At 37.4% G+C, this 1,153,433-nt stretch overlaps 3 protein-coding genes and 3 long non-coding RNA genes across 19 annotated transcripts; 4 read left to right on the forward strand and 2 right to left on the reverse strand.

Annotated features, from left to right (window-relative positions):
• Positions 1-8,718: 8,718 nt before the first annotated feature.
• Positions 8,719-15,008, reverse strand: LOC140250447 (uncharacterized). The gene is made up of 5 exons (XR_011903174.1): positions 14,891-15,008; positions 13,853-13,917; positions 12,177-12,405; positions 10,409-10,510; positions 8,719-9,560 (listed from the first exon to the last, which is right to left on the reverse strand). It is a non-coding gene; the product is annotated as an uncharacterized lncRNA (long non-coding RNA).
• A 7,324-nt stretch (positions 15,009-22,332) lies between these two features.
• PRKN (parkin RBR E3 ubiquitin protein ligase) lies at positions 22,333-655,252 on the reverse strand. Its single transcript, XM_072332498.1, has 12 exons — positions 655,120-655,252; positions 542,209-542,372; positions 468,181-468,418; positions 444,572-444,690; positions 379,023-379,106; positions 362,042-362,157; positions 284,746-284,882; positions 145,550-145,611; positions 133,622-133,771; positions 39,277-39,363; positions 27,360-27,477; positions 22,333-22,458 (listed from the first exon to the last, which is right to left on the reverse strand). Exons 1-12 carry the CDS (start codon positions 655,124-655,126, stop codon positions 22,349-22,351), a joined length of 1,392 nt encoding a protein of 463 aa, XP_072188599.1. The 5' UTR covers positions 655,127-655,252; the 3' UTR covers positions 22,333-22,348.
• PACRG (parkin coregulated) lies at positions 654,791-830,260 on the forward strand. 5 transcript variants are annotated; one of them, XM_072332502.1, is made up of 7 exons: positions 655,321-655,584; positions 655,774-655,952; positions 689,227-689,361; positions 743,068-743,239; positions 751,347-751,496; positions 753,300-753,365; positions 829,098-829,212. In XM_072332502.1, the coding sequence occupies exons 2-6, from the start codon at positions 655,806-655,808 to the stop codon at positions 753,362-753,364; spliced, it is 669 nt and encodes a 222-aa protein (XP_072188603.1). In that variant the 5' UTR covers positions 655,321-655,584; positions 655,774-655,805; the 3' UTR covers position 753,365; positions 829,098-829,212. The 5 variants fall into 5 exon arrangements, with proteins under 5 accessions (XP_072188602.1, XP_072188603.1, XP_072188604.1 ...); XM_072332501.1 differs by lacking the exons at positions 655,321-655,584; positions 753,300-753,365 and adding an exon at positions 654,791-655,280 and having other exon boundaries at positions 829,098-830,260; XM_072332503.1 differs by lacking the exons at positions 753,300-753,365; positions 829,098-829,212 and adding an exon at positions 815,390-815,451.
• A 25,266-nt stretch (positions 830,261-855,526) lies between these two features.
• On the forward strand, positions 855,527-871,097 carry LOC140250444 (uncharacterized). The gene is made up of 4 exons (XR_011903173.1): positions 855,527-855,602; positions 857,685-857,754; positions 867,766-867,919; positions 870,959-871,097. It is a non-coding gene; the product is annotated as an uncharacterized lncRNA (long non-coding RNA).
• A 3,139-nt stretch (positions 871,098-874,236) lies between these two features.
• Positions 874,237-1,019,329, forward strand: QKI (QKI, KH domain containing RNA binding). 10 transcript variants are annotated; one of them, XM_072331939.1, is made up of 8 exons: positions 874,237-875,006; positions 909,791-909,933; positions 929,842-929,958; positions 967,472-967,615; positions 999,358-999,445; positions 1,001,593-1,001,886; positions 1,004,544-1,004,618; positions 1,009,340-1,015,659. In XM_072331939.1, the coding sequence occupies exons 1-8, from the start codon at positions 874,865-874,867 to the stop codon at positions 1,009,354-1,009,356; spliced, it is 1,020 nt and encodes a 339-aa protein (XP_072188040.1). In that variant the 5' UTR covers positions 874,237-874,864; the 3' UTR covers positions 1,009,357-1,015,659. The 10 variants fall into 10 exon arrangements, with proteins under 10 accessions (XP_072188040.1, XP_072188049.1, XP_072188042.1 ...); XM_072331948.1 differs by lacking the exon at positions 1,009,340-1,015,659 and adding an exon at positions 1,003,574-1,003,579 and having other exon boundaries at positions 1,001,590-1,001,879; positions 1,003,774-1,005,140; XM_072331941.1 differs by lacking the exon at positions 1,009,340-1,015,659 and adding an exon at positions 1,019,304-1,019,329 and having other exon boundaries at positions 874,238-875,006; positions 1,001,590-1,001,886.
• Positions 1,019,330-1,085,420: 66,091 nt separating this feature from the next.
• Positions 1,085,421-1,093,894, forward strand: LOC140250485 (uncharacterized). The gene is made up of 3 exons (XR_011903180.1): positions 1,085,421-1,085,533; positions 1,092,747-1,092,825; positions 1,093,423-1,093,894. It is a non-coding gene; the product is annotated as an uncharacterized lncRNA (long non-coding RNA).
• Positions 1,093,895-1,153,433: the final 59,539 nt, after the last annotated feature.

Raw genomic sequence — 1,153,433 nt, forward strand, 5'->3', positions numbered from 1 at the left:
GAGTTTGTTCAGTCTACCTAGGAGATGGGGTCAGAGATAGAGTCAAGGCTGCAACATGGGTTCAGCCAGGAAACAAGGCCAGAGGCAGAACTTGACAGCACATCCACCTCCTACATAGCTCATGTAGAAGCTTAATGTCCAGACCTGAACTTAAATGGAGCTAATTTCTGAAGGCAGAGCATGTGAGTGGAGGTCTCAGGTGAGGCTGATCTGAGCATGATGGTGACCTGTAAGATTCTTCCTGGTGAGGCCAAGATTTAGCATATCTGTGCTATTCACTCATGGAAGTGCTGAATCCAGCTCACTAATATACTCAGGCTAGTCATGGGCTAACTACTGAAGATTAGTAAAGGGTATTTTCACAGCCATACTTTAAAAGGCTGATACACGTCTTAGAAAGGGACACTTCTAGGTAGGGAGATGAGATTGTAATCCCTAAGTGAGGTAGTCTGTAACTCAGCTGCTACCTAAGCATCCCCTAACAGCTATTTTAAGCAGCTTTGTGTGCTACACATACAGACTTCCTGTGTCTTAGTTGAAGGCATCTCCTTCAGTGTCTTGATATTTTTTCATGAGCCAAGTATTCAGAAATCTAGTACTAAGCATAGTAGTACATCTAGTACTAAGTGTGGTAGCACTCATATATCTTTTCTGATCTGGCTCTGAGAACAGAATCTCTGCAGCTGATAATTGTTACATTCCTCATTTTCAGAGAAATTATAATAAAAATCTGGCTTGTTTTCGTTCTTATTAAGCTGCAGTTTAACATAACAATTTGTGGATGCTTTACACTTGAGAAAAATCTACAGTGGGGAAAGAAATCCTCAATTTGACAGAACGTGTTTTTTTATCAAAAATCTAACCAGGAAAATGGGAATAATGCAACACTTTTATTTCAACTGGACTTTGAAAAGTAAGCATGCTAATCTTAGAAAGCTGTTAGATTCCATGGTAATGACTGAAACTGAAAAGCCCATAGCAAAAATGCTTCTATAATTAGGAGCAAGGTTTGTCAGGTCCTCACTGTGTATTTTTTAAGTGTTATCAACATGGATGATAGAAAGGAATCAGATGAACTTTCTTCAAGCTCTAACCTCCACAGCAGTGAGTAGGTTAAGATGTGTATGGCTAATTAAAAACCCCAACATACAGCCAAGGACTGCTAAATTGAGTATCTTCAGGTCTTAGTTTTGGCATTTCCTTCTGAGTACTTGAATTTGCACTTTCAATGAAGTTTTTTTCTTCTTGTTTGTGGGCACATAAATAGCTTGTTTGCATTGGGCAAGACTCTGTAGTTGAGTCAGGAACTTATACCAGGTGATGACTCTGCTGCAGCACCAGGGCTGTTTCTCACTGTGCTTAAAATGGGTACCTTTCCGTGATTTTTTTCTGCAAGAAACAGCAAGCAAACAAGCAAATCAAAAACCAACAAAAACCTTCTGCTGAGTTAGATGTGCACTCAGATCAGGAAGGGATCCAGGTATCACACAACAGAAGCAAAATTGCTTGCTTGTTCTAACAGACAGACCCCAGCCCTATTGACACTTTTAAGTGCTTTAAGAATCTGATTTCAGAACTTTGATTTAGTTAAGAGCTTGTCTATTCTTGGAAGCTCTGCAATTCTAACTATGGCAGCCTAGTGATAGAAGCAGCACGCATAGTATTGATGCTGCTAGATTGATGGGGTATATACTGTATAGGAATATATGATGATGCACCACTGTGAGCAGCTGGGCTAAGAAAGCCCAGTTTGCTACTGCTGTGTGTCTTATGGTTACATTCTCTGATGTCTAATAAGATATGTATTATAGATGACACATTTCCCTCATTTAAAGCATTCACATAATGTTCCTCTTCTGTGTAGGCTGAATGTAATAAAGATTGTACTGCCAGCTATCCCTCTGTGGGGGCAATAACAGGAAGTCTGTCCTGTACTTGACTTATGTGTCTTTATGAAATCTGTGGGAAATTAATTGTATCTGAGATCTCTGCTTCTTTTTGGGGGCTTCATTAAAATCAACAAACAAGTACGAGAGTCTTGGCTATGATTAATACATATGCCACAGTTTCATATTTTTCTATTTATGAAACCAGATGAAAAAAAGTGTACAGCAGCCAATAAACGTTAGCTGCTGGAGAACAAAAATGAAAGGTAATGCACACGCAGGTGTTATTGGTTTAAATATGCTAGTGTGGGATGGCAGTGAAAATCACACTCTTTTGGCCCAAGTAACTATCTCTATTGGGCAGGTTTTTCTACATCAGCTATATAGTGGTTCCACTTTCTTCACAGAAAAAAAATAACCGCTTCCTTACACAGAAGCTATACAGTACCCATACATGGAAATATCCTGTTAAAACTAAACCTCGGGTCCACAGTTGGTTTTCGAAAACATTCCTTCTGTAATTGAATATGCAGAAATAGAGCTGTGTGAAGTGCAGTAATTTCAGCTCCTGACAGTCTAACCCAGCCCTCTACATATGGAAAGATTAAAGCCATGCAAAGTTATGGAAAAAAAGGACTCAGTCATTTATTTCCAGTACCATCCCTCTAAGAATTTCCAAAGATCACATCAGAAGGAAGTTTTAAAATGACTGCAGAACTGCACTCAATTTATTCCCAAATACTGACATCCACAAAATAGGCATTCCTTACACAAGTGCAAGAATTTCCATGTCTGATCTAAGAGCCCAGTATGAACCTACCTATAAGGAAAGGCTGTTGTTTCTCTTTTAACACAGATGTAATACGCTATATCACAGATAATATTCAATGAAGACATCATTGCGTACCACCTTGGTCCCACAATTGTTGGCTCAGGTGACTAGATTTAGATTATCTGTACGTACAAATGCCTGAGCTGCCATTTATCAGACACAGCCTACAAAACTACATGCACAAAAGGGGCTAAGCTACTAAAAACATAAGGGCTTTAACAGGACCTTGGAAACAGAAATATACCAGTATCTGTCATGGCCATGGGTATGCATCTTGGGGTGAAATTCCTCGAAGATCTTTGGGGCAAGATCTCTTTGCAGCTGCAAATTAAGTGCTGTTTAGCTGGTACTTGGGAAACCATCACTCTTCCAGAAGCAGAAACTGTGTAGAGAAAAAACTTGGTCTGAACAGCTTGGAAGCCAGAGAAGTTCTGACCCTGTAAAAACAAATGCTGCTTATGCCCAACTCTGTTTACATTGAGTTTACCAGGGAAGAGACACACTGGCTGTTCTCCAGGTTTTCAAGGGCAGTACCTGATCTGAATATATAGCTATGCAGACTTTAGCAGTCAGAAACAAATCCACACAGACATCCTTTTTTGGCTCACCCAGGAAAGGAAATTTCAGTATTATTTCAGTAGTGAGTTGAGATAGGCTTGGTGAGCCTGCTACTTGGAACTTCTGCAGACTTACCGGTAAGGACAATCACTGCAATAATCGTATACTGCTTGATCTCTCTTGTAATGAATTCTGTAGAAGCATCCTCTCCCTGTGGATGGCTGCATGCTCACTCTGCCCATAAAAGACAGCAGCTGTAAGCCATGCTTAAAGCATTCATCTTCATTCTGCCAGGGAGCATTTCTAGATCCCTTGCCAAATTTACACTGAAGCTAGCATTTGATTATCTCATTGTCATTCAACTACACAGAAGTGGAGAGGTCATTAAAAAAACAATCTTTTAACAAGTGGCAGGCAAAATACTCATCCTTACGTGTTGCTCACTGAAGGACATGATGCTCGCACACACCTCTCACCAATTCTGCACCACATTTTCTGTGCTGAAGATAAAAGGCAGGATCCAACCTTTGCCTCAGCAGTAGCAGTCTCTGTCCAGTGTTCCCTTATGCGCTACTTCTTAAAGGCTGCCATATCTTAAGGGACTGTCAAGAAGCTGTCTGCTTCCCAAATAGTGGGTTAAACCCTGGTTAGGTGGCAGGAAATATCCACTGTGCAACACTCTTCACACAGATCACAGAATCACAGAATTATAGGGGTTGGAAGGGACCTCTAGAGATCATCGAGTCCAACCCCCCTGCCAAAGCAGGCTCCCTACACCACGTCGCACAGGTAGGCGTCCAGGCGGGTCTTGAATATCTCCAGAGAAGGAGACTCCACCACCTCCCTGGGCAGCCTGTTCCAGTGCTCCGTCACCCTCACCGTAAAGAAGTTCTTGCGCACATTCGTGCGGAACTTCCTATGCTGAAGTTTCAGCCCGTTGCCCCTAGTCCTGTCCCCACGCACTACTGAAAAGAGACCAGCCTCGCCACTATAGCTCCCACACCTCAGGTATTTATAAACCTGGATCAAGTCCCCTCTCAGCCTTCTTTTCTCAAGGCTAAACAGACACAGTTCCCTAAGTCTCTCCTCGTAGGGGAGATGGTCCAGGCCCTTCACCATCTTTGTGGCCCTCCGCTGGATGGATGTGGATATAATTTGTTGGGTATGGATATAATGTATTTCTGTGCAGTCTGATGTATTTGAAGAATTGATCTGCATCAAATTTTATTCTTTATTATTATTATATTTTATTTTTATTATTTTTTATTAATTATTTTATTATATTTTTTATTATTTTATTTTTATTTTTTATTATTTATATTTCAATGAATCTCAATAATTATTCATAGAACCCTCATGCTTTAGAGGCATTCTGGGAAGTATGACTATCGAGGGCTTGAGGGTTACCTTTAGTGGTGCACCTTATAAAGAAAGGGACTTAGCAGGAGAGAAGCTGACCCCTCAAAAACGGAGATAACTGATATGCAGTTTTGTTGATTTCTTTCTTAAATTGAGGCAGCGGTTGAGGAGACTTTTATATAAAAAGGCATTAGCTAAAAGCTAATTGGGTGAAAGCTGAATGCTTACAGTTCTTGTAAATGTCTACTATGCACATTAAAGAATGAAATAAAGAGGGGACAAGATCTTTGATACCAAATTGCAGAAGCAGATTGTGTAAGAAATGGTAACATGGAATGCAGAGACAAACAGCACTAAAAGCTTAGGGTCAGAGAAAAGGGGATGAAAGATTCAGAAAAGGTTATGTATTGATTTTGTTTCAGGCTGCCTGTAATATCTTTGAAAACAATACGGTACACTATATAATTAGACTGCCTTACTCTCCCCAAATACGGCAAATGTGTGTTTCGTATGGAAAACATAAGGGGCATTATTTTTCCTCTATTTTCCCCCAGTTAATCATTCTACTCCTCTAAAACTGTGGTCTAGGAAACCTATACGTTTGTGGTGTCACAGCAGGAGACAGGTATCCTGCCTCGACCCCCTCAGCCCTCTGTTTTTTACTATCTTTCCTTATCTTGCTCTTGGTGGCATTTCATTGATTTCAGTGAACATGGACACAGATCCTGCCTTCTGTATAAAGATGCAGTATCCAGAAAAATCCTGAGTTATCAAGAAAAGAGAAATAGTTCCTGAATATAGAATGCTCAGGTGAGAATGAAAACCTTATTAAAAATAATAATAAAATAAGTTTTACATAAAATAACTGGAAATCATAGTAAGACATCAGATCATCGCTTGGCAAGAGGGAGCAAGATATTCTGACTAAATAAGCCCCTGAAAGGACCATCAGGCTGAACAGGTGAGAAAAAGCACAGAGTAATTTTCAGGAGCACAAGCCTTGCAGTGTTAAGGGTATTTAAGACACCTCAATAAGACAGGTTGTAAAGACATGGCTGGAAGTGTGATGTTAAGATTCGCTGATTACTTTGCTGCCATCTACTAATTATTTACCTTTGAATCCTTAACTGTAAAATTTTATGCACTTGGTTCCATCTCCATACTGTACTCTGCTGGCCTGCAGCCTGCACGGGGCAAAGCTTAAAATGACTTGCTAGGGATGTATGAAGGCCATGTAATGCAGGGATGTCTTTGCGTAGGTGCAAAACAAGTGATTGCACACTACAAGCCAAGGCGCAGTGGCACAGCCACAACCACTGCAAGACACGGAAAGCCAGGCTATTTGCACAAGGGCTTGCTTTGGCCTCCAGCTGCTGAATTTTGTCTGTCTCAGCATGGCCACAGCTACAGCCCCACAGTGCTGCAGGATAAGGGCCACCATTCTCCACATGCACTAAACGCAGCTGTTCTGACTTTGATTCATAGCACAAGCCACCCTACTGGATCTTCCTCCCCCCTGTTCTTTGATCCTCTGGAAAGCTTGGGGTATGACAACTGGGTGTGAAGCTGATCAGCAGGCTGAATCCAGCACAGGAGAGTGGTGAATTAATGACTGCTTATTCCGATGATTCCTTTGTGGTTTACATGAAATTGAAATTGTGAATTTGAAATTGCAATCCACTTCCTCTGGAAAAAATACTGCAATTGATAGTAATTAGCAACCTCTTAAAAACCATTGGCAGGCTGTCCTCAAACCAATCCTCACATTCCCTGAGCATTGCATTGCCTGAGGCAGCTGGGTCCCTTGTCACCATTTGCTACATTCCTCAGGCCTGAGGCAAAGGGCTGGCTCCAAATACCTGTCCAGTAGGAAGCTATGCTAAGTGACCTGATGGCTAAGTGCCCAAAAGTCTCAGCCAGAAGCTGGGAAATTCTCCTAGTCAGCCCGGGGGGGGGGGGGGGGAGGTTGGGGAGAGCCTCCTGAAGATGGTCACTTAACACAGCCTGTCTCTTGGCTGGTACCAGTACTAAGGATGTACCTTGGAACAGTTACTATGTCATATCCCGTGAGAAGACTGTCTGCTTTACAGATGAGACTCAAGTATTCAGGGCCTTATGTGGTTGTGACATCTATCTGACAGGTTTAGATAATCCCTTCCTGAAACTATTATATATGGTGCACAGAATGAACTGTTTTATGGGAAATACAGACTGCAACAATGTGGTTTTATAGAAATGCAGAAGGAAATACAGAAGTACCAAAGCTGACTATGTCAGATTTTTTTGTTGTTGTTGTTTGATGTATTCAAAATTGATTGGGCCAAAGGAACTCAAACTGCTATTAAGTGACACTTCTTGCTCTGCAGAGAATCCTCAATATAGTCCTATTGTCAGTGTCATTTATCACAAAGTTCAGGTATTTGTGAGCTCTTGTCACCAAATGTTAGCAAAAGTCTTGTACACATACAGCCTGATAAGCCTATGGCCTGGAAGTGCCAGTTCAGACCCAGCCCTTTGACACAGCAACAGGTGTAACACAACAGTTTTCAGAGTGATTTGCCACAGGCTTATTCATATTCTCAATTCCATGCTAGCAATGTTATTAATCCTAGAAACCCCACTGTGTCATGTTTTCTTTTCCAATCTGAATAACACAGCTAATGTCATTTCCTACTCACTAACAGCTGGATGACTAAGAATCACGAGTCCAAGAAACTCTAAGCTCTGGGGTCTGTCACTTGGCAATTCAAGCACAAAACATTCAACATAAACACACTAAATTTACTGCTTTTCACACCGTTTTTTGAACCGCTTGTGTCATAAGTCTTACAATCACTATCAGCAATCTCTATGAGCTGCCTTCAAGGCACAGTAGCCTTAATGCTAGCATAAGTCAGAATTAGGTACACTAACTGCAGTAAATCAACAGCACTGAGCAACCCCATTTCATTAATATCAGCATCTCACCACCAGCTGCTTCTTGGAGACAGATGGCTGCAGCTGACTCCCAAAGCTTTGCATTCTCTTGCCATCCACAATGGGTTGAAGCATTTGAGACAACAGTGACAGGGTAGTCTGAGTTTGTTTATACACTGAAAATGTCCTCTTCTGTCCTCTAGCCTTCTTTTGCCATCTCTTTTTCTCAATGAGGGAAATATCAAGGAAAAAAAAAAAAAAAAAAAAAGCCTTAATTTCAGGCCAAATAAAGGCATTCCAATATTCAAAGCTGAAAAATCTATATCTTACACTAGCATCATTAAAAGACCTACACTGGCTACTGTATTCCCATAACAAAAATGAATAAATAAAATGATTGAAAAAAAGCCTATTCTGGAAGAAAATCATTCTACATAGTAGGTAGGAAATGCTTTTTTCTTCCCTCCCCCCCCCCCCCGCCCTCTCTTTTTTCCTGTCTTAATTCAAATACCATTCTTAGGCAAAGAAATGAACTCAGAAAATAAACCTTCTGCATTGCCAATGATCAACCAGCCCCTGCCGGACCCTAGCTCCTGCACTGAGTTGTGCCAAAGGCACTTTTCTAAGGTCTTCTTGAAATTAAGAAAGCTGCTATGAAGATACGTCTAGCTAGTCCCATTCACTTGCCAAGACACACTGCATTTCAAATAGCAGTAACCTGCCTGAGCAGGACCCTCCATCATGTGGAAAAACAAGTAAGGTTTGTACAAACCATCTGTAAGTCTTCTGCCTTGAGTGGAATACTTCATCCAGCAACCAAACAAGATTCCTAGGCCATGCACTGAATCAGTCTATCTGAGCTGGAGGAGTGCAATGCCCTCCATAGCATTTTGCCATCAAGCTCCAGTTCTCTTAGTGGAACATAAGCTCGTAGAATCTGATACACCAACAAGAGCAACTTGCTCCAGACTGTTGCTCTTACTACACTACAGGAAGAGAAGGGAGGAAGGACTAGCCATCTGGGTTGATGCATTGAACATCACAGTATTCTTTTTCATAACTCTGAAAGATATGAAGCACAATGAGACTTTGTAGGACCTGCTAAAATATCACTAATAATACTCCACAGCTAAATGGAGGCAACCATTGATACGCTTGGGTAACAAGTTATTTAATTTTGTAAGCATTATTTTATTATAGATGTGTTTAAGAATCTGAAAGACCTGTATGAATTAAGAAATGAAAGCAAACAGATACGTGTTTAGAATGTATTTTTGGAAGCATGGCCATCCATACTTTTAAAGTGATTTAGAGCAAATTACTTTATACTGGATGTTAGCAGCAAAGGGGAGCTGGCACACTAATGGCAGAGGGAACAGGTTAACAGAACAAATACTCACAAGGGAAGAAAATACAATAAGAGAAAAACTTCTCTGACTCCAAATATCAGCACTAATGATCACTTCATGCTACAGTGTCTGGCAAACAAGCTCACAAAAATAGAGTTAAGAAGATCCTTAAATGCTTGTGGATCAGTTGATTGTGTCGTCTTAATTAGGCAAGAGCTGAATTCCCCTAATGTTGTGTTCAGCTCATTGAGGGACTGACTGCAAATCACATTGGGAAGGCTGTGGGTGCTCTGTTTGGAGGTAATGTGAGGGCAGGCGGGGATGGACCTGCAGCTCCATAGAGGGAAATATACACCCTGTCCTGACATGCATCTGATCAGTGCAGAGTATAGGGAACCTTGCCTTCTGCTGTCTAAATATTTACCAGGGCATGAACTATGAACAGTTTTAGAGTGAGTTAGTTGATGTAAACCTGGCATAGATTCATGGATTTCCACAGCACTGGGTACTAATTTATGCTACAGGAGTCCATGGCCTTTCAACTATACCAAGATAGTTAAGGGACTTCTTATCAGTCAGACTCCAGCAAACATTGCAGAGGTATTTTCAGGTATTACTGGTCTCCTGGCTGTCCCTTCTTTCTTCTTGGGGTTATGGATCCTAAAGGGGAGGCAGGAACAACATATGCTTGTGTCTTAACCGTGCCAAAGCACAGCCCAAACTTTCAACAAAGTCACTTCCAAAGGCTAACTGTTCACTGCTAACTGCTTGTGGGGATGAGATGAGTCACAAAAGAAGGGCAAGGCACAAGGACAGCCATGGCTATGTCTTCAGCCACATCAGCAGAGTTCTTTAAAGGACATTTGCTAAGGTCTCCACTGCAACCAGATCTGTGCAGAGAGGTAATAGAGGCACAGTGACTGCTTTCCCTTCCCTGCACTTAGTCCTCCTAAAGAGACAGCAGTACAAAGACATGTGACAGATCTTGAAATGACTGAGTAGCAAGCTGTTGATACAGCATGAGATGAAGCACTTCCCAGAGCTAGCAAATGCTTTGATGCACTGCTTCAGTTTGCATTTGTATGCTATGCATACCAACAGCAAAAGGTATGCTACAACGTCAAAGGTGGAAATGACAGAATGAAAGAAGCCTGAGCAAACTTATTGCCTTCTCATACGTTATACAGGTTACTCATATTACCTATATGTCCCACTGGTTTTAGTTTCTATGGCTTGCCCCTTCCCTTTTTCAAAGCACAGAAGAAGCAGGCCTCACTTACTGAGACATTATTCAAAGCTGGCTCCCCCACCCCCCAACACCAACGGAATGTTTAAACCCTCACAGGCATTTTTAATGGTACTGACTTTCCTAGTGCCCAGGTAAATATAGAAAAATATATAGAAATATAACTGAACTTAGTAACAAATTCGAATAAGAAATCTGGATTGTCAGCTAGAGAAGGATGTCTCATTAAATCCAGATTTCAGATATGTAGTTCTGCCATTACCTTACATACAACTTCTAGCCCCATATATCCTCATACACAGCCTCTTTCAGTGATAATGTGTGGCACTCTTGACTGGCAGAGACTGACACGTACAAAGGTAACCTAAAAAGCAGAAAAAAGAAGGAGGATGAAATTGTGATATTGTCCTGCTTAACAACTTCCTCTGTGCTACAGAGCAGGACATTTGATAATGCAGCTGTTTGTGTGTACAGGATGAAAACTGTCATTTATATATAAATAGCTATGATAACTATTAACAAAAACCATAGAGTCAGCATGTAAGAGACAGTAAACTTTAAAGGCTAAAGCAACCCTAACAACTCCCATCACAGCAAAACTCTTCCAATTGCATACAAAATTTTAGCTTTCAAATTTCATTTTCCTACTTTGTAATCAATGTAAAGGCTACTTTTGAGTAAGTCCTGATCAAAATGTTGGTGGTAGATCAGTAGGCTTTTATTTGGTACTATTGTTACCATGAGCAGCTGTGACAAAAACTCACAGTGTCTGTAATTAGGAAGTGAAGATGGCATAAAGCCTTTACATTCAAAATAAAACCAAAATGCTCCTTTGCCTTCTTACTGGAGCAGGACATGAATGAACTGCAAAGGCTTTAGAGCTAGATGGGAAGATTTAATATTATGTTTTCTCAGCTAATATTAAATTCTTAGAGTTTCCAGAAACATTAGAACATATTTTGGAGAAATGGTGTCTGACAAGGCACTGCTTTTTACAGAGAGGATGCCTTAAGGGCACTTGCTTGGTGGTGCTAACATTTGCTTCTGGGTTTTCCACTAAGCAGTTTGCTGAAGTGTTATGTGTGTTTTTGAAACCCACATTACATAGGCTTTCAAATTATGACCATGAAGAATTTCATTTTTATTATGAAAAAACCTGTTAAAAGAGTTGGAGAGATTTTTTTTTATTATTATTCCTGCAGAAAAAAAAAAGTGAAAACTCTATAAATGTTACAGATCAGTATGTGTTCCAAGAAGTATATAGCACATATGTCATTATCTCCTAAATGTGGGATACACTGAGTAGAATATTAAGAAGGTATCTAGAACACCATTTATTTAGCTACTGCTAAGTGGTAACACTGGGAGAAAAAGTTACAAAATGCATAAATGGCAAAGACAACACCTCATTTCAACTTCAGCATTTTTAAATCCTGCAATAAAGAGCAAAAAAAAACCTCTTTTAAAATGTGCCCCATTTATATATATTAAAATTATTATTTAGCAATACAGTTTATATTCTACCAGACATTACTGTATATAACCTCAGTCAGGAAAAAGAAAAGGTATAAGAATCCCCATGAGACAAACTAAATGGGAAAATATAAGAATGTGATTATAAATGTGTGGCATTATTTCAAATACTGTCACCTACTGATAAACAGCCATTAGAATCACCTCTGGAAAAACCCTCTCTATTGCTTCCTTAACAATACATAGGGTCTGAGCTGGAATCTGGCAGAGCAAAGATCATTGAAACTCCCTTCATTTCTTTCCTCCTCTCATCTTTCCCCCCTGGTGCATTAAATGCTCAGAAGCTGCTTGAAGTGAGAAGGCTAGTCCAATGATCCATTTATCACCAAAGCTGCTGCAACAGAAATAAGTCTGACTGCAATCACCTGTGACAAATGTCCTCCCTAGTGATTAGGGAATTGTGTTGCCTGTGCCCGAGTGATCTTTAAATTGTAGCAGAAAGCAAGCTGTTTGCAGCTGACGTAATTCCACCAGTGCAAGATATTTAACTGAGATACCTGAGTTAAGAGTTTGCTTGCTCCAAACTTCATCAGTAGTCAAGAGACACACAGGGAACATTTGGTGAAAATGAATCAGATAATTTCTGCAATTTTCATCACTGATGTGTTTTGAATATTTTAATTAATGCCAGCCTCATTTTCCCCACAGGTTAGTAGAAACAACGTCCCTTAACTTCACAGGACAAAGCTTAGGTTTTGGCTTGGAATCCAACAAGCTTCATGCTTCCTACATAGACCAAAAAGAGAGAATGGGCATAAATAAATCAATTTATCACAGCTGTCTACCCAAATATATACAATTCTTCCCCTACGTTAATAGGGAACTTCTGGTTTCAATTCAATGAGGGCATTAGAACTGAAGACTAGATATTTAATGATTATGTACCCATCATTTAATGAACCCATCATTTAATGATAAAATGAAGCTGTTCAGCTTCCTTGCTTCACCTCTCTGACTCTACTCCATTCCCCAGTAGCATGGTGAGAATTTAATGTAAATATATATATATTTGTTTATTCCTACTTTCTTTGCTGTCTGACACTGTTTGTCTGTGGAGCTGTCTATCAACCCTCCTGCAGAAGCTTCTCAATATTAGTCAATTTCAACTTTAGTCAATTTCAACTATTAGTCAATTTCAAGGCAAAAAGATGCAGAAGATGCTACATCTTTAAAAAACAAACACACACACAAAAAAAACCAAAAAACAGAATGCTAGCCAAACAGAAAAACTACTAGTACCTACTAGTAACTACTGAGGAAAATCTTTCACCATTAATGCAACCCTTCTTAGCTCTTGGGGACTTGCACAGGCCAAGGGAGGAGGCTATTTATGCTGCCATCATCACATGCTCAGCAGTATATGACCCACCTACTTCAGACCAAGTTTGATATATGGAGTATGACTGGGAGGGAGTTAATTTCCTCCACAGCAGACTGTATGGTGATTTGTTTTGCATTTGTGATTTAGTCAGCGTTGCTAACAGGCAAGTGCTTAGGCTGTTGCTGATACACTGAAGCTCTCTCTGCTTCTCTGTACCCTGATGAGTGGGCCAGGGACAGGCAAGAGCTTGGGAGGGTAGAGAGCTGGGGCAGCTGACCTGAAATGACCAGAGGGTTACACCATGGTGAATAATGTCACAGGCAGCAACAAAAAATGGCTTTCTTCTTAAAGTAACTGTTGTTTGGAGACTGACTGGGCATCAGTCTGATTGTGGCTAGTGGTAAGTGATTGCTTTTCCATCACTATTTGTCTCTTTCCTTCAGTTATTAAACTATCTTTACCTCAGCCCATGTCTATTTTATTTTATTTTTATTTTTTTTTAACTTGCTTTTGCTCTTCCTATTTTCTTCCCAGTCTGGCTTAGTGTGGGAGTGGGTGATCATTGGGGTAGGAACTGAGTTAATGGCCAAAAATCAACCCGCTATATTCATCTACATGAGATATATCAGTAAGCACTATAGGCAACCCTTGAAGATAAAAACTGAAACAAGTTTAGTAAACAAGTTATCAATCTGGAGTTATTCAAACACATCAGGCTATCAAATTCACTGAAAATAGAAACCTTACAGTACTGTAAGGTAGCTTAAAAAGAAAAAGCTTTTGTAGCACTTGGAGAAAACATTTACAACACTCAAAAACATGTTCAAGGATGACTACCAAAATGATGATTACCTATATCTGCTCAATGTGCAGTAACTGGCTTGTATCCTGTGATGCACAGCAGTAAATAGCTACCACTGTATAAATGAAGGGAAAAAAAAAGCAAAATAAATAGTCAGAAAGTACAGATACCTTATAAACTGGAGCAGCTGTTGAATCAGAGACAATAACTGCATAAGAAATACTTCTAGATTTCTCTCTGCAAGCAATTAAATAATTGATCATGCAGTTCTCAAAGTTTGAGATTTCATTTGGGAGTAGGCCAAGTAAAGCCTGGAGAACAAAGCTGGGTGAACAAATACGGAGGGACCTCATAAGATGCCCTCGGACAATTAGTCTCAAGAAGAGACAACCTACCAAGCTACCTTGCTGCTAGCGCTGTTTAGAAGCCCATGTTTGCTTTCTGTAAAATCCAACAAATTCAGTCCATAAAAATATCCTACACTGTTGTACTTTGGAAATAAACTAAAGACCTAAATGACTGCAGCTTAGCTAAGAAATACCTTAATGTCCACTAAGCACAGCCCAAATAATACTTTGGTATGGAATTCTAATCAGTTACATCACTGCTAAAACTCATGATCTCAAATCATATTTAAGATTCATTAACTGACTAATTTTAACTTAAATATCACAGCCATTTTTGCCTTTGAGAAGTAATTTCTTTTTAAAAGACAAGCAAACCTGCCATTCATTGCAGCAGTGAGCATTTGAAATGTCAGTGTGACTTCCTGATGTGGTCTGTTTTTTTTTCCTGTTTTAACTCTATTACCTCTGGAACATATAAATTTAGGCCACTCAATTTTTTTACTTTTTATTTTTTTAAAACCATATTATGATCTCCTTACTTTGGAAAAGAGCAGTGCAGAGCTTTCCAGGATTTACTTTAGGGATAAACAAGCTCAGTTGTCTGATCTTAACCACAAGCATTTTACCATCCTGTATAAACAACAAGTATACAGAGAAGTCAGACTGGCCTTTTACAGAGCACATAGCAGGAAAGATTATCACAGTTGAAAGAGCAATCAGAAATAAATGGAAAATACTCACCAGTGTTGTAGGCTTGCAAGAAAAACTCCAAGAGGGAATCTCCAGGAAAAAACCTTTCTCCAGTGGCAGTCAGCCCTTAAATGGGGTCTAGGAGAGGTGCAGCCAGGCTCCACCCCTTCCAGTCACACAGCTCAATTGTCTTCACCTGTGCTCCCACGGCTGACTCAGTGCTCTCCTCAGGTGGTCAATCAGAGAATCAGGACGTAATTCAACAGTTCCCATACACATTCATTACAAGAAAAAAAAAAAACAACAAACAAACAAACAAAAAAACAAAACAACACCATTGCATTGGTCCCAACAGATGGAGTTTCTGAATAGTATTTCATTTTTTTTTATTGCTGCTTTTTATTTTATCAGTGTTTTTTAATCATCACTTGAAATCCTTATTCAACTAGTTTTGAGGCTGGAATACAGAAAATAAAGTTGGCAGACTACAGAGATTGCTGTTTATGAGGCAGACAATACAGCCACGTACCAACTGATTATACAGACTGTTGCTTCAGCTGTACTTAACTAAAGCTTTTTAAAACAAATCTGATGTTGGCACTTAATGAATTTTAGTTTGCACTAAAGCGAGGTGAATAGAGCACAAATATGCTTGAAAGATGAAATATTAAATGAACAAAGAAGCAAGGAGAAAGCTGGGACGTTAAGTTCTCCCAGAGATCTTCTATGTGCTGCGAAAAAGTCAAACTAAATGGTGTTTTCAAAGCCTCTAAATTACCCTTCTCCCAGTGAAGCCAATAGTTGAATCTCCCAGTGGTTACACAAAATGTCATGTTAGGTCACAGTTTAGGCCACTGAAAAACCTAACCTTTTAAAATTTCATAAAAAAAGCTTGGATGAACACCTTGAGACCTCAGTAAGAATTGAAACACTGCCATCAGACAAGACTGATGTGGTAGTCTCACAAAAAACAAGGTCAAAGATCCCACTGGTTTTAGGTTTTTAGAGTTTTATTCCTCCCTCACTCTCTTTTTTAATGTGTTAAGAAAAATATTTAAAATTAAAATGCTTTGTTACTTATCTATTAACAATGTTGCATATTTTGTGAGGGCTGCTTCAAAACCACTGACTCCTCTTTTATTCTGTTGGCTCATAACGTCGGAGGTGGATACTGGTGGTATGGCAGTAGAAGCTGAATTTTCCCACAAGTATTCCATTGCATTTTGTTGCTGTGTGGCAGATGGCAGCCAAGAGGCACTCTGACAAAATGGCATCTGACATGGAAGTGCAGGTGAAGCAAAGGTGTGGAAATTAATTCCTCCATGTGGAAAAAACTGCACTCATTGATATTCTCTGATGCTTGCTGAATGTTTATGGAGACATGTATGGAGACAGTGAATGAGAACACAGTGAGGTGGTGGGTGGTGCATTTCAACACTGGTGACAGTGCACCACCTTTGCTGATGTAGATTGTTATGAGCATAGCATGCAGGCTCTTGTTCATTGCTAGTGAAAATGCTAGTGACTATGTTGAAAAATAGTGTTTTGTAGCTGAGAATTTGCTTCATCAAATAGTGTCATTTCCATGGAAATAAATAGGAGGCATTACTTTTGGAGCTACCTATGTATATATGGCCCCAGACAATTTCTATTCACTAAATGCAGACCAGGCAAGCAAAAAAGGTTGACACATATCCTAGACAGTCAAGCCAGAAACTGCTAGAGCATTAGCTAATCTGCCTGAGGCTGGGATGGTTCACAGCTGGAGATCAGTAGATGAGCTACAGGGGGAATCAGGAATCAAATAGGCAAACATATACATGAATAGGCATCATGAGAGCCAAATCATCATGCTTTACATAAGGATTATCTACAAGCATATAATCATAAACTGCTCTCAGGCTCACATTTTTCCAAGATATTTGAGTACAGTTTCAGAGTATCATTGGGATGGATTTCAAAATTGCAAATTGTTCAGTGTCAGGTGTCTTGGGCTTTGATGGTGTTAGCGTCACAAATAAATGCATGTTGTTCTGATACAACTCATGTGCTAACATCTACAGTTTGCTATTTGTTTCTGTTGTGATAGGTTCATGTATGGGAGATTGGTAATCACAGCCTGCACCTCTGATTAATCAGCTGAGGCAAGTGTGGGGTCAGCTGTGGGAGCACAGGTGAGAGTGATGTAGCTGTGCTCCCAGAAGGGGTGGAGCTTGACTCCACCTCCTCTGAGACCTCATTTAAGGGCTGACCCTCACTGAGGCAGCATCTCTTGGAGATTTCTCTTCAGTGAAGACTGCCCCAGTTTCCTCAGCTAAGGCATCACCACTGGTGAGTTTCTCTTTCACTTATAACCTTTGTACCTTTACTACCATCTTCACTAACATCTGTGTATTAGCCACCTATAAAGTCCACAATCTATGTTCTAATGGATAAAGTTTAGTCCTGTTGAGGTTTAATTCTATTGCCATGATAGTATAAGGTTTATATAAGCATGCATAGTGATTAGACAAAAGCTGTGGCCTTCTTGTTGATGGGCTTAAAAATCAAACTCACTGAATGCCATCAGGACTGAAATTCCTCTTCCAATTTAGCTGCAATACCCCAAATTACCTATTGAATTCCAGTAGGTAAAGTGTCCAATTCATCTTCTCTTATAATTGCTGATACCATGTATTGTATCCCTAGTTAAGCTTGGATACAATTAAGAGCAATGGAGGCATCATCTTGGACTACATCAAGTGCCATTTGCAACCAGCTGGTGGTCTCTTTAATTATTTCCCACTAAGGCAGTATATCAGATATCATCCATCGGTTAGATCCCTATGCTGCTAGAGAAGACCACAATGGATGTTATGTGTGTAAATGACTCATTGCTGCATTTAACTTATTTATGTGTATTTCAGCATCCTCTGCTATTCCTAAGTCCTTTTCAGCAGGGCTGTACTCCGTCCTTTCACCCCCCCATCTTATGAAGCTCCCCTGGGCTCACTGCTCAAGCTTGTCTAGGTCTCTCAGGATGGCATCCCATCCTTCAGGTGTGTCAACCACATCACAGTTTGGTGTCATCTGCAAACTTGCCAAGGGTGCACCTGACCTCACTGTCAATCTCATTGATGAAAATATTAAAGAGCACAAGACCTAGTACTAACCCGAGGGTGACCACTTGTCACCATCTTCATCTGGACACTGATCCATTGACTGGTGTCTCTGATACTCTCTGGTGTACGATCTTGCAACCAGTTCCTAATCCATCAAACAGACCACCCATCAAAATGATATACTTCTGATGTAGAGAGGAGGGTCTTAAGGCAGATCCACTATGTTTTCCAGGAAGGGCTTGCATGTGATGAAGCCATGTTGGTCATCAAGTATCACCTCCCTCTCTTCCGTGTGCCTTGGCACAGCTTCCAGGAGGATCTGTTCCATGACCTTGCCCAGCACACTGTTGAGGATGACAGGTTGGTAGATCTCTGTGCCATCATTTCTATCCTTCTTAAAAATGGGTGCGATTTAAAAATGGGTGAAATCACTAAAGGAGTGCCAAGACAAGCAGACACAGAGTTCCCTTCTGTTGGCTTCCTTGGTCCAGAGCTTCCTTTTTCAGGCTTTGCTGTTGCTTGAGGAGGAACTGAAAGAAGCATGTGAATTTGGCTGCCTGGGAACAATATCTTGTTTTAAAGAATCAGATCACATGTGGGGTATTCATATGCAAAAGGCAGAACTCAATACTTAATTGTCCTTTGAGAGTGTGACTTTTCCAATCGTGGTATACTGTTTCTTCTGAAGTGCCACTCACTGATTTCTTTTTAAAGTTTACATTTTAAAATGAAATTAGTTGGATTGCAGTTGGCAAAAAGGGCAGACATACAAAACATATTTTAGTCAGTCATGGCTTCTAAAATATTATTTATGCTAAGCTTTGAGATATGCTTTGTCCTTAGGGAGCCAAGATGTTACATATTTTCTTCTTAATCTACTCAGTCTTCAGATTTCACTGCCAGCTGGAATTGAATATTTGATATTTTCTGTATTGTTATAGAGCTGAATTATTATAGAGATAATTATAATTGAATATTTCAGCATATATTCTGTACTTAATTCATTTAACACACATTAAATGGAGCTCAGGTTGCAGTACCAGGGACAAGTTTCTACATATTAATCCAAAAGATGAAGGTTTGAGGTGAAGCAACTTCAATTAACAAAGGCAAACCTAGATGTAAAAAGATGCAAACTTCTTTTTTTGCTTTATATTACTGTAATGAGTCACCTTTCAACATTACATTTTAGTGTTTCCAGAGTGCATTACTAATGGAGAACATAAACCCACAAGTTCTCGAAACCTCTACATCTGCTCATGTCCTCAGTCTGCCTCTTGTTTTGTGCTTGAGTCCTGTTTCCCTTCCTCACTCTGCTGCTGACAGGAATACTTCCATGAGTGCCCAGCCAAAGGGAGCATTTGCCAGGCACATGAATGCTGGCAAAAAAATGAGTTTGTAAGTTTTAAGAAAAGGGCCCCTCCACTTCCACACACCTCTGTAATAATGACAGAACATGGGGGATACCCACAGTCCTCTCTGTACATCTGGAGCTGCACTCAGTCCTTGGCAGGAACTTTTTCATCACACCTCTGCCATGAACAAGAGTTCTTGAAACTTACGACAACCCCCATCCACATGCACAGCAGGTCTATACCTAAAAACAGAGTTACCAAACTAATTGACAACTAAAGCTGGGTGGGACTAATCCCACCCTGATAGCTCACAGCTGAAATAAGAGTAACAGACTGCAGGGACACACAAGACTTGGTTTGTTCTGTTTCACTTTGGTTTAAATCACAATTTCAGTAAGTTTTAAAACAAATGTTTTACATTCTTTAAAGGTATTTTTACATGCAGAATAAAAAAGCATAGGAAATTTTAGGTCTACTTCACACATTACTGTAGGCATTCTAGCATTTTTACTGTGTCAGCAGAGCATTAATCTTATTTTTTCATGCCCTCTACATTGTGAAAACCATGAAAATTAATCTTACTGTAAACAGAAGTGAGGTACAGATGGCTGTACCATCTCAAACTGTGTGTATACAGATACAGACATATATATTAATACAGAGAAGATCAGGTTGTGTTCTACGAAAATCTGCAGAAGCTACACTTTTTTTGGGGAAGTAGGTGTCATATGGTTGCAAATGGAGAATCTGGACTGTGTGAAGAAGTCTTATGTGGCAAGGGGCTCTAAAGTCACACTCTAAAAGTGAATAATACTGAGCCAATGCCTTTATTCTGAACTCCTTTATTCTCTTTTCTTGCCCTTGCTTATGACTTTGATAAATGTTCATAACTCCATCTTCTGACAAATTCTTCCCGAGAAAGAGATCTTTCCATTGTAGCCTTATGACTCATGCTCAGTCATGCCCTGCCCAGACTGGAAAGAAATATAGGAGCTGATCTATATGGTCCCTTGGCTTCAATGGACCTTGATCCAGAAGCTTCTGTTATAGGTATCTACATTAAAATAGTACCTTGTTAGGGATAGCTCTAACTCAGTGAAACTGTCTTCCAGTAGACAAGTTTTTCTATCTCTGTAAGAAAGGCACTAAGCAAAAATGGGAAAGAGATCCAGACTTCTCCCATGTAACTTAGTATACAAGTAAAATTATTTATGGAGATTTTTCCCAAGCCTGTTGGTAAAAAGCCATAAATTGATAAAATAGACCCAGGAGAAGGAAATCAAATGATAAAATAATCAGAGATAACAGTAAAATATTCTCATTAAAGTAATGTACATAAATTAACTACATCATATCATTCTATTGCACTCCTGTGCTCTAATGAAACCATATCTGCACACATTTTAGTTCACTGGTACTAAAGAGAAAGTGGCCTTTACCAGGTGGCCATTGTGCTCTTTTTGCTACTTTCTTTCTCTCACAGCATTTTCTTAATTCTGTCAGTTCACTTTCATTTTTGATACCTCACCTCTTCATCCTTACTTTTTTTTTTCCCTCTTTTAAGGTGATTTCCAGCTGAGACAGATGAGTACTCCACTGCTTTTAACAGTTGGGCATTCTTGTAGAGTCTGGGATTTCTTTGTACCTCAAGACTGTTGCTCTGCACTGAATGATAGAAGGCACACCCATAGTTTCAGATGTCTACAGTCACACCACACAAGCTGTTAATTCAGACTTGATACAAGAAGTTAATGGCCCTGGAATTCATTTTTATTCTAAGCGTATGCTTTAATCAAAGGGCTAGTCTCTCAGCTGAGAATTAGATGAGTTTAATCTGTCAAGGAAGTGCATTATTCAATTACACCCAGCATCTTTGTATTCACTTACCTTGTATAAAAATAAATACATTAAGTAATGAAGTCATTTTTGACACCTTTATTTGCTGTGTGCTTTTTCTCAAAATGACTTGTAAGAAATCCTTACCTGACATGCTGAGATGAACAGTACCCATTTAATTTTAGATTAGGACAGCAATGCAAAGGCTATGAAACAGTAACACTGTTCAGACTTGGAAATGCTCTAAAGCTTTACTTATTGTGTAAACATAGTAAAATGAAAGAAGTTCCTTATTGTTTGAGCTGTGAATACATTTTCAGAAATATAACCATATTCTGATCCAATTTAGATTGACAATGAAGGAAACCCCCAAGAAGGTTCCTCCTGCTTCCCCTGCTACATTCAAAGTATTGCTGTAAGCACAAGAAAAATGAAACCCCAGGAGTTTAGCTTCTGCAACACTTAATCGTATCCAACCACCACTGCAACACTCATGATTAGAGCTCAAACTGCATGCATCCTCAACTAATCTATGAGAGGTAACATAGTCTGTGTGATGATAGGCAGATTTCATGCCATGTGTTACAAATACGCAAGCACAAATCTGGCGTAAAGCTGGCTGTTTTTATGAGAATTTGGTTTGAAGGCAAGAACCCTGCAGCAAACCTGCTCAGAAAAAACCCTGAGTAAACACTGAACAGCCAGTGTTTTCTATCTGTTAAAAAGCTATTAAGCTGTTAAGAAACACAGTCATAAAATCAAAAAATGTGCTGACTGAGCAAAGGAGTTGGTGCTGGGACTCTCCACCGTAGCTCCTGATACAGAAAAGCACCTGCTGCTCTCTTGCAGGAGTTAGGGATTTTTGACTAGAAATATCAAGTGTGTTCTTCATGGTAAACCTGTCTGCTCTCTGTGCTGACAGGCTGCAGACGTTCAGGAAGGTGAAATTTATCCCTCTTTGTACCACAATGAGTAAGTCTGTCCATTAAAACAATTTGTCTTTTTACTTGGTGGATTTAAAACTCTTGGCACACCTTCAGTGTGAGTTTTGTATGATTTCACAGGCAAGCAAGAAAAAAACAACAAACTGAGTTAACTTCTGAACTCTCCACCCCTGAAACCACTGGGAGTTTTGCTCAAGCAGGGATTTCAGAATGTGACCCTGATGAAAGCCAGCTGCAGCAGCAATGCCAGCTTGCCCCTGGGTCAATGTGCCATCAGTCAAACCAGTGATTGCCCATGCAGGTTCTGTTCCACTCCAGGCTACAGTTCCAGCACCACTCAAACCTGCACTGAGGTCGAGGACATTTCATGTGCATGCAGCCACCTGCAAAACAGCAAAAGAATGGTTTTGGTACGTGGAAAGCAATTACTGATATTAATCAGCCGGTAACAGTTTTAAAATCATCTTTTGTTGGCATTTACTTACTAACCAAGTAAAATATTTAGTAAATGAGAAATACAAACCTGAAGACTGCTTATCCTCAGCTTTCTAAATCCTGCTACTCCCTCTCCTATTAGGATGCAACGTGCTGGTGTCATTTGAGAGACTCCAGAAGCAGGAACTGCAGCACTGCCTGACATTTGGAGAGACTGTGCAGGGGACACTGAACAGCAATGGCAGGCTCTAAAACAACACTTACGGAGGTATCTGCTCCAAGGTTATCTATGCTAGTAGAGTGGTGAGCCAGAAGTTGAACCAAATTATTAGCTTCTAAAATTTGGATTCAGCGTTGGAGGGTTTTGCAAAGAGCGAATCAAGTGACAGATTTTAATGGCTGACTGCTGATTATATAAAAATGGCATTAGTAATTTAAGTTGACTTGACCTTAGAATCATAGAATCATATGACCTTCTTAGTATCTGAAGCAGTCTTTTGATCACATCAATGTTTCCTTTGTGTTAGGTTTCTTACATGCCCATACTGTGAGAGCAGCTTTAATCTCTCTGCTCACAGCCTTGATGATATGTTTAGTTTGTAATATATAAAACATTAACATTGTCAAAGGTCATTACAAAAATGTACTTCAAATGGAAACTATGTTGCTCACCACACAAAGAAATCTCTTGTATAATTCAAACAGAATGAAAACCATGCAGTAAGAAGTGCTGAATGTCATCTCAGTTTGACTCCAGATGGTGATAAGATGTACAAGGAGTGTGTGTTTCCTACTGTACAACCTGCAACACTTACACAATCTTTCCTATAAATGCCACTCCAGAAGGTAAAAACAACAGACAATAAGAGCTAATCTGTTAAATAGGCCAATATGCTTCATTTGACAGAAGAAGAAAACTAGCTGTGATGGCAAGGTCTATTCAACATATCAAACATCCTGTATTAATGTAAGAGATGCAATTTACTGGACATTTTTGTCTTATTTAAATGTAAGTGTACTGATGGCCAGCCTCCACAATACATTTTACTTAAAGTTTAGAACCAATCCTCTCTCACAGTTTGTATTAAGCCATCACTGGATGAAATGCATCTCAATCCTGGTGCAGGAACTACAGTCCAATAGGCGCTCTGTGTCAAGCATGTGTTCTACCTGCTAAGCTACATCAGTCAAGTTCTGTGTTATACAGACGCTGAGATCAGCAGTCAGTGTGCAGAGTGCCTCAAGCAGTGTGGCCCGCAGCTCTGTGAGAACGGTAGTCTTCTGAGAGACATCGATGTGAATTTAAACTCACTCAGACTGACAACAGAGCTGTGGGACAGTGCTTTGCTCTTTCATATTGGCTCTGCAGAAAAGTTACTGGCACTTAAAAGGATTCTACAGTGTCTGTAGAAACACAGGCTCTTGTAGAAAAGTTATGGACATAAAGGAATACAGTATTGCCACTGTCCCTTGAAACAAAAAAGGGCCACAGAGACCTTTGGGAAGGGAAAACAGAATTATTCTCTTGTTGTGGAGTCAGAGCACTCCTCCTAAAAGAGGACTGCATGCAGATTTCTGCACACAATCACCAGCCTCCTGACATCAGCTGTACTCAGGGAGATGCAAAGTGTTCCTTTCAGTCAGCCCAGAAGCTGGAAAATGCAGTACTTTTTACCAGAGAGGAAAGGAGGCACTGCACTTTTCATGCTTTGTGCCTTAATTCATGGGACCACTGAGGTGGGAAGGCACAGGGAAGATGAAGGAGCTCAGGGAATTTTAGAGCCATTCAGGGCAGCTGGGCAGCATCCATGCTGACAGCACGTTATCCTGGTTCATAGTACTAGATTTTTTCAGCATGGCCTAAAGCCTATCTGACTACAGATGAGACAAAGCTGTTCTGCACAACAATCCTCCCCAGAATGCCTTCTGCAAGCATGATTTTAACAGAATATTCGTATACCTGTCCCAGCCAGTTCTATACTGCCAACAGAACCACAGCTTTACAGCAGCCAGGCCCACTGAGGACCTCCTGGCTTTCTGTGCTTTCAGAGAAGCAAGCAGGCTACTGCAGTTCCCAGGAAGTCTTGTCAGTTTGACTTATGAAGGACATTAATCATTTTTGTCCACAGTTGTTAACAAGTTTTCACTAACAAGCAAGCACAAGTTTGGTTTGTAAGTGGTGATGTGAAACTCTGTCATTTGTGCATGACTACAACTTTTTGGGGAGTACAACTAAACTAAATGCTGCTGAGATACCATTCCCTTTTGAAATCCTGTTAATATAAACTGGCATATATTTTGAGAGAATGCAATTAACAAAGGTGTTTTGTTAAAAGACGTTAGGTGCCTTTTTATCTTCTGACTCAGTGAAACGCATCAATACCATCACCACGATATTGTTACATGGGAAACAATGGGCTGCCAGCCGTTTACAAATGTCAGTCTGGAAGCTGGAACATGCAGTACCCGTTATCAGAGAAGACAGCAAGCACTGCACCTTTCAACCTTCACGCCTTAATTCACAGAATCACTGGGGTGGGAAGGGACCTTGGGAGATGATCCAACTCAACCTCCTTCCGCTCACAGAAGGATCAACTAAAGGAGGCTGCTCAGGGTCATGCCCAGAATGTTTCTTAGAATAGAGGCTCCACAACCAGTCTTGGCAGCCTGTCCCAGTCTTCAACCACCTTCATGGTGAAAAGTGTTTTCATATATATTTTATCACTGCATTTGGATTTGGGCTCATTGCCTCTTGTCCTTTCACTTCACACTACTAAGAGGAGCCTGGCTGTGTTCTTTACCACTCCAATTATGCACACTGGTAAGATTCCCCTCAGCCTTCTGTTCTTCAGGATGAACAGATCCAACTCACAGCTTCTCTGTCCTCTAAATTAATCACCGCTGTAGCCCCTTCACTGGCCTTGCTCTGCTATATCCACTTGTTGAATGGGGAGCTCAGAACTGGACCTACTATTACAGCCATGTCCCATCAGAACTGAGTAGAATAGCCCATGATTTGACGGTGATGCTCCTCCTCATGCAGCCCAGGATACAGATGACTTTCTTTGCTGCAAGGGTTCTGATGACTCATGCTAAACTGGTATAAACTTGTATAAACTAGTATACCAGTATACTGTATATACTTGTACACTAGGACATTCAGGTCCTTTTCTGTACAGCTGTAAAGCTTTCCAGCAATTGGTCCCCAGCTCGTACTGGTGTATGGAGTTATTTCTCCCCAGGCTCAGGACCATTGCAGTTACCTTTGTAGGACTTCATGGGACTCTACTCAGCACATTTTCCAGCCTGTCAAGGTCCTTCTGAATGGCAGCAATACCAACTGGTTCCAGTATACTGAAATATTTGTAGCTTGCTTCTGTGTCTTTGGCATTTTGCATTATGAGGCACTGTTCTGACACAGGTCAAGCCATAAGCAAGGAAAGGTCTGTTCTTGCTTATAATCTATTTTAAATACTTATTTTCTTCCAGGGGAAAAAAAATATAATGCCTTTATTTTCTCATTTTTTGATAAATTGGTGGTTTTCATAAGCAATTTCCCTAGCTGGAATTATATAAATTATATCATAGTGTCAAATAGGGATATTCTATTTATGATGTGTTACAACAACTGCTTATAAATTAACAATGAAGTTACACAGTGTAAGAGAAAGTAAAGCTCCTAGCACTGCTTCCAGCCTAACCAGAAGGTTTTTTGTTTGTGTATTCACATACCATAAGTATGAACAATCACAATTACTGTCTATTTGTAACCCAGTTCAACCTTCTGGCTTTCCAACTCATTTTATAAGCCTGTAAATAACTTTTCTGACTTACTCCTCTGTTCTCTCTCTTTTGCTGCCTACCTTGCTCACTACACTTTGCCAAATCTTATCTCCCCTTCCCACTCCTGAATTCATGCTTTCATTCCTTCTGCTTCTTGTGCTTGAAATCTCCCACTTTCCATCTGCCAGCTACCTTCTTTTCTTTTCTCATACCCCAGATTTCAGGATTTTGTCCTATTTCTTCCTCAGTAATATTTCCATAGTATCACTGCTTCAACTGTTTTCTCCTTACAGTTTGCAGTGTCTCATTTAGCATTTTCAAAGTCCCATTTGTATAACTGATGCTACAAAATGGAGAAGCAATCTCTATACTCAATATTTGTATAATATTTATGCAAACATTTTATTTTGATTAATTCACCTTAATACAATTAAATCTCAGAACAGCACATTCTACAGTGCACAGCCTATTTGCTTTTCCTGTTCCCTGCTTTAACAAACCCGTTGCTAAGAGATTACTTTTCACCCTAGAGGGAAGGCACTGATCAGTGTAAGTAGTTTGTCAGGACTCACATTTCTTCCTCAGACTTGATCTTCTAATGCTGGGGGCATTTCAGTAGGTTGAGATTCATTTCATTTCAGCTCAGCTGTATGCTATCTAGACATCTACACCAGATCCAGTTCTACATCCCACTTTTAGATGTGAATCTTCTGGACCTCATCAGACTCATGCTTTGTTTCAGTGTGAGATGAGTTTTGCCCTGTAAATGTCTATTTTTTTTTCCATTCCAAAATGTATACAACTATCTGGGCATTCAGTCATATTAATGCTACAGCCAGTGCAGCATGTCCCTTGTCTATCACATACATGAATATTTTGTGAGCCTTAGTCAGTGGCTTCAGAACTGACTGCTTTCAAGATAACCTAGATAAAGTGGTAGAGGGAACATTCAAGCTTTGTGCCCTTCCTCTCTTGTCATAGCAGCATGCATATGAGCACATGTTCGTTCATACATATATATGTGTTAACATTAATTTTACATGACAGTTAAGTACCAGTTATTTACCATTTTTCTCCACTGGAATATGGCAGTTGGGGCATGGCTTGGTTGTTTTCTTGATTGTTTCTTTAGATGCCTCTTCCCACCGGGCTTGCATGGCTGCATTTTCATCAACTACATATCCCTGCAAAGAGAAAGTATTTACTCACAAGTGCAAGCTACATTTTGTTTTGTGAAGCAAAAATTCTGAGCCCCTCACACATTGTTTTTGCATGGTGGGCACAGCACATGCACTGGGTAGGAGCACAGGCTGCCCTCCCTGCTGGGTCTGCAGGAGCATGTGCCACCTGGGGGAGATCCTGTAGCCAGGTGGAGGTCAGGGGCATCCTCCAACTCCCTGCCCAAGCAGCCCCACAGGATGGCACAGTGGGCACTGGGACATGTTGCAGAGGCACCCAGGCAAGTAAAGCAAAAGGTAAAGCTTGGAATCAGGTGAATCCAGCTGAGAACTGACATTTTATACAGGTCTGATATTTTCTTCGGGGATTAAATCTCTTTTCGCATGAAATGCAAAACACCAAAGCAATGCAATACCTCTAAGCAACGTTCCTAGAAGAAAGCTGTTTTTGTTTTCATAAATAAGGCATATTCCTTTGTTACTGTGATTGAGATTTCATTCAAATATAACCTCATGCAAACGTGTAAGGCTTCATAAACTACAGAGAAGAAACACAAAGCTATTGGAGGAAAAGTAACAAAGTCCTGGTGAGTAATGAAAGCAAGTGTCTCCCAAGCCAGAACAACACAGACAGCAAAAGTCATTGTGAGTAGGGCTGCAAAAGGGACTCCTGTATTTGTCCTATTTATGAGTGGGACAAAATTACATAATCTATACAAATGTCCTACTTGGCAATTTCCTACCTAGAATGACAATACAAGGACAAAAGAGATGGCAGTGCCCTGGGTAATATCTACCATACAGGATTGGACGTCATGTTCAAAAGTAAACACTGTGTTTTGGCTCCATCCTTGAAAAGCTGCTCTATCTACTCATACCGTGTTTTCTGCTTTTCAAGTATGTGGAAAAACAACGACCTTATGCTAAATTATATCCTTTGTAAAAATCATTACAGCTTCTTTGTGTTTCTGCCTTCTAGATGACTACAGGCTGCTCTGTGAATCAACTCGTATTCCATTTACATGGATTTCTAAAATATTTATTTCTAACAAGTCAGAAAAAAGTAACTGGCCAACTTTGAAACATGTGAGTTGACCCTAACTCTGACTGATTTCTACTGAGCTGCTACGGATAAAACACATGACTTTTGCAGTGTCACAGAGCAACATGTAGTTGGTTACTTCTTGGCTGGAGTCACCCGAGTTCAGGTGGAGTAACAAAAAGCAACATCTCATTCATCTAGCGGTCACTGCATCAAGTATCTTAAATAATCAGCCTCTTTTAATCAGAAAACCTTGAAAATTTCTTTATACTCTCGTTTTCTTTGTTTTATTACTTGTATTAGTCACCTGAGCCCTTTAAACCCTTCTACTGATCCTCACTTTTGTCCCATTTGCCAGTATTTCTGATGCAGAGGCAACAAAAGTGAACAATGTTGTCTCAGCTCTATCGTAGAATTGATTTTTACTTTTAGCTCTCTGCTTCTGAGTGGGGACTTAGGCTCTGCATGCTGCTGGGTTATTCAGCAGTATGGCAAACGGTGACATCTGTCGAACAGTGCGTTAGGAACTTCTTGGTAATAGAAAAGGCTGCTCAGGCTAACAGCAAAGAACATAATCTAAACCGATCTCACAGCACCTTGATCTTTAAAGGGAGATTTTAGCAAGAGATCTGAGCTAATACAGAGGGGCCTGAACAGAAGATGTGGAGGGCAGGAACAGCAGTAGGGCCTCAGTTTGCCCGGTGAGAGAAGGAAGAGGATATTAATATCATCTGATTGCAACAGCAATTAATTATTTAGCATCCATAAATACAAGACGAAAATCACTATTGCAGCAAAAAATGTCACTAATATTTTCAGAATAACAGCTATAAGAGGCCATCAGATGCAATTTTACTTTTCTATTCGACTCAGAAGAGCTCCACAGTGGCTCCATTTTTTTCCCAAACAGTCCAAATCCAAATGATGTGATTCAGTACTTGGAAATGTATTTTTTCCACATCTTTGTAACTTTATTGTGCCATAATAGCAAATGACATCGAGGCAAAATTTCACACACCAAATTGCTAATTGGATTTGTATAAAGATATTTGACCTTAGTTCTAAAAGCAAAGACAGACTTTGGAACACTCAGAAATAATTAAAATAAACAAGTGCAAACTGCACATACACAATTCACTGAGAAAGAACAAATTGATGACAACAGCAGAGTGAATTATTATATTAATGTTTTCCTTTGCAAAACCTCTAGCATTAAATAGGTTCAGCAACATGTTATTTCCAGCCCATTAGAGCTGAAACATCCTTCTTATGCCCAGTACTGCTGAATGCTGAGTTAAAAAACTTCCTGCTGCAGGAAGCAAATGCAGAAAAATGGTATACAGATAGAGTCTTTCTAATTCATTAAAGAAACCATACCTCTCATATCTATGAGCCTCTAGTGTTCATGTGCTTTATATAGTGCTCCATATACAGTGACTGCAGGTATGTGTATTTATCTTCATTTTCTCCTCAAATAACAAAGGAAAAATTATATGGCAGTTCTCCATTTAGCAATGTTTATTTGTATCACCTTTGTCCACCCTATGCTAGCAGACCTCACCTTGACAATGGGATAGGTGACCAGAGCTTTCAGCCAGAGGTGGTTCACACATGCCTGGGCTTGGATAGGGAGCTCTGCAGTACTCCAGGCATGCACTACATGGGATGGGAGACTTTGCTACACTTATAATGCAGTATGCTCCAGTTCCCCAGTTACCATAGGGTATTGGTCAGAGCTTTACTGAAAAGCTGCTAGATTCCATCCATTCCACTTTATGATTTTTTTTTCGATTCCCAATTTTTCCGCATATGATGACAAGGCGCGAACACTCATAAATAACAGGAAGCTCCAGATGAGCTGTTGCAAGCATTTTTCAGCCTCCCTTCTTCAATATCTCTTAGTGAAACGGTGAAAGAATTCACCTTGCTACCTCTGAGTCACACTGAAGGATGAAGATTTACTTCTGTTCCTATGCTGAGTCTTTTGGTAAAACTAAGAGGGACAAAAAGACAACAGAGACTGCTGAGCCTCACACAACATTGCAAGAGAACACATACATGGAAAGGCCTTCATGCAGTTAACCAACATTGAGCACTACAGACACAGAAAGCATGCTAAAACAGAAACAAAGCATCCTGCTTTAATGTAGCAGCTCATTCGGGTAATGTGGCACACACCACCTTGTCAGTAGAATTATGTAAAGCAGCTGAAGTACGTGGTCAGTCAGCAACTAGAGAGTACCATCCAGAGCAAAAACGTATATGGCACAACTTGTTCAAAAACATCAGAAGCTTTAGGTACATAACGTTAAATTCAGATGCCTCCATATTAGATTGTCTTACATAAGCACTCTTCTTTTACAACCATGCTTAATTTGCATAGCACAGACAACATTTGAAAACTGAAAGCCTGTGGTTCAAAATAAATATGAAGCTGTAAACACTGAGTTGTGCTCAGCTTCGGTGAATGTGGTTTCTGGACTCCTGCTTGATTGTTGTTGCTGATTATTTCCACTCTGATAAGCAAAAGAGCTGGTCATGCATTATTTTAAAAATATATCCAAGGCAGTTTCCTTTTCATCAGAAATACTTCTCCTTCTATTCCTTCCATAATATTTATATTAACACTGCCTATAATTATTTTGGGTTAGAGCACTGAGCAAAAGCAGCCTCATCTTTTGAAATCTGATCTACAAGGGTTGGTGACAGCCTAACTTCAGTTTCTTTTGTTTTCTCAGCTTCTACTGGGCTGTCTTATGAACGCATTTACACAAAGTAATCCCCTGTCATGTTTAGCGATGTTTTTTATTTACATTCTAGGATAAAACAGCGTATAAAATAGGACATCAGATAGGCTAGAGGAGCTTTGAAACAAAAAATTGAGTAAATTAAGAGTGTCAGTAACACTCAGGTTCAGTTACACTCACATGAAGCAGCTTTGTGTGAGCCAGTTGGCCTGATGTACCTAAGGAACCCTACTGCAAAAAAGAGCTGGTCTGTGAAGGCAGCAAGTAGCTAAAATCCAAGTTCCATGTTACAAACGGGGTACTGTGTCTAATATGATATGAAAGAGATTTTTATTAAATAAAATTAGAGAGCTCCAGTTTGGTTACAATGCATGTCAAGATTCTCACACTGCATACTGGGGATGTTCATATCAGAAGATGTATCCAATTTAAAACTCAAGCAGCTAGTAGACACTGAACGATCACCATTCTAAAGCAGACATCTAGTCTAATGCAGGTAATTTTCGTGCAATTGTTTTGCACAAATGGAAGGAAAAATATGCTTTAACCTGTAAGTGGCAACACAGCTGCAACAGACTGTCAGTTCAACCTCTTAAACAAAAGCAGCTTGTCACATCTTTTGCTTTACTCTGGCCCGAAGTACAAAAGCTAAATTCTTTCTAGATAGTTCCCATCTATTCCTCATTAGACAGAAAGTCAAGACCTACTCTCAGATTTCTTCCAGCATATCTTTATTTTTAACATAGGGATTCATTTTACAGGGCATTTCTGGGTTACAGTTATTTTTCTTGTACTTTTAAGTAGTCATATGTGAGTTTATGTGTCCTGTGCCTGACACTGGGAATATACCAGTTACTGAATCCAAGCTTCAGTTTCTTTTCCCACTGTGTCAGATATTTAAGAAATTGAGCTACATGTATCATTTTGGTACAGCCACGTATTACTTAACTTCTTAAATTTATCTGAGGGGAAAAAAAATCAATGGTCTAATAATAGATGTTCCAGATTTCATACTGTGACTCAAGACTCATTGAAAGATATTTTGTATGAAGTATGTCTCCAGTAGCCTTTTCTTTCACTAAAATGCAGTGAAATAATTCATATTTTTGAGGTCAGTGTTTACCATTTAGCATTGCAATTAACTTCCCCCCAACCCCCCCCCTTTTTTTTTCCAGTAAAAAAAGAAGCTTACACATATGGGCCCATGTGAACCTAATGAGATTCAACAAAACTAACAACAAGGTTTTGCACTAAGGACAGGATAATCTCGGGTTTGTGTACAAGCTGGGAGAAATACTCCTTGACAGTAGCCCTGCTGGAAAGAACTGCTGAGCCATCAGTGTGCTTTTGCAGCCCAGAAGGCCAACAGTATCCTGGGCTGCATCAACAGATGGGTGACAAGCTGGGCAAGGGAGGTGATTGTTCCCATTTGCTCTGCCTTTGTGAGGCTTCATCTGGAGTACTGCATTCAGGCCTGGGCTCCCTCACTGCACAGGAAGGATGTGTAACTGTTGGAGTGGTCCCAGAGGAGGGCCATGAAGATGGTCAGGGAGCTGCAGCAAAAGGTTGAGGGAGTTTGGATTGCTTAGCTTGGGGAAGAGAACTCTAGGGAGACCTCATTAAGGCCTTCCAATATTTAAAGGGAGATTTAAAAGGAGGGAAATCAACCTTTTACACAGGTAGATAATGAGTGATAGGACAAGGGAGAATGATTTTAAATTGAAGGAAGAGAGATTTAGATTAGATGATTAAATGGCAGGGAACTTTGTCACTAAGTAGGTAGCAAGGCACTAGAACAAACTGCCCACAGAGGTCGTGGATGCCCCATCCCAGGAGGTGTTTAGGTCAGGCTGGATGGTGCCCTGATCTAGTCACTTAATCTAGCAGTTGACAGTGCTGCCTGTGACTGGGGTTTGGAACGTGATGATACTTTGAGGTCCCTTCCAACCCAAGCCATTCTATGATTCTTGCATGCTTCTCATTTTAACTCTTGGCCATCACGCACCATTTCAAATACTGCATGTTCTGTCTCCCACTGTTCTAAAAGCAGTATGAAAGGTTTGCTGTAATAATGAATAAACAATTCTGTAAGTGTTATTTGTAGTATTCTACAACAAAACATCAATAACAAAGAGCTGATTTAGAAGTCACATACCTGTGGAGTCCAATGTAAAACATATGTTTTGCCTAATAATTCACCCTTCACTGAATTTGCAAAGAAAAAGAATAACTACCTCTTTAAAATAATATGTAGGTTGCTCTGCAAGTAGTGCTCCTATTTATTTCCATCAAAATTACAGGAGATACAAAAAGCACATCAACACTATTTGATAGAGCAAATTCACAGCTACAAAAATGATTTTTCAACATAGTCACTACCATTAACTACGCATTTTTCACCAGCAATGAACAAGAGCCAACATCCCACACTCACAAAAACCTGTATGAGTGAAAGTGAACCCCCATCACTATTGGCTCTGGGCAGCATCGCTGGCAACCCTGCACATACCAGGTGGGTTGAAACTAAATGATCATTGTGGTCCTTTTCAACCCAGGCCATTCTATGATTCTATGATTCTGTTGCCACTGCAGAAATGCACCATGCACTGCCTCATTGTGCAGGACTTTTTGCCTTTGTTTGTGAATTCCACGTTAGAATTAAATTCTGAAATAGCTTTTGTTCACATTGAGCCAATATGTTTTTCTGCATAATTACAGAAAACTTCCACCTATCTAGAGATCAGCCTTCACAACTCCTTGTGCTTGCTGGAAATCTACAGCAAAAACATCATAAGAGATTAGACAGATGTTCAGTGATTGGGAAGGGAAACCTAACAAGACACCACTGTGTATTTTATACCACCTACTGGCAATTTAAAGATCTGCATACAAGAGGCAATGGGACAGAACAAAGGATGGGAGGTTCATTTCCAGTCCAAGTGAGACAAGAACCTTTCCAGCAACTACAATACAAAAGACTTCTGCAAAGTGCTAGGTGATGTTACAGGCATTCCTGGATGTTAGTGCACCTGGGTATGTTTTCATGCTATGCCCACAATGGCACTTCTGAGAAGTTATCAGATGGCTCTGTTTCACTGCTTATCACTTGCTTGAAGGTGTCTGACTGAGTTAGGTCTGAATCCTGCAACTGCAGTCAGGATCCAGGCATGTACTGATGAACTGGATCAGATCTGATAAAAAAAAAATGTACTTCCAAGCTTTGCTGCATCCCAGCTGAGGAAATGGAGTAATTGTGGTTTGTCCTGGGGGGCTCCTGGGCTGGCAGGAGCTCTGTGTAAGTTATATATTGCTAGTGGTAGAAAAACAGTTGACATTTGGATGCTGCAACAACTATTGAGGCATAGTAAAAACTGGGACCCAAATAACAAGCAGCTGAGGTTTGATTTGAAGAGGGCAGGTTTGGGGACTAAAAGGCCCGTAGGTCAGTCAGGCAGGACCTGCTCTTGGTGAAGCCACGCTGATTTGCTTGTATCACCCCTCTTTCTTCTATGTACCTTAGCATAGCTCCATGATCTTTTCCAGCATGGAGGTGAGGCTGACAGGTCAGACTCTGGGTCATCCTTCTACCCTTCTTAAAAATGGGTGCTATGTTACCTTTTTTTGAGTCACCAGGAGCCTCATCTGACTGCCATGGCTTTTCAAATATAATTGAAAATGGACTGGCAATTATATCGGCTAATTTGCTCAGCAGTCTGGAATGCATGTCATTGAGACCCATAGACTTAAGAATGGCTTAGGTTGGAGGAGACCTTAAAGATTATCCATGTTCAGCCCCTCTACTGTGGGCAGGGCTACCATCCACCAGATCAGGCTGTTCAGGGTCCCTGAATGCCTCCAGAGATGGGGGTATCCACAGCCTCTCTGGGCAGCCTGTTCCAGAATCTCACCATCCTCTGAGTAAAAAATTTCTCCTTAGTGTCTAAGCTAAATTTCTTCTCTTTTAGTTTAAAACCATTCTCCCTTGACCACTTGTGACAGGCCACATAACTTTTGAGAGCAACTCTCTGGTTAAGGCCATCCAACCAATTCTTTAACCACCTAATAGTCCAGCCTTCAAATTCATATCTCTCCAATTTAGAAATAAGGATGTGGTGGGAGATCATGTCAAAGGCCTTGCACAAGTCCAGGTAGGTGAAATTTGAACAGTAAGTCCCACTGTTATTGTAAATGGACTAAAAATAGTTCTTTGATGAGCTTGCTAATATTTTGATAAGACTGACAACAAAATCTTGACTTTGAACATGTATTGAACCTAGTCTGAAATGAACACCTTCAGTGGGGAGCAAGATACTTTCAGCTTAAGAAAATGGCAGACATTCACACAACCTATTCTGTACCTTATGTAATGGGAACTACTAGTTTGTAGCTGCACCAACACCTAAATATTTATGTTTAGTCCTGGATTGTCCTCAGTCATACAGTTAGCAGGGCTGGGGCTGCTAGAACTAGCTGAGCAGCAATTCATGCTTGGACTAAGAGTATGTATAACTTGATAGGATTTTAATAGCTAAGCTTGGAGCAGAAGGGACCACTCGGCAAGTTTTAAGACATTAGCCACCAGGGATGTTTTATCTAGGCTTTGGTTTATAGCAGTTGTGCTAGTGTCAGTGGTAAAAATCAAACTGTTCAGAAAGTTTTTGTGTGAGTTTAGCTAGGCTAATTTTAAGTTGTGGATTTAGAGAGGAAGCTGGTTTATGGCTGAATTCCCCTGTGTATGAGTGAGGTTAAAAGGAGCCAGGAAGCTTGGTTTTGTGGTGTAGATAGCAGGTGCTATGCAGTTATTTCTAAACCTAAATCTGGCTGGAGTCACCTTTATGGTATGATTGATTCCATCATATACACTGTGCCTTTGAATCCATCAAACACGATTACTTCTCACATCCTAATCTTCAAATAGCCCTAAGAAGCTGCAATGGTTTTAAACAAAGCTTGTCAGTCAAAGTTGGCTCAGATATATGTATTTTTTCCTCTAGAATTATGTAATATGCATTAAGATAGGAAATAATCAGAACATTCTTAGGATGAGTTTTCAACAGGAGATCAGGGCTAAAAATGGAAATTCAGTAGAAAAGAGGACATTTTATCCATCCCAATAGACTGCATAATATCTGCATATAGATATGTAAGACCTTAACAAACCAGTATTTAATGCTAGATTATTCTCTGCATTCCCATTGCTGGATTTATCTTTTTCTGTCCCAAACAACAAACAGAGAGGAGAATGGTTTGGTGACTGCATGTGTGGTTGACCCTTAAATCTGACTACTAGCTATTGTGGCAGAAAGATCTGCTTGTAAAATAAATGAAATGGAAAGGATCCTGACTATCAGAAAGGGGAAGAGCCAAACTGGAGGAACTTAAGCCCCAAAAGGCAACTCTGGAGATGCAGTATTCCTAGCTATCCTAGGATGGTCAAGGTATTCCTAGCCATCCTAGAGATGGTCAAGGTCATCACAGTCTGAAAAATAGTACAATTATAGCAAATTCTCAAATGCTCTCACACACAGGATTCTGCCCCAAAGAGGACAATAAGGACAAAAGCAGAAAATACAGGTGGATAAGTATTTAAATCAATTTCAGTGGAACAGATGAACCAATCCCACATGCACCTCTTTCTACAGAGGCTTTGTGAATGTTTTGTATGCATACACTCGTGATGTACGCAAGACATTTTTTTTACTGATGCAATTTAGATGAAAAGAGCATCTCACCAGCAGTTTGGCTGGTACTGCTTTAGCTAGCTCTACGGTTTGCTAGAAGCAGGTGAAAGCATTTCTTTAATAGCACATCACCACCTTGTGGAGGAGTTTGATCAGCGCATCTCACTTTCTAAGAACAAGAAGGCTGATCAAAGTCAATTGTCTTAAACACAAGAATCTGAATGAATTTTGAGTAGTCTGTAGTCTTCTCTGCACCGGGGAACAGATTTGCACAGCTAAAAGAGATATTCTGACACCACTGAACTATTCTTGAAACAGCTTTTTCAAGAGCACTGGAAATCTTTCACGAGCTGCTAAAATGTTCACTTTACACTGGAACATCAATAGTAAGCAACTTCCCAAGGTTAACAGATCTAACTGGGTACAGTTCCTGTGTGAGACTTGGGATCAGATGAATGTAGCACTCACACAATTATCAGGAGAAGCTAGGGCAATATGTAAGTCTTTAAAATAAACCTCTTCTTTCTACGGTCTTCTAAATTTTCCTGGCATAGCTCTATCTTTTGCCAGCATGGAAATCTTACAAGCTCTAATTTTCAGTGACTCAAAATTGGTGAAGCACTTTGTGCAGTGACAAGAAGACTGCTCAAGGATTTCAGTACTATAGGGAAGACTTGTAACATAAATAGCTTGGTGGATATAAGGCACACTCCTCGTGTTGAAATGTATTCAATTTTAGCTCTACATAATTTGGGTAAGGTTTTGAGCTTTGTTCTCCTGCTTCACCAAGTTATTGGATACTTTAATTTAAAAATCTTTCAATGTCTTTGTTGAAGCTATTTTGTGTTTATGTAGATGTGAATGGGAGCTGGAATGCTTTTCTAAGGCTGCTGCAAACAAAACAAGCTTATTCTTTGTGGAGGACAGCTAAGCTGCTCCATGTCATAAGCAATGTGAATGCCAGAAGTGTACATACGGCTTCAAAAAGGGAGTTGCACAAATATATGGAATAGAAATTTGCTGTTGGCTGCTAAATACCAAATTCTATACCTGAATCACAAGTCTCTAGAAGCTGGGAAAATATTCAGAGAACGAAGCATCATTATAGTCACACACTCCTCTCTAGACATCAGTAACTGAGAGCTGTCAGAGAAGGGATCTGGGCTAGATGGATTTTAAGTCTTCTACAATACACCAATTTCCAGGGCACTGGAGGCAGATGTCCTACATGCCAGGATACAGACTGTTTAATTCTGTCTTGATGAGCATTGATTCTTTTTTATAAAGCAGAGGAACTTCACTATAAAAGTTAAGGAGAAACACCTCTACATGGGTCATAGCCTCCTGCATTGTCTCCTAAGTATAGTAAATGAATCATCTCATGTTAACAGATGAGGAAGGTTCCCTTCAGGTTCCCAGCTCCGTCTCAGTCTCTGCATTCAAAGAGTGAGAAGCCCAAATGCCAGCTTCAGACAGAGCCTGTTTGTAGGTGCCGACAGGAGCTGCGCACGTGTAGCTGAGAGCTGGCCACACACCCTGTCAGCACCTGCTTACAATCTTGCATCTGCTGCGTTGAACTGCCTGGGGCCTGGGTTAACCTTACCGCTTAATATCGAACACGCCAGACATCTGAATTTCTGTGTTTTATATCCTAGAAGATCAGCCTGGCCATCAAGCAGTGAGGTATTTAGATATTTAAGGGGAACCTCTCCTGTTTCTTGTTGCTGTTGTTTGTTTTGTTTCAATCGACTGATATATCAGTCATGAAGAGTAGGGAAACTTCAGTCAGTTCAATCTCAAACAGAAATGCCAGGACAGAAAAACTGTTTCCTGTCCAGGGCTATAGCTACAATAGGCAAGCATTATGGAACAGCCTAGAGTAATTATCACCTAATAGCTTCTAGCTTAGGCAATCCATTTTTTATTTCTCTAAGCTAAAACATAAATTATCAACAGCACTTTCTCCACAGGCTCTATAAAAACCCTGTTATTCAGTCAAAACCCACATGATTTCCTGGCTGGTGCACTGAATATAAGCTGCAAGGCAGCAAGACTAAAGAAAGCCTTTCAGAGGCGTTCCCATTAAATAGACAGCCCCCAAAGCCCATTGGAAAGGGCTTTTCTTTATCAACCTTTGTGTGCCCCTGACAACTCAGCTGCTCTGTCAGTCAAAGAAACTGAAATCCACCACAGAGTCAACCCCAATGGCCAGAGCAATTCATCATGAACATAATTGTTTTGGCTTAGGATTATAATTAGGATCAACATAGCAAAATGTCACTCTCACTGGGCAAGGGAGAATGATCAAGATGCAATGAGTTGTGGCTATCTCTACCTTTTGGGCCACAGCTCCCTGTGTGCTGAGGAAAGAGCTGCATTCCTCTTCATGGTATTCTTCTTTACATTCACGGCAGAACACAAACTGGAAAACAAACCAAAACACAGAAGTGATAAAAACACATTAGGGATACAGACAGCAGATTACAAGCATGAAGAGTCATATAGCAGACAGTCTCTCGCCCTTCTCATCCCATTATATTCCCATAATCTTACAAATTGTGCATCTCACGATACAATCTGATCATTAACATGATAATTTGGCAGTTATTATCATATACTTCTTTGGTGAAAAAAAATAAATGCCATTACTAAAAATGAGATTTTGCTACACGGTTGGTTTAGGGACAAAATCATACCAGGCGCTTCTGAGTGTGTTTCTGTTGTAATGAAACCTATACAGGAAGGGTGGTGGCTGAAATAGGCAGTTCTGCTTTATAGTGTTTGATAATGGAAGCAGCCTATTCGTACTTCTGAGTCAAACGCATTCTCTGTGGAAAACTGTTACTGAATTTACTAGGAGATGATCATTTTATATACGTTATACAGAACACAGTTTTCTAGAAAATTATACCCTTGATGTGGACTTTTATAGACTGGTTTAAGAAGTTCTCAGTCAGAATGCAATGATAGATTACTTAGCATGGATCTTAAGGGACTCCCTCTAGACCCCTGTTAGATTTCTAGCAACTGTTCTGATTTCACCTTCCTTCAATAACATTTTTCTTTACATAAGAGTTCATTCTTTTGCAGATACATAAAGCAATTGTTCCTCCCTCAGTCTGAGCTGCCTCTCCTACCCAAACTGGTTCATATGTATCACATTCAATGCCTTTTTTTAAACTCTAAAATGAAGATATCTGTCTTGACATGTGTCAAAATCTTTGACTCATCACTGCTGCATTAAATTCTGTGTCCTTGCAGGTAAGAGGAAAAGTCAATAATGTAAAATGAGTCTCTCTTTTGCTGTTTTAAAGTCACACTGTCTTGATGCCAGTCTAGACTCTGAAAGATCTCTCAGCAGTAAGCTGTTCTGACTGGTATTATAAGCAAGACTGATAAAACAGCCTTGATTTTTAGATACAGAGCTGCATTTGCTTGTAATGAATAAAGGATATCAAGAGAACATGACACTGGAACATCTGTCTGACACGAATTCCATCTTTTCCAATTTCATTTTGAATTCTTTCAAGCCTTATTGTCACTTTTCTAAGAACTACTGAAAATTGTATTTCATTGTCATGCTAACGAAATGATGCTTTTATGAAAAGCAGCATTGTGCGATTCCAAAAGGGTTGAGTCTATTATACAAAAAGCCAGGGAAATTTGGAGTGAAGAAATGGAGTGAACGCTTTACCTTCCAGAGGTATCGAATCAAATCGCTTGCTCTCTTGCCACTTCACTCACTATTTTGTCAGTGATTTAAAATGTTTCCTTTTACACCAGCTGACATCGATCTCTTAATTCCTATGCGCTTCTTAGCAAACAGTAACAATGAAGGCAACTCTGCAAGGCATGCTATATGAAAGGTTGCACTTTTATAATACAGTATCGCGCAATTACAACAATTAGCACTCAAAAGTTTTTTGTTGCATTGTCCAAGCACATAGAGATGTACTCTCTCTGAATAGCTAATATCTCCAAGATTTGTTATCAATGGGCAACTGAAGTTATGGCCAGGCTTAAATGTACTTCTTTGGGTATGTCCTATTCTCTTTTTCCTTCTTGAATTTACTTCTTATGAATATGTCTGGCTGAAAACATTTGTCTGAAAGGGCTTTGTATAAAGTCGTGGTATCACTGCATGATCACAGAATGCCTCGGCTTCCTTTATTCTCTCCAATAACCTAAAATTGCAGTTTTAAATATTTCATAAATATTAATAAGGAGGATGTATTGAAGAAAGATTAAAAAACAAAACCAAAACAAAAGAGGGACAAATATATATTGCAATGATATTTCAGCTGCCTCACAATGTAGTTTAGGAAGTGCTGCTATTTATTGCAACAATAAAATCCAATAATCACATTCTGTATTATTTAAGGATGTGAAATGCATTTTCTCACTTTCTATTCTTACATTTAAACAAAAACTCTTCACGAGCAAGATCGATGTGTTTACCAGCATTTTCCTTAGAGGCTTGCTCTAGTGGAAGTGTGCACAAGTATATAAACTGGACTCTCCACTAACCACTTTGTGTCTTGCAAGTAAGCCCATGAGTGACCCTGTCACACGCTTGTGATGAGACACGGCTTAATTTTTTTTTGTTGTTGAGCCAGGATACTCTTTTCACATCTGATTAGATAATGGATGAGATGTAAAATCAGCTCTGTGGCAAAAGAACACCCCGGAGGCTGATAGGTTTGTCAGGATAAATAGGCATCTCCCAGCAGAAACACATTAAGCACTCCTTTTTTATGGCGAAGCATGTATCATAAAGAAAACACGTCATTTACAACAAAGAACGGTTTGTGGTAGCTCTATTCATTTTTTACATTCAGACATGAAAAATACAATAAACTTTCAGTAATGAAATACAGCAACCACAAAAATGCTGTCATTTAACTTGTATTTTGTGGCTGCATTAATATTAACTTTGTTATTTTGCCCTTGGAAATAAAAAGATCTAAGCTGTTAACTCGGGATTTAACACTTTTGCATACATTTAACATTAGAATGTGTTTAAAAATTACCCTAAGTAGTGCAGTTACTAACAACAGTCACACTTTCATTCCCCTTATTTACTGAAAAACTGGCAGATTATTGCAATAACACAAACTGCTCAAGAACAGCATATTTAGCACTTACTATTGTTACCCTTGAAAGATTCTTCAGTTGTAAAACCACTAGCACAAAAAATAAATCCCAAAGGTCCCAAACCTACCCTTTAGGCTTCTGCATTAAAATGAGGATTAGCAGGAAAATTCCCACAGCACTTAAGGGATTTGGGCACTGGAAATTAATATAACCTGTGTGCATGCTATTACGGGCTTCGGAATATCTGCAAAAATGTATGAGATGGGCCCAAGCAGAAAGCCTGAATCCAAATTACCTCAAAACAAGAGGTATTAAAAATCTCAACAGATCCTGTTTTGAAAATCCTCCCATCTCTATCATCACTCAAACAAAAGGTGGAATTGGTCCAAACTCTGTTCAGTTGAAGGGAATTTGCACCACAGAGGAGACCTGTGCAGGGTGCCACAACTGGTGCTGAAAGGAACACTGGATGATAAAACTGAGATTATAGACTCAGTTATTCCCGATCAAGCCACTCATCAAGTTTAAAGTTTGGAAGGGAGAGCAGAATGTAGCGCTTATTTTAGAGGAAAAGGACTCTGTCATTTATATGCTGAGCTGTTTGGTTTTTGGTTTTATTTATTTATTTATTTGAAACAGGATTTTGCCTTTTTCAAAGATTTGCTTTCTTTTGTATTAGGCACCACAACTCTCATTTTCTTGCCTACTGCATATGTCTCAGTTTTCACTTCTAGCACTGATAATATCTCCTTATAATGCTTGCAAAGTATTCCTGCTAAAATAAGATTTCTTCCAACTTCAATTCAATACTCAGTCTTGAATCCCTGCACAAAGCTTCAAGTTTTGGCTCCCTACTTTTAGGTTACTTCTCAACTGAAGGCTCCTTTTCTTTCTCATTTTCACCTCCTCTCGAGTGTACAACAAAACAAAGGCAAATTTGCTGAGGTAATCATAGCTGAGGCTTAAGCTGCATCCCTATGGGTGCACTGTTAGGGGCTTCAGTGTATGCTGAGAACTCAGGCGTGCACCCAGATTTCTTACCAGCCTCATGTAGTTTTGGGCTGCCAAGTTTTCACTCTGACATCTACCGCTATTAGCTAAACAGAGTACAGACTATGCGTGACATACAGTTTAGCTAAAACAAGCAATCAAGTCCAGGAAAGACCGACTAATACCACTACTACAGTGTTCTAATGGCCCTTCTAAATCACTCTTCCCATTCCCAAGTAATATTCATGGCACTTTTCTGGGGAATGGCTTTTGTTATTAATTATATTTGGCTAATCTTTGTGATGTTGCAGCACTGTATCAGTGAAATCTATTCTGGGTCACAGTCAAGTATTGAATTGTGACAGGTATCCTATCAGCCCCTATTGAGTGCTGCTAGCAATACTCTGCTGATCATGGACTACTTTCTGTGACCTGTCAGTTTTTAAAGCTCAGGACCACTGGCCAGTGAGGCATGCATACTCTGCCACCTGACAGCGATGAGACAACGCTACTGTACACATCCTAAACATTCCAGTTAGAATTCAGTCCCCCAAAAACCTCTATGGATATATTTTGCTGGCCATTTCCTTATCAGGATATTCTGCAGTTTGAAGTTTTGTGTAATTACTTTTCTTATCAAAATCATAATCTCATGGTAGAATGAAATCTGATCTGACCTATTGTCACAGCAAATATGCTGACAACCAGCTTTATCAAGATTGTTTTTTCTTCTCTGTTCTTTTGCGTTTTCTCTTGATCTTCATTCACTCATTCATTGCTGGCTGTCTCGGCCAGTCAATACAGATGAGAACTGGGAAAATTAAAGCTACTGAATGAAGGCAGGATCAACACCCTGACTGTAGCGTAAAACTAGCATGCAAGAAGGGCTACGTTCTCTCAAAACTATGACCATATCGCAGATCCATCACCTTCCATTTAAAATGCAGGGATCACAACTTTTACTTTGCTTTTCCAGGAAAACATGTATTTCAGGAAATAAAGCTTCAAAACATCCACCCATTCCTTTCTCTAAAATCAAGTCCCCCCCAGACCTCTAAACAAAACAGAACAGCACTAAGTTACAACAACAATTCAAGCTAAAGGCGAAATAAACCACAGGTGACAGCAGTTAACTGTGCTATTTAAAGAGCTGTCAGAAAACGCATGCGGAGGGCTACTGGAATAGAAGTGAAAAATATATTTAAAAAAGAATACAAAGGAAGCAATGCATTATCTGACATATGTGGAACTGGGTAGATTCATCTTCACATTTAAACACATTTTTGCTTACATATTTCACATCAAAGCAAAAAAATTATCATTCTGTGATACTTGTATGGCTTTGAATTTCAGAGCATTGGAGCATCTTGGAACTGCAAGTGAACCTCACCCTACTTCCATGAAGCAACAAAGCTCTACTACTTCTACTTTAGTGACTGGAGCCTAATTCATAAAACCCCCTTAGTCACAAAACCTTAAAATGCGATGATGTCAATTAAACTGACGTGAAAACCTGAATGTCATTGAGGACAGACTCCAGAAAGACCAGTTCAAGATCACAAAGCAGCACTGTAAGGGAGAACATTTCCGATTTTTAAGCATTGGATACTCTGCAAATAATCTCAGAGCACTACTTGAAAGAACCACACGCTCTTTCCATACAGTCAAAATTCAGCCTGTGGTTCTGTAAAAAATGAATACTGAACTGGAAAAGGTTTTATCATACATACATGGGTTGCTCCAAAAGAAATGCCTCCTGTTTATTTTCATGGAAACTACAAACAGATACAAAAGGGCACACTATTCGACAGAGCAAATTCTCAGCTACAAAACACTTCAACACAGTCACCACCATTAGCTGTGCATTTCACCAGCAATGAACAAAAGCCTGCATTCCATCTGCACCAGAAGAGTTGATCTGCTGTCGCTTTCGCCTCTGCTGAAATGCACCACCCACAACCTCACTGTGCTCACATCCACTAGTTGGTTTCCATCAACATTCAGCAAGTGTTAATTAATGTCAGTGGGTTTCATTTTTTTGACACGGAGGAATTCAGTTTCACACCTTTGCGTCATCTGCACTTCCATGTCAGATGCCATTTTGTCAGGCTGCACCTCTGCTGCTGTCTCTCATACTGCAACAACATGTAATGGGATATTGGTGGGAAGGTTCAACCTCTACTGCCATACCACTGACATTCGCCTCTGATGTTGCAGCCAACGTAATAAAATAGGAGGCATTACTTCCGGAGCATCCCTTGTATATACTCTTATTTTGAATAAGAAAGCAAACTGATTCTTGGCTGGAGTTCAAATCTCCGGAAACAACTACAAAGCTTTTTTCACTTTGAAACAGTGCACTCTATTACTTATTTCCATCTAAAGTCAGTCAACCCTTAAAAAACAACTACAAACACCAACTAAACAAAAACCACACAACCAAATGTCATACTCCTTGCTGTGCCACCGCTGTGAACCACACATTTTAGATACCGGACTGACTTTGCCTCTGGCACTTCTATATCCAGCACTGAGTGTGAGACCACCAGCCACATGCCCTGTCTTTTGATACATTTTGTGCTTACAAGCAATAACCTTTTAAATCAGAATATTTACCATCTGCAGCAGCTACAAGCACTTAGGATTTGTGGCTTTGCCAATTGTCAGTTACAGAAAACCTGCAAATACTACAATGAAGATAAATGCCACGGTAGAAAAAGCATCCATTTTTAATGACACCTGTTTTAATAGATATAATGCAACTGAAAAGCACGGTAGTGCTCACAGAGTAATTTCGGTCTTTTTCCTTACTATAAAGTACACTCTCTTACTATTCATAGTTCATCTGAAATTAAACCTTTGTGAGGTGCATGACAATCTGTCAAAACATGGTATCAAACATATAGCTGCAGTTTCTGTGTAGCTTTTGCAATTGAAAGGCAATTTACCATCAATATTATAAGAAGCAATTTTCTATAAACATTAAAAGCTTTAAGTGTAGGTCTGCATCAAAATGTCTTAGAGATTTCAGTGCTTTTCTTTTGAATCTAAAAGTGAAAGCCTCTCTTCTGACTCTCCAAAACAACCCACAGGCTTATTGCCTCATGTCTAGAGGGCAGCATGCACATGCAGAGACTCTGTAGTGAGTGATGGTGAGTTGGTGTCTGCAGACCTTCCTGGAGCTTGCTGTGCATCAAACTGCATTAACCTAGGGATAGCCCGGTGAAACAGGCAGACAACCCCACTCAGACCTCCCTGGATTTCCTGTTTACTGTTTTATATGGATAGGCAACCTTCTTCACCCAGCTCCTGTCTGAATGCCCAGTTCTCTGTGGGCTGCAAAGGATAGAACAGAAGTAGGAAGCTGAGAGAAGCCTAGGCACTTCTCTCAGAAGAAATGCACAGCTTTTACTGTGAGCAGAATAATCCTGTACCCTGGAGCACTGGGAAGAAAAGCCCAGACTGATGCTGACCAAGCTACCTCTGGAAAAGGAAGCCAAATAAACATAAAAGCAGGCAGATGTCTACAGCAACAGGATGATGAACACAGCAAGATGCTCCTGTTCCTAATATTCACCTCACCTGTGGGAGAGCTCCCATGAGCTGAAGAGAGCCAGGCTTCCAGTTTGTCATACTGCAGGGACAGCGATGGGGAAATTTACACTTATCTTGAGATGCTTTTAGAATGTCTGAGACAAAACATTCTATAATGCATAGAACAGCACATATTGTGCAGAAGATGTAGCACGCTATAAGCACGATGTCAAAAATTGACTTATTTTTTTGGAAAAAAAGGTGGTTGGAAACTCTATTAAAAAATCATTTAAAGTCTGGAAAAGCTGTTATTGCTGAATGCATGTATCTGTTCACAACAAATGTCACAAAGAATTCTCTCTTAAGGAGAGAATTGGGTAGGTTCATCCAGAGGGCTTTAAACTAGTTATGAAGGGGGGTGGGGCAGTAGCTGGGGTCACCAAAATGGAAACTGCATGCAATGTCCCTGTGCTTGCAGGAGAGGGGTATGCTTCTAAACCCCTAAGGTCTTGGCCCTTGGTGAAGGAGGAGGATGACTTGCCTCCTTGTAGGAAAAACACGAGGGCTGGTGTTAAGCTGGTGGCTGTGGAAACGCCTAATAGTAGTCACAAGGCTATTAGGGCTGCTGCTGATCGCAAGGAGGCCAAGCTCAGGTGCCTTTATGCTAATGCACGCAGCATGGGTAATAAACAAGAGGAGCTGGAGGCCATTGTTTGTTCAGAAAATTTTGATATAGTTGCCGTCACTGAAACATGGTGGAATGACTCCCACACATGGAGTGCAGTGATTGAGGGCTACCAACTTTTTAAAAAAAATAGGCTAGGTAGGAAAGGTGGTGGTGTAGCTCTCTATGTTAAAAAAGATTGTGAATGCGTGGAAATCAATAATGATGATGACAGGGTTGAAAGCTTATGGATCAGAATAAAAACCAAGGCCAACAATACCGATGTTATTGTGGGAGTTTGCTACAGGCCACCTACCCAGGATGATGAGGTGGATGAGATGCTTTATAGGCAATTGGGGGAGGTCTCAAGGTCACTCCCCCTCATTCTGGTGGGGGATTTCAACTTCCCAGACATCTGCTGGGATTACAATACAGCAGACAGGGAACAGTCTCGGAGGTTCCTAGAGTGTGTGGGAGATAACTTCCTGACACAGTTGGTGAAGGAGCCGACGAGGGGAAACAAAACTCTGGACCTGCTGTTTGTTAACAGAGATGGTCTGGTGAGGGATGTAAAGGTTGGAGGCCGTCTGGGACAAAGTGATCATGAAATGCTAGATTTCTCGATCCTTGTCGAACCGCGGAGGGGAGTCAGCAGAACTGCCACCTTGGACTTCCGGAGGGCGGACTTCAACCTCCTCAGGACTATGGTTGAGAGGGCCCCCTGGGGAGTATCTTTGGAGAGTGTGGGAGCCCAGGAAGGTTGGGAATACTTTAAGGAAATTGTCCTAAAGGCGCAGGAGCTGACTGTCCCAAAATCGCGAAAGATGAGCCGACGGGTGAGGAGGCCGGGCTGGCTGACCAGAGACCTTTGGCTTGATCTAAAGAACAAAAAGAGAGTTTACGGTCTCTGGAAGAATGGGGGAGCTACTTATGAGGATTACAGGTTTGTAGTGAGGCTGTGCAGGGAGAAAATTAGGAAGGCCAAGGCGCAGCTAGAACTGAGCTTGGCTTCTAAGGTCAAGGAGAATAGTAAATGTTTTTATAAACACATCAATACCAAGAGGAAGGCTAAGGAAAATCCCCATCCCTTGTTGGATTCTGAGGGCAACTTGGTCACTGAGGATCGGGACAAGGCTGAGGTACTTAATACCTTCTTTGCCTCGGTCTTCAATAGTTATGCTTGTAACTCCCTGGGAACGCAGCCCCCTACACTGGTAGACGGGAAGGGGGAACCAAAAGAGCCTTGCGTGATCCGTGATGAGATGGTTCTGGATCTACTTAGAAAGCTGAATGTTTATAAGTCCATGGGGCCGGATGGGTTGCACCCTAGAGTTCTGAGGGAGTTGGCGGATGTGGTCGCCAAACCACTGTCCATAATTTTTCAGCAGTCTTGGCTGACTGGGGATGTCCCGGTGGATTGGAGACTGGCAAATGTGACGCCTATCTTCAAAAAGGGCCGGAAAGATGATCCTGGCAGCTACAGGCCCATCAGTCTCACCTCGGTGCCTGGGAAGGTTATGGAAAGGATAATCTCAGGTATCATCATGGACGAACTAAAGGTCAGCCATGGGATTGGGCCTAGTCAGCATGGGTTTATGAATGGTAGATCCTGCCTGACTAACCTGATTTCATTCTATGACAAGGTGACCCGCTTAGTAGATGAGGGAAAGGCTGTCGACGTGGTCTACCTGGACTTCAGTAAGGCCTTTGACACTGTCCCCCATAACATTCTGGTAGAGAAGCTGGCTGCCCGTGGTTTGGATGGGTGCACGCTCCGCTGGGTGAAGAACTGGTTGGATGGCCGGGCCCAGAGAGTTGTGGTCAATGGAGTGGAATCCAGTTGGCGGCCGGTCACAAGTGGCGTCCCCCAGGGCTCGGTGCTTGGGCCGCTTCTGTTTAACATCTTCATTGATGATTTGGATGAGGGGATTGAGTGCACCCTCAGTAAGTTCGCAGACGACACTAAGCTGGGAGGGAGTGTTGATCTGCCTGAGGGGAGAAGGGCACTACAGAGAGACCTGGATAGACTTGATCGATGGGCCAAGGTTAATGGAATGAGTTTCAACAGGGCCAAGTGTCGGGTCCTGCATTTTGGTCATAACAACCCCAGGCAATCCTACAGGCTTGGGGAGGTGTGGCTGGAAAGCTCCCAGACGGAAAGGGACCTTGGTGTGCTGATGGACAGTCGGCTGAATATGAGCCAGCAGTGTGCCCAGGTGGCCAAGAAAGCCAATGGCATCCTGGCTTGTATCAGGAATGGTGTGGTGAGCAGGACTAAGGAAGTCATCCTGCCCCTGTACTCAGCATTGGTGAGGCCTCACCTCGAGTACTGTGTCCAGTTTTGGGCACCTCAGCACAAGAAGGACATGGAGGTACTGGAGCAGGTCCAGAGAAGGGCAACGAGGCTTGTTAAGGGCTTGGAGAATCAGCCCTATGAGGAGAGACTAAGGAAGCTGGGGCTGTTTAGTCTGAGGAAGAGGAGGCTGAGGGGAGACCTTATTGCTGTCTTCCAGTACCTGAAAGGTTCTTACAGTGAGAGTGGGGCAGGTCTATTCTCACTACTGACTTGTGACAGGACGAGGGGAAATGGCCTCAAGTTGCGCCAGGGCAAGTTTAGGTTGGATATTAGAAAGAACTTCTTTACAGAAAGGGTGGTTAGGTACTGGAATGGGCTCCCCAAGGAGGTGGTTGAATCGCCATCCCTGGATGTGTTTAAGAGCCGCTTGGATGTGGTACTCAGGGATATGATTTAGCAGAGGTTTGTTGTTGTGGTATTGTTTTGTGGTTGTTTTTTAAGAGATAGGCTACTGGTTAGGCTGCGGTTGGACTTGATGATCTTCAAGGTCTTTTCCAACCTGAGTAATTCTATGATTCTATGATTCTATGAAAGAAGGAATTTTACTGCTTGTGGCTTTAGCTCTGCCTGTAGCAGCTTTGGAGCTCAATTAATACACCCTTGCACAGTAAGACAAACCTATTTCCCTATGATAATACTGCTGCTATGCATACATACCCTGCAAATTTGAGCATCCAGCTGCACATCGATACATGCAAACAGACCTGGAATTCTGATGGATTCATTACTGTGGTTCTTGGAACGAGCTACTGAACATGAAGGTTGGGAAGATGATGAGAGATAAGCAATTATCTGGTGCCTAATTCACACCGAATTACAGCAGAAATCAGGTCCCACCTGTCCCTAAATTCTCTCTTAAAATCTCTATGTAACCCCAGCATCACATACCTGAACTTATTCCATGCTACCATGTTCCTTTAGCCACCCAGAAGAAGTATGTATTTGTTCACCTCCTGATTGTCAGATTTAATCTAAATAATAATAATCATCATCATAATATAGAAAAATAATAATAATAAAAAAAATCACCTAGCAATACTGACATTTTTCCAGAAGATGGCAGCAGTGAAACAGGAATCAACGCAGACAGGCTTTGCTAAGCTTTTGAGATTGAAAAAGATTCTGAAGAAATCAGTCAACAGCTAAGATCCAGTCCAGGTTAGTAACAGCTGATACATGCAAAACTAGTCCTGACATGGCAGTCTCATAAAGAAGAAACGGTATTCAGCTGCACTGGAACTCATAAAAAGGAGCAAGGGGCACTCCTTGCTTCAAGGACGTTGCGTCTTATTTCTCTCGAATTTGGCAACAGCTGAAGCTCCATAAAGAGAACATAAATATGACAATCTAGGAAATAAAATAGCATAAACAATATATCTCAGATAACTATGGTGTTGCTTTAAGTATTTTACTGGCTTCATGCTATCTCCTATGTGTAGTTGTTCCTTTTTACAACTATACATAGTCAACACAGCATACGTGCCAGGCAGAACAGAAAATAATGAACAAATCTCTCTTGTAAAGGAACGCCTCGCTTCTGCACAAGGCTCCAGTGAGAGTGCACTTCCTCATCGTAACCGGATTAAGCACAGTATGAGGATCTGTCTCTGAGAGAAATTATTTTTTTAGGGGGTGGGTGGAGGGGAGGAAGGAGGGTGACCTTAAACCTCTATTCTGCTTCTAGGGAAAAAAATCTGAGAGAAACTGAAACTGCAAACAGCAAATTCAACCCACGCTCCTTTCAAGACTCATTTCAAGAACGGACCATGGATGTGCACACTGCTGTTCAAACACAGAACATGAATACTACAAAAACCATCCACATTAGAATATTCTAATTAGAGATATTTCTAAGCTGGAATAATGACACCAAATGATATAGATAATCTTTGGGCAAACTGCAAAAACAGGTGAAAACCTGGTGATAAGCCTCAGTCTAATGTTAGATGTAGCAAATTTACACCATCGTCATCTTCCAAGCCCCAAAGGATAGATTTAGAATCAAGCTCTGCAACGCAAAGGTGTCTGAAAACTAAAATTAAAAGACTGTTTAGAAAAGAAGCAAGAAAGAAATTGAAGCAAATGTAGAAAACCTTCAGATCTGGTTCTCCTGAATGGGGCATCATCTGTGCAAAATGTTCTGTAAACACTGCTGGAGAAAGCATCGGGATAATGATGAAAACATCACGCTTCATCTGTCAAGGAAGAAAAGCAGGTAGCTTCTCAAGAAACACGGCTTGCTGATCAAAAATCAATGATAGCTGGGTTGGTTCATGCCAGGAGTCCCTTGTTAAAACCCAGAGCACTGTTAAGGATCCTTCAATTTATATGCCTTGTTTTCAGTGCAAAGGCTAGTTATGTGGTTTCAAGTTATTTTCTTGTGAAAAAAGGAAAGTTTTTTAATAGCTACACAGTTTGTGCTAATGGTGTTCATGGTGTATATATCTAGTCGATACTGTGACTTCTTGTCTGACCTTTCAAACAGATCAAACAGATCCTGTTCTGGTTTCTTGATCATGGACTTTTTTTTTAATCAATTATCCAAACTACCAAAAATGACCCTTGAAATGTGAGCTCAGAATGTTAGCTGGTTTACAGGGAAGCAAATCTAGTTTTGCACCTGTCTCTGCATCCTTTTGATGAGCCACACAATAAACATTTTTGCAACAGAAATTCCATATTCAGAATACGGAATATAGGTTCTACACAAATCACCTTCTGTCTGGCTTAAACAAGTATGAAGTTACGTAACAAGGCGCCGTTAAGCACTGGAATAGGGTCCCCAGGCAGGTGGTTGAGTCACCATCCCTGGATGTGTTTAAAAACCATCTGGATGTGATGCTCAGGGACATGATTTAGTGGAGGGCTGTTAGTTAGGGAAGTATGGTTAGCTTGTGGTTGGACTAGATAATTTTTAAGGTCTTTTCCAACCTAAGTAATTCTATGATTCAATGAAAGGCATGTTACTTTCAGTATAGATGCAAGGTTCTCCAGCTTCTTGCTCTCTGAACATCTATATAATTTACCAGTAAAGACCATAAAATCTTGGATGGTTGCACAGAAGTCTTGACACACACAGGTACAGATGTTCAGTGCACTCCTAGGACACAAAACTGTCATAAACCCCACTGCTAGTAAATACATAATAGAAGACTACAACTTGGGCAAAACATCAGATGACTCTAAGCTGAAGCCCTTGCTGTTCAGCCTTTTCTTGGCACAGTCAGCAAAGCAGATGTAAGACTTAGAACCCAGGGAAACAAGCATCTGCACACGCTCTAGTTCAGACAGACCACTCCAAGCTGTAACTTTTGCTCAACATGGAAGTAGAACAGACCTCAACATAAAAATATTTTACGCTTGATTAAAATGCACCCATAACTCAGTTTTGATTCAAAAGATCCGCTGCAAGAAGACAAATCACAGTGTGTCTGAGTACAAGTGTTGGAAGGTGCAAAGGTCTCTTGACATGTCAGGATAGATTGATTCAGTCCTTCCGGGTACCACTAGGAGATCCTGCAGCCTTCTGACATGCCTGCTTTTAAGATGAACTCTGAACTGGCACAGCTTAATGACAGAATTAATGACTGCAGAGCAAATGATGTATTTCTTTAGAATAAACATGCATGACATTTATTTTCTATTTCTACAGAACAGATTTGGTAGGGCTTATTGTTTGTTTTTAACAATGAAATTGAAAAAAATCACCTTCTGTGATAATTATATTATGTTCTGATGAGCTGATTCTATGTGAAACCGCTTGCTAACCTGGCCAGATCATGAAAAGGGTTATGGCTCCATTTTCTCCAGCAGAGCTATATTAATTTATAGCTGCTCAGAATCAGGGCCTACCTGTAGGTTTTGACATCTACTATATCAGTTCATACAGCTCTGTGTCATCAAGACTCACTAGACAAGCAGAGCACACATCTTGATATTTTTCATTTGAGACATTCCACTGCAGTAATTCACCTCCTTCTGGGCCACCCTCCCTCATTACTCTTCGAATGCATTCCATCTATACTCTTTTTTTCCCTCATTTCTCTGGCTACATTTACATCTTGGCCCTCTTCACAGCACTCCTGAAATAAAATTCAAGCTCCTTTCCCTTCCCCTTCCCCTTTCCTTTTCCTTTCCCTTCCCTTTTCTTCCATGCCTTTAAAGCCTCACTGTCATAAAGCAAGGTATTGAAATTTCATTTTTTTCTCCCTCTTTCCAAATATTTTTCACTTTCCTTTTATTCATACCAGAAAGCAGCCTCTCACATTGCTCCTGACTATAAAAACACCCTCATAATCACTTAATAAATGCAATAATATGCTTGTAACAACAATAACAATGCTATCATATCAACATTGACAAGAATAATACTACTGTCTAACATACGGTGTATCATTTCTCCCTCCCCTTCCCTAATCTCAAAAGGCTTGAAGGTAGTCACACCTGGAAGCCTTCCACCTATGAAACAACATGACTTTAGAGTGCTCATGGGGTAGGAACAAAAAGGTATGTGTTTGAAGACATTCACCTTTCCCACCTCAGGAGGCATCTTGAAGGCGCTATATGCAAATCAGACAATGCTTAGTATAGTAGCATCCTAAAAAGGAGATAATTAATTGAGGGGAGGGGGGAAGGGAGAGAGTGAGAAGCTTCGCTTTTTTTTTTTTTCCTATCTAAAACTTAGCCTGAGGAAATTATTAGTCTGTGTCTATTTCCTCTACTTAAACATACTTAAACATGGTTCAGTTCTGTCACTAATGATGATATTTTGGCCTTTTGAGTTTTTGAATAAATCAAAGAAAAAATATACCAGTGGATCACAGTTTAATAGCAATATACCATTTACCTTGAAATAATTATAATCTGTTGGGAAATGTCTTTTTTTGCTCATTTCCTCTAAAAATTTGACTTTCTTTGCTTCTGGGAATTTAATGCCAAAATAAAAAGGAAATAGGCACTGTTAGTATGCGACTCACTGTACTTTTGTTCTTCTGCTTCAGAGGCAACCTGCCAGCTCACACAGAAAACAAAGAGAGGTTACTACTGCAAACCGTATTAAAAGCACTCAACAATAATCTCAACAATAATGGATGGCCCCAAACCACTACAGCTCCCAGTCGTCTTATTGTAGTATTTGGAGGCTATTACTGTAGCTTTTTATTAAATAAGGATCATTAGTAAACCTTGTTTTGATTCTTATGTTGTGCTACTTTTATGGAGTATGTTTACTGCAGCTGTGTGGCACAACAGTGCTCTACAAGCTCCTTCTGACTTCCATCAGATTGCTGGATACGCAAAAGGTCAGAATTTTTCTATAAGCAGCAAAACAAAAAGAAGTAGCACTTGTCTGCTTGTACTAAAGTAGAAAAATCAAGTTAGTCAAATGGAGAAAGACTTTAATGTGCTTCCATGTGTTGTAATAAGTGTTGGAGGATTTCACTGGAGAATCAAGTGTGCATCATGATTCTCAGCTGCAATATGAGAAAATTGTATTTCATGGAAACTTGAAAGATATTAAAGGAAACAATTTGATTTACAATTCAAATTATCTGTATTTTCCATTAACAAAATGTGTTATGTTTTTTCAAATTCAAAATGGTCCAGAACTTCAAAGCTCTAGTTCCACCAGCAACATTTTGTTTAATCTCATGCTTGAGGAACAATTTAGAAACTAAATCCATGCTTATGTTTACCTCATTTTATACAGCCTCTGTTCAGGGATTCTGGCGCTTGAGGAGTAAGTATCTAATTCCAGAAATATGGTTTGTGCCTGTTTCTTCTTAAGGTAAGATCAGAAAGTCAAAATTAACAATTATTTCCACTAGCTTGTCCAGCATCCTGCATTCTTGAATTCACTACCTAGCCATCTGCTCAATACACACACAACAGCAGAATTACACAACACCTTTTCCCGATGAAAACACAGACAACCTTCCAAAAGGAAATAAAATTACATAATACAAAAGCATGATTTTACGTATTTATAATACAAGCCACCTGGACTAGTAATATCACAACACATGTAATGAAGGAATTATCTCCCTGCTGACAGGACGAGGGGAAATGGCCTCAAGTTGTGCCATGGGAAGTTTAGGCTGGATATCAGGAAAAACTTCTTTACAGAAAGGGCTGTTAAGCACTGGAATAGGCTCCTCAGGGAGGGTGGCTGAGTTAATATCCCTGGATGTGTTTAAAAACAATTTGGATGTGGTGCTCGGGGATTTAGCGGAGGGTTGTTAAGGCAGTATGGTTAGCTCATGGTTGGAATTGATGATCTTAAGGTCTTTTCCAACCTGACTGATTCTATGATTCTATGATCTTTCAGGTCAAAGAAGAATGCACACATTTTCTATTTGAGAAACCTTCACCTAAAGAAAATGTGTTTTCCTGATTTTTGATGATATCATTGTTTCTATGGGATCCACTTAAAGGTTTTATTCTTATGTAATGATGGCTAAGGATGTGTGCACGCTGCAGTATACAAGGATTTAAGATGTATAATTCTTAAAGAGCAGTATCTAATGCCTCAGAATAGCAAGTTCGGCATTAGGTCTATGTTAAGAATGGCCTTCATTTAAGCCATTTGGATAACCTCACTGAAAATATCTTCTTATGCAATTCAACTTATCTAAGATCTTGCATAAGAAACATAAAATACCAAGTAATTGAAACACCTAGTTTCTTCTTTGACCTCTTCCCAATAGTTAGGGTATTTTTGCACACAATAATTGAGAAGTCAGCCTACAGTCAGTCTTTGTAAATTTTGTTTTACTAGCGTCTTCTGCTCTGAAATTATTTCTTCAGTGAGAAAATAATTTGAAATACTAGTGGTGGTCTTGGTATTGCTGTTGGGCCATTGCAGCACACTAGCAGCTTTGCACTTAAAATCTATCTGCAATTGTATGGTTTTTCAAAGAAAACTAGTAATAACCCAATCCTTTTCTTGACTTTGGTCTAAGTGCCTCTCTATTATACACATTCGATATACAATTGATGTGCATCTTAGCACTGAACTGTAGACAATGGGAAAGCTATAAACATATAGAAGTAGCATTTCTGCTAAGACCCTGACAGTAAGCTTGTCCATCAACTGCAGAAAATGTAAGGCTTAACAAGATGTGTGGTACTGCGAGATAACGCATGCCTTGGGGGTGTTGTGAAGTATGAGGCAGAAGTAAATGCTTTTAGTGACCTGCCAGTGTTATCTTACAGTAACATACACACCTTGGAATAGCCTAGAAAATTATAAAATAGCCCCAAACTCACAGAAAACTAAGTATGTTATTTTAATTTAACAGCTAAACAAAAGAAATGAGGTACATAATAATTAATTGGCCAGTAAAGAGCAAATAGCTTATGAAATATTTCATTTCTTAACTGCTGAGGAGAATAATAGGCAAGGTCACAGGTGAATGAAATAAAATGTCATGTACATTCTTCATGCTATTCAAGCATAGCAATTTCCCCAAAAGGTTCTTCATTAAAACAAAAAAATGAAATAATGGGAGAGATATTTTGGAAAGATTTTTCAGGTACGTTAATATTTCCCAAGACAGACTCCTATATATAGTTCTGATTGGTATTTGGAATGCCACAGTTACTTTACTGGACCATATTACAGCTCCATCTAGGATAAAATTTTGCAGCCTTCAGTTTTATTCCTGCAGATATCTAAAACTAAAATAATCCAGTATTTCCAATGATATTTACATCATACAAAATTTAGAGGGTTCGCATTTTCTAGCACAGAATCCTTTTCTAAATCACATCCCTACACTCAACATTATTTTCAACACACCTACTTTTAAACAACTGTAAGTAATTTACCACTTTGCCCTGAAATATTGTAGTGCCCCATAATGTTCAGCAACTACAAGGGACTATTCCAGATTTATGGGGCTTTGTATTTGTGGTAAATACCAACCAAAACATGCAACCTGTTCAGCTATATTGGATAAAGGTATTAAGGTTTATTAAAATACTAAGTTCCAGGTCTCTCTTGCAGCAATCTTTCAAAAATGCATTCAATGAATTTTCTCAGCCATATCCTTTAAAAACAACAGCAAAAAAACCCCTTTCATTATTTGGATGGGTAATCAATTACAGATAAAATATTTGCTGCCACAGTTGTGCAAGAGTGGATTGCAATGCAGCTTTTGAAAGTGTCTTACCAGACTACTGTCTCAACGTCTTCGTGAAGCAGTGACTTCCATATTAGTGAAACACTTCACATTCAAGAGAGACTTCCTCTTGCATTTCAGTTGAGTTACTATCTTTTAAAATTCATAAGCAAGATGATGAAAATACAGCTTTGATACAAGGGCACATGAACGCCAACAAATACCTCAACATAAAAAGTGAGTAACCGACAGACTGTACAGTCTCTTAGAATCTTCCTTTAGCTGTAGGGATAAACCCATCCCTAATATTTATCCTGTTATTTCATGTGATATAATTTACTGAATAGTAAACTTTCTAAAAAGCAGTACTTTGCTCAAGGGGCAAAAGCTCTGCAGACAGGTAATATCTTTTACTTGGCGGGTCAATACAGTTGGAATACCAGACAGGGTCTTGTGTTATAAACATTCCTCAGTTTGATCCAACAACATAATGTTCCTAAGAATGAAAGAGATTAGGAAAACTTTTCTGCAAACATTAGCAATGAAGAAGATAGTTTTGCAGACATCTGTATAATGAGTTTGAGAGATCATATGGATGTTGTGGTGTTCAATCAGGCCATCTATTTCCCCTGTCATGGGTGCAGGTAGATTTTAGGTTAACCCACGATAAGCACATAATACAGCTTAGGAATTTTGAAAGACCTTTCTCTCATTTCTAACCCACTACTCAGGAGCTGGACTCAACCGTACAAGCATCTTCCAACAAGGGATATACTGTGGTTCTCTGAATCTACTTGTTCATGAAATTAGAAATATATGGTAATTTATGGTTAAGTGGAAATACATACGATAACATATGGCTAAAATTGGCCCATAGGTTCAGAAGTTACTAAATGGGTGTGAAAGATCAACAAAGACATGGAAATTGTGCTACTGCATTAGGCTGACTTATTTTCATACGGAATCGGGATAAAAAAAAAAAAGTGAGTTTGTATCATGCTTTCTGACAGAGTGAGTCTGCTGATAAAGAGGGGAACACGAAGGTGGAGCAGGTGCTCAGTGATGAGCACAGGGTAAGAACTTACATAATAGAAAACGGAGCAATGTCTCCCTTTGTTAAATCTGCTCCATTCTGTACTCTCTATATCACTTCCTTTCATGCTCCTGTAACTCTCTATCCTTTTTCTGCTGTACGTTCTGAAAGGCAGAGAGATATCTTTTTAAGTCCCTCAATAGGTTTTTGGTAACCTATTTTATGAGATCATTAGCCTCCATATTATTCCTAAAAGTTCTTCATTATGCTTTCATCTTTCGATTTTCACATTACTTAGTTTCATTTTTTTTGCTCTCCGCGAATGTGAAGAAAGAGATTCACCTATATTGAGGTTAGCTTTTTGTATTCTAATCCCAAACACTTTCAATAGAGTACTATAGAAGTGTTTTTCCTTCTTTCATTCATGGAAAGAACTGTATATTTTTCAACGTTTTAGCCCTTAAATATTGGAAACTTGTTGTCATTTTGGTTGTTCTGTTTTGCTCCTTTTTTCAAGAGCAATTATACCCCAAGGCAAAGGACACTGGACAGGGGTTATAGCATTTTTACACAATTTAACTGATGTCTTACGTAACAGCAACATCTCCTCCCAGGCTTTGCTTCACTTTGTTTACCCTCGCAAAATAATCTAGCATCTGATTTGCTTTCAGCACTGCAGCTGTATTTTAGACCAAAGGCTGTAGGGACTTTTCTATAAAAGTACTCCTGAATTTCACCCTTATTTTATGTATGTTTGTATAATCACCATTCTGTGCTGGAATTACTCTTATTAAAATTAATTTAAAAATTTTGGGGCAGTGAGTGCTTATTTGCAAGGTACCTGAATGTTGTTTCTTCTGTTGTTTCCTTTCGATCTCCCTGCCAATACACACGTGGAAAGACAACAGCACAGTGCTCACACCACCATGGCTGTTTCCAAGAGAATTTTGATGTCCCAAACAAATGTGAGTTTGCAGACACAAGCCATCAAGAAATATGCAGTTATAAAGATTAAAGCAAAAAATAAGCTTTTACTCATACCGCTATTAACTGTGGTAAGCCATGAATCATCTGTGTCTGTGTTTTAACAGATGAACAGTCTCAGCAAGAGATGACAAACGTTAACATTTTAAAGATATATGTTTTATGGTTTACTTATTGATCAGGCTATGATCAGGTATGTTACAACACTGAGTGCAGATGAGGGCATTGGCAAATGTACACAGTAGCAAGGCAAACACATAGCTCATTTACCACGTATAAAAACGTATAATAAATAAATACCTAAGAACAGAAATATGCATACACAGATGGAAAATACTTCCCTGTTTCTGTCATGCTTATTTGCAAGAAGTGGGGCAGTTCAGCTCCATGGATTCTATAGGTCCGGCCATAACATACAGTTATGATGTTCATACACATCATTATATGGTTAGGAAAAATGCCTGTTGCATTCAAAAGACATTAAGTCAATTGGAATTTTTTTGCCTGTAATTGCCATTTTGAAATAACTAATCTCCACAGCATTTGTCTTTCAATATTCTTACAAGGGCCATATTTAAGTAAATAAATGAAATGTATTGGAACCAAACCTAACTGCTGTGGCGATGTTTTCATGTCCTTTGCACAAAGTGCAGCCATTTATTAAAACAGACAACATTTAGTACTAGGCACCTATGCAGAGGAAACACCTCTGGTGCATTTTAGGGATGGGGCCCATAAGCAGGATCCTGCAGCTTCAAGTGCAGTGGGCACAACCAAGACCCACCCATAAAACCACAAGCCCCAGAGCCCTGCAGATAGGTTCCTTCTCAGGTCTAAATCATGTCTTAATTCTGCCTTCCACATAACCCTCCTCATTTCAGTGATAGCTATCTTCACAGATTCAAAAATTCAATGACGAGAAAGATGTATGAGAGAAAAGCTGGAAAAAAGACTTTAAGCTCCTGACTGTGCAGACACCTTCAGCCCAAAGTCTGTCACTCTTTCAGAAATACATCTGGGTTTCCCAAGCAAGTAAAGGACTGTTAAAAGGAAATACCTTTAAACGCTCTTCTCTCCTACTGTTTCTGTACAAAACATGGTGCTGTTGTCTACTTCAGGCTAGTTCCAATGTATGGGAAACTGCTGATCACAGCAGCTGAACCTCTGATTGACCACTTGAGGCAAGCAATGAGTCAGCCATGGGAGCACAGGTGAAGGCAACTCACACTATGTGATCAGAAGGGGTGGAGTCTGGCTCCACCTCTCCTAGACCCCCTGTAAGGACTGACTGACATTAAGGAAGAATGTTTAGTGTTACAGGTTATCATGGTGCTGGTACCAAGGCAATAGCACTGATACTGGTACCAGCCACTATGGCTGTCAGCAAGTCCTGGCAGTGGGAACTCATCGGGTAGCAGACAGCAATGAAGTCTAAGCACATGTTGTGTCTGCTTTGCTTGCTGATTGCATGGAGTTAACAGGAGCTCATCTGTCCCATGGCTTCTGAAGCTATGCTGAAGACCACATTAATGCCAGAAACAACCCAGAGCAGAAAGCACTGCTCACTAGTCTGCAGCTACATTTGCACTCAACTGCATCTTCTGGGACGTTCTTCTGGGATGTCCCCGCTGGAAGGGCAGCACTGAAACGCACTTTTTATATATGAGATGCTGACCGTGTGAAAACAGACCTGGCACAACATTAAGCAATGACAAACTACATATGGAACAAGAATTTAAAACCAAAATTTAACCAAGGGCTTCAAAAACAACTTTTCTCCCCAGCCTGTTGCAAATTACACAGCCTTCAGTATCATCTTAAAGAAACAGCAGTTCTTGACAGCAGTTAGCCTCTTTTTTCATTGCTGGAGTTCTTCCAGCTCCTCCAGATCGATAATGCTCCTATGTATCTTTATAAATCTGAGTAACAGATCCATTCTCATAAAGTTGACCCTATTTTTCTTTTCTGCTAAAAAGCTGAATCAAATACTGATTTTAATGGATATTTGAAATGGGGAGATCAAATTCCCTCTTAGTTATGCCATGAACAAAACCCAAAAATAAATGTTAAATATCTTGGCACAGGTTTTCACTTGAACTTCCTGAGAACAAAATTATTTATTATTCCCCTCCACACCCAGCCCCCCCTTTTTTTACATTGCTTTTTTGCAGCCCTGGAGGTTATGTAATGTGGATTGATCAGGTGGAAAGATACCCGTATTTCTTAATCTATTAAAAAATTAAACCCTTTTAGTCTACAATGCTGACATTGTTTCTACATTTTGCAATGGTTAAAAATGTTTACTTTTAGAAACAGCATGGATTCAGCTACCTGAATCTGTTCTTCTTCTCAGTAAATTTTAATGTAATTTTAATCTGTTGGTTCTGTGCTGAAAGGACTACTGTGGAAATTAATGAAAAACTTTTCACTGGTCACGGCGTCTTAAAATTAATTTTACAACATCTGCAATCTGAACAGATTAAGCTTAATTTGACAATTTCATTTTAAAATTCAGTTACACTTTCTAATTTAGTATTTTCTACGTGTATAATTCTCAGATAAAGGAAACTAGGCTGCTTATCTGTGTACATGTCAGTGATTTACGGGCTGGTCTGGCCTGGTTCTGTGATGAGTGGGGTGGAGGGATTTTGCAAAATCCACACCTCCAGAGAAGGGAAACAGGGGATCCCCAAATAATTAAAAACAGCGTCTACGATCTGAGGAGAAACAAACTAATTTACTAAATACGGTATCTTGCACTATAATACAATATAATTAGAACTGAAGCTATTAAATCAAATATAATGAGAGAGTATCTGAAAGCTGTAGGGCTTACAGTAATACTGAAGTGATGCATGCAGTTGGGATGGGCAGCAGTGAGGAGAGGCGAAGGAGAGGAGAGAGAAGAGAGCGATCAGGTGACCTTGCCAGGAGTTAGATCTCTTCTCTACAATTACACTATTTAAACAAAAAGCATAGACATAAAGTCACATACATAATTAAATATAGGCAAAAGCAAGATGAATATAAGTGGACTACTCTAATAGTTAAGTAGAATTACAGGATAATTTACACCTTGAGTAGAAACTGACTGTAAATAAATGTGGAGAAAAAAACCCATCAGTAGTCTGAAACACATGTATCTTTGCAATTTAAGAAGAGGGAACTGGATAAATTGCAACTTCTGATTCTGCCTCTGATTCACTGTGCAATTGTCAGTAATTTGAAACTCCTGAACTATATCCCCTGTTTACTGAATGTGTTTTTGTGGGAAGTAATTCATAAAATTCCCAAACTTGCAAACTGAAATCCTTATGTGTCTGGTCAGAAGATGGATCCCTTTCAATTCTGCCTATGGAAATGGCACTCACTCCCCCTTGTTCCTGCCACTTCCACCACTCTGTCCATCAAAACTTGAGTATTCCAGCAAGGGGTCCATGTGTCTAAGTACTTCCTAATGGTTGTGAGATGGAACTCCTTACTGCAGATTTTAGGATGTGTACGTGAACTTCTGCACCCTGCTGAGAATGGAGAGGGGGCACAACGTTCTACATTTCACAGCTTGGCTGCACCGGGGCTCTTCTCTAAGGCATGAAGAAAATGGACACACACAAAGATACCTCCTTGCTGTGGTGATGCTGAGGATGCGATTACTTTTCAGCTTTTCAAAGAATGCTATAACTGGCAACAAAACAGAGCCAACTGTAACCAAGGAAACCACTGTGAAATAACCACGGAGTAAGTGAACACAACCACTGTGAAAGTTACATCAACATCTAGAAATTCTGCTTCAAGCTACGAAAAACCTGCACCACCTCACTAATGGACTTTTAAATGGAATAGGTAGCAAAAGCAGCGGTCTTGCCTATGGCAGCTCATCAGAGACAGGAGGTGCTCTCTGTAAAGCAGAAATCTGGGGCTCCACTGTACTCTGGGAGTGGGACTCCAATGGAAAAATGATATCAGCTCTAATTCAGTTCTAAATGGCACATGTTTTCAACTTACCAGTGAAGTTCACTAGCACTTGTTCAAAATGGGTATTACAAGCTATACACACAATAAGACTGAAGAAAAAGCCCTTGACCCACAAAGAACACATTAAACAGAAGAGCTGTAAAAGAAAGAATGGAATGTGCAGGTTGCATACAAAGGAAATGTACATAGTTCAGATGTATTTAAGTAGATTTCCTTACTTTGAGAGAGATGTGGTGGCCTTTTTTTTGCTGATGACTGGTTGTATTTTTATTAAATGCAAGTAACGCTGAATTTCAAAGCGTCAGTATGTTCGCTGTTGGCTCTACTCTCCTCATCCCAAAGTATCCCAAAAGCTGAAGATCAGGAAACCTGCTTCAGTGTCATCAAACAATTCTGAACCTAAATACCCTTAGTCACACTTCCCCTCAACTCTGCAGCTAATCTTTATTTCACTAATACATTGCCTATCAGCAAAACCTCCTTTTGTCTCTGTCTTTTGCAAACACAGTTCTGGCAACTTCACTTACTCAGAATAATGCCGTTCACTGCAAGCATTCTTTTTGCCTTCAATAGTGTCGCTTTTGAAGTAAGATACTGGTGAATGTGATTATTTCTTCTATTCAACCACCAGGAACAGATCCTGTGATTGCCTATCACAGAATAATACAGTAGAGAACCAGAATCTCTATTTTCATTTGAAAAGATATTCCTCTCATACTTTACTCAGTCCTTTTTTCCTTCTCCCTGAAGTGGAAAATACCAGTGTCCTAACCATGTGCACGTTTACTTGAAATATAAAAAACACAAAAATTTGGAGCTACGATAACTTCAAACAAAATCAGACATCAAAGTTTCCTACAACCAAATGAAGCAAAGACTTTTAGGAGAATGTAAGTAAAATCAATAGAAATTGTAGCAAAGTTTGGATCTGGATTTGAACTTCTGCTGCAGGGTTATAACAAGAGCTCCTTGATTGTAATAGTAATCTAATACATAGGGAATTTTGCTCCCAAGCAGTACTGAATATTGTTGGGAATGTCAGCTCTGGGATATACAGTACACTGAATTATAGTAGATACCGAAATTTATAACTGTGGTAGAAAACCAGGGATCAGACAATGTGCAAAAGGAGCTGTTAAAGAGTATTTCCTTAAACAGCATTCCTATTCTAATACAAGAGAAGAGGGAATTATTTGAATAAGGATTTTATATATATGTATGTATATATACACACATATGTACATCTGTATGTAGCACAGAGGTAATTTTTCTTCAAACAGTGCTCAAGGCTGATTATGTATGAAAGGCAAATCATTCTCTCATCCAACAGAGGATGGTCTCTGTAGATTGGAATATCAACAGAGAACTGTGGTAAAATTCTTTAGTTATCAAAGACTACAATATATGTAGGGTATGAATTAATGGATCTTGCTTCTAAATACGCTCTTCCCATTCACAGAAATTTGAACTTATTCGAAAAAGGAGAAATACTGAGTATTCACTTTCATTCTAAAATTACCTGTCAGCCTGTCATTCCTCAGAAAGACTGTGAAACAACAGTAGCCATGTCACCTGAAGATTTCTAATGTGCTGTTCACATAACTAATAAAGCCATATGGATAGACTGAACTTTATTGGAAACAACATCCGCATACACAAGCACTTGTTTCCTCTTCAGTAATGATACACTGCTGATGGCTGTGACTAAGATGAGTACATATTAGCTATGTCTGTGCATCTGAGTCAAGGCTGGGTATGCTAATATGACATTTTCTTAACTTTTGACTTCCTAGTTCTACATCCATAATATTTTTGTAACAGATTTTTAAAAAGAATCTTATTTATCTATAGCAAAATTGTCATTTCAGGGATAACTTAATGGTCTTAATTAGATTTCTTACTCCTCTGAGGCTGTACAGTGTTAGGAGAGCTTAGCTGTGAGTTTCTAGGCCTACAGATAAAATAAAATGAAGGAATAATCTTTGCAAGGATTTTTTTTTGTACAACCAAAGCATACAACTGTATTGTTTAGTTTACCTAGCTGTCTGTGATTGTGGATCTGACTCCCAGATTCTACACTACTGACCATACACCATATGTGAGGCTTTATTCAAATGTCAGTGCCATACACTAACTACTTTTGTTATGATTGTTTTCCACTTATAGTTTGACCAAAGGCTTTCAAGAAATGCAGTACAAATACAATCACTATCAAAATGTCCATTCCTGCTATGGTCTGAGATCACTTTCTATCTCAAAAGAAAACACTGCTTCTAGGCACCCATGTAGGAAAGAAGTATCTTTATGAATAAAACAGAAAAACTTCCTTTTTTGCTTTGTAAAATTCACTAGCATGTTACAATGGATACTTCAAACTGCATGCAAGTTAGAAGCAAAACCTGACTTGTCAGTTACTATCCTCACTGTCCCTTTCTTTAAAGTAGTGTCAGTGTTCATAAGGAAACCATTCTCTTTTCTTAAATTTCAGATCATGATAACTAGAAATTGAATATATACATACATAATTTATATATATATAACAGCTTATCTGAAGAAGAAAAGTCTCTCCTTCATGACACATTTTTATTTCTACTATCAGTTTTTGTCTCCATTTTGAGTGACACATTTGCCCACATGCTGGACTGACTCTGGAGCCCTTCCCATACATGCCATGCTCAGCAGACAGAGCAAGGTGAATCTGTCTAGACAAGGCTGTAGGGCAGCAGGGAGGCATTTGCTGTCTTCCCTACGAAATCTGGTCAACCTCCTATTGAGACATTTAATAAGTGTGAAAGCAGATAACAGGAATTTGTCTTTTTGCCTCAAGCATTTCCATGTCCAGGGCAGCTTCTGATTTTACAAGGGTACCAGATGTTAGAAAGTCCTCATAGAAAGGCAGAGCTGAAGAATGATCTCCCCAGAAGATGACCACAGCCCCAGGCACAGCTGGGAAACAGACAGACAAGTAGCTGAGCATACATCTAGATCACAGATCTGAAACAGCAGCACTTCAGTTTTCCCTGGAGGAACTCTGGGCCCAGAGGAAAGGCCTTTGAACTACCAGTGACTCCCAGAAAACAAAAAACACCACTCCCTGTGTCAAGGAAATGAAAAAAAATAGAGGAACACAGAGAGAAAGGGGACTTCCCCAGCCTTTGAGGGCAAGCAGCACCAACCTGCCCCTACCACAACTCATGTTTATATAGCTTGGGCTGGCAGGAGTTACCTTAAGAAGGGACAAATTGGATGTCCTTCTTTACCTTCATAAACATGAAAATCTTGTGCTCACGCCAACCCAAAACATGATGAAAGTATAGAAAGTAGTTCTGAAAAGGTTGTGTTTGCTCTCAGAATGCCTGCTGAGGCAGCGTGCAATCTGTGTGTCTCTTTTTATGTTCTTGACACCAGAGGAGAACGGAATGAGGGAAATTACATCTGAAATAGCAAATGTAAGGGTTTTGAGTCACCACCCAGAAGCATCTTTTTATAGATGAAAACTGCAATCGTTCTGACAAGCAAAGTGTACTTCTTTTTTATTTCTTTTTTTCCCCCTGTATAATTTGACTTATCTAGGTTTTCTTTCTATAGACCTTTTTCATGGCCACAGTGTCAGTTTTGTTTGCTGCCTTTTCCAAGTAAAACATCACTTGTTTCCATTTCTTATTAAGCATTAAAAAGTACAGCACCGAATTCCATTAATCCAGTACAGCCTTTACTAGTAGAGTTGTTTGGTTCTTCCAAACAATGGGAGAGAGAGAAAGCAAACACATTTAGTTGTTGCATCACAGCAAATATGTTCTCCGGAAGTAAAATAAACACAAATCTCTAAATTCTGACTTTGTACTAGAGGTCACTTCCAATTCAGGTTGTAATGGGAACTGTTTGAAATTCTTTATTGCTAAAGATTTTAATGTTTTCTACAAGTATTTCTGTGAAATATTGCAGAATTTTTTTGTGTGTGCATCAGCAGAAATAAAACTTGACAGCACTATGTGTTTGCAATGGGAAAGTGAGCAAGGCCAAAATGCATTTAAGATCAAGCCATATTCACTTTAAAACTGAGTCACTTTCTGAGGAAAAAGCTTTCAGTGATATTATAGTTCCAGTATGAAATACCACCCCTACCATGAAAGTTCTCTTTCCAAATTGGGCAATAATTTGAAAACTCAGCTGGGTAGTACTGCAATATTTTTAATGTTCTTATGTAAGTCAGCATTAATTCACAGAGAATAACAGAGAAGGGACAAGCAATCACATTGTAAAATTCACTGCTTTGCCAACCTCACTGTATTCTGTCTGCTAATAGTATTGGTATTACCATTGGTGGAAATATTTGACTCAGTAATTATGAAAATATTGCATCTGTGATTTTGAAAACCTATATGCTATACAAAGACTTCAAGTCTTAGTCCAATTTAGTTTTCTCCAGCTTCAAACTTCAGACATTTGTGCTTGTTAAATTCTTACATTTCCATGTTTTGCAGTTCTCTGATGGATTATAATATCCATTTCCCAGAAGAGAGATCAATTACCCCTCAGTCTCTTTTCTATTAACTTAAAGGAAATGGGCTGCCTCACATTTTAGGATACCTTCTCTAGTTCTAGAATAAATACATTGTCTTTTGTCTGACTCTTCTGAAATTTTCAAATGTTCCTGGTCATGACATTCCAGTTCTTACTTCAGGATAACCTGTTCCTGTTGCATTATACTGTGAGTGCATGGGTAGTTGCAACAGCCCTCAGGACCTACAGATCTTTGTCAAGGTCACCACTTTCTTAAATGTAGGCCCCTGTTTGGAAGGCAGTTGTATAACTCTGTACGTGCCTTTTGTTTGTGATCTCAGTTGCTCAGAATGGCTGCATCTTTCTTTACAGTTCCCATCAGTCTTTGTGTCATCTGTAAGTTCTGTCATGGGTCATTTCCATTCACCTCCAAAACACTGGCTAAGATGTGGCTTTGTACCAATGCCTGATAAAGTCCAATGAAATCAACCCATCCAAGATAATCCCTCATTGGCAAAAGCTTTTTGACATCTGTTCAGTACATTAGATTGTTTTAAGTTACTAAGTCAAACCCCTATAATAAATCATAGCGCATCGTTTCTATCCTATTATATTCATCAAACAGATGTGTCATTACATCAAAGATTTAAATCAAATGTGTTGACAAGGTCTCTTTATAAAAGACTTGTGCTTTTTGAAATTGATTACTTTCTTGCCCTTAAAGGGCAAGGTTATTATTAATTTAATTTCATTGGCATTCTCATTTTTGTCAGGGATAGATGTCAGGGTAACCAGTACATATTTATCTGGAACATCCTGCTTGACATTTTTAATAGAGAAAATATACTATGTACTGCAACAGCAACTACTACTTCATCATCGCCATTATTCTGTTTTACCAGAATTTCCTCTGTTCTGAGATCTATTAGAAAAAGCATCAATAGGCTATAGATCTCCTTATCTGTCTCCTTCAGGCCTTTTGAATACGTGTTACTGAATCTACTTTAAAATATTTATGCCAAATACACATTTCTGCAGTCTTTTCAAGTTATTTAAAGCCCAGAAATTCTCCTCATGGAAAAAATAAATAAATAAATAAATAATAAAAGCTTTAAACTTCTTCCAAGTATAGGCCTAAAACAATTTTAGAACATTTTGTACCTTTTTGTGCACTATCAATAACTCTGCTGACTGGATCTTAAAATGAGATTGTACTAAACTTGGGATTTCTTTAATAGCAGGCATACTAATCCGTTATTCTCTTACATTTTTAATGTCCCTAAAAGCCATAAATTTTTTATTTACCTCAATCTTTGATTCTTTTTATTGATTTTCTGCATTTGACAACTTCTAATTGATATTAATTACTATCTATTTTTCCTTTGTCCTGTTGCTTTATTCTATTTTTTTGTATCTTTTTTCTTTTTTTTTTTTAACCTGCGTTGCAGATGAACTATCCAAAACTCTCTTCCACACTGAATCTGCTATGGTGAATAATGAACTATGTTTCTTGAATAATCACGACTACCGTTAACCCATCTCTGAGAGTTTATTTTTCATTTCAAGAACAGTATTTATGTAATATTTATATTTCCAAACATACAACTGCACTGTAAACCTAGCAACTATATTTTGTAAAGATATTCCTTTTCCACTGTACTCAAACATATTGTATGTTTTGTACCATTTTATATTTATGTAAGCCATCATACTTACAAAACCTTGCAGAATAGTATCTAGGAAAACAGGAACAACCCTTGTGATTTTGGCCTGTGTAGGCATGTGCATTTCCTTATTGTGATCGCTACTTACAAGTGCCTACTGTAATTTTCAAGCTATTCATAAGCCAGCTTCCTTACTGGAAGCTGTTACAATTTAATTAAAATGGCTTTCTTTTGTGTCTTCCTAATTCAGTCTTGTTGTAACTTCCATGAAGAATTTAACTGTACTGGTTATTGTCAGGATGACAGGTTGAGAAATCTAGTTAATACCTTATTCCCAATTAACAATAGTATTTCATTAAAAATGAAACTATTTCATTAAAAATTAATACAAATGCAGAGCACAGAGACAAAATTATTTATAAAGAAGTGTAACTACATTGTTTCTTTGTGAATGATAATGAACTTTTCTCAGACAGTACATAAAAATGCAGCATTTTAATGGGTTTGATTAGTTTTCTGTGTCTTCTATACTTTTAAAAGTTACTTGCCACCAGCACAAGCTATTTCTCTTCTTGATTATGTTTAAACTCAACATTCACTTAATTAAAACCAGAGTAAAAGCCCTCACTACTCTCTGACCACCCAGCTCTTATACAAACTCTTTCTGCTTAACCCTATTAACTTCTTTTTCCCTTCTCTCTACAACTCAAGAAGTTCACTCTAGCCTCCTGTTTTTCTCTCCAAAACCACAGTTTTTTTTATTTCTTCTTTCATTTATACCTCTATCACTCTTTCATCCATTAATTTCTCAATGGACTTCTTTCAGAGCCCCAGCTCTTTTTCCTCCTTTCTCAAGATCTGTCTATGTTGACAATAATACTTCAGGTATATCTTGCTGAATCTCAGATGGAATCAATTAGTATTTTCCTTATCTACATCATCACCTGAAGATGGTAGCATTGCTTTCCACATCATCATTTCTTCTTGTTAGGACTTTCTTCTATCTTTTAAGCTTGTTTTTTAACAACACGGATGAGAAATTGATTTTAGTGGAGAAAGAATTTGTTTTCCACAAACCTATAGACAAATTCATGGACATAGCAAAATCCACACAGATTTGGCAGTGAGATATGGAGCTGGTCAGGATTTGAGATGGACCAACAGCTGAGCTTGAACTGAGAGAACTGTAACATTGACGTTGGGCTTCCTGAGATTAGATAAGATTATAGCTGTGTATGTGTATACAATCTGGTACCTTCAAACTGAGCTTGAAGCATTCTTATGGGAAAATGCAGCTGTCACTACTCCTTTGTGTTAATCACTCTAGTGAAGTGAACAAGTGCACCTGAGTATTTCCTTCTAGGTTTAACTGCTTATTACATGTGTTTACATGGCTACCAAATATGAATTCTGGTAAAATACTTCTCTAAAGCTTATGGGTGACAATAGAGCTAAATATTCAATCATTATTCCATTTCTAGAGATGAATGGTCCTCAGAAGCATTTGTCATTCCAGCTGTCCATGATCACACAGAAATCAGTTAAAGGACTGCAACTCTACCAAAATTTTTGCAGGTCACTGTTGACATTTTTTTTTGGACAGACCACAGAGAACTACAAAACAATGTAACTGCAAGAGTGGCTTTTGAAGATATTTAAAATGAGCGTGCATGAAATGTGCACTGGTGGAGAAGTGAACTGGATAGCGTTTCCCAGCTCTGATACTTCAGAAGCTCTGAAGTCTGCATATTGGTGTTTAATATATCAGTGATTGTGAGAGCCAGTGTGAGTGCCTGCACATCACAGAATCATAGAACAGCTTAGGTTGAAAGGAACCTTAAAACCCCAAAAGTTTGAACCTCCATGCCATGGGCAGGGCTGCCACCCACCAGATCTCGCTGCCCAGGGCCCAAATGAACTGGACCCAGAATGCCACCAAGGATGGGGCATCCACAGCTGCCCTGGGCAGCCTGTGCTAGTGCCTCATTACCACTACTCAGAAAGGTGAAACATTTCCCTTGATTTTGTAAGGCATTTTGATGAACAAGGTTTACAGTCATATTCACCCATGATCATTAGCCATTTCATGCATCTCAGAACCAAAGTAGCTTCAGAACATTTTTGCTGCTTAAGATATTAAGGACAGCTCAAAACAACCTACTTTAACAAAGTGCCAAAAATGTTATGAGTCTGGAACGGGACAGCATGCTATAAAATGTACTTCGATAATTAGAACAAAGAGAGTTTGGCATGGCTCTAATACAGTCTCATGCATGAGAGAAGATAGTGAGTCTGAGACTGTGTCGCTGCACTTCATTAACCTGTCCCACATCTTAATCCAGGCTGAACTAAGCCCTGCCACTGATTACTTTCTACAATCTATGCTAATTTATGTGGGTCTCTGGCACTGCTGCTTTAAAAACAGAAAGTGATCCACAAACTTGGATTTTCTTCCCCTGTTGCTATGTAAGGTCCACACAGCAAGCAGTGAGAATTAAGCAGGGCAGCTTGTTTCACTTTTAATCAATTGCGCAGACACGTGGGACAGACGGTAATCCTTCTGCACACTTTGTTTAGAGGAAATTAAAGCTTTGTGAAGGATAAAAAATATATACACTTATCAACTAAATTTCAAGAATTATAATTACCCACAGCTATATTCAAGTAAGATGAAGAAAGAGTCTTCCTTCAGTTTTAAAGGAGCTAAAGGTTAAAACAGCTGCAACTGAAAATGCCTGCATAAAATGTGCTCTCTACTATATTTTATAATTACAGTCTTCTCAACAATTCCCTGTATTTCCCAAACAGAGGAGCAGACGTTTCAGGCCAAACATTTTTATTATCAGTATTATCCTATTGATATTCAAGCAGCAGTATATGAGCTCTTAGCAATTGACCTGCCTGAAGCTGGAAAATCCATCTGAGACCAAGGACAATTTGACCAGTATCAAAACTTGTAAGAAATTTAAAAGCAAAATAATGAACATAAAAATTAGAAGTTTTTGCACGTTTCAGTTCTGAACAACTTCAAGCTACTTGGAAGGCTTCTCCAAATAAGAATCACCAGTGAGCTATTTTAATGTCTATTATCCATCTTTCAAAATTCCCAGATTTTAGGCTTGTTTGGCTGGGATCATATTCCCGGTTAAAACTGAATCTGAATTCAGTGTCAAGATCAGATTTTCTTAAGACAACTTAACACTCGTCTAAGAATATTATCATAGCCTGTTGTTCTGTCCTGTGTACTAAAATGTCCATGATAAACAGATATCATATGCTATGAAAGCTTCAGCTTATTCACACAGTAAAGGTAGTACTGTGTTTCAGTCAAGAAGAATGTACAAATTTCTGCTTCAGTGAAATCGTACTTAAGTCCAAGCTGTGTTCCTTAAAGCTGACCTATTGCTGCAGATGTACATAACCTTGAAAGCAACTTCAAGAAGAGATTTGGCGCTGAAAATTAAAATTTAATTTTTGGTATTCTAAAAATAATTACAGTGCTCTAAATCTGAGCAACAAGACAAGAATGCCTCTCAAATATCCAAAAAAGTATGCTTTTCCTCAGTTTAATCTTCAGTCTCATTTTACCTTCATAATGCAAGAGATACAAACACGTTGCTTTTTTTTTGCCATTTCCTCAGTTTACTGACTCACTTCAGACTATTTTCTTTACAAAAGAATTGTACCCTAGTTTGAGGTCTCTTCCTGCCTTTATGTTGGCTTTCATTGCTTGAAAGGTAAAATTTTCCTCATCCTCTTAACCCAGTTCAAAAATGTGTGTGGGTAGACAAGAATGATTTCAACACTGATGTCACATCTTTCTCTTGGCTGGAACATGATTTAATAAAAAGACCTCTTTCCATTTGGATCATAGTTTAAAGTGATTTATTTATAACTTACATAGCAGGCCCTTTCTTATATAGTGCACACCAAAAGTATAACTATGTAGAGTATGGTAGGAGCACTTGTCTGGTGATACTGGAGTAAAGAAAAAAAGGCTAAACTCTTAAATTATTTACATTTACATTCTACACAATGTTTATACCTACCATATTGCTATGTGAAGTTCTTTGAAAACGTTTAACTTCATATGGCCAGTGCTCACGGCTATGCAAACCTGACACCTCTGGGATGGTGGGCCGCATGAACTAGTTATCTAGCAAGCTTGCCTAGTATTGATTAGTGGAAACAAATAAGAACAGCACTGTTACAAACATCATCTTATTGGCAAACAGAGTAAAACAGACAGGTGTTTCACTTCAGAGGTTTGCTTTTTTTTTCAAATGAAAGATGTTTTAGCAGGGTAACCTTACACTACTACCGATATCATTGTGTAATTGTTTAACGAGAAGACCCAATTTCCAGAATTTTCAGCATAGTACCCTTAACAAAAATCTTCTTTGTAGAGATTAGAAAACAAATTCATTAAAATAAACTACAAAGAGGGAATTTTATAGATATGGCTACAGGGAAAGTTTTTACCAAGTGGCTTTCTTCCTACTAAGTTCAGGGCCCATGAATACAGTGGGACCTATCAGTGAAGACCTGATTTTGATTATTTTTCTGTCAGATAAATGTGAAGAAGGCAGGAGTCTGAAAACAATCAACTAAGATACAGGATCTGGGAGACTATTAAGATTAGCTTGGAAAAAAGTGCAGACAACTAAATGAAGATGTTGCTCCCCAAGGGAAGAACCAGAAGTAATAATTTAGAAATGGATGCATTAAAGCTACATAGCACACCAGTGATTCAAAGTCTTTTGACCTTTAGAAGGACAGTGTTATCCATTTAAATCATTTTTTGTTTTATCAGCTATAGTGTACAAGCTCCTGTATGGTCAAGCTATTTAATCATTACCTAATTACAGTAAAACCAGATGAACTAAACAAATGTGAAGAGTTCTGGCATAAACACTGACCTGAGCTGCTTATTTACTTTTTCTAACAAAATGAATCTACATCTGTCACTTCCTTCATAGGAAAGTTGCTTTGTGGGCTGACAGATTTGCTGATGACACCACTCTGCTGCACAGAACAAGCTTAGAAGAGATCCTGCCAAAACCTGTAATAGAGTTTATCGCTGCTCCTTTTCATCTTGCAGGTTTGCATATGTTGGACTTCAGTGATTTTCCATTGGCAGACATACTGCAAATTTTAAATCTTATGAAGGCTGCAAAGATGGCTGCATCTTTTAATTAACGTTTATGTATCTAAACTATTGATTAACTGAAGCCTCAACATCTCTTGAAGAACTCTAAAACATATTATGTCTATGTGAAGTGGCAAAAGCCAACCATCATTCAAAAGGTTTGTTGTCAGTAGCTATGAATCCACTTCTTTCAAATTCAATGTTTTGAGATGGGCTAAAACCACGAGTGTGCTCTGCAATCACTGTAGTCTTGTGTGGTTGAATCAGGCAGCGTTTCTTAAGTGTCATGAACCTTGGCGTCAACACAATGTAGAAAAGACACCTTCTTCTTTCTCCCTTTGAATCAAATGTATTAAAAGCAGCTAATCAATCTAGCCATTTTTTTAGCATCTGACATGTCAAGAATGTTAAAACAGAAAACCCTCACACTTTCACTAGTAGCTCTAAGAAAAGCTGATAAAATCATAGCTGGAGGGACTGGGTGGAGCAGACAGATACAGCATCTAGCTGATCTAACAGGTGGGTCCCATATTACTAGATGCTTCTGCTGTTCAGCAATGGTTCTGAAAGAGATGTGCTTCTTACTGCAGCCTTGAAGGCATTTAATTTATTGTGAGTTTTTAAGTGTGTTCAATTATTGATACTTTTGCTTGTTTACATATACTTCTGCAGTTCTGAAGGACTGTCTTTTCATTTCCAACAGCTGCTTTTCTAGCTAGAAGCTCAAAATGTACTATAATAATAATAATAATAGTAATAATAATAATGACGATGATAATACTACTCTGAAGATGCACCTCAACACATGCATCTCTTTCAAAAACTGAACAACACTACGAAATTACCTCTCATGCTATGCTTAGTCATCAAAGCCTCCTACCACAACTAGTGCCCTTAAAAGATGAAAAACAAAAGGGAGTCGTTCTGGCATTCTTCCTCTATCCCTTAAAGATATTATGCTCTTGTTCCCCCTCAGAATATAAAGTGATGATTGCAGGGTTGCAGGTATCTGTTGATCTGAAGGGCACTAGCTAGAAATGAATACATTATTCGGCTCGGACTCCTCACTGAGTACCATTCTCTTTACAGCTGCTGAGCATATCCCAGCTCCTTTTCATGCTTTTGAGAGCCTCAATAATCCCAGACTACTCACTTCATGCTAAAAATATTTTTCTTCTTCATCTTCACAAACACTATGCAGAATAACTTTGAAGTGGTTGTTAAAATAAGTCATCAACAGGACAATAAACTGAGCTTCTCATTTCATCCCAGCAGAGACAAGCCTCCTGACTGTATTCTTTTGCTGAGGTGCAGCTGGTGACACAAGGATATTACTACTCCTGCCTCCTTCTCTTTCAAAGCAGTAAGACATATTTCATCCAACAAATAAACATTTCTCATAGAAAGGCTGATGGAAAGGGTTCCACAAAAACCCCTGTATGTTAGAAGACCTACTCATTAAGTCATCATCTGTTTTTTCTTATTAAATATTGAATGGACATTTAATTGTTGCAACTGCTACTAGCAGGATTTGCAGTTCACCCTTAAGAGACAACCTTCCTCATTTCAGAATAGAGCCCATATAGAGTTTCAAAAATGTATTTATCAACTCATACATATACTGAGCTGAAGTCTGTAAGGAGGAGTAAGAATCTCCTAAACAACAAGATGTCTTAGTTTCTGCAGCTCCCTTTTTAGGGCTTCCTTATTGATGAAGTTCACAGGAAAACTCTATAGGCTTCAAAATGTGTTTGGGAGACCAGTCAAAGGTATTGTTGACAGATTAACTGAGAATTAATGAAGTTCTATGCAGTAAGACTCTTAAAAAGACATTTTAAGCTTAACTTAACCTAATTAAATGTACCAACTTGAAATATATTTATCATTCCACAAAACTTTTTTAAAGTATATTTGAGTCGGAGAGCTATTTTATTTACACTCCATTTCTTAATCCAACCTCTCTGTGGCACTGCAAGCTCAACATAAAACACTCTTAATGTCTCCTGAGTTGTTCAGAATGCCTAAGTAGAAAACTGTTTTCTTTGTCTCTTTATCACAATAACATCTTGAAAAAATTATGACATGTCTATATAGCTTAGCAAAAGAAGTACTTGGTGGGGTTAGCAGGGACTCAATTGTTATTTCCAGCTAATGCTTCCTCTATCTACAATCCCACCATTTTGATCGGAACAATGTTATCCTATCTAGAGTAACCTATCGTGCCCACTGCATTTCAGCTGAGAAATTAAACTTTTTCTCCTGCTGGAATCTAAACAGATGTGATCTAGGTTGTCTAGGTATTACACACAGAAATAAAACACAGTATTGTACAACAGCCTATTACAGAGATAAAGTGGTGCAATCCTGATAAAGTTATAGAAAGGAAAAAGAAACATTATTTCACTGTGAGAGTGTTTTGTGGATAACAAACAACAAAGCAACATTTATTTTGTGTACTAATAATTAATGGGCAGCACAGGCTGCAGTTTTGAATTTTTCTGGTATAAGTCGTCTCTCTAACTGTCCATTTTCTTTACTGTGCAATTGACTCCTTCACGGAAAGAAGTTCCTTTTTTAACGAAGTTTGGCTTCCAGCATATGGTTTTCTTTAAAAACCCACGCTGTGATCAGCTCAAATAGTAATTTTAAAAAGGTGCTGCAGTTGTGCTAAAAATGGCTTCATGTTACAACCCCTCATCTAACTTGCACATTGAATAAACCATACACTTGAACATATGAGGACTTGGAAAGGAACTCTTGGACAAGCTGTGTTTCCAGAGATGCATAAGAAGGTGGCACAGAAAGGAACCAGGAGCTGTGATGACATGAAAGAAGACAGAACTCTATTAGACTTTCATTGTTGATGAATCACAGCTGTTTCTTTTTTTTTTTTTTTTCTTTTCTTTTTTTTTCTTTCTTTTTTTTTTTTTTTTTTTTCCTTAATCTTAATTTTAAGAGATAGCTCATGGGGTAAAAGTATAATTACATGGATTTTTGCTGAATGCAACACTCAAGACTGATCTAAGGATATGTTCCAAAAAGATGTTTTAAAACATGTATTTCAAAGTATTACCTGGTGGATTTTGTAAATAGTCATAAGTATGCATACTATTCTCTTTTGTTTCACTAGGGCTGGCTTGTGAAATGGATTGAGTGAGACAGCTTTATGTTTTCAGATCTAAGAATAAATTCACAATTGAGGGAAAAATCCAAGTGTCCAGGAGTTTAGGTTTCAGGTAAATGCAAACAAGATAATCAGAAAGAAAATAAAACAAAACAGAAGTCAAATGTGAATCATGGGAGAAGATGACTCAGGACTGAAAGGCAAATGCAGCCTGCAAGGACCAACCAGGGAGGGTGTCCCTTCTCACACTGACATCCCTGACCCATGCTGAGGGTCTGGCTGACCTTGAGCTCAGTGTAAGACTACACACTCACAGACAGCAATGGCAACCCCGGCATTCCCATCTGAATTAGTAACAGCAACAACAGTTTCCGTCTTCTGTGTAGGTTGCACCAAAAGTAATGTCTCCTGTTTATTTCCATGGAAACTACAACAGAGACAAAGAGCACAGTAACACTACTGGACAAAGCAAATTCTCAGCTACTAAATGCCATTTTTCAATACAGTCACTACCAGTAGCTATGCATTTTTACCAGTGATGAACAAGAGCCTGCACGTCACACTCATAAACATCTGCACCATTGGAGGTGACCCACTGTTGCCACTGCTGAAGCACATCACCCACTGCCACCCTGTGCTCACATCTACTGTTTGGTCTCCATAAACATTCAGCAAGCATCCATGGGTGCCTCTTTTTTCTGCACAGAGGAATTCAGTACCACTGCTTTGATTCATCCACACTCCCACATCAGAAGCCATTTTGTCAGACTGCCTCTCTGTTGCCATCTGTCACACAGCAACAACATGTAATGGAATAGTGGTGGGAAGGTTCAACCTGTACCGCCATATCACCACTCTCCATCTCTGATGTTGTAGGCCAATAGAATAAAATAGAAGGCACTGCTTTACAGAGTAGCTCTTGTACTTGCAATTAAAAGAGAAAGAAATATGTAAAGATACAAGAAGATGGCCCTTCACAAACTCAGTGTGCTTTACATACATTTTAACCTCCACTTTAAGACAGATTAAATGAGGCACAGGGTATCTGAGAATCAATTTTTAAATAGGGGCAACTGAAACTGAACATTTGTTTCCACATTTGTATTTCAGGGCTATGTGAATTAGTATTTCCTAGGAGAGGATGTTCCTGCAATTAAGTCTGTCCAGGACACTGAATATCTGCTTTTTGTTTCTATTTTTCTCACAGGCTTTTTGTCTCAAAATGGTATTATTGTGAGAAATGTTTCTCTATGCCAAGGTGACAAATGCTACCAAGAAGCTACTGAGAAATAACTATGTATCATAATTGTGAATAATAGTCACATATTTATTTTTCATGTCAACATTTGGATTTTACTGGCTATTTCAGACACTCAATTGAAAATGCGTTTCTTAGATATCTGGCACACTTACATATTGACTGTAATAGAAGCACAGTCCACAACCTTTACACCAGGCCTTGGTCTTAAAAGCTCTAGATTTACTTTTCAATACTGTCTCTCTTGATCTACAAGTTCAAGACTTGCAAGTTTATAGAAACACAGAAGAGAAGGATAAATACGAGATCCTGATTTTAAAATAATAAATTATTCAATTAAAGTAATACAAAAAAAAAACAAAAAAACACCAAACAATAACCCAGCTAGTATAGCTTGGTATTCATATATTCGTAAAGAATTATGATGGATATGCAATTTTATTCTTCTTTTGGTGAAGCTGTCAAAATGGACAAAAATATATAACTATATTCATTTTATCCCCAGGCAGCTCAAACTGCAAAATGAAAAAGAAATTATGTATGGTAATAAGTATAAAAGAAATGCTACCATAAAAACTACCTATTTATATTAAATTCCTTTTTTGATTTGGAAAGGAAGTAATAGAAAACCCAGCAAAAGCAGTTTACAAACTTATGCAAGACTTGAAAATACTTGTCACGTAAGCTCCGATACATCTATTACTAGAAGTCGGCAATGAAAAAGAAAACAGATTCCCAGAAGCCCCAGAGAAAAATGTTCTTGAAACAGCAAGGTTACACAGCAGCGTGTGCTCAGAAAACACTGAGGTCTATCACATCAAAGAGTGACAACGTGTGTACTGTTCAAACCTGAAAGAGGGTGTAGGCCACTGGGTGTAAGCCTAAGTATCAGAGTAATAAAATTTTCCCATCCACATATATCTTGGAAGTATTCTTATTTGTTAAATAAAAATAAATCTGCTGTACCTATGTTACCATTTAGGTCTTACTGAAACCTTCTCACCAGTTCACATGTTCAGAGTGACTTAAAGGGAACATCTTAGCAAAATAATGAGAAAACAAGTCTTTAATTTAGAAGGGGGAAACAGAAAATCTGAAACATATTTATTTATCATTTAATCTTAGACTTAATCTTTGTGTACTAAATCAAAGCCTAGGTGCAGCTTCTCTCACTGAGCTGCTGTGCAGGGATCAGCATGGCCTTGACTTGCTGTCTTATGGTTCTGCTCATGTGTTCAGACACACATATCCACACCTACAGTGCAAACTTCTCAGTATCATGCTGGAAGACTGAGGCTCCTGGTTCACAATTCATCTTTGTACCAAATGAACAGAAACTAAATAGAAGGTTTTTCCTAAGTTACTTTTTATAGAATACATGAAATGTGAAAAAACCTACTGATACTTGATTGGAATAATCAATTTCTGTGCAATGACGCTTACTGTTGCATCCTCTTTAAAAGTTTTCATGAAATTGTCAGGACTTCTCCAGCTTCAGTAGGTCCCAAGGCAGACAATCTCTATTTCCAGTGAGGAAAATGTCCAGAGATGTAGAAATAACTTCACACTTTTATAACCTTTCACTTTTCCGTGGCACAGACTCTTGATCCACTTTGACAGGTTAATATACATCACTTATAGCCCACATCACCCCTGCTAAGCCAACTGTCATGCACAGAAGCCAACCAGTTGCTCTCAATCAATCCTTTTGAGAGACAGAACACATGAAAGCAAAATCTTTTTGTTGATCAGACCTTAATGATCATTTATGGTTTAATATGGCAATTAAATACTCCTTTTCATCTTTTTTTCTGTATTAGATATCTTTCCTATTTCTACTGGTACCTGATTTGTACTAATATTACCACCACTATTGCATACTGAAGTACCTTATTTTGATGATTCCTGCATTAAGCAGTTTTTTTTTTTTTTTTTTTTTTTTTTTTTTAATTCTCTTAGACAATCATTAATAACATAAACTCTATTACAGATGTATGTAAATCTAGATCTGAATATATTGACATCTGTAGTAGGTGGTTGGCATTCATCTTAGCATGGCAGTGTATAAAGCATGACAGTGTTTTATTATCCTAAGTAATAAAGAAGATTAATGCACTGTATCTCTTTGTATAATCACAGAGAAAATCAGATCTTAATCCTGCTTTCTTTGTGGTGCAAAAATATGTTCTCACTTATTACTTCTTCTATTCTAATTCTTCCACATTTGGTGGATTTCTCTTAGTATTAATACTGTACTGCTGATTTAAGATTGTCTCCCATAGAAAAATCCATAGAGAACACAGAAAATGTTCTCTCATTGTAAAAAATGTAATATACCTTCCCCTCACTTTCACCATCTTTTCTCCAAGCTATTTCTCAGCTTGTCTTCTTCTGAGCCTTCATTAAATCCTTACCGTAGTCCTTCTCCTACCTGCTGCCATGTTCATCATTCTCCTTCAGAACCTCCTTCTACTGTACATTTTATAACTTGTGTTGAAAATTGAATTTCCATTTTTGGCTCCCTTTGCCTGCTGGGACCTCAGATTTTGCTGACTCTTCTCTTCAAAACTAACGTCCTCCCTTCGCCCTCTTGAAAAACTCTAGTTACACCTTCAGCCTGTGCAGTCTCTGCAGCAACCTCCTCACCTTTTTAAACTTTTTTAGTAATAGTTATAAGGGTTTTGTCTTTAGCTCCATTTTCTTCTCTACTGTATGTTTTTGGAGTGATTAAATCAGTAGACATATATTTAATGTGTCAATTGATAGACTGTCTCTTCTAAATACTTGTCTCAGCCAACCATACTACATTTCTGATACAGTTCTAATGTTTGTTTATGAATTTGTAGTCTTGTCATAAAATTAAATACAAAGTATATTTAAATCAGAACACGTTATTTTTCTGCCTTATCATATCTTTTCAGTAATATAGGTAAGAGGACTATCCTTAGCTGCGTAACTTCATACCATTCATTTTTACGTCTTTCAATTCTTTGTGATGCTTTGAAGTATTTTTCTTGTCCATACACATATTTGGAGATGTTTGAGGAGAGTTGTGTTGGCATGTGTTCTGATAAATTAAAATACTATTATTATCATTATTGGTTTTTTCTTCTACTCAGATTATTCACCTAACCAATACCTTTAAGTGTGTCACTCTGCCTCTGTATCTTCCTTTACCTCTTTATTTCATACCCTACTTAGCAAAAGTTTCTTGTCATCTCTTTCAAAAGCTTTCACAGACTATTCTTTCTTTATGTACCAGTTGTCCTTCACCATTGCAAAACTCTGGTTCTCATTCCTACCGTGCCTCAATCATCCAATCATCTTATTGCTTTCTATCTTAGTGCCCTTCCAGCTCACAAAAGCTCTCTATTTATATAGTCACAAGAATTTTCTTTCTCCAGTTTCACATCATTGACAGTAAGGCACCTGTTTTCTTTAGTGTCTGCTTTGCAAAAATAGTTGAGAACAATTAGGACACTCATCTATTGAGACACTTGCTTCTTGTCCTGTCATATTTTTTCCCATGTTTCCACACTTCTCCATCTCAAGATGTTGTCTTGTGTCTTACTGTTTTTATTTGCTTTGTTTTGTTACCATCTTTCTCATTCTTGGAGTGAAATTTATTCTTTGGCAAATAAACATGAATTGAAAGGCAGAAAAATACTGCATGTGTCAGAATACAGGTGTAAGGTGATATACGTAAGATCAGAGGAAGAGCAGAAGTAGATTAATGAAGTTAACCGTTTTGAACTCACTATATCTACTTATATTTGTACTATTGTTGTTTCACATTTAAAACTAATTTCAAAATATCTTAAAACTGTAGCTGTTCCAGAAATATTTACCTTTATTAAAAAACATAAATAAAAAAAAAAACAACAACAAACCAACCCAAACCTACCATACCATTCTCATTACTCTTCCCCATCCTGCTGAAGATAGAAAGTGAATATTAGCAGCTATACAATAAGGATTTATTCCAGTAGTACTGCCTTGGCAATTGCCCGCCACTATCATTAGGAAGCCTACAGGAATCACTGTTTAAAATCTATCACTGTATACTTAGAAAAATCAAAAGCTTTCCAAAGCGCATTGACACACTCTGGTTCTTTGCCCTAAATGACAGTGACAAGATGCCTCGGATAGTTTCTGATCAAACAACAGAACAGAAAGCACACAGTTCTATAATTAGGTCTAAATCCTTTGGCTGAATGAAAGGCTGTTATGGAGAGTGAAAGTGGAGCTTGGAAATCCACATCTCTACGTTGTCAATGCTACACATTATAACCAAGAACATTAGGGAGTCTATTATACAGAGGCAACCACACGCCCACGCAATAAAAGCAGTGTGCTCCTGTTGTCTTTCCTTTGTAAAGCTTTCTGGAAAAAATAATAATAATAAAAACATATAGAGCAATTTTGAGACAGGATTTCAAAGACTGCAAAATCATTATCTGACACAGGGAGAACTATCATATGGAAAATGACTACCTTCAGTACTACCTTGACTGCTTGGAAAGCTTTATAGAAAAATGAGAAACATTTTTTTCCTATTACTAAGCTTTCAAAAATTTTTTGTATGTGCTGTATCATTGTACTAGTAAATGCAGCACTTAGCTCCACGGTGCGCCAGACACTGCGATACCCAGGTGACAAACACCATCAGCCATCCCCAGCAACTCCTGTGAGCCTGACTGACTCTAAGGAACTTCTGACAGTGCCTTCAGAATTTTGAAATGTCCTTTCATTTTCATCATCTTTTTGAGGAAGGGAGACTGAAACGTTAATAAATAAGTAAAAAGAGACAGAAAACAACTTTTCAGTACTAAAGCACGAGTCAATGAGACATTACCTAGCCATGCTTCCTCCTGCATTTCAGATCCTGGCATGTTACTACAAATTCTTCTCCTGTATTTGATTTAAACCATATTGATGAGATTTAATGTCAGGAAACATATGGAATAGGACTGTTTTGGCTTCACATTTTAAGTGAGGGCTTTGCCCCTTTCTAATTCAAGTTGCAGTTTCTCAGTAAGTTGTCCTTACAAAGCACTGTGACAAGTCATACTGCCACTTCAGTACAGGCCCATGTTTTGGATCCGCAAAGACTGAACAAATACCAGAAAGGAAAAGGGGGAAGAACAAAACATCAGACCTGCTAAGAGTTCAGCAAACTCTATTTATTTAATTATTTTGTTTGTGGTATGAGACTATACCTTATTTGTTTACATCACATAACCTTTGGAAAATTATTTACAGTCCAGCTTTCTCTTTTACCTCCAGGGCAGAAGCTACTGAGAAGGTAAAATGTCAGCCTCTTTCTGTGAAGAAAGCCAGATTATATAAATGATGAGTCACAGATAAATTTACAAATGTAGGGTCTTAAACCACTTGCTATTTTAGTAGACCTTTTACTTTTGATAATAAGATGTTAGGAAAAAGAAAAATAAAGGGTAAGAGAGTGGTATCCTTGCTGGAGTTGGCTAACCACTTCTGATTCTCATTTTCACAAACTGATGTTAGTTTAAATTTAGGTAACTGCATATATCACCTTCTTCTTCAGGAGGTGTTAGGTTGCTTCTCAGGGAGTGAAAGGAAGATGCTGAGAGCAAGGGAGAGTTTGGGACACAGCAGCACAGGGCAGACATCACTGTAAACACTCTCCTATTCAGCTTAGATATCTGAAGGGTTCAGTGTTCAGCTGGTATTGACTTCTTGAAAGGACACTGCTTCTGAGCTTTTTAAAGAAGACCAAGTCCTTTCTGGTGTTTCTGGAAAAATGCTAAATATTTTAGATATTTTAATATGGAAAGTTACATGTTGCTTAGGAGATCTGAGATTTCAACACCAACCTGCACTTACAGAGTGAGATCTTGTAAGATATTTGAAAGATGAGTTTGAGCTGGTGTATACTGACATAAATGTTTTGTTTTCAAGAAGCAAAGCCAATCTACATCAACTGGGAATTGTAAATGAAGCTGGTAAAGCATTTTTGGATCTTTGATACGTAATTAATAAGTAATGATATTCATTCAGCAAATAGTTTCTCTAGATAATAACTGAAACATTCACTAATTCTTCATCTGTGGAAAAAAAACTGTTTTCAGTTTTATACTTAATATAGAACCGGTTTGAAACAAAACACATTTCTCCTTGAATAAATGTCTTAATTTGTATTTGCTAAGTATCTTTGAAAAATCATTTGGCTGTTTTAGCTCTGCTAAGCAGGGTCTAGGAGAGGAAATTGAAGCTCTAAATAGTAGATACTTTTTAATACAAGTTGTCCTCTTTCTGCTCATGTGTACCCCTCTGTGACTGTATGGCTGTTGACATTTTCCATGAGACACGGCAAGGTCAGGGTGAGTGCTGCTTTATGCAATTCAATAGAAAGACCATGTGATACCACTTTCTCATTCAGTTCACAGGAAAACCCAAGCTGCCTAGTGAGTACAAATAAAATGCAGAGCACTAGACCTGAACAGGTTTGCTGGCTCCAGCAGACTGGGAATACTGGTTTTAAAGTCAGGAACAAGATGCAAATGTATACATCTTTTAATTCACAGCATTGAAAGAGAAAAAAAGGGGCAGTGTCTGTGAGATGGCAATGTGTAAAGTACTGTGAAAAGTGCATTCTTGCTGAATGAATCAAATCATAAGCAAGGCTGAATTTCTCTCACAATTAATTACCTATATGAACCAAATGGGAGATACATGCATTTTTACTTTATCACAGATGCTGAGGCTACACATTAACCAAACACAGACTTATTTTAAGACCATAAGCTGATTTAGCCATTTATTTATTTTCCAGTTCCCATCATGGAGTAGAAATTCTTATCTGTTTTGCATGTACTGGATAATGTAGCATATGCTTTCCTATTACTGAGTGGCTAATGACTTTCTAAATTAGTCTGAAGGCCTAAGGCAAGGACTGGATGGTTAGTACATTTGACCAGTCATTAAAGTGTCTCTCAGTGGAAAGAAAAACATCTTAGCCAAAATGGTACTAAGGTTTTACATTAGCAGTCTTTCCAACTGCTACCTCAAAGTTTTCATCTAATAAATTGCTTTTCTATAAAATTCAGACATGGAGGTGGGAAATGCTCTTTTACCTCGTTGCAAACATTAGACGCATCCTGAAATCTGAACTACACTCTAAGTACTGCTGTAGTGATGCTATATATATATATATAGCAAAATTTTATATATATATATATATAAGACAGTAATATTTTCTGTAGAAATAAACTAAAATAAACCTCCTGCAAAACAGAACAAACAAAAAAACCCAGTACAACAAGCAAGCACAACAACCTCAAAGCAAACATACAGAAGTACCAAAAAATCCCTCCAACATTCTCGTTCAGCAGAATAAGCTCATAACCATATTTCCCTTCCCTTTTTTTCCTCTGAAGAAACATTCTTTGGTACTGCAATGTGATATGAAGAGATAAGAAAAGTCCAACACTGGTTCAAGAGACACAATGTCCACAACAGTCATATTTCAAAGGGGTTATTTAAGACCAGTTTTAGTCTGTCTTCGGACTGAATGCTCACTGGAAGCAGGAATGCATTATATGAACTCTTGGACCTCGTTGTTCAGTTTAATTTCTTGAGGAAAAAAGGCCAGTTGATGTGCCCTGAGATCATGCTACAATGTGAATCCAAGTGCAGTGAGCTGAAATAATTGAGAAATTTGCTTCAAAAGGGCTCTTCTGAGATGAAAACTCAAAGGCCAACACACATTCCGGTATTCTGTGATATTGTGAATATTTAACGACTTCATTTCCAATCTGAAGGTTGTAATTATTTAATGCAAATAAGAATTCTCTTCCTCCTATTCCTTTACACTCTTAGCATGCTGTCACTTTGCAAAAAGTTTTGAACTAGCCAAGTACTGAACTAAATGAAAGAAAATGTACATTTTTATACTAGTAAGGTATTTTAAACATTTACTTTTCAAAATCTTTCTGATATGAAAAAATAAAACAGATGAAGACTTGGAAAACCATGTTTGCCTGGAGCATACTGAAATATGAGAGGAAAATATCTTAATTGGTATCTTCTGATTTGTGCTTAAATCTGAGTTTTCAAATAGCCCTTCATCTACATGAGGTAAGGGATCTAAATTATGGCAGTATGATTCAGCTTGTCTTTGGTCCACTCAGTGCTACCCAGTACACCGGGACAGCTATGAAAGGCTATCTGGTAGTACAGAAACCAGCTCATATTTTGTAATTGAACACATTCACAAATGTAATTTCCCTTATTACATGGTGATCACTGATAAAACAGGCACTGATGCCATAGTCTAATGAGATCAAAGCATCATCACCTAACTACCTAAACTGTACCCACTTCCTATTTAAGCTTCTGAACTTAGAGCTAACTTCTATGTCCATTGATTTAGGCTAGATTTAAAGACTAGGGCCTTTAGCTTAATTCCTATCACTCACAATCAATTCATTGTTGATTTTCTGTTTAGCAGTTTTTATACGAGAAACTGGTATTTCTACTGTTCTGCTAAAATGAGAAGGCTGTAATGGAACACACATTGTGCAAGTCTTGTGTGAAATGGCTTGCAGATTGCAGTCTGTGAGGTGCCCAGCAATGGGCTTCAGAAGGGAGCAGAAACGTCCCATAATTCACTTTCCTGCAGCTGTGGCCACTTGATGTTCTACCTGGTATGGTTTATGTTTGGGCTTCTGATACCGTCTTTCTAGAAATTTTTGAAAGTAACCACAGAGAGAACTTTCCTGATGCTAGCATTTTTTCTTCAAAGAAAATGATCAATCCTTTCGGTAAAGGGGCAGATAAATTATTTGAAAGGGCTTGTGAATATCTCTTCTGATGTATCTGTTCACTCATCACTTTCTTTTGTCTCTCACAGTATGTTAAGGCATTAGGGTGTTGCCTGGACTATAGTTTTGCTGAAGTCCATGCAGCTCTGCTGATTTTGACCTCAGAATCAAGCACTTAACTCCTTGAATTCGAGACAAAAAGGTGGAACTTCAGGTTGCACAGCAAAGGCAGCTCTCAAGGGATGTATTTAGCAACTTGTATTTCTCAAGGATGAGTGCTGATCTCATGGGCATGACTGCTGCTGCTATGTTGACCTCCCTCCCTGTTTACCAGAGATGACTGAAACACCTTTGGACTTTCAAGGCTTGCAAAAAGCTTTGCTCAAACCCCTAAACTACTTTAAAAGTTTCACATCCTTCCAGGTTTCTTTAAACAGATAGCAATGGGGAAGTCTTAAGCAGAAATACCCTGTCTTTTATTCTAGAATAAGTATAGGAATGATTTTACTTCCTTAGCAATCTAGAATTTGAAAACAGTAGGGTCTGTAATTGCTTATTCTTAACCACCCAAGTACCAGCTCTGCACTGCAGGGTTAAGGTGTTTACAACTACAGAGGGCTATACTTTGAAGGATAATCAGCAATGACTAGATTATCAATCACATACCATCTCAGCTATAGGTAGGTATATGATATAGGGACAGGCAGATGTTTGGAAACATTTTTTGGCTTGAAATCCCAGTATTTGCAGCATTACTTGATTCTCCTAGATGGATGATCTCTTGGCTGACTCTGAACCTAGGTGGAGTTGGGCCATCTGAACACATGTGCCATCTAAATTACTTGGCCAGTGCCATTAGAGGTTCAGTGCCAAGTGACTGCAGGTTTAGACAGGCAGCATACATAATATTGTAAATGCTGGCTCCTCTGTAAAAAATCCTGTCCTCTCTGATGATGCTAAAAAATTGACTTTACTTGCAGTCCAACACTGAATGCACCTGCTGGTGCTTACAGAAACCCTCTTCCCCACAGCCAGATCCTCAAAGCAATAAATGACCAGTCAAATGATGTTAGGCAAGATGGGTCCTCATACACCACAGAAATTAAAAACCAAACTGAACCAAAACAAAACAAAACACCTTCTATTGAGATATTACAAGAATAAGTAGGTCTCTTCAAAAGAAAAATGTCTCCAGGAACTCAGTACACTCACCAAGACTCTTTCAGTATTTCTGACCTCACTGTGACAAGTCCAATTAAGTTAAGCAGTTTTTTTCCCAAAACACTGTAGTATGATATCAACACAGCATTTAGCTAGCCACACCTTTCATGCTGTTTACCTGTGCTTATAGCCATATATCCTGGTAAAATCTGGACAGTCCACATTGCGCTTCATTGGTAGAAGTGTCCAAAAGAGATGCAACATTGTCAACGATTCTGAAAATGTTTGACTGCATGGAGTGCTGAGAGGAAGAAATTTTGGCCAAATTGCTTATGCAGGCACATTTCTGAGATTTTTTTTTTTTCCTTTGCAAAATGATTAACTTATTAAGTCACTCACTGGAAGGCAACCAAATACCAATCCCTAGCATTCAGTGAGGACTCAGCAAAGTTAATTATTGTGGTTCCTATCACTTAGCCACCTATTTTGTATCTGGCAGGTCTGTATGTAGATGCAGATTTGCAGGACGTTATTTGCATCTAAGTGTGTGTGTGATATAGGAACAGGTTAAATGTTACAACTATTGCTGTCAAAGGAGTGCCTAATCTGACAATACAGAAGAGATCTGTGCTGCTAGAAATCATTTAACTCCCCATCAAAGACACAGACACATCCACCTTTGGATGATTTACAAACTAAGTCAACTAAGTTGTAGATAAAATGGTGCCTTTGAGTTAGTTCTTCTTGGATATGGAAGAAAAGTTCCACCATCATCAATCAACTAGCTGAACTTTGAAGGGACTTCCTCAGGAAGAGAAGTCTGCATCAATGAAAAATGATGTAAAAAAAACCTCCCTAAAAAGAGAATTTTTTCTTTTTCCTAGGAAGCTCGTTGGAGAACAGGAAAACAGAAAAGCTCTGTGACTTTAAATCAATGCTCGTATTTAAAAAATGAATAGCTAAAGAAAAATCCTTCCCTTTTCAGTATTGAAGGAAACAGCTGATGACTTACTGACCCATGCCACTGGCATCACATAGTAATTCATTTTAAGAGTGCTGGAGACAAACTAGAATTACTGTGACTTCAGTACACTTTCTCCTGACTCTTATTGGGATGTATCCTAATAGCAACAAAATGAACTTACTTTCTAGTTATGTATTTCAATCAATTTGTCACACAGAAAAACAGCCAAAAAACCCCGCCCATATCAGTTTACATGTTATTGACTGAAAAACTACTGGGTGAGCTAAGGCAAACTTCAATTTAATGTGAAGCTGAGGAAAAGCCAAAAGCACTTAACTTCCCAGCGCAATTAATTTTCAGATAGAAGTATTATTTTTCTATTTAAAGACAGCATGCACAACTTTTATCTACAGGGAAAAAACAACCAACCAAACATTTCTGGCTTGGTTTGGGAGGACTTAAAGTCATACTTGCTGATTTAGAAAGCATTACTTTCATACAGAAACATAATGGTAATTAAAGGACTGATCATCTATTATCTATGTTCTATTATCCAGCTTTAAATTCTGTTTATTGGCAGAATTTAAATATTACTGCAATTACAGATGATGTTTTCAATGCAAAGCAATACAGGTTCAAGTAATTCTCTTCCACTCTGCCAGGTTTTTATATACTGCTCATCACCGCAGTTTCTGAGTACCTTTCAGAAGTTCAAGGAAGAATGCAGCTAATGTTTTGTACATATTTATTTTCACAGAGAATCCCCACAGGGAAGAGAGTATATGGTCTTGTTCCAGTAGAGATTTTTGTTTTGCTGTTTATGTTAACAGAGATCCATATAGGTGACAGAGAAAACAAGGTCAGAGACTGTCTGTGTGGAGGAACAATAAGCAGAGCGGTAGCTGCTTATTTCTGCTAAAATGAGCAGCAGCACAGCATGATTTTTAGAAGTGAATAATGAAAAATACCTTAGCTGTACACACACGCACATATATTATGTATGTATGAATTACCTGCTCTTTGAAATGGGCATGGTACAATCAGTTCCCAAGATGAGAACACTTCACATCTTTAGCTCATCACCTCAATGCTATATATTTTCATTATCATTTTTGGGAAGGAAAATTTACAAGCAAGTAGAGGAGCCATCTGATTCTGTCTGGGCTCTGTCTGTTTTGATTTGAACTAAAAAATAATCACCATAATGAAAAATTATTCACCTAGAAAGAAATAATGCAACATGGAGTGCTAGGATCTGCAGCACCAAATCCATTTATGAACATGAGACATACGGCTCAGAAGGATTTGTGCTCTTACACACTTCAAAAAATCTCCTGAAGTTTTGGTTTAATTCTCTCAGAGTTGCCCAGTCAATCCCACTCACTGGAATGGAATGATTCATGGATCACAACAGAGTACCTGAAAGAAATATCATACCCTTCAACTCTACATGACAGAAGTACTTCCTTTTTTTCCAAAGCTGAGCCCGTAATTTAAGCACTCAGAATCAGAAATGGGAGTATGGAACCCCTGAAGCTGTGGACAAGTTTCTTAATTTTGCAATTCCAGTCTTTCCATCTGTAAAAGCTGGGGGTAATACTTTCCTGTACTGCAACAAATAGACATTAATGAGACTGCTTGCTGCCTCCTGCTGTGGGACAGGTGTCTGCTGCTTGAGCCAAGAAAAGAAATGAGGTTTCTTACCAAGGCTTGTGCTTATAAAGCCTACCACAAATGCCCTTCTGTAATTGAAATATGCAAAACATTAAGAATGTAGGTTGAATGTGAGTACTGCTTTTGTGGTATAAAAACAGTACATTAATTTCCATTTAATTTATTGCTATTTCTTTCAAGTTCTACCACTGAGATCTAATTTTATTTAAATTTGGAGAGGAACGTATCTCATGTTTGTCTCTTAAGCACTACATGTATTCATGCTGAGTCATAGCTGGATGGCACCACTGAAAAATGCTTTCACTGGTCTTAACTCAAATCCCTGAGATGCTCAACTTATATATTTGATCTCACACATTATCTCCTACACCTACGGCAAAAAAAACACCTCCCATATTATGCCCAGGTTGGCACACTGGGCTGGCTTTTGACTCTTTTGCATTTTAGCTTCACCACACTGTAGCTGTCTGATATATGTATCCCTGAGACAGATTTCTACTTAGGCACTGTAAACAAAGTGAAACCTAAGATGCAAAGCATCACGTAGGTGAAAAGACTGATCCATTTAAGAAACCCATTAGCTCAGTAGTTACTGCCAAGGAGCTGGATACTCGTACTGGCTCTTCTTCGTAGCCCTCTTTATTTTCCTTCCAGAGTGGTAATCACAGCTTGCTTCCTCTGGCATGGAAAATAGTTTCCTGCATATATTTTTTTTTGACAACATCACAGGAGCAGAAAGCTTGTTTTTCCCTTCCAGAGCCAGGAGAAACTGTATGGTAAATGCAGTAACCTTCTACTAGTAAAGAGGTAGAACACTGCACAACAACACTGAGTTAAATTCTACAGCAAAGCTGACTGATATCTGCTGTGTGCCAGCACTGAAACCTGGAAAACACTGGAAAATCCCTGCTGCCATGAAACATATTCAATGATTTTTGTATTAAACACCAAAGTGAACTTCACATGCTAGTGTGTTGTTTTCCACATCATTTAGTTCAGCCTTTATATTCAACCCTTTTTTTTTTTTTTTTTTTTTTTTTTTTTCTTTTCTGTATTTATGCTGCCAACACGTTTCCAGTAAGAATGGGGGACCTTGCCAAAGTGACTGATTTAAGTCTAATTTGTTCTTTGAGGGACAAAGCCATGACATAATGTTGCTACTATCGGGAAGAACTTAATTATTTTTCAGTTCCTGAAATATTTGACAAATAACTCCTTCTTACTAGTGGATGTCTGAAGGCTGCCTAAATCACCCTCTCTATCAATTAATTACCCCACAGAACTTGAAGAAGTTGAAACCTTGTATCTCCACAACTCATAAACTTTTGCCGTCTTCTTAGCATAGCAAAGCTGAAGATCCTAGAATCCCAGAATTACAGAACTGTAGTGGCAGGAAAGGACTTCTAGAGATCGAGTCCAACCCCCCTGCAAACCAGGCTCCCTGCCGCAGGCTGCACAGATAGGCATCCAGGCAGGTCTTGAATAACTCCAGAGAAGGAGAATCCACAATCTACTTGGGCAGCCTGTCCTAGTGCTCCCTTACCACAACGAAGACCCTTTGCATATTGGTGCAGAGCTTCCTAAGCTCCAGTTTATGGCCATATCCCCATGTCCTGTCCTCACAGACCACTGAGATGAGGTTGGCCATGTCTCTTTGAATCCCACACTTAAGAAACTTATAAACATTAATCAGATTCCCTCTGAGTTTTCTTTTCTCAAGGCTGAACAGACCCAGTTTGCTTAGCCTTTCCTCGTAGAGGAGATTGCCCAGGCCCTAAGGAGGATAGATGACAGGATAGAAGCTATTTTGAATCCTCAAGTGTTTTAAAAAATCCTGGACTCAAATTTTTAAAAGCAATGAAAAAAATAAAAGCTTTCTGCTTAGGCGCAAATGAATCAGTGAAGTGGGAGAGGAAATAACAGCAGGCAATCATTCTACCAGTAGAAGCTGCTGTCTTTCTTCAGGAACTCTTGTGAATTGTATAATTCAATAACTTCCACTACATCAGTGAATCATTATTCCACTATTTATTAAATTCTTTTGTAGTCACAAAATCCTATCAAGGGTCTCCTTTCATTTTAAGTCTATCTGCCAGGCTTCATTCCTAGTCCCTTTAGACTACTTTTATGATAATAATGCTGAGAAGTCTACATTAAGTTAGATATAAAGAAAATGGAGAAATCCTTGAAATCAAGCAGGGTTCATCTTTGTTAAACTGCAATAACCTACTGTACACTTCAGCTGAATACTGTTTGCAATATCCTCCCTGGAGTACTGCCATACTGCTGGGTACTAGTATGTGAGCAAATTGAACAGAAAATAATGTAATATTTCTTTCAAGCTCTAACTTCTACTGATACAAGGCAACATCTTCAGCTGTTTGCAAGGGTGTGCACATACTCTTGGGTTTCCCAGATTGCTAATATCTAACTGATGATAAAACCAAGATTTCTATGAAACCGCTTATTTAACTGTTATGACTTCTCTGACATGGTACAAATAGCTTACTTTCTTGTTTGATTTTTTAATTTAGTGTCTTAAAAAGAAATACCAAACAAATAATCCATGCTATATTCCTAATCAAGTATTGAGCTACAGGACATGATGCTAAAAGTGCTTATAGCATTGAAAGACAGAAAGAAGGCAGATTATCATTAACTTGAAGCTGCCCTGACGAAGATTTTCTATATGTCATTGAACAGATCAGTTAAGAATAAATTTTTAAAGATATCTGAGCACCAAAGTATGCAGCAAGCTATGTTTCTCAAAACATCCTGCACAACATTTCTGCACCTGTAAGACAGAGATAACAGTATTCCAAGACTTCACAAAGATGTCCTAGAACATAAATTAATGATAATATGGAGCTCTGATCCCTGGACAGTATGGTCTCTCTAATGACGAGTTATAGAAAACTGCTCTTAATTTACACTGAGAAAAGCTGCAGAAGGAAATTACTCCCCTGGTGTAAAACTGTTAATGCTATAGAAAGAATCAGTCTTGATGGAAAATCTATGAAATGTACCTTCTTACTGTCCTACCTCTGTCCACAAAACTTCTATACATCTGACAACCTTTTCTCCTCTGACTTTTCTCATCCTTTCAGCAACAGGGAAAGATGCACTAAGAAATACACACACAGACATAGACACACATAAAAAAAGAAAAGAGAGAAAGACAGGGAGGAAGAGAGGAAGGAAAGGAGGAGGGGAGGAAGAGAGGGGGGAAGGGGAACAAAAAATAAGAAAAGTTTAGTACCTGTAGAAGGTCAAAAATTAAAACAACCTTCCCATGATTACACGGTAAGTAAAATTAAATGATGTTAAAATAAAAAGGAGGCTTGCTTTCTTTTCTTTTCTGGTTTGCAAGCTCATCATAAGTAAAATTAGTGAGATGTGAACCATTCTTCTCAAGTCTGCAAGTTAACTGCTGCTCTTTTAATTGTTTTCTGAGGATTCTGTTCAACGCAGATACATTTTACACATCAGCGAAACTATAAAATCTATACTATTAAGTACGGTGGAAAGAGGCAGTAGCAAAGCTCGAAGGATGCAGCTGTTCTACCTCCCTCTTTGAGTGTACAACCTGTCCCAGGTTCTGTCCCTGTGCTCTGCCGCTCTTGGGAAAGGTGCAGCAGGGCCATGGATATGCTTGTCACCACTTTTCCAGATGATCTTGCTATCTGTAGCATGTCTTTGACGTTTAGCCTTGAGCATGTGACTGCAATTAATAATAATCACTAAATAATGAGAATATTAACAAAGTGGATAAAATATGAATATGTGCAAAGACAGGAGCTTTTTCTTCATTAGTATGGCTTTCAACACTTGTTTTGAAAACAGAAAGTTCAAGCACTACCCTTTTAAACAAAGAAATAAACACTTTAAAATGAAACTGAATAGACTGAGGAGCAAAAGCAAATCTTTGAAAAATTACTGAACTCTCTCTTTATAAATCATCTGGTAAAATAAGACTAACAAGGAATCTTTTTGGTTCTTCAAAGACCCAGTAAAATAAACTACTGCCTTTTGCCCCTGAATCACTACATGATAAACAATGATCAAATGCATTTTTCTGTAGACTGACGTACACGCACAGAGGAAAATACCAGAATACATTAAACATCTGGGGCACAAGGGTAGGTTCTTAAGGAAATTCTAACACAGAAACAGAGAAGAACTCTGAATAAATGTGTGGCTGTTAAATGTAAACAGAATGGGATGATTTGAATGTCAAATCTAAAGGAAATATGTTTACTTGACAGACCCAAGAAACTTCTCAAGTACAGTCATAGAATCATAGAATCACAGAATTACCCAGGTTGGAAAAGACCTCGAAGATCATCATGTCCAACTGCAGTCTAACCATTACCCTAACTCTTACATCCCTCTGCTAAATCATATCCCTGAGCACCACATCCAAAGGGACAGCAATTCAACCACCTCCCTGGGGAGCCTATTCCAGTGCTTAACTACTCCTTCTGTAAAGAAGTGTTTCCTAACATCCAACCTAAAATTACCTTGGTGCAACTTGAGGCCATTTCCCCTCATCCTGTCACTTGTCACCAGTGAGAAGAGACTTGTCCCACTCTCACTGTAAGAACTTTTCAGGTACTTGAAGAGAACGATAAGGTCTCCCCTCAGCCTCCTTTTCCCCAGACTAAACAGCCCCAGCTTCCTTAGCCTCTGCTTATAGGGTTGATTTTCCAAGCCCTTCACAAACCTTGTTGCCCTACTCTGGACTTGCTCCCACACCTCCATGTCTTTTTTTTACTGAGGTGCCCAAAACTGAACACAGTACTCAAGGTGAGGCCTCACCAATGCCGAGTACAGGGGCAGGATGACACTACAAGGAAGCAAGACCCTACAGGAGGATGAATTTGACTCTTATGAAATTCAACCAGAAAATGAGCTCCAAGAATTCATTTTATACCCTATGATGCTAGCACAGAGAAGAGTTATTTTGAGGCAAAGTTCCTAAAAAGTTAGGACCATGTCTCTGTAACAAACTATTTTACATTTCAGACACATTCTTGCAACTACGTTTGCCAGTGGAGACAAAAGCCTTAATATACCAGCAGAACTGCAGACTATTAAAAAACTAATAGGGCACAATTCTCTGTGTCTTTTGAAGAGATACAGAGCTCTAATTGTTATGTATTACGGTCTGCAGATTGAACTTACATTTTTGTATACACAAAAACTCGATTACAGAATCTGCAAATTCAAATTAAGATGTTTATAGTTCCCTCTTAATTCTCAGTGCCCTTGTCTGTTGTCAATGGGCAATAAATGACATTAATCTTCTTTTGCATGATATAACCGGTGAGTGATCTCCCTGCACTTATCCCAGCCCTTGAAATTTTTAAATTGTATTTTCTATCTGTTCTGTCAAGGAGAAGGAGTGGGAGGATGGCATGATGGTTCTTAGGTGCTCTCTGGTATTAAACCACCACAATAATGTAATGACAAGTTGCTGAGTTCAGTATCATTGAGGCAATAATCCACAAACATGAATAACTACAAGTAATAGTGTAATCAGAAAAATACTTTCATTTGTAAGTGGGTATCAATAATCCAGCATAAAAGCAAAGAAAATTTCTATTTGCAGCATAAATGTGCAAAAATAACAATAGACTGTAAACAGAAACTTTGAGAAAAAATAATGGTTCTTCTTTCTGTCCTCTATTTTGCAATAAAATAATATATATAATATATATAATATATATAATATTTTAAATTACAGAAATCTGTGGCCTGGAGGTGTAAGATGTAAACACATCAAGGAACCAGCCTATCACAGCTTGGTCACTGGTTCATTTATAGCCTATTACCAACCGACTGCTGCTCAGTAGGTTGTATGCAATGAACTGCTACACTGGCTTAGCTTCCAGAGAACATTGCAAGTATTGTCCTTAGCATGCTGCTGAGAGATTAAAGGTTAGAAAGAAAAAAAAGGAAAAGAGAACTTTGTGACTAAGTTAGACTTTTGGGGCAGCTTATTTTGTGCATGACTTGTGCTTTCCATAGCTGTCATTTGTCAGCACTCATAATAGCTTATTAGGCACAAAGAAAATTTAAGAAAAAATAAATTAGTGCCTTTAAACAAGATATTTAAAAGGGAAATACAATCCACTTCAAATATTTTTTTTAAAGAACCATAAGTTCAAATGATGAGACAGTATATTTCTACTGTGAAAAACAGTTTAAATTGTTATTACCAAACAAAGCAAATTTGATTCAAACTCTACTCTGTATTGTACTTACTATAAAAATTCTTGTAAGTTCACGAAATAGATCAGTTGCCAGTAACCGCTTTTGTTCACCAACATCTGCACCATCGTGAATAAAGCATTCTCATTTCTAATTAAAATCTTAGCAATGAGGAACACAGATTAACTTGAAGCTTGTATTTTTCTCCTCATTATTTCCTCCACTGAAATCACAGAATCTACCAGTAGATCACTTCATAATAAGAAAGTCTGAATATCACTTTCCATTATGTAGAAGGCGAAGGTAAATATCATAGATGTCAAAAGTATATGTTTATCTTAGGACTAAAAGGCAGTTTCATTACATTTATTAATTGAAATGGATGTGCTCTATATTTCTCTCTAGAACAAGATTTAATTTAGTACTTCTTTTTAGTGGTAGGGTAGTGAAAAAGAATAGGTATTATCTACTTCCACTCTTTCTCCCAATTAGAAAACTGTCTCATATAATGGGTACTTGCTTCAAGAATTGACTACTGTTCTCTTCCTATAGGATAATTATAATTTTACTCTTTAATGTATATTTTACATTTTTCATTTAATATTAATTGACTTGCTCTCCTCTGGATATTTAGAAGCCTCTTGAAAGTTCCACTTATTGCTTTACCATGATTTTGATATTTTTGATGCATCATTATGCATAAGAATATTGGATTTATATTTCCATTCTTTAGCTTACCTTTAACAGAAGAGCAGTTCTGTTTTTTATTTTTAGCCATAAAAAGAAGCAGTCCTTCTTTTTAGGGCTTATAGACCAAAGATCAGATTCTCTGTTTAGTACACAAAGACAAATTTGATGAAATACCATGTCTTTATTGCTCACCTAACTTTTCTTTCATATGCTAATGGTGATAACGTTATTAATCTCCACACACACACACATAACTTTGAAATTCTACCTAAATATATCTCGATGTTCTGTTCATAGAATGTACTTCTGGAGCAAGATTTTCAACAGATTAATATATATTCATACTTCTGCATTTCTTTGTTCCTAGTTGGTTGAGGGCTGTCAGAACTTACTTTTAGCTCAGCTTCTGTTATTTAGTGTGTGCCACACCTCTACACTGTTTTCTGAAAAGAATATAAATATTCCCTCACCCATAGAAACACAGAAGTGTAAGAAACTCACAAAATTACTGTAATTGTACTAACAAAGGGTAAAAAAAAAAAGCACCACCAGGGAAACATGGATATAAAACTGAATGTCTGACAAGGCATTTGTCATTGGGAGTGCCAGGAAATTAACAGTCATTTAATACAGAACCGCTTTTAAAGCTTCTCTGTACTACTAATAAAAAACCGTCTAACCTTTAATCTTGGGAAGTATGGGATCTAAAATGCCATTAATAATACTCCCTAGGCAACTTACTTTTGATTCTTTGTGTTCTAATATAAGGTTCATCAAAAGGGTGTCTGCTTTAGATTTGGACTTGGGCATAAGAGGGAACAAGAAGAGATGCTCCTTTTTATTCCAAGTTAAGATTTAATCCAATTGGTTCTAAATTTTAATATTTTAATACATAACAAAAAATCCAATAAATAAAACTCCTGTTGACTTCTTGATATTTCACTGTGGAATTCTGTGCTAGCTTACAGCAATGTTTCTTTGTGTAAGTCTCTTTGATTATACATATTTTGTCTATTATGCTACATGTTTCAGGTTTGTAGACTGGTCGAATAAACCCTATGACTCTAATCCTCTGCTTGTACTATTTAAAGTGACTCTTTGAGACAGTCATTCAACTGAATCATTCACTGTGGATATTTACTGATGTCATCTACTTTCAGTGGAAAAAAAAAAAAACAAAACAAAAAACCAACAAGCCAAGAAAAAAACATTGATTAATGCTGTCAGAGTTTTAGGAGACAACATGGCTAATGGTAATAATGACTACTACAAGAGATCAGTGCTATAAATTCCATTTTTCCTGGTGCATCATAAATAAAATAGTTCACTTAGTTCACTACAATAAATTACATTTGAGGAAATGTTTTGCCTGCTCTTTCCAATGGAAAAGAAATGGTCCAAGAGCAGCACACTCATGTGGATGTCAGAACCCAGGTTGAGTTAGTAATGCACACAGATTCATCAGTTCAAGGCGTTTACTCCCTGGATGAATAGCATTGTATAGAACTGTCAGGAACAGTCACAGGGAGCAGTCACTGGGAGCAGTCAGGGTTGCGTCCTCCAAGGCACCATCCTCAGATGTGAAACGTAAAGGCACTTATTTCCTTCTGAAAGCTTAGAGTGCTACAAAACATGGTCTCCCTCATGGCCATTTTAGCAAACTGTTTCAAATTGTATCTACACTTCAAGAAACTCCAGTATTAGTTTGCATTTTAAAAGAGCAGGACACTATGCATGCTATTTATATGCAAACCTGAAAATCATGATGCAAACAAAATGAGATGACTAAAAGAAATTAATCCTCCATGTCCAAGGAGTACTGACTACATGACAAATAAAAAGGCTCAAACAAATCCAGACAGCTTTTTAAGGGTAAATCTCCAACAGACAATAGAATAAGGCCTACTATGTGTTTGTAACCAGTAGAAAGAATTCTACTTGGGTTTTACTTTTAAATTTGAAAAGGGGTGGTGCTTTACAATCTGAATAATTTCTCTGAGTTTATTCAGGATTGACAAATGTGTGATTAATTGGGAATCTAGAAAGAATAAAGTTTTTCTAAAGGCTTTAGCATCAGGAGCTGGCTGATTAGTTTGGGCTAAATATTTCTTTAAAAAGCTTGAAAACACGTTTTCAATGGAAGCTAATGCTTCAAAGATCAGGGTGTTAATAATGGTACCTGATGACTCATTAATCAAAAGCCATCATCAAAGTAGATAATATTCTTTTAGACTATACATCAGCATAATGCTAACTTCCTAATTAAAAGTAAATTAACTACTGAACACTGTCCTAAGTCAGATCCAGAATAACGAAGCTTTTTTTTTTTTTTTCTTTTTCCAACAGGGAAGAAGTTCTTTCAGTTATCTTTAGGAGCTCCTTAGACAATTACCACTAAATTTCCCTTGGACTTCTGGCTCTTTTTGTTGATTGAGGTTAATTACTTGCATGACCTTCCGCAAGCCAAAAAACTTTCTTAAAGGGCATTCAATAATACTGTTCTCTTCTTGACTAAGAAAATGAGAATCTGGTTAAGTTTTTAAAACAAAACAAATAAAAAAATATCTTGGAAATCTTTGTGAAAGGTTTTCTTCTATGTATAAAATTAAAGCATCATGAAGTACAGTTTCTCATCTGTGAAGTCTCCATTCATTTATTCTTTTAGGAGGAGAGAATATTTCCTTTACCGTAAAAACAGAATTGGGTTGTGAAGGCCTTCAGAAGATCTAGGCTGGGTATCTGTGGCTCCCCTGCTCTATGGACACTATTGTTACTGTGCTATTACGCGCCCATGCTGATAATTGGCTTTTCCCCTATCTTAAAGAGAATGACAGTTGAAGAACCAAATATTCAGGCAAATCTAAGCAAGTTTACAGTGACTGAGTGATGTAATTATCTTGATATATGTTTTACTATTCATGATACAATATGAACCAGCTGAAAGGAAAGATGCCTTTCTAAAGAGAAAGTACAAAACACACACAGTGGGCATTTACCATGTAAAAATGGACCTTTATAAATTATAGAGGATTCATGACCTACAGCACTGTCCAGAATATCTGTGACACTGCATGTTGTTTGTACACTTAAGAAGCTTTTCCCTTATGATGTAAGACTTAAAAAGGGTTTATTAAAACCAGTTGTTCTTTGCATACCTGTAGCAGGTTGCCAGCCTGAAAAACTAATGCTTTATTGGAACACAAAGATAGATCATTTAACAAATGAAAAATAGTCAGAGGATACTCCCTTCAAGCTACTGATTGCCTCAGATCGCACTAGGGTCAAATACCTACTCCTAGCCATTAGCATTTGGAGTTTAATTGATCTTCTTACCTTAGAAACCACAGGCAACTCACAAGGAATAGAATAACATTAGCATTCTATTTTACCATGGTTTAAAGTATTCTGTCTGTGACAGCCATTCCTTACAGTTGGATTTGTTTCTGAATGATGCTACTACAATAAAGCTAACACGTACTGCACCAAATTTCTATCCCTCCAATGAAAGAGAGAACCAGTATGGAGATTTTTCTGTATTCTCTAATTATCAATATTATATTCCTCATGTTATCTCTTTTATACTCAGAGACTTTTGATATTACTGCAAATTTTCTTCCTTTTTTTTTTTTTTTTCTTTTTTTCCTGACAAACCAACAGCTGTGACGTTGCAAAGCTCTACATGTAGCAGTTTTTGTCACATGCACAAATACGCTGCAAACACAGTGATGCAGTGTTAAGCTTGCATGCTGAAAACAGTAAAATCTCCAAAATTCCCAAGTAAAGGATCCAACAGCATTGTTAGTTCATTCAGATTGTCAGGTCTGTATATTTTGTACTGTATACTGCAGATTCAATTATGAACACCAAATTAAATTTTGAGAGAAAGATGGTTACAGATGATGATGCTTTCTATAGATAGCATCAGTTATTATCTTCGGGGACAGATAGCATCTATCTTTATAGATAGATAAAGACAGCTACTTTTCCTCTCTTTGAGTCCTTGCTTCTCCACTCCAATTATTCATCCAGCAGCTTCTGTGAATCATTTGTTGGTCTTTTAATCTAATTTCCTACATTGGAATAAAGAAAACACTTGTAAACCACTGTTCCGAATCTTCAGAAGATAAACAGGGTTGATTTTGCTTGGACCACAGTAATCCGTTAGTGACCATTATATAAGAAAGAAACAGCGAAAATGTAAAAGCATGTCAGAGGTTGTCCTTGGAGAATTTCCCAGTTGTTTTACTGCAAAATACAACAAAGGAGGGAAAAGTTGAGGATCTGGCTCTTAGCTATTAAAAAATACGAGTCCTGAGGGAATCTGCTGATGTAGTTGCCAAGCTACTCTCAATGATATTTGTAAAGTCATGGCAGTCAGGTGAGGTCACTGCTGAGTGGAAAAAAAGCCAGTGTCACACTCATTTTTAAGAAAGGCAGAAAGGGCATTCCAAATACCAATATGTCAGCCTCACCTCTGTGCTCAGGAAGATCTTGTAGCAGATCTTCCTCGAAACTGTGCTAAGGCACATGAAAGAGAGGGAGGTGATACTAAAGCCAGCATGACCAGGCCAATAAAGTGGTCTTCTACAATACCATAACTGCATCCATGGATAAGGGAAGAGACACTGATGTCACCTACTCGGATTTCAGAGGGGCCTTTAATATGACCCTTACAACATCCTTCACTCAAGTTGGAAAGATATGGATTTGAATCTTGGATTGTTCAGTGGATGAGAAACTGGTTGTGAGATCGTCCAAAGAGTGCTGGTCAATGGCTTAAAGTGCAGATGAAGACTGGTGACAAATTGTGTCCCTCAGGGGTCAGTACTGGGAACGGTGCTCTTTAATATCTTCATCAATTACACTGACAGTGGAACCAAGTGCACTTTTAGATAAGCTTGTGGATGACACCAGGCTGGGGTGCAGTCAACACACCTGAAGGAGGGGATGCCATCCAGAGAGACCTAGACAGGCTAGAGCAGTGGGCCCAGGAGAACCTCATGAGGTCTTGCGCCTAGGTTGCAGCAACCTCCACTATCAGTACAGACTGGGAGAAAAAGGATTGAGTACAGAATCACTTGAAAGCTCTCCTTCTTCCTTCCTTTACTCTCTCTCTTCTGCTCATCAGTTCCTTTCACTATGTCACTGTTGAAATTTCAACTCAAAGGCAAGGATTATAATATTATATAATGTAGTAATTTATCACGACATACTATTATCCATCTAAATACAGTATACACACACACACACAGTACTATGCTATATATATAGTATAAAAAAATACATAGTAACATAATAGTATACACTATTATATAGTATTCTACAATATTATATTGTAGAGACAGCAGTTAAAATAAAGACAATCTCAATGAAGGAGGTATAGAGTTTTGCAGTGTGTTTATGACCTGGTTATGACCAGTGACAGTGGCCCAGTACTCTTCAAATATTCTCACACTACATTTTCAACCCATAAACTCAGCTCAGTTTCACTTACATACAGTACAAGTGACATTCCACCAGGGAGTCATATATTCATACTTATGTAAATGTTGGCCAAATTAGATAGTAAACTCTTTAACAGTAATTCATCACTTCAACTCTTGTGCTTTTTATCAAGATTTTTTTTGACTGATGGTAGATCAGTCAAAAAAGCGAACACTCTTATGCTCCTTCTGCTATGAGATCTCTATTTAGATTTGAACATTCATTGAGCAACAGATTAGCCCAATGCAACCTAATGTGTCCTACATCGTGCTGAGCTATCACCATACAGTGTGATTGAGCATACATTCAGCTACTTCTTCTAAGTGAGATCAGTTAGAAGTTAAAGTGAACAAATGTAAACCTACAGCTTCAAATGGTAAAAAAGCTTCTTGTGAGACCCTAGGGAAATGTAACCCTAGAATGGCTCTGGTATAATTTTTCTAGCTGTGCTACTGTTTCTGGGTTTGATGCAGATGTCTCTTCAAATGCAGTGGAGTGAATGCGATAAGAAAAAGAATGAGCAAGAAGAGGGAGCACAAGCAGTTAACACTGTTTGGCACAGGCTGTGCAAAGAAAGAGTATATTCTTCAAATAACAAGTAAAATTGTTGGTGACTGATTAGAAATGCAGTGCTCCACAATATGGGCAAATTAACAATTATTAGCACTATATCTTTTCTCTTTCTGAAGAAAGGTAGGCTTCAGAAGAAAATACTTATCTATTTTTCTCTCACAATAGGTTTTGCTTCCTTGACTACCAGATATAAAATGTACAGTTCTGATGTATTAACTCAGCAACAGATTGAGAGACCTTTATTCCACACTAGTGATACCTCAGGATATTATGAAATTTATTCCCTAATAATGCTGATGTTTTTTTTTTTCTTTTTTAAATGCACTAAGTTCACTGTGTTGCCTGCTAAGATAAGAACAACCTCATACCTTTGCTGCTGTTTGTTTTGTTGTTTTTTTTTTTTTTTGTTCTCTAGATTGCTGAACACTTGCTTTACACTGCATTGAGGTTAACTGTCTTAATGTTGTACATACAACATTAGATAACAGCAGCAAGCACTCAGATGGCATTTGTGGTGACTCTGCAGATCACCTATGATAACTGCCAACATCTTGGAATCATAGAATTGATCAAGTTGGAAAAGATCCTCAGGATCATCAAGTTTAACTGCAAGCTAACCATACTACCCTAACCGTAACAACACTCTGCTAAATCATGTCCCTGTGGTTGTGTGCCTAAGACTATTTGTGGAACTCTGCTGAGCTGGTCTCCAGCAGCCCAGAAACACAGATAAGCTAGGATTTACTTCTAAGATTATTTTTATTAACTCATTTATTAATTGATTTTATTTAATTCAATACATTTATTAAATCATAGGAACTTTTAACATTTCCTGATTATTAATTGAACGTCATGGAAATTTGGGGGATTCGGGAGAAAATAATATTTTTATAGATAAGGTTCCCTCTCCAGTCTCAAAATTAAATTAAAAGATGACTAGATTTCTTCGTCCCTAATGTCTAAGAGCCACTTAATCTTTCCTAAGGGGATGCAGTTTTAAATGGTCTTTTGCTCCCATTCTTTACTCCCATAATATTCTGTATTCCTTCCTGTAGTTTTTCAATGAATTTAGAATTCCCCCCTAAAATAAAAGGCTGATTATATCATTTCTTTGACCCAACAATCAGTTAAAAACAGTTAGGCAAGCTATGACACAGTGCTGTTTCCTTCACAAAAGTGGGTGTTTAACACTCATGACAAATTTCCCACAATTATATTAGAACAGACCCCATCCAAGCAGCCAATGTGAATCAAACAGGCTATATTTCCTGACTGATTTTATCTAATAATTTGAGGAATATCTTTTCCGAACAAAAAAGCAGGATCTGTAGTTCCCAGTATGCAGAGGGCCTTCAATTAATACCAAGATAGGTTTTGTTTATAATTCTGTGCCAGACTGGCTTTGTTGATATGTTCATATTTTTCTTAAGATCCCATTATCTCTTCTCATGCTTATGCTTTCAACAGAGACACTTGCTGAGAACATTATAGTTGAGGGAGAGAATAAGCTATTCTCCTGTTCATGCCACCTATTTGGACTTAACAAATTCAGCATGGCCTCTCTCTTCTATGTCTCTTAGACACCTCTGGGATATCTACTGGACAGGCACCGCTGTCTGAAAGTTTTGTTTGTTTTGCTGCCTGCTGGAACTATAGAAGAAATAATTCTGCCATTCAATTATACTGTATGACATAACAGAAGCCATAATCCTTTATCAATCCACATATCAAATCGGAAAAAAATGTACAAGGTATGATTTTGATTTACTAGAAAACATGATTTAGCCCTGCCAATACCATTTGTGGATTTGGCTTGGGCTAGTCAGGTTTGGAGAATTTTCTTTCTACAGCTTAAACTCACAAAATCAAGAAAGCACTGGAGGGGGTAAGGAGAAAATAAGTGTTTCCCTCTTCTGCTTGAAAAGCCATGAACCCTGATCTGTCACAGAATGCCCTAAGCACTGTTGCCTGTTTAGAGAAGCCCCCTGAAAAGCACTCTGAAGCCCGTCAGATGAACAGTGTTGGACAAGTGTTTCCTACCTACTGAAGGGAAGATGCAGTTCCTCCTCTTTGCTTATTTAGATTAAATCTAGCATTAAATCTAGCCCAGCATTTCTGTTGCTGTGTTTATAAAATAAATGTTTCTTGATACAGAGATGAAACATACTGTTCAAGGCCAAATATAACATTTCTGTATGATACTATATTGTTTCCCTTTGGTGACTTAAAGTCTCTTTTTTATTAAATGGCTGAATCAAAAGATTTGTCAGTGTTGCAGTCCCTTTACTGATCAGAAGAATCAGTATGAGAGAAACATTTTAACAATTTAATCCACAGAATCACAGAATCACAGAATCACAGAATCACAGAATTATAGGGGTTGGAAGGGACCTCTAGAGATCATCGAGTCCAACCCCCCTGCCAAAGCAGGCTCCCTACACCACGTCGCACAGGTAGGCGTCCAGGCGGGTCTTGAATATCTCCAGAGAAGGAGACTCCACCACCTCCCTGGGCAGCCTGTTCCAGTGCTCCGTCACCCTCACTGTAAAGAAGTTCTTGCGCACATTCGTGCGGAACTTCCTATGCTGGAGTTTCAGCCCGTTGCCCCTAGTCCTGTCCCCACGCACTACTGAAAAGAGACCAGCCTCGCCACTATAGCTCCCACACCTCAGGTATTTATAAACCTGGATCAAGTCCCCTCTCAGCCTTCTTTTCTCAAGGCTAAACAGACCCAGTTCCCTAAGTCTCTCCTCGTAGGGGAGATGGTCCAGGCCCTTCACCATCTTTGTGGCCCTCCGCTGGACTCTTTCCAAGAGATCCCTGTCTTTTTTGTACTGGGGAGCCCAGAACTGGACACAGTATTCCAGATGAGGCCTCACCAGGGCAGAGAAGAGGGGGAGGATCACCTCCCTCGACCTGCTGGCCATGCTCTTTTTAATGCACCCCAGTATGCCATTGGCCTTTTTGGCTACAAGGGCACACTGCTGGCTCATGGCCAACCTGTCGTCCACCAGGACGCCCAGGTCCCTCTCAGCAGAGCTCCTCTCCAGCAGGTCTTCCCCCAACCTGTACTGGTGTATGCAATTATTTCTACCGAGATGCAAGACTCTACACTTGCTTATGTTAAACCTCATCCGGTTTCTTACTGCCCAGCTCTCCAGCCTGTCCAGGTCTCTCTGAATGGCCGCACAGCCTTCAGGCGTGTCAGCCAATCCTCCCAGCTTCGTGTCATCAGCAAACTTGCTGAGGGTGGCCACTATCCCCTCATCAAGGTCGTTGATGAAGATGTTGAACAAGACTGGACCCAGCACAGACCCCTGGGGGACACCACTAGTCACAGGCCTCCAGCCAGACACCGCACCGCCAACGACAACCCTCTGCACTCTGCCAGTCAGCCAATTCTCGATCCACTTCACCGTCCACTCATCTATCCCATACTTCCTCAGCTTTGTTATAAGGATGTCATGGGGGACCGTATCAAAAGCCTTACTGAAATCAAGGTAGACTACATCTACCGCTCTCCCTCTGTCCACCCAGCTAGTGACATCTTCATAAAAGGCCACCAGGTTGGTCGAGCACGACCTCCCCTTGGTGAACCCATGCTGAGTACTCCTGATAACCTCCTTTTCTCCCAGTTGTCTGGAGATGGCATCCAGCACAAGCTGTTCCATCACCTTCCCTGGGACAGAGGTGAGGCTGACTGGCCTATAATTACCCGGGTCATCCTTCTTGCCCTTTTTGAAGACTGGGGTGACATTGGCCATCCTCCAGTCTTCAGGCACCTCCCCAGTTCTCCAAGACCTTTGAAAAATTACAGAGAGCGGCTTAGCAATAACCTCCGCCAGCTCTCTCAGCACCCGCGGGTGCACCCCATCAGGTCCCATGGATTTATGGACATTAATGTTTCCTAAGCACTCACGGACCACCTCTTCCCTGACTAAAGGGAAATCTCCCATTCCCCAGATTCTCTCATCAACCACCGGGGACTGGGATTCCTGGGGGAGAGCCCTTTCACTAAAGACAGAGGCAAAGAAGGCGTTCAGTATTTCCGCCTTCTCAGCATCCCCCGTTACCAGAACACCCCCCTCACTTAGTATGGGGCCCACATTCTCCCTAGCCTTCCTTTTGCTGTTAACGTACTTAAAAAACCCTTTTTTATTATCCTTTATCTCCTTAGCTAGATTCAGCTCCAGGTGGGCTTTAGCCTTCCTGGTCGCATCTCGGCAGTCCCTGACTACATTCTTATATTGTTCCCAAGTGGCCAGACCCTTTTTCCACATATCGTGTACTTTCTTCTTTCTGCGGAGCTTGCACATGAGTTCCTTACTCATCCACGCAGGTCTCCTGGCACCTTTTCCTGACTTCTTAGTTACAGGGACGCACCGATCCTGAGCCTGGAAGAGGAGCCGTTTGAATGCTAGCCAGCTCTCACAGGCCCCCTTGCCTTCTAGCACCCTGGCCCACGGGATGGCCCCAAGTAAGTCCCGGAGGAGATCAAAGTTGGCTCTCCTGAAGTCCAGGGTAGCAATCCTACTTTTTGTTTTGCTTCCTCCGCTCAGGATCTCGAACTCCACCATCTCATGGTCGCTACAACCCAAGTTACCCCCGACTTTTACTTCCTTAACGAGTCCTTCCTTGTTGGTGAGAATAAGGTCCAGATGCTGACCACTCTCTTTGAAGATAAGCCATCCGTGACACTGTGGTACCAGTATCAAGTTCCACTGATCCAGTTTCTGTCACGTAAACTGAACACCTCTGTCCGAAGAAGACAGCATCATTTTTTTCTGAATGGTAAAGAAAGCAATGGTCTATAGGGAACAGAATGATGGCAGTACAGTTTTTAAGTACATCACTTTATAATAAAGTCTAAAGTAAAGAGGTCAATTTTTTCTTTACACCAGTGAAATAAATTCTCCAGCAAGGATGGTAAAAGTCACCCACTGCTACATGTGTTACAATAAGACATATTACCAGAAAAATGGAAATAATCTCAAAAATAATCTCATTTATTTTATTCAGTTTCATTTTCGTAACTTTCAAGGAAAATTAACAAACTTCTTTTGGTATTAGTTCCTTTAAAAAGCTCACAGAAATGATGTGAGAGTTGCATTTAGAGAGGAACAAAGGACAAGCTGTGTTAACAGTTTAGGAGGAAAAATAATTTCTTGGAGCCCCTATAACCTCTGATGCTTACTAGCATCATCAGCTGTCACACATCCTGCTCTAAAAACATACACATAAAATTACTTCCTGGATTGTGTTTGCCTAAAATACTCTGATTTGACTGCTTAGTTGCGACATCATTGAATCACAAGTAACTCGTGATCCCAGGTCAAGATGAGAAACAACAGTGCAAGCAGTGCGCTATAGTAACTGTGTGGTTCAAACAGCAGATGGGCAGCTTGCTGAAAAAATAATGTCTACCAACTGGCAGGAGAAATGTTAGAGTGAGAAAACAATATCTCAGTTTTGTGGAGACAGCTCCTGCACTGGCATTCATTTTTATCATGGGATGGACTTTGTCTCACCTACAGCACAGGGAAGAACTTTTTTTTCATCCCCTCACTCTTTTTCATGCACATACCCACATCTTCAGTGTCAGCACAAAAATTAACTAAATTAAATCTCACACTAATATTAATTTGCTCACATACGCTCAATTTATTCAAGCTTCGGTTGCCAAAGCTTCAACTCATGGTCTCTCTCAAATGAGGTTTTAACACACAGGTACCCTTTGCTGATATGGACAACTGCAGTGTCATTAGTTTGACCAGCGATGAAATTCACTGTTCACAAGTCAAAAAATTTCAAGACAGCGTTATACTGTTATTTAAACAAGAATTTACAAATTGTTGAATGAATAAATATATTCCTTGTGGAAATTATTTTTGGCTTGCGACACTAATAGCTTACATAAGGGAGTGTCACACATCTCAGAAACTGAAATGCCTTGTGCTGCTCACCTGTTTACGTCAGGCTTGTGGTTTAGCCATGGCCTGCACTACTCACTGCTACACAGAAAACTGGAAAGAAGAGAACAATAAGGAAGGTCTAAGAAAGAAAGGGAAAGGGAGATTCATCTAAGAACACTGAGAATATTATTAATAGCATACAATATGTTCATAATGAGTGGGCAGTTTGTAAAAGAGCCGCATTTAAACTCTGAAAAATCAAATGACTAAATTGAAAAATCATAAAAAAGATCAAAATAAAATGCGAGAACTAGCAATGTTACCACCATCAGCAGATCTACTGAAAAACTGGCATCCAGAAATAAGCATTTTGCATCCTTCTGTGGAAGGGCAGCCATTTTCACACAAGCATAAGTGCAGGCCATTTATCACACTTCAGGTGAATTCCTCAATTATTTATCTATTTTTTAACTTTCAGACTCCAAAATTAGAATCACATGACAAATGTCTGTATGCTACTTCTCCTTCTTATGTACGTTCTTAAGGAGTTTTAGTTTGGAAACTAAATACTCAAATAAGACAAGCTTTCCTATTCTCATTATTCTCTTTTCAATTACTTCATAAAACCATAGAACCACCATAGTTGGAAAAGACCTCTAAGATCATCTAGTCCCACTGTCCACCTATCACCAATATTTTGCACCAAACCATGTCCTTCAGTACAACATCCAAACGTTTCTTGAACACTTCCAGGGCTGTTGTCTTTACATTCTAGCACCTGATATTTTCTAATGTCTAACCTGAACCTCCACCAGCGCAACCTGGGGACATTCCCTCTAGTCTTATTGCATGTTACATGGGACATACATACACTATAACCTCCCTTCATGTAGTTATACAGAGCAATAAGGTCTTCACTGAGCCACCACAACTCTAGACTGAACAATCCCAGCTCCCTCAGCTGCTACTCACAAGGCCTGTGCTCCAGACCCCTCACCTGCTTCACTGCCCTTCAGAAACAAACAAAATGCCTTAAATGTGACTTAAAGCTTTCCCTGACAACACTGAATAACAAGTCTATGTCAGCTTTACATTGCATTCATTTTAAGGATTTCCAAAGAAGAGAAGAGCAATCTCCATTGGAGAAGCAATTTAGCAGAGAATGTTCGTTTTCATTCTTACCCAGTTTCTGAGCAGGGCATGTATAGATACGAATGAGGGGGAAAGATGGTTTAATGTTCCACCAAATCATGACTCAGTCACTTTCAGGCCAATCTCAGACATGCCAAAGTTTCAGTGTGTGACTACTACATCTTAAACTGACTTTCTTTAGCACTATGAATTTGTCTTTACTGATGCAATTTGGTGGGTTAATATAAAAAGATCAGCAGAGGCTTTAAGAAGATGGCCTGGTATATTTCAGATTCTCATATTCCATTAATTTGTAAATGCAAACATAAAATTAAGTCATGAGTAACTTATCTGCAAGAATTTTACTGTTAGGTTACTCTCATTTTGAAACCTTTACAACAATCTCACTGTGTTTCTCCACAACACAGTTTCAGTTGCAAGCCATTCTCCAGTATTAATGGAAAATCTATAAAGCCACTATATTTAACAAGGGACAAAAGGCAAACAGCAGAAAGTACCTTCGAAATGATGGTTCATGGATTTCATGGCACAAAATTAATCATTTGTGATATATTCCAATAAGATGCAAGATCTGAATAATGGAGAAAGAATCCAATGTTAAGTTCCTGAGTAATCTTCAAACCAAAATATAAAAATGAATGTAAATATAGTGTTTGTGCGATAGCATCAATAATGCATTATAGTAAAAGTCATCTGGAATGGAACTAGAAACCTGCAGGAGAAGTCTTTTTTATTTTTTTTTATTCACTTGTGGCTATAATATGCACATATATCTTCAATTCAGTGTACATCTTGGTTCACCAAAGGAAAAAAAATCCTCATTATATTTACACTAAATTATTTTCTCTGTGTTATTTTAGTTTCTTGGGATTATAAGTAAGAGCATCCATGCTCTGGTAGCTGAAGGATCAAAATTCACCAATTAAATCTATCGTTTGTATGTCTCTTTTCTGTACAGTTTGCTTTTTTATTAGCATATCTACTGGAAAATTATACATGTAAAGATGGTTTATTTAGTTATGTGCATTCAATTATACATTCATGTATATGTATAATTCTTAGTTCACTAGGAACAACTCTCTGTGGGTTAGGAACCATGCTGTTCTAAGTATTCTACAAATAAACAACACACACACACACACAAAAGTCCTGGCCAGAGAGTACAGATAAAAACTGACATGGTAAAATAAATGATATATTTAACAGTTTTGCATTGCAGTATCCATGGGGAGGGACAAGGGAAAAAAGCCCACAGCCTTTCAGATTTTGGAAGAAAACCTTCAACAACATTTGTGTAAATAATAATTTGTAGATACCCGTAACTCAGCCAAATGTAAAATCAATCCCTGCCAAAATATTAATCCTAGATCCAGACCATAAAGAAACCAGGATTCCCTCAAGAGGCAGCAGGTAAATCTATTTCATGCTGGCAAAATTTTGATGTCCTAATGTCTGTACCTACACATCTCATAAACAAAGTAACGTGAAAAAAAAAAAAGCTACCTGCAGATGAAATATTATGGTCAGCAACATTTGACTTCTTTCATATGCAAAGAATCCATTTCAATGATCAAAATAGATGATTATATAGTACTTAGAGGACAAAGGGGAGATCATGTGGTGTTTTCAAAAGAGCATTCATCCATCTAATTGGAACAAACTGTGAACTTCACTTTCCATTTTTCCATGCCAAAATAAAGGTCCTTCCCATCTCACACCATACAATACCATAAGGCTTATGACACGTTCAAACTAAGATGCAGCTACAGTCTAAGTAAAATCAATCAAATCTTTGTCACTGATATCAGAAAAATATTAAAATCAGACATTTGAATTTACATTAGAAAATGATTTCTCAGAAGCTTCTTTCTGAAAAATGATGCAGTATCCAAAGCCCTCAGAGCTACCTGAAAATGCTGAGGAACAACTGAGTAAGTTAAGGTTAGTGCTGATTTCTTTAGTGAATTTTGTTACATCTTTTATTTTTCAGTGTAGTCCTATCTGAATGCATGCACACTCCTTAATCCAGAATTTATTGGCAGGACTTCAGATTGACTTATCCTGTGATGTAAACATTATGATCTCTAAGTAGTTTGATAATTTAACCTACCTAGAAAATATTATTAAAAATGTAGAACTCTCAGAGATTTTCAAGTAGATCTAATTAAGAAGCATATTCGAATATACAGGTTCCTTATTTCCTAGCAAGTTTTCTCATACAGCTTTTTTCTGTATGTACCTTTATCACGATGCAATGAGAGTCACGCAGGCTATAAAGACTGTCACACTCTACTTGTATACTACTTGCTCTTAAGATCATCAGAAAATGATTTCATATTCTAACCTCATAAATGCAGGCTCCCCCACAATAATTCTCTCAGAGAATATATTAATATGTTACTGACTCCCAAACACCCATTTTTCTCCTTCATTTGATAACTTAAAAGCAAATTTAGAATGTACATGGAAAACAACTGAACTGACAGAACGTACTCAAAGAGTTAAAAGTACTGCACAACAGATTTGCAACAGGGGAGAAGAGGGACAAAAATAAGCTTCAGTTTGTGAAAGTATCTCTCCAAGTGGAGGTTTAAAAACTGATACTTAGCAAAAATTTTCTGAAATGGTGTCTCTGTAGGGCATTAAAAAAAAAAATAAAATCCATTAATAACGTGTTTGCCGTTGTTGAAATGTCTATTATGAGACTCAGGCTGTGTGAAAGCCTGTCTCTCCACAAGAGAGATATGACAGGCCTGTCAGGAGGGAAAGGAGATGGCTGAAGATGGATATGTGCTGCTCTGTTGACAAGTGGTGGGGGCAATCAAAGAGATGGATCAGTAAAAATTTCCATTAAATCAAGAAAAACACAACTTGCCCCTAACATCACCACTGATTCTTAGTTTCTTAGACCAGCTGCTTCCCCGACACCCTACTGAGGAACAAATTGCTTTCCTAGCAGGACATTTGGACACTCCTGCATTAATAGATACGGATCCCAGCATGCCAAGCCAAGCAAGAAGGCAATTTAATATGAGCAACACTGTCATCTCAATTTAGGACAACAGTTAGGATGCCCTACAGGGCACTGCAACAGCTTCTGGAAGTACATAGTGTAAGACATTCTTTCTGTCTTAAGGCTATAGAAAGCTGGTATTTCTAGTAAATAGCCAAGCCAAGGAGAATGGAAAATCTAAATGCATAGATGACAACAGCATTGTACTGTCTAGAAGCATCAGTTTCAATTTGAAGGCCTTTCATTTCCGTAGAGAAGTACAGCAAAGTTTGCAGGGAAAAAAAAGACAAAAAAGCCTTGAGGAGATAGGAGTAACACTAGGTGGCAGGCAATTCATCGACAGGTGGAGGTGAATTTCAAAACAAAAGCTTAGGCAATTTAGATGGCTTTGTAGCATAACAGTTTTAAGTAACAGGAAAACATGGAAACTTGCAGTATTTCCTTTCTGATAGTGAAAGCTTTAACAATTTTTAGTCGTTTTCAGTAATTGTGCTTTTGTTTTTGCACAAGTCCACTCTTCATTAGTCACGTACACAATCTCCATTTAAGTTTAAACAGGAAAATAAAATGGACATGTCATGTTCTAAAACCATCGAGTGGCATAGTAGGGCAAAGTCTCCATAACCATATGGAAAGAAAAGACGGGATTTCTTGAGGTATCAGCACCTGCATTCCTGCAAGTTTGGACTAGTTTGGCAAGGTAAGGATTAGAAGATTGTGCACTTATCTCTGCAGCTGTTTACAGAACTCTTGTGTGCACAAAACAGACTGCTAGCACGTAAACTTATTCCATCCTCTTTCTTTAATCTTACTGACAGCTTGTATTACTGGTCACTATTTTCAATTCCTTGATCCATAATCAAGTACTAAACAATGCAGAACAAGTTCTAATGACATGGCAGCTGCAGTTAAAGTGTACTACTTGAAGACAATACTGAACTAAATAATGTAGCTGCTTGATCTCTTTGTACCTATCATGATCCGAAAGAGCAGCTTTGGTTACATTTAAAAAATGACTGACTTTAAATTAGAAACAGAAAGATGACTCTTCAGCTTTTTAACTATTTTGATTTTGTTTACAATGCCATGTTTTCAAGGTAAAAAAAGTACAGAGAAAAAAGGTTGTCTACAATTAGTCACTAGAGATTAGATCTAATGAAGACCAAGTACAAGCAACTAATAATTCTCTAGAAAAAGATTCTACTACCTGATTAGCAGTGCATGCAAGGAGGTCCTGTCATGATTAAGAGCTTTAGCTTATTCATTGTTGGTGTCACAGTGAATTGCTTGGAATATCAGCCAATCAAGACAGATTACCAGATGAGTGAGTAGCCAATACCTAAAGTGATGTTACAGCAAAAGGAAATTTCCAATTTAGATTCCCATTAACTTTTTCCTTCTTTCTGATGATCAAGGCTTAAAATTCCAGTTGCAACTACGTGATCAGAAATAATGCGACACAATATTTGTTAAATATTCAAACCATACTTCTCAGAAGCTAGGTTTATATTTCTAGGAATACCATTTGCAAGGTACGCAACTATTCTTTGGAAAATAAAATTAAATATTTTCATATTATTTAGAAAAATACCTATTTAATATGCATTTACAGACATAATTAAATGGATCCGTGAAAAAGCTAAGGCTTTCAATCAATTCCTAAGTACAATTTTAGCTTGTAATATGTGATTAATTACTGATATAAGTAACTTTAGAGGGTTTTTGTTGTTTTTCATATTTCTGTGTCATTTAACATCAATTGTTCATATGTATCGTATACGTGTACCAAGGCAAGAACATCTTAAATTACTGTAGAGTAAAAAGTTTTTGTTTCCCAATCAATGTTTTGGGTGACTTTTAAAACAAATTTCTACTCTTAGAAATCTAATAGTTTTCCTTACTCAGCTTCTTCAAATAGAATGGTTAGGCTACAGAAGCAGGAATACAAGGAAAAAATAATGACAAAGTCTCATTTAAACTGTGCAATGAATGCTAGAATAAAATGAAGGACTACAAAAAGGATGTTACACAATTCATAACGTAACAATATGACAAAGTAAAATGAAATAGAAAACACAGTTGTATTAAAAAAGTCCTTTTCAATGAATACAACTTCTGTGCTGTCCAAAAATGTTCTAAAAGCCATCATTTGCTGCATTGTGTAAATGCATAGATTGTTCTCTGTGTAAAATGACAGGAAAGCCTCAATAAAGAGATAAAATAGGGAAACTGAAAAAAGTCTTCAGTAAATTCTTGCAGCAGGAGCAGTGCTATTTCAAAACAGTAATAATAATACTCCATCTAAGTGCTGCAGTTAAGAGGGAAGTACATGCGGAGAAAATAATCTATTTACAAAGAAAGATTTAAAAAAATACACCCACAAAATTCAAATAGCAGATAAATAGCTTAGTGTGGTTTTCAGAGAATTTGCTAAAGAAGGGGTGAGAGGACCAAAAAGCACAGGACTAATAATAGGATTCAAGTGGTACAAAGAAGCATGGAAAACAGTAAATTCATACTACTAGTTATAGGAAAAAAAATAAAATACATGAACATACACATGCACACACACAACTACATATTATTAATCACTGAGAAATACTAATCATTAATTACTGAGGGGAACAAAATGCCCTAAAAAAGAATGAAAGGAGCACTAAAAAACTAGAATGCACATAAACGTTTCAGGATGATGGTGACTTACCTCCCCATTCATTGAAAATTCAACAAAATATCTGGGAGATTTGTGGGGCAGAAAATAAGAATTAGAAGAAAAGATTTAGTTACTGAAACTTCCTCTGATTTTCACTTGCCTGTCCTAATATTAATGTTGCATATGGAGGTAGCCACACAGTTTCCTTTCTTTTAGGCAATGTTATATGTAAAATTTCTGATCCAATGAAAATTTTGAAGCAGGTAAATTGCAGAATGAATTTAACTACAGTTTTGGCTTTCCTATATATATCCAAACCAAATAGCTGAGTGGGAGCTCTGAAACTCGGGACTCTGGTAATTAGTTTTCTTTTTTTAAGGTTAAGTTGAATGTTGCTTTCCTCATAAAATGTCTGCAATGATTATGTGACACAGAGACTGATTTATCTGCTGTTATCATGAAGTATCAACACTGTCATTTCATAAGAAGCTGGTTATTCTAAGGAAGAAGATTTTCTAATCCAGTTCTGGCTGTTGATACTCAACAAGAGAGGAGAAAGCTGTAATGTCATTCTGAGGTAGGACTGGCTTTCTTTAAAGCGGTATTCAGAAAGTCTCCAGGGATTTAAACCCTCCTTAGCTTTATGAATGTTATTTGCCAAAGCATATATACATTCAGCAATATTGCACACAATTGATTTAATCAGTTTCAGCTGGCTTTACTTGAGACTATTTCTAAAGCAAAGCCTGCTAGAGATTAGAATGACCAGAGAGTTGAACAGATATGGAGAAACAAATATGTTGGTACATCAGTTGATTTTCTTCAGAACCAACTGGACTGAGAAAAAAAGGAAAAAAAAAAAAAAAAAAAAAAAAAAGGGAAACTTCTTGGACAAGCAGCATTAATACAATGGTCACCTTCGCTCTTTAACTGAATCACAACATCAGACAGGAAAACATGGCTGTACTTTCATTAATCAGTGGTGCAGTAGGGAACACAATTAATGTGATTTATAAAACTTGGTTCAGCATTCTCCTTTTTTGCGCTAATACATTTTTGACTCAAGTTCAGATTGTGATTCGCTGCAATTTCCAGGTTCTCAGATTATCTTCTGCAATGTTCCACTTTCTGTAAAAAATTGTTCACTTCTCTCTGTGGTCATTTGTACTTGTCTAAGTACAGAAACTTTACATTTGTCCTGACTGAATTGCTAACAAGTTCCAAATTATTTGCTGCCCCCTAGCTATATATTATATGCAAATTTAATAATCTTACTCTGTCATCATTCATCAAGGCATCAGAGAAAATATTAAAGATGGCCAACCTTAGAACAGACACTTGAAGAATATGATTTGAAGCATCCCTCCACTTCAATTACAAAATGCTGATACATTGTTTATACAGTTTTCCAACTCATCACATACTCACCTAATGAAATTATCACCTAATCTTGTATTTTCAATGTTTGCCTGAAGGAATTTCATGTGAAATGATGTCACAAGTTTTACTGGCATCAAAATATAGCAATGACATCATCTACTCTCCTACCCACAAGTCACAGAATAGATTTATAGTCCTATCACATTGACACAGGCTAGATTGATGTGATTAACGCTTGTTAAAATCACTGTTTTTTTTTGTCTTCTAGGTACATGCCAGTAATTTGATACTTTGCTAAAGATTTCCTCTGGGAACTTAAACCTACTGGTCTATAATTCTGAGGATTCTCTCCCCTACCCTTTCCTCCCCCCTTTTGTTTTTTCTTATTTAGATACAGAAATTGATATTAGAGTTGTTAAAAGTTAATCAGAAAAGGCCCCAGTAACTAAAACATCATGTTTTCAGCTTTCTAAGAAGCGATCATTCATGTTCTTAATTTTATTCAGACTTGGATTTTATTTCACTTGGACTTTATTTCACTTGGACAAACTTCCTCAGCCTCAACTAACTTGAAAGTATGTCTCTAGTGCGTCTTATCCCCACTATAGTTTGTAGTTGTTCTATTTTATTGTTTATAGATCTGCTAACCTGAGCAGGTTTGATATTTTGAAGGAAGGTTGAAAGAAATCAAGGAAACGCTATTGCCTTCTTGGACCTGTTTGATGATGATTTTCCTCCTCCATGAGGAGACGGCTAGCAACTTGCATGTTGCAGTTTATATCATTTATTTTTGGAAAGCTTTCTTAATATTCTTTCATAGATTCTGTATTGTATTAGAAGTATTCTGTTTCATGTCCCACACTTTCTGAGTTTTCCCACCATGTATTATTTATTGTTCTATCTGATCACAGCTGCTAATTTTTTTCATGCAATTCTTTCTTGATTTTCATGTTATAAAAAAGCTTTTTGTTAAGCTAAGTAGGTCTTCCCTGACTGTTTCTAGTCCTTTACATTGAGATAATTTACCATTGTGCCCTCAATGCAATGTACTTACTGAACATTTTGCTTCCTTCTGGTTATGCTCATTTCCTGTCAAACATCCACATCTGCATTTTTGTAATTTCTTGAAGGCATAGTTTTCTTCTTGCATAACTTTCAGAAGTATGTTTAGTTTGACTGATTTTGTTTGCATTTGTCTAGGAGACTTATTCTAAAAATCTACACGTCTAAAAGATTCAAACTTCATTTCAGGAGTTGACCACTAGTCATCCATATGAAATTATTGTAATATTTTTTTATTTTTCTGAAAAATACTGAAGGGGAACATGTTTACATTATGCAGATAACATTTTTTTTGTGTGTTTGTGACTATGAAACATTTGCAAATGTTATTAGGGCAGTTTGTTTCTGCCATGTGTCATCTCTTCAGCAGTAATACTCAGCATGGGTTAAATGTTTTTTATACAGTTTTGAATAGTTATATGTCACACTCTGAAAATAGCGATTAAACTGTTCATTCTTTGTTGACTGAAATCAAGTAAGAAATCTTTTGCTAATAATTAATGTAGTCTCCCACAGGGAGAAACACTATTTGCATGGTTTATAAGAAAAACAATTCAAAAACACTAATGTATTTCCCGATCAGTGAGAGCTTACGATGCATATTATGAAAATACCACTGGTGAGAACCACAGCAGCATATAAAAGCCATTTTTGTATTGTACATTTACTGCTAACTTTATTTGCTATCTGATTTATTTAACTCAACAACCACCAGTTGCTTTCACTCTGATCGTTCATAAAACCGGAGGATATGATGAGATGCTTCCTTAGAGCAATGCAACTTGTTGGAAGCTGTATTCTTTCCCCATCTCCAAATGTGTCATACTTTCCCACTTAACTTTACAGAAGTACTTCACGCCTACATAAAACCTCCTGTCAGTATAAAGAATTTTACGGTATGATATCTGTAGATGCTTGAAAACATAACACCTGATAAGTTGTAATCAATTTGTGGTTACATAAATTCACTGCACTAAGCAGGAGTGCATGCAAAAGAGCATGGTCATGTGGCTGGTCTGCTCCTTGTGCATCCAGCTCTTGCACATTTAAAGCTTTCATCCACTTAACAGACCTTACCCTCTGCACCCACTGCTCCTCTCATACCCCCACAGCACTCCTCATTACAATCTGTGATATAACCGCCCCAATTCTGTCTTTGTATCTGCACAGATTTGGGAGGCAGTTTCCCAATGTGTGCTGAATATACACTATTTGGCTATCAACACTTTTATTCCTGTATAACAGGCTCTCCTATGAAAGGATTTAGTAAGTTAAAGGTTTTCCAATAGGATATAGAATTTCAGACCTTGTCTGATCTGTAGAGAAATTCCTACTTCTGCCTGGACTCCATCTCTGCCTGGTCACTGAACGCCATGAAGGCATTCAGAAGTGTTGTACTGCCTCATGCAGTCACGAGTCCCAGCAGAGGAAGCAAGTTAAAGCCCCTTTTCTCTTCCTCCTGGCTGTTCTCACAAAATGCAGGAGCTACTTCTCACTTCTTGGGTCAAGGGATAGAGTGGAGATATTGGTGTTACCCTGATAGTTTTCAGTGCTCATTAAGATCCCGCCAGGTCTTCTCAGCCCTTGCTCCGAGACTGCTTCCTTATTGCACTCATTTTCCTTTTTTAACCCTTCTCTATCTTCAGAGGTTATCTTGAGGATTTCAGCTTTGATCATCTGCCTTTTATTTTATTTTGTTTTATTTTATTTTATTTTTTTAAAGATTTTGGCTTTCTTGTTTAGGTCAAATGTCACTGAAAGACTATGTTATTAACAGGCATATTCAACTAATTAAAACTTTTAAAAAATAGCTGTTTAATAAGCTTTTAACATAATCGTCCTCATCATAAAGACTAAGAAATTTCAAAGCACTTATTTGAGAGACATTTCTTAAACAAAATAGGAAGATAAAATTTACATTCAGCTTAGTTCAGAAGGAAAAGTAAGGAAAAAACTACGTCTTGTCAGGTTTCTTATGGCACTATTGTAGAAGACAATCCATGACTACTCTTTATTTGTAGTGCATATGTAATATTAGACACAGATTTTAAATTAGTGACTTAAAAAACAATTTATTTTTATTTTTTTACATAGCCATTTCAAATGTGCAGAAGGGACTTACCACTGTTGTTACTTGGTATTACAAATGTGAGCATTTCCACCAGTATAAAATAGAAAATGACAGAGATTAAGTACAAAACACCATGTCACTATTTGATATAGAAAAAGCTGAAAGCTTAACCAGTCTATTTTACTGGTAACTCAGTCTGAACAAGTGAACCATCAGTACGTAAAATCTTACTCTTTATCACCTCATTTATGTCTTATAAATGCCTGAGGAACAGATTTTTTTTATCATGGTAGTGATTGCCACCCAATTTAACATAAAAGCTTTTGTAAAAAAAAATAGTAAGAGTGGTATCAATATTTTAATTTTTGAGAAATGTAAGCATCAAGTGGAGGTAGCCAAGACTTGGTTATTCCCCTCTGATTTTCTGACCTTAGATGAGGCCTCCAGTCACAGAATGGAAGCTGTTCAGAATGTTCCTTTTCTTCTGCCTTATGACAGTTTTATAAACACATACTGACTCTGGTTTTTCTATGACTTCCCACTGAATTACAGGTAGTCATTGTTCTCCAAATCTATATGTTTTCTCTTCAGTAAGGATATTATTACCTTACAACATAAGGATATCTTCTATTTAATTTGGCATTTTATTTTTGGTCATTTCATTTTATTTTCATAATTTGCCTTTGACTTCACAATATTCTCTTTACTCCATAACAGCTTCGTGACCTTAATATCATTCTTAAGGTTGAAATGCAACTTCTATTTCAAACTCACTTGTACAAGCTTAAAACTTTCCCCAGATAATCTCTTTCAGACTGAATTTTTTTTTACACTTCTGCTTTGTTAGAAGTGGATTTTTGTTTGAAGCTTCACAAGCATCATCTATTTGTTTTGATTTAGCCGACATGAAAAGACAGCAGTTCTGCAGCAGTCAAGACAGTTTTCAGATGCTATTTTTTGGACTCTGATAATTGAAAATCAGCTTTGTTTCAGCACTTCAAAATCAGCTTTGATTGTGAAATGGTGGCTTTGCTAGCTCTTTGAAATTGCTTGGAAATAATAAAGTTATGTATGTGACTTCATTATTAAATAACTGAAGCAGTAGTAGTGAGGGAAGCTGATCACAAAATAACTTCCCTACCTAAAAATTGTAAAGGATATTTATTTTCTATAAGGAAATTATACTTACTTATATTTTATAAATAAATCAAATTATTTATCTCTAAATCTTTTTAGTGTCATTTTCCCCTTACTCTTTATGGATTGTAAGCAACTAAGTATGTTACGGAGTGCCCAGTCAATCTGGGTTCAGTACAGTACCTGGAAATAATACAAATACTTTTCTTATACTTGTGAAATAGCCTCTTTTCTTTATTCCACAGACATACAGTTGCAATTACAAAATGTTGTCTGAAGACATAGTGCTAAATCCTGCAGAGCTGTAAACCCAAGCTTAAGCAATGGTTAGCAACAGGAAGGTGAGAACAAGTTCTTGTATGCTTTCAACAGAAAGGATTTTGAGCTAAGAAGTGCTAATGCACACTACCCTCACTTTTTCTATGATTCCTCCCCATGGTGTGCTTGTAGTGTGGACTTTATGCAATACCCTTTAATCACAGAGTCTCACAGTCTCAATATATAATCATTTCCTACCCTATTACTTGAAAAATGCTGTTGTTATCTTGGAAGAATAAAGGAAGAGCCTGGCTGACCAACAAGGAACTTACCCATTTTAGAAAGTCAAGGAAAGGCCGAGAAAGAAATTCTTTGGACATTTCTTTAATCAGGTAATGGAGGAATATATTTAAAAATAAATAAATAAATAAATAAAGCTAACATTTTTAATTGGAACACTCCATTTAGTAAATGTTTATTAAAAAAAAAAAAAAAAAAAAGAGGTGGAATTACTGATGAGAACCATGCTGACACAACTGCCATATTTGTACATCACAGAGTCATAAAACGACCTGAGTTGAGAAGAACCTTAAAGACCATCTAGTTTTAACCCCCCTGATGCAGGTAGGGTTGCCAACCACTAGAACAGGCTGCCCTGAGCCACGTCCACAACTTATGCAGAACAGACCTAGATCTCAAAAGCTCTATTGCAGATTTTCAGTCTGACATTCACTGAAATGAAGACTACAGGTGCTACAAAAACTGCATATTGTGGAACACAAAGAGTACATTTTTCCTTTAGTATTCAGAACTTTGAACTTTTTTCCATGGCTAAGCTACAATTGCCAGTCAGTAGGTTCATTCTAATCTAAGATCTCACTGTTTGGCTCCTATCTTTTTTACCCTTTCATTTCCCATTGATTAAGTAGCTCTTGCATTTTACACTAATGCAGTAATAGAATCCAAAGTGCCTCAGGAGGCCTTTATATGAAAGGCAATAAATAATCCTACCTTGATTCACATTTATTTGCCTTTTCATTTATAAGCAATTTTCTGCATTCAGCCTGTGTTTCTCCTTCCTGTTCAAATTCAAAAAGTTTTAAGAAGATTGCTCAAATGAGCCTCTCAAACAATGTGGATCCTTCCTTCGGTTGCTGCCACTCTCAGAAACTACAGTCTTTGCTGATTGCATTATTGTTCCCCCTCCAGTGCCTCAGTGATAGGTCTGGTTTTCTTTGTTGTTTTTTGTGGTTTTTTTCATATCAAGTTTTCCATTAACCCCTAGTTCTGCTAATTTGCAAGTTATCTGTATTCATCTTATCTATTATACAGCTGCAGTCAGTACGTACACTGTGTAAGAATGAAAGCTCAGCTAGCCTGTTACAACCAGGAGTTTTAATCCATTAGCTGCAGGAAATACAGGTCGGTTTAAGATGCTTATACTTTTCCATCAGCATTTCCCTCGTGTCATAAAAGTGAGAATAATCTTACTCTATCTATAAATGGAATATGAAGCCAGAAGACAAAGGTTTAGTTTCTAATACGTGTAGAATGTAATGGGATATTTCTATAATCAGAGTTTATTTTGCCCTTACTTCTTATTTTACACTCCTTGTATTTCCTGATGGGCCACATGATAAAACATTGTCTCCAGACTGTCAGTGGTATTCCCAAGCACTTTGTTGAACAGGACAGGAGTAATGAGAAAAAAACTAGTCACAAGTCACAAACTTCCAGAATGTTCAAGGCGAGATAGAATTGTGAGTTCATCTCATATAATCTGAGCATCACGAACAACCAGTTATCACTGGAATCACAGTCCACTAAATGATGCACTTCCGTGAAGCTGTTCCTCCTAGTCAGTGTGCTGATATCAAATACAGCAAGCAGTGAATATTGTAAACCCTGCAAATGTTCATGTTTCTTCTACTTGTAGATACTATTTTACCCTTTCCAAAGATGGAGAAATTTGAAGGCAGCTTCAGCTTTGGAATCTAAACACAGAGCAAGGGACAAAGTTGACTGGTTGGCATCAATAAAACTGAAGTTCCCAGCACCCTTCTAGGTGACTGTTCGATCTAACTGTTTACAAAGACTACGATTTAGTTGATAAATCATAAAAGCAACTGACAATGTGATTTTAAATCTGACTTTTCTTTTAGCTCAGCCTTCAATTTAAAACAGGCCTGACATGAAGTTTCAGCTAAATTGGTAAAACAAGGACCATTTCATTTTCAGCAAAACATTGGTCTACAAATCACAGTTTGAGCCAGTTTAGGTTCATACAGACCAAGTTTATCCCCTTTTGTCATAGGTCTGTGTCCAGTTTTGACTTTGCTTTATAAGCGACAATTTGATTTTATCCTAGTTTTCTCGAATACCATTTCCCTCATCCACAAGTAATGCACTTCTGCTATCTGTGTTCTCATGCTAGATTACAGAGGCCAGCAGCCTCTATTCCCTTATCAGGTAATTACCTCATGTCTCTAACTCCTTGGTCCTTCTTCCTCAGACCCCACCTAGCAGATTTTAAATAGGGAAGTACTAGGTAAGCCACTAAATAACAAATAAAGTCTGTGCATTAAAAACATCACACATTTAATACAAAATGTTCAATATTTATGTAGAATTGCCATTTTCCAGATGCCTGCATGATGCAGAAATAAGGAAAAAGCTACACCATATATACATGAAGGGATATAGAATTTGATCAGTTATTATGGCACATCTTATATTGTCCTAGACATCAAGCAGACAAAGTTGATGGTGTTTCAAGTCCAGCTCAATGAGATCTGAAGAGAGACACACATTTTCTAACACTGTTTTTATCAGCTAGTTCTCTGTGACTTGGGAGGTAAAAAAACCCAACACTTATTCTTTTAACCATTGAACCAAGCACAAGTAATGGATTTATTCTCCTCACAGAAAATATTTGTTTTGCTTTTCATAGTTACACGAATGAACATGATATCTTATAGCAATAATGGAAGCATTCTCTGGGTTGTTTTATCCACTCATTCTCAGCTGAGCTTCCTTTCAAGTCACAAGGCCAATGAATTGCAGCACTGAAACATATGGACAATGGAAATAACGAACCCTGACACCAATACATACAATTTGTTAATTGCCCAGTGTCGTTCTTGTGCAATGCTTTTATTAAACCATTGGCTTTTTTAAAAAGTCCCATGCTTATAGACTTTGTTTTAAATCACATAAAACATTACCAGAAAGAAAAAAATAAAAAATCCAAAAAGAATATTGGTCAGCCTGAGGAAGCCTGTCATATTTTAGCAATGAAACAACTTGCTTAGCTACTGAAACATAACACATCAACAAGATGGAATTCCACTTTCTGTAGACTATAGAGTGCCCACACAATAGAAGAAAGTAATACATGATGATTGGCTAGAGTTGGTGGTGCAGCGCTAGCAGCTCAGCATTTAGCCATAATAGAAAATGTCTGTCTCATTTTCACTCTCCTTGAAAAAGCTCCCTATAGTATATTATGAAACATTCCTACTGTGAGTTGGTTTCTTAATCTCAGCAATACCTTCAGCTATTACCTTATCCATGGTAATACATTTCTAGTGAATTTCCTTAGAAGCAAAAATTTAATGACATATGGAACCAGGACAGATACCTGAAATGTAATAACAAAGAGTAACCCAGCAATTTAACTACAGACAGTACTAGATAGTGGCTATTTACTATTTCCATTTTAGCATATTGCAAATGACACAAAGGTCTTGAGGTCTTCTCTTTTCTGTTCTGAGCTATTACTCTGTTTTTCAAAACCACAGAATCTCCTATACAGACTACTGACTTCATCGCCATTCCACTCTTAAAACTGAGACAGGAATTAAGATTACTTTTCACACAGCCTTTCTTCACCCATAATATTTTATTAATCTGATTAGAGAAGTAAAACTTTTTCAATCCAAATATCTTCAAAGATTGTCTTGAATTACCAATATTCATATCATCTATCTTTAAATCTTGGAAGTATCTGAAGAGGTATCTATTTTCTCTTTACATACATTTAAGATTTTCCTGCTGCTGCTAATGAAGAATCAAACATTTCTATCTGCACCTCTATTTACAAATTAAGTCTTTTAGGTTAGTGAGACTTTCAAATCTTTTGATCAGGCAGTATATATGGAATCTTGTGCCAAAAGCAGATGCAAGAGTGAAAATTTGCACAAAGAAGGTACATGTTGATCACAAAAATACATTGCATTAGAGGTAAACTTTACAACAACAGACTTAAAACTTCCAGATGTTGAAACAAATTTTAACTGCAAGATTGGGGAATTTTACAAACTATTATATGCTTTCATACGTATGAAATAGCTCTGAAACAATATTTCCAAGTTAGTTCATGTCTCAGAGTTTAAGCACTTTCACACATTACTCCAATCAAGATATAAACTCCTAAGGTAAACAGTACTGCCTAGAAGAGACAAAACACCCCAAACTAACAAAATCCTCATTTGGATTATCAAAATTTAATGAATGAGAACTTTTTGCTTGGAGTTTTTATAATTCAGATTTGTCTCATCAGAACAAAGTATTTTTCCCAATTACATAGTGTCTGCCCATATAAATATTATTACGCTTAATGTAGATATCACTGACGACTAAGCATGTATGCTAAGAAATGCATGAACAATAGACAATGAACCATAATAAAAAAACCTTTGCAAACAATAGGAATGTGTACTGCACTTCTCCTGTAACTACTTTAGAGTTTCTTCTATTTTATTAAGCTTTCTGAAAGGACAGACAATCATTAATTCCACAAATACACTGCAATTGATTGCATTAACATATACTTCCTTAGCTATGAAAGAAAACTACAAGAAAAAATCAACAGCAAAAAATAGCTGGGAAAGTGAAATTGCCTTTAGAATCATAGAATCATAGAATTACCCAGGTTGGAAAAGACCTTTGAGATTTTGTTCTATTGGTAAAATGGCCTAGGAACTCTATGTATTAGGAAGACATGGTATCTACATCTATTTATTTTTCAGAGAACTTTTGCAGTCTGTAGCCTTAAAATTTCACCCATTCTGGAACAAAATTCTTTTTGTGTGTGTGTGTGTGTGTGTGTGTGAAATCTTGGTATTTTTCAATGGCACTGTCTGTACACATATAGTATAAATTGTGTAGTAAGTATGGTATAAAGGAGGTGAAGTAACCCCAATTAAGCCTTTGAAAGGTTATAAAACTTCCATTCTCACTGTACAGTGGTATCCACTACAGTTATTTTCTCACTTATAGACTGGAGCTTCAGCTAAGGGTAGTCAAATGAAGGGCCACAAAAATCAGCGATGATAGCTTGCTCTTAGCATAATTTGGAGTGGTCTCAGGACATCCATGAACTATGTCACTTGGCTATAATGTTGGCAGTCAGATCCCCGAGCAAGGGATTAACAAAACACAGAGGAACTGAAATTACATTATTATTCTTGCTTATATACACTGCTATCTAGGAATGAATAAACTCAAGGGGATTGTCAGAGGCTCTATCTCCACAATCTCAGTTCTCACATTCCAAAGGAATCACAGAATCATGGAATTGTTTGAGTTGGAAGGGATCTTTAAAAGTCATCTAGTCCAACCCCCCTGCAATGAACAGGGACATCTATAGCTCCATCAGGTTGCCCAGGGCCCAGTCCAGCCTGAACTTGAGTGTCTCCAAGGACGAGGGCATCCACCACTTCTCTGGGCAACCTGTTTCAGTGCCTCAAACCGTTATTGCAAAAAACTTCTTTATGTCCAACCTAAATGTCCTCTCTTTGTGTTTGAAACCATTTCCCCTTGTCCTATCACAACAGGCCCTGATAAAGAGTCTGACGTTTTCTTTCTTAAAGCCCTCCCTTAGGTTTTGAAAGGCTGCAGTGCAGAGGGGCACAAACACCTCCCTCAACCTGCTGACCATTCTTCTTTAGATGCAGCCCAGGATACGTTTGGCTTTCTGCATTGCCAGGGCACATTGCTGACTCATGTCCAGCTTTCCATCCACCAGTACCTCCAAGTCCTTTTCAGCAGGGTTGAGCTCTATCTATCTTCACATCTTCCAGCTTGTAATGATAGCAGAAGTCTCTGCTTGAGTCAGTTAACTGATACTGCATGCTACAAAATGCTTATGTTATTGTGAAAAAGGAGTTGGGATGCAATCACACATTATTCAGTTACCATCCCACTGAAAGATGGTGTTAAGTAAGTAGTGAAAGTAGTGAAAGTTTCCTAGGACAGATGATCTATACATGTATGTATCTCAAAGCATACTTTTTAATAAGCAAGTTGTAAAGTCCTCCTTGAAGTTCCACTCTAACCTACTTTTAGCTCCTGGTTTGCTGTTTTTTGTTTGTTTGTTTGTTTGTTTGTTTACTAGGTAGGAGATAATATCACTATATAAAATAAAACCAGACAAAAATGTTTTATTTATAGAGCTCTTGTATGTCTTGATTACTACAGCTTTTCCTGTACTAAAGCCAGCTGGTACAATATGAACTTTCTTCTATGTTTTGTTGCTGTTTTCTTGTATTAAATATGTCACACTTTTATATCTCTGCAATAAAAGTTAGTAACATAGGTCTGATACATAGAAATGAAGGCAAAAAAACAGCGTAAAATGATGACAGTCTGATAAATCAATTAATACACTTATGGCTAATAATAAAAAATGTAAAAAATTTGGCAAGAGTCAGTCAGCCTGTGGTACCACAACATGGATGTGGCTGACAACTGCTCATGATCATTAAAAATATTTCAGCATGCTACTTTGTAAGACAAAATCAGTCTCTCTGTGTCCAATTTATTTGCTTGAAAGCCTGAATACATATCACCAACTCACTGTAAAGGCTAAATATAAGGATGCTTATTTTCTTGGCACAGTTCTATCTAAATATTTTCCAGACTGTTTTTATATTGGCGTTTCCAAATTTCCTGAAACAAAGAAAAATCTACCATATCTAATTTTCATAGATGGCCTTTAACAAATTATGAGTGCTCTCTTGAAGATGTATTTTGCTCTCCATGGACATTGATAGCGATTATTTTGCAAAAAGAGATTCTAGTTCCTCATTTTACATGGCACAGAAAAATTGAGAAAGGCAAAAATTCTGCATCCTAGCCCGGCTCAGGTACCTGTTCACCTTTTTCATTCTTTTACAGGATTGGTCACATCCTTGCCTATTTGGGACTACTTCACACAGTTTCTTTTCTGATTAATGGAATAGTTATTTTACCTCAATCCCCTTTGACCAACTAATTCTCTATTTGGTTTCTTCTAAAATGGCTTCTGAAAAATCTCTCATTTACTGTCTCAACTTTATCTTCAAAAGTTCTCCTCCCTCTCTCCCTCCCTCAATCAATCTCATCTGTTAATTAAAATCCTTAACTGCTTGACAGTTCCCTGTACGGCAATTCAGACCCAAGCAATCCATTTATTCTGTGTAGCAGGCACATATTTATCTAAGGTGGCTTTTGGGTGAATGAGTAATGACATGTGTTAGATCTATTTTCTTCTGCTAAGTCTATGTCATCACTTATTTGAACTTTACCAATAGACGGAAATTTAGATACCCCAAAAGAGACTCTATGCATCTGAAGTGTTGCTTACAGGATGACACACGTACTCACAGAGGATCTCCAGATTCATGTTGCCTTGTTTCTTTGCTTAGCTGCTTCAACAAAGAACTTGTCTCTAACCTAAGCTGCACAGGTAAATATTGCAAGACATCTTTTGTTGAATTTATTTGGATGAACAAAAAGGCTATTTCTTCTTTGAGCCTGTAAAGCTCTATGTTTGCTTGTTAAAGAACCCAGAGAACTGAACTGTATGAGCCTGGACTTCTCTGACACTTATTCCACAAAGACTGGAAGGCTTTCACATTAAAATGACCAGGTTTTGTCTGGAAAAAAGTATCACCACAGTTTTAACTTTCTAAATATAAAACACCCAAAGTGACTCCAGAAGATGGAGTAAAAATAAACAGCTTTCCTAAATGTCTTGCTGTCCTTGTAGGCAAGTCCTTACCTTCTGCCAGCTCAATGAGGTTCTCCAGCAGCTGACTTAGCCATTGCCTTCTGATGCTGTGGCATTCCTTTTCCTCCCTGCTTTTGTCTGTGTGCTGCCATTCCCAGCTCCGGGCTTGTAGCCTCTGGGAAGGCAGTGAGTGAGACTCTGTCACCCTGAGTAAGCTCAGAAACACCTGAGAGAAGTAGCAATCCCCTTCATCTTTCTCATGAAGTAGAATTAGTCACTTGTAATCCTAAGAACAGTTCCTGTCCACCACAACTCCGTGCATTAGATATGGTAAAGAACATGAGGCTTGTTTTTCCCTTTTTTTTCTCCACAGCAGGGGGGAAAGAAAAGAAACAAGAAAAAAGGAGAAGAAAAAAAATAAAAAGCCTTATCTGTGCACAAGTTCTGGTTGGACTGCATGCAGACACAAGTGAGTTGCACTAAGCAGGACATCATATATATAGTGCTTGGACTCTTGCAACAGGCAATATTCTGCCACAAATCTTCTTTGAGGTTATTATTTGTCAAATCCTTTTTTCACCACATTCCATTACACATTCTGAGGAAGGGCCTTAATATCAGTAACAGTTGGCTTACAGACCAGGCTTTTTCTCATTTCAGACCCAGAGAAATGTAACTCACAATGTTAAAGGCATTATGTAATCCAAACAATGGGTGAGGTTAAACTCCAGACTGTAGACCTGGTCACTGGCAAACACAACACAGATTCCACTGAAGGAAACAGAACAATCTGCTAAGCTAAGCAATACACCAATCCCTTATGCTTTGTGAAATTTATTTACAGGGCATTTGCAGATTCAAAATGATGATGAATGAAGCTGCAAAACACAACTTGATTTTCATCACTTCAAGGCAGAAAGTAGAGGAAAAATTACTTGTGATTTTATCTTTCTTAAACAATCCCTAATGGTTAATCTAGAAGCATTTCTTTTCATTTACTCAGTCTTGTTTCTTATTACTCTCCCACCTTCTGCTTTATTTTATTGCCCTCTGTCTGCCCAGTGAGGCTGGGGAGCACTCTTTTTTACATGCACCACTGCATGGACAGATAGAAAGCTTTACCAAGGTCGACAGATGCTAACCTACTCAGAGGAGACAAGTTACTGCAACCTCCTAGTTCGGCAAACAATTATTCTTCCATGCTATCAGTTTGAGGAACATCAAAGCTACAATAAGAAGTGCATTTTCCACAAGAAAGACAACAGCAGGAGCATGATAATATTTTATAAATACAGATATTTTCTCTCATCCTGTGTGGAATTCAGTAACATGAGCATAGAAACAGTCACTTAGCAAAACATCAGTCACACTGACATAACATGTAACAGATTTCTCTCTGCATATTTCTGTTTTCCCTGCAGACTGATTCTTGAAAAGATCTGTTATTTCTACTGCAAAAAATAACTGACCTGTATGATTTGACCGATTAGCAAAAACATTTCCAAGTGTCATTGGCTTCTGTTTTCCAAAATTTCACCATTAATTGAGCATAGTCTCTACTTGAAATTGTGTTTCTTTTCATCGTATATCTTAAAACAAATTATAAATGCTACTGAAGTATCAACTGGTTATTCTTTTTGTCTTCTTTTTCTCATTTATGAATGAAGAAAGGTGGCGTTAATATAATAACAAATTATTTAGTCAAGATTTGGCTTATTTTTGCTGAGTGCAAGGAGAAAAAAACAAAGTGCATTTGGACTGTCATTTGTACAACTCAGTTTTTCACTCTAGCTATTCAACAGCTTCTAAAACCAATAAAAACAAAGCATTCTGGAATGGAAACAGCCTGCACGATGAAGTAGTCATTCCTAAGCCATGTTACTGTATTTCAATAATTTATAGAGATATAGCATCCCATTCTCTTATAAAGGGCGATTCAGAGTCACCAATGGAATAAAGTCTCCTTTTTCCACTTTTTCTAACATTCTAGAAAAGCATTTGTCTTCCATAGAGCTGATAGAAAAATATATGTACTTACCCCACAGCCTATTCCATTGCCTGGTTCACATACAACTTTCCTCACTCCTGGTTCAGGTAGCAGACCTGCGCCACAGCTGGGAGTTGGACACAGCAGGCCTCCCATCTGCAGCACGCACTCCTCTGCACCATAGCGCTGGTAGCGGTTATACTGTAACACAAAAGACAGGTGTTAAACTTCTGACTGCATGCAAAGAAAAAAAAACAACCCCACAAGCTTAGAGCTTGAATCTATCCCATATATAGAGTCATCTGCCTTAGTGGCTTGCGTGCTAAGTTCAGCTTATTTGATAAATGCTTCAAACTGTGTAGATCACTAAATGAGGTGTCATTTTCATAGAACCATAGAGTAATGGAATAGCTTAGATTGGCAGGTACATCAAAGATCACCCATTTCAACTCCTCTGCCATAGGCAGGGTTTACACTCACTAGATCAGACTGCCCAGGGCCCATTTTGCTCCAACTCACTTTGCGTGCATCACTCGGTTATCTTTTAAACAACTAGAGAACAGTGTGTGACACTAAAATGAAGAAACTAGCAGACTGTTCCTGCAGATAATGGGGAAAACTCTTACATTTATCTACCAAAATTATTGTAAATATCACAAATATAGTTCAACAACAAATACTGATAAATCTTGTGTAGTCATTGGAAAGAATCCACAGAAAGACCCAGTATAATGCTTTTGAGCCAAGGGGCTGCAAAAATTGGACAGTCAATTTCCATTTCAAAATACATTTCACGATATTGATTGATAAAATAGTTGTCTCAGACCCACTCAATTTAATATTAGATTCAGGTGGTTTTACTTCCAGGATCCTCCAGGAAATTCTCTTGGTCTCTGCAGTTTTCATCTAGTCCCATACCAATAACTTGGAGGGCTTTGGAAATGTCTCCAGTGGACACACTGACATACACGAATATTGAATAACACACACATTCTATCCTCTGAGACAAAAAACGCCCACTCTAAGATGACTGATGACATAGCAATAACTTTCCCTGGTCTAACTTATCGTGTTTGCAAACTGAGATAAACTGAACAAGTCCAAATCATGCTGTGAACATGTAAATCACATCCACTCGAGGGCTCTGCGCTGGCGCAGTTCCACCCTGGTGGCTATAAAAGCACTGAAAACCAAGCTACAGATTCACCTATAAATCTGGTCTACTGTAGAGTAAAATAAATGAGAGAATTTGGTTTAAAAAGCCCCATGAAAACAGAAAAATCTAAAAGGCCAAAGAAAAAGGGAGTAGCATGAATTTTCTTTTAGAGCAGAATGACTTTATGGTGAGCTAAAGGAAAAAAACAAACTTTATGTTACAGTGCTCACAACAGTATTTAGTGCTTCATAAATTTTTCTCTTGTAACTGCTCATGAAAATCCACTTGTTCCCTTTTTCTTGGATAAAAAACAAAAACCTGGTTGTGATTCTGTCAGCATTCCCATTATAAATTCTCAGCTGAAAAAAAAGAAGATATTCTTTCTAGTTTCTAACTTAAAATAGAGGTCATGAAGAGACTACTCTGGTCACCTCTCCCTTTCTTTTGATTCACAGAAGCACAAGATAGGTAAGATGGGAATCAATCTGTCTTCTTATGCTGCAGGTAGAAAATGGTCCTCTTGGCAAGATGGACAAAGCAGTTGTATTCTGCCCCAAAAGTTTGATATTTTATAGGAGTTCAGCACAGAATTAATGCATAATTATAGCACTCTTATCTTTGACTTTCACACAATGAAAGCCAAACGAGTGGATCAATACAGTGGCTGGAAAGACCACACAAAGTGCATTTGCACATCTTGATATCTAGCAATCAGCCAGTTTCCTGCTTTCAAAGCTCATACATATTTACAAGATCATGGAGTCATAGAATGGTTTGGGTTGGAAGGGACCTTTGAGATGATCCAGTTCCAGCCCCCCTGCTATATGTAGGGACATCTCCCTCTAGACCAGGTTGCTCAAAGCCCCATCCAGCCTGGTCTTGAACATTTCCAGGCAGGGGGCATCCACAGCCTCGTTGGGCAACCTGTTCCAGTGATCTGTCATAAGAAGCCATTTTCCTTTTCCCTCGTTCTTGTAAAGTAGCTCAGTTAAATTCAGCAACTGACTAAAACATGTACTAGCAGAATATATACATGTTCTATCATACATAATTTGCTGAGTTATATGCTGTATTCTGTGATCTTAAATAAAATGTCTCACTTTACATTAATAAGCGCTTAGAAAAGGTTTGGAAAGGACCAGAACACTATTAATGAATTATTAATTAACAACTTTAATATAGTGAGATTATATATATCAGAGGAATTTCCCCTTGATATAACACAGCCATACATATCACACAGTCCTGACTCAATCAATATGCTTAAAAAGAAGTCAGTTTGCAAAAGCACATAAATAATTTTGGAGTACGTGATTATGTTTTTCATCACTTGTCTGGAGATTTAAAGTAGTATTCACTTTATTTAATTTCAGTTTCTACAGCGATGATACGTATGGTTGTATGAGTTGCTTAGACTCATTCAACAGAGAGAGACGAGATCCAATTCGTCTCTTCTCTTTTAGAGATATACCTTACTATGAGAAGAACTGAGCCTTAGAGTGCCCTATTGTATTAACAATAGAGATCAGACAATTTGCTAGATACTGACACCTGGCATTAGGTAACTCCCATAATAGGTGCTTCAGAACCAATAATTCTGATCCTAAGTCACCAGGCCAAGATATTTTTGAATCCAAGGATTAAGTACCCAAATAACTCAGACTGCAAATTACCTACACAACATTCTTTCTTCAAAAATTAAACATTTAACTTAAGCAAATCACATGGGCTCCAAATATACTGAATGTGAAGAGACAGTTATTCCAGTAAGGGAAGTTATCCTGACTTAAATGTGATGTCTACAATAGGTGGAATGAATCACCCCAAGAAAATGTTTTATCTGCTAAGCTCAGAATACTAACTTAAACTAGATATCTAACACTTACAGAGCTGTCACTGGAAGATTAACTCTCCTGTTCATTCAAAATACTTCACAATATCTATTAATTATTAGCAGTGTGCACCCTATTTAGTGATGCACTCATCAAGTGAAAAGTGTTCTGCATGCTAGAAGTAAGAAAAATATTGTAATTATTTTTAGGAAAAACTTCTGAAAAATGTAATATATCGAAAATTTGACTGCAATGGCATTCATAGCACCTGATTTTAATTCCTGTCAGCAGCACAGCCTGCCTGTGGTTTTCACGTAAGTCACTTAATCTATGCTACTCATCGGTTCCCCATTTGTCAGGAGGTAGAGTGATACTTGCTGATTTCACTGTAGTGTTGAGAGGCAAAATCCATTAATAGTCATGAGGACATCAAATACTATGGTAATGAGAGGCATAGCATTACACAGAAATCACTAGTCATTTACTGCTGCTAGAAATCAGCTTTTGAGCAAAGCATGCAAGGCATTAGAAATATGCCTTAGAAATTTAGCTAGGTATATAATTGCCAGATTCACCATAGAATCATGTATTTCAATATGTATTTGGAAAACAAACAAACAAACAAACAAACAAACAAACTCTAAAATATGATTTACTCCAAACAATTAGTACTAAGATAGATAAAGGTACAGAAACAAGATACTCATAAATGATTTATTATTATTATTATTATTAGTAGTAGTAGTAGTAGTAGTATGTGAAAACAGCATTCTGCCACGTTCCCCTTGGTTTGCTAATTATTCCAGACAACCCAAATCAATGCTTTCCATTGAAAAAAAAAAATGAGTAGAAAAAATTCCCAGCTCCACTTCTGGTATTTTAACCACACCATTAAGGTCTTTCATGCAAGTTTTGCTCAAAAAGAGCTGTCAGGGCCTTTAGAAATGATTTTTATAAATGATTATAAATTACACTATGACATGGACACAGAAATTTGTGTAACAGTTACCACTTATTCCCTGCTCCCCACTTTGCAGATAGGGATGATGTCCCCGGAGAGGTTGAATAGTCGCAGGTTTTCAACCAGAGGAAATTCAATCACTTAATATTGTAGATCAGTGATAATATAATTGAAATCACTGGGCTGGCAGAAGAATGAAACAGGGTCAACTATACATTGCTCTACTTTAATGTTCTCTGAGATTTAGATACTAAGACAAACCTGAAATGCACCTGGATGCACAAAACCCTTGGGAAATGTACTTTGTGAATACAGTGCTTTCTTGCTAATATTATGTAACTTGCAAGTTATGCTTTAATATGCCTTGTGCTGTGTAGTTTAATGTCGCTTTTAAAATTGTTAGTTTTTCATAGTTTTTCAATATTTTCCTCTTTTTACTTTTATTTTTTTTCCCCCTAAGCCTAAAAGGATCTTCTCAGTAGCAGCCTCACAGGGAACTGTGGACAAAAGCTAAACAGGTAGATATGAAGCCAGAATTTCTAATCTCTACAAGATAATTTAATTACCATTTTATTTTATTTTATTTTATTTTATTTTATTTTATTTTATTTTATTTTATTTTATTTTATTTTTAATTTGCATGCAATGGTCTCAGAGGAAAGAAAATCTACTTTCTGGAGTCAAATTCTTTTTACTGTTCATATAAATCAAATAGCCATCTGTGTGTTTTAAAATTAGATTGTGGAGCCTATTAGTCCATAATGTAGACTAAGCACTTTATTTATATGTATTATACACATACAAAAATAAAATAAAATTAGTTACATAATGCAATTATGTAACTTAATGTATAAAACCCTTACCACACATTGGAATAGCAAAAGCACTTATAAAAGAGGCAGCATATCAATGACTTAAAAAATAGATTGAAAAGAGATTGACTGTGATGGTTGTCCACCATTATGTGGTTCACTGGACTACCTTTAGTTTATTTTTCTTAAGTTACTGGGACTGCGCTGCCTGGATAGAATGGAAAGATCAAGTTCAAAGCATCAGGTTTTTACTCCCTTAGGGTCACTAAGCACCACAGAAGATAACAGAAAGAGAGCCACCTTACACAGGGCTGCACTTTGAATGACTTTGGGAAAGTACATAAGGGTGTCTCAAGAAAATACTTCAGGTAAGGAGCCCACAACTAGACTAATGCAACACAGTTTATATACAAAAGGAAAATAGGACAGAGCAAAGGGAAATGAATTTCTCAAAGACTGTAGTGCACAAAATGGTAGAAAGCACAAGGTGTGGAGTATGAAAATAATAATGAACAAAAAATACTGTGAAAGGATAACATTGGAGAAGCATGTATTGGAAGTCAAACTGAATACACAAGAGGCAATATGATACAGGGAAGACAGCTGACTAAGCACATCGTATGGTTTGACAGCATATTAACAAACTACTGAAAGTTTTATTATCTCCCAGCAGGTATTTATGGAATCGCTGTGAATAGATCGAATGCTGGAAACCAACATTCAGTTCCTCCAGACCCTTGTGAGCATTCCTTTGTTCCCTACGAACGGCAAACCTCAAGTCTCATAACATATGCTTTTGTAAATTGCACAACTGAGATTCACTGAGGTAGAGAATGTCTCGAAGGAATTGCACTTCTCAGGCTGTAAGAGTCAGTGTATGCATATCCCATGAAAGCAGGTCAAGTTCACCTAAGGGATATAAGAATTCTCACTTGTTACACCTGCCTGAGACCCTCAGCACTGGAGTTCAAGTATTCCCTCTGCATTCAATAAAAGCTGGGAGGAAGAGAATTTCTGTGTATTTATTTATTTTTTTTAGCATGTTTTTCATTGGTAGATTTTATAGAGAAATAAACAATGGAAATTTGGTTCCTATGCAAAATGACATTTTTGTTTGATTTTGAGAAGACAACAAAAAAACTGATCTTATCACAGGTAATTTTCTCCCTTCTTTCTCCCTCATTTTTTTATTTCTCTTACTACTCTAGTGCACAGGCAACCTGGAGAAAAAGAGTAAGAAAGTAGAAATGCTCTGTCTGTGACAAGAACACAAAGAGTATAAAGTTCTGGTAATCCAGAAGCAACAAAGCTGAGGAACTCACATGGATGTCAGTTACTTCAGGAAGAAGATTTGTTAGGAGACATGCAAAAAGGCAAAAAATACTAATGTTCTGTAGCAGATATTTAAAAAAACAAACAACACAACTCTAGTAAATATTGCAAGCAAATATATATATATATAATTGCCACAAACATGTATTGCACAATTGTTATAAAATCCAAATTAATATTATATTATTTCTGTTCATACTGTTCTCCTTTCATACTTAGATTCTCATGTCTTCTGAAGTTACATCTCATAGGAAGAGAGAGCACAAGCTCTCTTGAAGAGAATGGGAATGTGCACCTGCTGATTTTCTAAACAGAGTACTCTTTGCAAAAGCTTTCCCCAGCTCATAAGGAAAGTATCTTTGCTCAGGCTTTCTCTGATTTCAGGGATATGAACACCCACGACATTTGTAAAGAAAAAGTGAGCAGTGCAACTAGCTACAGTAGTAGCTGATAGAAGAGATCTGTTAAAATTGAACATTCCCCTGTCAAAATACCAAGAAACTGGCCAATCCATTCTGCAAAGTTGTCAGAGCAGATGATATAGTAGAGAAGCATAGCTATACATTACTTTGCAGCTTCTGTTCCTGCCACTAGGATGTGATAGGCTTCATCTGTTCTGTGACCTGTTGGGGGCACTCAGGTATAGCAGCAGACTGCTCTTGCATTATTTGTTTTCCCTTCCAGCCTTCAGATGTAGCTGCTATTTTATTCATGAATCACAATATTCCATTTAAACAATTAAACAAGATTTCTTTATCACTTTGGGGAGAAGAGGGAAATTTCTCGGAGAGTCACTAGGGAGACTCTCTAACAGTTCACTGCAAGTCATGTAGCTGTGTTGGTATATCATAGTTTTGAGGTCTGAATTAAAGTGCTCTCTGCTGTTTCTGGCACTGGCTTTTTGAATTACCTGCTTTACACTATATTTGGACACAGCCCATATTTACTGCACCTTAACATATATTTGTAAGCAGCTTGCAGGATCATGACTTGTAGAATCATTTATGTTTACCTGGAGACAGCCAGCCTGACAGGGCAAATGGTTGCTGCAGGAGACTGTAACTTTCTTATATTGTGCTCTTTCTCAGTAGCTCACCAGTTAATAAATCTTTCATCCCAGTCCTGAACATCTCTCAAGGTATCTATGAAGTGAAGCGGTTAAACAGCAGGTTGGACTGCATCCATTATGCTAGGGGAAAATGATGGATTATGGATGGTGACACTGAATTGCAAGAAAAAGCTCAACAGAACTAAAGCTAGTTAGATGGCTTTTACCCTTCATAGCGCTGCACATCCAGGAGAGTCTCTCTACCTTGTGCAGGCTTTTGTGCATTGGGACTGTCTGTGAAAAGGAGATCCAAAATGACCCAGTCAAAGCTCCTTTCTGAACTTTTTCCTCCATCTCCTCCATTCATGTAGTATATCAGGAAACCAGCAACCAGAAAAAGAATAACGATCCAAGACATGAATAAGCCTTTTTAGTTTTTCCAGCTCTAGAAGAGGCTTATCATTGGAGACGTTTCTAGGTCATATTCTCTGGCACCTTCTCAGAGTGTCCATTACTGAATGGGGTAGCAATCTGTTGCTAAATGTATTTGTGATGCATTTTAAATCAATGACTTTGGAAGCCAATTATATCTGGTAAGTTAGTTAGATATCCACAATGCATATCATGTACCAGTGGAGCTTATACTCTTCTATTTCACCACTCTTTCCAGAAAATCTGCAAACAATTCCCTGTCTAAAAACTACCTTGATGTCTCCAATTAATCGTAAAAGATAGAGTTTCTAGCAAGGATGCATTTCCTGTACCACACAGTCTCCTGAGGGAATAGGAGATTTACATGTCGAAGAGACTAATGAGAATTTAGACTATTTGGAAAACAATTTTATTATTACAGAACTTTTAGCAAATATTAATCAGTAACTCCTCAAATCTTTCAAGTAAAATATATAGCTTTTATTTCTGAGCATTTTCACTCAGTGCTTATGTTTAGATAAAGAAACAGTTTATTTGGATAGACAGACAGGCACATTTCCCAGTGGACTGATCATTAAAGTGGCTCAACACCTTTATCTCTCATTGACATTAATAAAAAATACATAAACTCACTATTTACTGGAAAAAAAATGCAGCAAAGAAATGGTTGAGATCATTGTTTTCTATTAGAAACAAATTATTGATTTTAATTTGACTGAAATTTTGTTGATAAAAGCAAGAGAGCTGAAGCAGCAGGCTTCTCTAAGACATCTGTCTTGTTGCTGCATGGCATTTTGATTAAGTATCTAGAGTAATGCAAAAATAATATGCCATATATTAAAAAGATTAAAATTTAGCAAATTCTGGCAGGTCTGAAATATAATTGTAAATAGGTAAACATCATTAGGCAGATATATCTCCAAGAAGATCCTGAAGGTATTGATTCCTGGATTTAAGCCATCTAAAATTTTTATCAATGACTGTGAAGTAAACCAAGGAACACAGAACAGCAGTGATAAAGTTTGCAATAATTTGAGGAGCAATGAACAAGAGAATCCATGTTACGGGGCTGTCAGAGCTTTTGATCTGGCAGCTTTAATCAAACAGCTTACTTTTCAGCTATTTTTCTAGGGAGAAGCAGCATAGGGCACAATCCCACATTGGGATTTCTGTGTAGGAAGTAGCATTATTTGTTCTGATCTGAATCTGAGATGTTTCCATGCATATCCAAAAGCACTAAGGCAAATCTTTGATGAATAGTTAGAAATCTCTAGAAGGGAAATTATGCTCCTTACTGGGCAGACGCTGCTTTAACTGGAACAAGCAAGTAGCTACACTGGAAATGCCCATGTGAAGTGAACTGGAAATACAAAGTAACTGGACTGAGGAATGGCAGTTTCGCAAAGTAGGAAGAGTGCTGGCGCTAGTTGAGTAGTGGAAAGAAAAGAGAATGGCATTTTTTATCTTTCATCCCTGAAAGGTATAATAGGATTTAATGTTTTTAAGAGATTTGTAAACAAATAGTGGATGTTTTTCTCAGCAACGTACTCCAGTTTAAACAAGAATTAATCCAAGAAATTCATGTAATGTGGATTCTAAAGAAGATCAGAAAAGATTATCACAATAGTCTATTCTGCTTTTATAATCTGGCCTTAAACACATAAGCATATTAAAAATAAATCAAGTTTCGACATGTAGCAGTAACATGCCCCTGTTATTCCTTGACCGTCGCTTGGTTTTGAAGAAAATATTTGTTTAAAAGATTGATAACACTGAAACTCTAATTAGTCCGAATAAAACAGTGTTATAATTAATTATGAACTTTCTGTCTAGTATGCATGAAAACAGAAAAAAAAAAAATCCTTTAAAAAAGTAAATACATAACAAAAATATTAGAAGTTATCAGATAATTATTTTTTTTTTTTCCCTGAAATTCCTTTCTCTCAATGTATTTAGATGTATTGATATATTTTAGGTGTTTTTTTTTCATTCTTTTTGTTTCTCTCTCTCTCTCTCTCTCTTTTTTTTTTGTTTGTTTTGTTTTTTATTTTTTACATTGTTTTTGCACCTACTTGTTCCTTTTATGCTGATTTCAATCAAAGAAGAGCTACCGTGGTCATCAGAAGATCCAAGACGACAAAGCTTTTATAGAGACACAACATAACTGCAACATTCTTCACACCTTTGTGGGTTTGGGGAATCATTCAAGTAGCACAGCAATGTTCACTAACTGAAAAAGCATTTATTATGACTGTAATGATAATTGTACCTGAGTAAACTATTACTGCCTTTTCAGAGAAAGACAAGTTTTTACAGGTCTGATCCATTTTGTAAAAGAACTTTCTAGCATATTTTTACATTCCTAACGCTTGCTAACAAAAGTTTCTCATCTGTTCAAGTGTAGTCACTCCAAATAGGAGTAACTTCATTATGAAGGTCAGTAAAAATACCACAAATATTCTGAGTGGAAAAAATGTAGTATTTACTTGACTAGCAAAGTTTTATTCATTAAAATTCTCCACTCTCTCCAAAACTTCTCTTATTATTGGCAAAAAAGTTGTCTTTTATTTTAAGGATTCTCATGATTTGCATATCATCTCACTTCTGATGATCATGTATGTCATCATCTAATTCAATAATGAAAAGATGTGAAGGTAGGAGAGTGGAATAAAGAAATTAAGATTATATAGGCAATCTTAGCTCTGATATCTCCAAATGTCAGATTTGCAGTCTTAACTCTTTAAGCCTTCATCTTGTTGCCTACCACTTCTGCTTCTAAAAAGCAAACAAAAAACCCCAAACAAACAAACCAACAAACCCACAAAGGAAAGTTCATCAACCAAATGCTTTTGCTGGGATGTACTACTCAGACCACTACCAGTGGTGTTATCAGTCCTGGCTCAAGACCTCTCACATTCTTTTCATTCAGCTGTTTACTACTTTACCTTCATATCACTACCCTTCCCTTTCCTCCTAGCCCACTTATCTTTACCGCATGGCAGTTCATTACATGCAGATATATTATTATTATGTATTTCCTTTATTTACTAGTCTCTTCCAGCAAGTTTCTGTACTTGGTCCCTTCCAGTTCTCAGTCCCAGTTCCTCATCCTAATCCCTGCCACTCAGTCTTTGAACAGCCAGCTCCATCTCTCCGGTATCCTCAAGTTTCTCTGCTCTCCATTTGCCAGCTGGTTCTCACCAGTCTCTCAGCCCCATCAATCCCAGTCTTTATTTCTTTTATTTCTTCTTTCTGAACTTTCACTCTCACTAGACTCCTGTTTCTAGTCTCTCTTTTGGCCTTCCCTGCTTTCAGTCTTTTTTTCCTATTTTTGCCAGACAAATCCTCCCACACTGCTCTTACTGCTTTCTTCTTGCTAAGAAGAAACTTAGTCCCTGAGGACTTACATGCTTGATTTTCTATAACATCTGAAGTGAGGGACTGGTGCAAGAAAATTGAAAGTCTGGAAAATGTACCAGCACTCCTAACTGTAAGAAAAATATGCCTGTAGGATAGTGAAAAGAAAAGGTGAAGAAACAGGGTGTTCTAGACAATATAATCTGATCTAACAGCTAAGTTATCAGACTTGGAATTAACATTTCAGGACACGCTTCTGCCTTTGTCATAGACTTCATATAACCTTCTGCAAGACACTTGGGGCTATGTTCCTTAACAGAAGCAGATATTCTGAGGTACAACACACCAGTGCTGAGCTTTTAGGCACCTGGTTCCTAGTATGTATAGCAACCCTCTGGTAGGCAGTTGGGCTTTGTAACAGTACAGCAGGAAAGACACTTGAAACACTGACACTTGAATTTCTGAAGCACCGAGTATCTGACAATTCAACTTGCTTCTCAACACTTAAGGCTATTTTCTTAATATCTCTGTACCTTGATTTAATTGTTAACAAAACACTAACCAGCTAGTGAGTGTGGTAAAACATACCTCACATGCTTTTGTAAGATCCCTGTATAGAAACAACTTCGTCAGTGCAAAGCGCAGCTATAATTATAGATAAGAAACATTCTTTTTAAAGAGACCATGGGCAAAAAAAAAAACAAAAAAAAAGAGATGGATAATACAAAGCAACTGTAAATATCAGTCCCTTAGTCAGATTGTTTGTTTATCTGCTGTTTTACAGAGCCTGTTTGCTGCTGTAATCTAAAGCCGAAAAGCTGTGGCAGATAGCAGATGTACCAATTAATAACCTGTCAAGGCTGATGGATAGAATTAAAAAAAAATTAAAAAAAAAAAAAAAAAAAGCACATGTATTTCCCGTGTGCATTTTCCCCCACATTTCAGGTCATTGGGGGTCATAAGACTGCCTCTCTAGAGAGAGACAAAACTGTCTCATTAGTGTCTATCTTTCATGACATTAAGGTGTTAACTTTGAGATTCTTACTCACCTGTTCTTCTCCCAGAATCCTGAAGTGATGAACCTCTTTAATCAAGGAGTCTGCACAGCCAGCTGTTGGAATGAAACAAAAACAGCCACTTTCAAACTCCCTGCCAGTGCAGTTTCAGCTATAAGATACATACACACAGAGAGGATAGAACATACAGATTATGTTGGATTTAGAAGATTAGAAAGATAAGCCATGGTTCTGTGGGCAACAGAATGCTGAAAACCATCTATCAAATAATCCCTCCGCATTTCAGAGCATACTACCAAGAATGCGTAGAAAGGTTATACTCTGTATATTTTAGCCCTTTCCCCAAAGGACTAAAAACAAAAGCAAGATGAAAAGGGCACACTGTCTGCCAGATACCACCAGTCTCTTAGTGTAACCCAAGGGGTCTGTTAAAAGAACTTATCACATCAGAACCTGGGAGCTGCCCAAAGCTGCATTCTGATTCACATACCAGGTTTGGACTCAGCTCTGAGTGTTACAAAGGCATTCCCTGATTCCCTGAAAGATTCCCTGGCTCTGCAGATGCCACAGATTACTTTACTTTTGGCTGTCCCAGACACATTCCATTTCACATATATGTACATGTTACACCCAAGTGTGATACACAAATCAACTAAATAGGCAGGAGGGAATTTTGTCAGAACTTTGTAATCAGTTTAAACATTTTTTACATCTGTACCAGTCAGTAAGAAACAATACATTTTGCTACATGACATGCCCCTTATGGATCTGCTCAGACTGTCATTACCTGCCTGGTGATGAAACTCAAGCATGCTTATCACTTTTGTGCACTACTAGACTCAAGTTTGGCAAGGGATAAAAGTGCAGACTGTGAAAGTAATCTGGGCTTTATTCTGCTTACCATAAATTGAAGCATCTGCTTGTGAACAGAGACAATTCCTTAAAAGGAATTAAAAGCAGAATATGGGAGGAACTAAAATTTTTATCAACCTGTTTTTCTGCTGATGCAAGTAGGAACAGCTACCTCTCACCCTTAATGACTGCTATTAAAAAGATGTAAATGAATTTGGAGACAGTTGTCAGGAAACCTCCATCAGCACCATGGCTTCACTCAAAAGCAATGAGGCATGGCCTACACTCACAACTCCTGCTGGCATAGCTGTGTTATGGATACAAAGGGAAAAGCCTTTATACTTGCAAGCGCATAACTAAAAAAGGCAAAAACCCTATTTTGGACACATTTGTAACAGTACGAGTCTTTCAATGTTTTAACTTCTTCTACCTAGGGCATTGATTTAAATGATAGTTTAAAAACTTATTGCTGGTAAAGGTTCTATTTCTATTCAGAGGAGGTTCATGTGGAAAATGCAACATCAACAGAACTTCATCACTGAACCCTATAAAAGGTAGCCAAGATTTAAGCGTACTGCAAGAATTTTCTGTTACTTGCTTATCTCACTAAGTATTCCTTTCTTCCAATTTAATGAATATATATCCTTATCTTTATGACACATCTCTTCCATCCTCTCTCACAGAAGGATATGCATATATTTGAACGTGCATGTTTATTTTGGAATGATTTGTTATTGACAGGTTTTTATTCTTCTCATTCTCTGTGACCACAGCCTCTGTGTGGTCATAGATGAGTGCAAGATAAAAAGTCACTGCCTAAAATAAAGTTCCTCTTTCCAACCCTCAAGGTCCTAAGTAATTATTGTAATTATTGCAATTTTTTTCTAATATAGCTTTCTTTTTTTTTTTTTCCTGAAAATATCTGCACTGATTTCACACTTCTATAGGAAATTCTAACTGTTGCAGATGATTTTACATAATGCTGCATCTTTGACAGATGATAACTTTCTATCAACAGCTGAACTGCTTTATGGTTGTCTCTGCTTCTTTCAGTCTTCATGAATTCTTCTATGAATCTTCTTCCACTCTCATCCTTCTCTATTTATTATCCCACTCTTTAGATGGGAAAGTTCCCCTTTTCTTGCCTAGCAAGGATTTTTTTCTCTTTTTCTTCTTATTAAAATCATATTTCTCAAATGCCTATTTCTGCATGCATAAAGAGGGCAAAATGGAATGGATTTCTGGGAGAAATAGGTCTTAATTGTAAGATGATTAAAGTCACTAGCAAAGAAGGGAGAAGACTTAAAAATCATGTCAGAGTTGGCAAGACCCCTGATCCTGGGGGTGTTCAAGGAATGTTTGGACATTGTGTTGAGGAGAACATGGTTTAGAGAGAACTATTGGTGATGGGTAGATGGTTTTACTGGGTGATCCTGTGAGTCTTTTCCAACCTCGGTGATCCTATGATTCTACTTCAGTTTTTTGTAAGCAGGCCTTTGTAAAATAACCCATTTTCATCAAACATCTGGGAGATTTGAAGAAATCTTGAGTGATGTTAAATTCCTGCACTAGAGACACAGGTTATAGAAAAATAACCATTCCATAAATTAAAGAAGATTTAAAAATACCTATTCTAATGAAGACTGATAAGAAATACTTTTCATCTCACCCACAAAAACACCCATACATTTGTTGATTTATACATGTAGACGCAAACATACATGGGAACTCAAAAATTATTACAAGTTAAGCCCCGCACCCGCTGGGCTCACTGGCAAATTGCACACATGAAAGCTTACAAGAAAAATGCATTTTCTCTTTCTGATTTGTAACTTTAACTTGCCATTTGAAATAAACAATCTGCACTTTAAAGACTCCTGCTGTTTTGTGTAGGATGCTTTGAGGATTAAATTATATGTCCTCTAGAGGACAGAAACCCTTACATTTAATATTCTTAACAATTAACTGAACACTTTCATTTCCCTTCTCCCAATAATTACTTGAAAAAAAACAAAAAACACAGATATGCAGGAAATCTCTACAGATATAAGCAAAAAGATAGAAATATTTAATTAAAAAAAAAAAAGAAAAAACAACACAAAAAACACCAACCACCAAAAAACAGCAACAATTAAACATAAGTGTTAAAAGCAAATGATCCAAAGGCATGAACAATTGCCTTTAATCAGAAGCCAAAACTCAGGATTGAGGACATCTGCAGACTGATAAAATGACAGCTAAAGGGCTTATTAATTCCCTCTTTCAACTGACATTCAAGCTCTATGTTTCATATGTTCTTGGCTACAAGGGCTGTTATAGGCTTTTGCCTGCTATGGAGGCACAACAAGATACAAGAAATATAATACCAATGCAGATCTTTAGGTTTTATTTATGCTACTTTTTACTGTGACATAACTCCACTGACCTCAAAGGAATATGACCCATTACATTAATGTTATGGTTGAATCTAAGTAAGAAACTAAGTCACAGAAGTATGATACCTAGTTCAAAGGACTAGTAGCTTTATAAGCCCATTGCAAGCAACTTCTTTGCTTTTATTTAAGCTTTTATTCATTGCTTAAATTCAAGATTATTACTTTTTCTAAATGTTCTATCAGATACCAGATTATTTGTTTTAATCATTTTATTGTTGCTTGAATCCCACACTGCATTATTATTTCATTCCAAATGCCACTTACAACTTTACATTTACAATTTACATTGTGGTATTCTCTCCATAGGGAAATGAGGAAATTTTCAATCTGTTCCTATAGAGGAATGTAAATTCATGAGAAAAGTAAAAAACAAACAAACAAACAAAAAAAGCAAAATTTAAGAAGCCCAGTTTAATGTCTCCTAACAGCATAAATCCCCTGATTTGAACAGCTCTGAACACACATTTCCAATTTGTAATTAAACAGTGATTCCAACTACCACCAGTTGAACTACTCAGCTCTGCACAGATAATTTTTTTTTTTTTTCTCACAGGACTAGCTTCTGGTTACTGTTTTTTACTTAAAACTATCACTTTGTATGGTTTATGTTCCCCAGTGAGAAGACAAAGGAAAACTTAAATCAGTGTTCTTTACAGTGAGAGTGTTGAGGTACTGGCACAGGCTGCCCAGAGAGGCTGTGGATGCCTCGTCCCTGGAGGCATTTAAGACCAGGCTAGATGAGGCCCTGGGCAACCTGGCCTAGTATCAGATCTGGAGGTTGGTGGCCCTGACAGCAGCAGGTGGGTTGGAACTTCATGATCATTAGGGTCCCTTCCAACCCAAGCCACTATATGATTCTTTGATATACTGGCAAAATAAAAACAAGAAAATGACAGCAGTTGCAAATAGAGTTAGAAGAGCCAATGTATGCACCGATGCCACAGGGCACCACCAGCCCTGCTTGTCCCTGCCCACCCCCAGGGGCCCAGGTCTCCATGTCAGCCCAGAGCCATCAGCTCCAATCCGCATGAGGCCACAGCAGGGCCATACTGCAGTTCCCCAAATCCTTGTGCTACCAAGTGCCCAGGTCTTGGTCTCAGGGGGGTGCCTGGTGCCCCGCTCCTGGTAGGATGGGGGTATGGGATGAGCTGCTGGCCCTGCTCTGATGGACTGTTGGACAGCATCAGCACTTCACTGGCCCTCACAGCAAAAGATTCTAGACAATATAAACTCCCAAGAAAAGAAACTGATGAGCTTCATAAAACGGAAGAGAAGGTTGATGATAAACATACTTTTCACCTCTAGGGGTGAACGTTCTCCGCAGACCCAATGTCTTCAGTATCTGTTAATTACATGCAGACACGCTCCTCTTTCACAACTGCATCCTACCTCTTAACTTCAATCATAGGTTTGTAGCACTACTTCCCTCTTTGCTTGTGAAGTTTCATCTTTCCCAAAGCCATACAGCTGGGTGAGATTCAATTCTTGCAATTTAAGCATCTAAATATTAGTTATCCAAGGTCCATTTATTCACTGTGCATTTCCTTTGTAGTCAATAGAAGGAAGCATACACTTTCAAAGGGTAATTCCCTCTGTCTGGGATAGACACAAAGGAGACACCCATTTCCTTCCATTGATTGTGGAGTCTTAGATGATTATGATTCATACAACTAACTTTTGGATTTCTATGGTTAGATGGGTTGGTTCTGCCCAACAGTTCTACATGTGCATTAGGCATATAAGTTTCCCATAACATTAAGCTCCCTGTACTACGCTGAGCACTTGCATTACGAACACGGCATAACTCTATTTTTCTCACTTAAATTTTCTGTCTGCATCAAAAGTTGCTAATTCTGAAAAGAAAAAGTACGTACCCTTTTTTTCAGTTCTGAACATAACTAGGTAAGCGTATCTATCAGTGTCCTTCAAAGGATGCCTTTCCACAGCACTTACTGCTAAATTAAGCTTGCAACTGGAAAACATTCCGAATACGTGAGAATAACCATTTTGTGCTTAGAAAATTAGTGGATGTGTGTGCCTTTTTTTTTTTTTTTTTTTTTTTTTTTTTTCCTTGATTGCACTGAGTAATATTTGATGATCAGAAATAAGAACGTTTCACCTTAAAAAAATATACATTCTAAACATTTGGCAAAGCAGCACTTGAAGGGCGGTGCTTGCACTACAGTAGTGATAAGCCCTGTAGTTGACTGTGTGTGCAGGAAAGTAGCAAGGGAAATATGCAGCCCGGAGTTGCCTGTTACAAAGAGTCTCTATCCAGGGCACAGCTAGCTCCTATGTGACCCCACAAGCAAACTTCAACTGCTCAGCACAGTACAACACAGCAAGCTCTGCTCAGTAAGGGCAGCAGAACAACACGAAGAGCCCAGCTCCCCATTTTGTGTGATACTAACAGGAATGATAACTGAGTAACACAAAGAGGGAGTCAGGGGAGACTTACACACAAAACAAGACTCACCAGGTTTGAAATCTCATGATTAGCATGCATTTGTTTGATCTGTCATTTTCTCAGTTTCTTCCAACCTGTTCAACTAATTGGTATATTGGTGCAAAAAATAAGCCTTTATACTGTCAGAGTCTGTTCCGGTGAAAAGCAATCCCATGCCGGTGACAGTACTGTCACTCTCATGGGAACAGACTACAATTTCAAAGCAGGATGTCTGCTCACTGCATTTTTGTTAATTAAATGTTTGGATGTTGCAGGTGACCTTCTCTCATCTTTGAAGTTATGTGAACATGAAGAACACGAACACAAAACCAAAGAGATTGACTGGAATGCACAATTTTTTTACTGAAAATTGTGGAAAATATCAAGTCCATAGTTTACGGAACATAAGTACATAAACCTTATGTTTGGAACATTGTTTGTAGTTACACACTGTGAAAGGTATGGAAATCTCTTCCCACTGATTATAAACACTTTCCAAATTTACTTTACAATCTTAAAGAACAATATCTTTGTAGACAGTCAGTTACTGACTTTTTTTCTCTTTTAAGTGTTACCAAGATAATTTTTGAATGTAACCAAGCTTAATGCTTCATTACTTTCTAGACTTACACTGCATTTACTCGTACCATGTTTTGTGTAACAAAGTTTATTTTTTAAAGAAGTAAAAGTGACAGAACTGTTTTGTGAGTAATTTGCCATGTCAAGCCCCATGCCTTATAGCTGCAGATCTTAAAATGCAGGTGTTTCATGTGGGCACACAGCTTTATCTGTAAGATGAATTGGTGCTAACCAAGATTAAATCACAAGCCTGACTCAGAACTCTCATGCAATCAGCTTGTAAACACTAGGTTAAATTACTGATTTCATTTATTAACAACAGATCTTATTTATTTACCTTCTGAATTCTCAATGGTGATTATGCATTTTATGCATAGATTACGCAGGCACATTCACAAACTAAAATTCTCAGACCCACTAACTCCCACTTTTTCCAATGTCTATTTTGACGATCTATTATGATTGAGATAGGTTAACTTGTGAAATATTTTTTTTCATCAAGAAAGAAAAGCAAATGACCTTTGGTACAGTGGATGCACAGGGTTTGTTTCCTGTTTATCTATATGTACCAGAACTTTTCTCAGGAATCTGTTTCAGCTACAGATATATGTCAAAGTGACTTGATGATCTTTAAGTTCTTTTCCAATCTGAGCAATTCTATGATTCTATAATCAGCATTTAGACTGTTGGGCATATAAAACATCTGATGATTTTTTTTCCTTTTTTTTCTTTTTCTTTTTCTATTTTTTTGTAAATATGCTATTGACTACAGAGTTTAATCCGGAGACAACCTTTTAGTACTTACATATCTGATAGTATTCGCCTTACAGCTGGTGTAGGAAATAACATATTTAGTAAAACTGGAACCTGAGAAGTCATTATTCTTTGATCGCACAATCATTTGACAACATCTGTTACCAGATTATATTTTTCCAGATAAGCAGATAGTAAAGTAAAATGAATGTGAACCTGAAATGAATTAGTTGTTAAATAATATAGATTCTTAATGAAAAACATAAAAATAAAATGAAAATAAATAAAAAGAGGTATTTTCAGAAGTAATGAGTATGGACTTCAGTCCTTTTGAAGTCAGTAGGTATGTATTTAGTCTTCAAAGCTCAGTTCTGCCACTTTTTGATGTTAAACCATAGGGCTAAACAAGATACTGGCATCTGGCTTACATCTCCAGAGGTCAACACGGTGCAAGTCTTTCCTACAGCTCATCTGAACTCTTTAGATATAGAGTTTTTCAGTTCAAGCAAACTGGCTTAGGTACAAATAAGTAAATGCGGCTTGCATGTATTTAATCTACTAAGAAGATGGGTTTATATATGAAGTATAATATTTTGTTTAAAAGACTGTATGCCAGTAAAGACACAATAAAGATCAAATGTCCCTTTTTGCTACGCTTAATCTGCAGTAGGAAATCTGCTTGCTTCTTTTTTGTAGTTGATGTTAAAATTCAGAACTAAATGGCCTTTTGTCCTGATTAATAGTCTTGCCAAACAGTATTATGGTCATTTGCTTTTGTCTTGACAGACTTCCAATAGCTGAATTCAGCAAAAAAACAACTCCTCTATGCATTATTTTGCTATCAAAAAGGCTACTAAAGCTAATATTAGCAGAAGTTTCATAAAAGCTTGATTTTCAGGACAGAATTTCTGTCAGTTAGCAGAGATGTCAGTTGCTCAGCTGCACATGTTACATTTTTGTTTGTGTGTGTGTCTTGACTTCAAAATCCTCTAGGGACACAAAAAGTATTTTTGCTCTTTGGAAGCGCTAGTGCAAAAAATCTGCAAGAGGACTGCAACGGAAATGGGACAGGATCACATAAAGTTTGACTACTGGTGGCAAATAGAGCATCTCAGATGCTTTAGAGAAAAATCTGTCGGCCTGGCTGTCTCATACTGAACACAGTTCTGGCTTTCGCTGTGCATTTACTGGTTTTTAATGACGCTTTAAAGCCAAATGACCCAAAGTAATGAACCATGTTAGCAATTTCCTCCTAGAGTCTTTCCTTAAATCTTTACAACACAAAATATCAGTAGGAATACTGACCTGCCATTTCAGTTCAGAAACTGTTTTCTTGCTTGCTTTTTGCGTAAGACAATACATGAACAAGACATGCTTGCTCACAACAGCATTCCAACCCTGAATTGTAAAGAGCCGCACAAAGCCAGCATTCTAGCACTTGTTATTTTTGCCAGTTCTCTGTATATACGGCAGTGCTATAAGATGGACTGTCAAAAAAATCTGTCTCAGGAAGGGAATTTTCTAAAACGAAATTCAGTGTTGCCGAATAGTGTAAGACTTCATAGAGGCCATGCCATCGTGCAAACTTATTTCACCAATACCATCTGGTTGTTCAATACTCCAGTGTAAATTGTAGGTGTAAATTCACCCATGCAGTTGCCAGGGAAGTCAGTGAATACTGAACTTGTGCAACAAAATGAAATCCATGCTATGCTGTCTATCATTAATGAAAACTGAACAAGGTCATTTACTGCATAAACACAGCAGTTTCAGCAGCAGAAATAAGGAGACTTCCTTCTTTCAGCAGAAATACTGACATGTCAAATTTAAGAAGCTTTTACAGAAATATAATTTTTTTTATTTAAAGCTCCTTAATTATCAAAAGTTAATCCTACAATTACTATAACATCAAAGAGTCAGAAAATCACCAAGTCTGAGACTTCTAACACAATCCTGGTGATTTTTTTTTTAAATTCAGTTGAGATACAACAGAGTTGCTCTAAACTTCCTATGGAAGACATTATATATTATCCTCTGCCATGTAAAACTTGGTCATGGAAATCTTATTGCAGGGATCTGGGCTGAAAGGAACTCTTCACTCTCAGTATAGTACGTTTTTAGCTCAATCAGCTTGATTCATGAAAGGCTTTCTTATCTTTTATTCAAAAAGTAGTTGAAATCTCCAAAGCAAACTCTGTTCTCTCAAATTCCCACCTTCATGCTAGCACTGGCCTTTGATGATGATCAGTCCTTTTAAGAAGGCAAGTGAGAGGTCAGGAGCTTTCAGCATGTGTTAGAGACTGCATAAGAGAGGAGATTGTCTTCTCAGGGAAAACCCAACTATTCCTAAATAAAAGTCAACACAAGACAAAAAAACAAAACAAACCACAAAACACAACCACACAACACCCAAAGCCTATAGAAGAATTTCATTTGCAGGTACTGATGGGCAAATTTTGAAGTGACTTATTGCTGAATGCTAGAATTAAAAAGGTGCAATGTAGAAATCACTAGAAGTTGAAATTAAATCAAAGTTCACGCAGGCATTTTACACATGACAGCTTGATAAATGAAGTGTATTGTAAAGCCTTAGTGCTGAGCATCAAACTTAGATAACATTTTTTCCTTTCTCCCCTAAAACTTGAAGAAAACTATTTTCTTCTAATTTTCAGACTCAGAGATAGAACAAAATCAGCAATTCACACTGCAGTACATTTCTCTCTATACATACTACCAAGTGAGTTATGATGCAGGCTATATAATGCAGAAAAGCCACTGCACTATCAAAAAAGATGTGGTCAGATGCCAGACAACAAACACAGGTTTCCATCTCCTTAATTACAAAGTAGTGTTAAATTATACTAAAATGCAATTTTTAAAGGTTATTTTTCATCCACATTAAAGGAAAATCAACATGCCAAGCTCAAAATACATCTGGGGAAAAAAAAAGATGCCCATATGCAGGTCTCACTCTCTTACTCCCACACATGCATAAGCGTGCACAAAAATACTGCTGGAGAATGGAGAATGGCAAACAATATTTAGTGACCCATAAACAATGCTTTTTCTTGCTACTTTCGGAATTCTTTTCTATTTTTTTCTTTTTCCTCAGGGATATGATGTCATTTTGTACAACCAGTATATAAAAAATGCCATCCCTTTGGTCTGTGCAGCGTTTATTAGACTGTTTCACTGAGAGTTTAGACAATTATTTAAATTGCTACATAAATGACTCAGACTACATGGCAAGCCCAGGTTACTCTAAAAATAAATGTTCATGGACAATAAACCCATCCAACCAAAACAGAATTTAAAAAAGCCGTGGAATATATTATGTCTCACAGAACAGAGCAAACGTATCTGGACGAACAGCTAGGAATTTCTCACATTTTGTTTTCATGACAGAAAATTATTTCAAGAATATTTAAGAATGAAGTAATTGCCAAAGAGTAACCTGCAGTCTAGGAATTTTAATTGCTACCTAATTCTAATATTTTTCTTTCTCCTCTGCACTAGCAATACATGCACGCACTATCGTTTTCTGTGATGGAACATGGCACAGTTCCACTTCTGAAATGAGGACAGTTTTGCATTTACCTTAATCAGATCAAATTAGGGCAGGTGGTAACCCTGCAGGCAACATAATTATGAAAAATGCCCATGTTCAAGACAAACCGTCCTTCTAGTCTTGAGGTCTAATAGGACATCATAGTACAATCTTTTAACATTTTGCTGGCAGGCTGGTATATACAGCTCTTATTTTATCTCTGCAGATCCAGAAAAATTCATATGCTTCTCAGTATTTACTCCAACATAAGAGGAAAAGTGATCCTGTAAGTGCAAAAGCTGATGTGGGCTACAATCTAAAGTTAAATACAGAAAAAAAAAAAAAAAAAAAAAAAAAAAAAAAAAAAAAAAAAAAGTCATTCTCTAGTCATGTCTAATTCCAATAATATTTCGTGAGACAAGCTAATCCTGCATTACAGCCATTCGCATTTCTGCTATAAAAAGCTTGACAGGCAGGCATAAATACAGGAGTTCACGCTGTCTGCTTGTCTAACAAAAAAGAATTGGAACGACCTGAGAGCTTCCCCAAAGACAGAGAGCTAAGGATTTTTCTGATTTTATATTGATATACTGGCTCTACTCCTGGGCAGACCAATAGCTGGCAAAACACATTTTAAATAAGTTGAAAATTTAATGCAAAATTCTATTCTACATTAAAGGGATAATTCAGCCAGGTTCATTTAGTATATTACTCCTCTGAAGACACCCCAAGCGCTACAATAACAAATGTTATATCAAAGATGCACTCAGCAACAAATGCAGTATGAGTCTCTGCAAGGCAATTTTTCAGTACGTCAGAATTACAATATCACTCCATGGAAACAAATTAAGCAGCACAAGCTCGGCTGTTGCAATCGTTTTATTAGGGTGAAAATAAACATAACACTTTAACACCCGGCTCTCTTTCTGCAACAGCACTGAGAATAACAAAACAAATCCTAATCATTTTTACTGTACAGATAAAAGTCCAGTCCACTCTCCTTTATCAAGAGGGATAAATGTTTTAATAGAAAGGATAAGACTGTACACTAATACCAGCGTAGGAATACAGAACCATTTCCACCTGGTAGAAGAACTTCTGTTTTTAAAATACCCACAAACTTCTGCAAAATAATGAGCAATATGCTGTCCTGGCTAGTCCTCATGCTGATGAATGGATTGACTTCATCTTGTTCCTCTCATTAAGAGAAAGCGCAATCCTTCCTATGTGCTTTCTGCCACCTGGATGCTGCCATGATGGCTAGGCCACCTCATGATCTTGCACCATGGCCATTAGTGCCCAAGGCTGTTAAAATTCATTCCCATCTCAAGGGTAGCACTGGGCTCGCAACACGAGGGAGGGACAGATGCAGTGCTGTGTACAGGACAGAAGAAAACCTCCATAGCTCAGCATTATGCCATCACAGACTCATTGGTACGCTGAAGTGAATTAGTGCAAGCAATTTCACAAGATTAAGCTAGCAATTTAGTACAGAACAGCTGCCGCTCTGCACTGGAGGATACTCCTTCTAGTCTTTACTTACATGGCCACAAATAACTTCTGAGTTAATCCAGAGCAACAGTACACATCTTTCATCTTTACTACCTTAAGCAGAGATATGTTACGCCTTGTAATTAGGTGGTCTTGTCTGACTTTTTCTTAAACTCGCAATAGCTCCCTTATCACAAAAGTCCAATATATCCTTATTGAATTAGACACTCTATTAGGTACTATTTCTTCTAATCTTTGAATTACTCAGCCCATATCTAGAGCATGCACATTTTTTCCCTCTGCTACATCTGTTTTGTTTTGTTTTGTTTTTGTTTTTTTCTTTTTTCCTTTTTTTTTTTTTTTTTTTTTTCCCCCTATATTCTTTCAACAGCACAGCATTTCTAAGCTGTAAACCTGAAATCAGAATAGACAGGTGGAGGAGCAGATCTCCAGCTTCACCAATTGCAGATATGAAACCCACAGGGTACAGAACCAGCTGCAGAGTGTTTTTTGGGCAGTGTCTTCTTCTTCCCCTTGGGTACAGGTAAGACTGTATAATTCATTCCCAATTAGGAAGCAAATTCTTTTGAAAATATATACCTAATGTGATTCTAGAGTCATAGCTTGGTGCTATGAATGCTGATGTAGAGAACAGAAATCAACACTGGGACATCTCTGACCTTGACACTGACATTGAAGCAGGCTGATGAACCAAGTCAGAACTTGGATCTCCCCAGGACTCCCCCTTTACCCCTGTCCCCACACTGCCTCCCCACCCACCAGCAGCAGAACAACAAAGCACAGGCACGAATATCCTATTTTACTTCCCTTTTGCAAAACAGAAAAGTCAGGTTATTGAAATTAACCATAAGGTTCAGATTTTTTTTTCTCTGATCATTAAAATGCTCACTTGACTTTGCTGCATTTCAGTATATCACGGAGTTGCAGTTGTAAAAAATAGCAACGCTAGGTTTCACCATCTGTATACTTACCTTTTGACACTGTGTTAACTACTTTTTCTGTAGAGTACTTCTGAACAGTCATTTATATGTTAAGTACTGAACTCTGCATCACTTCTGCCTTTCAACATTATATTGCTTGCTATGTATTTTCCACTTGTGTCTGTTATGCCATGGATCAGAAATTCATTCCTTCTCAAAGACGCTTGCTTCCTGAATACCATCATGCATGAAATTTCAGAGAGAGACATTTTTTCTAACTGAGAATGATTGGACATACAGCTATAAAATTATGCATAAAAGCTAAAAGCCCTTAGAATTATTTGGAGGGGAAACAAAACATCCCTTAACTGTTAAATCAGCTGGAAATTCTTCATACTGTACCAATTCCTGTAGGATTTACTTTCTATTGTAGCTCCTGTCTGCTTCAGCAAGAAAGATTGTCACTTATGATAAATGATTCTCTATGGCAAGATTTAGACTCAAGCTACAGAAAACTATATTTAATAAGATTATCTGATCCTTTTTTAAAGGATCAATAACTTATTTATAGGCTGGCCTCCAAGGTTAATTTCTAGTGCTTTACTCACTGAGATATCCAGCACCAAAATGACTTGCAAGAGACAAATAATCAGAACTGGCTAATCCGCACCAGCTTGTTTAAAAAAACTGTCAGATTAACAAATCAATGATACTTACACACTACAAAATTGGTTTCCACTTAAAAGCTGACTGGATTTACACAGTTTACAAGCAGCATAAATCCTGTTTTCTTGTAATTTAGCAGGGATTCCAGGCAAAGCGATTCTCCTGCCTCATGTCAATTTAGAAGACACAAACTGGCCAGCAGAAATCCTACCGCAGTTTGATGGATGTCTATTGAGGGAAATGGAGGAAGAGAGAAAAAAAGAGCAAAGCAGGATTTTTGATGTTTGGGTACAGACTGCCATCACTGATCACTTTACTAGCTTTACTTCCACAGTTCCCTGAGACTTTCAATTTAGAGGGCTTTTCCCTGCTTTACTGGTTACAACAAGTAGTATGCCTTACCTAACTTGTGACACAATTCATTCAACAAGTTTTTTCATCTATTTTACTCATCCTAATTCTTCTCCCACCTTGTTGCAGTTGTTAGAAAAGAGACAATAGCGTGGTTGCCATCAAGTAGGCTGTATCACTGAGAGCAAAAGTTAACTTGGCTGCAGTAAATTCTTTAGTATGGTTATGCACATCTTCCTTTTCTCTCCCTCTTTCCCTTTAATTCGATATATTCGTTGTTCCATTTTGAACGTTGTGGAGCATTATCTAGTTTTATTTTTTGCTACCTTTGGAATTCGATAGAGAGCGGGTTGTAGGAACACAACACACTTGAGAACATTAGGACTATCTCTGTCTTCACTAGTATGATAACAAATCACCTAACCAAATATCTGAAAAGTAGAACATTTTTTTCTGTGCTATCACCATGGAATTGGAAGAGTTGTGTTATAAAACTGACTCAGTGACAGGTGCTTAATCAACTGAATCTCTAACAACTCAAATAGTAGTTGTCCAACTTCTTTCTGCACCTGGAAAGTACAATCTGAAGACAAACGTAAATATTTACAATGAAAAAAAAAATACACCACAGTGTCAGTCCGCATTTTTTTCAGTCTTCTGTCTAGAGATACAACTGAACTGAAGGTTAATGCTAACATTTAAAGACAGCCTATGCATAATCTTAGAGGACATGACATTTTTATGTTTCAGGCTAATACTCTGTGTCTTTGTTATTCAGGAGAGTCTCATGCAGGAAAGTAAGCTAATGTCAACAACTATCTCAATATTAAATAGTTAAATAAATAAGTAGAGACAAAGGAAAACATGATGGAAGTGGCTGAAATAAGTGGCATGCACACAGTACGGTAAACAATTCGGCTGGGCACCATTCTAATTTGGCCCAATCTACCACAACCAATTATTCCTGCATCAGAGACTCCTTATCTTAGATTTTCCAAGCCAGTTAGCCTCTATTTCTTGATAAAAGACACAGCAGTATTTGAGAAAATTGAACATTAGATGAAGAAGAAACCTAGTGTTAGAAATAATTGCCTGCATTTTTCTCCCCAGCTGAGCCTATCCTCCATCTAAATAGTTGAAAAGCTAACTGTCTTCAAAGTTAGGTCTCAGTAATCCATCTGTGCTGGCCACAAAAATAATAGGCTTGACAATACTGTAGAACAGTTGCCCTCAGCATTGCTGTTTGCTAGAAAATGCTTGTAAAACAATTTTTGAGAGGTCAGCAAGAGCAAGAAAACATTGTATCAAATTGTGCCCTTCACAATACAGTCTGGACATAATACACATTTCTGACACAGATACAACACTGAGATCCACAATGAAAGAAAGGTAGAAATCACCTAACCCCACTTCCTTGTCCTCTTTCTTCCAGTCCTTACTGCTTCTTGGAAAGAAGTGTTATCTTTAGTCTGAGAGAAGCTGGAGCAAGCAGTAAGTACTATAGCTAAATAAAAGTACTGAACTTTACAAAAAATCCATCTCTCACAGGATCCTGGATATGGTGAAGGCCAGTATCAGAAGCTATGAGAAAAACTATGAGAAACCAAGAGAAGCCATTAGAAACATCTACTAATCTACAGACCATAGTATAGGGACATCTTGAGATATAGGATATCACCAGATCATCTTACCTAGCCAACCTTGGACTCCTCAATTTATTTAATCCCTTTGGGAACCCTGAATACTTCTGATCTCTACCATATTCTTATGCAATGAATTACATAATATTAACTTTAGAGTGGATGAGTTTCTTTAGTTTGCTTTACGCCTGCTGCCTTGTAATTGTAGGTATTTCTAGTTCTTACATGACCAGAATGGATAAATCTCTGTTAATCTACTCCATTCTCCCAACGATTTTAGAAATCTCTATCAATTCTCCATTCAGATGTCCCCTGTCAGAACAAAAAATAAGTACCTTGTCAAGAAACCATTCCATATCTTTTGTCTTCTTTGTTGTCCTATGTTTTAAATAATGGTTAGTATGTTTGTTCTGAGGAGCAATAGCCCAAATTGTACTTGGTCAGTACAAAGGAGGATGAGTTCTTGCTTTATCGCAGAGAAACAACATTTTGTCATTAGTAATTCCCAATAGTTCCTAAGGTCTTCACTGTGTTTATGACTTCCACTTAGTGCTCAGATGGTACAGTATTTCCAGGAAACTATCTAGGCAGTACTAGTAGATGAAAAGCAGCAGATGAGAGACCAGTACCACCTGGCTTGCTTTCCCTCTGGTATATTCCAGATAATGCCATCCCTCCTTCCTATGAAAAGTGCTAGCAGTGTCATGCTGACAGATCTGTACACTGAAACAGTTCATTAACTCTGTTCTTGCACTCAAGCTGTACTACAGCAGCGCAGCTAAGTCTGGGCCATAGATGTATACCTCATCAACTTGGACTCCGAGAGTCTATCTTGCCTTCCTGACTCCAGCACAACTTGTCCTCATGCTGAGACTTGCCCAGTGATTACAACGCTACTGCTGACCCTGTGGGATATGCCCACTGGCCTGGCTCAGCCAGACCCACTGCTGTGCCAGGGGCAGTGTGCTTCACACATCCTGCCAGTAAGCAGTCACCGTACTGCACTGCAAAATCACCTACACGATTGCCAAGGAGCTATGGACTCCTTAAGCTGTTGTGTGAGATGTGAGAGAAGAAAACAAAATAGACAAAAACCCGATAATTGGGAACCAACACATGAATAACAACAACTAAAAGCTTTCATCTGAAATTTGAAACAAAAGAACAAAAGATCGGGATAGCAAACAAATAGAAAAAAGTAAAGCACCCACCATCAACCCTCTCCTTTTCAACTTCTGAAAGATAAATACCTTCTCGAAGAGCACTATATTTACTCTGAAATAAGTAGCTTTGCAATTTTCATTACAAAGATCATGCACAAACAAGAAAATTACAAACAATTTCATTTTCTGACAGATGAAGCGGTGTAAGGTGGAAAATTCTATGCTGGACATTGACTGATAATTAGTTGAACTTCCCAACTTTCTCCAAATCATGTTGAGTAATGTGGGAAAAGTTTAGTGTAAGTAACTCTTATCTGCACAATATTTGCAAAGGCACTGTATTCTACTATATACTGAATAAGATAGTCTCAGCTTCTTTTCAGTTCATCAAAGCTAAGAGAAATAGAAGGAGAAAATAATGTTGCATATGTGCCTCAGAAATCTGAATCTGAAAACTATTAAGAAAGATTTCTCAAAATTCCAGATGTGATGAGTTCTGTCCGAGTTTCACAGAGAGGCTCCTTGCAGCCTGACCTGTGCACCATGCATTGTGGAGCACTTGCTGCTTTAAACTCAGGCAGAAAGCTCCTGAGGACGAGACTATTCATCTAGTACCCTATGTGTCTTGACAGTGCTAGGCAATACTAGGACCTCAAATGCATACTGCATTCGACCCACTGTAAGTAGAAGATGAAATCTCTATTTGTAGCTTAATCTTTCATCTGCAGATCCAGCCACAGTTTATCTGTTGTTTATTTTTTATTTATCAAGAATTCTTTTTCATTTCTAGGAGCAGCCAGGATAAGCTCTTTCGTGATTGAAAATCTTAGTTATGTAAAGTATGCTGCATATATACGTGCAGAGACAATTTTTGTTTTTATTTATATCAGCACTAAGCTGAAAGCTTTCTCTGTGCTCCTAGCCCCATCTTGTCAAAAAGTGGGCATGAAATGTAACAGATGTTATGGTCATCTCTAAGTTTACCAGAGGCTGTCATGTGCAAAGGGTGGTACAGAACTGGTGGCAGATGCCTGAAGGGAGAGGGCTGAAAACTGAATTCTTCTATGCAATGGATGTAATAACCCAAGCAAACTGGGATTTTAACGGCTTTCAGCACCATCAGCTGTGAGCAGGGCCTCACTTTGTGAGTTTACACATAAAAATATTACATTGCCAAAGGTAATTCTTCAGCTGCACTTCACAAACAGAAAATGATAAATCCCATGTCTTGAATTTACAGAATATAAACCAACGATCTAGAGCAGACTCAAATCTCTGTTTGATGATGACAAGGCAATGCTGCCATGCAATTACCTTGGGAATCTGTACCAAAGGCAATGGCAATTGAAAGTTACAACATCTGTCTCTGAAACCTCAGTTTATGACTTTGTGGAGAAAGAACAGTCATAACTGCATGACAAAATGTCAGTTCCATATTTTCTGACTTTTCTATGTTTCCTGTCAAAAATTTAACAGTATTCAAATATGGCTCACTGCACACTAATGCATGCATTATATAAGATTTAAAAATGCATATCCCCAAATTTCTTTTATGGAATATACAAGAGCTGCTCAGAAAGTAACACCTCCTATTTTATAATGTTTGCCCACAATGTCAGAGATGGATACCGATGGTATGGCAGTAGAAGCTGAACCTTTCCATCAGTATTCCAGTACATATTTTTGCTGTGGGACAGATGACAACAGAGTGGTAGTCTGATAGAATAGCATTTGACATGGAAGTGAAGATGAAGCAAAGGTGTGTAATTGAATTCCTCCATGTGGAAACATGGCACCCACTGACATTCACTGATGCTTACTGAATGTTTGTTGAGACCAATCAGTGGATGTGAGCACAGCGAGGCAGTGGGTGGTGTGTTTCAATAATGGTGACAACAAATCACCTTCTGTAGTGATGATGTTTATGCAGGCTCTTAGTCATTGCTTGCAAAAATGCATAATAATGTTGGTGATTATGTATAAAAATATTGCCTTGTAGTTGAGAATTTGCTCTATCAAATAGTGTTATGGAACTCTTTGTTGTAGTTTCCATAGAAATAAATAGGAGGCATTACTTTCAGAGCTTCCCATGTACTAGGAATACTCCCTATGGAAAGGGATGGGTTGCATTTGAAAGAGCTACGAGGCAAGAGAATCTCAGTAGCATAAGGAGAGGTGCAGGATGGGGTGGCTGTGCTGAGATACACCTGTGGTCAGAGAAACCTCACTGAGAAGAAGTTTGTGGGGGAATTCTCCATCTCCCAGTAGAAAACTGCCTCTCTGCAGGGAAGAATTTGGCTGGTCACTTTGTGTGGAGACTTACACTCCCTAGCAGGAATGTATGCATAGAAGAAACTAGTAACAAATTAAAAATGAGAAAAATCAGTGACAAACCTGAGAGTGAAAACTCTTCCTGTCAAATATGCTAGACACACTAGGTGATGTTTTGCTTCTCAGAAGCAAGAAGACATATCATGAATGGTAAAATCCTGTGGCTCATAGAAGCATGTTCTATCCCTGCCCATCCGTGGGCATGAGCTAATCTGAAAAATGATCTTGGAAAGATCAAAAGGTGCTGGAGATTCTTTGAGCAGTTGTGAAGAGAGGATTTCTAGGGTTGTACCCTTCTAGAGAGACCGTGAAATGTCAGGTGAAGACAGATGTGGTCCAGAAGTAAGTACATGGATGCACAGGCACTGCTGACAAAGATCATTAGTTTTCTCAGCTACGCAATGGTATTCTACGAACCATCTTCCCAAACTTTACATTAGATTAATTAAAGAAGTGGGTCAAGCAAACTCAGAACTTCTGACAGATTCTTTTGAAAGCACTGGGAGGACAGGTTCACCTTGATAAAACCAGAGGAAAATGTTTTCAAGTCCTTGACTTATATGAAATAATAACAGCTGGATTGACAATATGCTTAATGCTGACAAGATCCTTGCCATTAAGAAGAATTTTTGGCCCATCTATCACACAAGATGCACTGTGAAATCTTGCTGATGATGACAGCTGCACAATCTGTGTTCAATGTTTTTCATTTCTCCATATTTCACATACATCTTTTTCCAACATTGACATCTATTAAAATTTGTGCATCAGTTGGTCCATAATAACTCAGGAGGAATCTCATCGGAAATAGACATAGAATGGAGTAAGTATTAAGTAAAGCCTTTTCCCCTTCCACCCTTTACTTCTAAAGCCAAATAGGCTAATTCAGCTTATGACACGATTCATAGCAGCCTAAGGAGTATCTTAATTTTTGCCAACTGCAATATTTTGAACAGGTTTTGGCATCGAGAGTTCTAAGAATGCCTTTAACTGATATACCTTTTCTGCTTATACTTCTCTAGAGTCACAGAATCATGCTAAAGCAGGTTCTCTACAGTAGGTTGCGGTCCCTAATGGCAATACCACAGCTCTGTGCCACCAGTCAGGAAAGGAAATTTCAGCTAACTACTTGTTATCACCTCAGCTTTCCAACACGATGAAGCAAAGGAGATGCTCCATGATGGTATACCATCATTTAAGAAGAAAAAAAAACCACAACACTGTCGTTATAAGACAAAGGTAAATGGAGATTGCTTACTACAAATCTGAGCAATACGGTATCCAGCGCTTATCTATACAAAGTATATGAGTTTACCCATCACTGAGGAATCCACCTTTGCTGTCTCTATTATTTTGCAGGTCCGAATTCTCTTTGCTGTGTTTCACAGGCGACTTCCACTGCAGTGAGACAGTCCGCCATGCATCAGAGTAGGAAGAAGCTTAGGAATTTTTAGACACTTAAAATAATTTTTCCAAATATGCGTGACAAACAAGATAGAGTAGGAAAGAGTAACCGATTTAGAGCCATATTGAAGGTATAGAGGTAGTGTGTTCAAATAAAATCAAAAGAAAAATTGCAAGAGGTTTTTCTGTGCATAATCACAGCCATACAGAATGGTTGAGTTTGGAAGGGACCTCTGGAGATCATCCAGCTCAACCCTTTGCTAAAGCAGGGTCACCCTAAATCACATTACACAGGACTGCGTCCAGGCAGCTTTGGAGTATTTCCAGGGAAGGAGATTCCACAAATTCTCTGGGCAACCTGTGCCAGTGCTGTCACTCTCACAGTAAATAAATTTTTCCTTGCAAAAACAGTTGATAATAGAATCGTACTTGTATCAGTGTAAGGAGACAAATTAATAAACTTATCTAAAAAAAAGATTCTTGGAAGGGCAAATCACTGACTTAAGAGGCCGATCAGGATTAAAATAAACTTACAGTATGAAAACTTATACTGCAGAAATAAAATTGAAGATGAATTCCCCAAAGTAATAAAAACAACTATTGATGTGTAGCAGAGTGAGTATCCCAAGCTTTTGACTAAATAAACCTGAACACTTCTATCCAGAAGTCTGATTCTGAGTAATAATACACTGTGTATATTTATAAAGAATTTCTGGTAGCTGTGGTTGTCTCACAAGAATTCTTGATGAAAATAAATCAGAACTTTGCCTTATGTGAACTGGGATTTGATATGACCTTCATGCTGCAGACCTGTCATGCTGTAGCAATGATGAATGCAATCAGACAGCTATTAGACACTGTTCTAATTTAGACACAGCAAAAGCTGTTGAGTAATGTCAAATGAAACAAAAAGTAGGACTAGAGTGTGAAAGGGCTTTAGTTCCCCTTAGGTAAAATTCAAAAGACCTTGTAACATCAAGGCCATGCTGAGCTGGGCACGAAGGCCTTGAAAGCAACAAGGCAAGATTATTGACTGAGTATGGCAGAATCCTGTCACAATCCTCAGAGGAGATTTAAAATTTCTACAGGGATGCCACGTTTCTGCAAAGTTCTGAGGAAGGCAGTTAAAACACTTCTGAAAGTTCACCTTTCTTTTGATCTCTTGTCAACAATACCTAGAAGATTAATTCATAAACAAGACATATATAAAGAAAAGTATAAAGTATTTTAACACTGTTTATAAACTTATTGACAATATATCAATGAAGAGCACTGAAACATTTTTTTAAGTGCCAATATGTTAAATAACCAGAAAGACATGAGACTGGAAACCTCATCCTTGAACATAAATTACTTCCTTAATTTTAAGACATTGCTGATATTGCTCCACAAATTCCTCCAAACCCAAGCTTGGGTAAGTTCAGGATATAAACTGAGAAATTTTTATAAAGCTTTACCAGACTACAAAGCTGTCACTGGAACTGTATTTTCACCTAAAAGCTAGATCAGAAATGTTGTTTTCATCTGCACCCTTCTGAATTTACAAGGAAACAGAAGATGATGTAAGATGGCAAGTCAATTCCTTCTGATGAAATTTTCTGCCCTTTCCATATAGAAGGATGTCTCCAGAACTTCTTAGGTCAAATGGAGGGATTCAGTGGAAGCTGGAAATTATTTTAGGGACAAATTCTGGCTAGGACTTCAGAGTGACTTCACTGCTTTATATTCAAATGTCTTCTGAATTCACCACACAGTCTATATTGTACCTGCAGTAAATGATGATGGTATAACTAAGATAAAATAAACACTATAACATCAAACACTAAAGAGAAGATCCATCAGCCTAGTCAGATTCTTACTGAGATCCTGAAAGATCAAAAACAGAGAAAATGGATGCCGTAATCCTGTGAGGATTACATACTGCACAAAATCTATTACGTACTGCAGTGCTGAGCAGGGCTGCGATGAGCTGATATAGTTGACAAGTGCATGTTTGCAAAGCCGTTGGGCAACCTCTTCCTTTCCAAGACAGCAGGTAACATGTAACAGGGTGAAGGTGCCTCTGTGGAAGAGATCCACTGTGGTGAGCAGACACAGAATCTTTTTCATTTGGGCTTCATATTACTAAATATTGTCAACATAGTCAGAATCCAAGCTTTAATATGGGGAGAGCAAGATTTAGGACACAACATTTGCTTTGCTTTTCTTGGACATTATAACTGGACAAAGTACAAGCCTACCTAGGGGAGGGGAGCAACCTGTTTATACAAAAAGAATATTATCAGGCCTACTAATGTGTATATTTTTGCTGTGCAAAAAAAAATCTCATCTCAAAAACCCCACCCACAGATCAAGCCAACCAAACTCAAAACTCCTGGAAATGGAACAGCTTTTCAGCTTGAATTTGGCTCAAGACCTCCTATAGGAAACTCACTGGTCACTTCAATGCTCACAGATAAATTCAGTGATCATTTCTGGAGTTAATGGCTTCTGGTGTCCCCAGAAATATCTGGGCATGTTTTCAGAGCAGTAATATTTCAGAGGCCATTCCCCAAAGGCTTTCTGAATAAAGACACCCTGGTTTGGAGTCTAGAACTCCCCTGGCATAGACAGTGGCTGCTTTAATGCCAAACATTTATGTGCTTGAGTACCTTTGTTTTCATGTTTATTTCACTTCTCTACCAAATCTTTAGCAAAATATTCCTGCTTTGGTACAACAACACATATGAAAATATTCTGAATGAACTACTCCTTTACTCACTACTAGTGTCATAACATAGGTAAAGACCTGGACTAAAAAACGCCAATTGTTCCCACTCTCAGTTGAAATCAGTGTTAACTTGCAATTTAATTCAATGTAAGCAAAGTTCTCTTTGCCCTATAATGGAAGTAGAATTAGGCCAGAGTGAAGTGGTTTTGAAAAGCCAATACAGATATGGTGCTTTTGGCAAAGTAAATTCCTTTCAAAGAAAATTTCAGCCTCAGTTAAGAGTGAGAATAGAATTTGTTATCTGTATATGCCTATTAGTGAGATCTTATATAACCTCACTTGCTGGCTGTGAGTCCAGGTTTTGATTTATATTATGTCCTGAGGATTAAAGTACTACCTAAGATTTACAATAATTGCTAGGGCTGCAGGAAAAAGAAGTAACACAAATCATTTCATATAATAGAGCTTCTTGTGTACAAGCTGCTGTGTTAGCTTATCATTCAATTGTTTTAATATTCTAGCTCAAAGACTCCCATCAAAGAAATTACCAGTCTTAATAACTGTATGAATTACTGGCAGTTTACAGATTATTCATTTCAATGGCCGTAAGTTCCTTTTCCTTTGAGACCTTATAAACTTCAACTGTGGTAGATTTATAGCTATACTTTGGAAATCATTACTTACACTCAGTTAGGACTTAAAATCTTCTCTTACTTAATTGTTAACATTAAGTTGCCTATATGACAAAACTTTTATCAAACAGGAGAAATTTACTAGTTAAGACTTCATAAGGGCTTCATTTCCACTGTACAGCAAATAGCAGAATCAAGTTACATAAACTGTTTAAATGTCTGCAAATTTCCTACAGAATCCTAAAGTTAAACTTCTTACTAAATTTCTCATTTTAGAGCTTTAGCTTCCTCTGTTCCAGAATGTTTAAATGTATGTTTTATTGAAATGTAGCATATTAAATACACAAATATATCTATCAGCATAAAAGCAGTGTAAGTTGGTATTCTATGCCTGCTTCTCCAGTACTTGAGAAATAGAGGACTGAAGAAACTCCAATACAAAGTCTAATATATATACACTGAAGTGCATTCATTCCTGTTGCCTTTCTAAGAAGAAAAAAAGATTCAAAAGGATAATTAATAACACAGAGAACTGAAGAAAAGGACCACAACACACATAACTGGAAAGCAGGAAGGTACTGCTAGCAAAGGGTACTGCAGAACTGTTCTGCGTTAGGTAAGCGGGTAGATGCTTATGCTGATGCAATTGTAAGCAAAACAGCAGATCTGGCTGCTTTGCTAACAGAACAAGCAAGACGTAAGTTATCAGTTTTTCCATCAGTTGATCTTATCTACCTTCCCTGAAGGACAGTGAGAAACCCCATTCAAAATTCCACTATAAAAATGTCTTTACATAACTGAGTAAAACATATCCTCTGCAATCAAACAAAACAATTCAAACTTGTAATAATAAATACTTCCTTACTACTGCCTATCATCCATACAAAGAATTAGTTATTTGAAGTAGATGCCCCAAAATTTAAAATGCAGTCTTAGCAGTTTGCAAACAATTCATAAACATGGAATGGGAAATCTAAAACACAATTAATAAGAATAGATATAAATTCAGAAGATTAAGCTTAACCCAGAGTAGAAAAGCAGTAGATTATGCCGTGTCTTAAGGGCAGTTTTAATGAAATCATAGCTGGTTCTCTAACAGCCATTGTGATGTGTTAGTTCAGAAATGTCACTGGATGTGTGACTGTGTAATTAGCACTAGCAGTTAAATACAGTGATCATAACAGTAAAATTAAAAAGAACAAATAAATCTCAAAACCCAGGATACTGAAAATGGAAATGTTATTCTTAGAATGCCACAGAGAAAAGCTATATTTAATAAGCTAAAAATCCTCACTACCTTTCTTTTTTCCCAAGTATTAATAAAGATGCTCACATGAGAAAAACCCCTGCACTACAGTAAAACTGCCCACATATTTCAACTCCTGTTTTCACAGAACATTTATTTCTCATTTCAAAAGTTCACCATATGCTGGAATGCCACAAAAATAGTTCAAAATATTTCCCAAATTCTGACAATGAGTTCAAGACAGCATTTGATTCTACTTGTATGTTTTTTTTTTAAAAGGCACGTTCTCATCGAAAATGATGGTCTTGAATTTTCTCTTAGATCTCCACAATGAAAAACATTCCCTGTTTTAATCCCCATATGTTAACTCCTGAGATTAAAACCCAGAATAAGACTTTGAAGATGCTGACACTTCGCTCAAAAGCCACTCTCCCTCTTTGTCTACTCCATCCTACTGATGGGACAGGATACACAATCATGATGTTTTGAACATTAAATGGATGATATCGCAATCCCATGAACCTCACAGAGTTCATATCAGAAAATGAAACCATTTTTGCTAATTGTTCCAAAACAGGTCCAAACCTGTTATCTAAGCATAGAGCTGAATACAGCTTGCTTGGTGTAGTATAAAACACTGAATTGGTTTTACTCTCAAAGATGATTTCAACAGAAAAATTAAATTTCCCAAACATCATTTCAAATAGTCAATGCTTTCTCTCATTATTTTAAATGTTAACATTACAATAACCTGTATTCTTTGAATTGGTCATTGGAAGATTTCAGTTTAATGGAGATAGTAATGAATTTATAATGCAGTTAGGATTTGGAGAACCATATGAAGATGGGGTTAACCATTATCTTGTCAAAATACATAATAAAATGAAATTAAATTTCTTTCCCTCTGGGCATTTTTCCAAAAGGAAGATTTTTAAATATCATCCAACATTTGGATGATGATTAGGTTCTATCATATCTATAATGGTCTAGAAATGATCTGAGAGCCATTCTTTTTCCCTTTCTCCTCTTTATGCTATTCCTACCATGAAGGAAATAAAAGAAGCAAAATGAAAATTAACATTAATTAACATTAATTTCTGAAGGAGTAAATGACCCAACAGTGGTCTCCCACCCAAACTAAGGACTGCTACAAGAGTATGTGTAACTCGAAAAGTTTTCCTTTTTGCTTTTCTGTGAAGGTTTGGGTATAGAATAGTAAACAAGGAAGACTGAAAAAAAATGTCCTGAATAACATCTTTTCATTAGCAAAACAGACATGGGGTTCCCTCCCTGAATGCCAGGCTAAGCACTCTTGCTGCCCCAAAACCATGCAAGAACAATTGTTGTGTGTCCACATTGTGGATCACATGATGGACCTGTCCATATTAAAAGTAATATTGCAAACTTCTCACTGCAACCATGATGATTTTAGCCCAACCATTCCACTGATTTACATCTTAGGTCAGATCCAAAAGCTGCACTTGTCCGCTGACAGTTATGGCAAGGAGCTGGGAATGGATATCCTGAGGCAGGTAGTACAGGCATATCTGAAAATGGCGGTGTTTTCAGATCAACTTTTTTTTTTAGTCATTGATTTTATTTTTAAATAAAACAGTGATTTGGTTTAATTGCTGGGCTCAAATGGAAATGTATCAACACAGAAGAAGTAGGTGCAGGAGTAACAAGTGGCTGATGGGAAGGGAGGGTTGCACATGTGAATTCCCTAAAATTGTTTTGCTACTGAATATGTCACTTCATCTAAGTATACCCTTTACACTAGGGGGGAAGGGGAACACAGGAGACATCAAATTTGAAGACACTGGCATTAAGTGAAGGGTCTTTGTAAAAGTTATATAGTAAATGCAGCAGGAGAGCAGGACTGTGACAGATGTCTCAGTTAAACTATGCCAGGCAATACACAAAATCCAGAATGAAAAGATTTCCCTGGTAGGGAACCCAACTTTTCCTCCCACAAATGTTATTTTCACTTTTTTCACTCTTGCATCTCCAAAGAAGTTTTCACATGTATTCAAAATTTAATCACAGATTATTCTTTATAAACTCTGCACATTTAAGGAATTGCTAAAATAATGTTTAGGGAAGAGGTGATGAGCAAAAAGCAGTGAGAAAGCTTAGCATTTCACACAACTGTAGGAATTAGAAGGGACCTCTGGAGACCACCTAGCTCAGCTCCCTGCTAAAGCAAGTTCCCTACAGCAGGCTACAGAACGCGTTCATGTGGGTCTTGAATATCTCCAGAGAAGATATTCATCTCTGGGCAGAAGACAATAAAGCATATCAGAGGTAGTAAGTCCAGAAGAATAACAGCACTAGCTTGAACTGTATAATTTAGAAAGTATAACAGCATACAATCAGGCACGTGCAGGAGACTTCTGTCTGCTTGTCATTTCTTGGCTCATTATCAGAATCCTCCAATGATTTGATGGGTGTTACATCAACAGGGCAGTTGACAAAGACATGACTTTTGGAGTCATGAGTATAAATTATAAAGAACAAACCATGACTCGTAAAATACACATTAGCATTCTGACTTTCACTGCATACAATGAAAGATGTATTTTCAAGTCTCAGAGTGTTATAAATTCTTATGCTGTTGTAAAGATACATGCTTTAGTAGGTATGTGTTTTACTTGAAGACCATCAGAACAAAGAAAGAAACAAAAAAATCTCTTTAAATCTGAATGCTGTCTGTTGTCATGCCATCCGTGAAAGGGTATTGCAAAATACAAACATATATCAATGTTGCAAAGAAAACATTCTATTTCTGCCATTGTAACTGTGTGTTCTGCTTTGCTGAGTGGAAATCTATTAATAATCATTTCTTAAATTAATACTGCTAATACTGTTGTCCATATTTGAGCAAACTGCTAAATATTGTTTGCTTACTAGAACACAGTATGCTGCAACAGCATTTTATTTTATGGACTGAGTAAATGCCTCAGCTTCAGCTCTTTGCACAAATATCATAGTGTATAAAGGCAAATGGTAGAGGAGAAATTCAAATTTAAGAGATTGCATTAAAGCTGTCACTATATTTGTCAATATTTACACTGAAATTCTTGCGTATGAAATACTTTACCAGTGGAGATGCTAAAGAGGGTCTGTAATTCAGGCTACTGGGTAGGAACCAGTAGAAATGCATTAATATTGCTGGACTCAGAAATTTCACTGTCTTCACAAACTTTTTTTTGCTGCCCCTTTCCCCTTCATCAAACAAAAATCTGCATTAGAGACTTACTTGCAGTTTATTGCTTAAGCCTACCTACAAACTGTACATCAATACAAGACTAATTGTGCATAAAATTTAAATTCTTTTGCACAGCTACATAAAAATGCAAAATGCTCCAGTGGTATAATGGCTGGTGCTGAGCTCAATCCAATAAGGGCTGCCCCAAGGCAACTCATACTAATGCAATTATCTCTCACATACTCAAACAGCTTTCTTTCACAACATTACTTTTATTATGCAAATCTATAAATCTAATTTTAATCCACAGGACCATCTAGAAGATTAAACCAGTACTCATGTCTCACCTTCACTAAGTGTAATTAAAGATACTTAAAAATTTAGTCTTGAAGGAATGATTGTAATGCAAAAAAAAAAGCTTGATATCACTCCCAACCTAAATTATTAAGTATAGATATTAGAATAAATTCTTTCATTCAGTATGCTCTCTGTTGTTCTCTCTCCTCCACTCTTCCTTCTCTGAGCAAGGCATATTTATTATACACATGAAGGTAATGTGGAAAAGGGACACTGGAGTAACAGAAGTCCCTATTTCAATAAAGGAGGCAGAAGTACTGAATATTCATTGCCCTGCAACCTGCGCAATCATTTTGATGACTGTAGTAGTTGCATTGTGATTAGGCAGAATTTATACTCACTCTACACAACAGTGGCTGACAATGGAGAGTGCTGAAACAATGAATGAGACAGACTGTATCAGCAAGAAACAAGAGCAGAGTTAAAACAAAACAAAACAAAACAAACAAAAAAACACATGCTGAAAAGTACTAGGATAAAAAGGCAAAAGTGAAAGTAGCCCTCACAATCAAATGCGATGTGGAATGGAAGAGCCTACTGCTTCAACCTGGCACCCCTCTGAAGAATCCTGTGAATTTTCATAAACTGCCTAGGGAGAGAATTTATTCCAGTGCCAAATGGATGGGCTTCCTCAGCAGTAACGAAGGTTTTTAGAGCCTCTCCCATTATGCCAGTCCTCTTAGCTGGTGAAAGGGGAGGGAACAACATCAAGGATAAGAACTGGTAACCTGAATATCTGTTGAATATAGTCAGTTTTTCATCAACATAAGCAAAATGCACTTCAATTTACTAGCTTTCATTTTGGGCTCTCTGATTTAGAATTCTACAAATGTTAGGAAGTATCTTGCGTAATACAAGTCTCAGAAACACAGAAAAATGAAAGGATGGAAATTTATTTCCATTTGTATTAGAACTGAAAGATTGAGAGGAAACAATTTTTCAATAATAAACAGTGCGAAAAAATTATAATTATCTTCAGGAATGGCTATGATAACTCCAGGAAGAATGCCAAGATACAAAGTGCTGTGGCCCGCATCCAAGAAATCATCTTTTTCACCTCCAAAGAACTTGTTCTGAATTTTAAATATATGCCCAATTTTTTTTGAAATCAAAAGGACAGAAACCCATGTGAGAATTACAAAAACATTTAGTTATGTACTTCCTTTAATGTGATGTTGAAATGCTATTGACATCATTGATTTTAGCCTCGATTAGAACGACAGTTAAAATGTCTTTTCCCTGTTCTTATTCTCCAACTTCTTTTATTAAACTAATTAAAGTTCTTCAGATTCTCACTCTTTTAATCTACTGATTGATAATGGTGCAAATGAAGAGGACCCTCTCCAAATTTCAGAACAGATTAAATAGTGTTTAAAGTTCAAAAATCTGAATGTGAATACATACGCAAAGTATAGTCCTTTGCTAATTCAATCAAATCTGGACATATTTCATATTAAACTGTTATTGCAAAGAACAAAGAAACAACAAAAACCAACAGTGAAATACACAGATGGATAGATGAATAAAATATCTGCATGTTTTCTGCTGATAAAAAGTGGGCGTTCATTTGTACCACCAGTCCAATAGAAAACATACAAACTAATAGATTTTCAGAAGATGGTCTTAGTTGCTGCTGAATATTAACAGCTATTAAATTCTGCTGGCTTTTGAATTGAATTTTTTGAATTAAGAGTTTCATAGCTGGCTTGGATTCAGAACTCTGTTGATCCCTTCTTGTCCACTACAGTGATTACTCCAGATTTTGCCTTACATTCATTTGGCATTACCATGAAACCCGTAAAGATTCTTTATTTACTGCGAGTTTTGACTATTATCAGTCTAAACATAGGTGGAAAAAACATGGCTATGATCAAAGCTATAGTTGTATGGATACCTTCTGAAGTGCTTATGAGGCTCCTCTGTGAATTATAATAAATTCTATGGGCCATATGGAACAGAGGAAGTCCTCAGTAATGCATAAAAGAACTTCACTGTCTGAGCGATTGAGCACTGGAATAGCCTGCTCAGTCAAGTTGTGGAGTCTCCTTCTCTAGAGATATTCAAAACTTGCATGGATGCCTGCCTGTGCAGCCTGCTGTAAGGAACCTACATTAACAGTAGTGTTAGACTTGATGGTCTCTGGAGTTCACTTTCAACTCCTATGGTTCTGAGATACAATGATAAACATCACAAGAAGATTGCTCTTACTTTTTGCCAGCACTGAGAGACCATCTGGGTCCAAAGCCATATGACAGGGAAAACCATATAAGCACAATCTGTAGCAATATGGGGTATCCTAGGTATTTCAATTCACAGGGGTGAGGGTAGGGATTTCGGTTTTGTATACAGCAGCTACAAAATTAACACTGAAAATCTATGTCTATGTAGTGTACCTAGTCCTAAAGTGATGTGGAGAAGCATGAGAGGGTGGAGAAAAGATCCACAAGAATGACTGATGCATGAATTTTTGCAGAGAGAGTTGAAGAGCTTGATCTTACTGAAAAAGAAGACTGAAAGCTGACTTGCTTACAAAGCATCTTTATAAAAAAAAAAAAAAAGAAAATAAACAACAACAAAATCCCAAATCCTGGATAGTACACGATACTTTAATCTACTGGAGAAATATGTCATGATATCTATTGGTGGAAGATGAGGCCAGGGAATTCAAAACAAGGATGAAGCCACAAAGCACGGTTTGTTTTTAAAAGGTGTCTGATAACCTTCTGGAGCTGATCAGAAAACTAGCATTTCCATTGTGACTTTCCAGTACAAATCCAATGCCTTTCGGAAGGGTGTGCTTTTGCCAAACAGTTTTGCTTTGCTAGATTACTGAGTTTCAGAAGTGATACACATACAACTATGTAAAATACAATGCTCTGTGACTTACAGGAGAGCAGACTATATTATTTAATTATGCATCGTGAACTTAAAATCTACTGATCTTTATGGCTACAGTTCAAACAACATTTTGATTCAGAAGCAGATTTATCTTCTATTCACCTCCCATGGGGAAATCACATTTCCTGGCAGTGAAACCATTGTGACTCAGCTATATGAAAGGGCAAAATGATACAAGGAGTCCATGAAAGACTGCCCTAAGGAACAATGGGAACATTCAACTGGCATTTCTGAAAGCACTCTATGACCCATCTTTACAAACTTTGTGAAGTTATGGATAATACTCAGTGCTTAAAGGCCCCATTAATCCTTAGGGTGGACTCAAGTGAATAGAGAACATTTTCCTCCTTTGCCTGTTTGCCGTTTCAAAAATCTACTTCAATATTTATATTTTAAATGACTGATATCAAACAGAACAGGGAAGCAGACAGAGGATCTAAATGAAAAGAATATTTATAATCTCCCAAACTTTTGAAATGGAAGTCAAAAGCAAATAACATGTAAAAATAGCTTTTGAGAGAAGGGCAAATTACCTATCCAAAGAAAGAATTATGTCAAGAAAAAAATAGTGGCCTGCCTTTAAAACTTACAGCTGATAACAGTTCCTTCATCATGCTGGAAAAGGCACTACTATGAGATTAATACTAGATGGAACTAACTATTCGATTTACACCCTATAACTTACTAACTTAAGAATGGGGCCTTCCTAAACTTCCTAGACTATAGACTAATCAGTTGTCCAAACTTCTGTTTGACTAGCAGGACTAATTTTATTTTAAACTGCAAAATTAATGCGTTGTTTTCAGTTAAGCAGGTAATGTAGTTCTGTAGACCACCTGAGGACCACTGTCCAGTTGGGCTACCGCCTGCCACTTTAATGATTAAGAGTCACTGACTTTGTCAAGGTTTGCCAATTCTTCCAGGATCTACAGCCTCAGAATGGAGAATGTCCCCACAGCTAAAAATTGGGTTATCACAACTTGTTAATGCAATTAAGACATTTTTACTTTTGGTGACACTAAGGAATAAGGCTGAGCAATGTGAATCTTTCAGCCTTAAAACTGAAGAGAAAAAGTACTTCTAAACATAGATTGTTCTGGTAAATATGGATTGTATCTTGCTATTGTAAATGAGTGGGTTTTGTACTACAGTCTAAGAAATAGAATACAAAGATGACATACCTTACTGATGCAAATCTTGTTCGGTAGAGTGACAGAAATAGGAACAGTTTGCACTTCACATAATAGAAAGCATATTTAATTGGCTAAAAAACGATATAACACACTACCCTCATATGTACTCATTTGTTGGTTTGAAAATCATTTGAAGAGGCTCTGAAACTGTGGCAGAGATATTTTAACAACCTATTTGTAGGTTAGACTAATCTTACACCAAAGATTTTTGATAAGATGTAGACACAGTTAAAGTAATCACAGAGGATTTCAATAAAATATTGAATTAAATAGCTCACTGTGAACTAAATGGTGTTACAGATACAGAAGGGAAATATATACATATATATACATATATATATATATATGTTGCTCTTTAACAAAAAGAATAAAACATCCAAAAGGTATTTTGAAACATTTGTCATTTAGACAGTTCTGTTTGTGAAAGGGCGTGTTTAAAAAATAGCCCCCTGGAGCTCTTAGCAAAATTCTATTTTTAACAGCTATTGGCCTCCTTCTTCTGCCAGACCAAAAAGACATGAGTATGAAATGGCTAACAAATTACTAGCAAGATCTAGCTTCATAAAAATGCTTCCTTGGCTTTATAAACACAGTCTTAATTCTAGTTGCTAATTTCTTCTTGAGTTTGCTTGTGACTTCCTGCATTAAACCCCTATGAAAGGCTGAAACCTTACCAAAGTGCCAAGTGTCAAATAAATTTTACCAGTCTCAGGACAATCTGATGGTCAGCAGCCTATTCTGCAAATATCCAAACTGCATGAAAATCAGCTTTATAATCCATGATGTTCCTGACACGTCTGCCTACATGGAAAATTTTGTCACAACTGCTCATAGAGAAATCCTTAAATTTGACATATTAATAAAGCATGTGCAGATCTACAGGTATGTATGGGAACTAACAGAAAAAAGACAAAACTGAAAAATAAAGACATATTCGTAAGCTTAAAATTAGAGCTTAAACTCCAAAACATGGTGCAAAACTGTTTATATAAATATTCTGAAACACTGCAAAGGATAATAATAAGCTTTATTCTAGCTTATTAAGGACTGATCTTTTTTCTTTTAACCAATTCAAACTTCAAAGTATTTTTTAATGCCCACTTGCCTCCTTTTAAATCAAATTTGGATTTCCTCTTTTTAGTGAATTTGTAGTAAAGAAAAGGGACCCTGTAAGGAGACGCTGTTTCTAGCCATATTTGCTGTAGCATGAATGTCAGTATGCAAAATGAAAGATAAAATGCAAGAAAGATGCAAAACAACTGTTTCTAATCAAAAATACCTACACAAGCTTGCTTGAAATAGCCATAGTAGCCTTCATGCATAAGCAATATCATTCTTGGTTATTCAGGGAATGTGTTTACTTCTTACTGTCTTCAAATCTGCAGCAGTTTCTCCCTTGTTTGCATCCTACAGTAAGTGCCAACCTTCTGACTTCTTTCATGTTTCAGTCTCTACTGCAGTGATAAATAACAATGTGTTTCTAAAAAGATTTGTTAAAAATTAATGGGAAACTGATGGGACCAAGTTTTATACTGCCAAGCCTACAAGAATATTACCTCTCAAGGTGGTTTCAAAAACAAGGTACCAGAGAAATAGGTTTTTAGCTCATCCTAGGTACCTTCAGGCTAGTTATTCTCAGTGCTATTGCCCAGCATAATCAGAGCTGGAGAAGAAGTTGCTAAGAAAAAAAAAAAAAGAAAGAAAGAAAGAAAAACAAAGCAGTCATACGGCATATTGAATTTAGTTTGGAAATAAAAACAAAAAAAACACACTTTTAAATAGAATATTTGCTGTGTTTAATTTCTACAAGGCTGTTGTATACAATCCTACATTACTCCAGTGCTGCATGAACTCAAAAGCCATTTTCTTTCCCCATCAATTACTATAGCACCTGCATATACCCTCAACAAGGACAATATATCCACACTTTATCTCCTTAATACTTCAGTGAGTTTACTCATGTAGAAAGCCAAAAAGTTTCAAGACAGTTTCAAAGTTTTGCCAGGTACAATCCAGATTATTTTAAACACTGCTTAGTAGACTTCTTGAGCTGCTGGGAGTAATACACCTTTCCAAATGGGGCTTATTTCACTTGGTCCTAGCTCCGCTGCTTAGTATGACTGTTTTAATAGTGAGGACAATTTCCACAAATGGAAATTGCATCAAATCTCAATCTGCTACAGTACATTAAATATTGTAGGTTTAATGCTGAGTCCTATAGACACTAGCACAATTTTCTTTGACTTGATATTTAATAGGATATAAAGGCATTATATTTTGACTTGATGAATTTGCTTTTTGCTTTCAGCAGCAAACAGTTACGAAAAGTTACAGTGGTACATTAGTTACAGTAATTTGGTTTTGGAACACAAGCAGAAACAAATAAAATCCATTAACAGAGCCAATGGCTATAACCAAAGCTAATAAAAAGGGCTAAAGGCAATTTATAAAAAGGAGTCTTAAAACGTCTGCAAAGAAAGGAGAGCTTAAAGTGATCTTAACAGTAACTGATACAATATTCTTAATCCAATACTTGAGCTAATGCTTTTCATTTTCAAACATTTAACAACATATACAAGTAGATCAATGCACAAATTCAATTTATTTTCCTTGGTTCAGTACATCTATTTGCTTGAAACATGTATTTTTGTTCTGATGTACCAAACATGTCAAATAAACCAGTTGAGAAATATTGAAAGTTCTGAAAAAAATTAAAAAAAAAATAAAATAAAATATATATATATATTAGTCTTTATCCATCTACAAAATCGTTTTGTCAATAGCAGAACAGCCATTGACATATCCTAAAAAAGTCATTCCTTGCTGATTTGCATGATTTTTGAGACATTATTTTTTTTTTTTTTCCAAATTTACCCCATAGAGAATTGTACCTTGATATACCATGACTCTGATCTTCATAGTATCTTTGAATTTTGCTGAAATTGGGTACTTTGAATGACATAGCTTCTTAACAGACCTCAAGAAACAATGTTCAAGAAACCAATGAAAAAAACTGAGTCTACAGATGGTTATGGGGAAAGGAGATTTAAGAGGAGGTGGGAAGGAAAGCCTACAGGTCACGAGTTTTGGCAATTTAAAGCAGAAATGTGATTTATAAAAGTGCATTATAAGCTGAATTACTTGTTTGAATCTGGTAAGAAAAATACTATACTCTTTAAAGCAGATATCATGCAATGGTAGCATGAGAGGTGTCTGGGAAGTGGTCTCAGGGGCATCAGATACCTACCATTAGTGATAAGATATACAGCTTTGCATTTCACATGTTATCTGGAAATGATTCAAGACACCATGGGTTACAGAAAGCATTCCAATGACATGCTGTGTTTAACCAATGGAACCAAGCCCATTAGAAAAACCATTCACTGCACAAATTTATGTGCCACTTAACCCTTCTTTTTGGCTGTGAATGAGTACAGTGAAAAAATTGCTTTCCTATGGGAAATAAAGAACAGCATCATTTCATTGCTGTAGGGGAATGGAACATGCAGTATAAAATCAAAACTGGGTATAACTGGAAGTTGGCACTGGTAGGGGTATTTGCCTCTGTAACAGGCAGAAAAATTTAGCTCTCTCCCCTTAGCTGTCAGAAAGTTAAAAATGTCTGAGGGCTTATCTACACCAAGAACATACAGTTCAGAAAGCTGTGACATGAAGCTGCACTAGATCCGTAAATTCTCTTTGTCTATTTTGGCCACCAGCTAGTTTAATCCATTTGAAAATCACAGTAGCAAATGTAATTTAAAGTAGGAGCCAACAAGTTTCCACAACAAAAGCTGGCAAGGGAAAGGATAGACTAATAGCTGTCACGGAGGTAATTATCTACTCTGTTTGCTCTTACCTTAGAGTAAAGGTAATGACCTAATTTTCCTATGGGGAAAGACACCTTGGGTTATCTGTACACAGAACATAAACGCAGAACAGCTAGTGACTATAATTTCCCATACTATTTTATGGCACAATAACCAACCTCTGTGAATACATAAACCTGATCTATATCCTAATCGTAGCTCCTGGCTACAAAAAATGGTGAAAAGATTGACTTTCTCTTTTCTTCAGAATACGATTTTCCTTTTGGCTATGGACTGGTTTGAAGATAGTACTGCAATGACAAAATACAGACTTCATAATTCAAGCTTATAATTTTGTCTGATCCATGTTGCATCTTCCTGTTAAGGCAACTGAACTCATAAAAGTGAATTCTGCCCATAGAAAGAGATAATTAAAGACATGAGCAGCTTATGATATGAACAGAGATTTAAAGATTAGGAATGTTTATCTTAAAAACTGACTAATATCATCCACAATAACAGAACCCCCAAATTATACATGGTACTGTAAAGCTGAAGGTAATACATAAAATGAACAAAAGAAAACACTCTTTTGAATTGAGAAGACAGATGTAAAACAGGAAAAGAAAACCACCTTCTTTTTCAGATTGCATAATTACAAGATGGAACGTTTTATCACGTAATACAGTTTGGGGTTGGGGTTACATTTTACCTGGTGCAGAGAGCTGAAAGTGACAGAACACAGGGTAAAGAGTCCTACTTCATCCCAGTATTCGATTCTTGCATTTCTGTATCTGTTGCAATGTGCAATTCCTGAAAAGCTTTGCTTTTGCACATTTCACTCATAATAAAAAAACTATGAACTCATGGATGCTCAGGAATAACTGTTACCCTGTGGTAGCACAGTAGCTATGAACGCATACACGGCTATATAAAATTACTACAAAATCTGTATGAATGTACAGACATATAAATGGAAATTATATAAAATTATACAGTACTTAGTCTTAAATGCTATGCCAGGTACATAAATATGCGTGTATACATATGTACATTTAGTTCTCCATTTCCAGGAATAATTATACAATTTCACAAATCCAGAATATTCTTCAGGCAATTAAAGATTTTGCAAGATTTTTCAGGAAATTGTCAACCCTAAATCTACACAGCAAATGAAACATTGAGAACACACCTGAATAAGACTCAAATAATGAGCTTTTCAACTTTTGATTACCCAAGAAGAAAATGAAGAGATGTCACAGTTGATACCCATCTTCTCCATTCCTCTGACAGTACAAAACTCTCTCTTTGAGTCAGTTTGCTGCTTGGAGAGGACTAGATATTCCTCTAAGAACAAAGTGCAAACAAGACAGCACCACTTAGGAGAAAAACAGTATCCCTTAACAAATATTACAATGAGAGAGGGTTGTCAGCTTCAGACAACTCCTTGTTTACAGCTCTGCCCTTCAAACAGATATATTTGTCCTTTACACGATAATGGCAAGACACAGACAAAGAAAAAGGAGGAAATCACTAACTTCTAAGTTTTTTTCCAAACATACTCAAGTTTGATACTACACTAAGAGAAAACTCATAGTTTTATGATGATAGTAGTTGCTGCTGGAAAAAAATAGCAAATGAAACAAAAGTGTCATCATTAATATCACATAGTCTACAATTTTAATTAAGTACTACATGATGATACCACATTTTTGGATCACAGATATAACACTTAAAGAGGACACCTATATGCATGCTCACATTCAGATTTCCACAGAAAACGAAGAAAAAAAAGAAAAAGAGAAAGACCACAGTAAATTGATAGTTTTCACCGTATAAGTTGTGAGAATGATCTTTGTGCCTTCTGTCACCAAAACGCGGTCCCGCTTAAGCGGACCTAGAAGCCATACCACAGTTTTAAAGAACTGAATCTCAACAGAACTACTAAGAAGTAGTGACCGGTGCAGTTGAAAGGAGCTGCTAGTTGTCTAAAAGTCCCTCTCTGAAAATCCTGACTCAATTAAATTTGCTGCCTCTCAGAGTGTAATAGGTCAAGCTAATTTAAGCTGAGGCTCATTTAAGTAAATCGGTTCTTCATCTCAAAGACTGAAACAGATGTTGCTTTGTTACTGTTGAGGATGATAGCGTTAAATAAACAGAGGTAAGGTGAAAGAGGACACTACATATTATTTGACACCTTCTGTGCTGCAGACTCCAGGCCCAAGTTTGGGATAGAACACGAGATATCTAATCTGCTATTCTTTTTCCACAGATGACATGTGCATTTACAGAAGTGCACTCGGCTTTGCAAGCTTACTTCTAGTGTGGAAGAAACAGAGTGGATACTTAATCTGCTTTAAAACCACTTGAAATAGTTAAGGAAGACATGTGGAGAGGAGAGGACTGACTAGCATTATGTACCCAATGAAGAGAATAATGGAGAATATTTTAGCACTGTTAATGTCACCAAATTCAGAAGCAGAAGGTATCATAAAGACAGAAATCAAAGCAAGTAAAAGAAGCTATGATGACAATCAAGAATAGGACTAGAAAAAAGATGAAAGGCTGTTTTTGGTATGTTTGTCTTCCCCGGTCTTTTACCATTACAGTTTAAAGAAAAAGAAGACATCTCTCTGCCTTCCCATGTATGTGTAACATCTGCTACTGCAAATAGTGGAATCTCACTACTTGCTTACAAGTTAACAAAACTGTTGTATTGCTACACAAAGGTTAAGGTACAACTGTTAAATTATTTTGTCCCTATATTAGTATTGCAAAGCTGTTTACACTGCAGCATAAAGTCTAATGGTAGACCATGCTTCAAATCCAGAACTGGATATACAGTTTATAGATAACTTGAGCTGTGTACATTGGAATTTTCTTTTGATCATATATTTAATGATATGATATATATTATTTTCTCTTACATGGTTTATGCACCATTACACATTGTGCACGACACTATCCAATATTATGTCAGTTTGACAAACTTCTTATCAAACCAGATCTTTGTTCCTTAAATACGCTCTATTTAATGCATCTAAATTGCTTCAAAGGGAAGGGAACTGATGGGTAAACAGGCTGCACTTCTGTAATAGAGATGACTAGAGAGCACATCCAAGGATGCAAAGCAGTAACTTCGCATTCTTTTGCTAAACAAGAATTCTAGGTTATTTGAGGAAGTCCCAATAATTACAAACAACAATAATTTAAAGTCCCAATAATTACAAAATTTACAAAAATCCATCATGTTGATATTGCCCTTCTTTAGTTAAAAGGACATCTAATTTCAAGTTAAGTATGCTAGTTAAAATAACAGGAAACATCTGTATTGTTACAAATAGAAAGGTGGTCTACTTTTCCACATTGGAAAGAGTTATAAGTTATATTTTGTTATAAGTAAACAAGGATTTGAATGCATGGCGAATGTGATTAATATTTTCTTTTCTGATCTGATGAAAATCATCTCATCACAAGGGGAGATGAGAAAGTCACTGTAGCAGCTATCATCTGGTTTACCTTTGCCCTAAGAATTCAAGACATAACCTTCACTTATCCCTCACAAGGGCCCATAAACGACAGTCATGTTTGCCATCAGACTGCTGATAAATCCCATCTGTTCAGCAGTCTCAAAACACTACCTAGATTTAGCACTGAAATTAGATACATTTTGTCCTTCAAGAGGTACATACACCACTTACTGCATCACAGCAATAACTTTACACCAGTCTGTACCAGCTAATCTGGTAACATTGAGAAACATGGAGATGTGGCAACAGAGTTTGGATGACACAGTGAAGAGGGCATACACCAGATTTCCTGGTCTTTACAGGTTTAAGTTTGCATCATTAAACTCTTTAATTTTTTCCTATGTTACAAGCTTTTCATTTCTGTTTTACACAGCTCCTTGAGTATGGATTAACTCACACTTCTAACAGAATTCAAGGTAGCAGTGACAACCTCTACTCCAAGTAGCTTATCTCAGCAACACCCAGGTAACATTCTGGCAGCTGTTGTAACCAACAGCTAATCTCGTACTTATATTTATCTTTTCCTTTAGAAAGAAAAATATTCTCAACAGGCTGCTGGCATGAACATTTGATGAATGTGAAAATAAAACAGACTGTATCTGTTCTGTATACAGAACCATGAGAACTGCTTTACCAATTAAAACCAATATATGCACCTCCACAACCCACAAGCTGACAGCGAGAAGAGACTACTGAAAAAAATACATATACAAGCAGAAAATCCCACAACAGATCCAGTTAAAAAATCTTTCTCCACCTTTACACATTCTTTTCATTAATATAGATGAGGCCTAAGGTTATGAAAGCTGTGGAAGAAGTAAAACTTAATTGTGCCTGGGCAATATCTCCTGGAAAAGACTTCATTTTAGAAGAAATACAAACAGCTCTTTAACTTTCATATGAGCACTTTCAAATACTGTAAGGTCTTGTCATGCAAAATCCCTCTGCTGCTAATTATCGGAACAGTTTGTTAGCTGGTTAATCCAAACCTTCACAGGACGTTTTTTCCTTTCTTTTTTGGAGGAGTGGGTAGGGGCAGATGTGAGCTTTAGCAAGACAGAATGTCCTCTGCAATTTTCTCTAAGGATCTTCCAATTTTCTTCTTCAATCTTAAAACTTAAATTAGCCAAACATATTATTGTTCTAGTAGAGTAAGGCAAACCTCTCATATGAGGTTAAAGCCAACATTTTTAAAGTCTGGATTAGCAGCACTGCTCATAAATTGGCCTGAACTTTTCATTCTTCATGGGGAGGTCTGACAGTTAACAAACTAGTAAGAACTGAAATATTTAAAACTAAGTTCTTTTCACAGATAACTACTTTGATGTAAGACACACATAGCATATATTCTTTCTCTACTATTCAGTGCAGTAGCTTTGTGAAGAATATTTACACGAGAACAGGATACTTCCCCTACTGCTGTTGCTTTTAAATACTTGAAATTGCAACAATATTCTTTATGCCATCATACATATTTCCACAACAGTTGTTTTTTATTACTTGTATTAGTTGAAAAAAAAAAAAAAAAGAAAAAGACTGACGCTTAAAGTGCAAAGTATCATTTTCATGTGAACAACCCTGTCATTAAAAAAAATGGTGAACTGAAACTACAGAAAGCATGCATTTCTACAATCAGAAGAGTCAGTATATATAACAATCATTTTTCTGTGTCTGCCACAAAGTACCAGTTCGTTGCTTGCGTGAACAGACTTTCTAAATTACAACTGAATTCTCAGACTCAGAGAAAAGCTCCTCCACTTAACTGTTGCACTTGAACTACTACTATTTCAGCTTTGTGGTAAAGAAAACCACAAACTTTGCACCATTTTGCTGTTTCAAAAGGAAAAAGGAAGGAGTTTGTGTACATGTATTTTACGAAAATGTGCTTTACAGTTCACTTCATGACACAAATGCCTAAGGGACAAGTTTGCTATGTTGTACTTCTGGCCTTTTGTTGATTTATCGTGTTATTTGAAGCATCTGACTTAATCTCAGTGTTGTTTTCCTTTACTGTGCTCCGTACCATCCAACTACAGCATGGTCCTCCCTCCATAGAGATATGCAAGTATGACGTTTTTCTTCTTTACAGAAATGACTTGACTTAAAGCTGGCTCTGTAAAATATATTTTCATCTTAATGAAGTCCTTGAACAGAAAAAATCGGGTTTGAAAATGCTCTGTGCTTAAAGTGTGTTGCTTTCCGTCCACAAATTACTCAAAACAATATGGTTTGACCCAGCTCTGCCATGCTCCTCTAAATTCTATTCAGTCCATACTTGAACACCGTTAACTACTGTGGTGCAAATTTCCTTCTCCGGTTAATTTTACTAACTTCTTCTCAAACTGTGATGTCCCTTCTAGACAGTACTCTTATTCTGCATTTATACAAATTCTGATTAGATTTAATCTTTACATTACACTCTAATTAGAATTGTGATGCTACTGAACATGAATGGTTTTAATATTTTGCTTTTTAGGGAACATTTGCAATAATATCTACCCAAGTGATCTGCTACTTCTGACGCTATTCCCACATTTATCTCTCCAGAATATGCCACAGTTCACTAGCTCTTTACTAGAACACCTGTATAACGAAGCTTTACAATCATTTAGATTATTGTAACTGAAATTCAGCTTTTGAAGTTCTATTGCAATTCTTGCAATATTCCCCTTAGTAGTATTTTCTATTTTAAACATCTGTTAAAAATCAGTAGCATTAACTTAATAACTTAATGGGATAATCTGGCTGGGCTCTTTTGAAATTAATCAGACAAATTAGCATTATGGACTTCTAACAGTGACTGAGAAGAGCTGATTATAATACCACACATTAAATAACAGGCACATCTGTACAGGGGCACAGAGGATGCAGCAGACAGTCTCTCATGGTGCAAAGCATATTTAGGGTCATAGAGTTGCCATGTGCTTATAAACTGGCACAGGAATGTCCCATTCCATCAAGTGAGATATGGTTTGAATTAAGTAATTGTCAAAATAAAAGCATTTCCTCCCTTCCTGCACCTTCCTCTGTCAATGAGGATGTCGCATAATTGCATAATGATAAATGACTGAGACATGCTGTTCCCGGACACCCATAATGACAAAGTGCTGTACTGATCCTATAATACTGTAATGTGCTTCTGTATTCAGTCAATGGAACAAAACAGCAGGGCAGTGTTAATTAAATCCAGATGTAGTGAGTAATTTACCTGACACATTCATTCTTGATTTAAAATAAAAATATCAATATGTTATAATTACACTCTATGACTGCTTAGGAGTGCAAATTCTCAAGCGTGATAGTAGACAAACAGCAACCAGATATTTAAAAATGTCTGAACGTTGAATGCTTCAATCAAGCATTCAAAATTCCACTTTGTCTGCAAATATCTGCCAAATTTGAAACACTGAAGCAAAATCTTGAGAGATTTCCAGTTCTTCTATGTTAATAATTGGAAGAAGTACCATGAGGAAGGTACCCCTCTAGCTCTCCCTACCTCACACACGCAGTTCCATTCATTCTTGGCTCTTCTCACAATGAGGAAAATCAAAGATGAAAACCAGGAGACACAAAGACAATTTCTTTTAAAAATGTTTCCTGATTCAAATAAATCAAACAAGAGCAAAAAATAAAAATAATAATAATAATAATAAAAAAAAGTTATGTGTTCACTGATCGACCCTCTAGATTTTATTTCTGTTTGCCTTGCTATTTCTCTTTAGAGGACAAAATTACTGAAGGAGGTTCCATTTGGCTTGGTTATGTAGACTAGATACTAATAATGTTGTATTTCTTAAACTCAAATCTCTCATTACACTAAGTTATACATTATTTCCCTTGTACTATTTGTTATATACTTGTCTCCTTAGTTGGCAATGCAACTTCCACTCTTCTTGAGTTGAAAGGATTTCTTGAAAGTTAGAGTTATCACAGTCCCTGGCAGCCCTTTCATAAACAGGGTTTTGTCCAAAATGTCCTCTGATATTTAGCAGGAAAGAATATAAAGCAGAAGAGCCAAGTGTATCAGGTCAGGAGGATAAGGTTCAAAATACAACAGAACTACTGCATCTCTGCATCAAGTATTTATGCACTTGAATGCCAGACAGCAATCCTGACAGTAGCCTGTCAGGCTGCCATTAGTGATGCTACAACCTACAGTGGTACCTGACAGCTACTGCAGATTCTGAAAATCTGAAATGCACCTCAGTATTTTCGTTTGCAGTGGTAACATTCAACATATTCAAATAAAACTCAGCAAACACGAAAAACCGCAAAGCATACAGATACTTATAGAGTGCACCAAATGTATGAACGTCTATGTTTAGATTAGACTGCACACAGAATTAACACTGTTTACTGAACGTGCCACGTCATCTCACACAAACACCCGAAGTAAGCAGCAACTGGTTCAGTATACAGATTCTCCTCAGAGTTAACAGAGCATGACCAAGAACAAGACTTGAAATGGGATTTCCTGAACAAACTGAACTTCTTAAATAGAAGTAAGAAAGAGTTTTAGTAACTTGCTTCTTTGTGACATGCTTTGCTGCTTGATCATTTCTATATTTTGATTATACTTTTGTAAGCTGGATCTAAACCATTCTTTTTGTCTTGCTGATATTACTCCCCCTACTCATTCACTTAAATTTACTATATATAAAAGCAGAAAGCACATTACCTTGAAGAGCTTTGGGAGGTTACAAATCTGAATCAATTTCATTACCATAAATAAATGTCAAATGGCTGAAATATATTTTCTCTGATTAAACTGTCAAGGACAAGAACATGCAGGAAGAGTGAATCTTTTTTTTTTTTTTTTTTTTTTTTTGTTCCTGTTACAGTAAGAAAGGAAGAAAAATAGTGAAGAAAAAAGAAGAAAAAGTGAATATTTTAAGAGAGATCTTTGCATAAAATCAAAGTGAATCAATAAACTAGAGACAAAAGGATGACCTCACCGTCTCCTTTATTAGTAACTAAATAATTCTACTTGTGGGGAAAAAAATAAATAAATCTGGATGGCTGATATGCTCACAACTTGAAACACACTGTGCTATTTTCAGTCTCTTTCCTTCCATTTTTTTTCCTGCTCTCAGCTTAAGAAAGAAACATATGTATTCATTTTCCAGCATATCCCAGCTAAAACACAGAAAACTCCAACATTTTCATACTATGCGTGCTCAGAGAATTTGTTCACTGGAAGCGGAGAAAGTGGAGAAAGTACTTCCAGGAATGGAGTTTATAAATCATTCCTACTGCTTCAGAATGTGGGAGTCCTCTAGAAACATCTGTATCTCACTTTTGACTATAATGGAGTTTGAGGTGAGAGGCTCAGTTGACAATGATTGCATTACTGGTTGAGGTCTTAAACGAAAGGCAATTTTCCTCTGCATTCTTATCACCAGGTATAGCAATAAACAATATTAAAAAAATATACAATTTCAAGCAGTCACCTTCATGTTGCTTTTACATGTATTACCTAAAGAACTGCAGATGAATGTGATTAAGTGGTAATATTTGAAATTCAGTACAGAAATTCAGAGACATAATTTCTAGCAGCAATTTAACAATTGTGGATGAGACATTTTCATACAGTTCATGTACATATATATCGTCCCAAACATTATTCATTCTTGTGGCTTTAGCTTCTGGAAAATACAAGTATTATGAGTACTGTTCATTAGTGTCAAAACACAAGTGTACTTTAAATATTCTTCTCATGCATTATGTATAGGAAGGAGTGGACTGACAGAATGTCAAAAGTAAATGGATTGGAAATAACAGTTTAGGGTTAACTAAAGGAGATGCAGCCCTTCAAACTGGAACTCTCCAGCTCACCTGTTCTCATAATCAAAACTGGCCAATAAGTCAATAAATACAGTTCATTGGGGTTATTTCCCAAATAATGTCTCGTAATCTTGTAATGACGTTTTGCAAAAACAAATACACAAAGAAAAAAACAAAACAAAAAAGCACTCTGAACAGTACAGCCAGCAAAGTTACAATGCCATACTGTGGAAAATGATGTATTTCCTGAATGACAGAAGTAGTAGCTCCCATCTGTGGTCCCAGCCCCAAGGCAGCCTGGCAAAGACAGTGATTAATTCGTCAAAGAAGAAACCCCCAATGGCTGCTATTACAGCCGCATTGTCTGTGGCCAGGTATGCTTCCTGTCCCAGCTATGCAGATCCCTGATAATAAAAAAAATTAATTTTCTCAAGTTAATTAGTGAAGTGCTTTTGTCTAACTTTCAAAAGGTTAGAGTTCACTGTACACAACTCTTGCACAAACTTTGATTTTGGCTTAGTTTAAAGCACAATAATACAACTGAAGGTGGATTTGTGTTAATTATTAGACTAATAAATGCACTGAATCACTTCTGAGTTAGTACAGTATGATATGGCTGTATTGATTTTTCAGATGTGCCTTCTAGGTCATTTCTCAGTTTGTGTTTCCAATCTTTATTTTGCTTCCTGTTTTACTATGCAGGTTGATCTCGGTTCCTGCTGTTCACTTGCATCTCTGCATGCAACTGCGTACAAGGTAAGGCACACTAAGTTTTTAACTGTGGTGAAGAAAACCGACCCCATGGAAAACAATCAATCACCTTGCTAACCCAGTATCTGTCTCCAGCAGCAACCTCCACAACACAGCAGACAACAGTGAAAAACAAAATCCTTACTGTGTTAGGCTATAATGCTGGACAAGAAAGGGGTAAGAAAGCTAGAAAGCTTCCTGTCCTACCGTAGGTAGCTGAAATGCCTAAAATCAGTGTAACAATATAGCGCAGTTATCATACTTAGGAAAATTAAAAATTAAAAAAGGATATAATTGAACAGTTAAATGCATAATATGAGAGAAAAAATAATAATAATAAAAAAAAGGTTTCTTTCAATTGAGAGAAAACTGTGGCTTGGGCATCTCTTGGTTTATCTCATTCACTCAGTTCTGAACAACCTTCATGAGTGTGACTATTCCTAGGACTGTAACCACCTCAGTACTCCCTGTGGTGCTCCTGAATGTTATGGTGAGGGTAAAAGGGTCAAAAGTGAAGGAGTGAAGTTGAGCACTAGAAAGGGGAGAAGAATTGTGTTTTAATATTTCTTTCTCACTATCATCATCTGTATTAATTGTCTACAAATCAGTCTAATTTTCCCCAAGTCAAGTCTGTTTTACCCACAATGATATCTGATAAGCAGTATCTTCATATTACAATCCACACACCACAACAATTAATAGCCAGGTCAAGTGTGGCATTGAATCTGAGCTTGAAAATTCTAAGGGACTTTCCTCAATTCTCTGAACAGATACGCAGATCTCACCTGCTGTGCTCTGAAGCTTCTCATTCTGTACACTCAATATGTGGGACACTCTACTTGCTTGGTTAAGTAGGACAGTAAGAGAAACATTTGTACTTTGAACAGCTTGCATTTAAACAGCCTTAGTTCTGTTAAAATATATATATACTGAAAAATTTGACATAAAATTCTGGAGAACTTTATGGTGCATTCTAATTGCATATTACCAGGGAGGAATATATTGGAATGGCCATAGAGACAAATGCAAATGATGCAGGAGTCATTTTATACTCAGCAATGCTGAAAAAACAGATGTGATTATTAGAGCCAATTAGACTGTACTGGTTTGAAATGAAAGAGTGAGTGCTGCCTTTTTTAATGACATCACTTCTTCAGTGGCTGAAAAAAACCCACAGATTTTAACAACCACGTGAATTAAGATTGAATGTACACCAGTACTTTTGAGGACCCTCATTTTAAATCTTATTAGAAAACCTGACCTTTTAGCAATAGAGCAGCTTTCCTGGGATAGATTTAACAGCTGTTAAAATTATCCAGATTCCTGACCCCTCACTGTACTGTCTAAGGAGATACAAGGATGTGCCAAATATTCAGTATAAAGTTATAGCTGTACTCTCTGATTAACAATCCATAAACTCCTGATTTTGGAATATGCTATTTGGGTGTACAGTAAAGCTGCATACAATATTTTACTGTGTTTTGGGCACAAATTTCTTAAGTACATGACTGTAATATTTCTTCTGATATATGACAAAACAAAACTTTTTTAAATAGAGAAAATTATATGGATTCTTGTATTTTATTCTGCTTAACTATAAAGAATATTTTAGGATAGGAGCTCAAGGAAAATTTATTTTAGAGGGATGCAACCATAAGAAAATTACAGCTATCAAGACAGGCATGTAATTGTGAAGTTCTTACACAATATACCTGCCCTTTTTTGGAGATGACTTTTCCAAATACTAAAAGCTCTGTTCAATATGATACCCAGGCTAAAACTTCTGACTGCTGAGGGACTTATTAAATGTGTCAGGCATAACATCCTGAGCCTGATGAATAGCTGATAAAATTTCAGGGAGGATACTATCTTTCTTTCTGGAGACATTCCCAGCAAAGTTGTTATGTTCTGGTGCAGGAATTGAGAATTCAGCCCACTTATGATCCAATTCCAGATGACAAAATCATACTTCATTTTCAGTGTAATGTGGCACTTACATCACTGCTGCTCAAGAGCTTTCCTAGTTGTGAGGCAAAGCTCAAACTTTTTAATAATAATTTAAAGAGTGCAGTCACAAGATTCAATCCAGCAGTGAAAAGCAGTTACAGACAACCTATGGAAATTAACACAACTGTCTTGAAACTGTTACTTTCTGGACTTGTAGATTTAGTCATAGCTTGGGTAATCTGTTCTGCATTGCCATGAGCACTAATTCAGAAAGGATGAAAACTGAAGGAAACATGTGCATCATCTCTCCCTTCAATGGAACTAAGAATACATCCTAGACATCTAAGAAACAGTATAGTTCTGGTTCATAATTTTCTTGTCTTTTTAATGATCCTCAAGGCAAAATGAGAGTAGTATCAGAACAAATCCAACTCTAAAAAAAGGTTGTTAAAATAATCTAATCCATCATTTTCACATCTTTCACAACCTAGTGTCATTAAAAAATTTAAATTCTCTCCAGCAGTTTTCACCTTTGCATAGTCAAACACTAACAGATGAATTTGATGGCCTCTAGAGACAAAATTCATAATTAATGCATAGTTAAAGGGATCTAATTAGTTGATGTAGAATGACAGCAGTACTGCCTATCACTTTATGGATTTACAATTCTGTAATACACAGTAAAAAGTCCCCCACATAATCTCTTCAATCACCCTGCCATGAATATGCTCAGTTTATAGTTCCTGTGCTCTTAGTCCAGTTAAGTGGGCTCTTCAGTAACAAAGGCAAGTGGTTTTTGTCATCATCTTGCACACAGTGAAAGAACCAAAAGGTATGCTTCTGCAGACATACTGCAGAATCTTTCAGTAATATGTGGAGCTGTGCATATGAATTACAGTAGTAATATGTATGCATCAAGTGAGCAGCGCTCCGACTGACGCTGCTTATTCATTCAGGGGTGAATTATGAAAAAAATATAATGCTTAAAAACATCATTTGAAAGTCACGTATACAGAGCGGCATTTGTACAATCATACAAAAAGATTTAATAGAGAGCTAAAACAGTGTAACAATACTAATTCTACTAATGAAGTTCTAACTACTAAAAAGAGAGGCTAATTTCAAGTCAGTTTTGCTCTTGTAAGTGCCAAATACTGAGAGAGAGAACAAAATGAAATGCTATTCAGTGCAGCTGAACTCTGTAAATCTATGACATCTACAGTGAGGTTGACAGCATTCATCAGATGATAAAAAGAGCCATACTTCATGAGTCAAGCATAGAGAGTAATCATAATGTTCTATGTATAGTAGCCATAAAGAAGATACTGGCTGCCAAGAAAAGATCTAGAGAAACTCTGATTTGCTCATCTCAGTGTTTCCAGTATTAGACATACTCCAACATAACATGTTAATAGCATCTTGCAGGTCACATGATACAATTCTATCTCTCTTCTTGCGCAACTCTGTAACTGTTGTTGAGGTCACTTTCTGATTGTGAGTTTTCTATTAAAAACACTTAAATTTTTGGTACCTCGCACTACTCTCCATCCCCCATTATTTTCTGTAACAATCAGTTTTTTGCATGGAGCCCTCTCTCCTGAGAAATGAGTTAACACCAGTTCTAATACACTGGAGATTCAAATACGACTAACTGACAGTCCTTAGAGAAGCCACTGAAGGAAATGAATGTTTAGAAGGTGGCAAAGTCAAACAATCTGTAATCTCAGGCTAAATTGCCAAGAACATTTGTTTCATGTAACAGATAAACTAATTTGGCTAAAAAACATGTCTACCTGCTTCCCAGAGATTATTGTTTTCAGGTTCACAGAAATTGATGAAGAGAATGGGACTTTTCATTCATCTTCATGGAGTGTATCTCAAATAAAGGGCTGCAGAACTGCTGCATTCATTCAGAGAAGACATCAACATCTAAAACAGCCTGTAGATTTTGCAGCCTCTAAGTGCCTCAACAGCAAGAAAGAAGATACAGCAGAATATTGGGATATGAAACAATAGAATAGAAATATTTATTTCTCCATTTTTAGCATTGAATAGCCTATGGTCCTCCAGGTGAATGGGTTGCTTCAAACCCAATGGGTTGCTTCAGTTACAGCAAATCTAGTATCTCATCCTGGAGCTCATTCACCTTGACTCTTCTCCCCATTCTTCCCAGAATGCATTACGTCAAATTAATCACACTGGATCCAAAAGGCCTGAACTAACAGATGAGAAAAATTCAGGAGCTGAGTGATGATGGAGGCTCAAGACCATATGTTATACAAAGGACTACTCTGGTGGAATAGTCAAAGATGAAGTCGATATATTTAAAAGCTCCAAGAGCAACTAATAGGCGCCATATACTCTATGCAAATTTGTGCTTTTTCTATTGGTAATTTAAGTAGGCTTTCCTGGAAAAAACATAGTCTGAGGTCTTTGTGAACACTGACAATATAGCAGACAATTCCCTTTTTGTTTAACTTGCTTCACTGAGAGGTGGTGCAATGGCACATGGTGAGCTGTAGTGTGACAGAAAAGGACTTCTGTCAAGAAGAAAATCCACAGGATAATTTGAAATAAATGAGGCTGCAGTAAGCAGTAAAAAGGTGAATTTAGAACTCTGTGGTACTGTTGAAGATGGACCACCTTAATGGTGTGATGAAGTCTCTGAGGAATACAGATAGGTCCTCAAGGAAGCAGTAAGAGGGCTTCAACAGTAATGAAAAGTGGATGGCACTCTGCATTAGGTAGACACGGAAGGACTACTTCCACTCAGCAGAATACTGAAAGAAACATAAAAGAAACAGCATGCCTACTCCTCTTAGAACTACAGATAAATATGCAGAGGCAAGGAGGATCCTAACAATAATGGCTAACAGCACTTGCACACTTGTTCTCTGCACTGTGAATATGCATATGGAGAAACAGAAAAATTCTATAGCACAGTTTCTTTGTCTGAAAAGAATATTTCCTCCAGTGTTTCTAAAGCCAGTAAGTGAATGTAAATAAGCTTGAAGCAGCCTGTTAAGATTCATCACCTGAAAGGCACAGAACTTGATACTCTCCTTTACCTCCTGAGAGTACATTGAAAGCAGACTTGGCTTGTAAAAACAAAGGCAAAGCACCATTGCATGGAAATAAGTTAAGAACACAGTTCAGAGAGGAGAGCTTATCCTTACTAATTATTTTGTTACTTTGCTTAAAACAAACAAATAAATAAATTTGCAGTGTTATCCCAGCTGGTAAATGTCTTTCTTTAACGCATTAGAAGTTCAAAATTCATTCTAAACTTCAAGACCTACAATATATTTTATAGTTAGTGGGAATATTGCAGCTACAGAGACACAACCAAATAATGAATTAAAGTATTCTCTGAAAAACACAAAATGTGCTTAAGTATAGCAACGTCAAGTACCGCAAACACTAAACCCTTGTAAAAGGAAAAATGTTTGTAAGCAGAGTGAAAATAAAAACAATTAATGGTCATGAATCAGTTAATGATTGGTAAGTAATAGCTGCTGTCATTTTCTATTTGTTATTGTAAACATCATTTTATTAGCCCTGATTTTTACCAATCATCTGTTAGCTGTGAACAAAATCAATGAACATTTGGGGAAAAAAAAAAAGAAGAAAAAAAAGGAAGTGAATAGAGATGCCACTGAGAAACAAGACAATACAATCAACTAAATTCCCCTCCTCCCCCAAGAACTGATCACTTCAGCTAATGCTGATTATGGGTGTGGGAGGAATAGTAAGCAGGATGATAAAACAAATGCCAACAGCAAATAGTTTTTTCTTTAGGTCAGTATAAATACTGGAGGATTTTAAAGGCTGGAAACAGTGATGCTGGCATCTTATTTTCAGGAACAGATATTCACATTTAGATGAGGGACTTGCTTAATGCTTTTAATCTTTTAACCTCAACAAACAAGTCTCTTTTTGTTTATTTGCTTGAGTGTTAAACATTTCTTGTTGGAAATGTCACTTGCAAATTTTGTCTGGAGTTTTTAGCCTTTTTTTTTTTTTTTTTTTTTTTTTTTTTTAAAGCAGAATTAGCATGAATAATCATGATTTAATTGAGCAATAAAGATCCTAATATTTTCATGCATCCAGGAAATTTAATAGGCACTGCAGCTCACTGAAATAAAATCAATTCAATAAGGTTTTGCTTTTTCCCTCTCATTGCTTATCTAAGCTTTTATTACCAGTGTGGTGCTCATGATGGGTGAAGGACTGACAGCACAGAAGCCTTGTGTCATCTACATACACACCAGAAGGAATAGTTCAACTGGAAACAATACACAGTTATTCCACTGGTGCAGATGCACTTCACACCTGACCAGATGATGCTATCTCTTCTAAAACAAAATGGCCAGTCAGGTTTCATGTTCATTCAATTTTTTACTCTCATGTGGATTTACAACTGTGCCAAACTGTGTATGACGGTTCTATATGGTGCTCCTGCCAACATGCCAGCAATGAATCATCAGACAACTCAGTAGGATTTGAACAAGAGGTTCCAAACCTGTACAGTCTGGTTTTGAATCAGTATTTAAGGGAACTAGGAATCAATAATTCTAATAAGTCTTCAAGGGAAACACTGGAAAAGAAAATGCTCGTGAACAGATACTAAATGCCTACACAAATGAATAAACAATGGTCTGACACTTACATCTGTGTCTGGAAAGGTATAATTTATATGTCTAACCTTGATTAAGATGTTCACATTAGCTACAAAGCATAAGCCTTTGTACATAATTTCAAATCTCTGCCACGGACATTTTTAGCACAGTTTGCAGTGCAACACTGTATCCTGAAACAAAATGCAAAGCTGCCATGCAATATACAGCTCTTCAGTAAAATCACCCACAACAGTTAATAAGTTCCTGCTTTCTGGGAAGTGGCTGACCATCTGCCTGCCAAAGGGAAGTCCTGAATTTTTATTTGCTGAACTGTCTTCATCTCAAACTCTGAGTCAACCCTGGTAATGAAACAGAGACAGAGCCATGTTTTGCCACCAGTAAGTAGGCAAGCAAGAAAGGCTGAGATTTCCCAGTAGTACTCATGGTAATACTCTCATATGCCATACTTCAAAGTTGACTGGAAATCAGTGAATGTCTGCACTTCTATATATATATTCTTTCTTCCAAAAACCTGAACAGTTGCATTAACACATGAAGATGGGTGGAGCATAAACATAAACTGAGGTATGAAATTTCAAGATAAGTTAATATATTATTCAAGCATACGACATAAGCAGTATGTCATAGGTTCAGTTCACTTATATGCAGGTTTTAAGACATCAGATCTCACATCAGCACGAAGATAAATATGTAAGAAGTTGAACACTAACGCATGTCATGTGGCATATACTTTGCTACTCAAACTCTTATCTGACATGAAAATATACATGAAGCTTAAACTTTTCTGTATTTGTGCTGAGTCCTTGTGAAGGAACTATCTAAACAGACAAAATGGACAAATGTTTCTTATTCCTGTATAATAATGTGTTACTTGCACTGCTGAGTTCCTTAGAATAGAATAATGAGGCATCTGCCAGGCTCCTTGCAATTACAGTAAGATATGGGGCAAAAGATCTCACAGTAAAGGCACTGTTCCTCACCCAAGCTCTGACTTGTTGCATGACCCTTCATTTTAACCTCTTTGGATTTCAAACTTCTTAATTGCAAATTGGTGGAATCAGAAATTCTAAGGCTCTTTAAAACCTATGCACACACCGGTTACAGCTGGAACAGAGTTGATTTTCTTCAGAGATTCTAGTACAACACTATGTTTTAGCATTAGGAGAAAAACAATGCCAATAACACGTTTAGCTGCTTGCCAGGTTAAATGACAACAGTCCTTGTTGCAGTCAGTGTGGGACTCAAATGGTTGAAAAAGCAACAGACCTGACCGAAGTGTGTTAAAACAAGATACCTAAAAACTACACTCCAACTGAAAAATATACTGACTGCATATGAAGGGGTTTGAGCTGCTCTGGAAGTGGATGGTACTGAAGTACACCTCCTCTTGGCACTTTCAATGCTTGCGCTGGACATTCAAGCTGTGGATCCCCTATGTGTGATATAAATGGTATGGGATAAGGGGTTAAACCACAACACACACTAATGCCTTAAAACCCAAAACCCGAATAGTTGCTTTCTTTGCTAAAATATGATTGATTATTGCTAATGATTGATTGTGGTGTTACTGCTGTTCTACAATCAGCTTAATATCTAGCTACAGATTTAACAGTTCATACTTTATATTCACCAAATAAAAAGGCAATCTACATGCCATAGGGCCTGCAATCTTATTTGAAAACTAAACAAGAATAAAGAAACAAAACACATAGAAAAATAAACAAACAGACAAAAAAACCTCAAGCAAGAAACCAACAAACAAAACCAAGAAAAATCAACAATGATTAAAGAACAAGGAATTAAAATGCTGTCAGCAAGACAACTTAGCTAGCATGATAGAAAGTAACCTTATCTCATTCATAAATAACACTTATATGGACTAGCCAAACAAGGCATATTCACTTCCAAGTCCTTCTCCAGTGCCATCTTCAATGCCATTTTTTGTGTTTTTTTTTTTTTTTTTTTTTTTTTTTTTGTAATGGTTGACACAATTGTGTTCTTTTACTTTTCATTTCTGTCTGTTCAGAAAACTAAATAACCCATTTGCCATTATCTCATGTGACTTGTTAAGTATTCTATATTAGAAACTACTTAAGTCTTTTAAATTGCAAGAACAATATTTATGCTTTATATTTTCCTGCATATAAAAAGGACCTCATATTGAGTCATACTGAGGAACCTGATGCATTTATTTGTAAGAATTTATTAAAAAGGAGAGTTCATGAGAGAATTTACATAACTTCAAGAAGGAATTCAATTCTAAAACCTACCAGAAGAAATATGACTGACATCTTTAGATCTCACTAATAAGGAAGTTAACTTTGGGGCCAAAGTTTGATCACTAACACAGAAAAAAATAATGGGTTGCAAAAGGACATGGATATAAGCAGGCATAATGAACTTCACCTTCCAACTCTCCCAAATGAGATCCTTGCTACACAGAAATTGTTGAACTTGCCTCTCTGTGATGTTTCTGAGACATGACACCTGTGCTGACTGTGAACTAAACGCCTATATCACGTCTTTTATTCTGTGTCTGAAATGCTCTTAAGATCCGTATAATAAAATGTTAAGGAAATTCCTCATGAGAACTTAATGTACTCCAGTCTGTTCATAAGCCAGAAGCAATGTTTTTGCTGTGCTCTGGTGGCCAAGTCCACCCCCAGAAAGCTCTCGCAACGCCCACTTTCTCTACTTTGCAGTGCAACAGCATTGAAATGGCCTTCTGACATATGCACACAAAGAGAATAAAGATACATGTCCTGTATCAACATAGTTGTTTGATAAACTTTTTATTTTCCTTCAAGCTATTACCCTAAGTAGCCCTTTTCTGTCAAGTTCAACATATAATCTTTTGACTCTCTAGAGTAAAACAAATAAGATGACGCTATTGAAATGCCTGCATCCTATGGGGCCTGTAAACTTATTTAAAAACAAAACAAAAACAAACTCTTCTTCTTTTTTTTTTCTTTAAATTCTTTTAAGATCTTTGATACTGCACAATGAATTGACAAATATGGTTAGCAATACTTCAAAATGAGAAAGGAGCACTGAAGGAGCAGAAAGTCATTCTGCTCTCTCCAGATCTCTTTAGGAACAAAACTGCTCACAACTCAAAACCAGAGAAATAGTCATTTAAGAATAGTTTCTATCTGCCTGCATGCATCATCACTTTCTTCTCTTTGTCAAGACTCCACGGCCCTGAGCTCTGGTTTAATTCATAATAGTTAAGTTTATCCCTTATTTAATCACAATTTAATAAATTACTGCTAACTGGTGTTTCTAGTAATTAATTAACACAAAATAATGTTTTTACAGGAGGTCACTCTGAACAGTCTGCAGCTCTGTAAGGTTTTTTTCAACTAATATGTATCTTTTTATTTCCTCATATGCTGTTTTTGTATTTTTCCAGGTATAAACTCCTGCTGGTTCCATGGGCAACTTAAGAATGTAGAATGGATATTAAGTATCCATTTTGATATTCATATAAATGATCCTTCTCAAAATAAAAGGGGAATTAAACTCATCTGCAAAATAATTCTAGACTCAGCTAAAGTGTCAACATGCAGGTTAATATAATTCAGTCTTGAAATTCAGGTGAAAACTTGTATTTTAATGCCCAGAAAAAGGGGCTTGCATTTTGTTCATTCAACTAGTGGAAGTTCAGATGTATCCAGGTTAATCATGTGCAGTGCAATATCAGCTAAACAATTCTTCTGTATCAGATTTTGTTCTGGATGCAGCTGTGGACTGTTCAGAGCAATTAGAGTCAACTTATATTGATTTGCAGTTTCTTCCTCAAGGTCATGACAAATGAGAAATGGATAATGCTGATAACCTATGACATTGGCTTCTTCAGCAGAGAGCTGTTACAGACTCATAGCATCTCTTTTTTCCATTTTTATTTTTATTTTCTTTTTTTTGCATTTGAAGAATATTTGACCTTATTGGAAGAAAAATAGTAAATATATGTCAAGTAGTCTACTACTAAAGTACTAGTACTAAAAAATATAAAACTGGAACAATTCATGATAAAGGAAATTAGGGCTAAAATGCCAAGAGGCAATTGATTACAAGAAGAATTTATTTTATTTTTTCCATTTAACATAAATTGTAATATTTGTTACTGGATCCTAACATTCTATAATTTTACATTAATCCAGAGTTTCATGCGATTATCTCTCATGTTACTTTCAGAAAGTCCTATGTTAAACATATTTACAATGTCTTTCTAGAGATCTTTGCCAAAAAGGATCACATCATCCAGAAAATACTACTAGTGACTGGCATGAGGTGGATTTCTTATCTGCAGAAACAGGATTTGGACAAAGCAAAATGATCATTTCAGATCTAAAGGAAAGGATAGAACATGCTTGCTGAATGGCATTTAGGAGATGACCATTCCAGATACCAGTACATCAATAACAGCAATATAATTATATGATAGATAAATTAGACTTCAATTTCCACAGATACGAGCACAGCCTTGTTAGTAAACACTACATTCACTTATATAAAGTTTAATAAGATGTAAAAAATGAAAGTTAAATATAAATTTAACTATAGGTGGTTGCAGTTAATCCTATTAGATTTTCTGTTTCATCACAAGTGTCTGGTTAAAGACCAAAATTTTAAGTAGGCATTGTAACAAAAGTTTAAAGACATACAGCCCCAGCAACCTAAAAGTTTAAGCAAGGAGAAACACTTCCAAGAAGTCGAGAAAGTCTCAGAACTACATGTAGCAGATCAAGGAAAAATACTTCATCTGAGGTATGCTTGGAATTGACTCAAACACTTGCAATAAAAGACCATCACCATGACAACAGGTCAAAGTTTGAAGATGGGGTTGAAGGAGGGAATCCTATGGCTGGCCTTTCTTTGTTGACTAACTTGCTGACGAACAAACTTGTTTATGGCAAACTTTTGAAAGAACCTGTTAAAATCTAGCAGGCATAAAAGTACCCTTTATTAAAGCTCAAGAGTGCTTTGATACTTCTGGATGAGCACTCTCACAGAATAAAAGGACCCTGGTGATGGAACCTGGACTGGTGATCTCTATATCCATTCCTCTCTTTCTGTCCCCCTCCATCTCTCTCTTTCTTTTTAAAACTGGTAAGTAACTTAAGGCATATTTCAATTTCTTACAAAGTCACACAGTTTAGCTGCACAGATTAGATAGATATCACTGTAAGAGGCCCAATTCCTTGGACATAATTGTAGTACAGAAATTCTCATTAAAACTGATGACTTCATTTGGACCTTGAGTGTCAGATTCACCTTGATTTAACCAGTTCAGACTTCTGAATCTCACCATCCACCCTTCCCTTCACAGATGGGATGTGACACTCACTTCTGCCCAAACAAAATGTTCTAATTGGTCAAATATCTGATTTAAATTAGAATCTTACAGCAATGTTTTTTCATCCTTTCAGAATTAATTATTTAGTCTGCTAGGAAAAATAAGTATACACAGAGCTTAGACATATCAGATGGTAAAAGTTACATTCCTCAAACATAATCCTCCCTGTAATAAGAAATGAACTAAAAATCACATTAAAAATGATGGCCATTATATTCACAGGAACTTCAGCCAGTAACTGTAGCTGTACATTTTGTTACAGCTTTGTACCTCATTTTATAAATCTTTGCTTCAACCACAATTATGACAAACAACAACCAATTGCCTTCCAGTTGTGTGACCAAGCCAGTATTATAAAAACAAAATTATACTTGCAAAGTTAATTGTGTACACATACGCCTAATATCAATAACAGCAGGAGAACTTGCACTTTAGAGGAAATTCTAAGCATCAATGCAGAAGAATTTAGATAAAGGTCACATTTTTTATTAAAGTGGTTGTAAATGTGTACAAATCACAAATTCCACTTGTTATAATTAACTTTTTTGCTTGTTTTGTTTGTTATTCTAAACCTCTAAGCTTACTACACTTCTGACATTTGGTACTAAAATTGGATCAGGTGACCCAGATGATATGCAATGCAAACCTCAAAGACTAATCGCTTTGCCAGAGTGCTCTTAGAGTCAACTGTGAGAATGAAATTTAAAGCTTTGCTATCTTCTATCACACAGGCAGAACTTAGAACGAAGCAGCTGGAGGGTAGTCAGTGTCTTATAGAAGTCAAGTACTTCTGGGAGTAAAGTGTTCCTAATGAATGTTGCAGTATGCAGCAGAGAAACTGTCCCCTGGTGATAATAAAAAGATTAAGTGGATAAAACGCAGCAATCAGCAAAATAAAAAACAAATGCTGCACTTTTTAAACTGGAAAAGAAAATAAGGTTTGGTGATGATGGAAAAACAAAAAACATCAGAAAGACTTTTCCTCAAATTTGACACTTAAGGGTTTGCATTCTGTCAGCTATTAGTATAACAGCTTAAGAATAGTTTATCTGATGCATGAAAGTATTTTATGTGAATGTCCAAAAGGTCAAGTCTTTCCTTTCCAGCTGTCACTTACATCTCATTGCTTTAGAGTTCATAGGAGGAAATATTTGTCTTTTGCATTGTCAATTTAGCTCCTTTCCCTTTGCTTCCCTCACCTCACCCTCCTCAACAAAACAACAAAAGGGAGTAAGACAGAAAGTGGCACATGACTCTTTCTTTTCAATACAGTGGAAGCTTCTTGTGACTGAACCACAACAAGCTGGGAAGCAGAACAACTGGTTATGCTGATGTAGAATACCTGAAGTAACTGCTTTCCACAGCCACCTCTTTTTTGAGGGCTTCATGCTAGAAGGAGGCCAGGTGAAAAATTCACATGCAGTCTTGAAAGACAGATCTAATAACTAAAACCATATTTATTATCATTTCAGTTAACTTCCTTCCATTTCCTGTTCATGTAGCTATCTGTGAATGTGCATCCAACAGAAATCAAGTAGGCAGAGAAAAAGAAAACAGAATCATGGAATAATTTAGGTTGGAAGACACTCTTAAGATCAAGTCCAACACTAAACCACAACTCTTAGTGCCAAGTCCACATGCCTCTTCAGTATCACCAGGGATGGAGTCTCCACCACCAGCTTGGGCAGCACCATTACAATGCCTAACTATCCCTTCCATGAAGAAATTCATCCAGGTATCCAATCTGAAGTTCCCCAAGTGCAACTTGAAACTGTTTCCTTGTGCCCTATCATTTGTCACCTGAGAAACAAGACTGACATCCACCTCACTGCAGCCTCCTTTCAGGTACCTCTAGACAATGATTACATTTCCCCTCAGTCTCTTTTTCTCCAGACTAAACAGCCTTAGTTCCCTAAGCTGCTCCTCAGATATCATGTTTCCTAGTCCCTTTCTCACAGCTCAATGTTCTTCTTGTAGTAAAGGGCCCCAACTGCACAATATTTGAGATGGCTGTCTCACCAGTGTGTAGAACATCAAAAAATTACTCAATCTTCTGATGTCTGCATAAGGTTGTACATTGTGGGTCTACATTAGATAAAAACAAATACTAAAATGGTCCAGAAATATACAATCTACTTGAAAGACAAACATTTACTACAAGTTTTTCCCATTAAATGTAGACTCAAATAATTAGCCTCCAGTGACTTATTTAGTTGGGACTGTACCACCTAATTCAACTAAATCAGTTTACACCAGAAGAAAAAGAATACTTCAGAATTCAGCTTTTTTGAAGCACTTTCTGAATGCAGAGGAGTGTTTATTGTATCTAGAGGCAGCTATGAAAATAACGGGAAGGAAATACTGTGAGAGCAGTACTGTGCATGCATACAATAAATTGCATTTTGTACTATTAGAAGAGTTTACGTCACATAGAATACCGATAATCAGAGAAAGCACTTTTGCAAAAGAATATTGTTTTTTCAGTCCAAACCTAGAGGAAAAAGAAAAATCAAGATACTGGATATAAATCAGTCTTAATATAGTTTGGTGTTGTGGGTGTGGTTAGAACATTACATCAAGTAATCATTTATTTCATGAATGCGCCATGAACTACAGCTTTCTAGGAAGTCATAAAAACAGCAGCATGGCAAAAGTGTGTATTTAGCAGAGCGAGCAGCAATTCATACAAAATAGTCTTTGACCATAGGAAAACTACCAACAGCCCTGAGTTAGGTTAGCAGTGCTCTTTAAGCTACCCACAGCAGATAGGGGCTAACAAAGAAACTGCTGAACTTCTCTGAAGCCTGGGCTCTATTCCTGTTGCTGGTCATGGTTATAAACACTTCTAAACACACTCTTGATTCCCCTGCAAGTAAGGTTCTCACATTTACATACTTGTGTAAAAGATAAGACTGATGAATGTAAGAAAATGGTCAAATATTACAATTCAGTATACTGAGGATATGTTACAGATATAACTGAGGCTGAGACTTTTATAACTGTGTCATCATTAAGAAGATGTTTTACATTAATAATGACTTATCAGGTGAAAAAAACAGTCAAAAAAATAAATTCTTTTTAAAATGAAATTTCTCAGTCACGGTTGATTCTGTTCTACTTCAGAAAATCAGTTACACTGAATACATGCATCAATACAAAACAAGCAGAATGTCTTAGCAAGAGAAAATCTATTGTTTTCAACCACTATAGTTAAAAGGCAGGTAGTACTTGCAACTCAGCTTGCACATACATTGTAACTGATATCAGCATAATATAGAAAGATTTTCTATTACCTCTTCCAATCACTATCATACAATATGACAGTAGTGTTAGACCTTAGGTTGATTTTCAGGTTCAAGCACTTTCCTAAACCTTGTTGGTTATGAAATATAACATTTACCTGTAAACTGATCTGTAAGTTAAATTGATAGAATAAAGTAATGAGAATTCTTTTCAAGAAATATAAAAAAACCTCACTCTTCAACACTGATAGTCAGAAATTCTTAAACAAGAATAGAGTAGACAGCCACTGATATCCAGTCAGAGGCATCACACAGATCCAGTGAAGCCTGAAGACATTTAACTTCCCTATAGGTTCCTAAATAAACATGGACTTGAATGCATCATTTCGATCTTCAATATTCCTTTAATTTATGCCCAGGCACTCTAAAGAGTGAGATTTCCTGTGAAAATTCCAGCCAACAACATTTTTTTTTTATTTCTTTTCTTTTTTTTTTTTTTTTTCTGCTGGGATGGCAAACAAATTTGTTTACAGGACCCACTGTTAAAGAAATAAAGCAACACCCTAGGTTTTATGAACCATGCTATAGGACTGAAAAGTGCTATTTAATAATTCTGAGCAGTCAGACTGTTGTGGTGTAACCCAGCAGGTTGCCAATCCCCACACAGCCACTTATTCACTCCTCCCTAGTGGGATGGGGAAGAGGATCACAGACAGGTAAAAGTGAGAAAACGTGAAGGTTTAGATGGTTTGTTAGATAAAGCAAAAACTGTTCACGTGACCAAACCAAAGCAAGGCATTCATTTGCTACATCCATCAGCAGGCAGATGTTCAACCACTCCTGGGAAAGCAGGACCCATTACCTATAGCAGTGGCTTGGGAAGACAAATGCCATCACTCCAAATATCCCTCCTCCTCCTCCTTTACCTCAGCTCTTACTACTGAGCAGGGGATATCTCTCAGGTCAGTCTGGGTCACCAGACCTGGCTGTATCTCCTCCCAGCTTTTTGTGCACCCCCAGTTCTTCACTGGCAGGGAAGCACAAGAAACAAGAATATTTGGCTCTGTGTAAGCACTGCCCAGCAATAACTATGGTTTTATCAACACCGTTTTCCTTGTAAATTCAAAACATTGCACCATATGAATTATTATGAAGAAAATTAACTCAATTCCAGCCAAAACTGGTGCACAGAAATAGAAATCTTGGACTCAGCATCTCTTTTGCAACTGAAGCTGAACTACTACAGCAGACAAGCTGCACTGTTTTACTATATCTCTCAGTTACTCCAACCACATTTATAGGACAGTAAAAGGGCCCAGCAGGACCACGGGTTTTACTTATTCCTCTATTTAACTTTCCAGCAATGGGAAAGCACTTTGGCAGGAGTAGACTTGGCTTCTCTAAAACTTCCATAATGCAGATTTTTCTCTAAGCCTGTAGCAGGTCTGTCTTCACTTATATTTTTATTTTCCAAGACAGTAGCTTCACATTCAAGACCTGAGGGAATATATTATTTTAACATTTTAACAACATGTGACCACATTCTACAAACAATACCACTGAGATATGTTAGTAAATATCACATTCAGTTTTAGTATTGGAAAATTGAAGACTCATGTTGGTTGGATTAGTGAACATTATTGTCCCACAGTTAGGAACTACAAAACTACTTGTGATCTCAGGAGATACACTGTTTGCTTTTTTTTCTTTTCCCTCCCATCCCCCAGTACTCTAATAAACACCATTTGGAAATGCATCACAGCTTTTGAGCACTACTTGTTTTTTCTGACTTCTAAGGTTCTACGTCTGAATACTTCTAGTTCTCATGATTCTTGTTAGTTTCTACTGCATTTTTCCCTCTGACACACATAATTTTAAAAAGACAGTAAGTTTCTACTTTTTTCCACTACTGAAAATTGCTTGTCTGCTGCTGTAAGAAGAATTACAGAGAATTCAAACCACTGGATGTCTTTGGCATATATAATATATTCTTATACTTTCAGTGTAGATAACCCATCAGCTCAACACATTCAGTCATTATGACTGTACTGTAAAACTTGCTCTTCCACTTTAGAATAATATTTAAGTTCAGTAAAATGGTATTTGTCATAACACCATATTATAGAGAAGGAAAAATGTTAAATTACATCTTCGTCTGTGATTCCTAGCACACTGCTGAAAATACTTTTATACTAAAAATTTGAGTTAAAGAAACCAAACCAAACGAATTCGATCTTTTGAGAGACTGAACAGGGAAGGAGACTAATAAAGCGCTGAAAGAACCACTGGTTAGCAATAAAGTTTATCTACACTATTTTTTTCTAACTCAGATATACCTAGGATTAAAATGCCTATACTTGCTGCACATTTACAACGTTAAGCACGAACATCCTATCTGGAACCATGCTGCATGTATGACTCAGACTACTTCTAGTAAGCATAACCTGCATTTGGCATTGTAAATTTCATCTGTCTTCATTCTGTCTAATCCCTCATCTCTATTAGAAGACTATTGAGTTCCTTACCATCTTCTCTGGCATGAAATTTTTCTACCTCACTTGAGAATTTAAATAAAATTAACCAGTATTCAGAACACTTGAGTATATGCACTGCTTGCTGATTTTAGTTGAGGAGCTGTAAACACTGCATTTGCAAAGACAAATTCTACAACACCTGACACCATGCTGAAAAAGATAATACACAACAGGTATATGTGAAAAGAACTGTCATGCTCAGTGCTTGCAAAGTTCTGTCCGGTCTACTTGGCCTGGCTACAATGGACCTAAAATGACTATGCTGTATTTTGCCTAATGTAGTATAAGACAGCCAAACTAGGAGTGTGGAAGCAAAAATAAATTGTTACTTGCTTATCTGGTTTTTGCTTGATTTTATTTGCTTTCTAGACAAGAAAATACTGAAGAAAAGGAAGATAAGAGTTTTCACTTATGTATAAAGAGCCCCTCAGTCAGCTAAGAGCAGGATCCATTGTGTTAGAGCTGAATGAACAATATAATCGAAGCGATTATATTAATTCTACAAAGGAGAGGGAAGACACAGAATGGAAGGGAGGACTGCTGTTATTAATATTCCTTTAGTGAGGTAATGCTGAAAGAGATTGCTAAAATTGAAACACAACCAGACGTATGTGGAAAGCCATCATGAGAAAGCAGGTTTTCACAAGACCCATATGGAATTTTTTTGAAAAAGCTTATTCTCCAAAATTTGTATTTTCACAGAATCAATACACACTGATATGACATCAACACACTCATATTTTACTAAAGATACATCTATTATCAGCTTAGGTGGGCAGACACCAGGAAAATATTTCTATATACACTATTTCCTAATTTGAGATAATTTTGCTGTATATCTCTAATGAAAAGGCAGGGTATGCAAAAGACCATCACTGCCTGTTGACGTGTTTTTTTCCAACCCATGGCTATACTAGGCACTGAAAGATCTAATGAACAAAACATACCATCCCTGACACTCATATGATGCACAGATTTAGTCAGCCAAACTTAATGCCACCACTTCATATAAAGACCTCGGTCAGGGGCAGTGATATAATTGAAAAAGGTAGGGAAGAAAATAATGTGCAAAAATGGCATGCGAAATTCAAAGTTTCTGCAACTTAATTAAATAGACCTGAACCAGAACACATCAATTACTTCTCTTCAATCCTTACACAATCCACCAAGTAATACTACAGTAGTAAAACAAACAACAACAACAACAACAACAAAAATCATTAATCTCTTTACTCCAGAAGTATTGTGCTGTAACTGCAAACTCCAAAAATCAACACCCTACTCCTTCCAACCTGCCAACACTCCCCCCCCCCCTTCTTTACAGTGAGGGTGACAGAGCACTGGAACAGGCTGCCCAGGGGGGTTGCAGAGTCTCCTTCTCTGGAGATATTCAAGACTCACTTGGATGCCTACCTGTGTGACCTGGTGTAGGGAACCTGCTTTGGCAGGGGGGTTGGACTCAATGATCTCTGGAGGTCCCTTCCAACCACTATGATTCTGTGATTCTAAGATTGTCATGGTGTTAGTGGACTATGTTTATGTTTCCCATTCTCATTACAGCTACCATCATAGGCACAAATCAATATTGTAGTATTTCTTGCTTGTGTTGCAACCCATGGCATAAGAATGAGCTATCAGAATGTTAATGTTTCATATATTCTATAAGTACAGCTCTGTATGGCTTTGACCTTTTCAGTATTCTCTAATTTGACTGACTGGCTACTCTAAATTTTCCCCTGTTTATAGTCTGAAAAACCTGTGGGGAAGAAGTAGAATGCCTGGCCAATCAAAATACTGAACACTGAAAAGATCAAAGTAGTAAAACATACCACAGTCTTTCACAAAATATATTAGGCATTAAAATTTTGATATTACACTATAAAAAGATAACATTTTCCTCTGCAACTCTAGCTACAATAAAAGTGGAGACACTGAAAAGCAAAGGGTGATATCACTAAACAAAGAAACACAATTTTTACTACTTGGACATTTTTTTGTTTAGATAGCTATGCATTTCTTCAAACAACTAGCACAAATTAAATCAAATTCAAATTCAGGTGATTGTTTTTGATTCAAATTCACAATTTTCCAGTTGGCATTCCTCTGCAATGGATGATGCTTCCTTGTCCTGCTGAATGTATACCACAAAATTTTCTCAATAACAATCAGCTTTTCTAATTTACACCACGTGGAAGATTTCAGTTTTGTTTTCTTTGTTATTCACAGACAGTGGGTGAGTCTGGTAAGAAAAAGGCAATTTTACATGATTGTTAAGAACTGAAAGATTCATCATGCACTCTATCGTTGGGTAAACAGAAGACAGAGAGAAATCCATTGCTTTGACAACATGGCATTCAATTAGAAAACAACAACAAAAGCAAGTCATCTTGCCATAAGAAAGATGCTAACAATATAAAATAAGCAAAACTGATTAAAAATAAAATGTAAACAACTCTGAGATGATATAATCAGAACAGTTTATGGGTTTGTTTCCAAACAATCACTGTAGCTTAATTGGGTTACGGAACTAATACACCTTGTTATCACAATACATGTTTCTTATCTTCTTGCTAATGAGACTTAAGATGAAGAACCCTAATATGATTTGATTTGTAATTCTTTCCTTGAAAATTCTCAAAGAACTGATTATCAATAGTCTCATCAAACAAGGCATTCTGTGAGCTACTTTTTCAACACAAATTGGTAATCTGTATCCCTAACAAGTTTCCAAACCAACTCACAGTTAATTAGAAAAGCCTGTCCCTATTATTAGGATTTATCAAAATAACTGCTTCCTCTTTACCTGCAGATCATTTATAACAAAGGATTTGAAATATTACACTGAAGTTGCTCATCTTGCTTGCAAGTCTGCATTTGGTGATGTGATCAGACAACAGGCAATGTCACCAAGGAAACAAAGTAAGAATCTACTTCAGCATCAGCCTTCACACTGACCAAACAACAAATGTCACATAAGATCACTGGAAGTTGTAACTTTTTCAAATAGGATAACTAATTATAATTTAATTACTAACTAGCAAAAAAGGAAAAAAAAAAAACAACAAGGGTGAGTGAATAAGGTTTACAGATAATGATGCAGAGCAGGAACTGTGAATATTCATCATGTGCTGGGCACTCGATTATATGATCTCATGCTGTGCATTGTGTTTTTCTGTCTTTCTCCTTTCATATTGCATTACAGTGATCAGGTTTGCCATTCTATATTTATTTTTTTTATTTCATGGCCTTCTTTCCATACTGGATCATTAAAATACCTCAAAAGAATTACAAAAATACCTTCTAGCAACTTCTTAAGGTGAAATCTCTTTCAGTTCATGAAGAAAATGATATTCTATAACATAACTTGTGTATGAATTTAGAAAGAAATATTTGCAAAGAGAAGTATGTATGAATAGACTGAAAACTGAGTGTCATCTTTTAATTATTAGAGGAAAAAATTCTTGCACCAAACAGCTGCACTTGAAAAAAATGTTCTAAACCAAATTACAACGGTAAAGCACATTGTCATTTTACTTAGATAATTTTCTGCTTGACATTTTATAGCCTTATTTGAACATATTTACTTTTGTTCCCATTCTGTAATGAACATAAATATTTTGTATGCCTGTTTAGTGAAGTATAAGGACTGCTCCAGAGAGATGGTTCATGAAGTTAAACAATGTAAGAACTTCTAATGTTGTATTCCTCTGCACAGCTATTGCCAGTATAAAGAGGAATACAGAGTAAATGAAACATTTCCCATTTCAAAACACCTGTAATTTCTCAACAGACAATAGAGGACATACAATACCTTTTCTCTCAGATGCTGATCATGAAAATTTGTGTCAACCATTGCCAGCATGCTTGGCAACACAGGTCTAAAGACCTTGGGAACAACCTCCAAAACACCACAACATTTACATTTCCCTTTATAAAAATGCTATCAGGAAACTTAGAATTACTAAAATACAAGTGCTGCACTTCAAGGAACAGCTGAAGAATGAAGCTGCCAAACCTCAAGCATTACTATCTGGCAGACAGCCTAGCAGAAATCAATCAATTTCTAAAGAAAAATCTACTTCAGACTAAGTAGAGGTTTTAGGAGAGATGGCAAGTAGAAATGAGTTTCAGTTCCAGGTAAAGTTTTTACTGCAATCAAAATATATTCTTCCTTGTCATTACAACATAAAAATAGATGTTTGCTATCACATATATGAGAGTTGCTCTGAAAGCAATACCACCTATTTTATTATTTCGGCCTATGACATCAGAGGCAGAAGTCGTCAAATGGCATCCGACATGGAAAAGCATATGATGGAAATCATGTGTCATTGAATTCCTCCCTGCAGAAATATTTGCACACATTGATGTTCATCTGTACTAGTTGAACACTGATGTAGACCAAACAGCAGATGTGAACACAGTGAGACGGTAGGTGGTGCATTTCAGCAGTGGTTACAGTGGGTCACCTCCTCTGGTGCAGATTTTTTACAAGCATAGCATGCAGACTCTTGTTCACTGCTGGCAAAAATGCGTAACTAATGGCGGTGTGAATATTGAAAAATAGTGTTTTGTAGCTAAGAATTTGCTCTATCAAATAGTCAATAGTTTTATGATTTTTGGTTACTGGTATTCCACATCACAACATATAGTGCACTGGGAGTTTAAGTGTTAATGCTCCAGTTACAAGTACCAGACCAGAAGAGAACTACTCTCTTCTCCTTTGCCTCTGCTTGCTGCTGCCTGTCCCAACTGTGTGCATCACTTCAGAATTACTGTAAGGCCTACAGATTTCAGATACTCTCTCATTATATTTGATTTATTAGCTTCAATTCTAATTATATTGTATTACAGTGTGTTATCTTGCATTCCAATACCATATTTAATAAAATTAGACTGTTTCTCCTCAGATTGTTGTTGCTGCTGTTTTCAATTATTTTGGGGTCCCCTGTTTCCCTTTTCTGGAGGTGTGGATTTTGCAAAATCCATCCACCCCACTCGTCATTGAACCGGGCTGGACCAGCCCACAAACCGCTGATAAATGTTATTGTGCTCCTTTTATCTGCTTTAATTTCCATGAGAATAAATAGTACCCATTACTTTTGGAGTGATCTACACAGAACTGTAAAAGCATCTAGGTTGAAAATGAACTTCAAGATCATTAAATCCAACCATCAATCTGAGCTGAGTCCAACACTAAACCAATGACTCTTTATTATTTACTGCAAAGCACAGTAAAAACTCTTTCATCCTCTTGTTTTTACAAAAATTTATGATCCACCCCCTCTTCATTTTTGGAACAAAAGCCTTACTGAGGTTTGCAAATGTTGCTAAACATTTTTCATGTAAGAAATGTTCCTACAAACTGCAGAATTAATGTTTTCTTCTCAAATATTTTTTAGAGAGATTTCCAATGCCATTTAAAACTCAACAGGTCTGAGTGAATAGGTGAATCTTTGCTTGCAACCAACTAAATCAGCTTTCAAAGTTTACTGAATGGATATTGATGTTAAATAGCCTTACCAGATCAGTTAACCTGTGTCTTATTATTAAATAGAAAAATAAAAAAAGTTTATAAAAGTGAGTTTAGGTACAGAATGAAATTTTCTGAGGCTTCTTCTCTGGTGAACAAATGATGACAGATCAGGAGCTCAGTTCTGTGATTCCAGATCTACTTGAGTTCAGCATGACAGTTCCTCCTTTTTGTTATCTCTTTTGCTGTTGCCACCTTTTCAGCAATGTATGTGTAAGATCTAAGGTAATTCAAGAAATTAAAATGCAAAAATTCAGAGTAAGAACATCAGAATGAATTATGTGTTTTTAACTACTAAAGAATTCTAAACATTTATCCATAGTGCACATTTCCCACATTATTCCATGTGGGATTCAATGATATCTAGGTGCTTTTCAAATGTTTTGTAAAATGGTGTATCATAGTGAGATTGCATATGAAAACAACAGTGCAACTGAGCACAAAAATGTGAAGATGTCAGGGACACAGTGAGCATGAGGATACAGGTAAAGGAGCAGTTTATGGCAGCATTATCAATCTAACAGGCATGGATTATTTATCTGGAAGTTGGATTCCTCATTGAAATACTTCTTTTTTCTCTGACCCATTTATATTTTCCTGTGTGTTCTCCCCCTTTCCACTGAAAGTTCAGTATGATGACTTCCTCATCATGTGTCCATTTGAAAGAGGAAGGATGAGGCAGAACTCAGAGAAGCATGCATGAAAATAGTCCTGCAAAGATAGATCTGTAAATTCATAAAAACACGTAAGGTATTAAGAATTCTATTCTGTTTGAGATACATCATGAGCTGGAATCATTGTGATATGGATTTGTCATACAAGGAGTTTCTGTCAAACACAGGAGCTTATTAAAGAGAAATCTTGGAGCTAAATTTAACAGGCTTCCACATTCTGCCTGTCTAAATTTCATCTGCCATTTCTACTCAATTCCCACAAATTTTCTATTCTAAGTTGTTTCATAGAAGTGCTGTGGTTTGAAAAGGTTCTTGTTTTTTTTTTGTTTTTTTTTTTCTTTTCCTCCTGATAATGAGCATACAGCCATTTGAGATCAAGCAGCTTAAAATCTCTCTGTAGGAAGTAAGCAAATTCAGAGTGAATTTGACCCCAGACCTCTTCTGCTCTTTCCCTTTTGTCGAACGGTTCACATGCATAAAAAGAACATAGTTTCAAGAAAACCAATTAAATTCCAACTTTATGTTTTGTCAGAATACTCAAACATAAAATATGCCTCTTTTTTTTGTAATAACGGCATTACTAGTTGCTGAGAAAGGACATGTAAAACAGATTCTTACACCAACAAAAGAGAGAAAAATAGTGTCTGAAAAACTCAGGGTTAAAAAGACACATAACAGAGCTATTACTGAAAAGTTGCACAGTCCAGTCCAAATCTTGTTAATTAGATAATTCACATAGCAACTCATAAATAAAATATTGTCAGCAATCTATAAGCACATCTAAGAGAATATTATAAAAGGGATTTATTTATATCTCAATATGACAGTCAACGTTATGTCCTCAACTTAGATGTACATATACACAGCCTCATTTTAAAATAAGTGCTTCTAGAACTGAAAAAATCCTAAGCTGCTTCTAAACACAGTGAATGCAGATTGAAAGATGTCTGTAATAGCTTTATTTTATTTTTTTATGATGTCAAAGGCAGATTTAGATTCAGAGTGAATGCAGACTGAAGTTTTGTGTAGGTGGTCCTATGCAAGAAAAATGTCACAATCACATTAACTCTATCACTGGGGAATATGGGCATTTAGGAAGGAAGACAAAGGAAGAAGTTGTGTAAGCAAGCAATGGGAAGAGTGACATAAACATCAAAAAGGAGAGGATTAAAACCCCATCACCTGCTGCTCAGATTATATTTGTTACTATTTGCCTTCTTGAGTTAGGTAGCAACTTGAAAGCACCAGAGGTACAGTGCCTATTGCTGAATTTCATGGTAAAACAGTTGGCAGTCTCAAAGAGTAACAGCATTAAGGCAGATAATTAATTATTTAATTGGTTTTACACTTTTTACCCATTCTGTTTATGCATCTATTCATAACACACCCTCCTAAATTTCACGTGCCTCATTTTGTACCCTCTTCATTCTCTTCTGTCCTGTGAGACTCAGGCTATCTTTTAGAGACAGAAAACGTAAGGAATGAAATCACAGGGACATAAAAATACTTTACTGACCACGTGCCTGGGAAGATAATACAAATTACTTGCAATCTGCTGACTTGCTAAGCATAGGAATGACTGCACTTTTATTTTAGGGATGTGGAATGCAGCCTTCCTGTTTTATTCTATTGACAATAACTTTTGATCGCTCACAGAGACCCAGGAAGCAACAGCATATAGATTTCCTTTTCCATTTTCAAGTTAATGTTAGCAAACCTTAATAAACAGACAGATCTCTATTAACTCACCAAAATGCTACTCTAGTTTCTCAAAGTGCTGGATGAATAGATGGTTGTAGCATTCAGACTGTTGATAAATTTTGCCAACACATGGCTGTTCTGGCCTTTCAAAGGGAAGGTATGCCCCTCTTTGCTCAGAGATAAGGCAATATTGGGATTAGTACAGTGAATATGCTGCAGAATACAACAGTGAGCATTAAAATGGTAAATGCTAATTTAGAATCTCAGATATCACCAGACATGAACACATGCACTGCTTTGCCTCTCTGAAGGGCACTCCATCTTGGGAAGACAAAGAGAAGTCATAGCTTAATACACATATTTAGGTTTACAATTTAGGCTGCAATAATTTTATTCATAGTGTCTTGTATGATGTTGTGTTTTGGATTTAGGAGAAAACCAATGTTGACAACAGACTGATGTTTTAGGGATTGCAGAGCAGTGCTTACACTGAGTCAAGGACTTTTATGCTTCTTGTGCTGACTTGCCAGCATGGAGGAGATGGGGGTGGAAAAAGAGCTGAAAGGAGACAGAAACAGAACAGCCAATTTAGGCTGGCGAAAGGGACATTCCATACCATACCGTGTCAAGCAAAGTAATAAAATGGGGAGCTGGCTACTGGGGCAGCCACTGCTTAGGGACTGGCTGGGTGGTGGCTGGTGAGCAATTGCATTGCTCACCACTTTCTTTGGGTACTATTTATTATTATTATTTTCCCTTCCTTTTCTGCTCTATTAAGTTGTTATTATCTCAACCCACAAGTTTTACCTTTCTTTTTTCTGATTCTCTTCCCCATCCCACGGGTGGGGAGTGAGCAAATGGCTGTGTGGTGCTGAGCTGCCTGCTGGGTTAAATCATGGCTGGATTACTATGATTTGCAGAACTAACAGAGACGAGCATTACAAGGCTTATTTAAAGGATGGTACTTCCTTTCTCAGTGGAGAAAAAATAAAATAAATGTACCCCCATGTGGTACCCATACACAGTAAATCTCAGAAGCTTTGGAAACCTGACAAAACAACAAAAGCTGTGGGGGGAAAACCTTGATTCTCTATCAAAGAGAAAAATAAAACTGGAATTTTAAAAACAAATTAGGTATCAGAAATGGAACATTTTGCTTATAGGCCTTTTGTCTTCTTTCTTTGCTTAAGAATTACAATGTATATTCCACAGAGTAGAATTAAATAACTCAAGTTATTTACTGCAAAAACAGAAGGATTGGTAGACATTGGGGGGTTATTCTACGGTCACTCATACAACAGAGTAACTTTCCCATATAAGATCTTCTGCAACAAACATTCAAAATCAATCTCTTATTTGCTAAGGATCAACATCATATTTTTGCTTCTTTTATTTAGGAAATGTCTACTTATCTATATGTATTTATTTGCTCTGTTGACTGTGGGGAAACAATTAACGACAAACATGTCTGCTTTGATTATTCATCATACAAGTCCATAAATGCTACTGAAAACAGGACCTACAAAAAATAATCTAATTCTCTAGAAGTCCAGAGAAATATCTGCTGCTACTGTAATTCCTGAAACAGTCTTTAAGGAGAATGGAATAAACACCAGAAGCACTTAAAGAACTCATAGTTCCCAGTAAAACCAGGCAGTCAATGTGAACTCTAGAATTCAACATAGGGAAGTGAATTTAAAGATACGTGGTCACTAAATCAGATATCAAAACAGAGAAACACAAATCCTTTTATGTGATTTATTCTATGTTCTTAGCTTCCCTAGTTACAAATAAAATCAGGGGATACTCTGAAAACGTAGAAAAGAAAAACAACCTAACTTGGTGATTTGCCAGACACATGATCAGTTTTCAACCTCTTTAAATGATGGGCAGCTGTCAAATCTGAACAATATTTGGATTTAGAGATTCATAATTAATTGCTATTGTTTGTAAAACAGGTTCCTAAATAAGTATATTCTTAATTTTTTTTGTGTGTCTTCTGGTGCATTTTCTTGTTGAAAAAACTCGCATGCTTGCTAAGTATCAGGCATAATGACATTCTAAGTATGCACACCAACATTTAAAGCAAATTATTTACCTATGGTTGTAACTTTCTGATTCATATATTATGTCACATTCTGCTTAACTATGGTACATAATTTAGATTCTTACTCTCTTACATTGCTTGCTGAAAACATCATAGCATCCTGTTAATGGTTTAATGAGAAGGAAAATGATATAACACAGGGTTGGAATATGAACAACTTGAGACTGGCATGGGTATACATGGCACATATTTTTTTACTCTCTGGTGTTTCAATTTCATTTTCATCCACAGATTTGGAATACATTTGAGTACTCTTTCTTGTTCCTTTGTGTATAATTAAAATAAAGATTAATACATCATTCTGCTGTTTTTTGTTGTTGTTGTTGTTTGTTTTTTTAATCAGTTAAGTATCACATAAAAATCTAGGTGAAAGCAATAAAAGAGCCAAGATGTTCCTGATATTCCTGAAGTTAACAGCTTGGATTTGAGTATACATTGCAACAGTGGAGTTACATGTCAACAGCTACAGACATTCTTGCAAGTGACCATACTTGCTAAAAGTTGCATCAGCACAGAACTGCATCTTCACTTATTCCCTGTTGAAGCAACCTGGACAATTCTTTACTGTCCTATGAATTAGCTTTACCATTTCAATCTTTTTATGCTCCGTGTCAATTCTGGATTAATCTTTAAATTTTAGCACTGAACTCCAAACAGTATCAAGTCCAAAGCCAAAGAGCTACAGCTCACTGTGAATAAAGAATCAGCTTAATAATGGTACACTTGGGCTAATCAGTATTAACAGATCCACCAACTGTCAATCAGGTACTAAAAAAGCATCTATAAAACTAAGAAAAACAAATATATTTCATTCTGCAAATTTCCTATGCTGAAAATTCAACAAATATCTTTTCTGCTACACTACCCACCATCATCTACTCAGAAAGATAACAAAATGAGTAACAGTTCATTCTACTTATGCTACGTATATTTTTTTTTGTTACTACTTCTCCAATTTTCTTCCCATGTAAAGTAATGGAAAAACTTCCAATGAACAGAATAAAAAGACCAAAACTGTGACACTTGAAACTCACACTTATTTCTTTTTGAAAACCACATCTCAATTACTCTAACACAAGGTCTTCTTGAGAAGAGACTAGTTCATGAGTCTTTTTCATTAACATGAAACATTCAATACAACACACTCAAGTCAACACGTGATTGTAACAGAGAAGGAAAAACTTGAACACAGTGACTCATGCAAGACATTAAGATTGAGGAAGAATGTGGTCAGTGAGAAATAACAGAGCAAAATAACCCACACTGCTCAACCAACTAACTTTGGACTTCCAAAATATTTTTAAGACTCTTTTAACGTGATGTTAAAGCTTCCACTCAGGTTTTTATAAAATAATATATATAATAAATAATTTGATTTCTTTATTTCACAACACAGTACCTCAGGGATTCCCTATACAATTGTGTAGTACAGCAATAATCTACAATGATTATATCCCAGAAACCACCATCACCTGGAACCTAGAAAGCGATAAGTTACACTAAAGTTCTGCTACTCCTTTTTCCTCTTCCACATTTAATTTAACTAAGCTGCTGACCGAACACTGAAAAACCTACAAACAAATGATCGATCATCATGTAAAGCTGTATATCTGTCACAGAACAACTTCTCTTAGCTGCAAGTGTACAGGAATATAAGAGACTACATATCCTCCAAACAACCTACCATGCCTGTATTTTACGATTATTAGTGAAAAATTTACACTCTTACTTAGCAGAAGGACCATCCATCACATATACAGTAACTGCATTTAGATGTTTAACAAACGAGTTATTAGCAATCATACAACATAGAATTCTTCACTAGAAATCAGACCGCTAGAATTATTCACTGTAACCTCAGAGTAGCACAGACCTTGGAACAACTATTTGGCTTTAGAAACAGCATTTACTGCTTAGTCAGCTAAGAAGCAGTAGTTCATGCTGCTTCTGGTATCTGCTTGATAAGAACAGTGGTTCTCATCTCCATTTCAGCCTCAACAGGAAAGGAGAGATGATGATCAGACGACCTGGTGAAAACAAAACCTATTTTCCCTAGAACTGCAATATATATTCTGTGGATACAGAAATAGTCTCTAAAAGCAAAACATTTTCTCCTGTGATTGAATCTGTTAAGAGTACAATAATGCCAGACTACAAACAGAATAGAATTCTATCTAATGAGTGCATAGGAGATGCCACAGGTTCAGTGAAGCCTGAGAGAAAAACCAAGGAAAACGGTGTGAACAGATGTGTATTTTCAAATAGATAAATGGACTAAGAACTCACTTTTGCTCTAGGTTTCACTGTATCAATGGCTGTGGAGTTAAGACTAATGAATTTGTAATAGTATGGGAAGATGACTATACTTCAGCATGACAAATGTTTGTGTTCCCATCTTTTCTATAATTAACAGCTACAAGCATTGGTTTCACTCGTTAAAAGAAAACAGACACCAATTACTATAAAATAGAAGTTGTAAAATCTAAAACATCATTTATAATATAAATAAACTGAGAAAAGGATCTGAAAATAAAAGTAATTACTATAGGGATTTCTAAGTCACCTTTTGATGGCATCCATCTGCCTGAAAAGTAATATTACCTGTGGCAATAGCTACACAGCTGCAAGAGATGAGCTATTTCAACAAGTGTCCATCCTGATTTAATATTTGTTGATGAATCACAGGGAAATATGTATATATATACACATATATATTTATTAATATAAATCAGTATTGTAGATGGTAGAAATTTGTTTACAGTCTCTCACAGTAGGATCGCTACCTGTCATTATCAGATTATATCATCTTCAAGCCTGTAGCTGGTGACAGCTTACTTGCTGTTAGATGACAAGTGTAATTAAAACTTTGGTTTCAGACAGAGTTTGCATTTTACATTATGAATTTCCAGACTTAGGATTTAACAAAAATAATAACTTTTGCTATAACTGAACAACTTTGATTACACCTGTATATCGTGAACATACAGTTTGTTCTCTGACAAATTCTCCTTTCTGTATAGAACTGCTCGTGTAATGATTTTACCCACATTTTTGTTTTTATTAATATCTACTTAATTGAGTTACTAAAGTTATTTATGTAGTTGTAATTTAGGAGATGATTTAGGCCATTGACTTACTTGTTTTGTAAATTCTTTGCCAAAATATAATTAAAATATCTTGAGATTAAATCTTTAACTCAGTATGAATCTCAATGTGAATCACAAATTAGAATTGTTTCTACCAGTATGTGGTACAAACCACCTCTGCAGTATGTGCAGTTTGGGATTTGGTGCCCAAGACTGCTATTGAAAGATGAGAACAAAGTGAACTAAGCCAGATTAGATACTTTTTCCAAAGGATACTCAAGCTCAGGAAAGTCTGACACTGTAGATTTTCTGAAATGCAAGCAGTTATATGGTGATCACTCATTTTTATTTCTTAATTTTGTGCTAAATTATCTGCAAACACTGGTTCTTGGAGAGCCTGGTATTCCACATCAACATTTATACAGACTTGCTTTAGAAAAAGGAGCTGCGTTTTAAACAACAAAATAAAAAGGGTCTAGACCAGAAAGAGCATTCAAATAAACTGTAGAAGTATAGATGACTCTATCATACACTGTCCCAAGACTGTAATTGCAAGTTAGCATTCCATCTACATCTAAGGCTAACAAGATAAAATTTCAAAAATTAAGTTATTGTCTGACATCACTGTACATTATAAATAACATGCGTCCTCCATTTCATAAGGGAATTAAAAGGGCATACATTTATTATACACGTGCCAATTTATCTCTGATGTAATGATATGGAATTACAAAAGGGGTCATCTGGTTAAATAGGGCAAAGAAAACAGGTCAGTGTGCAAGCAGACATCAAAAGTCAATGGGATTAGATTATACATTCATCTTCCCAACAGTGTTTATAGTTCTAGTAGTGTTTCCAGGGAAGTTACACTAACTTCACATGCTGAAACAAAAGCTGAACAATATTTCAACAAAAAAATTAGCATGTTTTTGTTCAGCACTTTCACAACATGCCATAAAAGAAACTAAAATTATATTTGCAAATAAAATATTTTTATATTACTTTTTAATATAGGAAACCAATATATTACTTTTTAATATAGGAAACCAAACTTGGAGGCGTTACCCATCTTCCTCAATTGAGTAAAATTCACAATTAAACAAAAAAAAGAAAAAAACATTCCATAAGGAACCTTAGAACTTGAAAAAAAGATTCAAAAACGCATGAAAGGAGGCTTGTTCCTCAGAAATTTCCTTCCTTCCTTCCTTCCTTCCTTCCTTCCTTCCTTCCTTCCTTCCTTCCTTCCTTCCTTCCTTCCTTCCTTCCTTCCTTCCTTCCTTCCTTCCTTCCTTCCTTCCTTCCTTCCTTCCTTCCTTCCTTCCTTCCTTCCTTCCTTCCTTCCTTCCTTCCTTCCTTCCTTCCTTCCTTCCTTCCTTCCTTCCTTCCTTCCTTCCTTCCTTCCTTCCTTCCTTCCTTCCTTCCTTCCTTCCTTCCTTTTTTCATTTGAGAGAAGAAATTTCAATGGCATAATCCTCATAAATTTGTAATATAAAAGGATTTTAGTAGGAAACAAGGTAGAGAAAATCCTCTTTCCCATAAAAAAAAGAAAGAAAACAAGTCATACTAACAGCAGATACACAAGACAGTGGTACTGTTTTGAGGTATGACGCTAAGAAGGAGATGAAGAAATAGTCTCAATAACTCAGAGACAATCACACACAAAATCAAAAGTCCTGGCTGAAGCTATCAAGCAGAAAAAACAAAACACTGGGATACATTTAATTGCTCTGTATAAAGCTATGACATACTGATGCAGTTCTGAAAAATGCTGATCTAATGGTGGAAGAGCAGCCTCTGCAATAAATATATACTGCCTATTGCCGCAAGTAACCTGAAGGCCATATTCTTACAACTCAAAATGCCATTAAATGCTTGAGTGTTTGTACTCCTATTTATTTGTAATACTCAGAGAGCCATGCACCTCCTAAAATTAATAAGAAGATTTCCCAACTACTCCAGCTTTCCAGATTTAATCACCATTAAATTGTTTATTATGGCTCCTCCACAAGGGACTTAATATTCTTTGATATTCATATGTATAATTACTTCTTATAATCGGTACATAGCTATTAAGTGATGTATTGCTAAACTTCCAGGTTTCAAATGGATAAATATTAGCCTAATGTGCTCAATCAATGCATAGAAATAGCCTTAAGCACTTTTCCTGCAAGGGAAAATATTTACCATATATCATAGTTAGATTAACTTGAGGCACTAAGCAGCAGATAAAGGAGGATTGAAAGCCTTGAAATCACTTTAAAAGTCCTTGCATTTTGTGAAGGACATCTTCAACAAAGAGGGAGAATAGAAAAAATGAGCTCCATTACCTTGAGCCTCCTATAAAACCAAGTACTTAGGATCAGAACCATGTCAGAATATTTGCTTCATGAGACACAAAACGCTCCTTTCTAAAGAGAAAACTCACTAGGGGATACAAAGAGCTTCTCATCTCTTTAGTCTACTGAATTTTGCAGTCTAAATGGCAGTTAGTGACTCTGGCGTGGGTTGTTAATAAACAAATCTCATTCACTGAAGTTTACACTGCAGTTAGGGGTCACACTTCGCTAGATAAGCAATGAACACATCAGATATAATTGCACAAATCTTAAAAGTAATAACTTTGAATAACAACAATCAAAAACTGACTTTAGTGCTCTTCAATCTGAAAACTTAGAAGCAGGTCAAAAAATGTCTGTATCTTACAGACGCTGTAATATTTTATTCAAAATTAGATGTTTTAACTGTTTTATCTTCTTCATCATCTAATTAAGTTAAAAAATAAACAAAATCACAGAAACTGCAGTTTGTGCTCTGAGGGTCTCAAGTCAGTGCTGTAGGGATTAGTTTGCAGAAAATTATAGAAGACTCTTCACTACTAAGAGGTAAAGTTTCACTTACCAAATCTATCACATATAAATAAGCATCTTTAAATCTTTAGTTACTTTTAGTCAACTGACAAAAATCTTATTTCCTCAGATGTACTGAATAGGAGTTGATTGCTTAGAAATATTAAATAGGTTGAACATATAATTTTCCAAGTTGTAGGCTCTTTATTTTTCTATTTAAATTGGTTATTGTTCTTCTTCCTGTCATTTATCAAAGCTGAATACCTTCTTATACATGGGAAGAAAAAATGCCAAACTTAGGATCTTTCAAAATAATCTTACTGCTATTGCTAGAATGCATTTGTCATTGTCATTTTTACTAGAGCACTCAAAATGTTTTATGCCCCACAAGACTTAGCATTCTGAACACTTCATTTTGGCTCTCCAGTTGGTGTTTTCTGGTTGTACTGCACACATCTGACCATCAACATGTAAAACACTAAGATATGAACTCATTTAAACTAAAACACCCAGACATGGTTTGCTTTCCCTTTGTGGATAAACGGAGGGCTATTAAACTTTACAAATTACTTGATGTTCAGTTTCTTGAAAAGAAATTGTACTTTTGACTGCAGTTAAAATTATTCAATTATTCATAAAGAAAAGCGTACTTTATACAGAGACTGAAATAACTCCCAACAAATTCAATACTAATCTTTCAATAGGAAATAGGCTGTATTGAATAACATTAACAAAAAATGAGCAATTATTTGAAAACAGAGTGCAAGGAGTCAAATAAAATGATCTCAACCGTTGTTTTGAAAAGAAAGATTTTGTAACTTTTGAAAGGTAGTTACACAGTGTAAATACAGAGCTGTGTGTCTTTTAATTCAAGCTTATGGATTATTTCATAAATTATTTCTTATTTCACATACAATGGAATTGCTGGTGCCTTTAGTAACTCGGGATACTTCTTTTCTTTAGCAGTTTTTCAGTACTTCCTCAATGCATTAATTCCAGGCAAAACCCAGCAAGGCATAAGACAAACAATAATTGTGAGAAAGGCTCCTCACATTAATACACCCCAGTCTTGAAAAGGATAAGGTGGTTCAGGTCAGAAGTGGAGCTCAGGGAATTTATTTGAAAACAAAATCAAGAAATGCCAATTTTCCAGTTCAGTTTTTGCCAAATTCTACTCACAGAATTACAGAATTGTAGGGTTTGGAAGGAACTCTGGAGATCATCAAGTCCAAATGCCCTGCTAAAGCAGGTTTCCTACAGCATGTCACACAGAAAGTGTGCCCAGGCAGGTCATGAATATACTCCGCACCCCTCTGGGCAGAGTATTCCCTTCATGCTTCCAAATAAAATGGAAGGACATTTTAAGTCAGAACACATTGCTGCATTATGAGAGCTGAATTTACTGTGCTTTCTGAAGGCATTCCTCATCTTTCAATTAGCCAAAAAACTGCCACCAAAGCTGACGCCTGCCAACCCAGTGAAGGAAACAGCCACTGACTGAAAACTGTCTTTCACCGAAGAAGACAGTTTCCCTTGTTCTGAGTGGAAACACATTTACTGAATGATTTGGGAAATTCTTGGGAAACCTTGATCTTTTTTTTTTTTTTTTTTTTTTTTTTGTTAACATGAATGTCTTTATTCTGAAGATTTTCTGACTCTGTTTTCTAATGCAAGATTTGCACAATTTGGCAAATTGGACTGGGCTAAACTACGTATATCATTTAAAAAAGAGGGGAAAAAAAAGGAAAGAGAAAGTAAAAGGAAAGGAAATGACTCAGAATGAAGGACATTTGCACAACTAAAACTTAATTTAAGAACAAACCAGGTATACTTCTGTGACAAAAAAAAAAAAAAAAAAAAAAAGACAGGAAGCATCTTCAGTAGGAATAGTTTTCCACTTTTCTTCCATTTTCCATGCTAGATACATAGTAGTTATTTCTCTTCCCACCCCATCACCTGCCTTCATTACCTGTTCAAACAGAAATGAATAAGGCAATTCTCCAGCTGTAATACTTGGTAAATTATATATCAAGGAAGAAGGTGTATTACTTAAACCACAGAATTTTCTTGGCAAATGTAGTTTAAATTCAGTTGATATGAACAAGTGTAGAGGGCTTCAAATATGCTCACCAGTCATCAGGTCTCACTGTACTCAATGAGAATGGCTGAGTGCTCAGTTCTTTTGGGAAATAAATAAATAAATAAATAAATAAATGCTGGACTTGGAGTTCTGGAATTATGAAGTTATTTTAAAAACTTGGCTGAAGATTATTTGCTGTTGTATTGTAAAGCAGAATGATTAGAACCTTTGTCTAGGACTAGATATGATACATTTTATAGCACTATACAAATTATAGGAACATGAAGCAAAGATAAGATGTGCATTCATGAATGTGGTTAACCTAACTAATTAACATTATGCAAGTAAGTGTGCTATTTGTTTGTTACTGTGTTGTAAAAGAAAAAATATTTGCATACTCAATTTACCACGTACAAAAGGATCTCATCTGTAAAATGCACGTCTGAAATCAGTGTCTAATTGCACATGCAAACCTCACATTGTTTTAATTGTAATGGTTCCTTCTGCTCATAAAACGGCATACATTTAGTTCATGCATTCAAATAATCTAATTTTACCAGGTGTTTATTAAATTGAATTCACCATTTTAAGATGCGTTTAAAGAGATTAAAAAAGAACTGCAAAGTATAATTCTGTAATTCAAAAGTAACTACAAACAATCCTTACATTCTTCCACAACCAATTCATACAGATCCTACTATTTTAGATTTTAGCTCTTAACTCACTACTGAAATAAAGTCTGAAGATGAATAAACCACCTTACCTTATTTTTTGTCCTCAGAAATATGGAATTAAACCTTACTACAGCTCTACAGTTCTGTTGGCCACTCACAACAGCAAAGAAATTTGCAGAAAATAACATAACTGTAATCAAAACAGAATCACAGAATTGTAAGGGTTGGATGGGATCTCTGGAGATCATCTAGTCCAACCACTTGCTAAAACAGGTTCCCTACAGTACATTGCATCTGGGTTGGGGGGGGGGGAGGGGGTTGGATATCTCCAAAGAAGGAAACTCTACAACCTCTACAGGCAGCCTCAGTCTCAATTTTTTGTCAAACGAATGGATCTTTAAGAAGAATCTCTGCAAATCCAGAGTAGTATAATGCAGAAGTAGGAGATACTACTGAATATAAACGCCTCTTTCCCAGTGTTGGTAATTCAATGCTTGCACCTCATTTCTATTTAGCCTTCAAACAACAGCAATGAAAAACAAACAAACAAAAAAACCCACATACATACAAACCCCAAATTGAAAAAAACACCATATACATCCTGTAAGACTAAGAATATAATTTCTCTTGCAGTACGATGTGTAAATGTTGTGACAGAGCATTTCTGTAGGCAGAAAACGAAGCACAGAAAAGTCTATGAAAGAAATCTCAAGGAAGGTGCAGGAAGTAAATGGGATCATTGGCCAACAATGAAAACAAACAAACAAACAAATAAACAAAACCATGAAAAGAAGCTTTAAAAAATAAAAAAGCATCAAGGCAGTTATTTAACCCTTGGGCAACATGGAAAAAATGGCTGAAATTCTGCTTTGCACTCTGCCAATCATTATTCCTCCTGGAGGATCAGGGAAAAAGCCAGAGTTTATGTTATAGATAAAATGTAGACATAAATCTTTATTTATGACAAGGAGACAAATACTTGATTTAGGAAGAAGAACAGAAATGACCTGAAATGGTGAAGATGATGAAGTGTTTTTCACTACTGATAGTAACTGCAATCATTTCATTGATTTTGTTGCAGCAATTTCCCAAGATTTTATTCCAGTATTAAAAATCCTTATTTTTAACTTTTTATTTTAATCCTTATGTCTTCTTTAATGACTCAATAATCTGATAAACACCAAGTTATTTAGTGGCATAAAGATTTTTCAAACCTTAACCCATGGATACTTCAACAATTTCTGTCTATCAAACATCTACATACTTCTATCAAATGTGCTTCAAAGCTTCAGTTGTAGCCACATGGACCAGACTGAGGTTAGGAGAAAGAAATGTTTAAGAAAAAGCTTACACTGCTATGCCTTGAGATAGCTGGAAAAGGTCTCTAGCCTGTGACAGGCTAGGGAGAGCAAGCTTGGACTCCAATGACTCTTCCAAACGTTATGAGCAAGGAAGCAATAATAAGCAGGGAGAGAATCCAGAGAAGCTTTATTTTTATTTTGGATGCTAACTATTGAATACTTAGTGTTGATAGAGAAAATGTTATTTTTAGTTGCAGACAAAGTATACATAGTAGTACTCATAAACACAGCAAATGTGATACTGCAGTGCCACTGTTTCATTTATTTTTCATATAATAGTCCAATAATAGTACAGGGGATGCAGCATAAACTCCAAATTTTTGGTGCATAGTTCAGTATCATATGGGCTACAAACTCCTTAGTGTCTCCATGTGAATGAATCGTAACACAAACTTTGGAATGAGGCAACTATATCAGTAATTATGCACCTGGCACAGCACACAAGCTGCATACTGAGAGATCTGGCAGCTTTTGGTTTCCGAGCATACCTCATTATGTAGTGATGAACTAATAGCTGTGCTAGCTGCCTTCCCCAGCTCCTTAGGCAGATGGAGAGCCAGCAGCATCATAGAATGCACATATTAAAATTCTTGTTGCAGCTGAAAGCAAAAGCACAAGGAACAATTTGCTTTTCTGAAGACTACTTCTAGGACATCACCTAACAAAGAAAAAGACCTTTGAAAGACTCCATTACACCTGCCAGTGTGAAGAAATCAAGAAATTTTAGCTGCATTGTAGACCTTCCCCCTAAATTCTGAAAACCACTGTTCCTCTTTAGCACTCAGGTATAATAAAAATGTCACACACCTTTTTCTTTTTCACTGAGTGTCTGGACCATAGTGAACCTCCAGGTCTCAACATTTATCTTCCTTCCAACTTGACTAACCAAAACTCAGCCTCTTTTCATCTTATGTCTAATCTATCAGTTTCACTGCTTCTGCAATGAAAGCCTGAGATTCTAAAAGAAGACTTAAGTATCTCTGTTTCTCTATGGAACTCTGTAAAATGTACTGTACTAAAGCACTAAGGAAATGTTTCCAAGGCAACCTCAATGCAAAGAGAACTTCACTGCATTTTATTCTTTATATCTGACATCAAGTTCAATGAGATGTCTTGTAAGGCTGGCAAACTTTTCAACTGAACTTTGGCCATTTAATGAGTTTTCAATGAAAATGCAGAGAAAAATATATACATATATACATATATGTATGTATGTATATACATTTGCAGTTCAAACAGAATAATAAAATCATAGAAACAGAAAATAATCAACATGGTCATCTTTGATTAACTGCATGTGTACTTTACTATTCTCCCTCAGAACAGAAGTAAATCCAACAAAACTATTTGGGAGTTAGGTAATACTAAATGTGTGTGAAATAAAATTAGAATCACTAGTTCAGGTCTTATGCACAATGTGAACAAATTTTAACACATTTTTTACTGATACTCAGTGCAGCCAGTTTGAAGTTGCCTTTGTAATGTAACTCATGGATCCAACTTCAAACGAACTGAGTAACAGTTCTATGAGGGCTTATTACTAGGGTTTTGGCATAGACCATACAGGTAAATACATTAATTAAATTCTCATAGTACCTTGTCATTGGTCTTGAGCCTTGATAAGCAATAGTGTCTGAGAAACCAGCAACTGACAGTTTTAACTTGCTCTGAACATTTTAAGCAGATAGCTATAAGCTTAATTATTCATTTCTTTCCCAGCTCTTTCACTTATTTCCACTATTAGCTAGATATTACAGAACTATGATTCTGTGATAAGTACTAAAACTAAAAATCCATTTGAATTAGGTCTAGAATTCCCAGCCTGTCCTCCTGAAGATTTGCATTACTTCTCAGAGGAATGGTAGAAGCCTCTGCTGAGAACAATTTAGAGAATCAGTTTACAAAGTGTCTTTAAGTCCCAGATATGCAATTCCTACTAACAGTCAGTTGTGGCCATAGACCTTATACCTGTAGAAAGGCTTGAAATTTCCTCCCTGACAAGGTAAAAATGAAAGCAAACAAGAATCTCTAAGAAACCAGAGAATTAAGAATTTAATAATTAGTAGCAACTCCACTAATAATATTTCATCTAGTAGGTAGCACAATCCAATGGTTTCCTATGAAGAATGAGAAATATGATGAGTAGAGAGAGAATACTGTCCTGCTTTGTACAATATATTGCATATATTTGTATAATATGCAATTTCAGTAAAATAATCTCTTTTGTGTATGTAAGCCACAGAGATACCAAGGAACTTACACTACGCTATCAAGAACACTGAAAAGCAGAGCTCTTATGGTGCACATTCCATTGGCCCTTAACACACTTTAACAATTCACTTGCTTTTGTTTAAAAATTTCAGGTAGAAGCTTGTCCATATGCCAACTTTAATTTTTACTGTAAAAGATTTGCTTGTGACATTATTCTTTTGTGACTATTCATTCTAAAGAATTCTTCTACCTCACATTCCTCAGAAGACTTTAAAGGGGCCCAAACTTGTATCTAAATATTATATTCAGCATGCATAGTTCTTTTCATCTCTAATCCAAGTCACACCAGTAGCAGCTACTTAAAAAAATATTTCAGTAGTCCATTATCCATAAAACCCTCAATTTGCCATGACCTTCAAACTGAGTAGACATTTTAAACTAAACTGTATGTCCATTTTAATTAAATATCAGCAAGAGATAATAACTGTGAGTGTCATTTTCAAACTGAAAAACAGTTTTCTATCATATGGGTTATGTGCTTGCAAAGTTTATTCTCTTCTGCTTTTTTTTTTTTCCCCTCTCTTTCAAAAACATTGTTATTGTTCAAAGCAAAATGGATATGGATAACTACACAAGGTCCAACAGGATCCACTAAAACACCTTGGTTAGAAACACAATTCCATTGGCAGCATCATTATGACAGTCTCATACCTGAAACAGTAAGTTAAGCAGTCAAGCATACTAGAAGCTCATCCTCATCAGTATGAAGTCTGTTTTACTGAGACTCACTAGAATAGTATATAGAAATAAAAGCAATATTTAAAATTATAAACTAAATTTACTACGGAGTGTTCAGTCTGGAACAAGCCTTGCATTGTAGCTTTATCATATCAATGTTCTTTAGCAGCTACGCATCTTTCCTAACTGTTCAGCAATGAACTGGACAGTATGCCTTTTCCAGCAATGACTGCTAGGCTATGCACTGAGGTAAATAAACAAACAGAGCCATCAACATTAAAATGGACTTGCATGGACAAATGAGGGAAGGCTACAATATCCATCAAGTTAATGACATTTCTATGAAAACAATACACTTCTCATGACAGAAAAATGGAGGAATGAATTGAGTGGATCAGAAGTGAACAAAATTGTGTGCTGTATCTGGAAGATATCAAGTGGAGAAGGGATACTGCTTATGTCCTCGTTATAGTGATACAAAGGAGAAACTGTGAGGAAAAAGTACAAAGAAAGGTGAACTTCACTAACAACACAAGCAGGGCCTAAGCTTTCACACAGTTACAAAAAGTTAGAAATTCTATAAACAGCACTTGAAAGGTTCTTGCAAACACTTGGAAAAGTTTATCCTTTTTAAATCAAAAGTGCCAAATTCTGGCAGTAACTTGAGACTGTAACACAGATGTCTGATGATAAAGATTATAGAATGCTTTGTTTCAATTATTTTCCTCAATTCTTTATCACACTATTTCATATTAAAATGAATCAAAGAGTTTCACAAAAAAATAACAGCTTTTTATTTTGGCAGATATCTCATTCGAGCATCCAGTGAAAATGCAACAGGATAGCTGTTCTACAGTATGATACAATATTTCTGTCCAAGAAAATAAAGTCTGCTTGCTTTTCTTCCCAATTACTATAAATATGTGATCGCCTTGGAAGATTTCTAAGTTTTCCTGAGACATTACTAACCAAAGTTGGCTACAACTAAAGCCCGCTTTAAAATATGTTAAAATAGACTATTCATAAATTAGCATCTGGATAGACTAAATTACTATTTCAGTGAAACCAAGAAAGTTCAGAGATACTTTGATAAATGTACGCCTGTCAAGTGATAAGTATCTTAAGAGGCAAAATGATTAATAGGCTATGTTTCTGCTTTTGTGCAAGTAGTACTTTGGGTGTTGTAAAAAGTGAGGAAGTGCTTCAGTAGTGCTATTTCAGTCCATGTGATTACCACTTGTGTCAAAGGTAGCAAGCACTGAGTGGGAGCCCATGGCACGTAAATACCATTTCCACAAATTGTACACTTTACTTTACAGAGGGTTGCTAACATCTTCTAACAGTCCTAGATGGAAAGCTAGAGAATTATATGTGCAGTCTTGTCTATGACTAGTATTTTGGCAATGACACGAAGAAACTAAAGTTGCTAGTGAAAGGACACGAGTAGAATTCATCAAACAAGAAATAAATGTGACTGTGTCTAATAGCATTGCTAAAATAAGATACAGTGAAAATGTGATGTTCCTTGTACACAGAAGGAGATTTATTCCCATGAGTTAAACTACTATATAATTCGAAAGCATGAAGGGATGAATGCTTGACAAATTCAGCAACATTTCTTTCTCCAATATCCATCAATTACACTCCTTTCTTGCAGTATCTTCTATAAATATATATATTTTTCCCTTGAAGTCACAGTACTGGGACAGAGATGTGAATTCAGGGGAGCCTTACTGTATGTGGCAAAGAATTTCACCTCTCTATGTTCTATTGGCAAGTAAGCAAAAAACAACCAACCAAACACAAAAACACATTTTTTTTTTTTCCTTGTAATAATAATAATAATAGAAAACAGCAAAAAGCATTTCCAAACATTGTACCTAATCTTTCAATATTACAGCATTGGCCTCACATAACAAAATGTCAGGAGAATTATTCTATTTAAATAAATGACAATGGAGATTCTACTTTGCTCACAATATGCAGTATTCAAGAATATACCCATGAAGAGAAGTAAGGACTGTTTGTTTCAGGCCTAAAGGCAAAGAAAAGCTTTTTGGTCAATCACAGGAAGATTTTTTTTTTTTTTTCTTGGTGGACAGTAACTGGTTTATTACTGATAATTTAGGATATTCCAGAAGACAAAACATGCAGGAGATTATGAAAAATCTAAAACTGTTTTTAACAAACCTTGAATATTTGTATGAGGTAATATATGCTTCTTGGAAAAAGCCTATGAAGTATCTAATTATGCTTATTATGCACAATACTTAAATCAGAAATTATGATGTTGAGCTTATTCATGCATTTGAAAATAAGAAGGAACCTTTATGTTCATGACTTGTACATTTAGAAATCTTCTCTCAACTAGCTCTTTTTCAAGCTGAAACCAATTTTGTTCTTTTAGCAAAAGATCCAGCTTTTGTTTTAAAGATGTCTGTGATGAAGAACCCCTCACAATCCTCAAAACTTGATCCAGTATTTAATTACCTTTGCTATTAAAAATAATACATTTGTTTTTAACAGTTGAGTCTGATAAAGTGAAAAACCACTGTTACCAAACTTGTCTCCCAGAGACACAACAGTTCTGATTAAGTAATGCTTTAGGATTTTCATTGTAAAACTAAGAAGACTTGGCTATTTACTTCATTGTACACCAAGGGACTATTTTCCTGTGACATCTATTTTCTCCTCTGTTGTGATTTATGGGACTCTTTAAGCTAACCCTTCAAAGCATTCAGCTCCTTTAAACATGGAATTCAGAACTGCCGAAGTTGTGCTGTTGCACTGAGGCCAATGTTGGATTGATTATTTACCATAACTATTTTCCATGAACCTTTTACAGACTACATGCTTGCAGTGCACAAATTCCTTTCTTCAGTAAATGTTTCACATTCCTTTTTGCACATATATTTTTTAAATGAAATGCTCACTTCTTATTTGTCCTCAGTTTATCAACTTAGATTGCTATCACTGAGGTTTTCTTTGTATTATTTGCATTTGCTCTACCTTTATCTCTTCTGTAACTGTTTGCTTCACAAAGTTAAATAGTTAATATAATGCATTTCTCCTAGACTTCATGTTTCTATTATAATCTATCAGCTTAATCATGACTGCTCATTTACAATGACATTTTAGTTTTCACATAACGAAAAATCATGACATGTATTTTGTGTTCTTCTAGTACACTAAGATCTCTTGCCTTACCAGTGATAAAAAGGCTTTTAGAAGCCTGTTATTTCAATATTATTCTTTTTTTTTTTTCCCCCAATCAAACTGTAACAATTATAAAGACTAGTTTTTAAACTAGTTTAATTTCCATAATTCACTTTCAGAAGCTTTTAATGATATCTTTCTATTTATGATCTGAGTCTGAGAGCAAAATAACAGGCCTTCAGCTACTTGACTTTCCTGCCTTCTCTCTTCTGAATCATTCTGGCACGTTAGTTCCCTTCTGTCCCTTCAAAATTGTTCTCTAAGAACTGGCATATGTCAGCATCAACCGTCTGCAAAACTTCCCAGCTAGTTCCATTCAAGTAAAGCTGTGCAGCCAGAGGCTCAGGCTGTTATACCTGAAATCATTTCTTTGCAACATCCCATCTCATCAAGAAGAAAAATATTTTTGCTGTTTTAATAAAGGGAGGACATCAGAAATTTGTAAAATAAATTTGCTTTAGAAAATAAAGCAGAGCAGTAGCAGAAATACATTGCAGTAGTTGTCTGACACAATCTGTCTAATTTCCTTGGGAATCTCTCTCTTCAAAAAAACAGATACAACATGTTTGGATGGGAAGTCTTGGCAGAAGAGCCAGATGGGCAGGAAATCTTTTATTTGATGGCTTGTCAAGCCACTTCTGTTAGTTTGTCAGCCTCAAGATAGAGAGTGGTATGGACAAAATCCGCCTCCTTTCCCCCACGCTCTTCTTGAACGTGAAAATGCACTGGCTGAAGGGGAGGAAGAAGAAAAGGCAGTAGGCACCCTTTCAAAACACACCTCAGCAATGAATCTCCCCTCAGCATGAGGAGGCCCTCTGGGGAGCACTGCAGAAGGTGCCGCAGAGACACTATGGGGCAGGCAGGTGGCAGTTCCCCCTGGACCTGGCTGAGGTCAGATGTGGAGCCTTCCTTGGAGCGCATTGGGTTCTGGGCCAGCAGCTAGCCATCAGTTCCTCAGCAGTTCCACATTTACTCAACTATTACTAAACTCTGAGTTTCTCAATACCATTGAAATGCTCACTGGAATTTGGACATGACCAAACAGAATTACTCCCACATTAAGGTGGCACATGCCAGGGCTGAATCAGACTTAGTAATGAAAAGGCTGATTTAGGATAACACTATATTCACCTTGTCAGAACAAAACCTACAATTCTATTTCTCCTTCTAAAATATTTTTACCTGCAATTTCTGTGCAATTACACTCCTGCAGCTGCAGGCTGAATTTAGAGCCTCTCTTTGTTGTGAAATACAATGACTATGGTAATTATCAGGTCCACTTGGCTGAGCTTCGCATCATCTTACTACATATCTGTTGGGTTACCATGCTCTGTTGTTGTACAGTAAATAATTACAGATTCACTAAAAATGCCAAAATAAAAAAGAAAGAAGTTTAAGTTCTGACCACTATCCACTTTTCAAAAACATGTTTAACTTGGAAGCAAGTAAGTAAATAAATAAATGTTTTGCAATGATGTTCACAAAGGTTTTTTATTAAAACAGCTTAAGATGAATAAAGAAATCACAGGTGGCACTTTTTGAAGATTTTTCTGTACATTTTCAAAACCAGTGAAGTAAGAAAAGCTGTTCTGAAGAAAGTAGTAGAACAGAAGTGTAAAACCACCAGAAAAGATCAGGTTAGGTAAGTATCAAATGATAGATACAAGACACACTCCAAAATAGAAGGTAGTAAGTGTTGCAAAATCTGTGGAAGACGTATTTGCAACAATTATTTTATAAATGAAAATCATGAGTCTGATTTCTTAAAGCATTAATATTTAATAACTTCATATTTGCACTGATAGTCCTCTACTTAAAAATGAAATTGGTTTATAAGTTTTTATAAGAATCACTGGTCTTCCACACACTTAAAGGTACATTTTCAGGACTGTGCCTATGAATTAACATTAATGGAATTTATGCAACAAAGTCCCCGAGCACCACTCTGAATATTACCCTATTTAGTTACTAATTCAGTGGTGTTACATGAGCATAAATGAAAGCAGAATTTTGATTTAGTCACTTTATAGCATGAACTGAATATATGTAACAGTTTGATCCTCAGCAATGTAAAATAGCATATTTGTATTAAAGCAGTGATTTGAGAACATTTGACAATTCATGTAAGAAAGCAAGTTTATTTGTCTATATAGGAACTGAAAATGTTTAAATTTACAAGTATAAAATTAGACTTCTAGGGCACAGTAGGTCTTAGGAAATGATAAATCAAATTAAGGCCTCACTTTCAGTACTTGGAACATTTTTTTTCCAAATACCCAAATAGTTAAGATTCAGATGTTCTGGTTTTTTTTCCCCCATTTTTGCTACTACTTTTAACAGAGAATACATCATTACCTTGATCAAATACAGGATCCAAAAAGGGTAGTATGTTGTATTTACTTGCTATCAGTCTAATAATATTTTATTTATAAAATTCACTGAAAATATTTGTTAAGTTTTCCTAATGTGTTTGCACAAACATATATACATACACACATATATTTCTTAAAGGAGGAACTTTACTCATCAACAAGGAAGAAAAGTTTTTAAAACAACCTCCAGTAAAACCCAAATGCACAGAACAATCTATTCCTGTGCCTCTTCTAACACACAATCTCCATATCTTAGCAAGAGCTTCCTTCTGTTCTTACACCTTTGCCCTGGATATTCTGACTTCAAGATAATAAAAAAAAAACCAAACCAAACAACAACTGGAAGGAATGAATAAAAATAAAGGTTTAAGCACATAAGAGAAAAGTATTATCCAAATCACCAAGGATGTGTGTTTATTTCTACAGGCAACTGCTTTTTACCATTCCTATCTTAAATTTATAATGCTCTAACATAGAAGTGTTAAGGCTGTTAACATCCACAAACTTATTCTAGAACAACAGTGTTTTGGGGTTAGAAAAGTTGTGTTTTCCATCCTAAATTGACCTTCAGAGAGTTTAGACCCATTTGGGCTTATATGAACATAGCTCTTTAACTCTTAGGCTCTGATATTTATTGTCTCTGCAATAGTTCAAGACAGCACTGACATTCCTGCTCAAAACTTCACTTTTCTAGTTTAAAGAAACCAAACACATTTGGCTTCTCTCCCATTCTTGTAGTCACCTTTACAATACATCATCACCTTTTTCAGTTTGAAATCAGATTTCTTATGGTGGCAATCAAAACAAGTGTTATGACATAAGCACACCCACAGATTTTCATGAAATGAAAGACTGGTATACAGAAAGCAACCTTTTGTATTTCCATGTCTATTTACTATCTAGTACAGTAGAATGTTCTTCACTATGTAAGGCCAAAAAGTCAGTCCAAGGCTTCATACACCTCACGAAATTAGTACATCTAGACACGCTGCTGTCAGCTGTGACAGCTGAGCTGCAGTAACTGCCCACCCATTCAATCTCAGCACTCAGTCAAAAAAGGTTATGCAGAATTAAGCCAAGCATCTTCTTCTGGACTAGGAGCACATGCAGTGTGCTTATCATAGTTCAGGTGACGCACTGCAACTCACAGAACATAATGTAAGCCTGAAATTCTTCAGATGTTACCACGTTTTATCTCCAGTGCTAACTTCCACTGAGTTATGCCACACAGAAAAAAAGTCCAATGAAATGGCCAACCATTTACAACTGCAAGTACAGAATAGCACACTGAGAAAAAAGCCAGCCCCTGTACTCCCATTCTGTGATGGTACATGAGATAAAGTGATCCCCTAAGAGTTCAGACACTTTTTCTACAGGTCAGAACAGAGCTATATACTTTCTAAAATTTACAATCTCATTCAGGCATATGGACATATGGGAGGCTAACAAATGCTCTACATGAGAATTGTAATTTTCACATACTCTTTGTAACAAATAGATTAACAAGGTGTTTCTAAATGTCACACTTTGAATAATTATAATCAAATTAACATAACAAATTCATTGTTCAGTGTAACATTCCTGAAGCCTTAGTAGTGAAGACCAGAAAGACTTATGACATACCTTAGCTTTGTCTTTCTTGAGAGATTTTTGTCCACTGATCTTTTAAACGTTTTTTGATTTTCATAAACACAAGTCCACATACTCTCTTCTGGACACTATCTTTGCTATGGCATCAATTTTCAACCCTGAAATTTCGATATTTGCTTCCATAGTCATTAATACATTCTCTTTTTATTCTTGTCACACTCTGTGCTGTACTTATGCGCAATACATCCTTGCTTTACAACTCACCAAACGTACATAAAAAGTGATCCATGTAGGACTTACCCACTCATACTTTCATTAGGAGACAGAAATAGAGGACACTGAATGCGTTATACTTAGTAAATAATTTTGCTATCCCTTAAACACTTCCTAAAAATCACACCGAATATATTGTAAATTATAACAAAAAATAAAAATCAGTAGAACAGAACAGTTGGGACACACATATTTCACACTCAATGTAACCTGCTTCATCAGAGAACCATTTCCTAGAAGTTCGTGCTTACTTAGTAAAAGAGATACATTTTCATGTATTACTGTGAAAACACTTCTGAAAATAGTTTGCAATGTTAAAGTTAGAGAAGGAGGATAAATTTCTCTTGGAATTCTGTTTGTTTAGACTACTTTTGCTCACTTTTCCCACCTCAGTCATGTTTTTTTTTGTTTGTTTGTTTTGTTTTGTTTTTTTAAATCAGTCTATGCTTTATCTCTCTTTGATGAGCTATATAGTTATATGTATTATTTCTTTTTTTGTGTGTGTGTACTTCACATACAATACATGGAAATAAGAAAACCCACTTCATAAGGTGGACATAAATCTAACACATATTATAGGGTTAGCCAGCTTTGAAGAAAGACACGCATAAGCCTGATACAAGTTCTTCTATGATATGTTTGTATTCTACCTAACAGCATCCTTAGAAATGTGTAAGTTCTCTGTGGTAATTATTTCCAATGGGAAATGAATAATTCAGGAACCATAGAAGAGTAATTTAGGATTTGGGAATTACGCAAATACTCCCTGGGACAGCTCTCCAGTCATAGGCTTGCTATGTCGCCACCTTGGGCAAACCAAAGACTTAGCATTTAGTTTCCCATCGGTAAAGCAGGAATACAAATAATTCTCTTCTTTATTAGTGCATTTTGAAAGTAGTGATAATACACAGGTGGAAGTTACACCTGGAAAAGATATTTCCTATTAGCTATTGATAGGCAGAAATAAGCCAACACCTGTGGCTTACTTTTCTCTCATCACTGGATTGTGTCTATGTACTTACTGCTTCTTCATACTTGCTATTCAAGTGTTTACCTGAGAATACATATCCTTACTTCTGTGGCCCCACCTGTGGCAGGGGGTTGGAATTTGAAGATCCTTTGGGTCCCTTCCAACCCAAACCTTTCAAATGATTCTATTATTCAGTAAATTCTGAGGCAAGAAAGTAGGTATTTCCTCTACTGATGTTTCAGAATGCAGCAACTGTGGCCGAGAAAAAAAAGAATCAATTTGTGTTTGGCTGCAAGTCAGATATGAATTGCACCAAATCTGACATTTGGGGCAGAATTCTATCTGATGGCAATGTGGAGAGACAGGATTAATTACAAAAAAGCACAACAAAACAAAAACCAACAAAACAAATAACAACAACAAAATCAAAACCAAAAATAAGCAAACCTTTATAAATAATTGCTTTAAAATCATTATGGCAATGTAGCTGAAAGTTTAGCTTTTGACATAACTTGTTTGAACAACTGAGCCTATGTAGCATAATAAGACAATAACAATTCTACTTTTGGCAAATCCCAGCTATTCATAAGCACATAAATAAAGTGAAAAACCTAAGATGGCCAATGTGCTTCTGGTCTCTTTCACATGCACTCGTGTTTACTAACAGAAAGTTATATAAACATTTAACAAATCTAAAATATGGAGCTGCTGCACTGATCCATTTGTTTCTCTAATCCTTTGCTTTTTGTAAGAAAAAACAAACAAACAAAAAAAACCACAATGAAAAACAACAACCACAAAAGCAAAACAACAACACCAGGTATTTCTAGTCTCTTATTTGTAATCCTACTCTTATTTCACTTTGTAAATCAAGTGTTACCCACTAATCGATTACACACCTGTTTATTTCAGGGGATTTGGACTAGATGACCTTTAAGGACCCCTTCCAATTCAAATTGGAATTCTGTGATTATATATACAGCTATAACAACATCTTCTTAGTATATATGTAAGAATATTTTTATTTGTCATACCTTGCAGACAGAATTGCTTTAAGAAACTGAAATAATGCCTTCAAATTAAACAATGCAAAATCTCTTTTTACAGTCAAACATTATAATCCCATGAAATTTTCCTACTTTTTTGCTCTTCTCCAACAAATGGAGCCACAAGAAGCATGTTCAAGTATGCATTTCCGCATAAATTGCAGTAGAGAGATAACAGAATACATTAAGAATCCCTGGAGGAAAATTAGAAGTATCAAAACTTTATAGGACAAAAAGGTAACCCCGTATCCTTAATGTAAGCATGAGTCCAGCTCACTGAATGTATACAGATGATATGCATGCAAGTATTCACATTTACTGGAACACTTTGCCTTACTCACCCCAACCAAGAATATCCAACATAAGCCAACACATGTTAAAACTGATAACAGCATAGTGCATTGCAGAACAGCAGTCATACTGCTGCCAAGTGCTACCCTCTCTATTCATGAGGAGTACAAACACAGATGTAAACGGTACGTATACATAAACCTCACCAGTACCTTGTAAAGTGAAAACAGAAAAACTATGATGAGCACAAAGGAATTGTGATGAGAAACAAATGATGATCTTCTAGAGTGTGTAAAATGATAGCAGCAATAATACTGCGGCCAATAAACAGAGAGAAACAGAGGATCCTGAAGTGTAACATACCCACCTGTTCAAGAAAACAGTTTTCACCCTTATCTGAAATTATTTTGCTCTGACAGATATTTCTTACTGAAACTAAATAGCGACACCTTAACAGCTCAGGAGGAACTTCACTTGCAATATATCTTATAACAACACAAACATGTATTAACATTTTAACTACTTATTCCAGAATAACTTGGACAGAACGCTAATAGGTACAAAACCGGAATGACAGCTGTCTGGTGCTGGCTGAGCTCAGCAGTAATCTAGGCAATGCTTGCAATAGTCTTTCATTTCTGGATGTGGTACAACAGAACAAGTGTTCATGTGGCATTGAATTTACCCAAGGACTTCAGAGCCATGGCAGCTGAACACACCTGGCAGCACTACTGGAGCTTTTCTCTTATTTCAAGTATTAAATTTACAGAATTTGCTTCCCACGGAGCTGAGTCTCTAACTGTTGAGGCTGAAATGCTTACTTCTTAAAAATAGCAACCTTTGTCTCCCAGCGCAATTTCTTTTCCTACGTGAAACCGTCTAATAACGGAACTGAGGCGGGAATGTGTATAGCTCCTGTGAGCAGTTATACATCTGTTCATTTTGATGCCATAGTATATTGACAGCTAACACACACACACACACACAAATAAAAATAGATATTTTATGGGCTTACTTAAGCTTACATGATTTCTCATAAATGATGAGAGTCTTTGTGCTATCCCTAGGTCCTATACCTGATTCTAACAGCAGGAACCACAGATGTTTTAACAATATTTGTAATTTGGTCATTTCATGAAATGTTACTCTCGCTTTTCCTGAAGTCACTGCCAAAAAACATTAATTTGTTTTGATGCCACGGTACAGATATTTGATAGATACTGAAAGTGCAGCCAAGGTATCAAGTGCTTAGTGCTATAGACATCAAGCGCCAGGCCAACAGAATGCCAAAGATGCTGGCAAGTTCACTTCCGAAATGCTAGCTTGATTTGGGGACAGCTATCATGGCAATCCAAAACTGCTGGTTATAAGTTGTTTCAAATAAATACTTCAACCATTACTGACATTGCAAGCATTAAGCATTAGGTGACAGTCTGTTCTGCAAAGGAAGGAATTCTGCTAATTTTGTGAGATTTCTGAAAAATGACTAAAAGGTCATGTGCACAGCAAGCAAATAACAAGGAAAGAGATCACTCGATGCCAGCTTTAACCAAACTCATAACTACACATGATGACAACCTGATAATGCTTGATAATGAGTGGAGCTTTGATTCATCACATGGATAAAATTACCAAAGGCATTTAAAGTTACACCACTATGAAGCCAAACTAAACAGTAAAGCAATAACTAAAATGATAGATAAACATGAAGAATGACATAGATCTTTTAAAAAACTTAGCACTGAGTGCAAGATCATACTCAAGGTAAGTACAAAACCCTATGAAACAGTTTGGCTTTCTTTACCTTGAATTTAAACCTTCGGGGACCTCTATAAATCATATGTGGTGTACTCTCTACAGCACTCTGTACTATGCTAGTAGCATACTATATTGTTACACTGTGGAGAACTTCTGCAACAAATCTGAAGTGGGAAAACCACTACTGCCCTCAGGATAGTAAGTATACTTTGTACCTTCACAGACTCCAGCACACCAGATTACAAACAAATATTTTTAAAGTAACATTGCATAGCATTTGAATGTTAATAAGGAAAGAATGTATTACAGCATCAGAAAATGAATGAGCATCTTAGCAGAGAAGATCAGAAGGAATAATGAGACAATACACACCAAATGCAGTGTTCAATTCAACAAGGAAGAGTGGAGAAGTAAAAAGGATGGCAGGGGGGTATAGAGGGACAGAGGTAAAAAAAAGCTAAGGTCTGTGTGGGAAGACACAAAAGTTCACATGAAGCAGAATTCAAGAAGGCAGCTGTAGTGAACTGGGACTTACGGAGTGTAATACAGGTCAGACAACACTATCAAATACCTCAGGACAACAGCACACTGACACCAGACCGATATTCCTTCATTGCACCTACATGCATGTAGTAGAATCTAGATGGTACTATCCTGTGCTATGTAGAGTTAAAATAAGCAGCAACACAGGCAGTGAATCTATCGCAGTTGCTTTCTAGATTATTTGCTGGTTTAGACATCCTGCCCTATGGACAAGGGAGCACTGTATGCAGTAACAGTTGCTTAAAGATTGCTTTTACTGAATATGAGGATATCCTATTTTTTTAATGATCATATCATCATATCATAGTATCATAGTATTGTGCGAGTTGGAAGGGACCTTAGAGATCATCGAGTCCAACTCCCGGGATTCGAGCCCTCTGTGTAGCAGAGCGGCACTTCTACCCCCTGCTCCACAGGAGGGATTCGAACCCGGGCCCCCTGGTGTTGCAGACGGGAATTCTACCGTGAATGATGATATTCATCTGATGAAAGACTTGTTTCTTTTACTACAGATATTCTTCATTATTCTGTGGTGTCCAGGACAGGCAGAACCTTGGAAATAAATAAATCAATGAATAAATACCCTGTGCCACAACTGCAGATTGTGTCATTATACTTAGGGTCACTGAAGTCACAGATGATAGAATAGGGCCTGCTTGCAACAGCGGATTCACATGGCCCAGATGCAAATGGAGGGCACTGTGGCCAGAATACTTCCATGACCCAGTTTTGTTGAGGAAAATAGGTAATTTCTTTCCATATTAGGCTGGATTCGAAGAAATGGCAGCAAGCTCTCAGTAGAGAAGAGAGACGTTGCTTAACTTAAAAGGCTCAGGTACAAAAGATAGAGACACAAAGATGGTCTATGTAAGGGAATAAGTTTCAGAACATGAATACATGCTACAAGATGAGAGGTGCTCCTTTTTTTAATTCACTCTTTGAGACCTCCACAATAAAGTTAACCTCTGACCTTTTTTATAAAACTAGGATGTCCAAGACTGTATACAGGTCAGCCTCCACTATATCCATTTTGTCATGCTTGTCCAATATTTTCCAAATTAAATCTTTAAGAGAACAACATACTATTTCTGTAAGTTAGATTAATTAGAAGCCTGTATAATTGATACCTTTCTCCATTTTTAAAAACAAGCTATTCTTTCTATATAAAACAGTAAATTCATTTGAATTTAAAAGTTAAAGTTGCCTCATTTTTTATTTTTTTATTTTTTTGCCAGGCTTCTTTAATTTAAACTAAAAAAATTCCCATTTTTGCAATATCTCATGCAGAATGTCTATGGATACCAGACTTCTTCAAAAATGTTGAAAATGCACAGGCAAAAAGCTCATGCTCCATACTCAAACACACAAGTTATGTCTGGCAGCTAAGAGAAATAACCACATCTTTTGTCATCAGAGAATCCTTCAGAAAAGATTCATGTTGTAATAGCAGAATGCTTTCTTTAGTTTCTGGCTGATAATAAATCTGTAGCTAGAGGAAGGAGTTCCAGGTACCTAAGGACATGCGGACAGCAAGAAAAGTCCATCCACTGTTGACACAGCAAATTAACAAACCAAAAGCATTTTGAGAACCTTTGTTTATTTTTCCTTGACGTACTTGTGCTCCTACCATAAATTCATAAAAATACTCACAGAAGAATTTTAATGAAGACAGCTGAAGAGTGAAAAGACAGTTTGACTTAAAATAGAAAAATACCAAAAAGTCACCACTTCCAGACAAAAGTCCTTCAGAAAAGCAACATATCTGAAAAGCAGCTATGACAAATAATCATGTTCAACCCCCTACCAAGTTTCAAATGCTTACTTTGGATGTAGCTGTGCAATTTGTCTCTGATATCTCAGAACTAACTATGCTATTAGGATTGCTACAGAGGCTACAGTTTAAACTCATTCCAAACGAAAAGTTGACAGGCACTTTTTAAGCACAGCAAATACAAAAGTAGTGCTACTTAATTTGTAGCTGATGCCTGGAAGTTTCTAAAGTTTCTAGTGCTTTGTGTACTTGGGAGATCACCTGCCTCCACCTTCCAGAGCTGTTACTTGCAGATTAATGACATCAAAACTTGTCAGAAAACAGAAATAAAATTCTGAGCTGAACCAACGTGCAGCAGTGGCAAAAATCACACTGTGTCTGGTTTTAGAAGGACCAGAAATGTCTTTTCTCAAGGAGTTTATGCAGTTTTGCAGGAAGAATAAACAAAATGGAGAAAGCTCTATACCAGATTGGCTGGCACTACTTCAGAATACAACAGAATTTTTTGCTACCTCAAATAAGATGCCTTAAGAAATATTTGATTCACCCACATTACAAAGCCATGCTTTGCTGTACAAGGGAAAATCAGGCTGGATGAGCAGCTAGTGTAGCTCACTGTTACATTCTTCAAAGAAGCCCACTGCAAGCTCTTCCACTAGATTTTAAAGCTATACATCCTATTTTGTTCAATTCCCAAAAGCGTGACTGGAAAACAACTGCATCATTCCTCATTTTTGGACAAAGTCATGGAGGAAGAAGCAACCGTGACAATAACAACCACAGTGTATGTCATCCATGAGTAATCTGGATGCTCTGCATCTGGGAACACAGTATGGGAATCCCCAGTGATGGCAACGTTCATAAGTTATAGAGGACAAAAAAAGAGAGAACAAGCACAGCAAAAAACACAGCAAAGAAAGCTGGAGAACCTGACAGATGCTATTTGAAAAAAAAGAAAAGACTTTTCAGTTCCAGAGATGTATAGTGGGATCATTAGTTCACACTCTGGATGCAGTCTATGCTAGAAGGTGCCCAGAATTTCAAGTCAGTGAAGGATGCTCAGCATGAGCGCACATCACGTATCCAGGGACCTACCTGCCTTTTTATGAGTTTCCAAATTTTGCTGATAAGCAAGAAAGATTACCTGATGCTCTCTAAGGAAAGGCCTACAGAGTGAAGGTGGAGTGGAAGATAAAACATGTTTGACTTCATTATAAATCTGTCAAAGATTTGATATTCAGCTCGATAGATCTTACAGCATTACCAGCAGTAAAACTGGGGAGGGGCTTCAACTTGATTCACAGCAGCTTCAGAGTTTGCTCAGATCTTGACTGAAGGTTAGGGTCACTGAATTTATAATAGGAAATATCAAATTTACAGCTTCCCTTTCTCTTTATCCTTCAGTCTTAAACACATACACTGTCATGGAGACACGTGCTTCTTGAACAGGCTTATTCCAAAAGCCATGAATTATACAGGAGCATTAATATTATGTAATGTAATGTACCTGAACAGCTCACATACTGACCCCCAATTTACTGAAGTCAATATAAATACTTCAGCAGTACTACAGTATGCTGTGACCACAGTATGCTCACAGAATGAGGGATCATAAAAATAAAACACTGAAGTTGTGTGATAGTTTCACGTACAATCATAATATTATTTTACTTGATATTATTATATACTTAGTAGCAATGGAGAATTAAGGAGAGCATGCAACCATGGAATAGAGGGCAGCAGCCAACAATACGGTAATACAAGACTAGAGAGAAATAATCCCATATGCCATAGTGTTACTAAGTGGCACCCTTAAGCACAGTAGTAAATAATCCCCATTTCTTTCCAGTGTGAAGAAATACCCTGGTATTTCATTCTGCTCTAAATGAAGCTTCACAATGCCTTGTCTTTGTTCAGTTCTCCACAGAGCAGCATAACACATAAAATCCTTCTGAAAAAGCCATCTCTCTCCCTCTTTTTGTCTTGCTGCTACCATGGATATGACATCATTTTTGCCAACCATTGCTAAGTCATGAACAGAGGGTACATTTCCTTTTCTCACACAGAGGGCAGGGTAAGAGCCAGAGCTTCCAAGAGACACAATGTTCTCTTTATGCAGCCAGGGAGAACAGTGAGGGAGGACTGCTGATGGTCTGGGAAATGGCGTAGAGCCACAGCATACACAAAGCTGACAGCACTGTCTGGCCAGCTTCAGCTCTCACTAACTCGGTGGCCTATTTTCCCATCTCAAAGAAAGGAGAGGGAGGGAAAGCAAAGAAAAAAGCCCCACATCCTTGCCCTTGCCAAGGCAATGTGTTTACCCTTCACCCTTCCATCAAGGCCTGAACTCTCATTTGGAGGACAGAAGAGGGAGTGCTGATGACAGGTATGGAGCTACTGCTCCTGCCCTGCTATGCACTGTGCTTCCTGCCTGGGGATGGGTGCCACAGGTAGGGAAAGAAGAAGCAAATGACGAGGTGCTTGGCCCAAAAATGACACAGAACTTGCTTACAGCCAAATGAAGAACCACTCACACATGATTTCTGCAGGTCTGTAGACTTAAGTCCCTATTTTCTAGCAGGAAAAACCACTGCTGGTATTACTGTAAACATGATATGGTAAAGGATTTTCAGTATGGGAGCTCTGATTACTTCCAACACTTGCATAGCTACAGCAACACAGACTGCATTGCTGTGGTTGTAACGTTCAGGATATTCAACTTTTTCCGTAACTGAAAAAAGTTCTATTTATTTACTTATTAAAGAAGACACTAACAAAGGATATTCCTTGCAGTTCTTACACAACTTTGTTCACGATGCTATAATTGAAGCAATTACTAACTTTCACCCGGGTCTGAAAACTGTCCTTGCTCACACTCTCCAACATGGAGTGAAGAAAGGCAAATACTCACATTTTCTTTAACAGAAGAGTTTCTCTTAAAATCTTCTTATTGCAGCTATTAACAACTTACTAATTTACATTTATAAAACATATAGTTACTTTTACTTACTCCGGTCCTAAAATGGAATTTCTTACATCTCAAATAATGGTGCTAACTAAAAAATTGATTGTCCATTGTTTTAGGAGATGACATTTCTCAAAGGAAGTGGGGGTAAAAAGAAAAAAATAAATATTCATGCATTGTCTCCTTATGACAGAGGATGCGCGTCGGCTCAGATTAAAGTACTTTTGCATTTTACCACGTGGAATTTCTCTTCCAAGCCAGGGTTCCCAGAAACTGCTATTTTCCTCTGGGATGTCAATTTACTCCATTGAAATTATCTCACGAGTAGGTGAAAATTTCGAATATGTGCTATTATCTCCCAATTATTAATTTATGCTAGATACTAACAAAAATGCATGTTGATCCAAAGCTTGCTTCACCCAGCTGTTCCTGTACAAACCAGTAGGGGACAGTGAATGAGCGAGAGATTTTCACACTGATTAACAGACGAGTTTAGTTGCCCTTCACATGGTTAGTGATAAATCATGTGCACTCTTTTTTTAACTCCTCTCCTCCCAAAATATCACTTGCTAGGAGAAAAATGTTACCTGCACATTACAGCCTGCCCAAGGTGGGACCTTTCTTCACTACATACCTTCAGCCTTCCTATAGAAAGACTTTTATGTAAGGAACCTACATGGAAAAGGCAAAAGATTCTCTGACACATGAAATAGTTAGCCTGTAGAGCAAGCTGCATTAGTTGAAAGATACCACCTGGGTGTTTGTATGTATAACTTGAGCATATCAGATCTGAAAATGAACTCTGAAAACAACAGTTATCAATTTGCTCAAAAATGGATTCAAGGAGTTTGACAGAATGGGATTAGCATATAGTACATAGTCTGTGGCATAAAAGAGAGAAAACTTCTAGCTCTGGTTCACAGTAAATAACAACATCATGAATAAGCAGGGAGCTTCTGTCCTCAGTCACCAATGAAGGGCTTGATCCTGCCCTCAGATACGAGGGCAGGTGTCTTGTAAAATCAGCTACTCTGCCAGCACTGTCTCTGATATTACAAGACACCAAGAGATGCATGCTGGCTTACTAAAAAGAAAACTCAAAGCACAGAAAATAACCTTTCTCTGAAAATCCCTGCCTGTGAGCAACAAAAGAGATGAGGACTGAAAGAATAGATAATAGAAAGTAACCCCATGCCCTCATCTCCAGGTTAAGAACAACAACAAATAAAAAATATGGCAGTAGTTACTCATATAAATTTTGAGATTGCAATTGAACCACAGCTTCAGATGCAAGGAATTTATATTAAGCCTTTTAGAACACTTTGGAGTCTACTGATGGCATTTGTTTTGAGTTCACTCACGCCTGAATGCCCAGGAAGGAAATGAAGTGAATGTGCAATGTTGAGCTTGCAGGATACACTGCTTGATAGAGTGTTGGCATTAGCAGGGCTCCTTTTCTTCTCAGAACCCCAGAGCAACACAAGCATATTATTGTGTGCTTTTGTGCAATGCTAGGGAAGTTGGAATACTTCCACAAACTATATGAAAAGATGTAATGCATCATCCTCCAAAAATGCACTCTTTTTTTAACTCCTCTCCTCCCAAAATATCACTTGCTAGGAGAAAAATGTTACCTCCTTTGTAAATCAGAGTCCTTTTTTTTTTTTTTTTTTTTTTTTGTATGTGTGTGTGTGTGTGTTTTTTCACTGAGTATCATTAGTAGAACATGATGTTTGAAATCAAACACTGTATGAGGGCTGCTCCAAAAGCAATGCCTCCTATTTTATAACGCTGGCCCACAACATCAGAGGCTGATGTTGGTGACATGGCAGCAGAGGCTGAACCTTCCCACCAACATGTGTGACAGATGGCAGCAGAGGGGCAGTCTGATAGAATGGCATCTGATGCGGAAGGGATAATGAAGCAAAGGACTGTAATCTAATACCTTCCTGTAGAAAACAAACAAACAAACAAACACAACACAGCCACTGACATTCATCAGCACTTGTTGAATGGTAATGGAGACCAAACAGTGGATGTGAGCACAGGGACAGAAAGAACACTACATGCAAGTTTGTCAGGAGTTACTGAACAAACATGAGGCTAAAGGTGACAATTTCCTGGACTGCAGTTACCATTGATGTGACATGCTGTCACCACTAGGAGCTGGAGGCAAAATTGGCAGTCCATGGAGTGGTGACATACAAATTCCCCAGTGAAGAAAGTTCAAGATACAGCCCTCAGCAGGTAAAGTGATGCACATGGAACAGGAAAGGGGTGATACTTCTAGATTTCCTGAAATATGGAAAACTATCAACTGTGACCATTACAGTCATTACATTACCATTACAGACAAGGGTTCAAACTTCCAGAGTTAGGCCAGAGAACTTTCTCCTGCAACATGGTTTTTACGATCATGCCATGCAGGCTGGAGAAAATGTATAGCTAATAGTGGTGCCCACACAAAACTAGAGTTTCATAGCTGAGAAACTGATCTATCAAATAGTGTTATTGTGATTTTTGTATCAGTTGTAGTTTCCATGGAAATAAATAGGAGGCACTACTTCTGGTGTGACCTATGCAGTAGTGTAAATAAGCTGTTCTTGCTTGGAGAATTTTGCTGCAACTCTAAGTGCTTTAATACAGGAAATCTCTGTCCAAAATGCAGCTTCTCAGTAGTCTAGCTGTCCTTTATTTTCCCCCCCTTTTTTTTTTCTTTCCTCCAATGGCACTTGCTCATTTCTCATTTGTTTAAAAACTTAAATTTCTTGATCCCCTCCATTCCACCACTAAGGCAAAACCAGATTTACATGAATCAACACAAAAACCTGTGGATTAGCAAGGAAAATATCCTAAAACAAATAATTCATCTTTGAGAGTATCTCCTCATCAAAATTCAGAGCCCTGGAAGCCTATTTGCATTAATTATTTAGGACAGTTTACTAAGGAGAATATGAATAGCATGACTTTTTTTCTTTTTTTCTTTTAACTAGATGAACAACTTTTTGTTAATTAGATACAGAATAACTAGCATCATCAGGAGGCAAACGTGCCACTAGGGAAAAGAAACCTACTAACGTAATGAAACATTAAAAGAGATAATGAACCCAGGCAATACATAATTATGTATTTTTGTCAAAGGAAAGTATGCCTTTTCATATTAGACAAGGCAGAAGCTTACAGTCCTTGAGAAATTTCCATAAACAGAGAACAAAAGTTCCATAATGGACATAGACCAAACTGGCGAATGAATGAATTAAAAAGAATGTAACCAGAAACTGAGCTGCTTCCTTTCTGTTTTGACTAACACATATAGAGGTACAGTGTAAAATGAGCAGGGTTTGATACATTCGCAGCATGATTATATTACATCAATGGAATGGAAGATGTTAAAGGCTACTAAATTTTTCCACGTTAATTAAACAGTAATTCATTTTCTGAAGTCAATACATTGCATTATGTGAGGCATTTCAAAGTTTAGTAATGTTAGAAAGGAATGGGAAAAAATGAGTAGGCCTGTGTTGAGTAGTAGTCTACTCCCTGTAAGAATAAGTATCATCATGACCACTACAAAAAAGAAACAAATAACTAATGTGAATAAGCATAAGATACCGAACCCTTAGATTCCACAGTGCAGAAAACAATGTTAGGAAAGTATGTAATCACGTCCATCAATACATACATGTTGGACACTTCCAGACTATCAAAATAAAAAATCATTAACCTACAGAATTAGGAGCTGAATAATTCACAGATGAAAAATCATAACAAATACATGAAACTTGAGGGAGCTTTTTGCGTCTTTTTCTTTTGAATAAAGCAGTAATTTCAAGGAGATTAGTAAAAAGAAAGTGTTTTGGTATTTATCTAGGGATTTAAAAAGCAATTTGAATATAAAAGCAGTGAATTAGACCTGCTCTACTGGACTCATCCAAGGCAGTGCCCAATCCCCCCAAATTAAATATAAAACCCCACAGTATAATCTAACCTGATGCAGTAGGATTTGTTCTATATATGTCCTAGGACTGCTTCAGTCTCAGAAAACATCCTGTTGAAGTGCATGTTTTAGTTTGACCATAGTAACACATACAGCGAACGCAGCAATGATTATTTTCTGAACAATATTTGGATTCTTAAAGGATTCAGCAAGAGTCTCTTTTCAAATATTAGAGACAAAATTACTTTTGTGAAAGTTTTTTTCCCTTAAAATATTTTCTTATATTTTAAAAGAGAAAATCTTATAAATAAAGAAAATTAAAATAATAAAACACTCAAATGTTTGGTTGTTTGTTTTTTTTTTTTTAATTGCATAATAGCTAAAAATATACTTAAAATGTAAAACATTTGATATTGTATACAAATGTAGACATTCAAATTCTCTTCTTCCTTAGCTGGTGTGCCAAAAAAATCCCAAAACAAAACCCACAAAATCCTGTTCTGATAAAGAAGATCTATTTCAAAGTATCAGTGAAAAGAATCATTTTTAAACACAGTAATATTTTATCACCGTGTCCTTTTCTATTTTATAAAATCATGATACAGCTTCACTGAGTGACTCAGTTTCTTACTCCAAGTAAACTGTTTCAGACATTCCTTCATGCCACTTACAAACAGCAGGGGCTGCTGTGTGGCAGGCTACGAAGCCTGACGACTAAATGAAAGGAAATGGAAATCACCTACAGAATAAATAAATTAAATCTTGTAGTATGGCCCATGTATTAGAAAAGACTGAGCATAATGAGACATCTCATCAGTGTAAAAGTAAAAGGAGAAGTCATATTAATCTCAAATCCTCTTGGAAATGATCCATTATAGTCTGCTGCAGAGTTTTGGGAAGAAGCTCTTCCACTACAAGTTCTTGGACATTTTTCATTACAGCTTGCTGCCAGGAAGCCCTGAATGACAACACTCATGAGTTATGATGGTACAGATTTAGAACTATGCATGCCAAGGCATGTTTCTGCCTTGGCTTCTACTGCAGGCAGGCTCTTCATAAGATGATCAAAACTACACTGCTTTGTATCCCCTAAACTATAAAATTGCATTTACCATCCAAAGAGTGAAGCTTTTGCTTTGAAATAAGTGCTTAAACACATTATTATTGAGAATTTACACCCAGAAAATAGGTAGATTTTTAGGTACAGATGTGCTTGCCAGTAACAAATTATGCAGTAATTAAAGAACAACTGAGATTCTCACCCAATGCAAACATAACACCAGGTGAATATTATTTACTTATTTTTCCTTTCAAACTTCCTTTGATTTCCTACTCTTAAGCAGAAGTGGAAAAGCAAGCATTCAGTAAGTACGTGAGCATATTTCCACAATTAAAACAAATAATAAATTGAAATCCCTTCTCCAGGACAGCCCAGCTTCACTATGCTATTTTACTGAATATCTGTCCACACTGAACTTTGAATTTGAGAAACCTTGTTGCTTTCACATTCTATAGTTTCAAACTGTGATGAATTTTTTCATTACATTTCCTCCTCTTACACAGTTCTGGATGCCTGCTATTCCATTGATTAAAAGTTTACATTTACACACAAAACAAACAAACAAACAAACAAAAACAAACAAACAAACAAAAAAAAACCCCTCATTGTTTCCCTCTGGTTGTAAGAGCAAAAACAACTATCTTGTGCTTAGTTAAACAGGATAATATTGGTACCTCAGACGTTGCATAGCTATTGGTGATAACACGAAGAAGTCATGTGATGCCTGCAATCTCTTCAGTTGCATTTGTAAGAAGATAGATTGCAAAGACAGATTTCCAATACTATTAAATCATATTTATTTTTTGATGGAAGAAATGCAAAGCTTCCTTGCACTTTGCTAAATCTCTGATGGTTTTTTGTTTATTTTTATTTATTTATTTTAATACACTGCCATTTGCAATACAAAATGCAACTCCAGGTTAAAACTTGGGAATCTAATTTTTCAATTGGGGAGAAATATTTTTGGTAAAAAAAAAATCAGTTATTTGAGTTAAGGAGAAATTCACTAGAATTTCTTTACTGTTACCAAACACTTTACTGAAAACCCCTCAAAATAACGATGTGTAGAAGATACAAATTCCCATTACTTCCCTGAGTCAATCTGATGAAATACCCACAAGATAACATTAGTATCACTCTTTTCAAATGAAACACAATACATTAGCCAAATCATTGTTGATATACAAATCAACGGAACTGATATGGTCTAACCATTAATTTTCCTTAGTTATAGTTGCAGTAATCTCACAGAAATTTAATCAACATTAAAACATTCATGACCCATTATTTCATTTCCTGCAGAAATACTGGATATACAGGAAGTTGGATCACAATGTTATTATCAAACAAGAATAGGTTGCTAGTCGAAGTCAGGGATGATGTATTAGCCTTAGATTTTGCACAAGAATGAAGGAAAACTTAATTTGTCACTAGAGGTGCCAAACATACCACATGTCATGGTATTCAGTAGGTCACAGCGCTAATTATAACTTACACGTGTTTGATACATGCACATATATGCATACACAACAGAGATGGTTGACAATGTGTGCAAATTTGTGTGCACACAATTGCATATAGATCCTTGTGTGAATTTCTGTATATGAAATCATGCAAAACAACAGCATCGGGTGTTTCTTATGTGCTGAAATTGGCCACCCTTTGATAGCCATTGGTCAGGAAATACTTAAAAATTCTACAGTTTATTTAGGAATTATGTTTGTGAGAGGAAGGAGACACAGGTTGTACTGATCCATTTTTACCAGAAATAAACATCTACCTTTCACCCACATGCTGATCTCTGAGTGCAGCTTGAGACCTGCTCCAAGCCACTAGATCTTTCACATTTGAGAACTAACAATAGACATCTGATTCCAGTAGACTTAATGGGTGACTTACAAAGCTGCAAGAGCTCAGGCAGAGAACACTGTGTTTCAATACTGAACTCTTTACAGGATATTTTAAGCAGTTCAGTACCCATTAGACTTGCAGACTACCTGCTTTAGTATGAAAATGTGGCTAGTTAGTTGCATGTTGATATCCTTACTGATATTACAACCTAGTCACTTGGAAATAATTGAGAGCAACTCCCTATATTTGATACTCATTATTTTTGACTCATTGTAACAAAACATGATGGTTCTCCCTCCTTCCAAAGACTACAGAGATTATCATTTTATCTCGAAAATATGACTGTTGATTTCAACTACAGTTTGGATAATAATTTTCTAATGTATTTTTTTAAATACTTCAGTCTCACTAGCTCATTTTTATAGCAACTCCATCAAAACAAACAAATAACCCCCCCCCCCAAAACAAACAAACAAAAAACAGCACTTTTGAGGATCTTAATAAACCAAAGCATAATTTAAGTGAAATTCTTGTTATAATTATTTTGCATAAGTGTTATCTCTCTATTCTTTTGGAACAGGTACAACCTCTCCAGGAAGTACGTTGATACAATCACTTGTTATTGCAATCTCTTTTCAGTTCCTAGCTTTTATTAGTAATGAAGTGAGCTTGCAAAAAGCACCATCTATGAAAAGTTGTCATATTTTGACTCCATAATATCAGGAGTTAAAATGGATTGAGAAGGCAATCTAAATTCGTCTCTGATGGTCAATGCTCTGATAAAAAAAAAAGGATCATTTATAAACAATGTCCTAGAAATATCTTCTTGTTAACGTCAGCTTGGTTTTAGAATTATGAATTTATTTACAACATTGATGATGCAACAAAATTGATCTCATGGCAACTGTGGAATTTCTATCTAAAAATGTTTCTGTAACTCCAGTGGAAAACATAATGATTGGACATCATGTTCTTTATTTCAGAGAACAAAATATGCCCATCCATAATTTACAGAGAAGGGTGTGTCGTGGAGGTGTGAATAAAAGCAAAGGCCTTGCCATGCACAAAAAACTGGCAAAAACCTACCTACATTTTTTCCCTTTCCTTTTTCTCTTACATCCCCATTGGATTCTCTACAACATTCATTTAATCTTCAGGAGAAAAAAATGTCACGTGTGGCTCACTTTACTTCACTCCATTAATTGTGCTTTGTATAGGCTTTCTCTCATATCACAGCCAACAAGCAGGTTTGTTCTGGTGCCCACATACAATCACAACAGAAATGGTATGCTACAAGCAGCAGTGATGTACAGCAACAATAGCAAAGGAAAAAAGGAGGTAAATGTGACATTTTCCTCCTGAGGTTTAAGTGAATAATCCTTATAGAAAAGTAATGACAGAGCAAAGAAATAACATGAGCCAACTCTGTTTTGATATAGGCAAAGGAAATAGAAGGAGAATAAATCAGTTGAATCTTCCACTCCATTTATATTTCTAAGCTGTATTGAGAACTACTTTGCACAAGATTGTGCCCAACTGACAAAGACCCAAGCCAAGGGCAATGCAAAGACAAACTGCCCAAAGGGAACTCCAGGAGGTTCTGTGCCTCACTGCTTCTGTTTTATAGACTCAGGAACAACCCTCTATTCAAGCTATTCAGAAAGCATTAACTCACAGTCTCGCCATCTCATTTGAAAACTATGACATCCCTTTGGAAGTACAGATTCACAAAAAAATCTTCCTTTTGGTGTATGCTTAACAGTGATTTCATTGAGTAAACGCCAATTTTTCTACTAGATATTGTTAAAAGTAACAAAGAAGTATGCAGAGGGGAGGAGAAAAGAAAAGTGTTCACTGTGCTCAGCAAATTGTACAAAGCTGGGTCTAAAGAGTAATTCATTTAGCCATTGCAAAAACATTGGATTGCCTCCAAAACGGAGATTCTACAGACTTTTTCAGAGCAGAGTGTCAATTCATCCAGTGAGGTTTGCCTTTCCTGGGAAGAAACAGGCATTTGTCTACACATTTTAAGGTCTTACGAATACTACGGTTTAGGCTTGTGACCAAACTGGCATGTGATATATGTATGGAGTGCCCTGATCTCTTGTAAGTAGTATGGATTCATTAAAGGGATTGGTAGATTGTGTCAATTCACCAGCTCTTCCCCCTCTTCCCACCAACTTTAAGAAATGATGTGTCCATAGCCTCTGTTTTCTGTTAAAAGAGCTCTGACTTAAAGAGGAAATGAAGACTTAAAAGCTAAATGCTGGAGAAGTGAGAACTCACATGGACAGGCAAACTCTTTTGTGAACATATACCGCACAATTTCCTTTTTGCCATGCCAAGAAGCTCAGCTTTGCTGTTTGTTGAGGGGATTTTAATTCCTTGTCAACAAAGAACAAAGCTACACGTAGAGAAAAATAGCAAATACCTGCAGCTAAGTCTTGCTGGAAGTTTAAAGAATTCTTAGATCACATGTACACTTAGAATCAGAATTTCATATTTTCATACTGGAAGCAGAGAATAACAGAGACAATATCAAAATTGAATGAAGAAAAATGGAACTACTAACTGATGCAGAAGAATTACTTAGCAATATAGTGACAATGACTGTGTCCTTGCTTTCAGTTGTAAAAGATCCGCAATGGCTGTGTCAAAACACTATGTGGAAACATGAATTCTGCTGGCTTTGCTGCTGGTACCTCTAAATCTGATTTTTACCACACTATATGACAGCCAGTAAATTCTCTTTTGTTCAGTAAGAAACAGAAGCCACAGCCCATTCACTAAGAATAGTGATTTGTATGGATATCCACATAGAGGGATTCTTTTAGCTATATATTTTCTCTCTGAGAACATTTTGTACCATCTTCTGGTGACTGCACTGGGAATTCATGGAGTAGCTGCCCATTCTAATGGCAAAATTACATGTTGTTATCTTTGTATACACAGTTACTCACTTGTACTTGCTGTTTTACCCTCTAAGATACATCAGAGGTAAAATACACTAAATTCTCAAAGCCGTAGAAAGAATGAGATGCAGCACAGGCATAAATCCATTATTGTTACAGTTTTAAGACTGTTATGTATTCTCCCTGGAAGCTCTGTGACATAAATTAAATGAAATTCATAACCTGGTATTAGATAGAAGGCCATTAAGGAAAGGCTGTATTGACTCGTGTTCATGCCTCACATTTAGACAGAACCCTATTTTAATCAAGTTTAACATATAATCTTGGCTGGAAAAAAAAAAAAAAAAAAAAAAAAAAAAAAAAAAAAAAAAAGCAGAACTGGCAGAATAGGGGCAATTTATGATATTTTAGGGAAGTACTGTGCACAGATTTGAAAATGCACTGAGGTTCAGCAGACTATTTTACATTTAATTAATGTGATTTCCAGATTGGACTTTTTAATTGAATAATCATCTAAACAAATGACTCTTTATTTTGTGCTGAAGTTCTTAATTTCAGTAATCTACTCTGAAGCCAAAAGCCACTCAGACTGATATAATAAAAAATTGTTTAATCAAAGATCTCACATAATGATGAATTGGTATGGCATTTGTTTTTATGTCCTTTTAATACAAGAAATTACAGGAAAAGAAACAGATTTCTAATCTACCTATCCAGTGAGTCCTTCCAGACCTCTTTTTATTTTATAGGATACTACAGTTAAACAATAATTGCAACCAAGCAATAAAGATATCAGAAAACAATGATGAACAAAAATCGCAGGCATTTGAAGACTAAAAGGCTATGACTAGATAACCATGAAATGTAGTCATTACCTTATTGATGATAAAGTAATAATATATAGTCTATACCCACCCAATAGCTAAGATATGCAACAAATTATTGCATATGATAAAACATAGGCATTTACAAGGACTTCCAGTTCAGCACTCACTGTATACCTGAAAATGTGGGAAGAGCAGTTTGAAATGGGAAACAGTGCTGGGCTCAAGGCTGAATGGGGAGAAATGTGCCCAATCCTGCCATGCCCCTCATATGCCCACTCTCTCTGTTAAGACTTCCTAGGTCAGCTGCTATACATGTTTTGGACCAAGTGGGGATCTGGGGCAGCTCCAAAATGGGGAGTTTCTGTATGGCAGAAAGGGGTAAGAAAGCCACCAGAGGGCTGAAGGGAGAAAGAAACAGTGAGAAGAAACACTCCCCCTGTAATCACAGCTGCTTTCTACATCCCTGTCTACTTCAGAAATAACAGGATAATTCTTTCTTGCACAGATTTCATGTTTTAAAACTCTACAGAAAAAGACACTGTCCTGACAGAGACTGTAAAGGGGTGAAGAATCAAGATTATTATTGAAAACAGAAAGCATTTTGTAAATTACACAGGTTTGGAAATTATAGGTTTGAAAAACGTATAATTGCCAGTGTCTGCAATGAAAACAGCATCTGCAAGGCCTGTACAAGTGTGTAATATGTGGAGTCCTTAGTGCTCAGTGGGAAGGAAGAGAAAAGGTAAGGTTACAGTGAAAAAAGCCACCCAAGAATCATCTCAAAAGCTCAACCTACTATTTTCCGTCATCAAAGACTTATCTGTAAAGCAATATTAGAACATACTCACTATGCTTTTCACTCATATAATATTCTTCATCTGCAACTATTTGATACAACTTACAAGAAAAGAAATGAGAATTTACCCAGATACTACATTCTTATGGAGGGGAAGGATCAGCTAAGGTATGTCTCTAGAAGCAATATAAAAGTCTACTTTAGTCACAGTTTGACATACTAGGTATTTTTATTTTTCTAAAAAGCCCTGTATCTTTAAACAACCACAACTCCAACTCATTTGTCTCAAAAGTTTCCTGAGAATTGTCTGTTTATGAGCCTTTGTGAATTTCTTCATTGCTGCCAAATATTAATTGAAACAATTAACTGTGAAGAACACGTGGGTACAAAATATTAGCACCACATAATCCTTTCTAGTTAAGAGGTCCTTACCGGATTATTGCAGAAACGCTCTGGAGTTCTAATTACCTATGGAAGTCCCACAAGGTTACTGCAGAACACGGTAATTAGACGGTTGTAATATAAGGTGTTAGCAGGGGATTGAGGATTTGTGCTAAGAAGCATGGTGTTTTCATGGCTATTTACTGTGCAGAGTACCAGAATTTAATGGAATTTGGTGGAAATCTCCAATGACAAATGTAGTTAAAAGGTGGGGAAATATCTTAATACAGACTCAGTAGTTGATGGGAGGAAACCAGAGATACTATGCTGTGATCTTTACATGAACAAAATAGTTCACGTGTTAAGATGTGTAGACTTTTAAAAAATCTCGATCAAATATTTCAATTAAAATACTTTTAATTATTAAATAAAATGTTTCATATGAACAAAAAGTCAATTGGCCCGAGTGGCAGCAAAAACTAGGTCCATCTGTGTAGCTAATGGCACATAGTAGAGTGACATGGTTCATGCTGCATCCCAAAACCTTTCACTTCCTTGCTCAAATAACAAGATTCCCAGCTAAGGGGTGGCATTAGAAGAAAAGCTCAGTACAAGGCTCAAGCTTGTGCCTCTGGCTCTCCAGGAAGACTGCTCTTTTGCAACATTCCATGTAGCAACAGCAATTCAGCACTACTGTTTACTTAACTTCAGTTAAACGTAGGCACAGAATACATGGGCTGACTGCTATTTAATTATAGCAAAATAAAGGGTGAATTTTGAGTATCTCAAATTGAATCAAGAAGCACTATTGCAAATTGACACTGAAGAACAGGAAAACAAAATGCGGTCCCTAGTGTTTCTTTTCTATACAGCTGGGACTAAACATGATTTTGCAATTGTCAAGTCGTTCAGATGTACCTCCACTGGGGAAGAGAGTCGAAGGACATGATGCAAGGCTCCAGTCTTTTTCAATCTGAAACCCTTTATAACTCTGAAGTGTATATAAAACACTACAGATGTAAATTATTTGATAGGCTTGGAAGTGGATAGTCCACCTTTTAATGTCTTCTTCACATTCTATATTACAGATAATGTAACTCAGCTGTACATAACTAACATTCAGTCTGAAAAAACAGTCTTTGGCAATGCTATAGGAAGAGTCTTCCACAGGATTATATAAAGGTGAAAACATCCTTTCATAGCTTAACATGTAACAAGGTTAGAGCTCCTTCATTATTAGAGCGATAATAATAACGTCTAATCTTGCTTATCCTCTCTTGTCAATAAAATACATCTCTTAGCTTTGTATGTTTGGCTGAATGATAAACAGTTTGTAACAACTCTGAAGAACTCAGAAGAACTAAGTTCTTAATTCTAAAAAGCAGATTCCTAATAGTCCATGTATATTTATTTTAAAAATGTATTCTAAAGCTATTGTTATGCCTAGGCAAATAACCACTGAGCTGTAAAAATATCATAATCTTCTTTTAGCACACATGCATATGAATTCATTAAAAAAAAGAAAATAAAACATAAAAGAGCACTCTAGTTAAAAGTTTCCCTGATATTTTTCAGCTCCTCCTTTTAATCACAGCAAACTTTTTTTTTTTCTTTTTCTTTTTTTTATTTTTAATTCTGATTCTGAATGCATGACCTTATAACATATCATCTTGTCTGCCTCTGCATATCTTTTCATTTGTGACAAGATAACAGTTGCTACTTGCATTAGTTTGTGATGGTGACTCATTTCTGTGGAAGTTAAATGCTGGCTCTTATGATCCTGGCCCAATTAAGGCAAGGGTTTTTTTTGTTTGTTTTATGTTATTTTGTGTGTGTGTGTGTGTGTGTGTGTGCACGCAATTTTTAACTCAGCATTAATTACAAGCTTGTTACCTTCTGCAGGTCTTTTCTAATGAAGCAAGCTTGAATAGGGATTGATGCAAAAGTAAAAGCTGCCAAGATATGAAAATCACTTTTTTCAATGGTGTAAGGAAAGAATTCTCTCCCAGAGAGAGAGAGAGAAGAGAAAATCCAACTGGAATGACAGTTCCCTTTCAGAAAAGCAAACATCCTTCCAAACATTAAAACTGAGTTACAAGCAAAGACAGGAAGCTGCTGTGTCACATTCCCCTGCCAAAGGACTTATCCTGAAAAGCTTATCTCTTCTCACTTGATACAAAAATAATGCCAAAGGACAAAAGGAGGGGATGCGGACAAGAGGAGGAAACAGCCAGAATCGATTATGAAATTGCACTGAAGCAGGAGCCGAGCTGAAAGAAAGTGTCCCTCTAACTTATGAAGTCACAGCACAAAACATCTCACAGCTTTCCAGTGGATACTGGGAAGTTCTGCTTATTGATGTATAGCAGTATGTCAAGTGTAAAATGATTTCCTCATTATTTTTCAGACAAAAGCTGTATTCAAATCTTTCACATCCCGGATACTGACAGGATGTGACTGGCTAGCAATTTTACCAAGTAACACCTTTACACCTTGGGGAAATATCTTTTCATGGCGTATACTGGAAGTGCTAATTGACTTTTATTTCCTAATAATCGTTGAAACTAATAAGTCTGGAAAAGCTAGTGAATTCAAAAAGCTGTAAATTAGGCATTAAGACATTTTTCAGCCTGTCAAGTCTGTATGTGAAAATCTAAAAAAAAAAAAAAGTCAATATTTTAACTTCTGTCCTTGGACTGAATTAATGAATTCATCGATAAGTCAATCATAACTGTCATAATGCAGAATGTCCAGAATCTAATAATATCACATATGTAATTACAACTACAGTAAGTCATTGGAAAGGTAATGCAATTGCCTTTTCCTGCATCAGCAAAATGGCAGTATGGAGTGGAAAAAAAATAAAAAAATAAAAAGCTGAACTACAGCTAAGACATTTAGGACACAATTGACATTATGCCTCAGGAGTGGGACATCTTATAAATGATCTTTCTGCATTCATCTGGCAGTCTCTTCATTCACTTTCCTATAGTGCTTATTCACCCAGATGTTTTTTTAACAGACCAGCTGATTTTTCTGAGTAGAAATTAAAATTATTGCAAGTATATGTTGAAGGGAAAGGTGGACGCAAGAGTTCCTAATGTATTAGATTGTAGAGAATCCTCACCGAAGGCAGGCCTTAAAACATCTCTCAATTGTGAGAAACATTTTAGTCAGTGGTAACTTCTAGATACCAGTTGACGGGCCAGGAATCACAAACCCAAGGGAAATCACTCCTCATGGTTCCTCACAGTTCATGGTGGAAATTACAGAAGTGCCACACCTGACTGCCTTCTTCCATAGCTACAAGGACTAAACCCATCTGTAAAAGTTTGCCTTGTAAAACAGTCAATCGTAAGACAAATTCAGTTATACAAAGCATGCTTAACATCTGCAATCTCAAAAAACAGCACAGTTTCACAAATTGATTCCTCAAACCCCATTCTAACAATAGGCACATATCAAAGCAATTGGAAAGGTGGCAACAATGATTAAGGGACATCAGAAAGAGAATAATGTATTTTGGAGAGGGGAAAGAGGAAGGAGACAGAACACCCAACCCCCTGCAAAGTTCTCACCCCAAACCCATGAAAATGCTCAGATGGCAATGCTTGTACCAAGGATCAGTGTCAGGGCCTTGTTTATCCACTGGAAATGGCGTTTTATGATTGGGACTGATACTCTCCTAAATAAGAAAACCCTAGAATGACAGAATGATTAACACTGGAAAAAAACCTCTATGATCATCTAGTCCAACCACTCACCTGCCACCAGTATTTCCCCACTGAACCACATGCCTCAGTATAACACCTAGCCAGGGATAGTGACTCCACCACTACCCTGAGCAGATCATTCCAGTGCCTGACCACTCTTTCAGTGAAGCTTTTCCCAATATTCTACCTGAACCTCCCCTGGTGCAATGTGAGGACTGATTCCCACCTTGCCACAACCTTCTTTGTGAGAGCTGCAGAGAACTATAATGTTTCCTTTCACCAGCTTTGTTGCCCTTCTCCGGACATGTTCAGCTGCCTGAATATCTTGTAGGAAGGGACCCAAAACTGAACACAGTACTAGCAGTGTGGCCTCACCAGGGCTGAGTATAAGAAGAAGATCACTTTTCTGCTCCTTCTGGCAGCACTATTTCTGAAAGAGGCTACTTGTTCACACTGCTGGCTCATGTTCACCTCCCTGGCACAGAGGTGAAGCTAACATTTCCCCAGGTCATCCTTTTCCCTTCTTAAAAATGGGTGTGACATTGCCTTTTTCTCAATCACCTGGAGGACTTCACCTGAGGAATAATGCTATGCTCCCACCAGCTTGTAGGCCTTGGCACTCTAGCTTTTTTTGAAGTGAAATTTAGTCCTTCCCTTGACCAAGAGTTCTGGATTTCCCCCTATCCTAAACTAGAACATAAACATACACCAGACCAGAACCCACAGATACTTTTCCTGCATGCAGCTTTCCAGACATCCTGTCCTTGTCCTGAGCCTGTAGAGTTGTTGTTAGCATGGGGTTGTTGTGACCAGCAACTATTGAGACAGCCTGACCAAACTGAGCTGTGTCTCATTCACTCTGGAGGTTCTGACTAATTCAAAGGACATTTGCAACCACAAGGCTGACTGCCAACTGCTTCTCTATTCAGTGTGTGTAACTGGAGTAGAGGTGGTAAAAGCAGGGAAGAGGCATAACAAGGCCAAGGAATAGAATGAAAGATAAAACTGGTCAACGAATTTTTTAAGAGGGGATAGAAAGCAAATAAGATACCTAATGTACTGAGAAGATAAAACTGTGAGCATCTGGAAAAGAAAATAGGTGAAGTTCAATCAGGAATGGAAGGGAAATAGCCCCATAAGAGTGAGTTGCAAATGGACAAAAGGAGGATGGGTCTGGGGGGCAATGAAAGAAACAGAATACAAATGAAGAGAATTACATGGGAGGGAAATAAACTGTGGTAAGATGGTGTTGTTACACAGAGAACATCAGGAGATCTCAACAGACTCAGGGTGAAAAGATAAACCACAAAACTACATTGAAGTATGAAAGAGTTAATAGGGAAGAAATGAGATGTTAAAATGAAAGAATTGAAACCATATTTGCCACCAAGTACTCCAATAAGCCTGCAAGGAAATGCTGCAACAGGGAGAGCAAGCTGAAGAGTCAAGATCTCAGTGCACACCAAAACTATGCCAAGAAGCAAGAGCAAGGGACTTCACAGTGTGTATGCAGACATGACACTAAGATGTACTAGTCAGAGCAAGATGTACCAGCACAGACTCCTTTGAGGCTGACTAGCTTTATTAACCTTATTTTTTTATAAGGCAGATTTCCTTTTATGAGCTGTGGTAGCTTTTGATAAAGGTATATCTTTTCCAGTGTCCAGCAATATCACTGCTTCTGGAGCACTGAGCTGTTTGCTGCTTTGGAGTTTTGTCTGTAGGTTGCCAGCACCTTGCAACTACCAGTTCTGCAAACTTGTATGGTATGCTCAATCCAAAAAACTATATATCCCCTAAGAACCTCTGAATAACAAATTGTATTTAAAAAGCCAATATAAAATCCACCATAGATTCAGTACAGTGACCGGACACAATACAATTTCTCAGGGAAAATAAAAGTGGTAAACAGAAATAGTTCTACTTCCAGTTTATGTCAGAGCAGTCTGAAGGTCTGATTCCACATCCCACAAATGCAAGTTTTGAAGTGATTTCACAAGAAACCTGAAATACATTTGAATAATGTTCTGCATCTATGGGCACACAAAACCAAAATTCTCAGAAACCACTTTTAACAACTTTTTACTAAAATGAAGTGAATTCCCAGCAGAAAATTCTATCAGGATCACATATTTCACTGATGTTTCCATTTGTCATTAGCCTTCTTTCTCTCCATAAAAATATGAAGTAGAACATCTATGAATAACTCAAACATTCAGATTCCTAACAGTTTTTCTGCATTTGAAATCCAGCTTCACAGTCATGATATTAACAGTTCACATCCCGTTTTGTCAGACTGCAGTGCCTCATACAGCAGAATCTGTCACAACTGTACAGTATTTTCTCTCCTAGAACAGACATCTGAGGTAACAAAAGTCCTTTCCGAGACACCAAGGATTTTATGAACATTATCAGTAATGTAGCTGATTGCACTATTTGCAGAGAATACTCAGCCATTTACAGTGAAGAAACAGACAGATGCTGTGCTGACCGCTTCAGAGAGCACCAGAAGACTATTAGAAACAGGGTTCTAATAGAGCTATTGTGTCCCATTTCACTTCTAATAACTGTTATCTCTTTGTGTCCTTCAGCAGGGTTTCCAGGATGCTAACCATCACAGCTTAATAGCCGTATAGATTCTCAGTAGCCAGCAAAATTAGATGACAAAATAATTTTCTACCAGCTTTTCCTTCTGCTTGTATTTATCTCAAATCTAATTCTCACAGTACCTAATGGCATTGCAGTTCTGCTTCTCTTCTTCAACTATGTTCACTGAGACATCCAGAACATCTTTTAAGTCTTGCAGTGTTATGCATAGTTTCAACCATCTCCTTGTGCCTTTTTCTGTATTGTATTTTCTGAATTCCTGCTTTTAAATTCTTTTTTAGAGCTTTTTTAGTGTCTTCTGCAATGCATTTCCTCCCCCCACCCCCAACCCTCTTCACTTCTCATAATGATTCAAGCTTACTACAGTAAGGACCAATAAACTCCTATTTGAGCTACACTAGCAAACAAATCCTTGCTTTAAGTAAACCAGGTAGCTCTTAAGCAACAAGAAGCACGAAAGGAAATGATGAGACATGAAGTTAACATGGAAAGGCACCATTAAGAAGAAATATTATAAAAATTAGGAAGCAAAATGAATGGTGAAATAAGCTAGAAGAAAAAGTGAATGAACACTTAAGTCTAAGCAAGATAACTGAATGGGCAGCTGCAGAGGAGCTTTGGAGGAGGGAACAGTGAGGCCTGAGAAAACTGTAGCTTTAACCTTGAAGTGGAATTCAAAAGTGGAAGGACAGCGAGTATCACCTACATGGCAGCTTTCCCAAGGGTGGGGAAATCATCACTTCCACACAGTTATGGGAGTAGGAGTATGGAAAAAGAAGACACCACCAACTTCGTGCCTTTTTCCTTCGGCCAAGACACTTCTTAACTTCTGCTATAGGACCTTCTATTTGCAGTAGTACCCAGTACATATTTCCTTTAGGAATCCTTTTTTCTTAATCTCTAACGTTACCTTTATTCCTCTTCCTATCTATACATGAGTTTTACATTACATTATATTGTAATGAAAAATATGTTTTTTTCCAGAACATAATTTTTCAATGTAAAAGATACAAAAATGCGAATTAAAGACATCGTGAAATACAGAGGCAGAAATTCCTTTGGTAACCAACCCACTTGCAGAGTATGCATGTTTTATATTCTGATGCTCATTTTTTTTTAGTGTCTTACTAGCTAGTGGTTCATTTCTTCCAATATAACATAAAGAATCATATTCAAATCACTTCATTTGAAGTCACACAGAAACATGAGAAAGGAAGAGCTGACTGTAATAAACGAAGTATCCGCAGTAGTGCGGCACTTTCTGGTATTTAACTTCTAACCCACAAGTTATACCTATCTACACACCTTTATGTCTGTGTGAGTATAAAGATGTGTTACATTTGTTTGTATATGCATATTAGTAGTCACATACAAATTTTTATGTTTACATAAAATGCATAACAGGAGATTGTAATGGATAAAATGAACAGCAGCAAAACTATGAGGAATCTATGAAAGTCATCCTAAATTGAAGAATATTAAGCCATAAAATCCCGTCAGTCATCCTGTATTCTCTCTATATACTACAAATATATTTCTATAAAAATGTTAAAAAGAGTTTTACAGATTTTATTAGGATTATTTTTCACATCCATCTGCTTGTAAAGGCAAGCTCCCCTAGTACTAAGATTCCAACTGTAGAGGGCCCTGAGGGAGAGGAATAATATAATTTTTTCTAAAACCTCTCAAATTATGCAAAGCAGATTTCCAGCATATAAAAACTGTTATGATCTAAAGTCTGCTGTGAGCTAAAACTATGTGCCAATGGAAATCAAGGACTCTTGCCTAAGAGTATATTTCCATTTTTATTCCTTAGATTTGCAAGATATCTCTAGTCTGCAGAGCCCTAACACTGAACACTGCCCAGCCCAGCTCTACAACAAATTTAATTTTAGCAGTGCTTCTGCATGTTCTGAAAACACCAAAATATGAGCAAGCAGAAAGGTTTCTCCTGCCATCTGTACCAAAGAGTGCAATTTGATACTGCCCAGAGGTACGGAATTCTAAGGGAACTCCGGTTAAATCATGGTGGGTCAAGGACAGGAGAACTGGACAAAGTCACTGTAGCTGCAAGTAACCATGTAGGCTACAAGTGTACACCGGAATATCTCATCTAATCCATGTGCCACCACACAATTTGATATGCCTTTTTCAAGAATTCAGGCTAACTGAGAAGGAGCAAAAATGAACCTGCAAAGGGTGGTATCTGGGAGAAGTCACACACAAAAGTTACTCTACAGCCTGAATCTAAATCTGGCTTTTTATATATAGGCTAACAATGTGTATTATAGATAACTTTAATTCTACATGAGCTTATGTTTAGAATTTCCATACAGATAAATGGAAACGGAACAAATGTTCCGGTAGTAAAATTTTCAACTTCGGCTTCAACAAAATGAGCTAAGGCTGTAAGAAAAGCAAGATAGTGAAGGATGATTTTCTCAAGAAGCTTGGAAGATCTTACATCTCCAAGGACAAGATGAAAACTCTTCCACAGTCAATGCGCAAAGTAACAGTTTTGCATTGCAAAGCTACTTTTCTCTCACAACTTGAAAGGAAAAGAGAGGTACTTCTAAGTATGGGAAAAACCTCATCACAATTTAAGAATGCAAAAAAAAAACAAAAAAACAAAAAAACTGCTTGACAGAATTGTCTTTCAAGAGTACATGTTTAAACAAGGATAAAGAACAGATCAGTCTTAAAAACAATTATTTTCATTGTATTCATTTTCTGATTTTGGCTAGAATAACTCCATTATTATATATATAGTTGGGTGATTGGATTAAAACTACCGTGGGAAGACATTACCAACAGACTGAAAAACTCAGGAAGGTTGTATTGATTTGTATCTAAATAATTGCTAGAGCAAAATTCAAATGACAGTTAAATTTTCCTCATAAAGTTAAATGCTATTTTAACATATATTTGTGCACTTGAATTGCATTAGTTTTCCAAAATAAAATTTTGCTGTGATTAAGTCAAATGATGCAAAGTAAAAGGGAAATGTAGATATTTATACACATATGTAACACATACGCATCATGATAGGCACAGATCAGAAACATCAATCTTAAATAATCTCAGTACTTGCAGTTCATTTTGTGAGTATGCATGCCAGCAGAACAAGTTGAATCAAGGCTATTCTTTGCAGGTGTAAATCATTACATACTGCTTGGATTTGCCCAAAATTTTTGGGTATAAGTCTCTGTCTACAGGCTGTCAGATCAGCAGTTTATAAGTGGGTGGCTGAAGCAAGCCAAGATTTCAGTATTATCTCTTTCAGATTTTTCCAGTACATTAGCATACACTTTCTGGCTGCAAACAATAACATACTGTATATGTCACATTGTATGTACTATGCTTTAATTTCAGATGTAAAACTGCCTCTCAAAATAGAGCAAAGAGTGAACTGAAAAAGAATCTCATACCGTGAGAACTGTGAGCAACTAGAAAGACAGCAGACCATATTTTCAGGTTTCTTGGATATATCACAACATATGGTCTAGAGAACATTTTATGCTTACAGCATTCTCAAAATAATCAATTGTCATTCATAAGACTCTTCCATCCTTTTGAATTCCAAGAATCAGATTTTATCTCATTTTTTCTTTATTGCTGGCATAAATCCACATGTTCCAAGAGCACCAAAGATGAGACATTTAATTTATTTAAGAAGAAGTCTTTGTTTTTTCTGGTAACTATTTAGGTAGTCAAGAAGCTCCTCTCATACACCTGGGTCCAAAAAAGCCCAAGTTTTCAAAGTTTGGAGTACTGTATTCCTGAGCTGAGTTCATTATAATAAATTACAGTGTTAAGATTAAAACCACTCTTCTCCACTCCTGTTTTCAATTCCAAAATTCAAATGCCTACCTAGCCTGCCTTCTGACGCCTGCGGGAGAAAGATTTTAAACTTTGAATAATTTAGCTTAAAATCTCAAGTACCAAGATCCATCCATTTGCAGCTGCCATTACTTTCACTGGGAGTAACACAGCTAAATCCCACTTTTTAAATATATGTAATTCTATTAATTGTAGAATCATAAATATTGCTTTAGAACATCTAGACACAAGGTAATATATAAGGATTTCCTGTAAAAACAAGTCAAGACTGTCAGTTGCTTTCAAATATTTAACATATTAATTGTATGATAGTTTTAATTGAAGTAGTAATCATCTTTGAGAAAACAACTTGGTCACACATCAGTCTTGGTTTCTAGAATAATGTAACTACGAGCACAAGATTTCTTATGTAGCATATAGTATCACTTCAGTTACCCTACTTTCCTGTATGCACAAACCGATTATCAGCGGCTTATGGCAACTCTGAGAGATGCAAAGAAAGTGACATTAAGAGACATGCTGCAGCCATAGAAGGATCACGGTAGATTTAAGAAATTCTCCTGGTGCAAGATGAGCAGTGGTTGTCCTGAACTTCATGGTCATAATCTGTAGAACACCCACACTGATGCAACTTCTAAGGCATCTATAGAACAAAATCAGCACACAGTCTGTTCATACTAGAAAAATTCTGTTCCCTCAACAGATTTTACTTTCTATCTAGGCTTTGGGATGGTATGAAAGCAGAGATTAAAGCATCTGAGATTTATTATAAGCTTGGAACTTGCTATTTGAACTAAATCACACTGTCTTCCACAGCTTCACCATATAGTTCAAGAGCATGAAATCTATCTGGTACCATATAATCTTTCAGATCTACACATGCTCTTAGTGCCTGCTGTTCTGTAAGCAAAATTAGAATAATATAGATGAAATGGGAGCTTTTTTTTGTTTGTTTGTTTTGTTTTTTGTTTTTTAAATATAATTAGCAACCTGGATTTATATGTCCAGCATTTAAACAGCAAGTCTACTGCAGAACACTGCTAAACTGGGACACAGAATTAAAAGGAATGGAACAAGGTGGGAAAGTGCTGTCATGAGCTTCATTCAGTACATGTAATACACTATTATGCTTTCTGTACATCTGGATAGCCGTACAATTTATGAGGGATTGAATACCAGAAACAACATGCTTTTTGAGATAGAATGTACTTCCAATTATGCTATAAAAATGCAAAGAAAATTGGTTTGCTTAGAAATAATAAAGCAGTTTAGTGAATTAGTCTGGCTTGATGACACTGATGCTATCTAGCAATGAGGCAGAAATCTCCTTATCAGGCAATTATGCAAGTCCAAACATATATACAAGCACTTGAGTAATAAGCAACTGGGTTAAACATGTGCTGTTAATTATGTAAGTCAGGAGGTGGTAAGGTAGTTGTGAATACTCCAGATACACCTATTGAGATTTTTTTTCTACATCTGTCTTGATAGTGAAAATACTTAAAAGTGCTAGCAGTATGACTAGAAGTAATCTTAATTTACCTTGTGGACAAATATACAATCTCAAGAAACTGATTATTTTCATAATTCTTTTTGACTAGATTTATTACAAAAATCTACTTCTCTTTAAAAAGAGAAAACATACTATTTGTAAAATCTCCTGAACTGAGGTATTTTCTCATGAAAATTAAATTTAACTTTCTAAAAACCCTATTTCTTGAGGAACATGAGTAGCACATAAATACAGAATCATACCAAGCAAATTCAGATTAACTTTCATGATAGTTGATGGAAACTACTCTATAAACTCCAGAGTAAATGAAAAGACAGAGAGAAAAAAAGATCACAAGCTGATGAAGGTAGGAACACACGCTCGTAGAAAAAGTAACTCTCTATGGACTGACAGATACGTTGTCAAAAAATTACTAATTTTAATTCTGACAGATATATATCAGACATTCAGTTCTCTTGCTAGTAACTAATTATGCTGAAATTATGTGATTAATTATTCATACCATTGAAAGAGAAAACTGTCACGTCCATTGCAAGGACACTAGGCAGTCACTAACCTTAACTGTGATGTAATTTTTAATAACTACTGAATAGAGCTAGTCTGATTTATTAATGGCCTCCAAACTCCCCATTCAGAGGGTGTGCTATCTACAAATATGACTGCTTCAATCTCCTGATTTTCTCTGCAAGGAGAAGAAAGATAGCTATTTTAAAGCAAAATCAAGACTGAACCCTTAAGAGAAATACAGGAACACCTGAGACCAAAGTAGACAAAATTCTGCATTTGCTAATATTTTACCATTCTCTCTATTTATTTATTTATTTAACCTCTGACATTCTCAAGCCAAACAGTTCTGTATGGGAAGTCATGAAATTCACACTACTTACCCCAGAGGCTAGAATGACTACCTTCAAAAATAAATAATTAGGCAGATTTACAAAACACACGTTATTTTCCCAAGTGACTGGAACGGCTCCAAGCGATTAAATACATAATTAGGTAGTTTTTCTAAAATGCTTATTATTTACCTGAGAGTCTCATCGCAGACTCTCTGGTAAATACTGTCTCCCTGCTAGCAGTTATTACTAAAAACGCCTCCATAATTTCAGCCTTCTTCCAGCAGTGATATAAACAGAGGATATTACCTGGGGCAATGGATCATGAAAAACAAAATCTGACTGTGCCAGGCTGCCTATCTAACTGACAAGCTGAGCTTCGTTTGTTCCTGGCACTGCACTTTTTCATATTATAAACGGAGTAGAAAGAAACAGAAGAACGTTTCAACTTTCTGGTACTTGAAGGTTGTGCTTATGTGTGTTTATGTTCATGCATGGATATGGAAGAGGGCATAAAAAATCCACAATATCTACTAACTGCTTTCCTATCAGGTGAACATAAGGAAGGAAGCCAAAAAACAAACATTCCTTCTGACATGGGATTTTCTTGTCCATGGAACCTCTGTTGGGCTGAAGCACAGAGGACTGAGTTTAATCTGTGACTGCTGCAATGGTCTCTCTGGTCATTGGATGTGCAGTCCACAGCATCAGAAATGCAACAAGTGACTGAGAATATTCCTGCTCACAACTCATTGTTCTACGTGGAGCACAGAGGAACAGGGAAAAAAGAATGTCAGCCGAAAGACCTAACTGTCTCACCTACGTCCCAATCGCCCTTCTCATCCCAGACACTAAAACTAATCCTAAAAAGTAACCTCTTTACATTACTCCACCTCCAGAGTCAATTTCCCATGCTTTTTTTATCTGCCCATGGTCCACATTGCTTTGTGGTCCTTACAGAAGAGATCAAGAGTGAGTGGAATTTCAATTAGACAAAAGAGGGCAGGAGGATACAGAGAGGCATGGCAAGGTGAGGAAAAAAAAAATAAATGGAGAAATGAAGAGCAAGAGAAAAAGAGATGGAATAGAATCAGATTAAGACAACAGCATTTGGTGGTCAGTAAATGAGGCAACAAAAGCAGACAAAAAGGATGTTGGCAGTGCAGGAACAAAAAAAGATTCTGATTCTGTAAAAGAGAAGGAAAAAAGGAAAAACAAAAGAAATTATTAACAGAAGTAATGTAGAGTCATGATAGGCTTATTCCTGAATTAAATTTAAAAAAAAAAAAAAAAAAAAAAAAAAAAAAAAAAAAAGGGAAGAAAAAGAACAAAAGAAAAGAAGTAAGGAAGAAATCAGGGGAGGAAGGAAGGAAACTGGAATAACTAAGCAGTGAACATCTGCTGTACATACCTTTTTCCCAGTGAGATGTTTAATGTATTTCTAAATCCAGTTTTTTAACACCTTTAGCTAATAGATTGTATTTGTCATACATAAGATGAAAACACAGTCACAACAAATACTCTCAATGAGTCTGATAATTTCTTCAGAATTCTAACTTTCTGGTAGTAGAATAAGATCCTGCAATGAGTACTTCAGCCATTTCAATAAAATCGTAATATGAAAAGTAGTCCTGAAGCACTGTTGAGTGTTTCATGCCATGTGAGCCACAAAGCTGAGGGTAGAGTAGCTGAGATGTGCTCCAAATCACAACATGTACACACTTTGCCAGATCAGTGCTTTTATAGCAGGAACCCCATTTTTTTTTCCTAAAGTTTAGGAAAAGATGCCTAGGGAAAAGAAAGACAGAGAAGGAAACAGGCAGACAGGCAGATAGTGGGCAATTTGTGGGCAATTTTGATAGTCTACCAGAACCATGATACCACTAGATGCTCTCAGCTTCAATTCACTGAATTGAATCATCGTTCCCATTACGTTCTGACTTCTATTACAAATAAATGGACTGCATCTTGTTTCAGTTTAGACATGTTGATAGCATGTAACACATAATAGTTCATTATTATAAAATCTTAAGAATATCCCTGTACTAAAGCTCATTATTTACTGTTGAAATTTATCTATGAGCATTTGCAATAAGCAGCGTGTGAAAAGCAATTGACAGGTACAAAACACTGTTTGAACTAAAACTGCTAGTGAAGGAGGCAAATAGTAATGGTCTGGCAAGTTTCATCTCCAACCATTTCAGCAACAGCAAAATGATGAAAACATCTTTTACCTTAATCTTCAGGCCATTCAAAGAATAGATAAATAAAATATAAATTCCACTAAAATACTTAACAAACTACATATCTTCTGCCTTTGATGACTTACCTTTTCTATGAATTGTATTGAATTAAATACTACAAAAGTTCCTTTTTAGGTGTCATTTATTCTCTCTATCCATGCTATCCACCTAAGCTTTGCAGATGGCAATGGTGGTGTCCTTACACTTACTAAGAGTATAAACATACTCTGCAGTAAATCCATCAGTATTAAAATGTTCTCGCAGAAGCTATTGTCTAGTTACCTTCATTTAAATAGTGAGGCTACTTTGTTTTTAGAATTGGAATGTGAAATATAAATGTTCCTAAACTAGACCAAACATATCAGGCATCAAAGGAAAAAAAGCTAAGTGTAAGCGGCAGTATAATTCCTTATAATAAAAGACCTTATTAAAACCCCTTATCTGTTCAAAGACATTTTTGTCGTAAATATTCTTATTTTCAAATTAACGACTCTCTTATTGCACAGTTGGAAAATATGAATAAGTAACAGCTTGATAGTTTAGTATCTTAATGTAACAGCCTGTGAATCTGCAACCCAAACTTACTTGGATCACTGTTTCTGTGGTCTTCTCTCAACTACCTGTGCTCAGTACCACTGCTTTGTTTACCTGCTTTGTATAATGGCAGTCCAAAACCATCCAGCTAAAAACCCAACCATAACGAATGGCCAGCAGATAGACTACAACTGCAATATCCAAGGACCAGTTCTTAAAAATTGGCCTGTGGCACAAGGTTCTGTGTGAAACTACTGAACGACCAAAGTCAATACCCAACTTGTTATATCAGCTTGGAGAATCACACAGTGCAATGTGCAGGTGCTCAGATTTCATTACCTTTTTATTTTTAAGTTAGTATGAAGAAGGGACCTGATAAAAGCACTGCAGATTGCATCTCAGTGGCATTTCATAAGTACAAGTAACACGATGTGGTTCCATCCTTATTTCCCATTTACACAAAGTATTTCAGCAATGAGGAGGAGGCTTGACTCAATCCTTTTCCACTTCCTTAGGGAAGGAAACAAGGCTTCCAATTGTCAACAGCTAACATAACGGCCTTTGGAACATGAACAGAGATTCTCAAAGGACCAGAGTGAGAACACTCAGTTACTGTATGCAGACCATTTAACTGTTAGCAGTTTCAGCCACCTTTGCGGTTGACTGTATTTGAACACAATACAGAATGAAAATCTCTTCTCTAAATGACAAACCTTATTCTCTTTCCCCCTATTTCTTTCTTTTCTGATAATATATCTCTGGAGAGATAAAAGATATTGAAAGGTAGTTTGAACCGTGTTACTTTTTATAACCCTCACTTGCACCTACATTGTGCAGTCATTTGGCACATCTGCTTTATCAAGAACAAATCTGATTAAGAGTTTTAATAAGGACTTACATCAATAAATTATAACAGATTGGTGATTAGTGGTATTATTTATATGCAATATTTTTTGTACCCCTTACAATGCTGATGTCTGCTTCACAGGGATTAATTATTTTCATAATTTTGTCTAAGTAGTAATATAGAAAATGTCAAAAAGAAAATTAGATTTTCAGTTTCCAGACACAGAAATTTAATTAAAGCCAACTCCTTGTTGAAGGGGAATGTCCTTAGCTGGTTCTGTGATGTGGCAGCAGCTCTACATGCTGCCATGTGGGAGACCAAAGTGACTTGGGGAATATTAATCACCAGGCTTCAGAGACTAAACACATGCTGAATGTGCTACAGTTGGTCCCAGCAGCTTATTTATGGAGTATATTATGTAGAAGACATCAATGATTTCCTACAAAGGCAGATGCTTTCAGAGTCCACTTCAGAGATGGCGCTACATTGAAAGAAACCCTCTGCTCACATAGGAACCAGTCTCTCAGGAAACGTGCAATTATCCAGGCATGATGGGTCAGGCTCTCACCAAGCTATTCTGAAAGTGTTAGCTAAACTGCTTGAGCATATCCCAGCTATAAAAATTAGCAACTTCTACAGCCTGATGGACATTTTTTAGAGGAAAAACCAGATGTCTCCAGTCTATGGAAGAATAGTCCATATGAAAACCACTAAACAACCAAAATGTGAGAGAAGACGAAGGTATTATTTTACCATTTTACTCACCCTCCCTCTTTAGAACTCTACTCTTTCATTCCTTGACTGGTCACAAACACTTTTTAATGTCTTTCAGTTCCATCCCTTAATGACTCCACTTTCTGCTGTTCCCTGTGTATCATTCCTTCTTTCTTTTTGCATTACCCACATTTTTCATAGAGGATATTTCTCAGTAGCATTAATGCCCAAGGACTAGAATGTTAGTTCTGTGTGAGGCCATTTAGGTCTTGAATTTCCTCCAGCCACAAAAGGAAGCTTTTATTCAAAAGCTGATCCTGCTTTTCTTTATATATACATATATATATATATATATATATATATATTTTTTTTTTTCCTGAAGAAAATAGATTTCAAGAATATGCAGTCAAAATCATTTACTTCCTAAAATCCCAATCAGCACTTACATAAGATGCATTAGAAAACAGTTTGAATTAAAAACCAATTCAAGGAGTGGGCAGTCAAGTTGATGACTAACAACACACTACTACCTCTTGATAGATGATATTTTTTTTCAAATGATGAAAGCTTAAAAGTGACTTGCAAACCACACACCTACATCAAGTGATTATTATCTGATAAACCACTACATGCAGGAGCACATCCAGTCAGAAGAAACATCATTTCCAATGATTTCCAATGTCATATCTCTCATGGATTCCAGCTTAGACAAAAAAGAACTAAGACTTGAGCTGGATATGTAATCCCTCCCCCCCCCCCCCACACACACACACACCAGACACACATTCTTCCACTGTTTCAATGCTGTCTATTTTACTTCAACAATGGACATAGTTTTCTACAAGACAAAAAGTCTGCTTTGAAAGATCATTCTCAGTTGCTGTTAGAGTCAATTAATTTCTAAGCTAGACTTTTTTTTTTTTTTTAATTACCTTTTGCTCTTAAGTCATACCAACCAGAGCAAACATATATGCACTGTCGTCTCCATGTAATTTAAGAATTAAATAAATCACAACAAAAAACAGTAAAGAGATAAGGGGGGAAAAAACACCTACAGTAAGATATCTCACTCGGAATTTAATTACAGTAACTCACAATTTTAAGAATCATGCGGTATGATTTCATTATAATTATTCCCAGAGAAGAATTTCATATAATACTTTCAAGCAGGGTTACTGGAGAATAAAGATTTAAGAAACAATTCAAATATTGAGGCTTCCATACTAGATACATCTTACTTCTTGTACTAACTGCAGCGCTCTTTCAGGCCCCACTGTCTGCTTCCTCAGCACAACCTTGAGAAGGCTCTTTTCAGAGACCACTGACCTTCATTTTAAAACCCCATGCATACATAAAACTTCCTAAACACGTTCAAATCAAAATGAGTTATTCTGTTTCCTTTTACTTGCAAACTTTGTTTAGGCTACCTGTTTATTCTTCCCCGTTCATTTTGGGTGCCATGCTTTTAAAATACAATCCAGAGATACATCACTGCTTTGACATCCTTCACAGGAATAAAAACATCTTATTACTATACAAATACAATTCAGTGAAGATAAAAAATTTAATCCTAAAACACGTCTCCTTAAACATTTCCCAGCAACTTTATTTCAGTGGAATAAAGCTCTTTAAGCAGTTTTTTTTTATACTTTAAAGCTTTAGTCCTTTTTATTAGCAGAAGGCAATTTCATTTATATATTTATATATATGTGGTAAAACAAGATTTCTTCCAGATACAACAGTGTTATACAGTCATCTGGAGATCTAAATCTTTTATCCAGATTCATTTAAAATACATCATGCATATGATTACTCATAAGAAATAAAGGAAAGTGCCTACAGCAGTATAAAACCTTGCCTTTCCTTGACCTCACCAAATTTCTTCTGCCAAAGATCCATGAGGACCAAAACCCATAATGCCGTAATGCTATTTTAAAATTGAAATGGTAATCATAAGAACAGTATGTTTAAATATGGTAACACATTGTATGCTTGTATACAATTCCTGCTTTGAGGTAATGCTATGAGACTCTTTGCCCTGCACAGTAACTAAATAACTACAAATGATCTTTCATGCATATGCAAATCTGTCCCTCTAAGCACCTTATTAATTATTTCAAAGATACTTGGAGGTCACCACTCATGGAAATTTCTATGCATGAAGCCTCATTAATACAAGACACCACACAGAGAGATGGGATAGATTTCTGCTGCCATTTAACAAGGGCAGAGAGAGTATTATCTGTAACGTTTACTTTTTTATTTTAATGACCAGTGAAATACAGCCATAAGTCCTTTCTCTGAGCCGATACAGTGGGCTTGAACCATGGGGTTGCTGCTACAATTTTCTGAGCTGCTAATCCTATCAACGCACCAGAGTTACTGTGCTCAGAGCTGCAGCCCTCCATGCTGGCAGTTCTCAGCTGGAGGAGCACTGCCTGGCACTAGATTAGCAGCTAAACACTAAGGAATTAATTCTGTTCTTCCCAAAATCTTAGCAATGACACGTTTTGTATAGGCATGACATACAACTACGGCATTATAAAGTTGATAAATCATAGCTCATCAGATGAGATAGCCTTCCTCTGAACACACACTATCTTCTACTTAATTAAGCTGCATAACAGAAAACAAAGAAAAGGAAGGATGAAATCAGACAAAATAAATGAACACAATGACAAAATGCACCTTCTGGCATATATGAGCCAGGAAGTGAGATATTAAACCTACTTGAGAAGTATTTATCTGAAATCCCTAGGTCCTTACCAGTTCAAGTTACCATACATACATAGAGTAACATTGATCTTGACTGTCACAGTGACCCCCCACTGTAGCTGCTGCTGTTTATTTTTATTCTGTTGTTTGTGCAGCATTTTTGACTCTAGATTGATTGAAGATACAAAAATCTCACTCTGTTGACACATTCCCCTGATAAAAATCTGAACAATGAGTCAAATGTTAATGGAAACCGCAGGCTATGTTCATTATGTTATCTCTCTATTTCAAAAATACTAGAATAAACACAACTAATTGGAAGTGCAAAAGATTTAGACTTTATTACAAAACCAAACCCTCCTCTACAGTTCTACATGGCTCGAAGAAATGGGCTAGATTTAAAATGAATCAATTCTTGTATGAAAACAGAAGTAACTTTTACTTAGCATAAATTTAGAACACCAGTATTTTCTGATCAAATTACCATAAATACCACTCCATCACTAGCCTGTAATGTATAAAATACATGAATTATACAGACAGAGGTTTTGATCTGTCTATGCAACCTGGTCACCTACTGCAACACAAACTTTGCTATAGTAACTATGACTTTGTTTTGCATTCCTTTTACACACAGGCTCAAATCAACATCTAACCTTTCAAGAAAGCTCAGATAAAATATTTTTTGCTTTGAGTCAACCACTGTTAGAAGTAACACGTATTAAATCAACACTGCCACTGTTAGAAAAAAAAGTCATTTCTTGGCATGCCCCATGGTATTCATTCCTGTCAAGAGGAAATAATTTTAGGCTTCACTGGGGTAATTAGAACAAGCTGTGTCAAACACTGCTTTATCTTCCTCACATGTAAATATAAACTGCAAATTGCAGTTGCAAAAATGAAGACTGTGAACTCTAGATTGCAAAAATGCAATCTTCTACTATTCAGTAGGAGTGCTACGATTAGTAGAAAAGAAAATCACATGACACCGTACTGAATGTTTCTTAATTGAATTCATTGCTGATGAAAGCTGCTGAATGCAGAGTTATGAAGGAGGCTAAACTTCTTCATAGCAGAACAGTAAGAGCAAAAGGATTGGCAATGCAGCCTTTGTTCTTCACAGGTGTGATACAGCTCAGCCTTATGTCTTTCTCAGATGACAGGAGATAACTTAGTCATCAGTTCTTCTAGAAACAACTAAGTTTCTTGCATACCAGAAAGTCAGGTTAAAGGTAACCACAGAAACACAGCAGTAGGTTACAACACCACCAATCAGACTCTTCAGCCTGCCATGCAGTCAAAAAGATAATGCTTAGGAATGTTTTTAATTGATACAGAACTATAATATACCAAAGAGAACTGACAGAGGTAGAAATCAATTTTCGGCTTAGGAAGTGTCATTTGAAACTGTGGAATGCTCAGAGATTGTGACTGAGAACCTCTGCAACACAAAGCATGACAGCAGAATATAACATCAGTACTCACTACAGACCATCAGGCTGGCTTTGTGCAAGCAGGCACACCTGGACAGCACCAAAAGCACTATGCAGAAACACTAGGAAGGTCATGAAATAGTATTTGCCTTGTCAGTCCACATCAGCCTATCAGCAATATGAAAATGTTGTCCAACATGCTCTATTGACACAACTACACTGCTTTTCCTTCAATATCACTATTTGTCTCTGACTCAGTCTTTGTACTGCACTGCACTCAGGCACATCTAAGATATGCACTTGACTGACCCAGAGCAGGGTCAAAATACATGAGCAGGCAGTTTCTCAAAGAAACGTTTTTACAGATGGTGAAAAGAGCCAAAATGTATGGCACCTCTGTTGCTCTTATTCCTACTATCACAGCTGCTACTACTAGAACTAGCACTGCTACTTTATTATATAATATTTGGAAAACAGCTTTTTCACTTGAAAAGTTGATGATGAAGACATCATCATGAAAACATGAAGATTATCAGTACTTCAGTATACCCATATTCAGCTATTGTAACACAAAGCATAAGAAATCTGAGACTAGATTGTCAGCTGAGCCCTATCCCACTTGAACAGCAGAAGTACTATCCGTACATTCCTTAGGGTCTCCTTTTCATAGGCCAATTCCATGCCTTCTTCATCCCACAAAGACTGAAATGACATCCCTGGGGTTTTCAGCTCTCTTTTTGCATTTTCCCCTCAACTCATCCCTACCTTGTCTCTACTGCTCATTTCCCATAGTTCCCAACTTCAACACATATAAGGAGGTAAAAGTGTGACTTGCCATTGCTAGCCAAAGGTAAAAATCTCTGCTAATTTGTCTTCAATCTATGAAAAAGGACAGACAAAACAATCAAACTGAACTAACCATGAAAGTAAAGAAGCCTGCAGGAGAGGAAAAAGATGAGTTGTGGGCTGCACAACTGTGAGAACTGATTAATCTAAAGGGAACTAAAGAACAGAGAACTGAGAGAACTGATGAGTTACGGGGGAAAACAGATTGGTTCAACTCAACTAAAACAATGACGTAGCTAGTTAATTTGTGTAGAAAATTCATTAAGTTTTGGAGAAGTAGGCACAGGAGGTTAAGAGTACTGATTAACTACACAGTACTACAGTAATGGTGAAGGAAAGAATGCTAGGAGAAATCTTCCCTTGGTGTTCTTCTTTATACAACATTAAAAATAATTTTGTATGTAACTACAGTAGCAGAGCAAGGTGCCTATGAAAGAGGAGAGAAATACAGTGAGACAGATCAAGTAAACAGCATGTAAAAGTAATTCTAGCGAAATGTCATTTGATGCACACCACAAGACTACATCCAAAGTAATTAAGAACAAATAATTTTAATGGTTCTTATTACTACACTTCCAGTGTCCTAAAGGCATGTCTTTTCTGTGAGTAAATGCTACACTTAAGAAATGTTGACCATTTTTCTCTGTAGTAGTTTGAATCTTTCTTGTCAACTATTCAAGGAACCAAGTAAAGCCAGCTTAGATGCAGCTTCTAAGATACAGGGAAATGATTCTCATACCACTACACAGCACTTAGTTCAAATCAATATGCACACATGCAGATACAACAACAGGAAAAAACATATATACTTCATAAAAGCAACAGTTTTGTGAATTTTTAAGTTCACAAGTCAGTGTAATGGAATCAATTCTCCAAACACATTTTGTTTCCTATGCAGGTGAAGCAGATAACCTACCACTTTCTCAGGGTGATCTACATTTCATTCAATGCAGCAACAATTAGCAGCAATAACTTCATCAACAGGAAGGCTATTTGAAATTCCTGCTGCAGTCCTTTTTTATTAGCTCTTGAAGACAGGCCAAGAAAGTTAACAACTTACTTCATTCAAAAGTGGAAATGTGGAGGTCAAGGATATTTTATTTTATTTTTTTTAATTTTAGAAGAGTAATGCTGAACCTCAATTAGAACTTCATGATTATAAAATCCTCACCAAAAAAAAACAAAAAAAAAACCAAAAACAAACAGGAATCTATTTAATTCTCCAGTTCATGTGCCCAGCAAGAAACATTTCAGTATTCTTCTCCATGACATGAAACAACCCCTGAACTACATAATTTCTGTAGGTGTACTCAAAATAATATGAAATTTGAAAAATAACCTTTTTTTTTTTTTCCAAGGAGAAAATCCACTAAAACTTACCTACACATGGGAGGGAGTAGCCAAGATCTGGGTCATAGATGAACTGACGATCATTTAACATTGTCACACAGTACAAATGGAAACAATCTAGGCAAATGACATGGCGATGCACACACTGGAACACAAGCACAGGACTCCTGTTAAAAACAGAACCATGAAAATGGTAAGTACTCTACAATAATAAATGCTGTGAATCAAAATCCACAAAAAGCTTCGTAATTAATTTCTGTATAATAAGTTTTCATTAGTGTCAACCAAGATAAGCAAGGACATGAATCCAGAATGTAGCCTGGCACGTTGTAACATTTTTATAAAGAGGGAGTTTTCTAAAATGATGGGAGATATGTGGCACAGGAGATAAATTTTTATTGAAACTTGCAACTTCACCAAAAACTGGAATCTGAATCAAGGAAAGCGCCTTAGAAACAGAAAACCTTCATAGAATCATAGAATCACATATGCTAAAACACCAAACTTTGGAAGGTAACATTAAATAGAAACATTAAAAGAGAAATATGACCAGCTAAGGAAGATATACAGAACTTTGTGATAACCACCATGTCCCTTCAGTCTCTCAAACCAGCCACTGGAACTCTACAGGGAGATAATTCCTGCAGTGAGAATAAGCAAAATCATTCAGCTTCTGGAGAAGGTTATGTGATTCAATGGGGAACAAGACTTTTAAACTTCAGTGCCACATAGAAGTAACTATCTGCAGGATAAGTGAGAAATTCCCACTATACTGAACATACTCAATGGAGCCTGCAGTACATCAGTAAACCAGCTGTCTGCTGAAGCAAGCTGGTGAGCTGAATCAACTGCTTGGCTGTATGGTCTGTATGGATGAAAAATCCACTGACAATGATAGGAGCTCCAACACCCACCACACACGCAGACACCTACATGGAGATACCTAAATACGCATATCTCAAGCTTGACAGGATATGCTTGTGGGGCTGCAGAGGAAGAACACATAGGAATAGTGAGGACAAAGAGCTAGACTTGAGTGTTCCCTAAGACACCCCAGCAGGGGCCACAGTAAGGACAGTCACCAGCTCTCTAAAAAATTTTTTCAGAACCACTTCCTCTGAAGGTGGAAGAAAAAAAAAATGAGCAAGATGGTGAATATCACATGCACATGAAATGTTTCATCACTGCAGGCACAGTTTGCTACAAGCTAAGCTCAGTTAACTTTTGATAGACACACTTTAACTGTCAGTCTCAAAGTAATGACTATGACCCCTCTGATAAAGTCATGAGTTCTGTAAGTATTGTACAGCACTGCTTGCTTATCTCTTCCTTGAGAAATATTATCAGCCCCAAGCATCAATGATCAGAAAACAGAAAATGAGATGTATTAAGATGAAAAGAACAGTGAGATTCTTACAGAAATGATTAAATAATATACTACTTTTATTTGCCTGTGGGCAAAAATGGATAAAAATAGGTTAAATGTTAACACTTTCTCAGAAACAAGTACGGTTTTCTCACATATTCACTATGTTCCATGAGGCAGGCACTAAAATACATCAAATAGAGAAGAACTTATGATAAAATAATTTGTTAACAATACTAGTATAACTTCCGTAAATTCTGCTAGACGATGCTTTGAAAACCCATTGAAACAGGAAATTATGAAGCCCTCAATGTGGGAATACAACAACGAAGAGTAATCAATAGTTATTTTAGATACTGTATATAAACATTTAATCATCCATGAAAATATGCTTTAGAGTTGCACATAGTATAGAATTCATGGCAGTGTGTGCTGGTGTCTAAAAATATAATCTCTGTGTTCTAAGGATTTTGTTGAATAAAGCAGCTTAAAAATGGAATTAAATAAAACCTACCCATTACTAATCCTTATTAGTTGCCCACTTGCTGTTCCGAATGTAACAAATAACAATTTTAAAAAGACAGCTGTAAGGCAAAATGAGAAGCTGATCTGTATAATTTTAGCCCTGAATGGTCCCAAGATCATTAAAGAGAGAACTGGAGGAACAGTTATCTTGTCCTTACTGTGCAGAAGTCCTCACTGCTCACCACTAGATGTAATCTTAAGAAAAACACCTCAAAGCTTTCTTTCAGAACCAGTCCAAACTGCCTGTAGCTGTAAAGGCTCTCTGTCTTTCAGGGTTAATTTCTCATTTTTATTACTGCAGTATCTGTTTAGAGTAATGTGAAGATTCCTGGATCTAATGTTGCTCTTCTCTGACCTTTCTTTTGAGGATAAAAAACAGTTTTTGTGTGAGGAGCAATTCACCAACAGTTAAATATCATTAAAAACACAGGTCAGGAAAGAACATGGTGCTTTTATATTTTCACCTAAACTTGTAGGAAACCAAGACTAATAGGACTGCATTATGCAAATAAGCCACTACCATCAGTTACTAACATAATTAACATAATTAATTTGTGATATCTATTTTGCTTCTTAATGAAGTGCCATTGTTTGAAATCAAACAATACTCTCCACAGGGAGCTCTGCTCCTAAGGGAGAAATTCAATGTTTAAACACGCTGTCTTTTAACACTACCAGATTTACAAACAACGCATAGAAAGTATATACAAGTCTGAGTGCTGCCTGTATGCGGAAACATAAAACTTCACTTGCACAACTAAGACTGTTAATTTTGCAGCTTTTGGTATCTGTGTCAGAAGGCTTTCAGAAATCTGCATGCTATGTAGATTTACCCAAATTAGTTTGGCATTAGAACAGTCACTGCACTACAGCATTTGAAGATTTTGTACCAAGAGAAAGCACTTCTAGTTTAAAACAAATACAGAAGTTTTGTTTTTGAGATCAGTAAATACTAAGATGTAGAGATTATGTTCATAATACTTGAGCAAAGCTAGTAAATACTCATAGCCTCAACAGTTATTAACAGAAGCCTTACTTGAACCAAACACAATTTATTTTAGAAAGGAATGTTGTAAAAGTCAAAAGAATTATCATACAGTGTAACAAGAGCCCTTGCTCAATCTAACGTAACAGTCTAGTAATGTAAGTCTGATGTATGTTTTAAAACGTATTTCATAGGTTCCATTTACATAATGTGGTGGGCTGAATTAGAGGCTTCAGGAGAATAATATATAAGAAAAATGTTTCTCACAGCAGGGGATAAATTGGCCCTTTTTGTTCACCAATTAGGAAAGTAACCACTTTTAAAAATTGAAAATCCACCATTACAATGAATCACAGAAATTCTCCATAATAAGTCACTCACTCCTCAATGCTCTGATTCCTTTTCATTAGAATTTTATCAGCACAAATTTACTTAAATCAAAAAGAAAAGAGAACCAAAATGTTTCTGCTTCATGCTATTACTGTCATATAACTGTGGCACAACTACAACCCAGTTGGAAGAGCTATCTGGACTGTACGCTATTTCCTCCTTCCCCTTAAGTAAGAAGCAGCAAGGCACAGATAATTCTCAGATACACTACAACAGTGCTCTGGGTAAATAAAGATATGAAGACTTGATCTTGTTTAGATAAGAATCCCTCTGGGAAATCAATTGCACTAGTATATCCCAAAATCTCACAGATGTTATTAACGTACCGAGAGTGAGTCAGGTGACTATGAACATGAGGGACTACTTACCATCAGGAATCGTTTGCAGACATAGCGGTGCATTAATTGATATATCTTATGGTGCCTATTTAAGAACAACCTGGTAGGCATCTGTCCCTCACTCGGTCCTTATCCTTCAGACTTTGAAATAAGCTTGGCTGGGTGAAGGTCAAACAGCGTACCACATACATCAGTCTGTTATTTTTTGGAAAATGTGAGTAGCTGTGGTCTGAAGTGCTTTGAAGTGAGGAATAGATCTAAGCCTGTATAAATCCGTGAAAAACATTTTGGACAAATCTGTGAAACCCCCTCGAGGTCATTTCTAGGTGACAGTTGGATTTTTCTCACCTCAATCTCAAAATCTTAACCAAATAATAATCAAAAACCTTAGCAGATGTCTATAAGGCTGCCTTGGTGGGATTGCAGTCAGTGAAGCAAAAATAGCCATTTGGGATTCATTTCTGTGCAGTAAATAAATCTGAATGCACACAGCTATATCTCAGCCTTTAACCCCACCTCTAAGTGCTATATTTATCACAACACACTTGCGCATTTCTAATACATTTTTCTGCGTTGGCAATCTTCCTGTACTTCAAAAAGCTTTCTATATAAGTACCATTTTCATTTATAAATGGATCTCTTTGCTATTCCAAAATGAATCTTGGTTAACTTACAGGTCAGATCAATCAGTGCTATTTGAAAAAAGAAAAAAAAAAAAAAAAAAAAAAAAGATGAATCTCTGAATAAAATGTGTAAAAAGGGGAAATATGGGAAATGCAGACATAGGCTACACAGACACTACAGGCACTCTCATACTCCATAAACAATCAAAATAATTAAATACTATCCTTGAGTAGCACTCAACAGAACAAAATTACAGTGCCTAAATAAGCCACTTCATCCATCCATCACGTGTGTAGGAAGGGTACAGTTCTCTAATTCATACAAAGCTAGTGGCACATCTGGCTTTCTTTTCTATTGCATACAGTTCACAGCCCTATTCAAAACTATTGAAAGAACTGCTTCCTGTTTATCATGCTTTATGTGTGTGGTTTTCCCACTACGAAAAATACTCCCAAGTACTTCCAGTTAGAGTAGATCATTAAATCCCATTAGAAACACGCTACTATTTATATAAAAGTATGAATACAGAAAAATAGAAAATTACCGCAGTGGTTCCTGTTTTAGAAATGAGGCGGTTTGGCAGAAAGAACAGTAACTAGTCCTGCCTTTTAATGAGAAATATGCTGTTATATGTGAATACAAGGACTGACACAGCAACTGCAGACTAAACTTGTAATCATAGTATCATAGAATCACAAGGTTGGAAAGGACCTATAAGATCATCTAGTCCAACTGTCCTCCCTTTACCATACCTACAGAAAACCACTATACCATGTCTCATATTGTAAGTAACAATGCAACCCCTAAATATTTTGACAAGGGTAAGGCATTTGGAACAGGTATCATGATCTCACAAGAGAAAAGAGACAAGAATAACACTGCAGAGGAAAACCTATTTTTCATGGATTTTTAGAACCACCGAAACACACAACCCTGCTTTTCCCTTCCCAGAGGATAAGAAAAAAAGGTGTTTTGTTTTGTTTTTTTTAATATACCCCATGCCCATTAAGTAAAACAGTACATATAAGAATAGTATTTTCAAAACGTATATATTAAATCCATTAAAACAACAAAAACATTCTGGTTTTGTGTCTTCAATAGCTTGCCACACAACACATGAAAGGTCATGACCAGTGAAGGTTACGAACAGCATGAGACATTGCTGCATGTGCTCAGATTTTCTGGCTGTGCTTCTGTATAAAAATGTATTCTGACCCACAGTTGCTAACTTAGAGGGGCACTGGCAGAAGAAATCTGACCTATTGTCTGTTATGTTGTATATTTTTCTGCAAAATGTACTTTCATGTTCCTCGTTTCTGTTGGAAAGCAGCACTGAAAAGCCTGAACACAGGAACAGACTGACAGCAATAAACTAGAACACAAGAGGAAAGGACAGGCACTCTACAAATTGGAGCACATGATGGCAAGTGCTCCTTCCAGTAGAGCTCCTGTTAACCTGTTGTCATAATTCTTCTCATGCTGTGGACATGATACACATTATGGCCTGTAAAATCTATAATTGCTGTGGCTGGGAACAGCATCCACCCCATAATAGCACAGGCAAGGGAACTCTTACATGCAGTTACATACATATGTAGGTGCCCTGCAATGGAACTATGCTTGCTCAGACACCCCTGTCTGAACTCTGTGTTGAGACATGAGAATACTTGCCACTAACAGCTGAGTCTTATGTTACAAAAGAACATGATGATTAGGATGGAGAAGAACCTTTTCCTGTAATCTGTCAGACTAGTTGTCTATAACACTCTGTGCACAGCACATAACTGGAACATCAGTCATGCTTTGAAAGGAGATCAGTAGTACACATACATGCAACTACACTCACTAGAAAACCAGAACAGAAAACAAAACAACACAAAAAGAAAACCAAAACCAACAACAAAAGAACACAGTAGGAAGGATGGAGAAGTATCTGTAAACATTAACTCAGAAGGTGTGCAGTTTGCAACTTACTGTGAACTGATTCTGTCACAGTCGCTTTTTGCACACACTGACCTCCTGCAGGCTAAGTAGCCTCACCTCTGGCTACCAAAGGGAGGCAAATGCTTCACACACTCTCCCTCGATTTCAGCTGGCTCACAGCAGACTTCCCCTCAGCCCAGAGGCAATCCTCAGCTCCCAGCAGCATAGGCAGAACTGTACACAACAGCAGGCAATCCATGCCAGCACATACTCCCTTTTTTTCAGACTCCCTTCACACTCTTTCAACTCTGTGACTTGAAATATCTAGCTCTGACAAACCAGAGACACTTGGTCAGAAATCAGCCTAGTTTGGTTTTCAGAAGAATAAACAATCAAAGAAACAAACACAGGGTTTGAGGTTGGGATATCACAATAAGAGAAAGAAGGCTTAACGCTGCTGCACAAGTGACACCATGAAATCCTTCAGTGATAAGTTGAATAAATTAAAGTTCAAATTGTCTTTGTACCCTAATGGTCTTATTTTTCTGACTAGTTTCTAAGGATTGATTTCTTCCAATGATTTAAATTAATTTAGTCTTAGTTTCTATATCTATATAGATACAATAGCATTGTATCCATACAATAAACAGTGTCAACAACTGCTCTTACTCCACTGGAAGGCAATCTTCTGTGATGTTAATTTTTTAGAGTGAGCCCTGGCACAGCTTTAGGCTTGCAAAACAGCAATGGCTTAAAAAGCTTCTGGGCATATTTCAAGAGTTAGTATGCACAGCCTCCAACAGGTAACAGCAATTTGTGTGTGAAGAGTTTAATAATACCAATTTTTTTGGCAGAAGGTTATTCTAAGACTCTGAACACCAGAACTTACTGAATTATTCTGCTTTCTTATTTAAGACCCATAACTCTATTTTCCAAAACAAATCTTTGGAGATGGCCTTTGAAAATTAACTTTTCTGTAAATACATGAGATAGAATTAAACTTTCTTAAAAGGCAAAACAAGACAGAATTGCAACCACATTTTCTCTTATTGTAGATGCTGGAATCCCTGGAAAGACACAGGAGGGAAAAAAGAAAATAATAATAATTATATATATATATATATATATATTTAAATGATTATGTGTGTGACATATATATATATATGCTGTCACACACATAATCATTTAAATTCCCTGAGATACCAGGAGGGAATAGGTCTGTTGCATACAGCATGTGTCTACTGTGAATCCTTCAGTTACTCCTTTTCAGGAATGTATAGAAGCAATAAAAACCAGAAAACAAGGTAAGGTAGAGAAGGAAGCGAGGAAGCAGGAGATAGAAGAGCTAAATTAAGTGCATTTGCTCCTAGAGAATTGTCTTACACCACCTCAACATTATGTTTTATGATTGTTCTCATCCTTTTCAAATATGAATATTCAATTTAAATGTTCACCTAAACAATAACTTGAGGGTGCTTCCCTTTAAATGAGCCTTCAGTCTCAACCAAAGATATGATTATTATCTTATCAACAAAAACACCCTGAAGTTATTGCTATAATAAAGTGATTCTTTTATAGAGAATTATGTTCTTCAACTCCTTACTGCCATTATAATTTACAGATAGTTCACCATTTCATCCTCAAGGCAAATACTTCTGCATAAGCACCAAGGTGCAGTTACCTGCATCAGCATTTCTATTCAAAAGGAAGAAAAGTGAGCCTTGGGTTAGGAAATCTCACTGAATGCACTCTGACTTTGTAGATTGTAAGAGTGCAAAACAATTTCTATTAAAAATGTGATGGAAACAGTTTGCAATCTCAATCACAATATAGTACTAGCCATTAGAATGACTCGTTTATATAATTCTCTCATTTTCTTAGTTTTTTGTTTGTTTGCAATGATTTTCAAAGGATATTCATATTGTGATTTTTTCTATTATTATTTTTTATGGGCCTTGACACAAGAACAAGTAGAGAATTTAAATGCCCAAAACACGCACAGCTCTGCATTAAAATTTCTTCATTTGTATACTCTGTCATTTCCCTACACGTCAACTTCAACTACGCAACCATAAAGAACAAACACACACTCAAAATCCATCAAAACAGCAACAACAAAAAATAACCCCCCAGAAATACAGTAAAAAACAGGCAACTTATTGCAAAGTTTGGAAGGTATCAGTTCTCCACTTGTAACTGATCCAACACACAACAACGATTTGCAGAAAATTCTAAAGACTTTTTTTTTTTTTTTTTTTTAAATTGAATTACAGCATATTAATAGGACTCAGGTAACCTACTGGCTTTTGTACATGAAAGTTAAGGAATAAACTTCTCCCATTCATCCACTGTATCCAATAATCTGCGTAACACTTAGAAAGACAGACATAATCCCATATAATAACTTTCCATTCTACAGAACCAAATGTATCCCAGGCTGCATCAAAAGAAGTGTGGCCAGGAGGTGAAGGGATGTGACTGTCCTCCTCTACACTTACTCAAGTGGATAATGCACTGGAATAGGTTGCCCAGAGAAGCCAGGGATGATCAGCTTGTGTTGGTGTTCAAGGTCAGGTTGGATGGGACCCTGGATAACCTGTTTTAGTGAAAGGTGTCCTTGGTCACAGAAGAGGGTTGAATCTAGCTTATCTTTAAGATCCTTTCTAACACAAACTATCTGTGATCTGATGATTCAGTTCTAGGTCTTGATACCAAAATGATGCATGGTAAACAATCGAGGGTAATAAAATATTGATAAGTGTGAGTTACATCCCTCTGCTAACTAATGCTGTATGAACAAAAACAAGGATATTCACTGTTTTAGAATACCACCTCTGAAAATCCAGTAAGAGCTGTTTCTGATGCTAGTATGGATGGCCTTCAGAAAAGAAAATATACTGAAAGATAATAAAATGATGTGGAGCAGAGTATCTGGAAGGATGTATGGAAAAAAAGAACCTGGGGGTGTTGGTCAGCACTCAGTCAAATATGAGCCAGCAGTGTGCCCAGATGGCCAACAGTATCCTGGCTCGTATCAGAAACAGTGTTGCCATCAGGACCAGGGAGGCATTCATCCCTCTGTACTCAAGCCCTGCTGAGGCCACAAATCAAGTACTGTGTTCAGTTTTGGATGCCTCACTACAAGAAAGACATAAAGGCCCTGGAGCATGTTGAGAGAAGGGTAACAAAGCTGGTGAGGGGTCTGGAGCACAAATAATGAACAGTGGAGGGAGCTAGGATTATTTATCCTGAAGGAGAGGAGGCTCAAGGGAAACCTTATGGCTCTCTACAGCTACCTGAAAGGAGGTTGTGGTGAGGTGGGGGTCACTGTCTTCTTGGTAACAGCAGGACTACAGGAAATGGCCTGAAGTTTCATCAAAAGAGGTTCTGTTGGATATTACAAAAAAAAACCTTTGAAAGAGTGGTCAGGCTCTTGAACAGGCTGCCCAGGGAGATGGTGGAGCTACCGTCCATGGAAGTGTTTAAGGGAAGGGAACAAGTAGTACTTAGGGACACAGTTTAGGGGGCAATATTGGTGGTAGGCAGACAGTTGGACTAGATGATCTTAGAGGTCTTTTCCAACCTTAATGATGATTCTAATGGAAAATGAGCGTGCATGGAAGGATGTATCTCAGGAACCATCATTAGTACTTCAGCTTTGCTCATCTTTTTTTTTTTTTTTTTTTTTTTTTTTTTTTTCTTCTTTCCTTCGCACCTACCTAGTTATGTGGATGGATACATTAGGGAAAGAAACAAGGATTTCTGACTTTAATACTTCTACTTCTTTGTGCTTATTGAAGCATTTGCTCAAAGAAAAGTATGCAGCAAACAGAGCTCTGCAGTTTACTCTGTGGGGATATAACAGCTATAATTGTCAACACTAATGAACAGTTTTGACTTCTTATATTTATTTACAGCTTTCCCTGCACACACGTTTCCCACTGAGGCTATTCATATTCACTCTTCTATTGTATTCTCTGTGTCTGGAAAAGGAATTAACCTGACCTCAAAATAGCAGACAGGTTTTAGGTAAAAACTTGACCTGTATTCCAGTGATACAGGTAATCAGCGATCTTCATTAAAACTAATTTTAAAATATTCAAAAATATTAACAGGCACTTAAGTTTTTCTCTGCCATTTATTTCCTTTTGACAGAGTCTTCAATATACAATACTATCTGCATATGAGCAAGGGCTTAGATTAGAGTTTAACTAACTGGAAAAAAATGAAGAGTAAGGAGGAGTCATTCAAGAGTTTTAGGAACTGGTAAGGCCAGCGAATCCCCACGCTATGCTCCATCTGATCTGATTTAAAGTTCAGATTCAGAGAGAGGAAAAGTTCATCGTCAAAGTTAATGCTGAATGTGCAACATGGCGCAGTTTCTAAGATGCTTTTGCTACTAAACTCTGTCAAGCTTCCTAGCATCTATACCTTCAGCTGACTTTGCCTTATTCCTCCTTTGTGGCAACTTCACAATCCCCTGGCAGACTAGAAAAGAAAATGGAAAAAGAAAACAAAGCAAATACAACCCTTGAAATGACAGCTACTAGGAAAACTAGCAACACTAAGCAAGCCAAGTAGACGAAGAATTTAAGCCTCTTCCAGAAACTGTCAAACACTGTGAGCATGACTGATCCCCAGAAGGTGGTTCAGGCCAACTCTTAACAAAACTGGTTCCCAATTATAAAATGTACCAATTATATTTCCCATTCTTTCGTACATTAACTAGTCTCAGTGATCTGTTCAGTCGTGTGATTCATCAGGTTTGCCTTCTCTTTCTAAACAGAGCTATGGAAGAGAGCTGCCCTTGAACCTAGCCCTGTGTTATTAAAGCATGATAAAACAATGACATTGCCTTGTCTTACGGCATCAGAAACTCTGCAGCCTGCTACTGCTCCTAATCACCAGGCTACACATGATCTTCTGCACACTGAAGCAGTGCAGGCTTTATAAATACAGAGTCTACACAGCATTTCAGTGTACTTGAGCAAAGGACCTTTTATTTGAGGGCTGGCCTCTCTACAGACAGCCTTGTTACAAGGGATGAAGTTTATCGGATTAGAAGCAACACTGTTAGTATTCAGGACACATTTCCAAGTGCACATGACATGTCAGCTGCTTACATATCTTCCAATTCTGCTTCACATATTCCTTTTAAAGTTAAACGTGAAGTGACAGAAGTGCAGAAATATCTGTGTCCTGCACTCTGTGAACATAACAGCTCAAAAAAAACAACACCTTGACATGTCAGCTGACAACAGCAAAAAAAAAAAATCCCTGACCTCTGCTGAGACGTTCTGATTTTCCTAACATCAACTACTCGTAACACAGATGAGGAAAAAAATACATAATCATGAACCACACAACTAAATATATAGAGAGAAAGCCTGAAGAATATTGTTTGCATGACCCCAGATGCACTTCCAGTCTTCTTTCCTTTTGTATCTGTACAACAACCACCTATTCTATTTTACAGAGGCATCCCACAGAGATCTAAAAATAGGGCTAAGCTAGTTGTTTATTTCATGTATTTTTGGTTATTTTCTTTTGAAAGTCATTTTCCTGCATCTTCCGTTGACAGATACAATGCTTTGAGCAGATAGTACTTCCATCATTTAAATAAACAGAGCACTCCCTGCAGCAATACTTTTTCCTCCAAAATTAATTCCCTACTACATTAGGGACTCTCTGTCCTTAAGATTCCTCCTTCAGTATCTCTCTAGCTCTGCCCTCAGATGTCACTGCCAAATTAAGGCCAGCTTGGTCATTCTGAGTTCCTGTGGACCAGATGATCCTCCTATGAAACTGATTACATTTTTCTTATTATTCTGATTCTGGATTCTGTATTTATGGACTATAGTTTCTAGAAACAGGGGGGAAATCGGTGAGGATTTATTATGCTAAAAATAACACAACTGCACGCTGCCAACAGCTTTCTTCTTCACTTCACTCATATCTTAATTTTATGTTCAATTAACTACCAATAAACTTTTGACCTTTTAATATCTAATATTTGAAAACTTATGTGATGAAATAAGACCTTCAGTTCATCTAATAATTGGATGGTGGGGCTAGTCACAGTTTAAATATATGTTCTCAAGTGAATTAAAAACAAAAGGGCTGCGGCTTGTTAAATGCCACATGTGCTGCCACATGACCTTCAACACCCTGCACATGCAGTGAATTGCATGGAAGACATTTGTTATGTAATTCAAAAGGTGAAGAGCTTCAGCAACCTTGTCAAGATTCTTATCAGTACTCAGAGGATGGGTCTCATTTTAATCTTGCTTAGTTCTGCATTAATCAGAACTGGCTACACTGATGACAGTAAAACTGGTCAGCTGTAGAACAGGTGGGAGATCAATACACTGAGACAAACCACATACTCAGAAACTCTTCTGCAGATATTTCTCAGACAATGGGTCACAATGTCTGGTGAAGTCACGAAGAACAATCAGATAAATGCAGAAAAAGTGTTGTCTAAATTATAACACAAAGAATATTAATTTAACACTTCTAAGGAGGCCAAGATCTTCAGATTTGGGTTATCCAGTAACACGCCCTTGCGGTAAACAAAGCTAACAGTCCTGAGCTGCTTTAGGAGGAGTATGGCCAGCAAGTGATAGGAGATGATCCTTCACCTCTATTCAGCACTAGTGAGGTGACACATGGAGTCTGAGTCCAGTTCTGGGCTCTCCAGTACAAAGAAACACATGGATCTCTTGAAGATTGCCAGCAAAGGCCCAGGCAGATGGTGAAGGAACTGAAGCATCTCTGCCATGACAAACTGTTAAGATAGCTGAGACTGTTCAGCTTAGAGAAGGCTTATGGGAGATCATCAAATACTTTAAGAGATGATGTAAAAATTGAGCCAGCCTTTCTTTGGTGACAAGCAGTGACAATACAAGGGGTAATGGATACAATAGGATGTACAGGAGCTTTCTTCTGAACATACAAAGAAACTTTTTTACTATGCAGGTGACAGAGCACTGGAACCCAGAGAGGCTATGGTGTCTCTTCCTTGGAGCCATTCAGAAGCTGCCTAGGCATGGGCCTGGACACCCTGCTCTGAGTGTCCCTGTTTGAGTAGGGGAGGTTGCACCAGATGACCTACAAAGGTCCCCTCCAATCTTATCTTATTCACAGAGCCATAGTTGGTTATTAGCATTTAGGAGAACAAGCAAACCAGCAAGTAGAGTTAAAATTAACATATTTCATAAATATAATGCAGAGTTGCATCATTCAATCTATAAGAGGTGACTAACTCTTACTAATTAACTTAATGCAAATTGCAACCCCCGACTGAAAAACATGCTTGAAAGTTCTGGGCAATGTACTTTTAAAACAGAATGAAGTTACGGGAGAGGATAATTTTATTTTTGTTCATCTTGAGGGTCATATATATTAACTCCAGCCAGCACAGCATCCTTTCCTTCCCGTGAGAAACAAAACTGCTTGCAGGGCTCCTCTGTACCCTTGTTTAATCTGTGACACTGCAATTGGAATTTGTCACTCTAGGAGTTACATCTGATGTTACAGCCTGAAGCAGAGCTAAACCAAAATAAACAATCTGCTCCGTTCTGCTTAGACTAATACGACAGTGATGTAAGCCCCAGCACAGCAGAAAATGCATAAATGGGCTGCCGCACAGCTCACACACACGCACATTAGACAGAAACACAGCTCAGAAGTTTTACTGCCAAGACGCTTTGGGTGAAACAAGCCTTGCTTGGACTTGGTCTTTGCTATGCAAGTCTACATTTTGTTTAGCATTCACGTGGCAAATATCGTTATTATTTCAAATTAGTGTAGTAATTTTGTGCTGTATCAAGACAGTATCTTTAAAAAATAATAATCAGCCAAGTGTTTGCTTCACCATAGTTTGTGCAGTTATTAAGCTGAGAGAGTTCAACAGGATTATTTTACCATAAGCATCCCACAGTGACACAACTGTGCAAATATTTGTCCCAATATCTTGTGTTTGAATACAGTATTCATTCCTCTCTCTCTCTTCCTCCCTCTCTAGTTTTTCATTTAGGGTCTCTGGAGCTTTGCCAGCACAAGCCAGAACAGGCTCAGTTGTACAAAGAGTCACACTGAAGACCTAATCAGGTTACTCCTTTTACTCAGGATCAATAGATCAGAATGAGAATGGGGAAAAATGCTGTACATAAATCCTGCTAAATTCATCAGCTGGAATGGCTGAAGTCAAGTCTAGCCTTATGTGCAGGTATTTTTTCTTTTCATTTCCTCCAAGCCCTGAAAGGGCAACTGGCTAAGATAGCCACATTTTCTATAAGGACGCAGAGAGGTTGTCTTCTTGATATAATGTTATTTCAGGAAGAAAAAAAAAAAAAAAGAAAAAAAGAAAAAAAAAAAAAAGAGTGAAAAGGAAGGCAGCAAGGTCACTTCAATAACAACAATATTTTCTTCTGAATGCCTTATTATTTATACATATTCAATTTCAATGTTGCATTTGCACATAAAGCTTTTTTTATATAAAGAGGCAAGAAAAGCCACTGCCAAAACAAAAAATCCTCCAAACCATGAATAAAGCAGCTCATGAAGTCAGGCACAATTTGTATGACCCCAGCATGTGATTTCCCACTTCACCCTGACAGCAATCTCAGCATACATCTGTACCATCACCTCCCCCCAAAAGGAGCAGAGTTATCTGTGCTGGGTGAGAGCTGCAGCCCTGCCTTTTGTCTCATCTGATGCTCCCACCTGAGTTCAGCTGAAGCATAATGGCCACAATTTAAAGTTAATGCTAGGAAACAGACTCAGAAAGCAGCAAATGCCTGTCTGCCTTTTGCAGAGACCACAGGCTTTCTACAAACGCGCTGCTCTGCTTTCCTACTCCTGTCTTGCTGACAGCCCAAGCAGTGAACTGTTTGCTTTCCCTGCTCCTGCAGACCATGAGCTGGATGCTGGCAAGGCAGCGCTCAGCCGCTGCTCATCACTTCTGGCTGCACTATGCACCACAGCATCACAATATTAACCAGCCTAGACTTTGTCTTGATTTTCAAATATATCCTCTCACCAGAAGCTTCTTTTCCTCAACACATTTTACCAAGGAAAGCATCATTTCTGTTTCCATTTTCAGGCTGCATCTCAGGTCAGATCTGGGTATTTCCCAGTCTCCCTTCCCCCTTCCAGGAGTGCTCTAGCTAGCCGAGATGCTCAGATCTGCCCCTAGATGGGGACACCGTCCGCAAATCTCTTCATTGATACACAAATTCAGTGCCAGAAGCTGAAATTAAATACTGACTATTTATTAAAATCCAGTCCATCTATTAACCCCCTCATCCTTTAATACACACTTCTCAGGCTTTGGCTGGCACATGTCAGGGATATTATCGAAACCATTAACTTTTTCTCATCCTTTTCTTACTCAGCAATACGAGCTGCTTTCAAATCACACACATCTGGTCAGAAAAAGGATGGGTTAAACACTGCTCAGAGTAAACCACAGCACTTACTAGGTGAGTAGCAGCCAGCAAGTGGTATGGGAACAATTCTGTCATGAGATCCTAAACTGAAATACTTCAGCAGCATACAGTCACATCAAAACCACATCAAGGATGACTTTTATGGCTATGCGTACTTCATGCTCATTGCTATACCAGTTATTATTTCCTGTTTTAAATTTCACATTCTTCATTCTTCTTAACTCGTTGCAACTAATGAAAGCTATAATGAAGAGCCAAAGCAATTCAATACAGAATCTACTTAATAACCAAATACTCAATTCTTTTCAGTTTTAGCCAGATATCACACAGCAGAAACGACAGTGATAGTACTAACAGATCGAACAAAACTCCCTATTCACAGATCTTTTCCATTGGCTTGCTTTGGGAACCACCTCTTATTCTGCCCTGCATCTCTTAACATCATTCCTACCTGTACTGAGACTGAAATTCACTGTCACATGAGCTGGAAGTATTTTATATCACCACGTACAAGTGCAAATGGATAAAGACAGGAAGCAAAGTATTCAGTTCTCTATGATTAGCACTCTCTGCCAAGCTGACTATAATGCTGTTTCTTTTCACTCTAACTTGGAGCCAAAGAGATGCCATTTATTTCATTCAACTACTTCTAGAAAGTTCGCATGTTTGCCTTCACATAAAAGAAATGTACAGACACTGACAGTGCTGCTATATGAAAAGATGAAGTGATTCCATGCTCAGTTCAAAAACTGAAAATATAAAACAAAAAGGAATAAAGAACACACATAATGGAACAAAGCGGACAGTCAAATAGAAGTAGACAGAATAATTATAGATGTCTGGAAAACACTCCAGATGGCATTTTGGGCATCACATTTAATAAGCAGGCTGTTTCAGGGGACCAGCATGTTAACACATTATTGCAACAACTGGAAACCAGCAGCTGAAGCACGTCTATCTGATTACCCAGGGAGCAGGCTAGATGAAGCAGCCAAATCCAAGAAAAACGTCTGGATGCTTACTGGTATGACAGGTTCAGGGATCCATTTTTCTTAATAACAGTAAGGACACATTCAAAAGCAGTAACCACAGCCCTATCTATCAGTCATTTGATAAGAGAGAGGTCTTAGCCCAGTTGCTTTGACCTAGAGTTTGCGTATTTAGAAAACGTGTCATTTAAGCATTAATTACCACCTGCATAGATTGACATTAAAGTTTCCACAACTCTGTTCAGATGAAAATCAACCTGTTCCTTATGTTCATCTCCCTCCGTGTAAATTTATTTTACTCAAAATAACACTAACAACCAAGTGTATACAATAAGGTTTCATTTTATTCTCCTTTCCGCTAATGGAATCTGTGAACTCATTCTGCAATTGCAAGCATTCAAGTTGAATGTTAAATTGTCTGCCAAAATAAGCTTGATATCTTGTCAGTTACCTCCTCAAATGAAATACATCATCTTCAGTAAAGCAAAGTCCCACTGCTGATATGCAGCCCTTAGGAAATGTGTTTCATGGATGGAAGGACTGATATTTCCATCAAGTAAAATCTGTAAGAGACCCTTAGTAAACCTATCCCAAGGTAATCCCTAACTTTACTCTAAAACAGCAATTTTGTGAAAATATATATTATTTTACCAAATGATATATTATTTTTTATCTTCTTACTTTCAATTTCAAATCAAGGTTATACCACAGAGCTCCTGCAGATAGGGTATCAGAGACAAACTCCACAGTTCCACCTCTGGAATTAGAAGATTTTGCTTCAGTGCCTGTCCTTAGGTTTTTCCGTTCATATTCCTCAAATAACTTGCCAGGTTTCCTTCGACATGAACATATCTACATGTTAAGACCTAACAAAACTAACAGAACACCAACCACTGAGATATCAACAAACTAAGAAAAGATATTACAAACCATCTCTATAGATACAGGTTTTAACCATTTGTCTTAAAAATTACGGGTCTTCACCACTCCTTGTCCCATTAAAAAAGTTCCGCTGTAGCCACTATAGAATGCATTTATAGTGCCCTCTCACTTCTCTAAGTTATTATTCAGTGGTATTATTAGTTGCTTGTTCTGAAGACAGATGCAGAGGAATTCCAGGCTCACCACCTGAACCAATGAGTGAGCTATGAGAGTACGTGTGTGCCTAGAGCAGCGGAGGGATCTGGAGCCACCCTCCTTCCATGCAATCTGAGTCTGTGCAGGTTCCTTCTGCCCACCCCCTTTCTCTCCTGCAGCACAACTGTATGAACTGGGGAGTTCGTACTCCCTCAGCTCACCCCTTACTCCAAACTGTTACAGGGAGGGATGAGTTAATTCCTTTTGATATCTTTTCCTATAGCACCTATTTCTCAAATAAAGGCTCTGTCACTGCCCTCACCTGCCCTACAACAGAAAATAAATATGGTTCCACCAACCTTCGGGGTTCCTACGTCACCAAGTCACGGAAAAAAAAAAGAAAAAGGTGGTGGTGGTGGGGGGGGGGGGGGGGAGGTTCAAAAAGGTAGTAAGAAGATCCAGTTGTTTTCTAGGGTGCAGTGATATAAAATGCCTTTATCTGTGTACACATATTCCGCCCTCACTGAAGGATTTCCCGTTGTAATAATGCACAATATCAAGCTTGATGTACCTTAACACTGGACACACATACCCATTCCTAATACCTTTTATCCTCTAGGAAGAAATAAAATAACAAATACACGAGAAAAGTTGGCAACTTATAAATAATTCATAGTGTCTTCTTTGGTTCTTGCTTGCTTACTTAGTATCTATTTCAGCTTGTCTATGTTTACATTAAAAGAGAACGACAAAAAAATCTTGAAAGATCGTCATGAAAAAAGCACAGGTAGGTGCTTAGTGTCATAAACTACACTGGATAGGATGTGCAAGTGTAGTACTGTGCATACTGTGTACTGCAATTGGCAAGGCGTTGCCCTTTGCCCCATAATATTTAATTACGTGGCAGAGAAAAAACATGAAAACAAAACAAAATAAAATCCAAATCAGAGTAGAATGTAACCTAAAATTCTTATAAATTATATCCAAGTCAGAAAACAGCCAGAGGTATTTTTTCTCAAAATATAAGCTCACATGACACACATAAAGCGTAATTAATTAAAATATAAATTTGACATGGGAAATCTGGGAAATAAGGGAATACTGAGTATTGTTTGTCTCCAGCTAGATTAAGCAAACTTTTGGGGAGAGGTTTTAGCGTTTCTTGGCCTAACTCTGTAATGCTGCACGCCAGATGAACAAGGGAAAGAACATGCATAAAAAGAGCTGGAAAATGTAAAGGTTGTCAAGTCCCCTGTGTTCAGTTCCAGAGTTCCCATTGAGCCCGTACATGGAAATTTCTTTAAGAATCATCTAGACTACTGAAGTAAATTATGGAAATTTTAAAGAAGCATAGTAGAAACATAATAAAATGTTGTTTGCAAGCATCAGAATATCTTTCATACTCTCCCTGGAAATGAAATAGCCTATCTCCACAAGACAGCATTTTAATGAATTCTGGATCCCAAGTTATTACATTAGCATTGTTCTTTTCTTCTTTACATTGTTTGCTTCTCATATCTATTCTCCCTTACGTGGACATGTCATGCCATTATAATATTACTCTCATCAGCAGTGTAAAAGACTTTTAGGGAATTACATTCAGTTCCTTAAAAAACAACAACAAAAAAACCCAACACATAAACACAGCTTCCATGAAAGTCCAAGAACTCAAAAGCACATTCCTAGAATTACCATTTGTAGCAATTGGACAAATCAGCCCAATGGGAAAGGCAATAAAACAAAGCTGTAATGATGAAAGGACTGTCACAATAGAGAGGTGCTATAAAGGAAGGGAAGATTGTTCATTCATATCAGAAGATTCCAGGTTCCCAGGGAAAAGCTTCACCAAGGAGGGATCTCCAGAAAGAGACCCTTCCCCAGTGGCAGTCAGCCCTTAATTGAGGTCTAAGGGAGGTGCAGCCAGGCTCCACCCCTTCTGGTTGCACAGGTGAATTGCCTTCATCTGTGCTCCCAGGGCTGACCAGGTCCTTCCCCCAGAGGCTCAATCACTGGTTCAGGCAATAACTCAACAGTTCCCATACACCATTTATATCTTGTCAGGATCACCCTTCCCTGTTTCCTCCCTTGTGTTTTCTGCTTAAATGTCTTTTTTTTTGCAACCATAACACAATTTTTTGAAGTATCCAATACAACAGAAACAACAAATTGCAAAGAGGAAAAAGGGGAAGAAAAGTTATCTTCATATATGGCATTTTTGCTTGGATTGAATCAGCAATAAATTGCCATAATCTTGTAAGAGCATATGAAACCATATCATGTTCTCTAGTTAGGTATGGTACATGAATATGCTGGCTATCTTCAGGGGAAGGCATTTTCAGAAATTTATCTTCAGAGTTAAAGCCACTGAGGAACCACAAAGATAGAGCGTGAGACCCAAAGCTTTGCAGGATTTGTCAGTACTAAATGTACAAATGCTAAGCATTAAACTAAGATAAATCAAACTCTTTGATTGCAACAGAAGATGCTCATGAAGCCTTCCTGAAATCTCAGCTCATGAAAGTCCCACTGATTTACAACATGCTCAAAGATTAATGTGATCACTATTATTTACATTACAGCCACCACAGAAAACTACTTGTACTTACTATATGCACTTTTAAAAACCAAGTATACAGGAGAGAGAAAACCAGCACGTTCAGGATGAATTTCTGATGTCTGTGCTTCAGAATTACAGTGGGAGCAGAATAAGTGTATTTTATAAACAATCTAAATCAAGGCGTTTAACTCAAACAGAGAAAAATAACTCGAACCTACAATTATTATGATTGCCTCCACTGAAGGTTCAGGGAATAGAAAGTCCCTCTTACTTTCTCAGCAAAATTCAAACTGTGAAAAATTTACTAATTTCCCAGGAAGATAAGCAAAAGGAATGGTAATTAGGAAGCCGCCTTTATCTGTGGAGATACATATCTGTGATGAGGCAATAGTAGACAATGATGGTGGCTAGAGGAAAACAGTCCCACAGCAGCTTCCTTTAAACAGTTCCTGGTACCATAAATAGAAATTGAAAGGTAGAATATCACAGACCAGAGGGAAACTGAGTTCAGAGATGATAAAAGAATGAATAACAGTCTCTCGGTAAGAAAAGTACCATTTACTAAATAGACAAACAAATTAATTATCCTTTAAGTTAAAGAAAATGTCATGAATGTTTTTTAGAAAACCAACTATTAGCAGACAGTAAAAAAAATAAACTGAACAGAATATGAAGGAGTGAAGCTGTAGAGTTCAACATCATTGACTTTTAAATGTTTGAGTATTTTCATACAGTAGCTTAGGTTATTAGTGGAAGTAGTTTATTAACGCGTCACCTACTCCCTTATGACACAGAATGAAAAAAACACAGTACCCTTCCATGAGGTGACTTCTGTTTGTTTTGCATCTGCCCATCCTAATGAAGACCCAGTTTTTAATATGTGGAAAGCTGATCAGGAAAAAAGACCTTATTGGAATGTGGACAACAACTTCTGAATTCTACAACTGCTCTCTCTTTCTCTCTTTAGGCTCTCACTCACCCATTTTCAACACGCCCATATTAAGTCATCAGGATTTTTGTGAGCGTAATGCTATAGAACACCGAGCCCATAAAATGAGATCACTAAATCCTTGCTTTATTCTCTAATGACTACCTATCAAATATATTCATATCACCTGTCAAAGAGAAGATGTTTTTAAATGTCCAGTTCTTCAAGCCATTTGGGAATTCAAAAATCCAAGCATTGCTGTCTTTAATGTTCACACCAGTAACAAAAAATAAGTAGCCGTAATGCTTACACAACTACCTCAACAGTCATCTACAAAGTGAAGTAACTTGCACCCTCATAGCTATTATATGTCCCTCAGATTAAAAGGTTAGTATATTAATCAGGAAAATAATTAAACGTACCTATTCTATAGTTAACAAACTACAAGTTACATATTTATTTATTTTTATTTATTTTTTTTTAAACTTCAAGGCACTGTAAGAACTGAAGAATCTGTACTAAGGGTTTCCACAGAAGGTTGGATATCCCAGTGCTTAGACAGCTGCTTAAGGTTTGGAAGAGGGATGCGGAAGTTACTCTGTCATGGATTACTGAGCACACATGGATAGAGGACTTTTCTACACAAGCATTTAACTAGAGCAGGTATTCAGGAACAATTAACCCACAATAACTATTGAGATACAACTATCACAAGTGAAGTGACTGTACTGCATAGACAACTCTATTCTAGAATAATATGATCTTCTTTAGAAATACAAGATGCATAACAACAATTATTAAGAGAACAGCTTTTCTATTCAAATTCCTTATTGAAGGCAAATTTTTATCACTTATCCACATAGTAAATCATATTTAGCAACCTCACAAAGAAGGCTGAACTCAAAGAATGAAACACATGAAACTGTTTTAATTCTAGCAGCAATTAAGCCAATAGAAAGAATTTAGAGTAATGAAATCAGTAGTGAAGTAAAGTGTGTCTTAGGCATAACTTATCGTGTTTACTTAGAACCAATGGAAAGGTAAAACAGGAACAAAAAAAGCTTTTCATTTGCTAAAAATAAATCACTACTTAAAACTGCTGAAAAACCAGCACACTTCATTGCATCAGTGGTATTTTAAAAGGTAAACTCCAAGGAGGGTGGGAAAAGTATTATTCACCAGCCTGATTTACTGTAGTGAAACAAAGGTGCTAATTATGAACTCCAGAAGAACGTCCTCATAACTTCCTTTGTCAAAAACTCTTTTATTAGGACAAAGATGTCTTTCTGTTTGCACTGGCATCCTTCCTCAGAGGACGTTTCACTGACTACGGCTTTCTGCTCAGAGACAGAAGCTTCTGGGTCTCTGATATCCATAGCAGCCATAAACAACCCAGCAGCACTGTCAGCTGCATCACAAATCTGACAGGGGGAGGGCAGAGGAAGGGGAGTCAGGTAAGACACTGAAAATTTCTAACACAGATTATATTCATTATTAAATTTTATTCAAGCCACATGAAATAGATTACAGACATTTGCCCACCTTTCTTTATCTTTCCTCTTACATTCCTCCACTCCATTCTACTGCTTGTTTGAATTCAACGCTTTATAAATGGCATTAAATTCCACTTACGCAGTTATAACTGCAATGTATGCCTGCAGTTCAGGTAGCCAAGAATACTGCCAATTTAAAAAGGCAAATGAACAGTTTTCTTCGCCCCCCCCATTAATTCCTCTGTAACATTAATATTCTAAACAAATATAATTTTTCAAAACTTGTCTATTTCCACATGGAACTGAAAAAAACAATGAAAGGGAAGGCTGATAACCACCCCAGAAAAGAAAAAACAGGATGATCCCTCTCTATTACATACTGGAGAACGAATGAATCTAAACTATTTTCTCTTGACTATTTGCAGAATATCTGTATAATGATGTTTGTTACTGTTGCTTTTCAAAATGCACCGTATATATCACAGCAGGAAGTATTTAAATCCAACAAGAGCTGGCTTAAGGTTAACTTCAAAACTTGACTCTGTTACAGCAGTTAAGAGAAGCAGCGACTTTAAACTGTTTGCAGTATTTACTATCCAAATGCTGCTACAAAATGCATTTTTATAGCCTCAGCATTTAGTAGGCATTAAATAGCTGTCAGAAGAGATTTCAAGAGTAACCTTGTTAGGTTTTAGCACAGATTTCACAGCACAGTTATCCTGACTCACGAGAATTGCACAGATCAGGTATGAGCAGCTACACTAACAGCCCTACACAAGTTACTATGTCCTCTGTTTTTATAGGATGGAAAAATCAGCCACCACCATATCCCTGTGAGGAGTCACAAAGCACCTCATTCTTGGTGCTTCGACATACTCAACTGCCCTTGTGCCTCTCTACACATGAAGGAGCTCATTGCAGAACTGAAAGACACGGAGTGGTCTAGTTACCATCTTGGACAGAAACTGCACGTTTCCAGTCCAAGTGAATGAAAAATTGCTTATCTGGCCACATGATACTACACACTGTAACAGCTGAAAGCATGTTTAAGGAGTCTGAGCATGGACACACCGTACCTAGCAAAAATTCTGGAACAACTCTTCACCTGATACACTAGAAAAAAAATAATAATAATAATGCTAGTATGTTTCACTGCTTAAACAGCAGATACAGATGTGTTTGGGTTTCTTGTTTTTGTTTTTTTAATATTGAAAAGAGAATACCTGCTCGCTCTCATCACCTCTACTGATATTCCTAGGCGCAACTAGTGTGGAAGAAAATAGAGTCTGAGTTACAAAACTTCTGCATCTCAAGTTAAGTGGTTTGCAGGCTGCAATTCACAAGCACGAAGGACTCAACCCAAATAATCAGTTCTGCTTTAAACTACAGAAAGAACATTCATAATGATAAGTATAAAGGGAAAGTGTGTAAGTGGGAAAAAGAAAACCACACAAATTCTTACAATTTGCCCTTACCATACTTGGAGTCTGCAAACATATGGGCAAGGCAAGTCTGCAGCATCGGCAGTCAATTCTCATAATTATGTCAATACATTGAAAACTGAAATGAAAGTTCAATGAACTGAAGCCAAATGAACTATTTTCGTTAATCCCTGAACAATATACTGTTGTAAAATACTTCACCAAGATCCTATGACAGCTGTGTACAACCTAGGTTTCGTCTTGAGACCCTAAACACATTGCACAGCAGAACCATAGGAGAAAGACTGCTCATGAGAAGGAATTTAGAGTTGCTAACACTTGATATATTTTTAGCATGTTTCTAAGATTTAGACAGCAACATAGAAAGAAGCTGGCAGATGTTTTCAGTGATGAGGAACAATAAGTGACATGACTGAATCTAGATTGCAGTGGCACAAAGATACTCTGTTTTAACAAAGATAAATTGCACATCTTAAACCAAAACCAATCAAAACACCACCAAAATTAAAAAAAAAAAAAAAAAAAAAAAAAGCTTTAATAGAACAAAGAAAATATCTGCTTTTGAAAAAAGCAGATTTGGGTAGACAGAAAGCTGGCTGCACTTCACAAGCACTGGAAGCCAAGTAGATAACATTCAGAAAGACTGTTTTCTCAAAATTGTTTTTAAAGAGAAAGCTACCTATGAAAATGCTTTATTTTCCACAGTAATGAATTTCTCGTTTGTTTTAGGGGTGGCCAGCAGGGACTGGAAGGCGATTGTCCCTCTCTATCCTGCCCCTGTGATGCCAAATCTGGAGTACTGCATCCAGATCTCAGGTCCCCAACACAGGAAAGATGTGGAGCTGTTGGAGAGGGTGCAGAGGAAGGCCACAAAGATGATCAGAGTGCTGAAGTGTCTCCCCTATGAAGACAGGCCAAGAGAACTGGGCTCGAGAAGGCTGCGAGAACATCTCACTGCAGCCTTCCAGTATTTAAAAGGGGATTATAAACTGAAGGGGAATCTACAAGACTAGATAGTGACAGGATAAGGGGGAATGGTTTTAAGCTCAAGGAGGGAGGGTTTAGCTGGATGTCAGGGGTTCTTCACAGAGAGAGTGATGAGGTGCTGGAACAAGCTGTCCAGAGAGGCTCTGGATGCCCCATCCCGGAGTCTTTCAAGACTAGGTTGGATGGGGCCCTGAGCAATCTGGTCTAAGACCAAATCTAAAGGTTGGTGGCCCTGCCTGAGGCAGGGGGGCTGGAACCTAATGATCCTTGGGGTCCATCCAATCCCAGCCACTTTATGATTCTATTATTCTACTCTGAACTGTTTCCTTCATGAAACTTTTTACAATTCTGATTTTAACTTCAGCTTTGGGCAAATTCCACAGCTCAGGAACAAGTTGGTGGAGTTAAAACATTGTCAGCAAAACTCCCATGGGAGACAGATTCGCAATAACTAAAGTAGGCTTGGAAGTCATTAGCAAAGATCCATATAGCTGAAAACATAAAACAAGGAAACAAAAACAACCAAGACCAAAACCTTAAGACGTGGTTAAAGAAAATAAAAGTGGAGACAATCTTTAAAAACAGTCAATAAAGGATTGGCAGAGTGACAGCAGAGCTAAAAGAGGACTCTAGTGACAGCCTGAGGAAAAGGGGGAAAGGAAGTAGCTTAGATCAACAAAGCGAGCAAAAAGTTTCCATCCAGGTAGGCCAGACTAAAACATTGAAACTAAGCCAGAAAAAAATTGCAGTTAATGGCCTCACTGTGAGTAAGTTCTCTGGTGTGGAGAGTGTGGCATCTGTTGAAAACACACAGGACAACACTGTCTAATCAGCTCTGTACAGGTACTTATACCATGCTCACCACCATAATGCGAATGCCCTCCAGCAGTGCATTAAGCTACATGATTAACATCTGCTAGCAGTTGTGCTCATTTCCATCATTCTATCCCATACTGCAAAACCACTGAGAGTTAAAGAAGCTCTTAAAAACAGGCCTTTTCAAGACAGGAAGGTCATTAACGGATATTTAGCTTAATACACATCCCACTGAGATCTGTCAAGGCTGTAAATCATCATCCTTGGGATAAAAGTCCATTTATCCTAAGACAACAGCACTCTTTGCAGGTAGAACCATGACACAGTCCCTGAAAGGGCATGAGTTATAGTAAATTTTCCCAAGTCCAAGGTGGGCTGCAGTTTACAGCTACATTTTACAGACTCATTTTATAATAGCAACTTTTCCACCAAATCACTGAGGCATTTTTTCAGTTTCATTCACAACCAGTTGATCTTTCTATCACTTCTCACTTTCATTACTTTCTATATTTTGCTTCTCTGTAATTAATTCTGCATAACCAAGTAGAATCAGATTTTCAGAATCATGGCCAAATCCTCACAAATTGTTCAAACTCACAAAACAAGCAGTGACCCATGTACTTTGGACTGCATTGAATAATATTTCACAGAATTACAGAATGCGTTAGGCTGAAACAGACCTTAAAGATGAGCTTGTTTAAACTCACTGCCATGGGTAAGGCTGCCACCCACCAGATCAGGTTGCCCAGGGCCCATCCAACTTAGCACTGAACACATGCCTGTGCCAGGGCCTTGCCACCCTCTGAGGAAAAAAAAACACTTCTTTCAACATCTAAAACCCCCTTCTTTTAAATTAAAAGCTTATAACCATCTAATCATGTAAAAAGTAGGTTCCCTTCCATTTATAAGCTCCCGTCAAGTACTGAAAGGCCACAGTAACATCTTCCCAAAGCCTTCTTCAGGCTGAAGAAGCCCAGCTTCCTCAACCTTTCTTTATAGGAAAGGCATGCCAGTGTATGCCAGTGTATAAATCTTGAGACCAAAAAACTGGACACTGCAAGGTAAGATTTGCCTTACCAGTATCATGCAGACTGGGCCATCTAATATCAAATAAGCCCACTGTCTGGACTAGTATTCAAAGCAGGCACTACTTGCCTTGAGAAGTCAGAGGATTACTAGAGGGGGCTCAAAGTCATGAAGTCTATACTTTTTTCTTTTTCTTCTTTTTTTCCCTCCACCCTCAAACCCCTCCCCCACAGTTCCAGAAGAAATAAATTTCAAGCACAATGATTATATTTCTTTAAAATTGCCACAGTAAAAATTATGAAGGTATACTTGGAAGCTGACTGCCTACTACCCATGATGCATCTTCCAGCGTTTCAAAAACAGATTATAACCATTACGTTGGGATGGAGAGTGCATATTCCTCTTAAGTTATTCTCACCGAAATGAAGATATATTCTGCCTTGACAAGTTTTATTAATTAGTCAACATTACCATCTAAATGAAAATAACAGCAACAGGCAAAAGCACTTTCTCAATGTTTTCATTGTGCAGCTTTACAGTCAGGGAGCAACAAATGAATAATTTTAAGTTACAATAACTTAGACTTCTAAACTTTCTGGTATCTTCAACATCTGATTATATAAACAGGGCTGCATCTTACCCATTAAACCAATGGGCAACAAGATGCCTTTCCTAATACTTTGTTTAAACTTAAAGCAATGATCTGAACTGCTACGTACCTCAAGCCCTGGATCCCTGGAAAACAAACAGTAGTATGGCAGAGCTGGTACTTTTTCTTCATGCTCCACTTCCTGACTTTAAATTATTTCTTTAAATGGCATCTCAACCCACCAAGTTTCTGGGAGCTACCAAGTCAAGCAATTTTCTGCTTCTCATGTGTTTCTAAGGCCAGACAAAATCCCTGTCTCGCTTTACCTCCCAGTAAGATGTTAACACAGGAAACTATTAGAAGAGCCACATCTCTGTATTAAAGACAGCTATGTCACATCCTGAACAGAGTTACTTGAACTGTGACAAGAATTAAAAAGTACTTTTTAAAATGGTCATTTTCTGCCCATCAGCTGCTTAAGGACTGAAAAGAATTAAAAGTAACCACAGGAGTTTCCTGCAAAGCTTCTGCCTACTATGTAAGACATAATTAACCCTTCCCATCATGATTCAGCTGGTGTTTCATAGGTCAAGGATCCTGACATAAAGTTTTCTTGAGCAACGTGTACATTTCCTGATGCAGTGGGTACCATGCAGTCATACCTATAAAAGCCCTTCCCTCACTCCTTTCAAAAGGAGAAAGAACAGCACTGTGATTGTCTCTGGGATCAGTAGTGTGTGGGTGGCTGCACGGAAATGGTATTATATGGCATGAGTAATTGCTTAGTTGTGCCTTTCAGTTAACTAAGCTTAGTCTTGTTTTTTTTGTCTCGATTAGCCATGCAAGTCAGTTTGAATGTTTCACTTCTGGGAGAAATCTCACAAGCAGTCCTCCCTTTACTGTGTGAATAGAAAACTGTTACCGATAATGACCATTTTCCTAGTCAAGAGATTAAAATCCCAGAAAACCCCAGAACCACCAGCTTTTTCACTTACAAATAAGGAACCACTTTCATAACTTGAAATACTAATAGGCATTTACCAAAGAAAAACTGTTGAAGATTTATGTAACTTATCTTCATTGAAGGAAGCTCACCCTGGGTCAAGACCAGTTAAATATTTGTCTGGACAGTATCTGACTGCATTGTAACACTTTTTCTTTTTCCTACTGGATTTACATCCTAAAAGGAAGAAACTTAAAACATCAGCACACCAGGCTTTGCAGTAACAATTATTGTTGGAAACTCACTGGAACAAAAAAAGTCTTCTGGAAATTAAAAAAAAAAAATGGTAATTTTAATATTTTTGGCAGAGCATATCCTAATACACTAGCATAAATAAAATCAGGTTTCTAAAATAAAATTTGCTTCCAGCATTAAAATCTCTATTTCCCTCAGCTGTCACCTGTGATAAGGAAAAGAAAGACTCAAAGTCTTTTTTGCTTCTTCTGACAGCTGCTATTCCACAACAAGCCTGCTATCCTGCCGTGGTTTGACACCTCTTTGTCAAGCAGGCGGCTTCCTCTGCAGGAAGGCACCTGAAGTCGTGATGACCAAACTGAGGACTAGCAGCAACAGTATGCAGCCACAACAAGGACTACGGATGGGATTTTCAAGAAGGCCTAAATGATTTATGATCACAGATGAGCTGAAATCAAATGAAGCTTGGGTTCCATAATAAATTTATTCTTCTAAACCCAAAGCAAACCTACAACAAACAATAATAATAAACCACCGTAATCCTTACTCTAGCTTATAATGAACATAAGGATGAGCACAGTAAATGATGGGGTGGATTTTTCAGCTATGAAATGTCAGTTCCTAGTTTTCATTTCTTCTACCCTTTTCAAAAATACACCTTTATTTTAGGCAACTTGGCCTTGTTGCAGACTGAGACTTTGAGAACTGAAAAGAATAGCTGTTACTCCACAGGGCTCAACTGAAGACTTAAAAATTACTTCCAAAAACCAGGAAGCTTGAATTGCATCTGACAACAGACAAACTTCTCTAGAATATCCCACCCCAAGACATAACAAGAAATAAAATTGTAAAGAAAACACACATGATTTTCCACATTTGTTGAAATATGCATAGATTAAAGAAACCTAAATGCTTTTCAGAATAACACCAACAAGCTGAGTGCCTCAGAAGACAGCTGGGAATTTCTGTACAGTTTTGCATTTCACATGTGCTCTGGCCATATATCCAGCTGTAGTTTAGGAAAGGGAGCCTGAAAGAGACTGTTAGCTCTAGGTTGCCCTTACATGAGAGAAGAAACTGAAAAGCCTAACAAAACCACTGGGATGACTGTCATGTGTTATTGAGACAACACATGCAATTGGAGGAACACAACTTCAGAATAGTTTGTATAATTTTCCTGGTAGAAAACCTTGAAAATGTATTTGCTATGCTGCCTTGTGTCTTCCTCTAGAATATCAAATGCATTGGAGATCACAGCAAAAGGTCAGAAAGAGTTTGGGGCAAAAAGTACTAAAGATATAATCCCGTCCAGTCAGTTGAGCTTCACAACACAAGATTCTTTACAAACATTATGTCCTACACAGTTCAACAAGCTTGTACTTCTTGCCCCAGTAGGCAAATAACACAACCAAATCTCCATTTACAGCTCTGCAATAGCCAGCTTCACTTGCTGTCAGTCAAGCATCCCCTAAGGAAATTAATCATAATCATGATTTTGCACAGTGACTCTGCAAAGACTGTCATTAAAAAGCTTGATTATCCTTATTAGTAGATTTTAAAGCTTTTACATATGACAGTTTGTTCTCAAAGTGGGGTAAAGCCAAACATTTGCTAAAGATTACTAGCCAAAGTGCTAACCCACCCTTTTTGTTTCCTCTGTTAGAATAGCTTCTTGATTCCAACTGAAGTATGCTTCATGTCATGAGAGGAATCACTGCAACTGTCACAAAGATATTATACATATATTTTTGAACAGAGGGAAAAGCTCAGAGTCATCTTGACATAAAGAAGTTTTCTGTTTAGATATCAGAGCTACAGTCAGTCTTGAGACCCCCTTTTTTGCTATCTGGCATTTCAGATGAAGTGATTCAGAACAAATAAAGTGTTGATTTATACCTGAGGGTGGCATGGCTAGCAAACAGCTCAGACCAGGTTGTTGGAAATGCAAGGGTAAGAAGAAAAAATAAGTAAAAAATGCAGTTCCTGAAGTGCAGTGGAGCCTCAAGCTGGACATCCCAGCTCCACTCTCAGTGTGCAGATGCTACAAGACCCATTTTTCAGCCAAGGCAAAGAAATCACCACACCAGAGTCATGCAGACAGCTTCCTGGGACCCCTGGAGGTCCAGAGCCAGCAAACAGTTTGTTGCTACCTGTTTCTGTTGAGTAAAGAGCTCACCTTGTGACTCCTATGAGTAAACAAAGAAGGAGTGAAATAAAAGAAAAATCACGTTCACATATTTTCTTGCAATTTAATATGATCAGGGCTTGAAAGTCTGGAGCGCAAATACACCAAGTCAAACATGAAAGATATGGCAGCAAGGCAGCTCAGTCAGGACCTACACTGGAAGGAGAAAAGATGCAGATCTTTCTTGGATGACAGTGCATCCTCACTGCTGTTTTATTTCTTAATTTACTATAGCAGACAGATGAAAAGCACAGGAATGACAGAACTGAAGCATTTATATGGTAAATGTGAAAGGAACCATTACTGTCCTTTAAACTTATAATCTTGTGTGGAACCATTTTACACTTAAGCGAAACTGTCTCTGACCAGAATTTTCTGCAAGAGCCTGTATGCAAAACCACTTCAACAAATGTTTCTGAACACAAAGGTCAGAGAAGAACCAAACTGTTTTCAAGATTACATTATCAGGAAGGATTCCCAGAGTGAGTGAAATATCAATCAAAATAAAAGAGTCCTGAGAACACAAGCTGAAAATTGTTTGCTTGCAATTATTCCATTTATTTTTGTGATGTGCCTTTCTGTTGACACATTTATCCCAAAAGGACACTCAGTTTTCACAGCAGAAATATAATACAGAGAATATAGAATTCTCTCTTGCAATGGAAAAGCACACTAAAAATACAGAAAATAATTCTGTGATAGAGATGACACCTACCGAATCTTTATTTCCCTGGTTACCTTTCCTACTGAATGATCAAACAGCATAAGGACTAAGGTACTGGTATTTGAAATAAATCTTGTAGCTATTAGTAACCTGAGTAAGAACAAACAAAAAGGCCAGAAACCAATTTACCAGCGGAAGAAAGGGGAATATATTAAGAATAGTTTTATCTTCAGCATTTATTACTTAAATGTGCAGGTCTTTTCTTTTGCAGTCCATAAAATTCCCTGCACTAAAAATTCAAATACATATATACATATATTTGAATATATATATATTCTTGCCTTAGAGACATATCCCTGAAAATGTGTTTGTTCATCTTTCTTATGAACGTGGGCAAGCATTCAGGTCACTGTTTAAACTGTTTTGTCCAGTGAGCGCATATTTATTCACTAAGAATGTACATCTACATATGCAGATGAAGCCACTGTCACAATTCTGTGGATATAATCATGCAATTTGCTCACCAAAAAAATCTATTTCGTTTCTGGTGAAACAGAGAATAAATAATCTTCATAATTTAGTTATTTCAGCCCAAAGCTAACAGCACAAACGTGAGCACCCATAAATGATTTTAATCACATTCGATAAAAGAAGTTACCCATGCTGTAATGCTTTGTAGACAAGTCTTTAAGGAAGGAAAATGAATTTTTTGTAAGAAGAAATTGGACTCAAACTCTTCTCTCACCCAGCAATACCAAGAATTGTAAAGAAATGAACTGGCAGTTAATGAATGCTGCATGTTATGTTGATTATTCTAACACTTCAGCAGAATTCCAGACAAGGAGAAGATACTGCAGATGAAGATTGATGGCTGTGTTAATACAGAGTCTATCTGCTGTATTCACTGCTGTCAATCATGAACAAGTAGGTTTTTCAGAAATCAGTTAATGATTTTTGAATACCATGGTATTTGCAGGACCTAAACAAACTCCTTTCATGGATTTTCAGTTCTGAATTTACTGTATTTCTTGCACAGGATGAGGTTTTTAGTATATTCTGAGGATGCTCACATTAGTCCCTAATTACAGAACCTCTTCCACAGCCCCAGTATTTTTAAGTATGGACAGCATACTAAGAGTAAAGCAGGGCTGCTCTAAAAGAAGCTGATCTTTCTGTATTCCATTCTGCCTAAAAGAACCATCAGTCACTCCTTAGAACATTATCATCAGAATTGTTACGAGGTTTCTTCTTTTTCCTCACTATTGATGAACATCTGTTAATAATGATATTAACTGCTGAAAGATAAAGGGAGGAAGCAAAGCTTGTGCTTGCCACGCATTGCTGAAAAGCAGCTCTATAGCCTCTTCTTCCATCTAACCTAGAAAATGCTGCTAATTAGGTTTCAAAGCATCTGATCACAACCAAAGACATAACTGACGACTCAATGGTAAAACTCAACCTCAGGAAAATGGATGCAATATCCACACAGTGGCAGAAACAACTGGAAGACCACAATCTTTTCCATCAGCTGCAGTACTTCCTACAATAATCTGCTATCAGTGTCACTTCAGGATAAAATACTATAAAATAATGTATACAGCACAAAATACAAATTGAAAATAATTCAGAGAGGAAAAAAAATACAAAACAGGCTTGCTTACACAGTAGTCCATACCACTGACAGATGTAGCAACTTTATGCCCTAAAACAAAGTTCATCTGCTAGTATAGTATCCTCAGTGCAACTCAGGACCTTCTTACCAAAGCAATCTAAAACTCTGTCCCTGCAATAACATGAAGGCGCAATCATTTGGCACATGACATACAACAAATGTCCTAAACGAAAGGTGTGCTATACGAATGTTTCCAAAAGTATATATCTGGAAATTCACCTTTATTCCCCCTAAGGAGAAAAATTCTCATTTTGCTTGCTACTGCATATTTGTAGATGTTAGTGACCTTAACACATACACAATGAGAAAATAGAAAAATGGTAACCTTGCCTTGTACTGAGGAACACTCAGGAGATCCTTGGCAAATCTCATTTATAGATTTTTGGAAGTACTCTATTCTTTGGGTTCTTTTGCTCCAACATATCATACTTTTTAAAATCATATTCCTATTAGTGCATCCTGTTGCTTCTACTTATTTGCATTAAATCCTCTTTTGTTTCCAGTGAGCAATCCCATTCGCTGAATTTTACACAGTACTTTAGCTATAACATTACACTTGTGCTAGCTGCATCTAAGATGTCAAATAATGATATATGACTTCCATTACTGAACACCGGATGGCAATTATGACTTATTGTTTGCATTACAGTCATACCTAACAGTTTGCACTAATATCAAAGCTCAGTTTTCCTAAGCAGTGAAGAAAAACACTATGACATAACTCTTACTCTAAAACACATGTAAAGTAAGTGATGGTCATAACAACAAGCAACTTAGGAGCACAATACATGACTGTACAATTGCATGCAATTGAGGAATGGCAAGAAGCAATTTCCTACAGTCACGTTCTCTTGCCTTGTAAACCAATGCCTCACCTACTAGTTCACATTGCATTGTCATGAATGATTCTCCTCATGCAGCTTCTAGTATAAGATTAATTTTGCATAAGCCACTTACAAATACTAACCTAAATCTTATAAAGTAGGGACTGAAATGTAATTGATGCCATTTGATTCTTCACTGAAAACGTACAGAATCTTGTATTTAAGAACAAATCCTGAATTCCATAAATGCGTTGTGGAACATGATTATCATACAAAAAACTTGAAGCTATTGAAATACAGAACACAAAAGTAGAATATAAATTATATAGCACTAGTATCATATTACAGAATGAAAAAAAGTATTTAGTTGCATGGTGCTTGCTCCTCACTATCACAGAAAGAATCCAAATACCTTAGAGCACAGTGTTTTTGAAATGTTAAGAGTACCATAAATTCTAAGCACAGATATGTTACATTCATTGAATGAACCTTACTAAATAATGGTCTGATGCTCTGGATTAGCCTTTAGTCCTTTGTCCTCAGATGGGCCGGGGTCAGTGTAAGCATGATGAAAATGCCAAGTTTCTGTCTAATGGCTGACAGCAACTGCTATCAGCCTAACATGAGAACCAAAGAAAATCAAAGAACTAATGAGAATCAATGAAAAAAAATGAAGAACAAACCAAAACCCCAAGGAAGAAGTCAAAGAAAGACCTGCGTGTACTCAATTGATTTAAAAAAAAAAAAAAAAAAAAGAACACAAAATTTTATAAGAAAGCTCAGAATCTTTCAGTGGATATAATTAACACGCCATCATTAAGTAAAGAAACAAGTTTACTATATATCTGCTTTATATTTTTCTCGAACAGTCAGACTACATAACAAGCTTAGAATCCTCTGTGGGTTTGTTGAAAATACAAATCTCCAAGGAAACATTATATAAGGAATACTAGGACACAGGATCAGGAGAAATCAAGAAGACATCTGAACAACACAGTTAAGCATTTTTCTTTGTCTCATCTATGACAGAATCTCAACATTCACTCTTTCAACTTTTATATCCACAATTTATTTCCAGTTTATTTTCTTTTTATATAAACCGCATAGTTTTGGGGGCTTTTTTCTTTAAAGCCCCAAAATTACATCTTGCCCTGTGACTTAACCACAGTAGCCTTTCAGCGTTTACTACAGATTTTAAAAATTGATGAAAGTTGTGCAAAGTTAATGTCAGAAAATTTTGCCAGTTGGATTCCCAATCCAGCCTGAATAGCTTAAAAACGATGTCTTCTCTTGATACTGTCTTATATAATGGTCTCATAAACATGCTGGCAAAACATATACCCTATGTAAGATTTACATCATGTTGAGCATACATCAATTAACACTTGTGTCCAGAGTATCAGGCCTTCAATCCTCATCTATGCAAAACTTTCAATTACCTCGTGTGACTGAATAGAGCATACTTCTCAATTCTAACAGTAGCCTCGGAAAAACTATAAATGCCAAAAAGAGACAGAAGCTGAACTAAAAAGCTGGCCCCAAAATCAAGCAGATAAAGGAAAAAGAGAAACCTGAAAAAAAAAAAAAATATATATATATATATATATATTATATATATATATATTTTATTTATATATATATAATTTGATATCATATAATATATGATTTGATATCATATATATATCAAATGGGGACTAAAAATGGACAGTAAGTCCCTAGGACAGGACAAAGGCACAACAGATAAATAAACATGTGCTCTTTCCTTAGTAAATACAAGCTAACTATGAGTTATATATAGAGAAACAACATGACTGTATAGAGGCATAACACTGCATGCATATGACTTATGTAATACATGTAGGATAATTATTCTGCTCTATTTGCTGCTGAAAAATACTCAGGTGGAATACCTTGACCAGTTGAAAGCACCACAATTAAAGCAAAATATACCCAAGCAATTTATTTCATAGGGGCACTGAAGAAATTAGGTTTGTTTGTATTAAAGAAGAGGTACAGGAGATGGGTATCACAAAGCACTTCAAATAGCCAAACACACATACAGAACAGTGACCCCGTTCATAATAACCATAGGAAAATAAAAAATAAAAATAAAAATCAGCCTGTGTAGCAGAGCAGAAGATACAGGACATTCTTTCTCCCAGTAAATAACAGATATTCTATGGAACACCAGAGAGTACAGAATCTCCACTCTCAGAGGCTTCCAGGAGCAAGCTAGACAAATATCAGTGTGGATGAACTCCAGAATATTTTATCCTGCCACAAATTAAAGGTTTCATGAGTAGCCTTAAGCGATATTTCTACTACTAGTCTTCTATGACAGCCTTCATTCTAACATTTTTTAATTAAATGACATCTTAAGTTCTTCAGTTCCTCTTTATATCTCTGTACACTCAACACAAATTCCTCTTTCCAATGTTAACACCTGAAGAACTTCCCAGGCTTAGCACAATGTCAGCATCTCTGGTACTCTCAGGAAATTTAAGCATTAAACTAGTTCTCTCTGAGTATAGAAGTAAATACTACAGTCAATTGGAAATAAGAAATGAATCCACAGAATACAAAAATGACATCTTTTATTAAGTCTGAAAATGTAATTCACCAAAAAGAAAGATTGAAAACAAAGGTGGAACAATTTTATGTTACTTGACCTTGATGTTCCAAGAACTTGAATTTCTGACTGCTAAAAAATTAGGCTTCTTAAAGTAAAATTTAGATAAAGTTGCCTGTGCAGAAATCCTTCTTACAGCTACTTAATTACACAGAATATTATTTCATTCACTTCATGAAACAAAACCTAATTTTTCACATGTACTTTCAAAACCTTTAATATTGATGCAATCTGAAGGTAAACAGTAGAAAACTAATTAAATAGAAATTGAGCTAAAGGCTCTCTCTATGTAGAAGGTTTTGTTCTAGCTGTATGTTATATGAAATCTTCAATCATCATCTTCCTTTTGTTCTTCTGTCACCCAGAGTTCTTCTCTATATGATCACAATCTGTACTGTACCATAAGTACAGTGTGCCTCCGGTGGCGCAGCGGTAGAATTCCCGTTTGCAACACCAGGGGGCCCGGGTTCGAATCCCCTCCTGTGGAGCAGGGGTAGAAGTGCCGCTCTGCTACACAGAGGGCTCGAATCCCGGGAGTTGGACTCGATGATCTCTAAGGTCCCTTCCAACTTGCACAATACTATGATACTATGATACTATGATAAGTAGTGGAGAACATTAACTGGAAGTGGAAACTTAAACAGCAAATGAAAAAGCATTAAAATTACTTTTTAAAAATCAATCTTGAATATTTGATCATTTTCTCCACTCTCAATAATTAAGAACATGAAATGTATTTCACTAACGCACAATGCTTGGCAGACATAGCAAAAATATAGTAGTGGAATAATTGTTACGAATCAGAATTGGTCGCCTTGAAACAAAACACATGCGTGCCTTGTACCTCCTATTAAATTCAATAATGATAACATTTGTAATTAAAACCAAAGCAAATGCATGAAGAATAAAATTAAGGAGAAATGTTAGCACCAGAATTTAGGGTTTTTTTTCAGCTTTGGCTTGGATTAAGTTTGCAAGGGTATTTTGATTTTGTTTGCTCAGGCTTTGGCAAATAGATAATAGTTTGTTACAGAAAAATCTGTGCATGAGATTAAAAAATGATACTGCATACCAGAGCACAATTAATATTAATAAACACGACGTTCAATGTCATACACATCAAAAGTGAGGCATATAACATGGCCAAATAAATAATTTCACATTATTTAAAAATATTTTTAAATTTTAACAAGAGTACAGACATGTTCAAACAACTGACTCAAAACTTCACTCCCCCTGCTATATTGGCTTTAAAAGCATTCAACTTCATTAAACTCAGTTACACATATGAATTATTAAAGTGATGCATCCTGCGTTATTACTTATTAACTATGAAGTATGATAACATAGCCCAAACTATAAGAAGTTGGATAGCATGATTCTTGTAAAAACTCTTTCAAGCTGGTTACGGGGGGCAGCAGGAAAGAGGAGTTAACAACTTACATACTCCATATTTACAGCCTATCTTTACTAGACAATTACTCTTTATTTTCCTGATCTCAAATAACTCCTTTTAATATTTATTTCTACTAAAAGTGTGTTCCAATACCCTCCCAAAAGATTTAGAAGGCAGTTATTCTCCACAGTCTTCCAAAGGGTGTGGTGCTCTGTCTTAACACAAAATGTGCTCTCAACACAGTCCATCCACACTAAGCTGCAGGTGGGTCCGTCTACCTAGACGTCTGATATATATCAGTTTAAGGAATAACTAAAGTGTGATGGGTTGACTTTGGAAAACTGATGCTTTAAGTACATCTGGAAAAGTGCTTTGTGCATACTGAAGTCTAAATATTTCACTGCTGTCCTCACTGTCAGATGCTATACAAGCCCTTGGTTGAATTCATCTGTTTTTGAGAAGCAGCAGGAGGTCACTTCTCACTGAAGCAGAATCCAAGGGATTCTTCTTCTGGAACTGTAAGCTCATGGACTTATCAGTACCTCCATTCTGCTCTGAAAAGCATGAACCAGGTTGTGAAAGTGAGATTTATCAGCACAACACTAACTTGTAATCACATGACCACTCTGTAGAGCAACTAGTTTATTCATCCAGGCTTTCTACAGAGTCAGGAATACTCCAGAAGGCAGTCAAAATCCAGATCCTACTGTAAAAAACAAACAACAACAACTCTCTTACTAGTAACCAAGCTTCAACCTCTAGGATAAACTGTGAGGATCAGTTCCTATTTAAATAACTTGCAAAGGACTCATATGGAAACAGAGTCCACAATAAATACATGCAGTAGAACAGTTATGAAGTTTCTACCTGCGACTGATTGAAGGATTTATTAACAAGGAAAATACTCAATTTGTGTTTGTAACAAGGTCTAAAGAGGACACTGAACATATTGCTGCCTATTAAAGCAGCTCCTGGGACTATCTCATGTTAAAATGTGCTTTCCCCTCCTTCTTTGCCATTATTCAGAATCTGCCACAAATGCAGTTGAAATGGTAGCACAAATGACAGATTTATCCTATGTTAACATGACTGTTGAGAGGATTAATGTGAGAAATTAATCTGAATATTAACCGGGTATTACTTAATACTATCAGAAAATGAGAAATGTTAGATGCACATATCTTATGTGCATTTGAGCTGGAAAAAAAAATGCTGTTATCAAGCTAAAGACTGTTTTTTAAATGAAATTTAGAAAGGGATATATAGTGAGACACCTGTTCAAACTATATTATGATGCCAATACTTCTGGCTTATACCAGCCCACAGATGTAACGATGACTCCAGGTATATTAGGATTTAATATCCTCCCTAAGTCCCCAAGGAACTCGTAAAGGGGATTTCAATATCACTTCAAAAATGGTGATAAAGTAGCAGATGTAAACAATTCAAGCTTTGGATTTTAAATTCGGTGCAAGTTCACACCAAGTGTTCCAGACCAGGTTTACATCTAATTAAGGGATCACTGAGTGCCTGGATGTAGACAGAAAACACAAACCCAGTGCAAAACAAGAGAAAATGAAAAATAATCACTGTTCTTATTAAATACACTCAGCTGCTTGCCTGAACAGGAGTCAGCAGAAGTAATTTCTGAGTAATGTAACAAACTGAAAGAGGAGAGAGAGAAGAGCCTGCCCAGCAAGCAAACTTGATCTCATCAGACACTTTCACTGGTTAGTTTACTGCTAGCATTACTTGAAAATACTGTGTTATGAATAAAGTACAGAAAGCTGCAAGAGCTAGACAAATCTCTGGTAACAGGAAGGATGTAATAAGACAGTAATTGATTCTCCAATTTTTAATTGCATTGTTGACTCTTATTAATTGCTACTAACTTAAGTAGGACACAAAGACAGGCAACGATCATACTGAATGCTCTGTGGATATATTCACAGAGGCAGACAGCTGTGCTTAGCTGACACAGATGTTTTTGTTTTATTTTTGTTAGCTCTCAGCCAGTTTGTAGGGGGATATTACTTACAGCTGTTGCACACAGGAAAAATAACGTACTGATACTAATCCTCATCTACAGTGGGACTCATCAGCACTAGATGTAGGGTTACTTGCTGCTCTGGGCAAAGAGGTAATGCCTATTTCTCCTGGTCTTCAGTCTTTGAGAAAATAGTCATTAAATAGTGTAGCCTTAGGTGGATGTTTGTATAGTACTATACTTGTCCCTAAGAGGCACCGCTATGACACTTTAGATGAATAAGAGCAGTATCTGCAGTTATATTCAAGAGGATGAAAATTATAAGTCAGAAAAGAATGTTTCCCTAAGGTACAATATTACACATCCAAGTGCCTTCTGGGTTTTTACAACTTTCTTTAGCAGATGAAACATAAGACTTCTCACTTACTATGAAGCATGCTGCTTGATAGTGTTTTTTCCTACCTGCTTTTAGATTCAGCTAATATCAGGTAAACAAGCATCTCAAACACTAGAAAAAATCCTGTGCTAACTCAATTTAACTGGCATATATACTCTAATAATAAATAATAAAATGTAAAACTGTAATTTTTAAATGGACAAAGATGGACAAACATTACAACTCTGGGTGTGATGCTGTAATGCAATGGATAGCGCAGCAATAACAGCACAGTAGCAAAGCCCTAGGCCACAGCAGGTGAGAAAATGCTCAAATGCAGCAGCTGTGGAAGCAGAAATAAAGAAGCTGCTTACCTTCAGAAAGCCTCAAGTAGACAGGTATCTTTAGCAAGATGCCTCAACACCACTGCCAACCCTTAAATGAGGTCTGGGAAGGGGTGGATTCTGGCTTCACCCCTTCCAGTCATTTAGGTGCATTGCACGCACCCAAGCTACCCTGGGTTGGCCCTGCCTTCCCATCTGGTGCTCAATCACTGCTTCAAGCCGTGACTCAGCATTTCTGCTACACTGGGCTACCCAAATGCATTGTCTGTAAAGAAAGCCATGCAATCGCAAGAAGAATTAAGGTTGAAAATAGCACCTAAAGATTTAATTTGTCAATTCTACCTCAAGAATACTCTGCTTTCATAAGATACTATTTCTATTAAGGCAAATTGCTCATCATTAACTCTCATTTTCCACAATCCTGGATCTGATCACACAAGTCAATGATACCTTTTAATCTCTATTATTTTGATACCCTGCTATTTTATTCCATGTTTTACCATTAATTGTTCTTTTCAATCAATAGAAGAAAACCTACTGAACTAAATCAGACAGAGACCGATTTTGCAACCCATTCACCATGACAGGTATTTCTTATGTTCCTTTCACAGATAAGTCCCTTAAAAACACATCATCTACTAACACACCATAATAGTATATTTCTCCTACTTATGTCCTATATAATGAGAAATCATTGCCTTACTGAAAGCAGAAAGCCAAAACTTGTTCTGTGATTCTCAAATTTAATAAGATACACATTAAGTTAAAAATAAAAAATAACCCCATAGGTTCAGAATTCCAGAACAGTATACTTGCCTCATACTTGATTCAACACACTTCTACACTGTTATCTGAGAGAAATCCTAAAGTTCTAAAGGCATTTGTTTACAGTTCACCAAGAGACTACAAGTTGCTTGAGTAGACATTTTAGAGAGTTCAGAAAGAAAAATATTATTTCTTTTCTTGTATCCAGACATAACTTACAATCTTTGTCTAGAATAACATCTATAATTATTTCTAACACTTGCTGATCCAGCACTGAAGGAATACTGCACACTATACATGAAAGCTGTTTCTTAGATTGTTAAGCATTGAAGGTTTAATTGTATTTTAGGACTTATAGTGAAGTAATAAGATAGCTGCAAGGTCTCACACCTTAAAGAGAAACATATTTCTATGTAGGTATAATCATAAATCATAGTTTTAGTGGTTGTGGTATTTATTTCTACTCATTCGCAATCACCTTGTTGACAATGTAGACCAGATAACTATCACACATAACAATGTCACCAGAAGGGCTGCAAGGATGCAATTATTTCTAGGTATTACTCATTTTAACACACTCTAAAATCTCTAGAAAAATTAGCACATTCAATTATGGAAAAGAGATCAATTACTAAATTCAAAAAATGTTTCTGTATGTATCAGACACAAAGACAAGACCTAAAGACATGACAGGAAATAGAACTCAATAGGTACTTTGCTTCCCATACTGACATACAATTCCAAAACCATAGCTGGATCAGAAACACATATTTGAAATGATGCATATATTGTGCATGTTTCATATAAAATTGAATAAGAAATGCACTTCAAATTTGCATAGTTGGTACCATTACATCAGCATACAATTCCCAGAGCCACCCTGGGTCTGTGATAGAACAAAAGAAAATGGCTTCAAGCTTAAGGAGGGTAGATTTATGGAAGATATAAGGAAAAGTTTCTTACAGAGAGGGTGGCGAGGCACTGGAACAGGCTGCCTACAGAGATGTGGCTGATTCTCTGTCCCTGGAGACTTTCAAGGTGAGGCTGGATCAGGCTCTGGGCAACCTGATCTAGTTGTTTATGTCCCTGTTCACTGCAGGGAGGTTGGACTAGATGATATCTATGGGTGCCTTCCAACTCTAAGGATTCTAGGACTCTGACAGACCAATCTCCATCTTTGAGAATATTTATTTTTTAGGTTATTTTTACAATGCAAAGTATGCATAACTCTTGACTGGCCAAAAGGGTTTGAATCAAAACCGGCAGTACTTCAAGGCTTTAAATTTGTCTGTTGAACAATCTACTTACAAAGGACATCAGAATATGACTGGCATTTCTTATTTTGAAATAAAACAGACTTCAACCATATCTGACATGTTCATGTGTTTATTAACAACAGTGAAACTGGTGTTGGTACATGTTAAGATTAAATTTTGAGACGGGGATTCTGGGAAGACATGGATTGTTAACACAGATCTATTGCAACAAGGCAGATTTTAGGTGAATGCCATTCAAAATAAAATGTAGTGCAGACAGTAATCACAATGGAAAGCTATATCTGATAAACCTAATATTGAAGAAATCAATCAGATGGAAGATTTAGTGATGTGAGATACACTGAGCAGGTAAAAGTTGGGTAGGGTTAGGAAACTATTAGAAGAATGAACAATATCATTGACTATAGTACTGTGCAACTGTTGAGAAAAACTACTGTATTAATCTGTACAAGATAATCACATTAAGATAGCAGGTAACTGAATAGGTTGCATACTTGTCCCATATGACTAGCTGTCAGTAAACTAAATTCAGATTAAGGAAAATCTAAAGATATTTTAAAGCATTTGAAACTAAGTAAGAGAGGTAAGCCGCTCTAAAAGATTTTGTTCTGTACAGTAACATTGTATTTGTGCATGAATTTAAGGTGAAGCTTCATCTTAGAAACTGTTTTTCTTAGATACAACTTAATTTCAATTTTCAGACTGCACTTCAGACTACGAATTGCATAAGTAAGCACAGTATGTCCAGCCTGCATTAATAACTGCACATTTCTTAACAAACAAGCAAAACCAAAACAAAGTACTACTGTGTTGTTCAGCTAAAGAGCCATAACATTTTTATTCCTACACTATCTTTTCCATTTATAGAGTACCACATTGCCACTGCAAGGGCTCCTGCAGGATAGAGGTTTATTTATTGTCTCTTTCTTAGAGACAACATTTATTTTTTTTCTTCATATATATATAGATAGATTATATAAATACATATATAAAAAATAAAATAACTAAGACAAATGCTTCTCAGAATATAAAAACATATTTGCTTTTACCATTTCAGAAACAGACATTCCCAATATTAAGACTGATATCAGTACTAGTGGGTCTTATGCTCAGGAGATACCCTAGAAAACCTTTACTAATCTCTCCCATTAAAGAAATAAAACAAAAGTAGTAACAAAAAAGTTACTTAAAGCAGAGTTTTAAGAGATGCCCAGGTGGCCATTAAACACAAGTAAAGCCCAATACTGTCCATCCAGAACATATATGCCAGTGACATCTACTTGATCATACTGTAATAGTGGATTTGGTAACACAGCATACACAGCTGTCAATTTCCAGAAAATAATTAATTGGCATCAAAATCACACCAATGGATCACAGTATGACAGAAAATGGGCATCAAAGACATGTCTACCTCACTAGAGAACATTTTGGTTGTTATAAAAAGTTTCTTCTCCCATAGAGCAATGCACGATTAATTCTTAATTTATATCATTTTCAACAGACAAAATATTCTGTATCATTGATGTTTAATATGAATACAAAATGTACAGATAACAAATTACCTTAGATTTTTTGCAAACTGAAATTACTTTTGAAAAAGTGTGTGATAGGAAAAAACACAGGAATCTCCCCCTCCCACCCCCCAAGTTTTAATGTTTCCCAGTTTCGGTCTGTTTGACTTTAATACCTTCACAGTGTCTTGATGAGAACAAAAAACAAAATTATACTGCCCACACAACAGTTTCTAAAAGATGTTGGGTCTCTTACAATATTCTTGGCAAATTACAGCAGTTTTTACATTAACGTGAACAAGCAATCCACTTTCTTAATTATTTGTCGTAATATTTATATACCTAATTACTTGGGTTGGACTTGATATTTGCTTGCATTCATTGTCTTATAAAAGTTGTGGAATTTAACAGTAACTTTTGCATTCTGTAAAATCTGCTGATCGTTACTGAGTCATCCCCAAATCTGCAGCTGTTAAAGCAGTATTTGAGATGAGTCTGTTTCCAAGATCCACAGCAGATAAGAGATTTGGCAGATTACAATAATTGTTAAAGTCAGTACTCAAACAACAATGTGAAGAGATTAGCAAGCGACAAGCGTCTCTGCTTGCAAAAGCAGCCACCTAGAATGGCTACTGAGGTTTCTATAGCTGGGCACAAATCTGGGAAACTAATGGAGCTAGAGCAGGCAGTGCTAGTATTGGCACAGCTCACAGAATGCAACAGCTATTTGGGCATACTTGACAACAAATAAAATCAACAGACCTTGCTTTCTAGACCTCTTCCCTGCCTAATTTTTTCTCCTCTCCTCCTGAGAGGGGAAAAGGAGCAAGCACCCAGATGGATGTTCAGCTATTAGTCATGGCTAATCCGCCCCATGCTACTCTAATATGCCCTGGGCAGATCACAGAGGCCACAACAGTCTTCTTCCCAAGCTCAAGAAGAGTTGGGAAGATCACAGAAGTTTATTTTATGCTAGGTGTATATACAAAGAACTCAAGAGAAGAACAACTGAGATCCTCTAGTTTTGTGTATCTTTCTTTGTTCTTTCAATTTTATTGTAACTACCCTTGCGTTTCTCTGAAGCCCACAACATATGGAAAGTTGATTATCTGTATATGCATTCTTCCCCAAACTTAAGCTAAACTCAACTCTTTTCTTACTTCTCTGTTGCCACACCTTTCTGCCTTAAATTCCCTCATTAGCTCATGACAAGGTTTGGCCAGGACATCAAGCAGCAGGTAAGCTTGACCATGTGCCTGGAAATGAAACAGAAGTCATTTTCCAGAAGAGAAGCCTCCCTGTACTTCCCAAGCAAAACTCACTTGGGCTTTAGAGAGCTTACAGTCTAATACTAGTAACAAGTAAAGCTCCATTCATTTATTTTTAAATAATGTTATTCTTTTAAGGGATCACAGAGGAGTTGTGTGGCCACCCCACATTCAGAAACACAGAATTGCTGGAAAAAGGCAGCAGCTGCTATTCCAGTGCATCAATCCAGATGCAGCTCAGCAAGAGCAGTGCATTCACCTTGCTATGCCATTTTTCCTTTGTTGACAACATCACAACTGTGTTCCTGGAAGCCCTAAGGGATTACTAGGAGCTGCTTCAGCTGCTCAAAGGAAAAATATAGAAGTCAGTCACTCTTTTCTTTCTTTCAAATATATTTCACTTTAAGACAGTCTGTGTTAAAAGAACGAGGCACAAAGGGACCAGCGTGAATTGCCACGCACTCTTAACTCCCACCTATCTCCCACCATTCAGTGCATACAGTCTGAAAAACAGCCATAAACACAATCTTAGAAGTGGAAAGGACAAGATCTGACATCGTGACAGAAAAGACTTTTTTCCCCTCACAGACTGGAATAGATGCTAAAGAGTCTGGGTAAGAGAATAGTCCAGAAAGTCTCAACTGGCCCTTTTTTGTTTGCATCCTATCCTCATCTTCTGCCAGCAATGAACAGCTTCACTGTACATTCAAATACAAGAGAACTAGAGATACCTCCATGACAGTATCTGAGCCCACGACAGCAGGACCACAAGCCCACCAACCAGGAAAAAAAGGAAAGGGGGGCAGGGGAAGCATCAGCAGTTTACAGGCCAACCCCACCTGCAACTAACAAGGCAGGGAACTCATGGACCCACACCCCAGGAAAGGGGGGGAAGGTAGGGAGACAGTAGGTGGGTCTAAAAACAGAGCAGCAGCAACAATCTGATGAGGAATGTTCATTTAGTAAGTATGATCTCAGAATGCCAGATAACACAATACAATTGGAATTGCAGCCAACAAATCAAACAAAATGAGTGTCCAAAACTGAGGCCTTACTTCATAGACTGCTGGTGAAAGCACTGGGGAACAGCTGCTCCTTGGCAACAAACAGAGTGGCTCCTGGCCTGTGAGGAGCTGCACCTTCCCCCTCTGGAACACCAAGTTCGCTCAGGGATACAGCCCCATCCCTCCCCCTCCAAAAACAAGGCACCCAGAAACAGCAGTCCACAGAAACCAGAGCATTAACTCTTTAACTCCCAGTGCTTTAAAGGATGCTATGATGTGGAATACTGACAACTAAAATCACTACATATATAATATATAAGGTCTGCTTTTAATAAAACTGTCTTTGATATTTTTCCCAAAGTAATCATCATAATCACAAAGATCTGACATTTCCTCACAATTAGCGGCTCTAAAATGTTTTCCTGCATGTAAAACATTATGACAATTAAATATCCATTTGGGGGAAAGCTTCTAAGGGTTATCACATTACATGAATTAAACAGGGAAATGCAAACAAAGTGATATAAATTTTCCTTAAGATACACAATTGGAACCTTTAATAGAAGCATAACTATGAAACTTCTAACCGAGCCCTACTTAATACAAAGTGTAAATAACTGTACTCAATTGGCTAACATGCTGCTGCTGAAGAACTTGAAGAGGTACTTTGCTACAACTCAAAGCATACAAAGTACAGGTTCAACAAAAGATACTTCTTGTGAAATTGGCTTCAAATCTGCTATAGAACATGTATAAATGGAGTTTTACAGCTAAGCTTGGTCTAACTACAGAAGAGCTGAAAAACAATTTGCAATAAAGCACAAGATGAAAAAGAACAATGCATAGTAAAGAATGCTAAACTTGCTTCAGAAATAGTACATTTCATCAGTAAATATTGAAAATAAAAAATGCAAGCTTACGTTTTCCTGTGTGAATTCACTTTCTTTGTTGCAGGTCATTGTCTACCATTTTAAATTCATTAAAAAAATAAAGCAATTTGAAGATAAAATCTGCTTGAGAACGATCTCTTGCATCTTCTACTTAGAACTACTAGCAAACGTTTTACAGCTGTGAAGCAAACCTTTAAGCACTCCCAATTACTTTTTTTTCTTCCCCTCCCCGCCTTCCCGATTCTTCAATTGATAACACCTGCTTACCCAGCCCTAACCTCTGAGTGTTTTCTCAAAATCGGTGGGGCATCTCCACCTTCACAACCCCTTCACAGATAGAAAACAACTATCCTGTTCATTTTACACACAGAAGCCTCAGTCTTAGATGAGACTAAGCAACTTCTTGAAGGCTGCAGAGGAAGTCTGTTTTGGAAAGTGAACACAAATACAGGTTTTCCTAGATGTAGTTGGTGACTTGGGCACCATCCTGTTCCTATGTCTCCCTGCTGGCATCATTTGCAACACCTGAGGCATCAAGACACAGCTGGGCTCTATGTTACACGTGCATTTGAGATGGGGAGAGAGGCTGAAGTCATAGATCCCTAATCCTGGATGAAATGATCTTTTCTCAGGAAATGTTTAAAAGTAAAAAAATGGTAAAAGCATGAAGATTAATCCTCGTACTAGGCATAGAAAACAAATAAACGGGGAAATAAATTAAAAAAAATAAAAAATAAAATAAATAAAATAAAAATAATAATAATAAAAAAAAACAAACAGAAATCATTCCTACTGTGCAATCAATAAGGGATTAAAATGTCTCCAAAGTCTATTTGGTTTTATCCACTTCCTTTCTTTGTGTGTGTGTGTGCTTTGTCCCTGTCCTTAACCTATGCCCTAGAGAAAGAGTAAGCAGCTGCTAACAGTGCCAATAACATTCAGTAGTTCATGTCCTCTTATTCTTTACCCAGGCTGAAGTAAACACATTCTGTATGCATTCCACTCCACAGCAACCTGGAAATCGGCAGTCTGAGCCCCTTTTTCAATTTATCAGAAATGCACTCTGAACAGCAATGTTACTGAGCCAGCTGGTCTTTCTTGGCCTTTTACCCTCTTTTAATCTTTTAGTGTTCTACGGCCACCTCATCTACTCTTGGCTGCTGTAACCTTATATCATGTATCATATTTGTTGTATTCTTTTACATTACCTTAACCTTCTTGTTGAAAAGGGCAAAGTCACTGTGATCAGCACTAGAAAACAAAGAATCTAACGTTCCATTTAATTCCAAGTTTGAAAAGAAGTCTGCAGGTGAACTACTTCTGGTGTGTGTTTTGGCACTAAAGCAAAGATGAACAAACCTAGCCAGTCTAAATTAATAGCTCCCAGTTACAGAACTTCCTAAATGTATGTTTGTATACATAACTATGCATACAAGCATCTCCAAAGACGTGCAAATTCCTATTCACTAGTTTGCCCGTACAAATACCGATTGTTTTTGCAATCATAGAAAAAAACAACAAACACACACTAACATTACCCTTACATCACTTCTTTACCTGGAGGATGCATATTAGAACAAATACAATAAAACTGAACTGCAATAATAGAGAGGGAAACAAAGAAAGTTAATTAGTTTAAAAAAAAAAAAAAAAAAAAAAAAGTCTTAACAAAAAAGTCTGAGTTTGTGGCTAATTAACAGAACTCAAGAAAAATATGGTAAAATATTAAAATTAGATATGCCTTGAAATTCTCAAACTTTTCAGGTCTTTGGATATGGAATACATTTATGCTTCCTTCAGTTAAGTGTTGCAGTAGATCCTCCTTCTTCCTTTGTTTTAAAGATGATATGGAATCACAAGGATTTGTCTACTCATCTGAAGAATGTTACCAATATAGGGTATGATATTAGCAGCAATCCCATAGTTAGCTTTTCTTAGTAGGATGATTCCAACTCTGTTCTCCTAATTTTTGTATTTTCAGAAATATACACAAAGGGAAGAATACTGAAGCACAGAAGTATTGTACTTAGCCAAGCATATTAATTCCAGAGTAAGGTAGTCCATATGTTTGGACTGCAGCAAAGATGGCATAAAGCCTGCTTTCATGTTTCTTTGTGATTTGCTGGAGAATGCATACGTTTTGAATTAATACAAATGTGTTAAAATTTCCAGAAGTGTGAATCAGACAAGTAGAATTCACATTGTATAAATTCAGTTTGTGATCCTTTTTCTTGAAAGGATTAAAACCACCAAAACTTAGATGCAACTTTCACATTGAAGTTTGAAGTTATTTGTGAGGATTCAAAAAGCATGACTAGCATGTTGAAAATGAGGCAAAAGCGTCTCTTCAGTGTCTGCTTAGATTGGTAGCTGGAAAGAACTTCCCCTCATCAACCAAGAATCAAATGGTACTGTTCAAGAGCTAGCACTGTCAGTTTAGACTCTTAGACAAAGTTTTCAACTACTCAATATTAAAGCACAAATGTGGTTATTGGTATGTGTAAGATCAAACAATACTGAACCTGAAAAACTTAAGTATAAAACTTTACACCTTGGATATCTTAGCAATAAATCTATGTAGTGTTTCGTATTAAATGCTAGGAGTAAAAAATTAGCATCTTTTTAGTCCTAATAATGTCTCTCTCTCTCTTTTATTTGAACCTGGCATCTGCTATCACAGCAGATTTCTTCCCCCTGCAATGTCAGGAAAATGCAGTTATCTCAACACCTCCTGAGTACATTATTAAGCATTATATGCAAAATAAGAACTATGAAAAAGCCTGTCTTAAAAAGGTACAAAACTGGGAAGCGGAGTTAAAATGATTCTGGTGGTTCGTGAATGAAAAGCAATTATGGCATATAAACGTCTAGAATCAATTAAGACAGAAAGCCATCATAAAATCAGACATGATGGCTTCATTCTGCCATAGTACACATTAGCCTGTACCTGTAGGGGATGTTGTATGCCAAGCATATCAGCTCCAGTTCAGCAGAATGTTGTATACAACCTCTGTAGCATGCAAAATCTCATCAGTATAAAGCCTCACAATCAGATTCTCCACACCAGCTCCTACAGAAATACATCATCATCATGCTACAACATATCTCAAAAACAAAGAAAACAACAAACTTGCACACATCTTCAGCAAATGAGCTTCTGACTTCATAAAGATTAAGAAGCCTAATTGTTTCACTTGCTGTCTGCTACATTTATTACGTCTAGAATTGTTTGAATCTCACACATTCTGGTTATTGGAATATCATCTTGTCCACCTGCAAATTGGATAGTTTGGAATATTTCCTGACAGTAATTAGAAAATGAACACCTCTAAGAGAAATTTCCTTGTCCTAGTGCTGCCATTTACTCCTCAGCTGAGTACTACCAGAAAACCCAGCTCCATTGAAGCAGCAGAGACAAGAACAGCCACGATAATGTAGTAGGCAACCAAGCCTAACACAGCACATTAACTGATGAATCAGAGCATGTACTGCTGTAACAAGAGACTTCTCTTCATAATTCTGTTTGCTTTCCCGCTAGGATAATGAACTCTGCAACCTCCACTTCAGGATGACATGCAACTTTTTCAAAGAAAATAAACAATAAACATTTAAATGACAAATTTTTAAACACACAATTGTCTTCTCATCATCATTTAATAAACATATAATTTAAAATGTATTGAAATCCCTTTTCCCATTTAAAAGCAGAAAACCTCACAAATGGCACTACTTCTCTTCCCTCACAAAATTCACTTCAGGCTCTAATAGACTCAGTGGGCCAAGTTAAGTTCTTGCCTGGTCAGTGAAGCTCAGCAAAATTATACAAGAAAAGAATCTGAACAAAGCATTTTTGTCTAAAATACACTAGGAGGAAGATGCCTAAACACGGTAATCTAGTATATATTTTGCTCTTCTGCTGAAATACCAAAAATCTTTCTCTGCTCCGAGTTTAATTACACAAACAATCATAAAAGTTATGAAAACAGCATCACCTTTCATATGCAAGCATTCTGGAGTGCAAGGAGCTGAAGAACGTGTTCCTGTGATTCATGCGGACCACCATTTAAAAAGGATGATTCAGTAACCGAAAGTGTATCTGAAATAGGCAAACCTTCATTTACTGAGTTATTTTCAGTTGCACTATTTTCTATTCTCCATTCCCGCTGCTTGATATTTAACTGTAGACAGAGCTGTAAATCCAGATGGACTGAACAGTCTTGGATATTGTTTTCCTAAAATTCATGTTCTTCCTTGTTCAGACACAAGTGGCATATGAAAGAAAAATACACCACATGTTCTATGTCAATATCTTTGGTTATTCATAGTACTGCAGCAACCAGATGCCTCAGTCAGGGAAGTACACAATTCTAGATAAAATCAAAGGCAGGGGCAGAGACAATTTTTCACTTGAGAAGCTGAAGAACCACATGAATACAGGAAGCTGCTCACTGCACTGTGGCACAGAACAGTCTTGGATCCCACTGTCAGCAGAAGGCACCACGTAGAGAAGACTTTTGTCTCCATTCTACAATTCACTTTGTCAGCTTTCTAGACTCTAGTCTTGGACTCAAATACCTGAAGACCACTTTGTTAAATCGTGTAAACAGACACAAACTGTTAAGTACTTAAGTAGTCTCTTACAAGCCCAAAGGTTTGGATGTGCTGCTTTTGTCTCCTCTGTTTCACAATTACCTTACCTATAAACGGCTGCATGGTCTATCAGCTAACACAGTAACTTGGCTTTGTGTTAATTATCACAAAGCATCAGAAAAAAGAAATTAATAAAGCTGAACACAGCACAATTAAATATTAATAATAATCAATATTTTACATGTAGATAAAAATAAGCACCCCTCAGCACCTAGAACACGAGGGGCACGTGATGGAGGACTGTTCAGCTATTCATAACAAACTACAATACATCAGACACTGGAACTGGTAAATAGCTGCAGAGGACACAACTGTGCTCCTGGCTGTGGTAGAAGTAAGCAGTTGCCAGTTAAAGCCACTGGAGACTACTTGCATGAGTGTCACTAACATATGCTTGTAGAATCAGGATCTAATTTCCTACACAAAAGCATCAAAGCGTCATTGTTGCAGTATCTTAGGCTTCTACTCTGTGGGAATATGATTATCTTGGGCAGGACTTCCCCTTGGGGTGTATGTTCTTAATTTATTGCTGCAGGGTTGAGTAATGTACCCATCACAGAGCCGCTCATGTTTTATTAAAATTAATTTCAAAGGAATGCTGGTTTTAGGAATTATGTATAGGACTATTTAAATGTTTTTTGCAAGACAATACCAGCAATAAGGAATAATAAAAATATTTTCTTCTTCATTCCTTTTATTTAAAGATAAATGACTTATGTCTCAAAAGATGCTAAGAAAAAGAAAACAGACAGGAAACTGCCGCTATTTTGCCCCAGCTCTTCTGAAAGCTCCAGTCTGCCTATCTTGCATTGTTTGTCTTGGAAGGAGTTTTCCATTTCGAATGCAGCTCCCAGAATCTATCTACAGATCTGACTTCGTAAAAAATAAATAATATTGTTTGTGAGACGTGGCTCTCCCTACCAAAATGGGAATGGCAGAAAATAATTCCTCCGCCTTTTAGATCATTTATAGTCTGAGAAACCACTTTAAGGTGAAGAAACATCACCTGCTATAAAGTTGCCTCATTTGGAGGGTGATATCAGAAGACTGAAACTGGAAATGGCAAGAAAGAAATGAAGACGATTCCTTATGTTTCATCCTCCTTATAAGGAAGTCAATTCAGCAACATTCTTCTTCACAGGGAGAGAGAAAGAAAGGAGGTGGCAAAGAACGTATGCATATGTACATGCTCTGAGTGTGAGTTTGCCCAGGGAAACATTGAGAAAATATGATTGTGACTGTGAGTACAGGCACAAAAGATCTAATGATTTCTATGACAGAAAGCAAAGATAGAAAAAAAGAAAAATGTAATAAAGCTGCAGTTCTAACTCAAGCGCTAGCAGGGATCAGATGCTTTCTGTTATGCAGATAACAGTGTTTCAGATGTACATAAGAAGCCAGAGTTCATACATCATCATGTACCAGCGCACGTCACTGCTGGGTTCACTTTACACCCACACAAGATGTGGTATATCAGTCTGATCCTTGTAGAGGCATCTTTCATTTGTCAATGCAGCATTTTATAAAAGCCAAATTCAGTGTGGACCACAGAGTTTGCTATAAGGAGAGCAGAACGGTTTATTTTGTTATTGTGTCACAATACTGAGAAAAAGGAATAAAATTAAAGTACAAAATGACCTATCAAATTTGTTTGACAGGTACTAATTCACTTTGATCTATCGCTCACCATAATTTCATTGGCAGGGAAACCATACATATTTATGGAAGTGGAAGCAGGCTGCTGTTGTTCTGTTTGTAATTTACAGCAACAAAGAATTCATTTAGATTACCATACTGGAAGTCCCAAGGTGACTCTGCTGTGGTTACAGGCCCCCTGCTACGCAGGATACCTAACATAATAAAGAACAAAGCAAAACAATGCTACACTGAGACCAGGGCTCCTGGGTAATCAATTCAGGTATTTACAGCAGAAACAATAGCACTGTGCAAATCAGCATCATTACTACAATTTGCTGATAGAAACCCCAGGGAATGTAGGAAGTGTCTGACTGCAAAGAAGCTGATTAATCTGAGTTACTTATGTTTTGTTAATGCATTATTGCTTTCCATCTTAAATAACAGTAAATGATTGCTTAAGAAAAGGGCAGAGGAAGTGCAACCAAATGTGCAAGATACACATCTGCTCCACCCCTGGGGCATTCCACATTGGTCAGCAAACTTACCTGTCACGAAAAGCAATGAAGGGAGTTTCTACTAAGCACAGTGTAGCATCTTACAGGCTTTTGAATAGACATAAGCATAGACTCAGAGAAAGAGAATTTAATCAACTTTTAAATCAATTTAGTGCTTTTCCTACTTTTTTTTCTCACATAGAGCTTTGTGCCTCCCCATTTTACTTTTCCTTTTTGAAAATTTCAGCATGGCTCCACTCTATTTAAACAAACAGGACTCTAACGCAAGGAAAGAAAGTCTGGAAATGTCTGAGGTAGGGCACAAATTCTAAAATGCAGGAGACATTTTTGTGGGACAGTACATTTCTTATGCCAAGACTTAGAGTAAGGCTGGGAATTAAGTTAACTAAGCTGCTCATATCTAAATATACATTAAGTATTAAAAAGAAAACAGAAAAAACAACGCCAAACAATCCAAGTCTCTGGTTTGTAGAAAGGGCAAGGATTAGGCATTGCTGTAAAATGAAATTAAAACAAATAAATAGAAAGAGAGAGATACAACGTATCTTTGTTTCTATGTCCATTCAAACCCCTACAGCCTACTAAAATAAAAGTATACACATTCAGCTCAAACACCTTAAAAATAACAGCACTTAGCAAATCCTTTTTAATTTGGAACACAACTAAGAAAGCTGAAAAAGATCTATTTTATTATTATATTGTTTGTTTCATTATATATACTGTATAAACTCAGAAAAAGGTTTGTTCAGGCCACAGCAGAAGTATTGTATTTGCTTCTGCTTTGAATGTTCCCATGTGACAGATAATCTATCCAAAGCAACTACCCAACTCTCAAAGGATACCAATAATTCAATTATATTTATCATGATACAACCTCCATTTTCTGTTTCCAACTTTCTCTTATTGCACATAGTACTTTCCCACAGACTTCTGGAGAGATTAAAGCTCTTGGTATTCACTACTTCAGCATAAAGCTAAAGGTTTTGATTGCATGTCTAATGTGAATAGTACAATAAATGTAAATAATGTAAAATTAACATAGAACTGAGCTTTCAGAGTCATTATCCAGCACTTACAAGTACCAACTATGAAATATGTAGAAAAACAGTGTAGTAACTTTGAAGCAGTAAAGAATAGAACTGAGTTCAGGAAAGAACACACGGTCATTTTAATCTTGGTAATAAATTAATGCTTAGTCTCTGTGATGAATTTCAAATGAAAACTGGGAAAAAAAAAAAAATCCATCAAAAAAAAAAGAAAGAATAAAAAAGAAAAAATACAGTGAATAGAAGCCAGATTGCCCGCAGTCTCCTAGGAGGTATTGGTGAGAAGGAAAACATTTATGTGGCCTTCACAAATGAAAAATGAACTATTTTTGTTGTTGTTGTTGTTAATTTTTTCCCTGTAGCCCTGAAGTCAGATTTTAGCTTCTGTAGAAGTACTAAACAATGCCGATTCATGCAGACATAATTTACACACACCCATAGTAAACAGGGGAGGATGCAGTAAATAAAACATAACTGGGGTTCAATTTTAGTGTCAAAGCATTCTGCTTCTCAGAGTTCCAATAACCGCAAGCAATTTAAGTATTACACAAAATACAGAGAAACAAGTGAGTCAAATACATGGAGAAATGAATTCTAGGATGACAATAAATAAAAATATGCCAATCCAGCCCACAGAAAGTGTGTAAATGAAAGATGGAAAAGATGGAAAACATTAGTTTAAAAAGGAAATAACTCTACTGTTCAGAAAATGTGTCTACGAATCACCAATTATCACCAGGCAAATTATGGTGAGAGATGTTTAAATTTCACACTGTTTTGGTTCCCCCCCAGCAAAGTATTTGTCTACTTCAGATAGATACAGTCTGTAAAACACTCTCGAGCCCAACATCAAACATTTTTTCCAATAGTTTATGATTTTAGAAAAAAAAAAATAACAAACATCTTTTAGAAAACACTCAGTAATGTGCTTAACATTGGTTCCCTACACTCTAAGATGGTTCAACATTAAGTACTAGCAGAAAAAAAAAGAGTGATTTTAAGTTACTGGAGTTTTAAAGCATACAAAAAATAAATTATTAAACATGCTCAAAATGCATATAACTAAGAAATAATTAGGTAAAATGGAACACATTCACATATTGGATAAACAATGAAAAAATCCTTGGAGATGAAACCTACAAGGACATAGAATATAATTAATCTGCAATGGGACATTCTACAAGCTTTGCTCGCAAACATCATTTAACTGAGACAAATCTCACAGGGTTTCTTACAGAACAATCTCAGGGTGAAAAGATAACCTGGTTAACCTAAACTGTTCAGTTTTTCTCATTTTCTAAGAAAGATGTAATTAAGCCCAGGGTGTGTGGCAGTATGGAAAGGTCAAATTTGAGATATAAGAATGGCCACACGTTAAGGGGTACAGTTCTGTCACTTGCACCTAGCTGGCTGTAATTATGGTCAGGAGAATCAATCTACTTCAGTGTTACTTTTGGTGATACCTTGTCAAGCATCACCCACACTACTAAGCAGTATCCAAGAACTATGAGCTTATCAGCTTTATATTTGATTCCCTCCATTTTCAATATCTCTTTCTTTTGGTATTTGGTTAGAGAACGCTTTGTGAATTATTTATTTTATTCTCCTGAAAGGCAAAAGCATTTCAATAGTCATGAGGCATCCTTGATTGTCAAAAATATACATGTAGGTCACAAAGTAAGCAAAGCTTCAACCACAAATATGTTTTTTCAGAAGTTCCCATGAAATTATCTTCTTACCTAGAAGGCATCAATAAAAGACATTTAGTAAAATAGAATAAGAAAGAAAATATCATTCTGGAGATGAAAGTTGAGAAGTTTTTAATAACTCAGCCAGCACAGAAAATTCATGTCATTGCCATTCAAAATCATGACAGTAATAAAGCTACACTCATAAAATCAGCACATAAAATATTTCACTCCACAATTCTTTCTAATTGCATTATTTAAATCAAACAAACAAAACTGAAAGTTGCCAATCAAAAACAAATAAGCTGCAGTTCTGGGGCACTGAAAAACAAAACAAAAAGAAATGCAAATCCCAAAAGAAATTAAGTCAGGAGTTTCAAGGTAGAATGAGCTGGAGAGTTACTTGGCACATAGAGAGTGAACAGACTTATGGAACAAAGAACCAAAAATCTGAAAAGAGTGAAGCAAGCTAAGGAAAACAGCATCTCTGGAATAAAAGCTGTTACAGAGATCTGAAGGAGTATAGCATCACAGAGACAAACAAAGCTCTACAGCGACCCAAACAAAGACAACGCTATTTTCCAATGGGTTTGTGGGACTTTTTTTCTGTTTGTTTTTGTTTGTTTAAACACCCTCAAATCTCCAAAACATTCACTTCAGGAAAAAATTAGCACTGAGAGAAGTATCAGAACTATAAGTCTTCCATTCTAACAGAATTAAATAGAAACAAGGGAAAAATTCATGAGTTAAGAAGAGAATGGCAGTCGTTCAGTTGCAATTTTATTCCGATCTGAGTGGTCTCTGCCAAGCCTTCTATAGGGGCGTCTTAGAAAATGCAGCTGGTGGCATGACTTGATTTAGAAGCTTCTGTGCCAAAGCCAGTTTTATAGATATGACTCATTTTTTGAATGTTTCCAAAACTGAAAGCCAACGTCAGAATACAAAGTTGCTTACATAGAAGGGAAAGTATAAAGGTTTGATTCTAAATCAATTAAAATCTCTAACAGGCTTATTGAAAGGCATGCTAGGACCTCAGCCGATGCTAAACTCTTTGTTTCTGCACCAACTGAGTGAGATAAAATGACCTGAGTAAATCTGCTGGTGGTGACAAGGAGGATCACTTCCCTATCAAGCAGAACATGAGAACAACAATGGTCAGCAGAAGATAAAAAGATAAAAGCATTTTGTCTGCCACCTTGTATAATTGGTCAGGTTCAAAAAAATCAGAAAGTTTGGATAAAAACTGTACCACTGCAATCCAGAAACCACTGTGAATTTCCTGAAACAGAGAAGGGCTGGGAATTAATTGTGTTCAAACAGCAGCTGTGAGATTATTAGCAATAATCTGAGTCACTAAGCACATTTTCAAAGGTGGCACTGATATAACAGCTTAATAAAATACTTTGACACTATTGACTTGAAGGCAGTGCATGGTTGTAAGCTTCAAAGGTGATATGAAATCTAAATGAGTCCTGAACTAGGCATGCGATTTTCCATTTCCCACACTCAAATATTGATACGGAAGCATGTTCTATCTGGAAGTCTGTGCTGAGTTTCCAGCACATTAACTTCATACCCACAACACACATACAGCAGCACACCTAACAGGTCTACAGAGGCAAAATGAACACACATTCATACAGAAATGAATCACTGCTTCAAATATCTCATCAGGATTAACCGTATCTCTCCAAAGAATGAGGTCACATAATAGAATTGCCCTTTTGCATTATAAAGTAACTAAAAATGAATTATTTATCAGAAATAAATCTTTATTATTATTATTATTATTATTTGCTCAACAAATCAAATAAATTTATTCATTAGATACTGTCACTGTAACATTCTGTTACCAAAGATAATGGATTTTGACTATTGATGTGTGTTCAAAAACAATTTAATAACCAAACAACAGATTTATTTTCCTTCAGGTTGCACTGAATCTGTGATCTGTCCATTGTGTATAAAAAATAAAATATGAAAATGTAATCTTCCCATTGCCTTTAAAATCCTTTGTCATGGACAAGGATGCCGGACTAGCTTAACTACTTTCTCCTTCCCTGAACTGCAATTGATTTTTACCAAATATCCCAAGTTTCTAAGCCAAATATATATATTTTTTTAAATTAATTTCTACTAAAGTATATAAAAATGCCAACTGGATCAATTTCTTTTTACAGAAAGAATAAAATGAAGAACTCTGTGTTAGATCTCAGCCCCAGAGTCAAAAATCTACATATGGGAGGTAGATAACATCCTCACCTGAAAACTGACGCTTAATGCCCAGTCTCACTGGGGAAAAATACTGTTGGGCCTTTTAAGGACCGAAAGAAAAACACATTTATTTGCACCCTGGTCCACGATGCTTTGTTTAATAACCTGTGACCAAATATAGCTCAGTGAAGTAATACTAACTGTGACAACTGCTACATGAAAATGCAATGATTCTTTCAGAATCTGAATAAGCACCATATCATTGTCTGCACTGCTTGCTGGTTCCTTATTGCTCCCAGTAATCTGCAGGCAGTAATCCAGTTCTGTTAGCTGATTCAGGGCAGTCACGCCAATTTTATGCTGCTGTTCAAAACAGCAAGGATGTTTCAATCAAATACAAACAAACAAACACTGTAAGTATTGCAACCATCCATACAACTTCTCTAGTTGCACCTATATCTACAAAGTTCTCTAAAAGCACCAAGCAGCCTTGCACGTGGAAAATTAACAATTTTAAAGGCCCTGCAGTTCAGAAGAGGCAGGCTGTTCCTATTTTTCATTGCAAATCTCACCTGCCAGAAGGCAAGCAAAAAACTTTCCTGTATTTCCCTAGCACACGAAGGGATTATCTGGCTTCAGTAAAGCAAACTGAAAAGTATCACATTTCTCAATTAAAAAAGAAAGAAAAGAAAGAAAACATCAGAGTGTGATGCTAAAGTGTCTGGCAACCCATGCAAAATGCTCAAACTCCTGACTGCATCCAGCATCACTCAGCACCATGCTAAGACTGAGTCAGCTGGTGGCTATGAGAGATGTCAGGAAAGCCCCTGAAGAAACTGCAAGCAGGTGCAGATCTCCAGGCATACCTGGGTTCTCCAACACTGCTGAAAATTTCAATTAGTAATGGAGAACTGGAAAAAAAATGAAAAAAACCAAAACCAAACCCCACTGTGAATTGTTCTTCTGGTGAAGTATTTTGCCACTACTAACTCTAGCTCACTACTAGCTCTGAAGTGTCACGAACAAAAAGTATGAGTACCTCCCAAAAACAAAGTATCATTAGAAGGCCTTTATTAACGGTCAAACAAGAATGTGTGCATGTGGAATAGCACAGACTGTTGGAAAAAAAATGCCAAGTGGCAGAGGAAAGAGCCCTTTCTAGCAACACTCTGGTTCTCACGACTCCACAGCTTACCAGGAATGTCTTATTCTCACACACAAATAAATAAATCTAAATGTTCACTATTACCTCTACTTCCTGGGATTAAAAAACCTAAATCTCACCTCAAATGAATGAGTGGGAAGATATTACGTGACTACGTTTTGGATATAACAACAGAATTCAGGAGAAGCAGAAAGTTTAGATGAAATGAATTCAGGCTGATAGAGCAAAATATATATATCTGCATTTAAACACGATTGATTTAATGGGATTATACAGATACAGTAAGGTAAAAGCAGTTTCATTGCCTTACCAAACAAAGGACGTGATTCACAGCATCATGTAGAACATCAACCAACCATAGAGGCCTCTTCTAACAAAACATCACCTCTACTGAGAAACTATATATTCTCTGTTCTTACAACCAACACTTGAATACATTAACCAGAGAAACAAAAATGATTTTTCAGTGGATTCAGTTTCTATTCTTTTTCTGGGGCAGGGAGAAACACTACAACCAGAGCAGACATAGAGGCAAACATTTCTCACAGCTGCAGAATACTTTTAACACACTAAGCTCATTTCTGTATTTTCTTCACATTCATTCTAGCTCCAGGAACATTTAAATACCTTAAGTTCAGAAATCCTCTAGAAATATCTGGTTTCTTAACTGCAAGGAGTACAAAATGGATGGGTGGGGAAAGAAGCCAGCATATAACACTTCCCATACCCTATTTACTACTTTTTCAATACTCTTTTAGTATTCTACAGACTTCTTAACTAAAAAAAGAAAAAAGCTGACTTCCTTACTTACCTACTTCCATAACAGGAATTCGAGAGCAAGTCACAAAAACTGTCAGCAAGACTTAGAGGGATATGTGGAATGCTTTAAATCATTACTTTAAATTGCTCAGATTTCTGGAAGGTGGTGTTCCATTAAGCAAAACGTAATTCAAATACAGATGCAGAATATTAGAAAGTCCAAAGCAAAATAATTTACGAGCCACTAAATAATGGAAGTTAATTTTGGAACATGATTTTCACAGCTTCCCAACGCCAATAAGTAACAATAAATGTACCACTTTATGCATGTAGCAAATTGTTTATTTAATGCAGTACTCTTCAATTTGAGAAAGAAACAAGATCCTAAAGCCAGAGTAAGGAATGGTGTTAAAACAGCTACTCTTCTGATAACAAAGGTAACTGAATACAACCAACTAGATGTTATTGAGCTCTTGCATAACTTTGAACTTGTACCCCAATATATTTTTAAATAAGCATTTATATTTGAACATGAACAAACGAAAATAACTCCTTTGTTTTGACATTTTCACCCTTTTTCTTTCATGGCTGCAGCAACAATCCTAAAAAGAGATTCTTTAGAGACACTGAGCTCAGAATTTCTTGAGTGTATAGGCTTCCAGTAGAAGGGATGGGATAAAATATCAGAGAAGCACAAAAGTACAAGAAAACAGAACAAGCAATTTCCTTATGTTACCTCTTACCCCTTACTAAAGCTTGGAGCCCCGAACTGCTTTAAAGGAATTGGAAAACGTGTGCCATGTATTCAGACAGTTGATGAAATTTATGGAAAACCACCCAATTCAAGGGGTGACAAACATTCAGCAAATTCCATAAAAAAATAAGTGCATACACTGCACCTAAGCAATGTTAATCTCTGGGGTCCCCAAAATCTCTACAGATAAGCAATGTATCTTTGACTACTTTGAATGCTATAATTTTATTCAACTTAATCAAATAAAACCACAAAGCCACAAACATATATAACCATTCGTACTTGTGTTGAAACATTTTGACTAGCTCTACCATGTTTCTGAAAATGTGTTAGAACAACATTTTTCTATTAAAAAAACACTAAGATATGTAATAATCTTAAGCATATTTATCAAAATGCAGACAGCACACATCATAATTGGCAAAATCAGTTCAACAATAATAAATTCATACTTCCTTTATTATACATTTAAAAATAGCAAACTTTTAATTTTATCATCTAGTTTTCTCCTTTCTTATTTGTTAAAGAAAAACAAAAACAAAACAGCAGACACTAAAAGTAATTGAGTTACAAGTCCTGTCTCTTAGATTATTAACATTCTAGTATAAAATCATTTCTGAATGGTTCATACTCTATGATTCAATGGTCAATAGACGTTCCAGACAAATTGCAGATGTGCACTGAATAGCAGAGTTCACAGATCCAATAGAGTCTGCACTGGTCCACCTGATGACTTATTAGACTCAGGTACAGACTTTAGTATGGACTAATGATTTATTAACAAGTGTACTGAATGTTTCTGAGTACTCTCAGGACTTTTTATGAACTGAAGTTTAAAATAAAAACACAGACATATTCCTTAAGGTATTGCACACCTTAAAAATGCAAAGAAAAGAACAAACTATTATTTGCTTCTCTTCTGAAGAAAATTATTACAGACTTGTGCGAATAATTAAACATTTCTGACAAGGTACTAACACTTCAAGGCACTTCACTGAAGTTTTAGTCTACAAGTGTTAAGAACATGAGAAATACTTTAAGAGGTTTTCTGTTCACATACATCTTGAGTAAGTGAATGGATGGGCATGATCTTGTATTGCTGAAGTCAAGGGAGTTTTGCCAACGACCCCAATGGGGACAATACCACCTTCTCAATATTAAGGTTTCCCATTGCCTGTCTCCTTGGATCCATTTAACAAGGTGATGAACTACCAATATCTAGAATATTTACTAAGCTCCAAGCAGTTTATATGTTTGGCAAGACTCAAAGAAACACTGATAATCCCATCTAAATTTTGATCTCTCACCTTGATATTGAATTAAAAAAAAAGAAAAACAAAGAAAAAAGAGGTATTTTACTTATATACGCAGTATAGCCTGTTCTACTTTTAGAGACAAAACCAAATCAGAGCTGATACTACCATTTAGGAAATGAAAACCTTCACCATTAAAGGAAAATATTCCATCAGCATCCAATATCCAGCACCAAATACCATTTTATGATATATCTCAAAAGTATGGTCTCGTATGTCAGCTTTTTGTCCATTTAGCATATGCATCACATCGTTACACTAATGATCTGAATGATAGGGCAGAATACAGCCTCAGCAAGGTTACAGATAATGCAAAGCTGAGCGCTGTTGTGGATACACACTGGTCACTCTGCCACTCAGAGCGACCGGAACAGTCTAGAGAAACGGGCTGACAGTGACCTCATGAAATCCAAGCAAAGAGAAGTGCTGCCCCTGGGAATGAATAACCCAAACCACCAATCAGTATGTGCTGAAGGCCACCCAGATGCAAAATGGCTTTGCAGAAAAGGACACAGGGGTCCTGGGGTACAGCAAGTCAAATGTAAGCCAGCAGTGCACTGCTGTGTTGTTGTGTGGCTGATGGAACACTGGCACAGATTGCCCAAAGAGGCTGTAGGAGCGTCTCTTCTTCAAAAGCTGTTTGGATTTGAGTCTGGGTGCCCTGTTCTGAGTGGTCTTGCTTGGGCAGGGGTTGGACCAGATAGCTTCAGCAGACCCTGCCAATCTCAAATGTATTTTTCTGCCTCTAAGGAACTCCTTGAGGCCCTTCAGATAGCAATAGGTCACATTTGTCTGTTGCTCTGTATCCAATCTGAACATCTCATACTCAGGGGAAGCCTACTGAAGCAATGCCTAACTTATGTGAATGCAGCACGTGCATTCAATGTCTATCCCTGTATTACCAAGCAGGCACACCAATGACTTAATTTAATTCTCTTTGGCACTTGCGAAAAAACAGTCTTTGGAATTTTCTAATTTTCATCAAAAGCTCTAAAAATGATGCCAAAAATACTGAGATTTGATTGGTCGGGGGAAAGTGATGAGTATTAGATTCTGCATCTAAAAGTTACTGCATCATACTGGAAGATATACCGATGTGTATGTAAAGTGCTTTCTCTGCCTTTAGCATTCTGAACCTAGATGACTTTGTATGCTTTCCACAAGCAATTATCAGTTTCCAAGCTTAGTTCATAATAACTCCTGTTAACTTTCGTCTTCTAACTATGTCAAAGTTTATGACATCGTAAAACCTATAAAACATACCCAAATATCTGAAGAGCTGGAGAAGATGCTAAGCATACCAGATATGTAGAGTACTTTGTCTTTAAAACATGGAAGAGGAGTTGTAATAGGATAATTCATAAAATCTGCAGTATGGAAATTAAATAAAGAGAAAAGTGCTACAGACTGCTGTAAGCCAGATTCACCTAATAGCATTAAAGAGAAAGGAATGACCATTAGAGTCTATGAGATACTCTAAGTACCCCTCAAGGGCCTGTACATGCTTCACTGCTTTATGGCAAGCCTTGTGTCCTTTACAGTACAATCTTGTTAATCAGTTCTCAAGGTCACAGCTGAAAACAAAAGAGACTGACTGTGCAGATGTAGAAGTTATTTATTTCTGGAAAAAATATATAATTCTGTTAGTGCGAAAACAATATGCTGAAGTGCATTACAGAAGTACAAACCTGCTGGTTTATCCCGAATGACGTCACAAGAAGACATTCACAATATTGCAGAATCTGTCTAGAGGCTCAAAGGAGAGATATCCATGGTGCAAATACCCCCTCTCACTGTCTCTACTTGAGAGGAGAACATGCTGAAGACTTGAGAGAAAGTGCAACTACCTTGGGTATAGTCTTTCCCGTTAGAATCTTGGTGACCAAGAAATTACACTTTAAGAGAACCTTAGTGAATTATGAGGAATCAGAATATGGGTAAACAGTACTAAATTCAATTTCCAAAAGCAAAGTTCTGATGAGACAAGAAAGGCTTTAAATGTCTGTTAATACCATCCCTATTTCTAATTCCTAATTGTGATTATTTAATTTCCACTGGAGAACAATTCAGAGTCCAAAGGTCAGCAGAGCGAAAAAAAAAGAGATGCATGGTCCCAATGCAAGAAGACCACCAGAATGACTGAGACAATATAGATAACAATAAGAAGATAACCAGTGTCTCCTAAGCAGCAGCTTAACAATTTCAATCCTCACACCTGCAGAACCTGCCAGGTACCAGTTCCTCCAACAGCAATGTCCTGACTATTCTACAGTAGCTTTATAGACCATGAATATGTAGAGTTAGACTGCACACACAGTTCAGAATTGTTCTACTCCTAAGCTCCATTACACTTACAGCTTCAAAGCCGGTAAAGAATTAATACAAGTCTTTTTAAACATAATTACTTTAAATAAATTAAAATGAGATGAACGAGATAGAATGAATTCATGCACAAACACACCCAGACAAAGCTGTAACAACTATTTTAGCTAAATGAATGGATATTTTTGAAATGCAAGACAATAATATTTTTTGAAACCTTGGTGAATGAAGTCTTTGAAACGCTTTTTTCTGTCCACTTACACTGGTATTTTACTTTAAACACAAGATTACATTAGAATGCATTGGACTGAATGAAGCAGTTTTACTTTCTGTAGCAGTTTTACCTTAACACAACCAGACTGAATCACATTGCAGCTTTCTTATCACCACATACTGTCTGATCAGGACATAGTTTGAATTCTTAGGAGGAATATGTACCAAAAGTAAATAAGTAACTTATTTTGTTAGAAAATACAAAGCGTCAATTTTGGAGTTTTGGAGGCTCTTTATGGAGCAAAGGCATTGATTTGCTTATTGCTCAATATTGGCACCTGCGTTGTCAGTATGTTTGCAAGAGCAAGCTGCCCAGATTCATACAGGTAACATCTCTAGGTGCAGTCAGCTTTGATGTACATTATATCTGAAAAGGCTGGTCCTTCATTTGTTGGCAGTTTGTATAATGTTGGCTATAGTGATCACAGAGAATGTACCTTATGGGAAGAAATGTGGCTGTTCTTTTTGTTGCTGCTAACATCACAACAAGAAGAAAAAGGAATGTAATTTGAATTTGGAAAAATGTAAATGGTATTCTCATGCCAAGAGAATACTCCCCAGTTCCTACTCTGTTTTTCTTCATATGTACCAAATATGTGTTTTGTCAAGGGAAATAAGAATAAGGTAATTAGTAGAAAGAAAAGTGTATACATTTTAAAATGTAATGCGCTTGAAATAAAAAGGCTGCTCCGAAAGTAGTGCCTCCGATAGTATTTTAGTATGTCAGCCCACAATGTCAGAGGCAGATGCTGGTGGTACAGCAGTAGAGGCTGAACTTTCCCACCAGTATTCTGTTACATGTTGTTGCCATGTGACAGATGTCAGAAGAGGAGCAGTCAGACAAAATGGTGTCTGATGTGGTGGTGTGTTTATAGCAAAATAAAACAAGAAGTTTGTCCACTTATTATCCATAAATATCTGGACCTATTTTTTTTCCAACACATTTCTCAGTCCCTCCTTGTTCTCCCAAACAAAATTTTGTTAACCCAGACAGGTCTGGTAAGCAATTTATATTCATTTGCCACTAACTTTCATGCAATGTAGTTATCCTGAAATGACGATTCAAACTGGACTTTTATGAAATCTGGTAATAATCTCTACCAAGATCTTACACTGATGAATTAAATAGATATTAAAGACATTACCTAGGACAATAGTTACTGTTCCATACTAAACCATTAAGGGAGTCTATGAAATACCAGGTGACACTTAATAATGTTCACTATGTATTATGACAGGTTCTCTAACTTATAAGTAGTCCTTCATGTGTTTGATTAGATAAATTATATACAAGTACTTTTGCTTGATAATGCTACTTCCATTTTTCCCATTACTCAGCCATGTACATATTTCATTTTTTTGGTGTTGGGTTTCATGTATTTCATGAAATACACGTGCTACATGATGTTATGATGTGGAATACCAGTATATGAGATGGCAAAAGTTCATGTTACTTTTTTTTCTCTATAGAGCACTAAAAAGCTGCATATGCAGAATATTTATTGTTGCATATATCTAACACTTGTAGATTTTATCCAAGGCAGAGCAGCCTATAAGTTTTTTTTCAATTATCAGCCTAATCACTAACAAATTTTAACTTGCTTTGACTTTATCACAGATGTATTTATAGCTGTTTCTTCCATGTTAAATAACTGCCTTACAAAGTCATCTTCTGAATATCAGACTTCAATAGACTAAGCATTCATAATGTTTAAATACCCTATGTAGGACTTCTAAGAAATTTGCATATTTTTGTTTTACTTCTTCTTTAGCAACAGTCTACAGAACACACCACCTCATTTTCAGTTCACCAAGATGTCAGTATCTCCTCTTAGGTGACACACTAGTCACATATACTTGTACATACAAATATATGCGTAAGTGTAAAAAATCAGCTTCCTTCCACAGCTCTTTCCTATCTGTGATAAATTCTTTAAGTTAAGCAGAAAATGAATGCAATTTTCTGTCTTTGTTTCTTTTGCTGCTTTTGAGTCAACAAGTACAGAGTAATTGTGCTATCAAATAGGTGAAGATTGCCTGAGAGTCATAGGTGGAAAATTTGGAAACATGTATCAATAAATACACTCCTCATTTCATACTTTGGACTGTCTCTCACGGATCTAACAGCAGGTTTCAAATCCTCCCAGTATGTTGTGGACAACATACACTTGTAAATAGAGGGGAAGCAGAGCAAAAATCCTTCATAAAATTGTTTTATTTTTAAAATTAATTAATACATGCAAGTTTAAAAGGCATGGTTTAATGTTCCATTAATGTTAATGTTATTGATGCACATATATGTGTATATATATATATACACACACACATATATGTATATGTGTGTGTGTGTGTGTGTATGTATATATATATATATATATACATATATGTACATATATGTATATATATATATACATACACACACACACACACACGGTATATTTAAAGTGGATTTAATCATTTTTCATGCAACATTCATGTCATTTCTCCACTTTCCTGTTTTTAACCATTTCCAAATTACATCCCCCATCTATCCATGATTTATTAATGGCACATCCCATATTAGATACTAAATGTCAATTAATTAAAAACATTAAAGTAAGGCCTTTTTTGTTTTTAAAAGGCAAATTTCTTACTGTCACACTTTATTTTGTATGATTTTCTTCAGCCGTCACATATTCACGTTCAAGTCCTTGCTGTTGCTTCTTTTAAAAATATCATAAAGTCAGAAACATCAAAAGGTGATGTCTCAACAGCTCTCAGCTTACTGATGTGCAAGACTAGCCAAATGGATGGCCACTCATCAGACAACAACAGTTAAAAGTTAGTCCACAAATCCTTTCCAGAATACTTAAGTTCCAACTTGAAGGGAATAAACTCAGCAATTTATTCACCTTGTTCATACAGACCTCAGGTTTCTGCCAAGATTATTAGGATTAATGATTATTATCCCCTGTGATGGTGAGCTTCTGAAATATGGATATCTGCCCAAAGACAACTAGACTGTGACCTCCAATGACATTTCTTATAGTCCACTGTACAGCTACCGGCTGGTGACAGTACTCAACTGTCACAAAAGCCTAGCCCCAGAGGAGAACACACCAGAGCAATATATATACATATATATTCTCTGTGTTGAGGAATTACTATTAAATAGAAGGAAAAGAAAGCCACAAACACCTGGCCTTGCTAACATTTATGAGAAGAAAGATACACCATGGGCTTGCAAATCTCTAAATGTCTTTTTAAACAACTTCCTACAAAAATCTGCTACTATGTTTTTCTTACATAGTTCAAATAAATTCTAATAGTCATATGTAGACATGCAGCTCCTGAACAAAAATTATAGTCATCATCTTACACATGATCGAGAAATGAAAAATGTTAAGTAGTCCTGCTTCCTCAAAATACTTTAGAAGTAAGGTCCAATAAATGTTGTATGTGGAGAAACTGGAGACATAACACATGCCACTTCCAATTAAAAAAATTAAACTTGATGATTTTAATTAATTTGAGTTAATTTAAGTTATTAAGTCTGTCTTGAAAAATGCAAAAGCAAAGAAATCAGCAAAACAAAAAACTCACTGTATTACTCTTGCCTTAACTAAGAATGGCAGAGAAGACAGGGACAAGGGTCTACTCAAAATATTCTACAATCTGCAGAGTTCAGGTAAAACTTTAAATGAGAAATAAATTTGATGAGATGCACTGCATCTAGTATAAACATGAAGATGCACATTACTCAAATCAATTTATGTTAGAAATAAAATACTCCAGTAACTACCCCAAAAATTCTTAGCAACTCTTAGTAGCTGTTTAAAAAACATGTAAACATGCCACAAGTCAGATACATCTCTTTTCACAAATACATGAATAAGTGTAAAAAAATCAGCTAGTAGTCAAGAATCTCCCATTTCTTCTTCCTGTAAACTGCGCTGTTCTTTTGCACCAAAAAGAGGAGAACGTAGGCAGCATTTGTTCTCATAGATGGAGAGAAAAAAAGCTCATTCTTGCTATTTGATAAAGGAGAGGAGAGGTTGCATAACATCCACCTAACTTATCCCCTGCCGGTAAAGGATGTGTATAATATAACTGTACTTTGCTTTGCCAATCTATTCTTAACTTCAGAAATCCTTAGAAGCCAGAAGTTGTTTCAACTGAGATGAAGTTGCAGTGGAGATCACAACAGATCCAGAGGCAAAACAGAAAGCTGAACTGTCAGTGCCATAAGGGGCAGCCATGTAATAGTGGCTACAATTCCATGGAGAGGTTCAGGCAGCTCCATTTCATGCAAAATGCACATGTTCCAGAAGCCCATGGTACAGATGTTTAAGTCTAAAATTCACAGCATGTGAAATAAGGTCACTTACTGGTATTAGAAGACTTTGTTCATGTTTCAAAAGACCAACAAAACTGGCAGTGAAATGTTTCCTCTGTGTGGCTTTGCTTGTATCAGAACTCAAATATTACAACTGTAAAAATCTGTATTCTATAGGCTGCTTTGTTGGGGGGGGGGGGGGAAAGCCCTAAACCAATTAGTAACAGTTCTTAGTTTGCTATTTGATTAATTACTTACTTTAAGTGATTCTTTAGAAATCCCATTAATTTCTTAGAAAAGAAAGCAGTAGACATTGTCCCTGATGGTCACAATACTTAGACAAAGTAGATTTAATTCTTAATGTAATCTTTTCTCACTTCTCTTTGAACAACTCAAAGTACATAAAGACAACAGAACATAGCAGGCAGAGATTTGGAGAGGAGACTGCATTATCAAAACAGGTCACAGAGAGAAACAACATAATTTTAAAAAGATGAGCTAAGTATAGACTTAATAGGACGTAATAACTTGCATGGATTATAACAGCCGAGTGATAATTCTAGGTTTCATTCCCCCAGAAGCAAAGAGAAAATAGTAATTGAAGGACCAGAACAAGGTGTTATTTAATTTACTAAAAAATATCACATTGGAAATATCTTTTAATGGACACAGCCTGCAGTCTTGAAGGGGAACAGAAGGGCCCTTGCAAAAATCTGTTCAAATTGCATCAGAATTGACCCCAGATAAAACTCTTCAACGGCAACTTCTGATTCAATCCTGATAGTAAGATTTGTAAGATTATTTGTATTTTAAAGCTTTTGGATATCAAGGTAGACCTCACTTTTCTGTCATATTCACTTGTGCATTTTTCCTCTGATAGTTTCTTTTTTTTTTTTTCTTTTTTTTTTTTTTTTTTTTTTTTTTTTTTTTTTTTCCTTTTGAAATCCAGATGGCATCCAGAATGAAAGAAAGGTAAGGCAAATAATTTCATTAGTTTCTAAAAAAAATGTTTGAATTGCAGTAGAAGAAGTGTTTGACCTCAAAGTAACATACAGAATTTCTAGGCAAGATGGGAAAGAATGTCATGGCTAATAACTAACTAGGTACACTTGCTACATCACAGAACCACAGACTGTTTGAGGTAGGAAAAGGACCTCCGAAGGCCATCTGGTCTAATCTGCTCAAGCAGGCTCACCCAGTACAGGTACTCCAGGATTGTGTCCAGGCTGCTTTTAAATGATATCTAAGGAGACAGCCTCTTCGGGCAATGTGTGCCAGTACTTCATCACCTGCACAGTAAGGAAGTACTTTGTGATGTTCAGATGGAACATCCTGTGATCCAGTTTATGCCCATTGCCTCTTGTACTGTCACTGAACACCACTGAAAGAGTCTGGCAATGTCTTCATTGCATCTTCCCTTCAGGCATTTATGTACATGGATAAAATCCCCAGTTCCCTACGTCACTAAGCTAAGATGGTCTTTCACCCTTTCCTTACTGGAGATGTGCTCCAGTTCTTTAATCAACTGCAGGAGGGGAAAACAAAACAAAACAAAAACAAAAAACCTTAGTTGTATTTTTTATTCATTAAAAAAAAACAACAGACTGAAACAACCAAACCAAACAAAAAAAAGATGGGTAATTAGGAGCTAGTTAAAGGCTTTGGAAGATGAAAGTAGTCCCAGCAGAACAAGACTAACAGTTATCCCTAAAGACATTCAGAATCATTCATTCTTTATTGACTGAAGACAAAGTCAATAGTCTACTGAATTTCTAACATGACTTCCTCTGGCACTTTCCCTTTGAGGTTTTCCCCCCAAATACTGACCTTCAACAGTCTCTTACCATGGAGTTTAATGTTATCAGAGACTGAATTGACTTGGCTGACAATAATTATGACCAAGCTTTTAAACTGCAGTTACCCTTAAATAAGTTTGAATGTACACTTCTAATTCTTAACATTGTCAGAATCAAGCTCCTCCTTCAGCTGCAACATTAAGTAGTCTGAATAGCAGAAAAACAAATTACAAGATCCTATTGTCTAAATATAAATAACCTTCCCCCCCCCCCCCCCCCCATCCCTTCTGGAGATTATGAAGTTAGCATTTGTTGGATAAAATCTTTTGATCAACCCAAAAGCAAATACTTCTCCTTCTGGAGAATTCTATCTACTAAAGGACAGCAAGCCCTACATATCTTTTATATTTATCTGTACCTCTTGAAAGCTAAAAATAATGGTGCCTTTAGGAATTATACTCTATCTAGTTTGTGAAAGATTACATGAGGCACTTCTGTTCTGCACGTTTTATTTTTACACTGACTAACACTGTTGTTATTCTTGAACCTGATTTATGGGTACCCAGGGGGTACTCCTAACCCCTTTTGATGTTACTTCTAGAAACAGCTGAGAAAAGCAAATCCCTTTTGAGTATTGAACAGTTTTAGTATTTGTTTCATCTTTCGGCCATTTGCTCAATTTATTAGGAGCTTCTTCAAAGACATAAAATAGCAACGCGTCACCTTGTATGCTACAGAAAGAAATAAATGCATAAATGTTGCCAATTCATGCTAACTCTGTTGTAGACAAGCAGAAAGCATTGGAAGGCATTACACTACATGGAATACTGCCTACAGATTTAACAGAAACCTACAAACATGCTTGGCTCTGAAATATTTCATTCCATTCATCACGGCTACATGAAAATATTCATAACAAATATAAAATCAGGCCAAACATAATGTGTGCCTAATGTAAACTTGAGAGTAAAAATTATTAATAGGCATAAATATTACTTTGAACTGCGTATTTTTTCTATATACCATAGAGTATGGTAATTCTTTAAATAAGATTTTTATGAGCTCTGCAGACCTCACTGAAGTCAGATGGGCTGCACTGAGAATCCTGGGGCTTAACTGTTCCATGTGTGGTGGGCAGACCACGATAAATTTAAGTAAGCAATCAGAGAAAAAGTGAGAACTGTAGAATCATCTAGGTCAGAAAAGACCATCAAGATCATCAAGTTCAACCATCAACCTGAGCTATGCAGTCCACCAATAAACTATTCTCCTCAATGCAATGTTCACATCTCTTCAAGGGTGGGGACTCCACCACTTCCATAGACACCACAGTCCAATGTTTGACCATCCTCTCCATGAAGAAACTCTTCCTACTAGCCAATTAAAACCTCCTGTGGCACAACTTGAAACCACATATTCACACCCTATCACTTGTCATCTAAGCAGATAATAACTTCCTGCAACTTCCTTTGAGGTACTTATAGACAGTGATGAGGTCTCCCATCAGCCTCCTCTTCTGCAGACTGAATAACCCTAGTTCTATTGGTCATTTCTCATAAATCATCATTCATCAGCCTTGCTGCTCTTCACTGTAATTGTAAATGCTTGAGTAACTCAAAATCCTTCTTCTTGCAAAGGGCCCAAAACAAAGCACAGAATTTGAGATATCTTGCAAGAAACAATAATAATTTAAAAATACATAAATTACATAAATAACATGTCATTATCATCCTTTCCTGCTCCAACTTTTTTTTCTGGAAAAAAAAAAAAAAAAAAATGTACTATGAAGAATAGGTACAAAATCCTTTTTGTGTGTGTGTGTAGCAGAGCTAATACAAAGTTACTGATAATGTTCCAGCTGAATGCTATAAAATGATGAAAGTATGTTTCACTAAATATTACTATAGCGGAGTTGCTACTTTTAGCTGCATAGGAGTATTTTATAGAGATCAACATCAAGAATAGAGAGACCTATATGCTTAAGTGAAAAGGCTTTATGTATTTATATATCTTTGAGCTATATGCATGTCCCAAGAACATAAGGTTGGAGAAAAGAACTGAAACTCAAAAAATCTGAACAGAGATCTCATATGTAGCCCAAGTACACAGAACAGAACAACCTTTGCACAGCTCTCCACCACACAGGTCCTGGAAATAGGTATCACTTAGCCTGTGAAGCTCAAGTTTTAGTATAGAAATTTCACAGTGTTCAGTAATGTCTTTTGATGCTTTCAGAACCCTACACAGGGAATGCTAGGACACTAATAACTCTTTTCCATGCCATCTTGCCACTGTGATAAAAAATATACTTTCACTGCAGATCTAGTGACTGGTCTAGTGGCTGGCGACCCTGCACATAACAGGAGGGTTGGAACTAGAAGATCATTATGGTCCTTTTCAACTCAGGCCACTCTATGATTCTATGATACCATGATCTAGTTTCAGCAATGAGCCTTCAAATTTCAGCATCGAGATTTTGTCAACATGCCTGTGACAAAGAGACATATATCAGATTACTGGGTAGGATATCTCCCAGTCATTTGCCTTGGGATCAGGTGCTCATTCATTTAGCAGCACAGAGTCAAGCTGGAGCTCTGGATTGCAGTAAGGGAACTGTTTGAATGGACAGGTGAAATTACTGCTTTCAAGTAGGTTACTGTGTGCACCTTTGCAGTGAAATTTTCAATTAGCAATTCAAGAGAGATTGCTGTTTGGAGACAGTTCTACAACTAAGAGGGCCTCCTACGCCATTATATTGGCCTGTAATGTCAGAGGGAGATGGTGGCATTACGGCAGTAGAGGCTGAACCTTCCCAACAGTATTCCATTACGTGTTGTTGCTGTGTGACTGATGGCAGCAGAGGGGCAGTCTGACAAAGCGGCATCTGAGACAGAAGTGTGTAGGAAGCAAAAGTGTGTCACTGGATTCCTCTACGCAGAAAAATGGCACCCACTGACATTCACTGACACTTGATGAAGATTTATGGAGACCAGACAGTGGATGGGAACACAGTGAAACAGTGGGTGGTGTATTTCAGCAGTGGTGCTAATGACATGAAAAATGAGCCACATTCCAGACAGCTATTCAGGTTTTCTATGAGCAAGACATGCTGGCTCATGTTCAGGGCTGTTGAAATTGCTAATGGTGGTGACTGTTGAAAAATAGTATTTTGTAGATGCTAATTTGTTCTATCAAGTAGCACTTTTGGAGTGACCAACATACACCACAGAGGATTCATTCAAAATAATCTCTTTCCAGAAAACACACCATATGAATCACTACAGAGTTCAACCATTCCTTCCATAAATTTTCTATTTTGACCATCATTTTACAGTTTTCATCAATATACATTTTCATGTAAGTGAGGGTGATATCTGCACTGAGGCAGAGTCAAGGTATAACCAAGTCAGTTAACCACAAAAGAAAGGAGGATCTGAAGCAATATTGTCTAACGTCTGTTGATTTCATTTTTTCCACTTCCACTGGCTAGTACAAAAGACCTGCTCGTAGTTGAGAGGAGGCAAATGCAGGAGCCAAACACAGAACACCCTCAAAATCTTATGAAGTATATAAGAAGACAGAAGAAAGAATATCCTTATTATTATTTTATTATTTCACTCCATCTCTTGAAGAATGAAAGAAGAAATCTACGTCTACAGCTCTAGGAAGTGAGGAGCTGAATTCTGCTGATGTTAATTTATTAATTCATTTACAAATAAAAAAAAAAAAAAAAAAAAAAAAAAAAAAAAAAAAAAAGCTGGTCTGTAGGTACAAACCCAACAAGCTTATCTGTAAATGACAATTCCCATAATCACATGCTTAGATAAATCCTACTGAAACTGAGGTTTCCATAGTTATTTGATGCCTTTATTTAAATAAATGAGAACTGACATGCTTTGAATAAATAAACAAGTAAATAAATAGGTAAACTTCTAAAGTTTAGGGAGCCAAGTAGTCCTTGGAAAAATTCAGCCAAGAAAACAGCAACAATTAAGCCTAAATTTTTTGTTTCATTCGGGATTTTGTCACAAAACAGGGAAAGAAATTACAAATTCATTATTATGGGTGAATAGTTCTGTACTGAATATATCTACTCAGGAGAATGTCAACGTATCCATTTCAAATTTGATTGAAATAATTGTAACCATCTCTCAAGCCCAAGTAAACATATTCATGACTGACATTCTTCACTTTTATCCTTTGGAAAAGTAGAAAGTTGGGCTCAGAATGGAAACTCCATATTGACTTTAATTATTGAGAGGTTAATACTGGTGTATACCAAACCATTAGGACAAAGTAATCCTACACACTGTGCCTGCAAGACTCTGAAAGAGATGCAGAGCAACTCCACAAAGCCTATGTGTATGTATTGAGATGGATTACATACTCTTCAGTATACAATTTAGTCTATAACTAAGAGACACATTCATCAACCAAATATTGTCAGCAACAACCATCAGTTCAGGAGCACATTAGCACAACATATTACACAAGGTCTGGGATAAAATCAGAGTAACAACCCAATATTTCTAATAGGAACATTTTTTCCAGGAATGCAGTTTATTTTCCCCAGATATCCCTAACAGATTTATCCAGACTTCTTCCCATCTTTTAAGACTGCAAGTATTTTTTCCTAAATACTTTATCCTGTTTTGTAACACAGATGAATCAGCAGAAATAATTATAATATACTTAAAACAAGTAACATTTTTGTTATTGATTTTGAGGATCCACCTCAAAATTTCTATCAGTGGATGAATGTGTTTCAGATAATTCTCCACAATAGTGGTAGCTGTCTTTCTTGGCAATTAATTTTTAATCATGCGCTTGCGAGCAATGGTATTCTTGAATATATGTACTGAATTGCCATACAGTAAGATGGATTATAGTATTTAAAACTGCAGTAAACAAGAATATGAGAACAGATGAACCACCAGGAATTTTGCTTTGATTTACAAAACAAACATCAAAAGGCTACTGTTCACTGGCATATTTCGTCAACTCAAAATCACTATTTCATTCACTGTATCTCAAACGCAAACAGGAGGCAAAGATCTATACATCTATACCACTGCATCAAGCACTCAAGATTGTAGCTAGAACACAAGCAGTCAGACTTCCACCTGTAACTTAACTAAGGCATACAAACTCTATTTGTATCAGCAAAGCAATGAACACATCTGAATGTGACCCTTTTTCTACCACAATACTGGAAAAAAAATACCATAAAAAAACCCCACACATTTTAAAAGGTAGGTGTGCACAGAAAAAAACACCAAAACAACAACAAAACAAGCAAACAAAAAAAGCTCTCTGAAAGTGATAAGTATACTAAAGCACTGAGACTGTGAATCTCTGACACTGTTCATTGTACTTACCTAATATCCGTGCATGTTATACATGTGATACCGCGACTGTTTGTAGCAATGAGGTTCAAAGCCACAGATGTTTCACTGTCAGTTGTTGGGTGTGCTCCACATTTAAAGTAAAACTCCTGAAGTATTGAAAGGAGAGATAAAGAAAAGATTATGTAACTACAGCTCATGTCCTCCCTTTATCTTAGGCTAACTGACATTTGAGACAGCAGACAAATCACCACTGCCAAAAGAAAAGGAGGACAATCATTAGGAAAGGTTTAGAAGAAATCCCTTGCAAAAGCTGCAGTCTAGGTGCATGTTTTCTTCAGTAATTTCACAGAAAAAGATATTTCCTTGTGAACCAATTTGATGTCAGTTGGATTTATAGAAGGAAGTGACTACCCCTTGACTTCATCTAAGCAACAAAGGCAGAGTAATATGAACTATAATTTCCAATATTTCCATTTTTTGTTGTTGTTTTCATTACAGATGTTACCATTTTCTGAACTTCAGAGAACATAATTTTGGCTTTCAATTAGTAAAGCCTGGCCTTGTTTCTGTGATGCTGGAAACATATAGAACAGAACACCATTTTACTGCAATACTTAAAAGGAAGCTCTCTTAAAATATGCATTATATTTGCAATGACAGAATCATAGAATGGTTTGGGGTTGGAAGGGATGTTTGAGATGATCTAGTTCCAACCCCCCTGCTACTGGCAGGGACACCTCCCTCTAGACCAGGTGGTTCAAAGCTCCATCCAACCTGGATGGGTATATATCTCACTGCATTTGAACTAAGTTGCCTTAGTTCATACAGCTCTATGTAGACTCTTATTCCATTGTTATCAGCAGAATACCTTCCACATAACAGTGACTTTTTATCTTTTCCCGTTCTCCCTAGGGAAGGCCATACCGATCATGCTAAGATTCAATCAAGTTTTGCTATATAAGATTATTTCACATGTCCAAATCACTGTGCACACACATTTAAAAAAAAAAAAGCAGTCTGAAAATAGGAGCCACAAATGACAGTTTATAGGGCTGTTGCTTTTTTTTTCTTCCCCTCAAAGACCTTTTTTTCCAGTATAAAACTGTGGAGGTTTGTAATGAAAACAGTAAGACTGATGCAGTTGAAGTGTGAATTTGAAAGTATAAATGCAAATGCATTAGAAGAAGAAATGAGGAGAAGTCACAAAAGAATGATAGGTGTTGATGACATCAAGATCATGAATGACTCTCCAGACATCCACACAAAGGGGAAAGAAAAAAAAAAAAAAAAAAAGAGAGAGAAAAAAAAATATATAAAAAACATCAATAATATCAATACAGCCTTTCTTTTATGATGGTAAATTCCGTTTAACAAAGAAACATTGATATGCCAGAGATTGAACTCCAATAAAATAGTCAAATTTCACCATATATTAAAGATTCACTTCTGAAGGACATATTAACAGCATTTTATTAAGACAGCTAAAAAGCAAGAAGATAGTTTAAAGATAAGTCTCCATTTACTATAATCATCTGTACTTATTTACATAAACTCAGGTTTTTTCAAACAAGCAAATCATCCTTTTTTACTGTTCCTAAACATCAGGAGCCCTGGGGAAGAAAATAGGTTCAAACTCATCCTAATATAATAGATCAGACTTTTTGCATGTGTTCCCCCCCCCCCCCCCCCCATCCCCATCCCTTGCTTAGGACCCAATTTAACACTTTAGCAACTAAGTTCAAAATAAACTTGAAGCAGTTCAGCAATCACGTATGATGTAATGGAAGTACATATTCAACTGGAGTACATAAAACCTTAAACAACCTGTAACTAATTTATTTTTAACTTTTAAAAACAAACCCATTATCTTCATACTATATAGTTTTGAAGCTTAGCTTTTGTTTGAGCTATAATTCTATTTTCTTTTTCCCCTTCTTGTTTTGAAGACATGAAATAGTAAGATGGATTCATTTTAATGCAGTAGAAGACCTGAAAATACCCTCTTCTTTCAATACATATTCCACAGAGAACACAAATTAAGAGAATACTGAAGACTCACTACTCCTGAACGAATAAATTATGGTCAAGGAAGCATACAATGAAAAGATTCATATATTATATAAACTCCTAACTAAGGAACTAAGCTCTAAAATACAATGAAAGCCATGAAAAATAAAATAGGATAAAATAAAATAAAATAAAATAAAATAAAATAAAATAAAATAAAATAAAATAAAATAAAATAAAATAAAATAAAATAAAAAAGAAGAAGAATGATGCTACATTCCCAAACGGCTCTTTCAGCAACATTGGGAAAATTACTTCTCTATATTTCTGCTTATCAGCCTTAAAACTGCATTAATAAAATTCCTCTGCTAATTACATTTTTAAAATGCTTTGGTGTTACTGAACAGAGAACATTATGGAATGCAAAAATATTATTTGAAATAACAAAAGAAATTATTGCCATCCTCAGAAACCATATGCTGACAAATTGCCTGCTTGAGCAAACTACAATTTAAAAAAAATAATAAATCTCAACATTAAATGCCAAAAAAGAATAGAGGGCTAGTTAAAACTAGAGGGAAAAAAATCCCTTAGATTCTATGCTGAGTAGTTTGTAGACTAAATTTTCAAGATTAAAGACTATAAAAAGTCATTATGAGCGTACTGAGACTCACAATGCAATCAAACTAATTTGTCTATGAAATGTGAACCCTTGTAAAAGATGTTGGCCTGCACAGTGCCCAGCTGCATAAAGCTCAGCAGGACAGTGCTTCCGCAGGCTTGAGACACCAGAGACATTGCACTGGGAGCTCTGAAACACAGAAGGTTCAGGCCCTGACAATGCAGTGTGAGCACCTGACAGTTGTGGCATTTCCACATTTATTTTTAATCATCCTAATACATATTCCAATTGTTTAAATGATTTTAAAAGGCATGAACTTGATTAGCTTGCAGTTGCAATTACAAACTTAAGAGGCTTGGGTTTATACATTGTGTGAATAATTCATAAATGTTTGTTACATAGGATATGTATACAAGATTACATTTTAAACATACACATTGCCTGAAGCTTCAGATTTAGTAAACTTCTTTACTGGTGATGGCGTGTTGGCCCAGGCAGTTCCCTGGGCAGGATCTCTGCTGTTCCTGGAAGAGGTGAGCAGCACCTATCTACCAGATTTGCCAGATCTGGCCAGCTGACACACTCATATTATATAAGCTGTGGTTACACTTCTTCAGATTATCACCAAAATATCTTCTCATACTTAATTTATATGCTGATGCACACTATTTTCAAAATTTAAACCTCACAAAAAACAAAGTTTATAGGACAACATAAAAGAGATAGGTAACATTTTATGCAGTCTAGGTCACTGTCTGATCACTTCTAAAATACTTAAAAATAGGAAAATTACATTATATAACCATCCTGCATTTGTTTTTGTTAAGTATTCCTTATCTGCAGTGAGTAAGGATGTGAAAGAATTACTGAGAAAGCTTAGAAAAAAGCTCTAAGTTCTGAAAGTGAGCACTTTTATGATCACCTTCTATTGCAGTGAATACCTTTAGATCATTTTCTTGCCTAAAGGCATAGTTCCCATGAAATTGTGAACATTCTATTAAACATTACAAATGTCATCCTCTTGGCAGTGCATCTGATAGATTGTTACTCAGTGAAAGGAGCAGGCACTGCTGTTACATACTTTGTCATTTTCTTCATTCCTGCTACCATTTTTTGTGTCACGCAACTCAGTAAAAATTGCAAGGGGGAAAGCAAAGGTGCAAAGATGCATGGTAACTGTAAGCAGCTTTCCAATAAACCCTTCCCTATGAGGAAAATATACTTACCCTAAACAAACAAGCAAACACCTTATTTATATTTAGAAGGGAAAACAACCCACCCCCCTCAAAAACCCTTCTCCATGAATTCTATCTTGCCAGATAAAGGAGAAGTTTGCACATCCCTAATTTCTGACTACAAGCAAACTGTCTTCTAGATGATCAAGCTGGAACAGTAATTAAAGTGATCAGAATGATGCTAGACAGTCCCAGGCAAACAGTACCCTTTTAATGGGCATTCCTCACCCTAGTAAAATGTACTGTCAGAAACAGTACTGCTCTTGGCAAACAAGTATCAAGATAGCCTGAATTTCAGAAGCATTTCAGCTGATGTGCAACTGAAGACACATGAAATAGTTTGTTTCTACATACACTTCTAACTCACTCCTGTGAGTCATGCAGCTCAAGAGATAAGAGCTTCAAATCAGGTACTGAGCACTGTGTGCATCATGCAGTACACAGACTTATGGATTTATTTATGGATTACAACCCTGCATGGTTTGGTTTTGCTATGAAAAGATCTATCTGAGAGGTTAAGGGAACTGGCAGAGGTCATGGCCAAGCTGCTTTCCATCATCTATCAGCACTCCTTGTTGACTGGTGAGGCCCTAGCAGACTGGAGGCTTGCCAGTGTGACTCCCAACTACAGGAAGGGTTTTAAAGAGGACCTGGGAAACTACCAGCCTGCTAGCCAGACCTCAATGCCAGGGAAGGTTATGGAACAGACTGTCTTGAGGGAGATCGCGCAACATGTGCGGGACAATGGGGGGATCAGGCCTAGGCAGCGTGGGCTCATGAAGGGCAGGTCCTGCTTGACCAACCTCATCTCCTCCTACAATCTAGAGACCTGTCTGGTGGACAAGGGAAAGGCTTTTGATGTAGTCTACCTAGACTTCAGCAAAGCCTTTGACACCATCCCCCACAGTATTCTCCTGCAGAAGCTGGCAGTCCATGGCTTAGACAGGTACACCCTTGGCTGGGTAAGGAACTGGCTGGAGGACCGGGCCCAGGGAGTGGTTGTAAATGCAGCTAAATCCAACTGGTGACCTGTCACGAGTGGTGTTCCTCAGGGGTCAGTGCCAGGGCCTGTCTTCCATATCTTTATTGCTGACCTGGATGAGGGCGTTGAGTGCACCCTCAGTAAGTTTGCAGATGACACCAAGTTGGCTGGAAGTGTTGATCTGCCTGGGGGTAGCGAGGCCCTACAGAGGGATCTGGACAGGCTGGATAGCTAGGCTGAAGCCAATGGGACGAGGTTCAACAAGACCAAATGCCAAGTCCAGCACTTTGGCCACAACAATTCCAGACAGTGCTACAGGTTTTGGGCCGAGTGGCTGGAAGACTGCATAGAGGAAATGGACCTGGGGGTACTGATTGATGCTCAGCTGAATATGAGCCAGCCAAGAAAGGTGCCAAGAAAGCCAGTGGCATACTGGCTTGCATCAGAAACAGTGTTGCCAGCAGAAACAGGGAAGCAATTGTCCCCCTGTACTCAGCACTAGTGAGGCCGCACCTCAAGTATTGTGTCCGGTTTTGAACCTCTCACTGTAAGAAAGACACTGAGGCCCTGGAACATGTTCAAAGAAGGGCAACAAAGCTGGTGAGGGGTCTGGAGCACAGGCCTTATGAGGAGCAGCTGAGGGGGCTAGGATCGTTCAGTCTGGAGGAGGCTCAGGGGAGACCTTACTGCTATCAATAACTAACTGAAGGGAGGTTGTAGTGAGCTGGAGGTCAGTCTCTTCTCTCGTGTAACTGGTGATAGGACCAGAGGGAATGGTTTCAAGCTGCACCAGGGGAGATTCAGGGTGAACGTTAGAAAATACTACTTCTCTGAAAGAGTGGTCAGGCAGTGGAATGGTTTGCCCGGGGAGGTGGTGGAGTCACTGATCCTGAAGGTGTTCAAGGAACATTTGGATCTTGTGTTGAGGGTCGTGATTTAGTGAGAATTATTGGTGATGGGTGGGTAGCTGGACTGGATGATCTTTTAGGCCTTTTGGTGATTCGGTGACCTAATCATACTAACACCCCTCTGCTAAATCATGTCTGCAGAGCTAAGAAGTCATACATACCTACGAGAATGAATCATTTCTGTAACTAGTTACCTTCCATCAGTACTGTAAACATCATAGCCGATTTCATGGTCTCAATTATAATCAAAATATTTAAATGTTGTCCATCCTGGTACAGTGGAATTCCAAGGTCACAGCCTGAACCAATGGGTGAGCTATGAGAGTGCCTGGAGTAGGGGGGGAGGTGGTTCTGGAGCCACCCCTCCGTGATACTTCCCATGCAATCTGAGTCTGTACAGGTCCCTCTTTCCCCTGTCCTTCTCTCAGGCAGCACAACAGATATGTTTTGTTCTGCCATCTTCCCAATGCCTGCCTGTGCCTGATCTATGGATCAAGACAGGAATGAGGACATAACAGTCAAGACACTGATTGTAACAGCAATGGTGAGAAAAAGAAAGGAAAAAAGTAGCACTGTTACTCTCTGCCACGGTAAGAAAAGTGCTCACAAATGTTGGGCACTCCCTGAATTGGCAGTAGTTTTATGAATGATACAGCCCAGGAACACAGCCTCTTGTTACTCTCAATGGGAATCAATCAGTTCAGAGAGTCAGATTCCAGCCAACCAAACGAAATCTACCCTAAAATGCATAGATAAATGAACCTCAGCTCCCACTGTTCTGCTCTGAATACTTGGTTCTTGTTGGCCCTCACTCCTCACTAGGGCAGACATGAATGGAATGAAACTAAGCAGCTGACAGCAGTCAACAGCAAGCAGCTGTCACCAGGTAACACAGTAGGAATCTTGTGTACCCATAAAAAGAGAACTGGAATTTCAAAACTTTCATCTAGTTCAAAGATACAGGCAGACAGAGCCAAATGTAGAAATGCTGTTCTGTTTGGATAAAGTTCCCTGTGCAGGATGCAAAGCTTGCAGGGGTAACTGAGCCAACCAAGATGAATTTGACTTCACACACAAATGTGTTGCATTTACACAAACATTAAATGCAATAACATGCCATTATGACAAGTCTTTTCTCAGACTTTATAATTCTCCATAGGTAGCGTAAGTAACTAAAAAGCAAGCACTTGTGAAGAGCTGCTGTGCAGTTACCATTGCCATGCACCTCTTTTTCACTGCTCTGTTCTGAGCACAAGCATTACCTTGATGAACAGCAGGAATACTCATTAGAAAAGTTCACACAACTGACAAACTAATTTTCCAACATATAGCCAGTGTTTGTATGTTCTGCATACACTGCAGACCTTGGATAAATACACTGCATAATGCATAGCGCATTCTAATGGTGCTTAGTGAGCAGTTACTTCCTAGTAGTTATCATGCTGGCAGCAAAAGTGAGTGGCTTTTCTTTAAAGCAAAGGAAAAAACAAACAAAAAAAACACAACCAACCAATGCAACTTGAATACTCCTGTGTTGATTGTGATGTTGCAATGGCAAGGCAGCATCAGATAGAGCTTTTGCATATCAAAAGAATGAAACCTGGTTTCCCTCATTTCCTGTCAGCAGTGTGAGCATGTGGCTTCTCAAAACAAGCTCTACCTGCAGTTACTTTGCTCCTATGCTTTCAAGTATTACAGCGGAGAAACTGAAATACCCAACTTCAGAATACCCCATACATTTACTGAACTCCTAAGAAGCTACTATGATGTACAGTCTACAGACCAGCAGATATATTTCTCAGACACGTAAGAGCTTACAAAGACTTGCAAGAACTGCTTTCTTGCATGGTAACATAGCCTGCAGATAATGCACTCATAAAATTCAGGACATGTTTTAAATCATTAATTGTGCTGAAGCAAAGGGAGTACTTGAACTCCAAGCATCCTTGCAGCAATCCATCTGAAGTATTAAGTATTTCTTATGTCACTGTAAGAACTTGAGCAAGCTATTTTCATGTATATATACAGTTAATTAATAAATATTCAAATTGACATCCCAATGGGGAAGGTGCTTAAAACACAGAACAGTATTAACTACAGCACATTGTGTATTTAAAGCTGAGTGTAAATTTTCAAAATTCTCCTGTACTAAACCATTAAGGCAGAAAACAGAGTCAAAAAGACATCTGTCATGACAATTTATGCTTTCAGACTTGAAACAAAAGAACTTCTGCTTACATGCGTCTTTTCTAAGCTACAAATACACATTGTATACTGCAAACAACCATACTTGACATGTCCTATATAGCTGTAACACTGAGAAATCAGGCAATTCTGACAGCAGTTATTCAAGAAGCATCCTCACTGGTGTGAACCAAGAGACACGGTGATCATAATTTGTAGCAGTGTCCCCAGCATGAATTACCCCAGCGAGAAAAACTGTCAGATGATGCCGCTATGTTATTCCCATACAACTATGGATCCTATGAACAGTGTGCACTCATTTTCAATTTCATTCTGATTTGTAAAAGTGAGCTTATTTCATAAGCTATATGGACAGAAGTGGAAGACAAATGAAAGAACACACAAACTGATCCTCAATCAGTTATTTGCACGGTCTTCTGGAGACAGCTAGACCAAATGAAAAGTAGATATTGTTAATCAAAACCTACTACATTCAAATTTTAGAATCTCAGACCAGAACACTGAGCATGCAAACCATAGGTGGGAAACAGATTTCATGCTGAAGTAAGTTTCGCAGCAGTTTTTAGATCTAACAGAGTGTATCACATAATACGCTAAACCGCAAAATGACAGTTAATAACCACTCAATCGCAGCGCTCGCTAGATGTGAATGAAGAGTGTGATCCTCCAGATAAATGCTGTCTGACGTTTCTCAGGAGAGACTCCTAGCTAACTGTACTGCACCCTAACAAAAATCACTTTCATCCAGTTTACCCAGAGATGACTGGAAGAATGGGTCACATTCTTGAGTGGAAGTCCAAGGTTTCAGTCATCAGTAATGAATTTACAACAGCTGCAGACAATAGCATACTGTTCACATCATGTGCAGCAAGCAAAAAAAAAACAACCCACCACACTGTGTAAGCATTACTGAATCACAAAAGACCATCCTTGAACAAACTAGAAATGTTGCCATAGTGCCTGCAAAAGTATGTATCAAACATTCTGTATGTGAATAAAAATTTGGGTCTGTTTTTTGAAATAGCATAAGTGCAATGCTAAGATTTGGAATGGATTCTGCTGTACCTTCTTGAGTTTGCCAGCTTCAAACTAACAGCACTTAATTCATAGTTTCAATTACTGTTTCTCTGTTCATTTAGGCCCCTGAATGCTTTCAAGTTTTCTAAAAACTATAATAGATCAAACACTTGAACAGTAAAATCACCTCCATATAATCTGTAGAAATGACTTTAGAGCATAAATAGAATGCCAATAGCACTGTTTTCACAACCAGGCTCAGGACTGTGTTATGGCAGTAATATGTGCCAGTGGCAGTAACAGGTCCTCCCACATCTCCCACATTCCTCTCAGGTATGAGAACATAATACACTGAATTTGGAGCATGCTTCCCTCTTATATTTAGCAAGCTGTAACTAAATCTCTCTGTGTGTACACACCCCCTGCATAAACTGAATGATTTGAGCACGTATATAAATTTTGATGAGTACTTTGTCACATTTATCCTTTTAATCTCAGTCTACATATCTAACTTCTTCAAGCCACCTGCTCTGGTAACATCTGGGTACTTGAGAAATGGCCATGTAGATCATACAGTCATTTAGCCCCATATCTTGTCTCTAATAGCAAGTTAACAGTGGGTGTCTAGAATCTGTAAGTTAAAAGCAAACAAAACATACCAAACCAATCCCTCACTCCCAAACATACACACAGGACAAAGCTAAGGCAGTATTTGCCTAGAGTATGATCCATCCTCCATCAACTTACAGTTCAGACTTCCCAAAATGGAAATGATATTTCTGCATTTATTGGTAAGCAATGGATTTCTTGGACATTAATCCCTCACTTTTTGAATGCTTTTTAACTTCCACAATGCATTGTGATAGAGTTCCACAGTCTAGCTGTGCAATAGTAGCTGTTCTGAACATCGGAACAACTGGAACAAGAAACTATCAGGCCAAAGTAAAGAAAATTACAAACCTGGCACAGCATTGCAGCGTTACTGTTAAGTCTTTATGACAGCTAATACAGAACAGATACAAAGAAGTTCCTCACTGCAAAACATCATCACGCTTCTTAAGATTTCCTAAAAGGGATAAAAATCTTAGAAACTTCAAAGGTGAATTTTCATTTTTCTTTGGCTTGCTGATACCATCTATCTCTCCTTCAGCACAGTCAAGGAAACTAGATGGGCTGTGAGTGATACAGGATTTTGCTGCATCAAAGCTAACTGCGTTCTTCTCATAATACTTAATGTTGCACCTGGTATGTTGACTATCTTGCAGAAAACAAAAAAGATCTTTTACAAGACACTTAAGTGCTCTCTCAGAAAATCTAGGGGTGTCACAAAAGAAAAGCTGAAAACTTATTAATCAGAGCTATGAGTCTAAAAAATGATTTCTCTAACAGGAAAGATCCTCAGCTCCACTGAAAATGCCTCTCAAACACTGAGGCATCAACACTATCTGAAAAGTTTTGAAGAACTATCATTGAAGGAGATGTGAAGTTGAGCTTAGAAGAACTTTTCACTTTCTAAAGGCAATTTCAAAAGAAAACCTGGTATTTGAGAATGATGCAAAGTAATTGTTCACATCAGATGAAGCTAAAAAAAACAGGAAGAAGAAAAAAAAAAAAATAGAAGCTCTTGAAAGCATGATTAATGTCCATGTCTTCAAATCAGACTTTCTGGAATGGAAAGACAGATACAAAAAATAACAAGCAACAAAGGATTTCTCTTTTCTTTTAGAAGCAGAGTTAAACACTTGAGAAGAACATCAAAGGGCAGTGAATTTGTTTGAAGAAGGCATTGTAATCTTCAAAATATTTTATTTGATCTTGTACAAAACTGTACCGTTTCCTTGCATGTAAATAGAAGTGGTGGTGGCAATACAGGAGATGTGAAATTCCCAAAACCATTCAGTGCAGAGTCTAACTGTACAAGTTCCTCTGTGTTTTCCCAAATGTCCATGCAATTTCAGCTGACAAAAAACATTAGGAACTCTTATAACTGTGTTGGTGATACAAGAAAACTGAAGAATAGATCCAAGGACTCAGCTTGATTTGTTCTACATATTTTATGGCCTCAAAAATTATGCATCGGTTAAAAAAGTCTCTTCTTCAGAAATACTTCATCAGAAGAGTAACCTGTGCAATATGTAACTAAATGATCTAAACCATGCTTGGTATATTTGATAACAGTGGGTTTTGGCACTTGTTTTGTGGGCTAAAAACATGCCCAATACACCATGAAAATGCTATATTTCTATACTAGAAAAAAAATGCACATTATTTAAAAAGCAAGCAACAAAAACCAAAACAAAAGCAACAAGGATAGATCTTAATAGTAAAAAACACCTTAAGCTTTCTCTCCAAGATAAATAATTCAGTTTTTCTGTCTTGGTATAGAACCAACTCTACATTATAATTCATTCTTTTCTTTTTACCAATCATTGATTTTTCTACTGTAAGAAGTGAAGTAACAGATTGTAGGTTTTGTTGTTGTTGTTGTTTTATAAGCAAAAAATTGATGGACTACAGGATAAGGTTATTCTGAAAATATCTATGAAACAACAATCTAATTATAGTTTTCCAAATACGAAACAGGAAAGTTAAAAAACACTTAAAATAATCTGCAACTACAATACAAAGAACTCCAAAACACATAACACACCTTCAAATATTAAAAAAGTCAAAAGCCTTGTTTCTTCACCATTTACTTGTCCAAAATGTGTACTTTCACCGTTAATTGCTGTTGAGGACATTCGTTTAAAGACCTCACACACACACACACACACACACACACAGAAAATACCATAACTTAATTACACTACTTTTGTAGATTACCCTGAAGTCTGTGCTATTTTCTTTGTTGCAACTTTTCCCCCTCCTCCTCTTGGACACACTGCCTTACAGAGCACACTGGTGGTGAAGTAAAAGAAAACAGCCTTTAGAGATTGTTTTATTAAGATAATTTTACATGAACAAAAGCATATAAAGTCATAATCTAGGAAAGTATTATATGAGGCAAACTAGGTAATTACAGGCATGTAAGCTTGACATCAGCCCTAGATATATATATAGTACTTGATAAATAAAGGAAAAATATGCAATTAATGTCAACCAGCAATGACTTATGGTAACTAGATACTATCAGAATAACCTGATATTTTTACATGATTACAAGTTTAATGAAATAAATTATCTATACAGGTTTCTCTGTGGCATTTTATACAGAATTGACATTTTGATTAAGAGACTAACACACTAAAATTGATGGCAGATGGATTTAACTGACAAGTTTCAAAATATTATTTCCCACACTGATTAATCAAATTGTACTTTGCAAGCTGGTATTGCAGTGATCATCACTTAGCCCTTTGATATGCAAAATAGTTATTAATTTTCCAGAATAAAAAGTAATTAGTTGCTCATAAGCTGTAAAGAAGGCAAAAAAGTCTGGGGAAGAAAAAAATAACAAAATGAACAAATAACTGAAGAATACACACAAAATCTTGCTCAGTAGAGATAAAAAAAATCACATAATATGAATTTTTAGAACAGCCAAAAAATACACAGTTGCAGCTTAAGAAAAAAGAGCTATACATATAGGAAGAAGAAGCCAGAGTCTTACATACAGGACTCTGCATAGGCTAGCAGTAATTAGAAAGGACCAAGGCTTTCAAAGGATAACTAGAGGAACGGAAGATGTACAGAAAACATACTTGTTGACTCTATTAATAAATGTACTGTATTTCCAGTATGTATCAGTAAAGTTGAAGTCCCCCATGAAAACAAAGGCTGGCAATCATGCAGCTTCTGCCAGCTGCTCATATAACGTCTCATCTGTCTCTTCATCCTGGTTTAGGCAGTCTATAAAAGACTTCCACCAGGAAGTCCATCTTTCTGGTTCTTCTCCTGATCCTCATCCATAGAGACTTAGCCTAATTCCCAGCCCCAAGCTCCACAACATCAAAGCACTAATGTAGAAAGCCATGCCACCATCCCTCTTTTCTAGAGTATCCCTTCCGAAGGGCTTATAGCCCTCCACTGCAGCACTCCAGTTGTGGGAGCAATCCCACTGTGTTTCCATAATGGCAACCAAGTCACAGTTTGCCTGCCGCACCATCGATTCCAGCTCCTACTGTTTGTGGCCTGTATTGTATACACTGGTGAAGATGCACTACACCTAAGCCCCTGGCATCACCTTCACTCATGTTGTCATCATACCTCTGGTTCATTTCCAGCGTATCTGGTTTTAACCACATCCAACTTCATAACTAGTTTAAAGTTCTCTCAATGAGCTCAGCCAGCCCTACGAAAAATGATATAACTCTTAGTGTCATGGTTTTATGAATTTTGGTTATCATTATTCCACATCATAAAACACACTAGGAGTTAAAGAGTTAATGCTCCAGTTCCAGTCACCTGTCTGGAAGAGAAGAGCTATATTCCCCAGAAGACTGTTCAATGTGCTGTTATCATTTCTGCTCATGGGGAACACATACAAGACCTTGCTAGGTCACCTGACACTGGTCTTTTCAATCATCAGGCTCTCTCTCTGCTGCTCATCCCAACTGCACATCATTAGTGAAAGGTCTTCAGCTTTTTTGGACATTCTCTCTCATTATATTTGATTTATTAGCTTTGATTCTAATTATATTGTATTATAGTGTATTATCTTGCATTCAGATGCTATTATTTAGTAAATTAGTTTGTTTCTCCTCAGATTGTTGCTGCCATTTTTAATTATTTTAGGGTCCCCTGTTCCCCCTTTCCAAAGGCTGCCCAGGAGTAGGGAAGAAATAAAAATACTTCTGTTATCATGAGGATGGTCAGTTTATCTTCTTTCATAAGGAATATAAAATGTATTATCTTAGCACTGAGACTTATATAAAACAGGGATAGATTTCCATTTTAGTTTTTTCATTACTCTTATTCACAATGACTTAAACTGCATCAGATCTATAACCCAGTCTAGCCCTTCCATTATTATTCAAGATGTTAAGGTATGTAGCAATTCCTTCTGCATGTCAACTGAGAATCTCAGTAGCACATACAGAACAGAAATACATTTTCTAGTTTTCAATAGTTTAAAGAAAATTGCCATATTGTGCTGGAGATACATCAATGCCTTTCAGTGACCAATGCACATTCCCTTGAGTGCAGGTCTGATACAGAACCAATTGCTATGAAAGAGGTTTAGTACTAGTGTTACAGCTTTGAAAGAGGTTTAGTTCAGTGTTACAGCTTTGTTACAGCTATGAATAAAGCTGTACTACTCCTGTGGTTCCTGATGGTTTCTGAATAACATAAACATAAGAGAGAAAACTTAATACCTTTTTCTTTAATACACAGAAGCAGAAAAGACCTCCTCACAATCTTAAGCATGTTCATTATACATTTCAGACAAATGAAAAGGTTTCAGTTTTATAACACTTTCTCAGTAATATTTTGAGTAAGGAAGCTGTTTGTCTGAACAAAGATTGTAATATCAAATACAATCCGATTTCTTGTAAAGATAAACTTGAACTCACCAAAAGTATATCAAATTTTATTACCTTTTTCCACAAAACAAAAAAAAAAAAAAATACCAGATCCTGAAGACAATAGCAGCTAAAATTTCATTTAAGGTAAAGATGCTATAATTTTTGTTCAACTGCATGAGACATCTGTATTTACTCAGCAACAAGCACATGTTCTAATTGAACTGCAAACCAAAAAACAAAACCAAGAAAGCTCCAGGAACACAAAAGGTTGCAGTTGGTTGAAAAATATCTCACTTCTGTCTACTTTTCTGAGCTACAAGCACTGTTAAGCTCTGAGAAAACACGCAATTGAATTTTAACCATGTGGTATAATACATTATACTTGGATTTCACATCATTGCACTGTTTGTTAAAGTCTTTTTTTCCCTTGTCATCTTCTTGCAAGAATCCAGTTTGATTTCCTCTAGTATCAATATCATCATTCAAGTGTTTTGTACAAAACAGTTCTAAGATATTTGAAATTTTATTAGTATTAAAGAAATACTGGAAAGCCTTGAATGAGTACTTTACATACAAATGTGTACCCTTTGCAGTAAAGAGAAGTAGGTTCACAGGAATAAACTTCTGCCTCTTTGAAGGGAAACAGGAACTTAATCCTTTCTTCAAGATTAGCAGTAATCTTTTTGGATATGCAGAAGTTCAAGAATGTTTCCAGTTTAAGAATAATGAAGAGCTCTGAGATATAGTTTAGTGGTTTGCTGTAGCTATGGTCATGGGAGGACAGTTGGACTAAATGATTTTGTGGGTCCCTTCCAACCTTGTGATTCTTTGATTCTATAAATACCCTAGCTGACAAGAATGAAGATCTGTTTCTTCCTTTAATGAATCCCATCAGAAAATGGCCCCTACTGACATGTGAAACCAGTACTTAGACTTTACAATGTTTTCTGGCACTAGAAGGTAGAATTACATTCCTGTATGAAAGAAAAAAAGGATGTTCACCTATGAAACAAGATTTCACCACCTTCCAGTGAGTTTTCTGATAACCCTCAGCAAAAGAGGACCTCAGGGCTCAGATGATTTAATTTCTTCATAAGTGGCTTTTGCTAACAAATTTCAACTCTCATACATCAGTAAAGCATTCATGTATTCACTGCTTTGAGAAACTAACCACGGTGCTTTTCTGTATTGAAAAGATCGACCTTTGGCTACCCAGCAAAACAACAAAAAAGTACAGTTAAAGCTATTCAAATTGTAACTAAATAATGCTCATGTGAGAAAAGTAAGTACAATTCAAGTAACATCCGCTTCAATGGTCTTCAGATAGACATACATAGAAAACTTCAGGAAAAAAAAAAAGCTTAGAGAAAAAGTACATGAAGTGTTTTTTGCTGAAAACATTTTAAGACAGCTACCAAAATGTGAAGCTTTGAACTCATCTAGGGATAGGTCCTGTTTGTGAAACAGCTTGAAAGACTCCACATTTACCTCCATTTTAAACGTGTCAGTGTGAATTGACTGAAGATGACTATTCAGTTTTTACAATCAACATATTTGAAGTTTGTTTAAAAAGTGTACTGAGTGCTCCACAGCTGCAGCGTCAGCATCCACCCGTTTCATGGCATAGGGACGAATGGATGATGTCAGATTGATCCTTTCTTTCACACACCTAACAATGCTCAATAAGGCTGATGCACTGAGGAGCCCAACTAGCACCTGCCTCTTTAAAAAGACTGAGACACTACCATAAGGATCACAGTGAAGATACCTAAAGATCCAAAGCATCAGTTTCTGCTGGCTGTAAATGGAGACAACCAAAAAGCCCATTCTGTTAAATAAAATGCATGGTGCCTAAAGCTACATAAAATGCTTCCTGGCACTATCTGTGGCCAAGGAAGATGTGCCTATGGAACCACATGAGTACACCACTTCACAACTGCCTTGTTCGGCAGCTAGGGAAGACAAAGAGAGACTACACGAGAAACAGTGAGCGCCTCTAGAGAGATGCATTCATGATGTCCCAGTCTGAAAAACCTTCAAGGAACAGGATCCTTTTGAATGTACAAAGCTGTGTGTTTGTCCAAGAACAGCACAAGTGAAGTTTCTTCCTGAAAACTAAGTGCTTCTAAGATCTCTAGTAACCATCAGCATGAAGAATTAGCTTCTGCTAAAATGCTTGAAAATCTCTAATATGAGAAATCTGATATACAAGATTACATCAAGTTGAAGCTTTCAGAGCACTGACAATATTCACAAAATAATGAAGTAAGCATTGATGTAAATACTCTACAAGCATTAAATTTCACATTTAAGGTATGCATACTTGAGTATTTAAGAACTCCCCCAAAAAAACAATCACATAAAACAACTTCATCCTTCATCCCAAGCAGCAACTGATGAACTTCATCCTCTTGCTAAAAACTGAAGATGTATTTTATCCAATGCTACACCTCATCTATAGCATACCCAACATGTCAATTTACGTTAATATCCACAATTCCAATAAAGGTAGAATTAATACAAATTATTATTAAGTGCCAAAGTAGTTGAGGAAAATTTGACTATCTTACCGCTACACTTCCATTGCACTTTGGGGACCGGCAAACACCTGTTATTCTGTTTGGAATCAGCACATCATCCCAGCAAGATGGGCCCTTCAGAGAAAAACAAAATATATTAAGCATATAAAAACCCTCATAAATAAACACATAAAAATTGGCTTTGTTGCCTATTTACCTGTTCCGATGCCTTTTAACTGCATTTTTAGAGAGCTTTATTAATGTTGAAGGAATACAATCAGATGACAATATTCATAAGTAAAATCCAGCCATTATCATGCATAGCCCCCCCATTCTGCATTCAACAATGAAGCCAAACAGGAGGTGTCTTCTCAGCTTAAAACTGTGAATGAATCATTCTTAAAAAGCTACAAAGACTCATCTTCTGGTTTGCCTGTAGTTTGACTGAAGGCAAAAAGAAGAAGGACACAAAGGTTGGATACGGAATACTCAGCTAGAAATACTGGAGCATAACAAAAGACAGGTTTTATGTCTGACTGTGAGAAGTATAAAGAACAACAATTATATTTGTATCACAAATATACACACACACCACCACCTCAAACTCTATCCATGCTTTAATGTCCACATTACTAGTAACAGCAACTTTCCTTTCCCAGATACGTGCTTGGCACTCTTGACGGCCATATTTTATTATTAGTGAGAATTCAATGTACTTAGATTTAGTATGAGAACTTTAGTTTTCCACCTTTAGAAACCAGAAAAAAAGACACATGTCCTTGAAAAGCACTGAACTATGAGTGTTAATGTATCTTCAATGACAGCACTACAAAGTCTCACCGCTATAATTGCACCAAAATAAAATTAGGAATTTTGGTTAGACAAGCACTTTGAAATACAATTTTTTTTGGTTGCTCTTTCTCAAGTCTCAGGAAAGTCTGTCAAACTGCAAGCCAGTCAATCACTTGAGTTGTTACAATTCTGCATGCTCTAGTGCTTGTAATTATTAGTTTACATTAATCAAGAACATGCTGTGAGAAGGACAACGCCTTCTGATTGCAAGATTAAACCAACTGCCCCTCTTGAGCATAATCACAGAGAAAAGCTAAGCAAGAATATACCAGAGCAGACATTTTCTAGGGTACAAAATAAGAAATCAAGAAAATAAAGATCTATAAGAAGAACACCAGTCTATCACTGAATTTAGAAAAGATGGCATCAAACACAGTTGAATATTTCCTATCCAAACTGGCATGGGAATTCTCATTCTTTGGGAACATGGTAGCCGTTCTTTACTTTTTTTAGTGGTAACACATGGGAAAAAAAATTAAAAATCAGCAAATGGTACGTCAGATTTGACCTGAAGCTCCTACATAGTGTATGAAGGACAGGTACGATGGAGGTTTTTTTTCCCACGTATGAGGGAAATACTGGAAACCTACAGACATTCTGCTGTATACTGTATTGGTGGACTACAAAACAAACAGTACGTTGTACTCCCAGTATACTTGCCATCACATAGCCAGTACCTGACTTCATATTTTAGAATCATAAATGGATTTCAGCTAAACACTTAACAACAAGAAAATCTCTGCAAACAGAAGTAGTTATAGTGATCTCAGATGACAAATTATTCAGCATGAAGTTGCTGACAGTATTGTTGACCTGTGTGGTCAGGTAAAGGTCAAAAACAGAGGTCAGCAATGGAATCCAGTGATTCGTCAAAGACTTTGAATCATCACAAGGCTGAAAACTATCCATGTACTTAATGCTTGGTGTGTTTCCTGCGTTATATTCTCCCCTAGTGAACAATATGCAGCAGAATATCATTAAGACACATCTTAGTACCTGCTAATACCCTACATGAGAGACATAAATCATGAAAATGTTGAGCAAATGACCCAACCAAGGGACTAGTATTAATGCAAAAAGATCTTTAAAGTAATGCAAGAAATAGTTCTAGGTACTTGAGAGGGTTTAAGGTCAATGTAGTCACTGAAGAGGGTTAAATCTAACGCAAGCTGTGCAAGCACATTTGCAAAATACTGGCTATTAACCTGTCTTAATGAGAGTGTATGAGGAGTTAACATTTGTATGGTACCCCCTCTCAGATTCCTTCAGCAGGAAATGAGAAGGTTCTTCGTAATGCAAGGATTACTTGGAAACAAACAAACCAAAACAACAACAGAAAAACAACTCTTTTGTCATTCTACAGTCATAACTTGGAGTAGATATTCCTTATCTATCTTGGCTCCCCAGGGAGGTGGTTGAATCACCATCCCTGGATGTGTTTAAGAGCCGTTTGGATGTGGTACTCAGGGACATGATTTAGCAGAGGTTTGTTGTTGTGTTTTTTGTTTTGTTTTGTTTTTAAAGAGATAGGCTACTGGTTAGGCTGCGGTTGGACTTTATGATCTTCAAGGTCTTTTCCAACCTGAGTAATTCTATGATTCTATGATTCTTATGTTAAGTGCCTTCAGTTCCAGTATGAGAAGAAATTCTGGCCCTCAGACATAGTAGCAATTGAGAACTATCTTATATTATTATTGGTTTTGGTCATTAGAAAAATAAAGCACGTCCATAACTTTATTCACATGAAAAAAATTAATACTAAAGTACAGTTAGTCACATTTCAAGCCTTCACAAGATTGAATCTCCTAGTTTGATTTATACTGTTATCTTAACGATGAAATTTTCCTTGCAGAGCGCTCAACTTACTTAGCAAATTGACAGTTTTATGTCAATAGTCATAAGTCACTGGCAATGAAGTAGCTGACAATTTGCTGAGCCGCATGAAGTTGTGTAATTAGGAAGACTCCCTGTATGCCAGTCATCCCAAATCAAAGATCAGAGAATAATATACCCATGTGAAAATGCAGGTCACTGCAGTGAAGTAATTCATATTATTATTTTATAGATCATTACTTTCCTTTTCTAATTATAGGTATCACTGCTTGAAAAAAAGCCCATTAAGAAGTTCTGGTTTTTATTGTTTCATATTTTGTTCTAGGACATGGATTTGTAACTGTAATCCCACTGATTTCAACTAAATAACAAGGCTTCATAGAAAGACATTAAGATAAAGGTCTAGAGAATCATTCCTATATCAGAAGAATTTTAAAGTAGACACTCCGTTGCCAGTTTCTGTGTAATACGGGCATAAAACTGATAACGAAAACTACAAAAGAAATGTCCAAAAGAACCCCTATCCACCATAAAGGAAAGAAATGAATAAAAATCCAATTACAACCACCCCTGAGAAACTGAACTAAGAGTATGGTTGTTGACTGGCAGGCACAATAGTGTGCACACCATGCTCATAAACACTGGCACCAATGCAGGTAATCCACTGTCACCGCTGCTGAAACACACCACCTACTGCCTCACTTCTTTTTCCCCCCCTCAAGAAGGGCTTTAAAGTCTCTTAGCAAAGAGCTAACCTACAGCATTCCCACTATAGACAACATCTAGTGAAGTCCTCATCTCATCCATTCACTTCTAAAGTACGCATTCCATGCAGGAGTGCCAATGCACTAAGTGTGCTAAATAATTTCATGAAAAGAAAAAACAGAAAAATGCTAATGAATTCCAAGAATAAATTTCTCAATTAATGAACACAAGTCTAACACAGAGAGGCATCAAGCAAGAGACAATTTCCTTAAGGTGCTCAAGCAAATTTTTCAGTTATCATAGCTACATAAAACTGTGAAAATCAAGATTACACACTACAGTACCTGTAGAAAATAGATTGCCATACACTCCGTTTTTGATTTTACACATCATCACAAACTCTGAAAGACAAAACCTTACCAATTTCAACAACAATATTTCTAATTCTGAGAACCTGCTATCCTTCCTTTGGAATTTAAAAAAAAAAACACAACAAAACACAGTAAACAGCCCAAGAACAGGCTATGTTAATGCCTGGCATTGCCACCTTTGCCATGTTTTTTCTTGATGATAAAGTTGTAAACTTCACCTACCCACTACACTATTTACAAGCAAATGTATCTTTCAGTGTTCAGAAATACAGAAAATCCTGCATCTCATGGATTATTCAGTTTTATTAAGAATTCATTTATGGTTACACTGCAAAAATGTTACTGTTCAATAATAATAATAATATAGCATGATCCTAACACACACAAAAAATAATATGCTTATTTAAGCACTTTGCTCATGCATTTAACATATGTTGAAGAATTAAAGTAAAAACTTTATGACAGATTCCACCTGCAAGACAAAAACCTCAGCTGGCAGGTAGGTGTCTTAGCATACATCCACATGAGCAACAAGTGTAACAGTTTAGGAAGAAATAAATTAAAAAAAAAAAAACAAAAAACAAAAAAAAAACAAAAAACAGGGAAAAGGACTAGCAAGTAAACCATAAAAAAAAAAAAAAAAAAAGAAGGAACTAGAGAGAGACAAACATTCACCTCTTTACAGCAAAACTGCTGCATAGCTGTTGAACAACTCCATCAGAAGATCTTGTACAAGATCTCCTCTCACAGCAGTAAATTCAAACCTTAAGAATCAATTTCAGATTACTGTAACTTCATTTTATCTGTATCTGATCTTCTATGCTAAACACCTTGAAGCCAACAAGCATTAAAGACCTGTCTGTTGCTAACTCCACCAAATTAAGATGCATGAGCTCTAGAAATCCAACACACAAGTGAAGTTCAGGACACTGTCATTGATATCATAGTATTGCAAATACAGAGGGGGTTTCAGCTTGATGTGAAATAGCCACTGAATAACACCAATAGCTAATGCTGAGGTACATTCCTTGCAATCTATTATCAGATTAACAGATGACTGCTTCTCCTAAAGCAATGCTTTAAAGACTGCAGACTTTTTCCTTTCTCTTCTGTCCTGGAATTCTTCTTGAATCACATTCTACGTACTGGCACAGCTTAACTAGAACAGAAGGAAAAATCACAGAATGCTTGGGTTGGACGGGCCATCAAAGATATTCTTATTTCAACTCCCCTGCCATAGGCAGGTTGCCAACCACTAGTTCTGACTGCCCAGGACCCCATCAAGACTGGCCTTGAGGCATTTGCCCCATCCCTGGAGGTGTTCAGGTCAGTCTCTGTGTTCACTTAAATCACAGAAGAAATGAACAAACTCGAGCTAAAGAAGCATTTGAAGCCAACTTTTGCTCTAATAAAATAAACTCTTGAGGAGGCCTCTACATGAAAGTAAGGTGGAGATGTGGGGGTGGGGCAGCTCTACCCTTGAATTTTGCAAGAACTCGATCTTATTTGTATGTAAGAGATCACTGTGAAAGTTTTGAAAGAGGTTAAGTTGAAGAAATGTCTAATTTCTTCGTATCCACTATGAATCCTTCATTTATTTCTAGGAGATGACCCGCTTGGCTAAGACTTTTAGCAGTAACTATCAGACCCCCACTTTACCATGTTTTGAGGAGAGAGACACCTGTTATCTTTAAAAGGCAAGTGAGTAAGGCATCATGTTTCAGGTTGTTTTAATTTCTGGTTTTCTAGATTTAATTTCTGGCTTTCTTGCACATCTTAGAATGAGATTCTTAAATATAAAACAAGTTAATACTCCAGTCATGGATGTTATGCATAAATTTTCTTCTCCCCATAAAGCTAAATATTACATAATAATAAATAAAGGTAAATAATACATAGCTGTTACCAAGATATTCTGAAACTACATTATTCAGGATAGATAAACTAGAAGCTATATAAAATGTCATTTAACTTCAGGTTAAACCAGATTTTCACTGAATTCTCAACAATAACTTATCAGTGAGAATGTTTTATTTTTGAAGAGATGGTAGCAACATTCTACTTACATTGGTTAGGACTTACATTCAGCTTATACCGTAAATATTCTAATTATTTGTTTGTTTTTAAATGAGCAAGCCCTCAGAAAAGAATTTAATCTTCAGTATTTCTACCTAGCATTGCAAACTCATCAGCATTTCCACAGACTTTATTACATTTTATTCTGAAGACAGTTTCCTTTTCTCTTATTGCAATCTCTTTGAGTACCCTTTTCCTTTTGTCAGAAAGAAAACAAATTACTAAATTATGTTAGCATTTTATAACTCAAGATTATCAGTATCTATCATTATGATGTTGTTTTCCTTGCCTACAACTCAGTGTAAACAATGACAACAAATGAAATTGAGGTGATTCACTAGAACTAGTATTATGACTAATTCATATTTTAGTGTGAATTTTAATGCAGTGCATTATATATTACTAAACAAACTGCAAGAATTACTTGAACACATATGCCAGCCAATACATTAAGTTCTGTACTGCTGCTGTTTACAATTGTGTTCCAGTAGTCCAGTTCTTAAGCATTTCTTTAATCTTCAGTTTCTGTATTAGGTTGTTGTGTATAAGTTGTTTTTCATTGTTATTTCATGGTCTTTATTTCATAATTTAGTCTCTTCTGGTCTGAACAGATATTACATCTGCAGAGCAATCAATAGCTCAAAACTGCAACTCTGCAAACAAGATGATTATAATCTGAGGTGATGGGTTCTGCCTGCAAAGAGAAAGTATGTGCAATCTCTTCACCACTACTGAGTGCACATGGTAGGCAGGGAAAGGTAGTGGAGAATTTCCTTCTGAAAATGGATAACAGACACTATACAGTGAACACGTCTGATGAAAATCAAGGTTCAACTATGCTGAATCATTCCAGTATTAGAAGGAAACCAAATAATCATCTGCATAAATTTCTTTAACCTCTCTCAACTTATGAGATACTCACCTGCCTAGTGGGCAGCTTTGGGAATTACACTTTCTTTGTCCACCACTTTCTGAACCCACAATACATTTGTTTCCTTCATATTTCTTAAGAGCTACTAAGACGTTCGTACTTTCAGATTTAGGGTATTCTACAGTTTAATACAAAATTAGAAATCTTATTAACAATAACATTGACTTAAAACAAAAACTTTTACAGAAATGACAAACTGAAATAATCCTACTGGCTCCTTTTGTAAGTGTGCTTTCCATTGAAATCAGAAGGTAGATTTCATCTCTACTCAGATTTTCAAGTGCAGACATAATTAAAAATAAATAATTAAATATCCCAGCAGAAAAAAAAACCCACCAGTTCTGCACTCCAAGCAAAACTCACATTTTATTTCTACTCTGCATACTTAAAGATTGTATTTTCTATTATTCTAGAGGAAATCACTTGATTTTAAGCTAGAAGAAACAAATTGTTGTCTCTTACAATCACGGTTTGCAATTAACTTCCCAGCTTTCACGTAAGTATAGAAATGATCTGTCAACTCATGCGTTGTCACTTTTGTCTTGTGGTATGGTACGATCACTGGAAAAATCCTCCATTTAATGGAAAATATACGCGTGTCAGTAGGTCATCACTCATCTGGTCTTATAAAACATTTCCTTGAAAAAACTAAATGGGTTCAAGCTGAGCAGGGCAAGGAAACGCAAACCAAAGCAAAACAACAACAAAAACACACTTAAATCCTTAACAGCTTATTTATAGCTGTTTAATGTTTTTCACGATAGCAATGCCTGTTATCTTTAATTGATATGCATATGACAGCCACATTCAGCCTTGCTTCATTTGCTACAAAAGCAATGACCTTTCAAACACTTTCCTAGTCTTCCTTTAAAAGAAATAATCACACTGAAGTGGTAGCAAAATGGAAAATTAGCCTTTTGAAACAAGCAATTCATCCTCCACTCTGTGTTAAGAGAAACATAAGACTGCATGACAGTGGAATGCATGCTGAATCACGTAAGGTTTCTCCTACTGTGCATGCTCCAGAGAAGTCCTTGACATTGCTAATGTTTGTCTTGCATATAGGTCCCAAAGCTAAACTTCAGTCTGGAAGAGATTTGAACTACTATCCAGAGGCATTTCAGGATCTGAACCAAAAGGTTTACAGCATTACAATCCAGTTAATTCTATTGCTTCTAATTCCAGCTGGACTTAAAGTCTTATCTCTGCGCTCCAGGCCTTCAGATACAGCCTATCACAGTAACACCAATTCCCAGAGAATTCAACTGCATGACCCAAGTGAGATTAAATCCCCCCCGATAGCCCAAGTAAATGGCTCATAACTCGTTTCTGTCACTTTCACTAATGCTTTTGTACCGTGAAAGAAACCAGCAAAGGTGTAAATATCTACAAATTATTAACTGCACTTTTTCCCTTGACTCCTATCAGTGATTTCAGTTGTCTGATTCCTGCTGAGAACATCAGATACTTACCAGCTGAACTTTCCCTTTAAATACCACACTAATCAGTTTCTGGATAGTTGTACTCTTGCAACCCAAGCACTGTTACTTTTGGCAAAATGCAAACAGACAGATATAAATACATATAGATACACCAAGGAAGAGATGCATATTTGACACCAGCTGTATTAAACTCCCCCAAGTCAGGTAAATCCACAGCATGTTTCGCATTAAACAGTTTCATCCGGATGAAAGCAAAAGTTAGCTGAAACAGAATATCTCAATTCTACTCTTCAGGACATGAGTATTTTAAGGAACTGAAGATAAATTTCCAAATAAACCTTGAGAACAAATAGAAGGAAAAGGAAATACACCCTCAAAATGCTGCAGACTAGTTATGAGAAAGTCCTGTGCATACTGAAATCCAAACCAACAAAAATACAGCAATGTGTTGGGAAGTACTTTTAAATATAACAACAGTCAAACAGAGACATTTTTAAGATCCTCTACCTCCCTCTTTTAAATCACAGAGAAGGGAGAAGTTCATAGGGAAGTAAGATGAAAGGAAGAAGAAAACACACAAGTGAACAAGATCTGTACCCAAAACCCTCAGCACTAAAAGGAAATCCCTTCCACCAAAGTCATAAAGGTTCAAGTAAATATATACGCATATATATCTACACCTAAAAACATTTAAGTATTTTACAATTCCGGTTTGCTAGAGTTCTATGCATCTAGTACACCTGAGAAAGACAGGTAAAACAAAGAAAAGCATCTACCAGAAATACAAGAACAACAACACAGACCTCTTCTTTCCAGTAGAAGAAATGAACCACTTATTTCCTAAAAGCCTCTAGAAGCAGCAAATCTCTACTTTCAACATGTCTTCTTGCACAAAGCTAATAGAGTCCTCCTTCAGTACTTCTGTTAAGGGATTTCCTTCAAGACTAAAACACAAGAATATCACATAAACAGAGGAGATACAGCACCTCACTAAAGGTTTGTAATGCACATGTGCAGCTCAATTCCCAAATCAAGAGGACAACTGGCAGCTGGGGGCACTTGGTCACTTTAAGGCATTCATTGGCTCTCAGCTGAGGGCCAAGTCAAAGCACAGCTGCAGGACATTGTGTTGACAGTATGTACGGGAACAGCACCTGGGCTGATTTGCAAACTGTGGTAAAAAGGGTACCACTAGGCTAAGCAGAATGGAGTAGGAAGCTTCTGGACATAGCAGGTAGTCTAGGCTAATCTTGTAAAAAGAGTCATGCAATACAGCGTTGTGAACAGAGGGTCCAATCAACTCAAATGCCAATTTCTATACTTAGGTAACATCCTTTCTGATAGAGAATAGGGAACATGGGCAATATACTGTTGTATTTATATTGTCTAACTACATGCTGGAGAACAGTATTACTGAGGTGATTCATAAGCAAGTTTTCTTCTGGTAACACGTCCAGACAACCACCACTCTCAAACACCCCCAGGTTATTCCCACCTAAATAGCCTAAAGTGGTTTCCTGAAAACTACTCCAAATTGAAACATGCTGAGGGAGCACTGTCCGCTAATAGTTAAAGCAGTCGTGGAAGACAAAACTTTGTTTATGGCTCATTTAGGGACCTATAACTAGAAAAGGTCATTGTGCCAATACAATCCCAATGAAGTCAGATCAGCAGAGGTAGTCAGCAAAAGGGAAATGACTCTATTAATGAGGCAGGTGACTCATACTTGGTTTTAATCAGAATAAAAGACATGAAGCCAACATAGCTCAATTAATTTACTGGTTGTCAGATTGTGACCATATACTATAACAAAGAATGCTTTGGCAATCAGAGTGGTGCAGCACTGAAAAGGAACAAAACTCATACTCTTGTTTAATCACCCGTATATTATAATTCATGTGATGTGTATCAAAAGAAAAATCTACATCCATCAGCATCCCATGCATTTTGTTTTACTTGAAGCAAGCTCTGAACATTGGAACAAGGTAAATGATATGTATTAGCTCAGCTAAGAATGCATGCTTATTAGACTTCAATACTTACACAAACTGCCAATTTTTTTAGTTCCAGCATTTTGGATAACCACAAATAAGCAAAGCACAATTTATTTATTTTGCATATTTACCCTTTTTTAAGTCCACCAAGTTTTAAGCAATAAGCCTACATTAAAGCTGACAAATAATTGTCTTGAGACAATGAGCCATAGAGTAAGTGCTTGGGTCATAATAAAGGCATTTCAGATGAGTTATAATAAAAAGAGTAGTTGGCACACAAGGATATTGCCAACACATGTGACTGAATGGCAGTTACTGTTTATAGACAGTACAAATTCCCCAGGCCACTATGCAAAGTAGAGAGGTCACTCTAGGTTCACAATAATTAACACGATGGCAGACTTAAATGGGATCAAGCAAGAAATCTCCAAATACAACGCATTTTAAAACTGAAGAACTAGCGTACTTGTTTGGCTCAGAAATAAATGTCAACATGTAAACCAGTGTTCAACTAGCTGGTTTATATTTTTATTCAATGATGACACTTTCTATTTAATTAAAAGGTGACAAAACTCTAGTCTTTTAGTTCATGACAACAGTTTGAACTGAATTAAAAAGAGATAAAACATTTGGGCTTTCTTGCATGCAACTGTACGTTAAAACACTTGATGAACACCCTAGATGCCAAGTTAGTACAATTATCGATGAAGATGCCCAATACACTTGCATTAGTTACTAGTGTAATGCACATAAAACCTATTGAAGTAAGCAGCAAGCAGAGCCTACTGCGTGTTCACAAACAGGAATGGGGACCATGGTCAAACTTAAAAAATATTCCTGTGAACAAAACAAGCACACATACTATTATTCTTGAATACAATTTGGAATGCCCTGTCAGTATCTTTTTATTTGAGCATGTGTATGAATTCAGTATCAAAAGTGAAGCTGCTCAAGAACTATTGTGAGTTGTCACAACACCACATTCCAGCTATGGAACCAGGCTTGTATATCATGCTGTAACATGGCAAGGAAAGAATTAAACTTTCAGAGTTGTAAAAGAAATTTGGTTTCAGTCCCATTATTCTTTATGTCAACTAGAGAGTAGAGAAAAAGGACAACTAATTCATCCCAAGAGAAAGCTTTTAATGAGTAAAACACATTTTGAGACGTGTTTTCTGCTTTTAGTGAAGCTGATAGTGATTCTAACTATACAGAGGTTGTGTTTTCCTCAAAGAAGTGCAGTGAGTTTAATTCTGCTCCTTTCTTGTAGCTTATTATGAATCCTTGGCTGTTTAAAATTACCCACGAGGACCTCTGCACTCTTTGACAGCACAGAAAAGAGCATGGCTTTACACTTTCTAAAGAGTTCACCACTTTCACCAGCAGATCATATTTTATCACTAAGTATTCCTTTTCCAGAAATGAAGCTAGTACATTGCTAGCATATTCTAAGATAAAGCTCATGTATGGTTTATGCACTTCCTATTATTTTTATATTATTAAAATCTTTTTTTTCATAAAGATGCCTTCATATTCTTCTGTCATTTTTTTGGCTCCAGGCTGCAGCATTTCCTTAATCACTAATACAGTACTTTACAATTCAACATGAACTAAATAAAAATAAATAAATAAAAATCAGTTACAACTAAAGCTGAAAATAAATGTTAAAATGTACTGTCAGTCCACAGATTGGATATGAACTGTATCTCTGCAGTGCTTCTTATTTCAAAGCACAATACAAAGCAGAATTCAGAGACCTTGCTGAGAGCAGATCACATTTATAGATACCTGACTTAAAAGAGGACTTAAAGGTCATCAAGCCTGATTACATTTTGTTCAACACAATAAAGTGCAGCCATGTGTAAATTACTGTTGAGCAAATTATGAATGATTCATGGCAGGTTTTTCATTAGAATGTAATGCCTTCTTTTCTGTAAAGTCAACATTATGATCTACACTGTTATTTATTAGAGCTCTTTCTATTAAACTAAACAGGAACAGAGATTTGTACCTTTTGTATCTGCATACACTTTAAGCAATGGTAAAGAATGTCCATCCTTCAGCTACTTCCAAGCTCTCAATCACAAATTTAACTGGAAGAGCTGTTTCCCAAAATTTGTTATTACGCCACTTTGTCAAGATAAGATTATCATAAAATAAATACAATTTATTATAACTTGCCTAAGTACTGCTGTCTGCCAATTTACAGTGATGCTCTTCACTCTATGCATGATCAACATCTCCATTTGCTTCATAAAGGTTATGGAAAAACATCCTTGCCTGCTCTTTAGAAGATAGCCACTTCAAAGACTCTTTTGAGAATCAACAGCCTTGAATAGCTTTTGATATAAAGCCAGAAAAGGGCATGTGCTAAGTAAGGGGGTGAAGCAATACTTAAGTTTGTGTGGTAGGAAATAAAGGCCAAAAATACAGTCTATCATAAAAATTAAATTATCCTTTCCACAGTAACTTTCTCCTCCATACATGCCTACAGCCAAAACCCTTCCACGCTGATACCCACATAAACTCATCTGCAAAACCCTGTTCTCAAATTCCCAAATACTTCTTGCTTCAGTACTCAGACCTTTTTGGTGCCAGAAGCAGCCTTAAGCTCACAATGAGCTTCTTGATCTGAGTTTTGGCACTTAAAGGTGGCTGGATGTTAGGTTTACAGACTGATGACTGTTTGCAGCTATGCCTCTCTTCAGATAAAAAGGGAGCAGGTGCTGTACCCAGCCATTTTCTGACAGGTTAGGAGCAGACAACCAGATAGCAATGTTGCACAATATATAAAAAGAGAGCATGCTTTGTCTTGGAAAATATTTGAAATAGTAAAACAAAACTATTAATTAACTAATTAATCCCATTTTTTTTCCCCTCCAGTATACCAGTGTTAATGGTAGAGAGCACATTATCGTGGATCACTAGTGTATAATTCCCAAACAAAAAAGCCTTTCATGGCAGTGTTAGAGAACATAATTTATGTAAGTGAATGAAGTGATTTTGGTGTAGCTTTATATTGTAATATAAATATATTTTAATTCTTTACTTCAAGAGCAACATAAATCCAAATTATATACTTTCAGAAGTACAATTAAGTCATTTCCATAGACAATCTCATATAAGTTGCAAACTGTAGGTTAAGATAATAAATTGCATAATTAAGTATTTCAAGGCCTTCAGTAGATAGTTTTGGCATCGTTTGAGTGCTGAAGGGAAGCATGAAAGTAGCAAATCTCATTTAAAAGCATTTACATTAAACATGATCGTAACAGAGGAGAATGTGAGATGAATAGAGTAAAAATAGAATATTTCTGGATCTTGATGGTTCTTTTATAGAATGATGGACAAGATTGTGAGGCAGAACATGCATATGTTTAGTAAGCAGGTGAGTAGACTTTAAAGCCATTCTAGTCCCCTATTTAATTGTGTACCTGGAAATTCAGTTGCAGTCTGCCAGTCTTTGGCTTCCCTCTTAAAATTCCTTAAAACTGCAAATAATATTAGGTATGGCCAAGAGGTAGGAAGGACTTTATTAGTTCATGATTCCCCAAAGTTCTAGAGTACCCAAGTGGAAGAAAAACACTCTACCTACAAAGAATTTCTGCTAGCTGAACTCTCTTGCAAGGTGGAGTAAAGCCATTTCACAGTCATGTCTCCTGAAAAGGGCCCTGCTGCAGTAAGGCAACTGAATCCGAATGCCTGGAGCTTGCTGAAAACTGAATATATATTTTAAATAGCATAAGACTGTTTAACAATAACTAAAACAAACAAAACAAAAACAGTAGTTCCTGGCTCTTTCACCAGCCTTCTTCTAGTTTAATTTCTGACTACAAGTATAAGACTACAGAATTGTAGTTTCCTGAAACAAGCAAACAGTATTTCATAAACTCACCTTTCACAGGATTGAAATGTCAATTATTCAATTAGGCTTTTAGCAATGCATTTCCAAAAATTCACCAGTTAAAACTACATCTATCTAGTTTCTTAAATGAGAAAGTAATTAGATAAAGAAAGAAGCAAACATGTTAGATTAAAAAGATGAAGTCAGTGTACTCTTGAGAATAAGTTTCATATTACAACCACTCAGTTTTCCCTCTCCTGCATTGCCAGCCTTCTTTTCTTTAAAAGAAGCTGCTGTTTTGTTGGAGGAGCACTTAAGATTTTTAATATATTCCCAGTAATAATAATTACAAAAAAAATAAAAAATTAAGAAATAAAACTAAAACAGCAGAATAATATGTGAATATATATGTAACTCCTGTAGAATCATTTAAATACCCACAACTTTTCACACAAGCTTAGCACCGATGCAGGAAATTGGTAGGTGGTGACAGCCCACCCAGGGCACTCCTGACAGTCTACTCTTCAAGAACAAGATCTGTTACTTATAGTAGCAGACTTACAGTAAGGACTACTCTTAATGTTTTAAATTCAATGAGTTCAACAATACTGCAGTACAGAGGCACAGTTGAGGCCAGAACCCTGTTCTTGGTTAACAACTTGTAAACAAATACAAAGAAAGATTTTGCAAGCACTGAATATAGAACTCTGTCTTATCAAGGCATACATCCAGGAGATTCTACAGTGACAAAAAACACAAAGGCATCAACCTTAATACTGCTCAGTTATTTAATCAGAACTATAAGGTGCTGTGTCCAAAACAAACATTTCTTTTTTCAAGAAAGTAATCAAGTTTAGATATGTAACTCCACAGCTGTCAAAATAATGAATCATAAATCACTCACAGCCATTTGTTCTACCAATCAATATGTTAAAGCTAACATAAGTCGTTCTTTTTATAAGCAATGTATTCTTAAAAGCCTTCAATGAGTCGTTCAAGTACAGGGTTAACTTTCAAATACACCTGGGCTTCAGCTAGTTATGCTTTGTGACTCTTATTCACATTTCTGAACTTAAATAGTTGTTGCATCTATATCAATATAGAAAATATGCACTGTAAGCCATGTCGTAGATCCTAACCTTTAAACTGATCTTTCATTTGACACTGATCTTTCAAACTTTTTCTTGAACCTATGAGGGATGCTAGCCCACTAAAGGTTAAGAGAAGTGCTTGTAGCATAACTGTGAGATGAATTTCTGATATATTTAACAAAGAAAAACAGAATGAATTAGAACAATGCTAAATGATGCATTATAAAGCTATGTCAACGTGAACAAAATCTGTCCCTGCAATAAGCTGGAATATTTTGTCAAAAGATCGAATTCTGACCCAACAAATTCATTCTGCACCCACATGGTCCACTGCTTCTGTTTTTCTCTCCTAGTACATACTACTGGCTTTTATTTATAACAAATTGTTAATAACACTTCCATTAATCTGTTAATATTTTTGAGGGATAATAACTAAGAATCATAGCAGAAGCTAATCCAAAATTAATTCCAGTTTTATGTTTGTTTTAACTGTATTGCATTGTAATAACTTTCTGCAAGAGTAATTAAACTAAGGCTGAAGTGTCCTATAACATAGGGACTTCCATCGAAACACTATTTTTAGTGGAAATATTTGCATAGCTTCTCAGATGCTGCGGTAAGGAATGTCAAAAATAAAACAAAGAGGGTCTTAAACTAAGCAGCTAATTAAAATCGCAGTGTTGGTAACCAGTGTTGCTGACATCTCAGGGTAAGAAACACATTTTAATAGAGACAGTTAGAAATCCATGGAAGATATATCAGTACTTTGTGTTATTAGCTTATTACACAGATGAAATGTTTCCAAAAACATGTCTGTATGTTACCATGCATTTGTCTTATGCCCTCACTAATCACAGGGATTCTTTCCTACTTTCCTCTTAGTTTTCTTCTTGTTGAAATAAAATCATAAGACCAGGCATACCAAATGAATCACATAGTTTCTAACTACAGATGACCACACAAATTTACTCACTATCAGACCATGAAAACAAAACATCCTCCATGTCACAAAGACAACCTTAGAAGGACAGTGAAAAATAACTGAAGAAACTTAAAAGCTGCAATAATACCACCACTCAAAGGCTGGCAAAACCCCAGAAAACTAGCATAATAAGTCACATAGGCAAAGTGAGAGATTTTATTACAATATTTTGTATTTTGTTGTGTATTCTTTGTTGCTGCTGTGGAAAAGGGAAAAACTCATCCTCAGCAACCCAAGCCATATCACACTCCTAGGGACAGAAGCATCCTCCCATACTTCTCTTAAACTCAGAACCCCAAAACTGGATTCAGCAATCCAAATTTATCTGATCAGTGCTGACTAGAGGGGAAGGATCGCCTACTACTTCAACTTGCTGGAAATGCTTTTGCTATAACATAGCTATCCAAGGCCTGTTATTGTAGTCTTCACCTGAAATACATCTATACAGGTGATCTATACAATTAACCATTTGGAATTACTAAATTCTATTTAAGATAACTTGGGATCCCTGCACCTTTACTGCTTAGAATGTTTTCCAAACTAACTTGATGGGATGTTTAAGAAATTCTCTTTTCATTAACAAAGTTATTCCCGATCAATTTAGAACTATCTACTCGTGTGCTGCAGTTATCTTTTAAAAGTTCTTTTTCCAACTTAGTGTTATAATGCATATGTATTTATATGAATACAATTAATGTATTAATGAAAGTCCTCATATGAACCTTCATTTGCTTAGGCTAAACAAGATACAGATTTTCAACAGTCACCATAATACAGATAATCTATTTCTACCCTAGCAGTATGCCTGCACCTGTTGTACTCTAACTTCACATTCCTTAGGAAACAAACAAAAGAAAAACCTATAATTGATCAAGACAAGAAGATTGCTTACCAGTTACCATCATGGGCAAAACAGACTCAAGATTACTTTTGTGGAAAAGTAATGTAATTAAAGGCAACTAAAACATGGTGTAGGATAGTGAGAAACAGAGACAAAACTGCAGACAACATCTTCCCAGTCACCCCCTACTTTCCAGGCTCAAATTCAGTATTCTAGCTCCTCATCCCTCTACCTTTGAACCCCTCTCCAGCATGCAGCACCATCTTACTAAACAGGCCCTGTGAGCTTCCCACAGGCACAGGTCTCCAGGCTCCAGCCAAGGGCTCCCCCATGGGCTGCAGCTCCTCTGTGGCTGTACTTGGAGATCTGCCCTGTGTGGTGCCCAAGGGCTGCAGGGGGCAGCTTGTTCCACCGTGGGTATCTCTGGGCTGCAGGAAGCTGCTGCTCTGTGCCTGGAGCACCTCCTGCCCTCCTGCTGCACTGACCCTGGGGCCCACAGGGCTTTCTATCACATCTTTCTTTCACTCTCACAGCTGCTTGAGAGCGCTCTTTACACTTTAGTAAATGTGTTATCACAGGGGCATCACCATGGATTCTGCTTTTGCCACTGGTGAGTCCTTTTTGGGGCTGGCTGGAACTGTGTCTATTTGGCAGGGAGAAGAGAAGCCAACCCTGCAGCCCACCACCACCCCTTTACACAAACCCTTTACGCTGTTTTGAAAATTATTTCTGATTTATTTATTTTGTGTGTGGCTATACTGACAGATACAATTCTGTCTAAATATGCATCTTCCATGTGATTTTGTTGTATGACTCTCTCTAACCTATCTGTAATGGCAGGTTCTGGTAGCCTGAAACAACTTTCCATAGATCTGTATAAGCAGTGTAAAATTAGACTGACCTGACAGAAACCAATGGACTCTGAAGGCAGAAGGAATGATAAAGCCTCCTGTTCAGAAGGCAGAGATATAGGACAAAACTTATGTGTAATTCAGATGACAGAAAAAGGCAAGTATTTCCTTAATAAGAAATCTTACCACAAGCACTACACATATGCTAAACACTAAGGCTACTGTTATTGTTATTATAGTACTTTCATATCTTTGTTCTTACCCATTCTTTTTTACTATTACTTCACTCCCTTGTCATATTTTTTTTTACAGTGCCTTTCTTTTCTGTTCATTATTTGCATTCCCCCATGATGTCTGGCTGCAGCCTCACTGCCCACTATTCTTCTTTCCTCCCTTGCTCTACGCTACAGCTTCTGTGCCACAGTCTCATTTTCTCCTAACTTCTCTCACTGCTTTTGCTGTCTGCGCCTCACATGGTCCCCACATCATTCCCTGTCTCCGTGGTTTCATTACCTTCATGTTCTCTCTCAAGTTCAGTTGCCTCTTCAGTATCAGTGTACCGGGGGAGCCAATGCTCTCCTCTTCAAATTTTACTTACTGTTCTGTTTTTTTTTTTTCTTCCCTGAACAGATACTGTTATTTTCCACAGCTCCACAAGCTCTCATCAGCCTATTTCAGGCAGAGAACAGAACAACAGCAGAAACCCCATATCAGACACCAATCTCCGATAATGAGCTCTGTCACAATTCAGAATTAATTTCAGGGCTAGGCAAAACAACTCTATGAAATAATCACACTTATTTCCTACAGAAGTACAGGACTTCCCCCCCCTCAAAAAAAAGGACATGCAGGTTTATTGGCAGGTGAGCAGTGAGGGGTCTGCAGGGCTCCTTGATTGCAGCAGTAGAGCAGTGTGAATGTGGCAGCTGGCTAATTATACTGCAAAGAGCTTGGCTGTTTTTCAGTTCCCTTTCTGCATTTTTATCAGAAGATGTACTGGAAACTGTGGAACAGGATTTAGGTGACTTCTAGAGATACTTTTTATTGCTTCTTCAAGTAAAGAGAAGAAATAGTCTGATGGAAGGAGTAGCTCTTTCTACATACCACAAAACCAGCTTTAATCTATGTTTATGACCTTCCTAAGGAGTTCTGAAAGGACAGGCTTAAGGAGAGCCAGAAGACTCAGGTAAAGGACTAAACAGCCCTTTGGGAAGCCATTATAAAATAAAAAAATAAAATAGCTAAACAATAAGAATTACAGAAACAGAAAGATGCAATAACTCTATAAAATAATTTCTTAAACTACATGATGACAAGATTTTTGACCTCATATTTGTTTGTCTGTATATAGTACAAAAAGTCAAGGGAAACCATTTGAAACAGAAAAATGCTACAAATACTTGTTCCTTAGAAACACTTTACATCAAAAGTTCATCACCACATATTCATTTTTTCATACTTGAAACTTCATCAGGAATATCTCAGCCCATTACACATCTAAGGTAATGTGTGTTCTATGCAATTTGCCACAGGAAGCACCTTTCAAATCAAATATTAGAAGCTAGTTAATGATCAAGAGCACAAAGCACCAGAAATTCTTATACACTTAAAAGGAACCATACTTGCTCAGTACCTTTGAAAAAGATGAGTCCAGTTTTCTGTTAGTGAGCACACCAAGACAATGCTGCACAATTTGCACATCCATTATTATTACCTTATGCCTGTATAAAGTTTCAGTAGTGTGGTACTTAGGAGCATTCAGCATGCCTTTAATTTTATAATTAATGCTTCTAAAAGAAGGCAATAAAATGCAGTTGCATCAGTTTTTCTGCATAATTTTTCTTCTGTCTCCACTACAGAAATGAGTTTCATGCATCATTTCTCTGCCTGCTTTGTGACCTACGAATCAGCCAGTCTCTGTGATGGGAAAAGACATACCTGACAGTTCTCTACAGTAAGGGCTTTTTATTTCTCTATAGTTTAGTTTAATCATCTGCAAAAAGTACAGGATAACAATTTCTATTTCACAGCATGATCACACGAGTACACAATTTGAGTTAAGTACTGAGAAATGATTAAAGAAAAAAAAATCTTCATATCTGGAAAGCTATTTGACATATTTGAAAGAAACCTGTAAATGTCACCAGAGGGTGTAAAAAAATAGAAATGTCACCAGAATGTGTAAAATGTACAAAAGAAGAATATATGTATGTCAAAGAATCATTCAATTTCTGCATTCCCTTCTGGTCAACATAGCTTCAAAGAAAAAGAGAGCAAAAGAGTAACTCCAGAGTTTCCATTCTCATTTTAGTCCATAGATTCAAAAGATACTTTTGATGGTACCTTTTGCATGGCAAAGACTGGTCCTTTAACTATGTAAATCTGAAATAAATTCTGTTGGAGAGGAGCTAGTTGTAAGGCAAGATCATTTCTGTATGAGTATTTTCAAAACACAGTATTTTTTAAATGTACAAAAGAGAGTTCAGTTATAGAGTAAATAAAGTAAATGCTCTAATATGGTTTAGTAGTTTAAGTAGTTGCCAGTGTGTGAGAACACAAGATATTTTCTTTAAAAAGAGTTTACTCTGAACCTTTCAAGAGCTATTCAAGATCCCATTTTTCACATGTAGAGGGTAGAAGAAAAGTCTCAGTTTAAACTTCATACACTACAATAAAACAACTTCCTGAAACTACAGTATTCTTGAACAAGAACAAACAGGAAGTATTTTTTTTTTCCCCACAAACTACTATGATGCATTTAACATTGTAATTCATAGTCTGTACTGTACCAACATGATATGTTTTTAGTGAGATCTGTTGTTCAATTCTGCATGTATTCTTAGAATACAGGCTCTTTAACTGGATTCTGAAATGTATAAACATTATGTGATTCCCTAAACTCATTAATAAAGAATTAAAGTACTGTATAGTTGTAATAACACAAGTGTATAGTTGTAATTACAGAGTAAATAGCCAGAGAGTATCTAAGAAAAGACTCACCAGTGCTGAGACTTTCAGTTGAGATGGATACTTGACAATGTTGAGGCTCGCCACAAAAAAAAAAAAAACCACATGACAAAAGAACAATCTCCAGAAAGAGCTACCTAAGTGATGGCCAGTCCTTAAATGGGATCTAGGAGAGGTGAAGCCAAGCTCCACCCCTTCTGGGAGCACAGCTGAATTACCTTCACCTGTGCTCCCACAGCTGACTCGTTGCTTGCCTCAGATGGTTAATCAGAGGTTCAGGCTGTGATCAACAGTTTACCTTACAAGTACAATGTCTCATAATTCCCAATGACCAAAGAATTCTGATTTACATCGCAGTCACCGGAAAAAAAAGGCTTTGAAGAAAAAAAAAAAAACAAAAAAACAAAACAAAACAAAAAAACAAAAAAAAAAAAAACCATAAAAAAAAAGCTTCTGAATATATGGGTTAGATTAGTTACTTCCAAATACCAAATATCTGGTCTTTGAAATGCCTCGACTTTGGCATGTAGTTGAGATGTCACCAAAGAATCAACTGTGCACCTGCAGCCAACAACTAATTTTGTCAAACAATACTGTCCTCCACAACTGCTAATCTAAATAAGTGAGAAGTAATTAGCTCAAATCAGTTCAGGTAATAGACCACTCAGACTAATTAGGGGTTATTAATTTAAGCCTTGATCCTTTGCACAATGTTCTTTTTAAACTTCAGGTGTCTCTGAAACTCTATTTTTCAGAGGATGCATAAACTTACATAAGACCCTCTGGAAGTAAATGCCTCCTATTTATTTCCACAGAAACTACAACAAATAGAAAGAGTACAACAACATGATTTGATAGAGCAAATTCTTAGCTTCAAAATGCTGGTTTTCAACACAGTCATCACCAGTATCTATACACTTTTGCCAATGATGAACAAGAGCCTGCATGCAGCACTTAAAAATCTGTAATCTCACCAGTGGAGGTGACCCGGCTGCCTCACTGTACTCAGACCCACTGCTCAATTTCCATAAATGCTCAGCAGGCATCAAAGAATGTCATTTAGTACCATTTTTTCCACATGGAGGAATTCAATGACACACCTTTACTTCATCTGCACTTCCATGTCAGACTGCCCCTCTGCTGCCATCTGTCACACAGCAACAAAATGTAAAGGAGTATTGGTGGGAAGGTTCAGCCTCTACTGCCATACCACCAACATCGACCTCAGAAGTCATGGGCCAAGAGAATGAGATAGGAGGAGTTACTTTGGGAAGAGTCTTCTTATTTTGTTTTGTTTGGTTTGGTTTTTAAAGGAAGGACCAATGGACAAAATGTAGTATTGGGTTTCACTGCAAACAAGCACAAGTATAATATACCCAGCATTAAAGTAATACTTAGACAAACCTTAAGAAAGCCTTAGCAGATATTGTCTAATATACATAATCATATTTTGAGAGACAACCTAGAAAACCTGCAGAGATTCTCCCAGCCAACGTTTCTGTGAAGCCAATGGCAACCTGGCAGACCTGGTAATAGAATTCCTTTCAGAGAGAATTACATGGCTCTTTTCCTAGTTTTCTAATGAGTAGGATCAGCAAAACAATTAGACGTTGATGACTTTATGGGAATAACAAAAGTAGGAGGAAATAGTTCCTCCTAATATATCAAAATTTCACTTCTTTCTACTTTATCTGTTGGGTTTCCTTGTTGGTGGAGGGCAAAGTGTATCCAAGAAATGACTTTTCTTCAGTTTGATTACTTTCTTCTGTTCTCAGGCAAGGAAAATACTGTAATATTGCACACATAACCCATCTTTACATTACACACTCATAAAAACAACCAGTCCCTCATAACAGATATTCAGAAACCTGCTCACACAGAGAAGTTTCACTGGAGAAAAGCACATTCCACCAGGGGACTCTGGAGGGGGGAAAGTGCTTTATCAGCTGCTCTGACACAGAAGTTTCCCCCACACATTACCCACACATAAGTATAACTTGCTGTTCTTCTGAACAGAAGCTTCTCCTCATGGATATTACCTGAACTGTCCACACTGAAGTATAGTATGCACACTGAATATGTAAGCAGTACTGAATATACGCCTTAGGGTATATAACAGGAGTATGTGAATCAATCATGCTTGCAATGCAGCTTTCCAGCAAACATTCCCACTGCCTTTAATGGACTATGGATCAGGCCCTAAGTACTCCCTTGTCTCTCCTTAAAGATGCTGCAGCAATGAGAAAACTAATAGAAATGATCATCTTATTTCTCTTAGACCACAGCCAAAGGACTGCAGGCGTAATTCCAGATGCTGTGACATGCACTCATGGACCTTCTGCCTGCAGAGTCTCTCTCAGCCCAGGGATACAGTGCAGGGACATGTTTCATCCTCAGCCTTAGAGTACCTGTCAGAAATTTCTTCCTTCTAGAAATGCAACATAAAGTCTTTTTTAGAGCTGAGGATGGAAGTCAGTTACCATACAGTTATGTCTGGTTGCTCAAGTTATATTTATACAAAAAAAAAATACTCAGAAATGGCACATTCTCAAAGTTAAATGAAAAATAACATGGCAAATATTCTAGCGTGAGTTAGAAAAACAAACAAATCTACTCAGGTATCAACACAAGAAATTATCTATCTCTCTTAAAGGTGTCAAAAAGGTGGAAAAATGACAGTGAATGAGAACAGTAAGAAATGTCAATGAAATGAAGTAGAGGCTTAAGTGCATTCAGTTTGCTATGACATCAGGCATCAGTTTCTCCTTATTCTCTTCTCCTGCACAGCACTGCTACAGAGTAAAAGGCAGTTTCTACTGACCTATTACATCAGCAGTTTTCTCCTTGGGAATCTGAAATGGATGTTTCAGAGCATTATCCTTGCACTGTTGCTTAAAATAGGAAGTGCTATGACTGGAGAAGATTCCAATACTACAACTTGCTACAATTGACAACATTAAAAAGTCAGGGTGAGCCACAAAGTGGTTCTCCATCACTGACTTGCCATTTGTATTTTAAAACCATTCATTTATTTCTTATCAAAAACTTGTGTCCAAGCTATATGACACAAGGCTCTAAGGAGCCCTGCTTGAGTAGGCGGTCTGGATCCAATGTTGTCCAGAGATCTCTTCCAACCTCAGCCACATGATTTTATAACATTTTACTGTGAGGGCTAACAGAAATGCAGGTATATTTGTATACTTGAGGAGTAGGTCAATTCTTAAACACCTGAAACTTGCCTATGCTTTACTAATATTATATGATCCACTCATTTCTTTGATCATTATGGTATTGTTTTCTACACCGATGCAAGGAGTTAATTCCAATATGAGCTGAGTCCTAGCAGACAAGAAAGTAAACGCTTTGGAAAGCCCCATTCCCTCACCTGTAGTACTAGTGCAGATCATGGCCACATGGAGATCAATATCACAATTATGCAAGACAGAGAGAAGCCTAGTAGGAAATTACAGGGGAAAAAAATCAAACCAGATAAGCTAGTGATCATAGGATGATGAGAAAAACTCCCATATAAAGAGCCAGAGACTGAGTGGAAGTTGACTTGGTAATCATTTGTAATAACACTGACAAATACAGATGCTTCTTTGTGTTAACATCAACTTCTCTTGTTACATCTTGTTTCTGCTATTGAATTTAACAACAGTTTGTTTCAAGTAAGCTGTTTTGGGTCAAAACATCCATCTTTTCCAAAAAGCAACTGCAGAAATAACTGATTCTGGAAAGATTTCTTGACAACTACAGCTGTAACGAGGCCCAGTAGGTTGGTGCAGGAGTCATAAGAGCTGGGGCAGGGTTCCAGGGTATTGTTGCTAAGAATACCTGTTCAGTGAAAAGCTGGTATTTTACCTTTGATCTGAAATATAGCCACATTCTTTTAAATGAAGTAATACTACATTTCTACATTTCATGAACATTAAGAAAAGCTGTTACCTGACCTGACACATTTGCAAAAATTATAAAAGAAACAAATAGGAAGATGAAAGAAATGAAGCAAAATTCTTTACAGTGAGGGTGACGGAGCACTGGAACAGACTGCCCAGGGAGGTGGTGGAGTCTCCTTCTTTGGAGATATTCAAGAGCCGCCTGGACGCCTACCTGTGTGACATGGTGTAGGGAGCCTGCTTTGGCAGGGGGGTTGGACTCGATGATCTCTGGAGGGCCCTTCCAACCCCTATAATTCTGTGATTCTGTGACATCAAGAGAGTACCAGACGCAGTGAAGCACAAGTTCTTCAGCATTTAATTGCTTATGGTATTTCAAAAGGAAATAACTCAGCAGAACTACAAAATGGATCACTGAACAATTTCAATCAAATCCTTTTACTACAAACTATTTTCAGTGAAGTTTTAAATGCCTCATTCTGATGTGAAACTCAAACTAACCCTATCTAGCATGTGTTAGACTTACTTCTTGGAGAACACAACAGAATACAGTCTTTACTCAAAGTTGTGAGATATTTTTCAATGTATTTGTTGTCATGTTGTTTGGAATTAGATTATGTCAAATATTTCATCCATCCTAAGAGAAAGTAGCTAAGCTCTTTGCCTTTCTTGGCATCAAATCCTGCTCTAAAAAACAAGGTTGCTTTGTTCTCTTTTCCAATCCAGTGTTTTAGAAAGCAACAAAAAAAAACAAAAAAATAAACAAAACCATAAATAAACAGAAAAACAAATCATGACAGCCAATCATTTGCAAACATACAACTCTTCCAACATCTGCCATATTCAGCTTCATCTTATAACATCTGTCTTGACAATATAAATTGTGCTTGGCTTCACAGGTACTCTGTGCCATACAAAGAAAACAATCATGACAACTGAAAAATAATGCACAGTGCGAGTCTGGGGATGGGGAGCTGAAAATCTTTCTTTGGGGGGGCTTTATTTGGAAAGAAAAAAAAAATAAAATTAAAAAAAAAAATGTTATGTTATGTTAGCTTTAACACAACTTAGTTCTGCCAATGGAAGAAAAGTGAGAACTATTGCATTTGTGAATGGTGCCAAACAACCTCCAGCATTTCCCAAAGAATCCCCTGAAACTACTGCACAAAAAGAAAGCAATTTATTCCAGATCACGCAGATGAATTATGTCAGTAGAAATTTATTGTTACAGGAAGTTAGACTTTTTTTTGTCACTGAGCAGCTATACTAAAAATATCTTGAGAAAAGTAGCACTTGGAAAATACAAACATCACACAAGAACCATGGTGGAGGGAAGCTAACTTTGTGTGGATTACTACATCTTCCTTACAACTTGCCTCCCTAATTACAAGTTTTTCTTCATTTCCATTTATAAACAGATACAAAATCCATTTCCAAAAACTCTCAAAAAAAAAGCCAGATGATGTTTTCATTCTGTATTAATGACCAAGAAAGGAAAATTAGACATTGATTCAGGAGCCTACTTCTATAACAAATATTTAAGTACATGCACAAAGTGTAACTTAGTTTGTGCTTAAATCCAGCCTTTTCAGTACATGTGAATGTGAATTTATGTCCCAGAAGATTCAATGAGATATACAAAGACCATAACTTATAAATCTTACTAGCAATTTTATTTTAAATAACTACATATTTTCATTCAATATTCCATTTATTCAAACGTTAATCTGAATGTTTGTTTCCATTTATGTTGCAAATATTGCCAGGAAAGTAATTTTCTCCCATTAAAGTAGGTCTATTAATATAACTCAAGGTGCTCAAGGGGATAGGAAGCAATCATGGAAAATCCACACCTTGCAACCAAATTTGCATCTCCGATTAGACTTCCTTCCTGTATGGATCTGCAAGGACTGAGAGTGATCTCCAGCATCAGCCATCTTAAAAGGAAGCAGTTTCCACCTTACTTCATTCATCTGACTTCCCCTTTCATCTACTAAAGAATATCTAAACTTTGTTCTGAAACAGTAAGCACGCGTCCTGCCACTTCCTAGTGGTGCTAGATATATGAAGTGGCTCAAGAAGTCTGTTCTTCATTTTGTAATAGATCATTTGCCTCAGATGTATCAGTCCTATGAACGGGACAGACTGCCATGGTTGTTCTGACTGTGCTCTGGGAGCCATCATGGATGCAGGGCCTCAAACAGAGCCTTACTCACGCTCAGCAACCTGTCCAATTAATTAGCTTTCAAGGGTCAGCGAGAAGAGGAAGGGACAAGCAGCCCAGGAAACACTCTGCAGACATTCTATTCTTGAGCTGATGAGCTACATTCTTGCCAGTATGTAAAGTATAAATTATTGAACATGGAAACAGATGGATATTAAGAAAATAACCCAAGAAGGCTAGAAAAAGAATTACTCATCTGAGTCATAACTCAAGTGTATAAACTCTGTGTCAATGGCTTACAGGCTAGTTTGGTCTGGTTCTGTGACTAGTGGGGTGGGGGGACACATGGACTCATGCCCTGGGAAAGAAAAAAGGGGAAAGGGCAAAGGCGTAAAAACAAAACAAAACAAAGGCAATGATCTGAGGAGAAACAAACTGATTTACTAGACAAAATATTGGAATTCAACACACTGTAGTAAAATATAATACAATATAATTAGAATTGAAATTAATAAATAAAATGTGAGAGTGTTGGAAAACTGAAGACTTTAATGCTAAAGGCAGGAAAGACGTCTGGGAGCAGAGACGAGCTGAAAGGTTGAAAAAGAGGAGGGGATGTGATCTGTGGATGGTTTTTATCATTTCCCCCTGAGCAGAAAACGGAAACACAAATAATGCAGAGTTGTCTGGGAAATGCAGTTCTTCTCTTCTGGGACAGAGGAACACTGACCCAGAACTGGAGCATTAACTGTGTAACTCCCACTGTACTACATGATGTTATGATGTGGAACACCAAAAATCATTAAACCATGACATATTTGTCTTAAAAAGATACTGTCAAGTTGTTCTTTGTAACTTTTCAGACTATTTGCTTTGAGCTAACATGCATGTAGAAACTTCTGGATTGACAGCTGCAGACTAAGTTAGTCACTGGCCAAAGGTGCTGTGACTGTTTGCTAAAATACAAACTGAGAGTTACAGGCTTTTGCAAATATAACAGCCACTGCAATTAATCCTGTATTTTACAAAGACAAAATCTTATCCCTAGTCAGTCCACCAGTACAATCATGCTTTTGTAGGATATTCACCCTAGTTGCAATGAATTCGCTGTGCTTACCAAATAGCTCCCTAGAAAAGTAAGCCATCAATGTACTTCTGACATTCCTCATTAACTGTGTTTACAGGGGAATTTGGAATCTCTCATGACTCAACAGGAGACTGAGTCTATAGGAAATGCATGCAGAATAACAGAAGATTAATATACTGCCAACCTATTTTGGTTGGCTTTTTAATTAGAGAGCAAATAAGAAAGCAAATAATGTGCAGAAAAAAATAAATGCATAAATTCAAGTGACAGATTATCTTTCTAATGACAACAAAACATGGTTGCCTGCTAAGATTCCTAATATAGTTTAATTATGTCACAGGTAAGATCTGTGTGTAAATCATATTTAGGGTAACTCACATCAAAGAGTAAAATAAATCATTAAAATGTATTTGGACAGACTCTTAATCATTTTTCATGGAACAATTATTTTTGGAAACTTAGAGTAACATAACTGTCTCCAAAGGGACTAAAGCTACAAATGATTATCCAGTTTTTGTCCTTGTAGAAGTAAAGAAATCACTTCCTCCACAGGACTGGAAGGAGAGAAGAAAGAATAATACCTGGGTGTTCTGAATATCTAAGAAGTGTTCATAGCCCTGTGCTATAAGGAAGATGAATATGTCAGGAGGGGAGATGGAAGGGATGAACAAGGCGGGTTAGAAAAATAGATTACTGATTTTTACCATCAGACAGACATCAAACTGTGGCAGTCATGCATAATAAGCAACATATGATTTGTATTTCCCTTTAATTTCATGGATGCTTTGTCTAAGAAGGCTCATTGGTTTTGATTGTTTGTTTTTATTCGGGATGATTTGACAAAATTAGCTTTTGCTGTTCCTTCCTTTATTGTTGATGTTGTTATTTTGCACAGCATTTACAAGGGAAAATGGACTGGTAAATGCTACTGATCTTAACAAAGTCAGTGATATAAAACCCTTAAAATCAGATTGCTCCAAATACGATATGCTAAGTTAGGATTTTCACTGTTTGTCCAAGAAGCCTGAGTCAATGTGATGAGACTAAAACAATGTTTTAAATTCATTTCCTCTCCTATTTTTCATATTTGGCTTTCTATGTATACATGCATATTTTCCTTCCATTTTACATAAAAACTGTGACTTTTTCAATAACTACACAAATGAAACAAGTGTGTTTCCTTAAAGAGAACTCTGTGTGTAGAACTAGTAGGTTCCTGATGTCATGACTCCTAAGACAACCTATCAATCCACAATACCATTCCACGCATAACAGGAAAACTGGCATTGATGTGCAACAGAAAGCATACTTCAGCCACATAAGCCATCCCAATGCTAAGTGATCTGCTTTCTTTGCACAGAATCATAGAGTATCCCCAGTTGGAAGGGGCTCATAAAGATCATCAAGTCCAACTCCTGGTTCCACAGAACACCACCCAAAAATCAGACCATTTGACTGAGAGCATTGTACAGACACTTCTCAACTGCCCATGAGCTCATTGCTGTGATGACTTCCCAGGGGAGCTTGTTCCAGCACTTGGTGGCCTTCTTGGTGAATAACCTTTTCCTGATACCCAACCTGATGCCCCACTGTCACAACGTCATGCTGTTCCCTCAGATTATATCACTGATCACCAGAGAGAGATCAGTGCTGCCCCTCCACTTCCCTTGTGAGAAGCTGTAAACTGCTATGTGATCATTTCAGCCTCCTCTGCTCTGGGCTGAACATTCTAATTTAACTTCTGATTTCCTCTTCCCAACTTGCATGGCATGAGAGCACTGTGTTTCTGCCATATACATGTACTGTGGCAAAAATAAAAATTATCACAAATGTTTAGTTAACTTGGGAGAAACAAAATAGTTCCACATTGTTTCTATAGTGGGCCATTTTTTCTCAGTTCCTCATATAATCAAAAACATGAATATTGACATCTCTGATGGCATGAATGACAATTTTTAGATACCATAGTGGAAGAAGCTTCAAAAGTTATGCTACATATGATTCTCTAAGTGAATCCTGCCTGCTCTAATTTTAGCCAACAACCTCTCTTTGCACTTGGCTTTTTTTGCCTGGAATTTCTTCTTGGAAGTTGCAGTTCCTTGTTTCAATCCTTCATCAGTTGCCTGCTTTAAAACTTTGTTGTAATTGTTTGATCGGGCATAATAAACTGACTTCCTTACTTGCAACATAGTATAACACAGAGAGGTGCGACTCAGATGACTAACATGATGCATTATTGAACAACTCAAATTAAAAGGGAATACAATTAAGGCTGCTATCTGTCTGAATGATGGATGTTCTTTACTTTCCTCTTTTCAAATCATGAATCTAGTTTTCTGTCTCACCAGTTCAGCTAGTATCTGCTCCACACATTTTTTTCTTCTTTTCTTCCTTTCTTCTTTTCCTCCAGGGAAAACACAACTCTCTCCATCTCCTCTTATATTTAACATCCTGCCCCCTAAACCACTTTCCTGTATCTGCATATAGGGAAAGGTCAGATTTTTTTACTTCATAATCAGCGTGCCCCCAGGAGCTGATAATAATAATAAAAAATTAGTCTGAAGGAAAAAATAGTGACTGCCCCCTGCCCCCCCTTCCTTCCCTCTGCACGTCCCTGCCTCCCTAGCTGTTTGGGATGTCTGATTCTTTCCCATATTAAAAACCCTCAGAATAGATCGAAGAAATGTATTCTACTCTCCTGAAAGCCTGCTGTGACAGCAGGAAAATCAGGAGGTAGTCCACAAGGGAACCATACAGCAACAGATAAAGCTTGCAATGAAGATTACTCACATCATAAGAAAAAACAAACAAACAAACAAAATCTGCATTTTTTCCTCTGAATTAACTTAGAATAATACAGTATATCTTGTCGTTTCACTCAGATATTCTAGCCATGAAAAAAAATTGTATAATTGTATAAAAAAGTAAAGGATATAAAATACAGCCAAATGCTACTTTACAGTATTTTAACATATTCTTCATTGCATAAATAGCATAAAGAGTACGCAAATGCACAACAAACCTAGTAATGCTCAGAGGTTTGAGGAACTCTTTTCAATCAGCAGGGAACTTAATGACAAAACTTTTGAACAGTTAAACATACATGTATCACACTTTCTGTCATGTTTGGAAAATGGTTGTCAGATCACAAATAAAGATGATAGTAAGAAAAATTTAGAAGTACATAAAGAAGGTGAACTACATTGAAGCAGGTCTTAGCTCCACAAAATATAAACTATCACCTAAGTAAAGCACGGATTTCCTCTTTAAAGGTCTATTTGAAATGTTCTAGAATTGGAATACTTGTACATACTAAACTTGAAGGACTTGGTAATACTCAAAGACAGTAATACACAAAGAAATCTGGGTACAAAACACTAAAATGTGATGAACCTTGAATCATAAGTAAAGGTAAAATGATAATTCTAGGAAACACATCCTGAGACCCACACTTTCAAAAAGATAGATTTGTAAATTAGCATTGCTGAAAGACATTTGATGGCAGTGGACAACAAGCACATAATGGAAATGAGCACGTAATAAGCATAAATGAGCCCATAATGCTATTGAGAAGAGTCAATATGCATTTTACATAGAAGTATAAAAGACATTACAATACTGGAGAGGATGAAAAACAAAGTTTCCTATGTAGATCTTGCATGACTACCCCTTTGTTTAGTTGTAGGAAACTCATTCCTGGACTGTTATTGACAAATACAAGCTAACAAATGTTTACACACTTTAAGCCTGTACCCTGAGAAAGAATAAATGATTAAATGTATAAAAAGAAAACCAATTAAGAGTAATATTAACAAGCAAGAAAAACACAAAATGTATTTTTTTTTCTCTGAAAAGTCTTGTTATTATAAAATCTGCGCATTTAGCAAGTAGTCATCTACTAATTCTCAAATACTCCAGTGAAATAGGGACCACACTGTTTTTCCTTTTCTGTTAGAGAACACTGATACCAGCTTCCAATTCAGCAAAGCAGGTTAGGCATATGCTTAACTTCAGGCATTTGAGTAATCCCAGTTTTTAAACAGAACTACAAATGTATTTGTGATTTAAACCAGAGTACCCAAATACCCAGGCTTGATAGTAAAATACCAGAATTTGAAGTTCTTGTCGGTTTCATCCTGATGCCTTAACTAAGAGCTGGTCTGCTGGTCTTTTCTTCTTCCCTTACTCAAAAAGAGCTCAGGACAAAAAACAAAAAAACAAACAAAAAAGCAGAAGCCAAAGGCATTCACAAATATAACCAGGAGATTAGCAACACTGATAAACACCCAATATTGAGCTATCAAGCATTAGCAGCATGATGAAGCAATAGACTAATATGATTTTTCTCCCATCTGATCCAATATTTCTTACAATACGTTAAAGTAAATGTTATTCCGCTATTCAGTGCATTCACAATGATATCTATAGTATTAAATATAGATCAGAAAACATAATTTGATTTGTATACATGGCTCTGAATACACAATGCATGCTGTAATGTTTTCCTTTTGCTCTTTTCTATTATGCACTCGGTAAATCAACAAAACATGCTCAGTAAAGAATGGGACTGAATAAAGCGTATTCCATATCATTATTCTGTAGAAAGAAAAAAAGAAAGAGAGAAAGAAAGAAGGAAAGAAAGAAAAAAAAAATATTCAAAAGAACAGAACAATTGTATATTTTAAATACTGGAATTCAACCACCATCTGTTAGCCTTAAAGGCAGCTTTCATTAAGGCCATCACCTCTTCATGAGTCACAACAGGGAGCTATCATTAACATTAGCTATGATTAATGAGGATGTTGCCAATTGCAATTATTCCACTCTAAAGCTTAGAAATACTCTGGCAGTGTCATATAGCCTAACTACCACCTTCATCCTCTCAGTCGCCTCATTAAAAAAATCCCTGTTGCAGTTTACTTTAGATTCTAATGCAAACCTTTAGCAACTCATGGAGGTTCTCCTTGGCTGCAGACCCAGGTCGGTCCCTTCAGGCTTTCTCTGGGAAGTGCTAAGATATAATCACTGAAATATGAGCCTGAATTCACTGTACCGCTGTTTTTGTAAATTAAGGTAAACAGTGAAGGAATCTTTATATCTTCCAGTTGTACGCTGACATATTGTGGATTTGGTTGAGCTCTGCAGTAGAACAGTTATTTTTCCTATGCTATATTCCTATACCTGTAAACTTCATACACAGAACAGAAAAATGACCTGAATTGCTAGGCCGAATTCAGGCACCAGGTAAAGAAGCCATAGTGCCCATCTAAGATTTAACACTAAGTCTAACCAGTATGTTCCAGCGTAGCATTGTTAATGGTATTACTTTTACATGGAAAGAAAGCCTTAGAGAACCTACTTTTCCCTAATCTCTGACACCTGAGATTCTTTTTGTTCATTTTCTGGGCATGTGAAATGGACGTGAGAGAAGAATGCTTCATCAATGCACAATAATCTATCTGCAATAATTATCTGCACCTTAGTAAGCACCTGCCAGATACTGCTCAGCGAAGGAAAAACGCACAGCACACTGCTGTGCTAGGAAAAACTGATTTACAATCATGAAAGAATAAACTGAAAAGCAAAAGCAAAAATTATCTAAGTTTCAATGCAATCATAATGATTAGCACTTTCCCTTTTTCAGATTTTAACACAGAGTTAAACAATGTGATGTTGAATGTTCAGTTGCTTTAGGATGGATTCAAATGGTAACAACTGTCAATTTTCTTTTTGGTTCTTCCACCCAAAAGCTCTCTTCTGTTAAGTGGGAATATTACATAACAGTTCAACCAGAAGTAAATAAAGTAATTGATAAGACTCTTTTCTTAGGAACTGTTTCTAGTGGAGCAGCATGACACTTTGGTTTCACCAGAATATACTGGATTGTATTTCCAGTCTATGGCCTGCCCAGCATTTGGGTATTTACTGTGGCACCACAGTAAAACAACGGAATATTGGAATCGCATGAAATGCATACTAGGTAAAGGAGTGAAGTTTTGTTTGATGAAGACTTAGCAGAAAAACAGAGTACTTTGGAAGAGGAGGTGCAGAGAGGCATTATTAACTGAAGAACTCAACAAAAACAAAGGGAATTAAAATATGAGACCCAGAGCTAATGCTTTCATAAAAGCAAAACCACTTCTGTTGCTTTAAACTGTATTTAAATATGACTGGGATCTTCTAAGACTTCAGCACATTGAAGTAAGTGACTGGTGCAGGAAAAGTGAAACATTCAGTGAACAATGTGTATTTAATGTGTTTTAATGGGCTATTTTGGTAGTCTATTATTTCTGCAAATGTAACAAATGAACTCTAAAGGAATTCTTTAAAAGGTATATTTGTTTAGGTAGTTCTGCTCTGAGTCTTTCTAAATTTAAATCTATAGCAGCCATACTCAAAGCAATATTATTTTTCCTGTTACTGTTAACACAAAATAAAACAAATTATTAAAAAAACTATTAAAGCTAAAACTCAACTTCACAGAGAATCTCAGTTAAATCCACAGTGCTCCCCAGATGAAGGACTTTCTAATGGCATTTGTGCTTGTTCCGTTCCATTATGGCTGCACTTTCTTGGGTTCCTTGGAAAGCCCTTTGCCACTCTGAAAAGGATTTGATGATGTCTTCCCCCTAATAACAGACAGTCCCTTACTGCTGAGTAACAAGACACAGAAAATACTTTGAGAAGACTGATCCTTAGTCTGCCTAGCATGTCCCTGCTTACTCTGCACCATTTGTTAGCTTAACTGCTCCCTTCTGCAAGTTCTAAATAGGCACCGTGAAATCCTGATTATCTATAAAGGCTGCATTCCAAATTTAATTTACTATTTCTTTTCCTCATTTGTATCCTTTATTTTGCTTACCTAAAAAAATTAAGCTAGGCTGGTTGGTCACATAAACTAATATAACACTTTCAGTGAACCCTACTTTTATTAAAGTAGGAAAAAATCACATTCATACTGCTAGAGATGTTACATATAGGAGATCTTTTCAAGACCATTTTAGAAATTACAACATCCTAATGAGGTATTAATTCCCCACTTTATGGAGTTTACTTTAGAATCTTTTGTGTTAGCGCAAACAAAGGATTCATATTACCACTTTATTTTCCAAAAGATATTGGTATACTCTTCAGTTAAAAATACTTAATATTGAGCAGAAATTTCCCTCCCTAAAATCAAAACTGTGTTTCAGATTGAAACTATAAATAATTTTTTATCCTTCTTTGCCAACAGCTGAATGTACAATCAAAAATCAATCATTGCAACTTTGCTGAAGGTTTTCAGTTGGAAGACAAATTGACTGCTTCCAAACTATTCATCTTACACAATCCCCATTTCTTTTGTGCTGAGTTCTTCACAAATATCTATATTTGCTATCTTTCCCTTGCTTCTTTCCGTGCATTAGGGGAAAATGGTTCAATTAGTTTCTAGACTCATTTGAATCAGTGTGAGAAAAAGAAGTGGAAAGCAATTTACTGGAAGAGTTGGTCTAAGAAATTTGCGTTTATGAATCTTAAAAGCACTCAGTTTTTAAAAGGGCGTGCACAATACTTTGTATCCATACAAATAAGTCTTTTGCTCACTTTTGCTTAGTGCTTGGACTTGAGAGCCAATCTCTGATCTTTTGAGAGCAAAGCTTCTTCATAAAACACAAAACACTGGAACACCAAGATGTCAGCACTCGAGGCTGAAGGAACATCTGTGGTCTTGTGAATCAAAAACTCTTCCATCAAAACTACTCTGTCAAGCCCAATATAAAGACTTTATAAAGACCGTGACTTCATTCCTTTTGATTTGTCTGTTTTCAACTTTATCAGTAAATATTTCCAATCAACCTAGAAAGTCAATGTTGAACCTCATCTGCTTCAGTTATTGGCACACAGAATCCTTCAAACAAACAGCAGGACTCTGGTCATCCACAGGACATTGGAGGCATAAATGTCTCAAGTGGTAACCAACCAAAGTAAGGTAACTGCTAATAAACTTCTCAGAAAGTTTTCAGTAAGCGTAGCATCCTGTGAAATACCTGTGAGTCACCAGTGTTCTCTTAAATATAGTAAAATTAATGGAGCAAGTAATACAGAACATTTTATTTCAAGTTAAAAAAGTCATCAGAAAAATAACTTCTAAAACTGAACAAAGTACAAGTGATCACTCAAGTTTCTTAAGCTAGGGAGGAGTGATAAACGTACCAGCCCTGGTAAAGGACTGCATGTGGTAAACAGATTCAGAATTACTGTGAATTGAAAGTATGCTGCTGAGTAAGTGTTGGCAGGATAAACTACGCCTTGAGATTCACCATGCAAATTTCAAGCATTCTTGAATACTGAACTCAAGGCATACATGGTATGTTTAAACATATGAGACCTCACTCTTGTTATGAAAAGTGGAATCACAACAATTTCTTAATGAGCTATTAGAGACTTCAGTCTATTACTACTAGAGACTTCTACCATGACTGTATATTCAGAGAAAAGTAAATGTAAAAAAGCAGAGTACATGCTTGATGTGTTCGAAGAGACCTGTGGTTCCATAGCTGGATGCACTGCAGCTGTAATTTCCTACCTCCAGAAGGCCCAAATGCTAAACAGTTTTTAATGGGTAATGATAGTGAAGAAAACTGTACCTTGCATGCTAGTAAGAAGAGGATAGATAGGAAAAAACAGCTATTAAGAGCAGCAAGAGTGGCACAGATAACTAGGAAATGTACACAGACACAAACATAAACGGTGAAAAAACTTGTGTTTAGGTATATTTAACTATGAAAGTTATTTAAATGCTTTCAAATTTTAAAAAAAGTTCCTTTTGTCTTTAAAGAAGAAAAAAATAAATAAATAAAATCCTGAAAACCTGCGATAAATGTTGCTGTTTTTCTCACTGATCAAATTCAGTATTTAAAACTGCCCCCGCTCCCTAGAACATGGTCCTAATGACAATCACTTTAGAAAAAATACATCCCACTTTTTTTCCTATGCCCTAAATAACTGTCTTCTAATCCATCATCAGTAGCAGACAGGCACACAACTGAAATGACACAGCTCCAGGCTGACAGAAAGGAGGTGGAAGCAGGTAGCTTATGTAGTTGAAGACTGATAAAATCCTAAAACCATGCTTCAGCTGACTACATAAATAGGCTAGGAAAAATGTTAATGGTTTAAAATCAGACAACAACCCAGAGAATGAACACAGCATATTGTGCAGTCCTAAGTAGCTGCATAAAACAGTGTGACACTTCCAAAGAACACATTTAGTCCAATAGGGCTGTCACCATTGAGCTCTTCATGAATGAGAGACAGAGCACCACTTAACAATGTAGTTTTACTTATTACTGTCACCCACGGTGAGCTGCGGATCTTACTAATCTTAACAAATCTTACTAAAATCTTAAAAGCAAATGCATTTTCTCTAATTATTCACGCAGGCACATGCTTAAATACTGGAAAAGCTAATTGTGTATAAAACAAGCAGACAACATGCATGAGTGAACAGGAATGCACAAGCACAAAGGGAAATATCAATCAAAGGACATATACTTATTTGTGACGACACATTGCACAGAAAGAGCCCATGCTGATGCCATGTCTAATTCACTATGGGCTAAAATGGTAGATATGGCTCCCTCAAGCATTTTTAAAAGCATATTGTTGAGGGTTTATGCATTCATTTTCTGACTTTACTCTGAATAATTTCTAGGGATACCAAGTTCCATTTCACAGTCCTCTTTGGATCCCAGGGTGCACACACTCCAGACAAATAAAAAAGACATGTGTTGTTCTGCATTTGTTACTTCAGTTGGATAATTGTTCATATCTGCTCTAAGATTCAGTGCTTTGCACAAAAATCTAGCATTCAAGATATGGGAGATGATTCTGAGGAGCAGTTAGAAAATGTAAGGCTTTTAAATCAGTGATGGGATTGTGCAGCCTTTCTGAAGTTGCTATGAGAAGGCTCATCTAGTATCTTCTCATAAGCACGTTTCCCAGCAGGAAATCTGGATGGCGTAATTTTCTGCTCAGCATAGTCTTAAGTATGCAAGAAGCCTCTCGTACATTAAGTAGATGAAGACAGCACAAGAACATTCATTTTCTTTCCTTCTTGGTACTAAATGCTAAATAATAAATAAAGAATCTGTGCAAAGGATTTGAAGTGGATCTCTTCCTGTTGGAAAGACCTCCACAGTGCACAGACTGTTGCTCATCTACCTTAGAAGACAAGAGACTTCAAATATAGAAGTAGTGGGGAAATGATTCACGGAACCCTCCAACCTTAATTAGCTAGAAATGGTACAAATATTTTGATGCTGTCATACTGAAATAAATACAGATTTTTCAGTTGTCCATTAGCAAATGATATCCCTATGCATTCTGTACTTATATTTGGTTCTTTTGGATCACGAAATAAGGGAGTTTTTCTGTTACTTATTTAACAACATACTGTATTTACAAAATGTTCGTTTTATGAGTTTTGGTTTTGTGTGCCTATCTTCACATTCCATATGTTTTGGTGAGCCACAAAAGATATAAACACTTGGCGATGTTTTCTTCTGATGACACCTTCCTGCAAAGACTAAAGTGCTGAATTATGCAAAGTATTGCCAGCAGGACAAGGAAGGTGATCCTACCCCTCAATGCAACATTGGTAAGGCCACATCTGGAGTACGAGGCTCCCCAGTGAGCCTACTGGGGCATACTGGTGATAGCCCAGTAAAACGCCAGGCAGATGATGAAGCATATCGCCTATGAAGAAAGACTTAAAGAACTGGGATTGCTCAGCCCAGAGAGAAGGATCCAGCAGATCTTATCTATATCTATAAATAGGTGAAGGTATGGTGCAAAGAGATGTGTCCAGACTCTTTTCAGTGGCTCTAGTGACACGACAGGAGGCAAAGAGCAGAAAATGGAAAACAACAGATTCCATCTAAACATCTGGAATCACTTCTTAACTGTGCAGTCGACTGAGCACTAGCACAAGTTGCTCAGAGACCCTATGGAGTCTCTCTCCTTGGAGATCTTTAAAGGCATGGTTTAAAGCAATCTGTTGTACATGGCCCTACTTGAGCAGGGGGCTGCACCTCCAGAGTTGTCTTTGAACCAAAACCATTCTATGATTCTGTGAGTAAGAAATTAGTTATCTTGCTTTGACAAGTCATTTGTATAGAGACCACAAAATAATCCCTTGCAATTCTTTCTTGAGAAAACACTGAATAACATCTGAATGGTAAAGATGGTTCATTATAAGTTATCTGAACTATGGAAAGCTTGGTTGCTCAGAAAAGGTAAGTCTATACTAAGTATATTGGGGTGGATGAGCCAGTAAAAAGTTCTGTCTTTTTTGATGTGTAGTAAATTCTGTCATGGCTTAGAAACCCTCAGGAGCTGATGAGAGTAATCAAAATATATCCCAGAGGATTCATACATTTTCCTCAAGCAGTTTTCCTAAAATATTGAAGCGGTATTTGAGAAGCTTACAGAACCACAGTAAAGCAGCAAAAGGATTTCAGCCACTAATAGATCTGGCAACATGGAACTAATATGAACACTATCATTTTACCTCCCTCAATACTATACCAAGAATATTAAGGATACTATTGTTATTAATCAATCAGAATTTCCATTATAAAGCAGCATTTTCAGTAGTGATATAAAACACACTCTTTAGAGTTTGACATCTCATCTCAGATGTCAAAATTTTCTTAAATCATCTGCCTTTAGAGAGAAAAAAACAGACACTTCTGAGCAATTAAAGTTCCTTTTAATTCACAAATGCCTTTTTATTCTCCTTTGAGGAAATACTTCATCCAGAATAAACAGGAAAAGGAATTAAAAAAAAAAAAAAACAACAACAAAACATTGAATATATATTAAAAAAAAAACAAACACAACATGGTACAGTAATACTTCAAAGTCTAAGACCATTTCTCTCAACTAGCTGATGAGTATGTTTTAGTCTTGACTTGAAGTTTTAAAAGTATCCTTAGGTTCCTTGGCTAACCGTAGGTTATAAGAATCCAAAAGCTAAATAAAAACCCCAGGGAAAAGATGTGGTTTCTAAAATATACAATTTGAAATCAAGGAGCTTGAAGTAATTCAAAGGATCAAGAACTGTGATGATTATCCAAAATTCATGCAGGGATCAACATAAGAAAGAAAAAAACAAACAACAACAAACTATTGGAAAAAAAACAGATAAATCATGCCAAATTTGGTCCATAGATATTTTTAATATATGTATTAACTTCTGTAGGTACGAATTTACAGAAAAGATGATTGCTTTGTAGGAATGAAGTCATGAACGCCAAGACCTTACTGGAACTGGACTTGGCAAGGGCACAAAGAAGGATAAGAAAGCCTTCCATAGGTGTATCAACAGGAAAAATGAGAGACCAGGAGGGCAGATTGCTCCCTGGTTAGCAACAAAGGCAAGCTGGTAACTGCAGACAAGGAGAAGGCACAACAGCCTGGAGAAGGCTCTGGGGAGACCTGATAGTGGCCCTTCAGTATGAAAAAGGCACTATAAAAAAGAAAAGGATGCACTCTTTAGCAAAGTCTGCTGTGATAGGACAAGGGGAAATGGTCTCAGACTAAAGGAAGGGAGATTTAGATTGGATATAAGGTAGAATTTTTTTTACAACAAGGATGGTGAGGCACTGGCACATGTTATCCAGAAAGGTGGTGGATGCCCAGTTTCGGGGACACCCAAGGCCTGGCTGGACAAGGCTCTGAGTACCCTGATCTAACCATAGGTGTCCCTGTTCACTGCAAGGAAGTTGGATTAGATGGCCTTTAAGAGTCCCTTCTAACTCATACAATTCTATGGCCTTTTGCGTAAGTAATTATTTATAAATTCTCTGGTGGGATAATCTTATTTCTTGCATTCTGCATTAGATACCACTGAAAACACCAAATAAACTCACTTGCTGTCAAGAGGACCACAACAGCAGCCAGTTTTTTTAACCTGCATATTTGAATAATTCAGTGTAGTGTTTCTATTTGAAAATCTTTATGGAAAAAAAAAATAATAAAAAATACTGGCAGTGCTGTGTCTGCTCTGTCCAAGCCACCACAACAGAATATAGATTATTTGGGACTTCAGGTTTTCAGAAACTAAATTTAATTACCAAGGGTTACAGTTCAAGAAATATTGTTAGAATCTTATAGTTTCAGAAACCGGATGTGACACCGCACTTAAAAGACCCCAGGCTACACATTCAGCTTGATGAACTGGCTTTATCTCATTGACCTCTGATACTCCACAGAGCAGTAATTTCACACTGTATGTTGCATCAGACTGCAAGTCTCTCTTTTTTAAGTATATTTTTATTTATATAAGTCTTTTAATTCGAAAAGCATATTCTTCAACTTTCTCAGTGTTCTACTTGATTTACAATAGAATAGTTACAGTTATCTTTGGAAACCCATTTTGCAGAATAGGAAAACTATGTTGACAGTAGCCAGTCACAAACCTAATAATTTCCCAAACAGCTCCTGAGAAAATAGTTTTCTGCTTCTGTTTTTCTGTAAACAGAAGTTTTAAGCAACTTCAATCAACTGTTCATAAGTCAGTGACTGCTTTATTTACGGACAACAGTTTTGCCAACAGCTGTTCCACTGTAAAATTTCCCAATTACTGGAAAATACAAGGAGAAAAATCATAATAAAGAAGGTGAGAATGACACCCCAGTACCTGAGAGCAGTTAAACGCAATGGCAAAGAACTCAGCAGAGTGTCCCATGGAAAGCGAATGATTTAACTGCTTGACTGCCTACCTCATTACACAAAGAATTATACTTCCACTAATTTTGCTTTCATTGTATGCTATGTGGAACAGCAAATCCCTAAGCTCCATATAACAGCTGTTGCCATGAATTTATCTAATATATACTCTTCATCTTCCTCTGTACTGCTACTTTCCAACTTTTATTTTTCTCTATCTTAATCAGGCATCAGCAAAACAGGCATGATTGAATCTGTTTTCTATCTTTTCCATTATGTATTTATGTATGTCTGCTCTGGGGCTACAGAAGATGGCGAGAGATTTTGCACACCACTGTTTCAAGATAGTACTTGTATGAATGGCAGTGATATAGCAAAGTATCTTCCCACAGGCACTAATTAAAAAGCAATAAGATCACTTGAGAAGTGTTTTCTTCTATTTCTTTCCTTCTGTGCTCAATGCACTGAAGTTTTTCTCCTTTTCTCCCTGATTACCACTACACATTAAAACCAAAGACAATATAAAGACTGGAGATAGAAAATCTTAGTACAGCCCAGAAAATAAATCTCTCTTGTTGCTCTCTTGTGCAATGAGTCATAACTGAGATATTCTGACCTTTTTTTTTTTTTTTTTTTTTTTTTTTTTTTTTCCAGAAATCTGGCCATGTAAGAGCTGATTTTTGACAAAAATAAGGGTTTTGAAAGCAGATTACTGTCTTAAATGCCAGTTTGTTTGTGATAAAATATAACTATTTTGGCTGCTTTCTTTAAATTCTTAATTTCTATGAAAGTTATAATATATCCATTCGTATCAGAGACAAGTATTAAAATGTGGATAAATTATGTATTTGTATGGGAACAGACAAGGTTTGCCAGGTGATAATCTGACAACACAGCAAAAGCAAAATCAATACAAGTAAATTGAGATAGTTCACTTTACCCATGAATAAGATGCAGGAAGCTGACAGAGAACTGAGTAGGAAAAAGCACGTGAGAAAAAAGAAGCCACAGCATTATTTCTAATAACAAAATGGGAAAAAAGAGTCAAGAATAGAGGAAATTTCATTTTTGGTTAGTCCTATCAATAGCTAGCTCTTTACTTCTTGCAATTACAAATTCCCTGTTGTCTCCTTGCTTATATACCTTGCCAACAAGTAAGGACATTAAATACAGAAACTACAGTTCTGAGGTAAATTCCTCAGTGCCTAACACAGGAGAAAAACAGGTTGTATCACTGAAAAACCAAGGACCTGTTCCTTGCCTTTTCATTGAAGGAGATGGGTGAAGATTCTAAGCTTAAGGCCTGAACCATATCCTATAACTCTACTTACTATACATCAGAAGTTTCCTTGGTCTCCATCTCTCAGAGATAATGTAACTAAGTTCAATGAAGTGGATTTAATTAATTGATTAATTTTTAGATGAGACTTTAAAGAGGAAATAAATGTCTGCTCATCATATGTAATGAGATGCTGAAGATCCTATTCTGCTCTTCATAAAAAATAGGCTTTATTTCTGAAGTAGGCTTGAGGACTTAGGAATGTCAGACCTTTAAAAGAACTACGTTAGGTATTAGTAGAAGTATAGACAGAGAAGGATGGAACTCAAAAGGATGCAAGCATATTATAAAAGTAGGGTCAGCTGGCCTGTGCTGAGTTTCTGGCATTCTGCATATAGAAACCATTCTAGGAAGTTTAAAGCCCACTCTTGGATATCTACCCTACAGTGCTATCAGTGGTGAAAAGTTACCCACAGACTAGTTAGAAATCCTATCTTTTATCCCATTATGGATTTCAAAGGTTAAAATGTATGTTTTTCTCTCCCTGTGTGTGCTTACATGAACACATAAACATCCGCAGCACTAAATAAATAAATAAATAATCCTTTAAAAATAAAAGTATTGTATTTATGTAAAGATTGGATAAATTAATTATGAAGTATTTCACTGCTACTTGACAGACAAAGAAAATAGAGTCTCATTAGATAAAAGCCCTGGTTTCAGCTGGGATGGAGTTAACTTTCTTCCCAGTATCGGTATGGTGCTGTTTTGTGGATTTAGAATAAGAATAATGTTATTAACACACAAAAGTTTTAATAGTTGCAGATCAATGCTTACACTGAGTCAAGGACATTTCAGCTTTCTGTACTGTGCTGCCAGTGGGGAAGCTGGGGATTGCCCAAAGAGCTGGGAGGGGACAGAACCAGGAGAGGGGACTCAAAATGGCCAGAGGGATTTCCCATACAATGCTGGCCTCATGCTAAACAATAAAACTTGGGGAACTAGCCCAGGGGGCTGCTGCAGCTCACAGAGTGGCTAAGCATTGGTCAGCAGGTAGTGAGTAATTGTATCATGCATCACTTGTTTTGTATATTCTTTTGTATATTCTTTTTGTATACTGTATATTTTTGTATATTCTTTTTTTTCAAATTAGGATTATTTATTTCCTTCCTTTTCTATCCTATCTTAATCTCATTGCATGAGTTTTGCATTTTTTTCCCCAGTTCTCCCTGCCATCCCACTGGTAGCGTATCTGTTGAGGGAAACCATATGTTCTGAAAGTGATATGCTTGGTCCTGGAGTGGGAGGAAGATAGATGGCAATTACAATATCCTCTACAGATAAATATTACAGTGGGATTTACAATGTCTTTATAAAGTGTTTTACAGCTGACTGTTCAGCACTGAGGGTGAGGACAATGCTGGCACAAGTCACCAAGGTTAGGAAGCTCAGCTACAACCACTGTTGTGGGACCAAGTTCTGCTCTGCTCTCTAATCCACAAGGAACATTTTACTGGCAAACAACAGGCTAGAAAATTAAAATGAATTCCCAAGTCCAAGTACGGACAGGTGGTAACTCTAAATCTAGGAAGCTAAATTACCTTTTTCATAAATCTCTTGGCATAGTTAACGCCAGATTTATTTTTCTCATAAGAGAAATTTTCACCTCCATCCTTGTTACTGAAACCTGAACTGGAAACACTTGTGTAACAAACAGGTCGATTTAACTATGAGCATCTGTTCCACATAAGATTTCCATCTACAGCAGTCGCAGAAGTAGTAGGCCATAGTTTGTGGCTTTGTTTTGGTGCTGAGTAAGTGCTGCAGCAAATATTATTATTTTCTAAACCCTAAAACAAAGATACATTATCGTGGTTTAATGCTTCTAACACAACATGATAGTAGGAAAGAGTTCCTTCACACAGTACAGTTTCTGAAGGTGATGATGAGGAGAATAAAACTTCTGAAGATTAATTTTTCACAGAGGACTAATTTTCCTTTCACTTTTATGGATGAGGATAAGATATAATTTCACTTGAGTTAACTATTACAGGTCTGAAAGTTTTACTGTACGGTAAAATCGGTGCAAGTGAGAAAGAATAAGGCCCTCTGTTTTTCATACTTTCAAGTTATAAACATACATTTGTTCAGTTACTAAAGGATAGAGTGAATCTACTACTGTACTATTTTTATAGTCCATAGTTTATTAACTACTATAGAATACTGCATATTTATGTGCACATTAAAAGAAAAAAAAAAATCTGCGTACAGAAACACTATGATTTCCAAGCTACAAGTACAGATAAAATAATCTGATAAAAAACAGAAACCGATGTTCTTGTTTATTAAACTACATCTCTCTGAACAGATTGTGATTCTCTCCGTATCTGTTTTCCCCAGCATCACACAATGATCCTGATGCCTGAGGAAGGCCCATGGTCACAGTGACTTCCTGCAGATTCAAGTCACACTGTATGCGTCTTGTTGTTTATCATCATTTATATCTCAGTAAAATCAGACTCTGACTGTAAAATCCTCTGTGATTTACTTAGCCTCATCTACAATTGAGGCTAAGTGTTCACTTCAATCCGATTTGCTTATCTGCTGCTATTTGTTCTAAAGAGACCACCCTGAAATGAGTCTCTCCGAATACTCCAAAGCTGAAATTCTACTGCAATGAAGACATGGTGCTCTTAGTGATAAAGATCAAGGGATCTCTTCCCACACGACGTGCTCTAGAATGGGATTTTACTTTCACACTGAACTCCCTTCTTGACACATACACACACAAAAAAAAAAGCAGCTGCACCTGCATTTTCCCTTTCTTCTTGATACTTGTTTCCGAAGTTAGCACAGAAGAGTTTCTACAGACACTCATGAACATCTTCTCATTCAGAGACTATTACCAGTATATTCACCAATATTTTAGTGGCATGTCTACTGTTTAGTATTTTTACACTTTTATATATTTCTCTCTCTCTATATATATATATATAATTTTATTTTGTTTTGTTTTTTTTTTTTGTACAAATAATTGATTTCTTGTTAGTAAGTGTTGCCTTCTGCAGAGTTTTAGCTGTGTACAGATATAGGGGAACTAGAACTACATAAAAAATGCCCACAATTTCATCTTAAATTTTGAAGGCATACTTATGTGAGTTCATGATCTCATTCCAGTTATTTCCATGCAAAAGACAGTAGTAAAATACCAGCAGAGCTCAGATTCCATAAAATATCAAAGCCTTTTAAAATAACACATATTAAAAAAATCACATAACATCAGCAATGAATGAAATATTTTTTTTCTCCCCTTCTAATCTATTATATTTTGTAGACTGCTAGTTTTTTTTTAATACCATCTCACTAGATTTTGCAGCCATATGGTCAAACAGAGAACACAGTGACTAAGTGATAGACTTCCAGCCTCAACAATCTGCATTTGAAAAGGAGAAAAGGAGTAGGTCCATATGTTTTTCTCCCTTTTTTTTTTTTTTCCTCTTTTTCTTTCCTGTCCTATACCAGTTGCTTTAACACTTGCCTTTTTTGCGTAACAGACAGCATTTGGAAGAGCACTTTGTACACAGAGCCAGTTGAAATTCCTGGCAGAAAGCTCTGACTCTACTTATTAAAAAGATCCTGTCCCCGAAGTTAACTTACTGCCTTAACCTTTACCAGCAGCTTTTGACTTCACAAACACAGTATAACTAGAGAACATTTATGTATGATCAAACTACATAAAGATGGGTTGGTCTAATACAAGCTGTTCTTTGTAAGGCAGATGCATGAATTTACAGTAAATAAGTGCCAAGATCATTCCAGTCTAGTTCTTTAAAGGACTAGCTTCTGAAATTGCTTGCTACACATTGCTGAACTCCATGACACTTCAGCATGGAGATTTCTGGGTTTTTTCCTCTTTATTTCTATCCTTATATCACTTAAAACCCTTAGGCCAGGTCCAGGGTCTGCTGTTTTCACTGATTAATAAAATCTCCTGTGTTCAGTTGATGTACTAATAAACACAGGCTCTACCATTTTCTTCCTAAGTGTTAATTACTTTATGGTTTACAAAACAAATATGGGTTTTGTACAGAAAATCCTTTCTTTGAAGTAAAAATACCAAATGAGAGGAGGATGCTCACACAGTGTGCTCTAACAATTGAAGTGGGTCTCTCCTAATATGCCTAATGACAGCTGGTTTTAAAAGTTCGGCATAACCAGTAATTTATTATTTGAAGGATCATCTTTAAAGATGCATGCAGTTCTCAGTTAAAATTATACTCACTTGTTTATTGTTTATAGTTCTCAAATAAGCTTACTACTATAAAGGGAATAAAAATAGGCAGTGATTTAGATCACTAGTTACAGTAACCCTTTTCTTTTTTTTCTTTTTCATTGAAAGAGAGAGAGAGAGAGAGAGAAGCCCCCAATTCAATTTCTCGCTGGAATGGGTTTTTCACAAAAAAGGATAATCCTTCATTTACTGTTTACACACTTGGTTACCTCTTAGCATTCTTCCCTGCTGTATCAAGTTCTAAAATTTTATTTAAAATTACCAGAATTCATTTCAGCATTAGCTGGTTTTATTATAGTGATGGACGAGCTGGCATTCAACAAATTCAGCATTAGCAAAGAACAGTCATGATTTTATCAGAATATAACAGGACCCATACCCAATTTTTTACCTTCATTTTCTTGTGATGTATTACTGCTCATGCAGAAACATAGGCAGCCAGCACAAAATGAGTATTTGTACAGACAAAAAACTAAATAATCTCTTTTTGACTTTCGCCTACTCTCCTTCCCCTTCTCACGTAAGACAGACAAATACTCCCAGACTCCTGACTTCATTTTTTCAGAGTATACAGGGAAAAGAAGGGAGTGGATAACTAACAACATGGCCTCTCTGAGGTGTATAGAAAGATTCTGCTCACCACACAAACAATGGGATACAAAAGTATCAGATGTATTTCAAAGAAGAATGCTTAAAATAAATAAATAAATAAATAAAATAAAAAAATCAAATCTTTCTAGCATAATTTATAAATTGAAATATGTTAGAAGGAAATAAAAGCATAAGAGAAACCTAAGTGTTAAATTGAAGGAACAGTGTTTCAGCAGGTTAAAAATACTTCAAATAAAGCTTGACAATTTGCAGACTTAAGAAAGAATGTAGTAAAGAAACCTTAGTCCAGCTGCTTCATTCTACTTGAAGTAAATGAAGGCTAGCATTCCTAATTTCTTTTATTATATACTGTTTTCCCAAATGTCAATGTCAGCAGTCTTTGCTTTCATCACCAGGCCTGAATTTTAGGAAACAGCTTTTCATTAGCAAAAATTCAGTAACAAATACCAAAATTATTCAATACCAAAGCTGACAGCAGAACTAAGTATGCAACCTGTTGCCCCCCATTTCTGATCACAGCTTAGGATTTGAAAATCCTGGTCCTGCCTTCCTCGTAATGAGGTTAGCCACAAGGACAGGGTGAAAACAGGTCTAACTTATTACAGCATCAGCTGAATATTAACGAATGCATCTTAGGGAATCGTTATCATGAGATCAAGATCTGCAGGCCAATTAAGAGAAGAATGGAAAAATGTGTCTTTTGGCATAACTGCAACAGCCTGAGAGTGAGGCAACATTAGCTTAATTTTTAAAGCCATCTTCACTGTATGATACTCGGCAATCACCATCAAGAACTGATGTGTTTTTTTTTTTTCTAACTGATTCTATGAAAGGTTTTCTAATCACATTTAGAAAGAGCTTGGAAGTTTTTCATCTGATCTACAGTAAATATATGTATAAATAAATAAAAGACTGAATATTCAAATATAATTTCTCTTCCACTGTTTAGCACTTTATATTTAAAAGCATCAGGCAAAGCATGGGTTAAAAAAAAGTCTTTCCTATTTGGTATTTGAAAAGAAATCAAGCAATTAGACATGACTGGAATTAAAAGCCTAACTTCAGGGGAATTAATTTCTTCCATCTGAAACTAAACTTTTATAACTACGCAAGTAAAAATATACAGACAGAATATTAACACCTAAAATGAATGTGTTCTTCAGATGAAGTCACGGCAAAACTGCACATCCTTGTAGCTGCACATGTGATAGTATGAGAGTAAATAGCCAAACTGCAGTCCAAGAGAGAAACCAACTTACTTTGCTGTTAGAAATATGATATTCTTCAAGGAAGCATTTTTTTTTAAATTCTGAGAACTTAACTTACCATCTACGGCATCTATATTGGGAAGAGACAAATATCACTGCCTTTTGTTAGAGCATTTTTCATTTTCGGAACTGCAGACCTAACTCTCAGAAACACCACTGCACAGAGATGTGTTTTCAACTGGCAGGTTACACACAGAGTTAGATGGAAGAAAGCTTGCAAAAACCTCTTTCTGCTCTTTACAGGAGGGTGAGGCATCAGTGAAAATGCAGTGCCTTATTCTGAAGCAAATAACTTCTGTTAAGCTGAGTTGACCTATTTCATAACACAAGGTGTGTACGCATGGAAACATGGACATGTAAAACATACTGACTGCAGTGACTACAGCCTGAAATCAGAATAAACAGCAAATCTAGAATTTGGGGGAGTACAAACAAAATAACACACACACACACGGAAAAAAATAATAGAATAATAACAGATAATAACAGCTGATGAGCATATATAGATAAATTCTAAGTCAAAATAATATTTCTGCTCTCCCAGCTCATCTTCTATGGCACTGTACACACTGTACATCTCAACTTAGGCTGCTCTAGTAACATCAGTAGTGAACACAGCAACAAGGAAAGTTATTCCTTGTATCAAGTAGTTGTGCAGGTAACCCAGTGGTTTAGGAACATCTTATCTATATTTTTAGGTATTGGTAAAATAAGAAAGCAAAGTCTCAGGAATGCACTGACTAGTCCTTCAGCAAGCCCATAGCTTTGGTACCTAAAATCCTTAAACTTTCATCAGTACCAGGAATTTCCAGACATGATAGTAACTGTCATAGTTGTAATCGGTGTCTTTATCTTCATCCCAAAGCAGAAAGTTTAAGTGTCATTGGATACAAACAACATAAGGCTAAGATTCAGATATTTCATACTCTTGGCTGAACTGCTTTCATTGGGAAAAAAAAGTAATAAAATAGAATAGTACAGTTGGTTCTCTGATTGTCTTAAAATATTGTCACAGATTATCTAGATTTACCTGTATCCGTGACAGGGCAGCTGCCCCGTAGGGCCTCCCCTCCCCTCCCGGGGCCCCGGAAAGGAAGGGAAAATAAAACAGTGGCAGCAATCTAAGGAGGAAAACTTATTTTACTAAATATGATATCGGAATACAATGATTGAGGCTAATTAATTGAACAAAACAAAGAGAGAGAGTCCCCGAAAACCGAGAGGCCTACTGTGAAGTCTAGGCGACACGGCAGGAATGCTTCTCACTCCCTGAGAGTCCGAGAGAGAGAGAGTTCCAGCCTGGGAGCGAGATTATAAATGTCCTCCTCCCGTGACTTATCTCTGGCCGCGGCGTCCTCTGGGATGTGTAGTTCTTCTCCGAGAGCTGAGCACCTGGGATGCTACCATTCTACGGAACTGGAGTATGGATGATCCATACTGCACATGATGTTATAATGTGGAATATTGACAGCAGCACCACAAAACTATGACATTCCACCCCTTATTCTACATTATTACATCATGGTTAATATATATATACATATATACACGTATATAAAACTATGATAGCTAAATAGTACATTTAAATGTAACATAATTAAATGTATAATTATAATAACTAAAACACACTACACATGCAAATATATACATAGATACATAGAATTATTGACTGCACTCCCCCAGCATCAAATTCCCTTGTGGTACACATTGAACATCCCCATCCTTCTGCATTACCCACCAAGTGCACCCAGGTCCCTGGGCAAAAACAGTTCCACGGACAGGTTTTCCTTTTCCGGAGGCTGGAAGGACCCAAACAGCTTTTCCCAACATGTTCCTTACATGTACAACTGGGACCTTATCTCCTTCTATTGTGTGTAGGGGGCTAGATTGGCTAGGACCATCACGATTAACAGATCCTCTTGTATTGACCAACCAAGTGGCTTCTGCCAGGTGCTTTTCCCAGTGCTTAAATGTTCCACCACCCATTGCTTTCAACATTGTTTTCAACAACCCATTATATCGTTCAATTTTACCAGAAGCTGGTGCATGGTAGGGAATATGATAAATCCATTCAATGCCATGATCTTTGGCCCAAGTATTTATAAGGGAATTTTTGAAATGTGTCCCATTATCAGATTCAATTCTTTCTGGGGTGCCATGCCGCCACAGGACTTGTTTCTCAAGACCCAGTATGGTGTTTCGGGCGGTAGCATGGGGTACTGCGTATGTTTCAAGCCACCCAGTAGTTGCCTCCACCATGGTAAGCACATAGCATTTACCACTGCGAGATCGTGGCAAGGTGATATAATCAACCTGCCACGTTTCCCCATATTTGTACTTTTGCCATCGCCCTTCCTCCCAGAGAGGTTTCATCCTCTTGGCTTGTTTAATTATGGCACATGTTTCACAGTCATGAATAACCTGTGCAATAGCGCCCATAGTTAAGTCCACCCCTCGGTCTCTGGCCCACTTATATGTTGCATCTCTTCCTTGATGGCCCGAGGTCTCATGGGCCCATCGAGCCAGAAATAGTTCACCTTTATTTTGCCAGTCCAAGTCTATTTGAGCCACCTCAATTCTGGCAGCTTTATCTACCTGAAGGTTGTTTTGTTGTTCTTCAGTAGCCCGACTCTTGGGCACGTGTGCATCCACGTGACGCACCTTTACAACCATACGTTTTGTTCGGGCAGCAATGTCTTTCCAAAGTTCAGCAGCCCAAACAGGTTTACCCCTCCGCTGCCAGTTCTTCTGTTCCCACTGCTGTAACCACCCCCATAAGGCATTTGCCACCATCCATGAGTCAGTATAAAGATAAAGCATTGGCCACTTCTCCCGTTCAGCAACATCTAAGGCCAGCTGGACAGCTTTTACCTCTGCAAACTGACTTGATTCTCCCTTACCTTCAGTGGCTTCCGCAACCTGTCGTGTGGGGCTCCACACAGCAGCCTTCCATTTGCGATGCTTTCCTACAATACGACATGATCCATCAGTGAACAGGGCATATTTCTTTTCATTTTCTGGTAGCTCGTTGTATGGTGGGGCTTCTTTAGCACGTGACACCTCTTCTGTTGGTGATGTTCCAAACCTTTTACCTTCAGGCCAGTCCATGATCACCTCTAAAATTCCTGGACGGTTGAGGTTCCCCATCCGCGCTCGTTGTGTAATCAATGTAATCCACTTGCTCCAGGTGACATCGGTAGCATGATGGGTGGAGGGAACCTGTCCTTTGAACATCCAGTTCAGCACTGGTAGCCGAGGTGCCAGAAGGAGCTGCGTTTCAGTACCAACTACTTCGGAAGCAGCCCGAACCCCCTCATATGCGGCTAAGATCTCCTTCTCAGTTGGAGTGTAGCACTCTTCAGACCCCTTATACGCTCGACTCCAAAATCCCAGGGGTCGGCCTCGGGTCTCTCCTGAGGCCCTTTGCCACAAACTCCAAGTGGGACCTTTCTCTCCAGCAGCAGTGTAGAGGATGTTCTTTACATCCTGTCCCGTTCGTACTGGCCCCAAGGCCACGGCACGGGCTATCTCTTGTTTTATCTGCTCAAAAGCCTGCTGCTGCTCAGGGCCCCATGCAAATTCATTCTTCTTCCGCGTTACATGATAAAGGGGGCTTACAATGAGGCTGTAGTTTGGAATGTGCATCCTCCAAAAGCCCACTACACCCAGGAAGGACTGTGTCTCTTTCTTGTTAGTTGGTGGAGACATGGCAGTGATTTTGTCAATCACATCTGTTGGGATGTGACGACGTCCATCCTGCCACTTTATACCTAGAAACTGAATTTCTTGGGCAGGCCCTTTTACTTTGCTTTGCTTAATAGCAAAACCAGCTTGTAGAAGAATTTGGATAATCTTCTCTCCTTTTGTGAAAACTTCCTCTGCTGTATCACCCCACACAACAATGTCATCAATGTACTGCAGGTGCTCAGGAGCACCACCCTGTTCCAATACAGTTTGGACCAACCCATGGCAAATGGTTGGGCTGTGTTTCCACCCCTGGGGCAAACGGTTCCAGGTATACTGAATGCCCCTCCAGGTGAAGGCAAACTGTGGCCTACATTCTGCGGCCAGAGGGATGGAGAAGAAAGCATTAGCAATGTCAATGGTGGCATACCATTTGGCTGCTTTTGACTCCAGCTCATACTGGAGTTCCAACATGTCCGGCACAGCAGCACTCAGTGGGGGTGTTACCTCATTCAGGCCACGGTAGTCTACTGTTAGCCTCCATTCTCCACTGGCTTTACGCACTGGCCATATAGGGCTATTAAAAGGTGAGTGAGTTTTACTGATCACTCCCTGATTTTCCAGCTGGCGAATCAAATCATGAATGGGGAGCAAGGAATCCCTGTTGGTGCGGTACTGCCGCCTGTGCACTGTCTTTGTAGCAATCGGTACTTGCTGCTCTTTTACTCGTAGCAGCCCCACAACAGACGGGTCCTTTGACAGGCCAGGCAAAACAGACAGCTGCTTAATGTTGTCTACAGCAGCTATTCCAAAGGCCCATCGATACCCCTTAGGATCCTTGAAATGCCCCCTTCTGAGGTAATCAATACCCAGTATACATGGAGCCCCTGGGCCAGTCACAATAGGATGTTTTTGCCAGTCTTTACCAGTGAGGCTTATTTCGGCCTCTAATACAGTCAATTCTTGAGAGCCCCCAGTCACTCCAGAAATATGGATTGATTCTGTCCCTTCATGACTGGAGGGCATTAGAGTGCACTGTGCACCGGTATCCACCAGTGCCTTATATTCCTGTGGTTCTGATGTGCCAGGCCATCGAATCCACACAGTCCAATAAACTCTATTATCCCTCTCCCTCCCCTGACTGAGGGCAGGGCCCCTCTATTGGTTACCTGTGATGACTGGAGCAACGGTGCTGGTGGTTGGGATGTTTTGTAGTTCTCTCACCCGTGCTCGTAGTACAGAAGTAGGTTGGTCGTGCCACTTCCTCATGTCTTCTCCGCGGTCACGTAGGTAGCGCCACATGGAAACACGTGGTGGAATTGTACTGTTGTTCCTTGCTCGAACTGGAAAACGTGTGCGTCTAATAGCTGAGACTTTTGATGATACAGGGTAGGAGTAGGACTGGAATACTTTGATCAGATCCTTCACTAAACCTGGTGGCTCATACGGGAATTGACCTTCGTCAGTCGTTTCTGATACTACCACGGGATCATTACGATTCGTTGATGGAAACATTTTCTTGCACATTTCATCTAGTCGGTCTTCTAGCCGTGAGATGGCAGAAACTGCGGCGCGCAGTGGGGGGAGCTGCTGTTCGATGTTTTGAAGTGTGATAATCAGTTCAACAACTTGGGGTCTTCTCTGTTGGTCCTCATATCCTCCAAAAGTTGTTACCAGTGACTGTGCGTATCTCTCTGGTGCTGTACTTGTGAGTTTCTGCCACATGTCAGGACCGGTCCTCACTTTCTCAGGATCACGTTCGTTTGGACCAGGGTTGTACAACATTTCCATCATGGCCATTTCCCTCAGGTACTGGATACCTTTCTGGATGGTATCCCACCTAATAATTTTAGGCTTCAAAGCATCCTTGTAGGGGTACCTTTCTCTCACGGCTTCTAACAGTCGCTCCCAGAGAGTGGCATCTCCATCCGAACTTCTGCTAATTCCTCTGTCGATACCTGGGTCTTGGGCAATACTTCCTAGTTGGCGAGCTTCGTTACCATCTAGGGACAAGCTGTTGGCCCCACTGTCCCAGCAGCGAAGCAACCAGGCAAGGACACCTTCATTTTGACGCCGTGTAAACTCCTTTCTTGAGCCTTGGATTTCAGTCAGCTTCAGAGGTCGACGATAAGTAATTTCCTCCTCATCATCAGTCTCTTCTTCATGCCTCTTGGTTTTTCTTTTTGCCTTTTTCGGTGCCGATCCAGACGAGGGGCCTGGTTCTTCTGCTGCCTCCTCTGCTTCTCCTTCTCTTCGTTCTAGACGCGTGGACACCCGTTTCCATTTCTTGCCTTCCACAGGGGCAACTGACATTGTTACTGGTGCCTCCTGTGACTGATCAGAGTTGACTTGGTATTTTCCTTTTTTGGCTTGAATCTCAGATCGGAAACTCTCTCTCTCCAGAATAGTATTATACAGAGCACGGTATGCGTAAGCCAAACCCCAAATAATGTTTACCTCCTTAGATTTCTGACCCAAGTACTCACTTAATTTCTCAGGGTCCCTCAGGTGTTCAAGAGTGAAATCCCACGACACTGCGGGTCCCCACGCTTCTAAGATCTTTCCTAAACCTTTCCATATTCCCTGCCAGTCAGCATTCTCTGGTTTTAGAGAAGACTTCCGTATAGAACGAATGTATTGGAATACATTCATTGATGCTAATAACATGACCAGGAGTATGAGCACTAACTCAGCTATTGAAAAGTGTGTGACAATCTGAGAGTACAGCCTGTACACTGGATTGAGAATCTTGGTGTCTGTAAAATTGTCTATTCCATCTGGGAAGCAAGTGCTTGAAAAATTGACCATTCCATCTGGGATGTAAGTGCCAACATTCAAATTATACCATATCACATATAAATACCAGGCAGGTGTCTCCATCAGTGCCCTTATTAGGTTATATATATACATAATTCCACAGCAAAAAATCATGGGATGGACAAATGGCCAATATGTTGAGAAGATCATAATTGCTTTCAATCCCTTAAACAGAGCAGCTGGAATGGAGAGTAGATTCATAGCTGGTAGTAATTAGCAGACACTGTGAAAGTCAAAGCCAGCTAGCTGTGCTCTGAGAGAGCAAGAGAATCTCTTTGTTTTCTTCACGAAAGCAAGATAGCAATGCTCAGAGTGTACAGCTACTCCTGAATGTTGACAGTTCGCCTGGAATTTCAAGGTCAAGCTCCCAGGCGCAGAAAACGTAAACTTTAGATAGCTCCTTAAAGGAAAAAAAACTCGTAGCTCTGTAAAAAACTAAAAGGACAGCAGGAAAAACAGCAGCTTTTGCAGTTTTTGCCCACTTTTGCCCAAATTATGCCCACTTTTGCTGGCAATCTGCCCGCATTCTCCACCAATAATCTGTCACAGATTATCTAGATTTACCTGTATCCGTGACAGGGCAGCTGCCCCGTAGGGCCTCCCCTCCCCTCCCGGGGCCCCGGAAAGGAAGGGAAAATAAAACAGTGGCAGCAATCTAAGGAGGAAAACTTATTTTACTAAATATGATATCGGAATACAATGATTGAGGCTAATTAATTGAACAAAACAAAGAGAGAGAGTCCCCGAAAACCGAGAGGCCTACTGTGAAGTCTAGGCGACACGGCAGGAATGCTTCTCACTCCCTGAGAGTCCGAGAGAGAGAGAGTTCCAGCCTGGGAGCGAGATTATAAATGTCCTCCTCCCGTGACTTATCTCTGGCCGCGGCGTCCTCTGGGATGTGTAGTTCTTCTCCGAGAGCTGAGCACCTGGGATGCTACCATTCTACGGAACTGGAGTATGGATGATCCATACTGCACATGATGTTATAATGTGGAATATTGACAGCAGCACCACAAAACTATGACAAATATGTAACCTGAAATTTTAGTTAAATGAAAGTGTTTCCACACATTTCTTATTTTTCCCCAAAACGAGTTCTATCAGATGTTATCAAATCCAATCCAATACAATCCACTACTTTTTGCCTGAAACATTTTCATGAATTTCCATGTCCAAAATTTGTTCTTTGTTGAGAACAGCAGTCCTATTACGTAGTTAAGAAAGATGATTTCTTACTCCAGCACGGACAATTCTCATGCTTAACTGATAAATTTGGAACAGTGAGGGGGTAGCTGCACCCACTCAGGATAGTATATCACTTTACCTGTAAAAAGGCAAAAATGTTTTTTCTCAGCTGAGATATTTTGACTTGTCTGAAACAACTAGATGTATATCTTCACAAAAGCATGTTATTTCATTTAAATTGAGACTATTATATCATTAAGAGTGCTGGAATATTTCTTTGCCACTCATTTCCATAACACATGTTTCAGCCCCCACAATTTTATGCCTGCTTTTAACAAAAGCAATCAAGCCATTAAGACTTATGGAATAATAAACCTATGCTCAGAAATCTTGAGAAATAACAGGTTCTCTAAATAAAATCCAGAAGTTAGAGATTATCTTAGATTTATCACCATGTAGTTAAAAAAATAATTATATATATATATATATATATATATATATAAATTTATATATATATATATATATATATATCCAACTACTATCATAATTAAGTTCTTAACATGAAAATACTTGCTATAGGTCTATCAAAAACAAATAAACAAATAAACCCACTTTATATTCAAGGTATACTACTGAACACAAATAAGAAGCACACTTTAAGCACACAGCAGTTACTATGGGGAAGCAAGCATGTCCTGTTTTGTCCAGATGCTTACAGTTGAAAAATGTAAATGAATTCTAATACTTTGACTGTGGATTACTGGTTGGTCAACACCGTCCATCCCCAAGAACACATTTACACATTAGGAAAATCTCCATGAGAAACAGGGAAAGGTCTTCCTTATACTACGTATCAGTGCACTTAAAATAACTTTGATAGTTGTGGTTGCACATTGTTAACAATGTTTTACAATAACAATGATCTGTGGAAAGGCTTAACAAGGTGAGTAACTTGAATAACTTTAGATCACAACCCTATCCAAGCAAGTATAATTAATACAACTTCAAAGTAGCTATTTATTAGTTACACAAGTCTAAACATTTACTTAGATTATGTTCAAGTACCCTAAACCTTTTTTATTAAGTAATTCAGATCAAAAGAAAGCAAAACAAACAAAAACTTTCTGACATAAGGCAGAAATGTAAACATTTTGAAGTTTTCTTTCCACACCGAGGTTGAATAGAGATTTGCTTATAGTTCATTTAGAGGTAAACCATTACTTTAATGTGTTTTTAATTAACCATCCTAATTATTAATAATTAATATAAAAATATAATTAATCATCATAATTTAGAAATTACAGCAGCTTTTAAAGGAGATGAAGGCAAACATTTATGAAAACATTTTGGCATTTGCTACTTCAGTAACTCCAGTATCTTAAGAAAACATAGTTATTTTTACTTTGCGAGCCAGTTGGTGATTCAGACGCTCTATCATCTTAAAAATTAGGATAAATTAGAATCATAGAATCATAGAATCACTGACCCTTTAGACTTGATTAATATTCATAATTAAGAAAACTGTCGAAATAATCTATAGTGTAGCACAATCTCTCTGTACACATATCTATGAAGGAATAATACTGGGAAGAAATAAGTTTGGCTATACTTTAGTAAAGAAGACATTAGGAGAGTTATGCTCCAGGATATCTAAGTCTCACTGACAGCTGCCTTATTAAAAAATTAAAACAAACAAATACCAACAACAACAAAACTGAACCATCATTGTCCAAGTACTATGTTTTTGTACTATAATAAATTCCAGCAAACCATCCACATTGCCTTATGATCTTACTGAGTAGAAGGGAATTAGGGGAAAGCCAAGAAGGACTTAACACTACACTCATAGCTTAAGTCACCAGCAGGTAGATAATGATCTACATTTCCAAATTCTGAGATATACCAACCAGCTGATATTGAAAAACACTCAATATATCTCCTTTCAACATAAAAGGCCAATAAACTTGAAAGCAACTCTTTGTTAGGGAGGAGATACAGCATGGAAAGAAGGTAGTCTTTACAAGTTGCTAAGGGAATGATGGCAGAGCTGCCACCAATCAATAAGCCAGAAGATATAACCGGAAGATATGCAGACTTTTCATATTCCTAGCCACCTCTTCTGCTGAGCCTTTGGGGCTCATATTGGCTGCACAAAGGCCTAGGGAGGAAAAGAGCAGTCCCTCTCCCTGTTAGATTTCTGCCCCCAAGAACAGGCCAAACTAAAGCCAAATCAGGCTTACTTATGTTTCTGGGCAGTGCACACATACCTTTTTCTTTTATTTTTTCCCCAAAAGCAATATATCTAAACAAAAAACATACAAATAAAGAAAAAGCATAAATATCACAAAGTGTATACAAAAATGAAAGAGATCTGCACATGATTGTGTGCCACCATATTAGTATGCTAATTTTCTACGGATTTCCATAGGAATTGAAATATAGATCTAATTGTCTAAAGATTCCTGATTATAAGTGTAAGAATGGGCAATTTTACACACAAGGAATTCAAACACAACAACTAATTTGAACAGAAGAAATATTTCTCCAAGGCTGATGTTTTTCTCTAGTCACAGGTTTTCTGAGACATACTGAAAAACATATCTGAAGACACGGTATTAAGAGGACGGAGAGAGTCTCTATTAGGAGGAGTCCAGTGATAGGACAAGAGGCAATAGGTACAAACTGAAGCACAGGAAATGCTGCCTAGGCAAAACCTTGCAGATGACAGAGCACAGTTTGCCCAAAAAGATGGGGAGTCTCCTCCTTGGAGATCTTCAAAAGCAGCCTGGACATGGGCTGGGGTCACCCTGCTCTTGGTGTCCTTGATTGAGCAGGGGATGGTGCAGGCGGACGAGGTTGCTGCCAGCTTCAGCCAGTCTGTGGCTCTGTGATGCTACAAACTGCTGATATGCGATAGATGGACTGAACTGATCACCATCTATTTCTAGGCACACATCTTCCACAGGCTACGTCAGATGGATATTTGATTCAGAGTCGTGGAAAAAAATGCAATCTGAAAGTAAATTTATAACTGTTTTTCTTTTCATTTATGACTGTCATCACTCAAGCCTCAAGCTTCACATTCAAAAGCGGTTTTGCTTCACAGAATGTCTTGAAGTGGGGGTACATGACACTGAAGTCATTGTCCCTCTTTCCTATAATTGGTATATATTTTTTCCATCTTTTAAGACACTTTATAACATGTAATCTCACCAAAACACATACCACAATAAGTTAGAATGTACCATATATCAAACAGACATCTCAGTGCTTTAACAGAATTAGAAGTTTAAACATACTTTCTTATCCCATTAAAATGAAAGAAAGACCTATATGTTTATATTTATTTAATGCAGATGTCCAGCTCCAAGTCGCTGAAAGTAATAAGTCAGCAATAAGGAGGAGTGGATGATGGATGACACAGAATTCTTTCAGGGCTTTTCAAGTCAAAACTACTAAAAATATTGGTATTCTAGGCCAGGTCAACTTCCTCCAGATTCTATTTTGCTATAATGGAAAAATACCCACTTTTCATTCTTTTTTTTATTACCTGTTCATAAATTGCCTATTTATTTGTAATTATTATGTTCACTATTTATATCATGTAGAGAGAAATACACAGATGGATTACATATAATTTCCTGTGAGTGCCATTTATTTATTTATTTGCCAAATGCAGGGGAAACGAAGTTTGTTTGTTTTTTTGTAATCACTAGTTTATTAGCAGGAACTCCATAATAAACAGTTGCTTCATTTTTACTAGTTTGACAGAGGAGTGCACATATTTTGTCATATTGCACTCTACAGGGTAGAGCTTATTTTGCAGTTTAGCTCCAAAGGCCGAATTGATATTTATTTTTATCTGAGCTTGTCATTTTCTGTCACTCCATCACAAAAAGAAAATGAGTGAAGATGGACTATTGATGCTAAAGACCCTCCATGACTGGCAGTTCTGAAACAAAAAATTGCAAAATAGACACCTCTAGTTCTATGTGCACCAGGCTTGCAAGAGAATAACCAATAAGGAAGGCAGTGCCAGTTCCTCTGCAGGCTACTTGCAGAGTTACCCCACCAATGACAAGTACAGAGGCCCTGCTTAGATACAGAACTGCTATGCATCTCTGCTATTCAGCCAGCCTCAGTCCAATGCAGCAAGACACACATCCAATTCCAGGAAAAGTAAGTGAAATCTAAGAAGCAGTGATGAGAGACAGTCCACTGTAGAATGGATTTTTACAATGATATATTAAAAAAAAGATAGAGAGATTTAAATTAAATAATATGCAGAAACAATTCATTCCTGCCAGAACTGTATTACTATAAGTAACCTATGGAAAGACAAATATGGATATATCTAAAAGAACATGAAGTCTCTGCCTTTTTATTTTAAATTACTGAAAATCTCTTCTAAGTTTCTATTCATTAAAAAGAAAACAAACTACTCACATAAACACTAGAAATTAATTAGGAGGTGGGGTAAGAGCTTGAAGGAAATTATTGTATTAAAGGCCTTCATGTTCCTAGAAAATATGGAAGTATCAAATTCAGTATACTACATTCTCAACTGCAAGGACAACATCTGAAGCTATCAATGACTTGCTACTTGTCAGTCACTAACAGATGCTTCAAAGGCTTTAGAGCCTCTCATTTGCCAAAACTGTGATGCACTACACAGCCTACACTGGATGACAAGCTATCTCAGTGATAAGAATATGATGATGCCAGAGGAAAAAAAAAGATAGCTTTTGCTTTCTTTATTGGTTGATACCAAATACATAAATAAATAAAAAAATAAATAAAAAGAGGCTAAAATAATATCCATAACAATACAAATGATGAAAGAAATGAAAGAGTAGCTCTCTGGCAGAGAAAGTTTAACCAAACCCATGAACTATGGAGGCTCCTGTGCAGCACTAAGGAAAGGGAAAGCAGAAGAACTGTGGGTATCAGCCACTGGATAAAACCCGGATATGCTTCACTGTCAGACAACGAGTCTGGTCTCAGCTGTAGTCTGTTAAATCAGATCCAAATATAACTTGCTGTGTCTAAACAATTCTGAAATACCGTGAGCTACGAGGAATGCTACAGAAGTTACACAAAACTTCTTTATTGTTTATACTAGAAGATATACTGAAAACTCCAACAGTAGTACACAAGAATTGTGAAGAATTACCAAACAACGATGAGTTAGACATCTCTGCAATGAAAATCTTTAACATGGAAACAGCAGCTAAGTATGAAGACCCAAAGCCTGTTTCCCATGTCAGTCTCAATTCTTTACCTGGTTAAGTTCTGTACTGTGACAAAGACAGTCAAATATCTCGTATACCAGGAGTTTGACACAGACAGTTACATTTTCAAAGCAAGCTTGAAGGATATCTTAGTCTACAACAGTTTTCTGAACTGAGCCTCCCATTTGCAAATATGCATTCTCCTTTCCATTATAGAGTTAACACAGTGAATGTAGACGGCACAATGGCTCTAAAAAATAAGTCTAATTGTAACTAGTATAAACCTGAGTGAGTTATTTTTGGTTTCTATTTAATTTTATTTATTTATTTATTTATTTTTCCCCTAAAAGAGGGATTCCCTAAGTATCTGAATGATGGCTACCAATACAAACTGCAGTGCTCTATGGTAAAATAAAATAAAACGCAATAAAATACAATATATGACATAAATATATAATATATACGTAATAAATATTATATAACATATATATTTATATTTAAAAGTTTGAAAGTCAAAAGTTATAAATCAATGTGAAACTAATGCAATTTCAAGCCACTTGGGGAAAGCTGCTGGCAGGCTAGTAGGTGGACTGCATAGGACTCCCACATTCCAGTCTATCTAGACAAGTTTTGTGTTTGACTAATTAGAGAAACTAGAGAGAAGTGATACTTTCGCAGTGACTGATGTTTTCTTATAATTAAATGAGTCTGGTATATATCTTCCATAAAGCATTAGGTCATGAAATGTTCATAAAACGCCAACCCAAGTGTCATCTGGAAAATTACAAATTTAATATTTAGATGGATGTCTTCAGTAAAAATTAAAAAATAAAAAAATAAAAAAAAGTGGGCTCTTTAATTTCATAGAAAAATAGTACCATAAATTTACTCTGAGCATTATGTATTAAAATAATGGAACGCAAACAGGCATGACAGTTAAATAAGGTTTTAGAATAAGACTGTTTAAACGAATAAGTAATATTTTAAAATGTCAGTCAGTGAATACACTATGAAAAAAAGAAAGCTCAATTTAATTAGCTTGGTCATTTGTGGCTTAGGTAAAGGAATTAGCACGTAGGGTAAGCTAAAGCTGCCCAAAGCTTTGTGTGGGTTTTAAACAGGTATTCACTTTCATCTCAATAAAAGAATTACTGTAACAAATGCAGGCTTAAGTGGTGCTTTGCTGCTTGTGGTTCAGCAGAGCCTCTTAAGAAACTGCTAGGCATTGCCTGGCACAACTGAAGACTAGAACTGGAAAAAAATACACCTTCAGAGAAACAGCTTTTCCATGTCCACTTTATCTTGACTAATTTCTCTGTGAAAGGGAAATACTGTAATCTCTTAGCAATTACTGGCATAGTCCAGTGGAATTAGATGAGCAAAATGGATGGTTTGTGGTAATACACCAATTTCTAACTTAAATGATTTTTTTTTTTTTTTTTTTTTTTTTAATGCCCACAAAAGTCAAGTGAAGTGAAGTCAACATTTTCAGCCTTATGTAACGTGCTCACTGTGGTCTGAGATGCAATGAAGAATACATAGCCAATACAAAGCACCAGGTCCAAGACTACCCTTTTTGCCTAGCAGTGGTACAGAGATGTTTCTGCATAGCATAGAAAAATGGGTGGGGCCTGATATGTATTTCAAGTCTCCCAGTTGTAATTATTTTCTGTTACTGAACAGGAAGTGAAGAGAGGATGCAAGGACAAGGCACGTACTAAATTTGCCCCTAATCTTCGTAACTAAGAGATTAAAATAGATTACGTATATTTATAAAACAAGCTCACTGTTTTAATTTGCATTAACTAAATGTTCACTTACTGCAAATATTTCACTTATGTAAGCATTTACAACTGCCATTCAAACTGTAGGAAAACTATTGTCAACTACTTCACTTTACTGAAATTTGAGAGGAAAAGAATAGTAACAGGTATTCTTTGTCTGGGGGAGAAAGTAAGAGCACTAAGTGCTAATTTTTCTGCCTGTGTAGATCTGCCAAGAGAATGTAGGTGCACATGCATTCTAAACAGTCAGATATTAAAAATGTATTTAGAAATCTGTCAACCTGTAGCTTTTATAGTAGGTTTTTTTTATAGTGGAGTCATGGGAAATTCTCTGGAGACAAAATGAAGAATACTATTAAGGTATTGCTGTAAGAACTGGAAAGCTTCTAAATGTAGTATGTATACTTAATACAAGTCACATAATGATTTCAAACCTAACACCACAGATAGGAAGATCCTGTCCAAAAAAGTAGGCATGCCTAGGGAAGGCATTGGGTCTAGGAAAAGGTGCATGTTCTGTGCATATCCTGCAATATAGAGTCTAAGCCCAGCTAGTGATAATGTCTTTCAGAAGCATGGATTACTTATTTGCAATCTGAACAAGCTGTTATCTGTGTTTATATTCATGCTGAATATTACACCATTGGAAATGTACATTAAAGACCACTTCTCCTCTATCTTGATTTGATGTAATTTAAGTCTACGCTATCCTCCAATATTTAAATACGACATTTTGGAGAAAACAAATGCCCTTTCACACATTCACTTGAAACACCACAAAATACAACACTTGTGAGCCTAGGCATACTCAGTTCAGAATAGCACACAGATCTTGAGGGGGTTTATTGTGGAGTTTAGGTTTACATGTGTATAAGCACCGATACAGTTTATTATTTCAATGGGATTACAGGAGTTGGGTTTTTAAAGTTTCACTGTGCTATTTTGTGTAATGACACAGAAATACTGGGCTACATCAAGAATATAGAACGTGAAATTAAACCCTTTAAACCACATCTAAAGACAAATTCAAACACTTAAGTATGCATCAAATATCACAGAAAGGTCCCCAAAATATATAGCACAGTAAAGCTCACTCATCTGTAAAATCTAAACTCTCTCACATAACAAAGCTGGCTGACAAACATTAGGATTTATTAGTGAGGAAAGACACACTTTCCTCAGTAGCACAACTAGTGAAATTCAGCAGAACTTTCAGCAAAAACATCTCTAAAACTTCATACTACTGTAAATGCAACACTGTCCAATTTTAGAATGAAAACCAAGCTTGACAGTTCTCCTACTAACTTTCTATCCTGGCATAATAATGTTTCCCTGACCTTACATACAGCGACTGAGCTGGAGAGATTAATATTCTCAGCCACACAGCCACTTAATCCCTCCTTGTCTCATTCCATAACATTCACAATCAGCAGTGCTGAATTCAGGTCTTTCTGTGGCCTTAAACACCATTCCAAGCGTTGTATAAACACATGCAATATGAACCCTTAATCGCTTCCTTAGTTGCATGTATCATGAATACTTCCAGGTTAACCATCAGGATTTAAAATAAAGCTGAGAACATCTTTACAGAATTGCAGTTACAGTCCACAATGTTTTACTACTGTGTTCTGTAAATAATGGAGATAAGTGAATGAGATCTTCCTAAAGCTTTGAATTACTCTTCAAGCATAAACAGCAGGAAAGATTTAAGTAAAAAGGCCTGTTTATATAACCACATATATGCAAATGGATAAGACAGAACAATGTAAATAATTCTGATATGCTCTGAAAAGTTGAAACGCTTACCCTTGCCAGTGTGAGCGTGCCTTGCTTACATTCACTGCATCGGACCCTCAGTTTCCCAGGTTTCACAGCTTGGCAGGAATTTTTGCAAAAAACATAAAAGCTGTTGTAACAAGCTGCACCTGCCAGGAAGGAAAACAAACAAAACCATTTATACTCAACATCAGTATCAGAGTGTAAGGAGAGGTTTCTATTTGTATGTGATAAATATATAGATATATATTTTGAATACTGATTTTAAGTCCTGAAGACAGCATGGCAATTTTCTTTCATAATGTATTTAATGTGTTTGTTCAGTAACTCCTTCATCTTTATCAATACATAAAGGTGAACTACACTAAAACTCCTTGAAAGTGCATCCTATCTTGAGCTTGAGCTCATGACTGATGAAAACTGACTGTAATCTTTGGCACATGATATATGAGATTAATTACTCTGGCTCTCCATAATTTGCATTTTACTTGTAATCTAAATTTCTCTGGATGCAATTTAGTGAGTTCAAATTGCATGAAAACTTCCTTGGATGATGTTTAAAAGATTTGTTTGGTTGGTATGAAAAATATTTAACTTAGAAAATCTAGTTTTATTTCTGGAAGACTGGAAACAATTTCTTTATTCTTGCAAGTGGTGATATAACCTAGCAAAGTTTGTAAACTGCTGCCAAATATGCAGGTTGTTCCAAAAGTATTGCCTCCTATTTATTTTTATGGAAGCTACGAGAGATACAAAAGGACACAATAACACTATTTAATAGAACAATTTCTTAGCTACAGAGCAGTACTTTGGTACATGGTCACCACCATTAGTTGGGCATTTTTGCCAGCAATGAATAAGAGCCTGCATGTTGCATTCATAAGAATCTGCATCAGAGCAGGTGAGCCACTGTTGCCACTGCTGAAACTCACCACTGCATTACTGTGCTCATAGCCACTATTTGGTGTTCAGAACGTTCAATAAACACTGATGAATGTCAATGGGTGCAATTTTTTCCATAAGAAGGAATTTACTGACACCCCTTTGCTTCATTTGCACTTCGATGTCAGATGCTGTTCTGTCAGACTTCCCCTCTGTTATCATCTATCACATGGCAACAGAACATAACGGGATACTGGTGGGAAAGTTCAACCTCTACTGCCATACCACAAACATTCTCTGACATCGAGGGCCAATAAAATAAAATAGGAGGCATAATTTTGGGAGCAGTCCTTGTATAGTTTTACAAAAAAATAAAATGAAGTACATTCTGTTCTGTGTAACTGCAAAACACATAGAGAATTGTGTGAACCTCAGGTGGTACTATTTATTTTGATTTCAACTGCAATTCTGATAATTGTTCAGAGCAAACCCCTTTTTAGGATGATTACTGCTATCCCACAGAAACAGATGGAGTTTCCATAGCCCTCTAGACCCTTCACCATCTTCGTAGCCTTCCTTTGGATGGTCTTTAATTGTTTTATATCCTTCTGATATTTTGGGGCACAAACCTGCAGACAGTGCTCGAGGTGAGGCCACAACTCAATTTCAGCTACAGACAGTGAGATCTGAGCCTGTTACTTATTTTGGTATCACCACTGCTCTTCCATTGCTCTGCATGGGCTCTGAAATCTAATTTGACTGCTTTCTGCCTAGTTGTGTTCTAAACTCATTCCATCTGCACCCAAAGATAAAATTATCTTATTGATAATATTCTGCAAAATATTCACAAGATAGTACAGCATAAGTCATCATGACTGAATACTGCAGTAAAACACAGCAGTCATGGAAAAAGTCTAAAATGAGACACACTGATAATTTACTGCAAAGGATAAATCATGTCCATTAGCTTGATATTTACTGCCTGCAAGAATAGACTACCTTAGCTCAATATTTATTTTATTTAGGGTTTGGTTTTTTTTCCTTATTATTTTGCTTTTTTCATGAATATAAAAAGTACTCCCTATGCACATGACTCATGCAGAAATGTTGTATTTCAGAATATGTATGCAGAAATTTGAAATACAACAAGAAACAAATTTATAGTATAATGACTTTCAGCAGTTAAGCAACATAGACACCCAGAATAACTTATGCAACATCTCCTACAGCATGGTTGCTGGAGAAGCAGAACACTGCAGGAGAAATGCTTTGAATTTGGGAGAAAGGAGGAAATGAATATTTTCAGCAAGCCATTCAGCATTTTATGAAGACCTGGTGTTCTCACTACCACCAAGCACAGTTACTTTACTAAGTGAATGTCCTGAGAAGCATCACCAAGATTAAGGAAGACTGAATAAAATATACAAAGGCTAAACGATGGCTTAGTACACAATACTGATGACAAGAATTATTTACTGACTCGCTAATATCATTATGAAGTTTACCAAGGCCCTTCACTGAGGCTGTATCCCTTTGAACAGTTTTTCAGAGGGGAACTGAAAGAAAGGAGGACAAAGGAATCTGCAAAGACAAGGGATCAGCTCGATGGAGCTATAGTAATAGGAATTGCAATTACGGCACCATGCCAGTAATCACTCAAATGGCTGCAGCACCAACCTTACAACCTCATCTTTCCTCACTCAATCATGGTCTATAGGTTTCCATAAAGCTTTCCATTAATATTTTATTAACACTGGTACTCAGCAAGAATTTGCAAACACAGCAAATTACAAGTGTAAAAAAATGGAAGTCCCTTAAGTGCTAATTCTACTATGCAAGGTACGCATTAAAACAATAAATAAACAAAATTCCAATTTTAACCACTGATCGGTTTGCATTTACATACATCGGTGGATGAAGAACAATTGAATGTATTGTATCTGCTCTTATTTTCTAATAGCAATTTCAATTTTCATTTTCATATTCCAAATATCTGTGTCCAGGTGTCCCTAAAATGTTTTTTTTTTTACCATCAGCGATTTTCTCACTAGTCTGAATAAAACTTTCAGCTTTCCCACACCAGCATGTTTTTTGAGATATCAATTACTCTGTATCTTTAACAGTACACTGTGCTTATCCTCAAAGATGGTGCAACAACAGGATAAAGAAAAGCAATAACTGACTGAGGGAGTGGTGTCATGTACAGGACTTTGGCTATTTAAATAATGAAACTGGTTTTGAGAAATCTGGTCTTCTGGGGGAGGATGGGGTTCATCTTTCAGAGAAGTGGCAGATCATTTTTGGCAACAAGGTTTAATCAGGAGGACTAAACCTGAGTTGTCTGATGAGAAGTACAAGCATGAAGAGTTACAGGGCATGTGCATACCTACATGACTGTGATGTTATTGACATCACTAAGATGAGGTGAGATGGCTCTCACATCTGGAATATAGGAATAGATGGGTACGAACTCTTTAGGAAAGACAGGCAGCAGAAAACGCCATCTGGAGTCCATCATGCTCCACCTGGGTATAGATGAGGATATCCAACATATTTGAAAAGTCTGGTGTAATTCCCACTGATTAGACAAGGAGCCTGGAGAAGAGAAAGCTCCAAGGAGATGTTCTAGCAGCCTTCCTGTACCAAGGCATCTACAGGAAAACTAGGGAGGGACATTATATTAGGTCCAAACAAGGGGAAATGGTTTTAAAGTGGAAGAGGGTAGATATAGACTATATATTAGGAAGAATTCTTTACTGTGAGTGTGGTAAACACTGGAACAGATTGTCCAATGACGTCGTGAATGCCCCATCCCTGGAAGCATTCAAGGCCAGGCTACATGGGATTTTGAGCAACCTGGTCTAGTGGGAGGTGCCTCTGCCTATAGCAGGGGGATTGGAGCTGGGTGATCTTAAAGGTCCGTTCCAACCCAAACCATTCTATGTTTCTATGACTCTATGAAAAATTGTAATTAGTGTCCAAGTAATTTAATTAATTTACCATAAACTGAAAAATATGCAACCAGTCAACTGACCTTACAAATCTGAATTTCTAATAGGTAGAAATTTATTTTTCAGCACAAGATCAGAGGCTGGCTTTTTAAGAAATCATCTTCAGGATGTCAAACTTAAGATAAATCTGACTTAGAAAAGCATATATATATATATCTGTGTGTGTGTGTGTATATATATATATATTGTCTTTCATTCAGACATGATAAATTTGCAATTAAATGAATTTCCATCTGCATCAGAAAACTTCCCTTATAATTAGATCCAACACAGCAAAAATCTGCTTGGCTATACCAGTTTACCTTAAATATTCTTTGCATTTGTTGAGAAAACTTATAGGACTGAAACCTTCAGGGAATAAACAAAGGAACATCTTCCTGCCAGGAAAGGCACCTCCCATTTGTAGATATAGAGAATTCACAATCCCTTTTCTGTGGTGATCTGTTCTAGCACTTCAATCAATATATTTAAAACCACACTATTTTTCATTTTAATTATCTCTAATGAAATTAAACCATGTCTTCCTCTACTTGCCACCATGAACATGGAAAATGATTTATTTTCTTCCTCTTTGTAGCATTTTTTTTTTATTAGTTTTCCATTTCTTGGGCTATTCAATGTCGATATTGTCATCCTTCTCTTTTACACCACTTGCAAAAAATCTTCTTGGAGTATTCTTTAAAGGGTGTTAGGTGTAGCTCCCCAGACTTGTCAAAATATTCCACCTGAAGTCTTTCTACTGTTAAGAACAACTGGTGTCTATATTTTTTTAAGACACCTCAAGGTTTATACATTTTTACCAGTTCTAGAACAATACTTTGCTGACCATTATGTACGTAATTTAATTGGGTCCCATTCACTTTACAATCAAAAATCAACCTCCAAACCCTTGTCTTCTTAACCTCTCTTTATCCACTCTGTATCTGTGTTGCTGATTACTGTTAGTTGAGTCCAATATGCTGTGCTGGATCTTTCTGAGCAGTACTGTGAATTTTTCAGAATAGATTTCGAATCTGACACGGTAGCTTTGTGTTCCAAGTCTGTGATCCAGTTTATTAGCATTCTTTTCTAATTTGGTGATGTCTACAGATTATTTTTAATAAGCATGCAGTCTATTTCATCTTCCTGGTCATTAGTGAGTGTTTTGATTAACATGAGATGGGCAGATCCATTTCGATCATGGACTGCTACTTACCATTCCCAAGCTACAAGTTAGTAGACAAGTTCACAGAAACCTCACTATATACTTTTCTTTATTTGCACTCCTGTTTGCTAATGACAGTACCATGTTAAATTGTCAAAGATCTTACAAAAGTGAATATGCAAAATCAAGAAATGTAGAATTGTGGAATGGCTTGGATTGGAAGGAACCTTAAAGATAATCCAGTTTCAAGATCCCCTGCCATGGGCAAGGTCACTCCACTAGATCAGGCTGCCCAAAGCCTCATTCAACCCGGCCTCAACCATCTCCAGAGAAGGGGCATCCACAGCTTCTCTGAGAAACTTGTTCCAATTACCACACTCAAACAATTTCTTCCTTACTCCTGTTGTCTTTTATTTTAAAACCATTAACCCTTGTCCTACTTCTCCAGTAAAAAGTCTCTCACTGTCTTTATGCCTCCCTTATATATTGGAAAGCTGCAATATAAGATCTACCATGAATCTTCTCTTTTCCAGGTTGAACAACAACAGCCTCTCAGCCTGCCTTCATAGGAGAGGTGCTCCAGCCCTCTTCTTACCATCCTAGTGGCCCTCCTAGTGTAAATATATTTGCACATATATGATCTACAAGCTTTTTAAGATAAAAGCTTACTAATAATTCTGTAAAGAATCTCTATTTTATAGACTTCACTTAATAAAAGCAGAATACCAGTAGACTAAGTCATTTATTAAAGGCTACAGTCTTAGTAAAATTCTTGATCATTCTCTCAGTCATGTTAATTTACTCATGAAGCTCTTGCTAGGAAAAATAAATAAATAAATAAATAAATAAAAATAAAAAATATAAAGATATGAATGCAAAAGGCTGTTCATTTATGATCCATTCATGAACGTGTCTTCTTATCCCAATAAAATACCCTCTTTTTTACCTCTTCAAAGCAAATTTTCTCACAAAATATTCTTTACAGAAAGTATTAATAGCGTTCCCTCGTTTTACTATTTTTATACAAACGAGAAAATAGTATTCTCTGATGGTTATCCCAGTGTTTTGTACTGGCTGCCCACTTAGATTTTTAAGCTCTTTAGGACCAGAATTACCTCCTTTTTTTCTGTGTAGTTAATGATGAACATGCTTTGGGAGCTTTATACATGTTACTGATAGCATAGACCAATTATTTTGATATGCTTGACTAGTTAATCAGAAAACATTACTCATAATGACTAGAGATCTGATTCTGAAATCTCTAATCAGTAAAAACACCCGTTATCATCCATATGGCTGTTAAAGTGAATAAAATCTGAATAGGGATATTAGGAGCTAATCTACTGTTTTCCTTTGAACTGCATTTTCATATAGATGATAATGATTACCGATTCTTTCCTGTAAAAGTTATTTAAAAGAGGACACAGCTATGGGAAAGTTTTTCAAAACTGCATAATGCTAACATTGTTTCCCATTCCCTTATATTTACATTTAGACTAGTTACAATTTGTGAAATGTAGATTGGCTGTCAGAGACCTCTCAGACTATTTTAGCAATTTGTACCACATAAAGAAAAATACATAGTTAGAAGTGAAAAAAAGTATTATTTTTTTTTTCAACAATCGTTTAAGGACTTTGCTCAATCCAAAACAACAGGAAGATAAACATCCTCATATATACACCCAGTAGTCTCAAAGAAGTTAAAGTATCCATAAACAGCCAAATTTAAATAAAGTGTGGAGGTCTGACTTCTGAGTAAAAGATAAAATAACAATACTAAAAAAGAACATATGAAATTACTTTATATTCTCAATTTGTTTTCCAAAAATAGAACTCATGTATTCTACCTTTAATCTTCTGCCTTTTAACTGTTCATCTTTACCTGCAAAGATTTCACAGAACAGGACTTTCCCCAAGACACAGATATGCAGACATATACATTTATAAAACATTTCTACCTGTTGATAATGATATTTATTCTTTATGATGCTTGTCTAATTCAGACCATGAAAACAGTTTTTATTTGACAGATTCATACAAGCTAGTCACGTTCTATTCTACTGAGAAAAACACGCACTTTTATGGTTCAATTCAATTCATCCTAAAGTAGATATAAAAAGATATAAATATATCACATAAATTGTGCCTAAAAGAGTCTACTTCTCTCTGTTGTGGAAGTTTAGGACTTACAGGTCTGTTGCAGGTATCTACATTGTCAACCTCTAAAATTATGCCAGATGAAACCCCCTTAGTGATGCTGTACACAAGAACACATTTTTCTTTGCCACATATGTGACAAATAGCTACAGTATTTCTGCAGTAAAGATAACAATATTAAATAGACTGAATTTTGAAGAAATTCCTTTCCTTGAGACTCAAATACAATTTGAGAATGTGTTTGTCGGATAAAGACACAACTGTTTAGGAAAAAAAAAGAAATGGATCTGTCATTCTAACAGGGACTACAAAGAAAAATAAGATTTGGAATTTGTCTGATAAGTGTTTATGCTATGCCTGTAAGAAATGAAATACTGGAAATACTTGACAAAGACCAAAAGGTGTGTTTGGGTGGGGGGGGGGAGGGAACATTTATTTTCTAGGCTCCCTCCCTCCCAAATAAAAGTTTGTGTGTATAAAAAAATAAGAGTCCTCTATTAATTAAAAAATAAATAAATAAATAAATAAATAAAAATGAAAGAAGAATATAAAGAAAAAAACCCTATTTCAAATTTCTGTAATTCAGGATGGGGTAGGAACAAATGTTATTAGACTTTCTTGTTCAATCTTTACCATGAAAGAATCACCTGTTTCTCTTCATTTTAATTCCCCAATACCAGAACAAGTAATTATATCTATATATATATGTATACACACTTTTGCATAAATATATATAAAAGTTAATTTCCCCAAGCTGTGTCTATTTCATCTGCAATGGTGATTGGTAAGGCGTGTTGCTGTCTTCAGGTCACCCTATTGCCCTTCTCACAGGCGTTCTTCCTATTTTCTTTCCCTCTTCCCTTAGGTAAGAATATGAGGGAATGGCTGGGTGGGAGTATGGCTGCCAATGGGGAACAACCCACCACAACTTTCCAACAAGTAAATTCATAAGAAGAGGACAAAGGCATAGGATGGATTTAAAATGGGAAAGTTACTGGAACAGGCCAGCAGCTTAAATGCAGCCTGTAGCCTCACTGAAGATGTGCAAAGCATAAACATCTGACAAGGCTTCTTGCAGCTCTTTCTCACAAAGCTCTTTTCACAGTGGTCTGATCCAAGATTACACAGCTGCTCCATGTTAGAGCTGGTCTTTGACATAACCAGTTAAATTCCAAAGGAGGGAGATGTTGAAGCAAAAACAAAAGCAAAAGCTGCAGTGCCTTCACATCAAGCACATGATATATAGAAAATAGCTGTGTCATGCTGTCATGCCCAACAAATAACAAAATAACAAAAGACTGTAGAAAGAATAAAATATCAAGATGCTCTCAGCTTCTTAATTGAGAATCACCACAGAACTTAGGAAAAGAATTAAAAGAATCAATATTTAAAATTATAGAATGGATGCATACATTTGCAAATCAAAGATATGATTGTAGCAGCTCATTTCTAGTTTCAAATATAAAACGTTTCACAAAGGCACATCTGCACAAGAGATCGTGCAAATCAGAAAATCCCTTTTTTGAAAAGAGAATATAAAATTAAGACACTGTGCAGTAACACTAGCCAATTAGATTTGTGTCATTAGACTGAATATTCCAACAGCAGCATAGCCTCCATCAAAATAATGGCTATTGCCAGTGGGGTTCTTGTGTGTTCCCTATTTATTTGCACTTTCCAAAAAACAAACAGACAAACAAACCCCGTATCTACTCAACTAATGTTGTCAAGAAAACATATAGGAAAATTAATTTCTCAATAGCAATTACCAGTAACCATGAAATCCTTGTGATAATAAGCAGACAAGAATTGCAGAGTCTGTTACTCTATTACAAAACATTTTGGAAATATTCATGTTTCAGGTTACCCAAGGAATAAATAGCGAGGGTAGCAAACCTTTCAGTTATTCAAGGAATGAAAATCCCAAAATGGCTTCATTAACAATTTATAAATCAAAATTTCACTGCTGTTGATCAAAAAGCAATGTTTTCTTGTGTCTGTATAACTGGTTAGAACGCAGGAAACAAAGCTCAGAATTGAATGGTCAGTTTTCTCAGAGTAGCACAGAGAAAACTGTGCTAGGGCTAGAGTGATCACCATCAGAAAAACAAGAGGAATAAACAATAAAATGAAGTTTTGCGCTGATATGATTTACTTGGGGTAGTAAAAATGAAGGCCAGAAGGAAAAAAAAAGACATTGAAGAATGCAGGATGCTGAATGACTAGTAATAAAATGAAAAATGAAATTCATTGCAGGTAAATGTAAGGTAATGTGCATGGGAAAAATAATTTCACACAGATAGTCGTGGGCTTGACGGGTTATTACCACACAGAAACAAGATCTTGAAGTTATAATAGATAGTTCTAAGAAAATTTCAGCTCCATGTTCAGTAGCAATCAAAAAAAAGTAAATTGAATGCTAGGAATACAGAAAAAGTAGAATATAGTGCTATACAAATGCCATTACAAATTCCACTGAGTGTTCCATTTCTAAAAGCCTACTCTTTCCACTTCAGACTAGAATAAGGTAGAACTGAAAAGATAGTACAAAAAAAAAAAAAAAAAAAAAAAAAGAATAATCAATATCATCCATACGAGAATCACTCAGAATCACTTAAGTAGACTATGACTTTCTGGCCACCCAGAAAAGAGATAATTAAAGCAGAGTATTAAACCAGTCCACAAAATCATAAGGTGACCTACAGCACTACAGCATCCTGGAACACATCATCACCAGTCTGGTATATTCTTATCTGCAGAATCTATGGACTGCAAATAAAATACAATGTTAAATAAGTTTTTTATCTGAGCTGGTATAGTTGTTGTCACCTTTCATGTGAGAAAGAGATGGAAATAATCTGTTACCATATTTCATTGTCCCTTCAGAAGGACTATAGCTAGTTTCATTTGTCCAACTAATTTTGACTAACTGGTTGCAACAGGAAACTCCTAGGAAAGTCCTGATCAGAATGATGATACATTCTATGCTACCCAGATCACACCTTGCTGGAGGCATTTTGTGTTCCTGCTCAGCAATAAATCCTGTCCCATCAATCTTTACCAAATTACTTTCAGATCATTAACTTTTTAAAATAAGTATAGATATTTATGCACTTGTTTTATCTACAGGAACCCATAGATACTTGTGACCTTTAGCTCTGATACACACAACCTTTAGCTCTTCTATTAAAGTACTGAAGTAAGGGCAGAAAATGTCATAGATGTATTTGGATGTCCGAAACATTCTGGGAAGTAGTAGTAGCAGGAATACTATAAGCACTGGAAGTTGCTAGTCAAAACAGACCCTTCCATAATCGATAGGAAGAATCAGGCAGCAGCACTGTGTTTTATTGGTATTGAACGAGATGATAGGGTAACAGGCATACTATCAAAGAAACATTTTGTATATGCAATACAGTTGAGTGTTGGAGATGAGAGCCGGGGATTTGATCAAAGAGGTATAAAAATAGTAGAGAAAATTAGCAACGAAGAAATCACATTTTGATTCTGAAAAAAGACACACAGTAAAGTATGAATTGTAAGGTAAAAAAATATTCTTCCTGTCAGAATACATAAAGCTAATTTGCTGTACTACATCAGAGTTGAGCTATGAAAACAGAAGAGTTGGACCAGCAGAATGTACAAAGAACAGAAGTATCAGCAATTTTCAACAAGAATGCCACACCATATGGGTTAAATAGAGTAAGAAAGTGTTTTCACTTCATAAGCACTGTTATATACTAGATGTCAGTACATGACAATTTAACCAGAGACATCAAGATAAATAATATCTTGCCAATTTACCCGACTTTGATGAGCTAAGAATTAATTCAAGGTACTTGAGCTCTAGAGAAGAAATGCCTTCGTCTTAATCATCAATCTTATTCATAGGTGCACATATATTTAGTGAGAATGATGATACACCTTATTTGTAACAAAGTGTTGAGAAGGTAAGAAGTGTGCAAGTTTGGATCACTGGACTGCCAAGGAGCTCCAAGCCTGAATGCAATCACCTTACTTTAACAAAATATAAATTAAGTTCTTACCATGAGGGTCATAAGGTAAAGTGAGATTATTCACAGTACCAAGCCCTAGCACATCTCAGCATAATTAAAGAGCCCTGTTGAGGAGAGGCCCTACTGTAAATTCATGTTAGGAATTCATACTTCAACACAACGATTACAGCAAAGATAACAGAAATCAACTTCAATCTAAATTACTTCTCACCGGCACCCTTACACTTTAATGCATTAGCATGTGTAAAGCATTTTTGCTGCCTTTAAAAATCGGTTGGGTCAGGTTAGTAAGGTAGTAAACTTGAAATTCTAAAAATAATCCAACCTCCCAATCTCCACATTTTGCAAGAAAACAAGTTGTTCAGGGAATGTTCTGAATAAAGAATTGATGGTTTTCATGGAAAAAAGGAAAAAAAAAAATGTATATGGTATATGTGTAGAATTTATAAATGCATAGCTGTACAAGGAAAATTGCAAGCAAAAATTCATGGCTGGATTCAGGGTAATAATGACTGATAAAACAGATAAAAAGAAATAACTGAATTCTATGTATATCTTGAGGTTGTAAAACAAGCTGGAATTCAGAAATCCTAGAATTTAGAAAACTTGTTTCCTCTCTTTACCAGGAATAAGAAACGTAAAATGACTTGCAGATTAAAGGCACTGTGTTTACACACATAATACATGTACAGCCACAATATTATGGTGCACTCGATGCATCACTTTTATGTAATGTGGAACCAAGACAACACTATAAAAAGTAGAAATAGGTTTTAGGAACAAAAGTCAATTCAGAACTTAATAAAATATATTCATATACGCTCTAAAGAGAAATCCTGGATATGTGACAACATTATCTGGCTTTTAGAAGACAGTTTTGAAAACATAAACTCTTTCAAGAAAGTCCTGTATTTCTTTAAATCATTCAGCAAAAGGGGCTGGGAGGAAGCCATGTAGGCTTTTCAGGCTATTAAAACCAGGCCTACGTATTAAAACAAGAAGCAGTGAACCATAGCTGTTTAAAATAACATGCAGGTTTCACATGTGCAAAAAGCTAACTTCCTCCTCCTACAGAACAGAAACAGAGAAAGCACAGAAATTACTTTGTCAGTCATTGAACGAGTGATACAGCCTATCCTATTCCTGTAACTCTCAGGATTGCTCAACACACCTGAAAATTCCCCCAGTGATGTAATGGCACATACAGTATAGTAAGCTCCACTGCTTTTTGAATATATGTGATCCTGCCTATGATAGCTTTGAGCTTCAGCTTCTAAGTGGTCCCCACTGCACTTTAAGGAGACACTTTGGGATGTTTCTCTATCAGAATGAATAAAGCTAATGATTAAATATATGAAGCAACTCCAAATGAATTTTATAACAATTTAACTAGATATCTGACACTATAACTTCTTGATTACTCAAGTAATCCCTAAAAGTAAAGATACGACCAAGTGAGATAGCAATAATATACTGGTTCTGCAGGACTTATCTATCTAATATATAGTTCATTCTTCTATATGTTGTTCTCCGGTTGATCAATTGTTAGATATTTTCAACACTATATAGTATATTCACATGTTATGCTAGTATTAACTATTCTCTGCATTTTAGATATTAAAATACATAGCAGTTCTCTTCATCAGAAGCTTAATTTAAACCAAGTCATAATATCTCTTTTCAATCTATTAGCTTTAGAAACCCTCTGCTCCAGGAACTTTGGAGACTAAGCTCCTCACAGCGCATATATAGAACAGCGCTTTACCAAGCAGTTGTTACCTTCCCGATCAGTATGTCACTGAATCAGTGGCTGCCAGCTTAGCTCTCAGGTGTTCCTGCAGAACCACACCAATCAATTAAGCCAATTGATTTTGGAGAATGGTTTTGTTGAAGTTAAACAGAAATGCTCAGAAATGCTTAAAGATTATTTTGTACATTCAGTTTGAGATGTACTTTATACCTCTTAATCTCTACAAAAGTCTGTTCCCTTTCTCTCATCTCACAAGAACATATGACAGCTTCTTTTTCTTTCCATTTCACCCATTTGACAATAGCACAAATTTATGTGCTGGAGCTCTCCTCTCTACAGCTGAATCCCCAAGTTTCTCAAGTTGCACCATAATATAAAAAATATTCCTGCAGTCTCTGAAGAGAAAAGATTTAATCTAGATGACACTTGCTGCATCAACAACCATTCGATTTCTAATGGATTCTCTTGTGCTATTTTGTGAAGGACCTAAACACTCTAGGAAACACAGTCAGGCTATTAACTCTATTCCTCCAGTCCATTACTCAGACTCTTGAAGTACTATGTACCTCAGCAGGAGCTAATAACAATGTAGTTCCACCATCTTTATAACGTGTATATCATAACAGATAAGGAGCATCCTGTATACCAGTGAACTGACTCACATCAGATCATTCAACACCTCAGAAGTAGAAATAACTCCATTTCTGGAGTCTTAATCATATCATCAGTTGAGGTTTTCTTTTCTGGAAAGAATATATATTCTTGATGCCATCATCTTACATATTCTAATTCTTCTGTATTTGAAACAATGAAAATGTGAATGAAAATTATTCCAAGAATAAATAGAAAGCCATACAGATAAATAATAAAAAGAAGGAGGAAAGGAGGAGGAAAGGAGGAGAAAAGGAGGAGAAAAGGAGGAGAAAAGGAGGAGGAAAGGAGGAGGAAAGGAGGAGGAAAGGAGGAGGAAAGGAGGAGGAAAGGAGGAGGAAAGGAGGAGGAAAGGAGGAGGAAAGGAGGAGGAAAGGAGGAGGAAAGGAGGAGGAAAGGAGGAGGAAAGGAGGAGGAAAGGAGAAGGAAAGGAGGAAAGGAGGAAAGGAGGAAAGGAGGAAAGAAAGAAAGATTTCAGTATTCTGATTGTAGGGGATAGGTGGATAATAGATACAGTAGAATGAAATATGAAAAGAGATCGAGTCCCCATTACAGTTTAAGAAACACTATGTGCTAGACAGATAAAATTTTGTTTGAAAAAATCATTTCCATCTCCATCTTAAATATTCCACAAAGGTTGATGTTACAAAGAAGATATTGCTATTGATATGTATGCTATTGATATGTACCAGAGATAGCTTAACCATGGACAGTGTTTTATGTTCCTATCAAGTCAAAAAACACTGAGAGCACTATAACAGCGTGGTTTAGATGCCAGGATAAGAACTACAGTAATTTACAACAAACAGAGTAACAAAGTGTAGAAGTACAGTATTTATAGTCATTAATCTGAAATCCTGCACTGCTGAAGACAGTGGAGTCTTCTTCTATTTTATTGCATTACTTCTAGTGTAAACACAACATTCTATTAAAAAAAACTAAATTCTGCTTAGAGAGTCCTGAAAAATTAATCAGGGTCTTCATCTGCCCATACTAGTATTCAAAAATTCTAGTTTTAAATTTTAAGGATAACCATTAAATAGACTTCTAGACCCCAGATATCTCACTAAAGAAAATATGATTCCGATGTACTAATTCTCAAACAATGAACTCACAGAACAAATAATCCAGCTCAGAAATATCCCTGGCAGTTCCACTTGCAGGCTACTTGTATCATTATACTCAATAACTGAAAGGTAGACCAAGGAAGCCAATATTTTCTTTAATAAGTAATTTTCTGTCTTTTTAATAATTTGATCCCAAATTCTGTAATGCCACCTCAATCCAGTTTTCTCAGACAACGAAAGTGTCCCCAGTGATAGTGAAGTCCCATAGAATATCAATACCCAGTAGCTTCTGGAAAATATTTAATAACTACATAAGGCAATCGTTGTTTGCAAGGATGGATCTTCACACTCTTTCAAGGAAGTAATAATCTTAGTTGGTGAGTATAAAGAAGAATGAATAAGGACAAGCAAAGTTAATCATAGGGTTCAAGATAGCTCAGAGTAGTAGGGAAAATCTGCATTGAGGTATTCATGGAAATCCACATAAAATTGACAGAATCTCAGGTTTTATGCTCAGTTTTTCTCCAAAATAAATGAAGAGGGGAGAAATTAATAATAATAATAAATAAGAAGAAGAAAAAAAAAATCCAACAAAACAAAAGATGAAGAAAATAGCTGAAATCCTTGTTGGCAGTCTCTGAAGAGAAGCCTGCACAGGCACACAGTCCATTATCTTGGCATCACTAATAATAGTTACCCAGCCAAATAGTCACAGAATTAAATACAAAATTAAAAGAATTAAATCTTTTAGATTAACTGCCCAGTTTCCTGCCATACGTATTATTTTATTTAAAAAAAAAAAAAAAAAAAAAAAAAAAAAAAAAAAAGTATAGCCTCACTGAAGTCATTTTTCTTCATATAGGGAGAGCAGGAGATGCTTGGCACATGACTGTTTTTGTTTTATTTATTTTAATCTTCTACTACCAACAGAATTTATTAATCTATCTGTTCCATGCAATTACTTGCTGAAGATCAAGTCCTTCTAACAGGGCTGCTCTCCCTATTCCCTTGCTGTGTACACAGAACTCTAAATGGCATTAATGGAACTCAGATGTGAGTTCAGAGAAGAATATGTCTCTCAAGTATTTCTGAGCCGAAAGATCCCATGTCACACAAATAACATGTAGTGCAAGAACCAAGCCTCACAGTAGCAGCAAGTGCTGCCATTTAATCACATTTAAACAAAGCACTCTTCTCATTTGTGCCTCATAATTGGACTCCATTGTTTTTCCACAGGAGAGGTGTTTTTTAAGTGTTATTTCCCTATTTTTCCCTGTAGTGTCTCTAGTTAATTCCTGTGATTACTTTGGAAAAAAATAAAAAAATAACATGCATACTTTTTAATAAACACAGAACAGAACATTCCCATCTACAAATGCCACCTCCAGCCAGTGGCATAAAGATGCAAGTTCCACATTTGCGGAAGAAAACTCATCTATGCTGTCACCTATGAACAGACAACACGCATTCCAAGGACACAGCAGTGTTCTGACCCTACCCCTGACACAGGGGAGTTAGCAAATGTTAGTGGCTTCAATTAACATGAAAGGGCCTTTAAAAACAATAAAGTAATTAGACACGTTCAAGGGAGATAATTATGTCATGTAAGGATGAGCGTTCCCAGAAGAGCTTTTGGCTCCAGTAAAAAAGAACATCTCTCAAATGAATTTCATGGACGTGCAAGGTGTGGGAAATGGCACCATACTCATCAGTGTTAAAAGCATATGATACAAATGAGGTCTCCAGCATGGCACCAACTGCAATAAATTATCAAGTGTGTGTTCTGTTTTCTGAAATGGGCTCAATTTATCATTTTATTGAAAAGGTTCCATTATGCTAATGTCTCATAAAATCACTTTTTGCTGTTGCTGGAAGGTGAAGAGAGAATATCAATTTTTATACAGAGAACTTGGAAGTACTGCAGCAGTGAGTTGTCGAGGGTTAATGACACTAACAGAAGATGCAATACACATAAGAACAAATCCCCAAGGATTTTGTAATGGCAAATTTTTATAACCTTACTGGAAGCAGAATAACCAGAATATTTCTCTAAAGCTTAGTTAGCTATTAAAAATTAGAAGACGTGACAGAATCTCTCTAAACTGTAAAGATACAGATTTAGTGGGTACACTGTTTGATGGACAAAGAACTGGCTGCACAATCAGGTCCAGAGAGTGGTGGTCAATGGCTCAGTGTCTGGATGGAGATCAGTGACAAGTGGCATCCCTCAGGGGTCAGTGCTAGGGCTGATACTTTTTAATATCTTCATTAATGACATTGGCAGTGGGGTCGAGTACACTTTCAGCAAGTTTGCTGTTGACAGCAAGCTATGGGGTGCAGTTGACACACCAGAGGGTTGCAATGTCACTCAGAGGGATGATCCAAAGAGATGGAGCTGTTCAATCTGGAGAAGAGAAGGTGCGAAGTGACCTTATGAAAGCCTTTCAGTATCTAAAGGGGAGCTACAGGAAACAGAGACAGACTCTTTATCAGGGTCTGCAGTGATAGAACAAGGGGAAATGGTCAACAAGGGTAGATTTAGGTTAGATAGATATACAGAAAAAAATATTTTACAGTGAAGGTGATAAGGCACAGAAACAAGTTACCTACTGTTGTGGTTGATACCTTATCCCTGGAGACTTCCAAGGTAAGGCTGGATCAGATTCTGGGCAATCTGATCTAGCTCTCATGTCCCTGTTCATTGCAGGGGAGTTGGACTAGATCATCTTTAGTGGTTGCTCCCAACTCTAAGGATTCTATAATAATCAGCAACAGTTACTTAGTTGGGTTAAAACTCTCCTTCTATTCTCTAGTTCACCCATGAACTGGCATGGAAGGTTGTTCAGGAAGTGCTGTTGCAAGGAAGGTCAGAAGGTTAAAGAACACCAGAATCAGTTTACATCAACTTACTCAGAGAATAGATTTGAAAGATAATCAGAGTGGTGATTACTTAGAAAAAGAAATGCTCCTTCTCTAAATATTAAATAATATGAACACTTGCTTTCTTTTGATGAATTAGATACCAGACAGGTAAGTATTAAAAGAGGAAGATAACTAGATTTAGATAGACAATTGGTTTGATCTTGTGTAATAGCTTTGTTCTGACTGAAATGTGACTTGTATCCACAAAACTTCCTTTATGCCATGTACCAGAAAATAGAGCACTGTTTCAGAAAAAATATCACACAAAATGACTGTTAACTGAAAGCCCTTCCTTATAAACTTGTCATCTATTTACTCCAGGCATAGCAATACAACATCTACCAATAATAACCCAGCAAATAATCAAGAGGTGTAATTTGTTAGTATATATTTTGGCAGTTGAAAATGAGTAAATGAAGCTAGATCGCTGTGACCATTGTTTCAGTGGATCATCAATAAATACCCTTCTGGATATCAGAGCTTCAGATATGGATCACAGTTTGGGAACTTCTGCAATGCAACATTTTCCAGTCTGGAAACATTTAAAACTTCATAGAAACTCTAATTTGATGCAACAAATATTCTGTGAAATTGATTTAAAATTAAACATAATCTCACTGCACCATATAAAAAAATGCTATGGTCATATTCTTCTCTTAGTACACACCTGGGTTTTCCTAATTCCGATGAACATGAAGTATGATTACCTCTTGAAAACATATTGTAACACTGTGATGACAGAGGTACAATGTTTGAGTACTTTGCATTATGTATGATATCAATGTGATCATCAGAGGAACAAAGACATTATAGTTGACCACAGGAAGCATCCAAGAGACAAAAGGTTGAGAAACAAAACACATAAGCATAGAAACTGCAATTGGGAAATACATCATGGAGATATGGAGCACCAAGGAAGGATAAGCAGTAACAGGTACAGCTGAGATTGCCTTTTGGAAAGGGGGTAAGTAGTACCTAAATAACAAACGTGTGGAGACGATCTGGAGAGGAAGGAACAAAAGTCTGCTTTTGTCCTAATTTCTCTTGGCAGAGTTCTCAGGCCTCATCACTTTGACATGTGTGATTACAAGGTGCATAGGCACTGGCTCCATAATATTGTATCCTGAAGAAAATTCAAGATATCTGTTCTTGTTCTAACAGTTAAAATGTTTGGTATATGTAACAAATGCATACTGCTAATGATTAACAGCGTTCCAAAGCTAACCATTAGCACAGAGTGGTTAATGTAGAAATTTTGCAAAGCTTTCTTCTAAAGTTTGAAACTGGCCTTATTTATCGGACCTCTACATACTCAATCACAGTGAGCTCTGCTCAGCTGCAACTGAATTGCACATACAGCATACTCATCCAGTGTGTAATGAAGACAAATGCATCCATACTTCTCAGAAAGTATTTGTCAAAATCAAAACTAGTATATTACTGCTGAATTGATACTTAGTTCTCCTTTTCTAAAGTAAATTAGTTCCTTCCCTTATCTGGATATAGATTGATCTTCACACTGATTTTCCATTTCATATTTAAAAGTTTAAGAGTTTAGAAACTCTGAATGAAATGCAGAATAAATCACAATGGCATAATGCATTTCAATCCTAATACAAAAGTAAATCATCAGTGCACCAAATCTGAAAATATCATAATAATCTAAATAGTTAAATGTTTCTACTGAAACAACACATTGGTCACCATTATGTAATTTACTATTTTTCCTTCTACAGCCATATGAATCCCATTCAAATGCACGTCTGTCAAAAGAACTACCACAAGAACCATATCACCACCACTAAATGGCAGTTTAGTATCTCAAAGAAAGTCAGTGCAAGTACTCTGATCGTTTGTTTTTATGAACAAGATTTTGATAGCTTTGGGAAAAATAAATAAATAAATAACCTAATTAAATAATGTGAATTAAAGAGAATACTGATCACCTACCCTCAAGCTATTGATTTGCAATACCATAGACCTAAGGTACATTTAATTCATTACATTATTTTATAATTAATCAACAAATGATTTCTACAGTGCTACCATGGGAAAAATCTTTATACTAATTAATTTCTCATTTAAAAATAGAACTAAATGCCAGTAGAGAAAAAAAGAGGAATCTTTTTTTTTTTAACCCTGAGGGAATAGTAAATTCTTAGATATCTTGTTTTGTGATAAATAAGTAGGTCATTGAAAAGTAAGTTCATTGTTGCACTTTCCTGAGTATTGTCTGGTTCAGTTGCTAAATGCTTACAAAGCTTCATGTCCCAGAGTATCCATACAGATGCTCTTGTAGTGCTGGAGGCCGTTTTGGATGGATCAGTGCTTCCATTTTAATGGCATTCTCTTAAAGAGGGTAGGAAAAAGCAGCAGATGTACTGAAAAGTCTAGGGAAACTCAACTGAATGCCACATGAAAACGGGGAGGTGAGGATGTACATCATGCTGTTCCCTGGTCTAGAACTAATTTGAAAGCATACATTTTAGTTCAGTATGTTCAGTAATTTTAAACTATACCTGGTACTTACACTGCATGTTTACTTCAAACAAACCTGACACAAAAATCACATCCTCTTAGATGTTTAAATAAAAGAATCCTAATAAAATGTAGTATTAATTGCAGAGGAAATTATGGAAATTTCAACACACAATCAACAAAATACTATTCAAGACGTATTCATATATTGTTGATAGTATTCATAGATAAATTCTTCCCGATTATAATTTCTTCAGAACTTTCCTTAGAATTATACAAGGATTTCACTACCCAAACTCTAAATTCTGGATTTTTCTTCTAAAAGTTTCTACCTGTATCTTTCACAAATATCTGGTCTCTCACAAGTCTCTGATTTAGAGCTGAAAATTGTTATCATTTCCTACTTTTAAGCACTGACAGCATGGAGGTTTTGCTAATGACCAAGTTACCCCTCTCATAACTTGTATTTCTCTCAAATGCAAGGAGAACAAGTTTTAACAGGTGTTTTCATTAAAAAGACTTCCTAAGTAGGTCTAAGAGAATCCATTATTATTTCTGCTACACTTTACAGCTTGGCCCAGCTAAACCAGATCTTTTTTTTTTTTTTCCCCCCCATGTTCATTAAAAAGGATACAAGGTGTTACAGAGCAGACAGAAAAGCACATTGCTGTTACCTTTGTATGAAAAGAGAGGAAGCATGGAAATTCTCGATGCAGAGATAATTTACATCTATTTTCAATATTTATTTTTTTTTTCAGTTTATTAATGACTGTCAAACTTTTGAATTTCTTATGGACAAACATGTTTTGTACATCCAAAACAATATATGTAAGATGGTTCTCCAGACAAATAAAAGATTCCTTTCATTACTTGCCACTAAGGAAGGGGGTGAGCTGGGAAGATGTCCTGTTTTGCTCTTCTGCAAGGAGCAAATAATGACCCTTGGTTAGACAGGTTGCCAGGCCATAAGGGCACTTATCTAGTCAAATGTGTCAGTTCATACTGTAAATGCACAGTGAGTAAATATACATGCATAACAGCAGTACAAAATAATGATTTCTCTCCTGGATCCTCTGGTAAAATTTTTTATCTCCAATTCAGTGCTTCAAAAATAATATCCTTCCACTCAAATGATGCAAAAACTTCTAAGAGAATCTTTTGCCATGCAAAAGTTAACCATAGACCCTTTTCCTTATAATTAAAAGGTGGGCAAAATAAAACAAAAGCTGGTTAAGGGGCACAGGGTCAGCATTCTGTGTTAATAAGCAAAAATAACTTGGTCTACTGAAAGAGAAGTGGCCTCATAGTGGTTATCTCTGCAACTACAGAATAGCTGATTAGCATGTTAGACAAAATAGTAATCAATCATCAGCCTCTAAATTGTAGGTTTAAATTGCCCCCTGTTCATTGTGTGCGATTTCACATACAGAAAATAATAATTTTTGGTTTTACTGGATAGGTTTTTCTTTTAGGTTAATCACAACCATCCACCTTCTAACAGAATGGCTTTAAAGGTATTTAAAGCAGAAGTAATGGCATATGTATCCTTCGGCCACTCATTCCCACGACTGTTTGCTCATCACAACTGTGTCAAGGCAAATGTTTCTATACAGAATAGTTGACTAAAAAAATATCATCTCTGGGTTCATATTTCATTTATTTTTGTTCTTGCTGGATCATTTTTAACCCAGAGTAGTACTCATCTCAGTGAATGATGTGACTGCACATTAACCCACCTCAACTTCCAGTAACAAAGACATAAAAATCCTCCACACTGAACAGAAGTAGTAGAGCTGAGCAGATGCAAGGTCAAGTATTCATTATGAGAGTCAAAGCAAACCAAGGAGAAGACAACAGGCCTTTAAAAAAAACCTTATTAACGTCCTTGTGGGCAGAACTATCAGTCATTACAGGAAGCTGTTTTTTCCCTTACGACAAAAAAATAAAAACAAATCTGTTTTAATTGCAGATAAAACTAGACCACATATACTCTTGGTATTTTGTCCTGCTGTGAAAAGATTTGCTGCAACAGAACATACCTATCCATTTCCAGACTTCACAGAATTCACAGACTATGGAAAAATGCACTGCGTAACATATTTTAAAATGCCTTACACGCGTATAAACTATTCTGTAAAGTCAAACGCTACTATTAATTTCATGTAAATATCATGCACAGTACTGAAAAAGCAATAAGGAGCTAACACCATTGCCTTGACTTAGAAGGCCCAGCCTGAAACTCTGTCCCTACCTTAACAGATTTAAATTGGCATGCACCCCACTTATCTCATTATTCATGGAGAATGAGAGATGTGGATCATTAAGCTGGGCACTAATTTGTTCCTAAACTGCACTCATTCATCATCAGCTGGCAGTGAGAGGTTGATCAAGTCAGTTGTGGAACACTTCCCTGACCCTTCCATTTCTTTTTGGCATGAGTTACTTAAGAAATTTTCTATAAAGTTATTCTAATAGTTTAGTAGATGTTCAGTTAAGCACGATTATGCTTGTGGTCAGGTTAGTTACAGAGGTATCTCTGTGTCATATTTACAAACTCCCTTCTGTACCCTGGATCTCTGTGCTTGCTACTATCATCCATATCAATCATTCTAAAAATACATCTTTGATAGACTGTTACCACAAATCACCACTCAGAGTCTGGTATTCCACAAAACGATTTTTCTTCCTTGGAGACAAACACAGCATTCAATGAGGGTTAGCTAGACTGTGTCTGTATGAGAGGGTTAATCTGAGAAATATTATCTAAGACATTCTTGTATTTCTGTCTTGTGTACACATCTCTACAGAACCATTTTAATTATTACAGCTCAATCCATTTGACTGTGATGTAAATTTGTGCCTCAGACAATTTCTTATGATGAAGAAAAATTATTCGCAGTAATAATTTGGTGGGTGAAGAACTACTCAAATCCACAGTATGAATCATCATCATCTTTTGTGCCAACTATGTTTCTATAAATAAGAAGCCCATTGTATAGAAATATTTTTTATGAAATGCATGTGTATGAAAACATTACAACAGATTGAGTATTAAACACATTTCCAGTGTAAAAAGCTTCCAAGCATCCTAGTAAAGGAAATTTCAGTAATGGAAATTTTAGAGGGATTATTTTTGCTTGCCAATAGACTTCGCTTTTTTGTGTACTTTTGGTGTTTTTATTGTTGATGATAACTTCCTAGAGATAAGAATAAGAATAGAAATCAGTGACTTTATCCATGAAGCAAAATTATGTTGTTAGAAGATGTGTCAGCTGTCTAACATCTCTTAGTTGCATTTTTTTCTTTGAATACTAAAAGAAACAATACATTATGCTTTTCCTCTGTGATACAGAATTGCTCACCCTAACAAAGAAACATTTTTTTTGTTTGAGCATTAAAATGCCCTGTCTCTGGAGACATCCAAAGTTAGGCTGGAAAAGGTTCTAAGCATCTTGATCTAGCTGTATATGTCACTCTTCAATGCAGGAAAGTTGGACTAGATGACTTTAAGAGTCCCTTCCAAATGATTCTTTGACTCTGTATACCAAACAACTGATTTACCTGATTTTTCAGAGGGAGGAGAAACGTTGTGTTCTTTAGTATCCAGAATAACAGCCAGCCCTGCAGACAGTGATGGGAGGATACTGGAACTGAGATCTATGCGAGTCAGACTTTCAGGTACTCTTTCCAATGTTTTCAGAATGCCTCCAGTATGGTTATCTTCGGTCTCATGCTTATCACTATTCTTCTGTGGATTCTGAACAATATGAACGATGCTTTGCTGGACCAGGTCACAATTCTGCAACACAAAACCAAAATCCTAGTAAATAATTAATTGTGGCATAAGGGACAAAATCCCTCTATCTCCAATTTGTTATTCGTTAAATGGTCTCCAAACCGTTCTGTGTAGAATTTCAGCACCCAGTAATGGAGTTTAAAGAAAACTGACAAGTGTGCATTGCTAGAATTAGGATTACTTGCAGTGGTAAGAGGGTCACAACACTTACAAATTTGGAACATTTAACAAGGAAATGGTGAACCAAAGCAAACAACTCTAAATAAGTCTGGTTTGTTGGCACAAAGGTAGAACTCCAGAGAGTACTATTAAATCAAGTACTAGAAACATTCCACATAAAATGCACTTGTACAGATAATGCTCACACACTCTCCTCAACAGCAGTTTAGGGTCAAATTGACAATCATGGAAAGCTCACGACCAAACAGATTCAAAGTGTTTTGTTTTTGTTTTTTTTTAAAACAGAAACAGAGATGACAGTGGTACTGATGAACACTGATACCTATTTCTTCTAACACAGTTTTCAATCTAAATCCAGGTTAAGATGTAGTCTCAATTTGCCATCTCTTTTCAAAAATGAGATTCAGCTGTCGTCTTCAGAATTAGAGAAAGCTTGAGGAAGATTGTCATGTCTGCTTTAGTCTGCTACATTTCAGCCCAAGAGATCTTACTTGCACACAAGTACTTCTGCTTCCTCTATCCTTAACAGAGATGATTCTCAGTCAGTTGTTTCAGATCTTATGTCTTAGAAAAACAGGTCTCATTTCTAGTTTGTATTTGCAATTCTTACATGTCCTTCTAATTGCAAGAGATTCCTTTACATATATTTTAGTGCCATTTATAACATTGTCCTGCTCTCTCTTCTACCACTTTTATCCCCCGTTCGAATAATATCTGTTTAGTGCCTTTACTTCAGTCTTGTACATTATCTCTCAGTACTTCTCCCTTCACCCTTTCATTCTTATGAAGCATAGTTCTAAGCGTTGGAAATCTGCTTTTTTTAAACTTGGATTTTCAGTAACAACATTTTCTTCTTAGTAAAAAAGTAGTAAGCCTGTAAAGAGTTTTCAGAGCAAAGACCCTGTAGATTTAATATTCAAGGAAAGCAATCATTAGATTTTAACTTTGAAACATCATGTTGACATTAAAGGTTTCCTTTAGGTTCACCTTGTTGCCAGTAACATTTTAATCATATCCATTAGCTAGCATAATAATTTTATTCACCAACAGAAAACCTCAAACAATTGCCACTCTGAAATGTCTCAGTATATTGAATGTTAGAGACATTAATAACCTATAAGAAATTAACAATAAAATTAATAATGAAGAGAATGAAGAGCTCCAAAGTGCTTTGCTCAGTTACAGCTAAAAATGCAATGCAAAATATATATATAGATAATCTTGCAATGTTGAAAACCCTTAATCAACGGACAATCAGTTAAACCGTGTTTTAATGAGCATTTCTTCCGGGAGTTTAGCTTGCTTAACTTAACTTTGTTTTTGCCCTGCCTTTCTCCAGTTTTTCCTCACCATTTACTTCCCTTTTCAGCATGTTTCTTTTTCTTATTTCCCTGATTCAGTTCATTGCTTGACATTGTGCTACAGTCCAAGTGGGGACAGAACAGTGAGAATGAGAAAGATGGCAGGGGCTACTCAAATCAATGGAAATATTCTCACAAAACAGAACCACAATATTTTTTCAATCAATTGTATGATATTGGTTGTTGTACACATTATATGAATGGTTTAAATCAATCTCTAAAAAGCGTAGGCTCTGTTCCAGATTTTGACAACAGGTATGTGGTTAGTTTAGAAATAAAGTAAGAGCTGACAAAATAAAGGTCTACCTTATCTACTACTCTCTTCAATAATGTGTAGCACCACATACTGATGATCAGAGGGCTGGAGTACCTGTCCTATGAAGAAAGGTTGAGGGAACTGGGCTTGTTTAGCTTGGAAAAGAGGAGGCTGTAGGGAGACCTCATTGTGGCCTTTCATTACTTGAAGGGAGCATATAAACAGGAGTGGGAATGACTGTTGACGAGGGTAGATAGGGGAATGGTTTAGAAGTGAGACAGGACAAGGGGGAATGGTTTAGAAGCGAGACAGGGAAGGTTGAGGTTAGATATTAGGAGGAAGTTTTTCACCCAGAGGGTGATGACACACTGGAACAGGTCATACAAGGATGCTGTGGATGCCCCATCCCTGGAGGCATTCAAGGCCAGGCTGGATGTGGCTCTGGGCAGCCTGGTCTGGTGGCTGGCAACCCTGCACGTAGCAGGGGGGTTGAAACTGGGTGACCCTTGAGGTCCTTTTCAGCCCAGGCCATTCTTTGATTCTATGATGATTCTACGATCAGGGCAACAACTTATTCCTGGCTTTCATTTAATGAAGTTTTTACTTTTTAAAGTTAGTTTATTCAATGAAAAACAAATAAAGTGGACATGTTGCACTTCACCATTCTGGCAGCAATCTGTAAAAACAAGAGTAAACTTTGGCTTAGCATCCCTACTGTGATAATAGCATAGGCTATAGACAGAGGAAAGCGTAATTAGCAGATCCCAGGATGTTTCCAAAGGTAGCAGCCAGAAATGCCAAACAACATCCTTTGATTCACATACTGAATATTCTTAAGATGAAAGCAATCAAGGAGTAACAAACAGAAATCCCAGATCATCACAGTTTTGTAAAGTTGTTTCTGACTACATTTGAATTGATTTGGCTAGGTTTTATAGGAGGAAAACATTTCTTAACCTTTGCAAGTAAGAAAACACTACAAGAAAAAAGACGATATCTTAATTGTGAAACAACCTGGATAAGAATACCACCAAACAGCTTGCAGATTTAGGATTACTCATGCTTTATAGCAGACTACATTGCACAGACAGCAGATGGACTACATCCACAGCCTTCAGCACTGAGAAAAAAAATGGTAGAATTCAAATATTTCTGTACATTTTTGGATTCTGCTTCAGTTACTAATGCAACACAAATCTAAGATAAAACTGTTTATGTCAATGTCACTTTCATTTTCTTCATGTATTAGCTTTATGCCTCAAGAAACATTTCTTCTGAGAACACCTAGTATTAATGATTGCACAGATATTGTCTTATCTGTTGATCCAAATTAATGCCTACAATCCATATTCCAAAGAGAAATACTGTAAGCATATATATTGCTGATTATGAAGCTTCCACAGTCATGAGAGAAGGAGGAACTGAGAAGATACAAGAGTGATGAAACCCAGAACTAAGGACAGTTTCCTTATAGAGCACAGTCTTTGTCCAACTTGGAGAAATGAATTCACAATAGATGAAGCAGAAACTCATCCAAGTCATTTATCTTCCATATTCTGACTTCTCAAGTTGAATTTCACAAAGCTACGTATGCACGCTCAGAATGAGTAAGAGGCTCAGGTAAGAATAAAAATGTTTATGAATATGAAATGCATACGAATACAGACTAATTCTCCTAAATAACTAGCCTGTATATAAAATTTACCACTATAGGAGAGAGGTAGGAAAGCCTTGTTGAGTCGTAGATGAAAGACATTTTTGAACATCAGAACAAGAGAATAATGACCCATGAAAAAGATAAAGGAAATCTGCCTTAAGCGAGTGCTTTTATCCTTACCTTGACAAAATCTTCTATTTCCCCTTGAAGCCACTCAATTTTAAGATAGAAATCTTCAGTGAAATAGCATCTACTATCATAGGGAAGTGTAATACTCAAATTATTAAGACAAATAAGAGTTTTGAAAACTAAGCTAAAGACATTCCTTATCATGGCCATTTCTCTTCTGTATACATGCAGTTCGCAATTTATCATATGCTTTTTATAGATACATCACAAATTTTAACTCTTGCTTTGAACATCTTAAAAAAAAACAATCTCAAATATTCAAACCAGATTATTAAATCATGTGCAGGAAGAATGGAGAGAAGAATCACAGACATACCGAATCATTTGAGTTGGAAGGGATGCTTAAAGGTAATCTTGTCCAATACCCCTGCAATGAACAGGGACATCTACAGCAACATCAGGTTGTTCAGAGCCCCATCCAGCCTGATGTTAAATGTCTGCAGGGATGGGGCATCCATTGTATGTGTGCTTTTAAAAACATTACAAAACCTCTTTATTGTTACTTTTTCTAGATTTTTACTAGCTGCATTTTTTAGTCCAGAGCTCATTTGTTACTATATATATATATATATACACACACATACTAAAAACTACGCTATGTGTACTACTTAATACAGAAAACTGCATTTAATTGATGTAAGGTAAACTATGAGTATTCCCAGATACTAACAATGGAAATGAAGTTGGAACCATATTAGCAATCTAATGGGAATACACATGAAAAAATTATTTTGACTTTAAAAAACATAAAGGTCTTTGCTGCCTTGTGGTGTCAATGAACAAAACCCAACACTCAGTTTCAAAGACAAAATAAGAAAAGTCTACTACAGAAATGGAATCACTACTTTTGCAACAGTTTTCTTTACTATATACTAACTGATTTTGCAAGCTTAAAACAGATAGAGAACCTATCATTATGGTTCCCCTTAATTCTGAGAGAAAGAACCCCTGCAGTAAATAGGTTATGACTGCAATTGGCCGAGCTGCCAAAGCTCCAGCAGTTGATCACTTATCCACAGTACTTTGAAGTGCACCCAGGGATACACCATATACAGTACCAGCAGGGCAAATTCAGTCTCATTGCCTTTCATTTCTTGAGTGCCCCTCAGTTGTCACTGGAATCATAGAATCACATGATTGGAAAGGACCTACAAGATCATCTATTTCAACTGTCCTCCCATTACCATTGCTACCACAAATGGGAGGATGACTGGACAAAATGATTTTGTAGGTTCTTTCCAACCTTGTGATTCTATGATTCTATTCTATGATTAGAAAACCTGAATGATTCTGAGGCAAGGAAGCCAACAGATGAGCCCTTTGTCACCACACTACATGCACTTCCACTTGCTTATCTTGCCAACAAGTCACATTCTGGAGCTTAGAAACAGAAGCTGCTGATGCTCTCATGTCATCAGCAGTCCTTTCACTGCACCTTGAGCACAAGTGTGCACCTAATCACAAGGCAGCAAGTCTGCAAGTCTGCCAGTATGTGATTCCCTCCACACAAAGTTAGGCACCCAGTTGAGAGCTGGGACATCTCTACCATAGATTACACAGAGAGTTGAGCTGACAAATGCCAGTTAGCAAAGATGAGCAAGGGATGTGAACACAACCTAGCTGTCATTGTGACCTTGGAAAGTCAATGTCTCTGATCATCTGAGCATACAAACAATACATTTACATTACTACCGTGCTCTGTAAAATTTACTGCAAAATTATGACAACTTATGTGGCAAATTCTAGGTATTAATAAGGTTCAACCATATTCATTGTACATCACTTTCTTTTCTTTATTAATTAGTAATTGTTTACATTCCTGTTGGCAGCATATGCAATGTGGTGTAACACTTAAAAGACGTAACTCTGCTTCCTGGAATACACTTCTTCCCCTAACCTTGCATTTTGTATTTATTTGCCCACTTGTTTAAATTAGACATGTAATAAAATCCCATGACACAAGAATTCTAGAAGAATATTGCAGAAACAACTACATAAGTAAATTCTTTTATTGACTTGAACCTTTGGGGTCTATTTCAGGGATTAAAATAACACTTAAATAGGGCAGACTGCCCCAGCACCGAAGAATGTAACACAAATCCATAGAAGAGGATTGATCTTACTGAGTTTATCTCCAATGTGGTTTACAAATACTGACTCTGTGTGTGTTAACTTATGCTCTCCTTGCTCTGAAAGATTTTTTTTGCCTACTGTCATACCAGATGGGAACCCAAGTATTCTAATTTTTCTGTCATTTCTTACACATTATATAAAGTTTGAAAGAAGCAGACTAATATCAAAACAGAAAGAATACAGACTTAAAGAATTCACCTGAACCAATCTTATATTTCATGACCTCATCATGCAGAAGCTGTCTATCAATTTTACAACAAGTAATAAATATTAATGATTTTTTTCTATGTTTTATCAAATCCTTTCAATATCAGTTGTTTTCACAAATGTTTTCTCATGTAAGCAGTGAAAGCCTCTTCAATCTTTTATCAAAAGCAATCTTGTTCTGATTTCAATCTTATCAGAAAAGATTCCCTCTCTCCTTTGTTGTTGTTTTTTTTTGTCCTTTTTTTCCCCCTTCTTGACAGAAAGTACATGAATATTATTTTACACTTGAACGTGGCTGCATCTCCATCAGATGGGAAATAAGTAAGTCTGAAGGATGCATTGTGACCCCACAGTGTTCCAAATAACAGGCACATATGTAATGAATCCTCCATATATGACAGTTACAAAGGAGGAAAGCATGCGAGTATGTTCACAGGAATTCACTCCTCTTTTTCCAAGGAATATTTCTACTACCAAATATTTATTAAAAGAGAAAATGAAGATTTAACAAGGGACTTATTTCTACATACCTTTCTAATATGTCCATCAGCCTTGAAAGACAATATGTGTTATCAAAACAGCAACAGAACACATGGCTGGGGCTTATAGCCTCAATTCTGTGAGGCATACCTGGCAGAGTTCCCACAGGTGAGCCTCTAGTGGGGAACCATACAGGAAGCAGCCACAAGCTCTCCTGTGTCAAGTCACAGCTGGACCCAGCCAGCCATGAATCAGATGACAGAAGCATATGGCATGTCAGAACCGCATTGCTCCAGTGGCTCTAGAGCAAATATGGCTCCAACACATATACAAAAAACTTGCAGTCGTTGGTGAGGGGAAGATGGCCCTGGAGACAGATGGCTGGAGGTACATAACTGAGGAGATAGCTATAGCTGTGCTACTGAAGGTGCTCTTGCAGAAACATGGACAAAGGCACTCTTCAATATAAAATCACCATGTTAATAGAGTCATATATCCATAGCATGAGGGACTATGGCCCACTCTGAGCCATGCCAGCGTGAGGAGACTCCTGAGGTATTGCAGCACCTCATGCCAGGCCAATGACATCTGAGAGGAACCATCACCCACAGGCAACCCTCGCTAGAAGGACACAAAGAGAGCTTAAGAGGCGAAGGAAAAGCAGCAGGCAAACAAAAGAAAACATTATATACACTATCAATAAATTAACCAATAAATTGAACTCCATAAAAAAATCCCTGAATCCAGAATGTTTTGCCTGCAAGACTCACTTGACTTCTTTTGGGAAACGGGTTGATCACTACCCTGTCTGAAAGCTCATTTCATAATTCATCTAGGACTGTAGGGAAGAAAATACTTTGTGCAAACACCATATGTTCTCTCATGATAAACCAGGACAATGAGGATTTTAACATTTCTGGACAAAAGCTTTAATTTGTACAAATAACTGCCATTCCAAAATATGGAAAATTTACTGGAGGTTACTTCTTGAAATGTCCACTTCCTAAAAGAAGGTAAAATTCCAGGGTGGAATGCAATGGATGATCAATTCCAGTTCCTTAAGCAATGTGACCTTAGCTGTCGCAAACATTAAGGGAGCCTGATATGCTGACACTAAAAAGAAAAACAACACAGATTGTGAAGTGGGATGGAAGTCCTGTGGCCTAACCCAGTGATAATCCAGCAGGGATGGAGTTTTGATGATACTATTGGAATTGATAAACCACCTTCCTTTTCTGAGCCAGCAGTTCTGCGTTTTTCTGCCAAAAATGCATCTTGGTGTAAACTTTGCAAACCAAAGGTATGTTTGATTAGAGTCACTCAAGCTCCACCTGAAAGTAGAAAAATAGTATAAAAATGGCTTAGGAGAGAAGGAATGTTGAAGTGAAAGGATACCACGGATCAGTCAATAAGCTGACCCTGTTACCCTGTATATCGCCCTTATATGGGATAAGATTCACACAGTTGATAACATTGAGTGCTTCCTTGGGAAACACTGAAATCTCTATAGTTACTCCATAATTTAATGCATCTATTGTTGGCCATCTTTTTCATATTTTTTGTTAACCTCACATGTTTTACAGACAGTGCATTTATCAGCAGTAATCCAAAAGAATCTTTAATCTATTGCTCCAACAAGGTGCACTATTTGCTAGTCTAGCCATGAGAGTTCTCACTGGGCATAGATAAATCTGTTAAGACTAGTCATGAGAGATGAACTAAACAGTGCACTATTTGTGAATCAATAGTCATGATATTCATATATTGAGTGCAACTGGACTTCTAGCACTGAACTGAGCATCACTCAGCTACCCTCAACTCCTCTGGGGTCTGAGGTTGAGTTGTAATGAAAAAGGGGCTTATTTCCTGCCAAACTTTTCTGCCCTTTTCACACAACACAAAATTCACAGTACTCTGATGACAACACACAGCAATGGAGCTCCTAAAGAACAAGCTGGTGTATGGATACGTGCCCTCGCTAGGGTGGAAAGAAGGCTGCAGAACTCCACATTTCTGACTACTGCAGAATGTTTTGATTTGGTCCTACTGAGCACAAAGGCAGCAGACTTTTATTTTCCAGGAGAACAACAGAAAAAGGATGATGGTTTCTCAGGGTTGGTTCTGGGGCAAGGGATTACAGGGAGAGAGATACACAGTAACGAAGGGCACATAGAAGGTGATGAAGAAATGAGTATTCACTGTTAACAGAAGCAAGCACATGCCAGGTATAAAAGATGGATACAGGCTGTAAATTTTTCATAAGAAATTTTATATTTCATGGCTTTTAGCTGCTTTGCAGAAGGTGTATATAGGTTAAAGTAGGGGTAGAGGTTAGAGGGTCAGCAGCAGACAGGGAAGTAGAACAGTTATCTCTCAAAAACAGCCCCATGCGATCACTCTTTCCTGTTATGCTATCTATATTTATCCCTCATGTTTTTTAAAACACTATTCATACATATCTGACAGGATGTCTACGAGATAGCTCAGCAAATTTCATATAGACTTTTTTCTTAGGTGAAGTGTAGGTAATATATAGGAAGAAAACAATCATTTTTCTTCATAGAAAAGTCTTAACTAAGTCAAATTCAATCATTTAAGCTATATATGTTCCATTTAACCCTGAAAAAAAAAAAACAGGAAAAAAATTCTAACTGGAGGCTGGAGACCAAGGACATACAAAGCTTTCTGAAGATAAAAGTATAGCTATTAGGATTGAACTCCCTAAGCGCTCATAACAGGAAGATAAATAAATGCTGTCTTTCAAAGATATATGCTATGCTAAGCTGGTTACTTAATTTTTTAGAGGTGTTCCTTAGCTGGCTGTTCCAAATTTTCTGTTTACCTTGAGACTTAAATACTGTGGAATAAACAAGTCCTAGAAACAATGCCATTTGGTAGCACGTTGAATAAAGGCCAACAATCTTACCATAAACATCTTCCACCCCCACACCCACCACCACCCTGCAGAAGACAGCAGTCTGGCTGTCACTAAAGGCTATTATTTCATAAACCATCCATAACAACATTAAAACCAATTTTTAAACACATCCTTTCCAGGTTACAGCACATTGTTCTGTTCCTGCTTTACTTCAAGACAAATGCAGATTCACAGAAGTCTTGCCTTTTTCCTTCAGTAGTAGTTGTCTGTCCCTCACTGAGAACACAGGCTAGAATGTTTTTAATTCTTTTGTTAAAGAGAGCAAAAAATAGGTTATTCGGGGGAAGTGCTCTGATGAAGGGTTTCCTGTTTGTGTTGGAAACAGCAGTAATTGCAAATAGATCTGTTTTACTCAAGATATTGAAGAGACTTGAGGAAAAGAAAAAAAGATCATTCTAAATACTTTGTCAGATGTGAGAAAAAGTTTTTCATCTTTTGCTGCTTATATGCAGATTGAATAAGATTTAAATCACGTTTCTTGTCAGCAAAGAGTCATACCCAATATATCCAGAGTAAACATGATCTATTACATATACATTCATTAATATTAGAAGAATGGTATATAGTTGTGAACTACATCTTAAACACTTCACACATTAATTATTTGGGAGTCCAAAATCTTTCATAACTAAAGTTCTTAAAAAGAACTGCTTGACCTTTTCTTTCTTCTCCAGTACACCAAATACAACAAAGAAAGCACGGAGAGAAGAATGAACCAAGGCTGATTTCCTATAGATCATGGTTTCACAAGCCACTGATCCTACCTTTAATACTATGTATCCAGAATATATCAAGAGTAGCTAGAGAGAAAACAGGACAATCTGCTATGTTTTTCTAGAACACAACTGCACTTTGTTTTAACACCTGGACATCTTAATTTGTTATGTCAGCTGTTTGTTAGTTCTTTAATTTTTGTCACAATGTATCACAATGTGATGCTCTCGTATTTTTTATGTCATATAATATGTAGTTGTATTTTGCTGTGCTCCCTGTGACTTACCCACAACTGATATGACATCTTACGGGGTAATCCATAATCAGTTAATGATCAGTTAATGAATAGTAAACACGCAAAATAGACATAGATTAAAGCATGCTAGGCTTCCCAATTTTAAAAAAGTAACAATTAGGTTTTTTTTCTTGGCCATAGTATATGGTTCTGTATTTTTTGAACTACAAGTCTGGTAAACCCTTCAGCTACTAGACACTGCTTTATGCTTAAGGGATTTATGCAAACGTCATGTGTGACAAAGAACAGAACTGTAAGGAGGAGAGATATAAGGGAGAATATAGCAGAAAACCACAGTATTCTGTATAGGAACGTCAGCTTTAATTCTTTTGCCCACAGAAGCTGTAAGAGTCTGCTCTGAATGCCGTACCTGAGCACAAGTCCTTCTTTTAGCCCAAACACAATCATGCCCGCAGTATGCACTTGTGTCTTGAGGATGCATGGCGTTAGTCCAGGGGTAAGCTGATGCATTCTGTATGCCTGTCTGTGTACTCATACTAAGGCAGCCTAAGGGCAAGAGAAGTCACTGCATGCACAGCTCCATAAATTACACTTGTTTTTATAGTAACATCAGCTGACTTTATTATTCTTTCTTGCGCGCATACATCTGAGCCTAAAGTGGTCTCAGAACAAAATCTGAGTACTTCCTAGGGCTAAACTCGATGTGTCCTGATTCCAAGCCATATAGGAAAGCAAATCAAGACAAAGCAACACATCAGATTTAGCCAGCATATGTACACTATCCATATGCACAGATATTTGCTCAGTATCTTCTGATCATCCTCTTGGTGGCACGATTCATTTGACAAGAGTGACTGTCTCCTATTTTAGGGATAAAGTCAGTAAAAATGTGTATATATACATATATTTAATATTTAAAAATGTAATATTAGGTTGATGAGGCAGAAATAGACAACTAAATGTAAATCTAGAAAGTCTAAAGGCACTGTGTTATAAAATCGCTACTTTGGAAGGTCATGGCAACCTTTTATCTATCAAATGTCAGTGCAGGTTTGGCAATTTAAGTTAATAGAGTTAATAGATAAAATAGTCATCTTATCTTTTTCATATAATCATATGTAGAGGTATAGGCAATACCCTAGACCTAAAGGTCTAGAGGCATACTTTGAATACTTAAAGATCATAGAATATACCTCTAGACCTTCAATGTAAGTCAGATGTCAAGTGTTCAGACTGCTGAAGAAACACTAAGTAAATTTATAACAATAACTGAGAAATGTTCAGTTCCTGATCTAAGTAACAGGTCTATACTAGCTGTATACAGGACTACGCAAGTGACATACAATCTATTAAAACTCAAAATATTATCTCATTTAGCACCAGACCAGAAAAAAACTGAATACAATATGAAGATACAACATCAGAACGTACTGCCCTTTAATAAATTCTTATTAAACGTTGGATGGGTAAAACACATCAGGAAGAGAATTTGAAATCTTCTCTGCTCTGAAACAGAGCATTTGAAATGATTGGTCAAAGTAGCACATTTCTCATTTGAATCTCTCCAAGACTGATGTAATCAAAAAGAGAAAGGAAGAAATGAGGAAACAATTTATATTCACGTGTGTTCTAGCCCACAATAAAACAAGTCATGGAACTTGATGGAATAATTCATGCACATGATGCTAGATATAGAAAAATGACATTAATCCATAGGTAAGGTTTTTACAAGTATTTTGGAACGTTAAAGAAACTCAATAAGCAGCATAAGCGCACTTACAAAGACAGAAAAAAAAACCTGAATACACACAAAAAATGCACTTTCCCTCTATTTGGAGGGGAGAAGAATGAAGTTACTATATCATAAGGATGAGGAAGCAATTTGCATCATATTAATATCTAAGGAGGATGTTGAAACATCTGTTACAATTTAAAATATCAAAAGCCTCGGACAGGCTATTTCCAAGGATTCTAATGAAGCAGACAGCAAAGACCTCTGCCTTCTTAATGCTAATTTGTGCAAAACCATGAGGGGAAAAAAAAGCATTCGATTCTGTAATGCTGAAAATGAGTTAGCAAGATAATCTGCTTACTCCACTACAAGACAAGTCACCGGCTATCAATCCAGAGAAAAAGAAATTCAAACAATTACATTTGATGTAGTTTAATTTAAAGCCTTAAAAATAGACATAGTGTTCATGTGGGTCAACAAAACTTCATGGAAAAGTAGGTTTTGCTAAACAAAGCATTTCTTGTTTTTAGAATGGAATGAACAGTTTGGCTGAGGAAAGTAACCACTCTGCCAACAATGCCAACTTAAGGAGTTGCCCCTCCTCCACACCCTCTGCATGTTTCAGTGCATCATCCCAGCAGCTCTTCCAGCACATGCTGGAGAGCTGCCCTTGGATCACAGTGAGAGATCTAATCAGAAACACCTTTCTCTCATTTTTAAACCCTTGCACAGTTCCTCCTCTGATTCAATGACAGTTAGACAAACCTTAGTGAAAGGCACGCAGCTGCATGACAAAGCTGGGAATGTGAGACAGAAGGCAAAAGGGCACATTCATATGAGCTAAAATTGCCACCAAAGTCTCCACTTCAGGAAATTCTCACCTACCTCACAGCATCAAAAAATAATTAAAAATAAAGTATGAATCTTTCCATATTCACTAGTACTGGGTCTGATGCCTTGCTACTTTTAATCAGTAGTATGTAAATAAATACACATTCTTGTCAGATGACATTTCTGTGAGACATAAAGGTGAAAAGACTGGTAAACTCTACGAGGCAAAGTACCTACAGAGAATAAGCACAACTGCATGACAGTCTAGACTCATAGATTAAAAGTGCTTCAGTTCAATCCAATCCAACAGTGGTTCTGTAGAGAATGTGAAGGTCTCAGTGAACATCAGCAGTCCTACAGCAAAGCTATGAGGCAAGGCTAAACAGATCCATTGAGGAGATACAACAAATAGAGGATAAAATATGACTGGAGATAGAATTTTTCTTCCGTATACAGTATGCATATACATTAGAATTGGCACAACATTAATCTCCATTATTTTTGTATCAAAATATTGGACGTATATAGTGATCAAGTATATAAATAATTCAACCGGTGGGAAAAACAATGTACAAAATAAAATGAAAAAGAGAACTCAAACTGTTGAGCCCTTCAAAATAAAACTGATATATTTCTTAATCCCATGAAGTAGAAATGTCAAGCGAAGAATATTTTGAAAGAGAAAGAAATCAAATGGTTTGTACATTAATTGGTTCCATGTCTTAAGAATCACTCTGCTAAGAACCACCTTGAAGTTAGCAGCTAGACTATAAATACAGGGCTCATTTTACTATTACTTTACATTTATGCTAGTATTTCCTTCAGTTATTTCTACAGAATGGTTAGCATGGCTAAAAGACATGAAAAACCAAATCTTCAAAACAGATCTATAGAAATTCCTGCATGATCATAATTTGATGAATTGGTTTTCTTTCACAATAAATATTACATATTTAGTAGCAATCTAAGTGCACTTGTTATATACATATATACACACACACACACACACACACAGAGGCAACAAAAGCATCCATAACTTCTTTCAATATTACATACCCCTTTTAACAAAACCTGAAGCATTTTGATGTTTCATAATCCCCCCCCCCCCCCCCCCCATATGCAGGTAATTGCTACCAAAAAAAAAAAAAAATTACATCGATGCATACCTCAATAAAAGAATCTGTTTTAAGTTTCCTTTAGTCAGTGCTGTACAGCTGTGCTTTTCTAACTTCCTGATTGACAGCAGTTACCATTCTCATGATCTTTCACTATGACCAAACTGCAGCAGGGAAACAGCAGGAAGAGTATTGGCTAGCTCAGAATTGGATAAAACGAGCTACTACAATAGCCCAGCCAGGACACCTAACTGCAGCTACTTATCAATATGATATTCAGCTTGCTCTTTGCTTTTACTTACATAATCTGCCAAGAAATCACTCTTAATTCTATGAACAGACAATATTTTGGTCTGCCTGGCTTAAATTCTAGACATGGCAATTCTGTTTACCTGGTCACTGCAGAGGAATCTTTCACCATAAACAGCAAAAAAATGCTCATTAAACTGAATAATGTGGCTTAATAAGTGCATATCCTTTAACTAGTGTTGCAACTTTGTAACAATCAGAAAAACGTTAGATAGGAACACTTGTCAATTCCTAGCACAGAACTAGAGTTGCATCAGACTGTATCTCTCAATCACACAGCTGTGATTAAGTCACAGTCATAGGAGCTGGAGCAACCACAGCACCCACAGTGAGAACTGCATTAACCACAAGGTCATCATGTTGTCATTGGATCTAGAGGTATTCTCGTCCCTCTGAGGATGCTGAACAGTGCTCGGAAGGCATAGGCCAGGCCCCAGCATACTGCACTGATTTATGCCTCTTAAGGACTGCCAGGGTAACAGCAGATCTTTTCCAAATATCCTATCAGTTTGTCAGGATTCTGCAGTTGATCAGAGATGAAGCTCCAAACCACTGGGGATGTCCACTGCTCTCAGCACCTGTCCGTGCCATCCCACACTCCCTTGTCATGCAACATGATGGTTTGAACATCCCATGAATATTCAAAATTCTTGAGCTATTTTAATGAGCTCTTGAGCTCTACAAAAAGAAGGAAAAGTGAAAGGAAAGGCTGAGGGATTGCTGGAAAGTATTCTCTCCCTTGTCCCCCCAGGGATACAAAACAAAGTATTAGTAACTTCATCCTATCAACAATAGGATTTCCATGGTCTAAAGATGGCTGTAATGCTGAATACACACAAAACAACAGTTTCTCCACTGCCAATTTTTTTCTTTATATTAATACATCAAGGTCACACAGCATAGCAAATCAAAAAACTTAACCCAACCTACAAACATGACAAGCAACACAGAAAGGAAAATAAGTAGGAAGCAAGTTGCTACGCAATACAGTTGAAAAGAAATGATGAGCAATTACTAAGATACCACAATACCCTGCATTAACAGAGTCTGGTCACATCTGCTGTTACCTCAACCATTTGAGCCCCACATTGGATAGCAAATAGACTGGTTTAACCCAGCAGGTGGCTGAGCAGCACACAGTCATTTACTCACCAACCAACCCCCCCCCCCCCCTTCTCATTTAGATGACAAAGAGAATCAGGAGGGAAAAAAAAACAAACAAAAAAAGCCACAAGGAAGTAGAACTCATGCACTGAATAAAGCTTTTTACTAAAATAGAAATAATAATAATAATAATAATCATTATGACAAATATATATATAAGAAGCAACGCAGAAACAATTGCTCACTTTCCCCAACTGGTGACCAGATAACCCCCAAGTAGTGGAAGAGTAAGAGATGAAACCCAACTCCCTTCAAAACTCCTTCTGCATGTTGTTGTATGGTATGCAACATCCCTTTGGCCAATTTAAATCCAGCTCCTTGGACCCTAAGAACGGCCTCTGCTCTGTACAACCTTGCTTAGCAGAACCTATAAACTTCAGTGTGTTACCAACATTGTTTTTCTCCTAGAACCAAAAGAGCATCTGGTGTGATGCTGTGTTAAGACGACAATTCTGTCCCAGCTGAAGCTAAAACACACATGTGATCAAGTTCAACAGCCATTACACTGCTGCTTACCTAACCTATTTAGACTTACATTACTCATTGACAGAAAACTAATGTTTTCCGTATGAATGCATTTAAGGGTAAGTTTTTTGTATCGTTTTGTTGTTTTTTGGTTTTTTTTTTGTGTGTGTGTGTGTGTGTTTTTTTCTATATCTAAAGTTAAATAATTTTAAAAGGCTAATTCAGAAATAAAAATGCTGAGTTTTTAAATATTCTATGATATACAATATTCTTAAATTGAAGATACAAACTGGAGTCTGATTACAGGCAATGTTAAGTTACAAGGAAAATGGTGGCTGGCATCAAAACAAAGAAAGAAGAACGCATTCTGTAACCTAAGAAATTTTTGGGAACTGAATCCCCTGTATTAGAAAACATAGTAATATTTTTTCCTGCAATAGCAGCAGGACCAGCACAATAGGAAACTGTTACAAAAAGAATGCTCACCTGCCTCTGAAGACCTAGGCTCAAAGAAAGACACTGCAAAGGAGGAATCTCCAACAAGAGGCAGCCCTTAAATAAGGTTTAAGCTTGCAGAGGTGAATTGCCTCCAGCTGTGCTCCCAGGTCTGACCTGGTCTCTTCTACCAGGTGGCTCAATCAGTGGCTCAAGCCATGACTCAGCAGTTCTCATACATTGCCCCTATCAAAAACGAACTGATTATATGAATCTATATCCTCATTCCTTATTTCTCAAATCATTTAGAATCACCAATCTTTCTGCCCCAATGTTTTTAACTACTTTTTGGTATTAGATTAGTTGTATATTTTGTGCAAAAGCAAATATATCTTTGTGCGTGAAAAAAAAGTTCCACATTCCTGGCTTAATCCCTTGACATTTGCACTCAGTGTGATTCAGCAGCATCAGACAACATCTACCCTCAATTTGATTCCCATGTACATAATTATATTAACACATCACAATTTAACACTGTAAGAGAAGATGATCCCAAGGGCTTTCTGTAGCTGGAGCTCTCCTCGTTCCTACAAAAGATTAGAAGTTTCTGACTGTAAATCATTTTATTTACAGCGCAAGTTCTCACTGATGGAGCTGGAAGTAAAATAAATTAGTCCCTGTACTGAGCTCCCCACTGCCACAAAGTAATAGCCACACCTGTAACTGCCTGAACCCAGTTGAGGTACCTTCTGGCGAAACTGCCCAACTGCCCATGCTTGTGGACACAGTTAGGAATCACTCATTCTCTAAAATAGCAGGATCCACCTGCTTGTGAGTACAGTTTCAAGGAGCTACCGCCTGACCAATACAGTTCCTGACGAGTTATGCAAGTTTGAAGATAGCTGAGAAAGTAACATCTGAAAGAACACTAGCAGCATATAGATGAGCTCATCTCCGGGTTTTAAAATTCAGCTATACCCTTTATTATCCCTTCTGAAAACAATCTGTTGGAAAATGTCTTTCATATATTTTTCCAGGCTGCTGTGTGCATATCACAACAGGATCCTCCACAGTGCCTATTAGAAGCACACACATATATGCATAAATAGACAGATGACTACTGACATACTGAAAACTGTGTAGAACTGCTCGTCTCCATGAATTCAGAACAGATCTGACAGAAGAGAAAGGCCAAACAGCAGTTTACAGTGACATACAGAATCATAGAATCACCAAGGTTGGAAAAGACCTAAAAGATCATCCAGTCCAACTGTTCACCTATTACCAATAGCTCCCACTAAACCATGTGCCTCAACACAACATCCAATCGTTCTTTGAAGTGTATATGGAAATGTACCTTAAAGTAATGGGTTTGGTTTCCATAATACTGTATTTCCTTGGCATCAGCTTGAAACATTATGACTTTAATACACCATATTCCACACACATTATATTATTTCACACCACATCTACACAGTGCAGGAATGCTTCAGAAATCTAAGTGTTTAATTTGACAAGGATAATGCTTTATGATTTCAATCACACTGCTGAGAAAATGTCCAGTTTATGCATAAAATGACTCAGCAGACCAGGAGACTTGCAGCAACTGATGTAGATTAAATAATATTTCACTAACCCCTCAGTTCCATCTTTGTCATCCCACTTTACTCTTACCTCCCCTAAAAAAAAATACAAATTAATGCATATTTTCCTGGGCAAAAACATGAGCAGGTTTACAAGTCTTTTGTGATGCCATAGCCCCTGCCTCATTATTTACATAAAGACTGAGGTTTCTTTATATTTAAAACAGCACTGAATACAAGCAGGGGATTATGGTCTGCATGACATAAGGCAATCACCATTTGGAGCTCCCTGAGATGTAAAAAGATAAAGAGATCAAGGGGCACACTAAAGTCACACTGAGGGACACAGCCAGGTGACAGAAGTAATCTGTTGTCTCAGATATGATATACTTCACAAGAGAAAAATAAAGGTTGACATTATCATGTGTGTGGTGATATCAAAGATTAAAAGTACTAGGACTGTAATAAGTTAAGAAGCATCAGCCTTGCCACTAAAATCTATTTAGATGTTAAGATAATTCCATTCAAGAAACAGAAAAAAACTAATGCAATTAGGGAATATAAGTCAAATATAATTAAGCAAATAGTATTTTGATATATTGCTACATTAAAAATATTACCCAAAGGCTAAATGTAAAGTTGTCCTTTTATTAATTGCCTAAGGACTCAAAAATATTAATGATACTTACAAAGGTGTACACTTTTACATTATGCAAATCTTAGACCTCAGCTCTAATCCCCTACTTAACCAGTGAGAATTGTTCTTGCCTGAGGTCCCTAATACTCAGACTTCAAGAGATTTAAAACAGCTCTCCAAACTATAAAACTTCATTGATATAAAACCTCCTCAGCCTCTATTTAAAGGAAAAGTGCCAATAAGGAACTTGAAAAACAATGATGCTCTTCTGTTTAAAAAATGTCCTGATTTTAGACATCAGTCACAATATGACACTTGATTTAGAAACTGTGGGGCAGCAGAGCTCTGCTGAAGTGCAGGTGTTTGTAAAGTGAGGACAGGCTTGTGCACCCAGGACCACCCCAAAAGTCAAACCATACAATGAAAGATATCCCATAAGTGCAAGCCTGAGAAAACAGCATGATTCTTGCAGTATCTATCACCGAAAGAACACTCTGTTTACCACAAATTCTGTTTTACAACGTAAGCTCATCAGTTCGGGGTGAACTGAAAAATAAATAAATGTTTGTCATAACTGGATTAAAAATGCTGAAGATCTGATTAAAAATAGCCAGGAATAATTCATGTTTTATTGGAAAGTGCTTATATGCTGATTTTTTGATTTTTTTTTTTTTTTTTGCAATCTGTGTGTGAGGTTGGGTCAGAAGACATGAGCAGTCATTATGTGATAGGAAGAGTTAGTACAGGGGAAGCAGTCTTGGAAATTGTGATCTCATCTGGGATTTCACACTACAGAAATAACATCTTCGGAGGTTAAACAACTCAATAAAGAAATGAGTCTGAACTCACTGAGGAAAAAAGCAAGATCAGCAGACAGAGATAGCCACTGAATCAGGCAAGGCAGTGAGAGCAAGGTATTTCTCTACGCATACTACCAGCAAAACAGCCATGGTGCTGATGGGAGATACTCCTGCTTCAATCTGCTATAAACTAATCTGCAGGCTGGAAAATCAGTCGGCTCTTACAGCTCTGTCTAGTGGTTGAAGGTCTTGGCTAATAGGTACTTCTAGTAAATTAACTGTTCATAGTCTAAAGCTTTTTTAGTCAGCTAAGTGTCCTCCAAGCCCACTCTTCTGAACAGCCCTTGTGCTTTGGGTATACCACCATCCTCACTCATGCAAATAACCACTCATTCCTAGATGGACAGTTTGCTCAGCACCTCCACTGTGACAGAAGTACTCAAATGGTCCAGATCAAAACATGCTTTATGACAAACTTCAATCATACTGCTAATACTATTCACAAAATGGTTTCAGAAGCAACTGCACAGCTAAACAGGAGGCTAGTAAGACTTCTCAAACACATCTTACAGAAACTGTGTGCTACAGCTCAAGATAACAGAGGCTAATCCGTTAAAGTATCTGCTTAGTTTAGCTTAGTCTGGGATAGGTCAGCTTCATCAAATACGTAGGAAGAGTGCTCCTCTTCCTCCTGCTCTCTCCTCTGAAAGGAAAGTTTGAAGAGAGTACAATATAAGATGTGTCAGGGATAATAAATATCAAAACAAAAACAAGAAGGACCAAACAAAGGAAAGAGACTGGTAAAAGGAGAAGGGATTCATCAGGCTTTAGAGGTGATAGAGTAAAACTCGTCACTCAAAAAAGAGCTAAGTTGGTTGACAGCTAACAGGAACAAAAACCCATCTATAAGGATACAGTGTGAAAAGAGCAGAGAAGTTTATAAACTGCTTTTATTTCTATTCCTTTTTTCCCTAAACATATTTTTTGTTTTGTTTTGTTTTGTATTGTTTTGTTTTAATTTAAAATACTAATCTGAATTATAACCTAATATAAACCTGGAGTCTTGACTGAGTGGTGAATGAGTGAGGGTTATTGGGTTTGAAAAATTTTCTTCTTCACACACTTCACTGCAGAAAGAGATTAAGGTAAATCCACTTCAATCATCTTTTAGCCAGCCTAGGGAGTCATCACATTTTTCAGCAATAGACACACTAATATTTGCAAAGTAATACATACAAATTCTTTGTGGGATCAGAATATTAGGAACAACTCCTGTTCTTAAAGAGCATGTTCAACATGAACATTGGTAGACTTAAATCTTCAGTACAGTATCTTCAAGATACCCAAGAGGACATTCAGTGAAGTAAATATAATTAAAACTAAACTAACTTGTCAAAATGATGAACAAAGAATGTTTTGTGACACAGTATCTTAGACTTCATTAATCTGAAAAACTGCTTGCCCCATTGCGGGCTTCCATAAATTAATTACTTTTACTGAATCTACTTTTATGTATACTTTGTTTTGAACAGAACCCAAGAGCTCTACAACTGTTGTTTGCATTTTGTTCATATTCTTTCCATTGCTGTAAAAAGTCATACCCTACTTATTTCTGCTAATTGCTCAAAGACTGTCTCAGCATTTATGAGTGATACTTGTAGCCTATTTATGATAATTGGCCATTAATTTAGTCTTATATTTCATCAGTCATCTTTTCAAAAGCACCAAACAACAACAAAGTACTGCATGTGGTAGTAATACTGTCACAGGATGAGTATATGTTTAATCAAGAAGTAAGTAAATGAAATGAATGGCATAACCAACATGAGTAAATTCAAACAGCCGCAATGAAAGGATTTATGTCCAACTTCACATCATAGACATTCTGTGCTATTTTCCAATCTATCAGTCAATATGACACAAATCACATTCGAGATGGTAGGCTTCTCTAAAGAAAGTTCAAAACATTTCATGAAATTACTTATATGCAGCAAAAGATGGTATTTTAAGTAAATATTATAATGGATGGCATATTTTCCCAGATTTGCTTTGTATATGTAGATTCTTTTATGATTTTATTTTGCTTACCTCTGATTACTTTGATTTACCTCTGATTACTTGACTGCCATTTGGAGGCCTGTGGCCATTTGTGGCCATATAGTCTATGTATGGCTCATATACTTCAGATGTAAACAATATACTGGACGCAATAAATACAAGAAACATCTTAAATATCGATTCAGTTTACTAATAATTTGGATAATGTCCTAATAAAAAAAATACATTCCAGAAATACACTGATTTTTCCTTCTATTCCTGCTCTGTTCAGAATTCTGTCAGGAGCCAGAACACATACTCTGTACAAGGAAAGAGAAGAATTAGTTGATCACAACAAAAACCCTACTGTTTGATCTTCCAGTAACGGGGGAAGAAAAAAATGTATACTGCCACAGGTTATGCTGTTACAGTTTCTGATAGGAGACAATTGTTCACATTACTTAAACACACTTACATAGAATTTTACTGAAGAAAAAAAATTAAAAAGTTGATGGATGGAAATACTAGATACAACAAAAAATAATCACAAGAGTTTCCCCAAGAGCTTTACACTTACAATCCTCATCATCTCAAGGGAATTTAACTACAGACTGTTATGTGACCAGTGGACAGAAAAAGACAGTGAGAATATTTTCAGTGGAGAATCAACACATTTTTATGAGAATCAAATATGACAAGCTCACAAGTTGCAAAGAAGCACAACTCGTACTCATCAGGTTGAAGCCTTTTTCAAAATATGCCAGAGGATAGCAAACGGCTGACAACTGCTCTCTGGAAAGTTTATTTTGTCAAGAATTTCACAGATGTGATTATACTGTGTAATTTCAATATATTTTACCAGACTCCTTCAGGCGTGGTTAACACTCTACTGAAAAATATATCAACAAAATTGGTGAAGTACTTCAATATATTCAGTGTCACTTAGATTAGGCTGACTAAATTGTTTCAAGAGATTTAGAATTCCCCACTGAGTTCAGTTCTGCTATTTGGAACTACCTGCTTATTAAATCCAACCCCTCTATATAACAGAATACCATTTAATATTTATTTATCCAGAAGGATATACAAGGAAAATCACTCGTTGCCCTTCACACTCCACAAGCAAGAACTCTCCCGTATTGCTTATTCCACAAACTTGAAACATATATATCAAAAGTCATAATTTAAAATTGAAAAAAAAAAAAAAGAAGCAGTGCCTATAAATAATGGATAAACATATATGTTCTGAATGTGCATTGGAAGGAACCGTATAGGCAGAGAAGTCTGAGTGATTCAATGAGAAGAACTAAAGTATAAAACAAAGCAGAAAACTTCAGTCTATTCTAAGCTAATATGAATGAAAATTCCTTCATTACCTTAGTCATGTCTTTAAGTGCCTAAACAAGACACACCAAACAAACACTTCCTTGTGAGGTTTCAGAGAACCACAATATGTCTTCATTGAGCAGAATCCCATCTCTAGCTGTAGATATCCTCCAATGTTCTAAGAAGTGCAAAACTCCCCAAAACTGCATCACATAAAAATGATTTTTTCTTTCCCAATTTTCTGCAGTAAACCAGCAAAAAGTTTGAACACTGAAATTATTTAAATATGATTAAAGTAAAACACCACAATTAACACTGATTCATACATTCTCGAGTTACCTCGAAGGAATATCAATGAATTCACGAGCTGCAGTTGCACATCTAATGATTTCATCTTTCATCTTAGGACTGTACCCATACTATCACACCAACTTTTCCATTTCATCTTCAGGTTTTACCATGAAACAACTTCTTTTCTTTGCCTACACAACTATGTTTTCCGCAAACCTCTCTGTTTTTAAAATCTTCTCTGTAATTATCTGTGAGATAGTATGAGGACTGCTCTGAAAGCAGGCTTTTGAGTTCATCACTGGCAATGGTGCATAGTTAATATAGGTGACTTTGTTGAAAAATAGTTTTGTAGTCAAGAATTTGCTTTATCAAATAGTGTCACTGTGCTCTTTGGAACTGTTGTAGTTTCTGTGGAAATAAATAGGAGGCATTACTTTCAGAGCAAACTTCATCTGCTGTTTCTCCTTTGTGGATTTTCAATATATGAGCAATTGCACACAATGAAAAACCCTCTTCCAACTGTATGGAATGAAGAGTTTATAATTATGATTTTATTTGCTTTTACATTAACAACAAATATATACATATATATATGTATATAAATTTGAAAATCAACATAAAACAACCTCTATTCCATATAATAATAGATAAAATTAAGGTGTCTATACAACAGCTGTGTCTTCAGATAAAGGTTTTATAGTACTTCACTCTAGACTCTGCCTTTTGGATGTACTCATTACATTCTAAAAGCTCCGTGTAAATAAGTGAAACCACTGTTTTACTAAGCTCAGAAGTTGTTTTTCCATGTGTTTCAACATGGCTTAGACATCTCTAAGATCAAAAGATATAAACGTGAAGTGGAGAAAGAAAAGAAAAAAAACAACTACATTAAAAGATTGGTCATTCTGATTCTGAAAAGAATTTTATGATCTCTCCTTCTATCAGGAGCTTCAGGAGTAGAAGAATCTATCACTGCTGTAGGGATGGTCTTAAAATGTCAAAAAATCTCAAACATTCAGCTAAGGTTTTGGAGGTACACATTTTTCAATGTATTTTTCCTGTCCTATTTCAACCCTTCCACAGAACAGGTCCTTTGATGTTTCAGTGGTATGTTTATAAAATGCAGGGCAGTTTATTCAGATAGCCATTCCTTTGCTAAAAGTTAAAACCATCCATCTGGCACGTAATTCAATGCCAACTGTTAAGCATTGAATTGATAGAGGCTTATGACCAAATGCTAATTTTCTTCATGTTTTGCATGAGAACAGTAGTATGAATATGGAGTCTATTAAAATGTGAAAATGATTGATGTGTACCTAGTAAACACCATCTCCTACTCTTAACTCCCATTATTCAAATAACGCCAAGCCAACATTTTCTGAAAATGAGTGAGGAATTTGGCAGCTACAACTGTTTTTCCACTCATTTTAAGAGTAGTTCCACAAAAAGGAAGTATAATCAGGCTCTCCTTCAAAGACTGTTCTACCAAATAACATCTGGACAGCATTAAAAAGAATGTGCTCCTGCATTCCTAGTGGCAATTCAACCAAGTGCAGAGAGAAAAGTACTTATATGAATCTCCAGAAGAGCATCTTATGATACTAATTAAGAGACATTTCAGAAGCCTTTATAAGAGTTTTATATTCATTAATTAAATCTCTAAATATTCCTCTTGTTTCCAGAGCCTTGGGGGCACTTCTAGCTCTGCTTGTCCCTGCCCACTACTCCTGGGCTCCCCACGACTCAGACCACCGTGTCTGCCAGGCATTCCAGTCCCAGCTCCAGCAAGGCAACAGCAGGGCTAGGCTCCATCTCCTCACAGCCCTGCCCCACCACAGGCCCACAACTCAGCCCAGCCTCAGCCCTTCCCCATCCACAGAGAGATTTCTGGCACCAAGATTGGGCCTCTTCTGGTGCCTTCAGTGTACTGCTCTTGGTGGGATAGGAGGAAAGACTGGTCTACAGACCATGCCCAGAGAAAGCCCAGGGGCAGCCCTCACTGCTCCCAGTCCCTGGAGAGCCTGAGCACATCAGTTATTTCTCCTACCTTATTCACTAAAATAATTTAGAAGAATATTTAGTTTAATTTAGAAATTTTAGAAATAATTTAGAAGAATATTTAAACTTCACTTACTCCCTCATATGGCCCCACTTGAGTACTGTTAGGAGGCTTGGGCCCTTAGCACAAAAAAGATGGAGAGATGCTGGAGCAGGTCCACAGGAGGGACACTAAGATGATCAGAAGGCTGGAGCACCTCTGCAAAGAAAGGTTGAGGGAACTGGGCTTCTTTAGCTTGTAGAAAAGATGGCTCTGGGGATATATCATTGAGGCCTTCCAGTCCTTAAAAGGAGCTTATGAACAGGAGGCAGAATGACTTTCACACTATCTGATAGCAACAGGACAAGGAGAACAATTATAAACTAAAAGAGGGGACAGTTGAATTAGTTGCTACCACAAAGTTCTTTGTGTGTTGAGACACTGGAGCACTCTTGTTTGGTCAATCAGCACAACACTGTATGAACTAATATAAAACTAATTTAACAATGAGCCTAGAAAGCTCAGCTTTCATGCAATGGAGAAACAACATCTTCCTCTCTTGGTAGCGTGCTTTGAGATTGTCAGTTTTAAACAGTTCTTCACAAATGTAAGTTATTATTAAGCGTTTGATAACCTATAATGTTACAGCTCATCTTGTAGGCACACAGAGAGTCTTTGACCAAAACAGAAGTCTATGTTCAGAAGACATTAAGCATTGTTGAAAGTCCTGGGAAGGTAGATTTGTTACTGTTATTGTTCCCTCCTCTTGTCCATTAAATATATATATATATATAAATATACATACATATTTAATTATCATATATCTCATATATATATATATATATGTATTTAACATTTGGTACAATTTATGCTGTGATACCATTTTCTCTTTTTTTATTAAGAAAAATGTGACAAAAACATTGGGAAATGAGTTTCAGAATGCAGAAAATTATTTAAGTCAAAAAAAAATTAGAACTTTCTGGCTGAGACAAAGATTCTGAATAGTAAATAGTTTGTATGTTCTAGTTTTGTTTTAGAAATAGGCTAAACTACATCCCTAAAGCAAACATAAAGAGCTAGCCTCAAAATCTCATATTCTGGCATATGCTGTCCTAGCTTTTCTTTAAATAAAAACATAAAATGAGCCAGCCAAAAGGTCATCTAGCCTAGCAATCTTATTTTCAATAGTGACTGTAGATAGACGATAGTAAACATGTTAAGAATAGATCACACATTTAGAATACTTCCTCTCCATTCTTCAAATCTCCAAATATTCAGCCTGGATCACAGCACTACAGTCCACCTACAGTCCATAACCCTACAACTAATACTACACTAACTCAATGAAAACTGTTGATTTTGTTTGCTTGTTTTAGTTTGTTTGTTTTCAGTACTATTTCTTAATGCAGTTCACGAGATGACATACTACTAAATATGTACTTTCAAAATTCTAAAGCGGAGACTAGAAACATTACTAAAACTCTCCTAAGCAAGGATCTGCAGCTCTGCTCACAAAAGCTCCAGTTTTTACTCCAAGTTTACAAGTCACTGAAATTCTACAGTGGCATTGAATTCTGCTGGAATTAGTTGAGTCTCAGCATCAAATTTCATAATTTACATGACTAAATAACTGTCTTACTTTTCTTAAATAAATAAGACAGCAAATAAAAAGGGGGCTGGGGTTGTCAAATATTAACTGAGTAAACTAAAGACAGAAAAATCACAAGACATTACAGTCCAATTTTCTAAATGCTTTTTGATTTTACAGTATGTGAACATCTCAAGGTAATGGAGTTTCTAGTTTAACAGCTTTCATAATGTATATTTAAAGCATGGATTTGGGGTACCTAAATTAAATTCAGATAAGACTGCTTTTATTATTACTCATAATGAAAGCTGAAGAAAACTATTATGATAATATTCATAGTCCAATGCACTCCTAAACAAAGAACTTGCTACTCTGCCTCTGTAATCTCTCTCATCCTCACTGGCAGCTGGAAGATCAGCAGGTTTTCATCTATTATCATTAGTTACTGGGCTTGATGATGATTACTGTGCCACTTGAGTCTGAGACCACATAATTAGTGCTTGCAACTGAGAATGTGAGTCTTATCACAGCTTCTGCCACTCTCAAGGTAATTGCAATGTAAAGATGAAAACGTATGACTGAAGTTTGTTCTGGAAGTCCTAATGGAAGACCAAACTGAGATCCCTGAAACATTACTGAGACAGTCTCAGTTGTACATTATCAAAAAAGGTCTTTTTACACTGTTTTAATGATGCATAAATATTCCAGAGTTTTCCAAACCTGCACAGAGGCCATATTTGCCTGGAGTGTCTTTTCTGTAACTGATTTTAAAATGTTAGTTCTGTATAATGTGAGCTATCATCTACAAAACATCTACATTGTCGTCACCTGCAGAATAAACAGAACATCTGCCAAGATGCCACAAGCATTGCTTTCGTACCACTGTACTGAGCGGGTATCCTGAGAGACTATCTTGGCAGTGCTCAGAAGGGAGAAGACCTAGAAGTGGGAGCTACACTAAATGTCTCACAGAAGGTTGCTGGCAGCTCATCATGCTCCACATGTTGCCACTTGTGTGGTTTCCACGCATGTTTCTGTGACAACTGACCACACATGAACATGTTTTGTGTATGCATTCATACTCTCACTCCATGAACTCATCTAACACAGATCACAAGAAGCCAGAAGGAACATTAAGTTTCAGCTGCCCCCCTCTAGTATTCTTCTAATACATTAACATTATTCACCTATTAAGCTCACATTGCTATAAAATAGGATAAAATAAAATACCATGAATAGCTTTAAAAGAAATCTGAGATATAGATGAAAAAATATAGAGGCAATGCATTATTTTATGATGGTTACTCAAAGACCTTCAAGTATCATCTGACAAAAGAGGAAATACATTTCTTTTGAGAAACTAACAAAACTTGCCAAGAAGAAACACAGCAGCAAATATGGATGGTATCAACTCTTGGTGTGAATAGGTGTCATTGAACAGATTTCCCACAACCATTTGTTAGAATAAGAAAATGCATATTTTGAACTCTTGGAAGAAAAGCATTTCTGTGGCACTTAAAATGAACAAGCTTTTCAGCATAGCTCTGCTTTCAGAAAAGTATCCCACATTATTAACATTAAAATGCGTTCATATTATCATATATTGCTATTTTTAGAGTATGTTCACCAAAATTTCAGTACTCTATCAAAAAATAATACATATATATATATATGTATATATGCATATATAGAATCTATCTATCTATCTGTATTTTACATTAAGAACAGCCAATTTCAGTATTAATCATTTGAACTTTTATTCTAGGGACAAGCTTAAAGAACATTTTATTAACTACCATAAAACAGTCATTGTTCTCTTTATACAATGTAATCCATTATTCAGCAATATTTATCACACCTATGTCCAACAATGTTATTTCCTACATGGAAAAATTAGTGAACTGTGCCCATTTCAATTTTGCAAATTGGCACAGAGCCAGACAGCAGCAATTCTTGTAGTCACAATATGGATAGTGATCATTACTGAATCACAGCTTGTTAATAATACAAAGGACCAGGAAATATTCAGAAGTTATCTATCATATTTACATGATGAGATTTTCAGGAAGAATGGAATAAATATAAAAGTGCTTTTACTTGGAAATTCTTCCTTGGGTCAGATACGAGTGAGGATTTTTCCTTATGACAGAGTAGTGGTTATTATAGCGCGTGCATGTAAAAAGTGAAATTTTGCCTCGGATAAGAAAAGTGTAAGAGAGAAAACACTATTTTTCTTTAATCGATTTATAATAAAATTGAGAACTAGATCAAAAATTCAAGCTAGAGACTGAAATTCAAGTGCATTCCTGCAGCCCATTATAGAAAGAGAGAAAATGTTGAATCTTGGCATGGGTGAAAGCAAGACCAAGAAACATCGCATCAGGGAAACGACTATGATCGTTTTGATAATCATCACAACATGACAACCAACCTAAATGTTTTCTAGCATGGATAATGAGTTTAAACGTTATGAGAGGACTACAGCTGAATCCTCCAAAACCTTAGAAAAAGATGGAAAAGGATGCTGACTAAGCCTGACTTTCTACAACTGAGCCAAGAGTCATTATGTAAACACAAGTTAAGAATATGTCAGACTGTTTCTGGCCCCACATCAAGTGCTGCAAAGATGTAAATCTGTCTCTCAATACTGTGCTATTTATTCATGAAAATATATTAATATTATCAGTACATATTGATGCGGAATGAAATTAGATGTCCAGATATCCATATTTTTTGCAAAATTTAATTTCTTTTTTCCAGTTACTGCTATTGACTCCATGATTTCCATTGACAACTTTGATAGAACTGAAATAGTCTTAAGAAACATTTCTATTTTATAAAATTGACATTTTCCAAGGCAAAATTACTCACCAGACATGATTAATTTGCTTTAGCATTATTCTCCTACTCTCTACTTTGTTTTTAACAAGAAAGCCTGACATACCTTATTTTGTTGTTACCAGCAGCAGTAATTTCATTTCAAAATAAAGATCGATGTATTTAAATTTCTGCACAATTCATTCTAAACTGACAGTATTTGTCTTGGTAAAACTGTCTCATAAAGAAAGGCGTGTTGTAATTTAACTGCCCGAGATCAAATGAAGCTAGTGACACCATTCTCATTATAGTATGTTCCCATTTTATCTTAATCTGTTTCACAATAGTGACAAATTCATTAATCTCATCCAAATATTTCTCACTTTCATAACGTGACACCTCTTAGTGTCAAAATAAAAATGAAGCCAAATTTCCGTATTTAAACCAATGGCAGTAAAGCACCATACAATAGGATATGCGCAGGTGCAGATGTGATACAGAATCCCATTTGTATGCTTTTCTTATTCATAATCCTTGGCATTAAGCAGCAGCATAAGAGAGAACATTCTATAGAAGATTCTTTTTAACCACTTGGCACTGCAGTAAATATTGAAAAATACTCTGAATTTCATATAGTTTTTACAGTGAGATTTAGATCGTGTTAATTTTAAGTCCCGCTGTTATAAGTCATTATTAAAACTTCTATAATAACTGTGTTTTTGTCACTATTGGTAGTTCAAACAAAAGTAAATTACCTGTTGATTATTCTTACACTCCTTAGAGCATATCTGAAATAAATGTAGAGATTTGCATAAATGTTTTATATGCATCATATTCAGACCAAATTTTGAACCAAGTCATTGAGTAGTTCGGGATGTTCTTTGGCAGCAGTATCTTTATTTCCAGGTTATGAGTTCAAATTGAAGGCAGGGCAGAAGCGATAAAGATATCAGCAAGTGTTAAACTATTTATGACTTTTATTAAACCTACAAACTTATGCAAGGTAAAGGATTTATTTTGAAAATACATTTTTCTTACACTATATCATACCAAGGATCTGCTCCAGTACAAATCCCCCCTTCAGTATTAAGAGATGGCAATGCAAAGCAGCGCACTTGCCCCACACAGATTAATTACTACACCAAGGGAGGGGGAGGGGGTGTAAAAGTACTGTTTGTAAATAAAAAAGAAAGAAGAAAAAATGCATAAGTAAGGAGACTGGAACAAAACAAGTTGCACAGAGCCAGTGTCTGAGCAGTATCCTCTGGCATCAGACCTACCCCTCCCTCAGATTTTGTTAAAAAGAATATATTTATTTTATCATTTTTGTTTTGTTTCCTATTTGTTGCTGGTTTTCTTTTTCCACAAATAAAAACACATTGGATTTCATTTTATTAAAAAAGCATATTTGGAACTGTAAAACTGAATCCCAGTCAATTAATCAACAAAACAGAATGCTAGATGTTGACTGAGAAACAGCATAAAGAAATGTTTTATTCTAACGTTCTGTAAATTGTGATTAAACCTTCAGCTATACAAAATTAGATATTGATATTTCAGTATGTTTCTATTTGGTGTGCAGAAAACTTAAGAATTTTTTATTCAACTCTATGTAATTAGGCTGTATATTTTAATTATCTGCTATACGCAGAAGGTAGAAAGCAGAGATACAAACATAAACTTTCTCCTGTATCTTTGTCACTTAATTACCATCGCTTTATAGACTGAAATACAACACTGAATCCTCCCTTGATGACTAACAATAAATATTTGACAGTTTATAATCAAATTAACAGTGTTTCTACTGTTCCCAAGATCTTTATTAAGAAAAGAGCAAAAAAAAGTTATATAACACAATTACACCAATTAAAGCAGAAGAAAAAAAACATGGTGCATGTTGGTAGACTTTAATTTCTCAAAAGGTATAATCCAGCCTCATTTATCAAACTGTGTTTTAAATAAATCCAAGTTGGTTATAAACTTTAGCAGTTCTCTTGCTTGTACATCTGCCAGCGTTTATGTTCCTCACTCCTCTGAGACCATGAGGAACAAAGGTACCCTTGTAGCAAAATATTAGTAATTGCCTAAACGAGGAGGAAATTACCAGGCAACCACTACCTGAAATTGTGTGCTCAAGAATTAAGATGTAATAAATCTTTGTAAAGAAACATCTTAAATTTTGTAATAAAGCATCTATAATTTGGTAGAAAAGAATTTCTGTTAACAGGCTTCTCCAAAGCACACAGTGAATGAGGTATGATATGACACAGAAATATGCTTCAATAGCAGTAAGTTATGGAGCATTTTAAAACCAGAGAATCACAGAATTGTAGTGGCTGAAAGGGACCTCCAGAGATCATCAAGTCCAGGCCCCCTGCAAAGCAGGCCCCCTACACCAGGTTGCACAAGTAGGTGACAAGGCGGGTCTTGAACATCTACATAGAAGGAGAATTCACAACCTCCCTGGGCAACCTGTTCCAGTGCTCCGTCACCCACACCATAAAGAAGACCTTTAGCATACTGGTGCAGAACTTCCTATGCTGAAGTTTCACATAATCATTTCAGTTAGAAGGGGCCACCAAAGGTTATCTAGTCCAAAACCTCTGCAATGAACAGGAACATCTCCTATTGTCCTGTCCTCGCAGACCACTGAAAAGAGGTTGGCCATGTCCCTTTGACAGTTTACTTACTATAAATATTAATAAGATCACCTCTGAGATTTCTAATATTAAATATTAGCAAGAAAATAAAAGTATTTAAACATTACAGAACAGGCAGTACTACTGAGTGGTAAATTTTTGAGGGAAAAAAGGAAAAAAGGATAAAAATGTTACAGACTAGATTTGATGCAAGCCTACATTTGTAAGTTCAACTCAATCATCTCGCTGGATAAAGTTATAAAAATGCTTTTATGGGTTTTCAGTTTTTTTCAACTGCTTACTTTGAGTGTTCAGAATTTGATTGATTAATTGCCAGTAAAATAATGGTATACAAACCAGTGGATAGCAAAGGAACTGCATACATGTCACTGAATGTACACTCTCATGTTGGCAATATTTTTCTCCCCCGCATTCTGAATGTTAACATATAGAAAGCAATACCATAACTGAAAGTGCTAGCCTCAGGCTGTCTCCAGAGGCGATAATTACAATGTCCCTGTAAAGTGAAATACATCAAATACAAATGTGAAAGAGAACAGAAAGAAAACAGAAGCACATTAAGGCTTCTAAGTATTTCTTGTATGGTCAATGTACATTTAGCATGATTTTAAAATAAGGGTGGAGTTTATCTTTTGGATTTTAATCCAAGTATGTATTCTAACTTTCCTGCTTTTCTACATGATTTCCATGTTTTTCTCTCATGCTATGGAATTAAATAATTGTTGTTTTCTTCCCCAATAGATTTTACATCTAGTTGTCCTGAAAACAAATTTTGTCCTGAAAACAAATTTTACTAATTATCCTCACCATACAGGAGGATAGCACAAAAGTATGCTAACTCTATATGCTGCATTTGCATTTCAGTGAAAATATATATTTAATTATTTTAAAAAATAATTATTAATTAAAAAAAAATGTATATCTGATACATCAGAGTGGTCATTTGTCACATACTTTAGATTTAAAGAAATGAAAATATTCTCATCAGATGAAGTATCCTTTCCTAGCTCACAAATGACAAGTTTTAAATCCTGGCTTTTATGAACTTGAAAAAAAATCACCCTTATGTTGAAAATAAAGTGAGATTTCAGCTAAAAGAAAAGCTTTTAGAAAGCCACGTCTGTGAGGAGATGCTTGTAACAATAATGCCTCTCAACCACAGCGGCACAGATAGAACATTTCATACCATTTTATGTACTTGCGCAGCTTCTATATTGATATGAAACTAAACAGTGCTTTTGTGTTTCTCTACTATAAAACTTACTTGTTTTGATGACTGTAAGTAGTAGACACATGACTATGTTGATAAGGAATCCAAATTTATGCCAGCTTGTGTCTACATCCCATTTACATAACCACCTATTAACTCCTAAGGAAGCTGACACAACTGCAAGTAAGATAATACATAGTTTACCATGTATTAAACGAGCTGATCTGTCTGGATCAGTTCCTCCTGGCAGTATTTTTAAGGATAATGACTTTATAGTCAAGTTCTCATGAACGTTTTCATTTCAGGAACCTTAATGATGCATCACAACTACAGCAGTTTGCATGTTTCTGTTCTGTCATTCCATTTTCCTGTACCTGGTGACAAACCAGGAACAAAAACAATCATGGTGCATTTAAAATTCATAAACCTATGTTAACATTTTGTGGGACACTGCAGGCAAAAAGACAAGAGCTGAAAACTGCGTATGTAGTTACTGCAGGGACAATATTATGATTAGAAGCAACCAAAAAGCAAGATATTTGTTAATTACTGAAGCACTTTCTTGGGGGGCGGGGGGGGGGGGGGGGGAAATTTCCCTTGTGAATTCAGAAACATTTTAGCATTCCCACCTACTATTACCAATTGTTTTCACAAGACGAACAAATCTCATAGCGTAGCATTAATATTTTATTCCATCTTTATCTAATCTTCGTTTTCTTCTGTTTAACTTCATAGTTAGCTTCATTCTGCTTTCATATTACTGCTGCAATTTCTCTTTGTTGTGTTTATCACCTTTCTTAACTTTGAATTTCCCCAAGGAGTATATAAGTAACACGCTTTTGCTTTTAATCTGTCAAAAATTCTGTCTTTTCAAATTTTAGACCAACTGTTTTAGATTGCTTAACTGCCCCAGTTAGTGTGCTGCCTGATCTGTTACTCTTGCTGCAAAATCCACTCTTAAGCCGTATGCATACTCCTCTGTAGTGTTCTTCATTAGGACACATTGAAGAGGATGAAAAACTTTATAATTTGCATTGTAACAATTAGACATATGCATCCTTAGGTTCTTTACAGTCATGTAACATGATTCTCATCCTGTTTTACGTGCTGTACAATGTTCTCATAACAGTAATAAGATTTAGCTGATCAGAGAACATTTTTAGAATGATATTTAGCACCTCTTAATATGCATATATAGCTTTCTGCTATATACATATTAAATACTTCAGGCTCTTGAACAGGAGCTGAATCTGAGGGAAGATGAATGGAGATGCTGAACATGTGAGAGGTTGGACCTCCAATGGGACTGAAAGGGATATTTTAAGTATAAAGATTCTATGGTTATATGTTTGCTCTAGACCTAAATGTACTTAAATTACAAGACAACTTCTACTACATGCAAAAGTTTACGTGAGAATGCCCTCAGTAAAGGATCTCTAGCCAACAAATGTACTGTTGGATTAAAGAACGCTGGCCTAAAGAGTGACTTGTGAAGCACATCAGAAAGCTAGACAGTCTCAGGATGAGAACAGAGAAGTGAATGAATGCTGTCCTGTATATATCACAGAGCTACCAGACTAGAAAAAATAAACATTTTTTTAAATATAAAAATTATATCTATATAAAATTATTATTTATAATTAAATAATTGTTAAATAATAATTAAAAATATACATATATTTATATTTTATATATTTTATATTTATTTATATTTATATTTATAAAAATATAAAAATAATTATTGAATAATAATTAAATTTATAATAAAAATTATTATTTATATAAAAATTATATAAAAATAAACTGAGCATCGACCAACACACCTAGGTCCCTTTCCTCTTCACACTCCTCCAGCCATTGAGCCCCAAGCCTATAGCACTGCATGGCCAAAGTGCAGGACTTGGCCTTGTTGAACCTCATCCTAGCGATGCAGCATATCCAGATCCTTCCGAAGGGCCTCCCTACCCTCAGGCAGATTCACACTACCTCCCAACTTGGTGTCATCTGCAAACTTACTGAGTGTACACTCAATCCCCTCATCTAGGTCATCAACCAAGATATTAAACACGATGGGCCTCAGTACCAACCCCTGGGGGACACCACTTGTAACAGGTCGCCAGCTGGACTTAAAATGCTGTAACTTAGACTTAAAAAACTTACATTTAAAATGCAGCATAAGGTATTTTAGAGGTTTCTCTTTCATTACAATTGTGACATCCAGTGTCTTTAGAACGCACCTGAAATACTGACATAAGATGAAACTTAAGAAGTGTACTCGGGAAAATAGGAATTGCTTCAGACCCTAAAAAATAATGGAAGCATAGGCCATAGCAGAATCCAGGATTTCATAGAGGATCCAGGATTTTCACTTTTTATGATCCTTCTATTCACTAAATAGTTGAGGTTGTTTGAAATAATTTCATTTGGAACGGATGTTCAACAGTATAAGCTTATTCAGCTGAAATCCCAAGTTTCAAATGAAATGGTAGAATGTGTTACATTGAAATTTGTATCATTTCTTCTCTTTATTTTTATCACTTCTATACATGTATCCTCTTCAATCAGTGCAACAGTTTGACTTCAGTCTGTTTCAGTAATAAAATGCTTTTACTATCAGGAAAAAACTTCTTCAATGTTCAGCACTTCTATTCAAAGTTCTATTACATTTGTCTTTTGGAAATGATTCCAATATTCTTGGCTTTTGTTTGAATAATGTATTGTTTGTGTTTCTCCATCTTTCATCACAAGACAGTAGGGATTCTTAAGTTTTTAAGCGTAAGTTTAACATGAGTTTTGCATGAAAATAAAAGAAAAAAAAGTGACAGAGAAAACTGGCAAAGTTTCAATACCTACTAAGTGCATAATGTGCACCCTTTGGTCACACACAGCCCACAGATATATCATGATTTCTTGTCTGTTTACTTACATGTCTTACTCTTTCCAGCAAATTCTCTTAGCAAAAATAACATGTAATTTTTAACCAGGAATGTATTTAGTAACTGTTCAGGCAGTTATCACCATTGAAAGATTTAAGGCAAAAGCTCACAGTTGTTAACCTACTCAGAAGTCACTATTACCTTTAAGACTTGTGAGTAGCAAAAGAGTAAAATAAAATGAAAATGAAATAATCCTTCTCATTGGTTTCAGTCTTGAAATATCAACTTGTCCATGAATATGATAATTACAATTAGGTGCAGACTTAACAGGCAGTTAGTAAGAATTTTATGACACTGCTTCTGACCACATTTCACTTCTAATCTATTTTTAGGCATTCTCATTTAGAACTTATATTTTCAATAATGTCATTGGACTATTTGTTCCCATAATTTTTTAAATATATATATATATATATATATATATATATATATATACACACACACAAACACACATATATATATATATTTAAGAAAACAGCACTCCATCTACAGGCACCATCTACAGTGTAGGCATGCACACTAACTGAAGCCAAAAGTGAACTAACTAGTTGATTAACTCATTGATTTCTTGTCATAGAAATGCGGTAGAATACTGCTGATTACATTAACTGGAAAAGACAGAAGTTCTTCCAGGAACTTTGTCTTTCGGAAGAATTCGAATTCCCAGAATAATATTGAACTACTTTATTAGTAATAGTATTAACACACTTATTTCTTTAAATAAAAGCTTTCTTCAAATAAAGGATTTCTTCTCTAAAATGTCACAAGTCCAATAAAAAGCTGTGCTATTTCAAATCTTTCACAAGGAGTGAGAGCACAATTTAGAGAAAGGTAACTTGAAGACAACCTGACAATACACAGTCCTGAGCTGATTCTTAATTAAGCAGCTAAAAACAACTCTAAGTTGACACTGAAGAGCTTAAAATCTGCAACTTAACATCTTCTTTTCTTCTTCTACAATATGTATGCTTAAGCCATACACAAAATTACTAGAACTGCTGCTTTAAGTTAAATATTGTTCTTACTAACTTTTACTCGGAAATGCAATGGAAGCAGGTGAACAGTTTGAACACTGTTTGAACAAAAAACTTTCTCTTGAGTGAGTATAAATTCCATTTTTATAAGACTAGGGGAAAAAGTCCCACCTCCATATACATCAATCAGTGTTGAATTAATCTTTACTCAGATATGGAAAATGTCTAAGCTGATAAAGAAACAAGTAGCAAAAATACTCTATAGCAAATTTGACCTGTTGTCTCAGGTCTGTGAGGTATAGGGTGATCTTTACTGTGATGTGACCTAAGAATTTTGGGTGCAAAGAGTGTACTATTACTTGCCAAAAGAGAAATAGATTACCATAACTTAAATGAGAAGTCTTACTTCATTAAATTGGAATTGGAAGATTGCAAACATCAACATAGCATTAAAATGTACCATTAAGTGCAAATTCTACTAAAAATAGTTTCTAAATTGTAAGAAAACCAGTCTCTCTGCACAAGCCACTTAATAAGCCATTCCATCCTAATATAAGACATTTTCGTTTTATGACTCATACTACAAGAACACGAAATGGTTCAAAAACTGTTCTAAAATGAGAAAGATAACTGGGTTAAGCAGTTACTGACTATGAATCTAAGAAAATTGAATCATGTGACAAAATCTGAAAAAATCAGTATAAAAAATAAGACGTAAGGTTGCATTTGGATAGGCTACGATGCCAACCACTAAACTCATAACAATGAAAACAAATCACCAAGGCTACAGCATGCAAAATATATATATATTCCTTTGTATTAATTATATCTCACATTCACTCTACACCTAGTTTTCAATAAGAACTGAAAAAGGAAACAAAGCAGCATGGAAAACAATGTTTTATTTAGAGTTCATAAAGAAAAAATCAACCCTTTACTCTAATTGTCAGAGCAACTCGTAGCAAATGCAATAGTGAAAGCCATCAAGAGTCATTTGATATTTCACTCCTTTTCCTGCAGCACAGAATGAGCGCACTACCATTTTACTGCCGCCAATCAGATTGCTGTGTAACTTCATCTTATATTTCAAAGAAAAGAAGGGTACAATTCTGTATATTGGCTTGAAGTCATTACCCCAAAAGATTGCTCCTTACATTAAACTCTATTATTTTTTCCTGATAAACAATGCTACATTTTACAAAATGACAGTAAATCTGATTCAGAAACCACTGAGTTGACATCAAAATGCTCTGATTAGAAATTGCCTATTGTAGAAATAATTTAAAAATAAATAAATAAATTAATTAAAGCTTACCTGTTTCTTTTTGCATGCACTGAAAGTAAACTTAATTCCCTCTTCAAAATTGAATCTGCTTGCTATTCAAGGAAAGTTATAAAACTCAATGTATTTCTCCTGCTCAATTATAGACAGACTTGTTCTCTTACACATCCAGCTAAAATGTGGAACTCCCAACAATTAATTCTGAAGGACACGCCCTCCATGCTATCTATGCTAACAGCAACTACTTAAGCAATATCAAATGGACAAAAATAGTAACTGGTTGTACAGAACTGGTTATAATAGAAGATGGAAAGACAGACAAACACACAAGAAACAAATCTCAGAAATAGAATTTAACAGTTTAAGTAGAGAATGAATTAGATCTTCATTTGTATGAAAATGGCTGTCTTAGTTTATACTGTTGTTAGTACAAATTTCAGCATGAAACCAAATCTCAGAAGAATTTGGGAAGTATCTATTGATGAAGCATCAAAAAGCATATAACACACTTTGATATAATCATTTTGACTCTTCTACAATTTTTCTTGCATTTCACAGAAACGCAGAGGTTTCTGTGTTTCTCATTGAGTCCAACTCCCCGGCCAAAGCAGACTGCCCAGAATAGGTCGCACAGGTAGGCATAAAGATGTGTCTTAAATGTCTCCATAGAGGGAGACTTCATCACAACCTCTCTGTGCAACCTGTTGCAGTGCTCTGTCACCCCTACTGTAAAGAAGTTCTTCAGCATGTTAGTATGGAACTTCCTATGTACAAGTTTTATTTAATGATTAAGGTGCATCACATTTTATCTGGTTCATTTCTCCACATTTTTCACTATCTTCTATGAAGAGAAATACTATCTTTTCAAGTATGCTTGAATATTCATAAAACAGAGCTCCACTAAAGTTCCAAGTAATAAACAAACACAATGAAGTAGCACAAAAAGTCTTGTACAGAAAGGAATATAAATATGAAGAAAAGTAAATACTATATCTATGTATATAGCAGTGTAATAAAGTATCTGCTTTCAATACCAAATGAGCCAATATCATAATTGCCAAAGACATTGAATACTATTTTTTAATCAGTGAGTTACATTACATATAAACAAATACATACTAGATTAGGTACTGTCTGCCTTTCATTCAATGACCAAATTAGTAACTTGCCTTAAATCTCCGTGCTCGTGAGAAATGCAAAAACAGTACTTTAAAATTGATCTTAAATAATTGTTTGTGCTTCATTTTGTCTTATATTTCCCCATTTCTGGGCAGGTGTATTGGAAACAGTTCAGCTGTCACCTTTAAATAACTACACTTTCTGAATGTGTTCTATTTTATTTTTATTTCTAAGTTTGTTTGTTTGTTTGTTTTTTAATTTTTCCAGTCTGTTTATAGATACAAACGGAAAATAAATTTCAGGTCAACCTTTTATCACTCAAGTATTTTCTGAAGTTTTTAAGGGGTGATTACTAATGTAGGATATGGTAAGTGAACAAAATCATGCCAGAAGCAAAAGCAAAGCTTTCCTAAAGCACTCAGTACTTCCATCCATCAGCTGGCTATTGGGTAATGTCACCTCCTGTTCTGCAAACATATTCAATAATGAAACACTCAGATACTGCTGTCATTTCATATTTCACATAATTTCCCAGAATTAGATGAACAAAACATTCAGTTTTGCTTGATCAAGCAATACAGTGTATGATTCCTGTTGGTCAGTAGCCACTTCATTGCTATGCCACTATGTATTTCCCACCAGAAGGGCCTAGAGAAATGAACACACATTTCAAAAGATTCATCTTCTGAGTTTCATTCTTTGAAAAACGGTAAAGCTTTTGGAAATGATGCTTTTGGAAACAGTGCTTTAGACACCCGCCAAAAAATAAAAGCAATAATCAAAAGTGGCACCTCTTTTCTGATGCTTAATAAAAGAAAGAGAAAACAAAAAGTTAGAGCTTTTCCTTTTTAAACGCATCTTTTACTGACTTTGCAGTTTGTTGTTAGAATACAGTAAATCATCAACATTTCAGAGAGAGCGATGTGGATGTTACACAGTCCTTTTGTACAAACCTCCTATGCCAAAGGCTAAAATACCTTAATTTTTACTTCTCAAAAAATAAAGTTTCCAGTCATCCCAATTCCAACTACACCAAGGAAGAATGCTTTATTACATGAAAAAATGAAGAAGTCACTATTAGAAGTAGTATATTTAGTATTTATGTAAACAAAAGATGGTAAAAGCATTCTCTTCCGCTTCTGTATATTTAAGTAATTCATTACAACCACACTAATTTTCCTAGAATTTAAAAAATGTTGTTTAGAAAGAGTACCAAAAGCTTTTCCAAGGTGAGGTATTCTGAGGCATTAAGAGAAAGTTTCCTGAAAAAACAAAAAAGACCATGAGCAGTACTTATATATCAACAGCGAAAGGAAATAAAAATATATAAAACTCTAGCTTTCAGTAGAAGACTAGAGAAAGACTTACAGGAGCATAGAGAAAAACTGCTTTATAATATGTTAGCTATTGCCAAGCTTTTCATAATCCCAGGTAATTACATGATAGAAACATGCATATGGAGAAAGGAGGATGTAATTCATTTTTCCCCTATAATTGTACGACATTTTGAAAATCAACAAACTTCAAATGTCAACATCCATTTAGATCAGTGAGAAAGCTGTGATTTCATGAAAATTAGATGTGAGCCCAGAAGGCACAAGAGTCAAACACACTGTAAGAAACAAATAAATGAAACCATGGAAATCCAGAACTTTTTCACTGGCCAGCTTTATCTTTTTAACCTTTGCTAATGGATAGTCAAGGGTAACTCTAACTATGAAATGAGCTCAGTAGGACAGATATCCCCGACTCCATTCATTAATAGTTCCTTCATCCTTCCTCTTCCCACTCACAAGCCACTCCAATGATTTTTTTTAAAACTTTTTCTTATGAATGGAAGTTGGTGTTCATGAGAAAGTTGATAAATGCTGGCTTTTAGAATGAAATATGTTGACAGCTCTGAGCTTTAGTGAGAAAAAGAAAATGAACATTTTAAAAGAGCCTTTCATCAGAACTGAAATATTTTCCTCACAAACTTTGGCATCTCCTCCAGTACCTTTGAAGGTGGCTCTGTAAGATGACAATTCATCTTATTAGCTGAGTAGGAATGCCCTTCAAATAGTTTCACTGCTATTGCTTGTAAACATCAGTCAATTTGAAACATCTGCATTTTTAGCATATATGTCGGCTTTCTACCCACTACACATCTAAGATGAAAAAAGTACACTTAATTTGTTTATAGACATTAAAGAACATTTTTTAATTCCAAAGCTAACCCTTCAGCAAGTTGTGATGAAGTGATGACAAATACAGACAGAATGATTCAGAAGTAATCAATCAAATGTCTCTCGTTACTTTTCGGAAATAATGCATATAGATCAGGGCTATTGCACCAAAGAAGCACTTTTCTGTAGTTCATGTCTATGTGAGCTGGTAGATGAAGTTAAATATCAAAGACACGCTTTCAAGGCAAAATGAATGTATGCACATAAAAAGGAGTTAAAATGAAAACTCGCATCAAATGAGAGCTGAAATACCTTTTTATACAGAAAAGATGTTACTAATAGAATCAATGAGTTCACAACCAGAGTTAATATTACAGCATCCCATGAAAATAATGTCTTGAAACAAAATTTTAAAATAAAATATATAGTGTTCCAGAGAAGATTATTTAAATCTGCATTAGCTTTTGTAGATAATTTATTATTTCCTAACATACTCACCTGTCACTTTATGCCTTAAATAGTAATAGGTAACTGTATGGTCTCTTGAATGAGACTATCATTACTAGTAAATGCCTCCTTTATTACTATAAGCAATCTTTTAAAACTGTTCAAAAATATTTTTGCATTATTTCTGTATTTTATAATCATTTTTAAACTACACTGAAAATCTGTTTTCATTCTGTATTTTCATGCATTTCTTACAAGAACATTGTGCTGCATCAGCTGGCTGAATTTTAGTTCAGTACCAACTAAACTATTTAATCGTTTAAATTGTTTTTTAGCAAAACAGAATTTATTAAGAGACTTCAACATGACTTAAGTTATCAAAACTCAAGGTAAATGGGGCCCTTTAGTAATTTGGAATCAATTGAAAATACTTTGATTTATAAAGTATTGGTAAGCTCAAATAAATTTCCTCTATTTTTCTATTTCTTTTCCCTTGAGCTCTGACTAAGTAAAAGAATATATCACTCAGATAAATATATATATATACACACATACATATATATATACATATATATATATACACACATATACACACAGGCAGGACATTTTCATTCACCTTCAAAATATATGTGTAAAGTTATGGAGTTGTCTACAGCAGCTCTTGCTGTTTCTATGGCAGTTGATTTGCCATCCACAGCTCTTCAGAGGTATTCCAGTCTGGTTTTTGACCAGGAAATTGATGTCAAAATCAATCTGATAAGCAAAGTTTCTTTTCCTTCCACTATTAAGTAATAGCTAGAATACATGTAAAGAAATCACCTGCAGAATACCTAGAGCAACATGCCAAGAAGTTAAGAAATTCCATCCCTCAAGGATCAACACATACAGTCACATTTGTGTATAAATTAAAACTGGAAATGAAACAAGAGGAAATACACTTAAAGACATTAAAAGTCCTTTTCTTCTGAACCTTCCATGTACATTAATTGAAAACAAAGCAACGAAATATGCCATCTGTTCAAATAAATTACAGGTAAACAAGAGGAATGAGTTGAGGTTCACCACTGCTTAATGCAGCTGTGCATGGACACAGCCTCAACAGTCCTGTTGTCAGCTGATAAAATCACTGGACTCTTCCTCATCATATGAGCATTGTGTGGCTCTGGAAGAACTGGTTGCTGCTATGCACCATGGTGGGGGATCTTACTCTGATTAGGGTTTATTTTTTCTTCTTTTTTTCTGAGACTGTTTCCTATGTGTATAAACTGCTTAACTATAAAAAGCAGTTTTGAGTGGCAATGCAGTATCATCTAACACCTTAACAGCAAACACATGTTTCATTTAGTTACATTTGTAGGTCTGTCTGAAAACACAGTTATTTTTGAAACAAATAATACAGCTCTGGTGGCCGGACCAGAATTCATCAACAATCCCTGGAGAAAAACTTTTCAATCCTCAGTATTTCCAAACAGAAACTGAAATTAATTTTCACTTGTGGAACGGGCACATTAAGTAGTCTTATATTCCTTTATTCTAGGAGTTTATGGTAGTAATGCTGAATTTCTATGGAATTCCTTAATTGTTCATTGTTATTTCCTTCCTCAAACTCTTACACACCTAATGAGGTTTCTCTTCTATTGCAGAATGACTTATTAGCAGTGAAAAAAAATTAGATGTAAGGAGATTTTCTTCATAATGACTTGGAAAGGGAGGGAGAGATGGAAAGAGGGAGGAAGCTTAGGGGGTCAGAAATTTAACAGAGTGTATCAGACAGAGATCCTTCCCCAAGGATATTCCAGACTCTTTGATTTAAAGAACAGTTCGTTCTGAAGGGTAATCAGAAGTACTGTTTTCTTTCCTTTTTTCTCTTTTTTTTTTTTTTTTTTTTTTTCCTTTTTTTTAATCTAATTCAGAATAAAATTTGTAGAAATTGAAAACCGTGTGTTGTGAAATACAAAGCAATACAAATCTTGGCACCACTGCTTGCAGCCAAATAAGTCAAAGTTGTCCCTTAATACTGTCAGTTAAGGGTAACAAACTACCTTTGAGCATTTAACAGTCTCTGTGGCAATTTAAGTAAAAAGCAGCAACAGGGAGCTTGTTTTTCACTTACAAAATGAGAAATCAACATAATTCTTGTTCTTTATCTGGACTCATTTCATGAAAGTAACATAACAAAACCAAATCCGCACCATTATTGGCTTACAGTTTTAAGTGCTATGGGAGAATGTAAATCCCAACAAAGCCATGCAACTCCACTGGCCTATTAGAAAACACAAAGAATAGCAGCCCACTTGTCAGACAAACAGCTGGGTCTCAAACATTCAAAGCCATTAACTTTCCTCTCAGATTTTAGGCTAATGTCTGACCAAGAGTCAGCAATCTAAGTAAGTTTGCTCCAGTGCTTCTGTAATAAGCACATGTCGATAAGTTACATGTTATCAAGTCAGCCTTGGCAAAGGGAGGACCAGCAGGCAAAGAAATTTCAAACTTCAAAGTAAGCTCTAACATATCTGATCATATAATAAAACATACTCAGTCTTCGTACCTTATCTTGGAAGCTCACATTGGTTAGACGGTGACCTTTACAGGATTACCTCAACAATGAGGGAAATCAGACCCTCTCTGAAGTGTTCTCAAATTTGTAAGAAGATGGCTGCATGAGTGACGTTTATGTTGGAAAAAGAAGTGGGAGAAGAAAAAGGCTTAAATGCCTCCCTGCATAAGCTGAAGCTCTGATTTAAAGCCATTTGACTTTAAAAGTCCAGAACTATGATAGCTGACAATTTGCAGGATGTAACATAACACTCTCCCTCTATCAACCAGAGCTGGAGAGAATGCAGCTTTCAGCCTCTACTTATTTTTTATTTTTTTTCAATTAATTTGGTCGCATTACCAATACAAACAGGCAGATTCTTACAAATACCTTCTTTGTTCCCCTCCCCAAAATCTCCTGTTCTTTCTGGGAAAAAATTAAATAAATAAATAAAACAGCAAAGATTTTAAAGATACATTTAAAAGTATTAACTGCTGTTCTCTTCCATTTATCAAGCACAGGTAGGGCAGTACTGTGTAGATCTGTCAGACAGTTTCTCTGCATCTTTACAAAACTGAAATATTGCTTTATGCTGCAAACATCTACTATCAACCATTTACACGTGACTGTTCTTACTGAATCCTGAACAGCTGTGGAAATTTTCAACTCTTCTACAGAATCCAGAGAAAAACAAACAAACAAACAAGCAAACAAACAAACCCTCTATTTAAGGGCAATAAAGATGCATTATCCTCCTCCCAAAGTCAACTTCCGTTGACAAATTCCAAAGCCCATTTTCTCCTCTTATTTCTAACAAACTGCTTTTTGCTGTTTTATCACCATATCCTGGAACACTATATTTGAGATTGCCACACAGACCATACACAGACTAGCTTCCTGTAATGCACTAAAATCCAAATAATTCATTCCCTTGAAAAAAAATAAAGTAGTATGAATAATGCGTAACCATACAATTTCTTTTTCTAACATGTCTTAATTAAAGCAAGCAGCTTGCCCAGTTGCTTCCAGTCCCCCCTGGATACCGAGCACAGAACTAAAAATAAACATGAAAACATGCAGCAATTACATCCCGAGGAACAAAATTAGACTTGCATTTGGATTAAACATTATTTGAAAGCTGTCTCACATTTTCTACCACTAATGCAGCAATATCATTAATCACAGGCCTTATTGTGTTATAGAAGATAAAGAGTTATTAGTTTTCAAACATTAAGATATACAGAACACAGAAGCTGTAGTTTCAATAGCATTTTGGTTCAGAGTTCTAATGGAGTTTTGAACGGAATCACCCCACTGCTCCTTCCTATAGCATACTGGTCAAGTTTCCAGGGCTTTTTGCTGCATGCTAGCTGGATTCTTTGTGAAAAAAGATGTAAGCTGGGTATTCAAAATGCACCTCAATCCCCACAGGCCCATTGGTGGTCTCTCGGAAGGCTTTGAAGTATATAAACATGGAACAGCCTGTTTCTGTACCAGCCTAACTCCAGCCCAAAGTAAAATTCCTGACCTGGATGTACTATAGATAGTGGTGCATCAAAATACTTGACCTATCAATCCCTTCCTATACTACTCAATTACTTCTAAAACAGATAACAGACAGAGAATGCTAAGGAAAACACATATTCCCGAATCTGGGCTGAAATCACACCTAACACAAAAAACTCCCAACTAAGGATATACTGAACGTTGTTAGTGAAGCAAGGACAGCACTTGAACAATACAAAACTTTCCATTCTCCTTCTTGGAATTATTTCGCTTATATTTAGCATAAAAATCCCTATATGGTATTTTGCATTTCAGCTATTTGAAACTTAGGTAGCGTTTCAAAATATATAGTAGATGTCTATAAAATACTCTTGTATTACTTCTACTAGCATCAAGGGTGACATTTATTTACTGCATTTCATCTCCGTTCAAAATAACTAGATGTATCAGGCTTATTTATTTTTGACCGACGAGATATAAATAAAGCTCCTGGGATGTCGTGGCACTTCAGGGCCAATTTGCAGTTAAGATCAGAAAATATTGCAACTCGTCTATAACAATAAGAGCTTGAAGATGTGGAGACAGCACAGTCACACGTGGGGAAGTAGAGCAAAAACATCTCAGCCTCTTCAATCATTACAGCTGGTACAGTGTATTTTATATCCTCTTCTGCCAACAAAGCTGGAAAATCCCCCAGTAGTGCAAAGGGCCCCAAGAAGGCAAACACCTGCAGCCCAATCCTCGGTGCATGCCTAAGGGTTGTGGTCCTGTCTACGCTCAACTACATGTCTTTGGGACCCTATTTGCTTTTCCACTTTCATCCTGACCTGCCCTGCCACAAGGACAGGCCCAGCACAGATGGCCCTGGCTCTCGCCATGCCTAGCACACTGTACACCTTGCAGCACTGGGATGTAATTCAACGGGATGTTAGCTGCCATGCATCAACTACCTAATAAAAACATGGTACAGAAGATATTGAGATACAGCCTTAGAGAGTAGGCTGATCAAGCCTCACATAATAAAGGCTAAACTTTTTCTATCAAACACACAAAACTCATCCTGTGAAGTTCCAGGCCAAAGCCTCCACAGATTAAAAATACTGAAATGTATAAACTGATTAAGATTTGCAGTGTTTTAATGAACCAGTAAGGCAGATAGTGATTCAAGCAGAATGCGGGTACATGGTGTGGGTAGCAGGCACTGAGCACCTGTGGTTATGACAGCAAGTTTCCAGCCTGGGTAAAACTGAGACACACCTGACTTCTGATGCATCTGGTCTCATAACTGGAGCCAGGTCAAGTGGCACCAAGATAAAAACTCACAGTTGGTCAGTTTAGCCTTCACCTCTGCAGGTGGGAAGAGGCAGGTAGATCTATGATTGTTAGCAATTACCCATACCAACATAACTAACTTTGCCATATGAAGAATCTGCTTTTGCTGAAAAAAAAGGATGGTAGGATAACTGTATAAAGCAGCATTTAAAACAAAATCTCCCCCTGGGAGATGTGACCCTCAGGTAGCAAACTGAAGCAGGCAGCAACCCCAGTCCTCTCCACATTTAATGACTGAGCTTATTTTCCCCTCATATTAAAACCTTGTTGTTTTGTTTTTTTTAAATGATTTTAATTGACTTGAAGTAATTGCCAGGAGAATTTGTTCATTCCAATTCCTTTACTGCCCCTAATCTTCACTCTGTAAACTGTTTAGGATTCACTGCATTTTAGTTCCTTGCATCTCATTTTCATTACCTCTTTTCTCCGAGCACTGTTTCTTAGCTAGCTGTACTTTATGTAACACAAAGGGCAAAAGCCATCCCTTCCTTTGCTCTGCTGCTGACACAATACATGCCATCTCATTATCTTCTTGTACAATTACACATACTGTTTCAATGCCCACTATGGTTTTTATTGCATTCATGGAGGTTCAGTTTTCCACATCTAAGCCCTTCTTAAAGTCTTCTGCCAAGTGAGCAACCCCATGAACTATTTTTTTTTAAGATGCTTATTTCTTGGTTCTGTTTCTCTAGCTATTTGATAGTACTCAGTCTTTACCTACTTCAGTACCTTCCAATTTACAGCCAGAAAATTGTAATGCATGTTTGCATATCTTTGATTTTAATTATACCAACTTCAGGTAACAACCACAGCAGAAATTAATAGATACATAATTTAATGCAGCCTGTTTGCTCATGCAAGGTTTTTCAGCAACCCACAGAATTGGCCACTGCAGCTATCACCTACTCTAACTAGATGCAAGGTACCTCTTCAGACACTAGCAGTAGGACAACCTAAACAGTGAACATACCCATTATTTCTTTGTTCTGGGGCTTCAAAAAACCTACCATAATAAAGCAGTTAGCTTATGTATTGCAGTCCCAACTCAATATACCATCCAAATAGCGTGCCAGTAGAAGAAGCTGACATATCTAATTTGAAATGCCAGATCAATTAAATGTTTCATAAAGGGAGAAATAAATCTATAAAGATTGGAGGTATTTTTTGAATATGTTTTCAGTTTAGCAGTTGTAGTCTTATTGTTGACCAAATTATCAACTAGGTGATTGAAAACTGCAGGGCTAAAAATGACACTGAATCAAAGATGAGCAAAATAAATACATAAAACTACAAGCCAACTATGCTAGATAAAATGATGATTTCAGATATTAATTCAAGTGACACAGAATGCACATTCAGTGATTATGATTGAATGTCTTATCACCTGAAATCCATATTTACAATTATAGATAAAATGGAAACACTCTGATGGCAAAATTTTATGCAAAAGACAGTAAATAAACAGATCGTGAGTTAGAAATACACTGGAAAGACGGTGCCAACAGAGTTACTCACTTACTAATCAATAGAATGTAAAGTAAAAAATAACACATGATGCTGGAAAACATTATGAAATGGGAAAAAATGTTAACACAAGCAAAAAAAAAAGAGATATAAAGTCTGGCAAAAATCTATAAACCCAACCCAGTACACTGATTAAACTCTAATTTTGTCAATATTTGCTCACAAGAGTCTTCTGATGCATTGCCCTTTAGAAAGTATAAACTATAAGTAACTATAATGAAGAAGTAACTCTCAAGACATTCACACAATGATTTAATCACAAAGTAGGATTCTGTAACTGGGATTTTTGCCATTTCTATTTACATGTTAAAGAGTTTAAGTTTATATACTTTATTCAATAAATGACAAACTAGAAAAATCCTTTATCATCTAATGTGAAATTTCATGAAAGCATTCGAGTTCAGTTTAACAACACTTCAAAGAGAGATTTAGTTAAATCCGATAAGTAGGATTACATACAGATGTCAGTCAATAGATGCTCCATAGCTATTTGCATTTAAAAACAAAAAACAAAAAAAAAAAAAAAAAAGAAATGTCATGCTTAATAATTACTTTCTAAATGTCATTTTTATCTAAAACTCATATAAAACTGTTGAAAAAACCCATTATACTAAGCTGGTGCTCTGCAGCTTCAGAGTAACATTAAGGTATCACCTTCGCAGTGCATTCATGTTTGTTAATGAAACCTAATTTATTATTTTTACCTTGAAATTATGGTATCTTATTAAAAAACAGACAAAAAAGACCTAGAGAGGAAACGTGCCTGGGAATACTCAGAGAAGAACAACAAACAAACCCAACATTACGGTGTACTTGTCATAAAAAATAGTATACTTTTAGAAAATATGAAGGAAATATTCATGAAAAAAAAAAAATTAAGAAATCTGTAGAGAATTTACAGCTAATGACATTTTATATTATTTTCTTTAAACGGGTATCTCTACTGGAGTAGAGTTTACTTCTAGCTGACTAAGTTATGCAATCCAACAAGACTAGTGTTGTCAGGAACCTATAATGAATTAGAATGCTATACAAGTTACAAAGCAAGCAAAAGGTAACTGCTCACTCCTGCCTCCTGTTTGCATAATGCTGCCACTGCTGCTTTTGTGCAAACCAATTAAACTGAGTGATCAGTAAATCCTTCTAGTGCAAGTATTTCTCCCAGCCAGTCAAAGGGTCACACTAGTAGGCTTCTGGCCAATGTTTTGTATTGCTGACACAGCCAGCTTTCAATGGCTCTGTTCATCAGTGACAAATGCCAGAGGCAGCTAACTCTTGGGACCTGCCTGTAAAGGTAGCACTGCGTAGCAGGAACGCGCCTTCAAGGTTTAATAGGAAAGCCAGCACAGTGGCAGATTTGCAGCTTTGCCCTTTTGTTTTTCTCTAGGACGTAATTCAGCTAAATACATTCACTTACAGAATTCAGCCAAGAAGCTACCGAGGGGTGTGTATACTCTTTCATAGTTATCAATGTGCATCATGAATTGAAAGGTTTTTTTAAACAAATCCTAAACCACAAACAGTATCACATATGTTTATTGTAAAACCATGATTCTATGGGATATTTAGTTGTATTTTTGAAAATAAGGCTTTAAGTGTCGTTTGCAGAGGTCAATTCTAGTCTGACCAAATCTACCAGGTCAGTACTTGAGAAGCCCTAGAGGACAGATACTAAAAGAGCTGATTGTACACAGATCTGAAGGTATCTCCAAAATGACCACAGTACCCACGCAGCCTTCAGCACTGCAGCCACAGGCAACTTGCCTTTACCCTCCAACAGAGTGGCTGAACAAACAGACAAGTTTATAACCGTGCAAACAGTCTAACAGACTTTATACTGACAGGATGTCAGTAGAACTAGAGTATGAGGGAGACAGACCTTCTTCACCTACACAAGTACCTTTTAAGGAATGGGTCTACATTACTAGGTTACTCTAGAGAAATTACCTCCACACAAATAGATCTTGGTTAGCTTGAGTACTGAAATAGCTCAATTCACATGGTTCATCCTATATGTCCCAATCTTACATCAAAAGTTTGTTGCTTGGACCTCCAGTGGATGGAATACAGACAAATTTGTTTTTGTCAGTGTTTTCAGATACTTACACAGTTCAAGCAAATACTTTTAAGTGCCTTATACACAAGACCTCTGTCTGCATCAGGACTTTAACAGCACTGCTGAATCATCCATCCTTACACTCTTATCCACATCTTAATTCACACAGATAGCCCTGTAACTTTCTAAACTTTCTATTTACTCTAAATGCAGAGTAAGCCTCCATACGTGTGTAATGGACAATTATTCTGCACCCTAGTTATGTCTCAAAAGAACACAAAATGGAAAAGAAAAAAAATCAAAAGAAAATCCTGGGCCAAGCGAATGCAGTATGCGGATGTGTAAGGGAAAATGACAAGAGAAATAGTTAATCCAAAACATTTCTGAACCACTGCCAATCATTAGACACCCACATCACTTTGAGATGTTTTCCTGGCCTACATGAATTACACATCTTTCTCTTTCTTTCTAAGAATTAAATAAATAGTTCCATTTTCTATGTGAATGTAAATGTACCAACAGTTGCCACTGGTACAGAACTCAAGCTTTTCCTCAGAAAGAAAAAAACAAAACCTGATAGCTTCAACTTCCTTTGTTATTTTCAGAAATAACAAAGTATAGTAACCAGAAATAACCTCTTATCATGCAACAGTAGCACACATATTTCTTATTCAGCAGATGAATCTTTCTGTCCTTCCCTACTTTCTCTTATCCATCAGCCAGCAACTAACCCTTCTTCACACAGTGAAACTGATAAAAAGTATCATAAAATTCACAGGATGCAAGAAGTGAACGACTTTTTCAAATTATGAGCCAAGATTTAATGGAAACATGAAATTTCATGTGAACTTTGGGAAGGGCTGATATATGCATTCACACCCCAGTGTCACTATTCTTAATATTCCTCTTTTTCACTTTAGTTGGGTAAAGAGAGTTTCTGTTCTCTGTCTTTAGCTGGAGAAGTGCCTCTCTGCATTAAAAATATTCCTACCACGTATTTTCTAAGAGGAAATACAACCTAATTAGGGCTGCCAGTCAGATGATCCCATTTTCACTTGATTATAACTCAGCACTTAACTCCAGCAGCCCAGACTTCCAACACAGCCAAAATCTATACCTCTGGATACAGGACTGGAGTCTGATTAGTCAATGAGAAATCTGTAACAATACATTCTCACGCCCTTTGGGATTAGCAGCTAACTAATATACAGAGAGCTTGGAGGATAGCTGGCCAGTTAAAAGAATTCGTGTTTCCAACATAACTAAAGATGCTGTAAGAATAACAGCTTACAGTAGTATCCTCTATCACAGCTTTCCTTCTTTTGCCTCTTCAAAGAAATTAAGATTTCTTTGCAATAGCCTATTTTGTAAGCACACGGTGGTTACAAAGTCAAGCACTTGCAAGTTGGGAAATGCCAGACTTACCCAGCCTGTGTAAATTTAATTCTCATTCACTACATTCATATTTCTGCATTGTGATTTAAAATTTAATTACCCCACTGGACACTATTTTTTCTAGCACATCACACAGCCCACCAGATGAATAGAGGAGGAAGCTGAATCAATGCACTGACAGCTATAAAAATGCCATTTTTGATTTGAAAGTGCTTGACTCTGCAGCCAAAGTTACATTCTTTTGGCACAAATCTGAATAAAATTTGAATGATATAAACACATCGATTTGAGGGAATCATGGAGCACAAGGGAGATGAATTATTTATACGTGGCTGACATCAATGTAATTAATAAGAAGTGTTCAACAAGGTTGAATGTATTTTGCAAACACAAAGTCATCACCATAATTAAGATATCTGAAAGCATTTCACAAACCCATAACATTATTAGTTGTGACCTTAGCCCTTCCAAGATAGTCTGAAGAAACTGCATTATTACAAAGATAATTAAGACCAAAAAAGAAAACTGGAGAAGCACAAAAATACATTTATTGTTTATTCTTCAAAGTTAGCATATTCTTAAAGGAAAAAAAAACATCCTTTTGTAACAGGAGATGGATGCCTTTTTAAGATGCCAGGGGGTAACACTGCTAGGAAAATATTTAACTGAAGTGGAACCAGAAACTGGCATCAGGAAAGCAGTAACATCAAAAGCTCCAACCCTGCAGCACATTCGCTCATCCAGAAAACCGAGGCTATATTTGGTTTACATTTACATGTTTTTATTAGGAAAAAATATATAATCAGCTATGGCTAAAACTGATGTCACGCCAAAGGCTTAGACCTTTTAGTTTCATCACTTATTGCTATGATGCATTATGCTTTGATAGTTGTACAAAAAACATTGTGGAAGTGTAAATGAAAAAGTTATAATTTGGAAACAAATTCCCACTATTACTGTGTTAGGTTTTTGTTTTGTTTTGCTTTTAAACATACTGTGTTGGGTTCCACTCCAAATATTTCCCTTCAGATACAGCATGGATTTCAGCAACCATGATATTTTTTGCTATTGCTTCTCAGGGTACTTTTATTCTCTGAGGTTCTACTATACACAAAAGTGAAACTGATTAAGTATTAATCAAGTAGGTAACCAAACATATGAAATAAGAAGTTTTTAACATCCTACAGAAAGATAGCAGTAATTGGGCTGGTTTTGGTTTTCTTTTCAACTGAAATAAATAAATAATACAAAAGGCCTTTGTATTCCATTCTTCTCCTGTTTTTACATTTATTTAATAAATTGCCCCATCTTCCAAGTCTTAAAGCAGCACAGTCCAAGCACTGAAGGCTGGATTTGGCCTCCGTTGATTACTTCCACACACTGCTTCTTCACCACCTCACAGGTCTGCCATGTCAGCACCAAACCCAAAACAGAATAATTATCCTTAGCAAACCCTCCTGCCTCCTGTTCCACACTGCACGTTCATCCCCTCTACCAACTATCAGCCAGATACACAGACCTGGGTCTTCTTCAGTTTCCAAAAATGCAAACAGCAATTTTATCCTCTGCTTTTAAAAAGAAAAACACTTTGGGGAAGCAAATTTAAGGCAGGACATTAAGTAAACTGATGCTGTCCTTAGTGCAAATGCCAAGTACATTTTAGCAGATGCTTCAGCTGATGATGGCTATACATTAACATCTGAAAAAATGGGCAGAGTGCTCACCATTTGATTTAATGGGTCTGCTTCAGTGAGGGAGAGGTGGCCCAAGCTCCATCTCTTCCTAACAGGGCAGGCCTTCCCTTCTGATAGGGATCTGTCTCCAGCTAAATGACAGTTTTACCAGCCCTTAAAAATGTAAAATACCGGTGAAGTTCAGAACAAAGTGCAACTGCTAATGCAGGCAGAGACAGAAAAGAGCAGGGAAACAGCAAGGAAACTCTGCCATACTGCATCCATAGTGACAGGAACCTTTTTATAAGAGGAATCAGGCAGCATGCAATTAATAAATTGTTTCTTACTGTCAGCATTTCAGTTAAGGACTGGACCTGCTTTTGGCACAGAAAAGCAGGAATAACTCTTTATAACTCAGCCTCTTCCACAGATGTAGACCACAGAGTACTTTCCTGCCCTTCAGTCCAAAGACAAATTGCTGCGTAGGTGTCTCGGAGTGAGCTCCAGAGAGAGAAGGAACAAAGTATCTCCCCTCTCTAACTGCACGGCATGGCGCGGTGCGGCCCGGCCACGTGTGCTCCGGGAGAGGGGAAGGGAAGGGAGGTGGCAAATGGAGGGGAAAAAAAATGAAAAAGAACAATCTGAGAACGAGCGGCAGTTTAATGAACCCAATGACACTAAACAACAACGAGAGAGTTTCAACAAGGAGAAAAACAAGTCCAAATCTCACCGGCGGGCTGTGGGAGGCGGGAACGTTCCAACCACGCTGTCTCCTTGCAGGGAACAGGGCAAAACCTGTGCATTTCCCGACCTCCCCTCCGGTGCCGCTTCCCTCCCCCCATGCCCATTTAAGGCAGTCCACAAAAAAGAAAAGAAAGAAAGAAAAAAACTTGTCTCCTTAACTCCCATTATCCCACATGATGTTCTGATGTGGAATAGCAACACCAACCAAATTACAAAACCACAAACAGTAGGTTTCTACCTAAGTAATAACTCTATTTCCATGGAAACCACAACAGATGCAAAGAGCACAATAACACCATTTGATAGACCAAACTGTCTGCTACAAACAAAATCACCAATATTAGCTATGTATTGTTGCCAGTAACAAACAAGACCTTGCATGAAATGATCTTAAAAAATTGCATGGCTGTCCAGAACATGGCATGACTTTCACGCTGCTTGTCACCACTGCTGAAAAACACCACCCACCAGCTCACTGTGTTCACATGCCACTGATCCTGTCAGACTGCCCCACTGCTGCTATCTGACAAATGGCAACAAAATATAAAGGAATATTGTTGGTAAGGTTCAGCCTTTACTGCCATCAATATCCGCCTCCAGTATCAGGGGCCGACATAATCACATAGGAGGCATTACTATCAGCCATAATGTAATATTATATAACAATAATAAAGATAAGAACAAGTTGTGTCTCAAATGTAATTCTAAAAAAGCGCATATAAATTGAAAAGCAACTTCTAAACATTCTTCCTAAGACTCGATTATAATTCATTTTTTTCTTAGTCATTATTTGATTTATAGGAACTTACTAACTTCAGATGGAACTCTTCTTAAAGCAGCCTGAAACATAAATCAAAACACCACAAAGAATCCACAATACAAGATCTCCCTTAGCCTTGCAGGTTACATGAGTCAAAAACCGCTTTAGAAACTCCAAGGTAAGTCAAACACATCCCAGGCTGCATTGAAAGAAACGAGGCCAGGAGAGCAAGAGATGTGATTGTCCTCTTTTGCTCTGCCTGCAGTACTGTATCCAGGTCCTGGACACAGCACAAGAAAGATATGGAACCACCTGAGTCCAGAGGGGACCACAAAGATGACCAGAGGGCTATAGCACTGCTCCTATGAAAATGGGTTGAAGGATCTGGGCTCAGTAAGAATGGAGAGGAAAGCCTTCAAATACTATAACAGGACATGAGGGCAAGCTTAAGAGGGACTTCTTAACAGAGAGTGTATAGGACAAGGTGTAAATGTTTCAAACTGATAAAATGATAAATCTAGATAAAGAAGAAATTCTATGAGGGTGATGGGGCACTGGAACAGAAACATCCAAATTACTGTTATTCACTAATACCATTTTAAAGCAGATAAATGTATGCTGAAATGTTTCTATTCTGCTAAGTATCTTAAGTTTTCTAGCTCACAGGATTGCTGAAATTTACTCTAATAAATGTACTTATAATTCAATAATCCAATAAAACCAACAAAGTTTACAATTGGCACTAGAAAGATGTTTCCAAACAAATCTATCCAAAGTGAAATCAAGGATTTAATATATAGAATTCAGTTACAAAAGAGCAAGAAAGCACAGCTGAATTTTCTTCTCACAAGGTGTCTGCCTTATGCAACTATAAACAGAAGAAACAAACTAATTTTATTTTCGCAACTGAAAACAGCTTCTCGACTGAGCAGTTTTCATTGAGCCACGATGTCTTACAAAATGCATTATAACAGAAAATAAGATTACCGCATAATCGAGGTGTTTTTTTTTTCTGAACAACTACACTTAGAGGCTCTCAGTTTTCAGCTGTGCAAGTACGCACTTAAGAAAAAATTCCCACTTTTTCTTTTTAAATTCCATTTTAAGCATTCTAAATCATACTGAATCATTTTATACGTTCTGGTTTTTGTTTTTTTAATTTCTTCAGAAACTGCTCAAATTCCACTGTGACTTTTTTCTAGTTGTAAAGTCCTTTGGATCCATTTACTCTTCCCTTGGAAATCACAGTTGATTTACTTTAAATGCCGAAACTACTTAGGCTGTAATAATATAAACAACACTCAAAATAAGAAAAAATTTGATACCATTCATTTGAATGGAAATTGCTCCTTGAGAGTAACAGAGCACATAACTTCCAAGTTTTACTCTCCTAAAGAAATCCACCAAAATCAAAGAAAGATAAAAACTACTTTAATGTGACTTTCTAACAAGAAAAGATGTAGGATAGGTCTAAGGTGAAGCATTTTAGACTTTGAATCTATCCCTGAACTCAGAAAAAGAATAAAGAAAAGTTGTTTGTTTGTTTTTTTCACTTGTGTTGTGCTGTGTGCATTTGTATTTCGTTTGGAGCACGAGCTTATTTACTCCATAGAACTTCTCCTTTAACAACAGGTTCCGGACTTGCCCTTTTGTGTACAATTTTCACCAAAAATGCTAGTGATGAGAGAATTTCAAGGTCAGTGTGTCTGAAATGTCACAGCAGGTGATGGCTACAGCTAATATGCATAGGAAAGAACAGCTGCAGAAGCTATAAAGAGAGACCTTATTATTAAAGGAGGACTGCAGTCCCAGGGAACTTGCCACCACTCTGCAGTGTTTAGCCAAACAAAACACTTTCACATGGAGTGTGTAGATTAAGAAGGAATATTCCACGTAATTTTTATACTAATCTACTTCCCAAGTAAACTTTCTTCCAGTAAGACAATGACTACTGAACAGTATGTAAGAATTAGTTAACGCAGCTTCCTTAAAGGCTACAGAATCATTGGGGAATGTGGAAGTCTCTGTGATTATTCTCAACAGTTTTCAGAGAACAAGACAAGAATGAGAATCAAATTCATGCCTCCTTTGTAATAATAAAAAGCTGTAATCACAAGCCTATCAGAATACAGTAACTTTTTTTTAATACTGAAAGAGAAAATTGGAATTTATGCTGTGTGCTAGAGCAGCTTAGAAGCATATTAAAACTGGTACCATTATCTTAATGAAAGAACCAAAAAAGAGTGAACTATTGGGAACTTAAGCTCTCAGTGAAGCAAAAGAAAATATTATTCATAAAACCATACAACAATATCCTAAAACAGGGAAATAATACTTTCAAAAGAAGTGATGTAATATAACAATATTTTGGCATTGAGGAGAAATTTCATTTAGCTGAGAGAATACTGTCGAACAGGTGGCTTAGGAAGCGGCTAAATATCATCCTAGAATAGTTACTCACCAAAAAAAACCACAAAACATAAACAGACGCCATTGATTGGTTTAGAAATGTTTTGCAAGCAATTAATTTTTCTTTTCAAGTTTAAATTCAGGTGAGATAAAAGGGGAAGAAGAAACAGAAGCCTATATTAATAATGCCTGCACTTAAACCCCAGTGGGACCTTCACCAACTGAGATGTTTGATCATGTGCAACTTAACTTTCTGTGTCTCAAGGAAAGAAGAGGCAGACTAGATAGAACTCACTGTACTGCAAAAGAGACAGAGAACAAAGAAGGACAGCTGTGGCAATTTTCCAGTGGTTGTTTCTACATCTCCTGTTTCTAAAACTGCAATTTAATTGATTGGCAGCCTTTCCACAGTTCATAGATGTAGCAATACTTTGAATGGGGCACGTTTGTCTTTGTTCTCTCATCTAACAGAATGCTCAAGCTGGTTGTTGTAGAGGTCCTCTTAGCTCTTTATCTGCTGAGGTGGTCCTGACTGATCTGGAAAAAGTAGTGTGTGGCTCTGTTCTCAGCATGTGAAGATGCCAAGAGACATATACTACAAATCAGAGTTGCACTGTAAAAAAGGAATGCTAGTCTATGAAATCAGCAAGATACACAAGTGTGTGATAGCCAACAAGTTACTCTCTGCTAACTGCAGAATTTAATGTAATGTCACAGTACTGAATGGAAAGGAAAAGTCTTTAAGCAGATATACTGTCAAAAAAATGTTTTGCTTAAAAAATACTTGGATATTTTAAATGTATTGTGTAATAGTACTTTTGCACACATTAGTATTTGTTATACTAAGGAATGCTACATAATTGCTATTCCCTGACATTTGCAAATAACTTAGAAGTAATTGATACTAATCGGTGTTAATGTCTACTCATTAGAAATGATAGAATAAGTAAAAGCATTATGCCACACAGACAATAACTCCCATCAGTAGAGAAAGACTTTAGTACTTAAAAAAAATGCATTTTGTAAATGAATATCAACACAAAATACTTTTTTAACATGTTTGAAATTAGCAAAGAGCATATTTTAAGGCTGATGTCTTAAACTGTACTGTATGTCACATATGGCATATATTTGTCCAGGTAAGACCTGCGGCACGTAGATGGCCTCAAAACACAACACTGGAATAGCTCTCAGTTAATCAGACAATTTTATAAGTTCTTTAACAGTTTCCTCAAGTCTGTATATTCCTCATATTTGCTTGTCAATGAATTGAGGTTAATAACCAAACTTCCAACACAGCACATCTCAAGAAATCATAGACATGTAATAGTGGAAATAAAGAAAATATTCTGCCAATATAGAGCTAATAGTTGTCTAATTCATGTAACAATTTACATGACTAACTGAAAAAACATATCATACACTGAAGATGAAGACGGGAAATAGCATGAACAGCTTAAGAGTTTATTGAGGTGGAGGGCAATTGGATTACAGTGCAAGCAACTTAGCTGACATTTATTAGTTTAGGAAAGAGTTAGCAAACATACAGCAACAAATCATCTTGGTTTTTTTTCTAACAGACATCCAGATATCACATTCAGAAATTTCACTATTTTCTAACCTAGTCTATTCCTGGCATTTACTAAGCCTCTATTCCTATGAATTAAAAATTTGCAGCAAAACACACTGAAATATTATCAGCTTATTAGACTCTAAAACTGGCTAAAAGGTGTATTTATAGACACAAATATGTATAAATATCCAGAGTGTTGTTTCTTAGTCTTTACAGGCTGTGGGACTGGGACTCTAGTGTGAAATGCTAACTTTATGCTGCTGTTCCACTGTCACAAAACTATATAACGCCTGATTAAGGATGTGGAATTCCACATATTTCTAAATTATTCTATATCTGGACATGTTCATTCTGAACAATTGTGTTTTCTTAAAGATGCATTTCAAATAACTATTTGGGAAAATATTCTTCACAGATAATTTCACATTAGCTAGATCTAGAGAATACTGATCTGTGTTTTTCATTCGTTTCTTTGCTACCTGTCAAAGCCCGGAATTGGACAAGGTATTACATTCTGAAGTTTGATTACATATCATCATCTCTTGAAAACCATCAGTAATTGAAAATCAGCATAAAAGAGAAGAAAGAAGAAATGATTGCTTCCAATTTCAAACAATGCAACTCCTACATAAAAGCTTTGTTTGTCCTGCTCACAAAGAATTTGAACACCATTAGTTTCTGAAACATGAAAAGAATCCAAATTGAAAAAAGTAACATTCATTTTAGTTGGGTGTGTTAAACAGAAAGCATTAAAACAACACCAGTACATTTTAAGAATAACAATATGAAATGCCCTACATTTTTTTTCCTTATGGTAATACTTCTATAAAAACCACACAAAAGCAGTTACCCTAAAGAATGCTGACTAAAAAGCATTCCTAATTCACATATATTGGGTTTGCAAAGGGGTCTGACATGTCATAATACTAAAAAAATTAAGTGTTAACTTTCTTATATTTTTGCTTAAACAAACTCATTATCATTGCTTATCCCCTCCATCAATATCTACACATCGAGCCCAGTTCATTCACTAAAAGGTAGCAATTTCTCACCTGATCTGTTTCTTTTTCTATAGTTACTGGGATTCCAACTGTTCAATAGATCATGCAGTTGCCTCCCCATAGACTACATCTTACTTTCCATTCCTACAGGAACTCCCTAGCAAAAATATAAGAAGGTATACAAGTATCTTGGAAAACATTTTGACAATCTTTATACAGATTCCAAAATTATTCTAAATTTGGAAAAAACATGTACTAGATGCAGTTAAGATAAACACTGTGAATAATAACCCCGGTAAATATTAGTAACTTGCAAAGTTTCCTGCTCCAATCTTCACAATACCTTCCTTAGGGCAAATAAAACAGTTGCTTTGGGGCTAACAATCTATGAGAAAATAGAAAACTCTAGAAAATATTCCAAGTATTACAGAATCAATATGCTTTACGGAATGTAAGAAATGCTCATAGCAATACAGCTTATTAAATTGCCTTGAAACCTAAAACCAAATGAACTACATACTACTATGCTAAGAAAATTATGTCCTATATAATGTTTGAAAAACAAATCATTTTGTATGAATGGTACCTATAATATAATAATTATGTGAAATTGAAACCAATCACCATCTGCAGCCGCAATTAAATCACTATTGTACAATTATATGTCAATATTTTTTTTCTGCAACACATTATAATGATGCATTTTCAGATATTTCCTCACTATTACACAAGAAACTGACCAACAGTTAATCTTCAGTGCAAACTTCTGCTACACATGACTTAGGGCAGACAGGAAATAAATAGAATGATCCATAAAATACGTCAGTCCAAATGTAACGTTGAATCATAACATTAACAGGGATGAGTTTAACAGTTGCTTGGGCGTTTTTAAGGGATGTATTTTTAGATATTGCAGCTTTCATAATTATGTTGGGTTTAACAAACACTTAAGGATACACGCTGTCATTCTGAACTAAGTCTCACTCTTTAAAAATATTTCTGCAGCCTTTTACATGTAGTTGATAAAAATTTTGTTTAGGGAGATCCTTTCTAAAACCAACAACTGAACATTTAGTCAGACATATAACCACACCTTATGATAAACATTATCTGTAACATCTTTTTTTTTTTTGACAAAATAAATAAATAAATAATAATAATAATAGAATGCAAGATTCATTCACATTAATTCAACCTCAGGTAGGATGTCCCTGAAAGGCTGGCCACTGAGGCTTAAGACCATCAGCCAGAGCTCAGTATTGGGTGAAATCCTGACTACAGCAAATACTTCCAGGATCAACCAAAAATAAATAAAATGTCTGAACAGGGAGTCAGTAAGTAGTGTGACCAGAAAGAGTACTTGTTTCTAATACAATCAATATCTCTTGACTACACAAGAAAGAACCCATACAATAGTACTGCTATAAGACCTGTTTAATGATAATAGGAATAAATGCATAACAGACAAGCATAAGCAAGCAGCTTCACTGGCAGACTTACAACTACAGTTTACAGTGCTTCTTGCAGCTCATACACAACAGGACGAAAAGCTGGAAGTGAATTAATACACATTGATATAATCAAATCAAATGAATGTAAATATGCCAGTGAAAAGAGTTCATAATTAGGAAAACCTTCTATCAAAATATAACTACATGTCACAGACTTTCCCTGACAAACACAGACAACTTATTTACTTGACAAAGTCAAACAGATTATTCCTTAAAGCTATGCTTTAGTCATGAAAATAGAAGTTGTCTTCTTCAAAATAACATACAGTCCAGTGAAGATTAATGAATCACAGGTACATCAAAATACACACTTCAGCCACATCCCTATAGTATAAGGAAGACAGGACATGACACAATCCTTTAACCCCAAGCCCTCACACACTGTTATTAGGCATCTGTAGCAATAGAACAGGTCAATATGATGTGAAAGTCGTTACAACAAAGGTGTGATGACAGAAGCACAACAGAACGGTGATATAAAGGAAAGGAAGAAGATGGCACACCCGTAACAGAAGATTCCAGGTTCACAGTGAAAACCTTCACCAAGAAGGGATCTCCAGGAAGAGATCTTTCCCCAGTGGCAGTCAGCTCTTAAATGAGGTCTAGGAGAGGTGCAGCCAGGCTCCTCTCCATCAGGTTACACAGCTGAATTGCCTTCACCTGGGCTGACCAGGTCCTATCCACAGGTGCTCAATAGCACTTCAAGCCACAACTCAACATTTCCCATACAGCATCTTTTGAAATGCCAGCATGCCAATGCCATTTTTAAAAAAGGACTGAATGAAGCTACCACAAAGTGTCCAGTGACAAAACAAACATCAAAAGGACATCATCTCATTCTAGGAAAGTTTATGCCTCTCTCAAATCCACTCTTTTCTAAACTCCAGTGTGCCTTTTGTCATGTAAATATCACTAGAAAACCTAGTGTTGACTGATAACATCTGATACAACATCACAGAATTGAAGAATCATAGAGGCTGGAAGAGACCTCTGGGGATCATCAGGTGTGAACCCCTCATGCAGAAGGTTCCCTACACCAGGTTACACGGGAAAGTACAACTTTAAAACCATGGATGCTGGCCTTACTGTGAGCTACCATGTATCCTGCAGGGCTGTTACTGCTTTCTGCTGCTAGAAAGATTAGCTTTAACTATAAATACACAACACAATATAGCTTAAATAGATGAGATCAGCAATGAATTCCATTGGAAATGAACACTTCCGGGGATGCTGTTTTTATTACCTCTGCAGTGATAAAGGATAGCATTTACAGAATTGTCCTCTGAAAAGGAAGTTCACAAATCATTGCAGGCACATAGTATAGGTACTAACAGTAATGTGTTACTGCACACAGCTTCTCCACTCTCCTGAGATCCACTCTTAGTTCTAATTCCTAATAAGTCTAAGTGCTTACCTGGCTTAGAAATCCAACATTTCTGGTTGTTAATCTGTCCCAACAATCAACATTTGCTGGTTCAACTTCCTTAAAACATGCCTTCTATAAGGTTTGTAAAACTGCATTCAATTATGCATTCTGTAATTGTTCAGTTGCCATGAGGGATTATGAAACAGTAATTAGCATTAGCTGCCTTTATAATAAATGAGCTGTTTGGTTTTTGGGTTTTTTCCCCTCTATTCTTTAAAAAGTGTGCTAAATATTGGCCTTTTGAATTTTTTGAAGAGACCTCTGTTTTGCCCATGAGAATTCTTTACTTTTATTCAGTGCTATGATTAAGTAATCACCTTGATAACTCAGTGGGTCTTTCACTAAAGGTGGATTTCCACACATTATCATGCTTCTTTTGAAGGCAATAACACATGCTCTTATTTTCAGTGTCATGCCTTGAATATAGTTCTCTGCATTCTCCTCAAGCAAGTTGGCATTGCAAATTATTTCCCATACTGAAAATTCCCAATTCCACAACTTACTGGAAAATTTTGAAATTATATCTTTAAACATCGTTTCCAGTAGGTGCTGTCAGGTCATATACTTTGCAATCCAGTTCCTTGGGTTTTCTTGCTTTCCTAGTTATCTCTAATATATATCTTAAACTCCCACCTTACCTCTGGCTTTCTTTCCTAGTGGGAGGATCTCAGATGCATCCTGAGCCCTGCTGTATCATCATTTCTTTAGCTGATCACCTAATCTCACTCATAGTTAATCAATGCCATGTTATAAAGCATAACCCTCTCTGTCTACCTGAACCCTGTTTGTCTAAAATGCCCTTCTAGCCTTCTGAAACACAATCTGGAACATGTACATCAGCACAGCATATATTTCTACCCATATTGTTTCTTCCCTCCATCATTCTGTTGCTTTATTGCATCAGTTCTTCTCTCTCTTTTTCACATTTAATATTCCCAGCAAATATTTAATATTCTAAATACATGAAAAATTTATACTGAGAAAACTAAGAGAAGTTTGCATTACTATTTTCTGCCCAGAAACAAAAATGAGATAAACATTGCATTAAAATTCCATTATAAAAAAACACGAGAATCTAAATACATTCAGAAGAAAGGCACAATAGTTTTCACTAAAAGGAATAGAACACTTTCAAAAAGAATCAGGTTTCCAGTAACAAATAAATTAAAATATCCAATTGGTTACAAGTTGTCCTTATTCTCATTGAGAGATTTTTACTGTAAAATTCTGATAATAGTTGGTAATTCTGATAAATGGTTGATTCTTTCTCTCTCAGTGCTCAGACACTACACATGCTTAAACTGTAGTTAGAAACACACTGCTGTAACATAAGTAGTAAACAAAGACCCCAAATCATGGTCTAGTGAAATGAAAATATTGCTGGAATAAAGGTTATACAATGTTTGTTAGTTAAAAAGCTAAAGTAGTTATTTTTTCCTGTACTTAAACATACTTGCATACAATTATCTGTTTTGTGGTAACATTATGCAATGTACTGTGAAAGATACAGATAAACTGCAAAGTAAAAATGCTGAAGTAATACAGTAGAAATATGTTTACTGGATAATTTGGAATGAGCTACATAAAAAAACAAATCCAAAAATCAGATCTTCAGTATATCAAGCATACCTAATACATGACAATAAAACTTTTATATATTTCCATCACACTGTTTTATGCCAAATAGTTAATATGGAAAAACTGCGTTAGAAAGGTTTTTGAAGCTTAGAGATGTTTTATTATCGGTATCACTTTTTATCTCTTATCTGCCATAAAGCTAGCAAGTGTGCTATCACATACATGTCTTCACCAGACTAGTAACCTCATCAACCAAAAAACTACCAACACTCACATGTCTTTTCAAAACAACCTAAGATAGGGAGATAACTTTTGATGTATTATCATGCATACATATACAAACTCATATGCTGATATGCGTGAAGTCCATCATCTCAGAAGATTACCAGGCTGTTTACCTGTCATGAACAGAGCTGTCTGAAATGAGACAATCCCACAAATCCACTACCTGCAGAAACCTTGGAGTTCTATAGCCTCTTCCTGATCTGTCAGATTCTTGTTAGATCAGAAAACAAGAAGGTCAACAGAAACTTGTCACCCAATATGAGTCACAAATCAGAAATGTCTGCTCACTAACAGATAGAGCTGATCTACAAGAAAGCTTTTCTCCTTTTATTGTATACACCATGAAACAGAAGAAAAAGATTAAAAAGAACAATTAGTTTTATAAGTGGGTTTAAAAGATATTGGATGGAAACAAGGTTTTAAAGAGCTGGAATTGATTGGGAATGGCAGAAACAAAAGCAGGAAAAATAACATGAACTGTGGAAAACCAATATTAACAAAATAAACAGAAGCAAAGAAAATGGTGATCAATTCATTCAGGGATACTACTAAGCTATTCCTTATCACTAAGCTAAGGAAGAAGAGACACATCAATATTTCTATGGATGAATATACATCATTTTATGCTAGCTGGGAAGCTTTCCCTGTACAGTTAGTATTTTGGCCAGGGAAAGCAGAAGGAAAGAGTCATGTGCTGACTCCAGGAAAATAAAAGGCAAAACATTCACCAAATCTACAGTGCAAATGTTTTATATGGAGAAAAAAAACTGCTCTGGATATGAAAAAAAAAAAACAAAAACAAAAAAACAAAAAAAAACAAAAAAAAAAACCAAACCCTGTTATTATTTCATTTCTGCCACAGGTACTCCTGGTGGTTTTTACTTAACCTAAATGAGGAGAGAAAATTGCTCTATTGTTCTGCTCATTACTGATTTCTATTTATTTTCTAACAGTTCAAATTTATTTCTTCATCAGGCTTTTATAGTTCATAAGAGTAAATTTATGGAGGGTTACTCTAATGATATATATATATGTATGAAATTATATACCTAATATTACTTCAGTAATTTCTAAAGTAATTGCCTTTTTTTCCTCTTTAAACACCTGTCTTAGCATTATTTTTTCCAATTATTACCAACGTTATTTCCTTTAACAGGGCATTTGAAGTCATTATGTTGCAACGCTTTTTTGCCTTTTTTAGAAATTTACTTATTTATTTTTAACATCAAAACCGCTCCTTGCAGAAGTAGAGATTCATTTACAATGACAACTCTAATCAGCTACGAAACAAATTTCCCTTTTACATTTTCAATTAACATAAATGAGAAAGCTTGAAAAACAGAAATAATAGAAGGAAAAGCAGAATCATTTTCTAAATATTTACATGACCCTGACAATTACAAATATGATGATTAGGAGTAAAGCAAAGATAATATAATAGCAGGGGACTACAGTCCCTATTGCTATTGAGGAAATATTTCCATTGGTATATTATCTGCTATTTACAAGATATTTGCAACATTAAAGTTAGCAACTCTTCCTTGCAGTGGCAACAGTGATGTGCAAAACAAGCCACGTTCCAGATTGCCATGTAGATCTGTAGGAAAGGAACATGCAAGCTTTGGTTCAACGCTGCTAAAAACAAATATCTACTTAATGGTGGTGACTACATTAAAAATAGTGTTCTGTAGTTGAGAACTTACTCTTATCAAACGCTGTTATCAGTTTCTTCATTGCAGTTGCCATAGAAATAAACAGGAGGCATTACTTTCATTACTTTCAGAGAAACCTTTCAGAGCAAAGCATGCAATTTTCACTTTGTTTTAAAGAGCGTTAAAATAGTTGACAATTCTTTTACATACTTCAGCTATGAATTTAAATGTATGTAGCATCTTTGGACTTCTTCTCTTACTGTAGTCTGTCGGCATAATTACGGACATGCTTTTGAAGAAAACAGAGGAAGAAGAAAGGAGATGTCCTTCTTACTCTTGAACTTCTGCTAATTCAACTGTAGTGTTTAGTAATGGTCTGTAATAAACTAAATACTTTTTCAACAAAGTAATTGAGAATGGTGATGAAATTAAGTGAGCTGACCTTTCTTCTACTGTCATGATTTATAAAATCAAGTTATTACCCATTGCCACCAACACAATAACTCCAGCTTTTGAAATTTTATTTCTTATACATTTTCACTCCAGCAATCGCGGCAGGTTCAGAATGGAAAGTGTACAGTAATGTAGCCCTATGAATTAGATTATGCCCATAGCAGGACAGAAAGATTCTAAAACTGCACAACTAATGCAATTATCAAGGTAGAAAACAAAAACTAATTATCAAGCGTCCTTTTAAGATAATTTTATTCTTAGATACTATATATGTCACTTGAAGAGCTTCAGTGGTTTACCAGAGGAGTTTCTTATCAACACATTGTATTTGGTGCAACTACTATTGCAGTTTCTCTAACAGCCGCATGAAAACCAACGGCTCTTTCAGATACAGATTACATTAAATTCATGTAATGACCTCAATGTAGTAAATTTTAACCACATGAGAGAAATGAAGTTTAAGAAAAAAATTTAAAAAATAAAATAATCTCCCACCTAAAATCTTTCTCACATGTAAGAAAATAGTAACAAGGATGGCTGGGTGCCATGAAAATGAATCCCACAGACTACAAATTGTCTGAAACAATGTCACCAGCAATGTTATTCCAGGGAACCAGGGACCACGTTTAATGAACAAGACAGAAATAATCTAGTTATTCAAAACCAGATACTTCTGGAAATTAAATATAAGCTCATGAACAAAGCATTTCTGTGAGATACTTTGCATAGAAAACTACGTCATACTTGCTCCTCTATAATCAGCAGAACAACCAAAACAGTGTCAGAAGAATCCAGAAGGTACCAGCAAGTTCATCCTAGATGCCTCAAGTCTTTCAAATGTGGCCCATTTACCTTCTAAAGTCAACAAACTATTTTAAATTAATTCCTCTCTTACCTTGCTGCAAGTCTGAATATATCCCAGACTGCCCTATGTCCAGGAAAAGCTTCACAACAAAAGAATAGGAAAGCAGAGTATTTAAACGCAGAATGGAAATACACTACCAGGTTCAAAGGTCAATTTTTAATGTACTCAATGGTTGCCTTGTTGGAACAATTAAAAAGCCATGTATCCTGTTGAACAGATGTGGAAAATTTGTACATTTGAGCTGGACCTAACAATTTCAAAACATACATGGCTATTGATATTTTTCCACATTCATAATGGGCAAGTGTAAGGTATATAAATAACAATGTGGTCCGCCACAAATTCTGGAATAACTTATTCAACATATAGACTCTGTTCTCACAAAGTCAGACTGCAGCTGTCAAAAGAATGCAGGAGTGCTCAGTACTGTTATCTACTCATTTAGCAAAGTCTGTATTATCTGGAAACATGGATGGCATGTCTAGATTTCCTTTACTACTGTGATACTCCTAAGTAATTTTCAGGTAGCATTTGCTGGTTTGAAGTAGCACAAGTTATCTCTTTCAGCTTTACAAGTAAGAGAAGATCCGCAGGTCGATCAGATTGACTCAAGATACTCACACAAAATCATTTCCTCTCTTTGAATTCCACATAGGATGATTGACTCAGGCAGAATGCCTGAGAGCAAATCTTTCCAAACAGCATTTACATATACAAATGTTGGCTCCACTGTAATCTGTAAGCCTACAAACTGCCAAATGTAGAGGATGCTTTTTGAGTGATTTGGTTTGGGGTTCTGTAAAATGCACTGCTACTTCTGTATTTCAAGGTGTCAGTTAGATTCTTAACGTTCATGGGTTTATAACTAACATCAAGCACACAGTTTTTTGCTGGTTAGAGACATACTTTGCATTTACTGTCAACAAGTTTTTGCTTTGTACCTTCAGTAAACTGAAGTCAGAAAATCTAATAAGTACTGGAAGCTCTATTATACTGAGTTGTGCATTGAAGTAAGAAAGTTGCCATACAGTTACTTGCACAAGGCCTTTCCAAACTATACAGTGTTCCAATCTGCTAATCAAGTTGTTTTGAGGGATATCTACTGAGATCCATTGTCACAAGGAGCTCTGCCTGGCTTTGAGCTTTTCATACACGGATAAGGCTTTCAGTAGAACCAGGTGCTCTATGTATTGAGCTCTAATGCCTATCATTCAGAAACTGCTCCACAACAAAGCATATCCTTTCCAAACCACCATAACAATTCAGCATACTGCAATTATTTATAGCAACGTTTCCATAAAATCATAGAATGGCCTGGGTATTTCCCCCCTAACATTTCATTTTCCTATCTTCTGTAGAGGTGACCATCTACGTCATCATTCCCTTTCACTCATTTTCAGTTATGCTCACCAACTCACACACCAAAATTTATTAATACTTCTAGTCATCACAGTTCTTCTTTTTGAACACATGTATAAATAACATTAGGAAATCATCTACACGGATATATGCAGTCCAAGACAAATTCACAAGAAGCTTATGACCCAAGGCTTGAGACTGTGCTCTTGCCAAATACAAACCTCTGATATGGAAGCTTCTGTGGCAAAGCATGTGCTAAAGCCAACTAGTCCTAATATTAATCATATCCTTAGTCTCCGCCTGTCTCAGAGAATTGTATTTTCCACATTTATCTGACAGAAGAAAAAGCATCTAAAAGAAAAGGGTTCAGACTGGGAAACAGAAGACTTAATTCCATCCCTCTTCTTCTGACTTTGAACAAGTTATGAATTCCCATCACACCATTTGTGTATAAACAATGCCAGGCAAGGAATCTCTCGTTTGCCATTTGCAAAGTTTCTCTACACAAGTGGATTTTGATTTCTCCCAGAAAAGGCAAGCCTGTATTAATATAATACTGCTTCTAGTATTAACATTAGTAAATTTCAAATAAGTGCACTGAGCAAAATTGGGTATCTATCTATCTATCTATCTATCTATCTATCTATCTATCTATCTATCTATCTATCTATCTATCTATTGCTTCCAGAAAGCTCAATTGCTTTGCTATTCTTGGAGGTAACAGTAGTATTTCTGTAAGCAGCAGTCATCTCTCCTTAAAATATTTCAGTGTTCCTAATACCCAGCCATCTCCTTCTTATTCCTTTGGTGAATTTGCTATGATTGAGTTCTTCTTTTGCCCTTATGATCGACATAAAAACTCTTACCAGTGTTCTCATATACCCATGATCGTCTTCTGAAACAATTCCTACTTTGAGTATATATTAATTAATTACTTCTATTCATTCCAAAGTGAACTGTAATCAGCAGGGAGCTCTTCATCATTCCTCAGAATATTTAGCACCCTTAAAGTGACATCATTTGCTGTGCTTTTATGAAGCAGCTTATTGCTCTAATTCCTTCCTATGAGATCCAAATTTTGCAAGTCTCATTCTTCACCCAGTCATTACCAATCTTTTCTTAGCACGGCTCTAATTTCACTACTTGCCCCTTTGTCACTAGCAGAGATACTGATCTCCCTTGTGTACAGTTGAATCATTGTCTAATCTTTTTCTTTTTTCAAGGACAAAACACCAATCTGCGCTACAAAATTAAATGTCTCCACACATATTTCACTCCTGTCATTCCTAGATATTTTGTACTGTTGTTCTCAAATTTTTCACTTATGTAAAGATTTCAAGTTGGCATTTTCTTCCTTATCCTTATTTCTCTCTAATATTTGTCCAGTCAGCATGCATTTCTCTTCTACAGTATTCAGCTACCATGAAAGATTTTTCCACTCTCTCTGAACAGGAAAACAAATGTAGCTTTCACATTTTCAGTTGTGTTCTGTATCACCTGCATGAGATCCCAAAGTAGCTGTCAAGCCAAATCTAGCAGTTCTGCAAGCTGTGAAACCAGTAAACTTTGTTATCCTGGAGTATTTCTTATATCCCTGCCCCACACTCCTGAGATAATCCCAGCTTTTCGCTTGTTCTCTATAATCTTATCACCTGTAATAGTTCTCATTCCAAATCTCTAAATTCTCCCATAGTATCCTGGGTAAGTAAGCGCAAAATTAATTTATAAAACACAAAAGGAAAAATATGGTCTAATTAGAAATTCTAAGCTACCATAAAATAAAATAACTTAAGATTCAGCCATGTAAAAATGTATGTTCTGGGTTTTTTTATCTGCATGCAAATCATTAGGTCCAGAAAACAACTGTTATTAATTTTCTTCTATGTGATGTTAACTGTGATATTACAGATGCAACATAAATGCCAGCAGTTACTATTTCACTAGCACTTAGCTGCTTATGCAAACAGCCCCAAACTGCCTTCTGTAGGAAAAGTCAGATATATCAAACCATCTACCATTCTTCTTGTGTTGACAATTTCTACAATAAATAGATAAAAACAATTAAAATAATTAAATACTAAGAATAAAAATCTTGTTGATGTGTTGGCATTAATCATTGGATTATGTAAGGCACTTAAATATACAAATATGGATTATGCCACCTGAAACAGCTATTTTACATCCTATCTGCTTTAGAAAATGAAAGTCACAGCAATGAACATAGATCCGGTTTATTATTAAGTCTTGGCTACACTTGATAATTCTGTCATTTCTATTAAATAAATTAAGCAAATAGTCAGCAGGCTTCTATATCCAAAAAGCACAATTTAATTTGCACAGCAAATCACTGTATGTTATAACTGACAGTAAATTTGTTTAAAGGCAAAAAACATGATTCAATATCTGTGACATAAAATAGTAGTAACACCAATACCTACAGCGGCTCAGGAAACACTGGGTTCATAAGGTTAGGACAGAATAACACAGACAACCAGAACTAGCAACTGGTATCTGATAACTTCCACTATTTTTCTTGTCACATGTGAAAAAATATGAGTGAAACATACTGCAGTTTACATCACAAATATCTGCATCAATGCTATCTACAGGTTGTGCATTGTGGACTGACAGCACTTCATATTTCTGTATTGTTTTCTGTCCTAAAACACACTAAAATCCTTTGCAAAATATTAAGTATCTTAACCACAGAGAAATAGGACGGGTCATTAATACAGTAGTAACCTTCTGTACCCAGGCTTAGCATCCATTTTAATTACAGAAATACTTCTGAAACACAACTGCTAATTAACATGAAATACTTCTGCCTGTGAGGGACCTTTTATATAATCACCTGCAGTAGTAGAGATTGTGTCTGTTATTTTGATACAACTGCAAAAGGATAGCAGTTTCATTAAGTCAGTAAATTCAAGTGCACTCTATTCAAAGGCCTTTAGGTTTACCTATGTTCCTAAATATCTTAGATGTATGATCTTATGCTAACCCCTCACTGAACATACTCTGAAATGCACATTCACTGCTCATAGTATAAATAAAAAGAATGATAAAGCAACTGTGGCAGCGCTGAGAAGAGTAGTAAAGAGGACAAGGAAGAGAAAATTGAACCTATATTTCCATGCTTACTGTGGCTCATCACAGATGAACAATTCTGCACTTATTGAACTGAACAGCTACCTAACCTTGAAAAGCTGAAATTCAGATACCCACTTACAGTCATTCTTCCACACTCCTTGCTGCTCTCAGCTTCACGCATTTATGAGCTTGGTGGTTTGGATCACACTTCCATGGGCTTTTTAGAACTGGAACCATCATTCCAGCAGTGCATTCACCTGTGTATGGCACGCGGCAGCATTCACAACAGCAACAGCAGCCCTGTAGCTATCCTCCAGGGGTCACAATTGGGTTACAAATTCTACAGAATGTGCTGACCGTGCAGCCTGATCTGAAGCAATTTATTCACATCCTTCTTCATTAAGATTCAAATGGAATAAGTAAAATAAAAATTGAACAGATACAGAAATTGTGCATGGCTTGCTTCTGTAGTCAGTAAACATTTATTCACTAGGCACAGCTCTCTCCCGTACTCTCTCACTCATATGCTCTCCCTATCCTTCCTGCTTGCTGTTTTAATGCATAATTAAGAAGGTCAGAATTAATGAAGCAGTGTGGAGTAAAGTTCAAGGAATCCCCAGGCACTATTTATTCTATTAGATCTCAGGAATGAATGTCAGATTGGCAGCATTAGAGGCAGAGGCAGCAGAGCTGGCAGCAGTCCAGGAGCAAAGCTACCACAGAGGCTTACCTGCAGCGTTAAGTCGTTGCTGAGCTCTCTCCCTGCAAAGATCACCCGCAGCTGGTCAGCTGGAACTCCCTGTCGCTGCGCAACTGCCTCCTTCAGCTGGAGGATGCTGGCTTCCAACCCAAGCTCCACCGGGAAGCCATGGCTGGAGTTGAACCTGACAAACACTGAAAAAGAGAAAACACCTTTTAAAGCAAACATTTCTCACTGCCGGACTGTACGAGAGTGACTACAAGTGGCTTATTTGTCAATTTCAGAGAGCACTGATTATTTTAAGAGAAAAGCTACTAATACTGTAGTGTGTAATTTGGGGAAGAGGAACTGTATGGGATTTCCCTTCACAGAATAGCTAGTGACTAATAAACAAAAGCCACGTGCTTCCCCCAGCAGAGCTATAAATTGAAGAGAACCAGCAGAAAAAGGGACCCATCCAGCCAGCAGTCCAGGCAACCACTAAGTCTTGGAACAGATCTTGGATCCACAACTGACCTTAACAGACACAGGACAAACACACTTCCTGCACCCCTTGTGCTCTTCCCTGCAGCATGTAACAAATGTATGCAGAAAACTGAGTTTTAGAGCTAAGTTACATTAAATAACACTAGGAAAAACAGTTCACTGTAATACAGCAGAGCACGGTCACATAAATTGGTTCCCCACAGATATAATTCTATGGAAGATAATGATGGAGAGAAAAATCACACGCTAGCAGAAATGTTTGGGAGTGTTGTATTACACTGTGGTCTTTTCAGAGTTCACTAAAACATCTGCAGTACATAACTCCTGCTGGCATGTTCCTTCAGTGCAGGAAATCACTACCGCACTCGCCATATCATTTTTAGAGCTGCAGAGAGTGGTTTATATATCCTGAGAAGCCTGGCAAATAAACTCACCAGCTTACAGCCATTCAGCTGGCAGAGTTGTTTTTCACAAGGGTGCTGAATGTGCTCATTGAGCCCTTGACCAGGGAAACGACTACAAGAACTATGCAACAGGAAAAGCTTGACTACATCCATAGCAGTCACTAAGGCTGCACGAACAGTACACTCAATCCCAGTGGGCTGCTTCAGCCAATAAACAGTTCCACCAGCACAAAGCAAAGGAATTAGCAAGTACTAAAAAGCAATAAAATCATTTGTATCAATTAGTCAGCGGCTACCTGACATTTGAACTGTTTAGGTATTGATTGCAATAACCATCCCTCTTGAAGATTTTCCATTCCCACTGCAATGTTCTAACTGAAGACGTTCTCCTTTGATTTTTTTATGAGTGACAGATGCATAAATTCCAAAGTGCTCATACGGTTTGAGGAAAACTATTTTTAAACTGACAACAGGATCAATGGTTTTCCAAACACAAAGTGTACCTGACTACTGTAAAGGAATCAAATGCTTTAAGAGCATGTGAATGTAGTTGAGAATGATGGCAATTTTTTGCTGAGCAATGAAAGTTGTAAATATTTGCGATTTCACACCTTTGATATAGATTTTGCTATTTCTAGATAAGCTTTAAGGCCATATACCAATATATATTTTTTACACAACATTTTGAGTTTTGCACATCCTCTAAATTTACTAAAAACCAGGATAGGGTTACATAACACTGTGTCAGGAGGAGTGCAGTACATACGCCCCACAATGTGTTACACAGTCTTCTGAAGTACATCTCGTTACTGGGTTTGATTTCTATATAAAGATATTCTGGAAATAACTGAAATGTGCAATTCTTATATTTGGATTTTTCAGAAAAGTGAGTGGATTTTGAATTTTAGTTTGATTGCAGTTTGAGAAGTAAAGGGCAAAATAGAGGGCAAAAGTAGTTCCACTACTGAACACTTCCTGCATACCCAGGAACACTCAAAATGCTCAACTATGAGTAACATTATATTACTGATATTACATAACACTATATTGATCTGTACTTAAAACAACAGGGTATATAATTCATTTATCTGCTAAGGTGGAACTATCTACATGTACATATATACCAGCAGATACACTGACATACACACCTAGCACTTGCATACGTGCATTTCCAAGGACATACTCCTATCTAGACAATTATGCTCTTTTCCTTTAGTCTTATGAAAACCAGTGTTTTGGCTCTGCAAATCAAACGCTCTGGTAAGTGCAAAATGCTTGATAAAGCAACAAAGAAGTAATGGAGAATTCAAATGAGTTCTAAAGTAGTACTCTCTTTCTAAAGACAGATGCATTCAATACACTTACTGCATGCTGCAGCAGAATTGCCAGATCATAGCCTGAACCAACAGTTTGGCACCAGGTGAGAAGGCATGGCTAACCCAGGGAGCTCAGGTGTAAGCAGTGCACCTGTGTAACTGGAAGGAGCGGAGCCTGGATCCACACCTTCTCACCCTCATTTAAGAGTTAGAAGATGAGGGAGCAGTATGTCTACAGACAGAGATTATGCTCCTCTTGAGCCATCACTAGTTGTTGGAAAGGGTGAGCTATTTATTCTTCTGTACTCTGTAGTGCTTGTATCCAATTAGAAGGCTCTGTCATTGCCTTCTTTAACCATACACAAGCATAATTTATGTTCTGTATCAACAGCTTCTGTCCCTTTCCCCATGCATGTTTTCATTCATCACTAAGAGGAACAGTCTTCCCCCTTCCAACACGTACAACAAAGCAGAGCATCCATCTCACAATTCTCATACAAGCATATTTTCCTGGCAAAATGCCCTACTGTATGTTTTGCACCAGGTCTAGTAATTGCAGACTGACAGATGTACATACAACAAAGTTAATCGTGACTTCATGAATCAGTCATTGCTGAGCCATGATACCTGGCTGCACTAAGACTCCTCTATTATTATTGTAAAATAAAATTCAGTAATGTAGGGCAGCTTCAGAGCCACAGCAGAAGAGCATACACAAGTAATAAGGAGCAACTCATTTAGCTAGACTATTTTGGTTGCATCTGATAATTTGTAAATTACCTTCACCTTACAAATGATTTTATGATGTAGTCACACACAGAGAGCAACACAGTAATCAAACATAAACAGCGTCTATAAAACCTCATCCTTAGCGAGGTTATTTCTCTCCTTAGCAAAAGGATAAAGTGTCTCACAGAAGCATCTTTATTTCCAGTTAGCTAAATGAATACCATAAAGAGTGTAAAAGTCTTCCTTGATTAGTTACTCAAATTTTTATATTTGATTTCTGTTTTATATCCATTTTAAATAGAAGTCACGATTGACTTTTATTCAGACAACTATTTATGGCAGAACCATATGGGAGCATTCATAATTACTCTATTTGTATCTGCTGTCAGTTTTCTACAAAATCATGAATAGCATGGAAGGGATGAATAGGGACTGGGCATTCACTTCTACTGTAAGATTCAGAGGACCTTTAGATGAGCTGGTAGGAGCTAGGTTCAAATCAGACAATATGAGATGGTTCCTCACACTTGGGAACTCCCTGTCAGGGAAGTGATAAATGCAAAATGCATGGCTTGAACTCAATGGGAGAAAAGAAACAAATAGGGATATGGCATAGGCCGCTCAGGAAACTCTTTACTGAGGAGTATAACATATACCAGTACAAAATAGTTTGCACAAAGATTTTCAGCTTAGTGGGCTATGTCTCCAAGTTACATGCTAAGCCAAAGAGGAAATTACCACTGCAAAGCCAGTAAAATAAACAGATACCAGAAAAAGCTTCCCTCCCCCATTTTTAGGAGAATATTCATGAGATGTGAGAATATTAGTTTTCCTCGTCCTCTTTCTTGAGGCCTCTGCTTATGGTCACTGTTGCAGACAATAATATACTGTATTACACAGGCTCTGAAATAGTATGACAGCTCCCTGCAGGTGTCATGGATTTGCATTTACAGACACAGTGTTCACAGAATGCAGTATTGAGTGAAATCTAGAAGGCAGACAGATTAAGTCTTCTCTATTCTCTTCCTCTTTCCCGCTACCAAGTAATCCAAACCCAGACAAGAACCCACCACCACCCTTCTTTCTGCCAGAACTACGCATGCACATGCAGTTACATTCCTGTAATACAGAGTGCAAAGATCTAAATTCAGCAATTCTCACAGCAACCTAATTTTGTTCTATGAAGCATTTTTCTTAATCCAAGAGACAAGCTAAATTTGTCCAGTAAATTATTTCCTGTGAATGATTCACTCGATTCTTTCTACTATATCCAAATTCTCTGCAAAGTTCAAGGAATGCATAGCTAGCTAACCGAACACTGCAATTTTGCTGGCGCTTCCTTTAAAAGTCTCTCAAATACACTATTTGCCTAGCTATTTTTGTCCTGATTCAGTGGCTGCTTGTGTCAGCACAAAGCAGCCATGAACTTCCTTGATACAGAACCGAATCACATTCGCCTTTCATTTTAAATACACATACTCTGTTCTTTAATGTGCTTGTGTAAGAGCATTAGACTACATATTTCCAGCTATATTCTACAGCTTTCTGCTCTAATAAAAAGTATCACACTTAAAATTATAACATATACTCCTGCAGCTTTTAAATTACCCATCCTATGGAAGAATAGGCCTGTATTTTTGCAAAGAATCTATGAGTTCAATGGCATTTGTAAGAGGGCCGGAAAAACCTAAGTAAGGCTTATAAAACTACTGAAATTGTTTGAAGACTGTAAGAGGGACTGCAAGGTGGGGAACACAAGAGTGAGATTCCATTCTTAACATTTATTCTCATTTACAACTGTGGTGCTGTAAAGAAGGGAACGAAGCCAGCTTCAGCAGAGAAGGGAAAAAATAAGCAAATCGCAGAATCACCAGTGTTGGAGAAGACCTCCAAGATCATCTAATCCAGCCTCCCTCCTACCACCAGTATTTTCCCATTAAACCAGGTACAACATTAAACCAGGTACAACACCTAACATTTCTTGAACACACCCAGGAATGGAAACTCCACCATCTCCCTGACTACCACATTCCAGAGTCTCACTCACCTCCATCTGATGCTCTCCACTGCATTACCCCCATGGAACACCCCCACTCTGGCTACTCTTAGGGTAAGACACAAAGTAATAAAAATAAAAACAAAAACTCTAAGAAAACTCTAACAAAAACTCTTACATAGCAGATTCAGGGGAGGAGCCTCAAGTTCTAAACCAGTGTACAAGGTGGGAGGTGTGTTCCTGTTTCTTGATCCAAGATGTACTGGGACCAGGTGGATGTGGATAGGGCCAGGTTTGCACAAGGGGCACACCCTCGCTGCTGGCGAGGCCTTGGTGTAAAGAAAGGAGCCTGCTGTCTGCCTAAGGCTGTTATGTTCAGCCTGGATGCATTGCCTCCTTCTGTGCTCATCTGAGATCTTTTGGTGTCAATTCCAAAACTCACAGCATGTGAAATGTTGGAAAGAGGATGAAACATTGGGGGTGTGACAGAGCTCAGTAAAGCGGTATCTGCTCAGCTGAAGATCCACCTGAAAACACCAGGGTGTCTCCTGGACTGGGAGTGGTTCTGTGATGCAGGACTGTGGTTAGCAGCCTTTAGCTGCTGCCCTGCTGCACAGCCAAGCACCAGGGCTCTCTAAAGCCTAGGGGCTGGGTATGAACACTGCAGTCCTGTGTGGCTCTACAGTACTTGGCTTCCCACCTGCTCTGTGGGGCCATGCCACTGCCTGCCTCCTTGGCATGGATTGGAGCACGATGGCTGCAGCTTAAATTCACAGCTCCCCGCAGCTTGGTGAGATTTCAGAGTTGGCAGAATGCTGAAACATTGATGGCTTTGAAATCATTTTAATATGTCCCTACCTTTTAGCATTTGAAAAATGTGTTTTATTCCAAAATGTACATCACTTTTATAGTAGCTTGAAATTCACCCTAATGGTCCTTTTAGTCTGACAGGTTTCAGTTAAATTCTCTAATTCTCAAAATTATACCCCAAATTGTCAGATAAAAATCCCAAGCAATTAATCTAGCGTTAGCAAAACGACCTTAGATATTTGCTGCTATGACAAATAGAATTAACCCTTTTAATCAAGAGATGTAAAAAGCAGTGGGTTTTCTAAGAAATGTCCAATTATATGGCAGAAATATGTACCCCATTTTTCTTCTGACTTACAGAGAAAAAAAACAAACAAATGGTTCCTCCAGTTAAGCTTGATGATTTGCCACATTGAAAAGGTAATTTTGTTCTTTCTGATTTTTTCAAAGCTCTTCCTGTCTTTTTTTAACACCTATTTTTGCTATCTGGCTCACATGTAAATAATCTTACATTAAATACTTCTAAGTCCCCTGCCAGAAGAAAATACACAGCAACCACTATTGTCAGGCATAAACATATGACCTGAATTGACTGCCAAAAATAGTCTGCCATTCCTACTGTAAAACTGCTGGTTTGCTAGAAAAAAAAAAAAAAAAAAAAAAAAAAAAAAAAAAAGAAACATATTTCAAATATCCCAGTGTTGCATTAAAACTGTATTAACTCAGCATATTAGCTAAATAAAAGCATTTACTGTACCTATTCAAAATACACCCTGTACTGCAATTTATAGTCACCTCTTCATACTATTAAAATGTGCAAAGACACATATATACATATATCTACATATGTATAAAATCTCCATTTCTGAATTTTATAACTTTTGTACAGAGTGAAATCCTTCTTCAGCGAGCAGCAGATATGAATTTGCTCAGTAGGATGTAAGTTGGAACTCCAATAGTTAGTGAACAAAGAAATGCTTACTGGACACAGGAATTACATACTGTTACAAATAAATATATATATATGAAAAACTCCAAATGATAAGAAGTGACAAAATACAGTAGGAGATCTCAGATTAATAAATTGGGATGCATAGAGTACAACAGCTGGATACAGTGGAATAAAAATGGAAAACATTTCAGACACTGTACAAGACTTTGCTTCATGGTCGGTTGTGAGGCTTTTGTATTTTATTTTTTTATTTTTTTTTATTTTTTTAATCAACTCTAAGCACAGCTAAGGCCTATTTTCTGGGCATACATATTACAGATATACACACCAAATAGTGAAGATCATGTTGAGCTACGTTGTGACACAACTTCCAGGTATGTTTTCTGCCATATAAGGATAATTAAACCGCTACCCAGTGTAGGCCGTAATTTTGCTGGCAAAGTACATCTACATTCAGTGAATCAGTGATTCACTGAAGCCAAAACTTCCGTCGGTATGTTTCATTTCATGAGCATTAAAGAAAATGGTTCACAATATTTCTGACAAAAGCAAGATCTGCATAAATTAAAATGTGAAAAAAACAGCTGAGTTGATAAAGATGGTGTAAATCAGTTTCTCTTTACTGAAGTGAAAGCTTATTTAAAACAAATTTTAAGTTATCACTTTCATTTTTCTCAGATACAGTTTTCCCCAAGTAAACCAAAGCTAACAGTTTTCATTAATAATACATGAAGTTAAAATTTTTGAACAAGGAAAAAAATAATTCTATGTATTTTATATCTATAAATCTAAATCTATTTTTTTATATCTATAAATCTACATTTGATTACATGTGATTTTCTGTAGATGATGCATATTCTGCCTTGCACTGGAAAAGCTGAATTTTAAGTGGAAAGCAGTAGAATCACAGAATCACAGGATGACCTGGGTTGGAAGGGACCTCAAAGATCATGAAGTTCCAACCCCCCTGCCTGGCAGGGCCACCAAACTTCCGCATTTACTAGATCAGGTTGCCTAGGGCCCCAACCAACCTGGCCTTGAACACTTCCAAGGACGGGGCATCCACAACCTCCCTGGACAGTCTGTTCCAGGAGGTGCAGCATCATCAAGCCTTTGACAACAGGTAACAGTGCTACTAAGATATATCTGTGTACCACAGTACCGCATATTGACTTGCAAAAAATCTTGCTTTGCACACCTTATTTCCACAAATGGAAGACACAAATGCACCATCATTACTGAAGAAAATGCAATTTAAAACAAGAGAATATACCTTAATTTTAAAAATAGACCAAGTGTTACGATTCACTTGGTTCTGATCAAGTCTCTTAGCTCTCTAAAAGCAAAGACTGTAAGCCAATATTAAGTTATTCTTTTGGACTGTTCCTTTTGTTAGGAGAAATTATGCTAAAAGAGCACATGTAGCCTTCTATGAGATTTGCACATTTATAAACCCATTTTGAGGCCTAAAATAACAGTCCTTTATGCTGAAAGCAAAGTTTTTTTTCATTCTCAGTATGAATATTCCTATAAGAAGATCCATCTCGATTTAATAAACAACACTTCTCAAGATTTCCTTTCTATCTGATGCCAACAGGCTCACAGCTGCAACCAATCACTGCTTGTGCCAGTGCATTTGTCAATTAGTTCTAAGGAAATCTCCTAGCACGTATGGCTCCGCTTATGATCAGGCAGGAAATTATGGTCTATTATGCAATTTTATTCTGGTCTGTGATTGACTGCACAGCAAAGGGCCATTGAGTGGCAGCCAATGATATTTTCCTAATTTCATAAAAGCAGATGGTGGAAATATGACACCAGTAGATCAGAAATACTAAATCTACTAGACAGTACATGAAGTTTTTAGAAATGAAATAGAAGGAATTTAACATACAGTGTTCCTTTGCTGTGTACTGACATTACGAACTCTCTGGTGTTTTCAGATACAGTTGAAGTGAGCAAAGTTCAGATCAAAAAATCTTCTCTTCCACTCTATTTAGACATGGAGCTGTTGGAGCACAGGAAGGATGAGCAGAGGGTTCAGCCTAGAGATAGTTCCATGGCGATCTGACAGAAAGCTGGGGAGGGACTTTTTACTGTGGCATGTAGTGATAGGATAAGAGGTAATGGCTTCAAACTAAAAGAGAGGAGGATTTTATTAGACAGGAGGAAGAAGTTCTTTACAATGGGAGTACGAGGCATTGGAACAAGTTGTCCTGAGAAGCTGAGCATACCCCATCCCTGGTCAAGGCCAGGTTGGATGGGGCTTTTAGCAACATGAACTAGTAGGTGGCAACTCTGTCCACAGTAAGCAGGTAGAACCAGGAAATCTATCAAACCAAAGCTTTCTATAATTTAATGATTATTTGCAAGAGATTTGTAATTAAATAACCAGCTTTTAGGAAAACAAAATCAGAGGGAGAGAGGAAGTCAAAAATGTATGCATCAGTTGTAAAAAAGAAAATAATATCAAATGTCAAACCACGCTATTTGTTTTTTGGAACTTTTTGTAAATGAGAAATAATATTTCTCATAGTGGAGAAAGAAATTTTCATCCGCAACAAAATTACATGCAAAATATTTTGAGCCATCGTTTATTTATGGTATCACATATGGTGATCGTTGCAAAACTGCAAATATTTATTGTCAGATAGATGAAAGCCTTATTTCCTTTCTTGAAAAAAGAATCCAGAAGCTTAGCACACACCTCATGATTTCTAGGCAATTAACATAAGTCACTTTAATAGGAAGGTTACTTCTTTAAATTTGCCAAAACAGAGTTATCTGGCTTTTTTTTTTTCCTGTGATTAATGCAATTGAAACAGCAGCAGCAATTAAACAGTTACACTATGTTAGTGAAATGGCTTCGTTGCCATGATAAATTACTTCTCTGAGGATATTACTTACAACAAGCAGAGAAACTTAAAGTGTATTAAATCAGATTAAAAAGGGAACTTTAGCTTTCGGAAACCAGCATTTTTATGTGCTTTTCACTCCTAAGCCTTACTTCTTAGTGAGAGGTAGGAAGAATTTCTAGAATTATAAAGGTTTCTGATTTTCACAGGAAGTTATAGGAGCCTGAAGCTAAATCTAGGAAACTGGTGGATTTGGGATATCTTTAATCTTCAGTAGTGGTGCTGTGGGTTGTCCATGAAATAATGTTAAGCCCTTTCATCTCAAAAATAGTTAGGACTAAAGTAGAAATATATGCCTTGTAAAAAAGGGTAAATATCCTGATATAGCAACGTGGTAAATCTTTGCTTGAAACAGCAGCTAGGTCCAGGAGAATTCAGAAGCCTGTGGCCTGCATCTAGAAAACACTCACAGGATAACCGCTGATTAACACATGAAAGATAACATGAAAAATATTGTAAAGAAATTCTGGGTCTTTTTACTACCCAAATAAACTACAAAAGTAGAATTCTGCAGTTCAACTGATTTAATGGCTAATAGTAATAATGCTCGCGTAATACTTCAACACACCAGAACATTCCTCCACATTACTACATTAGAGGTGCCATTAGAAGGTAGGCCCAATGTAATATATCACTATTTAAAGATACACTCAGATTATACATACATCATATATGCATCCTTATATGTATGCACTAAAAACTATATATGTTGCAGCTTTGGAAGAAGATTTTCACCTGAACAGAAAAATCTCAGGAGTCTGTATTATTATGATAAACAAATCTTTCTGGATTAAAAAAAGGTTTCCATGTGCAACTCAGCTGCAAAGCTCATCAAACCAAGGGGCATGAGCATCCTATTCTACAATAATGGTACTGATGCCTGCCTCGGTACTTGATATTGCTCAGTCTTACTCCATCAAGACTAGCCTTAACTCTCCTTAGTTGGAGAAATACTGCACCACTTTACACTGTTGTGAGAAACATAAGCACTTGCGCTGAAAAAAAAAGTGCAAGGTGAAAAACACAGTGCTAGCTTCCAAATAATAGAGGCTGAATATTTTTTGAGTGTATGTTTGAATGGTATACAAAGGAAATAGATCAGTCTAGCCCCATATTCAGTTCACAAAATGAATGGTACTAAAAGTTCCTTGTCACAAAATATAAAAAGAAAAGTCTTTTGATAATTTTGAGATTTCCATTAAATCACTTTCTATTTAAGCACACAATTAATAACTAGAGAATCAAAGAATAGTTATGCAAGAAACCATTGTTTTAAAACTGGAACCAGAAGCAACACAGTTTATATAGTATGAAATATCCTGACCTCACAAACCACATCGCAGAAATATCTGATTATCAAGAGCCGCAAGATTCACTCCACATACACCGATACAGTGGATGCTGTATGGATGCTACCATCCAGAGGCAGAAAATTACAGTGGCTTTCCATGTATCCCCACATCTCCACTTAAGGACAGACTAAGATGTGTGAATGGATCCCTAGATCATTACAGACATCTTTTCAGTTCTTAGTGAACCACCAACTGTCCAAAGCTGCAACTGATTCCTATCATGTTAAGGAATAACAGAGTGTTTATTAATGCTGAATCTACCAAAGAATGAACACAGCTTACTTAATAGAACAGAAAGTGTTTGATTCCAGTATAAAAATTTATTCAATTGACATTATACCACTAATGGAGGCCTAAAAATATAAAATTATTTTGCTATATTATCATCTGGTAGAGAGTACAGAACTCTGGATGCTTTAAAATATATCATATAAATATTTAGCTCACAGATTATAAATAATTATAAACTTGAAATGATAACTTTTTCAGAAAGCATTGTTAGTTCTTTATGACATTCAAAATAATCATGGAACTTTTAATATAATTTTCTTGTATTTTTCTTTTCTCAAGTCTGCACGAGTTTCAGATGGATTTATGAGATTTTCAGCATATTAAAATAGATACATCAGCTCAGTGGATAAGCCAGGTGCACCAGTTCAGTGAATCAAACAGTTTTGCCATGGAGTGAATCAACTGGCAGTGTAACTGTTTGTGCCTGACTAAACTGAAAGAGTACAAACCTCTTTCTGCATGTGCCATACCAGTATGGGTAGGGGTAGACTTGCACCACAATCAAACGCAGGGAATCATTGATACAGTAAATGAACAGTGTTTCAAAGGTAGCACGAGTCTTCAGCTGACACTCAATGCATGTATTTCTTCCTGGTTACTGGGCGATGCTGAGTGTCATGATGGTGAGTGCATTATACCAGTAGGTATTGAGAATCATAGACATGTTGTGATGCAGCTGAAATATTGAAAATACCATACTCTGCAAAGTGTAATTTCCCCAGGTATTGTTATTTAAGTGCATTGTTTTATGGCTCTGCTAACACAAAAACCCACTGCAATGTCTTAAAGCTTTAAATAAATATATTTGGTATTAAATATTAAACCTTTAACTTCTGAAATATCAAAAAGAATCTGGTCAGGATTCAAACAAGGCACAGTTTTCTGTGCCTGAAGGAAAATGCTCATTTATTTACCCATACTGAAACTGAATAGAGATGAAGATCTAGAAGAAATGCTTATTTCTAGCCTTACTTGCTTTTCCAGTACTATGAAATTATATAAAAAAAAAAAAAAAAAAAAAAAAAAAAAAAAAGCTAAAAAGCTTTATTCATCAATATAACAATATAACACACACACTAAATAACAAAGTCAGAATTCCACAAGCTATAGAGAACAGAATTGGAAAGAAGCTCAGTGTTGAAATGCAACCTTTGTTTGGTTCCTTAGTTGTATCAGGAGACATTTCAGTCTCTTGTCTGGTCAATGAATAAGTGATACTAGGATGAGTCATTTTCAGTGAGTTATTATCAGTGTAGAACTGATCAGGTTAACTGTGGTTGTAACTGGAACAGGTCTTGTTCTCCAAGTAGCTTTGCTTTGTTCAAGACATCATAAAGTTAAAGTCACTAAGTAAGTTAAAGTTCTGTCAGTTTTTTTTTTCTCCTAAGGCAAAGCATACATTAAAAAGGTTGGGAATCCTGATCAGAAAGAGGTAAATTTTAATTTCTTGCTTGAAAAAAATTTTACTGTCTTACATTTTGTTTCTAGATAATGGAAGCGTGCATTTTGTGACAAAACAGGCCTACTCCAGCAGGCGAATGATCAGCCAACTTTCAATCATTGTCACAACTGAGGGAGTAGCTGTGGTGTTTCCAGGCAACTGTTGTTTGCAGAAATAAATCATAGCAATACCAAACTAACACCAGGGAAGTGACATGCAGCTATCTATTTGTTAATTATATCTGCATACACAGTACACCTTAAAAATTATATTTTTCTAATTGTCCCTGTGAGTTGTGGAGTAAGTTCTCTCATTATCTGCTTACCTATGGTACTAATATCCAGCTTCTTTAAAGAAAAAAAACCCCTACTGTGGAGTAGTTACATAATATGCATAACAAGCTGCCACAGAATTCTTCAAAAATAGATTTGTTTTGTGCTAGGAATTTATGTAGATGAAATATCAAATTAACTTAAAAAATAATGAATAACTTAAGATTATCAGAAGGGATTACAGATGTTTTCTTCAGCTGTCACACCAAATCATTCCAAGCTATCTGATTATCTAAGGACAAATGCATATCCTGGGAAAATGAAATCAAAGCTTGATGACATAATGAAGTACAAGCCAAATACTCAAATAATCCTGCTCTAGAATCTTCCCAACTAAAAATATACATAATTACACTACTAATAACATACAATGATGTAAAAATATTTCAATACCCTTTTCCATAACACCCTTGTCAGTAAACTGTAAGAGTGTACAGTAAGACATATAATGATATATAAAGATATAAAGATATATAATGATATATAATGTACTATATATATATACTATATACATAGATATATATAGATATATATAGATATATACTATATGTATAGTAAGAGTGGGATAGATGAGAGGACAGTGAGATGGTTATAGAACTGGCTGACTGGGTTAGGATCAGCAGTGCACAGTCTAGTTGGAGGCCTATTACCTAGCATTGTTCCCCAAGGACTGATACTGGGCCTGGTCTTGTTCAACATTTTCATTAATGACCTAGATGAAGGGATAGAGCATACCCTCGGCAAGTTTGCTTATGATCTGAAGCTGAGAGAACTGGCTGACACTCTAGAAGGCCGTGCTGCTGTTCAGTGAGAACTGGACAGACTGGAGAGCTGGGTAGAGAAGAATCTAATGAGGTTCAGCAAGGGCAAATGCAGAATCCTACACCTGGGGAGGAATAACTTCATGCATCAGTATGAGTTAGTAGATGACCTGCTGGAGATGAGCTCTGCAGAAAAAGACCTGGGTGTCCTACTATCAACAGGTTGATCATGGGCCAGCAGTGTGCCCTTGTGGTCAAAAGGCCAATGGTATCCTGGAGGGCATTAAAAAGAGCGTGGCCAGCAAGCTGAGGAAGGTGATCCTCTCCCCCTGTTCTGTCCCAGGGAGGCCAGAACTGTGTCCAGTTCTGAGTTCCAAAGTTCAAGAAAGACAGGGAATTTCTGGAGAGAGTCCAGAGGAAGATCACAAAGATGGTGTCAGTTGAAGTCAATCCAAAGAAATACAGTTTCTTGCAGCATCTTTTCAATTTTAATTCCCACGCTTTTGAAACATATTTAGTAATGCCAGTCACTAAAGAAGCAAAACAGTTATCTACGAGGAAAACAAAAAGCTTCACCAGTACCACTGAGACCTCAAAATCATGCCTAAGGGTAAAAATCAATCCTTATGTTAACAGAAATGTTGGGGTAGCAATTGTCTCTGTCAGAATGATCATTCTCTTCTATAACAGGGTGATAGCAATCATTACGTATTTTTCCTTAGGCGATCTGCATAAGTGTACGGACAGCTTTTTCAGGCTTCCCTCTTCATTATCTACAGACTCCTGGTAAGGAGCAAGCCTAACAACTGCCATTCTGAAAGCAAGGCTAAATTACAACTTCTGGAACCAGATCCAGATAGAGGGGCACATGCTATTGTGATCCCTGTCTTTTCTCAATAGATGATAAAACCTATTCAACTTTGAAAATATACTGTATTTTCTCTACATTATATAAGTACAATAAGTAGTTTTTTGCAAACAAAAGTCAATTGTTGAATTCATCCGAATTCATCATCAACATCAACAAACCTGACTTTAGTCACAAGTATCATTAACCAGTAGTTCAATTACATAATTCTGCATTTTGGGAGCTATAACTCAAGATGAAACTTTTCCAGAGGTATGAGGTTTAATTCACAGTGATCACTGAGATAACCCAGAGAAAAATAGTAAGAGTATTGCTTCCAAAAATATTCACAACACGGACCATGGACCACTTACTTAAAAGAAATAGATGCACATTACAGCAAACTGTACATTCAGTGGAAATGTTATTAGATAAAAAGACAGTTGATGAGGTTCAATGTAGTTAATTAGTCTTAGCCATACAAAACACTTGTCCATCAGAATGTTTGATGCATTTAAACTCTTAGTTTCACAAAAGCACTTTTCACCCAGGCTACATTTGTAGTCAAGTAATGACTTTCAAAGTAACAATGTCTTCCAGCTTAAACAAACTGGTTTTGGACGAATCCTGCCCTTGTCAACACTTCCTGAAATACCATATACCAGCTCTGTCATCTGATTCATGATAATTAACATATTACACTTGACCAGAAATATCTCTTACTCCCTCCATAATGAAAGGGATATTTGGAAGATAGTGATTAGTAATCAAAGCATTTTCAGATCATGTGACACATTCCGGCACTGCAGCACTTATCTTCAAGAACATATTCTTGTACATTTCAATACCTCAGTGAATAAACTACAATGCAAAGGTTCATGGCACTTCACTGAATGCAGTGTATGTGAATGGGGCTAGGATCTACTTCATAAAAAAATTATTCTCTCCAGTCTATGTAAGTGATAATGCCCTCAGACTAAAAGCTAATTTTAATAAACAAAACATCAAAATTTATTTGATACTACTTTTTTATAATTCATGACAAGGTACGATATATTTATAAATTACCATTCAGTATATACATAATCCTCTATTAAGTCTCATTTATCACCATGCAAATAAATAATTGGGAGATACTTGCTGAAATTCCAAGAGATTTTTTCATTATATGATGTTCATGAAATGATCTTCATCATTTATGAATCTGAACTGTTACTTTGAGGATGATGCTACTCTGAAGGTGAGTATGTCAGCTTGATTTCGTGTGAGTGCAAAACTGGATTATGGAGAACAGAGCACAGGAATTCAACACCAGCATATAAAATGAACACTATCTTTTTCAAAAAGTGGGCTATGGGATCTCTCTGACACTGACGTTAAATACATCAAACCAATTCAATTTGGAAATACAGATTTTCTCTGGCACATTTCTCAAAGAATTCAATGCTTCACTCAAAGACTTTCAGAGCATAAATCATACTGTTCTAAATTACTTTTCTATTTGTTTGGTTTTTGACTTCATTTATACATACCTAAAATTCAATGCTAGCTGAAACATTTATTTTTTTCCTTTTTTTAATTGTCTACAGATAGTTCCATCCACTCCTAAATTTATTAAATCTGTTGGGGATTCATTCTATGTTGTTTGCTGAAGAAAAATTGAAAAAATTTAACCAGGAAAAAGCAAAGCATCCCCAGGCACAATTGAAGTATATTTCTCAGCTGTACTGCTCTGTCTTTTTGTACTCATTTCTCACTCTTCCACCTTTAAACAAATGCTCATGTGAGAAGAACAGCGTATTTTATAAAGGGCCAACTTTAATCAAAAGCATTTCAAATTAATAGATATGTAAATGTATTTATTGTACCAGGATGGGTTAAATCAAGCAGAGCAGCTGAGCAGACCAAGAAGATAAAGAAATAAAATAGACTACTTGGCTGTAAATTACAGTATTAACTGAATAGGCAAGTCTCCTAGACCCCATTTAAGAGCTGACTGCCAGTGGGGAAGGATATCTTTTGGAGATCACTCCTTGTGGAAGCTTTCAGCAAGCCGAGGATAAGGGTAAGCTTTATTCATTCTTCTCTGACAGAACAACTGTTCTGTCAGAGCCTTACTCTTCTGTGTATTCCCTAATAGTAGCATTGGTATGTTCATTGATTACACAGTATGCAAGAACAGAAAACACAATGTAATGGGAGAAATTTACACTGAACGTAGGATCATATTAGGGAAGACCATAATGCCTAAGCTTTTAGATATCTTTAGTGATCATGACTAATCTTGACTGCACAGGGCTCCCTGGTTCAAAATGTCAACTCCGATAGTAATGCCCTAAAACAAGTAAACAGCAGCAACAAGAAGAAAACACCACAAACCAGAATCTTTTATTATGAAATACTAAACATAAATAAAACCTGAAGACCACAGGAAAATGAAGACATCGGAGGCATTTTTAAAGAAAACTTGACAAGTAGCTAAAAGTGTAAATCACAATCATCAGAGAAGGGGACACTTAAAGACTGGATTACAAGCTCAGAATAAACGCATACAAGCTCTCACAAAAACTTTAGTCATACTTTAGATAGTCAGAAATGTTAACTAAGACATAACCATAATTGACAACACTCATCCAAGATGTCTGAAAAAACTTGAATATGTAACTGCAGGCTTTTCAACAACCAGATGGAAGTCAAGACTTACATCAGACTCAGGTCAAGTTGGTTTGTTCATCTCTATCAGTGAGAATATAATAGTCTCCTGCTACAGTAAATGAATCTAAGCAGCTTAGGAAGGAGGAAGAATTACATGGCTATACTTTACTGACAGAAGGATAACAATGAGAAAGATTAATCTAGTTGAGAACATGCATCTGGATAAGCAGAACTTTTTGCAACGCTCCTTACTAGAGAAACAATGAAGAAAATTAAACTTGAAATGTATCGCAATGGAAAAATGAGGAAAGGAGGATGGGGGGAAAAACATCAAACACCATTAAAAGAGAATATTTCTTTCAAAGAAATAAGTTAGAACTCTGGGTATAAGAGTAACTGTATTACACAATAATTCCAAAGGCAACTGAATGAGGAAACATTCATCATGAAATATCAGCAATGTGGGGCTACCCTGCATCTCCTACAAGTCTATAAACAAAGGAATGTTGTGATAAGCCACGGCAATCCTGTAATGCAGCAAAAACATTCTCCTACACTTTCCTTATGATTCTGTTCCTTATTATTTACTTCAAGCTACCATTGGAAATAAGATTCTGGTGCAGGGTGATCACAGTCTGATCCACTGTAATCAGTGCTGATGTTTTTATCACCAGCCTCATAGCTTGGAGGAGTTTTGATTTTTGGCTACTTTTAAGTGAAAGAAAGAGGTAATGAGAAAACTTTGTATGGGCAACAGATGGAAATAGGAACACACAGAAACCTACCAGAGATGCTGTTACAAATGTCTTAAAGTTAATGCGGGATAACACTTTTCACCAGGCTAATACAATCAACAAAATCAAAAGCAGATGCAGGTTAAGAAGAATGACTTTGTGACCCTGAGAAATGACCAAGACAATTCCTTTTGAGATTCTACCATTATACTACGATCAGTGATCTGGAAAGAGCAAATATCAGACTGAAGGCAACAGCTGGAGTGGCAAGGTACAAAATGGAGCAAATGTTAAAGGAGACAAACAATCAAGTGGAAAAAAGATTGAGAACTAATTCATGAGTACTGTAAAGAGAAGGGGATACATACAGAATTAATGGGAGCTACAGAAAGAGGAGGACAAAAAGAGAGTTTTGAGATGAAGAAAAAATAAATACAAAGTGGACTGAAAAGAATGACAGGTGAGACATAACTGGTCATATTGACAAGTAATCAATTACTTGAAAGCAATTACTGTGGAATTGCTCAGTAGTGCGAAGATTTAATTAAGCTGAGAAGCAATTATATGAAGAATCAAGTACTGTATGAAGTAAATATGGAGAGAAATAAAGTAATATGAATCGGTAACATAGATAATCAGTAACAGCGTGAACCGCTTATATCAATATGTACATATGGGATTAATCAATTATGTAATTAATCAATTATTGGAAAAACAAAAGTAGTGAGAATTGTGTCTATTACATAAAGAATATAGCTACTGAAAAAAGCATGCTGAAAGTATTAGCCCGGTCTTCCCTTTCACACTCACTTCAAACATGACAAAGAATTTAACTCCAACCTTCCATTATTTTTGCTTTTTTAGACAGATTAGTATTTTATATCTACAGTAGACATTCAGTTCTCAACAATAGCAAGGGAAGCTTAAGAACTACCCTACCTGCTATCCAAATGTACAATTGACATCAATACCTATACGTTACTTTTAGAGATTTTGAAGAACAGATGCTCATGTCATAAAGCCTGTAGTCTGCAGCCAGGCCAGAGACAGACATCTCTTAATGTCATCTCATAAAAATGTATGTTTGCACAGTTCTTACAGACTGTGTAAGATCCCTACACTTGTGAATAATCAGTGACACAACTAGGATAGATCTGTGGGCTGATTATGAAATCTGAGCTACTAGTAATATCTGCCAGAGACAGAAATACATCTATCATGTATTGCTCCTCATATATTAGCTTAAATAACTTTTCTTTCCTCAGATTCATATCTCTGTTATATTTAGTAAGCCATCACACTTTCACTAGACTAGAAAAAAAAAACAGCCTTCTATAGAATCTCTTTTGGCACTCGAGAGAATTGTAGAAAAACTCACAACCTTGACTGTACAATATGCAGATATCTCAGAATGTCGGATATCACAAAAATGTGTGGAGATGTTAACTGTGATCTGAAAACAGTATACCTACATTAGTGGGACCCTGGATCCATGCCAATGAATCTTTGCTAGAACTGTTGTGCTGTGTCACAGGACTCCATTGAAATGACAGCTTTTTAAGTCAGAACTAATTCACAAATCTCTGTAATGTTTTCCAAGGAACTGTAAGGATGCATCACAAATGCCTTCTGTAGGAACATCATTCTTCTGATCAGTCAGGAGGCAGTTTGAAAGTAAGATGTGTGAGTGTATGGTTCTACACAGAATTCTGCTGTACTGCCTTACCTATTAAATACATTCCTAGTAGAAGTCAGTGGAGCCCAGGGAGTTTAGCTGGACAGCATTTAGCTGCCTGACCAGTAGGTTCCCTGTGTTATTTGATATGTGCTACAACAGATGTAACATGTGTGTGGGGCTTACAGATGGAACACAATATGTATGGGACACCATTCTCTTCTGCTGCGGCACCTGGAGGCTGGGTAAGAAACAGGAGAGAATCTTCAATGGCACTATATACCTGTGTGCCGGAAACAGAATCACAGGATAAAATGTTCAGGGTAAAAGTCACTGTCTTCTCTTTGCACCTCTCACCCCTGTACCGTATGTAAAGATTGGACATCTGTTGATAGGAATGAGAGGTCCGACAGCAAGCACTTCTGCAAGCCTGAATGTATCAGCTTGAAACAATATTAAAAAAATAGAATCCCAGTGTATATATATATATATATATACACACAGTTCATACATATAAAATACATATATAGATCATTTTCACTCTCTGAAAAACTAGAACATCAAAACATAAACCTCAGAGCAAATATCACTACGAAATCTAACAAAAATTGGAAAACAGCACATAACAGAAAGAGATTTGATAAATCCAGGCTCGTTAATTTTACCTTAATAGCTGAAAGGCTACAAAAAGAATTTTGAATGAAAAATGAGATAAAAGGCTGTATAAGTTTTACAAAGTTGTAAAGCTCCATGCCAAGCTAAATATGTCTCTTTCTATATAAACTCTTTGTTGTTGTTATTGCTGGTTGTTTCCTCCTAAGACTGGAAAATGAAGATTTAATTGTTCTGTAGTTTAATGAAGCTGACACATGGCAATGAAAAGTTCAAAACTTGCATTACTCTCTCTAATGTAAGACATTAAAAATTAAAGAGGAGAAAACAATGAGCTATGCTAGAATAATTTTACTTTTTCGAGTTCCATAAGAATTGGCTCTGGGATTAATAACTGTTTCATTCTTTGGCTTAATAGATAATTAAATTTGTCAATTTTTACTTTTCAAAGTTGTAAGGCATCATCACTACAACATGCAATTAAAGAAGAGCTGGACGACAAAAAAAAAAATTGAACAAGATAAAATCTACAAGATTCTGTTATAAACTGGTGGCTTATTGTGCAGGTATTGCATAAATTTACACAGCAATTAATCACAGAAAGGCAAACTAATCCTAGAATTTATCTAATGGAATATTTGGTATTATTTTGGATTCTTCATATATTGGTATATCCACGTAGCATCTTTATTTGCAGGACAACAAACCCTTGAAGAGCATCTAATTTTCCCATAGGGTTATCACAGAAATTTCCCGAGTGATTCATAGGTAGAGTCCTGGCATCTCCATGTTCCTCACTGCCAGTATTTTACTTACAGATTTAAGGTATGAAGCTATTATTTGTGTGCTATTAGTAATTTACCTTCTATCATGTAACACAAGACAATTCTACCAAATCATTTCTATATACTACTGATAATTTAACATCAAGCTATAGGACACTGTAAGGGATGGCTAATACAAAGATGATGGTAAATACTCAAAGGCTATATGCAAAGGAAAACTCACCAATGTCAATGCCTTGGCAGGAGAAGCTGGGGCAGACTCCACTGGGGAGCAATCACCAAGAGATGCTACCTCAGTGATGGTCAGCCCTTAAATGAGATCTTAGAGGAGGTGGAGTCAAGCTCCACCCCTCCCAGGAGCACAGCTACATTACTCTCACCTGTGTTCCCATAGCTGACCCAGCACTTGCCTCAGCTGATTAATCAGAGGTTCAGGCTGTGATTTCCCATACAGACACATTATAGAAAGAGGGCCATGCAGTTGAGAATTCATGAGACTTTTATATAAGCTGCTCTAGTAGCATGTTAACGTTGTCATAAAAATATATACCTTCATTTTAATGAAATCTGTCTAGACTAAGACTCCCAAGCATTCCATCTTGTATACCTTTTAGATTTAAATACTGTAAAGTAACTTATTCCTATATTAGTAAAGCCTATGATCAAGCAATATTGCAATCGACTTTCTGATAAAATAACACAGTTTGCTGCTTTAGTCTACAACTGTAGGACAGTTTTACCAGATCTTACAGTTTCTTCTTGATTATCATAATCTTTTGAGAAAAGTGAACATCTGGAATGGACAAAGCCTCCTCGTAATAATTAATACTGTCATGAACAAATGCAATTACAGCTGATGAGCCTCTGCTTGTATACAGGAATTACATGTCCTTTATTTGCCACCACATTACTCTCATCCAGTTGAACAGCATCTTTTATGACACTAGGTCCTTTGACTTTTTAAAATGACTATCCTGTATAAGTGCCACATCCTTTGCTTCTTTTAGATCAGAACTCATATTAATTTTTGCTTAAAAGGATCCTAGTCACTTGTGTGCTTCTGAGTCCTCACAGTAGCTTTATGGTAGAACTGAAAGCAGTTCCTTAAGCACCTTAAACTCCCACATCATCATTCATTTACTATTCAATGGCATATATACTAATAAATAACTCACTAATGTATGAATCACTGGTGTAAAGCGTTACACATATGAAGAACAATTTTCACACTGGTAGCACTGTTCTTGTACCAGGAATTGTCAATACTGCTGAGTGGATCATTTTAAATTGTGAGCTAAGATGATGCTGCCTTCCAAAGACTGTTTCCTCTCCCAGAATTGCTTTTCCTTGAAATGAGGATTCTTGCTAGGGGCTGAATTGCTTGGACTTATGCGGGCGTGTACAACAGTCAGCACAAGGCTATGCATTTTATTCAAAACTGTATGCTTAGACCTTGCAAACTCTGTATTTCTGTACTATCTTTGGCACCGTTAGCTTAGAATTCAATCATTTCTTTTAACCCCAGTGTTTGCTGACATAACTTTTAAAAAGTACTATTTCTAGAAAATTACTTCTTTCTACCTTTTACTGCACAGATTTTTAAGTAAAATAAATAAATAAATAAATAAAATAAATCTAATGCTCTTAAAGAGAGATTAAGGATGTCAAAATCACCCTGATCCAATGGTTTGAAGCCAAGAAAATCTTTTTACACTGCAAAATTACCACAGGCATTGCACAAATGAGCATTAAAATGTTTAATCTAAATTGCTCTTAAATTCCAACTACTTATCAAACTATTTTCAGTTTAGAATGTAGACACTCAGTGCCACACCGGTAGGAAAATCTAGGGCAAATCTTAAACAGTTTTGGACAGGTCATTTCAATTTGAGAAAAATGCAGACAATTATGTCTCTAAATTAGAGAGATTTGAAGAGTGCACTATTCAGCTGATAAGGAATTAGCTGGATGGCTGCATATTTGTTACCATCAACTCAGTATCCAGGTGGGAATTGGTGACAAGTGGATCCCCTCAGGAGCATCCATACTGGGACCCAGACACATGGACTGCATGAAGTCAAGTGCAGAGTCCTGAAGTTATGACCTAACCTAAGTTAGGGCAATCCCCAAACTTCTGGATAGACTGGAGGATGAATGGTCTGAGAGCAGACCTACAAAGACACACCCAGGGGTAATGGTGGATGAAAACTCATTGGCTTGAGTTGCCAATGTGTGCCTGCAGACAAGAAAGACAACTGTATACTGAGCTGCATCAAAAGAACTTGACCAGCAGGTTGAGGGAGATGACTGTCCTACTCTAAACTGCCCTTTTGGGCTCCCCATAGTACTGCATTCAGCAATGGGGGCCCCAATACAAGGACATGGATCTGTTGGAGTTTATCCAGAGCAGGGTGGTGAAGTACTGGCACGGGCTTCCCAGAGAAGCTACAGGTGCCTTGTCCCTGGAGGTGTTTGAGGCCAGGCTGACAGGGCTGCCCTGGGCAGCCTGGTCTAATGGAAGGTTTTGTGCACGGTGCACCCTGTGGCAGGGGAGCTTGTAACTAAATTGTAGGTAGATGTTCCTTCTCCTCCAAGCCATACTGTGGTTTGATGATTCTATGCTTTAAAACCATGAGAAACTGTCTTAATATCAACTTTAAAACTGTCTCTCCTATTAGAATTTCTTCCGTCTTCAGTTTGGTTGTTCCTCTTTCAGATACAATTTTTTTAAAGGAAACAATGAACATTTTAAATATAATTTTCATAACATTAGTGGCTTGTGCCATACAAGGGTGTATTTATTCTTGTCATAACTGCCATCAGCTGGGAAATGACCACTCACTTTCATATTTGCAGACGTTTGGGAGGATTTTAGTTGAACTCCATCCATTTTTTTTTTTGCATGAATTGTGACCTGTTTTGCAGTTGTCTTTTACACTTAATGAACACAAATGTAGGGAACACTTGCTATCCAGAAAAATCTGCAATTTAATTACCCATTAGTTAGCTACTGTAAGTCTTTCCCTACTAACTAACAGAATTTTTCCTTTCCTAGATTTAAACTGCTACAAGCACTGATTTGCTGGATGGGGAATTAGAGTATTGGACCCTCATGCTAATTAATTGTGAATATATGAATTCAATACATTGAGACTATCAGTAAAAGTTGCACTGGAACATAATGGCCATGGCTACATGACTGCAAGTCAGAGAACTCAGAGATTAAAAAGTAGAGGTAACAGCCTCGGGACAAGGTCACACAGAAACTATCACATAATAAGACGAAAAATGCCTTGGATTAGAAGTGGAATATAATATACCATCATGCATTTCTGCCTTCTTTCAGAATCACACCACATGATGTTGATTCTTTTTTCACTGAATTGCAGATTTTTCCAAAGGTACGCAGTTTATTTGCTCACAGCCACTGCCAGGATAAACAAAACAAGCAAAGGATGTTTTTATATTTATTTGCTCTACACTTTAGTTTGTTGAAAACTATATATTCAGATATACTTTTCTATCTACTTAAAGACATTTTCTATTTTTTTTACACAAGAGGGGAATTCAAACTTCTTGCATTGGCAAAACTATTATTATTTTTAGATATATATATATATATATTTAATTTTCACTGTTGTTTTCAATAGAATTTCTGATGCATGGTTCAAACATTATTTTTTAATTAAACGTGGCATGTGTTCTCAGTACAAAACTGTAATAATTACATTTGGAAAACCAGTGTTGTGCACGTACAATTCTGGGTAGATGCTGAGCTACTGAAGTATTTCTGTGCTACACTGAGAAAGAAAATGAGTATATAATTGCATTCAGTTCTGTTATTTGCAGTAGAATCTCAGTTAATAAAATGGAGTACTACTAATTTGTATATTTGAAAGATACAATATCCACAAAATGACATTCCACTTTTAACAATCATCTATAGATGTTGCTTTGAAAGTAATGCCTACTACTTCTTTCCATGGAAACTACAAACGATACAAAGAACACAATGACACTATTTTGACAGAACAAATTATCAGTTACGAAACACTATTTTTCAACACCATTATGCATTTTTGCCACTGCTAAACAAGAGCCTGCATGCTGTGCTTGTGAAAGGCTGCACCTGAGAAGGTGACCACTGTTGCTATTGCCTTTGCTGAAATGCACCACCCACTGCCTCACTGTGCTCACATTCACTGGTTGGTCTCCCTAAATATTCAGCAAGTGTCCATGAATGTCAATTGGTGCCATTGTTCCTGCACCATTTCAGTACCACATCATCACTTCATAAACTCTTCCATATCAGATGCCATTTTGTCAGACTGCCCCTCTGCTGCCATGTGTCACACAGCAACAACGTGATAGTGGAATACTGGTAGGAAGGTTCATCCTCTACTGCCATACAACCAACATCTGCCTCTGATGTCATGGGCCAGCATAATAAAATAGGAAGCATTGCTTTTGGAGCAGCCCTTGTATATGTTTACTTTGATACCATCAGATCTACATAGTATTAGTGAAAAATTAGACCACATAATCAAGAATTCCATTAGTTGAGAGCTGGAATTTAGAACAAGGATGAAGTCTGTTTGAGAGACAGTCTTGAGAAACCTTATTTACTGCTGAAAAAATATCAGGAAAGAGAGGGCTCAACATGACTGAACTTTAGAGAATATGCTTTCAATTAAAAAGACGTATGAATTTACACCAAAAAAGTCTATATGTACATTTTCTAAGACAAAAGGGGAAAAAAAAAAGAAAAAGAAAAAGATTAAGAATCCGAAAACAGTCTATAACACACATTTAATCTTTCCCATTAAAATTGTTGCAAACATTCTTTGATGTTAATTGCTTTATATACTTTATGACTAATACTTACATTTTACGGAGGGACAAAATCAAATCAAGCCATACTTTATAAGGTACTTTGAAACTGAACTTTCATGAAATTGATGATTAATTATGTTTCAGTAAGAATTTAAAACTTCCAGGTATCTCTTTGCAGTTTTCAGAATATAACTGCTAGATTTCTGCTCATTTTACAAAAAGTCATTTCTATTTTTTCTTTGTAAACAGCGCACAACAAGTGTTGGTAACAGCAACACAAAAGTATAGGGCAGCAAACAGCATATCTACTCTTGTGTTATAGAGAAATGTTGTTACATAGAACTTCTGTTACATTACTCCCCTTGTTCATCCATAAAAAGGAGTATATAAAAAATAAATAGTGAATACATCCTGGTTTCATCTAAAAAAATAAATGATGATGGCACCAGATACTTCATTTTAAATATACAGTGTTGATATCCTGAATCATAAACTAGCAGTGTAGGGACTGGAAAATAGCACTCTGTTTATAAACACAGCATTTCAGATGTAAACCTGCAATTAGGCTGAGCTCCATTTTCTGTTTCTTTTCAGGTGTGCTTGGGTGCACATGGATGTTATGAAGGGGTGGGAAGTGGAAGAGCAAATCACAGTTCTCATAACTGTGCTAAGAGTGAATAATTGGAGTGCTCAAAAGGCAGAAATAAGGATACCAATATTTTATATACATTTTATACATCAACCATTTTCTCAATCCAATGAAAATCTGAAGCAATTGATTCTTAAAATGTTAGTCAATAAGAGAGGACTTCTGTGAGATTACTTATAAAGATTTCTAGCTTACATTCTTGTAATCCAAAGTTATTACTTGTATCATAATACTGACAGGTTTATCTTAATAAGAAATGTTTTGTGCTATGAGAATTTATGTTTTTATGCTCAATTACATTTTTATGTTAGAAGCATTAGGTCGGCAATAAAAAGGTCCTACATTACATCTATTATTCGCTTTTCAAATCCAAAGGTGTGAGGTAAGATATCCTTCCAAATGAAATTCTCTTTCCTTTATTAAGCAAGTTGTATTAATTCTGCTTATCTCAAATCTTACTATTGTAAGACTGGAAAAAGTTATGTCATAAATTACATATCACTTCAAGAATGGTACTTTCAGAGATGCCTCTAATTAGGACTGGATTTCCAGTACATGAAGCACTGTATAAACATGGAAAGGAATATAGACAGTATATGCTATGAAGTGTTCATAATCTAAACTCAACAGAACATAAAATAGGAAAACTGAGGATCCAGACAGTCTCTGCGTGCCATCAGGTCACATTTTAAATAAAGCTAAATAATTCTTCTAAGCAAAATAAAGATATAGCATTGTATTGGTTTTAAATGTACAGATGGAAACAAAATGTACAGAAGGTATATAAGTGAATAAGTAAAGGAAAAACTCACCAATGGTGGTGCCTTGACTGAAGCAGCTGAGGCAGTCCTCCCTGGTGAGCGATCTCCAAGAGATACTGCTCCAGTGGGAGTCAGCCCTTAAATGAGGTCTCAGAGGGGATGGAGTCAAGCTCCACCCCTCCCGGGAGCACAGCTACATCACTCTCACCTGTGCTCCCACAGCTGACCCCATACTTGCCTCAGCTGATTAATCAGAGGTTCAGGCTGTGATTACCAATCTCCCATACACTCCACCCCTTCACAGCGTGAACCAATGATTAGGTGAGTTTTCCCTTATCACAGAGACCCAACGCGACGCTGATACAATTTCCCGTCGCACCGAATGCTGATGTTATTCAAATGATGATTGGATGGGTATTCACGATCTTCCGTGGGCCAGTGCTTGATAGATGTTACTGGAGACAAGCCATCTCGAGGTGCAGGTCCATTTGCGTTTCATCAGTCCACACAAATTGTTCTCTGATGGTCCTAGAGGCTTAGAATCTTAGGGAGAGTAATACAGATGTTTCAAGGGTACCAGGAGAGGAAGGTCTGCCCTCCAGGGCAAGATACAGGCCGTATTCTTGTCTTGGGTCAATACTTCTGCTCGCACCGGATTATGTCCCGGCCTCCGATACCATACTCTCTGGCCAGATATCTGTGGCTGTATAACTATATCTGGCACCAGAGGAGGAGTCCTGATCTGCCATAGGGACATGATGGGTGTCCCTTTAGCAATAAAGACCGGAGTATTGACCACGATGTCAGTAGGCCATGTACCTATCACCGAGGGGGTAACTGAACCTCCCACCTCCAATAGTCTCCCCCAAGGTGCAAGTAGGCCACACCACTTGGGTCCTACTTGCACCTTCCAGGGCCAATTTATCTTATGGATTCCTGGTTTTAGATTCTCAGGGGCAGGGAGCAGAAGATTATTGTCATTACCAACCTGCGGTTTTACCTCATTATCAGCACCTGTAATTTGAATCCTAAGAGGGGAGGCCCATATAGTGTGTAACATTTTCAGAGCACTGGGTCTGCCATCCCGAGGTCTTTCGTTCAAGTCCCGCAGGGTTTCGTATAATCTTTTTGTCCACCCCTGCAGGGACTGGGAGTCTGTCTTCAGGGCAGCCTTAAGAATACCATTGTAGCGTTCAATAAGGCCTGCCCCTGTTGGATTATATGGCAGATGGAATCGCCATTCAATGTTGTTCTCTTCTGCCCAGCGCTGTATCATCGCTCCAGTAAAGTGAGTCCCTTGGTCGCTCTCGATGACTTGAGGTGTCCCATATGCAGACATCAGTTTAGTGAGTGCCTTAATTGTATATGCTTGATTTGCCTTTGGTACGGGATAGGCTTGCAGCAGTCCACTTACAGTATCAACGCAGATCAGGGCATATCTCGCCCCCTCAGACCGAGGGAGGGGCCCAATGTAATCAACCTGCCATCTCTGAAGAGGACTATATCCTCTAGCAATGTGGGATGTTGTTTCAGGCAACGGTCTTGGTCTCATCTTCGAGCAAGCGTCACAGTCCTGACATGCTTGGACGATATCAGATAACTGTACAGGCAGCCCCCATGCTTTAGCAGCTGCCCACATTATCTTTTGTCCAGCATGCCGTAGCTTCTGATGTAACCATCGGGCAATATTTTCGGATTGTGAATTCCCAATCCATCGAACTCGGGCCAGTGTGTCCGCTTCATCGTTTCCTGGTGACTGCAGGGGTTGATGACCAGAGACATGGTAGACACATACCGTCCTGTGTTTGACTGTATTCCAAATGTCTACCCACATGTCTTTCCCCCAGATCGGTCGGGCGTGGATAGTCCATTCCTGGGTAGCCCACTGCGTAATCCACAGAGTAAGCCCCCGGTACACGGCCCAACTATCCGTACAGATGTTCAGGATGCCATCACCAGGTTCTTTAGTTATAACCATCCACACGGCTCGTAATTCTGCCCATTGGCTGCTCTGACCATCCCCCTCATCAAACCAGATTGTCTCAGTAGAGGGATGGTATGCTATAGCTCGCCACTTGCTCGGGTTGCCTCTGCTGGACCCATCCGTATACCAGGCATCTTCAGGAATAGGATATCTTCCTTCCTGAACAGGGCTCTTCTCTGGTGGAGCGACCATTGGTTCTTTCGGCGTATCACTGCGATATGTCACTGGGCCTAGGATCTTCTGTAATTCCTCCTTGAGTGGAGACGAAGACAGGCTGCTTCTTTGACTTAGATAGGCGACCCATCGTGCTACCGTCTGTGCTTGGGCCACCCCTGTCTTAGGAAGGTGAGTTAGATCTCTTACCCACCCCTGGATCGGTAATGTAGTTTTAACTATAACCTCTGCTGTTTGCGTTATTGGCTCTACCGCTTGTAACGCTGAATAGGCAGCCAATAACTGTTTTTCAATCATGCTGTATCTTTCTTCTGCTCCGTGCCAAACCTGAGACCAGAATCCAATGGGGGTTCGAACAGAACTCTGGCGTTGCCACAGGCCCCAGCCAAAACCATCCTGGGTAACATGAACGTCTAGTTCAGCTGGGAGGGTCGGATCAAATATACCCAATGCCTGGGCTTGTTTAACTGCCAGCTTTGCCTGTTGGAAAGCATCTTGTTCTACCTTCCCCCAGTTCCACGATTGACCCTTCTTGGTAAGCTTATACAATGGCCTCAACAACTGAGCTAAGTGAGGTATAAAGGAGCGCCAATACCCCAATATACCTAAGAACTCTTGTAGCTGTTTCGATGTTGTAGGGACTGGGAACGCTTGGACTTTATCCACTACTGCACTGGGTAGTACTTTGGTTTTTCCGGACCAAATTACTCCCAGGAATTTTACAGATAGCCCCGGACCTTGCACCTTCTGTGGGTTTATAGCCCACCCTCTCTTCTGCAGATAAGCTATCAATAAATCTGCTGCTTGTCTCACCGCCTCTAATGAATCGGACGTTAACAGGAGGTCATCAATATAATGATATAAATTTACATTATGTGGCTTCTGCCACTTAGCCAGATCACGCGCCACCAAATTATGACAAAAAGTAGGTGAATGCACGTACCCTTGCGGCAGAACCTGAAAAGTCCACTGCCTGCCTTCCCATGTGAATGCAAACTGGTCTTGTGATTCTTCACTAATTGGAATACTGAAGAATGCATTCGCTAAGTCTAGGACACAGTGATACGTTTTAATTTCTCTACTTAGTGTGTCCATTAGGGAGGCAATATTGGGTACGGCTGCATGAACGGGCGGCGTGACCTTATTTAATTCCCTGTAATCCACTGTCATCCTCCATGTTCCATCCGATTTTCGCACTGGCCATATTGGGGAGTTGTACGGGCTATGTGCAGGCCTTATAATACCCACTTTTTCTAATTCCTGCACTGTTTTTGTTATTTCATCCTGCCCACCTGGGAGTCTGTACTGTTTTACATTAGTAATCCGACGTGGCTTGGGCAGACAAATAGGCTCATGTTTTGCATGGCCTCTCAATATTGTCTGAATTGCCCGGATACTAATGCATCTCTGCCGCAACCGGAACTCTCCCACTGTTGTGTGGAGAGCCAGACCCCACAAGATATCAATTCCCAATATGTACTCCGGAATTGGAGCAATAGATACCTTGTACTCCCGTGGTGGGAGGCGCCCGACCCCCAATTTTACCCAAGTTTGGGTGACTGGAACGGTCTGTCCCCCAAAGCCTCCAATCATTACTTTGTTCCCTCTGAATTTTGTTGGTTCTCCATATATTATAGATGTTTCCGCCCCAGTATCAACGAGGGCCATAACCTTCTGCACATTCTCTCGGGACCAATATATTGTCAATTCCACATAGGGCCTCCGGTCCCGTCTAGAGGCCCTAGGGTGACTGACGTCCCTCATCACGCCATAAACTGGGCCAGATTCAAGTCTTTTACCTCTGATGCCTCTGGTACTGTGACCCGAGGCACCTGAGGTGGCCTCTTTTTCCTATTTGGCACGACAAAGTCTTCTAGATTCCAAACTGTTGTTGGTCGTCGTTCTATAAGCCTTATCCCCGGTCTTTTGGGGCGGTTTTGAAATTTTTGTTCATCCTTCAGCTGTTTCCACAACTGAAGCAGAACGTGATTGGGCTGCCCATCAATTTTGGCAAATTGAACACCTGCTCGGAGTAGATCATTAAACATTTGTTTTCGGGACACCCTAATGGGTCCCGCCCGAGGGGTTCGTGGAGCCGATCTCCTGGCTCGGGTTATTGGAAAAACTTCAGAATCTTCAATTACTCTAATATTGCGCTTGGTTCTCAGGCGCTCAGTTTCTCCCAGGTCCGCTACCAATTGGGCAGCATGCTGGACTGCTGCCTCTGCGGCCACTAAAGGATTCAATATAGAAACCAATGTTCCATACATATGTGAGGGAGCCTGCTGTAAGATTAGGTCCCTCATTCCTGCGGAAAACTTCACCATGTCCGGACTAACAGATACATCTTCATAGACAGCCTCTCGCATGCCTAGTTCCCGGATATAATTTTGTAGGTCTTCCATAGAAGACCACATTCCTGTATGTATTGGCATGTCTGTTTTATTTGACCATACCATACGACAGGCAGCCATTATCCAATCTACGATTGAATGATTCTCTTCAGGGAACTGGGACCCTGAGTACAATCTCTGCCTCAGGGCAGGATGGACTGTTATTGTTGCTAGTTTAGATACCTCGGAGCCGCTAACTATTACACTTTCTGCTCCCGAGTCCCATAATCGTAGCAGCCAGGCTGGGACACTTTCCCTCGGTCTTTGCCTGAAGCGCTGTACTAGATCCATAAGTTCGGTGGGTGTGTATGGACGTGCTGTTACGTGTAAATAGGAGTCAGCAGGGGTCCATTGATCAGGAGGCACCCCTGCTGGTCGCTCCTGGACTTTTTTTGTTTTTTGAGTTACCATAGGACGGACTTCTAATAAGTCCGTCTTAAGTGGCTCTTCTAGGTCAGATTTAGTGACCTTAGTTTGATCCGATGTTTCAGGATCCCTACTATCATCCATTGTAATATATCTAATTTGGGGGGTGTTTGAAAAAAATGATGAATTTTTCCCCGTTAATAGATTAATTTCGCCCTCCAATTTTTCAATGCGGGCTTTTAATAATTGATTTTCATGTTCAATCTTATTTGATTTAACCTCTGCCTGATTTAAAGCATTCAATAAAGGCCAAGCAGCCATGGATGCAGCCATTTGCCTTTCCTTGGTTGTCAAAATATCTTTTTGCAACCCCTGAAAGTATTCAGTTAGATGGTAAGGGGACATATTGCCCGTTACCCGTAAGGGCCCCCATTGTTCGATAATCGTCGCTAATTGAAAATATGGGGACGCCTCAAACCCTGGTATTTGTCCAGGGAGGATTTTCCCTAAGGGGGTGATCTTCTCCCCCTTGAACCAGTTAAACACATTCCATAGGAAAGACATTTTTTTTTTTCCGATATTTGCAGGCTCCTGCCTGGCTCGCCAAATGTATTGGTTTTAAATGTACAGATGGAAACAAAATGTACAGAAGGTGTATATAAGTGAATAAGTAAAGGAAAAACTCACCAATGGTGGTGCCTTGACTGAAGCAGCTGAGGCAGTCCTCCCTGGTGAGCGATCTCCAAGAGATACTGCTCCAGTGGGAGTCAGCCCTTAAATGAGGTCTCAGAGGGGATGGAGTCAAGCTCCACCCCTCCCGGGAGCACAGCTACATCACTCTCACCTGTGCTCCCACAGCTGACCCCATACTTGCCTCAGCTGATTAATCAGAGGTTCAGGCTGTGATTACCAATCTCCCATACAAGCATCAAACCGTAATACACTATTTGTAAATATAAGAAATGCTGCAAAAATAAATAAATAGCTACTAAATACCTAAAAGGTCCCTAATGTCTAGATCTGCAAAAAAAGCACACTTTTCCTTCTCCAGTCTTGCAGATGTAGTACTGTACATGCTATTAATACAGACAAATAACACGAGACAAAGCTCAAACTCAAATGATTACAGTTTGCTGCAGGTTAAAAAAAAAACACAACAGTCACTCTGGTAATTATGTTCATTACCATGATGAGTTAGTTACAGTCCAGCAAAAGCTCTAAATGTCCTCTGTAATTTCAATTAAGTTGATACTATGAAGGAAGCCTAAGGAGAAATTTCAGCATTGCCCTTTATGTCTGCACAGCACACTGAAATACCCCTAATTCCAAAACCAGATATCTCCTTATTTTTAATTTCTTGTGACAGTCTCTCTATTAACTATACCTTAATACTGTAACATCAGTCTAGTCTATAGACATTACAGGAGAAAACCCACTGCTTACTGAAAATTAATTAGGTAAGCTGTAATTTTTCTGCTTTTTGTTTCTTGTCCAAAGTGTTCTTTAAGAGGAAGCATCAAATCTTTCAGCATTGCATTGATACACACAGTCACTAAGCCTTGACAGGACAGCACAGTGAAATCTGAAGCCTGAAATGGGAGCATCTGTTTAGTAGAATAGGGTAACTGAGCCATTCATAATTCATCAGTAAACTATATTGCTTAGATTTGTTAAAGATATAGCCAATGCCTGGGCTGATTCAATATGTGAGTAAGGAAACTTCTCCAAGTTCTACAGCCCTATGACTCATACACCCTCATTCATCATAGAACATGAAGAACTGTGTGGCATCTTCTTGTGCCTATGATCACAAGCCGTGGGGGAGCAAATTACCTTCAGCATTCAAAAAGATCAAAATCCAAAAGCTCATTAAATCAAACTTATGCACCAGGCTGGAGGCATATTCAGTTACAGACATACTCACAAGCCTTGGGAAGGTATTACTTAATAAACAAACCCACTGTAGAAAGCATTTTTCCATAGCCAAGAAGCCTGTATTAAAATCTGGGAATGCTTATGGCACGCCTTCAATCCAAATTTGCTAATCCTTTATTTGTAACTAGATCATTTATCTACTGTTTGATTCTGCAGAGATGTATTTTTTTCCCAATTTATTTTTGTGAGGAAAACAGCATTTTGTACTAACTGTTTTAAGAAATGGTATGGGGGAATCTACATAGTCTTCTCATGTTAGCACAACCTAACCTATAACCTGGGTAACAGCAGGTGACAAAATGAGCACTGTTGAGTATAATCAGTGAGCGAATAGACTTTCCAAAGCTGCTTGTGCTGAGAGGATGCTTAGACTGGTGATGTCAGAAAGGAATTAACAATGGCGTTTGGCATAAGATGGTTATCAGCTGGATTATGCAGTAGCCAAAGTTTAGCAAGAGACATTTCAGAAAATGAATTTGAAATGAAGCGTGAAGAAAAAGCACAAAAATTTATGGCTGAGGAAAGACTTTTGTATCAGCAGCTTAAAGAGAGATCAATATTCCCAGAGGCTGCTCCACTGACATTGCAACATCCACCTAAACATGATGGAGCATGGTCCCCGTCAGATGCCACCTGTAGGCAGACTGACAGCAGGGCCTGCAACAACTTGTACCTTGGCTGTGGGCAGGTATGACCTTCTAGGATGGTTCTTCACCAGTGTGCAAAGTGGTACATGTACGGAGACATGTAAGTGGTGGGAACTGGCGCCCACAGAAAGCAGCTGCTTGTAACAAGAAAGGTCTGGGCCAGCAGACTGCTGGCATACTGCTGTGTGAAGAGCTTGTGTGTGAGATCACTTGCAAAAATGTATCTAAAGTCCCCAAAGTGTCTCAGGTGGTGGTTTGTCTGTTGTATCGATGACATTGATCCCGTTTACTGAGTGCCAGTTAATTACATGTTGTTAATAAATCGATAAACCTCTTCAATCCCAACTCTATTTAAGCCGTATACTAAGCAGTTGTTTCGGGGGGGGGGGGGGGGTAGAATAAAAGAAAAAGAAAAAAAAAAAGTTATTCCATTTTGCTATAATTCCTAAGAAACCAGGCACAATCTGTTCTAAGGAAGCTGAGCACAAGCCCTTCCTACCAAGTCAGAGCTCCCTTCTGAAATGGACACAAGCACGATGACCAGATGGCGTAATGCGTCACCATTTACCCAGCACATCAGTGAGAAGCTGGGTCAGGTACTGCAGGAAGTTTTCTGAAGGTGAAAAAAACAATCCTCTATAGCTTGTATGCCTGAGGTTAGGAATAAATCACTGTCTGTGCCCAGTAACAATGCATCCTGCAGAAAACACTGCCCATGTAACACTGCCACGGTCACTGCCAGCTTTGCTTAGCTGCACAGGTGGTGGTTAGGAAAATTCTATCTGGGGCATGCTGTTCACTTGACTTGTATCAGCCCTCAAAGATGTTATTCATAAAGAGAGCATTATTGAGAAACTTATGCAAATTTGAGTATGCTTTCCTCATCTCAAGCTTGTTTTTACTCTGCATTACAGTTCCTCACATTAGACTGTTGTTTAGGATAGGTATTGATTATATATAAATAGAGGATGCAAAGTGTGTATTCATTGTGCATAAATTAGATAGAATTGAAAGTATGTAACCATAATATTCAATCTCTAATTCCCTACATTCTTTTTAGTGTATCTGTGTATCACTAATGTCATTAGAAGTTTTGTCAATTGTACTGTGAATAATGCAGCTAATCATAGAATCATAGAATCACTGAGGTTGGAAAAGACCTTAAAGATCATTGAGTCCAACCACAGCCTAACCATAGTACCCTAATAACCCTTGGCTAAATCATGTCCCTGAGCACCACATCCAAATGCTTTTTAATGGGTCACAATTTGTAAAGCCACAAAGGCCTTTCACACCACAGATTTGCTCTGAATGCCCCATGCCTGGAGGTGTTCAGGGTTGCATGGGGCACTGGGCAACCTGGGCTAATATCGGATATGGATGTTGGTAGCCCTGCCTGTGGCAGGGGGATTGGAACTTGATGATCTTCAGGGTCCCTTCCAACTCATGCCATTCACATAAGCATCCTAAGGACAGATTCGTACCTTAAACACTACTTCAAGAGATCATGCACTGACCCATACTAAAATAAATAAATAAATAAACAACTAAATAAAGTTTCAGGATTTGAGCACCACATTCACATTATCGGCATTAAGCTGTTTAGCACCATGCAACACCATTATCAAAGCTCACTGTCACAGTTCCAGTTGTGATTTGAGCTCTGGTAGATCAGCACAAATATTTACACTCTCAGAACATAACTAAAGTGGGGCAACTTGGTAAAGGTTGGCTAGTCACAGAATAGAGTTCCTTATAATTACTTCCACAAAAGCATTACACACAGATGTAAATAAGACCAAACTTTGAACTCAGATACACATGGATGCTCTTCAACAAGCTAGAGTTTCTTTCACAGCTGTTAAGTCATTCTTCATTGAAAGAAGGAAGAAAATAAATAGGATTTTAAAACCTGATTTCCATCCTTGGGTACACCACGTGTAGCCCTATGATCAAGGCCAGATGTCTGACAAGTGAGAGCAGTTTGATAAGCCTCTGCTGCCGTGGAACCCCTCAAGAAAGAACCAGAAGTTTCAGCAGAGCTTTCCCCAAACAACTTTTAAGAGGGCACAGAAGCCCCCCCCTCCCCCACTGAAGCTCTAAGCTCTTGACCTGGAAAACTGGAAAAATGAAGTAATAGCAGGCTATTCCTTCTTCAGCAGGAAATGGACTATGCCTCTGTACCAGTAAACCAGGCAGTAAGCTCCTGCCTCTGAGAAATCTTTGTCTCTCAGGGAAGATCTGCTTCATAGAAGAAAATGAACACAAGAGAGCACTGCTCTTGAGCCTCTGTTCATCAGAGAGCACAGTACAGGGTTTGGCAGTATGTGAAAGGCTGCTGCAAAGAGACAGGACTAATCTGTTCTCCATATCCATGGAGTATAAGAAAAGGAGTAAAGGAGCTTAACTGCAACAAGAATGAGTCAGGTTAGACAGTAAGGAAAACCAGAAGAAATAGTAAGAGTAGAGAAGCACTGTAATAGATAATCTCAGTTGATTATGGAATCTCCATAGGGAGATTAAAGAAACATCAATGAAAAAACACATTTGTAGAGTTAACTAAAGAGAAACACAGCAAAAGGCAAGGGAAAGAAATTACACGCTGAAGTCTTTTTCATCCCTGTTTTTTTATGATTCATGATCTTTTGATCCTTACTTTAGAGCAAGTAAAGGTTAGGTAATGGAATCATTCTGTCCAGGGGAAAAAAAGAGGGTCTGGGAATTTGCTGATATTGCATCCAAGAATGCAGATGAATGTCTGAACTGTTTTATTAGTTTACCTTTTTAAAACTAAAGATACACATAAAGTCCCTATGAGATACTATGAACAGAACAATAAGTTTTAAATCAAAATGACAAATCTCGGCATAAAGTTATAAGGAAATGGACAAATCAAACAGAACTCATCTGAAGCTTTTCTTTATTATATACCCAGATTCTGCCAAGAATGCATGAACTTCACTGGCTCCATCAGACACTGAATTCATTGCAGGGAATGGGAAGTGACATGAGACATGTCTAGAGTGCTGAAGATAAATTTCCTATCAATATCAACAATGGGTTGACAGCACAACACTACAGTAGCCCAAGGAAACAAATAATTGTAAATGATTGTAAACAATCGTAAATTATAACCTGTAAATAATTGCAGGTAGCTCTGTATCTATCAGAAAAGAAGGAAGCTTGTGTCCTAGAAATACTATGAACCTTCATGTCCCAAAAGACCTTTACTCACACTGTAGTACCAGTGCAGCAGCAGCACACCCTAAAGAAAGCAGCAATGTGAGGTCTGCCAGCATACCATGTCAACAGCATTGCAGACATGTAGTGCGCAAGCAGGTCTGCATGATGCAGGCACCAGTGATAGGAAACCTGGAACTCCAGGTTAGCACACAACACAAACTGCTAGGGTAAGAGCAGTGGTGATAGAGCCGTATGAGAGGTCCATTGGGGCCACTGCCTGCCTGCCCTCGAGACCACTGGACTGGGACCAGCATTGCTAGCCTGGCCCTGCCTCAGCTCAGTTGTGGCCACGTCTGTGTAGGCACTGCCTTTCCCAGTCCTAACTCTCTTGTCAACACCATCACATGAATTTTTAAAAATATTTTTATTTTATTAGCTTAGCTATTAGTTTTCCTAATAAGTTCTCCAGCCTTTTGAAAACTGGACCTTTCTGTTAATGGCACAGAGTACGCACTCAGCATGAATGGTCACTGGAACCTCCCACTTCACTATCCAGATGGCACAATCAGCCAGGATTACTGACCCAACTTTTGTGACAGAAGTCCAACCATCTGCTTCTCTGGTGTCTTCAAATGGCTTTATAAGCTGACTACCCTAAACCAAGAAACTCCCAGCTCAGCATCTCTGAACGTACAGGGAAATTCAAGTGAAAATGGGAAGAAGGCTTAGCCGATATTGTGGAATGCATACTGTGCCCTCTGCGGAGGGTACTGTCTGATGTAAGGACTCAAGTATTTCATGACTACTCATGCATCTCCAGACACTCATGAGGTTGGTTTTGTCTATACTTAACCCATCTACAAAGCAATTAGAGAACAGAACAAGTGATACAGTTACACAAACTTTAGATGGTTCTAAATTCAAAACCTATTGTCATAGACACAATCCAGGCAGCGGTTATTTTTAAATACAAAGTAGTTCAAAATATACTCACATATGTTTTCAGGAGTATACAGTCCCTAAAAAAACCACATTTTCACCTCTAGTCACAACAGAGAAAAATGTGATTTAGAGTTTAATACCTAACGGATATAACAGTAATGGCAAAACCATGGCTTTAAAGTAAAAATTATTGTGTATTCTTTTTAGAGGTTATTATTAGCCCTTTCAAAAATTAGATTGTAAGGAATAAATTGTTTTGTGGTATTTAGGATAGTTCTCTGGAAAATGAAATTTTCTTTCTGGCATGAGTGAAAAGATAATGCAATTTTCAGCATGCTGTACTTCATATAGGTAGTTATCTTTTCACTTTACTTAAAATAAGGCAACAGCAAAAGGATTGTACTATAAATATCAGTTCCCAAACCTTCAGAAGCTAAATAACATTATCTAGTAAAAGGTATTCATCAGAGATATTGACGTTCTTCTAAACTACAATATGAAGGAGATATAGAAACACCCTCAGGTTCAGATATTCTTGTGTTAAGGTATTACTCATTCGATGCTACTGTATATAACAGCAGTAGATCATTTTTTAATATGCTTAAGTTTTATGTTTCATATCCTAAGAAGCTCTATTATCAATATCAAAGGACTTCTATCCTATCAGCTATCTTTATGTTCTAATTGTACCTCAGTATAAGAGGTACACAAATATGGTGAGCTAACCTATACTAAACAAAATAGACTTTTTTTTTTTTTTAATTATTATTTTTAATCCAGCTTTTAAAATTAGGGATTATTCTGATCAAGGTAATATTATTTGTGTAAATCACCTTGAAGATAATAAAAAATAAATAAGTAATCCCACAAATTGCTCTGTTTTTAAAATGCTTATATGCATAGACACACTTGCAGCTTGCCTTTCTTTATATGTTGTTATATTAAGCACAAATCCAAAAGGAAAGTGGAAATGCGATGTGTTACAATAATTCACAGCAGAAAACACATGAGATGTGATACAAAAAGCATATCTCTAGCTAGAAAGCTCCTGAAATCTTTTTGTAATTTTTACTACAAATTACATGTCTGGTCAGGGCAGAGAAAGACACATAATAGTGTGTAACATCACATCATTTTTCCATAGGATAGTAAATACAATCATCCACACAGAAGGCATTCAAGAAATATCTCACATTTTGATGCTCTCTGTTATCATTCTGAGCTGAATGTCTGAAAAGTTAACCTTGAAACTTTCAAAATGCTATTTTCTCAGAGTAATACAGCTTTTCAGATTGAATATTAAGGATTTGATAAATGATAACAAACCCTGAACTGATAATAAATCAATTTCTCTTACTCACTGTTATTTGACTTAAAAGAAAATTACATAAAACTGAGAAATAGACACAAATATTTTCATTCAACAGGAGACAGAAATAACTCCTGAAATTTTAGCTTTATCCCTCCAAACTGAAAGAATAATATTTTAACAGGTTCTCTCTTTGAGTAAGTTCTTTCATCCATGTTTGCTTACTATGTGCTATACTTTGAATAAGCATTATATAGATGCTCATCACTAGTATTATATAGATGCTCATCACTTGTATGCAAACTGAGTAGTGCAACTTGTATGCAAACTGAGTAGTGCAACTGTCAAATAAAAGTATTCAGTGACTTATGTTCCCCTCTGGAAAGGGAAGCATGATATTTGCTCAACAGTTTGATAGTCATTGATTATTGAAAAGACAATCCTATTATGGACTTAAGAAAGAGGATCCCTACCTCATACCACTGTTGCTGTGTGCGCCCATGGTTCAACCCCCCCTTGCCCCTCGCCTACAACATAATCCTGTTTTTATCATCTTTTAGTCAGAGATAATTTCAGAAAGATTTCCAGATAGCAGTCTGCATGGACAAGTACAGTAAAGTGTACCATGGCTGCTGCAGTGCTACAGACCAACATCAGAACAATGCGATATTATTCAATAATTAGAGGAAGCAACTGGCAAAGATGCAACATGGTGCTACAACATGGTGCTACAACATGGTGCTACAACATGGTGCTACAACGATGTACAAAAACTACATGGCCTGATTTTCTAGAAAGTCTCAAAAACCCAAGAGCTACAGCTTCATCCTCCAATATTCCCAAAGTCAAGATAAGATCAATACATAGGACACCAAATCTAGTCATCAGTATTCACCAGAATTTGGATAAGCAATACTCTTCTTTGTAATATTCCACCAACTACCATAAGCATCAATCTCCAGACTGCTACTGTTGTCTTCAAGGCTGAAATACATCCTGCCTCAGATTAAAGGATTTCCTCCCCAGAAAACACGGTACTAAAAGCACTCATTTTCAAGACCCGCCTGGACGCCAACCTGTGAGACGTGGTGTAGGGAACCTGCTTTGGCAGGGGGGTTGGACTTGATGATCTCTAGAGGTCCCTTCCAACCCCTACAATTCTGTGATTCTGTGATTACAATCAGTGCTCCTTCACATTTTTCACACACAAATCAGCTTATAGTGTCCAAATGTTCATAATTTCCAAGCTCAGATACCACCATTTTTGCTCCTCTTATTAGGGGAGAAAGTAAAGAAAGACAATAACAACATTGTGCTTCCTAGAAAATTCAACTCATGCAAGCTGATTTGTAACAATTGCTTTGCAATGTAATCACTGTGAATTCGTCCTGTTTTCCTCTCGCTCTTATTCCCCACAGTCAAGCTTTCTGTATCTGTTCTTTATTCAGTAGAGAAGCAGCATATCAGATATTCAGAATACCTACGGCTATCTGCTTGGGTGTCTAAAATACCTCTGAGTAGGGTCACAACCCATGGCAGACACATTCAACAGAACCATATGCTCTGTACCAACAGGCTTGTGTCTGTGGACAGAAGACAGAATCAACACAGTGATGAACCTGCAAGTTTGCAATATACAGAAAACATTCATAACGGTGTTTGGCCTAGTCTCCATTGATAAATGTACTACAAATTTAAAAAATAATAAAAGCATGGCATCTAGGTTAAAAACCATAGCTCAGACTAAAGACTAGCTTTTAGGCACATCAAAAGATATTCTTTAAATTCAGCAGCTCTCTGTGACTTCATTAAGCTCAGAAGGCTCTCTTTAAATGCCCTGAAGGATGGGACTGATTTCATGTTTTACTCTTGGCAAACCCAAATATTACATATTGAATGTAAATGTACACATTTCAGTCAACCGCTGTTTTCTGGAACATTTTTTCCTTCTACTGTGATGACTTATTTCTGTTTACTTTACCCAATACTGACGCTGATAGGATGGTTTCACATGAAATGCTGTAACAACTGCTTTCCTTTCCTTTGAGTTTTTGAAGTACTAATTCACAAACAGTATTGAGGAGATTCAGTTTGAGCTTCTAGATCTTTGTGCATACAGAGATATGCTTCACATGATGTTCCTGGCAGTAGGGACTTTGTTGTTTAAAGGCAGTAGCTCATTTATTGTCAAATGCATTATTTTTTTGAATATAATTGAAAACAGTACACATGCCGTTCAAATAGTTGGTCTTCCCATGCGAACTGCAACTTCTATAGAACTCAATGTTTGGATTAGTTTTACCACTACTAACAGATAAATTGTTTAAATATGCACATATTTCTCAAAAATAGTAGTGTTTTTCAGTGCTTGCATTTGCATTACACAGATTAAAAATCTGTGAGGTTTTATATAGGAAAATATCCTTTATATGTAACATCGATTTTCCTTTGCTTGTCTGCATAACACACAGTGGACTGTATCTAAAAGAGAACGAACGGATGCATTCCAGTTTTAGGTTTGTCCTGTTTGTTTTTCCTCCCCAAAGAATCACTTTCAAGGTTTGCACCCTTACAGTAGAGCAGATGAAAACTTGATTGTTTTTTGCACTCCTCCTCTTCTGCACAGTAGGCACATTAAAAAGACATAGTTGTCTATCTCAATGTACATGTGCCATAGTAAAATGTGTGTTATTTACTGATAAAAACCACATGACAGCAATTTAAAAACAGGATTTATTCTGTCAGTGAAATTAGAGAGGCAGAATATCCTCTATGCCAAGCGATTACTGTCTGGGTCTAAGTGTGGCAAACTGCCAGATCAATTATAATGGTACAGAAGAGGAAATATGAAGACAGATTGGCTCAATTCTAAACAGAAGCATCAGTAAAATAGAAACCCAGGGACAATTTAATGCAACATCCAATTACTTAAAAGTGTATATTTGGCCTGAAGCGCAGTTTTTATTTATACGGTTTCTTCCTACATAGAGTATAAAGAGGGAAATCAACATGCATTTGTACAAATCAGGTGCAAATTAAAAACACAGCACTTCCACTGATATAACCTTTATGTTGATGCCTCTGAGAAGTCTATTTCTGAATACTGAGTTTTACAGCAAATGAATAACAAAGAAGAATATACCAAGAAGACATGCAATAAAATTTCAGATACTATCATCACAATAATATACTGCCGCTCTTCTTCTTTGACCTGAAATTCTTAAAGAGGGAAAAAAAAAAAAAAAAAAAGTTGCTAGTTTGCCCTTCATAGCCATGCTTCCTTCCTTGTGTTCATTATTTTATGGATAATCTACCTTTCCAAGTCCAGAAGTAAAATGGATAGCAGTGGAGCTGGTAGGTTAAAGCCCCTTAAAACAGGTTTACAGTTTAACCTCTTGTAATATAACAGGAAATTAAAGGAAAAACAAAGAAACAAAAACAGACAAAAAAATCACCCACCCACACACACAAGAAAAAACATAAATATGTTCTATAAGTGTTTTCCCGCTATTATTTTTGTTAATAATGGGAACTCATCCTATGAATTCATCCTCCAATGGGATTTCATCCTCTGAATTGCAGGTCCCTATTACAGGTAACTAGACCCACTATGGGGTACATGCATATCAACAAAGGAGACCAGGAGCTTAGTACGTTAGAGGACATATTCATCAGCATTGTGTGGTGTGATCTGATCAGTGAGCAGCAGATTCTGATAAAAGTGGTTAAGGTTGATACTGCAGAAGTGATGCAAAATTACTATTTAATCACTATTTCAGAAAACAAAATGGCATTGTTTGGAATGGGAAAAATACCGAGCACTCTACAGACCTCACCATCATATATAGTATCTGCCAAATCCAAATGGAGCATTTAGAAAGTGATACAATTCAGTAATAATAATTATAGAAGAAACATTCGGCTTCTCATCCTGCAGTAATTGCACAATATTGCTTATACCACTAAACTGTTTTAAATTTCTATTTTACAAAAGTTTGCAATTACCCAAAATCCAGAGAGGTACAGCACTGGGGAGCCATACAATTCAAGAAATTAGCACTGCAGCAAAAGTAAAACTACATCCATTAATTTGTAGCCTGCTGTGCTGCATTACAACTGTTAGGATGATGCCCAATATATCAGCTCTTAAAGATACCCTTTGATACATTTTGAAGAAGAATCATAACAAAAAAACCAAACCAAACAAAACAAAGGAACAAAAGTTTTCGATTGAGATTCAGAAATGGTAAAGAGACAAAAAAGAAAACAAACCCAAAAAACACGATAATATAGTATGAAAACTTTAACATTTTTGATTAAGGGTGAATGGTTCTTCTTTAAAAGAAAAGAATAGAAAATGAAAAATATTGCTATAAAAATCTGAAAACAAGCACGGGAGATTTTAATGCTGAGCGTCAGTCAGTACACAATTTTCCACTTTTTAAAGCCCCATTATGAAAATGTATTTATCCTACATAAATCTATCTTAACAATATGAAGTATTCAGAGAAAATTACTGTTTTGTGCAGTATGTTTAAAACCGGTTAGATGATAACTGAGAATTAGGAATCAGCATACCCTGGTCATTTATGATTACATAAGAAACTGGAGGCAAAATAGCATGCAGCTAACCATAGCTCAGAGTAATCATTCAGTCTCAAGCCAGCTTCTCAATGTTTGGAATTAATATTTCTATCTTGGACATATATGCAGGGGTATATAACTGCATCTATTCTTACTTTATAATGGCACTATATAAAATAAAAAAGATCAATGCTGAGACGCTGTAATCATTTCTACTGTCATTGCTTTAGAAGAGATACTGGTTAAAGATGGAGAGAATTGCTACATGAATTAATAAAAATTAGAAATAACCTACATTAAAATTAGAGAACAAAGCTGCAATCTGTTTTTGTAATCCACTAATAGGCTGCAATTGAATTAACTGTCAATAAGTGAAAAACTAGAATTAAGTCATATATACATATATGTTTTCTTTCTGGCTGGGGACAACTAACCTCTAAAATAATTCATCCATGTACAGAAAGGATACTCAATTATTTCAAACCCTTAAATTATGATCACACAGCTTTCTCAAAGATACGCTGCAGCCCAAACTGAAGGTCTGGACATAAACTAGCCCAGCTTCTTTGCCCTCTGCTCTGTAGGTCAAACCTGACGACTGTCCTGTACAAGCATTAAGTCCACACATTTTTAAATGGTTCTCCACATTACCACTTGTTCTTTCTAATTTATCACAAGATTCAGAGTGATGGCTCTTTAGGTTACCTTATCACTGCTTCTCATCACCAAGTCTTTTTCTTTACAGGAAAATTTAGCTTTCTCTTTTCAGAAAAAAAAAAAAAATAAAAAAAAAAAAAATCAAGACTTATTTTTTGGTATTATGCTACTTACACTGATGCATTAATTAAGTCAAGTCACAAGAGCAACTTCCAAAGCCACTTGTGCTTAGAAAAGACAAACCAGCAGTAGAACACATGTGCATACACTGTGGACTGCCACTTGCTTCCTACAGAATGAACATCCATTTGAAGCACCCAAGAAGGCCCACAGCTACTGCCTGTGTTGGTCAGAAGTACTCTCCCACTGATGGTTTTTATTCATAGCCTGGGTGGTAGGGTTATCTGGCTCTAAACGCAATCACAAAACCTGGCTGCAATTGCTTCATGGACAAAAAATATGTAGAGAGAAATTTGTTTGTTTGCAATGAGCAGATTTCTAAGCAAAATTAAGGGAGCTGCCTGCAGTTGCTATATTACTGATCTGTCCTCCTTGGTTCTGACTCCAGCTCAACCACCTGGTGAGTGCCCAGGCTCCAGGCCACCACACACATCCCAGTGGGTAACCAGGTGTATGGGAAATCACAGCCAGAACCTCTGATTAATCAGCTGAGGCCAGTGCTGGGTCAGCTATGGGAGCACAGGTGAGAGTAATCTAGCTGTGCTCCCGGAAGGGAGCTCGACTCCACTTCCTCTAAGACCTCATTTAAGGGCTGATGACCATTGAGGCAGTGTCTCTTGGAGACTGCCCCCAGTGGAGACTGCCCCCAGTGGAGACTGCCCCCAGTGGAGACTGCCCCCAGTGGAGACTGCCCCCAGTGGAGACTGCCCCCAGTGGAGACTGCCCCCAGTGGAGACTGCCCCCAGTGGAGACTGCCCCCAGTGGAGACTGCCCCCAGTGGAGACTGCCCCCAGTGGAGACTGCCCCCAGTGGAGACTGCCCCCAGTGGAGACTGCCCCCAGTGGAGACTGCCCCCGCTTCTCCTGCCAAGGCATTGACAATGGTGAGTTTTCCTTTGCATGTAACCTTTGAATATTTAACATCATCTTTGTTAACATCTTTGTATTAGCCACCCCTTACACCAGGGCAGCAGAGACCTTTCTGAACCTGCAAGCCAGGTCTACATGCAATATAAGGATACATAATAAAGTACTCAAACAGGAGATGCTGTAACTAAGGCCACATGCATGTTTTCTGCTAGTTAATGGTTTGTGGGCTGATATGGTGTGCTTCCATGACTAGCAGGGTGGAGGGAGCCATGAGCCTTCAGAGAGAGGAAAGTATAGGGAAAGAGGTGAGTCCCAAAAATAAAGCAGCAACCAACTGAGGAGAAACAAACTGATTTACTAAATAAGACATCAGAATGAAAAATAACACACTGTAATACAATATGATTAGAATTGGAGCTAATAAATCACATAACTGAAGGCCTTACTCTAATGCTGAGATGAGACATGCAGGGAGGACAGCCTGGTTCCATGACCTTGCCAGGGGCATTATCTCTTCTCTGAATGTAAAGTTCCCTGGAGAATGAAGTTCCTCTTTTCTTTCAGACAAGTACCTGGACCTGGAGCATTAACTCTCTAGCCCCCAGTGCAGTACTTAATGTTATGATGTGGAATATCAATGACCAAAAATCATAAAAACCATGATACAGCTGTATCCAGTTAGGTTAGATAAGCTCTTCAGTATCACAATATATCACAATACAGTTTGTATATCAGTTGAATAGCTCCTGATGACTCTAATGTTCTATCCCTCAGATCCTGAAATTAACTTAATGTGGAACTAAATTTTCATTAAATCTTATTAAATCTCTCATACACCTTGGTGAACAGTTCCACCTTCCAAACAGTTTAAATATAAATACTTATAGTATGGTTTTAATGCACGAATTAGATTTGTACTTAATCTGGCAATTCAAATACCTACTAAAATGCTACTTCAGGTGTTTTTTTTTACCATGTAATCTGTAAGCATTGAGTTGCTTAGTGACTCACGTCAGTTGGTCAGTTAGCCTTTAACTGCTGTAATGAGACACCATATCAATATCTGAAAAAAATATTGCTGTGAACAGCAGCAACATTTCTGTGAAACTGAAACAGAATTAATGTAATTGCCAAGTATAAATGGCTGGTAAGGCAGTGATATGCCAGGATTTTTTAATTTTATTTTATTTTTTCCTTCCTGGAAACTGCCTCTTTACCCATTACTTTTGTACAATGCGGACAAGTTCTATTTCCCAGAGTTGTTCCTTGCTAGAGTTAAGAGGCATTTTTCAATAGTTAGAAAAAGTAACTTAAAATGAAGGAAAACGCTGTATACCAACCAATCAATTCCTTTCTTAGAGCCAAAAATACATATTTCTGCAAATGCCTTTTCACAGCTGATTTGTATTGAAATAAGAGACAAAGCTGCATACTCTCACTCATATACATATTTTTCTCCATGTTTCCACATTGAAAAGATGAATGCCTTCCTTGGTAAGCCTTACCTTCCCTACTACTATATAAAAATCTTAGATCAAAATACCACAGGGTCTAGCACAATACTCACTGGGTGTAGGGTAAGTCAGCAGTTTCTCAATGGCACGTACAGAAAAGTTAACCGCAATATAGTCCCATGAATTATACAATTACAAGTGTCTACTCATCTGTATAAAGTTCTGTGGTCGCACCTATTAGGCGGGATGTCCCAGCTGCTCTCTCTGATCTCCCTGTCAACTGCTGACTGGGAGTTTCATTATTCTTTTCAGTCAAAGCCAAAGTTTGAGAAGTTTTGTAGGTCTGTTCCACTTGATATCCAAATTAAGTGTACTTGAGTAATATAATTTTCTACAAGTCTGGATGCTTAACCACATCACCTGGAAGATCTACAGGAAAGCATCACCTGGCTTATTCCCTAGCCAATGAACAATCAGCATTCTTTGTAATTGCATTCCTTCACTTCGAGTTAAGCTTTATTCCAGTTTTATGAACAGCTGTTCTTCCTTGTGAGTCAGGTTATATTCTGGATGTTCACATTCTAGTGATTCCTTTTGAGGCAAAATATACCCCCTGTTTTGCCAGCTGTTTTCCAAAATGGTAGGCCAGTTCTCAAGCTGTGAAGAGATCCCCAAAGGATTCTTAGAAGAGGAATATGAATTTTCTACTACTGAAAATTGAATGCTTATATGAATACATTTGAATGAAGTCTGGTTGATCTGTATTCAATAAACATATCTGTTAAAGACACCTACATGTATCTACACATGCATATGCAGACACACCAGTCTTGGTGCAAAGCAAGATACCTTGGGGGACTACCAGCAGACATTAAGGGCACAAACTCACTGTAGGAGGCACACTCTTCCAAAGATTACTTACTAAGACACAAAATAAATCACTTATAACTCAGTGTTTTTAAAAAAAGATGTGACTGGTTGCCAGGTAATGCGAAGTTAAATGCATTAAAGTTTCTGAAGTAATATTCCTATACCAACAAGCCCTCAGGGAGACAATGGAAAAACTTATTGCAGGCATAATGAGTGCACACTACGTGCATGATTCCAGCTCATGATATTTAACTCAGATATATTAGTGCCAAAATTAATCTTCATGCTATCACTCAGAATACAAAATAAAACATACCCTCTTTGAAAAGAATGATGATTTCCAGGAAATAATAATAATAATAATAATAACTCCTCTAACAAAGAACTTAAAAGTTAGCCGTGAATGGCATTAAGAACCATCTTCTTTCATGTCCATAAAGCTGTGTTTGGGTACCATAACATACAGAAATGTTATGTTCAATTCAAATACTCTAAAATATTAAACATACCAAGTGAAATTCCACTGAAATCATTGGATTTGTATCACTTTATACCAAATAACAACGCTAAGAGGATTTTTTTTTTTTTTTTTTAAGGTAACCCTTCAAAATATAAAAAATCTGTAGATATGCTGTAGACAAAATATTTCCATAAATCTGATATAATACACACACTCATAATTAACACTTAAAAGAGACAGTTACACTGATGGAATTTTAAAATGGGAAAAAATAAGATCTAAATTAAGCATTTAAGTTCCAGCCTGTGACAACCTGAGCCATATTTGTCTGAATCTCTATTTTACATCTGAATTATAGAAGATTAAAAAAATAAAATCCTAGTCTCCTGGTATATGAATATTATTTACTCACACTAGATAGACATACTTATGCGCTCTGAAACAATGTACATTTTATATGACTACTGATTTAACCCAATTTAAAACATCAGAAGAAATGATGACTGCAGTAAGCACTGGATCAGGTCCTGGATCAGCACTACCTGTCACTTGCTGTTTTTTCCTAGCTTCCTATTAAATATCTACATTTATATAGCAAAACTATTCCTCTCAGTAGACTATTCAACTGCACAGATATTAAGTTCCTACTCTTAATAACTTACCTAAGCTATCATTTCTCAGCTTCAGGCTACTGCTTGACTTTAGAAAATGAATAATTATCTTTTTAGATCTTTATGTGCTCTATTCTCTGCTAGATTATTTTAATTTATCTCTTTTGGTCCCACATATATCTTCCTTGAAAAAGCTTATATAAATTTTGTTTCCTTGGCACCTTCTTTGGTTTTCTCTTCTTCTTTCAAAGCTGCAGATACCGCAGAATCAATATAATGAAATTAATATGCAGTTTGTTATCTGTTTTATATCTCCTTCTGATTTCTTATGTTCTTCTTTGTCTTTTATCCTCTATTTTGCAATAATGAAATTTCTTCTGAGGTGAAAGAATTGCACCTTGTTAATTAGAATGAAAACCATTCTATTGTTCATTCTGAAATGTTCCAATTTTCTCTTTAAAGAAAAAAAAGACAGCACTTAAATAGCAAAAAGGAACATCACCACATAATGTTTTAGGTCAAGCAGAGACTTTTCCAGCTAATTTCTAGAAAGCCTGCTTAAATTAATTTGCATTGGGGAAGTCCATACAGGAAAGTCAATATGCTTTAATTGAGATGTCTGTCATTATTATGTAAAGTATCACTTTTTAGGGAGCTTATTGCTTTCTAAACTCCAAAAGAACGTTAAATGGACATAACTGAAATTGTGGCAACAGCAGCAAGGCCTATTTCCTTCTGAAAAGGTACTGAGAGATTTTTGAATACCAAAAATGACAAGGAATATGGCCTTTAATATCAGACATTAATTTTCTTCAAAGGTAATTTTAAGCCTCCTATATAGCAATCATTGCCAGAAAGAAAATGATTTTTGCAATAAAAATATTCGTATGATCTCGTGCAAAATGTACTCTTCTTCCCAGTTCCCTTCCAAGTATGAATCATTTTTTAATGAAATCTCCTTAACTCAAGACTTAAGTCAGCATGTTAGAATGACAACGAGTGAACAAAAATCAAGTCAAATTACTTGTTTGAATTTGTTATCAATTTTATTGTCTGCACAGCCACCACTACTAGGAAAACAGAAGACTGATGGCTAGCAAAAACTATTTTCAAAGCATTTGTTGATCTTACTGATAATCTTTAATTCTAACTACTCTTAGTTGGTCTTTGCTTTGGGCACTTAAAGAGGAAATACTTTGAAAAGATGTCAGCAGGTCTGATTCCATAATTGCTCTATTAGTAGATCAAATAACTTTATAGAGCTATAAATAATAAACTTTATAACTTTGTAAGAAATTGTAGGATCATTCAAACTGAAATGGAAACACAAGGCAATAGAAACATAAGATCTCAGAACACTGACTATTCTTTGCAATGTCATTTCAAAGCTCAATGAAACATGTATCAAGGTAAAAGATGATCTTTTTAAATGTAAAGATCAAACTGTGCTAATGAAGTAAATTGACTTCCCTGAATTTCAAGAAGAAAAAAACAAAAAAAAAAACAACAAAAACAAACCCAAGTCTTTTAAAGACACGCAAATCAACTGAAGGTCACAAAGCTTGAACATCATGCTTAAATACTACTTCCTATTGCTTCAAACATAAACATTTAAAAATGGTTTTTGCTACTTCACTCTTCTATTTCCTAACTTGCATAAAAATATTTTATTTGACATAATTAGTATTTTGTCTAATAAGAATATGAAACACTGCTACTTCAAAATTGTTTTAAATATACGCCACGCTTTTAGCTTTCAGGCTCTAGAAACCACTGCAAGTATAAATTAAACTTTGATTAAATTAAATTAATAGGAATTTCCAGTGTTCTGCATGCATAGTTTAGAATTGTAACACTTTTACAACAAGAGTGAAGTGATCAAATGGCTTGACTTTAACAGTTACTATTACATTAAAAAGATATCTAATTACACTGTGGATTCCAGGGAGAAAACCACAATTAATGAACCTATGACCCTGAGTCTTTCAAATTTACTGAACTGTAGTAAGTTTGACATGACATGGCAAATGCTGGTGTGACAGTGAATGAGAAGGGTGCAGTGGGGACCGCTGTGAATTCAAACTGAATTTTGCTTAAGCTGTTGAATCAGCCCTAGAATGAGTTACCTAGGGGGTGCTCAATACTTTCTACTGTCCTCTTTCTCTTTTGAAGGCTTTGCTAAAGTTTTAAATATGCAGGCATACATACAAAAGCTCTTATATATACTTAAAAGTGACCTGTTCTGGACTTCTGGGTATCACCTTATGAAGTGATTTACAGTTCTGTTTTCCTCATCTGTTGGTGCTTGAATTAAATCATGGAATCTGTTTTAAAGGGGTAAAAAGCTTAGAAACCTGAATAGGTGAAACTGAAGTCAATAAAAGCTGTACTTTGAATATATGAAAAACTATTTGTGATGCTAAGTATTCTTAAAGAATCATCGCATATCTGAGTTAAGCAAATTAAGCCAGGCTATTCAGAAAATGCAGAAGTACATAAAATAAAATAGAATCTGAACAAAATGACTCATCCAAAGGACAGAGAAATGAAGTATAGCATTCTCTAATTGTTTTTTGAAATTATTAGTCATGGAGAAGAATCCAGACCCATGGAAAGATGACTCACAGTGCCCTCAAAGCTTGAAAGTAAGCTCATAAAAAGTTATGACATAGTTCTTAATAACTTATTACGGACATATAATAAGTAATTGTTATGATTTATTACAATTCTATCATTAAACAGTTTTATTTCAATCTACCTGTTTCTAAACACTTCAGATAATGAGAAATAGAAATGATGCAATTGTCTCATGCTCAGTAACAGTATCTCAAATACTGGGAAAGAAGATGGGATTCCAACATTTCCCTCAATTTCCAACTAATTTCTATCTCGACTGACACTCTTCCCTCTTGAAATATTTCAGCTAAGTGTGTGTGTTGAGAGAAAAATATTCCTTGTTTTTTATACTAACAACATTCTCTTCTCCTGTGTTGAGTTTGTTTGTTTGTTTTCTTTGTGTGTGTGTGGTTTTGATTTTTGGTGTGACTTCATTTCATCTTGACCATTTTAATGCATTTGCATTAAAAAAAAAGACAACAAACAAATACCACAAAAAAAACACCTGGGTAGTATAACTCACGTAGAACCAGAAAATGAATGTAATAAATAGAATATCAATAATTTTAAGGGAAGAAAAAAGAAAAATCAAAGGAAAAAGTGATTGATGTATATCACTACCCTTCATGATTCCAAAACTCCAAATACCAGATTTTGAAAAAGTAAAACTGACACCATTTTTCCTTTCCTAATCTGTAGTTATTTTCCCTCAAGTTAGTATTTTTAACTTGAGAAGATCCTGGGGTATGATTTATTTTCCCTTGAGGAGAATAGAACTTTTTTGTCTTCACTGTCATGATATTACAAAACACATACAATGTCAAAAGAAAAAACTTCGTGCCTTTGATCTGAGAATCAGAGTAGATACACTGACTATAATACTAATACATGCTGCTTTTTCATTTTCTTTTATGTTCATAGTAGACTTGCCTGGATAGTGAAAGGCAGTTACAGTCTCATGAGCTTCCTGTTTTGACCAGGAGATCCAATGAAGATAAACAGATTTAAAAGACAGAGCCCTGAGTATAAGAAACCGGCAGGCTACAGAGCTTTTTCTTGGCATACAGTCTATTTGGAGAAAGGAAGGAATAGATAAGAATTGGATGAAAGTAGAAAGCTCAAAAAACTGCTACGTGATTAGTTAGTAAGATCCCCTATTTGGGAGAAGTTGGTTTTCTCACATCTTTTGCAAATAAGCATGGAGTTGAATTGACTGGGATGAAGCAAAGTCTCTGGAAACTGATTAAAATTACAGGTTTGCATTGAGATGACTTAATATTTTGAAAGTTCAAAAAAAAAAAAAAAAAAAAAAAGGAAACATAAAACATGAAATCTCAAAGCAATATAAAGGCAATGTCAGCAAAGCCTTGAAAACCAGCCTTTCTGTGACATTAACTGATGCTGTATCACAGCTGTGCCATGAAATAGTTGTTGGTCACTGGACAGTCATGAATCCTTCAGCATTGTAAGCAGTAAGGCAAATGCTTAAGTGAGTGAAAGGAATAACATGACTCTTGCTTACAAGTACACATCAGATTTTTCTGTCAGCAAGAAATGCTTTGTAAGAGCTATTCACCCAATGTTCTTTGCTCTGCTACACCTCTATCCTTTCAAAGCCTGACAGGTAGGAAAATATATCTGAATCAAAATTTACATTCTGTGATTAATTTTTAGAGAAGCCACCCAGTATGGCATAAATGCTGAAAACATTAAGGTTCTGTGATGAGATCAGAGTACTTAAAAAAACAAATATGACATTCTTTGGTACTATTTATAGTCACTAAAATTAAAGGTGTCAGTTTGAGGAAACAAGCTATCTTCCTCCTTTGCATTTAATGCAATTGCAGAAATGAAGTAGCTCAGCTTCATTCATCAGGACTGACAAAAGGAGACAATTGCCTTATTGAAAATATCTAGTTGGTGTTTCAGACTATATTTCTGACAAATGTCTTTGCAAATGAAAAAAGGCTTTGACATTCAGACCATAGCAAAAACTGAGCTGGTAAAGGGATACAAACTTGGCAATTCTGCTAATTGTTTCTTCCTCTCAGTTCTGGCTTTTCCTGTCTTAGCAAATGCTAATTGGATGAGATACTTAGAGTGGATAAATAGTAATTGGATTTCACAGTTACAGTGGTCAAACCCTATGAACACCTGAGCTTGAATGAAGATCACTGTCAGATCACTTTCATAAGCCTTCAGACCTATAAGGTCAGATGCAAGCCTGACCTATACCATCAGACCAGGAGATGGATATGACCTCATTATTGGTGCAGCCATGGAAACAAGGAAAATCTATTTCAGGTGAGAGAGAAAAAGAGGATGAAAGGATTTACTTCAGAGGGTGCCTTGGATACTCCAGCCCTCATTCTGTTTTGTCCTTCAATTATGCATTTCTGTTATCACTGACCACTTTCACTTCTGGCAGCAAGGAAAACAAGCACCATCTTTCTGGTTTCAGGTAAGAAATGAACCATCTAAATGCAGACAAAGAAAAATCAGCTTTTCACAAGCGCTGCTCAGCAACTGCAGTGTGAATAACACTTATTGATGCTTTTAACAAAACAATTGCTACTAAAACCACATTGGTGCCTTATGCTTACTTAGTGGTCCCAGCTCTGTTGTGTTAGGTGCTGGACAAGCAAACAACCAAGGCATACAATTCTTGCTCCAGGCAGCAAATAACTGGTGTAGATCAAGGAATAAAATAGTGTCACACAAAAAAACTGATATGCACACAAGAGAACAGATACAACAACGAGGCAAATGTATCCCACTGTTCAATTAGTAAGAATGCAAATTTGTTGAAACAAGCAGTAGAGAAACTAAAAGAAGGATATAGGATATACAAGCCACCTAATCAGAAAGCTTTCTCCATACTAACTAGGAGCACATGTTTGGAGTCAATTCTATGACCAAGAATAAAATTCTTTACTTATTGAATGTTTCATGGTTGTTACTCAGAAGGAACCAATTTTAGAACATTGATAGGATCACTGTTAAAGATGCATTACACTCCATTAAGACGTCTCATACATATCAGATGAAAATTATTGTTTCCACATACTGTCTCCTATTTTGCATAAACTGCTTCTTTAAAAAACCTATTATACGTAACAACAAGAATAAGAGCAACGTCAAGGGCACTTTTTTTTTTGCAATGGATTTGATATTCTGGAACAGGAGGAGGCAATACTATAAGCTGTACAATATGTTACTACATCTTGCAAAAATGTGTTCAAGTATATTAAGTTAAGTTTAAATGAAAACCCCTTCCCACCTGTTGATAGCTGAACAGTTTTATCAGTTACAGGGAACATTTTATTTTTGTACGGAAATAAATAACTAAGGTTATTTGCTCTGCTGTAACAAAATAGTAAGCCATATGAAGTGTGAAATCAATCTTGGCATATTCATAAGCTGTGAATCCTGTCCAGGAGGCCAGCTGCCAATGTGGGAAAAATCAGTGATATTTCCAAGTAGTATCAAGTGCACGTTGCTTTTTTGCTTCTCTTTTACTGAACGTATTGCTATAATAACAAGACCAAGGACAGCTGGGAAGCTGACAGTAATTATAAACTGTGAAGCCAGAGTTTTCATGTGTAAATCCAAAGCAGCCTTGAATCCTGTGATTATCTACTCAGTACATTGAAAGCATGTTCAAAATCTTCCATGCTTAATATATATATTTTTTTCCGTTATAACCAAAAGTTACGATACAGTCATGATAACCTACAAGTCATTTTAACCTGACAGCCACATGAACTAGGTCTAAATGCACAAAGTCCCCACAGGTCAGGGCAGTGACAGCTCATGTGTTATGGCAGCAGCTACAACGCTCATTCAACAATGTACAGAATGAACTGGTCAGCTATTTCAGAACTTCCAGGCAATTATTTTGCATCTCCTCTGGACAAAAGGCATAAGTAAAGATAGGTAAGCACGCTGTGAGTTGATTCCATCAAGCTCCCATTTGGACTCTAACGACTTAAGAAACCGAAGAAGTATAGCTAATAAAATAGTTTCTTGGGATTTGCTTGTTTGTTTGCATGGGTTTTGCATGTTTTCTTTAGTTTTTTTATGAGTTATGCCACTTATTCCTCTTCCCTCTCAAAATTTTATAATTTAGAAACTGTCTTTTTAACCAAGATGAGTTATCACTGTGAGACGAGGCTGTGATAACCGTAGTTATTACCACACTCACAAGATGATATACATCTGCTAAAATTACCATAATGACTTGCCATGACAGCTCAATTAATTTAATCATAAAATAAATAAGATTAGAAGAAGCCCTTGGAAGTCACCCAGTCTGACCTCATGTAAACAGCCTTCTCAGGATATATTATACTCTGCTATTTGGTGGTTGTTAGGATCTGTTAGAAGGAATGCAGCTACTTCCTCCCACAAAAGCTGCAAAGGCCCATTGGACTTGAAGCCACTCTTCAGAGAAAAACTGACGTTACAAGGTTACACAACAGAGAAAAGCTAATACAGGCTTTATTGACCTTTGTAAACAGAGTCACGATTTATCCTTGAATATAAAAGTTCTTAACTAATATGGATACCATTTGAATTTCACATCTCACAGCTAAAAGCACTCACATAAGAAATGTAAGGGTTTATTTAATGGCTAATACTGGTTGGTGTTTTGGATTTTGTTTCTCCCCACTGACGCAATTCTACCAAACACTGCATTTTCTACAAGCAAAACTACCAAAGGAAAGATTTCAAAGTTGACTCAGTAGAAATAATTGTATGAGCTGACTAGATTGGTCTCTAAGTTTATTTACATTCCAACAAAATGAGGCTCCACTTGGGATTAGATTCATGCAATTCTTGCTGTTCTACAATACAGCTCTGCCCAAGTCTCACAACAAAAAAAAACAACAAAAAAAAAACAATTAAAGAAAGAATGAGAGTTGATGACTGACTATCTCAGAGGTGTTCAGTACTGCATCAAAAGGAAATCTCTTATCATTTAAATTAACTCCAAGAAATTTACTATTTAAAATCACCTTTATAATAGGATACCTGTGCAGTAGAGAATACACGGTCCCATTTTGTTTGCATTACAATTATAGCTAATACAGATACAACGAATACGGGCACAAGCACTATATAAAACATGTGAACTCTGTTTAGTAATTCTGCCTCCAATATATTTTATTAAAGCCTCATAGCAAAGAGAAGGAAGTCCTGGCGAGCGTGCTCATATTCCTGTTGCAAACTAACTGAGCATAATGAACAAACTTGTGAATACTGAACAAGGCACAAAGGTGTTTGGGAACTTTAATTTAGGAAACCAACATTTCTGTGCATATTATTTATTAGCCTTCTTCGTAACACTTCTAGTCTTATGTTATTATGTCTTTATAAAATATTTATGTCTAGATATGGTTTTAATTTTACCTCCATAGTTCACAGTCACTCATTGATATCATCATCAAGCAATCAGCAAAGACCCAAATGAATCAGAAATGCAACTGTACATTAATTACTGTTAAATAACTGTACATTAAAATATATTAAGTAACATGCATTTTTCATCGTACAGAACTTTCAAGGTACAGGTTTCTTTGTTTTTTATCTCACTTTCAATTGCTCCTATTGTTTTTATTTACTCACGTTTTCATTCTTCAACTCTTTCTTCTTCTAAACTTCTAAACATTATTAAAATGCAAATGGCAAATGCAAACTTAACTAGAAGAATTCCCCTTCTTCCTCCCAAAAAATTAGATTTTTTTTTTAATCTGAAATATCAGCCTAAGAGTATTTCACTCCTTCGTAGAAAGGAATTATTGTATAATGAAATAATTTTCTTCGCAGAAGCATAGCAAAATTCTAAAAATGTGAAGTACAAGTAATTTCCTCTACATAACCCCTAAAATTCAGTTGCTAGCATAAGGCTTACCAGAAATGATATTCATTTTTTGAAGCACAAATATAATCTGTATTGATTGAGCCAATAAAATAAAATTAATGGAATCAAAGGTTCTTGTGACTAATTAAATCAATAAAAACAGCAATATTAATTCAGACTTGAACCAGAATCTAAAAGCCAAAGTCATCATCAAAACCCAGACTGAATTTAAGAAGATAATGAAATGATTTTTGAATGTTTCTTACAATTCTTGCACGACTCAACAGAAATATTTTTTCAGGCTAAAAACTGTATAATATTACCTAGCTTTTAATCACCATACTTGGCTTTACTGAAACGTATCTCAGGAATTATGACAGTTTTAATTTCTTCAACTGTTGTGATCTTCGTTGTCTCTTCAAAATTGGAATAAATCCCTGAGATCAGACAGTCTTCTTTTCTTTTGTCCTATCTCTGCGTCGTAATGGATTCTCACTAAATGTATGAAAAGTGTTTTATTCATGGCCTTTCCTTTGTCTATGTCAAAATTCTCATTCATTTCACTGAGGCCATGTTTCTGCCTGCTGGAAAAGGTTCTGCTGGATTGGAGAACTGCTGGATCATGTAGAAATAATTGCTTTAGAAAATGGAATAAGAGAAAAGAATATAAGAAAGGAATGCCTGATAAGCTCCTGAAAACCTGAGATAAGAAAATAACATAGAAACAAGCATGGTCCACTCTGAAAACTCCATGGGGAAACAAGAAAGCAGTGTGAACCACCGTGATGCTGGCTACCTATACTGGCAGAATGCTGACGCAATACCCCAGACATGAAACCACATTTGTTTATGTAATGGACAAACTGAGATGCCTGTATGGCATTTTAAATATCAACACTGTACACTTTTTATTGCTTTAAATGATGAAAGAAAAGATCTCATAATATACAATTATATTAATACAAAACGGAATACATATTGCAATGATTGACCTGTCTCAAGCAGATATATTTTAATGATATCTGCTATGTTCAAAAGAAATAAAATTGTCTGTATGAAGAGAAATAATATTTCAAAAATCTTTTGAAATACTTTGTGAAACTTTAGATAAAGCGAATGAAACTTCAGTAACATGTCATATATTCCTAATTTCTCACCTGAACTATGGATGTTGATAAACAGACATTCAAGTTGGAGATGAAGGCTGCTGTATGGGCACACTCTGTAAAACAAGACCAAACGTCTTCATCTTGTTGGAAGTATAATTCACTTGGGTCTCACTCAGAAAACTTCCTCTATTTCAATCGGGTATGCTGATTTGACAAATTAATGACAATAGGGCCTTTGACAGAAGGGAGTACCTTAACTCCAGTTAGCTGCAACCTACAGGACAGGGCGTCTTACCTTTTGACAAGACAGTAATTTATTTATTTTTCTTTTATTCCTCTAGAAAATTTTAGTTGGAAACCTAACCTCATTCTTTTTTTGATTCACATCAGTTCTTAAACACTGCATTAAACACCTTCCATCTCCAAATGCTAACACATATTCTCTCAGGTATCTCTCATAATTGTAATTTATTGCAGAGCACTTATAGAATAAAAGCTTTCCAAGTTGAACAGCTGAATCTACATCCATAGCTTTCTCTTCCCCTCCTGTTGCCCTACATGACCAAGCTAGCATGAAGTACAGAAAATCGATTAGAAGTGTGCTATAGATTCCTTGCACTGCAAGTTAAATTACTGTATACTGTATATTTTTAATTTCCCACATATAACAATAAACATGATTGATTCTTCAATTTCAGAGCATCGTTTTGGCAATTAAGAAAATAAATATCCTTTCTGCCTGCAGCTTGCTTTTTTTCTAAGTAAATGTCTGCAGTGCATTAGCTCATGTGTGACAGACAAATAACTACCCTTCTCCCTGTAGGCCGCACTCTGTTTTGTGTTTCCTTCTTTTTTTATTTATTTGGAACCTGCCATTCATTTTCACACCTGACAGTAAAAACCTCAGGACGTGGTTGTTGTGAAGAGGATTATCTTTCAGATCAATGCTGAAATTGATTCCAAACCACACTATTTATCAGCCTGCAGCTGAAGTACTAGGAGTCAGGAAATATTTACTCTCCTCCAAATCCATTCTGATTCTCCTGCTGGAAATCACAATGCTACGGCCTCCATTAATACACAGTTTTTCTATTCCTTGTGTATGCAGAATATCATTATCAGAGAGACAATGCAATTAGTTGCATTATCAAGTTCTCTTGAAAAACAACTAGAGTGAGAACACAACAGCATAATTAATTTTCACACTACTTCTGAATGGTTGTTGGTACTGAGACTGTAGCCTTACGGTGCCATTTGACATTTCTGAATCTCATCTATGACACAATGATATGAAATGCATCTATTAATTATCTCTTTTTTAAAGCCGTGCTTAAGGGTGTTTTTTCTTGCAACTAACTTAGACTGAAAGGAAAAACAAACAAACAAACAAAAAAAACAAAAAGGCCTAAGAAAAGGCCTCCTTACTTAAACAACAGAATACTCCAAGAAGTACACTAAACTACCTAGGCAGAATACAACAGTCACTTAGGTACACAAGGTCAAATCAGTTAAACTCCGTCCTGCTTCTGTGATTAAGAAACTTCACTGTGAATAATGAGGGACAGTCTGATGAATGGTGAAAGTTAATAGGAGTCTTCACTTATTTCAGGAACTATATTAGGCCTTTATTTATTTGAGATTATAATAACATTGTTGACTTATTATGACATGACTTCACTTGTATTAAAATACAGACCTGAAAGTACAGGACAAAGCTTCTGGTAAAGCCTAATTTAATTCAGTACCTGAGCTCCAAATAAATAAAAGTTATAGTGTAATTTACAATTAATTTGCAGTACAAACACACAAAAAGTATAGGGAAATCAAAAGGAATGTCAACAAAAATGAATATATGGCTAATATAAAGATGATAATAAGTAGTTCAATTAGGCAACTGGCTTTCTCCCCACTTCTTTTATCGCAGTACAGCTATTTGTGACTAAGATCTTAAAGATTAATCAGCTCTTCAAAGCCCCCAAAGTTAGAATTTGAATGTTCTGAATTTTACTAGAACTGCAAACTGAAAATGATTACAATAAGACTTAAAAAATGGAAACTTAACATTAAGTAATTTTGACTGTGTTTAAAATGGATACTAAATTCATGTGTCTCAACTTCTGATGGCTAGTCCAATATCTATTGCAAAGACTTAAGAGGGCTTACTAGGAAGCTAGTATTTAACCTGTTCTGAGAACTAAAACCTGCCCCAACAGTTTGTTGAAGTAATGAAAATAAACTAATATAAAATTATGATCAATCAAGATATAATATTTACAATTTTTTGTGAATTAATTTTTAATCTCATTTTAATATAAATCCTAATTAATCTTTAAAACATTTAAGTAGTTAAATATTAATTTTACAAGTGGAGTGATATAAGAATATTTCATTTTTTTGACTCAAGTTATAAAGTCTGTCTCATAGGGCTCCAAATTTCAGGCACTCCTGCATTTCAGTATTAGAATCCCACACTGTATTCTACACTTATCAACCCTTTACAGGCACACAGCAGAGAATTCAAAATAACTTTGCATTATAATTCAAGACACTTTAAAATTAAAAAAATTTACATGCATTTTTTCCCCAATATATTTAATGTGTTTTGAATATAGTAAAAAATTTAGTGAAACAGCCTTATCAGTTTTATTAAGAAGCACACCATACCCAAAATCAATTACTAGCCTTTCTGGAAGAAATGTAATGACATACAGAGAAACAAATAAGCTGTGTGCACATACGTTGATACTGAGCTTGATAGAAGAGCAAACACACTGCATAACAAAATTTTTGGACTAATCAGTAACCAACGTAACCATCAGTAACACACCTACGATGAAGTTTCCCACTAGTAGCCAACCCCACAAATTACTTGGCATTATGCCATTTGTCTTTTCTTCTATTTATTTATTTTTTAATTTTCAACTTAAGTTACTCTAAACTCCAAAACAAGGCATGCAGAAAATTAAACCTGGCAAACCATTAATGAGCCCTTTAGCTTTGGGCTTTCCACCTTCAATTTCAGTTTTGAATATGCACTACTAATTTTAAAACAGAGGCAAAAAGGAAGCCATACCGTTCAAAAAATTATTTTCTACCTGAAATATGTGCAGCACATGCAGCTTGGAGCATTTAGTCATATTTAGAACAGCAAAGTACTCAGCAAGACAGAAGAACACCATTTTTTATGATATGTGTTGAATGCACAAGCACTTGTTTTTAAGCGTGATCAATATACATCAAAACTCTTAGTAACATTTTGCATTTCTCATGAATTACTTTTTCTTTTTCAAATATAAATGAAAGAAAAAGAATGTTTTTAGAGTTTACATAATTTATATCAATGAAAACAAAATCATATGTAATTTATTTTCTAGTATTAGTGAAAAATTATACATCTGATCTATAACTAATAGGAAATAAATTAAGTCTTATTATACACAGACACAACGTGATTGGAAATTCGTAATAAACACTGCCATTTTATTTTTGAGATAATGATCTAGCTTACATCATTTCATCAAACCATTAAAAATGTACTGTTTCTATTAAACAGAGAATATGTGCATTTCATATAGCTGGGTTTGCTTTAGAAACTGCTTTTATCTGTCTTACTTTGTCTAAATCTCATCAGCAAAGAGGTACTGATGAAATGCCCTGATTAGTGGGGAAGCACTGGATAAAACTGCGTTAATACTATTATATATTATTACAAAACCTCTTAGGAAATGAGTCTGCTGATTTAACAGTTTTGACTAGTGCTCTAGCTTTTTTCTTTGGGCATAAAAGGCTACTGTTGGTTACTTTTTATCACATTAGGCAATTATTTCCCACTATAATTCTTGACTCATTGGTCTGTCTACTAATTTCTAATACAGATATAAAGAAACGTTACACAGATACATGTGATCTTACAGCTACATATCATGTTTAATCAAATCACATTAGCCAAGGAAAATGGGTCATTTAAGAAATTAGCCGAGACCCACAGTGTCTTCGTAACTTCATAGCTTATTTTGAATGTGTCGAATTCCCTCCTCAGGTTTATAAGGAATTTCTGAAGGATGAAACTGAGTCTTACTTACTTACCTGTTAAGTAAAAAGTTGTCTCCAGTGTTCATATATACTTGCTATATCTGCACCTACAGGCAGATATATGTTCAAATTATGATGCAACCCACTGATCAAGACCCTGGACTTCCTTTAGGGTATCAGGCTAGTTCATTTAATAATAATAATAATAATAAAAAAAAATCAGTAAATGTATTTGTATTTAACAAAGCCTGAATGTTCAATGTATGACAGGTGATTCATCTGTGAGAGTCAAACAGACCAAATGATGAAGAAATTCTTTTAAGCTTGTTTATTTCTCAAGTTATGTCTTTTAAGATACAGTGCAATCCACATACAAAAGTCTCAGAATATACATAATCCACCACACTTTCCATAGTGCAGGCACTTCTCTGTAAGTGATAAACAGTTAAGAGATTAAACTCAGCACAGTATTAAGAGACCTGTTAGTGTCTTTCAATTGATTTCAGTGGAGTAATACTAGAGTAAAATGAAACAACACAGTTCTTGGCCAACCCTAAGATATGTCCCTAATGACTTTTTGTTGTATTCCAGCCCATTAACAGGCTATCTGGTATGACAGTGCTAAAGAATCATTATGTCTTAATGAGGTGATTAAAAACCAAAAATGTGCAGTTGTTGCAAAATATTAGAATGGACTCAAGAAAACACCAGCAATATTTAACATACTAATTTAATACTGTATTTGTGGCTAGCTATAAAGTCTTCAAACTTCAATTATATAGTTTCAAATTATCCAGGATACGCATCTTCTTCACATTAAAATACTGATACTCTTAAATGTTGGTTTAATTTTAGAACTATTTACAGACATTGTTCTGCTATCACCTATGGTGTATTGCTACATATTTTATTGATCTGTGCTTCACAATGTCTAGCATCTATAGGAAGCACAATAACAAAGCTTGTGCTAAAACTCAAATTTGGTCTAAAGTTTTACTTGGTAACAGGCATATCAGAGGTTTCAAAGTTTCAAAGATTCTGAAACCAGTGAGTACACTGACACAACTTCTGAAAATATGAAGCTTGAAGGACATTACCGAAGTTCCATTCTGAATGATTCTGCCTTGCCAGTTTCCTGAGCACATTTTTCTTCAAAGCTGCTTCCCATGAGAGCCCACCTGCAGTTTACATAACATGGTGAGGTGTGCTTGCTTGTACGCCAGGATCTGCACTCTGCTACTCTCCTTCTACACTCCCCTCGGGATCTTGAACTCTATTTCATGGTCACTACATCCTTTTTTATCTTGTCAACAGCAGGATCCAACTATGTAGCACCCCTGTTTCACCAATCCTGTATTGTAACAAGAAGCTCTCCACAAAACTTAACAGGAGCCTCCACAGTCAGTAAGCATAAAATCTATTGGGAAGTGGGAAGACAGGGAGGAAAAAGGAAGTACTGACTAATGGATTGACGGTGATGCTGAACAAGCCTCATTTCCCTAGAAAATCACTTTAACTAGACACACAAAAAAATCTGATCTAGTGTTTCCAATGGAAGAGAAAAACATACTATCTTTTCAGCAGTAGTATGTACAGTATAGTTTCAAATGACATGCCGATAATATATTGAATGCTTATGCATAACTGCAACATTATTTGGCAAGTCAACAGTACTAAGATGCAAATAAAGTGATGTAAAACATAAATTGGGCCTTTCAAAACAGAGTTCAACAGGCAACCTATCAACTTATCCCTTTTTAAGGCCACATACCCCAATGTCTTAGTGCACAAATTCATAACTAACGTCACTTTTACTCAAGTAACCTCAGCAACTATTCTATAGAAACACTGGATATGCAAATCCTCTAAATGCAAAAGGGATCCAGTGGCCAAGTCAAAATTACAGTCCTACTGTAGTGTTTACATACTGAAAGCTGTATATGTGATGATAATTAAAAGATGCTACACAAATGTGAAATATTTTTAAGTAAGAAAAAGGAAACATATATATATATATATATTTCTCCTATGTTATATAGATGTTCCCCTAGAGCTAGGGGACTAAATAGAAAAGTCATTCCCTAGAGAATTTTTATAGTAGATTTTTATATCCCTTAGTTTTCTAACAAAACCATTGACACATGTATCCTTGGTATCACAATAGCAAGGCTACAATGTTTGCCTATCAATTTTTAAAATATACATATTTCCTTAAAATATGTATTTCATTGCTCTTTAACTTATTCTCCCTTCAAAGAAAAATTAATTACTTCCATATCAGTAAGATACATACCTTCTTTTTCTATAATCCAAATACTATATTACAAAATTCAAAGAACCACAGAATTATGAACATCCAATGTTCACTTGAAGCAACACTATCATAATATCTCCACAACTGTTGAAAGTGACCCAAAATAGGATACAGACATCCTAATTTTAGAAAATAGGTTTATTTTAATGGTCTATAATGTAATATAACATAAGCTTAGAAGATCTAGAAAATGTGTGTTTTCTGATCAGTCAGATAAGCTTACCAGCACACAAAGCACCTAGTTAAAGTGAGAAATTTCAGATCTGGATAGCAATGTGAACACAGGTGAAGTAGTTCAGGAAAAATGTTGCTTGCCATGGTGCAGTACATGGCCTGAGGTTCTAAATGGTACATCCCTCCTGGTCTCAGCTAAAGAATTCCAGCAGAAAGAATACTGTCAGTCTGAAAAGTCCCAGGTCACTGAATTTTATAAATAAAAACATATATTGTCTGTGAAATAATTACAGTCTGCACATTCTGTACTGAGTATAGCTCCTGGCAAGAACACAGTTCAAGTTTAAAGATGTGTAGCTCTGTACGTAAATGCAAATACTGCAATATGCTGACCTAGTGCCACTTTCTTACTGCTACTTTCTGGATACTCTTCTAACCAGATGCTAAACAGACTGTGTGACAACCCAACTTCTAGGTATGGGGAGTAGAGCAGATGAAAGACAATAGGTGCAAGATACATTCCTGGGGTTTTTGAAAAGTTCCCTCAATGTTAGAGACACATCCTCACAGACCTAATTGATTCATCCACTGATGCTTTGCCTACTTGAAATTTGAGAAAGAATCACCTGAAGAGTCATGCTTTTATCATGCCTCATTGACACCCCAGTGGTGATAAACGAATGTATGCATCTAGTGGGACTGAAATATATGAAAACAATATAGATCTGGAATATTCAGGACATGAAAAATGCTATTGGTTTTCCCTTGACTTAAGAAAACTTACATAGACTTGGGAACAAAACAAAATTTCTCTTTGGTGATGTCACGTGCCAGAGTTCTCCCAAAGTCAACAAACTGCCTGATGTATAGAGAAGCATCTGTTTCTGTTCAAGGTACCTCCTTCATCAGTAAAGTGTTACTAATCCTCTCAGCATTCAACATCTTATACAGGCATAACCAAAACATCCTTTATGCATGATGTTCACAAAAACACACACACAAAGAAATCCCTTCCTTTTTTGTTTACGTAGAGGTTCATTTACTTTCTTCCAGAATGTACTTCTGATGTCTTAAAAGCTATAATGATGAATTCTAGTATTAGTAACAGAGTCATCACAGTAATAGACCTTACAAAATATATACTCTGAAACTTTTTTACCACAAATAAGATTTCTCTCTGAGATTGTAAATTTATGAATGTTAAGGCAGGCTTAAAAGAAATATAGCACATTAAAATGAAATAAGGGCTGTTTTATTATTATTTTAAAAGGCTACAATAATTTATTACCTATAGCATGTTCATCAGGACTACAATCTGACAGACCCATGTATGCTTTCCTCCCTAATAGATCAAGTTAATCATAAAACACACGCTATTTTCTGCTCAGCTCCCTTCTGTTAATCTACTTGCTAGTATTAAATCCTAAACAGCAATGCTAATTCTAAACATTTCAAAGCCATAAAAATTATTTACATGACCTGGCATCTTTGGTTACTCAATTTTTTTATTTTGCTAAGTGCAAAGAAAATCCAAGGCAGTGTCAACTTTAGATATGTTACTGAAAACGGTAAGTGATTTAATACTTTAACTACAATATAGAAATTAATGGAATATGCGTCAAGAGCAAATGAGAGCTGATGAGTTTCTTTTAACTATGATTCAGGACACAAACAGTGGTAAATGAGACAGTCTGACTGCTGCTGTATTTAAACAAGAGAATTTACATGCAGTGAAAATGTGAATTAAAAAATAAAATAAAATATGGAAGCTTTTCTAAGTTCACATTGGCTTCGCTGAAGTCCAAAGAGTTCAAGTTTCCAGTGGGTTTAATACACAGCATAAGTCGATCCAGAAAAAGTCCATTTTTGCTACTTTTGCAAGGTCAGGTTTTAGCAGAATCTATGACCTTACCTGACAACTATCACTAATGAATGACAAAAAGAAAACACTCTGCCAGAGGTGTTACAGTATACCACACCATCACTTTCACTGCCACCATGGTCTTAGAGCAACTTAGATCAATGGCTTTTATATAAGCCATACATGGTTAAAATCTGGATGGGTGTTCTTCATTAACCATCCTCAACACAGTCGCAACACAGAACAAGATAAAACCACCTGAATTTGTTTTCATTACAGCACAGCTCTTGATATTTTCCATTGATCTATAGTACAACCAAAACTTTGTCTTACTTGCAGAACAAGAGACCTCTTGAATTTGATGTAACAGGCACACTGGTTTACACATAAACAGGTATTCTGTTCTACCACCTGTATGAAAATGAAATATTCTGGAATATTTAAGTGTTCTGAATAGAAATATACTGCAACAAAGAGAGATACAGAATATGGACTCTATTTGTAGGAAGAAGGATGGAGTTTGCAGGAAGAGTAATAAGAATAGCAAGCTTTACTCCTTAAGAAAAGTGAAAGAAGCAGTGTGTGGCATTAGCAGGCTGTCATTTCACTGAGCAAACCAGCTAGCACACCTGTTAGTGGCCTTATAAAACAAAAAATAAGATTTGTAAAGATTCCTTTCTGGGAAGGATAGAAATTCTCTTACTTTTAATGTATATACATAAAATGTGATTATGTGATTTGGAAGCCATGTGATGTATTAAAACAAAAACAGCATCACTGATGATTCATTTTGTTACCATAAATTCACAAAAATATTGACATGAATCAAGTATTCAGAATATGACAAAATCTGCCTTCAAATATCTAAAATGGAATGAATGTTAGCATTCATTATTAGAAAAAGGTCATTTTTTACTAGATAAACTACAACTCTCAAAGGAAAAAGTGTGAAATCAAATTTGCTACAAAAATGAAAGGACAGACCTGAAAAATCCGTTGATCACAATGGATTGTGATGAATATTATTTTCTTACTAGCTATTTCCAGTATTTATATAAAAACTCATTTTCAGCACAGTCACTGAGAGCATCCTTCAAAACATACCTTCATGACTGAAATTTCTCATGCCCTTATGATTCTTTAATAACAAACAACCTTTCAAACTGCAAACAGTAATGCAGTGATGATTATATCTGCTTAGTATTAAGCCTTTCAGAAAGATATGTCATAAAAGTAAGTAAATTTTGAATTCCAAATCACAACTAGACAAGCAAAATAGCCTAAGATAGAAAGCACTGCATGCGATAGATAGAGTTACTCTGTTTTATTTCTGTTGTTGTTGTTGCCATTCTACACGCTTCCTTTGTTGTCTCATGTCATTCAGATGTATTTTTACTTTTATGGAGAAGAACGCAGTTTCTGTGAAAATAATAACATATTGCTCCCTGAACTGAACAGTAGTCAGAATATCTCTGTGGCTGTGGCTTTTTACTAAGTAAAAATAAATATTATCTACTGATTATCTTTCTGGGTTTTTTTTGTTGATTATGGTTTTCACATAAACACAGAATCGTAGGGGTTGGAAGAGACCTCCAGAGATCATTGAGTCCAACCCCCCTCCCAAAGCAGGCTCCCTACAGCAGGTCGCACAGGTAGTGTCCAGGCAGGTCTTGAATATCTCCAGACAAGGAGACTCCACAACCCCCTTGGACAGCCTGGTTTTGTTTTTAATTTCATATAGTTGGATAGGAAATATATCAAATTAAAAAAAAATCAAGACACTCTTCAGTGTCTGTAAACAGATTCAAAATTGGCAGTACAGACTTTTGCCAGACACAGTTCTGAAGAACAGCTCAGTCAGCATGACAGCAGTTCACTCTGCATACTCCTTTACGTCTCTTTACTTTCTATTCAGACTGCAACCAAGATAATGTAATCAGAGAGTTTTAACTATAAGGGATGGGATTTTTTGTTTGTTTGTTTTAATATCAGAAACCCTAAAAGTAGCTGATTTACTCAGATACAATAAACCTCAAGTACTTTTGGGTGATACTTCAGACCATCACCTATCTGGACTGGCTTAGAAATGACAGGAATTACTATCATAGTATCATAGTATCATGCGAGTTGGAAGGGACCTTAGAGATCATCGAGTCCAACTCCCGGGATTCGAGCCCTCTAGTGTAGCAGAGCGGCAGTTTTACCCCTTGCGCCACAAGGGGGGTTCGAACCCGGGCCCTCTGGTGTTGCAAGCGGCGGTTCTAACACCGTGCGCCACCAGGGGCGCACCGGTGCCTTGCTTCCTTCCATCCATTACAAGGAGCATAATTACCATCTTTCTGTGCAATGCCCTTCTCAATCTTCAGTCACAAAAAAAAAGCAGTCAGTCAATATAAGTTTAATTAAAGTCAGTCAAGCATCCATGATATAACCCAACTCAGGACCCAACTTAGTGAATGCTTGCCAGACAACTCAGTGTCATTTTTAAGCATGGGTATGTTTATAAACCCACGTAAGAAAATCCACATCTCTGTGGTCAAAGAATCTTCTCCTGTCATCCATCTAATTGGGAAGGCAAAACTCTTAAACCAAATTTCCTCACACTACTATGCTCACAAATATAATTGCTTCTGTTCTAAGCCAGCAATCTAAAGGGGAAACTCAGAAAGTGTGTTGTACATGGAAGCCAGTAAAGACTAGGCCAGACTACCCAAAAAGTACAGTTTTATGTAGGACATGGGTTCTGTTCTGAAAATCTGGAAAAGACAGATACAATTGAGAGTACTGAAAAGACAAAGGAGCACTGAACAGAGTAAATGCAGTCTGCTTGCCTCACAGACTTACACATATTCATGACAGTTTTTTAAAGACCTAGTCAACGGTGACTCACAATTGCAGCATCTACTGATCCCTGCTGAGTCTTAATATAAAAGATGATGAGAAGAAGTCTAAAGCACATCTGGATGCATTTATTGTAGCAAATTCAGAAGCAAAACTTAAATCGCTTTGTGCTTGGGGCTGTACAAGCATTCTAGATTATTCATCTAGTTCATTCACCTTCTAGAGCTGAAGTGAGTCTGAAGCAAGTTCCAATCTGTATACAACAGCCTGTGCATCTGTACCCCTATCTCTTGAAAGCATCTTTTTATCTCCATTTGGATTCCTTAAGTACTTTATTGGCCTTGTAAATTTTGCAGCTGTGATTTTTCATGTTTATATAAAAGTTTCTCATTAAGGATCTGTACCACTTAAGCCATGGTTGCTTCACTATTAGTGTCACGAACGGAATGAAGTCCTTAGATCAGATATTTGTTCAGTGGATTGCAATCTTGTCTGCACCTAACCTAAGCAAAACTAGAAGCAGTACACTGAAAGAGACAACTTTTATACACTGCTGTCTGTTTTTACTTTGCCAAATTTTAATTGGAGAATAATAGTGTAAAAGTGGAAGCACCAATAGAATAGTGCATTTCCAACTTAGCATTTATTTCAGTTACCTTCTACACTGTTAAGAAAATCTGCCTCTGAACAAAATTTCCAACATAGATTCAACATGCAATTTTGCTTGCCAAGTATTCCAAGTTTCAATGAGAATTTCACAGTTTTAACAAAGTCAGAATGTGCTTTTCCATTTTTATTGCTTTTCGTATTCTGAGAAAATGTTTCTGCTTTTACTTCCTTCCAGAGCAATTCAAACAATTGATTAGATTTAAAGGAGAAATGTGTACTAACATACAAACTAACAAAACCGCATCATACTATCAAAATAATGGAATACATCACATTTAAGATATTTCAAACCCTAAAGAAAGCCAAATCATTGTTTAGGCATTTCAAGCACATTGTCTGACGTATTCAAATCATAGAATCATAGAATCACCAAGGCTGGGAAAGATCTCCAAGATCATCCAGTCCAACTGTCCACCCACCACTGATTTCTCCCACTAAACCATGTCCCTCAGTACAACATCTGTTTCTTGAACAGCTCCAAAGATGGTGACTACACCATCTCCCTGGGCAGCCCTGTCCCAGTTCATGACCACTCTTTTGGTGATAAAAAGCAAATACTGTAATTAATTATCACCCTTTCTTGTGATCTCTGATTAATGAAGGGAGAGAGTGTCTCTGGAGAACTAGAAGAACAGTTTTGCAATAACAGTTTGCCATAACAATCTTCAGATAATGTTTACTTACAGTTTTCTGTATAGACATTTTTACATATTTACTTAAAGATGACATTTTGTCATGAGAAATCTTCAATATTCATTTAAAATCAATACACAACAGCCAATCAAAATACTAACATTACCTCTTTTTATTGTGCTTATTACGCAGTACACCTTTTCTGAATTCTGTAACACTTTTTTATTCTTTTTCTTCAAATTTTGAAGCATCGTCTCTCTTGAAGGTTAGGATGTTGATTAGAAAGTGTATGTATAGTGCTTTATAGTATTTGTCACTCTAGGACAGCATTGCAAAATGTTTGCCTTATGGATCAAACCCAAACTTAAAGAAATATTCACACTCTATATAAAATATGTGAATTTAAATAAATGCATTCAACATTCTTTTGTGTGTGTGTGTGTGCCTTGGAAGCTCATCTTAATCTTTCAGAAGAACTGAACATGCATTTCTATATCAATTATTTATGACATTACATTGTAGCATATAATTTGCATTATTTGTTGGCCATGTACCATTCTTGGTTGGGTTTATCTTTGTAATTCAGAGATTTTAAATAACATTTGGCCAATCTGCTGCAGTTTCTATGATGAAAAGTATACTGAAAATATTTTGGCATCTATCTCTACATCCAATAGCTCAGAATATTTATATTTCTCTCACCAAATCTAGATTAATTAGGTTTATTTGTAATCATAGTTGGTAGGCATGTGAACACACACTATCAAGAGTTTTAAATTGAACAGACTGATTTGTGCATGGATAAAGACTCAGAAAAACAACAGTTGCTTTTCACAACTCAGATATGTGTATCTCATTGGAATGTCATAAACGAAAAACTTCTGTAGGTCTATGTGAATAGTTTTTTTCTAGTGTTTATGTGGAACCTCCTATGTTCCAGTTTGCACCCATTGCCCCTTGTCATATCGCTGGATGTCATAGAGAAGAGCTTGGTTCCACCCTCATGATACTCACTCTTTACATATTTATAAACATTAACGAAGTTACTTCTCATTCTCCTCTGCTCCAAGCTAAAGAGTCCACTCCTTTAATTATTTCTGTGGCTTTGTGCTGGACTCTCAAGCCATTCCTGTTCCTTCTTAGACTGAGAGGCTCAAATTGGACGCAATATTTCGGGCACAGTCTCACCAGGGCAGTGTAAAGCGGGAGGAGAACCAACCACGACCTACTAACCACACCTCTTATAATACACCCCAGGATGACATTGGCCTTCTTGGCCACAAGGGCACAGGTCTGGCTCATGATCATCCTGCTGTCCACCAGGGCTCCCAGATCCCTTTCCCCTACAACTCTCTCCAACAAGCTCTCCAACAGGACAGCCCACAACCTATACTGGTACCTTGGGTTGTTCTTGACCCGATGCAAGACTCTGCACTTTTCCTTGCTGTATTTCATTAAATTTGCCCACCCAACTCTTCAGCCTACTGGTGTGTCAGTCACTCCTCCCAGTTTTGTGTCATCAGAAACTTGCTGACAGTGCACTCTAGTCTCTTATCCAAATTGTTGGCAAATATATCGAACAGTACTAATACCAGTACCAACCCTTGAGGGACTCCACTAGATACAAGCCTCCAACTAGACTCTGTCCCACTGGCCACAACTCTCTGGCTTCTTTCCTTCAGCCAGATCACAGTCCACCTCACTACTCAATTGTCCAGACCACAAATAATAACACCATAATGCAAACCTAATTATATGAAAGAAAGAACTAGTCAGTAAGTTTTGTTGTTGTTGTTGTTGTTTGCTGGTTGTTTGTTTGTTTTAGGGGAAAAAAAAAGTAAAAGTACTGTATGACATCTGGCAGTAGAGTCTTTTCATCCTGTTGTCTAACTACCTACAAATTGCAGTACCAGTTATTACTGCTGCTGGTTAGTTTTAACTGGCATGTGTTTTCTCCTGAGGATTGCTTCTATATTTCACATCCTTTCAATTTTCCCAGAGAAAATGCATTTAGTATTCCTGATGCTTAATGCACTGCATTATGAATTCTACCTTCTACAGTCAAATCCTGTATGGAAGATACATCTCGAAGAAAAAGAGGATTGAAAAATGTTACATATACATCACAGTGACTTAAAACTGGAAGTTGAAATTATTGAAAACAGTTATATTTGTGCCAGGATTTTCTTGTGCTTTGTAAAAACAACACAGCCCTGGGCATAGTCTCTGACAAGCATTAAAATGATGCAATAATGATTTTTGATACAGAAATAATCAGCATTTTTTAATGATCTGTTTTGTAGAAGCCATGTCTAATTTAGGGCATCTGTTTCTAACAATACTTCACCATCCATGTATTAAAGTTTAAATCTTAATTATTGCTTTTGCAATATAAGAACACAAACATAACTATCAATTATGGAACCTACAATCACTTGCAGAACACAGCTGAGGCATTACTGCCAAGCAAATAAAACTAAAAGAATAAGTAAAATCCCTTTTAAACCACCCTGCAGCCCAGAAGATTCTCTAAGTTGCACTCTTTGATTAACAACTAATTATGCAAATTCAGATCTACAATTTTAATAGCTAAGAACAAATGACTTTGCCTGGCCTATTTAGATCACATACATGCTTTATTTTTCTCCTTCATATGTTTATATTGTTCAAGAAACAAATCAATTTGCCAAGATCAATAATGATTCAGATATTCCTCTAGTAGCAGCCCTGTAAACATCACCACAATGAGAGAAGAATAACAGAAACAAAAGAATAACAAAATCCTTTTTCTATTTGCTGGAATTAAAAAGCATAAAAACAGCTTTGTTGTACTGTTAAACAAATGTTCATCTATTGGACTTCCAGGTTTAGCTTGCCAAAAGTGTTAACTAGAAGACAATTTCCATACCTTATCCTAAATGTATATGTCTACAAAGATAAATGTATCATGCTTCTCCTTTAGATATGTGCATACATCAGAATGTAGCATACATAAGATGTAACTATATAACTAATGTATCTTTATTATGAAAATATTTGGCTTCCAGAAAAATACATATAATCAGTTAAATTAACTTTTCTTCGTTTTCTTAAGATATACTAGCTGGAAAGTCACAAATAAATTATGTTGGCTTTGAAATTGTTGAAATGAAAGCGTAAAGAAGACAGAGAGACTTTTTTCAGTGGTGTCCTGTAACAGGACAACAGGTAATGAACATAACTTGAAATAGGACATTCTACTTGAACTTATCAATATTTCTTATTGTGTAGGTGGCACACGAGAGGCAGTGGAGTCTCAGACCTTGGAAATCTTCAAAAGTTGCCTGGACATGGCCCTGGGAAACCTGCTCCAAATCACACTGCTTGAGCAGGGGATTGGACCAGATGTCCTCCAGAGGTACTTTCCAATTTCAACCAGTCTGTGAGTCTGTGATAGCTAAGCCACTGCAACAAAAATTGAACATCACATTTCTCCAAACACCTCCTCCACACACCGTAACACCCTACCATCACATCGCCTTTCATATCAAACTTAACAGTCTTCTTCGAGATGTAATTCAATCTCACCTTCACTTTAATTATCCTTATTTTCTATGCTCTGTCTCTAGTAGCTACTGTTGAACAGAACTGAACAGAAGCCAATTTTTTTACCTCACAGAACTCTGAGATTTCAAAAATGTTCTGCTTCAGATTTTCAGACTGGATAAATGGAGACGGATGAAAGAAAGAAAAGTAGCCACCCAACAGTTGATGTGTGCATTTGAAAAATAAGGTTGCAGTCTGCAAAAGCTTAAAAACACAACAAAACAACAACAACAAAAAACCCATATGATGCTAGTTGTTCTTCTGGGTAGGGTTAAAATTTCTCTTCATACTTTGACTACAATTTCCAACAGAGCTTAGGATTTTCTAATCTTTCCTTTTTAAATGAAATTGAAGTAGCAAATGATTTCTGACAAAAGGACATCTGCTCGGAATATTCCCAACCAGCTGCTCCCTAGTCTTTTCTTTTCCCATATTACAGCCTTTTCGGTAAGTGTTTTAGCCCTGTTTAGATACAGATTCTTTTTTCCTTGCATGCCTCAACATCTCACCTTAACAGGGAGAATTAGTTCCATCTGTTTTTTCACAGCAACACTACAAATTCTGCTCATGAACTTAGAAGACCTTCCTGACAGCTGCCTTATTTCAAGTCTTTGCATGGCTTCCATTGCCAAAATACGGGGTACCAAATGTTAGGTACTCTTTTCCCCATCACTTTCAGTACCAGTTGTCAAGGTGTCAAGAAAATCCATCAAAATAAATAAATACGTATGGTAGAGGTACAAAATTTTGTGTATTAAATCCAAAATCTGTAATTGAGCAGATCTGACATTTCTATTCCTAGTCTCCTAGCTGCACATTAAGAAACAGCTCTCTTCTTCTACACTCTTTTTTTAACTCACTGTTTCAGAGTCTTAGTAAAGTTCAGAAATGCCAGTCTGAAACAATCAAGTCTGACTTCATTGAAACAGGGCCTTCTGTGACATGAGACAATTAATGAAGAAACATTATCTTTTTCCTATCTATTTTACTCTTTTTCACACAGCATGAACAAAATTAGGTTAATTAGCATTGTGCTGGGGGAAATAAAATCACTTTAATGAGATTAACAGTTTTGGTCTGGCCTCATTATAAGCTATGAAACTGTTAATAAAAATAAGAAAATGGAATCACATTCCAGATGTAGATAAATTCTGTGTCAAAGAGATAGAAAACTTGAATTAGAGTCTTCTTCTATGAAATATATAAACAAACACACACATATAAATTAAAAAACAGAAATATATATCAAATACATTTATATTTTTTGCTTTTGTAGAAAGGGATATATTGGTGCAAAATGGTTATGTTTTCCTAAGATTATCATGCATGACAAAAGCTATTTTAAAAATGGAAGCAAAGAAGGATCTATCATTCACCTGGGAAAGTGAAAACATGGTGTGAGTGGATTAAAAAAAACTAAACATGCAGTTTCATTTCAGCTACCTAATGTAATTTCTGTTGTGTTTCAACTCCAGATTTAGTGTAGCTCAGGAGAAAGCAGTCAGCTCTGCACAGATAAGTTGTATTAGCAGCACTAAGGAGCTACTGTGTTCTGATCTCTACCAACACTACTGGAACTCCTTATTCAAAGATCACTAACCTTGAGCTCTAAATTTTAGCTTTCTAACAGAATCAGATGAATACAATTACTGAATTGTACCTCAAGTTAACAATGCAGTGAATACTAGTCTTAGAAATGAAAATGTCATTTTCTTAAGTACTGTAAAACAGCAGAAGCCTCTTCATGTCAGTATGTCTGTGCCATATGATATTATTTGAGGATGTGCCTCAATTAGTAAAAATAGCCTCAATGAGAAGGACTTTAAACTATGATATGCTGGAGAAAGCTTATCAACCCATATACAGCAGGAACAAGGAAGAAATCAGGGGACAACTTGCCCTTTTGAAAGCAGTATCCATCTCAAGTGCCTTCATTTAAATATAGATTGCATGGGGAAAATACAAGAATGGCTGTTTACAAGGGTGGGTAGTGATAGGACAAGGGGGAATGGTTTTAAACTGAGACAGGGGAGGTTTAGGTTAGATATTAGGAGGATGGTTTTCACTCAGAAGGTGGTGACACACTGGAACAGGTTGCCCAAGGAGGTTGTGCATGCCCCATCCCTGGAGACATTCAAGGCCAGGCTGGATGGGGCTCTGGGCAGCCTGGTCTGGTGGTTGGTGACCCTGCACATAGCAGGGGGGTTGAAACTCAATTATCTTAGAGGTCCTTTTCCACCCAGGCTATTCTATGATTCTATGATAGGGATGAAAAATCTGTATCCAGTTATATACATTTATGATTCTACTGAGATTAGATGTAGGAATGGACTGGCATGAACATCTGGGATGGAAAAAATCCACAATTACAGTAGGAACTGTGAGCAAACTGGCTAGAAAGGACCTGCCAATGCTACTGCACAGTAAAGTGCACACAAATCAGCAATATTGTCTTGAAGTCCAGAAATCTGCTAGTTTAGTGGACTGCAATAGCAACACTCTAGCCAGCAGGTAGAAAGACAACTATTCCCCTCTCTTCAGCACTTGTGGGAATGCTTCTGGAGTCCAGTTCTAGACTTCCCAGTACTCCAAGATTTAGAGTACAAGAGCCAGCCCAGTAGAAGACACTACATACAAGCTGAAGCAGGGAGCACTAGCTGTGACCTGCTTTAGAGTTGGCTGACAAAGATGTTACAGCTCTGTTCATCTTCCCTTTGGGAGAACACAGTTCAGCCAGACTTTTTTCATCAGTGTCCATGGATGGGAAAAGTGACAACCATTTGGAAGCTTGAAAGATGTAATTATAGACACAGAAAATATTTACAGCATGAAGGTGTCGACCATCAGAAAAAAAGTTGCCAAGAAGGACCTGCAACTTCCTCCACTGAAGTGATTCAAGACCTGACTGGGTACTGCTCTGAGGAATATTAACTGTTTTGAGGAGTGAGTTGACTTGATAGTCTCTGAAGGTCTCTTGCCTTTAAATTATTCTGAGGAGAAAATCAGGCTTTAACTTAAAACAGAAGATAATATTTGTTTCCTTGGGTAATGTAGAGTTTTACTGTATAATAAAGCCTTCATTAATAGCTCCTGATGTGTCTTTTCCCCCTCACATCATATCCTTTCTTTTCTTTTTCTTATTCTCTGAGGAGGAAAATTAGACTTCATAAGACTTAAATCAAGTGTAGCAATATTGGCCCTCTAGGGATAAACCCATCAATACAATTACAAATGCATTCCTTGAAAGAGGCATACACACAGCTACAAGACTAACATTTTTAGTTTATGGACAATTCTTGGCCAGCAGCAGTGTCATTTTTCTATTATATATCAAACACATCCTGACAATACAGCTTTCTATCATGCTTTTATTTTATTATTAATGTTTCTCTATTTTACTTAACAAAATACTATTTGTTTTCTTCACTTTCATGTGGAAATGTTCAGTTCTTATGTGGCTGGCACTTAGTGTTTTCTGCTGTCTTTGTGATTTATGAGTTTGCTGATTCTCAGTTGTACTACTGAAAATAAAATCCTCGACAAGAAAAAATAATTTGGAATTGCTTAATATGCCCCAATGAGTGTTCTAATTACTTTGCAGAAGTAGATTTGCTGTCACCCTTCATTGTTAAAAGCAGCCCACTCGTGACAGGCCTTAATGCTACCAAAATAAATCCCATAACTGGTTAATATAAGAAAATGCTATTGGCCATATGCAGTGAATGCTTTAATTTCTTCACCATCCAGCGAATTTGCATGAGTCCTTCCCATGATTTATGGCAGAGACTGTCTTACAGCTTGTAATTCATCATACTACACAGAGTCTTGGGATAAAGTTTTATGAAAAGAAATATGTAAGTTAGTCTTTATTATAATATTTTAGAAAATACATTGCCATTGCATCACAGCCCTGGAGTCCTATAACCAAATTTCAAGGGATGAAATGAACAGTAATGGTTCCTAAGTGTAAAAGTAAAACTTCAGGGAAACCCCCAGTGTAAGAAAAAGAAAACATATATATATATATATGTATATATATATATATATTTATATATATATATATACACATATATATATATATGAAAAAAACTGTTGTTTTTTTGTTAAAGGTACCCCACACAACAGCTTGAGAGGGCATGCTACCCTTATTTTATGACTGCAAATATGTTTTTTTTCAGAGTATCTAACAAAGCACACAGTATTTCAGCTGTTAATAACAATTGTTTCCATACTTTAAATAGTATACTATATGCTGGGCAGTAGCTTTGTTTTTAAGTCAGATCTGTAACTCCACTATATCTGACTTCTGAATGCTTTCAATGCAAAATTTAATCATGTATTGATAAGCAAATGTGTCTAAAATATTCCTTTCATTGCTTGTTTCCTTGATTTGATTTCTTTGAGATAATTCAAATATGAAGACAAGTGATTATCTCTTAGCAATGAAAAGTAATACCTCAGCAGTCTTACTTTATGTCTTCAAACTTAGGTATAATTTTTGCTCATCATGTTTGCACTTCCAAATTTGTTTGCTACACTCCCACCTGAAACCAAAGCAGTTTCTAGTGAAAAATAACTACTGAAGTAGAACGGCTATCTAAATGACAGGCAAAAAACGTTAAGTGTATCTAAAAGTGGATGCTAGCTTATAAGGTTTACATTTTATTTACTTTCTATATTCATTTTCATTTTTTTTTCTCTGAGAATGAAAATTGTGGGTTATTTTCAGATTTAGATGGAAGAACAAACATAGTACAACTCCATACTGACCAAATTCAATTACCAATTAATACACTCCAGTGATCTAAGTATTAGAAAGTCATTTCAACTCATTTGCTAGTATAACTGGTGTCCTCAGAAATAGAGTATTTCCCACTACAGCCAAGCATTTCACAAGCATCTAACTGAATTACACTGCTTTGTACATTCAGTTTAGCAAGAACATTTCTACAGAATACAAAATGTGAGTGTACACTTAAAAATTTTCCCAACATTATGTAGTTTCTTTGAATTAAGAGGTAACCCCAATAACTCAAAGAAAAAGAGCAGGTGAAACTCTTACCTGCTAGAAGGTCATAATCAGGCTGTGTTTTTACTTTTTCCCCTTAAATAGCACAAACACACAGTGGTTACTGTTCAAAATCACCACTTTTCTGAGAGAATGTTTATATACTTATATTATGAAGTTGGTATTCGTGAAGACTGCATTAATTAACAAAAAAAAACCAAACCAAACCAAAACAAAAAACAATAATCCTACAGATGTTCTCTACAGAGTATGGTGCTCTATGGCATGAATAGCCTTTTGACTTCAAAGAAATTATTGTGACAACATACTCTGAGACGAGTGTTTTGCAGCTGTAGGTAAATATTTGAAAACTATTTATAAGCACCAATTGCTTTTGAGGATGTGATGATTAGAATGTTTAGGTTGAAAGATTTGCTTCTTTGTCTTATGCTTCATCCATGCCCACCTTACCAACACACAGAAGACATACTTTTCCCATGTAACCAATTTAGAAACCAACACAAGGTTCTTCCACTGAACTAATTGAAAGCACTTCAGAAATTATTTAACTATAATGATACAACTTTTCCCTGTAGATACTGTCTTACAGGCTTGTTCCTGACAGCATTTGTCAGATCAATAGGTGATTTTTTTGTCACAAAGGCAGACAGGAGAACAAAGAGCCTAGAAACACATTACGTTTGCCTTAAGAGACTGTTGGCTTTGATGCAGGGTTGCATACTGCCACAGCTCAGTAGCTTGTAGCCTCTCAAGAGCTGAAATGCCACTCTACTGTGCTCCATGAGCTACGACAGCTGTATGCCTGGCTGAACTGCTGGACCCAACACCAGCTCCATTTAATGGGACAAATCCATCCTGGCACAGGTGAGACCCAGCTCACACACACCATACAGATTTTTCAGCTGAGCCCAATGGATCAGAAAAAGGGCTTAGTGCTGATTGAGAGCAATCACCCTAAAGAATACTGCCTATGTAGACACCTGGACAGTGCTAATAATCTGCTGACTATAAAGTCAGGTCATTCAGAAGACGCACACTTCATCTTGCTTTTATTAGAAACAGCATATGTATATATATTTAAAAAAAAAAAAAAAAAAGGCAATTTCACAAAGTACTGCTCTGAATCAGTCCTAATCTCTTAATTATAATATGCAGTCTGTGTTCATTTTGAGATTTAAAAATATATAAAACACTGAGATAAACGCAGCTTTGGGGAAAGATGGGTGCTCATCATGTAACGTAAGGTTTAACCTTGACGTAGTACTTTTCTGCAACACAAATTTAAAAGTCTAAAAAAAATACAAAACTCCAAACACGTGTAAACTGGGAAGTTGCACCACCTCAGCTATTCAAAGTTGGGCTGTTTTTTTGTGTGTGTGTTGTTTTTTGTTGTTTTTATGAGAACCAAATAGTAAAGAGAAGCTAAATCTCTTCTCTCCTAGTTAGAAAGCTTTTATATTTAATTTGTGTCTATGTAAATTTTGCTAAGATAGAGTCCCTGGGATAAAAAAAAAAAATAAAAAAAATAAAAAATAAAAAAAAATAATGGTGATAGTAGAAAATAGGGGAATTGAAGAAGCCCCTGAGGAGTTCTGTCACAAGAAGAAAAGATTCAATTACTCTAAAAATCTTTAGAGCTACAAAACAGAAATATCTGAAATGATGAGCCAAACTTGGGTACTTTTTTCTTTGACTTGTATTAGTCATGTAAAAAAATAATGAATTGCAAATCACTAAAAACATGTGGAGATAACTTTACTTAAGGAAAGTATTAATTAATCAAATTAAAGCAAATGTTAACCACAGTAATATTTTCATTGTCTGCCTGTACTCGGTGACAAAACTGAAGTTTCAGAGAAATTATAGTTTCTGTCTATTTATGTAAGATCCCCAGCGGCAATATATTATAAAAGAGCAAATGTGCAAGCCAAAGACTAATTAGAATACATTTTAATTCAGGAGAGGTTAGTAAGTATATAGTAAAACACTCTGATGAAAATATATTTAACATTATCTAAATTTTCATGGAGTTAACCTGACTCACTCATTATATACGACTCACTCATTATATACTACTCTTTCTCTATTAATTTTTTTAGTTATTCCTAATGAGTGCTATACACATTATTTTATTTATGTGTACAAAAACGTATACATAGCACAGGAATGAAAAGTAAAAGTGAATTATCAACAGGCAACCACTTAATTCAAGTATTTATGTAAATTGCTAGAATCATGCAAACCAATAAAAGTGTGACAAAATGAAACAGAAGCCTTTGCAAACAATTCTGTAGTATGAATTGTTTCATTTGAAGTGATTTATAGTTGAACATTCAAGCAATATAGCATTTTGAGAGACCTTAGAACTCACAATGGCCATCTTTAGAATCACTTTAAATAGGACTCATATTTAAAGCACTAACAGCAAAGCACTGATCATTCCTTTTTTTAAGTACAAGCTTCTGCAACGTACTTTGGCAGTAAACAGAGAATTCCATGTGGCATCTAAAATGTCTCTTCATACTTACATCTCTGCCCACCCAAGTAATTTTTCTGAGTGACAAACGCAGTGAATTTGGCCTACATTAGTTTGATAAGACAAAGATGTTTTTGTGGCCTGCTTGGGTCTTTCCGCAGGGGGATTTATCTCCTACATACACAACTGATTCGGCCATTGATCCATCACCCTGCATCCTATTAGTTTCTTTGTTGCACACACCACTGCTTAAGATTCCTAAATTTTAAGATGGTATCTAACAAACTGAAAGCATCTTGAAGGTTCCCTAGACATAAGCCTCTGACAAAGGGATGCTAATAAGTTAGAAAAATAAAATATGATGCAAAACATTTGAGCCACATCACGTTCTTTTCTTCTGTTGACAGTGTTGAACAATTATTTATGAATTGTAGCCATTATTATAAATGATCGTTATGAAATTCTATGTGCTGCATTAACCGAGGTGGCTGTAATTCCTTGCTCTACTCACAAGAGCTCAGTAGTAACAACATGCTGGGCAGCAAAGACCACATCCTTTTCAATGCCCTGCTTTAATCTCCAAGCAGGTAAAATCATCCATTCCAATGAATATCAAGTACATGCATATTTTTTAAACTCTGAATACAAGCTATCGGAACAACTGAATATGTTATGTTTGTTGTAGAATTATACGTTACTTAGAGCTCCTGGGCATTCTCAGAAGCAATGTATTCAAAGAGAATTGATGATATTGAGTATTTCATGTGGCATAGCCTGACTGGGTGTTCAGAAAAGATGATGCAGATTAATGCGGCTATATTCAGTAGCTGAAGAGGTAAGAAATCTTCAGTTTTGAAAGTTGATTTTAAATGAAACTGGGAAAGAGAAATCACAGTGACACACACTGTTGTTTTCATGAACTGATGAAAATGAAATAAATGTTCCCAGTGTTAATTGCCAGCAGTCACTCATCAGACATTATTTATTTACTTCGAGATAATTATTTTAATAGGTTTAATTTTATTACTATTTTATGGAGTTTCATCTGTCTCTATTATTTCCCTATTTAATTTACAAATCAGCTGTCACCTTTGCCTTTCTAAGTATATAAATATTCTAGAAGTACATATATCATCTTAATTGGTTGTAAATCAGTCATTCCCACTCTTTACAGTATTACATGATTCACAGCAAAACAGTTAGAAGTATCTATGCCCAAATAGCTGAAAAGCTATTCTATATTGTTGCTTGTGTTGTTGAAGAGAAATAAAACTGCTGAAAAACAAAATTATACTAGTTCTGCATTAACTTTCACCAGTACATGTAATATGGCCTGATTTCCCAAGGTTTCAGTATGGAGCTCAGAACTGTAAACTATAGGATATATATTTTTCTCCCTTACCATTTCTACTCAATGTTCAGTTTCTTGGGAATAAACTTAAATATGATTACTTTTGGATTTTAACATTTCCTTTTTAAATTTTTATACCTCTGCTTAAAATCTCTCCATAATTTTATCACCTCTGCTTTCATTTCTTTACTATCTTACATCAAGCTTTCCTTACCTGTACTACTAGTTATACTAAACAGTCTCTGCCTTTCTATTTCAGATTACCATGGTCTCCCTGTGTCAGTCAGTTCTTACCTTACCTACATATGGGTTCAAAAGCCAATTAGATAATATACAAGGACAAAACTCTATCTTTGTCTAGCAGACAAAGGTGCAGCTTCAAACTCTAAGAAAAATCCTAAACTGGATATCTGTCCTGTTCTTACATCGTCTTTAACTGATGTTCTTCCTGAATTCTACAATAAGAACAAGCTGCAGACAGTTCTGAAGACATAATATCCTCTTACAAACAGGCAAGAAACAGACAACTTAACTGCAAATGATCAAGAGATTTAAAAAATGGGGATTAGAATGGGAAGCATGCCCTTCATGTCCTTTGTTGATTTCTAAAGGCATTATCAAATATATCAGAACTCTGGCAAATTTCAGTGGTATTGCTCTCAAAATACTTTCCATTAGCTTTTTTAAGAGATTCAACCAAGGAAGATAATATAAACATTTAACTTACTGGTTTCATATCCAATCCTCTCTCTATCCAGATGCTTCTTAACAAGCAAGGACAGCACAACATCAGAAGAGAATGGCCAAAGAAGCTATGGAATCCACACTCTTGAAGATTATCAAGTAAAGCCCTGAGCTACCTAGTTTGAATTGACTGGCTGTATTTGACCAGGGGTTTAAACTAGATGATATTCTGTGGTCCTTTCTAAACTGAGTTATTCTGATTGTATGAAACAAGCACTTTCAGAAAAGAGCTGTCTCGACTTCACATTTTCTAGATTTCTAATGTCATCTAAAATAAAACAAAAAACTGACCCAGTAATACAATTTGTCATTTGCGTTACTGTCTTCTATCTTTTGATTCTGGACTATTTGAAATATATTAATAATTGTAATTATTTTGCAGTCATTTCTGAGATGTAGTACTTGATCTAATGGCTGGCAACCCAGGGGGAGGGAGTTGGAACTTGCTGATCCTTGAGGTCTCTTTCAGGCCAAGCCAATCTAAGATTCTATGTTGAACAAGACCATTTCCAGCTCTGCGGTATAAACACATCTTGCACAATCATGTACCAAGATTTGGAGGAAAATATCTGGAATAAATTCTATTACCATAATTTTAAGAAGAAATGAGAGAATAATTCTGTTGAGTTCAAAGATGGAAAAAAAGAAGAGGGAAATAACATTGGAAGGTGATGAGAGAAGTAACAGGTATTTCAATGTACATATATGTACATATGAAAGTAAATCAGAATGTCAGAGAAAAAGAACAGAGAGATTGTAGTCAGAAGATAAGCTCAGATTTTAAGAGCTAAAACAGATCAAACTCCTAGAACAGCTGAAAGCGTGTAGGGTTGTGAATGACAACACACTCGGAAGTAGAAACACAAGAAACAGAAAACCATAAAATAAGACTAGAAAACATGGATCCAGTGTCATACAATAAGGCAGAAACAAATAAAGAAGAGATGAAAGATGTGTTTAAGAAAAAGATTGAAAACAGTTATCAACTAAAAAATATGAGGTGGGTAGGGTGGGAGGAAGAAAGAAAAAATTTAAGAAATAGGAAGAGAGAAAAAAAATAGAAATGAAAGCTTTAAAAAAAAAACAATAGAAAGCAAAACAAAAAGAGATACCAAAAAGTAAAAAAGCTGCTTAAGAAAGGTCTGAATCAAAATGTTGATACAAAAGGTAAAGCAAAACATATATTATCTATCGATGTGTAAGGTCACTCAGAGCTACAGTTAGAAAGCTTTAGATGTTTTTCTGCATATTCTGGATGATGGTGGAAGTCTGCCCCAGAAGAAATTCTTGTCTGCTGCAACAGGAATCGTTCTGTCCTACAGCACAATCAATGAAAATCAATTGGCTCATAATTGCTTTGCATCAAATTAAATTATGGAGGACTATGTGGCTCAGGGGGTTGGAAATGAGATGTGGAGCCTTTCACCTTTAGGTCACTGCCACAAACACAGTCCAAGTCAATGATGACTGAGAGTTGTTACGGTTGTGTTTGTAAAGAAAATGATTTTAAGCTCTACCTTTACTACTTTGTAAACTCAGATTTATTTATTTAATTATTTATTTATTTTGCCGATCCCAGAACAAAGCTGAATGAAGCTTCCAATACTTCTAATGCGACCTTTATGCCAGCTGGGATTACAGTCTACAGTCAATTCTTTTTGAAAATACTCTTCTCATCTTTTCAGTAGGTTAAGAGATCCAAACAGACAAGTTTTTTTTTTTTTGAAAACAGAGTTTCAAAAATGGCAGTCTGTAAATGAAACGTAAGCTACATAGCAAAACTCCTAAACTATACATTTCTTTTTCTACACAGGGCATAAATACTCAAAAATATGTACATTGTCAGCATTTTCTTTGATTCCCACTCGGTAAAGAAAAAAAAAAAAGAAAAAAGAAAAAAAGAAAAAAACCCAATTCACCGAAACCAGAAGGAAATATTCCAACTTTTTGAAACCATTAACTGGTAGTAAGTACAATTTTTCATCAACCAGTGATTACATGTGGCTTTAATTTCATCCAAGCTAACCCATGCATTACTGTTTGCTATTTTGTTCTTGACTTGAGCAGATGCTCTGACTGAATTACAATATGAGCTGAAAGAAGAAGAAACGTGAATAATTATCATTCCTAGATTAATCATTGCTGTCCAACTACTTGCTACTACATAGATCAAGAAATTTTAAAATGGCATGCTCCTATGAATTACGTCCTATTATCACAAAATTAATATTGACGCTGTTTTGGCTGGTGGAGACTACGGAATGAGAACTTTCTCTGTTAGTACTGTGCTGGATGTAAATAGTCCCATAATCGTTAGATTATTTAACATTTGAGCTAAGTAAACCTGGCTGATTTGGCTGGAAGTTTATCAACTCAAGGACTCAAACAGGGTTGTAGTGAGCGATACTACATCTGGCTGGCAGCCATTCAGTTATAAAGTCTCAGTTTTCTAAAGGAAGTCTGTGAAGAAATCCAGATGAGAGCAATGGAAGACACCTTGTAAGGAGAGGCTGGGGGCACTGGGGTTGTTAAGCCTGGAGAAAAAGTGGTTGAGGAGGTGACTGTATTGCCCTCTGTAACTTCCTGACAAAGTGAAGAGGAAGTTGCTCATCTTTTGTCTTAGGTATTTAGCAACAGACCATCCTGAGTGAGATCACATGGCATGTGTGGGACAACAGGAGTATAAGGCCCAGCCAGCATGGGTTCAAGAAAGACAGGTCTTGCTTGACCAACCTAGTCTCTGTGATCTAGAGACCCACCTGGTGGATGAGGGAAAGGCTCTACCTAGACTTCAGCAAAGCCTTTGATGCTGTCCCCCACGGCATTCTCCTGGAGAAGCTGGCAGCCCATGGCTTGGACAGTCAGTCTTTGCTGGGTAAAGAATTAGATGGAGGGCTGGGCCCAGAGTGCTTGATGGCCCATGTCTGGCTGTTTTGAAAAAGCATTTTGATAACACGCTTAATGTTATGTTTTAACTGAGTTTGCTCCAAATTAGTCTGATGTTTGGACTCAACGACCTATCTCACTCCCTTCTAACTGGAATACTTGTACTATGTTTCTATTCCATTCTAACCACTACAAGCATATGGGTTAGCAGGGTAGATAAACAGAAAGAAATATCCTGCAGCTGTTTAGTGATTAAATATTGAGAGTGTAACATCATCACAGCTAGACTGAGATGAATGAGACTGATTGTCAATACTCCTGGTTTCACTGCAAATCAGTGCATCTACTATATTTTAAATATAAAACTAGACCAGAATCAGTGTCCAGTTTTGACCAGAATCAGAACAAAAATAACAGTGTTTAAGAGAAGAACACTGTAAAAAAAGTAAAAAAAGCTTCTTAACAATGGAAACATATGAATAAAATACAGCACAGGTGGTGATCTATCAGCGGGAGTTCTGAAGTACACTGCAAGTTTTTCCTCCCATTTTTAACAGATTTTATAGAAATTCAGTTATTCTAAAGAAAAAAAACAGTATTCAAAAAGACTACTCTTAACAGAATTGGCTGCACTCAGACTTGTAGCTGGTATACTTCTACCGTGAGCAAAACTGCATATGATAATTACATATACCTCTTTTCAGGACGGGCAGAAAATAAGACACCTGAATTGCTCTTCTAAAATGTTCTCTGGTAATAGAACATTAATTATATTTGGATTTTAATTTAGTATTAAGAAACTGTTAAGCACATATCTATCTACACACCATTTCTATAATAATTATGTGTTAAAATGATATTTTCTTTACTCTTAATTTCTTCCTCTGAGAGTGATACAAATTAGACTTTTAGGATTTTAGTCTTCCCAGGGCGAGTAGAGCCAATTAAGGTTTTTCAACAACTCTGGTTTTTCACTACTACATACGTAGTTATTCTTAACTTCCATTAAAGTGATCAATAATGGTTTGATAGAATAGCATAAAATCTAAAGTAATATTAACAACTATAGCATGAGTCACTAAACTCTACTACAGAAGTAATCATGAAAAATACAAAGAATAATAGAGCATCCCAGGTTGAAAGGGACCCTCAAGGACCATCAAGTCCAATCCCTGGCTTCACACAGCACCACCCAAAATTCAAACCCTCGGTCTGAGAACAGTGTCCAAATGCTACTTGAACTCCAGCAGCTCAGTGCTGTGACCACTGCCCTGGGGAGCCTTTTCCAGAGCCCAACCACCCTATGGTGATGAACTTTCTCTAACACACAACTTGACATTTCTGTGATGCAGCTTCCTGCTGTTTTCCTTGAGCCCTGTTGTTGTCACCAAAGAGCAGAAATTAACACCTGTACCTCTGCTCCACAGGTGAGGAAGCTGTAAAATTCTCCCATTTTAATGCTAGTAACTGGCTGCCAGCCTGATGTCACCCCATTTACTATAACCCTTTCAGCCAGACCCCTCAGTTCTTTGTGTGTCCATGACATTATACATAGGTCACTTCCAAAGTAATGCCTCCTATTTATTTACCCGGAAACTGCAATAGATACAAAGAGCACCATAACGCTATTTGACAGAGCAAATTCTCAGCTACAAAACACTATGTTTCAGCATAGTCACCACCAGTAACTATGCCTTTCAACACCCATGAATGAGAGACTGCACGTTGCTCTTGTAAAAATTCGCAACAGTAGAGATGACCTGCAGTTTCACAGCTGCTAGGACAGCACTGTTGCTGAATCTCACCGCCCACTGCCTCACTGTGCTCACATCCACTGTTCGGTCTCCACCAACATTCAGCAGGTGTAAGTGAATGTCAGTAGGTGCCATTTTTTCCACATGGAGGAATTCAATGACACACCTTTGCTTCATATGCACTTACATGTCAGACGTCATTTTGTGAGACTCTCCCTCTGCTGCCATCTGTCACACGGCAACAACATGTGATGGAATATTGGTGGGAAGGTTCAACCAGTACACTTTATTTTACTTCAGTTAGAAAGAGTACTTTTATACAAAAAATTAAGTGATTAGAGCAGTCAGGAAAGTAGGAATGCTGATCTGCCTGTACCAGTCAGCCCAAACTCACAACTCCTTGCCAGTAAAATATTCTAAGCTATACAGAGGAGCAAGGGAGAATTCTTCCATTCCCTAAGCGAGCACAGCGCACACTGGGATTACAGCCTGCAAATCACACCACACACTTAGATCAGTGTTTCTGTAGTCTCACTAATCTTTTATTGGTATCAGGGGTCTCACATTCACTTTTGGGGACAGTCACCCTGTTCAAGTTTAGGAGCTTGGAATATTTTAACCGAAGCAGAGTGCATGTACAGGCAGTTTCTCTAAGTTTCTCAGTGCTAATCTAATCTCTTTGTTAAAGATTTGCGTCACAAGATGTGTTTTGGATTCAAATGGAAGCTATCAAAATGAATTTGTAATGCTCAGACTCTGCCTAAAAAGCCTGCTTGTACCAGTGACTTAGACAGACGTAAGGTACCTGCCAAAAGGTATCAATTTACAATCCATTTCCTTTGTGTAGAAAAATGAACATTTCCCACATACCTTGGTAAATAGGACTACTAGTGAGTAGCTTCTATTATTCAGACTTCTCAATGCCATGCTATAGGTCTATGATAGAGAAAAAGTAGTTAATCTTCAAACTAATAATGAATCTTGGCCTGGACGCTTGAGTAAAACATTTTGCAACTTAACAGTACTTAAAAATATTGGTCTAATTGCACGCTATACTTGAAAGCTAAATCTTTTATGCTTATTTACTACACGTTTTTCCACTAGCAGAATAACTATTGAAATCATTTTTTCAGCTAACTTTAAAACAGTTTGTCATGACTTTTTCAAACATGAATTGTATTGGCATAAACAAGTTTGATTTCAGCTTGATTTATAAGGCAGGTTTCATTGTGTGTTATTTTCCTAAAGTAGCTCTTAAAAAGCTGTTTCCATTCACAGGTACACTGCATCGAACAAAAAACCTTCTATACAAAATGTACGATTTGAAAATACTCATGTCATTCACACTCCCCTGCCTCCACTGAAAGATTTATAACACAGCTAAAACAGGAACCGATGAATTCATCAGCACCTGGGACATTTTGATCATAATCAATAACCTAATTTTGCCCTTTAAATGGGATTTCAATTAAAGTATATTTTCCAAAGTAATTTTCTTGCAAACCAACAGCATTAACTCACTGGATGCCAAATTCTATTCTGGAAGGAGCAACTGCATTAGTTGTACAGTCGAACAATACTAATATGTTAATTAAAGAAAGGTAAATACAGTCAGTTGTGATGTTATAAAGGTCAAATATTTGAATGTAAAACATTCATTTGGTAAATAAACACAAGAATAAAAAATCAAGCATTACTACACATGTGCAGAAGACCATTATCCAAAATGGAAGAATGTTAGGATGACTACTGAATATTGACATAAGTACAAGCTTACAGTACAATTAGACTTCTGAGCTCTCAGGAAAGCAGAGGGTAACAGCAGCATCCTCTGAAAGTTAACTTTAACATTTTTATTGGATGGACGAGCCTGCCAGCAGCAGCAGAAAGGGAGCAGACAGACCATCACCAGTCTCTTCATCAGATGATGTCAAATGACACTGTCAGAACTTATTTTGAGCTTTCTCTCTTGTTGAAATAGTGCTTACCAGCCGAGTGAGTTAAGTAAGAACTGTTTTTAAATTAAATGATTTAAAGAATTTTCAATTCTATAATACAAGAAACTTTAGATGTAAGGAAAAAACCAAAACAAAAAACAAAAACAACAACAAAGAAAACATGTAATAAGCTGGAATAAGATGAATGAATAAACACATATGAAACCATGCTAAATGAGAAGGTTTTATGGTCCACTCCTGATGTAAAAATGAAATTAAATCAAGTTGTATAATCTGGTTATCTTCAAGGACTATTTGTCATGGTTAAGCTATGGGTCCAGCTACAAAGTGGCAGTAATTGATCTTTGCCTGCATAGACCCATTGTTGCACAGCTTTTCTGTTCCCAAGAGGCTGGTAGCTTAATGTCTGTCACTTTGGGAAATGAAAAGACACCTTACTTAGGAAAGAGAAAGGCAGGTAATTCAAGGATCCTTTGTCTTTCCCAGGGCTGTACTGCTAAGAAGTCAGCAAATGTATTTTCTTTGTCTATGGCAATTAAGCAAATCCTTGTTAAAGTGCAAAGATACAAAACATCACACAGCTCTTAAGGGCGGATAGCATGGATACGTACATCCAAGGAATAAAATTCTAGCAATACTGACATTACTGGAGATATTCCTGTGCCCTGAATCATCACTCCACACAACTTCAGCACACAGTCTCCAAACAAAGGAGAGAGTAGAACAAATAAATAAATAAATAAATAAACAGCAGATAACTGTTTGAAGCCCTTTGAGTTTTGATGGCACTTCTGAGAACTTTCTTATTGAACAGAGAAACAATTGCAGAGAAAAATAAAATAAAATAAAATAAAATAAAATAAAATAAAATAAAATAAAATAAAATAAAATAAAATAAAATAAAATAAAATCTACGTAGCTTATTAATAAGGACACAAACCTTTTGACCTTGTCCAGGGAACATAAAATTCTTCATAGTCTCTGAACAAGGCCATATCCATTGTAGAAACCATCATATTTTTAGTTAATTATCAAGTTTAACCATTGAGCTTGTCTTGAGGCAAATCTCAAGATAAATACACATCAAAACTACACAGCAGAGAACTACATTAGATGTAAGCAAGCTCTATGGAAGCCCAGCAAAAAGCAGATGATGCCACTGCTTCTCACTTTTGTCAGAAACCATTTGTTACTTTCACAGTTGTCCACGCAATTTGAAAACTGAAAGTTACAGCTTGGTAGCAGTCACAGAAATTTTATTCAGTTTGGGCTGGGGGTGGAAGGAAGCTTTAGCTTTCCTCACACTAATTCAACTACAGAGTCTATCAGCTTGTGTTTGTTTACATTTGAAGTTCGTCCTTGGAAGCTTCAGCGTACGAGAAAATCTCTCCATGGTAATTAGCCAAATATGTGTAAAGCCAGTCATGAATTATCAGGTTACTTCTTGGTAGAGTGGTAAAAACATAAGTACGAATTAATTTAAAAAAAAAAAGAGAGAAATTTTGGTTTCATGTATACTCCTTTTTCTCTCAAAAAGATTAATTCCCGCTATACAGTTAGGAATACCTTCTGTTGTTACTTTATGCATCCACCTAGGCTCTTTGGAGCTGTGAATTCAAGTCCCAGCTGGGAGATCCAAATTTATAATGACATTCTAGTGAGTTTCTGAGGCTCAGTAAATCTGGCATAGGGAGTCAGACTCCTCCGAAAGGAATGACAGCAGATGCCCTCCAGGGGAGATAGAAAACATGAGTCATACCAGGCTGCCACACTGGGCACACATTGTTGACTCAAGAAAAAGAACTGACAGGCAGCAGCCATAGCTTCTGATGTTTCATTTAGATCCCTCCCAGTAGGTGTCACTGCTATGCAGCATTGCTATAATACCTTAAAATAATGAATATAGAAGCAGCATTTATTTCCCTTCTGAGTGGTAAAAAAAAAAAAAAATAAACAACAAAAACCCAAAAGCTGTACACTAATTATGCCAGACCTGAATAATCAGCAGGAATCAGCCTTGTGCAGAAGGTGAAGGAGAAAGTGCATTAGTTGTACATCACTTCTATTTTCACACAGCTAATTTTCCTCTTAGAAATTGTTACATGTCTTTAAAGAAGTGGTTAATTTAATGCACAGACTCAGCACTCTCTTCATAACAGCAATGTACACTGATGGACATATACCAAACTCTATTTATCTATTTCACATTGTTATAAAATGGCTGTTGAAATCTATTCTTTGGAAAGATGGAAAGATTTTTATAATAAACATGGCACACACAGCAAACTTATAGAAACTAGTCTGAAAAAAACAAAAACAAAACAAAAAACTAACAAAACAAGAAAATGAATTTTCATTTTAAAAGCAGTCTGTCCTCATGCAAAGTCTGAGCATCCTACCACCCAGCTATTCTGCAGGCATTCAGACACTTCACTGTAATGTCTCAAAAATCAATAGCAATTTATCCTCTCTTTGGACCCCAAGCAACAAAAGTAAATAATACTGTCACCTCCAGTCTGCCTTCAGAACATGGTCACAAAGTGGTCTTGCTACTACACTGCAGCTTTACACAGTTCTTTATCTATGCTGGCTTTGCTGCCTATCCTGGCTTTCATAAGGGACAAATGCATAAGACAGAAACACAAAGGGGTCAAGTTCTTGCATGTTCCAGCCAGCTGGAGCGCTGAGTATGAGTAAAGGGAAAGGAGAAGCAAAAGATGCCAAAACTTAGCTGATTTTATTTGAACAAAAATAAGCAATATTAGCAATTGTTAGAATTTCCCACACAATAAATGAAAACAAAACAAACAGGAAAGAAGTTGAAAAAGAAGTTGCAACTTCAAATATGCAATGTGTAAAGGAGTTTCTTAAATTACTTCCATAAAACGACTAACAAGGGCTTTAAAATTCATGTTCCTTAGTAAAAAGCATATTGAAAATGTCAGAAGATTCAGAATAATCCAGAATGTTCAGACTAATTAATTTCTTGACACTGATTGCAAATTATGATGATTTTAAGAAAATCTCTTTCATCATATGCCAGCTAGACTTGTTTAACTGTTTATAGTGCGCGGCATTGATAAAAGCACAGACATGTCTACATTTCTAACATTCAAACTGGTAGAGATGAAGATACGCTCAGTTAACAACTGGTGACTTTCTGTACATGTGTAAAATGGCCTCTTTTTAGGAAGTAGCATATCTATTTTTATTTTTTATGTATTTAATTGCCTTTACTAGTAGATGCTATGGTACAGCAGAAGATTGTCTTCCCTGTCCCCTGCCTCACTACTCCCCCACACACCTTTAATTCAGTTTTGTTTTTTTCTAGCCATAATGATTTCCAAGGATTCAGATAACAAGTTCAAGGTGTACCACTCATGCGTATTGGCATCAAGTCCTGATTTGAAGGAGGCTTCCATTTCTTCCCTGGCATTTTGTACCAGTGAGCATAAGGACAGGGCACAAGCTGAATACAAAGCAGAGACTGTGTTTGAAAGAAGAAAATTTACTTTCTATTGCATAGTAATTCCATGGAGTAAGTACTCACTCTAAAATGATAAATTGATGGAACTTAAAAGCACTATAAAAAATTCTAAATTTAATGGATTACATAAGAATTCTCATTATGAGGCAAGTTACAATTGTGATAATATATACTTTTTTAAGTAAAGAAAAGCAAAAACTCTAGAGGATTTTAGGCTAAATCCGAATGAATTGTTCACAACTCCTTGAGAGTAATGAGATACTAAGACTGTTTTCACACAAGTAGTTATTTGTCTAATCAAAGGGCATTCTGAATGAATGTCACTGAGAAGTTTTGGTAAAACATTAGAATACAAATGTATTTCTTATTTTAGAATTCAAGTGGAAGAGGGTAAAAATCCAATAACCACTCCTAAAGAAAAGAAACACAAAAAGCTGAATTTTATATCCAATCATAAACTGAATGAAAAGGAAGGAAGATTGTAGAGATTTTATTTTTGTATATGACTCATGTAATCCACAAGGAGATTTAGATAAGAAATACCTGGAAAGAAGGCAGAAATAAAGCTGGAAATGAAGCCACAGGGCTTCCTCTTAAGGTAAAAAATATATCTGTGAAGAATGGGAAGTCAGCTATTCTGAGAACCAACACCTGTCACAGAGCAAAGAAAGCCTAAACAATAGATTATTATTCAATTATTTACCTTAGAAACAACTACAACAACGACATCAAATTGTACATGATTTTTAATGACTACTTAAGAAGCACGTAAGCTGCTGAAATCAGACTGATGGTGTTTGACTGACTCTGCTCAGAACCTACACTGAACTCTCATATTCAGTTCTATGTAGACTCTCACTAAACCCTTATAAAAATATCTCACAGGATAAAGAAAACAGAAAAAAAACCAAACAACTCAATTCTACTATTGTTTTCCCCAAGAAGTATGTTACGTTTAATTTCTGAATTAGATAATTTTATATCAGCTATTTTCTTCAGTATCAGTGAATGCAGTGCTAACCATATTTAGCACTGGGAACACAAAGCAGATATGTATGAGACAGGCTTAAATCATTCCAGAAATTCTTCTGTGGCTCTGATGTATCTCCCAGTAAAGTTCTGACAAGCGAGATAAGCTTTAACACTTTCAAGAATAGTTCTATTGTGCTTACAAAGCTCTATGGGAATGCTTTGGAGCTCTGAGATTCAATAGGTCTTTAGGTATGGAGTATATAAAGCAGTGAACACCAAATCAATGTGCACTGCAGTTTCTGGCTAATCCTGTTAGTCCTGTACCTGCAAAACGTTAAGAACTTAAGTCAATACCTCATAACAAATTTATAAATTAAGCCTTTTTCAAGCTCAAGCTTATAAAACATCTGGAATTCAAATGCACATATATTAATCGAAGTGATGTCCAGAAGTGATATCTCCATGGTGTGACTAGATGACTCATTCAGATTATCAGGATGCCAGCTGGTGTTTTACCATCAGCTTCAGTAAGCATCATCAGATCACACAGACGACAAGATGGGTTAATTCACACATACACAGGAATACTCTAATATGGCTTAACAGGGATGTGATAACATAGAAGGCTTTTAAAAGTAGCTAAGTAAGATTCAAAGTACTTTTGCAAGTGAAGGAGATGAAAGAGTCTGAAACTACCTTCAAAAAGTTGTTCCAACCACAGCTCAGTGGCAGCCAGCTTAGTAAGGTCAAGTAAAATCAGTTGTTTCTTGCCTGATCCTTAAAGCTCATGAGTGCCAAAGCTAGAACCACAACTTTAAACCCAAGCTTTAATTAAAAGAATTCTTCAAGAGAGTTCTTGTTTTTCTTATTCCCCGTTAGTCTTTCATATCTGCCTGCAAGGCTGCCAGTTTAACAGAATGCAGACTATACACACCAAAATGTGTTAAGGCTCTGTGCTCAGAGATAGCTCCTGGGAAGCAGAGGATACAGTTTTTATTAACTTCTCTCAATCTGCATGAAGGACAGATATGAAGTCTCTTAAGTACAGCACCCTGTCAAGAATCAGCAGTAAATGGTACTCCGTTATTGAAAGAGGCTGAGCCCAACTCAGTGAGATGTTCAGGTTTCAAAGAGAACACTTATGTGTCCAGAGGCACCTAAAATTATGATGCCAAATATCTGTAGAGTAAAAATTCAGCTACAAGCCTGAATAATATGTCCTACTGTAGCCCATACAGGCACAAAGCGGTCAGAGATTCAGAACTCCTCTCAGCAGTACATAACTTTCCTCTGTAGTTGCTTCATTTTGCCTGCACCTAACTCAAGGTACTCATCTGATCTCACTGGAAATGAGTACAAGGAGCTAAACCAAGCCAAAGTAACCTATATGAAGGCTCAAGCATCCCAATATATCAGTTACCTGACATTCTTACATGGAAGTTGATTTGTGTTTATTGTTATTAAGAAAAGGCTAATATGTGTGCAACACTTACAATTAAGAATTTATAATTAAAAATTATGCAACCTAACTACCACAGTGAATGTAGCACGCACTGCAAACTGTTAGCTAATTTCTATTTTACCCACAGCAAAATGAGCAATAAATATATTTATGTTCATTTTAAGGGGACCTCTGACTTGAGAAATTAATTTTTAAAAGGATTTTGTAATTAAGAATCATATAAATAAACATTTATTTTATTTGGTGCCTTTAAAATATGCATTACCAAATTCACTATGTCCAAATCCAAGTGCTACTTCTTCCTCCAGAAGCATATAAAGCACACACTGTATGAGTGTTACTATCTTACAAAAGCTTCTCTTTATATATTTCTAATTATTAAACTATTATCCACTCTCAAAAATTCTGAGAAAAAGGATAATTTCATAGAATTACAGGTGTTGGAAAGAACCTCAAGAGATCATCAAGTCCAATCTCTCTGCTAAAGCAGGTACCCTACAATTAAATAGCACAGGTAGGTTCACACGTCTTGAATATCTCCATAGAAGGAGACTCCACAGCCTCTCTGGCCAATCTGTTCCAGTGCTCTGACTCTTACCATAAAACTCTTATTGTTGTTTGTATGGAATTTCCAGTGTTCAAGTTTTAGGCCATTACTTCTTGTCTAATTGCTACGCACCACTGAGAAGAGCCTGGCCTCAGCCATTTGCTCTCACCTTCTTTTAGATATTCATTAATATTTATCAGATCCCCCCTCAGTCTTTCCTCACACAGGAGATGCTTGAGGACCTTTTATCGCTTGCATGGTCCTCCACAGATCTCCTTGTAGGAGATCCCTCTTTGATAGACTGGGGAGGCCAGAAATGAACAGAGCATTTTAATGGGGCTGCACCAGAGCAGAGCTGAGAGGGAGGATAACCTCCATCAGTCTGCTGGCCACACTTCTTAGTGCACTCCAAGTTACCACTGGTCTTCTTGGTCACATTTGGGGGCCTTGTTGATGTGTCCTCATTCCATGTATTCCATCAGGAATTTCTGTCATCACTGTGGCTGAGTGATCCCAAGCATAATGACTACTCTTCATATGGAACTAATGAGAGGTAACAAGCCTATTCACTATTCTTGTAATGAATCAAATCCTTCCCTTCTAACCAAATCACTACTAATTACTTCAACTACTAATAGCTACCCTGAACAAACTAAGAATTAAGATAGTGATTCATTCTAATCACCATTTTGCCAATACTGCCAATAAGGTTACCGCTAGGATGCTAATGTGGGCATTTTTCTTTAGGACTTAAATAAATATTGTTAACTTACTTTACATCTCTCAGATAACTAGACTCCTAATCAGTTTAGGTCTGATTGACATTTGCATTCTAAAAGAAAAAAAACAACTAGATGACACTAACTTGAGTTACAGGTAAGCTGAATTTGTCTGCCCAGGATAGTATGCTTGCTTCCAATCTTACTATACAAACTATGCAACTTAACTAATATAATTAAGCAAATCTAATTAAGGAGATTTATCTATGTGCACCATATTACCTTAATGAAAAGTATCACCTGTTAAAACATGTTCTGCCGTTCATAACTGCATATATTTTGCACTGACAACCCATCTAGTTCTCTTGGTTTACACTCATTTCTTGAACATGCTTCCATCAATTCTCAATTAATAGACTTTCTTTTTCTCCCCAAATAAGTAGGGTGCATTTTATTGACATATTAAGAATTTTACATTGACTTGTTTTGTTTGCTAAAGAACACCACCTTCCTTACCTCAGTATTTTCAGTATTTTAAATCTCTAAAACCACACTCTTAGATCACAATGAGTTTATTTCAGACAGGAGATAAATACCTAATTTAATTCATGTAGTGAACCTAATTGATCAAACCATGCAGATAATTCTTTACAGTGACAGAATTTATAAAGACATGCAGTTGTTTTTAAGTTTTTTTTTGTAACAGAAACCTATTAATTTATATGAACAATGATTTTCTCTGAAAAATGAATAAAACATTTAAAATGTACCTTTAAATACTCCTATTTTATTAACTTGTTCAGTTAAAGTAATATTAATCTATTAAACCATAGCTAATTTTCATACATTATTTTTGTTTGGCATATGTTTATACAAAAAATTATTTCAACTAAATGAGAGATTTCAATATTTTTCACATTTTGAACCTTTGACATTATTTCTTATTTGAATAGTCCCAACATGTCCCCTCACTGAAATCAACAGGATTATTAAAGAGTACCAAGCAGGTACGGGAGTCAAAAGGGAAATCATTCCTATCATTTAACAGGTTCTTCGGATTTCATTCTCCTCTCACCTACTAACTAGTGCTACAAGAAATAACTCGTTGTTGCCAGTTGGCTGCCAGTTGTTGAATGGGATTTAGTTACATGGAGCTTAAATTATCAAAATGGCCTTTAGTAGGACATTCCCATCAAATAAGAATGGAGTAAAGAGTTTCACTCCAGGCAGTCAGGCTTATAAGTAACAGTTCATTATCCTGAAATATCCTTTCACACCACAAATAGATGTATGCAATAACTCTTTATTTAGTGTTATAATTATCAATGACCATTCTGAAAACAGCAGAAAAATTCACCTCCAGAGGCATTTTTTATTTGCAAAAATGTTTACATAATAGGCCACAAAATACAAAACATAAAAAATAAACCTTAAGCACTAATTAGCTACTGCAAAACTGTTCTCCCTCATCCACAGCAAACAGCAGAACACAACCGTTCATAAAAGATGAAGAAAGATGTTACATTTTCTAACCTTAAACACATGCCACTATTTTCTGAAGTTCACCAAGCTGTCAGATTAGAGGTTTTCATTGTAGCTTTTGCAGAAATCATTTCTAAAAGAAAAAAAAGTCTCCAAAACAACATCGTACCTGTGCTATACTCAGTAGAGGCAGCGTGTGAAAGAAAGGGCAGAAGATAGATGGAAAAAAACAATTCTAAGGTAGAGAGCAATATAAATTTAATTGCTCTCACTGCTAGATATGATTTGCATTTATTAGGCTAACAGTTACAGATTAATACATAATTTTCCTACAGCTGTTTTGTTATTCTCTCTTTGCTGAAAGTCATCAACCCACAATGTTCCCTCCTTTTCCCTAGAGCTTCTTTCACAGCTGATAAATCTGCACCAGCCCTTCCTTCTGCCCTTCTCATCCCTGGCCAAACTGGACCTTTGCTTTCTTAAGCTCTTCCCTGCACTTGGATTGTGTTTCTCCAGGGTCACCTAGCCCTGATTCCAGCTCTCTTCCTTTTTCATCAGGAGGCCCCTGTTAACCCCAATCAGATTTGTTTGATTTCCTGCACATCAGGATGAACATTTAAACTCCAGGTGATAATTCCTTGGGTGACACCCAACTGCTGACTGGAACGAGCAGCTGGGGGGAACTTCTCAACACGCTGCTGGTTCTGCTCCTGTGCTTGAGGGCAGCAGCCTCCGGCAGAAGTACACTGCAGGCAGCAACATCACAACCACTACAGTACGAATGGCCAGATCTCATCTATCTAAGCCTGAAAACAAGTCTAAAAGCCCAGCTGGACACAAAACCAAGCCTATTTTATTTTGCATTGAAATGACCTAGCATGTAATTAGTTACAATTAGACAAATTAACAGAAATGGGAGCTGTAAGGGAGTCTTAAGCTCCACAGTTATTTTACAAGTGAACAACTTGTAATAACTAATTAATTACATCATAACTTACTTCCGTAACAACTAAATCAAACTGAGATGAAAAGCAACTTCCAAAAAGAACAAATGCACATGTCAACAAAACAAAATTGGAGTTGTATAGAAATAATACATGTGAAGCTTCAATGAACAATTAGTTTAGTGCAAGGAAAGGAAACACCTAAGAAGTACCCAAGATGGAAAACACTATAGTGTGTTTCCACCAATGGTCAACTTTCTTTTTTTTTTCCCCCCCCTGAAGGGCGCTTTTCCTGTTTGAATTACTGCTCATTGATGTCTGTCAGAAGAGTTCTGTTTCCAAACAGAGGAGTACTTCAGAGTCTGCAGGAAAAGAATATAGCTTGAGAAGCAGGAACTGCACTACATTAAAAAACAGATCGAGTAGCAGCCCCAGCAAGGCAGATGAAGTAAATGCTTACCCTGAAAAGATGGATAAACCGCTCACTCCATCTTAGATTGTCAAAATTTCAGTAGTTTAACAATAGAGGTGCTGCAGTAGGAAGATCACAATTTGATTCCCAGCAAAACTGCAAGAATGAGAATTTACAGCCAACGGCTATTAGAAGTAGCATTGATTAACGCACATGAATTGAAACATTGTGCTTGGGGAAAAATGAACATAATTTGTACAAACTCTAACTGCTATATAGCAACTGCCTGGTTTTATCTCCACTACAGGTTATGCTACGTATACTAAAAGGAAAATAGTTCTGCATGCACCAAATCTCCAGTTTCATTTTGTCACAACTGGAGGAAAACTAACAAAATTCAGTTGTGACAATTAAGAACATTAAATTTGTATATTAGCTGTGTAAGTGGCAAATGGGACATGAACAAACATCATTGAGAAAGATGGGCAAGTTGCTAAATATTAATAAAAATTTGATGCATCAAACTTTGAACAGCCATATCAACCACTCTAGGGACAAGTATTAATTATTAGATCTTTAAAACATCAAAAACAAGTTTTGTATATTCCACTAATTCTAGCCTTCTTAGTTCACTTAAAACCAATCTTAATTAGAACGATCTATTAATACAACACAGTTGTTTTTAAGGTAATTGTATTTGTTTTGTTCCCTTTAGATCGCTACCCAGCATATTTTTAACTCATATAATCAGTAGAAATGATCCATGCAACATCACAATCTCATCACTTTCTTTTTCAGTGAAACAAAAATAGAGACAGAAAGGTTAACTTCACAGAGAAGTATCAGTCTGCTGCTTTAAGGAACAAAGAGAGGAGACAGTTATTTATAGAATGCTGCTCAACATTATCCTTTCCAAATTCTACAGAAGGCTAAATATTGATGCATTCCCAAGTCACCTTTTCCTTTCTTTGGTGTTAACAAGAAGGAGTGCGTTTTTGATGCTCTCAATTTGTCAAGATCAGGTGGACTGAATGGTTTTACAGAGTACACTATTCCAACTCCTTCAGGGGCTATACAACCACATTAAACTCTGCTTGTTATTAATAATTCATTGCACCTTCTGTAGTTCACTACAGGGGCATCACTCTTAGGGCATCACTCTTATTGAAATAACAGGGAAAGTCAGATAAACAGTGTTACTGTCACAATGAGAATAAGCCTACCACAAACCCTAGAAAACTGAAATCTCTACAAAACATTTGGTGGCTTTTTTTAATGCAATTCCCAGACTAAATTCAGCATTCTACACCCCTTCCTAAAAACTTATTAACAATTCGACGCATCAGTGTAACAAATAAATAAATACATAAATTCTGTCTACTAAGATTTGGCCTCTCTGCAAATTTGAAGCATTCACATTCAGCTATACTGCAAAAGTATTCATGTTTCCATTATTCTGAAAGATCTCTTTATAGTCGTATTGTAGTTCAATTACGGCTTAAGCAAAGTATAATTCACAAAACATAACTATGGTGCAAAGTGGTATGATTTGGAATTGCAGCACTTTTTAATGTAGTTAAAAAATACCCATGACTAGACCAGTTAAAAACATAGATTACTACCCATAAATACAGAACAAGCGACTTTATTCTTCATAGTTACTGACTAGATGGCTCATACAGAGTTATGTTACATATTTCTCACGTTTGACTACAATGCACATGACAGTAAAGAAAAGAAAAGAAAGAAGAGAGACAAAGCTGTGTTCTGCATAAGCACATTTAAGAAGGGACTGGAGACAAATGATGTTTGTGTAATTTACCCAAAGAAGCAAATTTTGCTTTGATGTATCAGGACAATACTGCAAGGAGGGGGGACAAGAGAAAGAAGAAAAAGTTAAAAAAAAAGGACAACAAAACCACCAGATTTGTACTTACAGAATTAAGTCCATTTCAAAACATTAGTCAGCTGAGTAGAATAAGTTTTGTGAGAACTTACAGAAAAGTACTGACAAATGTTCTGTCTTCCAGCCCTGCATATTTTTTCCTTAAAAAAAACTAATCTTCTAGTATACTGATGCTCTATTTAACTTCTATATGAAGTAATGTTAACAAATGTATGCTTGAAGTCACCTTTAACACAGGTGTTAAGAAGGAACTGCAGACAGATATGCTTGAATTCAACTAGTTAGGACAAGAACTAATCGCAAGCATGATTATACATTGAGCTTTATTACAGTCCCCATCTGTGTTTGCTTTTATTCACAAGGAGGTGGTAGAAATTGTTTAGTACAAATATTCTTCATTGTTATTTAATTTGTTGTTGTTTTGAACTAACTCCAAATAGACAACACTATCCTATTTTGTCTGTACCCATAAATAGGAACTGGGGGGAAAAAAAGAAAAAAAGACTGTTCTGCTTGAAGGCATAGGAGAAGACAAATCAGTATCACTTGTCAGTCACCAAAAGTGTAAAACGCACATTTGGACAATTTAATTCTCCAAGGAAAGACAAAAAGGAGAAGACCCTTAAGAAAAAAGTAGATAGCCAATTACTTAAAATACTGAAGTACACATTAAAGAAGCATTAGTTTAGAAAATTTTTACTAAGACAGTTTACAGAACTGTCCCAAAAAAATATCACTAATATTGTACATCCTTCATCCAGTACAAGACTGTACCTCTGAGTAATCTATCGGCGATCCTGAAATCTTTCTAACAAAAAATGTTTAGAAAAAAAGTTGAACTTTGTCAGTAACAAAATGTAGAACACCAAATGATACTAAATTCAAAGGAAGAACAGAAACCTGTTGTTACCCAAAAAACATCACTGATTAATATCCTCATATGGGGCTACTTTTATATGAAATTATAACTCTAAACTGCTGTGAAAGGATGGCAACTTAATCATTTAAATAAAGATCTGGTAGATAAAGACCTCTAAGCACTTTAAGTGCTCAACATTGCTAGTTTTATGTAAAATGTCAGATCCTTGTAAACCTTCACACGGAGCTCATCCAGAACAATCACAAGGCAGCCTGTGGAGCAGTGCTGGAAGTAGGAAAATGCAGGAAAAGGAAAGTTTACATCTTACTTCTGTTAAAAAATAAAATAAAATAAAATTAAAAAAAAAAAAAATAAAAATAAAAATCACTATCAAAGCAGTATGAATGGTTGGTTTTAAGGGAAAGGAGTCCAGAACCAGAAAGGAAAACGGGTCACCTCCAGTTAAGGGTAGAACTCTCCTTCCCAAATCCTAAGAATTTCACCATAGAGAAGCACAGATGGGGAGACTGCATTTTTAGTAGCTGTACCTAATATAGTAAAAATCCTCTTACTTTTCATCTCCAGCAAGCAGTTGCAATTCATCCCAACATCTAAGTTTAAATAAGCTTTGTTCCGACAAATTGCTTCACCTTTCTCATTGTAATTTTCAAGGTACCTGGGTCTGATGTTTTGGAGAATTAGGTACAAGATGGAAAAATCTGTAGTTAAGAAATGTTATTAATGAATGGCTTGCTGTAAATTGTACCTAATGTCCAGCACTGGTGAATGCTAAAAGGGCAAAGCCTTTGAGGCACTAAAGGAGAAGACTAAAGACTAAGGAGTTCTACTACTACACTTTGGACATACAAGGAAAAAGGAGACTGTTTTCATTGTCCTTATCAGCACTAGGTGAACACATTAGCTACATTATAAAGGCAAAGTCTAGAAAAATCATTTCTGATTTTATTGGAAAAACCAAGAAGGGTCATTCTTTTAGAAACAAAGATGCAGTGAGTAGATATGAATAATAATTTCACTTTGATAAAATGAACGAAGACAACAAACTTTTCTTGGTTTTGTATTTGAAGCCCCTCTCCCAATTACACAAGTAGCAAAATCAAGACTCCACCTGTGTACACAGCCTTTTGTCCTCGAAGGACTGCCTAATCATATTCACGTCTAGAAATGAAGTAAGATTTCAAAAGCTGTATTCACATAAAAATCAACTGTTTGAGTTTTGTGTGCTGATTGCATCTTAAATTGGTTTACAGCAGGCAGTCTTCTTTCTCTTAGCTCAGGAAACTGATTACATGAACAGTTCTAAAATAACATATTTAAAAAGAAATGGGAGCTAACACTGCAGTTACTTCACACAGTGACACACAAAGACTTCCCAGCTCCTAACTGGAATTATAACAATTGTTGTTCTACGACCTACATAAATTCCTTACATTTTTCAGTTTTTCTAATACTGAAATGCTAATATCTTAATATTAACAAATCAGGAATAGTAAACATTGTTCAAATATGATTAGGAAATGCTACACCTACAAAAGTAGAGTGCTCTATGAGAAACATTTCAAGCCTGTATTGAATCTAAGTTATATCACACGCAAGAGTTACGTAGTGCTATCTGAAGCTTACATTTGTAATGTAAAGCACTACATAAGCAAGAAGAAAGGAATCAAATTCTAAACACGTTTGTGATATGTCTTTACAGAGTCAAATTCACAAAACAGCTTGCTCACTTCGATGTAAGTTACATACTGTTTGGTCAGGATGTTATCTGGCTGAAGAAAAAACCACCTCAGTAAAAGGTAACTATGTTAACAGAGCAGCTGTTCACTGATGCACTGCTTGATTACAAGGTATTTAATACGATATTAAGTATCTGATGTTTACTTTTTAGTGCTTATATTTCTCTTCATATCATAGTATCATAGTATCATCATAGTATTGTGCGAGTTGGAAGGGACCTTAGAGATCATCGAGTCCAACTCCCGGGATTCGAGCCCTCTGTGTAGCAGAGCGGCACTTCTACCCCCTGCTCCACAGGGGGGGATTCGAACCCGGGCCCCCTGGTGTTGCAAACGGGAATTCTACCGCTGCACCATCGGAGGCACACAATATCAATAAGTAAAAATTAATTTCATCCAGACATCAATTCAGAGATGCACTTTTATAAGCCCCAGGAAAAAACACACTTATTAACCCATGGTAAGTACATGTAACTCTCAGTAACTCTCAAATATGAACAGGAGAAGAAAGTCACAGATTGAAGCATCTGTCCACAAAATTCAGACAGTGAATTCAGGTGAACTCACAGGACAGGGCAGGGATCAGCTGTGTGACTCCTCTCCCCCCCATGTTTTCATACAGGTTACTCATCTCCTGTATTTGTCCACAGAGCATCTAAGGCATAAGAAATGGCTTCCAAAGGTGTTTCTGCTAAGCTTCAGATGTTTTAGTAGGACTGATGTGGCCAAAGCCCCATGCTATGCTTTAAAAAACTAAGTCTTAATGTTCTTTCAGAGCAGTGTTCAGTACTTTTATAAGCTGCAATGCGTTTTCATTTTACCTGGATGGGGAAAAAAAAAATAAAAAAATAGAGAACAGCAGGAAAGCAGCTATTCTAAGAAAGGGAAGCATAAAATGCAAACATAATAAAAGAAAGAAGCAAATGAAGAAACTCTTCCTTTCCTTTATTAGAAATATGGGAAACAGATTGTGCTCATCTTGCTCAGGGCCAAGAGCTGCACTGTGTGGAATTCAGCCAGGCTCTGCCACACAGCTCACTAAATAGTTCTGCTGTGTTAAAGAGTAAACCAGATGGGACATTTGCTTCCGACAGGATAATTCTAATGGAAATTGTTAAAAGTACTGCAAAAGAAACTTTTCAGCTTCATCTGCTATTTTATTGTGTACAATGAGGGCAATCAGTATGATGAGTAGGATGTGGAGAGAAAAAATAAATTACAAAATGAAAAACATTGGTCATTAGCCTGCTTTAAAATTTCTCTGAGATTCACGTGTTTACATAAAGGACACAGGAGCCTAAAGCCAGGTATACTATTAAACAGATATGCAGCTAATATCAATAAAATACTTGCAGGTTATGTAAAGTCTGTGAGTCAAAATACTCTACTTAAAGGTGAGCCTATAGGGTCATACAGCTTGAAGAAAATATACAGAGCAGGTCAACAGATTGCTATACCCAGGGCCTGGTGAGACTGTAATAGACAGCCTCTTTGTTCAAATCAACATCCCAACATCTTCAGACAGTCCTACAGTTTCCAGATGAGTTCTGAACACTTAAAAAACGACATCACGTACAGCTCCTGCTCTGGATGTGCTCTTGTAGACCAAAGAATTATGACCTGACTGTGCTAGAGCAAAATTAAGTTTGTTTTTTTTCTGTTGTTGTTTGTTTTGGTTTTCAATCAAAAAATGTCCCTGGCAATGAACAGCTTTGGCTGAAACAAATTCATCCCATGTATTTCAGATACACATTGACCCTAACGTTTTGAAGTGGGTCAATTAGTGTAAGGAGACAGGCTCATGCTTCAGTCAAGGCAAGCTTGCCAGATTATGCAGTTTGGCAAGCTAAGTTAAGTACAACTAAAAGTTTGCTCTTGCAGCGGGCAATATTTATATACTCTAATCTTACTCTCTAGGCCTAAAAACTCCTCTAAGCTCACTTTTGTTCATGAGGAACCAGCTTTACAACAGACTTGGATATTCTTTATAAACTGTCATTGACTTTCTTCTGCCATGTTCCTTCAATCAGCTGCAGAGCAGACCGTAATGAAATTGATATGATTGGATAAAGAAAATCAATTTATTTATTTTTTAACATTTAGTTTCAGTAATCTGATTATGAAGCTTTTAGTAATAGTGTAATTACTTTGAAGTTCTGAACATATGTTTCCACTGAGAGTATTCCACAGAGGACACTGTATCAGAAAAAGGAAGAAATAAACGTACCAAAAAAATATTACAGCTCACCCAAAAACAAAACAAATGCAATGAGGACCACATGTCAGAAATGTAATATGTTTCATTTTCATCAAGCATAATTCCTTTGTTTCACAGCAATGAGTGAACTGGAAAACACTTTTTCCATGACTTCAATGGATATCACCAGAAATTTGAAGATATTTTAAAAAGGAAAACCCATAGCAAAAAAAATGATTAAGATAAAAAGCAACTGAACGCTGTTCTTTGAACATGGGAGGGAAAATTCAATGAGAGTTCATGTTTGCACTGATGGAAAGAGTGTCTTAGAGAAACTACTCACACAGTAGTCGGGAAAAGCCCAGATATTCCCGTTCTTTGGGATTCATACTCTTTTGGAGCTCACTTAGCTCAACACACTGAATGTTATTAAATCTGATATGTTAGATGTGACACAAGACAGTTCCATTTTCTAGGTTTACCAGTAAAACAAAACAAAACAAAACAAAAAAAAAAAAAAAAAAAAAAAAAACAAAACAAAAAAAAAAAAACAAAAAAAAACACTGAACTACTGCAATGATGGCATGATAAAGAATAGCTTTATACTTAGAAAAACAGGAATAAGTAAGGCCAACCATATCCTCTTGTTTGTGGAAAAAACCTTTGCTTTCAATAGAAATGTACAGATGTAAATTAATTTGTTTCAGTGCTCATCTATGTCATCACAAGCAAACTCAGCATTGTAACAACCCTGTTCTTTTAATGTAATACACCATAAAACTTAAGAATTTTGTAAGAACTTACATAAGACTTCACACAGAAAAGTGAATAATGATGTCTGAGCCTTCTAACAACAAATACCCTCTTCAAGCACCTTCACAAATAACATGGCACAACCAATACCTTCTGATGGCCAAGAAACTGCTTTCGTTTCCTGAATATTAATATATGACTACCTTGATATCATTTAAACTGCCATGGAATGACAAGTTCCTTCCTCAGTTGGCACCTTCATTCATTTTTACCAGTTTCTGCACCTCTTCAACTTATCAAATCAATTTCTAAATGCTTTCCCTTCATATACCAGGATTGCAAACGCTCTCAGTCAAAGGCTTGGAGGGGGAAGAAAAAGACAAACTGACCGCAAGAGCCATTCTACAGTGATGGAACACAAAAAAAAGCAAGAAGGTTCGTGCTACATTTTTTCCCGGGTCAAACATTAACAGTCCTCATACAGGCATGAATATGCTTAAGTGAGGAAAGTGATCATAGAATCATAGAATTACCCAGGTTGGAAAAGACCTTGAAGATCATCAAGTCCAACCACAGCCTAACCACAGTACCCTAACTCTAACAACCCTCTGCTAAATCATATCCCTGAGCACCACATCCAGACGGCTCTTAAACACATCTAGGGATGGCGATTCAACCACCTCCCTGGGGAACCTATTCCAGTACTTGATGCAATATGAAGAGCTACAGCTCAGAGACAACTTAATAGTATCAGGCAGGCTTTACACTACCTCCAAAATGAAGCAGCAATGTTCTGATTTTCTCCAACTTGACCAATATCAGCAATAAAACAGACAAGAAGGTTCCAGTCAACTTTTCAGTTGTTGGGTAATGTCACCCACCTTTCCACTGCTTCTGTACTGATCAATATATATACAAACGAGCTAGGTGAGCCTTGCAGCACAATATTTAGAAACAGAGAAGTTGTTACAGATTTTGAAGATAATATTTTATCATAAAGAAATGTGTCTACTGAGGAAATAAGCCCTCAGAAATACAAACACTTGCAAGACACAACACTGAGGAACAGAAGGCAGAAGAAACACATTATTAAATGACTGACAATCGTATCACTAAAGCCTGCCTGCTAACAACCTGCAAAGACCAAGCTTTGGGTGGAGCTTGTGAAATTCTAAGCATATAGTTATATATTTCCAACATTTCCATTTTTTCTTCTTTTAGTGGAAAACTTCATACATCACTGGTTACATTTCGTATTACATGTTGATCTGCAGTACAGTAATAACTGTGTAAGGTGTATCACATACACACAATAAAAAATAATAAATAATACCATTGATTGAAGAGAACAAATTGCATCTCTTTCACCTACTGGACAAAATAGCAACAGAGTTTGTACAAATGGTTGTACTTTCCCTTGGGCTTCTACTACATATAAGAACTTGAAAAACCTGCACCATTGCGAGTATTATTTGCTTCTGTCCCCTGATCAGTGACACAACTGATAGTCTCACGATACGGAGTATCCCAGAGCAATGGATTTATATCAGTAAAAGGGGCACAATGTGTTTCTGATTTGGAAATTCATTCCAGCTCTTAAAGAAACAGTATCAAAACTGATTCTGATGAGGGCTTTGGATTACAATGCACCTAAAACAAAGAAATACATTACTTTGGCAGAGAATCTCCAACATATTATTTCCATATTTTGCTACAATGGGCCTTTTTTCTAATTACTTGTGGTTAGAAATGGAACTTGGAATTCTTAGTTCTAATCCCAGATACCTTGAGCCAAACATTTTGGCAATAAAGGTTATATGTAATTTCGTATGTAACTATTTCATTTCTCCTTCCTGCTCCAGTCCGTGATGTATGTCAATGGTTTAGCCTCTTCTGGAATGATATAATTTACGGGGGGGGGGGGGGGGGGGAAAGCATTTGCTAGCAAAAAATCTTGAAGAACTTCACAGAGGAAAATATTTTTTTTATTTTTTTTTAAAGAGACTTTGAGTAGAAGAAATTTAAACGTTCACCTATTTCATCAGTGAAAGACAAAAAGAAACAAGCAAATATGACAAAACATGATAGAACATTTAAAATAGCAAGACTAACACGGTAATCAGGTCTGTTCTGCACGTGTCATAGCACAACTGCAAAGTGGAAGTAAATGAAAGATATAGGAAATTAAAAAACAATTAAAGGAATTAATTGCCATATATTGCACAACTGTCCTGTTGTGCCACAAGAACTCACTGTGGACATCAAGCATCTCCAGAGTTCCAAGAACAACACATTTTGGAAACTATGTTATTTACCTCATGATATAATTCTATAAGCATTCAGATTTTAAATAGCGTTCATACAGATTACAGTCTTTCCCCCTTTCCTTCCTACTAGTCTCATCTTTGCCATAGTATTCCTAAGTGCTTTGAGGAAACTTTTCAGAGGGCTGGATGTTGCACTGCATCACTACATCATGTACTTGGAAAGCAATTATTTTAGTTACAGAATTTTGTGGGGGGGAGGGGAGTGTTGGAAGCTTTGTGTGTGTTTTTGCTATCTTCATTAAAACAAAAGGATCCTGCTTAAATCACTTAGAATAGCAACTCATATAAGGCAGTGCTTATAAATCTGCAGCTAACTGGGGAGTACAGTTCACGATCAATATTCAGAAACATGTGTCTGCCACAGCAAAAGTAAAGCAACAATTCCTCAGTCACGTAAAGCATGTCTGCATACACAGTGAACAAACAGCAACCTTTCGCTGTGAAGGCTGAAGGCGTGAACTTCGTAGCCATAAGGGTATTACCTCAAAGTTCTCAAAAGCAAACACTGCAGCTCTGTAAACACCGATTGCACATACTATAGCAAAGCAACAAACCAGCAGAAGGCATAACATTAACATTGATATGGTGGACTACGTGATCTCCTGTGCTTTCTTTCAGCAAAGCATGTTGTCACGTCATTCTGAGCAGACAACAACCACGCCGAACAGCGAGGCTAAAGCAGGGCGCCTGAGGAAGCGGACCAGAGGCGGGCGGCTCCGCGGCAGTGCCCAGCTCACACAGCAGCTCGCTGCTTCGCGCCTACTGCAGCAGCAGCAGCAGCAGGCGGCTGCGGAGCCCCTCAAGGACCAAACGGCCAAGCTCCCAGCCTGCATGAGGACTAAATCGCTTCTTTTACGCATCCCTGCCAGCAAGCACCGTGTCAGGCCAAGAACGCCTCACAGCCAGATAGGTTCGTGAATCTCGCAAGGCTTGCCCAGCGGTATTTACGTGGATATAGCGTAGAGAAATAACAATTCATTATAAACGACTCTGGCTGCAGGCCCTGGACGCGCTGTCACGGGGTTCCCTCAGCAGAGGGCTGGACGAGGGGTGGGCAGGGCAGCGCTGCATGCCCGCGCCGTGACGCCGTGACCCCGTGCCCTGACCGCACCGCTGACAGCGGGCACCCGAGCACCGAGGCGGACACGACCGCAAGAAACCAGCCCTCCTCCCCACCATGTAGCCGACACCTGCCGCGGCGGCAGCCATGCGGGCAGGAAAGGGCGGATCAGCATCCGGGCTATCGGCATGGGAGCGCGCTCACTCACCTATCATGGCGGCCAGGAGAGGAGGAGAGAGGAGGGGGCGCGCACACGCTCGTGAGCCCGCAGCTCGAGCGCTCCGAAGCCGGGCACCCGGCCGACGCGAGCGGTCGGAGGAGAAAGTGCAGCCGGCAGCGAACTGCGCGTGCGCCGCTGGGGCTCTCTGGGTAATGTAGTTCTCGCGTGCTCGGATTGCCTCACGTGGCTGTCGGCTTTCCCCCAGCGGGCACACGCGCACGCAGACACACGCAGACACGAGTTACACGCGCGTGCTTTAACTTATTTCTGCTGCCTGCTGTGCCCCGCCGGTTTCCCGCTCGTGGGCCGCGTGCCGTTCATTTTGCTGCCTTTGGGGCTTCTCCGGCGCTTCCCCAGCCGGCGGCACGGCGGTTGTTGACGCGTTGCTTAGCGACGGGCGCGCGGCCCGGCCGGTGGCAGAGGGGTGAGGGGGAGCGCCCGGGGCGATCGGAGGTGAAAAGGGGGATGCGGGGACACTGGGACGAGCCGGGAGCCCGAGAGCGAGGGCTGCGGTTCGAAGGAGGGGGAGGAGAGGGCGAAAGCGGCGATGCCGCCGGTGTGCGCGGGATGCGGGGTGCGCGGAACAGCTCGGTGCTCGGGTAGCTGACTGCGGCCGGTCGTTGTTTGCTTGTGCTTTTGCAGTCCGCGTGCCGATCCTCGCCCGCTGAAGTGAGATGGTTGTGGAGGAAGCGGGCTGCGGCCCCGCCAAGCCCGCGGGGAACAGGCGTCCCCAGAAGCAGGAGCCGCTGGGGCACGTGAAGAAAAGCAAGCCGCAGGTCTCTGACGGCTTCACTGTTAAAGCCATGATGAAAAACACTGTGGTACGTTTGCGGCTAGCGTAGTGGTGTTAAGGGGCGTCCTCAGACGTGTTCTCTGGGCGGGGAGCGAAAGCGTGGGTGCTGGAACTGCATCTGGAGTTTGCTGGTTGCTACGGCTGCCTGCAGGTTGCACGGGATTGTTCCCACAAGGTAACAACCTGAGCCTGTGGAAATTGAGGCGCCTGCCTTTCTGCAAGGTCCTGCGTTGCATGGTACGAGCACTGTGTTAGCTGCCAGCCCATTACAGAGCAGTGTGCAAGGCTCCCTGCCTCATGCTCTGCAGAATGCTGCCAGACGGTACTGTAGCACTTCACGTGTAAGTGCCTACACGTAGTCATATAGTGCAGTATAAGTTTGATGTGTGTGTTGCAAAGGATGGGAAAAATCTGGAAAATGTATTAATTTTTAAACTAAACTTGAAAAACAGTATAAACTTTTCTCACATAATTAGGAGGACACTAGCCTGTAGAGGAACTAAGTCTCCATCAGATATTTCAAAGGCTAAGGGGAATGGATCCAGCAAACTTCATTTTCATTAATAAGCTATTTTCTAAAGAACTTAGGGGTACATGAGTGAAAATAGTGTGATCAAGGCTGTCCAAACTGCTTTATATTATTTGTCTACTTTTATTGTACTTAAGGAACAAATACAAAAGCTTCAACCAGTGCAGAATGCAAATGGTCTCCATGTAAGTGAAGGAATTGATGCGAAACTCTTAAATTGGATTTGTCTTTATTTAGACACAATTCAGTGTTTTAACTCAATGTTGTTTTTTCTGTTTTGCTTTTTTTAAAAGCTATTATATATATCATTCTGGTTTCAGCTGTGAAACATATTATTTCCCTTGTTTTGCTATAGCATTCTTCTATTTGAGGTCTACAGATTTGTTATCTGTAAGAACACCCTCTTAAGAAAAGTAAAAAAAATCCATCTTTTAACAAAGTTTAAATGGAACAGAAGTTCTGTACATAAACAACTTTCTTCGTATTAGTGAAATGAAAACTTGTTTCACCTTAGTGGGAAAAACGCAAGGCTAAGGCAATCCAAGGAGTGTTTTAGAGATGGTTTGTTTGGTTTTAATTCTGTTGATGTGTAATAGACTCTGAGCTTAGCTTTTTAAAAGACTTTTCTCTACAAAATTCAAGTTATTAATACAGGTGTTTGTTTATATCTTGATCTGCAAGAGAAACTTGATTTGGTCTAAAAGAATCAGTGATTTCAGCAGGGTTTCAGAAATAGAAGTATTCTGTTTTTAAAAAGAGACCCTTGATTTACGAGTATAACTAGCTGTCGCTTCAATCAGAATTCAACTTTTCTTTTAAAATTGTTTGAAATTTTAACTTTCATGGTCACCAGTTCTAACTCTCTAAACATCCATCTGACATCTCAACATCCCACAGGTTCTTTTCCTATCTCCCTGGCTCCCCAGGAAGCAGTGAGACTGTCTGAAGTCCAAGGCTGTTTTTTTCCAAAAGTTCTGAGTGAGGACAGTCGGACAGGAATTATTTCCCTGGGGTCAATGTGCGAAATGTCAGAATAGAGTAAGGATTATCTCACTGCTACTCAGTCTCTGTAGAAATGAGTTTCTTTTCTCTTTTCCAACAACAAAGCTTGAGATTTATTAAGTACTCACTTGTCAGAGGTTGACATCATAGATGAAGTTGTCATGGAAGGCTTAAGAGTTGATTGGTGGGTTAAAAGCTAACATAGTTTAAGCATGGCAATTCTTTTTAACAGCATGACAGGGCACAGTGTCGTCAGTGACTTGTTCAGCATCTCTAGGTCAGACTGTGAGGTACAGATTAATAACCTTTGATGCAAACATGCAGTGAAAAGGGCGTAGGTTAGTGAATTACCATTATGTACATATGACGGTAAATATAGCAGTAAAGGTTCCAGAGTTCTTTGGAGTTTCTTGTGCAGGGTGTGTCTTACTAAGCCATTTTTTCATGGAAGTTGCTGGATAATGTGTTTGTTTTTTTTTTCTGAAGTCTGTTTTCATAGGCAGTGATAAGTACAGAAATGGAGGCATCTGGTGACTTCTGTAGAATATTCGGGACTATTCTAAGCTCTGGCATATTACCTCTTAAATTTATTAATTGAAATACTTGTTTAATAAACATTCAACAAGCAAATTGTTTCAGAATTGAAAAATGTGTTTTATGTTATTTCCTTCTGAAACTAGAAATTTGTACAATGGTTGAATTTAGGAGCAAAATCCAATAAAGACCTTCTATACTAACAAGCTGGATACTATGACATTTACATTTTAATTGTTCTGTCCTCCAAGTAGAGTCAAGAGTTCCACATTACGTGCTCACCAGTTCACCTCTACTGCATGACTAGAATTAAGATTAAAATTAAAAACTTATATGCAAGGTATCAAGTACAATAATATCTCTATGTGAACATGGACAGCAGGAAGATACCTCTGTTCACTTCTGATCCTCTCCAGACAGTTGTCTGTTTTTCCTATCTACTGTAACTGTACATACTTGCCCAGTTTTCTTCTATAAACTAGTGGTAAAAACATTGCAAAAAAGGGTGTATTGAGTGTCCATCGTTACTAGCTATAATGGATCTGATATTTTTTAGTAGAATTGGAACATAAAACATCTCTTCATGAATGCCGAGCCAATTAAGCAATGAAATAATATTCTTGATTTTGCTGTTTTTAAAGGACCTTGAGTTCTTTACACTGAAATGCCAGTTTCGTGAGAAAAGGCAGTTATCCTTTCTCTACAGGTTCTCCTTTAGTGACACTAGTGGTAGTTACGTTGGAGTGTCCATCTGCAGAGTATCAGTCTTAACTCCTTTGACTAGGATACTGAATTCAAATCTCCTTCCTAGCTGTGTGTGAAAACCAGTAGGTTTTATACAGAAAACATCGCTAACACATCAGTGTGTTCCATGAAAGCAGTCAGTACCTGCTGTTAATAAGGGACCACATCTGTCCTGTGTTTAAAGCATAAAGTGAGAATGTTTACTAAATGGACCTAGAAGGGAGGTGATACTAAGAATTGTTTGATTCATGTATTACAAAAAAAAAGCAAAGCATAGCTATTCAACATGGGAGAGTCTTTGCTATGTACAGAAACACAGCTCCCATCTCTAAAAAGAATGTAATTGTTTAGAAGTAGAAAAAAAAATGTTGTTTAGATTACAATCCTGGATTTTCATTCCTCTGTTTCTCATTTAGGAGCCTGTATTGGAATGAACTCTCAGTCTTTGAAGTTTAAACTCCTTCAAACTCTTATCAGCACTGTATGTAGAGGACTTTCTCACCCTTTGATAATAATTCAGAGCAAGGATTCCTTTTTAACCACAGAGATAATATGATTTCATTTAAATTCTGAAACTTCTAATTCTGTATTTTTTTTCCATGTTCACTCACCCTATGCAAGAAAAACAACTTATTTACACTGTAGCAGTAACAGTGTTTAATCTGATTTTATGATTATAGAAAAGTGGTATTTGCAAGAAGAAAGTTCGATATTTCTACTATAGTAGTTAATTTACTGAAAAGATAGTAAATTTTGGAGCAAGCAATGTCAAATTAAAGGCGTATTTTGTTAAATGTCATCGGACAGTAATACGTGTGTTTTCGGGAAGCTGGTCCAGATCAGCAGTTTTGTTCAATCTACTTTAGTGAACTGTAAGGTAATTTAAACTCTTAGTACTCTGGGAGGCTGTCCTATCTTCTTCCTGTTTCAGGCTGTTTTTTACTGCTGTCACATATTGTGCCTACATTTGTACAGCAGGGGAACTTGTACATTTGTAGATCAGGGAACTGATTCTACTGACCAGTACTCCATCTTGTTTAAGCTAAATGTAGATGTGTGGTCTTCAGGGCTGAGGAAAGCAAAGGTCCTTACTGCCACAGGACTACTCATTCCTGCCCTCCTACCTGTCCTGAAATCATGCTTCTCTGTCACTCCTTTTGTGATTGCATTGGTGTTTCTTACAACTATGCAGGAGGCTGACAAATTAATACTGCAAGGAAAAGGGGAAAAGGAAATGAGTTATAAGCATGCGACTTGTGCCTCCGGTGGCGCAGCGGTAGAATTCCCGTTTGCAACACCAGGGGGCCCGGGTTCGAATCCCCCCCTGTGGAGCAGGGGGTAGAAGTGCCGCTCTGCTACACAGAGGGCTCGAATCCCGGGAGTTGGACTCGATGATCTCTAAGGTCCCTTCCAACTCGCACAATACTATGATACTATGATACTATGACTTTATCTGCAACATCTCCATCTTAATTCACTCAAAACCAGTTGTGAAACCAAGTTTTAGCAGAATAATTTCACAAACCCTTAAAGCAGAGTAAACTTCCACTGCATTTGAAAGTTGTGATTTTCATCCCTGGTCGTCTGTTCTTCCTTTATGCAACAGAAGCACTTGTGTGGCCATGCAGTGAACTAGGCTAGGGTGTAGTTAAACCTAGATTAAAAGCAACAATTTTTTTCATAGTGCCAACTTAACTTACAACTCAACAGTGGTGTAAACTAACAAATCTGCTGCTGTTACACCCTTGCCTGCTTCTGCTGCATTCCTGCCTCCTCTGTAACACTACTCATAGTTAGTGCAAATGAATTCATGAGGCACTTCAGTTGCATTAGATCCCAACATGAAAGGCTTCAATACAGTGTTGTTGTTTTTTTCTCTTCAAAAAGGGAAAATGTCTGTGTTACTTTCCAATCCTATTTCTTTTACTATAATGAGCACATTAATATAGTATAGTGACAGTGATAGCATAATGTCAAAGCTGAACACTGAAAGACCTTCATGCTTAAGATCATAATACCTGCTAGGAACCTTTATTTTGTATTATGTTTTCCAGCTGTATTTTATGTGACTTAATCATACTGCTTTTGCTATTTAATACTATAAGACTTTAAAATCAGCCCTTAATTTTTTGCAAATGTGAGGGATGGTTGATATTTTTTGTTTCTACAGTGATAAGATGATAAGATTTGCTTAATATCCTTAAGCATATGAGGAAGTCATGCTGTTTCATTTATGGAGATCTCTTATACACTTAAATCTCCGGTAAATCTTTCTTTTATAATTCAGTCATTTGACTTAAAATAGATAATAAACAGATTGAGTTAGAATCCCTTCCATATTTTTGATTGATGTTTCTTAAGTCACTTCATCTGACTCATAATATTTTACATATAAAAAGACCTTATAGTTTTAAATTTCATAGCTAGAGGAGGTAAATGTAAATTGATTTTAAAACATGATGACAATGATGTTTCAAGAATCTTCTGCTAATCAGATTTTTATGAACTAATGAATAAAACATTCTAACTAGAGACAGTTAAAAGGCAGTTGTCAAATTATTTCAATGTTGGCACTGAAATTCAAGTGCTTTAAACCTTTGTAACCTAAACTAACATAAAATAGCAAGTATATGAAAGTATATGATGGAAGAACTCTTGCAATGTTACAGTTTTCATACCAGTTAAAATCCTGCAGAGGTTTAAGTGTGTGAGTGTCCTACTCTTGTGTTTCACTGAATGAAGCGAGCACTTAGTTTTCAGGGATTTGACTACAAGTATAAGAAGAAAATTTTAGAAAATAGGCAACAGTCTTAGAACAAGTTTCTAAACAGTCACCATGTTGAGTCCTGGGCAATTATCAGAAGTGCATATTTCCCAGATTTATGTAGTTCTCTAACAGTAATGCCTCTTATTTATTTCCACGGAAACTACATGAGGGACAAAGGAGCCCAATAACAATATTTGACAGAGAAAATTCTCAGCTACAAAACACTTTTTCAACACTGTCACCATTATTAGCAATGTATTTACACCAGTGATGAACAACAGTCTGCCTGCTGTGCTTGTAAAAATCTGCACCAGTGCAGGTGATCCACTGTCATTGTCATTGATGTAGGTTTGAAATTGGCTGCTGTCTGGATCTTGTTTGGGCTTGGGCTAAGATGCAAAGTTGGTAAACTAGGTGCCATTATGTGTATTACAGTCAGGTATGAAAATCACAATTTTCAGAACCGTTCTATGTATGTACGTCTCTAATACCACGTACCCCCAAGCATCCATTGTGTTTAGGTTGTTGCAGAGACATAAACAATCAACACTTCAACAAAGAATGGATTAAATACCACCTGAATTGACAGCACATATTACATTTTATATGCTCTTTTGGCATGAGCACCAAAATTACCCATAATGAAAAATCTGTGCATAATTTCTGAATTTGACCACAATATTTAGCAGCATCATACAAGATCATGTCAGGAAGGAAATGCTATTCAGTAATGGTATTAAGTTGATTATAAATAGAAAAATGGCCTATGGATTGTACAGCACAACAGTCAGTAGGCCAGGATATGTTTGCAAGGAGAAAGGGTCTGAAATTTATGCTTGGAAAGCTGTACTGGTATGAAGTCCCTTGAAGGAAGGGAAGTACTGACAAAAGGACAAGGCTAGGATAAGAATGGGACAAGGAAGCCATAGAGAAAGCTCTTTCTGGGGAAGGTGAGTGCAAAAGTTATATTTAAGATGGAGTGTGAGGAAGTGCTTGCAGTGCATAGGTAGACTGGACTCTGTAAGGCTGCATCAGTGTTTGATAGCAGCAACAGATGTTTATCAGCTGAGATGTGTGCTGCAGCTAATTCTTACACGATCTGTTCTAACTATGCAGCGCGTGCTGCTGCCAAGTCTGCATCTAATGCTGTGGGGATTTGAGTCAGCAGTCAGTGTCTGTGGCTGTCAACCTCTGGATGGTGTCCCTTGTCTCACAGTCTTCTCTTTTCAGTGTTGTGTCTTAAATGACATTGGAAACTTAGTGAAGAAGACAGTTAAAGTACCACAGTGGCGTTTATTCTTGAGAAAATAGTGGAAGAACACCGAGGAAACAGGAAAGGAAATAAATCAGATTCTCCAAAGTGGAGATCTGGATGGTCACTAATACAACAGGATTTTTGCTATGACTTTGCTCTGCAGATTTCTCCAGAGATGAGCAGAAAAGAATTTTTACATTGTTTCAGGTACTGAGGAGTGGAACCCTTGTGAAGCAAATAGAGATTTTCATGTTTTTAATACTTCTTTGTATATATGCATAGTCTGTTTAGTTGAAATAATGTGATAGGGTTTTGAAGGGGGTGAATCTTCTTGTTTTCTTTCGTTTTCTTTTATTTTGCATGATGTTTTCTTGACTATTTCGAAATAGCAATTACTACAAAGCCAAAACATAATGACCACCAGTGCTGAATTAGTAGGCTGATCAAATTTCTATACCATGTAATATAAATAAGCTGTGGAAGACTGAGTTGTTCCTCCCAGCAGCAGTCAATTCCTTGGTATATTTGACATTCATGGAGGCAGATTGGTGTAGCTTTTCATTTTGATAGCATAGCTATATCATTTTTTTTCTAGAAAATTTATCGCATTCTGATATCTGATTTTCTGAAACAAAATACATTTTCAGTTAGATTAAGTACAGTGTTGTAAAAGTCCAGCATGTAGACACATTGTGTTGCAGACTTCTCTATGAAGCCTTTTGTTTAGTAGTTACATTCTGACTGTGGGTACCTTACAAATATTATAACTACTACAGTTGCAAATTCTTGTATCTTAGAGGTGTAAGTAAAAGGTGTGTGTAAAATTTCACTATAGAGCAAAGTAATTTTTGAGTCAGAATAAACATTCAGTGGAACTTCAGACAGACTTCTTACCTGACAGTAGGGTGTTACCTTGATATTAGATAATAAAAGCTGTCTGCTGGCAGTACACACATAAGTGAACTCTTCATACATTTCTGATGCTATTTGTTAATGTGCATGCAAATTTGCATATTTGTCTGTCTGAAAACAAGATTCTTATTTAAAAAAGCACATTTACTCTTCATCTATATTTTTGTAAAAAAACAAAAACAAGATCCTGATAGCAGGTGTGAATACAATTTTTTTCAGTTCAATAACATGGATATAGCATCATGTGACTTAAATGAACTAATAATAACTTACTAATTCATCACGTTTTTCTAATTTGTGCATCCTTCATTTATTTTGTCAGATTTGAGGTTAATAATTCAATGCCAGAGGAACAGTTAAGACAACTCCCATGTAATGTTGTCTGTCAGACTCAAAAGGGATTTCTGCATGAATTGTATAACCTTTAGTTGAGTTAGAAAGATGGGTTTTTTAGAAAGTCTTACAACTGAAAGGTAATGGGGTGTTAGAGTGTCCATCGTATCTGTAAATTATGCCTATGTCTAATTTTATTAATATCACTATCAGAAATTTGCAGTTCATACCTATATATAATTCACACAGAATGGTCAAATTTCACTCTAAATAAATATTTTACAGTTAGACACACATGATCAGAAACAGTACCTTGAAAATTGGCAAAAATAATATTTTTGCATACTCCTGGCTTCTACTTAAAGCCTATTTTAATCATTATTACCTTCTAGTTTTATTAACATTTGATAGAATCATATAATGATTTGGATTGGAAGGGACCTTTAAGATCACATAGTTCCAACGTCTGTGCTCGAAGCTGTGACACCTTGTACTAGATCAGCTTCCCCCAGGCTCCATGCAATCCCCTCCCTTGGCCTGCCCACCACACTCCTTTCGGTGCAGCCCAGCATACAGTAGGCTTTCTGGGCTGCGTGGACATATTGCTGGCTCATGTTGCTTGCCATCCACAAGTACCCCAAAATCCTTTTCAGCAGGATGTGCTGCTGTGAAGTGAAAGCTGTCAACTTGATAATGTTGTGGGATGAAAAAAGAAAAGAATGAAGTCACAATCTGCTGAGCTTGTATTTTTATTCCCAAATAAATATACAGGTGGTGGAAATGATATTTAAGGGGTCCTTACTAAAAGTAGATTTTAATAATAGAATTTCATGTTCTATATTTTCAGTAGACACATGTCCCTCTTTTATTGTGTTCCTTCAAGTGGCTGACCTCCAAGGAAGAATGGAAGATCACATACATCACTGTATTCAGTATGCTGTAGGTGGTTTCTGTATCAAGACATCATCTGTTTCAATCACTGGAGTGTCTCATTCCTTTAAAAATCAATTTATGGAACTTGGCTTCAGACCTAATTTAGTCTCTTTGAGTTGTCCTAACATTAGAGGCATTCAATTGTGAAACATTATTTTGCATTTTAAATTTGTTTTGTGTATTACATGATGAGGCAGTAGTCTTTGATTAGATATCCACAAAGTGCTATAATGTAAACATGGGTTTCTATCTCATGGGATGATTTTATATCCCACTTAAGTTTCATATTTTTCATTGTAATGGGGGATTATGTCATCCCATGTGGCATTTAATAATATCTTCTTTAGCTATATTTTCACAGAATCACAGAGTCTAGGGGTTGGAAGGAACCTCAAGAGATCAAGTCCAACCCCCTTGTTAAAGCAGATACCCTAAAACATGTTGCACAGGTAGGCATCCAGATGAGTCTGGAATATCACCATAGTAGGAGACTCCACATCCGCTGGGCAACCTGTCCCAATGCTCTGTCACCCTTAAAGTAAAGCAGTTTTTCTGCATGTTAGTATGGAACTTCCTGTGTTCAAGTTTTAGGCAATTACTCCTTGTCCTATCACTGCACACCACCGAGAAGACCCTGGCCTCATCCATTTGCTTCCCACCTCCCTTTAGATATTTATAAGCATTTAACACACCCCTCTCTGTCTTTTCTCCAGGCTGAACAGACACAGATTACTCAGCCTTTCCTCATACAGGAGATGCTCCAAGCCCTTTATCATCTTTGTGGGAAAATAAATTCAGGAATCTTGTTTCTTTTGTTCCCCAGGCTGTTTGATGGTTTCCTTTTTCCCCAGTTGATTGCTCTGCTTGTATGCTGACTTTTCTTCAGGGTTCTGTAGACCAACTCTCAGAAGTATAGTGTACAAGCTATCAATTGAGAGAACTATTACGACATCTTTGCTTGCAACTCACAGACTGACTAGAATGATCATCTTGGATCATATTTTTCTTAAGGAAGTAAAAAGTTTGTAGGGGATACTTTCAGAAGTATCGCTATAGTTACTGTGTTTTTGGAAGGACTGTAAGCTGATGCAGTATTTGCATCCAAACCACAGGAAGGTTATGCTATTGCCTGTTACAAGTTGAAAATAAACTATTGTGTCCATGTATTTTAGTGCAATAAGCATCAGCTGATCCTGATATCCTTCTTTTCTTGTGTCTGTCTGTTGTTTTCTTTTCTTTGTTTTGTTCTGTTTTCTGCTTGATTAATCTCAAAGGTAAGCTTTTTCTTCTGACATGTAATAGGTTTTTGGTGTCTCCTAATATAAGGGATCAGCCTCTCAGTTGGAGTACTCTTCTCTGTTCTTTAGTATTGTCGTAAAGCATGAAGGCAAATAATTATGCTTGTAATGTTATTTTCTCAAACTCACTTGAAAGTGACCAGTGGATATACTTTTGTTAAGAATGAGTACAGGCAAGTGAAAAAGCAGCAGTGGATATATAAGCCTTGTCTCCTTATGGAGCCATGTTAGAATTTGTACCCATAGCCGTAATTTCCATTCACATTCCAATAAAATGAGCTAACAAAGTAACTTAATAAAATTAAACTATTGCAATCTCAAAAGTGAACTATACAAGCAAGGAAAAGTTGGACTTTCTATCAAAGGCCATTCCTTGAAGATGATACAAAAATCTCTGAGCGCATAATAACTGAATTACATCACTACTGGCACTTTTTATGTATTGGTGCTCAGTCAAGAGCCAACCGGTCTAAGTAACTTCTTTTCAATGATGTCTTATTGTCTTGCTTCTAGCATTCAGAATGTGCTGGTCTTCTGATCTCCTTTCCAGCAGAGCCACATAGGAGATATACGTGTACCACATCCAACCTCTAGCAGTGTTTGGTCCTGAGTATCTTCTAATTGTTTTTTATTCCCAGCACCACACTGTTGTTGTTTTTTGTTTGTTTGTTTTCTTTTTTCTTTTTTCTTTTTTCTTTTTTCTTTTTTTTTTTCCCTCTTATTCCAAACATTTTTAACAATATATCCAGTTTTGTCGCAAGGACGTCATTACTGCAATCCATCTGTAATTGCAGGAGTGAAACAAAATAAGGAAACTGAAGTTTTGGTTCACACTGAATTCATGGTCCCAGCAAGTTTTGTGTTTAACAAAGATAGAGCTAATCCTCATAGCCTTACAGAAATAACAGCTTTCAGGGCTAGAATGAAACCACACATCTGAACTGTCTTCAAGCAGACTGATAAGAATTGACCTATGCAGTTCAGGGTGACTGATTCATTCCTACCAGTCTCCCAGGCAAGTCAGCAGCACATTCTGATCTTCAGTGTCAAACGCTTCTGATAGGTTTAATGAGGTAAGCATGGATATGTTCCTCTTAGCTGTGCCAGGGAGGAAATAGTTCATAGGCAAGACTAATGCTCTCTGAAGGCTGTTATGAAATCTGAAAGCCCAACTGCATAGATTTTTGTGATTGGCATAGAAATCAAATTCTGTAGAAGAGTATTTTAGCTTTTTGTGTTGTTTAGTTGTTGCTGTTTTCCATCAGTAGTGGTCTGTTTTCTGTTTTTGTTTGTTGTTTGTTTTTTATTATCTTATATGATCATTTCTTCCAAGAATAAAAGGTCATAATGCATAGTAGCTGCAGAGAACATTCAGGCTAGAAGATTTTTTTCCTATCTAGGCATTAGCACTATATATTTCGTGTTAGTTTAAAAAATGTGTATGGCAATTTGTACTAACTAGAATTTGAAATGAATTTTGGAGATCATTTGTTCCAACTTTTTCACAGCCATGTACCCTGAACAGAGCCTACTTGGATGCATGCTCTTGTGGTTTTGTCCAGCTGGGCTTTGATTTTCATCAAGGATGGAAATTCTACATCATTTGGACAACCTCTTGTGGTGACTCTGTGCATTGTGAAACATTTTTCTTTCTGCTCTGTAGTTAGAATTTCCCTTATTGATGTTTGGAACCAGTTCCTCTTGTCTTTCTGTTGTGCACCTCACCTCATGAAACAGCTTGACTCATTTCTACTGTATCCTTATGCTATATAACTGAAGACAGCAGTAAGATTCCTTTTAAGCCTCCTCTTCTTAAGGCTGAACAGAACTTTTCAGCCTTTTCAGTCTCATGTTCAAGCCTTCTTTTAATAGATACGATGGCTGCTCTGAAAGTAGTGCCTCCTATTTTGTTATGTTGGCCCATAATGTCAGAGACAGATGTTGGCAGTGTGTCAGTAGAGGCTGAATCTTCTCACCAGTATTCTGTTACATTTTTTGCCACACAACAGATGGCAGCAGAAGGGCAGTCTGACAGAATGGATGCTGATATTGGAAGGGTGTTTGAAGCAAAGGTGTGAATTGAATTCCTCCATGTGGAGAAAAGTTGTACCCATTGGCATTCATTGCTGTTTTCTGATGTAGATGAAGATCAAACAATGAACAGAAGCACAATGAGGCTCTGAGTGTTGCGTTTCAGCAGTAGTGACAGAGGCAGTGGGTCTCTTCCACTGGTGCAGATTTTTCAAGCACAGCATGCAGGCTCATGTTCGCTACAGGTGAAAATGCATATTTAATGGTGGTGACTATGTTGAAAAGAGTGTTTTGTAGCTGAGAATTTTCTCTATCAAATATTATTATTGTGTTCTTTGTCTCTCTTGTAGAAATAAATAGGAGGCATTACTTTCAGAGTGACTGACGCATATATAAGTGTATTTAGGGACTATTTTTCACACACTTAATCTTACAACAACCCCAATATTAAATTGATTTCCCCAGTATGGAATTGCAATAAATGGATCATATGTCCCTGGAAGATTTTTTATTTATTTTTATTTTATTTTATTTTTTGTATGAAAAGTACCCATTTTCTACTATTTTTTAAAAAATTCTATATTGTATAACTGCACATTCCAAATCTTTTAGTCATATCTTTAAATTAAGATACTACCACATAAATTGTCATCTCAAAATATTATAACCCAGCTGAGTACTTGTTTATACTTCAGTAGTTTACAAGTTCAAGATGATGTTTCTACAATAAGAGTACCAGTTCATTACCTATACCTAATTTTCCCAGGAGAATGAAAGCGTGCAGTCTCCATTCCTTGAACACACACTACTGCCTTCGATTTTTAATTTTACAGTAGCTAACAAAATAGGCATTAAAAACAGTACATATTCAAGGACTGAGACAGATGATAGACTCTGATTTTGTTTCACTGGCTTGTTTATACTATTGCTATTTTAGAAAAGAACTTAAAAAATCCTCTGTGGATGCCACATCGCTGGATGTGGTCAAGGTGAGGTTAGATGAGGCCCTGGGCAGCCTGACCTGGTGTATGGATACCCTGTCTATGGTTGGGGGTTGGAACTAGGCGGTCTTTAAGGTGTCTTTCAACACAAGCCATTCTATGATTCTATGGAAAATAATTTCCATAATATAGTAGTATAATAGTAATATATATATATATATCAATAATAGTTTTCTGCCATTACATTGTCTCAAAGCCATTTAGAATAAACCTGCCTATATACATTGCTAAATGAACATTTTTCACATTTATGAACGTATTACTATTTTCCAGGTACTAAATGACTGAGTATCTAAGTAGCTTTTTTTCTTTGATAGTACATTTCTAGGCGCTGAATCAGAAAAAAATGGATTATTCCATTAATTGTGAAGATAATTTTAAAACATTCCTTAGAAACATCCTAGAAAGACAGTCCACAAAACCCATTCTGAAGCAATTCCTGCTGTGTCTTTTTAGTAGGGAAAATGAAACACATGGTTTCATATGATATGACATCATCTTAGATTTATTATCTCTGGCTTTAAGGTGTAGGGAAGTACCCTTATTCTTTCTAATCAAAATACTGAAGTATTTTACAGAGAATAAACATCTACTAGAATTCTTAGAACACATGAAGTCAGGACTTTCTGTGTCTCGGCTTTTATTATTTTCTATGTAATGATATATAGAAAACTAATGTGTAGATATTTTGTCAAACAAGTGGAAGGCCTATGTTTAATTCTCTTATTCTGGAGAGAATCAGGTCAGTTCCAAGACAGTTCATATTTATATGTGTATATATGCATGTATAAATCTTCAGTCTCTTCAGCCCTTCTTATTTCATGTTGAGCAAGAAAGTGTTCCAGATAAAAAGATTTCAGCTTTTACATTTGGAAGGAGCTGTTTTCACATGCTGAAATGGCAGAAAAGCAGCCCCCTACTGTTAATACAGTTTTCTGATCTTTTGCACTGAAACAACTTAGCATAACCTGATCTAGACAAGAAAAGGAAACATTACTGGGGATAAGGTAGTTCTGGCACTCCAGCTTTGAAGCATATTGAGACACATTTTATTTAGGTACATAAAGGTATTTACCTCTATCTTTGCACTGTTCCCTTTTAAAACATCATTTTATATCTACATTTTCAGCAATGACTGAGTTTTTCTACAATTAATATATATAAATACAAACATCTTTTTTAAAAATTGTCCTAGAAAAAGTGAGCAGAGAAGTGAATTGCTGCAGAGACCAATAGAGCAGACAATAAAAAGTAAATTTAGTATGTTATTTGATTCATCATCAACATTCTAGTTAATTTAAAAGTAATTTTCTTTTATCTCATTCAAAACAAGATTAGCATTCATTTACCATTCAGTGAAATGTAAACTTAAAACAGCTGCCACAGAGGAAGACCAACCTGATATTACAGGTTTACTGGAAGTATTTTCTGCACCGAAGAACAAAATTCCATAATATTCACTTTGTTAGTACTTAACTAGTGCTTTAGTGTAACACAAAATCTCAAAATGCAATCTGAGTACAGTATCTGTTTCTCTTGGATTTGACTTCAAAATGCACACATAGTTTTCACAGTAAGTGATATTAGTTGTGAATTTTTTTATTAGAAGTGTATTAAAATAGTGTGATAGTTTCTTCTACTTTTCTTTTTTTTTCTTTATGTACAGCAGGCATATTTCAGAAACTTGCAATCTTTGCAAAACTTTTACATACCATAGCGCCTTTAAAATCGGAATGTCTTCATATCATAGTATCATAGTATCATAGTATTGTGCGAGTTGGAAGGGACCTTAGAGATCATCGAGTCCAACTCCCGGGATTCGAGCCCTCTGTGTAGCAGAGCGGCACTTCTACCCCCTGCTCCACAGGAGGGGATTCGAACCCGGGCCCCCTGGTGTTGCAAACGGGAATTCTACTGCTGCGCCACCGGAGGCACACAATTATTATTATTATGTTATATTATTATTATTATATTATTATATTATTATGTCTTATTATTATGTTATTTACAGTTTTCCCCTACATGTTGTGGTATACATAATGGTACTTCATCTTGAGCATAAGTCTTTCCACTTCTTACCTGAGTAGTTCATTAAGATAGTCTGAGTTACCCAAAGTGAGTTAGGACCAGAATAAACATTTTGTAGTACAAGACTATTTGGGGCACTATTTGGACGGCTTACTTCAGCTGATCACGTCTAAAGGATCATAAAGTAGGTAGTTTAAAAATTGGGATTTCCTATGCATATAGCAAATAAATGGTCAAAATGTGCTTTTATTAAAAAGTCAACAAGAGCCATTCATCATGACTTAAATTTCAGATTTACGAAAACTAATAGCATAACAAGCGTGGAAATGAAACTTTGTAAAATGATCTGTCAGTCTCAAGTATTATAGAGCCTCAGATTTTATTCATCCTATTTCTTTTGAAGGCATGATATGCTGCCTATACTGATGAGAAGATATAGGAAAAAATTCATTTGAAAATAAAGAATTTCAGGTCCATTTCACAGATATGAAAACATTTTATCTTATTCATAAATGGATACTGGAAACTGCTTTGGAGGAAAAAAGGGAACATAAAGTGAGTTGAACTTGCTCATACAATTATAAAAAATATTTACAGGCTGTTTGTTGAGTTTTTCTAATTCCTAAAAATATAAAATAGATGAAAAATATAGCAGGAAATCTATCTGAAATTTGAACTGCATTTGTTTTTTTGTTTTTTTTTTTTTCCATGGATTTGTACAGGGTTTTTTTTTCTGTATTAATGCAGTTTGTGTCATCTTTACAGCCATGTCATTTACTTCATGATTTTCCAGTATGTATTGGAAATTGCTTGCAAAATGTTATTTCAGTAGAAACATGTAGATGTGATGTTGAAAAAATCATAATTCCTTTTCTTAAATGAGGCACAGGCTGCTTCACCTTCTTTGCCTTTTACTCAGATTCTTGTATTCTAAATTTTGAATGGAGGTGAATTTAGGTTTCACTGATCTAAGCACAAACTTGGTAAATGTAGCACTACTGAACGATCAGACAGTCACAAGAGCTTGCTTCCAGTGTACGCATGAGAATTAGTGAATAAATACAGTAATCGCTCAAAAATTCATTTTAGGTTTTTTCAGCTGGGTTGCATTTTATTTTCAGAAACTTGCAAAGTTTTTTCTGGAAAATTTCTGTAAGAACACAAAATAATTTACTCAGTATAGGGCAGATTTAAAATATTACTAAAACTTAAAGAAAAAGGAAGTCTGAAAAATGCACCAAAACATTTTGTAGCACCTGTTTTAGTTGGCTCTTTGTTTTAATGATGAATTTTCTCTTATCCATGTTATATTACAGAGTTGATGCCACTGGTCTTCAAGGATGTGATCAATCGTATAGCATTTAATAATACCTACAAAATAGTCTTTCTGTAATTTGAGTAGATTTCAAAGCCATTATAATTTTGTTTAAAAATAGTATCATTAGGCTTGGAGTAACCAGTTTAGCAAAGAAATTAATGATAGGAATCTGAGCATGTACTATGAAATATTGTGGCATGTCAGCACTTTTGAACAAAGATGGAAGTTCCATGTGGTTCAGTACTTTGTAGGAACTGATACTGCCATGAGCTGTTTATTTTGTGAGCACTGATTTTAATTATATGATTGAAACTTCATGTCCAATGTGGAAGGAAAGTCGTAAACTTTATGTTAAGATGCTGTCTTCTCACAATCCTCATTGAAAAATGGGTGAAAACAGTGAAATCACTCAATAAAAATAAATGTGGTTTAATTTTTTATGTTCCGTTTGAAAATAAAAGAGTGACAACCCATTTCTCCTGAATTTTAAAGTTTATCCTATAAACAGTAGAAAAATCTAATTTAATTTAATTTACATCGTCTTCCCAAATCTTAACAGCCCTCAATTAATAATAATGCACATGACAGCAGAGGTAGATCTGCTGTTAATCTGTTATGAAGAACATGAAAGCAGTGAATGTTACAACTGTAAGATGTTTCCTGAGGGATCAAGCAATCTTCCAGACTTTCCTTAAGACTGACCTATCACCTTGAAAAGCAGTCATGAAGGACAGCTGCAAATGAAAGACCACTGTCAGGTCAACCTGTCACCGTGCTGACAGGTCTCTGATATAAAACCCAATTTACTGTTTAAGAAGCACATCCATTATCCTTCTGATTTTAAAATAGAACATACATCAGCAAAATGATAGAAGAAAGTACTTAAGAATTATGAAAGTCAAGGACTATTTCATATCAGAGAGTCACAACCTTTTTTGCATATTACTGATTAAAATTACAGTGAATGTTAATACTCATCTGTGTCTTTTTTTTCTTCCAGAAAGTTGAGTTTGCATCAGTTGAACTTCTGCATGTATTAATTTTTCATTTGAGTTAACCATACATTATCCAGTATCACTCCTTATGGGGGTTGAAGGATGTCTTGGAAGTGTGGGTATATTTGGGGCAAACTGATGTATCGCTTTGGAGAAAAAAAAAAGATAAATCTGTCTTTTTAAAAAGAAAAACCAAATCCATCAGCAAGACTATTTTTCCTACAATCATTTTTAAATTTCATTTCCATTTGTAATTTGAAATACAGTAAACTTCTTAATTTTCCTGTGTAAAGAGGAGCTGTAGACTGTTAATACGTTTTCAGTCCTTGGAAATAGAAAATTCAAGGCATTACTGATCTGGTAGCAAAAAGGAAAAGGATATTAAAACTTTTTACTTGATGACTTTAATGGATTTAAATGGATATGCTAAAATAGTAGAAGTAAAGCACTGATTATATTACTGAAATGTCCAGCAAGGCTGATGGAGAAATTAGATTATGGATTTCTAATATCAAAGCAGCTTTCACTGTTTGAAGTAGATTCCAGTGTCATCTTACTGGGGACTTTTTAAAATGACTGTTTTAGTTTGTGCCCGGACTTGATCATGACTGTTTTCCTGTCTTGTTGGACTTTGTTTGCTTGCTTGTTTCTTTTTCATTGATTCATACCTAAGGAGTTAGGGGCTCACTAGATCTTTAATTCTGCAGAACTGTGTTCAGAACATTAATGGAGTAAAGTACATTTTTTAACCTTCAGAAGTCCTCAGGAAAAGTACCTTACTGGTTTCATAATGTTCATGTGTTTTTGTTACTTTATTGATGTGTTTTTCCTGACTGCATGCAAATCATATGCATTTGTTTAAACTAGTAGGCATGTGAATTCCAGAAGGGTTTTAAGTCTTCTCTGCATTTTGTTTCGCTTTCGTTTTTACTAGTAAAATTAATCTCTGCACTGATCAGTGTGTTGTGTTGCTTTTGTCTTGAGACTTGGGATATCAGTGGCAGTAATCAAGTTTTCAGTGTTGAATTACATTTAATTAATTTAATTTCTAAAGTGTAGGAGGTCTTCATATTTATGAAGAAGCAATTTATAAAGGCACAAATTTTTTGTAAAACACTTAGCATTTCCTTGTTTCTTGAAGACAGTTTAAAACTCTGCAATTTAGGTTATATTATATGTCAACAAAGAAGGTAGAACATATATATTTGAAGTACAGAAAGAAAAACACCAAGGTCTGTAGTCCATCCAGTCCATACACTAGATTATTCTTCAATTTATAATATAGACATAGAAGTACATCAGTCTCTGTATGGGTATTGAAGAAGCTGCCATATAGGCTTGTAGGCTTCTTCCTGCTAAGAAATGTTTCCTTTTTGAGTGATATTCTTGTTACTGTAGCAGTATATAAAAATCATTTCTATATGTGAAAGGTGACCGTAAATATTTGGAGATTGTCACAGATTCACATACTGCTCAAGCAACGATTGAAATACTTTTCATTATTATGAATATGAATTTTGGTTGTGTTTTTGTTGTTGTTTTTTAATAGAGCCAGATTAGGACTTAGTATTTCTGAAGATGCATCAAAACATTATACAGTCTTTGATTGTCTTTGATTTTTGCAAATATCAATTGAGATTAAGCTAATAATATCTAAAATATTCTTTAATCCTCTTTATATCTTTTTATTATTGCAGAATCTAGTTTCTGACACTAGTGTTACTATAATGTGTATTACAATCTGAACTCATTTGGGAAATTAGTTTTTCTAACTGATTGTATTTGCTTCCTGTGAGTCTTTAGGTTTTCTATGTGGGACACACTGAACCTTCCGAAGTATCATTTGCTGAGATTTTTAAGAGATATGCTCTTACCAGTCATCACAATGACTTTCTGCCTTGTGTTATTATTAGCTAGAAGTATTGTTGATTGATAAATACAAAAATACATTTCCATTTAACTTTCTAGAGAGCTCAATCTGAAAACGAGGGTTGAAGATTTGAGATAGAATAGTATTAAGACTGGGGAACTGGCCTCAAATTGCACCAGAGTAAGTTTAGTCGGATATCAGAAATTTTTTTTTCTTTTTACAGAAAGGGTTGTTAGCACTGCAATACACTCCCCAGGGAGGTGGTTGAGTCACCATCCCTGGATGTGTTTAAAAACCATTTGGATGTGGTGCTCAGGGACATGATTGAGCGGTGGGTTGTTAGTTACGGTAGTATAGTTAGGTTTTGTCTGGACTTGATCTTTAAGGTCTTTTCCAACCTGAGCGATTCTATGGTTCTATTCTGTAAACATTTTAATCAGTACAATTAAAAAAAAAATAAAAATCAAAACAGCAGCAGCAGGTAAATACAATAATCTTTTTATTGTTAATATACTTTATTTATTTTATTTTATTGAAAATATGCCATAAAACTTCTATCAAAGTTTTCATTCTTTCTGTTAGTCTGCATCTGAGGAAATCTGGTGAAATAAGACAGTTATGAAGTCTTTTTGCTTTTTTCCTTTTGAAGAAATGATACCTCAGCTGAGATAGAAGCTGTCGTATAACAGCAGTCATGTTAGATGGTCCTGAGGTAATGTAACCTTTTAAAAAGCAAGTTACCCATTTTGAATTGTTTCAGCTATATTCAAAATTTCAATTCATAGACATAGTTACTGTAAGAATGCTGTATATTCGGAGGAAAAAATAAATATGTGATCTTCTGTTAGCTTTTGCCTGAGAACAGAAGGAATGACTGATGATGAATTAGTCGTTTACATATGGCTCAATTGGGTTTTACTTCTGATCCTGTCAATCTTAAAAGAGCTATGGGTTTTATGGAGACCAGTGATGCATTTACAACCTGTCTTAAAAGCTACAAAATATCGAAGCTCTTTAATAACAAAATGCTTTGTATTTCCTTGTGTCAGCAAATTTCCTAAACTGATACCTTCTGTTTGCTTTCTTCAGTCCTACTGGGCTGTTTATATGGCTCTAAGGTGTTAATTTTTACAAGAACTTTAAGTAAACTAGAAAATGCATTATTAAATATACTTAGTTTAGTCATATTTCTTCCTTCTGGATTGTGATAAGCTGCAGCACCTATTTTATTCAGTCTTTCATCAGTGTTATTTCTTGCTGTCAGTTGACAGTTAAACTGTCAAGTACTGTATTACTGAAAATGAATTCCTTTTTATGTTAGTAGGTCTGATACCTAAATAATTGCTACTGATCACCTTTCATTCGGGCCTTCTTTACTTCTGAATTACCCAACTATCTTTTGTTTCCAGGGTGGTGCAATTGATATCTATCAAATTCATTTGAGAGTAGTTGTTTTCAGTTTGTGTTTAACTATTATGTTTAGGGATAAAAAGGAATTTACTACCAATCTAGGTAACTTTACAACTGTTATTTTACGCATAATCTTGAGTCAGTAGATTTTTTTTTGGAAAGTGGTAAATTTTCACTATTTCACATGTTATGACTTTTGTTGAACTGTAGGTGTTCTGAATGTGGAAATGAAAAGGAACTATACGTGAATAACAGAAAGATACAATTTAGATCTGTAGCTACATTTTCCCCTCAATGTTAAGAGCCATTTGGATGTGGTGCTCAGTGATATGATTTAGCAGAGGGTTGTTAAGAGTTAAGGTACTATGGTTAGGCTGTGGTTGGACCTGATGATCTTTGAGGTCTTTTCCAAGCTGAGTAAATCTATGATTCTCTGATTCTATGTTAAATGCTGTAGCAGTGTTGTTTTTCATTTAGTGCATGAGCTTTAGAGTAATCATGTTTTCTTTACAATGTAAGCAAATGTAACAAAATGGAATCTTTCCAGTTGATCCCATTCCTTTTCAAGGTACAGAGTATCATCTTTTCAGTTTCTTTTACTGACTGCAGTCTTAAGTATGAGATCTCATTTTTCTGTAATATGTCATTATTTTATCTTTTTTTATTATTTATTTGCTTTGGCTGATACATGTCTTTTAATCTTGGAAATACCATTAACTGGGACCTTGTTTTGTATATGTGGATAGTTTGTTTTGTTTAGAATCAATTAATTTTGGCCAACATAAAGCACAGATAACCATTCATTTTGATTTTCCTATACAGTTTTGAGCTAATTATCCTTAATTTTTAATGCTTTATTTTTAATGCTTTTTCCCTATATACACTATAGGTCCAGCTTGCGTTTGTTTATGTTTGTTTTTTTTAGTTCATTAATAAATTTCAGGTTTACATTCTTCAAGAAATACTATTTTATGGATGTATCCTGGCATTCAAGATGGTGATATGTGATTTGAAAGCTTAAGATTTCCACAGATTTATAGTATTGGAACAGATGTCTTTGGGGTATAACTTAATCTTTATTTAATTAACTCAAACAGCTTTTTCTAGAAACAGTGTATTGTAACGAATATTGAAAATATTGATATTTGTATGAGCTATTTTTCATGTTATTGAAGATACTTTTTGCTTTCCTTTAGTTTTCATTTTTTACACTAAATGTTTACTACTAAGTTCAAAATTGAGGAAGGTTGAAATTCTGTTCCCATAGCAGGTTAGTTCCTGAGATAAGGAGTGGAAGAAGAAGAAACACTCAAGAAAAGGAAATAGAAAGTAGGTCACATGTTCTAGAAGAAAAAGGAAAAACCTCTAATTCTGTTGTGGGGATTGTTGCAGTGAAAGGAAGTAACTGAGTTCCAAAAATATGCAGAAGGACTTGTGTTTTGATTAGTTACAGAGATGTATTCTTGGATGGAGTGGGGGTAGAAGGGGAACCTCCAATATTTCTGTGGGGAGGGAAAAAAATTATGTCAGTCTTAAGTGTTATTTCAGGTGTGATTGGAGTCAAAGATATATGCAGTAATAATAATAAAAAAAAAAAGGTCTGAATCTATAATCACATAAGTATGTAGGACAGCAAGGTGAGCAAACTGATGAAGTGGCACTTTAAGTCCTTGTTATCTTATACAGAAAGAAACCAAGGAAATTGCAACTGAAGCAGTTGGACAGCATATCTAAGTGAATGATGACTACATTAAAGAGAATCTGCCTCTCAGTCCTCTTTTCAAAATAGTAAAAAAAAAAAAAAGAACTGAAACAAACAGTGCTTGAAGTCAGTACTCACAAGTCTAAAACTAATCTAGTAAGTGAGAACAGAGAGTTATAATGTTTTTTGTTTTGTAATATCACAGAAGCATTGGATCAAAAACTGTATCAAGACTTTTAGAAAAAGAGAAAGGCCTTTGATATTAAGAAAAGTTAATCTATCTCTACTTCATCACATGCCTATGACATCATGATGTCAAAGAGCTGTTATAAACTCCTACCTGAATTGTTTTCTAAAAGATGAAAAGTAGAACTTGTGGTTCATTAACCTTAAGCACTTAAAAGTAAATAAATAAATAAATAAATAAATAAGAATTCTAAGGCAAAGAGTGATTAAATGGGCTTAAAATTAAAACTTTCTTAAGTCACAGCACAAATATATGAATGAAAAGAAAGCACAGGACATGATTTTGAACATGTCACTCAAGATTAATAGAAATCAACATACAATTGCTGAATTAGTAGGTTAGAGACCCCTGTATGATCCTGTTCTCAGAGACCTGCCCCTAATACAGTGCAGATTGATTTTGCACACTGTAGCAACATTTCATGGATTAAAAGTACTGCATATGAGCTTCAGCATCAGAATCATCTGTATTCAATTAGTAGAAAAGTAGTAGCTGGAAGCAAGAAATTTGAAAGACCCAAGTTTTTTGTTTAAATATTCTATGTTCTCACCAAAATTAATGCATTTCCATGCAAATTTGGTCAATATCAGTAATGTATAATATGTCTTCTAGCTGTAATGAACTTATTAAAAACAACATGATCAAATTTTATGATGACTTTCTTATATGTGAAAGTTTATTTTTCCAAGAAAAAGATGCAAATGAGCAGTAAGTTGAGGTCATTATGCAGATGGAAACTAAACATTTGGAGAATGTAGATGACCATATAAAAAGTTGTTTATTAATCCTGCATTTGCAAATCTGAAAAGCATTTCAAGAAAAATATATGAAACTAGTAGCATTACAGCCTATAAAACATGCCTAAACTTCAACTAAGTCACTGTCAGTATCTGTGAAGACATATTCTGTGATATCTTCTTATGGTGTGCATCCTAATATGAGACAGAATTGTCTCTCTTTCACCAAGCAAAATTTAATCTCTACTAGGGGGATTATTTTTACATATTTTACATACCTGCAGTGCAGGTAAGAAGAATTATTAAGACCTTTTCAACTGCATACAATTGGAATTAAATAACTATTCCTTTTTTTAACAAGCACCTTCTAGTGAAGGGCTGACTTGAATTTAGGATCAAAGAAAGCCATTGATTTGCTTTTCTTGTAAAAGAATGCATATCTTAGCATGTTATGCCCAGAAAGGCTGTGGATGCCCCGTCCCTGGAGGTGTTCAAGGCCAGGTTGGCTGGGTCCCTGGGCAGCTCGGTCTAGTATTAAATGTAGAGATTGGTGGCATTTGTTTCTGTCTTGCCTCAGCTCTTGAATCACTTTGGATTTGCTAAAAATGTCCTCATCTAGGCTGAAAGTACCTCCAAGGTAGAATGGTTTCTTGCTTCTTTGCAAAATTCTGCACAAAATTGCATAGGAAAGACTGACCTAATATGGAGATAAATATGATGCAGAGAATTGTTTATACAAGTTTAAGTGTAAGCTGCTTTGATTGATGCTGCTGCTGAAAGAAATGGCTGAAAGTTATTAACTAAAAGTTATATTCATATGGAATTTAGAGGTTACAGAGGTCAAATTGTAGCATTAAAACACTTTGCATTTAAAATAGAATTCATCATTTTCACTTCCATACTTTTTTGTATCTGGGCCTGTGGTCCTTACAAAATAATTATGTCATGATGTTCACATTAAGCAGCTGACTATACTGATTGACTCTTCTATAGAGGAAAAGAGCTAGCAAAATAGTTTAATTTTTGAAATTTTTACCATTCCAGGCACTGGGATGTAACAACTAGTACAGAGCATTTAGTTGTCAAAGACCATAGAATCTTTGAATGGCTTGAGTTAGAAGGGATTTTAAAGATCATTTAGTTCCAACCCCTGCTGTGGGTGGGGTTGCCACCTGCCAGATCAGGCTGCCCAGGGCTCCATCCAACCTGGCTTTGAACACCTCCAGAGAAAGGGCATCTAGAACTTCTCTTTAAAAATAAAAAAAATAAAAAACAAACAACAACAACAACAAAAGTTATGAAATCCAGTGATTTTCCTCCTCTAAAAATAGCTCTAGTAGGCCTGACATACTTTAGTATCTGCTAACAGTTAATCTGAAGATGAAAATTTGCTAATTTTGAATATTAATTTCAGTATGCGTTGTTTAGTAGCTCTTGCTCTGAATGAAGTGGGAATATTTGTAACACATTTTAAACAATAATGTTGTAAAGCACACTTGTGATACCACCTGAAACACAAATTAATTGGGTCAACATATTTTTCTAAACATTAGAATGTGAATGGAAGAATCTTCACAATCAAGAAAAATGTACAGTTCCCAGTTTAAGTGGAAAGCTTTGTGAGACAAAGAAAACAAATCAACAGCAACAACAAAAACTGTATCCATTTGCAGACTGACAGGAGAGAAAAAATACGTTAGTAATTGTCATTTGTCTGTCTTCTTCCTTTATATTAAGGGAGATTGCTTGGCAAACATAAGGAGAGAAATTGAAATGACATAAAATACTCTACTCACCACAGAATGGAGGTGGAGAAGAGGTGGAGGACCTTCTGAGGACAGAGTGATGTACAGATATTTGTAAAGTAGAGCAATTCTGGTTTATCTAAACAGCTTATCTTTTTCCCAATCAAAAATAACATTTCTGAGGTGATGAAATAGAGTAATTCTGTATGCAGCTTTTGACTTCCTTTCAGTAGTGTCTCAAGGCAATAATGAGATACAATATCTTTGTACAAAATCACATCTGATTTTTCTTTCAAGTTCTGGTGCTTTAGAAGTGTTTGTAATGTTTGCTGACCTCTATCAAAAGTTTCATTTGGGGGTCTTAAGATTGATTTCTCACATTTTGACTTTTGAAGCTATGAGATGTGCTTTGATCTGTTGTCCAGATTTGTGCACTAGCCCCAGAAGCAAGATTTCAAGCATTAGATGTGGCACCATTTAAAGCACATCAAGAGTGGCACATGTAAAGAAATCTCTCCCAAGTTTCTTTTTGCGTATATAAAGCTTTTGTCTGCTACACATTGATAGACTGTGCTCTTTTGATATTGAGTGCTTTTGATATTGATAGTAAATAAAAGGAATTTATATGGAACTCACTGTATCTATTGGGATGTCTTTCTATGCCACTACTATCATTTGAAGTTTCTTATCCAATTTTGGGTTTGTCTGTAAAATCAAAACAGGATTGTAGCATGTATTATCCACCTATGGTATCTTATCAAGTAGGGATCAATAAATGAGGACATAGCTGAACAGGCTTTGCTGCTTATTGTCAGCCAGAGTAGGCTTTCTTGGGGATGCCCAGCACAGATTTTAGTTGTTAACTTTGGCCAAGATTTTGTTTCCTAATTTTAAGTTTCAAAATTACTAATGCTAGTAATAATAATTAGCATTATATTTATTAGAGAGTAATTAGCATTATATTTATTAGAGAGAGATGTAGATATGTCACACACACACAGAAGCAACTACAATAACAGTTTTTCTGCTGTGTTGGTAGGTAACTGTGTGCTGGTTAAAATGATGGGTTTTGTTGTGGTACAAGTATCAAGCCCCTGAAGTACTTTTTAACTCCAAAAAAGGTAACTGCAGCTCCTGACTTTTGTAGCTAGTTTTTCTCCCTGAATGTGAGTTGTTATTAAACAGTGTTGTGCAGCTGCCTTGTTGGGCAAGTTAAAAGCTTTATCACGTTACATGGATGAGGACTTTCCCACTGGGGATTCTAGTAATGCTTTGCATGTCAACAAAGCACTGTATCATGCTAAGTATATTATTTGATCTTTATTCTTCCTGAGTATTTTTTCATTACCTGGGACAATTTATTTGGCTTAATGTGTCATGCACTGCATTTGAAGTTTATTTGAAGATTTGACTCAGTCTTCAACAGAGTCCTTGTAGGAAGTGTGGGACAGATGACTGGACAGTGAGTTGGAATGAGAGCTCACTGACTGGCAGAGCTCAGAGGGTTGTGGTCAGTGGTGCAGTCTAGTTGTATGCCTGTATCTAGCAGTGTTCCCCAGGGTTTGCTGCTGGGTGTGGTCTTGTTCAGCATCTTTGGTGCACTGGATGAAATGGTAGAATGCATCCTCAGCCAGTCTTCTAATGATACAAAGCTGAGAAGAGGGACTGACATACCAGAAGGCTGTGCTGCTATTCAACAAGACCTGGACAGGCTGGAGAGCTGAGCAGAGAAGGACTTTATGAGGTTCAGTAAAGACAAGTGTAGAGTCCTGTACTTGGGGTGGAATAACTGCCTTCATCAGTACAGATTAGGGGATGATCTGCTGGAGAGGCACTCTGCAGAGAAGGGCTTAAGCACTGAAGGGGGCAACAGGTTGACTGTGAGCCAGCAGTGTGTCCTTCTGGCCAAGAAGGCTGATGGTATCCTGGGGTGCTATGGAGTTACCTCTACAGATATTCAAAACCCTTCTGGATTGTTTCCTTTGTTCTCTATGCTAGGGAACCTGCTTTAGCAGGGAAATTGTACTAGATGATCACCAGATGTTTGTTCCAACTTCAATGATTCTGTGATTTGTCAGCAGCTTCTGGTTCCAGTAAACAAGGGAAAGAATGGTGACACTTCTTGTGGGGAAGTGAGTGAGTTGCTAGTGGAACTATGCTGCATTAGCCAAGTAGGATTTTAGTTTAACAGCAGTGCAAGAGAAGAATGACACTAAGACCCTGACAGTGAGTGGTACACAAACATTTTGTGAATGAAATTTCATTTATCTCTGCCCTAGCGCATCAGAATGTAGCAGTAGACTCCATTCCATACAGTACAATTTAATACAAATGCATTTTTCAGTTTGGATAAAAAGAAAAAATATTTATTATTTTATTTTTAAAAAACTATCAGTTTCCCAGTTGATAATGTAGTACTATATTTTCAGGAAAGACTGCAAATATGTTTTAGTCAAGAAAGTTGAGTTGTTGTATGAATTCTGATCCCTGTAGCTTCAAAAATAAGTATTATAAACTAATTTTGTGGGAATAAAAAGCACAAGAAGATCAGTTTCAATTCCAATCTTCCCATAGGGAAGTCAACTGACTAAGAGCTGGATTTTTTTTCATTCTTCCCATCGTCATCTAAATTAATCGAAGATGATTAAATTTGATTATGAGAGTAGCAGTCATATTTTTTTAATATATGCTTATATAAAATCAGCAAGATCTCAATCTATTCAACTTTTAGGAAGTACATCTTTTTATTTTTCACACAGCTCTTGAACAATTCTCGACTACTGCTTGGAGTACTACAACCTATGTCTGCATAGGCAGATGGGAAGCTGTGCCCAATTAACTTTTGGTGCTCAATATAAATTCGGCACCATTCTCTTGAAGAAGCAGTCACTCATTTCTTCTTATCATGCCTGATGCTGCTCCTTCCCTTGTGCTATCCACATTTTTCACATAACTTCCCAGTAAACCACTAATGCTTAATAAAACAACCTAATAGAAGAAAACAAACAAACAAACAAAAAAGTAAAAACATCTTTGTTTCTGATGTGGTCCTCTGAATACCTAAGCAAAATTTTGTGTTTTTTAATGGAAGCAGTAGCCTGTGATAGAATCCGAGGAAGTGTTTGATTCAGGGCATGATATCTCAGTTCAGTGACAATTTTGTTTGGCTTCTACTGCCCATGAAACTACAGCACAAATTTTCAAGGAAATCACCAGTCATCCTATGCAGGTACATATTTAGGCTTCTGAGCATACATCATTTGATACTCACTAAGAAATTTAGGCAACTTGAATCTTAGATAGTTATTATCTAACTATTTAAATTTGACTTCAAATAATTTTTGTTAGCATTTTCCTAGTGTGCAATCACTATGTCTGAGAATGCATCCTGATAAAATGGTTTAAAATGTCCATGAGCCAATGAAAAAAATACAATATTTTTCCTTTTTTGTTTAATGGCTTGTAGTTTTTATCTTGTTGTATAGTTCAATAGCACTACAATAAATTAGTTTTGCAATTATCAAATTGTTTAACTTCTCTTTGGCATTTAATGAACCTCAGCAGCTGTTTATTGCTTCATATAATTTGCCATCATGAATATTAGCCTTTAATTAACTGGAACTTTGGTCTTAGTCTTTCTAACTACAATGCAATGAAATTTTTTATAGGATTGATGAAGGTAGCATTTGTTTCTGCTTTTTCCAATAAACTGAATACTTTCAGAATGTTTGGTTTTTTTGCTTGTTTTGTTGTGTTGTTTTTTTTTTTTTTAAGTCAGTAATGGAAGATTAAACTAATTATGAAAAGCAAAGACACAATATATTTTTGTATATTTTACTTGGAAGATAAAAAATAAATCCACATTTGGGAAGGTCTTCTGAAAAGAATCTTGTCCAACCTTCTGATGAGTGCTGAGCCTCCCTGTCAAACTAATTCTTTATATTTTCAGAGATATTCCACCACGTCTGGGCAATCTATTCCAATGATTTCTTCTCACAATTACCTTTGAAGCAACTTGCTCCTGTTGCGTCTTTTTTTGTGCAAGAGAGTACCACCATTTTACTAACTGCCTTTTAGGAACTGAGAGGCTGTGATTAAGTCTATCCTAAGCCTTCTCTTTGCTGGGCTGAACACACTCAGTTTCTTGAACCTTCTGTCAAAACCTCTAGACCTCTAATTGTGTTTATGGTCATTTGGAAGATACACTCATTTCTGTCATGTATTGAGAGGACCAAAACTTGAGACAGCATTCTAGCTGTGCAAGCAATTCTCAAAGGGAGTGGAACTCCTTGATCTGCTACTGGTACCACTACCAGTGCAGTATAAGGTTTAGTTTGCCTTCATTGCTCTAGAAGTACAACTCAAGTTATACTTCTTATAGTTACTGATCCAAATCCATGATCAGAATTCCTGTACTGTGCATGTTTGTAAACAGAGAAGAAAAGGAAGCCTCATCTCCAAATTCTGTATAGGAAAATAAATATATAAAATAAATGCAGATAAATCAGGAATTGTAAAAAAAACATAAATTGTATGCATTTATTTTTCCTCAAGCAAGTCTAATTCAGAATTTTCAGAAGTGATCTTAAAAAAGAATAAAAATAGAAATATAATCGGAAAAAATAGGAAAAAATAAAAACAGGATTATATCTATCAATCTATATCTATCTTATCAATCTACAGTTGATTCTATGTTTGGAGTAGTTAGTAAAATAGATTAAGATTAGAGTATCACAAAGATAGAAGTAAAAACATTTCAGAACTGGTATTGCAGAAGTGAAATTAAATATAATAATACAAAGTACAGGGAATGCACTTAAAACTAATGGTAATAAATTGTTATTAACATAGTGCTCATCTGTAGTGAAAAACAGTTGATGTAGTCAATCAAAGGATAACTTTGAGTTGCCAGTCTATTGTGACTGTGAGAAACAAAATATAATACCAGGAGGTCTACCAGAAAGACTGTTTTTCTGTTGTGTGAAAGCATACTACCAACTGTGTTTCTCATCTTTGATACTGTGGATTTGGTAAGCTTAAATATATTTATCTTTTATCAGCTTTTCCAGTTACACCTTGAATACACAGAAACTTCAAGAAGTCACACAACTGAATTTGTTCAAGGAGTTCCATAAATCCATGACGTGCTGCATGAATACATAATCACTTTTCTTTGTTCCAGATTTTTCACTTAATGGGTTGTTTTCATGCTCTGTACTCTTAGTGAGGGAAACAATGGAAAATCAGTCCCCATTCATTCTCTCTGTGAAGCAATGATTTGCTTTTATTTCTCCTTAATAATTATTTTCCTGACATTATTTTTGTGTAAAAGCCATCCTGTAACTTCAGTCATTGTGCTTCTTTGAAACTCTTTTAAATGAACCATATCTTTTTTGTTTGACTGGTTGGTTGGCTGGTTGGTTGGTTTTCTGAGTTGGCAGATCAGAATAGGCATACTATTTGAAGTGTGATTTCTAACTATTGAATGAGGATGACATATAATAGCATTTCAGCAGCATAAATTTCTTGTCAAGTTTTAAAATACATTTCATAGGTCAGAAATATTAGAGGAATAATAGAGGAATGCATTTGATGACCAAGGTCTTTTTATTCTTCTTGTTTCTTTGTTCTTGCATGAAGAATAGGAAGAAGTTGAGTTAACACAAACTTGTCTACCAGAAAATTTGCAATAGTTCAGTAGATAAAGTTCATACCAAAAATACTAACATTAGTTACGTATAATAATTTTTGCTTTCAGATAAGATGTAGTCTGGGATTGTGTTTGCTACCTCTAATGGTAATAGTCAGCCAAAAATAATTAAGATTGTAGCTCATGTAAGCAAGACAATGTATTCTTAATCAATAATATAAGGTAAAATTTAATTAGAACTGTGACTCCTAATATGTTATGGAAACACGCTTTAAATAATGTGTGAAGATCACACCAATATTGAAAAATACATGGAAGGACCATAAAAAAAAAAAAAAAAAAAAAAAAAAAAAAAGTGAAAGAACCTATTATGATGGCACAGAACAAATTGTACCTCTACAGAACAACAAGTGTAGATTTATTCACGTGTGTTTGAAGTGCTTTTCTCAGAGTGCTGTGCTCTACTGCTGCAGATGTATTTACTAAGCAGTATTACAACTATGCGTATCAAATCTATTTTCACTAGGCATGGTCTATCTGTGATACCACTGTGCAGCAGTATATAACAGTTTAGAAGCCCTAGTTTAAGCAATTTTCACTAAAGTACAGTATATGCATATCACTGGTTGATCACACTGTGTCAGTCTCAGGAGTAGTAAAAAATGGCAAAATACGCTGAAGGAAAAAAAAAGCAAGGTCAAATTTTGATTTGGTTGCCACAGTTAAGTTACAGAATAGTGTAAGTGAAGCAAAGAATGCTACATGCTTGTATTCTGTTCACTGAAACACTAAATGCACTGCTAGAAACTAGCATCAAGGTCATTAAAGACATAGAAATATATAATGACACCATTAGAACAATACAAAATACAGGGTATGATTTACGATCCTTGAAACTCTTGCCATTTTTTGAAAATGAGGCCTTTTATGTTATAAAAGGCAGCAACTCACAGTGGTATTTTTGAAGAAAGAGATATGGAGAGAATTGTAGGCAGTCCTTATCTCAGACATTGCTATAAAGTAGTGAAAAAAAAAAAAGAAAAAACGGACAAGAATTTCTCAGGGAGTAATCGTCAAGGGCATTTGAGATGAGTTTAGCTCGCTTAGTCTCTTCTAGCATTTGAGATTAGCTTTGTTAATTAGTTTAAACAATAGATTTTGTATAAGTACTTGAAATTCTGTTATCTTTGTGCTGGTTTTCAGTTACTGTTGCTACTAAGTTTGGCTGAGAAAGAAGTTCCTTTGTGGACGTTTTAGAATTGGACTGTCATTCAGGCACTCAGTCTATTTGATATATTGACCAAACATAGCTAAGGAACCAAGTGGAGCTGAATCAGATTTTTTCTTCCAAGGCAACAAAGACAGAATGGAGTGATTCAGCAGTAGACTTTTCCACTTTTTCTAGGTTCCAACTAGTAATCATAGAATCCTAGAATCCTTAGAGTTGAAAAGGATCTCTGAAAGCCATCTAGTCCAGCTCCTCTGCAATGAACCAGGACATCCACAGCTAGAGCAGGTTGACTAGGGCCTTATCCAGTCTTACCCTGAAAGTCTGCAGGGACAAGGCATCTACCACAACACTAGGTAACTTGTTCCAGTGTCTCACCTCCCTCAACTGTAGATTTTTTCCTTGTATCTAACCTAAATCTCCCCAATGACCTTGAAACCATTTTCACTTGTGCTGTCACCACAGACCCTGATAAATAGTCTGTCTCTCTTTACTGTAGCTCCCCTTTAGATACTGAAGGTCCATTACTGAGTGGCTGGATGTCATATGAAAGCCATATCCAGAGGAACTCAGGAAAGGATCTAGTGAAGTAGGTCAAAGAAAGACATGACAGCTGTATTAGATGGAAACCAAGTCAGATGACCTCTATAAAGAAACAATTGGAAGAATATTTCTCAAGGACAAATACTTGATTTTACAAGAACTTCTATTTATTATGTAAATGTATTTCTGATGTTTTAGTCTTAAAAATGCTGTGGAAACTGAGGTGGCCACAAGGAAATACAAAGTTTTTTATCGGGGAGACTGAAATTGGTAAACAAAAAGGAGAGGGCAGTGAAACTTGTAGAGAAGATTGCAAACTAATCTGGGAGATCAGTGAGGATTTTTGTTTCTGTGTTAAGCCATAAGAAGCTTTTTGGAGTTATGGTTATTGTTATTATTTATGGATATATTTTATTAAATTATTATTTTAATAATCATTAGCATTATTATTTATGGAATTATGGAAGATTTTGTTTGTTTCTGTTTTAAGGTAAGGGGGCCCCCACTTGCAGGAGCATTTAAAGAGAGACCAACAAAGCCTACAGCGTTTCGCAAGTTTTATGAACGTGGAGACTTCCCTATTGCTATTGATCATGATACAAAAGGGAACAGAATAGCATGGAAGGTAAGTCTTGGCATGCCTTTGACAGCCAGCTGAGCTTGTTGAAGTGACATCTCTAATTGTCAAAAGAAAGTTATCTTGTAAGTAAACAAACTGTCGCGGTCCAGACAATTCTTGCAGTGTATTGAAGATAACTTTCTAATGCAGATGGTCGAGGTACCGACGCGGGGCGGGGTGCTGCTGGACCTTATTCTCACCAACAAGGAAGGACTCGTTAAGGAAGTAAAAGTCGGGGGTAACTTGGGTTGTAGCGACCATGAGATGGTGGAGTTCGAGATCCTGAGCGGAGGAAGCAAAACAAAAAGTAGGATTGCTACCCTGGACTTCAGGAGAGCCAACTTTGATCTCCTCCGGGACTTACTTGGGGCCATCCCGTGGGCCAGGGTGCTAGAAGGCAAGGGGGCCTGTGAGAGCTGGCTAGCATTCAAACGGCTCCTCTTCCAGGTTCAGGATCGGTGCGTCCCTGTAACTAAGAAGTCAGGAAAAGGTGCCAGGAGACCTGCGTGGATGAGTAAGGAACTCATGTGCAAGCTCCGCAGAAAGAAGAAAGTACACGATATGTGGAAAAAGGGTCTGGCCACTTGGGAACAATATAAGAATGTAGTCAGGGACTGCCGAGATGCGACCAGGAAGGCTAAAGCCCACCTGGAGCTGAATCTAGCTAAGGAGATAAAGGATAATAAAAAAGGGTTTTTTAAGTACATTAACAGCAAAAGGAAGGCTAGGGAGAATGTGGGCCCCATACTAAGTGAGGGGGGTGTTCTGGTAACGGGGGATGCTGAGAAGGCGGAAATACTGAACGCCTTCTTTGCCTCTGTCTTTAGTGAAAGGGCTCTCCCCCAGGAATCCCAGTCCCCGGTGGTTGATGAGAGAATCTGGGGAATGGGAGATTTCCCTTTAGTCAGGGAAGAGGTGGTCCGTGAGTGCTTAGGAAACATTAATGTCCATAAATCCATGGGACCTGATGGGGTGCACCCGCGGGTGCTGAGAGAGCTGGCGGAGGTTATTGCTAAGCCGCTCTCTGTAATTTTTCAAAGGTCTTGGAGAACTGGGGAGGTGCCTGAAGATTGGAGGATGGCCAATGTCACCCCAGTCTTCAAAAAGGGCAAGAAGGATGACCCGGGTAATTATAGGCCAGTCAGCCTCACCTCTGTCCCAGGGAAGGTGATGGAACAGCTTGTGCTGGATGCCATCTCCAGACAACTGGGAGAAAAGGAGGTTATCAGGAGTACTCAGCATGGGTTCACCAAGGGGAGGTCGTGCTCGACCAACCTGGTGGCCTTTTATGAAGATGTCACTAGCTGGGTGGACGGGGGGAGAGCGGTAGATGTAGTCTACCTTGATTTCAGTAAGGCTTTTGATACGGTCCCCCATGACATCCTTATAACAAAGCTGAGGAAGTATGGGATAGATGAGTGGACGGTGAAGCGGATCGAGAATTGGCTGACTGGCAGAGTGCAGAGGGTTGTCATTGGCGGTGCGGTGTCTGGCTGGAGGCCTGTGACTAGTGGTGTCCCCCAGGGGTCTGTGCTGGGTCCAGTCTTGTTCAACATCTTCATCAACGACCTTGATGAGGGGATAGTGGCCACCCTCAGCAAGTTTGCTGATGACACGAAGCTGGGAGGATTGGCTGACACGCCTGAAGGCTGTGCAGCCATTCAGAGAGACCTGGACAGACTGGAGAGCTGGGCAGTAAGAAACCGAATGAGGTTTAACATAAGCAAGTGTAGAGTCTTGCATCTCGGTAGAAATAATTGCATACACCAGTACAGGTTGGGGGAAGACCTGCTGGAGAGGAGCTCTGCTGAGAGGGACCTGGGCGTCCTGGTGGACGACAGGTTGGCCATGAGCCAGCAGTGTGCCCTTGTAGCCAAAAAGGCCAATGGCATTCTGGGGTGCATTAAAAAGAGCGTAGCCAGCAGGTCAAGGGAGGTGATCCTCCCCCTCTACTCTGCCCTGGTGAGGCCTCATCTGGAATACTGTGTCCAGTTCTGGGCTCCCCAGTACAAAAAAGACAGGGATCTCTTGGAAAGAGTCCAGCGGAGGGCCACAAAGATGGTGAAGGGCCTGGACCATCTCCCCTACGAGGAGAGACTTAGGGAACTGGGTCTGTTTAGCCTTGAGAAAAGAAGGCTGAGAGGGGACTTGATCCAGGTTTATAAATACCTGAGGTGTGGGAGCTATAGTGGCGAGGCTGGTCTCTTTTCAGTAGTGCGTGGGGACAGGACTAGGGGCAATGGGCTGAAACTCCAGCATAGGAAGTTCCGCACGAATGTGCGCAAGAACTTCTTTACAGTGAGGGTGACGGAGCACTGGAACAGGCTGCCCAGGGAGGTGGTGGAGTCTCCTTCTCTGGAGATATTCAAGACTCGCCTGGACGCCTACCTGTGCGACGTGGTGTAGGGAGCCTGCTTTGGCAGGGGGGTTGGACTCGATGATCTCTAGAGGTCCCTTCCAACCCCTATAATTCTGTGATTCTGTGATTCTGTGAAACTGAAGTAATTTCTTAGAAAATGGAAGCTGTTAAAAGAAAAAAAAAAAAAAAAAAAAAAAAAGGCTCTTGATTCAGCTGTCTACCTTGGCTAACAATTAAATTATATGCTGCAAAAAGCAAGATGACAGAGTTGCTTTGCCTTAGAGAATTGCCTCCTGCCCAATTCATCTCTCTTTTTATGAGGACCTGGCAATGCAGCCTATTTCAGGCAGTCCATCAAATGATGGAAGTGGTTGGTTTCACTGAGCAGCAGCCATTTATCTACCCCAAATTTCACCTTCCTGCAGGACACTTCCAAATAGAAGCTTTAATTACCTAAATGGATAGGTCAAGATTGCCTGCTCCCTGAAAATGCAGAGCAGAATACAAACGAAGGCAGATTCTCATTCCACAGCTGTACTCTCAGTCTACAGCATATGTCAGACAGCGTAATCGCTGTCATACGTGCCCCTGTTAGAGGCTGACCTCCACTGCTGAAACCATTACAACTACGACATTTCTCTGACAAAAGGTTAATTGGCTTCAAAATAAATGTATTGCCTAATGACTCCATTCTAATGCGGCTATGTTTCTCTCTGAAAGGCTTGGTGATGTTATTTGTAAAACTTGCCAATCTTCTAAGTAACCACTGCAGACTTTTAAATTTAATTTTAAAAATGAATGCTGATCTTTAACCTGCTCCTACTATTTAATTATTTTTGTTATCATGAATTCTTCTTTTTTTGTGTTGTTTATTGAACTAAAATAAAATTTCACTGAAAGCAATGATAGTTACAGAAAACGAACATGGTACACATGAAAATAATGTATCAGATTTATAGAATATTTAATTTTTTTCATGTAGAGAGAATGATACAAAATTTAAATGTATAGCTTTCTTAATTCAACAAAAGGGGAGAAATTTTGCAATCTCATAACTGATTCTGCTGCTAATGATGTCAACAGGATTTGACCTATGCTGTAGTAAGTGGCACAGTATAATTTATTAGTAACTAGGATTTAAGATAGATTTTTTGTGTATTTAAGTATAGAAGAGGAATTTGTACTGTGAGAAAGTACTATTAACAATAACAATGCTAAATTAACACAAGGAACAATTAATATTTCTTGCAACGAGACCCTACCCTAATCAGAATGAGATTCCGTTGTAACGTTACTTTATACAACATTAATCATGACTTTTCTGGATTAAAATTCACAGGTTTACAGTTTCAGTTTGCATTCCAATCTTTCATCATCCAGTAAGAATCAATAACAGTTTGCAAATATATGCAAAAACCTGTAGAGTTCAGGTTTTCTTCCTGAAGCATTATAATTTCTAATTTCTCAAGATTGGATTGAGAGATACATTTACCCTCATTTTAACTGCTGTTTGGTGTACATACTTCTATTATAAGGATTAACATTCCACTTCATGATGCTACTGGCTACTTAATTGACTTCTTGCTAACTAACTTTCTGTGAGTCTTCAAACTAAACCTTAACATCTAGAATTAGTGTTTTTTCCTTGCATCTGACAATTTGAGTTGTTTGAAGATATTCATACTACCTTAAGATAACCTCAGGTGTTGCCGTGTGCAATCATGGTTCAACCCCCCCCTTGCCCAGGTTCTAGCAGAACCCCCGCTAGGGCCAAGAAGACCACCGTGACTCATCAAGAACGGTGGCAAAATGGCGTTTATTAGGAGTAATCAACACCTTATATAGAATCTCTGGTGAACAACCTAGCAGGATTTTTTTCTTATTGCAATTTGTAGTCTTATCACTCCAGTTTCTCCCTAATACCCAGGTACCACAGTAACACACTGTCATGTAGCTAGTGAGACCTGGGGCTCTTATGTCATGCAACTGTTACTTTTGGTATTGCTGTTCATCCTCTCTTTCAAAACAAATTATTATTACTTCAGCAGACATCCAAGAAGGCAATGTAGTTGTGCAGTGTTCCATTGTTCTATCATCAGCATGGCAGGGCCCAAACTTATTTCCCTTATTCCAATCCACTTGATTTATTCACAGATCAATCTAGATGGAGTTTTGTGGCAGGCACTCAAGAAAACAATACTGAGATAGCAGAATTACTTGAGGCTGTTGTTTAATTTGGCACACAACCATCATTGATTATTGTGCATCTTAAGAAGATGTAGAAGGCAAATAGGAGTTTTCTAGATCAAAATTTAGGTAACATAGCTTCTTAAGTCCTGCATGCTTCTTCTAGAGGCTGAGAATGTTGTTAATCATTGGTCATTAATTTAAGATGATGTCTGTATTCTTTACTTGGTTTAAAAACATGAAAATAATCAAAATATCTAACATACAGGTAAGGGCTCATTTTCTCTCATTCATTGTGTTTATTTGTAAACTTGATTAAGTCAGTCTAGAAACATATTTTACTTCATACTGCTTAAATTCATAAAGAAAAAAAAGAAAAACATTTTCCTAATGTCTAGGAAAATGCTTTAAAATATCTTGTCTAAACTATATTTGTATGAGTTCGATTGTTCTAGGGAAAGGATAAAAGAAAGAAATGGTAACTCTTGTTTGAATCTGGAAATCATTGCACGATATTATTATTTTATTCTGACGTGGGTTTTTTGTTTGTTTGTTTTTCTTTATTTATTTATATGCTATTTAAATCATGGTTCATTTGACTCTTGTTAGTTTGGATACCCAGTGGTGCATGAGAGAAAATGCAAGGAGGTCTCAGAAACATGATTTATTCTGACAAAGGGAAATACTATAGGATTTTTCTCCTTCCTTGGATACATACAGTGGTTTTTGTCTGTTTGGTGGTTTGGGTTTTTTTGTTGTTTTTTTTTTTGTTTGTTTGTTTTGTTTGTTTGGTTGGTTGGTTGGCTTTTGGTAATTACTGAAAGAAAATAAAATAGCCATGTTTATCAGACATTAAATAATTTTTTGAAAACTCGTTACTATTCAGTATATTGTAACTCCATGGAAGAGTCATTTTTCAGGTAGAACAGAAGAATTTGAAATCTTTTATCATACATGAATTGTGTTAACTTACAAAAAGCTTTGGCTATTATATATAAATGACCCTGGATTTTATAATAGTTCTGGCTACCTCTTATTTTAAACCCATGATTAATTTCCTGTATGGGTGAGCTAAGCATAACTATTATTTTAGACCCAGGCAAGACATAAAAGTTAAGTTTGGAACTATTTGTGAATACCTGCATGTCTCGATTCTCTGATTCTGAAATAATAATTCTTACTGGGAGATTAGTTTAAATGTTTCCAGTATGGACAAAATTTAGAAAGAAGCATTTTTTCTGTAAAGTAACCATAAATTTTGACGAGATTAAACTTTGCCAGCAATGGTAGTGCTTACATAAGATCCCCTTCTTAAAATAAGAACCAAAGCAAATTAGATTCAAGTTACAAGATTACTGTAGCATGATCTGGCTTCAATGTGACTTTTCAACCAAATTTTTATGTTTAGAAATTTACACTGGCATCCTGACTGACAAGTTGCCATATTACACTACATAATTTCTGCATTCAGCTCTTTTATTATTATTACAAGTCCAAATAAATCTGTTTTGAGTCAATGGATAAAAAAGATGAATGGATAAAATATGGTTACAACATAATCTTAGTAAATCATGATAACAAGTTCAGGAAATTAAATCTGATTTTAAGCAATACCACCTGAAGAAAAGAAAGAAAAATAATTCTAAATATTTTGATAATTTTGAATTTAAATGGTCTGATGTTAAAAGCTGTAATTGAGTTTATTTTCAGAAGAAGGCATGACCGCTTTGGTGTTCTTAATCTTCGTTTTCAGAAATGGAGAAAAATTGTCTTTTTATCTTTATCAAGAGGTGAATATGAAGAATGCTTTGTGAATTATGTTGGTGAAAATTCACCATCTCTGTAATTCGTCAGAATATTTTCTGATTCTGAATACAGTTTAAGTAAAAAAATTCATAGAAAATGAATTCAAGGCATTCATTCCACTCAGGGACTCTACTGGCAGTCAGTGAATTTTTTTGCTTAATTCACACACTCAGTAAAATACTCAAACATCTGATTTAAATTCTTTGATTTCATGATCCTTTTGTGGTCATTAAATACATCTGTAGTACCTTACAATTGATGCAAATACACAATACTCCTACTTTTGGATACAGCAATAGCTTTTGAGAACTATAAACAAACTTCTTTGAGCAACTCAACTAATGTTCAAGATTCTTTCCAAATTTGAAGCATTTGATTTTAGTAACAAAGAATGGATAATAACTGCATGGTTTGAAAATGTGTCTCTGATGTGGATCAAATATAAACGTTCAGAGTATAAATTGCTGGTAATTAAGAATTAGATGGTAGTGGAAAGTAATCTTTTTGACAAAGAATGTGCTGGAATGTTTATCTCATAAGTCCTGTGACTAATTGTTTGGGATCCTTAAGTTCTCTTATGTATGTCACAATTTTCTTTTAAAACGTGTAGTAAAACGTTCTTTTCCACAGTTTCACACTGAACAATGAATTATAAAATCTCACTGCTCCATTCTTGTGAAGGACTTCCATTTTTAAATATACTGAGTTAAAGAAGGTCAGAATGCAATTAAAACTTAGACTAAGGAAGCTGATAATGCAAAGAAGTATTTCTGAATTTTTAAGAATGTTTGAAGTGCGGTCTCTCTGTATCTTAGAGAAAGTCATCAAAATGAAAAATTACTTGTTTAGGGAGTAGGGTAAATAGTGAACGGTGTTTCTCCGTGGAACCTACTCACCTTCAAAATAATTTTAGCTATTTCGTAGAGAATCAATTTCAAAACCACAAAATTCTTCAACAAGCAAAATGTCAAAATGAATGTTATGTGTGTCCTTTGTGGATTTTTTTCTAGGTTTTCTTTCCAGGGTACTAATGGCTTTTTTTCAGTGAGGATGCAAATTTTATCATTATAGTTTCTCTTCATCCTCTTTCCTACATAGTTTAGCTTTTCCAGATACTCTCGCAAGCTTTGACACCAAAATGACTTCTTGATGATAGAAACTAGATCCAGGGACAGAAGACTATTCTCTACATTAATGCTATGTGTTTGCATGAGACATCTAACTTTTTATTGTGCAGACTATTGAAGGTTGTTTCTGGGAACAGGGGCCACAAGTAATTTAAACATGCCACAGAACTGTAATTCTTGTTAGCACCTGTCCTCCCTAATTTGGTTTCATCTGTCTGTTGTATATTAGCCTGTATAAAATTCTGAGCTGCTGTGATTAAACTGGCACCTGTACCCAGCGGCAAGAAAAATCTTTTCCTTCCTCCCAAACCCTAAGACAGCTGCTGTGTGGTTTGTGCATTTTTCAGTTTGTTTTGCTTTTATGAAGTTTAATTCTTTTTGACTGAGGGGTGCATTTTAAACAAGAGTTAATATAGTTTACTGCAGCAACCACTATAGCTGAAAGAGACAAGGTGCACAGGTCCTAAGCAATATTACTCAGTGTTTTCCATTTCTGTAGCATTAGTTTTCAATTAATACATATGAATAAACACTTAATGTATGTTATTTCATTTGTAGAGTTCTGTTAGTCTAAGGAAGCCATAGTGTGCTCATTTACCTTACAGAGTGATCCCATTAATATTTTGTCATTTATAGAAGTAAGATATTATTCCAAGAGTTGGAGCATTTAGTAGCTTATTCCCATCAGAAGGGGAAGGACCAGTTTTCCTGCATTCCTTCTCTTTGTTTTTAAACCATACTTGGTACTGGCACTGATATTAATCTGAACTCTCCATGTGGAACATATCTCATTAACTCACGGAAAAGGAATTGGATATGTTTTTTTCATAAATGTTAATGTTAACAATGTCTTCACAGTCCTGTGAATTTTCAGTACAAAAGGGTCCATAAATGTTAAAGCCATGTGTTGATAAAGGAGAGAAAAACATCAGTAAAGAATGGGAGAGGGATGAAGTATCTTAAAACTATTTTTCTTCCAACAGCAATGAACTGTTACGTTAGCTTAGCTGCTCTTGGAAATGGGACTTCAGATATCTCTCAGATAAGGGAACTATATGACTATGAAAAATGTTTTCCTTTTGACTTTATTTTCATATATATATATATGTAGATATATATTTTGGCTTCTATTCATTGCTAAACTCTTTAATACCTTCTTAATAACAAATGTCATATTGAAGAAAACATTTCAATCCATCAAAAATGTTGTCATGCAGAATAAAGGGTTTTGCAGATTATATACAAAAGAAGGGTAACCATATGTTACAATTAGCCACTGTTACAGTGCAATAATGCCAGTATTGTATTATACATTTTTTTTATGTTTTATTTTTTTAATCATTTCAGTGATCTTGTTTAAGCCTTTCCCAATACAGTTGTGTTGGTATAACAGAAAAGTGCAGTGTGAATTCAAGTGAGAGCAATTGGAAGCAGGAATTCCTTAATCCAGAAATACTATGTAATAATTTAGAGAGGTTAGAAATATGAGCTGATATAAAGTAATGGTCTCGGAGAAACATATTCTATTAATGCCACCTCTGACAAATAAAAAGATGCCAATAGATTTAAGGTGAAGAAATAGTTTAGAAAATAACTGGAAAAAAATAAGTTGTAAAGAATCTGGTTGTCTGAGGTGTACATGATTACAAGAAGGAACTATTCCTTTACAAACTAAAATGCAACAACGTGTTGCATCACATCTTGAATCTGAAATTACTTGTACTCTCGCACTATGACTTACTGAAGCAAGTACAATCATGAGATGATCATAAGTACGTGTTTAGACAAATCTCATTCCTAATTCTTCGTGACTGTTTTACTATTACCCAATTGATTACTATCTAAGTGCTTTCTTTGCTGATGTGCATGTGACATTTTCTTAGACATTGTTAAAAACTGTAATCATGGTTCTATTCTTCTAGTTTTCTTTTTTTAAAAAATTTGATAAACAGTACTAAAAGAAAGTTATTTTAAATCTCTTAAGCAATACCATGTAAGTATTAAACCCTCACTGTTCCCTGAAATTATATAAAAGAGCACTAGAATAAATCCTTTCTATGGATTAAAAAAAAAAATCCAATTGATCCATTAAAATTGGGTCCTTCTTGCCATAGCTAAATAGTATCCATTCTTCTTTCCATTCTACTCCCTATGGTATTAAAACTTTTCTTACTGATCTGTTGGTTTTTTCAGTCTTGATGATTCTCAGAGCAATCCATTTCTGAGCAGCCATCTGATTAGATAACTGAATGCTTTATAGAAGCTACTAAAAGTTCTGGTCATAATTTTCATAGCATCAACTTCAATCTTTAACTTATATCAAACAAGTATTAGTATCTGGTTATGTTTATATGTAACAGTGTAACTTTGTTTATATTTAATAGGTGGGGAAAAAAAAAAAAAAAAAAAAAGTGATATTAGTGATGCAAAAATAGTCTTATCAAAATACTATTTCAAAAGACTCCACCAAAACAGTTTTTATGGAATTTCATAAAATTGAAAGAAACTATTTCAGTACTTACCAGTGTTCTAATTGGTTGCTTATAGTTCATGCATTTAAGATAATATTTTCTATGAAATGCTGTATTAGTAAGAGGCTACTCAGTGCCATCTCTTCCTCATACCGGCTGTGGATTGTGGAATTCTGGTTATTACTGTGAGGGTTTCTTTTCACTCTTTTCCTAATTATATTTGAAAAATCTATTGAAATGTATTTTTTCTCAATATTCAGATAAACTACCATATTTACTGAAAAAAAGAAAAAAAAAGAAAAAAGAAAAGAAAGACAAGTTAATTTCCTTAACAGCAGAATCTTTTCAAGGGAAAAATATTAATGTTCTCTTAGATATGACTCAGGTTTCCTTTGTTTCAAGAACATCAATGCTGAACTTGGATGCTGGCGTTCAGCTGAAATCTAAAACAGGCTTTGCAAAAGCAGTGGCAGTTTACCTGCTTCTTGTAGCACAGAGCAGCAACATTTCAATTATTTATTCCTCTGTGGCTAATTAATAGATGCATCTTGTAGCAAGATTTTAGAAAACAGTAGTGCTGTGGCAGTTAATTTACTGTTCCTTTTTCCCCATATACACAATTAAAGCCATCCCTTTATCTGATGTAAATTGCCATCTCTTGAAAGTATATGAAATGAAAACCTAGCCATGTATCAGAAATAACTTTAATTTAAATTTGCTAAATGACCTCTGAAAGCTAGATGAAAGATTTTCTGCTGAATGGGTTGGTGCTCCCTGCCTGTATAATTTATGTGAGAAATTAGTGCGAATGGTTCACTTTTATGGAGCAGTGCTGCTTGTAGCAAGCCTGCAGAAACAATTTTCCCCCAAGCCTCCATCTGTTCTTCAAACCAGGGCATATGCCATCTCATCGAGCTTGAAAGTCAACTGATTTATAACTCCTGAAAAGTGCATAGATTGAAAAGAAAGGTCGACTTCTGCTATGTGACAGTGATTTGCTAGGCACTTGGATAAAGACAATTCACATTCCTGTGGACCCAAGAGGACACAAGTGATGTAAGCTTCAAAAATCAGTAGACTGACATGTTGGACAAAAACAAATAGTTCCTCCTCCATGAGTTAAACAGCTATCTCTGTGTTCTAAAAGATCAAAACTTTTTAGAGGCTAGATAGGTAATATAGCCATGAAATCTTGCTATGATGTGTTTCAGACTGAATATTTTCCTAGCTACAAAGGTTGCTATCTAGAAGTATCAGGACTTATTCCACTTTAAACTGCAACCAGAAACATCTGTCTTAAAAACTGCTTGCTGTTATTTGTCAGAAAGTTCTGTTCAAAACCACTAACACAGCTTTGATGAATTTTGTGTGTCTACACCGAAGGTGAATTCAAAACCCTGTCCCAATTAATGGATGATATCTTTTTTGTCCATTCATTGTCAGCCTTCTTCCTTTTACCTAAATATTACATAGTTCTCTGGTGAATGACAAAACAAATTGAATTGATGACATAAAAATCAATATGTTTTTGATGTTTTCATTTACGGTCATGAAATACTGAGACTCTCCTACTTTGATGCTCATAGACTGAATAGCATTAACTATCTTATCAGGTGTGATTTTTTTTTTTGTATAATGACAAAGATGATGAAAATGTAGACCTAGTAAAATGCTTAAATTAAATACAATTTATAAACATTTCACTGTGTTGAAGGTGTGTTAAATGTAGTTATAACATGGCTTTATGAAATGCTACACTGAAACATGGGAGATAATTAAGAAAACATACTACAAGTCTTGTACTAATTAATAGGGAAAGTTAACTGAAACATATATTCTAAATACATAGTTTCTCAGTGGCTCTACTTTAAAGTTGTATTATAGTGGTCGTCTATACACAACATTTTGTGATAAATGTTATTCTATTTTGTTACCTTTCAATTGTTTCCTTTTTTTGTCCATTATATTGTGTACATGTAGTAAATATATCTCTCTCCATCATTTTTGTTGTCCTATTCTTTTTCCAAAGCAGAAACTAATTTACTATCATTTCACTGTCACTTTCATTAGCTTCTTATGATCCTTTCACATCGAATTCATGTTCACATATCTACTATTCTGCAAAGTTCTAATCTGTATTCTACACTGCTCTAAATCCTCACATTTAATTCTGCTCATTAATAGTATTTACTTGTCTTTAAATAGTAAATACTATCTATTTGTCTTTAAATGAAGTTACTCATGAGAACAGCTCTACAAGAATTGTCTTAAGCTTTCTACTCAAATAAAATATACTTTAATTATTACATACGTGTGTCTTTGAATAGAAATCATTCTGATTAAGATTCCAAATAACTTCCTAAATTAATAAGCTTCAAACTTTAACTTTTAAACTTCCTCTTACTTTGAAGCTTCTTAACTACTCTGTTGAGTAAAATAACTGTTCAGCGTTGCCTGAAAAAATCTTCTCAGATTTAAGCATGTAGGTAACACTTCATAATCAACCTAGTATGAAGCCTTGTTTTGGCTGATAATGTTTAACAGTGGTGTTAGTGAGATGATGTACTTAAATCTAACATGAGGAAAAGGAATTTACACTTGTTTGTTCTTTGTTATAATTATGTAACTTTCTTAATAAGTGCTTTAATGTTATTGCATCTATAAGGCATAAATTGCAAGACCTTTAGAACACAACCTATTTAAAGATGTCTGGTAAATATTTTATTGAGGCAGTTGATTTGCACTTTTTTTATTTAATGGAAATTTATTTTACATTTGAAGTCGGAGTCTATATGTGCATTTCAGTTATAGAATGTCTGTGTGACAGTAGCTGTAACATGTGGTAGGTTACATCCAAAATAATTGTATGTATTTAAATTAAATAGTTCCCCTTGGCTTTCAGCTTTTGCACATTAATGCTCTGGAAACAGGCAATTTTGGAAATTATAAATGCTGTGGTACTAAGTGATAGAATTTGTGGGTTACTAGGTTTTTTTCCTATGAATTCTTTTAATATCAGATCAAAAAAAAAAAAAAGTTTTAATTTGATTTTTAAAGAATGAGTAGCTAAGTTGTCTCTGTGTAATGAAACAATTTAAGTGCTGCAGGACATTGTAGAAGTTTCATCAGAGATAAAAACCCAAATAAAACCAACTGTCACATCATACGATAAAATAAATTATTTATATCTCACGTATTGGAACTGATTTTCTGTGTTTTAAAATAAATATTATGTTCGTATGATCAGGAAAATGTGTGTTTAATTAAAGAGTCATTACAAAAAGTTGGACAAGTAATACCTAAAGGATTACAAGTAAGGATCTTTAAAGAGATAAGAAAGAATATTGAATGAAAATTTCCTAAGGCTACAAAGAAGCAAAACAAACGGTGTTGCTTACAGCTTAATCTAAACTTATGTCTAAAGACCTATCTTTAGGAATGTGGGTTGTGTTATAATGTAGTGAATCTCTGCTTACAATGAAGACTAAGTGCAGCAAAGCGTGGTTCTGATTTAAAAAGGGACACATTAAAGAAAAAATTGAACATTTGTTTTTATTGCTTTTGACTGGCCCCTAGGTAGACTTTTACTTTTTTATACCTTTCACCTTTCTCCAATTAAAAAGCATTTTCTTCCTCCTCATGTGCTTATCTAAACACAAATTTAAATTAAAGCATTTAAAATGCAAATGTTAAATATTTGTTGAACAAAAATATCAATTTTTCCTATTTAATACAACTGACATCTTCCTGTTCCTCTGTCAACTGTGTTAAATGCTAAGTTAGATGATTTCATGGTCTCTGTGATGTCTAAGGTACCACCTATCTACATGCCATATGTGTGTGGTCAAGTTGTATGATTGAGAAAGAGATTCTTTTGGTTTACCCGTTTTAATGTTGTTCTAGCTGTCAAATGACAAACTTTTATAGATGCTATTTTCATTTTTAACTTCTTGCTGACATCTCTACATTTCATATGTTTTCCTAAAATACTTCTTTTTGAAAGCATGTATGTAACTTTCAAAGTTTTAGGTAGAATTCCAGACTTACTTTTCTGTTTATAAATATGAGTAGCAGTTGCTTTGAACAGTGATAGTGTTTTAAGTTTCGGCTGGAACAGAAGTGTTTTCCTCAAAGTGTCTGGTATGATGCTACATTTTGGTTGTAGGAGAAAAACAGTGTTGAGAACACACTGATGTTTGAAGTTGCTGCTAAGCAGTGCTGTCCAGAACCAAGACCATTCCAGTTTCTCATCTTATGCCAATGAAGGGTGGGGACGGAATCAGGACATGTGACTTAAACTGGCCATAGGAATATTCCATACCATATGACATCATGCAGAAGGAGTTTTGAAGGAGTGGGAGTTTCGCTCTCTCTTCTGCTGCATGGGGGGTAGCTGCTCATTGCTTGGGAAATGGTCAGAAATCACATATGCATCACTTGTTATACAGATTAATATATATAAAAACACACACACATAGTGATTATTGTTCTCTCTGTCTTAGTAAATAGTTTTATCTCAACCAATGAGTTCTACTTTTTTTTTTTTTTTTTTTTTTTTTTTTTTATCCAATCCTCTCCCAAATCCCAATGGGAAGGAGTAAGACTGAGCAAACAATTGTGGTACTCAGCCACCTGCCAGGATATACTGTAACAGTCCTTTGGGCGCCCAGTATTTGCACTAGAGAGTTGAGATAATAGCAGATCTGACTGGAGTGTGTTAGCACAGAATGTTGTGGCTGTTTGATATTTGCTGCTTTCTAATAATTGCTTATGTTTTCTTTATGAAGTTTTTTGAGAGTCTTCTTGTCAAACTATATTGTGTAGCACCTTTCTTGCTGTTTATTTTCCCTGCTGTGTTTGTTTGTTATCTCTAGTTGTTGGATTAAGGTTCATATTTTGTTATACTAAGTGGCTTTGGCTCACGTTATGATAAAATTGGCATTAGAGAAACTGATGTGATGTGTGTATTTGGCATTGCAGTCATCCTTAGGTTTTGAAAACCATATTGCTAATATCATTACCAATTATACTCTTTGCTTTGTCTCCTCAGGGAGACAGGCTACGTAGGAGTCATGAAAGGACATTTTCCAGCATTTCCTTGGCCTCCTTTTCTCTCACACATCTACATCTTTCCCTAGACTAGTTACAACAGTTCTTGAGAATTTTGAATATCCATGATATGTTCAGATCTGCATGCTTCTATTAGTATGTGTCGCAAATGTGTTCCATGTTCTGAGTAGCAGGGATAGTGGGATCGTATGAGCAGATGATGCCAACAGTGGTTGGCACCCCCAGTAGTTTATAATTTCACTTTTGAACAACTGCAAAATCCTGAAAAACTGGTAGAATATTTGGAGATCTGTTGCCTTGGCAATTCTAGAGGGGCACTAATCACTTCGGAGTGCTGAGACCCAGCCCATGCCTACTGAGCTCCATTCAATACCATCCCAGCTGAAACTAAGACAAATAGTTTAACCTCAAATTTATTGCTTTTGCTCACCAAAACTTAGTTCTCATTTTACCAATTTAGGCATTATATTTTTTGTGTATTTGCCTACTGTTTCTAGTATTTTTTTCTTTTCTAAAGTATAAAAAAAAAATAGCCCTTATTGAATTTATGCATGGATTTTTAGTCATTTTTATACTTGAACTTATTCAAATCATTAATATGAATTAATATAAATGATAACAAAATATTCACAATTTATTTGTCATAAGCTGGACTGACATATTTCTTTGAGATAATCAAGGGCAATAAAATTCTATCAGTCTAGTTACAATAGGTGTCACTACACTATATGTAGCAAAAAACAGGAAAGAATGAAGTGAATATAACTTCCTACTCGCACAGCTTTTTAATAAATAGCACTTTCCATCTGTGTCAGAGATCTCTTGTCTACAGACATTTCTGACTGCAGACAACAATGTAATATTTATGCTTCTTGTGTAAAGAGTTGCAGTTAATTAGGACAATAAATCAGTTTGCTCTCAAGGGCATAGAAAGACAAACTTTTATGGATTTACCACCTCAGAAGGTGATTTAAACTATTTGAATGACTTTGCATAAAGTTGGTTTGGAATACTTTCATGATGCATTAGTTAAATGCAGCTGGTAACTTTCAGATAAGAAATAATGATAATCACTAACAGCAGTATCATCAGCCCCGTACCTTTTTGTCATGTAATTGTTCATTAATGCATTGAAGATCCTAGATCATTCACCTAGTTTTTAGAAATATAATTACCTACAGCATTAATATTGCCTAATATGGAGTCTATTGGGTTAAAATAATGGTGGTTTAATTTTTACATATATACCAGTAGTGATTCACACTTTCAGTTTTTAGTTGGTATTGGGTTGTCAGATTAATGTCTAAAGGTAGCAAATACATGTCAGGATTCTTATAATTGTGCTGTTCCTCCTAATCTTTTATCAAACAGGCATACCTGAGAATGTAAAAGTGTGTTCTCCCTAGCTGTAAACTATGTTTTCTCTGTGCGCAAGTCTTGTTGTTTAATCAGTATTCACTTAAGAATACTTTGAAATTCTTAGAAAACTGTTAAATTGTAAGGTGTAGCAGAAATGCTGAGTAATAGCCTCAAAGAGTGATTGGGCACCTGGTAGGAAGGCAGGGCCAACCCAGGGGAGTTCAGGTGCATGCAATGTACCTGAATGACCTCAGTTAAGAGCTGGCAGTGGAGGGGAGGGTATTTCTTGTTGGAGGTCCCAATCTACTAGAGGCCTTCCAATGGTAAGCTGATATTTTTCTTCTCTTTTTTTGTATCTGTGGCTACTGTGTTGGGGTTTGTTCTCATTTGCTGTAGCAGAAAACTTTGCTAACCTGCTATTACTGTGGTACTTTCTATCCTACATAATACATATCCTACATACGTTCAAAAATTCCATTGAATTCCATCTGACTGAATTATGCATTTTGTAAGCCAAATGCTTTCTATCACCTGCTCCTAAAAATTGAGTCTTTGTTCTTATTTACATCGAAATTTGCTATGATGAGAATGCTCAGGCTTAATGTTTTAACTATAATCCAATACATACTACTTTTATTTACAAAGGACTATGACAAAACTGTTTTACAACCTTGTAAAAAAAGAATAATAATGGTAATAATCTACTGACTGAAATACAGCCTATATCAAATGTTTCTCTGTCGCTTAATATTTTATTGAACTTGTCTTCCTTTGTGAAAAGTATTATCTCTATATCCTGTGTTTGTCTAATTACTTATTATTTTTATACATTTCAACATTCTTGAATGAAACTATTATACAATATGATTAAATATATTTGCTTTCTTTCTTCCTATTAACATTTAGTTTACTCTGATAATTTAGTAAATCTCTTAAAAATGAGTTTTCAAGCACAGACTCTAGAAACTAGGTGGATACAGAAATGTCTGAAAAGCTAACAGATATTTGTTGCTTGTACCAACACTACATCTAACACATAGTATCCAAAAATCCTTCTAAACTCTTGGGTCTGATTGTACTCTGGCTGAAGTTTGTTTTTGCTGAGGCTAGGCTGGAGCAAATGACATGAGTCTAGCTGCCCTTTGAGAACGACTCTTGGGTGGAGTTATTCTGTTATTATTTTGGACACTTCTCCTGCTCTGCAGCTCACTTTGAAGATTAATGTAGGTGTTGGTTGTTGTTTTGTTTTTACTACATAAATCTTATGTTTGTGATTTGCTGTTGTAACAAACTAGGAAGCTACATAAATCACGTGCTACAAAACTATGTTTTGATTCATTATCATCATCTTCAATTACAGGATCATAATGCTTTTCCCTTAGGGCCTTGCTTCATCTAATATGCAGGATGGATAGTTCACTTGGGATAGAACTGCATCAACACTTTGTTGCATAAGAACCAGATTAAAAAGTTTCATCTGTTTGTTAATGTCCTGGGTCCCCTCGGTTGCTCTTCAGTTTCACTCTATGTATCAGATCACTGAAATGATAGATTTTAAAACTAGTGAAAAATAAATCTGTGGCTTTGTATTTTTACTTTTCTGCTCTTTGTTTTTTCTTTCTTTTTTCTTTTTAATCAGGTCAGTGTAGTATGTTGAAATGTCATGCAGCCATGTAGATTGTTTCACTGATGAAAATGAAAGAGCAGTTAACCAAAGCAGTAGAGTAGGATGAAACAACACAGTAGAGGATGAAAGAAGTCTGAAATCCTTTTTACACCTAGATAAGCTTTAAAAAGATAAAATATCAAATTGGTAGTCCCTAGGAATATTGCTTCCATAGTTTCTAACTCTAACATAACCCTAGTAATTATTTTAACAATCAATGATTAATTCAAACGGAGCCATTTTATTTGGAGGTTAAGTAACCAGGTTACTTAATTTTGTTTTCTCTGTTTGAGATGTAGATTCTGCTGACTAATACAACTTTTATGGAAGCTTTAACTGAAAGACTTCAGAAGCCATTCTTCAGAATTTTAAATATTTTAATATTTCTTAGAATTAACTTATGCTATGTCAGTCAAGTGCAACGTTTCAGTTAACAGCTTAGAAAATACTTCCCAGCCATATGTGAGGCATCTTTTCCATGAAGCAAAAGAACAAAACAAAAAACCTGCTTACTTGATTATTTTTCTACCTGATGTTTCTGCCAATCAGATCCAGGACTCTGAAGTGCAGTGTGTGGAAAAACATAAGCAGACAACCTAGAACACAGGGAAATTTTCATGTAATAAGGACAGGTTGCGCCATATTTCTTCTATATGTGAATTCATCCTGTTAAAGAGATGAAGCTTGATTCTATATTTAATCTATAATTTTATTACAATATTATATAATTTAAAGATTACGTTTTGGATTGCACAGCACCTGTAGTATTTGCTTTTCATAAGATTACAGGTTCATTTTTGCAACTTCAGAACTATCTAGTAATGTAACTTTTACTGCATCATTCATTACCCTTCTTACTGTGTTTATCCTATGCTTATCCAGCTATAAATAGTGTTTAACAGTCCTACACTATCCACTGTAGATGCACATTGAAAGTATTTCAGATTTAAGGTTTAAACCATTTTCTGTTGTTACATTGCATCTGTTTCTTACCATGAATTAGCTAGATATATTTTGAAAATAAAAATATTTCTGCCTAGGTTAGTAAATGTTACCTTATTAAAGAAAAGAAAAAAAGCCTTCCATACTTAAGAGAATCTCAAACAGCAAAATGTTTCAGTCTCTCAGTAAGGAAAGCGGTTGCAGATCTTGAGGGTTGGAAGGCTCTAAGGAGGGATCTTGATAGACTGGATTGATGGGTTGAGGCCAATTGTATAAGCTTCAACAAGATCAAGTGTCAGATCCTGCACCCTAATAATCCCAGGCAAATCTATAGGTTTGGGGTAGAGTGGCTGGGATCTGCATGGAAGAAGCCTGCATGGGAATTCTTTTTGACAGCTGGCTAAACATGAGCCAGCAGTGTGCTCAGGTGGCCAAGGATGCCAATGGCATCCTGACTTGTATGAGCAGGACTAGGAAAGAGATTGTCCTTCTGCAATTCAGTAGAAGAGAATCTGTCCTAGATGTCATGGAAAGATAGCCAGTGGAAGCTATTTCTTAAGAAGCTGATATTCAGTGCAGCAAAATCCAAATAGGTACAGAAGGTGATGTGAGATACTACTCACAACAACTATTTCATTCCTAGAAATGAAATGTTCCTAGAGAGGTCAAGCATGGAGCACGAGAAGAATCCTTCAGTGTCTCCACATAAAGCAAAATTATGTTGATACTATTTTCGAGAGGGTTCATAAATGAACCAATATACTTCTAATGATTACTGTAATCTTCAATGGAATTAATATTCCAATACAAATAATGCCTTACAAGCTTCTGATTTAGACTGCATGGTGGAGGTAAATATCAATCTTATTTTGAGGGCTCCTACTGCAGGAAAGTGTGAAAGTATTTGGTGAAATATTGTTGTGGTAAATGCGTATTGAATAGATTATGATTATATTTCATTAACAGTTTGCATCTTATTTCAGGAAAGTTAGTATATACAGCAAATCTGGTTTGTTTTTAAGAATTAAATTGCTGCAATTTAACCATTTATTTTATTTAATGAGCTAGAAGATGTTCTTCCATATAGTACATTTTCATTCGATTATTTCCATAATGGTATTAAAAACATAAAGTACTCTTTACTGATTACATAAAGTGTAAGTTGAATATAGAGGGTGAAATTGTAAATGGAAATTGAATAGTAAGGAGTGAAATAAATGTCACTGAACAGAGAAGTATTTCTTTCACCTATTCTTTTTATAAATGCTAGTGAAAAAGCACATTGAAGGACTGTCAGAAAGTTTGTTGCTTCAAGAGAACTGAACTCAAAGAAAGTAGTGATTCTTCTTTGAGTGGCCCGTGTCTAATATTAACTGTTTTGCGTATTAAGGTAAGTGGATTAGTCAGCATGGTTGTTTGCTAAAGGGCCGGATTTGATCTCAACGATCTTGAGCTACTTCTGAAGCTTTTGGAATGCAGAGAGTTTGCACTACCAGGCAATACCTGATATCCAAACAGGAGAGCAACTGCAACAGCTGCTGTCACAGAATTTAAAAATCTGTCCTATTTGTTTTACCATAAGGTAATCGAGAAGACTGTTTGGACAAAAGTCTCTATGTTACTAGCTGCCTTTCTGTGTAACAGCTTGTTGAGCACTGATAATTAAAAAGTATTTGCTTTTTTTTTTTTTTTTAAAAAAAAAAAGTAACAGTGCTGTTTTAATTAGAGGAGCATGTAAGAAAGATTCTTCAGTGTGCCCTATAAGGGTTGATGGGGAAGTAGTTGCTATGGAACTATATTCTGAAGTAGCGTGGCATGACAAAATTTAGCCTGATTTAATTTGCATCTCTGTTCTGTATTTTCTTAAGGGTGATGTGGCTGTAGATCTCATCAGTAGTCTTCCAGGAAAGCATAGCTCAGCACTGATAATAGTTGCTTCCTTAGTAGCAGTAAAAATCTCTCTCCTCACTTCCCTTTAGCAAGATTTCCAGAAGTAGCGAGGAAGAAGTTTTCTAAAATGTTTAATATTTCATCTAGTGGGCAAGCTCCTAGTGTTATTTCAAGAAACTGAAGCTGCATTTCATAGTGTTCTGATCAAGAAATGTTTTTCCTAGTCACTGTTAATTTCATAAGGAGAGGAGTAAGTTTGTAGGCTTTTCAGGCAAGCTTTAATTGTGAGCTATTTATACAAAACAGTATCATGAGATCAGAAAATTACCCTTATCTGCAAATCCATGTTTTCATGTCCTATGGGTCATAATGTCATATGAGTCAAAATGTGCACATTGTAAGATATATGTAAAGTAACAATTGTCAAATTGGAAGACAGAGTATGATGACTGAAATAGTTATTCTTTGTTTGACATTACATGTGCCTCTGAGGCTTATTCTTACTTGAAACACTGCTAAATATGTTTAAAAATTAAGTAGATTGTAGTGCCAGGGCTGTGGTTGTCAAAATTCCTCTTTTCCCATCTAATCCTCTGCTTTGGCAGAGAATACATTTGGATGTTATCCAGTGCCTATTTGCAAGGCTGTCTCCCACAGGAACTTCTTACTAGAAAAGGGAAGGGAGAAAGCATTCTGCCACCATTAGGTGGCTCACTATGAATGTATTTGTGTTGGAACTAGCTGTGTTACCCCTCCTCCACTTTGCCTTGCTCCATGTCTGGGTCTGTCTCTGCTGCTATGAGCTTATTTGCAATGTGTGAGTCATTTACAGGAATAAGGAGAAAAAGACCCTGTCTTTGAGTTCCAGAATAACTGAGACCTGGGTCTTGCTTGCTCTGAGGAAAGTGTTCAGAAACTGCAGTGTAAGGAGAGGTCTATTTGCCTCCCGTTACTGCCTGCCCCTTTGTTCCTTGTGTCCTTGGCAGAGGCTGAAAGAGCTGGGCCTGTAATACTTGGTCCCTGCTGTGCCACTTAAAGCAATAATAAGCCATTGTCTTCATTAAGCAAGCCTTGTTTTAGCAAACAGAATTCAGATACTAAAAAGGGGACGTTTTTAAGGGGGGAGAGTTAAGAGACAGGGATGCTTTACAAAATTCCCTAGAGAAACTGCTTTGTTTCCACTATTTTATTGCTGCTTACTGAGAAGATTCATATTCAAATAGGTTGGGGTTGTGAATCGGTCGTTTGCACATTCTCATGCACCCAGGAAGGCTATGATTATGGCTAATTACAATGACGAATGAAATTCTAACAAGAGTGCTCAATCAGATTGCTGTTCATGCATGAAGCAACTAAGACTAGCCAATGGAGGTATGATTTTGGTAATTACAAACAATGGGGCCAAGTTGAAAAAAGCTTAGTAAATCTGCTGGAGACAAAATAAGGTCTAATTAATCACTTTAAGTTCTGAATTCTCCAGATGATCTGCATGCTCTGTTCTATTTAGCATTCTTTTAATAGACTTAGTCTAAGGAGCAAGAATGCTTCCTTTTTGCTCATACTTCCACTGAATAGAATGCAAGTGTTTCAAAATACTCTGACTTTTCCTTTGTGACAATGGTGTTGCAACCTGTTTTGTTTTTCAGGCCAGTAGATGGAATGTTAGAAAAATAAACATGCTGTTATTTGCCTTGCAAGCAGTGTCGTTGTCTTCTTTGAGAAAAAACTATGAAGTTACATTCAGGTGTCATAGTATTACTGAGCTCATTCTTTGGTGTTGCCTCCAAAGATTTTAAATCTGTCTTAAAGGATATTTTTATTCAGGCTAGTTGAAAGTAAATCACTAAATACTTATGAAGTATTTTCACGGTTTTCCTTATTGATGGGTAAGAAAACATTAAAAGCATATTATAGAAAATGTAGACTAAACATGAAATTCTGAGAGCAGGGTGGCTTTTGTTTGATACCTTAATATTGATTCCAGTTTTTATTTTAAATGTTCTATTACATGAATCAGTACTTTTGTATGAGAAATCCTCGTCATTAGGTTTTCTGTATGTAATCACTGTACTGAGAATAAATAGTATGTGAGTAACCCATAACCTGACTTTAGTACATTAGGGGACTCTTCAGCAATTACTGTAGAATCAGTTGGCATGAGAAGACCACCTGGTTGTTTGACTTCAGGGAAATGTTGGTTTGAGATATCTTTTGATAGATGCCCTTTAAGTTTTGAATGTTAAAGGTGAATATTGTTTACATTTCATTAAGTAATTGTTTGTCATATTAAAGTTTCCATCATGTTTTTCCATCCTCAGAAAGCTGTAAGTCTGTCTCCATAAATGTTCATGAAATATTAAGATATTACATGCTCATAAAACCTACAGATTAAATTCCTTTTTAATTCACTGCAACGTGAAAATCCACCAGCCATTAAACAAAAGTACTTATTTTGTACTACTGGTGTTTGTCACTAAGTCCTATTGGATCTGTTTCTCTCATTGAGAGATGTTGGAAGATTGTCCACAGGCTGTTTTTTTAGTCTTTTAAAGTACACCATATACAACTTTTGTTACCAGGAATGTTGGTGAGGTACATAAAGAGGCTGAACATTTTTAATGAATACAACGGTACTGGACTAGAGACAGACTTCATCACTACTATTTTTTGAAGTCTGTGTTAAAAATGATAAAGCTTAGATTTGGAGTGCTAAAGTAACTCTAACAAATTAGTCAAAAGCTGCTTGTTTCATGTGAACTTACAGATTTGCTAATAAAGCTTCAATTTCTGTGGAAAACTTTTAACCACGATTCTTCTATAATAAAAAATAATGCATGTATGAAATAAAAATAATGTATGTGATGATGTATTACCCAAGACACAGAACCATTTTGTTTGTTCTCTCAAAATGCATGATTTTCACTGTGTGGATCAGCCATGTGGAAGCCCCGATGGGCTTTATTCTGTCATATGTTGCATTATCCAAAAGTACACAAATCTCTTATTAGGGATTAATGGAACCTTTGCTATCAACAAGAATCAGGCTTATGGAACTCTCACAATAAGCCATGGAGTATGGTGCTTTAAGAAATGGTTGAGCCAATGAATTTTTTTTTTAGCTGCTTCCAAAATGGTAATCTTTCCTTATTGGCCACTACCATTTCCCTTGGTTAAGTTCAGCTGTTAAACTCAGCCTCAGAGAGACAATTTTGTTCACTAAACTGCTAGTGGATATAGTGTTCTGTGGGTCTGGTGAGCTGAACTGATCAGCAAAAGATCAGGACAGTGCCAGAATAAGTAGGACAGAAAGATAGTGCACGTAGAGGCAGGGAGTGCGAAAAGGAAGTAAGACTTCAGCTTTCCATGTATATCAGGCAGCTGGATTGTTTTAGTCACTCTGTGTGCTAGGTTGTGTTTATTATCTTGGGTTCCTTCCATTTAAGAAACAATTTTTCAGAGTGTCCTGAAAAAGCTTTTTTTCTCCAGTTGCCTCTAGTGTTCCTTAAATACCTGTACATTTGTATGGAAAGCCTCTGTGTAATCCTGTTTGGTGTTTGTTCTGGTTTTTTGTTGTTGTTTTTAGTAGCACAGTGAATTAAAATCATCTGAGTTGTATGCCAAACACTAGGGTACTCTGAAATTAATTAGGTAATCCAGTTCATAGCTAGGTCACACACACTGTTCATGATCTAACAAAAAGCTGAAGTAATCATTTTGCAAGGCTTCAGGTTTTCATTTCTCATAATATAAATGAGAAACTTACTTGAATGTGGTCACATACTTAAGTTGAAATTCTTATAATAAATTCTTCATGTAATGCCCATACAGTAATCTCACCTGTGGGTCTTCCAGCTAGTGAGTCCAACTTATTTCTTCCCTGTGTCTATGCATCTTCACATCTCCATTTCTTGCTTTGATATAAGATAAAGTGAGAGTAAAAAGAGTTTTTCTTTTAAAGAAAGAAGTTCGTCTTCCTTACTGATGTGAAAACAAAGACAGGAAGCAATAATTCCTATATCAGAGAAGTCCAAAAATGATAAAATAAGACAGATACTTGGAAATACTGTCTATGGTTTTATTCTGTCTGTTTATTGAGAATTTTTTAAATCATCTCCAGCTCTATCTAATAGTCTTCTAAAACAGCTGGCAAACATCTTTACTCCAACTTAATTTTCAGTTATTACAAGTTCTTTAGCAATATTCTTATGACAGATTTAAATAATAGTGTATTGTGGCAGTGGCAAAGGAAGGTCTTATTATAAGTCTTCATCTGTTGACAAATCTATTTTTAATGCACAACAGTTAGAGGAAGTATTCATTATTTACTGGATCTAAAATTCCATTATTTTTCTGTGACAATATAGCTGTTCTGGACATTATCATTTATAACACATTCCAGAAGTGACATATGTCAGTAACAATTTGATGTGGAAGTGTTATATTTAGTAGCAAGCTCAGATGAGTTAGCTATATCCCCAATTTAAATAAGTAAAATCTGTTCTTCCCCACAGTTTTGCTTCTGGAAATATTTATCGCCTTATTAATTTTAGTGATAGTGAAAATTGGAAAAGTTATGCTTCACTTCAGAGGTAAAAGCAGAAAAAACCTATATATCACTTGAGTCTGAATTTCATTTCATTTTGGAATGATAAACATTTTCTTAGTTTAGGTAGCCTATAACTTATACATACACTGCATGTATATGTATGTACTGTGTATTTTGCAGTTACGATAAGAACAAAGTAAAAAAAAAATAAGCTCTCTGAATATTTTAACAAGTGTTTATTTGATAATCTTGTCTGTGTTAGCAGACTTCAAAAGTTTGATCTGTATCCTTTTAGTAACTACAGACTTTGTTTATCGTTTATGCATGAATGTAGCAAGCAACTGTTTGAAAGTTGTTAATGACATATACCACCTATTTTTTAATAGAAAACAGTATTACCATCTTTAGGCAGAAAAACCCAAAGTATTTTTTTATTTGTAATCAGACACAGGACTTAGTCAATTTAAAACCAACCTGCATAGTTTCTGTAGTTTTTATTTATAAATATTGAACAGTAGTATTCTCTTCAGAGAAGTTAAAGAGAAATGCAAGACAGAAAAACAAATGATTCCTTGCTCTTGACAGAGGGTTTGTTGTCAGCCCAATAGGAACTGTCACGAGCTATGTGCCGGGTAACCTACAGCTGCTCCAGAAAGAGTATCTTATGGCAAGCATTTTTCCGGACGGTGTTGTAGGACTATGTCAGAAATTAGAAGAAAAGCTATAGAAACACAGTATTAAGAAAAATATTTTTGCTGAAAGCTTTTCAGGGCTTATTTTTGATTCTTTGAACTTTATTAATATTGTATTACAATACTACTGTTTGATTAATGTAAATTAAGACAAGTCACTCCAAATCTGTTACTGGGAACAATACTACCATGTTAAAGCACACAGGCAGTACTTAATTAACTCTTTGATAGCCTTTATATATATTTAGCTAGAACAAAATAGTATAAAAGTAATAAATACTGCTGTATAGTTCTGAACTTACAGTCATGCACTACAGTCAAACCCAGAACTGTGTGACTTTATTCAGAATATTTTAATTATTTTTAAGTAATGGAAGTGTTATAGTTCTTCAATTTCATAATGTTGGATGTTTGTTTTTTCTCTGTTCTGGTCGAAGTCTTTCTTCCTGAAGCTTATGGAAGGCAGGAAATGTTGCCATTAGAATTAACTGTTCAATGGAACTATTCTAGTTAACAGACAAGCACAAAAAAGGAAGCAAAACTATACTAGGAAGTTTTTATTTTTAAAATATTGATTTTTCCTTGTTGGGTTTTTTTTTGTTTGTTTGTTTTTAAGAAATTTCTATCAGTTTTTTCCATATGAAACACTTTCTATGCAGCTTGGAAAAAGTACAAGGCTAACAATCTATTCAGACATAAATAGAATAAGATATATTTGCATAATAATTATGATCATAATGTGGGGATTAATATGATTCTAAGAGAAATGCTAAATAGGGACACTGCAAAAAAAAAAAAAAAATAATAATAATAATAATAATGTGTGTAACTCACTTTAAAATGTATGCTGCTTAATAAAAACTTGGAAGGCCAGAATGTTTTTAATGAGATTCAAAACAAACAAGGAATAAATATCAGACAAGATAAATTATTTTAAGAAGTACTAGCCTGCAAAAATAAGTAGCTGGAGTAAGTCAGAACTGCCTGCTGTTTGTAATCCACAAATCAGCTTACACCTTTTAGAAAGTTATAAAGTAGGAATGCAAAACCCTTCTTGAGAATGAGTTGTAGGGATGCTTCTTTATGCCTGTGATAAGGGCATATCATTTATCTGTGATAAATGTAGCTGTGTAAAACAAGACATTTTATGTTACAGTGAGTGACAACATAATGAAAACCATATTCAATATCAATTGAGAAAGATCTTAGTAGCGTACCTATCTTATTCCCTTAAGCCATGTCACAGTGTAGTTTGAAAAGTCTTATTATATTTACAAAGTAGGTTCTATTTATCTTGAAGTAGGAGTATTCTTACTTGTTAAAATATTTACCCAACATAGTTCAATCTCCAAAATATTTTTGGGAATGATGATTCTACAGTTGAAGGGAGGGGGAGGTGGGGGGAAGAAAACCAACCAAAATGTAGTAAATAATATAGAAAACAAGATTTCTCACATATTCTGTCATTGTTTCTAATAAATGTCCTTTATTCTTGCAATTAAATATATTAGATTTTGTGCAAGGCAATGAAGTAATGCTTGTGTATTGTTAGAGAATTTTAAAAATTTCCCTGCTGGTCTACTTCTGTATCCATTTTTTGGTCTATTACATCTTGAAACTTCTCTTGGCATATAGATGGGTGTTATTTACCTAGCTACAGGTGTACTGACTGTTTTATTTCTATTACTAAATTACAAGAAGAAAGAAATATTATACAACTATACAGTGGCTTAGGTTGGAAGGGACCTTAAATTTCCAACACCCTGCAATGGGCAGGGATACGTTCTACTAGATCAGGTTGCTCAAAGCAACGAGGCCTTCTAAGGTTGGGCATCTAAAACTTCTCTGGGCAACCTGGATCTTGCCACCCTCATAGTGAAGAATTTCTAATTAATATCTATGCTGAATCTTTCCAGTTTTTAGTTTAAAGTCATTACCTGTGCCCTATCAGTACAATTCCTTAAAGAATCCTCCAGGTTTCTTGTAAGCCCCCTTTGAATGGGCATTCTCTTTTTTTTATCAGTATTCAGTTTGTATGTTTGATCGACAATTTTACATGTCATCTCAAACTGTATTTCAGGCCTGCTGTAAGGTAACTGTAGTTGATAGGAAGCCTCTTACCATTTTTGAAAGAGGGATCCTAGCCCTGAATGAGAAAAAGAGTTTGCACTTGAATTCAGAGAATACTGAGGGTATAGATTCATGGTTCTGTTACTCAAAGTAGATTTAAAATTCAAATTCTCATGTTTGTTTTTCTTTATCCAGAGTCCTATAAATGTTATAAGACCTTGTGTAATAACGTATTGCCTGTAAGAATTAGATACTATCATACTAATTTGAAGATCTGTTTGTCTCCTTTCCAACAGTTATTAGTCTGAAATAGTTAGGAAAATTACCATCAACCGGGTACGTATTTCTACTTTATTTCCCTGGTGTGCTCTTCCATTTCCTAGAAATAAGTGGTTTAGCAGCCTCCTAATCTGGATGTTAAATTCAATATTTTTGAATTTAGGAAGTCTTTTTTAATCTTTGTTTACTTATTAATTTGATCTCCATGATATTTTTTGTCAATAACTTCTGCAATTTCATTTTGCACTGTATGAGAACAAAACGCTTTCTTTCATTTTAAGTTTATGCCTGTCTTATTTTTCTTTTATTATAAAAAAAGTTGAAGTATTGTTATTTATTCACTCTACCTATATTGTTTATGGTTTCTGATGTGTCCAGCTCAGTCAACACTATCTAAACAGAAAAATTCTGGCCTACTTAGATCTCTACAATTAAGAGAAAAGGTACGCTGCATTACTAGAATTTTTTGCAGTGATCAAACATAGTAAATTCACAATCTTATGTAGTGAAATTTTAAGACCAGCACTTAAAATTTAGTAATGCTTTCAACCATTGTATTAGCCTTTTTGACTGTCACCAAACAATATGCCCGCATTTTCAATGCACTGTCAGTAGGATCTCCAGGATTATTTGCCTCTGTCATGCATGTAAAATTAGGATTATTTGATTCTTTTCAATCATCTGCATTTACCAGCATGAATTTAATCTATTGTATTATCATCATTTTCTATGTAACATTTTAAATATACTAACAGTACATGCTGCCACATATCTCTTTGGAATCTCACCTGTAATTCATGTTTTGGATGCTGACTTTTGTTCTATTCCTCATATATATCATTCAGCTTGTTTTTGAAATGATTTTCTTAGCTATTTTTTGCCTGTTTATATTCTCTTGAGTGAATCTGGCGCTCCACACACATCTGCAGTTTCAGACACCTTGCCAAATAGTGTTTGCAGGCCCTTTCTGTAGATAGTGGAGAAAGAAGAAAAATTCCCAAGGACAAATTCAAGTTATCACTACATTACCAGATATTATGGAGTGATTTAAATTGTTATGTGAAACAGTTGGCACTGATAACTTTATATTTATGCTTGTAGTGGAAATACTAAGTCATGGCTTGAAGCAGTGATTGAGCATCTGGTGGGAAGCCAGGGCCAACTCAGGGCAGCTCAGATGCATGCAATGTACCTGAGTAACTGGAAGGGGTGGAGCCAGGATACACCCCTTTCCAGACCTCTTTTAAAGGTTGGCCGTGTAAGTTAGGGCATCTCTTGCTGGAGATCCCTGCATACCTGAGGCTGTTTGAAGGTAAGCAGCTCTTTTCCTTTATTTCTGTGTCTGCTGCATTTTGGCTCGTTCTTATTTGCTGTACATGAAGATGGCCAACATGGTATTACCATGGTACTTTCTACTCCTTTGTAGCATTACAATGCTGTGTGTGGCTCTAGAGGGTTGTTTTTTGTTTTTTTGTTGTTTTTTTTTTTCTGAGTAGCTGTGGTTTGATTTTGTGGATGGAATACCTATCAGTAGTTGGAACATGTCTTTTGATTTAGTTTTAAGTGAAAGGAATCTAATTAAAGCATTCAAATTTCACTTTATTGTGTGAGGATAAGCTTTCCTTCAAATGCATGTTCTTCCTCAAAACTAGCGCACTAACATAGACCTTCCTCAGAATGAATAATATAGGCTTCTGTCAAGAGTCATTCCCAGAAATTACCTCTTTCCTTTCATTATCAATAGTGGACGCTAGAGACATTACACTACAGTTGTGTGGATGTGAACACAAGACTTTATTGAAGTTTTCCAGATGTACTGATATAAAACAGAATAATCGTTGTTTGTGTAGTTGGCTGTTATGTGGCATAGTTGCTGCATGGCTTCTGAGATTTCTTTGCATCCTCCCATATACGTCACATTTGTGTATGTAGTCATTAATTTTATCATCCGTTTTAGCAGTTCCAGTATCATGTTCTGTTCTGTTGCTACTAGCATCTACTATTAGTGTCAGTGCTAGCGTTTTAGATATATTCTCATTGCTATATCACATTATTAGGGTGTTCAGTGAAATAAACTGTATTGAAATGTTTACATAGAATCTCACTGAATTTGTCAAATTAATTACAAAACTATTTGTTTGTCGCAGTACTTAATCTTTGTTTATTGAAATCTAATTATTCTGGTTTTATTTTTGAATAAGTCTTCGAAATTATTGAGAAATTGTGGAAATACAGTATGCTTGAGGCTGGTGACTACTAAGAAAATTGTCTTCTCATCTGAGACATTACCTTTGCCAGAGAACTTACTTTTATACACATATATATGCATAATAAGTGTGTATGCATATACATGTAGAAATATAAACACATCTAATTTATTCATTTTCTGACTCGGTATTTAGGCTACATAGCTTTCTTGTTTCAAAACATCTTTCATATAAACTAAAAATAGCACTTGACAGCATCAAAATAAACATCTACTCTGTTAAGTGATTATACAAAAATGTCAGCTTGTAACTTGGCATATCTATTTCTATTGTGACATTTGAGTCATATCTGACACTAGTCACAAAAATATTTTACATTCAGTTTCTTACCTTTGGTTACAGCAGTAGAGACCCACAAAGTCAGCACGCATCTTGAGATGGCTATATTTTGTTGGGGCTGAAGATTGGTAAAGTAGGAAAACTGATGAAATTCAGGCTCCAGGACACATTTTTTCCACAGATAGACTGTATAATATAGGAAAAAAGGTGAATACCTGAAGTGTATGATGGTTTTGAGAATGCCTTTGTGTAAATTTTTTAACTGTTTTCTTACTGTAATTTCCAATCAGGATTAAAGTTCCCATTTTATGGGGTGAAATCGAATGCATTTCTTCATCAGAAGTAGAAAAGCAAATATCATCAATAATTGAGCATCTGTAGCCAAGTGGTGTTTTCAAATAGCAGTTCCACTGTATTGTTGAAGTCCAAGGGGCCAATCATGAACTTTCAGTAGCCTATGAAAGCAGCCTCACTGGAACACGGTGAGCATGAGGAAGCCTAGTATGCAAATAACAAATATCAGGTTCGTTTGTTAGTGGAAGTGGGTACTCTGTGCTTCTGTCTCTCTTGGAGTATATTTACTTGAAATTTTTAAATGTAACATGTGGAAGTTTTTGGTACTGAGCTCCATGAAGGCTAGTTATGAATTAGACTCATGTATCATGCACCAAAGTCTGGTGTACTTAACAGATCCACATTCTTTGCTTTCAGTTTTCTTTGCTTAACTTGACCTGATGGGTCATATATAATATTAGTGGAGTTAACGTTCATATTTTCACTAGATAAAAAAACAAATGCAGTTGAAAAATCTAAGAAGTTCAAAGTCAAAAGTACTCTGAGAGATTTATAAAGGCTATAGTAATAGGAAAAGTAATATCTTCATTCAGAAACATTTGCTGTTAGTGTTTATTCATTATTCACTCTGATAATCACTTTGTTTCAAGACTTTGTTAAAAACAGAAATTTTTGTTTTCAACTGTATAGAGTGATATGTTGAATACTTGAAGGTTTCTTGCTGAATGGCTTGTGTGGAAGAATCACCTCAAACCATGCAAGCACTCTTTAAGAGTGTGAAATTGATTTTTCTTTTAAATTACGGTGTTTCACTAGGCAGTAACATAAGCTGTTAAAAGTTGAAAGATAAGAAGATACAGAGAGACAGTAACCTTCATTTTATATTTAAAAAAAAAAAAAAAGGCAAATGGATTTGAATTCATTTGTATATACCAAGCTTCAGAAGTACTGCAACATTATAGTGAAAAAAGTATTGGGGGGGGGGGGGGGGGGGGGGGGGAGAAAACATCAACAATTTGCCTCTGAACATGTTTATAGTATTACTTTTAATCCACTTTATGAAGATAATGGAAAATATTTCATTCTTCCTACTCCTGAAAAGTTTAGTTTAATATTTTCAAAATTAAATTTGGTTGCAGCTTTAGCTCAGGCTTTGAAGGTATGTATTCAGTTTATTTGGCAATCCACTGAAATATATTTGTAAATCGCAAATACGAGAAAACAGGTGATCATATTTAGTGATTTTGTAACTTTACTAAACTTTGAGTTTTGCGTCACAAAGAAAGGATTCTTTTCCAGCATGAGCAATTTCCCTGGCTAAATATATTCAGTGTTATTTTCTGTCTCTGTATGGTCTGTCAGACAGCATTCTATGTTAAGTGGTAAGAGGCAGGAAAATGTGAAACGCTTACATTGATCATCAGTGATCATGCTTGTAAGAGATCAGAGATATATTTCATATTTCCTGAACAAGATTTTCTTGCAAAGATAAATTTATGGAAAGTAGTAATACCTGAGTTTCAGTAATCAGTCTTTTAGATGCGTCTCAACAGATCAATTAATGTCCCCTATCAGTAACTCAGTAACTGCCTTTCAAAAACTAATTTGGGAATCGTTATCGCAAAGCACAGGTAAATTCTTGAGATGATCCTCTCTGTAAATATAGCTAAATGTACATACCTGTTATTGCCACTAATATTTGTTTACTGATTGAGTAATAGCTCTACTTACAGAAAAACACCTAAAATGTTAAAACTGTGTACATCTTCAAATGCTGCTGTCCACTACTCTATCTTTCAGTGGTAGAACTTGTATTTATTATTATTTATTATATTATTATTATAGCATTTATTATATATATTATTATATATTATTTTCATATTATATTTTTATTTTATTATATAATTATTTATATACATATTATAACTATATATTTTATCATATAATAAATATTATATTATTATATAATAAATATTATATTATATAATAAATATTATATAATGAATATTATATTATATAATAAATATTATATTATTATATAATATATTATATTATTATATAATAAATATTATATTATTATATGTTGTATTTATTATAGTATTTATTATAGTAGAAAGATTTCAGACTTCAAACAATAGTCTCTTCATCTGAATTAATGAGGAAAATAGTGAGAATTAAACAAAGTTGCATGATTTTGTGATGTCTGTAAACTGTCAACATGTTATATGTATACGAGTGTAATTCTGCGGTATGCAGAGTGTTTTTATGAGGAATCATCAGTAATGCTTCACAAGGCAATATTTCCTATTTTGTTCTCAGTCTCATTCCAGAAAGGCGTTATTTCTCACTGGATCCAGTTCAGAGAAAGCTACTGAAATAGGTGAAAAATATATTGAATCTATTTGTAGGTAAAGAAAGAAATAGAATTTTTTATTTTATTTTTTTTTATTTTTTTTTTTAACTAAAACATTAAAAGCTGTGACTTTTGGCTGTGGAATGTTATGTATTGCTTTACAATAAAAGCATCATCAAGGTCTGCTGTTCCACCCAAATCTTGAATCCTGGAAAGTTGCAGACAGTAATTTTGAGCTCTAAATTTTGAGTCACATGTAGATTTCTCAGTGAGTGACACTGTTACTTAACAATTCTTTCTCAATGCCTGCCTAGAACTGTAAGCATTTGACTGACAGTGTTTGCTGTTTAGCATTCTGTCTTTCCTGTTCTCCCACCAATGAATGAATGCAAGGTATTCAAGTTTAAGCAGGAAAAGATGACATCTTCTAAGATGTCATTGCATAAGCAGCGTTTATTCTGTAGTGCATATTTCTGTATTATTCAGAAGTAAGCCAAACAACTCCATTAGAGTTGTTGAGTTGCTCTACTTTCTTTGGAATCTAAAGACAATTTCTCACAATTCCGTGGGAAATTAATGCAATTTTTTGTTATCCTAGGAAAATCTTGAAAAACTGTGATTTTGGCCTGTCTTTGAAGAAGCAGAGCCATACTTCATACTTGGAGGGGGAGAAAAATCTCTCTTTAAAGATGCTCTAATTCCTGTTTGTCGTTATATTTTACCAGCTTCTTAATACAGGATGCTGTTTAGACCTCTGCTCTGTAAACTGATCAGCTTAAGGCTTGTTTCCTCTAAAATGTCTTCTAGAATTTTTTTTGTAGATCTTTTTTTTTGTTGTTGTTCTTAGCAGCTGTGATTAAGACAAAGTGATTTCCATTATACTATCAATGTGCTAATATGATATTCAGCTCTTTCATATGTTCAAATGCCAAATATGTCTATTCTTAGGTTTTTGTTACATACTGACCTTTAGACTAAAATAAGCCCTCAATTTTAATGCATTGTTTCCTGCATGTGTAAAATAGATGATGAATAAAGTTACCATATGTTCTTGTCTGCTTAAAACCATTCCAGACATCCAGTTTTCAACCATTTTTATGACGTTTTTGGTAGACCTTACCCTATATGAGAATAGTTTTGGAACTTGTTTCAATGTGTCTGTTAAGAAAGCTGTTACATCTTTAGCATTGACACTTTTAATTTAATTATAGTATAGATTCAGTAGTTAGATCCCCTTTGTTTATTAGTTTTTTAAAGAAAATGTAGCACTTTTCCAGGTATTTAGATAAAATATAATGGCATCAAGTTTTCCATTAAGCTTGTTACAGGATAGTTTGTATAAAGAGCAACAGACATTCATATCTTCTCCTTGTAGCTTTGTGCTTTATCACAAGGAATTATTTCAATTCCATAGCAAGTTCAGTAGAACTTTTGATCAGCTTATTCAGTCCAGCACACTGTCTAATGCCCTTATCAGCAAAAATTCCCCAAGTATACCTGGTTGTATTCAGAGGACAGACCTCCATTGCTCTTCTTCTAGTCAAGATCTTTTCTCACATATAAAGATTTCAAGCATGTTCTCATTTACTCTGGTTACTGTCTAGACTAGGTAAGTCCATGCTGGAGGATCATTTCTGTAGAATGACTAGATGTTCCCTCAAGCTAGCTAGAAGAAACTTCATGTTTCTGTCAATTTTTCACAGCTGTTACTTATTGTTATTGCAGTGAATAACATGAAGTTATGCTGATGTTTTCTTTTGAGCTAGTGGATAGGGTTTTGCATTTGTTCCAGGGCATGTTTGGATCCAAGAGAGAGGAGGTCTCAGGAGTGAAGGCAAGTAACTCTGCACTCAGGGCAGCACTGAGGGTTACAAGCTTTATTCCCAGCGAGCAAAAGCTCCATAAGCAAACGCAATATGACTTATCAACCCTTGAGAGATGGATGAACAGGAGGGGGAGATGGAACATGCTGGCAGTGGGTTTGATAGAAAGTGTCAGCACAAAAACACTACAGCATCCCTCCCCTTTATATATTCGCTCACAGGGTCTACAGGGGTTTATTTTCCACTTGCATGTTGTGCCTGCATAGCCAGTGCGGTATGCAGAGCCCAAGTGGAAGACTTGCCTGCAAGCAAGCTCAGCTGCTTGGAAAACAAGATAAACTGGCAAGGTCAACTCCCTATGAAACAAGATAAACGGCTGTAGCTGCAAATACCACTTCCATTAAAACTGTCATGCAGCCTATGGCTCTAGTCACGTAGCCATCTGGTTATATTATCTCCCAGAATCCTTTATTCTAACTCAGGATCATTCTTTAATCAGAACCTCTAGGTCCCCAATACAGCATTACACAAGTCTGAGAAATATATTATATATTTAACTAATAATGGAAGACTTCATTGTTTTACTTGGACAGGAAAAAACTTTCTGTCCAGAGCAAAGGTGATAAACTGAGGGATGGTACATAATCTAAAGGAGCATTTTGGCTATTTTTACCCAAGGATTAATTGTGTTTATTTAGCTTGACTTTACTGGAATCCTTTAAGTATATTCATGTTCACATAGCGCTATACTGTTATGTAAAATAGTTACTGTACTATTTTTTCATGAATATTCCTACTGTATTCCTTTTGAAGTATATTTGAAAGATGATTGTATTCTACATAACTTTTAGTCAGATACATTTCTTGTTCTCTTTTATCTCCTCAACCTAATTGATTAACTGGAATTAAATGTTCTATCCATATTTGTAGTTTGGAAGTGGGAACTTTAATGTAGTCTATTTTTTATACAATTTTGTCTGTTTGCAAGAAAATCGTAAATCTTGATTTCTTGACTAGTGAGGAAGTCAACAATTAGAAAAGCTTCTGCACACCTGCTTTTTAAGTCTTTTCTCTGTGCTAAAAGTCTTGTTTTAATCTTTTTCTTGGAACATGTGACCCTAAGGGTTTTAGTGGTTGTTTTTTTTTTTTTGTTTTGTTTTTTTAACTTTTTTGGTATGTTGGTTTTCTCCACAAACCTGAAACTATTCTGCCCAAAACAGTGCTCAGAAAAGTTCCTACTTTCACAGTTTTACTTTCACATACAACTTCTGAGAAGGAAGTAGCTTTAAACTAAGTTTTGCTAAAATTTGGTCCAAACTTTTGCCTCATTTTTAACTTCACTGTGAATTTGGGGCGTGGGAAGATTAATCTACTGAATATAATATAAGCTGAAGAAAATTGCATGTGAAGTAAAAGCAGAAACATCCATACTTTCTTTTGAATGACGTTTATAGTCTGTGAGAAGGCCATGGTGTAAAATTCAGAAGATGAGTAAAGTGTAAAATCAGGGCTTATAAGTAAGAAATTCCAAAGAGAAACTACACATATAAAATGAAATGAGATAATGGTTTTTCTTGGAGTTGTATTATATGCATTTTATTTTTATCTGTCACGAAATCTCAATACATGACTTAAATATTGATTCTTTGGTGAATAAGTAGGTATGTTCCGAACTTTGTTAATTCTGATTAAAAGCGAATACTTGCTTTCTGCATTTTTTACTCCAAATGGCAGAGGGAGTAGGAAGCTGTGATTATTTACCATGCCTTGAAAGCTTGATAAAAATCCTTTCCTTGCCCTCCTCTTTTGTGCACTCTTCAGAGGAGACGGAGGATAGAAAGGGGGGGATGGATGTAAACAATTATATACTTAGGCACAAGGGCTTTTATGGCCTCTATTGTGTAATGGTCGTCTTTTTTATGTAGCATGGAATTTAACATACTTACTAGCCAGAAATCACATTGCTCTTAGCCTACATAGGGATTTTATCCAGTAGCTTATGCCTTTATTAATTCTCTCTGTGTGAATGAAGTAAAGAAATAAAAAATAATAATAAAAAAAAGTTTTGTGTTCAGTTAAACGTAAAAGCTATAAAAATGTTAAAATGAAACTTGGCTTTTTATCTTGGGTTCTGAAGTGTTCTGCCACAAATACATAAGTGATTTCAGACTTGACAGCATGAATTTGTGTTGTTCAGAAACCTGTCAATGCAAATATATTTACAAAGCAGATGTGAGTATAGACAATTGCATTATATCATGTGAAAGAATTGGAAAGAGAAAGCTTAGTACATGGTAATTTCCTAACTGTGCTTTCAAAATGTAATGTTTCATTGTGTGTTTCATTCAAATGTAAAATCACAGTTCACTTAGAAGGTTTTTAATTTCTGAATTCTATATTTAGATTGTCTCCAGATCTATTCTCATGCTGTTTTGTAATACTTGAAAAAACGACTCTGGTGGCAGAGGCGGTTTGTCAGTATGTTTTTCACATTGCAAGCTTAAGCTATTGTGATGATCTGGAAAGGAGTATTTAACTGATCAGGCAAATTTGATTCCTTTGATTTACACCATTACAAAGCAGTTTACACAACAAGATTGTTTGATTCAGCTCTCACAACAGCTTGTAAGAGATATGGAAGTTGTCAGATATTACTGGATGCTCAGGGACTGCTTTTGAAGTTCCTTTGAGTTGACAACTAATGAGAAGCTTTTTTTCTTAAGTTGCACTTCAGTGTTGATAGATGATACAGCTATTTTTTGTTTGCAGTATGATGGATTAGATACAGCTTTGTTTGTTGTCTGTTACAGAAAGTCTACTTTGCCTCAAGATAGTTATTTGGTTGGTTGTTTTCTTAAAGTCATTGGTTTTTCTGTTATTTTGTTGTTCTGTTTTTTGTTTTTCCTGGTAGGTATCTTCTTTACTGTGTTAGAGCTTAACAGTGATGTTTATTCACAGTAAAGATGACAGGAAGTCTGCTTCAAAGCTGATATGTTAGTGTGATTGCAGTGAATACATTTGGAATGTCAGAAACATTTTTTTCCTGAAACACTAAATACATTTTGTAAGATAAAGACACTCCGGTATATGTGGACCTAATAACATAATGAAAAGGTTACGTTTCTTTTGGTGGAATTTTTTTGGGGATGTATTTCACTGAAATTACATGGAAAAAGCGACAGTTCCTTTTGCTTCCAGATATACTATTTTATTTTTTTTCTTTATTAATGTAGTATCAACCATTCAGAATTCAATTGAAAAACAGTTCTTAAACTTTACATCTGAAATTTAGGCACAAGTTCTGGGAAAGCCAGACATACTCCTGATATCTAAATATTAGAAATCTTACTTTGGTCTCTCTAGGTATGGTCAAGAAGATATCTTTTGTTATAATGATGATACCATGAGAGATTAAAAACAGAAACATCAATCTTAACAGAATATTAAGTCTGATATTTAATTACGATCACTTAAATCTCAATATGTTTAATTATTTTTAGTGTTCATTATTGTATTAGTATATTCATCTTGGATGCTCATCTGGTGTGATTAGATGATATTGTTGTAAGATTTAATTGATCTTGCTGATTTTCATATTATAAGAACAAGGCTGTGAGCACTGTAGTGGTCGCTGAATGGTCTATCAAATATAATTTGGATTATTTAAATAATGAATTGTTACTCTTCTTAAAAATTAAGAAGATTTAGTGTAATTACCTGCTTAAAGCTTTGTTGAATTCCTGCAGAAATAGATAATTATGTGACTACTGAGGTATTATTAACCATAGCTGATACTTAAGAATGATGATAGGGTAACCAATAAAAAGAACATTGTCATAAATTTTGCATAGCATTCCAGCAATATCTCTTTTCCCTGTTTTCAAGTTTAGTTTCTATAGCCTGTTTGACTGATATTTATTAAATCTTAATGAAATTCCATTTTCATTCCGATTTCAGTTTTTAGATAGATTTAACACTAAAAAATAAGTCAAAGTCCATATTAGACTGAATTTACTGCTATTTAGAAGCCTAGTGGAACCTGGTAACACATAAGACTGCAGTTACACAGCAAGACAAACATTGTACCTCAATGCTGAGATACTGCAGACAGTGCTGACGTACTCTGTGCAAATGCCTCAGCTTAGTCTAAAGTGAGATTCGTATACAAAACTCTTACCACTGATACACCAACTTATTTCTTCTAGGCAATGAATTTAAGCAGCAGTAATAACATTTCAGCAATATCAAACTTGATATACAACAGCTATACAAAATTTGTAGTTACTTAAAAAATATGTGTCACAGTTTCATGATTTTTCACTGGTATTCCACATCATGATGTCTTGGAAACCAGACTGAACTGTGTGACACCCATATTGAAAGTATTTGTGAAATTGTTTAAATCTTCTCTTATTCATTATTATTATTTTACTTTTTCCTAAATTGCGTAGTACAATTTAGTTAGCTATACAGACAGTGGGTTAGCTTAAAGCTTGGTGTACTGCTACTGCTTTGAGTCTCAGTCTGTGGTACCCTTTTTGTTTTTGTTTAGTTTTCTCCAGAAGACAGGGCTGAATTTCCAGAAAGACTGCTGGGGTTACGCTGTGCTGCATGGTAAACACCATGTGATAGTGATCACTTATGACATAAATCTCAATACAACATGAGGAATTTCTTGCATTTCTTCCTTTCTCCCCTTATTGTACAGTTTTAATTCATATGATCTGGGAAACGTAGGTGTTTTATTTTTTACCTTATATTCTGACTTTTACACTTGACAGTGTTTTTAGTCCATTTAATTTTTTATCTGTCAATAGTATTGCCTGTTTGTCTCTGCTGCTTAACCGTTAATGAGCACAGCTGTGGCTAACAAAGTGAACAGAAGAATAACTCACAGGAATAAGTGTGATTTCCCAACTTTCTTACTTGTTAAATTTCTTACACTTTATTCATCTGGTCAGTGTTAAGACAGAAGAGCATTCCTAATTAATCTAGACTACACATCTCTGAAAAACTGTACTAAGTAAATGTATAAAAATATATATTTAGAATGTGTATTAATAGTATAATTTGCAGGTAGAGACATGTCATGTTGACCTCTTCAGTGTATTTGTTTCAAGGACAGTTTAAAAATTCAATGACTTGATCTCATATTATCTAGTAAAAACTAAGTTGTAAAAACTAAGTTGTAAGAACCTGTTTGTTTCAAATTCTGTTTGCAAAAGGCTGGAAGGCATACTTCATATTTCATTGATAAACTGAATAAAAAAAAAAAGTACTGGGCTGACTTACAGTGCTATATGACACTGTTTTGTATCATGTAATATTCTTGAGGATTGCAGAGAAAATAAAGTATAGGACTAACAGCTATTTTTTAGTATTAGTTATATCTCTCAAGTTCACTTTCCACAAATTTGTCTTTGGCTCATGTACTTTATTGCTTTCATAGAAAATAACAAATTAGATCAGTTGTTGCCATAGTCTACTAATGGTATTTATCTGAACCTCTATGTTAGTTTTTCCTTTCCAATAGCTTCATCTAGCCTCGTGAAAACTTCTTTATTCAGATGATGATTCAAATATGAAGTATTGCTCTGAGGGAATTGTAGCAAGCTAAATAAACTTGGTGAAGAAGATCCCTGTTTTCCATGGGCCAAAGTTTAATTTTGAGCTTAGAATGCAAGAATACATGTTCAGTCTTTAAGATTTAACTGTTTCCTTAGTGGCTTTTGCCAATGAAAGCAGTTGATTAGGATAAGTTTTTAATGGTTCTATGAAAATTCATATGCTATATTATGGTAATTATGGTATATTAGAATTTTACAGAATACAGTTTATCTATTAATATCTGTATGTTTTATATTGGCTGCTGCTGCAAAAATGCACTATGTGTATACCTTTCATATGTACACATTTTAATGGAATAATTTATATATAATATTTACTTGCCTTCCTCTTTTATGCACTACTGTAGGAATAAATAGGGATTTGTTTAAACATGAAAAATTCTGCAATCTCTTTTAAATATTGATTACTTTGCTTCAGATATTGAAGTGCAGAAAAAAAATGCACTGATAATATAAACAAAGCTATCGTTCCGGAGTGACAATTTCGATGTGCTTGTTAGTTACACAAAATAAGAATGTAAAATGGGGAATATCTTATGATATTTTATTCATTCTAAATATGTATATGACTTATAACCATGTAATAATGAGTGTTAATCTTATTTTCCCTTATTAGATTTATTTAGACTTATTAATAAAAAATGTTAAACCTTTAGAGCTCTACAATGTCAACATTGCAGAGCATATACGTATATCATATATTCTGAGTTCAATTTTTCAGAATAAAATAGCATTGAAACAAAAAAAGTGCAATTGAATAACATAAAATGGATTGTTTCAAACTGAGAGAGGCCCAGATTCCGATATTTTTAAGTAGGGTTGCAAGTTTAGATAGTTTTAAATAAAAAGTGATCCTTTACCAACACCTGCAGTTTCCAATTAGGAAAAATACATTTTACTATGAGAAATGCTACTTGAACTGAAGCAAACAACCAATGGATCTTCTAGCATTACAGAAGCCATTTTTTAAATTTCAAGGTCAATTTGAGTATTGCTTTTATAGTACAACAAAATAAAACCTTAGGTGCTACAGTACGTTGTAATATATTTCATCCACGTATATCAAAAATAGTCTGTCCTTCCAGATACTTTTGTCACGGTGCTGTCCTGTGTCATGAATTTTGTATTGTACTGAAAAAAACCATTTGTAAAAAGTATCATCTTGAAAATGCAGATGAATCTCTAATAAAGCAAACTTCTTCATGAGGGACAGTTTGTGAATTTGAGTCTTAAGTTGTCAGTTGTTGATCATACAAATAACCCCTTTGAAGGGCCACTTTTACATACCTTTCTGGATTTGTTATGGGCACCAAATTCACAAAGGGCTGTGGAGTCATCAAATTGGCATTTGTTCACAGTCACGATAACACTGATACTGTTTTCACTAGCTGAAGAAAGGTATTCAAGCTTTTTTTATTGTTTTGCAAGTTAATCCTCATGAGAACAGATAGATAACTGATCTCTGGTATTTATTTTAAAGAAGCAAACGAATAATTTCTGTATTTTTATTTTGATTTTTTAATCAACATATGATCTTGAAAAACAAACAAAAAAAAACCCAAACAATGGAAGTTGTAAAGATATAGTGACTAAAAGTCATCTGAAGTCTTCTTCCCACCTTTGAAGTGCTATCTTTGGTGACACCATCAATGTGAAATGAGTCATTGCACACAACTCTTACAGACATCCATGTCAGATGCCACAAATGAATATAATCTCCTCCTAAAGCAAAGCTTATTTTTTACTGCGTGACAGAATGTGGTCTAATCAACTCAATTTGGTATTCCTGAGTGATATATCTGCAACAGACATTTTGTTCAAATATTTTGGATATATTATAATATTTAAAAGCCTCACAAGATATTTTTTTTTTTTAATGTCTTCATGTTCTTCACCTCATTTTGTGTAATTCATGACAACCTCTGCTTTTATTCTTGTAATGTAATGGGCTTGAGAATGGACACTGTTCAGTGTATAGTTAGCACAGTGCTGGCATAGTTTTGTCAGGGCCAGTGAATTATTTCTGCTTTGTTCTGTTTGTGTGTTGATATAGATCATGGAAACGTTTTGATCACACCGTAGACTATAAATTCTGAAGAGCGTGCACTTGTCTTGAGTTATGACTTAATTGGAATTATATTGATTTTCACAAGAAGTGTCTTTAAACTTCTCTATGGCAGCCTGATCTGTTTGTTCTCAAATAAAGCCTTGATATTTACATTAATCTTCTGCCTATCTTATTCAACTCTTTCGCAATTGAAATAGAGGACAACACCATCACATTGTTTGGTATCAACCAGCAGATGGTGCAGTATTCCCTTCCATTTCTAAGGCTTTTATCAATGTCTAAAATTTCTTCATGTACCATTTGAGTTGCCTGTCTACAGTTTACCTCTGAAGAACTTCCAGTGTTGCTCATTGTCTCATTCCACCAGACCATGACTAAAAAGCATGAAATAAATTCTGAGTTATCTTCCAGGACCCTTGGGGTCTATGGAACAAAGGACTTCTGGTTGTTGACCTCTTCTCAAACAGTTCTCTGTTCCAATGCTTCTCTTGGTCTGTGCTCTTTCTCAGATGCACAGACAATGAGAATACTTTGGTTTTCATTTCTTAGTATTCTTCTTGAAGTTAGTGAAGATTCGCAGGCTATGACCCTGCTTACTCTGATTTGTTTCAGGAAGTTCTGATCACAGAACTTCTTTGTAAGATGCAGCAGTTTCTGGCCTAGGTATACAGCTTTCATGGTAACTTTATCAGTATGTTTTATTATCTTTCCTTCTGGGCACTGGATGTTTATCTGGATATGTTCAGACACTGCTCTTTTGTGAGGAGGATAGTCATCGTTAAACATGGGAAGCTGAACCCATCAGGCCAGTGGAACAAATTCCAGAGTGTATCTACTGCAAAATAACTTATAAATTTTGAGGATATTTTTTTGGAAGTTGTTGGTCAAAAACAATCAGCAACTGTTTTGTCATTGTACACCAGAGAACCTTCTCACACTCTCTGAAAAATCCTTGGTCCTTGTTAGTCTTTGATCTTTAACACTGTCTGGGATTTAAACTGAAGTTTCCATCCTTAAGAGATGTTGTAAAAAGCATTGAACTGAATGTAGTTCTTATGTCCATGGGGTAGCCACAGGACTGATCAGATATTTTTTACCTATTCTTCACATTTCTGAAAATTAGGTTTTATAAAGTTTGTGATATATTGCAGATGAGTAAGTATTCCAGATATTGTAGAGGTGCCAGCATCATAAGATATTCAAAGACTAAATTTACTACTATTACCCAAAAAAAAAAAAAAAAAAAAAGGAAAAAAAAGTATTTAAATATAATTCACCATATATAGCACTCTAACTAGTATTAAATATTACTGATCAATATTTGCAGCATGAAAACTGACCAGCTTCTTGAACTTAGTTGAAATGGACAGTTGATGGATGAAGAAATGACTTCAGGATCAAGTCCAGAGAGTGGTGGTCAGAGATTGTTGTTGAGCGGTGTCCCCAAGGGATCCATGCTGGGGCCAGTAGTCTTCAGTAACTTTATCAGTGATTGTGACAATGGGGTCAAGTGCACCCTCAGTAAGTTTGCTGATGACACCCAGATGTGGGCTGCAGTTGACGCACCAGAGGGGTGGGATGCCATCCAGAGGGACCTAGACAGGCTGGAGCAGTGTGCCCAGGTGAACCTCATGAAGTTTAACAAATCCAAATGCAAGATCTTGCATCTGCGTTGAAGCAACCCCCACTACCAATACAATCTGGAGGATGAAAGGATTGAGAACAGCCCAGCTAAGAAAGACCTGTGGGGTACTGGTGTATGGGAAGCTGGACAGGGGCAGCAATATGCCCTGACAGTCTGGAAAGCCAATCAGATCCTGGGCTGCATCAAAATAGGTATGACTAGCAGGTGAGGGGAGGTGATCCTGCCCCTCTGCTCTAGTAAGGCCTCACCTAGAGTACTGTATCCAGTTGTTGAGTCCTCCTACAGGAGAGACATGGAAGTGTTGGAGCACATCCAGAAGAGGGTCACAAAAATGATCCAAAGGGTGGAACACCTTCCTTATGAGGATAAGCTGGTAAAACTGGTGCTGTTCAGAATGGAGAATGCTCCAGGGAAACCTGATAGCAGCCTGTCAGTGTCTAAATAGGTGCTTTAAGGAAGAGGGGAATATGCTCTTTAATAGGTGCTGTTGTAATAAGACAAGGGGAAATAGCTTCAAATTGAAAGAGGGAAAATATAGAGTATACATAAGGAAAATGTCTTTTACAATAAGGTAGTGAGGCACCGGAACATGCTGAATATGCCCTGTCCTTGGAGACATTCATGATCAGTCTAAGCAATGCTCTGAGCAGTCTGATCTATCCATAGGTATCCCTTTTGGGGAGTTGGACTAGGTGACCCTTAAAGATCTCTTCCAACTTAAATGATTCTTTGATTTATTCAGTTTTCAGTCAAGAACTTATATATGACTTTCCAATGCAAATGTGGCATTAGTAGAACCAGAATGAGTTATCAAAGGATGACCTGACCTTCTCTGGCAAACACCTTCCTCTTGGAATACTCAGACTCTTGGAATACTCAGAGAGGAGAATGTGCAAAATAGGATTCATTTTTCTGATAGAGCATGCAAAGAGCAGGCCTCATAAGGGGAGCTCTGCACCTAGAGGGAGATAACTGTTTTCACTGTTCACACTTTACTTTCTGATAAGCCTAATTTCTGCATGAACTTAATGATTTTTTTTCCCCTGAAGCTCTAGGACAAGATTACTTTACTAGAATTCATAACAGTTTTTATCATCCTTCCTTGGCTGATGCTGTATGCGTCCCTTTTGGTTTTCTTTCAAAATTGTATTCCAGAAGTAAGAAATGTTTGAGGATTGCAAAAGATTCAAGGTGGTTAACAATTGGAAAAGACTATTAAAAAAAAAAAAAAAAAAAAAAAAAGATGTTTTCAGTTACCAACATGATAAGGTCTTCATATAGAGAAATAATATTACCAGAAGCCGTAGCATTATATATTGTTAAAAAAATAATTTACAATTTTTAGTTTTTGTTGTTGTTATGCATTCTACCATTACTACATACACTGATAAATCATTTCATCAGTTTCAACTATTTGCAGTGTTACATTATTGCTATCATTCTAAGTAATGTTTTTATTTTAAAATTGTTGTAGCCTTTGGTAATATACTAAGAAGCATCATTTCTACTAATCCCCTGGACACTCCCCCATTAACGGGTTTGCTTCTTCTATTGTAACCAGGTTTTAATTCATGAAAGGACTTCATTTTGCCTCCTGTGGCTACTAAGTTAACGTAATAATCTCCTGAAAAGGACTCTATTGAAAGCTTTTTGAAATCCTAATTTAATATCTACAGAGCCAGATATCCTTTATCTATTATTTTAACTCTTAAAACTGTCCCTTAGATTGCTTTTAATAAGCTGAATCTCCAGAGTGCAGTCTACAGATTTCTGCTCTTTGTCTAGCACGCCTGTTTTTATTAGAGTAGGAGACATGTAAAACCTCTCATTTAGTGTCATATAAAGCTTCTCGGTTCTTACTAAACTTATGAGACAACTAGTTGAGTCATCGAGTGCTCATACATTTGGGATGCTGATTAGACTTCTTAGAGGTACAGATTCTTAGAAAGAAAACTGAAAAACAGGTTGTACTCATTAGGAGAGTTTTGCAAACGTCATGTAAAGCCTGTAAGATTAACTGCATGATAAGAAATGAGCGAATAGACTGTGAATTTGCTGGGACCCTTCCTGTTCTGTATAATTTTCCATGATTACTAATAATGATGTCTAAAAAAAAATTTACATCTCTGGAGATTAGCGAAAAGTGAGGATTCTTCCAATTTTAGTAGTATAATAATATAACCTAAAAATAAATACATAAATAATGATTGGAATAGATGTACGATAGGTATAGTTGTTTTTTTTATTCTGGCAGTGTCCAGAAGTCCCCCCATCACAATGTCATTGCAGTTTGTGAACAAGTGGAACACTTTTCTGTTCCTGTAGGAAAACATCAGTAACCCCTTTACTGAGCTTATAATAAAGGAAAAATGAAAAAGGCTTAATTAAGAAACAGATTAATCACAGCTACAGACTGAAGCACATTTCCAGCATCCAAAGTGTTCCACTTCTGTTTAGGATTAGCTTTGAAATTGCACAACTGCTCTGAAGTAAGATATTAATGGAGAATAACCTTGAAGCATTTGAGGAAATATCTTTTCTTTTTCTAATTAGGATAACGAACAGAGTATCACTATTTTATTCTATTTATTATAACTTTTTTGCTAACTTTTCCACATAGAGATAAATGTCAAGAGTCAAAAGGTGATGGGAACAGTGTAACTGAAAGCTCTTATCTTAGAAAAATTGCTATTCTAATCTACCTTTGAGCACTTCATTTTCCACATCTTTATTACATTTCAAAACATATACTGTATATAAATATTCTTAATAATAGTGCATAGTAACAGATTTTAAACGTTTTCACTATTTCTAAAGCTATACAACTACTGTCTTTTTTTATGTGCATGTCTGAAACATATTATAAAATTGGATGTATTCTGCATTATATTTTGAAGGTTTCCAGGTATTTTATGGTATGCCTTAATCACTAAATCAAAATAAATCTTGAGACAGTTGTTTTTAATTTTGGCCACAGAGTTGTGCTTTTTTTACTGAGCCTTTATCCCAGTGTTCCTGGTTTTCTCTATTTTTTCCCGGTTTTGGCTTATTTATGTTAAAGCTGAAGAATCTGCTAAATTAACTTGAAATAGCTTTTCATTAATAATTGGTGTGGAAAAAGAACATTAATGCCAACAGACACAGAAACAACTGCTTGATCTCTATCTTTCTGAATGTATCATATAATCAATTGAGCTTCTTTCCTGATTTAACTACATAGTTCACTCTTTGCAAATAGTATTATCTTTCATCTCATTAAAACAACAGCAAAAATTATTTCAGTATTTTTTCCAAAAAATTAAACGAGTTCATTGCTGATAGGCTGCACCGTATCTGTTTTGTTGGCATGGTTCCTTCAGTATGGTTTAAACTGAGCTACATATCGCACAAGGTAGTTAGCGATGATCAGTATCTCTGCCTCCAAAAGGTAGCCAGAATTCCAGATGTTTTCTTATTCTACCTTCAACTTGAAAATAGGGGGTAATCATATACACTTAGCTGTGTCTTCTTGTGGAACTGTTATCTTTTTTGCTTTCCTTTTCAGTGATTTGTCCATTGATGTCTAGTATGGTCCTGCAGAACTGAAAGTTTCTTCTTCACAATAGTAGTCCTTTGTACCTTCTATAGTGATGGGGCAGAATCTGTCCTCTGCTTCTTGCTGGTGCCTTAGTGCAGCTGTGGCAGATTTCAGTGGTCCTTGATGAGAGTGCACCTTAATCTCTCTAGGGAGCTGCAGTCCTCTGAGCAGTCATTCACTTCCATTCACCTCAAAGTAGGTGTGTGCAATACAAAAAAAATATTGCTTGATTACTGTAAATGCATGTTATCTTTTCACATCATGTAATGCTTACATTACACAACTGCAGATAAAAAAAAATTAGGGCTTTCTTAGTCTAAAGTTTCAAATTTACCACGCTTGTGGAACTCTTACGTGTTAATAATTTGTGTAAGAAAAACAATGGAACAATTGGGTGCGTCTAACGAGGTTTCAGCAAGGCTTTGAACAGTAAAAAGAATGTAAATAGAACAGCATTCTTTCTGAAGTAATGGAAATATTTTGTCAGCTACTGAGGTTGTCCTCTAGACCATTATTTGCTTTGAGTACCTTCTACTTCTGTCAGTTGTGTTCACTGAGCGCTGTTCTCAGGGTGCATTCATCTTCTATTCATAGAGCTTCTCATTAGTTAAAAGAAAGCAATCTTGGGAGCATAGTCTACAGCTATTTGCTGTACTGAGATAGCATATTTTGCATACTTTTCTAGAAACCAGTTGACTTGGATAATTTAAAGTGATTAGAGAACAAATAGATTAAAAATTCTGAAAACATTTTCCCCTGTTTTGTTTGTTTGTTTGGTTTTAATTCCAGTTTGCAGCATTCATATGTATCTCTTTGTTCCTGTTACTTCCACTACAGAACATATGAATAAAATCTGTTTTATATTGGGATAAATTGATCATAATAACATAATAATCTTGTAAGTGCCTTGTATAGTAATAGCAATGCTTTCCAATCTATTATATAACTATCTAGTACTTGCCCTTTTTATATCTACATCATATTGCTGGCCTATAATTAATTAGGCTGCTCAAGTTTTTCTTTTGTTACTATAACATCCTGATGAACTCCCACACTGTAGCAGTATTCCATATAGTATGACATGCAGTGTTAAAGAGACAGAAAAGTAAGACCTGTATTTTTAGTCATCCTGATTCATCTGTATGGATACTACAGTCCTCTTCGATATTGGTAAAATCTACCTTTTCTCTATCATCATCAAAATGTATGCTTATAAAATCTAGAGTCAGGCAGACCAATTCAAACCCACACTCCTTAGAAGTCTATTGTTTTTTATTATTATTACTATTATTATTTTGATTAGCTTCTGTATGGCACAGCTCACATTCACTGATGTAGCTAACAAAATATTTTCTCTTTCTACCAAGCTAGGAAATAGAGATGAGATAGTTAGAAGTTTTCCACTGAAGGTGGTATAGAACGGAAAAAAAAAATCTTAAAAGGAACAATTATTTTACCAAAGAATCCACACAAAGTCTTTACTATGATTTTAAAAGTTCATTTTTCTCCTGATCAAACTAAAACCTACAGTTTCTTCTTATACTTAATATTTTAGATAAAGGAATTAGATGAATGTATAAGCAGTCTGATACAGTGTTTCTGAGAGATCAAAGCCAGGTTTTGGATAATCGTATCAAAGGAATACAGTACTATGTGGATAATAAACAAGATAGAAAATACACTGTATCTGTACATTAAATGCCATCTTCTAAAATTCATGTTTGCTTTATCGATTAACTGATTGCTTTAAATTTGTTTTAGAAATGTCAAAATTATGCTTGTTTTCAAACTTTCATACCTTAAGTTTTCATAGCTATTTTGATTTCTTTATTTGTCAGGTGGGTTATTCGGGAAGCTTGGTTTTTTTATTATTTACAGACTAAACTTGGGCTTCTTGTTATCTCAGCAGACTTTCCTCTCACTATTAGCTACTTCATAGGAATGACTTTCTTGCAGGAAAAAACCTTAATTCTGTAAATATCATGCTGTCGTTGGTTTCCTTCCATCTTGTGCTTCAGTGAATTATACATATTCATGAAATAAGTATGAATTGTATATTGTTTGGTTTGAACCTAGGTAGCTCAAATTTCATGAAACAATGGATTTTACTGATGCTTGCACAGTGATTTTCTATGTGTGATCATATTTTATAGTAACTTAGTAATTCTTTTGTTTGGCCTAATTGCTGAAAATTTAAATTCATGGTTCAACAAATTACCACTACATAGAAGTTCACTAATAATTATTTTGTGATCTCGCAAAATTCATATTTGCAGCATTTTTGTTAGATGTGAACAAGTTTTGCCAAGAATTTAGGCTTTCATCAGCACTTTTTGTGGGTGGATGTGAACAACAGAAGAATTTTGTGGGTGTAAGCAGAAAAATCACATTTTTCTCTGAACAGCTGTATAATAGCCACTTTTAAAGGCTAAACAGTAAACACAGAAGGAAAGGGTTTCGCACCATGGAATGTAAGACAAAATATTTCTGGGATCCATATTGTGGGAGTTATTATAGAGCACAAATTGCTAAGTAAAAATTTTCTGTATGCTTGGCCTGCTTCAAGAAATGAGATGAAGTCGTTTTTAGAGCCATACCAGTAGCTGTCCACTGATAGCTTTGGAACTAACTGAGAAGAGAACCCACAAATGCTTTATTATCTAATGCTTGTAATACTGATATATTGTGGAGATTTTGGTTTCAAAAAAGAAAAGCTTTTGTATAATGAAAAAAATATATATTTTTTAAAACCAAAAATTGTTCTGTCCTAAAAGTTAATATATCACTTCTAGTTTATGTAACGTTTGAATTGTAAGTCAGTGTTTGTAGATTAAGGTCATGTTGTTAAATGACTAGCTATTATCACTGGGAAGACAAATTGAGCAAGCTTTTGAATGCATAAGTTTTCTTCAAGTCTGGTTCATAAAAGACAGATTTTAAGCATAAAGAATAGCTGAATGAAATTGCTCAGACTATCAGAAAATCTTTGAGTAAAAAATGACTGCTGGTGCATGCAAAGAAGACGAGATATTAATAGAGAAAGGGAGGAAAAAAGTGAAGGATTCTATTGTATGTTTTGATCAGAATTAGTTGCAGATCATTGTACAGTAACCTGACAAGGTGGTGTATCTCCCCGGAAATTGTTTGTAATTTTGAAAGAGTGTCAAAAATCCATGTAAGAAATGGGTTTAAAAAAAGAAATAAATATGGATAAATAAAATGGAATAATATTCTGACAAAGGTGGTTTTCTTTGTAAAAATAATAATAATAAAAAAATTAGATATATATATTTTCATTTTTACATCTAAAGCTTTGTCCAGATGCAAGCACTTGTAGATTTTATTCTAAATTTTCTGAAAGCCAAATGAAAAGTAATGAAATTGTAATCAGATAACTGTGTAAACTACAAATTAGAAGTATGAAAGAGAAACACTGAAGGATAGAAGACAAGAAAAAATGTCATCTTGCTCTTCCTTTTTCATTGATATCTTTTTAACTAGCTGGCCATTTCTTACTTGATGCAAACTTCTCTCTGTAGTGAGGAATTTTGCTTCTGAATTAGGCTTGTAACCAGAAGTTTGCTGTTGCTGTTTTACCAGCTCAAAAGCCTTATCCATAACATGCTGAGTGTCAAAAATTGTAAATACAGATAATATAAATATCTTCTGAGTCTTATTTTTGTGGTTGCTTGGTATAGTTATTTTGAACTTACTCATTAATTGACCATGGCATGTTTACTCTAAACTTATCTGGTAAGGGTGTTTTTCCTTGTGAAATTAAATATATATATATGGTGTTATAGAATCTCTGCTAGGAAATGTGGATTTTATTTTTTCCTTTCTCTGTATGGCTCAAGACTGGAAATGGATTTTGTTCATTCTTAGGTAAATTGTTATAATGCAGTAATTCATTTTAGACTCTTGTTAGAGATCAACAGTCTCATGTGTGAGAATATTTAAGTATGTAGTTGGCTCTGCATCTACCAATAGTGAGATATTCACAGCAAATGTAAAGGACTTACTTTCAGGAACTTCTTCCTTTTTAATTTTCATTTATCATAAGTAGATCAGTTGCAGCATGAAAGGCTGAAGTGTTCTAGTCAATAACTATGATGTGCAAGATCACATGATGTGCTTAGAGTCAAGCAGGGTGGGAAATGAATGGCAGTGGCCAACAGGGAATGCACGTCTGGTATTTGCTTGACTTCCATGATTCAAGTGAGAATGTTATTACTGGCCCTTAATCAAGTGATGGATATTGGTTTGCTTAACTTGACAAATTTTTCCATAGGATGTTTTGAGCTTCAGCATTATCTGTGATAAAGCTTGTTAGATGTGAAGGAGGAAGTGCTTACCAAATTCCAAAATGCCATCTCACTGGAAAAATAATGTAGCAGTTAAGCAGTATTTTAAATAAGTGGTTAGCTAAAGAGATGTATTGGTCTCTTAGTAGTTTTGATGATCTTTAAACTTTTCAGAGAAAATGCTTGGCTGTTGAGAACCACTTAGCTATATTCAGAGCTCTAATAGGCTGAAAGCAAACAAATTCTTCTCACTGCCTATTATGAGTGTATGTCAGGATGATGGTGGGTAGAAAAAAGAACAGGTAAGTGCTAACTCCCTCACTTCGTGTTTTTGTATTGGAGAGAGATTCCTATTAGAAATAGGTACTTAATTTCTCTATCCTTTTTCACATTAAATATCCGTCAAATTTCCTTAGAATTCTGTTCCTGAAATGAGTAAAATTAAGGTAAAATTAAGTCAGTAGTCAAGGTAGTTGGATATTTATACAAATACTGGATGTTTTTTGATTATAGGATTTTTTTTTTCTCTTATTTGCTCTTTTGAGTGTCCAAGTAAACATACAGTGATCAGATCTTTCTGAAATAAACAGAATGTTATTCTTGAAATAACAACATTGATTCCTGTGGGTGACTTGCAGAGTATGGTATATAATCAAAACTTTAAGGATTTGGTACTGACAAATCAGGAAGCTTTCAAATGCTATTTCAGATGCTTGAATCATTGGTTTCATCTAAACAACTCAGTTGAGTGGCAGCTGTTCAGAAAATGTATGTGAGCATACTAATTTGCTTTCTGATTTAAATATTTCAAATATTTTGGTATTTCAGTATCTGCTGATATATATATCTTGCTGGAAACTTAATGACACTCAATGATACTCCGCAGTGATACAAAATGAATTATTTTCTAAATATACTTATTAGATGGCATGAATTATCTATCAACCTGATAATATTGTATTTGTTTTTGTAAAACTGTAATCATTTATTTTACTTATTTTACATTTTCAGGTAGAAATTGAGAAGCTGGACTATCATTTTTATCTGCCTTTGTTTTTTGATGGACTTTGTGAAATGACATTTCCATATGAGTTTTTTGCTCGTCAAGGAATCCATGACATGCTGGAACACGGTGAAAACAAGATTCTTCCTGTCATTCCTCAGCTCATTATCCCAATAAAAAGTAGGTGAAGATGTGGGAGGAAAAAAAAAAGCCACTAAAATCACATTTATATGGCATAGACTTTTGACAAGTTGCTAATTAAGCAGCAAAATATGACAGGCCGTAAATTTCATGTAGATTACTGCAAACTTGAGTAATTCATAAGGCGTAAGGCCAGAAGGTTTATGCCTTCTATCACATGGCGGATGCAGTTCTCCAGAAAAATAGGCTGTCTGCTGAGTCTTTTTCTTATTACAATATGGCTCCTTGTCTTTGGAAATCCGAAGGGACATTTTTCTTATCTGATTTTTATGTATTTATTATGTAAGTCTGTTGCTGTATAAAACAGTTCATCTGAAATGACAGGAGAATTCATCAAATGAAAATTACAGAATTATCTGATTTGTTTTTTTTGTAGAAATATACGTTATGTAATCTTAGATGGAATACCACTAAAACTTAATGTTTTGAAACATCTGTTCTTTCATGTATACTGTTTCGTCCTTCTTTAGATCTTGAACCAGCATTCTTCTCTAGTTTGATAATATGATTCTTAAGCCTACGTGTAACACAGACACTAGTAAATCAGTGTCATGCTGCAATTCTCAGTGTGGGAACATGACAGATTTATTAGAAATGGAGTTTCAGCCCATGCTAATTTGTCTACTCCTGAAAAATTCTTGGATACTGAACCAATACCCATTGGCAGTTTTGATGCAGCAACTTTTTTTTTTGGTTTTTTTTTGTTTTTTTTTTGTTTTTTTTTAAATTGAGAGAGAGAGAGAGGGAGTTTAATAGGTAAACTAATGTTAATCCGTGTCACCTGGCTTCCATTTATTTTTCCAGTTGTCAACTATATAACCCTAGCACTAAAGAGCCATGTTGATCAAACTTTATTTCTATTTTATGGTTAATGTGTAATGATATCATTGCTCTACTTTGCCCTATTTTCTGTAGATGATTCCGCATCCGTGCTAATGCAGAATACAACAGTCATTCTCTTTGTATTACAGAATGAATTGTCAAGCAAAATTTTAGACAAGAGGAAAAGGAATATAGTTTGACTTCTGATAATACTGATGGATTAATATTGGAAAGATCGGAATTGTTTTGTTTTATTCATTAGCTTTGTTCTCCTTTTAAAAGATCAATAATTGATGTCACTACCTCTGTCTTTCTGTAGAATGTCAAAAGGAGTGTATAATTCTAAAGAATGGTTACTCTGTAAGTGATAGTTGTGAAAGGTTATGGAAACAGCATCCTGTGTTTTTCTCTCTAAGACAGGAATCATGTCATTTCTTTAAATCTTTACTTTCAACACCACCTAAATAAATTTATAGTAGTATCTTTTTGAAATCCGAAATAGTTTCTTTGGAAAAGACTACAAGTTTATGACAGCAGCTGCACTTCAGATTTAAAAGTCTTGCTGAGACTAGAATCTAGCTTAGAAATAATTACCTAGAAGCTTTATCGGTTACACAGCTTTTAGCATTAGAAAAAGAGTGCTGGGTGAGGATATTTATATGGGTTTGATATATAGCCTTTTAAATTGAATCAGTATTTAAGATGCTGAAACCCATTCAGGAATGTGCTGCCTAAATTTAGTGGTTGGCTCTGTTTTATTTTACTGTACATTGGGTCACTGGCAATTTTTGTTGCTTTTGTTGTTGGGGAGGGGGAGTTTTTGTGATTTTTTTTTTTTTTTTTTCATAGCTTCTGTATAATTTGTAAAGTGTGAAGAGTTTAAATAGCATCTAAGCATGACAAAGGCTTGGTCCAGAGTAAACCCATAATAATACGTTAAAAAGACGCACACCATTTCAAGGAATCTAAAAGTGTATACATCTAAGAGTTTCTGAAGTTCTCTGTGCTCATGTAATTTAACAGCGTAGTCAGAGCTGTATATTTTTGAGACCAAGCTCCATCCCCAATAAGCTCAGCTATGTTTTACGCAGATTACTGTTTCTAAAGTGTTCCTCTGGGTGTGTTATATCTGATTAACCAGTCTTCTTTTAGACCACTACAATATTTCTACTGCGACCAAGAGCAAATCAATGGATTGTTAGGCAATATATATATATGATGAAGAGGAAGGGGATAAAAGAAAAATAGAAAGATAACTCTGCACATGAAGTGTTTTTAAAAGCAGTTTTCACTCCTGCTTTGTGTCGAAGGGAAATATTAGCAAAGGGCTGCTCTGAAAAAACATTTTGAATTAAATTAGATTTTTTGTATTTTTAAAAGATTTAAAAAGAAATCTGTCAACTTAACCAAGACAAATGATTTGCTTAATGTTCACACTTTTTGAATATTGTGTCTTAAAGATGAAAATGAAATTATCTAATAAATGTGTGGATTACTCTAAGTCCTAATCACTTCTACAAATTTTGATCCAGTTATGCAAACAAGCGAAGGGAGATACCTGAAATCAACCAATACAGTTTCCTTCCTGAAAACATCTGAAATAATTCCTTATTTTTATTTGCAAACTTGACAGATGTTTGTTTTTAAGGAATTGAGAGGAAGAAGAAAAAAAAAAAAGAAAAAAAAAAACCAACAGATTGGAGATGTTGATTTCTCAAAGAGAAAAGTATTCAAACTATATTCTGGTTTCTCAAAATAAGAATTCAAATCATATATTATTTTGCAGTGCCAAATGTGATAAAGTTGTCTACAAACATTGTCACTGAATGATGTAAGAAGAACAGGAAAAACAAATTACCGGGAATGTCAAGCCTATAATGAGTCCAACTACAAATTAAAAAATGCAGAATCAGAAAACGCAAATATCTCAAGGTGTTAAGACTTTTAATTCCCTTTCACTGGTAGCACAGGCTAGCCCACTGAGTTATTTAAACTAAAACTGAGATCCATGATTTGAGATGTACTGCAAATAGAGGAATACTATGTTGTTATTACAAAAATTCTGATGTGTAAATACAGAGAAGAGTATATTCTCTCTTGCCAGGAAGCTCCATACTGTTATTTTCATACATCACATTTCATATGAAGTATACTTCATATTTCATACTTCATATTTTCAATTAGGGCCTGGAGCATCTCCCCTGAGAGAGGACCTGATCCAAGTCTATAAATATCTGAGGTGTGGAGGGCAAAGTGGTGAGGCCAGGCACTTTTCAGCAGTGTGTGGAGACAGGACAAGGGGAAATGGTCAGAAACTGAAGCATAGGAAGTTCCACACGAATGTCTGCAAGACCTTCTTTATGGTGAGGGTGATGGAGCACTGGAACAGGCTGCCCAGGGGGATTGTCGAGGCTCCTTCTCTGGAGATATTGAGGACCCACCTGGACGCCTACCTGTGCGACCTGGTGTAGGGAACCTGCTTTGGCAGGGGGGTTGGACTCGGTGATCTCTGGAGGTCCCTTCCAACCACTACGATTCTGTGATTCGTACTGTAAACAGAGTAGGAAGGAGCCTAATTCTGCTCATCACAAACTGTATCTGTAGCAGAATAGAACCAAGATATACATCTCTGGGGTAGCAAGCAAAGCTGTCTATAAGAAACTGGAGCATTCCTTTATTTTTAGGGCCCAAAAGGGTCTGTCTGTACCCCATGTCTTTCAATAACACATTGATTTATTTTAAAACTGACTCGTGGCCTGATCTTATCTATATGCAGCTAAGAATAGTCAGGAAAAGACAGAGAGGAGGTGAGAGAGGGATGTTATATTGTTTGCTTGCTAACTGAATGCTTGAATGCTCCTGGCTCCTGTTCTAAATTCTTTCTGGTCATTATGTGAATGTAAAATTCCTTTTTATATGTGTTTTTTTTTTTTAATTATTATTATTATTTTTCTTGAAGCAACTTATGTTTAATATTATGTTTGCCATAATGAGATCAGGAAAGCCATGATTCTTTATACTTGCTGTTGTTAGATTTTTGGAACTCTGAGAATCCTGCAGAATGCACCAGATTTGACTTGAGATGTACAGGCAAAAACACACACTGATCAGGCAGGATGTTATTACCCTTTTATCTGGTATTACTATGAGCAACATCAGGGGCATCAAACGCAGTTTATGGAAGCACCTGCTTTCCTTTCAAAGGCACCTATTGCTCTTCAGTAAGTGTAAACAGTTGGTTTTTGTTTTTCTTTTTTTTTTTTTTTTTTGCTAAAGTTATGATTGTTAGAGCTTCCAAGACCTTCACTTGCAAGCAACCAGTTGTTTCATTTCTTTCACCTCCAGCTCATTTCAGTGTACTTTAGATAATGCAATTGTTTGTGAATCTCACTTCTCCATGTACTGACAAAGAAACCCAAACAAATGATTAACAACAAAAACAAAAACACACCAAACCTAAGATAATGATAATTAAAAAAAAAAAAAAAAAAAAAAAAATTTTCAGAGGGGAGTTACTTGTAAATTCAGATGGTATCAATGGCCTAGTTTGTAGCAGCTCTGTCAAAAATGAAAGAATAATATGTGATAGAAAAGAAGTTGGAATACGTAAATAGAAATGATTAGTAGAAACATCTTGTTATAGCTTTGCTAATGAAGATAATGTAAAATTAAACACTTAAGCAGCTTGGATTGTCCAGTTGCCAGAATATTTGGTTTTCTGTGTTGTGAATCCTAAAAAGGACATGTGGGAAATCTGAAACTAGGCCTAGAAGCCAAATAAAACTCACATTTAACTTAGATGGAAGTATAATTTTTACAGAGTTACAGGCAGCAGACTTGACTGAGTCCAAACACTTCTGATTAAGTCAACAAACAATCTCAATCCTAAGGAACAATGAAGTTTTCTTTTTTCACTTTTTTGCTATGATCGTTAAGAATAACATATTTTTGTGGATCAGAGAAATGTAAAAACAGTCTTCCTTCAATGTGACCTGCATAGTCCTTTCTAATATCGAATACATTTCTAAATTAAACTTATTTTTGTTTTCTTATTTTCAACATCCGGTTGTAAAATGTGGATTGATGTCTTCGACAGCGATGTAGTTAATTCATATTTAATATCAGTAAGGGCCAGTGTTGCATTTTGATGCGTAGAGCTCTACTGTCAATAGCAGTTTTTCTAAGCATGTTTATATGGAAGAACTTCTTTGCAATAAGAGTGATGGAGCATTGGAACAGTTGCCCAGAGAGGTTGTGGAGTCTCCTTCTGCAGAGATATTCAAGACCAGTCTGGATGCCTACCTGTGTGACCGACTGCAGGGTACCTGCTTTAGCAGTGGGGGTGGACTTGATGTTCCCTTGAGATCCCTCCCAACCCCTGTAATTCTGTTATTCTGCAATATCTTCACATTTGTAATCACTAAATATTTCCTTATTTCATAGAATACTGAGTATTTTTATGCAATAAATAGAGTCTTTTGGGCCATGCTCTTCCTCATTCTTTAAATCATCTGTGTTCCTTTCTGTCATCTAAAGAAAATGGATTAAACCTTTTACGATTTAATTGCAATCTTTCTCTTGACTGACTGTTGCTCTTGTGAACCAGTTCTAGTTGTTAAGAACTTGGTCTGGAAACTAAATGTCAAAAACTTCTGTAGACTTAAAATGCTTTTAGAGATAGAAATGCTCTTCAACTTTTTTGGAAAATTTGTCTTGAATCTCAAATATTGGATGCTTCTTTCCAGTAGCCTCTGTCAACCAGTACAAGTAATTGCAATTAGAAGATTTGTGTTAGATTTTGCAGCTCAAAGCTGATAACTTCAGCTGGTTTCAAGTAATATAGATATTGTATTCCTTTTTCTTTCTCTTTACTCTTTTCTAGCAGTTCTCATCATCTGTAGCCATTTATTGTTGCTCTCTTCCTAACCATGGTGGTCAAGTGTTTCAAGAGCCATCAGTGAGAGACCTTGTCAAATGTCTTCTGAAAGTCTCAGAAAAAATGTATTGCCTGTCTTTTCTTGTCCACATTCTTCTTCAAGGATTTATAGTACTTTCAGAACACTTTCTATTAATTTCTTTCAGTATAGATGCCAGCATTACTGGTCTTCGGTTCTGCTGATAGTTCCTGAAATCCTTTCTAAAGTGATTCACCGATGATGAAGCTGTGTTCAGTGAGAGGATACTCAATACAGTTTAGTTGTTTTAAAGTGATTTGCTATATTCTTCTTCAAGGATATTAGGACTTTCATACCTTTCTGGTAACCTTCAGATATCACTGACATTACTCAAAATGTTGAATTGTACTTAATTCTTAAACTATATTAAAATTTTATTCCTTTCACTCATGTGGGAGAATGGTCTGCAGTGATGGTACCACACAGAAAATAATTATCAGATTTTTAAAAATAAGCATATGTTTGGAATTGATGTAGGGGCAGGGACTGTCTCTAATTAAATGTTTATACAGCGCCTAATATAATAAAGCCAGGAGCTGGTTGACTGTCGTGCTTGGCATGGTCCAAATATTTAATAATAATAACAGTTCTGCAGTCAATTTGAGCTTACTTTTGATATTTACAAGTGTTTTCCTAACACACACACTGCAGACTTATGCAAACTGAAGGGCCTAAGGCTCAAGTTCTGCTGTCTGTTTGGTTCTACTATATCCTCCATTTTGGCGCTCAAAATCTTGACCCAAATTCTGTTTCTTTGTTTTGCGTGTTATGTGAGGGATGAGATAACACTGTGTTAAGGGAGGTGGAGCAAGTGTCCAACAAATGTTCTGGAATGAAGGTGAAAGAAGTGCCAGTGTTACTATTTAAAGTTCCTGTAGGTATGCCTGTAGTACACCTCTAAGATAAGGAAACTTCCACGATAGCTTATGTGAAAATGTTCTTCTGAATTCAGTATGCGTTAATCTTTATACCTTGGGCTTCCAACCTTGGTTACTCAACAGTAGTTTTAGCATGCTCTTCGTAAGCATACTGAGTCATGAAAAGAGATTACTTACTAGCTGATTTTCAAGAGTTTTTTCTACATATTTATACAAACAGCCTGCCTTGCTCTTTCTTCAGAGCTCTAGCTCTGATTTTTTAACACTCAGCAAGCATAAGATAAGAAGCAGGACAGAGTGGGGCACAGTGTATTTACTTTAAGAGATGAAAAAAGTGATGTTGGTCTTGTGTGTGGATACTACCTCATTCCCTATGGAACGACATTCCAGCTCACTGCCAACACTTCCTGTAAGAAGTACTGAATGCCATAACTTGATTGTGAGCAGGCAGTTCTTGAAGAAGTTGTTAGTAAGTTAATGCTCTTACAATTTAATTGCATTCTTTCCTACATATATATATATATTTTTTTCCCAGTTGTTAATACTTATGTTGCATTGAATCACATATTTATATATTTTATGTTTATAAAACATGCATGGCTACTTTTGTTGCCAGCTGCATGATTACATATACGATCTTGGAACTTGGGGGGTTTTGCATATATGTATGTATATGTGTATGTGTATTTCTCAAGCAGAATGCATTTTTAATTACCAAAGAGATAATTGCTTTTGGTAGTCTCAAAAGTGAAGAGAAACAAAACGTATGTAGGAAATGTCTTAGTATCATACGATTAGAATCACTATGCTGAAAGCTAGGAGAAAAAAACAAGTAGTCAAGACAAAATCTTTTTTTTTTTTTTCTTTTGTAATGTTTGTCTTCACATAAAAAGCCTACAAGTTTTTTTCTGTGTTTTCTTCCTGTAAACATTTGCTTCATTGTACTGATTCTCAGAATAGTAGGAATTGTTAGTTGAATGAATAAAATGATCATGAAATGAATGGGTACAAAAACACAAACAGTCTAATTGTGGCACTAGAATGTATCTGTTGTCAACCTTTGCAGGTTGTCTTGTGGTTGTACAGTTTCTTTGGCCCCAAATGGTACTTATTGAACATTTATTTTTTATTTGTTTGGGCCATGCCAGTATTACACAGGCAGCATGAGGGAATAATGAGCTGCATTCTTTGGGTTACTGAAGAGTCAGCACAAATTGTGGGAACAAATAACAATCAGACAAGGCAGTGTTTTATAACATCAGGACTGCAATCCGTCTTTGGGGTCTTTCAAAACTGAGCTAATAAAGGCTCACTTACAATCCCCAGCAGAGCACAGTTTAATTAAATTTGTCCATTAAAGTACACCTCCCCCTCACTCTACATTTTAAAAATTAATTCTGCTTTGTGACTGTTGTTCTTTCTACATCACAGATGCACTGAGCCTTCGTAACCGACAGGTCATCTGCATCACACTGAAAGTCCTCCAGCACCTGGTGGTATCAGCAGACATGGTGGGAGAAGCCTTAGTGCCCTATTACCGGCAAATCCTCCCAGTCCTAAACATCTTTAAGAACATGAATGGTGAGTTATCCTAACAGACACTGAGTTGTCTTTCAACCCCTAAGGTAAAAAGGGGCTTGAGACAGGGTTAATTAACAGTGTAGTTAAGATTTATTGCTGTATATAAACTCAGATCCATTTGGAGCTCTAAATAATGTAAACCCTCCCCCTTTACTATTCCCTAAGGATGCAATGAAATTAACAATTTCATTTATAACTCCTTGCACGTACAGTTTAACTCTGTACAGAAGCACTGAAGCAGTTCTGTAATCTTCCAATAATTAAACTGTAAAGTTTTGTAAAAGTCTTGAATAAATTAATAAATTACAAAGGTTTTTCACTCCCTTAAATACTTCAATTCAGTCCACATGTTTTGTTCAGTTCTACACTTTTCACAAGCAGCATTCACAACTTCCTGCAGACGTTGGAAGGAATAAAAATAAAAGGAGCAATCAAACTAATTAATTAGAGGGTCAAGATAACTTCTTGTATAAAACTTTCAAGTTGCATGATGTCTACCAAAGTAGTGAAGTTTGAAGTTACTATTTCTCACTTATCAGGTTTTATTTGAAGAAATTTTGAACTATTTTGTATCTACGATTGAGAATGTTTCTTTGTCTCAATCAATCACCCTCTTGCCAGTCTCAGTCTTTAAAAACAGTGATACTGAAAGCACCATGAATACTGTGTAATGTGAATGCATTTACGCTGTAATCACCAGGTAAAATCAATATGCTGTATCTTGCTTTCTCCAAATTACTCTTTAGGGTATTTTTCTGTAGTACCTCTATGCATACTATCCATACAATTATTTACCGAAGTATTGACTTTATGTTATTCATATATAGCCCTGTAGGTCAAAAGAATGCAATTCCTCTCAGTACTGATGGCTGTTTTTTTCTTGAAATTCATGGCATTTTTACAGTTATCTACAAGACTGCTTCCTGTTTGCATTACCACTGAGTGTACTATCTTAAACTTACTCTTCTAATACCTTGGACTGAAAAATGCATGTCCAAAGACTGACTTGAAGAATCAAATGAAATTTAGATTTTAGTTTCCTCTAAGTGCATGTAGGTCTGTGACTATTAAAGTTAGTATGAAACTTGCAATAACATGTGGAATTCTATAAATACTGTGTGATTCAGGTGACAACTGTGGTTTTAAAGTTGTGGGAGGAAAGGTTATGAGTAAACTCAGTAGGCTGAGTTTAAGTGTGTTCAGTAAGGCTCATTGTGTATTAGAATATTTCCCCTTCAAAGATCAAATTTGACTATCCATCACAAAGGGAAGGTCTGTCAGTGATTAGTAAATACACAATTCATGTTTTTTTCCAAGTTTCTACCTGAAGTAGAATAAGTATTCTCTTGAGTAGGCTTGTCTTCAGTGATTTCAGACAAATACAGGAAGCTGATGTGGACCTTGAGCTTAACAAAAATATAAAACATTTTCAGAACTTCTCCTGAGCTCTGATTTTGATGTGTTCAAAATAAAATGTATTTTCAACACATGCGCATGACATCCATGCTATGTATATTTGTATGTGTATCAGACTACACCAATTCTTCATATTTGGCATTTATGAACTGAAAAACAAAAATAAGGGAAAACTAATAATTAGAAATTGATACATCTTATTAAATTATAACTTTCTCAGGAATAAGATTTGAAAGTTTGGTATTACCAGCAGGGCAATAGATAATATTTGCAAGGCATATCACATAAAACTATCCCACTTATAGAATATTTGCCTAATAATGGAGGAAAATTCTTCTGCTGTTTTCATTCCCCTCAGAAAGCTTATGTTTCTTTCATCTTTCACAGGGTCTTTAAAGAAACTGTGTTCTTCTATCTCCTTTCCATCTCCTGCATGCTTAATAGACAACTGAGGTACAAGTCTTTGCTCCCAGTTCTGAGTAAGGTTTAGAGTCGATTCAAGCTATTTTCTCCACTGCTTGTTCATAAAGGTGGAAGATGGATTGAAGGACTGGATGCTCTTCTTAGCACTTTTAGTACTTTTCTGTGTAACTTAAAGAAAACGTGTTGCATCTTCTAAGAGTTGTGTGTCTTGAGATCTGTGAAGTCTGTCGTTGTGGAAATTTGTCCAGAAATAAGGTGGTTTGTAGGTGCCATGTTTTTGTCATTGTCACTTTGCTAGATCAATATCTGTCTTCTGGAAGGAGCTCTTTCCCAGATTCAAACACCATTCTCACACTAGACAGGCTTAAAGGCAAGAGAACATGGGAAAAAAAACAACTGTAAATAAGACTTAGTCGGCATCAAATGTAACTACCTGGTGACCAATTCAAGACAAACTTAGCAAACCAAAAATTATGTAATAAATCATGTAATATGTGACATCAAACTCTAGAACTGTTTACCCCACATTCTTCAGATAAAAAGAACATGGTGGAAGCTGAGAAATCATTTGGGTGAAATGCTAGATATGCTCATCCTGCACTCAAGTTATCTAGTCTTCTCATTTGGAGAGACACTCTTTTGGACTGGATGGATATCTGCTATTATCTCAAACATCCATCCTTATTGTCTTCTTAAACTAGTACCTAGCAGACTTGCAAAAAATACGCAAGTCCCCCTGAATTTAGACACGTTCTAAATATAGTTGCCTCAGAATTTTTTTTTACAGTAAATGCATTTTATTTGAATTCATCCCAAAGTATTAAAACAGCTTACACGTAAAACAGGAAAGAAAAAAAAAAAAAAAAAAAAAAAAAAGCTTGCATTAGTAATATCTTAAATTGAGACCATGAGACCATGAAAAGGTATTTAATAAAACATATAAAATTCAGTCTTCGGTTCAGCCTGACAGATGCTTATCTCTTGCATTGTTCTTCAGTCACTGAAACTGGTAAATTAGTCTGATATTACCTGAGCTTGAAATACAGTGTTAGAGAAACTGTCAGTCCGGTCCCACTTCAAGCTATGTTTCCCAACTTCCCATCTGTTTCCCAACACTGAGGCTACAGTTTCACAGTCAGCAACAGTACTGTTCAGTTGTCATTGCCTTCTGTGGCATTCTGTGATAAATAAAAGTAAGTAACTTTGATGACTCTCCCTGTAGGCAGCCATTTGGTATAGCTGACTGTGATTCCCACTGCAGATTTTTACTGGATTAGCCAGGAAGGCTATGAGCTATGTAAATCCTCTTTTCTGGGTTCTGGAGCACTTGGTGGTATCTCCTCTCAGTGGTCTGTGGTGCCAGGACAAGGGGAAATGTCCATAAACTTGAGCTTAGGAAGTTCTGCACAAATATGTGAAAGAAATTCTTCACAGTAAGGGTGATGGAGCACTGGACCAGGCTGCCCAGGGGGGTTGTGGATGCTCCTTCTCTGGAGATACACAAGACTTGTCTGGATGACTACTTGTGCTGCCTGCTGTAGGGGGCCTGCTTTGCAGGGGAGTTGGACTCAATGATCTCTGGAGGTTCCTTACAACCACTAAAATTCTCTGCTTCTCTTGTAAGTTCACATATCAAAAATTAATTTTAATGTTATTTTCTGAATTTTCTGGAATTTTATGTCTATCTGTGACAACACAGTATGTATGGAATTGCTATTAATCAGCAAATTGAAATATGGCAAATACATACTATTATTAGAGTCTGTGGGCCATGGATAGGAGATTGTCAGGCACGTGTTCAGAGTCACAGAAGTGGAAGAGGATATTGGTTCACTATGGGCAAATTCTGCCATTAACTATTAACTCCTATTTCTTGTGTGCAGGTAACTTCAGCATTGAGATACTTTAAATAGAAAAATATAAATATACGTTGATGAGAAATGAATTTAATATTTTATTTAAAACAGCTAAAACATGCTCACCCATCTGAGTAATAAGATAAAGTATGGGGTGACACTGCTCTGGAGGAATCTGTAGCGTGGTGATTTCATCTATGGCTTGTTTCAGTCACCATAAGGCAAACAGTGATAGCAGATCAGACTGAAGCACAAGCTTCTCTTGGCTGCAATAAAGGTGTTCTGACACTAACAGTAAGTTAAAGCTAAAATGAACTTTTGTCAGCCTCTGTGTAGCCAGTCAGTCATCTCAAATAAAATTTTAGAGATATGACTGAGAATACCCAGTATAGCTGAGTTGCAGCATTCAGTGAAGTGTGAAGCCACAAAATAGAGTTAGAATGCCTGCTTTCCAGATCCCCCGAACATCACTTCGGAAAAAAACCATTCTCTTATCTGAGAGATGTTTCACACATTTTGGAGAACTCTTTTTACAAAATACAGTAGTGCTTCACAGACTCTAAAGAAAGAAGAACTGTTTAATTGCAGAAGTAAGAGACTATTGGAGCTGGAGTGTTCTCAAAAGCACTTGAGAGTTCCAGAGGTGCTGATGGTCCTCAGAGTGGTTCGTGGTTAGTAGTGAGAAACTTGCATCATCTTTTAATGTGATTGAATATGCTTTAAAGAAACATTTTGTCTGCTTCCACCTCTATGATCCCAAAGTGCTTTCATAAATGCCAATCTTATTCTAAAATTCTTTACAGTTTACCAAATCTGTGTTCAGAAATCATTCCACGTTCACTTCTTTTCTGAACTTTAAGGTTTCAGGTTATTCTTAGGCAACTGTCATGATTTCAGAAACATAAGAACGAAGATTCTGAAATGGCTTTAAAGAGACAGACTTCAAAGGATCTTGAGTGAACAATTTTTTTTTTTTTTTTTTTTAATGTCTGTAGATTTTAACAATACATTCTCAGCAAAAGAGGATTCAGAATGTTCTGATTCATCACCACTTACAGAAAAAAAATGTGATTTTCCCAAAAATGGAGTCTGCTCTGCCAGCATATCACTTTGTTAAACCTAAAGATTAATTGATTGCACTCCAAAAATTTATACTATTCTGGAGAGAAGCAAAATGTGTTTATGCCATTACTGCTTGAAATTAATACTATTATTTTAACAGGCTTCATATGAATTAAAGTACTAAGAATGTTTATTGTTATAAATGCCCTTCAATTTTTTTTAGGAACTCAGAACATTTTTCTTCTAAGAGATCAGCTGATGGTCTTTAATTTTTTTCCAAAATGTTGTTTTTTGTTTTTTGTTTTTTTTTTTGCCAAAAATCTTGTCTTGAAAGTGAATATAGTGTGAAAATAATGTTTTAAAATAGTAATTAAATATGGAATAGGAGTAATCTTCAACAGTTAACAACAGCTGCTCATGTATTTCATTGTACACTTGTCAATCCCTACTTGTTTCAGTCACCAGTACTGCTAAGTGAGTTACAGAAAATCCAATGGAATTCTGAAGTACTGAAATTAGAAGTTACTGAGACCCACCTATATCAGAGCATTTTTTGCTTTAATATCTTCCAATGCAAAGCATGTTTGGTGGTTTTTTTTTAAGCTGATGATATCATACACTGTTCATATAAAATCAAAACCCTGTCAGGTACTTTATAATACCTTTGGAAAATTTTTATGCTTAGATCATAATTGCTGGGTAATTTCTAATTACCATCTAATTTCTTAGCTGAAAAATACAGCATCAGTCTGTGTAAAGTAAAACTGACTCAGCAGTGATTAGGCTGCTGTTATTAACACTTAGCACTTGCTTTTAATGTTTTAATAGCCTAATTATTCAATCATCTTGAATTATTGATAAAAGAAAAATGGAAAGCTCGCTATGTTCATGGAGTAATGTTTCTTTTATTTATATTTTTCCTTTTTCCAATTTTAATTTTTTTAGTATATTGACTGGAGGAGAGTTATCTAGTGAGTGAAACACAAACATGAAGAGTTAGGATTTCTGAATTCACAGCAAATTAGTGGGTAAATCCAATAGTGCAAATGTTAAATTCATCCTGTGCCTCAGTGTATGCAGCTGTAAAGTGGTTATAACCTCAGAGATCTTGTATGACTCAATCAACGTTTTCTGTTCAGAACTTTTTAAAGTTCCAGGGTAGTGAAACAGTATTTTCACCAAGTTAAGAATTAATATGCTTTGCTTTAATATTTTGTGGGATTTATGCTCCTGTGGAAAATAATAATCTTTGGAAATCAGACATTAGAGGAAGAATGGGACATCCAGAGCCAGATTTGTGCAGAATTACATTGGCATTTATAAGTCTGCCTTTTCTGCATGTTTATACCTTTATGAATCAGTCCAGTTTGGATGAGGCTTTGAGTAATCTCATCTAGCAATCTAGCAGAAGGTGTTCTCACCTGTGGCAGAGACGTTGGAACAAGATCATCTTTAAAATCTCTTCTATCTCACTTCATTCTATGATTCTAATGTGAACAGGTAAATACCTGACAAGGAGATACTTAAGTTACCAGAGAAAACCATCTTTAGCATTCTTTGAGCAATATTGCATGCCTGCAACATTAAGCTCTACTGAAAGCAGAGTAGGCACTGTCATTTTCATTTATTTTGCATTACTTTAATTTCTGTGTGGTTTTTGTTGTTTGTTTTCAATGATCAAAATCATGTACAGATTTACAATCTGGAACTAGAGCCCACAGTTCTATACTGCTGTTTGGCTACATAAAGACTAGGCTTATACTTGCTTCATCTATAGTTTCTTCTTTGCAGGAATGTCCTGAATTCCTTGATGAATCTAACTAAGCAATGGCTTGAAGGTTGATGCAGACTAGAATCAATTTATGCACAAAACTATTTTTCATAGAATCACCTTGCTCAGCGCATGCCCACATAATGGGATTGCAGCTCTACAGGTTCACAGATCACCAGCAGCTCCATGTAGATAAGAACTGCACCATCCATACTGCAGTTCTCATTATAGCCTCTAAACTTTAGAGGAACGAAATTTCAGATTTGCCTCTGCACTTCTTATTTTCAGTTGATTTGCTATAAGCAGCTCCCTCATGGACTTCCTTGACACCCTGCTGAAGTTCCTGATTTGGTTTGTATGGACTAGAGACACCTGTATTTGTTCTCTAGATGTTAAGGCTTTCTTTGGATTTGCCTCTTACAAGTAAGCTAGAATGTTAAAAATCTGACTGCTATGTTTCCATTTAGGAGTTATTTCCTTCCTCTTGGTAATTATTTCTACATTTTTCACCTAATTAGATTGCATACACTGAGACTGAGAAATGATTTTGTCAGTTGAACTGTCCCTATTCACTTCCCTTAAAACTACTTTTGGATACGTATTAAATAACCCTGAGAAAATATTTATTTATTGTATAATTCTTCTCTTTTCATTTTTGTTTGCAAACAAATGTGCTTAAGTTTGAAGGGATATGTGGTTTCAACTTGTCGCATTTATTAAAGTATCATTTTTTATTTTAAATTATACACCTGAAATGTTCAATTCTTAATTCCAAGTAAATTGTGTTTATTTATTGTGGATATTTTCAATTTGTGTGCTCAGTTGGGATTTCTATTCTGAGAAGAGTATTTCTCTGAAAGTAGTTTGAAGTTACCAAAATCACAGAAATTGGATCTGTACTTGACTTTCTGTTTTTATATGAAACCAAACAGCAGGTAATGGGGAGAGAGGAACTTTGGAGGAAGAGTTTTCCTTGTAGCATCTTTCTCTTGCCCTCAAGGAAAATAGATTAAAGCCCCATATAATGGAATGATACAAGGATGTGTATAAATATTGCGTTGTGATTAAACCACCACAATACTCAGGTGATTAAAGTGCTTCAGGTCCTTCAGTTATTATTCTATTATATCATTTCATCTCATTTCAGGACATTGCTTTTTTCTTAGATTCTGAAGAACACTCTAGGCAACAAAGCTGATTTTCTGAGGCCCATAACAGTGAACTATTGATTCCTTTTTCTATATTGCACATCCATCATTCTCCTTTTTAGGTGTACCAAGAAAAACATGTATTCCTGTTCTAATATCATATGGCCATCCAACATGCTGATGTGATTAATGTATGACAGTCTCAGTTTCTTTTGCAGGACTGTAGTAATTGAACTGTGCGTTTTGACTCTTCTGATTTGCATATTAGGTGGACTAGATTTGATGTTTATGATCAGAGTATTTATATACTGATGTCTGCATCTCATCCAGAAGCTTCTGCTTCAGATAGAAGTTACGTTTTAGAAAAACACATGCACACACACATATATATACTGTTTTTACAATAGGACATTCAATTTTTGCCCCAGATTATCTTTCCTCTTATTTTCATTTTGAAAGCTAAATTAAGCATTCAGAAAAAGAAGTGCCATGGTTAATATTCAATCTCAACTCTTCTTGCTTGGTTTTATGTATTACAATACAGTTCCTAACCAAGTGTACTTACTGTTTATAACTAGTACAAATATTTTTGTACAATTGTACACAACTTGGAATAGATGTTAGTGTCCTGTTTTCTTTTTACTTTATCATTTTTGTGCTGATTTCACTGACACAGCCCCTCATTCAGTTACTCTCTATAATATACATCTAATTATAATTTTACTGTTTAACAACTTTTCTTTGTTATTAATTGTTGGCCAAATGCTTATGAAATTGTTAGGTCAGAACATATTTAGGAAATATGTTTAGGAAACATATTTAAAAAACAAATAATAAAAAATCATTTGGAAAAAATTTAAAATTGGTTCTCCCCACAAAAGATGGATGTGTTCAAGCCGAATGAAGTAGGAGGATTCAAAGGGAAAATGACCACAATGAGGACATGATGTTTAATATTTCTCCTTGTTTGGAAAGGTACAAAAGTTTCTTTAATATTTGGACAATGCTTATTACATCATCTGTTCACTGAGTGCAGGGGGAGCCTGAAGAGATTAGCCTTACAAGAAGCAAAGTTGGTTTTGCTGAAAAAGCTGCCAGTGTGCTGGATTTCAGAGAGAGGCAGACTGTCCTCAGCTACTAAGCTGTCAGTTGTAAATCACGGCCAAACAGTGCTGTGGTCGTAACAGGGAAATCCTCATAAATTGATATGAGACAAAAGAATACATTAGTTTGCAGGCTCTGTAATAAAAACAGTGTGGTATGCTATTTGAGCAGCAGCACAAATAGTTACAGCAGGCATTATGAAAAGGCAGTTTCCCTGAGGCACAGGAGGCGTGCTTGTTGGCCCCAGAATCTGTTCCTGAAAGATCTCAAATTGGTTGTGTTCTTTTCCTGTAAAATGAACTCCCCCACACCTTATTTAACCACCTGCTTACGATTTAAACACTTTGGTGAGGTTGGATACAAACGCATATTTTGTTGTTTTGAAATAGTTTTTTCTAATGTTCCTTGACTTTTTTGAAACAAATATTTGTGGTGGGCAGGCCATTGATCTCTGTGACCCAGGCCCACCACAACAGAGAGAGACGTATCCAGCAGAACTTAAATGATATGAAGCAATTGGCACATACATTTCTATGAGCAGAAATAATCAGAAGCTGCCATCTGCAACACTGCATGTGGTGGGATAGCATCAGAAAGATGATATATTTTCTTTTGTATTGAAGGCAGATCTATAATGAAGATCTTTATCACATTATTCTTGTGATTTTAGCAATTCAAACTTCTGTTGAACAGTTGCAAAGATTACTTCCTATCTTTTTGCAAACTAGTTTATTGATACATAGACTTTTCACAGAATCTACATATTCTGTCAGATGTAACTGAATTAGGGAGGTAGGAGAGGAATGGAGCAAAGAATAAATCTATATACGATCCTCCTCTTCAGAACTGCTCAACTTCTGCATAGAAAGTATATTTGCTTATCTGTCTGAAAGTAGTAGATATTGAAGAATCAATATTTCCTGTATTGGGTCCCAAAGAAACCCAGGAAACTCAAGATAGGAACAGAGATTAGTTTGTGGAGGAACAACTACCTGAAGAGTAATTATTTGATATGTGAAAAAGAAGGAAAAAAAAAAAAGTAATCTTTTTAAAATAGATTTTAAAATATTACATAACGTTACAGAGTTTATAATTCAGGCATATTGCAGATTTAAGTAAATCTCATAATAGCGTATGTGTTCAATAAAAAGAGTATTTAAAGCTTTTTCTTTTTCCCAAAGACTTTCTTATATTAGGAAAAAAGTTATATGAAAATAAATAAATAAATGACCCCATAATTCTTTATATATTTACATGATAATAGTATTCTTAATTCTAAGTTAGATATAACATATTCGTTGCCTTTTTATTTCATTCTGCGCTCTGAAACTTAACTTGTTTCAGAATTTACATTACTTTTGTGAGCTCTGACATATAATTCCACCTATGGGCCATAACATTACTGAATATGAATAGTGTTGAATAAGGGCTCCAATCTACAATCACTGTTCAGACAGCAAGCTTGGGAGAGCCTACTCAGAATTGAGTACTAAGAAATTTCAGGAGTGTTAAACTCTCAAGGGAAAATGTTGGCATCCCTGAATCCAAGGGGATATTTTCTATTTTTTGAAATCATATTCTTTTCAAGTTAAACTGAGTATTTCTTAGCTGTCTCTACTTAGTGCTTTGTATTACTTTGTAAGGGGAACAAAGATTTATTTTACTGTAATTCACAAAACTATCAAAAGAAATAGCATAGAAATGCAGACCCGGTTTCTATAAAAGATGTACCCAAGCCTCTGTTTTGATAAAGGTGGCTCTGAGGAGCAATATGCAGTACATCTGTGCATGTCTTTCCTTTTCAATGTTGTGGGACAAGACACAATATACTTTTCTTGGTCAGATTTTAACAAAATCGTGACCATTTACACATTAATTTTATTCTTTATTTTATAGGCCCATAAGTACATGATCTCAGTGGTTGGTTTTGAATTGTAAGTGCACCCAGCAAATGCAAATTTCTGTGGATTTTTTAACCTGAGGCCTGAAGATATGCTGTTTTACCATTTACAAAATGTTTTTCAATGTTCACTTAATAAATTAGTTTAAGATATTTATTGTTTATGAATAAAGATTATTTATTTTGCTTTTATGCTCAATAGCTGTAACGACTCTTAAATGGTCCCAAACATTATTACTAGGTGGTTTGTTTGTTTTTTTTCATTATTAAATGCATATTTTATCTCCGTCTGTTTATATTAGCATTTCATGTATTCTGAGTTTCATAAATGATCAATAATTTATTAATTTTAAACAAATTACTTTTGTAAGTCTCATTAAGACTGTTGTCAAGTGACACTTTTAATACAAAATTAGATTAAGATTGGATTAATACAACTTAGATTGCTTTTAATGAAAAGAAATTAAGAACTAAAAATGTAAAAATCTACATTTCTGACATCATTTGGCTGTTGCTAAATGTTCATGTTAGTTTATATGCAAAGCTGGCAGGATAAAAATACCCTAATCTGCATATCGGCTGTGTTCCACCATATATCTGTTATGCCACAGCACACCTGGCTTTGATAGAAGGTAGAATAGTATGTGGAAGTATACATAAAAATTGGCACAGAATTTTACTCTTTTATTTCTTCCGTCTTTTAACTTGTAGAGATTCCTGGCACTCATAACCATGCAGTAACCAGGTAGTGTTGCTATTAATTTTCAAATCCTACAATGTTACAGAATGATAAATCAAGATTCTCTGTCAGTCTCACTGTTTAAACAAGCAGTGGTCTTAAATGTCATCCTGTTCTACTGCAATTAAAAACGTTTGCTGATGGCTGGAATATGTAGATGATTCTTCACTGATTTGTTCTATTTATGTGTTTGCACTTATTAGACATAAGAATAAAAGTCTGGCTAAGATGTACAGATGTTGCTTTTCCACTTGAGAAACAAAATGGTTGAAACGATCTTTCAGATTTGTTTTTATTGTGTTTTTGGTAGATAAAGAACAACAGCATTTCAGCCAGGAACCTGGATATTGTCATGAGAAGCAATTGAAATCAAGTCTTTTTACTTAGATTGTTTTGATAAATGATGATCAGTTTGTTCTGTGTTTATTTGTATATATTTTGTTCTTTTTTTTATTGATTAAACGTAAATTTTTCTCATTACTGTAGAGAGAAATAAATTCTGGTCACGTGAATTCTCTGCTATTTGAGATACATGGTGTATTATTCAAGAGCAGAATTCTGTACAAGCTTACTCTTCTATGATTAATATTTAGCATGTTTTGTACAATGCAATTCTTCTCCAACATTATGAGAAAAAGGTCCCTTTTGTTGCATTATTTTGTGTCGTTGGAATGGCATGTGGTATGCTGTTTATGTAAAGGAGACGTTTAGAGGCCGTGGGTCCGTTTCTCATACCCTCACTCACATTGAGGCAGTACTTTTTACAGTTATTGATCCCAAGTAAACAAATTGCCTGGGGGAGCTAGGGGATTTCATAGAGTAAAGGCCCGTTCAAAATGTTAGCAAGAGCAGAATTTGGTGCTAACAGAAGCAGAAACATTTAAATGCTGAAGCCTTAATTTCTGTATGCAGTAACAGTCACTATACCATAGACTGATTTATCTGAACACTACTTATATCCTACAGCTTCCTTTTAAATAAAATTATCTTCACATTCAGAAGTGGTCATGAACATACAACTTTCTTTTTGTTCTTATTAATTACATTTTTATGTAACATTTTTCTCTGACCAGTACACAGACATACTATGCATTTTCTACTCTACTGGACAGAAAACCCATTTAACTGCAGTGATATCATAAGTATAACATTAAAATATAACTGTGTGTTTTCCATAGTTGGACTGTGCATTTTGAATGTGAAGAAAATTAGAACTACTCTAGAAGTAGTCTTTCAAAAGTAGGAATCTCATTTCATGTCTGTCTCTTTTCAGATTTTTTAAACAATTCTAACAACTTACTGTGCTTTCAAGAAGAGAACAAACATTGGTAGTGATAAAGAATGACATTTCATTTCTTCTCTGGTTAGATCTAATGCTGACAAGCACAACTAGAAACATATTTTTATTTTATTATATTTTATTTATTTATTTTATTTATATTTATATTTATTTATTATATTTATATTTATTTTATTTATTTATTTATTTATTTATTTATTGTGACAGAGGTGTATGTGTGACCTGGAAGTACAGAAATTTAGTTTAACTTCAATGTTTTCTACACTTGTTTTTTACACATTGTTTTCCTCTGTATTTATGCTCTTCAACTCCTGCGGACATACAGCTATATCCTGAAGCTGTAGTTAAGGAAAGTGCTGGCTTTTTCTCCTTCCTTATAATAGGAAAGCTATTGTAGAACTTGTTTATTTGAAGTCTATGCCATATATTTTTTGAAAAGAGTGTGTTGGTGCCAGCTGTGGTGTAGAAAAGTTGGTAGTACAGCACTGTTTCTGGACTATGGACTATTTTCCTCAACTTACAGGCTTCTATGTTTTGTTTTAGGGGTTGATGGTGATGGAAATACTGGAACAAAAGTAGACATGTAATTCCTTATGTTCATATAGCCATCTCATTCATTAAGCTGATATAAGAAATAAGAATAAATCTCATATAATATGGTTGTTATACAAGAATTTCTATTATCATTGTCATTATTGTAATAATCATAGACACTATATGTTGCATATTGGAAAGAAAGAATAATATTTTTCAAGTCTGACATCCTGCATAACCCACCTAGATTTAAGTCTAGCTGATGGTTTTTACAATGTATGTATTTCTGCATTAGCATATTTCTTATGTCTTTATTGTTTTCTGACTGTGATAAACTGTATCTTTAGAAATTCATCTCTACAAGTAGATGTGGATTTTGGCAGATAGTTCTAGGATTGCCTGGAATAACAAATGTTAAATATAGTAAGAAATTGTCAAAAAATCCATCTGATCAGTCTTACAGTGTCTTTCAGGCATCCAATGCCATTATTAATTGACTTTTGTAGCTTCATTTAAAGAGGTACAGTGTGGCTTACATGTGTGTGTTCATACAAATGGGTAAACCCCAAGAAACAGGGCTTCAAGACAGAGATCACAAGCTATTTTAAAAGAGCGTGATATACTTGATATACTTCCTACTGATCATGGTCCATTACCAGTATCGGGTTCCACTGGGAGAGAAGGCTAGTCAAGGACTATGCTTGGCTGCTTTAGGGCAGAGCTTGTGTTGTTCAGTTTACTACACTAATTATATTCTCTTGATGAGATCATTAGAGGACAATAAAGGAAAATGAAAACAGTTTGCAATATGTGTGGTCAAATTAGCCACACAGAGAAATTATGGTTTGTACGTAAATGCTGTTTAGAAAGTGTCCATTAAAAAAAATGTAGACACTCATGTATGTACACTATAATGATGCCTAAACTAATTTTCTTTAATGTGTTTATTTTTGAAATTGGGAATTGGACCCTGTTTCTATCTGATTAGAATGCAAAGGAAAGATTTAAATGAGACAGTCAACAGGATATCTATGGCCGTGAACTTCATGGAAGCATGCGTGCTACTGTGGACAATTACACAGACCAGAATTGGTTGATCATTTACAACATTTATGTTTTTAACAAAAATTAAAGGTGAAATCTTGTTTCCACCTGAGAGAGAGGCTGTTCTTATGCACTTAAGTGCAATTAGAAATTTACTTTAGCTAATGCATGATAATTTAAAGAAAAAAAAAAAAAAGGATTTATTTAGTAAACTCAACTTTTATTCCTTATCAGGGTGCATTGTTACAACTTCTGGAATATGTACTTTGAAAGTACATCCTTCAGAAAGAGAAGTAATAATTCTATATTGCTCAAATCCAGATAACTGAATTCCACTTATAAGCTAGGAAGTGTAACTAGGTAGAGCTTCAACTTTTTAAACGGCCATTCTTTTATTGCAAACATTTACTTTTATAGGTTACTAAAGGAAGTACGTTTATGGGTAGAAAAGTACATTTATGGATTATCATAGAAAAACGTCTCTATTTTTCTTTGGGATAACTGGACTGTTCCTTTTTCTCCACTAATTACCCTGAGGTCTTTTAACTTAACTGAGGCCTAATAGATTCCACAAACCAAAAAATTAACTGCAGAAACTCTTGAGAGCCCACATCTACATTAAGAAAGCAATGTATTCTTTAAAACATAGCTTTCTGTTAACAGTAGACTCATTAATTGCCCCTTTTCCATTCCTGCACTTGCTGCCTACTCAGGGTGGCACTGCAGTCCAGAAAATTCTGTTCTATAGTGGCTGGTTGTAAGTGCAGTGTTAGGGGCTTTGTGGACTTCATTTACTGGGGATTGGAAAAAGATGGAGCAGGGTGACTTCAGATATTAATAAGCAGAGAAAATGACTACATTATATGCTGTATACTTCTTAGTATTTGATTATACTAGATTTCCTCAGTCTATATTCTCGTAGCTTTGCTCCCCATCTCTTAGGGCATTAGCATTTTCTTAAATCTTAATATCCTGCTAATCTCAGCAACTGAAGAACAAGTGTTAGTTTGATCCAGGTCTCAGTAAGGAAAGATTCCTATTGACATTACTGAGAAATGGACCAGCCCACGAATGAGGAATTTGTATTGCCTTTTAATTACCTAGCGTGGCCAAGTTAGTCATCACAACAAAATCAAGGGACTGTGCATTCCGTTGTTGATTCGAGTATTCTTAACTGAATGCCTACGCATGCATATTTAATTCATTTTATCAGAGTTTAATCTGAATCATTCTTCAAATCAATAAATCACTTAGAAAAAAGAATCATTTTTGTCAGATTGGAAAGAACATCAGGTTCAACAATGAAAAAAATGACTCTGCTCTTTTTCCAAGAAAAAGAAGCTAAACTGCACACAATTTGCTCTGTATTTAGGCTTTTTATCTATGTTAGTGAACACCTGAATGTTTCAGTATCCTAGGTGCTTCTCTACACTGTCACTAGTTACAAGAGAAGCTTCCAACATCTCTTTCCATTATTATGGTTTAGGCCTTCATTCCATTTTTTTTTCCTTCAATATTATCTTAAATTGTCGAAGATATAAAGAGTCATTTTCCCATTTTTATTGCAATGACATTTTTAAGAACAGCTAGACATGGTCTTTTTTGTTTTTTAAGAAAAGGCTAAATGGAAGGTGGTTTTAAATGATTTTGGCCAGAAAGAGTGAATTAAGAGATCAATTTTTCATGCAGCTCTAGGGCAATTTCAAGTTTTACATCATCTAAATTTTGTTTTATTTTGCAATATTGTCTAGCCTTACCTATGTACATATTATTAGACATATGGCTATGGAAAATATCCTCTTTCTTTTTGCTTTTATGCTAAAAATCTACAGGTTAAAAACTATGTTACTCTGCTGGTCATGCCAGGTTGAGACTTTGAACTGTGTATCTGGACTGACTGAAGGCAGGTTTATATTCAACTTCCATTGGACTATTTCAGAGCACAGATAAACATGTTTATGTACAGTCACAGTAACTTGTCTCAGTTTCTGTATGAATTTCCCTGTTGTGTATTAAAATATAGTTCCTCTTATTTCTGTGGAATTACTTCAAATCTTATACAATCAAGTTCCATTTTTAGGTGCTGATTTTAGTTTTTGAAGCCTAGCAATTATTGCCAGAATGTCTGTTTTTTTGTGAAATTTTGTAATCCCAGCTTAACCTCATGACATCTATTTTTTTTCTTGTAAAACAAAATAAGTAAAATATTACTCCAGAGAAGGTCCAGTTCTTAATTTTTTCATGTTCTTTGACTAAAACAAAGACAGGATTTGTGTGTTCAGAAGTTTCCAGAATTCTGGCAAAAGTCAGAATTGTCAGAAAGCTCTAGCAAAGCCGGATGGCTTCTCATGCATAAGTACCTGTGCTGCAGGCAAAGAAAGTATCTTAGATCTTTGCCTTTTACCTTTGTTTCACATTCTTGTTTATGTTATAGGTTTTAAAAGTGCACTGAACTTCATCATTTCAAGTGTGGTGATATAAACAACCCAAATCAAAGACTTGTCTTAATGAATTGTTAGAAAATTAGTGGTTCCTTAAGTGACCACAGTGATACAAAAGTAAGCGCTAGCAAGAATTTCCTTGCCAATATTGACCTCATAAGGGTAAGAAGGATCACATTTCCACTAGATTTATCATGGCTTACACAAAATGACTTTTATTTTAGATGTCAAATCTTATTAATACATTTTTCTTAGTTTTGCTTTGACATCATATGCTTTGGATCAATTGTAATCCTCTTGCCAAATATTTTATAGCTATGAAAAAATACATTGGAAAAAAAAAAAAAAAAAAAAAAAAAAAAAAGATTTCTGGGTAAAACTTTCTTTTGTGCTTATATTTGTAAATGTCCAGGTCGAGCAAGTCACTATCACTATGTTACTCAGATCCAGAAGATGACCATTCTCCTCATTCTCTTCTGGTATGCCTCATCAAGCTGTGTGCAAAAGTTCACCTCTTTTTCCCTATAGCACCTGCAATACGTGATCACTTGGTTCTGAATGACAAAAAATCCCTTTGTGTAGGCCTTTCCTCATCATGCCTTCTCTCTATTGTCTTCCTGTGCTTTTTAATGGAAGGGTTATTTTCCTTATCCACTCCAAATCCAAGTAGTAAATTCATATTTCTTTTACACTGTTCTGACCATATAATTTAATTGCCATTAGTTTGGGTTTTTTTTTAGTCTTATAACATTAGATAGTGTTAGTCATTGTGCTGTTACACTTTAATATTATGATAGCATGCACTCTAAACACAGTAATATAGAGGTAATTATAAAATTCACAAAAAGTGTGTTAAATCTCCCAGGCTGTCCTCTGCTAGTATAGGAATGCTCTCAACAGTATGTTAGAGGCATAATCAAGTGTAGTAATAAAATATTAATAGCTTTGCTTTTCACTTCTGAAATAAAACATCCATTTATAAATAGGCTTTGCAATGATAGTAGATATTAAATTTTCCCATGTGCTTTGTTTCTTAGAGTAAATAATGAGTTCAGAGGTAGATGGGGCTTTTAAAAGAAGAAAAACACGGCAGAGCTCTAGCATAAAATGGAAAGACTTCCATGACTGTAAAGTAATTATAATTGCAGGGAATAAAAAAATGCTGCTGCTATTTTTTATTAAACCAAATAAAGTTGAGAAAAAATCTGTACTTGAGGGCAAAGAGATTTATTTATTTTTTTATATGACTCCTCAGTACAGTAGCTATAAAAAAAGTGAAGTTTATAAGCTTTGAAAAAAAATAATACGAAAAGTTAAATACTTTTCAGTGTGATAATACCTTGTGTTGTTTGGTTGGAAATATTTAAGCAGAAAAGATGTTACGGAATCTGAGTCATATACTATGCAGAAAATGCATGCTTGAGTAGTTCGTGAGGTGGAAAATGTTTAAAGAGTTTCTGCATTTATTAGAAAACATAAATTACATTGGCATATATATTATTTATAACAACATTGCTACTGTATCATATAGAGTTGCTACAACGCAGCTGAACATTTTGTTATTTGTGTAAACATGAACACTGAAAAGATTGTTTATTCCCAGAATGGGAGAGAAAAGTATTCTAATTACAGTTTGCATTGTTTTGCCTGTGGGCTCCCCAAGAGCCAGTCCCTGATGGGAAGCTGATGCCTCACATTCAGTGATGCATGAACTCAGTCTCTTTGTTCTGCAATAGGGGGAAAAAAAACCACTATCTGTGCAGTGCCATTTCTTGACTAATGCATGTAAAAGGTTATTGTACTTGATTCCTCTGCATCTGCACAGAGCTGACACAGAATCTGTTCTTTTTTTTTTCTTTCTGCTTCTGCATTTTTCTTTTGTTAGTTTCTTTCTCTTATCCTTTAAGAATATAATGAAAAGAGATTAGAATCAGTCTTTTATTTTTCTGGAAATGAAAGACCTATTTTGTGAATCTGTACATTGATATCTGAATAATTGCCATAATAATAGTCAGGTAAGCTATTCAGAACGTATGTGTGAAGGGAAAGTAAACTCAGTATCACCTGTACCTTTGGGCAATGTATATAAGCTGAAACATGGGCAGCCAAATGTTATATTATTTACATGGAATGCAAATTTATGTTCTAAAACATTTTTGACAAGGTATTGAATTTGCTTGTGAGCTTATAAAAGATCCCTCTCATAGTGAAGGTGCTTTTTAGGATGTTCTCTGAGTAATTAAATCATATGGAAAAATGTCAGAGGACGGAATAAAATATATTTATTCCAGCCGTATCTTCCCACAGCATGACATGTCATCTGAAAACAACACTAAGCACTTTATGCCATCTGTGCTGGTTGGGGTTACATTTACAACGCATTTCAATTTGGAATATTCCTTCTTGAGTTACACACAGTCAGCTTATAGCTATAAGCACCTAAATAGAGTTATCTGAAAAACAGAGGGATGTCAATACCTGATTCACTTTCATCCACTTTTCAAGAGCTGTTCTATCATTGGGAGACAGAGCTTATTCTTCATGCTGCCATTCACTGTAGTAATTAGATAAGGTAGTAATTGGATTTTTATGCAAAAATGCTGAGTAATATATATTAAATATATATACTGAATATTCCTAAATATATATACTATATATTCCTATAAGAAACTCATAGTAATATATTTTAAATGTTTGGTTTTTAAAATAATAAGAAAACATAAGATTGGGAAAATGCTGTAATTTCACAGGAAAAAATTACTTTAAAATATTTGTTAGCTATAAGAAGTCCTAGCTTCTGGTTGTATATAATCATTGTATAGCAGCTCTCCATAAGTGATCTGTGGAATCAAAGAATATACTGTTTCAGTCTGCACATGTTGAGTAAATTGCATCTTTCAAGTCACTCTCAAACAAGGCTGGTGTGTTTTTGTGACTTGTTACGTGCAACCATTACCAATGAAACTGGAATAATTTACATCTACATTATTTTCCTAACTTGTTAGCAGTTAAGAAATGTTTTCACAACAACAACAAAAAACTGCATATCAAATGATCTTGATTTTCCTCTGTGTTCAGCAGAGCTTTGACACTCGTGTTACAGGATCTGCTAAGAAGTAATTCAAATCCTTTGACAAAGGCTCATCCTCAGTGTAAGCTAAAGCTGCAGAGGACAGAGGATGTCTCCTTAACAGAATTTGATTTTGCCGTCCCTCTTGTAGAGAGTCCTGGAATGAGCTGGAGCACTGTCTCCTTATGTGCTGCAGATTCTTTTCACAACTATTAATTGCAAAATACTTTTCCTTTATTAATTAGATGTTATTTTGCTTTATCTTTATTAAGCACAGTTGTTTTAGTCTGAGTGCTTTACTTGTGTAACATATGCTATATGATGTCACAGTCATGATGCAAGTATTTCCACAGAATCAAAGTGAAGGGTCAGAAGGCTACTGTGTAGCATAGGAGAATAGTACACATTTTGGTTGTTAAGAAATACTATTTTCTTTCTGTGACATAAATCTCTTATCTCCTGTTCCAAAATGCTAGTTATCAATGATATTTGTCAAGAAACAAAACAGGATGCATTGATTATTGCTCATTTCTACTCTAATTGAATTTATAATTAAAATATGGCTTTCCTTCTTTTTTACTTAAATCTGCCTAGAAAAAGTTCTGGGTCCTTAGTAGCTCTTTTATTTAATCTCAGTGATAGACTTTCAGCATATACATATATCATATACCATGTATAATATGTATGTTAATTTCTCAAGAACATTTTAAAATGCATTTTGAACAGTTCCATCTGGTAGAATGAGCTGATGAGTTGACAGAATGACATTTTTTTGTTATCAGAGCTGATTGAAATTGTAAAAAACTGTGAAAGTCATTGCTTGCAGAGCAATCTCTTATTAAACAGTTGGTAATATTTGAGAAGGGATGTTTTCTGATACTCAAACTGCAATTGCAAATTCACTTCAGATTATAGTATATTGTGAAAGTTTTGAAAACATATTTGTTCTGCTGTGATCTGCTAAATTACATCTTGCTTCAAGTTATAGAGAAGTTTTCACTCTCACTCTGTTTCATAAAGATTTTTGTCAGGATAGCCATTAAATGTTTCTTCTTCCCAGGAAACACTTCTGTACATGCTGTCTTGCAACACAACTTCTGTATAAACAGTCTTTCTGTGTAATCAATCTGCCCTTAGCCAATAGCCTTCGAAGTCACCTTCTCAACCTTTATACTTACCTCCTTTCAGGAAAACAGTTTGTGTTTCTTCTGCACCCTTATGTGTCCTGCTGTTATGAGAATTATCAGCCTACCACATTCCAAGTGGTGACAGTGCTATCTTACTGTTCTTTGTTGATTGCAGATCGTTCAGTAATATAGAGCATATTCCAGACGTTTAGTATTAAAATATGCAGTACTAATTGGGAAAAGGCAATTGGAAGACAACAGCAGCAACAAGATAACAAGATCCTGGTAGATCTCAGTCAGCAGTTTTCTTTGAACAATACAAATAAACAGTAACTTTTGTATATGTGCATAAAATAGGGGGAAAAAATCATATATCAAAGGAAGAGAAATATTGGCCAAAGCACATTCAAATCTGAAATAACATTACAAAATTATCTTGTATTACTTTATTTAACGCTTGTAATAAGGGCCTCAGAAGATCAAACATTCTTTGTTATTGTTAGACAAAAGAAATGAAACCCATGTAAAACTGATGATAGGTAAGAGATTAGGCAGTTTAAACTATCGTAATCTAGATGCCAAAAATATATATATTTACATTTAGTTAAATTAATTTCCAGTTTTAAAAGTATTCTGTCAGTTTTGTCTCTAATCCAGACAGTCAGTGAATAATAAGTTGGTTTTGCTCTTTGCTCTGTAACAATGTAGAGATTATTTAATGCAAATCAAGTCATATACAATTGGAGTAACAAACACATAAATATACTTAATCAGAAGCCGATTACTGCCAATCAGGCTTGGGAGGAGAAATTAATCTTCAGCCTTACAGAGCCAGACCTGTATTCTTTAGTAACATCTGTGTTTCTTCCACATTAATGTTTTCTAGATTGAAGAAAGCATTTGCAAGTCTGAGTCACCAGTCAGTGGTGACAGTTTGCTCATGCCTCAGGATATTGAATCCACTGGTTTCATACATATTAGTCATCTCATTTGAAAGGTTCTGAACATGTCCTCTTTAGGCTTCCCTTAGTACCAAGATTTTTAACAGATACCAGTTTGATAGATTTTCAAAAGTGATGTTGCAAAAGGATAAATGGGAAACTACACTTGACAGGGTCTGAAAATTAATAAAAAATCTCATTTCCTTTTAGTGTTTTTGAGAGCGAAAAATCCTCAGAAAACCAGCTTGTCTCTTTTCAATGTAAAATATACATGCTTATTAACTTGTCTTTTAAATATACAGTAAAAACTACTTAGAAGGAGTTTTGCTATTTAACTCAGTTTTCTCTCTACATGTCTTTTTGCCAAATCTTGTTTTTAATACAGTCTGTTGACATTTGCTATTGTTAGGATCTGGCCTTCTGCAATTATTGCGTTGTCTTCATTCATTTATTTATTAATGGTATTTATTTATTTATTTATCCAGATATTGTGATGAAAAAACATCTCAGATTTTCACACGAACAAAACGTAGGTGGAGAATGGATTAAATGTCTTCTATAAGGATTTTTTAATGCTTGTTAACATGACAGACAACTAGAGAGTATATATATGTGAAAAGGATAACAAATTATATTTTGCAGCTTAAACTTGCTTGTCTTTTACAGAGATGGTTTCTGTGGCAAAAGAATTTGCAAGCACAGGACTTAGGCAACAACATTCTAATACTATTAAGAAACTACTTTGAAAAGCTGGTAGGGAAACATGTTTTGATTTGGCCCCCATAGCTGACAAACCATCTCTACCTGCTGAGTTACAGGTTAAAAACTTAGTGCTAGCTGATATACCTTCAGAGCTCCTGGCCACTCAGGAAAATTTACCAAAATGTTGCACAGAAAAGAATGTTGCAATATCAAATAAAAATACAATTCCACCAAAGAACACAATATGTCCCAGCACATTCTCTTAATTACTGTTCCACACATACTGTACATATGAACTGCTCAAAGTACAAGTGTATCATAGGTATATTAAGGACTGGCTCACTATTGCGGAAGGTATCAGTAACTACAAGCAGTAAAAATCTCTCAGGGAACCATTTTCATTGTTAGTCAGTGTTTTGATTGATGATAAAAGTTACAAAGACTTTGCAAATTGCAATGTCTAGTGATGTATGAAATAAATAAGGCAAATCAACAGATCATAGAGAAATATATTTGTTTTAGTATAGCTAGGTGCAAAGTAGTAAGCCTGGAAGCAAAGTACACACTTTGTACTTACTACACAATAGAACTTGGGGAAGAGTATAATGTCATTGAAGATATCTGCCTGAATAGGAATTCTCAGTGCAGTGTTATGAATAAATCGGATAATACGGTGTTTATAAGAGGAGGTCTATGAAGCAGATGATGTCTATGTGCATATAAATAAACTGTTGTTCCCATGTTCAGATCTGATATTCTCACTTCAGTAAGAATACAAAATATTACTTTGAATATGGAACTATAGGGTTTTTTCTTAAATTCTTTGAAATCATAAAAAAAAACCACCTTGCATTATGGCTTAATTTGTATGTCAGTTGTTATTTATTACAGTCCTGTATTTGTATCTTTGTATTAAAATCTACAATTTACTACATTTAAGAAGCCAGTGGTAAATGATGCACAGCTAGGAATCACTTTCAATTTAATGTTACCTTGGCAGCATCTTAGAAGACTGGCATTCAGCTTGGACTTTTCCTTGGTCTACTGTATTCTACTATACTGTGAAACTAATCTATGTCCTTACTATTCTACTCTTTCACTACAACCAGTGGTTGTAAATTCCTGCCCATTCTTAGGCCAAGTCCTGTGCTTGCCTCACCCTGTAGAGACATATTTTTGCTGTCACTAAATATACTCCAGCCAAAATACTAATATGCTAATATGCTGAAATGGCTCAACACCAGATGAGATAGTAAAGCTAGAGCTGGGAAAATAAAGATGGTGGGAACATAGAGAGCTGAGAAGAACAGATAAAGTTAGGCAGAAGATGGCAAAAGATATTAGTAAAATGGCACTATTTGCCAACATCTGATGGGAACTGCAGCCTGTATGATCAACAAAAAAGCCAAGAAACTGGAAAAGTTTTCATTAAGGGGAGAAAAAAGTCTCTTCAGTGAATCACTTACAAAAAAGTACTTTCCTATAGTATGGAGGGCAACCTGTGCATCTAAGTATACTCAGTATCTCATGAGACTCAATAGGAGCTCTACATACCTCTAAAATGTCATAATAAAAACTGTTCAGCCCAAGTGCCCGGCCAAAGTTTAGTTCTGAAGACAGTAGTGTTAATACTTATTTGCAATCTATATTGTATTTTTTTCAGAAATGGGTTTCAGAGCTGTTTTATCACTTTTACTGTGATCTTGTGATGATTGTAATAGAATCCTCTGATGTTATTATGGCATCCACTGGATGATCTGCAACTGTTTTTAAAATGTGATATGTCTGCTGAGAGGGACCTGGGCGTCCTGGTGGACGACAGGTTGGCCATGAGCCAGCAGTGTGCCCTTGTAGCCAAAAAGGCCAATGGCATACTGGGGTGCATTAAAAAGAGCGTAGCCAGCAGGTCAAGGGAGGTGATCCTCCCCCTCTACTCTGCCCTGGTGAGGCCTCATCTGGAATACTGTGTCCAGTTCTGGGCTCCCCAGTACAAAAAAGACAGGGATCTCTTGGAAAGAGTCCAGCGGAGGGCCACAAAGATGGTGAAGGGCCTGGAGCATCTCCCCTATGAGGAGAGACTTAGGGAACTGGGTCTGTTTAGCCTTGAGAAAAGAAGGCTGAGAGGGGACTTGATCCAGGTTTATAAATACCTGAAGTGTGGGAGCTATAGTGGCGAGGCTGGTCTCTTTTCAGTAGTGCGTGGGGACAGGACTAGGGGCAATGGGCTGAAACTCCAGCATAGGAAGTTCCGCACGAATGTGCGCAAGAACTTCTTTACGGTGAGGGTGACGGAGCACTGGAACAGGCTGCCCAGGGAGGTGGTGGAGTCTCCTTCTATGGAGATATTCAAGGCCCGCCTGGACGCCTACCTGTGCGACGTGGTGTAGGGAGCCTGCTTTGGCAGGGGGGTTGGACTCGATGATCTCTAGAGGTCCCTTCCAACCCCTATAATTCTGTGATTCTGTGATTCTGTGATTCTGTGACCTACTTCAAGAGTTGTGTAAAGAAAAATTGAATCTCTGAGATAAATATACCCACCCATTGACAGTGCCAAGAATATATCTCAACCAACCACTGAATTATTCTGTTGTTATTATACCTATCACCCTTAATTTCTCCTAACATGCAACAGGTACAATATGGAGTAATTTTGTTTCATAGTAGTCTAAAATAGTACATCCTATGACTTTAGGTGGTTTTTGCAATTTTCTCCAGAAACATCTTTCCTCTACTGCCAGAAGTCTGAAAAGCTTGCTATTTCTTGCCAGAATAGAAAATCTAATAAAACAAACAGGATGACGATTTTTAAGATAAATTGTAAAAGTGCACTTGCTGATCTGTCTTTTCATATTGAATTCATTCAGTCGTCTTATCTGAAATCTAAATTATGGTTGATTTTTGTTTTCTTTACTTATACTCTTACATCTCACAAATGTAAACCACAATATATTTTTTTAATTTTTAAGCAAACTGATGGATTCAATTGCATCATGTTACCTCAGTTTAATGAAAACACACACATTAGCAATTAAGTTGCTTTCCTATTTTTCTGCAGTGTTATATAGTTACAGCCAACCAAGTGAACTGCCAGACTTATTTGAAGGGGGCATGTAAGAGGAAATAATTCCTTTTTCTTAATACAATGTAGAGCCATAAGTAGGAATTTTTTAGTATGTAGGTTGTCTGCTTTAGAACAGGAACAAATAATAAAGAAGAATACTCAGTTGAAAACAGAAGAATAATAGTAGATCACTCCAGTATTTTCAGAGCTGATTATTCATTATGCTGCAATGCTATGTACTGTACCAGAATTTCTTTTCAGTTGAGTTAAGTTCTTAATCCTGTTTAAGAACATTGCTCTCTTGGTTTTATGTTTGCAGATAACCGCTCTGTATGTTAAGATTTTTGCAAGGAAGTGTTTTCTGTTCTCTGTTTTGTTTCTGCCATATTAAAAACAATAAATGGAACAAAATGGCAGTGCTAACTCACATCTTAGTATTTATGCCATCAGCATCTGATAGACCCTATATTCCTTCTAGTGCTAAACACAACTAGTAGTAAAAAACGTTGCAAAGTAATTCTCCGAAGATGTTAAGTGTGGCTAGACTGGCAGCTTGGTAACTACAATGTTAAGAGCTTACCTTGAGAAGTAAATCTTTCTTCTCTTAAATGTGAACTGTTGAAGCTATGGCAATAATAGTGAGCAGGATCTTTGAAAGGGTCTCCAGAAAGAAGTCAAATCTTGTAAGAACTGTGTCCAGTTCTGGGCTCCCCAGTACAAAAAAGACAGGGATCTCTTGGAAAGAGTCCAGCGGAGGGCCACAAAGATGGTGAAGGGCCTGGAGCATCTCCCCTATGAGGAGAGACTTAGGGAACTGGGTCTGTTTAGCCTTGAGAAAAGAAGGCTGAGAGGGGACTTGATCCAGGTTTATAAATACCTGAAGTGTGGGAGCCATAGTGGCGAGGCTGGTCTGTTTTCAGTAGTGCGTGGGGACAGGACTAGGGGAAATGGGCTGAAACTTCAGCATAGGAAGTTCCGCACGAATGTGTGCAAGAACTTCTTTACGGTGAGGGTGACGGAGCACTGGAACAGGCTGCCCAGGGAGGTGGTGGAGTCTCCTTCTCTGGAGATATTCAAGACCCACCTGGACGCCTACCTGTGCGACGTGGTGTAGGGAGCCTGCTTTGGCAGGGGGGTTGAACTCGATGATCTCTAGAGGTCCCTTCCAACCCCTACAATTCTGTGATTCTGTGAAGAATATGATTTCTCTGTATTATGTTCATAATTTCACAAAATTTCACCAAAAAAAAAAAAAAAAAAAAAAAAAAAAAAAAAAAAAAGAGGCAGAATTTTTTAAAAAGAAAAAAGAAAATTCAAAATTTAGGTTAAATAAAGCTTTTAACAATACTCTCTTTAATTTGGAAAAATTATTAGTTGCTACCTTGTTCAGAGTAAGCAATTGCTTTCTCCTCTGAACCTGACTGTAAACTTAATAGGGGTTATCAGGATACATAAGGACCTTCAGGCCCAAGATGCAAAAATGCTTAATCCAAATTTTATTTCTTTGAAAATGTTTATCTTCTGTACAACAGCAAAAATATTTGTGATGATGATGATAGAACATATTCTAAGGAAATCTTTTCTGCAATTCACCGGTGAACATTCCAGAGACGTTCCAAAGCCATCTATTATCTTACACACTTCGGCTATTCTACTAATGGGTGGAGATTTTCAGAAAGAAAAACATAATACATGTCCCATAGTAATTTAGTAGCTATCTCATACTTATGATGAAGTCAGCAAGTTGATGGGTGAATTTTACGATGAGATTTCTGTACAGTTTTTCATTATAGACTGTAAATAAATTCATAATTGCACCATCTGATCATCTTTTGGCATTAGTAGCATAGATCAGGAGCTTGTCTACTTCGCCAGAGTGCAGCGAAATTTCAACTGCCTAAAAAACGAATATGCAGGTTAGAGCATGTAAAAATAGTGTGGTACTGTTTGTACTATCAGGTGTAAGAACAGAGACATTCAATACTTATAAAAAAAGAAAAAAAAAAAGAGAGAGAGAGAGGGAGAGAATAGTAAATAAAAGAGAAAGAGCACACAAAAGGGAACAAAAGCATTCCTTCTGCTGAATACTTAAGTATAGTCACTGGAAAATACAATAGGTTATTCCAGCTCCCTTGTTGGCTAAATTGTGTGTTCTTCCTACGGATAGTTCCTAAAAGAGAACTGTTTATTGTTTTCTCACGTAGAGACACAGCATCTGTTGTTTATGGCTGTAATCATAGCATGCATAGTTTAAAATGTGGGACTAAGGGACAGACTATGTTTCTCCTTCTGGTTTGCCTTATTTATTAAAGCTTCTTTGTGATTTACTAACCAAACTTATGCCTTTAGATTAGCTTTTTGTGCATTGTTTCTATTACTTGGAATGTATTTTTTCATGCCTTTTATTCATGTAAGAGTTTTTGGACATTAAGAATTTCTGTGTTGTTAGGATCTGATTTTTGTCTGTTTGCTTGTTTTGTTGTTGTTAAAACACTTTGTTAAATTTTGGACAGGTGCAGTCCTCTAGAGCTTTATAAAACTCATGCCTGTCACAGGATTATCTTTTGTGGGGGGATCTCAAACACTTTTAGCTCCTGGGATCTCAGTTTACTGACTCTGCTAGACTACCCAGTACCCTCTAGCACATACATGAGTTTGAAAATCCAAGATAAGAATACAAACTTAGATATGGATTTATTTGGCTTATAGTTTGGCACACTTCTTCCTTCTTCCTGTAAATATATTGCTGTGCAAACAGTTGGAGGTGTACTTTTGAAGAAATCATTCTGATTCATTTGGTGAAGCACACATAGGTGGAATGTAACTTTGATGTTCTCCTCTCCTGATATTTTGCTTAATGGCCGTCATACATAACAGTGACCTTTTATGTCAATATCTATCAGTGTTGTGATGCAGAAGCACACAGAAACAATGTATGCATTTTCTGATTATCAGAGAAAGCTCTCCTTATGTTTCTTTAGATATATCCATAAGCTATAAAACATCTTATTGCACAGTTGATGACTGCATGCTGACTTTATTAATGCCTTCAAAAAAATATATATTTTTATTGGTCTGTGGCAGCAATTCTCACTTTTGCTGACTCCATTTGTAGGATTGTGGTCAGATTACTGTTTGCTGCAGTAGTGGAATATGTCACTTTTTGAACTTGTCTACAAGAGTTCTTGTCAAATTTTTGGAAAATTGTTGCCTAAGCAATTTTGCTTTTACATTGTCAGGAAAGTGAGCGTATGGTAAAACTCTTTCACAGCTGATTATCTAGGTGATTGTCAATAGCCTCAACCACATGCCAATAGCCTCAGCCATATCCCAATAGCCTCAAAATCATGCCTGTGTGCTGTGTGTTCATTTTTATGAAAGGCAGAGGTGTAGATGTAATTATTTATTTATTTATTTATTTATTTTTAATCCGTCTATCACTGGACATTGTTGCTTAAAATAACTTTCACAACTCAAGTTTCATGTAATGACATCAAAAGAACAGGAAACTAATGCTGTGCTATTACAGCTTGTTGTCCACAAACCAGGATTTTATCCATAATAGCGATGAAGAGGTGAGAACAGAACAGAACTCAGCCCATCTTTTCAAGTAGCTTGGTTACATTGAAGAAGCAAAGCTTTAAATAGCATGTCTGGTCTCTGAGCTTAAATCAATTGTCTTTACCACAGGCAGTCTCAGAGCCTGCTTTCTATTAAGGAAGTATGTTGTATGTTAAGCGTGATCTCTTGCAGAATTTCTCACATTTATAACTAGGACTACCCATTCATTAGCACGTTAAAAAAATCATACTATATTAATAGACCTTTTAAATATTTTACTACTAGAAACTCTAAAAGATATAACCACAGGAGAAGCATCCTGAGCGATGAGTAAAACACAAAAGAGCACAAAAGAAGGCTGGCATGTTATAACTTTATGTGAAACTGCTCCACAGTGATGCTTGGTTTCTAGACATTGGATTGGCCACATTTGAAGACAGTCTCTAAGCAAAGGCATACAACTTGCAATTATTTCCCACATGAAGGTCATATGTACTATGTCTTAACAGAGTATTGATGCTCAGTTCCATCATGTATTATGAGCTTCAAAGTAAAAAGGTATTAACTTTGAAGTACAGATGGCAAGACTGTAAGCTAAATTGTGTTCATGTGTCAAGTATTTGTGAACTCATGCATGCCTTCATAACAGCATGTCAGTGTCTGGTACCAAAGAATTGCATTCCATGTGTATTGTTCAATATCCAGTGTTGGGAAGCCCAGGGTTCCCAACAAGAGCCAATCATCGTGTAGATTTCTCAAGAAAAAATAAATAAATAGAGAGAGAGGACAAATGCACTTCTAATTTTGGGGAAATAATGTTACAAAAACTGAAGTATACAGACACTACATCTTTCCAGTGTAAATATTCACTCTTTTATTCCCCCTTTTTCTTTGCCTTCTTGATCTTTACCTTTTTTCCATGTTTCCCTAGGACTGTAAACAATCATTAGGAAGTCATACCACTGTGATTACCCTCATATCTGCTAGGCACTAATGACTGGCCAGAAGTCTGTGGCTCATACTGAGCAGGCAATCTTCACTGAAAACCTGATGATTTTACAATAGACAGAATAAACAGAGGCTAAAACCATCTTGAAAGATTTCATAATATTAAACACGCCAACATGAACAACGTTCCTGGCAGCATAAGCATCCCATTTATTGAAAGCCAGGTTTGACTATCTGAAATTGTTTACACAAACACAAATAATTGATCACAAAGGTTTAGAAAAAATGCATACTATGGAAGAAGTATTGGTGATTACCATCTAGATTACTCAATTTTAAGAATTACAACATGCATTTTTATCTGGTAATAATGCCCTAATAGTGGGTCTGTATTTAGTACATAACATCACTACAAAGAAAATATTACTTCAATCAGCACCCTTAAGCATTTTATTGCTCAAAGCATTGCAGTTTTCTTGAAATATAACTTGCCATTTTAGTGCTTAAGACAATTGCTACATCCCCAAATTTTTTTTTTGATGCTTACATAAGAGAAGTGTACTCTCAGCTTAAATTCCACTTAATACAGATGTCCTTCCTGGCAGATAAGTCAATTACTACAAGAATTATGTTGGTAGTAAAAAAGAATTTATGTTGGTAAATTCATTTTTTCGCAGGACCTTAAAAGGGCATTAATACTACCATTAGTGTTAATGGAAGGTTTTTAATTCATTTGGAGGATCAGGACTAAGTTTTTAGCTGACATGTTTGTAAACTACACCTTACCATAATATGTATTACTCTCCATTTTGCATATCAGCATTTTTGTTCTGTTTTGCTATTTTTTCATCATAGCATGAATGAAAGGGTTACTTGGGAATATGCATTAACTTTTAAATTTGCAGTAATCTCTCCTTATGTTAGTCCTGATGCCCAACAGGAGCGGTATAATCTGCCAGTTTTTTGTGGCTGCCAAGTAATATTTGAGCTTTGAAACTGGGACTTTGTTGGGCAAGTGTAGGTGCAAATTTGTGTAAACAACCACAGTTGTAGCTTTATACCTGTCTCCATCTGACTTCCAGAAGTGATTCACTCATGGAAATAAATCAGGATTTAAGCATCAGTCGAAAAACACAGCAATCAATTTTATAGGTGCTTTTATATCATGATTTAGCACGGAATGGGCATTGTTTTCTTTACTATATAAAAGAGTCGATAAAGGCTTCTAAAATACAGTCATCAGGGAGTCCATTCTGTTCCCTGAATGAAATCCTACTGAAAAAGGAAAAAAAAAAAAAGAACTGAAATGGTGTAAAATCAAAAAACTGCAATTGTGTTTATATTGTAAACAAAGAAGTAGGTAAGAACCTACATTACAGGTACTTTGTGTATTTTCATTTAGACACGTTTTATTTTAACATGTAATGGGCATCCTATGTGAATGGTTAGATGTGGTGTGTACATTTTAAAGCACGTGGCAAATATCTGGCTTTTTGGTAGCTGACAGACAGTAAGGGTATTTGTTACACAAAGCAATAAGACAGGCTATTTCTAAGCAACTTATTTCAGGTAGCAGAAGCAGTAGAACCAGATAAGCTTGTTGCAGGAAGCTCACTCTGCTGAAATGAGGCAATCATAGTTGAAGCACCATGCCATCTTGGAGAACCCAGGTATCTTCACACTGTACTTTTGGGTACTATGTAGTTACTACCACATATGCTAAGTACTGAAAAGAGGTAGGGGTTATTGTCAAAGCAGCAAGCCTGAGTATCAATGCAGAAAATTTCTATTTACATGAATATACTGAAACAGTAACAACATGCTTCTGCTTTTCTGAAAGTATTTTGCTATTCAATCAGTAGGTGCTCTGAAATGAGCCACAAAGTGAAATTTGGCTGCTGTAGGCTGTTTCTTCTACGGAAATCAGCTGTTGCTTAAATTTTCAAGACTTCTTGGTGACATGTAAATGATTGTCCAAAGCTCAAGGCAACCTCAGAAGTCTGTCTGCTCTGTGGATTCTTGACATATTTATAGTCTCTTAACATTCACTACTATCACACAGCATTGCTCCAACAATGTGAGCGATGAAGGGAATGCTTGCATATCCTGGCTCTTGGCATTCCTGATGCAATGGTTTCTCCAGCTCCTGAGAGCAAAGCTGGAGGAGATGATGACAAAAAATCTTGTGACCTCTCTGCACTGAGCTTCCCACCAATGTACACTGACAGTCAGAGACTGGCAGATCTTATGAAAGCACTACGTAATCAAGGCTTGAATGTTCTCTTATCAGGGAATTCAAACCTTGCTAGGTGTTCGAGTCGAGCTAGGTGAGATCAGGGTATGGCAAACACTTAACTGTCCAGGTATTCTGTCATTGCCCATATACATGATACCTATAACAACAGAGCTGTTTTAGTATAAGAAGGAAAATGTCAGCACTAGCTTCTTCACTCTGCCTCTCTGCAGCCTGGAAGTATCTGCCAGTGAAATTTACAGGTTTGGAACTTCATATCTACCAGAGAGCAGCACAGCTTCATAAGTGGGACAAGCCAGCAGTAGGGCATAGCCCCATGGAGAGGCCAAACACAGCAGAAACAGCTGGTAACAAGGTCTGTTAGCAACTAAAACAAACACTGCCTAGGGGTTATGCAGCAATCCCAGCCAGAGACAAGGCAATGCACAGCACAGTCCTGGACTGAAATAGATCCTTGAGCACCCTGGTCAGGGTATGAGTGAAAGTCCTGGTGAGGATGCTTAGAGCAACTGCAGCTATTACCTACAGCCTTGGTATCATATCATATCATAGTATCATAGTATCGTGCGAGTTGGAAGGGACCTTAGAGATCATCGAGTCCAACTCCCGGGTTTCGAGCCCCCTGTGTAGCGAAGTGGCACTTCTACCCCTGCGCCACTGGGGGTATTCAAACCCGGGCCCTCCCAGTGCCGCAGGCAGCAGCTTAAACCACTGCGCCACTGGGGGCACACATCCTCAGTCCTTGTTGAAGTAACATAGAAATAGCACGAAACACAGAATGTAAAGTATAATATACTGTTAAAATTTTCATTTCCTTTTTATTTCTTATTACTGTGAGGTACTTCCAGTTGCCTTCATAGCCTAATTTAATTTAAAATGGAAATTCCAGTAATCTTCCTTTCCTTATGGTGACAGGTAAGACAACTGAGGAGTTGGTCACATAATATGTACAGCCTATTGCTGTTCATTTCCTCCATATTAATGGCTATTTGCTCCCTGTATCATTCTATGATACCAGAAAATCCATAAAGCTTAAATAAAAAAGTTATTTGGTCACCTTGTTTTCATATAAATGGCAGGGAAAAATAGCTAACATAGGTGTGCACAAATTAGAATTTTTTGAATGAGCTGTTTAACAGCTTGGTCCATATAATTCTGTTTTGGTACATGTGATGCCCTATATTTAAGCCCTGTAGGAAAATGGTCTGTAACTTTTCCTTTGTCCTTTCTGACATTCCTAGCTCCCCCCCTCCCCCCACCCATTTTTTTTTTCCCCTTGAGTTTTCCTCATATTTCAGAGTTCTGTAGCCATTCATGGAAGTGGACTTTATTTGTACTTATTGTTTATAGTAAATTTAAGATACAATAGCCAATATATAATATAATATTTTGTCAGAAACAATAACTATGGCTGTCTGGCATGACTTGTATGGTGCTTTATACTTGTACCTTGATTGTAAGATCTTACTATATTGTAATTTATTTCCTTTGCAATGGGCACCTTAATAATTCCAAAGTTCTTCTTGTGAAACTCAGAAGGGCAATTTCCAGACCTGAATAATCACCAAGTGTCATTCTTAACAGCTCTCATAAGAGACCACAAGATCCATGAGTAGTTTGAAGCAAAGTGGATACTCCCAAAGCTGTCATGACTTTTCCCTCAAAAAAACAAAGAGGGAGTACAATAGAAGTAAATACTAGTGACAAAAAGTAATAGAATATCATTGGGGAGGTTCAACTTCTACTACCATGCCATCAACATCCTCTTTTTGGGCTAACATAATAAAGCAGGAGATGTTACTTTTAGAGCAGCCTCTGTAGGTATACACCCTATAACATTTTTGTTTTGGAATAGAGCAGCAAGAAGAACTGACAATTTGTCTGATGCAGTTACATGCAGAAATTCAGACCATAGCTCTTATTGAAGGGGAATGTCAAAGCTCTGCATTCCATCTGGATGTCACCAAAAAGAATTGTGATTTCATCAACACAGCTGTTAGCTTTGCAATGACATATGGGAGTAACCTTTTTTTTTTTTTTTTTTACATGAACATTCTTACTGCAGTTTTTCATTTGTCTTCTACATTTTTTCCTGATATCGTGTCTTTAAATATAAGCACAATTTACAAGTCGTTGGGAATTTCTGACAAACTGTTTTTACCTGTGTTAGCAATCTGACTTTTCTCTAGAATTAGCACTGTCTCAAGCCAACTGTTTTCTGAAGATCCAAATGAAGCTTTAACTTATTCTGTAGTTATGAGGTCGATATTTTAGTCCAAAATGTATTTTGCCAAATAAAGCTGACTGAGAATTAAGGCATTTGTACATACAATGATCGGTGAAAGATTTTCTGGATTCCATACCAAAGCATAGGTTAGGGAAGAAAGAAAATTGTAATACAAAAGGAAGGCGAGAAGCTACTGAATTTCATATAAGATATTAGTATGCCCAGTAAATAAATATGATGACAAATACATAATAATAGCATAGTAAAATCCTACATGTTATGCTATATTTAATGTCATCTTGTGCTGTGTAGGTGCTTCCCGAACTAAGATATATCTGTACAGGAATAAATTCACACAAAAGCAATAAGCTTCTGCACAACAGTGTTCCTTATTTTGCAGTTAATCTTGGAGTTTTTATGAACAATTCCAGCATTTCAATTATATATTTTTTAAAATATTAGAAAATAAAGCTTGATTTTTATTTAATTATTTATTTTGGTGATAATTTCAAATCACTTTATTACCTTTCAGTAAATGTTTTGTGCTGCAAGAGGATGAGAAAAAGGGAAATGTTACCTTTCCTGTTTAAAGAGGTGTATTTTTTTTTGTGAGAGAGTTTAAGTATATACCAACAATCTGTGTTATTTGACATAGGCCTCTTTTGGAGGCTTCTTTTTGGATTGAACAGTAAAAGATGTGAAAATCAAGCTAATTTTTGTGCTGCTACGAGAAGCATGTGCCCTAACTAATCCATGCACAAACACTTTGCAAGTTCATTTACTTGATAAAGCAGTGAGATAAATATTGTATACATTCTTCTGGTATCTTTTGTGTATAAAAATATTCATGAGGAATTTAATGCAAGTAGTAAATAAGGAAATATGAAGCACTAGATATGGAGATTTGCAGTTACTAACTGTTTTAGATAAGAATTTTCTGTTAGATTCTAGCTAATAAATTTCACTGACTAGTTAATAATGTTATATTTTTGAACAGTAATAGAAAAGGAACCTTTCATGAAAAAGCAACACTATTATTTTATGTAAGACTGCTGCAGTACTGTAAAATACAAATCTTTTGTTAAATAGTTAAATGCTTAATTAAACCTTAATGTTTTGCATTTCATTTGTATGTAGTTTTTGCTTTGAAAAATGAATGCTGTGCAAAGACATGTTTGTGTTAACCTGAGAAAAAGTTACTCTGCATCTTGATAAATTATGAAAGCTCCATTCAGTTAAATTCTATAATGGAAGGTGAGCCAGCAGTAACTGCTTTAATAAGACATATCTCTAGCATTTTTTATTTCTTTTTTACTTCCTGAATTCATATATCATTAACTAAACCTATCAGCCTTGTTGTTGGTTGTTTCATGACTAATGGGAAAAATCACCCAGTGTTAGTAGTCAGAGAGGAAACGATGAGACACTGTCAAAGGTGACAAGTTCTCTCAACCTCAACAAAGTGCCATATAGATACAAAGATGCAAACTGAGATAATAAACTAATAAAATACATAACATTTCAATATACGTACATTTTCAAATTCATATTTATCTGTGAAATATAAATGCTGAGCTCTAACTTTTGGGAGGGTATGGGCATGTGAGAAAGTAGTTTAATGTTAAATTTAAATTTAAGCATTATGATTAACAACATTATCCTGCAAAGCTTTTGTGTTACTGTGTAATACTACAATGGATTAATTTTGAGCACTTCTTTAGCTGAACAGTAGCCTTCATTGACTCACTGAAGAGCTGTGTGGTTTGCCCTTGCTATCTCTAGTTGCTGTTAACCTCCTACAGTCCATTTATTTAAATTGTCTTTTCTGGATGACATTGCCTTAACTTCTCTTCACCACTATCAAAAGAGACTTGCAAGCTCGCCTCCCTCAGTAGCAATTTCTTCATCAGTTTCTTTACAGAACCATCTTTATCCCCAGTTGAAATCTTTGAGAGCATTACATGAGAAGGAGTCAAAGCTGGCCTCTGGGGAACTGGAATTGAGGTTGAAGGTCTCACATTAAAAAAGTCATTTATTTCTGGTTTAGTTTTGCTCTTAGGCATTATTCACAGCTTTGCTCTGTCTTCAAACAAAAGAAGCAATGGCTCCACTAAAAGAAGAAAATTTGAAGCTATTGAATGTGCTTAGGGTTAGTAAATATTAACTCAAGCTTTCGGGAGCCAATCCACAGTATGTCTCTAAAGCAAGTAAGCTTCTGCCTTTCACTGCCATCTCCTTTTTGTTTCCATACTAACTTAATTTTCTTCTTAACAGACAAGACATTTCTAATAACACTTTGTCTAGGCATATGGTTCTGTAGGTCACTGGAGAAAAAATCATACTCCTCAGCTGATTATTATTGTTATAATTTGTTGTCTTGTTGGTACTAACTGAAATAAAATGTGTTTACAAGGAAATGCAGAAAAATATTTGTTTCAAGACTTAGTAGTTCTGGGCTTGCCGTGAAGCTTCAGTGTACTTTTTAACATATCTGTTTACTGACTGCAAAAATGTACCAGAACAGGTTTGCAAAAATCACCTGTTTAAACTTCGATCACACAGAATGTCTTATTATGCTTGTGACTGTGGGAGTGTCAGTCTATTGGCTTTCTCATTTTCATGTTATTTTTCCTGTGTTAGTGTCAGATTCCATACTTGTCATGTAACATAAGCTGACTTTAAGTGAGGGTTATTTGTCATATGTGGAGGACACAGTGTATTCCTCGTTGACAAAAATGTTTTTATAAGAAGAGTAAATTTATACCTAAATAAGGAGCTTGTAATACCCACTGACTTCAAAGGGAATTGTTTCCATTTATTCCAAAATGTAACCCAAAGAATTTAAGCTGTCAAGATAGCCAACGGTTAAAGTGAACATGCCTGATATACTGTGACATTTTTGTCATTATTTTTCACTTTATTTTCAGTGATAAGAAAAACAAATGTGCTAGAGACATCAAATAAATAAATATAAAATTCTGCCATTCATTATAGTCTTCTGCTTAACAGTGTGAAAGTAAAATAAAATAAACATGCTTGTCTTATTTCAGTTAAACAAAATATAACTAAATATTTTATAAGAGCAAAGTCAGCAATTTAGTAACAAATTTCTAAGATTCAGAATAAAATTGACCTCTCGTTTATCTCAACAGAAATGTCTGTCTTCATATAATCTCAGCAGAGTGTTATCAGCTGCTTTTTATATAAGGCATACAGGAATGTGCATGAAGATACAAATAACTGATTAACTTGTGAACTTACAGATTCATGCTTGGCAGACATGGCCTCCACAATCGTATCTTAGTGGCTGACCCCAGAGTTTTATGTTTTCCTCTGACAAATAATGGGCAAGTGTCTGCACTGCAGGTACACTGAGATGCTTTAGTTGGGACCTGGCAAGATGGGAGAGAAACACAATTCAGGGAGAAGCAGAAGCAGTGATTTGGATTGTAGGATGAGTAATAGCTGGGTTGGTGGGTGCTAATTGGAACTGTATTGGTAGGACTCCACTGAGCTGTGTACCCATAACCAAGTGATATTCTTTTTTTCTTTTCTTTTATTTATTTTTATTTATTTTTATTTATTTTGCCACTGTAGATGCTGTAAGCAACTTCTAAGATTCCCACTCTTATGTGGCTATGTGTGGGGTCACACATTGTCTAAAACGTATAGCCAGTAGTGGTGACTGTGCTGGGGGAAAAAAAACACACGGTACTTTGTAGCTGAGGACTTGCTCTATCAAATAGTCTTATTGTGCTCTTTGGTATCATTTGTGGCTTGTGTAGAAACAAATAGGAGGCATTACTTTTGGCATGCCCTATGTATTTACCATGCAAATTTAGTGCTCATGTTCATGTGTTTGCAGGATCAGTGTTTAGATGTCTATGCAATCTGAACAAAAACAAAAGGGTTTTACCAAATTAGCTCTGGAATATTGAAATCCTCTGCCTTGTAATACCTTTTTATTTTGAATTTATGTTCCTCAGGTAAAATCTTCCTGTAAAAACAGAGCATGCTGTTTCTGGGAAAAAGAAAACAGAACAAGAAGTTATGTTTTCTGTCCTATTTTCTCAAGGCTTTTTTCTCATATTTTGAAATGTGGTCTGCCTAGGTCTTATTTATCCAGAGGGTTAGAGAAAGCATGGCAGGCATCTTTCTGTTGTGTTTGTCAGGAAATGATGTTTGATTTAAAATCTAAAATATATTTTAAAAACAGTATTTCACAAATATATTTCCCTTGTACTCTATCAGTACAGCAAATGACTCTCAAAGTACAGTTTGTGCTATTATTCTCAGGAGTTTCAGTGATATGGGACAACCTGATATTACAGTATCTTCTGTTAGGACACACACACAAAAAAAACTTTGAAAAACTTCAACCTCTGTTTGAATTGCTTGTCCCTGTCACTTGCAGTTTTAATGTCGCTGTAAAGTACTACAGTTTTCCTTGTATCTGGCTCAAGGAGTCAAACTTTCATTCTGTTTCTTCCTGCAGTAGTCCTGTACAGTCATGTGTTTCTTCTTGTATGCATTCTTCAACTCTGTGCTGTATGCAGGAATAATCAGGTTGGCTCCAGAAGGATTTTATGGGATAGATTTGTATATTTTATAAATAGACTTGAAGTATCACAGTAGTTGTTGTCTAAGATAGATATGGGCTGCTTCCATAATGGGAAGTCCTTTACTACTTACTGCCTGCCCTGCATTCCAGACATCAGCTATCCATTCTTTCTCCCAACCACACTGTCAGTGCCAGCTCATGGGACTGTGTGAGGAGTCCAGTTAAAGCAAATGCTGAGATCATAGCTAACAGTTCTCTTGGTTTGATTTTCATGTACTGGAGGGGAACGTCAGAATTTGTACCCTGTGTGAATGATCATTTTTTCGTAAATAGGTTGTATTTCTGTAAAGATTCTTTTCTATTGTGTCTTCCCTGTTTTTTGCTCACTATAGGAAGAAATGGAAGCCACTTAACTTGGACAGCTGTATTTGCAAGAGCTACCTTTGCAGGTGTTTTCTATGCTAGACTATGAAATTCCTCTGTAGATGGAAATAGCTTAATATTTCTCTGGGGAAAAAAAGGGGCTTATATAATGTGTGAGGAAATTGGTTGAGAAGATAAGCTATCCTAGTAATAAATTTCTGTATGAACAATCATAAGTAACTCATGAAAATGTTTTTTTTTAAGAGTGCATTCCAAATGTCTGTATAGAAGCTGAAGTTGAAGTCATAGGATTCCTTCATTCCTTTACCAAAAAAATATATATATGGTATAGTTGATTACTGCTTAACTACTATGCACCACTATCCATTGCTTCTGACTTTCAAAGAGGAAATACTATTGTTCTGAAGAACAATCCAGTACAACTGAAGTTCTCTTTTCATGGATATGCTACATTTCTGATGAAATTAGTTTTTAGTTTTATTAGGAATTTTTGTACTAGTTGACAAATAATTGCTTAGACTCAACACAGCTGCAGCGTTACATCAGTAATTACTTTAGTACAATGTACAAGTGCTAAATCCACTTTTGACTTAAAAGATGAGAGGAAGATTATTTGAGAATGAGTTAGGTATGACTGCTTTAAGTCCTTCAGCATGTCTCATTTCAGTGTACAGTTATATAGATAAAACATGATGGAGGTTATGAACTTTTCCTAAGCATCTTTGCCAGACAGGGATGCAAAGGATTGATATCACTACTAAACTGTTTTCTAACAGTTGCCACTTATTGTCATGAGAACTTGGGTTCAGTTCACTCTTTCACAGTGTAAGTCTGAATGTTACGTAAAAGGGAAGGTGATTATACCTTAAATATTACCTGGAGAATATGGTGCTCTCAGTCTATTCTGTGATTTCTTCGTTGATGTGTTTGTAGCAGATTCAGGCAGATAAATTAAATGTTAGATTCATGTTAGATGCACAGATAACTCTCTCAAAAGGCAGTCAGTGTAAATTTACAGGTGATTCAATGACCATTCATTGAGAACAAAAAGATGTCTTCTATATCATACAAAGAGATACCATGGCTGTTGAACTAGCTGATAGGAAGGAGATATCACTTTCACCATGCTCTTATGCTATACCAAAAAGTTTCATCTGGATCGGTTTAGTGGATTAAGTACAAATAACTGGCTTGTTTTCAAATCACCAAACTGTAGCTTTTAAGTCAACTGTACTGTCAGAAGCAGAAACTAGCCTGCCTTCATTGCTTTGTTCAGCTAATGAAGTTATAACAATGTCAGAAATTGAAAGCTGCAGTTCGTATTTGAAGTCTAATTGCTGGCTTTGAAATAGTTTTATTCTATTATTCAGAGTCCATTCAGAAACTTCAGTTTTCCAAAATTCCAGATCTATCAACTATTGTGAAAATATTTTTAAAGATTTCCTTTAGCTGCTCTAATTTCTCTTCCTACCTTCGATTTGTGCTTCTCATACAGTTTCTTGGCATCGACTCCTGTTGCTGAAAATACCCCCCTTCAGCATGTATATCACTGATTATTTTTATGTTGCCATTTCTAAAGATGATCATCGAGTCCAACCCCTCTGCCAAAGCAGGCTCCCTACACCAGGTCACACAGGTAGGCATCCAGGCAGGTCTTGAATAGATATCTCCAGAGAATATCTCCTTGTCCAGAGAAGGAGAAACTCCCATCTGACCTTCAGTAAATTCCAGCTGGGGGAGGGGAGGGAACAAAAAAAATAAAAAAAAATCATATTGCAGGCTATTTAAAGAGAGCAATAACAATCCTTAGAGCTGGAGGAACTGATATGTGAAGAAAGATTATATGAATATTTTTGACAAGTTGAGACATACAAATATTTGATTTTGATACAGTGGACTGAAATTATGGAATGCTCCCTGATGTTCCTGTACTGCAATCTGTAGAAAAATCTCTTGAAAGAAGAGATGCAAATCACTGAGGACTTCCAAAACTAGACAAGATAAACTTGGGAATACAGAAAAGGACCTTTTATGTCACTGACTGAGATTTGACAGCTCCTTCTCTATCCTTGATTCTATTATTATACTTGCTTATTTAAATTCTTCAACTGCCCAATGTTATCTTTAAATTATCTGTTATTATTAAATGAATTCTTTTAGCAGGGAACTTAGCAGAAAATATGTTTTAATGGAAAGATTAAATGTTTGACTAAGAACTGTTTATGTTACCAGAAAATCCTCAAGGAAAGCACCAATAACAGCACACATGGGAATGACACAAAGCTGTTCCAAGGAGCTTCAGACTAGATGTTAGGAAAATTTGATTTACTATGAGTGAACTGGTTTCCTGGAGAGGTGGTTGATGCTCCACACCTGTCACTGTTCAAGAGACACTTGGACAGTTCCCTCATTTATATGGTTTAACTATTGTTTAGCCCTGAAGTAGTCATGCAGTAGGTCCCTTCCAACCGAATTGTTCTGTTCCATTCTATTCCAATAATTTCTGTTAACATTTTAGGCTGCTAATAGCAATTAGTTTTTATACTGCCATGGAATTTAAGTGAACTTCATGCAACTTGTAACAAAACCATGATTTTCATGTTGTTCTTTAGAGAACTTAGAGCTGTAATTTATGAAGACTGTTGTTTCTGTAACACTTAAGACCACTGAGATTTGCAAAGGATTTCTCTTCCCACAGGCTTTGGCTATGTTTGTCAGCTCTTTAAAGACTGTACAGTGAAACACGAGCAGCGCTGATTCCATCTATCTCCTGCTGACATCAGTAGGAGCTTTACACCTCTCAGCATCAAAGAGTTTTGATACTGCAGCTGACTCTCAGTAATGCAAAACAATTAAAAATAATAGCAAATGGAACAAAAAACAAATGATCCAGTAGAATCTGAGAAATCTTTTGAGGGTACTCTAGTATTATAGAGTAAACTTAGTTTTACAATTGTACACTCCATTTGTGACCAGAGAGTACCAGCAGAATCTATGATGCAGAATGAAATTAAGATCTAAAGCTGAAATAAATTGTTTAGAGATGAGAATTTCAAAAGACTGGCAGTGACTATATCAAGATTAATAAAATTTCAACCTAAAGTAATGTGGTGATAGGAAACAGCATAATTTCTTATTTCAGAAATTATTTAATATTTAAATGATGTGAATCAATGTTGAAAAGTTAGTCTTTCTGTCCACCATCGTATTTACTGTACTCTTTGACATAGCAATGATCAACAGTACCTTATACAGTGGAGGTCCTGATTCATAGCTGAAGTTCTTGTAAAATAAGTAAACGCTTACACTATAAGGGCTTTAGTCCCCACATACACTTTTCTGTTGATTCTAGTCTTACCTATAAATTTGTCAAATCTTGATTCTTTCTGCAATACTACTTCTCATCAGTAGCATGAAGCTTTATTAGTGTGCTATGGTGTGCTTACTGTCTATCTAAGCGGTCTGGATTTACTGGGGATAAAGTTGACTGAATGTCACCCTCCCCTTTTAAAGCTGGCTGCAAGGCTTGGTGTATTTGTGCCTGAAGTCATTGTAGCTAGGACTTTATTCAAGTCCTCTATTATGGTTTGATATCTTTTCAGCTGGACCTACACAGAAGTCCTATATTTAATTGTCCTTTCAGAAGAGTAAAAGATTCCAGAAGCCCTGCAGTTAAGAAACCACAACAGAGACATTCTCTGAACATAACAGGGGAATAACTAAACCTGAATGTAACTGGAAGTGCAGTTGCAATACTACATTACAAACAAAATATGAAAATGAATCACAGGAAGTTCAAGAACAAAGATCAGACCTCTAAGCTATGAAGGAATGAATAGGATGTTGCCACAAGGCATAAACATCAACTAGCACTTTCCTTTGAAAGCCACTTCAGAGATTAAAAGCATGGACTCTAGGACTCACAATAACTCACTAGTGAAAGAGGCTTTTGCCAGTGTACAGTATCCAATGAATAATATCAACCAAGGTCTGTCTGAAGTGGACTATGTCTCATTTTTTTTACTGTCAGCTAGCCTTTAGTCTCTAAAGCACTCAGGCTGCATCACTACAGGGAAATTCACTGAAGTATGAGCTGGTGTGTGAATTTCTGAAGTTCAGTGTATTGCTTCCCAGTCCTGATATGCCCTGCCAGGCCAAAGGGCCAACAGTATCACGGTGTGCATCAGGCCCAGTGCTTCCACCAGACAAGGGGAGAGGTTGTCCCATTCTGGTCTGTGCTGTGCAGCCTCACCATGAGCAGTGCGTGCAGGTTTGTAAGCCACAATATAAAAAGGACATAAAACTATGAGAGAGTGTCCAAGGGAGGGCTATGAAGATGCTGAAGGGTCTAAAGGACAAGGTGTGTCAGGAGTGGCTGGGGTCCTTTGGTTTGTTCAGCCCAGAACAGAGGAGCTGAGGGGAGGCCTGATGGCTGCCTACAGCCCCTCACGAGAGGAGAGGAGGGTCAGTGTTGAGCTCTGCTCCGTGGTGACAGGGTTACCCTCTGCTAAAGAACCTCTCCCAAAGGTTAGACCCTGGAACAGGTCTCCCAGGGCAGTGGTCACAGTCCCAAGCAGCTATAGTTCAAGGACTGGATGATCTTCTAGGTCTTTTCCAACCTTGAACCGGGAGTTGGACTCAGTGATCGTTTTGGTCCCTTCTAGTTCAGGATGTTATATTATTATATGAACTTTGTAGCATAGGTTAATGCTTTGTTTGTGTACCTTACAGACATTGAACTGGGAGATATTTCATTGCATTTTTTTTAATTGTAACCCTAATGTGGAATTGCAGTGACTCTCAGTTAATTTACATAGTTTCCATTCTAAACTACAAAATCCCTTCCAGGAGGGCCAATGATAGAGTGATGAGGTATATTCCTATTTATAGAGAACATATAGTTCTGAAGAAGTTCCTCTGTGCCTGCAAGAAATTACTCATCATGAATTAAAATACAGTACTCATTTGCATGCAGCTACTATGTACCACCAACTGTTTAGCTCTGTGTGACTGTGGAGTAAAGATTGCCTTTGAAGATAAGCCATGGATAGCATCAATTTTATGGAAGAGCCATGTTCACATAGGTATTTCAAATATTTGCCTATGCAAAAAAATGCTTTTTATGTCCTTTTTGTCAGGATGAGGATTCAGGAGGCTGAAGTTCTTTCTGTTTGTTTGTTTGTGTTTGTTTTTTTTAGGTGCTGTTGCTAATTTCTTAATTATTTCAGGATACTATGTATGCCACCTAGAACTGTTTTCATGTCTATAGTCAAGAGGTACACCAAAGAAGTTTATCTCCATGCTGAACTTATTGGTACAAGCGTAGACTAAGATACGTAGTCCTAAGAATAACTAATAATTAACTTCCTGGTCCATTAATCAAATCCATTTCTCCGTTGAAAGCATCTTCCCCAAATCACTCCCTGCAGACAACCTGGAAGAATGAAATTTCAGACTAAAAGATAAAAGATTTAGGTTGTATGTAAGCAAAGTTTTTTACAACTAGGACTGGAACAGGTTGCCCAGAGAAGTGATGGTTGCCCCATTTCTGGAGATGCTCAAGGTCAGGCTAGACAGAGCTCTGAGCATCCTGATCGAGCTCTAGGTGTCCTTGTTCAATGCAAGGGAGTAGAGTAGATGACCTTTAAAAGCCACTTCCAACTCAAATGATTCTATGATTCTATGATTTTATGATTCAGGTATATCAGGCAGATCCTAAATGCACATTAAATTAAACCAACTTTAAAGGCTTTTACCATAGTTTCACATAATTTGTAAGATTATGCCTAATTTTTCTTTTTTTTAGTTCACAAAAACAGAGCAGATTCAAAGTCATGAACCAAAATTTGTGCTATCATCATTCATATAGTTAGCTAGACATACATAAGAGAGTGTAATATTCCAGTCTGTCCTTTCGTGCAAATGACATGAGCCAAGGTCCCTTTTTCCTGTTGTTGATGTGCTGCTCAGGTAAATGATAAAGATCTAATGAATTAGAGTAAAGACTAATAGATAACAGATGTACAGATGCTATCCACTCTATTAATTAATGCTGATGTACATTATGTGGAACTAATGCAAATTACCGTATGCGAATGTTTACAAATTGAAATTATGCCTAGCAACTTAGTAAGCACCTCACTGAAAGTATTACAGAAAACGTTATGAGGGAAATAGTAAGGTACAATCACTGTGGCATTTATTCATGACCTTCAGGTTCTAATTTAGCTCTCCTTGGTCATGAAATTTTTCTTCAGCCTAAGTCAGTTAAGGCTGCATTTTATCATTACTCCCATACTGCAGTATTATTTTATTCTGCATTCTCCTACTGTAAAAAATGATAAACAAAGAAGATTATCATTACTGATGAAATAGACTTGAAAGGTGTTTTGTTTTGTTTTGTTTTGTTTTGTTTTAACAAAGTATATGTACAAAAACGTATAAACTGTGTTGTTTTTAAAATTCATAATCTGTTGCCAATATGTCAGGTTTTTCAGGTTGACAAATTATTTTTAATACTCCTCGAGAAAGACGAGTTTTCCAAATATTACACAAAATTGTGTCTTTTGACATTCAAATGAGTTCAGACCCAAAATAACATTTAGAGGGAATTTGATCAAAACTTGTAAATTGTAACTGAAATGGAGCCTATATGGCTAATGGTTTACTCAACATTATGTTTTCTCTTTCAGATAGATACTATGCATCATGGAGCATATATAGTTTTTCGTTATAAGGAAATATGTTTGTACAAATTATGTTTTTACTGTGGCCACTGTTGAACGATTGCCTGTGTCCAGATCAAACACTCAAGCTGATTCTAATAAGTGAAGAAATATAAAATAGTAGTTCTTAAAGGAGAAATACTGACCAGAATAAGTGCACTTCACTTAAAGCAAATACTTTAGCTGCGATATGTACAAGCTACTGAGAAGTGATTGAATCAATAGCAGAAATCAATATGAATTTGGTATAAACTTGTGTTTACAGCAAACACATGGCATCACTGAAACAGGTGTCATGGTATTAAGACATTGTGCATGAGCAGTATTCGTAATGCCTTTGGTAAAAACGATTTTCACATTTGATAATGAAAGACAGCAAGCTAAATATTATTATTTTTTTCCCCATTTGAAAATATACACCTGTTAAATGACCTTTTGCTTACCTGCTGTTTAGAGGGCTTATTTTCTGTCTTTATGTGCTTGTGTGCTTGTATATGTGAAATACATTTATTTCATTCTCAGCATAAATGAAGACAAATCTTCCCAGTAGTATTCATGAGGAAATTTGTAAGCTGTAAAAAAAAATGCTTTCTTCTTCTGCAATAAGATCTTTGTTCCATTATGTGTATCAATTATGTGTCATTCAAACTACCAACCCATTTCTGTTAAATACACTGTTATAATAACATGCTACTCTTTCTGTAATTAATTATTTTGTCCTAAAATTTACTTTATTGGAATCTTTCAGTAGCAATTCGGGCTTTTGCAGTAATACTAGGAGTACTACCAGAAAAAAAAAAAAAAAAGAAAAAAAGAAAAGAAAAAAACACACAAAAAACCCCCCAAAACAGAAGGCATGGTAATAATCTGCTACACTGTCATATATGCTGTGGCATTTGAAACGCCATTGATCTCTGGTAAACAGTGTGTTAAATTTTTATTTGATGTAGTCAGGAACTCTTGAAGTCTTTGTCAGGATTGTGGAAGGGAACAACCGCCTGAGGTTTAGGCAGCCTGCAATCAAGTCATTAGCCTAACTGAATAGCAGAAGATCTGGGATAGGATTATTTATGAACCTAATTGACAGCTTGCACTGGTTTACCATAGGAAAGGGAAAGAGATAATCCAACAGGGGAAAAGGCTACCCTGAAAATGGAACTATTAAAGCAATGAAATTACTTGGTTTGCATATTTTCAATCTTCTTGAATTTATGGTTGCCTTGCTGGGAGAAATATAACTGCTGTCTGCTGAGGAAATGTTGCTTTCTTTTTAAAGTTCTGTTGTGTCAGCATCCAATTTCTTTGTAGTACATTGTTGAACATCTCCATGTTCTCTCTTTAAACATGATAAACTGCCTCTTGCAACTGGCCCAACAGTTGTCTTGATGTGTATTTTATTTCCTCAACTCTGTGTCAGTGTATTTAATGTAAGAAATTTTGAGATGTGTGTAGTCAGGGTCTGTTCAGGATCCAAAGCAATTTTTATCTTTGCTCTACCAAAGCTTCCTGAGCTCTGGTTTCTCATCTGTAATATGGAACTAGTGACACATTTCCTGTCAGGACAGCTCTTAAAATAAGCAAAAATACCGTATGAATATTCAGAAGAAACAGATTTTTGCATTACCTGTGATATTTATTAGCATTTGTAATAAATACTCTTGAAGTGTTTTGAGAGCCTTGGATGAAAGCGCTATGATTAATGTGTCCTGTTTGCAGTTTTTCCGATGTTGTTTTATTACAAATATTTTCAGTGATTCAGATATTGTGTAAATGCTTGCATATTTAACAACCATTGTCATCTGATTTCTCTGATTATAAAGGTCATTGTCAGTATAAGCTAAACCGTAAGAACTAGGATTCAAAGATGAGTAAATAGAATTAGTTGATAGTTAAAGAGTTTAAAGTAGCCCCTTGTACTTCTTGAAAGCTATGTAACCAACATATATAGAATTTCCTCTGTATTGCACCCATGTTGAACCCAAGCTAATCCCCTTTTTTGATGCAGTTTGATCAGAAGCTGAGCAGCTAAAATTGATGACATTTTTCCAAAGGGCACATAGCAACTGTGTGAGAAATTAGCATTTGGGCTTTAGTTAACTATTTTAAAGTATTCTAGTCACACTTCTTTTCAAAACCGTGAAAAACTGCTGAATTTAAGAAAAAAGCTAAATTAATTTCTCCATTTTACATATGTCTTAGTGACCACTTACTAAGGGAGTTAACATTTACCTGTGTTGGAAAAGAAATTGCTTCTCTGTCAGTTCCACATTTTCCTCCATAGTTTTTGTCTCAAAGGAAGTGGGAAGCTGTAGGACTTTTCATGTTCAAACCCATGACTTCCTTGTACTTGAGCAATTTTCAGTGCATTGCACAACTCTGCCAGAATTAGCATGCTATTCTAGAACCATTCATAGATTTTTGAGCAGTCACTGCAAATGGGGAAACCACCCTTCTTTTACAGCAAAGGTAATGCTCATCTCTCTGTGGATTTGAGATCTTCTGTGCTGCTCCCTACTCATTTTCTCCAGCATTCCTACAGTACATTCATTAATGGCAGTGGAGAAGATATGGCTACAGCCATATGTACAGAAGGGAACGGTATAAATTACAGCAATTTACTTTTCAGTGATCACAGGGCCTTCCGAAGAGACTGGTGAGCTCCTCTATGACTGCAGCTCTGGGTTCTCACAAGCTCTCCCGATTCCATGTCTGATGGAAGTGAGTTAATTCCTTCCCTGTTTCAGATGGATACAAAGAAGTGATCTCATATGAAGCAAAAATGGGAGGGGTAAAGATGCATATCTCCCACTGGGTCACTGAACATTTTTAACTGCTGCTCCTTGCAAGAACACCTTGCAGCATTCAGATTGAATTATCTTGTTGTCAAAATTCTTTGGCCCATATTTTATTGGATATTTACAGACATCTGATGCACATCAGTACTTTGTACAGTTAGTTAGTTTGGCAGCTGCTACAGTAAAGCTGAGAAGCCAGTACTGGTACATGTGTTGGTGAGACATCTTTTCCAGCTCACAGTTGAGGATTTTGAGTACTCCTCTGTCACCTCTGGTTTATTCTTTCTATTAAAGAATGTTGATGGTATGTTCGATTAGATATGAAGACAGTTGTAAAAAACACAAGGCATGACATGCTCAAGGCTGATAAATAGGATGGTAATTAGGGTAGACCGATCAGTGGTGAGGGGCTGAAAGGAAGAGGGAGTATTAGACATAGAACCAGAACTCTGAATATGATGCAGTGGAAAACATTAAGCCAGAAAAGTGTTCAGAGAGTATGCCATTGCATCAGACCTCCAGGCTAGGAAGATGATAGTGGCTGTTTTCAATTGGGTTCAAGAAGGGACAATTTATGTCACTGAGACCAGGGCTGAAAGGATTGTTTTGAACATGGAAGGTTAAAATGAGGTTAGTATGTTCCATTTCTCTTAGTCAATAAGAAGGAAACCACACCATGTTAATATGTTTGGGAGCAGTGAGAAAGGTTTCGCTGGGTTTGCTTTCTCTCCTTCTAAATTTTATTTTATATGCTGCATCTATTCTCATCTTTACAGTCCACTTGTCTCTTCCACAGGTTTCTCACTCATAATTTCCTGTCTTGTGGTTATTTCTAGCATATAGTAAACTACCCACAATGTAGTAAATCTGTTTTCTTAAACATCTAGAAATAATGCATGTTTTTATTTTGCAAATATATGTAGTAAGTTACGAGAATGATGACCTGCTACTGTGATTGCTGCTTTCTCTGCTTCATTAACCTGCAAAAAGCCCAGTTTCTAATGAAATCTAAATCCATTCCAAATCCAATGTAACTGCTAGTATTAATTAGTTTTTATAATGCTCTTAAACAAGATATGATATATGATCTCTTGCTAAGTATGTGTATGCTTACTATGGAAGAAGACTGTAAAGTGATTATAGGGAATTATCAGGGGAGAAGGTGAGGTGGAGTGTTGTTTGTCTGGTGTTTTGATTAAGCATCCCTAATCAGTTCAATTCATTTTCATCTGTAAGTGAATACATACTTTCATAAAATAATATGCTTGTTTTATTATTTTACAGCTCAAACCATTTATGTTTTATATCACTGTACTCTTCTTTCAAGTGCTGCTTTATTTTTTTTATTATTTTTGTTCATTGCTCATACACTTAATTTATGGATGTGAGCCCTGAGCTATATGTTTAAAGAAGATTCATTCTCCTCTTCCCTTTGTTGCAGAGAAATATGAACTTCAAGACTAATACTAACCTGTATGCTGAATTTGCTATTTATTCAGTGAATATACTGTGCAGACTTATTCTTTCAGATGTTTGGAGTAAGTGGTGGCTCAGACAATTTTCTTTACATATAGAATTCCAATGTGAAGTTCACAAGAGACTGTTGAGAGATCTTATGCAGATGTCTCACGTGGAAATCTCAAATAAGAGATTTTTATTATCACTATCCGTGTGACAATGCAACTTACACTTTTTATTGGACTTTCTTTAGTACTTCAGAAAATACTATACAAGTTTGAATGGTGTCTGCATCAAAGATTGGATATAAATCTACACATATTAATAAAACTACAGGTGCAGTATTTTATTCATTACATTCTTAGATTTTTTTTCTTGTCAAAGGCAGATTAAAACAGAAAGTAAAGTAGTGTTAGAGTATTTTCTTTCTGGTCTTATATCCACCCTCTTCTTTATATCAGTCTCAGTCATTATGAAGTCAGATAAAGTGTAAGTCCAGGCTGCTTCTTGCTTAGTAAATAAGATAAAGAATTACTGGCTTTTTTGTGCTTTTTGTTGTTGTTGTTGTTTTTTATCTCTTAAAAGATAAGAAAAATTTGTTAATATGAAACAACTTAGACTTATAAGTGCTAAACATTTGACACTTTCTTTTCTCCCTGTGTGTTATTTCTACCACAGGAAATAAATGACTGACCCCGCCCCCTTCCTAATAATATATTGCCCAAGACTATAATTTTTGAAACATTAATGACATCCTTGCAACTGGCCATAAAGCTGCAGACACGTTTTTTAATCATTACCTTGCTCATTGCGGGAAGCTGAAGTCACACCATTTAATGTGTGGTCATGATAAATTTCACCTTACATAATAAAATAGAAGCTAATGAAGAAATGCTCTGTTGTGGTGAATTAGACAGCAACAGAACAAATCACTTACTGACATTACCAAACATATATTGAATGCATTGGCTTTTAAACTAGCTCATATTCAATTATTTAAAAGGGTCTGGGGAGCGTAGTATTGGCTTCATAAGGAAGAAGATAATAATAGTTTTTTAGCTATCAGTTGACAGCCTCGTTACTTAATGTCTTTACATTTAATAAATATTTCTATACTCTGTGACTTATTTCTATCTTTTTATTTGTCAACAATATGTAAAATATGAAATTCTGTTTCTTCCCTCTACATATTTGATATGGGGAAATGGTTATATATTTCCCATAGAGTGTCAGTTAATGTTGGAATTTGTAAAGGAATAGTTTCTTTAATGCAGTTAGAAATGCGAGTGCAATATATGTTTGTTCTTTGACTATAGATGAGGTTTATATATTAATTCTGTTTTAAGAGACCCACAGGTTTCCTGAATAGAAACTTAGGAGTGGAGGGAACTCGGGCTAATATAGAGACTGTGATGAAATCACCCAGAATTGAATGTGTTTGACAGAAATGATTGAGGCATACCTGTTTATTATTCTGTAGGTTATTGTTTTACTGTAATTTTTACTCCCAGCAATTAGAAGTACATATTTTTTTGCTGCTGTTTTCTACTCCATCCTTCCAATTCATAAGCAACAGACTACTGTCCTTGTAGTGTCGTGAAACAAGAAAGGCTCTGAAGCATATGTAGTTAGGATTACCATGCACTGCTCACTTACGTAAGTTTCATTAACAGACTATGGATTTTTATGAATGTAGATTCTGGGGGTACACAAGACCATTGCCATTCCTATACATGTGAGCCAATAAATGTCCTCATGACACAGAAGTAATTATAATTATTTTAACCAGTCTGTAGATCTGGTAATTTTATATGTTAACTACTTAACCAAAGTCCATTCCAGCAGCTGGAATGGATCACATGACTGTAGATCTTCTGACTGTAATCACAAAGTGACTAGTGGTGTTTGGCAAAAACTCAGAAAAGTGATCACTTTCTCTCCTTTCTCCTTGTCCATGGGGTCCTGCTGTTTCATTCAACTCACTCCTAAGAGAGATGATTCCATTTACCATTTTGGCAGAAAATGAATTTAGCACCAAAAAGGTATGGCTGGTATTTCTGCTAGGTTTGTGAGCTGAGTCAGACTACAGACATTTGAGATGAGTAAAGAGGTGGCAGGAGGAAATGCGTCTGGAAGAAAAACAGCACATGTTCAGCCAAATCTAGGTTCTCACTATATAGAACAACTAAGTTCAAGAAAATCTTTTATTTTTAAGTGTAGCGCATATGCAAGTGAACTACCTGACAATGAAATTAAAATGCACCTTGGACAGGAGATGACTAACAGGGACAGGGTGATGAGGAAGGTGAATTGAAGTGTATCAGAAAAAAGGCTCTCTAGAAAGTCTGTCCTAAACAAGAGCCAAACTTTAGGTATTGTGTTTCACTGTAGGAAGAAGCTGATCTCTCCACATGCTCTAAAGCAGGTTGAGTAAACTAAGGGACCAAACCTAGGTTAATGTTAGTTTTTGTGATTGCATTCCACTGGCTTTAGGAATGAGTAAATCAAATTCCAGTAAGTGAAAATATTAATGGTCTAATTCCATGCAAAATTTAGCTTTGGTAGCTTCAAGAAGAGATTAATTTAGATTTCAGGAAATGATTCAGAAACCCAAGGAAAGCACAGAGGAAAACAAAATGTGGTAAAAGAAAGTTGAATGTGTTGGCATTTGTTGATCTGCAGCCCCAGTGCACATACATGCATGTGTTTCTCCAGAGGACAATCTAGAAATGTTTTTAATAAGGCAGAAAGTTATCAGTTAGTACAAGATGTGAGAAGCAATTTCAGGCAGATGGTACTGAAATGGTTGAAATTACATCTGATTATTCTAGGGGTGGATTTGACCTGTAATATCCTGATTTCAGGAGGACTTTTTTTTCTCATGTTATAATCTAATCTCTTAAAATGATAGAATGCTTCTCACATTGAGGGTATGTGGATCACTAGAATAACTCTTGTGTCTTTTTTTAATTATTATTTTACCTTACTGTAACCTCTTAATATGTGTATTTCTTTACAGTCACTGTGTGACGGTGTTCTAAATGACTTCTCCAGTCTGCAAACACATACATGCATAACTTTACCCCTGTGAGTAGTTCACGGCCTTTCAGCTGGAATTATTGTGTAAAATTTTGTATAACTAAAAATGTTTGGAAATCAAAACTCATCATTAGTTCTTATTGCACTAATATATATATATATATATCCCAAACAATGAATATTTAAAAATTTTGTATTCAATTGTATTTAATGTATGAAAAAAAAGACTCCAGAAAAGGTATCATTTAATTCAAAATTCCACCTAATTCAATTTTACCACAACTTTGTTCAGCCTGGAAGAGCCTTTCAGTCAAAACTTTTTTTATAATTTCTGAATAATTGATTCTCTCTTAATGGGAGCCAATTCTTCTTATGTCAGCTGACACAGTCCCATAGATGTTGTGTTAGCATCATTTCACTGTATCAGGTAAAGATCTAAAAATGCAATATTTTCCTAGAAAAAAACACCATTCTCCATATGGTATGAAATTTAAAAAACAAAACAAAAAACGGTAGGTTTTTTTTTAACTTTTTTGAAGCCTAAGATTTTTAAGAAAGGCATAAAGTAGAAAGATAATGGGATACTGGAGTCTCTCTGAAATTTAATTACAAATCAGATATCCCTCAATTGAAAGACTTAGTATGTAAAGTATTGTGGAGTCAGGCTTGGATCTCTTCTTACTAGTAAAAATATAAATCTGTTTAATAGAATATCTTCCAAGAAACAAAATACTTTTTAGTACCACATAGAAGCACCAAGTGTCTATTTTATTTTGTAGTGTTGACTTTATAATCATATGTACAATTCCTTTTCAATTCATGGAGCAATGTAAAACCCTACTAATTCAAGAATCTTTTCCTGATTTCCCTGTGTAAGGACTCCAAGCATGTGCAACAGGCAGAGTCTGAGTTAGAACTTCTTCAAAAAATAGGAAGTACTGCTTAGATTTGCACTTCTCTTGCTTAAATCGGGGTCAAATCCAAAATTTGGGGTTACAGTAGTTTCCAAGAGTGTTTTATATTATTTGTAGCTTCCAGGTAAGAAACGACTGTTTCAAACACAGAATGTGATAAGTAGCCTTTAATACTTACGTTTCTGTTTGCCATGCGATAAGTGGCATAGTTGATCCAAAAGACGCTTATCAATTATTCTAACTAGATATCTCCCAACAGTTATATTCCTCAATAAGGATCATATAACTTGACTGCTGCACTCCTTCAAACCATGCTTACTGTGATTTAGACAGATTGCAAAACAGATTACAATCCAGAGCAGTAAGGAATGCAGAACTGCAACACAAGAATGTGGCACCTTACCTGTGTGTGATAACTGAGCTCACTGGTGCTGCCTGACAAAGAAATGGACAGTCTATTTTCAGAAAGAATTTAAATAAGGCACAGTAGAAGGTTTTGATGGTAGATTTTCCAGCAGAGTTTCAAGAAGGTATTGTTTTCTGCTAAAAAATGAAATCACGTGCTTATAATCATCTGAAGTAAACAGAACACAAGTGCTGATTTTGGGTTAACCACACAGCCAAGAATGTTTCCAAAACTGGGATGAAATTAAACACATTAGCTGATTTCTTGAAGTAGGAGCCTACCATCTAAAAAAATATCAAGTATTTTCCTTGTATTCTTTTTTGACTCCTAGGCCTTCATTTGAATTCAAGAATTCAAGAGGGCAAGATTATGCATTCTGTGTTTAGCACAAGCGTCACTGTCTTATCTTTCTAATTGTCTTCACATAGGAAAATCAAAATGATGCAACGTATTAAAATTGTTTCAGGTTTAGTTTTTTAGCTATTGTCCGATGAAACTATTTGCTGTCAGGCTTACTGCTTAATTTTAGTAGATGAAAGACTAAAAAAGGATGAAGACATGGATCACTGCTGGTAGTCTGTGAACTGTAAATGAAGTTCGAGACACTGGATTAATTTGGATATTTCCAAAATAGTACGTGTCTTTTTAGAATGATAAATTGGCCTAAATTTTGTGAAGTAGGAAGAAAATCACATAAAATTTCAGAGAGATTAGCAAATCAGGAATGAATTAGAAAAATCAACAGAAAAGCCTTTTGCCATTTTGGACTGACTAGAGTCTTTGCAGTTTACTCCATTATTTCTGCACTGGAAAAAAAAAGGCACTAGGAAAAGAATGCTAAAGTATTCTAAAGTATCCCGCTGGGAAAACACAGAATTCACTGTCCCCAGAAATTAATGGCTTGTTTTACTTTCATTCTTTTACATTTGTTTAGCCTTTTTCTGGGAAGAAGCCTCAGGCAGTGAATTTTTTTTTCCTAGACTACAAATGGATATGTACCTTGTACAATTCAGATTCTGCCTATGAACAGGATTAACTCTGGAAACTGAACCATTGCTGTCAGAGACCAATGGCAATCTGCAAATTAGCCATCAAAAAGGTAATTTGTATCAGACCACTTCTGTGAGTCTATTTGCATAAACTTGGATTTACTGGTTTCCTGCAGGAAATAAAGTGGAAGTGAAGCTAGTAGTAACAGAAGGGCACAGCCAGCAGCAAAAGGAGAGATTTCAAGAAACAATATCATCATGATAATAATCTCAAAAGTTGAAATGTTTAAATTAAATCTGATATTTATTTCTTTTTCTTAAGTGTCCATAATCTCTCATTCTGAAAACTTCTGGACCTGTCACACAGCATTTTCTTCCAATCCTCTTTCTGCTATTTTGTTTTATTGTTATTTGAGGGAAAGGAGGAACTGTTTGTCCTTGTTATTTACTTTTCCTGTTTTGTGTGTGATTTCATTTCTTGAAAAAAAATAAAAAAAACTGTTCACCATGAGAGAAGTAAAAGTACCATGAAACCATACCTTCATACAAAGACTCCACAGCTTCCTTACCTTACAGTCTTCTATATTATAGTTCTATAGCATATCCAGAGTACAGCTGCCAATCACAATTAATAAAGGAAAATTAAATTGTGACTTTGTGTAGTGAACAAGAATGTCACTACAATATTGTCTTTTAGTTAAACTTTGGCTTTGACTTCCAGTGACTCATCTATTGCAGGGTGAAAAGCCAGTTAGTGTGTCAACTTGCCATTCTCCCTACATTTCTTCCTTTCTCTTTCTCTTCATCCCAATTTAGGTCTAAATGTTACCTGACAATATTGTTGAAACATGCTCTTCCTTCATCCAGAAGCTGATTTAACTTTTTGTACAGGCCACTGATTTCATCATGTGGGTGACTGTGGTTGCAGAACAAGCTTAGATGATCTTTATCTTGTGTCTTTTGGAAAACTTCAGGGTTAGTTGAACAATCTTGCTACTGACTCAATTTTATATGCTTTATTAACCCCCAGAGCTTGTGTAGAAAAAGAAAAATGCTTAAAGATTATTCTTTTCTTGGGATGACTGATTTTAGAGAGGATTCTGTGCATCATTTGGCTCCTTGTTTGAAGGCTGGGATATTCTTTAATATTAATATTAATATTAATATGTGTTAATATTACTAGGGACTGTAAGAGTTAATATATGTAATGATCAAGATTTACGGCCCAACTGATTAGATTCCAAAAAGTTATGCCAAAAAAAGTTCCAAATGACTCACACCATGTCCTGCAGCCATGCCCACTTTTCTTATACTAAATGCTGATCATGAGTTTGTGATTTGAAAACATATTTTGAGCTGTATTTCTCATATTGTATAGCTCACTGAACAGCTTATGCACATGCTACTAGCCACATATATGGAAGAGAAGTCCAGTACTATACTGTGACTAGCAAGGCATAAAGTTTAAAAACAAAAAACAAAAAACAATGCCAAACTACACTGTCAACTACACATCTGGAAGAGAGTGGAAAAGAAAGATCATTACGCTACAGTTATTGCCCTAGTTGTAAGTAATGCACTTGAATGCTAGTCAATGTATTCATCAGAGTCCCAGATGAACTCAGGGCTTTAATGGAGACCATTTTAGAAGTCAAGTAGGCAGCCAATGTTCAGTGATATTCACGGTGTGTTATAACGGGGTTTATGTTTTGGCTTACATCTTTTCTGTGTTTGTAATGGCTACTTGGTTGGGGCCAACAAAAGGTGCACATTTTATTTGGTCATGTAAATATTCTTATTAATATTCATATTCAAAAAGTGTGGAAGCTATGAAAGAATACATTTAACAGTCAATATTAATTTAAAAAAAACAAACAAACAAACAAACAAAAACAAAAACAAAAAACAAAAAACAAAAAAAAACATGTTTAAAATGTTGGAGGGTGCGTAATTAATCCTGAAATCAGAAGTAGAAGATACTGGGATGTAATCTTACAAAATCCAGACTTTGCATGACAGTTAGATTCTGACTAAAGTAACTCATGATCTACAAATTTGGAAAAAGAAATAAGATTTCATTTCTAGCATATGTGCTAGATGTAATTATATCTCACAAGCACACTGACAGTGTATTTTTCATTTCATCATTCACAGAGGGACTAAGCATTTAAGCAGTTTAATTGGTCAATACAAAGCAATGATGGGAAATGTAGAAAAAAAAATACATCTAATTCTTCACAAACATTTAAAGTATGTGCCAAAGTTGATAACATTTTGTGCACACTAGAATAATTCAGAATATTTTTTTCTTCTTTGCTAAGAAAATATTTATTTCTTTGAAAAATAAAGATTATCGGTGTATTCTAATAGGTAATATATACTATATATCGCAAATGCTGTTGAAATTACAAAAGGATGATAATGTGTAGGAGTAATAATGGAGATGTAATGTTCAAATAATAGCTGCATTTTCCACTTACATCCAAATCTGTAAATGTCACTGAGGTCAATTTACTGCATATCTAACATTGCAAACATTGCACGCTTGTTATTGTTGTTCAGAATAGTAGCAGCCTTATCTTAGATACTGTTTGCAGTCCTATTTACACCTCCAGTAATTACAATAGGAGACATACATGCATTCATGAAGTGAATTTGACCTTAGATACAGGACTAGAAAGCATCCCTTCCTTAGTCATTCAATTCAGCTTCCTGAACAAAAGCAAGTTTGTCTTTCTTTTTTTATAGCCATCCCTAAAGACTACAGTCTTCTAGTTTCCTCATTCATGTGGGTTGTGGTGAATCAGGCCTAATGAAATAGCTCCAGAGAATGAAGGCTGAAGGCTCATAATATCACATGATGGGCTCTATCCCACAGTTGTGGAGAAGTTAGAAAAGTTCGGTTTTTTCACTCACTCTATTACTATTACTGCACACTGTGTGAGGGCAATTTTAAAATGCAAATCATATTGCTTACCTGTTAGGTCAATAAACTTTGAGTGAATGCTGGACTTTTAATGCCACTGCATAAATTATTCTTTAGGGTCTGTGTTATAAATCCGAATGTTCCAAGCTCCTTTCGCTTTGAGATGGTAACATGATTTTTGTCATTGTTTCAGATAATCATACATAATCTTTGGAAAAAGTCTCTCCCTCCTTTATATTTAACAGAAATAGACTGGGATAAGTTTTCAGCTCATGTAAATGCTTATCGTGCCAAAGAAAAGTTCTCTTATGCTAGTTGTAATTTAGCTTTCTTGGAAAAAATAAATAAATAAATAAATAAATAATCTAAAATTTGTTCTAGTATTTTCCACAATTCTGCTTAGTTCAAATGATGGAAACAAAATGTGCATCACCCAAGATAACAGCTCTGAAAGACAGATAAGCCTTCTTGATGACACAGTTCAAGGGAAATGTGTTGATTTGCCAGAAGTGCACTAGAATGCAATAGTTCAGTACACAGCTATCTTTACTTAATTTCAAGCTTTTTAATTGAATGTCAGTCAATTACACAGTTATGATACATATCATATTACAAAACAAGGTACTATGCACATGCATTTTAAATAGCGCATTCCTTAACTTTTAAATCATTTTCTGTTTTAGAAACCACTGCAACTAAGCAATCATATTCAATTATGGCATCAGCCACAAAACATTTATTACTTAATATGATTGTTTAAATATAAATTAAAACAAATTCCTATCTTGTTTTCTATAAAACATTTCCGAGCCTTAAGCACTTCTGCAGGGTGAAGTATTTCTCAACTACTCGTATAAATAGGATATTTTAATATTACCTATCACAGTATTTGAGTATTTTCCAAAAACTAATTTGAATCACAAGAGCTCAGCAATCTAATTTACACTTAACCTCACCTTTTCCACCCTGATCCATGTCCTATTTTCTTCTTCTTAGCTGCTTTCTATAGTGACTATGAGGATACTAATTTGAAGTGAAATTTCAGCTTTGTTCTGAAAGCTAAGAGAGCTGTGGTCAATCTAATATCTTCTGACAGGGAATCTAAAATCTTTTGTTCTGTTTATTGAATTAGCCTATATTCTGCTCCCGTGAGCTTTGTTTTTCAGATTGATAGATTCATGATTAATGCAAAAGAGAGCAGCCGAGGATGACAATCTCCTCACGAAGAAATGCTCTCTGAAGTATGTGGGAAAAACATTTCTTAAAGGACTTTGGCACTTAGGATGGAGATCACGTCTTTAGCCTGGTAATTTTAAAGGATACCAATAATCAAAGTCTGTGGTATTTATATGAAAGTAATATGAATTTCAGTAATTCATTCTATCAGTTTTCAAGGAACGAGTCAGGGCCTGATCATTATACGGGAGACTAGGATACAGTTTTCGACTCACTCAGGTGAAAAAAGGCCTTTTTTTCAAAATTTTAAACTATTCAACCTCGCTACAATGCCAGGTAATCCAAATGGATTGCTTTGACAGTCTGGTAGGCATGAGAATCCCTCAGCGGAAGGAAATGATAGGTTGGAAGATTATAGCTTTAGCAAAATTTAACAGAATATTCTTTTCTTCTCACATCATTTTCTGTCTTGATGAAAAATGAATTTGCACAAGTGCTCTATCCTAAGAGCTGATTTCTCTGAGGCACTTGGAAAGGTGAAAGCTGAGAACATTACACACATTAGAGATAAAGAAACTGCATGAGGAAACCATTGACTGCTAAGATTATGGACTTTATCAGGTTTTCTTCTGTGAAAATATTTGTGTCAATATGTAGGTTTATACTAAAGGTATTCATCAAAATGATTTGTGAGAAAGTCCTCAACACAGCAGAATTAAACGGAGAAAACAAACAAACAAACAAAACCCATAGGTGGACGGTATTCCTTAGATATTTCCTTCTATTCAAGGACTCATTAAAGAGTGGGGGATTGTGGTATTATAGTTCTCTTAACAAAATCAAATGCAAAACTTGGTCAACGTTTTCTACTTTTGAATAGTCACTATGAGGCAGTAAAAAATTGATATCCAGATTACATTTTTGATCTGTTTTATGGAACATTTCCGATGTGCATCAAAATCCCAGTATTTGTTTGTAGTAATCAATTTAAACTATGTAACGGAACATATGCATTATATATGAAATATGTGAAGTTCCAGCTGAATTAAGCACTCAAGGTTCCCATCCATTTAATAGGTCTTCAAGTAAACTTTGTGAACAGTTTTATATGGAAAGTGTGTATTATTTTTCATTTAAAGTGCTATTTAAGTTGTGCGTTTTTGATCTTACTGCATTAAGTAATTGTAGGTTAAGCAATGAAAAGATTAATGCATAATATATTTCTACAGTGTATGTTTATGGGCACTCAGACATGTTTTATTATCAATATTTTTTGTACCAAGCGGAGCTCATTTGTCATTAACTCAGAAACAAAACAAAATATATGGCTTGTAAAGGTATTGTGAATGTCCATTAATAATTTTTTTAGGGAGGTGGAGGGCAGGAGTGTAATATAATGATACTTAAATTTTCTAGGGGAGAAATACAGAGTTGAGCATTGCAAAATGCACGGTTATTATTATTATTTAAGATAAAATCCTGTGACATTCTTAAAGCAATATTTTTTATGAGTAATTATTATGTTGTCTTCAGCTGTTAAATGAAAATCTTAAGTTGCATATTCATTTGGACTACAAGTACTCATTTGGAAACAAGCTTACATAAATTAAAACCCTATAAGCAAGAAATGGTTGTCTGACATTGAAAGCCATTAGAATGAAGTGCTGATGATGCTGAAATCAAAATAATTATTTTAATTTTTTTCTTTGCTAAGGGAAAGTGATTTCCCTCAAAATAAAGTACATGGCACTAATCCTACCGAAAGTAAATGGGCAGATCTTAGAAATACACTGAGAGAGAAAAATGATTGTATTCTACATTGCCTTAATATAAAACAATAATGTCAAAATGTGAGGAAGAAGTTAATCCTTACCCCCATTAACACTTCACCCATGAAAATCAAATCATAGGATTTGATCTTGCACTTACTGAATTCACTGTTTTGAACTTAATAGAAAGATGACCTCATCACTGCTGAGTCCAGCATGGTCCCTCTTGCTCCAATTAGACTTTAACAACCGTGATTTCTTTTTTTCCTCATTTTTTTACTTCATTTCCCTTGAATGGAGTGCAATTTCACCAAAAAGTAGTAATAGACTAATCATTACCTGGCAGTAGTGTATAGTGTAAAACTGGTGTTTGAGAATCTCAGTCCTAGAATACCAGAAATGTATAGAAGTGCGTCCATTTCTTCTGCCGGATGGGTGATAATTGTTTTTCTGCTCATTTTCATCCCAAAATAATTAAACTACGCAGCACAACTGCATACTGTATTCTTGGTGCCAAGTGTGCTGTTTGGAGGATGTGCAGAGTTTCCCTGAAAATATCACAATGGGAACTGTAGTTCATTTGCATTGTCACTTCCTAAAATTTTGCAGAAACACACCCTTGAAAGAATTAGGTCACACAAAATGTGGCCTGAGGGTTTCTCCTTTCTGTTTTTCCCCGTGGATTTCCGCAGCTGATGCAATGAAAATTGTTCTGCATCAATAATTTTTTGAGTTAAGGTTTCCTGAAAAATGTATTTGGCTTATGGAAACGAACTATCATTCACTGGGAAAATTTCCCTGTCTTTCCTTCCAGATCTGTTTTCTCAACACAAATGCGGTGGTGTTTCAGCGCACATACAACTGTATGCTAAACAGTGGCAACTGTAATTACCTTCTCCAAGTGGTTGTCCTTAAAGCCATGCATTCAAAATGCACGTTACAGTAGTGGGAGGAAATGATCACAGCAAATTTTGTTTTCCTTGGATATTACAACTTACAATAACTGCAACTTTAAAGCTGACAAGCTTTCTCCTGATGGTTCTTACCTGTATGTAATAGTCATAGGTTTGAGGTTAATGGTTGTTTCTTTTTTGGTATTGTGAAAAAAAACTGTGGGATAACTATGCAGTTATTTTTTTCATATTGAAAGTAAGATGGTTGGTCAGTGTGGTGAGCACACAGAAACTAACTAACATTTATATTTATGTAATTATTATTATATTTTCTGAAGCTTCTGATATATACGCGTCAATATTTTCTTTATCTGCATTTATTTTCTCTCCCCCCCTTTTTTTTTTTAACTTTTGTTGTTGTTTGGTGTTTTTTAAAATATATGATAGTAATATGTAACAAATATTTAAAATAATAGTAATACAGTGGCTGCTCCAGAAGTAATGCCTCCTATTTTATAATGCTCACCCATGACATCAGAGGCATATGGCAGGAGAGGCTGAATGTTCCCGACAATATTCTGTTACATGTTGTTGCTGTGCAACAGATGGCAGCAGAGGGGCAGTCTGACAGAATGGTTTCTGAAATGCTAGTGCATATGAAGCAAAGATGTAGAACTGAATTCCTCCATACAGAAAAATATGGTACCCATTTGACTTCATTCACTCTTGCTGATTGTTGGTGGGGACCAAATAATGGATGTGAGCACACTGAGGCAGTGGATGGTGCATTTCAGTGGTAAGGACTGTGACAGCAGATCAGATGATGCTGGTCCTGATGCTAATTTATGGTGTTTCAGTTTACTTTATGATTGCAGCATTTATTTTCCTTTTTTAAATATTTGGAAGGCCCTTTTGTGAGTATGATACAGAGAGATTATCTTTATGTATTTCCTCTAGATTGCACAGTATCTGCTTATCTTTAACTGTTATTGCGATATAAATTAATAAAAAGACAAGGAATAAGCCTGTATCATTTAGATTTGTTATTACTTCTATACAAATATAAACAGTCATAAATAAATGAAGATAGATGCAGAATAACCATCTGTTAGGAAGTTAGTTCAAGTCAAAACACTTAAAATTTGGCACTGCAAGATGTATTCATGTAAATCTGATTTTTATCCATATAAGTAACTAGTCTCATGTCCAGATGTTCTGTTTCTCTGCAGCCTTCACTTGGGAGCTGGGAAGGGCTCAGGATCAGCCCACTGAGATAGCAGCCTAAAATTCGATTTAGGTGCTGAACTTTCTGTTTGAAAGTGTTGGCATGAGTTCATCATCAAACAAAAGGTCTGTCTTACAGATTCTTCATTGCTAACTCACATGCATAGAGGTCGAAAGATCTTCTTTCAGTCCATGAATAACTATGGCGATTATGTGAAATCTCCCAGATGATGAAAGATGCAGATTTGAAGCCACGTAGGCTGAACAATGCTGTGTTTGTTTCCTGCTTCCTGGAAAGGCACATCACCACTAGATTTTCATAAAATAATAATTGCAGCAGCCACTACTGTCCTCTCTCATCTTTTTTTCCCCGCCTTCCTAAGGATGCAAGGCTTATGGGGTCACAGTGTTTCTCTTTTCTGTGAGTCTTGGCCCCCCTAACTCCTGTAAATTTTAGACTAATTGTACAATTCCAGTCAAACTGGAGAAGTGGCAGTTTCTCACAAAATGAGCATCTGAGTAAAGGAGAGCGATCAAAATACACGCCCATGCTGAGAGAGAAAAGTTGGTGCAGCTCAGTTACTGCATGGTAGCTTACACTATCTTTCAGCTGGTAGAACTTGAACAAAACTTGCCTTATGAGGTGTAGCACAGAAAAAAAAAACAACACATCCATGGGAAATGGGTATCATCACTGTCCTGAGGCACAGTTTGTTTTCACAAGAAAACAGTCAGTCTCACCCAGAAGGAAAGGCAATCAAATCTGTCTTCAGGAAAGGTTCTGGGCTGTTGCTCCAGGCTGGATGCAAAAATCTGAGTCTTGAGAGAAAAGCAACATTTTAGACATCTGTTTCTGCTTGCTCTTTCCCACTGGCTGCCTCTGGGAGACTCGCTGCTCAGCCTTTCGCTCACTTGGACACTTATGACTGTAACACCTGCTTTAGGCAGTCCTATGCTTTGTAAGTCTAGCACAGATCTACGGGTTGTCCTACAGAGTCTCTGTGACATATACAAAGTTTTACAAAAGTCCTGACTGTGTCTTAAATTTCCGTTCTGGTTATAAGAGATTTATACCATGGTGTTGTCTCCTGCACTGTCTCGAATTCTGCCCGTCTGTTCTCGCAGTTGTCTTCCACAGGCACGTGAAGTCGAGTCAGTCTGTTTGCTGAAAACTATGAGCATTATTGCTGTTCCTCCCCTGTAAAAATGAGCTCTTATCTTGTTTTACTACTTCCCCTACAGAGCTAGAATCATAACCCCTGCTCATGCCAGCCTGAGCTGCTAGATACAGATACATTACAAAAGCAAGCATATGTAAATAAACTGATATCAGCCTGACTTTCTCCACGACACCTGAGGATTTGCAGGCAGTACATACAGTCTCGCTGCCAGACGACTATCAGCAGTTCTGGGAGCTGTTGAGGCAGATGGCTGAGGCACTAGATCTGACAGCAAATACGCCTAAAATGACTTACTGACTCTTCAGTGGTTTTTGATATTAAGCAGAAAGGAAAGCTTATGCCTCTCTATAATGAGGATATTACCAAACCAGCAAGAATGGATGAATGTATTTTTGATCCATACAGTTAAAAGTAAGGAAGACAGGAAAGGAAGAGAAGCCTCAAGCACTTGGAGGTTACTGGTACCTCTTCTCTCATAGACTACTCTGAAAAAGTCAGTACTCGTGCTGATAGCACACATTCCTGTAGAAGTCCTTTACTTACATTAGTAAGGTTGGCTTTTACTTCTAAGCTTTTTCTCAAAGTAAACTTGTAAGCAGGTGAAATTCTCACTCAAAACTGTAAAGCAAAGACACCCCTGCTACAGTGATGCAGATAAGCCTATGTAAATTTTCACTTTGTCTTAGTGCAGAATGACAGTGGAAAATCAGCAGGCTCAGATATAATGTACCAATTGGTAACCAGGGTGATGCAATGAATAACACTATGGAATAACTTACCTTATGGAATGTCTATGCTAGCCTGTTATGCATTCATAAAATTGGAATCTTAATGTAGTATGCCTAAGAAAAGTTAATTAACTAAATTAATAATTTTGGCTTTCTTTCCTCCTTTTTCAGCTTCTGTTTTTCTTTGGCTTCACATATTCCATGTCCAAATGCTTATCCTTGCGACAATAATTGGCTGTTTTACTTATCAGTGAAGTGCCCAATAAACTTTGTGCCAGGACAAGTAATTCAGGAATCACATTCCAGATATCACTTTACAGTGATGGAATTTTTTTCATGACTCATCAAGGATTTTGCTCACAGGAATTTATAGACTAGTATATGTTATTCTTTTACCTTGCAATAGCATCCCATAGTTTCCTTCAAAAGTCATTCTGCACTAGCTGCAGTTGTCCAGAACTGTGCAGTAACTGAAGCAGTGTCCCTCTTACTCCTGTGCTAGTGCTAGTGGGTAACATTTGAGCACTGAAGCTGCAGAGTTTGCATCAGAGACCTTTAAACTCACTGCAGCCAGTAGCATTAGGCAATGTAGAAGGTGAAACAGCCATCTGTGACCTGCTGGAGAAAGGAGATAAAGGAATTTTGTGAGGTATTACCTCTCCTTTTCTCAGGAGGATGACCTACAGAGCAATAAGCTTTGCAGGAAAACTGCAAGAAAATATTACTCTTGAAATATCTCCCACTTAGGTATTAGTCATGCTGCCTTCCAGGTTATCTTTTCAATGTGTCCCAAATTTATTTAAAACAAAACAAAACAAAACAAGAAACCTTATGGCTTTCTTTCATAGAAATGAAAGAAATTCAGTTCATTAAGGCTAGGTATAATGTAAGTGTGTGTATTACTTTCAGGCTATACAAGTGCGTGACAGCATATTCAAGTAACCAGGGAAAATTTATCTTGACAGCATTTGCTTTTGTTCTTCATTTTAATACACAAAAATGCAAGCTGACAAATACTCAAACATATTGTGCTCTGCAGTGCTATTTAGAAACCTCTAGGCTAGCCTGAGTTGACCAAGAGCATTCAGCCATATCGCTGACTTTTTCTTTTGTCTATTCCTCCCTGTTCTGACCTGTATGTGTGTGTATGTGAGTGTTTTCTTTTTGAATCAGAGCAGATGGAGGTTTGTCTGTGACCAGGGGTGGAAGATGAATGAATGATGCATAACAAAATTAAGATTGAAATTACAAAAAGTAGCACAGCACGGCATGCTTTACTTAGAGAATATGTAAGTGGTCATGTTTGCCTTATGATGCAAGGATTATCTGGGGAATTACAAATTACAAAAAATCTGATCCTTGGCCTAAAGGCTCCGGCACAGCAACATGTCGGGGTAAGCACTCAAATGACCACGGAATGGAGATGACCTAACTATAACTAGTACACTTCCATCAGCTTGCATTATATTTACAGCAGTTTAGGACAAAGAAAGCAAAATAAGAATTCTCTTGAAAAACAGAAAATCTTTATCAAGCCTCATTGTTGGTCAGGTTTATTGCTTTAATAGTGAAGCAAATGTATTTGAAAAGGTTTCACAAACTGAGCTGGAAGTGCTGTGCTGTTAGCAGCTGGATGTTTTCTACATGAAGGCACCCATACAGAAATGAGGAAGGTATCTGTAGTGAGAAGGGGGGGGTGGAACTTGCCCTGCTGAGCATGACATGCATCCTGTTTGCACACAGAAAAGCCATTTTTGCTTCCATGCTTATTCTCAGAATAGATAAGTTCAAAGGTCTATTTCAGTAAATGTGGAAAATCTAGTATAGGCTTAAGAGATTATGTGCTTATGGGTGATTATAATTATTCGGGTGTAAGCAATGTAAGAAATAGCTGCTTTTTTTTTTTTTCTTCTTATATATGCCAGCAGTAAATCTGTGTCATAGACACTGTAAATCAGAAAACTAGATTTTTAGTTCTCTCTTTTGTAAGACTTAGGATCGGTTTTGATTTTTTCAGAAAAGCACTAAATGGAATGGGGGAAAAGGTTCTGCATTAACAGGTTTTACTGAAACAACACTGTTTTCTTAAAATAATGAACAACTATAATAAAACTTAATAAAATTTTCTGGCCCTATTGTTTTTATACACACATACTGTTCATTAGATTTTTCTTTATTATGAACAAATTCGTCCAGACATCATAAGAATGCTTTTATTTTAATGAGTTTACACTGCAAGTTAGGAGCAGACTTTAAAAAGCACACTCTAGGAGCTATGCTGCCTCTCATATAAATGGCATAGACAGTAGTGAATTCTGTGTTGGGTAGTGAAGAGAGTAATCCTATGAAAGTTGCACAAGTGGCCAAACAAAACTCTTTTGGTCTATTTTAGAGGTCCATCTGTCCAGCACATCTCAGAAGATCGTTTAGTAGTGGGATAGGTTACTGAGGAAACATGTACAAGTAACTTCTGTCTTTCTACAGACCCGCTGATAGTATCAATAGCATTTTTACCTAACTGCTGCTCCAGTTCAGTTGCTTTCAGTTTCATCAAACTCAGCAAAGCAGTTCTCAGATGAATGAAAATATCAGGCAGTTCAGGAGCTCACAGTATCAGCATGCATTGCTCTTTGAGCCCTTGCAGTTCTGAAGTCAAGGTAGACAAAGAAGCACTTGTACTGGTGATAGCTGACTTCTAGCAATTATCGAAACAGGTTCTGTAGTTCCACAATATGCCACCAACAAACCTCCCTTTCATTCATCTCAGGAGAAACGTGTTCAGAGAAATGTATGATTCATAGGATGATAATAATGTCATTTAATATCAGCGAAAAGTTCTACAGAGTTCTTTAAATGCCAATACTGAAAAATTTTAAAAGGAAGCTTAGCTTGGAACCAGATTTGAAGTACTCAGCAAGCTACGTAGGAGAGATTGCATAACTCTTGTTCCTCAAGTCACCCATCCTTCAGATTAGTACTTCACAAATAAAAATGACACAAGGTTCAAAGACTGGGACAACTGCCTACTGGGTTTTCTTTCTGTTGGGCTGGAGGCTTGTGATAGAGGTAGTATGTCCTTCCCTAACTGAGTGCCACAGGGATCAGACAGGAGTGCTTTGTTGGCATGCTGAGATAAAGCATTGCTCCTTAAGCATTGCTGTAGAAGGCTGAACTGCTGTCAAGTGTAACTTCCCTGTGACTTAAGATATTTGTTTTTTGGCACATAATGCCCCAAGGTTTATGTCTTCTTGTGCTGGATGCTGCTGGGCCTCCTGTTTCCTTCATATCTTACACCCTTTTGAATTACATATTAAGCAGCAGAAGGTGCAGGGGTAATATAAGAACGGCAAGTGCTTTCCAGTTAGAGTCATTAGTGAAAAAGTTACCATTACATACATTCCTCATGCTTCATAGAGGAAAAATTAAAATGAAAATTAAAAAAGGACATAGATTTGTGAAAGATTCCTAAAGCTTTTAGAAACAAAAAAATCAATCTGCATGTGGCACATGTGCTTTCAAAATGCTTCAGCTTTCACAGTTCAAAAGCTGTGAACCTGCAAAATTATCACACCTACAGGACATGATTTTTTCTCTCTTCTATCAGCTTTGCATTGCTGGAGGTATGTTGTCTATACAAGATTCTAGTTCTAGCAAAAACATTGTCTTTTTCTGTTGCAGTGTAAAATGAGTAGCTGTCAGCCAACTGCCTTTCCATTAGAATTTATGTCCTTCTGTTCCTTATTTAAAAAGAAATGCAAATTCATGCCTTGGGAAGGTCATTATTTTTATTTATCATTAAATTTTTATTTATCATTGATGCAGTTGGAGAAACTCAGAAAGAAGCGATAAACTACCTTAAATAAATAAATAAATAAATAAATAAAGTACTTTAAGTGTCACTGGAAGGTCCTAGCCATTTTAGTACAGGTATTTGTGGAAGTGAAATACTGTTTTCTCTATCTGGCTTCGGGATAAATCAGTACATTCCAGTCCCACTTCTATCTGTCTTTTAACCTGCATAAATTCTGTCCTTTTCCCACAAGACTTCTTTCCTGAAAGAAATCTTGGCAAATCCACGTGGTCATTCATAGCTTACATCTCCTCGTCCCTTCTAAAGTCACTGCTAAACACCCTCAGTTGGCTTTGTGTTTTTGTTTATTTCATTTAATTAGGGTACAGAAAAAGTAGGCAACTTCAGACAACTTCAGGCATGTCCTGCCCACTGCTCCCAGAATTCTTATGTGAGAATTTTATTACATTACCCCATTTTTACATGGTTGATTTCAACCCACTGTTACAAAGTTACAAAAGCAGTCCTTGAGGTCATTTAGTTGTCCGTGCTCTTTTTTTAAGGTCAAGCTATACAAAACAAGGTCCTGAAATGATAATGGTTTTGAACAGTGATTATAAACACAACAACTTTCATTTGTACATAACAGATGTCCAAAACATCAACGGTTAATAACACTAAAGTTCTTTAGTTCCTTAAAGTCCATTAAAGTAATGAATTACTGAGCTTTTTTGCTTGTAAAGAAGAAAAACAAACAAACCTGCTTTCCCTCTAAAGCATTTTGGTTACATAAATAAAAATATTCCAAGAGAGGAAGGAGGACAGGTTGTCAAGCATTGCAATTTTAATTATGAATGAACTCAGTGTTGAAAATTGGCTGTTGTAGCATTACATTTTATACTGAAAACAGCGATCCTAAAAGCATTTTGGGACTTTCAGCTTTGTCACTTTGAATTACTTTGAAAGATGAATTACATTTATTACACAGATTTATTTCCTGTAGTTTTAATTCCTTTTGCATTAATCTGAATGAGAAGAGAGTGTGACAAGTAAATGCATTTCACATCAGACCAGTAAAACTATGTAAATTTTGCACTCACAAACTTGTTTTTCATCTTAAAAAAGAAAAAAAAAAAAAAACAAGCTGTGTTTACATGTGTCCAAAATGACTGGAAGAACACGGGATTCACATAAGCGATGCAACCCTTGTTGTGCTTTAAGCATGATTTGTGACCTAATTTTGCAACAGTAAACGGTGTACCAAGGCCACAGAGCTCTCAGATTTCAGTTTCTGCTCCCCTGTTGTGCATGCTGTTTATCTAAGATTGTTTAACACTGCTTTGTTCGATATTGATTACTAGCACAAACACTGGGAAACTTCAAAGTCTAAATTCACTAAGTGCTTGTGGAGGAAAAATATACAATAAGCTTTCCTTCTTTTATAACCTCAACGGTCAAATGTATTTCTTAATACCATTTGTTTCAGAATCTGTGATTTCAGTTCAGTTGAACTGTGCTTCAGTTCTACTTTAAAAAAAAAAACAAAAACAAATGTCTGGACTTAGAATGGATTACATCTGATGTTGCTAACATTTCCTGGAAATGGAAAACTCTGATAGCAGCTGCTGTCTTGGCTCATTTTCAGTTATTGGGGTTTTTTTTTTGTTTGTTGGTTGGTTTGTTTTGTTGGGTTTGTTTTTTGTTGTTTTTTTTTTTTACTACAGCGATTTAAGAAGGGTTACAGCTCTCTCCAGCAGCTTGCATCATTAGTAAAACATCATCAGTTGGTCAAATGTTTCCTTTCCAATCACAGCGCTTCCTCCACTTGCTGAACTGTTTACTTTCTGAATCGTATTTATAGTAACTACACTTACATTCTAAAATAAATGATAATTTATGAAATAAACTAAAAGCTAGCTGCATATGGAAGATAACAGTAGAAAGAAACCAGGCTTTATGTTAAAGCAAAATGCCTCCAGTGAGAATCTAAAAAATCTTGCACTCAGCTTCTTCAGGCAAACAATACCTAGCAAGTTCATAGCAAAAGTATAAAGGGTTTTGTTTATTAGACATATGATGAGCAGAAATTTATGTATATTAGTATTCTTTCTAAATTCCGAGTATATGTGCTTTCTTCTTGAATTGAATTATTCTTCTGCAATCTCTGCAGAACCGCAGAATTGTAAAGTGATAAATATTCAGCACTAGTGATGAAAAATAGAATGAGGAGCCAGGAAAAGCAAGAGACAAGGAACTCTAAATGTTGATAGTGTCAAAAAACAGGTTTGTGCGTGTTCAAAGGTAAGGTCTGCTTATTTACTGGTACTTCCAGCTTTAATGTCTTTAAGTGCTTTGAAGGATGTACTTTAAAAAAACATGGATACATTCTCATAGTTTCAAAAGTGTTAAGAAAAAATTTATTAATTTTTCAGACAGATCTGTACCTTTTCTTTCATATGCGATTAAGTTTCCAAAACCAGCACTGCATTTGCAGGTTAGCTCTTGCTACTGTGCCAGAAGTTTGGTTTTGTTTTGTATCAAAACAGACCATCTCCCCAGGAATTAACTTCAGCAAATACACCTCCAGTAAACAGGTTTTAATATTTAAAGAGCACTTCCCTTCATCACATTTGAAATGGCTGGTGAAAGGCCCTGCCGCCACAAAGATCCCTGCACCGTTTCTGGTTCTGGGATTACTTTGCACTGAGCAATTTTGGGTATTTGATCCTGAGCAACATGATCCAACTTTGAAAATGGAGCTGACTTTGAGCAAGGCATTTGGACCAGATGACTCCAAAGGTTCGTTCCAACCTAAATTACTCTATGAGCTCTTCTTTCCAGTGTTCTAGCTTTGGAACAAGCCTGTGTGAGGCCAGCTTATGCTTCTGTGTGCACATAATCTAGACATGTCCTAAGAAACATTTAAAACTGGTGATCATGTTGCTCTGAGCTTTAAAGAGTGGAAAACAGAATGTTATGTCTGGGTTGGTAGTGAGTCAGTCATAGTCTTCTTGCAGCTCTTCCTCTACCCAAGTGAAACGAACCAGCAATGTCTCTCCATTTCCTAGTGGTCAGGAGGGTTGTAGAGCCTCACCCCATGACTTTTCACAGACTTACAGTTAAAGGAAAAGGGAGACCAAGCCACATATTATCCTTCCTAGAGCTGGCAATTTCAAAGCAGTATTGTGAGTCAGAGTAGTGGGAACAGTGCAAAGGAGTCCTGCTGCACTGACTCATTGGGGGCTTTCACTTTCCACTGCTGCCAGGAAGCCAACACCTTCTATGACAATTAAACTAATCTTGAGGGGACACTGAGAAATTTCTAAAACTCTGAACTCTACCTAAGCAGTGTACTTATGAGGAGTGAATCCTAACACACGTACATGCCAATCTGTATACCATGTCAATCAGCTTTCATTTATGTTTTGTTTTTGTTGCTGACTTCTAGGAGGGATAAACTCCCAAAATATAATACAAAATATTTTAAGGCAAGTTTGTACTGCTTAGCTGTATACTGCTCTGTTTTAAGCTTTTCCATATAAATGTGATTCCATACTGAGTAATACATCTGCACACTGCAATGGCATCATTGTTGTTTTTTTTGAAGCAAAAATCTACGCAGTTAGTGGTTAGTTCGTTGGATTATTATAATAGTTTTAATTGATGAGAAGGCCTGTTGGTTTGGCTAGGATAAGCTAAGTGAGCTGCTCAAAAGGAGTTTTTACCATAGTTAATTTTCACCATAAATAGTAATTTCATTTTCTACACTAAAAATTAAGACGCATGATTTGTGACCAATCCCTTCCACGATTTGGCACAAGTCACTTTACTTTCCAGTATCTCTGTTTCTCAAGATTCAAAAAGGGAGGAATGATGCCTATCTTTCCAAGTAGCTTTGTTGATTTGTATACAGAAACTGTCACATGAAAAAAAAGAAAAAGAAAAAGAAAAAGAAAAAGAAAAAGAAAAAGAAAAAGAAAAAGAAAAAGAAAAAGAAAAAGAAAAAGAAAAAGAGAAAGAAAAAGAGAAAGAGAAAGAGAAAGAAAAAGAGAAAGAAAAAGAGAAAGAAAAAGAAAAAGAAAAAGAAAAAGAAAAAGAAAAAGAAAAAGAAAAAGAAAAAGAAAAAGAAAAAGAAAAAGAAAAAGAAAAAGAAAAAGAAAAAGAAAGAGAAAAAGAAAAAGAAAAAATAGCAGCAATGAACAAAGTGCGTATCACTCTACCATTAACTAGTAGTAGTTCAAAAATTCCTGCTAAATTCTCTTGTTCCAAGACAATTTGAAATCTGTTTGTAAGTTCATTAATAAAGAATAACAGAATGGCCTTTGAATTACGATTGAATTACAAAGATTGTTTAAGCTGTAGATATGGGTATTCCTTCACATTGTCTTCAGAAATCTCTTTTAAAGTATAGTTCTGTCCTCCAACACTAAGCATTCCTTGGACATTTAGCATCTAGGAAAATTCTAATATCCCATGACCAATGACATTCCTAACCCAACTGAGGTATTCAGTTCAATCTGTGATTTACGGTGAGGCACGTTGGCATATTCCAGTGATTAAAAATAATACAACCCTATCCAAAATCTTGCCTGCCTTGATGCGATGTCTAATAATCTGAACAAATACCAAGGCCTCTTTCAGATACTAACAAATGTCCAGAGGCAAGAACAGATCTGCCTGAGCTTCAAGGGTTCGTTTACCTTTCCTGCTCACCCCAGGTTTTAAAAACTGCCCTGTGAAGCTCTTAATGCTTTGAGAGAAACTTGCTTCTTTAATGTAATATGATTTTATATTTGCAGCATTACCATAGTAAAAATTTAAAATGAAATGAAATGGAATACAAATAACACTAGATTTTCTTCAATATCCTGAATCATGAATAGAAGCATGTCTAGACTCAAATGCAAACCACATTTTAAAGCACAATTCAAATCCTTTTCCACTCCCTGCCAAGTGCTGAGTTTGGTCCCTGCGGGTCTGAGCAGAGTTTCCTCAGCTACAGCAGCTGGCACAGAGCAGGCTGGTTCCATCAGCCTGCGCAGGTCTTGACAGGTGCCAAGCCTTTCACTTCACTTTCAAGGACCACAAAGCCCTTTGTGCATGATTTAGGAGACTGGGAACTAGGCTTTTGATCTAGAAAGGAAAATGAGATGTTTTCCGGATTTTAATCCTCTAGATCTGTTAGTAGTGCTTCAGTGAGTTTCTTCTAACTGCAGTAATAACATTTGCTCAGAAAAGAGTTCTTGGTGCATGATGAATTTGCCAGACATTTTACTTTGAGACCAATCTGACAAATGTTCTTTCTAGCTTTCTCTTGTTGATTTATTCTACCTCACAAAGGACAGCTTCATAAAGAACTTGAATCAGATCCATGTTCACACTTTACATATGCAACATTTTTGTGGCTGACAAAGTTGGCTCCTCATGCAAACTAACTTGGAATTAAAGTCAAATCAGAGAAGGGCGTGCTGAGACCGCTATACTTCAGTAGCTATTTTTTTTTCCAGTTAGTCATCATTATTATGACTAGATATTTACCCTTAGGTACATTGAGCAGATTCTTCTGACTCACCCAGTTGGTGGACGCTGTCCTCTTGGGTTAATTGTTATCTTTCTGTCTGAAAGATTTTTTAATTCCTATAACTGTGTGGGATAGCTATTTTGCTACTTACCAGGTGACCTTAGTGCTGACATAACCTTTCCGGTATTGTTAGTCGTGACTTGCGCCATGACCTTTATGTGAATTATGTTTGTCTTGAGGATACAAACCTTCACATAGCACAGGTGGACTGCTAGAAAAAATGATAATGGAGGTCTGCACATCACACGTTGTCTTCCTTTGCAGATTACTTCCTTTACCATTGCCTCATTGTCTTAGGCACCTTTTGATTGAGGACCTAAGGCATCATTCTTGTGCTCGAATGTAAAAGACTATAACATGGGATTCTGGAAAATGCTTTTGCTACCATCACTGTCCCTGCATCTTGTTGGCCTGCTCCAAACTTACTTTATTCTCCATTATGAAGTGTATCACCATTACTTCCAGAGAGTAGATTTTTTTTTCTACATCTTTGAAAGAATGATGAAAGCTGTGTAAGCTCATTACAAGAGCATGTGTGTAGGCTTAAAATTACAGATAATAGACAAGTGGTTGGAAAGTCAGTAATTCCTTTACGTATTTGCCAAGACTTAGGTCGAGGTTCAGGGGTTCCTTTGCCCAGTCTGGCGAAATCAGAAGCAGCTCCAGGTGTTTTAGGGAGTGCTGGCAGTGCACATGCAACACAGGTGAAGAAGGCACAGTTGATCTCAGGTGTTTTCTGCAAGAGCAACCATGTCCAGTCTAAATTGCACTCCATTGTAATGTGTTTTTTGCATCTTGTATAAGCTAATCCCATTCTCTTCTTCCTTGACTTTGTTTCTGCACTCTCAGAATCTGTTATTTCTAAAATTATTGTCAACTCATGGAAGTAAATGTTGATACAACAACTCCGGCTTTTCACATCCACGAAATGAATTGTTAACTTGTAGGAATGTGTCTGCATGTTTAAGAGTAATCCTCACAAAGAATTTAATGCCTTTCTACTCCAAATCTCAGTCTTTGTACGTCACATCTGTGTTTGCGTAAATGTTCAAAATAGAGATATATGCATTATTAACTTGGAATTCAATCGGATATTTTACATGAAAATTCAGCAAAAGGGTGATTTTTATCTCAGTGTTCACTGGCTTTTCTTCATGAGCATGGTGGTAAAGAGTCACAAGCTTAACATTAAGATCTCTGAGCTTGGATAAAGGAAGGGTGGGATGCAGCTGTATGTCTGCACCTCATAGGACTTGTGATGCAGCAGTGGAAGCAAAACCTTCCCTCACACTTTGTTCTATGCACCATGTTTCTAATGTTAAAGACAGGCACCAGAGAAAAATTTGGTCATGTTGTCTTGACGAACATGTCCTTTGCTGGCTCAGACTGTAATAAGTGGAGGTATCTGAGATGATAAATGTGTGTCATGGGCACATTGCCACCACCACCTGGAGCAAGACCACTGCCTGACTGTGTGTGGACTGCCCCTGGCAATGTGACAGCCTGGCCACCACAGTGCTCACGGTCAGTGTACATTAAACTCCTAACAAACTGGTTTTTATATGTCTTAGAATATATATATATTAAGAAAGTTTCCAGAGTACTGTTTTAAAAGGAAACAGAATGTATTTTCCTCTTTTAAATTTCTCAGCATCATTTCTTACTCATGCATTTTGTGTTCTGACAGTTATTTACGCTGCAAATGGTTTTGAATAATTATGGTCTTTGTCTATAAATGCGTGCCACCCTTGCTACTCCATGTTAGAGAAAGAAACAGTAAGTGGTGCTGCATGTAGGGGCACCTTTTTGACATCATTTGGCATCTTTTTGACACTGACTTAATTTTACACAATTTTCAGGGAGCAGAAGTTGAATGAGTGCTGTCCTGTACTCCAGACATCTCTTCTAGGCCAAATGACACCCCCTCAACCAGAAACTGCATAGCCTGTGAATGTGATGTGTACGTGGAACTGTCCCAAAACAGTGCCTATTTAAGATTTCAAAGCACAGCAAGTATAGCTGAAGTCACATTCTGTAGATAAGCATTTATGCATCTGGCAGTAGAATTCAATCCCAAATAAGCAACGTTATGAAATAATGTAGCAGTGGGTTTAAGAGATTCACTGTGTAACAGAGTCCATCCATATCTCACAATACAGTGTGTTTTCTTTAGTGTTTATTTGGATTTTCACTTGGATACTGCAGTAACACATACATAAACAGCTTTTGAAAGCGTACAGAGTGGGAGCCTGAGCGGAGCCTTAAAGAGAAACCAAAGATATCCTGTTTTCAAATTCAGCCATTTTGTGTCGCAGAACAAAGTTTCTAATAGAGGCACAGTGACTGATGAGCAGTTGTCTATGTAATTATTTCAAAGTGTAACAGCAAATTTAATGTAATCTTTTTTCTTTCCCTTTTTCTTTTATTAATCAGTTAATTCAGGCGATGGGATAGAGTACAGCCAGCAGAAGCGTGAAAATATTGGAGATCTGATTCAAGAGACACTGGAAGTCTTTGAACGCCACGGTGGAGAAACGGCTTATATAAACATTAAATACATGATCCCTACTTACCAGTCGTGCATATTAAACTGAGTGGTATCAAATGGGATGATTCCATTTGAGTTTTAAAAAAAAAAAAACAAACAAAAACAAACCTGTGTCTGACTCTGTGTGGCATCTTGTTAGTCATGCTTTTTTCTGTACAGCTGCTAAAATAGTGGCTTCTGGGGCATTAGAGTGTTAGTACTATTGTGAACAAGTCTTTCCAACACATAAATAGTGCCTGTTCCTTTGATTACAATGGTGTACTGTGCTTGTTTGTTCCGTGAAAGAATTGCTTCTTTATAGCAGAGCTGACTCGAGCAGGAATCAGAGTTAAACCTTCAGTTGTGTAGACAATAAAACTATAATTTTCATATGCAATTCAGCAATCACTGTTCTGTGTCCGCTTGCCCTGAGGGTGATGTCAGACGCTGTAACAAGAAGAGTTTATGCTGACTGCTTAATAGGTGTTTGTCATGGAAGAGAAACACCAGTTCAGCAGTGTCTCTCTAGCAGCTGTGCCAAATAATGTGCACCAACATACAATAAAACTGTTGAATGTATATACCCGTTGTAGTGGGAAAAACTATATGGCCCATTATAAAGCACTGTCAGAAAATTAATGGATGTCCCTTACAAACTCGTGGTCTAAGCTTCCAGTTGTTTACCCTGACATGGAACTTGGGTTCCTTCAGTGAACATCGGGCATGACCACAGTTTGGAAGGAAAAAAAAAAACAACAGAACTTAAATCAGACAGGAGTGTACGGAATATTTCAGATCCTACTGGCATTGTTCAGATAGGTAAGTACAGCATACAAACATAGCTTATAGGATGCTGGATATTTATTTTAACTGTGAGGTTGCCATCGCTTTCCTGTTATTACAGTAGTATACACGTCTAAACAATATTAACTATTGTCACTGTAATCCTCTGCAGTTTCCTTCTCACTTACTTTCTCCCTGTATGCCCACAACACAGAATTGGCCATAGCTTTATGATGGGCTTTATTTCTTTAGATATATTTCCACATTTCTATGAAATAAACCTACCAAAAAAAAAAAAAAAAGTGCTGATGACAATCATTCAATCATTTAAAATATCATTTAAAGTCAGCTCAGAACAAGTCAGGAGATATGAACCTTGTCTAAAAAGCATTACATTTCAAAATGTCCAGACTTTGGACTCATTTTGTATTTGTTCTGGTTTCTGACTCTTAAAATATAACCAGGTTGCACTTTTTTCAAGCATTTCTCTGTAATTACAAGGTCTCAAGATGCACTCTTTTGTGGTAGAAGCATACAACTTTATCCAAGTTTTATCTTCTCACATGCACACACACTGCAAGGACTGCCTGTGCCGGAGGCATGGCCTTGTGCTGTCCTGTTCCTTTGGCTGGGCACAGGGCACGTGGAGTGCACCTTCCCACCCACTGAAATGCTGACACTACACTTGCTTTTGTCTGCTCTGATTGTTAGCTATAGATATTTTTCTTTTCTCTCTTACTTCTCTTTCTTGCTGTATGAAAGACAAATCAGGAAGAAGAGAATCTGCTGCACCCAGGGGTGCCACTGGCCACAGGTGCTCCTCAGCCATGGTTCAGGCCCCACTGCTGCAGAGTACCTGCAGTGTCCAGGCTCTGGAGACCTTCCTTCTCTGTTTGGTTTCCAGTTATTTCTGTTTTCTTTTATACACAGCCAGAGTTTCCTCCAGGTCCCTAGGGTTCAGGCAATGTGTGTCCTGTGACTAACACACACCTGTGACAGACAAGCACAGCAAACATGCTGCCTCACATCCAGGCCTTGGTAAATCTCCTAGCTCCCCAGCAGAATACAAAGCCTGGCTGCAGGCCTGCCTTGGGAAACTCAGCAGCCTTCTCTTCGAAATTTCAGGGCAGATTCATGCATGATGCAATAGTGGGGGTTGAGCACATCTCTCCAAAAATGCCCTTCTGCACATCCATGCAGGCTCTAGCAATATGGCCTTTACTTACTGTTTCTTCCTCTACCTCCCCTCAGTGGACCCCTGCCCTGCACACTGTGCCCTTCGCCAATGAGCTGTTCTGTCTCACGTGATTGCAGCTATGGGTTTGGCTACCAAAAAATCACAGGCTTCCACCATGAGTACACAGTATGCTGGAGGCCTGCTGCATGGAGGAAGCGGAGTTATTTGACTCTGAAACAAATCAGGCCCTTCATAAAATGGAAATACCAAGTCATCTTTCATTTGTTAGCTATTTATACTCCAACCTGACAAGAAATCCAACCCCACACTCATGCCCAAGCTCAAAGCACCACTCAGCAGTCAATGCATCTCCTGCCCCAGTGGGCTCCTACCACAAAGCCCCTTGGCAGAGGTGACAACTGGGGACAGGGTGCTTATCCCTGGGACCTCCACATTGCACTGCCCTCTGTGTTCCAGCTGCACTGCTGAGGAGGTGATGATGAAGCTACAACTTCCCCCTCCTAACTCCCTAGGTCTGTTCCTTGACTCATTCACAAGTTTTGTATCCTCTCCCCTTCTGCTCAGCTAGGACAGGACTAATGACTGACAGAGGCTAGAAAATGGGCACCTTGTTCAGCTCCAGACTAGCTCAGGCCTGATCCCTACACCTCTGTTCTCTGTTTGAAGATGTCTCTTACAAGAGTTTGCTTTGACACAGAGTGACCTTACTGCAAACCATAAGGGCAGGTCATCCCCATCCACACGTGGGGAAAGGTTTTGCAGCCAAGTGCTTTTACTTGCCTGCTCAAGATGGTAACTTATTAATCTAAGGAGCTGGACTGATGAAAAGAAGCATGATAAAAAACAGAGGAATATAGGAATATAGTAATATAGGAAGACCGAAAATAAAACTATTTTTGGATGTCATTTTACTAAGTCAAACTGTAGGACTGCTAACCTTGCCAGTGTCCCTTTAAGCATGATCAGTAGCGTATTTATAGGCAATTACAGCACAGCTCAGAGCACTTTATAAAGCACAAGATCAAGGACCCAGGTGCTTAAGCATTTGAGTAATATTATGTCATTTGATACGCTGCCTCGCTATTTTACCAAGCTCAAAAAATGGAATTTAGTTTCAAAATAGTATCTGTCTCTCCTCCAGCTCTTGTCATTGTGGTTACCAACGCTATGGGCAGCCAATCAACAGTTTCTAATTGAGATCAATTAAAAGGCACTTTGGGCCAGGTTTTTCAGGGGATATAAATTAAGTGTAGCTCCATTAAAGCCAATTTGGCTGTACAGAACAGAAGGACCTCATGCCCTAGTATGAGAGCATGAGATCTGCTCCTTTTTGGCTTTCCGTCCACATCAATGTAAGCAATATCTGGAAAGGACCCTGTAGACATAGAGTGTTAAAAAGAAAATCACGTGCTGGTTTTCTGAAACCAGTGTTTGAGGTAGGTCTGAATTATCTGGCAATTACTGGGAAAGCCTGGCATCTTGTGAATGCTGGTGGGCACTGTAAGAAGCAAGCTGTTTGGTGAGTGCAGCCTGAAGCTGAGCAGAGACTCCAGCCCCTGCCCAGCACCACAGGGCTGCCATGGGTTGCTGGGGCCTAGCCCAAGCCACTGCCAATGCTGGCAGCAGGACACTGGAGCCAGGCTGCTGGCTGGTGGCCTTCCAGCCTCTCAAAGGGATGGCACTGACAAAAGGAGGCTGGCAATGTCCCCCAGGGTGAGACACGAGGGGCTGTGGGAAGCCCTGTGTGGGGAAAGGCGTGGAGGTGCCCATGGGGGATGCAGGGAGGCGTAGCTGCAGCCAAGCGGGGCCAAAAAGAAAAGGAAAAAGCTAAAGCACACACTGTGTGCTTTCCTAATCCTGTCTGGAGACCCTCTGACTTCCAAAAAAAAGTGTTCTCCAGTCTGAGGGGCTCTGCAGGCAGCAGGGCAGCCGGCATTTTTCCACTCATCTGTAACATCCTGTATTTCCCGCTGTAAATAAAGGCGGTGATGTCTGCAGGAACTCAGTACAAAGCCCGTATGCTTGAGGTCGCTTTGTGCCTTTTGGAGACTGGGGGAGGATGGTTCATGCGCTGGCAGGACGAGACGTTCCCAGCCCTGGCCCTGCAATCCTTCCTGCACATGAGGGGAGGGGATGGGAGCGTGTGTGCCAGGCACACACTAGCTGTGCTTGCTCTTGCCTAGCGAAAACGGCCTGGGGTTGCTGCTGTGATGCTCTCTATCCCAGGGGCAGTAGCACCAGGCCTTGGTCACCGAGCTCTGACCCACATGGACCTGGATCCTGAGAAGGTGAGGGGACTGCCAGGGTGTTCTTGCTGACAGACCACCCTCCCCCCACACCATGGACCAAAAACTATGGGAGAACTTCAGTTAATTAGATTTGGTTTTGTTCTAATTAAAAAAGTTGAATGTGCTGTGACACAGTTGCAAGCCAACCTGTGGCATCAGCCTGCTCTGTGGCACAGTGGGAATGTATTGGTTTTGGGTCTCATGTCTGAACCTTTTCTGCCTCCTTGGCTGTGTGCTGTACAGCTTGGTAAAGAGGAACTAAACCAGCATATTCCATGTGAGTGGAGATAAGCAAACTGGTGCTTGTGGTGGCTGCACAAAATATCTGTGCAGCTTATTTGCAGCTACCAGCATACATAAATGTAACTTTTTGCCTTCTGTTGGACCACTCTGGCCTTACATAAGATCAAATTGTTCTCAGATATAGGTGTAGTGATAAAAGATGTGGACAAATTCCTCAGAAATCATGAGAAAGCTTTAAGAGATCTGCATATCACATCCAATTCCAAAGTGCCCGACATGGTGTGCTGAGGCCTATGGGGTGTGTACTGGACAAAGCCAATGGCCACCACAGAGCAGTCACCTCATGCTGCATGCTCTTGTATTAGTCAGGAATGAGCTCACTTTAGAAGTGTGGTTCACACAGCTCTATCAGCTTTCAATTTCTGTTTTCTGGGTGTAATTCCTAAGCCCTTCCCAAAGGAACAATTACCTAAAAGCAACTCGGCTTGCCTAACTCCAGACTTAAGAATGGTGAATTATGTCCTTCCATCTCTCCAGCTCCATCTTATGCATTAGTCCCATTACTTCATTTGTGAATGTTTGCGCTTCTTGCTTCTCCCATGTCCCTGTGGTGCTGCTCCAGCTGAACAGAGAAGTGAAGTGGTCAGAGGGGCAGCTGATAGCAGGGCCATCAGGGAATGGCTATTCCAGCAAGGGCTTTGGCTGAGTCGTTCATGTTTTGGGAAAGTACATGTTTTGGGGAATTTGTATCTGCTTTATCTCAGAGCTCTCCCTTGGTGGTAGCTCAGGCAAAACATTTCTGGAAAAAAAAATCTTTATCCATTCTCCCCCTGCATAATGCTGCAGTGTGCTGGGAGAATAGCTACGCTGCTGAAGGTGGGGGACGGGAGAGAAAGCAAACGGCAGGAAAATTTTGTCTGACTCATCAGATGTGAGACTGCATTTCTCTAGTGTTTTGGGGCCCTGTGGCTGTGCACTCCAAACCCAGATTCCCTGGGCTGATGTTTGTCCCTCCTAGCCGTCCCCTGGGAACTTTGTGCAGCTGGGTTTCTGTGCTGGAATCTTTCCAGCTCTGCTCTGCCATGTGCGTGTCCCAGTGATGTGGGGCAGCCTGGGACCTCCCGCATCACCACAGGATTTTCCACTGTTGTCTTCTTCTATCCCTGCCTGCTGTGACCTCCTGTTTCGGTTAGCAGCATGCAGTCACCATTATAGCTGGGAAACTGCACAGTGCCCAGGAAGGCAGTGCCAGCACCTCTCACGTGGGGCTCTCACAAGGGGCCAGTCCAGGACAGCGACCACCACTGGGACTAACAGCACGCTGTGTTCCCTCTTCTCTCTCGAAAAGAACAAAATTCCTCCTGCGTGAGAGAAAAACAACGAATAACATTATCAGAAAGTGTTTTAGATCAATTACCCGACATCTGAGGATGAAACTCGGATCTCTTTCTAAACGCTTTTGGTGTGGGGAGGGGAAAGCCTCCTTGCTCAGCACTGCATTTAGCAGCATGTGTTTTATTCCTCGGCTGTGTGCTTGAAGAACTCTATGCCTGAAATATTTTTATTAACACTGAATCATTTATGTCTGTTACAAAGGAAGAAATTGCCACTGCGCTGCCTCAAGAATCAAAGTAAAGGGAACATCTGCTCTAAACTTCTTGCATCCAATTATTGCTTGCTATGCATTATTACTTACTGGAGCAATGTGACTAAATTAAAGCTTCTTTCTTGTGCCTGCTTTTATGCATTGCTTTAGTATAAAATGTGTGGCTTGCTTAAAATCAACCTACAGCTAAAACTATGTCCGCACACAGCCCACGTGTACTTTGATGCAATTAAGGGCACAATAGGAGCATTCTGAAAGATTGCCTCTAAAAGGCCTTTTGTTCACTCCCCCATAGGGGCTGGCTGTACAAGCATGCAGAAATGCAACATTAAGGCAAAAGCCTCCATGAAGAACCCTGCAGACACAGGGCTGTTTTCTGTAGCTCAGCAGTTGTCTGTATGCAAAAGTAGGGAAGCAAGTGGCGATGCGAGGGTGATGACCATTTTGATAGGAATCCCCCACATCGCAGGAATGCTTCTAATGAAGCCAAAAAACCCACCAGAATCATTCCAGGGCCATAAACCTGCAGACTACTGAAACTAGCGCCTAAGCTATGCTGCAGACAGAGAGGCAAAGACAACAGAAGCAAACCACGCTAGTTCTGCGAGAGACAGACGGCCATTATTTTTGTTTTCCTTCCTTTCTACAGAGCATTCAACATTACCATTGAGCTTAATTGATTGAAAAATATCTGAAAAATAAAGCCCTTGAACTTGCATGCCTAGAAACCTACCAGCATCACGTGTGTAGCAAAGGCCACATATCTCACAAAATACCACAGCATTTCACAAAGGAGGTTTAAGAGCTCCAATTGAATAAAGCTTTCTCTGTGAAATATCTTTATGGATCTACAAAGCAGTTAAACCCTCCTTGGGAAAAAATGTGTACATCTCTTCCAGGGCAGTGGCAGCAGTGTAACTACCTCATTAATAAGGTTTCTCCCTTATCAGTAGAAGGAAAAAAATAAATCTCCATTACAGAAAAGAAATTTAAACTACTAAATTCTGACAGCCCTTTTTTTTCCTTTTTCTTTTTCTTCTTTTTCTTTTTCTTTTTCTTTTTCTTTTTCTTTTTCTCTTTCTCTTTCTCTTTCTCTTTCTTTTTCTTTTTCTTTTTCTTTTTCTTTTTCTTTTTCTTTTTCTTTTTCTTTTTCTTTCTTCTCATCCTTTTTCTTTTTTTCAATCCCAAGCACATTTGAAAGCAAAACAGATACATCTACCTAGCAGCACTCTGGCCTTCTACAAGGGATGGATCCTTCTACTAGTAGTCAGTGACAAGAATAACATGGATGAAATAAACTTGATAGGACCCTTTTCTATCAATAATTTTGCTACAGACATAGTTCAGGATTGGATTTTGTGATCTAAGCTTTAACAGCTTTAATTACAGGACAATTTGGTGCCACGTGCTGGGGGTAATTTGGGCAGTTGCAAACCCTGCAGTGTTTCTTCTTGCATACTCTAATGGCTGTTTTTCTCCTCAAAGGAAGAAAAATAGTATTCCTTTGTTCTCCGGTGTTCTGTTGTTTTTTTATTTCAAAGGCTGTAATCCTCAAGCACTTCTCAGCTCCCCAAGATGTGTGCATTGCCTCTGCTCACCAGTCTCTCTTTGCACCTACAAGTATTTCCAGCATTTTATTAGCAGAAGCATGGTGCTGCACTGCCTTAGCACGTCTCCCAATCTGTTATAATTGTGTCTGGGGATTGGAGATGCATTGTGTGTTGAGTGTATGTTTTGTTTCCTCACAGCCCTCGTTCACATCTGTTTCCTAGAATGCGATCAATAGCAGGCAGTTGTAGTAACAGTAGCTTTTAATTTCCAGTTTGTGGTTTCAAGTTTCTCATGAAAATTCCCATGTTTTGCTTGAATTATGTGGTACAGTTTCATTTGCTTTACCCGAGATATCCCATGGCGATAGTTTCCCTCCCTTTGGACATGCCCTGGGCTGACCCTGCTGTGCCCTGTGGATGTACCCCTTCCCAGATGCTGATGGACCTTTCCTGAGCTGCATCTGAGGTGCAGGCAGGTCTGGAAGCACAGCTTGGTAGGTGAGGCTGGGGGGAGATGCCTGGCATGGCTGCAGGAGCTCTGGGCTGTGAAGGGACTGGGTCAGAGCTGTGACCATTCACTTCCACACTCTTCTAAAACCCACTTGCTCCTTTATCAAATAATTTGAGCTGGAAGGGACTCACTAGGATCGGTGAGTCCAACTCGTGGCTCCACACAGCACCATCCAAAATCCAAACCCTATGTCTGAGAGCATTGTCCAAATGCTTGGCGCTGTGCCCACTGCCCTGGGCAGCCTGTTCCATGCTCATCACCCTCTGGTGAAGAACCTAACCCCCAGCCTGACCCTTTCCTGCCACAGCTCCATGCTGTTCCCTCAGGCCCTTGTTCCTCACTGGGCACTGCAGAGTGCTGCAAGCAGTGTGGGGTCAGACAGCTGAAGCTGGCTGAACAAACAGGGCCATGCAGAAAATAAGTGTGAGCACAGAGGATGAGGCCCGGCCACTTGCCTGACAGCTGCTGACGCTGCCTGGTGCCAGGCCTCCCCCTCGGCGCCTGCTCCCCACAAAAGCAAAATGAGGAAGCAATGCCGCGTGACCGTGTGGGTTTCAGTTCAGCTCAGGCAGAGCTGGTAGTGACTGCTGGGCTCAATGAAGTCAGAAGCACTGCCTATATGAAAAAGGAGAGCAGGAACTGCCCCCTGGCCTTGTCTTACACCAGTGTTGCTGCTACACAGGTGGCTGCATCTTTTTCCCCAGGTAATTTGTTTTCTAACCCTAGCAACACTTCAGACACGTCTGCATTTTAGCTGTATTTTCATCTTATTGCTGAGAGATCTTTTCTTTTAATCCATTTTACTCTAATGGATATCTCCCAGGATACCTCCCACACTGGATCTTCACCTGCATTTTTGCATCTAAATGACTACAGAAAATGTCAGGAGGCTGGAGAGCGCAGTATCTTACATTGCTCTACGATTTGATAACAGAAGTAGCACAAACCTAGCAAAGACTGGCCAAGGTTAAAAATCAGGGATATGATCTATTTGTTTAGGAATTTGAACAAAGGTTTCACTGTTGCACAATGACAAGAATAATAAAGTTTTGTCTGAAAGACTTTGCCTTCCCGTCCCTCCCTTCTCCTCCCTGCCTGCCAAGCCCCCTGCCTGCAGTGGGTAATGCCAAGCACAGCCCTGTGCCATGCAGGGAATTAACACCTCCTCAGGCCACAGGTGAACATGGAATTTGGTAACAAATCTAAACCCCCAGCTGCCTCTAGATCTCACTCAGCCAATGCATGACAGTCCCTTGCAGGCATCATCACTTTCCTCACATCTCTCCAGATTCATAGCCATGACTGGAAGAGTTGGGGTATCTGGAAGACCAGTGAATCAAAACCCGGACCAGAAAAGCCAAAACTGGTCGCTCACAGGCTTTGCTGCTGAAATGGGAGCAGGGCCAGTTCCTACTTGGAGACCCTGTGCTCCTCCACACTGACTTGCTCTGAGCTCAGCCCCAGCCTGTGGACTGCAAATGAAGCAAGGGCTGCCTCTGCACTGGGAAACGGAGCAATGTCTGGGCAAGGCTAAGAGCACTCCTGGAGGCCATTCTGTTCCAAGGAGATGGGAGACAAGCTGATATGCAGCTGGGTCAGAATCTCCAGCAAATTACTTCTCAGCAAGTGGTCTCCCTGTAAGGCCCCTCCACGACCAGAGGAATAAAGTGCTTTCCTGGCAATTGGCACTCAGATGTAGCCATCTGGTTGCAGGAGGTCTCCTCTTTTTCTCTCCATGGTGATCTGCTCACACTAATGCCTGCTCTAAAGGGCCCCTGAGCAGGGACAGGGTCTGGTGCAGGCAGGGAAAATGGAGAGGGTCTGCAGGAAGGAACTTCATGGGCAGCATGTGAGGGCAGGGGGAAGTGCTTTTAAAGAGCTGAAGGACAGAGAGGTTTTGCTCTGTAGAAAAGAAACGTGAAAAAATCTAGCAAGAAAAGAAGTTCTGGAAGAAGAAAGAAGAGACCAGTGGTGTATGGAAGGAGATGAGCAGCCGAGGGGATAAGGGCAAGTCAAGGGAGGTAGGTGGTGGGGAAGAAAGAGGATAATGCCGATTAATGGAGATGTGAAGGAAAATGTTTATGCCTGTGGTAGGTGAGCAAGGGTGACTGAAAGGAGGAAAACTCCTACTGTGCACTCCCTGCTGCAGTGTGAGGATACGACAGTGAAATCTGCTCTGGGGATCTACACAGAGCTGCCCCTGCTCCTCCGGGACATACCGAAACTGCTCTCCTGCCACTGGATAGCACAGTGCTAAAAAACACTGAGTGCATAAAATCATGATTCGAGACAAATAGGTACTTATCCCTGCATGAGAAAGAGAATACTGCTTAAATATTTAATCATGTTTTGGTTTACAATAGTTTAATGATGTTAAAACATCTGATACATGCTCAGAAAAAAATCAGCGTTTTAAAGCTATGAATTATTCTGGTTGATTTTCTCTTTTTCCCTCCAGATGAAAGTAACCATGTGACAACAGGCTCCCTCCAACAACTCAGCCCATGATAGTCTCATTACGGGCTAACGTATCCTCTCACACATCTGAACCAAACCATTGAGAAAGTAATAAGTGATCATTCATAGACGCAGACTGGTAGCTAATAGCATCCTCACTTACCTTCCAAACACTGAGCAGAGTTAAAATAAATTCAGGATGAATGCATGCGGAAAACTCAATTGCAGTCACATCAGAGATGAACCAAAAATGGAAGCACTCAGAATTGCTAGCGTAAAATCCAAATAATGACCTGTAATGGATGTCAGCCAGAGAGGACAACACATCCCCTGTGATCATCTTAAAGGGACTTAGTCGATGTGTTCACAACCCACATCTCAGCAAATACATGTAATTCTGGCCAAGTAGATGTGCTACACAACTGAGTGCTGAAGCTAGACAGGAAGGCTTGTCCCAGTGAGGGTACAAGAACCGTGTTTCCCTTTACAGAAATGTCTGGGCTGCAGCTCCCATCGTGTTACTGGAGAAGTGTGCCAATGCATCCACTGTGTAGGAAGAGTGTGGTGGAAAGTCAGAGGAAGGTCACTCTGTCTCTTTGGGTTCCGCCCATAAGGCCATCGTGACTTCACCTTACAGATTTCTTAGGCCGCGATAGAAGCTGAGAGTCACCAGCATTTTGGGAACTAGTCCTTCAGATCTGTCACGGTTGACTTGTGACAGTGTCTTCAAAATGTTCCAGAGCAATGCTGTGGTGTCTGTGGGTTCCCTACAAAGGCAGCCAGCTGTCACACTCCTGCAGTGTATAGAGATGGCGGTGCTACAGATAACGCAACACCATGATTTATTAAAGTCTGTGATCCTCCTGCAGCTTTTACTGCATCATCATAAAGCAGCACTCCTATGTAGTACACTGAGCTATGTCATTCTATTGGATCCTCGCCAGGGTTGGCAAAACTTATTTAAGGTTGCAACCTGTTGGCTGGTGAACTTAATATGTGGTTGGAGGTCATCAAGAGAGGAAAAAGCACCTGGTCAACACAGCATGAACATCTCACAGGGCATGGGGGACCTGTGGAAGGGAAAATCCAGCCATAGGCTGCATCAGCCAGTGCAAAGTGAGCAAGGTTTACTTGCTAGGCACTACTCTGTTTCAGCACCAGGGAAAATAAAGGCAGACTGGCTCTAGGGTTTGATGATTAGGGCAGGTAATTAGAGCTCTTTGGTTCCTGATTCTGCTCTTCTATTGACTTGCAGTGGGACATTTGGGTTGTAGCTTGACCTCATTGTGTCCTGATTTTCCCTTCAATAGCATGGAAATGCTTGCTGTTTTGTTGTGGTGTTGTGATGCTTGGTTAATTTGAAGGAACATGACAAATGCATTAAAGCCAGTAAAAACGTTATGCAGAGTGCAGCACCATTAGGATGTATATGTTTGCATTTTAGAAAACATTCAAATTCCAGCTCTTATATATCCTTTGCAAATGAAACGTGCAAAAAAGCAGGGCAAACACTGCTAACACAGCTTTGCCACACACTGTCAAGTGCTTATAAACCCTATTTATAGCTACAGTTAAAGATTCAGATATGCAAGTACTCCATTAAAAGACCACATTAATGAGCCCTTAGAGAAAATATCTCACAAAGCCTTTTGAGCTCGTAACTGCTCAGTTGCGCAGGGCTTCTTGCTTGTTAACATTCATAAAATATGAATACTGTGTACTAAACACCAGCACTTTGTGGATTGCAATGACTTATCTCACCATCAGCAACTTAACTTACGCAAGCGAAGACACAGCAGCACAGTTCCGCTGCAGATGGTCAGGCTGTACCAGCCGCTCACGTGCCGCCCTGCTTGGGGGCCTTTCTTCCTGGCGCGAAGCTGAGTGTCAGGCTGACTTGCAGGTCAGTATCTGTGAGTATAATTTCATAGAGAACAATCAAACCTATTAGCTAAGGGTGGCAGAGCTGGGCCTTCTTGCAGCCGCAGCTCCAGAGCGTGGCAGGCATTCAGAGCAAAATCTAATAGATAAAAGTCACAGGAGATCTTTTTTTTTTTCCCTTTGACATAAGTTAGCTGATGAGAAATGTCATTTAAGAAAGAGAAAAGTTTCCGTATTTGATTTTTCATTATTTCTCTGCTGTTCTTTTCTCTCTGGCATTGTGCATTTCCCATTTTCTCTCTTCCCTCTCTTGGAAGCCCACATTTTAGGTGTGTGACAGATGCTCGTGCTTGAGCATTATTGATGTGTGTTTTACCTTTATCAAGTTGCACTGTGTAAACAAACAATCCTTCAACCCATTTAAGAAAATTCTCTGTAACCTTTAATAATGTATTTCCATTCACCAAGGGGTTACAGGGGGCTCAAGCACTGGAGGAGACAGAAACCAACCTGCATCCCGTCCTTTGCACCTTGGTCCAGCTGTCTTCCCAACAGAGCATGCATTTGTGCTCTCCCCTCCCCAAAACAAAAAAAAAAAACAAAAAACACCCAAAAAAGCAGATGTAAACATGATGCTTCAGAAAGCTTTAGGGCAGCTCTTACTGTTCAAATGTGCCTTTCAGTAGTGCATTAGTAGGCTTGTTAAGCAGGACTAGAGTGCTCAGCTTTATTTTATTGTGGTGAATCCCTGACTGTTCAAAATGTTATCATCATAGTGTAGCAGCAAACCCTCCAGTGCCGTAAACTGCCCTACGCCATGCAATTGCTGAGCGCCTGATAAAACAGGATCACTTGCAGTCATATGAGGATGAAGCTGAAGGCAGGGCTGTGGCACTTCTCCAAGGCTGCCTTTTTGCTACTCTCCTCATTACAGTCTCATTAGATATATCCACCCGTCTTCTGGCAGTGTTGCTGTCCTCTGCATAAGCTCCCACAGCATCCCACAGCATCCCTCACCCTGAACACCAGGAAGCATCTGTATGTGACTCTCAAACATCACCAGTACCAGTAAGCCTGGGAGACAGCAGAAAAATAGCTTGGTCTGAGGAGTGGCCTGCTGGGCTGGGAGATGGATGCATAATTGGATAATCTTTCATTAGGATGGAGTGAATTACTTTCTGGAATCCACTCAGTGTATGGACCCCACTAAGTAAAAGGCGAGTGCAAAACCTTATGGTCTGAAACATCACTTACAGCAAAGACAGAGAAATTCAGTTTGGAGTGCCCATATTGCACTTTCCCCCAAATATTGTCACTTAACCCCCTCATGGAGCTCTGGAGGAGAGAGCCATCAGGGTAGGGCTGTACCCAGTGCAGGTGTTTTGCATAGCTGTGAGTGGCACTCACAGGTATGGCCTTGATGGGCTTCTCCTTTGGGCTGTTTGGGTGGAGAATGCCCATGACCAAGGACGAGGTGAGAAGGAAAAGACTCTGGCATGGGGGTTCCTTGGTGTTACAACTGAATATCTCAGGTGTCTTGTGTCTGCCTGCGGGCAGAAATGGCTCTGAGGGCTTTCAGATGTAAGTGTATTAGGATCTCCTTGAGGTCTTCCAGGATTAGCTGGCAGTGGAGTAGGGCTTTGAAGACTTCAGGTCTTACATTTGTTCCCTCCAACATCCACTGGGAACTGAATTTAGGAAGTTCTTCTGCTTGCTTTTAGCTTCTTTGTAGGAAGCAAATTCCAGCCATTAAGGAATTAGAAACTTTAAGCCGCTACAAAGCAAATAGGTCATCTCCACATCCCCGGTTCTTTGGGTGATATGGGAAGATGGGAAAGCTGGAAAACACCTGTGGTCAGAATCCAGCGGCAGCCTCGTAGGGAGTGATGCTGGCTGCAGACTGGCCCAGCCTTCAGACTCATGAATTATGTATAAATTTAGCTTCTGTGTGACAGTAAACGGAAGGATGAAAGGGGATTATGTGGGTATGTGGAGTGAGTAAATGGTGCTGGTGGAGGCAGGATGCGTGTGTGGGGCAGGGGGACTGGAAAGAATTAGAAAAGGGGAAGCATCTTTGAGAAAAGCAGCCAGACTTATTAAAATAAAATAATAATAATAAATAAAATAAAATAAAAAAGGAATAACCTAAAGAATCAGAACATGTTTTTTGTTTTATTTTAGCTGAATTGCAGCTAGGCACTTCAACAACTTTGCAAAAGCAGATCTTATTTTCTGCACTTTCCCTCTCCATAAAATGCAAATAATGCTTCTTTTGCTCACAGAGTAGTACAAAACAAGCTCATTCATGTCTGGGAAATACTTCTATGCTACATGGGAAATACAGCAAAGATTATGAATATATAACTAAAGATGCGGGCTTTCACTGTAGCATTTGGCATCTGCCCAAATGTGTGATGCATCATGCAGAAGGGCTAACAAGGAAGGACATGAAAATGTAAGCCAGAATTTAATGAGTTCTGGAATCAGGAACTGAGGACTCCTCAGAAATGGAAGTGGGAAAACACTGAACTCACAGAGAGCACTGATAGCAGTGTATGTGTGCTTAAACACAGCAAAAAAACAGCAGAGAAGGGAGATACTCACAGATATAGACCACAGAGTTCAAGAAATATGTATACCATTGAGAAATAAATCTATTTGGAGCAGAAATGACCACTGTGGATGACCGGGAAAATACAAAGAGCAATAAAGAGAGAAGAATATGAGACCTATAAATCAGCAGGGTCAGCTCTGCTGGAATTGGTACTATTGTGAAAGAAGAATGCAAGAAAACGATCTAAAAAAACTGAGAAGGGAAAAGAAGGTGGGAAAAGATGAGAACACACTAAAAGATTTTATAAATTTAGTATATAGGAAGTGAAAGGTCACTCAGAGATACAGCCATCACCTTCCTGAGCAAGGGCAGGCTACCTTGACTAACAAGGGCTATTGCTGGAAAAGTGAATTACTACCCACACCTCAGTGTTCATCAAGGAGAGGTAGAGAGTCTGTCACAGATTCTGTATATTTTCCAAGGACAAACAATAAAGAATCATTAACTCTGAAGACTACCAGGAAATCAAGCAGACCAAAGTAAAGCACTTTACAAAAAGAGGGGTGTTCACTTCCCAAATTCATTTTTAAAAATAGATGCCAGATGAATACAATCAGCTAGCTATGGGAAAAGCACCTGGGCAATTAAGGGGGGGCAGCATTACACTGCAAACTTTTAAAGGAGAATAATGAGGAAGAAGTGCTTGTGAGCTCCAAAGAGCACACAAGACAACTGATTAGCCTTATCAGAGAGATATGATTGGTTTCCAATTATTTTGCTTCATTAAAAATAATAAAATAAAATAAAATAAAATAAAATAAAATAAAATAAAATAAAATAAAATAAAATAAAATAAAATAAAATAAAATGGAGGGCAAGAGAAGGGAAGGGAAGAAGGAAGAGCTAAGATGAAAAAAAACAATTTTAACATTCTTAGATTTCAAAAGTACAGAGATACATCACACCATGAGATATTCCTGTGTAATATGAGAGGTCTGAGAATTGAGTCTGTAAATGCCTGGCTTGATTACAGAAGCCAGGTGGTGATAAAATAACACACAGAGATTGTTTAGGATAGAGGTAGGTAATGGAGTGACACACTGCTGTACTGGGCTCTCTTAGCACTGAACTGCTGTCACTAGGAAGGAAGGAGTACAACCAAATGCAAAGAAAAAAGATGAAGACTTTTGGAAAGAGAAGATGTTTATGCTGGTGTATGGAGTTTAACCTGAAAAATATATGAAGCTAGGACAAAGAAAGTCAAGGTAAAAGTGCTGTAAGAAGATAGCTGGGGCAAGTTGGAATTGGAAGAATACCTGGGGATAGCAGCCAAGTTTCTGCTTGTGTTCCATTTTAAGGTTCAGAGAATGAAAGAAGTAGGTGTGAACACTGCAACATCATATGCTTTGATGGAGTTCATGAACTTAACATGTGCATTTAAAATGTGCAAGGAGACACAGCTACCCAGGACGCAAAGCTTGTTTCATGCTCAGTGGGCAATCAGCCTACAAGAAGAGCTAAGAAAAGGTCACAGCTCAGGTCTAGCCCCTCTGGGGCCCATGGTACCCAGTGACATGACGGGTTTGGTGTCTGCTCCATGCAGCATTCAGAGCTGTGAGTGTGGAGCTGGCTCTATCACTTTCTTCAGAAAACTTCTCACAACCTCCCATTAGGAAGGTGATTAGAGCATACCAATGAGATGGGTAAAAACTGAATCCAAAGCTTGCTCTCTTTCTGAAACTATTTCAGCCTACAGCTCCCCTGTATAATACCTTCTCAGATTAGGCTAATTGCATTGCTCCTGTAATTGGTCCCAGGGGAGAATGAGAGCTGAGGGGGCTGTGTCCTGGTGCCTGGCCAAGGTGCCCCTCATGCCTGCTGTCATCTGTGGGGCAAGGCAGAGTCAACCAGTCTACTGGGGTATGGAATTCACCTCCATAACAAGAGAGGACAAAGCTAGTTAAGGGAAGATGGGTAACCTTAACTGCCCCTGTCCACTTCAGGGGAGTTGGACTAGATAGCCTCCAGAGGTCCCTTCCAACTCTAAGAATTCTATGATTCTATGCATGTAGAGCTGCAGCATAAATTTCAAAAACAAAAGTGTTTGAGAACATGAAGGTAAGGAGAAAATGCTGAGTTTGTGCTTATTGCTGTTGGTTATGCCAGCTGATGATATCTTTCCCTGATAAAGCTTAATCATTTCCTAAATGAGGGGAATGCTTATAGAATCATAGAATCATAGAATAATAGAATCACGAGGTTGGAAAGGACCTATGAGATCATCTAGTCCAACCATCCTCCCATTACCGTTGCTACCACAAGCCACTAAACCAGATCTCATAGCTCCTCATCCAGACACCTCTTGAACACTGCCAGGGATGGTGACTCCACCACCTCCTGAGCAGCCATTGCAGTGCCTGAGCACTCTCTGAGAGAAGTTTTTCCTTATGTCTGATCTAAACTTCTTCTGGTACAACTTCTGGCCACTTCCTCAGGTCCTGTTTGTTGCCTGGGAGAAGAGGCCAAACCCCTCCTCATCACAACCTCCCTTCAGGAAGTTGTAGAGTGCAGTGAGGTCTTTCCTGAGCCTCCTCTTCTCCAGACTGAACAATCCCAGATCCCTGAGACACTCCTCATAAGACTTGTGCTCCAGACCCCTCACCAGTTTCATTGCCCTTCTCTGGGCATGTTCCAGGGCCTTGATGTCTTTCTTGTAGTGAGGGGTCCAAAACTGAGCACAGTACTTGAGGTGTGGCCTCACCAGTGTTGAGTACAGAGGGTTGATTACCTCCCTGCTCCTTCTGGCCACACTATTTCTAATGCAAGCCAGGATGCCTTCTTGGCCACCTGGGTACACTGTTGGCTCATGTTCAGCAGAGCATCAACCAGCACCCCCAGGTCCCTTTCCTCTTCACAGTTATGCAGCCACTCATCCCCAAGCCTATAGTGCTGCAAGAGGTTATTGTGGTCAAAATGCAGGACGCGTAGTCCTCCTTGTTAGAAAATGCAGATGACAGGTGAAGTTGGAGGACCTGAAGCTTAGAAAGGAAACAGTGAAGTAAATACAGATTTAGTTAATGTAGAAATGACAGTGGTTACACTTGAAAAGGGAGAGCAGTTAGCAGTGAAAGTAACAAGAATCATATTTGAGACTCCACGTTTCTGGTACCAAAAGGAGGTAACTGTGACTTTTCTGCAGCCACGGTGCCAAAAGGTGAGAAGGCTGGGTGACCTGAGCTGACCACCGAGTGCTTTGGCGTCTGTGGGACAGCTTGGTTACCCAGCTGGACACTGGTGTTAGGTGCTTGCACTGTGTTCATACAGTAAATAATCTGCAGACCAAGGTGCACAAAGGAAATCACAAAGCACCAACTGTTGTGCCAGTAATCCTCATGCTTATTTCTGTGAATCTAGACCAATAAAAAGTTGCAAAAATCTTTAACTCCCGCCTGTGGGCAAGGCCTATAAGGAATCCTAACTTCTAAACTAACTGCTGCTGGCATTTGCCTACCATCAACGCTATTAATTTTGCATGTTTGTAGATAAGGAGAAATGAAGTGATAACATCTTGTTAACACTCCTTGATAGCACCTCTTCTGTACATTCTAGATATTTCTTTTCAAGTCCTTGTGGTTCCATCTGCAGACGTCACTTTCTCTTACAGCAGACCTTTAGCCACAGTGAAATCTGGCATTAGCATGTCAGGTGGAAACACGAGGCCAGTCCTACACAAACTTTATTTTGAAATAGGATTTAGTCTTGATGGGCATAAATGGAGAAAAAGAGTCCACATTCCTCAGTACTGAGGCAATTTTTGTTTCCGAGGGGCTGAGATTTGTCAGTGTATTAATGAACCCTCAATTTATTGGAGAAATGCATTACAAAATGCTACTCTATACTGTCTTTTTTTTTTTTTTTTCTCTCATTAATTTCAATCACAGAAAAAGAAAAGCCCAGCTGTGTTAATTGGTATGACTCCCCTCAAGGGTATTGTGAAGCATGAAATAATTCCCTTCATTACTGACAATGCAGGGACACGAGTTTTCCCGCGAGGATCTCTCTTGTCTGGTGATCTGGTGACCGTACAGAACGGTGATAGGATTAGGGAAATATTGCTTTAAAATTAATAGTTTGGCTAAGGGCTGGAAGGTAGCAAGGTAGCTTAAAAATACAGAGAGTATGTGTGGCTTCAAGCGTCTTGGAAGCAGTTATGTCTCAGCCTGCTGAGACATCATTTGCCCCAGCTCTGGTTTTCTTTTTAAAGGACTGCTGGGCTGATATTTGGTGTTTGAAACATCCACAGACAAGCAGAAAAGCAAATCATTGTAAAGCTGGACAGATTCATTTCTCCTTTTTTATTTTTGGGAGTCAGAATTTCATTTCCCTAAAGTGCAGGGAGAGCTCAGACAAGAGCACCCAGGCTGGCCCAGCCAGCTCTGGCTGGTGGCGCGGCCATGGCCAACAAGATTTGCCCTCTGCTGCAGCAGGTAGCCAACTGCCTGCCAGGCATAGACCAAGCTCTTGTCAAACCAGTGTAGATAAATGGCTGAGGAGGGAGAAAAAAAAAATAATAATCCCACCTTCTTTTTCTTTTTCATTTGCTGAGCTAGCAAAAAACCTCTTCTACTGCTTCTTTTGCTTTACTTGCAACTTTTTCTTTAGCAAAGGTTTTTTTATGGAAACAAGGCTGCCTGCATGTGGAGGAAGCAAACCTCCTGACAGCTATGTCATTTCCTTTCTGTCTGTGTACCACCTCCACTTGTCTCAGGGAACATCTGGCTGCAATGGAGCAAAGGAGCAGGGACATTTCTGCCAGCCTCTGGTCTTTCACTAGCTTGTCCTGGCTAATACAATCAGGTCTTTACTGCAGATTTAAATTTGCTGAACTGATACACATGCATTTGGGTATTGTTTCTTCTATACTCTGAACACACTGGTTTGGTGAAATCTTCCCTTATTGCTGATGGACAGATCCAAGCCAGCAGTGTCCCTTGCTGCACGTTTGTGTTCATTAGCTAAGTGTGAAATACTGAGCAGTGTCAGACACACAGATTGTTCCATCTCTTGAGCAGTGTCTGTGCTGAGGATTAGTCATCAAAAATAATCAGGAAAATGCATTACAGATGAAGGCTATGGCACTAGAGATAACCTTGCCATTAAAGGTCCTGTAATGGAAGAACATTGCTCTCACAGAAATGGAAACGAGGATAACATGTCTGTTAACTGAATCAATAGTGATCAATGCAGTGACAATAACTCAAGAAATGGATGCATTAAACAGAGAGTAAGAACCAATAAGCTCCCATGCTGAACCATGGCTCTGCAATTAGAGATGCTGAAGGGACACAAACCACATTACTAATAATGATCGAAATCACTAGCAAAAAATAAAAAAAATAAAAATAAATAAATTGAAACAGAAAATAATTACTGTTTTTTATTTTAACTGCGTTGTATTGCAGAAAGTGAGATTTTGGTTGGGAGAGGATGGGTACAGAGATAAAGCAGCTTTATGATCTGGAGTGAAATCTCATTTTCTCCCTACAGTTACCCAGGAGTCACACAACCATCATAGAGAATGTGACAGACTGGGTGGAAAAGGAGCATCATCAGCCAGGGACCGCCTCGTCACCTTCCCCGAGCTACCCTGTGTTGGGGAAGCTTTCCTGTTGCAGCTGAGTAAGGACTGAGAAGATGTGTTTCATCCTTCTACCCACATGTTTTTAGAAAGGAAACAAAAAAAAAAAGTACAGGTTTAACAGGCCCGTTGGAAAGGTTGATGCAGTCGGGAGAATGATATCACACCAAGTTAATGTGCACATGAGGGAGCTAAAACCCCTGCTGGAAGAACTTGGGGGATGGTAGGGGGAAAGGGAAAATATACGGTAAACTTGGCATCTAACAAATGCAGCTGCTGATGCTATAGGCATCCTGTGCACAACACAAATGATAAAAGCAAAGCTGCATACATCGCTACCCTAAGCTTACTGCATACAGCTCCCACAGTGATCACGGGATGATATATAAAAACATCCCAGGGGCTATAGACCTGTGGTTAAATATACTGATTTCGTGACCTTATTAGGGTTTTTCCTTCATCAGAGAAGAACATAAAGTGATTCATAGTCACTGGAAGCGTGCATTTGCATTCTTCCACCCTACTAACATACCCGTGATTGCTCTTTTAATTTAAATGTCTTGATCGTTGCAGTGCACTTTCACACCATTCCCAAGAAGCTAATCATGATTGTGGCAGCAATGACGCTGCAGTGTTGGTGACCATTTCCCAGTGACACAGAATCCCTATGGCAGTATTGCGGCTTACAAGGATGCTTTCCAGCACATAGTCTTAGCAGCCCATGGTTTGGGGTACCTGTGTGCCAACATTTGAACATTGAGAGTCCCTGCAACATAACAGAAGGTAGAAGCCAAAAGATAGAAACTGGTTTCTGGAGATGCAATTGCATATTTGAAGTACTTGCTCCACTGTCACAGAGCAAGTAGAAGAATCTTAAGAAAAGACACTTGAACCTTTTAAGCATCATCACTTGGCACTTGACCTCTCATGCATATTTATGTGCGGCACTCAGCTTGATAATAACCACTTGAAAGACATTTAATTCTTTGCTTAGGAATGAAGCTATGTGGAGTGTGACAAAAATGTTCCAAAGTCCAGATATTAAAATACAGAGATGGCTCTGGTATTTCCTGCACACCAGCCCAAACTTCCTTCTGGGAGTATTTGGTTTAAGAATTTACATGCTTCTTCATTAAGCGTGTATATATTTGTAAGCATATAGACATACATGCACACGAGAGTTAGTGCAATTAGGGAGATGCTGCAGGACTTCAACCAGGCTTTCCTGAAAGAATTTCAGACAGGTTCTGTGGCCTGGGTTGTTTTGTAAAACCTTTTTGTTGCATGGAACTTAATGTTATTCATTATGCACTGAAAGCAAAATCATATGACTACTATTTCCTAAGTAACATAATTATCTTATTGATTCTTATGGGGCAAAACACTAGTTTTATTGTTAATTAATACTTCCAAATCTGGTTATGCAATTCTGGATATAGGAAGTTTGGTTCAAATGTGTGTTTAGGTGGAAAAAGTGTAAAAATAAATAACCTTTTTTTCCCTTCCAGATTGAGAGTATAGGTATTCCTTTGTGTGGTCTCTGCTCCTAACTACTACAGCAAAGTATGTGCTATAACCTATTATCACTATTCATCAGCAGGAAAGAAATATGGATAATGAAACATTAAAATGTCCCATGAAAACTATATTTAATAAAGCTTTCAGCTGTCGAACAGAAACGTAGCAGGCAAAGAAACACTGTCCTGCTGTTTCAGAGCCAAAGCAATTTTATGGGAAATGGAAAGAATACTTGCAGTAATTTCAGGATCTCACCCTTTCATTCTTATTTTAAGAGGAAATATATCAGAAAATTCGTGCACAGAGGGCACATAAATAGCATTTTGTCTGTCCCACAGAAAAGACAGTATGAAAGATTCATTAGGCACTGGGACATAGAACGACTTCTTGATTCTTTCAGATCTTGGCCAGTGCTCTAATGAAATCTAAACCTGCTACATCTGCCATACTACACTGTTAATTAGTTTTCTATTTATTTAGCAGATCTAGAAGTGGAAAGCAATCTATTGCCAGTGAATTGTTTGACTTCTGTGCTAAGCAGGCTGCATTCCAATCCTCTAATGTTGAAACTAGCATGAATCCAACTTTCATCTCATTGCCATGCCAAATTAGCACCCAGCAAATTCTTCATACAAAGACTTTTTTCTTTCTTTCTTTCTTTCTTTCTTTCTTTCTTTCTTTCTTTCTTTCTTTCTTTCTTTCTTTCTTTCTTTCTTTCTTTCTTTCTTTCTTTCTTTCTTTCTTTCTTTCTTTCTTTCTTTCTTTCTTTCTTTCTTTCTTTCTTTCTTTCTTTCTTTCTTTCTTTCTTCCTTTCTTCCTTTCTTCCTTTCTTCCTTTCTTCCTTTCTTCCTTTCTTCCTTTCTTCCTTTCTTCCTTTCTTCCTTTCTTCCTTTCTTCCTTTCTTTCTTTCTTTCTTTCTTTCTTTCTTTCTTTCTTTCTTTCTTTCTTTCTTTCTTTCTTTCTTTCTTTCTTTCTTTCTTTCTTTCTTTCTCTCTGGTTTGTAATGTCCAACATTTCTTGGAAGCCAAGAAGCTGAAGGTAATTTTCTGCACTATCTCTTTTTCCCCCTTGTTCGCTCCAATGGATTAAATATAAGATTTATATATATATACTGAGATATGTTTATACTGAGAGAAGACCACAATTTTAAGAAGATTTCCGTCATTATGTAAACTAAAAAATAGTGATATATACTCTTCAATATTTTCCATAAAATGCCGTCCATTCCAAGAAAAACTCAGAATGCCTTAACAAAGTTTATGAGATGACTTTTGCACATGCTTTGCCATTTTCTATTTCTGTCTCTCCGTATTCTGCAACATATTGCAGCATCTAAACATGGCATTCTGTATGGGACTGACTCCTGTCTTGCAGTGTCAACAGAACCACGGGGTTGTGAAAGTATTAAAGAAAGACAGATAAAAATAGAAAAGAAATTGACTAGAAACTAAACCATGAATCCTTGCATAATGCAGTGCAGGAACTACAGTGTGTTAGAGGTGATTATACAAATACAGACCCATATCTAGACTTCTGGATTTGCCTTAACTTTGGGATTCTTCTAAAATAAAGAAATGAAATTCAAAGAATGTGAGTTTGGGACCACACAGGGGTCAACCAAGTCAACCAGTCAAGTACTGGTTGAAAACCCACCTGCGGGTGCTGAACTGTGCTGTGATCCTTTCAGTGTCTGAAGAAAGAAGAGGACAAGCTGTCAAGAGTCTGTTGTGACAAGACAAGGGGGAATGGTTTCAAACTAAAAGAGGAGAGATTTAGATTGGATATGAGGAAGATGTTTTTTTTTATGGTAAGGGTGGTGGAACAGGTGGCCCAGAGAGGAGGTGGAATCCCTGTCCTTGCAGACATTGCAGACAGATCAGCCTGTAGAGGTCCCTGATGATTGCAGAAGAGTTGGACTAGGAGTCTTTTAGGGGTTCCTTCCAGCTCAAATGATTCTATGATTCCATATTTCTAATTGATTAGATGGCTTGGTTTCCATAGGAAGAGCAACTTACCTAAAAAACTGGTCATTCTGAGCCTGGAAAAAATAAAATGGTCCAATATAGTGATATCTGTAACTCAGACCCTGCAGGAACATGAACTCCTGAGTGCTCCTGAACCCTCCTTTCTTACTGTTCAGTGCTTCATCGTGGTAGGAAAAAAAAAAAAAGGAAAGAAACTGAGTGAGTCAGAAAGAGTAATTTTCCAAATTTATTTAAGTTGTTTTCCGGGGTTTCTGGCATGTTCAAAAGGACTGAACAGTACTGCTTAACAGAGTCTGCCAGTAAGCAAATGTTGCATTTGCTATGGTTGGGTCTGAATATTTGATAGTCAGGAACCGGAAGAGTACAAAGTAGGATTTAATGCTCTCTTCCAGTGTTGCTAGAGCTGAATGGATTGAATCAAGCAGCTGAGATTTAAGGTAGAAATCTGAAAGCTGGAGTTGCAATAGTGAAGTTCTAAAACATCTAACCGTGTCTTCCAGTGATTAGGAATACATCCAAGAGTTTCAGGAGCTTTAAATGTACCTGGCCTGCAGTTTTTCCAACTGAATTAATTATCTGCATACACATGTGACACACTGCCAAAAAGACTTCTGCTTGTTATGAACTATTTGTAATCTTCCTTCAAGTTGCCAGAGCTGAATGTCAGCCGCAGCTCCCCTTTCTTCATGCCCAGTTGGGAAATTCTGGTTCTATCCTGACTGTCCCCAAGTACTGAGTGCATGGTACAGAATGTCCTCTTTCACTGATTCCTTCTGCCCAGCTGGGAGGGGCAGGGAGCCCACCCTGAAAACAAGGCTGCTGTGGTGCCCCTCTCGCTGACTGGGTTGTGTGCTTGTGCCTTATTTCATGCAGTAGCATATAAAAGGAGTTTGTTTAACTTGCATGTGCAACCAGCAGGTGCTTGTGACCATGGGAGTTGCATAATCAGTGAATGACAACATATAATCTTTAAACCTGCAGAAAGAATTGAGAATTTCTGCAAATTTCTCTCCCGTCTGGCTGCTCATTTTGATTGGTTTTAGAAAAAGAAAAGAAAAAAAAAAAAAGCCAGCTGTGCATAAACCCCATCTGTTCTATGCAGCAGTATGCGTGTGGTTAGGAGGAGTTTAAAAGGACAAGTGAGCAGTGTCATTGGATAAACAGAGGAACTGAATACGGGATCAGAATCCCTTTTGATGCATGAAATGGGCTGTGATAACTGGAGATCACTCAACATATATATGTATATATATACATGCACATATAATTTCTTAAATTATACTTCCATTATACAAACAACACCTCTGCAGATGTTGCACTGAAAAGCTTCTCTCTTTGCTCAGAGGAGAAAGATATTTATTGATCACGGTGGAATGAGATGCTGAGTGTTAGGTGCCATTGTACAACACGATGGACATATCTGTGGATGCTCCCTAAAAGTCTCTGCATTTTGTGAGGCCTGATGCAATCTTTTAGAGTTACAGAAGAACCCTGGTGAAATCATGCTTCTGCCACGAGACCTGAGCTGTTCTGAGGAATGGGAAAGAAGAGACAGAAGAGGAGAGGAACCACTGAGCTCTACTTTCCACAAAATAAGGCCTCTGGAAATAAGATGGTGTCAAAATCTCTGCATTTATCATTAAGCGCTTAAAAGGTCCTTTACAGTTCAGGCAAGAATGATGCTTGCCCTGGCAAGCTTATATGTGCTAATTGAAACTTCTGTGTTTGTGTGTCAGCACAACACAGCAAAATGGAGAGCTGCAGTGGCAATAGAAATACTCTAATGTTGCTCAAGTCAAAATAAAAACTTCATCTTGTTTGGCATCAGCCATGAGAAAAGGTGGATATTGCTGCAGGACAGGGAGACATTGGAAAAGAGAGGCTGGCACAGCTAAGGGGGAGTGGCCCAGTGAGAAAAGCCTGGCTAATTAGAGAGGAGAGAAACTATGCAGGAAGCTTAGGAAGCCACGAGCTATGGGGTAAATTAAAGGAGACGGAGCAGACTGAGTAGATTTGATTGTCTGAATTACATGTGTGCAGCTGAGCAGCAGGTGAAAGGAATGAAGAGGAGGTAGCAGTCTGAGAGGCTATAAAGGGATCACCCGGAGGCCAAGGAGCAGGTGGAGGGCTGAGCTGTAGAGGGGAGGAAGTGAAATAAATCTGGGAAAAGTGGGGGAGGGGAACATACGTTGTCTGGAGGTAAGTATGGCTGTATGAAGGTCGTGGATAAGTGGAAGATCAGGTGGGAAAAAAAGTGAGAATTTGAAGCTTTATATGTGTGCTGTGGGTCAGGAGAGGGAGCAGAAGCATTAGGAAAGGGGGGGGAGGGATAGGAACGTCTCATAGGTGAGATAGCAAAGAATGTGAGCTTTAGTAGGCTGTTTATTCAGCGTAGCATACAAAAGAGTAGAAGATACAGGGCTACTGCTGCTATTAATGCTATGTTTTGATCAGTGTACAGTATCTAATCTTGCAGAATTAAGATCTTGCTAGTAAATGGCAATACAAGTGAAACATTCAGCTGGGAAGCTATGGTTTAGTGCAGCCAGTGTGATGGGGCAAAGCGGGAAGAAGACCTGTGGTACGGACCAGTGTGCAGTCTAACGTCTGGAAAAGCAACATTAAACAAAAAACTTTTCAGGGACAAATAGTTTGGGGAAGCTCTGGACATGCTGAGCTTTGAACTGTTTCAGTGAATGAATGCGTTCTTAAGAGATCTGAAGCTACAAACTTTCTTTTCTGCAGCACATGCTGTCACGTCCCTGGAATTCTGTTTATCGCCTCTTGCTGCAGCAACTCTGTCCATTCATACCCACTGTCCTTTTCCACCACCCTCTGCATTCCACTTGAGTTTGCTTTGTTGCCTGGTTGAGTTCTTCACATTTCTCTACTCCCATACTACATTTTTGCTGCTGTTGAGTATGGGGTGCCCTTAAAGCTGCACTCTGTTCTCCTCCCCGGTGTGCATGGATGAATGTTTGCCTCCTCTTTTCTGGGAGTGCTTACTCTGTAGGTGCTCTGGTGTCACCATGGAGCAGCTTGTTGCCTTCTTTATCTGCTCTTTGAGATTCACTCTCCTTTCTCTTTGATGCATCATGGTTTCTGTGTGCTATAGCAAGGAGAAAGGCCTGTTTCCCATCTGCTGAGACTTTCCAGAAAGATGGTAAAACTCAGCATCTTACATTTTGGAAGAGTTGGCCAGTCTGGGGTGGGAGTGAAAAGGAACTTCTTTATCTGCTTATCCTGGGAAATGTCCTCCAGTCGTGTCGTTTGGCTTTGAGAAATCTATTGATCAGCAATGGATTTTCTTCCCTCCTGTATTTTTGAAGGAGAGACCAACTTTGAGTGTCACTGAACTCACAGCTCTTTTCTTCACCTTCCTCCCCTCACCAAAGGCCTTTGTATGAACTGAAGTCCGCTGTGTCCTAGTGCATTGAAGGGAAATGTGTGCATTCCAGCACCAAATCTGAACTGAGGTTTCTGAGTAGGACATGCTGTGACATCTGTTCGCCACTGAGTGCACAGGGATAGTCTGGGAGGGCCATTGGTTGTGCTGTAGCAGTGGTTTTGTGATACAGCAGTTTGTGTGGTGTAGTCAGTAAAACATCAACTTGCAAACGCCTCGATTCCTATCTGTCATTATAAGTACTACTTGTATGAAACATGCGTATATCTGCATGTATGTGCACTTGGCAATGTGTTTCTTTGCTTTTGATTTCCAGTTTTTAGACAGCTGAACCTGTCAAGAGGAAGAAGAAAATGCCAAGTTGGCAATTCTGTTAATCTGCAGTTCATAATATTGTGAAGTTTTGTTGTATTTTATGTTCCATTTCCTACTGCTGTTCATTCTGGACTCTCATTTCACCATATTTAAGTACGTGATGCAACAGAGAAAATGCTACAGGTGAAATGCATGTCTGCTGCCACTTACCTGAGGCAGCCTGTCAAATGCTGTTATTGGAGTTAAAAAGATATTTCTTTTTTCTAAGTTTCTTTAAAAGAGATACTGTAATTTTCCTAATTATTCTAGAAAATGAAGGATGAAATCCTCACATCTGTGAATCAAAACATCCATTGAAAGCTTGAATCTTCCCTCTGCAGGTTCATGAAGGCCATTTTTTAGTTCAGAAAATAACTGGTTTTATGAACTAACTGCAGTGTAAACTCAATGCTGACTTCACACTTAATTTTGCTTATGAATTACAAGAAACTGGGCAAATGTAATGGTTTCCTTGACATTTTATGACAACAGAATAACTGAGGCTTTTTGCTTTTCCACAGGGTAAATCAGTGCCTGACAATACTTGAGAAAACATCTGGAGGAGACAGAACAATGATTCTACAGATTCAGGTAAGTGTTTGCACAGGTCATACACGTGTAGGACTATCTGTTCTCCTTTTTCTGGCTGGATAGAGTGCGATCTCCGAGTGAAAAGGTCTGTTCTACACCCTGGGCCTTGTTCACAGTCCAATTAATATGAGCTTTAAAGATTAGCTCGCTGCTATATTTCATTTATTGCTGTCTCTAGACACAAAACCTCCCTGCTACTGCTTCCTGTGCTGCAGGACATGCTGGGTTCTCCTTTTGTCTAGCAGCTTTTTGTTTGTTTGCTTGTTTTTTCCTTTTGTCTTCACCTCTGAAATATGACCAGGAAGATGAAGTTCAACAAACACTCTGTGTCAAAATCAAAACGGAAACCTGTCAGTGAACAGACACTAGAACTTCATTTTTTTCCTGGTTCTGGGTAAATTCAGAAGGTTTTTATGGTGTGAAGGGTCAAAAAGGAAGCGTAGGTACTTCAGTGAATGAGTACAGAAGTCTAAGAACGTATGCTATGCGTTGTTTGCTTCAAGATTACATAAGGTGGTAATCCAGCCAAGGTGGCTAAGCCGGGCACCGTGCTGTTACCAGATAGTCATGCAAGATAAGGAATCCTATTTTTTACCTCTCAGTTTTGGTCTCTTGCTGATGCAGAATAAAGAAACCTCCAGATGTTGAGGCCTATCTTGAAATTTATTTTCTAATTCCCTGCTGAGGTAGCAAGCATCTCACATGTTTTGTTGCTTGTGCAACCTTCTGTGAACCAAGATACCAACACCCAAGAAGCTCTGTCTAGAGTTGTGAAGCCAATTATTCTAAAAACGAAGCCTTTACTACCCTGTTTGGCTGAAGCTAACAAACTTGAAATTCAGCTATTCCTTTGAAAAGAATGGTCTGCTAATTGGTGTCGAGGCTTAAATATTTGGGTTTGTTTATTTCTCCTACTTCCCTAAATTATGTTTCAGAAACACTCCTGTTATTACAGTCTATTAAATCAGACTTATCAGAAAGGAAACATTTATTGATATCTTGAGAGATGTGTGTCTAATTAAGGTTGTGTTACTGCGCATATTTTATATTAAAGTAAATGCTTCTTGCAATTTGACTTTAATCAGGTTTGAAGGGCTTTAATAACTGCTTACATTTTTTTATTTTTATTTATTTATTTTTTTTAATGTTCCCTGGGCTAAAGGAAGAAACACACTTTTAGTTTGCAAAGTTGCATAATTTATCATCACCTGAAGGAATCCTGACACAAACTGTAGTTTGTATTCAATACATTTATTCCCAAAAATGTTGGCAGCTGGTACTATACAGACATTCAGAACGGAGGCTCTGGGGAGCCCAGGGGAAGTCAGAAGTGTTTGTGGACTCCAGTTCTGAAGCATGATGAGATTGGTTGAGAGGCTCAGATGTCAAAATCACCTGTCTTACTTCTATCTTACTTAGGACTATAATTGCTAGAAAGGAAGAAGATTTGCAAGTTTCTGAATTCCTGGTTTAAAGCTTCTAGCTTACCACCGTGGCTGGTGGTTGTGTTGTGCAGGCTCCCTGTTTGTGCAGTTATTGTCCTTCACCAGTTTTGTTACTGTCTTTCTAGCTTCATTTATGATTATTACTGCTGCAAGGAAATTCAGTTTCAAGTATGCAGTCATTAAAGCTCCCATCCTGTGTTTAGGCCCTGCTTTCCTTGTGCTGTCCCTCAGCTTGGCAGTTAACTTTATCCTTTGTAGATTTTGTTTTTTCCATGCAATAATTTAAATAATAAACTATGCAGCCTGATCTTAAAAGATAACTTGAGAGTGGCAGATACTAGCTACTACAATTTTTTGTTGTAAAACGGTCAGTTTTGAGTGATGTGTCATATATACCTACATGAAAGCATGCCCAGCTTTTTCAGAACAGTCGAGTTTATCAAATTAATTGTTTCTGTCAAAAAGCTGTGCAATAGATTATCTGAGCTCTACTGACAGAGGAACACGATAACATAGGCTGTGCAAAAGAGCCCTATTTTAGTATATACTATATCACGCTTGTATCACAGTATCAAATAATGGCCTGGGTTGGAAGGGACCTCAAAGCCCACCCAGATCCAATCCACTGCTGTGGGCAGGGCTGCTACCTACCAGCTCAGGCTGCCCGGGCCCCACCGAGTCTGGCGTTGAACACCTTCAGAGATATGGCATCCACAGCTTCTCTGAGCAACATGTTCCAGTGCCTCACCACCCTCTGAGTAAAGAATTTTTTCCTAACATCTAACCTAAATTTCCCCTCTTTTAGTTTAAAGCCATTTGTGTCACTGCTTGTGTGGGAGCTAAAGAATTTATTTCTTTCATCAGACTCCTTAAAATGTGAGTGTTTTCTCACTTTTCTCATTAAACTCTGTAGTAACTTCAATTTGAAGTTCTAATACTGTAGTTGTTCCCAAATAACACAGAGATTTTCATTTCTTCCTTTATTGTTTCTGGTTTAAAATAAATAATAAATAAATCAAGTAGATGTAGCAGATAACAAGAAAGGAAAGAAGTTATTCCCTCACTAACGGAGGATCTAGGGATAGAATAACCCCATGCTTCTTCAAACTCACAAGTCCATGCTAAGAAATTCAGCAGCATCAGGGGATGTGTCCAGGCATGTGTGTTCAACTGCTGGAGCAGCCTGGGGGCAGCTTTCCCCTCAATACCAACTAGCACTTTGCAGAAGGCTTGCCAGGCATTGCTTGGTAGTGCCCACCACTGTACTGGATGAAAGCTCAAGTGGGAAAATAGCCTTACTGTTGCACTTGGATCCTTCTTTTGTTTGCTTCATTTATTGGAATATATGCAGCCAGAAAGTCCACGCTAAAAGCTGATGTGGAATACAGATACCTTTTGTCTCGCTCCACTGCCTCGTAAGACATTATTATTAAAATCACCCTGGTAAAATGACAGTGTTCAAAAACAAAGCAAAAAAAGCCTTCAAATAAGCAGCACAATTAAGATACTACTTTGTTTTTTCACCTTTGAGGATGGCTCTAATTTTTTGTGAAAGCCTGAGAAGACAAATTAAAGGAAGCAAAAGAACTGATTCAGAAATCCTTTCTGAAAAGATCCCAAATTAGATCGTGTAATTAGTACATGAGCATTATAAGCATTGACATTTGGTGGAAATACATTTATGCAAACAAATTCGGTTCACATGGTTTAGGAACACTGAATGATCTTTAGGAAGGAATGATGATTGAGGTTTATGTAAGTTTTTGTCAGATTTAATTCTGGATATTCAACAGCTCTTAAAAAAAAACAAGATTTCTCACAAGTTACAGTAGAATATCCCTAATGGGATAATTATTAATGGTAATTGTTTAAAAGTGGCAGGAATAGACTGCTGGTAAATGATTGCTTTGATGTAAGGAATGTATACTCCTGAAGAAACAGTGCAGATTCCATAATTAGTTTGTTCTGCATTTTTCCTTGCATAACCTTCCGTGTTTCACCAGCAATTTCTTTTGTCTTTCCAATACCGTTTTGTATTCATAAAGCTTGCAGATTCTGCTGGCAAAAATAACAGGTAAGAAAACAGTTATAAACAGAAGTCTATTCTTCTGCCCCTGCCCCCTTCCTATAGAGAAATAGGAAAAAGAGGAGTGAGAAGAACACTCCTTGGACAGAAAAACTCTTCCAAATTTACTTTAATTTTGCTAAGTGGGCACCGTTGTTATTGAAAGCTGCTTGCCTAGAAGAACAACTGCTCTTGAGAACTCTTGAGAGCATGTGAAGAAATCTGGAGTTGATTTGTGTAAGAGGGAGGAACAATCTGTTTCGCTTCACCAGCATCGTGCAGTTTCGGTGTTACAACATTCACTTGTTAGAGGAGCTCTGTACAAAAGCTAATGTTTCTTCAAGGCTAGAGGTGGGCTGAGGTTCCTTCATCAATTAATTTCTGAATGTTGGGTGTCTGAAGAACACTTCTGGAAACCAGATTTGCAGGAGGTCAGTACTATGCCTGTGAGGGTGAACTACAAATCTGAGTGTTGTATACCACTTGAAAATGGGGGAGGGGGAACCCACATCACCTACTTTAACTTAAGAAAGCTTGTAGGCCTGCTATGATCAGATGATGAAGAAACCTGCCCATCTCTCTCTCGCTTGCTCTTCTTATTCTATTTATTTTAATGAGGGAATGCCTTCAGAGAAACTTGTATAAGTACATATTAAGCATCTAAATGCTTGGCTACTTGTAGATTCAGCTCTTTGGGCAGCGTATCTGCTAGAAGCTGTGGGTGCATCCATCAGTAATTTACTCATTTGAGTATAGAAAAAATTCTGACAACTTGTTTTATATGCTATACCCTAGGCTCTTTGTTTAGACACCACAGAGGAATACCATAAGGATGCATCTCAAACTCAGACAAAAATCACAAACATCAACAAAAACCTTCCAGTTCAGTGTCATCCCATGGAGGTAACGCCTTCAGATCTTTGGCATAATTCTGCTAGATTAATACAGGAACAGCTAGACTGGTGAAGTTGCTGATTGTATGTTGAGTGTACGAAAATATTTTGTGGGGGAATAAAAAAAGGTAAGTTTATGCAGGAATATATTTGGAAAAGTCCTGGTGTAAAAATTAAGCAGATCCAAGAAAGAACTTCCTTGGAAACATGACTGTACCTCAGTGCCTGCAGATAAAATGCAGCAATACTGGAGTCAGCCTTAGGGAAAAGGGACATTGCTCATTTTGAGTGTTTGCCATGATTGATAAATGTTTAGCAAATTTACCTGAAACTTTGGTGGTGTTTTTTTTGTTTTTTTTTTTTCCATTCTTGGATACATACATATATACAAAATAGAGTAGAAAAATACATAGGAGTGTAAAGCAAGTTCTCTAGATAGTAAACAATTAAGGGAAGGTTTTTACTGTTGTGAATTGTATCCAGTCTGGTAATCCTGATTTGGTCCCTGGAAACAATCAGCTCCACTCTTCCCCCTCCTGCCCCCCTCCCCCAACCATAAAAAATTAGGATTTTGCATTGAGACCAGAATTCTGAATCTGCTGTAGGATCCTGTGATTCAGAGAAGTGAGGAATGCATTCCATCCTGGTTTACTCTTGAAGGAAAACTTAAGAGGAAAGAAGGCCTTGCCTTTAAGAACCCATTAAAATTGTTACTGGTATACTTGCATAATTGCTTTTGCACATTTTCATCTTCTGGAAGCAGAGGTTACTCCAATAGGTTCTAAAACTGTGGATGCAAATGAGTTTCAGAGGAAGAAAGTGGGTAACTAGTTTGTCCTGTATCTTATATGAAGAATGTGAACTAGCTAACACATAGGCCTGAAGTCCTGTTGGTCTAGGCAAGACTTTCTGGCTCCTCACATCAGCCTCTTTCTAAACAAACTCCTGAGGGTGAGGCTTGTCTTCAGTGTCGCTCTGACAGACTGAGGTTTGACTGATGGAAATAGCTGTATAATGTCTAGCTTGGGCTGAAATTCTTTCTGAACTCTTCTTTTTCCTGTGAAGAACCATTTCAGTCACCTGTTGGGTATCACAGACAAAGTTGTCAATAATAGCGAAGTCAGTGATTGAAGCTCACATAAGCAGCTTCAGAATAAATGAGATATGGATAGCTTTATTGGATTTAATTACATGCAAAACTGAACAACTCTGATATGAAGTACAGCAAAAGCAGGAATATATTTATTAGGGCAATGGTTTATGAAATCCAGGCATACTATAATAGTTGCTCCAAAAGTAATGCCTCCAGGTTTATTATGCTGGTGGTATGGCAGTAGAGGTTGAACCTTCCTGGCAACACTGTTAGGTTTTGTGATTGTGTGACAGATGGCAGCAGAAGGGCAATCTGATAACAACTGTGTTTGTAGTGGAAGCTCCCATGAAGCAAAGGCGTAGAACTGAATTCCTCCATGTAGGAAGAATGGCTCCCGTTGACATTCATTAATGCTTGCTAAATGTTTACAGAGACCAAACAGTGGCTGTGAGCACAGTGAGGTGTTTCAGCCCTGTGAGGTGTTGTGTTTCAGCAGTGTCAACAGTGATGTGAGACAAGTCACATTCCAGACAGCCATGCAGATTTTTAGAAGTGTGGCATGCAAGCTCTTGTTCACTGGTAATGAAAATCCCAAGCTGATGGTTGAGACTATGCTGAAAAATAGCATTTTGTACGTGAGACTTTGTTCTGTCCCAGTGTTGCTGTGCTCTTTGCATCTGTCGTATTTGCCATGGAAGTAAATAGGAGGCATTGCTTTCGGAGCGGCCTATCTATAGATACAAAAAACATAACCTAGACAGTGAAATACTATTGCTGAGAGTTACCATTCTGCCATTGCTTCAGTAAGTTTTAAACGGCAGCATGAAGGCAAACTTCAAGATTTCGTGTTCTGGTTCACAATTATGAAAGAAAACTACAGAATTCCTGTCCCACTTCTATAAGCAGGGCCTGCTCTACCACAGCTGAGTGGGCATCCAAAGGGGAAAAAAGGGAGCACAGAGTAGAGATGATTAAGGGTTGAAAAGATGACTCATCTTGACAATGTGGTATTAAGAGAATTACATTCATATTTCAGTTCTAGTATTTTAATGCACTATTTTTTTTTTTTTTTTGCCATCTAAGAATAGCTCTCCAATTTACAATTTTGAGCTCCCTATAATGAAAACAAATTCATATTCTAACATCTTGCTATAATCTCAGGGTAGTCTGGTATTTATAAAGAAAATAATAAGTCTACAGTTCAGTTCCCGGAAAACTCCTCAATCTCACAACATCTAAAGCTCCTAAATAATCATATCCATCAAAACAATAGCAGAAATTTTCATGTAATCGTTAGACTTGTAACCCTACTTACTTACCTGTATCATGTTTAAAAAAACAAACAAAAAACCAATACAAGAAGCATGCTGATGTTGAAGAAAACTGCACAGTACTGAGGCTTTGCCTTTTTCATTACTGGAGACACAAATCCAGTTAAGACTTTCAACAAGCTTTCATTTTTCAATTAATGTGTTTTATTTCAAATGTATTCTCTGTTGAAATGAGTTACATTTGCAGCTGAGGAAAGCAAAGATGAAACTTTGTTCTTTTCTTTTGTGCTCAGCTGTACAATTTATTTTTTCTCCTGGCAACAGATTTTAAATCTTTGCCTTTATTTTATTTTTCATGGGAACTGTTTAGTAAGTGCTGACATTACAGCTGACAACGCTTTGTGTGTTTCTTCCTTTTGCCTGGTTTCTGTGTCTGTGTGTGCAGGCATGCATTCATTAACGTAATTCCTCAACATTTAACAAGAGTGTATCATAAACCAGAGGAAAAAAGCTCATAAATATTTAGATCCTTGCCTACCTTCCAAAACTAAAGTGAAAAAGAGTATTTAGTGAGGACTGTGAGGACTTGGTTTGAGTTAATCTGCATATGAAGTGAAAGAGGGTACAAAAGGATGAAAAGGTGGTGGAAACGAGCATACAAACCCTGTAGTCTCCAGGGGGCCATTCATCTTGTTCTTGTCAATACAATCTCAGTCCTAGGGCTTGGCTGTTTTTCGCGCATGACCCAACAGGCTAGCTTAGCTAAGGCAACGTTTCAAAGGATGTGTGTGCTTTCCTCTTAATTATGTTCAGTCATGTAATTTTTCCAGAGGAGAGCAAAATTCTTCGTGTTTCAGAAGAACCTAGACAGATTTCTCCAAACGCATCTCTACTTGTTTGTCCCTCACACTGACGTGTGAACCTCCCCTTTTTGGTACAGTGACAGGTAGGTTGTGTGAAAAGCCATTCAAGGCAATGTGACAATTAATGAGAAATAGAAAGGTCGCATTCTAGCTTAAAGCATGTTATATCTATTTGTGTATATACAGTCACACTGTTATACAGTTTGGACTTAATGCTATGTATATTTATACATAAAATTCCACTAGCAAATGGCATTGCAAAAAAAAAAAAAAAAAAAAAATATCGAAATTACAGATATAAATATTATAATAGAATGCCAATAAAACTCGCGGTTTCATTTTTGTAACTGTACAGAGCCACCCGCTTAGGCTGGAAGGCACCTCTGGAGATCTAGTCCAACTCTGTATAGGGAATTCTGCAATTATTTTAGATGCTTTTTATTTTAATTTAATTTCTCCACAAACGGAGATCAAATGGATTTTGAAGGATTCTATCACTAAATACACTCGCTGACAGTTTGCAGATGTTGTGCTTAGATGTCTTTTTCAGCCAAAACGATACAAGGGCCACTAAAGTCTGCAAGAAGACATGAATAATGACTTCACACAAAACAAAATTCTCAGTCATAAAAAGCTAAATGACAGCAGGTTTTTGGCTATTTATATTATAAAATAAATATATTTTTCATTAGTTTCCACATTTATTATCTGAAGATAAAACACAAGATTTACATCAATACTGTATGCAAAACTGGTCATTTAGATTGTAACTTACTGGTAATGTTCACTTATTATATTACTAATCTACTATTTTGTACTTCTGATAATTAGTTATCAAATTAATCTTTATAATTCAGTCTCTTAATTAAATTAAGCTTCTTGGTTTCTTTAATAGTGTTTAAAAGACCTCCTGAGAATCTGATTGTTGGAGCAACATAGCAAACATATTAACATAACATCTCAAGCATAAGCCTGAGCATACACTCAATAAAAGGCATACAACTGCCTTTACTAATCACCTGTTGCCACTCTGACACAGAGCTCCACCTACTCAGATAGACATCTAATAAGGCACCAAGATCTATCTGTAGCCAGAGGGATGAAACTTAGTTCACCACTAACCTGTAAGACAGGTGTGCACAAATCTGATGGATGACAATAAATAGTCTATGTGGGAGACAAACCAAGGTAGAGATGTATACATTTGAACTGATTTGCTAAAGGAAAAACATTCTCTGGTATGAACTTTGGCCATTCTATCAATTGTTTCATGACTTTTGAAAAGTAGAAAATATCTGGAAATGGAGAAACATCCAGTAGTGCCACCTCTTTACCTCTAAAGGAGATGTGGTTTGCAGGCTACCTCAGTAACAGAGACTTTCCAGATTATTCTAGAGTGGGTAAAAAAGAAAGCTGCCTATTCTGGCAAACCTAATACAAGGTTTCATGCTGACTTTCTAAAATCAAAACAAAATCATAAAAACTCAAGGGAACTTCTTGTCTTTCCTCAAGTAACATTTTCTTTATAGTTGCTGCCACAACCTGTTTCTAAGCATACTGCACACCATACTAAATGTTTGTTGACTCGTAACAAAATGGTATTGCTATGTAAACTGAATAGTGGAGTATGCTCTGTGGGATTCTTCTGCATTTCTCCGCCCCTCAAGCTGCGGGGGAAACAGTTCTTCAGTAATGTCAGGATGTCAAAGTGAGGGCTAAAAACCTGAGGGAGAGAACTATCATATGTCCAGCAAAAACAAAAACCTGTAATCACTATAACAACCTTTACATAATCAAAGTATGAAGGAAACGCTCAAAAAGTGAAAACTCTGTGAAGCCTTCAGATACATATTTTAACAAATACAATACCATAAAAGATAATGTTAAAGCTTAGTGATCCTCTTTATTTACAAACTGTAAATAAATTCCATCACATAAAAGTACCTATCTGAGAAAGTGGCCTCGACATCTGTAAGTTACAAGAAAAGTCATTATGTATGTATGTGGAAGCTTCTCATGTTCAGGATGAATGGGAACATCTACGCTCGTGAACTGGATCTGCATGAAGGTAAACTGAGATTATTAATATGGTAAAACAATTTCCAAACACCTCAAATTAATCTGCAATAATTTATTCAAATCAAATTATTCAATTTTGCCCTTATGCTATTAGTGGACTTCACACAGTAATTCCCTGTACCACTCCAACTCTCTGGCCTATCCAACACAATAATTGACTTCTCAAAGCCAGAACTAGGGAATGACCGCATTACTTTCAATAGAGTAATTTAGTTCTTGTCAGAATCCTGAACCCAAACTGCTGCTCAAGCTATCCTGAGCGCAAAAATGACTAATAAAAAAATGTTTCTGTATGTTTACAGCGAGATTCAGATGCCTATGCAAGAACTTGCAGCAGCTGTTTTGGATGTCCTCAAGATGTAAGAAGCTCCCAGACAGAGCAGGCTGATGTGATACAGGATGAAAGAAAATTGACCTTCTGGAGATTTGATTAGGCACCAAGCAGGACAACATGAGGCAAGTGAATCCTAACCTTTATTGTGTTCATATTGTGTTCTCTTAATAAAAAAATACTGTAACTCAGCATTAATAGTGGGATACAGCACTAGCTAAACAAGATCAAATGATCTTGTGTGAAGCAATTGTACCTCAAAATTAGCTCCAGTGACAGTCAAACTGGGACACCAGTCTACAGTTTCCAACAAAGGTGGCACAAGCCTTGGGATGCTTCCTGTATCAGCAAGGAGATCTCAAATCTATACAAGGTACAGTGGCACTGATATACTTGGCTTTCATCCTAGCAACTTGAAGCACTTCCTTACAAAATGTTTCACAGCTTCTGAAAACACTGAAATGGGCTATTGGGTGCTCAGGGATATGATTTAGCAGAGGATTGTTAGAGTTAGGGTACTATGGTTAGGCTGTGGTTGAACTTGATCTTCAAGGTCTTTTCCAACCCAGGCAATTCTATGATTCTATGATACAGATAGCTGGTATATTCCAGGAAAGACCTCCTATTCTCAATAGCAGGTGGAAAGAAAAACCCCACAAAAATATGTTAAGATTGTAAACCATTTCTGTAGGGGTTTTTTTGTGTTTTTTTGTTTGTTTGTTTTGTATTGTTTTTTTAATGCAATAGTAGCTATGAGTAGAGAAAGCAGACTGCACGCTTCTGACCATACTGTAGTGTGGAAGGATAACAGCCTTGCATGGGAAATCAATGATGCTGTAGCACTGCACTATGTCCTTTGCTTTGGAGGAAAGCTTTTGAAGCATCTAAGATTCATACTGCTCGCTCCTTTTCTTTCCTTACTCCACGTATGTCTCTTAATTTGCCACCATTAGGTAAATAATAAAGGACTTAAGATTTAATAAGATTTATTATTATTATTTATAAGATTTAATAAATAGCAAAGATTTGGGATATATGAAAGATTGAGTGGAAAAAAAAGATTCTGGATCTGTTCAATTAGTTTGATTATATTTTATCAGAAAGCTCAGCCAATACAAATGATTCTTGTTCATTACCAGACAGTTTAAAATGCAATGTTTCACTGTAATTCATATAGACGTTTTCTGTCCAGTTAAAATATAAACTCCTTGGGCAAGTACTGCTACTTTTTGTGTACTGAATGTAAAGAAGCATAAGCAACTCCAGCAATGCTTCAGTATAAGTCAATATACACATACGTTTGCATTTCAGACACTGAAAGGAAAAGTTAATTCTTTTTTACCAGTTGCATTTTAAGCTCTACTTGCTCTTAGTAGTAATTCAGATGAATTTCAATCAGTTTACAAAGTTAAGGCTGAAAGCATTTCATTTATATTCAATAATAACCAACATAATATGGCGTTCTACCAAAACATGGGATGCCTCAAAAACAGAAGACTTATTTGGTTTCTTGTTGACAGAATTGACAGCTCTTTGCTACTGTTGCTGCCAAAATAAATATGCTAATTTACTTTTTAATTCTATAGCAAGTGTGAAAATACTCCACTGTGAAAAAAAAAATAATACTTTTTTATTATGTATCTTAAACGGAAATGTCTTTGAACATTGTATTTTTAGTCATACATTGAGAACAAAAAAAAACCTGCTGGTGGCATTATTTTTAAGTAGCTGACTTCATCACTTAATTAAATGCAGAACAGTATTCTGGGTAGGCTTAAAGTAGATAGCTAATGTAAATCAGATGATAAAATTGGCACGTATGAAACAAATAATGGCTGCTAAGACATTTTAATATACTCAATTTCTATATAACTTACTATTGTAGTCTTAACTTGAGCATGTGTTAACTAGGCAGACGTATTCAGCAATGGCCTCAGAGCCTCCACAGAGTTAGGCAGCACATAATCACCACTGCTCTCACTTCTGTAATCCATGGCACAGGCAGGATACGTGTTGTTTTCAAATAAGAGTTCTCCAGAAGAGACAAACCAGAAGCCATTTGAAATTCTTCTGTACTGAAACCTACGGTTGTACAGCTACTGCAGCACTTCTGTGGCTTTACAGATGGAAATCAGAATACCTACCACTCTGACTAAACCTATAGGACCGCAGATGGGACTGGAAACATTAGAAGTGCACACGCTGTATTTCAAGAGACTCTTAGACTTCTTTTAATGAGCTAGTAGGAATATTGATTACCCAAACAGCAAAATGTGCAAAACAATGCATACGTTTGCATGTTAGAAGACAGAGGGAAGTTTATGAGGTTAGAGGTAAAAAAAAAACAAAACTTTTTAATTGTGCATGATTCAAATATATTCTGTGAAAATTGTATTTTCCCCTGTGGCTTTTAAATCTAAGCGCTGCTAAGAACAAGAAACTAAGTAGGTAAATTTTATGTTCAGTATAGCTCCATTTTGTTTTCTTTACGTTAACTGTTGGTAGTATTTTTTCTATTCTTTATGAGATGTCTCTCTTTCCCTCTTCCTGTTTTCTGCCTTTCTTAGCACCATTACAGTAAAAGTGGCATATGAGAAACATCCTTCTCATCTTGCACTTGAGAGCGTGAAATGAAGCCACTGCAAACCCTAGCTCTCTAGAAGCTTCTAGCTCTCTATAGAGGTTTTTCAGGAGTCCGGCACAACTGCAGCCCTAGGTAGTTCTAGTTCTCTAGTTCTAGTGCTGACTGTGAACACAAATAAGGTGCAGTGATTACCCAAAATGTTTTCTGATTCAATATACTGAGCTTAACAGCTGAAGTTTGTGCTAAGATTTAAAATGAAGTCAGAGCATCTTTTCAAGTCTGCTGTGTCAGGAAAACATTCAAACTGGAATGAAGCATCCAATTCCATAGACAGTTACGCCTGGAACAAGAGTAGACAGGTTAAGTTTTTAGCATGAACACCTAAAGAACTTGAAGCGGTCATTGGAAAAAACTCATATACGCTCTACTATGGCTTCTGTTTGAAAAGTTAGCTGTCGGTTTGGCTTAATGTCAAAGGACATAGCTTTTCAGCAGTTGCCAGGCATCACAGAACCTGAATATTGTTGATGTTCTTGATATTTTCAGTCTGGCTCTAAACATTACTCTGTTCGCATTTTAGTCACCTTGGAGAGATGAATGAATTTCAGATGTCCAGCTGGTAGTGGCCGCATCTGCTGCCTCATAGTTACAGCTGCTACCGTCTTGAACACTGTGAATGAATTGACAGCAGTCCTGGAGTAGTATTTTTTCCTTGGATGACTGTAATGGGTAAGGGAAGAACTGCTTCCTTTCCTGAAGGAGGCACGTTGGTGTCTTCCTGTTATAGAAAACATTTCAGAAAGCTGATGCCATCCAACTGCATATGCCTATGACTAAGTCAACAGAGATGCTTTAAAGAATGTTTCCCAGTAGTCATCAACCTTCAGCACTCCTACTTCCCAAGCTGCTATCAGATATGAACACTATAGCAGTAATTGAATTTGCTTTTTATGATCGGTGCAAGGCCTTTACTGCCATAGACTGAGACTGCTGCTGGCATTATCATATATTTTCTTATTTCAAGATTAGATTAATGCAATAAAACTTCACCTTTAAAAAATAAACTGCCGGAGAATACTACAGTTTATATGACACAAGAAAGGCTACCTAGATAAAATGCAGGAGTTAAAGATAAGGACTTCTGTTGGTGTTCCGACAGAAACTAATGGGTTATGTAGTTACCTGAAGAACCTTGACAAGCCCAGGACCCGTTTAGTGTCCAACAAAAAAACTAAAGCAAAAAAAGATGCCCGCCCCCACCAATACTATAACATCTCCCTCCCAACCCACAATCCCTGTTTACCCAGCCCTGCCCCCTCTATATTTCTTCCCCCCCTGTGAAAACTCCAAAGTTCAACCCAAAGCAGGAGTATTTCTGCTGCTTCTGTAGATTAGGTTGCAGGCGGGCCAGTCTTTTTGGGAGCTATACCTTCATGTAGCTCTTGAAGCAGAACTGATTCAACCTTCATTCCCATGCATTCCCCTTTCCTGGAAGTGCAGGAAGGTGGAGGAAGATAGAACACAAGGTATGCAGACAGGCTTCTATGTAGATTTTCTGTTTTTTGCAGGATACTTGATGAAGAAAGATGTCATACTGATCTACTTATTTAAAACTAATGGCACATTATCTACATTTTGTCACAGCACTCGGCTTTTCCAAGGGCATTTTTCCAATGATTTAAATTCAGTCTCGAGGCACTCATGACAAAATAAAAGATGGGAGGTTTTCCCTAAGTCATTTATCCTTAATTACATAGGCAGCCTCAGCATGTAGCTCTGCCTCCATTTTTGTACTGTTCAGATTAGAAAAACAATTCAGATTAACGCGTGGCAAAGCAGAGCTTGAATTTGCATTGAAATGCATGAGTGATTCCAGTTACTGCTGGTGCGCGACATCTTGTTCACCAGTAAATAAATGGAAAATAGCTTAGTACAAGATTTATTGTTCTCAGTAGGTAAGACAACAGATAGTTACTGCATACCTCATGTTGGTGTTTCTTACCTTATATTGTGTGCTTGCTTCGCCTGCTCATATCCAAGCAGTGGAAGCAGTTTATGCGCAGGAAGCAATAAAGAAGCAGCATGGGCACAGCTGTACTGAATCTTCTGAAAAGACAAATCTCCATACGCTATTTTTACTGTGAGAATCGGTAGTCCAGAATAATCATTCTGACATTATCTAAGCTCATCTAATTGTAAGATGCTGCCCGCAGTCTGACACTGACGGCCTCAATCAGATCAGAGCATTCAGCCAGCAGTTCTCCCACTCGCTGCTCAAAAACTAGCAGATCAATAAATGGTTACAAAAACGCACCACCCTTCAGGCTGATCCATAATAAGCAGAAAAGGACGGCAGTTTAGTTTGGCACGTAAAGTTTGGTATTGCTCATCATGCTTTTAAAACAGAAGAGGAATGGAACAAATACAGTCTTGTTACTAAATAGAAGCAGCACCGTGTCATCATCCATAGCCACGCTGCAGGGTGCTCCGGGCATGCAACTGAGGGAGCAGCAACCCACGTTTGTAGAAAGCAAAGCAAAACAGCCTGCAAAGTCGCTACTCTCTTTCATAATAAAGATGATTAAAAAAAAAATTAAATGATGGAAGCAGTCTTATCTTACATAAACCATTGCATTTTACTTCACATAAACCAAACGGAAGCGACATACAAAGCAGTGTGACTATCTTAGACAAGGAGTTCTAGGTGTTGAAATGAGAACGATCCAACAGAGGCCGGAAGGGCAGCAGACCCCCAAGGCGTTCTTACTACGATGGGAACTACGCCGTCTCTACGTTTTCGCCAACGCTTTGTCTCGGGAACCGCAGGACAGCAGCTCGGCAGCACCCAGGAACGCCACACAGCAGTCGGGGACGTATCGCGGCGGTGCTTTTGGTGCCGGAAGCGCTATTCACCCTGACTTAACCCAGCGCTTTCACCTTCTTCAAGTGCCAAGCAGCTCCGCGTCCCGCCGCGCCGCCCGCCAGCCGCCCCCCGCCGGAGGCGGAGATGGCCGGCGTCCCTCTGCGGCCCCCGACGCCGCAGGCGGGCGTTAAGCGGCTCACAACGGAGAGAGGACGGCGGCCCGGCTGAAGAGCCGGACAGGAGGGTGGCTCGCCGCAGCCCCGTCTCCGCGCCCTTTCCCCGCGGCGGAGTCCCCCCGCGCCGTCCCGTACCTCAGCCCGCGCCGCTCCCCGCTCCAGCCGCGCGGCCGCTTTAAGGATTACAAACCGCTCCTCGCGCCGCGCCGCCGCGCGCTCCACCCCCCTCTCACTCCCCCCCACGGCGGCGCATGCGCGGCGCGGCCGAACACCTCCCTCCCGCTGCGGCTCCGTTTACTCCTCTCACCGCGCGAGACGGCGGCGGCGCGAAGCGCGGTTGTAAAGGCCGGGCGCAGACGCTGGGGCTCTCCCCGCCCCCGGGACGCACGTGACGCAGCGCGGCTCCGCCCCTCCCGTCCCCTCCCGGCCGGCGGACCGGGCGCAGCGCCGCGACTTTGTTTGGAAGAGTTCCGTGCGCGCGTGCTTCCACCGCGCCAGCCGGCAGGGCCGCGCCGCGCGCAGGCTCCGAGAGGGTGTGGCCGAGGGCGGCCCCGCCCCTCCGGCCCCGCTGGGCGCGGGCAGCTGGCAGCGTGCAGCGGTTGGCTCCGCCAAGCGGCGCTGCTGCCGCCGCGTAACGGCCGCCCCGCCCGGCGTCCCGCCCCCGGCATGTCCCCGCCCCCGCGGGCCCTGCCCCCTCCCCTCCTCCTGCCGCCGCTGCCGCTGCTGCCAGCGCAGCCTGAACTGAAGCGAACTCCGGAGCGAACTGAGGAGAAGTGAGGAGGCGGCGGCGGGGCTGACGCTCACAGCCACAGGCGGCGGCGGCGGCGGCGGCAGCGGGAGGGCGGGCGGGCGGCAGGCGCAGAGGAGGACGCGCCCGGCGCAGCGCGGCGGCGACAACAGCGGCACCGGCGGAGAGAGCCCGGCGGCGGCAGCGGCGGCGGCTCCTTGGCAGCGCCAGCGCCCGCCCGCCCCGCTCGTCCCCTCCCCGCCTCCCTCCCTCCCTTCCCCCGCCGCGGAGTCGGGGGCAGCGCCGCGGAGCGGAGCCGGGCTCGGCGCGGGAGGAGCGGCGGCGGCGGCAGCAGGAGGGGGAACGCGGCCGGGACTGCACCGGCCGAGGGCGCGCGGAGCGGGGGAGCGGCGGCCCCGAGAGGCGGCGGCGGCGACGACTCCGCGCGGCCGGGGCGGAGGGCGCGCCCGCAGCGGGGTCTCTCCGACTTTGCTTTTTTTTCTTTTTTTCCCCCCGTTCCCCGCCGGCCCCTCGGACTCGGGAGCGCGGCGCTCGCGGCTCGGAATCCTCCTCCTCCTCCTCCTCCTTCCTCGGGGAGCTCCCTCCCCGCCCCGCCCCTCCCCCGCCGGCCCGCCCGATCCCGCCGGGCGCCCCGTGTCGCCGTCGCCTCGCTCGGCGGAGCTGCTGCGGGCGCTCGCCCTGTGCGCGCGGGCTTGGAATATGGTTGGGGAAATGGAAGCCAAGGAGAAGCCGAAGCCGAGCCCCGATTACCTGATGCAGCTGATGAACGACAAGAAGCTGATGAGCAGCCTCCCCAACTTCTGCGGGATCTTCAACCACCTCGAGCGGCTGCTGGACGAAGGTACGCGCCCCGCCCGGACCGTCCCTCCCCGAGCCGGGCCCCTCGCGGCGGCGGGGGCAGCGCCGGGCCTGCTCCGCTCCGCTCTGCCGGTGCGCCCCAAACAAAGGGGAAGTGCGGGCTCTCCCCGCCCCGGCCGCTGCCTGCGCGCCGCGGGTCCCGGCTCTCGGCGTTTCCTCCGCCGCGTTTTTAGTATTATTTTATTTTCTCTTGTCTCCCGTTCTCGGGAGCCGGGGGGGAGGGAGAGAGGCGCGGAGCTGAGGAATGCGCTCCGGGGGGAGGAGGAGGAGCGGGGCCCGCGGCGCGGCCGGGCCGGTGCCGGAGGGGGGGAGCGGGGCCTACGGGGGGCGGGGGGCCGAGCTGCAGCCGCGGCGCGCCCCACCCGAGCGGAGCGGCCGCGGAACGCTGGCGGTCCCCTGGCGTAGGGAGAGGGCCGGCTCTCCTCCCTGCTCTCCCTTCTGCAGAAACTAACTTGAAAGACTCGTATGTGCGAGTTGAGCGGGGAGAAAAACACCCCGTGCTTACGAAATGGCCTCGTTGGCTCCGGCCGGGCGCCGGCGGCCCCGGGGGCAGCTCCTGCTCTGGGAGAGGGGGAGAGGAGAGGGGGGGGGGGGGGAGAGAAAAGGAGGGGGTGCCCCTCTTTGTGCGCGGCCCCTTAGGGCCACGTTCTGTTGATGGGTAACCGCGTCTGGGGGGAAAGGGAAAGTAAAGGCTGGCAACTACGTGCGTCCCACACGGCTCTCTCCATGTGATAATAGCCCCACTGTACTGGACGTCAGGCCGGGCGATCGTTCGTTCGTGGCACTTAAATTTGCTTTGTGCCTGGGTTCGCGCGTTTAGTTTTCTCGTTAGAAGCATTTTGTTTCACTCCACCTCAAACTCAGGCTTTACACTGAGTTAGACCTGTTTGTCGTATTTGTAACACGTTCTAAAGCTAGGAATTATTTATGCAGCCTCAACTTCTTGAGATTCTTTGCGTGAAATTACCCCAGTTTCGTAATCTCAGAGTTAGGATTCCTGTTGGTGGACATAGTCCTCCTTGATAACAGAACTTTGGGAAGTTGTTGACCTCGGGAGATGAAGGCTCTGGTTATATTTGGTAGAACAACTCCCCGCCCTCTCCGAGACTGTGAAAAACAGATAGTGGTTGTAGTGCTGCAAACCCGACCTATCGGGAATGGTGTCCTCGCAATGAGCAATGGAGCAGCACGAAAAAGTGGACGGCACAGGAGATGGACCGTGGGATAATGCGGTATAATGGGAAGTTCTGGTTTTACTTTCAAGAATTTTGGGAGGTGAACTTACAGCAGCACATCTGGATGTGGAAAGCAAAACTACATAGAACTTGGTGTTTTCTTGTTCACCCCAGAAAGCATTCTGTTCACTACATTTAGAAGTATAGGAAACAGTGGGAAGAAGCATAACTCAGAAGATTTCTTCATATTTTTTTTTGTTCGCTTTCTGAAGCCAGAAGAGCCTCACGGGGACTTGGTGTTGGAGTTCTGAATTCTGGAACCTCTTCAGCTTCATGTACTCGAACCAGAGGAGGCCCAGATTGTTGTGTTTGTTTTGTTGTGTTGTTTTGGTTTTTTTCCTCAGAGAACAAAAGAGAGGAAAACATTTTCTGTACAAAAAGCACACAAAGGAATATCTAAAATCCAGGCACCTTCTGAGATTTTGATTTTCTTTTTCAAACTACTAAATGCTCTGGACAACTGTTTTCTGAACTATTCCAATTCCCAAACGAGGGCTGTGGGGACCCTCAGAGAAAAAGTTGTCTAAGGGTTATGTTGAAGCTCTTCTTTGTGCACTTCATTAAAATAAACCAAATACTGTGTTTCTAAATAGTCTCAAGAATATTTCTGCAATCCCTTTAAGCGATTTTGCTTTTCCTGTTTACGTTGGCAGTTGGATGGAAGTATTGTGGAGGCAGAAAACTTTTTGGAATGTTGGAAAAAAAAAAATGTTTCATGCAAATGAGTCAATTGCTTGAAGACTTCCAAATCTGAACACTAAGGGGCGCCAGTTATTTTTTTTCTGAAGCGTGAGGCCGGCCTCTGAACGCCATTAGGAACTTGAATAGCGAAATTAACTCATCTAGGAGCACATACCAAAGATCGACGGAAATAGCTGTGGAATTGTGTGCGTGTCTTTGTTGGTACGGACTTGTATACGGCCTGTGCATATAGGCAGTATTACATAGGTGGGATAGTCATAGTGATGCACAGCTGAGAGGCCAGAGCAGCTCATTCAGTGCAACAGCTGTCCTGGCTGCCTAAAGGCACCTCTTCACTGCCTTCAGCTGTTTGCTGCGTTGACATTCTCCAGCAGAGTTTTGTAGCTTGCTGGAAGAGTCTGTAAGATTCAAAACGTTGCTTTAAAAGTATAATATTTAACACTTCCATGAGTTGTTTCCTTGCACCCGTGAGAGTAAAAAAAATAAGAGGGACGGGTGTCTGCATGTGTTGGTTGTATATATGTAAAAGCATGTAGTGTTGGTGTTTCCCCTTGACGCTGTGGGTTTGGTGTGCTGCTTCTTGCTTGGAATTCTGTGGTCCAGGTGGTGCTTATTGTAGGACCATCCTCCTGAAGGTTCTGTTTATGTTTGAGAAGTCCAGTACTTTCTGACAACTGTTGGACTGTCAGCATTTGTGTTTTATTTTCTACCAGCCCAAACGAAGAAAGAACACCACAAACCTGGGAGCTCAGAAGCAGCATAGGATTGCTTTCTCTACCAGAATGCCCATCTTCTTAATTATATTTGCTTTACATGTTGAAATTTAAAAACTAAAACAGGTTTGTGTATTGGTTACTCCTTGTAATTGTACGCAGAAATGAACTCAGAAATTTAGACTAACTATACATCTAATCTGAGTAGGTCTCAGAACACGCATCTCATTTTTGACCTATTCCTGATAGCCAAAACACGTCTTCCTTTCTGAGCTCTGTCCTCTTGTCTGATCTCTAAAAATCGTAGTGCTTAATTTAGTAGATGGTCTCAGCTTGACAGCATTTGTTTTTAAGATGGGCATGAATGTGAGCAGTGTATGGAGGAAACTTCTGTTAATGAACTATTTCATAATAAAATAGGAAAGTCACAGCTTTGTTTAGGTTACAGATATTTTTTGCATAAGTGTGCTTTCAACTTCTTACGTGTAAATAAGGCTTTTGTGGAGTAGTGAGGATGTTTAAAGCGCACATCATAATAACGAGGAAACTGGATTGTTTTTATCAGCCTAGTGCAAACCTGTGGGAAGAGAGGGCTTTTCCTGAACGTGCAATAGGCTGTATTTCCTGTAATTGTTTGCACCATCAAATGTGACCTGATATTTTTTTTGTGTGCTTCAAATTCTTAATATTAACGTTAATGATTCTAACCTAGAATATACATATATATACATACATGCACACATATGTTTTGGGGGAATAACTTTTCCCCTGTTGTGTAAAATGAATGTGTTGTACAATCTTTCGTGCTTTAAATTTTCTAATAAATCGGACATTTTGAACTCTAAATGCATTCTGACCTACTGACATTCGTGAGTTACTTTGGTGTTGTTCTTTCAACAGACTTTGAACAAACATACCTAAATTATAAAATAAGATCCGTGTAATGTAATTATATTTAAGTGCTTTGTTTGCTTGAACCTGTAGCTGCTCAGAAGGTGGTACTTGATTGGAATGGATGCAGATCTAAACTGTGGCATAGACGTTGTTTTTTTTTTCCAGAAGGTTTTGACAAAAAAATCACCAGGAATTCCTTGTTCTTTAAGCTGAAGGTGACTGAAGTGTGCATTCCCTGAAATATGAGTTAAGCCATGCGTCTAGCTTGTGGAGAGAAACCTAATTTAATGTCAAGTAGGCTGACTGTGCTTGAATAGCAGTAATAATAAAGCATCTAGATAGGGGTTAAGGAGGATAACTTTTTCTGGTGTGTTGCTATCAGCTTACTGTGCTCACTGAAGAAAATATGTGTGAGCTTGCATAGCTCAGTGCTTAAAACTGCAGTTTCATGTCAGTGTCGCCTTACCTAAAATGTCTGCTTAAAGTTAGGACTGGAGAACTGGCTTTGAGTGTTGTAGATAAGTTCTTCCTTGGAAGTTACCTAGTTACTGTCCGGCATGGCTGTGTTGTTTGTGGTTATGTAAATGTAGCCTGTGTTTAGCTAGGGGTTTGCTGACTTGTCAGATTTGAAGAGGGGACGCTGAGCGCATTAGCATGACTTTTTTTTCCACTTGTATCAGATTGTGTAATTAAAAAAAAACTAAACACAATTTCTGTACAGGCAGCGCCCGATGCTGCAAAGTTAAGAGATGAGAATTGTCAGGATAAAAACCTTGAATCATTTTAAAATCTTACTTTCAATCTAGGATTACCTCTTTATTATGAGATAATAAAACTTAGTTTTCAAAAACTTCATGAGAGTTGTTCAAAGTTGCGGTGTTGCTGATAATGTGAAAACCAAAAGCTGCATTGAACTTAGTTTGTTCTGTTTTTTAGCTTGGGAAAAATATTTAAAGCTTTCTTTTATTCTTTTTCCTGCAGCAGCGCAGTTAAATTGCTTTTGGAGCACTTACAGGATTGCAGTCACCTGGCATGTAATTTTAAAAGATGATGGCTGCTATTTTATCTGATAAAAGTTTGAAGTTAATGATGTAACTATTTAAAGCTCATGTTTTGTAAGCAGTTTGTTCACTGTTGCTTTTCGATAACTGATTATTGGAGTGTTATCGTTGTTATTTCTTTCAAAGTAGCCTCAGTAGCTCTACTTCTGCTTAAGAGCTGCTGGGTAAACAGGGGAAACCTGTTTGAATTCTTTCTATCGTTTTGTTTAGTGTTACTTGTCCCTTAAGGCTGGAACTGAATTGATATTTTCTCTCATCTGAAATAGTATTCAACATTTTCCGGAGTAGGGAGTGTAATTAAAACGTCTCCTCCTGCCCCTGTTAGAAACAAGTGACTGGTACAGATTAGGTTACAGGTTGGTACGCTGTGTTTTTGTAGCTCGTAAAGGAGAAAGTACAGTAATTAAGTCAGCAATGGGATGCTGCTTAAAATGCTTTGAGTTGTGTGGAGTTCACTACAAAAGCAAGTGATTTGTGTTGTCGTTAGTTTTGATTGTAAAGTTAAAATATTGTCCTTCTTTGTATAATGCATATTTTTCCAAGTAGCCTATTCGTGCATTAGGTATATAGCCCATGTCCGACAGGACAGGCCTGAGTTCAGGTTAATTCACCAGGCCTTCCCAGCAGCTCGGGCTGATTCAGGTGCTGCAGGACTGTCAGGAGGGCTCTAGGCTTGGATTTGAACACTTGCATGGGGAGATACGGGTGGGAGGAATGCCTTGCCAAGAAAGCTGTGAAGTAATGAGATGCCCTCACTCACTGACCCTCACCTTTACTGAAACATAATTCACAACATCTCATTCAGACTGTGTGAGCTTTTTATGTATTGATTTTAATCAAAATACATATTATGGTATTTCTTTTTATTTTGGCGTTTTATTACCATTTCAATAACCCAATGTTAAGAAAACAAGTAGAAACAGTGAAAATGCCAGTGTTTTAAATCTCAGTATGCTTAATATAATTAGCAGGGTCAGTAGAAACACCATATCAGATATCTGCAGTTTTCTAGCAGGAGTAACAAGGTCTTTGAAGCACGTTGGAGCTGCTCCTTGCGTTTTGAAACAGCTGAGTGTAATGTTCATAAAATCTAAATTAGATCTCATTGCTGTGGTGAGGCAGAGTTGAGTGTCTGAAAGTAGAGCAAAGTTGTTCTGTCCTTCTGACTTGGAGAATATATCCAGAATTGCCTTCTGAAGGGCAGGTAAAGTCATGTTATCCTTTGTGTTGCTGTTGGGTTTTGTGGGATTTTTTCAGGTTGTTTTTCTTGGGAATGTTTGATGGGACTGGCAGAGCAACCATGATCACTTTAGAGAGTGATCAGCTTCAGTAGCTGAGCTTGCCCCATGACTATTATTCTTGTTTCCATTCCCTTTTCTGTTGTTCTCTATTTGTGGATCTGAGAAGGGCAAGAGAGTGGTGCAAGTTAAAGCTCTCCTATTTGGTGTGTTACTACACCTTAATATACTGCAGTTTTTTTGTTGTGCTTCGTTTAGCAGATAAGCGTTCAGAATCAGTATGGCTGTGCAGATGGAAATGTTAAGATTTTTCTTGTTGAGCTTGGAAATACTAATTAAAATTTCAAATCAATATTTTCAGTTAATTTCCATTTGAGATCTTATTTTTATATCTGGTGACCAAGTAATACATTTTGTTTTTCAATTCATTGCAAACCCCCCCCCCCCCATCTTGTTGAGGGGAAATGGCAATAGGTATTTATTAATGGATTTTTTTTTTCAGTGTTTTTGTGGTGTATGATTGGTTCAGTAGCACTTGGGAAGTCAATATTTTGAATCATTTATTTAGAATACTTTTGCTTAGTGATAGCACCGGAGTATTTCTAATTTTCCTCCATGTTGAAGTAGATTAGATAAGGTTCCCTTCGTTTCCAGCACAAGCATGTACCCCCCTCCCCCGCACTGACTTGATACTTTGTAACTTATTTGCAATCTTGAAAGGCTGGACTTGGCCTCAAGATAGCAGTTTTTAAAGGGAATGAGATGTGGAGCAGTTTGTGTAATGAGTGACTGGCATTTTGGGTTCTTTGTAGTGGGATGTGGAACAGTCCTAGTGGCATATAGCCTTATAAATGTTAACACTTTGAGACTTGATTTAAATGGAAATGTGACAGGCACTTAAAATCCTGCTTCTTTGGGCAGTTGCATAATGATGGTTCTGGGAGGTAATGCATTGGAATGGCAGTGGAGGTGTGAGAAGAGGCAGAGGATGATAGTACAGTATCTTATACCCTTGTCTGCTGGGTCGGTTTCTGGCTTATAAAGTCAGTTGATACTTTGGACTAGTCAGGGTTTTGTGAGTTTGTTTTTGTATGTTGCTGGCTTCTCAGACGGACCGGAGCTGTGATTGAGCTCACCATATGTGATCTCAGAATAGTTGTGTTGGCACAATGGCTGGGGTGGTTCAGTGCTGAAGATACAGAGCAGAAGTTAAGAGGGGGAAAGTGCATTTGTTTAAACATTTACTTTAACATTTGCAACTCCTAATTGGATGCCAGCTGATTATGTATGAGGTCCATTCAAAATCTTAAGAAGATGGCTGTTTTCAGACTAGCCAACACTAGATGGAAACCAGACTTTACTGAACTTTACTGAACTAACCTTTCTGTTTTGGTTGTCCAATTCAGATTAAAGAGCTACTTTAGAAACCTCTAACTTCGATCTGCTGGAAATCCCAAAGTCCTAGAATATACTGAGTTTGTAGAAACCCACAGAATGTCCTCTCCCAGTTAGGGCGTCTTTTCTTCATTAGTGTATGGAAGAGGGAATATACCTAAGTTCTTAAAAAGTAGACATCAGAGTCACCTGATGTTAGTGAAGCGTTAATAGAAAACGTAGTGTTCTATTCTGTGTATTGAAATGGCAGTTCAGCTAAAACATTCAGCTGATGTTACATAATTCTTCTTTTTATTTTTCAGTCTTTGAAGGGATGCTGGTCAACTAATATTCTTAATACAGTTTAATAACATGTAAATAATTATGTCAATGATTAATGTGTAATATTCATTTTTTAAGTGTAGGAAAAGCCAAATCCAATTCTATTTCCTGTGGGACACCTCTGGTTTTGTTGCAGGAAAGGATGGGAAGAAGAAAACAAAAATTCTGTGGCCTGATGATTCTTGCTTTCGATCAGTACTGCTCATCTACTTGTAGTGCTTTCAGTTAATTTCAGCTTGTTGCACCCATATGTAAGAAAAGAACGTGAATCTTTTTTCAACAAGGTGTTACCTTCATTCCCCTCTCCCTGTGACTAGCTTCCATACTAGCTTTACCTAAATGCTGCTTGATGAGAGCGTTTGATAAAAGTTGATTTGTGTGTTTAAGGTTAAATGCTGCATTGGGCCCAGCTGTCTCGTTTAAAGTTGGTTTCTGCCGTGAGAGCTGTCTGTGCTTTGTGAGAGCTGTGTGCGTTAGATGATGGTAGAGACAAGTTGTTGGTTCTTTAATTGCTTTAAGTATCGTGCCATAAAGATAAATGCAGTCAGGGAGGCCCATATCAGTCAGTTTACAAGGGGAGAGAATTGCTATTTCAAGTTGCTTGAAGCTTTTATGGAAATCTGATGCTGCCTCTCAATTAACCTGGAACAAACAAGACTCCTGATATGGGTTCTTTTGTATCTACTTTTCTCATAGTTCTGATAACTTCTTCTTCAAGCCAATTTACTAGTCAAGCCTAATTTGGGCACAGATGATGTTGTAGGAATTAGAAATGAATTCTAACTGAAGTTGTATCACACTGGTTCTGCGTATATATCTTGAGAACAGAAATGATGTTTCCGTGTGTCCTAGCTATAAAATCTGGGACCGCTATTGCTTTTAGGGGGAAGCATACTTTGCTGTTATGAAGTCTTTGCAGAGATTTGAACCTCATGTTTTTAAATTTCCTGTGTTCTTGTGTTCATTCTCTGTGGATAAATTTTTGTGACAAGACTTAACGTAATCCTTTGGGTACAAATCTGAGAACAACATTACCTAGAATTGAAATTTGCCTCCGAAGGACCTGAGAAATGTTCAACTGACTTTCATGAGATATGCCTATTATGCTTACAGAATGGAAGGAAAAACAGCTTTATTTTTTAAAGATTTGTGACATTTAAATACTCATCGATAATTTGAGAAGCAGGAGAATTGTCCTCTGTATATCAACTTAGTATAGGGCTTACTGAGGTTAAATTCTACACAGATTGAAGTACTTCACACTTCTAATAGTTTGTGTGTAGCTTCCAAGGGAGCAGGCCTAAGCTCTGTCTGTAGGTAGTGGGGTACGTAAAACTGGTGCCTATTGATTTAGTAACTGTATTTTATTCATACCTATTCATGAGGAAACTTGTTGGTTCCAAATGGGAGGTTTAACACACACCGAGGGCACTTAGTAGTGCCAAGTTTTAATACTGTTAAGTGTCTTCAAAAAGACACTCTTGCATCAGCCTCAGATTAACATAGGATGAATAACAGAGCAATTCATCAACTAGGCAGCTCCGAAGAGTGTCAGCAAGAAAGCTGACGATGATGAATTGGAGAGAGATGGATGTTGCGGTAGATAGCCACTACAGCTAACACTGGGGTTTGGAGGGATGGCAGTTGGTATTTAGGTGTGAGCTGGATAATTAAGCGAGGAGAAGCTGCACTTCTTTGCTTGGCTGAGTAGAAAAGAAACATGTCCCTTCTGCAATTCAAGATGGCTACTAAATTCAACATCTTAAAATGGCAGGTGGACGACTGGGTTATTCTTTACTGAAAGATGTCTTTAGGACTGATAAATGTGGCTTGTTGGAAACTTCTGAATTTCCATTGATGTTTGCAATCTCGGCAGTCTTGGTACTAGAAAAAAAATAATAACGTAACTTTGAGGCAAACTTAGTTTATTCTGAACTTAATTTTCCTTCTGGTTTTGCACTCAGCCTTCATAGATCTTACAGCTCGAGTTCCATTTTTGAATTTTATTAACTTTTTTCTAGGATAATAGTTATGAATCTGAGGAGATTAAACAGGGATTTTTTTTTGTTTTTGTTTCTATTAAAGCAGTAGCGTAACAAAGTGGCTTTTGTCACATGCATAGCTCTTACTAATCCCATTCAATATGGTTTGTGCTAGAATCGTTTCTTTTCTTTACCACTCACTGTTATATCAAGTTGCTGAGCACTTGATATGTAGAATACTGTTTAAAGTAATAACACTTGAACTCTTTGTGGGGATACAGATTAAACTGCTTGTCGGTTTGTAGTACATTTTTCTTTTCTGCATAAAGTAGTTGGGTTGCTGAAAATTTTAAGTGATTCGTAGTACATGGAGTGTACCAGAATAATCAGAAAGGTACTTATTGTGTTCTGCACTTACTGAAACTTTTCTTGCATGCTCTTAGTGTTAGATTTCAGATAATAAAGGCAAGGTGCTAACACATTGCTAACAGTCAGAAAGGTTTTTTCTAGTTTGGTTAGGGATTAGTTGTTGAAGGGCAGCACATGCTTTTATAAACACGTTTATTTTTATGTTTTGCTTGGAAGATGATGGTGTGAATGTAGTTAGTAATGAAACAAGAATAATTCCCAGGCTCTTAAGAAAACCGGTGGAAGATAATGACACAAACATGAACGTAAATACTATGCACCTAACAACATTGGTATCATGGAAGAAATAGCTTTAACAATGTAATACAATTTTTTATTTTTCAATGTGAAAGTAGTTAAAAAAAATTATCAAAGCAGAAAGATGAAAATGGTTTCCTGTAAAGTAATGGCATTTTAAACTGCAGTGTTTTCCTGTGCAAAAAATATCTCTAATTTATAAAAACATAAGTTGTTACTCTATTAGCATTCAAACATTAGGAGATTCTATACTGCTTGCTGTCAAGATTTGGGAAAGTAAAATGGTGCTGAGGTACAAAGGTGTCATAACTGTCACAGTGTGAGATTTGGAGTAGCTTGTCATCTAGTCCTTTCATTGTTTAAATCATTGAAGATTTCAGATAGGGGTGTGAGCACTGATCTTTTAAAATGTTTTGTCTCAGCTGTTCTTTTAAAAAGAAGAAAAAAAGAAAACCCAAAGCGTAGGGAATTTTCTTTAAGCCATTAACGTGCTGTGTTTCCTGGCAGTGTTTTGACATTAAGTAGTTTAAAATACTGCAGGTTGAATATTAATGACTTCATTAACTTCATTAAGTCAATTTAGTTTATTTCTGGTTTGTTTACTGTAAGGAAGGGGCTACACAGATCAGTTTCCATTTTCTGGGATACTCCTGCAGTAGCGTAAGGGAGCAACTTGTTTCAGGTTAACTGTTTGGCAGAACCTTTTCTTGGGTTGGACAAACTTTTTATTGGCATTAATGCCTTTACAATGTAATCAAAGTTTCCTTCATATGTGCTGACTTTTTCCACCTTAATCTATGCTAGTTTTCCTCCCGTTTTTCACACCGAGTTTCTTGCTCATTTACCTGATGATTTCTGATAGCAAAGAATTTCAAGCAGATACATTTCATACTGTAGTATTATCAGTGAAACTGCAGGCACTTTTACAAAAGATAACTTCAGAAAGTTTTGTCTGGACCTTATTCTTAAAGGCTTAAAATATTCTGCATTGCATGAAAATGCTTTTTGATGTGAGACCTCCAAGCCCACCATCTCTTTGAAGTGTTGAGATCATCTTTTCATTTTGCAAAATTAACGGAGCTGTGTGAAAAGAAACATGAGTTACCGGAATAGTGTTTTTCAATCTATGATTTGCAGACCCGCTGCCTATGAAGAGTTGTGGAAGATAACAAAGGAAAAGGAAGTCTGTTGTTGGGAGATTTAAATTTGCTACACTGAGCCTTTACCTCTTTGGGGAACTTTTTGTTAGTCTGAAAGTTGATATGGTTGAAGACCACTGATCCAAAGGCATTTTCATTGGACTGTTTCATGGACAGAGGTAAAATTTTGAAACAAAAAGCTCCAAAGAGATTATGGAAACAATTAGCGTTCACTGTTTTGTGCAGTGAAACATGCTTTACATATTTGAGTTTTCTATTTCTTAGGACTTATTGCTATTATGTTGTTGTTGATGTTGTGAGTGTGATGAAGTTTTCCCTGGATGGGATGTTGGAGAATCTAAATATGTTTATCAAAAATGTAATGAAATACAATCCAGTTTGCAGCTCTGGAGCTTGAAAATACTCTTTTTTTTTTTTTTTGTAGGTGTTAATTGCTGAAAGATACAGCCTACTGAGTTCTGTATGGTATGCTGCTACAGCCTGAGTCAAGTAGTAGGCTGTATTGAAAAGCATCTGCAGTTTTCAAGTAGAATTCCACTAAAACAGGCACGCTATTGTCATCCATAAAGATATTAAAGGAAATTATATATGTTCAAGTATTTGTAGCTGTAAATGTCCCAGGAGACTTTTTTTGTTGTTGTTGTTCTTCCCTGACATCTTCCAGTGACTGGAGAATTCTTTGTGTTGGCAGGACCTACTGTTTGGAATCGGTGATACACCAAGTGGGAAAAAATCAGAATGTAGTTTACAAATACCTCTGTGTTAGGTTTAATGCATACTGTTGCACGTATGGATCCTGCCAACATAATCAATCCATTCTTTACATGTACCCTAAAATGAAATCTTAATGTATAAGATCCTGTGTGGTGGATCTAAGTTGGAACTACTGTAATTCAAACTTGCATTATATTTGGATCTTATAAAATGTTGTTTGAAAAATTATATGTGATTTACAGTGAACGTTCAGTTTACTTTTTGGATATTAACTTCTCTGGTGGCTTATGCTTTCTCTAATAGAAATTTTGTTCCCAAAAGAGGCCCTTGTTAAAGTAGATGGAATCCATCAGTGAAAGAGAAAATTAGTTATATAGCTACAGTGTAAAGAACTTACATTGTACCTTGCACATTAGTACCCTAAGCATTTTCATTCTGTGGGCAGCAGAGATCTTGGCTACCAGGCAGGTTAAAGAGAATATTAACACAGAACTATACTTACGCCAGTTACTAGGATGTGTGTGGTTATGCACAGACTTGCCCTCCCCTCCTACCCAGCTGTCTTTCCCTCTCTCCCTTCTGTCCTCCCCCTTCTTTCTTGTCATTATGGTATTGCACTAGGCAGCATCTCTAATTGTCCTCAAGGGAGAGCTTGATTTGGTATCTGTATGGACAAGATTTAATACGATTTGATTTTTTTTTTTTTTCCTGGTATAATTAGGAGCTATACAGAAGCTAGGTGCAGCTGGAAAGCTAATATTGCATGAGGGAAGCCTGCTTCAGATCCAATATATATAGCAGTTTTTAATGCAGTTTGATGCTCTATTATTATTGTGGTTGTGGGCTACATTCTAACTGAAATGCTCTGCTATTGAATGAAAAATATTTTCAATATTTTCACGCCGCTTGGAAATAGCGGGGTTATAATTTAGGTTTGTGTTCTTAAAAATATGTTGTTTTTACTCTTCAATTGTGTTATGACATTTGATAGGAAAATTGATTTCCAAAAAAAGTCCCGAAATACAATCTTGAAATTTACTGAAGGAATAGATATGGTGATTATTGTCATCCAGGCTTGAATACAGAATGTATTTTATGCTCAGGCTGATTTGTTGGTTAATCCTATGGATTCTGACAATAAAATGATCATCATGGTTTCAGTCAGAAAAGGGCTCAGTCTCAGCTTTTGCTTTAATGGCAAGAGGTAAATACTGATGCTGCATTATCTTATCTACTTGATTATTTCATCCCAAAGTCCAGGAAGTTGATGTGCCAGTTGTTAAATGCATTGGGCTGTGAAGTAATTGGAACTTCAGCTTGCAAATACCGAGCTATTGTTTTCATTAAATTTAAGTTGAAATCAGCTTTTTGTGCTGCACTGCAGTAGAAAGCCATTAATTAGTGTAACGGTGTGCCAGTTTTCTTTCTACCAAAAGAAAATTTCTAAAATTATTCAGCAATATGAAGAAATATGTAGCAGCGTTCCTTGAAATTTAATTCTGTAGTCATATAGGCTAGGGGACCTTTGGGTATCTTTGATTTTTAGAACTTGTGTTTATGAAATGTCCTTTTAGATTCTTTCTGAAATTTACACTGGTGCTAATGCCATGCAGTATGTCAGTGTTATTAGTCATTGAAGTCTAGATGTGTCACATGAAATAAAATGGAAGTGCAATTCGATATGATGTAAAACACATCAGTTGAGCAAGTTTTAATAAATTCTAATATGTGACTGTGATTTACTGAATTCTTGAACTTCTACCTGTTAAAGATGTATGGTGTACCAGTCTTTGTCTCTCAAAAAGGCATGTAACGATTGACCAGACCAGCACTACCACTTGTTTCCAACGTTATCTTAATTTATGTGGCCACATAAAACGAAATGAGTTAAGATAACATCATAGGGTAGGCTGACTGTTGAAATGCATTAGCTTTTATTAGATATTAGTTGCTTGTCTGATAACCAAGTATTTTTGAGAAGCTGTGAGAGAATCACATTTCTGGAGATGCCAGCATTAGTTATACAACTGAGTAATAATTTATCTAATGTGTGAAATTAAGCCATACTGCATATAGTGCGTGTGGTTTGGTCACTTCTAATATAAATTGATTATGTCTCAGTTTGACCGGCACACTTAATTATTGGATGTGCTGTAATTATGTTCTTATGCTTTTTTTATGAGAATACTAAAGGATTAAATTTTTGTTTTGCTGACATAGTGTTGTCTTCATTGTTTTATTGTGATTTAAAGTCTTGCGTCCTCTGAAGCACACGCCAGTAAGAATTTAATGGTAATGTTTCATAAAGATTTGGCATGTAGCTTCTAACTCATATTCGTGTTGCTGACTATCACTTTGCTGCTGCAAAATAGGAGTTGTCAGCCTGTATTTCCATTAGTCTGATATGATATTTTTGTGTTGTTTTTTTTTTAAGTACAAGGTTTTATGTTATGTGCTACTCACTTCAATTAGTGTTGTATAAAAAGAAGCAAAATGAAGACATCTGTTTTAATTATTTGGGGGAGAGAAGTATGCACATCATGCATTTTGGTTGGATTGTTCTTAATCCTATATATTCAATGTGTAGAGATTGGAAATATTTAATTTTTTTGTTACTACTTAGCACGCGTGTCCAAAAACTTCAAAGAAAATGTAGGTGACTTTGAGATGGTAAATATCAGTAGAACTGTGAAAGCAAAACTAAAAAATCAGACTGAGAGAGGCAGAAAATATATGTAGAAAAAAAATTGTGTGGTGTGTTTATACAATTTTATACATTTTATCAGGGGAAGAATTGCAAAAATGGCCTGATAGTGTAGTCAATATGAGAGCTTTATTCTCAGAAATATTTTGATTAATACGAGATGACAAGTTTGATGTAAATATATCTGTTTTTAAACAGTCGGCTTCTGAGAACAATTCATATGGGATGGTGTGGTATTGAAGAAGGTGAACAAAAGATACAATCTGTGAGGAACTTCCTCTGAGGTATACCTGCTGTTAGGGCTTTTTCATGTGACTGATAGGTCCTTGCATTACACTGGAGACACTAATGTCTGAATGGATGTGATGGCTGCCTCGGAATGATGCTGCTGTTAGCAGTGAAAAATGTCTTCCTTACGATTCTTGTGCAGCAGGCTGTGGAGTGCAGCACATTTTTATAATAAAGGTGATGAATTTAATCGCAAACTGGCAGCCAAATGGAAATTGCAGACCTTGATACTGGGAGAAAATTGCCTATAAAGCAACTCCTGAGAGAGCAGGCTTTAAATTTATCCACCCATTTCGACATTGAGGAGAACATAGGAATTGCAGGGTATTTTGCTTGGCCTGTTCAGTGCAGATGGATGACACTTCATTCTTCCTTTATTTAAGAACTAGATACAGTTTGTTAAAAGAATGACCTTGTTGCTTAAACTTTACATGTAAAGGCTTTCAGAAAAATCCATTCCCTTATTTTCTTGAAACTTTCTTCTGTTACCAAGTGGGACCTAATATGAATAATGGATAGAAACTTTTCTACTGCTTCACAGATTTCCCTATATATATATATACACATATATACACACACACATATATATATAGAAGAGTTAAATCCTATATATATATATTATATATATATAGAGAGAATTTAACTCTTCTGTTACTACAGATATATATATATATATATTAAAAAAAAAGATGATTTATGTGTATGGTTGAAGGCTCTTTGCAGCATTACACTGATGTGAGATGCAATATCCTTAGTGATTTAACTTGTTTTGAAGTCCCACTAGTTGTTCTGGAAGTGTGGTGCTTTCTCTGCTGATACAGTGTGTGATAGAAGCGAAACGTGTGAAAGTTGTTAATGCTGAATACAATTCAGTATCTCTTGCTTTTTTGGTTTTTAGTAGTACTAAGTAGGTCACTCTGAAATTAATGCCTGCATGGAAGCTACAACAGAGCACAAAAAGCTCTGTTTGACAGATTAAATTTTCAGCTTCAAAATGCTTTTTTTCAACATAGTCACCAGTGTTAGCTGTGTTTTTTGCCAGCAGTGAACAAGAGCTTGCCTACTATGCTCATAAAAATGTGTGTGGCCATATGACTTGTCTTCTATGTCATTGTCACCACTGCTGAAATGCAGTGCCCTTGACTTCTCTGTGCTCACATCTTCTGTTTGGGCTCTACAGACATTTCGCAAGTGTCGATGAATGTCAGTGTGTGCAATTTTTTTATGCATGGAGGAATCTGATTCCACACCTTTGCTTTATGCTCTCTTCCATGTCAGATGCCATTATGTCAGGCTGCCCTGATGCTGCCATCTTTCAACATGGCAACAAAATGTAACGGAATATTGGTGGGAAGGTTCAACCTCTACTGTCCTATTGCCAATGACTGCCTCTGTCATGGGCCATCATAATGAAATAGGAGGCATTACTTTTGGAGTAACCCTCGTGCATGCTGATATTCTGCATGTAATTCTGAAGTGCATTTGCAAATAAAATTCCCATTTATGGAAAGCATTATCTTAAAGAATGTTTTGCTTCCTCACTTTCTTTTTTTTGGAATCTTACTTAAAGATTATACAGATTGAATCTACTTGAATTATTTCTATTAGAAACTATTAGTGTAGTAGATATTTTGTACACCTAATTGATGTATTTCACTGCTGCTCTTTGTTTTTTTTAGTTGCTTTCAGTAGTGATCATCTTTTGAGCAGAATTAAGAATACCTTTTGATTTTTTCATCGCCTTCATGGTGAAGGGGTTGGAGCATTTAATAGTGAAACACCAGGTGTGGAGTTTGGAAGTATTTTCTATTAAAGATGTCATTGATTCAATTTCTCTTCTGCATTGTCTTTGTCAGGGTGGTACTCTTGGTTAATTTCTCCATAAATGCACTGATAATGTGGTAATCCTCAGTTGTGAGTAAATAACACAAAAAACTTCATTTAGAAGAAGAAAGACTCTCTAAGGTAGAACATTGCCTGATTTCTGGGCCATTGTGAAACTTTTTTAACAAGTATACGATGCTGCTCATTTCCAGTTCCTAATGTAACTTTGTTCTGCCTTGTTGAAAATGAACAAATGAACTTTTTGCACTTTAATGAATGATGTATTTATTTTTTTTAAAGAAGCTTGTTTTTTTTTTTTATTTTTATTTTATTTTTTTAAGAGGGCATTAGGGTTGTTAAATTGTTGTGTGGCAAAAGAAATTGAGTCTTGTTAGCAGTGGTTCTCAGAAATCTACCCCATGACATTTCTGTAGTTGATGAGCACCTTGTCCATTTCGCATTGCCTCAAGTATAGGTTTGTAGCTAAATAAAATAATGGTTGAAAAGTTTTTATATGTTTTGCAATAGCTGATATCACGGGAAAGTCATAGTCTAAACTGCTTGAGAAATAGGTAAATGTAATCTCATTTTAAGTCTTTGCTAATCTTGAAACAGAGAATAATAGATTCTTATGAACACCATTTCCATTCAAAGTGGGACCAGTATTTTCTTAGAATTCTTCTTTTGCCCTTGGTAAATAATTTCAGATGTTTGCTGATATCCGGAGCTAGCTGCTAGACGGTCCACTCAGATTGCTATGCTTTTTATTATTTTCACACTCGTAAGCATTCCAAAGTGCACACTCACTTAGGAAAGGCTAACTACGGATTTTAGAGTTGAAACAAAAACATTTGTGTTGACAGTAAAAGAGATTATGTCCAGTCTGTTTACCAAAAATAACTTTTGTGTCTGGGTGAAAGGTTGTGGAGAGAAGTAAGGGGGAGATGGTTTTGAATTAATTCAGTGTAGAAGCTTGGTGGTGCCAAAAGGAGATCCTGGTTTGGATGGTCCCTCTTTCCCCTGATTCCGGAATTCAGAAGGTTTCTTTTTCCACCAATTGTGGCATACGTACTATTTCGGCTCAGTAACATAGAAGAAAGCTAATCAAGCAAAACAAGAAAACATAGCAATAGTCTTGTGCTCAATTAGTGAGTAGAACTGGCTCACTAAAGCAGAGCTGATGTGAGAGATGGTTAAGGAGCTATGCTCTTGTTAGTGGGAAGAAAAGCAAAGACATTGTTGCCTGTGTTTCTCTGGGGCAGTGTGCTCCTGAGATGAGTAACTCTCCTTACCCTTCAAAGAAAAGGGAAGTGGTGTGGCCAACACAAGTGATATGAAGTAATGCTATTCTGGCAATCCAGATTTTGTATTTATTCTGACCACTAGTATCTGGTATTTCCTACGTTGAGCTCTATTTTAACTGCATAATTTTTTGCTTTTGTAAAGCAGAGAAGGAATAACCATATGGCCCACTTTATGATTGGTAGCTCTTTGAATCTACCATTAGGTCAGGATCAGCAGTGTTTTTACTGTTCTTTCATCCTGCTGATTAAATGTGTGTAGGCCCAAAGCGTATGTATGTTGTCATTCATATCTCATTAGTTTCAAAATAATAATAATTGTAAAAAACTAAAAGCAAACAAAACCAACCAAAAGAAAAAGGCCTACAGAGCAAAAATCCCACAGCGATGATCTCCTTCTCAATCCAAGAGTGTTGTAATAGGCTCTTGAAAATGAGTTGCAATTCATAACATGGTAAAATGGGGCAAATCTGCCAAGGGTAGCATTCTACTTTCGGTACAGTGTGTGCATAATGCCAGATTATATATGCAGTGTATGTATAAATATATATATTTAACATGGTGGTAGATATATTTATAAGTTTGTTCTTTTTTTTTCCCCCTACTTGTTTTTGTTTGGATTGTGTGCATCAATGCTCATCAAGGAAATATGGGAGAGTGTTTTACTGTTACTGTATCCTTCTTGTTCATAGTTTAACTTCAGTTTCCCATGTTGACAGAATCTGTAAAACTCTAATTTTGCTGCTGTGAACGCGTATAATTTGAAATAGAACCTCTAATCATCCCCAAGTTTTGGAATTGGTCCAAGAAACTGATTGTGGGCCAAAAATATGTTAAATTTTGTGAATTTTGATGAAAAGCCTGAAGTAAATTTCCCTTTTTTTTTTTTTTCTTCTTTTTTAATAATACCTCAACAAAACGGAATACTGAAGAACAAACTTTAACATTCTTAGCAAAGTGTGGAAGTTTTGTTTGGAGTCTCTTATTTCAGAAAGAAGATCATTCATTTAATACTATTTACTAAAGTATGGGAAAGAACTGAAATATTGATCTGGAAGTTTAAATTACGTTTGCCTTTTGCTTATTTTTTCTTGCAAGAATGGAAGTGAGTGAAAGGAGATAAACTGTTTTCTTTCAAGTTTTACAAGTTACCAATGCTTCTGTAAGTAGGCTTAGTTTACTGGCAGATTGAAAAATAGAAGTTTTATGGAGTTCCTTAAATGCGAGCTGTGTGATTCACAATCTTGAAATAATTTCATAAAATTGTGTAAGTTCTGGGAGTTGGTTGCTTAATTACACTGGTCTCTGTTGATCGTGCTGCAGAATGTGCTTCTTTACTGACAGCAAGTGAACGCTATTATTTGGGACCTTTTCACAGTAACAAAAATTCTCCAGAGGCATCCAGATATCCCAAGATGCTTTTCTCCTTTGTCATGTAATGAGCAGTATTTCCATGCTTCGCTTTAATTTCTTGACTGACCTAAAATGGGGAAACACTGCAGGCGAGAGACGTTCCCAAATATGTTTTTTTTTTCGAACCTGCTCCTTGAGGAGTTGGAGGTTAATTTCAGCTGCTTTTATAAATGGGATGCAAAGTGCCCAGTAATTATGTTTGAAGTGCACAACTACAGTTGAAGTCCTTTTGCTGTTCATGTGATTTTTCTTTTTCTTTTTTTTTTTTCCTTTGAGAAAGCCTGACAAAAGTTCCCTTTCGAAGTTCAAAAAAAATATGCCAGTGTAGATCTTTTGATTCAGTACTCATGATACTAATCAGGAAGACTAAGAGAATTTACGTAAGCATTTCCTGGCAGGCTGAAGTGTAGTCAGCATGCTTCAAGGCTTTTTGAATAGCAATTATAACTTGTGTTACTGGTTGTGTTTCTAGTTCCTCACTACACATAGGGAACTTCATAAACTTTACCTAGAGTACTTGTTTGTACTTCTAAACAAGTGTTACTGTGTCACAGTCTGGTTCCATTTTCAGTAACAGAATCATATTGAAGTGATTTCTTAACATATCAGTGATGGACAGAGGACCCCAAAACCCCTCTTCTGCTTGTGTGTTCTGTTGAGTTTTTCTGTTGTTTTTTGTTTGTTTGTTTGTTTTGCCTTTCAACTTCTTTTACAGTGTAATTGAAAGATCTTAATGGATGCTGTAAAGGTCTAGTGCCCTGAGGAGATTAACTATTTGCTTGTTTTCTTTCTTTATCCTTCCAAAATTATTTCAAAAGAGAACTATTTCCCCTTGCAGCCGGTATGTGGGAACAGGTGGGTGAAAAAGAAAAGTTGGAGAAGAGAGGGGGTCTAGTAGAAAATATGAGCCTGAAAGGCTGTTTCTAGTTTTGACTGCTTTTGTACTCAAAGCTTATAAGAACAAGTCTTGAATGTTGAATGGTGGAAGAAAATTAAGATTGCCTGTTCAGATTCAGCATAGTTGGTGTTAAAATTTTATAGCTGTGGTCTCAGCTGTATGCTATTAGTAGTTGTACATGGCTGTGATATAATAAGAAATGGTTCATCTATGAAAGCGGAACATTGTTTTGGACAATTAAAGTTGGAATTGGTGGTGTAAGCTACTGCATAGCTGATGCCTCATCTTAGTTTCACTTTGATGCTCTGTATTAGAAATGGTACGTTTTGCATAGTGGTGTTGCTTTTCTTTAAAGTTTATTTTTTTTTTGAGCTGTATAATGCAAACCATGAAATAAAGTTCAGGTAGTGACTTTGAGTGGCATAACAAATGCAATATTGTCTTTCACTTGTACTGGACACTATCATACTGTGAAGAAAAACACTCTTTAACATGACACCAGTAATCATACTATTTTTGATGTACAAATTAAAATCTTATTTCAGTAATGGAGAATATGGGAATGTTTCTTGGAAGCTAACTTCAGTGAAGGCTGCAGATATAGCCTGTAAAATGTGCTGCGTAGCAGAAATCTTATCATACAGATTTTAGGTAGTTCCTGATACAACTTACAATTAAGTTTGTGTTATATGTCTTGTATTCAACATGAGAGATCATTTAACAACTTTTTAGAGTTCCCTAAAACTTCATGCCAAGTACGTGGCTTAGGTTGAACTACATTGAAAGCTTCAGTTGAAATACTATTAAATGAAAAAAAAATAAAGAACAGAAGGAGAAGTCTTAATATAAATGCATCTGGGAACTGAAGTGTCCAAGTCTATACTGCTGAATATATGCTGTACCTTCATCCAGTTTCTAGAATTGGTGCTATCCTATTGCATTTAATCATAACCTACTGAAACCTGAGAGAGGCGAATGTAGTTTCTGTGGTTCTGGACTTCAGAGAGTGGGCTCTTTCCTGTGTTATGTGTATTTGCTTGGTTTTCTTCTGAAACTCCTGCTTTAAGGAGGGATGATAATTTTTAGATGTAGTTTTGTGGGAAGAGCCAGGAATATGCTCCTCTTCGGATATCTGGTTATCCAGGCATATTTGAAGGCATAAGGGAATGTTAGGTGGGAACTAGAACTGAAATGAGGGAAACTCCTCAAAAGCTTTAGGAATGAGGCAAGAAGGGACTTGAATGCAGAGAAAATGTACTTTGAAGGTAGGAGAAGGTTTTTAAAGGAGAAAAATGAGCAAAAGCATACGTTTGCTAGAGGAAAGCACATTGCAGAGTTGAGAGTAAAGCCAAAGAACTGGAATCTTGCCATGTCTTTGCTGTCAGGAAATATCTATAAATGCCAGAGGCAAATTGTCTCTCTTTTTTTTTTTTTTTTTTTTTTTTTTCTCTGCTCCTGGACAGTATCTTCTGCTGTCAGTTAATACCTTACTTCTTGTGGCAGAGGTCTTTGAATCTAAAGATGCCAGCTAGCTGACTGGTTGAATGTAGCATGTTGCCAGATAGGGGCACAGTTATTTTGTGGTGGTAAATGTGACCCATAAAATGCACACAAAAGAAGACTTCCAGGCATGCTCTTTTCTTTTTTCTGATACTGGGATCTCAGACAGCGGTTCTCTGACCTTTTTTTTTCCCCTTCAAAGGCATGAGACCAGACTCCTTTTTCTGAAAGATCCTGCTACTAGATTTGGGTGATTGTAATAATACGTGACTTGTAGACTGAAGATGATGTTATTTAGAAAGTCAGATCATTAAGAAGAAGGAAAAATGATCATATATCACGAATACTAGTCACAGTTACCTGGAAACTTTCAGTTATCATTAACACACAAGTGTTTCTGTTATGCTGTTTATGAGTAAATTTTTGGTAAAAATGAAGGAAAACCCAATGAAGCAAAGAAATCTTCAATGTAGAGTATTTCATAAAGGGTCTGAATGCATATGTGTTAAGTTGCTCCATCAAGTCATGCATGTATACCTTTTTCTTGGTAAGAATACAGCATAGTATGCTGTAAGCATATTTGGTTTCCAACTTCAGTAGTAAACATATGTATTGGATATTCTAACAAATACTCCAGTTTGGTATATGAATTCTAGAATTAATTGTCTTGAGTATCTTACAGAAATAAACACTTTCAATCATTCTTCGATTTGATTATGGTAAGCTTCTCAGAAATGTGCGATTTCTTCATATTCTTCATCATCTTGATGTTGAACACCTCTTGGTTTTGAACAAGGGAATATTAACTCAAGACAAAATTTTATATATATATATAGACCAAGGTAGCGTATGTCTATTTAGATGCAGGGAAGAATTGAGCTTATTCATAAAGCCAGTATCTTATTGCTGTGGTGTTTCAAGACCAGATGTAAATATCTGGTAATAATAATTAGTATTACTAATTAACAGTAGTAATTATTAATTTGAATTCTGAAGAATGATTTATCTTGAATAAATGATGACTTTTTTTGTAATAAAAAGTTATATGAGAATATTGTCGGAGTTCTCAGGGTGGATAAAAGAAATCTAAAAAATCAGCAGTAATTTATTGAGAAATAATAACCACTTCTGAAGAGGATGCAAATAATATCTTTAAGGAAATACTGTGGGCTTTTTTGTTTCATTACATTATGTACCTCTGTGTAGATATCTTCAGAATAGTCCTGGCTTGTGCTTACCAAAGTCCTGTGCATAGATATTTTTGAGTAGGACTACTGGACCTACCCAGACAAGTTTTCAACTTGCAAATTGCCTAATGTGGGCCTGGCATTATGAGCCAATCAGCTACTGTATGTAAGAAAGAAAAGAAGGATGGTTAGTAGGCCCATCCTGGTCTATTTTGTTCTGAATAATTATGAAATTAAAAATAGTATAAATGACCAAGGATTTATTATTGTTTATAAAGATAAGCAAGGTGTGTACAGCCTCATTATTATTAGTGAAAGCTCTGTTGTATCTCAGTAGTGAGAGTGGTTCTGTTTATCAAAAGGAGAATCCACATAATAGATGAGGTAGTATAGTTTTTGAACTTCAATGAAGAATATCTTTTGACCATTAAAAAAGAAGGTGAGGGGAAGGGCAAAAAGATTCAGAATCTGCCTATACCTATGGCAGTCAATGTGCTGTTGTTGGTAGTATAAGGAATACTCCTGGTGGAGGGTTGTTTTTATTGTGGTAATTTTTCTTTTTTTTTTCCTTGAAGGAAATCAAGCTTGGAAAGATTAGAAAGTATGTTTTAACATACCCAACTGCAAATTAAGTTGAACATTCCATTTACTATGTGAAATAAAAGTAAATAAAACAGAGCAAATAAGTAAGTTTCATTGCAGTAGCATACTGAAGTAGCAATATTTTTGTTTCTCAAATTACTGTGCTTTAGCTGTGGTTGATTCTCTTCATTAAAGTTTTGCTGGCTGTGCATGCTTAGAAAGAGTTTGTTGCCTTGCTGATTTCCTGCCTGCTAGTATTGTGTTGAGTCAGATGTCTGAGCTAATGCATGGGACAAAAGGATGGATAACAGCAAGATTAGTATACCATAAATCTCTTTGTTTCAACTCATGTTAGAGTCTGGGAAAATAACTCAGCTTTAGTACAAATGATAATTTAAAAAAAATAGCCTTTTTTTTTTTTTATTATTATTATTTTAACCTTAACGTTAGGTCTCAGTTCATGTAAGGTTTAGTTCCGTTGTTGTCAGGTTTCAGAATCTTGTATACATAGATTTGTCTTATAGAAGTTTATTCAGATGTATGCATTTGCCATGAATTCAAGCATGGTTTTATTTTTTTTTATTATTTTTTTTTTTTCCTTCCTTACCTAAGGCTGATGAAAAATGAGCAGCTTTCCAAAGTTGACTGGTTATCTTCATTGCTTCAGTGGGGAACTGAAGTTGTTCAACATTTGTTAATATGAGAACTTGGTTGACAGTCTTTAAGTAGCGCTGTTTTCTTCATGCTAGACAGTACTTAACATAAATACAGGCACTTCTTTCATCCTTTCAACATCTTGGCTATTGTACTTAGTCTTGCCATAATTATATTGCTAAATTTTTTAACTAACTAAATTTCTTGTATGAATTTTTGTCACTGATTGTATTTGTATAATTAACTACCATTTGTAGTAAAACAAAACTTTATCAATTACCATACAGTTCTTTTAATGGATTCCGTTTAACTCTGATGCCTGAAATAAAAAGATGTTCAGTATCTTAAGTTTACTGTTCTTAGTGGGTTGCAGCAGTCTGAGAAATCATCTGCATACAGAATTATTTTCTCGGCGTGTTATTTCTTTAATGTGGTATAATTTGAAGACAGTCTTTTAAGGAATCCCTGTCTCAGACTGATGGGGGATATATATTATCTGAAAATGGTTAAATTCTGTTCTAATATTTTTGTCTCTTACATCATTACAGTTGTGGGTTCTTCAGAATCATGTCTCTCAAATTCAGATTTCTTTAATTGGTAAATTAATCTGAGGCCAGTTTCAATCTGTTTAATTTTAAGCAGACATTGCCCTTTGAATTCTCACAGTAGTGGCTGTTGTCAGTGTATGGGAACGGGCAATCCTATCTTGTTCATCTTTTTTTCTTCCAAGCATCTTTATTTTTTCTTGTATTTCTACACAATCCATACCTTCAGCATGGATCTTTCTTTTTTGAATGTGGCCTGCCACAATTGCATAGACCATTTTAATGTACTTCCATTCTTTGTTAAAAATACCACATGGCCTTATATCAATTAAGATGCTGTTCCATTGTTAGGTTTGTGATTCCATCCTGTCCCTTTCAAACAATGTGATTTTACTTGGGGGGTGGAGGACAAGGAGGGGGTTTAGCAGGAAATGACATCCTAGTTGTGCACCGTTCAGTTGTTATTCAGAGTGAGGCTGCACTTTCATTAATTCATTTTTAGAGATGTACTTCGTTCTTTACAAGGTTTTCATTCACCTTTGGTCAACCTCCTTTTAGGTAGTTCTACTTTTAGTACAGCTGTTGTCACTTTTATTTTAGGTCATGCCTTGAAGAGTTTTTCTAGGAAACTCCATTTAACTCAGTTCCATGCAGAGTGCTGAATATGAAACTCAAATTAGCACTGTGCTGTTTCCTTCAGCACACTCTTTTAGACTGTGCTAGACTTTGGTAAGTTTGTGTTATATTATGCTTTAGACTTCTGGTATTTTATCAACGTTTCTGAAATTGTTATAGTAAAATTCGGCTGTTTCTGACTGTTCTTGAACTCAGATTTGGAGCCTTTTTATGCTTATTGTAGTTTCAAATGACTTTCCAGCTTTTCTTCTCTTTCTATTATCTATCTTTGAACACTTCCATTCAAATAATTTAGCTAATAAGTTCCATTATCTTGCCAATATCAGCAGTATGAATATCTAAGCTTAAAAAAGAAAAAAATAAAACTGTGATTCTTGTATTTGTTCAGGTCTTGTAACTTGTTTTGATGGCTTTCTCTTCTGAAGCCTTCTTAGCTTACTCAGGCCAGATCTAAAGCAGCTTTGCTTCTTGAATAGCTTGATAGATATATCCATCAGTTCATCATATAAAGGATATTTGGCTGCTGCTGTGCTAAGAGTTGATGTCTGTTAAAGTAAAGCATAGTAACTTAAGTATTGAAAGTTATGTTGAGAATGTGTAATCTTTTCCACAAATTGGAAATAATAGATTTAAGGATGTGGATTGGCCATCTGTGCTATTAATTTTCTTAAACTGCACTGTTGCTTTTGAAGTCACATCATGATCTTGATAATGTCTTTAAATCAGATCAGTGCAGTGGTTTATGTATTTGATGTGGTTGATGACCGACTTGTTGATGTCAGTGTTAGCACTTGTTAACCGAAAATTTTTACTTCCTTTCTGTCTTGTGATTAAAAGTCACATTTCCATGCCAACATAGGGCAGAACAAGACAAAAGCATGTGATAGGGAGCAGTGTGTTTAACAATTAGGATTGTGTTACTGCTGTACATGACCAATTAGAAAAAATGTAATTTAAAAAAAAGGGGGGGGGATGGGAGGAAGAAAACTTGGGATGAGATGAGCTAGTCTGGCCTTTTCAAATGGGTTAGATTCCAGTTGAAGTGAGCTGTTGGCTCTGCCTCTTATCAAATGTTACTTTGTCAGGTGTACAAAAACCTAGTGCTCAAATCTGTGATGATGAAGGCTCTTCATCAGCATCTCAGTAGCAGTTTATTACAACTTTGGAGCAAGAACAAAATATTCTTTATTAAGATAAATACAATTTATTTCATTTGTGGAAGGTACCATTAGGGACTGGATAACTGCTTGACTTGTAGATGGGCGGATTTGAAGTTAAGAGTGGAGTTTAAAATTTCTAATAGAGTGGATGGCTTTTTTTTTCCTTTATGTTGTGATTGATAGTTTGGACAGAATTTTATTACTGCTGATTCTCCTTCGTCAAAGACATCCAAGTTGTTAATAAGTGTACTTAATAGTCATTTGATTCCAGCTAATGGCTGTGGAATGGGATAGAGGGGGAGGGGAAATAAAGGTAGCAACATGAAGGATGCATATCCATTCTACTTAAACTAAGTATTTGTGTAACTTGCTTTAAAGAGAAATAGAGTGAAAGGTGTTTATAAAAAGTAAGCGTGTTATGAATGTGATCTTTCAGATCCACTGTTGGATTTTACTAGTGGAAAAATTTTGTAAGTTGATTCTGTTAATCCAACCCTTGTTGATAGTTTTGTAACAAGCAGACAGTGTACGTTCATGTACTCTGAGTTACTGTGTCTTTTCTAATAACGGTGACACTTAACAAAGAGCTGAATGCACCGGATTCGTTTTCCTGATTCTAATACTTGCTTCAGAAACAGCGAATTTCTTTAACTCCTAGTTTAGATGTACTGGTTTGTGTCTACCAGCTACTGATTCAATTCAAGAGTCTTTCAGTTGTACAGAGATAGTCATTTGAGTGCGGATGGGTATTGTACACCAGTTGCTAGATGATGTTACTTGAAGACGGCAAGCAGCTTGTGGGAAGGTTCATATAACTATCCTATTAGGAACTTTTAAATTGATGTTGACGTTACATTTATTTGTTTGAAGCATACAGGTATATGACACAGGACTTCATCTCAAACATTTAGCTTTCAGAGCTTATCAAAACAAGGAAGATACTAGATTCTTCTTTGTATTATTTTCTTAAGTGTTTGTGAATTGCCACTGTCAGACAGGGTTGATGGACTTGTGATCAGATTTGTTGGGGTCATTTTGGTACACCACTGTATTGCATAACATAAGAGGAAGTTTTAGAAAGTGGAAACAAGTGCATAGTCAAATGCAGAAATACAGTGGCATCTGAATTTGCCAGATCATTATGTGTGAGTTTCGTGTTGTGTTCTAAACCAAAACTGCTCATGTACAAAAATATGCTAGAAGTGGACTGTTTTCTGTATGTCTGCTTTCTTAGCTTTGATGCTAGATGCTCAAACATGATTTATTTGCCTAAAATCCTTGGTTTTCCCGTGAATTAGTTTCCGAAAGAAAGATTATAGGAATCTTGCCTAACACTCAAGCATTTCTCTGATAAATAGACCTGGATGGGTAGAATGAATGTCTGTGCAACGTTTCAGTCTCTGTACTGATGATACATGCAAGGTACGAGTTCATGTGGCATAATATTAAAAATTACTTGGTTCTTTTGCTAGCACTTCCATTTCTGCTGCATCAGCAGTAGCAGCAAAAAACACTACTTTTAACAGTGACGACTGTTAAAAACTGTGTTAAATAAAAACTGCTTCTTTGCTAAGTAAGAATATTAAAGCTACTAGATTAGAAAACTCAAGAGTTGTGATGTTCCACCAATAAAACACTTAAAAACTGTCTTTTGATGTTTATACGTAATTACTGTTTACAAGGGTGGATATCGATGGGACAGGGGGAATGGTTTTAAACTGAGACAGGAGAGGTTTAGGTTAGATATTAGGGGGAAGTTTTTCGCACAGATGGTGGTGACACACTGCAACAGGTTGCCCAAGGAGGCTGTGGATGCCCCATCCCTGGAGGCATTTGAGGCCAGGCTGGATGTGGCTCTGGGCAGCCTGGTCTGGTGGTTGGTGACTTTGCACTGGGGTGGGGTTGAGACTAGATGACCTTTGAGGTCCTTTTCATCCCAGGCCTTTCTATGATTCTATGATAATACACAGAGAAAGGATAACCGTGCTCTGTTTTTGAGCTGTTTTTATCTGTTTTTGAAATCAGTTTGTTGCAGACCTTTACAGCTGGTCACAAGAGAAGGCGTTTTGCAGGTTCTTGCAAAAAATATGTCTCAATTTTGATACGGAGAGTACTGAAAAAGTTGTTGGAAGTGCAGCCCACTTATCATTGGTGTGACAGTTTATTCATCAAAAAAATTACTGCTAGATTGGACTCAGAGGAAGAAGGAGAAAGGAAGTAGAGTATTGACAAGGTATTAGAGGATGAGCTGAAATCTGAAATGCAAACACTATTTTTTATGTGTGTGTGAGGCTGCTTCATCTGTGTCCAGTACCACATTCTCAGTGGTGGTGCCCAGGATTTACAAGTTCTTTTTCTTCTGAGTTAAGGTGCTGTGTAAGTGAGACACTGTTGCACGTTTTTGGACCTATTTTTATTTTGCATTTTAAGATGTATTTAAATGTGGTATGGCTGGTGTCAGCGGAGGAGTTGTGAGACATTACCATGCTGGTCAACTTGTAGTTGGAGTGCACAGTCTGTGTTAGCCTTCAGAGCATTTTGAAGAGAGGTTATAGTATGTCTGCCTCTAGAAGTTCTTTAGTGAGAGCAGATTGTGATACTTATATTCTTCCTGCTTTTTTCTCTCAATTATTAGCTAATCTACCTCAGGTGCTTTGCTTACAATGTTATTGGATACTGTTTGAGGTAAGCAACATGTTGAATAAAGGCAGTAGGAAGTGATGACAAAAATAAAGGCATCCAGTTGCATCTAATTCGTGATTGAAGTTCTAATGGAACTTTATGGAATGACTTACCTGCCATCATAAATGGTGAATTTGAATTCTTTAAAAAGGTAATCTGCAAGTCTGAAACTTTGTAACATTTGTTTGCCCTGTTGGGTACCTATCTGATTGCAAAAGGATGGGAAAAATGTATTGTTCAGATTAATTTCTGAATTGATGATCTAGCAGAAGTTATGTACAATAATAATACTTCATTAAAATATTTGCACACATTAGCATTTCATGTTAAGAATATGAAGCTGTAGTATGAAAGAGTGAGAAGAAATGTTGTTTTTCCAGCCTGCCCCCCCAGCTTAATTAATGCAGATCACAAGAATTATGGAACTGTCCAAGTATTCTGATAGCTTTCAGAATTGTTCATTTCTCGCCAAATAAATGGAGAAAATATTGAAAGCATTGTTTTTGTTTGTTCTTAGTGTCATGGTCTGTAGGAACCAAATTAGCTATTAGAGCAATATTTTTGTTTCTAACTACATCAAATTATGCTGAGCTTAAAAGTTTGATGTTGCTATTTTAGGCATAACTTGTTTGTACCTTCTCAAATAATGCCTGAAATGATCTATGTATCATTAAGGCTCGAGTGTCTTATATGCTTTAGTCTTAAGAACGTAACTGTTCCCCTGCCCCCACCAATTCCACTTAAAGATTTAGCTTTTTAAAGTCTGGTTTTTGTTGTTGATTTTTTTTCCCCCCCATTCCATATGAAACTAGCTTATGACTGGAAATCTTCAACTCTGTCAAGCTTTGCTTCCTCAGCAAAGTGTGTTGATTTGAGTCATTAGATAGTTAATATTTTAACTCATTCTGAATCTCATACTGATTTTGGCTATTGGTTTGTTCCACCCACACTTGCTCTACATTGTAAAAATCAAAAATGTCAGTTGTGGTTCTTCTGTGCATCTCTGAAAGGAACAAAAAAGGAAGAATTTGAACCTTTTAGGTGGTTTTCTATTCTGCATCATCTTTTTTAGAGGTTTATTAGCCATCTACACTTTGCAGTGCTACTGTTTTGAACACCTTCACCAAGTTTTCCTTCCTCAAAGCGGATGCTTGGAAGCAGTAACCTTTTGGTGGCTTTTAATGTGACAAACATTCAGCTGAACCACAGTCCTTCATGCCCTCAAGGTGGAAGGATAGTTTGTGATTACATAGCATGAAGAAATCAACAAAAGTATGCATTTGTAGGTAAATGTAGTTGTAATAAAGAACGTGTCCTGCTTTGGATTGTATCTTAGGTATTGGAGTGAAAAATGCTGTCAGAAAGAAAAGATTACTTGCATAGTTATCAGGGGCACAGGGAGAATATGTTCTTCTGAAGCAAGAATGTGTCACTGCTAGGATAGGTGACTGTCATGCCATATTAAGGTAGAATAAGATAACTATATTGAAACCGGTTTGTCTTTTTCTAAATGCATTCCTCCAGTGTTCTGCTGTGAACAAGACAAATCCATCATTTTTTTTGTTGAACTTAAGTTACTTTTAGAGTAAGAATAGACTGTTGTTAAAGGTTAATAATATTCTTCATGAGAGTTTCTACTTTTGTTCACAGTAGAGGTAGGTGCTTAGATCTTTTCAGTTTTGGAGATACAGTGAAGCTGTTGTATGCTTTTTTCTTTCTTTCTTTTTTTCTTTTTTTTTTCTTTTCTTTTTTTTTTTTTTTTAAGTCCTCTCTGCTGCTGTAATTAAGCGTCTCTCCTTAATAACTGACTTAAATCCCTAGAGTGCTATAGAATATAATTACTGCTGTGATGTTAGGATCAAGTAGTTAGAACTGTACTTAGATGTTGACACTGAAAATAAAGCTTGCCTTATTCTCTAATCGGTTGGCTTCCTGTGAGATGCTATGGTGCAAGAATTTGTGGAGAAGCCAAAGCCTTTCATATGAACTTGGGAAGTGTGATATCATGAGGTGCATGTCAAAGAAGCTAAGGAAAAAGAAGAAGGAAAGACAGAAATATCTGTTTAGTAGTCTGTGAGAAGATAATATGAAATGAACATGATTAAGTCTGTTTACTTGAGTTCCTCTTTCTTTGATTTGTGGATGCATTGATAAAATACAAAAAGGTGTGCTGTGGGAGTATGTGATTTTCCTATTTGTGTGCTGTTCTTCCTATTCTTAAGCATTTCAAAATAGAGTGAAACTATGGTACTAGGTTAGAGTTAGAAGAGAGTGGAGCTTCTACCTCTTCTGATGTGCTGCAGAAGAGGTATTCTGGAGTATTCCTGCACTTCCAGTTAAACTTTTATTGGAGGTGCTGGGGAAAAAGAAAGAAAGAAAAAAGTAGATAGGGTAGTAGAACTGTTTAAAAATGACTGACACAGTTGCAAGGTACCAAAGGACTTGGAAGCTTGATTTTAGTGTAATGGAGTGAAGTAAAATCATATGATCAAAATTCTGTATTTTGTGTATGGGCTTTTGAAGGCTCTTGAGACAAAAAGTGTGGTTAAACAGGAAGCAGGTGCCTGATGTCCCATTAGTCTTAAAAGGTGGGGAGAAAAATAAAGAAAATGTCTAGAGCATTTGGGAGAGTGCTTGTGAGTAGGCTGGGCGAAGAAGTTAGGGTGGAAAATAGGTTCTCTGATAGCTAAAACCAATGATGTGAAAGAAATGAGCAGAATGGTAGAGAATGGATGAATGTGAGGTTATAATTTAGGCAGCAGTTCTCTGTTTTTTCTAAATACCAGACAAGTGAAATGATGCTCCTACACAGTGGTTTGACAAAAGAGGAATCTGGTGACATGGTCAGCAATTGAAGGAAAAGTGGAAAACCATTGTTGATATTTTACCTATCACTTCTGAATATTTCTTCTGAGATCTTGGAAAAAGTATCTGAGTCAAGAAAGAAGATAAAAGCTCAAGGAGAAGGAAGAATAAGAAGTGATGAAGCTGAATGAATGTAGTTGACTATCCCTGATCTGATGTTTGTGATGGCTTGAACACGGTGAGAGAAATCAGAAGCCAAGCCCTAGCTATACAGTATCTGGTTCTGTTGTGGAATGGAAGATCTTAAGTTGATTGATGTATTAGCTGTATGTAACATTTGAGGCGTGATAAATGACTTCAGTTTAACAAAAGGCAGCGTTCAGTGGTAGTTCTCAAGTTAGCTTATCGTAATGTGTGTGCTCTGATTGTTTGGTTCTTTTGTGCTGCAGCTGTGACATACAAGTATTTGCAAAGCAAAGATTAAAATACGTGGGTTTGACTTCTTTGGTGTGTGGTTTTTTTTGTGTTTTTTTTTTTTTTTTTGTGCATTTGAAAACTAGAGTATCTAATGTTAGTGTTTATACTGTATGCGAATGATACAGTTTAAAATGAATTTTTCAGCCAAGCACAAATAAAAGTGACCGTGTTACTTCTTAAACTTAGAAACCTAGGCAAAATGTGTGGCCTGTTTGAGTGTAGTGGAAGTTAATGGAAAATCTGAAAAGAATGAAAAGGAAATGGAGTCTGCCAAAAGATAGTAATATTTGTTCAAAGAGATGTGTTAAAGAGCTTCTTTGTGTGCTGGAGCCAGGCTAAATACTGCTTGTAGTCCTGTGGATTTTTTTGTGCCTGTTGCCAAAACTGTGAGTGTAGATGAAGCTGTGGATTTTTTTATTTTTTTTTTTTTTCCATGAGCTATGATTATATGATGATGAAATTTGTGTTCTCAATACTAAACAGGTGTTAAGCACCAAATTGCTATACAGTATATGTGATTGAGTATGTCAGCTTCTAGCAGAGAAACAACTTGTTCTTGAATATGCAGAGTATGTTAGAAATAATTCAGAATAATTTGCTTGAAAATGAAGTTTGCTGTGTTTCAGAAACTTGTCATTATGCAGGCTCCCTTTCCCCCAGCTTTTCTAGTGGTGGAATCTCAGCTGTAAATTGTTTGGCACAAAACCTTGGTTATGAAACAAGTTCTTATTATCTTTTTGTTTACTACTGTAGTTTAAAGTGACTTTTTGTTTCTGTGACTTCCTCTGTTCATAGTAAAATAAAATTTCTTTTGTTTTTGTTTTAATTTTGAACATTTTGAAAGCAGATGAAACAATTCTGAGTAAAGTAATGAAATAATGAAATATCTGTATTTACTTTTAATCCTGTACTTTAAGTCTTATCTTACTGATTTGGCAACAATACTTCCTTAAATGTTAGCTTTCAAATTGGAATGCAGGTGATACATGAGATGTAAACAGTTCTTCAGGGATACTGGGAATAAGCTCATTGATAATTTCTTTTAGACTAGTTTTGGTTTAGTAAGTTATGAACTGTTTCTTGCTTTATTCCTATAGCAGCAATTTAAATTCTATTTTAACGATACTAGGAACTAAGTAGAAGGTCTTGTTAAAACTCTGTATCTGTTCTCAAACCAAGCTAAGGTTCAGTGAAATTAACCTAAATTTGAACAAAGTTATCTGTTTTGACAACCGTGTTTATATCTACTCAACTTTATTTTGTATGTAAATTAATATTTGTAGATGTGTAATATAGATGTTGTTGGCAGAAATGGTACTTAGAAGACTACTTATGATGTTCCCTTGTGATGTGATTAATGTCCACGAGTTTTTCCTTTATTTGCAATGGAAAAAATAGGATATATGCGTATATATCCTATATGTATACATATATATACACATATATGTGTATGTATTACAAGCTTATCTGTTTAAGTGTGTAGGGATGACCCAGCTCACTGATTCATCATACTGGGGGATTGTCACTAGAACTATTTACTAATTTGTTGTCACATCATGTGCTCAGTAACTCCTTACTTGAACTGTCAAGTTTCTTATTGCTCAGATGCACCATTTCATTTCCAAATCTTGTAGTTGCCCCCATTTTCCCTTTTTTTTTTTTTTTTTCTCATCAAGTTTTTCTTCCTAGAAGCCTGGCTTTAATAAATATGTAAAGAGCTATTGTATACTTCTAAAATCATAAACAGTTTTGTAACTTTTCAGGAGCTTGCAGATAATTTGTACTTGAACAGTTGAATGTCATAAATAGGAATGAGTAGGCAGCAAATTTACAGTTGTGGAGAAAGTGCTTAAACTATCTGCTGCAATAAAAAAAAGAAGTAGGTTTGTGTTTTGTCGTAAAGTAATGCTCTTTTAGAAAGGAAGAAATTGACAATGAGATTAGGGAGAAATTAAAAAGAAAAGATTGTCATGATAGATTGTAAACTATTACTGTATTTAATACATAATATATGTTTTTTTCCCCTACAGAAATTAGCAGAGTACGGAAAGACATGTATAACGACACATTAAATGGTAGTACGGAGAAGAGAAGTGCAGAATTACCAGATGCTGTGGGACCTATTGTACAGTTACAAGAGAAACTATATGTGCCTGTAAAAGAATATCCAGATGTAAGTATATCTTTTTAGTCTCTAAATTATTTCATGATCCTTGTGGTCGTCTCTAAATGTAAATTTCCTCACTGAATCGCTTTTGTCAAGACACTTCTTAGGAAAACAGTCTGTGTGCTGCTTGGTGGCTTGATACATAGTGAAGCAAAATGTGAGTGGTTGGAGGTTGTGTGGATTATAATTTACCATATCTTAGATCTGAATTATCTTGTTCATTCAATGCTATCAGTCCTGAGAAATTGTGTTGTGAGTTTTGTGGGGGATGTAGTTCTTGGACAGTGTACTTTTCTCTTACTATTACTCCAAAAGTCAGTAGTTGGCCTTAGATGTTCCTGGACACCTCTTAGAGATGGTACTACCATTTGTCCCATACCTCTGTAACCAGATCTTTTGCATATAGAATTTTCCCCTAGGCAAAGTTTCTTGCATGCATTCAACTGTCAGAGTTTCCATTGGGTCAGCTTTTCTTTTGAATCTGTAGTATTTTGAAGGACAGTGGTTTCATTTAACTAGAAATATTTAGAACTCTCTGATCTGAATAATTTCTTAAAACATATTGAAAAATAGTCCTGTCAAAATCTACCCCATCCGTTTTCTGTAATCATTGTCAGAAAATTGTTAGTTCCCCCTAGTGCAGGAGTTGAAGTTGAGGAATATGCATATAAATATCTATCTGCGTATGTGTATGCATACGCATATCTGCATCCATGCCAAAAAACACTAATTCTTTTGAAACTACTTGGAACTCTAAATCTTTGAGAGGAACTGTGCATTGCAATTGGTCTGTAAAATAAACTAATATATTATTTAGATGTGTGTATGTGTTTTAGAGCTATATTAGTTCATAGCTTTTTAAACATAGCCTATTGTTGAAATCATTTATGTTATAATTGTATGGCGTGTCATTTGTGAGTAGCTACCTTAACTATTGTCTGCAGTTCTATAGAACTTGAAGTTTGATCTACTAGGATTGTGAGTTGAAAGGAAGAAAAATGAATTGTGTTGATGATTAAGCTTTTCTTCCAGAAATCAAGGGTGCAGTAGCTCAGTGCTTGTCTGGCAGTTAATTATCAAATAGATTGTAAATAACCCGGGAAGAGGTTGTCTGTGGTATGGATAAAACACTTGTGTAACACTTTGGCTGTAGGATTTCCTGACTAGCTACTGCTACCTCTTTGTTTGCCTTCAGAAGAATGCCCTTGAAGTGATCACTATTTTATAAAGCTCTTGGAAATTCAGCAGTTGGAGAGGCTTGTTCTTTGTATATTTATGACCTGCAATATAAAGGTGGTTGTTTCTTGTGAAGTAGTGTGAAAAGTTTGATAGAAAATGTTTCACTACTCTTTTGCTTGCCACTAACAAATCCTTATGCTAGCTCAAACATACTTTTCTGATTTTTCTGAGCTTGCTTGTGACTATCTTTAAACCAGGAATAGTAACTTTGATCTTACTCAATCCCATGCTTGAAGAAAGAGCAGAACAGTTTGTTCATTCAAGTGCTGCTTATTTCAGTCATGGTGTCGTCAGTTAGTAGAACTTGCCACCAGCCATGCCAGGTATTATTATATACTATTAGATTATCACTTCAACTTGATAGAAGACAGATGCATTTTTCTGGATAGGTTCTGTGTGTTGTACTCTGCAATTCATACTTGAATGGGTAGCCAATTTTGCTCTGTGTTCTTCTTGCCTACCTGTTGTCTATCTGTATTTGTTCCTGGCTCAGAATGAGTACCTGCACAGCCTTGATGATTAGTTAAGAACCAGACTATTCAGTGCATACAAGAACAGCTCTTACAGCCAATCTCGAAGTTAGGAATGAAATATCTCGCTTAGTGTTTAGGCTAATATAGTGTTCAGAAAGTCTGGAGTGTTATAGTTCCAACTTGTCTCAAACATGATATTTACTTTAAAGATAATTTAACTCGTAGCAATTGCTAATAGCACATCAATACATTCAACCTTTTATTCATATTCAGCAATTGCTTAAATTGTGATTGGATACAGGGAAGACATGCTATGCAGGCTATCAGGATGACTTTGATAAATACAGTTTATTCCTTCCCTTGCCGTCATTCTCTTCCCATTAACAATCTTGTTTACCTTACAAAGACATAAAGCTAGGTAATCGTAAAGGTTATTAGGAGGAAAGTGATGAGAAACAGTTTTCTGATATAGATTTAATTTTTCTTTAAACAGAAGCTAAAATAAACATCAGTAAACTGATGTGGTGCTCTAACAAACATACATTCTGGGAAGTATTTTGAAGTTATTTAAAGCACAAAGATCAGTTGACTGGAGTGGATACCAAATAGCACTGGAGTGTAATTTTGTGCACGGAGATCTAAATCAATTGTGAGACCTAAAGGTAATGGAATGTTATCACAAGCATGTGTGTGTTATATGCATTCCATATAGCATACAACTGTGTGTGTATGCATAAAAAGAACAGTGAATTACCATAGCTTATGTTATTTTTATACTACTATTTAGATGTTCTTGGAGTACTTACACAGAGAAAGCAATATATAAGCTTGAATTACATATCTAACGTGCGTATAAAATCCTCTTCAGTCTCCTAATAATTTTTGAGTATCTTTCATTCTGGGATTGATTCTAAGAATGTAGTTGATGTAAGGTTCAAATTTCCAAAATTAATTTTCATCTGAGTAGTTTTTAAATGTGGGCTGTGTAGAGCCTGCACTTCTAGTATTTGGAGGTATGGAGGTTTTCATGATGTAATCAGAGTGATAAATTGTCTAACTGTTGGGGTGATCTGCGGTCAGGCTCATTTTTTTTTCAGTGCGTGCTTCAGTACTATAATTATACATGCTTTTATGTATATATTATTTCCTTCTTTTGTCTTTGAAAGATGTTTGATATTTATGGAAATGTTAGTCTCAAAACTGAGATTTGGGCTATTTAGCCTTTTTTTTTTTGAGACATTAATGTGCTCCAGAAGTGTGTCAGACAAATTGTTTAGAATAAAGAATAGCTTCTGGTAGTTGTACGTAATTTGCCCCTTGGTGAAACTTATATTTTCTCTACAATGAAATCTTTGTATCATCATTTAACTTTTTGGTGTTGTGGTTTGAAAGCACTTCTAATTCATGGAAAAAATGTTTCATCACAGTTTTAAAGAGTGCATCTGCAAATATCTGGAAAATTAGAGCTTGTAGGAAATGGAAGTATGGGGGGGGTTGCTGTTGTTTGTAGGTGAATAGTTAATTCTGTCTTTAGTATTTCTTATGCTTCAATTAAGTGATTTCTTCTCTTGAATTTCCCTGTAAGTGCAGAGACTAAATTTTAATACCAATTTAAACGGTTTTTGGAATTAGTACCTATGAATATTGGACTGAATAGATGTTTTTCTGTTACAATCATGGCTTTATTTTTAATAAATGCCCTGTTAGCTCTGATCAATGTGAAATTCTCTGTTGGAACTCTTCTGTGCCTCTTCAGTATAAATGTAAGAACTCAGTAATTATCGCATCTGAAGTAGCATGTCCTTTGAGTATACTGGAGCTCAGAGGCCAGCAGTGATAAACAGCTTGTGCATGCTTTCTGACCATTTTAGTTAAAGTAGTACAACAGAGCGATGAACACAGGGATTTATTTTACTGTGGGGAACTTACTGACAAAACATTTAAATCCTTTTTCAATTTGTTAATATCAGAGTTTAATAGTATCCTTAATATGGATTAGAAAAATGATAACATCCTCTTTATTTATTGTTCTGATTCTTTTATTTAAGCTCGTCATTCCCTAATGATGAGGGAAGGAAGCTAAAAAAGCTAGCCTTGTTTACCCTTGCAGTAGTAGGGAGAGAGGGAATGTAACTCTTGTCAGTAAATAAATTTGGTCTACAGAGTAATCATCAGGGCTTGAGGAAGATTTGGGAAAACGTCATCTACTGATAGAACTACCAAGTATATTTGAAGGAACTAAAATAGTTTGCTTACTAATGAGATCTTTGGAACAGTGCTCTACTAAAAAGTACTAAGTTTAAAAATAAGCTATGTTTGAGTTGGAACATCACATATTTATGAGGTTTTACACTCTCTGGTTGCAAGTAATAAAGTAATAGATTCACTGAGGAAAAAAAAAAAAAGCCTTTGTTTAGATGTTAACAAAATGGAAATCTACAAGCCTTTTCTCCTCCTGTACCTAATGTTTCATTAGATGTGTTTTCATTACTGACAATTTGAACTGGGATTTAAAAGAAATTTATCTTTAACACTACACTATTTAGGGTATTTTCTAGCGCCCTGCTTGAAAAATGACATACATCATCATTTGGTTCAGACATAAACCTTTGAAATTGCCAAAACATGTTTATTTCAGCTTTGAAGATACCTTGAAGATTTAAAAACAAGTAAAAGAACAAAAGAAAAAAAAAAAGCCACTTGTGTGGTCTCTGATGGTAATATTCCAGGCTCTGCATCTGTTCACCAGTGCCAGTGAGCTTAGTCTATACCTCATCCTTGTAATAGTTTCTTTCTTCATATTTAACGCTTCAAGCATTGAGAACAATTACATTTGACAAGAGATTACATAGAAATTTATCTGTTAATATTACTTACATGTTATCATTTACTTCAGATTTTTATTAAGTTTTAAATAGATTTATTAGGGTATGTTGTAATTACTCTTATATTAAGAAATTCTTGAAATTAACGTCATGAGATTAAATTTACAGATTTGTCCAGCATATATGTGATATTTCTGGAAAGTAGTGGATTGTTTTTCTGGTTTAATCGCTGTTCAATTCCAACTCTCAAGGGTACGAGAACTCTTATCTATACACTAACAGTTACTGCTAGACATTGGGTGTCTTATGTATATACCATGAACGCAAGTCGGAGTGATCACATAGTGCAGGAGGATAGTAGGCTAGAAAATGACTTCAGACAGTGTGGATGACCTGCTGTTCTGTGAATGAAATAATAATTCTAGGCTTTGGTTAGAATAGGTAGTTGGTTAAATTACTCTTACTCAAAATGGTTAGTGTTGGCAGTTGCAGTGTTTCAAACTGAACTTTTTAAAGATCAACTTAAGACCTAGTCGTCAACATCTGTCATGCTTGTTTTAGCTTGCACAGTGCCTTTCATTATGGCTGGTCTCTCAATTGTAATTGTCTCTGCAGAGTTAGGCTTTCAGTGTGCAATTTATTTGATCAGAGCTGTCATCTTAATACCCTCTTTTGTTTGAATGTTCTAGAATTCTGTGCTTTATGTGCATAAATATCTTTATTTCCTGGGCTGCAAAAATATCTGTATGCGTGGCTCCAGTTGGTCATGTACTATAGCTGTTAACTTGTTTTGTCAGTTTGTGTATGCTTCCTATTCCTGATTTCTCTCAGTATTTCTACATGTTTTGTATGCTATCTCTTGCAACACTAAAAATAAAGAAGGATTGTGTACAAATATGTGTTCAAGCATAATGGAAGTCAGATGGGGGGCAGGGAGATCTGTGGAATACGCTGTCTTTAATTGGATCTTGTTCAGTCTCTTTCTAACAGTTACTAGAGTAGGAAAAGGTTTATACAGAGAAGAGGAAGATCTTATTTGTTTGCTGTTGTGACTGTCAGGTATAGTTGGGTACGCTACAGAATTTGCTGATAGCTTTTCTTGTGAATTAACATCTTGTGCGCTTTAACTAGGGTTGGAGAATTAAGTAAGCACGTGAATGCACTCAAAAGAGTTGAAGTAGAGAAATGTTTAAAATACATGTTAGTTTATAAATTGCTCCTGAGGCAGCTGAATTAGTAGTAGGTTCTCTAAGTTCTATTACTTATTTCTAGAATAAATTTGTCTACAAGCCTTCCAGGTGCATATTCATTTCAAAAAAAAAAAAAAAAAAAGTCATTTAAATAAGAATGTGAACTGTTGATTTTTTTTTAAAGAGGTAGAACATCTTAAAGTATATTCCATTTGTTAGGGCAGATTCTTAGTGCAGTGTTACATTTACAGTATTCACTGTATGAACAAGATTATTTTTTTCTATGCATTTGCTCCTCATACTGTTAGGTTACATGGCCTGTTTCCATGATTATTGTTGAGAGGAAGATTATACGCAAATTCCAGCTTAAGGAGTAAAGTTTCTATTTAGATCTTTTTCTTGTTTTCTTTTATATCTTAGGAACTGTTGCTTACCTATCTTAGTTTTGAACATTTGAATTTATAGCAAAAGACAAATGCTACCTCAGTAGATATGCATGCATGGCAGGCAGGTTCTGTTTGGCTAGTAGGTATTCATCTGGTTGGTATATGTATCTACTCTATGTATTTAGTTAGTCTCTGCTGTGTTTTAAAGCCAGTAAGAGCAATAGTTGGACTTGGTTGTTTCATTACAATTACTTTGACAAAAATATATTTATGCACAGCTCTTAAACTGTTTGGGTGTTTTTTTCCTCATTAAGAAGAGTATTGAAGTCTAATTCTGTGAAGGCTCTGATTTCTTCTGAAACTTGCTGACCTGACTTTAAACTGTTTATTATGTTCCTTAAAACATTGTGTATGGAAACAAAAAATAATTCTCAGTTCTCTTTTTGCACCTTACCTGCATGCATGTTAGTTTCTCTTATTCTGTAACATAATATCCCCCAAGATCCCATCTTCCAGGAAAGCTCAGTGTTGTGTGTATTCATCCACCCAACGTTTAGGCTTTTAAGTTGCTTTGGTTTGTTGATAGTTCCCCCTCCTGCCCTCAGAGGCTTCTGTTTCTTTATAGTGTTGATATATGCTTGAGAACTGTACTTTAGATGTGATTTTTAAACAATCAGAACATACTGACCTGAAAAATTCAGGTTTGTCCTAAGCATAAAGTTTGAGTTGGTGTTGGAGGATACTGAGAGCTTTATCTTGATGTTAGTGTTAGAGTGACTTCTCTGGGAAGATCAGTGGAATTGACTAAAAATTGTCTTAAATATGTAGCAGTTTCTCTGATATTGTAATTTTTTCCCCCCACCAAATGCATGTGATCTCAAAAAGTAAATGCTTCATGAAATAGCTCTGTCTCCCTGCTGCAGAATTTTTTAACATCATAATTACTGGTAGTGACAAGTCAGTCTCCATTTAATGTCTTCAGTACGGATGGTATGAAATATATTACTCAAGTTAGCATATTAAACTTCCACATCATACATCATAACATCATCTTGTTGAATTTTACAGTTTGAATTGATCGTATTTGATCACATTTATTTTTTTTTAAGTGAGGATCTCCTGCTTTAAAAGGGAAGCAAAAAACTGTCACCAAACACAAACTAAAATAATGTTTCTTGGACTTCAATCTGTTTTGAAAATAAGATTTCTTTGTTTTTTTCCTGCCTTCCACAAGTGCAAATTTTTGTCCTTGAGACCTGGAAGGCTTGTCAGGCTTTCTGGAGGATTTCCTGTTTCTTCAAGGTAATATAGTGGATGCACAAGTTGAACGGGAGAGAGATCTGGAAATCTGGCTTTGTAGTATATATAGGGCTAGAGATGCAAGCTACTCCTAACAGGTTAATTAACATATGGATCTGAAGCACATTGCAAAGCTTTATAGTAACTTTTTAATTAACTTCTTTTTCCTGCTGGAAGTGAGCTGCGTTGGTGTCCTTTAACGGACAGAATGTAATGCCTGTTTGTCTCCTTCCTTTTAAAAGCTCCTAGGTAAAAAGCAGAAGCTAGTTAGAGATGAACTTGAATGAATTTTGAATTGTTAATACGCTGCTACTTAGTTAGCAGAAAATCTTTGGGGTAATTGTTTCAATATTATTTGAAAGGCAAATGTAAAGGTGCTGTTGTAACTAATGCTAGCTCTGCCTGCCTCTGTGTCCTGCTTCATGCTGACTGAAGTACATGATTCTGTGGTGTAGATGTGATGAGACTTGCATCTTTAAATTCCCCTGACCAGCTGGCATTACGGGCCCTTCTCTGTCTCGCCTTTGTATGTGTAATAGCTTCTGACAGATAGATTTATGTTGAAGTTTGGTGTTACTGTTAGCAGAAGCCCTTTTGAGGAAGAATCCCAAAATGCTAAAGGAAATACTCAGATGTTTGTAATTCGATATATGTTGTGCGTTTCTGACCTGTGCTTCTGCATCTTGATTTGTATTTGCAAACTGTTGTAGGTGTGGGAGTTATACGTGCACATTGTATGCTTTTGTAACAGCCTTTCCAGAGGGTGAATGGAATTGTTCAATTTCTGATTTGAAATATGATCAACAGCAAGAAGCATTTTTTTTGTAGTACTATTTGGACAAGAGCAAATAGACATCAAAAGCTACAAGACTTTTTCCTTTCACTAACGGTTAAAGTGTATCACTTGATGTCTTATGATAGAATTATACAAAGGCTTCTAACTATATAACCCTACTGTTTTTCGATTTTGAGAGGGGGCTTGTTTTATAGATATTTTGAGTAAATAGTTTGAAGTTACTTTGTTGAATAATATTTTCTTGGCATGAAATTCTGGACACATTAATGTATGTTTATGTTTTGGAAGGTTAAATAACTTGCCACTCTTGCTGGGAATCTTAGCATTTACTTAAGTATAACATCAAAACGTGTTTCTGCTTGGTCAGCTCTTTCTTTCTGGGGGAGAAAAGAGGAAAAAAAGACTACATTTATTTGATAATTAAAAACAAAAGGTTAAAAAGAAAAAAAGAAGAGAGGTGTGGAATGGTGTCCCCTAAGAATAAGAATTTCCATTTCTGCAAAGTGTTTGTAATAACAGTATCACCATCTGCAATGGGGCTCCAATTTAAACATATCTTTCTCACTTCTAATTACTGAGAATAGGAAGCAGTGTACAGCAGAATTGCCAACTTAAGTGCCTTGGGTAATGTCACATGTAGTCACATCTAATTAAAAGGTGTTATTATGGAAATGAGTTGTTGGACTGTATATCCTAAGGATCCTTTGTTACTGGAATATGAGTTTAATGATGTAGACTGTGAGGCTTGGAGGGCACTGTTGGAACCTACAATTAGGTTTTGGAGACCAACTTACCCAGAGCACAACTTGTTAATTCTCTGGGTAAATGTGTCACAATTCCCAAGTAGAGCATGGAATTGAACAATTTTTACTCATCTCCTGGTGTTATTGAAACTGATTTCTTCTCGCTGTTCTGAAAACCTCATCTTAGTGAATAGGATGAAACAGATTACTCACTATCTTTCTTAAGCATGCCTACTGTTAGATAGTTCATGGGATCTGGTTTCCTGAAAGACTTTCTGTTAACAATCTTTCAATTACTGTTTAAAGGATTTTATGACTACTTAAAGGAGGAAACTACCAAACTGTACTGTGGGCCTTTAAATCATTGTAAGTGGGCCTCTAATGATAACAGAGATTTCTATTTTAAAAGCATGAAATTGTTAATTTGTCTATCTTTACAGCTTTCTCACTTACGTTGATAATTCTAAGCAATTTAAAATCCAATTATTTCCAAAATATGACAGTAATTAGATTAATGTTTCTACATGAACAGAATGTCTAACATAAAATATGTTTGGAGGGATATTATTTTATACTCTTGGAATGAAAGTGAAACTACCCTATTAAGATTATTATTTTTTAAACTTGTGACGTGAAGAGAAGGGTTAATGTTTTAGATCTTACATGTGCAAAAGCACATTTAAAAGCAAGTGCGCAGTTTGGTACATATGGAAAGCAAGGAGAAAAAGAAGCAAAATGTAGTACAAATGGAAGCACTTATATTAGGTGATAATAGGACTGTTTTTAATTAAATATGTTGAAAGAACAAATTGATGTTTCTCTAAAGATCTAAAGCTAATATATGTAAACAGTTTCCCGACTTAGAAACAGTAAAACTGAGATTAGGAGCTGAAAATAAAAAAATGTTTTTCACCTTGGCTGTGTTTGACATGTCATGGCTTTTGTCTCTGATAACTGATAAGGTCTGTGCTTTGTTGTTGTGTGTTCTTGTACTCATAGCTGCTGATCCAGCCAGTGTTGTTGTCAGCTTGGTGAGGAATGTCAGTGGACTGGAGTGAAAGGGACATTAAGTGGCTGACACTGAGGGATGGCAGTAAATGAGATGAGAGCTAAATATATAGGATTGTGACATTCTAGCAGCTGGCTAAAGTCCTACTGTTTGCTGCTTGGGTATACTAGCCTTAAAAAGGAAGAGAATGCATTGTAGCACTAAGAAGAAGAAAACAGCTGGTGTCTTATCAGTCAACCCTAATGACAGAGAAGGTTAAAGAGTTGAGTTTGGAAGGACAAACTTTTAACGAGTACTTTTATTAGGTACAGAAAATGTAAATTCTCAATTTTAAATAAATTATTTTATGAAATTCGACTAAAGCTTTTCAGCATGCCATGACTCACCAAGTACAAAAATAAATGAGGACCTAACATTCGTCCAAAAAAAGTAATTTGAAAAATTAATTTACTTTTGTGTCAAGCTGTTTGTTAGGTTATGTTACGATAATGTTCTTGCAACGCTTCCTTGCTCCTTAATGGAATTCTTGGGAGCATGTTGATACTTGATATCTTTAATATTAAATTTAGAAAAAAACTCTTTATTGTCGATAAAAGCAAATGTTTTCAGGTGGTGCAAACTTTGTATGTTCCAATTCTGCTCCTTTTATTAATGATATAGAAAAGTATTACTGTGTGATTTATTATGTATGTACAAAATTAATGCTAATGTTTGGAAAAATCACTGCTCAATTGCATAGAAGGCTCTCTTTTTTGATACACAACTGTAACTCTATGATGGCTGCTCCAAAAGTAATAACTCCTGTTTTATAGTGCATTGTAGCTGATAATTTTCTTTATCTAGCAGTGTTATTTTGCTCTTGATTTGTAATCTGTTGTAGTTTCTATGGAAATAAATAGGAGGCATTACTTTTGGAGCAACCTACATGTCTATTAATTTTTGTGTGCTGTAACAACAATCAAAATATTAAGCTAGAAATGTGACTAACACTTCAGCTGGAAGATTAATCTTGCTTGATATTTTTTACTGCTGCTTTTTGCCTCAGTTTCTACTGTTTTGTTTTGTTTTTTTCTTGAATTCTTCAGTTTTTGAACCCAAACTAAATCATTTGTTCTGGTTTACAGCCATCAACTGCCTCAAAGAAATGAAGACCTAAGCCTAATTTTTTGGCTTTTCAGCAGATCAATGGCTGCTGAACAGGCCCACTTTGTCCCCTTTTGTGTCTGAGATAGATGCCTGTGCTGGTTGGGCATCCTGGAAGCACCCTCTGTTGAGGGTGGTGGGAAGGGTAGCAGGACTTTCTCTGAGAGAAACTATGGGCTAAGTAGAGTGAAACAGTGCTCGTTTTCTCCAGAATGGTCTTTTCTTGCCTTTATATTCTTCAGCATATACAGATTCCTTGTCCAGCACTGTGATCTGTCGCAATGGGGTGAGATCAGGAAATCCCAAATCTTGTCTCCTTAGGAGGAGCTTATCCCCTTAAAGCTTGTTTTGGTGGCTTGTGGAAGAGATGTGTAGCCACTGAAAGCTTTATTAGAAAATATGAATAACGACAGATGGGGCTCATTTGTCTTAATGTTAAGAGCTATTTTTCCCCGTGATAAGGAGTGGCTTCTCCTTGTTCTGAACTTCCTAAGTGTTTTTTTTTTACCAATTTAAGATGGTCTTGCGTTAAATTAATGCAGTCATTTGTGGTTATCTTTTTGACAGAGTGTTTAAATAGGTACATGGGAGTTCAGATTGACTATGTGTAGCTTGTTGGTGCATGAGATAGGGTTTTCAGACCTTGTGTAAAAGAGATTAGAGAGATTTGAGTGTCTTTGCTCAGGGAATTTAGTGCATTGTGTTTAGTCAGATTTTATTTTTTTGTATATCCCTATACAGAGAGATTTATTGAAATGGAGCTAGGTTGTGATTTGAAAGTCTTCTGTTGCATTGGTGTGTGATACCATTCTTCAAGTGCTGGTTACCTTCCAAATTAGCACAGCAGACCTTCTGGATCTCAGGCGATATGTGTATTGATCTAACAACTTAAAATTCAAAACTGTGTGACATATACATGACCACCACCACAAACAGTAACAAAATTGTAGTGGATTTAGTAAATAAACCTTTATCCCTTCTACTTATCTAATGCAAGTACAGGCTATTTATACTATTAGCTTTCTTTCCATGTGATTATTTAATTCTGCACAGTAAAACTAGAAACAGTTCTATTGTTAGAGTTACTGGTCAGAAATTTAATAATGACTCTTAATTCTCTCAAACTTTCTAGTCTGTTTATCAGACTTTGCTTCTACTTGAAGCAGATTAAGCAGTGCAACTTCTGCAGTGTTGTGAAACTACTTGAGGACCTGACATATTTTTTCATCTTTTACTTCAGGAACTTGTACACATTGCCTTACAAAAGCAGGTGGAATCTTCTACGCAGATGAGCTAAAAATAGATTTTCTGTTCTATATCATGATTGTGATGAAAATTATAGTGGTACAGTAGATACCAAAATAAATATAACTTGAAGATTCTGATTTTTGTACATGCATTTAGTTCTTATGGCAGTACTTTGATAATGTGTCTTGACAGATACTGAGCAGATAACAAAGGAAACTATATGTTGACAACACCAACCATTATAGACTCATAGAATGGCCTGGGCAGAAAAGGACCTCAAAGATCATCCAGCTTCAACCCCCCTGCTACTTGCACAGTTGCCAACCACCAGACCAGGCTACCCAGAGCCACATCCAGCCTCGCCTTGAATGCCTTCAGGGTTGGGGTATCCACAACCTTCTTGGGCAGCCCGTTCCAGTGTGTCACCACCTCTGTGTGGAAAAACTTCCCCCTACTATCTAACCTAAACCTTCCCTGTCTCAGTTTAAATCCATTCCCCTTGTCCCATCACTATCCATCCTTGTAAACAGCTGTTCCCCATCCTTTTCATATACTCCCTTAAAGTAGGAAGGCCACAGTGAGATCTCCCTGAAGTCTTCTCTTTTCCAAGCTAAGCTAGCCCAGTTCCCTCAACCTTTCCTCATAGGAACGTGCTCCAGTCCTCTGATCATCTTAGTGGCCCTCCTCTGGACCTGCTTCAAGAGCTCCACATCCCTCCTGTACTGGGGGCCCCAGGCCTGGACACAGTATTCCAAATTCACAAGAGCAGAGTAGAGGGGAACAATTACCTCCCTCTCCCACTGACCACCCGTTTTTTAATTCAGCCCAGAACACAGTTGTCCTTCTGGGCTGCAAGCACTGCCGGCTCATATCCAGCTTCTAGTCCACCAGGACCCTTAAGTCCTTCTCTGCAGGGCTGCTCTCAAGGAGATCTTCCCCCAGTTTGTATAAATACCTGTGTTTGGCTGTATTGAACTTCATTAGGTTTTCATGGGCCCATGTCTCCAGTCTCTTCAGCTCCTTCTGGATGGCTTCCCTTCCTTCCAATGTATTGACTGCACTGTTCAGCTTGGTGTCATCTGTATGCTTGCTGTGGGTGCACTTGATGCCATTATCTATGTCATTGATGAAGATGTTGAAGAGCACCGGTCCGAAGACTGACCCCTGTGGGACACCGCTTGTGACCTAACATTTAATTAACTGGGTGTTTCTACTACTGAGGTTCTTCAGTTGCATGACTTGAAATTTCTGTGCTAAAGTAAAGTAAAGCAGTGTTTAAATGTATTTCAAACTATTAGAATAATATATATCTTTTTAAATCTGAATGAAACAACAGACATCTAGTATCCATACTTGATAGCTTATTCAAAGTTTCTGAGTTAAGAATTTGGAGAAAAATTGCTTTGCTTTTAAAATTAATCTATTCTCTGGGACTTTATTTTTCTTCCTTTAATAAAGAAAGCTTTATTGCTGTTATTAGGCTGACCTGGAAAGTTAACCCAATTTTATTTATTATTTTTAATGGATCTGATCCATTATATTTACATGGGGGGGGGGTTATAAAGCTATTTGTCAGTTAAATAAGCTCTCAAAGCCTTCATCACAGAGGTTATTAGAGGTGAATAGTGTGGATTTAAAGGATTTAGTAATTCATTCTAAATCCCAGATATACTTTAAAAGGCATTTTTATTTTTTGCTTTTCTGTATTTTTTTTTCTTAAGCATTTAAAGCACTAGGATGCCTTCTGCTATATAAAAATCATATTCTGTTGATATCACGGGGATAATCTGGTTTGTCTGGATTACAGCTGCAGTGATCAGAGAGATTTAGATTCCTTCTTTTGAATGATCAGCAGTGGCTGTAGTCTGGTTGATCAGAAATGAATGTAAATGAACTGATATAGCAATCCTGTCAATAACTGACAAGTCAATCTCAGCAATTAAATTAACCTTTAAGAATTGTCATCTTTAAATGGAATATTTATATTTTTATTTTAAGGGGGCAGTTTTTATGCTGCTGTGCTGTCTTGAGGCTTTAATTTTTGTAGTACCTTGTAAAAGACTTGTTTTTATTATTGCAAGCAACATATTTTCTAAAACTTGCCAGCCAACTAAAAAAACCACAATTTTCTACATGAAATTACATTATTTATTTTTACCTAGCTTCCATAATGTAAGCTGAATCAATCTTTTAGCTAGTTAAATAATACTGTGTTGCAGGAATGTACATACTGGTATAGAGAACTTCACAATATAGTAGCCCTGGGAGGCTCAGGGATACCCTTTGAAAAAAGTCTTACTTTGCCGCCTTCAGTTTTTTTCAGGGAGTTTTTCTAATGAGCAACGTGGTTATAAATGCACATTGCTCAAGATAAATCACAATGTTTGTTACTGTAATTCTTCCTTGACGTCATGGGAGCATGTGTTGCTCTTGTCCAAGAGGGAAGGCTCTGGATGCTAATATTTTTATATAATAAGTAACAGACTTCAAAACACTGAACATTAACATAGTGCTTTTGAGCATGAAGAACAATATTTTAGTAATATATCACAATTATGTTCATATCCTTTAGTTTTGCATTAAAAAATATGTTGCTTAAACATGCTTTCAATCTTGACTAAGCTTGTCTTATTCCTACAATAATTATCAGGTCTTGCCTGTAACAAGATGAGTTCTCACTTAGTTTTGATTCTAGTATTAGAATGGTGTGGGTCAGATACACCCAGTAGATATAAATGGGTGTATCTAGCATAAGTAGATTATACGTGTCATTCACCTGCATATGTACTGTGGCATTTACTTTGTTATTTTGCTTAGAAATCTTACTTGATAAAGGGATGAAGGGAATGTTTCTTGGGCGTTGTTGTCTGCAGCCTGTCTTCTATTACCAGTAGGTGTTTCTGGAAGAGATTTCAGGAAACTTTTCATCAACAGCTTAGCAACAACATTAAAGTTAGCTTGTATTAAAAAATTAGGTATGTTATTACTACTATCTACGTTCATTGTGTTGACAATGTTAATACCATCTGCTTTGTCAGCCTCCTCTCCCTGTAATATATCATTAGAGGTCGGATCTCCTAAATAAAATTGCCAAATTCCACTGGAGCATGTTTAATCCTCAAAATACATCCTAATGCCATTAATGAAAGATTTTGCGATCTCAAAAATATTTCGGAAGCACTCTTTTTCTATTTGGTTTCTTGAATATGAATTAGTGGCACATCTGTATATGTTACCTTTTCATTCTTTGTTTTCAGTGAATCTAGTGTAATCACTAGATAAGCTGCAAACATGATGTAATTGTTTTTATTTAGTAGTAGTTCTCGTTACTACTTTCTTTTGAATGCAGTTTCGCTTTCATAGCTGTTTTCTATAGCAACGAGTGTGGTGTTAAATCATTGCAAATAGTTAGGAAGGCATGAAGTGTCTTTTTATGCACAGGAAGAGGCACTTTCTTAACCAACGACTATAAAAAATGTGGCTGGATAATCTGTGTGGGATGAGGTGGCATCCATAACTTAGAGTATTTCGATATAATATTTTTTGTGAAAGTTAAAAATGGGAGGGAGGAATGTAAATATGAACTAAAAGTCTTTGAATTCTTTCATGGTGATTTTGAATATAGAAATTTCTTAGCTATAATGTTAGTACTCCTAAGAGTCTTTGTATGAGTGTGTGTAAATGTCTAAATTTATATCACTACAGCTTCTGTATTGTCAGTAAAAACTTGTGATAAAGTTGTCACTTTGAGAATGGGTATTTGCTTGCGATAACTTAATTGAATAAACATTGGAAAATACTGTAACTAGAAAGCACATTGTAAAGTACAATAAATTGCTTGTTTATGTTTTTCTACTGTCCTATATAGTATTTAATATTTTCTGACAGATCTCTAAGCACCAGGTTTTCCTTACTAAACATACTACAGAGCTCAAAGTGTAAAATCTTACCTTCTTAATATTTATTATGCTGTAGTTTCCCGATATTTCAGGTAATTTTACATAGTTACAGTTTACATAGCTACACGGCTGTTATTTTTTTAACTGTGCTTTTTTTAAAGATGATCTAAAATTGTAATGGAAGCTATCTTCAAAATTTGCAGAAATACTGTCATAGTGCTGTCATAGTACTGTCATGACGTAGAGCATCACCTTCTGATGGATGCAAAGACTTTTTATTTCTTACAAGTAAGAAGATGGGTACACATGAATCTGTTTCAGTTAAATGCATAGACTACTTTTCTTCAGTAAAACCATACATATAAATAACTAATCAAGAATAATTGTAATTTTGCCTATTCTTAGTTAATGTCAATATAGAACATTTATTGTGAGGTACCACTGATATTTCACATAACATTTAGGCTGAATGCAAAGTGTTCATACTCAGTGTATTATATCTGTGACGCAAATAAACTTGCAAAGGCATTTTTCAGTTTATTTAAAATTGGAATAGACTTTAAGAACTTTGTAAATTACATGTATAGTAAATCATGGAACACTTGCAATAATAAAATGGTAGAATAAATTAGTTTCTAACTGAGCAAATTAGTTGTCTAACCAAAGGTGTGTTCATATGCTGTCTCTCTTGTGAGATTTGGTTAGTTTGATCTGAACTTTTTCAAATTATTTTCCAAAAACATATATATATATCTATATACACATATGTATGTATATAGATATATATATATATGTTTTTGGAAAATAATATATACATAATATATATTTATATATATTTTTAATCAGATAAACTAGATCTTCATAACTTGCTTTCAGATGTGAAGGGAAAATGCAAAATACAAAAAGCATGGTAACACATTGAAATATAACACTTCTGAAGTCCTCCAAATTCTTCAGGTTTTAACTTGTATGGAAAGTTTCTTAAGTATTGCGTTCTTGTACACTTAAAATAAGTCATGCTTCTGTCTGTGAAAGCTTTCATTAATCAGCAGCTTTGAATTTTAGCATAGTTTGTTCATGTTTTCCTTTTGTTCTGAATGTAGAAGCTGATGAAGCATGGAAGCAATGTAAAAGCTATTGGTTTTCTTGGGTAATAGTTGCTCTATATATAAGACATATAAGGCTCTTTTGTCAGAGCATTTCTGATTGAGTCAACTTGTTGAATAGGACTGAAATTTTGTCAGCTTCTAGGAGTGTCTGTTACTGCACAGTGATCATTAAAATCATGGACTAGGTCCAAACACTGGGATTCAGAGCAGCCCTTATTCTTTTCCTAATGTGTTTGATTCTGCCTGAAAATTTAAGCGATACGTAGGATACATTCATGCTTATACGTGTTACAGAACTGGAATTCTAGTACTGAGTTCTGATATTGAGTTTGCATAGGAAGATTTGAGAACATGATAAAAATAAATTTTTGTTCAACTCTTCAGAAACAAAACAAAAACATAGGAAAATGATTACTAAATACTGTGAGTAGAAGTGGTTATATTGAAGTTCAGTATAGACTTGTTAAGAACAGAATGAATAACTTCATGAAAGAAAGTATTTGGTTGCTTGTTGCTTGGGTATTTTTTATGTGGAAGCAGTTAATATTAGCACAGGATAGTTCTACTTCATTTTCTAACATGTTCTCATTCTAACAGACATTGACTAAATGCATTCATAGTAGTGCAGTCTAGTCATCTTAAATTGATCAAAGCACTTTGTGAACCGCTGATATTTATTTCTTATTAATTCACTAGGAGTAAGGTAAGCTCTGGAGGACTGGACAAGTCCAGTGTGAGAATGAAGCTGTAGGGAGTATTCCAAATTTAGACATCATGCAGTATTCGAATAACGAGTGTTCTTAAACGCAGGTGTGTATTTTGAGGATGGTGTAGAAGGAAGGTGGTAAGGAAAAGTGCAGTTGGGTGAAAGATTTGGAAAAAAAGCCTGAGAAATCCTGAGTTAGAATGTGACTGAAACAGTTCTTTGATTTTGTCCAATGTGTCTGTTTCTAACAATATTTACTGTTACGTGGCAGGTAAGAAAAGCAGTAGATACAGATATGCTGGATTCTGATAAATCTTTTGATAATAACTAGAAGGCTTAATCTGTACTGTTTTCTCATCTGTGGTTTGGTAGTCGTTTACCTGGTACCTAGTCTCTTCGGAAACTTTGTTAATGCTTTTTCCTGTGGAGCTCTCAGCTAAGGTTTTGATATGACACTCTGAGGAACTGAATGTTGACAGTAAGCTGTTAGTACAAAAGACTTTTGTCAAAATGCTAGTAATGTTTTGTTAGTACAAAAGACATTTGTTAAAATAACAACTCACTTAAACTGTATTATCAGATTACTAGTTGTCATAGTTTTGTAGTGCTGCTGTCAATATTCCACATCATAACATCATGTGCAGTATAGATCATCCATACTCCAGTTCCGTAGAATAGATGATAGAATCAACTGATCTTCCATCTCAAATGGAGTCTTGTTCCTTGTTTGGGAGTAACATTCTTAGTGGAGTAGAAACTAATCTTAGAAGGTGTCATGCCACGTACTTCTGAAGACAACTGAAATTCAAAACTAGTGTTCCTGATGTCATCAGTGTGGAATTCACTGTAAAAATGAAGAATAATGTAGTGTTGGTCAGTTGCATATGGATACAAACCCGAGGAAAGTTGACAAAGCAAAAGTAATGAAGAACAGCATTTGGAATCAACAAGTATTGGGCCAAACACAAGAACTGAAATTTTCGGGGGTGGAGAAGGGCTTCTGGTCATCTGTGATGTGTTAATAGGAATGTTGTTCATTAAATATGATTGTTCTGAGTAACTTAATTTTGTTGAGATCTCAACTGAAATATTACTATGTCCAAGCAACCTACTTCAAGAAACCCTGTTTCATCTGCCTTTTTAATGTAACTGTGTTTGCTAGCTTGTTGTTTAATTTACTTGCTTTGCTAAAGGAAATGTTGAGAAGTGGTTGTTCTGGAAAATACCTCAATTTCTGTTGATGATTGGGTGGCCAGCTGGCAGTGTGCCGGCCAGGTAGACCCCAGTCAAAAAGTATGGAAGAGCAAAAAAGATAGATATTTTTTTGGATGCTTCTTAGCTGAATGTAGGGAGCAAAGGAAGGCTAGGCTAAGAGACCTTTTAAGAAAGCTTTGTGGTGCCATCATGAGATGGAACCTACACCTGGCAACATACTAGTTCAGCCACTCAGATGTTCTGTGAGTGTCTGGTCATGCAATCAGAAATTGCTTCCTGTATATGATGCACATTGTTAGCCTAATATGGACTGTATATGTATATATTTTATGTAAGAGTTCATTGCATTTAATGTTGTAGAAGTTAAGAGTATCACTAGCCTGGTCTGTGAGATTAAACTTAAAAGCCTATTTTCACCTGAAATCTTTATCTTCCACAGTAGGGATTGCCTAGGCATTTAATATATAAAAGCTATACTTACCTCATTCTTTCGCCTCAGGAATTTAGTGTGATGTTCTAAATTGATTTAAAAAAGCAAGCAAACAATATTTGTGATGTTTTAGAGATGGAAATACATCTTTATATTAAATTTGTTTACTTTGTTTTATAGAAATACTTTTTGTTTCTCTTCCAGTTTAACTTTGTTGGAAGAATCCTTGGGCCCAGAGGACTAACAGCTAAACAGCTTGAGGCGGAAACAGGATGCAAGATAATGGTCCGAGGGAAGGGCTCAATGAGAGACAAAAAGAAGGTAAGCTCTTCAAAAGTCATGGAGTTTCATATGTAAGTTTCTTTCCGAACCATGCTTCTCTTATTCATCTTATTTTTTTGTTTGTTTTTATTCAGCGTGCTTAATTACATAGTGGTTTTTACAGACTTACTGGTTAACATAACTGACTTTGAAGAAGTTAAATATGCATGCAGCATAGTGGTGCAACTGGGAGTCTAGCTGGTAAGGTATTCTTTAGTAATAACAAGTGTCAGATGTTTCATGAGGCAAAGTTAGAATTCAAGTTAAATACATTTTTTAAGGAAGAGCTATTAATATTACAGGTGTCGTTAAGAACTTTCTTCTACTGGAGTATCAAAGGAGTGATTAGCTCAAGTAGTGTGGATTAGAAAATACATTAATGTGTTTGTGGCAGTAGATTTTGTCTGAACGAGCAAAGAAGCACTGTATTTCTGAATTTGTCTTGTGTTAAAGTAGAACTGGGACATATTTTAGGCTATTCCTTGCCCTGTCCTGCAGTTTACGTAGGTGGCCGCAAAAGTAATGCCTCCTGTTTAGTTCCATGGGATCTACAACATTTGCAAAGAGCACAATTATGCTGTTTGACAGATAAAATTCTCAACTACAGAACACTTCTATTCAATATAGTCGCCACCCTTAGCGATGCATTTTTGGCAGCAATGAACAAGAGCCTGAATACCACACTCAAAACTATTGGCACCAATGGAGGTGACCCACTGTTTCAGGGCTGTTTTGTTATTGCTAGGAAAATTTTGCCCATACAGTCCATCTTTCATTGGCCCAAACCAATGAAAATCAGGACATACCAAATCCAGACTATACCATGGGTGTGGTAGGACAGTCCAGCCAAGACTGGCAGTGTGTTCCATGGTCTCCAGACTGGTATGGAGTCTGGCATTGTCGTACCGCAAGAGAAAAAATTTCTTCTTTGGTCTAAATCTGGAAGTTTGAGCTTTCAGCTTACTTAGCATTGTGTTGTAGCAGTCAGAGCTGATGGTTTGTCTGGGTTCCAAGAAATCAAGAAGGATCACCCCTTTCTTATCCCAGAAGACAGTGCACATCACTTCACCCACTGCAGGTTGTCTCTTAAACTTTTTATTTGTTGGAGAATTAATATTGCCACTCAGCGGACTGCCATATTAACTTGGGCTTGTAGTGGTGACACCATGTCTTGTCCTTGCTAATGATGTGATCCCAGGAACTGTCGCCTTCAGCTTTGTATTGATTCAATTGTTCCTGGTAAACTTGCATGCAGTGTTCTTTCTGTTACCGTGTGAACACTTACGAGAGCCACCTGGCACAAACTGGTGTTCTAGTATTGCCATCATCATTTCTAATGTGTTGAAGCTGATATTGAGCTTCATATACAGATCCCTTTTTGTGATCTTCCAATTCACGCGGATGAGCTGATGGAGATGCTCTTCATTTTATGGTGACAGCTGTGCACAGCCATCTGGAATATAGTTTGTCTTTCATATTGCTTTTGCTGATGTGTGCCACTCACCACCTCAAAGTTCACGGCCACTGTTTGGTCTCCATAAACGTTCAGCAAGGATTGATGAATGTAAACGTACAGTTATGTTCAACATGGAGGAATTCAACGGTACACCTTTGCTTCATATGCACTTCAGTCTCAGATGCCATTTTGTCAGACTGCCCCTCTGCTGCCATCTGTTGCATGACAACAAAATGTAATGGGATATTTGCCAGAAGGTTCAAACTCTGCTGCCATACCATCAACGTCCACCTCTGACATCCTGGGCCATTACAATAAAATAGGAAGCGTTACTTTTGAAGCAGCCCTTCTATATCTGCTCTGTGTGATTAGGGAGGCTGTACTTTTCAGGATAGTCATTGTGAATGCTAAGTTATTGTGATGTTGGCTCCTGGAAGTTATTTCTATTTACAGTTTCATGTTGTAGCTATTTCCCCTTCCCTCTGGTTGTTAGTGCTGAAGTTGCCTCAGCATCACCAATTCAGTTCTGAGATGTACAATTAGTACTTCTTTTCTATTTGTTCCAATAAATATTAATTCTTTCAGTTCTTTCCTAAGGAAACATTTTCTGATTAGTCACATAATACAGCGCATTCATATAAATGTAACACAGAACAGTTAGAACCATTTAAAATGCCCACTTAGAAACCTCTTGCTTTCCAGGGCTTATAATCATGACTTTCAAACTTCATGTGTTTCCTCGTGTTTTCATAATCTGTTGTAATACTTTGACCTACATTTCTGTTATTCCACTATAGTTATGTCAGGCATTTAGATTGCTAGCTTTGAGCAAATGTTTACTCTCATCTGGGAAATTTTGGAGATACTGTTTTAAATTGTGCGTGATCTATAAAGGAGTTGAAGGATTTTTTTTTTATTTTTTTATTTTATTTTTTTAACATTCTGTTTCTCCTCCGGAATTCATTCCGGCTCTTTTTTTGAATGGAGATCTAACATACAAAGTAGCCCTATTATTTTGGGGCTTTGAATTGTGAATGGATAGTAGAATTTGAAGGGTTTTAAAATATGATTCCCTACAATTGGAGGGTATTATAGGTCATATACTGTAATGAGGGGGAAAGGTCTACTTAATCATTTTTTTTTTTTCCTACTCACATAGATTTTAAAAGACTTTAAATGTGTTGATAAGAGGGTTCTTAAATTCTGCCCATAAAAGATGTATATTTATTGTTGCTCCTCTGCTTTATGAGGGAAAATTTTAAGACTGAGAAATTTTATCAGGAATTAGATTATATAATTTTTTTTTTAAATGGATAAAAAAAAAAAATGTTCTGGTTCACTTATACTTGTAGATATTGTAAGCTAAAACATTTAGGCATCAGTTCTTCATAAAGCCCAAACTTAATGGTCTTGAAATAATACCCTGTAGTGAACATATTTACATTTCAGATAGATGTAAACAGTGATTCTCTGCTATGGAATTGTAGAATTCTTGAGGCTGGAAAAAACCTTCAACCTCAGTCTGATGTACTGAGTCACACTGTTAAGACAAGACCCTTGGTGCCATTTTTAGCTGTAGTGTCTAGGGATGGAGACTTGCCATGCCCATAGGCAGCCCATTGCAATATTTGATCACCCTGTCCTTGAAGAAGTTCTTGAAATTCTTCTTAGTACCCCATCCAAGTTGTGCTTTCCATGCACAACTGCAGACTGTTTCCTGTCATTCTAGTCTCAAGATGTTATCTTTAACCTCTCTACTCAAGCAAGGTTGCCTGGTATAGGTTGGTCAGGACTGTGTCCAGACTGCTGTTACATTTGATGTCCATGATCTCCCTTCTACCTCTGTGCTTCAGAGACTGTCCTTTCCTGTAGAGAGTAATTTCCATAGGTAGTTTGGGCAGTCTTACATGTTGTGGAAGTGGTATCTTTAGGGTCATTTCCCACACTCTTCCCACCATTTTTTTTAAATGGCTATTCCTAATAATAGTTAATGTGAGTTTTGTTTTTAAGAAAAAGCATAAAGGACCTGGGAACTCTTTCTGAGTATGGGTCCACTTATGTGCTTTGTTTTGTGTTTTGTTTAAGGTCAGTAAGAAATTGAAAGCTGTCTTCAGGGACTAGTTGCAGTTGCACCAGCTAGAAGTTTCTACCCATGAAGTAATATAGACTGATCTACTCAGTGCTTTAATGTCTATAAGCCTTTATGTAGTTTGAACAGAAAGGTGTTCCGCCACTTCAGACAATGGGATGTTCATGGGATGTAAGAAGCAGTGTCTTAAGTTGGTTGTTTACAAATTGAACAAGAGAAGCTATAAGCTGTTACCTTCTCTAAGTTATCTATTGTCTGATATTTTTCGAGTGCAGAGTACTCGACCATTGAGGTGTGTGTTGAATATCAAACGACAGAACGTATTTGAATAATATATTCATTTAATTATTACAATAACAGTTTAATGTTGATTGAATACCAAACAACAATCAGTGCAAAGAAGTTTTCTTGTCAAAACATATTTCCACATCAACCATTTGTGATCTTGTTTTTAGATCTTTTGCTGTCCTGTGTTAATACTAGGCAGTAGTTTACCATCTTCAAATAGTGACCTTTTTATTTTTTTTTTCCTATATTGTGTATACTGACGTTGTTGCTGCAGTAAGAAATACTTCTTAATCATTCATTATAATGTAGTTGGTGATGCATCCTGTTCCTCAGTAAGGTGTTTCCTCTAAAAATAAAGAACTGAAATTCAAGACGTGATGATCACAAACAAGATCAAGTAAGAAATGGTGATACTTACCAGTTTGGAGAGTAAGTACTTGCCATGCTATTTGTTCTTATCTCCCTTCCTAATGAATTGTGATTACAGATGAATTCTCTAGATTTGCAGCGCAAGATGTCCAAGTTCTTTGGCAGTTAGTGACAATTGTTTACAGAAGGGAAATATTCAGAACTTTTCCAGTTTTTGACTGAGTCACTAAGAAATTTCTTGATCAGAGTTGAAGGTTATTTTTTATTATTATTATTTCCAATGTATATTTCAAACCTACAAACCTGATTTCCTGGTGCTAGTTGTAGTAGAAACCTTATTGGATGTTGCATGGAATCCGTCTATTTTTGTTGTTGCTGGTGGTTGCAGATTCAAGGAGAAAATAAGGAAAGACTGGCAGTGATAAATAGTGCTGTACAACAAACCATCCCGTGTTGTTCTCTGGAAAGTTTTAGTCTGTGTGAGCCTGTGAACAGAAGTAATTAATTGAAAGGCTTAATCACATTGCTGAATCACTTGAACTAACATCAGGTCTTAAAACTTGCTGACATATTTCCCACAGAAAGCAGGTGAAATCGTCAAATTGCTTGTATCCAATGTTCAGCTGATGATCAGAACATCACCTTAGGCAGCTTTAGACAAATAATAATAATAATAATAGTAAACCAACTTCAATTACCAAGCATGTTTTTATTAGAACCTGGAGGTGCTTGAAGGAGATTATAGAGAAGGGGAGAGGGGTTGCAAGTATTCACTGAAAATTAATGAATGTGTGATTTTATTAAGAACAAGACATTTTTTTCCTATGCCTGTACCCTCTCTGTGGTGGGGAAGAAAACGCTAATCTTCACTCCAATAGTGGAGAAAAGTAGTAATTGCAATACCAATAAAAGATTGATGTTTTGATAGAAGGGAATCCTGACCATTTATGGATAAGTAAAACATTGGTTTTTTATCACCTTATTGGTCATACAGACATTCCATGAAATGTACACTGATGCAAGCATGTAGGGAGTCAAGTCTGAGCTCTCTTTTCGCACTGACTGCCATCATCTCATTGAGAGGGCTATTCAGCCCAGTCGCATCAGGCTACTGGATTGTGACAGCTGTGGTTGATTACGTTTTTCCTGTTTCCTTCCAGAAACTCCTCTATAACATTGTACAGGGAGATATTGTTTTCCCTTCAGAAAGAAGCATCTCAATAGCATACATGAAATTATTTTTGTTTCTACAGTTGGCTATTTCAAAGAGGAAGGTAGACATCTATGCAGTTACAAAATTAAGGAACTTGTTGCTTTCATCCATTGCAGCAGGTTCAAATCTCTTCCTCTTTCCTCTGTAGCTTGATTGTTCGGTGAACTGATGTATTGTTCCTGAGCTGCAGCATATTTGTTCACGTGTTTGTGTTTGCTTTTCAAGCTGAAATTATGTAAGGTGTCAGGAAAGACAAGCTCTTGGTTAGTACCAATCTTGAACTTTGGCAGATTAGCTTTGATAAGAGTTGTCAAGTAAATACATATGTCAGTTTTGGACTCTACAGCTTTTTTTTTTTTCACAATAAAGCTGAAAATGAATTAGAAGTTATCTTTGGTGACTATACAAAGTTTGAGGAAAAGATTTAAGAGCAGAAGAATTTACCTGCTTTGTAATGAGGACATTTAATTATGTCTACTTGCCCTATCGAATTGAGATACTGTGTATCCGTGGTGTTTTAATACCTCTTAGTCTTGGAAATACCATCAGATACACTCTGATTTCCAGTTGAACGTCTTCAGATCAGTTTAATTTAAATAAAGTGTAGTTATTGACGCTAAGTAAGCACTTGTATGTCTCGTTAATGAAAGTTTTTTACTACAGTCCTGCTGATAGGATGCTCAACTTCTGCCTTCTGTGAAAAGAAGTGTTATGTTTACAAATAAAGCTATGGTGCTGGCATTTATGTTGAAATTGAATATATTTAGCATACTGTAAATTTGTTCAGTGTTTCAGATTGAGAGTCTAACCAGCCATCATTATTCATGTCTTCTGGGAACAAATTGTGTGGTTCAGGCCTGTTGCTTCTAGAAGCTGCCTTTACACATAAGCATGCTGCTGTGGTTTGACAATTTAATATATCTGTGTTAAGAAATCATGGCAGTTTAAATCAAAAAATCTACAACTAGCTGTGAAGGTGTTTTTGAGTACTTCTCTGTACAACTAGGAATAGTTAAATATATATATATTAGAATTCTTTATAGGATTCATGACAGAAGTATGTGTTGAAATCAAAATAAATACGAAAACACCTTCCATTTCTGAGACTAAAATTACCATCCTTTCACAAAATTATTATTTATTTATTTATTTATTTATTTTTACATGAACAACATTTCTGGAGGTCAGTTGCTTGCTTTTACCTTTTGAACTGTTGGTTAGCTGTCAGGCCTTCATAGATACTTATTGTTGAGGACACCATATGTTAAAATTGTTTGATTTCTGATTCATAAAACTCCCTGACAGAGGCAGCGTCATCTGGTCGTTCAGCATGCTGCATTTTGTGGATCATGGTTTGTTAAGTTTTGTTGCGTGTTAAATCTGCAACTTGTCAATAGCAGAGTACCAAGCTGATGATAACAATAACAAGTGACTGTAACCAGTTTTCATGGCTATACACTAAAGTTGTTTGAGTAAGCTGTTCAGCCGAGGTTGAGATTTTACTGGAACTACTTTCTTCAGGTGAAAATACATACATACATACATACATACATTTATTATTCATAGAAAAAGATTTACTGCGTCCAGAATGCAATTTTGAAAGTAATAACTAATAAGCCTAGTATCTAACAACACAGAGTGAAATATCATGTAAATATATTTTCTTGTTAGTATGCATACCTGTGTGTTGTTATCCTGATTTATCAAAGTTGGGAAACTTTATTCATACTTAATTTTTAAGCTGTGTAATAAATTGACCTTTTAAGCTAACTTGAAGAAAAAGGTCAGATTTGTATAAAGGTGTAACTGAACTTAGCTGTTGAGCATACCGTAACTGCAGGGAAGAATCTGCTGTACTAAACTGTGTATATTAATTTTAAGATATATTAAAATATTATATTAATTTGTATAGCTGATGGAGGAAAAAATCCTCTTAGAATCCAAATCTATTTAAAATGTATGTAGTCATTGAACCTGAAGTTTACTTCCTAGAAATTCATTCTGAAAGATAAAATACTATTTGTGACGTAATTTTTTTTTTTTCCAGTACTAAATATCTCAGAAAATAAGTTTTTCTATTCCAGTTTAGAAACTTGTATTGCATTTATAGCCACTTACTTTCAATTCAGGAGTTGTTGTAAAGCTGAAGTTTTTAATTATAAAAGAGTTGCTGACGCATGGCTTTGTTTTTTTCCCTTTTCACCTACAAAATGTAAGTCTCACGAATTAGATCCCTGGCAGTCTGGAGGTAGTGACCATCTGGTAAAAGATAAGAGTTTGCACTATTAACTAATAGTGTTAGGAAAAAAAAGTCATCACAAAAAAAAAAAAAAAAAAAAAAAAGGCTCTTAGCAAGTTATTGACTTATTACATAAGATAATTAAATGCTAAAGGATAACTAAAAAAAAATAGTAATGTTCCTTCAGGATATTCAAAGGGAAGTTGGCACTGAAGACATAATTTTTTTGGATTATTGCTAACTGAAGCTGACTCTTTTTAAGTCTTTTTACGGGGTTTTGTAGTCCAGGTTCTCTTTAGACTGGCATTACCTTTGTTTGTGGTCTTGTTTGCATACCTCTTTGCTTTCAGAATTGACAAGAAGTTAAGAGTAGGCTTATAGGCATAATTAGCTTATGGAAATGTTAATTGTAGAAGGAGAAAATGTTTTCTTTAAGTTTTCTGTGAGATTTGACAAATGCTTCTTATTTGAGGCAATTTACTGTGTAAGTCTTTTTGTTTAACAGTCTGAGAAATGCTCCTGCTTTCAAGAGCGGAATGATTTTATTTTGAAGGACAGAAATTTAAGTGCCTGTGGGCCTTAAAAATTATTGCAGAACAGTATTAGTCTTCCAGGAAATGTCATAAATAGGTATCTGTTACAATGAGCCTTTGAGATAGGTTTATTTTTTATGTACCTTTGCTTTTTATTGGCTACTTAATATAACTAGTATATGGATGTATTTCAGCATTGTGTTTAAATATAAACATAAAGATGTAGCTTTGAACATATTTTTCTGTGGAATGTGAAAAGTAACTGAAGCTTTTGATTATGGTTAAGTTTGACATGAAAACTTGATAACAGATGATTTCGTTTTGAGCATAGTTAGTTTTCACAGAATCACAGAATTGCAGGGGTTGGAAGGGACCTCCAGAGATCATAGAGTCCAACCCCCCTGCCAAAGCAGGTTCCCTACACCACGTCGCACAGGTAGGCGTCCAGGTGGGTCTTGAATATCTCCAGAGAAGGAGACTCCACCACCTCCCTGGGCAGCCTGTTCCAGTACTCCATCACCCTCACCATAAAGAAGTTCTTGCACACATTCGTGCGGAACTTCCTATGCTCCAGTTTCTGGCCCTTTTTCTGGTAGTTTTATATAGTTAATGATCTGATTATTGAAATAATTAGGAAAATAACTGGCATAATGAACTGAAGGAGTGTTGTCACAAGGGCCACTCTGCTAGAAGTCAACTTCTATTGTATGTTGTGTTTTTATTTGTTTTTCTATCCATTCCTTGTGAACAAAAAACCATTCAGATAAAAGAGGCAAGAGATGGAAGTTAGCTTGATACTGGAGAAAAGTAGCATGAAGTGTTGTGGAGAAAACACGTATCTGAGAAACCTTGAATTGTTGCCTGAACATCTGTGTATAAACACAGATTTATATAGATTAAAATTCTACATCTGTGGATGGTAATTGACTCATCTTCATCTGTGCTGTGTTAGAAACGTGACAGAAAGTAAAATAAGTACTAAGCTTTTGTTAGGTAGGAAGCATGGAGTGGCTTGGTTTGAGAATTACTGTAGTGACATTATAACTTACCAGAAGTAATTTCTATTTGCATTTTGAATGTGTTGCTTTTTTGTTTTACTGAATATCGTTTAACTGTATTTGAACTTCTTTCTGGGGACAGACATACTTAGTTTGGTACTTTGGTACCAAAGGTACTTCCTGTCCTTTACACAAAGAGTGGATGAGGATTATTAAGTGCAGAAATGGAAGCAAAACTTCTTGATTGTGTGAGGAAAGAAGCATGCCTATGTATTACCTGAGTCTTACTTGAGTCTACTAGTTCTTAACAGCTCCTGGTATTCACTGTACTAATGCTAATTGGACATTTTGGAAGATAGTTATTTGTCTTCCTGCTACTTTGTTTTCCACTAGAGAAGGGTAACCTGTAGTGTCTAACTAGGATAAGATATGAAATTCTTTTTTAACTTTAAAAACTATTATTGTGATAACATCTGCAGATCCTAATTTCTGAAATGCTTGATTGGCTTTTTTGCTAACCAGTTGAAACTTGGTTTTAGGCAGTGGCAGTTCTTGCTTAAACTGCTAATACTGTGTTAGCTTTTTGTCCTGTTTAGACTTGGATTAAAACTGAACTTAATCACCAGCTACCCTTTTGCTGGGCATGCTTTACAGTGGAGCATGTTAAGGATATGAGTGAGGTTTAAGTACCTCTGCAGATAGTAATGGGTATGTAATGGGATAGTGTCCTTTCTGTGCGGTTTCTCCAGCTATTTGCAAGATGTTACAAATGGTTCTTTCTCTCTTTCTGAAAAGTGAGATTTAGATTTGTTTATGGAGTTGCAAGTTCTTTTTTTTCAGGACTTCTCTGAGAATAATAGGCAATTTCTATCTGCTGATCTGTGCACATTTTCCACTTCATTTTGGTGGGCAGTAAATGGGAAATGTTTTGATACAGAACCCACTGAATTCCATGCATACTGTGAATGTATCTTAAAAATATATATGATGAAAAATGTTGATGACCGTGTGTTGACTACCTGCATGAAAGGATGAAAACCTGAACCAGATGCTAAGGCCAGGTATGCAAACCTGTTATCCACTTAAAAGTTTTTACTCTTGCAGAAGTGGAACAGTTAATAAAATTCAGCAATGGCTAATACTGAACTTCTCAGAGACCAATTAACTTAATTGATTGATTCTGACATTGTGTGTAAAATGTCTGATTTAATTAGTAAGTACCGTAAACTAGTTATGGAGCAGACACAATGCACAGTATTCAAGCTTGCTCGATGAATTCATTACCATAAGTAATTATTGAATGTAATTTGGGTCATAAGTCAATTCAGTACTATATGCCTGCAAGACAACCAGGATTTTGTCTTCTAACCTCAGTAGCTAAATTTAAGAAAACATTAGGCCATTTTTGGTTGTTGAAAGTAAAATCTGCAGAACAGTGACTTCATTCAGGCAGTTTTCAATAACTCATATGTGCCTGACAGAGTACTTGGCAGCTAATGTAACAGGAAGGCTCTGGCTTTGAAAAAACACGGAGAATATCCGTCTCCTTGTTAGTTTAATTAAAATATGTTACGGAATTACATATGAAACTTGATGAGAGTGGATGGGATCAGTAGAAGAAAGAGGTGTTTAATTGGTACAGGTGGTATAGTGCATTTGCTATAGAGCTGCCGGAAAGCACTAAGATTTTTTTGTATGTGAAGGACTAAGATTCATGGATGAACAAACATACATGCACAGCAGTGCAGACAACAATCTCATTTATGGAACAGATGTATTTTTATAGCAAAAGCTACAGGAGATTTTTTTCTTGAATCTTCATTGGTTCATGAAGATGTCTTTCAGTGTTTCTGTCCCTTTTTTTTATGGAGTAGTTCAACATAAATCTTTTTTGGTCTCTTTCATGAACTTGTTCCTTGTTTCATGAGTTATTTTCATTTTCCCTGCTTTCTCATGCATTTCCTAGATTCCTATGGAGATACTCTGTGGCTGTGTTTTCCAGTTTTGATTCCTGCTGACCTCCTTCTGACTAGACCTATATTTTATGAAACAGAATAGTGAAAGGAGGGGGGATAATTTCAATGGTACTTCATTTAGCCTGAAAACCTGACCAGATGTCGTGAAACTTCTCTGCAATGTCGTTTTTTATAAATGTTACGTGGCTGCATAAAGGTAAAGCATGATGAGAGCACCAGAGGTAAACTAATGTTGCAAATAAGGGAATCAAGCAATTGGAAAGATGAGCTGGGGCCTAAGAAATTCATGGCAGACTTCTGCTGAGCATGAATTTTGTGTTCAATTAATGAACAGATAGAAATACTTGACATGCAGAAGAGCATCTGAAAGTGAAGAGCATAACAGAACAGGGAAGAAAAAAAAAAAAAGGACTAAAAAAAGCATGTCCCAGTAGTTAAGATTACTGTTGAATTCACACATTACAGTAACACAAGTTGTGACAACAGGAGAATAGGAGCTTTTGAAGGGGTTGGAGAGATTTTACTTTCCAACTTGGATCAAGGTTTCTGTAGATAATTGGTGAATTTGATGAAAGGAATGAGTAAAAATTAGAGGTTAAGATTGTGTACCTTTGACTTCAGCAAGGCATTTGATACCATTTCCCACAATATCCTTGTTATGAGACTTACTGCAGGATAGATCAGTGGACAGTGAGGTGGGTTTAAGAACTGACAGGCAGAGCTCATAGGGTTGTCATTACTAGCGCAACGACACATCACCAGTAGGGTAAAACTAACCTGTCTCACGATGGTCTAATCCCAGCACACGTTCCCTATTAGTGGAACAACTATGCAAGTCATGCAAGTCTGATGTTCCCCAGGGGTAGGTGCTGGGTCCAGTCTTACTCAACATCTTTTTCAGTGATCTGGATGAAGAAACAGAGTCTACCCTCGGCAAGTTTACTGATGATGTGAAGCTGAGAGGGAACCTGTTCAGGTTTAACAAATGCAAGTGTAGTTTTACACCTCGAGAGGAATATGCCTCAGTATGGGTTAGGGGCTGACCTGCTGGAGAGGAGCCCTGCAGAGAAGAACCTATCTGTTCCAATTGCCAACAGATTCACGCTGGCTCATGGCCAACATCTTCTCCAATGGAGATATTCAAAACCCATCTGGATGTCTACTTTTGTGGCCAGTTGTAGGGGTCTGCTTTAGCAGAAAGGTTGGAATCAATCTGTTGAGGTCCCTTCTAACTGCTTCAGTTCTCTGATTTCAGTTTAGCTATTGCTGCTCAATTGTTTACAGTGAACCTTAGGAAGATGTAACAGAGGATATGTAAATGTTGCATGGATAACTCTAGTTTCAGAAACATTTCAGGGCCTACAGCCTTGTTTCTGTGGTGGGCTGCAGAGTTGAGCTGATTTATTATGATTTTATTCCCCCAGGTTTTTAAAAGAAGTTTCTGAATCAGACAATCTTCTGCAACTTTTGTTAATTTGCCCTTGGAAAAAGATCTGTGTTCTTGTCAGACCCCTCTTGAAGGATGGTTAGCAATTATGGAAATCATCTACAAAAACATTTGATTTACTTTGATTATCTGAAAACTAAGCTTTTAGGACAAATAGTGTTTCATCTTCATTTGTTATTCTGCATTTCCTCACAGCTGAGTGAGGCTGAGGAAACACAGGCTTGTTTAGGGATTTTCTTGTTCTATAAGCTTGGAGATTATTTGTCTTTAATATTTATATTAAGTTAATATTAAAATAATTAAGATATTGATTAAAATTAACAATGTTAAAATAAATTAAGGTATTAATGACTTTAAATATAATATTGTTACTATTAATTATTAATAATAAGTATTATTAAATAACAAGCAAGCTAGCTCCTGTTCTTTATACCATTCTGTTCTTGCTTCTTTAGAGTTTTGCAAGAGCAAATTTTCAGCTATAGCAATTGCAGACCATACTTGTCAGTAACAATTTCTTATACTTTACTATGGTTATTCTTGCCAAATCAGTGCTAACATTGTCGTTTTGTATCAACTCTATATTCAGGTATGTTAAAAAATTATTATTATTATGTAGTAATTCTGTATTTTTGACTCTGAAATTTATTACCTAAACAGTATCATTAAATGCACAAACTACTGTTTTTTGGTTTTTTTAATTTTGAAGATAATTTCAGTATTTTTTTTTAATTCAAAGATACAGTGATTCTATATACTGTTAGTAGTGGGAAAAATGTACAAAGAACATTGTATTTAGTTCTGGCTTAGTTAACCACTATCATGTACATATTAAATTTAGTGTTAGATCTTTTTCATTCCTTGATGAGCCATGTCGTAGGTAATGTGCGCTCCCATATTTGCCTCTACATCTCTGGTAAATGCAATCTGTTGGAATGCTTTTAAGACAATAGCTATTTAATGAATAGCTTGTGCATACAGCAGGAAAGAATAAGCATGATTGCTTACAATCTGACATTTCAAAAAGCATTTTTTTTAGATCTCTTGTATTTGCATATCTAATTGCTATGTAATCAAAACTAAGTGAACTGTAGCTACTTGAAACCAAAAAATGAAAGGCAATCATCTTTACAGGGGGAAATATCCCACTCATATGCAAGCCTGTCTGAATATTAGAATTATATTCTTGTTGTTTAATTATAGGTGTCTGACTGAGCAGTAAATTTATGTCTGTGTATTAAAAGAGTGAATGTGACCCTGAAACATCAGCTTTCCTTTGTTGGAGCAAAGCATTGGCATTGAGGGAACTTAACAGCGTTGTGTATTTTGGTGATAAGGAATTGTGCCAGAATAGCTGTTAATTACCTGCTTTGTTTGATATGGAAAGTATGGTTCCGCACTTTTCTTTCCAGCACTTTTCTTCCCACCAGTGACGGTACTCAATTAAAACTTGTATTAAACAGTGATAATGTCCCAGTTTATCTGGTGAGAAAGATGTGAGGTGAAAAAGAAAAATTAACAGGATTTTTCCAGCTGTTTAGAGGCTGCTTTTTCTTGTTTGTTTTGTTGCTGTTTTTTTTTCCGATGAACCTTACTGACTTCAAAGAAAAAAGAAGCATCTTCCTTTGTTTTCTTCTGACTCTTAAATGTCATTTCATTAATCCAGACTACAGTAGGAGTTAAAAAGAAAAAAACAAACAAATGAACTACTCAAACACATCTTTAATGTCCAAGTTACTTATGGCATGAGCTTTTCCTTTCCAGATGTTTAGGGTGTGTATTCTAACATGGTTGTTTTTCTCTGGTTCTGTTAATATTTGCTGTTTTATTTTGATGAATTAATATAAAAAACAAAACAAAACAAAAAAAAACCTGACAGATTTTTTTTATTTTTATTTATTTATTTATTTTAAAGATCTTGTAACTAGGCTATTATTTTCATCTCAGATTTCTTAAGTATGTAACAAAACTGCATGCAGTATTTTGGATGGGATTCATTCTGAAATAGGCTTTTTGGGGGTTGATTTTGTTGTTTTGCAGATTCATAATCTGTGTTGGTTTTTGTTTGTAGTTGGTAGGTGGTCTTTTCTGTAAAGAATATTGTTAAATAGAAAATGTTCAGAAAACAAAAGCAAACAAAAAATAAAACCCCAAACCATCAGTAAGCCATAAGACCCCACAATAGTTAACTGCTATTTCGTACTGAAACTTAGTATTCTCACAGTCTCAAACTTCAGTTGAACCTTTGGTTTTAGGGAAGAAAAAAAAGTTGATTTATGAGAGCTGTGGTTTACAGAAATAAAACTGTGTAAAACCTTACTTAAATGAGATCTCATATCTTGCACATTTTTGAAGTAGTATATTTTCCATTTGGAGAAAATGTTTTCCTGGACATATTACTCATAAAATCAAGAAAATTATGGCACATATTAACAATTAGAAATTCATATGGCAGTTGAAGATATTTTCTGACAATTTGTAAATTTAATCAAGTTCCTTCCCTACAAAACTTCACTTTCATACAAAGTAAACAGTGATAAACATTAGATAGGAATTTGGTAAGTTATTTCGTAGTGTGACATTTTGAAGTGCAGTAATCTCTGGACATGTTAACTCATTTGCTGAGTTTCTGTTTTCTGCACTGCAAAAATAAAAGTAGAAACAAATTTGAGATGCATTTAGATTATAAAATTATTTCATAGTATGGCAGTGCTGCAGTATGACTGTCTGAGCTCAACCGCATAGGATTATATTCTGCAGTGATTAGATAGCTACCTGTAATTAGGCATGTTTGACAGGTAGTTTCAGTTTTTAGGTGAGTGTTGTAACTCCCACACCCTCCAGTCACTGACAGCGTTTCTAATAACAAAGCTATTTTTTTTTTAGGTTTCCATAGGAGTTAGAGTTGAGGATTATGTTCTTCTGCAATGAATAGGCTTAAGTGGACATATTCTGTTTTTGGGTTTTTTTTTTTTCTGCTCTGCAAAGGAAAATGTAACAGGCCTATCTGATTTTTCTGATTACATTTCATTAACTTGGTAATTTGAAACATTTACTGATGTTTTTTGAGGTTTTGCCTTATATTTGATTTAAGATTATGCATTTGAATTTGATTTTTGAGGAGTCGTCTCACGTGATTTAGTGAAATTTCCCTTTTCAACATACACAACTTCAACATCATGTTTCTATATTCAATTTTGTATAGACATTAATCTACGTTATTTTCTGCAACACAGTAGATTGCAGTAATCTCTACATCCATCTCTTTTTGCAGAGAAGAAAACGTCTGTGCTACGATTATTAGTAGTTGCAAAATGTGGAAAAACGAAGGGTTTTTTTGAGAAATGCCTTTCCTAGACCCTTTTCTCCTGAGCATGCTTTCTTGTTCTTTTAAAACTTGCGGTCATCTGGGGGAGGAATTGTAGTATATATATTTGTGTCATACAGTGAGGTGGTTCTTTATCAGTTTTTAAGTCTGTTTATACGCACTGTATCTCATTGGGAGCTTAATTTTACGTATGAAAACATGGTAGATGGACAAAGAAGCTGTCAATGAATTTTAAACCTAGATTAAACTGTAGGAGAGGCACTAAGCATACAGGATTGAATGAAAAATCTCATTTCCGATCTATAACTTGAGGGGTTTTTCCAGTTGAAAAATGCCAGCTAGTCTGAAACAAATTAAGTAGTTTTCTGTACTTACCCCATCCACAGGTTTTTTTTCAGTTGGAAAAAATTTTGTGAAGTCATATTCTTGTTCAAGCAAAAGCTTGTTTGCTCTGTGACATTTGAAGAAACTCACAATTTTTTTTTTCTTTCCAGGAAGTTTCAGTACATCAGAAATCTAAAAGATGTAATTTCTTTCTCTTCCAGATAGCCCTTTACAATAATACTATTTGTTAAGTAACCTGGTCATAAAGTTAAATACAAACATAATGTGAGGAAAATTTAGGACTCTTCTCTCTCCCCAGTAACCTGAATTGATGGTACTTCTCATTTGTGATATATACCTATTAAGCGCAGTTTTTACTCTGATGAAAACAGTACTGCTGAAAGCACATCATAAAACTTGTTTTTATTGCAGATGTGCACAAGGCATCATAATTTCCTGCATGCCTAGGTCCTGCCTTTGTAAAACCAGCAACTAAAACATTGAAAATCTGAACAGTATTTCATCTGTGGTTGGAGCTATAGAACATGTCTCACATGTGTACCTCTGTTTTAACTGCATAATAGTGTACTTGGGTGTATCTGGTATTTGAAGTATTCTCTGTGCTGAGGCTTTTTTGAGTGCAGTTGTGTAGAAACTGAGGTTCCTTAATCATTTTCTCCTTTTTCTCAACCATTTGGGCAGTTGAGACATGACTCTCCAGGGGGCAAAAATTAAAAACTGTCTGTGAAAGAAAAGGAGGAGAAAAAAAAAAAAAAGTACCATTTATCCCTTGGTATGTCTGTGCCTCAAAGCTAAGAGGTTTTTTTTTTAAGATGAGCTTTTCCATGATTTGGAATCATCTTAAAAAAACTGTGAATCCATCCAGAAACAAACTTTAATTACATGTATTAGCTGAGTCAAGTTATGATGACCTTGTCTATGCTCTAAACCAATTTGCGATGATTACTGTCAGAGCAGTTCTTTTTCTGTTGAAAAGTAATGGCCTATGGTGCATTGGAGGTGTAATCTAATAGAACACTTAATTCATTGAAGCTTTTTTTGTAAGTCTCCAAGAATTCTTTTCTCCCTATGATCAAGGATGTATATACCACTTAACTGTGTAACAGTTCTACTGTTAAGTTGAATTCAAAGTTGTTAGTTTTTTTTGTTGTTGTTTATTTTTTTCCCCATGCACTTGGCTTCACAAGGTGTTCTCCATCCTTTGTGCATATACTAAAACATGCTAAAATGGAAAAAGTCTACTGTTAAGAATTGAGCTAAATTTTTGGGCTCCTGCATGGTTGGATGACACATAATTACACAGAACTCAAATTTTAATTATGGGGAACCCATAGTAGCTACTGCCCGAGTTCCAGAAGAGTACTAAGAAGCAAGTCTGAATCATTGGAGTGCTGGGCTTTGGTTACTGGCCTGGAAGTTTAGAAGAAACTTCTTATTTTGAGGAGGCTTAACCATTTTTATTTTTATTTTTTTTTAACATGTATAATCACCTGTGCAACAAATTCGAGGCTATCTGTGTGGATTTTAAAGACACAAAGAAAATAAAGTGCAATCAAAGCAATAGCCAGCAGGAGATGAAATTCTACAGTAAGATTGATCGGATGAACAAGTTCTGGTCTGAGAGATCAGATGAAAACTGAGAACAGTGTGCTGTCTCCACAGAATCATGACAGCAGTAGTAGAAGGTGTATTTATTTCCCCTAAATGTATTCATAAATGCTGATTTATGTGATTTTTACAAATACATTTTCTGTGATGATAGTTTCTTACGTGGTACAATTGAAAAAACTCATCTTCATGTGTATCAAACTAGCTATTTTGCCTCTTTGAATTCCAGTTTGTTGACTGTCTTCATATATCAGCAGAGACAGTAGTTGCAGTGTTGAGAGCTATGTAATTACTTGGAGGTGGGGATGAACATTAGAGCATAGAGAACTTTGACAATCCTCAGTATCTTGGGATAACTTAGCTTATAGGACATGTATGTAGACAAAACTACCATGTTACTTTAACCATGTTACGAATGTCTGCGTACCACAAAAAATGCTTATCCTATTACTATTTTCTAAGGTAGAGAGAAGGATAATATTAATGACATAAATTTTGTATTTATATGTGTATATAACAAGTGATGCACAAGCAGTTGCTCACCACTCCCTGACCAATGCCCAACTAGCCCCCTCAGCAGTAGAAAAGAGCTCTCATCCTCTTCAAAACTCCCTCTGCATGATGTCATATGGTGTAGAATATGTCTGTCAAGTTTAAGTCAGCTGTCCAAATTCTGTTCCCTCCCAACTCCTTGGGCCCTTTGCTGAGAATAGCTTTGGCCCTTAGCATTTACTAGAAATGTCAGTGCATTATCAGTGTTGTATCTTTCCTTGAACCAAAACATGGCATCATACCAGACACCCTGAACAAAACAGTTCCATCCCAGTTGAAACTAAGACAACCCTTGAAGTTCATTTGTGTTAGTAGTGGTTGATAAAATGTTCTTAACCTTTCCCACCAATTTTCAAATCCATACTTTGCAGGGTAAGTTACTTTGTGTCTATGTTAGAGTAAGCCGGTATTGGTTTTCAGCTGCTTGAAAAACATGATGATTGACAAGACTGTGGCTTAACTGATTTCATCCTTTCTTCATTCCCAAAGTATAAATCCGATCCAATTTTATATTTGCTGGATGTGATGCTTTACTTTGACAATTTTTGTAGAACACATCTCATTTCAAGATACCCTGTGTCTCAAAGATGGGAGGTTTTTCTGTGATTCGATTGTTGTTGGGCATTCTGAGTTGTTTTTTAGTATCTTATTCATCCATTGATTTATCTGTGTGTTTTATCCTGTTCATCTCTTTCAGCTTCTGTATAAAAGATGTGCTGTTCCCAATTCTTTTTTGTACATTACAGCTGCAGTGTAGCCATTTATTCCTTCCTGGATCTTGAGTGCTGCTATATTGAATAGTTGTATATTACCTACTGACTGTTCAGTGTCTAAAATTCCATAAGTTTCAGACTTACATCAAGAGATGGATGATCTGCTTGCAAAAGTGAATTGTATTAACTTTACCTGCAGAGTATGGGTGGGGTGTTGGACAGTGTGGAAATCAGGTCATATGCAGTCTTGCACTATGTGCATTTGGCTGAATGCATGACATACACTAAAAATTTTGTTTTGACTCTTATAAATCATTGTTGCAATTTCTTGAATAGTTAAAACATGCTCTACTGACAGAGGAAAAAATTATTATCAGAAACTACTACTGATCATTTTTTCTAAATTTTCTGAGAATTTTAGTACAGTTTCTTTATCCTATGAGACCATACGATTTTGTAGCAAGAACTTAATGCAAGTATCTGATCTAGGCATTTTTTGTAACTTATAGCTTCAGATTGCTTTGTATTGCTGTGGAGAAGCTTCATATGTGCCATCAGTCAGGAGTATCCTTACAGTTGCTGTAGCTTATCCTCAGGTTTTTTTATTCCTCTGCATTTAATGCTTTATACAAAATAGTTACTAAGGGGAGACATCAAGATAACTGTCTGTGTGGGTGGGAGATGTTGCAGAGTAAAATAGACTAAAACATAAGTAAAATGGGTAGGGTATTTTGGTGTCACTGGTTTGTTTAGTAACCTTAAAATTAACTTGACATGATATACTTGTGTAGAGTTTTTTTCCCCAGCTTGTTCTACAGTAGGTGTTGAAATACCCACATATATATTTGAATCAGAATTGAATTCACACAGTCTTAACATTTATTGTACAATTATATACGATTGAAGAGGACTCTAGACTGTAAAGCAGAGAAATTCCTGGGCTCCATAAGTCAATCCTCAAAAAAAACCAACAAAAAAACAACTTCTTGCTACCACAAAATTATTGATTTTTTTGTGAACACAGTGGCGTTACATTGCTCTAATGATCTGTTCCCATTGAAAGCTTTAAGGCATCCTTGAAAGTCAACTGAGTGTGCTGGTTTTTTGATTTGCTTCCTGATAAGTTGTTTAAGCAGCAGCAACAGCACAGGGGAAGAAGCAGAGTCAGGACAGCTCTTTTCAATGAGGGTTAATTGTGGATTAATAAGCTTACTAGAAGAGTTAAACTTCACCTTCAGATCCCATGGTACTGAGGTATGTGACTGACTACTTTCAACAGTTTTCACTTTGACTCCTAGTTTATTTTGCCTAATTAATCAGGAAGATTTAAATGGGGAGGATTTTTGTTCAAGTGACAGGAGGAAATAGAATAAATCTGTGAATTTTTTTCTTCTTTACTTTGAGATCATAATCACAATATGAGACTGCAGTTCTATGGTTTGTAAAGCTAGAAGTTATTCTTATGAACCACTTTACTCAATTTTGACTTACTATGTTTTAAAATCAGTAAAGGTCAATTTTTTTCTATTTTTTTCTTTTTTTTCCTTTTTATTTCTTTTTCTTTCTTTTTAATTCCACCCTCTCGTTAGAGTTCATCTCACTGTTAAAATAAAAAACTAGTATGAGTTTTTCACTGTTGGTGAATTTCCTTCAGTGCTTGTACGGTTTCAGCTTGGATCTGATGCATGTTGCAGCTGGAAAATTATAATCCTTGTTGCAATTACACAGGGCTAATTTGAGGAACAGACCTAAGGTGAAGATACTCAGGTCTTTGGCCTGCTGTCGTTTGGAGCTCATGTTATCTGAAAACAAATTTATGCAGCAGTGCTGTTCCTGAAAGAAATGCTTAATATACTGTATCTTGTGTCACCAGGTGTTCTGATCCGAGTGTATCAAAATAAAGTACCCTTTTGTCACAGAATGGTGATGAGGCTGACTGATTCAGGTTTAGCAGTACAGCGAGATCTCATTCCCTGCTCATAAAGGCTTTTGTTTTTCTCGATGGTTACGTATTTTTCATAAGCAAAGCTTTGAACTTCCCTTTTTAGAATAAAAATTGGACTTCATGTCTTTCCCATCTCATACATAGAAATTACTTTGTTGAAGTTTGGGTGAAAGGAATAAAAGGTTCTAAACCATTGAATGTTATCTGTGATAACTGTCTTATCTTTTTAACTGATGCTCTGTTCAAAGAATAAAATGTATAAAGGTAGCTACAGCCATGTAATTTTTCATTTATAAGAAAAACTTATTTTGAGAAAAGTTAGGATGAATCTGTTTTACAGAATGGTGGTACCTGTAACTATCTGCAGTCTGGTAACACATCATGCATGTTATACAGACAAAGCTTAAAGAAGTCTTTTCCCTGCTTTCTTCCCTTAAGCTACTAGGCCTGCCCTGACAGTGATGGATATTAGAATAAACTATCCTCTTTGCTTATTTACATTTAACATGAATAATATTAATTATTACTATATAGCAATTTAGTATCTTCCTATCAGCTGAAATACACCATTTATTTTAGAAAAATGATAGCAGCTTTTATGTTGACTGTATCGTTGTAGCACATATAAACTGTATTTTACAGCCATTTTAATAGTGTATGAGAAAGACGTGTTTGGCTCTCAGTCATTCAGCTCATGGGTTGTTTATTTTTCTCCACTATTTTTCATTTTTTCACTTTACTATTTGCAAAGAACTCTAAAAAATATTTGTGCTTATTTTGCTTTTTCACAACATTAAGAGGCCCTGAAAATGACTTGAACTTTTTTTGATTGCTTTTTATCTTACAAATTTAAAATATATCTCAGTTGAATTTCAGTGGGGAGTAACTTATTTTCTTTTCATAGCTTGTATAATGTTAATTTACAATGAGTGTACAAATCGACAGTGGTGACTGCAGGAATATTTAACACAGAATCCCTTTAATGTGTTAGCAGTCATGCATGTGGAGTAGGACTTTAGGGGACTAGGGAAAAGGAGCAGGAGAACTGAAGTTCTTTATTCTGTGACTTCTGTTGGATCTTACGTTGTTCTCACTCACCTAGGCTGTTTTATGGCTTTTTGGTTTCTTGGGATTTAAATCTCAAGTGTAAATGAGAAGGAGTAAATTGTCTATCTCAAGTGTAAATGAGAAGGAGTAAATTGTCTATCACAGAATAAAATAAAAATGCTAATTCCAACCCTTCATGCCTCTATTAAACATCTTAAAGAAGCAAAATAGGGCACATGCCCAATTTTCTTTTGCTTTTCAGGTCTCCTTTAAGAGCAGAGACAACCATGATCCAGCAGTTTTGGAGGTAGAGGCAAGTAAATGTTTTACTTACTGTAAACATTCCAGTAGTTTTGTGCAAATTGCCTACAACTTGAGGAGACCCTGGTTGAAAAGGAACTTCAACTATCCCTTCCCCAAATGGTGGATTTGCTTTGTATGCTTGGTGTTAGGAAAAAAATACATTTAAGCTTTTATTGCTAATAGACAGGCTTCAGTTATGCACGGTGCGTACCTAGCTGGTGGGTGAAACTATATGAGTTTAAGATGATCTAATGTTGCTATTTCCAACTGCTGTTACAGTAATCAGCCCTTCAGCATTCTCCAATAAGTTCAACAATTTCTTATGTACTGGGCTGAAACCTGTAATTATCTTTGTGCTGGGGGCATTTCTGAGACCTCATGTTGGCTATCTCCTGAAGCTGTTGCTTGTGTTCTTAAAGCAGTTTGGTTTGTTTTTTGTTTTTTTTTTTGTTTGGTTGGTTGGTTTTTTTTGCTCTTTGCTGAAAGTTGTATTGGAGGTGCAGGAAGGAACTATGCAGCTGTATTGGTGACATTTTAATGTCCTACTACTGCTCGTGAGAAAATCTGATTCCTTTAAGTGTATCAGAAAGCAATTCAGTGCTGTTTTAATGACAGTTTTAAGCCAACGCTTTGTCCAGTACTACTCCACGCAGCCCTGGCTAGGAATACGTTTTTCCTTCCTAGTGCCAGTTAGTAGTGATGCATATGACTGATGAGCTGTTCCTGTGCTAAACCAGCAGAATGCTAAAGCTGAAAACTTTTCTTCATGTTTCCAGTGCCATGAACTGGAACGCAAGCATGAAGGAATGTTGAGGTGGGACCAGCAGCATTGACATCAAGATAGCTTAAACCCTGTGGAACTGCAGGCTTTAGGCAAAGTGCAGTTTGAATTAGTTGAGCTGAATGACTGTGTAATCTTGATGCTTGTAATATCTTTAGATTCTCTGGGCTACCCAACCCAATTTTCAGACACAAAATATGGAATATATGCTCAGTTTTCTTATTTTAAAGATGCAGGCATTTGAAACAGACAGGACTTTCTGGCCATGAATGAAACTACATGGATGCTAGTTGAGGGCTGTGAGGCACAGCTGTGGATCTGCCCACTAGGTGAAGTGCCAGAGCTCTTTTGGGGGGAAAGGCTAGAATTATTCAACTTTTTCAGAATGTTTTTCCTATTTGGTAGTAGTTAAAATGACTTGTGATATCTGATGAATTCGTAAGTCATAATACAGTGCAAAGGTTTAAATGTAATAGCTAATGTGTAAGATTGTTTTAACTTTGTTGGCAGCATGCATATGTACCCTCCACATGAAATTAATGGCAAGTAGAATGCTGACACTGTTCATTTTTTTCCCGATTTTTAGGAATGCTTTATAAAGAACTTTCAAACCTATTCAGTTAGGAAACTAGTTATCTTTTGGACCTTCTCGTTGGCTTTATCAACAAAAGTGTAGAATTTGCTCAGTTTTGTAACAGTAGAGGTTTACGTCTGCTTGGGACTGTTTCTCTTACCTTGTTGGGGAGGCATCTTGGGTCTACCTCAGTGAGGACAAGAAGGATGCTAAGTCTTGCTCTCCTAATCTAGAAGTATATTTCAGTGGGATAGCTAATCTAATTTGACAGCTTGCTGCCAGTGAGAGTGGATAGTTCATTTCATACGTTGCTTCGCTGCTTTGCTGATAACTTGTTTGGTTGTTGTAGCTTTCTAAACTAACTGAAATAATGGTAATAATAATTAGTAGTAATACTAAGCTGGCAGAAACTACTAAGAAGATGTACTGATCCAAAAGAGTGGACAAATTAATACCTGTGCCCATTTGAAAAAGGAAGGGTGTGTGGAGGATGTGTCTGTGTAGTCAAAAAGTAGAAGGTCAGAAGCTGATGTCGCAGCAAGTATCTGTGAATGTCTTAATCTGTTGCTGAGTTGCATTTTCATTTAAGGGATTATGCTTGCGTTTTTCAGAGGAGGAGGAAATATTTAGAATGAGGCAAACCACCTTTCTTACGCTCAGTTCATGCACTATGTAGTGGTATTTTCTAAGATTGATGATACTATTGCAGAGCACAAAAAAGCATGCACATAATGGCCTTTACTTCCCAGCCTTAGTGTCTTACTTCCAGACTTTTGTTATTCAGAAGTATGATAATTTAAGCTATAAAAATTTGGGGAATGGAGAACAGGTAAATGTACATAATGAGCATTCAAATAAAAAAAGTAGGTTTGAAATCTGTCTTGGAAGGACCAGCAGCGGTTGATTTTTATTAATAATTTTTTGCACATATCTGATAATGTACTGGAATATATTAAAAATAAATGCCTTTGGACCTGCTTACCCTATAGAGGATTTGCTTTTGCATCTGTAGTTTTATGTTTTCTTATTGTAATGATGTTTGGTCTGGTTCTTTCCCTGGTTTCTGGGTTTGTGTGTTGAGTTCATTTGACGGAGTAGTTCTAACCTCTTTCAGGGAATCAACTTGAACTCATTTTTTAATATTTATTGTCAGTTTTGTACTCAGTGACAAATTTCAGGAGTTTTCTGTTCTCTTTATAACACACTGAAATTTCACTTTTGATAGCAGTTCTGATTTATTTAATTTGCATTAATATCTTTTTTTTTTCAATTGTCTTGGCCTTTTGTCCAGGTTATTTACTTACAACTAAATCTCTTTCTATTAATGGAAAGAATGGAGCTTTATCAGGAGTGGGGAGGGAGTAAAATGTTTAAGAACTAAAGATATTTATATATAGGCTTGTGTAATCACTGTAAGATTAAATTATTTTAGTGTAAGCTTGCCAGTTAAATAGTTTAGGAAAAAAAAAAAAAGAAAAAAAGAAAAAAAAAAAGAAAAGAAATATTAACATTTAATATTTAACACAGTTAATATTAACATTTAATATTTAACACAGTTAATATTAACATTTAATATTTAACGTGTTTAATATTAAATGCGTTAAAATTTGTCTGAACAGTACCTCTTTATATAGCATTTAGAAACGCTGTATAAACCTCTGTGTGCTTTGTTCCACTCAGCACTGTTCTGCTCCACAGATTGTGGGTCACTGTTGATAAAAAGCAGGACAAATCATGGGCAACAATGTGCTACAATATTTACCCACTGCATAAATACATTACCACATTAAGAACCTGAAGCAGATAATATGAAGCTCATGTATCCCATTCTCCAAAATAAGAACGCCAACAATCTCTCCACCTTCAGAAAAGCTGTACAAATGGAGCCTCAGCCTGAATATGAAAGTAATTACTGCATTGAGAACATTGCAGTTATTGGATGAGCTTTCTAGCTGCAGAGCAAATCAATAAGAATACGGGTTAAAGTCATATTGAAATTTAGATCTTCTGTTGTCTCCTAGGAGCTTGGATCCTGTCTGGACAGCAACTATGTATACTTGTTAACATAATATGAATTTAACACAAAATTTAGCATAATGTCTGCTTAGGACATTCTACAGAAAATAAGTTTCATATGTTAGTCAATTAATTTGTTTTTCTTCTCCAAAAAGTTGAGTCTGGAGGAAAAAGAGTCAAGCTTTGCTCAGAACTAGCTACCATTTAAGTGGTGGGTTGATATTTATGCCAAGTAATCTGCTGAGCAGTACCTTGTCATTAAGATGAAGCTCTTCTGTAATAGTTTTGTGAGGGCAACTAAGTGTGGAATTAACTCTGAGCATTGCTTCTGGTCTCATCCCTCTCTAGTTCAAAATACAAGGCATACTTGTGATATTTCTTTAAACCTGAAAATCCAGAACTTCATAGTGTTGTGAAAATCACTGAAAAGATGAGGGAGTGCAGATAACTGAGTGACATGTTAATTATATCGTTCATTTGGTGGAAAGCACTCCAAAGCAATTACAAAAGGTTTTTGATTTGGGATTTTTGGTTGTTTTTTGGTGGTTTTGTTTTGTTTTTTCTGGGGGGGGGGGGGGTGGAGGTGGAGGGGAGATGAGGGAGGGGTTGTATCTTATGTAACAGGGCACTATTACTGCTGCTCTAAGATGAAGGAGGAAACAGCGTCACCGAAAACCAACTGATGGTTTCTGTTGCACTTTTTTAAAGAGTGTTGGGTTCGTAAATTCAAATTAGAAGATGCTAAAATAATTATCTTTTTGTATAAATGAGCTTTTCCTTGATGTTCATCAGTATACCGTGGGAGATAAGTTGCTTTTGTTGTTGTTTTTGGCATATCCTTCTTAAAATAAATGGAGTGTAGTGTGCTTATTTCTCAGGTGAGCGACTGAGATGCAATATTTGTAGCTGAGAATGTTGATTACTTTGTTTGCCTAACTTGAGGTGACAGGAAGATGAATTTTTAGAATACTTCACATTGCTACTTTAAGTAGCAATTTATGTAGCATAACATTTGACTTAAGGAATATCAGTAAGTGCTTAGAATGTCTACGGGTTTCAAGTCGAGAAGAGCCTGGGACTACCTCATCCTCCTGCCTGTTTAAGTAGCTTGCTGCTTCCTGCTGCAAGGCAATGACCAGGCTGACTGTGCTTCTGCTGAAGGTGTGACTGACAGTTGGCAGCTTCCTACAAAGGTATATTTCTGTGCCATCCTTTGTGCTCAGTCTGCTACTTCTGGGATGTGTCACTGAGCCAGTTCTGCTTGCTAAGGAGGCAGAAACCTAATCTGACAGCAGTAGTTTGCTGTTGCATTGAGCTGGCTCTAGATGGGCTTAGAGCTGTTGCTGGTGCAAAGAAAAAAGCCCTTCTAAAGAAGGAAGGGAAAATGCAAAACAAACATGATCTCAGTGGTTATGGATTGTAATTCGTGAAAGCTTTTCCTCCAAATTGACTGTAAGGCCTGGGTTCTAACTTGTAAGCACAGGTACTGAAGTTAGCAGTATTTGTTTAAGTAACCATCTGTGAGAGTTTGGTTTATGGTTAGCACCACATTTTCCTGTTGGCATAAGAGGTGATTTGAATGTGGTTATTATTTCTTGATATCCCTTCAGACCTACAGCAAGCAGGATTGATTCAGACACCACCTCTGTGCATCTTTGAAGAATTCTTCAGAGGTTTAATCCCAAGGATTGAAATAAGAGGAAGGAAGATATAATCATATCAATACCGATACCCTGTTTTTCACTAAGATCTGGATTTTTCTGATGCCACTTAAGCTTATGCGTGAGAAATTACTGTATTATTTCCGCCATCCTCCACGCTTTTCTTTGTCTGATGTTCTTAAACATAACATAAAGTTTTGACAACTTGTTTGTCTACAACTAAAAGAGCTATTCCCAAACAGTAAAAGGTACTGGCTTTGAGCTAGAACTTCAGTATTGCAAGCACATCAGCCTGACCTTGGCATTAAATAGGGCTCTGACTGTTCTGAACATAACCTCTTTCCTGCATTTGGCTGCCACTCCTGTAGCCCAGCAGTAAAGTATTTCTGACTGTTTCATAGGTTCAGATATTACAATTTGAAGTTACTCTCTTTCATTTAACTTTCTCCAACCTGCCCCTAACAATTCATCTAAAAAAACAAAGGTGGTGAATGTTTACTTTAAATTCAAAATTTTTTTATCTTCATTAAAGGTGAACAGTTTCTTTATGGCTCAGAAAGCTATCGGATACTAAATTACTACCTAAGTAATAAGGTTTGAGTTCTGTATCCCTTATTTTCCTTGCTTTCCTTGCAGATTTCCTTACTATAGAATCATCCATCCATTGCAAGTCTTTAATTTTCACGAAACACTGACTTTGTATGTACTTGAATCATGGTAATGTACTGTTGGTGTGACCATAAAAAATAACCAAAAGCACAAAAAAAGCTATTAATCTGTTCTTGTTTTGGTGCTTTTGATTTCTGGAAGCCAATTTGGGGTTTAATTTCCTTTAATATTGCTAGCAGTTTTGAATGTAGTTCTGTGCAATTTTTTTTAACCTTATCTGAAATGCATCTGTTATCTTGTGAGTTAAGACGTGGTATGTTTCAATTTTCTTGTCACACTGAGGTTAAATCAACAAACCTGCTCTGAGTTTCTGTAAATAGTTATAATAATAATAAATTCCATTGTGGCATTCTCAAATACTTCCGTGTGAAGATTTGTAAAGTACAATTTCACTCTTCTTACTTAAAGTTAAGCAGTTCCTGAAAAGATGTAATAGAGGTCAGTGATGAGGTGCTTTTTTATAACAAGGGTTTGATGAGAGTGTGTTATCATTTTGTAAAGTTGTCTTCAGTATAATCCCGTAAGACCTTCACCAAAGTTTATGCAGAGGAATCCCAATTGATATTAAGAGATTCTAGCAGGTGTTACTACAGTAATCGACTCTGTCCCAGCTGAAAACAGGACACCAGTGCTATTCGGTAGTGCTGCACTGTTGGCACCATTGAAAATTCAGTAGTTGTAATAGTTTCCTTAGAACCAGCTTTATGTTGAGGCTTTAAGAGACCTTGGACAGAATCCAATTCTATACATTTAAATGTTGGGTTGTTTTTGTCATCAGTTTTTGACTGTTTGCTTTCTAAGTATTTCTTTAAGATTTTTACGATAATCATCTTAAATAGTGTTTGACAGTTTAATGAGATGGAGGAGAACTACTTTTTAATCCAGAATTGTCTTGAGGAGAGACTAATTCATACATTATTATTCTATACTAAAGACATACTAAATAACATTAACTTGTCTGCCATTGAAGTTAATGGTAAATATGTGGCTGTATTAATTAAACTAGTTGATCTTTTATTTCTATAGGAGGAAAGCTTTGATCAAAATGTTTAGGTGTGAATTAAGCTACTGTTCTCACTGACAAGGTGTTCTTTCTTCAGCATTTCTTTTGTTGCATTATGTTTCCTCAGCAGCTTGCTGCTTGTGAACTGCCACCATTAGACACTCAGTAGGAGCAAAAGTCTATGTTAATTTGCCTGACTGTAACCGCACAATTAAAGCAGTTTATCAGCAGGGGCTAAGACAATCAGTGTGTTCTGATCCTTCATGTTATAAAATTACTCCTGTTGTTCAAACAGATACTGTAATTAGTGTGTCATTTTCAACTGGTTTTCCGGAGGGCTGGCTTGGCGGTTCATCAGATGGAAATCTGTTTTTGCTGCTTACCTAAGTGCTTATTTTGTATGTAGTCCACTTCTGAAGTAACAAATGGTATTGGAATGCTAATATCAGGAGTATATGATGTGAATACATGTGTTTATAGAGGTTTGGGGTGGGGTGTTCTTTTCCAGGTTATTTTTTGCTCACCAGTTCTAGAAAGACTTAGATTTACTGAAGGGGGGGAGGAAAGTGAAGGTGAGAACTATTTGGTGCACTTCCATGTTTCTATTTACAATTATTGTTTCATACTATTATTTAATGCTTAGCTTTAACATATATGAACAAGTTGCTTTGTATTAGATAATGAAGATAACTCTGTTCTGTCCCTGACCACACAACTATTAGAAAGCTTCCAAAGGAGGGCTGTGAAGGTGGTGGTGAAGGGTCTGCAGGGCAAGGTGTTATGTGTAGCAGCTGAGGTCCCTGGGTTGGTTCAGCCCAGTGCAGAGGAACTGAGGGGACACCTCATGGGAGCCCTACAGCTCCTCACAAGGTGTGGAGGGGCAGCACTGAGCTCTGCTCTCTGCGACCGCAACAGGGACAGCAACACGCCAAGAAAACTGCATGGAGCTTTGGCCAGGGAGGGACAGCTGGGGGTTAGGGAAACGGTCTGCACCAGGGTGGTTGGGCCTTGGAATGGGCTCCTGAAGCAGCTGGTGTTCACTAAGTGTTTGGACAACACTCTCAGACATAGTGTTTGAATTTTGGTTGGTCCTGTGCAGAGCCAGGAGCTGGACTTTGTGATCCTTTTGGATCTCTTCCAACACAGGATATTCGATAATGTTACGGTTCTTTAAACAAGTTTCTGTGCAGGCTTCATTATAGAACAGAAGTCTCCTCTTAGAACTACTGTCATTTGTAATGTACCTGTAGCACAATTGATTAGGCAAAATACGTTATGATAACTGTACTAAATAGCTATATTTCTTCTTTGCATATCTTACCTACTCTGATAAGTGGCTGTGAATGATACACTGTTTCTTATGTCTTAAGATAATGACAATTAAAGTACTTAGAATGCCACTCTGTTAAACCCTTGCATAGCTTAAAAGAATAAAGGCACGCTAGTTCCTTCTGATTTTAGCATTCAAGTTGATGCTACGTGCAAAAATTGTTTGGCTCTACTCTAGATTTTCTGTATTTTTATTTTTTTTTTTTGTCATTCAGTAGGAAGAACTTGTAGTGGGGTTAGTGAAAACAATTTAATAATCTGTTGATGCAGGATGTGTTTGGTTACTGAGGTACAATCCCGACATTCCCTTGAGCCAGTGGCTTTAAAGGTCTCTGCTACTGAGCTGTTTTGTATCTTCTGATAGCCAATATTTTTTTGGAGTTTGTATGCATTATATTGGAAAAAGTGTACAGGATGGGAGTTAATGCTATGGTCCCTAGCTTTCTGAAAAGAAAATGAAAACCTTGTGGAAAGCTTTGTTTTCTAAGGTTCATGTTCTTTCTTTGTTGTCTGACTAATATGTCCCAGTCTATCTATGTAACTCAGAAAGTATTTGTTTTCACTGTTTCTTTCCTTTTTCTTTAATGACATTTTGACAGCTGGAAATGCCCATATTCTGCTTCACCAGTTCTATGTTGTAATTACTTAATTTGCTTTTAATTCACGGGGTGATACTGTGGTGTGAAGACTTTGTTGTGAGAAGTAAAGCCTGAGATCTTAAAACGTTCTTACTTAGTGTTGTGTGACTGTGCGCCGTCTTTCTCAAAACATTTTCTTCTTCACCGTTTGATTATCATGAACAATTTCAGTTACACTTGACAGAGATGTAGCATTCTTAGGGGTTTTAATTTATTTAAAAACTACTGGCTGGATAGAGGAGATGTATACATGTGAGGTTGTAGTAAAGGTTGTAGTCTTCTCTAGCCTGACTGTGGAAGTTTGAGCCTTCAGCTTAGTCAGTGTTGCACTGTAGCAGTCAGAGCTGATGGTTTGTCTGGGCTCCAAGAAATCAAGAAGGATTCCTTTCTTATCCCAAAAGACAGTGCACATCACTTCACCACTGCTGGCTGCGTCTTGAACTTTTTATTTGTTGGAGAATTCTTGTTACTACTCAATGGACTGCCAGTTTGACTTGGGCTTGTAGGATGACACCATGTCTTGTCCTTGATAATGATGTGATCCCAGGAACTGTTGCCTTCAGCTCTTCATATTCGTTCAGTAGTTCCTGACAAACTTGCATGCAGTGTTCTTTCTGTTACTGTGTGAACATTTATGAGAGCCACCTGGCACAAACTGATATTTCAGTGTTGCCACCATCATTCCTAATGCATTGAAGGTGATATTCAGCTTCATGCACAGATCCGTTTTCATGATCTTCCAATTCACATGGATGAGCTGATGGAGACGCTCTTCATTTTATGGTGTGACAGCTGTGCACAGTCATCTGGAATGTGGCTTATTTTTCGCACTGCTGCCACAGTAATGCATCACCCACCACCTCATTGTACTCACTGCCACTGTTTGGTCTCCATAAACATGCAGCAAGGACTGATTGTTTGTTTGTTTGTTTGTTTGTTTGTTTGTTCCCATGTGAAGGAATTCAGTGATACCCCTTTGCTTCACATGCACTTCAGTGTCAGACGCCATTTTGTCAGACTGCCCCCCTGCTGCCATCTGTTGTACAACAACAGAATGTGATGGAATACTGGTGGGAAGGTTCAACCTCTACTGCTATACTACTAACATCTGCCTCTTACATTGGGGACCAACCTAATAAAGCAGAAGGCATTACTTTTGGGGCACCCCTCACTGTTTACTGCTTTCTGTTTCTTGTTAGATCAGTAATAGAGATATTAAGAAGAAAGCTTTGGCATGGGTATGAAGATGTAAATAGAAATGGCCTTAAATTATTGCACTGCAGAAGCTTTAAGACCATGACTGGAAATTACTTTGGTAGGGGTGAGACATATACATGTTGGGACTGAAATCAACAGGAATATGGACATCATTATTTCTCATCATGGAACGAATTTCTTACTATTAAAGCTTGGCTGTTTACATGCAAATGAACATCAGCAGGACTAATCATCTCTTCGCCACCCTTCCCCCCAACAATACCTCCATCTGATTTCTGTGGAATTAAATTTCAAGGAGTTGTAGAAAGATATTTGGGTTGTTTTTTATGTTTGCTTTTTAAAACTACTTGACCTAGTGATCTTAATAGGAAGATAAATATTGAACAGGTTCCTCAAGTCCATTATTGCATAAAAGTACCTTGGAAATAATAAGCATACCCTCAGCAGGCAGCAAAATGAAAATAAAATCTGTTGATGGAATTGTTATTTATATTTAAGGATACTGAAATTTCTGCCAGACAAGGAGCACAGTGAAACTGCATCTGCCAGTTATATTACTGTTAATGTTCTTAATTTAGCAGACAGGATAGTTTGGCTGTAATTAAGCTGTTGTTCCCAAAGCTTATGGCATACATCATTTTACACTGTAATTTCCTGCATCTTCTTTACCTCAATTTTTCCTGTATAATTCTTCCATAAACAATTTCAGGAATGTATCAGAACTTCATGCTGTAAATTACTTATTATGTACATTATACAATTTTGAATATGTGTAATCAATTTACTTTTCCTGATCCTTTTTTTCTCATTTTCTTGGTGCTGTTCTTTTTTTTTTCTACACACATGCCCTTCCTGCTGTGCTAACGAATGTTTTATCCAAAAGTAATTCTCAAGGCAATTTCTGTCACTCCATATGAGTCTTTGTTTAGGCAGATCTGGCAAACTGGCTGAATTGCTTGACAGTGCTGCTGAAGGACAGGAGACTATAGTCACAGACCAAAGTATAAGAAATTCCACTTAAGCATAAGAAAAAGCTTTTTTACTGTGACTGCTGCCAAACGATGGAACAGGTTGCTTGTAGAGGTTGTGGTGTCTCCAGCTTTGGAGATGCTCAAAGCCTGGTCTTCCAGCAGCCTGCTTTAGTTGACCCTGCCCTTGAGAAGGGGGTTGGAGTGGGTGGTCTCCAGGAGTTTCTTCTTACCTCAGTCATTCTGTGATGCTGTGAAACACTTGGATTGTCTTAGCTATTAGCTTAGTCAAATTGAAGGTAGCCATCATTGTGATTTTGTTCTGTTGGGGTCTAATCCCAGCAGGCAGCTGTGCTGAGATAACTCTCTCCCCAGTTGGGTGGAGGAGAGAATTGGAAAAGTATGAGAACTCATGAGTTTAGATTAAGGCATTTGACTAGATAAAGTAAAAGTTGCGTGTACAAGGAAAGAAAAATATGGAACTAATATGCTACATTTTCATCAGGTTGCAGATGTTTAACCACTTCCTGGCAGGGTTCATCACTCGTAACAGTTAATGACAAATGACGTTACTCAGAATGTCGCTCCCTTCCTTCTTTCTTCCACTAGCTTTTCTTGCTGAGCTTGGCGCCCGTATGGTATGGGGGCATCCGTTTGGTCAGTCTGTGTCAGCTGCCCTGGTTCAGTCCTCACCCAACTTTCTGTGCACCCCCAGCCTCCTTCCTGTTAGGGCAGCATGAGAAGCTGAAGAGTCCTTGGCTCTGTAAGCACTGCTCTGCAGCAGCTTAAAATATTGTGTTATCTCCAATGTTTTCATCAAAAATCCAAAGCATAGCATTGTGTAAGACTCTATGAAGCAAATTAACTCCATATCAATCAAATCAACGACACTTTCTACAATAACTCCTTGTCATTCCCTTCTGGTTATCATTTTATCTTTTTTACTCCAAAAACCAAAAACAGTGTCAGAACAAAATCTGTAGTTTCAGACTCTACTTCACAAGTATTAAGAAGGATACTTTCCATGCACTGTTGCACATATATTCCATTTTCTTGTTTGGCCTTTTGTAGGACTGGAAGAAGATGTTTTCAGAACTGATTACATAAAGAAGAGAAAGTTTTAATTTTAGTGTCTTATTTGGAAGAAAATATGTTTCCCCAGATCATTCCTTTGGATTTAAGGTAGCATAAAGAGTTCTAGCTTTAAACTGCAATAGATCACAGGTTGTCTCTTAGACCCCATGAGCATAACAGTGCATTTTGGATCTGACTCAGTTGGAATGAATGGCTTAGAGGGTATTTGAATTTCCTGGTTTTAGTTTTTAAAGCAAACCAAGAAAACTCAGCCATTTACATGACTTTTCACTCAATTTTTAATAAACCAGATGACAGATATTTGCAAAACTGTTAACTTACTAGGAAAGAAGCCATGTTGAGTACTGTGGGTGCAGTGGAGGAATTCTAAGTCCAAGCATGTTAAAATAGAAGAAATATGAAGCCTGTTCCCAACTATTCTCTTCTATCTAATTGTGTATTCTATGTGTGTTGTGTAGACTTCCATTCTCCTTAATCCTTGTTCCAGTTTTGCCATTTGATTTAAGAAACTGTGCTCTCTATGGCAGCAAGGCTTTTATTAGTGTGTTAGAACATTTTATGATCATAGTAAAATGGCAGTAAGCGCCCTATGCTAGTTCAGTTATCTTAATGAGTGTTTGTATGACTGTTTGTGCAGTGAGATCTGACCTGTTAGCTCCCATGATTACTGAACTTACACGTGGTGTTTTCCACCTAGAAATAAATCAAGGTGCGTGTCAGTCTTTGTGATACCTATTGGTATCATCTCTGTATTGTCTCACATGCAACTTCTTTTTGAAAACAAAACAAAAAGGCAACAGAAAGTTGTTCATACTGCAGCAGAGTAATTTGAACCACAGCGTCAATACTAGAGACTTAGTGCAAAATATTTAAATACCAAATAAAAGAGAAGCAGGCTACCCAATATTGTGATAAAGAATTTCTGTTGAGTGTAAAGGTCATGAGGCAGGCATGCATGGACTGGTACAATGTGCATTTTATTTTTCTTTGCTTACAGGTAGTGAGACTTTGTACCATTCTGTTCTTATTGTGAAAGAAATCAGTGGAGCGCTGCAGGCCCCTTTCTGTGTACCTGTATCGTGCACTCCTGTTGCACTGGTCTATTGCTGAAGCTGTGTTTAGCCATTGCCTCTTTTTGGGGAACAGAACTCGGTGTTTTATGTAGGGTTATGGGTTAAATCTCCTCAGTTGTCTATTGTGCTTTGATATTTTCTGAGATTTCCTGGTTTTGCAGTTTACCATGTATTTAATACAGTAGCAAACCAGTACCTTTCCCACTATGTCATTTCACCAGCTATCCATGCAAGAAGAGAGAGTGGCATTTTCTTTGCTGTATCACTCTGATGGTTTAGGGACCTCATCTGGTTCATTTTAATTTTAACATTAAGCTTCACATTGCCTCATATAAGCAAAGCTTGTCATGATTTGAAAAAAAGGAATTGTTTAAGTAGTAATTGTGGAGTTCTGATCACAGTTGAGTGAAATAAGGTGAGAATACCTAATGGTAAGATAGTTTCTCAAAAGATTAAATTCCAGCAGGGAGCATATTATAACTCACCTGTATGTTGTATCAGGTCCTGTTTTGTAAGTAAGAGTTATTTCTTTTTCCGATTCTGAAATTCAAAGAGAGATATTTACTGCTCTCGTTGTTTAAAAAACTGCCTGTGATAACATTTCTAAACTAATCAAAAAGTCTCTGTTCTTATAATAAATGAATACAATGAAGAAAAAAAAAATCACAGTGGCTGATAATGGGAACTTGTGTGTATGTGTGCTTGTTACGTAGAGAGCAGTAAGAGGAAATTGCCTTCAAAGTACTGATTATTTTACATAAATTTTCCATATACGTCTCACGATTTTCCATTTTCATCCTTGTCTATTCCACAAAACATTTCAGAATTAAAGCAGCTGAATTAAAGATGGAGCAGTGTTCCTTAGAATGTTCTTTCAGGTATTTATGAATATAAAGTACTGCATGTATTTGCTGCTATTAAATCTTTCTGATTTCCTGGAAGAAATTTGATTAAATAAATTTAAAAGACACATTTTACAATTAACACTGCTTGCCTTCATTTTTTTCTAAAAGGTGAACTGTAGTTAAACCGTAAATATTTTTTTACAAGAAAGGAGGCTTTTTGGTTTTTTTTAACACATTGTATTTCATTTTTAATATCGTTATACTTAAGTTTAGCTAGTTTACTTCACTATTTAATAAAAATGGAGTTGCAAAGTTTCTTCTCTGTTGTGTTAATTTTGTTCTTGAAAGAATGGATAAGAGAATGTGTAAGTTAAATATACTGATATCTGTTGCTTAGAAGTATTTCTTACAAAGCAATAAATTTGTTTAACATGCCTTCCTCTTCCTCTAAAACTACTACTAAGATTCATCTTTGAGATTGTTAATGCCAATAGTGTAACAGAATACCTGTGTAACCGTGGCTGTCTTGTTATGCGGTCTTCTGTGAACAGTATTACAACAGCCTTGTCACCTCCTCATTTTCTCCTTTCATCCGTTACATGTAGATGTGTTTTGAAAATTACAACTTATGTTCCCTTTTTAATGTTTGATTTCTTTTTTTTTTTAACTGTTCATGCATGAGTATTGAAAAGCAGACCTTGACACTGAACAATCACACTCTCCTCATTCTTTGGGGAGATTCAAATGAACTCTCTGTGTATGGTGTCTGTTTTACTTCTCTTGAAAGTACTGGATTTCTTGACTTACAAGTATGTTTCATCTGTTTAACCCTTGGAAAGCTGAAGAGAATAATGGAAGCAATAGTATTTATCTTGTACTTTGTGTTCTTGTTCCTTAGGTTGAGGAAGATACTATACAGAATCTTAGTTGTTTAAAAAATAATGATAAAGTGGTTCCAAAACACAAAAACCCCAAAACATTTTCTAAAAGATATTTTGAAAATTAAGCTCTTGTTCAATAACTACATAAAACAAAATTCTGTCTCCACAGTATCAAGGAGAATTATTCTTTCTCCTGTCTTTTGTTGGAAATACAGTTCGTGCTCTTTGCATAAATGAGTTTATCTACTGTTTATTTGATTGTTTTTTTACAGAATGTAACAGTGCTTCATAGCATCTATGGTTTGTATTTCAGGAAGAACAGAACCGAGGCAAGCCCAACTGGGAACACCTGAATGAAGATTTGCATGTACTTATCACTGTGGAGGATGCTCAAAACAGAGCAGAAATAAAACTGAAGAGGGCCGTTGAAGAAGTGAAAAAGTTACTGATACCTGCAGTAAGTATTTGTGGATGCAAGTCTTTGATTTACATTTCCAGGAGTTATTTCTGAAAAATAATCAATGCTTTAGCAGTAATAGAGAACCTGCAGGGAGAGAACCTGCAGAGCGGTACCCTAAGTAAAACGTAGATGTCATTGTCTAATACTGTAAGGATCTCTAAAAGTCTTGTCCCTGATCATATTATTCCTCAGATCAGAGTAGTTTTTCTAAAAGATGTTAATTTTTCTACCTGTTCAAGATACATATATATAGGAAATTCTTGTAACATCTGTAAAACCATGCTGAGATGCTGCAAACATTGGCCTTCTTACCTTCTTTCGATATAAGAATGTTCTGCTTTAAGGCTTGGAAAATAAGATGTGTTTTTGTTTTTTTGAGATGATTCTGATACTTCAAAAAAAAGAAGTATCAGAATCATCTCAAAAAAACAAAAACACATCTCATTTTTTCTTCAAAAAAAAGAAGGCATGTTTTCTCAGATCATTGTATTAAGCACCTTCCAAGAAGAACAAAACCCCTCAGGAATACAGTATTAAAACACATTGCCATAACTGATACTGAGGGAAAATAAATATTCTTGAGCTAGAAAACGGGCTGTCTTCCTTATTTCCTGGAAACATTAGCTGTCTTCTGCCTAGCTAGATGACTTTGTCTTTTGAAAGTTAAAAAAGTTCAAAACCTTAAAAGGCTTTAACTTTAGCAGGGAACAGAATTATCATGTCTGAACCCTTCTCTCAGGCCTGCTCTGTATTCTCACTCAAAGCAAGATGACTCAGCATGGCAGTGTAGTGCATTCCATGCAAGTTTCTTCCATCTTGTGCTGATTTTTACCACCACTTTAGTGTCATTTTATTGTGATAAAAATAAATGGAATCTTTTTCATTGGAGGAAACATTTGCCTCAAGAGGAAAAAATGAGTTCATCATGTGAAGGAGAGTGGTACTCAGTGTTAAAGTGACTAAACAATTTTGGGTGGTTGGTGAACGTTAGTAGAGGCTGGCTATGAGGAAGCTTGTGGTAGCAGAATCCATATACAAAACACATGTTTAGAAGTTACAAAAGGTCAGGAATGAACCCTAATTTTTGAATTAACAAAATATGGCTGTATATTAAATAGGAAGTATAGCATAGATCACTTGGCATACATTCAGTCTCTGAAAGGAAAGACAACAAGAGAAGGCACATCTTCAGAATCTATTTATTGAAGAGATGTACAATGTGTTAGTATTGATGTGGTATATACTTGTTTTTTTGATACAGCCTGTTGTGCCTGTTCAGTTGGTACTGTAGTCAGCTGCAGAATCAAATTCTGGTTTCATTCAGGATCAAATTTGAGATTACGTGGGAGATAAAACTAAATCTCATTCCTAGCAAGTTTGTGGTAGGTATGATTCTTCAAACAGTCTGTTGTGGTCAATATATTAAAAAAAAAAAATTAAAAAAATGTAGTTGCATTTTGTAGCAACAATAGGCATATTAAAACAGATTTTTATTTGAGGGTACTTGGGGGAAAAGAGGCTACTTCAGTAGTAAAAAGTATTATTTCTCGTCTTTAAAAATGTGAGTTTCTACTGATATTTTTCCTTGTGGATGCAACTTTATTATTTCCCCTTTTCACAATTTATCTTAAGGAATAAAGAGGATAACTTGAGGTAGATTGGCTGGAGAAGCTGTTTTTCTCCCTGACGAAAAAGAAGGAGAAAGGCCAACGTTTTTATTTTTTCCAATAAATTTACATTTCTTTGGTACAAAAATTGATACTTATTTGCTGTACTTCAAGTTCTGTAAGAACTAATTATTTTCCTTTTCCCATACTTCAGTGAGATATTGGTCATTATCTGCACCTGCAAGATCTTACAGTACTGCTTCTTTCATGTTTTTCTCCAAAGAAAAACAGGAAGAATAAAGCAGCCTGCAGTCTTTGGGGAACACATTGACCTGTTCTGTCCTTATGTCCCTTTCTAAAGTGGATCCTACAGGTTATCGATCTCTCCTCATTTTTAGAGCTTTGAGTGTTTATTTGCTATTTGCAAGAGTTCAGTAAAGATGGGTAGTTCTTTCAAAGGATGGATAAAAGATAGTCTGGTTTCTTCAATTGTAGAAGGTACAAAAAAAAAAAAAAAAGTAGAGAGCTGTGTCTTACATAAGGGGACAGATATTGTACTTCATCTGTGTAACTCAGGTGATTATATCTTACTGTTAAAAATGTAAAGTGATTATTTTGTGTGCTGGGCAGTACAGCTAAGACCCTCTACTTCAGAATTATTTAATGTTCTAAGGTGCACTGAATAAACTATACAGCTAGACAGCAACATAAAGAGATAGGTAAACAATTGGCTGATGGTTCAGGCTCAAAGAGTTTCAGTAAACGGGTTATGTCAAGCTGGTGGCTGGTCACTAGTGGGGCAGGCTCCACAGGACTCAGCTGTGTGCCCTGACAGCCCGAAGAGCCAACTGTACCCTGGAGTATATCAGGCCCAGCACCGCCATCCACGTGAGGGTGGGGGGTGTTCTGCTGTGTTCTCTGATGTGCAGCCTCACCTCCAGCACTGGGTGTAGGTGCTACAATATAAGAAGGACATAAACCTATGGGCATCCAAATTAATATATGCCAAAGGAAGTAATTGCTCTACTCTGTTCTGTGCTGGTGCAGCCTCACCTTGAGTACTGTGTGAAGTTTTGGGCACCACAGTATAAGAAAGTGTTAGTGTCCAAAGTAGTGCTGTGAAGGTGGTGAAGGGGGCGTCTTGGTGTGGTCAGCCTGGAGGGGGAGGGGGGGGGGAGGGGTCTGAGTGGCTTCTATTTTTTCTAATACAGTCAGTGTATAAGGGCAGCTGTAGTTCTACTTAGTTGCTGTCTCTCATCTTGTGTGAAGGCAACCCCAAAACAGTGAATGCTTTCTCTCAGATTGGATACTTTACTTGCCACTACTGTAACAGTATTTCAAGTTTGTAATGAGCAGGAAAGGCTGTAGAAGGTTCTATTATTTTGTTAGTACATTTGGCTGTTGCCTGTAGTAGATTTTTAGACTTACCAGTCTTGAATATCATTACATTTAGCTGTACGGTATGAGGAAAAGTATCTTTGCTTTTATATTTGGTAATTCATCCTGCATAGTACTAGATGCTTATGTTGTAGCTGGTAAATTTAAAAAATGGAGGAAGAAAATGATGCAAAATAAAACAGTAACCAGAACATGCTTTCCACACAAAGATTTACAGTATAAGTTCATAAAGAGTTACAAGTGAATTAATAATAAAGAAGCAGAAATTGGAGATTAATTGTAATAGTCTTTGGGTCACATTTTTAAAAAACTTTGTGGAGCTGCAAAGTCTCAAATGTTAAAGCAGAAATACCAAGCTGAAGTGATGGATTAATTGCTGTTACTGTCCTTTAATGGTATCGTAGATGCTGACATTACTGTAGCTTATTTCCAGTGAGCTGTCTTGTAGGCTAAATAAATAGGCATTAGTGGAACTGGGAAACAATGGAGTTAAAGCATGCACTCTCTTTTAAACATTTTCATAAACAACAGAGGATAGCTATGCTTAACAAATAATGGAGTAGTCAAAGAAAAAAAAAGTAAATCAGAATGAGAACAGTTGGGGAAGTACCTGAAAATTGCCCAGGAGGCTGAAGCAGTTGCTGAAAATGATTGATTGAATCTTCTTGAGTCAGGGTTTTACTATTGGGTGAATTTATTTATTTTGGCCTGAGGGGCTGATAAGGTTAAGTAGAAGGTACTACTAGAAAAGTGAAAATAGAGCCAGGAACAGATTGCTTAGAAGGTTTGTTAACCAAGACAGTACAATAAGAAATGCTGACTGTTTTCAGGAGGAAAAAAAAAAAAGCAGCAACTTAACTCTGCTATAACAAAAATGGCCTCATGAAGTTCCAAACTATTTCTAGATTATGGAGAACAAGAGAGCATCATCATGATGGCTGCTTTCAGTATGAACTGTGGCAAAATTGGGAAAAAACCTTGAGAATTAAGTCAGAAGATTAAGGCAGATAACATTTTGTAAAACAGCAGAGGATTGTTTTCCATATGATAGAAAGCAAAAAAAAGCTAAGAGTAAAGGAAATACTAGAAAGAAATCTGGGAGAATAGCGTTCGATTTTCATCTTGAAGATAATGTTAGCCATCTTGCTTCTTTGATGAAATGAATGAGTAAAAAATGAAATAACAAATAATTCACTGTAAGCATCATAGACTTTGAGAACTTGCTATTCTTCATTAAGTTCAGTGTCTTGAAGCGTTGTATGCCAACAGAAACATCAGCAAAGTAGAGCTTTCTATGAAGATGTAATACAGACATGACTAAAATAAACATTAGTGACCTAGTAGTTAAACAAAAATATCTGTCTTAAATGGGTTGCAGTCTCTTCTTCAATGTCTGTTGCTTTACCTTGTGGAGAAACATTAGAGAAAGACAGTACAAGCCTTTCATGGTGATATTGAATGACTTGTTTTGCTAAAAAAAGTAACTTTTCTCCATGGTAGCTTGGCTCTAACATAAAAGGATTTTACGTATAGACTGACTTCTTCGAAATGCTGGCTTTGCTCCTTATCAAAGCAGCAGCAGAAAGTGACATTACAGTATTTCATCTGGTTTAATGTGTTACATGCTGCATGGGTTTTCTACAAATTGGAATGTCCTTTGTAGTCATGCTCAGTATATAAATATTGACTGTCCTCCTTGTTTACTCTTTATTATGAGGAATGTTACTTTAATGTCTCTGTTTTTAGTCACAAACAGGACTATATGTCATATAACAGGAGAGAATAAAATAAAGGGGCAACAGTACAGGCAGGAAGTGTTGTTGTTTTCAGATGGGTTAGTTCAAAGCATTAAAGCATTTTTTTTTCCCCGAAGTCTGCCTTCAGTAGATGTGATAAAGGGGGACTCTTGTATTAAACAAAAAACTAAAAAAGCAATTTCTAATACTTCCATTATAAGCGTAGTTGCAGATTTTGGTTGGGGTTTATTTTCAGTTTTTGCAGGATGTCTTTATTTTTACCCTCTCATTTATGTGTGCTGGATTCCATACCCAAGAACTAATTTGATTGCAAAAACCCAATGCAGTAGAAAGAGTTTTATTCCTGCTTTAGTAAAGAAAAAAAAAAAAAAAGTAGGGGAAAGATATCATAGTAATTCTGCGCATTACTTCCCATTGGGTAGCAAAATCTAATATTTGAATGATATTGGGAAGAGATTTCATTTGTCCTAGTCACTAAAAAATAAATAAATAAATAAAGATCCAACACAGTAAATTCTGCATGCAAGTTTGAGTTTCCTGAATAGCTCTTTCTATTTAATTCCTGCATGCTACGCTGGTTTTATATTTTTGCTTTCAAAATAGAAAATATAGCAATGCCTTCTGTAGTCTGTCAGTTGAAATGTTGGTCATGCTGTGCATTCTACTGTGTTTGCTGCATGTTCAGTTTAAGTTATGAAATGAGTAACTGATACAGTAGCAGAAAACGGATGCTATTGGCTTTAAAAACATTTTGGAAATTCCATCTGTTCTGTTGATCCAGATGCAAGTCTATTGCAATGCATGCCATTATGTCTTTCAAAGAGGAACTCTGTAGGTAAGATAATGAGGCAGATGAACTTTTGGGATTGGACAGCTAAAAAACCAGTGGTAGACTTTTTGGTGTGAAGGAGAAGTGATAGAGTATTATTTTTAGTAGTATGAAGCAGACATAGTTTTTCCATGACATTTTGAACCAAGCACTTCTGCAGTCCTGCCATTCCTCAATGATTTGCTGTTCTTGTTTCCTGTTTTACATCAGAAGGTACTGGCCTTCATCTGATCGTTTAGTGTGTCCACTTGGTGAACTGCTTAACCTTGGATTAACTGGCTTGCTGTGGGATCAGTTCTGTTTTAGCGCTGACAGAGGTGATGGAATGGAAACACACAGCCGGGGTGTTGCAGTTTAACCCTGGCAGGCAGCTTAGTGCCACACAGCCACTCACTCACTCTCCCCAAGTGCGACTGGGGAGAGAACTGGAAAGGCAGAAGTGTGAGAAGTCGTGAATGGAGATAAAGACAGATGACCAGGTAAAGCAGAGTGGAGCAAGGAATTTCTTAGCTTCTCCTCGTCATCAAGCAGTTGTTAAACCACTTTCGGGAAAGCAGGGCTCATCACACCTAACGATTTCTTGGGAAAACAAATGCATGTCCCCCCCTTCCTCCTTTGCCCCAGCTGAGGATGACACCGTATCATACACCGTATCCCTTTGGCCAGACTGAAAGAAAGAGAAAGAGAAGCTGAAGAGTCCTTGGCTCTCTGTAAGCAGTGCTCTGCTACAGCTTAAGATACTGTTGTGTTATCACCACTGTTTTCATAAAAAAAAAAAAATAAAAAAATCCAAAGCATAGAATCATGTAAGCAGCTATGAAGAAAATCAATTCCGTGCCAACCAGAACAGTGGTATGAGGTAAACTGGGATTGCAGCAAACCACCTCTGGGTATGCATAGTCTTCCATAGAGCTGTGTGTTTGTTCACCTGCAAATGAGAACAAAATTATCAGAAGCGTGGTATAGCAGAGTGTGACAGTAGGGGAAAAAAAAAGAGAAAAGCCTACTAGTGCCCAGTACTGGTAATTCCAATAGCTTACCAACAATATCAACACAGATTTAATTATGTTGAGCAGTCTTTAAGTAAATTCTGACATGCGCTTTTAACAGTGTTATTCCTCTGAAAGTTTTTAAATCTCAGTCTTATAAATGAGAAAGAGGAACTCCTAAAATAGTTAACATACGAAGTTCCCTATTCTATTCGACTTGTCACTGCACAGTCAAATGTTTGAGCTGAAGATTTTTTCAGGCCAGACAGAAGTGTGAAAAACGCTCTCCCTATCATTCCGTATAGCAGTGGAAACTCTTTAGACCGACTGGTAGCTTGTTATCACTTAAAAGTTGTCTGTCAATGGTACTGATTTTTTTCTGACCGTATTTACTGCAAGAACTGCAGGTCATTTGTAGCTTAATTGAACTACAACTTGTATAAACTGCTAAACCCCTCAACTCCTTTGAAGTGATCCTCATAGTACTAAGAGGAAGGCTAATATCATTTATTAGGATAATTTTGAAATTGCATGGATGGAAATCAGAAAGATGGAAAAATAGTGATAGGGTAAATGTAAATTTATGGTGATCTGTGCAGATACATTTCAGGTTATATGTTTCCAAATTCTGATGTGTATTCATGATCAGATACATCTACTTAAAAAGAACTAGTTGAATCAGATTATACTTTGAGTTGCTGTAAGCATTGATTTTTGTCTTTCCTAGGCTTTTCTTACACTAATTGGGGAAGAAAGCTTCTCCATCAGTTATTTCTAAGTATCTTAATCAAGCTGTTACTCTGAAACTTCTTCCAGACTTTTTCCATGGTTTATAGAACCTAGGAAAACCAGTTAATTGTTCCTACCTACAGTTAGTATTGAATACTGTAGCTTTTCCAAAATATTAATTGTAGATGTATGCTGTCGTCATCTGTTTTTTCTTTGATTTTTATTTATTTATTATTGAAGTGTCACAGTAAGTTGGGAAACAGTTGAGAGCTATTTCTGGAAAAGACCTTCGGAAATTAATGAAATTGTTTTTCCAAAGAGAAACCAAACATTTTTTTTTTTCTTTGCCTAAAAGTCAGTAGGCACACACAATTCCAATGCAAGGTTACTCATTGTTTGGGATCACTAATTAGATTTTTTAATGATTTCTCTGTATTCCAGAAAATGTACTTGATCTCTTTGGTTTTGATAGATGTCATTGGGATGGCATTGATCCATCATGGTAATTCATTTTGTTGTTCTCTTTTCATCCTTCATCCCATTTTTTTGCCCTTATTTTCTCTGAGTGCTCTTCCTATGCATCTTTTATACTTCTTTCCTTCCATTTCTTTGTTCTTTTGATGGTCTTGGAACAGAATTTATATGCTAGAATCTTCATATAAAACCTTGTTTAAGCTCTGGGTATTTGGGGGTGCTGTTTGACAGCAAGCTGAACATGAGTCAGCAGTACCCTGGCAGCCAAGAGGGTGAGCTGCGTTTTAGGACTCACTAAATACAGCATACCCAGCCAGTCAAAAGTGGTGATTCTCCCGCTATATTTAGTGCTGGTGCTGCCTCATCTTGAATATCATGTGCAGTTCTGGTCTCCACAGTATAGAAAAGATATTAAGGTCCTTGAAAGCATCCAAAGGAGGTGCCAAAGTCGGTAACAAGGCTGGTAGGCATGTCCTGTAAGGAGAGGCTGAGAGCACTGGGATTGTCCAGTTTGGAGAAGAGGAGGCTGAGAAGTGACCTCATTGCTCTCTGAGGAGCTCTGAGGAGTGGAAGCCCTGAAGCAGATGCTGGGATCTGATCCTGGGAGCTATTGACAGGATGCAAAGGAATATCACAAAGCTGTGCCAGAGAAGGTTCAGATTGGTCGTTAGGAAGAATTCTTCTACCATGAGGGTGGTCAAACAATGGAACAAGCTTCCTTCCTAGAGAGATACTTGATGCCCATCATTGTTCAGGAGGCATTTGGACAGTGCCCTTGATGATAGGCTTTACATTTTCATTAGTCCTGAAGTGGCTGGGTATAGGGTCCCTGATAACTGAAATATTCTCTCTATAAAATGTGGCTAAAGTATTTCTCCCCTTAGGTGGGGAGTATAATAGGAAGCTATGATTGCATCTGTATGTGCTATTAAATGTGATAACAAACTAAAGATGCATTTTTTTTTCTTACCTTTCATTTCCAGTTACCATTAGTCATTTAGATTCCTATTTCACTTACTATTTCTGACCTTGAAATCTTCTCAAAATAACTATACCTTTTCTTGTCAGTGAATTTTGTATGTATGTGTATATTATTATATATTATTTACATGTATACATACATTATTATTATACATACATATATGCATTAACTTTGCATATATGTGTCTTAACATGTTCTGATCTTAAAAAACAGCTTTTGCTATCTATTCAATTGATTTTCTTTTTTGAAAACACAGCCTTGTGTTTACCCCAAGTGAAAGGAATTGTGGTTCTTGGAGAGCCGTAGTGTAGAGATTTGTTGTCCTGCATGTCTATCACATTTTCATACTAAATAATAACTGGAATACATTAAGGAGGACAGATTGCTTTATATATAAGTGTTCTTAGCAGTGCTTTCTGGAAGGATCTTAGAATTGCAAAGATTTTTATTTGCAGTAAAAGTAAAGTAACCAGCAAGCGCTTTCCTTTTCAAGCTATTTAAAATATGCTGTATTGCCAGTGTTAGTTTTGAAATCTAGATGTCTGATTATACAAAAAAAAAAAAAAAAGCTTGTCATACAAACATCTGTAGTTTAATGCTGACTGATGATTTATGCTCATCAAGCTTCCCTTCATTATGCTATTTTGACGTCAGATTGCAGAAAATTCTAATGTTTGGGAAAGTGATCAGGATTTTCCATCTACTATTCAGCAGAAAACGTATTTTTTTAAACAGTACAGAAACACTCGAGCGTGCAGTATAGGACAAATGAGATTTTCTTAAATATTTTGCGTATAGGCTAATATTTTAATATAGGAATGTTCTGGACTCTTATTGGGAGGAACATAGGTGAGCATGATGTAAGAGATTGGAGCTAACTATTTTAAATAGCTTAAGTCATGTTGGACTGGGCCATTAGTAACATACTTTTAAGTTAAACTTGGGACTGGCAGACTGTCCTGGAAAGTGAAAGATGAGATGTTACTGGAAAGTGATGTTGCTTGGATTGGAGCAGTTAGTGAGAAGTTTTTAAGTCTTTGACAAGTTCATTTTGCTTGTGTATTGTTGGAAATCACATTTTCTACTGTTTCTTTCTTTGACTGTATGTTAGTAAGTATTTTCAAAACTTTATTTTCAAGCATGCTGTATTAGTGGGGCTAACAAAATACATTTTATCTTGCTTTAAAGATGAAATTTCCACATGTGGAATTCAGAAACCATTGTTGGAGTTCATGGTGGTTTTGCCACTTCATTCTCAGGGAAGATTTGTGCCATTGAACATACAAGGAATATTCCAGTACTATTGTCAGCTATTTTGATTCTGAGATCCAGATCTCTTGGCATCAGTATGCTTGTGTGATGTCAGACGCCAGATTTCAGATGATTCACCAAGGAAAGTCAACCTTCCACATTTTCATGTTTGTTACAAATCCTGGGCAGTGATTGCAAAGGGATGCAGTTTGTCTTTCCTCTTTGTGCAAAGGGTATTTTTTGCCTCTGACAGGCGAAACTTGCTCAAGATCAAATGATACATGCCCATAGATAGCAAACGAGCATAGGCTATAGTTTCTGATCCTGGAGGTGGGGACTTTCAGAGGTATCAAAATACCATGTGCTGTGATGTGTAGCAGTGGTGGTTTCACATCAGAATATCCTTCTAAATATGCAAGCAAGTCAGTATACTCCAGTTGTTATGACTATCCTGTTAATTTCTAAACAGACCTTTGGAAAATAGAAAGACAGCTGTGGTTGCACATATTCTTCTTTATAACTAATCAGAGGAATGTCCAATTCCTTTTTAATTTCTTTAAAATACTGAATCTCTTCTCAAGAATAACATAATGTTTAAGATAAAGATGGCGTTCCTTGCCATAACACAGCTCAGCTGGTTTTTGTTTCTGAAGTTTGCTAGTAGCCGCAGAAATTTGTTGTTTGTTTTTCAGAAATAGAAATGTAACGTTATTGATTTGTTACGTTGTTTTGACTTTATAATTCTAAAGAACTATTTCAGTGTAAGATCTGTGAAGATTTCCTAGACTGTTTTTGAAAAAACAGAAGTGGCTCTAAATGTGTTCTGGAATAGCATTAGGAACAGGGGTACATCATCTTTATGCTAGCTAGCTTCAGCTTCTGGAGGTTACATGGGAGAGTGCATGGGAGAGACATCTACTTGCAGAATGTTCATGTATGGAGGACAGAACACACAAAAAGACAAACCAAAACCCTCCCAGAATAGTTTAAATTGAATGTTAACTGATTTAGATTTTTGAGCATTATTTCCACCAAATGTTATTTTTACAGTGATGGAGAACTTTTCCCAGAAACAACTTCTTGACCATTACCTTACCATGAGATGTGTAAAACTTCAGTTGTGTTCCCCTGAATTGAATCACTGCATGCATTGCATGTAGTTGATTTCATCATCTGTAAAATATTGACACCGTGCCATTCTTTTCACATAGTTCTGATTTAGTATCTATATTTTCTTAAGCTTCTCACAGACGTATTCCAGATGCAATATATTTGATAACATATTTGACTGAAATACAGCCCAAGATATGTTGGATATATTACACTATATTTATTATGATTAATATCGAAATTACACATTCACAGCTAAACTGAATACTTTTTTGTGACAGGATGTAAAGTTCTCTTTAGCTCATCATTCCAAACTTGCAACACTCATTTAAAAAAGAAAATAAATGCATACATACATATTGAGAACATAAAAGGTAATCTAGCAGTTGTAGTATGAAAATATTTCATTTCACTGCAACAATACTTTCTGATGGGAAAATGTCAAAACAATTTGAATTGTAGAAAAAAACCAGTGTTCTTTGCATACAGCAATAAATGGAGATCTCTTGAACGGAAGCTGACAAAGCAGTCTTTTCAGCTGCATTACTTGAATCAAACAGGATGCTAAATATAAAAATTAAGCTTTGTCTCCACAATGCTTACTATGTGGGTTTTACATACGTATTAAAGTTCTGAAGCACTATTAAAGAGTGTTGCAAGACAGTCAGTCTTGAAAACGAATGCTGTTATCTTGCATGACAGATTGGCCACCTCTATCGGAAGCCCATGGCAGCCGCTTGAAGTTGAAGTGGTACTTCATTCCTAACAACTGAAAATTTTCTTCACGTGAAAAGATTCTTTTTGCAAATACATAATTTTTAATTGAATGTCTAAAAAGGATTATATTGGCTACCACTCAAAACAAAAGCTATTCAGGCCAGGATCAACTGTGGGAAACTTAAACTTACCAAAGGTGGTAATTCTGCACCTTCTCTGATCTGCTTTTTACTAATGCCAATTAAATGCTTAGCTTAACAAACATGTAAGTCAGGTCAGTGTTACACCAGTGCATCCTCTCATCTTACTAGCTGTCATGATGTTCTTTGATTTGTAATTTGGAGCTTTAAGTAGTCTTTTTTTGTTTCTTGGTTGGCTTTTGTTTTTGTTTTTAAGTACTTATTTGTGTACTTCTATTTTGAATACGTTCTTTGGAAGCAGCTTTGGATTTGAAATAAAATAGTGTTTTTATGTTTAGGTAGTAGTTATAGTCTTTTCCTAACTTATTTATCTTTATATAAATGCAAGTAAAACCCAAATTAATGTCCAGATGTTTATCTTACCATTATACGTGCATTTCAAGTTTAAGCTTCTTTTTCCTGGTGAGTGAGATTCAGTCCTTACTTAAACTATAGACAGGAACATTGTTGAATAACGTGGTTGGGATGTCAGCATTCGTGTCTCTGAAACTTGCAGAAAATTTTAAGCAATATTATGGCAATTCAGCAAAACTGGTAATAACCTCAGCTGTTTTTGCTTGGGGTGAAGAAGGCAATTTGTATGTAGCTTTACAAAAGCTTAACGAAAGCAAGTCAGTAGACGGCTTTCTTCTGCAGGTTATCAAGAAAAGAGAAAATAGAATCTTTAGTTTATCTAACTGTGAGGTTACAGAAGTGAAAGAAAGCAATGGATTTTTTTTTTTTTCTTTTAAAGATGGGTCAATCACGAAATCTACTATTGACAAGGAAGAGAGGTAACATTTGTAGCTGGATCTTTCCCATCTGCTGCAGTTACACGGGACCAAGGACTGGTTGGAGCCAGCACTGTCAGCTTTCAGTACTCAAAACATTCCTATATGTCTTAGTTCTCCTGCAAAGGACAGAAGACCTTCCTCAAAATAATGACAAGCTGTCATTTAGAGAATTGATTTTCAAGTGCCTATCTTTCTGAAAAGGGTTATCTGCTAATTCTGCAGCCATGGCTATCCCGTACTTGTTCATGATTCTTTACAATGAGCACTTGTTTAAATACACACCTGGGACTTCTTTCCTTGATGAGACAGCCCTGTGCTAATGAGCCACGTGCATACTGAAATGCAGTTTGCTGGCATGGATATCATCTTCATAGTTAAATGCCAGAGAAATTCTGAGATTCAGTGCTAGCAGTACTTAGACAAATATCTTTCCTTATGCTGAATATCCTTATTCAGTGGAGCCACTGTGTTTAGTGGAACTTGAAATGTAGGCTAGACATTGATTAGTTTATGCATTTTTGTCAGTATGTAACTACTGTGAATTGTTCAAAAATGTTTTAAGGAGCAAATCCCATAGTAGTGGGAATGGTGAGTTACCTATAAATGACCCATGGAAGACTTCATAAAGATTAACAAACCTATTTTAACGTGCCTTGAACATGGTAAAGAGATCACTGCTTTCACTGGAAAAAAAAAATATATATATAAGGACTCATGGATTGGTGTCCAGTGTAATGCAGTGCATTTGTGCCCTTCTAGTTTTCTTTTGGAAGTTGCTAGTTAGTTATCTAGAGAGAATGTTGATCTTGTTTGATTTGTTTCACGGACATGTTCCTATGGGCTTACTTTTCCATTCGTGTTGCCCATGCCTTTCCATTCTGCTTCCTCTTCAAAACCAAAAAATCAATTTCTACTTCATAGTGCTAATAAAAAACAACCAACAAAAAACAACCAAAACTTTATGGGGTTACGCTATCCTTGTCCTTTTTTAAACGATGGAATTAGAGCTTAAGGTGTAGTAGTACTGGCCCAGAGATGGTGTTTGTTCTGTTCAGAATTGAACTGCAGTTTGCATTGAAGGGAATTGGGAACAGCTGGAGCAGAAGAGCAAGGGAGCAGTCATCAGTTTCCTTCTCACTTTCCTGATTAAAAGTGACAGAGGGAGGGAGAAAAAAGTTCTCAATGCTTTGAAAGGAAATGGTGGCTTTATAAAAATTGAGACATGGTGGTGGCAGTGAGAGTGGACACTTATACAACTGTGTAATGATGTTATAACACACAACACACAAACAGCATTTTATGTAATTCCTCAAGCCGTAGTTTGAGCTAGGGAGCTAGGAGATATGGTTTAGTGGTTTTCTGTAGGTATGGTAAAGGGAAGTTGGTTGGACTAGATGATCTTGTAGGTCCTTTCCAACCTTGTGATTCTATGATTTTATCTGGTATGTAAGAGCAAGTCACATAAGAGAATTTGTTTTGTTTGTGAGGTGATCAAATATCTTCAGCAGTCCAAACCAGTGCAGTTGGTGGCTGAATTGTCATCTTTGCTGTTCTGCTCTTTGTTTTTGTTTCCTTCCTAATGCTTTGTTCTGCCAAACTTCCTTGTGTAGAGATGCTTTGTCTTTGCTGTGGTGGAGCCTCTCCAGTAAAAAGCTGTAACAGGGAACGTACATCCGTTCGTGTACACAAAGGTGTTGCTCCTGTTCTCTGCTCTGCACAGCCATTTTAATCTGAATGGGAAATCTGTCTGGGGACCAGAGTACAGTAATTAGCAGTCTCTTCAGAGTGTCAGAGCAGAATTACCATTGTAATGGTTTAGCTGGAGGATAAAAGGATTGAATTTGGGCCTGCCTTCCTGCCAAACTAAATGAGTTGCCATGGGAATTTTCAAATATAAGAGGCGTTTACTTAAAGCAATTTGGCGAGTTTGAATAAACTCATAAATTACGGGTTTTAGGGGAGTGATCCTTGCTTTCTCTGGCATAGGCTGAACAGCAAGGAAGACTGTTAGAAAGCTGCTTACATTCTTAATGAGTTGATCCATGCTCCTGTGCAGACTATCAGCTTATTAAGGCTAAACTGTTTCTGCTAAATGCAGTACAGTAAGCACATTTTCAGAGACTGAGTTTGCAACGAATCTCTGGAGTAAAAAAAAAATAAAATCCGATTGCTCTAAATATAAATCGAATTTCCTTTGCTAGATTAAATCTATTTTCAAATAATGCTATTAAAAATGGTTCTCTGTATTGTTTCAATAAACATTAACCTGCTATTGATTTCAACTTTCCTCTGCATGTAATATTTATTACAACACTTGTCAAGTCTGCTTCTGGTAGGGGAGGAGGGCAGTGAAGGTTTCCTTTGAAAACAAATAAGGTGCTGTGGCCCTTCAGACTGTTTTTTTTTTCAGGTCACATGTAAATATTTTCCCAGCTCAGGCTTGCATTCTCTCTGAAGGGAGTCGGGCTTTGACCTGCTGACTTCCTTGTCAGCACCAATGCTATTGAAATGTGAGAAGATGGACTTTGTGCTTTCAAAAATGCCTCAACTGATGAGCATCACTTATGCTTGCTTAACCTTCAGTTGTGCTCAAGAAGTCAGCTGTGCTAGTAAGAACTGATGACCAGTGTTGTGCACTATTTGTTTGGAAGCATGTGTTAATGTTCTTCTGGCCACTGTGAAATTTGCTCACTCACAGAAGGAAACAGGGATGCTGGTATGCACTTGAATTCTTGGAAATTTGATTATAAATTTGATATGGTAGGAGTTACCATACCTGGAATAGCAATTTTCTCAAAAATAACTTACATTAGTCTTACAGACTAATGCTCAAATGTTTCCTTATGATCCTTCTCTATATGTATGTAAGTATGTATCTCAAATCTTATCAATATTAAGATATTGTGGATGAACTAATTAAAAAGAGAGCGATAACTGTTGTAACAGTCAGTAATTTAGGCTTTTTTTTTTTTTTTTACTACTTTAGCAGTAAGAGTATAACTCCTGTGTAAGAATATTATGTCACTAGTAGGAACCCTGCAAATAGTAATGTTGAGCTGGTGATTCAGTAGCTGAACAGCTGCTCTGTTCTAACAAATTCTTAAACTGTTATTAATGATGCAGCTGAAATTCTGTTTGGTAGCCTCAGGGTAACGTTTCTGTGAAACTTTAGAACTGTCTCCAAAGAAATTAGCTGAAGACAAGAGTAGCATTTACTAGTACTGATACTCTGAATTTCAGCTGTTCATTTCAAGTTACGTTGAAAGTATAGTTCTCCCATATTAATTGTGTTCTAGACTCTATGTAATTAAAAATTCTCACCACACTTTCCTAGATGATCTTCAGCAAAATCTATTGTTAGTATCTAAATGCTTGTGAAGTGTCTTTTGAGAATGAAACTATGAATACGGTTTGTGTTTTTGTAAACTTAGTGCAGGAAATGTGGTGCTACTGAGAACAGTTCAGACTACTGGGTTGAACCTGGCATAATTTAGATACGTAGTACAAATACCTTACAGCAGCTCTGCAAAACTCATTGGTGTCTGTATGTAGTCTTCAAGTTTCATACTGTGTGATTTTCCTTCGTGTGTTTCTGGATTTTGATTCCAAAGGCTTGCTGGACTTTCTCAGGCCCTATCTTAGAGCTTTGTGCCTTCTGTTTCATCCTCTCTGCTTGACTTGAACAGCTAAGGTGGACCTAAGTGATAGTGAGAGCACAGAAATGGTTTAAGCCAGTGTTTGTGTTTGTTTCTTTCTTTCTTTCTTTTGCCAGTTCAAATAATGAGAGAAGGATATCTGATAGTTATTTATAACTGAAATCTGGGCTTCATTGTATTACCTTTGTTTTGCTATGATCTTGTATAATCCTAGCTCTTCCCTGGCTAGAAAGTAAGGAAGAGGTAGAGTTGCTACCTAATGATTTGCGGTTTTGTCTGTTTTTTTTTAAGAAGGTTTTTCATAACCCGAAAATTACTCATCATCTGCATCAGAACCATTTCTCCATTCATTCTGTACAAGGATATGCAGCTGTGAGGAGAGAAGATGCACCTCCTCATCCTGATAGAAGGCAGATTTTTTTTTGTAAGCATATTCTGTCTTTTACCTTGAGCAGTGCAGTGAGAAACCTTTTGGCATTGTTATCCAATTGTATGATATATAAAAGACTCTGTATAGGACTTAAGTTACCTATTATGTTGTCTCAGGCATAGCTGAGTTGGACTTACTGAGGTCTGAATTTATGATGCCAACTGTTAGTTAGAAGCGAAATCTTTCTGCTTCATTGCTGAGCACAATTGCAGAATTCGGCTACTTACTTTGTGGATGAACATAACAAAATAGTACTTGTCAGGCTTTTCTATAACCTGATTTTATTTCCTAAATAATAGAGAAGTAACCTGCAAAATTTTCTGCTGATTTCAGAGAGGTTAGTTGCTGTACTGAATGTCTCAGGAGCAGCAGAATGCACAGAGGACTGTCCAGATAATAGGCACCAAAAATGGGAATACCACAGGAGGGAAGAAGTGGGAAGCTATGAAAAGCTCCCTGTGTTTAGTTTATCATATTTTCTAGGGTTCTTGGCTACTGCTGGTCTGGAAATCCGGAGAATCAAAGAAGTATGCATTTTCTTAGACTAATAGAATCCATAGGGTAGCATCTGTTTCTTCTCAAGGCACAAACCTCTCTTTTCTGATAAAATTGTTAAAATTATTTCCATCCATTTTTCATATAACTTGGCTTCTTCTAGGACATTGTCACATTGGCTTCTAATCTTTAGATTCCGTAAGTTTGTATCTTTCTACATTTCTTTTCCTGTAGTCACTGACTTCATAAGCTTTTGGGGAGCGGAAGCTGTGCATGCATACTAGTACTGAACTCTGGATCAGACTTTACATGATGTTATACAAAGATTAGCACTGCATACAGAGACATGAAAATTAAATGCATTGTCCCAGGACATGCAGTTCTTGGCTGATGAAAAGCAGTTCTCACTCAATGTAGTTCTAATTTTTGTTTATTTTTTTTTCTGGGGGGGGGGGCGAGGTGGGAAGTGCTCAGCATTCTAAGCGTTGGATATAATATGTAGTTGGTGTGGATTTAAAGTTGGTGGCCTACAATGTAAAGATTACTAGTAGAGTATGATTATGTTTTAGAAGAGATTTAAAATTGTGTTTTTTCAATGCTTCTTAGGAGTGCAAATATCAAAGCTCAAAGGTCTCTGCAAAACATGAATGTTAGTAAATATTTATAGTAGTAAGTAAATGGCTGAGATTGTAACCTTTGGTTCAGATTAGTAAATCTACAAATGGAAAACAATATTTCACATAGTTTAAGGTAGACAGTAAGAGGAGCATGATTAGTACCAGCAGTGAAGGCAGTAGTAGTAGTATTCCTCCACTGAAGACCGGCAGTAAGAAGAATGACTATAAATAAAGAGAACTGGGCAGAAATTGGTAAAATAAAATTTAAAAAGTGTTATGTGAGTTGGATAGAGAATACAAAAAATGAGCTGAGATAATTCAATATGAAGATAAATTGGTTGTAATGTCGTAAATTGCAGTTTCACCTTCAATTAGAAAAGACAATACCATGCTTCTAGTTTGGAAATTAGTTTGCTGATCTTTAGAATTAAATACTAATTTCACATGTCGACAGCTTCTTGCTGGGGAGGTTTCAGTTCCCCTTTCTCTGACAGAAAACTACTCAGGCCTAAAATAAATAAATATCCTTTGCAGATTCACACGTCAATATGGCTAAGGTGTGTGCATGCTGCTTGATGAAGGAGGGCAAAAGTGAGGAAAGAGAGTAGGACTCTGACCATCACCAGTTAGTTGTATTGACTTGCAGGTACTACAGAAGTGCTGAGGTTTTTTGCCTTTTCTTAATCAGTTGATTTCTCTGACAGCAGTATAAATCCTCTGCCTAATCATCCAGAAATTGTAGGCTAGCAAAAAGTATTCCAGCAGCATTTTAATTTTTTTGCACCTTAGCATCATCTGTTGTGTGGTTTTTGATGGTGGTTTTTTTTTTTTTTAAGTAAGCTTGTCTTTATGTGCTTCCACTCCAGTAACTCTCTGTAAGTTTCCTATCTGATTGATTCCCATTCCAGCCTGTTTTTAAAGGTCTCTGTTTACTGAACTCAGCCATGTGCAAATACGTTGGAGCTTAGTTCTACACATTCTAGAAACAAAAGTCCCTTTTTGAATCATTTCACAGTTGCCCGTGCTTTTCAGTCCTTTTGGATCTTTGCGGTCTGTGTTTTCTTCCACTTAAAGAAAAGAACTTCCTCTCTTCCCACTGATGAAGAGGAAGTCAATATTCTTAATTTAATTTGAGTCAAAAAACCTGCAGCCCTTTTTAGGTGCAGTTCCTAACTTTTAATTGCTCTTTTTCCTTTTTTCTTTTTCTTTTTCTTTTTTTTTTTTTTTAATCTCTGTAAATCATTTTTATGTTCATGAAAGTAATTTTTTTTGTTGTTGCAAAATACTGTGTATAAGTATTCTCTAACTTAATGGATTATATACGTGAATTCGGGTATTACTTTGGAATATTCATGAGATTCCACAGCTCAGAGGATTAAGAGGGGCTCAGGTGATTTATCCTGTTGTAAAGAGTGTATTTTAAGCCGCTTTTACTTATGGGTGTGCACCTTGTCTACTGGAATTTGAAATGATAATTCTGTGGTCTCTGAAAGATAGTTTCATTGTACTTGTTTTGGGTATCTAAATGGAAAGAGATACTTCCTCATAACGATTGGATTAGAATAATAAGTGCTCAGAGAACTGCAGTCTGAACAATATTGGAACAGATTTATGGGTAAAGATGTGAAGAACGAGATTGAAATCTAGAAATGGGAAAATGAGAGAGTTTTGACTTGTATGAGAGGGATTCAAGAATCTTCCTGAAATGAAACTGAAAATTCAGTTTGGAATGATTGATGTGCAAGGCATTGACAGTGAACATGTAGGAAAGGAGGAAGTTATCGTTTGAAAAGCTTGGAGTTACTTGGATGGATTTCATTTTTTAATAGTTCTCCACAAAGCTGATGCAATACACATTTCACATTTAAGATTAGTAGGAAAGCTACAGAGGAGCTCCCACATAGAAATATTGCAGGATTATCCTATTGCAAATAGTTCCCTGAGTATGACATGACAGCATCTATCCAGACCAACTTGGTTACTGCTGAGTGTTTCAGCCACAGTTCAGGTACTACTCAGCAGTTCAATAGTCAGAAAAGGAAAACTGTTGAATGAATTTTTAGTGTAATGCATGATTCAGAGTATCTAATGGGCTGTTCAGATTCAGTGCTATAGAATATGCTAAGTTCAGCAACAAATGGAAGCACAGAAGTCTTGATTGCTGTTTATTTCTGTCCCAGTATAGACTTGAACTCGCAGTGAAATTTGATCAAATTTTTAATATGTGTCCTGCTAAATGGTTTCTTTAGCATTGTGTCTGTGTTTCTGCTGAGGAGGCAGGCTTTTAAAATAGTATGTAGAGCAGCAGGGGAAGGATGGGAAAATTAATTATTTAAGATAGGCCTGATAGATAATTCTCTCATTCTAAGAAAACTAGACTTAAATTATTGTTTTATCATGTTGGTTCATTCAAATATGATTGAGAAAATGGATTCAAGTTAGTCAGCCTTTCTTTTAATATATTTTGGCACTTCAAATTTTCAGGTTAGAAAACTCCCTCAGCTTGCACTTGTGTGCGTACGTCATGCTTTGTATTTAGTATCTTTAGTGTGTTTAGTGCAGAAAAACCTTCTGCAACTTCAACTTAGGGAAGAAGAAAAATGGTATTTACAGCGACTGTCTTCAGCCCAAAGATGCAACAGGGGACAAGGGATATTCTCCAGAGAAGACCTCGGCTCATAGTCTTCTCTGAAGTAACTTTCTAGAGGACTGTCACTCTTAAGTGTAGAGAACTAATTGCAGTATGCAGCCTGCAGTGTTTGGCTAAGAGACTAAGGTGATCTTGAAATGAAGGTTTCTTTTAAAATGAAAGATTATCAAAGAACAACTAGATGGATAAAAATGCAGTGGTGTTGAATTTAAACAAGTCAGAGAGGGCCACAATCGATGTGTCTTACTCCAGCTTCGAGCTCCAGGATTTTTTTTTTCAAGAACGAATGACAAATAATTGACAGAAGACTAACACATGCTTGAATTAATCTAAATGAAGAATGCTGGAAATATATGCACTTTTCTTAACAGAAGAAGTAAAATGATTATTACATCTGTGGAACGATCACAGGAAATGAAGTATATTGCATGATTTTTTAATGATTGACGAAGAATACACTAATGTTTTGTAATCAAAGCTGTTAAAAGCTGATGCTCAAGATTAATGGAATTAGTTAAAAATTAAAATATGCTCCATGTATATTTTTCTGTAATATGTAAGTTTCAAAAGTTTCTTGGCTAAATGTATGCAACTTTGCCTTTTGAGGGTTTTAAAATGCTAAAGTTGCATCAGAGCCACTATTAAAATAATGATAGAAACTGATGGGAGAAACTTTCATGCCTTCCCTTGACACCCTTGACATGAGCAGGTTTTCAGGGCTGTCTGGGCTCCAGGCTGGCTCTGGCAGTTTGTCACAAATGGGAGTTCTGGTAGCTGGTGCTCCTGGGATAGCCACAGGTTGCAGCTCTGCTGGGACACAGCAGCGTTGTCCGTCGGTCACACGGTGTGCAGTGGGGTAATGCTTTTGGGAAGAAGCGTGCATCAAAGGCCCTTTGTTGATAGTCTTGGCTAGGCAGCATTGCGTTCTCGCTGCTGTCTCTGGAAAATAATCATTGGGTAGTCTCGAAAAGCTGAAAAGAAAGCTCAATAAATAGCAAAGAAAGCCTTCTCCCTAGCAACACACTGCCTTGGAGCAGCTTGAGCCTTCAAATGGAAGGTCATATGATTGACATATTTGTCCGCTAAAGAGAGTGCACACAATTCTTTTTTTCACATCTCTGTATTTTTAAGCTGTGTGAAAGCAGGTTTTAGCCAGCCGAAAGCGAGAGGAGCCCGGCCAGTTGGAATAGTCCTGTTGGCTTGCCGTGGGCCCCGTCTGCTCTGAGGGTGCAAGGAAAGTAGGACAGGCGTCTGTGGTGTTTATGAAAGAATTAACTTCGATTTTTAAAGAGTGACTTTTATACTAGAGTAGCAGTAAAATGCATGTAAGACACATACGCTGTATTAGAGTCAGCAGATCTGTGGCTTGCATCTCTGCTTGTAAGCAGCTGGAGGTGATTGTGAACTTTTAGTACGCATTCACATTTTAGCAGCTGTTGAGAATTACTTAAAGCATATACTCAGTGCATCTGTCCCTAAGTTGCTTCCTCAGTTGGTCCAGAAATTTAAGACTCAAGTAGGTTGTGTTTTGTGAATCTTAGGTTTAAGCATATGTATCTTTATATCTCTATATTATATATTGCTCTGAGTGGTGGTTTTATTCAAACTCATTTGTCCTGTTAATACATTTCAGTCATTCATCATTAGACTGCTCCACCACAGAGAGAGAGGAAAAAGTGTCAACAAGTGCCATTGCTCAATATTGTTTTTCTGGGAATAGAACAGTTATGTGAACAAACTAGTAAAGGAGAGCCTGGTGAAATGCAGAAACACGTATGTGTGTTTTTTATATTGGTTACCTCATCACACTTCCCAGTTGCGATTCTTGTTGAATATGTGAGTGGTAGCCTATGAAGCTGCTGGAAAACTTCTGTTCCCTAAATCTTGTAATTGGATAAGCAAAAACATTTGTAATCTTACTCTCTATTTTAATACACGAGTTTATTTTGATTGGTCAGTATTATCTTTTCAGGGCATCTCAAGCTGAAAATAAAAAATATCTTAAAAGTTATTACTGCAGCTTGAAGTTCTGCGTGTCATCGTACAGCCTTGAATCTTGTGTTTAATGGAACACTTGAAGAATGTGCCCTTATTCACAGCAAGTCTTTCCAGTGTTCCCTCACCAGCAGTTATTTTTCTTTTGTTGCTTTAAGGAGAGAACTTGTCACATTCCTTCTAGATTACTAAATCTGATCTAAAATGAGATGTCACTTCTCTTACACTTTTATTATTATTATTTTTATGTGGGAACAGATTAAAAACATAAAGGACACGTTTTACATATGAAAACATGGGGTCATATTTCAGTACCATTTTGAGAATGAAAGGCTTTGTTTATGTACTAAAACATTAGCATAGCTGGAAACAGAATTAGCTGGCACTGGAGTCTGCAACAAAATGCTGGTTTTGAAATAATGGGCTCTTTTGGGAGGTGAAGGATACGATGTCTGAGTTCAGTGCCTTTGCTGCACCTAAGAGAAATTTAGAGCTATTTACAGCGTATAAACTCAAATAGAAAAATCTTGAGATATCAAGATAAAGGTAAATATAACAGAGGAGGCTAGACTTATGTACAAATATTTTAATAACAATTCCATTTCTGTTTTTCTAACAACTGCCTCTTATGTGTACCAGTTAGACCAACTGCCTTTATTGTACGTAGTTGTGAAGCATAAGTTAGAGAAGTTATTTTTTATAATATACTGAACACACAACATGGGTCAAAGCATTTGTCCCAGTATATGTGGAGCGCGTCCGCACAATCTCAGAGTGTTTTGGCATGGTTCACTCTGTTACAAAAGCTAGAGATGGAATAAAGGTCTGCACAGTATGGGTTACGTTTGATTTCTGTTCTGTTCTGATTCCTGTTGTTTGTGGTACTTCAGAGAGTGCTGGTAGAACCTTACCAGCTCTCTGTATACTAGAGACTTGCCTGGTATCATCTCATTCAGTGTGCATATAGTTTAGCTCCCTTTTTTTCAGCATTAAACTAACCACTGGGGAAGAGGTCTGAGTGTCTAGCACTCCAAAATTAGAAACACCAAAAATAGTGTTCAGCTCTGAAAGTTTAACTGGGTTTTCACATTGCTAAAAATAGATCTAATGCTATAGATCACATTATTGATAATTATTTATCTGAATCTTAATACATATCTTAATAAATACATCTTAATGTATTCCAGTATAATTGTGTCTATTTAAAAACATTGCAGAGGGAACTGTATAGACGTTATTTTCTTTTAATACTTGAGGTGGGCTGATGTGTGTATATATGTCATGAAAGGCATTTCTGTTCTGGAGCTTCGTTGATCGCTATTACTGTTCTGTGCAGTGTGTGGAGCTTCATGTCACTGATCTTATTAATACTTGGATGGTTAGGATATGAGGAAAAGACAGATGATAATTAAAAACAAAAAGCAAATCCTGGAAGTAATTACTGTCGAGTGTCCAGTATAATCAATCCAAGGGCTGTTATTTCCTTGAAATCCCAAAAGCCTGTGAGTTAAATATCAGCCCCTTATGACTGTTCTCAGTAATTGTTTGGGACAAGCATAAAAGTCCACTAAGGTCAAACTGAATGCTTCAGGCAATATTTTGTTCAGTATATTAACAGCTAGTACCTAGAAGGTATATGGTGAAACAGCCCCTAGGTTCCACTGGTACTATATTTCAGTTTGGCTTATAAAATGTGCTTCATGCTCATTTTTCTGTACCTTATCTGTATTTTCCTGTTGCAGAAATGGAAGTGTGTGTGGGGGAGTTGGGGGGGGAGGGGAGGGAATAAGGACACTCAAATATTACTGGTAAGCCAAGTATCATGATTAAACATGGATATGTCAGATAAGGTGATGGAAAGTGTAAAAAGATATGCTGCCTTTTCCCCCTAGTATATCTTTAACATTATGACCAATGAATTTGTCGAGTGAAACAGCACAGTCTTCTTTGCATATCATTTGAACTGAGAGCTTGCTTTGAAGAAGATAAGCAGGCTGTGTTGCCCAGAAGAAATAATGATGCTAATTCATCTTTGCCTGTCTTCACAGACCTTGTAGAGTGCATTGGTGTTGAAAAGGAAGTAAAGGAATAACTGAGCTACAGCATGCCACCTATTCAGTGCCATAGTATCATGAATAGCATACAGTGTTCTAAGAAATATGGCTGGTTTGAAAGGAGTGATTTCTTTCGCTTTGTCTGAAAATTATTTGGGGAAGCTTCCTCTAATACAAGAAGAGTTGCTAAATGATGCCAGGAAACAATTACTGGGCAAATTCTCCTTATTACCAACAAAACTATATTGTAGTCTTTCTGCTCCATCACAAGGATGTGTCAAGGATGAGGAAGTTTAAATGATGTATGTTTACCAACAGCTTCTAGCCATCACTATTTATGTTCCAGGCATGGGAAACTTAGGAATCTTTGTCAGGTTTCTTGAGGGGAAGAGGTGATAGGATGTTTATTCCTTAACTCAAGGTAACAGAGTAGCTTGCCAGAAGTAGGGGGCCTTACAAAAGTGACAGAGTAGGTAATTGATGAATAGTTCAGGCACTCAAGATTCTTTTAAAAAGCTCTTTTCTTTCTGTTTTATTTCTGGTTACTTGCCATCTTGACTAGGATTGCATTACCATAGGTACTTCGGTGTTTCAGCAACTTAGATGTTGAAACAAAGCAACAACGCTTTCCAAATATAGAGTAAATTTTAAGCATGTGTACTTTCACTTCAACTTTTCCGATGTGTTTTCCTGTGATCTTTTATAATATAGAATATATTGACACCTGATATCTGCGTTTTGTTTTAAATACGTGTATGTCTAGGAATTTGTAGTATATTGTTTGTGAGGTTTTTTGTTTATCAATTATGAATGGAAGGTTTTTGTCCCTGAATGGAGACATTCATGTGTAAAGAGTGTTTGACTGGCGCATGGTATGTTTGGAATACTTACTGATCTACAAGTGAATTGCAGTGGAACATTTCTCTTTGTCAGCTAGATAAAAGCATTCCACAGCGTGTTGAGTCAAAGTGAGTGTCAGAGCGCTGGCGAGGAAGCTGCAGCTGCTAGTCTGCTCTAGCAGTTGGGGACATGGGAAGGCAGGGTGACAGAGCCCTGTGGGGCAGCAGTGCCTGCGGGCTGAGAAAGACAAGAGCAGTAACAGTAAAATATTTCAGCGGTGCTATTATGTTTGATCAAAATTCAGCTTGAATTAATAAATTGCAAGTGCTTTGTATGTGACAACTGTCAGTGACTTTTCTGTTTGAGGAAGGAGTTTCCAGTGTTGTTGTTTTGCGTGCAGTGAAATTATTTAATGCATTGACTGTGTATTTAAAAATACGTTGTGCTGTTGGCAAAATTGTCAACCTGAAGCAATGTGGAGAAAAGCACAGAGACTTGGACAAAAGGTATTAGCTGGAAGTGGTGTCTGCTCTGCCTTTGAGGATAGTGAGTACTTCTGCTTACCCGAAGGTGTTGTAGAGAAGGCTGGCTGGCAGTCAAGCCAGCACGTGCAGTTGCTGAGGCACTTGAAAGGTGAATGCTGGTTTTTTGGTGCTCTTGCCTTGCTGGGGCCGCTTGGTTTTTCTTGTCATCAGCCTGGTGGGAAAGACCCACTGCAGTTGACTGAGGAAGATCAAGAGAGGTTTTTGGCCTTTGTATTTGCACGTGATTTATGCATCACTTTTCTTCACCACTACTTCCTCTTCTTACTTGCTGCTTTTTGTCTGATCCTGAAAGGATGGCCCTGGTGGATCTGATAAAGGACTGCTGCTTTAAAGCCAGTGCTGGCTGCGCCTTTCCTAGGGTTGAGCTCAGTTCAGTTCATGAGAAACCAGCTGAAGTGCAGGAATGTGTGACGGCATGCAAAAACACTATCCAACATGCGTGACATTTGTAAGCTGATGAAAGGCACTAACATCACCTAAATAAGCATAATTCTGTGGCTGTGAATGCTGGGAAAAAAGAAGTCATATTTTCCAGAGTAATTACTGTAAGGGGAAAGTGTGTGAGTTGTTTCTGTAGAAAGGCTCAAAGCTTTCCCTGCTGTTATTAGTAGTGAGAATCAGAATACGTTCTGAGACTTACCAGTTAAGAACTGTGAGGCTCAAGGAGCTCTATCAGGATAAAGTATGTCTGCTATCATATCACTGAGCGGATTGTTTGGCTGGTGAATTAATGCAGCTGCAGTCACCTAAGGGGCTTTGTGTGGCTCAGTGTGGTCCAGCAGCAGTAAGAGCACAGTGTGGGTACTGACTGGCTCCGCTGTGCGCCGCTCGTTCATCTCTGCTCAGTAGTATCCATCGCTACTTGATTCTTATTTTCTTTCCTTTTCCTTTACAAAAGTGCCCTTCTGTCCTTCTCTACTGTGAGTTATTACAGGCTTCTCATCCCATTATTCCACTTTCCTCAGAGCTGCCAGTATGCAGAAGCTGATGGTGTGCCCTTCGCTTCTGAGGACAATGTTGTTATTGTCTCCCCAGGTTCTTCATTGGAACAGTGCAATGAATGCACTTGTCTTTGGAATCCCTGTGCTTGTTTCTTTCCAGCCTGACACTGTATCTGCCTACCTATCTAATGTGTCTACCTTTTGTGTATGAATGAAAAGTTTAGAAGTACTGCATTCCTAAGTGTGCACTGCATGCATATGAGAATGTGAGGGATTTAAGTGCCTAAAATACAATGATTTCAGAAACACTAGTTAAACAAAAGAATTTCTCTGAGGATCTCAAGATACCTGAGGTTCAGCAGGGTTGAAGTTAAGCTTGTACGCTGAAAATGCAATGAAGTGATTAGAAATAAGGAGGTAGCAGATTCTCTATCTGAAACTCCCTGTTTCGTGACATAAAACAGGCTCTCACTAATAGTCGTTACATAACAGTGTTACACAGTTTTCTCTTAAACAACTAGCGTTACCCAGTGCAGGAGATGGAATTACGGTTTTAGGTTGGCATCAATATGGTGAGCCTTGTGTATTCTGTTCGGTGTTCTTCACTGCGGGCCTCATGCCTGTTTCAGACTCAGCAGCAATGGCCTCCACCTTCCTCCTCAGTGAGGTGATACTCCCCTTCTGCATTCCCAGAGGGGAGCTCAGTCAAGATAGCTCTGGATGTTTCATTGGTATATCTTCCTAGGAACTGTTAAAACCAGACAGTAATTTTAAGTAACAACAATCAAAAATTAATAATTCTCCATCAGTTTTAGGTGAGCATTACATATACAGCAGCACCGAGAGACTTGGTGCAGCGGGCAATAGGAATTATTAGTAGTGTTTTAATCCTTGTGACCATTAGTCCTCCTCTGCTAAGGATTAGAAAACCAATTGACTGTGGTCACTGGTCTGTGGTCTCCTTCAGATCTTTTTACTGCGAGCACAAGTAGAGCTGAGCTGCTGCGAGGAGGGCAGCAACCACACACCCTTGTCTGCACATAGCTGGCTTTGTCAGGATTTACTGCATCTCCTCAGTATTTGTATTCAGTGAGCAGCTGCGATTGCTTAGATTTAAAGAATTAGGTTTCAAGATACCATTTAAGGTTGGGTTTTTTCTTTTTTTCATAATCTGCATGTTATATTGCACAGGAGAAATACGAGGAAGCACTGAAGATTTAAGAGGATGAGAGGTTTGAGTCAATCACTTGAGCTTCAACTTAGTAATGCAAATCTGGCTTTAAGTGACCTTATTGATGTTTGCTCAAAGTAGCTTCCTCTTGGTACAAATGACTGAGCTTTGTTGTAGCTATTGTACAGGAAACGTACTGTCCCTTTAGAGATTGCCTTTGTATCCCTGATGCAACCTCTCTTTGCTTTAACAGAGAGTGCCTGCAGAAATGCCTGCAGCTAGGATAGATTGCTTCGGTGTGCCTCATTTGATCATCTGTCAGCAACGAAGAGAGGATAGGTCAGAGAAAAACACGGGCCCGTTTCTCTATCCCGACTCTCGGAAATGGGAGCTTTTGACTATTGGTGAATGTTGCTCACGTAGAGATCTTGAAACCAGAGACTGAAGGACGTGAAAGGGTCCTGCCCACTCCTGTGGCCAGCAGCTGGAAGAGAGGCGGCAGGCGGCTGCTAAAAGCTTGGGTGCAAGGGGCTGCAGCCCTGGCAGGGTAGGGCCGCAGCGGGGAGCGCCCCGTCCGGAGGTGAGGGCTTTGTGTAATGCACAGCGCCACCTTCTGGGCGCCTGGCGCGATGCCCTCTGGTCAGTTGTGGAGTTGGGGGGGGGGTTCGTTTGTTTTGCTTGGGTTTTGTTTTTTTGTTTTTGTTTTTCTTTTCTTTTCTTTGTGGAATAGGTGCTTGGGCAAACAAAATACCCACAGCCTGTTAATATCTGGCAGTGCAAGTCCTCGTCTTGTATCTGTGAAGTATCACCAATAGCATCCTTGAAAAATGTTTTAAATTGTGCTTGGGAACCTGTTTAAAGAATACCAGTTTTATCAGCTGCCGAGAGGTACTCCGGAGAATTAAATCTGTAGAATGAAAATGAAGGGCTCAGTCTGTTTTGTATGCTAAAGACTACTCTTAGTTTTGTAAACGTACTTGGTAATCCAAGTAACTGCCACATCTTTTTTCATAGAAAGCATAGAGACCTACAGGAAAATTAAAGATCCAAAGTAAATGTGATGACTTAGTCTGGGTTTTGTTGCTTTTAAGTTGCTGTAACTCCTTCTTCTGGGGTACGTGGAAGGAAAAAAAAAATACAGTGTTTTCTGTCTTTGAGTTTTTACCCTATAAATAGCTACGTTTGGGAAACGTTCACCATGGTCTAAAATCTGGGATAATAGAGTTACTAAAATTATCCTAGCAAATGGAATGAAAGATTCAGCATTTACTGAGACTCATTAATAGTGTCAGATCAATCACCTGAACTCTTATTTGGAGGAAGTATGCAATTTTAGTAACACTAATATAACAGTATGGGAGATGCAGCTGACACAGTGAGGGCTTTTCTGGTCACATGTGTTCAGTTAATAAAGCCGAGCAAAATAATACTAATAATAGCAAAGAATAACCATAAAGGGTGGAGGAGAAAAGGGGGGTAAATGTGTTAAGAATCGTAATTGCTAGAAGAAAATGTGAAAAATGAAGTTGTATGCAGAATAACCAGAATTGATAGATTCTACCTCTGGGTAGAACAATAGGTTGGGAATTGTTTTTGTTGCATCACAGTTGACTTCACAGTACAGATAATTTACCAAAGTGATGCAATGGGGTGAGAATATCTTTAAAAATAGAAATTCTTTACATGTCAATTGAATTGTAAGTCTGTTCTGAGGATTTCACATTAAGCATACTATAATCGGTACATTTTGTATTCCAGAGAGTCTGATTCTAATGACTGTGTAATCTGAGGTTTCTGAATAGCACAGTGCTTAACAGTACAATTAATTTGTAGTTAAAATGTTAATTGAATGTGTATTTACTTTTTCAATATAAGCATTCGTTTGGTCTGTCATACAGTATTTAATATATAAATACAGCGATGTCTAACTCTTCCAGTATATTCTGAACACATAGCAACAACATGAATTGTTAATGTGTTTAATCTTTGTGTTCAGGTAAATCCTCAGTATTACAGTTGGGACTTCAGTTTCTGACATCAAAAGTGATTTAGACTCCACTCATCTACTGTGTCGATTTTAACTTGTTGATCTGAAAAAAGGAAAAATGCATAAAAATCAGATGTTAGCTTCCAGTGGGTGCAGGGGGTGCCTGAGCAGCCCTCACACTGAGTAGTTTATTTGGTTAAATACAATTTTCAATCTTTTTTTCCCCTTGCAATTTAATATGTTACTTCCCTTTGTTTGGGAAGTTAAGTATACATAACTATCTTTTCCTTCAAATTCATCTGGTTATTCTTTTTTTTCCATATACTTTGGAACCACTGAATGTGGATATTCTTGTCAACTCCTAACTGGGATGAGGTATTTCAGTGATGCAGTTTTATAGCAGAGTTATTTAATAGTATAGTTTTTAGATTATTGGTGATGATTGCTGTTCTTTGCGGCTTCTTATTCTGTTTTCCATAGTCATCTGTGCTCTTCAGAGTCCTAATTCAAACCACCTGTTGGAGTTGTAGTTTAAGACAGGCAAACAACTGGCTCTGGAATCTGACTGTCTTTCAAAGCAGATAGCACAGTATTATCCAGGCTGTCATTACCTTTGAAAAGCAGAGCGGGGGACGTGTAAGCTGCCCCTTTTTCCTTCTGAGTGAGACTTTCAGCAATGGTAGAGAATATGAGAAGCAAGGTGGCATCTCAGCATTCAAGTAGATACAGATGACCATCTCTCTTGGATTTCGTATGTCATTATCTTGTTTTCTGGTTGATAGAACGTAGTCTAAACAAATGATAATATTTCAGGAAAAACAAATCTGAAAATGTCTAGGTTTTAAATAGTAAATGCTATTAATTATAGCGCTTTTTTTGTTGTTGTTGTTAGTAACTGAAAACGAGAGTGGTTTTTCTGGAGGGTTGGTATTTTTTGGTTGTTCTTTTACTAAATACCACATAATATATATGGAAATTGCATGATACCATAGAGAGTAGAGAATTTGAGATATATCGAATCCAAGTTTAGGAATTATGTATACTGTATAAATAATGGGTATATCCTCATCAGAGAATGTCTACGTTTCAAAGTTCTGACTTCCTTCTTACAGCAGTTGTTGATGTTGAAAAAGTTGCTCAAGTAATTTTTTTGTATTATTTTTTTTTACTGAAGCAGTCAGTCAGTATTGCCTACATAGATACACATTAAAATAAAGTTGCGGAAGAGATGTCTGGTGTCCATTCATCGTCCCATCTTAAATAGTTTCTATCAAGCATAAATTGAATATAGCCTTGGTTTTTGTAATTTTGGCACAAGCCTCTTGCAAAACTCTCTAAGATACATACTAATATTAGTTAATGATAGGCAATAGGCAACTTGCACTTAATTTTAATGAAAAGTTATCAAAACTTGCTGTTTTTTAGATGAATGGATAAGCGTTTCCTTGGTTAAAACATGACAGTATTTTATTCTAACTCCCTTAGATCTTATGCTCTAGTGAATTAATAACCTAAACTTTCTTCCTGTCTTTTCATATGCAGGCAGAAGGAGAAGACAGCCTTAAAAAGATGCAGCTGATGGAGCTTGCAATTCTGAATGGCACCTACAGAGATGCCAACATCAAATCACGTAAGCATGTTATAATCTTGAGGGTCAGTGCAACAGTAGTGTTTTTGTAGGGTTTGATTCCTAAGGCTGCTTTCTGGAAAATGGGCAGTAGCAACTGAGCTGGAGAATGGAAGGCACTGTTAAATAAACAAACAAACCAGAACAGTAGGTGGCCATGGCAGGGCATCTCCTGGAGATAAGCTTTGCCAGGTTTTGGGTGTTTTTTTGATGTTGCTGTTTGCTTTCTATTTCTTTGATTTTTATTTTGTCTTTCTCATTAAAAAAAAAAAAAGAAAAAAAAGAAGGTTGAGATGAAATCTTTACAGATTCATAGTTCAGACTAAATGTGACACTTATGCCACATTTTCCTATGTTAGTCTTTTTTTTTTTTTCCTTAATATGTGTAAAGGACAATGGGCACCTTTTCCATTTTATTATCAAATAATGAGTTTGGAAATATTACACGTGTTCAGCATACTGTGAATACATTTATCTGTATTATATTCCTTCCTTTCATCTTCCTTGCATGTGTTCCCCCAATGTTACGTTTTTCCAGCAATTCAACTGATTTCACTCCTGAGTTCACAGGGATCAGTGATGTAATGAGCCATTTTTGCAATGTCTTCCATTAGATTTGTGTGAGAAAGCTTTTGTAAACACATGTTATGTGCATGTTTACACTTTAATTACATACACCAACTAATGACAGCATATATATGTATATTATGCGTGATACAAAGTGTTTTCTTTAGTTTAAAATCTAATTTCTGCTTCTGAAAACTTAATTTCCAATGCTCTTTCAAAGTAAATTTTTGCCGTAGCTACGATACTGATATCAAATGTAGGCACAGTGAAGTCAGTTCTTTCACTAAGGGCCTACTGGTATTTGCAAATTTGTTTCTCCACACAAACTCCATTTCAATGTTGAATGTGCTTAAAGGTTGGAATGCAGTTTGGTCAATTTGAGAGCACTTACGCGGGTGTAATTATTTTGATTGGAAAGGTTATGTAAGCAAGGGCTTTTAACACCACAGTGCTGGTGATAAGTCTTCACCTCCTAATTAATACCATAATATCTAAAGCTAGCTCAGTTTTAAACCCATTAGAGACCTCAATTTATTGCAAATTTATGAGTAAAATAACTTTCAGATTAGTTTAAATTGGTACAAATTTTTGCATAGAAACCTTTATATTAATTGGGATGATTTCTTTGCTCTGTTCCCACTGGTCTGTTTTAAGTGTAGGTGGGATGATGTTTGTTTGTTTTTTTCCATTTTCTGACTAAATATTTCCACTATTTCCACTATACTATTCAGTCTTTCGTAATAAGATATTTTCATTGTTTGCATTATGACTTCACTGAAACAAGTTAAAATATATTTTAGCTGAAAAAAGGAATTGAAAATGTTCAAAGTTAGTTTGGTTTTTTGTTTTATTTTTTTAATTTCTGCACTGAGCATTTTTGTTAAAAATGATAATAATAATAATTCCACAAACTGCACCCTCTCAAATCTGAAAATCTGTCTGCATGTTTCTCTTTTTTCTGACCACCTGTATGTTAATCAAACTTACAGGTAGATCAGCTGGAGTGCGTAGAAGCTTTTTACAACGAAGAGTTTTGTTTGACTGTAGCCAGCTGATCTGTGTTAGTGATTCAGTTGTTTGTTTTGTCTGCCAGCAGACTTCAAATAAGAGATCCAAGAGATCTTTAAATGAGAGATCCAAAAATGTAGAACTCTGATATGGTAGCTCTGCATAACTGAGTATCTGTGGACTCTGTAGTTGCACTACATTTTGTGCTCTGTATTTGATTATGAAAGTATTTTCCTTGTATCTCCTGCATGCATCTCAGTCTCATGCAGTCTTTATAGCATAAATGGAGAAATGTGGTCTAAATGGAGCTTTTGTGCTGTGTAACCTGTTTGAGAAATCTACCTCACTGTTTTACAATGGCTTTTTTATTTTGCATGTTCATACTTAATCACACTGGAAAATGGAAAGCTGTTTGCATTTGAATGGTGTGCTTTGGCACTGTGTGATCAGCGCATGTACTAATGATTTCCTTTTATTTTTCTTCTTTCCTACTTTTCCCCTTTTTTCCCATTCTTTCCACGTTTTATACTGCTATCTCCATACTTTCCTCTGAATTTCTTTGCTTACTGTAGCAGCCCTTGCCTTTTCTCTTGCAGCAACAGCCCAGGCTCCAAGGATCATTACTGGGCCTGCGCCTGTTCTCCCACCAGCTGCCCTGCGTACTCCTACGCCAGCTGGCCCTACCATAATGCCTTTGATCAGACAAATACAAACCGCTGTCATGCCAAACGGAACTCCTCATCCCACCGCTGCAATAGTGCCACCAGGACCCGAAGCTGGTTTAATTTACACCCCGTACGAGTACCCCTACACGCTGGCACCAGCTACATCAATCCTTGAGTATCCCATTGAACCTAGTGGTGTATTAGGTAAGACTCTTATCCATGCATGACTGCAGAATACGTCGTACACTTTTGTGATATTTGCATCTAGAAGTCGAGGGGCTTAAGGGGAAAACAACAACAACAAAACACACACACACACTATTGCCTCCGATATATCACAGTTGCCTAGGAAGATGGATGGTGTAATTCAAACATTTTAACATGTTTTGCATTTTTAAATGTGCATGCATGTAATATGTGTTTAGCATATTAGTAAGATTGTTGAAAACAAAATCTTAGGGTTTGTGTGTCATGAGATGGGCAGATGCATAGACAAGAAAAAAACAAATAGACGTTGATATCTATCATACGTAATTTGTTCTCCCATCAACGCCAGATTTGTTTGGGGCAACTGCAGGATAAATTTCCTGTAGTCACTGGAAAAATGAACTTTTAATTTTGCAGTGTCTTTTTGGTAGCCCAACGGGAGAGAATCGAAAGATGTTTTTTCAGTTTGTTTGGTTGGTTTTTTTCTTAATTTAGAGCACATTTGATCCATCTCTCCTCAGCGTTAGGAAGCTGTAAATCATTTTGTAAGCAGAAAGTAATTTCAGTGGATAAGTATAAAGGAAGCTAAGTTTTAAGCAATGGACAATACAATTAGCAACTTTATTGATTGCTTTTTTTATATGCATTGTGTTGAAATGTCCATCATTCCTAATATTTCAGAACATTGACTTGCTGTGTGAAGGCAAAAATGATAAAGCAGCCTTGACAATTTGGTTAGCTAGTCAATGTGGAGTGAGCAGTTCCTATAGTGTCTTCATTCCCTTCTGTCTGCAGAATATAAATAATCTTTCCTCGTTAGTTTGTTCTGAATTGCATATGACCTTGGCGCTGCATAATGTTGATTTTATGGAACTTTGATCTTAGTTTGTTCAGTGGCAGTTATTGATTTACACAGATTCTAAACATCTCTAATGAACACTGGACAATAAGGTTCAAAGTCAATATGTTGTTGAAAGTATTGCAAAAAATCAGTGTTTCACTTAAATGATGAATAGTTGTTATCTGTCTGTGTGCATTTCCCCATTACGCAGTAAAAAAACAAGATGTATTTAAGAATTTCCCTTTCAGGATTAGTAGGCACTAAGCAGAAGTTGTAATAGGGCGAAATTATTCAGTAGGTCTGTCTTTGGGCATCTTGTTTTCTACTCTCTGAAAGCCAACATCCAGTGACTATATGATAACGTCACCATTTATTTATTTCCCCTGAACAAGTGCATGCCCTCCCCGGCTCCACCACCCTGATCTGTTAGTCCTTACTGTTGCGCCTGCAATATCTCCTGGGGTTGAGTTGCAGTTACAGGCATTGTCACAATACCTATCCAGTTGCTGGTTAGGGGTAATCTCCCCTCCTGAATTTACTTAATACCAAGTAAATAAATTGTAATAAGTTAATATTATGCAGGGAACTTTCACTGATTTCTTACAGGATTTTGCATACTTTTATCCTGTCACTCCCAAAAGGCAGCTGATGCCGTCCAGGCACAGCTGGGAGTGCAAGTGTGTAGCCTAAAATGGTTCTCTCTAAATAGTCTGATTTTGAAAAAGAAGAGAAAAAATGTCACCACACCCCTGTTTGCATAGCATGGAATCAGTGAGTAATATGACATCTGCTCTATTATCTGAGCATTTGCATTGATTTAATAATCAATAATAACTAAATGAGGTTTTGGTTGAGTTTTACTTCATAATATACTCATGCTCGTGAGTAATGTTACTTATTTTTCTGCTGGACCTTTAAGTTACCTTAAAACAGCTCTGAGAAAAATGACGGGAATGAATCCCTTTGAGTATTTTGGGGGTACTGGTGCTGGAATCCAATTTTAGTTGGTGTCTAACTTTGAATTCCCTTCCTTTTATCTTTAGGTATGGCTTTCCCAACGAAAGGCTAAGAATTCAAGAACGGTCTTAACTGATCCTTCATCAGATCTGAATTTTAACAAATGCTTAGTTTCAGCAGCCTTGAGAAAAGCTTGGCCTAGCAGTCAGTGACTTACTTGCACTTTTTTTGCACATAGATTTAAAATAAAATAGTGCTATTAATTTGGATTAGCCCCTATTATTACAGAGTAGCTGTAATTTATGAGTGTATAGTAGTATACTGACTGCTAAGTGTTCTATATAGTGTTTGCTTTACTAATCACCTAATTCATTGCAGTTCGTACTTATTGACTTAAAGTTTAAAATCCCAATCTGTAGGCTTGAAGAATTGCTTTAAAACTTCTTTTTTTTTGTGGTAGAACTGGAAATGAACTTAAAGTTAGCAAATAATTGTCAGTATTAAAAGATGGCATTATTTAAAATAGTCCTGCTGCAAGTAAGGCACTTCAGTGAATATGTGACTAGTAAAGCTTAAATGTGCTTGGGTCTAATAGATTTCATGAAATACTGTAATTTTGGGATTGTAAATGAATGGATTAAACAGGTTAAGGCCAGGATGTTTAAAGTAAATGCAATATTAATCTGCACAGAAACTTCTTACGGTTAAAATTTGAAACTACTGTGCCTTAACTTGTTGCTTTTCTTAAAATGAACTTTTGTAGTTAATGATCATTTAAATCCATTTTGATAAACCTGCTGTTAATGTTTTCTTTGAATGTTTTCTAACTTTGTCTTGGTAATTGCAATTTAACTAGGTGCGGTGGCTACTAAAGTTCGAAGGCACGATATGCGTGTCCATCCTTACCAAAGGATTGTGACCGCAGACCGAGGTTAGTTTAGTTCTGGAGTTCTTGTTTGTAAGAAGTGCTTTGAGTGTACATGAGATTTGCAACACCACAGCTGGTTGACCAAAAAACGTATTTTGACCCATTCTTAACTTTTTCACATTAATGTGAATAGTTAATATTTTAGAGCTTAGGGGATACTTGTGGGTTTAAAAACGTTTTGTAAACCTGCCTTTCCCTGCTCAATTAAAATACATACACTCTGTCGTATATTTAATATAGTAGCTATAACAGATTTCCCTTTTAAAAACTATTTAAAGATCCATCTGCATCAGGAAACCCTATGAGTTAAGTGCTGCAATGATTAATTTGTGTTCCCCCCCTCTCCCTCCAATTTGTTCTTTTAATTGGTGTGGAAATATCAGATTGGTGTTGCAAAATAAAATGAATGGATGGTTGCTTAATGAGAAAGAAGTAAAGGAATAAATGCCTCCTGTCTGTGTCTGGAGAAATTTGAAGATTTAGATTCCTTTTTTTTTTATTTTTTCCAATAAACTTTTGAGCCACTGTACTGTATATTTTTGAGGAGGATGCATGTTCTCAGATACCTAACTGAATTCAGAAAGGTAAGGGCTGTGAAGAAAATACTTCAAAAGTTGTTTGTGTTTGAATTAATAAGGATGGGGGAAAGGAAGGTGTTTTGGTTTTCTTCCAAACTCTGTTTCCTGGTTTTTACCTCTTGCTGCTAAAATGCGTAACCTGAAGGAGAAGCAACTTTTGAAGTCCTGTTGGTGAGATGACATCCAATATTTGGGCATCTCTCTTTTAACTCTTGGACTGGAAAGTAAATCTTCATTTTTCTCCCATTCCTCAAACGTAATGCCTTTGGACCCCTGAATGAAGTATTTAAGCTTATTGAGAAAATCAATATTTTCGGTTTATTGACATTGGCTAATAAAACAGTGTAGGCTGAGCACAGGAACTCCCGAATTCTTATCCTGTCCCTGCTGCTGACTCAGCGTGGGTTTCGGCAAGTCATTTAATCTCTCTGTGAATGTTTTCCCATCTGTAAAATAAGGATAATAATACTTCCCTACCTCACAGGGTTGTTGTGGGGGTTCTTGTTTGTACAGGGCTTTGAGGACGCAAAGCTTTATGTGCCAAGTATTATTATTCTGCTCTCATCAAAACCAGTGCTGTGCAGGCTTGTGTGATATTGTAATACTCAGAAGCCAAATTCCGGTGACAGATCTGACATCTCCTAATGCTGACTACACTTCATTTCTCTCAATCTCCTATAAATTTTCCACAAGAAACGATACAGATTTCAGTCAGTAGATTCAAAGCAGCCCTCCTGGATACTTGCTATGTTTATGTGAGACTTTTACCTTTCATATGGAAAGAATGCATGCTTTACGAAAGATGTAAGGCTGATAACAAGACACTACTTAGGTTTTTCAAAAGATTTATTCTTATTTATTGAATGCTCTTCAGTGGGCACCGGGGCATATTCAGAATAAGGTTATAGCAAATTTTGACAAAGTGAAAAATAAAATTATAACCTATGTTCTGTCAAGTGCAATAAATGTTAGAATTTGGTTATCTTTAAAAGCTTAACCTGATGTTACAAAGATCAGTTTTTGCTTAAGATCGTTTTTGATCTGCACGGATAGCTCCAGGTTGCTATAAAACTACTTGTTTAGTTGGATATTTGCCTGAGACAGCTAGTAAACACACTGATGCAGTACAGAGTGGGAGAAGCATACCAATAATTTATTTGCTTTTATCATGATAGCATTTAGTCAACATGTATTTTAAATATTTGGTGAAGGGCCGAGGTTTTTTGTCTGGGGTTGCCACTGAAAAGTCACTGGGAAAAAAAAAAAAAAAAAAGATAGTTTCATTTTACCTTCTTTTAAAATAGAGCCATTTTCTGATAATACCGTGTTCTTTTCTAACCATATTTGAAGTCAGTTATATTTTAAATAAATAAATTCAGGTGGCTTATCTCCTGTGGAATAGGTCATGTATACCTCTATCTGTCTGCATGAAAACCATGCTGATATTTCAGGTGAACGTTTTTTTTTTTTAGTCTCATCTAAGCAGTACCGGTGTCGTCCTAAGAATATCACATAAAATGAACTTTACAACTTTATTACATTTTATTCTGAATCCAAAATCCTAGATTATCCCCAACAGTTTTAAAGCCTTCTGCAAAACTGTTGAAAAGCATTGGTCAGGAATGAAACAGATTCTTGAACGCGTTAAAATTATGTTGTGGAGTTAAAATACTAATATATATATCGTATTCGTCTGTTGAGTTGTTCAGTCACTGATAAGCTTCTGTAGCTATACCCATGAAAAACAATGTCAGCAAACCGAAACATATATTTTTTTTTTCAATGCAGAAATGTTGGTTTGTTTTTACATAGTTAAACATTGCTAAAATCATATTTACATTCACTGGGTCTAAGGGTTTTTGTTGTTGTTGTTTTTTGTTGTTGTTTTTTAAATTCTAAATCAATTTTCAGATGACTTGGTAGTACTACTGCATTCACTTTTTAAGTAGGTTTTTAATCTTCGCATAGGTTTTTTTTTTTAGAGATAAGCACTGCATTTAAAGCAAGAATCCCGGAATGTGTAAATGGTTGGTTTTTTTTTGTTTTGTTTTTTTTTTATTATGTACAACTAAGCATTTAGAATTGGTGAAGGGTTGAGAAATATAGCCTGTTTTAACTAAGAATAAAACCCCAGTTTATAAATAATACAGAATTGAATTTGATGCATATAACGGAGAGACTGACTGATTTAATTGTAATAAACTGTAAATGGTGTTGCACAGTTGACAAACCTGTGTGTACTGTAGAAGGCCAGAGACGTGGCAGAGGATGTATCACAGGTGTACTGGTATTTTTAAAAGGTAGCTTGCTTTGGTTATAAACTCCACGAGAAATAATAATGCTCTGAATATTCTTGAATGTTATATCCAAACCAACAGCTGTCACGTAATTTATATATAAATTTTAATACCGTTTAATCAAAATTGTAATCAGCATCAAAATGCTTTAAGAGTCTGCGTTTCTAGTATACCTGTAAAGTGGTGAGATTGTGCCACATAAATATTTATTTTTATTTTTGCTTATTTTTGAAACAGCCGTTTTAATTTAAACAAACCCCAGTTAGCACGATTCTGAAAAAAAAATCAGGGAGCACGTGGTCTCATTTATGTTACAGTAGTCATTTTTCTCTTAGTGTTTATGAACTGTATCCTAAATGATAGGCCATCTTTGTTACGTGAAGGTGAATCAGCCCACAAGAACGATTGCTAAATCGATGCTATCTGTGAATATCACACCTACTGGACTTCATTTTAATGAAATGGCACAAATCTGACTTTGCACTGAATACCTTTCTCACTTTCATCTCCTCTGCCTTAGTCAACGTGGCAACAGTACAAAAACTTTATCAACCTCAGAATTTATTAGCTATGATTAAGCTGTTGAACGAGTCTTAAAAAATAAAAAAAAATATATAAAAAAAAAAAAAAGAAATCATACTACTGTTAAGTGGACCAAGTTTGGTGAAGGAGGATGTGAGAGAATGATTAAAGAAGGAACAGCTCAAGAACGTTGGGAACGATAACTTTCCACTTGAGAATTTTTTTTATGTTTTACTGTAATTTGTTTGTGTTTTTGGGTTTTGTTTTCCTGTTTTTTCCTTGTTTTTTCCTTTTTTTTTTTTTTTTTTTTTTTGCAAAAGAAAATAGTATTTACAGGTGGCTTCTTTTAAAATATAAAATATAAAGCAGGAATGTATATGAAATGTCAGATTTTATTGTATTTGCAGAGTATTAGCTTTGAAAATGAATAAAGAGAGCTGTTTGTAGTTTTAAAATGCCTTATTAGTATCAATTAGATATTTTCTCTATTTTTTGATGTACTTAGAGCTTTTTAAGTATAGAATTTAAAATGGCAGGACTTTTACAGTGTTTACATGCAAGTGCATTTTATAAGTGTCCTATATGTGTAAAATAGTATTTGGAACAGGAAGATGCTGGCTAAAGTAGCAGCCTTAGCGTTTTCCTGGTTCCCACGATGATGCCTACGTTGCTAGACTACAGTTTAGTACTGCTTTGTATCATGAGGCCAAGAAATTCCGTGTTGTTTGTAAATAGAATAAATGAAAGGCAATAAAAAATTTATTGAACAAAAAAACATTGTTTGGCCCCTAGTTTGTTGAACCAAATTGTTTCTGTAAGATCAGAATTCCTCAGATCCATTTCTTTTAACAACCAGTTATTAATAATCACATCCATCATTAATAGTTGCTTAATGCTTGCACCTGGAGAGGTACTAATGCTTAATAGCAGTCAGATACTGATGCCGTGCACTGACTGTTGTTTCCAAATTCTTCCGACTGAGTTCCAAAACTGTTCATTGTTTTTGTTTTCCGATTTCCTTCATCGACTGCTACTAACCATTAGTCGTTAGTTGTATTTTATCTCTATTTCTCCTGTTAACTGGTTTTGTGGGAGCGGGCTTTTCCTTCCCGTGTCCAAATCATGATGGAGGGCTGTCATGATTTTATTGCATTCTGTAGATGGTGTCGATCAGTATGTGAGAATTAAACATGCTTGTTTTTTTTATTAGTTGTGATTAGTTTTCATGTTGTCATTAAGCCGTCACTAGCTGGAACTAATCTCTTCTCTATCTTTTCTTTCTTTTTTTTTTTTTTTTTTTTTTTTATTTTTGGTCCTAACCACCCAGCCGCCACCGGCAACTAACCTATGACCTTCTGACCTCTGAACTCTTCACCCAATGATGACCTGACCATGCCTGCCTGCTGATCAGTTAACTGGTAATCGCCTTTGCTTGCCTGTCTTCAGTGCAGCGAGCTGGGGCACTTGTCCGTTCGTCTTACCATCTAACAAAACAGACAAAGAAATTGTTGTCCTCCAACTCCGCTTTTTTGTGTTCTCCTGTCTGGGTGAAAGTGGTTCTAGAACCTGCACTGAATAGTAGTAAAGCAATAAGGTCCAATTCATCCCTCCGCACTGATCATCCTCTAGCGTCCCACCCCAAGCGAACGGTAAGGAGGCCTCGCACGAGATGGAGACAGATGTCCCTTAACTACCGATGACAGAGGCAGTTACTGTGAGAGACTTCTAGGAATATTTTTCTTCTCAAAAAAGAAGTCAAAGCTCTCTCTGAATGTACTGTGTGATGATGCATCATGCATGAACCTTTGGTCAGGGATGTCATTGGTGAAGGGATTCCAAAAAGTATTCAAAATTTGACATGCTGTTTAGTCCACTACCAGTGCCCTCAAAGGGCGGAAGTCGCAGCCTTTTTTCTATTGCCTGCCAAATTGGATGTTTTAAAAAAAAAATAATAAAAAATAATAAAAAAATAAAAAAGGAGTGCCATGAAATACAGTGAATTTTCAGAAACGTTGTCAATGCAGTGAACAAAACAGCAACACTATGAAAGCTAAATCTGAGTTTAAATTATTTTAACCATATTTTAATCCTCCTCGGAAGATTACATGAGAACAAGGTACATGCATTATGTGTCACATTACTGGGCAAACTGTTCAAATATTTTTTTTAAACCTCCCTGTATAGAAAAAAGAAAAAACAAAAATTCATTAAGGATGTAAAAGCCATGCTTGCCTATTTGCTGTATACATGTAACGAAATTGTAGATAAAGTGTAGTGCATTGAAACAAAATGAACAAAAAAGTAGATACTTTTACTATACAAGGGTGCTGGTGCAGAAAAAATATATATATTTTTGGAAATGTAGCATTTTATACTTTCAAGTGTTATAAAAAAAAAAAAAAAGAAAAAAAGAACAAAGAAACCCTTTATTTCATTAAATGATTTTTTCTGGTGGTTGTCAAGAAACAAAAGACCAAAAGAGCCTTTTAGTCTTTCTTTTTTATTTTTTAAGTATTGGAATAAGTCTAAAGAAAAGGAAGTGCCTTATTTTCTTCATGGTCATTTAGTCAAATGTCTTGTATAATCATCTTCTCCCTCAGACAAGTTACTGCATGCCACTCAGTCGCCCAGTATGTGAAAAGAAGCTGTGAGGAAAGACAAATGATGAGTTGACCGTATTAATTACCTGATTTTTGCCATATTAGTGTGACGTGACTTTGCCATCATCGCATTACGAAAAACATTTGCTAGGTTTCTGTCGAATCAGCCCTTAGTTACTTCCACAACTCTGCTTTTCGAATCAGAGCTAATACAGTACTTGTGCAACGTAAACCAAAGGTTCTGTCATACAGAGTGTCTCGTTCTAAATTAGACTGTTAGCTGAGATATGTTGGTAGAGATGGAAGTGTTTCATTTTTGTTCAGGGATGGAGACAGGTTTTCTTGACTTTGGTTGGAATAAATGTGCATCAGACATAGTAGACTTCAGAGTCATCCAGAAAACTGGCGTTCTGTGGATAACGAAAGTGCTTAGCTAGTCCTCAGTTATGGTCTGAGCATGTCCCCCGTTTTTGTGAGCAGTTTCTGCAGTGTCAAGCAGTATGCAAGTTATTTATTTTTCAGCTCTCCTTTCATTACTGTTACATCTGCCTACTGGCTTTCTTTCGCAAGATGCGCAGGAGGGGGACGTCAGTTAGCTGTTTGAAGGCCAGCTGTGCTGTAGTTTTAACCCTTACTTCCACATGAGATTGATGTAGCTGGGCGATCGCAGGAGTTGAAGCTGTTGAACGCACAGTATTTGAATCTTAAAAACATTAAGTATTACTTTGTGTGGAGCTCAGTACTAAGCTTGGCAAATATCAGGTGATAACTTTACTCCCCTTCTTGTCAACTTACTCTCCTCCTGCAAATCTTCACAGCTTCCAAACGAAAGGTCAATAGTAAGCTAAGAGGGCTTACATTTTAAGCACCTGCATGGTGACCTCATCTAACATCTTGTCTCACCTGGAAATAATTATCAGTTTATTTACTATGCAATAGACATTCATCCTTTTGTATTCAGCTAGCTTTTTGTTTATTGTACCACCGGCTTTGTCTTCCTGTTACACATACAGTTGTTGATTTTACTTACAGTATATACTGTGCCATTTTGATTTTTTTTTTGTCGGTTGGTTGGTTGGTTGAATAAACTTGCGACACTCGAACATTTGAAGAGAGATTTGCTAAAACAATACCAGTATTTGATCCAGTTTCATCTCAACTATGATAAAAACCTGGACGTTTTGGATGTTTATCAAAGGTCTTTTATTGGGAGGGAGGGGAAGTACGCGCAACAGATGTGTGACATGTGAAAGTAATGTTTGCTCTGAACAAATCTTCTGAAAACTTAGTTGACAAAATTTTGGATCGACTTAGGAAAAAAAAGAAAAAGAAAAAAAAAAAAAAGCATGACTTTTGAAATCTCCGAATGCCTTCGTTCTCAGTATTATCATTCTTTAATGACTTTTTCTTTATTAAAATAAGTAGTTTTAAGACTTCTTTCTGACAGTATTATGTAATTTTTTTTTTTAGAGTGGGTAGATGGGAGTGTCGCTTGTATGTAACCGTACAGATGACATGTATTTGTCTGTTCTTTATTATCTTAGTAGTTTCATGCTATGTATGTACCATAACCAACCTATTGCCTATGAGAAACATGTAAGATAATGTATTTACAGCCATTGTTACAAGTTTATAATGTATTTTTCTATCTTGTTTTATATGTATGTTATATAACATTCAAAAAGAATTTTTTTCCTGATTGAGAAAAAAAAAAAAAAAGGATACAAAATGCAAAACCCACAATTTTGATAACAGAGAAATTGCCAATTGTTTTGCAGTACTTTATTATATTGGGAGTGTTGTCTTTCTTGGGCTTTTAGTTAGCTACTGGATGAATACATTAGACATATTTGGGTTTTAGTTGGGTTTTTACATAGCTTGCATTTTAATTCTTTGGTTCTTTGCTGTTTCTATTAACCCATAGCATTATTTTAATAAATGTTATAATACCAACCTACTAACTCTGGACTATGTCTGTTTATTAACCATTACATGTTTAATTAAAGTAAACAAATAAAGACGGAAGAATGTAAAGTCTTGAGTTACTGGACTAACCCTGAAGAACGTGACCACAGATAACACAACGTGACTTGTTTTTATGTTGTTTGTCGGCTGACATTCTGCACACTACTATTAAGTTGGCTTTGGTCGTTCTGGCCTTTTACCTTGGGGAATAGGTGCCAGTAGATAAGGGAACAAAGTAGCTTTTATTTTATTTTATTTTATTTTATTTTATTTTATTTTATTTTATTTGAGGCATTCTTCTTGTAGAGTCTTGCCACTTGCCTTTCAGCATCTGCATTACTAATTCCACACTTTCTTTTTCTTTCTCTAAAATAATTACTGTCGGCTCGCAGCAAAAGAGCAAAGATGCCAGTGTATTGGTAAATCATGACGGTGTACAGAAACCAGTTTGATTCTTTGTTGAACCATTCAGAGGTTGCAGTTAATCTTCTTGCAATTTGCGATTTGTTGGCTTGGGCACCTGTTGCATCATGGGACATTTCCAAGCACAAAATGCATCTAGATAGGATTAGCAGTACATTGAAATACAAAATCTTCTTTTATTCCCTTGCCAAAAGTGCCTTATTTTCTTCATGACGAGCTATTTTTATGTGATTTTTTTGTACTTCTGCTATAGTCTATCAGTATTGCGTAGCTCAGGGGAGTACAATTTCTGTAAGCCAAAGGTCAGAACGTATCATTTCCTAATGACTGCAGAAAGTATAAAAACACACCTTTCTCTAAATTTCCAAGCAACAGCCATTTCAAATTCCAGGTCTGCCTCTATGTAATCTTTATCCCTGCGGATGACTGTAGCAACATGAATGCAGGGAATTGAAACGGTGAAAATGCTGTTTTGGTTGTACCTCCATGCAGGTGGCTTTTACGGAAATGTTTCTCTTGCTGCTTCTTTTGTCTGAGGCTCCTTTCCATAGCATGGGTAGTCTGCCCAGACTTGCATCGTAAGGGGACAGTCATTATAGCTAACGTCAAGGGAGGCTGTTGATGTAGGTCTCTCTTCAGATATCAACAGCCCTGGTGAAAAACTCCATTTATTTTCACGTATACAATAAAAATTCAGATAAGGAAATTTTGGAACATTTATGATGTTTCAAACTACGCTTCCTGAAGTCCATGCAATATAAAATTTTAACCATTTCTTCCAGGATTGGCAATAATTAAAATTGAATGTATCTTTGTTTTATGGAAGAAAAATAGGTGAGCTATGATGAAGATGTCTTTTTTATGAGGATATGTAGCTTTTAGTTTGTTCTACAGAAATGCATGGGTACAGTTAGACTTCTGTCAGTACGTTTAGAACAGTTTCACTCATACAGCAATTTGAACAGATCACAGATACATTGCTATCCTAAAAGTCAATCACAAGTAGATGACGAAACAACAACAAAGAAAAGGGCATTTTCAACAGATAAGGTGAGGAAAATTTGCTGAAGTGATGATACGGGGTGTCATTCCAGAGTCACTGATTTCTGTTATTTGAACGTTTCATCAGAGACACATATTTAAGTTCTGCGCAGCATTCTCCAGTGTGACACTGTTCAGACAGGATAAATGATTAATACTATCTACTGAAAAGTACTTCTATTCCAAAAACTGTTTATTTCTTTTTTTTCTTGGCAATGTTTGTAATGTTTTTTATTTTTTATGAGATGTGAACTACTGTCATACTTGGTCCACAGTGCGTTTTCATCTCATTCTTGTAACTCCTGAGAGTTGCCCTTAAATTCTGAAGTATTTTCAAGCAGAAAGAAAGCAAAACAATGGAAGCCCTTAAAAATCCTAATTTTACAATAGTTGCTTTTGACCATCAGGTGCATTTCTCAGTTTCCATAAGTGCCTGCCTGAACACTTACTTTATGCTTTGACTGCTTATTGGAAAGAAACAGGCTATTTTTATACCTGAATTTGAGGCAGGATGCCTGCAGTACTGCAGCATCACTGAAGCTTGATTGTTCTTTATTTTCTTCCGTGGTTAAATTCTCTTCTCATTTGGAAGGTCTTACATTCAAGTCATGGATAATGTTGCTGGTCTGTCCAGTAACGTGGATTAATTTTAGGAGAAACAGATTTTTATTATTTTTTTTCCTTGTAAATAGCTGAGAATATAAGCAAAAACACCACAAAGCCTTTTAATATAAAATCTGAGCAGTGCTATTGATTTCTTAAGTGAAATGTTGTACCAAATTATAACAAATTTTACTTCTCTGATAGATTTTTTTTTTTTTCTGTTAGCGATGTAGAAAATATTTTGTAGACTCTTCAGGGATATTATTCAGATACTTTAAATGAAATAAATATGCTGTTGATATTGATATTTATTTGAACAGACTTCTAAAAAAGTATGTAAAAAATCTGCACGTAATGGTTTATTTCCGGATGGACTCTTTGAGGGGGACCAGGAAAAGTTTTCTGACCTGAAAATGCAGGGAAGCATCGAAGCGTTTTGCTGTCCATTAAGAGATTGTTTTGACTTGGGAGAAGCATGCTTAAAAATAATGTTCAGTTTCATATGTTCATATTTGGATAACAGTGTAGCAGTCATCGTAACTAGCACATTGTACAGAATGAAATCTGAATAAGACATTCCTATGAAGAAAGTACATAGTTGTTAATGGAACTCGTTTTAATACATTTGATATATTTTCCTAAAACACTATTAATGAACTACCGTTGGAATAACACAAGCAGTAACATTAACACATGGTAATCAATGTTGAATCAAACTGGTTAACAAAAGTACAGTGCTCTTCCTTCTATGTGCCTGCGCACTAATTGCAGGTGGTTTGGTTCTGCATAGGAGTGGGTGGGAGGCACAGCAGGCGGTGACTTGCAGTGTTAATTCCTTGCAGCTGGGATGTCCGTCTGACAACTTGACTAACGGGGAGGAACCTGACTCCCAAGGCAAAGATTTAGCTGAGATCTGAATCTCATTAGAAGAATTAATTTTAAATAGTATACATACATACATAAAACGCTTCTACTTGTATTATGGCCGTTTGTGTGAAACATTTAAGGTTTTGTTTGTGCAAAATAATGTATTTGGGGGAGGGTGGGAGGGGGCATGGACATTGCCAAAACACATGTAAATAAAACACCAATTATGACTGTACATTATGTGCAATAAAATAACTGGAAAAAGTGCATGTACTTTATCCTCAAAAGCAAATTGACAGCTCTCAAAGCTGTAGCTATAATTTTATTTTCTGAAAAAGTTCAATTTTATTCTGTATCTAAACAGCAGAATAAAGAATGTACATTTTTCACACTTCAATTTTCATTAATGCTTTTAGCACTGTTATGAAAGTTCTCACATGCTGAAGAGACTTAAATTTTCATTAAATTTTCCAGGATACTCAAGAACAGCTTATTGGCTATGCCGCGTTATCTGTATAACTAAATGAGATGAGTATGCGTTAAACGTGAAATACGCATTTTGATTATAGATTTGCAGATGCACCGATTTCATAAATGTCTTGGAGAGGACCAAGTGATGATGATGTTATTGTAATTCTTTAGGCACAGCTGTCACAAATGTTGGTGCAAAAATGGAAGAGAAGTACTTTGTACTGAAGCCAACTGTTTTGGTGTATTCTGGTCACTGCCACCCTAGCTAGTGTGAATAATCTAGTGAGAAACATATTTCGGAGAAGAAATTGTGTTTTAAAACCCTCACTGAGATGTATGCAATAATACCTCTTCATTATTTAACTGTCCTGCATGACATCCCAATTGCCAAATTGGAGGGGGAAAAAAAAAAAGAATTGATGGATGGACCATTCTCTGGATAAGGAATTGGCTGGATGGTCACACTCGGAGAGCTGTGGTCAACATTTCAGTGTGGAGACCAGTGATAAGCGACATTTCTCAGAGATCGGTGAGCTGGGACTGGTGCTATTTAACATCTTTGTAGGCAACGTGGACAGTGGGATGGAGTGCACCCTCAGCAAGTTTGCAGACGACACAAAGCTGAGTGGTGCAGTCAACACACTAGAGGGAAGGGATGCTATCCAGAGAAACCTCTACAGGCTTGAGAGGTGGACTATGCCATCCTCGTGAAGGTCAACAAGGCCGAGAGCAAGGTCCTGCACCCAGGTCAGGGCACAAATACAGGTTGAGTAGAGAATGTCTTGAGAACAGCCCTGAGAAGATGGACTGGGGAGTGTTGGTTGACGAAAGATTCAACATGAGCTGGCAGTGTGCACCTTGCAGCCCAGAAGGCCAACTGTATCCTGGATTGCATCAAGAAAAGCATGACCAGTAGGTCAAGGGAGGTGATTCTGTCCCTCTGTGCTGCTCTCATGAGATCCCGTCTGGACTACTGTGTCCAGTTCTGGGGCCCTAAACACAAGAAGGACATGGAGCTGCTGGAGCAGGTCCAGTGGAGAGCCATGAAGATGATCAGAGGGCTGGGGCACCTGCCCCATGGCCCCATGAGACAAGTAGGGACTCTTCAGCCTGGGTCTCTCTGGGCAGACCTTATAGCAGCCTTCAAGTACCTGAAATGGGCCTACAGAAAAGATGGGGAGGGATTTTTCATAACAGCAGGTAGCAATAGGATGAGGGGAAATGTTTTTAAACTGTAAGAGGGTAGATTTAGACCAGATATTAGGAAGAAGTTATTCACTGTGAGGGTGGTGAGACAGTGGAATAAATTGCCCAGAGAGGTTGTGGATGCCTCCCTGGAGATGTTCAAGGCCAGGCCGGATGGGACTTTGAGGTGTCCCTGCCTGTAGCAGCTGGGATTGGAATTATATCTCAAAGGTCCCTTCCAACCCAAAACATTCCATGATTTTTTGATAATTTATTTACTGAAGTGATTAAGTCCTCCTACCTCACAGTTTAAATAAAATCTGTGCTTCAGAAATAAGCAGAGAGTAGGTAAAGCCAAATGCAACAACTGTAAGAGTCTGGCAGAATAGGGCAGGGGAGGCTAATGTTTAGCTACACTGTTCTAGAAAGGATGAAAAATCTACTGTAATTAGCATTTGAAGACTTCTTCCATCATGAGCCCCAATGCACTAGTGGCATGTAGTCATTTCTGAACTAGCTTTAATCTTGGTACTTAATTGCAGTAAAGCTGTAAAGATCTTGTTTGGTGTGTGTGTGTGTGTGTGTGTGTGTGTGTGTGTTACTTGATGAAGTAAAGCAGCCCTCGAGGTCTTTGCTGTTACTCTGGATATAAACCCCATTTTGTGTGCTGCAGCCCTGGCTTGCTGATGTGTGGGCCCACCCTCACTTTCTGTTCTACCATCTTTGACTATCGAGCATATACGCACTGTGCAAACTCATTCTTTACCCACCCATAGAAAACAAGAATTATGATGATCTTCCATGTCTCCTTCACCATGAGAATTCAGTCTGCCTATCTGTGATCACGTTTGCACTTGGGATTGTTTTCCTTAGGTCTACAAATCTATATTAGATGTGAAAATTGTTGACTGGAATACTTCTACCGGCAGAGCTGACTATTAACCTACCACTGTTTTCTTCCTAAGTGTTTTGGTATGCTTGTGGCTGGTGGTCTCACTGCTATATTTCTTCTCAATATTTTTAATGTGATTACTGTAATTTCCTTGAGGAAACACTAACATAACCATTGTCTTTATCTAAATAGTGAGACTTTGATTACCGATGAGCATAAAATGCAGTGTCTGAAATGATTCCTTTCACTCTGCTGTTCGAATCTACCAATGAAAGTAGTATACTGAGTTCTCAGTCAAACAGTAGGAAATTGGCAGCCCATTCATACTGAGTTGATCTCTCTGACAATTATCAACCACGATAAACCAGTAATTTCCCAACAGCAGCAGCAAGCAAGGTTGACTCGTTCGAGTAGTAAACCCAGAGCTGAGGTTCAAGAAAAAGCACAAGATTAGGTCGCACATCTCAGCATTGCGTCTTTTCAGCAGCTCTTCAGTAAATTAAACCAAAATTTCCTAAATGAAATGAGGAAATGAGGTCAAAAATCTAGATTTCATCTATTTGTCAATCAATTGTGCAGCCAAGGGGCTGAGAAATGGCTTTGGTTACTGGGACCTTTCCAGAATGAATTCTGTTGATTTTCAGTACACTGAGAGCTGCCGCAATTTTACTGTCTGAAACTAAGAAGGTCCCAGATCCTTTTGCAATAGGCCAGTCACAAAGCAAGCAATTGTCTGGGTGCTACTTCTGGTTTGCTTTCACAGTCTTTTAAATTACAAAATACGGAATCCTGAAACCCCCTATTTTGTAACAAAAGCTTTTTTTCTTTAAAATAATAATAATAATCACGAAAGATGAATCAGACCCCAACTTGTAAGGCTGTGTTACGAAGGAGTACTTTTTTAAACTGAAGTTATTATAGTGAAAAGGCAGGTTCAGCAAGCAAGAGTGAAGATACTAGGAACACTGTTTTGGAGTCTCACTGTAGGGTATGCGCTGGAAATGCACAAGGTAATAATATCTTCTTAGCTGTGTGCACCTTTCAGACTATGTCCTGTTTTTAACACAGGTGCCATCTGAAGACCTTCACATGCATGCTATCTAGTGCATCTCTGGATCATTTCATAGAAAGCAGATCCAGTTCTGCAAAGCAAAGGAGGCCACAAGGCCATTACTTGCATGCTCTTGGATGACTTCTCCCACATAACCTTAGTGATGAGATCATTTTGATTCTTTCCCTGAAAGGCAGTGAATGAAGCAGATCTTCTGTGGGATTCAGCTTTGTTTCTGAGAGAAAACAGGAAGCGGACTTCTTTGAGGATTGAAAGAAGATAAACAATCATGTCAGAGCTTTGAATTCGGTCCTGAGCAGATGAGTAAAAGCAGTTTGGACTTTGTATGAGTCAGGAAGAGGAAACAAACATTAACAAGAGCAGCATTCTCAAGAAGCCTGTGCTATGTTAACAAGAAGTTCATCAGAGACTGTAGGTTCGAATATTAAGTGAAGAAAATTGAAATTATCTCAGTCCTTGAAGAGCTGATTTGCCATATCTCCCTTTTATCTTAATCAAACTTGTTCATTTGTCCTTCGGAAATCTCCCTTTTTCAGCCTAATTTGAATTTCACATCATTTTCCTCTGATGTTCTGCCCCACCCCCTCCAACCCCCAACCCCCCCCCCCCCCCCCACTGTGCTGCCTTACATTTCATACTCAGAAGTTTCCCTTTGTTCGGATGGCCAGCTGGTACTGTTCATTCCTGGGATAGAAGGACTGCAAGCAACATTTTAGGTCTATATCAGAATTTGCAAAATGTGGGACTACAGAGGAAGCCTGTTTAAATCTGTGTGTCTCCATTCACCTAGACAGAAGAGGGACGTCTCAGTGACAAGGGGAGAGTGTGATTACCTAGGTTTTCAGTAACAGAGTCCTTTTATGTTATTCCACAAATTAAAGCACCATCACTTTACCTTCTTTTGGCCGTGTTTAGTGACAAGGAAGAGAAAATGGCTGGTGCACAGACAGCATTCTTGCTCGAGAGCACAGGGGATGTGCTGGTCCCAGTGGCTGAGCTGGTTGGGCATCTCCCTCTGCTTGCTCCACCTGCACAGCCTGTGTAGGCCCTGCAGAGCCACTTCTGAATTCCCCTCCCTAGCTCTCCATAAAGAAGCACAGTGCTGTTTCACTCAAGTGCCTTTGTTGCTCATGTTCTGAACCCTTGTACTTCAGGTCCCTATCTGTGCAGTGAGGTTAACAGGAGCACTGTAGCAGCGCCAGATGTGTATGAGAGCGTGAAGTGCTCAGACAGAACAGAGCTGAGTGTTCTCTTGTATCATCAGTGTATGAGGGTCTTATTGAATGTACTTGAAAATAAAGCACATAAGCAAAACAAAATAGCTTTGACTTCTTACTTAATCAAGCCCACAGAACAAAAAGACTGCACAACTTCTCAACCATCTGAGTCCCATTTTCAGACCAGATTATCTCGGTGGGTATCAGCAGCACTGGAGATGGCTGTCCCTGGCTTTGGCCTGGTTGGGGCTCATCACTGCCTCTGTGCTGCAGCTCTGCATGGACTGAGCAGCAGCCCACGTTTTCTCTCAGCACGGCAGAGGAGAAACCAAGGTAGCTACAGGGAGCAGCACGGCACTGTCTCCTTTGGAGGAACACAACAGCAGGGATATGGCTGGTGCCTGTGAGCAGCAGCAAAACAGGCGTAGCTGGATTGTGTTGCAGCCTTAGTGCTAGGAGGTAGAATTTCACAGTACAGTGCAGGAGATGTGCATGATTGTAGTGCAGGACTATCTAACACATTGCGTTTAACTTGTTGGACTGTTAGTATCATCAGACAGCACAATACCAAGATTACTTCAGTTTTCAACTGCTTTTCAGGAAACGGCATGACTGCTCCCAAGGCCTCTCTGGTGTATGTTACAGCCAAGCACACAGATATTCTCACATGTTTGAGGGCTCAGATTGTACCACTTTGAGCTTCTGACTAACCAGTTATCCCTACAATGCAGTGATGAGTCAGTACATGGTGCCCTTTACAAATGCAGTCTCATTATAATACATGTTGAGTTCAAGAGTGTGGAAAAGATGCAACAAGACAGTGTTCTGCATTATTGCCTAGCAAAGCTGTGCAAGAGTTACTGGGTGCAGGAGAGGATACCTGTGACATACACCATTTGCATTTGAGATTCGAGCTTAAATTTGGGTGAGTTTTATTTAATCCCTATCTGTGTTCTGGACACTGCCTTTCACTTTGTTAACATCACTCATCCTTGACCGTGTTTGGGAACAAAAGTTGGCATAAAAACACCAGAGCTCTTCTGCAATCACCTGAGGTTCTCTCTCTTCAGTTCTCAGGTTACCATATGATTTTTGAAACTGAAATGCCATAAAATAATTAACTTTGCTGCAAGAACAACAACTCCTGTAGCCTCAGGCTGGTAGTTGTGAGTAGCTGCACTTGGGATGCCAATTTTGCAGCGAGCCTTTTGCTTGCTTTTGGGGGAAAAAGGGAAATACTCCTTATGAAAGGCAGGACTTCGGATTTCTAAAGTAAGAGCTGCTGCTAGCAGATAGGTATAAAGCAAAATCGGGAACACCAAATCAGTCATACCACTTGTCTCAACAAAGGCCAGCATTGGCTGATTTATTCTTAGTTGTGCTCAAGATAATTTGGCTGGCAAGCAAGCGTTCTTTTGGCCAGCTTCTGCAAGTAAGGGAAGGTGAGAAGTGGGAATTTAGTTCCTCAGTCAAGTCTTTCTTAAGCTTTTATCTTGTTGAAGTAAACATCTGTGTTATGTTGGCTGTCACATATATCACAGTGATAATCATAAATTATACAGATGAAGTACAACTTTCACTGGCTCTAAATTTGTCTTCTGAGTTGCCTCTATGAAGTAACCTTGAAATAAATTGTTTCCTCTCTGGCAAGGAAAATGAATGAGAAACCAAGGACTGAAATAGTTAAACTTGTGACTTTTTAGAAGGGAGTGAAGTAGTAAATAACTCTGCCTCAGAGCAGTTTCTCCCTTGTCATCCCTCCTCCCCTTACAGTTTGCTGCCACAAATCCCTGTGAGCTGGACTTTGCACCATGGTCCAAGAATTCTTCAGGTGATGTCGCTGAGGTCCTCATCTGCAATGTGTGCAGTCTGGGCCATCGGGGCAGGCACAGTTGGAGTCATTTTGGCTTCATGTTCTCTGGAAAAGGACTTATCAGTAGAATGCTGGGCACATTTTTGGTGCTTTTCTTTTCTTTTTTTGGTCCTTCCTACAACTCTTCATTTTCTCTCACATTTTTCTACACTCCCACTCACCACCCTACTATGAGATTCAGAACAGCAGAGCTCTGATAAGCAATGCTGACATGATTTCTTCTTTCGAGAGATCCCATTGGACCCCAGGCAAGGTCTCTTGTGCTCTCAGCGTTCCATCTGCATCAAATCTCCTCACTGACAGCAGCTCTGGAAAGGGAGAACCCCATTCTCAAAGGTAGGGAAGAAGTTGCATCAGTGGCTGGCAGCAACAGGAGAGTCTGGTTGTGCCGGTGAGTCAGCCCTACCACATGTTCCCCTTGTGTATTCCAGCCACATCCAAGCATGTGCAGACAGGGAAAATTCCAAGCTTTGTTTGATTTTGTGGGAGGAAAGGACCTGCCTTGCTGCCACTGCTGTCTCAGCTCACTTAGAATTAAATCCCACGGACAAGAATTGCTAAAATCCTAGGATGAAATGCTTCTGTTCAATACCCAACACATCTTGCTCTTTTCACTGGGGAAAAGGTAGTCATTTACTGTTTCTTTTTTTTTTTTTACGGATTTAATTAGCAGATTTGATGTTTCTATAATGGGCAGCAAACACAAGGTCTGCTCCTGAACTGCTACCTATGCGCTTGCATATAAATAGCACTTTAGTTTCATGAGTTGGAATAATGGCTGAAGAGACTTACCAACAGTGCAGCATCTCTTTTATTTATTTATTTTTTTTTCCAGATCCAGTATGCCTGCAGTCAGAAATATCTTACATATGCTTTGGCTTTGAGCTGAAGCTCACCCTGCAGAGAGGCATAGCACAAGGCAGAGCCTCACGCCAACCCTGCTCAGCCAGGGCTTCCAGGTTGCCTTGGAAAGGTGCAAGAATCAAGAGGCAGCTGCTTTCTGTTCACGGGTAAAGGTGCATAAATAATACCTTTATGACTCAGGTATGTCCTGAAATATGCAACCTGGCGGCAGACAATTCTCTTTTATCGTGCAGATAGTTGTTCTGAACCGCATGGCTGCTAAGTCATGAAATATTAATGGCCATGCAAATCTCCTCTTCAGTATCACAAGCCTTTCTGTGTTCCTGACCCCTGACTTCCTTTAATCATCTCCTGGGTGTGTGGTCTGTTACTATTCTGAGATATCTTGTGAACAGGGGCACAGTAATTACTTGATCCCTGCCTGCTGCAAGAGCCTTTTTGAAAAGAAAGTGGATAGCTTGAGAGGGAGGCTTCCTCCTCACATTGAAATCGACCCCACCTGCTTACTTCACAGCGTTTCTCTTTTGGTGGCCTGAACACAGATCCACTGTGTTTGGTGTTATTCTTAGGACTTGAAAAACAGCATTTAGGGTCCATCATCTGTTTCTTTGTAGATTAAATACAATTTCTAATCAGATATGCCTTCTTGTCCTCTCCCTCTCCCTCTGATGTTGTTTAAGCCACCCTTATAAATAAGCTACAGTTCCAACCACCAGTTTTGTTGTGATTTGCTGCAAGCAGGCCCAGAGTTCCTCCAGCCAGTTGCTGAAGCAATATTACTTCTAGGGATATCTTATCCTTCTTCCTAAGCCCCTGGGCAGCCTAATCTAGTATTAAATGTGGAGGTTGGTGGCCTTGCCTGTGGCAGGGGGCTGGAGAATCATGATCCTTGAGGTCCTTTCCAAGCTGGGCCATTCTGTGATTCTGTGAAAATAACAAGAGGCTGAATTAACTCCTGACAAATGATTTCTTTTTAAGAACTGTGTCACACATTTTTGGCAGAAATCTCCTTTCTCTGCTTATTCCCTAAAAATAACCAATTTTACCATTGTGTGGAAATACGCAAATGTTTCCGAGCTCCCTGCCAGACGTAGGAGAGGTGGGTGATATGCTGTGAGGGTCTGACAACCAAAGGAGCAGCTGCTGCACAAGAAATGCGTTGAGAGAGAGGAGCGATCATGGAGGAGTGTTTGCCATACAGGAGCTATTTCAGTAAGTCAGCATGGTGAAAGCACAGTCACGAGTACGTATTTTTAAAACAGAATTTGTAGTGAGTGCCAGCAGCTTAGTGTAGCACAAGGACAATAGTGACCACACAGTTTAGTACAAGGTTATTGAGTACTGACCTATAGAGGTTTCCGATTTCTGGAGCAACAGCCCAAAGCAGTGCTTTTTAAAATGGCAGTTTCATGTAGACAGGGACTTGGGGAGGTAAGCGGAGGCTAAAACATTCTATGTGGAAGCAGGGAAAGGGTGCCCGCCTTGTAACATTTGGGTGGGACGGAAGAATCTTTTCTCAGCCTCTGCCATTCAGATGTCAGTCAGTGTGTGCCATTTCTGACAGCTGGGTGTCAACCTGTGAGGAATCCACACCCTGTATTTCAAAGGCACAAAGATATCTGTGTCTGGAACAGAAAAGCCAGTATGTCGCTCCTGGCCCTCCTGCAGTGTGTGGTATGTCAGAGTCCTGCACTGCGGTGTCCAGCCGGGTAGGTTAACTTCTATGTGTCCAAACAGCCATCTAAGCCCAGCTGCAGGTGCTGCTCTCCTTTAGCTTGCGAAATTGTGGCTTGCCTTTGGAGAGAGCTGAGCTCTGATCAGCTGGACCGAGGGAGCAGTGAGTAATCCTCATTTACCTGGCTTTGTAGCCCAGCTGTGAGTCAGCCTAATGAGCAGTGCCCAAAGTGCTGACCTGCCCATCTCATACTTTCTTCACTTGTGCAGTGAAGCCCTGGTGTGCCTCATTGCCAAGGTTTAGGCAGAGGAGACCCCAGGACACAGATTTTATTGCAAGTTGCCATGGCCTGGCACATCAGAACCCCAGAAATATAAGGCACTGGTGGATACTGGTACACACAAGTCTTGCTTGTAGAACGTGTATGAATGCACAAGCACTTGGTCCGAGTAATTAGTCTGGCTTTCCTCCCTTGTCAGCTGGAAGATATGGGCAGCTTTAAAGGCGGCTCACCCCAGATTAGGAAAAATGTCTAAGACAAATGGGAAGAATCACTCTGCTCCCTTCTCTGTTACCTGCCCAGGTTCCTCGTGTAATTTGCTTGGTTGGCCACAAATCCTTGAGACAGAAAAATCTGAGATGGATGTGACTCACACTAGACCTCATGTAAAGCCCGTGGCAGGTAGATGTGGTAGACAGCCAAGTCCTAGTTCTATACCACAGCCTTGAAACAAGACTATCCCTCCTCATCTGTCACAGAAACTTCTCTGCCTTTTCTGTCTCTGCTTTAATGAACAGAAGTCTGGAAGGTAAAAACTGTCCACACAGAACTAGCTGGTTTCCACTGACACCTCATAAATTATTAGGCTGACCTACCCTGATACCCACAGCCTTCAGAGCCCTGTGGACTTCCTATCACGTGAGAAGTGGGGAGACTCCTCCACCCCCAAATCCTGAATGAACAAGCAAATGAAAGTGATAAAGCATTTGCTCAGAAGTAGCAAGAGGCAAAAGAATGTGAATTTTGCAGCTGAGATCATATTAGTGTAAATATTTCCAGCAGTTTGTATATTCCTTATATTTATAATTTATTATTAACAGTCTGAGAGGGAGAAAAATAACTCATTAAACAATCTGCAAGGCATTCATAAGACATTATTGTGATCAAGTCTCAGGGAAACACATGAGGCTTCACAAATATATTAAGTTTTATCTACCCAGTTAAGTCATTTTACATAAAAAAGTGAAACCTAATCCAACCGATCTGTCTCTGTTGCTGCTGCTCAAGGGAAAACAAATTCAGATCCACCATAATCTGAGTAATAGGTTCAACACCAGCTCCCCGCTTATCAGAGGGAAAAGAACAGTTTCATCTCATACTTTCTACAGGCTGCTCCATGCTTATCTATTCCCCGGTGGCCAGGCGTCAGAGCGGAGCGATTCATGGAGTCCCCTTCCCAAGGGCTGCAAAGCTAGATGCCTCACCATGATACCCCTCTCATCACTGTGGGAGCTGTGCTGACACTTGCTTTCCCAGGTGGGAATAATCCATATCCAGACTTGAGAAAAAGGATGGAAAAAGTGAAATTTCTCCCTTAGCACCAATCCGCATTCTTCCCCCAGTCAGCAAAAAGGCAGTAACACGCTGCTCTGTCAGACTCGCCCCTTGGAAACTCCTCTCCAAAATCAGACACTTAACATACTTGCCTCTGACTGCTACTACTTATTGAGATGTTTTGTTATGGAATCATAGAATCATAGAATTACCCAGGTTGGAAAAGACCTTGAAGATCATCAAGTCCAACTGCTGCCTAACCATAGTACCCTTGTTGTTTGGTGGAAGCCAATGCTCACCACCAGCCCCATACTTTGCTTTCCAAACCTCTGCTGTCTACTTGTTCTCTGCAGTGACAATCCTGTATGGGAAATAACTTGAGGAATATCTGGGAGCAGTGAGGCCTTCAAAGGAAAGTTCTTGGGAAGCTGGAAGTACAGTGAGGTGGAAAATATAATCTTTCTCATTTCAGATGAACTTCTGCCTTCCTTGAGATCCCTGTGAATTTCAGAGCCTTTGATGGACACAAAACATCAGAGAAGCCTTTATTCCACGTAAAACCTATGTGAAAGTATGCTGCTCCTGTTCCCACAAGGCGATGCTACGCACCCTGCTTCTTGCGTTTGTCATCTTCTCAGCTGATGCAGTCAAACTGCATTTGTCTGGGAGGTTGTGGCAGTGCCCTGACTGCTGTGTAGGGCATTGCAGAAGCAAGACATTGTAGGAACAGGGCCCACACTGGCTGCTCTCCTGAAGGGAGAAATCTGAGGTCAGCAGGCACAGGTGGCAGGCATAGAGGCAGCCCTGGGTCAGGGTGATGACAGGTTAGTGAAAAGGACGGCACAACCATCTGCACAAGGTGGAGAAGACACTCCATGCTGTATGGGTACAACACATGTGATGGGAAAGGCAATTTCCTCTCCCTAGCAGAACCAGCAGCAGGAGGCTATGCAGGAAGGCCATCCAGGGCTGCAGGGTTAGAAGAAGGCTCCAGCAGGCCCCTCCTAAAGGGAGGCACTGATCCATGTAAGAACACTGTGGGTGTCCCACAGTGAAATCACTCCAAAACCATTAGAGTACAACATCTCAGCAAGCAGAGCAGGAGACAGAAAAACCAAGGACAGACATCTCAAGGTGGATATTTTCCACATGGGCAATGTGGAGAAGCAGGCATTGGTGTGGGCACCTCCAGAGCATTCCACAGATGCCAGTCACCCACTGACAAGTCCTGGCTGGGTGAAGGCTGGAGGGCCCGGGAGTTGTCTTGCTGTTGCAGGAAGGCTGCAGGTGATCCACAGTCAGCAGCACAAAGAACTGCAGGTCAGAAATTGTGCAACCCTTGTGGTTGACACCTCATCTCTCATAAATGTCGGCTTATTTGACCCTCCCACCCAACCAATTCACACCCAGGTGTATCTGATCAAGAGTGTTTGAGCTCTCCATGCTTCTCTCTCATCCTTCACTGTGTCCTCCATTACCTCCCATTCCTCAGGCTGCACATCTTGATTTATTTCCCTCTGCCCCTCCCGCTGACACTTTGCACAGCATTGCCTGCCAGGAGCTACTTTGCCTTCTGCCATGCTCTAGCATTCTTCCTGACTGTAACTGCAGTTCTTCTGTCCAACAGGTAGCTGTGTTTTCCTGAAACAAGCTGAAAACATGTTGAACTGCACTTGGAGTGTTGCAGCATATTCCACGGAGAGAGAATCTGACTTTTTCTGCTGGAGTGGTGCATAAAAGGGAACTCCTCTTGATGTGGATGGAGAGCAGTTATTGAACATATACTTTGGCACAAAACATACTGGCTTTCTGCAGGGATGCACTGAACCACACAGCAGGGCAAGTTGAATATATATATATTGTTTCATTTTTTTAAACTAACTTGGCTGAATTGTTATCATTGCACAAGGGCTGTTAGGGCCAGGCAGAAGTGGTACACACCTGTAAAGTGATGTGAGCAGAACTGTGAAGCAGGTCAAGTGTGCCCAAGACCTTAATGACTCTCTGTTAGGTATATATCAGAAGGACTATGTTAGGAGTGGAGTTATATAGGCCCAAGTCAGGAAATGAACTTGTAGCAGTGAGGCAGAAGGCCGTAAAATAACAAAATGACATTGTCCAGTACTTCGCACTGCTAATGAGACATAACTTGATAATGCTGATCTGCGCTGCCAAACACAAATGTAAGCACAGCACTATTTGTAGAGGAGGAAAGCACCATATCAGCCCAAAATACTACCACTCTTCGGAGCGTATGGGCAATGTGCAGTGTTTTTTGACTGAACAGAGTTCAAAATGCAATGCGCTGGTCTAACCCAGAGGGTAGAAACATCGCAGCTGCATAATATTGGTGCTGGTATGGCAGCAAAGCTACTTTCAAATCGTGCTACGTGTTACTGAAAGTTTTACTAAATAAGATTTTTTTTTTGAGAATACAGCATAAGCAGTATCTGAGGAAAGTCTGGTAAGGGGGGAGGAACAGAAATCATACTGAAATCCATCAGTATGACAGCATGGCTTGGAAGTAAAATCCTCCAGAATAAAGACAGTAATTCAGAAAAGCTTTAGTGTAAGTGAAGAAATGAAGATCTATGGGCTCACCAGAAAGGCTCCAAGTGATCTGATCTGAATATAAGATAGAGGAGGCACTTGCAGCAATAAGCAGCAAAGCAAGGAGGAAAAATCGACATAATAAACTGACAAAGTCCAAGACCTTATTGAAGCTCTTCCTTTGTGTTGTTTTTTTTTTTTTTTTTTTTTTCTTTTTAGAAAAGAGGAATCAAGCTGAGCAAAGCCAGGAGAAAATAAGATTAACTACAGAAGGTAAAATGTCAGCCACCTTCCCCTCTGAATTTTGCAAGACATAACAGTTGAAGAGGTAAGAACAGATAACCAGAAAATGTGTCAGATAAGTCTTTTTTGAGGCCCATTGGGTCCGCCAAGTGGTCTGGGCAGCCCTTGAAGAGGCCCTTGAAAGACACATCTTTTAAAGAAGCGAAATGATTTTGGGATATTGGTCTTCACTGCAGACTAAGAGAGAGAGAGAGAGATGCCATCCCAAGTTGCTACTCTCAAGCAGTTAAAACTGAGGAACTGTTGGGCTTGAGGTAACCAGTTGCCTGCATGCCACCTGAATGCCAATGTCTTCCCTACAGAAAGGTTCGATGCCTTTTCAGAGCAGTCTCTCATGGGATTCTTCTTAATTTCCTGAATCCCAAGCAGAGACGTATTGCCTGGTCTGCGTGATAGTTTTTAGATGTTTTCCTACGAGAATGTAAGTAAAACTATGCATTACATAGTGGATCTCTTTGTTTGGAAGGAAAAATGAAGCCCTTTGTTTAAATCTCATTTTCTCTCTTGTAACAAAACCAGTTCAAACTAACATGTCTTTATACCCACTGAAGCTGGTGGTTAATACCTCATCCCTTCTATGAGGTGGAGCTAAAGCACAGCTGCCAGTAAAAGAACACATTGAAAACTGTACCCATCTTCCACCAAGCTTTAAGTTCTTTCCTCAAACAAACATACATATTCTCAAGTATTTATATGGGAAAGAGATGGGCATTTGCAGAGTCTTTTTTGTTTTGTTTTGTTTTACACCTTTATATCTTCAGGTGCAAAACTCTGTCTTGGACCTCTCTCCCCCAGAAATGTTGTCATGTGCATAAAGCTACAGGGATATATTTCAGGTTTTGCCTCAGCAGTCAGGTCAAATGAATGCAGGCAATGCCTCTCCTCCCACCTCCACCAATCAAAATCTGATCTGAAATACTCTGGCTGATTCCCAGTGCAGCCAGAAAACAGCACAGGAGGGAAAAATCTTCCTTTCACTGAAGACTTCACATCAGCCAACACAAAGCCTGGTTCCAGCCTCAAGTTTCAAGACAAAGGCTACTTTAATCAAGTGACAGTGGAGGAAATGTGGGAGAAGATAGTCTGTCTGGATTTTGCCCAGTTTTAAAATCCATGTAAAATATTCTTCATATGTGTACTTCCTAATCTCATAGCCATCATTTTCCCATTTAACAAAGTTAAATGCCCATACGCCTACTTGCACACACAGAAAAGTTGATCCAGCTGTAGCTAGGATTCAGGCAGCCTGTGGAGTTTAGAAAGGTCACTTGCAAGAGAGGAGAGAAATTGAGGGTGTCACCGTTAACTGAAAAAGAGATATTTAACATCATTCTGACAATAAACAAAGCAAATAACATTAGCTCTGCCAGCCTAGGCATGCTGTTAAGATACTTCTTGTGCTTAATATAAATATTATCTACTGTCCTCTGAGGTCCTGGTTGGGCTGTGCAGTGAGCAGTGCAGAATTTCCATAGTTCTGGAGATGGCAAAATCACTGTACATCTCATCCTTTTGCCACTCTTGCTGCCTATGAAACCAGCTGAAATGACTGGAGAAAGTCAGTCCCATTCTTTGTCCCCTCTACCTGTGGTTTGGAGCTAACTCAGATTACCAGGGGACTCCAGATACTGCTCCTCCCCACCACTGTCCTGTCAAATCAACACCCCACCTTTCCCATCTGACCTTCCCCATTGCATTTTCCTTTCCCTGAATGCTTATGAAGGCCTGTGAACTTAGCACTGCTGGTGGGATTGCAAAATCCAGCCCAGGCAGGAGTGCCAGGTTCTGGCTAAACAGCTGCTGTATACTGTCAGAGCTACACACTGCAATGATTTGTATAGCCCATTGCTGAACCAGCTAGGGCCATTTGTTTAAAAAATAAAGAGACAGATAAATTCAACTCTTCTCCTTCTCCTAGCAAGCTGATATCATTCGACTCCCTTAAAAATGGCTTGCTCCAGAATGCATTAGAGCTAAATTATCATTTATGTTTGTCACAGGGATTGCTAATGTGTAATGAGATTTTAGAGTTAATGTTTTGTACAAAGCACTTAGCAGAGCTGGGATGAAATTGGTTCAGGATTCTGATGTGGTGTTTTAATTAAAGATATTTTCCAATCAGGGCTGAGCAAACGACATGTCAGAAGATTTTGTACCCATCAGCTAATATACCAATGCAATCCTGGTCTTGCTTTCTGCTTTTGGGATCTCTTCAGGGAATGAGAGGATTGAGCCTCTCTGAATCTCATTCAGAACAGCTTTTCTTAGCTGCAACCCCTATAGGAGGAGATATGTGTATGTGATGCTCCAAAGCCTTCACCTGGACATCCATAGTCTTATTCACTGCAGTGTGACTGTAGCCGTTTGCTGCTGTGATTTTGTTGAACCTGTGGACTGGTGCAATATGGACATGAACTGACAGTAATGGCAAACCACGTCCTTTGAGTTGAGTCCTGAGCTGTTGTCTGCTGCACCCAGGTCCTGAACTGTGACTGCGAGTTCCTTTTTGCTTTCCTGCCCTGCCATCGGGCACGGGAGCCAGGATGGAGTTGGGAAAATGGATGACATCTTCATCATTTGCTTTGTCCATCCTGCAGCCCTGAAAAGCCAAGAAAGGTAGAGCTGTCAAGGGACACAGGGGGAGGATGCTCCTTCTGGGAACAGATGAGAGACAGAAGCTGCCCTTCTGGATGCTTCTCATGCTTAACCTTCTTCACCCATCCCCTTCTACCTCCCCAGTCATCAGAGCTGCAGCTAAGGCACCCATAACCCCAGTATGGCCCAGGTCTGGTTCTTTCCTCCAGTCTGAGCTTCCCAGTGAGGAGAGGCATCTACCCTTCACCATGGGACAGACCCATGAAGCCTAACTTGGCTCCACAGGTGCCAAGCAGCACCACTGGAGAGCCAGCTGGCATGGAGTACAGCTGTGACATAGCAGCATCATTAACTTGGATAATAAGACTAAGACACAACAAACCACCCTGGATTTGTAGAGCTTCATGTTTATTTTTTGCAGTGTTTCTAACATAAACCCCTGTAGAGCTGAGTAGTTGTGAACCTTACAGTAGTATGCACAGCATCCTGCTTACTATGATAATAAACACAAATCCTGCTTTATGTGCTCATGATTTCAAATACATGCTTGTTACTTTGTTTCAGGAAAATCAAGGGGGGAGTTTTCATTTTACAGTCTTGCTTTCTAATGCATGTACATGATTTCGGGGGGGGGGGCAGAATTGGTAATCACAGCCTGAACCTCTGATTAATCAGCTGAAGCAAGTTTCAGGTCAGCTGTGGCAGCACAGGTGAAGGTAATTCAGCTGTGCTCCCGGAAAGGGGTGGAGCCTGACTCCACCTCCTCTAGACCTGACCACCACTGAAGCAGCAACTCTTTGAGATAGCTCCTTGGTGGAGATTGCTTCAGTGTTTTCCAGCAGACTGAAGATCTCTATTGGGTGAGTCTTTCCTTTATATAACCTTTTGGATACTTATCATCATCTCTCTTGTACTATCTTCGCGTTATTGTCACTGTATATCACTGTACAGTGTGTGCGTGTGTGTGTGTTTTTCTTTCACAGGTCTCCCCATCTATGTATCCCATGATTGTTTGGAAATAGAGGAACAGTAGAGATTTTAGTAACTGAAGTTCCCAGAGAGTGTCTTGTATCATCACCTGTTCACATTGTTTATTTTTCCACTCAGTGTGGAAATTTGCATCTGAGTTCTGCAAAAGGATAATTCTGACTAAAACAGAGAGATGGAGGTGAATCTTGCAGAAATAAATTGCACATACTTACAGCCCTGCTGTGCATTGGAAGCATAAACGTGCTGGATACTGTAGCAGTTTCTTTGCTTTTATCCATAAAATCTGTCAGATGCAACAGGTTCCCAGGAAATTACAAGGACAGAAGGAGGTGAACCTGCTTGTTCAGGTTTGCCCCTCAGTGGAACAACTTCCTACTCTATAAAACACAGTGCACACCACAGCTTCACTGTACATCTCTTGTCCAGCTGTGCAGGTGCTTTATCCACAAGAGCACTGATACATATATTGTTTCAGAGGCACAAGGTACGAACATGCATGGGATATCTTCTTCTGTCAAACCCAAACATCGCAAAACCTTGACTCAAATCTCCTAATTCCTTAAATTAGAAGACTAGCTGAAATAGTGCTCATGAAAAAACCAAAAAATACGGTAGCGTTCTTCTCTATCATGCATTTTATCAGTTCTGTGTTTCTGACTTCTCAGAATTCACTCAGGTTTAATTTTAAATCTTTTGTTCTCTATAGCCATAGGTGATACAAAATTCTGCTGATGTTCCCATGCATCCCATTACAGGAGTTGGTTACAGAAACTAGAGAATTATAGTGAATTATAAAAGAGGCACCTTTATGATGCTTCTGGCGGGTCCCTGCCAACAGATGCCCATCTACCTTTCCAGAGTTTAGAATTAAGTATGTTAAATTCTGTTGGGCAGAAGGATAGTGTTAGCTAAAGGATAGCTGGAATCTTGTCTACAGGAAAGCTGAACCTTCTGAGTTTCCCAGTCTTTGCTGTCAGGGAACTGAACTAATTGATGTATTTGTGTCCCTGTGGTAAGAGATCTGCCATCTGTGGGCACCATGAGAAAAGGAGGGGAGATCTGGGTGGGCTGAGAGGTGGGACAGTGTGCCATGGAGGGACTCCCCATCCTTGCTGTGATTAGCACTGGGGAGAAAAGAGGGCACAGCTGCCTGCTGCCTTAGGCAGTGTCCCAGTGATTCCTATGGTGTCAGAGGAGTAAAGGGTGAGAGATGTAACAGGAAAGGAGGCTGTGCTTACCTTGCATAGGAGAAGCAGAACACAAGGATGGGTTCAGGGTATGCACCTTCATGTGAACTTGGAGATGTGACTCCTGAGGGGGCTGTTCCAGAGACTTGCTCATGTTCAGGGCTTGAGATGACAGCAGGTCAGTGTGATCTTCTTGTACTTAGTGGGGAAGGAATGCTCTTTGCCCTAGCCTGTAGTTAGAATGAGCTGACATGACTCTTGGCAGTGGTTTGTGACCTCTAGTGAGCAATACGGTCCTCACAGATTTACATTAGGAAGCATAGCAAAAGGCTCGCAATTGCTTTGACAGCAAAGGACCAGTGAATCCCTCCTGCTCTAAGCTGCGCCATGCAGCTAAGCCACAGCTTCTGAGATAAAGCCTTCAAAAAGGGTTATCTGGGCCACCATATTTAGAAGAGCTATTTAAAGTGCGGATGTTAGGTACTTCATGAGGACTGAAATATGAACTGTATTTTCTTTGTGAACCTACTGGGAGCTCAGCACTGCTTCATGTTAGTCTGTTCTTTACCTGCAAGGTAGTCAGCACCGCCCACAGTGCTGGGCTGTGGCTCTGCTGGACCCATCTGGGAAATTAGGTTCACCATGTGTCCTCTTCAGAGCTCCCATATCTCATGGTACCTCCATTCCCCAGGTGCTCATATCTACATTTTAATCTCTGGTTCAAAGTCTTCATTTGTTGCTTGCTCACATGAGGTGATTATTTTCCTTCTCTGCACTGGCTCTTTTGTTCCAGAAAGCTTTGAGAGCTTCAGTTTGAGATATGTTTCCGTCAGCCCCAAGAGCCAGGACTTTTGGGCCCTCCAGGAGTCTGGACTTGAAACATGCTGCATGTTGGGGTGCCAAAAATGTTCTGAAGGTACAGTCATCAGCTCCTCAGTGTCTTACAGCTTTAGCACATTTGGCTGTGCCCTTTGGCACAGCTTCAGTTGGTGCTTCAGCACCAGAGTTTTGGTACTAAAAACGTTGTTTCCTGGGAGCATTGCTTAGATTCTTCTCTCACTGATACAAAACCTTTTATTCTGTAAAGTGATGCATTTTCCAAGCCTCTGTGGCAGGAGTCATCATGCTCCAGCCGTGGATTTGTGGGCAGAAGATGCCAGTGGGATGCCCTGGCTGCAGCAGCTGCTCAAACCAGCGTGTCTGCTCAGAAAGTACAGATGGAAAATGCTGCTTTTTTCCCCCCCACTGATCACCGTCCAAAACATCTGAGTCTCCAACAGAAGGGAGCAAAGTTCTCACAGCTTTGGTACTTTTTTTATCACATCTTAATTTCTTCAGAAGTTGCCATGCTGGATGGCAGGCTTAGAGCTGGAGTCTGGCTGACCCTCACCAGGGCCCCACTTTCCCCCCCCAGGTGCCTGCACAGACCTGTAGGACTCAGCTGGGCTCAGGCTTAGACACAGTTTTCTCCAAGCCCAGGGGTCGATTTATCCTTCAGCTGTGCCTTTTTACATTTTATTTTTTCTTTTTTTCATTCTCTGTTGCTGCTGCAGGTGGCTTGAGTATCTCATACGGCTCTTCTGTTTTAGGCAGATAAAGACATCTGTAACTGTCAATATCTAATGGCCCTGTCCCTCTGCCATTTTTCTTTTGTTGTTTTACATGGACTTTTACAAGCAGCTCGCTCTCAAATTTCCAGTGGAATGAATCATGTCAGCAGAGCCCGTGAATCTGCTTTCCTCTGAAGGCAAAGGAATGCTCCACAGGTTCTGGGAGTGCTGAGGGGGATACAGTTGTAGTTAGGCTGAGCAGCTATGGCAGACCCCTTAAGGAAGTTCAACCTGCTGCAGGGAGCCTGCTTTGGCAGAGGGGTTAGACTTGATGATCTCCAGAGGTCCCTTTCAATTCTGTGATACTGTGATGCCTTCCTGTGGAAAATGCCTCCAAACCAGGCCCTGATGAATGCATCCCATATGGGTCTCCATGGTGGGATGGTCACTCTGTGGCACAGCTTTAGTGCCAAGCGCCTTCTCTTCTAAACCCATCACTTCATGGCTGCTGGTGTGGTAGGCCTAGGCTGACTGTGCAGGTGGGAGAGCTTGATGATGAGCAACAGTCTGTTGGTGGCAGCAGGCTTGTGGCAGTACAGGTATGTTGTCTCACTGAGAGGAATGGAGTGAGGAGAGGAACCGCCAGTGGGATGTGGGGATGGAGGTCAGGAGAAGCGTGGGCCTGGAAGCAGGATCAGAATGTAATGCTGTTGCTCTTTGATTTCATCTGATTTTATTTTTTAAGTAAGAAGGCACTTAAAGCTGGCGGGTTCTAATATGGGCAAGTGTCCAGAAACTCCCTCCAGTGTGAGCAACTTATCTGTGACCGTTCCGCCACCCACTCCCCACCACTGATGCTTAATGGGGCACAAGAAGAGCACCATGGAGGCTTTAAGTCACTTCTTCCTCAGGTGGCAGCTCATACACAGAACATGCTGTTGTTGTTGAGAATTTGAGCAAACTGTAGAAAAATCAGCGGGTCCTTGCCTGGACACTGAAGAAATCACAGCCTCGCTTTGGTGTGGGAAGCTTCAGAGAGGGTCTAAGTTCTGGGTATTGGTCACTGACTTTGCAGGCTGCAATGCTCTTACCCTTACTGTTACCTCACTTGCGCTGCACGCAGAGGCAGGGAGGGATGATAACAGACTTGCTGCTGTACTTGCTATTCCCATAACAAATGGCAGGATTCTCACATAAATTGTTGAACATGTAACACTGCTCTTATTTTCTAACGATAAGGACTTAGGAACTGCCCTTTTCCAAAATGAAAGAAATGAACCAAAAGTTATCTCTCTGTTTTAAAAAATGATCTCTGCAACACGAAAAAAAAAAACAGTGCAAAGCTCCTTAGAAGGTCTAGCAAACTTTTATGGGAGAGATTTTCAGCTCACTAAGCCTGGCTGCTACCATTTTCTCTCCTTGTCCCAGACCTCACAGCTCAAGCATTCGGGAGCAGCCCATGCTCTCAGGTATGGCTAAGGTGAATAATGAGGCCCTGGAGGATATTGTCAGAGGCCAGATCTGGAGGGAGAAATAACTCCTGGATGCTTTGTCTGAAGCCAAGCGCTCTAGATCTTGATCCAGTCCCAAGTGCATCCATCATCAATTATATATCTGTACTCAGTGTTTACACAGGTTTCTTGTTTATCATGAAATATTTACTTTGGGGCTCTGCATCTGCTGCTAAGCCCAACAGGACTGTCTACTGCTTGTGCTGAGGAGATAAAATTCCACCATAATCTTCAGGTGCTATGGCACAAATCTATTATGTGGCTGGTGCTGGGCTTGTGCCAAGGCATGGTTAACTGCCTGCTCACTCTTGCCTAAGCCAGTGAACCCCAATAGGGGTACAGGTAAATTTGAATAACACCAAGGAAAAATAACAATACATCCACCTTTTGTCATACACTTAGTCATGTTTCTGGAAGTAGGAAGAGAAATTTCAGAAAAAATAGGAAACAGTTTGAGCAGTGCATACACAGACACATAAATGCCTATGCACAATGTGCACAAATGCAGGTTTGTGGTGATATGTTTGAAGCAAAAAGATGTGATCATGGGACTGCTTTACTGCCATCCTAAGGCACAACCTGAGCCCTCAGAGTTGTTTTTATGATCTCTGGAACAGAAGGACTGGAAAATTAACCCATTTGATTTCTGCATAACTCTTCTGTCTTAAACACTCATATGTAGGTTAATGCACATACCCATTAACTCTCCCACTGTCAACTGCTGTTAGTGTATCTGTTTAATGCCCTGCTGGGAGGGAGATGAATGGGCTCCTCCAGATGCCATCTTGACGCTGCTTTTTTTAGTTCAGCCCTGGGGGATGCAAATCCTAGATGGCTCTCCTGGAGCTGTGGGTGGTTGTGCAAAGCATATACTCTCTTATCTAGTATTTTGAACTTAATAATATACCGTACAATTCTTACTTATATTGAGAATAATGTCTTTCCAAAAGTAGATGAAAATAACTGCTTTCTGTGTTGCAGGTGGGCAAAATGAGCTGCTGAGTGTTTCATTAGTTTGGGCTGAAGAGACTGGCCACCTGCAAGGATGTGACTTGGCTCCTCACTCTTCTGGCAGCCCACGAGCCCTGAGCCCAAACTAACAGGCCATTGCTGGGACTAGGTGTGGGCAGACAGAAGAGGAAGCTTCATAGCAGAGAACCATGGGACAAGTGAAAGTAAGTCTTCATCTGCCTCCAGAGGCCTTTTGATCACTGACAGGAAGGCTATCAGTAGGAGTAGCTTCCTTTAATGTGCTCCCTATTGAGTACTTAACATGGTTGCATTTCAGTGATGCATCTCTTGCACAAGACCACAGAGAGAGATGTTCAGCATAAGGATGCTGGGTCTATTAGAAAGCAAGTGGATTTTCTTACATGAAGAAAAGTGGTGCTTTTTTTTTTTTTTTTTTTTTTTTTTTTAAATTGTCCATAAGGGAATTAATGTATTAGTTACCCTCTTCTGTTTGATATATTACAAAGTTAGTCAATAGAAAGAGGAACTGGGAGGAGAAGGAGCTATGGGTGGGAGGCATCTCAGACAGGAAGAATAGCTGAGCAATGAGCAGTGGGATATGCTGAGCAGGCTCAGGCCACACATGAAGTCTGTTATTCATGGCTATCCCTGACTGTGGAGAAAGACAAACCTTGAAAGGGCTGAAGCTGGAAAGGAACATGTGTGAGCACAGTGAAATTGTGGGGCTGGTGCAACCTTGCTGAAAAAATCTCCTGCTGGCCAAGAAGGTAAGTAGGTTTTCTTTGGTGCTATACTGAGCTGCTGAGGATGTTGTATTTCTATTGCTGAGCCAGGTAGTCATGCAGACACAGGGAGAGGGCTGGAAAGCCTCTTGGCTGCCAGAAACCAGATGCTGGAGCAGGTCCACCTCCCATGCTCAAGAAACCAGCCTGTCTGAGGTACCACCCATGGGTGGAGACCAGCTCTCACAGGCTGGAAGCATGTTCAAAATGTGAGCTGCTTCTGCTGTGCTGGGGTGTTGCTGTTTTGTATGATTCATTTTTGAGCTCTTATTGACAAAATACTCCAGATGAATATGAGCAGGCTGCTGGCTGAGGCACGGTCTGGGGCTGCTTGGTACAGCTAAGGATGTTTTGGTGATGGATAGGGAGAGACTGAGGTTCTGTGTCTTGGAACACCAGTGAGATGAAGGAGGGAAACGCTCCAAGCCAGTCCCACTCTGGATGCCGCAAGGTCCCCTCCAGCACTCAGGGCTCCTGTTGGACCTCTGAGTGAGGATCTGGGGAACATCTACCTGTGCAGATGAGGTGCTCAGCTGCACCCAAGCTCCTTAGAGTATCCATATCAGGGTGGAGTGCATGACCATGCTCATGTGGTGCCAGATTGCTCCATCTCTTTTCTGGCATCAAAGCCTTGGACATGCCTTCAGGCTGGCTGGTTTTGGGATGGTGTGGGAGAAGGGGAGCCTAACAGGTCTGTTTGGTATGTCCTCAATTGCTCTGCTTGCCCTTGAGGACGTGTGCCTTTTGTGTAGACAGAGAGGGTCAAACATCAGAGCAGTCCCTCTCTGGGGCTGGGCTTGGTGACAGCTCTGTCCCTCTTCCCTTTCCATTTCCTGCTGCCCATCTGTTCTGCAGGCAGTAAGAATGAACATGGGGGACGTGCGGAAACTCAGCGTGGCTCAGCTTTTATTTGGTTTGCATGGTGGATTTCGCTGTTTTCCAAGGGTGGGAATGCTGTCTGGTCTGAGGCAGCTGCACCTCCCTATCCCAGCTGCCACGGCTCAGCTTCACCTCAAAACACATTCTTGTGCTGGGTGCAGTGCCTCTGTGCTCTTGTATGGAGATTGGCTTTTATCTGCTTCTGTCTGTATGGCATCTGCTTCCCTCTGCCTCTTTAATCCTCTATATTTTCCGTAACCTAAAATAAACAAGTAACAAATCTGGGATGCACTTCTCCAGCCAAGTGGACAGATCTGGGGCTGTGGCATTTTATACCTACCACGGATTCTGCAGCAGTTCCCCCTGCCCTTCCCCCTCCCCCCCCCCCCCAATCCTTTTTCTTCATTACTCAGAAGACTTGTGAGAAATGTATTCTTATGTCAGTAACATTCAAAGCCAAGAAGCAAACCTGCCAAAGAGCGCCTTAAAACTCTGACATATCATTCAGAGGAGAATTTTTGCTAGAATTATTCTGGAAGTTTTCCAATAAATTCATTTTACAGACTTTTAAGGGAGAGCTTTTAGATTAATGGAAATATTACTTAAATTAAAATTCATCCCATTAAGCCATCAATTCCATTGTCATTGCAACATCATGTGTTTAATGTTAATGATTTGCACAAATAAAAAGGAAACAACGCAAGAAATCTATTTGTTTTATTGTGCCAAGAAATAAGTATGGGCTGCAGTGGAAAGTTAAATACAAGCCAGAGTGGGCACGAAGCAGGATCAACAGAGATGATGTTAAAATGCACTTACAGAAGGTAGACTGCACAGTATACTGTGTACAGAAAACTAAGAAATGTACTTTAGATTTAGACTGTATTTTCAATGAGTTGTGTGTGGTGTTGGGTTTTTTGTTGTTGCTGTTAGTGACTTCTGGAGGAGGCCTTTTGTGGCTTCCAGGCTCTGTCACTTTGTTTTCAGAGCCATGTGTTGAGAGCTGATCCTCGACCCCAGCTGGGACTTGTTCCAGCTCATTGTTGTGCCAAGGAAACAGTAGGCAGCTTGGCGGAGAGCTGCCAGGTTCAAACCATGTCTTGAGACTCTGCACTTACAAAATGAGTTCTCACAAGACCAGATTTCATGCCCCCTGCATCATGACCTTCATCTCCCAGTCAGTCTGGACAACCTGAGTGTCAGAACCCTGAGTGTTTCTGAGATTCTGCTTCCTCTCTGTGGAGGTAAGTGTGAGGGAGTGGAGGGGGGAACTGGCTTCAAGCTCTTCTGCCTTTTAGTATTATTCATGATGAACTGGGAAGACAGAAGAGAAGGTTCCCACATTTTCTAGTGAGTCACTTGTCAGTAGGTCAGTGGGCTCTTGCTTGGGATGGATGTGAGGTCAGCTGAGTTACCACTCTGGTGGTTTTCCTCTTAAACCACCAAGTGTCAGTCCTCTGGGAGTCACCCCAGGCATCAGGTCTGCTGCTCACACACTGGCACACACAGTCCCAGGAGGAGGTGGGCTCTAGTAGGCGGGAGGGACTGAGCCCCTCTTGGATAGGGCAGGCCTTGGTAGTAGAGCAGTGGGGAGCAAGGAAGGATTGGACAATCCCTTGTGAGAGCTGTGGTGTCACAGCTCTATGCTGCACTCCTTAAGAGTCTTCTCTGACTTCTTAGGATGCTTTTTAATTGCAGAACCTAGATGCCTTGCAGCTATTTCTTTTTCACATTTTGGAAAGCTCAGCTGTCCTTCTGGAATCTAGGACCAGCAAGCACTTGGGGATTTACATTGAATCCTTGCAGTAAGCCAGGTGGTCTGCCAATCTGGGGGCAGTCGCTAGCATTTAAAATATTGCTTATAAGGAAAAGAAAACCTGCAAAATTAATGCATGAGGGGTTTACGTGGGCTTAAAAAGGATTTCAAGGGAGCATGTGGGTATGTCTAACTGCAGTGAAGCTACTTGGTGACTCAGTTCATGCTTGAATTCATCGACAGGAGCAGGTTATTCAATAGAAAAATCCAGCACAGAGATTGAAAGGTGAGGGGGATCACTGCTTATTGATATCTTCCATATCTGTGCCAGCAGCACCTCTCAGGATAGCAGCTTCAGTAACAGCCATCTAGGTGACAGCTACCTCCCACCTTCCAGGAGACAAGCCAGCTGCTGTCACTGCAGAGCCACGATGCAGGAGATACTGCACCATGTGGGAAGCAGTTAGCAGGTTTAGCAGCCTCTAGGGGCAGGTTCTTCTTGCATCATTTGAGCTTCACTGAAGGTGAAAGGGTCTTGGGCTGGCGTTGTGGTTTAATGTGGCAGGCAGCTAAACAGCATACAGCCATTCACTCGTTCCCCTCCCAGTGGGATGTGGGAGAATGCTGGAAGCAAAAGAGAACTTGTGAGTTGAGATAAAAGCTACTTACTGAGGTAGGGGGAAGGTGGCATGTTCTGCAAGGTTGGGCCTTAACCACCACCAGTCCTGGGAAGGTTTGGCCTGAAGCTTGTTCCACTGTTGCTGACTTCTTAGTCTGTGCAGCAACTTGTTGGGAGAAGTACTAGGTCAGATTTTAGTACTCCCATGGGGCTTTTGGCATCCTTTTTGAAAGTGGATAAATGACTTAATTTTAAGCTTGAGGGAGCTTTAGGGAACAGAAAACCTAAGAAGGTCACTAGTGCATCCCTGGGTTTCTCATGTCCTCTTCTAAGGCTTTGCTATGCAAAATGAACTGTGCTTTTCTTGCTAAGACTAAGAATACCTTCCAGGCCAAGTTACAAGGTCAAACCATCCATCTGGCCTTCTTCATCCATGTGAATTAACTGTCTTCAGCACAAATTTGAAACAGTACAAGTACAAGTGCAGCATTGTTAGATGATTTGACAACAGCTTCAGGAGAACTGAGCATATCTTTACTTCTAATGAGGCAAGGTTCCCAGTCATTTCACTGAAATCACTACTTGGACTCAGTTACTCCAGTGGCTTCCCAAGTCTATCTTTTGTTTCCAGGTTGCTACTTTGCCATAGAACATTTTTTTTTATTTTTCTCCTGCCACGCTTGTTCCATTTTCCTTGGATTCCCTTGATTGTTCCTTGCTCATGGTCAGTGAAAGAAAAGTTCACTGTGAATCTGACCATTATGTGTTGTCACAGCTACTTTTTCATAGTTTGGTTTCTCAGGCTCCTGAGGTAGGGATGGGCTTTCATTCAGGGGCACTAGAGTTCACATCCAGTGGGTTTTGTTCCTTTTTTTTTTTTTTTTTTTGCCTTTAGCAAAAGGCCTTTCTCTGTGTTTCTGCTGAGTTGTTCCCGTTTTCACCTTTGCCTTTTGCTCTTCTTTGATCCTCATTTTTTTGTTCAACAAGACTTTGAACCAAGGTAACTTCTTCATACCTGATGCAACTCACTCCTGGGGAAAGAATGGGCAGCTTGTACATTCTCATTCTATGAAGGAGAATAGCTCAGGGTTTCTGAGGCTTCTTTCTCTCACAAAATAAAATAAAAATAATAAATATAATAATAATAATAATAATAAAAAAATTAGTCTTTGGGCAGATGTACAATCTCTATTCGTCTCTATTCGTCTTGGCTACAAACCTTCCTCAGTCCTGTCTTCTTTGGAAATCCAGTGAATTGCTTCACATTACCATTTGCTTCTTCACACTGCTGTTGTCTGCAGTGCAGGACCCTGTATGCTTAGGGCTAGCCAGGGGTGAATTAAGTTATTTCCTTTTTAGCAGAGTCTTTTCTGGCCTCACTTTGTTGGTAGCTGTTTCCCATGCTTGTAGCTAACCAAAAGCCTGCATAAAACCTGAATGACGCATGCAGGCTGTTTCTCACCTGAGAAATGGGCATGATGATTCTTCCATGCCTCCTAGGGGCACAGTGGAGAAAAACACATTAAATTATCCCGACCTCTGATCTTTGTGAATATTGTATATGATCGCTTTTATGTAAACTGGATAGATGTATGTAGGAAGACCGTGTAGGATGTTAAGTTGGTTCTTCTAGCTATGTGACGCTAAGAAATGCTCAGTGGTCACTTTGACCTGCACATATGTGATTCTCCAGGAAAAACCATACCTCTTGAGAGCAGGGAAAATCTCTACCAGGGAGCAGCTGGACTCCATCCAGTACGTCTATGTAGCGGTCACTTGTAATCATTGCTAATCCAATGAGAGTAATAATAAGGTATGGACTCCAGCATAGATTTATTGGTCTGAGGGGATACCACTTACGGAGACAAAATAAGGGGCAATATTTACCAGAAATAAATGTTGACATTTATGGAACCATAGAGTGTATGTCCACATCTAATTTGAGTTTCTGCATGAGAGCTACCTGGGAAGCCTCCATTATGGGTATATTTCCTAATGAGTAATAAGTTTTTCTCTTAAGCTAATATTCTAAAGGGACAGATTAAGTTAAAGGTTCATTTAAAAACTATTTCTTTTCTCCTGGAAGGTAGTTAATAGTTTCCACTTGCACTGCTGCAGCCCAACATAATATATTTATTTGCATACATAATTTAGTTAGCAGGCTTTACTTCTGACTCATTATTATTCATTTTTTGGTGAATATAGAACAATTTGGGCCCTGATCCTTTATAGGAATGTAATGAATTTATCCCATCAGATAAAATTTTGTCCCCATTGATGTTGATAGTAAAACCGCCATGGATGTCATTTGGACTATGGTTTCACCTGCTGTTCATATTCATAAACACACACGTGAGTGTGGATTCCCTGTTTTACTGACCTGCTCCATACTGGGGCTCTCCTTATTTTCAGCCAACTCCTACGGTGATGCAAGACCCCAGCAGGAAGAAAGTCTGTTGAAAAACTGAAGTGCTGATGCAAAAAAACTGAGCTGCTTTTCACCTTACAAGAGCTGAATAGGTTAAAGGAGTGAAATGCAAGCTTTCCACATTGCTTGCATGTGGTGGTTACTCAGGGTCAGTGTTTCCATGTGCAGTCAGGCAGGGATTGATTTTCTTTCTTTCTTTTCTTTTTTCTTTTTGTTGTTTTTGTTTGTATAGGTCTATCTCTCAGCAACAGAGAGGACATCATAAACATGGGAAAATATGATGTGGGAAAGTTGGCATGGGCAGCTGTCCATTCTTTTAGGGCTAAAATATATGCAATGTACCTAATCAATTATATATATTATATCTCATAAAATCTGTATTAGAACATTATCAGGACTGTGAAGTGAAATATTATCCCTGAGCATCACATCCAAATGGGTGTGTTTAAAAAAAACCGTTTGTATGTGGTGCTCAGGGACATGATTTAGTGGAGAGTTGTTATTTAGGGTAGTATGGTTAGGTTGTGGTTGTACTCGATGATCTCTAAGGTCTTTTCCAACCTGAGCAATTCTATGATTCTATGATTAGTCTATGGATGAATGGTGTTCCCTGGCTGAAACAACATCCTTCATGGTTGGCTTAGGTTTGTTTTATCTCTTTATTTTTCACTTTCACTGTTCAGTAGGGAACTTTAGGTTTTTGTTCTCTGTGGAGGATCAGTCACTTTCTCCCTGTGGTATTCCCAGCAGACCGTCTTCATCCTGTGCATATTCACAGCTGACTGGGTGCTCTGAAGTGCTCTTGTTCTTTTTGCTTCCTGAAAAGCTGGGTGGTAGAGAGGAAAATAAAAAAGAGGATCAACTAACAGGGCAGATCCCTATGGGAGACGTGAGGTCCTTGTTTTTGTTGACAACACTTAGTAATTCATGATGTTAATCTTTTTCACCTGAGAAGTAAGCTGTATACAAGAGAACATGGCTAGTTTTTATTGAAAAGAGATTTTTCTTTTGATGCATACAAATTCTGACCACCTGCAGAACTGAAGTGAGAGTGACTTTACACCTAGTTTTCTGCTAGCAGTAACACAAAATAATTTTGTTTTTCTCTTTTTTTTGCTGTGTCTTGGGCATAAATTCCCTGTTCTTGTTTCTCTTTTATGTTTTCTTCTTCACTGGAGTACTGCTCTGCTGCAGACACAAAGCAATAACCAGATAAAGTCTCCTCTTTACACCTGCATTTATGTGCCCACATTTAGAATGGAAGGTGGGATGAGTCCTTCCCGAAGGCTGTGCGTGAGGGTCAGCGGCTGCATCCAAATGGCAGGAGTGGCTGCACTCAGAACAGAGATCATCTTCCCTGCACCACCTGCAAATTAATCTTTGGATGCCCGAAGATGGGCACCCTGAGAATGAGGTACAGACAGTGACAGTGTGTGACAAATTTAGATTAGGAGCAATCTGTCACAGCCAGGGATGGTATCCACTTCTGAACTCACTGGCAAAAAATATTCATTGACATTAGTGGGAGCACAAAGGGGGCCCAGCTTACCGACAGTCACTATATTAAATGGTCTATGCCTCAAAAGCTCTTGGATGAAATTTATTATTCTTCACCCAGCACATCAGCTTGCAGTGACATTTAGCTGAAGACAAACTCTGAAGAGGTGATAAGCTACTGAAAAGAAGGCAAAAAGCAACAACAAAAAAGTTTAAAACAATAAATTGAATCCAGTTACTTTTATTAATAATCTTTTTTTTTTTTTTTTTTAATAGCTGTGCATAATAATCTTCTGATTCTGCAGAAATAGCTCCCTTTGTAAAAAGATTTGCAGATAACACAGAATTTCCAGTTGTGAAGGAGAGATTATGGAAACCATTTTCACTGTTAAGTAAAGAGAAACTCCACCTGTTTCTTAGTACTGATACAGATCCTTTGCCATTGCGCCTTCCTAGTGACCTCTTGCTCTGATGATGGTACTAGTAAAGAATATTTTCCCTCCTCATCCAGGTACATGTATGTGCTGACATGTGAAATGGCTTCTTCAAACACTGCTCTATTGCTTTTTCAGTTTGGAAATTAAAATGGAAAGCACGTTCACCCCTTAATATAGAAAGAAAAATGGAAATGTTATTTTAAAATATTTAAAGTGCTTAAAATAGCAATCAGCACAATGAAAGCTTGGTCCATTTTTAAAAAGCAGGCCCCCAATGGCAGGTGAATTGCAGGCCTTTGCACTTGGATCTGGTCTCCTTTTGCATTTCGATGAGAATTCATGGCTCTTTCACTCACTTATGGTAATACATCAAATTATGCTTTAAGAAAGTTAGAAATGAAGACAAGAGATGCTGCCTGTGTAAAAGTATTTTGCATAAATGCAGTGCCTTTTAATTTTGGGTAATGCCAGAGATTGATAATGCAGTCTAAAAGCAAATAAAATGCTGGCATGTCATCTGCAAGCTTTTCTCCTATTGATAAATATCCTTGCTGCAACAGATATGCACATCTTTGTCCATCTGTGTGCTGTTGAACAGTGCAATCCTTTTATTCTTTGGGCAGATAAAAGTCCTGAATGCATAGACCAGCTATTTATAATTCTTAACAACTGGGTATAGATCTCTGAATGTTGCATAGGCATGTAAAGATAGGGCCAAGAGATTGCATAGTCTGATGATGAAAATCAGCATGCATGTGAGTGGTGTCCAGGGGAAAAGGCCCAGCCACCATGGGTTCGTGCAAGGGCAGGTTGTGCTTGACCAACCTCATTTCCTTCTACAACTGGTAGGCCGGTTTCCCTTCCCCATTTTGTTTCTACATGGATATTTTGCAAGTGCAGGCAGATGTGTTTGAATCTGAAACTGAGGAGTGTGCCCACATGGTGTGAAAACACGGCCATTGATTGGGTGCTCATTTTGGTCTCTTGAACCCAAAAGCTGTGGGCCAGCTTCCCAGGGGGGAGCGAGCCACCAACTCAGTGGGAGTAGCAGTGAGAGCACAGGGAGTCCATAGGGGCCTCAAGCTTTCCAAATTGTGGTCTGGGAAGAATAAACCCCTGAGGCCCTCAAAATAATAAATCCAGCACACCTAAGGAGACCTATGGAGGCCTCGTGATCAACACTCACATTTTGCTGGCAGGGCAATGCTGCAGTGTCTTGAGTCCTATTAACTAAGAGAAAGCTGAAAGCCTGGTGTGCCAATATGGCAAGGGGCCAAAGTGCATATCCCTGGTTATAAAGCAAATGTTGCTTGTGGTAGCCCAGGTTTTCCTGGTAGACTTAGATACTGGAAAATTTTAACTCCATCTTAGTACTGTTATATCTATGATGGAAATAATAATATTTATGCAGGGTAGTTTTTCAAGAGGCTTACTGGATGTGAAAACAAGTTCCTGGCTTTTCCCCTTTCATGGAAGCAAGCTGAAGGTCAGATTTACAACATTTCAAGCTGCATTCTGTGCTCATTTACACAGCTGTAATCTTGAGTTATGCCACTGAGAGCAAGGAATTGCTCCAGACTTACAGGGACATAGCTGACAGCAGAATTTAGCTCAGGGTTGCCAAAGCTCAATAGAGAAGGAACTGTGAGGGTAGAATTTGGTGTTCTTGAAGTAGCTTATGTATATGTTCAAGGAATGCAAGAGCCCTAAGATTTATTAGTAGTGTTGCAAAGCATTATTGAAATTAGGCTTAATTATCTGTGTAATTTGCTGGAACCAGCATTTTAGCATTTTTGATCAAGTATATGCCATTAATTTTAAAAAGAGATGTACCAAGCTGCTCTAAAAACTGAACTAAAAAGATTTAAAAAGAAAGCCTGTAATTTCTAAATGGCTTATTTCAAAAGCTTTGAAAGTTGCTGGTGGTGGAGTCCTTCTCCCCCTTTTGCAAACAAACAGCCCGATTGCAACTTGTTCATATGGAAGAAAGTTCACATCACCCCAGAGGGTTATCCCAGCATTCAGGGAAAGGAAACTCCTCCTCATTCCCAGGCTTGTGGAGCCTAGCCATCCTGATCCTGCCTGTGCCTGCCCCTGCCCCACTGACGCCACCTGGGAGTGGGAGAGCTCAGGACTGGGACAGATATAGCTCCTGTTGGATGCACCAGCTCCGTGCCCAAACCCGTTTCTTCTTTGTCTTCTCATAGCCCTCTGGCAAGTTGTGGTCCATAGTCCCAATAAAGAGGGTTAGACTGATAACAGCCATCCCATCAAGGTGCTGCAGACTGTACTTTTCTGCTGATTTCTGCAAGACTCTTAGTCACTGTTTGCCGTGTATTAAACAGCAATAATGTTACTTTCCTCTTTTAAAAGAATGCTTTAAGGTTGCAGACATTAATACATAAGAATAGCTTGAAGCTCACTGTAATGTTGAGGACTAGTGAAATACCAGCACAGCCAAGTTACTAGCTGACATCTTGCCAAACCTCTGCCCAAGCAAGCTTTTGTTGTCAGGACAGCTGCTGTGTGTTGGTTGGTTGTTTTCAATAGTTCTCTTGTTCAGATTTTCTCTTCCTTAGTTTCCCTTAAGCCTTCTCATCCCCTTCTTCAGTCAGCACCTAAGATGGCCAGCATATCACTTCAAGAGGCAAGAAGAGAAGGGCTGCCATCACTGAGCTGTTCCGCACCCTGGCTGGGATGGCAGAGAAGCATCAGCTCAGGCTTTCCAGTAAATGATTAACTTCTGTTTGAGCACAGAATGGAGCTGCGGTAAGAATGCAATTAATTACACCAGTGGCCCAGCCAGGCTCGCAGTCAGTGGTGCTCTCAGTTGCAGCTTCTGGCTCTGCAGGTCTGGTTGGGGAGTAACTAATTAAACGCAGGTGCAGGCTGGAAGACTTGTTGAATTAATGTACAGTGTCTTCTTTTCTGTGTTCCCAGGCATTTGTAGCTTGCAAGAAAAGAGAAAGCACTTGATGCTACAAATAATAATAGAGTACTGATGATGGTGGTAATTAATCCTTTATTATTCTAGTGTGATAGGCTGCTGCTGGGGCTGTCATCCAAGTACTTCTCATGCAAAAACGTGTCTCAAAGGTGAAAGAACAGTGAGTAGGTGAAAGGCTGAATAACATTTTAATGGATTCTCTGATGTTATGGGTACAGATACATCGTCAGGATTTTGGCAAAGCTGTCTAGACCTGGTAGTTAAAACTCAAGACAGCATTCACTGTGCTGTGGTTTGGTCTCCATCTTGGACTCACTAAGGCCATTTTAGCAGGCAGCAGCTTGAAATGAAAATCCAGATAGGTTCAAATAGCAAGCAGAACGGGATGGGAAATGCGAAGACGTAACTGTGTCTCACTGTGGGCTTTTTTGCTCTTTTACTGCTTCCTGAACAACCTCAGTCAGACAGTAAGTAACAGGCCAGCGGCTGAGGGGCCTGGCGTTAATCCCAGTCATGTTCCTCCAGGTAGCGCAAAAGCTGATGGCCTTGCTATATGGGTGGTTAGTTTCAGGTGGTGGCAACAGGTCTAAGAAGCTGGAACGATGACAAATAGTGTTTAGAATCATTATTATTTATTGCTACAAATAAACGCTATTAAATAGTTAGTTTTGCTGGTATTGTCCCAAGTCTAATAAATTTTGCTGAGATAATTAACGTTTCTGGTTCAAATCAAACTCCAGTACTCAAATGCTTTTTCGGGTTATAATTAAATGAAAATTATGAGTATGATGGTCTTGTGGTATCTCCATTGTCATTTCTTTGCTTATAATATCCTTTTGTCCCAGGCTCAGGAATTGTATCATTTTAAGAGAAGGCAAAAAGGATGTAGCCTTTAGTAGTAGAAACCATGTGGAGTACAAAGCATTAAGGGACTTCAGTCTCAACATATAAAGAAGAAAGGGTCAAAACATAGTGAATGTGTTTATTTTAAAGACAGTAGTGACATCATGCTCTTCTTGTTACTTCACGATGAAACTGGTTCAAAGCTATTAGGAATATTTATAGCAAGAAAATAACTCCAAGCTTAAGAAGTAGATTGGATAGAACAGGCTGTATTTTATTCAGTGTGGGAATCAAACACTACCATATTGTACAGATTTGCTGATCTGGAAGAATTGTATTTGCTTTATGGAATGCTGCTCAAAAGCTGTGCCTATGAATATGACAGTGGTTTTTTTGTTTTTGTTTTTTTTGTTTTTGTTTTTTTTTGTTTGTTTGTTTGTTTTGTTTTGTTTTGTTTTTTTCTTTTTAATGCAGAGAATTTTAAGACAAACACTGTTTGGATAATTTTCTAAAGGATTCTGATCAACTTACATAGGTTCAGGAAATTAGCAATAATTTATTATCCTGTCATATTTTCTGGTGGCTTTTGTTTCCCTTGTGTTAACAGTTCTTAATTCAGAAGAGGCAAATTGGCAAATTGTATTCAGGTATCTAGATGAAGGCTGTGCCTTGCTGCAGACGTCAGTTTTTATTCTGTGTGAGGAGAATAGCTGAGGGCAGGTCTTAGGGTGAGGAAGGTTTTATATTCTTCTTTTTCTCTTTGATTGTTACCTGCAGCCCTGGGAGGAATTTTTCCATTTTGGAATGTTTGCCTTCACTGGGTGTGGAAAAAATTGCAAAAATGCAATTTCATCACTGTTTGTATTTTACAATAGCAAGAATCCTCATTGACCAACTCCTGGCTGTGGGTCCTGGTAAGAGAGAGATTGGGAAGGGGACAGGGAAGCCCTAAATTACTGCTCAGCTCATAGGCAGCCTCACCGCAGTGTATATGTGCATAACTATGTGCTGAGCTGGTAACAAATATGGTTTTATTTTCCAAATGTCACGCTTCTGAAATTTTCAGGAAGCTGCTCTTTGCTGCTGAACAATTGTTACAGAGGTGACTGCAGTAGCGAAGTGGGTTTTGTTCACGTCTTCTTGTCTTTATTAATTTCCAGCATATCATTTCTGCTGCAAATGTGCAGTTGCTGTTAATGTGTCTAAAAGCGTGATGTTGGCTGGATGGCTATTTATGTCACAGTAAATATTTGATGAGAAGGTGTGTTAATTTTAGCCACAATCACAAAATGGTATGCGGATTTATAGGCCTGAAATATAAGATGTCACACACAACCATTTGTTACCTTTACTGTTTCCAGAGGGTTTTTTACATTTTCCTTGATAATCTGAAGTGAAGAGGTGGTGATTCAGAGAGCGTCGGTATGCACGTAAGCTACAGAGTAGGAGAAAATATTGATCCTCAAATGCCAGGTCCCATGCTCACGGGAGACACTGCAGCCGCTGAAGCAATAAACCCATACAGACTATGGAAATATGTGAATGTACAAATGGATCTCAAAGCTGTGATTTTCATATTTCAGCAATCACTGCCAAAGAAGTGCGTGACTGACAGCACAAAGGACTTAGATTTACTGTAGAGAGATGTAAATTGATAAGCCAGTAGACAGCCATCATTCTTCCTTTATTCTCTCTCTGTATCCCATGTCTTTCTTTGCTGGCATAATCAAAGTTGACGTAGTGTGTGCTATACCAGGTTATATTTTTTTTGTAATTATAAGACAGTACATGAGGTGTTATTCAGGAAAAGGCACAAAGCTCACTGAAACAGGGTTTTTCAAATTGATCCTCTGATAATATTGTTTTTCTCGTAGATTCTTGATACTCAGTCTTTAAAGCTTCTGGGTGCTTTAAGAAGGGATACAGAGGAAAGGAAGAAGTGGTTTTTGTTTTGTTTTGTTTTGTTTTTTTATGATGAAAATATTCTAAGGGTGAGATACTAGTTTTCTTCCTCTGCACCCTCAGCTGATTCTGAGGCATTTTGCTGCACTGTATGTGCAGCAAAAAAGAAGAGCATGTAGAAGCCTGACCTGGGGGGAGGGCAGCACATAAGGATCATCCAGAAAGACCTAAAAGAGCAATTTTCCTTCCCTTTAGTACTTACTGGTGAACACATCTGTGGTACTGCATGAGGAGGAGAGGCTGAAGTGTCCTTTCCAACTGATCTATCCCACTAATTCATCTCATCCAGCTCAGACTTCAACTGTGAAGTTATTAGATTTACTCAGAATTGTTTGTAAGATACTACGGACTTCTTATAATGCAGTTATGCTTAGAAAGCTTTTGCTCAGGTCTGAAAATATGTGGTAAAATCTGAACATTGATAAGGCAGCTTTTTTACCTAAAATGTTGAGATACACATTGAGATCCCATCTGAATTCAGTCGAGGTGAAATTTGGAAGGAGGCAAATAAATCTAGCTTTCCTTACTCTGGAGCTCCATCAAGGAGGTGCTGCAGACCTTCTGGACAAATCTCATAGCCATGTGTAATATTTTAAATAATTTAGAATTTTTCTTGTATTCTTATGGAATTTATCAAAAGGATTAAGAGACAGAAAAATGACATCTGGATTTTTGACTTTAATTTAAAGTTAGATTTAGATATAATAAGGGAAACAGAAAGAGATTTTTACTTTTCATCCATTGTCTCTTTCCTTGTCAGCTGCCCTCAGACTTATTTGTAAATCTAGGAATAAACTGAGAAATGTATTGTTGTACTTCATGGACATCTAAATGAAGGCCTTGTCTGTGAGGGCCCATGAGGTTGCAATGAAAGTATGAGACCACATTTTTACCCAGTATGGGTGTGTGGGCTGCATTCTCATAATTAGAGAGTAACTGGCATGAGCTGATGAGCTGTATGCTTGGTGTGTGAAATTTGGTAGCATAGACTCTCATTTGTCCATAATGCAGTTCAGAATTCCTCCTTTTGCTAAATCTAGGTTGCCTTCAGCATGCTTGTTTCAGTCCCTCCACCAACACAGGCAAAACCTCCCTGTGTGGCAGTGTAGGTTAATTTATTTATTGTCATGGAGGGTGTAATAGAACCATGACACTTATCTTGACCTACAGCTTCCTACACTTTTGCCTAACTGGATTCCCACAGACTGCACCATTGGCTTTGCTTCTTGGGGTGCAGGCTTATGATCAAGGCCATGGAAATATTGTTGCCTCTAAAATCTTAGAACAAAGTCCCCCAGATGCCATGCTTTGCCTCACCTATTCACAAGCACAATGGCCATACGGAAAAAGACAAGTTAAGGGGGTTGGACTCGATGATCTCTGGAGGTCCCTTCCAGCCCTTACGATTCTGTGAGTCGTCTATCTACCTCTCATCTTTAAAACAGGATTTATTTTTTTTTTTTAACATCTTGTATCTCTTCTGCTTAAATATAGCTAAACAGGCAGTTTCAAAGATGCAGAACTAATTACCTTTTATTTTTCTTTAAGTGATTAACTGAGGTGCCAGAGTTAAGAGCTTGTTTGTGCTAAATTGTCTCTGTAGTTTATGGAGGAAGGGAAGCACATCTGATGGGAGATTTAGATCTTTGGTGCCCTTTGGAAGTGCCTGTTTCTTGATGTTGTTGGTACCTGATTTCACCATCTCAGTTTTAAATGCTTTCAATTAAGCAGTATGAACTTAGTGCTCCTTGCAGGGGCAGGAGTTTGCTGAGGAGAGGGGAGGAAAGGCACTGGTTGTCTTGAACCTCAAAGAGGTTTTTGCACAATGATCTCATACATGTGGTTTGATTTTTATTTTTTTTAATAATTTGTATTTTTATTTTTTCTGGAGGCAGGGGGGATATCTCATATGGAGCCAAGAGTTGGATTTGATGATCCTTGTGGCTCCCTACTATCTCAGCATATTCCGTGATTCTATGATCAACTTACATTACTCCCTGCACTACTAGTGCTGTTTAAAGCTTTCATCTGTGTGCACTGATGTCGCTGCAGGACTTTTCACCAGATACCAGCTTCTTGAGAGATTATAAGGATTATTTTGGAAAAGAACAGAAATTCCTTTGTAATTCTTGAAGTGCACATGTGACTCCATAAGAGCTGCCCAAATGGACACTGCCAAGTGATTTTTGTATAGGTTACCAAAGAACTCTTTGGAATAGCTAAGCTGACTTGCTATGGACACTGATTAGTTTCAATCAGAAAGACTGCAAAATCATACTAGCAATTTCCTAGGCCATCCGTTTCACGTGATGTTCATGCCAAAAATGTGTTTGCTTGACTGTTTTTGTAATAGGGTCATTATGTTTCCTTCAAGGTAATTCTTTGAAAAAGGGGTTTATTTATTCTCACTTTTTTCTTGTCTGTTTCTTGGGCAGGAATAGAATTTAGAGAGCTTCTTATGACGAAAAATACAAGAAAACCACCTTCTGGAACCTGTGCTGTATGTTTGCTGCATATTCTTCCAGAAATTGCTTTTAAAATGCCTATTGGTTATGAAATAAACCTGAATGAGCCATTATACTCTGGTGTGTAATTATGTATTTAGGACACATACTGCATGTAGCTTTAAAGAAAATCCGTATGGAAACAAATTGCTTTACATTCGCAATAACTGAGGGTAGTTAACAGGAACACCTCAAGCCTTTCAAAATACTGAAGACATTTAGACCATTTTCTAGAGTAATTATCTCTCAAGCCTCAGATTCTCATTTTAATGCCTTTGCTGTATAGTTAGCTGTAGATATCTTGGTACTGCATAGCAAACTGGGACTTGGCTGTATAGAAACCCTGACGTGGATTTAGTCCTGCCTGATATACTAGCTCAGAGCAGGCCAGATGATGTATGGGAAGGAGTTTTATCTGTGCTGAGTGTGAAGATGTGCCCCAAGGAGAGAGACTCCTCCAGCAGTGAGAGCAGAAGCCAAGTTCCATCTCTCTGAGGGTTTAGTGAGGAGCAGAGATTTAAGTTTTGGATGAATGGCTGTGGGATTTACCAGAGAGAGGGGTATGCCTGTGTGGCTGGCCAAGAAGTTGGAAAGGATTCTGGCTCCACTGTTGAGTGACTCAGAGACTGCCACTAAAGTGTTGTTGTTCACCAGTTTAGCTCTTACTGCTGTCTTGCAGTGTAGTACTGCAAATACTTCCTATTTTAACTGGCACTTGGCAAAGTACTTGTATCTCGGGGGGCTGATCCTTGGTGTAGCCATGTGCAACATAAACAGCAGCAGGCACCTGTAAGGAAGCCATGTGCCTGCCTGGGTGGATAGCATGGAGCAAGATCAGTGTGCTTCCCACCTGGAGACAGCAGTTCCTGCATTCAATCTGCAAAATGCTGTTCTCTTCACAGTACAGTTGGCAATGTTAAGAGCTGCACATATTAGCTCTGGCACATATAAAACAGGGCTGCATTAAGTGTTTTGAGGATGTGAGGGTGTCATTTTTCCTTTTCTGGTGATGAGCGCTCAGGAGACTTGTGTTAAACTTGGGACTTGGCAGATCCTCACACTGATTCTGCCACTTATTTATTGTTTGGCCTCAGGCTAGTCACTTAACCTCTTACTGTCCTGATTTCCCCATCTGGAAAATTATATTTACTTCTCCTTGGGATTGTGTAGGGCTTAATGAACGTCTGTAGGGGATTTGGAGATCCTCACATCTGAGATGATACAGGACTGCAAAACATATGCCACATGTGCAAGGAGGAAGGAGTGCATGCACGTCCATGTGGGAGAGCCTGTGTGCAACCCCAGCTGGCAACACAGCCTGAAAGCGTGATCAGCTGGGGTTGCACTGCATGTTTTAAGATGATCACCTCTTCCTTCTGGTCCTTTCAGATTTGCTAGAAGACAGAGGGAGGAAACTGACTGAATGAAGAGCAGGGCAGCAAAGGTTAACTGCTTTCTGCTTTTGGTCCCCTGGATCTTCTTGTCAGTGCAGTAACAGCTGGATCTCCCAGGAAGGTAATGATCTTCCCGGCTGCTCCATCTTGCTGCAGGCTATTAGCAAAGACACGTAGCCCCTTTGCTGCCCATTTCTTTAGCAGGGAAAAATGAATCTCTGACCAAAAAAAAAAAAAAAAAAGTTCCTCTATATAATTAAGCAGCATTAGAATGAGGCCTGTGCCTTTGCTGATGAACTTCAGTGAAAGCAGATGGTCACAATGGTATTAAAAACTAAAGACTTCAGTCAAGCTTTTAATTGAAAACAATTGGACCCTGCTGGATGGTAATTACCTTGGCTGCCTGCAAATAATATCACAGCACTGCTACCTATGAAGGAAGAACTGAAACTGAGTTAATAAGAATTGCTTGATCTGCATATAATAAACAAAGAGCATTCAAAACTGTTTTGGCTGCTATCCCCCCCTCCCCCTGCAAGACGCTTTCAAGCAGATAGCAGTGTGAGAAGGAACACACACTGGCAGGAATTGAAATGTGTGAAATGTTAGCTAGGCTCATAAAAATAACTTGAAGAGCCTGTCTTCCCTCATCTACCTCTTTTTTAAGAGCTAAAGTCCTAGGCAGGTATGAAAAAAGCAGCAAAACAGAGTAAAGTGAAAAAGCTCTGGATTATCCACTGTTCCTCCTTTTGTGTGCCTGGATCTCATGTTATTTCCTTTCTCCTTCCCCCAGTCTACTGAAAGGCTGAGGCCTTCTGAGCACTTATAGTGTTTTCCCTACCTTTAAGAATCTTTTCCTTAACATGCCTCAGTGTCCAAGAAAGGAAACGTAGTTTGTTGCATTTTTGCAGAGCCTCTATAAAGTGACGTGCCAGTTTTCTCATTTTCCCTTTTCAGTGCAAGGAGCAGGTGAGTGAGTGAAGGCTGGTCCACCTAAAGTGCTCCTAAACCTCAGTGGTTGCTGTATGCTATATCTTTCTTGACTTAACATGACATTAATACTACTTTACACAACCTTTCTTGCTGGGGAAAGGGCCTGCATTTTTGTGTGCATGTGATTGGAAAAACACAGTCTTAATGTCCCATCCTTCAAACTCATGTCCCAACTGTGTATAGAATGAACCGAATCTTGTCACCTTCCACATAAACACCATTTCTCATATGGAGGTGCTCTTGAGCACAGCTTTTTGTCCACTTATGAACAAATAACAAACTGCTGCTCTAGAAGACCTCAGAGAGTCAGAGCTGCTGCAATTTTGCAAAATTACTGAGTAGCTGTGAACTGCTAGTAAAAGTGATGCAATAATTTTCCATAACATATCATTTTAGAAGCAATGATTTAACTCTCTCTTTCTTTTCCTATTCAGATATTTGTCTTTTCAAGGTACCAGCGAAGAGTTTATCTTGTCTTGTCTGGCAGCACAGTGAAACGGACTGTTCCAATATGTTTCATCTGGATACGATGATTTTATGCCTGGAGTTCAACTTCCACTCAATTTACCATGACTGACATGAGAGGGATGTCCTGGATTCACGTATGTCAGTAGAAGCATTTACACTATCTTCAGTAGGATTTGCTAATTTTTATGTAATTAGAATATGCTCTAAGTTACATTGTTGTAAGATCATGTGAAACTGCTGGCTCCAACTCAGTTACAAGACAGGAGCTTATCTCACAGAATGAGTAAAATAGATATTTGTAGTCATTATTCATTTGTATGGGAATTGCTATGTCACTGCCCAATCCAGTGACTGAGCACCTAATGAAGGGGTATAGCCAGCTCTGGTAGCACGAGTGCAAGCAATTCACCCAAACCTCATTGAAGGGCTGGTACTTAAAAGGAGAAGTATCTCTTCTTGCAGATCACCTCCTCTGGGAGCTTCTAGTGAGTACTGATCCTTGGAAAGGGGTAAGGTAGTCCCTCTTTGTTACTCTGCTCTTGTGAGGCCCCATCTGGAGTACCGTGTCCAGGTATGGAGCCCTCAATACAAGAAAGATGTGGAGCTGTTGGAAAGGGTCCAGAGGAGAGTGATGAAAATGATCAGGGGACTGGAGCACCTCCCCTATGAAGACAGGCTGAGGGAGCTGGGCTTGTTCAGCCTGGAGAAAAGAAGGCTGCAGGGTGACCTCATTGCAGCCTTTCAGTACCTGAAGGGAACCTATATCCAGGAGGGGAGTAAACTCTTTGAAAGGGCTGATAATAGCAGGACAAGGGGAAATGGATTTAAGTTGAGAGAGGGTAGATTTAGGTTGGATGTCAGGCGGAAGTTCTTTACTAGGAGAGTGGTGAGGTCCTGGAACAGGCTGCCCAGGGAGGTTGTGGATGCCCCATCCTTGGAGGTGTTCAAGGCCAAGTTGGATGGGGCCCTGGGCAACGTGATCTAGTAAATGTAGAAGTTTGGTGGCCCTGCCAGGCAGGGGGGTTGGAACTTCATGATCCTTGGGGTCCCTTCCAATCCAGGTCATTCTGTGATTCTGTGAATTGTGACCTCTACCTTTCTTGGGTGATCTGAAACTGGTTAAAGGGAACTATATAAACTGCCTTCTGTTCTTACATCTTTCTAACCAAAACTGAGGTATTCTGATTAGTGTTTGAGCTTTCATGTAGCTTTGTCTGTGGATTTTCCTCTGCTACTGGGCTTTTGGAGAAGAGGTCTGCAACTGATGGAGCAGCTGCTTCTCTCTGTCTAGTAGTCTGTGTGTTCAATCTGATGCTAGGGCTGAGCATGTTTGGCCTTAGCCCTTCCTGTCCTTTTTTTAAATTAAGATCTTGGGAAAAATTTGCAACTAGGAAGGTGCCATCCTACTGGCTGTGGTGATTTTATCAATTTATAACATCTACTTTTAGCTCTACAATGTCTACAGTGTGTGATCACTTATTATAATTGCTACTTGCAGTTTCAAGGGAGCTAGTACAGGGCACACTATTTTAAAGGTGTGTGTAAGGTGTAAGCTCTATTGATCTAAGTATTCTGAGTGATAAACAGCTGCTGGGTTTGATTAAAGCTAAAGGGAAGCTGAAGCACTTAATCAATCTCCAAAGCAGCTCTGAGTATATTACAAAGCAATTGTGATTATTGCTATTATACGACAAGCTATAGCATAAGAAAGAGGGATCATTTTTCTCAGAAACATATCATGATGTTATGGTGCTTCTTCTCATCTGGCTTGACACTGTCACCACTGGAGCTTGGCTAAATGACAGTGTGCCAGCTCAAGTGGTCTGATTCTGAAGGGAGAACACAGGAGCAAGGCCTTTTAGCTCTCCTGTGCCTTCTCTTTCCCGTGTCTAATTGGCTGACAGCAAAGACTTAGTGAAGGAAAACAAGAAATGGGACAAACATACAATAGCACCAGCCAAATTATAGCCTTTTCTGATTATTTCAATCTGCACTTTCAGGGTGTTCTCAGTGGTGGAATATATCCGTGCCCTTCTACAACTAACAGCTCTTAAGGCACATTTCTTCCATTATTTTGTTTAATCACTTCTTGAACCTTTGGTCCATCTTGAGCTTTAAAAGATCTTGTGGTAGTACGTTGCACGGGGCCTCTGTCACATGCCTTTTAGAGTAGTACTTCTTGTTTTAAGCTTTCTCATGGTGATTTCTTTTAGCACCTTCTTGCTCTGATGTTAAGAAAAGCAACAAATAATTGTACACTTTTCCTGCTTCATAGAGATCTTTGCCTGATCTTACTTTGTTGTCTCTTTTTCCAGGGCTTATTTAGTTGGGCCTTTTCTTAAGCCAACCCGTTCCTCTGACCACCCTGGTCACCTCTGTGTCTGTCCCTCTCCTCATTTTACTGCATGCTTCCTGGAATGACCAGAATTTCACATGCTGCCTTAAGATGTGGACTTCTCTGAATCTCTTATTTCTTCCCTTTTCAGGTGTTCAATGATCTGTACTTACGATATGGCTTATAAGCAATGTGTGTCATGTGTGTCATGTAATTCTGAAGACATAAAAAGGATTTCTAAAAATTAAAAAGCTGCATGAATCCTAGGTCTAGAATGTATCTTGCACTGCATTTAAAATAAGAGAATGGAAAGCCTAGTCTAGTGGTTGTTTTTATTTATTTATTTATTTATTTATTTTCCTTTTTCCCCCTCAGGAAATGTAATATGAAAGTAAATTAATAGACACATTTATTAAGCAGAGAAAACTTCCTCCTGCCATACTTGCAGCACGGAAGTTACAGCACTTAAGACTGGAGAGGACGGCACTTGCAAAGGTTAACTCTTCTGTGTGTGGCTAGTATCAGTCACTTCAGTGTCTTCTTCAGTCTTTCTCTGCTGAATACAGAGAAGTATGAACTTCTGTGGGCCATAGCTGACTTATAACTCAAAATGAGAAAGTAAAAATAAAAACTTAAGTGACTCATCTAATCTTTATTTTTTACCTGGGGAGAAACACTGAAAGTAAATGGAGACTGCATAAGGATAAATGAGTTAGGGTATTTGGCATAGATAATGCTGAGTGGCATTAACAGGGTACAAAATACACTTCTTTACATATATTAATTTAAAATTAAATTTGCTCTGCTCTATTTAATTTCCTTTTTGAAAGGAAGGGTTTGAAATGAAACTCTCCTTTAGACTGAGGTTTACTAGTCAGCCCTGATTGTCAATTGTTAGTCTCTGTGAACTCTTTGAGTTGCTTTGAACTAAGTTTGGGAAAATGAAGGTGTAAGGGAAGGTGTCCTGCCACCTTCTTTTTTTTTCCAGTCTGTCTTACTTTCATCCCTGCCTTCAGTGTGATCCATGCTGTATTATGGAACCTCCAAATTCATGCAAATTTTGTCTCGTAAGAGCAGGTCAGATTCCTTCAGTTTAGCAAACAAATTCAAGGCATCCCTGCCTTTGTTTCTTTAGTTTGGAATGTCTTTTTAAACTTGAAGCTTCCCATGACCTTCATGTGCAATCCCATCAGTGACCCTGGGAAGCTGATCTGGAGGCAGTGTCTGGTACAGTTATCTTCGTTGCTTAAGGTTCTTATTGCAACAACAGTTAAATTTTTGTTACAGTGCTTTCATGTGAGAGTCACAAGTCATCCAGGAGATTTATCTGGGCTTTCACTTAGAGTGCCTTGTGAATGCAGGTTTATAAGTGAGAATTTAGACCAGAAAACAAAATACCATTTGGGAAATCTTGAGGTCCTCCACAGATAGTTGGAACTGGGACATCTTACCCTGGGAGAGGAGACTGAAGAACCTTGGTTTGTTCAACTTGGAGAAGAGATCAGTGTGGGGGAACTTAGCAGCAACCAGATTTTCAGGTCCTTGACCTAGCTTCAATATCACTAACTTCAGTGAGCAAAATGGATTAGATTGTCAGAACTAGCTGAACCAGTGGACTGATATTTCCCATCAGAAAATGTACCATAGTCTACTGAAAAGTGAGCCTCACTTCCCTTAGATTGCAATCTGAGGGGCATTTCTTTTACAGCAGTGATAGTCCTGAATTCCTGCACTGTTCCATCAGTGATGCCAGCAAAGGTAGCTGCATGGCAAATCAAGTTCAGCTTAAAAGTAACCTTATTTTCATTTGTTTTGATGGTTTTAGTTTTTGCCTGGTTTTAAACTGATTCCTTTCATGGTTCCATGAAAATTTATCTTGGTGCAACTAGTAGGGAAAAGAACCAAACAAACCAGGGAGTACTTACACAGCTGATGCTGGGCTTCAAAGATGTGCTTTTCAGGCTTGAGTTTTTGTAGCTGGTTTTCACAAACCACGTGGAAATAACAAGGAAACTGAACTGAACTCTGAAGCATGCCATTAATGCCATATTGACATTTTTGGGTTGCAATCTGGCCATTTGTTAACTGATTTTGTCTCACGGTGTTCCTATGCACAGAGATTCATTGTAAGCCTACAAGATGATTGGTCTCTCCTGAGCCATTCTGAGTGGGACCTTACAGTTCTTCAGATACATCAACTCATTTAGACTGGCTAGCCTGGTTGACATTCTCTATCTGACTCGTTCAACCTTGTCGCTATTTTATAACTAGGGATTGCATCTGAGCCAGGAGGGTGAGAATATATCAGCCACTTTCAAGCAAATCTGTCTGTGCCAGAGAGGGCAGGATTTTGAAGAGTTGCAACTGGCACTTAACCTCATCTGGAAACAAAACGTGATGCCTTGTGTGAAGTGAACTCAGTCTGGCACCCTAGTGCTCAGCCTTGGCACTGATTCTGCTGGGATCAGAGAAATCCTGTCCAAAGCAAAACCCTCTTCTGTTCATGTTTCTTTCTGAAGCTAATCTCTTTTCTCTCCACTATGTGTATTTCCACCTTTGTGCTAATGAAAACAGAGAATTGTTCTGGGGGCAGTATGGAAAGTATCTGTGAGCTCTGGCTATTTCTCTGAAATGTTGCAGATGATTTGGTGTTTGCTTTGGCATGTTTCTGTGAAGGATTGTAGAGCCTGTGTGCCTATAGACAGAGAGAAACAAGGTTGCTGCTTGTTGCACCTCTGTGAGACTGCCAGACTGTCTGGCCTGGTCCATTCTGCTGTATGGGAAAAGGCATCACAAGCACTCATGATGAGATTGTACCAGGCACTAGGCTTGAAAGCAGTTCTGTCAGCTTGGGAATAAAATAAATCTTTTTGTCTGAATATATATATATATATATATATTTATCCCCATTGTTACAAGTAGCACACAAGACTTCTTGTCAGTAGAGAGAACTGTCTGTCTTGGTTTGCCCTATGTACTGGGCAGCATCTCATATAGTGTATTTTCATAGCCTGCCATATCAGGTGGTCAGTTCCCCTCTGGGGTCTGAGAGATACTATTCCAAATAGAGGAATGAGAAATAATGTGTAAAAATCAGCAGTAAGATTCAGTCCCAGATGAAAGATGTGACCATTGCTCTTAAAAATGGCTGTATTCCTTATTCCTCCCTTAGCCCTTTGCCTCCTAAAGAAAGATGATTTAAGGATTTCCAGGTGGAAAGTGTTTCTGTCCAAACTAAGATTTCTCTCCTATGTGTGCCAATACTGTCCAGCTGAAAGCTCCCACAGCACCCTTTGAGAAGATAAAGTATAGCTCCAGAAGCCCATTCGTGAGTTTTCCTGTCCATGAGAAACCTAATTCTAACAGCTAATGATTTCTGAGAGCTCCTGATGAAAGCACGCAGGCAGCAGGTCCTGTGCTTGACTAATTATTGTTCAGTATTTTGATACTGAGCTTGGTGTCCTAGCGGCAGTTTGAAGAACTCAAATCTCCTTTGCTCTTTCTAGTGGCAGCAAGTATTTATCTAAGATTCCTGCTTCTGGAAGGAACAGCTAAAAGACAAACATACATTGTTAGGAATTGCCAAGTAACTAGATCCAACCTGTGGCCCATCTAGCCTTGAATCCTTTAAGCAACAAGTATTTGGAGGAAGATGCAAATATTGCTGGGATGGATGATTACAAATGACCTACAAATAAATGTGTCCAATGCTTTTTTGAGAGCTTGGTCTCAGCTTCTGTTTCTAGCAATGGCTCTGTTAATTTCAGCAGGGGAGATACAGTAACTGACATTTAACAATTAACTTTTTTTTGTTTGTTTGTTTCACCTGTCAAGCTTTGCTGGTCAATTTTGCTTTACAAAATCTATAAGTAGAGAACACTGGTGTTTTCTTTTGTACTGGTGACATGAAGGAATTAAAGGATTTAAGATCGTAAAGCCTTCCATGAATAATTTAGGCTCTGCTTCCAGCAAATATTCACTCTGCTACGTACGCACTGATACTGGGCTCAGACATTTGTGGTATCAGCAACAGTGCCAAGCCCTTATGAGCCAAAAGGAAATAGGCTTTTATTCAGTGTCAGCCATCAATCTGTTTCCAGGCTTTAGGACCATACGCTTGTCAATTAGGGGCCTCTGCTTGAGGAAACTGGTCTGCTAGCTTACAACAAATACAGATGGGCCTAGGCATGTTCATGGAATTACCTCTACAGTCTCCTCTGTGAAATTTTGTGCAGTCTCACCAGCCTTGCTCTTCTGACTGCTCTGCTTCATGTTTCTCTTGGGAATTAATATTGCTGCATATACTCAGGCCAATGTACACAAACACTTGTTTCTCCTTATAAAATGATTAAACTGTCTGAGACAGAAATGACAAGAATCCTCTCAAACAAACCAGTCAGTGAGTTTCTCTGAATCTGGTGGCTGTTAGGGATCTTCTTGGCATTATAAGGATTGATGAAAGTCTGAGAAATTTATAGTTGATTTACTATGTTGGATTCCCTTGTTCCTGTCAGGGAGACCTTTAGGTAAGAACTTTCCTATTGTAGTTTTCTATTTTTTTTTTCTATTTTTTCTTCACTGATAGGAAATCCTGAAAGCAAACACACTGCATCTACAGCACAATAAGGGGGCATGCTATGTTAAGAAACCACCTTGTGGAAAACTCTGCTAGAGCACACTGGTCCTCTCACTCAAGTGCTATTTCATACTTGGTGCTTCAAGGCATTTATCAGCAGCCAGCAAGGTGAAGGCCAACACACGTCCTATTCTACGAGCACTGGGATTGCTTGGATCCTTTCCCTTCCTGAGCCCTGTGCCTGAGGGCTCAAAATGGTGCCCTGCCTATGCGCATTATCTATACTGGGTCATGGGCAGCTCCACTAAAAAGCTGGCCAGAGTTGAGCTACTTTTGAGAGCTGCATGGCATCAAGTTCATGCTGTGTGTTTGTGAAGATACATGGGCTGGAAGCAAAAGTGCTTTTGCTCTGCTGCTGCTATTTTAATGTGAAAGTGAGACCCTGAAATGTTCTGTTCTACTTCAGTGGCTCTAAGAGAAGCCTTTCTCCAGGGGTTTCTGGTACCTAGGTTAATTGAAATAAGTCCAAAAGACTCTTTTAAATCTAATTCCCTCCCCCATGTATGCAGTCTCTTCTTCACTTTTCTTTGCTCCTGTCTATACCCTCTCTTGAACAAAAAGCTTTAAAATGCTCTTCTGGAAAGGGCTTTAATGTAATTCAGAGGAAGTTAATGTGAAGTCAAGGTTGATTGCTCTTCTCCCTGAAACCACTGGTAGTGGCTGTACTAGTGAGAGTTAGATGGGATCTCAAACGGAACTGGGAAACTCAGGATGAACTGAACAAAGAGCAGGCTGGAAGCTGGAGGTTGCTACTCTCTCTGTGTGACCTCCTGAGCTCATGCTGAACCCTTTGATCCCAGTCCAGAGCACAGTGACGTGGCAGCCTGGGCCTAGGCCAGGGATGTATGCTGGGTGGAGACTGTCATCATCTGTGTGAGCTCTTGATCCACCCTGTACCTTCATTTCCACAAACACTGCTGCACATCACCATGGGGGGCATCGCTGCTGGTGCTCCTCCAGCTGGTATGCAGAACTGTCTCCTCCAAACACAGCTCCTTTTTCCAGGAACCGCTCCAATAACATTTAAAACAAGTGGGCCTGTATTTCATAATCGCTATTCTATTTTTGCCAGATGCATTTCTAATTGACACAGAAATCTAAGACCCTATGTGCAATAGTGCAGCTCAGGGAACAGAGCTCATGTCTCAAAGGACGTGGTTCTGGGAGAGCACCACGGCCAAGCACAGTCCACTTGGGAAAGTGTTGCTCGTGGCCAGAGCACTGCCAGGATCTCACCCATGGTTGCACACCCTCTGGACCACCTGCTTTGGGGCAGTATTTCAGCACCACGTTCTTCTAATAGGAATTTTAGTGCTAGGCTTAGTGAATATAAAGAACTCTGGAGTCTAAGATGTGTTGTTTCAGATATACTCCTACTGTCACTAATACTGACGTGGTAAAAATAAAAGAAAAAAAGCTGACACTCCTGATGGAAAAGCTGATTAGCAATAAGGTAATCTGGATGAGAATCAGTAGTGGAGGTGTGAGCTGTGGTTCCCTGTGACTCTCAGCTGCATTTGGATATGGCCATTCTTCCAGTAGCAGGCTGGAAGAGGGAGCTGGCATCTCCGGACTGCCTTTGCAGTTGTGCCTTCTGATATGTAGCGTCCAGCACAGTGGCACAAGAAGGCTTTTTGTGATTGAAAACTGTCAGAATCAGACTGCATGTGAGCTGATATAAAAACCCTTGTTTTCTATTAAATTCTACAGAGAGCCAGATACAGGCTCTGATCTTTAGTATTTCTATGGGTTGGTCATAAGATTCCTATGTTTCCTATGAAAATCTCTCTGGCTAACTTCTTAGCATGGTCTTGCATTACCCTCTTATTAAGTGACACCAGTAAATTTCATTCAGTCAGATGACAATCGGTGTCACAGCATCTCTTCATTCCTGTGGGCTTTCAACACAATAGGGCTAAAATAACACATGTGCAACTGCTTGGAGCAGAAGACTGCAAAATCACCATGAGCCTTTCAGTGCTTTAGCTTGGAGTCCAGCTGGTGCCACTAAGAGGGATCAAGATGCACCGGGACAGTTGCCCATGGCTTGGACACTAGCTTTATGCTGGCTCTCATGGAACTCTGCATTTACAGCAACAAAAATTCTTTGCTATAGATGGCACTCAACCTATAGATGACAATCAGTCTCTTTTTTTGTAGGGTAGAAGTTGTAGAGACCTAGGTCGACTTTATGCCTATTTACCTGTTACTGTATCCACACAGAGGACTGTGGTATTTCTGAGGCAACTGTGGGATATGGGACAAATGTCCAAAGCTGCTCTATGTGGAGTTCCCAGGAACTTAATGTTACCCTTGGCTGCAGCGCTTAAGTGTCAGGGGTGAATCAGCGCCACAAATTGCACAACAACAGACTTATCAGCTCCAAATCTGTGCAGGAGGACAAGACCTTTATCCTTAAGTTGAACTGTAAGAATGCCCTTAGGTGAGATGCTGCAGATGGTACAGCTGGAGAGATAAATGTGTCTGGTTTAGTAGAGATACCTTTCTTTAAGGTGATTTTAAATATTTGCATTTTTTATGCAGCATTTTAGAGTGTTTCAGCAGCTCCCATCTGGAATTCAATTCCTCTCCCTGTTAATCAATAACAGGTCTTAACAAAACAATATCTCACAGTAGACACAAGCATACAGTGCTGAACAAAGCAAAACAGCCATTGGCTTAGAGCAACAATTGCTGCTACACAATGTGTTTTCAAAGCTCAGTATATATTTTGTCCCTGGTGGGAAAACCATAACAAGACTGAATTAGTGGCTGGGCTTGCCAAAGGGAGAAATTAAAGTGTGACTGTTTGTCTGACACCTTGAAGTACTTTTATTTATTTCAAGGAGAAGACAGTGTAAGAAAATAAGATGCCCATTAGGGAAAACCATTAGCTGTTGCTTTCCTGAGCGTGCAGTGGTTCTGCATGCCTGCTGCAGAACCTACTCAGTCTAGTTGGAGTACAGCAGCGCTCTCTGACGAAAGGGCTCCTTGGCAGTGCTGGCACCCACAGGAATGATGCCTGTGAGGCTGAGAGCTGCAGGGGTGGGGAGGAGCACAGTTTTTCAGGGGAGGACTGGCTTATCCCCAATGGGGTGGCTTGGGGCTAGTGTGCAGAGGCAGAGGGCTGTTCACTGAAGGAAAGAGAAAAGGTACAGAATATGTGAGAGTAAAGCAAATTCACTTCCCACTTCTGAGCTTGCAAACTTAACTGCTCATCTGTGGATCTTGACAGCTCCTTGCTCTGGCACTAATGGGCTTCAGGAACTCCCAGTGAGCTGTAATTGTCTTGGTTCAGGGCTCAGCCTGCACCTTTACAAGCACCTTCACCCCTCGCTGTTAACCTGTGGTCTCCCTTACTTGGCAGCTAAGCTTGTAAATTCATGTAACCAAATAGCTGTGCTGTTAACTGCCCGTACCAAAGTGAACAACACATCCATCTTCCAGTGCCCAGCCGGCAGCCTAATGACATGTCGCACTGTGCGGTGGTACCCTTTCAGACGTAACTAACTCTGGCACTGCAGAAACAATTGTTTCGGCATTTGCACACACCATGCAGCTCGTCTGGGCAGAGGAGGGAGGCTTCCCATCACTGCCCTATGCACTGGGTCCCCCATGTAACCTCACCATGCCATAGCCCCATGGCTGTGACGGAGACTTTAACCTGGCTGGTCAACCACACCTGGTGTCCTGGGGCAGGAGCACACCTGCAGCAGGTACATCTGGGGCTGTGTCTGACTTTTGACAAGCCTCTTTGAAAAGCTATGCCTTGGTATCCTTGTCCACAAAATGATCATAGTTTCCTGAATTGAAGAGCCACTGGGAGGACAGATGCTAATGAAACACGAAAAGGTGCTAAGGTTTTCTGGCTTCTATAGTTCCTGCCAGTGTCTGTGGTTTGAACCCTTTAGTCTTCAAATTAGCCTCAGCAAGAAGAAGGAGGTTGACTGAGTGAGGATGCAAGGTTCAGGTAATTGCTGCGCGTGGGGAGCTATGCCAGGCTCTTCCAAGTTGTCCCCATGTGAACAGCAAATTCACAAGCTCTGAGTAAATTGCCTATGAGAGCTCTTCATTCTGTTTCCAGTGAGGAGGAGGCTGGGCTGCAAGCTAATTCTCTGCTAGAAACCCCACACAGAGCTCAGCTGAGGACTTCGTTCATGGGAACAAAGCTTTACTGCTTCTGCTATTGCTGGTGTTACCACTTGATACCAAAGGGGAGAAAGCTTATCCTTCTGCCTGCAAGTAACTTAGGCTTGACATTGATATATGTTCCCCTTCTAGCCCCTAAAGCAACCACAAGCAACCGAAGTTAAGGAGCATGTGAGTTAGCAGGGGATGGATGAACACTGTTTTTCTTTATCTGTTAGTAGCTTACCTGGTGGAATAGGCAGTCTGAGAAAATTTCTTAATTAACCAGGCTCTGTCCTATGCAGCATATGTATGCAGATAATTGACATTATAAATGCATAGTTTGGCTCAGGACATTCCCTAGAATATTTGTATTGTTAAGGAAATATCTTGAAGAAAAGGAAAGAATGAGCCTAGGCCCCAGCCTCTAGTCAGAGAAGACTGTTATTTTTCTGTTAAACATCATATCCAACCTCAGAGAAGAGTGGGTGGAGGGTTAATGAGTTGTCTTTGAAAATAATTTTGAGCAATGCACAGCAAGATCTCAGGGAAACAATGTTTACAGTCTATATCCTGCCTCAGATTCCGTAAACACTGCTCTGGTGCCCCATTGCCAAATATAGCTGTAGTCACCAGGATGCAGCTGGTGTCCCTTGTAGTCAGCCATCACTCAGTAGCTTTAATACAGATGGACAGAGAGAGTTTTTCCTGATTATTGAGCATGGACTACTCTTACTGGTGTGCATTTGCCTTTGCAGTGACAGCAAGAAAGTTCTTATGCATTGAACCTAATCTAGCATCCTTAATAATGCTCCATCCCTGCTGATGTGAGCAGTGGGCTTGTTTCACGGTGCAGAGGAGAAATGTGTCCTTCATGAAGAGGTCTGTCCTCCTGAAGGAGGGTGAGGAATCTACTGCTCTTCCAGTAGTCTGCCTGGATGTTATAAAAGCTATATGGGCAATTATATACAATCTTAGGAATTTTGCCAAGTAATATTAAGTCCAGAATGTTTGTGGATTAGCTTTCCCATCCATAAAGTCCAGGTTGCCTTTGTTCTACCTAGGTTAGTTCACCCCTTCCCTTAGTCCTTTGGCAGGTGATTGGCCCCTTCTCCCTCCAGTCTTTTCTTGGAAGGGAAGTATTTGAAAATTGGGTCAGAAATTAATTTGTGCCCCGAAGAAACTTTGGAGGAGGAACAGCTCTTTAAGTAGTTCAGTTGCCACAGTACATTTGAAAGAGTTGTTGTCAGGGCTTTTTGTAATTGTTTAAAATATTAAATAATGCAAGCTAACAGAGACCAGGCAAAATGCATAATTTATGGAGGGCATCCCTCTGCTCTTGCAGGTTTTTACTCTGACAGACCAGGACCATTCTACATTCCCTGTGACAGAGACTTGCATCCTGCCTATGTGACTGTCTTATTCCTTCTTTCTCCAGGGGGAGGGAGGGAAGGAAACGAATAATTTCTGCTTTCCTTCTCTTTCTTCATCTCTGGTGACTTCTGCACCAGGAAAGAGATGATGAACAATGTCAGAACTGTACTCGTTCTTTACTGTTTCTCTTTATTTCTTTTTTCTTTTTTTTTCTCATCACCCAAAGACAGATGAGGGAAATGACTGAAAGCACTCACTATCCACTCATCATTTCAATCCAGCTCCTTAACAGCTTTCACTACCCAGTGGCATGATGGTCTTTAGTTTGTTATTTACTGACTGTTTAATTTAAATATATCCCCATCAGGGAGCTGAAAGATCCAGCCTTAAAGCTCTTTCACATGATTTCTCTAATCACTCTCTAAATTATTTATCATGGCTCTGAACTGTCAGGAGACTTCTTTTTTTTTTTTTTTTTCTTTTTTTCTTTTTTTTCTTTTTAAGCACCATGATTTGTTTCACAAACATCTGTAAAAAATCATGACTGACCTCCCATCTGGGCAGCAGCTCAGCTCCGTCCCGGGGCTGGGTCGTGTCAAGTGTGCGGGCTCTGTTTCAAAAGCATAAAATTCCTGACATGGTGAAATTCTTTTCTTACATATTTGTTGACAAAAGGCGGGCAGGGAAGGGAAGGGAAGGCTGCTGTTAGGAATGCACGAGCACGATGCTGCATAGCTAGGCCAGAAGCTAGTGGAACACTTTGTTACGGAAACAGCCACAAAAATGCTCCTCCCTGCCTTAGAAAATGGTTATTTAAAGCAGAGTTGATTGCCAGTCCTCCTTGCTGCTGTTGTCTTTTGGACGTGGCATGTGTAAATAATATTTCCGCATGAAAGAAAACTTTCAGTGATGACAGTGCTCCTGTGGCCGCTTCCTGTCCCAGAGGGGAGGCACCAGCCCTTCCCTGGAAATGACGACTCCCTCCAGAGAGAAAGCCCAGGAACTGAGAGGTTTTTTTTTCCTCCAAAGTCTCAGATGAGAGAATTTTGACCTCTAGAAGCAATGAAAGTAGAAGTTCCTAAGGTGTGTACTAGAAAAGTACCTGCTTAGAAGTAAACATACAGTGAGAAAGTGAAAAGAAGTATATGACTTAAAGCAAAGCCCACATTTCTCTAGGATTTTTATAATCAAAAGTGGCGATGTGTGCTTTAAAGCTGTTTTTTTCAAAACAGATTGCTTTACTTTCACCAGTGTCAGTGATCAGAACTCCTTTTATTCCTGGCTAATGACAGATCCTGGCTGTGCAGAAGCTGGGGACACACCTTCAAGAGACTGCAGTTACCAAGCACACAGAGGTAATGACATTCTCCCATGTGTCTTGTTAAGTGTGTTCTGCTTGCATTTGTCCCTTTTCTTCCCCTTCATCTTCAGGTTTTTTTAATGGAGATTAACCCATGCCAGACTTGGCAGTCTTGTACAGTCTTGTACTTGTACAGGCTGGGAGGAGTTGTCCTTGAGAGCAGCTCGGCAGAGAAAGACCTAGGGGTCCTAATAGATGAGAAACTCAACATGAGCCAGCAGTGCGCTCTGGCAGCCCGGAAGGCAAATGGGATCCTGGGCTCCATCAGGAGAGGGGTGGTCAGCAGGGATAGGGAGGTGATTGTCCCTCTCTACTCTGCTCTTGTGAGGCCCCATCTGGAGTACTGTGTCCAGGTGTGGAGCCCTCAGTACAAAAAAGATACAGAGATTTTGGAAAGGGTCCAGAGGAGGGCCACGAAGATGATCAGGGGGCTGGAGCACCTCCCCTATGAGGACAGGCTGAGGGAGTTGGGTTTGTTCAGCCTGGAGAAGAGAAGGTTGCGGGGTGACCTCATTGCAGCCTTTCAATACCTGAAGGGAACTTACTCCTAGGAGGGGAGCAAACTCTTCGAAAGGGCTGATAATAGCAGGACTAGGGGAAATGGTTTTAAGTTAAAAGAGGGAAGATTTAGGTTGGATGTTAGGGGGAAGTTCTTTACTAGGAGAGTGGTTAGGTCCTGGAACAGGCTGCCCAGGGAGGTTGTGGATGCCCCGTCCTTGGAGGTGTTCAAGACCAGGTTGGACGGGGCTCTGGGCAACCTGATCTAGTAAAGACGTATGTTTGGTGGCCCTGCTAGGCAGGGGGGTTGGAACTACATGATCCTTGGGGTCCCTTCCAACCCGGGTCATTCTGTGATTCTGTGATTCTGTGACTTAAAGACCCTTAAGTTTTAGGGAAGTTCAGGCACACATCTGGATCTCAGCTCTGCAGCTCCAGCTCACTGCTATTTGTTATTGTTAGTGTTGCTTCAGGCCCAGCTCAGGGATTGTACAAAGTGTTCTTTCAAAAAAATAAATACCAAAGTGATCTTACAGCATCTGAGAAGCACACTCCTTCTGCAAGGTGTCGTAGCCTGATCACTGCAGAAACACGGGGAAGAAACTTTGGGGGTGCATAGGGCACTGGGGCTTCAGAAAACAAGGTTCTGATGGTCTTTGGGGCTTAGAGTCTCTTGCCTGTTAGCCCCTCTACCAGGTGAACAGAGAGTGCTGGGCCTTCAAGGATGATCCAGGTGCACTAATTTGGGAAACTTAAAGACCTTTCTGGGCACAGGAACTGGGGTGAGATCTAGGCTATCTATCTGAACTTAGCTGTTGGAGGCAAGGAACATCTCTACCTCTGCATCTGACTAAGGGGTCCTAGCAGAGAAGGAGGTGTTGAGCAACCCTGGTCCCTGAAGGCTGCGGAGACACGGCAGAGCTGTTGGGTATGCCAGAGGTACAACTCATCTTCTTGTCTCTTTTGTATTTATCCCCCTGGCTCTGATAACCTAAACTCCTCACTTTATTTTTCTTGGGATTTTCTTTGGCTGAACCCTATTAAATGCAATGCTAGTGCTGAAATTTGCGTATGCCAATAAGACCATCTGTTTTATTAACTGAAGAAGGTCTCTGGAGTATTTCTTGCAGGCTTACAGCCCTTTCTACCGCCCCAGTACTTTACATCAGCCCTGTGAACAATGGGAGGGGACCCAGGAGGTCGCTGGCAGGAAGCTCCTCTTCCCGTGCATAATGAACTGGCTGGGAGACTGAGGGATGGAGATAGCACACGAGACATACAGCACAAACTGCTGAAACAATAAACAAACAAACGGATGGCCAGCACTTCCTCTTCTTATATTGTTAGCCCTGCTTCCTAAACCCACCCCTCAAAAGCCAGCCATCTAGGCTCTCTGATGCTTAACCTCTTTGTTGCCAGTGATGGCTGAAAGCCCCAGCCATTGCTTGCCAATGTGATGACTGCTGCAAGAGCTGGAGATCCCTCTTTCTGAAAGATAGAACAGCACTTTTACAAAAAAAAATTGAGTGGAGGGAGACATAGTTTGGCGATAAGGCTCTATAGGTGTAGTGCCTTGGTACCAAGACTGTGCCCCAGGTGGGCACAGACATTCAGACTCTTTGGGCAGGATGTCATTTCACCATATCTCATCTGTTAGCAAGAGAATTATGACAGCAGAAACTGAGTGGTGGCAAAGCTATCTCCATCCATGTAGACTCTGAAGTAAGATGCCTGCTTGAAAAGCAGTTGGGGATGGTCTTTGGTTTGCTGCATGCAAGTATTTCATCCCATGGCCCACAGGAGCTTTGGGTACAGCAGTGAGGTAGTGGCCCTGCACCTGCCACAGCTTGGCACCAGTTGGTCAGGGGCAAGCTCTATGTCACCCTCCATAAAATGCTGCCAGGAAATGGTAGAAGATTATTTAGGAGAACTAGGCTGGTGTTTCTAGCGATGAGAAGCCACTTTTCAGAAGGTGTGCTGCTATTTCTCCCCATCAGCCTCCAGGTCCAGAGCTAGGTGGGGGTGGCCTGGAGGGGTCATGACCCTCCCCAGGACCCTCCCAGCATCAGGGCAACGTCTGTCACGGGGCAGGCACTACCTTCTGCTGAGTGCTCCCAGATGACAGCTGATTTGTTATTACTTTAAATACCCACTGTTTGTGTTAAGCACAGCAAGAAGTCTAGTAAACCGAAATGGTGACATTTAAAAATGAAGTATCTCAAATAGATGTTTAGTCCTTCAAATAAGGAAGCTATCATCTGCTAAATACCAAGTTTAACAGTTATGTAATAAGTCAATATCAAAACACAGATAATGACTGGTTGGCTATGGTTTAGCAATTGTTATTTAATTAACCTATAAAGGCTTTCCTACTTAATCAAAATTGTACTTCTGTCCCAAAGATTATTTCAGGTGCAGTTCTGGAAGTATTATCAGTGTTGCTTTAAGTACTGAGGCAACAGTGCAAAGAAATTACCTAAGGCTACAAGTGCATGGCTTTGGGCAGGGGGGTGCCACTCTGGACACATCAAGCCAGGTCACAGTCTGGTGGAGGTTAAGGGACCTCTGGAGGCCACTTGGTATACCCTCTGCTCAGGCCACCCAGAACAGGCTATCCAGGACTATATCCAGGTCAGGGCCTTCCTTCTCCTTTCAGTCATGGCTTTCCCTAGAGGAGCTGTACCAGCTGTTCTCCTGCCTGTTACCTCCCCTGAAGTACTCCCTGGTGGTTCATCCCCTAACTTTAGTTACAAAATATGCAGCCTCAGTTATGGAGCAACTGTCCCAGGCAGTGCACGCCTTTGACCAGCTTCAACATGCTTGGTGTCCATCCCTGAGCTCCAAAGCACAGCCCAGCTTTGGCATATTGAATGTCAGTCAGTTTTTTTTAAAGAATGAACACCTTGGCTCAGATTCTGAGCCCCCAAGAGGGAAGAGAGCTGGATGGCAGCACAGGGGATGGCAGGTCCCATGGATGTTCTCCCCTATGTGGGCTTGGATGAGTGGGTGGGAGCAGGTCCTTGGAGCACAGCTTGCTTGGTCCTTTGTGGGGAGATCAGCCTCCTCCCATGGAGAAACTGGCAGATTCTCATGCCTGGTGTGTTTTGGCACATTTTGAGGCCCAGTGGTCTAAGAGTTTTTTCTTTTCCAGTATCCCCCTGTGTCACAGTGTGTGTCTTCACAGTGTGAGTCAAGTGAAAATAAGACAGATTTGTACATTCAGCCTGCAGCGAGAAGGAAGAAATGTGGAGTGAATTCCTCCTGAGCACAAGTACTTGGATTTCAAGGGACTTCCGACCAACCTCCGGTCTCGGTTGTAATGCAGCTCCTCAGCAGTCTGCAAGGAGATGATGTGTTCAACCCACTTCTGAAGCCTGAGAAGGAAGAGTAGTGCTGTGGCAACAACTTTCAAAAGGTGCTAGTAAGGGCAGGTATGTTGGCAAATTAGGGAGGCAAAGGAAAGGACCCAGTTACCCTTTTCATGTAATGAATCAATCTTTTCATCAGTCTCCTTGCCAACTGATTCATTACCATAAGTCATGCTAACAGCAGGCTCCTGCTATATGTGATTTTTCATTGTGTTAAATGAAAAAAACTGGCTTTACAGTTGAAAAAAATAAAAATGTATCTGTTGGTTTGTACTGGGAAAGATAGGATGTGTGCTGCTTAGGACATTGCGTAGCACGGATGAATTGTGCAGGAAGTGATGGAAACTGTGTTTGAGGCAGTAAGTGGTCTCCTTTGTAAAGCTATCTTTGTAAATGCTCAGTGATTTTGTGTTGCAAAGTTGCTCTGAGAGTTTTAAAAAAGAGCAGAAGTACACATGACAACCAGCTCCCTTTTCTCAGAAGACCAAAACATAATCCCAGCCTGGCTGTGGCACTGAAAATAACAGCAAAGCACTTTCATCAGGAGCCCCTGGCTTCTCTAAACTGTGTGTGTGCTGTGCTTGAGAGACTTCTAAAAGTCAAGGAACTTTATTTGCAGTCACTGGATTGGAAATGCAGATGTTTTCTTTCCTTCCTCTCTCTGCTGTCTAGTCCTTGTCAGTTTAGTTAACATCCTGAGTCTGTGTGAGACAGTAAATGCAGTCACAAGGGGAACTGCTAGGATGAAGGGAGAATGCGTGCTCTACTGCCAGTTTTTCCAGCCCTTGCACCTCTTATTGAAAAGTGGAAAATGCACTGAACTTTGTGCATTGAAGGACATAATGACATAGTCTGGGCCAGGCAGGAGTTCAGATACATGCCAGCTCTGATACAAACCTGATGGGATGGCTGAATTCCCTCATTCTGCTGCTACCTGCCCTTTTAAAAAGTGCCTCCCCAGCTTTCCTGTAGGCCCAATTAATGTACTGGAAGGCCGCTATAAGGTCTCCCCAGAGAGATCCAGGCTGAAGAGCTCCATCTCTCTCAGCCTGTCCTCATAGAGGAGGTGCTCCAGCCCTCTGATCATCTTTGTGGCCCTCCTCTAGACCCACTCCAACAGTTCCATGTCCTTCTTGTGTAGGGGGCCCCAGAATTGGACACAGTACTCCAGGCGAGGTCTCATGAGAGCAGCGTAGAGGGGCAGAATCACCTCCCTTGACCTGTTGATCATGGTTCTCTTGATGCAGCACAGGATACGTTTGGCGTTCTGGGCTGCAAGTACACACTGCCAGCTCACGTTGAGTTATCATCAACCAACACTCCCAAATCCTTCTCCTCAGGGCTGCTCTCAAGACATTCTTTGTCCTGAAAAAAAATCCACCTTCTTTCATGCAGCATCTGGTATAAAAAAGGCATTGTCCATGAAGTAATCTCAGTTTGAATTTTACTGTTGTGTCTTGCACAGCTGCATTTTCTCTTTTGTGAAATAACACATAGACACCCTGGTTTTACAGTCGCTGATATAGAGAAGTATTCAGGAACACTGCTAAGCATTATATGTAGGTTTGTAATCTCTCAGAATGCAAAACAGTTGGCAAAACAGCAAGGAAAAGGACGTGCTTCTGTGATTCTATGATATGGTTTGTTATCGTGCTGCAGTTGTACTGGTGGTGGATGGAAGTAATGGTGCCCCCATTCTTCCTAGTACCTGCACAGCAGTGATGCATGGGTTGCATAAGGGATCTCAAAGCTCTCAGATCCTGGAGCTTTCTTTTTCTTTTTTTCCTTGCAGTGGGGCTTGCAGTCTGGGATGCGCCAAGGTAGTTGTACCTTATTCATACAATATGGGATATTGCTGATGAAAATTGCTCTCTTGGCACCTCTGATATCTGAGAGCTGACAAAGCAGAGGAGTATATGGTGATCCTGGCCAAGGGTGGCCACTCGTTGTTTATGAAGCTATTGCTAATAGATGCTGTTCCAAAGGCAGAAGCCAAAGGTGACACAATAGTCTTAAGTGGCTTGGTGATATCGCTGCTAGAATTAGAACCACTTCAGTAGCCTGATGCAGTTAGCCCTTAAAACATGGTTTAGATGAAAGTTTAAGGTTAGATCCACACCTTCATGTTTAGCCTTGATTTGTGACTCTCTCCTGTGAAATTTTTACAATTAGCACCTGAATCTGCACCTGTAAATCTATGCAAGATCCATTAGCAACGAGTTCCACAGTTTAACTTTGTGTTCTGTAAATAAATAAATAAATAAATATACAGAAGGACGTTTTCTTTTACTTCTCTTTACTTGCAGCCTGTTTTACCCTGCAGCCTGATGATTTCTGTGACAACCCCCACCTTTTGCATTGCAAAGAACAGTGAGTAATACTCCCCGCTGAGTTTTTAAAAAGCACTTCTAATAATCATTCTTGACAACCTTCATGATTTTCTTCAATCACACATCTCCTTTTTCATGCTGAGGAGCAAGCCCTACACTGTTTAATCTTTTGTTATATACCAGCTCTACCTTCCACAGTAATTTCATACTTAGTGAAAAATCCAGATACCATCAAGAATTTACAAGTTGCTCAAACAAACTGAGATAAGAATACTGGTTTCCAGCCTGGTCCCACAGAAGTCACATTCAAGGCAGGAGGAGATGCAGTACAAAACATAACTCATAACTGAAGAATCTCTGGAAAATGAGTGACTTTATGCAGCATAATGCACTGCACTCTTTAGTAACCAGTAATTTTACTACCAATTCCCTAGCACAGAAATCTTTATCCAGATTTTTCATAGTAAGATCTGAAATGAGAATTAGTATTTTTCAAGTGTTCTGTATGATATGTGCTCATGAGAACAAATTACATGTGTTACACCTACAAATACCCATAACTATGTATTTTTAATTAAACTCAGATACCAGTGCCAGTAGCCAGAAAGGCAGCACAGATGCTTTGGGTCTCAGACTCAGATGTTTCAGTTGCAGTGACAACACCTGTGCTGACTCCATTGGGAGCACCAGCAGCCCCAACATTATGGCTGTCAGTGCTCAGCCCTTCCAGGAGTGAACAAGTCTGGTCCTCCTGCACTGGTGAACTGAGGCTCAGGGACTGTTCTCTATTGCGAAGTTACCTCAGCTCCTCAAAGGAAAGCATGAAATCACTAATATTTTACTACTTTTGTCCTCTGAAAAGCAGGGGAGGGAGAAGGATACAACAAAGGAAGTACATTTTTTTTGTTTGTTTTGTACTTTTTGTCAATATACATTAGAATGTGCAACATGAAGATCAGAGATGGGGACGTCTCAATGGGTTACCTTCCCAAAGTGGAGAAGAAGCAGCAACAGGCCATAAGTTTTGGCAACTGGGGTTATGTGGAATTTGTCTAGATTGAACCTTAGCGAGCTGTGTCCCCTGTGCAACCAGATATTTCATCAAGTCATTGAAGGGATTTCATCTCAGTGTTTTCATTTCACATTTGTTAATCCAGACCAGGTAGTCCTTCTCTTAATTACTTTGCAACTATACCTTAAGAAAGACAAGATGAAGGTGCAGAAAGACTTGAAATTTACAAGAGTAACGGGACACTTCTTTTTAATTGTGCTGGTAAATGTATTATTTCACTCTCAATAAATTCAGGAGGCTCAATGATTCAGCAAGGCATCAGTGCTTTAATGCAATTCTCCAGGTAAAAATTGGGACTTTTCTATAATCAATGAGTAGACAGAGGTTTTGTTTTCAATTCTTTTTTCTTCTTCTTCTCCTTTTTATTTTTTTCCTCAAAGCAAGGTGGTTATCACTGCTTAGAAGAGGGAAAAATGGCAAAACCTGGATGATGTCTGTATTACCAAGAGATAGAGAATACAATGAAGTAAAAAAGAGAAATCATAGGACAAGTTCCTTGACAAGGTCAAGCTGCATGCCAAGGAACTGCATGTCCATTATAATGCAACAAACCCAGCCCTATTAGATTTAGATTTGAAAAATTCTTGATTCAGTCAAAATTTGAAGAAAAGCTGGCCAGTAAGGATTAGCAATGGAGAGCTGTAGGAAATATGTAAATATATTTTCTTTGTTAGTATTTTCCAGTCATAAGAGTGTCTTGTGCCACATGCTGATCTCACAGATGGTGCAGTAAATCAGGGCTAACTCTGAAGGAGTCAGTGGAACTGTCTTTGTGTAACTGGTATCAGAATTGATCCTTAGCTGTGAAAGACAGGGATTGCCTTTGGGTGTAAGCACAGATCAGAGAACTAAAAGGTGGTGGTTTTTTTTTTTTTTTTTTTTTTTGTTTTTTTTTCTTATTTTTTTGATGCCTTGAGTATGACTCACTCTGTGGCTTTGAGCATTTTGCATAATTCTTTTGCCTTGGTTTCTTCCCTGCAAAGTCAGCTGATCCAAGCTTGAGTGGGGAACTTTGATTATGGAAATTGCCATAAAAACGCTTGCTTATTATAATTAACAGAAGTAACATATTGCTTTAGAAAATTTTAGCTTAGCCAAAGGACTTGGAGGGCAAAAGGCACCCCAGATTCACCAGCAGTTGGTTTTTGAAGTAACCAGCTATTAATCCATACAATGAAGAGATGCATAGACAGAGAGCTTTCAGCTTTAAGGGAAAGATATTACCCAAGGGAGAAGCAAAGAATACAATCCTGTGACTGCATGGGTCAGACTTCAAAACCTTGTACTTCAAACCCTTGTGACTTGCATGTGAATTCCGTGTCAGGCAATAGTGACCACAAAAACCTTCTTCTCTGATGTCTGTTCAATGTATGTGAGATTTGGGGGTGCTCCCTCAAATCTCCATAGTTGTGCAGGATTTGGGCATCTTCTGATCTAAGGGGAGAAGGTAGGCTTGTACAGCCTGGCACACTGTTCCAAAAGGCAAACCTAGCTTTTGGTTAAAAATTATGAGGATTTGGATCTGTATTGTATATTGATTATCTGTTCTGTGACAGGAATGCTGGTTAAAGCATGTGGGCATGTTACCACAATAATCTTACTTTGCATTTGTTACAAGAGGTGCTCACATGCAAAGAAATCCTACCTGTGTACTTCATAGGGGCTGATGTGCTGCCAGAAGTGAGCAGGCTGGCAACCTAGCAGCTGTGGTAGATAAAAGCCGGAGAGTGATGTTTTCCAAATGTCTCAAATAAGTAATCAAGGACTAAGTAAAGGAGAAGACTGCTGCTTGAATGTACGCAGTTTCTGGAAAGAAAAATGCAAAAGCCTGCTCACCAGGAGCACAGCCTTCAGCTTTCTAATAGAGGAGGCTGGGATGTGCCAACAGCAGAAGATTCCTTGCTTTTAGTATGACTCTGGACATTTAAGATGGAATTAATTTTGCCTAAACACAGTAATTTAAAAGCCAGATGTCTGGCCTCCTTCTGCAATCACTGGAGGAAAAGAAGGTGATTTATCCAACCTTTCTCTATCCCTGGGCTGTGGAGGGAGCCTAGTTAGATCAGATACTAACTTACAGACAGCTAGAGTTAGCAAGATGAATTGCTTTTTTACTGCTTCATATGTTTAATAAATTGCACACTTTCCCCACAGATGCATGTAAGATCTCTGTTTTACAGAGAGAAGGGAAAGTGAGGCTGAGACAAACCAACTTCCCCATACACTGTTACTAGTACAACTGAGGTTACAACATAACTGCATCCGACTTCAGCTCCCCTCTTATACTTTCAAATTATGCTGCCTCACAAAGACAAAGAATAATTAGTCTCCGTGCAGGAAACCATTTCCATTTCCCCTCATGGGCATAAAGGCAGGTAAGAAAAATAATAATACAGCCACGTGAGCAAATGCAGGTTCAGAGATTTAGATCAGCTTGTTACGAAACCCTGCTAATTTCAGTTTCCTAAAGTTGGGAAGCAAGTTTCAGAAAATTTGACTTGTAAAGAAATATGCAGTGATTTACCTGCCTTGCCTGACAACAGCATTGCATTGTTTCTGTTGCTCTCTTTGCTGAGCATATGGAAGCTGAGTACTTCCTGGCTAGTATCCAGACATCCAAAAGTTAAATTGATGGGTATCGCCATGAGGTTTCTAGCTAATGGGAGACATAAAGAATGAAGCCTGTTTTATTTTTGCTTGTTTCTTTCCTTGTGAGAGATTTCGTCACAGAGAAAACCTAGATACAACTGCACGCAATGTATTTCTTCTTTGTTCCACCCCCCAGGGATGACTTAGGCCAAGTTGTGATCTGTTCTGCTGTTCCAGCCTGTTGGGCTCATCAGTTTATTCAACTGACTTTTTAAATGGACCTATTTTTCCTGACTTTGGAAAGAGCAGCAAGAATCTAATTGCACTTGTGTGCAGAGGGTATAATGTCAAGTCTGTGGGATGAAGGGAGGGAATAAGAGGGCACTGCTTCTCCAAATAGGAAGAGCTGGGTGGACAGGCTTCTTGAGGTGCCTCGGGTAATTTGTGCATCAGTCATCAACACAAGGAATGTGCTTTAAGTGACATAGCTTGTGCACAATCCAGCACAGGATGCTTAGTGGTTCTTATCCACAGGGACAGATGTTACAGAGAAGCTTAGCTACGCACCTGGAGTTAGATTAAACATTTGAGGACCTATCTGCTTCAAACCATTAGAGCTCAGGGTCCCTCTTCACAGTCTGCTGTGTATGCACTCTCTGGACTAAACTGTAGATTAATAGCTCTACAGATGGAGAAATATTTTTTTTTCCTAAATCACAGTTCTGTTTCACTTTTATGTTGCTTGCTAGATTAAATTTTAGAGCTCTCTGAATTTTTTTATGCAAAGTGAGACCAGGGATTTTTACTGTTGCAGTTTTGAAAGCTTTTCTATTTTTTTTTTGCCGTAAGCAAAACCCAGGAAATCAAAGGTGATTCATCTTTAAGCAGCAAGCGATTTAAAGCAAACAATGCTTTTTGATTTATGATAATGAAAAAGATTGCAGAGTGATGATAGGGTCAAATGAGAATTCGCACTGCACAGATTTTTATGATAAGTATCATTATATTCATGCACTCGACTAATTCTGTACTATCAGTTTTATTCGTGAGTTTTATTTATTTTAGAAGTTTTTATTTAGGTAATTTATTGGCAGGGTGTGGTTGACAGCCTTGGAAATAGAAGTCTGATATTCACAGAATGGATATAAAATTGCCTCATGCAGCCCTGCCAGTATACCTCAGCTCTTCAGGACCACAACTTAAGAGCAAAAGAACACGAGAGTGACTTCCTGAGGACAGGGCTGGCCTGATATTCCATCTCCAACAGTTATGCAGAACAGCTGCTTAGGAATAGACCATGAATGAAGAGGAAACACAGGACAGTACTTTCTCCCACCCATTCTCTCAAGCACTAACCATTTGTAGCTGGAATAGTTCCTGTTCTGGAGGCTCACACACAGGCATACTCACAGCATCCCCAGGAACACAAGTGAGATCCACGGTATCCTGGGGCAAGAGATTCTGTTTTCTTAGCTGCACTTTTTGCAGTGGAACTCATTTGACTTTTCTCTTTTGCTTTTTTGTCTCCTTCTTGTTTTATTAGGTGCCTCCAAGTTTGGACTGGAAAGAGGGCAGCTATATTCCTACCTCTGTGCTTCTCATTGGGAAGGATCTTTAGTTTCTGAACCTTCTGAACCTGTCATTCAGCAATACAGTTTCCTTTTGTACTGACTTCAGGGCTAGCCTTAACATAGGCGACAACCATTAAACATATTAAACACTAAATATGAACACTGAAAAATAAAGTCAGTTGCAATCATAGCACTTTTTTTTTTTTTTTTTTTTTTTTTAATCAACTGCTTTTGGTTTTTAAGCTAACTAATGTATTTTACTTCTCTCGTGGATTTATAACTGCTGGAAGTACTTCTCTTTCGTGCTTATAATCTGTTTTATTTTATTTTATCCTGCTCCATAAATTTAGATCGTTTTTTTGCTTATTTAAGCTAAGCTTCCATGAATCTGTTTGACTCCAGGAGCCAGAGCTTTTAGAAATAGGTCAAGTACAGAGAGACTGAAGAAAATGCTACAAGAGCTGGCAATGTGAAGATTTTTTTTTTGTTATGTTTTGTTTTGCTTTAAGAAAACTCATTTAGGAAACATCTAAACCATGCTATACTTAGGTAAGCTGCTCCAAAATTCAGCCACAGCTTTATATTTAGGACAGAAAATCAGCAAACAGCAGGTTTAGGAAGAGCCTCTTAGTATCAACTGGCTCACCCATTCTGAGACAGCATTTGTTTGTCATATGTTTGTTCAACCTGTCCTTAGAAGTCCACTGATGACAGAGTCTGCAGCCTCTCTATATAACCTATTCCAGTGCTCAGCTCCCCTTATCACTAGAAGGTTTTTCTGACGCCTAAACCAAGTCTCTCTTGTTGCAGCCTAAGTTCATTATTTCTTATCTCACCCTCAGTGGAGATGAAGATTGTTTATTTGCTTGTTCTATGCAGCAGCTTTTGGAAGGGAGCTATCATGTCATTCCTTGGTCCTCTTCCCTTGACTAAATAGCCACTGCCCTACTTTCTCTTATCACATGCCATAATTTTTAGACCTCTTATGATTCATTCTACCCTCCTTCCAGTTCCCTTAATTTGGGACATGTTTTTATGGAGGCATGGTGCCTGGAGTTGGACCTGGAATTTCATCTGCATGCTTAGCCGGCCATCCCCAACCACCTACTCTTGCCTAAGGGCAGCATTTCACACTTACTGCTACTGAATGACACCTTTTTGTGAACAGAGGCCAAATACCAAGGTGTCTTACATCTAAACTCAGAGACCTTTGGTTCAGCTTGACCCCTTGGGGACAAGGCAATGCAGCACAGAGACATAGCAGAGGTCTGTCTGACCGCATTCTCCTTGTTACTAAAAGCTCTTGAATGATTTTGGAGGCTCTGACCTCTCCCTGTTTTATCTTTCTTACAGCTGAGCTGTGTTACAGATAAAAATGTCTTTCTTCTCTTCCACAAGTCAGGATTCCAGCTAATGTAAAGTGAATTGCTTTTCTTACAACTTCCTGTGTTTGGGACCTATATTTCTTTTGCCATATGCTTATAAAATCTGTGGAGTTATAACTCCCATTTCAGCCAGGCTTGTTCCACCTCTCATACCATCAAAGCAGTTAGATCCACTGCTATCAGATTCATCCAATAGTCAAGATCACCATATGTGATGTCTCTAGCAGCTGTTCTGGGACCATTCAGGGATTCTCCAGTCAGTTGTCAGTCACTTTTTCCACACTTCCCTGCATGAAGTTCTCACAAATCTGGGACATGCATCCAGTATACCATGTGAAATGGAGTTCATTGATGGGTACTAGCATATTTCACATTTCACTCTCTGACATAACTTCAATACACTTGAAGATTTTTCAATTCGTGCATAGTGGCTTTACAAATGTATTGAAACAGCATTTACACCATCTTAATAATGCTGTCGGCCATACCATAAACATATATTTCCTTTTCTACACTGCTCAGGTCTGCCTAGCGTATTATGTCTGACACACTTACAAGCTCAGAAAATTAAGGCATCAAAAAGATTTATCCAGAACTCTCAACAAGCAAATAACAGAACTGAAATCTGACAAGTCTGTAATCAATTTTCATTTTCCAAAAAATACCAGGGAAAGGAAATGGCCTGGCTCTGGCAATCAGTGTGGTTTGGGTTTCTTTGTTTTGTTTTACGTCTGGCTAGTATCTCATGATTGACTGCTCCATACTATTCTTCCATGGTAGAAGGAATGCCATGCTCAGTATTTCTTGCTATGCTCTAGTCTGGATCTCCCTGAGAAGTCATTAAGTCACTATGATAGTGAGTTCTCCCTCTGCCACAGCTCTCAGTTGTCAGCAGAGCCTTCTAGTAGGATGATATTGGGCATTTTTGACATATCTGAAAGAATATGCATAGACTTGTTATTACTGTCCATTGCCAGGACAGCATCAAGCTGACATGATCTCATTCCTCCACAAGAATAGAGCCTTTAACCTAATATTGAGGATTAAAAGTAAATTGTGGACAAATTCTGTACTAGTACTGCCTTGCCATCATCATTTTGCTGTTCATTCCAGCGCTCTCTCATCAACCCCTTCCATTCCTTTTCCAAAGAAGGCTGTACAAAAATCAGAAAGATCTGATGAAGTGATTGAAACAACTACTTGCAAGGGACTTGTTACAATTTCTTCAGCTAAGGAGGTAAACCTGTCTTTCCTGAAAGGAGTATAAATGAGATCCATTGGTAACAGGTGTGCTGCTCTTTTGGTTTAGAGACAAGGAGGTGCATTGATCAGTCACACAGGTAACAGGCCAAAATGGAGGTGAAGGATGTATTTTGTCCTGGACAAGACTGTCTGGAGAATACAGGTAACAAGTTTCACATTTTTTTTTTTCTAGAGACTGAACTGGCTGAGACAGCAGCTGTATTACCTTGAATTAAAAATATCTCATTGACTGTTGTAATCTGTAGGTCTGTCAATTGCTCAGGTCTGTCAAGTTACACCATCATATTTGTACTAGCTTGGTATCTGAAGAGTTACCTCTGCCATTAGGATAGATAATTAAAACGATATCAGATAGCATGCACATAGCATAATATTACTGCTAGGTTGGCAATTACTAAAGAACTTTTTGATGCTGTTTCCTGTGTCTCCATTCTCATTGAGTAGTATCTTTTAATTTAAAATAAAAGCCATTAGCAATACTATGTCCTAAAATGCTCAGAAACTGGACTTACTCATATTTTGTTTGGTTGCCAATAGCTTTAATCAGTTACCTTTTCTGAATCATCAGTGTGACTAATACCCTTGTGAGGCCACCTAGAATAGGCTTCCTCTGAAATAATTTGTTTTGTTCCTCCTGAAGTACCTCTGACCTAAAAAGACATCTTTGATAAATGCTTTTGGTCTTCCGTTGCTTTGTAGTCCACACTGAATAAATAAGACAGGTAAATAAAAACAGTATATTTCCTTGGGGCATTGTTAAGAGTTCTGCTTCAAGGAGCAGAATTTGTCATCTCTAATGCAAAATAAAATTAGGTAAGAGACTTGCCCAAGACACTGTTCTAAAGTAGTGACAGGATTACGATCAGTCACCTGAATCCCAGTACCAAGATTTACTCACTCAAGATAAAATAATCCTAACTTCTATAGTCCCATCAAACTGGATTTTTCAGGTTCTTCTAATTTGGAATATTAATGTGTCATTCTAAATATTTCACCCCATTCTTCCCTCCTGGTATTCGTCAGTTGCCATATTTCCAAGTATACTGACTTGTCAAAAATAATTAGTTGTCAAAAAAAAAAAAGTTTTAATTCATTAGAATTGCAGCTTGTTCTTAGGTATGGAAAACAAAAGTGGTCTTAGGTATGGAAAACAAAAGTCCTACCAGACTTTTCCTTTGGAGCCAAAAAATCTTTCTGTTTATGGGGCAGACTGCAAGGAAAGTCTTTCCCTGTGGGGTTTTTATGAGGAGAATATTAAGGACATTTTAGGTGATGTGTTCTTTGATCAGGTTCAGATTCTTTGGGAAACGAGTTTTATCTAATAAATACATGTAAATCTAGTAGATCTTGTTAGAGATTAGTCAGGTGTTTGTGTACTATCAGTAGTTTGAGAATGTGTGATAGGAACCTAGTGATTCTGTTTTTAAACTAACAATGAAAAATTTCAGTGAACACCACAGCTTCATGTGTCTGTTTGCTGTGATCTGACAGTAGCTCACACCAATGCAGTAAAGGGTGATGAGCATCTTAGGACACTTATTCTCATGCATGTAACAAGACAAGCATTTCCTTAGAGGAAGTATGAATGTAAGTATTTTCTTTCCTCACCTTTGTGTGAGTACCTGCCAGGGAAAAGGAACTACTGCAACTAAAACTCACTTTGCTCATGTGCTTCTTCTAATCTAGTACACAAATAAAATGTTTTTTGTTGGATTGGCACCTTGCCTGACAAAATCATCTGTGCGAGGAACTCTGAACTGGTTTTGCAGAAGGGAAACAACTAGGAGGAAGCAGAATGAGGGAAGAGAAGAATGCTCACTGAGGAAAGATCTTCTATACTCATAAGAACAATTAAAAATTCTTTATTCCTGTGCCTTATGAGTACATATATTAGAGCAGCTGTCCTCTGTTTTTGTTTCATCATTTAAGTGACACAGCTGCTGAAAACTATGGGCAGAATTAGTCACTGGTATGCAGTGTGGTTGGAGAGACTGCCTCTCTCATAGTTTTATGTCCTTATATTGTGGCACCGAAAGCTTCATGCAGTGCTCAATGTGAGGCCATGCAGAATGGAGCTGGGCCTGATGTACCCCAAAGTATGGATGGCCATTTGTGTTGTCAAGGCACACTGCTGGCTCAGATTCAACTTGCTCTCAGCTTGAACCTCAGATCCCTTTCTGCAGGGCTACTCTCCAGCCTCTCACCCTCCAGTCTTTCTATACATCCAGAGCTGTTCAATCCCAAGTGCAGAATCAGGCACTCACTCTGGTTAAATTTCATACAGCTGGTGATTGCCCAGTCTTCCAGTCTAAGTGAGACCTCTCTGCCTTCAAGGGTGTCTGAAAATGTTTCCCGATTTATCTTGGCAAAAGCCCTGGGACCACATCACTGATTACCAAGTGGATGAACATTTATTTATTTATTTATTTATTTATTTATTTATTTATTTCCTTTCAAAGTTTCATTGTGTACTGATTAGGACAGGGAGAAGGAAAGCTCTCATGATAGTTGCAGAAAATTCCTGTAGTGGAGAGAGTCCTGGGGTGCCCAGATCTCTCCCTTCCTATGTATGTATGTTAGGCTTCAGTTTCCCAAGACCATAAAAAGCATTAATTAAATTTAAGAAAGGGGAAGAGAGAGTACAGCAGGGAAAAAAATCTATGGGAAAAAACATGTGTATGACATGCTGTACTGTCAGTTAAGAGGGTACAGCCCTGCTCCTTGTGCAAGCTCAGATCCTCCCATAAGGCCTCCTAAGCCCTCCAAACCATTCATGTGAGAGAGTGGGATCAAGAGCTGCTAAAATTGAGCACAAGTTTCACATTCCTCTGCTTTCAGACAAGCATGTATTTGTTCAGGCTGCTTTAAATTACTTTTCATTGATCTGAATGTTTCATACTCAAGCTAAAATATAAAAAGGTCACATACAGTAATTAAAAATATATTCTCCTTGTGAAAACTGAGAGGAAATTTAAACTTTAATTAAGTCAGAACGAAATACGAAAAGCATCATTTTCCTATTCAGCAGCTTTTCCTTAAATGTAATTTGCTTTAGGCACACACACTCAGGGATACAGAAGTACATTTATTTGCTCTTTTAAGACTATTATTAAATGTGGCACTTTTTTCTCTCTCTTTTTTTTTTTTTTATTTTTTTTTAATATATCTGTGTGTAATCAACAGAACTTTCAATTTATTCATCTTCGCAAAGTTCTCATTGCTGGTAATGATAAATGAGCTGAAGAAAATGTAATAAAGTACTGCAAACTGTTGTAATTTTGTGATTTTAAGAAGGTGTGTACGTGAGTTGGGACAGGTCAGTATAAAGATTTTAGTAGTGGTATGGCTATAATATAGATGTTTGAAAGCAAGTATTTTAGATTCTTAGTACACTATGTTGTGTTTGTTGTTTGTGTTTTTTCTATAAGTATAACCTATGCAACTTACTTCCCACAATGGAATGGCTTTAGTTGATATAGGACCTTTGACAAACACTCTGAAGTATTTTTAAACAAATTTAATAAAATTTGCCAGTCTCCACTTCTGTTTCCCTATCTCAGACTCTCCTACTTTCTGACAACCTGCAAACAGGACTTTTCTTCAAAATCAATCCCAGGCTTCTACATCCTCATTCTTCTTTCAGAGCATTTCACCAGCAGGATGCTAATGCCTATATCTGCATGTTTTGTTTTAAGAAGGTCTATTCTTTTGCTTTGTCATGTTCTCAGTTTCCGTTGGAAGATGTAAAATCTTACCTCAGTTATGAAGGAGATACTTGCCAAAATTAATCCTAGGGGAATTTCTGAAAATATCCCTTCTTTCTTGCCTGTGACCCAGGGGTAGCTGACACCTTTTTCTTATCTAGGAATTGATTGAAGAGAATCTGTTATTTTTACAGCTGTCAAATGAATCCGACAATATTTGTCCTCATGTTCCAAGGCATGCTGCAGAAGACAGATGCTTTATCCTTTTGTTTTCCTGATCTCAGATCCCCAGGAGAATAAAGAGAATTAAAGAAAATGCAGAAAAACTTTAGCATTGGAGGTTTCAGTATTATTAAGGGATTTAATATATCATAATTGCTCAAGACTTTGTTATTTCTTTATCATTCTCTTTTTCTCTCACTATAATTAAGTTCACTGTGAAATCTAGATAAATATGACATTTAATGCACTCCTGTTCTTGGTGCTCTTGAGACATGAGATTACAGTTCCTACATCACTTTGGCCTACCACAAAATGCTACGTTCAGTCTGCATCTTCCAAATCTTCCTAGCTCCCTGTCTTGGTTGCTAATAACTTCATATACATGTAAGTATATATACTTGGCAACTGTGTGATACTTGTCATCAATTAAGTGCTTAATGGGCCTCAGTTAATGAAGTCCAGTCATTATGTTTTGAGGCAGTAAGGGCTGACTGCAATACTGAAAAATGGTGAAATTGAGGTACAGAGGTTCTAAGCCTCAGTCTTGCAGTGTGCTCAGGTACCTCAAAGCCTGGTTTTGCATTATGATTTCTCCAAGGGAAAAATCTATCTGGAGAAGTTTTTAGCCCCTTACACAGCCCTATCTTATGTTTGTCTCCTTTTCCTCAGTCACACCAATTCTGTTGTTTGTGAGGCTTTCTTGAAAGCAGGTCATTAGCAACGTGTTGCAGAGAGTATGTCCTGTCCACATCTTAAGAACTGATACCATGTGGAGTTTTTCCTTGTTAGAGACAGAATTAAAGCCAGGACTTTGCTCACAGTGACAGGGTGATGGTCCCTTCAAAAGAAGTATGGGCTTCTTGCTGTGCATTCATAGGAGGAGACAGGCAACCTTTTGACTGTCTAAGGTGAATAAATGTTTTGTAAGGGTAAAACAAACAAAGCAAACAAAAACCTTTCCAGATTTCTTTCTTCTCTCTCTCTCTCGCTTTTTTTTATCTGAATTTCTTCAGTGACCTCCTTAAACCATGACTTGACAGGGGACAGGGGGAAGTAAAAGTTATTGCCTGAGATTGAAAAGAGCACAAGAAATTTATTAACAGTCTTTGCCAAAAAAGAAATTATATCTTGGAATAATTTCAGTGGAGATTAATGGGAGTTCAGTATAGAAAAAAACAGGAGGCTCTCAACCTAGGCAGCATGAATGCAGATCTGTCCATATTAGGTCAACATGAATACTAAAACCACTCTGTTCTCTAGCTGGTTACAGCTCCCTGCTTAGCAACTTAGCGGGCTGTGATATGAGGTACTGCACTTGACCTGCCACTTAAGGTTGGAATCCTGGCTCCCCTAGTAAAGCTAGGGCAAACTCCCATGCAGCTGGCATGTCACACTATGTACACTACAGTGTTAATGTGGGGAGTTGGCTTGATGCACTGTTTCTTGTAATTTTTATTTCTGCCTTCCCCATATAGCTTTTAATAAAGGACATGGTAATGAGGCCTGAATGGCATTTATTATTCAGACAGTGTATCATAGCCTGATGGATTGGTAAGAACATGTCTCGGCTCCATACCATTATACTGTCCTTATTTAGGGATATTTTTCTTAAGTAAGGGCTGAAACATGACACTATGCAAAGCTTTCAGGCTTACCTCGTAAGGAGCATGTGCCACTTGTGCACACCCCAGAGGAGACTGTCTTCCCCCAGTATTCCTCCCTTTATTCAGATTTCACATGCGGCACGTATCAGAGCATGATGGCTGAGTCTGCATGCAGGAAAAGATCCATAAAGATACAGATGTGCTAGTTCTCTCATTTCTTTACTTTTAAAATATTTTAGAGTTTATTTCACAGGGAAATCAGCCTATTTGTGTATTGCTATTTAAGCCTGAGGACATATGCAGGACTTACCTCTAGATCAGTTCATCTAATTTATATTTCGAGTCCTAGTAATTTGATTTTCTTTCTTTTTATCAGACTTGTCATACTGCTGTAAGAGCTGAGCTCTCTCTTTTAATGGGGTCTGAGCGAGATGCTTGTCCTCTTGCAGAAATGCCACAGGCGTCTCTGGCCAAAATAAAGCCATGGTGGCATGGTCAGTTACTGCATCAGGAAAAACCTCAAAGTATGTTTATTTCTGTGAGTGGGTGATGCAAAAGGATTGTAAGAGCAAACTGATAGCAACAACTCAGTGCCTTCTGTCAAGTGAAAGAAAAATGTACTTTGATCCTTTGGGAAATGCATTTGGACATAGCTAGTCATGGAATATTTAAAGAAGCCTTGGGGAGAACTTCTGGTGAGAGAGTTTAGTTTGCAACCACTACCAGCGGTGGCTGCAAACTGTCACATTTATTCTTCCTCTCCTGGGGAGAAGAAAAACAATGCCTGTTTTCAGTGACGGTGGGGGCTTACCCTGTAAAGCAACTTTATCTGTGACTGTTGTGCAGTATTTGTGGGGAAGCAAAACAGAGCAAATCAGATTTGTTTACAACAAATAGGACTTGCTCCTTGGAGGCTGTCATGATGCAGTTTTCCCAGTTCAAAATGAAGCTAATTGGCTCCCACCTACTTACCAGAGTAAGGCTCTGTGATTTCAGTTGTGTCACCTGCTGGAAGTGACTAGAAGCCCGCAGATGTATTCAATTCCTCAGGTAGTGTTTTTTTATCCTTTTAAATGAGTTTTTGTGTGAGGAGGTATTTGACAGAATATCCCCGGTGCAAGATAAATAGTTTCCCTGTGTTCAGGACTAATTATCCTCTGGGACATAACAGACCAAACAGCTAGATGAGCCAGACATAAAATGGTATCTTGTAGCTATAGTGGGAAGTAGGCAGTTACATTCCTACCATACACGATTAGAAGGCTATTGAGCTTCTTGCTGAAGGAAAATGACCGGCTTTCTCATACAGAGCTTCCACAAATAAATACGTGTGCACTGCAGCAGCGCTCTCTCTCTGTCTTGCCTATGTAGATGTACAGCACCAGCAGCTGTTGCTGGCCATACATATTTCAGACCAAATGTGTGTATAGGGCACAGCTGAAGAGAGAACTTTCTGTGAGTGTGGTGATGCACGTGACTGTCATTTTTACATAACATCCGTATTTAAAATATGCATATCTTACTGCATAATTAGACAGCATGCTTTAGTTCTGCCCTACAAATCCTGGAATCAAATTTTTTTTTTTTTTTTTTTTTTTAGCTTTTGTCCAGTGCACAAGATCTTTCTCTGTTTTCTCTCTAATTTAGTTTTCCTCAGTTATTTTTCACTGACATTTAGTACGATGGTTGAGGATCCAGATTGTGACTGGAGGCTGAATGGTTAATGTGCATTTAAATTGCTTTTTGAGCAAAACCAACCAGAAATCTCATGAGAATTCCAGGGAAAAGTTAAATCTTGCTGGTGTTTTTTGTTTTTTTCCCCCAGCCAAAGCTCCTGTTAAAGACAGCTGTAATTTTGCCTGAATAAGGACCACAGGACCTAGCCAAATCTTGCAGGATAAAAGGTTTGTATGCTTTTAAACTCTGGATAAGCATCTGAACTCTCTGCCACATTCCTAAATTAGATCATTCCCAGTGTGAGCCCTGCTTCAGGAGAAACCTTTCCAACCACGCTGATGGGCTTCCTCAAGGCACACAGGGCTGTGCTGAGCTCCCTGGCCAGTCGGACCTGGAGACACTGCCATCTTGCAGCTGGGGAATGGTAGAGAGACAGAGGCAGGTGGAGAGAGCAAACTACAGAGCATGTCTGAGGCCTGTGTTTCAGCACATTGGATTTGCTGTGGGTTGCTTGGACCACAGGCATTGCGGTGTCTTCCCCAAGTATTGTATTGTACAGTGCAGGCTGGAGGTGATGAAAGCACAAATTGCTGTGGCTTGGGAGGAACGCGTGCAAGCTATTGGTTGGCTGAAGGCACGCCTGGCTGACACTGCTATTTATATCTGGGGGAGATAGAGTATAACAGCACACAGCACCTGCATGTAGCCTGCCCTGGCTGTTTGGAAGGCACGTGCCTTCTGAGGGCAGTTTATCTTCTACTCCTTCCTGGTGCAGTTCTGAAATTCTCTATTTGCTAATGATAACTCGCTTTTGTCTGCTAAAGCTGGGGCCCAAACGAGAGCACAGTGGTATACCTGGTGATCCACTCCCCTTCTCCGAGGGCAGAATGAATAAATCCGCAACACATTTCTCTAAAAGACAACTTGGACGTGTTTATTGCTGAAGCTGCCAAAGAAAGAAACAGAAAAAGGAGAGAGGACCCAGTGGCTTCATGCTCAGAACAGCATTTTAACCAGCTGTTGCTTCTGAGTGCTTGGAGTGTGTGAAAGCCAGTCCTGTGTGATGGAAGGAGCCACCCTTGCTGCATGGTCCCTGCAGGCCTCTGAGACTGTGCCATAATGGGAGTGGAGGAGCTGTCTCCCAGCATCCCAAGAATCCCTATATTTTAAGCGAGCGTTGCAAATGCGGAGGTGGCACTCATAAATAACAATTCTCAAAACAGTGTATCTGCAACTTGTGCATTCACATACTGCAGTCACACAGCTATGAATTTTCTGATTTTTGTCACACTCTGATAAGATTAAAAAAACACACTTATATTCGATCCTGCTGACTGGTTGCAGAAGTAATTTCTCATTCAATTGAAATCCAAAACTTCGGAGATTTCATGTCCACTGGGATGGAAAGTAATTTATCAATTCCCATTAGCTTCAGCCACCAATCACGGAAGTTTTTATTTTCATTTTAGCAAAAAGGATAATGTATGCCACCTACATTTCATACGTTGACGGGGATTTCAGAAAGCAAGCAGCTAAAGCTGGGCCTTCTGCCTGTTTGGAAAAAAATACCCTTTTTCTAAAGAAAACAGGACTTTATATTTGTTCTGCAACTTTTACGAGAAGAAGGATTCAAAAGTCAATACCTGGATGTTTTGAAATGTGCCCTTTTTCATTTAGTTTGAGCAGTTTTGTTGGAGCCTGTAGCTTTTCAAGCCTCATATTTTTCTATGTGCACATCTGCATTTCTTTTGGGAGTTGCTCTTCTAATACACAAACATTTACTAATGGTCTTACAATGACTGCAGATTACATTTTTTCCAAGGACTACAGGCAGAAAATGGGAGGCTGCCAATCCCTTATAAAAACAAGAACAGTGACACGAACTGCGTTTGGTTCTTGTAAAGATAAAGAAAATAGAAGAAATGCAAAAAAGAGGCATGATAGTTGCGTTAGTTCCCTGAAATTCCTATGGCAGAACATTTGGAAGAAAGAGAGACTTGCTATTAGTCAACTGTATTGATTTCTGCCACTAAGGAAAGTGGGAGAAAAAATATTTACTGTGCTAGACTGCTTGAGCTTTGAACCAGTTCATACTGAAAATTGTCTCCTGTGGACTTCCTCCCCCTGGCTTTTCCTCTGCAGAAGGGAAGACTGGAAGGGGCATCAGTTCAGAACAATGAGAAGCAGTTCCTGTTGCCCGCCAGCTGCTGCGAGGGAGGTATGCTCTCTGCCAAAAGAGTTGCCTTTTCCTTGCTGTGAGCAGTAGGTCACAAAGCCATTTTCAGATTCACAGCAGATCAAATATTACTATGATTTCAAAGTGATCATTGTTTTTAGATCTGGTTCATCTAAATGATCTTCTCAATTACTGTGATTTGTTGCAGGCATAATAGTCAAAATAGACAAACTCCCAGTTCTACTGTTTCAAGCTCCTTAATATACAGGCTGAATTTTACAACAAATCATATTATTTTGTGTTTGGAAGATCTGGAACAAGTATTGCTTTCTGGCTTCTTTTCAGTGATGTTTTTCTGTTTTGTGTGCGAAGATATTATTTAAACATTCGCTTTTTGTCTCCTTAACAAAATGTAAACCAAAAGCAAGCTCACCCATTTCAATGAACTCTTAAATGTGAAGGTTGATAAATGGATAGATGTATTTTTATAGTGTAGCTCTACTCACAAGAGTGCCTTTGTAATAATGGTATCTTCTTCCTCAGCATGACTGCTGCTAGTGTTCATTCAGTCAGATCTTCAACTTTATGACAGAAATAAGTCTTGACTGCTTTTTATTCTTGTTAGCCCTGCAGATAATACATAGCTAAGCATCAGATATAGCTAAGAGCTAATGAGCTAGATTTTTCAGAGTTGAGCATTACAGCTGAGTTGAGCCTCAGCAGCTGAGATTTCAGTAGGCTATTGACTACTCCTTACAATGTGTTAGTAATTTCAGATCAATTGCTCCTTTACAAGCCTCATGAAAACAAGGCACATGGACAGGTATAGACAAAAGCTGAATTTACTTGACAGAATGTTGTTTGTTTCTGATTACATTTGGAATGGAAAGAGCAAGGTTCCATAGAAGTTGTTTTTTTTTTTGTTTTTTTTTCCTCAGGCTTGAGACTGTCAACATGAGAACTCACAGTATTATTTCATATGTGCTTTTCGCAAAAGAAGGCACAATGTAAGTATGCTGCCAAACAGCGAAAAAACTCAAGTGGAGATGAAGGATCTTTAACAAACATATCTTGTAGGAAACTGATTTGTTCTGAAGAAAGACGGTTATTAGGGATATTAGTGATGGGAATAGCTTAATTCTGGCAAATATGGAGGATTCAAAAATATTCCAAGGGTAGAATAGCCAAGTAAACATAATACATAAGCAAGCTTTTATTATTATTATTATTATTATTATTATTATTATTATTATTTAATACAGAAGTTGTCAATTGTATTTGAAGATGTGTTTTCCTAGGAAAAATAAATTCTCATGGGTAGCTGCCAGCAACCATGTTTTTCTGTGCTGAAAAAAAAGTTAACTTTGCTCTATTACAAATATACAAATTATTACAATTAATGCTTCCTCCAATACAAATTTCACATCAAACCTAATTGTATGTTTTGTTAAATGTAACAGTTCTTAGACTTGATTCTTGAGGTTTTGGCTATGTTGAATCATTAGTGTTTGAAAGTAAAGGATGTAGAAAGTTGCCTTAATAGATTTTCTGTGATGTACTCAAAATTAGCCAATAAACTTGCAAACTCCTTTCGAATAGCAGAAAGTAACTGCTGTGATTCTGAAAATCTGAGGCAAAAATGAGAAAGTGGATGTGCTATTTTGTAATTTTTGAGAATTATGAATAGTAAAAATAAGAAAGCCTGTGGAGCTGTAATAGGGACTGTACCAGTTAAGTCAATTTCTCACTAATAAAGGAGTGAAGCAAATGTTAAGGGAAGAATGTCTGCAGTTGCCTGACAGCTGACAAAGAATAACAACATCATAAATACATATAAGATACTCTCTGACATACTGAATTTATTTATTTTTAAATAACAGATTTGGTAGCCAATGGTAATGATGGCATGACTGAAATAGAGTGTGTTATTAAAGATTTGGATCCAATGCCTCTGATTGTGAATAATTATTTCTTAGCAGCTTGGGTGTAATCGTTGTCTTATGCATGGAAAGAGTGTGAATAAATAGTGGTGCTTAGCAGAAAAATATTGAATCCTGGGAAGTGCACAAGTGAGGTGGTGCTGGGCAGTGTTAAGTTAGATTTTGTTTATGGTGTTTATTAATGTTTTGTAAAAAAAGCGTAAACTGCACATTAATTATGTTCCACAGTGGCTAAACTGGGAGGTGTAACAGAGGATGTGCTAATCACTTTAGCACTTACTGGGCACTCTGAGCTGGTATAATTTAGCATAACCCGATTGAAAGTAGGAATAAATTCTCCATGATAGGAAATTTATTTCTTAGGTTTATATGTGGATCTATCTTTTATTTCCTTCAGACACTATATATCTATTCTTATATGTCAAGGCTACTGGCTTTTCTCTTGTTCTGGGTGCCAGGAACACTGAATGGTTCTTGAATTGCTTATAGATGATGAAAAGTGCAAGTAAAACAATCTTATTAGAGGAGAAAAAGAAAAAAAAAAAAAAAAAAAAAAAAAAAAAGAAGAAGAAGAATAAATATTGACAGTCAAGAAGTGACACAAAAGGGCCAAAAAAGGCTGGCAGGTGGCTGATGAACCAAACATAATTTTATTCTCAGTCTGTCTTATATTTACATGTTGTGCTTGCTGCTGTCCTGGGGAGAAAGGGGAAGATAAAGCTATCCAGAGAAGAGCCTCACACAAAGGATACAACATGATGCTGTGCTCACTTCTGTAGGACAGTTCCTCTAATTCTCCTATAATTCTATTTTCCATAATTGCAAGGATCCTCTTACTGGGAAAAGACAGAGAACAGAGTTCCTGTGCAGTCCCTGGGTAGACATTTGAGTTATTGACATTGCGTGTGGACATGTTTCTCAGAAGGAACCCTTCAAACGGGAGCTATTTTCTAGTCAGAATGGATATTAAGAAAGTTTAATGACTGTACAAAGCCTCAGCAGTCTCCTAGGGATGCCTTCATAATGGCAGAGTCATGAGGGTGACTGATACAAGCTGCCTACTTGAGCTGGCTGTCTTCACAGTAGCTAAGGTGTCAACAGAACTGAAGTTTCAGTGTACAGACTTCAGCTTTTCTCAATTTGGTCAAGCTAAAACCGCCTCAGTGACTGATACTTGTGATCTGACTGAAGTGAGTCTGACTCTAAGCGCAAATGAAGAACAACGTGACCTTCCTGTTGCTAGAGTTAGGGTACTATGGTTAGGCTGCGGTAGGACTTGATGATCCTCGAGGTCTTTTCCAACCTGGGTAATTCTATGATTCCTTGTCCCAGATAATGTTTTCTTGCAGGAAGAATTTTAAGAGGGCAAGTTCAAAGGGAACTCAGGCAAGCACATCTAGTGTGATTGAGGCTGCTGAGAATGGTGCCTGTAATTGCAGTAGTATTTAGCTCATTGGAATTAAAATGAAAACCCTCCTGCTCATAGACATGAGAGTTTTAATGTAAATTATTGGCCTAAGTTACTTTAATCAAGAAATATACCTTAATGCAGCTTAGGTAAGGGTATGTGTTTTGTCCTCTTGCATCTGGTGTTAGTGTGAAAACTTCTTGGAGAATAGGAGATTGGGTAGTTGGGTTGGTCATGCAGTAAACTTCTAGAGGAAGATCTTGTCTACCAACACCTAGAAGTCCATGTGAGTCAGCGGTTTGAGCTATTGAGATGTCTTATTTATTTCTCAAGTGTTTTCCATATTGATTGGGCTTAAATGTGCTTCTTCTACAAAAATGTCCATCAGAGTGAATAAGTCTCACATAAAAAGTGCAGTAAATACTTCCTGGCTCCAAGAGATTCTTTTGCAGCCGTTCTACACTGATGTTCCTTTTGCAGCACCTTGTAAATCAGGTACCATCTGTCGGTTTTGAGTTAGTTCCTCTAACCTGTCTATCCTTTGAGAAAGTGGAGGGAACAACTGCTTTTAGCCGGAAAACTTGAAAAAATATAAAGTACTGGGATGGGAATTGATTGAGGGGGGAAGTTGTGGTCCACTTGCTCTTGAGTTCCGTGTGAGACACCATCTATCCCAGGGAAGTTGGAATGGAGCTATTTGTGACCTTCTTTCCTGGAGATCACATCTTGTCTTTACCTGGTCCTCTCAAGTCAGGAGTTACCTTGTTCCTCCTTTCCTCACACATAAGGACCAGCAGAAACTGCCCCTCAGTTATGAGAATGGCATTTAATAAAATCTTTCCTATTTTCTTGTATTGAGAACCATAATCAACCAAGCTGACGATAAAGAAAATGCCACCAGATTAATCTAATGATACAACATGTCAGTGTGCCACCAGAATCCATTTGGTTTTCTTCAGTTTGTTTGCTGTTCCAGTAGAAAATTTATATGGCTGAAAGCCTCTTGTGGTTCCTGAACTCAGGTCTGTGTTGCAGTGTTCAAAGGGGTCTGATTATTAAATGCTGCTTGACAGTTTTAGCATGCCTTTGTTGGGCATACCTCTTGGTGACCATAAAAGACTCTATAAGAAAAGAAAAGTGGACTTTAGTGGAAAAATTACTCAAAAACATTTTTCAGAAAGCTAGTTTGAAAAGAATAATAGATGGAAGCCATTTCTGTATAGGAGACATTGAATTAACAACTAAAGCATATAGGAATTTTCATTTAAGACTTTCTGTATATATATTTCAAATATGCAAATATATACATATATTCCTCTCAAAGAGAACAGTTGGGGATTTCAGGCTTTTGAAACAGTTCTCTGTCAAGGGCACTAGTCCATAAATCGTGATTTTTGGATCACTATTTCTGCTAAGCTAGTCTAACTCGGGAAGGTGGTAAAGGTTTCAAACTGGCAGAGATATGCCTGAGGCAAGCTTCAGGCATATTGGCACTACAGCTACCTTACTGCTTTGCCAGCAGAAAAGTGGTTCCATATAGTCTGATTAGAGGAACATGAGTAAGGGAGGAGTGGAGGATGCCAGATAAAATAATAATAAGAAAAGAAACATTCAAGAAGGAGCAAGTTATTAAAGAGCTTTGATTTGTTGTTTAATTTATTTATTTATTTTTGGGAAGGTATTCTTAATGCTCTCTTTTGCGTTCAGTGCCAGTCTAGTCTACAATATGGAAAGTTTCAAACTGAGCTACTTCTAGCTTACTCCAATGTGAATGAGATGTGTTGCATGTGAAATCAAAGGTATTTCTATTTTAAACTATAGTTTTATATCAAGTTTTTAATTACACATCACGAGTTGGGTGGGAGTGTGTTTTGTATCTGGTTCTTGATGTCACATGCTGAAGAAGACATCTATATCAGTTATATCCACATGATAATTTCTAAAATGTGATGATCTTTTAAACTTCATAATCTTTAATCAATCTAAACTTTAAACACTGACATATAATTATTAGAATAAGTGGAAAATACTTTTTACTTTTCATTTTCTGGTGACTATGGAGAAGCTATCAATAGGACAGAGCTAGGTTCCTCACAGTGTTACATGCAGAATACATAAAAGAAAACAGACATTAATTGAAATGAAATTGAAATTTTTTTTTAGAGATGGGGTACTGGTTAGGCTGCGGTTGGACTTGATGATCTTCAAGGTCTTTTCCAACCTGGGTAATTCTATGACAGGTATAGAGTGCATGTAGCCAAGCGATGGAGCCTGTGCAGCTTCCATCCTCCATCTTTGATGTTTTACAAGACCCATCTGGAGAAAGCCCTGAGCAGTCTCATCTCATAGATGACTTTGTTTTGAGCAAGAGTTTGGACTGGAAACCATTTTGGGGTCCCTTTCAACTTGAATTATCCTAGGATCTTATGATCATTAGTTGCTACTTTGTCCGTTCTAGTTCAAAAAAATATTGTGAGAAGTATTAGATGAAGGTGGATCCCTTTTCCCAAAAAGGAAATCATTTATAACATGAAAGAGCAGGTAGGACATTGCCATTGCTGACATAAGATTGATAATCAGGAAGACATGTTTATAAATCATTGGGATGGGAACTGAACTTCCTCTGGCACTCTTTGAAATGTGATTTATACCTAGTTTTTAAATAGTACTTTGGTAAACTTGGCCAGGCCTTAGGAAGAACATGAGCAATTCAGCTCCATTCCTATTCACTTCCTACGTTCTCTAGAGCAACAGTGGATTAATCAATTGGTACAAGTTCATTGGGTTTACATGTTTAGTAAAAGCAAGGGCAAATCAGGTCAGCTGAGGTTTATGCTGGCAAGCTCCACTGTGTTAGAGTTGTTGTCTTAGGACTTTTTTTCTTTGAAGTCTTGCAGCTTTCTGAAGAAATTTCTTGCCTGCTTTTTGCTCTTCGTTGCCACTTAAAAGGACATTCAGATCCCATTCTCAAGTTTTTCTCTGCTTCCAATTCACTTCTGCCAGTTGGGTGACGACTACCAATTCTCTTAGCAACAGCTAGCAGTTCTCCGCCTCCTTCCTCCAGCTCCACAGGCAACGCTAATGAACCGTTCACTGAGAACAGCTTTTGCAGCATCCCAAATGATATCTTCAGGGATCCCTTTGGGAACAGTGCTCCTCCACTACTTCTTTGGGTTTTCTTGATTAATTAGAAATTCCTGTTCTAAACTCCAACCCAGGACCCACATGTTTATTTTTTTCTCAAAAGGGCAAATTAATTTCAGCTCTTATCCCAATGACTTCAGTGGATTTACCACTGGAACGTGAATATCTTATTGTCTTTCACTTTTGAGTACCACTAGTTCTAAGATAACTGCAGTTTTATGAGCTCTGTGTTTAGTGACTGCCATTAAAAAGCAGCGCTTTAGTGCCCTCTGATATTTGAGCTTTACTGTGGTATTTGTAGTATCTTCTATAGTGAGAACAAGAAGTACTGCAGTAAAGACAAAATTTGAGGTGCCATAAATGTTAAATTTATTTTAAACGACCCACTGCAGGCTGACAGGAAAGATATACTTAATACTTTAGTCTATAAATATAAAAATTGATCCAACACAATGTCCCAGCAAAGTGAGAAAGAAGTAATGTTTTTCTCTCAGAGAAGTTGCCTCTTGTGTGAATCAGTTACTTCTAAACATTCCAGTTTTTATGTTGTTTCATGATTAGTGGCCATCTAAGGCAGTACTTCAGCTCCTTTCTTCAGCACAGTCTACCGTTAGAGAAGGACCATCTTTTCAATGACCTGACCTTGTCACATGAAGGGGATCACTCAGCTCTTAACTGTGATTGCTCCAAGGCTGCAGGAAAATGTCATTTTTTGAGAACTTCATCCCAAAGGCCTGAGCCTTTGTTGAGGTCTGCTGATTTCATTCTGAAGTATACATAGGGTGTCTAGATGTCTAAAATTGGCAATGAACATCTATGATTCTATGATTCTTTCCTGGAATAATGAATAAAGTTGGTTAAATAGTGGCAAACGATCTTGTTTAGGAGGATATTGCTGCCACACAGCCCAAACTCTCTCTTTGTTGATGCAAGAGCACAGCTGCTCTGGTCACAAAGTCTAGAAGAGTTATAGTATTTTTTTTATATGTGATGAAAGTGTGAAGAGGGAAGGGAGCTGACAGTACTGTAGCCCTCCTTCCCCTTGCTGCTAGTGCCTTTGAGTGCCACAAAGGCCACTGTACCCTGCAGTGCAGCTGTGAGTGCAGCTGTGTTTGTCCCCATTTCGATCTTTGTTTTCTGCTTCTGCCTTCTATCACACTGATACTGCCTGGATCCGTTGGCCTCTGAGGATCAATGTGCTGCCACTTGCCCACCTCCTCAGCTACAGCCCATGTCCAGATCAGCATTCAGACAGCCATAACAGCATGTGTTAGCAGCTGGGCAAGCTTAGCAGTGCATAGAGAACCCTGTTAAATGTGTTTGGGTTCCTCCTGAGGCCTAAGCGTTTTCCACGTCTGTTTATACCCAGTGATAAAATGCTGTGAGACAGGGTCTGAACAGAGATGCAAAAAGGCTGTTGCAGTGCCTCACTGCTTCATGTATCGAGGCATGTCATTAGCAGCCCCCTGGTGCTAAGAGTCTATGAGAAGAAAATTAAAATAAAATTTGGCTGTAGATGAACTTATTAAATGGAGTACTGATTTCCATTTAGGTATACTTTTAGTCTCAGGGCTAAATAAAAGGATGTCTTCAGGTTCAAGCTAGCAAGGCTGCTTCTCTTGTAATGACTTTAATCTAAGATTGTCAAAGGTTACTAGAAAGTTTTGGTGCTCAAATGAAAACATTTTCAGAATAGTGGAACACAAAATGTCTTGGAAAACACACAAGGGGGTCTCAGAGGATGCTTCATGAATCTTATACTCTTTCATGAAAAACTAGACCATAGCCTTTTGAGAGAATTATCTACATTTTGTTTGCTTACATTATTAATGTTGGCTGGTCAACTTAACCACACATTCTCTCTGGAATACTTCTACAAGGGATGCAGACACTGTCTATTCAAAAAAAACAACAAAACAAAACAACACAAAACCAACAGCTTTGGGTAATGAGAAAGAACATAGTTTGAGCCTAAAGAGAAGAGTCAGATACTTCAAGTGGCGGGGTTAGGTGAATGAGCAGTGCAAACACATCAGAGAACTTTTTGAGGTGGATGGGTCCAGGATAGCAGCATTGTGACTGTTTACTTGCATGCGCATTTAGCTCTTTTTAGAACCCATCTGGTTGACTCTGTTTCTTCTTCAAAGAGTATACAGTGTCTTTTAAATCTCTGTTATATCATGTTAATTTATTATTATTTTTTTAAAGGGAAACAGTCTTCTTTAAAACACACAAACTTTTAAAAGTGCCTTTTCATCAAGCTCAGGGTTTCTTTGACGTGTTTTAAATGTTCAAAACAGCTTCAACAACAAAAGCAAACCCAGCAATACTTTTCAGAATTATGAAGTGGAAAAAATATTTTTATTGCAGGCACGGATCTCAGCTATATCATGTTCCTAACCCTTTCTCTTTGGAAGCCCAAAGAAAGAATTGTGCTTGCAGCATGACAGACAGAAAAATTGGTTCAGGTTAGTTTTAGCCAAATGTAAGTAAAAGAAGTGGGAAGTGATTTCTGAAGTCTGAAATACTTTGTGGAAAGGACTGTGACAACTTCTTTGTCATCAGCAAACAGAAGACATCTTAGCCCTCTGTTTCTTCTGACCAAACATTGCTGGAGTCAGATTTGAGGCTTGTTTGTCTAAATGTAGTGAATGCATGGTTTAGGTATGAATTTCACGTGGCTCTTCTGTCACAATCTTCACAGGTACCAGTAATTAGAGGTAACAAAGGCCTCTGGTGACCTCCTAAATAAAATAAACCATGGAATCCATCCCAGTGATATCTGCATGAAGTCCCTGGCTTCAGTTTGAGCATGGGCTTTAATATACATTTAGTTATGTTTTGAACACATCAAATAATGAGAAATGTACTGTATCCCGCAGGAAGCTGTTCAAATAGCTATTTCTTCTCTCTCAAAAGCATGAATTTCATGTTGCATTTGAATATTTCTAATTTCAGGTCTCTGGTGTTTCATTTCTCATTATCCAAAGATGTTAACATACATTTAGCATTGGGCTTAGATGAGCTCTTGGAGTAACTGTTGCCCCAGCTTCTTAACTACCCCCTCCCCAGAGACAGCTTCCCACTTGAGCAGGGATGGCTGAATGGCTCCTGAACTGTACAATTGTAAGCTGATCCTGGGCAGCAGCATGTAAGAAGCAGAGACTGAGCTGGTACTTGCCACAACCATACAATTTGATCTGCTGTAGCATGTATATTGATATTTTAATGTATTAGTCTGAGTTACTTGTCTCCATGGACACAGTTATCATAGAGTCATAGAATCTTTATGGTTGGAAACTGCCTCCAGGACCATCTAGTTCAACCAATCACCACCATGCTTCCTAACCATGTCCCTCAGAGGTACTTCCATTCTTTTCTTTAACACCTCCAGAGGCAGTGACTCTACCACCTCCATGGGCAACCTATTCCAATGACTGACCACTCTTTCTGAGAATGTTTTTTCCTAATATCAAACCTGAACCTCCCTTGGCACAACTTAAGTCCAGTCCTTCTTTTTCTCTTAAAATTACCCGAGAGAAGAAGCTGACCTCTACCTTGTTACATCTTCCTTTTAGGTTACTGTGGAGAGTGATAAGATATCACTTGAACCTCCTCTTCTCCAGGGTAAACAATTTCAGTTCCCCCAGCCGCTCCTCATAAGACTTGTGCTCCAGACCCTCCACCAGCTTTGTTATTGTTCTTTGGATGTTATGATCAAATCTTTTTATAACTTCCTATTTGAATAAACTGACCTCTGAATCTTTCACTGTAAAATGTGACTCAGATCAGCTATGTAACTCTTTTTTTGAGCCGTATTTCAACATGTGGACATGAGACTTGGATAACCTTTTTCGGGTAATGATTCTGTAAGCTGTGTTAATCTATGTAAACCCTTCTTCAGAGTAAAAAGATGAGCTCTCTATACAGATGCTTCTTTCCAGTTCCCAGTCTTGCAAGCGTGACTTGACACCATACACCTCCAGAAAAATATGGATAATTGAGCCTTGATATTTTAAGGCTCGTTTAAAAACTTTAGGGAAACAGGAAGTAAATGGCAAAACTAAGGCTATTTGAACTACATATTTTACTTTGTTTCTAGTTTGTTGTGGAAAATAGTTAACAGAAGACAAAAATTTAACATTGAAAACACCCTTTTATTTGTTTTTTAAAGGGACATATTTTATTCTTACAAGGAAGTAACACTTTGAAATAGCAGCTTATTAGGCCGGTTCATTTCCATGCAGAAGTTCACTGGAGTAGCTGTAATACATTGTGTGACCATATTAATATGTATGAGAACATCCAACATGTGCTTGCAAAGCCTCCTTGTTTTTACTGCAGCCAGGTATGTAGTAATTCAGTGAAGACAACAGAGTAGACTGAATTCAAGTAACTTTGCAGTAAACTGGAAATTAGGAGAAGTACGAGCTACCTTGTGTTGTTGGAGTAGGTGAGAAAGTTCATTAATGCTCATTTTGGAAGTGATTTAATGATGAGCAGTTGATACATTGCCAGCTTATAATGTCAGCTCAATACCAACTTATTAGCAAGAATCTGAACTTCATGTGAGTTGTTCTGAGACTTGTACTTTAAATAACGCCTAAGGGAAATTCATAATCTTGTTAAAAAGTCTCCAATTTAAGAAATGTTTTTTAAAAAATAGGGTGAGAGTCTATAGAGGTAATGTTGGAACTCCCTTGAAACCTCACCCTTAAAAAATAAAGTATGAATAACAATGTATGTCAATGTCTTTCTCATGCTAGTGCAAAAACACTCTTCTTTATATCTGCTAGAAGTGACTTGGATAGAAGACCTGCTATATTTTATTTTTAAATTAAAAAAAACAACAACAAAACAAACACATGACTGAATTTAATTGAAACCCAGTGTACAAAAACAAATCAGTAACACCATATCAAAAGCAAAGACTACATCTGGTCTCAATCAGTTTTTGTACAACATTTAATGCACTTGAAAGCACACCACCCACAGCATCTCCCAGTATGCTGAGTTTCCAGCTCTACCTTCCTTGCCTTTTTTCCCCCTCATTTAGAGCGTGTTCTATAAAAGCAGACAAATAAACAGACTTAATTTCCTGATTCACATTTTCCATAACCTTGAGTTTGCAGTACTGGCTCCACCTTTTCTAAAGCTATTCATGCGTTCCTTCATTTATTGCCCAAAGTAACAAAAAATTTGATCTATGAGTCTTATTGATTTGACATGTACTTTGCAACTCCTGAGCCATTTTGGCCGCATAGACCCCACACTACTTTCTAAGCCAGTTATTTGGGGATCCCAAATACCTAAGATTATCTTTTAATTGTTTGTTTAACTAAAGCACTGATGTATTGACTTAATTGTGTCTATTCTCATTTATCTGCTTAAACAAGCAAGAAATACTAAAAGATAAGAGCACTGCTGATTGACTATGTGACGTTTGATGCAATCCATGTCAGCCACAAAGTCAGCATTAAGTTTGCAATCAGAAGCAATCTCCAAAATCTCAAGCAATGGGAAAGCTGTTCATGTTAGGCAGAAATTCAGTTCCTGTAGTAAAGAAACATTTGTTTTGGTTTGTTAATTTTAGTAACGTATATGAAGGAATGTCAGTAAATCAGTTGACAGCCAAAAATTTAGCTTCTAAATAATAATTGCAAACTAGTATCTGACAGTTTCATGCTTTCTAGTTCAAAAATTCTAATAAAAATAGAAAAAGAAAATCAACACTGTGATAGTAAACATATATACAAAAAATAGCAAACTTCTGTTATTTGTAACACGCAGTTTTCTACCTCCTAGAAATAGACCCTCAGATAAATTCATAATCTGAAATCTCATTATCCTTTGAATGTTTCAAGTTCTCTGTGCCTCTTCTGGACTTTGGGAATGGACCCTACTTTTGTCAGCTGAATCAAAACAATTGATTCTTTGTTTTCACCTCTCTCACATGCCCAGCCAGCTTCTGCAGCTTAAGAGAAGGAACAGAAGTAGATCACAGTTCTGATGCAAGTGTTTTTTTTCCCTTTGTAGGCAAGTCAGAAGTTGTGAAAGAAATGGAAAGAGAGAAGTGGAGCCAGAAAGTCTCAAAAAGGATATTTTTTGCTCATTTTTTGGGATGACTGTATCAGTATTGAGCACCTCGGAAAAAGCAATTTGTTTTTCACTCCTAGCATATTGTATTTGTTCAAATAGAGCCATTAAGAGTGTGGGCATAATAGTATGTGAGGCAGCTTGTGACCCGTACCACTTTCTCTTGCCTTCTTCACCCTAGTTAAACTTTAAAAGCTTCCCACATTATTCTCAAATGCTTCTTGCAGGTAAGATGATAAATGCAGCAAATTGCCTCCTGTTAACAGGTGAATTACAGGTTCTCCCTCCTGAAAGAACTAACAAACATTTTCTGTACATGGCAACAGTTTGTTTTCATTAAACTTGGAATGGAAAATATGGACAAATTCTGCAAACTCTTTTGAGAACAGAGAAATGGGAAAATGAAGAACTGAATGTTTGTATCAAGAACAGCTGTCACGCTATACCAAGTACACTAATGAAAAAATTAGCAATAAACAGTTAGGACTGTATCTTCAAGTGAAGTGCAACCAACTTACGTTTAGAAAATAAAGTACTATAAACTGATGAAGAAAATAAATAGTGTTACATCCAAACCAGTCAAGCTGTGCAGGGAGAGAAAGGCTGTGCATTTTTGTCCGGTAAGCCATGGTGCTTTCATTTGTAAATTTTCCCCACTTTTCTCTATTTTTAAACATTGTCTCATCTAGGCAACTGGGTCTCTTTTAAGTGATAGAAACTGCCTAAGTATCAAGACCAGAATAAGGAGAGTTATGCTTATGAATGTCTCTTTTCCATGTCTAGTGTGCTATTTCTCTAGACTTGTGATCAAAGAATCATAGAATGGCCTGGGTTGAAAAGGACCACAATGATAATCTAGTTTCAACCCCTCTTCTGTGTGCAGGGTCACCAACCACCAGACCAGACTGCCCAGAGCCACATCCAGCCTGGCCTTGAATGCCTCCAGGGATGGGGCATCCACAGCCTCCTTGGGCAACCTGTTCCAGTGCGTCACCACCCTCTGGGTGAAAAACTTCCTCCTAATATCCAACCTAAATCTCCCCTGTCTCTGTTTAGAACCATTCCCCCTTGTCCTGTCACTATCCACCCTCGTAAACAGCCATTCCCCTTCCTGGAGGTATTATGGTTTCTTGCTGGTTTCAGATATTTGATATTGATGCTAGATGCTGTGGCTACAGAGCTGCTAGCTTAGCTACAAACAGTACCTGACCGGGTGAGTTAGTGGACTATAAGGTCAGAGGCCATATATTACCTTGTCTATCCTGCTACCTTGCTACCATTTTTGTCTATCAGCCATTATACAGTTCAGTCTGGCTTAGCCACATCACTGACCCCAGCTTCATTAAATGGCATTGTTTTCTTGCCTGCTGTAGAATGCTCTCATAACAAAGTTAAAAACTGCTGTTAATAGTTTCCCGAGTTACTCTTTTTATTCAGGGCAAAGCAAGTAGAATCTCCTTCAGTTTCTCTGCATTTTCCTCTTCTTCTGTTATAACATTTTCACTATCCTCTGCTGGCTTGAGTTGGTTAGGGAATCAGAGCTTTACGCTTGCTAATGTAATGAATGCATGTTTGACACTGTTGCTGCCTTTCTGTGGAATTTGATTCTGACATAAACTGGTGGGACAGGCTGTCATTTGTCACTCTTATGATGTTTTCCTTGTGAATGAGTTCTTTGGTATCCTTTTGCCCAAAGGGCAGTCAGACACTCTTCTCTCACCTGCTCTGTTTTCTTCCAGTGCTTATTGTTCTGCATGTGCTAATGCAGAGAGACAGTCGCTATCCTTTAGAAATTTGCAATAGGCATTAACCTAAGGCACTGACACAAGTATTTTTGAGATTCAAAGTAGACATTAAACAGCTGAAGTAGGAGGGGGGTGGCCATACCTATGAATGAAGCTGGTGCACTGTGGCAACCTTAGCTAATTACTTCTGGATGAAGAAACCTTCAAGGTCTGCTGGCTAAGGCATTGGAGGCTGTTACCTGAGCAGTTCCCTGGCCCCAGGCAATGAGCTAGCACAGCTTCCAGCCTGTGCCAGACCATTAGCTTCAAGCTACTAATATGACACATCCCTCACGACTTGTCCTCTAAAGCCAGCACTGGATTCAGTCCCAGATCCAAGGTCCTACGTCACGTGGCTTTTTCAGGTTTTTTTTTTTCAATTAGAAACAAATTAGCACATGCCAAAGCCTAACCATTCCTTCTTGCTTTTAAAATAAATAAACAAATAAATAAATAAATAAAGCCACAGCTGATACAGCAGTGCTTGCTTTGGTATACTGCAGTACTGGTGTGGCCATTAGCCATGGGCATCTGTGGAAAACAGACCCACATGTGCCTTTGGCTGTGCTGGAGCAGGTCAGTGGAGGAGGAAAGAGGGCACTCACTAGGCTGCAGGACTGGCCAAGGTGAGCCTGGCCAATACAGCCCTCAGCCAAACTCAGTTCAAAACTGTGGCTTAATAAATCTCCCAGTAGTGATACAAAGAACACGGAGACACATACGTATGCTGTCTTCATTTGAAGATCTCTCACACACACCATGCTTTTAACAGTCCAGCAATTTCAGCAAATAGTGCTTTTTTGTTGTTGTTGTTAACCTGTCTTAGCAAATGAGGTAAAACCCATTCTACAGACTCCTTCATGCTACATAAAGATGCCTCACACAGAGGTAGTATGTAGCCTGCCTCCTCCATGGAGAGGCATTCCACCCTGACCATGCTGCATCTCCTTAACACTAGGAGAGCCCATCATCTTCTGGTGGCAACAGGTGTTTCAACTGCAGCAACTCAATTGTTAATTGTTAAGCAGCTGGGCCTGCTAATGGTCTTTCTGTTATTAGCTGTTTGTTGCCATTCCTTGGCAAACATCTGCAGTTAAACCTGTGGCTGAGCTTATGGAGGGAGTCTGGGAGAGCACTTTGGATACTTTTCTCTAGTAAGTGAAACTAACTTGGTTGAGTTGGGATGGAAAATAGCTTCTGTAATTTATCTTACCAACTCTGTTGTGTTATTGTGGATTTCAGTAGAGGTGTTATAGCTGATGGTGGGCATGCAAGTAGTGTTTTAACCTTGCACAGCTGTTTCTGCAATGAGAGATGGTGAGCTATGAGGGGAAGGAATTTGATCTATGTGTTATTTCAGCCTTTTCTGAATGCACTTATGTTGTTATTTAATCTTTCTTTGGATTTTCTAGTACCTGGGATCCTTTGAAATTCCATTATATTGGCTTATACTGAGAAACTGATTGACTGTACTGTTGTTTCAGTACTGCCATGGTTTTCCACCTAGAGCAGTTGTTACAAATACTGTCATTGTTTTAATCTGACTTTAGCAGATTTACCAAGCTGTCCAAGCTTACAGTCTAACACTTTCCTTTTTAAATGCATCTATTAACTGTTGTCAGCATCCCCTGAATGAGGGAGCAGGCTGTCACTAGGTTTGCTTTCTGCCTCTCTAGTTCCCCAGAGCTGGCTGCTGGGCTAATGTTGAAGGATAGAAAGTACTGTAAGGAGGTAACCCCCTCATGAGCCTCTCTATGTCAGCATGACATCTCACCGCTTCTGGTTGCCTGTTGATCAGAGTAAGAATCTCCACAGGTTGCTTAGTGGAAGCTCTCAACTTAGTTGAAGAGTGTATCTGAGCTATGTGTTATTCATGTCTTGAACAGCATGAACTTTGAGCTGCAGGAGCTCAGGAAGTTGCTTGGTGAGTCCCAGGACAAGAAGGTGTGATAGACTTTCAGTCTATGGATGCACTGCTAGTGGGGTAGTGAGCAGTCCAGTCCCATAAACAAGCATCTACTGCTGCCCTGCTTTTAAATGATATTTAAGAAAATGACATTAACCTATTAATCTTCAGATTATGTATACGGTCCAGTAAGTGTTTTTTGTGTTTAGATATCCAGGTTATCTTTTCATGCACATATATTTCAGAGTGCTACTTTGTGTGTGTGTGTGTGTGTGTGTGTGTATATTCTGCTATTTATATCTAGATACAAGCTTCATGTAATATTACACATTTTTCTTTTTTTCTTCTTTTTTAATAAAAACAAAAACAAAGTGGTTTTTTTTTGTTTGTTTGTTGTTTTGTTTTGTTTTTTTTTGTATTTGTGGCTGTTTTCACAGTTTTTACAGCTGCTGCTTCGTTTGGGTCAGGCTGTAATCTTTCTTTAGAAACCCAGCGTCTCAGAGAAGTTACGGGCCTATCAAAAAATGGCAGTTTAATTTTATAGACACACCTGTGAATTTAATTCTCTGCCTGAAACTTCTTTTAAGTCCTTAAAGGGTCATTCCAAACTCAAGAGGGAAATCTATGATTGCATCATCTCAGTGAACTGCATGCTGTATTGACACACTGAATCTGACAGCTGAATGTTCGTTAATCCTGAAACCTTGCCAAGTCACTTGCAATTCCAAAAGGCACTACATTTAAAAGCAAAAGTTTGCTTTACGCTAAAATCCCACTTACTTAAAATGTATTTTATTTCATATTGCTGTCATCCATTTGTGACTGCCAACACCTGCTAGTAAGATCAAGGGTAGTTAAGCTTTCCTAATTGAAAGAAACTTCAGTGAACTGTAAATTCAAATTCTAGGATATATTTTCCCCCTGTGTTCACTGACTTTATTTTTGTTATTGTCTTAAATTTAAACATAAAGACTAAACTGAAGTGTTTTTATTTTATTTTAAGAATATAGGCTACATCAAATTAGCTCTGCTCTCCTGATAGTTATGCCAAAGGGAGAAGGAGTTTTGAACTGCAGCAAACCTGATATCTAGTGCAGCCTCACAGCTCTGCTTTTAAGGATGATGCATTTGGGACTGTAATTATTACATGTTGCACATAAGAGCAGTATTTCTTCCTATGGTTTAATCCCAAAAACTTTTCTGGTTCATTCAGTAAGGTGCGAAAGATGACCGATTGCCTTGAAACATACAAGGTAACTATAAAATCCACACCCTTTATGGACTGCATCCCAAGTCAAGTCAAACTTCAAATTTATCAAAGTTTATCAAGCAGAATGTAAGAGAGGAACAAAATACAGTAAGAAGGTATGTTTGTCAACACAGGCAGCTCATAAATGTCACCCGGCCATGACCAGGTACAGTAAGTCACTCAATTGTTGTTTAAATTGTGACTAAAACATTTTTGTTTTACAGTGGAGTGAAATACTGTATGTCTCTGACTGTGTGCTCCTTTTAACCAAAAGCATTTATAAGCCATGGCCAAGTCTATTTGAGGACCTGATAGCTTGACTAAATAAAAATACCTGAGATCTCTAGACTATTCTTTTGGATATTCACTGCAATTTTGTAATTTTTAGCAATTTAGGAAAGGTAAAATTGCCACTCTATTGAAGCCAATGTGAGTGCTGACATTTATTGCAGTAAGGCCAGTATTTCTCAAGGAGTACATTACCAGAGGTGCTCTGTTCTTATGGATGACGGATACCCTGCATTCTTATCAGAATCTGTTACATGCTCATCTGAATCTGCTGAGGTCTTTCTTTCACTTGACATGATGCGTATCTATTCTGCTTTTTGGTAACTTGGTGGGAAGCATGTAGTGGTGGTGTTTGTTTGTTTTTCTTAACGTGTTAGAAAAAGCTGGAAAAACCAAAGGGAGTTGAGTTGATTGGATGTGCAGTTTGGGAAACCTTAGTGCAATTTGCCTTAACACTTGATTTGATTAAGATGGGAAGATGTAAGTGACCATCAGAAGGGTAGTTGCCTTGCAGTAGACAAACCCTGCACTTGTGGAGTTTAGCTAGCTAAGAACTATTTAGAGAAATCACCAGGGAGAACAAGCCTTGCCTGTAGTAACAAGGAAGCAGCTTTTAACATAGAACAAGCTATGTATTGTGGTAGTTATGCAGTGGGTGCTTAATCCTGGCACTTTGGTTTTACTGGAAGGTAAGTTAGCCCAGGTCAAATAACCAGTGCTGACCTCACCTAGTTGTTAGTAAAACCTGCCAGTGCTTGTGGCAGGTTGCACTTTGTAGCAAGGTAAGCAAAGAAAAATAAATGGGATGGTTAAATAAAAACCTAACACCCTCTTCCAACTCTGTGCCTCTGTGATAGAGAATAACCTCAGTGCCTGAAAACCAGGGATACTGGTTATTTTGGAGTCCTCAATAAATAACTCTCTTTATATTCTCCGTAATTGAATCTTGTCTCTGAGATGGAAGATGTGAGGAGAAAAAGACAACATGAGGCTAGGGAAAAAAAAAGAAATACAAAAGGAGAAATACAGAAAGCGTGACTAATATAAAATACCCTTTAAAGCACTGAAGTGTTCAGCTTTCTTCTCTGTCTTATTTATATATCTTAACATTGTTTTCCATTTATTCTTTAGCTCTGTAGAATAATTGTTCAATGCTTTCCAAATATTAATGGTTTTAATAGGTTAAATCTGTGGCTACATCTTCGTAACCTAAAAAAGCTGTGTAGTGTGTAATCCAGAGCATTAGGATTTCTATTCTTGCTGTGTTGGCAAGAGAGAATATGACAACAAGGGAAACAATTCTAAGAGCATGCATACAAAATCCAGGAAAGACTCGTGAGTCTTCTGACTCAGAATAAAATGAATTTATAATGAAACAGCCTTCACAAAAGGGAGCCTTTGATTCTTCACTGAATGTTATTTTCTAGAAGTATTTGACAGTGTTGCTCATATCTTGGAATCTAGAGAACAAAGAGAAATGATTTTCATATATTTCCTGCTAAAACATTCCCTTGATGTTTGAGTTCAGTTTTGGTAATACTCTAATAGGTTGCACTTATATACAGCTTTCCATTTTAAAGCTGGAGTTTCATATGCCTGCTGCGCTAAACCTCATGTACCCTCGTGGTGTTAAGCAACAGCCTTGAATCACAGGAATGAAAACCGAGACACCAAATGTGATTTTTTTTTTTTTTTTTTCCTTTTTTCCTTTTCTTGATATTGAACAGTACATGGAGTTGAGAAGATAAGCCAATAGATTTCACCCTGGCCTTTTTTTCCCCCTTTTTTGTCACTGTAAAGCTGGATACCCACTTGATTTACTGTGATCCCATCTGCCTTGGTAATCTTATTCTTTCCTAGGAGACTACAGGACAAAATGTTGGTGAAGAGCAGAAATGCAGAAATAGCAGAAATACAAACTTATCTGGACAGAATATGGCACAGAGATTGAGGTTTTGACAGGGATGCATTGGGGATATTGCTATAGCAGTTCAGGGAGCTGAAAAAGGTTAGAATTTGGTATTTTCAGGGAAATGTTATATGTTTGTTTTTGTTCTGCTGCTGCTTTCTAGGCAAACTAGGCATTTTAGACTTTCAGGTGGTATTAAGGCCTACCTGGAGCCAGCGTGGTGGCTTTTGCTGTCTTTCCTTCCCTGCTGGATGTGGGAGGACTTGCCCTTGCCTCAGCTGTTCCTGTGCAAATGACATGGAACAAGATCAGCACTGCTGTTTTCAGGGCTGGTGGCAAATGCACGTGGCCGTATCAATAGACTGCTGCAGAGAAGGCAGCTTCTGGCAAAGGGAGCAGTTTGCTGGAATAATAATGACTGGAAAAAAAAAATGTTGTAGGTATAAATAAGGAACTTAGAGTTGAAAAATATTAAGTTTTTAAAAATACCAATTTCTGTGTGAATTGTTTCATTTTACTTCTGCAAACACAAAGACCTGAAAATTCTCACTTTTCCTTTGTGCAATCTTGAACTAGGAGATACTAATCTGTTTCTAAGTGTACTTGTTACTGTATGTTTGCATGCTGTGAGCTGCATTCCCTTCTAGTTAAAATCAATGGGATTGGCCTATGAAGGTGGTTTCTGAGAACTGTGGCACAAAGCAGAGGATAGAAACAAACTTCTGTAAACTTTCCTTCAGTTACCTGTTATACAGGCATTTAAAGATGGTTTCTGAATTGCTGTGTCCTTGCCTATGGAACTGCGTACCAAATCCCTATTATTTGTGCATATTGTTGGGCACTAAATGAATAATCTGTGTAAATACTATGCTTCTTCCTTCCCTGTTGTATACCTATAAATACCTACCAGCTGTATTTCTGAAAAGACAATAAATTGTTTTGTGTGAAGACCAGTACAGGCAGACAAAGGAAAGGTAAAACCATACAGTTTCTTGCCCAGTTTCCTTCTGTGTCATTGACCATAATTATCTTGGCAGGAGGAATCATTTTAGTCTTTTCTGTACAGTTAAAAGTGATAGGACTGGAAGACGAGGCTTTATCCACAGTATCTCAAAGGTATTGTTCTAGAATATTGCACTAGACTTAATAATGTATAGGATAGGACAGACAAATGTCTAGCTGATCTTCTTTTTGATAGTTTTACTCTTAATTATATCCAAAGCGGAATTATACTTTTCTCAGGCTTTGTGGGGCTGCTTCCATGTTTTTACATGGTGCTCTGCTGCAGCACAAGCGGACCATTGAATTGAAGGATCAATAAGAAGAGCTGCTAGTTAGGTCTTGTCAGGTGTTTTGTTTATTTTTTTTCCTATCAAGGTAACCATGAACTTTTGTGGGAACATATTGATTCCAGCAAAGAACATTAACATGGCAGAAGCTAGAAGAAAGATTTATCTAATAGTTGGTGATACTGACAGAGATTCATTTACCAGTTACTGGTTCTGTTTTATTCCTTCAAAATAATGTAGGGGGGAGGGTGGGGAAACATAGGAGTACTAATTCTAATGATTTCTCTTTGGCTACCTTAAAGGAGATCCTGTTCATCTCTGTTTTCATGCTTTGTATGGACTTGTAATGTGGTGGCTGCCTCCTAGCTGAACTAGGGTATTATTGAGTCAAGGGCTAAAAAGGGATTTCATTGCAGGTGAGAGACAGGAGTGTTCATTCAATTAAAAAAACAAAACAAAACAAAAACAAACAAAAAACAACCAAAAAAACATTTACTTAAACAGTTTAATTGTGCTTCTGCTGACCTCTGGAAGTACTCTTGCTCCTCCACTTGTTGTCTTTAGTTTCTTGGAATTCTGAATTCAGTAAAAATCCCCTTCAACTGTTTGTCTTTTCCCCATCTTGTACAGTTTGATTCTCTTATTAACGAGGAAGAAGTCACTTAAGTCACTTAGCATTGTTAATTCCTTCATTTTTTTTTTTTTTTTTTTTGTGACTCTTCAATTGACTGAATAATGAGAATCCATTGTACTCTTCACAGTTATTCTGGTTAATAATAGTCCTAATAGTGTTATGAAAAAGTATTTTACAAATATCTTTACCTCCACTTCTCTCTCCCCTCCTTCCTCATTTCCCCTCCCCCTCCTTTTCTTCTTTATGCTGGGATGGCAGGGGAAGAAATGTGTCACTATTGTCCTGATAATGCAGCGCAGCAAGAGCTTATGAACATCAGCTTTAATGTGGCAGGACATGAGTGCGTAACTGTATTTAAGTTTTCCACTTTTCACTCCTTTTACTCATAATGAGACCGCAGAGGCATCATAGTTGTTTGTTTTTTTTTCAATATAAACCTGGAGAGTGTGCATAGTGATATACTACATTATATTTCATTATATATTACAGGTACATATGCAGTATGCTAGTCTGATGGTGTCATAGAAGACCCAAAGTTTGGGATAGGGAACTGCTTGAGTACTGGACCAGAATAGGATCATGCAATTGCCAGAAGATGCAGAACTTACTAGAATATTATGGATAGAAGGTGGGGACTATAGACAGTTTCTCCCCTCATTCTGTTCACAGCTCATAATTGTGTTTAGAAGCGTATATGTATGATTTTAAGGAAACGGTAGGTAGTGTATTAACCTTTGTTATGGGTGTGAAATCACAGTCAAGCACCAAGTCAATACCACATAGGTTTGTTTAAAATTACTTTCTCAGCCTTCAGGTTTGTCAGAAATACATAAAATTTATCTAAATAATAGTTTATATGCTATTTGGCCTGGGTGTTTTGAAAGCTTTGCAAGTGTTTTCTAGAACTTGAAATAGGTAGGTGTTTTTTTTTTTCCCCTCTTGCTTTGGCAGTTTCATGCTATGGTCATGTCTTATGTTCTGATTTTTGTCCTGCCAGACAAATTTAAAGTGCAAAGAAGATTAATAGCTTTTGTGGCCCTCGATGTAACTGCTTGATCTTTCCCTTACTGTTACCAAGTCAGAAAAAGTCCTGGCATGGTCTCTCTTAGTACTTCCTTCTTTTGGCAACAGAATGTGATAGAAAGGAATATATCAGGTTTGCTTTCCTTTTCCAGCCATGTTCTGCATCTCAGACTCTAAATGTTATGATGAAACTTGTTCCATCTCTGCCATTCTTTTATTTACGCTATTTCCTCAGGAAAAACTACCAGACAGTTGCTTTCGTTTTGCTGGACTTCTGTCTTGTCTGAGTACTGGCATCCTACTCTTCGAGAGTCACTAATAAAGGAAGAGCTATTGTCTTCATGTTATGTTTCATTGCTATTAGATTTGTGTTTTCCAGCACTCTCATGAGGATTCTAAGAGAACTGCTAATCTGATGAAGAATTCTGTTCTTGCAACTGCTGTCTAGAGCAAACTACTTAAGGATGGCTTATTAAAACAATGCAGTCTTTACTAATTTTTCACTATTTTAAGATGTGATATTAAGCCTTCAATTTCCCATCCTTGGTGGGGACACCTGGGAAAGGGGGAAAAATCTGTTCTGGACTCAAATAGATGTCTTGAAATGTCTGTGGAAAGTTGAGGGGGAAATAAAGTATGAAAACCTGGAAAGAGAATTTTGGCAGATCATCTAACTAAAGTTTGTTTCAGCCAAGGTCTCTGTGAAGCAATCTATGATGGACAGGATGAGAATCCAAAGCTTGTGGGACTCGTGTCTCTCCCCGAAAGACTACTGGCTCAGTCTGGGACCTCATGTCTCTGCATAAGGGAATCTGGAAGGCATCTTACCTTGCTTCAAGGATATTTGGCTAAATAGACTGTCCCAGGTTCTGCACAGGCAATCTGGCACTGAATCTGATAAGTTTCCCCTCTTCCATTGTTTCATGGCTGAAATTGTTGCATTCTCATATGTTTTGATTTAAAACAAGTAGCTGGTTTTCAGTAACAATAAAACAGTTCATTGATATAGGTTTTCCTTCATTATGTCCAAAACCACAGAAATGGAAGCCACATACTAAACTGCTGTTGTGTTCCAAGTTTTGTGTTTTTGTTGCTTTTTTTTTTTTTTTAAAGGAGCTTCTACTAATTACCTCATTGTTTTCTGCTCTGTTTTCTTTTTACCACTGTAATAAATACAGTGTACTGAAATATGTCTTTAGCAGCTCCTTCTGAAAGGAGAGGTAATTACTGAAAGCTACTTCTCCCATACTTGCAGAACTTTAACACCATACCGATCTATAAGACCTCAACATCTCTCTTGTCTCAGGTGAAAAATGAATCCTATTTGATGATTGACCTTCCTAGGAACAGGAACATCACCAGAAAGACAGCAGATCTATTGGTTCCCAGCTGTTGCTAGGTAAAAATCATTATCAGAGCACATGAGGGAAAACTAGCTATACTGCTGAAGCTTAGTTCAATGAACATTTTTCTTATTAAAAAAATTCCCTAAAATAATGTGGACAAACCTGTATATAATATGTGATTACATACGTGGGCCTTTGAATGGAGAGAGTTATGGTTCAGAACTGATAAGACTTGTAGGGAAAAAAAGAAGTCTAAACTGAGTGCGTGTGCTTTTGTTGTTTGTTTTTGTTTTTTTTTTAATTTACTCTGCATAGTTTGGAAAGATGAATATGTGGTACAGAGTCAGAAGGTTTCCCCCTTGGTTAGTAAGTTGCTTACTTTCTCAAATCTTTCCTCATGTACAAATGAAGACAAATGGAGACGGTGTGTGTTCAGTCTGCATAATGTATTAATTCAATTAATTACTTAATTCTTCCTTAAAAGAGTAGCTTATTATTCTTACCAGGCTCCCAAGCTGCAGACAGAATTTTATAGGGATGAGTCTTGGAGCTGAGGCAGAAGTGCTGTCTGATGGCATGAATCTCCTTGAGTATATCTGGCTGAAGTAATGAGATCATGGTCTAAATCTTTAAGCAGTTCATTTAGATGATATGTATTTCTTGATGTGATTGGACTGTGACTTTTCATCTGCAGGAGATTGAGAGGGAACTTCTGAGCCTTAGCACCATACCCCTTGCACTGTTCTGTTCCTTTTCTTCCAAACAAAAAAGCTGAGGCTTTTGGTTGGCCAAGAAAGTAACATTATTTATAGTTATCTGACACTGTGGATGCTGTGATAGCCTGCTGGATGACTTTGGCAATGTAAGGACTTGCACAAGAGCATCCTATGAGAGGAGCAGGCAGAAATTATTTGCATTCTAGTTGGATAAAAATATTTATGTTGTTTTCATACAGGAGAATGAATGTAGGTATCTGTTTTTTGATGGATACTGTGTCCTTAAACGAAATTTTCTATCACTTTTTCTTACTTTGCGTTTTGTACTTTTTCCTTCCAAAAGTCTGTTCAGGTGGTGATCGAGACTTACAGTATTATTCTGCTGCAATGCTAGTGTATAACGATGAGAATTCAGATATGAGACTGTTGGTACATGGACGATAAACCTTTGTAGATAAGAGTAGGGAGAAAAAACTATTTTTAATGAAAATCAATTAATGTGAATTTGGAGTTTTTGATCAGTAATAGTCCACAGAATCACTGCAATTTTTGAGAGTTTGTGTATTGGAGGAGAAGGCTCTGTCCACTGGCATTTAATAGGCATGTCTCTGTAAATTACTTGAGTTAAATTTTGTTTTACTCTCTGGATTTATGCTCTGTGACATCAATAAGTGTTATGGAAAAGAATTGGTGGATAAATGCTGGGGATGTGTCTTTATTGTGAAGCTGAGATAATATATCTTTAAGACAATACAGCTTAAGAGAAGAGAGGATGCACGTGAATTGTACTCAGGTGGCTGCATCCATGTCAGTGCTGTGCTTGCTCATGTATGTACAAGACTGAGACTTTGGGAGCCCTTACTGCTGCTGTTGCAGTGAGCTGAGCTCTTCCATGGTGGCTGCTGTCTATGGCCCTACTGGAGGGCTAGTGGAGGAACTGGAGATGGAAATGAGCATTGCTGCAGGGTTACCTTCCACTCTGAAGTGTGAATGGGCAAACAAGTAATTTTTCTAAGCTGGTCTGTTTAAGCTAAATGTGCAATGAAAGAAAGAAGATCTGTTAATTTTCAATAGCAGCCAAGTCCTTTTGGAAAAGCTGATCATGAATTTGCTCAGTATAGTGCAGACCAGGGCTGCATTTGTGCTCAGCAGAAGCATTGCAAGAAGTACCTGAAACTCATCTTCAAAAACCAGGTTGAGCTTGATTCAGTCTTTGTTTAGTTCTCATTCTTTTTTTAAAACTCTAGTAAGACCTGTGATTTTAGTGTTGCTCCCTTAGAAGTTTTGTTGTCACTGCCTGTGATTAATTACTGTTCCCTTACAGTCACTGACACACATTAATTTTTCTAGATTATGTGAAAGATGCTTGCATGAGTCCTCAAATGCAACAGTGATTAAAATATTAGGTCGGTGGTAAAATTGTTGGTTGTGCCACAGAAATACAGGGATGTCCATTCAACAGTCTGGAGATAAAATCTGGAAGAGTCTCCCACTTTTCTGGATAAATATAGATTTACTCCAAAGCTCTCTTTGTCATTCAGCAGCTCATGCTCTGAAGACAGAGTTCAAGACTTAAAGATCCCTGAACAAGTATTTGAAAGCCACTGTGGGATCTCTGCACTCATCTGTTTCACAGTGCTGCTTATGGGAGCATGCAGGAAATAATTTCTGTTTGAACAGTTGGTTTTTAGAGCGCTGAAGTGTTGGGAATGGATAATGGGACTTCTGGAGAGAGGATGCAGATAAGAAAGCTCCTGGAATTTTGAGTGCTTCGGGAAGCTTCATGGTTGCTGCTTCCTTAGATACAAAGAGGCTGGGTTATTGCTCACTGTGGAGTGCTGAACTATGCAGCTAACTGGTGACTTGCTACATTTTTCTTTATCATTATTATTATTAATGCTTGTGTTGCCAATACATTAATGTTATTTATTAAAGACCATAAAAATAGCAAAAATCACTTGGGTCACCAAGTTTAGTTCCTTCTGACTGCAGGCAGCCAGAAAAGATTTTGGTCCAGAGAGAATCTGCTTTGCAGGCTTCACAAACACCCTGTCATGAACAGGGCACAGTAATGAGGGTTCAGGTTCATCTCTGCCCAGAACATGGCAGTTCATAAGGATTTCACAGTCTGTTAATTTAAATGTTAATAAGGTTGCAACGTTAAATTCTTGTGTGTATATATATTATATGTATTATTTTCTTTAAATGTATAAAGGATGTTGTTCTTTACCCTTCCGTTTACTTTGTCCTGTTATTTACAATTTTGCTTTAGAAGTTCAGTGCAGTTTTGTAGATAACAAACGCTTATTCAGATCAGAGAGAGAGATTCTTCTATATATGCTTTTTAGAGGAGCATGCTTTGAATGTGAGCAGCTCAGCAAGGGGCAGCAGATCTCTCTGGAAATGCTCTATTGAGGGCATCAGCCATTGTTTGCTTTCAGAGCTCCAGTCCTGAGAACAAAGCAGGCTCTTACTAAGACAGAAGATGTACCTCTGGGATCTCCACAAGTGGCCACTTGGGACTTGCTGCGCAGAGAGTTTGAGTTCAAGATAGCGGCATAGTTTCGTGTGAGCCTGATACCACTTAGAGGATGGTGCTTTCCCTGAGATGTCAAGCTGGGACCAGAAATAGAAGCAGTCTTTGGTTTGTCTCTGTGTACCACGGGGTATTAATTACTTCATAACAATGACATGAGTAACTGTGTGAGTGCTCTGTAATGTCGACAAGAAGCTGGAGATAGCAGCGTACATGGTTTTCTCATTATGTATGCTAGGTACTGAAAGGCAAAGGAACATGAATCTAAAAGTATACTGTTCAAATAAAACAACCTATTCTACAATACTCTGGCATCTCTATTTAGAATATGTAGGCCACTCTGAAAGTAATGCCTCCTATTTATTTCCCTGGAAGCCACAATGCATGAAAAGAACAGAATCACTATTTGACAGAGCAAATTCTCAGCTACAAAACAACATTTTTCAACATAGTTGCTGTCATTAGCTATGCAATTTCACCAGGGTTTAACAAGCACCTGTGAATCTTCCTCTCGGAGCAGTAGAAGCAGTTTAACCCGTTGGGGCATGGTGATGCACTTCTGGCAGTGGTGTAGATGCATGGTAGTGTCTGAGCTGTGGGTAATGTCCTGGACCCTTCAGACATCCACAACACTTCCACATAAGAACTGATTAGACTTGGATACGATACAGCAGAAACTCCCAGAGGAAAACTTTGGACACAGCTCATTTGTGTAGCACTGAAAGGCCAGAAGAGGGAGAAGAGGTGTGTTTTTTTTTTTTTTTTTTTTTTTTTTTTTTTTTTTGTTTTTTGTTTTCTTTGTTTTTTTTTTTGGATTGTGTACTGATAGAAAGGTGCAAATGAAGTTACCTCCTGTCGTGTGACACCTAGCAAGCAGGACTTGATGTTCCTTGTCAGGGAGCAGGATTTCTGTAACAGATACTGGGCTCCACTGCCAATTTCTATTTCCTGATAAAACAATTTGCAAGATCCTAAGTTTTTTGGGAACCATTGAGTTCAGAGAGAGTAGCAACACAACTGAAAGTGTTACATAAACAACATATGCTAGATGTCTGCAGAGCTGGGTAGCTCCACACAGAGCAGTAAAAACTGCACAGAACATAGTAGCTCAGTCTCTAACTTCGACAATGAGGAAGAGTGTTAAAAGGAAAAAAAATGGATCTCTGTTTAATTTTATACCTAATCTACAAGTCTTTTTTCTCATGTTCTGTTGAATGTTTGTATGTTTGTTGTATGTAAGTCGCATTTCCATGAAATGGTCCAGTCAGAGCATAGGGTCAACAATTAGTCTTGGATTCATCTAACATAACTTTTAACCATCTAAAATGTAGCCATCAGCTTTCAGGCAGCTGTCTAGACATACTCTAGAGCAGAAAGAGATGCTACCTGAGGACAGCTCAACAACTTGTAGAAGGACGTGAAAGTCTGGCCGTGTAAAGCGTACTGCAGCCTGCGCTGAGTCCTGCATTTTTGTGACACGCAAGTTACTGTAACAGCAGTAAATAGCCCTCTGCAAAGTGTTATTTTTCTGTCTTGACTCGTGTGTTCTCAATTGACTGCAGTTTCTGCTTTGTCTCCAGATTCATATTCAAGCGCTGTCATATTTGCTAGTTTTCTCATGAATTGTGCGGCTGGTGTTCTGACAACTGAGTGCTGCCTTGGTGGTGGCATTACTGCAGGGCATTTGTGCTGTGCCTGCGATGACAGGGCTTGACATTCAAAGCTTGGCTTCATCCAGTTGCTTGAAGGGGGGTCGAGAGTGAATTCTTGCCTGGGAGCTGCAGCCTTGATGCCAAATCTTTTAAGGAAGCCTGTGTCTCAGAGGCGAGAGCTCCCCTTCTTCCTGCTCGTTAGGTGGTAGGATCTGCTACAGTGCTCCCACTTCTACAATGCCACAGGCAAGAGCTACCGCTGCGTTTTTGCATTTTTACCTGAATTATTGGCATTCTACCTCTTTGCATTTGAGACTTGGATTAGGTATCAGATTCAAGAAGAGGCTGAGAGACACAGAAGCATGCTGACTGCTTTTTAAATCAAGCCTGATTAGATGTAGAAAATGTATATATATATATTTATCTTATATATTTATGAATGCATTGTCTTTCTGCAAACATTAGCATTTTTATAAACTTGTGTCACGCAAAATGGATCGTTCTTTGTGTTTGTGTGGGGAAGCATCGTTAAATCTGCCTGTGTTTTTTGGATTACTGAATGTTTTTCTCATGTCTTGTTTTTATTGTTTTTGTTTTTTTTTTTCTCCTCCTTGTTACGCTTGATCTTAGTGCCTTGTTTCCTGTACCTATCCCTCGTGTTGCTGAGGAGAGACAGAAAGAGAATGTCAGATTCCTGCTCATTTGGGAAGGAATCTTCCCTTGCAGTGATGAAGAGGGCAACAGTTCCTCAAATGGTGGAGAGGGAGATAAAGAGTGAGAAAGCCTGGGAGAGGAAATGCAGTCTCCCTGTTGTGCAAAAACTGTGGTGGTAGAAACCTTATGCACTGGAACAGTTTAAGGCACAAGAAAATAGACGAAAATGTATATATTCCCTCCAACCTGACAACAATCCTGCATAAGCATGTGGATCAAAATGAAAACACAATCTGATCTCAGCCTCCTTGACTCCAGGTTCTCCCCACTGGACAAGCTTGCTGCCCTGCTTCTTCCCTTTGCTATTTCCCCTTCCTTCCTTGCTCTTCTAGTAGAAGAAAAAGGATTTGGCCTCTAACAGTTTTCCTGCATGCTACTTCTGATGGCCTGTTAAGTCTCCAATAATTCTCCATCTCTACTCACTTAACTGTCCACTTTAAGAGCCTGCAAATGTATGGTTTCCCTCTATATAGGATCTAACAAGGAAAAATAATTTAGGCCATAAATAATGCTTTCATACACCTTTTCAAAAATTGCTAATAAGCAACAGTACTCTTGACTGTTTCACTCTCTCTTTTCTTGTGGTTGGTATTTGTACCCTGCTATGGTAATATGCTCAAAGGCAATAGGATGTTTCCAAACAATTGCCTGTGCTTGTGTATTGGCATTGTGAGCATGAGTGTACACTTTGAGTCTGCAAATGACCAGAGAGCATATGGAAGTACTTCAAACATCTACAGACAGCATAATCTTCTCCCATGTCTTTGAATTATATAAGTTATGCCAGATGAGTTCAGGGCTTATTTTGTGGAGGGTGGTCAGAAGATGCCATTCCTGGAGGGAAATCCAGCTGCTCTCAGTTCTGCCCTACACAAATTTGCTTAGGCCCAAATCACAAACAGAGTTTGGGCACAGTGGTCTGTGTGAGTCTTTGTCAGGGGCAAGCTGAATCATGGGTAAAGCACACAGACAAGGAGCCACAAAGATAACCCAGAGTTTGCTGAGTGGTGCTCGCAAGGCTTTTGTTGGGCAGTGTGCTTGTAAAAGGCTTGCAACCCACAGTGAGGTTTCCAAGTATTCTAGCACAATCAGGGAGGCTATGGGTATCTTGCCTGAGTTTCTGTGCTGTGTTTATCTCCTCTTTGATAAGTGCATGTAGATATGCGGCACTCTTGTGTTTTTCTCATGGCTCTATTCTTGCATACAGAGCAAAAGGTCCAACACACGGTTTGTCCTGCTGGCAGGTATCTGGAGGGGGCGGGAGGGGTTTCATCTTGAGCTAAAATGTGCGCTCATTATGCCTAGGGACAAGCAAAAATCACTTCCCCAAGTTTTCTCACCCATAAAACAAGGAAAAGATAGATAGATTATAGATAGATGTCCTTATAAAACTTGCAGCTAAAAGCAATTAGAAAACATTTTGTCATGAAGTATTTTTTACTCTCGGCACTATTTTTTTTTTCTTATTTCTGTTTCTTAAAGCAATTTCATGCCTTGATAAAACACAGTCATTTTTCTCTGTTGTACATAGTAGAGTAGCCACTTCTGCACAGACCAAACATATTTTGTTCCCTCCCTGTCCTCACTGCAATACAAAATAGCAAAAGTAATTAGTCCACAGTATGGATGAATTGATTAGATTTTTTTCAGCTTGGGGAACAGATGCATCTGAAAATGGGAGCCTCTGGAGCGGTATCTCCCTCCCTAGTGCAGGAGGTGACTGGAACTCACCACAGGACTATGTTCCTGATTTTTCTGTCCTTAATTTACTGTGCAATTTAACTGATGCATTTAAACTCCCTGGCCTTAATTTATCACTGCCTCTGTGCTCTCTGTTTCAGCTGGGCACAACAGAGCTGTGCAGAGCGGAGGTTCAGCTCATAGTGAATATGTGATGGGCCCTGGATGTCACTGCTCACTCAGGGCTGGGCAAGGGGATTAGCAAGTGGGAGCTGCACAGCGCCTATGCCACGTTGCCCCTTCACAGTGCCTGCTGGAGCAGCTGGGTGATGCACTGGGCACAAGGAGCCACAAGTACTCCGGGTTAGGGAGTGTCAGGGCAGATCTTCCATGCTGCCGCTGCTCTGGGGAGGCTGTAAGTAGGAGATGAGCCTTGCAGCTGAGCTGCGATTCCAGTGACACCTTGGTACTTGAGGATCTTTGGAGAGAAGCTGCAGCTAAGTCCCAGCATAACTCTGTAACTTAAGAATGATCAAAACTCTCCTTGCGTGCAGGTTTAATTAACTTTGTTTTAAACAAATATTATTATAAAAATTTTATCTGGCTGAAGCTTTAGCTGCCAAGTTTCACTGTGGGCCAAGTATTTGCATGGCTGAGTTTGACACACTCCAAAAATTTGTAGTTTGCAATGGAAAAGCTGGCAGATGCTGTTATAATCAGCATTAACAGACATTCAGAGTAATTGAAAATACTGGACCTTGCCAAAAATGGAATAGTGAGAATTTAGGGGTGTGAATATTCCTTTTTTTCTTTCTCTCTCTCTCTCTCTCTTTTTTTTTTTTTTTTTTTTTTTTTTTTTTTTTTTTTTAAATTTCATTTATTTTCACCCCCTCTTCTGTTCCTTTAACATCAGTGAGAGAAATCAGTCCTAGACTTAAACCTGGGTTGTGCATACCAAAACCTTTCCCCCTCCTGCACCTTCTGCCTTGAGCTTGGAGTGATAACACAATCCCCCAAATCAAGAATGGCAGTTTCTTCCCAGTTGCCCTGTGTGGTCGTGTGTGTGATAAGCAGCCAGGATGTTTCAGAACACCCTGTTTCTCCGGTCAGGCTGTGTGATGCCCTTTGAAAAATCCCTATGTCAGGGAAGAAAGGCGGAGGGGGGCGGGAGGGATACTCATGTTTCACAAAGTCCACAAACTGCAGCCAGACTCAAAAGCGCTTAAACACAGCCTGACTGCAAAAGGAATTCAATATTCCATTCTCCAGAGTGAATGACTCTGATCAAAGGAGCTGCTTCTGAAAAGACAAACTCTCTCTCTTGTCCCCTTCAGTTGCAGGCTTGAAGGAAAAGTATGAAAGATTGCTGTGCTACGGGAATGACCAACCCCTGTTTCTGTGGATAAAATCTTCTTTTTTTCTGCCAACCATCCCTTCTTTATAGTAAAAATACTAGTATTTATTTTTATTTTATAAAGGGGAACACTTTACTATGCTTGTACTATGAAACTGTCTTCAAAAAGGGTATGACAAACCCTAGGAAGGAAAAAAAAAGTCCATCAGGCACTGCTAAGTAGTTCTAAACAGACCTGCAAGTTTGATCTCTGAGCAGACATCAGGAGAATACAGCATGGATGTATGGCTCTGTGCTGTCCCTGTGCTCACACCCGTGTTGTAATTCCTGTGCTCTTACCCAGGCAGCTGCTCCTCCTTATCAGAGCATGGGACTGGCTATCAGGAGAGGCAGACCTTTGGTTTAATGGAGGACCTGCGGCATGCTGCCTTGTCCTGGTAAACATGGAATAAGGCATCATTCCCTCTCCATGTGATCTGCACACTGCAGGACTCATCTTGCACACTTAGCTTTCAGGAGCCAGTGAGGCTGTGGTTACTGAGCACCTTCCCTGTGACATACCCTACCCTACCCTGCTCTCCGTGTGGGGCAGTTGATGCCCAGCACAGCTGTGGCCACCAACTCCACGTCTCTGTATGAGAGCTTTGGATCTGGCTCCATGTGGGGAGGCAGGTGTGGTCCTCCAGGGCTCAGAAGGTTCCTCAGAGAGGTTTGCTGCATTGAAAACACCAGTGCTGCAGTCACAGAAGTGTAAAACCACATCAGATCAAATAGTCGTAATTATAGCACGCATACGAGACAAAACCCATTGTCATTTATATCTCTGGGGACGCCACACTTTTTGTTTGAGCCCTATTATTGGTGAAGTATGAGTTCTAAAATTATAATAATTAAAATAATGATTATAAAGTGTCAGGGATTGTAATTTTTTTTTTTTAATTTTATTTTTTTAATATCTGGGAACAGTCTGTTCATTACTGAAGCAAAGATTTGGCTTTAAATTCACATCAGTTTTAAAGACAGAGAGAGGGGGAGGAGTACTGATGTGAATGCGGAGACTAGCTTGAGTACTACAGCCCCTTCTTGTGCTGCAGACTGGGTTCCCCTTCTCCCCTGGGAGAGACCTATGAGGCAGGGCAGTTCCGGACAATGTGTTGCTGCTTGACCTTCCAGCAGGGTTCTGGTGGTCACTGTTATTTGTAGGGCTGCTGCAGCTTGGAAACTGCAAATACATAGTTCTCATTTTCTGGAATAGAGAGCTGAGGATGAAAACAATTAAGCACTAGTGGCATAAACAACTGGAGCACAGAGACTCTTAATCTTGAATGTCCCCTCAGTTTCTCCCTGTACATTTCCTGTCTTGTGCTGGAGCAGCCTCCTGTTAAAAAGTCCTGGCTCTGTCACAAGGCAGGTCTTGGTGGCCACTATTTGAGCTGCAGCCTCCTCCGAAGGTGTTAATACATCTGGAAGGGTTAACTGGCTTTGAGCTCTGCAGTTTGCCAGAAGTGGACTTGGGTAACACGAACACAGGAATGTGTTGAATCTCTGAGACTCAAAATAGTTGGTGTTTTCAGAATGACTCAACTTTGGGATGAAACAGTCCCATAATGTCAGCTACGTCTGTTCCACGTCAGAAGTAAATGAAAGCTGAGATGAGTGTTAGCTTGCAGGGGAGAGAGGAGGAAATCTATACCATAGGTCTCAGAGTTTGTGTGTGTGATCCAGGACCTGCTGCCCATCCTTTGTTGGACTGGGCCCACCTCTAAGAAGGAGCAGGGTAGTTGCTGGAGGATCGAGGGAAAGAGGAAGAGAAAAGAGAAGGAATCAGAGAAACACTGATAAATTCTATTTAGTGAATAACACAATGCATGTAGCAGTACAATGGCCTTTTCTGCAGGCAGATTATCCCAGCCAGAGTCTTTGCTATATTAAAAAGAGGGGGGAAAATAGAGCACCAAAGAAAAGGAAAGGCGGGCTGTACAGAAGCAATCAATGCTGCCCTTTGTGCTGCCTGACATTTGAGGGACTTGTTATCAACGATTGCTGGCTGCTTTATCTAAATGTATCTCCCCAGCTGCCAGGCACAGCGCTGATAGGCAGCGGGACGTGCCGATGGCCCTAGCTGATACCGTGGCCACCCAATTCACCCATGTGCTTTGCTGTCAGGGCTGGGCGGCCTCTGTCACTCTGCTGCTGGCATGTGTGCGCCCACCCCGAGGAGGAGAGGAGGAAGGACAATTGCCCCCACTGCCCCCCTCCCTGTTAGCTGTTTCTTTGCCTTTTAAAAGGAGAAGGAAGAAAAAAAGGCAAGAAAGGACAGAACATTAAAAAAAAAAAAAAAAAGAAAAAAAAAAGTAAAAAGGAAAGACAAAAGGAAGAAACCTGGGATGAGGGAGAGATGTGTTGAGGAAAGGAAAACTTGCTTTATTTTGTTTGTTCGTCCTGCAACAACTCTGTCATCTGGCAGAAACTGCCTGTTATGCTCTTGCCTTCCCTCTCCTGCTTTACTGCAAAAGGATGATAAGGATAATCAACTGCTTGGCGGCTAGGTTGTCTCTTAGCATGGGAAATGCTTCTTTCTAACATTTTCAGTTTATTTATATAACAGGTATGCATGTACTTACGTAACCTGTGGAGTTCTACACGTACATATGCATTCAATTAACAGTAGATTTTATGAACAGATAATGAATGGCCATAAAGTCAAGGTCGGTTTGTAACATCTCCTAAATCCTGAGGTGTGCTTGTGCATGTGTGCAAAGGAGCATCGCAGGGCAGTTCCAGACAGACAGTAGCTGCTTTTAGGTGTGCAGCTGCCTAGAGGCAGCTCAGCACTTGCTAAGAAGTAGCCAGATATTGACAGAGTACAAAAGCTCTGGATCAGTGTGGCCTCTCATTCCAAGAGACAGCTTAAATTATTGCCTTTGCTGCTAAAAAGGTTTTGAGGTCTACATGGAAATGTCAGCTCACAGGCTTGCATGTATATTTACTCTTGTTTGCTGCTAATGAATCCATTAAAAATGCAATATGGCACAGTTCAAAGATTTCCCTAAAATGAGCATTTTCTGCTGTCTGTGGGGAAAATAGGATCTTAGGCTTCTGGAAAAGAAGCATTTGGAGGGGGGGAATAAAAATGCACAGTAATGCAGAGGCCACTGTGTATTAACTAATCTGCTTCTAATGATTCTTCAACAAAGTCTGAAAGTAATTAGAGTTCTCAAAAAATACACGATTCCAGGAGAATAGAATGAATTCTTCTCTGTCTCATATTCAGTTATCTTATATTAATGTGTATATTTAGCATTTGTTTATCAGTTACAGACCTGATTTTAAAAATCATGCAAGCTGCTGCTGTAACTGTAATTGAAAACCTCAAAAGCATGTAATAAACATTAATCTAGATAGTGTATTTTGAGGAAATTTGGGCCCATTTGAAGCACCATGTGTATTTTTTGATCATCTCTGTCTCAGGGGAAGATTTCTTGCATCATCATGCTTGCTCTGCAATGAGGTATATCTACTTCCATCAAAAGCCCCCCCTGTTGGAGGAAAACAAATATATGTGAAAGGTATTCCAGATACCAAAATCCATTTGGAGAGCTAGAGCCAAAGACCAGGTAACCATATATAGCTGTTTAACAGAATAATTGAGAATTGTGAGTGTTGTAAGGGACCTCTGGGATAGTAGAATCTTTAAGGTTGGAAAAGACCTCCAAGATCATCTAGTTCAGCTGTTCGCCTACCACCAGTACTGCCCACTAAACCATGTCCCTAGGTACTATGTGTGCCTTTTCCTTAAACACCTCCAGGGACACCACCAACCTGGGCAATTTGTTCCAATGACTAATCACTCTTTCTGAGAAGAAATTTTTCCTGATATCCAACCTGAACCTCTGCTGACACAACTTGAGGCTGTTCCCTTATAGACCAACCCTCTGCTTAAACAGTTCCCTAAACCAGGTTGCTCGGGAAAGCATCCAGACAGATCTTGAATGTCTCCAGAGGAGGAGACTCCACAACATCTTTGGGAAACTTGTGAGATATTAATAAAATAAAGTATTTAGAACTTCAAGCATTAGAGCTGAGTGTGGATGCTGATAAGGGGTCTTCAGAAGAGACTGTAAAACCGGTGTGCTAGAAGCCTAGCCTTGACTTGGCACTAAGCACCTCTGTAGTGCTACAGCCCTGGGCTTGAGTTGAGCCTGAAAGCCCCTGGTGAGAACAACGCTTTTCTTTCTGATAAGGAACAGCAGTGATTTCTTTGTGTATTACAAATGGACATTAAATGGAGACTGTCCTGTCTGGCATCATAAGTCACCCAAAATATGACAGAGGTGCTTTTAATTATGTTGTAAATGCTGGACAGCACAGAGTCCATTTGCCTTGCTGTCTGATTGTGCTTAACCAGGTCAGAAATTGCTTATGCCTCCCCCACCCTTTGTGACGCTTGTCAGCCCTCAGTGTGGTTCAGGAAGCATAATGTCAACCATACATAGTATAACCTTCCTGAGCATTTCACTTTCTGTGGTATTAGGAAGCCAATTCCTCCCAAGAGCATGTTTATATCAATCTAAAATTCATTTCAGCTGAAATATTTATGATTTTTTGGGGGGAGGCAGACTGTCTGGGTGTTGAGTGTGGTCAGATCAAGTTAGCTTCAACTGGCAAGGTTGACAATAGTAGTAATCTCTCTGTCCCTCCTCCCAGACCAGACGAGCATTTATTTCAAGCCCTTTCTTAATGCTGTAACATAATTCATTAGGACAGCCTTAATGAGCTGGTAATTAGTCTGGTGGGAGGGGGTGAGGAGGGGAAATAGAAATGCTAGACAGAGAGAAAGTCGAGCAGGCTGGGGCACCTTAAAGAGCCCTGAGAGAGCCTTTTGTCAACAAAATGGATCGGGCTTGCAGGCAGTAAAACTTTCAAATGACCTTTGTGTCAAAATATTAGGCTGCTATTTTTTGCTAGATGGTGGTTTCATAAACATAAAATGTACACATATCATTCAGAGTGCTGTAAAATTTGTCTCAAATATGTGGTGTTTTCTTTCCTCCTCCTTTTCTTGCTGCAAGACTGATATCACCTCTACACGGTATGAGCAGGGATGGAGTAAGGGGACAGGTGTCTGGTATTCTAAAGTTCTGGTTGGTCTGAAAGCAATGTGACTAGCAGCTTATCTTTGCTCTGATGATTCTGAGTGCCATTCCCCTCCATCCCATCCTCCCCCCCAAAATAATGTGAAATATGTACATCTATATATATACTAGAGGCAGATGCAAAAGGATGGTGATCTTTTCACTTGTAAAATGCAGGAAAATTACTTATATGCATCTTAATATTGCTCTGAAATTTAGAAGACAGATGTAGTATATAAAAAACAACTGCACATTTCTGGATAAGTGGAACATCAAAACAGTTGACTATTTGAATGCTTTTCCTCTTGTGAAATCTTTATTTCCAAAGTTGAATTTTGACATAGGGTGGAGGGGAAATGGGCAGCTATTTTCTACAAAGCAAGGAAATGATTGATCAGAACATCCACTCACTTTGCATTGCACTTGTCTTTAGGCTCCTTCCCTTTCTGTCCTTATCTAACAAGCCCCAGAGCGGTGGGATGTGTAACTTGAATAAGTAGCAGAAGACTGATAAGGCATTGCTGGAGTTGAACCATAAGAAAATGCAGGCAGCAATAATGTGGATAAAGTAGCCAATTTATTAAAAGCAGAAACTAAAGAGATAGCACAAAGACAAAGGGTTTGACTTCCTGATATGCTGTGCAGTTAACTATTTCTCTGCCATCAGCTCACATCAGACCCTCTGGACATACTGAGCTGTTCTCTCTCTGCCTTCTGCCTCTCATCTGCATTTCCCATTCGAACATCCTGACCACTGGCTGTTTATGAAAAGCTGTTACAGTGGTACTCCTGGTGATGCACTGACAGCCAAGCAATTGCAGGGAGGGCACATCTTTCCCCAGAAATAGCTGTGACAGTTGACCGTGGAACTTTGATAAGGGAAAGCAAGGGCTTAGGTTAATAGAAACCTGGCCCTGCTCTGGTCACCGATTTCAGACTAGGTGTAATTGCTTCTTTTGTGTGTGTAGGAAAGACAAGGATCATATTAAATATTTGGGCTGTGGGTGGACATATCACAAACAGTTAATTCCAGGCAACACTACAGGCTTGGAGCAGAGTGTCTGGAAGACTGTATGGAAGAAATGGACTTGGGCATGTTGGTCAGTGCTTGGATGAAGATGAGCCAGCAGTGTGCCCAGGTGACCACGATAGCCAGTGACATCCTGGCTTGTATCAGAAATAATGTTGCCAGCATAAGCAGAGAGATGACAATCCCTCTGTACTCAGCTCTGGTGAGGCCGTACCATGAGTACTGTGTTCAGTTTTGGGCCCCTCCCTACAAAAAAGACATCGAGGCTCTGAAGTGTGTTCAGAGAGGTGAAGAGTTTAAGACTGTAGTTTCACATTGTTCTGATTACCCACCATCTTGAAAGTAAATCAGCCTGGAATTTCCCTCTGCTCTTGAATTCACCTCAAGTACTTTGCATTTGTTCTCTGTTGGAAGAACTGAATATGGATCACAGTGACATCTAGAAAACAAGCTGTTTTCTCTCTCTCTCTCTCTCTCTCTCTCTTTAGCTAACTGAAAAGTCACAGTATAGCTTACAGCATCTGTAACATACAGATCCAATCAGAAAAGCTCCAGGTATGATCAATTTAGCATGAGGTGAAACATTGGCATTGCCCTCCAGTGACATTGGATCCTGCTGGCTACTGATGAAACTCTACTTTTTAACATCTTTATTTTGTTTCTTTGCAGCCACTTAATGGAAAAAGTAACAACTTATTTCTACCTTCAAATGTGATACATTCAGCACATTCCAGGCGAAGAGCACAGATATAAAGTATGAAAGTTCAGTAAAGAAACAGGATCTGTTCACAAGGTATAAAGTACTATTTCTGATACTTCTTCTTTAAAATTTGTCCCAAAATAAAGTGTCTTCTAAAACCTGCTTTTTGCAGCACAGTTTGCACTTGGGAGGTTTTATCACGTAAATAACTAGTAAGGCTGAAAGGTCTGTCTGGTTGTCCTTATTAGAATTTGGTATTTTGTTTATCCCCCAAACATGGATTTGAGCACAGTCTTTCTCTGCTCGAAGTCTGCCATAGAGTGAAGTTCTTCATTCTTAGGAAAAACAAATCTTATTAAGATTAAGGAAAGAATACATGATAAATTCTGGAGGCTTCTCCTTGCAAAGTACTACCATCACTAGGCAGGACAGAAATACTGGATTTCAGGCAAGGGAATTGCTTTCGTTTTAGAGGACTATCTTCTTCTCTCTGATGATTTGAAAGAATAATCCATATTCTCATGTCTTTCAAAATCTGCAGTGCATATAAGCTAGGTAAATATTTCTCAGGTGCCAGAAAGAAGTCCTAAGGAGAGGGGGAGTGAAACTGGAGGGGAGAGGAGCTCAGAATGAGCAGCAGAATAGCTGTTGAGAAGGAGGCTAAGCCAGTCCATGCAGGATCGGGCAGAACTGAGGAATCCAGAGGGAGTAGAGCTGGGGACTTGGCTTGCTGGGCATAAATTAATTGCTTGTGCTTAAGTGCCTGAGGAGCAGAGGAAGGAAGTGCCTTGGTGAAGAGAGGGAGAGACTGGACAGATGAGAGCAAAAATGAACAGTAGGGTCATGTGTTATGTCAGTAAATACAGAACTATCTCTGTTCATTACAATAAATACCTCTCTCCCAGCTCCTGGGTACCTGGAATAGCATCTTAGTTCTTTGAATTTGGGGATTTGCCTTTGATTGGCAAAGCCTCCTACCCTCTCTGAAAATTCAAACTGAGAACTGAATTAAGTGGCTTCTTTTGACTTAATATCCCCATAACTTGCCACTGTGTACTGTGGGTGTAAATTAACTGTGAATTAGTGCCAGGACTGTAAGAAACTCACACGCAAGTTAATAGTTCTGTCTTCATAGCAGGGACTGAATAATGTGCAGTAGGGTGAGAGCAAAGGAAGTACATAGATGAATACAAACAGAATATTGAAGGAATGCAGCCTGTGCTGAGGCAAGGGTTTCTGAGGCAGAATATACGAATAAGTAATTAAGAGTGGTATCCTAATGCAGAGGCAGTGAGTAGAGGCTATGCAGGCATCCTTCATTCCAGTGCATCCTAACTCTGCTGTGCCACCTGAATAATGTTCTTTTAACTTGCACATTTTGTGAGATATATTTATCACTGCACTATTCTCCTACCTCCTGCACAGTGTTAAGTGTCAGCAATTCACTCTACGCCATCCCTCAGTAGCAATGTTATTTTTCTTGCTCTGGAAATGCCGGAGCTAAAGTTGCCCACATAACCACAAGTCTGGTCCCCTGTGTAAACATATTACAAGGCAGTCTTTAATTACATGAGTTTGTTGTATTTATTTATTTATTTATTTATTTTCTGCAGCATGAAGCTCAGATACATCTGACTGTTTCATTTAAAGTGTGGCCCAAGCCTTACTTACCTCACACCATAACCAAACAGTGTATTGAATATGAAATTATTGATTTGCTCTTGGGTGCTTCAGCTGTGCTCTCACCAGAGCATTTGAGTGCTTTAGAGACACTCATGGATTTGAATTCACAGCACCCCTTTGAGACAAGAGGGTGATAGGATTCCCATTTTACAGATGGGGAGCTGAGTCACAGGGAGATTAAGGTCAAAGGACCCACTGATTTTGGGGTCCCATTTTGATGTTTCTGAGTACTTAGTGTTTTTATAGCTCAATCTATGTTCAAAGCACAGCTCCCAGAGACTTCAATTACAGCTTCCAGCACTCAGCACTTTGCAAATCAGCCCCTAGGGTCTCAAGTCAGGCATCCAGAAAATGAGGAATACACAGTTAGTGACCACCTGTGGTTTATAACTTGGCCAAATGTGTGTGGATTTTCACAGTAATAGCAAAAGGCACCTCTCTTATGTGCAGGTGATTCTTTTCTCTCTCTGTCAACCCAGTGAGTCCCTGCAGTAAAACAGGGATCACTGTTCAGGTCTCAGTCCACACCTAGGGGAGAAGGGTGCCAGAGGAGGGGGCCATTTTCATCACTGGCTAGAACTAACCTCCCTTGCTAGAACATTCTACAGCATTTCAATCTCTAAGGCATGGTTACTCACCTTCAAAGTCTTCTGCCTCAGCAGTGAAACTGGGTGAGGTTATGGGAGACTAAAAGCACGGAAACTGAAGGGGAGGCAGCGGCTGCTCTTCTGTAGGATCACTGCCTGCTCTGCTGCTAATGCTCTCTAACAATATACTGAAGGCAAAGTGGTGATGAACTGAGGCTAATATTCTGCACAGTTTTAGTATGGGAAAAGAAATACCTTTCAGCTGTGTTCAGCATGGGGCAAATTTTTATGGCATAGTTATGAATCCCCTGGAAGGAATATTTTTAAAGGAGAACTCCCTGGCAGATCATAATTATAGGTATGCAAGAGACTTTCATAAAAAGCATTTAAAATGTGAGTAAAGTAGAGCTGGAATACCCAGTTATACTAAGTCACTAGCTTTGATCGGGTTAACAGTAGCAAGGTAGCTGTGAGCATGGTAAGGAGGATGCAACATATAAATTAACTAATAAATGTGATTTGTTTTCTTGAAATATAGAGGTAAAACTGTATTAATCTTGTGGGTTTTATCTATATTCCACAACTTATTGTCTGTGCTGGAAGATACCTTATTGCTGAATAAGGTGAAACACATCTGGTGGTGTGAGCTGGAGGTTGCTTTGATTTCACAAGCAGAGAAATGTGGGAAATAGCGAATCAGAACTGTGTGAAGTGAGGTGAGCTCAAGTGTAGGGAGAGCAGGAGAGAGGCAACGCACTGAAACATGCAGGTGGTTGGGGCTGAGGCAGAAAAAAATGCCAAACTACTTTGAGAATAGATTACTGGGATCTGTTGAGATCCTGGGAAAATAAGAAATAATGTCTTTTGAAGTTAGTAGAGCCCAAAGAGAGCCATGATACTAGGAATGTGATCACTCATAAGAACCCAGGCTCCAATACATGTGAAGAAATGGCTGCTCCTAATTTACTGGGTATCTTGTTTACCGTGACTTCCCAGTGCTGTTGATGAACCTGTTCCTTAGCAGCAGTGTGTTTTGCTTATTAGTTTTTCTGTTGTTCCACAAGAAAACTGAGGGGGATTGAAGGTGGACAGAGTCAAATCACAGGGCCATAGCACCTCGTGTATTGACAATAATTAAAGTCTTCCTTGAGTGTTCACTCTTGCTGTAATCATTTCATGTCTTACAATCTCAACAGCTTCGTTATAAGGGAGAAACTTTAGACCTCAGTGAAAGCAGTGGCCTAGATTCCACCATCACTTTTCCAATTAATCCTTCTCCTTGTCCTTAGGTTAGAAGGTATATTCTAAAGAGCAGCATTTGTGACCATGCCTTCATATGGGGAGGGGGAAAAAAGCCATAATAACACCAACAAAAAGCAGAGAAAAGATGCCTGTTAGGAATGGAACAAAGGAGTAAACATCTTCGCATGATCTTTCTAAACCCTGCTCACCATTTGTGAGCAGCTACCTTATATCAATGAAATGATTTGCACCGGGCAGGTGAGCAGGATTTGTTCCCTGGCAACATTCAGAGTGCTTGGAGAAGAAGGAACAGCCTATACCCTAAGGAAATGGAAACAACAAACACAAATGGAACTTCTCAACTTCTTTTATAAGCAATCCTTTACATGTCACCTTTTAAAAGGATTGCATTTGTGGCATTAGTATTTTAACTTCCTGTACAGTCTGTGTGTAGGCTGAAGTTAGGAATGTCCAAAAAGAAAAAAAATACAGAGGCTAATTACAGCAGTGTGAAAGGAAAATAATGAGAGCTTGAGAATGTGACTGATAAGCAGTCAGATAATAGGGTAACAAGCAGGATGTCTGTAGTCTGTCAAAGGGCTAATGAAGGTCTCCATGTCCTCTGTTATTGCCTGAGGAACATGTACAGATGGGAAATACACCAGAAATGGCTTTTAAGGATATATACCATGTACTGTGACTGCATGGTGAAGATAATGATTGGATTCAATGAGTGCTTAACCTATGGATAAAGTAATTACTGAATTAAAAAGTGCATGCTATACACTGATAACCAAGTGGGATGAGCTTAAAACAAACGTTTACAGAGGAGGTGGTGCTTCATCTCTTTGTGATGAGACTACTGCATAGTGTAGTACCCACCTGCCCACTGAGTTGGGATTGTAGCCTGTGGCACTATTGTAGATTTAATGTCCCAGCAAATTGGCACAGCGAGGGCACTGGCATCTGAAGCGGCGGGCTTGGGAGTGGGTGATGGAGTTCTGGTCATAGGCTGTAAGTGAGCAGCTATGCAGTGGTCTAGTAGTAAAGGGATTGGTACCCAGGGTGTTAAGGAATCGCGGTAGGAGAGTTACATCCTGAAAGGAGCAGGATAAATGGGAAGTGTTAAGCACTTAATGCAACAAATTCCAGATTTACCAGGATGGTGTTTTTATTGAACCTCAGGGCTAAAATTTCCCAGGAGTTATAGGGGGCATCTATCTTACATGTTCACATGCATCTCCTCGTGTGTCAAAACAAACACAACAGTTTTTACTGAAAAGAGTTCTGCACACATAGGCATCTCTGCTGAATTTTCAACCTCTGGCAATTGCCTGACTTTATTTGGTACACTTGCAAATTGTGCTCCTTTGTGGTGAGCTGTTTCAGAGAAGGAAGCTGGGGAATTAAGCGCTCTGTTTGGCTCAGAAGATGGCAAGAAAACAAAAGAACAAATAAGCAAACTCATGACCAAAAAAGATTAATAAAAAAAAAAGACATTTTGGCCATTTGGTCATAAATAGTACCGTTCAATAGCACAAGAAATCATGCAGACTGTGCTGGGAGACATAAAACCTCTGAATTATGTATTAATATGTCATATAAAAGGAAAAAGTGCTAAAGAAATACTGTAGGAAAAATAAATAAAACCACCATTAGAAGTGAACATGTCCCATTTGGTCAGTTATGTCAAACATAAAACAACAGAAAATGCTGTTTGGAAGTTAACAACACTTTTAATTTTACTGCTGACTTTTCCATTATAAGACAAGCAAAGGTGTGGTTAGACCATAAGCTCATGAATTGATTTTAAGTCTGCATCCATCTAAATCAGTAGGCTTTTAAAATATGTATCTGTATAGGTATTTCTCTGAGTGTATGAATGAAGGAAGAGAGGAAGAAAAAACTTGGAAAGTTGGGGCTGCATGAGCAGGCTGATGTGTTGCAGAGAAATTATGACAAAGTAGAGGGTTGGGTGATCACTGTCCACATTAAATTTAATGAGAGCAAGTGCCAGATTCTGCACCAGGACAGCCCTGGCTATATGTACAGACTGGTGGATGTGAGACTGGATAACGGCCCCATAAAAAGAGATCTGGGAGTTCTGGCTGATGGCAAGTTGAATTTGAGCCAGCAGTGTATTCTGGCAAGCCAAAGAACCAACAGTACCATGGGGGTGCATCAGAGTCAGTGCTGCCACCAGGTGAGGGAAGGGGCTGTCCCACTCTGATATGCACTCTGTGGCCACACCTCAAGCACTGCATGAAGCTTTGGGCGCCATGGTATATGAAAGACATAAAGCTATTATAGAGCAAAAGGAGGACTACAAAGACGGGGAAAGCCTAGAAAGCAAGCAGTATGAGGAATGGCTGTGGTCCCTGGGTTTGTCCAGCCCAGAGCAGAGTTGCAGAGTGGAGGCCTCATGGCAGCTGAAGCTCCTCACCAGGAGTAGAGTGGCAGTGCTGAGCTCTACAACAGCTGACAGGGCCCAAGGGAATGGCATGGAGCCCCCCGCAGGGGAGGGGCAGGGTGGGTGATAGGGAAAGATTCTTCATCAGAGAGCGGTGGACATGGAACAGGTTCCCAGGGCAGTGATCATGGCCAGAGTTCAAGGAGTGTTTGGACAGTGCTCTCAGATATACATATGGTTTGAATTTTGAATGATGCTCCGTGGAGTCAGGGGCTGGGCTCAATGATCCTTGTGAGTATCTTCAATGATTGAATTGGAGGTGATGCCCAGAGGCTCTCAGAGGGTGTTTGGGTGGAGGGATCCAGAGCTGAGTGGCAGCAGAGAGGCTCAGTGCTTTTCAGTTGCTGTGTGGAAGAGGCACATGGGCACATCTTGAAAAGCAGTGTCCTGCTTGCAGCAGCCTGGTCAGTCCTACATGGAGCAGACTTTACTCAGCAACACATGTGGAGAATGAAAGAGCCTCACTCAGATTGCAGCTTTAGTTTCACTCCGTCCGGCAAATGTTCCCAGCTTTAATGCGCAATGACAGGTGCAGCAGCTGGCTGGCATTGCAAAGCAAGCTCTGGAAGCTTTGTAGGATGGGGAAAAGCAGCTGCCTACATTTGCACAGCTGGGCCTTTTCAGCCAGTGAGTTTGTTTATCTACTGAACTGCCCACTGCAGGACTGGATAGGTGCTGGCTGTCCTCTTCCATGTCCAAAGCAGCTGTTTGAGCCTGAGATGTACCTGTCAGATTTGAGCTGCTCAGATCCAGGTGCCACTTCAGAACTGCTTGCAGTTGCATCTTTTCCTTATTTTGGAAGCTGTGGCAGTGACCAGATCACATGCCTTGGCTCAGCCCTGAGTGCCAGGAATGCTTCTCCTCTGCACAGATTTCTCAAGGGATTAAAACAAAACACACAAAAAAGAAAAGAGGGGGGCTGAGGGTGGGGAAGATTTTACTAGCAGAAAGCACAAATGACACGGAAACCACTGTGCTGCTGCTTCATTAAATACATTGGCATGCTGAAGCTGCATTGCAGATATCCTCTCAGTGTGTTTTGAAAAGCAAAATTCCCTTTGGTCAACACAGCTGTGATCAGCCTGCTTTCCTTAGCTTAGCCACAGCAATGCCAGTGACATCTCTGCTGCGAGGTGCAGATCAGTGAGTTCTGTAGCAACAGCTGGGGCTCAGTCAGGTGCTTTGGACACCTGTGCTTGGGCTGCTCGCATCTGTTGCTGCTTGTTCATGTCCCCCAGCAGTGTTGCCTCCTCTGTGTAGGGGCTGTAGATCGATGCCCAGAGGATGTGACTTGCCAGACATACTGGAGCTCATCTTCCCTCCCTGGGAATAACATGGAGACCAAAGAGTCCCATAAAATGCACTTCAGCTAATGTATCTCCCCTTTAGTTTCTGCCATTGGTGTGCAAGTATGCAGAGCTCAGTCTTTGGCTTTTCAGTTCAGGACTCCTCCAGCACAGGGAAATGCTATATACTGATACAGCTTTGCTTTAGTTTTAGGAACCTGGAAGAGTACTGCAGAGAATGAAAAGGGAGAGAAAGAAAGAATAGAAGGCAAACTTGTAAATAATCATAATTAATCTGAAGGCCTAAAGGCAGGCTTTACTTCCCACTGAAGTTCACCATATGTTCTAGCACTTGTGTGAGACTCCCCAGTTCACGTGCTGTTCATTTGAGTAAGTGAGCACAGACCTTCAGCATATTTGTATTTTTATTATGTAGAAGCTAACATTTAGCTTTCTTGTTGTGGGTGTGTTGCAGCATATGTTAGTGTTTATGTTGCAGTGAAAACGGATCTCTTGTCTGGAAAATATCTTTGTCTAATATTCTAGCCATTTGTTATTTTGACCTTTATTGTAATGACGTCTTGTCAATAGTGAAGGCAAAGATGAGTGGGATGAGCCAGGAAAAGGCAAGTCACTTATGTGTGGCATCCATGGCATAATATTTTTGCTGGGCCCTTGAGGAGTTAACCACACCCAGGTACAATTCAGAAGGTCAGCCTTAGCTGGGGGGGAAATGATTTCTTTAAAGTGGCTATGGAATGGGAAGTGCTTTTTTTTCCCCCTTTTCTTTTTTTCCTATTTCAGTTGGAAAACTGAATATATGATAGCAGTACATCTATTTTCTTAGCTTTCTGTGTTTATGTGCTATTCTTTTCAGTTTGTTTGTTTAAAAAAAAAGTAAGAAATTATTTTCTAAATTTGTCATGGCAGAATCTCCAGCATTTTCAGTGGGAAATATGTTTATGTCATCGGTATCTGTTTTCTCCAGGGCCAGCAAAGAGAAGCACTCAATATGTTATTACTGGAATGAGACCAACAGATAACATGCTATGATTTTCTCTAATTAATGTCAAAAAACATAATTATAACAACATTTTGAAGTGTTTCCACTGAATTGGGGGTCTGGCTTCCTTATAAAAACCTCTATTGGAATTGTCACAACTTTTCTGTGTTCCAGGATACATAGGAGTGGAATAAGGCCTTAGCCAGCTCCCATGGCTGGCACTGCAGCCAATCAAGAGGGAATTCCCTGTAGAGAATTCCTCCTGCACCCACAAATCAAAGCATGTTCTGTGTGACCCCTTGGTTGGAGAGAGAAGGCATCTCTTGGGCATCACTTCTGCACCTGCCAGATATTTGATGGGTGGCATTATCTGGCCTCTGGCAGTGCTGGAGATGCATCAGACCCCAGGGAGGACAGGGAGGTTTTGGGGTCCTATGGCTACTCACTATGTGATGTCCTAGTAGTGCCTGCACTGTCACCATCTGCTTGCAGTGCTGGCCACTGTAAGGTTCCCAGAGTAGCAGGCTTACAGATGGGACCTAAATGGAGAGTCACAGATCACCTAGGTTGGAAATGACATTAAAGATCAACCAACAACCTCACCTACCAAGTCCCATCACTAAACTGTGCCTGTTAGTGCCACAAGACCGGGATCTTAGTGCAATGGTTGCCTCCTACACCCAAAGTTTACTGCAAAAAATCCCCATCTATCTTGAAGAATGAAATTAAATCAGTCGTAACACACACTGCTGGAAACTGGTCCTGTTATCACCTTGGTCCAGGTGTGCCCTCATCTGCTCATCACACCTACCCCTCTTGCTTTGATTTGATTTTTTTTTTTTAACCTCTCTGAGGCAGCTCCCATGCCTGGAAAAGCCATCTTCGTATAAGAAAGAGAGCAATAATAGTAAGTCTTTGGTTCCCATTAATTTCATTTTCCATTATTTCCATGTGCTATGGTCTGACCCTTGGTTTGATTTTGGAAATACCTGTCTTCTGTATTCACAGAAAAGTCTAATTTGATTATCTGCAGTCCTATGACTTTGTATACTGTGTCCAGGACAGATTCAGTAGTTAAGAGCTGTGGGTTTTTATGACCTCATGTGATGACTCAGGCAAGGCATGTGAATTCACAATGAGCAGTAACAAAGGGTGCTTTTGCCTGTGTGAATATCAGATTCTCCACTTGTAGCACTACTGCTTGTGAGTTCCACGCGAACCAAGACCGGGAAAAAGCCTGGAAATCTTTTCAGTTCAGAAATAATGTCTCCTAGGGCTCTGTGCCAAAGGTTGTATGGGAAATTTTACCTTTTTTTTTTTTTTCATGCAACTTTGCTTTGACTGCAACCCGTGCACATTTCAATACTATGCTAACTACACTGAAAATAAAAAGACAAATTAGGTTTGAAGTCCAAAGTAATTACTGTTACAAGGATTAGAAAAAACAGTTGTTGAAATATGCTTTTAACCTTGATTTGACAGTATTTACAGGATTGATGTTTCCTGAATCTCTGCAAGCAATATGTTCCAGGCCTGCTGGACATAATATAAAAAGACTCTGACACTTAATGATTTATAGCAGTACTGTGTTTTTGTACAAGCTGGAGCCCAATATCTACCAAGTACAGAACATGACCGGGGCAACAGGGAACCAAAACCTCATTTAGTTATACAGAAGCCTAAATTGAGTAGTGCTTTAAAAATCAACAGGATCTTAAAATGAGTCTTGTAAGTAACTCAGCAGCAAGTGAAAGATTTTGGACGTGACGAGGGTATTTTTGACTGGCTTTATGCTGCGCTGAAGCTGGGACAGCTGGATTCTTTGCGGTTCCCGCTCCAGGGAAGCCTGTGAGAAAAGACATATCCATAGTCTGGTAACTGTCCCTGTTTCCATTTTCAGCTGTTTCTTCTGTTTGGATCAGCAGAAACAGTTGTTTTTTATTTTGTTTGTTCATTTTTTTCTCTCCAGTTTCAGATCAGTAACTGCTCTTTTACAAATCATTTGCCAAAATTGGCAAAACAACAGAAAATCCAAGGTTCTTTGCTTTTGAAAGTATGAGGAAGTAATAAGAGGCTCCAATATTTTGTCATGAGATGATTTTTCCAACAGTACTGCTTTTCCTTGCTAAGGTGCATCCTGAGGTGTATCACAAAGACTGGGTGTTGCTTACATAAGAGAGGCTAGGCTATTTTATGAATAAAATACCAAGAAAAATGTATAGATTTACACTGCAGATACTCTCTGCACTGTTCAGTCTTCATCATCTTCAAAGCAGCTATTACCAGGTGCCACAAAGCAATGGCTATTAATAATGCACTGTCAGAGCCTGCTCAGCCTCTCCCTCTTGGATACACACCAGCCCACTGTGGGTGTATCCCCCAAATTGGAGCCACATGTCTTTGTGCTTTCTCAGTCTGGGCAGAGTCCAGGGATTGTCTCCGATCTGGGTTTCTAGGAACATTTTTGTGGCAGAAAGTATTTCTAGGATTCTCTATGAGCTGAGAACCTAGAAGCGCAGAGTTGTTCTTTCCTCAGCATTTGCGGTTTCTCAGAATCAGCTCTGTTAGCTTTCCTGCTGGAAAATGGGTGGCCTGCAGTACAAGTGAATGCCTTCATGCCTGCTTTCCCTTGCCCTGCTCTGTTCTTTAAAGACCTAGGAGAAAATTGTTGTTTTATAGTTTTGTTCCATCTAGTTAAGATTGATTTTGGTGTTGATAATTCTGAAAGAGCAATCTATTCTGAGGCAGAGATGTAGCAACTGCTACAAAAAATACAGATCTAATACTCATAACAAATATTAACGAGGGTTTCAACATACAGCATGTCAGTGATCTAAAGGAGAATTGCTGTACCTCTATTCCTTGAACCATGGCACGGAGATGTTTACCCTGCATCTGCACCACAGTAGCTGTGAATTTCAGATAGCTGCGTATGGAAGCAGAATTTTATGTGCTTTCTAAGCACAGAAAGTGCTTAGAAAGTGAAGATATTGTGCTTAGTGCTTAGATAGTGAAGAGGTTTTGGGTTGTCCTTAATAACAGGTCATATCAACAAACTGAACTGTTACTCATGTCTTTACTTCTGTGGAAATACTGCGTTCTTGTAGTCTGACTTACAAGGCACTATTTAATGCTGTTAGAACTTTTCCATGTAGAATTTTCCAGGGGGCAAAATTCAGCTTTTTATGAAACATGCCACATTCGAATTAGAAGAAACTGTTCCCCCTTAGTCTATCAGTAAATCCACTGCACTGTCCTGAGGTAGCTGGAAACAACTCTCTCTAACATCTTTAAGCCATAAAGATCTGAAGTTGACAAAGTGTTTGTGGCATCTCTTGCTTCTCGCTATTTTTCTCGATAACTAGGCTCTGGGGAAAAGTCTTCAAATCCTTAAACAAGCTGAAGGAGATCACTCCCTCTGATCTGTGCTGTGGAAACTCCTCACTGCTTGCTCTGCACTTGTCAGTGGAAGAGCCACACATGGGACGCCCACGGCTCTTCCACCTGCAGGAATGGCACTCACCACAGAATAAGATCCGGATACAGTACAGGCTAGGAGAAAGAGGTTGTTGTTTTGGTGTTTGGTTTTGTTTTTTTTTTTTCTCTCCTTGATGATACTGTATTTGCTTGAAGAAATGAAAATATATATTTCCAGAAATGCCTGGAAGGATGCCTGGTCTGAAAGAAAAAAAAAGAAAGAGTCTTCCAGATTCTACATTTTTCCCCTTTTGAAAAGAAAAAATGAAGAATCCACGTAATAGATGTCTGATCCCTGCACAGCAGTGTCAGATGTTAGCTGCTGTTTGCTCTCCAAGAATGAGTGTAACTGCTACATTTTGGCACAATATAAATGTTTTTGCCTATTTTTGTCTTTTATGATCTTTCTGAACATTTACACCAAATTAGTTACCATGAAGTCTGAACATACGCCTGGTGATGGGCCAGCTAAATACAGAATGTATAGCCATTTGGAAACTTCTCTTAGAAAACATTTGCTTAATCTTTGTGCATGTGTGCCATTAGAATAAATGAATCACTTTAATATTTTGCTTTGTGGTTGTACCTGGCAACTGAGGATCTTTCTTGAAGAATTTATGAATTAACTAGATTTGCTCTGACTATTTTGTCAAGTAAATGTTTTTACCAACACGTATTATTATGCCTATGAAAAATTCCTTCTATAGATTTTTTTTCTTCTCTTTGCGAGGAGTCCAGACCAACACTTCCTCTGCTTCTTTGGTTCTTGTAAAGAATTATTGCTGAGAAGTTCTCGATGTTTATAGTGATGAGGCAGTTAGACGCAATGTGACTATCTACCTGGTTTCAAAAAACACTGCTCATTAATTTTCTCCTGCATTTTTCTTTCAGTTAGTGTTACTTATAAACCAGTATTCAACATAAACTACTAATAAGGAATATTTGCTGAAAGCTTTCTCTCATGGGCATTCCTAACATTTAGGAAATATCATGAAAAGGTGAACAATGTGTGATTTTCTAAAAATTTTGGATGTGTTTGCACAATAATTGTTATGAAGCCTTTGTTGAGAAACCTGAGGACCAAGCATGATGGTAATTTCCTTTTATTATTTCCATACAGTGATATTGTGGCACAATAAAGCTGGAACAATCTTCAGTCTTGAATACTTATCGCTAGATGAGAGTTTATAATCTGGATGAGTTGGAAGTAGAATAGATGAATGCAGAAAATGTGCAAGGAAAAAATTCTGAATCTTTCTATACATATCTATGGCTACCAAAGTGTTAGGGGCTCTGCAGGCATTCTGCAGGCAAAGCTCCTGCTCCACTGTGGAGCTGAACCTACAGCTCTTGCTGCTGAAGAAGTTCTTTCATGTTACTTCTCCGCTTTCCATCTAAGGAGAAGCGCGGTCAAAGCACATCATTAAAAACTCTGGAGCACTTGTAACATTTTCGTAAAGGAAAAGATACCAGTTAGTAACTGTACCTTATTGCAAACAGTCGTATAGGCATGTGTGACCTTGACCTGCATCAGAAGCTTCAGAAAGCCATTCACAGTAACGCTTCTCATATTTCCTGAAGGCATAGAACATACTGGCAGTTCAACTTTAAGGAACTGATTTAAGTTGGGAAGAGCCAATGGACCAAGCTTAATTGTGCTCTGGGTGGGTAAAACTCCTTTGAAAGAAGCACCCACTCTTTTCAATGATTTCATTCCTGAAGCAGTGAATTTGTTGCACTGTCTCTTGCTTATGGGACCACCTTCCTTTTTCCTACTGTCCTCCTCTTTCTTTCCCTTTTATGTATTAATTCACTGTTGTCATGATTTATCTAGCAATGCAATGTGCAAGACACAAAAATCTATATATCTATCATTCCTCCATCTGAACGCTAGGATGTGACATTTCAAAATTATTTTTTCCTTATACATTTTTTTTTTTTTCCCCCTAAAAGAGAGAATATCTTCTGTGGATTGAAGAATACGGAGCTTTCCAGGATGGTCCAACAGGCCTGCTATTTCATGTACTCCGTGTGGCATATGGGATATAACAAGGGGCAAAAGCACTGTTCCTCTGTGGTTTTCAGCCTGTTCCTTTGGCCAATACTATGAAGCTAAATATTTTATTATCTCTTGTAGAGATAAAGGTACATGCGTTTAGCATGTTATCCGTCAGTGGCAATTTGAGGTTTAGTGCAAACATAAATTGTTCTTTAGGGAAGAGTAAGAATCTGTGATAGCTTGTTCTCGCAACTGGCTGATCTTTATCAGCCCTGCGACAGTCCTTTAGGGACAGCTGGTTGCAATTAGCTCATTTATTATTGATTCAGCCTTTGGACAATTAATCAGAATTAATCGGAGTGGTGCTTTTGAAGCCTAAAAATATGTACATAAAAGCCAGGGATGCCCAAGCTTGCTGAAGGAAGCATGTAGTGAATGCTGTCCTGAGAACTGAGTGCAGCACTGCTTTTTTCATGGTATGAAGAGATTTTTGAAGACTTCTACTTCCTCTCTCTCCTCTTCCCTTCTCTGTCCAGTGTAGCTGTGGGAGAGGCAGAGCATAAATAATAGGACATGTTGAGAAAAACTGTTCTTGAAAAATTTCAGCCCAATTGTAGATTTTTCTTCCCCGGTCACTCCTTCTTCAGGCAAAGCCCTACCTCCCTGACGCTGTAAGGCACTGGAGCCTGAAATTAGCTTTGTGATCTTATTACTGCAGCCCTTGCGCTTTTCTTCCCCCTGCACTTCCACATATTAGTTGTTACTTCTGTTCTTTATAATTTAATTTCAGACATAACATAATCTTGTTGGAGTAAGTGCTTTTGTCTCTTTTTGTTGTTGTATTTTTGTTCCTACAGAACATGAACAGTAGTGTCTAGATGCTAGGGAAGAACATTGGCGTAGTGTAAGGAGCAGATATGAACTAGTTTTAAAAGCCAGTGTGTGTTTGCAAAAGATTTAAATACATATTTTTCATGCAAATTAATGTTTCCTCTTATCCACACTTTCGACTGTTTCTAAATAACTTACACTTAGATTGCAGATATCCTGATAAAATAGTTTGGGATTGTGTGGATGGAATACTATACTAGGTAATTTGAAAAGAAAAGCAGTGGAGAACTTACTAAAGTTATAAAAAATAAAATATTGGTAAATGCTGGATGCACGTTAATTCTCCTTATATCTTAGACATACACTGATTTTATTAGTGGTAAGTCTTAAAATCAAATACATAGTAATGTGGAACAAGTCACTGAATGTTATTGGAACAGTAGTAGTTAACTGAGTAATAAACTGAACTATGCTTGAGTTTATTTTTCAGTCAAGGTGTTTAAATACATTGTTCTCTATTTCATCTTAGTGAGTCGTTCCCTCAAAGTAAATGTTTCATTCTGCCCCAGAAGTTCTGTCTCTTGTTGTTAATACAGTGGTTAACATCTGTGATTAATTAAATCATTTTTGCACACTATCCAATCTAAGCCAATAATCAGAACTGGATATAATTTGAAGGTTCAGTGCATTCTCCGGTGTGTTTTATGACTATTTTTATTTTTTTTTTTCCTCTATGGGAGGTGGAGATGTTTGGGTGAAAAGGCTGCAGTTTTGTTTAACTTCTCCCATTTTTGAGGTAAAGTACCATGGAGTGTAACTTAGACTGAGGCACCAGTGCATTACAAAATTATTGCCAGTGTCACATAGTGTTTGAGATTAATTTAGCCATAGGTCTTGTTGTCTGAAAGATTTAAGAGTAACATTCTAAACGAGAGCCCCAACTATGTATTTAATTTAGATTTAATATGACAGTTATTTGTTCTGCTAATAAAAACCCCATTGCATATTAAAAACATATTAATTGAGGATTAACACAGATGTAGTAGATTTAGAAATCTTTGATGAAAGCATTTGAAAGCTTCATTTGGTATTTACAATTGCTGCAAATATATTAACAGCATTAGTGTGACTGTCTTTTTAAATCTAGTGCATCTTGTCCATTTTGGAACAGAATGCTATGGCTTTTCTTCGTCTGGCTACCTCAGCTGAGCTGTTTTGTGTGTTGTTCAGCCATACCATTTGTAGGTGCTGCGAGATGTGTAGTCACTTTCTTGATCTGAGCGTAGAAACTTGTAACTGTGTGGCTTTGAAGATCATACACTTTGTGTGACGCCTCCTTGGACAATAATTATATCTGAAAAGTGGCATTTCAGTCTTTTCTGGAGTCTGGAAGCTAGGCTTACTGCAATCCCCGTGAGGATGTGTATGTATATCTGCAGGTGCATAGTGGTGTAGCACTTGACTGAAGTGGTTGTATGCGGAAAAGCTGATACAGCCTCATTGCAGCGTGGTACAGGTCAGCCTGAGGTGCTTATATGCCCTTCCTGGTCAACATCCTCTGTGCTCTGCAAGGAATGTAGTTAATCCTAGGGATAGCTGTTAGTGATGTAGTTCATAATTTTCTATGAAGTATCTGCTAGGGATAGCCTCTGGCTATGCTGATTGACAAGCTAAGGCCAACTGGAGCTGTTGGTGGAATCTTTGTGGATGGCGCTGAGTTGATATCCTGTATCCATCTTTTTGGGCAACAATTTAGTGATCCACCTTGCAAGGAGTGACAGGTAAGTTTAACCTCACAACACCCTTACTGAGGGAAACCTTAGCTTGAAGTCTGTCAGAAGAAACAAAAGAAAGACAGTGTGTCCTCTGGGAGATCTCTTCATGGAAGATCAGGCATAGAATGTGTAGGGGGCAAAGTGTTCCTTCTGAATGTGTGCATTTTTTTTAACTGGCCATCTTTTTTGGAAGATGGCAGTCAGTGTGAAGGAGCACATACTTTGCCAGGGCAATCATCTTCTGCTTTTATTCTTTTTAGCTTTTAGGGAAGTGAGAAGAGAGTACTTCAGGTATCTGTGCTGCACTCTGGTTCCAGGCAAACCTGCCCTCTGCTTTCTGCCTTGCATGAAGAATAGTCCTCTCTGCTGTCCAGTTAATGCACCCTGCTCTGTTATTCTATTCCTACTCCTGCTCAACAAGCTTTGAGCCAACTTCAGGAAGACACCACATTTGATTTGATGACAGCAGCATTCCCTAAAGCACAGCAAGACCCTGGGCAGGCACTACACATGGTCTTGCCTTGAGGGCTGGAATGCAGCCTTGTAGTAGGATCTAGTAAGGATGTATTATTATAAATCCTTATCATGTTTATTTCACTTTTCATTCTCATTCCTTCCAATCTTTTGATAGTTTGCCTCGGGGCAGATTCAGCTATATATCCAAAGATGCAACTTTACATTGAATTAATGTGTATCTCTTCGCCTGTTAAAAAGTTAACAAAAAAGGAGTAGGTGTCACTATTTTGCTTATGGTGGGAATTTGATGACGCACTGAACCAAGCAAAACACTCTTCCAGAATCTTAACTAGTTTGATTGCATCGTCGACAGTGTTATTTCGACAGCCCCACTCTCCGGCATCTGGCATAATTGGAAGCAGCAGCCAGCAGGTATCAGATGTCAGTATGAATTGTCTCCTGCTGCGTGAGCACTGACTATGAAATTGATTTGCTGTCTTCTTTACGCAGTTTTGTAATGAAAGTAATGTAAAGTCCCAAACAGACAAATTCTGTTTTCATGTACATACAGTTAAAATAAGCATATGTATAAAAATTAGAGAGGGGAAAATACGTCAACAGGAGTTTACTATGGTACCATTAGGCCCTGCTTCCACACAGGTGGTTGTGGTTGCAGTCCCCATTGTGTTTTTTAAGAAGCTGAGCTAAACCGATAGCTGGAAACCAATTTCTTTGGGTACTTGTATGGATCAAAAGCATAAAACATGAGGAAAAAGAACCCTTCAGTGAGTGAATTTATATCTCTATTTTACTTACTGAAGATAATAAGGCAAGAGAGAGACAGTCTGGAAAGCAAGTCTCCAACCTGGAGCAAATTTTTCCCTGATTTGTCATCAGGATGATTGAGAGCCCTAAGACTATAAAACTGGCCTGAGCAAAGTCAGTGGTAAATTTCTGTTGATTTACTGTAGCCAGAATGTTGCCTTAGGGCACATCAGAAAAAAATGACCGGCTTCAGAGCCTTCAAGATGCTGTCATGTAGAGCAATTTCACAAATATTTATAAAGGTAACATCTGTTGAACCAGCTATCTTAACCACCGATTTAGGGCATGGCTAGAAGGTTTAGACGAGGTAAAGAGGTGTTGTCACCAGCCATAGCCTTGAGAAAAGCTGGATTGCTGGCTTCTGGGCAATAGCAATACAAGCCACAGAGCTGAGGCTTCTCTGAGAAGAACTATGCCCATTCTCAAGCAGAATAAGAACTGGCTATGAAAAAGGAGTGTTTATGAGCCTCTTTCTCAGCTTGAGGCGACAGTTGGCTTTGATACAAGATGGCTTAGTCAGCTCCTACTGTATTCAAATTATTTAAGGTTTTTCAAAAGAGAAATTGCAACACATTCCCTTCCTGGGATGAAATCAACTTTAGCATCGATTAGTGATTTCATCTGCCTTTCAGACAAGTGCAATGAAGAAAAATATTCCCAACATCTGGTTCAGTGGAGCTAAAAGCACAGTGTTTAATTGTGTTTTTGTTCTGACACCAAGTTGCATAGCAATAAAGGGGAACATATGATACAATAATCTATATATAGGATAGGTGGGGCCAAACCTTTGACTGGAGTCCAGTTAGTCTGGTATTGCAATCTTGGTGCTGAAATGAAGGCAGCTGGTAACCTTCAGCAGGTCACTAGAAGTTCTTCCTAATTTCAGCTCCTCTGTTGATAAGGGACAGATCTGTGGCTGTCTTGGGGTTGACACTTGTCATAACAGGATCCAACTGGCCAGTCTGTACTGAGAAAGGTAACAAATGCCCCCAAAATCAGGGGGCCAGTTCTACTCCAGGATAAGCACAAGACAATTTACAGGGAGATGGCTGCTGTGTTCAGAGGGCAATTTCCCACAGAAGAAGGAAAATGCTGCAGTTTTCTTCCTTGCAGAAGAAATCAGCCTTGTTTGTATCTGACCATGGGGGGAGATAGCGGTCATTTGTTCAAGCAGCTTGCCCCTTGTTTTTCCCCACCATAAGATGAAAGCAACAGTGATTTGACTCCTCAGCATACGTAGACCACTTTCTTTCCTCAGTCACATGTAACAGCTTGTTTTCACTATTTCTGAGGCAAGGTCTGATTTCACAGCCTGAATCCAACTGCAAGGCTAGATTCAGATGCTTATGTTATCTGGTAGGCTTAGGCCATTTCCCATGGAAGCAGACTTTCTGTGAGCTTTTAGCCCTGTGATTCAACCTCGAGGAAAAGTTGTAATTCCACCTGTGAGGAAGTTCTGTTTTAGTTCTCTTTGCAGCTCACTCCCCAGAGG

This window comes from Excalfactoria chinensis, chromosome 3, assembly GCF_039878825.1.
Source record: "Excalfactoria chinensis isolate bCotChi1 chromosome 3, bCotChi1.hap2, whole genome shotgun sequence".
In the NCBI taxonomy this organism is placed as follows: Eukaryota; Metazoa; Chordata; class Aves; order Galliformes; family Phasianidae; genus Excalfactoria; species Excalfactoria chinensis.

Bases quoted from the DNA above. Each gene is read 5' to 3' on its own strand.
- PRKN (XM_072332498.1), bottom strand. The intron at 133,772-145,549 runs GTGAGTAAGAAT...TTTGTGTTACAG, and splicing joins GGATTCTGGGAGAAGAACAG to TATAACCGCTACCAGCGCTA. The intron at 39,364-133,621 runs GTAAGTACATAT...TTTGTTTTCCAG, and splicing joins GCAATGGAATAGGCTGTGGG to TTTGTGTTCTGCCGTGAATG.
- QKI (XM_072331948.1), top strand. From the start codon at position 874,865: ATGGTTGGGGAAATGGAAGCCAAGGAGAAGCCGAAGCCGAGCCCCGAT. The intron at 909,934-929,841 runs GTAAGTATATCT...TTTCTCTTCCAG, and splicing joins CTGTAAAAGAATATCCAGAT to TTTAACTTTGTTGGAAGAAT. The intron at 999,446-1,001,589 runs GTAAGCATGTTA...TGCTTACTGTAG, and splicing joins AGATGCCAACATCAAATCAC to CAGCCCTTGCCTTTTCTCTT.
- PACRG (XM_072332501.1), top strand. From the start codon at position 655,806: ATGGTTGTGGAGGAAGCGGGCTGCGGCCCCGCCAAGCCCGCGGGGAAC. The intron at 655,953-689,226 runs GTACGTTTGCGG...TTCTGTTTTAAG, and splicing joins CCATGATGAAAAACACTGTG to GTAAGGGGGCCCCCACTTGC. The intron at 751,497-829,097 runs GTGAGTTATCCT...TTTATTAATCAG, and splicing joins CATCTTTAAGAACATGAATG to TTAATTCAGGCGATGGGATA.